We start from the raw sequence: 1153433 nt of genomic DNA on the forward strand, positions 1-1153433 counted from the left end.
CTTCTGTGAGTTTTGCAGTGCAGTTCTCTAGCAGAGAAATGAATACTGAAAGGCATCTACTGGGGTAGAGCGTGCATTAAAACGAAGGTATTAGTGAAAACAACATGCAAATGCATTATAAAGGGGGAAACTGCTGTGTGAACATGCGTACATAAGAGGAAATGCGAGGCACAAGTGGTGGCCAATGCAGGGCAAAGGAGGTGGTATAATGGACAGAGTGTCGTGAGAAATGTAGAATCATCGAGCTGATAATAATAATAATAATAAATTTTTATTTATATCCCGCCCTCCCCAGCTGAAGCCGGGCTCATGGCGGCTAACAACAATAAATAGGGACTCCTGAGACTCCAACCCCATGCAATGCAAAAATATGTGCATTAGGAAACATTCGCAGTAAATGTCCCCCTGCACTGCTGCCTTTGAGGGCTCCCCTTTGCAGACCAGCTAGCTCTGCCCAACACCTGAGAAGTGGCATCAAAGCCAGGCCTGCTTAGGCAACAGACACACCTGTGATCCCTCCCTGCGGGCATTTAGTCACTTAACCTCCTGGGCAGCTCAGATCATCCTGACACGCTGCAGTTCCTTAGTAGCTCAGCACCGTTCGATTCTCAAGTCAGGGGCTGCTGTAGCTAATTAACGCTCCGTGCGCATGAGTGCCCTGGTGTTATGTACTGAGTTGAATAGGATCCAAACTGTAGCAGTCTGATTGGTCCTAGAACAATAGGATCCAAAAGGCAGCAGTCTGATTGGTCCTAGAACAATAGGATTCAGAATGCAGCAGTCTGATTGGTCCTAGAACAATGCAGCAGTATGATTGGATGGCAGGAACCACCCAATCCTGCTCCAGATAGAAGTGAATCCACAACCTGATTGGCTTACAGTAGAATTCCAGAATTAGCCAATCATGTGCAGCCCATTGTGTAAATAATGTATATAAAGCAGATACTGTGAGGGGACATTTATTCATTCCTCCTCACCACTATGAGCTGAATAAAGAGCATGAAATCACTTTGCGACTCTGAGTATATTTCACTGGCGACGAAGGTGGGATCCCGCTGAGCTGACTGCCACACACAGCACCGCAGCACCGCCAACTGCCGCACCGCTGCCTCGCACCGTGTATCCAGGCTTCAGCTCCGGGGCACAAGGAACTCAGAATGGCAGCCAACAGCAGCTTCTCGCCATTCAACCCAGCATCTGGAGACTGGGAAGCGTACGCCTCCCGTTTCACCTTCCTCCTAGAAGCCAAAGGGGTCACCGACGAAGAAGACGCCAAGAAGAGGGCGATATTCTTCAGCGTCTGCGGAGAGGAGACGTTTGAAATCGCCCGGGCTCTCCTTGCGCCTGAAGACGTCGCTACTGTTCCATACAAAACAATAATGGAACAGCTGAAGGGGCACTTTTCGCCGCAGCCCTCAGTGGTGGCTCGTCGAAATGCCTTCTACGCAAAGCGGCAAGCCCCTGGGGAAACCATAACTGGGTTTGTGACCTCTCTCCGCCAAGCCGCCCGGTTCTGCAACTTCTCAGAGCTGGAGAACATGCTTCGTGACCGCCTCGTCGGTGGCCTGAAGGATGAGAAGCTGCAACGACGCCTCTACGCTAAGAAGGACCTAACGTTCCAGGTCGCTCTGGAGGAGGCCCTGGCAACAGAAGCTGCCGAGAGGTCGACCCAAGAGGCACGGCCGAGCCTGCCATCCCAACCGAGGGTCCACCATGAAGACCTCACCGACGACTCAGGATCCGACAGGGAGGAGGTGCACCGAGTACAGCAGCGCACTCAAGCAGCGCACAGACCACAGCTGCCTCGACGAGAAGGAGGGAACTGCACAAGCTGCGGGGAGAGTCACGAGAGGAGGACCTGCCGTTTCCGCAACGCAGAGTGCAGGCAGTGCAGAAAATCGGGACACATCGCCCGGGTGTGTCGGGCTCGGCCCACCCGACACCAGGCATCAGATGACCAATCCAAGAGCCCCAGGTCCCGGGGCCCAACGCACCAAGGCAACTCGACGGAGCTCACGGACTTCCAGGTATACCAGTTGCCCCACCCCAACGTAGAGAAAATTTATGTAGAGGTACAGATAGAGGGGGCCCCATGCCGCATGGAGCTTGACACGGGTTCAACTCTATCCATAATCTCGGCAAGGACCTTAAGGAAACTGTGTCCCACTGGGGGTCCCAAACTCAGGCCGGCCCCATTCACCCTCCGGGACTTCCAGAAACGTAAGGTCCCCACAATGGGGGTGGGGACCTTCAGGGTGCAATACCGAGGGCGGACGCGGCAACTGGACTTGCTTGTGGTCAAGGGCCCCTACATTAGCTTACTGGGATTGGCATGGTTTGGACCACTGGGGCTAGCTGTCACCGGGGTGAACCACACTAGCTTACAAGTGGACGTGGACGCCATATGCAAGGAATTTCCAGGGGTTTTCGATGGGAAATTGGGACAGTATACGGGCCCCCCCATTGCGCTACAGCTTGACCCCGCAGTACGACCGGTCAGGCTCAAGGCCCGCCGGGTCCCGTTCGCCTTGAAACCCCGTATAGACGAGGAATTGGACCGACTCGTAGAGCAAGGAGTGCTGGAGCCGGTGCCTAATGCTCCCTGGGAAACCCCAATCGTCACACCCGTCAAGCCTAATGGTTCGGTCCGCATCTGCGCAGACTACAAATGTACCATAAACAAGGCCCTCACGGCCCACGCATACCCAGTGCCAGTGGTCAGCCATGTCCTTGCCACCCTGGCTGGGTCGAAAATTTTTGGCAAGCTGGACTTGGCCCAAGCATATCAACAGCTGCCAGTAGATGAGGCCACAGCAGAGGCACAGACGATTGTGACGCACAGAGGAGCGTTCAGGGTAAAGCGGCTGCAATTCGGTGTCAGCGTGGCACCAGGCATATTCCAGAATATAATGGACTCTCTCCTTAAAGGGATTCCTGGCGTCACCCCCTTCTTCGATGATGTGTTGATTGCCGGCCCCACACCAGAGGAGTTTGAGGACCGCCTCCGCACCGTTCTGCACCGTTTCCAGACGGCGGGTCTCAAGGTGAAGCGGGAAAAATGTCTACTAGGAGTGCCTCAGGTGGACTTTCTGGGATTTATGGTGGACGCAGAAGGGGTCCACCCGACTGGGGACAAGGTACGGGCCATTTGTGATGCCCCAGCGCCCAAGAGCAAGACTGAACTTCAGGCCTTCTTGGGACTATTGAACTTTTACCATTCCTTCCTTCCCCACAAGGCGGCGGTAGCGGAGCCCCTACACAGACTCCTGGACAAGCGGGCCCCTTGGGTGTGGGGCCAGCGCCAGGAGGCCGCATTCCAGGCAGTCAAGGACTTGCTTGTCTCAAACTCGGTCTTGGCACACTTCGACGAGAGGCTGCCGGTGGTGCTAGCATGCGACGCCTCACCCTATGGCATTGGAGCTGTCCTGGGGCACCAACTCCCGGATGGAAGAGAGGTACCGGTGGCGTACTTTTCCCAGACACTCAACACAACCGAGCGGAACTACTCGCAAATCGACAAGGAGGGTCTGGCAATCGTAAAGGGAGTAAAAAAATTCCATGATTTCTTGTACGGGCGGCCCTTCACCGTGGTGACTGACCACAAGCCGTTGCTTGGCTTGTTTGCCCCCGAAAAGCAGACCCCCCAAGTGCTGTCTCCTCGCGTCCTCAGGTGGTCAATTTTCCTTGCCAGCTACCAGTATGCACTGATTCACCGACCTGGGAAGGCGATGGGCCATGCGGACGCCCTCAGCAGGCTACCACTACCGGAAACAGGCCCTGACCCAGCACCTGCACAAGAGGTTATGAGCCTGGAGCTGCTTCCCGACCGCCCCATTCAGGCACAAGAAGTTGCACACCATTCCAAGAAAGATAGGGTCATCTCCCGGGTCCTGGACTGGGTGTGGAGGGGATGGCCCAGCAGCAGCCCCGGGCCAGAATTCGCCGGCTACACAACCCGCAAACATGAACTGTCGGCCCACAAGGGGTGCCTGTTATGGGGAAGCAGAGTCGTTGTTCCCCAGCCCCTCTGCAAAAGGGTCCTCACAGCCCTACACGAGACACATCCAGGGGTAGTAAGAATGAAGGCCCTTGCCAGGAGTTATGTGTGGTGGCCGGGGATCGATGGAGAGATAGAGGCCTGGGTCAAACACTGCCAGGCCTGCCAAGAATCCCGCCCAGATCCCCCAAGGGCCCCAGTCCAGTCCTGGGAGTCCGCCCGAGCACCATGGTCACGCCTACATGTGGATTTCGCTGGCCCCTTTCAGGGGAAAACATTCTTCATAGTGGTGGACTCCTACACCAAATGGCTGGAAGTCGCACTGGTACCGTCCACTTCCACGTCCGCAGCCATCCGGGTACTACGCAGGCTGTTTGCAACCCACGGGCTCCCTGACACTCTCGTCTCAGACAACGGGACTGCATTTACGTCAGGAGAATTCCAAACCTTCACAGCGCAGAACGCCATCCGCCACATCCGTTCGGCGCCGTTCCACCCTGCCACCAATGGCCAAGCAGAACGCATGGTGCGGACCACCAAGGACACCCTTCGCCGCATGACGCAAGGGGACTGGGAGTACCGCCTTGCCACATTCCTTCTAGCACAGCACAGCACCCCCAGCTCAACGACTGGCCGGAGCCCCGCTGAACTACTAATGGGTCGGCGCCTTGCAATCAGATTGGACCGCCTTCACCCCGATAGAGCTCAGGATGAGGTAGTGGTGGGGGAAGGCAGGAACCCCCGGACCTTCGAGGCCCAGGACCCAGTGTACGCAAAGAATTTTGGGGCAGGCCCAGCATGGGTACCCGCCACAATCACCAGGGTCACTGGCCCCGTGTCGTACGAGGTGCTAACGGATGGGGGGCAATGCTGGCGCCGCCACTGCGACCAGATACGGCGACGATTCCCGGGAGAAAACCAGGAGGAGGACAGGTCAGAGGAGTCCCAAGGGAACAGCGGGGCAGTGAGGCCCATAGAGCAGGAGGGGCCAGCAGGAGAGGCAGAATCAGTAAATACAGAGAGGACCCGTGAGGCCGAAAGGACACCGGAACCAGAACCACGACTGAGCGAGCCGGTTGCACCAGACCAAACAGCCGCATCACAGCCAGCATCCTTGGAACACGAGCCAGAACCCGGAGCCCGGACCAGGGAACACCCCAGGCCACCACGCACACGTAGGCCGCCGGCATACCTTGAGGACTATGAATGCGACCTCCCGGGCAGGACTGGAACTTAGAGGGGAGGGGTGTTATGTACTGAGTTGAATAGGATCCAAACTGTAGCAGTCTGATTGGTCCTAGAACAATAGGATCCAAAAGGCAGCAGTCTGATTGGTCCTAGAACAATAGGATTCAGAATGCAGCAGTCTGATTGGTCCTAGAACAATGCAGCAGTATGATTGGATGGCAGGAACCACCCAATCCTGCTCCAGATAGAAGTGAATCCACAACCTGATTGGCTTACAGTAGAATTCCAGAATTAGCCAATCATGTGCAGCCCATTGTGTAAATAATGTATATAAAGCAGATACTGTGAGGGGACATTTATTCATTCCTCCTCACCACTATGAGCTGAATAAAGAGCATGAAATCACTTTGCGACTCTGAGTATATTTCACCTGGGTTATTTGGAGGGAGAGAAAATGGGATTCCCGGGGAAAAAACACTAGCAAGTTTATTATGGTCTGGGAGAGATGGAGCAGCTGCCAGGGCAAAGCAACCTTTAAATCAGAATCACAAGGACGCTGCTCTAGAAGGCTGCAGCGTGGGGGGGAGGCGATGCTGCATAATTCACGCATCCCAGTTCCTGAGGAAATCCTGCCATAGTTAAACATTTCGCACCTCCATTTATGAGACCCAATTGGCTGGTGGCAGATTCAGACGTGCAACAGTTAATTTAACTGAACAAAAGTCACGTGCGTCCTAATTGTAAACAAAGCTTCTAAGCGATTTACAAACGAACGCAAAACATACATTATCATTATCTGTTAAAGGTTAAAAACAAGTTTTTTTAAAAAAATTCAAAATACAATTACAATTAAGCTAAAATTACAAAACCAAACCCACAGCAGCTTTTGCGTGTCAGCGCAGGCTGTCTTGACTAAAGAATTCATTTTTTTTAATAGCAGAATTCGTCAAGGGTACCGTGAAGGTGGTTGCCTAATGTCAATAAGCAGGGAGTTACAGAGTTTAGATGCTGCCTATATAGTGACGCGGGTGGTGCTGTGGGTTAAACCACAGAGCCTAGGACTTGCCGATTGGAAGGTTGGCAGTTCGAATCCCTGCAACAGAGTGAGCTCCTGCCAACCTAGCAGTTCGAAAGCACAGAGTGCAAGTACGGTAGATAAATAGGTACCGCTCCAGTGGGAAGGTAAACAGCGTTTCTGTGCGCTGTTCTGGTTTGCCATAAGCGGCTTAGTCATGCTGGCCACATGACCCGGAAGCTGTCTGCAGACAAACGCCAGCTCCCTTGGCCAGTAAAGCGAGATGAGCGCCACAACCCCAGAGTCAGTCATGACTGGACCTAATGGTCAGGAGTCCCTTTACCTTTACCTTTATATAATGACAGCCATGGCCCCTCATAGCCAAGCTCTCTTCTAGAAATACAGAGCTTTCTAGGGATCCATTGCAATGATCAGTACATATCTCCCTGTGATGTGGGGACAACCAAGGGCAGCGGGGCCTCCTTGGATCCCCTTTTGGGCAGAGTGTCTTCTGGGCACATCACTGTGCCTTAGGGTGGGGACTGATGCCCCAAGGTCCCCATTTGTGCAAGTGGCCACCCGAGGATCCTGCTGCCCCTTATTTTAAGAGGAAGGCCCACTGAGGCTCAGGTTCGAGTTCTGGTGCGTCTTATCTGGAGCATGCCTCGATGCTTGCATCCTCCTTCCAAGAACGGCTCAGCGTTGCATTGTCGTCAGCGCACAGTGGAGGGAGAAGCCATCCAACCAGCCAAGCCTTGCCTAGAGGCAGAGTCTGTATACAAGGTTCAGTCCAGTCCTAAGGTCAGGAGTATCTCAGTTCACGTAGTCAGATGATCCGTGGGTCAAGAAAACTGAGGGTCCAAGGTCACAAGAAGCAGCAAGATCTGGCCAGGAATGACAAATGTTGTTTCCAGCAACTGACTGAATGTGGAAACCCTGCTTAAGAAAGCTGGAGCCAGCTGGTTCTCATCAGGAGCAAGAAGGCTGATCACACCTGGTGGAGTCACTTCGCATTCTGCTCCTTCAGGCTGCTGCACAGCAGGTAAAGTCAACTCCTGGCCCATGATACTCATGCCACCAGATGTGCCCCACAGACAGGGCCGGTGCCAGGACAGCCGCAGTGTATGCCAACTCCCCTCACCGCTGGTAGGTGCTAGGCCCAGCAGAGGACTCACTGCAACTCCTCAAAGCCCCTTCTTCTGCTCTCCTCCTCCTTGCTCTCCTTGGCTATTCCCCCATTGCCTTCTCATCATGCAAGGTGACAAAGCCACCTGCTCCACTACCCCCATGCATTCCGCCAGATCTGGAAAGCAAATGGATTGCAGGAAAAGCAAGTGGGAAACTCAGAGAGGGGGCCCAATGAGTGCACCTTGCCCAAGGTGACCTCCTTGCAGTTCCTGGAGATGACCCTGCCTGTACCTTCTCATCTGAACATCAGCTTGAGGTTGTCACTGTCTCCTAGCCTGGGATCCTAAGGGTGAAGAGGGAGCGTTTGGAGCTTTGTGCCCAGCCGGTGAGCATCAAGTCCTCTGACTTTGAAGATATGTGTTCCGGGGTGTCCCTCAGTGTATGCCAACTCCCTTCACCCCCGTAGGTGCTGGGCTAGCTATGAGGTCCTCCTCCAAGTTAGTCCCAGCTGATTCTGGTCCCTGGTGCTCTTGCTTGTGTTTCAAGACATGTCCACCTCCTGATACTCCTCCTCTGAGTTTCTTCTTTTTTTTCCTTCAATTTTTTTTATTCATTTTATAACACAAATAAAGAACACAAACAAAATAACAAACAATACAAACAAATTCTTGTCATATCCTTATTTTTCTAAACATTGTTAAGTAGGCTTCCCCAGGTCCCACCTATCTGATTTTCATTTTACTTCATCTTTAGCATATATCACAGTTTACATATATCACAGTTTCTAACCATCTTTTTTTTAATCACTCTTAAAACAACTTCACAATTTAACACTTTCAGATAATACTGTTTTAAAATATACTATCTTCTACTTCTAACCCTACAGCCTATATCCACGTCCAAAGCTATTCAAAGATTTAAATATTAACATATTTTTTTCAAATATTCCTTAAACATCTTCGAGTCTTCTTCCACCGTCTCTTCTCTCTGGTCTCGGAGTCTTCCAGTCAGTTCGGCAAGTTCCATATAGTCCATCATCTTCATCTGCCATTCTTCGATAGTTGGTAAATCTTGTTTCTTCCAATTCTTCACTAGCAATATTCTCACAGCTGTTGTGGCATACAGAAAAAAAGTAACATCCTTTTTGCGGATTTCACCCCCCACTATACCAAGTAAAAAGGCTTCTGTTTTTTTTTTTAATGTGTGTTTCAACACTTTTTTTCAATTCATTATAAATCCTTTCCCAGAAGTCTTTTACCTTGGGGCACGTCCAATCTTAAAGAAACTTTGTCAAAGAATGAGGTTCTAACAGCAAACATACTTCCTTGAAAGCAAAAATGGTTGCTGTTCTTAGCTTGGCTCTGGATTTCTAACCCAGAGCTGGTTTCCATAAGAATGGCAGCTTCTCATAAGAGGAGCGCCCCGACTGCATATTTCCTGCATCATCATTCTCCTCCCAAGCTCCTTATTGAAATTGTAATAGTGCAATTTCAAGGCTCCATATTTTAGCAGTAACATCTATTGCAGCTCCTCTCCGGAGACAGCTGCTGCTGCTGCTGCTGCTGCTGGAGTGATCTGGCCATGATTCATGAAACTCAGCTGTTCATATGTCAGGGAGAGACCTTGGCAGGCGACACTACACTATGACGCTCAAAAGGTCCGAGCCTTTTAAAACACACAAACACATTTTGGGTGCATTTAAACCTCTTGGGTAGCAGATGCACTTTGGGGCAGAAAAAGGCACGTCCTACAGGAGCTCAAGGTCCTTTGCAATCACCCGCTGCCTGCTTATGCAGAACTGATGGAAGCAATTTAAAGACTCGAGGAGACGCGGCGATTTGCAGTCTCTCTGCCTGGGAGATGGATGGCACATCCCTTCGAGATGATGGCAGAACTCTCCCTCTCTCTCCCTGCATAGCAACTGCTTGCCAGCCGTTCTGCTTCAGTCTCTTCCCAGGAAAGTGGGATACAATATATTGATCCCTCATCCTGCACATTCTTCCTAGCAAATGACAGATCCAGGAGGTCCCCTTAAAAACACCAGAGCCCTCTCTGATCCAGCTTGTTTTCTTTTCTTTCTTTTTGCAGAATCAGGTCCTGTTGAGGAAGCCTATTTAAAAACCACCTGCCATATTGTGAAATGCCTGGGCCAGAGAAGCAGAGAGCATCCCACATACGTAAGCCCGACATGTGGCTGTTTCAGGTGAAATCCAGGCAAGCTGACCATGTGTTGTGCTCCATGTTAGTTTCAGCCAGGGTGGATAGTGAGATGACGAGATACAGATTTTAGCAGAAGCCGAATTGTAGCGGAACGGAAACAATGCAGGTTACATTGAAACCACTGGTGTCATCCATCCCTAATCATAGACCTATGCGCAGTCATTTCTGACCTGTGGGACTTCTGGAAAACCACGTCTTTTCCTTGGGAAGGCAGGTGTGAGAACCTGGTGCGTGGTGGTTTCTTTTTTAAAATAAATAAATGTATTTGTATTTACTTAATCAAGATCATATGATTCAGTGGCATATGGAAATAAAGAAATAAAGGGGTGGGGAACAATGCATTTGAATTAAAATTAAGATTGCATGCAAACACATACAAATGGGGGTCATTTAATGCACAATCCCTGGAAATGAAAATATTTATTTATTTATTGGAAATAAAAATATTGGTGTTGGCAGGGGAAGGTGGTAATTGTTTTCTTTTAAAAGGTTTGTTTTATTTATAGATATCAGGATATTGTCCTCAAGGTCTTGTGATATTCTTACTGTAGCAATTTCTGATAGCCCACATTAAGGTGGGGGTGGGGGGCTGAGTCATCTTCCTGCCTGAGATGTAGAACAAGATGGTATCTCCTCAGCTTGCACACAGGAACTGACCAGATTAGCCATTGATTTTTATTATAAGAAAACAGCAGGCCCTGGAAGGGACACGGCACCCTCCTCACGACATCTTGCTGCCAGTCCCCAGCTTCTGCAGCCTGAAATGCCAACCTCGCTCTGCCTAACGGTAGAGCCGACCCTGTCCCAGGGGACTGTCACAAAGGCACCACACACAGTACTGCTACCCCCCCAAGAGGTGAATGAGATACTGTACGAGTGGAATGACCTGCAATTAGTGTGTGGGGTTTTTTTAAAGAACTAAACAAAAACTGTATTGTTAGGTCTGGCTGACCATTTAACTGCTAGTGACAACACTTATTAAACTGCACAGTATGGTCCACTGATGTCGCTGATGTCACAGTAATTGTTAGGAGACAGTTGGGGAAATCACATACTTTAAAAGTGACAGGCGTCCGATGGAGAACGTGGCCCTCACCCCTCCCCAACTAAGGGAAGGGACCTGATGCCAGTGGATGCATGAGAGGAAGAGTGTGAAGAATGAGTATTTTGCATTTAGACTACCGTGTACACTTCTGGTCACCTCACCTCAAAAAGGGTAATGTAGAGCTGGAAAAGCTTCCGAAAAGGGCAGATGACCAAGGGGCTTGAGAGACTCCCCATGAGGGAAGATTGTAGTATTTGGGACTCTTTAGTTTAGAGAAAAGGAGAGTAAGAGGTGACAGGAACATTGTTGTTGTTGTTTAAAAAAGCTATGTGGAGAAAGTGGATAGAGGAAATTTTTTCTCCTTCTGTCATAACATCAGAACTTGTGGGCACTAGGGCTGGGTGATATATCAATATATTGTCCCAAACTGTTTTGAAGTCCACATCGTGATATGGGTTTCATCGTTTTCGACCTAACAATGTATCGTAAATCATGATGTGTGTTAGGGCTGGGCAATATATCATCCAAAACCAGTTTCAAGTCCATATCATGATATTGGTTTCAGAATTTCTGACCTGGCAATATATCACAAATCATGATATATTGGGGAAAAATCACAATGTGGGAAAAACCGTGAAGCCAGCCAATGCCTCTACATAGTGCCATCCTTATTTCAGACGTTGTGATATATCAGTATATCGTGTTTAGCTGGTGATATATCACGAAGATATCGCCCAGCTCTACTGTTCGCCTCTACATAGTTCCATCCTTATTTCAGACATCATGATATATCAGTCTATTGTGATGCTTAGCTGGTGATCTATTACGATGTTGAAAGCCAGCTATCACCCAGCCCTAGTGGACACCCAATGACGGTGAATGTTGGGAGATAAAGGAAAGTACTTCTTCACACAGAACAGAGGTAAGGTATGGAAGAGCCAACTTGGATGGCTTTAAAAGAGAATCAGACAAATACATAGAGGAGAAGGCTACAAATAGAGACAGTAATGCTTCTGGAAAACACAGGAAGGGAAGAGGGCTCTTCTTGATATCTTCCCACAGACATCTTTGTGGCCGCAGTAAGGATGCTGGACCAGGTGGGCCATTAGTCTGATCCAGGAGGCTCTTTTTATATAGCTCCCCCTGCCCGGCAGCGTGGAGCAGACAGAAAAAGAAGTGGAGAGAAGGAGCTCTGGATTAGCTCACATGGAAGCCCCCCCTTTGGGTTATGGACCCCTCTGTCTGGAGAACTGATGTAGGGCATTTGATCCATTCCTTGATAATCTTGGCGTCTGACTCTATTTACGCTCTGCTTGCATAGCTGTACATCAAGCAAATATTGAAAATACACACAAGCTGCAATCTATGCACACTTTCCTGGGAGAGTAAGTCCCACTGAACAGAATAGGCCTTTTCTTTTGAGTAGACATGCATAGGATTGCACATAGACACTGCACACACATCATAATTCTGCAGCACTCTCTCGTCTTAAGGGAAACAAATCCTGGACAGGCTGCCCTTGGAACTTCTAAACCTTCTTGGGAAAGTGGAGAACAATGGAGCAGTGTTTTCTCCTGACTGGAGGCTGATGCAGGTATGAGATAAATTGTTCTTTCCTCTTGAAGGACGGGGGGCCAGCATCTGTAGGGTCTTTTTCTGGGGTGCATGGTTGTGCAAGGTAAAAACATCAAAAGGGGGAGCAGGCTAATTGGTCACACAGAAAAATGAGGGGGGAAATAGTACCTATACCAGTCCAGAGGGAAGGAATGAGTTTAGCCTACATTTTTTAAAATTCAAACTGGGAAAGAAATGAGCCACATTCCCACCATCCATTCAAAGTGCTGTGATGCCCATTTAAACAGAAATGACTTCCCTCCAAGAGTTATGGGAGCTGCAGTCCTTTAAGGGAGCTGTTAAGTTGTGGGTGAACATATCAGACGACACTGCGATTCTTCAAGCAGCTCTTGTTTATTCACAGGCCAGAACTGAACTGAACTGAAGGGTTCAGCCAGCCTGCTTATATAGAGCTCCACTAGAACACAACAGTAACCATTTTCTGTAACTATCCAATCACTGAACGTCGCTTTCAATCCCTTATTTGCATATGTGGACCTGAGTGAAAACTATCTACAGTATCCCCCTACTGGCCCAGGGTGAGAACTTCAGTACATAACAGGAGCTAAGAATTCTTAGGGGACCCTTGATTTCCTCACAGAGCTACAATTCCTAGAATGGTTTAACACAGCCCCTTTCCCCAGGAAACTCTGGGAATTATCTGTGATGGGAATATGGGTCTCAGCATCTTTAACAAACCTCAGCTCCCAGAATTTGTTGGGGGAAGCCGTGGCTGAGTTGCTCCCTGGAAGGGCCCTGTTGCTCCCACTATGGGCTTAATGGATGGGAATCACCACCACGAACATCTGCCCTATGACCAGCTTTCGTATCTGTAAATAAATGCACATATTGCAAAATGCTCCTGTGAACTCATTCCAAAGGAAGCCAACACAGGGTATACAGTGGAACCCTTGAAACCTCTCACCGCTTGGAAATTAGTACAGCCCGTGTGGGAAAATCTGCAGTGAACATTTGGCTAAGGCATTCAAAGAATATCTGTAGTTTTTTTCAGCATGAAAATTCAGAAAGGATAAATTCTGGCCTTTGTGCAGGTCATCAGCTACAAGCAGCTGACTTGAACAATGTTACTTTTCAGACCAAGGGAGCTTGCATTCCATTTTTACAAAACCTTTCTAATATTTCCAAATCCTCTTTCTCCAGAAAACTTGACTTGGACTGGACAGAGAGTGATGTTCTTTGCAAAGGAAAGCCTGGAGGCATGCATGCAATTTAGTGGTTGTCGCATTATTCACTAAAAAGGTGATTCACGCCCCCCCCCCAAAAAGTATGGGTTCCTACTTCTCTTTGCAGCCACAAGGAGAATGAATCAAGGCTTGTCTCCTGATAAAATAATTTGTGAAGTGCCATCCTAAAACAATTTCCTCACAATTGTAAAATCAGTGGTAATAAAGAGGTGCTTGTGTATATCCAGTGCCTTTTTTTCCTAAAAAAAAATGTTTAGGGGTACTCTCATTTTCCAACTCATATTGAAATACGGCCCCACAATGAGGCCAAACTTAGATTCACAAAATGTTTAGGGGTATGCGTACCCCACAGAAAAAGCAGTGTGTGTGTGTGTGTGTGTGTGAGAGAGAGAGAGAGAGAGAGAGAGAGAAATGCAACATCACCATCTTAAAAGAAGCATGCCTCTTAATGTGGCAGAAAAGGGGCACTGCTTTTTAAAAATAGCAGTTAAGCGCCATAGTTTTTTTAAAATATTTCTTGCATTTATTTCCTACCTTTTCTCCAGGTGGCCTACATGGTTCTCCCCCTCCTCACTTAATCCCCACAACAACCCTGTGAGGTAGGAAGAGTCGAGAGGCAGTGACTGGCCCAACGTCAGCCTGTGAGCTTCATGGCCGAGCTGGGATTATCCTCTTGGGTTCCTGGGATGGGTCACCAATAGACCTGAATGGAAACACTCACCCTTTTCTTTGCCACCTGTAGCTAGAGACAAACCTCTCTTGCCTAAATGCAAAACTCTCTGCATAGCGTTTTACATACAAAGCATTCAGACATAGCATTTTATGAATACTGAATTTATATCTTTAACATACTTAACCATAGCGTACCAGTAACCTGTCAGGCCAGCATTTCTTCCTGAATCTGGTGGCGATATTCTATCTTCACAGTCGGAGGCACTAATGCTTCTGAACACTAGTTTCTGGAAACCACAGGAGGAGGACAAGGCTCTTGTGCTCAGCTCCTGCTCGCTGGTTTCCCACAGGCATCTGGGTGGCCAACTGTTGAGAACAGGAAGATGGACTAGATGGGCCATCGGCCTGATCCTGCAGGCTCTGCTTATGTTATTACATCTTTAATGCGCCCAGTGAAAACATTCATGCTCTAGTCCTTTTAATTTGCATTCTAGATCTACTTAGTGCTGCAGATGTTTTTAAGCTTTTTCTAGTACACACACACACAGTGTGTGCACACACACATTATTTTAATCGTTAATGTGTAAAGTGCCCTGGCAAGTCACAACTTACGCAGTCCCAATTAAAGCCAAAAAAATCCCCCAAGCCTTTTTATTCTAGGGTAAACACAAGCATAGACCCAAATAATTATCCAATTAATTACATGCACTTAAAAGGCCACTGGACTGTACTCTTGGAACAGCAGAGACACACATCGAAGCATCCACACCGTGCCCTGCAACATTTTGCAGTGAAAACAGACACACACATGTAATGACTGTATTATCATGTCAAGAATCACCACCTGATTTCTTCCCCTCCTTATACATTCCTGGAAGCTCTATTTGCCCGCAGGACCCTGCATTAATCTTCCTTGCAATGGCCTCCCATGCCCTATAACCAGGCCTTGAGCTGATTAATGTTCTGCGGCCTTTTAAATGTGTTTGAAGAGAGTGGTTATTGGTTTGTTTTTGTTTCATGATGTATTTTGTGTTCTCATTTTGTATTTTACGTTGTGACTGCCTTGTGGTCTTCGGATGAAAGGCGGCACACAAATTCAGTAAATAAATACATAAATAATAAAAAATAATATTTCCAAAGCCAAGAAGGTACCTTTTATTTACACATGTACCGGGAAAGCCTAATTGCACATGATCTGTTATCGAAAACAGACCACGGCTGTTATGTACTGATGTTCTCACCCTGGGCCAGCAGGGGGATACTGTAGATAGTTCAGGTCCACATATGCAAATAAGGGATCGAAAGTGACGTTCAGTGATTGGATAGTTACAGAAAATGGTTACTGTTGCATTCTAGTGGAGCTCTATATAAGCAGGCTGGCTGAACCCTTCAGTTCAGTTCTGTTCTGGCCTGTGAATAAACAAGAGCTGTTTGAAGAATCGTTGTGTCGTCTGATATGTTCACCCACAACTTAACAACAGCGGCTGCAAGGCACAAAATGGCAGGCTGTGTACATCATGGCAGTGCTTTGGCATTCAGGCGCATACTTGGGCTTGGGGATTTAAATCTCAGAGAACCTGGGGAGGGAGCTGAACTCAAAATGAGGGAAAGCTCCACCTTGGCCCACGCCAACAAGGAAGGCACACTCAATGGCAAAGAATAGGGTCCAGTTAGGGAGAGCGGTTTCCCAGGGTTCAAGAACAAAAAGGAAAGGTGCTGTCTCTGGTAAATGGGCACATGGGCACATATGTACAAACACACTGATCACTGCATGGCAAGGGGTCATTTAGGCAGTTTTCAGGAACAGCCTGTACCATGATGTTGACAGATGTCCAGAGGTCCTACTTTGTTTGTTTGGTTATTCATTCATTCTTGCATTTATATCCAACAATTCCTCCAAGGAGGTCAACAGGCCATACATGATTCTCCCCTTCTCATTTAATTCCCACAACAGCCCTGTGAGATAGATTAGGCTGAGAGGCAGTGACTGGCCCAAGGTCACCCAGTGAGCTTCATGGCCTAGCAGGGATTCCAACCCTGGTCTCCTAGGGTCCTGGGATTCTGACACTAACCACTACGCCACACTGGTTCTTTAAAGAGGTGAGACCTCTAATTGCAGGACTATTGAACCCAAATCTGGTTTAAAGGTAAGAAACCCTAAGAAGGGAGAACTGCAAAGACTATGGTGTCGCTTGTCAACCATTAGCAAACCCTGGTTGTCTGAAAACTGAGCAGCAGGAGAATAAAAGACATCTGGCTGACCACAGTCTTTCTCACTAGGGTAAGATGGGTTGTGTTTCTGTTTAAATTGCAGTACCCACTTCTAAGTGTGCATCTGTACAAGAAATCAGCATATGCATACCCTCCAATATTTCTCCAATGAAAATAGGGATGTCCTAAGGAAAAGTGGGACATTCCAGGATCAAATCCAAAACCAGGATGGCTACTGTAAATCTGGAGCTGTTCCTGGAAAATAGGGACACTTGGAGGGTCTGCATATGTAAATTTTATGCAAATCTCTATTCCCTTTTGTCCTTTTTGTTGATGCCCCACTCCCCCACCCCACTGTCTACGTAGCCACCACTGGTAACCCACAGTGGAAAGAAAATCCAGCTTGCATGACAGAAGAATTCCTATGAGGTTCTTGCCAGGCATTATGCAGCTGAAACCTAAGCATATTTACACATAAGCGAGTCTGTTGTCTCTACAGCTACTGCTGGGTTCAATAGCATTTTCTGCCAAGTTAAGGGTGCCTAGGATTGCAGCCTCAAGAAAACCGTTCTCCTCAGTGTGATCTGCATATTCCTGTGGTTTGACGTGCCGTCGACTGAATTGCAGCTGTGACGTGGGCTCTGTGGCATTGCCAAGAACAATGTAAACATGCGTTTTTTCCTCCCCTCCTGGGCTGGGAGAGGGCTTTGATGTGCTTCCCCTTTGCCATAACACGAAAGCATTTAATAATTAAATGAGCCTACCACCCAGTCCGAAGTGCCAACATGTACACAGACAATGCCAACTGTGAACAACAGACCTCACCGGCAGCCTTCTGAGGATGCCCTCCGGGATCTCAGGTTACAGAATCCATTCAGCTCAGTCCATCAGGCTGTAAACATTGCTGCTAGAGTGTCTGATGCTTCACCATGACTGATTCCCTCTCCTAGCCAGTCTCTTTGATCACTGGTTTCTCTGGGTTGGTTTTGTGGAGTCTAGTGGCTCCAGATGGCTCAATTTTTCCAAGACAGCCCTTTTATTCTGAGTCCCGTCCTTGGGATATCGCTAGGGATGAGTAAATATGTCAGTTTCAGTTTCTCAGGAATCTCAGCATGTGGTCTCTCATCCAATTCGAAGCCATACCAGGCCTTAGCCTTGCAAATGTTTTAGAATCATAGAATCATAGAATCATAGAGTTGGAAGAGACCACAAGGGCCATCGAGTCCAACCCCCTGCCAAGCAGGAAACACCATCAGAGCACTCCTGACATATGGTTGTCAAGCCTCTGCTTAAAGACCTCCAAAGAAGGAGACTCCACCACACTCCTTGGCAGCAAATTCCACTGTCAAACAGCTCTTACTGTCAGGAAGTTCTTCCTAATGTTTAGGTGGAATCTTCTTTCTTGTAGTTTGGATCCATTGCTCCGTGTCCGCTTCTCTGGAATTTTAGCAATTTTATCGCTTCCGAAATGCACCCCATGCATCCACATTAAATGTGGTCAGTAGCTAAGAGCTGTCACATGTCACAAAGAAAACATGTTTCACTATCAGAGCTAGAAAAAAGTAGAGGCAATGTTATTTTTCATTTGATTATTATACCTCAAGTCCTACTGGTGCTGGTTGGATCTAGAAGGTTCTGACTTTATATATAAAATATTAAGGAAAGGGTGAGGATCCTGTTGCCTGTTGGATGTTGCCGGATTACAACTCCTGTAATGCTGTGATCTTGTTGCTCTTGTAACTTCTGTTGGGACTACAGCACCCATTACCCCTTGCAATTGGCCATGCTGACAGAGGCTGATGGGAAAGGGAGTCCAGCAACACCTGGAGGACCACAAGTCCCTCTTCCGAATTCTAGGGGCCCACAGTACCTCCGTGTCAAGACTGAGATGGGAGAAAGGATTATGCGAAGCAGAGATTTTTTTAATCCAAGTCAGCATCTGTTCTCGGTTTGATTTTATTTTTTAAAACATTTATCTTATTATTTATATGGGTTCTAGCCTACTAAATTCTACTCAGATTAAAGGTAAAGGTATCCCTGACTCTGGGGTTGCGCGCTCATCTCACTCTATAGGCTGAGGGAGCCGGCGTTTGTCCACAGACAGCTGCCAGGTCATGTGGACAGCATGACTAAGCCGCTTGTGGCGAACGCCCTTTACCTTCCCGCCAGAGCAGTACCTATTTATCTACTTGCACTTGACGTGCTTTTGAACTGCTAGGTGGGTAGGAGCTGGGACCGAACAACGGGAGCTCACCCTGTCGTGGGGATTCGAACCACCGACCTTCTGATCAGCAAGCCGTAGGCTCTGTGGTTTAGACCACAGCGCCACCTGTGTCCCTTACGCAGATTAGATATACAGAAATTGATAAATGTAAATTAGCCAGGTCCATTAAATTTAGTGTGTCTACTCTGAGTAGGAGTAGCATGGGCTACAACTAAGGTTTTTATGGAATGCTGGAATTGCTTCAAGATTTTTCATAGGAAGCAATTAATAAATGTAAATAATCGTAATAATTATATCTTTGCCCTTTAATTCCTGCAGCCTGTCTTCCTGGTGTTTGCAACTACAGACATCAGAGGGCAGAAACTGAGCTACTCTGTACTCTTGATTGGTGACTAAGGGGATCCCAAGGGATGTTCAGGTAATAGGGCTGGGAAGAATTAAGCATTCCTTGAGCAGAGCCGCTCCATCAAAGTCATGTCCTCTGGCCACTGTCTGCACATTTTGTCTTGTGCCATTTCCCAGATGGATGGAAAGTCAAGCCAGAGACACTCATTGCTGGAGGCAAGAGGAGGCTGGCAAGGAGGTGGGGTGGCGAGATGATATTTCAAGGTTTGCTTCTGCGTCCTCTTTGCTACAGACAGATCAAAAAAGAAGGGATGGGGAGACTATTTCATATCATTAATGGGCAAGTACCAACTTTTTGTGGATTAAAAAAAAAAAAACCTTCTAAGGGGAAGGCCAGCCTTGTTGATAATTCAGCTAACCACGAGCTTGCACTTAGAAATCAAACAAAACAACTCATCCTTCCTTCTCACCTTCTAGGAATATAGGAAGCTGCCTATATTGAGCTTGGGTCCTTCTGCATGCAAAGTACGGTAGATGATTTACTGCTGAGCTACAGCCCTTGCATTCTAGCTGTGGTCATCCACTGCAAAATGGCTTACCAAGCAGACTCCTTTGAATGGGTGCCCCCCCCCCCAATAAAGACAACGTTTATATTGCTCACCAATTGCATTTATATGCTACCTTTCTGCCAGTGGACTCGAGGCAGTTCAGAGTTCTTAAAATAAAACTCCTGCTTTGTTGAAATCCAGGACTGGAAATGAGGAAAGGAATAATTTTCCCTTTGAAGTGTGATGTTGTCATAGGATGTCCGGTGATTGACAGGTGGGCCATGCTCATTCTGAGCCCTGTAATTATTACCCAATTAGCTGCCTTGAATCATCTGGAGAAAATACTCAAGGAGGGCTTTATCTCATGTGTCCACAGGTGAAATTGCTTAGTTTGGCAAGCACACAAGGCAGGGCAGGGGCGCACAACTTGGATAAAATATTGTGGGGGGAGGGAGGTAAGCCCCGCCCAGCATAATCGATCCCAAGATGCGGCACACACAAACACCATTTGAATGGCGACGCCCATCAACTTTGGGCGGGCCGGCCTCCTTAAATATTTTATTGAGGGGAGAGGGCTGAAGGGACATTGGGCCCTATGACACAGGAACTTTCCAGTGGTGGCCCTGCAGTTGTGGAACTCTCTTCGTGTTAAGGGTCCCCCTGAGTTGGTGTTTTATTGCAGGTGTATTCTGTACCCTATCACTGGTGCAATAATAGCGCATTAGTGCTGGATTTATACATGACTGTCCACACATAATTAAACTTTATTAGCTGTTCTGCAATGCTTCCCCATTGGTACTGCATTAGTGCTCCTGGAAGGAGAACTCTTGTTCTAGAGTGCAACAAAAGTAGAACAATATAGAGAAGAAGAAGAAGAAGAAGAGGAGGAGGAGGAGGAGTTTGGATTTGATACCCCGCTTTATCACTACCCAAAGGAGTCTCAAAGTGGCTAACATTCTCCTTTCCCTTCCTCCCCCACAACAAACACTCTGTGAGGTGAGTGGGGCTGAGAGACTTCAGAGAAGTGTGACTAGCCCAAGGTCACCGAGCAGCTGCATGTGGAGGAGCGGGGAAGCGAACCTGGTTCCCCAGATTACGAGACTACCGCTCTTAACCACTACACCACACTGGCTCCCACTGGCCAGAACATTCATGGTACACGATGATTTAGGTAAGAATTTACTGGGCATGCTCTGATAAGAATGCAAGCAGTATGACTGCCCCAAAACATCTGCAGGTGCAAGCAGTACACAGGATGGTGTATAACTGCCCCAATACCATGAGCGCAGGCCATGAGGAATGCGTAATAAAAAGGACATGGGTGTTCAGAAACTGCTGGGAAGTGGTAGCTCCTTAAGCGAGTCAAATGGGGAACAGTCATGATCTAGGGAAGATAGATCAGGGTCAGAGGGAGACAGGATGTCTCTAAGAATGGGGTGAGCGGCTGGGACTGAGATATGAGGCAGCGATCCTAGTTTAGAAGGACCAAAAAGCAAGTGTGCAGTGAAGCCAGACAGGGGTCACAACCCAAGACTGGGAAAGGAATTTTTGCAGACAGTTTCCTTTGGCCTGTTTCCATTTGAGAAGTAGGCTTTTTTTAAAATAGTGCTTACATAAATAGATAAACAGATTGCTGTTTCTTTGTCATCCCTTGAGAATGAATATCTTCTCTAGAAGCTAGGACCCAGATATATATCCCCACCAGATGAATGTATGTGCTACCAGTTGCACGTCAAAAAAATATTTCCCTGACAGGTCTCAACTCTGGCTCATCTGACATCCACTGTTTCCCACTGCTTGTGATGGGTGAGTTTCGTTGGCGGCAGTAACGGATTCATTAACTTGATCTATGAGTCATTCCCTTCTACACTATGTTTTCCCTGCATGGAAGATGGCCATGCATTCTGAGTGACCTCTGGCTGGATCGATGGGTGGCCTTTTCGGAGCCTCTTGCAAAATGTTGCCACAGAAAGTCTGTTCTTGCATCACCATCCCCCAGGCTCTGCTTCAAAAGGAGGTTTGGGTGGCCAGGAATTACTTGCAAAGACTAGGATCTGTTAGTTGGATCATCAATGGATGGGGGGGACATGCTGTGGGTGGTTGAGAGTGTTGTTCAGAGCTGTTCCGCATGTTTCAGAGATGGGTGGACCAGGCACTTCAAAGCAAACCGAACATATGAAGCTGCCTTATCGTGGGTTGTATCCAATGTGATGCTAAGTTAATGTTACTTTGTGGTATACTTGTTGCACCGGTGGAAGGGGAAAGACGAGCGCATTCCTGAAGATTGGTGTGCAGCAGATTGCACAACAAGAATCAGCTGTTGCCCAACAAGAATCAGCTGTTGTTCCATAAACTTTAGTTAGCACAACCCTTGCATTAGATTCCTTTGTTGCGCAACCGTTCAGCTCTGCCAGAGTTTAAACAGAGAGCCTTGCTTGAGGCGCAATGAACTATACAACTAACCTATCTAGGGCAATATTGCCTGCACTTCTGAAGTTTGGCCATCCATATGTCAGGCGCCAACTCCCAGCAACCAGCATGGCCAATGGTCAGGGATGAGGGGCGGTGCCACCCATCAACATCTGAAAAAGTTTGCCAGTCTTGGTCCATGCCAACTGGTAGTGCCAGTGCTGGACTAAATGGCACCACAGGTAAGGAGCATCTTTGGTGCCTTTGTTCACCTGTTGGATACCTTTTTTTAACGACATCTGTAGCTCATTTTATGACTCAGATGCACGCCTTGCATGCAAAATTTGCCCCTGTCACATAAGATGATAAATGTGCACAAATGCTGTCTGATAAGAACCACTCAGTGTCACTCTCTCTCTCACACACACCATCTGTTGGTCACTGATGTCATGAATTTTCTTGTGAAAGCTATCTGTCTAAATACATAAATGCATAAATGCATATGCAGAGAAAGGTGGCCCCTGTTGCCAGCCTTACAATTGAAGCTGAACCTTTTGTACTGTTTTGTTTCAGCTGTTGAACGTGAATAGGCAAGTGGGACCTGCCACAAAAAGTTGAACTCTATTTTCACCTCCTAATAGATGCGTCGGCTTCCTGGAGACTCCATTCCATTCTTCTGTTTGAAAATCTCTCTCTCTCTCTCTCTCTCTCTCTCTCTCTCTCTCTCTCTCTCTCTTTCTCTCTCTCTCTCTATTTTACACGCACACACAAATGCACATACTTCAACTGTCCATGCCTTGTTAGCATGTTCAGACCTCTTTGGGCTGCTTATCTTTTTTGGATGGGGGATAAATTTAGGATGAGATTTTCAGGATTTGTCCCTTGTTCACGTGAATGGAAATTTGGATAGATGGGTCTGTGGAGCTGGCTGGAATCTCATCATCGTCTGCATTTCAACACATCTATCTCTCAGCCCTGTTGAGCAGTTTGGTGTCTTCTGATGCCACTGAGGATTCTGCCATCAATTCTGAATTTTGGTTCACTAGTTCTTAAGTGTGACTACTGCTCATCACTGCAGGTGAAGCTTCAAGGATTGAATGTAGTGTCAGGAACCTACAGATTCATGTGCAGGTGCCCCCATGTGATGAGACACTGAACTGCAGGTGACAACTCATCTTTATAATCAACATTATTATTATTAAAACTCTCTGGTTTGTTGGTTGGTTGGTTTTTACAAAAAATAAGTCAAAGCTACTTAACAACAGTAAATAAGTAATGTGGGGTGGCGGGTGGCACTGTGGGTTAAACCACAGAGCCTAGGGCTTGCCGATCAGAAGGTCGGCGGTTTGAATCCCCGCGACGGGGTGAGCTCCTGTTGCTCGGTCCCTGCTCCTGCCCACCTAGCAGTTTGAAAGCACGTCAAAGTGCAAGTAGATAAATAGGTACCGCTTCAACAGGAAGGTAAACAGCGTTTCCGTGTGCTGCTCTGATTCGGCAGAAGCAGCTTAGTCATGCTGGCCACATGACTCGGAAGCTGTACACCGGCTCCCTCGGCCAATAAAGCGAGTTGAGTGCCACAACCCCAGAGTCGTTCGCGACTGGACCTAATGGTCAGGGGACCCTTTACCTTTTTACTCTAGATATTGTGCATTACAGCTTCCATTAGTCTCGACCAGAATGGTTGATAGCCACAGATGATGGGAGTTGAAGTCTAAATATCTGGAGAGTAGCGCATTGGCCACACCTGCTGTCATTATTTAAAATATTTTTTCTGCTTTAGACATTACTGTGTTAGTTTGTATGCTGCCCTTCCTGTAAGTACCTCAGGGCAGTGTATCTTCACAACAACCCTGCGAGGTCAGTGGGTCAGGGGATAGAGGTTTGCCCAACTCCCGCCCCCAACCCCCCATGAGCCTAACTGCTGAGCAACGCTGAACAGTAATTTATCATAAAATGTTGTCTTTATATCTAATTAGGATGGGCCAAAGCTGCTGTTGTGAATGTTATAGAATTGACCAGATTCCAATTTATTGCTTCTTAAACACCCTGTTTCCTGCCTGCCTTCCCAACTCCATCTTGCTTGCAATAACAAGATTTTAAAAATCGTATTTACATGTGGGACAGGACCAAAAAGGCAGCATTGTAGAATTGCAAATGGAAGTGTTTCCTTAAAAAAATGGTGCTTGTGTGTGCCCAGATTTTTAAGTGAGCGTGGATGCTTTTTACACGTGCTAACAACATCGCTCCCGGCGTAAAAATTTCCCGACCCTTTCAAGGAAATTAGTTACATTAAATAGATGATGTCAAAGCCAGGTCTGCAGCCTTGTTTACAAAATGTACATGCATGGCTGATGATGCCCCGTGCCCCCCAGTTCCCCGGCATGGTTTTGTATTACCGTTTCCAAAGCCCTTCCAGCGACTAGAGTGCCTAATAACAAAACAGCGGTGGATATTTATTACGTTTCCAGGTTTCTCATTTTCTCCATTTCAAAACAAAACAAAACATAACGTCCTGGAGAGTCTGCATTGCAGCAAGATGGTGATTTGCTGCCTAGGAGACTGTCTTAAGGACTGGCAACCATTTATTTGCTGTGCCCTGCCGGCGACCTTGTGTCTTTATGGGCAACGCCTCTTTGTTAGACTCCCAGCGTCCTCGCCGCACGCGAATGAACTTGGATGGCTGTTTGCAGATTAACTCAGGATCAATAGTGGGGTCAAAGGGCGAGCAAGAATAAATAATCAATCTGGAGGGAATAAATTAAGGCCTTTCTCGGGTTATTCATGGACGGCCTTCATCTCTCCCAAGTACTCCTTAGGCCAATTAATCTCCTTCGTTTAATTTACGCCTCCCAGCATCTAATAGCAACGAAGGTCGTTTCTTTTGAACCAGCCTGAAAATCGCCAGCTTTTTGCTGCTACTCACAAGTCAGTGGGCAATTTGGTACAGCTGCTTACAGCTCCACTTCTCTAGGGACGAATAGGTATAATTCATCCTATCCTGTGCATGCAGAGATGTGTGAGCAGATGGTGACCTATAAAGCAAGGATAATGTGGGGTCCTACAGGTGGTGTTGGACTACAAATCCCATCATTCCTGATTGTCGCCCCTGCTGCCTCCAGCTTGTGGGAGCTGTAGTCCCAAACATCCCCTTCCATAAGGCATTCCGGAGCCCTTCCAGCCAACCTGCAGCCAGGCATACTACTACATCATCCGTTTATTTGTATGCCGCTCTTCCACAAAATTGTACCTGAAGTCAGTGGCGAAGCTGCATGCTCCTGCACCGGGGGGCGGAGAGCAGGTGGGGGCGTGGCTGGTGTGCATCCTGGGGGCATGGTGTGCCGTCCTGTGGGGCATGGCGTGTGTCCTGGGGGCATGGCATGTCACCCGCGGGGGCATGGCATGAGTCCCGGGGGCGTGGCGCACCACCCGCACCTCCTGCTCTAGAGGGTAGGACTCGAACCAATGGCTTCAAGTTACAAGAAAGGAGATTCCAACTAAACATACGGGGGGGGGGAGACTCTCTGACAGTAAGAGCTGTTCGGCTGTGGAACGGTCTCCCTCTGGAGGTGGTGGACTTTCCGAGAGCCAGTGTGGTGTAGTGGTTAAGAGTGGTAGTCTCGTAATCTGGTGAACTGGGTTCGCATCTCCACTCCTCCACATGCAGCTGCTGGGTGACCTTGGGCTAGTCATACTTCTCTGAAGTCTCTCAGCCTCACTCACCTCACAAAGTGTTTGTTGTGGGAGAGGAAGGGAAAGGAGAATGTTAGCCGCTTTGAGACTCCTTTGGGTAGTGATAAAGCGGGATATCAAATCCAAACTCCTCCTCCTCCTCCTCCTCCTCCTCCTCCTTCTTCTTCCTTGGAGGTTTTCAAGTAAAGGTTGGATGGCCATCTGTCATGGATGCTTTAGCTGAGATTCCTGCATTGCAGGGGGTTGGACTAGATGAACCTTGGGTCCCTTCCAGCTCTAAGATTCTATGATTTTTAAACTACTCTGGGAACTGTAGCTTTGGGAAGGGAATAGGAAACCTTCTAAAAACCCTCAGTAACCTTAACAAAACTACAAGTCCCAGAATTTTGCAGGGGAAGCAATGATGTTTAAAGTGGTATCATAGTGCCTTCATTGTGTGGTATGGGTGTGGTCTGAATGTACCTCACAGCTCCCCCCCCCATCATTGGCTGGAGTTACACCCCATTTCCCAGTAGGTAAGGCAACTGAAGGAAACAGCAGAGAGTGGGTTTGGCCCTACATGCCTAATTTTAGCTTGTTTAGCACTTGAGAGAGGATTAGCTAGGCTGTGGTTAGCTGAGCTTATTTTCCTCTGCATTACATGTGAATTGTTCATGCTTTTATAGCCTTTAAGGAAAATCTTAGAATGACTTGGGGGATGGCGGGTATTAAGCATCAAAGGGTAATCCAACCACATTTATAATTTCTCTGAACATCTCTGCAGAGGAATAAATATGATTTCTGGATACCTTATCATTTCTTCATAGGTAATTTGGCCGCACCAAATATAAAATAAAATAAAATATTAATTATCCACATTTTCTCTTCTTCTGCCACAGGGTTTAATGATATGCACTCTGTCGTAGATCTCTGCTTTGCCTATGAAATGCAATTACCGCTCCCTCCTGCTTTCAAAGTGAAGGCAGATGTTATATGAAAATTTACAGCTGCAATCAGCACTCGACAGGTTATGAACCTAAATCAAGGCAGCAGCAATAGTTGGGGGGGGGGGGCTCTGGATCCTGTATCTGGTGTCTGGGCTGGGCTATTGGTTGCAGTTTAGGAACCAGAAGCCCCAGTACAAGCCGGTGGCTAGGATAAAAGGACAAACAAGGAGGCAGAGTCAATTGCTGTCAGCTCCCCCTGAAGTCAGATTTCCCTTTTTTTGATGGAGGGGCCACCCTCAGAAGCATTTCTGTCTGATGAGCCTATGGGGTCAGCATCCCTCTGGCCTGATGGTGTGGCATTGCTGTCCCTGGACTCCATCTGCCTGTAGAGCATCCCCTGCTCAGTTCGAGTAGGAGATGACCGGAGCAGGTTGGGTGTCTTTTACTGAAGAATCACGTTCCAGTGCAGGTGGAGCTAAAAGCTAGGATGCTGCTGTCACTGTAGGGCTCAGACTTGGCTTGTTTGTGGCCGAAGCAACAGCAGAGGTCTCTGTGGCTGGAGTAATAGTGAGCCCAAACCAATGAACCACCAGGGATACAGCAACACAGCAGAGACCAAGAAGACCTTGTTGCTTAAGCAAGACTGGAGGGGGAAGCCCTCTTCTATTCATCCCTGTTTAGGAAGTTCTGGTGAGCAGAGTCATTTCAGGGCTGAAAGGTACTTCAATGAGCAGTACTTTGGGCTCAGACCCCCCCCAACACCTTTAGGACCACCTCCCCACATTTGAATTGACCTGGACTCTGTGATCATCATCTGAGGCTCTTCTCCATGAGTCCCCACCATGGGAGATCTAGAGGGTGGCAACATAAGAGTGGACCTTTTCTGTGGTAGCTTCCTGTTTGTGGGCTACTGGCCCCAGGGATGCCCTGCCTGACCCCCATATTACTTATCTTTAGGTGCTAGGCAAAAGCATTTCTTTTCTGCAAGACCTTTGTCTTCTCATTATCCTTGGCCTGCTTCAGTGGATGGGCTGTTTTAATCCTGCCTTTTAGTGTGTGTGTGTGTGTGTGTGTGTGTGTGTGCGTGCACACACACACACACATACACAAAATCTGTCTATCATCTGTCTATCTATATCTATCTATGTGCCTGCTTTAATATATGGATTACTTATTTACTGTTGTTACTGTTATATGCTGATATGCACACATATATATATATATATATATATATATATATATATATATATTACACGCCTCTGATCGGCAAGTCCTAGGCTCTGTTAACCCACAGCACCACCCGCGTGCCAATATCTAGAGGATTCTGTGTTAAAAGGGGTTCCTGTGAGGCCAACACATTTGTGACAGGGAGACTGCTTAATGTATCTCTGTATGATTGCTTGCTCTCTGTTCTCATCAACTTTGACTGTGTGGGGTTCGGTAGCATTTGCACATGCTCACATTAGGTTTGAGAGGATCAGTTGCTACAGGTACAAAACATAACTAGCTGTGCTTGGGAGCAGCACACCCACGATAAGAAACTCACAAAGAGACACATAAGGTGCACTCTTCTGCCATAAGTCAGTCTTCATTGTGCATAGCCAAGGGCCTTACAATATCTAAAATGTAGACATACCTACACGGTACACAAATTAAAAGAAAACTCAATATGGAAAATTACAGAACAATCACTAATAGCTATGTATTCTACCCTCCAAGGGCAACAAAACGTTGAATTAAGATTTAGAATGCATTGCAATTCTTAATATAACTAGAGCACAGCTTCTTAGCTGCCAGTGAAAATTTAGCTGCCAAATATGTAATGTGCAATGGTTTATCAGAAAGAAGTTCAATTAGCACTTCCTGAGGTGATTGGTCCACCTACAACTGAAGAGAACAGAGGGCAATGTTTTTCCACTGGGGTTCAAATGGGAAGAACAGCAAATAGTGCATAGTATCGCCAATCTGATTACAATCAAATATACAATTCCATTCTGAGACCGAGATTCCAAGATGTCTCCCATCTATATATGCTGAGAGCATGTTCTGGAACCTAAGTAATATAAAAGCCCTGTCTGAAAGTGATGGCGCTTTGAATGATTTGTCTTGATTTGGGGGTACCAGATGGAAAAGCAAGCAACAACTATTTCAAGGTCAAGTGATTCTCTGGCTGAGGTTCCTTTTAAACATGACAGCAGCTGCTGTTTTATGAGTTTATTTCCATGTTTGGCAGGAATGTCCAAGGACTCCTGCTCCCATCAGCACTAGCCAGCATGGCCAATGGACAAGAATGATGGGAGCTGTGGTCCATCATCACCAGAAAGGCAAGGGTCTCTAATCACTGCTTTAGTGGCTCATAATATGGATGGAGGCAACCGCGCGCATCTTTAACATCAAATCATCCCAACCCTGATCTGGCTGCCGTGTTTTCACATTGAGTGAGCCCCAATCTCCCCCAACAGTGAGAAGCTCCAGCACTTTCCCAGCATTTAGTTTCCTTGAAACGAAGGTCAGTTGAGACTGTGATATCTTTAGGACATGTTGTTTTACTAGCTGGGAGTGCCTGGTGGTTGCTGCTCGGGTATTTTGAGATGTTTAAATGGATAGTGCAATTTGTGAATTTGGACCTGCCATGCCAAAAATGGGAGGAGTTGCACACAAGTCACAATTTGGTCTGCCACCTTGATTCAAAATGGTGTCCGGCATCCAAACTTCAACAATCTTGGGAGCCTTTGTGCCAATTTTGGCAATGATATCTGCTTACCTGTAATTTCTATAAAGGTGGTCGAATTGGATTGGTGACCCCCATTCTCTCAAGATTTCTAAGTGCGATTTTTGAATGTATCTGGTCTACCTTTTGGCAGAGTCAAACAAATGATTAACAGAGATGGTTGCTAGATTTCTCCTTCTGGCTGTAGAAACACAAAAGGAAATCTCCCCCAATTAAACTCATCCCATCCAGTTGCTATTCTCATATACTACACTTTTTAATCTGGTTATATCATTTATTGGCTCACTCCTAGCTGCCATATTTTAAGGTATCGTGTTGGACGTCATATTTATACATGTTTTAGATACTCCTGCTATTTTATACCATTTATATGACAACCCACTTTAATGTATTTTTATGCTTTGATATTTTACTTGTACAGTTGTTGGTTTTAGTTTGTTTGGGTCTATAGTGGTATAATAAAGAATTTGTATCTTACTATATGGGCTATTGGTCTTCTACAACAGGGCTTTTCCTAGATTTTTATGGATTTATTTCCATCTTTTAGTTTGGAGTGTGTGTGTGGGGGGGGGGGGGTTTAAGGGAAAAAACCCTAAACATGGAGTTCATTAAATGCTTAATATGCATTCCACCCCCCCAAAAGCTAATGAAGTATCAGCTTAAGCGCACATTTTATGACCCACCAATAAACATGGGGCAACTGATTAGCCTCTGGCTCACTTGTCTGAAAGATAAATTGAACTACGATTGAAAGAAAGTTAATACAATTTAACTGCTAATATTGCAAATGTCACTTTAATTCAGTTACGGAGCAATTAGAGTGACCACTTCTGTTATGTACTGAGTTGAATAGGATCCAAACTGTAGCAGTCTGATTGGTCCTTGAACAATAGGATTCAGAATGCAGCAGTCTGATTGGTCCTAGAACAATGCAGCAGTATGATTGGTTGGCAGGAACCACCCAATCCTGCTCCAGATAGAAGTGAATCCACAACCTGATTGGCTTACAGTAGAATTCCAGAATTAGCCAATCATGTGCAGCCCATTGTGTAAATAATGTATATAAAGCAGATACTGTGAGGGGACATTATTCATTCCTCCTCACCACTATGAGCTGAATAAAGAGCATGAAATCACTTTGCGACTCTGAGTATATTTCACTGGCGACGAAGGTGGGATCCCGCTGAGCTGACTGCCACACACAGCACCGCAGCACCGCCAACTGCCGCACCGCTGCCTCGCACCGTGTATCCAGGCTTCAGCTCCGGGGCACAAGGAACTCAGAATGGCAGCCAACAGCAGCTTCTCGCCATTCAACCCAGCATCTGGAGACTGGGAAGCGTACGCCTCCCGTTTCACCTTCCTCCTAGAAGCCAAAGGGGTCACCGACGAAGAAGACGCCAAGAAGAGGGCGATATTCTTCAGCGTCTGCGGAGAGGAGACGTTTGAAATCGCCCGGGCTCTCCTTGCGCCTGAAGACGTCGCTACTGTTCCATACAAAACAATAATGGAACAGCTGAAGGGGCACTTTTCGCCGCAGCCCTCAGTGGTGGCTCGTCGAAATGCCTTCTACGCAAAGCGGCAAGCCCCTGGGGAAACCATAACTGGGTTTGTGACCTCTCTCCGCCAAGCCGCCCGGTTCTGCAACTTCTCAGAGCTGGAGAACATGCTTCGTGACCGCCTCGTCGGTGGCCTGAAGGATGAGAAGCTGCAACGGCGCCTCTACGCTAAGAAGGACCTAACGTTCCAGGTCGCTCTGGAGGAGGCCCTGGCAACAGAAGCTGCCGAGAGGTCGACCCAAGAGGCACGGCCGAGCCTGCCATCCCAACCGAGGGTCCACCATGAAGACCTCACCGACGACTCAGGATCCGACAGGGAGGAGGTGCACCGAGTACAGCAGCGCACTCAAGCAGCGCACAGACCACAGCTGCCTCGACGAGAAGGAGGGAACTGCGCAAGCTGCGGGGAGAGTCACGAGAGGAGGACCTGCCGTTTCCGCAACGCAGAGTGCAGGCAGTGCAGAAAATCGGGACACATCGCCCGGGTGTGTCGGGCTCGGCCCACCCGACACCAGGCATCAGATGACCAATCCAAGAGCCCCAGGTCCCGGGGCCCAACGCACCAAGGCAACTCGACGGAGCTCACGGACTTCCAGGTATACCAGTTGCCCCACCCCAACGTAGAGAAAATTTATGTAGAGGTACAGATAGAGGGGGCCCCATGCCGCATGGAGCTTGACACGGGTTCAACTCTATCCATAATCTCGGCAAGGACCTTAAGGAAACTGTGTCCCACTGGGGGTCCCAAACTCAGGCCGGCCCCATTCACCCTCCGGGACTTCCAGAAACGTAAGGTCCCCACAATGGGGGTGGGGACCTTCAGGGTGCAATACCGAGGGCGGACGCGGCAACTGGACTTGCTTGTGGTCAAGGGCCCCTACATTAGCTTACTGGGATTGGCATGGTTTGGACCACTGGGGCTAGCTGTCACCGGGGTGAACCACACTAGCTTACAAGTGGACGTGGACGCCATATGCAAGGAATTTCCAGGGGTTTTCGATGGGAAATTGGGACAGTATACGGGCCCCCCCATTGCGCTACAGCTTGACCCCGCAGTACGACCGGTCAGGCTCAAGGCCCGCCGGGTCCTGTTCGCCTTGAAACCCCGTATAGACGAGGAATTGGACCGACTCGTAGAGCAAGGAGTGCTGGAGCCGGTGCCTAATGCTCCCTGGGAAACCCCAATCGTCACACCCGTCAAGCCTAATGGTTCGGTCCGCATCTGCGCAGACTACAAATGTACCATAAACAAGGCCCTCACGGCCCACGCATACCCAGTGCCAGTGGTCAGCCATGTCCTTGCCACCCTGGCTGGGTCGAAAATTTTTGGCAAGCTGGACTTGGCCCAAGCATATCAACAGCTGCCAGTAGATGAGGCCACAGCAGAGGCACAGACGATTGTGACGCACAGAGGAGCGTTCAGGGTAAAGCGGCTGCAATTCGGTGTCAGCGTGGCACCAGGCATATTCCAGAATATAATGGACTCTCTCCTTAAAGGGATTCCTGGCGTCACCCCCTTCTTCGATGATGTGTTGATTGCCGGCCCCACACCAGAGGAGTTTGAGGACCGCCTCCGCACCGTTCTGCACCGTTTCCAGACGGCGGGTCTCAAGGTGAAGCGGGAAAAATGTCTACTAGGAGTGCCTCAGGTGGACTTTCTGGGATTTATGGTGGACGCAGAAGGGGTCCACCCGACTGGGGACAAGGTACGGGCCATTTGTGATGCCCCAGCGCCCAAGAGCAAGACTGAACTTCAGGCCTTCTTGGGACTATTGAACTTTTACCATTCCTTCCTTCCCCACAAGGCGGCGGTAGCGGAGCCCCTACACAGACTCCTGGACAAGCGGGCCCCTTGGGTGTGGGGCCAGCGCCAGGAGGCCGCATTCCAGGCAGTCAAGGACTTGCTTGTCTCAAACTCGGTCTTGGCACACTTCGACGAGAGGCTGCCGGTGGTGCTAGCATGCGACGCCTCACCCTATGGCATTGGAGCTGTCCTGGGGCACCAACTCCCGGATGGAAGAGAGGTACCGGTGGCGTACTTTTCCCAGACACTCAACACAACCGAGCGGAACTACTCGCAAATCGACAAGGAGGGTCTGGCAATCGTAAAGGGAGTAAAAAAATTCCATGATTTCTTGTACGGGCGGCCCTTCACCGTGGTGACTGACCACAAGCCGTTGCTTGGCTTGTTTGCCCCCGAAAAGCAGACCCCCCAAGTGCTGTCTCCTCGCGTCCTCAGGTGGTCAATTTTCCTTGCCAGCTACCAGTATGCACTGATTCACCGACCTGGGAAGGCGATGGGCCATGCGGACGCCCTCAGCAGGCTACCACTACCGGAAACAGGCCCTGACCCAGCACCTGCACAAGAGGTTATGAGCCTGGAGCTGCTTCCCGACCGCCCCATTCAGGCACAAGAAGTTGCACACCATTCCAAGAAAGATAGGGTCATCTCCCGGGTCCTGGACTGGGTGTGGAGGGGATGGCCCAGCAGCAGCCCCGGGCCAGAATTCGCCGGCTACACAACCCGCAAACATGAACTGTCGGCCCACAAGGGGTGCCTGTTATGGGGAAGCAGAGTCGTTGTTCCCCAGCCCCTCTGCAAAAGGGTCCTCACAGCCCTACACGAGACACATCCAGGGGTAGTAAGAATGAAGGCCCTTGCCAGGAGTTATGTGTGGTGGCCGGGGATCGATGGAGAGATAGAGGCCTGGGTCAAACACTGCCAGGCCTGCCAAGAATCCCGCCCAGATCCCCCAAGGGCCCCAGTCCAGTCCTGGGAGTCCGCCCGAGCACCATGGTCACGCCTGCATGTGGATTTCGCTGGCCCCTTTCAGGGGAAAACATTCTTCATAGTGGTGGACTCCTACACCAAATGGCTGGAAGTCGCACTGGTACCGTCCACTTCCACGTCCGCAGCCATCCGGGTACTACGCAGGCTGTTTGCAACCCACGGGCTCCCTGACACTCTCGTCTCAGACAACGGGACTGCATTTACGTCAGGAGAATTCCAAACCTTCACAGCGCAGAACGCCATCCGCCACATCCGTTCGGCGCCGTTCCACCCTGCCACCAATGGCCAAGCAGAACGCATGGTGCGGACCACCAAGGACACCCTTCGCCGCATGACGCAAGGGGACTGGGAGTACCGCCTTGCCACATTCCTTCTAGCACAGCACAGCACCCCCAGCTCAACGACTGGCCGGAGCCCCGCTGAACTACTAATGGGTCGGCGCCTTGCAATCAGATTGGACCGCCTTCACCCCGATAGAGCTCAGGATGAGGTAGTGGTGGGGGAAGGCAGGAACCCCCGGACCTTCGAGGCCCAGGACCCAGTGTACGCAAAGAATTTTGGGGCAGGCCCAGCATGGGTACCCGCCACAATCACCAGGGTCACTGGCCCCGTGTCGTACGAGGTGCTAACGGATGGGGGGCAATGCTGGCGCCGCCACTGCGACCAGATACGGCGACGATTCCCGGGAGAAAACCAGGAGGAGGACAGGTCAGAGGAGTCCCAAGGGAACAGCGGGGCAGTGAGGCCCATAGAGCAGGAGGGGCCAGCAGGAGAGGCAGAATCAGTAAATACAGAGAGGACCCGTGAGGCCGAAAGGACACCGGAACCAGAACCACGACTGAGCGAGCCGGTTGCACCAGACCAAACAGCCGCATCACAGCCAGCATCCTTGGAACACGAGCCAGAACCCGGAGCCCGGACCAGGGAACACCCCAGGCCACAACGCACACGTAGGCCGCCGGCATACCTTGAGGACTATGAATGCGACCTCCCGGGCAGGACTGGAACTTAGAGGGGAGGGGTGTTATGTACTGAGTTGAATAGGATCCAAACTGTAGCAGTCTGATTGGTCCTTGAACAATAGGATTCAGAATGCAGCAGTCTGATTGGTCCTAGAACAATGCAGCAGTATGATTGGTTGGCAGGAACCACCCAATCCTGCTCCAGATAGAAGTGAATCCACAACCTGATTGGCTTACAGTAGAATTCCAGAATTAGCCAATCATGTGCAGCCCATTGTGTAAATAATGTATATAAAGCAGATACTGTGAGGGGACATTATTCATTCCTCCTCACCACTATGAGCTGAATAAAGAGCATGAAATCACTTTGCGACTCTGAGTATATTTCAACTTCTGTGCCTGCATTCAAGAGTTATAGCAATTACAACCACGTGCAATTATCAGCCTCATTTAACCAAGATGCTTAAATCTAATTGATGCATGAAAGGGTTAAGACCATAGAGCAAGCTATCCTGCCAGGCATAGCTCACCTTGGAAGGCACTAAGTAATCAAACCATTGTTCCTCTTCAGTCTACCTGGTGAACTCAGCATGTGAAGAAGCTAAGCTGGTTGCTTCAGCTTAGCCGCATGGCTTTCACAAGCCATTCTTGAGTTCCTGTTGCAAGGCATTTAACGGATCCCTCTTCTGCCTTGAAGTTGGGCACTGTGACATTATTGAGCAACCCCACATTGTACCTTCCGCCTTCTCTAATGGAAAGCTTTAATGAGCAAACAGCCATAGATGGTGGCAGCAGTGGTGCAGTTAGATAAACTTAGATTGTAATGCATATTACTTCAGAGTATGGTAAACACGAACTCCTTCTTAGATGGATGAATAGGAAGCTATCCCTCACATTCTAGTCCAGTACATTTCGAAGGTATGAGACTTTTGAGAAATAATTCATCCCCAATATACTTTCAGGTTCTCCCCCACCCAAGACACAATGAAAACAGAGGGAAATGCTGATGAGCTGGGGATTTTCACCATGTGCTGAAGAGGCAAGCCATTTGCTGCTTTAAACTTTTCAGCAGCACACACAACTCCAAATTCATAGAAACCTACAGTTGTGGCATTATCAGCCCTCCCACCCTGTGCTCTTAAATTGCTATCAAACTGCAGCTGCTGAAGATAAACACAGAATAAAAAGTGGCGGCCTTTAAACCAGCACAGCAGTCCTAACAGGAGGTTTCAAAACATGTTCAACATGCCCCAAACTCTCTCTGATTGGAGCGTCCTGTGGATCTTTAACTCAAGCATTTGCTTTCTCAGTCTGCCTTTTAAAATAATCTGACATGAAGTGGGCTATTATTTTTGTTTTCTTGCTGGTGTCTCTGGCACCTTGAAGGTCTTTCCATCTACCAGATTTATTTTCCAAGAGCAGGAAGTTCTGACTAGGTTCAAGGGCTCCACCTCGTGGCCAGCCTGCATGATTAGAAGCTGTATGCTTTTTAGGGTCTTGGGTCTGCACCCACCATGTTAAAGCACTCCCCCCACAAAAAAAGAATCCTTGGAAGTGCAGTTTACCTCTCAAAGAACTACAATTCCCAGCATCCTTGGACAACAGTTCCCAGGATTATTGGGGGTGAGGAGAAGGTGCTTTATATGTATGGTGTGGGCACATCCTTTCTATTTTAGGAAAACCAGACCATAGGATGCAGAGCTGAACCTAAAATGGCCATTCTATGTGACAGCTCTCAAAAGTGAGGAGAAGGCAACTAGGTCAACTTCAGCAGTCTCACTGGGACAAGCCAAAAGTGGGCTATTCCCTTCTGGAATCGCTGTGGCTGTTCCATCTTGTAGGCATTTAAAAAGATATATATACTAAATTCATTTTACTCTTCTTTCCACTTTCTTCTCTTCCTTTGGCATCATGTTTGGGCAAGATTTCGTCTGTGTTATTTTTTGTTACCCTGCTTAGAACTTTAGACAGCTTGTGAACAATAAATTGTGATTGATTGTACCATCAGCTAGCAATAATATTCAGTGCTATTGCACAGTATTCTAGAGGAGAGCAGGGTGGAAATTCAATCTGCAAGTTGGGAATCTGGATGGGAACCAACCTAATTTGCACGTCCTGAAACCAAAACACAGCTTTCTTTTGGCATTCACTTTCCCGAATGTTCTGATGTAATTCTCCAGCCATATAATGTGTACAAGCATTAGTGAAAACAGCATACAAAAAAATCCTATAAGGGGAACTGACCCCACAAGATTGTGAGCATTAGGCATACAGAAATATGTTGTAAGAGAAACAGGCTCTAAAACGCGGACAAATTTTCATGAGGACTTTAAAGAAATCCATAAACTCATATAGAAATGTGGACAACTGGGCTAAAGACTGGAAAAATGAGAAACAGAAATTGACAGATTTATCCATCCCTATCTGTAAGCGGCAAAAAGGGTGTGTGTGTGTGTGTGTGTGTGCGCGTGTGTGTGTGTGTGTGTGCGTAGAGAGAGAGAATGAAAGCATGCGTTGTAATTCCCCAAAGGGATCCCATATAAGTTGAACCCACAATGAGCAAACGTCCAAAACTTTTAAGTGGTATCATTAATTACAAAACAGACAGTTTAAAAGAAAAGAAAGAAACAGTGAAAGCTTTAAAATGAACGTGACTGATGCTCTGACCTTTGGTTTTGGACACTCAGGGTCAAGCATGTGGCTCAGCTGGAACGATGGAGTCCATATGCATTTGGTGAACAGATGCCTTATGTTAACCACAGAAGTATATGGAAACACACTCATTTATACCCAGTTCCTTTTAAAATTCTTTATTATTTGCCACCAGGAAACATTAGTATGAGTGATCAACAAGCAGATTAACAACTCCATTTGACAGTCATTTGGAATCCACAGTCACTTTTTAATTATTATTTACAGACAAGAAAATACAAAGCCCTATTATCCCTGTTTGTTTTGTACCTCTTTAGACAGACAGAATGTCTGACTTAAGTAATGGTCATGCCAAGGCTGGGAGAGGGGGCAGAACCCTTTCTGTAAACATGGCACTTCAAACCAAAAGTGAGGAACCAATTTTTGGCCTGCAGTCACCCTTGCCTAACCCTCCAGCAGCTGCATTCCAGTGATGGGCACAGCTAAGACAAGAGCTTGCATGGCCATTAAAACACATACCAACAGGTAAGGTAGCTGTGCACATGCACCAGAGGTCCCTACAGCCACATAAAATATAAGCAAGATTTTCTCACTGCCTTCCTCTTGATCATTGTCCCGAACACTCCAGTCAGAACCAGCTGATTTCACTCTACTGCAACAGTTAACAACGATGGATCTTCAAATAATGTCAGATGGCTTCAGCAGCTCCTTCTTCAGTGACAGCTTTCAAGAACCCCTAGACTGAATCTCACACAGCCTATGTTAATTTGCATCTTCAGCTGAACAGATGCATATATGTATTTTAAGAGAAGGAAAAACACAAGGTGTTCAGATCCTTCAGTAGGATGGAATTATTCATGATTCTCTCAGCTTTCCACATTAAAAAACAACAACTCAGCTTTCTTCAGCTTCTCCCTGTTCCTACCCAAGCAAAGACATGGATGAAAGAGAACAAAGGAATTACTAGGGGATTTGTTTCATGAGTGCTGGGGGTTATGTGAAAGGACAGTGAGGCATTCACTATGAATATGCTTTGTTGCTTAATCAGTGGAAGTTCCTCTCCAACAGGACCCTGATGATTTCTGCCCACACAATGCCATGCACAAGAATGGGGGCTTTTAAAAAAATGCAAGCTGTATCCTTGCAAAATACAATTATCACCACATATACAGCATATTACTAAGTAGCACTAAGTTGCTCCCCAGCGTGAGGAGATGCGTGTCACACAAAGGAAAAAGGAGCAAGAATGGATGCAATTAACCTAATTATTGGAAGGGCTGCCCAATAAAGGACCCAAAGTCATTTACTACAGTCATCAATGAATCACCTCTATAATATGGCATGGTCTCACTTGGTGTGTGTGGGGGCACTTCCTGCCTTCCTTTATTCTGAAGGCCAGAAATTTTTGGTCTCAAATCTTCAGTGAATATTTTTTGCTTATTTACCCAGTTCAGGATACAAGGAAAATGGCACATACAAGCAAACTTACTTGTGACATATGCCTTATGTAGTTCTAGAAAGCTCACAACTTCCATTAATTTGTAGGTAATTTGTAAAGCTTCATAACTTTAATAGCAGTCATGCTTTTATCTCTTGAAAACCTTTTTTTTTTTAAAAAAAGAAAAAGACAGTTTCCACAGGCTGCTGCCTGGTTTAACCAGAAAACACAATCCTTCGTATGATATAATTATCAGACAGAGAACTCCTTTTTGCAATGTCTCTGAAATTCTATGCATTTGTCTATATCAAAGCAGTAAAGCATAGCACTGTTGAATGTTTTTGGCATTTAGACTTCAAAGTGACACATGCTGAGAGGAAAGAAAGTAACAGCAAATTGCAAAAAAGAAGAGCCAATGAGACAGCTTAGAAAATGTGCTGGGTTTAATCTACTAATAAGTTGACTAATGCAAGCACCACTAAAATAAACTTACTGGTGGACTGGACCCACTGATAAGGCTCAAAACGTAAGCCAACTCCACAACGGGATTCAGCTCTTAAAAAAACTTCCCAAGACGGCTTTCTTTCACTTGACCAAACCTCTGTCCCCTTCACTCTCATAGGGCCCCTCGAGAATTGCAAAGAGCACTCTACAGCCTTGAGAATCTGATCATTTTTGTCTTTAGCTAGCTAGATCGCATTGCTCTGCTTCTAATATACAATGCACTCTATGGAAAGGCAACGTTACCATATGCTTCACTGTGATTCCCTATAAGATAATCATCCAAAGGATTCCTGAAAGTATAACAAAGGCATTCTGAAAACATAGCAATAGTTCCCTTGCCTTATTTTCTGCATTTGCATTATGATGCTTTCAACAGAGGGACATTGAAATACCAAACAAGTATCTACTCCACAACAGAAGTCAGGCATCAACCTTGCGGTTCAATTAAGAAAAAAGGGCATTTAAACACATATTTTCTAAAAAGCTAGGGAGCATCTTTTGAAAACAACCTATAAAGCAATCTGGACAAGTGATGCTTCATGAAAAACCACCCGTATTATCTTCTCTGATAAACTGGGGCACTTGGAAAACAGAAAGTGACATGAATGTTGCATGTTTGATATTCATCCTGCAAGCCCATTTTCACGCTAGTAAATGCAGTCACAAAGGCAGCTATCTAGTTTGTCAACTCCACACACTGACTTCTAGCATCTTGCTGGAATTTTAACTGAACTGCAAACTATGGATTCAAGAGTGTTAAGGGTCGCACAAAGAAGCAAATGGCTTCTAAACTCATTCCAATGGCAACAGAGTTCATGTCAGATTTCGGCTCCTATGTATCGTGCAAGAAAAAGCAGTGTTCCCAAATTAACTTACCATTAGCATCATCAGCTACAGGCATTTTCTCCATTACTGTATACAACAAAGTTGTTGCTCTGCAACTCGCAACTTATGTATTTCTGCCTTACCAAGTGTAGTCTTCATTACAGAACAACTTAGTTCTCAATTATATAATTCCATCACCAAGATATCTGAGTGATGTCTACAGTGCCTGTCTCCCAGTAGTGTTACAGGAGAGGGAAGTTTATATAGTTATTTAAAAATAATGCATATAGGGCTTTCTGATCCTTGGAGAGGGAGGAGCCTATTTATTTTTAAAACTGCCTTCCTCTAGCACTCCCTCATCCCCACAGCCATTTTTAAAACTGCTCAATTTGCTTTCTTTCAGCTTTTTCAAATAATCATGGGGCCCTTTCCCTTCAAAAGAAGAAGGGTTTTTGTATGAGCCCCCAATTCTATCCCAGAGTGTAAAATACTGGCCATAGTTGTAATCAAAGTACAAATGGTGATCAGTGTGATGAGCGGCACCATTGATAATTTCCTTCAGTATGCCAGGAACATGATAGTCCCCGTCATGGATGGAGATTGTCCAGATATTGACGAAGACATAGAGGCCCAAATAGGTCATCTTGTGCAGGGGAAAAAGGAATGGGTAGATGTGATAAGGGACGCTTTGAAGGAAGCCATCCATGGGGTGAAAAGCATGGCTTGCAAATGGAGTTGGGATCTTCCACAGGTGATGGGGCTTGTGCAAACGCTGTGGAAGGAAAGAGAGGAATTAGAACCTTAGAATAGAAACAAGAAAGAGCCCAGAACACTTTCGCTTTAATACAGCAACAGAAAGTGTCACCTGTCGCAAGGAAAGAACATTCTGAGATGCCCAGACAGAGAGGTGGTGGATTATTTGTGTGTGTGGCTACGACAGGTATGTGAGAATCAAGCTAGGCTTTTATTTTATTGAAAAATAAGATGGCAAAGATCACAATTCTGCTACATGAACCCCTGGCCCGGCTACATTTAAAACCTAGTTCACAGTCTTTAAAAAGCAAAGTGTGGAGAGTTGATGGGTGGAAAGAGAGATACAGAAAAGGGAAATGTAACTGTCAAATTGGACCACACTTTCCATAAGGAAGAATTAACGCATCTAAGGCTTTTTAGTTTAGAAAAAAGAGCGACAACTACTATCAAGTTATCTGGTGAAAAGAGTGAAATCCATATATTACTGAGTGTCTGAAATACTTCCTTTTGTTGGGCTACATCAATTTCTTTCTCTGTGCTATTCATGATTTATACATCTGTACTATGTCTGTCCTTGCAGCCACTATGTTCTGTCCTATGTTTTGATTACACTTTTAAAAACTTTTCTTTTAAAGAAAACGTTCCATTCTCTCATCATTTTTGCCACCCTTTTGGATAACTTCTCCAGCTCTACTATACTCCAATGCCTTGAGATCTAGCACCACAATAACGGTACCCCCTTAGCAGTTGGAGAAAGGTAACTCCTTGGTTTTCTTTTCTTATTGCCATGCTGCACCAACCTCGGGGCCGTACCATCCTTTGCACTTGATCCTATCAACAGTGGGCTGCTGGTGCTAATCTTTTAGTTCTCTGGCTTTTCCTGCAAGTTAAGCAAGTAGCCTCTAGGGCCAGATGCATATTCATAAGTTTCCTACCTCAAAGTATACATTTATCACACAGCTTCACACACATCTGCCTTGAATCCTATTATTAGTGGTCTACAGTAAAGCAAGTTATGTAGACACTGAACCGAGAAATTAGACTCAAACAGCACAACTCAGAAAAGCTTAAGAAGCAGCGACATGCTACCTGGCTTACCCTACTGCTGCATATGACCACATAACTGATTTGCTGCAGAGGAAACAATGCTAGAGAAGAGCACAATGGATGCAAGTGTTTCCTATCTCCAAACTGGCTGATCCTTGTAGGAACTCTAGAAAAGCCTTCATGGATCAGACTGAGGTACATCTACTCTAGCATTCTATTTGCACCAGCAGCCAGTCAGAAGCAAGGCATGAAACTGAGGGTCCTTCCCTGCCTTTTGTCTCCAGCATCTGGTAATGAGGGATATACTGCCTTGATACATGGAGAGTCCCTTCACTCCACCCTCATCTGCACATGGAATGCATCCTCCAGATCGGGTGCACCGTTCTCTAAGCATGTCTTACTATTTAACACTTTGCCATACCTTATACAAAAGCTTATGATGGAGAAATCGATGAATCCAGTAGATACACATATCAGTAAAGAAGAGGAAAGAGAGCATGCTGAGGATAACACCAAACCAACCTAGAAAAAAAAGAAAGGCGTGAGTTTCTTTTTTAAACAGACATTTAAGAATGTTTAGAATATTTCTGGATTTGTACACTATTGGATTATGAAAACAAAAAGTAGTTTTTATGAAATCCATTTTGAAAGAAGTTTTCTTACTTGAGCCTTTGGCAACGCTGAATCTCAAGCAAACAGAGCTAATTAATACATTGGAAAGGATCTGAAGTCTAAAGAGATAAAACCTGAAGAGCAACTCCAGCCGGACAGTTTACCATGGCAAGGTGCTCAAATAAGTACAAAGGTGCTTTAGAAACAAATATTGACTAAGCCGAAGGCACTGCTTTAGATGTTGCTGACCTACAACAGGAGCTCAGAACGTTGCCACAGCAACTTCGGATGCTGATTGCTCTCTCCATGGCTAAAAGGCGAGCATAATAGATATTCTCAGACACACATAATACTTTGCCTCACTCACACATGGCTGGCTCATGACCAGCCCTGTCCTCTTGTTAAGGCTGTTGCTAAGGGCACTCTGGGAGCTTCTTTCTCCTTCACTTTCTCCAGATGAGAAGTGCCTGATACGGGATTTCACTGGAAGCCTCATTACTTTGTAAGCAACTTTTCTCCCTACAATTTGCGCGCTCTGTGTGTGTCTCTGCCTTTTATATGGGGGTGAGTAATATGTGGGCTGAAATGCTGTTGTAAAGCTGCAGTGGAAAAACTCCCCATCCCAAGGAGGTTGCTGAGTGATCTGCCCAGGTGCCCAGAAGATGTGCTGAGTCAGAGCTGAGAAACAAACCTGAGCAATACTTCCCTTGTGTGGAGTAAGCTTATTTTCTTCTGTTCCAGATTGGAGGACACAAACTAACTGATCCAATTTATAAGAAAGGAGATTCTGACTAAACATTAGGGTGGAGGGGATTCTGATAAGTGCTGTTTCACAGTGGAACAGACTCCCTCAGAAAAGACTCTCCATCCTTGGAGGTTTCTAAGCAGAGGTTGGATGCCCATCTGTCAGGGATGTTTCAGCTGTGATTCCTGCATTGTGGTGGGTGCGCTGGACTAGATGACCCTTCTGTCTCTACAAATCCCATGAGTTCCTCCACGATAATGGCCCTCATTATTCTCCATAAAGTAGGGTTAGGTGCATTTTCTTCCATGCATGTTTAAGTGTAAGGGAAGCCCACAAAAGCTGCACATCCTGGAAGAATTCTGTTGGGGAAGGAAGCAGTGGCAGCCCACCTCACAGCACTGGCTGGAGAAGATCTCCTAATAATTATACCCTTATTACCTGCATGGCAGGTGAGCAAGATTCAGCAGTGGCATAAATATCCCATGACAGACAATGGAGATAGTTGCCCATCTGGTGCTTCAAAGTAAATAGCAGGGTGTTTTTTGCTCTCTGCGCTGGTGGTCAGTGTGAAGGCAAGGCTGAAATGAGGGGTGTGCAGTATAGCCTGAGACTGAGGAGGGTGTGCAATTGAAAAGCTAGCTCAGGGACTGGATGGCCATCTCTCAGATATTCTTCAGCTGCAATTTCTGCGTTGCAGGGGTTGGACTAGATGGCCCTTGGGGATCCCTTCGAATTCTACATTCCTGTGATTCTACTGTCCTTGCCAGCATCTGTTCAAGTTGTGGAAGGAATTTGAAGGAGAGAAACAGCAGGTGGGGTTTTGCACTCTATCTTTTCCTGCTTTTGCACACTCAACCCCTTCCCTCCCCAAAACAAGGACAATGGGGAAATATCAGAGCTCAGTGGTAGCGCATGCAGAAGGCCCCAGCATCTCTAGGTAGTGCTGGGAGAGACACTTGCCTGAAACCCTGGAATGCTGCTGCCAGTCTGTGCACACAGTACTGCGCTAGATGGACTAATGATCTGATTCCCTTTGTTTCTAGTGCTTGGGCTTTAATATGCATGTTATATGTAGCAAGGTCCCATGAGAAGAAATAAATAAGAGGCCATCCTATGTACAACAAATGGTGGTTAGAAGAAATGAGAAATAAGTTACATAAAGTGGACTCTTGAGATAAGGAAAGGACAGAGACTTTGACCCAATAAAGAGGACATGCTAAGCAGTTTCCTTACCATAAGGAGAGTCTTCAATGTTATCATAGAGTTTGCTGTAGCCTCTGACTTCAGCAAAGAAGATGGCAACCGTGGGGATACTGATCCATGGCATTGATTTGAGGGTGTATTTGATTTCACGCTGCACTTGATTCTGAACACAGGAGAAGACACTTTGTATAAAATAATATCCTGCACATTTACAGCATTTTAGAAAGTTTAGCACAAATATTATCTCAGTAGTCCTTTTAAGGCAGAGACGTATTGTTATCTGCATACTGCAGGTGAGATGCTGAAGCAAAGAGAGGATTGTCTAATGTCACATGACAAAATGGCATTTGAAACTGAGATTTCCTAGCTTAGTTTTTGCCAGTACAGTACGCTGCTTTGAGAAGCATGCATGTTTTAAAAACGTAAGTATCTATTCTTCCGCAAAGCAGAAAGATAAACAGGTCATGTTTCTTTGTGAAAAACCTTGTTAAAAGGACTCATCTCAGACAGATGAGGTTTACTAGACCTGGTAAGGAAAGGCAAAACCTACTCCCAATCAGGTAACAATGCTTGTGGCCGAGCTAGCTGTGAGATTCCTAGGACGCCGCCCCTTACTGTTGCCTGCATTTTGCTTTAGAGCAGGCATAGGCAAACTCGGCCCTCCAGATGTTTTGGGACTACAATTCCCATCATCCCCGACCACTGGTCCTGTTAGATAGGGATGATGGGAGCTGTAGTCCCAAAACATGTGGAGGGCCGAGTTTGCCTATGCCTGCTTTAGATTTACTACCCTGGGGATCTATACTTATGGCAAAATAGCTGCGAGGCTCTGCTTGCTTCCTTTCCCCCACAAAACTACTTTAACCTCACCCAAAGAGCTTTCCTTTACTAGAAGAGCTAAATCCCAAAGTTCAAACCCCAGTATCTCTTAATTAAGGAGGATACCACATATCAAAGCCTGTGAAAGACACCTGCAAGAGATTTAGAGAGCTGCTGCCAGTCAGATAGAAACTTGTTAGGCTAGATCAGAGTTACATAATCCAGATGTTGCTGTACAACAATTCCAATTGCTGCTGGCCACTGGGAATGCTGACTGGATGTTGAAGTCTGACAACATCTGTGAAGCCCTAAATTAGGTACTAGATAATCTTACTTGGAAAGTGAGTACTTCATTTGTTCATACTCCAGTAATCCACATTAGTTTGCATAAGCACTAGAGTCACCACCGCAATCTTAAGCAAGCAGGTTCAGAAAGAATAGGTGGAAAAATCACCATTCTAGCTCTTTAAGCTCTGCGAATTAAAAAGGCTACCTCACTACATTCCAGAACCCAATGAACATTTGCACAAAATAGTTGGAGCGTAACAACCTTAAGCAGATTAGGCCTAGAAATGCTAAGAGAAGAAAATGCTTTCACTGAAATAGCAAATCACACTGAAAATACCCATAGTTTAAATCTAAACTGTTTGCATTTCAAAATATTAGTGTTACAAGGATGTTCCAAAATGACCATATTGGTTAAAACGTGACTGCATTTACTAGGGTGAAAACAAACAAACAGAAGCACCACACACAGCAGAGGTCTGTCTGCGTACAGAAATTCCAGAAAGGTACATACAAGACTCTCTGAAGTCTAGCCATAGACCACTGAAGAACTTAGAAAAGGGAAGAGCTGTGACACAGTGACTCACCTCCAAATACTGAGGATGTTTCTTTAGTGAGTGATCAAATATGAAGTAGTAGCTGAGACTGCCAATCAGCAAATAAAGGATAAGAGCACCCACATTTGTTATGACAATAAGGCTAATAAACTGTCGAAAAGGGTTATTTTCTGGCCATGCTGTTGGATAAACATAAGGCGTCAAAACGGAGTCATCTGCATATGCCAGGACAAGATCCATTGTTGTACCTGCATAAAATTGCCATGAATTAATGGAAGGGGATACATCAAACCACAGTGAAGATACAAAAACGGTAACCTCGACAGGTAGGCTTTTCTAAAAATAGGCTACAATGCTGCAAATAAAAAGCTTGTCTTCCTCAAAACACTGAGTTGACAAGGACCCTATGCAAATGAGTTCCCATATGTTTAGTGAACTAATAATATACAAATAATCTAACAGAATGCCAGTATGGCTAATGAGCAGAGTTAAGGAAGCAAAAAAGCTTTACTTGAAATGCATGTCTTATTTAAATAAAAATAATAAGGAACACATAATGTGGCAAAACAAGCATTAGTGAATGGGTAATACAAGTGGAAAATAATTTGAAGAGCTTATTGGTAAGACAAACTTTTACATAGTTTTTAGATACATCGGAAGCAGGAAACCACCCGGGGACATGGATAGAAGAGGCTAGAAAAGCTGTACTAATTCCTCATTTTGGCCTTCACTCTGGGAGGTATCCTACCAACTTTCAGCACTCTTAATAAACTATAGCTCCCATAATTATTCGGGGGGAAAAGACAGCTATGACTGTTTGAAGCAGGCTTCTTCAAACTCAGCCCTCCATGTTTTTGGCTTACAACTCCCATGATCCCTAGCTAGCAGGACCAGTGGTCAGGGATGATGGGAATTTTAGTCTCAAAACATCTGGAAGGCTGAATTTGAGGACGCCTGGGAAGTGACTTTATATTGTGATGCCCGTGTGGTGCAGTGGTTAGCGTCAGACTAGGATCTGAAATCACCCATGAGACATCTGAAGGCAGCCCTGTTTAGGGAAGTTTTTAATGACTGGTGTTTTAATGTATTTTTAATCTTTTATTGGAAGCCGTCCAGAGTGGCTGGGAAAACCCAGCCAGATGGGTGGGGTATGAATAAATAAATAAATTATTATTATTAGGAGGGACGTTGGGCCAGCCACACACTCTCAGCCTAACCTAACCCCACAGGGCTGTTGCGAGGAGAAAATGGGGGGAAACATACATGCTACCTTGAGTTTCTCGGAGAAAAAGGTGGGATATACATGCAATAAATAACTAAAGCATGTTTTAAATGTATGGCCTGAGTAAGAGGCAGCTTTGAGGACAAGCTACAGAACCTGCCAATTTGTTCCTGCTGTTTCAAAAAGAGCTCCTGCAATTAAAAAGCCACCATGACGCCCAAGCAGACTGAATTTTAAGCCCCGCAAGTAGCTGCATCCTACTTACCCAAAAGGGGCTTGCGCACAGGAGGAGGACCAGAAGGTGGACTAGTGGGGGGCTACACCCCGTTGCATTCCGGGAACCGCCCCCTCTCGCTTGCCCGCCCTTTGTCCTTCGAGCCGAGGGAGGCCCCTCGCCCTCCACAGGTGTTTCCTCTGCCTGATCCTGCGCCGCCTCCTTCCTCTTACTCCGCCAAAAGCGCCGCGCAGGTCGAAATCCAACGCTCTCGCGACGTGACGTGTGAGCAGGTAAGCGGTGGGCGTGGCCGCTCCGGATGGCGGCCCAACGGCTGAGGAGGGAAAGAGGGGGCGGGCAAAGAGAAGGAAGCGGTAGCCTGATAGGACGACAGCGCCCCTGGCCAGGAGTCGCGCGACGCTGGCCTGTTGTGTGACGACGCCCGCGCGTGGCTCAAGGTACGGCGTCGGATTGGACGGGTCTCCAGAGAGGGGCGGGGCAGTTGGAGGAAAGCAGGAGGCAGCGAGCGAATGAGCAGGGCGGGCGTCGAAAGGGGGCGGGGCTAGGCGTGTCGCGCGGTTTTGTTTTCCCGTTCCTGAGGTAAAAAAGTACCCTGTCAGAAGCTTCTCAAGGGGAGGATGGAGCTCTGAGGGGAAAGTTAGAATCATAGAATCATAGAGTTGGAAGAGACCACAAGGGCCATCGAGTCCAACCCCCTGCCAAGCAGGAAACACCATCAGAGCACTCCTGACATATGGTTGTCAAGCCTCTGCTTAAAGACCTCCAAAGAAGGAGACTCCACCACACTCCTTGGCAGCAAATTCCACTGTCGAACAGCTCTTACTGTCAGGAAGTTCTTCCTAATGTTTAGGTGGAATCTTCTTTCTTGTAGTTTGGATCCATTGCTCCGTGTCCGCTTCTCTGGAGCAGCAGAAAACAACCTTTCTCCCTCCTCTATGTGACATCCTTTTATATATTTGAACATGGCTATCATATCACCCCTTAACCTCCGCTTCTCCAGGCTAAACATGCCCAGCTCTCTTAGCCGTTCCTCATAAGGCATCGTTTCCAGGCCTTTGACCATTTTGGTTGCCCTCCTCTGGACACGTTCCAGTTTGTCAGTGTCCTTCTTGAACTGTGGTGCCCAGAACTGGACACAGTACTCCAGGTGAGGTCTGACCAGAGCAGAATACAGTGGCACTATTACTTCCCTTGATCTAGATGCTATACTCCTATTGATGCAGGCCAGAATTGCATTGGCTTTTTTAGCTGCTGCGTCACACTGTTGGCTCATGTCAAGTTTGTGGTCAACCAAGACTCCTAGATCCTTTTCACATGTACTGCTCTTAAGCCAGGTGTCCCCCATCTTGTATTTGTGCCTCTCATTTTTTTTGCCCAAGTGCAATACTTTACATTTCTCCTTGTTAAAATTCATCTTGTTTGTTTTGGCCCAGTTCTCTAATCTGTCAAGGTCGTTTTGAAGTGTGATCCTGTCCTCTGGGGTGTTAGCCACCCCTCCCAATTTGGTGTCATCTGCAAATTTGATCAGGATGCCCTTGAGTCCATCATCCAAGTCGTTGATAAAGATGTTGAATAAGACCGGGCCCAAGACAGAACCCTGGGGCACCCCACTAGTCACTCTTCTCCAGGATGAAGAGGAACCATTGATGAGCACCCTTTGGGTTCGGTCAGTCAGCCAGTTACAAATCCACTGAGTGGTAGCATAGTCAAGACCACATTTTACCAGCTTCCTTACAAGAATACCATGGGGCACCTTGTCAAATGCCTTGCTGAAATCATGGTAGGCTACATCCACTGCGTTCCCTTCATCTACCAGGCTTGTAATTCTGTCAAAAAACGAGATCAGGTTAGTCTGACATGACTTATTTTTCAGAAATCCATGCTGACTATTGGTGATCACAGCATTCCTTTCTAGGTGCTCACAGACTGTTTGCTTAATGATCTGCTCCAGAATCTTCCCTGGTATTGATGGCAGACTGACTGGGCGGTAATTATTTGGCTCCTCTCTAGTTGGCCTAGTTGTTTTTTTTACCTCAGGTGTGTCAGCCTCAGCAGCAGGTTGACGTGACCAGCATTCAGTAGTCAAGGGCGCGCATACCCACCCACCTATATTTATCTCACTTCATAAAAATTATTCACCACGTGATGGTTAAAAAACCCCTCAAAAGCGTTTTTGTTTTTTAAAAAAGCTAAAACTATATAATTATATAGTGGTCCTCAGCTGGTTGAGATCCACCTCTGACTGCCCACTTTCACATGTTCACTATAGATTTTATGATGGAATCGTTTGTTGTTTCAATCTTCATGGTCATATCAACCACAGGGCAAAAATTTATATAGAACCTATATACATATATAATGGGGACCCGGGTGGTGCTGGGGGTAAAAGCCTCAGCGCCTAGGACTTGCCGATCGAAAGGTAGGCGGTTCGAATCCCCGCGGCGGGGTGCGCTCCCGTCGCTCGCTTGGTGTTGGGAAAAAGCACCAAGGCAAAAGCCAGCTCCAGATGGCTTGAATGCAAAACAGGATGTTATGGTTTGCAGATGTACTGTTGGAGAAAAGGTGGAGCCTATTCTCTGTACTGAGCACCGGATGTTAGCTCAGTGTGTCATGTGACCTGTGCTGGAAGTACAGGGGAGGAGTGTGTGTCTCTTCTGATGGAGACTGAAGGGTGCAGTCACATTTCTATGTACTGTTGAGTGACAGGAATAAAACATGTAGAAAGGACTCCTGTCTGTCTCATTTCCCCTCCCTGGGGAGAATGCAGGGAGGGAGAGAAGCAGAGAGAAGCAGAGGGTGTGTTTTCCTCACATCTAATGAGGGAAATCGCCGGTTTATGACCTAGCCTGCCGGGAGAAGCAGCGGAGAGGTCATCCAGTATCTCGCTCAATTGCCTCGGGGGAGGCCAGGTACCTCTGCCTGTGAGCTTAAGATACTGACATATGGCAGCCTTCGGATGGTTGCGATTCATCGGACATCTGCATGAGAGGCTGGTGGATTGTCCTCCTCTGCTCCAAGGGAGAAGGCAAGCGTCTGAAAGAAGCCAGAGGCTCAACAGACAGCTGGTGGAAAGAAGAGGTGTTTTCCAGAGCAACAAAGTTCAAGGTATGCTGCATTTCGGGCTAAAAGTGTGAACGCAGTTCGATTAATTCACTGGTTCACGGAGCTGCGTTTTGGAAAAACAAAAGCTCCGGGAGGAAGAGGCCTGCAGCTTGAAGGCTGAAGCCTGCATTCCACAAATTCTTGTGGTTGAAACTGTCCCATTGAAATGCATTGTTGCTAGGTAACGGAAAGTTGGAAGGTTACTGGCAGACGGGCTGGAGTGTGAGCCTGGGAAAGCGAAACAAAACCAGAGAATGTTTTGGCTACAAGTTTACGTGCCCTTGGAAGGGACTTTCAATAGCAGCCTGAGTTTAGCTGCCAGGTGCAAAGAGCGTAAACAACTTGCAGTTTGCTGCGTGAGAAAGGAAAAAACAACTGTTGGATTTTACAGTTTGTTTGACAGTGAAAGCTGAAGAGGCTTGGCTTCAAGATGGATGCCAAGAAAGGAGCTTTGCCTTACCCACCTCCCTTAACCAATGACAATTATTCATCTTGGTCTGTAAAGATGAAGGCCCTGCTGCAGAATCAGAGGCTTTTTGATGTAATTGAAAACCCCATCCCTGCAGCACCAACCAGAGGTTGGGAGTCACAGAATGTAAGGGCCAGGACTGCTATAATTCTATGTGTCTCAGATGATCAGTTGGTGCATGTTCAGCATTTAGAAAATGCGAAAGAGGTTTGGGACACGCTGCGTACAACGCATCAGAGAGATGCTGGTTCTTCAGCGTTGCTGTATTTTGAGGAATTGACCAATCTGAGACTTGCGCCTGATGGAGATGTTCAAGCGCACCTGACAGAAATGAAGTTTCTGCGTCAACAGATGGTGGAACGCAATTTCCGTCTTCAGGAGGAAGTGTTTTGCTTCATGATGATAAACAGCCTTAACCGCACCTACAAGGTTGTTGCCAGTCAGCTTGGTTCCCTACCGGCCGCGCAGCTGACCGCGGAGAGAGTGTGTGCTGTGGTCCTGAATGAACACGACAGACTTGCTGCACTGGAAGTGAAAGACAGGGGGAGGGAAGAACAGAGTTCTAATTCCCCCACTGATGATGCTACTGGAGAGCATGGAGTAGCATTGAGTGCTGTCCGATGCTACAATTGTGGACAGACTGGGCATCTACAGCGAAACTGTAAGAAGCCGCGCCAGTCAAGAGGAGCAAAGAGCAGCTCTACGAAGCCTGAGGCGTCAGGCAAAAGCCGTTCCAAGTGCCAGGTGAAACCTGCAAAGGCTATGATGGCGAAAGGAACCACGCCAGATGTTGGGAACTCGTTCATAATTGACACGGGCACAACGGTTCATATGTGCCCGCACAGACAACTGTTTACGACGTTGAAGAAGCAAAGCTTCGCTGTGAAACAGGCCAACGGTCAAGAGTTGGAAGCAACCGGAATTGGGACTGTGTATCTTGAGAGTCTGAACTTGACTATAAGTGATGTTTACCTGGTTCCAGAACTGAGATTTAATCTGCTGAGCGTGTCGCAGATTGCAAAGAAAGGACTGAAACTGTCCTATGATGCTAAAAGCTGCAAGATCTACAAAGATGGAGAACTGTTTCTTACTGCCAAAGAGAAAGATGGACTGTATTTGTTGACTTTTGATCAAAGTGATTACATGAAATGTAATTCTTCTGATTCTAACGAAATCTCTCTTGCAGGTGTGACCAGTGTGAGCACCAGGAAGGTGACGAAGAAGGTCGACAGAGCATTTCAGCGGGTGTATGCTGATGTGATTGGTCCTCTAGAACCATCTAGAGGCAGTGCAAAATATTACCTTTTGTGTGTGGATTGTTTCACTAATTATTCTTGGGTTTATATGATGGAGAAACCGCATGAAACTTTAGAAAAGTTTCAGGAGTTTTGTGACAAGGTTAAAAATATGCATGATGCTAACATTGATTGTCTTTTCACAGATGACAAACAAGTTTTTCTGTTACAGAAGTTTCAGAAGTTCCTGGATGGGAAAGGGATAGACCACAAAGTGGGTGTTTCGACCGAAGCGTGGAACAGGGGGGTCTGTGTGAGGGTGAACAAAGAATTGCAAAAGGGGATGCATGCGCAATTGCTGAGTTCACATTTGCCACATGAATATTGGGCCGAATCGCTAGCGTCCTATCTTCATGTGTGGTTGAGAAAAGTCTCAACAGAGTTGGGATGTTCTCCTTTTGAGAAGCTGTTCAATAGAAAACCTTCTGTTGCCTACTTTAAGGTTTTCGGGTCTCATGTGAGAACAGAAGCTCCAGGTGGAGTAAAGAATGCCAGAGGCATTTTTGTGGGATATGAAAAGGGTCTCTACAGAGTAATTTTGTCTGAATCTGGTCAGGTGATTCTCACAAAGTTTCTAGAGAGTGCTCCAGAGCAAAAGCGGGTTGTAGAACACACATTTCCCACAGGAAACGATTCAGATGATGATGATGATTTTTCTGATGTCACAGATTACAGTGGTACTGATGATGATGACAGTGAGAGCTCAGAGAGTTCAGTTGTAACAGTCATTGAGAGGAAATCTCACACAATGGATAGACCTTCACAGGTGAAGGAAGAACCACTGATTGCTACTGGTTCTCAACAGAGTCCAAAGGTTGAACCAGTGAGCACAGAGGATCAGAACCTCATACGCAGGTCTGAGAGAGTTACAAAGGGTGTACCACCGAGGAGGTACTCAAAAGAGTTTGCTAACTTAGCTGTTGCATGTGTTGCTATTGTTAACAACTCAAAGCAGGTTAAAGCAGTGTCTAAGTCAGAGACAAAGACACAACAGAGAGTAGCTAGCCAAGGTAATGCAGAAGCACTCATTCCTTGGAAGCCAGACAACCAGAGAGGTACACTGGTGAAACCAGTGGTGGGGAGTTCCAAGGGTGGAACTGAAACAACAGGGGACTGTTATATGTATAACAACTGTTTGTTTTCTTCTCTGGATCATGTTTTGCCAATTGATGCTTTTGGGGGAGGATGTTGGGAAAAAGCACCAAGGCAAAAGCCAGCTCCAGATGGCTTGAATGCAAAACAGGATGTTATGGTTTGCAGATGTACTGTTGGAGAAAAGGTGGAGCCTATTCTCTGTACTGAGCACCGGATGTTAGCTCAGTGTGTCATGTGACCTGTGCTGGAAGTACAGGGGAGGAGTGTGTGTCTCTTCTGATGGAGACTGAAGGGTGCAGTCACATTTCTATGTACTGTTGAGTGACAGGAATAAAACATGTAGAAAGGACTCCTGTCTGTCTCATTTCCCCTCCCTGGGGAGAATGCAGGGAGGGAGAGAAGCAGAGAGAAGCAGAGGGTGTGTTTTCCTCACATCTAATGAGGGAAATCGCCGGTTTATGACCTAGCCTGCCGGGAGAAGCAGCGGAGAGGTCATCCAGTATCTCGCTCAATTGCCTCGGGGGAGGCCAGGTACCTCTGCCTGTGAGCTTAAGACGCCTGCCAACCTAGCAGTTCGAAAGCACCCCCGGGTGCAAGTAGATAAATAGGGACCGCTTACTAGCGGGAAGGTAAACAGCGTTCTGTGTGCTGCGCTGGCTCGCCAGATGCAGCTTGTCACACTGGCCACGTGACCCGGAAGTGTCTGCGGACAGCGCTGGCTCCCGGCCTCTAGAGTGAGATGAGCGCACAACCCTAGAGTCTGTCAAGACTGGCCCGTACGGGCAGGGGTACCTTTACCTTTACCTATATACATATATATATATATATATATATATATATATGTATTAAAATATACCAAAAGTAATAATAATAACAGTACTCAAAAATGTTAACATACAAATGGTTAAAGGAAACTAATATATTAAAATCATCCCATTAAATACTTGCAGTTCACCATATTTACCTCAATAAAATTTCTCAGCTTTTGGGCAGCTGCTGCAAATCTCGCAGCTGTCCCAAATTAAACAACAGATATGCGATGTTCGCTTGATCACCATCTGGTATTACGCTTAACAAATTCAGAATAAACTGTTTATAATGAAAAGAGCAGTAAAATAAGTAATGATAAAAGATCTGCTGCTTGAGCCACACATATGGTATAAGACTGGCGGTGTATGAGACTTCCGGTCAGCGCCATTAGCGAATGGAGGATTCCCTTCGGTCGGAGGGAATCGGCTCCGCGAAAATAGGGTCCTGAGCGCTACGGCGAAGCGGGGACCCCCAGAAATCGCAGGCGCTGAAGCCTGCGAATGTGGAGACTCGGCGGGCACCCTTCAGCGCCCCCCCAACTCGCGAGGAAGCCTTGTTTTTGAGGCTTCGTAGCGGAACGGGGGAGAGGCGCGGTGCTGTGAGTTGACTGCTGCTTTCGCGGAGCGAAGCTGTGTTGCCGTTGCTAGAGAGCGCTGATTTCTTCCTGGAACATTCGGACTAAAAGACCAACCGTGAGTAGGTGGAATTGGACTTAAAAGATTACGAATTGGACTAAATTTTTAAAGGGAAAAGACCTTCAATTGGAACAAAAATAAGGACTGAATTGGCTACCGCGGCGGGAGGTGAATACAGGAAGTCCGCTTCCCGTCTTGTAAATAGTGTAAAGCATAGAGACTTTGAGCTAAACGTTGGAAATTGACTTGAAAAGAGCTGTTTTCCGACCTGAGAACTCTTTGTGAATCTACCCTTCTGAAAATAGGAAAGGATGGGGTTTGTTTTTTCTGGACTGCGTAAAGTTGTTTAAAGAGCAATCTGCCTGTGAGACGTCTCAGCTGTCAAAAGCTGTCAAAGAGAACTGCCGACAGTAAGGTGGATATATTGTGGCCAGTTTCGCTGGAAAAATAATTGGAAGGCTACATTTTGGAACTGTTTCTTAGTCTTTGTCTACACTTTGTTTTTTCTTTCCTTTCTTGTTACTTCAAAAGGGAAAGTGACTGCTTTGGACTGTTGTAACAGTGTCCACCTAGGGGGACTTTCTGAAAGTGCAACAAGGGAATTTTCCACTGGTAAACAGGAACAGCATATCTGAGAACGGCCTTGACTTTCACATTGTTATGGCAGATGGCAGAGAGAAATTAGACCCGTCAGTTTTGAGATCTGGGAAACCTTGGGGGCATCGAAGGCAATCATCTGCTGGCTTGCCTACGACAGCAACACAAGCTAAGTCCAGTGGAATGGCAGAAGAAGTTCTAGCCAGTGCTCTGGCCAGGATTAATGAAACTTTACTACAACTTAGTACAAAGGTTGATGAGACGAATAAAAAGGTTGAAGAAACGAATAAGAAAGTTGACTTCCGGTCAGCACCAGCAGCAATGGCGGACCTCCTTTGATCTTTGGAGGGGGTAGCTCAGCGGGAGATCGGGTCCTGTGCGCTCCGGCGAAGCGGGGACCCTCAGAAATCGCAGGCGCGGATGCCTGCGAACGTGGAGGCTCGGCAGGCACCTTGGAGCGCCCCCCCCAACCCGAAAGGAAGCCTTTTTTGAGGCTTCGGAAGGGAGCGGGGGAGAAGCGCGGTGCTGCGAGCGGATCGCTGCTCTCACTGAGCGAAGCCGCGTTGCCGTTGCTGGAGAGCGCTGACTTATTCCTGGGACATTTGGACTTAAAAATTAACCGTGAGTAGAAGAATTGGATAAAAGAGCATTATTTGGATTAATCTGGACTATTTGTGAAAAGGCGGAAAAGTTTTAAGCTGTTTAAAAACGTCTGAATTGGCTACCGCGGTGGAAGCGTAAACAGGAAGTCCGCTTCACTGCACTGTATAAGGAATAAAGCAAAGAGCTTTGGAGCTAAACGTGGGAAAACTGAACTGAAATAAGTGTTTCTTTCTGACCTGAGAACTTTGGAGGGATCTACCCTTTGGAGAGTTAAGGGAAAGACTCTTGATTCTACCGGACTGTTTAAATTGAAGGATTAAATGAGTGATCTGTCAGTGGGACGTCTCAGCTGTCAAAGCTGTCAAAGCTGTTAAAGCTGTTTGCTGGCTGCAAAGGAGATACATTGTGGCCAACTTTATTGGGAAAAGATTGGAAAGGACTGGAAAGTTATATTGTGTCCTCTATTCTTGACTTTTTCTTACTTAGTATCTTTCCCCTGTTATTTCAAAAAGACAGTAACTTGCTAGGTGGTAATAGTGTCCATCTAGTGGGACTCTCTGCAATTGCAGGAAAGGAAAGGAATTTTCCACTTATAAACAGGAACATCAGACGTGGGAAAGGAATTTGACCTTCACTTTGTTATGGCTGATGGTCATAAGGACCAGTCAACTTTGAGATCAGGGAAACCTTGGACACATAGAAGGCAATCATCTGCTGGCTTGCCCGCATCGGCAATACAACCTAAGTCTGGTGGAATGTCTGAGGAATTTTTAGCCAGTGCTCTGACTAAGATTAATGAATCAATACAGCAGTTAAGTACAAAAGTGGGGGAGACGAATAGGAAGGTGGAAGAGACGAACCAGAAAGTGGATATTGCAAACAGGAAAATTGACTTAAACACAGAAACATTAGGCAATTTGGAGAAAAAAGTAAACAGCAATACGGAATCTATCCAGAAACTATTGCAAGACTCAAAGTCTATACAGGAAAAAACTGCTGCCGTAGAATTTAAATTGGGGCAATTGGAAACTGAAAAAGTACCAGACTTGCAGAAAGAGATTGCAGAACATAAGTTAAAGTTATCTATGATTGACCTGAAAGACAAACAAACGAATCTTAGAATCAGAGCTGTTCCTGAGTTGGAGAAAGGTACCTTGATAGACTTTTTGACACAAGAATTTTTGGACTTTTGGAAATCGGAATTGAAACAAGAGGATTTTAAGATTGTGAGGGCTTTTCGACTGGGGAAAGGAGGAAGAAAGATCAAAATAAGGGACTGTTTGATCACTCTCCGATCTAAAGAAGAAAGGGACAAAATTTTGGGCTTACATTATGAAAAACCTTTGACAATTATACAATCAAAAGTGGAAATTTTCAAAGATATACCAAAACATCTTCTTGATTTAAGAAAGGACTTTGGAGATTTGGTGGACTTGTTGAGAAAAAACAAAATCCTTTTTAGGTGGGAATTTCCCCAAGGTCTATCCTTTAGCTTCAAAGGAAGAAAGACCAAGATTAGATCAGTGGAGGAAAAGAACAAATTTCTGAGTGCATACGAAGAAGATCTACAGAAAGGATTGGGAAAAGACACTGCGATACCGGATAAGGGTCTGCAAAAAAAAGTGAAACCAACGCCACCGACAGATATAGACAATCTTTTAGGGGCTGTTGGAGGAGGAGAGTAACTACAAAATGACACTACAAATTTTAAGCTGGAATATTAATGGCCTAAATTCGTCAGCAAAAAGGGGGAGAGTATTTCATACATTGAAAAAAGAACATTTGGACTTGATTTGCCTACAAGAGACTCATGTGACAAGGCTACATCGGAAAATTTTGATAAATAAAAGATTGGGAGAGGAATTTATCTCATCGGACAATGTTAAAAAAAGAGGGGTAGTACTTTATGCGAAGGAAAGCCTGTCACCAAAATTTATATTTAAAGATGACCAAGGAAGATATATAGCAATTGAAATTCAATTCCAAGGACAGAAATTTTTGATAATAGGCGTTTACGCACCAAATGAGGGAAAATCAGAATTCTTCAAGAAACTGCATGAAACTCTCCTGGATTATTTGGATTACAACATTATTTTGATGGGAGATATGAATGGAGTAGTGTCTACAAATATGGATAAAGCCAAAAGACAAACAGTGACAAAAGATGGAAGACTGCCAAGGACATTTTTTGAAATGACTGACAATATGGATCTTGTGGATATTTGGCGAATAAAGAACCCCTTGGAAAGAGAAGGAACCTTCTTCTCTGAAGCAAATATGACATGGACAAGAATAGACCAAATCTGGACAACTAGAGGACTGGCTCCTAAAATTAAAAAAGCGGTGATCTGCCCGAAAATTTGCTCTGATCACAATCCAGTAAAGATTGAAATGATATCAACGCCAATTGGGACCTTTAGATGGAGGATGAATGACTCCTTATTTAGGAATGAGGAAATTATTAAAAAGGCTCAGAAGAATTTGAGAGACTATTTTGAAATAAATTTGAATACTACGACAGAAAAAAGAGTGATTTGGGATGCCAGCAAAGCGGTGATGAGAGGATTTTTGATACAACAAAATGCAATTAGGAAAAGATATCAAAATGAGAAGAGAGAAAAAATTTTGGAGAAAATTAAGGATGGAGAAAAAAGACTGAGAGCGAAACCGAACTCACAGGAGATTTTAAAAGAGATAAAGCTATACCAAGTACAATATATGAAATTGATGAACCAGGAGATAGAATGGAAGATCAAACAGATGAAACAAAAGACTTTCGAATCGGCAAATAAATGTGGGAAATTGTTGGCCTGGCAAATGAAAAAAAGACAAAAGCTGAATACGATTACGAACTTGGTTGTAGAAGGGAAGAATATACAGAATCCTGGAGAGATTCGGAAGTGCTTTCAGAATTATTTTAAACAGTTATATACGCAGGAGACTCAGAAAGAATTAGACATTGACCGATTTTTGGAAAATAATGGATTACAAAAAGTATCTCAAGATAGTAAATCAATATTAAACTCTACAATATCTGATCAAGAAGTGGAAGGAGCCATTCAGAATATGAAATTGGGCAAATCTCCAGGGCCGGATGGACTAACTGCAAAGTACTACAAAACTTTGAAAGAATGGTTACTGCAACCGTTGAAAGAACTTTGCAATGAAATACTACGGGGAGGAAAAGCACCCGAGTCGTGGAAAGAAGCATACATCACACTTATACCAAAAACCGAAGTGGAGAAGACACAGTTGAAGAACTACCGTCCCATATCCCTACTAAATGTGGATTACAAAATTTTTGCCGAAATTATGGCTAAAAGATTAAAAAATGTATTGGTAAAAGAGATTCATAAAGACCAGGCGGGCTTTCTCCCTGGGAGACATTTGTCAGACAATACTAGGAACATTATTAATATTTTGGAAAAATTGCAAGTTAATATCAATACTAAAGCTGTTTTAATATTTGTAGATGCAGAGAAAGCGTTTGACAACATCTCTTGGAGTTTTATGAAGAAAAACTTGCAGGGGATGGGGGTAGGCCAAAGTTTTGAAAATGGTATAAGTGCAATTTACTCGGAACAAAAAGCTAAGCTTATTGTGAACAATGTAGTTACAGAAGAATTTAAGATAGAGAAAGGAACAAGACAGGGTTGCCCAATCTCCCCATTGCTTTTTATATCGGTCCTGGAGGTCTTGCTCAATATGATCAGGAAAGACCAATTGGTTAAAGGTATACAAATCGGAGCTAAACAGTACAAATTGAAAGCTTTTGCCGATGACATAGTTTTGACATTACAGGACCAGAAGCTAGTACAAAAAGAGTGTTACAATTAATCCAAGAATTTGGTCAAGTAGCAGGTTTTAAATTAAACAAGATGAAAACTAAGGTATTAGAGAAAAATCTTACAGAGACAGAGAAGGAGAGGTTTCAGAAAGAGACAGGATTAACAATTGTTACTAAAGTGAAATATCTAGGGGTGAATATGACTGCCAAAAATGTGAATCTGTTTAAAGATAATTACGAAAAATGTTGGTCAGAGGTGAAGAAGGATTTAGAAATATGGTCAAAATTGAAGTTATCATTGTTGGGCCGAATTGCAGCGATAAAGATGAATGTATTGCCTAGAATGTTGTTTTTGTTTCAAACATTACAAATTGTGGATAAAATGGACTGTTTCAAGAGGTGGCAAAGAGATATTTCCAAATTTATCTGGCAGGGCAAAAAGCCTAGAATAAAATTTAAGATACTAACAGATGCGAAGGAAAGAGGGGGATTTGCCCTGCCAGATCTTAAACTATACTATGAATCAGCCGCTTTTTGTTGGCTGAAAGATTGGCTACTTCTTGAAAATGTGGACATTTTAGATCTAGAGGGTTTTGATAATGTGTTTGGGTGGCATGCATATTTATGGTATGACAAAGTCAAAGCGCACAAGGCCTTTAAGAATCATATTGTCAGGAAAGCATTATTCAGTGTCTGGGTGAGATATAAGGATTTGCTGGAAAGTAAAACACCAAGGTGGTTATCACCAATGGAGGCTAAGGCTCTGAAAAAAACAAATATGGAGACAAACTGGCCAAAATATTGTGAAATTTTAGAACAAGTTGGAGATAAATTAAAATTGCAGAGCTTTGACAAATTAAAAACTAAAGTCCGAGATTGGCTGCATTATTATCAAATAAGGGAGGTTTTTAATTTAGATAAAAAGATTGGCTTCCAGGAGGAAAAATCTAAACTGGAAACGGAATTGCTAGAACCTAAAACTAAAAATCTGTCAAGAATGTATAATCTGCTGTTGAAATGGAATACACAGGATGAAATGGTTAAATCCGCTATGATTAAATGGGCGCAAGATGTTGGGCATAATATCATGTTTGCTGACTGGGAATGGTTATGGACCACAGGTATAAAATTTACGGCTTGTAACGCCTTAAGAGAAAATATAATGAAAATGATTTACAGGTGGTACTTAACCCCAGTCAAGCTAGCAAAAATTTATCATCTGCCTGATAATAAATGTTGGAAATGTAAAGAAAATGAAGGTACTTTTTTTCACCTTTGGTGGACGTGCCCAAAGATCAAGGCCTTCTGGGAAATGATATATAATGAACTAAAAAAGGTATTGAAATATACTTTCTTGAAGAAACCAGAGGCCTTCCTCTTGGGCATGGTCGGCCAATTGGTGCGAAGGGAAGACAGGAATTTCTTTATGTATGCAACAGCAGCGGCAAGAATACTTATTGGGAAATACTGGAAGACACAAGAATTGCCTACCCGAGAAGAATGGCAGAGAAAAGTGATAGACTATATGGAACTGGCTGAGATGACCGGCAGAATTCGAGATCAGGAAGAAGGGTCGATGGAAGAAGATTGGAAAAAATGTAAAATATATCTTCAGAAATACTGTAATATAAAAGAATGTTAGAAAAGGTTGGAGAAGAATATTAGACCGTATTGGCAGACAGAGTATAATGGAATAAGTAAATATGAAGTGTAAAATAAAGATAGAGGAGAATTAAATACTTTCGAATGTTAAAATAAGTAAATGAAAAGAAGGTTAGAAGGATTTGCTGGAGATACGATTCAAATTGGAGTACAGAGCAGAGAGGTGAGAGGAAGTCATGGAAATAAGTAAATGGGAAAACGGTTCTAAAGGCTTAATTTGATTTTTTGTTACTTTTTTATTGTGATTTTTTGTTTTTTGTATTTCTCTTTGTATTGTTCGTTTTTTGTATAAGATGTATGTGATTTGTTTTTCTTTTTCTACTTTTTTCTTTTTCTGTAATTTTAAAATTGGAATAAATATTCTTAAAAAAAAAAAGAAACGAATAAGAAAGTTGATACTGCAAATAAAAAAATTGATTTAAATACAGAAACATTAGACAACTTGGGGGAAAAGGTAAACAGCAACACAGAATCCATTCAGAGACTATTGCAGGAGTCGAAGTCTACACAGGAAAAAACTGCTGTTGTGGAATTCAAAGTAGGGCAGCTGGAAACTGAGAAGGTACCTGGCCTACAGAAAGAGATTGCAGATCATAAGTTGACGCTGTCTATGATCGAACTCAGAGAGAAACAATCCAATCTAAGAATTAGAGCTGTTCCTGAGTTGGAGACGGGCACCTTGATAGATTTTCTGACACAAGAATTTGCGGAATTTTGGAAATCGGATTTGAAACAAGAAGATTTTAAGATTGTGAGGGCCTTCAGACTGGGAAAAGGAGGAAAAAAGATTAAAATAAGGGACTGTTTGATCACCCTCCGATCTAAAGAAGAGCGGGATAAAATTTTAGGTTTGCACTACGAGAAACCTTTGACAATTCTGCAATCAAAAGTGGAAATTTTTAAAGACATACCGAAACATCTTTTGGACTTAAGACAAGACTTTGGAGACTTGGTGGCCCTGTTGAGAAAAAGCAAGATCCTTTTCAGGTGGGAATTCCCTCAAGGCCTATCTTTTAGTTTCAAAGGAAGAAAGATAAAGATAAGATCAGTGGAGGAAAAAAATAAGTTCCTGAGCTCATACGAAGAAGATTTACAGAAAGGACTGGGAAAAGAGCCTGCCGTACCGGATGAGAGTCTACAAAAAAAAGTGAAACCAACGCCATCGACAGATATAGATAAACTTTTGGGGGCTGTTGGGGGAGAAGGAGAGTAAGCACAAAATGACACTGCAAGTATTAAGTTGGAACATTAATGGTTTGAACTCCCGGGAAAAAAGGGGGAGAGTATTTCATATATTAAAAAAAGAACATTTGGACTTGATTTGTTTACAAGAAACGCATGTGACAAGGCTACATCGGAAAATTTTGATTAATAAAAGATTAGGAGAAGAATTTATTTCATCAGACAATGTGAAAAAAAGAGGAGTAGTACTTTATGCAAAGGAAAGCCTGTCACCAAAATTTTTATTCAAAGATGACCAAGGAAGATATATTGCAATTGAAATTCAACTTCATGGCCAGAAGTTTTTGACATTAGGTATCTATGCGCCAAATGAGGGAAAATCAGAATTTTTCAAAAAATTGCATGAAATCCTATTGGACTATCTGGATTACAATATAATTTTGATGGGAGATATGAATGGAGTAGTGTCTACAAACATGGATAAAGCCCAAAAACAAACGGTGATGAAAGATGGCAGACTACCAAAGACATTCTTTGAAATGACTAACAATATGGATCTTGTTGATATTTGGAGAACAAAGAACCCCTTGGAAAGAGAAGGAACCTTCTTCTCTGAAGCAAAAATGACATGGACAAGAATAGACCAAATTTGGATAACTAGGGGACTGGCCCCGAAGATAAAAAAAGCGGTAATTTCTCCTAAAATTTGCTCTGATCACAACCCAGTAAAGATGGAAATGGCATTAACGCCAATTGGAGCTTTTAGATGGAGGATGAATGACTCCTTGCTTAGGAATGAGGAAATTATCAAAAAGGCCCAGAAAAACTTGAGAGACTATTTTGAGATAAATATGAACACTACGACCGAGAAAAGAGTGATTTGGGATGCAAGCAAAGCAGTGATGAGAGGGTTCTTGATACAACAAAATGCAATTAGGAAAAGAGTTCAAAATGAGAAGAGGGAAATTTTTTTGGAGAAAATAAAGGATGGAGAAAAGAGACTGAGGGCAAAATCGAACTCACAGGAGATTTTAAAAGAGATAAAGTTACTTCAAGTACAATATATGAAACTGACGAATCAGGAAATAGAATGGAAGATCAAACAGATGAGACAAAGGACATTTGAATCGGCGAATAAGTGTGGGAAATTATTGGCATGGCAAATGAAAAAAAGACAAAAGCTTAATACTATTACGAACTTGGTAGTAGAAGGAAAGAGTATACAGAACCCTGTGGATATTAGAAAGTGTTTTCAGAAGTACTTTAAACAGTTATACATGCAGGAGACTCAGAAAGAAATAGATATTGATCGGTTTTTGAGAACAAATGGATTACAAAAAATCTCTCAAGAGAGTAAATCGATGTTAAACTCTACAATATCTGATCAAGAGGTGGAAGGAGCCATTCAGGACATGAAATTGGGCAAATCTCCAGGGCCAGATGGTTTGACTGCAAAGTATTATAAATCTTTGAAAGAATGGTTAATGCAGCCTTTGAAAGAAGTTTGCAATGAAATATTAGGGGGGGAAAGGCACCCGAGTCGTGGAAAGAAGCTTATATTACACTTATACCGAAAACAGAAGCGGAAAAGACACAGCTTAAGAACTACCGTCCCATATCCCTACTTAATGTGGATTACAAAATTTTTGCAGAAATTACGGCTAAAAGATTAAAAAATGTATTGGTGAAAGAAATCCATAAGGACCAAGTGGGCTTTCTCCCGGGGAGGCATTTGTCAGATAATACGAGGAATATTATTAACATTTTAGAAAAACTACAAGTTAATATTAATACTAAAGCAGTTCTAATATTTGTGGATGCGGAGAAAGCCTTTGATAATATCTCTTGGAGTTTCATGAAGAAAAATTTACAGGGGATGGGGGTAGGCCAAAGTTTTGAAAACGGTATAGGTGCAATTTATTCGGAACAAAAAGCTAAGTTGATTGTAAATAATGTAGTTACAGAAGATTTTAAGATAGAGAAAGGAACAAGACAGGGTTGTCCAATCTCCCCACTGCTTTTTATATCGGTCCTGGAGGTCTTGCTTAACATGATCAGGAAAGACCAATTGGTTAAAGGTATACAACTCGGAGCTAAACAGTATAAATTAAAAGCTTTCGCTGATGATTTGGTTTTGACACTACAGGAGCCAGAATCCAGCACAAAAAGAGTATTGCAATTAATCCAAGAATTTGGTCAAGTAGCAGGTTTTAAACTGAATAAGATGAAAACTAAGGTGTTAGAGAAAAATCTTACAGAGAGTGAGAAAGAGAGGTTTCAGAAGGAGACAGGATTAACATTGGTTAAGAAAGTGAAATATCTAGGGGTTCACATGACTGCTAAAAATGTGAATTTATTCAAAGATAATTATGAAAAATGTTGGATAGAAGTAAAGAAGGATCTGGAAATATGGTCAAAATTGAAGTTATCATTGTTGGGCCGAATTGCTGCGATAAAGATGCATGTATTGCCTAGAATGTTGTTTTTGTTTCAAACATTGCAGATTTTGGATAAGATGGACTGTTTCAAGAAATGGCAGAGAGATATTTCGAGATTTGTCTGGCAGGGCAAGAAGCCAAGAATAAAATTTAAGATTTTAACTGATGCTAAAGAAAGAGGTGGATTTGCCCTGCCAGACCTTAAACTTTATTATGAATCAGCCGCATTTTGCTGGCTGAAAGATTGGCTGCTTCTTGAAAACACGGACACTTTGGATTTAGAAGGTTTTGATAATGTTTTTGGATGGCATGCATATTTATGGTATGACAAGGTTAAAGCACATAAGGCCTTTAAGAACCATATTGTCAGGAAAGCATTGTTTAATGTCTGGGTGAGATACAAGGATTTGTTGGAAAGTAAAACACCAAGGTGGTTGTCACCAATGGAGGCTAAGGCTCTGAAAAAACCCAATATGGAGACAAACTGGCCAAAATATTGTGAAATTCTAGAACAAGATGGAGATAAACTAAAGCTGCAGAGTTTTGACAAACTAAAAACTAAAGTTCGAGACTGGCTTCATTATTATCAAATAAGGGAGGCCTTTAATTTAGATAAAAAGATTGGTTTCCAGGAGGAAAAATCAAAATTAGAAACAGAATTGCTAGATCCTAAAACTAAGAATTTGTCAAGAATGTATAATTTGCTGTTGAAATGGAATACACAGGATGAAACGGTTAAATCTGTTATGATTAAATGGGCACAAGATTTTGGACATAACATTATGTTTGCTGACTGGGAACAGTTATGGACCACAGGTTTGAAATTTACGGCATGTAATGCCTTAAGAGAAAATATAATGAAAATGATTTATAGGTGGTACTTAACCCCAGTCAAGCTAGCAAAAATCTATCATTTGCCAGATAGTAAATGTTGGAAATGTAAAGAGACTGAGGGTACATTTTTTCACCTTTGGTGGACATGCCCAAGGATTAAGGCTTTCTGGGAAATGATTTATAATGAATTGAAAAAGGTATTTAAATATACCTTTCTGAAGAAACCAGAGGCCTTTCTTCTGGGCATGGTCGGCCAATTGGTGCGAAGGGAGGATAGAACTTTCTTTATGTATGCTACAGCAGCAGCAAGAATACTCATTGGGAAGTACTGGAAGACACAAGAATTGCCTACCCGAGAAGAATGGCAGATGAAAGTGATGGACTACATGGAACTGGCTGAGATGACCGGCAGAATTCGAGACCAGGGAGAAGGGTCGATGGAAGAAGATTGGAAAAAATTCAAAATATATCTTCAAAAATACTGCAATATAAAAGAATGTTAGAAAGAGGTTGGAAAAAGAATATTAGGTCGTTTTGGTAGATATGATATAATGGACTAAGCAAAAATGAGTTGTTGATTTTGATGAAATGGAGGAAGTTTAATTACATTATTTGAAATTTTAAAATACGTAAATGAAAATAAGGTTAGAAGGAATTGCTGGAAATACGATCTGAACTAGAATACAAAATTGGGAGGTGAGAGGAGGTCATGGAAATAAGTAAAGGGAAAAAGGTTAAGTAAAGGTTTAATCTGTTTTTGTTTTATTTTAACTTAATGTATTTTTATATCTTTTGTTAAGTCTTCTTTTTTATTCTATTTTATTGTTCTTTTTTATTTGTTTATTCTACGCTTTGTCACGGTCAAAGTTTTCCTTGTATTTTGTATGGTTTTTCTTTTTCTTTTTTGTAATTTTAAATTTGAAATAAATATCATTAAAAAAAAAAGACTGGCTGTGTATGTACTATGCATTTGTTTGTTTTTTTTTAAAGTTATTTTTTCACAAAGAAAAAAAGAGTTACAAATTTTTGCATAAAGCATAAGTTACTTTATCAACTGACTTCCCATCCTCCCCTTTCATGGTTTCTGTATTTACCCTCAAATGCTGTGTATTTTGCCTAAACTATTCAATACATTCACACTGTTGCTCATATTTCAAATGGGTGGGGTATGAATAAATATATTATTATTATTATTATTATTATTATTATTACTACTACTACTATTATTATTTCTGTGCAAGGGAGGAGGATGGGGGAGAAACCTAGAAGACCTCTTTGCCTCCAAAGCAACCCCATCAAGTCCAGGAATCAAGACTTCGATGATATGCATACCTATCTGGAAGTCAATCCTATCCTATTCTGAATAAAACCTTTTCAGGATTGCATTGCCTTGCAATCTTTCCTAACTATGGCCACATAGTTAGTTGTGGAAAATTGGCAAAAACAGCATTTTTTTTTCTTTTTCTGATTTCCGACTGCAGTATTCCAGATATGTCTGCAAAATCCCGGACGAATGGCAACCCTAACAAACAGATAAAATAAGAATGTGGCAAAGAAAGAAAGCTGCTGAAGAGTGAGCAGGCACATAGAAAAAGGAAGAGGTTGAAAGAAAGAAAAAAGCAACGGTGCTTCACTGGGGAATTTATAGCAACATTTTGCTCTGCTTATTCTCATTTATTTGTATGCATGAATGTAACAGGTATTGGGCCTCCTTGTGAAGAAAGTGATTCTGGTGCAATTCTCACAATTTGGCAAATTTGGACTAAAAAGCCAGTCTGTTGCAATATTTACACTAAATGAAACCTTTCTTATTAAGTATAAAAGGAAATGCTTTGTATTTATTCTACAAAAGTTCTGTTGTACTACACTTTTGAGGCACCAGAATAATTCTGCTGTATGTTACTTCCTTGTGCTAATGAGCCAAAGTGTGCCAAGCACAATGCCCCTTAAATGACATAAGGATAATTGCTGAGGCTGTTGACGCAGCAAAATGTTGCCCATCTGTTATTCCCCATGACATCTAAAGCAATATCACTAAATAGCACAAAAACAGAGTCCGTGCTCTGTTTAGATAAGAGGTTAGGTCTGAATTGTGCCAGGCAAGCCTGTGCATGTTGATTCAGAAGAAAGGTCCAGTGATTGCAATGGGGCTTACATCCAGGTAAAACTGCATAGATCTACAGCGATAATTGCCTTCTAGATTGTAGATAAGAAAATAATTAATTCATTCCCCAGTTAAGAAATCACTGTACTGCATGTGCTCCATGAATGCAAGGAGGCATACCCTGGAACAGTGACTCATGCAAACTCTCAGAGTTTGCCAGCTTCAGAGCTAGATTTTTTAATATTTCTTTTTGTAGAGACAGAACAGGTAATCTCTGAGGATGGGTATGTTGGGCTCTCAAGAACCTTTACTTACTTATTTCCTATAGGGTGGTTGCAATTCACTTGTGGCACACTAGTATGCCCGAGTGCATAACTTTGACTTACCTTATTCAGGAAATGTTTTGTACCCTCCGATGAAAATAGGGACGTCTCATTCCATAATGATAATTTTACTATTTATACCCCATATATCTTCCTGAGTTGCCCCAGTCACTCTGGGCAACTTCTAACATATATAAAAACATAATAAGACATTAAACATTTAAGAAAACACCTTCCCTATACAGGATTGCCTTCAGATGGCTCGGGGGTCAGATAACTCCATACCCTCCAACATTTATCCAATGAAAATAGGACATCCTAAGGAAAAGTGGGACATTCCGGGATCAAATCAGAAACCAGGACAGCTTCTCTAAATCAGGGATGTCAATGGAAAATAGAGGTGTTTGGAGGGTCTGATGTTTTAAGATCTGTATTAATGATACTGCCATTTCCCCAACCATACTGAAGCTGCAATCACATTTGCATTTGCAGTTGAATTCACTTCTAAGCAGACCTGCAAAGGATTGCATCATAAATGTTTACAGTTGTTAGATACTAGTCTGGCAGCTTGCTCAAAGACATACCCACCAAATGTGTCTAATTACAATTCCAGTTTAGTTTAGGTTCAGTGACACAAAACTAGGTAAATTTTAGTTAAGAGATGCCCTACAAGCAAGATATTCTAATGATTGTGTTTTGCATAACTGGTAAATTGACATCCAGTCTAGTCTGTAAGTTGCCTCTGTTTTATATAATTGTTGTTTTAAGGTAACCAGCTAGCAGGATCAACTAAATTTTGCAGCTTGTGACCCACAATTATGGATCCCCAATGAGTCACACCTGTCTTGGTTCCCAGAGCAAAAATGTGTGGTGCATGAATGGTTTCTTGAATTGCTCATGTTGACCCTTCCTCAGTTCATAATATGGATCCTGTTAAAAAATAATTGCTAGCCAGAGCTATAGGGGTAACAGTATATCTGAATATATGTAAACAACCCTCAAAATTGTTCCTTCTATTCCAGGGGTCTGCAACCTTTAAGACAAAAAGAGCCACTTTTTAAATTATTTGTTTGTTTGACCCCTCAGAATTACTCCTCCTCATAGAAATAAACATTAAATTAACAAGTTACCTGTGTGTGTGTGTGTTCTTCACTCCCCTTCAAAACAGTGACCAGCGTACATGCCCCCTTTCAATGCAGTGACCAGCGTACATGCCCCTTACAATGTAGAGGGCGGGCGGGTGGGAAGGTGACGTCGGGACGGTGCGTGACTAACGCACGCACCGCCCCCATGCAACGTCACAGCCAGTACAGCGCCTGCCACAGTGGGGAGTGTCAGGGCACACAATGCGCCTCCTCCCCTCGCTAGTATCCGCCCTGGAGCCGCGGCAAAGGTGTAAAAGAGCCACATGCGGTTCCGGAGCCGCGGGTTGCAGACCCCTGTTCTATTCACTTATTTGTTTATGAATGCATTTTTTAAAAACACTGGTGCATTATTACAGGGACAGGAAATGGCAAAGAGTAGCAGAGGAGTTGGGACTGCCCAGTAACATCAAAGCTAGGAATAGCTTCCATCCTGTGGCTGTAATTTGACAGTCTGACACAGATTTCTGAGGTGCTGAGCTGTAACTATTGCAAAACAGACAGCCTAGCAACACAGCTAAGTACAAACACCATTGCACATTTCACCCATACAAAAGAATACATAGAGAACTATGCTTCCTCCTTTCTCACTGTTCAGAGCTTAAATCAAGTTTTGCTCTCTGGATACTTTCTATGAACCCAGAACTCCAATTCCCTGTTTCTGGGGAGATGATGAGCTTGCTTTCAGATGTGCTTATCTGTTAATCCTCATGGAAATGCTCATGGAAGACTTCACAACTTTTCTCAAGGTATAGTGTTTTAAGACTGGTGCTTTAGTTTGCAATTGCAGTGCTTTTTTAAAAAAATTGATTACATATTTTCAAACCTGCATGTGAACTGCTCTGAAAGGAATTTGCCCTGAAAGGCATCCTAGAAATGCTGAAAATACACCAAAATGATAGCCAGCAGTCCACCTCTCTTAGTGTCTTCTCACTGTACCCTACCTAACACACACACCAAAAAGGTGATGCGCAGAATCCATTGGGGAGTTCTCCCAGAATACAGTTAGTTTTATTTATTTCTGTGGCACATTTGCAGGAAGCATTTGCAGTGGCTTGTGCCCATGATTTCTTTCCCCAGGAGACTGGAAAAGCGGTGGTGATTACAACTGGCTTTGAAGTACTTGTAAAATGGTTGATACAGGTTCATGAATGAGGATAGGTCTATAAAGATGATGACGATGATGATAATGATAATGATGATATTTTTGGCAATGGAAGGGTTAACCCACTGGCACCTGGGTGCATTCTGTATATCTGCCCGGAAGGATCCTTCATGGTAAGTTACCAGGGGCAGATTTAGGTTTGATGAGGCCCTAAACTACTGAAGGTAATGGGGCCCTTTACTGTGTATGTCTAGCTGTCCTTTGTCAACAAATCGTTGCTGTTTTTTGTGTTGAATATATACTATATGGTATATACTATATTTATGGACCTAATAGGTATCTAAAACCATTTGCACATAACAAAATATATATTTTATCAAAGTAATTGTTGAACTGAAATACAGTTAAGAAGAAGTATATTAATAGTGAAATACAATTAAGAAGTACGGTATATTAAGAGTGAAATAATTATTAAGTTCTAACTTAAAATGATTTTTTCCTTATAACAAACTTAATAGTGCTAATACTTTGGCATTTGACAATAACAAAAGTTCCTTTAGAAACACAATTTACAAAGACTCGTAATTTTTGGGTGGCCCCCGAGAGAGTGGGGCCCTAAGCTATAGCTTGTTTAGCTTATATGTAAATCTGGCACTGTAAGTGACCAATGTTCCTCTGTATCACATAGATTCAGAGACTTCGCCCTTTGAAATTCACTTACAGAAAACCTTCAAAAGGTGAACATGAAAAATCCAAGTAAGTAATAAAATACTTTCCCTTTGCATTGAAGGTTATTGAATTGCTTTTCCACAACAAATTCTGAATGCTTTTGCATGTTGAACGTTGCTTTGATATGATCAGACTAGGATTTTTATAAAATGACTTTTCCCCCATCTGAAAGGAATTGTTTTGCATAAATAATGTTCTGTAATGTTCTCAATGATGTTACATTCACAAACGGTGCAGTCCATGAGTGTAGCCAGGGGGGTGCAGGGGGGGCAACCGCCCCCCTAAATCAAGTAAATAAATAAAAATACTTAACTATCTGACCAATTGCATCAAGGATAGCTCGGTTCTCCCCCCCACCAAACAAAACTCCTACCCCCCCCAACATAAATCCAGGCTACGCCCATGGTGCAGTCCCTACACAGAAGTTAAGCCTCACTGAATTCAATGGGGCATACTCAGAGGCAAGCATTTACTATTGTATGACAGCCTAAGTGAGGCGGCTAAGTGAATAATTGTTGGTGGCAATAATGTGGGACAGCAAATAAGATATTAGCATGATAAATAAGAGAACAGAAAATAAAGGATGATTCCCCACCCAATAAAAACATAGGACTCACCTAATGAACCCTGGCAGCAGAAGCCCTGTGCAAGAGCTTCCACTTGTGCAATGGGACGTCCCTCCTCTTTTCTCCCCCACTGCCCCAAATTGGCTTGAGTGGGTGTGGGTGTGGAGAACGCCTAGAACAGCTTGCAGGGAAAATGGGGATCGTTCCATCTGGCAAGCTGATACGCTTGTGCAGACATAATGTTTGTAATAGCACTACACTGAATTCCACCCATAACCAGGAGGCTATAGATGGTATTCAACCAAGTTTTATTCAGACCAGATCCATTAAAATTAATAGGACTAATTTAGTCATGTTTATTAATTTCAGTGGGCCTGATGTGAGTAAAATGTAATCGAATGCCAACCTATGCACACTGGGGTATATACAACTATTCCAAGAATAAAAAAAAAACTTTTAATGTATCAATAAAAACCAAAGTATCTTGGAAAATAAGCAGTAACTGTCCAGATACTTTGTCATTCGTAAAGATTACAAATACAAAGCCTTGCACTTTTAACTGAAGCAGTTAATGAATGCTAATGTACAAGTATGGCTCAACTGCTGAATTATCCAATTAATTCTGAGATTATGGCTTTGCGTTTGTTAATAATGCTTGCTGACCAGGGCTGTGTTGATTATTTCATCTCGCCCATCAATTGTGCAAGAGCTTTGCACAGAGAGGCACAAACAGTTTATTATCTTTCACAGCTCTCTGGATCTAGGCCAGTCTTTTCCCAGGGTTCCCAGACAAGAGCCTCTGTCAGACATGGAGAACTTCACTCACTCGTTGTCATTAGACCCATTCTTGGCAAAAGCAGCAAGAGATACATCTACTGATGTGGTCAAAAGCGCTGTGAAGGACTTTGCCGATGACTACCTCAACAGGGCTGCTATTTTCAATAGTATGGATGAAATAGTGACTGAAGTGGCCCATGCAGCTTTGCCTGAACTAGTGAGTAATATACTGGCCACCTTTCTCCCACATCTCCTCCTTCCTGCCCCCTGTGCAAAAGGAAATAAATGCAGAATTTATCTGATGGTACTGTGTAATGTATATGCTCTTTTACTGCTGGCTTAGATCCAAGAGGCACAGCAAGAATTGGACCAAGAAGAACTGCTGGATGGGATCATCTTGTGTGTTGTTGAGGAGGAAGCCCATGCCTTAGTTCAGACTGTCCTTGATGAATATCATTCTGAAATGTTTAAACTGCAGAAGGAAGAGGTAAGCTTAGAACTTGTGCTCAAAGAATTTAAGAAGTACCTTGTCGGCTCAGAGCAAAGGTCTGTGTATTCCACCATTCTGTTTCTTACCTTTGGGAAGCCAGAAACAGGATATGAAGACAACTGATATCCTCCAGTTTGTCTCCAGCCGAAAGTTACACTTCATGGAAGATGGAGTGTCCATTTTGCTGCTATGTCATTTATTGATCTGCATTAATTTAGTCATAAGTGATTACAATTATATCATAATGGCCAAACTATCCTATCAGTTAAGCTAGCTGCGCTTAAGAGAAACCATGAAATAGACAACTGGAACTTTTTATATTTTTTGATGCTATTGAACTATTGGGGGGTCTGTATTCTAGATTATATTTTATATATTTGTATACCACTTAGTACTTAAGACAAGCTGTTTACAAAACAACAATATGTATATATATTTCAAACAGTGACTTTGAGAAGCTATGTTGCAATAGAAAACAGAACTACCACACTATGCAATTAAAATAATAATGCCTCAAAAGACAAAAACATAGTAGCTCCCAATATTGCCAGCCAGCACAGCTGTAACATGGGAGTTCAAAATATCTGGAGAGAAAATTTTTGAAAAATTGGAAGCTTTGGACAAGAAAGCAGATGAGCAAACAGCAAAGATTGACCAAAATACAGAATGCCTAAATAAATTAACTGGACAAGTGGCACAGAACACACAAGCAATTGGTCAGTTGACGGAGGCTACAGCAGAAAATCGGAAATTGGCTGAGGATACCAGACAAAAATTAGAAAATTTAGAACAAGAGGTAAGACCACTCACCAAACAAGTAGGGGAACATCAGATTTATCTCTCTATGATAGAACTGCGAAATCGTGAGAATAATTTGAGGATTAGGTCGCTACAAGAAGCAGAAGAAGGAAACCTAGCTGAGTTTTTAACCAAAGAATTTTCCAAGTTCTGGAATTTAGAGGAAAAGGATTTTAAAATTGTGTCAGCCTTCAGGCTTGGAAGATTTATAAAAAAGGAGAGGCCCAGAGACTGCCTGATAACATTGAGATCGAAGGAGGAAAGGGACAAGATTTTGGGCCTACACTACTGGACATTTTGGACAGAAGAATTGAAATTTACAAAGATATTCCTAGACAACTGTTGGACCTTAGAGCCGCCTATTCTGAACTTGCCAAATTATTAAGGAGCAACGCAATTGCTTTTAGGTGGGAATTTCCCCAAGGAATATCCTTTACCTTTAGAGGGAAAAAGGTCAAAATTAGAACATCGGAAGAGAGAGATAAATTTCTGTCTACATACGGAGAGGACCTTCAAAAAGGAATTGAACTACCTCCTGGGCCTGGGGTAACGCCAGTACCACCACCTGTGGAACCTGAAGATCCTGTGAACAAGATACCACCCCTTGAAAAATAACCAGATCAATTCAGGATGTCTCTGCAACTGCTGAGCTGGAATATAAATGGTTGTAACATTCCGGAAAAAAGGAAGAAAATATTTCATATATTAAAAAAAGAACAATTGGACATTATTTGCCTACAGGAAACACATGTGACAAGGCTCCACAGAAAAGTGTTAATAAATAAAAGATTGGGCCAGGAATTTATATCTTCGGACAAAGTGAAGAAGAGAGGTGTGGTGATATATGCGAAAGAGAGCCTGTCACCTAAATTCTTATTTAAAGATGAACATGGAAGAATTTTGGCAATTGAGATACAACACCAAGGAGAGAAACTGTTGATATTAGGAATCTATGCACCTAACGAAGGGAAATCGGAATTTTACAAGAAGCTGCATGAGACTATGCTGGACTATCTGGACTACAACAACATCATAATGATGGGAGATATGAATGGGGTCGTATCAACTAACATGGACAAGTCACAAAGCCAAAATGTTACAAAAGACGGCAGACTACCTAAAACTTTTTTTGAAATGACAGACAATATGGACTTGATTGACATCTGGAGGACAAAGAACCCACTAGGAAGAGAGGGAACATTCTTTTCTGAAGCCCAACTGACCTGGACAAGAATCGACCAAATATGGATATCTAGAGGCCTGGCACCTAAGGCCAGAAAAGTGGAAATCTGCCCAAAGACCTGTTCCGACCATAATGCAGTAAAGATGGATATGACACTACTACCAACCGGCTCTTTTAGATGGAAGATGAATGACAATTTGTTCAGAGATCAGGAAATTACCAAGAAGGCCCAAAAAGTTTTGAAGGACTATTTTGAGATAAATATGAATACTATGGTGGAAAAAAGAATCGTCTGGGACGCAAGTAAAGCTGTAATGAGGGGATTCTTGATACAGCAGAATGCCGTAAAGAAAAGGACACAAAATGAGAAAAAAGACAAGATCCTGGATAAAATAAAAGAATTAGAGAAGAAGTTAAGATTAAATCCAAAGTCACAGCCAACTCTGAGAGAAATTAAACTTTATCAAACACAATATTCTAAATTGATAAATCAGGAAATAGAATGGAAGGTCAAATTAATGAAACAAAAAACGTTCGAGTCGGCGAATAAATGTGGAAAACTGCTAGCTTGGCAGTTGAAGAGAAGACAAAGATTAAATACGGTTACAAGCTTAGAGATTGAAGGAAAAAGCATTCAGAATCCTGTGGACATTAGAAAGTGTTTCCAGAGATACTTCAAAAAACTATACACCCAAGGGCCGCAAGACGAGGCTGAGATTAAACAATTTTTGGCAAAAAATGGACTATCCAAATTGTCACAAGAAAATAGGACAATCCTGAATTCCAAAATAACACGACAAGAGATTGAACAAGCCATTCAGAACATGCAACTGGGCAAGTCCCCAGGGCCAGATGGGCTGACCTCCAAGTACTATAAGACATTAAAAGACTATGTGATACAACCTTTGATGGAGGTCAGCAATGAAATTTTGGAGGGGAAGAGGGCACCGGAGTCGTGGAAGGAAGCGTTTATCACATTAATACCAAAGACGGAAGCTGAAAAGACACAACTTAAGAACTATCGTCCCATCTCTCTTTTAAACGTGGATTACAAAATATTTGCAGACATTTTGGCAAGTAGACTTAAAAAAGTTTTAAATGAAGTAATCCATAAGGACCAGGCAGGCTTTCTCCCAGGTAGACATTTGTTTGCTAATACAAGGAACATTATTGACATTTTGGAACTTTTGCAAACAGATATAAATACAAAAGCAGTTTTAATTTTTATAGATGCGGAGAAGGCCTTTGACAACATCTCCTGGAAATTTATGATGGGAAACTTGAAAGAAATGGGAGTGGGACGGGGTTTTGAGAATGGGATTGAGGCTATATATTCAGAGCAGAAAGCTAAACTGATAGTTAACAATGTGGTTACAGAGGAATTTAAAATTGAAAAAGGAACACGACAAGGTTGCCCTATTTCCCCTTTGTTATTTATCTCGGTTCTGGAAGTGCTATTGAATATGATCAGAGGGGACCGGTTGGTGGAAGGAATCCAGGTCGGACAGAAACAATACAAATTAAAAGCTTTTGCAGATGACCTGGTTTTGACCTTGCAGGAGCCAGAGTCTAGTACGAAAAGAGTATTACAACTGATTAATGATTTTGGTCGGGTGGCTGGATTTAAATTGAATAAACAGAAAACTAAAGTTTTGGGGAAAAACTTAACAGACACAGAGTCAGAACGGTTTCAGAAAGAGACAGAACTTAATGTGGTTAAAAAAGTAAAATACCTAGGGGTAAACATAACATCAAAAAATCTAAGTCTATTTAAGGATAACTATGAAAAATGCTGGGCAGAAATTAAGAGAGACTTAGATAGTTGGTCAAAATTGAAACTTTCTTTGTTAGGCCGAATTGCTGCTATTAAGATGAATGTATTGCCAAAGATGTTGTTTTTGTTTCAAACACTTCAGGTTTTGGACAAGACGGAGTGCTTTCAGAAGTGGCAAAGAGATATTTCTAAGTTTGTCTGGCAGGGCAAAAAGCCCAGAATTAAGTTTAAGATATTAACCGACGCGAAAGAAAGAGGGGGCTTTGCCCTGCCAGATCTAAAGTTGTATTATGAGGCCGCAGCGTTCTGCTGTCTAAAAGATTGGCTACTTCTTGAAGACACTGACGTGTTGGATTTGGAAGGGTTTAACAATGCTTTTGGATGGCATGCATACTTATGGTATGACAAGGTTAAAGCAAATAAGGCCTTTAAGAACCATATTGTCAGAAAATCACTGTTTAATGTCTGGACAAAATATAAAGACTTGCTGGAAAATAAAACTCCAAGGTGGCTTTCACTTTTGGAAGCTAAGGCCCGAAAAAGACCCAATATGGAGGCCAAATGGCCTAAATATTGGGAAATATTAGAAAAAGATGGAGACAATTGGAAATTGCAGAGTTTGGAGAAAATGAAGGATAAAGTGCGAGACTGGTTACATTACGCTCAGATTAAAGAAGTTTTTAAAAATGACAAGAAACTAGGGTTCCAGGTGGAGAAATCGAAACTAGAAACAGAATTGTTAGAACCAAAGACTAAGGTACTTTCAAGGATGTATAACTTGCTGTTAAAATGGAATACACAAGATGAAATTGTCAAATCGGCTATGATAAGGTGGGCACAGGACATTGGGTATAATATTATGTTTGAGGACTGGGAAAGGTTGTGGAGTACTGGATTGAAATTTACTGCATGCAATGCTTTGAAAGAAAATGTAATGAAAATGATATATAGATGGTATATGACCCCAGTCAAACTTGCAAAAATTTACCACCTGTCTGATAATAAGTGTTGGAAATGTAAAGAGAGTGAAGGAACATTCTTCCACCTCTGGTGGACTTGCCCTAAAGTGAAGGCGTTCTGGGAAATGATTTATAATGAACTGAAAAAGGTATTTAAGTATACCTTTACTAAGAAACCAGAGGCCTTTCTTTTGGGTATTGTCGGCCAAGGGGTGGTAAAGAAGGATTGGACATTTTTTATGTATGCAACAACAGCAGCAAGGATACTTCTCGCAAAGTACTGGAAAACTCAAGATCTACCCACACTGGAAGAATGGCAGATGCAACTGATAGACTATATGGAACTAGCTGAGATGACTGGCAGAATTCGTGACCTGGGAGAAGAGAGGATGGAGGAGGATTGGAAGAAATTTAAGAACTATTTACAAAAATATTGCAACTTGAGTGAATGCTAAGCAGGATGCTAGATCATAAATAATTGAGCACCACTAACTTAGATGATTTAAGAAAATAAGTGAGATTGAGAAAATATAACTATTTTTGAGAACTAGAAGATTATGAAATATAGAAGGGATATAAGAATGCAAATAAGATAACAAATTGCTGGTTAAAAGTTATAACGATGAAAGTGGGAGCGGGAGATGTGAGGAAGTCCAAAAAAAAAAAAGTGAAACTATGTTAAGATATTTGTTATATTGTCTGTTACATTTATTCTTATTGTAAACTCCAATAAATATTATATTAACAAATATATGTATATATCTGGAGGGCACCAGCTTGGTGAAGGCTGCAGTATGGTATAGAGGTAAGACTAGGACCTATGAGGTCCAGGTTCAAATCCCTACTCAGCCATCTAAGTCACTTGGTAACCTCAAGCCAGTTACGATCTCTCAGTTTAACCAACATCACAGGAGCATTGTGAGAATAAAATGGGGATGAGGAAGAAATCCATTTACACAGCTTTAGGCACCCTGGAGGAAGGGTGAGATAATGTATCAGAAGGTAAAATAAAGTAAGTTGGGGGAGGGCAGAAGTTTGGGTCTCTGTGACAAAGCCCAGGATGCTCAGACTTGCCATTCAAAGAGGAAATTTAGCAAGTGACTCCTGGTGGTTTTCTGGATATGCACAGTCCCCTTCACCCGCCATTGAGCTTTTTCTCCTTCTACTGCCATTTTCAAATTTTATATTAATTGCCATTAATAAAATGAACTTCATTACTTCTAATCATCCCACAAGAGCAGCGAGGGTTGCACGCTCCCTCCACTTGATGCACTGAAATGAGTTTGCCTCTCTCACCACCACTCTTCACTGTCTGTTCAGTGCCATTTCTCTTTGAGATTCATCTCACTATTAAGGCACATCATTCAGTCTGGACTCTGTCCTTCACATTCTAATTACTTGGAGAAAGAAATAAAAAAGAAAGAAAAGATTGCTGTTATTGTCAGGCACAATGCAGAGACCTGTCTTCATTTATTTGCATATCAGGCAGGAGCACGTCAACCTCCCCTCTTCTGCCAAGGTAATCTCCACAAACAAGCATCTCTGCATGTACGTCAGCGAGGAGCTACACAAAATCACAATGCACTCTTCCTTATTAGAAACCAAATCCATTACAATGCATGCCAAGTTCCCTACAACACGACAGGGTGTAATCTATAAATCATATGCCACAAGTATTTATGCCGCCTGTCAGTTCTTATCCTTTAGTACCCAGGCAAAGCATTTTTCCTTTTACTGATTCTCAGCATCAAAGTGGCATTTTAAGACCTCTTTTGAAAAACGACAGCAACCACGAAGCATATCAAAACTCACCCTTTGGCCAGGCAGAGGTGTGAAGGTGAGGCTTATTTCATAGCCACCCTGCTTGAGATATGAACATGGCATCAGGAAAACTCTGATTTTGTACTGGAATACATAATTATTAACTAAGGGCTTATCCATACTTTCCAGGCACAGGCCACTGCTTTCCCCATGAAAACATGCTCTTTAAAGCTGAATTGGAGCTAACACCAATTTGGGTTTTCTACGGATTGCTGTTTGCCTTGATTGAGCTTTAAAGAGCGGGTTTTTGTGGGGACAACTCCAGAGCAAAAATAAAGGGCAATTGGACATGGAGCTATAAATCACGGACGGTAGTGGAGGAAAGAGTGGAGGAAAGGTAAGTGTGGATAAGCCTTATCTATAAAATATATATATAGTGTTTCCTAAAAGAAAATACTTCTTCATGAGCTGTTTAATGAATTTTCTACCACATAGCTTAGATTGGGGGTGGGGAACTCTCCAGATGTTGCTGGTTTCTAACTCCCAACATTCCCTACCAGCATGACTATTTTTGAGTGATTATGAGAATTCCAGTTCAACCAAATTTGGAAGGCCAGAGTTCCCCCACCCTTGGCTTAGGTGGTGTTCAAAAGGAGTTCAGGCTGGTTTTCTCAGTGTGGTGTAGTGGTTAAGAGCGGTAGTCTTGTAATCTGGGGAACCGGGTTCGCTTCTCCGCTCCTCCACATGCAGCTGCTGGGTGACCTTGGGCCAGTCACACTTCTTTGAAGTCTCTCAGCCCCACTCACCTCACAGAGTGTTTGTTGTGGGGGAGGAAGGGAAAGGAGAATGTTAGCCGCTTTGAGACTCCTTAAAGGGAGTGAAAGGTGGGATATCAAATCCAAACTCTTCTTCTTTGTCTTCTTCCAAGTGTCCTTACTAACTATCGCCGAGGGCTTGAATACTGATATGAAATCTAAAGACTTAGTGATCATATCGCCGATGGTTGTTCAGTTATCCACAATGCAAACAAGGAAAGCTTTCAAGGACTGTAGATTTATGCTACAAGAATGTCTAGTGTCTAGCCCTTGCTGAGAAAACACGTAACTTGAAAGCAATAAAAGGAAAACCAGACAAATCCAATGCAGTGTGGGGGCCATTTATTTCATCCACTAACAAAATTGAGCTTAAAAACAGACTTTCAAGGGCATCTGTGCAGGTCTGGAGGTCACGAGCAGGACAGACTGAATATACCTACTCTGGACACAAGATCTTCTTATGAACTGAATAATTTATAAGCAGCCCCCGAGACGTTGTGTTTTGTATATTTGGATTCTTTGTATGGATAGATGAGAATAGTTTTGTTATGTATTACCAGATATTAGCTTTTGGTGGTGGTCCTGTTATGTGATGTTATATCTGTTATTCAAATAGCCAAGAAAAAATATTGGAAGAAAAAAGAGTTAAGGTAAATTGATGAAATATAATAAGTCTTCCAATGAATATTAGTCATGATAGCTAGATGGACTAGCCATGTTCAGAAGTACTTGTTTGGGTGCAAATAACAGGGAAAAGTTGTTGCCCTCATACCTTACTTGGAGGTTTCCTAGAGGCATGTCGTTGGTCAGACTGGGAAACAAAGTGCTGGGTAAGAAAGGCTTTTGATCTGATCCAGGAGGACGGTACTTGTGTTATTACAAGTTAACAATTTAGTACAATTGACTTCACCTGAATATTTTGCTCTTTTGGAATATGTTAGGAAGGTTGTGGCAAAAATATAAGGGCAAGTAAAAGCAAGAAACACACAGCAGCAGTATAAACAGGTAGGAATAAAATAATTAGGAAGTAACTACTGAAGAAGGGGGTATCCTGACTCTTGAAATTTAACACAAGTTTTTTTGTTGACTTCTTAGACTGCAACAGAAATTGCTTGAGATACCTCAAACTTCTTCACAAAACCGGAAGGTCTAATAAAACTTGGTGGTTTTTTTTAAAGAAAAAAGAGAAATCACACTTTGTGACATTTTTTCAAGTTCAGTGCTGCTTGACACAATCCTGATTAAGGAAATCAGCAGTGCAGCCTCCAGAGACAATATTTCTCTGACCCTAAGGTCACCATACTTGAGGACAAAAAAGCTTTGGGGGATGGATAAAATATGAGGCTGTTGAATTAAAGCACATTAACAATTTGACCCTCCACTATATGATCTGCCATGGATCATTATCTCTTAAAATGTCAGAATATTTATACACTTTTAGATTGTCCATGAGAGGTAAGCCAAATCATTCCAAATCTGTCATGCACTTGCTCTCACTTGAAGAAATTGGTTGTAATGCAGCAAGTTAAGTATGTGTAACCAGCACAGTTAAATGCCATGTCACAGTTCAGTGTCTCATTAATACTAAAATACTTGTTATTCCCACTGATCTTGGTTGGATTTAGAGGCATCCAGTTTTTGCTGGATTGAACCTCTTATCTGAACTTTAGCTGGACACTGCTGCCACTTCCACAGGGGAATTGGTTTACCCCTTAAGCAGGCTGTGCTGCATGTAGAGTTTGGGAATATATGCTCTTTCATTAATTGTCAGGAAGCAGATGTATTTATTTATTAATAAGATTTCTTGCCCACATTTCACTATAAGGTCCCAGGGCAGATTACAACAATATCATATTCAAGTATAAAAAAGATAAAACTGTTGCAAGAATAAAAACAAATAAAAACATATTTCATTATTGCTCTTTTTAAAAAGAGGGGAAAAAAGCTTTTGAAAGCATTGAAACCAGGCTGGGTAGACTAAGCTTGCTTTGTTTGCACACCTATAAGGGCAGCCACTGGAACTCTCTCTCCTTGAGCACAATGAGAAACCTTACGAAGCAGCTGCTGAAGAATGTTTTCTTTTTCTTTTAGAAATGTAATGGGGGTGTCTGTTTCTGTCTCCTCCCCTCCCAGGTTGCTGTGTTTGCTGCTAAACAACTTATTGATATATTTCTTCTGGAGCGTGTGATAGGGAAGATGAGTTTGCAGGGCCCAAGGTTTTCTTGGAAGGAGCACTCAAGCGCGATTTTAGATAGTGAGTATTGAACGGCTGGGGAGGGGAATGCCTGTAACTTTGGGGAAAGCCATAATATCTTGGATTTATTTAACACTGGGGGATCTAAGAAGCCTTTTGCAAACACTAAAGGGCTGGCAGAGATGTGAGCTTTGATTACATTTCCAAGGAAGGTTACCGTGGCATGAACAATGCTTGTCGGGCTTAAATATGACAGATACTAGGCATACCTACACTGCAGATTTTAAGTACCCTTAATATTCAGATGGTCAGGTGCATCTGCCACCAAGTGCAGGAGTCAGCCTTTGAATGTTACAACAAATGAGTAGTAGCATGGCAAAAGTGGAATCCTGTAGGCAGCAGCTTCTGCATGCCACTCACTGGCCATGATCTGGGAGTCAGACAAAACTGAACAGTCAAATAGACCCTGCATGCTCAGACATTTTTCCTAGAACAAAATTCACATTTTTTGGGGGGGGGGGAGTATTTTTTTTTAATATCTAAAATATCTGCAATCTATTCAGTAAACAGCATTTTGGCAAGGCCAGTAAAAAATCTCAAAGAGGCTCTACACATTCATAAATTGTTGTAGCTCACTGGCAGCCAGTGCAATGCTTTCAGGTCCGGTGGTAACACATAGTCACATTTGGGCTGCTCCCCTTACCAACGAAGCAGTTGCATTCTGCATGAACTGCAGCCTCCGGACCATCTTCAAGGGCAGCCCTACATAGTGCATCACAGTAGACCAAACAGGAAGTCATCAGAGCATGGACAACTGGCAGGAACGGCTGTAGCTACCCATAGTGCTACACTCATACACAGTGCTATTTTTCTAAAGGAAGTGCTGGAACTCACCATGAACACCTCCTTGTCATCTTATAATGGCATTGGCGTCCACCCAAGAGGTGCCGGAACTGAGTTCTGGTGAGTTCTAGTTGAAAAAAAGCCCTGCCCATACGGCTGTAGTGTCCTACCAACATTTCTCTCTTTTTTTATAATATTTTTTATTAATTTTCCATCAAGAAAAAATGCATATCACACCACATTACAACTTTCACAGATTTTCTCTTTTTTTAGACTTCCTTCAGCCTCTCTGACAATCATCCGAATTTAACTTTTTTAATTACACATTTCCTAAATTTACTATTGCCTTTTAGCATACCCTTCCACATTTGTTTTTCTTTTTTACAATACTTCTCAAACTTTTACAGAGCTTCTTAGAATGCCACTAGCGTTATTCTCTCATCACTTATACATTCCAAATACTCAACAAACTTTCCCCAGTCCTCGATGAACTTTTGATCTCGTAGATATCTAATCTTCCCTGTCAGTTTATCAAGTTCTGCATAGTCCATGGACTATGGACTGATGGCCTACCAACATTTCTCAAGTGGGTATCAATTATCCCTAAAGAAAATCCTTGCACACCAGTTTTATGGGGATATAGCCACATTGCTAGGGGCAGGAAGGTTACAGTGCTATTTGGTGGGGGGAAAGCTAGATCAGGACCTGTTACAGCAGGGCAGGGGCTTGATTGGAATCCTGATTAGAATTGCCTTCCCCACAACTGTTTTTTGCATTGGGAGGAAAGTGCCCATTGGCACCATGAGAATTCCTCTCACATTGCAAAAACAGGCACTCAGGTGAGGAGGGATTCCAACTGGGAAGATGGCAAGGAGAAAGAGTTAAAGCTGTTTTTCCCCCCCATGCCAGAGTCCCAGCCTGGCTCCTCTCTGCCCCCTGCTATTTCAGGTTTGTTTGTTTTTAATCTATGGCCTTTTAAATTGTGTGTTACTAGTAACATTGTTACTGTGCTGTGTATTTGTGTGTTTTTCTATTGTAAACTGCCCTCTGATCCTCGGATGAAGAGCGGTATAGATATTTAATTAATAAATAATAATAAATATAAAAAAGAGAGAATTCCAAGCTCACCAGGGCAAACTGCATGACAAATGCCATGTCCAGTTTGGCCCTCGATCTTCCTTGCCTACCTTTTTCTTTCTAGATTTTATGTTCGATATTCTCCTTAAGCAGTTATTTAGCATTCAGCAGCAGCAGCGAGTTACCTCTGAAAACATCCCCCTGGGAGATTTCCATCTGAAAGCTTTTACCGAGGTGGTAAGTAGGCTCATATTTTAAAATGTTGATTGTTTTGGCTGCCTTTTATCTTTCCTGTACTGCAGTGTCCAGAGGAGCTTCACCCACCCTGCCTCCACCTCTACCAGAGCAGGCTCAGAGCTAATTAAGGGGAAAGGGTCGGATGTAACACACACACACACACACACACACAGAGAGAGAGAAAGAAAGAGAGAGGGAGAGAAAGAGAGAGGGAGGGAGGGAGAGAGAGATTAGTTGAGACCTACTTCATCATGGGCTGCTGGATTCCCCCTCCTTCGCTAATCATAGATTATTGCTCCTCCTAATATCTCTTTCCCTATTAAATATTCTGTTTAACCTTCACAGTGCTGAAGTTAAGTCAAATACTCCAGTGCATTAGTTGTTCTAAGTGCCTCAATGCAGCAATTGCCCTAAGTACATAGTGGTAGTGGGCTCCTTACACTCACAGAACAGCAGCTTTGCATTCACAGTATCTGAGGTGGAGCATAAATCGAGGTCTTTGCCTTCCACACACATAGGCTGGTACAGAATGCTACTGTATGTATCGTAAGTAAAACTATAATTAAAAAAGGCTTCCTCAAGGCAAGTGAGGAAATCCCATTTAAGTATGTGAAATTTACTTCCAATGAATATGTAGATCTTTCTCAATACTTCCTACCTGATCATTTTTAACTGGAGATGGAACAGGGCACCATATTATGAAAGATTACCAAAGTCTGCCCGTGCTGTGGGAAACTTGCACGCAAGATTTGAGAGCAACAGAACTCTCCCAACTTCTGTCCCCAGCAGCTGTTTTACAGAGACATACAGTACTGCCTTCAACAGTGGAGACAGATCATAGCCTTATCCTCCAAGAATTTGTCTAATCCTCTTTAAAAGCTATCCGAGTTGGTGGTCATCACTACAGCTTGTGGGAGCAAATTCCAGTTTAACTAGGCACGGTGTGAAGAAGTATTTTCTTTTGCCTGTCCTGAAATATCCTATCAGCCTTAGGGCGCTTAAGCTAAAATGGGCTCCCCCTCTGCACTGCAAACCTAATTCTTTGTGTCCAGTTGTCACTGAATGCATAGACAACTGTGTTCCTTCAGTTGTTCCAACAACCTTTTAAATATAATCTGTTCGCAACATGTTCTGACAGTCTGGTTGCAGATCGTAACAGTCTTGTAATGCAGAAATCTAGAACAACTGGGTTTAGCTTATTTTTACAGAATAGTTTTACAGAATAGATAGTTACAGAATAACTGTTATCAGATAGTTCCTAGGAGTTAGAGCACACATTTTCAGGCTTTCCACCCCTGAATTATTATTCTTTGTTTCCTTGCTGTATTAAACACAACTTCCATTATCCTCAGTAGATTCTTGCTTACCTTTAGTCACACATCAAACGTAGAGTTACCAGAAGGTGAATGGTGCAATTATTCTGGACCAAAGGCTGGTATATGATTTATTTATAAGCCTTATGAAAGTCGTAAAGTACCATTCTTGAGTCCTGAATAGCAAAATCCTATAGCCACAGGAAGCATGCCTGTCCTGATACGTCCTTGAATGACCTTTCAAATGCCCATTGCCTCTGGAGGCGCTTTGCCCTCCTAATTTGACGGAAGTGCTGTTTTTCAAGAATTCTTTGTTATTTACCTTTGTACATTCTGCAGATCAGATGGACTACTGACTCTTAAGGGTTGTATATCATTATTAGAGGGGAAAACATTGTGATGTTGAAATCATTGCAAACCAGAGATTTGTAAACCAAATTTTCCAGCAGATGGCAGCAGAGTAAGCAAGTTTTAAACTCTACTTTGTACTGCAAGGAGCCTTAAAAATAGATCTTAAAATGTGAAAGATTGGCAGGGCACATGGTTTGTGTTTCTTCAGGCTCTGGCACATTCTTTTGACTCTAATCTGATGGGATATTGCTTTGTCTCAAATTACTCATGTGGCTGCCACTTCTTTTATTATGAAAACAGCAATGTGGTTCACATCAAATCAGATCTCTCATTTCATATTATTATTTTTTTTAAAAAAAACAGAGCATGAAGCCTTTGTGCTGTAACCTGACTTGTGTAAAGGCCTCAATTTAAAGAAAGTGTTAAGCTTGTTTCTTTCCCTGGATCAGCTCCCGCCCTCACTTTTTCCTTTTCATCTAAATTTTGGGACGCCTCTCTTGTGTATTTCAGGCTTTAGATGTTATCTTGACAGAGCTGAATAAAGTGGTGGACGAGGACATGGAAGATCTGCTGGAATATGAAAAGAAAGCTCAGGTAGAAAGGAATCTGGGGCTGGGGGGTAGTTTTATTACAAGCATTTTGGGGGACAGACAACTATATCCATATTAATGCTCAATGCATAAACAACAGAATGTAAGCACTAGAATTCTCTTAAATCAGATCATAGGTCCATTGTGTCTAGCATCCATTTTCTTCAGTGGCCAGCCAGATTCTTCTGGGAAGAACATAAGCAGACCATGAGTGCAACAACTCTATTTTGCCATTTGCCCCCCACCCCTGGCAATTGCAGTTTTAAGGTAGAATGTCTCTGATCCTAAAGGTTCCATTTAGCTATCATGGTCAATACCCATTAACAGACTTATAAATACATTTGTCTAATCATTTGCTGTCCATCACTACATCTTGTGGCAGTAGCTGCAAATTCCATTAGTTATTTCCATTAGTAACTAGTTAATTTTGCATTATATGAAGGACTTTTCTTCATGTGGTATTTTGCAGATTTTGCATTTAATTAGTTACATGTATTTCCCCATCTCCCACAGAGGTATGTGATTCCATCTTAAGCCTCCTAAGCTCATGGCCATCACCACAAATTGTGGCAGGAAGCTTCATAAAATTAACTTATGTGTATAGAGACGGTCCAGCTCTTTGCTGTTCATATATGTGGGTGGAGTACAAGTGTCTGTCATAGACTTGGAGCTGTTTAATCCCCTTGACTGTAGATACCAACTGTTTCCAGAGTCTCATTTCAGGAGCTTATCATGCCAAAGAGTCCAGCCCCTGACATCTGATTGACTTGCGGCATTTGAGAGGTAGGACTACCCTTGATGAGGAAGCTTCACAGTGCACAGAGAGCCTTGATTGCCTGTGCAAGCCCCAGAATGTCACTCCCCACCATGGTATCTCAGTACCTGGGCTGCTTATTGGAAGCTGCCTGGATTATCTCAATATGATTGACTTAAGGACATTCAACTCTTATTTTCTAAGTGTGTGCTTACCATTGTTCCCTTGCATCCGGAAAGGGCAGAAGGCCAGACTCCTTATACCTGACCCATCTGCCAACTCAGGGGCTCCATACGGCCTGCCCAATCACAGCTGGGCAGTGTTAGAATCGTTATTCCTTTCTGTGCCTGAATAGTCCTTTGAGGCCTGAGCATAGGCTGCCTGAGGTGGCTTTCTGGGTTATCAATGCCTGCTAGCCATAATAGTTGTGTTCCACCTCCACTCTCAGAGGCAGTATGCCTCTGAACACCAGTTGGTGGGTATCACAGGTGGGTGGAATGCCATTGTACTCAGGTTGTGCTTGTGGACTTCCCAAAGGCATCCAGTTGGCTGTGAGAACAGGATGCTAGGTTAGATGGACCATTGGACTGATCCAAAAGGTCTCTACTCATGTTCTTACATCAGCTTTGGGCCATTCATTTTTTTAAAGCCCTGTACTAAGTATACCAAGTTTAATGCAGATGCCCTCTTCTGCAGATGACTGGAGGCATTTTGTTCTACTGCATCTAGTCCATTGCACCTATTAATACTAGGATTTGCACTATTAACAGAATATCTCTCCCTTAACAAGAATGATGTTCTGCTCTCATAGAGGAGCTTGCTACATAATTGACTGAGGTACATGCTTAACTCATTCTGTATGATATATTTCATTTAAAGGGTATTTAACAGAAACAGAAGAGAGGAAAAGAGCACCTGAATAATGTAAGGCTTTTGGATATGCTTATGTTTCATTTCAGAGTAATATATGTGAGTGTAACACTGTTTTACATTTATCTTGATTCCCCATGTGATGCAATAACAAACAGGAAATGAGCATATCTGAACACAAAGTTTTATTAAGAATAAACCATGTTTAAATTATTTGGCTGAATGTATAACAAAAAGGGACAGAGTTTGAATTGGGATGGGGTGGGGGAGGGAAGACACCCCAGCTGTCCAGAGCTCTTTTGTGAGCCATTTACTGAGTTCAGTGATAACATGTGAGCATAATTAAAGGGATAGGATCTCAGGCTGAAACACTAGAAGCTGTTATCAATCCTTGCCTCTTTAAAGGTCATGGCTTCTCCAGGAATCCTGGGAATTGCAGTTTGATGAGGTGTTGAGAATTCTCTCCAAGAGATCCTTACACACCTCACAAAAAATTTAACTCACAGGTTTCTGTTTTAAACCAATGTAAATTTGTTATGTCCACACAGTATCGAAACCTCTGATAAACTTGGTGGTAGGTTGCACCACAGACATTTCTCTTGATGGATTTGTTTCCATGGTAAAATGTTATACCTGAATGTTCTCCAGCATATCCATAGAACCCCCACATTCAAAACAAGGTTTCCAAAAGCAAGTTGCCTGCTGTCTCGTCTTAAAGCTATTTGAACAAATATATCAAGAGAAAGAAGAGTGGTCAGAACTCAAGAAAAGAAGAAATGCTTTTTCATATGACCAAAAGTTTGCTCATTTAAACTGGATGTGTGAGTGGCAACGATGGCAGCTGCAACAAAAACTGGGATGGCTTCCCACATGCCAACCACTCTATGGTGACATTTTCAGGGTACCTGTAGATTGCCCCCATCTATTGATTCTCTTAGCCCTGCTGTGTGAATGGAGAACTTCAATTGGATGTTCTATGAAGAAATTAACAATGGTTAATTTCTCTTGTGCATGCAAGACTCACAGCAACCACATAAAAAAGAAAATAAAAAACAAATGGCTAGAGCCTGAACTAAATGACAATGATGGAGGGCCTCCAAAATAGGAGCCTACAGGGAGCAATTCATAGATTTCAGGGCACCAATTCCATGACTACCTACAGCCCATTTTCCTTTTCTTCCAAGATCAAGTAGTGATCAAAGAGGCAAAATACTTTCCTCCAAAATTTAAACAGGAAGAGAGAGTGGGGATTGTCCTAAAAATGAAGACAAAGAGGGAGAAACACAGTTGACTATTTGCTACGCATCATGTTGGACACATCCCTGATGTTTAGAAGAGTGCAGTGCCCTGTTAAATTTTTCCAGCTTTCTTTAGGATTAAGACCATTAAAAGCAGGCCAACAACTCCAGTGCAGCAACGGACAAAGTGTTGTCGTAGATGGCGATGACTGTTGTCAGTGCAGGTTGCAGGTTTAGGGTTGCATGCGCGTATCCTACAGGGACTTAGAAGGGTTAAAGTAAATTACAGTACTTTAAGTAGAAGCTGAAGATTAATTATTATGTTGGAATCGGTTTACAGAGAATACACCATAACGATATCTGGGTAACAATGAGGGGAAGCAGCCTGGCTTGAGGTCCACTTGATGAGCTGGTTGCTATAGAGAGAAGAAGAAGAAGAGAGAGAACTCATGAGCCACATTTTAAAGAGGCAGAGCCTGCATTTCTTGTACTGGTTTTGATTTTCTTAGTAGCCCCGAGATACAGCTAGTGAGATCTCGACGGTACAGTAAATTATACTGTGGCTGCAAATATATAATAAATTAAATCAGTTAGATTAATTGATTTAAAATACTTTTAAACAAGGACCTCCCAATGAATCAGGGAACAATTTTAAGAGTTGGGGTTTTTTTAATGAGGGCTTATAAAAACTAGAGATAGCACAGCACCTTCAGAGGCATTCTCCCTGTCCTCTTACAGTGAGAGAACGCTTCTTCTACGATAATGCCTGCTACAATATACCAGGCTTATCTAAAAATCAAAGGAAGTGTGCTTCAGAAATACAGCTTTTCCCCATGTGCAGTTCGTTTGTTCAATCAATCAATCAATCAATCAATCAACTAAAACTCAACTAAGCTGGCCCGGACTGACTTTCCATACATATTCATATAGGAAGGAGTGACATGTGGTCCATAAAATATGTCACAAATTTTATGGGGAGGAGGGTAAGTAGGGAAGGTCAGTGGTCAGGAACAGAGCACATACTTTTCATGGAGAAGGTTCTCATTTTAACCACTGAGGAGCCCAGTGCTATTTTTCTAGAAAACAAGGTGCCGGAACACACCATGAATGCCTCCCTTGTTGTCTTAGAATGGCAATAGCACCCACCTGAGAGCTGCTGGAACTGAGTTCTGGTGAGCTCTGGCTGAAAAAAAGCCCTGGAGGAGCTACTGCTGAAGTAGACTGTACTGAATAGATGGACTAATGGTCTGTAGCATGAAGGCTGTTCATATGTTCATTTCTAAGTTACAACAGCCAGAATAGTAAAATATTTCAAAGGAAAGGGATGGCAGTTTTTGTAAGTGGGCAGTTTTTGGCATTAAAGGGAGGCCTTGCTTCCAAACCTTCCTAAGAGAATAACTTGTGGAATGCCTGGATACGTCACCTCGGCAGCTCTTGCCATCTTCCTGCAAGGTCCCTGTTACGCAGCTGCATAGAGGCCCATCCATCTGGCTTGTACATATCTGTTCACAGCCTCCATTGTCTTCACACCAGTCTAAACCTAAAACACAAGATGTAAAAAATGAAAGTGGAATATTTCCAATAAGGAGGAATGGTCTGGGTCACAGTGGCACTGTGAAGTTACCACTGCTTCATATTAAAACTGATTTTTACACAGTGATGCTGGTTTATGGCTAGTCAGGCTCTGAACCCTTCCACCTTCAATGCTCAAAACTTTTTCCTGCTACCTTGGGGACCAGAGAGATTATTAACAAAGGCAGAATTCTGTCTTTGCAACATGCTGAATCCCACCACTGTAGCCATGGAGTAAAGTAAACTCATCATCCTTCAGGAAATTGAAGAAATGCCAGACTTACGCTTCCTCCTGATTGGCCCCACAGAGATGATCTGCTCATTGAGCTCTTTGGTATAGTCATTGGCCCTCCTGGCGTTCTGAGGACAGTTCTGACCAAACAAGGAGAGAAGATTGCTGTAAGTGTGTGCACTCTAGAAATCCACCTAGAAATCGCCATGAAGACTTAGAGCAGGTGTGGCCCACCAGATGTTGTTGGGCTCCATGTCCATCATCCAGGGATGATGGTAGTCCAACAACATCTGGAGAGCACAGGTAATCTTCCTGGTGATTCCAGAGTTTAGGGGTGACTACTGAGATATCCGGGACGCGGATGGCGCTGTGAGTTAAACCACAGAGCCTAGGACTTGCCAATCAGAAGTTCAGCGGTTCGAATCCCCACAATGGGGTGAGCTCCCGTTGCTCGGTCCCTGCTCCTGCCAACCTAACAGTTCGAAAGCACGTCAAGTGCAAGTAGATAAATAGGTACCACTCTGGCAGGAAGGTAAACAGCGTTTCCGTGCACTGCTCTGGTTCGCCAGAAGCGGCTTAGTCATGCTGGCCACATGACTCAGAAGCTGTACGCAGGCTCCCTTGGCCAATAAAGCGAGATGAGCACCGCAACCCCAGAGTCGACCACGACTGGACCCAATGGTCAGGGGTCCCTTTACCTTTACCTTACTGGGATATCCATAATGCACCACCATCCCTCAAAATGCATGCATTTCCCCATCTACACAGATGCTATTGCTGTGGGTTTCCTGCATTAGTTGGGGGTTTGGACTAGATGACTTCTGAGGTCATTTCCAACTCCATGATTCTGTCACAGGGCACTTTGAGTAGAGTCTCTCCTGCAGACCATAATCACCGAGGTGAGCTTATATAAGATGGTCAATGACCCCTGTGTAGAGTCTAAGCTATGCAAATCTACCGGGCCAGGATATAACGCTCCATGCCACCTACTATTTTGCAAGAGTATCTTTCTGAGTCGCAAAGTGAAACGGCACAGTGGAGGTGAACCTCATCGTAATCACCGATGAACTTGAAGACAGTGACGTGAAAGCGGCAAGTCAGTGAAACTCCATTTTCTTCAATCCCAATTGTGTTGTCCTTTATATTCTGGCACCTACAACGCAAAAAAAAAGTCCCAGCTCTCAACACAGCTGTGAGGAATCTCTGGAATTTCCAAAACCGAGGAAGGAAAAAGGTTGTCACTTACCCTTCTTCAATGATGAAGTATCTGAGCTTGTCATTGCTGTCTCGGGAAGGTGTTGCATAACATTTATTCAGCATTAGGATGAGATGGGTGGAATCTGCCCCAAGGACGAAGACGCCAACATACAGCACGTCACGGGTGGTCAGCACCACTTCACCTTGCCGGTAGGGATGCTTGTAGGATGAGTTTTTGTACAGTGCCATCTTGGTTGTGAAACTGCCTTCTTGTGTAGGCACTGTCAGATTAATCACACTGAAAAGGAGAGTTATAAAACTTAACGAAGAGTGAATAAAGAAAATATCCTGGAGAAACCATGGAGCAAGTTTGCTGAGTCAGAGAAGCAAGTCTAAATCTGCCTCAGGTGCCTATTTATTTATTAATTATATTTTGCCCTTTCAAGTATATTATCAGGATGGATTACAATAAAATGCTAAAACACCATAAAGTGATGAATGCACTAAAATAAGCTGTAAACAGCAATTCAGCTACCTCATTCTTCAGACAAATAGCATGGATTATGACTCGCTGTTCTTTTTCCTAATTATTTTATGGTGTTTCTTATGCATACATGAGAACTTTCAAACATTAGGCATCAGAGGCCTCTACAGGAGGGACAATATCTTTTGCAGTCCCAGGTACAAACATATGAGGATCAAAGAGTGATCAGAGCAGTACTAAGTGGGCAGTTGGAGGGCTGGTTCACATCCTATGCTAGTGTAAGTTTTTGCAAACATAGGGGACACCCCATGGGTCTCCAGTCACAGAAACCACATAATGGGTGTATGCCTGGAGCTCATGAATTGGATAATTTTATTTATTTATTTATTTATTTATTTATTTATTTATATCCCGCCCATCTGGCTGAGTCTCCCCAGCCACTCTGGGCGGCTCCCAATCAAGTCTTAAAAACAATACAGCATTAAATATTAAAAACTTCCATAAACAGGGCTGCCTTCAGATGTCTTTTAAAAATAGGATAGCTGCTTATTTCCTTGACATCTGATGGGAGGGCGTTCCACAGGGCGGGCACCACTACTGAGAAGGCCCTCTGTCTGGTTCCCTGTAACCTCACTTCTCGCAAAGAGGGAACCGCCAGAAGGCCCTCGGCACTGGATCTCAGTGTCTGGGCTGAACGATGGGGATGGAGATGCTCTTTCAGGTATACAGGACCAAGGCCGCTTAGGACTTTAAAGGTCAGCAGCAACACTTTGAATTGTGCTCGGAAACGTACTGGGAGCCAATGCAGATTTCTCAGGACCGGTGTTATATGGTCCCGGCGGCCATTCCCAGTCACCAGCCTAGCTGCTGCATTCTGGATTAGTTGTAGTTTCCAGGTCACCTTCAAAGGTAGCTCCACGTGGAGCGCATTGCAGTAGTCCAAGCGGGAGATAACTAGAGCATGCACCACTCTGGCAAGACAGTCCACGGGCAGGTAGGGTCTCAGCCTGCGTACCAAATGGAGCTGGTAGACAACCGCCCCGGACACAGAATTAATCTGCACCTCCATGGACAGCTGTGAGTCCAAAATGACTCCAAGGCTGCGCACCTGGTCCTTCAGGGACACAGTTTCCCCATTCAGGACCAGATTGCGAACCACCTGAAAGAGTCTCCTGCTGCTGTTTTCTGCAGATGCAACAGAGGTGAAGACGGTCCTCTTTGCTGTCACCGTCGCCACTTGGTAGGCTCGACATTGAACTGTAGCCCGTGTCTGGTCTGATTCAGAATGAGTTTTCCACCACCAGCGCTCTAGCTGTCTCAACGATTGCATTTATGCCAATTTTCAGACAGTGCTCTCATGAACTCAGACACAGGAATGACATCAGCATTGAAAGAAAGAAAGAAAGAAAGAAAGAAAGAAAGAAAGAAAGGAAGGAAGGAAGAAAGGAAGGAAAGGAAGTCAAATCCAATATAACATGTGAATTGACTCCATATATTCCTGTGGGTGTCACCTCAGAGGATCCTGTACCCTTCCAAATAAAGTCAATGAGAGCAGGGCCTTTATCCTTTATCCCACCCAAATGACCTCTCCATGTGTACAAAGGAAGCAGGTGTTTCTATTACCTGAGCATTGGTCTCACAACGGAATCCAAAGAAATTTTGATGTCAAGCTCATAAGCACAGGAGAATTCAACATTGATAGTTCGGTCCCGAGTGATAATGTTTCCAGTGTTATTTGCACTTTCAATCCAGACTGTGTTTTTGTACATGATGTGGGTGCTGTTGGACTGCACAGAGGGGAAAAAATGTGGGGGTGGGGAGATACACGTAGAAGGATTAAAGGCCTCTCAAATGTGCAGATGCCCTCTCGACACTTGTATTGTTCTCTTTAACAGTATCCAAAGCCATAATCTGTGCTTTAGACTTAACAGCAGTATGTGTCTACTCAGTAGTAACTTGCATTGAGTTCAGTGGAACTTACACTAAACTGGGTGTATATAGAATTGCAGTCTAAATTTTCTTGCTTAAGTTGAGTGAAATGGAGGGAACCATCCAACAGAAGACTAACCCAAAAGAAGCTACCTTGAGTGAAGAATCTCTTTATGTGGTCTGTGGATAGTCTGAGAAGAATGGAAGTCTGGCAAGTTGAGGAATCAATTAAAAAGTAGATGATCACTTGACAAAACATTCTTGAATTTGTGGATAGCCCTAAATAAAATTTCAGGATTACTTATAATAAATTAAAATTATGATAAAAGTCTATTATATATCATAAGCTTCCTAAGGGCAGGACCTGCCTGTCATGGACTGGTTGGATACAGAGGAATAGTGGGAGGAACCAGTTGGGGAACCAACAAGGGAGGAAGGCTCAGAGCTCAGGGAATGCTGGTGGGACAATGATGATTGATGAGAGGGAGAGGAGAGGGAAGAGGAGATGTCGGAAGCTGAGGAAGTAACAGGACCAAGAAGCAGAGATGGGTCAGGCTGTTGAAGAGTCATGGGGGTCTCCCCCTCCTTCTCTTGGAGATTAGCTCCCCTACCTGCTTGCCTCCCAGAACCAGAAGATGCATTAAAAGGGCAGAGTATAGTTTGGCGACACACAAACACAGTCTCAGATTGCTTGGGAAACACCCTGGAGAGCAGGAGACTTAGGCAGCTGTGGGGGGGTAGGGACTTTCAGTCTCAACAACTGCTTCATGGGGGCAACACCTACTGGAGATGAGTTGCTGTGTTCATTAGGCCTGACACTCATGGGCAGATCATGGGTTTTGTTAATAAAGAGTTAACTCCAACTTGCACAGTGTGATATACTGCTGCTGGCTCTCCTGACATGGCTTAATTTTTTTGCTTATGAAACTCTGTAAAGTACCATATACACCAGTGGTGCTGTATGTATATAACATTCAGAATGCATTTAATGATGTTTTGATGGCAGGGATGCAAAACCTTTCACGGCAGGACTCTAGCGACACAAGCCCAGAACAGTCAATGAGCTGAAGAAGAGTGTCATGAGAATAGGAGCAAATCCAGAGTTCCTCAAACATTCTGACCTGCACTATGTTTCCACAGTTGCCCTTGGTGTTATTTATCTGAAAGGAGATGAAATCTTCTCCTTCAATGCCAGGACAGTGGCGGTCATTGATGCGCACCCCTTCTCTTTCAAAACCCAGCTGAAACAGCTTGCACTTTGAGATGGACACCTCCATCTGGGCAGCTTTGCAGGTCACCTCAGCATCCAGGATGTCTTGCGTGTCTGCAATGAAAAAGAAAAGGAGTGGGGAGCTGTGTGCAGATAAGGGCTAGGCAATTGGTAAATGGATTTCTATCACATTTACTAGTCAAAATACCATTTAAAGGCCACAACACGGTCGAAAATAGAAGTAAAGGACGTGAATATTAACAATTCATTTCAATCAAAGCCTTAGTCCTGATGGCCAGCTGATTTCCTCCCCTATTATTTATGCAAGACTGAGGAAGTCAGATTAACTGTAAGATTAATTCATTAAGATGGAAGCGCATGGTGCCTAGGAATGACTGTTTGCATATATTAATGGCTTATCTAGTGTAAAGCTAGTCTAATATTTATATGCAGGTGATAGGTGCAGTTGTACAAAACTGCAGTGTGGTGTCAGCAGTATGCAGATAACATCCAGCTCTATTTTAAGTTTTACATCAGCTTCTGGTTCAGCACTCAATCCTTAGAGAGTACAAGTTGGAAATAAATCTCAAGAAGATGGCGATTTTGATGGATTGCAAGCCAAATGTGAGAGGTCTAGGAGTCTGTCCTGTCCTGGGTAAATTACACCTACTTAGAAGGGTACTCCTTGACCTTGTTTTGCTTCTTGAGTTTCAGGTGACAAATAGATTTAACCCATTTTAATTGACTCGTAATCATTGTTTAATTGAATCTTAACCATTGTTAGCCATGTAGTCATGCCATACAATAATCTCTCGTGTTGATTACTACAAAAGCTGTTTTGTATATTCTTTTAAATTTGGAGATGGTATTTGATTTGTCACCAAGGAAGTTTTTTTTGCCCATTCATGTGTTCTTATGTGATCTCCCAAAATACACCTGGCATTCTACCAGGACCAGAAGTCTTAAGCCAGACTCTCTGATGGGGATGCAGAATAAATCCCCTTCCCTCCTCAATTCAGGTTTGATGGACAGTTCCAAGTGATATTTTCCAGGACTGGCGAGCTGAGGCTACAAGCAATTGACATTCACAGACAGCAAGGAAGATAGCTGTGCAAAATTGAATTTTAATGGTGTTAGGATTTTTTTAAATAAAAAAAACCCCTGTGTATTTGTATGGTAATCAGTTGAAGCCTCGGGACTCAGGGCAAGTGGAAAACAAGGCTGGATGAAGCAATGGAAAATTCTGCCACAGGAAACAATCCAGTGCTGAGACCCAAGGGAGAAAAATGAGATGAAATAAGGTGATGAAATAATGGGCCATTTTTATGTTCCCGTGGACTGACTCACCACTAAGGTAACTTGGCATTGCACAAACTACAATTGTTTGAACTAGAACAAAATGTATCTTAGCTGAAGAACAATTCAAAGTTTCTGAGACAATATGAAACTTCCACCCCGTCCTAAAAAATTCCATTCAAATCATTAATTTCTGTCATCTTAGTCCTATGATCGTTCTGTAACATCCTTGTATCTAAGAGCAGGGACAGTATTCCAGAAACAAAAATTTAGCGTCATCACACCTACAAAAGTGATGTCTGATACTTCCTAAACTAGGGGTGGAAAAGATGGAAGATATAAGGGAAAAAACCAAGATTCCTTAAGACTACACATACTTGATACTATTTGCGCGGAGAAAAACTCAAGGATGCATCCAATGTTCTCCATCCACTAGTGCAAGAGTTTAAAAGTTGAGCAACAAAGAAATCCAATGCAGCGCCTGCAATTGTGGAAGCTGCTTGTGAAACAGCCACCCCTTGTTGTCCAATAGCTGATTTTTGTGTGTAGACTCTGTTTCTTAACCATCTTTGGAAATGTACTTTGTTTTTCTTTGCGCAACAGTTTTCTGGCAGTGGAACAAATACACTGCTAGGTGACTTTAACTTAATGCTGCATTGCATACAACACTCAGTCAACATGAAAACCAGATCTACAACCTCAAGAAACCTTGAAATTACGAGCACCAAGACTGAGATCACAAGTTACTCGCTGGACGGTAGCAAACTTTCTTCTGAATTTGGGGTAGCCAATATGATGCCTACCGAATGCTAAGCTCTCTTCAGCCCAGCCACCATGGCTGATGGTGAGGGATGATGGGAGTTGTAAATCAACAACATCTAGAGAGGCGACCCACGTCCTAAACTAAGGGATGGTAGGGAGAGAGAAGGCTGGACTGTTCTTAAAGGGACAATGCACTGTTAATTCACTGTGCCTGAATCATATATGTGAAGGACACAGTGATACATGCAGAAGATCATGCCAGAGACTTAATGCTGGTTGTGACTGTCTAGTAAAGTTTTAATGCCCCAGAGTGGCTAGGGAAACCCAGCCAGATGGGCGGGGAATGAATGAATGAATGAATAAATAAATAATTGAAATTGATATTTCACATCATCTGGATAGTATCAATGATACAGGCACACTGCCTGCATAAGTGGGGAATCTATGAAAACACATGGAGTTGGGGGCTGCAGGTTTTAGGCAAGCCTACAGTAAGTAGAGAATGCTTGCTGTTTGGATCACCTATGAATGTATTTATGCGCTCTCTGTAAGAGGGATGTGTTAGAGATGCTTTCCCAGTCACCCCTTGGCAGCTTCAACACGGCCACTGGTAACTCACTGTTTCCATAGGGTGGTGGTTCTATGCAGCCACACAGCTCTCCTCCATTCTCCACTTCACAAGTTCTGTTGGGACAATCTGCCCCCACACAGGGATCTTCAACCACTCCTGCTAAAAAGGAAAAAGGAGGGGGAAACAAAGAAGGACAACCAATTTATTTTAAGACCAGTTGCATGAGCTGTTTATCACTTACACACAAAGTGCTAACACAAGAGAAGACCTTCCCCATAGCTAGGGAACCAGCATAAAGGTAAAGGTAAAGGGACGCCTGACTATTAGGTCCAGTCGTGACCGACTCTGGGGTTGTGGCGCTCATCTCACTTTATTGGCCGAGGGAGCCAGCGTACAGCTTCTGGGTCATGTGGCCAGCATGACTAAGCCGCTTCTGGCGAACCAGAGCAGCGCATGGAAGCGCCATTTACCTTCCCACCAGAGCGGTACCTATTTATCTACTTGCACTTTGACATGCTTTCGAACTGCTAGGTTGGCAGGAGCAGGGACCGAGCAACGGGAGCTCACCCCGTCACGGGGATTCGAACCACCAACCTTCTGATCGGCAAGTCCTAGGCTCTGTGGTTTAACCCACAGCGCCACCCGCGAGGGAACCAGCATACCTGGGCCTTTTTTCCTATGTTAACCAGCCTTTGTTGGGGAGATGTGAATTAATCTAAGGTGTAATCAATCATTTGTCATAATCAAGGGAATTATGTTAGGTCTTTATATTCCACTCCAAGTATTTGGCTACAATTCATATATTTCAGAGTCTAAGATCTAATGTGTTTGGGATTTTTTATTTTTTATTTTTTTACAATGCCTCTTGCTTCCCTGAAATAAAAAGTTAGCACCCAAGACTGTTACATGCTGAAAGTCTTGCCTCAATAGCCTTTTATTGTGCTCCCGATAAATCTGCAATAATGTAGCTGGTCAACAGCAGGATCTAACATGCCAAATGTGCCCTTGAACGGCTGTTTTATTGACTTAGGGAAACCCACTGTGACAAAGTTTGAGAATTTCTCAGTAGGAAGATGGAACTAATCCTAGCTCGCTTACAGCAATTTTCCTTCTCAATCCATTCTGTGCTGAGAATTCCAAAGGAGCGGCAGGCCTCCCCATAGGCTGCCAGAGAGCCACAGAGCTGGTACTTCTTCTGGTTGTAGCAGCCGTCAAGAAAGCAGGATTCATAGAAGGGCATTGGGTCCAGCAGCCCGTAACAAGGCTGAAAGAAGCCTTTCATGTCAGTAAGCTTGAGGCAGTAGCTGTCGCTCTGCAGGACCTGGATCTGCACGTTGTCGCAGGTGGCAGCGTACTGAGCATATTGAAGCTCATTGCAGCTGGAATCACAAAAAACCACAAAAGACTGCAGAATACTGAAGATGTGGAAAGGTGTACAAGAAGCATGGGGCAGAGCACAGTGGTGGAAGCTGTATCAGGAAACCATGTCTGTGTGCAGTGAGGCACTAGGGCTAGAGTATGGAACATATTTCTAGGCAGTAAGTAGTCTCCATGGCTGTCCATTGGCTTTTCTCAACAGGAGGGACTATAAAAAGCCTTCCTACGTGGGCTCAGTGGCGTAGCGTGGGGGGTGCCAGGGGGGCCGGCCGCACCGGCCGCAACATCTGGGGGGGCGCGCTCGCTGCCTCCGGAGTCGCCGAAGAGCCTCGGGCGCAGGCTGTAGCAGAGCCCCATGTCTCGTGGAACCGACGAGCTGTGCGCGCGCCCGGGCTGAAGGCGTCCGGCAGGCAGCGGCTCTCAGCCCCGCGCGTCAGGGCCGCGGAGGACGTGCCAGGCAGCCCCTCCTCACAGCCCCGCCTCCGCTGCTGCTGCTGCAGCTGCTGGGCCATGTTGCATTTTCCTCGCCTCTCTGCCCCCCTCCTCCGGGCAAGCGGCGTGGTTTGGGCGGCAGCGCCAGCAGCAACTCGACTCAGATCGGCAGGTTAGGGGTTGGGGGGGCGCAAATTACTTGCCTTGCCCCGGGTTAGGGGGTGCAAATTACTTGCCTTGCCCCGGGTGCTGACAACTCACGCTACGCCGCTGCGTGGGCTTGGACTTTGCTTGAGCAATAATAGTTTCTGCTGGCTGAGGCTTGTTCCCTGACTTGGCCACCTCACCTCTGACTCCTGGCATGATTCCTAGCTCCCACTTGCTTATGACCCAGCTCTGGCACATGAATGCGTGTTGCATGCAGAAGTTGCATTTCCTGGCCCCCGAAAGAACCAAAGCCCGCCCTGTCTTATCTTTCATTAAATAGACATTGTCCAGGCCTTTTAAGATTTTCACTGCAACCAGAAATATCTAAAAGTCTACTTGTTTTTATATAATATATAAAGAGACAAGTGCAAATTGGGATTCTGCAGTCTCCGAACTCTTGTCCCGGCTTTTGCAGCAGGCTCAGGAAATGAGAATTTATCCTTTCCTTCACCTAGAGCAAGAGTGGGGAACCTCAGGGCCCCAGGGGACTGAATGCAGCCCGCCAGGAATCTTTTATTGTAGTAGTGGTAGTAGTAATAGTAGTAGTAGTAGTAGTTATCCTGTCTTTTTCCCTGATAGGACTCAAGTCGGCTTACAAATAAAAACAAGAATCGCTAAAAACATAGAAAAAACTATCATTAAAAAACAATTAAACACTGATAGTATCTAAACTATATACATATCTAAAATCTGTTTAAAACACAGCAATAATTACAATAAGCACCAGCCCTTTAATTAAAAGCAGTCAATTCCCCCAAGCCTGTCAGAACAGTAATGTCTTTGCCTGCTGGCAGAAGGACAGCAAGGAGGGAGCCAGTCTAGCTTTTCTAGGGAGGGTGCTCCAAAATCTGGGAGCAGCTACTGAGAAGGCCCTCTCCTCCATCTCCACCAAGCACGCCCTTGAGGGTGGTGAGACCAAGAGAAGGGAATCCCCTGAAGATCTCAAAACCTGGGCAGGGTTGTATGAGGGAATACAGTCTTTCAGACCACTCAAACCTAAGCCATGTAGGGATTTATAGGTGATAACTAGCGCTTTGAGTTGTGACTGGAAACAGACCACTAGTAGCCTGTGCAGTTCCTCTAGCAAGGGAGTCTATGCTCCCTATAATCAGGTCCGGTCAACAATCTGGCTGCAGCTCTTTTGAGGCAGTTGTGGTTTTTGAGCACATAGTGTGTGTTACAGCAATCCAAATGGGATGTCACTAAGGCATGGGATGTAACCGTGCCACTGTGGCAAAATCAGACATCTCAAGGAATTGGTGCAGCTGGTGCACTAGCTTTCACTGTGCAAATGCACTCCTGGCCATTCATGTTCAGGGCTGAGTCCAGGACCATCCCTAAACTGCGAACCTGTTTCTTCAGGGGAAGTGTTACCCCGTCCAGCACAGGCTGAATCCCTATTCCTTGTTCTGCCTGCCGACTGACCAAAAGCACCTCTATCTTGCCTGGATTAAACTTCAATTTGTTCACCCTCATCCAGTCCTTTACTGATGACAGACGCTGGTTTAGAACCGAGACAGCTTCCTTGGCTCTAGGTGGAAAGGAGAAATAGAACTGAGGTGGAATCTACACACATAGAAAAAACGTTGTGAAAATGCTTTTAAAAAAAAGTTTTGGGGAAAAATACATTGACTTTGCCATAGCTCAGTGTCGCCACCTAGTGTCACATTTGTATATTGCACTTTACAACACACTTAAAACGTTTTACAGTATTTGTAGCTGTATAGCTGAGTCCTGAGTGTCATCAGCATTCTGGTGGCACCGAACCCCAACAACCTCTCTTATTGGTTTTTGTTAAATAGCATGGGGGACAGATCAGAACCCTGAGGGACCCAGCAGGCCAACAGGAGTCCCCCAGCACCACCTTCTGGGTTCACCTCTCTAGGAAGGAACAGAGCCACTGTAAAACAGTGCCTCTGAGTCCCATCCCATCTCTAAACCACACCTCTTCTCCTCAGGCCATGTCTTTCATTGGTGCTGCTTCACATCCTTCTCAATTGCTTTTGTCTTGCCCTGCCCTCAATTGCTTTTGCCTGGCTGGAATGTGCCGCCCTTTCCCCAGCCCTCCTGCATCACTCCACGTACCTCTTCTGCATGCCATTTGTCTTCCAACTCTGTGCCAGGAACACACTGCTCACCACCGGCTTCCCTCGCAAGGTGACATAATCATCTGTGCGATCCCCGTTGAAATTCCCGCAAAGGCCACATACTTTATTCTGCAGTCGCTCACTGATGGCGATTTTGATGACGTTGAAGCCATTGTAATGGATCTGGATATCTGGGCTGGTATCAATGACCAGGAAGCCCTCTATGCTGTAGATTTTGGTTGACAAACCAGTCACAAAGGGGACGTTCACCTGTGTCCCATTCACCTGATCAAGAAATCAAGCAATATTTCATGCTACATTGATGCATCTTTTTCTCTTTTCTGGCTAACTTATAAAAATGGACAAGATCATATGAAAAATTGTAAGACTCAGTTTTGAAAGGTTAAACTCCTATGTTCAAATTGTGTGTGAGAACTTGATGCCAGTCATCTTACACAATGAAGACATCAAATTAAGCTGATTGGTTTAGCTGAATTTGGGAATGAATAAATTTGAATTTCAGAATTCAGCGTTCCAAATTCCCAACCAGAAACTTTCACAAAAAAAGATTGGGACTTTTAGTTAGCAAGGAAAGCCAACTCTTCAGCTAGTGCTAGAGGGGCTTTCAATTTCAGAGGCTACAGGTTCAGGTCCTAGTTAACAGTCAAGACAAGCACCTAATATTAGCCTAAGTAGGTCATAACACCAGGATCAGATTTTCTGTACCTAAAGGGTGAGACCATGGACTTCAAGAAAGTGACAGATTGGAGGAAGGATTCAGACTTAGCTCAAACCATCCCACTTTCCCTGGAGCCTGTTATCATCACTCTAATATCCCAAACAATCCACTCCAGAAATTGCAGTTGAGCCTCCATCTTTGCAACACTGCCAGAGCCTACTGAATCAAGCACAGCCCCTTTAAATATAGGGTCTTTCATTAGTGAGGGTTAAGGTAGCCACCTGGAATGAACTGCAGCCTGTTTAGAACCTCGGTGAACTCCAGATTGCTACTGAAGCACCGTCTGATCCTTGCTGGTGTGTAACTTCTCTACGCATCCAGGAATCTACTTGGATGTGTCAAGAGCCCTGTTTGTACATGAACTCTTGACTGAACACCCCCTGGCCCCATGGGCTTGCTTACTACCTGGAATAGGATGCTGTGTATCATTACTGGAGTCTTGGGATTTAGACAGTTCCTAGGGGACCACCTATGGATTAAATTGCCCCTGATGGCTCTTGTTCTGCTTCCACTGTTAGGTGCAGAATGCTTCTGAATACCAGTTGCTAGAAACCACCAGAGGGGGAGAGCACTCTTGTGCTCAGGTCCAGCTTGTGGGCATCTAGTTGGCCACTATGAGAACAGGATGCTGGGTCTATGGACCACTGGTTTCATCCAGCAGGCTCTTACGATCTAGCATTCTAAATGAGTCAGTACTGTACCTTGACAGTATTACGATCGCTGATAAGAATCTGTTCTTCATTGATATAGAAGTAAACAGGTGAGATGACTGTGAGGTTTGGGGACGACCACTTATCAAAATTGATGATGAGCTGGAAGGAGACATCAGGGAGTTTCTGGCAGATTGTGGAGAGGACAAAGGCACAGTTGGCAGGGAAGTGGAGGAAGGCACCATCAAACGTGCGGAACACCCCTCCACCTGCCGCAATGCAGTAGGAACTCTTCTTGCTAAAGCAGCCACGAACTCCGTTCCGGAGGGCGCACTCCTCGTCCGACTTGCACTGCCGTGGGTCGCACTGGATGAGGTTGCGGCGGAAACAGCGGCAGCGGCGGGTGCAGTCGCTGCTCCAGAAGAGCTGCTTGGGCTGCAGGAAATGAGCAAGAAAGAGAAGGAAGCAATAACGTGAACAAAACATGAAACATGAAAAGCAATAACATGAAAACCCGCAGTGGATCCATCCAAAAAAGGTGTACATGTGGTCGCAATGAATGCACAAATCAAAAACAAGAATCCAAAGTACATGCACTTTTTTCAACACCTGAGGTTCTGGGTCCTGTTCTGTGCCTGCTGGCTAACAAGTGGGGTGGGTGGGTCTGAGGAGTGATACCATTTTGGTCATGTTACCAACCCTACAGAACACTGTACCCAGGAAAGCATGCTGGCTCCCATCATTTAAAGCACATTTCCACTCCCTCAGGGAGTTCTGGGGATTAGAGTTTGTTAAGGGTACTGGGAATTGTAGCTCTGTGGGGGGGCGGGATAAGCTACAGTTCCCAGGATTCTTTGAGGAAGAGAGTGCGCTTTAAATGAATAGTGTGTACACAGCCATTGTCTGTCAGCCTTCTAGATACGATCTGACTCTTCTGGGAGGCTTTTAGTGGTGGCTGACTGCCATTTCTGAATGTCCTTCTTGTTGCTGTTGATGAGATTGTGTCTTCATATTGATTTCATTTCTTTGCTTACTGCTTTGATGGGGTTATGCAGGTTTGCTTCAGTGCTTTATTGTTTGCTGTTGCGCCAATTTTGTTTAGTGTTGTGATGGTCCAGATTGTTTTAATTATACCCACATTGTTAGCTGCTTTGATTTCTTTTGAAGAGAAAGTGAGAGATACATTTAAAAAAGAATCAAATGAAATTGTTTTTTCCCACATTCGGACAATCGTGTGTATTAAGACCCCTACCACGTTTCAGCTGTTTGATGTGATATGCCTGCATTGAGAAAAAGAAATGATTCTCCCTGGTCAGAAAAGCAATGTGAGAAATGGATCCCATTCATACAGAGCAATGCTAGCTACAAAACAAGAATTATTTTTGTTGTTGTTACTACTGCTAGGTCCAGGGTACCTTAAGAACTCACAGAGCCCTATATCACAGCCCGAGCACTGAGGGAATCTGGAGAAGTGCTGTTGTCTGCTTCATTATAGAGGCCCAAGAAGAAGAGTTTGGATTTGATATCCCGCCTTTCACTCCCTTTAAGGGGTCTCAAAGCGGCTAACATTCTCCTTTCCCTTCCTCCCCCACAACAAACACTCTGTGAGGTGAGTGGGGCTGAGAGACTTCAAAGAAGTGTGACTGGCCCAAGGTCACCCAGCAGCTGCATGTGGAGGAGCAGGGAAGCAAACCCGGTTCCCCAGATTACGAGACTACTGCTCTTAACCACTACACCACACTGGCCTCCACTAGGAGCTGAGCATTTAGTGTTGCTATTTCCATCCTGCAAAACACTCTTCCAAATCTGTATTTGGCAGCCATCCTTACTATGGGCTTTCAAGAATCTCCTGAATACCTTTTTATGCCAGTACACTTGAGCGGTTGCCTAAAAATGTCCTTTAAGTAGCCACTCATTTGTATACTACCTTGGTGTTTTGGGAGAGGGCAATATATAAATACTTTTTAGAAACAAAGACCATCATCATCTCTTCAAGCAGATAGTGACCTGACCCTAAAACTTACTTTGGTTTGGTTTGGTTTCAAGACATTTGCAACAGAACAGGGCTCTGCAGACTCTTGTGCTGATTGACATAGAGTGTTCCTTACAACCAGGAGAGGGCAGTCATGTAGTACCTATTTAAACAGACACCCTGCATGTTGTCAACTGATCTGCGGGTGGCTGAAAACCCACTGGCAGGGACTTTAGGCATTTATCACACTGAAACCTGTGGATTTTGTTTGTGTGCTTCTCCCCAGAGTACATGCAGGCATCCCAAAGGGTCGTTTCTTGGAGAATGGCTGCCTACCTGTGATGTGATGCCTGTGTGTGCTCCTAAATAGGGCCAGAAAATCCTTAAAGTGTGCACTAGTAGGCTTGGCAAAGAGCAACAGTCGTACATAAAAAATAAAAACTTGGGACTTTCATTATATTAAGTGCACATCTGGATTCATCTGTCAGCCTCCTTCACAGATGCAGGTTCATCAGCTGGTGATCATAGCAGTGGGTGATGATTTGCATTTGTGACTTAGCCATTTTGGGTCAGCTGTCACTGACAGAACTTCCATATCACCTCACATCATCTCTAAAACATGGGTTATGCTCAGTTGTAACACAAAACTATGGTTTGGCCTTGCATGCATGAGCAGAGCCTCTTGCTTGTGCATTCCTGCTTCCTTCTCCATTGTTTGTCATTGTGTTTGAACACAGCAAACTATGGTTTATGCAAAGTACAGTTTGCCCTCAAACAAGGATCCCAATCAAGGAAATAAACAAGGTTTTGTATCCTGGTTTAAGGGCAGGCCATGGTTTGCTGAGAACCTAACAGTAAGTGAAGAAGTTCTGTCATGCAATGGAAGAAAAAAATGGCTGAACATGAGGCTCTGTTCGCACACACAATGCCAAACCATAGTATGGTGTTACATTTGAGTGAATCAAGAGTTGTAGGGTGGAAATAGTTCACATTCAGTTGAGAGCTATCAATGGCTGAATAATCAAGTGGCATACATACATGTGTGAGCCTGCCCTTAGCCTAACTCAATTTCTGAACTATTGTAACTGTGGGAAAAGGTCGCTGTTTATTCACCATTCATCCCGATTTGTATGTCCAAAGTTTGCAGGTAGGTTAAACAACACTGGTTATCTTCTGAGTTTTCATTCTGATTCATTTACAGGCAGGTTAGATGACATTGTATCAAAAATTGTTTATGCCCCACTTTCTAGTGCATTTTCTCGACACTTTCCTTATCGCATAAAGTCCAATTTTGGGAGGAAGCAGCCAGGTTTGCTGCACAAGAGAATCAGCTTTAGTTTGACAACTTGAATTTGCCAGTATGTGACTGAATCCCACCTGAAAATACAGTGGTACCTCGGGTTAAGTACTTAATTCATTCTGGAAGTCCGTTCTTAACCTGAAACTGTTCTTAACCTGAAGCACCACTTTAGCTAATGGGACCTCCTGCTGACGCCGGGCTGCCAGAGCACGATTTCTTTTCTCATCCTGAAGCAAAGTTCTTAACCTGAGGTACTATTTCTGGGTTAGTGGAGTCTGTAACCTGAAGTGTATGTAACCCGAGGTACCACTGTAGTGACAGTCTGGAATAAAAGCATTGACACTTGCCTTTCCACCCAATCAGCCTTTTTCTTAGGAACTGGGCATGGGTGATGGGGGAAGGAATAGTAGAATCATAGAGTTGGAAGGGACCATGAGGGTGCAAGGAATGTACCATTGAGTAGTGCCAGAAAAAAGCACTGCTTCCAACAGACAAGGGCAAATGAATGAAAGGAGACTCTAGGTCACTTCCCTAAAAGTCAGCCAAAGCACTGCAAGGTCAGCAAGCTTTCCAGTGCTGCTTGCCTTCCTCCCCTTCCTCCAGGTTTGTTTTTACACACAACCTGACTTGAGGGTTTAATTCTGGCCGCCCAAAAAGGGGTGTGAAAAATTGCAAACCAATACTACTCGCTGACACCTTTATCGCTCGTAAAAGCAAGGAAATTCAAAGTTACAGTTTCCACAGCAACCTCGCTTCTCTCCTCGTTCCAAACAGAGCTCAACAAATATCCTGTTGACCACCGATGTGTACTTTTGCAGAGGAGCACGCATTACATTCCACCCCTCTTGTTATTAGATTTATAGAATAATTGAGCGCATGAGCTTACTTCTCAGTTGATAAGGGGCTGTGGTAGCCCCGTTGTAAAAGAAAGTAACTGCTAGAAAGTGGAGAGGCAAAGCTGGCTACGTGAGACATTATTCGTGGCAGCCATCCTGCAGTCCGAACCGGCAATACAACAGACCTTGCGACAGGGTTGCAGTTATGACTTTGAAAGAAGAGGTAAAGGGTGCTTTTGAACATCAAAATAATCCCATAACAAATTATCTATACCCTTCAACATTTCACGGGAGACATGTAGGGTTGCTTGAGTAGTTCAGTTTCTAGGAATTTGGATACAAACTGATTGGATCTGCACCTTTTAGGTTGCATCCACATAGTGATTTATTCCATTCCCCCCAGAATTACCCTGCCTCTTAATTTTTGTATTATATATGGGCTTTCAAGTGACATAATAGTCACTTTTGGAAAACTGAAGGAACATAACATGTTTAGCACTCACTTCCATTTTATTTGATTCAGAAAAAAAGTCAATTTGCTGACCCTTTACACTGGAAAATCACAGGAGCAGAGTGAGGAAATCTGGGGTGATATACAGGCATACAGTTCTTCCTTCCTCTTTTCATGGGGGAGCAGAAGGCATGTGCAGAAAGGGTGGGGGAGTAGTGATGTTGATCAATGACAATCATTGTTTTGCTGCAGCTCGCCCACTGGTGTGAATGAAATTTAGCACAGCGTGCCAGTATATCGGTCAAAAAGTCACAGTTCCATAATGCAACAGGTACTGCAGTGGGAAAGGAACATTAAAAATGAGCTAGAAGTGCTAGCATTATAATCAGGAAAACTAAAATATTATTCCCCACATCTGAATGCATCCTCAGACTAATGTGTCTTGTAACTTGGAACCGAGATGATGGATTCAAGTTAGAAGAAATGAGATTCTGACAAAATATCTGCAAGAACCTTCTGGTGGTAAGAGCTGTTCGACAGCAGAGCAGACTCCTACAAGAGGTGCTGATCTCTCCTTCTTTGGAGGTTGTTGAGCAGAGGTTGGATGGCCATCAGTCACAGATGCTTCAGTTGACATTGCTGCATTGCAGGAGCTTAGACTAGAGATGACCCCCAGGGTCTCTTTAAAGGTAAAGGTAAAGGGACCCCTGACCATTAGGTCCAATTGTGACCGACTCTGGGGTTGCGGTGCTCATCTCGCTTTATTGGCCAAGGGGTCATGTGGCCAGCATGACTAAGCCACTTCTGGCGAACCAGAGCAGTGCACGGAAATGCCGTTTACCTTCCCGCTGGAGTGGTACCTATTTATCTACTTGCACTTTGACGTCCTTTTGAACTGCTAGGTTGGCAGGAGCAGGGACTGAACAACGGGAGCTCACCCCGTTCTCATCGGCAAGTCCTAGGCCCTGTGGTTTAACCCACAGCGCCACCCAGGTCCCTAGGGTCTCTTTACGGCTCTACAATTCTATGATTATATGATCTTTCAAGTTTTGTGGTTCTCCAGATTTTCAATTCTTCAAGGCAGGGCTTGAGTCCTCATGCAAACAACAACAACAACTATTTCCTATTTATACCCCAACCATCTGGCCGGGTCTCCCCAGCCACTCTGGGCGGCTTCCAACAGAATAGTAATATACAATAATCTATTAAACATTAAAAGCTTCCCTAAACAGGGCTGCCTTCAGTTGCCTTCTAAAAGTCTGGTAGTTGTTTTTCTCTTTGGCATCTGGTGGGAGGGCGTTCCACAGGGTGGGTGCCACTACCAAGAAGGCCCTCTCCCTGGTTTCCTGTAACTTGGCTTCTCACAGTGAGGGAACTGCCAGAAGGCCCTCGGCACTGGATCTCAGTGTCTGGGCAGAACGATGGGGGTGGAGACGCTCCATCATGTGCTCTTATCACACGACAGACTGCCAATGAACATACATTTCAAAGCATGTGCGCTAGATGCAAGAAGAACCTGCTTCTGACCCAGAGATGTAACTTGAGTTGGACGCTCAGCTCTGAAGACTAGCAACAACTCTAGCAACTCACACTGCCACAATCTTTACAAGGCATCAGCACACAGCAAAAATAGAGACAAACAGGGATAGTGATTTATCAGGACTAGTATTAAAAAACGAGGGCTGTCACAAGCTGGAACTATGGGCATCACTGAAATGCTACACATTTATTCATTATCCCCAAAACAAAACAAGAAGGCTCCATTCTGGTTTCTGATTGTGCTCCTGTCTCACCCATTTATTATTTCAGATCAGTGAATTCAAAGCCTAAAAATTTCTTTTCTCCTGAATTTATATCTTTCACTGATATAAACTAGGAGTAAATCCTTGGGATTCAGTAGTCACACTGGCATAAGCAACAAGGAAGGATCTCCCTCTCAGTTCATGCAAATGAGGTCATCAAATTAAAGTTTAATTTTGCCGTATTCCCCCACACCCCACCATGCAAAAGCAAGTCTGGAAGCTCAGCCTCATTACAGGGAATTTGTCATTCCATTGTGTGGATTAAACTGATTAATATTACATAACGCACAGAACTATGCCACTAAATGCACCACCGTTGTTCATTATTTCAGGATCACGCTGTAAGGTAATGGAGAAGGAGACCGAAAGCTGACAGCAATGCAAACTAGCATAGCAGAGAGAGAGAGAGAGAGAGATACGGCTGCCTGCAGCACCCGCAAATTATCTATGAGGAAATTTCACCCTTCTGAAGGAGCGCGAGCGAGTTCCCAAGGGCATTGTGTTTACATCCCCCAAAATCAAGCTATTAAGACAGAGACATTGTCAGACGCAACGACGGCAGATAGAGAGCATTCCATCTCCATCCTCTGGTTTCTTCTCATTTGGAAACCATTTACAATCCAATCCCACAGGCAGCTTAGGGTAGAAAAACACCATAATTTGCAGTATGCGATTTCAAATTCTACAGCTGGTTTTTATTTTTTTTATTTTTTTTGTCATTGTTGCTGCTGCTTGGAAGAATATAGATGAGGAGTACTCCTTGAAGAAACCCTCTTTTTTTATGCAACACTTATGACAGCATGGAAGCATCAGAGCCCTTGTTAAAACAGAGAGGTCCTCCCCCCCATTCCTCCTTAAAGCAACATGAACCATGAAAGCTGTGCTTCAGATTTGCTGGCACATGTTTTAAAAATGAATCTTGATGAATGCAAAGGAGCTTTTGAGCAGGATCTCGCTTCATTCTGATATCCCCTTTGGATATTTTAAGCCTGATCCTCATGGAAAATTCATCCAAGTCACAGAAAGAATATAATACATATATGCATTTTTAATTGTTTTTTAAAACAACAACCATGCAAGCAAACAATCATAATTTCAATTTAAAAGTAGTTTGAACTTCTAAGATGAGTTTTGCCTTAACAAGGGAGCTTATCTGAGTCCACCAAAACATAGACGATGCCAGGCAAGGTAAAAAGAAAGCGATAAACTTGCTCCCCATTCAGATAAGTAGTATCTCCACCACCACCACATTGGCAGATCCCTGGGGGTATTTGATAATCCTGACTCTGGGGTTATTTGAATGAAAGACACTTTGCAGGGTGCTTTTCTCCACCATCAGTCAATATTTTTCAAAAGAGCTGATCCCTATTGCTCACTTTCATCAGATACAGAACTAGGGTGGGGAATAGCACTCGTAAGCCCATCGAAATCAATACAACGTACTTCAAAGAAAATATTTGTAGGATAAGAAAGTTAATGTGAAACATGCCATTATTCCTAAATCTTAACCTGAGAACATAAAGAAGAGCTTGCTGGTTGAGTCCAATGGCCCATCTAGTTCAGCATGCTGTTCTCATAGGGGCCAACCAGATCTGCCTGTGGGAAACATGAAAGCAGGATTCGAACACAAAGCACCCTCATTTCCAGCAAGTGGTATTTAGAAACATTACTGCCTCCTACAAGGGGTGTCAACTTGAACAAAATATGGTGGGGAGCCCAAGTAAGTCCTGCCCTGCATAATCGATCACATGACACAGTGCACAGACACCATTTGAATGGCAATATCCATCAGTTTTGGGGGCCCCAGCCCCCTCAAATATTTTATTAGGGGGCGTAGACCCCTCAGTCTCTAGGAGTTGGCTCCTGTGCTTCCAACTGTGAAGGCAGATCATAGCCCACGTGGCTAGAAGCCTCCTTATATTCTTATGACTAAGAAGATGCTCACAAAACAATTGAGGAGCCCTGGGAGCCGCCATTTTGGAATTGGTGCCTTACCTCGTAATATTTGCCGTCGGAATAGCAGCCACAGTTGTGAGGTAGGATGCAGCTCTTGCCGTTGAGGACGTAGCCTGCATCACACTGGCATCCTTCGACACAATAATGGTTGCAGTCACTTTTCAGCCGGATGGCAGCGCAGCGGGGCTGGCATACACTCACACAACTCTCATAGTGGCTGTTGGGAGGGCAGCTGACCGCTGGGAAAAAAAGAGGAAAAGCTTCTTAACACAGCAACACACCCCTGCCGGATGGTCAAACTTCAATGTTCCCCTCTTGTCTTCGAGAGCGCATGCACACCAGAAGGCCCAGTATGACCAAGGGCCTGAGAAGAAGAAGACGAGTTTGGATTTGATATCCCGCTTTATCACTACCCTAAGGAGTCTCAAAGCGGCTAACATTCTCCTTTCCCTTCCTCCCCCACAACAAACACTCTGTGAGGTGAGTGGGGTTGAGAGACTTCAGAGAAGTGTGACTAGCCCAAGGTCACCCAGCAGCTGCATGGGGAGGAGCGGAGACACGAACCCGGTTCCCCAGATTACGAATCTACCGCTCTTAACCACTACACCACACTGGCTCTTTGTAATTCCCAGAGATGCATTGCCTCTATCCTTGAAACCAAGTGGGATAAGCAGCGGGCCCACCCCCCTTGCTCAGCACTGTTGCCCCCAACAAGGGACCTGAAATATGGGGGGAAATTGCCACCATCTTCCTCATGCTCCCTCTAAAATTCAGTGCTGCAGTTGCCACCAAGTAAAAGACTAAGCCAAAAGGAGTGCTTCATTTTCTCCCTCTCCAACTGATGAAGACAATACTTATTGAGAGACAGGAAAAGGGGAGGAGATCTACGTGGCACATTGGCACCGGACACTTTACGTTCAAATGACGAGAAAGAGACGCAAGCATAGCCTGATAATAGGCACAGATGAGTTGAGCAAAGGTTCTGCGGGGCCTAGAGATAAGCCATTATTATTATTATTATTAGGTGGACACCTGTGAGAACAGAGAGTTGGCCTGGGTAGGCTTTTTGTCTGACCTTCTGTACTGAGGAGATGCAGTCCTACCATGGAGCAGCCACCTAATACCTAAGTGAGAACTGTAATGAAGAAGGCTCTATTCTGAACACAAGAAAATCTGGAGATCTGAAGAGAGACAGTATATTATTAAGAGTTCTGAAACCAGCAGGGGCGAAGGAAAAGCACCCGGTGCGGGGTGTTGGGTGGGGCAAACTGCCCACAGGGGTGGGGCAAACCACCAGCAGCGCATACGCAGTGCTGCTACGTACAGTGCATGCATAGCACCACTACGTACGATGCATGCACAGTGGCGCCAATACCTCCGGCGCCGCTCGAGAGCCATACAGACAGCGGTGGGATCCTCTGTTCGCGGCTGCAGCGGTGGCAGGGGGATCCTCTGCTCATGGTGGTGGCAGGATCCTCCGCTCGTGGCTGCAGAGGCAGGAGCGCGGTACTCTGCTCGCGGCGGAGGGGTCCTCCGGATCCTCCACGCGCGGCTGTGGCAGTGCGATGACAGTGGCTCGTGTTGCCGCGCCTGGGGGCGGTGGGGCGAGCCCCCCACAGGGTGCTTTCTTGTCACCCCTCCAAGAGATGGTACCCGGGGCACACCGCCTCCCTGCCCCTTCCTCTGCCACTGGAAACCAGTACAACAGAGACACCAAGGCAAACACCTTTCTTCAGCTCCACTGACCAACACAGGAGTCAGCAAATGGCAGTCTTGAGGCCAGATCAAGTCCTTTGAGGGTGCCTTTTGCTTCCTCTGCTATTGTCAACCTGTCACAAAATGGTGGTTAACAGCAGGCCGTGGGGGGAGTAGGTTAGACACCTGGCTGTCCCCCCACTCCTGGTTGAAAAGCAAAACCAGTTCCTTATAGCCTCTGACCTAAGTGGGGCGGGGGTTTTTTTTGGTACTGCATCAAAACTTTGATCAGAAATGACAGGAGGATTAAACATGTGTGTGTGTGCACACCAGATTCAACCAAAGTTGGTCCATTAGAGTGCATGGCACACTACCCTACCAGCTTTAGTCTGCCCTCCACCAGCTCCGACCTGCCTGATTTCTTACTTATGTCCAGTTCAGGGGTTGACGCTGATGGGCAGCTGCCTCCTGCTTGGGAGTTGCTTCCACAGGAGGCATTGATGGCCACCAGCTTGGAAGAGGATTAGACTAATTCATAGAGGAGAAAGCGATACATGGCTACTAGCCATGATGGCTATGCTCTGCCTCCATATTCAGAGGCAGTAATGCTCATGAAATGAAATGAGTAACGATCTAGCCTTGGCGCTCTTCTTGAAGAACTCAGCAAGAAGAAGGATGGGGATGAAACTAGAATGAGTTGGTTGTGCCTGCCAGTGTCTCTGGCGCCACCTACTGTTGACCTCCCTGCTCTTCTAGAGCACCTTTCTGTGCCTCTGAAAAACAATTGTATCCACCCTATGGGAGTCTGAAAAGCCAAGCTACTGCAAACATTCAAAAGATGAAAGGGCAGAATGGAGAACATCCACAAGTCCTCTGCTTCTCCTCCTCTCCCCACCCAACAGCTGCATTCAGGTCCTTGAATTTCAGGAGCAGAGCTGATTTAGGCCATCAATTTGTGAATAGAAAATGATCCAAATTTAATTTTTAAATCTTATTAGTGATGAAAATGACTTTTCAATTGATTTGCCAAACGGTCTGCCTGCCGGAGGAGCTTTGCATCTTCATTTATGAGGAGTGTAATTGAACGGTACGTTGTAATCCTATTGACCACAGAGACAAGCCTCCTTAGAACAAATACGCACTCTTTCGCTTGCATGTATAAACTAATAACATTTGCATTTGACAAATGAAGAACAACTACTGCTGGGACTAGAGATTTAACCCATATCTTTCCAGAACGGGGTTTGGATGTGCAAGAAAAATACCTTGCTTATTTAACACTTCTTCCCATCTAACCAGGGTGGGGGTCCCTGACTGCCCTTCCACCTTGGTGAAGGCACAGGACACCTGGTGTAGGGGGTACCTTGGCAGCGGACAATCTGGTAGAATGCTGTAGCTGACTGTCCTTCCTTATGTAGGTTTGTATTCAGTGATGAGGTTGCAGTGGGTTTAAAATTCATTACTATTTCTGCAGTAGGGTCCCTGTCTCCAACGTCCTAGAGCAACACAGTCAACATGAAAGGAGAGCTTTTTAGCCAAGGGATGCTCCAAAGCAAAGCATTTAGGAACTCTGAAAACACAAGGTGCTTCAGTTTCAAGAGAAACTGCCCATGTGCGTGCACAGAAAATACGTCTGGCTGAAAGGCAACACAGAGATATCTGCATTGATCATTGCAATGCATCTCAAATGATTATTATGGTATAATCTTAGATGGTTGTGTAATCTTAGGAGGAGTGTGGCTGTGACTAAGGGACCCAGCACTTTTGAATTTGCTACTGCACTGCTGGTTGTAGCCAACTAAGTTCTACTGAGAGCAGACCCACCAAAATTAATGATCCTACGTTAGTCATGTCTAGTAACTTCAGTGGGCCTACTCTGTAGCACAACAGCTTGGAAACAAGCAGGAACCGTCCGGACAAGTTTAGCATTTCTCATTACAATTAGGCAGACTGTGCTTGGCTCAGTCTAGTAAGCCACATCTGTCTCCCTCTGTTCCAAGATCCCCCAGAAGCTTACCTTGGAACAGTGAACGGCAGAGGTGGTGGTTTTTGGTGCTCCCAGATCCCAGGGATATGTCTTTTCCTGTCAAGGACCACAAACAAGACCCAGCATCCCTGGCAGAGACAATGGCACTCTGCATGCAACTCACACTGGGAAGGCTGTCCCCCCCCCCCAGCTACAAGTAAAGTTTCTAGGCCTCGGAGCAAGGACCACAGTGATAGCAAGTGCTTTGTAAATGTTGGATTGGAATACTCACAAAGCCCCAGTTCTTTTTGGATGAGTCAAATGCATTTATTATTTAGACAGGGCTTCAAAAGCAAAGTGAGTGTATGAAGCTACACATCTGACCAGTGGCATAGCATGGGGGGCTAGGGAGGCCGTTGCCCCAGGTGCATTTTTTTGAGGGGGTGCAATCAGGAGTGACCCATTTCAGGTTGCAGGGCCAGATGCAAAACTGAATGGAGCAATTAACATGTTTTTGTTTTTTTTTACCTTTGTACAGCAGACCTGTTACTAAATACACCCCTCTCTATCCTCCAGTGAATATCCAATGAAGCACATGTTAGTATCATTTATTTTATTTGTTTGCTTGCTTTCCTTCTAATTTTATAACTTTCAGCATCATCACATTTTCATTATTATTTGTCGCTATTGTTTATTAAATTTATGTCCCACTCTTCCTCCCAAAATAGCCCAGGGGCAACAAACACACAAGTGGTGAAACATTTAAAAATAACTAAAAACAATTCTAATACAGGTGCAGACTGTATTATCAGAATTCAAGGACACACTGCAGCCAGGCAAAAATACTCAAGGTTCTGCAAAGCAGAAGCAGTAGGATACCTGGCTGGGGAGAGGCTGTGGCCTGGGAAGATCCCTCAGGGCCAGACAGAGGCTTGGAGGGCTGAACTTGGCTCCAAGGCCTGAGGTTTCCCATCCCTGTGCTAAAGACTGAAACTGGGACCTTTTGTATGCACAGCTTATGGGCTCTCCCCTGTTGGTGAGCTAATTTCTGGGGCAAATTTGTCCCACATGGCACTCCAGACAATACAAGGACAACAGCTTCAACTTTTACAGCAGCCAGATCAAGGGCAGGCTGCTAGGAGATGCCACAGCAGGTTTGCAGCAATGAATCCAAGGAATTGCCAAAGTCAAAGTGAGCTTTTGTGCTGAGTGCTTAAATATCTGTCAGATTTAGGGAGCAACCCATAATTCATCCTCTTGTGGCTGCGTTTCCTTTATGAAGCCGGTGACATGAGAGATAATCTTCCGTGACTCTGGTACACATCTCTTTCATGTTGAGGCATTTGTTGAGCTATTCTTTTCCGCTGTCTCCTCTTATCTGTGTCATTTTTATCCAATACTTTCCATTTTGTCATTAGGTGCCCTAATCGGAGTCTCTGCCTCTCTCTGGGAAACCTTGGCACAGAGAAGCTCTTTCTTTCTTTCTTTCTTTCTTTCTTTCTTTCTTTCTTTCTTTCTTTCTTTCTTTCTTTCTTTCCATTCCTAGCAATTCACTCACTGTCTCCTTCCTGCAAACCTCAGCATCATGAAACTGTTCTTCATCTTTGATACAAGCAGAGCTCCACTTCTGCGTACCTCAGAGGGTCTCGCAAAGATTAACAACAACAACAACAACAACAACAACAACAACAACATGCTCTCCATTTAAAGAGCATTCATTAAACGAGGCAAAGAATACTGAGAGGGAGGTCAGAGGCAGAGCTGAGGAGATTTCAGATGTCTCCCTGAGCAGTTAATAACACTGAATCTGCTGCTGCAGAGTGGACCACAAAGTGACCTGGAACTGGGCAGAAGGATGGTTGCTACAGGCCAGCCATACTGATGAACTGTGGAACAGTGCCAAGCAGCTGACTCTTCAGCACCTAGGGCAAAAGCCTCGTCAGCCAGCTTTGTGCATTTAAAATAAGAATCCATGCCAATGCTCAAAGCTCACAGCCCTTGTGAAATCTGAGGCCTGAGAGGTGTCATTAGGGATGAGGGGAGATATCTGATTCAGCTTGCATTTAAAGGCAGACCTGCCCAATTCAGCTTTTGCAGAGCGATACGCGAATCAAAACACAGTCATCCTTTGACATTTGCATTTATCCGAACCTTGCCATGCATGTCCCCAGCCTAGTAATATACACAAACATGCATCAGCTAGGAGGGTCAACTTAGTGAGGACAGAGGACAAAATTGTACGGCACAAGGGGGAACTGCTTTGTGAAAACCATGTGTATGTTAGGCCAAAATGCATAGGAAAATGTGCACTGAAATGCAGAAGAATTTCCAAAAATGGATGTAGAAATGTGGGGAACTGAATTTATGTTTTTATATGTGTTGGAAGCTGCCCAGAGTGGCTAGGGCAACCCAGCCAGATGGGTGGGGTATAAATAATAAAATGATTATAATTATTATTAAGATGGGAAATATGAGAAATAGCGAGAGCCCGAAATTGACAAATCCATCATTCCCCTTGCTTAAAGTGGGGACTCGACCCCTGTACAACACCAAGCTTCAGCCAGTGAGGAGGCGGGTGACAGAAAGAAGAAGAAGAAGAAGAAGAAGAAGAAGAAGAAGAAGAGGAGGAGTTTGGATTTGATATCCCGCTTTATCACTACCCGAAGGAGTCTCAAAGCGGCTAACAAGGTCACCCAGCAGCTACATGTGGAGGAGCGGGGAAGCGAACCCGGTTCCTCAGATTACGATACTACCGCTCTTAAGTACTACATCACACTGGCTCCCACTGGCCAGAACATTCATGGTACATGATGATTTAGGTAAGAATTTACTGGACATGCTCTGATAAGAATGCAAGCAGTATGACTGCCCCATAACATCTGCAGGTGCAAGCAGTACACAGGATGGTGTATAACTGCCCCAATACCATGAGCGCAGGCCATGAGGAATGCGTAATAAAAAGGACATGGGTGGGGGGAGACATAAGCCTCAGAAACTGCTGGTAAGTGGCAGCTCCTTAAGCGAGTCAAATGGGGAACAGTCATGATCTAGGGAAGATAGATAGAGACACGAACCCGGTTCACCAGATTACGAGTCTACCGCTCTTAACCACTACACCACACTGGCGTACAGATAGACTAGCCAGGAAGCTTCTTACCAACTATAACCTAGATTTTGCCCCCTATAAAAGCTTCCATGTCAAACTTTCTGACTTGCCTAGCCAACACGACTCTTCTCTGCTATTGTTCCCAATGACAAATCATTTCTCTTTCTGTTTTTACCTGGCCCACCCCTTCCTTTTAGCATGAAGTGAGGAACCTCTGCCCCTTCAGATGTTGCTGGACTACAACTCCCTTTGTTGCTGACCATTGGCCATGCAAGTTGGGACATCTCAAGGGCCATAGATTAGCAGGAGCTACGTCTAACAACACACAGCCAGCTATTTTTGAAGCTGTTAGAACAGGAAAGGAAATTAGACCTAAGTGTGGTGTTGAGACTCAAGATCTAGACACTTGCTTACTAAGAACCAGGCCTAGTCCTAGTCAGGTTGCTTTTAGACATAGTAACATAAGAAGCTGCCTTATATCACGTCAGACTGTTTCTCCCTACACTAGGGTGCTCTATTCTGATAGGCACTGGCTCTCCAGGACCTCAGACAGAGAATCATTCCCATCACCTGCTGACTTGGTCCTTTCAGCTGGAGCCAGTGTGGTTAGAGTGTCAGACTAGGACCTGGGAGACCAGGGTGCAAATTCCCAGCTAGCCATGAAGCTCAGTGAGTGACCTTGAGCCAGTCACTGCCTCTCAATCTAAAATATCCCACAGGGTTGTTGTGAGATTAATTGAGGAGGAGCAGAACCAGGTACAACACCTTGAGGTCCTTGGAGAGAAAGGTGGGGTGTGAATGCAAGAAACAGATAATAAACTGGGAGAAAAATGTGTGCTCTATCCCTGAGCTATGATAGCCTCCCCAAATTTACTTTAAGAAGAAAGTACCCCCTTAAAAACAACAACAACCCAGAAATATCCCTGTTAAACATCAGTGGAGCTACTGGAGATGGAACAAAAGGACAGTTTTCATGAACAACGACAGAGATTAAAACAAGCTCAGCTCACAGCACAAGGTGAAGTTTCTCCAGCCGGTGACAGCAATCCCCTGGGTCTGGCAGGTGCTGGCGTAGTTCTGCAGCCAGCTGCAAGCGGTTTGCACTGCGCCACCATCGATGCAGGTGTCAAACAGGCAGTTCTTGTAGAAGAAGGCGGGGTTGACTTTGCTGTGGCATCTGGAGAAGACGCCGCTCTTGCTGGGGATCAAGCTGCACAGCTGCTGGGGCTTCCAGAAGCCTTCCACCTTACGGCAGGCAGGGCACCTGTCACCACAGCCAACCTGGCAAAAGGGGTCCCTCTTGGCCCAACTGTGGCCAAACTCATTGATGCTAGAGACGGCAAAGCCACCGGACGTCTGGAGGTCATCGTCAGGGTTGCTGTTGTATCGCCCACAGAGGCCGTACGTGTTGTTCTGAAGGCTCCGTGGGACGGTGACGGAGAGGAACGTTTTCCAGTCATAGACGACCTTCAACCCAAAGTCGGTCTCCACGACAATGTGGAAACCAAAGGCAAAGATGTTCACTTTCCCTTGTCCAAGCTTCAAGGGTAGGTAAAGGCGCTCATTGTTGATCTGCAAAGAGATGCAGTGAAGTTAGCTGGAGACTAAGACAACTGGCGTCACACCATTCTCATTCTGCATTTGTAAGCAAATAACCATTTAGTGTGGCAGCACCCACACTTTGGAACTCCCTGCCTATAGACATGAGGCAAGCGCCTTCCTTTCCCTTCCCTTTTTGGCACCCACTAAAAACATTTTTGCTTAGGCTAGCCTCTCTAGATGCATAGAATGTTGACTTGTTTTAATCCAATGTTTAGCTTATCATTGATTTTAATCTCTTTTTTGAACATTCTAACTTGTTGTTTTTAAACTGTTTTCTTGTTTTTGTTTACTGGTAATTTTATTACCTAATACATTTTGTAAACCACTTTAAGATTTTACTACAGTCAAGTGGTATATAAATCTTGCAAAATAAGTAAATAACTAGCTTTGGGAGGTGGGTTTCAAAGAAAGATGGCCTGACGCAGAAAACCCGGTCTTCACTCAAGTTGTGGAAATTGTTGTGTAGCTTTGGGCCAGTCACTATTTCTCTGTCCAACTTGCTCACAGGGTTGTCATCAAGTTAAAACTCTGCTCTGAGCTCATTGGAAGAAAGAGAATAGAACACTAGAGCCATGAAAAATTGAGTGAAAAGGGGCACATCTATCTAGCAGTTGAGAAGCACCACACACTAGTTTATAACTGAAACACACAGGCCACAATACAGCTCAAAGTTGGGTTCACTGAAACCCATTGAAATCAAGGTGGAGTGTGCCTACAGGTTCATAATAAACCCTCCAGGTCATCTGACAAATGGGGCGATTATGGTGCACCAATATTTACAGTCTGCAACTGTAACAGTACATGTGCCAAATATTTGGTCTGAGTAACCTCCACCCACTTTTGACTCACAAAAACCCAACAGATCATGTGTTCATGTACAGATGAAGAGGGAGCTATGGGCAGCAGCCATCTCATGTGAGATGGTTCTGACCTCTTCTCAGCAAGAATCCACAAGGACTGGCAGTCGGGGTTTCAGGACCTTGGCTAGCTCCAGGTACACAACTTTCTCCAGTGAAAGTTGGGCCTTGATTGAGGCCTTATAAGAGCCTCCCTCTAGTTCACCCCTTCCAAAGCTTCACCCACCCTGCCTGAGGAGTGTGACCCCTTAAAGGGACAAGCCTTTGACCGGAGGGTGGGGGCTGCTTCTTCCTTCTGTGGCTTCTTGCCTAATCCACTCTCTCATCCTTTGGGCAGCCTTGGCTCCTTGGGGGAACCAGGCATAGGAGAAACTGTCTGGTAGTTACCAGTTTAGCTTTGCAGGTTTGTGGCCATCAGCCTCAGATTTGGTATCTGGAACCTGGTTGTGTTCCTAAGCCAGCAGAATAGCAGCTCCAGACTGGTTATCGTTGGGCTAAAACCTGGGACACCAAGGTTCAAATCTTCACTCGGCCCTAAAATTCTCTGGGTAACCTTGGGCCAGTCACTGCTCCTTAGCCTAGCCTACCTCACAGGATTGTTGTGGGGATTAAATGTGAAGGAAGCAAACCATGTACACCACATTGAGTTCCTTGGAGGAAAAGGTGGGATATAAATTCAACCAATCAATTAGCCTTATCTATCATCTGAGGCCAAGGCCATGATAGGGACTTGTCTCTATGGAGACATTGTAATGTCCCATTACTGAGCAGTGCCAGCCCTACTGGTAGGCAAGCTGAATCAGTCCGTCTTAGGTAGCAAATTCTGGATGCCGTTAGGGAGAAGAACGTTGCCAAATATTTATCTTACTGTTGTCTTTTTACCATCACGCAGAGCAACATTTATATTTCCTGCCTCAGGCATGAAACAACTGTTTCCAGCTGACTCTGTGATTGAGAGTCACTGAATAGCCAACTTCATCCTGACCACGATGCTAAAAGAGGTTGAATTCAGATTTTCATTTCAGTCCTTTGGGATTCCTGTTTAACACTTCTGTGGATTCTCTGCTATTTAAAAGAGAACAAGCCAACAACATTCTGCTCCCGGGAAGACTGAGCCCAGACATGTAAAAACAGTGACAGAAGAGTTTCATCCATGACAGTGTTTTCCTCCTTCAACTGTGCAAGAAAAAAATAATACATGAAGCTACCCTTGACAACCCAATATGCAAAGGAAACAATATTTAACAGTGCATTTAAGCCCTATTGGTTTCCACAACACTTAAACATATCTAGCTCCTTCTGGTTTGCAGTCACTGCAAAGTTATATCCTGGAAATAAAGGCTATCAATGACTACTAGGCATGATGACAAGGTTGTCTCGCCACTGTTGGAGGCAGTATGCCTCTGAATGCCAATTGATGGGATCAAGGGATAGATTTACTATGAAAATGACAAAATTTAAGCTTCAGGGACACTAATCCCAGAGGGGCTCCAGAAGTGACTTTAATCTGCATTGCTTAAAAAATTGGGTCTGGTAAACCCAGTTTCATCATTCTGTGATGCATCATGCATGTATATAACATTTCTCTAATTTTCATCCCCCAAACTATAAGGCATAGGAAATTTTGATTCACTTTATTTACTTTGACATGGGATATAATCCAGAATAACAATTTTAATCAAAATATGAGTTGTTCGTGTGTGTGTGTGTGTGTGCTGATTGTTGTGGAACAACCGCATTGAAGAAGATAGCAGTGGCTACCCAGACCTCGCTGCTGGTTATGAAGGGGCCCCCATAACAGCTCAAGCTTCAGGGTCCCATAAATGTAGGTTTGCTAGTGCTGGGATCAGACCAATGGCTCACCCAGTCCAGCATCCTGTTTGCACAGTGGCCAACCAGATGCCTGTGGAAAACCTGCAAGCAGGACCGAAGCACAAGAGCACCCTACCATATTGTGGTTTGAAGCAAGCATTACTGCTCCTCAGAGACAGGAGGACAGGAGTTGACAGTTATCTTTCAGGAGTTGCTAGGCCAGCCTTTCTCAACTTGTGGGTCCCCAGTTGTTGTTGAACTACAACTCCCATCACCCTTGGCTAGCAAGGCCAGAGCTCAGGGATGGTGGGAGTTGTAGTCCAACAACATCTGGGGACCCACAGGTTGAGAACCGCTGTGCTAGAGGATGCCAGTCTGTCAAAGGCAGTCCTGTCTTTTGCTCCTCAGAAAAATTAGCCATGAATTTACATCTCCATCCACCTATTCTCTTCCCACTCCCTTGCCCAACGTCCTCAACCCCTTGAAGCATTTGTCATCTCCCCATCGTAAATGGAGAGCTGCTTGGCTCTCAGGTACAATGTGACCCCAGTTCAATATCTAATGGAAGTGAAAACCCAAAGGTTTCACTGACAGTGGCTGAATTTGTATCAGTAGCAGTGAGAACAAGAGAAAAACTCGCCACCTAAAACTGGAAGGGCCCTCTTCAGGGGCCAACCTGAGATTGTTGTGGTTTCTATGTTCTACTTTTCCATCTGTTTTGTTCTGACATTTGTATGTATTGCATGCTTTCTCAATTCTGGTCGACAGACTGTAATAAATCGATTCAGTGTCGCTGTGTTAACTCACCAGCACGGTGTGCTTGTAAGCCCGGTGGATGATGATGTTGTAACTGAAGACCTCCACTTCCACCTGCTTCACCCACAAGGCCAGGGAAGGGTCCCGATCCTCATTCTTGGCAGTGACCGTAAACTCGGGGAAGGTTTCCAACCTCTCTGACCTCTGCCGGGAGATGGTGGTGCAGAGGACCAGGGGGCAGCTGCTCTGAAAATCGAAAGCAAACCCATCAAAGGTCAAGTAATGGCCGTAGCCGGAGACAATGCAGGAGGCGTCGGTGCGAGCCTGGCAGTAATAAAGGCCGCTCTCCTCCATGCAGTACTCATCCTCTTTGCAGGGAATGTTCTCGCAGTGCACGCTGTTGTCGGAGCCATTGCAGTAGCAGAAATACTGGCAGTCAATGTCCATCCAGAAGGACTGGTTGGTGGAGAGCTGGTGGCCTTCAAAGCTGCAGCCGCACTCAGTCCTGGGAATGCAGTGGGTGCCTCGGAGGGCAAAGCCATCATCACATTGACAGCCCTCCGTGCAGGTGTCCAGGCAGATGGGACCCATCCCTAGGCTTTCGCAGGACTCAGAACAGGTCATGCACTCCTCAAAGTGGCTGTTCTCCGGGCAGGTGAGAGCTGGAGCAAAACAAAAAAGGGGGGAAGCACAAGTTCAGCTGGCAGCCAGCCACTTTCTCTCGAAGTCCTGCCATGCTGTGCCTCAACATTTGACAGATAAACTTTATTTGTATTAGCCAACGGCCGTAGCAACATAAAACAAGCAATATATACAATTAAAAAACAACAACAATGGATAAAAAGGACCATCAAATGACCAAGACCATCGTTCAAATAGTGGCTCTTAATGTGAGGGTGATCTGGCTGCGACATCTGCCTCGACATTGTAGCATGGCTCAGGGTAGAAAAGCAATGAAAAACTCAGGAGATAGGAGTTAGTTCCGATCCTGAATTACCTTCCTGGCTTCCACACCTAAGGGCTTACCCACTCTTACCTTTTGCCCCTCTCTTTCAGTCACAGGTCCATGCTTAAAAGTTCCTTGTCTGAGCATTTCTGTTTTTGTCCCGGAGCTTTTCCTGTGAAAACCCACCACTCAGTGCACAATCGGAGCAAACATCAATTCAGGTTTGTTTGTTTGCTCCAATTGAACTTTAAAGAGCAGGTTTTTGCAAGGAAAGCTCTGGGGAAAAAATTAAATGAAGATAGATGTTCAGACACAGAGCCTGGAAAGAGCAGAAGAAAGGTAAGTTTGGATAAACCCTTAGTCTAGTCCAGGTCTAGACAGGACTGTGTGTTTTGCACCTATCTGCAATGAAATCCTGTACTGAGCATAGGTGTCAATGTCTTTAGAATCCCAAATTGCTGTTTAAATTGGGAGGAAAGCTACATTCTAGTCCTTACGCTTTTGAACAGAAGCCTGGAAATGCATGCAGGCAAGTTTAATTCCCGAAAAACATAAACAAAAAGTCAGCACAGGCTTAAAAATTCAACAAGCCGAGCACACTCCGGTCTGCCACTGTCAAAGATATCAGGGTGAGGTTTAAGACCATTCTGCTTCTCTGGGAGCTCATAATCACAGGCTCCAGACCAGAGCTATTCATCCCTCTCTCCTTTTTTGAGCAGAAGGATATGGGCTGTCAGGTCTAACTAATGCCAATCACTCTGGGCTCAGTCTTGCCAGCCCCTCCTCTATACAGTCCTAGTGATCACGGTTGATCAATTGTTTGCTAAAGTCCTTTGTAGTATAAATGCCCTGGATGTGTCATGTGCATTCCCATTTTCAAACTAAGCAAGAAAGGTGCATGCACAAACCTCTCTCCATGGCAATCTGGATGGCCATCTGTCAGGCGTTCTTTAGGTGTGATTCCTGCATTGTGGGGAGTCCCTTCCAACTCTACAATTCTATGGTTCCATGAACAGTTTCCCCCATGGCTGGGTGGGGTTGGGGGTTATAACCAGGATCATACAATGAAACTGATTCAGGACAGGCAAAAGGAAACGCTAGTTTAAAACAAGACATATTTAACCTTTGGAACTCACTGCCCCATGATGGGGTGGCCACCAGTTTAGAAGGCTTTAAAAGGGAGCTAGATTTCTCCTCCATTCATTTACCCATCAGTGGTTATTAGATTAAACAGGGACTGCCATGTTCAGAGCCAGTATACCTCTAAGAGGTCTGATTCTCTTCCCTTTATTTCTTCCTGCTTTGTGTGTGTCAGGAGGAAGGGTCCTTGATCCTCTGCACTAGATTGGTAGCTACGAATTGCTCTTGAACTTGATGCTGTAATGTTCAGCAATTGAGAAACACGAGGGAAGTTGGGATAGCCTAGGATGCTTTCAGCTAAATCCTCCGGAGGGAGTTTTATTAGGGAAGAGACAATGCAAAGCCTTGCAATATTACTGCATGGTTTTATTCTTATTCAAGCTGCTTTATTAGTTTCTTTGTCAATTATTGTCATTCAAATTGTCATTGTGTTGCCTTGCCTTGTTTAGTATCCTTTCAGCATTGTAGTACATTACACAGCCTTGGGCTAGATGGAGTTTCCTTCCTGTTTACCCTGTTATTTCTTCCTCTCTTTTTCCTGCATATCAATATTCTGTTAAATGCCCTCTCCCCTTCTGAGGTTTTCAGCAGCTGGTGTTCAGAAGCATTACTCCTTCTGACCGTGGAGGCAGAGCATGGTATCATGACTAGTAGTCATTGATAGCCTTCTCCTCCATGAAGTTGTCCAATCCCCTTTTAAAGTCATCCAAGTTCATGGTCATCACTGCCTCTTCTGCGAATGCGTTCCATAGTTTAACTATCAGGAACCTGTGGCCCTTCTTACTGGTTCAGCTTTATCCACTTGGGTGCTGAATATCAGCAGACCCACAAATGTTGGGAATGAACTACATCTGTTGCCTTTAAGCCCTGCTTTAGGGTTTCCTGGAGGCATCTGATTGGCCACCATGAGAAGGAGAGGGCTGGACTAGATGGAGACCTGGTCTGATCCAGGAGGACTCTTCTTATGTAGGTGATTTCTAGAGAGGAAACTAGGTTTCTGAAACCCCCTTTTACATACTATGATTAAAAGGGTCCTTAGTCCTGTCCATTCACTTCAGTGAGTCTACTCTGAGCAGGACTAGCATTGGTTAGAACTCTGTGCTTCAGTAAAGGGCCGCTCAGTGGCCTAGTTTTGTACAAAATGCTAACTGGTTTTTTGTTTAGCCAAAGTGTGGTCTGAGTGTCCAAACCCAGCTCTGGCAACAAACCATGATCCTGGCAACAAATCACAATGCAAAGCAGTTCCCGAACTGTGACTTCTTTTAACTCTGGTTTCAAGTTCATAAGATGATTTGTGGGCTGTTGTTGTTGTTTTTAAAAAAGCTTAGTTAAAACAAACCATAATTTAGCCTTATGTATGACTGCACCCTTAAAATATTCACAGACTTCCGAGTTTGTGTGAAAGCTCATCGCCTGCCAAATCTCAAATTCCACGTCCTTCCATTTGCATCAACTCGCCTAAGCCTTCTTGAGCTTCCGCAGTGTGAACTTCCTACATCTGCCTTTAGATTATGATAATAATACCACTGTCAGCAAGAATATTACCATAGCTAAACAACTCCCCCCCCCAACCGTCTCGCTCATTCAAATTAGCCTCTGTTGTTACAGCTTAAGTCGGGATCCCTACTGCAATTCAAGAACATGGCGCAATAAAACTCCTGATGTCTCCTAGAACGCATTCTATGAAAATTACTTAATTAAGAAAGTGCATCTAGAGGCAAAAAGCAACTGGAAAGAGAGAGAGAGAGAGAGAAAACACCCCAGGCTCAAAGGTAATGCTTTTGCAACACTGTTTTAATCTATATTTTACATAGATGAGTGAAATGCATTATGATGGGTGGGATTTGGGGGTGTATTTTGCAGGTATGTGTGTGACATACCTGAATCCTGTTATGGGTCCCAGGTTCTCATGTCTGGGAGGTGGAGAGGCAGCCTTCCTTGGGTGGGGTTGCACTCCCCTGAAAGGAGCAGGTTTGCACTGTGGGGCTGCTCCTGGATTCAACACTATGGCTGGAGGCTCAAGAGGCCTCAGTGGCTAGAAGGGCCTTTTTTAAAAAAAAAAAAAAAAAAAAAAGCTCCAGCTGGTTCTCCAGCTACGACCCATTTTTGTTAGAGATCGCTATACTCCACGCACTGGAACCTTCAAAGTTGGATTATTATGATGTGCTCTACGTGGAGCTATCCCTGAAGACGACTGGGGAATTTCAGTTATTTCAAAATGCAGCAGCCAGATTCCTGGCTGGGTTTCCACCTACATCTCATATAAACCCTATTTTAAAACTGGTTGTCAGTTCATTTCTGGGCCAATTCAAGGTACCCACATTTGTTGTTTAAAGTCCTAAATGACTCAGGCCCCAAATATCTGAAAAACCACCCTCCTTTTCTACAGACTCTCTTGGGTGCTGAAACTGGCAGAGGGAGCCTTCCTGGTTACTTTCAGAAGCTCAGGTGACTGTGGCCCAGGAGAGGGTCTTCTCTGTGGTGGCCCCTAAGCTGCAGAAATCTCTCCCCAGAAAGGTCTGCCTGGCACCTTCATTATACAGCTTCTGGAGAATGCTGCCCCTGGTTTTTGACACTTGAGGTGTATGATTTGAGGACCCGTCTTATTTTTTATTATTGTAAGTTGTTTTAAATTGTTTTTAATATTGTGCTTTAATGTTGCAACCTGCCCTGGGGGCCTTAGGGTGAAGGACGGGAAATAAATAAATACAATACAGTGGTACCTCGGGTTAAGAACTTAATTCGTTCTGGAGGTCCGTTCTTAACCTGAAACTGTTCTTAACCTGAGGTACCACTTTAGCTAATGGGGCCTCCCGCTGCTGCTGTGCTGCCGCTGCACGATTTCTGTTCTCATCCTGAAGCAAAGTTCTTAACCTGAGGTACTATTTCTGGGTTAGCAGAGTCTGTAACCTGAAGCGTCTGTAACCCCAGGTACCACTGTACAACACACTGAGCCTTTGCGGATAAAAGGTACACATTGAATGGCAGGACTCAAAGGACCGCATATAAGCCTTTGAGCACACAATGCAAGCTTCTTAGATCCCTATAATGATCTCTCTGGATCTTAACCTGTATAAAATAAATAATCCAGGAGGACTAGTAATTTACTTTTTAAAAAATGGAACCGAGGTTTTAAAGAACTTGTGGAGGTCTGCTCAAATGGCCACACCTTTGACAAAAAGACGCATGCACTGACTTACGGCAAAAGTCAAAACTTCTCCACGGACCGACGTCCACTTCTGCATTCTTGCAGGCGCTGGCATAACGGGCTACTGAGTCACAGAGCTCTGACTGGTTCCCCCCACTCTGGCACAGGCGGAAGAGGCAGGTCCGATAGTAAGCAGAGACATTCACCACTGAGTGGCACTCCAGGAAGGAGCTGTTGGTGGGATCGTTAATGATGCCACATTTTGATCGGCTCCGGTAGTCCTTCAGGAGCTCCGAATCGTTGTTGCAGGCCTTGAGAAGGTCGCCGCACTCCCCGTTGCAAATCTCATTGAAGGTTGTCCAGCTGTCCAGGAAAACCGCCAGGTTGTCCGTGCACTTCCTGTTAGGGAAGCAGAATTCATCGCTGCTGTTCCCGTTGAAAAAGCCACAGAGGCCCCCGGTGCAGTTGAAATAGATAGTTGAGAGGCGTATCTCCAGCATGCCAGAATCCAAGTACAGGATATGTATGAGTCCTTCGGACTCAACTACGGTCCCGTTTTTGCTGCGGTAGATTTCCAGTTGGCCGGAAGGATGGAAATACGGAAGCTCCATTTCATATCCATTCACCTGCAAAACGGGTGGGGTGGGGGAGAACAAATGAATGAATGAAGAGGAAAGTTGATGAGCAAGTGGTGCCTAGTGTCCATTGGGAATAGGAGGGTGAAAAGCAGGGAGGCCAACAGTAGGTGGCGCCAGAATTAAGGACAGGCTGAGCTAACAAAGCTTCATCCACATTTCCTCTTGTTCTTGGTATTTATTACCCCTGCTATGCAAAAATCTCCAAATGAATCCAAACCTCAATGTCTAAAATCCCTGGTAGAGGACAAGGATCCTGAGATCATGTTAAGGGTAGTCAAATTCTGTGCAATTGCCATAAAACTTAGGGAACAAGCTGTGCTATCATAATGATTAAGGTTTTAAATGATAATTTTAGGTTATATGTTAGTGACTAAGTTTTAATTTATATAAATTTTTAACTGTTGCTATATCTGTATTGTCCCTGTTATACCTAATTGCAAATTCAAATTTATCCCTATCGTGTTTTATGACTTCCTTGATATTGTATGTGGGCTGGAACTGGTCTGTGACCGAAATAATAAAATTCATTCATTCACTCTTATTCTTCTGCTTTCTTCTGGGGAAAACCACTCTTTAGCACCCATTTGGAGCAAACAGCAATTGGGTTTTCTGCTGTGGCTCCGTAGCAGAGCACCTCTTTGCATGCAGAGGAACCCGGGTTCAATCCCTGACATGTCCAGGTGGGACTGAGAGAGGACTCCTGTCTGAAACCCTGGAGAGCTGCTGCCAGTCAGAGTAAACGATACAGTGGTACCTCGGGTTAAGTACTTAATTCGTTCCGGAGGTCCGTACTTAACCTGAAACTGTTTTTAATCTGAAGCACCACTTTAGCTAATGGGGCCTCCCGCTGCTGCCGCGCCGCTGGAGCACGATTTCTGTTCTCAGCCTGAAGCAAAGTTCTTAACCTGAAGCACTATTTCTGGGTTAGCGGAGTCCGTAACCTGAAGCGTATGTAACCTGAAGCGTATGTAACCTGAGGTACCACTGTACTGCACTAGATGAACCAATGGTCTAACTCAGTGTAAGGTATTTTCTTGTGTCCCCATGTTCCATCAACATCCCTACTCCTGTATTTAAGCCTCTCGGCTTAATTGATTCCTGGCCTTTCCCTCCCTTTCTTCTCTTCAAAACTGTTGAAATGTGCATTGGAAAGTCCTTGGGCAAGGAAGAACAGGGCTGGCTGTGTCTGCCCAAGCTATTCTCTTCTTCTAAGGGGTTCTGGGGTTCAGCAGTAGGTTTGGGGGGGGGGGGGAAAAAGATCGTATAAATCTTTCGCCTTTTCAGCAGTAGGTTTGGGATGCGGGTAGCTCAATGACAATGCTAGCCAATTGACCACTGGCTTTGCTGAGTGGTAGACTACCTTTGAACATGGAGGTTTCTTATAGCCATCATGGCTAGTAGCTATATGGACTGTCCTTGAAATGGCCTAGTCCCAAAGATGTGGGATTGGTGCAGTAATACGGTGATCTGTAAGGACTCTTTGATGCAAAGACAGCACAAGGAGTTCTTCAAATGATCCGTCCAACTCTCTAATTCATGGGTAGGCAAACTAAGGCCCGGGGGCTGGATCCGACCCAATTGCCTTCTAAATCTGGCCCATGGACAGTCCGGGAATCAGTATGTTTTTACATGAGTAGAATGTGTGCTTTTATTTAAAATGCATATCTGGGTTATTTGTGGGGCATAGGAATTCATTCATTTCTTCTTCTTCAAAATAATAGTCCAGCCCCCCCATAAGGTCTGAGGGACAGTGGACCGGCCCTCTGCTGGAAAAGTGTGCTGACCCCTGCATCTAATTTTTGGGAAGTGATTTGCTCCTGTGGTTGTTACAGAGCAAACCATTCTAGGCACTTGCACCCCTGATATTTTAAAACAAACAAATCTGAGATGATCACAGAATGCAGGTCAGAGACGCTTGATCTGACAGAGGTGTGTGTGAGACACATTGATCTGCAGATGCAGACATCCAGTGTGTAAACATGCATTTGTTGGAATGAACAGGGGGTGGGGGTGGAATGAAGCAGGGATGGAGATGACTGCTAAGCGCGGGTTTGCAAAATCAGTTTTTACAGCAAAATGTCATCACAAAATGTCACCACCAGATTGACGAAAAGGTGAATTTGTTTTTATAATGTCTCTCCTCTGCTTCCTATCACACATTAGCAGTGCTCATACATGCAAGTAAATCGTGTGAGACAGGTTCGAAGGTGCTGTTTGTGCTGAAAACTGCTTTAAATAAATTGTCCAGCGCGAACGCTTGCTAAAGCACACATCCTTCCACCAGGTGGCAGTGTTGCCTATGCGCATGAGCCTAGGATGTGGCGAGGAGATTCCCAGTGTTCAACAGGGGGGCAGAGGCACTACTGCCTGGGACAGGTAAATCCATCTTGCTCCTATCTCAGCCCAGAAGGTCTGCCAGGTTTCTGCAGGGCTTTGGAAGCCTGCAAAACTTAGGGAGGGGGTTGAAAATAAGACTCATGATATCTCTATGGTGTGACCACAACTTGGGATATTGTATATACAGTTCTCATCAGCTCACCTTGAAAATGATATTGTAGAGCTAGAAAAAGTTTAGAAAAGAACGATCAAGGGGATACAGGAACTCCCCTAGGAGGAAAAGTTACTAGGCTTCAGGCTTATTAGTTTTGGGGGGAAAGGTCTGGGGCAGGGACATGATAGAGGTGAATAGGATTGTGTGGAGATATGTTTGGGTCTGTTTCTTAGGATACTAAAACCTGGGAACATCCAGTGATGTTGAGTGTTAGAAGACTCAGAACTTCTTCACACGGCACATAGTTAAACTATGAAATTTGATCGCACAGGAGGCAGTTATGCCTACAAACTTGGATGGCTCTAAAAGACAAATTCACTAAGGATAAGGCTACCCCTTCTCCTTCAGTTTCCAGTAACTGGTATTCAGAAGCGTTGTTGCTTCCAGCCATGGTGGCAGAGCGTAGCCATTGTGGCCAGTAGCCACTGACAGCCTTTATCCTTCATGAATTTGTCCAATAATCTTTCAAAGCCATTCAGGTTGGTGGCCGTCGCTGCTTCATGTGGAAGTGAAGCTTCATGTGGAAGTGAGTTCCATAGTTAGGGGGCTCCCCACTCTCTTCCTACAGTCCTGACTGAAGTTGCCTAAAAATTCATATTTTACATTTATGATTTGACATTCAAACATGAAATACAAAAAATAAATATTGAATTATCTGAATTCTCCGACCTCCCTCCTCCCCTCCGTGGAGTCCACCAACAACATTTTCTTCTCCATCTCATACCATTTTCTATTTATCTATATAACTCAAATTTTAACCATAGTCAAAGTTGCCTAAACTTTCTGCTATTTATATATTTTTAAAACTGCATGTAAATTTCGCTCATGTAGATAACACCATCTCTCTCTCCCTCCCTCCCTCTCTTTATATCTGTCTTTTTAAGAGACACACAATTATTTTAACTGTGAGCAGCACAGTGTCAAGCTGAGGTTGTTTGATCACTCATGTAAACTCATTTTGTGTCTTCCGTCATTAGTGTTAACACTGCCTGATAAAATGTGTATCTGGGGGAGAATGTCAGCGGCGGGTGTAGCTAATGAGACACTCTGCATTTCCTATCACAGATGATCCTCTGTCTTGGCAGGATTAAGAAAAGAACCAACTCTTGTTTTCACCAGGCAGCCAGGGCAGGGGGGCAGATGACACGTTCAGTATGAACACACTTGTTATTATTGCTAAGCATTGTTTTGCTGGCTTGGAAGACCTGCATTTTAACCACTGGCTCAGCATCTGAGTGGATATTAGCAAACAATCACATATTTGCAGTACACAATGAATGTTATATTCCGTTCCACCATAACTCTTTGCTCTGCTATGTCAGGCTGTGGATCTGTCCAGGCCAAGAGTGGGGAAACTTTTGGGCCCGATCCAGGCTTGATTATTGTAACTCACTCTACGTGGGGCTGCCCTTGAGACTGACCCAGAAACTCCAGCTGGTGCAGAGTGCTGCGGCGAGACTCCTTACGGGGTCCTCACCATGGGATCACATTCACCCGGTGCTATACCAGCTGCACTGGCTCCCGGTGGAGTACAGGGTCAGGTTTAAGGTGCTGGTTTTAACCTTTAAAGCCCTATACGGCCTAGGACCCTCGTACCTACGGGACCGCCTTTCCTGGTATGTCCCATGGAGGACCTTATGGTCTTCAAATAAAAACATCTTGGAGATCCTGGGCCACAGAGAGATTAGGCTGGCCTCAACCAGAGCCAGGGCTTTTTCGGCCATGGCCCCGATCTGGTGGAACGCTCTGTCACAAGAGACTAGGGCCCTGCGGGACTTGACATCTTTCCGCAGGGCCTGCAAGACAGAGCTGTTCCACCAGGCCTTTGGCCAGGGCACAGTCTGACCCCCTTCTTCAGTAATCCTCACAGAACTCTAGCCCAATGGTTGCCATTAATTTGATTCTGAATTGATTTTAGAATGCATTTCAATTAATTGACTGTGATTTTGTGTAAACTGTGCCACTTTTACTGTTGTTAGCCGCTCTGAGCCCCAGCTTTGGCTGGGGAGGGTGGGATATAAATAAAATTTTATTATTATTATTATTATTATATTATTATTATTATCAGGATCAGCCTTGTGGGCCACGTTTGACAAGTGGGCACAGCTGCCTACCTGTCAAAATCCATTGTGCTTACTCTGAGGCTTAAAAGTGAACCAGGAAGAGACCAGCAAAGTTTTTTTGCACATCTCCCCATGCTTCCCCTTTAAGTCTCCAAGATCAGAGACTTAAAGATGGGAGGCGGGGAAACCCCCAGACTGCATTTAGGGGGCACATAAGTGGAGGGCAGGGGGACTCAGAGTAGGACCCTGGGAGATCAGGGTTCAAATCCCCACTCAGCTCTGAAGTTCACTGGAAGGCCTTCCACCAAAAGAATTTACTGAGCATTGACACAAGCCAGTACCTTGATTTCAGAGTTGTCTACGCCTCCAATTTTGACTTCCTGGCTGGCAATATGGATGATCAGGCTCCGAAGCCAATCAGGGCTTGATTCTGGTTTCTTTTTGCTTATGTCCACTTCCAGGAAGCTGGGTCTGTCCGGGCAGGTTTTGACCAGCGTGTAGGAATTGTCTGGGGGGTAAGCGAACGTGACGCCATCAAAGGTGTGCAGCACCTGATCCTGGGAGACCAGACACAACGTCTCCCTCTTGGGATAGCAGCCCTGGTAGCCATTTTCCACGGCACAGACCTCTCCTTCTTGGCAGGAGGAGTTGAAGCAGGTGACCTCCCCTCCGTCCTCGCACCAACACTGCACCGTGCAGTCCACCGAGGCCCAGAACGACTCTCCGATGGCGTGGTACTGGCCGTCCACATCGCAGCCGCACTGGTGGATCGGGACGCACAGGTCTGTGCTGAGGACGTAGCCCTCGTTGCAGTCACAGCCCTCGGTGCAAGGGGAGGTGCAGGTCAAGGGGGCAGTGAGGTCCGAGCAGGTGGCCGGGCAGCTGCTGGTACACACAGAGTAGTGGCTGGACTCTGGACACTGCACAGCAGCAGCTGGAAGAAGCAGACAAGGGGCATTTATTGATTTAGCCAGTTCATTTATTTCATTCATAGTCCACCTTTTTCTCCAAGGAGCTCACAGGTGGCACACATGGTTCCTCTTCTTCCACACAACAATCCTGCAAGGTAGGTTGGGTTGAGAGTGAGTGACTGGCCTGGTGAGCTTCATGGCTGAGTGGGGATTGGAACCCTGGTTTCCCAGGCTGGAGCCCAACACTCTAACCACTACACCACACAGGCTGTCATTTAGCTTAAGAACATAACAAGAGCCCTGCTGGATCAGAGGCCAATGGTCCATCTAGTCCAGCAACCGGATGCCCATGCAAAGCCCACAAGCAGAACCTGAGCACAACACCACTGTCCCTACTTGTGAGTCCCAGTGACTGGCTTTCAGAGGCTCACTGCCTCTGACAATAGAGATGGAACATAACCTTTATGGCCGGTAGGCATTCCGAGTTTTATCCTCCATGATAGCTTCTGGGGTTGTGCTGTCTGGGACTGATGGGAACTGTGGTCCAAAACAGATGGTCTAATAATCCCTTACTTACGCAACCGATCATTGCATGCTGTTAGGAGTCTTGTTCTGCATTATGTCAAAATTGGGCCGACAGTGAGCCTTTGGAACTCCCTGCCACACAAGCACTCCTCTATTGCCTTTCTGGTGCCTGTTGAAGGAGTTCCCCTTTCAGCAAGCCTTCCAAGTGGAGAACTATATCCCCAGTTTGTACTTATATGGGATTTTGAAATGAATTGCTGCTGTTGTTTTGAACTGTGTTTACATATTTAATTGTGTTTTAATCAGTACTATTTTTCTAGGGGGGGAAAGGGTGCCAGAACACACCATGAACGCCTCCCTCGTTCTCTTAGAATGGCAAAAGCGTCTGGCTGAGAGGTGCCGGAAATGAATTTCAGTGAGCTCTGGCTGAAAAAAAGCCATGTGTTCTGTTTTTTGTTTTTAATGTGAAAGCTGTGTTATTCGTGCAGGGGGTTGGACTGGATGACCTTTGGAGTCCATTCCAACTCTCCAGTTCTATGGTTCTATGATTATACTGTGTGTATTGATTGTATTGTCAATCACTTTGGAATGGCTCATGGGAAGCGATTAATAAATGGCATTAATCATCACCATCATCATCACATCTGGAAGGCATCAGCTTTAATAAGGCTCTCTTAAGCTAGCAGACATAAGGGACGCGGGTGGCGCTGTGGGTTAAACCACAGAGCCTAGGACTTGCCAATCAGGAAGTTGGCAGTTCGAATCCCTGCGACGGGGTGAGCTCCCGTTGTTCGGTCCCAGCTCCTGCCAACCTAGCAGTTCGAAAGCACCTCAAAGTGCAAGTAGATAAATAGGGACCGCTCCGGCGGGAAGGTAAACGGCATTTCCATGCGCTGCTCTGGTTTACCAGAAGCGGCTTAGTCATGCTGGCCACATGACCCGGAAGCTGTACGCCGGCCAATAAAATGAGATGAGAGCCGCAACCCCAGTGTCGGTCATGACTGGACCTAATGGTCAGGGGTCCCTTTACCTTTACCTTTAAGCTAGCAGATGGTTATACCTGAGATACGTATCAGTGCTAGTCCAACTCAGAGAAGACCCTGCCTGAAACCCTGGAGAGCTGCTGCCAGTCAGTGCAGGCAATATTTAGCTAGATGCATCAATGGTCTGACTCAGTATAAGGCAGCTTCCTATGTTCACAGTTCCTTTTCTGAGTTGGGCAGGTGCAAATCAAGATGAAGTCGGCTGAATGATGCAGGTGACAAACGTGAGAGAGAGAGGGGGGGGGGGCAAGCCAGTACAGATGCCCCCAATTTATCCAAGCCCCAAATGTCAGCCGTAAATCCTGCCGTGTCTCTCACTCAAATTCAACGCGGGCACTTAAATTCCTTCCACCGACCCAGCATTGAATTCCACCCAGGGAGCAAAGAACAAGCTAGAGTGGTTTCGCTTCTGCTTGTCCTTTGCTCGCTGCTTCTTAGTTACTTCAAGTGTCCCTTTGTCTTTTCTTGGATTGTAAACAGGGAGAGGGCTGAATCAGCTTTCATGGCAACAAATGCTTACTTGAATCCCAGCCCCTCTTGGCTCTTCTCTTTCCCCCCAGTGCTCCCACCAACGTTTCTTGAAGGCTGCTGAAACCACAGCTCTTCTCAGAAAGGGAATCCAGCAAAAGTTAACCTTACATTCCTCGCCCTCAAGCCTGGGTATAAGCAACTGCTCTGAGGCACAGCCACTTGCTCTGTCCTCGCCTCTCCTTTTCCTGTGTACATGGTGAAGAGCCTTGTTGAGCAAAGGATTGTTATGATGTGTGCTGCTTGGAAGGGTGAATAATGAAGCAATATGGAAATGTCTTAAGTGAAGAAATCTAAATGTGCATCAAGGGCACTAGATCACTTCGGTGTTAACATGCATGCCGGAGAATGGTGGGAGACTCCGATTCTCTTGTCAGCCTGTCAGTTTTTCTCCAAAAACACAGCGATGCTGATTGGGGACAAAAAAGGGTAGAGTGAAATCTGTGGAACTCACTCCCACAGGAGGCAGTGATGGCCACGAGCTTTGTGGGCTTTACAAAAGGATTAGACAAATTCATGGAGGAGATGGCTAGCAATAGCTGTCTGCCTTCACTGTTGGAGGCTTTCTGCCTTTGAATTAACTTGGGGTCATAGATGGGCAAGGGATGCAGGTGGCGCTGTGGGTTAAACCACAGAGCCTAGGACTTGCCTATCAAAAGGTCGGCGGTTTGAATCCCCACGATGGAGTGAGCTCCCATTCCTCAGTCCCTGCTCCTGCCAACCTAGCAGTTCGAAAGCACCTCAAAGTGCAAGTAGATAAATAGGTACCACTCCGGCGGGAAGGTAAACGGCGTTTCCGTGCGCTGCTCTGGTTCGCCAGAAGTGGCTTAGTCATGCTGGCCACAGGACCTGGAAGCTGTACGCCGGCTCCCTCGGCCAATAAAGCGAGATGAGCACTGCAACCCCAGAGTCGGTCACGACTGGACCTAATGGTCAGGGGTCCCTTTACCTTTACCTTTACCATAGATGGGCAGAATGCTGTTTCACTCATGTCCCCCTTGCAGGATTCCCACAAGCATCTGGTCAGTCTAGGGTTTCCCAAACTTGGGTTTCCAGCTGTTTTTGGACTACAACTCTCATCATCCCTAGCTAGCAGGACCAGTGGTCAGGGATGATGGGAACTGTTGTCCAAAAACAGCTGGAGACCCAAGTTTGGGAAACCCTGGGTTGGTCACCTTGAGAACAAGAAGGTAGAATAAATGCACCATTGGCCTGATCTAGCTTGGATTGTCCAATGTTCTTATGTTGTTAAATGTGGGTTTGTACCCAATGCTACTCAGAGAAGACTCATCAAAGTTAATGGACATGACTAGCTTCGGTCCATTAATTTCAGTGGGTCTATAAGGGACGCGGGTGGCACTGTGGGTTAAACCACAGAGCCTAGGACTTGCCGATCAGAAGGTTGGCGGTTCGAATCCCTGTGCGTTCCTCGGTCCCTGCTCCTGCCAACCTAGCAGTTCAAAAGCACCTCAAAGTGCAAGTAGATAAATAGGTACCACTCCGGCAGGAAGGTAAACGGCGTTTCCGTGTGGTGCTCTGGTTTGCCAGAAGCGGCTTAGTCATGCTGGCCACATGACCCAGAAGCTGGACACCGGCTCCTTCGGCCAATAAAGCGAGATGAGCGCCACAACCCCAGAGTCGGCCACGACTGGACCTAATGGTCAGGGGTCCCTTTACCTTTACCTATGATGAGTAGGACTTAGTCAGAGACAATCCTTGTTTTGCACCAGTGGCCCTGCTTCTTCATCTTTTTACAAAAATAAATAAATCACAAATTGACGAGGAGATGTGGAGAACTGAACTGAAGATTGGGAAAACGAGGAACTGAGAGAAATGGAAATCAACAAATCTACCCATTCCTTGGGATGATGGGAGTTGTAGTCCAAGAACGGCCCCTATTCCCATCTTGTTTGCTCCTGGAAGTTTGCATCTTTCTGAAGCTCCATTGTACGCCCACTTACCGCATCCTGTCTGTGCTCTCCACTCTCCGATGGGGATGCCAAGGGCTTGGCAAACCAAGGCATAAGCCTGAATGGCTTGGCAGAGCCCTCCGGTGCCGTTATCTCGGATGCTACACAGGTCGTAAACACAGCTGTGGACAAAAGCTGTCGGGTCAACGATGGCGCCACATTCCCAGAGAGGACCTCCAGTTTTGTTGATAAAGCCACAGTGCTCGGGGCCAAAATAGAGGGACTCGGTCGCTGCATCGCAAAGGCTGCAGTTGTCTAAGCAGCCTGGGGAGCACTTCCATTCAGGGTGATAGACCCGCCAGCTTTCCCCCAGATCCAGCACCGACGTGGCCATTTTCCCATCCGAGCGCAGCACATCGTCCTCGGGGTTCTTGTTGTAGTTCCCGCAGAGACCACATGTGGCATTGATGTAGGAGCCTGGGACAGAAATAGCAGCATAATGGTCTCCATCGTAGGTCACTAAGAGGCCAAAGTCTGTTTCTACCGCTGTCGACAAACCACTCTGGTAGATTTTTATGGCCCCCAGTTCCAGGAAAACAGGTAGAGACATAACCAAGTCGTCTATCTGCAGGATGGGTACAAAATACAAAACATTGTTTCTTTTCTTTTATTAGAAATATATATAAATAGAGAGGAGGGGACATATGGAGAGGGAGCGGTGGGAAGAGGAGGGTCCAAAAAGTATTTATTTACTATTTTATAACAAACCTTCTGCTAACCTGACCATTATTATTTAATAATAATGGCTTGCATTCATTATTAAATGAATTAAGGAACCATCCCGCCAGCACAAAGATCTCTGCTTGTGCAACAGGGATTCCCCTCCCCCTCCCACTGCACCCACCCACCCCCTTCTCAGATCCACTCTGAAGAGTTGGGGGAACCCCAAATAGGTTTAGGGAGCACACAGTGGGGGGTGGGTAGCAAGAAAAATCCCATTGCACAAGGGGAAATCCTGCTACTCATGGGAAGCTCACATAGGGCTACATTTGATACAATCCAACATTATGAGTCACAAAGCCCCTCAAATTTATTAAGCACTGCCCAGAGATGCTATCCAGATGTGAGGGGGGGGGAATGCTACAATCTGGAATTCAATCAGAAAGTTCAGTTTTGGATCCCACTATCCTAAAAGCAGGAATGACCTTGGGGTGGTGAAGATGCTTTGTTCTCCAAACCATAACCTGGAGGTGTTCTGCTTCATAACTGAGTTGGTACCATCCAGCCAGAAAGACTGTAATGTGCAGCATATACGCTCAAGCATAGCAGTACATAGGAAGAGGTCCATTTACATCTTGTATATAAAAGGGGTGACATTGAAGTGTGAAGGAAGATGCAACAGTGTATTTTTGAATAACTTTAAAAACTTTGGGTGTGAAGTATACTGGGAGCTAGGAAAAAGGCTCCTTCAGCTTTATCTAGCCCAAAGGCCATCAGTTGACCACCCCTGTCTGAAAGGAGCGTTCAGACAGCAGCTACACACACTTCTCGAGATGAACTGAAAACCATGTGAAATGCTGTTTTAATGTCAGAATAAAAACCTAGAAAGGATAACCCCAGTATTAATGACAGAAGCCTGCAAGGAAAAGTGTTAAGTGGATTCTGAGCTAATATTTTATGTATTGTTAGCAAGTTTTGTTGCTTTACAAATGAAATATTTCTCCAGACAATCCTGTTATTATTTGAACACCCACCTCCCTCTCCAACTGGCTGTCTGACACTACTACAACCAGCACCACCAGCGTTCTTATTCCAGTGCCATTTTTCCTTCTCAAACTTCTTCCTGGTTAATTCCCAGCCAACAGAGGGTCAAATGTTGTGGTGTCGTGGCATTATGTAGCCAATCAGAGCTGGATACATGACAACTTCTCTGAGGCTGAGCAAAACAGCTCAGGAAGCACTATCCTAACTTTGCAGTCCCTGAAAAATTGCCAAAAGGGTGGTGGTTGATTTTTGCTGCCAAAAATGTTTGTGAAAATATCCAATTTTTTCAGTCTAGCTCTAGTTTTAAATGGGGTTGGAGGAGAAATTCAATACAGTTCTCTTTTGAAGATGAAGTGGCTTAATTTGCTCTTTCCGAAACAGAAACACAACCATCCTTTGAAATTTGGACATCTCCAAATTTTGCAAAACATTTCTTCAGCCAAGTAATATGCACACAATGCATATGACTGAGTAAAGTGTGCATAAAATAACACGTATTAGTGAGAATATCATGTAAAAATGCATTATATTAAGCTAAACTTTTCTGTGAACAGCCTTGAGACCTCTGGGTATAGGGCAGTATATAAATAATAATAATAATAATAATAATAATAATAAGAAGAAGAAGAAGAAGAAGAAGAAGAAGAAGAAGAAGAAGCAGCAGCAGCAGCAGCAGCAGCAGCTTTGCACTGTGTGTGTGCACTGGGAGAAATCCAGTCTAAAATGCTGATGAATTTTCGTGACTTAAAACAAATAAAGAAATCACAAAAAAAAGTGGAAATGTGGAGAGCTGATCTTTAAGACTGGAATAGTAAGAAATTGAGAGAAATCAAAATTGACGTATTCGCTGGTCCCTAATTTTAAATGAATCAAGGGCCCTTAATTGAATTTTCTCCCCATAATGAAAGAATTGACTCTCACCATAATTTTCCCAAAGCTGCCTTTGGGGATGATTATCTTGTGCGAATAAACCTCAACAGAGATGTCCTTTAGCCAGGAAACAGAAGAGCCACCTCGATTCTCATTCTTGGCTTCCACGCTAAAGAAAGGGAGGATGGATCCTGGCCAACACTGCCTGGCTAGGAGGTAGGAGCAAGAACCCTGGAAATGGAAGAGGAAGCCATCGAAAGTGTGGTAGTGAGGGTCCCCGAAGACCACACAAGTGCTACTTTCCACTGGCACACACTGGTAGAACTTATCCTTTGGCTCACAGAGTTCGTAGGGGCCGCAAGACACCTCCTGGCAAAATATCTCATTGTTGAAATCCAGGCAACGACATTTGATGGAGCAGTTTGCGCTTTCCCAGAATATCTCTCCTTGACGGAGAAACTGGCCTAAAAGAATAAGAACATGAACAAGAAAAAGAATCAGCCCATTTTATAGCAAAGATCTGGATGCAACAATGTTTTACTCCGAGTAAATCAATTTTAAACACACACACACTTCAAATGATAGCAATCCTGAATTGCAAAAGCTGCTTGAATTTAGTAGGTGTCACTTCTACGTTCATAGCATGAGAAGACGAAAACTCAACATGTTCAAATCGCAGTGCATTGACCACAATTAAGCTCCGACAAAGTCTTCTGGCACCAACAAATTACTACATCCGTGCAGCATGAATTACATCTCAAATATGCCACCGTTGCTGTAACTGAATTCTAGTAACAATTGGGTGAGTTATGTTTGCAACTCAAGGGGCATTAATTTGCAATTGCTTAGTTAGGCTCATTTTCCTCCAATATGAATTAGCAGTAATTAAACATCAAGCAGCATAATTTCGAAGCAACAATACTTCATGATAGACACGGCATTACAGAAAATAAACCGCTGTGCGTGTGTTTATCTATAATACAAAATTTTGAATTCTTTACATCAGGGGTGGGGGGTGTTTTTTCAGCCTGAGGGCCACATTTCCTTCCAGGCAAACCTCTGGGGGAGATATGCTAGTGGTGGGTGGAGCAACGAAGTTGAATTTTACCTTTGCACAGTAGGCCAGTTTCCACACATACCCACACACCTGTCTGTTTGCCATCCAAACAAGTAAGAAATATTATCAGAGTTCAAAGACACATTGCTGCCCTGGGTTCCTCTGGGAGGAAGGCTGGGATGTAAACCAAATGAAATGAAATCAAGTGAAATAAATAATTCTAGACAGGCCAAAGAGGAGGCACAACTGGTGAGGGGTGTGGTCTGGGGATTCTAGATTCTGCTGTCCGCAGGTTACTTGATTCGAGTTGGAAAACCATCTCTTTGATTAGGTTATCCAAGCCTTTTCCTCCTGGCACATGGCCCAGGTGAATGAAGAAGGGAGTGGCAATTGTAATTTTGGCAAAGGCCACCCCCCTGCTGAACGTCATTGGGCAGGCGTGGATACACTCTTTTCCCACACCTGTTTTCACATGGACACACTGTGGGGTAATGCAGAATCAATTTTCAGAATGAAACCAGCTTTTCAGGGGCAAAGAAATATGCAATAGTTCTAGGTTGTGTATGGTCTGTATTAGCTAAAACCAGTACAGTGGTATCTCGGGTTACATACTGTCAGAGCTGGCTCCAGGTCCCAGCTCACAGAGGACCAACGCTAGCCGGCAGTAATGTACAAAAGTCTTTATTGAAGTACAGTTTCCATTTTCAAGCCGCAGCGCCCCAGCTCTACGTCTAGGGGTTAGATCGGCGAAGCTCCATCTGAGTCTCCGCCCCCTGTACACCAGTTTAAGATTCTAGCCTTACTCCACCTCTTCCGTCTCTCCTTTCTCCTCTGGGTCCTGCTACCCCCCGGGGTCCCTTCCTTCCTGGATTCTTCTGACGCTGACGTTGACCCCCCTGACTCCTCCCCCTCTTTTCGGCGGGCTTTGGGACCTGGCTCCCTATCCGGGCTGCCAACTGCGCCGCCCTCCTGTACATTTGAACTTGGCGCGCGCGCCCAGCCTTCAACCTTCCTCTCGACCGTTTCCTCGCTCCCCGATGGAGGCGTGGCCAATCCTGACTCATGTCCTCCCACTGGCAGTGCGCCGCCTGATCCCGATGCCTGGGACTCCTCCCCCCTACTGCACTCTGGTGTGGACGCTGGTCCTGATTTCCAACTGCTGCTCTCTGAGTCCCCTCTGGCCCCTTCTTCCTGGGGTGTCCCCCTAGGCACCCCCCTTGCTCTGACCATGGGAGCCCCTTTCTGTGAATCTTCCGATTCGCTGGAAAGACTCAGAGACCTCGGACCGCTGTCATCGCTAACATTTCCTTCGGACTCCTCCCCCTCGCTCTCTATTTCCTCCCTTTCCTGTGCCTCTGCTCCTGAACCCCTGACATCCATCCCCCCCTCGAAGCCCCCCCTTCCCCCCTCCCCTCCTTCAGGTGTGGGTACTGGGTGCTCCGTCGTTGTGGGGGTGAGTGCCGGATACAGTTCGTCCCCCGTGGCGTGCATCCAGCCGGATAAGTCCGGCTCGTCCTCCGTGCTCTCGCCGACCTCAATTTCCTCTGCTTCCATCTCTTTGCCACCGTGCTCGAACCCAAGGTCCTCCCCCAACACGTCCATGTCCGTCTCTCCCCCGGTCTCCTCCGGGGACTTTGCCTGCCAAGGACCCCCCAGCCACTTCCTGCGCCACTGCTCCTCTGGTCGATCGTCCCACCAATAGGAACGGTCTGAGGCAGACCCCGAGGGTGATCCCTCCGGGGAACGTGTTTCTAGTGCCGGTTCCTCGGCCGAGGTGAACCCCTGGAATGTGCTGGCTGAAAATGTGGGTGTGAAAAGCCAGTCGTCGAAATACTCGGCTGGCATGGGCCTGTGTGGGAAAAGGGCATGAAACTCGTCCTTGAGAAGAGGTTCGTCCAAGGCATAGTCTGGCACCCAACTGTTGGCGCTGGCCTGGGTACCTTCTCTGGCGAGAAGATATTCTACTCCCTCTTCCCCCCATCTCGAGTCTAAAATCTCTGTGACCTCGTTGACGGGTTCCCGCCTTGGCGACCCCCCCCTTGTGGGCGTCTCCCTGAACGGGTCTGGTGCCGTGCCTGGCTCCTGAAATCTATGAGGTGCTTTGTAGGGCGTGAGCACTGATCTATGGAAAACTGGGTGCATTCTGGATCCCTCCGGCAGTGTCAACCGGAAGGCCACTGGATTGACCTGTGCCTCGACTTGGTAAGGTCCTAGCTGCTTATGCCCTAGCTTCTTCTTCGCTAACGATCTGGCCGGCACTGCCTGGGCTGCTAACCAAACCCAGTCTCCCACCTGTATGTCTTCCCCAACCCTTCTGTGCTTGTCAGCCTGCAGTTTGTATGCGTGCTTTGCTAGTTCTAACTGCCTCCGAAGCTGTTCGTGAACCTCCTGCAACTCTGATGCTAAGGCTTCCGCTGCCTGTGGCTCCCCCTCCCCCGCTCTCGCTAATCCCGGGAAGGTTCTGGGATGCCTCCCGTTGTTGGCGAAGAACGGTGTCACCCCCGTGGACACGTGCTTCGTGTTGTTGTAGGCGAACTCAGCGAGCGGCAGGTAGTCCACCCATGTTGCCGGCTGCTGATTTGCGTAGCATCGCAGGTACTGCTGCATGATGGCGTTGACTCGCTCCGCTTGTCCGTTCGTCTGCGGGTGTCTCGCCGACGCTAGGTTGATCTTGACGTTCAGGAAACCCATCAGCTTCTGCCAGAAGTTCGAGATGAACTGTCGCCCCCGGTCGGACAGGATAGACCGTGGCAGACCGTGAACCCTGAACACGTGGTCTATGAACAGTTTGGCGGTCTGTTCCGCCGTGGCCACCTTCGCGCACGGAATGAAGTGGGCCATTTTGGTGAACATGTCCACCACCACTAGCACTGCCGTCTTGCCCCTCGAGCTGGGTAGATCCGTGACAAAGTCCAGGGCCACCCTCTCCCACGGTTCGAGCGGTGTCTGCAGCGGTTCGAGCAGTCCCGCCGGCGGTTTGTGCACTGACTTGGCCCTTTGGCAGGTGTCGCACCTCGAGACGTAATCCGCGACTTCCCCCCGCATCTTGGGCCACCAAAAATCTCTGGCTACTAATTCTACCGTCTTCTCTTTGCCAAAGTGCCCGGCGGTGGGTGCGTCGTGCAACTGCTGCAGTACTTTCGCGTGGAGGTCGTCTCCCGGTACGTAGAGGGCCCCTCTGCGGATGAGCAATCCGTCGCGTATCTGGAACTCATCGTCCTCCGCCGTGCCCCTGTGCACCTCCTCCATCTTGGCTTGTGCGAAGGGGTCCTCCTGCAGTGCTCGACGTACAGCATCCAGGTCCACGGTTGCTGAAGCGCACGCCCACGCTTTCGGTGCGAAAATGTGCTTGGCCGCTGCTGGTGCCGCCTCCTCGAGGTATTGCGGCTTTCTGGACAGTGCATCCGCCATGATGTTGTTGTCGCCTGGGATGTACTCTATCCTGAAGTCGAAATCCGCAAAGAACTCCGCCCATCGTATGTGCCTCTGGTTCAGGAACCTTGCCGTGCGCCAGTACTCCAGGTTTTTATGGTCCGTGCGGACCTGCACTGTGTGTTTGGCTCCAATGAGGAAGTGCCGCCACGCCTTGAATGCTGCATGAATGGCCAGCAACTCCCTGTCCCAGATGGTGTAGTTCTGCTCTGACTTGCTGAGCTTCCTGGAGTAGAAGGCACACGGTCTCCAGTCCCCATGCGGGTCTTGCTGCAACAGTACTGCTCCCACGGCTCTGTCTGAGGCGTCCGTTTCAACCCTCATCGGTCTGCTGGGATTCACATGCAGTAGCTGCTCTTCGGACGAGAAGAGACGCTTGAGTTTCTGAAAGGACTGCTCCGCTTGCTCCGTCCAGATGAACTTCTTCTTCTTGGAGCTGAGCGTGTCGGTAATGGCCGCCGTCTGCATCGCGAACCCCTTGATGAACTTGCGGTAAAAGTTGGCGAAACCGACAAACCGCTGGACCTCCTTCCGATTGCGCGGGCTCTTCCAGTCCAACACTGAGCGAACCTTGGCGCTGTCCATGGCGAGCCCCTTGTCCGACAACTTGTAGCCCAGGAAATCTACCTCCTTCATGTCGAACTGGCACTTCTCCAGCTTGGCGTACAGCCTGTGCTCCTGCAGTCTCTGCAGAACTTCCTTGACGTCTCCCTCGTGGGTCTCCTCTGATTCTGAAAATATCAGGATGTCGTCCAGGAAGCAGACGCATTTCTTGTAGAGGAGACCCGCCAATACGTGATGCATGAAGGCTTGAAAACAGTGGGAGCCATTTTGTAATCCAAAGGGCATAACTCTGTATTCATAGGTGCCCAGGGGCGTGAACATGGCAGTCTTCCATTCGTCGCCCTCCCGTATGCGAATCAGGTTGTACGCCCCTCGCAGATCCAACTTTGTGAAAACGCGTCCTTTCCTCACCGTTGCGAGCAGGTCATCTATCTTGGGCATGGGAAAGGCTGTGGGCTTGGTTTTCGAGTTCAAAATTCTATAGTCCACCACAAGCCTTTTTTGGGGCGTGTCCTTCTTCTTCACAAAGAATACAGGACTGCCCCCCACTGCCTTCGACTCCTGGATGAAACCGCGCTTCAAGTTGAGGTCTATGAACTCCCTGAGTTCCTGCAGCTCGTCTTCAGACATGGAATACAGTTTCCCGGTTGGCAGCGTCGCCCCTGGCAGGAGGTCAATCTTGCAGTCATAGGACCTGTGGGGAGGCAGCTTGTCCGCTTCCTTCTCGCAGAAAACCTCCAAAAACGCTGCGTACTTGAGTGGCACTGCTTGCAGCGTGCCTAATTGTAGCTGCGGGTCATCCTCTTCCCCTTCCGGGCTAGGCAGAATGCAATGTTCCGCACAGTATGAGGAGCCGAAGGTCAGTTGTCGCTGGTACCATGCCAATGCTGGGCTGTGCCTGTGCAGCCAACTCATGCCTAATACTATAGGCGTGTCCGACAGTTGGGTGACATTGAAGCTGATGACTTCTCGGTGATTCCCAATTTGCATCACCATCGGAAGCGTTTGCTGCACCACCTGCCCCCCCAGCAATTCCCTGCCATCCACCGTGACAACCTTCAGAGGCAGCGTGGCTGGCAGGAGTGCTATGTTGTGCTCTTGAATGAAATCCAGTCCTATGAAGTCTGCGTTACTACCAGAGTCAATGGTAATCGGCACTTCCATAGTGAGTCCATTGGGTAGTTGGAGCGATGCTGTGAGCTGCACCACTGGTTTGGGCGGGAGGGGGTCTGTGGGCTGCAAAATCTCTGGGGACGGCTTCATTGACTTGTCTGGCTGGGCCCCAGTGCCTCTTCCTCCAACCAGACTCTGTCGTTTCCCTGCTGTGGTTCTCTCTGCTGAGTTGCGTCTGTTACTGTTGCTGAGGCTGCAGTGTGCTTGTGGAGCCTCTGGGGACACTCTTTCGCCATGTGCTGAGCACTGTCGCAGATGTAGCACTTCCTGTTCCCTCTAGGAGGCTTCGCTTTGACTGCTCCCGGTGTTAGGGCTCTGGTTGCTGACTGAGCCCTGGCGCCTCCAATCTCCATCGGTTCCTCTCCCCCTCCCTGCGGAGGTGTGGATTGCGCACGCGCTGCATCCTTGGGAAAGAGGGGAGGTGCTCTCACTGGCGTACGTCCCCAACGTCCTTCTTCTCTGTTCCATGGACGTTCTTCCAGACGCACCCCAATTTGCAGCGCCCGCTGGACAACCTCCTGAGTGCTCTTTGGTCTCTCCCCTCTTGCAATCTCATCTTTCACATTTGCATTCAAGCCTTCCCAAAAAAGGTCTCTGGCTGGGGCAGAATCCTTCTCCCATCCCAGCGCATGGACTAATGCAAAAAAGCGGGAATGGTACTGCCTTACACTGGCTCTGCCTTGTTTGAGCCCATGTATGTCTTTTCTGGCGATATCAATGTCTATATTTGATAAAAAACACGAATCCATCGCTTTAATGAATGCATCCGCATTTTGGAGCGCCGGATCCTTATCTCTCCACAGATTGCGCAGCCACGCTTTAGCTTCCCCATGCAAATGGGACAAGATAAACCCCACCTTCTCTTGCTCATCTCTAAAGTCTTTATCCAGCAGTTCCAGCGCAAACAGCACATCTGCTCGGAAGTTAGGGTACTACTGCAAATTCCCATCGAAATGAGATACCAGGCTGCATCCTCTTTTCCCCAGCCCAATCCCCTCTGATTTGGGTCTCGGTTGCCCCTGCTTAGCAAGCACTTCCAACCTGGCTTGGAGATCCCTGCAGGCGGCAGCCGCTTCCTCTTCCCTTTTCCTGGATGCGAGTACCTCCGCGTTGAGTTGTGTCACTGCATCTTGCAGGGCTGCTAGTTGCTGTTCTGTAGTCATCTTGCCTGACTTTTGTGAGCTCGCGAAGCACCAATCTTCTTTCCTCGCTGCGTCCACTCACGTTACGAGGTTTTTGGTGCAAAACTTTTGGAGAGATGGAGCTTACTGTCAGAGCTGGCTCCAGGTCCCAGCTCACAGAGGACCAACGCTAGCCGGCAGTAATGTACAAAAGTCTTTATTGAAGTACAGTTTCCATTTTCAAGCCGCAGCGCCCCAGCTCTACGTCTAGGGGTTAGATCGGCGAAGCTCCATCTGAGTCTCCGCCCCCTGTACACCAGTTTAAGATTCTAGCCTTACTCCACCTCTTCCGTCTCTCCTTTCTCCTCTGGGTCCTGCTACCCCCCGGGGTCCCTTCCTTCCTGGATTCTTCTGACGCTGACGTTGACCCCCCTGACTCCTCCCCCTCTTTTCGGCGGGCTTTGGGACCTGGCTCCCTATCCGGGCTGCCAACTGCGCCGCCCTCCTGTACATTTGAACTTGGCGCGCGCGCCCAGCCTTCAACCTTCCTCTCGACCGTTTCCTCGCTCCCCGATGGAGGCGTGGCCAATCCTGACTCATGTCCTCCCACTGGCAGTGCGCCGCCTGATCCCGATGCCTGGGACTCCTCCCCCCTACTGCACTCTGGTGTGGACGCTGGTCCTGATTTCCAACTGCTGCTCTCTGAGTCCCCTCTGGCCCCTTCTTCCTGGGGTGTCCCCCTAGGCACCCCCCTTGCTCTGACCATGGGAGCCCCTTTCTGTGAATCTTCCGATTCGCTGGAAAGACTCAGAGACCTCGGACCGCTGTCATCGCTAACATTTCCTTCGGACTCCTCCCCCTCGCTCTCTATTTCCTCCCTTTCCTGTGCCTCTGCTCCTGAACCCCTGACACATACGCTTCAGGTTACAGACTCCGCTAACCTAAAATAGCACCTCGGGTTAAGAACTTTGCTTCAGGATGAGAACAGAAATTGTGCTCCAGCGGTGCAGCAGCAGCAGGAGGCCCCATTAGCTAAAGTGGTGCTTCAGGTTAAGAACAGTTTCAGGTTAAGAACGGACCTCCGGAACGAATTAAGTACTTAACCTGAGGTACCACTGTACTCAGTCTCCATTAAGTCTAGAATAAAGTGTGTCTGCAGCTGAAGTTTCCTTGTCATTTCCACCATATTGAGCTTGGGTCATTGCCTGGGCACCATCCGGTCTCTGGTATATGGCTCACTAGCTTTGCTTTAGGTATCTCTGCCTATCAACCTGCCTGTTCCTCCTTTATCTCCCTCCATCCATGCTTCCATGCCTGCCAGTTTCCCCATCTGTTGGCTTGCCTTCATCCTCATCCCAACCCACTCCTGCCCCTGAGCTTTGGACAGGCTTCCCAGCTCAGCTTCTGGCTTGCAGTCGCCTCTGCCTCCAGGCTGACCCTCCTGTCTGTGGGTCAGCCCTGGGGCTCCCCGATCCAACATGGCCAGATGGACAGACGCATGCTCTCATCCCAGCAGTGTGCAGACAGGTGGCAGAGAAAGAATATTCTCAGACCTGTGGCAGAGAGAGGATATATGCTCTTTTAAATTCCTAAACCGCTAATGCTGTAATCTCCCTGCACTCAAGTCCCTGTGGGGTGGCAGAGAGAGTTTTGGTCCTGTTTATACTGATGCTCACACACACATTATGCAGGGAGGCCTGTTAACGCATCTGAGATCCATAATTCAGGAGCCGGGGAAATGTTTGATCAGCCATAGCATCTTTTCAAGGCGATGGCATTTCCAATGGAGTGTGCAGGAGGGGCTTGCTTGTTATCAGCTAGCATGTTGTGTTTGTAAAGATAAGGTTAATAGGATCCCTATCAGTGCTGGTATTTTAAAAATCTAGCACAAGAGAACCATAACTTAATAGAAAAGTAGTAATGAAGCGGTGGCGGCCTTGTAGTGTGGTTCTTGTTGTTTTGATTCATCTGTTAGTTGCAAATTACGTGAGCACAAGCTGCACATTTTCTGTTAGCTGCAAATTGTGAGAAAGCCTCAGTGTCTCAGGACATGCTGGGGCAGATAAAGAACGGATGGGGAACAGTGGCAATTGGTGTCCGTTGGGAGTGATAGGGTGCAAGGCCGGGAGACCACCTGTAGGTGGAGCCAGAGGAAAATATCAGGAAGAGCCAACTGATTCTAGTTTTGTCCCCATCCTCCTCCTCCTTCCTGCTAGGTTCTACAAGGGCAACACTGAGATTAAGGAGAAGGAAGATGACAGCCTGTGATTGTCCCAGGAGGGTGGGAGCTGGCTGAGACCAAGCAGAGGTTGCCCAAATTGACCAGCCTCCACTGATGAAGAAACTGTGACCCTTTCGTTTTTCTTAGGCAGCATGCCCAAAGGTCATGAGATGTTGGGGAGTGGTAGCCCAACAACATCTGTTGGGTGTAGTGAAGGGTTAACCTTCTGTGTCTCAAGGCTGAGAGGAGGCGCTTACAAGGGAAGTAAGCCAGGACGTGACGAAAGCAGCTTGGAATGCTGTGAGCTGAGTGAAAAGTGAAAGCAGTTTTGTTGCGCAGCTGCAAACAGAGGGAGAAGATGCAGCTTGATTCTGCTGGAAGTTCTTGATTGTAAATATGCTACTTTTGAGCAAATAAAGAGATATTAGGACAGAAGAAACGTGCGGGACCTTTTTTACTGCCCTTTCAACACGACCGCTGTGCAACTTTGCTATCTGCTAATTGCTTTACGACCTGCAGAGGCTCGCAGGGGGAAGCGTGCTGGACGCCGAACAATAAAGCAATAAATCTACCTAACAAAGGTTATGGGTCAACGTGAAGCGTGTGTGAAAGGGCTTTGAAGCTTTATTTGCTGATCGTCAGTTTGATCGACTGCCGAGACTTCAAAGGGCAGATCGGAGGAGGCTGACGGAGTGGGAGCTGAGAGCCACGACGTCCGGAGTGCCCAGTTTGGCTGCTGAGTGAGTACCTTTGGAAAAGCCAACAGAAGGGAGGCAATGGCTCAGCCCTGTGAATATGGCTTTGAGTTTAAACTGCCATGTCAGAAACTGACTAGCCAAAGTTGGTTGCAGTGGAGCTTTCAAGTAGAGCTTTTGCTAGTGGGGGAGCAGTTTTGGAACGTAATTCAGCCCCCACAGAATGCAGCTGGGAAAGCAGAGGCTAAGAGGGCTGCAGAGCAAAGTGAAGTTGAGAAGCGTGTGCTTGCTTTTTTGGCAGAAAGTGTGGATGCTCAACTGGTGTCAGTTGTGCTGGGTGCAAGAAAGCCAGAGGCCGCTTGGCTAGCACTTCGAGAAGCTTGTGGAGCTGGGGTGGGAAGCAAGGGCCGAGATGTGGCTGCATCCGAAAGGGAGAGGCAAGATGGCGCCGGCCACATTCTTGAGAGCTGATACACAGCTGGGAGAAGCTGTGAGCCCCACAGGGGGGCGAAGGGACTGTTGCTGGCAATGCTGCTGGTGCTTTTGCTGAGCCTGGGAGCTGTGCGGATGCTGCAACGTGTCTGTGTCAGGGGCCTGGAGAGAGGCCAAGTGTTGGGAGCCCTTTACCCATCAGAGGAGGTGCAGGAAAACGTCCTGGAGACCCCGTGAGCAGTGGGGGGGCAGTGAGCAGTGAAAGCTCAGAGACGCCTCTTTCTCCAAAAGCTGCCAAGAGTTGTTTACGTCGTGAGTCGGAGCCTGGGAAGCTGAAAAGAGCTAAAGGCTTCAAGGCTGGCCATCTGCAGCAAGTAGAGATAAGAGCTTCAGAGTTGTGTGGAACGCTGAGACAAGTCCAGTCTCCATGGCAACTGAGAGAGTTGCATCTACGGAAGCTGTGAAGGTCGTGGGCAAGTCTTCCTGCCGGGGGGAGTCTGTTGCCGTGACAACCAGAGAGGACATCTGCAGAAGCCCCAAGGAGGGGGGTAGTGAGGAGATTGTTGCCCTGGCGACCCAGGAATGTCAACAACAAGGTTTTCTCACTGTAATAATCGACAGTGGTGCCTCGAACTCATTGGTGCCATCTCCTGGTCTTTTGAGGAATTGCAGGACAGTTAAAACTGAGAAATTTGTGACGATTGCAGATGGAAGCAGAAAAAGACTAACAGAGACAGGCCTTTTCTTCTGTCCTTTTCTTAAGCATGAAGTCAAAGCTTATGCAGTGCCCGGTTTAACTAACTGTTTGTTAAGTGTGCATGATCTACTTATCGATGGTTTTCATATTTCTTTTGCAGGTGACAAATGTGAATTCTCCAAGGATGGGAAACACGTGTACACAGTGCAGTCTAAAGATAATTTGTTTGCTGTAAATGTGCCTTTTCCCACAGGAGAAGATGACACCGAAGATGCGAAGGGCCAATGTGTGAATGTAGCACCCCACCATGGTTGTTCACATATTTGGCACCGACGCTTCGCCCATTTGAATTGGAAATATCTCCAGAAAGCACCAGAGCTGACACAAGGGTGCAAATTTAATGTCTGTGACAAAGTTTTAGATTGCAATGCATGTAAATCGGCGAAAATTGTGACATGCTCATATCCAAAGTCAGAGAGGCAGACCACAAAATCCTTTGAATTAATTCATGCAGATTTGTGTGGACCCATGTCTGTTGAGTCACTGGGAGGTTCAAAGTATTCTCTGCTTTTGATTGATGATTTTTCGAGGTCTGCTTGGACCTTCTCTCTGAAAACGAAAGGGGAGGCGGCTAAAATGATCAGGGATTGGATCACCGTAGTTGAGGTAACCTTTTCCACCAAAGTTCATGGTTTTCAAAGTGACAGAGGTTCTGAATTCACTGGTTCTGCTTTACAGGATTTCTTTAGGGAGAAGGGGATTAGCCACAGACTGACCGCTCCTTACTCTCCGCAACAGAATGGGCTGGCAGAGAGAAAGAACAGGACGGTGCAGGAAGCTGTGTCTGCGATCCTGTGGGACGCAGGGCTATCCCAGAATTATTGGTCTGAAGCTTGGAGATTTGTGGTCCATACGCAGAATAGAGTGTACAACTCTAGTGTAGGAAACACACCGTATTTCTTACTGCATGGAAAGAAGCCTAAGGTACACTACCTTCATGTGTTTGGTTGTGAGGCTTGGGTGCTTATTCCAAAGGCTCTACGTAAGAAAGGTGAGCCAAGATCTAAAAGAATGATCTTTGTAGGGTATGAGCCTGGCTCAAAGGCCTGGCGGTTTGCGTACCCAAGTGGAGACCAGTCTAGGTTGGTTATCAGCAATAGCGCTAAGTTCTGTGAGCAAGCCGGTTGGAAGCGTCTGCACGCTAATCCAGACGTGATTCCACAGCAGTTCTATGACTCAGACGTTGAGGAGGAAGAGGAACTTGTTGCTGGGGACCACGGTCCAGAGCGACAGAGTCCAAGGCAGGAACAGCTCAGGATCACTCAGAGGGGGGAACCTAGAACACCTCCTCAGGCAAGTGTCAAGTTTGAGCCAAAGAGTGAGCCATCTTCACCTGCTGGACCAGCTGTAAGGCCCGAGAGGCGCAGCAGGTCAGAAGGGGAAGACACTGAAGTTGAGGATGATTTAGCTGGACCCAGTGAAGCAGCAGGGTCACCAGGATTCACACTGAGGAGATCAGCGAGGACAAGGAGGCCTCCTGATCGGTACGACGCTTCTAGCGTCTGGGTAGATTCTGCAAGATGTGAACCTGAATCCTTCGAGGATATTCAGAGTTTACCTGAGGAAGAAGCAGGCAAGTGGCACAGGGCAATGGACAAAGAGATGAAGTCCATGAAAGATCTAGGTGTGTTCTCACTCATAGAGTTGCCACCGGGCAAGCAGGCTGTGAGTTGCAGGTGGGTTTACCGCTTGAAACCCACTGACGCTGGAGAGCCGCAGTATAAAGCCAGGTTAGTTGCTCGAGGATTTACCCAGAGGAAGGGAATACATTTCACGGAGGTGTATTCGCCAACGTCACGAGTGGAGACTCTGAGAACGCTTTTAGCTTGTGCAGCACAGAGAGGCTGGAAAGTAAACCACTTTGATGTGGATGTTGCCTACCTTAACTCAGATCTCCAGGAGGAGCTGTACATGATTCCTCCTCCGGGGTTTGAGAACTTAAGGCAGGATGTTGTGTGGAGATTGCACAAATCCATCTATGGATTACGTCAATCTGCTAGAAACTGGAACATGTGCCTGAATGAAGCCTTAGAAGAGCTAGGTTTCAGGAGAAGTGTTGCTGATAGTTGCTTTTATTTGAGAGGATCAGGGGCAACACAAGAGTATTTGCAGATTTGGGTTGGTGACGTGCTATTTTTCTCAGAAACAGATAAACAGGCGGAGAAGTTTGCCAAAGAGCTAGGTAAACGGCTCAAGCTTAAACAGCTTGGTGCTGTCAAAACCTATCTAGGTGTCAATGTTGAGCGTGCACAGGATGTAAGTTTTATGCTCAGCCAGAGAGGTAAAATTGAGCAATTGCTTCAGAAAATGAGGATGAGTGATTGTGCAGGAGTGAGAAGTCCTATGAAGACTAATTTTGTGAAGGACAGCCAGCAAGTAGAACGCGCTGCGTTTGAGAATACTGAAGTGTTTCAGTCAGTCCTAGGGAGTTTGTTGTACTTGTCCCAGTGGAGCAGACCTGATATAGCGTTTGCTGTCAATCTGCTCAGCAGGGAAGCTTCAAACCCTAGTGTGCAAGCCTGGAATGGCATCAAGAGAGTTCTGAGGTATTTGCAAGAGACCAAAGACTTTTGTCTTAGGTTGCCAGGACAAGGAGAAGTCAAACTGACTTGCTTTGTGGACTCGGATTGGGCTAATCTTGAGGATCGCAAGTCTGTATCTGGCCTAGTGGTGAAGTTTGGGAACTCAGTAGTTGGATGGAGGTCCAAGAAGCAAAGTCTTACAGCGCTCTCATCCACTGAGGCTGAGTTTAGTGCTCTTTCAGAGGTGTGCAGAGAAGTAGAGTTCTATGCTTGCTTAGTGCAGAAACTCTGCGAAGTGGATTGTCTGCCGATACGTGTTTTCGAGGACAATCAACCATGCCTGCGTTTGGCAGAGTCAGGTCAGTTCAAGGCCAGAACTAAACACCTAGACATTCGCTTTCGGAATGTGTGCCAGAGTGTTCAGGAGGGATTAGTTGCACTGAAGTATTGTCCCTCTGCCAAGAACCTAGCTGATGGGTTCACGAAGCCACTCACCTTCCAAAGACATGGGGAGTTTTGCGAAGGTTTGGGTTTGGGACGACCAAGGGTCGATTCTCCCCTCAGGCGCGAGACAAGAGGGGGTGTTGGGTGTAGTGAAGGGTTAACCTTCTGTGTCTCGAGGCTAAGAGGAGGTGCTTACAAGGGAAGTAAGCCAGGACGTGACGAAAGCAGCTTGGAATGCTGTGAGCTGAGTGAAAAGTGAAAGCAGTTTTGTTGCGCAGCTGCAAACAGAGGGAGAAGATGCAGCTTGATTCTGCTGGAAGTTCTTGATTGTAAATATGCTACTTTTGAGCAAATAAAGAGATATTAGGACAGAAGAAACGTGTGGGACCTTTTTTTCTGCCCTTTCAACACGACCGCTGTGCAACTTTGCTATCTGCTAATTGCTTTACGACCTGCAGAGGCTCGCAGGGGGAAGCGTGCTGGACGCCGAACAATAAAGCAATAAATCTACCTAACAACATCTAGACAGCCGTGTGTGTGTGTGTGTGTTTTTAAAACAAATTTTATAGACTGCTTCAAAGCACAGAGTCAACCTACATGGTAAAAGCAAAATAAAACACAGAAACACAAGCTCATAAAGCCCACCCAATGAACTCTTAAACAATAAAACCATCCATAGAAACTAATATAAAAACTGGGGCTCTGTGGATGACTCTGTTGATGTTCGTGGCTCATCTGTGGCCTTCTGGCTGTTGTTAGACTGCAACTCCAGCCAGCTTGCCCAACGCTCAAGGATGCTCAGACAGTAGAACAAGAAATTCTTATTCTCAGGGTTGTTTGCAATATGTTGGGCCAAAAAATAGAATCATAGAGTTGGAAGAGACCACAAGGGCCATCGAGGGGTTGGACTAGATGACCCTTGTGGTCCCTTCCAACACTACAGTTCTATGATTCTATGACATGAGCCCAGCCATATCTGGAAGGCCACAGGATCTCCACTGCTGCTATAAATGGAAGTGCTGTGGGATTCATTGCTGCTTTCACTTCAACAGACTGACCTGGCTCGCGTTTCCCATTAATTGCTACTACCAGAGATAAGAAAGGAAGTGAGAGAACAATGCAACCTACTAGCATTAAATGAGATCAAATTTTTTAATGTAGGAGGCTCTTAGCGGTCTCCACTGCATTTGTCCTTTATTATCAGACAGGTTAAGATAATGACTGTAAGGTACTCTGCACTAATTAACATCAACATTACCAGCGAGAATGAACAAATATTAACAAATTATGACAATTCACTACCACGCTCTCATAGCTTATTGCTCCCCCCGCCATCCCCTCAAACTACAGTTCCTATAATTCCTTCAGGAGGGATGCAAGAAATTCCTCCAAGCAATTTCACAGAACTTTTCGGCTCCCCTTGTAATTCCGTGGGTGTTCTGCCTGAGTAGGAATTTACTTTAGGTTTCTCAGTTTAGGATGAAATGTGATGACAACCCCAGTTAGGTAAAGGTAAAGGGACCCCTGACCACTAGGTCCAGTCGTGACCGACTCTGGGGTTGCAGCACTCATCTTGCTTTACTGGCTGGGGGAGCCGGGGTACAGCTTCTGGGTCATGTGGCCAGCATGACTAAGCCGCTTCTGGCAAACTAGAGCAGCGCACGGAAATGCCGTTTACCTTCCTGCTGAAGCGGTACCTATTTATCTACTTGCACTTTGATGTGCTTTCGAACTGCTAGGTTGGCAGGAGCAGGGACCGAGCAACGGGAGCTCACCCTGTCACGGGGATTTGAGCCATCAACCTTCTGATCGGCAAGTCCTAGGCTCTGTGGTTTAACCCACAGCGCCACCCACGTCAACAACCCCAGTTCAACAGGCTTAAAAGCAGAGATATGCTTATAGCACAGATGTGGTCTGCTCTCTTACACCGTTGTTCATGCACAGGTGTCAAGGCAGGGGTCTCCCTCCCGCCCAGGACTAATCTTACCTTAGAGTTATCCAGGTGATCTTCGGGCAAACTGCTATTCTCTCAGGGTCCAGTCTGCAGTATGAAGACTATATTGGCCTACTTACATGGTTGTTGTAAGACAGCCTTCCTCAGCAAGGTGCTCTCCAGATGATTTGGACTACAGCTGCCATCAGCCCCAGCCAGCACAGCCAATAGTCAGGAAACATGGGAGTTGTAGTCTAAACCTTCTGAAGGGCACCAGATTTCGTGGGAGGATGTTGTAAGGTTTCTGGGACTGGAGCCATCACTTTCTGTTTTTGAGCACTAGGAAGAAACATTGATACTCAACAACTCCATTGGATCTTGAATTTCTCTTAGCAGGGTGAAGTGTCACTGGATCTATCTATCTATATCTATCTATTATCTATCTATCTATCTATCTATCTATCTATCTATCTATCTATCTATCATCTATCTATCATCTATCTATCTATCATCTATCTATCTATCATCTATCATCTATCTATCTATCATCTATCATCTATCATCTATCATCTATCATCTATCATCTATCATCTATCTATCTATCTATCATCTATCATCTATCTATCTACCTATCATCTATAGATTTGTGTATTTGGGGTTGTTTTACCCTAGGTTTTTAATGTGTTCTGTCCTTTTTTTGGTAAGTTGCTTTGATTTTCATTCTTTGACCAAAAAAGAAAGAATAACTAAATATAATAAACAAATATTTAATATGCATTATGAGTTTTGAACGCATATGTCAAACATTGCTGGGTTGCAGAGGCTGCCTGCCAGAGCAGGTATTCATTGCTGCAAAACACTGCCCAAATCACTGACGGTCAGTGTAGTCAACATTTTGCTGCCTGGATCAAAAGTTGGAAACAACATAAAGTGGGATTTTTTAAAAAAAATATTGCTTACCTCTAAAACTGCACCCGTTGGCTGGGTCAATTTCCCTCCCATCGATTCTGAACACCCAGCGGCCCGGCACATTGACATTGGTTGTGTCTTCTATGTTGGCTATATCTGGGGTTCTGGAACCAGGTATGCTGAAAAAGTTGGTGCTATTTCCACCGTTGAAGCCAGCCTACAATACATAGGGGAGAGGAATGAGTAAAAGGCCGCAGCCATGGTTGGCCCACCCATGAGGCAAGGTGAGGTGGTTGCCTCAGGCAGCAGATCCAGCCTATACTGCAGCTGCATTTTATGCTATTTTGTTCCTTTTAGATCACAGCTCATCCCTGTTTTCCAGGGTAACTAAGCGTTGCACATAAAACTCACCAGGGTTAATATCAGCAGCGTTACAACTATGTTTCCTGTGCCTGGCATTCTATTGTATGATGCAGTTATTAGTAATTTTACTGCTGTGGTTTTCTGGGGGTTTTGTACTTATTTTGGACATTTGCTCAAAGTTTCCTTCTGAATATTGGTCATTGGCCATCATCAAGAGATGGATGAACTGATTGATGGAACTCCCTGTTAGGATATAATTAATTCCTTTCCACCTTAAAAGGGACAGGCATGACTATTGTGTGTCACATGCCTGTTTACATTTCCAGCACAGTCTGCTGGGAACAGCTTTTGTGTTACTGCTGTTTTGCTGGAGACGAAGGGAAGCAGACATGTTTTCCTTTGTTCCTGAACTGTGCTGAATAAAATGCTGTACATTATGCTTACACATTTCTCTGTCCGCCTCTTCTTCTGCGAGAAGATTTACACACTCTGCTGACAGAGTGTGCATGGGTTTCTAAACGTATCTGAGGCTCGTGTCGCTGACCGATGCTGTTCCAAGGGAGACCGGTGATCGTGATCGTCCGGCTGCCGGCCGGTGGCTGGAGCCAGCTGGGGGCCTACCTGATGCCCCCATCTCCCCGGCAGTATCCCAACACTCCCATCAGTAGTGATGACGAGTCCTGATCCAAAACACCCAGAAAGCAATGCAGCGGGGAAGGCAGGTGCAACCTTTTGTGGAGCAGGGTACACTTTGTCAGCTGCGCGGTTATCTTCAGTTGGCAAGCATATGCATAAGCACGTGTGATACACACACACTTGGGGGAAATTGCAAAATGCAGTGGAAAATGGCGAGTGCAATAAAAGTAGAGTCTCTTGCAATTCAAGGAGAGCTTAAGTGGGGATATAAACACAGTGACTATTCATGAAAGCGGTGCCCCACGATATGCCTCTGATGAAGTGGGCTTCATCTTCAAGCGTCTACCACACAGCTTATGGTGGAACAAATTCGTTAATCTTTCAGTGCTACAAGACTACTGTTTTTGCTGCAACAATCCTCTGGAATAAGAACGTAAGACGAACCCACTGGATCAGGCCAGCAATGGCCCATCTAGTCCAGCATCCTGTTCTCACAGCAGCCAATCAGATGCCTGTGGGAAACTCTCGAGCAGGAACCAAACGCAGGAACCTCTCTTCTTCTGTGGCTTCCAACAACTGGTATTCAGAAGCATTTTTGTCTCTGTGCTGAAGCAAATACTGAACTTACAGGGAAAGGCCATAGCTCAATGGAGCAGCAGCTGTTTTTGTGCAGAAGGTCCTAGGTTCAATCTCCATCATCTGCAGGTAGGGCTGGGAATATCCCTTGCTTGAAACCCTGGAGAGCTGCTTCCAGCCAGCATGGACAATATTGACCTAAATGGACTATAGGTTTGGCTCGGTCTGTTTCTTTGAACCACACTCTGAACTGTGAGTAGTGATTCTGCCATTCTATTCCTATTGTGATTCCTATTGCTACTAGCCACAGGACCACCAGGTTTGATGAGCCATAGAGGAATGGACGGACAGATGGACAGACGGATGGATCCAGGTCTTTCTCTAGCTCCTTTACTTCTCCCCAACTCCAAACTGCCATATTTATCACTAAGATCTTTGCCTCAGGGCAAGGCACAGGCCCACTTTTCAAAATGGGCCCTGCCCATACTGGAGAGCCAGTATGGTGTAGTGGTTAAGAGCGGTAGACTCGTAATCTGGGGAACCGGGTTCGCGTCTCCGCTCCTCCACATGCAGCTGCTGGGTGACCTTGGGCCAGTCACACTTCTCTGAAGTCTCTCAGCCCCATTCACCTCACAGAGTGTTTGTTGTGGGGGAGGAAGGGAAAGGAGAATGTTAGCTGCTTTGAGACTCCTTCGGGTAGTGATAAAGCAGGATATCAAATCCAAATCCAAACTCTTCCTCAGGCTGAACATAGCCTCTGGGCCTTGAAGGGGAGGAGGAGAGGAACATGTCCCTTCTTCTCAACTCGGATGCTACAGGTGGAGAAATAGGCAACACAACCTTTCTCTGGAACTTGGGACCTTTTTTTGGGGGGGGGGGTGTTAGATACTATTCTCTACACCCACAGAGCTGCCTGCTTTTTCCTCATGGATGCCAGGCACCAAAATGGTTACTGGAGAAGACAGCCTATGGAGAGAAACTCAAGTTCTTACCTGAGCCATCACACCACCAAGGCCTGTCAGAGGGTCTCCTCCACTTGCAGTCCCTGTGGTCCAGTTGATTTCCTCATAGTTGAAGATGGCAAATGAGGATGTTCCATCTGAAACCAGGAGAGCCTGGAAGGTGTTCACCTGTTTGAAGCACAAATGCTTGTTTTAGACAGTGAGATAAATGTTTCCCTTTGGCCAAGCTTTTCCTTCGAGTTTGAATAATTTCTCCAAACAATTAAAATATATATATAAACAAATAAGTGCAACTTTTTAATTTATGAAATTAGGGCACAATATCTTAAGCACGCCAAATTTCAAGATTTTGTTTTCTAGTCGCTAAAAGCCCAACAGCACCTTTAGTTGGCTGAAAACATTTAGTACTGAAAACATTTAAATTGGGATATAATCTTGACATTTTGTAAGCAAGACAGAGCAGAGCAAAGAATTAGTCTGCTCCCCCCCAATGCACACACTGAATTTTCGTTCCGCTGTTGATTCAACCTCAACAGATGTTGCTCCCACAAAAATATCTTAATTTACCCGTTTTGTACTTTGTACATCCTATAGATGGCAGTGTTAGAATAAGCACTGAAAAACACGACTAAAACTTTGTTCTGGAACTTCTGGTATCAGCCTTCCCACCATCACATTTTTATCCATACAAGCTTTATCTTATTCGGTTACCTTCCCTATTCAGATAGTATAATAATGCAAACCTTGGCTTTTGTAGAACAGAAAACAGGATTTTGCACCAAAACCTAGGCAACAGAATATGTTGGCCATTGATTTGTTTGTTTATTTAAGTTTAGAAGACCTTCCTACTTGGGAGAGAAAAGAAAAGGACCTGGAAATTAATCTAATAGTGAATAGATTTCAAAGCCACAACCAGGAGAGGCTGGTCGGGTCTGAATGTGCCCATAATAATAATAATAATAATAATAATAATAATAATAGAATAGGACGTCCCTATTTTCATTGGAGGGTATGCAATTTAAGTCTGAGAAGTTTCAACAATTAAAACAAATGCTATATTAGATAGGCACAGTAATGCTTCAACTGCAATAAGCCCATTGATCGTCTATGTGGTTTGCCCCAGACACATGACTAGGCTGTCCATAATGTGTGAGTTAAAAGGTGGCGGCAGTAAGCATAGCTGTCTGGATCTCTCCCCCTGGGACTTGTCTCACTGGGATGCAGAGTGGTCAGGCTAACGAATCAATGCCTGTTAAAGCTGCTTTAAAGTCTCCTCATGCAATTGGAAGTTCAAAATACGAAATCACAGAATATTAAAATAGTCCAGCAGATGATACATCAAACGGCAGCCGCTCAGAGCCGCATGCTCAACCAGAGTTAAAATAGCTCTGCTTCGGAGAATTAAATGCATGAGATTCCAATCTACATCGGGTCGGGATACTGCCCAGTGCCTGGAAGAGGCCCAATTTCAAAGCAATTTTGGCAGTGTGTAACTTCTCCTTTTATGGCCCCTCCATGACGTGTGTTTTATAGAACCTCCTATTTCAACCACCATAAAAGTGGGCCCAGCGGACCAGCTCTCTCCTCCCTCCGGCCGGCATCCTTAATTCCCCTGACTTTAATGGAATGATTAAACCAAGAACCAATTTGGCCCAATAAATCTAAAACCCACAGTAGTGAAGCAAATGCTCCTCTTAACTTATAAAGCCATTTCCCTTGGCTTGTATTTTTGGGTGGAAAGGTGGAGAATGAGTTGGGTGTCTGGCTTTTACAGCCCATCAGTTGTTGTTGTTGATGATGATGATGTTTTTCAGCCCAATCAATACATACACTGATGTTTGTCCAACCACTTTCCAGTATGATAAGGTAAGCACTAAAAAAAAAAAAGACTTTTCCTTCCCCACCCCCTTTATTTGTCAAAAAAGAAAGAGACACCATCCTGCAATGTCCTTCAGAAGATGTGTTGGGACAAAGGTGAGATCTGGACCAGGGATGACATGTTTGCAGCTGACATCCTTAACTAGAGGTGTTCCCACTAAGCAAAGTCCCCCTCCACCAATTTCACAGTCACATTGACACTATACATTTAAAGCACATGGTGCTTCAAAGAATCCTTGGAACTATAGTCTACCTCTCGCAGAACTGCATTTCCCAGTGCCCTTAACCAACTACATTTGGTTTTTGGGATGGAAGGTGCTTTCAATGCATGGTGTAAGATGTGTTGACCAGCAGGGCTTATTCCCCAATAACTATGAATAATAATAATAATAATAATAATAATAATAATAATACCTTTATTGTCAATGTACAACCTGCATACAATGAAATTGCAGGCTTAGTTGCAATGAACTTCAACTGGATCATGTTCAGATCTCATTTATTGATATATCCCACCTTTTCCACTCAGCAGACCCACAACATTTCCTTCCGTTCCCCAGGCTGGAACACCACAGGGAAAACTCAGCTGCGCTCTGCTTCCAGTTTATCAGCTCCAGACCTTGTGCTTGGAGCTGTCAAGCGCTGCCAGGGCTCAAACTGGGAAGCTTTGCGTCTCTGTGCAGCTGGGGAGAGTCACTTAATATCAAGGGTACAACATCGTGCAGTGAGGTACCCTCAGATCCTGGGGCTGACTCCAGCCAGCCAACTGGACAATGAATCTTCCTCATTTTCAGCAGCCTGGGCTCCAGCTGGGAGGGGCCGTTTGGCTCTGCCAGGCAGTAGAACTAAAGGAAGAAACCAACCCAAGCCCCAGCACCACATCCAGGTCTAAACCACAGCTTGAGAAGAAGAAGAAGAAGAAGAAGAAGAAGAAGAAGAAGAGGAGGAGGAGGAGGAGGAGGAGGAGGAGGAGGAGTTTGGATTTGATATCCCGCTTTATCACTACCCAAAGGAGTCTCAAAGCTGCTAACATTCTCCTTTCCCTTCCTCCCCCACAACAAACACTCTGTGAGGTGAGTGGGGCTGAGAGACTTCAGAGAAGTGTGACTAGCCCAAGGTCACCCAGCAGCTGCATGTGGAGGAGCGGGGAATCAAACCTGGTTCACCAGATTACGAGTCTACCACTCTTAACCACTACACCACATTGGCTCTCATCAGCTCAGTGACTCTTGAGTCAGGGACTTCTGAACAGGGACCTCCAGTGTCTATACCCCAGGCCAGCATCTTCCCTGCCCAAGGAACCAATTTCCCCTGTGGCAGAGACCACATTGTCAACACAGGCAACAATTGTGGAGGGAACTGTCAGAAAGGAGGAGGAGGTGGAGTTCTGGGCTGCAAACCAATGCCCTGCCCCTTTTAAGATCTTCCACGTCTCAAAGAAAATGCAGAGCCTGGGAAGGATGATCTGGCCCCAGAAACATAACAGCCTTTAGCCCACTGTTGGACTTAGTTGGAATACTTTGCTTACTAAGGGATGCATCCAGCGTTTTCTGCGCGCCAGCACAAGGGCTCTTGCACATGAGTATTCATATCGAGCAACAGAAGAATCCAATGCAGCAGTTGCACGAGCGGAAACTCATTGTGCAACAGATTGTGAAGTCTATTGCAGAATAGAGTCACCAGAAACCTGCTTATGAGTTTTCTTTCAGAACACCATTATGCAAGGGTACAAACCAAAACCATTTGACTTGGGGGAAAGGTAATGTTGCTACAAATTCCATTGAAAGGGATGAATGTCACCCCCCACCCCCGCCTTAAGTGTCCACATTCTTTTATATTCTGTATGTAAATCTTCAGTGTCTTTTCCTCGCCGTTTTGTGTGAAGGATGGTGCCGTTCAAAACAAATTGCACTGCGCCGCAAATGCAATTCCCTCTCCCCAAAACAATCCATGCTTCCTCAACCTTGCTGCCTCCTCCAGACGTTTTGAATTGAGTGAGAATGAGATTGGTAAAGGTCGTTTCAGGAAAGGCAAAGAAGCACGAAGGAGCATGCCCTTTGGTTGAAGCTGATTTGAGTCTGTTGCTTCAGAGCACAGCCACAGTTTCCCAGTGGAGACAGCAGGGGAAACAAACAAAACAACAACATCTGTACCCCCTGGGAAACAAAACCATGGCCCTGCTTAGTGGGGGCATCTCATGATGCTTTATTTGGGTATCATGTAAGTTGATCAGGTTTGAAAAATGGCTGAAAGGTGTATTTGGTCAAACACCTGCCCAGAGCTCAATGGTAGAGGACATGCATTGAATGCAGAAGCTGAGGCTGCTGAAGAGACCAGAGACCATCTTGGCAGTGAGTCCTGGAAGACCTGCTCCCTGTCTTGCAGGCCTTTTCCCAACTGGCCTGGGAAGGGAGGGCCTGGACTGACTCCAGCTACAAAAGCTGAGGCCACAGAACAGACTCTCGGGCTGGCGTATTGTTTACAGGGGGCGTTGTTGGGGCAAGGCATTGTTGCTGTTAGCTTTTTATATCTTTATTTTAGAACTTGTGATTTCTATGGAAATAGTTCCTTTCAGTTGTGTATTTTGTTTTGTTTTGTTTATTGTTTATAATTACTTTATTATGTTGTAGTTACAGGCATCCTCCTACTTATGTGGGGTTTATGTTCTGGGCTCCGTGCACATAACTGAAATAGCGTAAAGGGGGGAGTACCTCATTTTAACAGGGCATGCAGGGAGGGAGGAGAGAGAGAGACTCACATGTGCCACCAGGGCCACCGCCTGATGGGCCTTCTCTCACTTGGGGCTGCTCCTCCAAGCCTTCTCTCCAATCCCTCGCATCACAACAAGTGAGTGACCAAGAGCAACTTCCGGGCAGCAGCCCCGAGCAAGGGAAGGCACAGCATTCCAATCAATTTATTTATTTTGCGGCGACCTGCATAAAAGCAATCACACACAAATAAAATGTGCATAACTGGGGGAATGCCTGTATGTGGTTTTTCCATGTTGTAAGCTGCCTTGAGCATGGTTTGAACTGTGGAAAGGCAGCATACAAATAACATTATGTATGTTTGATATGTATGTAGATGGTCCCAGGTTCAATCCCTCCTATATTTATTTATTTATTGACTATAGGCGGTTACAGAAGCATCAGACAGCACCTCATGCAAACTTGCTCTGGGTCTATTTTAGTATTCAGTTAATCACTAATATAGTATATAAATTACTGAGATCGTTAAGTAGAGTATTTTTTTTTTATTAGTGTGGAAAAATGTTTTGCCTCCCACCTTCATCGGCTGCTAAAACATTTTGCCACGTTGATAAAAAAGATGCTTTGCTAATCGCAGTAGCACACACACAATATTTGCATTATATTTGTGTTTTCCACACAACAACATATAATAAGTGGTTTATGAGATAAATGCATACACACACACACACACACACACACACACACAACTTAAAACCCACAGTAATGCAATCAAATGTGATGCGGCGTAAAAATCAGAGTCAAAATTACTATCGGGATCAAAGAGTGGAGAATAGAACATAAGAGCTAGAACAGATAGAAAAGGTCACAACAAGATTTGAAAGATGGGTGGGGGTTTGAAAGGTCTTTAAAGGTAAAGGTAAAGGTAAAGGAACCCCTGACCATTAGGTCCAGTTGTGGCCCATTCTGGGATTGCGGCGCTCATCTCGCTTTATTGGCTGAGGGAGCCGGCGTACAGCTTCCGGTTCATGTGGCCAGCATGACTAAGCCGCTTCTGGCGAACCAGAGCAGCACACAGAAACACCGTTTACCTTCCCACCGGAGCAGTACCTATTTATCTACTTGCACTTTGACGTGCTTTCGAACTGCTAGGTTGGCAGGAGCAGGGACCGAGCAACGGGAGCTCACCCCGTCGCAGGGATTCGAACCGCCGACCTTCTGATAGGCAAGTCCTAGGCTCTGTGGTTTAACTGACAGTGCCACCTTGAAAGGTCCTTACTGGCTTCCAAAAGGACATTAGAGGAAACAGCAGATCGTCCTCTGTGAGGAGGGCCTTCTGCAACTGGGGAACCTTCATCAAACAGAACACTCTGCACCAGCCACCCACAACTCCCCATCTAGTGATGGCACCTGTAGAAGGCTTTCTGACAAAGACCTCAAGGTCTTTGTAGGTACATGGGAGAAGAGGAAGAGTCCTTCAGATATTGTCCCAAGCCATGAAGGCCCTTAAAGGTCAACACCAGTCCTTTGAATTGGACTGCGAGCCAGTGAAGATGGCAAAGTACTGATGTGATATGTTTGCAACACAACATGTCCCAGTTAGGAATCTGACAGCCATATCCTTGACTGAATTTTCCAGGTTGTTTTCAAAGGTAGCCCCAGGTGCAACACAGTGTGATGATCTAAACAGGAGATCACCAGGGCACAGATCCTGGAGGCAAGATGGGATCCCAGCTGGTGTATTAGCCCAAGCTAGTAGAAGGCATCCCAAACTAGAGAGGCCACTTGTGTCTCTAATGACACAGAGGGATCACTAAGAATTCCAAACTAAGAACCTTTACAGTGAATGCAACCTTCTCCAGAACAGGTTGACACATCATTCACCTGGGCAGGTAAGCAGCCCACTCAAAGTAACTACCCTCTGTCTGGTGTGGATTGAGTTTCAAGTTATTGGCCCTCATCCAGCCCATTACCTTATCAAGGCACAAAAATGAACTAGATCAGGTATGGCTAATCTGTGCCCCTCCAAATAATGTTGGACTCCCATCATCCCCAGTCAGCATGACACTAGGCAAAGATGATGGGAGTTGAAGTCCAACATCATCAAGAGGGACATAGGTCAGCTGCCTCTGGGCTAGATAGGTTGATGGTCCAATACTGGTCCAAGATGGACTAATGATTCAGCAGACTGAAATGATATAATCATTCATATGATCTCTAAATGAGCGGCTATTATGCTGTTCATCATAAGATACAGTGGTACCTTGGGTTACAAACTTAATTCATTCCGGAAGTCCGTTCTTAACCCGAAGCGTTCTTAACCCGAGGCACGCATTCCCTACATAGGCCTCCATGGCCCCGGAAGAGGAATTGTGTTCGTATCCCAGGGCAAAGTTCGCAGCCTGGGATACCTACTTCTGGGTTTGTGGAGTTTGTAACCCAAAGCGTTTGTAACCTGAGGTACCACTGTACAACAAGGGCAGCAGAACAAGATTCCTTTCACTTGTGCTTTTTTTGTGATGGAACTCACTGTTACAGAGTGCATTCCCCCCATTTTTGTTGCCCATGGCAGCCATTTTGTGCTGGCACCCATGACACTTTTATCAAGGTTTGAGTACTGAGTCAAATCTCTCTCTCTCTCTCTCTCTCTCTCTCTCTCTCTCTCTCACACACACACACACACACACACACACACACACTGCCAATCGACTATGCCCTCTGCATCATTTGAATCTTTAAAATAGTCAAATACGAAAATAAATAAATACACCAACCAAAAGCAAACACAAAGCGGAAAGAAAATCAAATCAAATCCTAGTTATACTCAGAGTAGACCCATTGACATTAATAGACGTGACTAATTTACATTTATTAATGTCAGTGGGTCTACTCTGAGTTGAAGCCAAGTGGATACAACCCATAAACACACCACTCGATGATGCCACCTTTATTAGATATTCAACATCTGTAAGATGCGTGGGTAGTTCTGGTCTCTGCACTAGCGACTGGGGAACAGTGCCCCCTCCCCTGATAATATCAGCATTAGCTGCAATCAATGAATGAGCATTGCAGGCAACTGCGATCAATCCCCTCTTTGACTGGAGCTTGATTTTTGTTGTGATAATGTTGCAAATGGCTCTCTTTCATTTTCCCCCTTCTATGCTTTTAAGAACCCTGTTGGGATTTTTGTGCGGCGGTTAGATTCTTTTGGACACACAAGCAAGCAACCTTCATTTCTGAAATGGCCCTCCTTCCCCGCCTGCTCCGATTAACATCACAGAGGAGAAATTCCATCTGTGCTTACTTACATTTAAAAGCCATAAAGTTCTGGAAATCAGATCAGTCGCTTGGGCCAAAACTTTTTTTTTTTGATGGGGAGGGGGGCTATTTTCTTCTCCCAAAAGGTAGGCTTTAAGATGATGGATGGCAGCCAAAGATTAATTTATTGTGGCAGAGGGGACACTGAAGGTGGGCTACACACACACATGTATATCTATAGATATATACACCTTCATTTATATACTGTATCTGGAAGATCTCTCTTGGTTCCATTAAATATCCACTGGGGACTAGTTGGTGACTCGAGAGACTGGCTGGGCTTACCAGGTCAAACAGCATTTTCATTCAGGTACTGCCCCTGACAACAGCACCTACCCTTTTTCCCACCCTGGAGCCTACAATTTAGATGAAGTCTCTCTTCAATAGAGAGACCCACTATCAAGTTGTTAAAAGCAGGGACACACTAAGTGAAAATGCTAATGGGCTGGAAATGAGCAAAGTTGAGAAGCTGAGCTCCAGACTTCTGCAGTAACTTAAGCAGAGCATCTGGAAACTGGCTTGTGGAGAAGGAAAAGTACAGAATTAATAGCCTAAAGAACTCTAGAAACAGCAAGCAGACGTGGTAAACCCACGCCCCAACTTGGCGTCACTGAGCCTTGTCCAGTAACTAGTGGACACAACACTGTCCCGGGAAGAAATCAAGGGAAGATATCGACATTTCAAACACTCGGCAACCTTTCAAATTTGACTGCAAATGGAATTGCCACTGAATTCTGCTTACAGACATCTTTTTAAACCATGGATTTTAAGCACACACCATCAATGCATTTCAGATGTTCGGGATGCAAGGCAGATCCAAAATGGATCCACTTTGGACTTTGTAACACCTCCGGGGCCCAGCACATTGTCATGAGATTAATAGCCACATGCCAAGCACTGAAACAGAGGGGGGAGAAATAATGGTTCTGCAGATGTTGTTGGACCGATTCTCATTGTCCCAGATCACTGGCCATGTTGACGGGGGCTGATGTGAGTTGGAGTCCAACCATCTCTGGAGAACCACAGGTTCCCTGTCCTCTGGCCTAGAAGGGGCTTGCCTCTGCTGCAGAATTCTTGCCACAGACTGGGTGCTCTTGTAGCTTTACTATCAGCTTTGCATTCAATTACTGCTTTACAGTTTAGCACATGAAACCCATGTATGGTTCCATCACTTCCAATGCTCTCACATACAGGTTTTCTAAGCATACAGACATCGTGTGCAAGTCAAGAGAGGACAACGTGAATTCCTACCAGTGGTGTAGCGTGGGTTGCCAACGCCTGGGGCAGGACAAGTGTTGTGCCCCCCCCGGACTGGGCAGCTGGGGTAGGGGCACATGCCGGGGGGGCACAAACAGAGCCCACACAGAGGGTGAATGGAACCCACCTCCAGGAGGCTCATCGCCTGCTGCCTCCATCCACCTGCCTGCTAGACCAACCTGCTGGTCACTGCATCTCAGCTGCCAGGGCTCTGTGCCTGTCATGGAGGCACTTGATTGTGTCCTCTCAAATATGTGAGCCTGGGGTCACGGCCCCCTCTACATCCCCCACACGATTCCTACTGTACAATCATGCAACAAACTCCTGCTCCCCATAGGTAAGATCAGCAAACATAACCAGGTATGTGCAGATTTTGTACTTACTGCTATACAGAAGTGGCTTCCTTTTGGGAGTTTAGTGTTGGCTCCTACTCAAAACATGCACTTGGACAAAATAGTGGTAGGCATACAGAAGGTGCCAGGTTCAATCCCTGGCATCTCTGGGGAAGGGCTGGGATAGACTCCTGCCTGAAACCCTGGAGAAACCCTGCCAGTTAATGTAGACAGTACAGAGCGAGATGACTCAGCATGACACAGCATGAAGCAGCTCCCTAAGTTCCTCCGCTGTGAAATAATTCTAAACTTGGTTTTAGCACATCACATCCCGTCCATGTTCTACCCTTACCGGGGTTGTGCTGCTGCCTCCGTAGAAGGTGACCTCTTCCCAAGTTGCAACAAAAATGGACACAGCGTTGAACGATGGCAGGTTCTTGAAATACTTCCGGATATCTTTGGAGACCTTCTTGAGGAGATCAGGATCCGTGCTCTCCCGGTAATAGACTTCCCCTCGGATGCCGTTGTGGACGTCTGCCCAGAAAGGAGCGATAAAAGCCCGCCCGTCAGCCAGGGGGAAAGACTCTGGCGTGAACTGGCTGACCAGCACATTAAAGGAAACGACGCCATTGTTGTTGACCTGCAAGGGAAAGCGGAATGGCTTGATTTAAGCCAGTGGAAGGCTTGGCAGCGAGAGGCAGAAATGTCAGCTTAAAATTATGCTTGCGTAGGTTGAGCCGGTGGCAGAGGCTGGGCTATGCAATTATGGGTTGTAAATAGAGCTATATTTCTAGGCTCCTCTGTGGCCTTCATCTCACCCTGAGGCTGGGATAGAACTGAGGTTCAAAAACCCACAGAGAAATGAAACCCAGAGGTCACCCCACCCCCCTGGAAATTTCCATATTCTGCATTCTCATCATGACCACCTTTTCACAGAATACTCACCAAAGCAGACTGGTCTAAAGAGATTTGTGGGAATTGTCTTCTGTGGAAGTCGTATGCTTCCAATGTATGGTGCGTAGTCAGCCCTATCCTGCACATCCCCTGCTGTCTTCTGCTCCGTTAGATGCTTGTTTCCCATGGGGAAACAACCAGACCAGGGCCGTCTTAAGCATATGCAGCGCCAGGATGCAAAGATCCATCCGACTCCACCCCCCAGGTTGTCCAGAGTTATCAACCTTTTTTTAGGGGGGGACCCCAAAGTTTATGACTTTTGTTTAGGGCAGGTGCACACAGCAGAGCTGGCCTGGCCAGCTGCCTCAGCATCAACTGAGGCAGCGGCAACAGAGCAAGGCAAGGGCCGGGTGCCTGGGGTAGAATGTTGGCAAGCAGTGCCCAGCACAACAACAGTCAAGCCCAAGGTGGTGGCAGTGGTGGCTGAGTGAAGCTGGGCACCTTGTGTGAGCAGCGTGCTCTGGGCAGGCCTCTCAACGGCCCACCAATCCCAGGCGCGCAGGAGGGTGGAGTTGGCCGGCTGCCTCAGCGCCTCGCTCGCCCGTAGCAGAAAAGCTGTGGCGCTCTGATGGGCTCTACTCCGCTCGGCAGCAGCTGTCAGCTCTTCCCAATCCCCAGACTCCAAATCTCGGCCCTGGACTCTTGGCCTGGAGCCCCTGAGAGCCTGGCGCCTGGGTGCCCCACACCCCTAGCACCTATGGGTAAGATGGCCCTAAACCAGACATTTACCTCTGCCCACATCACTTTCTAAAGTGGTAACATCCATCAAGAGCTTCACCGCACAATTCTGCTTCACTGTTGGAGCCTCCTTGGGACTACACCACGTCTAACTACAGGTTGAGGATCTCTAGGAAACTAGAGAGATGGGGAGCCAGAAGGAACCAGAAGGTGGAAAAGGTCCTCTGTCTGATACCTCTGAGAGTTTCTTGCTGGTCAGAGTACAGAATCCTGGGTTGGATGGGCCAGTGGTCTGACTCAGCGTAAGACAGCTGAGGTCTCTTCCTGCACATTTTGCCCATGTATTTGCTCACCCCTTGATCCTGCACTAAAGAGGTAATGTTTTTTAGTCTTTTCAAGCACCACCATGAGAGATCAAGTCAGCCGAACAGCTCGTCTGCTAAACAAACAAGCAAAACAAATAAAGATGCAAAAAATAAAAAAAAATCCCTGAAGCTGGAACGAAATAAATAGTCTTCATTTTCCTGCAGTTGCTCCCTCCATACGCTTGTTGCGTGTCATGCAACAGGAATAATGTCCAACGTGTCAAGGCCCTCGCGTCTCTCTGGTGTTTAATCACCTGCAAAAGGCAATTTATTGCCTTTTATATCCCTGCCCCACGAACATTAGCCCATTAAATATACCTCTGACTTTCTTAATCATAAAACCTATCAGTTCATGAAATCTAAGAACTTGTCAGGAGGGATCCCATAAATCTTCCTCTGGCCTGAAATGCTGGAGGGAAGCTGTGTTTAAAATGCAGACGTTAATGGCGGGGAAAATGAATAATAGGGTCCGGCGGCTTCCGCAGCCCCAGCCCTGTACTTACAAAAATGGTTCGATATGGGACTCCGAAGAAGATGAATGGGAAGGACAGCTTGATCTCCGGGGAGCTGCCGTCATCCACTTTGGGCGTTTTGGTGTCGTTGGGCCAGAACGGATACAAAATTGCCATGGCCTGAGCTGTAATTGGGACATATGTTCTATTATTCAAATGCCAGCCCCACTGTGTTGCAGTCACCATTGGCACACAATCAGAACCATCTCATCTCCCTCGCCCTGAAAGCCCCTTTAATATTTAAAACAAACAAGCAAAATGAGTACCCATCCACTAAGATGCACCTACATCTGCGGTGAGTCATAGCTGGTAATTTAGAATGACACACAAATTCACTATACTCAGGCAAGATATAAGGACCAGCAAAAGTGAAACCTGTGGACCTTAGAGCAGACACATGCAAATTCAGACCCCCTCAAATGTCCCTATTTTCCAGGGAGAGTCCCGCATTTACAGAAGCCGTCCCGGTTTTTGATTTGGTCCCAGAATGTCCTTCTTTTCCATAGGACATCCCTATTTTCATCAGAGAAATGTTGGAGGGTATGGAGTTATGCGACCCCTGAGCCAAGGAGATAAGTAACTATACATCCTTTAGAAGACATCTGCAGGCAGCCCTGTATAGGGAAGTTTTTTAATGTTTAATGCTTTATTATGTTTTTATATATATTGGAAGCTGCCCAGAATGGCTGGGGCATTCCATTCAGATGGGCAGGGGTATAAATAATAAAAATGTTGTTATTTTCATCAGAGAAATGTTGGAGGGTATGAGATATGTCCTTAATGTCAGTCATGACAATTGATTTCAGTGGGTCTACTCTGAGTAGGCAGGACGAGATTGGATATAACCCCTAAAGTTTGTCTGAGCCGCCATGTTTAAAGTTATTTTTCACATTGATTTAAGCTGAGCTGAGTGCCAAACCTCCAGGTGCTCATACAGTGGTACCTCGGGTTAAGAACTTAATTCATTCTGGAGGTCCGTTCTTAACCTGAAACTGTTCTTAACCTGTGGTACCACTTTAGCTAATGGGGTCTCCCGCTGCCGTCGTGCGATATCTGTTCTCATCCTGAAGCAAAGTTCTTATCCCGAGGTACTATTTCTGGGTTAGAGGAGTCTGTAACCTGAAGCGTCTGTAACCTGAAGCATCTGTAACCCGAGGTACCACTATAAGGCCCAAGCCTGAACACGGATATAAGCTTGCAGATATTCCCAGAGAAACCACTGGCTAAAATGGCCTTACTGGCAAAGGCAAAATAGCAACAGGTCTATCCTGAAACATTCCCATGATGGGCAGAAACCCCTGCTCACACAACATCAACTGAATTGTATCTGTTTGGCTGAGGTTTCTTTCCCTGATGTTTTTACATGAGGGGATAATGCTGTCTCGGCTAGAAAAGAACTTTGCTGCCCTCGTTATAGTCAATGAACACTCAGCCGAGCCTCCAAAGGCAAAACAATTCACCCTCTGTTTAAGACTCTTTGCTGCAGTCCTATGTTAAGTTTCATATGGGCGCCTACCAGGGCCGCATGGAGACCTTTAGAGGCCCTAAGCACTGAGAAGGTGATGGATCCCCCAGGTGCAATTCAAAGTAAGAACAATAGTTAACCGTATAAAATAAAAAAATTAAAATAACAATGAAGCATAGATTAATTGCAGCACATGACAGGACCTGATGTCCTTGCGTTATTTCCATCTACGTTAGTAGGACGTCCCCCTAGTTTAAGTGGGGATAAGTAATTGAAAAGAGAATGGAAGACAGGGGGAAAGTGTGGAGTGTAAAAAAATCTAACGAAGTTCTGATATTCCCCATGATGACTGCTCAAGACCTTTCTTTTAAAAAAATAAAATAAATCACATTTTTTTAAATATAAAAAAATCTCATTTTGTGTGTGTGCACTCTTTCATTGAAGGTGCTTTAAGCATGTGCTTAAATGGAGATTAATGGAGATCTATCTGCAGAAAGTGAAGAACTGGCCAATGAAATATGAACTTTTTAAAAGGAGTGGAATGATTTTGGACAGTATCTGGTGTATAATATTTTTGTCATGCACCTGCTGGATTGTTCTGACCTACACAGGATGGAAGGAGTAAAAATGTTGTTGCTTTTTTATTATTGTTATTGGTGTTCTTGTTGGGAAACCCAGCCAGATGGGCAGGAAATAAATAAATAAATAGCCCAGAATGGCCCATTGAGTCATTCAGCACTGGCACCTTCCCACTGCGTCTTCCTGGATTTTGAGAAAAGGAGAGTCCCTTTGGCCGTCCTCCTGCTCTTTGGCCCTCTAGCTGCACTTGTCTCAACAATTCGATCAGAACACCTAAAGGCCAAAACTAGGGATGGAAGGATCTGCCTTCTATCTGCCTTCTTGGATTTCAGTTCACTCACTTTCTCATGTTTCCAGCCTTAAATTCAGTTCTCCACATTTTGCAGCTATTTACTGATTTTCTTTCTTTCTTTTTTTAAAATACCTCTTGAAAATTCATTGGTTTTAGTACAAATTATCCCTAATAATCACATTTTTATATGCACCTTTGACTTATTTTGCAAGCAATCTTCCCTGCCGTAACGCATTTCTGTATATTATTTTCACTAATGTTTACATTTTTATGCACGCTTCCCCCCAGTGTATGCATCTTTGTAAACATGGTTCAGTTGGAGAACTGCCTCACAAAATTCAGAGCAGTGCGAATGTCAAAGGTTTAGCTGTGTTTCGGTGGACATATTGCTTTGGAAAGTGCAGATTTGATGGGTTTGCGTGCTGAATCCAATCTCTCCACCATCCCTGGCCACAACCTCAGGGCCCTTCGCCCTTTTCTGAATCACATTACGCATTCCCACCTCTGCTTTCAGCCACGGCGAGGTCTTCACCTAATGGCATTTCTCCTAATTTGCTAAATGCCGTAATGGCAGGTAGAGTCACCAGGTCCTGACCCAGATTCAGGGTTTGGGCCTCTTTCTCCAGTTTCTGAAAGACTTGAGTTCTTTGCACACAACGAGGTGTGTACTAGGAATGCATGCATGTAGTGTGTGTGTGTGTGTGAGAGAGAGAGAGAGAGAGAGAGAGAGAGAGGAGGGGATCACCAGGACTGTATCTGGTGGCCCCATTCCTGCCACAGCACTGGTTGGTGACTAGGCCCGTGGCTTGAATCAAAAGGTGCCGCCCTGATAGAAAAGCATTTTCTGCCCACAGAAAAAGCTCTTTTGGATGCTGTGTGAGAAATTATGAATCCGAATCTTGCACAAGTTCTTGAGCAAGGCCCTTGTATTGCCATGTAGAGCGGAGCTGCAACAAATACTGCAGTGTGGTGTTTCTGTTCCAGCGTCCAGCTGGTCATTCCTTCTTCCAATACATTTCATCCTACACCCTCTCCTCATCTCCAACTCCCCATGTCCCTTCTCTTCACCAACAGATACTCCGTATTCTGTGGGCTCTGAGCATGCTGATTAGGGACCGGGCAGGCTGCCTACTTGGGTATTTTTCCAATAAGAAAACTACAGTGGTACCTCGGGTTACATATGCTTCAGGTTACATACGCTACAAGTTACAGACTCCACTAACCCAGAAATATTACCTCGGGTTAAGAACTTTGCTTCAGGATGAGAACAGAAATTGTGCTCCGGTGGCGCGACAGCAGTGGGAGGCCCCATTAGCTAAAGTGGTGCTTTAGGTTAAGAACAGTTTCAGGTTCAGAACGGACCTCCGGAACGAATTAAGTATGTAACCAGAGGTGCCACTGTATAGAGATAACCAGCCTTTGTTGAAGCCTTTAGCATGCATTGGGCTAGTGAATCTGGTTAGAGAATGGTCTTTAATTTTTGCACATTGAGAGATGCTTGTAGGTAAGAAAATAATAAAGTTGTTTATTGCAGGAAAGATGCTGAACTTGGACAGAAATGTTTCCAGTTCTAGTCCCACTAACTAGTCTAGAGAGGAACAAGGCAGCCATGCTTGCTCCCTTTGTTCTCAGAGGATAGTATGAAGATGACCTCTCATCTAGAGGTCTGAGAGAGAGAAGTGTGAGGAGAAGGAGGAGGAAGTTGTAAACAGGATGCAACCTGAGACGTATCAGGCCAAACAAGAAAGAGATAAGAGAAGTAAGCTGATAGGTTAAAGGTACAGGGATAGTCTGGGAATGTGGAAGGGTTTCGTGCTATCTGCCTTAACCCCATGTAAAGCCCTCTTCAGCAAGCTGAGTTGCACCCAAACTTCCAACAAAAGCCCTTCGGCTTGGCACCACGACAGGCATGAAGGATCTGTTTGTGAAAGAGGGCAACTGTCCTGGCTCTGGAGATCGGTTACAAGGACTTGAGATTGTTGAAATAAATAAATGGCCCAGCGCAGCAGGATGCAGGCTCCACCCTCTGCCGTGATGAGGGAAATCCCTGGTCTCCCTGGAGCTTCCCCTCACATTCTTCAGGCGAATACGGTCTCTCAATCCCATCAGCATCAGAGGCACAGCTGGTGATGACACAAGGGAGAGCCTTTTCTGCGGCTGCCCCCAGATTGTGGAATTCCCTCTCAAGAGAGGTTGGACAGGCTCCCTCCTCGTTGCCTTTCCTCTGGTAGGCTCAGACCTCCCTGTTCTGGCAGGCCAGACAATATTGACCACTGGGAGCTGGTATTTGGGGCAATCGGTATTTGAATTGCTGGTGCTAAAAGCGTTTTATTGTATTTTAACTACGGTCTTCGGCTACGCTTTTAAAATTACTTTGTGTTTTATCATGATGCTTTAAAATTTTTGTGAGTCGCCTTGAATCCCATCTTGGGAGAAAGGTGGGATATGCATGCATTAAATAAATAAGGCCCTTGCGGGAAATGTATTGTGAGTTTTTTTTCATATTCGTGTCCAGGCAAAGTGTGGATGAAGGAACTGTAAACTCCCATAGGGTAGTGCCTTGCTGAATTTCTAACAAATTGGAATTAAGGTGCTTGCATATGCTTAAAAAATAATTGATATGATCTACAGGAGAGAAAGAAGTGAAAGACTCTACAGGGCCTAGAAAAAACATCTTATTGTCAGCTCTAGCTTTGGCAAATTACCAGTGCGGTGTAAGGATTAGAATAGGGGGTGGGGGGACCTCAGACCCAGGGCCTGAATGCGGCCCTCCAGGTGTCTCTATCTGGCCCTGGGGAATCTCACCAAGAAATGGCCCTCGCCCACCCTGCTTCACTCCTTCCTTAGGTGTTTGAGACTGGCTGGAATGTGTCCTTGAACCCTCATCATGCCTACTGCTTCCTTGGGTGCTTGATAGAGTGAGGTTGTGCAGGGTATGTAGAAACTAACCTACCATGCAAATGCAAGAATTACATTTCTTCTCTTCCCACTTTGCTTCTGGGTGCACCCAGCATTAGCATGTGGCCCCCAGTGTGCAGAACCAAATGGTGAAAATGACCTGGAAGGCCTGTAAAGGTCAACTTGGTAGCCCACATTACCCGGGGACTATGCCATTCACTGCAATACAGTCATACCTCAGGTTGAATGTGCTTCAGGTTGAGCGCTTTCGGGTTGCGCTCCGCGGCAACCTGGAAGTAACGGAGCGCGTTACTTCCGGGTTTTGCTGCTTGTGCATGCACAGACGCTCAAAATAACGTCACGCGTGGAAGCAGCTAAACGCGGCACGCGCAAACACGCTGTCACGTCTTACGTTTTATTCAGGATGCGAGGTACCACTGTATGTTCATCCGCTTGCTTTGAGAGATGCTAATTGGCTGGCTTTGATGCTATCTGCTGACTTGGGATGCTTGGCTATTGGCCTTGAAAGGGGGGCTACCCATAAGGCTTGGATGCCTGCCACCTAGGCCTTCATTGGTCAGGTGGACTGATAGAAATTTCTGGCCAAACTGACATATGGTGTTTTCTGTATAAGCAACGCTTAACATGCTAGCCTCTCGTGGACAGTCATGACAAACGTTTGCTGTTTCAGGGGTTGCCCAGAGTCTGTAAAGGCAGGAAGGTCTCTGGCATTGCATTGTAAGTTTTCACTTTTCTACAATAAAGCACTAGAATTGACCTCTCTGGCATTTTTGACCCCTGCACCAAACCACTCGCACAACCTCACCTTTGGGCCTGTGGATGAGGGCACCCAGAAAGCTTTCCAGAATGGAATGTGGCTTCCTGGCTAAAAATGGTTCCCCATCCCTGGATTAGGGAGTGTTAGACCAGACCTGGGGATACCAGGGTTTGAACCCCCACTTAACCAGGAAGCTCACACAGGGTGCTATGAGGATAAACCAGGCATAGGCAAACTCGGCCCTCCAGATGTTTTGGGACTACAACTCCCATCATCCCTGACCACTGGTCCTGTTAGCTAGGGATGATGGGCGTTGTAGTCCCAAAACATCTGGCGGGTCAAGTTTGCCTATGCCTGGGATAGACTAAGAGGGAAGGACTGTTGGCAGTGTGATGCAACTCAGCCCACACTGAAGGGTGATGTGTCTGCACACAAAATAGCAGAGAGTCGGGGAGGGGACACACCTCCAGACTTCCTAGACTGGCCTTTAACCTTTGTTGCCCTTCCTTCAGGCTAGACCGATACTCTTATGGTTGCTGACCTCATTTCCTACTTTCCTCTTCTTCACTTCTCAACTTGCAAGGCGCCTTTTGTGTATTTATTGCTGAGATGCAAGAGCAGGCGCAACTCATGGCATTCTCTCATCTTAACTTTGTTAGAACTAGGATATTTCCCACCAAGCAGTTATTTCCTGCAATAAATGCAGCTTCCTTGCCTTCCTAAACCCAGAGTCTCAGTGAACTTATACCAAGGCTAAAGTGTGCTCCTGCAACAGTGATTTGGTTTTAAGTTCAATTTCTGCTGATGCATTTGAACTCCAAATGCCACCAAGAACCACATGTGATATGCTGAGCACCCTGGAGGAATCCCCACAAAAGCAATTAAATAAATTAATAATCAGCCCATCCTCTACTCTAATCGCCTTAATACCACCCCAAAGCTATTGTCTAACCTCAGCAGAGGTGCTCCTTAGCGGAAATTGCTTGCTCCTTCTATTTGCTCGCTGCCGCGCCACCCTAAGCTATCATGCACAGGAATGGGAGTGAGTGGGTGGGTGGAGAAATTAAATTGCATTTAAAGGTGAATCTACCCAATTCACACTTTCTGAAATTGCATGAACTTAAACACAGCCATCCTTTGAAAACTGCACTTCTCCAAATCTTGCAATGCATTTTCTGAAACCCAGTAATGTGTACCAAAATTTAAAAAGGAGAATAAGCATAGGGTAGGGTCCAGGGTGAACTGAAATGCACATATTCATGAAAGCAACATGGAAAAATGCATTATATCGGGGAACATTGCTTTGCAAAAATGTGTATATTAGGAGAAATTTGCACTAACATGCTGATGAATTTACACAAGGACTCTTTCCAGGGAAAGAAAAATCCACAAGCTAAGGTGGAAATGCAGAGAACCCAAGAAAAACCAAAACTGACATTTGCCCATTCAAAAACACTACCAATTTCTTGCACACAACGCAAAACACACATATCTTAATCATCTTTGCAAGTGACAGAGGGCTTGAAAGATATTGCTATGAGACATTCTCTGTCTCTGGAACTCTTCTAAAAAAAGAAAAAGAAAACTGTTCTAAATGCAAACATGTAAAGATAAGTTGCCATAAAACAGAGAGACTGGCAGGCAGCACAGCCAATCAGATAATCAACATGTTTTTGCATATGGCTACGGACGATGTTAATGTCTCTGGCAAGCATTCCTTTGCCAGAGAGATAGTGAGCGAGCAAAATCATTTCACAGCTGTTATGTAATAGCTGAACAATTACAGCTTGGGTCACAGCTGTGAAATGTAGGGGTTGTTGTTCTTTCCTTTTTCCAAGAGTGGAACTGAGCCCAACTTTTCCTTTTAACAGCTGCTTTAAGAATCAGAAATGAGCTGCATCTTTGCAGGTGCAGCCTCTTCAAACATCCCCAAAGGTTTACCTGGTCCCATTATGTGGAAAAGCGCTACAACCGTTTCCCTTTATTGGGAACAAGTTCTACAGGGTGGATCAAAGCAGGGAGCGATGTGCAGCTTTCCACCAGGATCCGAAAGTAGTCTGAATAATGGTTTCCGACATCAGTCCCTAAACACACTCACCTATCTAGGGGAAGGGACAGGCTATTTATTACAACACCATTTCCCTCCCATTTTGAAAAAAAACATGAATTAAAATAAATCCATACAGAAACAAGCAAACAATAATAACAATACAACCGCTAACCTAACAGAAGCTACACCTCATCAAACACAAAATCACCTCTGTGAATCTCAAAAAAACCTTCTGAAACAGAATTAGATTCACCCGAAGCCTAAAAACTAAACCAGAATGGGAGAGATGAGCCTTCTTGGGTAGGTAGGCCCATAAACCCGGTGCCACCACAAAGAAGACTCTGCCCCCACATCATCACTTCCCTGTTTCTCTAAGGGAATGGGAAAAGGGGAACATGGGGCAAGACTTCCTTAGATGACCTGCCTGTGCAATTAGTTGCGTACGGGAGGCGACAATGGGAGTGCTCAGGTAAGCTGACTGCTTAAGGTAGGCAATAACCGCCTCTCTCTGCTGGTACAGAAGCAAAAGCAGGTGTTACGTGGGTTCCTTCTTCCCCCACAAAATAGGGTGGGCCTTTTGCATCCACCGTGGCAGGGTGGCAGTTGCTTCCACATGGTGTGATTCCACACGGCTGTGGGACACAGGTGAGTTGCAGAATCACAGGCATTACTCACTTTCCCTTCCGGCTGGTGACAATCAGACTCACCCAAGTGACCCTGCTTATCTGGTACTTTAACTCACACCAGTTCTCCAGTGGGATGGGAAGCTGCCTCCCTGCTGCCGTGGACGTCTGTGGGGTGGGATGCTAAGGTCAGGGCACCAGTTCTGGCGTCCCAAGGATGCACTTTCTTGGAAATCAGTCCAGCTGCAGCCCACGAGATGTACTTACTCTGCTTTCAAAACTGAGAAGCCATTAGCTATACATGCCTGGTTCTTATGCAGCGTATCTTTGACGGGAGCGGGTTGCTAATTACCGGGGAAGTATCAGTATCCGGCCGCTGACGAGCCGAAATACTAACCTTGCTGTCGAATAATTATGAAGGCAAAAGCCACCCAGCTTCTAAAGAACGACGGGTAATTCATCCTAGAGGAAGAGGAAGGAGAAAAAGTGCAGCAAATCAGTCGCCCATCCAGAACCAGGTCCCATATGTAAATCCCACCGTAAAGCGTATGTCAAGATCGCCTCAGCATCGCTTGACGGGACCAGACGGCTTGAAATTTGGGAAACCAGTCACTCCATCCGTGCCCACAAACACAAAACCTCTTAATTAGGTCGCGGTTAACGACACCGCTCTTGTTTGAAAAGGGGAACAAAGGGTTTGTTTGGCTCATTTTGTCGGGGCAAACTCAAGGAACAATGCTGGAGGGGGCATGTTTGCTAGAAAGTGCTACCAGTGTCAGCTTTAATAGGTCTGAATATGAAAATAGCTCAGATAGGAAACACTCATTCCCCTAATAACCCCAAACGATTAATCAATGATCTCCATGCTACAAAGCTTTTGGCTGAACAGATTCTTATTGTATACCAAAACGAGAGCCAATTATCTACCGTGGAGTGCTCTCTTCACTGGAAGACTTTCAACGCTGCCTTAACTAATCCTTCCTTCTTCTTCTTCGTTCTTCTTCTTCCCTTTCTGTATCAGCTGGTGAGGCAAAGAACACTTCACATTTCTTGACTGGTAGGATGGGAGGACAAACATTGACACAGCTGCCCATCTTTTGCGTTAACACAGATATCAGTTTTGCAAAGGGTTTGGCGGGGGGTGGGGGGGCGTGTGCGGAGACGAGATAAAAACGAAGCTCCATAAATAATACAGAAATCCTACGTGGGTATTTTAATTCCTTTCGTGCCCTGAGGAATTTGTTATACATTATTAATCTGGTACAAAATCGCTCTCAATGTAAAGTGCTCAGAGTTTCATTACCTTTGCATTTTTATTAAATCAGGGCCAGATTTTTGCATTTCTGCCCGGGAATCTGTTGCAAAAGAGAGAAACATGGACTGCCACTCTGGACCTATTAAAGGCTCTTGTATTACGTAATTTGCAAGGCCCTTAATGACTTGGGTTCAAGGTACCTCAAGGATTGCTTGATCCCTCTTATCCCTGCCCGGTCACTGAGGTCTTCGGGGAAGTCACTGCTTTTTTCGAGGCAAAAAAGGTGCTGGACCGAATGTCCCTCAGAAGACCCACTGCAGAGCCCAAAGAGGATCTCTTTGGGCTGAGGGGTGGGGAGGGTCTTCTCATGAGCCAGAGGCTTGTTGAAGCTGCTCAGCTGAGGCAAGGTGGGGGTCCTCCTGTGCCTCAGCTGAGCAGCTTAACAAGCCCCCAACCCCCCTCTCCAGCTCATGTGAGCCAGAGCAATGTGGGGCTTGCTCACTGAGGAATGGGACATCCTCTACAGGCTCCTGAAAGGGTCTCTTCACAAGCTGGAGGTGCAGCAGAGCTTTGTTGAGGCTGGTCAGAGCTCTCCCCCCACTTCTGGGACCCAGCTGAGAGGTGCCGGAATGCTGTTCTGGCCCGTTCTGGCTGGAAAAAAAAAGCCCTGCTGCTAATGGTCCCCATGGCTCAGCTGCATGGCTTAGATCAGCGGTTCTCGGCCTGTGGGTCCCCAGATGTTGTTGGACTACAACTCCCATCATGCCTGAGCTCTGGCCTTGCTAGCTAGGGGTGATGGGAGTTGTAGTTCAACAACATCTGGGGACCCACAGGTTGAGAAAGGCTGGCTTAGATCCACCAGAAGCTGCGATGCATTCAGTAGTGTGGACCCAATTTTGTGGTACTACCATCCAGTTGAGGTCATTCAGGCCGAACTTCTGATGCTTAGTAAATACTTTTTTTTCTAGCAGGCATTTTAACAGAAGCCTGCTTTTACACTTTTAACTGATTATCGCCTTTTCTGTATTGTGTTTCTTGTACAGCACTTAAGAGACGATTGCCATTAAGCGGTATCTCAGTCATGTAGATAAATAATAATACAGAACTCACATGGCTGTCTTCAACAAAGTTCAACTCAGAGTAGAACCCACTGAAATGAATGAACCTGTTTACTGTGCCCATTAACTTCAGTGGGTCTACTCTGGGTAGGTCCATCACTGGAGACAACCCACAATGCCTCCTGCATTTAGTTCAATTGGGGGGGGGGGTAGCAGCCCCAGAACACCCACAGAGCTTACCCTCCTTTGAAGGGAGCTGTGTGGGGCTCTGAATATGGGGCAAAGCAGTGGCATAAAGGGGGTTTACAGATTATTATTATTATTATTATTATTATTAAAATCTACAATTGTGCCCAAGTCAGTCTGGAGAACTGAATGTCAGCACAAGTCGTACAAAGATCCCACGGATAAACTCAGCTGGTAGAGACTCTTAATCTTAGGGTCATGCCCACACTGTTCAAAAGATTCATGCATTGCAGAGAGCTGGACTAGATGACACTCATGTTCCCTTCCAACTTTATAATTCTTTGATTCTATGAACCCAGAATAGTTGCATACACACGTATATGCTAGGAGATGACAATGGGACTAGTATAGGATTCGATATTATCTTCAGAAACCTGAGCAAAAGCCGGCAAAATACACTAGCAACGACAGCTGCATATGCACATACCGGGTTGTAGCCAACTGAACCCATACTCAGAGTAGACTAGGGTTACCAGACGTCCCCGTTTCCTGGGGACAGTCCCTGGATTTACAAATCAGTTCCCTGACAAAATCCATCTATTTAGTAGGAAGTTGAAAAGTGTCCCCGGATTCACTGAAAAAAAATATGGTAACTCTTAGAGTAGACCCACTGAAATCAATGGACTTTCATTGGATCCACTCTGAGAATGGATTCAGTTGGATACAACCTGCCACCTCCAAGTTCTGCTGTAAATGAGCAGAACTTACTGCTAAAACAAGCATTGGGTCATGAGCCATTGAAAGCAATGGAGCAGGACTTCAATATGATGAATTTCAATCAGTTGATCTCACTGGGACTTTGCTACAAATAGCTTTCCCACCATTTCCCCAATCTATTATTATTATTTCTTAAATTTGTTTACCGCCCTATTCTCATAGGCCTCAGGGTGGTTCACAGCCTTGAGGGGGCAGGAAGAGGATGGGGTCCCATGCATCCATGGTTATCATAACTAACTTTTACTGGATTCAGATGTCGCCTTTCTTCTGCAGTGTAAAGCTTTCATTAATCAGAGTTGCTTAAATTCTTTAACTAAAGGCTTGTAAATGTACCTGTGTCTAACATTCTCTCTCTCTCTCTCTCTCTCTCTCTCTCTCTCTCTCTCTCACACACACACACACACGTACAGATTCATTTTCCTAAAACGTAGGAGTGACAGAGACATAATTATAAAATTGTACAATGTAAAAGAGAGATATATGTAATGACATACTAACATTCTATGTAAGTTTAATGTGTGCATGATAGGTATAGGATAAAGATATCAAGATGAAATTTCAGCATTTATCTATATATATAACCAGGAATTGACATTGATATAGCAAATGTGACATGTTCTATCAAATAAATCCAGAGTTCCTGGAATACTGAACATATTTCTGGATTGTTACAGGGGTAGAATTAATTTCAGCTCCTCAGACCTTTTGCTGGGCTCCTAAATGGCAGACAAAGAGAAGTTCAACTCTGCCTATTTTACAAGACATCACCGAAATGCTGTCATAAAAGCAAGCTTGCAAGGGACAGACTCAGAGGAAGTTAAGATTTTAAAAATAAAAAATATACATGGAAAAGAAATCACCAACCTGGTTTGTGGCGAAGAAAATTTAAATCTGAAATAGAAAACCAAAAACTTGGAAAAACCTGGGGGAAAGAAATTATGTCAAGGGCACATGCCCAAAGTCCTCTTTGCTAATTATGGTTGATGGCTGATGCCCCCAAAAGTCCTTTTAGTCTTTCTATTGAAAATCAACACAAAGCAGCTTTTCTCCCCCTTTACGGAGTAGTGACGAGTTCCAATTCAGGACAAAATCCACTTTCCCATTCTAATGGTTATTGACAAGTTGGCTAATCAAAAAACGCAGATCAAAAACGTGGGCCGTGTAAGTCAGGAGCAGCCTCTTGCTCTTGTTCTTTCTGAAAAGTTAAACCTTCCAGTAGATCCAGGAGGGAAATGTCAAAGCTACAAGGAACCAGGTATGTGGCTGTTTTGACCAGAATCACTTTTCACTTACAAGGGGGGATGAAAAAAAACTACAAAAGGGGGAGGAAAAAGGCACCCCTTCCTTCTTTGTGCTCCTAACGGAGGGTCTATATAGTATTACAAAATTAGCATTAAACAGCATAGGAATTAAGCGCGCACACACACACACACACACACACACACACACACACACGAAGTGAGGGCTATTGGCTTCCAAGTTAATTGTACTCTGGTTTATTTTACATTCAAACAGATGTCCAGAAACCAGTTGAGGTTTTCCAGTCTGCCAAATCCATGCCTCACCTTTCAGCCTGGCAAACCTGTTGCAAAAAGGCTAAGGGAGAGGGTGTTGTTTCAGGAAAGAACCTGGCTATAGAGTTGCCAATTTATAAGGGAACAAACCAGCACTGCCTGTTCTAGTAGCTTGTTCTGCCGCGTTTCGTGGCTTGGCGATTTAGCACAAGTGCTCAGTAATGTCTGCAGAGATTCAGTGGTTGTTAAGGGCAGAGTGACAATTGGTTGAGAAGCTGGTGACCTCTTATCTATCCATTTCCCCCCATCCAAGCACTTTGTCCATTGCAAGATGTGTTGGAAGCAGGGGTGCCAACTTGAATGAAATATATATATATATATTGGGGGGGAGTCCTAGGTAAGCCCCACCCTGCATAATTGGTTCTGCACCAATTATTCACCAACACCCCCCACCCCCCAACTGCAGTGCAGATTAAGCCAACTCCCTGGTCTAGTTAGTGGCACAAAGACATGTGAACTGAAACTAAGAGAATAGCATTTGGATGTCCAGTGTCCCAAGATAATCCACACTGGATCCCAAAGCAAAAATGGAGGCACGAATCTGTTCTGCGAGACACACCAACGGAGACACTGCAACACTGCCAATGTGTTTCAGTCCAAATTACATGTGCATTAATCCATCCTGTTCCCATTAGGACACTAGCTTTGGCATTTTTTATCAGTCAGAATATGTCTTAATTGGTAAAATGGTCACACCTGTCATTTCCGGTTATTTTGAAGAGTTGCCAAGTGATGATATAATGTAGTTTGGAAAGCACTGCTTGCAGAGAGACTGATGCAGAAGTTTCAGGTGGATGGAGGGCAAAAACATAGAGAATTTCATGGCAGACTGATGGCCATTTATTCAACATTAGAATGAAGACTCTGTAGGAGTACCTGTCCAAAATATACTGCTGTGCTCATTTCTTTCCTTAATACTGGTTTCAACAACCTTCAGACACTCTCCACTTCAGTGGTCAAAGGAACCTGACGGTTATCATTCTGACCTGACTTATGTTTGGAAACGCAGGATATTTGGTTCAATTCTATTCCATGTGCAATAATTTATAATAATGAAGGGATGCCATTGGGCACCAAGGAAGAAGGCATCATGTCTTCTCAGAATGTATTATAGAATTAGGTCTAGTTACTTGCCCTAGCGAGGTTGATAGTTTGAAGAGTCGTGTGAGGAAGGTGGAGTGATCAGTGTCAGCTAGGATTCAATCCCAGGCTGCCTTTCCCTTCTGCCTGAAGAAATTAAAGAGACCTGCCCCAACATTTTGCTTACTGAACAAAACCAATGCCATCTTTTCTACAAAGGACATGTGACGAAGTCTTCAGGCCATGAGTCTTCCATGAGACTTCTGGTAACTAAATCTTGGGTAGCCTAGCATGAGCTCTCTGAAGCTCAGGGGTTTCAAATCTTTACATTCCATTTGGACGTCATTGCCAATGCCTGGGTTACAGTTTTGTGGATTGGCACAGCTGCAACCACTGCGGCATTTTTCAAATGAGATGTACACTGGGCCATTGCAACTGGAGTGGTGCAGGTGGTCTTTGTTGCGATGGAAGGAACTGGATCTTCTGGAATCAAGAAGCTTGAAATAACTCGCTTTTCCGCGTGACCAAGGCACAAGATGTTGGTTGGATAAGTTATTTATTAGGTGCATTCAATATATCATAGCACTGCCAGCTCCATGGGTGGCTTTGCAGCATGACACTTTAGTGGTGGGGCACTCGTCCTTGCTGCTGTTACTCCTTGCCACCGTTGAATGCTCACATGCCTGAGAGGGATAGGCAACTGAGTGAATATATCGTGGCAACAGCTGCTCCTCACTGTTCCTGTTTAAGCCGCTTAATCCAAGCCAGAGAGAAAGAGCAGCCACAGCCGAAGTCTGGAAGCTCTTGCCATGCCAACCTCCAAAGGTGATCCTGCATACTGGAATAACTTCCATCCCAGGTGCTCCACTCTTGTTCAATCCCATCTCCTCCTGTATTTAAACTAGATGGCCAGAATTGCTACATCAGCTGTGTGATCCTGTACGTGTCTACTGAGTTCGATCGGACTTGGTCCCCAGTGAGTGGGCACAGGATTGCAACTCAAGGCTCTATGGCAAGTCTATATGGCAGCATTAGCAAGCAATGCCTGATTAAATTAGCACACAGTCTGATGCACCAGCAGATGCTTTAGCAACTTCTTGAAAAACCATTACAGTGGTGCCTCGCAAGACGAAATTAATCCGTTCCGCGAGTCTCTTCGTCTTGCATTTTTTTCGTCTTGCGAAGCACGACTATTAGCGGCTTAGCGGCTATTAACGGCTTAGCGGCTTAAAGAAAAAGGAAACAAACTCGGAAGAACTCGCAAGACATTTCGTCTTGCTAAGCAAGCCCATAGGGAAATTCGTCTTGCAGAACGACTCAAAAAACGGAAAACTCTTTCGTCTTGCGCGTTTTTCGTCTTGCGAGGCATTCGTCTTGCGAGGTACCACTGTACTAGTTTCAAAATGCTGTATGTTATATAATTGACCTGTTCCCCCCCCACACACCCCTAGCTATAGTTATAAATCTGATGTGGCTTCTGCTTTTTAGGGATATACATCATTTATACCCAGGGGGTCATGCGCAGCCTGCACACCAGTGGCACATGTGTTGTAGAGTTCAGCAATCTAAGAATGTCAGTGTTGAGAAGTTCTAAACCACCACGGTTGGGCATTTTGGAGCATGAAAATGGTAGGTGCTATCTAGGGAGATTTAGGAAAACCAAACTTCTTTTGAAATCAGCACTATATAGACAGTTATGTGCCTAAAGGTTAAATCAGCAAATATTTGCTTATGGGTCAACATTATATGAACTTTGTTACAAGTTCCTCCAACTTCCCTACTTCACTTTTTTGGCATTCTTGTCTCACTGAAGATGAAAAAGCCAGAGAAGATGCAACGTTTTCAGCAGTCTGGGCTTCTGTGCTCAGTTCACAACCTTTTAATTCTCTTATTTAACTTAAAAAAAAAAATTCTTAGCCCAACTCCTATCATGCGGACAAAAAAATAAATTCCATATATTTCCCCCCAATAAATAGTTTTAGACCAGCATTCCACAAGGGTGGGGTGGGGAATCCAACTTCTTTGCACAACTTAAGGATAGAAGAATTAAGATACAGGTTAGATAATTTGTATAATTTATTCTGAATGCTAAATTTGGGTCTAGCATGCACAGAAATTGGTTTCCTTCAAGTTCTGTAGACCAACAAGCCTCCTTAAGGCCATATTTCTAGAACCACATACAGATCACTTCTCATTTGCTATGGCTTGGTACCCAGAGACAACAGTTCCCCGAGTTCTGAAGCTAGTACATTCAAATCCCGCAAGTTCAGCACGAACCCGTTAAATGTTGTAGGTAATTTACACAATTCATTATTGATTTAAAAGAATTTTTAATACCTCTCATCAGCCCAAAAAAAAACCCCCAAAAAGAAAACGAAAAGCTCCCAGAGAGGATTTGAAATGTTAATATGAAGCAATGGTAGTGCGTTTTATCAAAGTTCTACCAAGAGCAAACCCACTAAAATTCATGGCTCAGTTTTATCCATTAACTTCAACAGGTTCACAGGGAGTAGGGATAATACTGGATACAACCCATTCTATGGGTTTACCCATTCTGGGCATGCCATTTAATGGCTGCCCAGTTATTTCATGGAAGTGCTACCTATGCTGAACTGGGAAATTTAATTCCAATTGTGAAGAGGAAGATTGGGAGTTGGAAACGATTTGAGATTGGGGGGGGGGGGAGACAATATATGAACAGCAAAAGCCTCCCCTCCTTCTGGTGACTTTTATAACACACACCCCGCCACCCCAGAAACTCCTCTTTAAGGCATGGAGCTTTCTGCAGGCGCCAAAGACTGATGAGAACTATAAGCTTCCTTCCTTAAGAAATGAAAGCTGCAATTCTTAGAGAGGGTGCAGGTGTCCATGCTGGAAACGATGTTCATGGTTCAGAATGTTTCCATCAAGCAAGCCATTCTTCCCGTTCATGCTATTTAGCTTATTGCACATATACATTTGCCTTCAGATGGTTGTTTGAAAACCACCTTGAGATGGCTGTTTAGAAAGGCAATTCATCAATAATATTTAACGATAGCCATTTTATGCAACAGTGCGCTCGCCTGTTTGTCGGGTGGGTACTATTGTATAAAGTGGCTGTCGCACATATATTCTTCAACTAAAACACCAAGATTGGCCTCCACTGAAGAATTTCACACAGAGACAACCCAACATAGCATCATCAGTACTGGTTGTAAACATTTTGTGCGGTTCCACAATCGAAGCATGGCAAGGATGTGCACAATTTCTCTCCTTTTTGGGTATGCATTTTTTAAAACACCACCACCACCAAAGTGCATGTTCGGGTCAGTGCTGTGTGCAGGATGTGGATAGCTGGAGAATGCTGTCGTGGGATTGGTGCCATTTGCAAACTATAATGGTCCACTGGCTTTATCATGTTAATCCTGCCAAAGAAATTACATCTGGGCAGGGTGTGTGTGTGTTTGAGAGAGCGAGGTATGGTTACATGAAGCTTACTCCCTTTTTCTACTCCTTCTCCCACCTTGCAACCATCTGGTTAAACAACAAAACTTTAAGATTACAGTGATACCTTGGTTCTCAAACACCTTGGTACTCAAACAACTTGGAACCCAAACACTGCAAGCCCAAAAGTGTTCCAGTTTGTGAACTTTTTCCGGAAGCCGAACGTACTCCGTTTTGAGTGTTATGCGGAGGTCTGTCTGTTTTTGCTATTTATTTTTCGTTTTTATTTTTGCGGCTCTTTTTGTTTTGTTTTTGTGACTGTGTGGAACCCAGTTCAGCTACTGATTGATTGAAGGTGTGACTGCAGTACATTGTTTACTGCTTTCATTTTATGGATCAATGGTCTCGGTTAGATAGTAAAATCCATGTTAAATTGCTGTTTTAGGGGTTGTTTTACAAAGTCTGGAACGGAGTAATCCATTTTGCATTACTTTCTATGGGAAAGCGTGTCTTGGTTTTGGAACGGACTACCGGAACGGATTAAGTTTGAGAACCAAGGTACCACTTTACTGCTTCTCCCAGTCTTGGCAGGTTTTTCCAGGACACCATGGGTTTTGCACAAGTGTCGAATGCCTTCAGAACATTACACGAGGTGCCAAGGTACCAAGGAATAAGAGTGGTAAAAAAAAAAAGTTTCTAGCTTTTCCAAATGGAAACGCACAGCTGGAATCTCAGAAGAGAGATGGCCAAGGCCAGTCTTGCTTCCCCTTCCTTCTCCCTCATGACTAGCAGAATAATGTAAACACATGCAAAACTTGCTTGATTTGCATAAATTATACAAGCTGCTAAATTCCATTCTCTCCCCCCCCCTTTAAATTATGTGCAGCGTTCACACAAGTTCGGGTATCTCTCTCACAGGCACACATAGACACGGTTGAGATGGCAGTCTCTTTTGATAACAGAAACACATACATGGTTCTTCAGTGAATCCCTTCATAAACTTTTAATATGTGGAATGTTTCCTTCTAAGACACAGACACCTGTGCAGTCGGATGTCCACCAGTTACAAATATTTCATTAAATTCCTGTTACTACTGTATAAATATTGGGCTTGGAGATGGGCAGGAGGAAGATGGGAAATACTTTTCTGCACATCCCAAATGGCCACTTCTTTACAGTCTAAAGTCTTTCAGCGGCCCAGATTACGGGGCTAACATACTTCATACAGTAGGTCCACAGATAAAATAATAATCTAATATTATTACACAACCTTATCTTTCCATAAAACTTTGCTTTATAATAAAATATCTTATTAACATTGCCATTTCCCGTTATGTGTAAATATACATACATAGATACATATACCCACACACACACATCATAAACAAAGCGTTGGTTTGGAGCTTTGCTACCCAAATGGACAGGAAAGAACCTCAGCTCTGTCTCAGCTTATAAAGCCCAGTGCCAGTTCATCAACACAATGTCCTGGAATGACTCCACATAATACATAGGTAATTATTTCTTACTGGAGTCAGTGAAATAAAAGAGAATGGACTACCACATTCCACATGCAAGCCTTGGTTTGCTCTATATTGCTCATCTTTATATGGTCATAGGAGAGGAGATTTGCATTTTAAAAAAATCCTGCCCTCTTTTCTACGCTTGGCGTTCAGGCAGGACTTTTACCATAAATATAAATAAAAATAAGATTACTGGGATTTTGTTTTGCACACCACAGGGGAAGAAAATGCACAAACTCTGGGATAGATGTACGTATATAAAAAAGAAGCCCTCCCACCAGAGGACAGAGGAATTATGGGAAAGAAACCTTGCATGAGAAGCTAAGGAAGGAAGGTCAAAAGTTTATGGGTAACAAGAGCTTAGCGACACTGCTGGGGGGGGCGGCGGCGGCGCTGGGAAGTCCACTTCCTCCCTCCCCTCCTTTAAATGTACATGTGTAAAACTGAGCGATTCTCCAGTTTTCAACTTGTCAAGCTGACAGATGAGCATGGAAGAGCACTGCGGAGGGAGAGAGCCCTGCCTGATTTACAAAGCAAGCATTCTTCCAAAAAAGAAAAGAAAAGAAAGATTCTTTTTTTCCTATAAGAATCATAAATATGATGTTGAGCTACATGAAAGTGGGGAGAAGACATCTCCAAGAACAGGGGGCGGCCTTTTACTCTTTATGACACGTTTCCTATACTCCTCAGTAAACGGTGCACCCGCCCCTTCTCACAAGATTTGGGGGTGGGGGTGGGGCTTCCTTCTACGGCATGTAAGAGGAGCTCACTTGTGGTGGCCCCGCAAAACTCACCACTCCAATACACCTTTCAAGTGGTAAAAGGCAAGTCTAGAAAACTGACTAATGCAGAGACAGGACCCCAGGGACCTCAGAGGACCTGTATGTCTGTTGCATCTCTGCATTGGCTTTAAAAAAGTGCTAATTTACGAGCAAACGCTGGGCGGGGAGGAAGGCCTGGCCTTTGGTTTCCACTGTGGTGTAGCAGCTTAGCATAGGACTTGGATTTGAGAGACTCAGGTTCAGATTGCCAGTTAGCTGTAAAACTCCTTGGGTGACTTTGAGAGAGCCATTTTCTCTCAGAGGGTTATTATAAAACAAAAAAAAATTATTTTTTTTGGGGGGGGGAGAAACATGTACCTCACCCACAGCTCCTTGGAAGAAGGGTATGATAGAAGAATGCTATATTTTTTAAAAATGCAAGGGTTTTAGGGTTCTTCAGCCACAGTGAGGATGGTGAGTCTGTCAAGAGCTGCCTGCAAGCTGAGAGAGGTATCTCATCAGCGCAGAGCAAGCCTTCACGAAATAGATCAAACATATGACCAGGCGACCAACATGAACTTGCCCAAGAGACAAAGAGGCTCCCATTTAAATGCCTGGCACTATCTGCACTGAGTCTGGCCCCTACGACACCCTTGAGTGTCAGCAAGCCAAAAAGGTTATGCAACTGATTGTGATTTTAGCAGAGTGCCCTGCAAGCTGCAGTGTGCGTGTGTGTGCGGGCACAAATGTCAACCCCTGTCAAAGTTTTGATCTCCTTCAGCGTAAGTGAAATCCAGAAGGGCACTGGATATCCAGTAGACCAAAGTCTAGTAAAACACTGCTTATAGAACATCCCCCTTCCAACCTAACCCTCCGGGAACAAAGAGACTGAGAGGCCACCCAGGGGAAGGGGCACCAATTCTGCCACTTGTAATTGGAACCCGGCTACTGAGCCACACAAAACCTTTTCAACACGTACCCTGTGTAAGGCCTGAAAGGCCGAGCTCCCCGACTTGAGTGACTGCAAGAACCCTCTTAAAGCTTTGAAGAAAGACTTTCATGCTAAGTTCACAGGAATACTGGAGCAGTTGGGGAGAAACCAAAGAAAAGCCGCACACACACGCTTGAAGTCAGTCACCTCCTCTTAACAATTCGCCGCCACCGCAATCTGCACTGGGTCGCAGCGCACCTCTCACGGATCTGGGCCTGCTGGAGAAGCTACCTGGTACGTATAGAAAACCAAACCTCAAACGACAAACCAAAACGAATCCCCCCACTTCCAGAAAGTCCTCAATTTGCGTACATGAGGTGGCCGTGAACCCCCTGGAGATGGGGGCGGGCTATTTGGCTTTGGAGTCCACATAGATTTTATCTCCATCCCGAATGCCGTAAGAGTGCAGAGCCCGCGAGTTGTACTTCATCTCCTCGGGGCCGAAAGGAGCTTCGTGGTCAAAGTAAGTGACATGCATGTTGCTGGTCGGGAGCTGGACCAACGCTTTCAATTGTTTCTTTAGTTCTGCTACCGTCTGGTCCAGGCGTATGGTCATTTCCTCCACCTGGTCTCTGAAGTGAACCTCGACTTTGGCGCTGCTCTGGGGCCGCAAGTCCACCACCGCCAGCTTTTCCAACTTACCGTATTTCGTCACTAGCTCATGATACCTGAGAGAGAAAGAGACGGGCATTACGACCGGTGCCGCAAATCCCCGCACTCGGTGCTCTTGGCTATGCAGTTGCCTTATTAAAATAATTCTAGCATCAAAGCCCTTCAAGGAGGATAGCTGCATAAAACACAAAACAGCAGCTTAAAATTAAAGCAAAAATCACTGGAACGACAGAGGAACTGATAAAACCAAGAGGAAGAGAAATCCCACTATAGCAGCTAAAACAGCTTCAAATAGCCTTGTGGGGAGAAGAAATGAAAAATTATTTGTTTGCCGCCAGAAGAGACCAACAGCAAAGAGGACCAAGAAACCCCTAGAAAGGACATTTCAGCACTCCAGAGCTCACTATGGGGGAAAGGTATTAGTCATTGTTCCTCAAATTGTGAGGGGGCCCTTAAACTTCTGAAGATGAACTTAAAGAACAAGAATGTTTGAGTGAGAGGAGATAATCCTTTAGGTACCCTGGATTTACAACATTTTGAATTTTTAAAAGGGTCCAGAATCTGGAACTGGACCCCCCTAACTATGCAGAAGTCAATGGACTTGTCACTTCTATGCTCTCAATTTTATGAATTTCCCTGCTACAACTTTTAGGAAGTGTTTCTTGGAATAATAATAATAATATTTATACCCTGCCCATCTGGCTGGCCTTTCCCAGACACTCTGGGTGGCTTACAGCATATATAAAATACGTAGTAAAACATTAAGCATTAAAAACTTCCTGATATCTTATTATGTGTCATTAAGTAAATTAACTGGAATTCTTGGGACTGACCCATGCAGTGAGAGATTTGTAAGATTCGGGGCAAGCCCAGAGTGGTGATTGTGCACAGCACTGCTGAAACTCGCTGTTTTCACTGTTCAGAGAGACTCTCTTATGGTAAGAAAGCTCAAAGCCCTGCTGGTTGCTGCTGATGGAACATTCTAACAGCAACAGGCACACAGAGCCTTGCGGCTCCTGAATTTCCACCTTAGCAGCGCTGCTAGTGACCGAGAGTTCTTTGCCATTCTAGTAGGCACACACATAACCTAAGTGAGGATGCAGCAGGGACAGAGCCTCGCCTCCTGCTCTCACGGGACATGCAGAGATCAGCCCTTCTCCTCCTAATTCTTTCAAAGTGAAAACGCTACATGGTTTAACGTTGCTTTAGCAGCTGTTAATATTACTTTCCCCTGCTTTGCACTCTGATCTAGGCAAATGCCCTGCATTTTATTCCGCCATCAAATATGCCATCAAGGTATCTGTGCCCCCCCCCCCAAAAAAAAAATCAGGAGTGAAGGGGAAAGGACGAGAGCTGTGTCTGCCTGGACAGCCATGAACCTGCTCAGCAAGTTTCGCCATCTTCCCAGAGATGCTCTTTTGTTCTGGGCTCCTGGGTAGAGAGAGAGAGAGAGAGATCAGTGTTTCCTCGCTTCTCCCCTCCCATCGCCCTCACTTCAGGTATCTCTCCGATTGGTAATGAGGAGGCAGAGTCTCTTCTGCCGGGGCTGGGAAAGTGGCAAAAAGTCAACCTGAAGCACAAGTAATTGAAATAACAAAGACAAAGAGCGGCTGAGAGGAGGTAACATTTCAGAGTCTCCAGACGATGCCGGGGACTGAAAGCTCCTTTTGTCTCCTGTCCGGCTCGGGGGCTTAAACGTGATCGCTGCTGTGTCACTGCTCCTGTCAAGAGGATGATGGAGCCTGGCAACGGAAGAGGGAGGCCCCCCGAGGGACTCATGTTAAATGTAGGAATGCTCTCTCAACAGCGAAGCCTCTGTCTGCCCGGAGGATGAGGTAACCGACGCAGTGCGCTATGATTTCCCCAGCATCTTGGATACAAATGGCCTTTATCAGGGCGGAAGGCTCCAGCAGAGGCAGCTGCGCCTGCTCTTGCAAATCGGCAGATAAGATCGGCCCGCATGGGAAACTATTACTTGGCAAAGATGGAGGAAGATATGCGTTTTCGGAAAAGGAGCCGTCGCCTAGGACCGTAGTGGGGAAAGTTAACGGGGAAGGAACTTCCCAGAGTGCTTTTCAACACTTCAACCTGCACCAAACACTTTGTAACGGCTTCCACGGCTTAACACAGCATGGGCCCCCCAAACTGCTTCTGTGGTTATAGTGGTAGCTCGGGTTAAGTACTCAATTCGTTCTGGAGGTCTGTTCTTAACCTGAAACTGTTCTTAACCTGAAGCACCATTTTAGCTAATGGGGCCTCCTGCTGCCGCCGCGCCGCTGGAGCACGATTTCTGTTCTCATCCTGAAGCAAAGTTCTTAACCCGAGGTACTATTTCTGGGTTAGCAGGGTCTGTAACCTGAAGCGTATGTAACCCAAGGTACCACTGTATATAGCAGGGTCTACTAGGGCAGAGGTACAAGTGACAGAGCAGTTCTGGACAAAAGCCTGCCTTATACGGAGCGCGGCGAAAGCGCACTTTTGAGAGTCCTTGGAAACAACATCTCAATCAGCAGAGATGCTGTTCCTGTTGTCCCCAGGTCCAAAAACCATATAGGAAAAAAACAAGCAGGCTAAGAAGAAAGCAAAATGAAGCGGAAGAATTGGAAACTTGGGGCTACAGAAGGATTTCCTTCAACTTGGCTTGAAACTACTGAGAGAGGTCATTTCTAAGGCCAGCCTGTATCCCAAAATGAGAAAGATGGCAATTTCCAGTACATTTTGCTTCCCGCATTTTCAGCTTGGCTCTCACATGCCTAGCATGTATGCTTTCATATGAACAGCACATCTGCATAGTGCTGGATCAGCATTTCCTACAAGTCATGGCCCTTAAAGAAAAAAAAGCATCCTCACACACAAGTTTCTAGCATCTTGTTTGCAACTAAAATTCTGAAAACAATGAAGTGTCTTTCATTTTCAAAATGAATAAAAAATGAATTAAAAAATCGAAGCAGCAAACCTACAAACATTTTAAATATTACCAAATGATATAATTAAAATAACTATTTAAAAGGGCCTGTTGAAAGGAGAGCAGTGATGGGGCATTTCAGCACCTCAGCGCTGAAACAGAAAACATTGTTACTATTACTATTTTATTTATTTATATCCTGCTTTCCTCCAGAACCAGGACTCAAGCTGGCTAACAAAAATTCAAACAGACATGGATAAAGCACGTAAGCTAAAAACATGTTAAAAACAATAAAAAACAAATTAAGCTATAATAAAATTAAAACAATGTTAAAAACAAATATATAACATCTAGCAAACAAATCTCATAAAAACAGCATGACACTATTACAAGCTCCTTTCTCTTGCAACCTCCAGCAGATGAGGGTAGGTAGGGAGACACAGAGCAGGGCCCCAGGAGTTCTCCAGGATCAAGTATAGTAAGCCTTCAGCTTATGTGTTTAACTTGTGTGCATTAAGTTGTGCATGCTTGGCAAAGTGAATGAATGAATGAATGAATGAAAGGGGGTGGGCATCCAGGAAAAATGACTTTAGCATCCCCACCCACCATTGAACCCAATGTGTATTGACTATACACGATTTTTGCTTTAGGGTCGATCCCTGAAGCATAGCCTCCATGTAAGTTGTGGGCTTATGTGGATTCATATCACAGGAGGCAATTCTTCAGAACACTGTTGCTGGCTCAGAAACCAGGTCATTTGGTGTCTGGAATAAAAAGTCAGTGCCCTGAATTGCTATTTGTTCTTCTGCACTATGGCTGCTATGCTTTACTCCTCAAGCATCAAAGTTCTTACAAATTCAATAATGTGACTAAAATGTGTGATTTTTATTTCACTATATGTATGTCACAAGCAGGACTCAACCAATGAATTAAATGTCGTTGTTTTGGGTGTGTAGGTGCAGAGGACTGACACTGCTCATGTAAAGGTCACAGCCCTGGAAGAACTGGAGGGCTAAAGAGATAGAGAGGCTTTTGTTTGTAATATGGGCTGGAGAGGGAGGCCCAGAATGAAATGGGGTGCAGGGTGGGGAAAACGTACACAACCACAGGTTGAACATCGATCATGGGCCAAAGGTCTAGGATGTGGAACCTGAACCCTTGCCACTGGGGAGACCACCCCAGCCATGCGCAGCCTTGTCCATGGATATCCCTGAAATGGCACACTAGCCCTGTGGAGCGGAAAAACAGCTTTCAATGGGCGCACAAGTCTTTTAGAGACCCCACACAGATGAGGGCATTCGGACAAAAGGGCCATTGAGCACAGAAGGATGGGAGGGGTTGCAGCATTTTTAAAAGGCTATGAACCAGGGAGCAGGTGGGCGGGGGGAGGATCAGAGCTCCCCTTGCTTCCTACGTGAAACCTCTTTGGAAAAGGCAGAAAACAGCTTTCTAGAACGGAAGCAAAAATCGACACACAAAATGACAACGATGCTAGAAAAGTGTTGAAAGAAATACTTCTTGACCATTTGTTGGGTGGGTGAGGGAGGACGAAACAAAAACCTCCTGGGGGGGGGATATAATTTGCTTTGTGGGGTGGTGGGGGAGGAGAATTTATCAAAATATTTCAGGGTGGAATTGCCACTTCTGAGTGGCCATTTCCTCCCTGCTATTCAACATTAAGAAAAGCCATGTGGGGTGATACCCATAGGTTCCCACAGGCCGCACTTCCTAGAATGCCTTGCAACATCACATCACTCCAAAGCATTCTGGGAAGTGGGGTTGGTGGGAAACGTCACAACGCTCCCTCCAGGTCTTCTTGTTTGCCCACACTTTCTGGAGAGATCCAGCAAGGTAAGAAGGAAACAACTCCTGGGATTTCAAAGGAATTCCTCCCCACACACATAAAGAAAGCAGGAGAAGAATGGGGCATACTTTTTGAGAAACGAGGGGAGAGGTGTTTCACCCCAACCTTAAATGGAACACCCCACAGAGGGTCAGATTTGAGCATTTCACAATAGCACGGCCCCCAATTCCACAGGAATGTACGACTGTTAATGCAGAAGTCAAGGAGAAAGGTTGCAATATATTTTGTACAGGCAGCGGCTGTTTTAGGGCTATCTGGTATGTGCATGACTGTGCATGCGCATGTTGCGCTGAACCTGAAAGTGACCTACAAATGTCACGAAAAGGGGAGGGATGGTGGGTTTGCAGGCTTTTAAAATGGTGTTTCAAATATACACGATTTCACTTGAACGTAACCCCCAAGTAAACAGAGAGCTGCCTGTATTGTTCTTCAAGCAAGTTATTCATAGGGGTCACACAGACAGACCCTACAGTCTTCCACTCAACAGGGCCTCAAAACATAGGAGGACATTTTGCCACAGAACCCTTTGCAAGTCAGAGCTCTCCCTCAGCCCTTTTCCTCCATCCCTTCTGGCCTGCGTTCCCACCCTCAACCCACTTCTATGGATCTCGAAAGACTTTCCCCTTCCCTTTTACAAGACAGACTGCTCCAGGAAGTGCTGCCCTGTGGACTGCTAGTTGCACACTGTGGCATTTAAAAAAAAAGTTTTTGAAGGATTCCTTTAGACAGGTTAGTACACTCTGGTGCCATTAGAGAAGTCTGCCACCAAGTTGTATCAGCCCCCATGCTGGAGTGGCCTCTCTGCAGCTGGGCCTCCTGCCTTCTCCTCTTAACCCCACACCTTTTTCCAGTGGTCAGGTCAGCCTGCACACCTGACTCTGCCCCAGAGAGAGAGAGAGAGAGAGAGAACAAGGAACCCTTTTCAAAACTGCTCTTGTGCTTGGGAATGCAAAGTGCCAACGAGTGGCCAGGCATTCCAGCTGATGGCTTGGAGCATGGCCAAGTTTTCACTCCTTTGTGAAGGAAGGATGAAAATGGCACACAGGCGATGCCATCTAAATACATTTGGTTTGGGCACATACGTCTCTGGAGCTCAAGGGCGCTTAAACACCAGATGGCAAGAGGATTAGCCACTGAGTGCTGGCACCGAACTGACGGACTGGAACCCATTCCCAGAGGATGCTGACTTCTCAGTAGGGGCTCAGCTTAGTGAGGTGGGAGTATCAATCACTTACACAGAACTAACAGACACATCCTGCCCACATAAAACTGTAAGGTGCCAGGGACACTGACAATATGGTATAAATGATAAACAGGTGAAAATATTCACACTTTGACCATACAATTTAACATTTGTCTAGCATTTTAGATTCAGCAATCCTAACAATACCCTTGAAAAGAAGGTCAGTATTATTATATCTACACTGATGACAGATAGGGAATCTAATGAGCATGTGGCAAAGGTGAGATCTCAGTTTACAGCTCATAGTTTCTAGGAACTATGGTACATACATGACTCAAGGACTTTAAACAAACTCATTTCCTATTCTAAAACTTCTGGGATCAGAAGTTCTCACCTGAAAGGGGCTTCCTCTTGTGGAAAGTCCATGTAGTAACGAATAAAAAACCTCTCAGAGTCCTCTCGCTCTCCTTCCAAAATGACACTCCCGTTCAGCTTATTGATAGACGGTAACCTGCCATGTTCAAAAGAGGTGGAAATGTTACCATCTCGAGAAGGGAAAAAAGAATACCCCCCAAATTTAACAGACAACAGCAAAATGATGAGAATTGCATTCCCATGGGATTTCCCCAGATAATTGAAAACATGAACTCTTAAAGGAAATGTGTTTTATTATGCAGGTGCCTTGGCGAAGAGAATTTAATCCGAAACCACATGTTAAAATTTGAACATAAATGCATATGTGACAGGATTTCAAAAGAGCTTTTTAAAAAAATAAATAAAAATAAATACTGGCACTCAAAGTATTGTAAGTTCCGCAAGGCGTTTGTTAAGTGTTGCCTCCCGACTGTGCAGAATTCAAACAGAAAGGCAGTCAACCCTCAGGTAAGGACAGGAAGGCAAGTTAGAGATGCAAATGTTTTGGTCACGTCTGATAGTGGTCTACTCCTAAGACTTCCACAAATGCAAAAAGGAAAGGTTTTTGTGGAAGAAATTTGTGGAAGAAAAAGAAATTTGTGGAAAAAAAATGTGGAAGAAAAAGACTTCCACAAATGCAAAAAGATGGGGAATTGCTGAATGTTAGTTTCTGTTTGAGATTTTGCATTTGGGGAAAGGGGGTTATTATTTTTTTTAATGTAACTTGTGTTTTTATATTGCGATTTTATGCTGTAACAGCCCTGAGACCTGTGGGTATGGGGAAGTATACAAATTTAATAAAGTATTATATTATTATTGTTGTTGTTGTTGTTGTTGTTGTTGTTGTTGTTTTATGATTAGATGAAATACTTAAATCGAAATAATTTTAAAAAAATTGTTTCCATAAGCTACTTCAATAGATAGAAAAGTGGGGCATTTGTCTTTTAAACATGTAAACAAAGCTATATAATTTTAAGTTCCAAGTGCAGAGTTTTAGCCATGAACATGTTTAGCCAAGATGACAGATTTTATGCAAAGAACACATACACTGAAGTTCGTTTCAGCAGCACCTAGCCTATGTTGCTAGCTTGTAGGAAATGTGGGATAATTCTTTCATCAGACTTATTCTCAATAATCCAAACATTCTTAAAAAGAGTACAGCTAGCCAAAAGAGTTCAGGAACCTGAATAAGGCTTATAGATCAACACTGTCCCCCAGAACTGAGGCTGAGTTCGGAACAGAGAACTGCATTTATGGGAAAAGACCTGCTGAGCGCTTGAAAATAATTAGCACTCAAGAAAGCTCCTTTTGACAAGTGAGAACACTATAAGGCATGTTGATGGATGGGGACTCCCCCTCAAAAGATTTTGATGAGTAAGGATTCCATTGCCCAATCCGCAACCAAGCCAGGACAACTTCCTTCCTCTGGTACTCAGCAATGCACTTAACCAAAACTGAGGTAACAGCTTCGACTCAGAAAGCTTACTGTTGGTCTGATTTCCCCATAGTTCCTTCAGTTCGGATGCAAGGATGGTATTTTGGCATGTTTGGAAGCAAGGTGGCAGCTCCTCGCAATATGTGGAATAATTTAACACCCACAAGAGAATATTATTTCCTGCTTCTATCTTCCCCCCAGGAGTAAAGAGTTCAGAGCTCATACGACTCAACAGTTGTCAACTCCACATACAGGCCGTTTCCCACAGCTACTCCCACACTCTACCTGCTCAAAAATCTGAGCCATTCATGCTTGCTTTATTCATTCATTAATTTTGTATCTGGCCCTTCCTCCCAATGGAGCCCAGGGAGGCATCAAAAGTTTTAAAGGCCACACTATTTTGGCTGCATTAACTCAGAGTCAACCAAGAACAACAACAAAAAACATCTGCAGACCTGGCTATTACCAGCTTCCTGCGCTCCTCATTGGTGTATGGCTGAAGGAGAGGAATGCCCAGTAACCTCACTTCTTCGAGCTTGGGAAAAGAATTGAGTTTATCGATGTCTCCCCAGCATTGCAGACCTGCTTTAAAGAAAGGGAGTGTTCAGGGAAGGAAGGCAAATCAAAGTAATTGGATGTTCTTGTGTCTGTGCATAAAATCGACTGGGGAAAACAAGGAGATGTTGACATTCCACCAGTACATGTGCAATCAGAATTATAAATTACTCTCAAGCCTAGTCTATGGAAGCAGTCAAATCAGGTAATACAATGGATTGGACCACTTCCATTTTTGGGTGGACGTGGCAGAACATTTTTTGAATGTTCACCCATGTAAACGTATCTCAGTCTGATGTGATGAAGACTGTTCTACCCTCTCAGGATTCTAGTATTTCATGACTGCCTCAGTTTGCCAAATGCATGGACCTAGCCTGTCACAGAGGCAAACCAAGGGCATGCTAGTGAATCAAGCAGAAAATCCCTTTGGTGTCCAACTCACCCTCTCATACACACACAAGCAGTAAAAATATAAGAAGAAGCTAAACTAGGTACAGGGAATCTTTTGCCTTCAGATGCTGCACAACTACAACTCCCAACATCCTTTGGCCAACGGCCATGCTTGCTGGGGCTGATGGGAATTGTGGTTCAGCAACATCTGGAGTGCCCCACTCCTGACCCATAGGGCTTGAGGAATGGGAAAAATGAATTTGAATTCTAATGAGATGTGCCATCCTCATTTTTCTAAAAAGCTTGTATCTCCCAATACCCTCTCCCATCGCTCCTTGTCCATGATCACAAAAAACCAATCAAGAGCCAGTCAACTAGGCTAATACATCAATGGTAAACAAGATAGTATTTCACAGTACAGTAACTTCATGCTTTAGGAAACTGCACGGGCAGATGCTGAAGAACACTGGTCCACTGAGAAATAAGTGATGAGGTGTATTTTAGGAGTCAGCAATAAAACCAAAATAAAATTTAAATGTGGGCACAGACCAATGCTTCCTTCCTTCTCATTACCATATTAACAAGATCATGTTGATAGAGGCAGCACATTCAATTGCAAGATTTGAAGTGTGTGTGGATGTTAGAAAGATTTATAGCAAGTCTTAAATCTGGATCCAGAAGGGCATGTTTCACTGGGGACCTCACCTGACTTGTGCAGACTGATGGATCGCAAGTGTGGAAACAGCCTTGCCAGAGAATCTTCTGAGTCTTCAATGGCTGTCAGGTAGTTATTGGCCAGAACCAGTGTGTCCAGTGATGGAAACATTATCCCCAACTTTCGGATTTCAGTCCAGTCTTTGAGATTATTGTCAGTTATGTGGAGCAGCTTGAGAGAGTGGCAGCAAACTGGAGAACAAGACACTGTTTTATAGTCGTTAAGGCACAGGAAGAGTTCCTCCAAGCTGCAAGAAGAAAAAATTAAATGTTATTATATGTCCAAAGCTTCTAGTGAAATAGAAATAAGTTATAAGTTGAAATATACATTTTTTAAAAAACCAGAAGCATTTTTACTTGGTATTATAGGTCAGGACATTAATAGGCAAGATGTTAAATTGTTTTTATATGCAACAACTACGGCAAGAGTATTGTTATCCCAGAAATGGAAACAAGAAGAAATTCTGACGAAAGAAGAATGGCAGACGAAATTAATGGACTATGCAGAATTGGACAAAATGACAGAAAGGATTCGAAACCTGCGGGACCAGAGATTTACAGAAGATTGGAAGAAGTATATGAATTATTTGAAGAGCAACTGTAATCAACAAATTATGTTAGTAGGACTACAAGAAGTTTTGTAAGGAGAAATATACGAAGTGTTACAAAGTAGAAAAAGATAGAGATATTGGTTATGAGTTTGAAATGTAATAGGGAAGATAAGAAATGCATACCGAGAGATTAGATTGGAGAATTTTCAGACAGGATTGATGGAAGTCAAAAATTTGAATAAGATGTAAAAGTATATTTAATTACTGTTGAAAATGATATGTTAAAAAAACTAATAAAATTATATATACACACACACACACACACACACATATATATATATATATATACACACACACACACACACACACACACACACCGGAGCACCACCATCTGCAAATCAAGATTGGGGGGCAGGGCTTTGCATCAGTGCACTTGGCAGTTCAGAGTTAGTGCGATATTGGAAATAACATTATCTTTATGTGGCACAAATCCTTTGAAATACAGCAGAATGAGGTTGTGGACTGTTCAGGTGACATAGCTGGAGCACTTCAGACTACAGGCGGAGCACAAGTACTTCTGAATGCTCACCACCACATAAAAATAAAATCCCTGAAAGCAGAAAGGTAGCACAGCAGAGAGAAAAGTTCTAGTCCAGCACTTTGCCTATGCCGAAGTGCTACTTGCAGGGAATTTGGTGCATTCATATACATAGACTCCTACCTGCACTTCAAAGTGGTTCAATCCACTCTACCACCTTATTACATGGCACTGTGTAGAACAGCCCTACGTAGGAAGCAGAGAAGAAGACTTTCTTCTATATTAGGAAGTCCTGGTTCAACTCTTCGCCTCTACATGAGCTTGCAAATTAACCACCTCTTTTGTCTAAGGTTAAAACAGCTCAGCATCCTGGTCTACCTTACAGAGTTACTGTAGGGATTAATGTAGCTAAAGCTCTCTGAACATTCTAAAATATGGTATACATGCAAACTATTTATCATAAATGCAACAGGCTGCTAACAATGACAAGCTTCAGAACAGCCACTCGCCCGACTGATAGCAACAGGTTGCAATCAATTCAAGCCGTCATGACTAACACAGCTACATGGGGGCAAGAGGACTAGTACAACATTTTGAGCTACTAGGTTAGTTATGTCCATTAACTTCAATGGGTCTACTCTAAGTAGGACTAGCAACCCTATAGCTGTTTTCCTAAATGAATTTCACAGCTGCAACAGGCTTTGAACTGGGGGCTTCTGATCCAATGCACAAACTTCTGTTACTTGCTGTTTGATACGCCAATCTGTCCGTAAAGGGCACCTGCCCTTGCTGCTCCAGGCTTACTCTGGCAATTCTTGCAGTATTGTATGGACCGTTTCCCAGGATGCTTTGCTGTTGTTGAGCACAAGTTTCCGAATGCCGGCAAAAGACCCAGCACACGTCCTCTCTAAGACCGACAGATTCAGAGGGTTGGAGCTCAGGTTCAGAAACTCCAGGTGGGGGACGTTTGACACAATTTTACTGACCTGAGCAGAGAAAGAAGAAGAAAAAAGGAGAAAGAAAAGCATATCAGGCAGTAATCAAATCTTAAATATTCTGTCCATGGGGGCTGGGATAACGACAGGTCAGGATGGGACCCAAACTCCCAGTACGGCTCACTGACTGAATGATACGAATTCTAACAGCATTCAAGATAGTTATCTGTAATTCATACCGCTGCTATTCGCAGATCTAGATTGATTGGCTAACTGCTTGTTCACCTCAATGCTTCATTTAATTACACTTTAAAAAAAAAAAAACTGTGATAAGGGGAAAAACCAGATCGCTGGCAGGCTTCATAAAATCTACTTGAATGGCAGCTAAAGGGGGAACAAAACGCCTCTCAAGAGCCAACATTGGTCAAAAGGGCTATTTTACCAAGGGTTATTAATTCTTTCTGCCATCTTGCATGCACTGAATTCCATTTCCAGGAAAGAACTTTTATTCCAGAGATTCTGAGTTTTCATTCTGCCCCACTCCACAAAGCAAATTCCTAGATCTCTTAGGGCTTCAGTTTGGAAAAAAATCAAGCAGTTCTGTGGTCAGAAGGCTGCAGCCTTCAGGGAACGGACCATCTCATATTGTCTCTGGCTTTGCATCCCTACCTTGAGTTGCTGCTACAAACTTCCTTACCTACTTCACTCTCTCTTGCAACCAAAATCAACCTCATTTAACAAAATAGGCTATAAAGAGATGTGGTACGAAACTGAACGAATTGTCATTAGTAGTACTGGCTCAAAGAATAGGAAACGAACCTCAAGTCTACAACCAGGCAAGTTTTCGTGGTAGGTGGGCCCTGATACGATAAAGCAATTGGGGCATCAATGACAGAGGCTATGTAGTCAGGATTGTTTTAGAACCAACAGAGAACCAGGGTGTTATTTCAAGTGGAATGTACCCACAGCTCAATGGCAAAGCAGCTGATCTGCACATGGAACAGTCATGGAATAACAAAGCTGTAGAGTGGGAAGGGACCCCAAGGGTCATCGAGTCCAACCCCCTGCAATGCAGAAAACTCAGTCCAAGATGCAATTGCTGGCATTGCTAGTTAGAAGACTTTTGGCTTGCCAGACTTGGAAATGTCCCTTGAAAGGCCCCTGCCAGTCCTAAGTTTCAGGCCCTGAAGGGCTGTGACCCCTAAGGTTTGCCAACATATAGCATGCATGGCAGCAAATGGCCCACCTCCTCACATATATACATTCCCCCAAATGACTTATGTGAGCACATGTACCACAGCCTCTGGTCTCCAGGATTAGAATATGCACACACTGTCTGGTGGATGTGAAAAGACAGTGGCAGTGAGCCACTTCCATCATGTCTGTCTTTGCCTTCCCACATCTCTTGTGTCGTCTGATCAGAGCTCTTGACGATCGTGCTCTGAACTGTGGGAGAGGGTACCTTGGTGTACGGCTTGTGGCTTCCCAGGGATACCTGGTTGACCACTGTAGGAAGTGATGTGGGATGCTGGGCTTGTACCAGGGCTGCTCTTACGTTCTTACAAGACAAGTAGAGTTTTCAGACCTGAGAAACTAAGGTTTGAACAAACCATAGTTTGCTTACAAACCAAGCCCCCACATCACAGTTTGATTGCTTTTTTGCATAAAGATGTAAGTTGTCAGGTCCAGACAAAATGGTAAACTGCACTTTGCCACCATCTCCTCTCTTGTGTCTGAGGGAAGGGGAAAGATGGAGCACATGAGCCCGGGATCTCAGGCCATTATGTGCTGATGTTTGAATGCAATCTTTGTTGCTTTCACTGCAACAAACTAACATGGCCATTCCGCTGGACCGTCATGACCACGAGACTGGCATACTATTGACTGCAGCACATTCAGAACTCCACGTAGGTCCAACTAGGCATGATTCAAATTTCTCAAGGGTTGGGGGTGGGGTAGGGAAAGACAGCGACAATTAAGGGCTTTCAGAAGGTTGGATAGGAGGGTGCAGCAATGTTAGCTTCCAACCCCTCTTGCCCACTGGTCCAAGTATACTGCTAATAAGGAATTAATGAAGTTGATTGACCTCTTTGAAACCATCTTTCCGTATGCTGGTAACAGCCAGGTATGTTTCACAAGCCAGATGGAACCCCAGAGAAATTGAACAGGGACCAAGTTAGAGGGCAACTATCTCCCATATAAGGAACGTGGGTGGTGCTGTGGGTTAAACCACAGAGCCTGGGGCTTGCTGATCAGAAGGTCGGTGGTTCGAATCCCCGTGACGGGGTGAGCTCCCGTTGCTCGGTCCCTGCTTCTGCCAAGCTAGCAGTTTGAAAGCATGTCAAAGTGCAAGTAGATAAATAGGTACCACTCCGGTGGGAAGGTAAACGGCATTTCCGTGCGCTGCTCTGGTTGGCCAGAAGGGGCTTAAGTCATGCTGGCCACATGACCCGGAAGGTGTATGCCGGCTCCCTCGGCCAATAAAGCGAGATGAGCGCCGCAACCCCAGAGTTGGCCACGACTGGACCTAATGGTCAGGGGTCCCTTTACTTTTTATCTCCCATATGGTAGGTGAAACTGTGGCAGCTTAGCAGGAGCCACACAGGGCAGTAGACTGGTGATGGGTGCCCTAAAGAGACTCATGAGCTGAGAGATGGAAGTTAGAGTAGGCCTTACTGATTCAGGAAGAGGAAGCTCATGCTCCAAGGAAGTTGGGAGATAGAATGGAAGGCGGGAGAAGTTCAAAAGCCTCCCAGATTAACAAGCTTTGGGTCCATCAGAATAAAGCTGAGCTGGCATTTCCAAATGTGAGTTGGAATCCACCTGGAGCAGCCAAATCTGCCTGCAGCAAAAGCAGCTGTCCGTGTAACTGTTCAAACAATCTCCTCTACCTCATGCCAGTCTTCTAGTTTATTGTCAGACAGATCCAGTTCGGACACATGAGCACAGAAGGCAGCGATCTCATTCTCATCCCCTGCACAGGTTATTCCACAGCTGTTCAACACCAGCACACTTGGGAGGTTGAGACGATCTGGAAAGGCAGGAATGACAGTGCATTAATTTGTGGGGTGGTCTCATTTCAGCAGATGAAAAGAATCGTCTGTACAACTGGGGGAAACTGAGTCAGATCACACAATAACTGGTGAAAAAAACTGCTCAATGAAGCAATGGGCAATGCATCACATTCATAAGCAATTTTGCCTCGTCAGGCTGGTTTATGTCAACTATATGTGATAATTCACTTGCTACAAAGATTCAGACCTTCAGGTGCTTTTCTTCCCTGCAGACATTTTATAGACAGCCATCGGTAAAAATAACACTGAGACTGTCCCAATGTCACTTAGTTCACTGGCCTTCAAAAAAAGATGACTGATGACCCAAAACTGGGTTCTGCTCAGAGCTAAGGCTGCTCATACTGATGGCACCATTTCTAAGTTCTGGAATGAGGAGGAGGAGAGAGAGAAGGGGGGAAAGACAGATGTAGCCAATAACTACAATTAAGAATTAACTGGGTTGCATATGTAGGTTAAGATTAACGGTGGTCACCAGACATGAAAAAGTTGAAGACCACTACTTTATTCAGAATGTCCCCATGTCAAGGACTGCAAAATCACATCTGGTTCAGCATCTGGAATTCCCAGTAAGGGTACACCAAAAATTCATCCTGATTGCCATTCATATGTGTATATGGGTCAGTTATTATTTTTTTTTATCAGGAGCTGCTTTCATGATACTTTATTGACATGCCATGAATTGCCTCAGCTCTCACTTGGTGGAAGGAAGATGTCTTACAATTAAAAAAACAAAACCCAAATCTGTGGTTGCTATCTAGGGCAGAGTGGACCCATTGAAACCAATGAGTTTTAGTCATGCCTGACTTCAGTCCCTTGAAGTGGAATGCTCTCCCCAGGGAAGTTCGCCTGGCACCTTCATTTATGCACCTTTAAGCGCCAGCAAAAACATTCCTTTTTAACCAGGCCTTTGGTTGATTTGATTGACATCCTATGCCCTTTTATAGTGTGTTGGGGGGGTCTTGTTGTTGTTTTTATTTTGATTATGTATTTTGTGGTTTTATATTCTGATTTCATTCTGTGAACCACCCTGAGACCTGTGGGTATAGGGCGGTACAGTGGTGCCTCGCAAGACGAAATTAATTCGTTCCGCGAGTTTTGTCGTCTTGCGATTTTTTTCGTCTTGCGAAGCACGGTGTCGGGAAAGTTTTGGAAAAGCTTCAAAAATCACCAAAGTCTTTAAAAACCTCAAAAAAGGCTACCAAACCGCGTTCTATGAGTTGCTCCTTGAAGTCGCAACTGTATTAACGGTGTTAAGAAAAAGGAAACAAACTTGCAAGACGTTTCCGTCTTGCGAAGCAGCTCAAAAAACAAAAAACCCTTTCGTCTAGCGAGTTTTTTGTCTTGTGAGGCATTCGTCTTGCGAGGTACCACTGTATATAAATAATAATAACAAAATAATTGATTTCAATAGTTCTCTGAGTAAGACTATGTTGGATGCCACTCTGTAAATAGGCATTTTTTTATGAGGCTTATTTGTTTGAATCGTCCAAATTTGTTCTCATGTGCTTTTCATTTTGCTGTTCTCCCGTTTTTAGGTTGTGTTTCTGTTTTAATGATATATTTTCCTGTTTTTCAGACTGTAACCACTTAACGATATTTTTGAAATACTAAGCAGTATATAAATGCTTTTAAATAAATAAATAAATTTTGATTTTGGTGCAAATCATGACATGTGTACTTCTGAAGACTGAGTATAATAGTCCCAAACCTGAGACAACCTGATCACATACCCCAGCTCAGGATCCAGCTTTTGCGACATGATGAATTCATCATGAGTCCAATACACGCAAAAATTGTATTATGCAACCAGGTGGCTATTTTGAACAGGATCCCAAACCCCATTTAAGATGTCAGAGACGGTGAATTATGACAACCACTGAAGAGGGGAAATCAGCAAGAACATTCAAAAAGACTGTTTGCTGAATACGCTCGATGGCAACATCAAAGATGGAATTATGTAGTAAGCTCTTACCTCCCTGTATGTTAAAGTGCTTCTATGTGAACAACAACATAATAGGTAAGAATGTGAACAGGGCAAGTGTAAGATCAACTGTGCATTTTGGGAGCTGTTGAGCAGAGGGCATTTTGAGGGCTGCACATCAAATAAGAGACAGGCAATCTGCTGCAACATATACAGTATTATTTCAGCATCTTAGAAGATGGAATAGGTTCATGGATAAGGTGACTTTTTTATCATTTCTAGGCCCACAAAAGAAGACTTTAGAGGACTAGCCTGGAAGTTTTTGTTAAGGTGACTCCATTGTGGTTCATTTTGAGTGACATATGGTGCATTCTGTCCTTGACTGACTCAACTTAATTCTGCTCTTTTCTGTCAAACTCAGTTACCATCATTTCCACCCAAATAATTTCCTCGTTCTTCTCCCTTTGGGGATGGTTGCGATACAAATCAACCTGACAGCACTTTAAAATTACGCTGCATGGTATGTTGTGTATGTGTGTGGTGGGGAGGGGAGGGGAGGGGAGGGGAGTTTGCATTATGGAAAGAAAACTAGATCTAATTTCAGCCACTCCCCCCATTCATATAATTGGAGGAAAGATTGAATAAGGAACCCCATCTCAAACAACTTTTCAACCATGTCCCTTGGACTGTCAGACAAGAGAAACACACTCCGACATAAGTCAAGATGCAGCCAGAAATTGTACCTTTCATAGGTGAGCCCTGAGGTGTAGCTGGGACATGAACGCCCATTCCAGGACCACGACGGTACGGGAAGTTTTCGGGGCTGTATTTCTCACAGAGAACTTGCATGAAACTTCTCCCACTGGGCAGATCCATGGTCCCTTCCTGAAACTCTAGAGTTTGGGGGTGGGAGACACACAAACAAAACCAAATTACACTTTGCAGCACGAATATCAGGATCCATTCTCCTACTTAAGCGAGACCAATTGGAAAAACACAAGCAAGCAGCCGTTCTGTCTGTTTGGGATTGGCTGTCAGGAATTCCCCCAGCTGCGTACTGTAAGAAATAAAGGAAATGTGAGATATAAATGACAAGCGGTCACAGGTGCACAAACACACGCGTGCTGGCAAGTGTCTCCCTCACCTCTGGGAAGTGCTTGGGAGGCGTTCCAAGCAGTTCAAGAATGCAGCAGACAGATACACTCAAGCCCCCTTCAAAGTTTGGAGCTGGCTGAGAGATGTCCTCTTAAGATTATGCTGTACTCCAGAGGTGTCCTGAAACTCTGTATGATGCTAGATATAAGACTCTGCTTGCTGCGGCACTGGAGGAAAGGAAGGATCCTGGCAACCACAGGTTCTGGCTAATCAAAGATCTGTTGGCCCCTGCCTGTGAGCCAAACAAACCCATTCAACAAAGGTTATCAACTGACTCACTGCTGTACGTTCCCATCAGCCTCGCTCAGGGATGAAACCTGGGAAGCTCCTTTTTACCTGGTTAGGTTACTTGCCCACCTAGGCAGAGAATGTTTACATAACGTGTTACCTGATCCTTTGAACAGGAGGTTCCCTTTGGGGTTGTGTGCATATTTTAAAATTATGAACCACAGTAGTCAAAAAGACACATAAATGAGAACACCTTAGGACTAACCAAGCAGAATACACTATAAGCCTATTTCAAGGGGTTACTTACCGGTCTCAGCATCAGCTCTCCCTAAATTAACAGATGTGAATCTCAGCAGATGGCATTCAGGAGAACCCACTCCATGTTTTCAGAGGAGAAACATCACATGTCCATGTATTTCACTGCAAAGGGGTTTTTTTGGGGAGGGGGTGAAAGGTGGATGAGAAAAGGAAGACTGTAAGCAACATTATTTGCTTTGAGAAAAAACCGAACAATTTGATTCTCTCTTCTAAAAGCACAAGGCTGTATCCAGTGTTCTCTGCCTGCCAGCACAAGGGCCCTTAAGCAAGAGGAATCCAATGCAAGAATTACAGATTGCACAACATTCCTCTGGCACAAAACCTTTCACCAATGATGACAAATATACTGCTAAGTGACTTTAAAATAGCACTGCATTGGATACAACCCATAATAGTAGCCTTTCTGGATCAAACTAAGGTTCATTTGATCTAGGTTTCTGTTTTCCAAAGAAGCCAGCCATACACTTCTTGGAAGCAGTGTTAGAACCTTAAGATATATAATCTAGGCCTGACAGATCAAAAATCATATTTTGCAATAGGACTTTTTGGTTCCTGAAATTCATTCTGATTGTGCAGATAGAATATAACAGGTAGAATTCTACAAGATGTGCTGTTAGTGTGTGTGAAAACAGTCAAGATCCAAGGATCCCCAGGAATGCGTCTCCAGAAGGTGGAGATGTCAGGAGCCATCCTGGTGCCCAGGCATCTTCACTTGGTTGCAAGTGGCCATAGTCAAGTGCAAAATACACCTGGTGAATTTTGAATGCTGCTTGGAAGAAGCAATGGGCACTAGCTTAAGTGAAATTCATGGAAGATAAGAGTGTCACCAGTATTGTGCTGCAGGGGCTATCAGCAAGAAAACAGCCTTCAAGCCATGCCTGTTGACTTCCTGGATGCATCTGGTTAGCCAACTTGGAAAACAGGATGCTGAACTACATGAGCTTTTGGCCTGACCCAGCAGGACTCTTAAGCAGAGAACACTACTATGCTATCACTGCCAAGTGTTGGTTTAGCCTGCTTTCCTATTAAAGGCCTCCTTTCCTTACCAATGATGTAGCCTTGGTAAGGATTCCTTGGTGCTTATATTTGATAGCCCCAAATTAGGAAGTTCTTCCAGCAGAATGGTGGATAGGTCATATCCCAATTGCATTTTTTCTGGTATAAAAAAATATTAGCAGCGGCCTACCACACACTATGGGACGTGGGTAGCGCTGTGGGTTAAACCACAGAGCCTAGGACTTGCCGATAAAAAGGTCGGCAGTTTGAATCCCCGCGACGGGGTGAGCTCCCGTTGCTCAGACCCAGCTCCTGCCAACCTAGCAGTTCGAAAGCATGTCAAAGCGCAAGTAGATAAATAGGTACTGCTTGCGCGGGAAGGTAAACGGCGTTTCCGTGCGCTGCTCTGGTTCGCCAGAAGCGGCTTAGTCATGCTGGCCACATGACCCGGAAGCTGTACGCCGGCTCCCTCGGTCAATAAAGCGAGATGAGCGCCGCAACCCCAGAGTCGGCCACAACTGGACCTAATGGTCCGGGGTCCCTTTACCTTTACCACACACTACAACATCAAACAAAATGTTCTTGAAACTCAAACGTTTCTCCTCTAATAAGCCAGTATTCTACATACGCACAGGAATTTACTGCAGCCTGTTTTAGTGAAAAGAGCACAGAAATAAAAATCAAGAAACTTTACGGAGGAATTATTAAAAGTGAAAGGGTTCTATAGGTCGAACACCAGCTGCCGCTTCTGAGATTTAGAAAGGTATATTGTACAAATCATCAGGCTTACTGGAGTAATTTTATCACAAAAACTAAAGTGACAATAAATCCATACATGGGAGCTGAGTAACCTTTTATCCGAGTGTACTTTCCCCCCTGAAAAGAAGCAAACTTAAAGCCACTTGCAATCTGAGAAGCAGAAATTATTAAAGAGGCAGGCCTCAGCTTTAAAGATGGAGAATGCAAATGAAAAAGTCAATCAGAAACAAATTATTTCTTCAGTTTTTCTGAAGGACACTATAACACTACTGAGGAGATTTTCATGGTATTAGAAACCCATGTTCCTCTTTCCCAAAAGTCAGGATTCAACTGAAAAAAATAAAATGTCCTCAGTCAGAAGCTCTAAACTACAAGAAAAAGACACGCCCTAAATGCTGAGCTATTACTCCCAATAAGTGGATTCTTTGGAAAATCTTCCATTATGACTTATCTATTACATACTACAAATATACCAAAAGGTTTATCATATTGCTAAAGTATATACCATGAGCAGAAGTACCTTATTGCATTATTTAGCTACAATACACCTTCCAAGGTATGTATGGTGTATTAGGGAAGGGGTCGTACATCTGGTTGGGGACACATTGTGCTTCTTCTGGGGCTGTTTATCCACTTTTGGTCCCCACCCTGCACTCAGCTCTCACCTGTGGCTTCTAGAAGCTGTCAGCATGTTTCAGCAGCCACACCCCGGGAAATGACTTTGACTGGCTGGCTAAACTAGGTGAGGGTAGCCAATGGGTTTCAAACCCTTGGTGAGTTAGGAACTTTCCCTGCATGCAAAGACAAGCTCTGGTGATTGAGCAGACAAGATCAATAATCTCTTGACCAACGATAAAAAAGGCAGTTTTTGCACATGCTGTGGAGGGAACAGGAGCAGATAGGGCTTATCAACCTTAGAAGGTAGACGGAAAACTCTGATCCTAAACCTCCATTGCTTTGCACGACATCTTCAGAAAAAAAAGGAGTAAACCCTACACAAATCCAGAGCAGAGTTCCTAAGCCAGTTGGATGGTGTGTTGTACGCCGCCTTCCGACAACTCCTGCAGCCAAGCTGGGGCCAAATGCATTGCTCTGCTTTCCTTGGAACTTTTTTGTGAAGCTTAGTAACTGAAATGGAGGATGGTATTGATTACTGAACAGAGGAAGCTGCTAGCTGTGCAAAAAAAGTTATTTTCAGTCTTGTACTTATGTTTCCTTTTCATCGGAAGTTTCCATACAACAAGTCAGTCATATGTTGGCATAGGCAATGCTGGGCTAGGTAGACATATGGTGCCATTCAACCGTCTTAGGGATTCCACTCTGGATTTGTGTAGGGTTTATACCTTAAGTCTTTTCATCTCCCAAATACGACCTGCAAGGCAGCAGAGGTTTAGGATCAGTCTTCCTTCTCCTACAGGGGCTACTTTCCCAGGTTGACGAACCCCATCCGCTCCTCACTTCCCTCTACAGCACATGCAGAAACTGCCTTCTTGATCAATGGACCCACTCTTGGTCTCATCCACTCAAACCGCTATGAAGGGGGAAGTCCCTAACTCACCAAGGGTTTGAGACCCATCGGCTAACCCTCCTCTGGTTTAGCCGGCCAGTGGAAGCAGTCCCTGGAGTGTGCTGACAGCTTCTAGGAGCCACAGGTGAGAGCTGAGTGCAGGGTAGGGACCAAAGGTAGACAAACTAACCCAGGAGGAGCACCATGTGTCCTCCACTGGTGGTACTGCCCCTACCCTAACACCCAGACACTAGGAAAAAGCAGTAAAGAGCCCGGGGTTAGAAACAGAATGCTTGACTAGGAAGGTGGACCGTCGACGGATGCAGCTGGGAAAACTTTTATGTTCCTTTTTCCTGAAGAGAAAGGTGCAGACTTCCTGATAGCACCTCTCATATTTGGAAGTAATGCGTTTTAAATTACTTTTTCAGTAAATTCCATTACAGCTGAAGCATACTCCTAAAAGCTGGATTGTAACTAAACATGCACCATTTGTTTGCTCTGTGATGGAATGGATAATGACAGCCATATAACTACTAGAAATGCAGAAACACATATTTAAATGATTAATACCTAAAGCACCACGGTCCTTCTAATTTGCTAGTTATGCACTAAGGTTTAAGAACAAATACTAAAAAACAAAACAAAAAACCAACTTCACTCCTAGAAGACCTTTTTTTAAAATCAGCCAAGGACATGCAATGTGTGTCCTTGAACGAGTCGCCATTTTTAAATCTAAAGTCTATGCTGTGCAAAGAGCAGGAATATCAGCCTGTAATCTGAAACGGCTTTTGTGAGTCAATAGATCAACAATAAGTAATCTCATAACCAGCCCTCTCCAAACCTCAAAATTGACAAAACTAATGAATAGCAGAGTGTTTTAGCCTTAAAAAACCCCTAACATAATCAAGCTATGCCAGTGCCAAAAGCGTCAAGTTTAAGTCTTCCCCCAAATAATCAGAGAATCAAAGAACTGTAGAATTGGAAGGGATCCTAAGGGATCTAGACCAACCCCTTGCCATGCAGGAGTCTCAACTAAAGCATCAATGACAGATGGCTATTCAACCTCTGCTTACCACAACTACCTATTGGGCACAATGGTGTGTGCAAATGGGAGAGAGGAATTGCCTTCTTTCTCAAAAGGCAAATGTGTTCTTTTTGGCTACACATATTGTAAAAAGAAAGTTGTGACCATCTCAAGCTAAACATCAGCAAGAACTTTCTGACAGTAAGAGCTGCTTGATAGTGAAACACACTACCTCGGGAGGTGCTGGACTCTCTGTCCTAGGAGGTTTTTAAGCAGTGGTTAGATGGCCATCTGTTATGCATGCTCTAGTTGAGATTCCTGTATTGCAAGGGTTTGGACCAGATGGCGCTCTGGGTCCCTTCCAACTCTACAATTCAAACAGAAGCAATTTTTGCCAGTGGAAGTTTGCCCCACCAGCCTCAGCACTGTGCCATCATCAGCTCACTCTGATCCACAGTGCTTTTTCTGTCACTGTGGTCCTCAGCTGCCCCGATGCTATAGCCTTACAACTTTTGCAAACCCACATCGCTTTCTTGTTGTTGTTCTACGGCAGAAGGTTTGTCCCTAAAGACATCTAGTCACCCTAGCCACCCAACCGTTCCTGCTCTTAAAATCCTAGGGGCGCTGCTGGATCCGGCCAAATGTCCGCCTAGTTCAATATCCTGTTTCTGAAATCAACCAGTCAGGTACCATCTTACTTAAATACTGTATGTTGTTCCAGCATCTTGTTCCAACCAGCCTGATCATTCCAGGAAGGCAGCACCGCCCCCCTCACGCTTCTCGTTTGACTACTACATCTAAGTACTTCAGAGGAAGATTACCTCTAACTATTTCAGGCAACACGCAACCCCTCCCCCCGCTGCTTGACAACAGTTGGCACGCCAAATGCCCCGGGGAAGGGGGGACTCCAAAGCAAGGGACAAAGGTGACCGGCCGGCCCCCCCCCCCAATGCTTAGAGGTAGACTGCCTCTGAACATGGAGGCTCCTCGCACCTCAGCAACCTCTTCCATTTAGGTTTTTAACCCCTGCCTCTCCGTGTCGGGCCTTCCTGCCTGCCCTGACGGGAAGTTGGTAGGGGTGTGGGTGACATTCTCCAATACCCCCCCTACCCCACTCCTGACTGACACCATTGCACCGTCCCCCCCTCCCCCTCTTCCTCACCGGGACCCCAACCGCTTTAGGCTACCCGTCCAGCCGCCTCGTCCTGTATTGACCCGGAAACAGCTTTGCTCAGGTTGGAAGAAGCAAAAAAAATAATAATCCAAACATCACGTGACTTCCCCAGCTTCGGGGGTGGGAAGAGAGCAGGTCACGTGAAGCGCCTCCACGGCGAGGCGGAAGAGGCGAGCGGTTACCATGGAGATGGGAGTGGAGGAGGAGGAGCCTCGGATCCGGCCTGCGGCTGCACGTTTCCCGGCAGGCATCGCGCGCGCAGAGCGGTGTTCTCGCGGCCGCGCAGGCGCGCGCCTCCTTTGCCCGCCCTGCTTCCCGCCTCTCAGTCCCGACCTTTAGCCGCCACCGTTGGCGCCGAGGGAGCGTCGTCGGGCGGCTACGTAGTCCGAGGACTCCTCTCCCCTGAGGCGGGGAGGCCGGCAGCGGCGGCGTGACGCTCCTCAGCCACATAATTAGGCATTGTGAGGCTGCTGCCTCAGCCTCAGGCGCGCTGCGGTCGGAGCCTCTCCCAGCTACGCACGCGCGCAGGTGTTACAAAGGAGCTGAGCCGTTGGAAGGATGTGGGCCAGTCGGGCCGCGTCCACACACTGCACCTAAATCACTTCAAGATGCCTCTGCTCTCTATAAGCCTGCCGCGCAGAGTAGAACCATAGCATTGTAGAGTTGGAAGGGGTCATCTAGCAGAACCCCCTTCCACGCATTGTTATAGGAGTTCCAATATATAAACTACGTATCTGAAATAGTACAGGAGAACAATCCTGAAACCATTTTGACTCTCCCAAATTGACCTCAAATGTCTGTCTGCAAGGAGGAAGGAAATAGGAAAGCCTCCCCATTATCTCTTTGCTCACAAATCCTGTCTTAAGGATGTGTCTGTGTATGAACAGGGTGAGCCTGTGACCTGGATCAGGAACAGTATTTACCATCACAAGAGAGTGGCCAGGATGCCCAGGTAAAAGCAATCAGTGGCCATTATTAGGTGTCCTGGCAGACAGGTTTTCTGCTGTAGACTGCCCCTTCAGTGATGTATGTATGATGTTTTGGGGGGTGGTCTTGAGCTACAGGGGAGGCAATTTTCAAATGTCTATATAAAGAGATTGCACACCATTGTTCTAGGTTCCTCTCCCTCCCTGAGTGGGGAACCCTGTTACAACAATTTAATAAAGATCATGCTTACTAGCTGCTTTGCTTCTTAATATTCTCTGGTTGGCCTCTGTTATTTTCTCCTACCGATAGAGAACCTACGTAAGGACTCTATGCGGGCTCTTGGATACCCCATAAGGGAAAAAAGGAGCAGTTTTTTCTTAACAACACCAGGAAACATTTTGTCCAACGTGGGACTCAAACCCCACATCCCTGGGATTAAGTCTCATGCTCTACCAACTGAGCTAGGCACAATAAAGTGCTGGGAACTTAAGGCCACGTCTGCACAATCCGTTTTACAGCACTTTAACTGCTCCAAAATGATTCTAAGAACGGTCGTTTGTTAATTCTGCTGGTTAGGAAGACCAGTTCACCTTACCTGTTAGCATCCCTCTGTCTTAGCAGACGATGGAAGAGGAGTTGCAGCTCCTGCTCGTGGCTGTAGAGACTGATGTGAGAGAGACACGTTGCAGTGGGGAAGATGAAAGCATCTGATTATACTTCTGCAGATGCACGTGGTGTTTCTTCTCTCTGTACTCCCAGCCGTCATTCCTCTGGTCACTGCTATGGATGCATGACCTGACTGGCTGTCTCCAGGCACTGCGGTCATCTGCAAGGGACTCCCAGAAGAAGGGTTGGTGTTGCCAAGTCTTCCATGTCGTGTTTTCAGACTTCGTAACACAGAGCTAGTCTCCCAACAAGGCCTGGTACCTGAAGCCAACTCCCCGTGGAGCATGTCCTTGGGGATCCTACCATCTTCTGTGGACATGACCAAGCCAACATAGGTGTTGCTGAGACAGGAGTGGGGGTTTGAGAGAGCTCATTTTTGTTTGAGACTGTCCGGCCCAAAATCTTCCTGACACAGTGTACATGGAAGGCGTTGAGACATTGCTCCTGCTGGTTGTAAGTTGCCCACGACTCACTTCATAAAGCAGCATGCTCAACATGCAAGCCTGCTAGACCTTCATCTTGGTATTGGATGCTAGCATCAAGTTCTCTCCCTTTTGGAGAGGCTGTTGTTTCTATTATTACTATTATTGCCATTGATTTATTAATTGCAAAACCAACATAAATATAAAATACTAAAATCATTCAAAGAAAAACTCCTTTATACACCTTTATTTGTAGTTACTTATTTTAGTGATGTATTCCTCCTCCTCCTGCCTCTCATCATAAATCATCATTCCAAGGCAGCTCACAACAACAGAACACGAACAGGAATAACAATACAGTCAAAACATCCTATACTCAAAAGTCCTATTGAGGACTGTGACCTAAAACGCTCTAGTCAGGATGTAACATATAAAAGCACCCCAATTATATATAAAAGGCCTTGTGATTGTGATTCATGTGTAGTCTTGAATAAACACCCAGTGATTATTCTTGCTGTGAGATCAAGATGATGATTTATTAGCTTTTAAAGCTGGGGTAGCTTTTAAACTGGTACACAATTATACGTCATATGTAATTAATGCATTGTTCAACTGCTTTACTAACAGAACATTCCAGAATACACATAATTTCCTCTCTCACTATGGGGCCCTGTCTGCAGAACACTCACCAGACACATTTGCCCTTGTGCCTATTTTATAATGCTGCCTTGTCTTCAGCCTAAGTTTCTCCTGATGTACAACTATTTTATCTAGTCCTGCTTACTGGAGGAAGAAGAGCTGCCGTGCCTCTCCTCATTCTTCTCCCAGCTAAACATAACATGATTCAGTCTTTCCTTGTAAGACTTGCTTTCCATATCCCTGACCAACTTTGTTGTACCCTCGACTGAATCTGTTCCAGTTTTTCTAATTCTTTTTTTCAAGTGTGGCAGTCAGAACTTGACATGGTTGGTTGTATCCAGTATTAGCCATGCTCAGAGTTAAAACTAACTGACTACAATCCCTAGATCCTTCTCACCTGTACTGCTGCCAAGCCAGGAATCATCCTAACTAAACCTGTGCATTTGATTTCCCCCCTCCCCTCCAGAATTTTGTGTTTGTCTCTGCTGACTTTCATTTTGTCCTCATCCATACTCACAGTTCTTTTGCTCCATGCTTTCTAAGCACAGTTCTGGGTTTCATACCCTCCAACGTTTCTCCGACGAAAATAGGGATGTCGTAAGGAAAAGCGTGCTCTGGTCCATGGGGTGCTCTGGTCCATGGGGTGCTCTGGTCCATGGGGTCACGAAGAATCAGACGCGACTAAACGACTAAACAACAACAACAAGGAAAAGTGGGGCATTCCTGGATCAAATCAGAAACCGGGACGGCTTCTGTAAATCTGGGACTGTCCTTGGAAAATAGGGACATTTTGAGGGTCTGGGGTTTTCCAGGTCTATGTCTGAATGTTCATTTTGTTGTTCCTGCATTTCCTCCAGGAAACCCCTCATTTTACTGCTGAATTGGAACCAGCAGTAATCTGCAAAAACCCGATTGCCATTTGCTCCAATTCAGTGGTAAAACACGGGTTTTCCTGGGGAAAGCGCTGGGCCAAAAAATAAATAAAACTGCTCACCCCTGGACAGTGCCTAGAAATGGGGAACAAAGAAATGTGGATGAGCCCTTTGTTTCACCCTAGTTTTCTATTCTCCCAGAGTCATTTTGAATTTTATTCCTGTCTTCTGAGGTATCAGATCTGCTTGCCAGTTTTATGGCATACACACATTTGAAAAGGATTCCCTCCCCAGTTCACCTGAGTCATTGATCTATGACAAGTCATTTCATGCTTCATATGTTAGGGGGTTTAGAGGAAGCTTCACAGGGTCAGTTGCCTGGCAGGCAGAAACTGCCCAATACTTCACATGTCTCCTGGTCTATATGTTTATGCACAGGTGTACAGACAGAGCAGAGGAACGTAAGCAGTGTTTAATCACAAGGCAGCATCAATCCCCCAACAGCAGCACACTCTGAAAGTTTGCCACAGCTGCTGCTTTCTAGCCCCAAACTAAATCGTTTCTTTTTCACTCACTGGCCATATTCAAAACTGCACCTTTCCCCTCCTCGTTTATCCAAACTGACTTTAAAGAATTTTTCCAAATGCATGACATTTGAAATTTTAATTTTAGGCAAAAGGCAGGTTTGTAGCCTGAGCCCAAGCATGCTTTCTCAGGAATGAGGTTCACTTTGTTCAGTCAGGCTTTCTCTTAAGTAAATATGAATAGGACTGCATTATTAGTGACCCACTTTTGCCCAGCCTGTGGTCTAAGATGGGCTCGTTGACATGATGAAAGAGTAGTTCTGTAACACGGTCTTGTGTTTTGGATGAAGCTAGGAAGATGCGCCTTTTAATGAGTCACTCCTACAATTCATAATTATTTTATGTGACAGCTTATAACTTGATTATTTGCCCACAAAATAAGATGATGACCCACTTCACACATAATGCTAAGCCAAACCATGTCTTAATGGGAACAAACCAACCTTGGGTTCCCAGAATGTAGATTGTAACTGCTGCCACCCCATTCCCAGTTCTGCTGTTGTCATGCTACCCAGGGCTAAGCCTTGGTTTGGCTTAGCATTATGAACAAATCAGTTCTCATGGTTTGTCATGGTCCAGGAAAACTATAAGTGATAACTAAGGTTTGTTCTTGGTTTATTATTTGTGCTTTGGGGCGACAAACACAGAGCAAGGGATCAGATGTAATACTAAGGCAAACAATGGCTTAGCCCTGGGTAGCATGGCAGCAGCAGGACCTGGGAAGGAGTGCAGTGGCCATGATCTTCATGCTGGGAACCCATTTGTTTGCCCATTCTTGATAAGCCATGCTTTGGCTTAGCGTTACACGTGAACCAAACCAATTTAGAAATGCTCCTGAAATGTAGTCATGATTGCCTTGAGTCCACAGCTGTTTCTGTTGAAATCTTTTCTTCTTTTTCCTCTGTGTCCTTCCAGGTTCCTTGTCTCTTTTTCTCCCATACCTGACCCACCCCTTGCATATAGATTGCTGTGGAATTTGCATGTTCCCTATGTGCAATTTATCCCTAGCAAATATGGCTTTAGAAAATCACAACACTCAATCTATGCTCTGTCTCAATCCCTTTCGCAGTTATTGTGATTCATAATCCGTGTAATTCTATGGCTTCAGGGCTGATAACAAATTCTAAATTCCCTATTCTCAAAAGCTCACATCTGAAATGTGAAATGAAAAAACAAGAAACATTTGAAATGCATCTCCCCCCCACCCCCGGGGACGATTCCTCAATTCTTTAAAGAAATCTGGATCTTTTCACAAATCTCTTTTTCAGTTAATTTAAACATTTTTGTCCAATTTCATGATTTAATCATGAAAGATAAAATTGGAGCTTCAATAAGCATCAAGAGAAGAACTCTTTCACTGTATCTGATGATTAAAAGGGAGTCAAAGGTGCAAAATTTCCCCATTAACCATAGTGCCCTGACACAGCAAACCTATTGAGTGTTTAGCATCCCAAGGGATGCTCCTGAGAGAATGGTAAAAAATCAGTGTGCAGCCAACATCAATCTACTGCCTTTTGAATCCATAGGGTAAGTCCAAAACTGTTTTTGTCCTTTCCCCATAGTCTTAAATACATTACTTGGAATCAAGCTCTCTTTATTTCAGAACAAACAAACAACTGAGCAAATATTCAAAATAATAAAGACACTTCAAAATTATGAGGTGTGAATAACACAAAACTGAATATTCCTTAGCGTTCTTGCAAAAACACCAGGTTCCTTAGAATACCTGACTGATTTGTTCAGGCTTAGGGTAAAGGCACAGAGACAGCAGGGGGAGCAGAATTTGGTGGCTGTGTACGCACAAACCTGTTTGTAGCACAAAAATGTAGCTTTTCTCAATCCAGAACCATTCATGCTTATCCTCAGCCTGCTGCTTTCAGTCTAGATTGATTCTATTGTAGATCCTGCCATCCACAAGGATGAGTGTGGTTACTGTACTTGCTACACATTTGAAACACCCCACCCCTTGAATTAGGTTTATTCACACTTTTTGCTGCCTGCACATGCCCCGGGTGAATGAACAAGGAAGTGGTATTGCAGTCTTGATATATGCCCACCCACAGCATCACTGGGCAGATGTGGGCACCCTGCCCTCCCCATTGCTGTGACTGTCTCCGTCTGTTTTCAAATGAACCCACTGTGAGTGGGGGTAACGCAGAATCAATGTGCACGGATCTTTTATTTTTGGAATGAAACTAGTTTGTGAAAAAGCTCTTTTCAGGGACATAAAATACGAAGTACGTCCTGAATGTTTGTGGACTAGGTGCTGTGGGGACGGGACGGACCAAGCTCTAAGCTTGCATTGAATGTAGAATATGTTGTGTGTAAGCAGCCTAAATTTGCCTCATGGGTTTCAGTTGTAGAAGTTTGAAGAGTGATGGATGGGCTTCTAATCTGTCACCATAGGTACCAACACTGCCCTTCCTCTGTAGAGACCTGCTCCCCAAATCCTTCTGTGCCTGAACGCAACAAAAACTAAACAAGCAGCCGAGGAAAGGGTTTGGTTCTCTACAACCTTTCCCCACAGCCTGATGTGTGAAAGGCAAGTTCACAAGAGCAGGGGGAAGTCTTGGCTTTTGAATTCTGATCCAAATGATGTGTGGGAGCAGAAAGTACCGAAGTGTGGTACTATAATTTGAGAACATACCATACCATGAGTAACTGACACAACGGTAGAGTGTAAATACTTTTACAGTGGTACCTCGGGTTACATACGCTTCAGGTTACAGACTCCACTAACCCAGAAATAGTGCTTCAGGTTAAGAACTTTGCTTCAGGATGAGAACAGAAATCGGGCTCCAGCGGCAGGAGGTCCCATTAGCTAAAGTGGTGCTTCACGTTAAGAACAGTTTCAGGTTAAGAACACACCTCCGTAATGAATTAAGTACTTAACCTGAGGTACCACTGTACCTATGTTTCTGGAAGCCACAAATATATGGTTGTGGTAGGGCACACAACCAGTATTACACTGATATTTTGCTGACTATTTTGCATCAATTTAAAATACTGTAGTTTGCATCACAGGAGCTTTACTGAACTGGGCAACCTATGTTGCCTTCCACAGCTGCTAAACAGAAATGGAATCAAGTTGAGGGCTGTGTGTTTATGTGTGTGCACTGCACATGTATATGTGTGTAATTATATACTTTAGTCCTGCAAATTAGAGCAATTCTGAGCATGCTCATAAATGCAGTGGAATCTAGAACAACAATAGAATTTGAACAGACAAATCAGCCATCTTAAAATTCACCTGGGGATCAGAGGGATCTTTCTCTCTGCATTCATTTGCATTCCCTTTTGGCCTTGAAATAAATTACATCCAACCTTGGCTTGCTCAGAGCTAAGCCTGAAGTGCTAAACTCATCAATGTTACCTTAGAGCACAGATAACTCTTGACAAGAAATGTACTCTTTCCCAAACAAAGCAAAATATAGTCTGAAGTACCCAATAAGATGTTAGTAAAATAAGGCCATATCCCTCCCTAGGTGCATTTTTTGTTTAAAAATATATATCTTATTTACATCAGCTAGGGATCTTGTCTACATTGATTTACTGCCATGTATTATGCATCTTTGCAGTTTGAATATTGGGTTGGATTTCTTTGTATAAAAATAGGGAATTAACTTCACTTCGGGGACTGGCAGCTATAGGAAAGATAAGCAGTTAGCAATAAACTTTGCACAATAAATTAAGCACAGCATAGTAATACTTAGAATTTGCATGGGGTTCTTTTGGGTGGGGGAGTATTTAAACTGTATCACGTTATGTCTTGAATCCTTACAACAACCCCCTTTAGGTAGACTGAGTATTTTCATATCCATACTGCAAAGGAGGGGATTTCTACAAGTGCAGCTTCGTCGTGCAATGGTGGGGAATCTGTGCCTGCAGAAATTCCCTCTCTAATTATGAAAGTTATAGGCGTCCTGCAGTCTTTTTCATCTGGCCACCTAGTCATAGCTGTCAACTTACAGATTTGAAAATAAGGGTACCACCAGCCTCGAAAATAAGGGATCAGCAGCCAAAATAAGGGATTTTCCAGGCGGACACAGGTATGTTCAACGTCTGAGCCCTTCCGAGCCAAAGGCAGAAAGCCCAGCCAGCAGCCAAACAAAGCCTCATCAATAAGGGACAGCAGCGGGACATGGCGCTGGGATAAGGGACTGTCCCGCCAAATAAGGGACACTTGACAGCTATGCACCTAGTGCCTTATATTGAACTAGGTTAATGGCCCATCTACCTCAGTATTGTTTACTTGGATTCCAGGACTCAGAGGTCTTTTCTAGCCCTACTACTTGCTATCCTTCACTAGGATAGTGCAGGCAGTGAAACTGGTCTCCGAGGAGTCGAAATAGTCGCTCAAGTCCTGCAATGGGCTCACATCCAGAAGAAAAATTGTGGCAGCTTAAAATGTGGTGTTGGCACCTAAAACTTGAAATATATGTTTTATCTCCAACAGAGCCTATGGCTCTGCTGACACTGAAAAGGCTTGACGGAGGCTTAAGAACTGCGTCTATATCTAGTTGGTGCTTTCAAATGACTATAATGGTTTGCCCCAGTGAGAACTACACTCCAGAGATACTTCATCCTGTTTCTATGTATAGCATAAATTAAAACCTGCAATTGAAGGCGGCGGCAAAAAACATGAACAGAGAATGAGAAGGAGGGGTAGATGTTGGCTTGAGCAGAGCAGAGGAGCATTCTGATTTATTACAGTGATTTATATCCTGCATTTCAGAGAGCCAATGTGGTGCCGTGTTAGATTAGGACCTGGGAAGTCAGGGTTCAATCCCCACTCAGCCATGATGCTTTAGCTGAGATTCCTGCATTGCAGGGGGTTGGACTAGATGGCCATTGGGTCCCTTCCAACTCTTAAGATTCTCTGTTTCGATGAAGCTCACTAGATGACCTTGGGCCAGTCACTGCCTCTCAGCCTAACCTACCTCACAGGATTGTTGTGGGGATTAATTGAGGAAGGGGAGAACCTTCTATGCTGCCTCGAGCTCCTTGGAGAAATAGACTGGATATAAGTGCAATAAAATAAACAAAATAAAATACAAATCCTTTCAAGGTAGTTTACACATAGCATTAAATTACATATATTTAAAAACACAGTAAGAAACATAATTGGGATCCTTCCCACGGGGTGGTTTGATGGTAGGTGACTCTGTGAAGTAAGGGGAGAATTCAGCTGGAGAGCAGGCCCTATACGGTGGTTCAGTGTGGTACAGAATGGATTGCCTGTGAAATCTGTTCCTCTCTAGGGATTTATCACTGCAGGTCACGTCTCGAAAGGAGTTACATTCTGTATATTCAATCACTGCGTCTCTCTATCCCATTCTAATTGATGGCCTTTTAGGTGCTCTGTAATTGGTTTGCATTTATGCACAGCGATCTGTTACTATAAAAACTCCACTCTACAAATGCTTCAGCTCGTCCTGTCTTGCAAAACATTTCTCTGTTAAGTTTTTGTAACGGATTTTGCATGAGGCCTTTTTGCCGCTGCCCCCTCCCCCCTTTATGCCGCTGTACATCTGCTTTTGGGGAGGGGGAGGGGGAGGGGGAAGCAACAGTTTTTTTCCTCCATGTTTGCCCTGTAATATGCATTCCTCACTGTTAACTTGCAAAGTGTTTTCCAATCAATCTGTCATCATAATAGCCTTTGTGAAGTCACTATTGTCATTTCAATAGGCTTACAACCCCATTTACTTAAAAATAAATCCTCTTTACAATTATGATCATATCTCTAGCACTCCAGCACTTGTTCAGAGAGGTAGGAAACCAGTCATAGTGATAGCAGCAAGTTCTTTATCATACTTACACTCCTCCTTTTCCTCCGCAGTTCCCCACTGGAGCACTAATCAAGTCCACACCAATTTGCTTCAACCATCACCTGACACTTCCTGCTGATCAGCATAAAGGAATGTGCAATACACTGATATAAAGACTACACTCTTTGGTGTTTCATTGAAGTAAGTATTGTTCATTTCTGCTTTACATTGTAATGCCAAACCATGGTGGTGTGTTACATGACTGACCAAAACCGTACATTACACTAAGCCAAACCGTAACTTAGAATGAATGTTGTCTCCAAAAGGAGATTTTGGGTGCTTTTATCTCTCTACAGATTAACCACAAGTTGTAAGCAAGGTTTGTTCTTGTATTATAGCTCATGGTTTGTCTGGAGAGACAAACCACAACTTTGGGTTCAGATAACATGATAAGCTAAACAATGGTTTAATGCACAGCAGCCAAAGGGCTAGAGGAGCTAAACAGCCACAATCTCCTCTCCAGGAGGACCTCGCGCTTACACATTTGTGCTAAACCATGGTTTGGCTTAGTGTTACAGGCAAACTGAATCAGGGACTCAGGCTCCTGTAGTCTCCACTCCTCCTCTTGTTATCTTTTGAGTTCTCTGCTTCATTAGTTACAACAAACATTACTTGGTTTGTGGCAGCAAATCATATTAGAGCTGAACCATTAGAGCTATTAGAGCTGAACCAGCAAACTATGGTTTGCACTTTCTCTCCATAGCAGGATTTCTAGCCAGTTTCAAACTGTGCTCTACAATTTTGATTTAGAAGGCAACTGCAGGTCCGTGCTTGGTTTATTGGATGTGGCAGCATACTAATGGTTTCATGCAATCCAGGAAGTTAGTAGGTTGCAGAAGTACCTTGCTGGGTCGGGTGGGGCTGTGACACTAGTTTCCAGGTAGATGAGTTGCTATTGCTTTCTGGGAGTGGGGAGGGGTGAAGCAGTGTGAAGTCAGCAGAGTTCAAATGCTCACAGAGTTGCTCTGCCTCACCCAGAGAGTCAATTCTGCTAAGCGGAGTACTTGAAGACAGGGATACATCTGTAGTGCTGGGACGGAGAACATCTGGACCTCAGATGTTGTCCAATTCCAAATCACATCAGTCCCAGTCAACCGTCAAGGATGATGGGAGTTGTTGTCCAAAAATCTCTGGAGATCCATAGGTTCCCCATCTCTGCTGTAGCCCCCAAATATGGTTTTGTATAACCTTCACCTAGTAATTTGCACATGACAGAGCCTAGGACTTGCCGATCAGGAGGTCGGCGGTTTGAATCCCCGTGACGGGGTGAGCTCCCGTTGCTTGGTCCCTGCTCCTGCCAACCTAGCAGTTCGAAAGCACGTCAAAGTGCAAGTAGATAAATAGGTACCGCTCCAGCAGGAAAGTAAACGGCGTTTCCGTGCGCTGCTCTGGTTCGCCAGAAATGGCTTTGTCATGCTGGCCACATGACCCGGAAGCTGTACGCCGGCTCCCTTGATCAATAAAGCGAGATGAGCGCCGCAACCCCAGACTGGACCTAATGGTCAGGGGTCCCTTTACCTTTTTACCCAGTAAGTTGGAGTAAGAAAGGATTTGAACATAGGAGAGTTAATTTCCTGTCTAGCTAATCACCTTGTTGTTAAGGTACTGCTGCAAATTCAATAATGTTTCTTTATGTTCTTTCCAAATTTTATCGTTCTGGGTTTAGAATCCAATCCTAATTATGTAGAATAAGATCTTTAACCGGCTCTTTATTCAGATCTATTCAGATAAATGAAATGCCTGTCAGTTCTATCAACAGAGAACCTGGCCTGTATTTGCTCTTGAGATCTTAGAAGTGAGTTGGTAGAAAAAGCAAATGAATGTACTGTCAAAAGGTAACCAAACAAGGTAGAGAAGAATGAAAAGAGCCTCTCTGTTCTTTCACTGTGTGAAAAAGGCCATTGTGCTGCTCTTTCTAAAACACCATCAAAGAAAGGGTTAAGTAGTCATTCTTACTAAATGTGCTGACCTAAATAGGAGGATCCGTCCCACCTCCCTTGTTATCATTGTGAGCTTTATCTCTTCACCAGACTTTGGAACTGCAAAATGATTCTGGGATGGTTAAACAGAACCAGAATTCTCAGTAATTGCATCTGTGGAGTTCTGAGACAGCCCGCGACCCTCAGCAATACATTAATGCATCTAGAAGTCAAGTCCCAGACCGGACCTTTAAGGAAAAATAATATCCCTTTAGAGCTGAGTGCAAATTAACTGGCCTGGAAATCAAAAACTCATAAAACATTCATTATAAAAAGGGTTTCCCCAGTATCTTAGTTATCATATGGGAGTCTCACCTAACCTGCATAAGAGCTAAACTTGGCAAACCCCCAGGATGAATATTCTAATAAGGAACACAGGAGAGACTTAAACAGAGAGGAATTTAAAATCCTCACTTTATGTGCCTCTTGGTAATGGACAGCAGGTGTGGTGAAACAATTAAAAGAGATAAAGCAATTATATTTGAATTGATCTAATCGTCTGCTCCCAGTGGGATCTGGAAGAGATCGCTTACTAGAATTACCACTTTTCATCAATAGGTAGACATTCTGGGAAAGTGCATTTCAAATGACAAAACCATGAACTTTATTTGCATGTGAGTGGGGTTGGTCAAAGCAAAGAGGCCATGGAAAGACTGCTTCCACTGAACTGAAAATCTGCCCCTGTGGATGGGAAAAGAGCAATGTGTGCCTTGTTATTGTGTGTTCACCTGAAGTAGTTTTAATCCATCCACTAATTTCTCAGAATCTGTGTGCGTTTTATTGCAAAACTCTGACCCCAAAGCACACAAAACAAAACACACACACACAAATTGAACTAAAAGTGTATAACAGAAAAGGAAACCTTACTGATTTGTAAGGAAAGAAGGAAAACCAGATCTGACTTTTAAATATTGTTTGAATCACCTTTGTACATATTCCTCCAATTCAGTATTTACTACTACAGGTGCTCCAATCTTGGTAGTTGATTGGAAATGTAAACTTCAATTTACACAATTCTTAGGCACATCACTGGCTGCTAGAATTCGATGCCTTTTCCCTGGCCCTTTCCCTGTGCCTTTAACAGCATTCTGACATGCAGAAAATCATCAAGTTAAGTTTTCTTGGCATGGAAATAAAGGGATGGGAAAAGTTTGACCTGATTATTGTGGGTGTGGGTGGGAGAGGGAAGGGAAGCTGCTGTTAAAGTGGAAAAAAATGGAAATATTACTGGCTGCTTATTGTCTGACCATGCTGACGTTATCCCATATTTCTGATTTGTTTATAATGGAATCAATTTTCTGAGTCCTCCACCAAGGGCATAAACAGCCCACATGGAAATGGAGTAGACATTCACATACCCATCAATTTCATCAATCAGTTGTTAGATTTAATAAGCACCATGCTCTCTCCAATTTTTAAATCAGTGAGAACATAAGAGGTGGTGGAACTCAACATGAATGTCTCTGTTGTTCTCTTATAATGGCAATGGTGCCCACCTGAGAGTGCTTGGACTGATTTTTGGCTAAAAAAAAAAAGCCCTGAACCTGCTGAATCAGACCAAAGGCCTATCCAGTCTAGCCCCCTGCTTCTCACAACCAGAGCCTTTGGAAGGCCATAGGCAGGACACATTGTTCCTCAGCAACTTGGGTTCAGAGGCATGGTTCTTCCGAACTTGGAGGCTCCATATAACAGTCATTACTAGCTCATGATAGCCTTATCCTGCCAAATGGTTATGTGAACTCTTCCGTGCCAGGCAGTAACAAACTTAAATTGCTGTCCAGAGAGTGGCACGGTCAGTGCCTGTACCCTCAGATCCACCAATACATCCTTTAACTATTTGGCAAGAGAATGGCAGGTGGCCAAGCATATTCTCAGGTTGAAGAATGTCCTACAGGATCAAAGGATGAAGAACCAAAGCAGTATAATTGCCACGGAAAGGAAGGTACAGGTGCTACAGCTAACAAGTGTTAATCCAGTTTTTAAATAAGCAAACTGGGAGTACAAAAATCAAAATCAATAATGCACTTCAAGTTGGCATGTGCCAACGTGGCCATGTACTTAGGCTTCCTCAATGTGTGATAGGGCTTTGGAGCGGCAAAAGAAATGGTGTGTCTTTCGTTGTCTGGCTTGTCTTTGTTCACCCCTGTGAAAGAAAGCTCAGATTCAATTATTCATGAGAACTCTATTTTTCCCTTTGGGTAATCTGTAAATAAATGTTAAAAGACCCATGCTCTTTTGATGAATATTCCCTGTTGCTTGTGCAAACGTGTCAGCCTTTAAATGAAACACAGCCATGCTCAGTAGAATTTCCCTTGTTGCTGTCACGAAGGTGGATGTGACAGCAGTTGGCATTCGTATGGCTGAGCAATGAGCAACGGTGGTGCTTCCCGAACATTTTAGGAGTGCAGTTAGTAGGACCAGAGTGTCCACCTGTCATTCAGCTCTGCCACATAACCCACACACCTCTGAGTTGTATTTGCATGGCCTGCCCCATCAAGGCTAAGGCGACTTGACTTATAAGGTTTCATCAACCATTTACAATCACTTAGATGTGGAGATGCCAGCAAGTGGGTTTAACATCAGGGGACTGGTGGACTCCATAGAGCAGGCATCCCCAAACTCGGCCCTCCAGATGTTTTGGGACTACAATTCCCATCATCCCTGACCACTGGTCCTGTTAGCTAGGGATGATGGAAGTTGTAGTCCCAAAACATCTGGAGGACTGAGTTTGGGGATGCCTGCTATAGAGGAAGCAGTTACTGGGAGCTGTTGCATTCATGCCCTTCTTCCATGGGGCATCTGATTGTCTAAAGCAGAAAGCAGGATGCTTAATTAGGTAGGCCTTTGGTTGCTCTTTTCTTCATCTTAAGAAGAAATTTTAGTTCAGCTTTATGCAGAAGGTTTTTTAAAAAAGTTCAGCTGGTAAGTCACCCTCACACGAAAAGGCTCTATCCATATTTGCACCAAGGATGTGCTGGTTATAACTATGGTTCTTAGTATGGTTCTATGATATCTTTCCTCAGCTAGGCATGTGGAGTTCCAGATTGAAATCTCCACTCAGCCATGAAGCTCACTGTGTGTGCTTGGACAAGCTGCTGTCTCTTCTTTTAGGCTGCTTGACTTCCCTCACAGGGTAGATGTGGGGATAGCCTAGAGGTGAAAGAAGCATGTTGTACACTGCCCTGAGTTTCTTGGGAGGAGAGGCATGAAATAAAAGTAATAACAGAATATCAGAACTGGGAAGGTAAAGTGCTTTCAGTTACTAAAGCGTAAGTAAAAATAAAAGTTCAGCACAGATCTCTCTTTCCCCCCCATTCTGAGTGTGATGCCAACTGCCTGGGGTTAGAAATGAGCTTTCTCTGTGAGTAGGATAATCATAAGTGTTTGTTTCCTTTCTCTCCCCAAAGGCTTCTCTCGGTGCCCACAGCACTCACTGCTGTCAGGGACTTTAAATTTTTATTGCCATATCAAGGATTAAAAACAGAAAGCTAAATTTCTCTGTGTTTCACACTTACAATGCCATCAGAGATTATTTCCTTCCTTTTCTTTTTGCTGTATTCAATATACCCCATTCACAGAGTTGATGGCTGTTATTACCTGTTAAAATAAATCCCAAACCAGTTAGAAGAACAACATTAATCCTTTCCTCTACCACTTCTAGAGTCCTTAACACAAGTATCTTCCCTGCCCGATTAGTGGCCACAATCCAATACAGAGTTAGGAACGCTTAAACCAACTGAAAGAACTTAAGAACACTTAGTGTTTTATTGTGGCCAATGACAATATAATACTAACTTAACCAATTGGCAAACTGCTCCAATGTGGATAGAAAGAATGGAATAAAGTGTATTAGCCATAGGCAACTACATATCCTTCCCCCTTATGAACTGGGACTCCAGCTACCTCTGAATATCAAAGGTATAGAGGGAAAAAATCCTATATTTATATAGAAGGACATATTTTATTTCAGTACATTCAAAAACAAACCGGGGGGGGAAAAAAACCAAGAACAGGTTATTTGACCTGTGTTCATTTGTCATCACTTTGTTTTAGTTCCTTGTATTTTTACAATCAGGAATTGCATAGAATTGTCAATCAGGAAATCGAACTCCTCCCACAGAAAACCTGCAACTGCTCAAAACCGTTGCTAAGGATTTCCTGGCTGTTGGTCCATTCTTCTCATAGGTCTTCAAAAGACGCCATGGACATTGCTGGTGTACCTTCACCCAGTGATATTTCATAGCAAAGAAACCCTCTTATAGAGAGAGGATGATGTCTAGGTCATAAGTGAGTCTATTGAACTTGGGGATGGTGATTTTTCGTCTTAAGAACCGAGCTGATCACGGGCACATGTAATAAATCGCGAGGACCTCTCTCTTAACACAGTGTTAAAAGTTGACTTTCAAAAGCTGACAACCTGGGATAGTTAAATTCTACCACCCCCTGCTGGGGGGAGAATACAGAATTCCACGTCCCCAACCTGCTCTCCTACTGGTTAGCTTTCTCAAAATGTGTACAAAGAAAGACCAATGTGAAGGTGGGGGCGAGTTGTTTAAGCAAGCAAGACAGACACAAGTACCCTGAAATTCTAGCTGTTATCAAGGCCTCCAAGTTCATTGTGTTAGTTGGTTTTTGGTATTTGTAACTCTTTGAATGGATGTTCCTTGTTGGTGGCTGCTCTTATATGGGACTTAACCTTTCCCCTCTTCCGCACCCTCACCTGACACTGGGAAAGCTGTGTGAGCTCAGTACCCGAACTCAGGAGTGCTGGATCCCTCTAGGTCCTGAAGTTCCAAGAATAAAATAAAGAAAATTATCCTCCCCACCACAAATTCCAAAAGAAAAGAACCGCCACCCCCCATAAAGAAGTCCTTGTGGCAATAATGTTTTTTCACCTGGTTTAGGATATTTGTGACTCTGGTTGCCACCAGCTCTGTGTGACTTGCTTTTTTCCCCCATACCCCATACCTCAAGTTTCTGAGGAGCAGGCTGTTGAGGAAGGGTCCTCTCAGCCTAGCTAGAGGGGCATTCTCTTAGCGTTTCAGAAAGTAGGTAGGTTAGATACTTTCTCATATAAGACAGGTAACAAAAGTTCCCATTGGGCTCAGCCCCCAGCCTAAAGCTTTGATTTGCTCTTGGCAAGCTGGGGTGCCTCTTTATTAATTTAAAAAGAGTTCAACACTGTGTACAAGTCTCATGTTCTGTAAAATGGAACATTTAGCTTCTTTTGCTGCCGCCGTCTCCCCACTGTTTTACTCAGGCTCACTGCTGTTTGTTGCTTTCTCCCACTCCAAGCTCTCGTCGCTTTGCACGGGGGAATCTGGCCCTGGCCGGACCCGAAGGCCTTGGAACCTCCGGCATTCTGGACACACCCGGATGTGTGTGCAACCCCGAGCGACCAGGACGGCTTCTTGTGCAAGTCTCTGTGCCAGCTGCTCGGGGTCGCCGCCACCACAGAGCTTTCCGTTGCTTAGCATGGTCGTGGTGCGGGCCCTCCGTTCTTCTTGTATAACAGGGCGAGTCCGTATGATCCCCCCTCGCCTCCGACGGGGGTGGAAACTGTCCTTGCAGAGAATGATGCTACGCAGCTCTGTCACCATTTCCTGGCAGACGGATACCTATCAGAGGCCCAAGAAAAAGAAGAGCAGTTTCAGAAAGATATTGTCCCAAGGTCACTGCCCCCTCTATCTTTCTGGTTTCCTGGGGGCTCTCTCAAATGCTCAGTAACCCTTTCTCAACAGCCTGCTTGTTTATTATGTCACTAGACAAATGTTTTTCTTTGTTTCCTGGGCAAAACTGCTGGTCCATCTTTGGATCCTAAGATCCTTGCGACCACATCAGAACTGGAGTTAAACCGCTCCACTTCCCAGTGGGGAGGAGTTGCGGTGGATCGCATGGCCACCCACTCCCCACTGGGGGCGGGGGACCTTGTCCCCTGTTGCCTGGGGGATCCCGGCCACGTCAGAGCCCGGCCAGCCAACCTGCTGGCCGGGGGGGGGGGGCATGGCCGTGGCCGTTTAAATGGAGGAGCGAGCCAGAGGACTTCCTCTTTGGCTCGCTTCCTCAATCTCCCACCCTCCCTCCCTATTTTGCAGGTTAGGCAATGGCCTTGCTATGGACTTTGGTTGGTCGCCTTGGTTGTCTGAGGGGCCTGGTAGGAATTTTTACACTTGGCAAATTGGCACTGGCCACTTGGTTTTCGCCTACCTCGTAGCAATCATCACAACTTTGTTAGGGTTGCAGTTAGGCATTGTTTGACCTTGTGTGGGGGAGGTGAGGTGTGGCCATCACCTGCCCCTCCATGCTTAAGGGTATTCCGTTAAAGGAACCCAGGGGTGTTGATCTAGTCTGAAGCCCAGCTGGGGGGCTAAGGCCTTGACACGACCCCGATGGGAACACCAGGGGGAGCTTGAGTTGGTTCGCATTGACAGGGCTCCCCCTACCGGTGGCTTACCCTTACTGGGACTTCCTGCACAATGGGCAGGAGTCAGATATAGTCAGGTCCAATCAATGCCTAAGCCAATACCGCCCACATTCTGTAATTTCAATAAAGTTGTGGCCAAAATTTGCCCAATAACATAAACCTAATATCTGTGTCCTTGTGTGAGTTATTTCCAATGAAGGGGTGGCTGCGCGGTCTCAACACGCAAATCATCCGCAGTTGAACATCCTTGTTTGGTTTAAGCCTCAATCGGTTTAGTTCTTACTGGGATGATGAATCTGTGTCTTCGCTGCACAACTTTACTCACAGAATGCTCTCCCATGCAAAAAAAGAATAGAAGTCTCTGCATGTAGAAAACTAGATGGAGACAAATTCAAGTCTAGCTTTTGTACTAGCTTTCTCTGTATGGTTTTTTTTTGTTTTGTTTTAAATGAAGGAACATTCAGTCAAGAGGTGCAGCCCAGATACAGGTTTACTCACATCAGTGAGATGTGAGGACTAGGTCTTGGTTTCTTCATGGGTTCTAGAATTGAAGGTCTTAAACATATCAGCACTTGCCCTGGAACCTTTTGCTGTTCTAAGCTCCCTCCCCTTCATTTAGTAATACATGAGTTTTATGTCTCGTTCACATATTTTCAGCTTAATTTTATTTATTTTCTGTGAGCAGATACCGTATTTTTCGCTCTATAAGATGCACCAGACCACAAGACGCACCTAGTTTTTGGAGGAGGAAAACAAGAAAAAAAATATTCTGAATCTCAGAAGCCAGAACAGCAAGAGGGATTGCTGCGCAGTGAAAGCAGCAATTCCTCTTGCTGTTCTGGCTTCTGGGATAGCTGCGCAGCCTGCATTCGCTCCGTAAGACGCACACACATTTCCCCTTACTTTTTAGGAGTGAGTCTTATAGAGCAAAAAATACAGTAACACACATAATGATGTCACATGAATCAAGGCATTTTCTACTATTCGAACCAAGTACAGTACACGTATATTCGAGATGACGTGAAAATGGAAGGACTTGCATGAACCAGGGGAAAATTACAAAGTAAAAATCCAAATTATTTTCCCGACTTCTACTAACAATAATAACCATATAATATGCCTGTGAAGATGGCGACAAGTAAGGCTGCTTGTCATCGAGTTCTGCAGTATGTTCTAGTTTCAAATTGTTTTTATCTGAATAGTTTTAAAGTCATTTGGCTCAGCAGTTATTGTTAATTGTTACATACAACCAAGGAGCTTATCTGTTTTACTTTTAGGTGGGCTTAAAAGCCATACATTTTAATTGGAGGGCAGGCACTGAGAGAGCAGCTGTTTTGGCTCAGTATTTTTAACTGATAAGAAATACTTAGAACAGGCATCCCCAACCTGCGGCCCTCCGGATGTTTTGGCCTACAACTCCCATGATCCCTAGCTAACAGGACCAGTGGTCAGGGATGATGGGAACTGTAGTCCAAAACATCTGGAGGGCTGAAGGTTGGGGATGCCTGACTTAGAAGATCATCTTGACTGAAGGATACACTGCAGTTTTAACAGTTTTATCATGGTTAATACACAAGCGCAGACCCACAGTGCTTCAGATAAAGCATCTAGAACTCCATTGCCAAACTTAGTCCAGAAATCTATGCTGGACTACTGTATCTCAGCAAGTGAGACAGAAGTCTCTGTGAAATAATTGTGCCAACATGTAATTAATATGTCTTACGTAGACAGCCCTGTCCTCTTCAGTATTTCTCAACCTTGGGTCCCCAGCTGTTTTCGGACTACAATTCCCATCATTCCTACCCACTGGTCTTGCTAGCTATGGATGATGGGAGTTGTAGTCCCAAAACAGCTGGAGGGACAAGTCTGGGGATGCCTGCCCTACACGCATTATTGTTTATCCTGCAGAATGGCAAAATGTCCAGGAAAACTATGTGATCTTCCCTTCAAGCACCTGTAGTCCAAAAACAGCTGGAGACCCAAAGTTGGGAAACACTTCAGGGGGCTGGAAATGCCTTCTCCCAAGTAAGAGCTTTTGCTACATATTCCTCTAATGAAATCTTAGCTAACTGGTCGATCGATCCAGACTTGCTAGGAGCTGATATATATGCTGTAAGGCAACCTCAGCTTCTTCCGTACAACAACATGTCAACTGCGTAATAACAGTCTTGGCATAATAGACTCGGCCATAACAGAGACTGAAACTCCCTCACTGTGGGAACTTTTACGCAACCAATGTCTTCTGTCTAAACAAACAGCAGAAGGAATCTTTAGTAGAATCAGTTCATTGGAAAAGAAAGTTCTGGGTTTGAATGCCAGAATGGGTACACTGGTTGGGTTAGTGGAGACAAGAATTCTGACAGTAGCCCTGCAAGATACCTACCAGCAAAGAAACTAAAATTAGAGATGGTTTGAAGGTACATCAAGACGGGGATAGGTCTGAGTTTGCTAAGTCCCTATCAGATTCAATAACAAAAAGGTTAAATGACATCTGTCAAGATTAGAACTTGAGCTCAGAAACCTGCTTTTACACTAATATGAATCCTCAAGAGATGGACTTGGGGGTTGTTTTCCATTCTTAACTTGACCCCTTCTGATCCAAGGCTACTGATGGTGGATGAGTATGCTGATAACCCACTTGCTACCTTCCAAGGGAATGATCTTGGGCTGTCACCGAATCTAATTTGTTTAAACCCCAATCTGGCATCTTTTGATGGTTCTGAAGACTTCAGGTCGGCACTCTGCATTTCCTGCTCCCCAGCAGAGAAGGGAGGAAAATGCAGTAAATCGTTCTACCCGGACACTGAGGTCCAGCGCCGAGGGCCTTCTGGTGGTTCCCTCACTGAGAGAAGCCAAGTTACAAGGAACCAGGCAGAGGGCCTTCTCGGTAGTGGCACCTGCCCTGTGGAACGCCTTCCCACCAGATGTCAAAGAGAACAACAACTACCATACTTTTAGAAGACATCTGAAGGCAGCCCTGTTTAGCAAAGCTTTTAATGTTTGATGCATTACTGTATTTTAATATTTTGTTGGATGCCGCCCAGAGTGGCTGGGGAAGCCCAGCTAGATGGGCGGGGTATAAATAAATTTATTATTATTATTTTAATAAAATACTGGGAAAGGTAGTGAATGAAAGTCCAAATTCCAATGATAATACTTCGAGAAAGAGTTCCTCAGATGTTCTACAGGTAATCATTCATAACTGGCCAGTGAAGAAATCCAGCGGTATAATGAGAACAATCTCAATTGCAAGCAGGAATTCAAGCAAAATGCACGTATTGGAAGAAATATGCCCAGGTTGGAGACCCAAGACTCCTACCCTGCTAGCAATCTATTTCCCGGAAATCAAAGGGATTATCCATCAACAAATGCTCAAGATAAGCCCAGGCCTAGGGGTAATTATAGAAAAAGAAATTATTATACCTTCAGCTCTCCTTTAAGATACCATAACTGACTAGAAAACATCCAGAAAGGTCTTAACATTCATTCCTGGAACCTGGCGGGTTGGGATAATAAAAAGGCGGATAAAGATTGAGCAGCGATATTCAAGAGAACGATATAGTAATCATCTGACAAGCTTGTGTCAACTTTTTATGAACAAATCTCCAAATCTTGTTGATGTCTTCCAGCAAATTGTCACAGAACTCAGGCCCTATTTGATAACTTCTACAATTACTAACTACACACATTCAACACGCCGTGGCTGGTTTGACAGTCAACACAAGGTGGCTAAGAAAGTTCTGGATAGGTAATTAGGGATTCACATGCCATGAGAGGAATCCATGGAAAATTTTATCTAACGTAGATTGGAATGCAAAAGTCTGCTCAAAAACAAAAAGGTGTATATATGAAAACCCAGTGGCAGGAATTGGGACTAGCAGTAATGGAACAGAGGGAAGATGATTTCTATGAACTAGTGGCCCGGGGTGTAAACAAAGTGATCATCATAGGAAGCCTCAATTCCTAACTCTGATTGGGTTAAATATTTCTCCAATACATTTGGCGGTTATTCTGGGGAATCACATGTAGCAGCAGTGTATGGATTTCTCAAACCTACCAAAGCATTGTAACGAGATAAAAGCCCTTATTTCCTACCTGAAATCAAATAAAGCTCAAGGAGAAGATACACTTTCATCCAAGCTCTGTAAGGAATATATAGAATGGTGGATGCTTATCCTGGCTGGCTTGTTTACCACAATAAAAAACAAATGCCCTCTGAATGAAAAAATGAGAATTGTTTCCCTGATTTAGAAGAATGGGGTTAGAAATGATCTACAAAACTATTGGCCAATTAGCTTGTTAGACATCTCCTCAAAGCTCTATGCGTGGGATCCTCTTCAAAAATTATCAGATTGGTTGCAAAATAACATTATTCATGAAGAACAAGCAGAATTCAGAGGACACAGTACCACTGATGCTTTACTCTGAACCATATTATAAGGAAATATACTAAGAATATTAAGAACAACCTTTATGCACCCTTATTGATTTTTCTGCTGCATTCGATTCTATTATTCGAAAAAGACTGGGAGAAATTTCAGATTGCCAACATCGACTGCAGACATCTGCTATTGATTCAAGAACTATGCAGCAATACAGAAATGAGGGTCATAGTAAGTTTAAATGGTGGTATGACTGATGATTTTTAAAAATCACGAGGAGTGAAGTAAGGTTGCATTCTGGCTCCCATACTTTTAAACCTTTATATTAATGAGTTGGTGCCATATTTAGCCAACGCATAGAATACTTGGTAGTACAGATAAAAATAAATCACTTCATACTTATTTAGCACCTTTGAAAATTGCATGCTGTTTTCTGCAAAGCTTATACAATAGTTAACATAATATCTCCTGGCTTTTCCCCAGCCAGCTTTTCCCCATCTCTCGTTTGAAAAGGGAGCTTTTCTGTTATCATAAGTGTTCATTCTTTGTCCACACAGTATATACTGGCACAGAAGCTCCCTTCCAAAATCCAGCAATATCAATTTTTGCTGCTGAAAGCAAAAAAAAAAAAAAAAAAAAAAAAAAAGCCAAAATGTTTTTATAACAAGTTGGTTTTTTATAATTCCCCAGTGAGCTGAACAACACCATGGGATTTTTACGGTACCTTATTGTTTAAGACATCCTCTGGCTCACCACCACAGAAAAGCCGTTATTTATCACATGTGCAATAGTGTGCCTCTGGCTTTAAACTCTTCCAAAGAAGCACTATAATGGTTTTTCCCCCCAAAAAGCTCATTTTAAGATGTATGAGATTCTACAAAATACTTTCTGTTCCCTTTGCACACTATAAATGTATCTTATCTTATTCTCTACAACACTTAGAACTTGTTTCTCTTTTATTGAGTGTCCAAAGTACCCCGTTCTCACCATCCTCTCATCAATGCAACAACTCTGGTAAAGAAATGAGTAGTTTTGTCCCCATATTGGAGATTGTTTCAGGAGAACTAGTGACTAGTTTAATTTGTAGAAATTTCCTTGAGAGCATTAGTTCATTTTCTCCAATCGTCCATTCATATACTGGTTGCTTGTATGCTAAAGGTAAAGGGACCCCTGAACATTAAGTCCAGTCATGGCCGACTCTGGGGTTCTGGCACTCATCTCGCTTTATTGGCCGAGGGAGCCGGCGTACAGCTTCCGGGTCATGTGGCCAGCATGACTAAGCAGCTTCTGGTGAACCAGAACAGCGCACGGAAACGCCGTTTACCATCCCACTGAAGCGGTACCTATTTATCTACTTGCACTCTGACGTGCTTTCGAACTGCTAGGTTGGCAGGAGCAGGGACCGAGCAACAGGAGCTCACCCCGTCGCGGGGATTCGAACCACTAACCTTCTGATCAGCAGGTCCTAGGCTCTGTGGTTTAACCCACAGCGCCACCCGCATCCCTGCTTGTATGCTACTAAGCCCAAATCAAGGAGTTAACGTTAATCTTCAAAACCCTAAATAACTTGGGACTGGAATACTTGAAAACAGTGCCTCTCCCTATATCACCCTACCTGGACCCTACCTAAAACCTTCAGGAAATACCTTTCTGGAGGGACCATCACTAGGTGTGGCACATTGTGCATTGGCTCGGGAAATGGCTTCTCTGTTGTGGCACTTGGGTTATGGAATCCCCTTTCCTCCATCCGGTGCTATTGCATATGGCTTTATATGGCATTATATGACTGAAGATAGACCACTTCACCCTGACTTATGGACTTATGGGGGTGGCTGATCTGTGAGCTAGCTGTAATTGAGGAATGCTCATCTATAGGTTTGGGGTTGGTTTTAATCTGGTTTTAATTTATTATACAGGAAATGACTGATTAATTCTGGAAGATGTGTGATCACGTGCATGGTGCTAAACCCAGCAGTGACTGAAAATGCCAGACAAAGGATGGAACGGGGGTGGAGCAGGGGTACATATAAGCTCTCCACTGACACATGTGGGGGCTGGGAATGGAACACCTACATAAAATGGTTGTTGACTATACCACTGTAGTCTTGTGGTATAGTGTTGACTATACCACACCATAGTGTTGACTATACACCAGTGTGGTGTAGTGGTTAAGAGCGGTAGTCTCGTAATCTGGTGAACCGGGTTCGCGTCTCCGCTCCTCCACATGCAGCTGCTGGGTGACCTTGGGCTAGTCACACTTCTCTGAAGTCTCTCAGCCCCACTCACCTCACAGAGTGTTTGTTGTGGGAGAGGAAGGGAAAGGAGAATGTTAGCTGCTTTGAGACTCCTTAAAGGGAGTGAAAGGCGGGATATCAAATCCAAACTACTACTACTACTACTACTACTACTACTACTCTTCTTCTTCTTCTTCTTCTTCTTCTTCTTCTTCTTCTTCTTCTTCTTCTTCTGTGTTTTCCATAGTTCTAATACATGGGTAGGCAAACTAAGGCCCGGGGGCCGGATCCGGCCCAATCACCTCCTAAATCTGGCCCGCGGACGGTCCAGGAATCAGCGTGTTTTTACATGAGTAGAATGTGTCCTTTTATTTAAAATGCATCTCTGGATTATTTGTGGGGGATAGGAATTTGTTCATTTTTTTCTCTCCAAAATATAGTCCGGCCGCCCACAAGGTCCGAGGGACAGTGGACCGGCCCCCTGCTGAAAAAGTTTGCTGACCCCTGTTCTAATATATACGCAGCTATGTTTGTAAACTATCCTGGAATCACATATGATAAAGGGGGGGGGGCTATAGTGAATTATAACAAAAAACAGCAACATCGCACTGTTACTTCCTTTCTAAATATATTGACTGACATTTGTTAGCACTATAGAGCTCAGTCAGATAATTTTAGGCAAACGTTTTGGTGCCAAGATGAGCTGCGTCCGTATTTCCTGGAAGCCCTCCCCCTCCCCCAAACCCCATCATTCCATGTTGGTTCACTACAATTTACAGCCCCAATTATCTACAGCTTCAACGTTTTGTGTTTGTTTGAAAAATAGCCCTTGTGATTAGTAACAATGACATCACCATACAACCAATCATATTTTGCTACGTGCTGATATAAGTATGGGCAGACAAAGCTGTTTTAGAGTAAGGGCATGACTTTTACAATAGACGTTACCCCTTGCTCTGAACTAGATTCATTTGCTTGTGTCATCAGCACGTAGCCAAGTATGACTGCCTGGGTGATAAACAAAATAAATGTATTTCAAACAAAAATCATTCCCAATCATACACCACCTCATTCCATTACACAAAATAATCATTAAAAGGGTCCATAAAAGATTTCAAAAAATGGCAGATACAGGCATTGGGTAGGGGAGAAAATTGTTTGTAAAACACACCCATTTTGGTTCTGCCCTAGTTAACAGGGAAATATCTAGAGCTAACTTGACTTGTCAGATATTCAAAGAAACATATTGTTACCAGTATGTGGTCTTAGAAAAAAGTTGTTGCCTGTTAGTATGCCACTAATGAGAATGTACACCTCAATATGTACCTAGGGATTTTAAATTTTTTTTTTTTTTAAGAAATGGATTTCTTTGGAGTCCAGTGCTATTCTTATTTGTGCCAAAATGTAACACAAAACATATGCACAGAACAATATGTACATTTCAGTCAGATCTGGTTTTATATTAAATGGACATGTAGTAAGTAACGTGAGAAGAAACATTAACATAATTCATCATAGTAAAATGAGAAAAAAGTCTCTTGGTGCTGACACAGAGAAGGCACTTAGTCATCTGAATTGGCAGTGTTTAAAAGCAATGTTAATTGTAATGGAATTCAGCTCCAAATTTATTGGAATGATTAATTCTCTATATATTCTGAGGCAATTATGATTCTTTTGAAAAGAGGGAGAAAGCAGAGCTGCATTCCTTCCTTGTTTTTGTTTAGTAGTTCTGTTGTACCCTTTGCTCCCGAGAATCATAAAATAGTAGGTTATAGCAATAGCTTCAAAAACATGAAAGAACAGCCAGCTTGCAGATGATACCACTTTAATTTAGAGTAGCTATATTTCATGAAAGCAAGACAGAACTGAAGGAATATCAACATATTTGAAGCAGCAAAGTTAAAGTCAGTAAATCAGAATCATTAGAGAGATATTTGATAAGTAACTTAAAATAATATGTCAAGTATTTATCATATAAATAGTTAGTTACTATATGCTAGGGATAAATATATCTTTTGATGGGACAAAAATATTTAGTTTAGTTTAGTTTCTACTGTTCCAATGCTCCCAAACCCGTGTGTGGGAAACTACAACTCACCACTCCCATGTACTAGGAAATTCATCATCACTTCTACAACTTGGCTTAAATTTAGTTCGATTAAGAACTAAATGGGCCATCATTGGACGATGAGCCACTGGTCTGATCCAGCAGGCTCGTCTTAGGTTCTTATGTTTGTAGCTTCCTATTCATTGGCAAAAGATTGGGAAATGTGAATACATCAAAATGAATGTGGAATGAGGAGATCAGCAAATAGGTAGCCATCTTGGTTTCTGGCAGTGGTATTCTATGAACTACTATTTTCAATTCTATTCTATCAACTATGAGGGCCATTTCATGATTTTCAGCACAAAAACTATATTCTCCTGCAGAGTGAAGCCACGCTTAATAATGGAGCTTAGCATATTGGACCGAGAAAGGGGGAGGGGAAGAGAATGGCGTATAAAATGACCTACACACAGATTACACGCCTGTTCCTACACGGAAGTGCTTTCCATATTCGAAATGTACCACAATGTCTACCATTCACATTGAAATACCCAAGCCATATTTCTTTATGCCCATATCCAGATAATTCACAGTCTTATTCCAAGCTCCACCAGTGCATTCTCAAAGGAGACATCGCTCACTGAAACAATCAGTCTTATTTAGGATTTTCCTTACATTTGAGAACCCGTCAGATTGTTCGCTTGGTACCCAACACTTGTGAATCACGCTTGATAAAACGTTAGAATGTACACCTGGCGAAGGCTTACCTCGGAGTGTTCAGAGTGTCGGAGGTTCCATAAGAACTCAAGCATTGCCATAAAAATCGCTACGATTAAACCACATATCAGAACCACAAAGATTCCACCTATATTCTCCATTCCTAGGCCTAAAAATCAAAACAAAGAAAAAAATAGGAAGAACAACAATATTAATATGCATGGATTTTTTTTCAGCTTGAAATCACAGGAACTCAGTTCTGGCACCTCTCAGGTGCCCGCCATGGCCATTCTAAGAGAACGAGGGAGGTGTTCATGGTGAATACTGGCATCTCTTTGTCTAGAAAAATAGCACTGTTAATATGTTAGGCAAACTTTTAAGGAACTATTTATTATTATTATTCATTGGGGTGAATGGGCTGATCTAGCCCTTGGCTGATTGGGAGCAGGCATCAAGCTCACTGCTCCAACAGAACCTTACTATTCTGGTTTTACTGTCCAAAAACAGTGACTCAGGTGTTGCCGGAGAGCAAGCATCTGTCTTGGCTCAAACCATTACCCTTTTTGTCTGAACGTGAGCTAGAAGAGACCTAGCTGCACAGGGCAAACTGAGCTGTAAGTGTTCTGATGAAGGCTCTCTCTATTGACAGGCTGATTTAGGGCAGTGCGAGTGGTGTGGTCCCACAGGGCGCACAACAGAGGGCACTTTCTCAAAGCCCGGTAAGTGCTTGCCTGGCTTTGGGAAGGAGGCGTGAAGGCTCTGACAGGGTCCTAGAGTCCTACTTCCTCCTAATCCAGAATGCGGCAGCTAGACTGGTGACTGGTGACTGGGGGCAGCCATTGAGACCACATAACACCGGTCTTGAAAGACCTACACTGGCTCCCAGTACGTTTCTGAGCAAAATTCAAAGTGTTGGTGTTGACCTTTAAAGCCCTAAACGGCCTCAGCCCAGTATACCTGAAGGAGCGTCTCCACCCCCATCGTTCTGCCCGGACGCTGAGGTCCAGTGCTGAGGACCTTCTGGCGGTTCCCTCATTGTGAGAAGCAAAGCTACAGGGAACCAGGCAAGAGGGCCTTCTCGGTAGTGGCGCCTGCCCTGTAGAACACCCTCCTATCAGATGTCAAAGAGATAAACAACTACCTGACATTTAGAAGACATCTGTTTTTAATGTGCAGAATTTTAATTTTAATTTAATTTTAATTTTTAAAGTTTTTAATGTGTGACATTTTAATGTATTTTTAATCTTTGTTGGAAGCCACCTAGAGTAGCTGAGGAAGCCCAGCCAGATGGGGTGGGTACAAATAAATTATTTATTATTATTATTATTATTATTATTATTATTATTACTATTATACTTCCTCCTCAAAGCTGGGCAAATGCTTACTGGCCTCTGGGAAGGAGGTAGGGGGGCTCTAGGACCCTGCCAGAGCCTCACACCTCCTTCTCAAATCCCGGCTGGGGGCTGCTGGGATGGCATCAGATGGCCTTGCACGGAGTGGCTTATTATCAAATTCCTCCCCTGCTATTGATGTGAACAAGGGAATAATCCTGCCCTCCATTCAGACATGCTTAGAGACACCTGTGCCAAGTGAGCATGGTAACACAGTGATGCCTTGGACCCAACCTGAAGCTTCAAAGATGTGAAACACACAGTTCGAATACAAGAACACCTTAGTTGTGAGTATCAAATGGTGCAGTAAGACTGGCGAAGAGTTGGAATGACTCCTGCACCTTCACTGTGATTTAATGGTTGTGGAAAGAGAATGTTAGTTATACTCCCTTGCATATAAAAGGTATATCCATCGCGCCCTTGTGCTAGCAGATGGGCGAGTTTGAATATTGTGCAGCCGAAGACTCCAATGCAACAACTGCACTAGTGGAAACTCATTGCAGAAGAGATTTAGTTATTTCTTACTTATTTCATGAAATGTTTACAAAAAACCCTCAAAGCATCTGTTGTGCAACAAAAGTTACCAGTAACCTGCTTATGCATTCTGCTGGCACAGAACATTTTGCCAGGGGGGCAAGTATACCACTAAATGACTTTAACTTAGTGCTAGATTGGAATCAACCAAGGTTTGCACAAAACTACTAAGCCAACACATGAAATCAGGAAATAGAAAGATAGCCATAGGGTGCTGGGGGCCCAGCTTCAGCAAGCTACAGTAGGATGAATTTCTCTTGTGATCCACCCTAAGATCTTTTGATGAAGGGCAGTATATAAATCTAATCTATAATAATAATAATAAAAATACTGATGGACAGGTGGTTAAAAGTAAGTGTTCCTTTAAATCATCTGACAAATAATTTTCCACTACAGGTATGCTTGAGTAGTTGATGGAATACAGAAAATATAAGCTATAAGAGCAGTCGGATAAATTGTTTTCTACATATACCTTGGCTGGGTCAAAGCATTAGACATTTAACAAAGAGAAGCATGTAAATCAAAGAATAGGAAGATGACAATGGAATTATAACATTTGGTAGAAGTAACATCAGAGCATAGCATGTATTTTGATCTGTGACTATAGTGTACAACTATGGTTATTTTTTAAAAGTAGGATAGAGAAGATCTAATTTGAGATTTCCACTTCGTTCTTAGCTGTAAATAATGATGGAGGAGTCCTTTCCTGGGCTGCTTTTATTTGAAACAAGAACACAGAACATTTGAAGGGAAATGAATGTAGAGGAAAAATCAACTTGACATGTGCTACAGATTGGATCCGAGACATGGCCCCCAAGTGATCAGGTTTCCTCTGTTTCTTTCTAGTGCTCTGCTGTCTATCTTTTATTGTTACCTTCAGCCTTCATGCAGCTCCTTCAAATGCCATCCTTCCCCATACCTGTTGTTCCTCAAGGGAGTGAAAAGAAGGAATTGGAGAGTTTTAAGGCCTACTGTTACTCATTGCAGTCCTATCAAATTCTACAGGGCCAACCCAATAGATACCATTCTAGGATCCATTTAAACTTTTGAAATTCTGATTTCCCTTTCCTGTCAATTCATAAGGAAGACAAGGCACCTGTCTCTCATCCTAATCAGCAGTTACAGATGGGTAGCCGTGTTGGTCTGCCATAGTCGAAATAAAAAAATTCCTTCCTGTAGCACCTTAAAGACCAACTAAGTTAGTTCTTGGTATAAGCTTTCGTGTGCATGCACACTTCTTCAGATACACTTCTTCAGATACACCCAGTGTATCTGAAGAAGTGTGCATGCACACGAAAGCTTATACCAAGACCTAATCAGCAGGTCATGGTCTGCTGGACTTAAGATAAAAAATGGTCATAGCTGAGCGTGTAAGTCTTGGTGAAGATCTAAGCAGGAATGGGGTTATCTGTTAAATTTTGGTATCACTTGGTTTCTCATTTCCCCCCTCTTAAGTTTACTTCTTCATTTTTCCGCATTAGTTTACAGATTATTATTTTTTAAAGAAGAGTCCTCATGAAAATTTAGTGCAAATTTCTCCTAAACTGCCCATTTTTATATGCAGTTCTGCCTAACTGGCACATTTTTGCAATAATGTATTTTGTATGTTATTTTCCCCAGGGCTTTTTTCTAGAAAAAGAGGTGCCGGAACTTGCTGAGCTTTTTCAGGGGGAGCACCCAGCTAAAGTTTTTAAGGGGGGAAACCCCACCAACATCACCGCCACACAGCAACGATCGCCATGCATATTAATAATCTGAAGAAGTCCATTGCAAAATTCAGAGACATATGAGTGACAAAGGATGGCTGTGATTCAGCACACACACTATTTCAGAAAGTGCAGATTAGGTAGGTTCCTCTTTAAATGTGAACAGAATCAAACGTCTCCCCAATCCCTGGATCTAAGCAACACCTCTCTCTCCACCGCTGCTGCTTGTTACTTGGGTCTCAGATGGACTTAACTGTTGATTGAATTGATGACCACGAACCATTTGTTGGCTTGTGCCAAGATTATTGTGTACAACTATTAATCACCTAGGACACTTGTAAAATCTTCCTCTCCCCTCTGGAACTGTAAAGCAAAGCATGAGAATCAATGATTTATTGACTTAATCTCCGCACAGCTTTTAGACATAAAGCCTCTCCACCACCCCTTATAAATCATTGACATGCTTTGTTTTATTTTTTAAAGTATAGGGTCATTCCTCTCCATTGTTCTCCACCATCCTTTCAGCAGCACCTCTGGGATGTTCCTGCCGCTCAGTAAATCACACCTGTGTAAGCAGATGTGTTTCCAATAGAGTGGTGTAAGAAAGTAAGAAGAGTGTTGTTGGACCAGACCAATCTAGCCCAACATTCTGTTCCAACAATGGCTGACCCACAAGCAGGGCATGAGCACAACAGAACTCTCATACATAAATACGCACACACATACAAGTTGGTAGAGCATGAGGCTCTTAATCTCAGGGTAGTGGGTTTGAGCCCCATGTCGGACAAAAGATTCCTACATTGCAGAGGGTTGAACTTGATAACTCTCACGATCCCTTCTAACTCTGTGATCCCAAGTGGTAAGAATTTTTGTCCCTGGAAACAAAAGACTTGACTTCCTGTTCCTCCCATTGTGTACTGTAACAACTGCAAGCATTCGGATTGTGCCAGAACCACTTTGATCCATGCCAAAGATCCATGATCTGCAGTACAATCACAGCTAGGCCTGTTCCTAGTCTCTCTTGTTTGCACTGCAATCAGCCCACCTACTGCTTTTTTTTTTTTCCTGGCTGGGATTTGTCAAAGCCCGCTTTCTTCCTCTGCACTCCTGACTGAGTGACAGGTCTCTCTATCCCCCTTTTCCGCTTCCCTCCATGTCAGCAGCAACCATTTCATAATTTATCAGTTTATTTTTGTCCCTTTGAAGCTCAGTTATATGTTTGAGATGTCAAGATAACACAATTAGTGTTCCATCTCCAGAAGTCTGACGCTGGCCAGTCAGGCTCTGGGAAGTGCTTCCATAATGCAATCCTGTCTCTGCAAAAATGGTTAGAACGGCTAGAAATGGTTTAGAGTGAGACATGAAAAGCAAAATCATGTCAGCGTTTCAATACGAAATAATATAGTCTAATACTTTGACAAAAGAATCAAGGAGATTCTTGTAGATCCCCCTCCCTACATCTTTAAAGATTTCAAACCTTTTCTGGGGGGAGCCGTGGGGGGGGGGAATTAGGGAGAAAATACAACCTATTTTAAAACTGTTTCTCAACCCCCCCCCCATTTTCTCACCTCTGTGTTCAAGATCAGATTGTTCAGGTCATATAGCTTTCAGATGTCTGCTTCTTTCCCTTGCCCTGCATGGATATGTACCCACAAGAAAATGATTTGGCAGATGATGGGCGTGTATTGTTGCCCTGATTGTGTTTCTCCGTCATGCTTGATTTTCCTGCTTTCCCTTTCCTCCCCAGTCTTGCAAGGGTCAAAAAGACCCTTCCTATAGCCAGGAAACCTTTTATTATCCAATGAAAAGAAAACCCGTTCTGCTTGCTGCTGAACAACAACAACAACTAGCAATTGCTTTGGGCCGGCAACAGCTCCCAGTTGGGCAACATTGGCCTAAAGTCATGTATTTTACGGTGATTTGCATAACATTTCCGGAAGGTCTTGCCCTTGAGCTCCAGAGTTTTATTATTACTCTGTCACTTGCCCTCCCACTTCTAACCATTTTTAGCTTTGGACCATTAGCCAACAACCTCTTCTGATGAAGTCCCATTGTTGTTTTTAAAGGACTCAGGATCTGGACAGCATCCCCAGAGTGATCTATTTTCTGATGCCGATGCAGTGGCCATTCATTAGAAACCCGTTTGCCCTCTGCTTGCTTCCAATATTTGTCATTTGGCTCTTTTCCGCTCTCTTTGCCCCGGGCAAAAATACACAGCGTGAGAGGCACAGCAGCAGCAGCCAGTGTTTTGGCTTTCTCCTCTCATTATTAAAGAAAGAGATCTCAAACCAGGAGGACTCTAAAATCCTTGAGCTGGAAAGGTGACACAGCCCTAGAGCCTGCAGTCGCTCTCATCGGTAATAACGACCCCATCCCTGTACATCTTCATTAAGGAACACAGACTGGAGGGAGGAAGAGAGACAGCTGTAAGTTTTACCTTTCGCTCGATGGTCCTCCTCTTTGGGGCACTGGCCTCCCGCCCACCACTTCCGTTTCAAGATTTCCAAGCGGTTGTTCTCCTGCAGCTGGAGAATGGCCAAGTCAAACTCATCGCGGAAAAGAGAACCTGCAAAGCCAAGAAGGCCCTTTTCAAAGGGGAGCAGATCACGTGTTTGTTTCTTTCAAGTTTCTTTTTAAAATGCATAATTTACTTGCAGAGTTGAAATTTGCAAGGCTATCCCTAAACTTTGCATTGCTTTCAGCCTTAAAAAAACACACCAAGCAAACACTTCAGAAAACCTGGACTGCGGAGAGCCAGTTGCAACTCCACTCGTAGCTTGCAACAGAAGATTGGGTAGCATTACGAAATACCCATATGGAAGCAGGTCCCAAACTCTGTGAATGCAATCTCTGAAAACATCATGAATTGAAGAGCAGTGCTCCTGCTCCTGTACGCTTCTGTCTCCTTGAGAATCCTACTTACGTTCGATGATGAAAACTATCAACCACTCATATTCTAGAGAGGGACGGGTATTTACTCATTACATACTGCTGTGTGCTTTGTGTTCCCATTCCCGCTTCCTCCTTAGGAAAGCAGGGAATAGGTAGACATGTACTGTTTTTCCGTAATAACCACAAGAAACATGATTTCTTATCTCTTAGAGGCCCAAAGAGAATTCTGCAGTGAGCAAGGACATCACGTCCCCCGACTTAGCACTGTGGATTACTGTATCCAATTCAATTGAAAACTCTCTTTAGGGCTGTTAATTCCCATGTAGGAGTGGGCTCCTGTACATTCACCAACTTGTCAAGGACTAACAACAGGATTTACTAGACATGATCGCAGCAAGACGTGTTTTCGGTTTGTTAAAATATAGGTTGCTGCTGAGCAAATATAAAAATGGGAAGATGGGGAGAGATGAAGGGAAATTTAGTGTGGGGAAGAGTGGGCCAAAGGGGGATCGCTGAACCGCACCTCAACTCAAGTTGTTTCCCCTCCCTCCGGCAACTCCTCCTAGCTGTTTCCCTCCTGGCCTAAGAAGGTGCCTTTTACCAAGTCAGACACATTGTTCCGTTTAGCTTGCTGTTTTCCACACTGACTGGAAGCAGCTTTCCAGAGCTTCAGAAAAGCCATTTCCGCCCTACAGAGGAGGTGGGGTTGCGGGCTTCACGGCCCCAGCCCCGTGCGATTGGGGGCATTCCCGGCCACGTCACACCCTGGCCAGCCAATCAGCTGGCTCTGGTGGCGTGGCCTGCCCTATTTAAGGCAGAACACGGCCGGGGATCTCCCTCTTTCCCCACCTGCCAGCTGTTCCTGCTTTTCCCACCCTCATGCCCTATAAGGTTTCTGTTCCTTGACCTTGCTATGGACCTTGGTTGGTCGCCGTTGAGGGGCCTGGTAGGAATTTTTCCACTTGGCAAATTGGCACCAGCAACTTAGTTTTCGTCTGTCTTGTAGCAAATCGGCCCAACTTTCTTGGTATTGGCGGTTAGGCATTGGTATTGTTCTGTAGATGGAAGAGGGGAGGAGCTCCATCACCGGCCCCGCATATTGAAGGGTAGTCCGATAAAGGATTCTGTGGGGCGTGGCCCTGTCTGAAGCCTATGGAGGTGAGGGCCTAAGGCACGCCCCCGAGTGGTGACCCCAGGGGAGTTCCTAGTTGATGTGCATCAGCATGACTCCCCCTACTGGTGGTTAACCCTTCCCGAACTTCAAGCGGACGGCTGAAGCCGGATATAGTCGGTTAGGACCAATGCCTAAGCCAATACCACTCATCACCTGTAACCAATAAAGTTGTGGCCTTAATTAGCCCATTAACCTTAATAATTGTGTCATGTGTCTTTATTTCCATTGGGGGGGGGGAATAATAATAATAATAATAATAATAATAATAATAATAATAATTTATAATTTATACCCCGCCCATCTGGCTGGGCTTCCCCAGCCACTCTGGGCAGCTTCGAAAAAAATATTAAAATACCGTAATACATCAAACATTAAAAGCTTCCCTAAACAGGGAACTCGCCACGCAATGGGTCATCTTCCCCATCCCTCGTGGGGCACGCTAGAAATTGAATCTGGGACCTTCAGCATGCAAAACTAGCGCCCTTCCCCAAGGAAGAAAGTCCCACATGGAGAAGAATGGCTGGAGGAAAGGGTTTCCTTTGGGGGGGGGGAGGAATCAGGTAAATGGGCCAGTATCCCTTCCTGCCCACTCCTTTCCCCCATGGAATTGCCCTCCTTTAACCCTCCTGCTTTATTTGTTCAGTGGCAATCCACATTCCAACACCTGGATTGTGCAGTTGTCATATCTAGTTAGGTGCTCAGCAGGCTCAGCTTCCTCCACCGCAGAGCTGTGACAGTGCTGAAGTTGTGCGATGCAGCTGTCAGAAAAAAGGATGCGTGTGCTCTTTCGGTGCCGCAGCAAGGTGAAGACAGATCTGCTAACTTCCTTCTTGACACAAAGCTCTTGAAGGAACAAGACTCCCTCCAGAGTAGGAAGTGGAACTTTGCTCATCTCATGGTGAAAGCATCTCGTCCATACCCATTCCAAAGCAGCCATAGTCACCTCTTGGGTTCATCCTCATGCTTTTATCACACAGAGCTTTTCAGTTTTCAATTGCAATTCTGACAAATCCCTTAAATGAGCCATATGTGGACACGGGTCACATCCACGCCATTCATTTACAGCACATCCCCACCCACCCTGCAAAGAATCCTGGGAATGGTAGTTTGTTAAGGGTGGTAGCTCTGCGAAGGGGCAAACTACAGTTCCCAGCATTCTTTGGGGTTTTTTTTGGGGGGGGTGGGTAGCAATGTGCTTTCAATGTATGTTGTGAATGTGCCCAATGGCAAGAGAACCTGCTAGTCTTCAGGTGTAGCAAACAATTGATTCAACCCCCACTTCTGTTACTACGCCCCTCCCAATTCCATTCAGTTTGTTTCTCTGCTAAATCAGATTGCTATCACCTCCATTACTGTCCACGGATCAGATAAAAAGAAATCCAGGATAAAACTGATCTACTCTGCAGCATGGGAAAATTCTGAATGGGATCAATTTCTGAATACCTAGGAGTGTCAGCTGATCTTCAGCATACCACACACACATGATGCGTAACAGAATACAGTTAGGGTAATTTAACACAGAAGGAGAGGTTAAGTTTAAGGTTCACCAAACTGTTGAATTAACTTTGCTTTGGGGACATGAGTCTTAATGTGCAACACTGGCAACCAGGGCTGGAAGAGGGATCTGCTTTAAAAAGATTTAAAGAGGAGATTTGGCAATTCTGCCCTGTTCAATATTTGCCTGCACTGAACTGCCTCTTGCATCAAACCTCTACTTATATTTAAGGGTTTTTTAAATAAAAAGCCTAACTATATGCAATATTTTTTGCCATATATATGGACATAATACCTATAAAAGAGCATATTTTATAAGTAGCAGTATATATCTATTTTATACAGTTATATGCATATTTTTAGGTGCCGGTTACTTTAGGAAACCTGGAGTATGTATTCACGTAATATGCATATTATGTCTTTAATAATACACATAATATATACAAGAATTAACCCACTATTTTAGCAGAACTGGTGGTGGTGGGGAATCCCACTCTCTGACTTCTCATAAAGATCAAAGTGTGAGGCAGGAATTAGAGACAGAAAAATCTAAAGATAAGCTTGACAAAGATTTTCAGACGATTCCATTTCTACTGGCAACCAATAGGATCCCTCCGGTGTGATATCTTTGTACTACTCTGTGCCGTTGCACAAGTTCCATACATTTCATTGAATATGAACTGGGAAATGTTTGGGTAGATTGTGACCCATTAAACTTAAATTGTTGAAGCTCAGTCAGAAAATTAGGAATGGGAAAAGAATCAAGAGCAGCTCTAGCTGTCTTTGAAGCTGTAGGTGGCCTTTGGATGTTGTATTTTTAACTTCTTTAAAGCATGAGTTCCCTCTTTTCATCCCTGCCCTTGCTGCTTGCTATTTTCAATCGTGTTTCTTACTAATCAACTTGGGAAAACATAGAACAGCTGCTTAAAAGATAACCAAGCAGGTAGCATTATGGAGAGCCCAAAAGGACCTAATGTATCATCTGCAGGTTCTCCAAATGACCTCTAGTGAAAATTTTCCTTCTCCCTCCAGCCTGAATCTAGTCTGAACAAAGTGTAAATAATGTAAGCAGAATCAATGGAATATTTCTAAACCTTTCATCTAGGTTGCCACCCAGATGAATGCATTGATCAGGCAATGGTCTATTTGAAGCCCAGTGACACACAGGAGGGCTGCAGAAATTATCTGGCTTCCTGTTCCGAAGCTCTTCCAGCCTATTCATGCCCTAATCCTCCACAGACAGCCCAAAATAGCTAGAATTTTGCTTCACTGCCTACCGACTGGCATGCCAATCCCGTAGCCCTTGGTGTCCAGAAGGCCCCCGACCTGCGTGAGGTTGCAATTGCGCTGGCGATAATACTCGTTCATGGTGGACTCCAGGAGGAAGGCATAGTTGGAGTTGAGCACGCGTGCGATCCCTTCCTCTGTGCTCTTGACAAAGACACTCGGCTGCTTGGAGTACATGTAATTCCACATCCGCTGGTATGTCTGGTACCGAGAATTCTGAAAAACAAACAAAGAGAAGCCACGATTCAATGGGAATCCTGCTCCGAGATCAACATATTGGCCTGCAATGTTCAGAATATCCCATTCATCAAAGGGGAAGGCGAGTTCCCTCTCCTAAAACTCACTCTCAGCTCCAGCTTGGCCTCAGTTATGTATTTCATGTACATATTCAAAGCAGTGATTGCAAACCAGAAGTCATTAAAACAAGCTAATTGAAAGAGCAACAACACTGCAATTACTGAGACTGATACTAAAAGGCAGCAACAGAACAATGAAGGCAAGGCTAGTTAAAATTCAAAAATAGAATAAAATAAGGAAAAAATATTGACAGCACACATAAAGGCAGGAAGAAATGAGGCCCCTCTGAATCTTCCTAGTGTAGGAATTCCACAGCTATGAAGCTACTACAAAAAAGGCCCTGCACCTGATATCCACCAAGCATAAGGCCAGTGCAGGTGAGCCTGAGGGCATGGCCTCTGCAGCTGACTAACGTCTCAGGCAGGTTCATATGGGTAAAGGTAGCAAGTTTTCATGTAACCTGGTTCCATATTAAAGGGTAAAGCGACCCCTGACCATTAGGTCCAGTCGTGACTGACTCTGGGGTTGCAGCGCTCATCTCGCTTTATTGGCCAAGGGAGCCGGCGTACAGCTTCCGGGTCATGTGGCCAGCATGACTAAGCTGCTTCTGGCAAACCAGAGCAGCGCACGGAAACGCTGTTTACCTTCCCGCCGGAGCGGTACCTATTTATTTACTTGCACTTTGACGTGCTTTCGAACTGCTAGGTTGGCAGGAGCAGGGACCGAGCAACAGGAGCTCACCGCGTCGCGGGGATTCGAACCGCCAACCTTCTGATCGGCAAGTCCTAGGCTCTGTGGTTTAACCCACAGCGCCACCCTCATCCTTGGTTCCATATTAGTTAGGGCCTTAATGGCCAATACAGGAACTGTAAAGTTTGGAAATCTAACCTAAATCTTGGAAATCTAACCTTTAAATATGACCATCAATCAGTTAGAACCTGGGCAGGAGGGCAAACAAACATTGCTCAGTTGGTTTCTCAAATGCAAGTGATCAAGCCTGAAGCCTACCTAGAGGCCATAACATCTGATCTGGAGGACCTATTAGTTAACTGCAGGTGTTTGGAGGCTGCTTAGAGTGGCTCATTAACAAGTGGAGAGCATTCTCCACATGGCTCAGAGCTAATTTGTGGCACTCGAAAAAGGTTTGGAGCCAAACGTCAGCGCCAGATTCCAATCCTGGTACAGATTGCTTCTCTGCAATATCTCAGCCATCGAGCATCTCAGAGAGAGTATCCAACATGGATACCATATCTTTATTAGGACCCAGTAGAATGTCATGAAATAATGAGAGTTCTTCTTAATGACATTTAGGGTGGTCCTAATTACGTTACTGTGACTTTTGGATATTTTTCTATCAGACCAACAAAACTTCTGTGAATGCTGTTGGTTTCCAACCTTTCTACCTGGTTATCAGTTTCTAAATAATGGAGAACTTGGGATTGAGACCACACTTGCAGTTTTGTCAAAACAACCCTTTCTGAACGCAAGTTGCAAACATTGTACGGCTTTGGTTCAGCTAAAAACAAAGTGAGAAAAGCTCTCTCTCCACTCTGGCACTTGGACGTTTGATAAACAATTCCTGCTCAGAACTGTGCGCCATGGAAGTTCTGCACAGGTATTAACTCATTCATGTCTACCTGCTTCTCCATCGGCAAGGCAGCCTCATCTTTGGAAGGTGGATCATAACATAGCTGAAAAGAGCTTTGAGCACTCCGTTGCCTTGAGCTTGTCCATGAGAAACCCAGCCTCAGAGGGATCCCCAGTCTCTGAGGGATTATCCATACTTCCTCTTGTCCCACTGCTTCCCCCCAGGGAAAACTGCTCTTTAGTGCCCAGTCAGAGCAAAAGACAAGTTGTGTTTTTCTTGGGATTGATGTTTGCTCCGATTTAGCACTTAAGAGTGGGTTTTCCCTGGAACAAACAGAAGTGCGGACGAGCCCTGAGTCTCTCTAACCAGCTTTTCCATCCCTTTCCACTCATTCTTACTGCATGGCTCTCTGTGGCTCCCGCTGGCTGTCTATACTCTAACACCGCTTTCTTTTTTAATAGCACTGCATATATGCACAGTGTGGTCTACTGTTTGGAATGTTGGATGAAGAATTGAAGGCCAAGGTTCAGATCCTTGCTCAGCTGTAGAGGTGACCGTGTGACGTCCATAGAGGAAGAACAATATAAACATGCCATAAATAATCCCCTTGCTAATGTTATTAAATCTGAGTTATTGGGGAGGATGATTGATATTCGTTCTTTAATATAACAGAACTTACTGACATTTCTATGGGCCCATTGGAAGGTCTTAGACTCACCTGGAAGAAGGACCTACAACTGAAAATAGATGATTGTAAGTGGAATGCAATATGGATGGGCACCCAATCCCTTTAAATCAGCCTCAGTTTATATAAGGAAATGTTCCATAAAAATTCTGCACATGGGGCACTGTACTCCTGTGCAGCTTTCTCATTTGACATCAAGCACCCTAAAGGGTTGTTGGTGTGGGTCAGGTAGCAGGGGGACATTTTTCCACTTATGGTGAGAAAGCTCTCTGGCATCCAAATTTGGGTCTGATAGTTTTGAAGAAATGTAAGAAATAAACAAATACTCCATTCAAGCCTTCCCATAAGTTGCTCTTTTGAACTTGTGGGATGATCAAACAGCAATTTTTCAGTCTAAGGAATTTCTTATATGGACGCTGGCTGCAGCGAAAACTTGCTTGGCTCAGAAATGGACGACGCTACAGGACTTAAACCTCTCCTTGTGGTATAAGAATATGTGGGCTCTTGCTACTGCAGAGAAAACAACTCACAAATGGTGTGTTTCTATGGGTAAGGAAGACCTGGAACATTTGTAGGGTTTTTTTGTGGGATTTAATTACATACATGTCAAATCCAGACATACAAAACTCTCTTCCTCCACCCAATCACAAAATCTGGCTTTCATGATGTGTTTTGCTGCTTTTATTTTTCTGCATCATTTGCTCTCTATTTAGTTGGGAAATGCAAACTCTTGACTGTTCCTTCATTTTGTAACTTTGATTATGTCTTTTTGTTTGTCTGTATTTCTATTTTACATTAATAATAAAACTACTATGCAATCCCCTGTAACTCTGCCTTCCCCTGGGAGGACTGTACTTAATGTTTTATTTTCTGAGTGCTTGAGTCAGCTTTTAGTAAGACAGCGCAGGGGTTATAAAGAGCACTGAAGGCTTGTTAAACTGAAGTACCTGTGCATGTGATGCAGATTAGGGTAACAGATTCTGTAGCAACAACTAGATGGGGATCTGCGGTACCATAGGCATTTAGCTCTGATGGATAAAAGGTTCATGCCTTCCTCACTATCAACACAGCAAAAGCTTACCTGGAAAAAAGTCATGCTGGAACCTCCGTGGATTGTGCCGTACTCTATTGCTGTCTGGTCTGCAAGATCGTCTACTGATTCTATGGGCACATCCATGCGCTGCACGGTGAGGAAGGCTGCCAGGTTGGCTGTGTAGGAAGAGATGATGATCAAAGTGAAGGCCCACCTGCAGGGACAAGAAAAAGGAGGCAAAAGACAAATGGACATCTCCATACTTTGTCTATATCTGAGAGCTACTCCCCCTTTCTCCTTAGGGGGAACCCCCCCCCCCGGGACTCAGCTACATTAGTCAAGAAACAGCATTTTGAATGCGTTATAAACATGCAACACCAGATGGTGCCAGAGAACAAAAAAAATCTAAGCAATTTTCCATAGTGTGTTTTTTCCCCTTTTGTTATAACGATTTAATTTCTGACTTATTTATAGCGTGTGTTTTTCCTGTGTGTAACTCCATCCCATAGCTGTCAACTTTCAGATTTGAAAATAAGGGATCAGCAGCCTTGAAAACAAGGGATCAGCAGCCTCACCTGTCCCGGGGGCAGTCTATGGGATATCTAACAATCCGGGATAGCAACGGGAAGCAGCGGGAAACGGTGCTGGAATAAGGGAATTTCCCGCAAAAAAGGGGAAGGTTGACAGCTATGCTCCATCCCTGGTTTTGAAAGATGCTGAACACTCACAGTTCTTGCAGAAGGCTTCTGTGGAAAGCTCTACTGTGCCACGCTCAAGTAAATCAAAAGAATGTTGGTTTGAAGGAGAAGAAGCCAGATTCTGCTCAGTTGTGGAATAATGAGAGGTGCACAGAACCTGGAATTGATGGAGGCCTCCAAGAGGAAGCAACAAAGTGTCTTGCAGCACCTTCAAGACTGACAACTATTTCACAATAAATTTTTCAGGGCTGGAGCCAACGCTTCACGAGCTCCACAAACTTTGGAGTAGAGTTTGAGGATGTACTGGGGGCTGCAGGGGAAAGGAGAGAAGGATGAAATTGCATTGCACAAGTGGAACTTGTTGTCTGGGTAGAAGGGCAGCGTTGGATGCAACCCTCAGTCTTTAAGGTCCCACAAGACTCTGCCATTTTTGCTGCAGGAGATTAATAGAAATCCTCTATAAATGGTTGCTTCCAAATTTTGTTCTTGGAGGAACCACTATATTCCCTCCTACCCATCTCTCTATCAGTTTTCTTTCTATGGGACAGATGATGTAACAACAAATCAAGGCGGGATTGGCCCTTTTGTGCTTATAATCAGGACTGCAAATATTCTGTCTCTAAAAACACAAATGTTACAATATGGAAATTCATATTCTGAAATCACAATCATGCAGAAAAAAGTTTATTTTTTATCTAAAAATTCTGCAGAATGAGCTTGCACAGGTGGAGCTGGTGGTTTTCCTCCCTATCTTGCTACCCCCATGTCCATGAAAACTGGATTTGGGGGGCAGAAGTGCATGGTTTGTGCTTGCACAGTTGGCTTTTGAGGACCAAACTATTTTCCCGTTTCCAATAATTATGTTTTGGTTTGTTTTTTAATCAAGGAGGCAGATCTTGAATGAAGGCATTTGTAAAATATGGAGACAATGTAGTTGAAAGGAATGGAACGGAGGATGAAAGTGCATGGAGGCAGAGGGTACTATGGTCAGCAGAGTCGAGAGATTGGGCATCCTAGCCAAAAAACCAAGCACTGTTGAGAACTGAAAATATCCATCTCTTTCTCAAAACAACACCCTTGTTTCTGAGTCATCAGGCCTAATGCATTTTCAAGATTCAGAGTGCAACCCAGACAACTAGATGGAAAAAACATGTTTCCTACTAGCGTAGTCAACTTCTGGATGGGTGTAATACACATAGTCTTATTTATAGTTTTGTAAATGTATGATGCTACTTGAAAGGCAAAAAGCTTGAAGGATTCTGGAAGAGGGATTGACTTATCCACAGGGAAACCTAAAATGCAAGACATGTCCAAATGTACCTGTCACACGAAGATATGGATTGGTTACTGTGAGAACAGGATACTGGGACGCATGGGCCCTTGGCTTGGCCCAACTGCGCTCATCTTATGTTCTTATTCAGAGTCCCATCAGTGCATCATGGCCTGTACATTACCCATCTTCTATTCTGCCACAGGTTACAAAAAGAGTTTGTGGGAAACCATCCAAGTTGGTGAAGCTACAGCAAACGATTACAGCGCAAAAGATTACCTCTGTGATTTCTTACCAGACTCCACTGACGCAGCGTGTGGACAGAGCCCGAGGAGCGATGGTTGATCCTTGCTGCATGAACCCACCGACAGGGAACCACAGGCTGTTGCCAAGAGAGTACTGATTAACGAGCAGGTTGCATCTCCCTTGGGAGCAGGGGTGGGGGCTGTACCACTCGTAGGGCGTCAATCTACGGCATCGAAACATAATACATCCAATTACACTGGAGTGCAAACACGGGGAAGGAAGCAATCATCAAAGGCCTAACTCTCCTGGAGGCAGGATTTCTCCGTTATTTTACTGGCAATTGGTACCAGGGGGGTCTTGCAATGCAAGGCAGCTGATGGGGCTTAAGTGCGCTTTATAAGATTACAATCAGCTTGAAACTAAGAAAGGGCACACAACAGACAGCTTATGCATTGCTTGTGCCTTCATCGTCGCTTCATTCACTTCCTCCAGGTTTTGTTGTTCCATGCTCAAAACGGGAATTTACCTACTCCTGATTCCAGGCCCGGTTCCAGGTTTTGGATGACTTTCAGATATGATGCTATCAGTGGGGTCCCTTCTCTGAACACACCCACATCATCTTTCTCACCAATGTTGCCAGTGCCCATTGGCTTTCATCTGTCTCCAGGCCAAAACCTCACCGCCTAACAGGAGTGGAGGATGTGCTGTGCAGATGTTACCATTTGCTAACTTAGAGAGGACAGGTGAACAGGCAGCAACAGCAAGGAGGAGCAGTAGGCTCCAGAGATTGGCAGAAGCACTGCTTCTGAGTCATGTGCTCAATGCTACGGGCCTCTGATGCCAGCCCTGCTCTCCCTAATTCAGTTCTTTGGGATTAGAAACTGCAACTGGGAGCATCTTCCCTGGACTGGCCTTGCCCACCCAAGCTGGCCACTGGATGCTCCTGGAAAGGGATCTCCTTTCTTAGCAGCAAGGCTTTCCTGGCTCTGGTGCATTCCTGTTTCCTTTGGCTTTGCCTTTTGGTCTGCTTTATTCTTGGCTCCAACTACTGACCTACTCCATCTTCTGAATCCTGCTTATTCCCACAGCTCTGATTCCCTCTCTCCTCTCTGAGCTTCTGGCTCAACCCAGCGCTGACAGCACCAGACATTAAATTTGGGGAAAGTCCCTTGAAACAGCACACATGTCAACACCTGCTACAATAAGTATCCATTTCAGTGTGTGTGTGTGTGTGTGTGTGTGTGTACAGGGTGGCACCCTGCTCACAAGCTGTTTCCCCAACCATGCACATTTTGTGTGTGTGTAAGGTCTGAGAAGACCTCTGCGCATACAATTGAAGGGGCAGAGGACCCTGCATGTTTGGTGATCTGAGAAAAGCAGGGCACGTGTAGGTCAGGTGTGTGACCATGCATGCATGTGGCAGAGTGAGGTGTGGGAAAATCTATTGATTTCAGTTTCTCTCAGTTTCTTTCCCCCGCCCCCAGTCCAGTTCTTCAGATTTCCACAACTTTTTGCAATCTCATGAAAATTCATCAGTATTTTAGTGTCAATTTTAGCAAAGCAATTTCACCTAACAAAATTCCTTTCTATGTCATTTTCACTCATGTATGCAATTTTATGCGCCCTTTGCCTCAGTTATTTCCCTTTTTTTAGCACGCACTGCTTGACTGGAGAACTGCATTGCAAAATTCAAAGAACTGCATTGCAAAAATTCAGAGGAGTGTGACTTCTGAAGGCCAGCTGACATAATGCCAGTGATCTGATTCATGCTCATGATAAGTGTTTCATAAGTCTATGTAAATATGTGTGGAGTCAAGCGGGGGTGGGGAGGGGGCTGGATGAGAAATAGGAGCGTGATATCTCTTGTGGGAGCTGTGCAAAGGGCTCAGTCTGGGGTGGTTTTTTTTAGTTACCTGGGTTAGAGAGGAAGGGGCACTTTTACTTAGCTTTTTAAAAGCAAAACTCCAGGCATCTGATTTTTTAAAAAAATGTTTTAATCCAATAGTTGCTTGCAGGGTATAGCAGCTGCAAGACAGAAATGCTCCTCCCCAGCAAACACTTGCAAGATCCCGTCACACTTGCAAAGGAATATGTGTTCATGGAGGCATCGCCTCCATTTGGGTGGATGTGGCAGGCTTTATAAAACAGTTTAGGCCAGCAACATTACAGTGGTGCCTCGGGTTACAGACACTTCAGGTTATAGACGCTTAGGTTAAAGACTCCGCTCACCCAGAAATAGTACCTCAGGTTAAGAACTTTGCTTCAGGATGAGAAAAGAAATTGCGCAGCGGCAGCGGGAGGCCCCATTAGCTAAAGTGGTACCTCAGATTAAGAACAGTTTCAGGTTAAGAACGGACCTCCGGAACGAATTAAGTTCTTAACCCGAGGTACCACTGTATTCTGTAATGTCCTTGCTGTTAATAGAAGCAGCTTCTCAAGAAGCAAGTGTCAAATTTGCGACTCTTAGGGTGTTTCAAGACTATCTTTGAGGGGGATTCAATCGTGTAACGGCAAATTCTGCTTGCACGCTTGAAGCTGACCTGGAGCTCTTGCACAACAAACCTGCTTCACTGCCCCCCCAAAAAAAGGTGTGAACTTTTTGGAAAGTGATGGGGAAATGCAATGCAAAGTATGGGATAACATACGTGTTGACACCCTGTAATCTAATCTCCCTGCAAACAGATTAGGATGCAAGCTGAGTAAGCCAGTTGTCTGGAAGCGCCCCTGGAGACTTGAGCTTGAAAATAGCTCCAGGACTGGCTAAGATTGTTTAAAAGCATGGGATTTTATGTGGCTTCTTCCCCCCTGCCTGCCCCTCTGCGACTCAAAGAAAATGGCTTTTTATTGCCAGAGGATATTTCATTTGGTGTTGAAAGAGAGGTCCTCTCTTTTATGTGTATGGAGAGAGAGAGAAAAACAACAACAACAGCCCATCACCCTGTTTGTGACAAACACACTGACCCAGGTGTCACAGCTTTCAGCTGGAAACACCTGATCCACCTGACATTAGCTGGGTGTTATCTGAAGCCCCTGTCTCCTCTCCAACACAAATCAGTACTGACACCTTTGGAAAAAGCATCAAGAGAAGCCATATCTCAGTGTAGACAGGGCCTGGCTGTGTTATCAAACAGTTTTAAACGCTGCACAATGCTGAAAACCATTACAAGCTCATGAATTCGACAAGTTCAGCTGCACCAAGGGACCCCCAAGGGACGGCACGCTTCCATTTTCATAACAGTATCGCAGCTTTTGTAGTGTTATTACGGCACCTGCAAACGGCGTTGGAATCTCTGGTGCCTGTTTCAGACACGGAAGGGATGCGGTTAGAATGTTTGAGAACTCCTGCTTACTAGATTAGAAAGAGCCACAACAAGGCTCAGGCAACAGAAAGCTTTATCATCTGCAGCAGATGATAATGGGAGTTGGGGGACAGGGAACGGTGGTCTTCCCCAGGCTGTGCGAATTCAACACCTTATCAGCATGACCAATGGGCAAGGATGGTGAGAGGTGCTGGGCAGCGGGTGTGTGTCTCTGAAACCCTTTTGGGGGTGCATCAACATCGAAAGAAAATGGCTGAAGGAATTTTTTGGTGCGAAGAGCCTTGAAGGAACTTGTAGCTGTGATCTGCAGATCAGAAGCTTTGGGTTTAATCCACTTAGCATCTTGGTATTAAACAAGTAAGTGTGTGTGTGTGTTTATTTAAATAAGTCCCACTGATTTCAAGTGTGGATGTTATTTCCAGAAGACTGAAATTCTGAGCACACTTATCAAGGAAGTAAGTCCCACTGAACTCATTTCAACTTCACTGCCAAGTAAACATGGATAGGATGAGGCTCTAAATATGCTTAGCATTGGTATGGTAATCCAGTTTAAATTCTAAAACAAGTGGATTCCCCCCTCCGCCACCAGCATTCAGTCTTAGTTAGTTTGAGGTTAAGGTTGTATTTGCTGTTTTCAGAAGTAAATCCAGAAATCAATATTTAAATGAACAGATGCTTCCTTAAATAGGCAATCATATGAATAGACCAAGAGCCTGGCTGGCTGGTTCAGGCAAAAAGAACCACCTAGTCCAGCATCTCATTCTCACAGTGGCCAACCAGAGGCTTTTGAGCACAACCACCCTCTTCCCACTTGTGATTCACAGCATTCTGCAAGCCTCGGATTATATTTACTCTGGTGCAGAGCACGTCCTATGCATATTTACTTGGGAGTGAGTCCCACTGAATCGAGTGAGATTTATGCAATCCCTAATTGATTGAGTTGCTCAGCTGGTTAGAGCGCGGAGCTGATAACGCCAAGGTCACAAGTTCATTCCCCGTATGGGACAGCTGCAAATCTCTGCACAGCAGTGGGTTGGACTAGAATGATCCTCAGGGTCATCTACAATTCTATGGTTCTGTGATTCTATGAAATGTTCTTAGTATAGTAGTTCAAATCCAATGGTCACCAATGGGTCTATTGCAGTGTGAACTGGTTGGCTATGAAGGCCTGATCCTGCGATGTGATACATATAGAGGGGTCTGACTCATCCTGCCCCTCTTGCAGCTGGGCGCCCCATTGTTTTAGCTGGTGAAATGCTCTTACGCTCCAGGACTGGGCTGTTAAAACCCCTCCACACTCAGTTAGTTATATTTACTGTATAGCTTTCAAATGATTTGCTGAAATTCATGTTTTGCATCTTTTTTTCCACATGTCCCACATGTGACCACCTCTCCCCCCCCGCCCCCCTCCAGGTAAACACAGAGGTTCTTAATCTTTGTTTTGTTGATTCAAGCACACTCTAGGTAAACAGAGCAATCAGGAGGGAGGCTTCTTTTGTTTGCACAGTATTATTTTTACAGCAGATGTGTAATTTATTTCACTGTGATGTTGCTGCAAACCAAAATGCAGTCCCCTGTTTCAAAAGGCACATTCTGAAATTTTGGAAATTCCATAAGTTTACTTACTCTACAACTCCTTCCTCTAAACCCACGCCCCAATAAATGTGTGTTCTCCCTTCCATTTCTGCCGGTTTTCACAGCGAGCACTTAAAACATCCAGTTTTAAAAAAACACCTGCCATGGATTTCATATCCAAACAGTGCAATGTGCTGTCTGTTTGCACTTCGTGGATGTTAATCTCTGAATTTCCCCTCTTGAGGTTTCAAGGCTCCTTCAGTATGGGCAGCACCAAGCAGCCCAAATGCAAACCAATCCTATGGATCTATCTTCCGCTGCTGCCTGTCCTATTGCTAGTTCTCCCAGTGTGTGCAATAAGGCACACACAGGACAATGCATTAGACCTGGAAAACATCCCCACTGTATATTTTGGTATTTCACCCACTGTAAGAGGGGTCCACTAGAATCCCTGTGGTCCACAGATGTCCTTTAATTTACAAAGCCAGAGTGTATATCCAGGGGCTCAACAGTTAAGGCGTAACCGTGCTACAGGTGGCGCTGTGGTTTAAATCACAGAGCCCAGGACTTGCCGATCAGAAGGTTGGTGGTTTGAATCCCCACAACGGGGTGAGCTCCCGTTGCTCGGTCCCTGCTCCTGCCAACCTAGCAGTTCGAAAGCACGTCAAAGTGCAAGTAGATAAATAGGTACCACTCTGGCGGGAAGGTATACGGAGTTTCCGTGTGCTGCTCTGGTTTGCCAGAAGTGGCTTAGTCATGCTGGCCACATGACCCAGAAGCTGTACACCGGCTCCCTCGGCCAATAAAGTGAGATGAGTGCCGCAACCCCAGAGTCGGTCATGACTGGACCTAATGGTCAGCGGTCCCTTTACCTTAAGAGGGTCCCACTAGAACCCCTGTGGTCCACAGATGTCCTTTAATTTACAAAGCAGGAGTGTATATCCAGGGACTCAACAGTTAAGGTGTAACTGTGCTGAGTATGTGTTTGTTTAATAAACATAAGAAGTGCCTTTGCTGGATTCAGATAAAGCCCACCTGGCTCAGCATTCTTTGCAAAAATCCAGGCAACCAGGTGATGCTGTATCATCCACCCCAAACCAGCCAGCGAGGCACCAAGTTGAATCACAGCCTCCACTGCTGACAACAGTGACTACCATAGCCCAGGGCAGGATGCTGACTGGCAAGGTGCTGAACCCCTCATTGGCTCTCTCCTCTCCCACCTGTATAATTTTATGAACTTGTGCAGTGCCCTAGCAGCCAATTTCTTTACTAACTACTGCAGAGTTGTCTCTCCCTCCAGCGATTGATAATCAATCGCACGTTACGAGTTCTCCATGCCATTCCCAGAAGCTGACAGTAGGTGGCACTGTGAGGACGGGGAAAAAAGGAGATATTAAGAAAAGTTAACAGTACCGGGCCACTAAGAAGAGGACGCAGCTCACGGCGAGGTAGGCGAGTAACATGAAGAGCCAGACACCGGGAGAAAATGGATCCAGGAAAGAGAAATAGCCAGGCTTGCGCCCCTAAGGTAGAGGAGAAAGAAGAAAAAGGTTAACAAAGAGGCATATTTCCAAACAAACTTCGGTTCTACAAAGTAACAGAGCAAATGCAGCATGGAGAAGACTTGCAAGTGGTGGTGGGGATAGAGATGGCAGCAGGCAGAGGACATTGTAGGGTCCTTGAAGAAGATGGGGGGGGGAGGGAAGCAGGGCAGCTGCAACTCCCTTGCTAACTGCCCCAAAGAAAGGTTTGGGGGCTTTTTCGTCTGCTGAGCAAGAGGTGACATCGTAGAGGTGTGTATGATTATGCATTGCACAGAGAAAGTGGACACAGATAAGATGCACACTAGAACTCGTGGGCATCCAATGAAGCTGCCTGTTGGAAGATTCAGGGCAGATGGGGAAAAAGTACAGTGGTACCTCGGGTTAGGGACGCAGGTGGCGCTGTGGGTTAAACCACAGAGCCTAGGACTTGCTGATCAGAAGGTCAGCGGTTCGAATCCCCGTGACAGGGTGAGCTCCCGTTGCTTGGTCCCAGCTCCTGCCAACCTAGCAGTTCGAAAGCACGTCAAAGTGCAAGTAGATAAATAGGTAGCGCTCCGGTGGGAAGGTAAATGGCGTTTCCGTGCGCTGCTCTGGTTCGCCAGAAGTGGCTTAGTCATGCTGGCCACATGACCCAGAAGCTGTACACCAGCTCCCTCAGCCAGTAAAGTGAGATGAGTGCCGCAACCCCAGAGTTGGCCACGACTGGACCTAATGGTCAGGGGTCCCTTTACCTTTTTACCTTGGGTTACAGACGCTTCAGGTTACAGACTCTGCTAACCCAGAAATATTACCTTGGGATAAGAACTTTGCTTCAGGATGAGAACAGAAATTGTGTGGCGGTGGTGCGGTGGCAGTGGGAGACCCCATTAGCTAAAGTGGTACCTCAGGTTAAGAACAGTTTCAGGTTAAGAACGGACCTCTGGAACGAATTAAGTTCTTAACCCAAGGCACCACTGTATTTCTTCATGCAATGCGTAGCTAAACTATGGAAGTCATTTCTGCTGGAGGCAGCGATGGCCACCAACTTAGGAGGCTTTAAAAGAGGATTGGACAAATTCATGGAGGAAAAGGCTATTGATGGCCACTAGCTCTGATGGCTATGCTCTGCTTCCACAGTTGGGGGCAGTGATCGTTCTGGATCACTTGCTGTAAAGCACAGGACGGGAGAGGACTCTTGTGCTCAAGTTTCTCATAGGCATCTAGCTGGCCACTGTAAGAACAGGATGTTGGATCATTGGCATGATCCTGTAGGCTCTTCTCACATCTCTTCCTCTCTCTCTTATACACGTTTCAGAGTAATCTTTATAATAAAGCTGTGGGGAAATCCAGGCTTCATCTGCTCCCTGTTTTGCATCCACTCGTGTGAACACAGTCCTCTCCTGTCTTCACTCACCCTCTTGGTTCTGCATCCTTCCCTATTTGCTTTTCTGCCTTCCTGGTATTCTTCTTTATTGAAGCTGAGCTTCAGATTCTGCTGGCAAACATAGCCAGTTCTTGAAAGAGCAGAGAAAGAGGAGGTTGCCAAGGACAAGGGCTTCCTAGCCTGGGCACCGGCTCCCTCTTCTGCAACCAATAAAACGGCCAGATGGAAGCAAGTGCCAGAGAGAGACAAGGTATAAAACCTGGCATCCCTACAGCTCCCAGAATCCCATTCTGCACCTATGCTGCTGTGATGCATAGAGGGAGAATGATGTTAGAATTCCTGCTCCATGCTTGCAGTCATGGGATTGTTGTCTATCACATGGCGGTATATGTTTTGACTCCACAGAGTGGGAAGTGACGGAAACAGGATGTTTGTGTTACTGTGTTCCGTGAAGTGGAATTATTGTCCTTTGTTTTTTCTCTTTGCTGTCTGGTGCTAGAGAGAGAGGGAGCCATGTTGCAGAGGCTCACAAACAGTCACACTGTTTGCTGCAAGCTCAACCATTTTGCATGAGCATCGTATTTGTACAGTGGAAATGCTGGGTCTGCAGACAGATGAATGACTCAGGGAGGCAATCCTTCTCTGTCTACGAGTGGAAGAAACCCGACTGTTTCAAGATGAAGGTGCTTGAAAGTTCAATGCAGGAGCAGTTGGTGTCTGTGCCATGTATTCCCCTGACCTGTGCTAGCTGGAAGGTGGCTTATGCCCCAAATCACAGAGAGCTAATGTCTCCACAGAGCATACCTCCTCTGCCGTGGCCCCAAAGAACTATGGATTTTACATCACCTTAGCCATGCAGATTAGTTGTTATGTCATTCATCGTCTCACAGTATAATGACATCAAGAAGCCTTGAAGCTGCCACTAAAGGTATAGAGCCAGTCTTTATTCCTATGACTAATTATTAGGTAAATAATTTGAATGTGCCCTGGGGAGGTCACGTTGGTGCTTCTCATTCAGTGACTTGACTTCATCCCCAGAGGCGCACTCCATCGTCTCTCAAGACAGACAGATGCCAACAAGTTTGAATGCTGCAAAGAGTCACTTTAGGACACAAATAAAGAACTCAGAGTGAGCCAAGAGTGTGTGGGGGGGGGGGGGGGAGAGAAACATTTTGACCAAGCATCATACACCCTCCCTTCCCCTGTCTCACAATCTTCTCATTGTCGGTGGACCTTTGAACAAACAAATTGCAAAGCAGCCATACCTATCCTGGAATGCCTGCTCCCAGGTCTTGACACTGAAAATCAATCTGAACAGCTTACATTCCGGGTTGTGACGACATGATCTGTGCAGGCATCACTTTGTATGTGAAGAAATGTATATAGGGGCAGAAAGACACCACCATTTGCAAAGGTGGAGAAGGGATGAAGGACGTTGCATTAATGGAACCAGGATGCCCTGCCTATGTAACAGCAGATTATTCTCACCCTTCTATTACTTGTACATCAAACAAATTCCCTTCAAACAAATTCCCTCCCTGTAAGACAGAGTTGTTCCGCCTGGCCTTTGGCTTGGAGCCAATTTGATTCCCTCTCTCTCTCTTTTTTTTCTTTTCCTTCTCCTCCTGCGATGAGGCTACATTTTAATATTTTAATTTCCATTATTTTAATGTTGTATTTTATTTTTGTTTTTAAGTTGTAATCATTCATCTTGTTTTTATTATTGGCTGGGGAGGGCGGGGTATAAATAAAAAAATATTATTATTATTATATAATATATACTATATATGTATATAACTGGGGAGGGGGAGAGATTTTATCTAGCGCACTCCTCTCCTTGCTGTTTCTCACAATAAACTGCTAAAAAGGAAGGAAGGAAGGAAGGAAGGAAGGAAGGAAGGAAGGAAGGCGTCTTTTGCATAGAAGCAACCCATCAGGGATGGGTGAATCTGTTCAGTTCCTCTGTTTCTCCTTTCCCCAGTCTCAAGTTCAGTTATCCCCATTTCTACATCAGTTTGTGATATAATGCATTTTCACTAATATATGCATTTTTAATGCCCATCTTACTGTATGCATCTCAGTACAAATTATTTGGCTGGAGTACTTCAGAGAAGTACAAATTTCAAAGGATGACTGTGTTTTGGTTTTTGGACTATTTTTTAAAGTGTGAATTAGGCAGTTTCACCTTTAAATGTGAATTTCTCTTCCCCTGCTCCCCATCCCTATGGTCCAGCAGCAGCAGTCTAAAACAGTACAGTCCATCCTTGCGATTTGGAACTCATTAGCAGCTCATTCCCAATTTTATCTATTACACCTGCAGTTCCCTGGGCTGCAGTGAGGAGTAAAAAAAGGTTTGCCGAACTGAAGAAAGTGTCCATATAAACATGAGCAAAGGCCTTGGAGAATACACCGTATGGAGGTGTGATGTAATGCGAAGCCTGAGGAGGCTTGCATTTTGCAATTCAGACCACAATGCTATCTTGCCTTCCATCGCCTCCCAGTTGACAATGCAGCTATATAGGCCAAGTGCCTCAGCCCAAAGTTCAGATGCAACCACTCAACTCCACAATATCCCATTAGCATGAATGAGAAGAGGAGGGAGGCATAGACTGGGTCGGATGCCCCATTAGAGTCCCTGTGTCAGGAATCCATATTTGATTAAATCACAACAAGTGCAATTGAGAAAAATGACAGGCCCATTTAAACTTGCCATATATAGTTACTTGCGAGAAAACAGATGTGTGTGGAATGGGGAACGGGTGAGGAGGCTGGGTTCCGGAGGGTGGCAGGAAAAGAAATGATGGGGAACAGAAAATAAACATGCCATTAGAGTTGGGGAGGGGGAATGGAGACAGGAAGACTGGGCAGGAAATTTATTTGTGGTTATTTGTTAGGAAATGTCTGATGGCAGCCGCAGATTAATGTGACGTTAGCTGCACTTTTCCTCGCTGAAATGCGAAGGGAAGAGGCAAGGAGGAGAGCAGATGGGTCTTTGGCTCTTCCCTCCTTGCGCTGTGCAAGCCAGATCTTTAAAGGACGACTGCTGTGATTAGTTATCATGCCTGCCATTGTTAAATAAATATTTATCGGTTTAATTAGCTAATTGCCACATTGCTCTTATGTGTTGTATTAATGCTAAGCTACAAGATTGTTCTCCAAAACCAGCAGAGGGATTGTGAGGTGGGGGAGCTGGATTTTTGCTGGGGGGGGGGTGCTGTTGAAGAAAAGAGAAAAGGGAAAGTATGCACAGTCCCCAAATTTATTTTCTATAGTGCCCCAGGAGGGATTGGATCACATAGCTCATGGCCCCTTTCAGTAAAGTGGTGGGAAACATTCAGGGTCGTCACCAATCAAATCGTACTCAGAGCAGACCCACCCAAATCAACAAACCTAAGAGAATTATCGTAACGATAATCTACACCATGCTTTATTATCTGCGCGGTGGGCTAGAACAATGAAAATACAATGGCATCACAGTTTTAAAAATTTGCAATCACAGATAAAGGTGGGTGCTAAAAATATACATCTCAAATCTTAAAAGCTAGGGTAAATAGGTGTGTCTTCAGCATTTGCGAGAAACCGTATACAGGGAACTCTCCATTTACGTGGGAAACTGCTTCAGTGAAATCGCATGTACTTGGAACACCACTGAAAAAGACTGCAAACACTCTCCCAACCACCTTGCTCAAACTCCAACTCTCCATATGCCTCAAAGGGGTAGTGCAAGGGCTCCTAGGACTATACTTGCAAAGGCTCAAGGGATTTCGCATGCTTTCAGGGCTGTTTTTGCCTCTTTCCGTACCACTTCCAGGTTTGCGGCAATGGTCGTGCCTGCCTTGAATGCAATTAAATAGGGAGTTGCCTGTATTGAAGGTGTCAGGCACAACTCTGTGAGAAGGGAGTTCCACAACTTAGGGGCTGCCACAGGTCCATCACTAGCCTGAGTCTCTGAGGGAAGGGCCTCCTCCGCTAATCTTAGCCCCCAAGATGGTCTGTAGGGAAGCTGGTGGCTTTTCATTAACATCAGTGGGTCTACTCTTGAGTAGAATTTAGCTGAAGACATCCCTCAGAAACACTTCCCAGTCATTTAAAATTTACAGATTGTTCTTTGTTGAAAGAAAATTATATGAAGATGATGTATAGATGGTATATGACACCAGTGCAGTTAGGTAAAATGTATAAAACCAGTTCAAATATGTGTTGGAAGTGTAAGGAAAAGGAGGGGACATTTTACCATATGTGGTGGGATTGTAATGAAATAAAAAAGTTTTGGGAAATGATATACAATGCACTGAGGAAAATGTTCCATCTAACATTTGTTAAGAAACCTGTTAGGGATTGTAGGAAAAGACCTGCCAAGGAAGTTGAAAAATATCTTCATGTATGCGACAACGGCAGCGAGAGTCTTAATAGCACAAGGATGTAAGAATGAGGAAACCCTGACTAAATAACTATGGCAAGAGAAACTGATGGACTATGCAGAACTGGCAAAATTGACACATAAACTACGGGACAAGGATAACTGATTTTAAAGATGAATGGGAACTTTTTACAAAGTATTTAAAGCTGCATCAAAGTGAACTGGACTCCTTAGCAGGCTTTGAATAAACACTCACAAACTTTTTATTGATAATAACCAGTCAGATAAATTAAGGATTTATACAATCTTGTAACATGCAGAGAATAGCATTTATAGAGAAACCAGTGATTGGAACTGAGGGAAGACGGGGGGGGGGGGGGAGGGGAGGGGGGTTGTTTTATGGGGGGAGGGGAAAATGGGGGGGGATTAAGGATATGTTTTAAGATAATATTTTTTTTTTAAATTCCTAATTAAAAATATTTAAAAAAGAAAAAAAAGAAACACTTCCCAGCACAAGGAAACCTCAAAGCACACAAGCTGTTTTTGGGTTTTGGTTTTTAAAAATCTCACACAGCCCGAAGGGTGCAAGGCATGTCTCTCTGTCTCATGATACAAACCCCCTCCTGGGAAGCAAGGAAAACGATACTTTTCTATGCTCTGTATTCCCCCAAAACGGCTAGCATTCTGAACAGAATGTTAGACTTGCCCTGGGGGAAGGACAAGGTTCAAATCCCTGATCAGCCGTAACACCCACTAGATGGCATCGGGCAACTCACCACCTCTCAGGGTTGTTGTGAATTTGGAACAACTTTCCTTTACTTGAGCTCTTTGGATGAAGTGTAAGATACGAATATGGTGAATCAGAAAGCGTGGGGGAAATGCTGGAACCATTCTGATGCGCTCACGCATTGATCCTTGATTCACCACGTAGCAGAGGCAACAGAATTCTAAGTGGGTTTTAATTACTTGTTTGTTCTTGGCAGTCAGAAGGACTCCACTGAGAAAGAGATGCGCAAGCTCTGTTTGTATTGGTGAGGACGGGTGCATCTTTACCAGCCGCAGATATTTCAAGGGCAGAAGCTGTGAATCTGCTATAATTGTTTTAGTGCTTTGTTTATGTTGTTGCTCAGCTGATGGGAAATCAAGTGTGTGTTCTTATTGCCCACGGAACATATGGAGAATGTATTGAAATACAGAGCAGGTATAAGCAAGTGTTGCGTTCAAAACTTTTTCAGTGCAAATATTCTGGACCAGTGGCTCTTGGGAAACACTAATGACTTCGAGTCAGTTTTTGTATAGGTGCAACTAGTACAGCACACAGTCCCTGTGGAGGCAGGGAAACAGAAAACAGCACTGGCTAAGGATAAGTTCTGAAAAGAAAGAAAAAGAGAGTGCAATTTTACTTCTGTGCACTGAAAAGAAAATGGAACGAGAACCCAGAAGGATGGAGAAGGATGCCTGCAAGCAGAAGCTCAAAGGATCTGAAGAAGCTGAAAAGGATCCTGGGCAGCAGGACCAAGGAAGCCATTTCCCCACAAGACAGCAAATAGCCTGGTGCTCTTACCCAGTGCAAAGCTTCAAATATCCACATGGATAAACTTGTTTAGTTAAGGGCCAAGCTATAGCATCAGCAGAAGCATGCAGTGTGTGATCTCCTGTTCTGCCCCATGCTGGAACCCTTCTCCCTGATAGGCTGGGGGTGTCTGGGGGTGTGCACACGCATGCACGCATGCACACACATATAGATCACATGAGCTCATGGATCATATCGCTCAGCTGCAACAGCCAAATCCTGCAGATCCATTGAACTATGGCAGGCATCCCCAAACTCAGCCCTCCAGATGTTTTGGGACTACAACTCCCATCATCCCTAGCTAACAGGGCCAGTGGTCAGGGATGATGGGAACTGTAGTCCCAAAACAGCTGGAGGGTCGAGTTTGGGGATGCCTGGTTTCCATCCTCGTAAGGTCGTACAACAGGTCCCAGATAATTATGTGAGCACATAAGAAAAGGACGCTGTGATTACAAAGATCCAGAATGGGTTTCTCTAAAACAAATCATGCCAGTCTAGTCTTTTTTTTCTTTTTTTTAAATGGAGTTACAAGCTTGGTTGATCAAGGGAATGCTGTGGATGTAATGTATCTTGATTTCAGTAAGGCTTTTGACAAATTCCCCCATGAAATTCTTGCAGAGAAGCTGGTAAAATGTGGGCTAGGTGATTTGTAGCTGGTTGACTGACTGAACTCAAAGTGTACTCGCCAATGGTACTTCATCATCCTGGAACAAAGTGACAAGTGGAGTTTGCAGGTTTCTGTCCTGCGTTGTCCAACACCTTTGTAAATAAACTTGGATGAAGAAATAGAGGTGGCGCGCTTCAAATTTGCAGGTGGCACCAAACTGGGAGGGGTAGCTAATACCTCAGAAGATAGAATCTGAATTCAGTACGTCATCAACAGATTGGAAATGGGGCCAAAACAAAGAAAATGAATTTCAATAAGGGCAAATGTAAGGGTCTGCACTTAGGCAGGAAGAACCAGCTGCACAAATATAAGATGGGAGACACCTGTCTTACCAGCAGCACATCTGAAAAGGATCTAGTGGTCTTAGTAGACCACAAGCTTAACATGAGTCCACAGTGTGATGCAGCAAAAAACCCCGAATCTATTCTAGGCTGCATCAACAGAAGTATAGTGTCACGATCAAGGGAAGTCATAGTCCCATTCTATTCTGCCTTGGTAAGCTCCCACCTAGAGTACTGTGCCTAGTTCTGGGCACCACAGTTTAAGAAGAATATTGACAAAACGGAACATGTGCAGAGGAGGGTGATCCTTTCATGGGGGGTGGGGATTGATGAAGCCCCTTCAGCCTCTACAATTCTATGAAGGTAAATGGTACCCATGGTTTGGTGCACAGATCTGCAGACACTTTCCTGTCGTTCACTTGCTCTCTGATGGTGGTATGTTATGGGATAGGGTCCCCCACCTTTTCCCGATGGGGACCATTTCCCATTAGTTGCTGCGCATCAGGAAGACAATGTTGTACGTGTAGTTTCTCCTGCCAAGGGGATGCCAGGAAGGAAGTGAGGCAAAGTAGTGCAGGAATAAGATATCCTGCCAAACCTGATGGCAATTGCTTGGAACTGATAGGCTTGTGAGTCGGTGTAAGGAGCAGGGTTGATTTTGACATCAGCAGAAACCTTGACAATAGGGGGTCCTCCCTAGACAGCAAGTCCCAGGAGACTCTGTTTTCATGAGCCTACAAGTCTCAGTCCAACCAGCAGGGTGGCATAACAGGAATAAACCAGAAAGAAACAAAAACTTTAAAAGACCAGCAGAGAACGAGAACCTGCCCTTAAGCACCTGCTTCTGCCTTTCCTTATCTGCCTTTTTTAGTTCAAAGTAATCTTGCTTTTTTTATTGATTTTCCCTTTCCTGAGCCAGGAAATTTCTGGCATCTTTTCTCACCTAGGTGCAGCTAGGGGCAAAGGTAGGATTAGTATCAAAACATTTTGTGTCTGACAAAGGATATTTTGTATGTCTGATATTGTGGAGGGATTTAGGGAAAGGGTTTGGGCGGCTGGCCAGACCAGGCAAAGGACAGCCCTCATCCACAGGGTGCAAAGGCTGCCAACTTATCTGTGGCCTCACTGCTACACGCTGGCTTCCCTCACCTCTCTCACTCACTTCCCGAACACACAGCATTCCTCACACTTCAGATCCTCAGCTGATGACTTCTGTCTCCTCTTCACTGCTGATGAATGTGAGGGTATGTATTACTCAACATACCCTCATGTATGTATTACTCAACTCAGGTTCTTCAGCTGGGGAGGGGTCTGCCATGCAGCTGCAGACCACATACACTCCTGGCTGTTGGTTTATTCATATATGATTTTTTGCTCCAATTTTCTAGGCAGATGATTATGATGAGGATTTTAAACACACGAGCCTGCTCACATTAAGGCCTCTAGGTGATTTACAATAAAATGTATTCACTGCTTAATTTTTGCTCCACCTTTCCAGGCAAACAATAATGATGATATAAAATATATGAATCTGTTCACACTAAGGCCTTCAGGCGCCTTGCGATAAAATGGATTAAAACCATCCAGTAGGGACAATATAAACCCTGCACTAAACATAACAAAAGCAAACATTTAGAAAACAAACTTAACAGTGAAATACCCTCCTCAAGCCTAACTGTAGTCTCCAGAAGACTTAACAATTATGACGTGAAAAGCACTGAGTCATACAGGATGTTGAAGTTGTTAAGAAGTCTGGGAGAAAAGGAAGGTGTTTGAAGATATGTCAATGTGGGTGCCAAGGTGACCCCTTAGGAGTGATGGCAGGCCTTGCAGCATTTTGGGGAAACCCAGCAGCTTGTAATATTCCTCCCACTGCTATCTGCTAGAACTACAGGCATGCAAGCTATCATCAGTGACAAAGGCTCTTGCAAAGTGCACAGGTGAGGAACCTGCAGTCCGCCAGATTTTGCTGGGTGTCATGGACTGGTTGGATGCAGAGGAAGAGGAATGGTGGGAGAAACCAGCTGGGGAACCACTCAGGGAAGAGGGCTCAGAGCCTGGGGATTGGTGATGGGATGACAATACATGGTTAGAGGGAGAAGAGGGAGAAGCCTGAGAGGAGGAGGTGTTGGAAGCTGAAGAGGTAACAGGGTTTAGTGAGCTGGGAGATTCTGTGGCAGAGTGAAGTCCAAAAACAGAAGCAGAGGAGGAGGGAGGCCAAGAGGCCAAGATGAGTCAGGTTGGTGAAGAATCCAGAGTGTCTCTCCCTCCTGCTCCCCTACCCCCTGGTCTCCCAGAACCAGAAGAGGCCTGAAAAGGGCAGAGGGGAGGTTGGCTTCATGCAGGCACTATCTCTGGTTGCTTGGGAAAATCCACAGAGATCTAAGGGTACTTAGATGGCAGCGGGAAGGTGGGCACTTGCAGTCTCGGCAACTGATCCATGGGGGCAAGACCTACCGGGGATAAGCTGTTGTGCTCATTAGGCCTGACACTCCACCAAGTCTTTGCAGATCGTGTTCTCACTAATAAAGAGAATTAACTTCAACTTAAATGGTGTAATTTACTGCTGGCTCTCTCCTGACCCTGGGCTACCACTCTTGTTATTCTTGACCAGTGGCCATGCTGGCTGGGGCTGATGGGATTTGGAGTCCAGCAACATTTGGAGGGCCACAGTTTCTCCATTTCTCGCCTAGTGTTGGACCCAAGGAGACCAAGGTCTTCACTTGGCTCATCAGCTGATGTTGGACTGGTCACTCCTTCTCAGCCTAACCTACCACAAAGGGCTGTTATGAAGATAAAGGAGGGGATTATTATGTAAGCTGTCCTGAGCTCCCTGGGGGATGTGCAGAATCAATATATAACAAAATAAACAATTGGTTAACATTCTATAAAAGCGATTGTTTCACAATTACAGCTATCTAATTTTTGTATTAGTACAAGTATCATATGATTCTATTGTTCACTGTTCTCAGAATGCTAACTTTGGGATTTCATCCTTACAAAAGTCCACAAAATTACTGGCCAGCACCTACAAAAGACAAGTGAGTTAGCCCTGCTGAACATTTTTCAGGCAAAAACTTAAACGTTCACTTTAAACCAATAATTGGATAGTTTCTGGTAGTGGCCAGGTTGTTGCCTGCCAGATTTTGGAAGGGATTGGGGGAGGCAACTCTGATGACATGGTACCAAAAGCTGTGGCAGATTCCTCTAAATGAAAAAATTGCAAATAAGCTAAAAATGGCAAGGGGGGGGGAAGTCACAGATATTTATGGCAGAATGTCAATGTTTAGTTATACATGTGGACAAGACAGACAACGGGTGACTTCCTATAGCATATAGAACATTTTGATTTCTGATACTGGGCTATTTTTATTCTATTGCATTGGATAAGATGGCTTGTCTCTGCTTTTTGATGTGTTGCATAACATGGTTATATTCTGTGCTTCACCATAGTTACTAAGTGGGGAGAGGTTTTTGTTGTATATTTTCTGTTGTTGCATATGTTTAACCTTAAGAAAAAAAGCAATAAAAATAAATTCATTAACAAATTGTTGATGCATTTAAAATACTGGACCATATTTGACAAAATTTGACGAGTGAGTTGACCAAATTTTGTCCTCCTGGTGAAATGTCCAACTCTAGCTGACTCTGCCATGTTTTGTTTTGAATTGAAATGACTAAATAGTGAAAAGTTTCCATAAGTCTTTGTTCCCTTCCTTAGCCAGAAAGTGTTTGCATGCAGGTATCTCTCACAGCAGAAACATTTCTAAGAGACGTCTCTTACCATATGAACTCGGTAAAGAATGCTAATCCCCAGAGTCATAAACGGCTTGGAGAAATCAATCACCTTCTCTCGTTCGGCTGTAATCGTCAGGCCAGCCACTGCCAAATCAGCTTTCTAAAAAGAAGAGAACATAGTGAAGATCAATATCTCTTCCCCAAGAGATATGAGGGCAGGAGGCAGCAAAGGAGTATGGAGTGACTGGTCTCCAAAAGACTTCTTATTCAGAGGTCAGACTTAGCAAGAGGCAAGAGGCCAATTCCAAATGCCATAGGTGTAGATAGCCTCACAACAACACTATGAGGTAGGTTCAACTGAGAAATAGTGACTCACTCCAGGTCACCCAAGAGTCCTGAGCTCTGAAGATGCAGACAATTGAGTCCTGAAGCCCTCCAGGAAGCAGACTCCAAAGATCTCAACAGAAGCTTCACTGGAGACTGAGAACTCTATCCCTGATTCCAAAGGAGATAGTTTAGCCCTTCATTGGACTCAGGAGACTCTTCCTTCAAACCATCAGCAACCACAGAGCAACCTCCTCCTCCAACCTTCCATGCCCAAGGGCTGCAAGAGGTATCCCAATTCTGGAACACTCACATGCTGTATAATAGAACGGGGCCCCTTTAACTTCCGGGGAGGCTTCCTCCAGAGAGATGGCTCTTGACACACACATCTCTCTGCAGAACTACGTAAATCGTAGCCAGCTCCACATGCACATGGGAGCAATGGCTCCCAGCTCCTCTGGCCTGGTTGACACATGTTGCAGAACGAGGTGGCCACGAGATGGAATAGCACTGAGATGGAATAATGGATGGCATCATTTCATGTGGGTAGGAGAAATCACAAATGTGTAATACTCTGTATTAAAAGGGGAGGAAAAACCTAATGCTCTCTGCAATCTGACAAATAGCTCAGGAAGGGCTGGGACCTTTCCTCCTGACGTGCTGGGTTGTTGTGGTTTGGGCTGGTATTTCGATACTGTCAGGAAGATTGGTACTAGGGTTGTGCACCCAGCCTGGACAAATCCCAGGTCCCATCTCCTTTCCCTCTCACCCTGCTTGCTGCCAACTGAATGCTTAATTAGGATTTTAAACATGTTGTGGGCAGGGGAAAGGGAGTGCAGGAGATGGTCCAGGCACGAGTCTCTACTATCACCATCTTTTCCCCCACCCTCCTCACTGCCACCCCATGTACTAATTAGGGCTCTCCAGGTCTGGCCCAAATTAGGGCCTGAACTGTGTCAGAGGTGCCTTGCACAGCCCTAATTAGTACATGGGAAAACAATAACAAGGCAACCCTACCTACAGTCTGAAGTGAGTCTCCATCATCTCAGGATTTTGCCAACTCATTTTGCTACATGTGAAGGCCAGATCTATGTGAGGGCTCATCCAGATTTCCTTTTGCTTTGCACTTTCCAGGCATAGGTCTGTGCTTTTCAGGTCTGTGTCCAAGTGGCTTGTTGTTGTTGTTCTACTGCTTTCCCTAGGAAAACCCATTGTTTACCACTGAATTGGTTTTCCCAGGAAAAGTGGCAGGACCAAAAAACACCACTCAGATACGGACTTGGAAAGCGTGGGTCTTTATCTGAAAGCGTGGTGCAGAAGAAAGTCTGGATGAACCCTGAGGGCTTATCCACACTTATATTTTGCCCTGCACTTTCTAGGCAGAGGCCCACACTTCACCAGTTTGTATCTATGTGCTTCCCCTGTCCCACCCTGCCATGACACTTTCCCCAAGGAAACATGATCTTTACCAATGCACCAGAGCAAACAACAATTTGGGTTTTCCACATATTGCTCAGACCTGTGCCTAGATATGCAGAGCAAAGGTAAGCATGAGTGAACCCAGAGTGTGCTACCTGGTTCTACAGGGAGCTCTCCATGGTCCTGAATCTCTGCTCCCCTAACTACCACTTTGCCAGACTCAGCCAGAATATCTCTAGAGGGCTCCAGCCTTTGTAGCTCTGTACTGCATTCTCCTTGCACTAATGAAGCCCGCGACACTGATTGACTGATGGAGCCGCTGTGGGCTGCTTATCCCCTGAGATTTGTTTCTGACAGTTCTCCCTCACATTTCTGTATAAGAATATAATCAAGGCAGTTGTAAAAATATAATCAAAGCTTGGGTGAAGAGTGGGATGACTCCTTTGCATTTGAAGGTCTATGATCCAACAAGAACCATGGGTTAGTTTTAGTTATCTTTCCCTCCCTGGACTTGACTATGGGTTGTGCAATGCCCTCTGCATCCCAGGATGGACGCTGTCCAATTACATTGCTGCCCAGGTATAGGAGGCAGGATGTAAAGAAACTACCTAATGCTGGACATGCAAATACTTTCCCTCAAGGAAACAGATGCCACATGTTTCCAGGACCCTTCAGGAAAGGGCTGTGACTCAGTGGTGGATCAGTGGTGGATTGATCCCAGGTTCAATCCCCAATGGCATCTCTGGGTAGGGCTGGGGGAACTTCCCGCTGCCTGAAACCCTGGAGAGTGAGATGCTGCCAGTCAGTGCAGGCAGTTCTGAGCTAGACAGACCAATGGTCTGAATTATTCATTTATTTATTGCATTTATTTGTATTCATCCTTCTTCTCCAAGGAGCTCAAGGTGGTGTACATGACTCCGCTCCTCCTCTTTTAATCTGCAAAACCACCTTGTGAGGTAGTTTAGGCTGGGAGACAGTGACTGGCCCAAGGTCATCCAGTGAGCTTCATGGCTGAGTAGGGGTTTGAACCCTGGTCTCCCAGGTCCTAGTCTGATACGCTAACCAATATACCACACTGGGTCCCAGTACATGGCAGCTTCCCATGTTCATAAACCATGACATACCATTGCTGGGGGCAGTGGTGGTTGGTGGTCATCAGAATTGGTATAGACACAAGGCAGGAAGACCAGCAATAGGGGGATCCAGAGTCAATGACAGGCAGACACAATTAAATCTATTTCTGTCTCCATCCTCCTCCTCACTCTTCTCCTCCTTCTACCCCTTGCTGAGTTCTAGGAGGGAAAACACTGAGAAAGCTGACAGGCAGGGCCAACACCCTGGACTGGATTTAAGTAGGGAGGGAGGGAGGCAGGGTGGGGCTGACTGAGGGCAGACAGAGGTTGGTAAGGCCATGCCCCATTCACCTTGTTGGGCCTGCCTCCACTGGCTGGAGGGTAATGCGATCATTTCCCATGGAGCAATACATATTTTTCAATGGGAAGTTGCTGCAGCTGCTGCCGCCACCATCACCTCCCTCAGCTAAAAAAGACCTTGCAGAAAATGAAGACGTGAGATGCATCTACCCTCAGCTCACCCACAAACGGAGGAGGAGATGTTGCACTCTTTGATGAAAAATAAGAGCTGTCAATGGTGCAATGCAAATTAATATTTTAAAAACTCTTTCCAATTTAATCATCATGTAACCGAGATAAGGATTTTAATTTTAAATATGATTTTTATTACTATCGCTTTCTTGTAATGGGTTGGAATTGCTTAAAAAAAAAGAGAAAGAATTAAAAATGGGGAGTACCACACTGCCTCCCTCACTTGTCAGTATTACTTGCAAGGTATGAGGCAGCTGTGCTGCTTCTGAAAATGGATTGCTGAATACACTAACTTGCACTTCATGCCCCTGGGCTTCATGGGCTCCTTGCTGTAGAGAGACTTGTGAGACATTAAATGGGGAATTTATCACCCAGGATTCATAACCCAAGTTGTAAACATGACATGACAGGTGTGTTGTATGTGCACCTCGCAGTGTTGTGTGCCTGATCCTTTCACTGCTGCCAGATATCTTTATCTATATATCTATGTATCTATGTATCTATGTATCTATATATATCTATATATCTATATCTTTATGCACTATCTATACACTGAGTCAATCTCCTTTCTGATCAGGGCCTGCAAAACCTTTCAAGCCATCACCCGCTTACAAAAGACGACTCTCTGTGAGACGGCTATAAAAAGCAGGTGAAGAGAAAACAAAAGTCTTGGCTTGTGCGAACATCTCCTTTATTGCCCTTCTAGGAGAATAACATAAAATAAAAACCAGATGAAAAAGAAGAAGCTGGCGGTACATGAGCATAGCACACGGGTCAAGACAGCAGCAATATTTCAGTCTGGTCATCCAAAGATGACATGAGCTATTTCTAAAGGTGCAGCTAAAGTGGGGCCAACTACAGAAGCCCTCCTTTACACACCCTGAGCTTTAAATCTGTAAATGGCTTGGGTCCTAGATACCTGGAGGCCTGGTCTCCTCCCCTAGGAGCCCATCTGTGCACTTTGGGCATCAGGAGAGGCCCTCATTGTGTTCCCATAGTTGCCTTGCATAGGGACATAAGAAGGGTCCATCTATTCCTGCATCCTGTCCTGGCAATCTGGCCAACCAGATCCCTGTGGGAAGAATGCAAGTGCAGGAGGTAACAGCAATCTCCCCAGTCTTTGGTGTGGTGGGTGGGCACATCAAGAAGGACCTTCTCATTGATGGTGCCAAGCTTGTGCAATTATTTTCCTTGCAGGATCCCGTTGCTCAACTACCACCACCTTTACCTGTCTTCAGCTGGAGCTCTCTCCCTCAACTGATCCCTAGTATTATAGTACAGTTTATTATTATTTTTTATAAGATATTTATTAAGGTTTTCAAGATATTACAAAAGAAAAAGAAAAAAGAAAAAGAAAAATACAAAATAAAAATAATTAAAAACAACACAATCTTTCCATTACTTATTTTTCATTAGCTTGTTTCCCGGACCTCCTCATGCCTCCCTTTTTTGTATTCCAGTTCAGTTTGTTGGTTCAGCAAATCCTTCCCCTCTTTGTTTATCCTAGTCTTTAATCTTAAAATATTGTAACATTAGATTTTTACCTATTAATAATCCATTTTTCATATTCCCTTATAGTATTTCGGCTAAAAACCACTTAATTTCTATCCAACATCATTCTAACATTCATTAATTTTACAATATTTCTGTAAGTAGTCTTTAAATTTCTTCCAATCTTCTTCCACCGACTCTTCTCCCTGGTCTCGGATTCTGCCAGTCATTTCCGCCAGTTCCATATAGTCAATCACCTTCATCTGCCATTCTTCCAGAGTGGGTAGATCTTGTGTCTTCCAATACTTTGCGATGAGTATTCTTGCTGCTGTTGTGGCATACATGAAAAAAGTTCTATCCTTCTTTGGCACCAATTGGCCGACTATGCCCAGGAGAAAGGCCTCTGGTTTCTTCAAGAAAGTATATTTAAATACTTTTTTCAATTCATTATAGATCATCTCCCAGAAAGCCTTAATCCTTGGGCACGTCCACCAAAGGTGAAAGAATGTACCTTCAGTTTCTTTACATTTCCAACATTTATTATCAGGCAAGTGATAGATTTTTGCAAGCTTGACTGGGGTCATGTACCACCTGTATACCATTTTCATAATATTCTCTCTTAAGGCATTACATGCCGTAAACTTCATACCTGTGGTCCATAACTGTTCCCAGTCAGCCATCATTATATTATGTCCAACGTCTTGTGTCCATTTAATCATAGCAGATTTCACCGTTTCCTCCTGAGTATTCCATTTCAACAGCAAGTTATACATCTTTGACAAAATCTTAGTTTTGGGTTCTAACAGTTCTGTTTCTAATTTTGATTTTTCCACCTGGAAGCCAATTTTCTTGTCTGAATTATATGCCTCCATTATCTGATAATAATGAAGCCAATCTTGCACTTTATTTTTTAGTTTCTCAAAACTCTGCAATTTCAGTCCATCTCCCTCTTGTTCCAAAATTTCCCAATATTTCGGCCATTTGGCCTCCATATTGAGTTTTTTCAGTGCTTTTGCTTCCATCGGTGACAGCCACCTTGGGGTTTTGTTTTCCAATAAATCCTTATATCTTATCCAGACATTAAACAATGCTTTCCTGACAATATGGTTTTTAAATGCTTTATGTGCTTTGACCTTATCATACCACAGATATGCATGCCATCCAAATACATTGTTAAAACCTTCTAAATCCAGAATGTCTGTGTTTTCAAGAAGCAGCCATTCTTTCAACCAGCAAAAAGCTGCTGATTCATAGTAAAGTTTAAAGTCTGGCAGGGCAAATCCACCTCTTTCCTTTGCATCTGTTAGTATTTTAAATTTTATTCTAGGCTTCTTGCCCTGCCAGACAAATCTAGAAATGTCTCTCTGCCACTTCTTGAAACAATCCATTTTGTCCACAATTTGCAATGTTTATTCCATATCTTTCTTCTCTTCTCGGTAAGCCAGACAGACATTTTGCAGAGAGACATTCTGCCTATAGTTGTTTCTGAACCACTACCATCATATATATATATATATATATATATATATATATATATATAGTCATGACCATCGTGTGTCCTTTAACACATGCCAATAATCAAATCTCCTGGGCCCCCTTGAAGATGTAGCTAGAGCTATAGAGTCCAGATTCTAGCCAATGCTCACCCTACACTGAGTTGACCCACTGAAATTAATGACTGTAACTTAGGTCCATTAGTTTCCACTGGTCTACTCTGGGTGAAACTGCCCCTTCTGCCAACCAGCTCCTAAACAGGGATCAAAAACTGGTGCAATGCCGTATCTTTGATTCTGCAATAACCAGTGGAAAACTGGAGAAATAGCACCCCCATGGAAGTCCCCCCTTCTCTGCCCCCCCCATTACAAAATCTTGGTTTCGCATTCAGTCTTATGTAGAACTCGGTGTATACTGAAGCAGATTATAATAATTCCAAAAGGCAGCCCTGCCTGTGGCGGCGCAGATTTTAAAAAAGCCCTATTATTTTTAAGCATCAGTTTTGACAACAAAGAAACAAGAACATCCACACACGGAGACCTCACACAAAGAAATAACAAGCACCCTTCCATCCTCCATCAAGACCCAGAGCACATAAGCCAAAGCGCCAGGTTTTATTTCTTCTGGTGAGCTATGATTGTTTGACGGGGTCAAAATGTCTGCATAAGTTTTACAATATGTGCAGCTCAGTAAAGTCCCGAAAAATGAGAGGATTTGCAGCATCTGGGCATCTGGCTCAGTGTTCCTTTTAGAAAGTGTGAAATTCATTAAGAAAGCAGCAGAGAGGTCGCATCCAGGACATAAAGGGAGAGAGGACAGTTTGCTCCAAATGGTGAAACTTGCTGTTAACAAAACAAAAGTCCTGTCATCAGTATCTTTTAAGTTCAGTGTGGGTGAGATTTCAAGCCCAAGAGAGCTCTGTTTGGTGGGATGCAGGAATGGAGCAGCAGGTTCTCCTCGATCAAAGGTGGGTGCCTTCTTCGGTTTCCTGGTAAGCTCATAGCAACCCTCACCTGTCTATTTATTGGATTTTGTGTGACAGATGGGGCAAAGGAATTCTTTTCAGCAAAACTCCGCACCCAGTGCTTTGATTTAACACCTCAGCCGTATCTGAAGAGCAGGATGTTGTCAAGTGCAGTCTGCACAGCATATTGGACTTTGCTATTGCATAAAGGTGTTGGAATGAATTAAAAGGCAAAAGGCCCTTGATAGTAACACAAAGCCTTTGAGCCAAAAGACAGCTAGTGTTGGTTTTGCAGGCATACCAGGAGCATCTAGGCAGGGGCGGAGGAAGGGGGGCTGCGGTGGGGGCAATCTGCCTCGGGTGTCACCACTGAGGGGGGTGACAAAATGCCGGGTGACACTCACCGCGCAGCCTGCAGTGCGCCCGAGCCACGCGTCTCTCCTGGGAGTGACGAGGTGGCTTGGACGCCCACAGGCTCCACGCTGCCCCAAACGGTCCACCCGCCTCCTCCTCCTCAGCTGTAGGGTGGCAGGGTGGGAGGAGGCAAGCAGACTCCTCGGAGGCCCCACGGTGTCTTGCCCCAGCTGGCCTCACCCCCACAGGTGGTAGGCTCATCCCAGGGCACAGGGCACGCCCCCCGCCCCAGGTGCCCGATCGGCTTGCTCCACCGCTGCATCTAGGAATCTACATTACTCATCACATATCCTGAGAAAAGGAAACTAAGGCTATGTTCACACCATCTATTTAAAGTAACACGATCCCACTTTAAATGGTCATGGCTTCCCCAAAGAATTCTGGGAACTGTGCTTTGTTAAGGGTGCTGAGAGTAGTTACCCAAGGTAAAGGTAAAGGGACCCCTGACCATTAGGTCCAGTCATGGCCGACTCTGGGGTTGCGGCACTCATCTCGCTTTACTGGCCAAGGGAGCCGGCGTACAGCTTCCGGGTCATGTGGCCAGCATGACTAAGCTGCTTCTGGCGAACCAGAGCAGCGCACGGAAACACTGTTTACCTTCCCGCCAGAGTGGTACCTATTTATCTACTTGCACTTTGACGTGCTTTCGAACTGCTAGGTTGGCAGGAGCAGGGACCGAGCAACAGGAGCTCACCCCATCAAGGGGATTCAAACCGCCAACCTTCTGATAGGCAAGTCCTAGGCTCTGTGGTTTAACCCACAGCACCACCCGCGTCCCTTCCAAGAGTCGTTAGGAGACCCCTATTCCTCCTCACAGAGCTACAATTCCCATTTAGCAATCTCTCTTCATGGGAAACTCTGGGAGTTGTAGCTCTGGGAAAGGAATGGGGGTCTCCTAACAGCTCTTAGCACCCTCAATAAACCACAGTTCCCAGGAATCTTGGGGGGGGGGAGCTGTGACTGTTTAAAATTGTATCATACTGATTTAAATGTATGGTGTGAATGTGGTGGCCCAAGTGTAAGGTGCCCGTGGGGGACTCAAACCAAAGCCCCTAGTAGGCAGGCACCATTGCCTAACTTCAGGCATCACTTGTGCTCTGCTTCTATTGCAAGGCTGGCAGACTGAGCTCTGGGCTTCAAGGGACCATCTAGGCTGGGAGGCCTGTTAGCTGGCACATCAAGTCAGAAGACCCTTGTGCATAAATTCCTGTTTGCCAGGAATCTGCAAAGCCCTGACCTCCGAGCTTAGTGTGAGCCTGGTGTGAGGTCTCAGCCTAATATGCTGCCTCCTTGCATTGGTTTCTGCTTTTGATCTTGATTCCAGCTTGGCATTTTCATTATATCTTTAGTTGTTTGGGAGATTATGCCCAGTTTTTTAACTGAAAAAAGGCATCTGGGGAAGGATGGTAGCTCAGCTGTAGAGCATCTGCTTTGCATGAAGCTAAATCGCAGGTTGAATCCTTGGCATCTCCAGGTAAGGCTGGGAAAGACCCCTTGCCTAAAACCCTGGAGAGCTGCTGCCAGCCAGTGTAGGCTCTACTGAGCTAGATGGACCAACAGTCTGACTCATTCTAAGACAGCTTCCTAGGTTCCTTGTGACGGCTTGTAATAACGCACACAGAGAAAGCCAAAATTTACATCAGCTATGACCACATGCCTTCCCTTTGAGTCACCCGTTTGCAGCTCTGGAATGTCACCTCTGCCTGTTCTGGACCCCCAACCCCACCCCCTTCCTCCAATAGGCAGCTGCCCTGGGCGCAATCCTTGCAGAGGTCTCCTGACACATCGACACAAAGCCTCGGTTATGCCTCCGCATCGTCAGCTCCGAAAGGTCACAAGGGAAGGTAGTTAGAGTTGAAATAGAATTTTTGTGCTTTCTGTGTCCCGACAGACGTGCAACTTCTTACGCGCATACTTCACTAGCTCTGTAATTTCTTGCTACACAAGCAAAGCGGGAGATTTCCATAGCATATTAGAGTAGCATCAGTATCTCTGGATGTTTCCCAGGCAGAAGATTGCTTAAATTTGAACAAAATGCTCCCTGCATCAGAGGGTCCCTTGACAGACTGCTGTTTGAAATTAAAAGGATGACCCGACTCGGCTGTCATTAAATGTTGATGCTGTCTCTGCATGCTCAGAAGATGCCGACGTTTCACAGGGCTGTTATTAACTGAGTTCCACGAACTTGGCAATTAAACACACTGGAAGTTTAAATGCGGGGATGGAATCCCTCCCAATGGATGATCCTGCTATGGTGGCTGATGGAGCTCATTCTGACCCTAATGGTGACGAATGGTGTTCCACTCTGCTTTACAGTGGCAGCTGGCAACTTGTTGAGAGGCGACCTGCTAAGCAAGACTCCAGCAACACTTAGCACTGTCCCAGGGCTGGTGTTTTGCTCCTGCCTCTCCAGCTGTTTAGGTATCTCCTGCCAAAGAAGGCAAAGAAAGCTAGCCTGAAACACCTGCTGGGGTGCGAAAGGTGATTTCACCTGGGTCTAGCACCAGTAACGATAAAGAGAGCTTGCTCTCTCGCACTTTCCTTCCAGAGACTTGGGCAGATTGTCTGTAATATGAGAGAGGAACCTGAGAATTACATTTTGCTAATCTATCTCTTAGAGACGATTGCTGTATGGTTCTGTAATTCGTGACCCGTATCTCAGAAACACAGTTTTAATTTTTCGCACATATCTTACACTCCAGGGAACCTGCATCTTCAAAATAGAAGTATGAACTTGATCCTTCGCTACAGGCAGATAAAAGAGAGGACTTTTTTGTCCTTTTTTTTTTTTTACAGACTGCATTATTCATTATGAAATTCATTGCCACAGGATGTGGTGATGGCTCCTAGCTTAGACATCTTTAAAGGAAGATTAGGAAAATTCATAGAGCATAGGTCAATCAATGGCTTTGAGCAATACGCAACCTCTATATTCTGAGGTTGAATACCTTGAAGACCAGATTAGTCCTGCATTCAAGGCCTACTTTGGGGCTTTCCCAGAGGTTGGCCACTGTGGGAAGCAGCCTACTGAACCAGCTGGAGCTTTGGCCTAATTCAGGAAAGCTCTTCTGATGCTCCTAGTCTTCCAAAAAGAGAGTAGGTTGTAATTCTTAATGCTTCACTTCCTCTTCAGAAACAAAACCCAGTAATTAAGAACTCCAAAATATAAGGAAAAACTTGGATGAGGGTTGTTGTTTTTAGGAGCAGCCTTAATTTAGAAGCCATGGTGAAAGCGTGGCAGAGTCAAAATGGATAACTTATTGTAGGTCTAGGCTTGGCCTGCCCATGAAATGGGGTGAAGCTGCCGCCTTGAGCAGTGGAACCCCAAGGTGGCACCACTGCAGGCACCTCACTCACTCTGCTGTTTCCACCACTGGTGGAGATATGGTTCTGGCATCAATGCCAATTTCCGGTAAGATCTCACCAAAGTCTTGTGAGATCTCACATTATCTCATTGGAAGCCAATAACCAGTGCTAATTCTGCTCCAGTGGCAGAGGCAGCATGGTGCAGGGCATGGTGGCTCTTCCTGCTTCAACTCAAGTAGTGAAACAGGATGCATTCCCCCTGTGTAGGACGCCTAGTCTCACTGTCATATGTATTCAGCAGGAATGGTGGGGAGGCTCATCTGCAGTGGAACCATTGGGAGGCCCAACTCTTTGACAAACAGGCGAGTAAATGTTGGAATCTACAACTGGTTCCAAAGAGGCGCACCACATTACAGCAGGCTGTAGATCAGTGGTAGAACACATGCTTTTGCATGCTGAAAGTCCCAGGATCAGTCCCTGGCATCTCTTAAGAACTCAAGAAGAGCCCCGTGGACCAGGACACTGGCCCATCTTGTCTAGCGTCCTGTTCTCACAGTGGTTAGGCACATGCCTTCAAGAAGCCCAAGAGCTGGGCCTGGAGGGTAACAGCATTTCCCCCACTTGTGATTCCCAGCAAGCAGCGAACACAGTCATCATGGCTGGGAAGTTTCCTGGGTTTGACCTGGTATAATTGCACCTTCCTGTGTCCAGCAAACTTAAGAAAATATTCCATAACTTCTTTAGTTCTCATGTTCACAGCCTGCGTCTTCAAGGCACAATTAACAAGAGAGGTGGAGGGCAAACCTGAGAAGATGCTCTGAAAATTTCAGGGTCAAGGCTCCAGAGGGTAATCATACTGCCTGCAGATAAAATACTACGGAAGTGTCAGCCCACACTTAAGAAATAACTTATGCAAATGCTTTCTCGCAGTCTCCCCTCTGGATTCCATTTTGGTTCAAAATATGCACACAGAACTGTAAAAACAGAAGCCACTTCATGGGTATCCTAGCTTGCTGAGTTCTGCAGAAAACATTGTAAGTAATTAAAGGCAGCTCTGTTGGAAAAAAAGCAACCCTTTTCGGGTTACCCTGGCAAAGTTTGTTAAACAAGATAAATTGATTATCCTGCTGATTCTCAAGGTCTTTGTTTAATAAACAGCATTTTTCCATAGTCCTTTGCACTTCGCTAGCCTAACAACTGTGTTGCTTTCTCAGCCAAATGCAACCCTTGTTTGCTGCATGCTATAAAGACCTAAACCCAAATCTACAACATAACCATTGATACTAGGTAGGCTCTGTGCTTAGAAGCAGCGACTGCATCTCCTTAACTCTCAGGTGAGCCTTAATTCTTGTCATTCTGGTCAAAGACATGTTGGGTCATGCTGGAACTTTCAATTTTGCTGAGGCATTGTTTTTCCACAATCAGCTAAAAATATATTTAAAAAGGTGTTTCCATAAAACACTTATTATCCAGCAATGCCCTTCACCATGACCAAGATCTTTCTATAATATCTACTAACAAGCTGCATTCCAAAAGGACCCCTGCAATGTTAATTAACGCCTTTCTCCTTTCCAGATTTGACCTATTTCATTGCTTTCTCTCTACAATTGCTAGGGATTTAATGATGAATTCCTCAATTGATCAACTTCTGCTCCTCCCAAAATGATGAGAGTTTTCTTTTCTTCTTCCTTTCATAATAAAATTGAAGACTAATCCGCTGTTTGTGCTCAACAGGAAGCAATAACATTGACAGAACCTGAAAACATGATTTTTTTTATTTATTTAAGGCACAGTAGCCCTTAAAAGCATCAATAATGCTTTGCTTATCCAACATTCTACACAGATTATTTATTATTAAAAATTGCTGAAAAATAACTCCAAAACAACAGCAGCAGCAACAACATGGGGATAATGCAGGATACACTGGAATGCAAAGTAATTGGAAACAATGTTGTTTTGAGGCTCCATTAAACGTGGCTAACAAAAAATGGCATTTCAAGAGAAACAGCTATTATGGATGAAACAAGTGACCAGTTGATTGGTCTCCATTCCTACTGAAGTTCAGTAACCTGCCAGACCAGCAAAGGTGAATTTCATAGCAGAACAACTCCAGACTTGAATTTCTATTGGAATAAAACTGCATAATAATCCAGCTCCAGTTTCAAAGCAAGCTGCAAGCAATACATCTTATTTTGGTTTTTGGTATTTTATATTATTATTCTATTTTTTTTTTAGTTGCTTTAGTCAGTAAAGGTTAATTCAAAGAGATTTTCAGAAGCAAACATTAAAAACAAGAGTATAAATCACCCAAAATGCTCACCGATAATATATATAAAAGAGCAGATCAAACTCAACCTTAACCCCACTGAAAGATAAGCAGAAAATTGAGGTCCAATGGCCTGGGTGGGGGGAAAATAGTTTTTTGTCTGGTATCTAAAAGAGATAGTGATGATGCCAGGCATGTCTCCCTGGGAAGTCACCCCTGAGAAGGCACACAGAGAAGGGTCTCAGATGAATGCAGGACTCAGGCTGATGAAATGCAATCCCTAAGGTATTGGGGTCCTGAGCCATGAAAGGCTTTTTGGGTAAAAACTCTCCATTTGAATTGGGCTCTAAAACTAATGGGTAGCTAGTGCAATTCTAGCCACATTTGGCATTGTATGTTCAGACCGTCTTGCCTGGCTACCAGTCTGGCTACTGTATTGTGCAGCAACTGCAATTTCCAAACTGTCATCAAAGTTGGCACCACGTGTAATGCATTACAGCAATCTAATATACAGAGGTTACCAAAGCACAGACAACAGAAGTCAGGCTATCCTTGTCCGGATTGCATTATAGATGCCTTTTACGCACATGATATTATAATTTCCCAAGAGGCCGGGCATCTGCAATGCAATGATTTATCTCATTTTATCATATTGTTGTGAGCCTAGCTGGCTTGATCGCTGCTGAATGAGTGGTCAGGACCCCGACAAAAGAACGCAAATGCCTGCAAATGACAGTGGCTTGTCCCCATGAATAGGCGTCTTTGCCTGAGGTGTTGGGGTCTGAGAGGATACTTGACAGATGCCTGTGAGGGAAACAGAAGGATAAAAGGAGACAGGAAGAGAAGCAGATCTAAAGAGCTGAGAGGAGCTCACTTGAGCTGGAATCTTCTTCATTGGCGATCACTCATAGCTGAGGAGGATTGTCTTCCATAAACACGGTGTCAGGGAACTGCCATCAGCTCAGAGGCGAGAGGTGGAAGGGCAGTTGTGTTACAGGGAGCCTCCGAAGATCTTGCGAAGTAGTTCTTCCTCTGGCGAGGAGGGATGCCACACCTCCACTGGGGAGGGGGTTCAAGGATCAAAAGATGCTAGGGAGAGCCCCAACACTGAGCCTGAGCAAAGCGGAGGAGAGGCGAGTCTCCCTTTGCCAGCGCCCGTTCTGCGCAGTAGTCTTCGGCGCAGAGAGGGGAGGAGAAAGTTGGGGGTCACACGGCTGTTATGCTGGGTAAGGTATAAGGACCGTCCACTCCCAGATTCTGCTAGCGACTGAGCAGACATGGACTTGCGACGCTCTGCACTGTAAATAGTTTGTACAGATAATAAAGCCTGGAAAAGACAGGTTGGCGTCTTGCCTGTTTGCTCCTAAGCAACCACATCAGCACCTCACGCACAGTTTTAACAATGAGTCCGTAAGTGACTGTGGAGGCCAATTCTGGATCCACATGTCCTTCCACAGTGGGGATATAGGTTTCCGGACGGGAGTTGATCATGGTGAGGGTTTGCCAAATGTGTGTTCCTCTTAGCATGTTTCTCCCTTGCGTCCTGAGTTCGAGTGTCTTCAAAGCCCATGACACCTTTGGCAAAGGCTGTTCTCTAATTGGAGTGCTCGCAGGCAAGTGTTTCCCAATTGTTGGTGTTTATACTACATATTTTTAAAAAATTGCCTTGAGACAGTCTTTAAACCTCTTTTGTTGACCACTAGCATTACACTTTCCATTTTTAAGTTTGGAATAGAGTAGTTGCTCTGGAAGACAATAATCAGGCATCCACACAACATGACCAGTCCAACAAAGTTGATGTTGAAGAATCATTGCTTCAACACTGGTGATCTTTGCTTCTTCCAGTACACTGGTATTAGTTCACCTGTCTCCCCAAGTGATGTGTAAAAATTTTCAGAGACACCGTTGATGGAATCTTTCAAGGAGTTGGAGATGGCGTTTATAAGTGGTCCATGTTTCACAAGCGTACAGTAAAGTTGGTAGTACAATAGCTTTGTAAACAAGCGTTTTGGTTTCCCTGCAAATGTCCTGGTCCTCAAACACTCTGCACTTCAATTGGGAGAAAGCTGCACCCACAGAGCTCAGTAGTGGTGGAAACATTATCTCCTCTTTCTGTCAGTACCACCCTGGAACTGGATGAAAACCAGGAGAAGAGGAGGGCCCTATTGCCAGACCTAATACCCATGGTCCAGCTCTCACCATAAAGACCATAAAGAAGGTTGATCGCCGAAGAATTGATGATTTTGAATTATGGTGCTGGAGGAGACTCTTGAGAGTCCCATGGACCACAAGAAGATCAAACCTATCCATTCTGAAGGAAATCAGCCCTAAGTGCTCACTGGAAGGGCAGATTCTGAAGCTGAGGCTCCAATACTTTGGCCACATCATGAGAAGAGAAGGCCCTGATGCTGGGAAAGTTTGAGGGCACTAGGAGAAGGGGACGATAGTGGACGAGATGGTTGGACAGTGTTCTCGAAGCTACGAACATGAGTTTGACCAAACTGCGGGAGGCAGTGGAAGACAGGAGTGCCTGGCATAATCTGGTCCATGGGGTCACGAAGAGTCGGACACGACAAAATGACTAAACAACAACAACAATACCCATGGGGATTAAGAGCAGTCAACAATCACCCTTGCCAGGAAGATACCTCTTTGAAGACACAGATTCAGTAGACCAATGCAACCTCATCAGACCTACACACCAGCCCTAGGGGAGCATCAATATGGCTCAGCTGCCATAGGGTACCAGGAGGAGATGTGGCCTGGTTGCCATGGTGATGAGGATACAACACTCCTCCCAGTGAAGACTGCCCACCATGTGAGGGACAGAGATGATGGAGCCAATATGAGGAAAGGTTACAGCATTTGGGTCTTTTCAGTTTAGAGGAAAGACAGGCAAGAGACAACATGATAGAAGGTGATAAAATGATGCAGGGGGTGGAGGAAGTGGCTAGAGAAATGTTTTCCTCTCTCTCTCATAACACTAGAACTTGGGGACAGCCAACGAAACCAAATTTTGTAAGATTCAGGATGGACTAAATGAACTACTTCTTAATACAGTACGTACTTAACTTGCCAGTACTATAAAACTTGCCAGCAGAGTGGGAAGAACTTTCCAATGGTAAGAGCTGTTTGATTTATGATTCTGTGGACAAATCTGTTGATTACAGTTTTCTTCAGTTTCCCCATTTTAAATTCAGTTCTCCGTGTTTCTGAAACAGTTTGTGATCCTTTTAAAAGTCCTTATGGAAACACACCAACCTTTTAGTGTACATTTCTTCTAATGTGCACATTTCTGTATGCAATTTTCCTTAATGCAATGCATTTTTTGCATGTTATTTTCACTCATAGGCACATTTTTGTATCCGCTATTTGGTCAGAGAACTGTCCTACAAGTTTTCACCAAATATTGGCTTCATTTCAGCTTGTTTGAAGGGGTGCAGATTAGGGAGGTTGACACTGAAATGTGAAAAGGAACCAAATTCCTTCTCCTGTCCCTGTGAAGAAGTTCCTTTCTGGTTATTCTGGGGTAGACTTTGACAGACACACCCTAGGGATCTGCTGAGGTCACAAGGTGCAGATCAGCTGATGACAAGGCTGCACAACATTCCATTTGCTATACTTTTATCAGCGGGGAGACTCCCCCTTGCAATTTTTCACAGAAGACATTTTTCCACTACAGACACAAATGACAGACCTTTTGAAATCAATATCATTTGCAAAAAGATGTCAATTTTGATGAAAAATGTTTATTATTTTCCAGCAAGGAATATTCCAAAAGGGACATTTTTGCTGCATACAGGGCTTTTTTTATTTTGTTTTATTTTTTTGGCTAACTGAAATGACATTTTAGGGCAAAAGGCCAATTATTTATAACTTCTGGGTTACTTAATTTGCAAGAGGTAATTTTTCTTTTTAAAAGTTACCTTGTTCCTCCAATTTATCTATGCTAAGCTCCAATAAACAGATCACTTTAGGTATTAAGCTCCTTGGCGTAGTGACATTATTATTATTATTATTATTATTATTATTATTATTATTATGTGAGGGCACTGTATAAAATAAGAACAATAATAAGAAAGAAGCAGTATTTTCTGTGAGTTGCATCCAGCTAGTTCTACTCCAAGTACATCCAGTGAAATTAATGGACCTAATTTAGTCATTCCCATTAACTTCAATGGGTCTACTCTGGGTAGAACGACCACTGGATACAACCCTGTGGAACTAAAGTGTTTCCCAGAGTGTTGGCCTTCCTATTATTGTTTCCTCGAATAGCTGATCCTCACTGGTCCTCTTCATCCCGCCAGTCCCTGGCAACTGGGTGACATGAGTCCAGTCACTCATTCCCTCTCTCACAGTGAGATTAAAGGAGGTACTACTGGTCCTGTTAGCTAGGGATCATGGGAGTTGGAGGCCAAAACATCTGGAGGGCTGCAGGTTGGGTATGCCTGGATTAAAGTGACACGCCCTCCATGCTTACTGCCCCCAGCTCCTTGGTTGAAGGGTGGGCAAGAATGCAACCATGATAAATCAACAACTGCACAGATCCATGCACATTTGGTTTCGATGGTGCCAGTTGCCGGCTGGGTGCAGGGAGGAGAAGCTGGATTCAGTTTCATACAGAAGCGCCGAGGGCCCTCTGGCGGTTCCCTCACTGTGAGAAGCCAAGTTACAGGGAACCAGGCAGAGGGCCTTTTTGGTAGTGGCACCCGCCCTCTGGAACGCCCTCCCACCAGATGTCAAAGAGAACAACAACTACCAGACTTTTAGAAGACATCTGAAGGCAGCCCTGTTTAGGGAAGCTTTTAATGTTTGATGGATTACTGTATTTTAATATTTTGTTGGAAGCCGCCCAGAGTGGCTGGGGAAACCCAGCCAGATGGGTAGGGTATAAATAATAAATTATTATCATCATCCTCATACTTCCAACAAGTGATCAGCATTCCTTGAGTTTGACAATGCCTACCGTCTCTTAGGCGATGCACACAGATTCAGTCCAATGAGAGCCAGGCTAAACTCTCTATCTCTATCTCAAAGGGACCAAAGTGCTGTTGCACTCAGGTCCTGCTTGTGGGTTTCCCACAGACATCTAGTTGACCACTGTGAGCACAGGATGCTGGACTAGATGGGCCATTGGCCTGATCCAGCAGGGCTTTTCTGATCAGTCCAAGAGGATTGGGAATACCCCACAGCCTGATCACAATGAAAGCTCAGTAGGTTAGAGCATGCTGCTGATAACACCAAGATTGCAGCTTCGAACCCTATATGGGGCAGCTGCATTGCAGGGGGTTGGCCTAGATGACCCTCAGGGTCCCTTCCAACTCTACAATTCTATGATTCTATGAAATCCCCCTCCTCCAAAAACTGCTATCCACTCCAGGAGACCTGTCAGGTACTGGATACAGTCCTGCTCTCCCCTCCACATTGCTCCATCACCAGCTTTACACACATATAGGAAAGGTCCAGCACATGGGGAATTCTGCATATGCCCTTTTCTTTATGAGGACAAGTGTTTCTAAGCTTCTTCTTCATTTCATTAGCTGTGATTCTTGTTTTTCTGAATGTCTTTTTAAAAAATGCGTTGACACCTATTTATTGATATCACTTATGGGGTAATTTAATTCCAGCTTATTTTTAGAATTTTAATTTGTCAATTTCACTTGTTTCCAAAAACCTGCTGCAACTAGCAGCCGCCGCTAGCTCTATTTTCTGCTCCCTATCAACCAACAGCCATCACCCTCATCCAGAATTGTCTTTGCAAATGCTTCAAGGCATGACACAGAGGTCACATTTTTTCCTCGGCATCTGAAATATTTGCTGTCCATCAAAGATTAGGGCTTACACTTATAACTGTGTTGCATTTTATTTTTAATCTTAATTTGTTAAAAACTTAATGCCGGAAACAGTAGCACAGCTCTAAACTGATTCTGGGCTGTGTGTCTCACAAACGTATTTTTCGAAAGCAAAACCACTATCCCTGCCAGTCTCAGACTTACAGTCAGGGGCTGCCTATGGAGGCTATTTGAAGATGGCAGTCCTTTTACTGCTGCTTCACATGCACGTCTAGCGAGGTAGGGGTGGGGAAAAGATTTGACTCAGTTTGCATTTAAATGCAAACCTACCTGATTCACACTTCCTGAAGCAATAGGAGAACTGAAACACAGCCATCCTTTGAAATCCACACTCCTCCGAATTTTGCAATGCAGTTCAGCAGCCAAGGTATGTGCATAAAAATTCATACGCTGAGGTGAAGTGTGCACATGAAAATACATATATTAGTGAAAATAACATGCTAAGCTGCATTACTGCAAGGGAAACTGATTCGCTAAAATGTGTACATTGGGCAAAATTGCATACGAACAAGTATATTAGGAGAAAATTGCGTTAGTACGCAGACGAACTTTTACAATGACTTCTTTAAAAATTGCAAACTGGTGTGGAAATGTGGAGGATTTAAGACTGGGAAAACGAGAAGCTGAAATGGCAGGTTCACCCATCCCTAGTTGTAGAAAGGACAAAGGAAAACCCTCGTGTTGGAGAGAGAGAAAACGGAGCCATCCAGAATGAAGTCAAAGCAGGTGAGATTTTTTTTTGCTCCCTCTCTCATAACATTAGAAACCCAATGGAGTTTATTGCCTTTATATCCCCCCTTCTTTCTCCACAGAGCTCAAGGTGGCGTACATGATTCTCCCCCTCATTTAATCCCTACAACAACCTTGTGAGGTAGCTTAGGCTGAGAGGTAGTGGGAAACAGGAGAGCTTCACTGTGGGAAACAGGACCCTGAACTACCTAGGCCTTTGGTTTGATCCTGCAGGGTGCTGATGTCCAAGGGGCAAGGAGTTTGTTGAGTTAGGAGCCAGGTATTAAAGCAGACATGGGAGCTGCTACAGCTACCACTAAGCATTGCTGCCAAAGGAAGCAGGAGTGCAGCAAAGTTGGCCTGATGAAACATTGGCATTGTCTGGGGTAGGTGGGTGGGAAGATGAGCTAAGGAAAACCTCTGCAGACCGCAATAAACACCCCAAGCAGAGACAGAGTTTGGAGGCGCTTAATGTTTAGCCCGGGGCACTGAAGTGCCTACAGCGATCCCAGATCCCTGCCCTCAACTGCTTAGTTTATAAAAATTCATATGGTTTCTATTTTCTGCTTGACGATGAATTTTAATCACATCAGGACTGCACAGGGGCACGCTGTGCCATACCCGGTTGATTATAATTAGACAAGTGAGCGAGACAGAGAACACATGTCTGGCTTACACAGAAACACACTTGTATCGCTGTCACCTTGTTCTTGTTCCCCACGCCCCACCCCTTTCCTTGGCTCCTCTGATGCCCCCCCCTTGTGCTTCGCCATTAACCTAAATGAGGATTTCTCTTTGCAGAGACCCTCCCGGAACGGCTTCCCCACCCTGCCAATCACAGCAGGGCCCTCTCCTCCAAAAGGACGCATCTCCAGTCTGGTGGCATTTGCCACAACAAGCAATAAATAACAACCAGGATGCGTCCAAGGGTTGTTTGTAGCAAAAGCAGCAGCTTGCGCTTCAGCTAATTAAGTGACATGGCACTTGACAAAGCTGGTTTCTCGGCCCAGCTCTCTCTCTTCCTCCAAGATGAGTAATGGGCAGCAGGTAAATTGTAGTCGCTTTTCTGAGTCTCCTCCAAAGTGTCCTCCTCCCAGCTCCTCTGGGGTGGGAATGGCCAGGGGGCCCAGCTGCTGACGTCTCCTCCTGAGATGACGTGCAAAAGAGACATCTCTGAGCACAGCTGGGAGCTCGCTGGCAAAGGGCGAAAATACAAATGTATCAGAATAAAAGGGTGCGCTGTCACACCGCCCTGGACATGCACTGGCTGGTGAGAGGATGCGTTTCACTTTTGGGGAAAAGACTGAGAGGAGGAGAGCGTAAGGTTAATGGAAATAAAAGTAAAAATGAGCAAGCCCCCATTAAACTGAAATGTGTTTTTCTCAGGTTAGCCTCGTCCTCCCTGAAAGCTGAAACCTACAGAGGATTAAGGTTTGGCTAGCCTTTCCTGAAAATATAAGCGGAGCTCTGCTGAATAGGTCCACTTAGGCCACATTTACGCGGTAAGTTGAAGCACTATGACACCATTTTAAAACGTCATGGATTCCCTCAAAGGATTCTGGGAGTTTTAGTTCCGTTTGGAGATCCCATACTCCCCTCCCAAAATTGCAGTTCTCAGGGTGGTTTAATAACCAAACCCTCTTCACAGAGAACTGTAGCATTGTGAGGGGAATATGGGTCTCCTAGCAACTCTCAGCACCCTTCACAAACGACAGATCCCAGAATTCTTTTTTGGGGGGGCATGACTGTTTAAGGGACGCGGGTGGCGCTGTGGGTTAAAGCACAGAGCCTAGGACTTGCCGTTCAGAAGATTAGCGGTTCGAATCCCCGCGACGGGGTGAGCTCCCGTTGCTCGGTCCCTGCTCCTGCCAACCTAGCAGTTTGAAAGCACATCAAAGTGCAAGTAGTTAAATAGGTACCGCTCTGGCGGGAAGGTAAATGGCGTTTCCGTGCACTGCTCTGGTTCGCCAGAAGCAGCTTAGTCATGCTGGCCACATGACCCGGAAGCTGTATGCTGGCTCCCTCAGCCAATAAAGCGAGATGAGCGCCACAACTCCAGAGTTGATCACAACTGGACCTAATGGTCAGGGGTCCCTTTACCTTTATGACTGTTTAAAGCTGCACCAGAGTGCTTTAAGTTATGCTTTGAATGTGGCCTAAGTCACCCGTTCTGACAAAGGTCAGCCAGGTCTCTCTGGGAACTGCACAAGCAGGCCATGAAAGTGATAGCCTCCCTGTCACTCCTGGACCCTGGGGTCTCACCCAATCCAAAGTGGATCTACTCTGGCCACAGTGTGATATCATGGTGTTTGCTGCAGCACCTTCTTACTTACCCCTTCCTCCATCATGCTACATATCAAGGCAAGATGGGGCAGAGGGAAGGACCATAGCAGAGTGGCTGAGTGTTGGTTTGTCTGCAGAAGGTCCCAGGTTCCACCCCTGACATCTCTGGGCACAGCCGGGGAAGGCTCCTCCCAAAAAAAACCCTGGTCAGCTGCTGCCAGTCAGGGTAGAAAATACTGCGCCAGATGGAGCAAGAATCTGGGCTCACGGTGAGGCAACTTCTGGTATTCCTAAGGTGCTCTGGTGAATGCAGAGATCAAAGCTGTGGACAATGCCATAGATACCAGAGGAAGCATCTTACACTGCTTTTCTGGAGCAGTGCTGGACAAGTGCTGGGCAATTCCACCCATCACTATCCTGTCTGCTCAAATGTGTGCTTGTTTGGCTTTGTGCAGATTTTAAATACTGCTACAAATGTTGACTTATGGTACAACTTAAGCCAAGGGGAAAGTGCAAGGAACTATGCCTGAAGTGACAAGAGATTAAGCTATATCCCCCAAATAAAACACCTGCAAATTTGATGTTGGCAGCTTGGAAGCATTTACACCTCTCTGGAATGTAGGATTTCCTCTGGGCAACCTTGTGTCTGAGCGGCACCTTGCCTTCATCCCAAGCTAATACTGGGACTCTTGGCTGCGGGGAACAATATTGAGCCTTGCCCTGCTTTGCACCTCGTCATCTCCCTTCTCAGGCTCCTCTGTGCAATTTTTCTAGCCTGGAGGTCCTCAGACTGTGGCCCACAAATGAGCTTGAGTCAGGTGGCCTGCAGCGTGTCTGTCGATTTGTGATTGAAGATGGGAGATGGCACATCCGTTGCCCTAGATACTCACATTGATTTTTAGTTACATCTTTTTTGCTGCAATTATTTTTATTGGCATTAATCTGAGGAATGTTCCCTCCTCCCAAAATGAGGGGAAAACTGAACCGACGTTTTCTAAGCAAGGATCTCTTTTGCCACAGAAGTTTCTTTTGCAGCCCAACCAGAACGAAAGAGAGGAATATTCCCTCCCCCCACTGGACTTTCAAGACTAGCTTAGTGTTCACCACTTGAAGTCTTTTATTCCATTCTAATTAGCAAGCCATATGATTCACTGCCTCTCTTTTTCATGTCCTTACCCTCATAAAAACCTTATGAAGTGTGTATGTAATTAACCCTGCACTGTGGCAGCCCCACATCAAATTGTTTTCGCCTCAATTTTGGTTCACTTGGAATTTCTCTTTCAGGGAAGAAGAAGAAAATAAGATCACAACATCCATATTTGGGGTTTCATCTCAATGTTGTGACAGTTCGCCAGAAACAGAATTGGATGAGCCAAGCATGAGTTGCTCAGCAGAAGGTTCCGTATCACATTCAGTCATTTATCATGTGGCCAAGCGTGAGTGGCGCCAGAGATGGGGGAGAAGTGCCCCCCCCAAACAATGAGCAACTTGCCCTCCTCCATTGCTGGACTCCTGTCTTTAGCATATACTGCCATTTTTCTTTCAGAGAGTTTAATATGTGGGACACAACTCCCCCAGCTAGAAATATACTTTGCCCCTTCTGTGAGTCCCCAAAGTTCCCCCCCCCCGATGTCACCAGAAACAAGCAGCAAAATGGTTCATCAGGACGTTCAGACTAGACCAGAGGAAGCTATTCTTCCTACAGCCCATAATTAATGTATGTATTTTGCTATGTTTTTCTGTGATCTGGTGATGGCTTAAATGGATATATATATAAAAGGGGTGTGAGAGACATTAGGAATGCAAATAATTCAGTGGTATATAAATGCCCTAAGTAAATGCATTCTTGGAGGATAATCATTGGCTATTAACCAGGATAAGTAAATGGAACTTCCTTATACAGAGTCAGTATACCTGTGAATATGAGATGCTGAGAGACAGGTAAGAAACCTGCTACCACCAGGTCTGCATGTGAGCTTTGAGAGGCTTCTGACTGGCTGCTTGGCTGACCTTTTAAATCCCCCCCCCCCCCCAAGAATAACAAAGTCAACAATTAAACTCAAGGTGGACCAACAAAGCCACAAGTGGAAGACTATACCCCACAAGTTGTAGGGGGGAATAAATCCCAAAACGTCCATATCAGAGATTTGAACCTAGGGATCCCCAAAACATGAAACCCTTGGGCATGACATTCTGGTTCCCAGGTGTGAGGTGTCTGAGGAATGTTCCTGACATATTCAGCATGGAGAGATACAGTTGTCTATATTTACAATGGATATGTTCCATCCATACAGCATTGGAGTCTAGCGCTGTTGCCTGAATGCCAGTCTTTCAGCCATGGCTATATGCCCCAGCCATCATGTCCAATTCTTAAGAGCAATGATAGTCCTCTGAATTGGGACATGAGTGCGTTTCATTGCCAGTTGAACAGTGTGTATGTAGTATAATGGAACCAAGATTGAGGACTGTTCCAGAGAGGGCCACATTTTTGAATTCAGAAACTTTGCAACAGAAAGAAACAATTACATAGCAATATACACTGCACTGAAATGAATCTACAATCCTACTTTGTAATGTTTTCTTTTTGTGGATAATTTCTTCCTCAGTCCTTTGACTGAACTATTTGCAGATCTTCTCTCTAATGCATGAATCTGAGAACTAAAGTCAAACAGGATTGCTTCTATTGTTTGACTTACTTTGAATCAGGCACTGGAATGTACAAGCTATTTTTCAGCATTTTGCAATTTCCATCCTAGCAGCAGTCAACAGGAGTCCAACAACATCCCCCTGATCTCCCCCTTCCCAAATATTTAACAGTGCCAGTGCCGGAAACAATGTCAGATCCAGCTTAGTAACCTTTTTTCCACTTACTGGAAAATTAACTCCCTGTATTTAAATATCTTGTCTCAGTGCCAACACAGATCAATGCTAATCACAGCCCCTCCAACACTGTTTGTTCCCCTGCAACTGTTAGAACCTCTGAGGTGTCATTTGGCCAGGGGTCAATGGTCAGGTGCCATTTAAGCACTAAATGGTCCCTTGATCATCTTTAGCAGTTCTTGTGTTCTTGCCCATTGAACACCAGATCCCCATAACTGACAAACACAAATCCAATTCTTGGAGTGATTTTGAGGATTGCAGGAACATATCCAAAACAATCACAATGGATCGTTTGACTTTTATCCACTCCTCATTTTTTTCAGCTCATGCTTCACCTTTTCACATGCCTTCTCCTGATCCTCACAATAACAAACAATGGCTAAATAATTTGTTTCCAGGAAAAGGCAAGGTGAAAGCACTTATCGCTACAAAAAATCCATGGCTACCACTTGTTCAGAGCATTGCCATTTCTTTCTTCCCCCCTTTTGTTTGAAGACATCACACTTTCCTTTATGACTGTTCCCTCTCGCTTCCTTGAAGAATAGCTGCAAACCTGTTTATCTATATAAAAATCTACACTGACAGCCCAAGGCATCAGCAAACACTCCAGCGTCGCTTGGCAGCAATAGAAAGCTGGCGGGCCAGCTGGTTTCTTTATAGCTTTTCATGAGAAAGGGCTTCTACTGGGTGAGGTTCCCTTTAAGATGTTACACCAACTCAGTACCATCAGAAGATAAAAAGAGCCTGGTTGGATCAGACCAAAAGTCTATCTCAGGAGCTGAGAATCTCAGGCCCAAGAGCTGAATGCGGCCCTCCAGGGCTCTCTTTTCTGGCCCCTGGAACACTCCCAGATTATGTCTCTAGCTCTACAGCATACCCTGAGTGTGTTTGCCTGGTTGGCATGCATTTTTGAACTTTGATCATGCCTCTTGCTTGTACGGACAGAGGATACAAAGGGTGGTGTGAGCATGTTACATCAATTGACTTAGACTTTCTGATGTTTAATAAAGAAAGGCAGGAGGCAGTACTAGAATAACAAGCACTTCTGTACATTAGGGAGAAACCAACTTGGTTTCGAATGCTTTTCAACCTACTGTTTCTTACTCAGCTTGGCTGGACCTATTTTGTTCAGAGACCTCACAGAATGTGTATAATTCATTTTGTTCAGCCAAGTATTGGCCTCTCACATCTAAGAGCTGGAGTGTGATGTACACATTAAGGCCACCTTCACACCATGTATATTTAAAGCACTCTGATATCATTTAACAGGAACAGCTTCCTCCCAGGAATTCTGAGAGTTGAAGTTTATGAAGGATGCCATTCTGAGATTCCCAGCAACTCGTATTCAGAAGCATGCTTCTGTCAATGGATATAGAGCATTGTCCTCCATGAATTGTCCTCCATGAATTTGTCCAATCCTCTTCTAAAGCTATCCAAGTTGGTGGCCATCACTGCCAGTTGAGTTACTCTCTCAGAACTGAAACAATGTCAGTAGCCTCATGTCATGTATTATGATAATTATTTTTGTTGTTATTATGATACACATCTGTCCTGGCTTCCTGTCAGGGAAAATGCCCAAAGCACCAAACAAAACAAAACAAAACAAAACAAAACAAAACAAAACAAAACAAAACAAAACACACCAATAAAACATATAAAGGATACTATAAAATTAGTAATAAACAGCAAGCATAAACGCAAGTACCCATTTTTATGTTGCAGATGGGAGATTTCACATCTGACTGATTTCCCACAAAAATATCTCAGTACACAAAGGTAACTAGAATGCCTGGCAAGAGAGGCTCATCTAGAGTCCTTGTTCCTGACACTTTTTGATCTGCAAGGAAGATTTCTTTTGGGGAAAAGCTTTCAACATGAACAATCTCTGCATTCGCAGCCCTGAAGGTCATCCCATGCAATTCTGCTACACATGCAAATAAGCTCTCATTCATTAGCGTTAACCAACTCACCCGAGCAATCAACTCCCCCACCATGCCAGTCCAGCTTCCATTAGCCTCGGGGACGCCGTACACTCCATCACCAACCAGCTGGATCTTGTAGTTGAAGTGCAGGATCGCAGCCAGTTCTGCCAGCATGTCCATGCAGAAGCCTTCGTATTGGTCGTTCCCTTCCAGCTCTTGGTGGTTTCCCTTGAGCATTAAGTAAGGGTTTTCCTGCATCGAAACTGGGCAGCTGTCATTCCCATCTTAGTCATGGAGTCGCAACAGCACTAGATTTAGCACAAATCGGAAAGCAGGGGCAGGTGATGCGATGGACTCCCCTGGGAATCACCAGGAAGGAAACAGTCTCTGGGAAAAGATTCTCCAGACTCTCTCCTCTTCCTTTCAAGCTCATCTGGGATGCAGCAATGGCAAACTAGATCTAAACTGGGAGATTCCGCACCCCCCTCCAGTCCCGCATGATTGGTGGACTGAAAACTATTTCATTCTGTTTAAGTGGCATCCATATCAGAAAATGGATTAGTAAGGGAAGCTTTGTCCCACTCCATCCACCAGCTGATTACCTTGGCAAGTATAGGGTGGAAGCCAGGTGTGGCCTGTGGGCTGCCAGTTCCCTGAGTACAGTCTACTGGGAAGACAGTAGCCTTCTTCAGCCAGGTGCCCTCCAGATGTTTTAGATGAGAACTCCCATTATCCCTGTCCATTGACCATCCTGGTTGGAACAGATGGGAGCTAGAGCCCAAAACATCTGGAGGGAATCAAGTTGGCATAGCCATCCCTTGAGTCTTTCAACTGGAAAATATTCAGTTAGAGCACAAAGTCTCTCTGAGTCTGGGGTTGAGAAGAATATGGACAAAATATAGACCACAGATGGAGACTTCAAGTATTCCAGGAGATGAAGAATAGCTTAAGAAAACCAGAAAGCATTTGGCCATGGTGGAAGATGAGCAATGCAAGGAGTTATGAAAATGAGCACCTACAAATATAAGCCTAGGTGACTCAAACTGTACCCATCTTAACCACCACAAGAAGTTTTACATAGACAGAAGAGGTGACCTACCCTCTCCATAGCCCAACTAGGTCTATAAGCAAACTGGCATGTGGAGAGAGGAATTTAAAATTGTGATGCATGCTCTCATTCTAACCCTCTCCCCAGCCACTTCTGAACTCATCAGATATAGTTTCCATGTGATGTGTACCAATGTGAGTTTAATTGAGATGTCATAAATGATTTCTGGTGCTGCAGTTGGTGGTTTGACCATCTGTTTCTTCAGGGACTCAGCGTGCGACTCTTTTCATGGAATGGATGGGCATGTGGAATGGAAGGTTTGTATCTGGAGGTTGCCCCTGAAATGCCAGAGCAGAAAAGGAGGTCACCAAGACCCTCCACGCTTACCAGGATGGTGGTGACAATGAGCGTGGTGTTGAAGAGGCTCTCTGACACATTGGAAGAGAAGATCTGGTTATCCATGGTAAGGCCTTTGGTAACATGCCAGTGACCGATCTGTAGGAAAGAACAGCAGAGTCATTGACATTGACAGTGGGAATTGCTGCCATGTGGCTGCACTGACTTACAACTGGGCCACACCAAAATCATGTCAGAGAGAGAAAAAGAAAGAGAAAGAGAAAGAGAAAGAGAGAGAGAAATGAAGTACCCTTTGGCTTTGGCAAACCCAATGAGGATCTGGGGAGGGGGTGAGCTAGTCTTGTCATGGGCCTGATTCCAAGGGGTCCACAGTAGGAGGAAGTGATGCTTAAAAACTCTTTATGAGCAGGATGCTGCATAGTGTCTGGGAGGCAGGCGACTTCAGGGCGAAAGTCCCCACAGACTAGAGGTTGACACTATTAGTTCCTCCATTGAGAGCCACTGTAGCAGATTATCTCAACATGAAAACAAATATATATTTATCCCCTCCACTGCTCTGTTTGGAGCAAAAGCACATTCTCTATGGTGCTCTTAGCCACTAATGACCCTGATCTCTCATCCTCTATTGTTGCTGCCTCAAGATTAATTAACCCTTTCCAAATGACACCGTTCAAGCTAATCAACCCAACTATCCAACAAGGATTATAATCTGCCCCATCTAAGCTTCCATGCTATTCTTATTAAAACTAATTTACACTCTCCAGCAGCAATAGAATGGGGCCATAAATCCTCCCTGACACACTGGAAGTCTAGCTCTCCCCTTTGTGCAGCAGAAATATCACAAGATCAAAGAGATATTTGGGGTCCTGAGCTCCCAGCTTTTCCAGTCTGGATGGGAGTCACTCACTTTCAAGATGGATTTTTCTCCTACTGTGAATACTGATCTTGTCTTCCCGCTGACCCAACTTTTTGGCAGGTCCCTAAGTAAGTACTATCGTCAATCCAGGTAAACTGCTGAAGGGCTGAATTTGCTAGAGCAAGGCAAAATGCAGCTCAGCTCTTCTGCAAGTTTTGGTTGGGAGGTATGATAACTTTATTAAATCTTTGCCCCTGTATATCTCATATCTAAGGTCTTCCAAGAAACTGGAGGCATGTGAAGTGGAGGTTAGAACTTCCATTGCCCACAGATCTTTTTTTTTACGCTTCTTGTGTCTTGGAAACTGACATCCAATTATCTTGATGCATCTATGCTTCTGACACAATACACACAGATACTGGTGAAATTAGTTGTTTATGTCCCGTCCATGTTTTAGTGGTGCTCAAAAATCCATGCCTTAATGCTCAGATGTTGGGTAAGTTTGGATTTTCCAAACCACTGCACAGGTTTTTTGTAAGAGTTGATGGAGAGGACTCTGGAACCTTATTCTACCACCCACCCAGAGAAATGCTGTTAGCACGTCATCTTACAAAGACTGCCAGTTGTGTGTGTGTGTGTGTGTGTGTGTGTGTGTAAGCTTGCTAAGGCCTCCAACCTCAAGACCTGAAGCGGCGTTTTATTTGTCCTTTGGCTACCAGCATCTGACAGTTCCCAAACCAGGTCAAAACAGAGACACCATTATTTTGGGGGGATATTATCATGTCCTCTTATTATCAGTATCTATGATGTGGGAAAAGCTGAGCCCTTGGCTCAGTTCCAGTGTCATCGCCTAAGAACCTAAGATCCTGCTGAATCAGGCCAATGGCCCATCTAGTCCAGTCACACAGTGGCCTACCAGATGTTGGTAGAACATGAGACTCTTAATATCAGGGTCATGGGTTTGACCCCCACATTGGCCAGAAGATTCCTACAGTGCAGGTGGTTGGTCTATGTCAGATGCGGATGGTGGTTGCTCGTGAGTAACCAACCAGGACTCTGACCTGTCTTTTACAGGTTTTATTTGGTGCAAACTACTTACAGTGCATAACCACAAAGTTAATCTCCTTCTTAGTCACTTGCAGAATCTGGGAGTGGCCCCTTCCGGCTTCTCCCCCAACACAAGAACTTCAGAACCCCAAGCCTCCACCTCCCCTCCTTGCGTTTCACCCCTCTGCGCAAGGTGGGCGACGGAAGTGGTGTGTGTGCCTCCTGGCCAGCCAGGCAAGGTGAGGCACTTGGGCTCTCAGCAGCATTTTCAAGCCCTCTCCTCACTTGGCTGGCCCCTTCCCTCTCTGCTCCACTGGAGGTGTGGCTTTCCCCACCACTGGACGAGGAGCTGCTCCTCAGAATCATCGGAGGCTCTCTGTATTCCCCTGCCTCCCTCCCCTGTTCCGATGGCAGTCCCCTGACAGTCCAGATGGCCTTTGTGGTTCCTTCCAGTTCTATGATTCTATGTCTGTAGGAAACCCTCAAGCAGGATTTGAGCACAAGAACACCCTCCCCTCCTGTGGTTTCCACTAACTGGCTTTTGGAAGGTTTACTGCCTCTGAGTGTAGAGGCAGAGGATAGCCATTATGGCTAGTAGCCATCCCTAGCCTTCTCCTCCATGAATTGGCCTCACTCTCTTTTAAAGCCACCCAAATTTGTGGCCACCCCTGCCTGCTGTGGGAGCAAGTTCCACAGTTTAACTCTATGCACCATGTGAAGAAGGACTTTCTTTTAACACTCTCTCCATGCAAGACATAATTTTATAAATGTCTATCATGTCACCCCGACTCGCTTTTTCTCTAAACTAAAAAGTCCCAAATACCGCAAGCTTTCTTCAGAGCAGAGCTGCTCCGTCCTCTTGATAACTTGTCGTTTAGCACTCCTTTGAAAGTATGCTAACTCATCAAAGCCTCATCACCCCCTTGTGGGATGGCGAGGGCTTGCATTCCCTGGCAGATGGAGAAAGGACTTGCCCCTGGGACGCAACCGTTGGAGCAATAAAAGAATAAACCGCAAGTGGTCCTGGAGTCTCTTCAAAACTAGAAACTTGTCCTGCACCAACTGAATACCGGCTTGGATTGGCTGGTGCAAATCTCCTGACACAAATGCTCTTTAGCTGCTTGAAATCCCACTTCAGTTTAATGCAATAATCACTTTAAGTGGAATTTAAACTGGTTTAAGTGAGCATGTAATAGAAGTGTGGTCTGATATAACTAGATTGGTATTGGCTACATGGGAGCAACATTTTCAGATAAAGTCTTAACACCCCCCCTTTTTAAAAAAAGAATAATAATAATACTTGCCTAGGTGTTTAATGAACAGACATGGTGAATGGCTGTAGGTCAGTGGTAGAACATCTACTTTGCATCTCCAGGTAGGGCTGGGAATTTTCCCTGCCTGAAACCCTGGTGAGCTGCTGCCAGACAGTGCTGCCAGTACTGAACTCGATGGACCAATGGTCTGAACTCAGTAGAAGGCAGTGCCCTGTGTTCCTATGTGAGTCTTTAGATGGCTTCTTGTTTTGGGCCTCAAGGGCTTCTTTCTCTGCTGTTTTATCCAGATGTTTTATTGACTGTTCTTTTTAAGCAATTCTTCTAATTGCTGTTATTAATGTGGTTCATTGCAAGACTTCTTGGGCATTTTTAAATATAATGAGGGGCTAATAATGACCAGCCTGGCCACCCAGGTAAGTGAGCATTTGCCCAGGGGGCATCCCAGCTCAGAGCCCATGCTCCTAACCACTATGCTCCACCAACTCTTCTCCTTGATAGTAATCGCCAACGCTCTCCATAGCACATCCTCCATTCCTCCCAGAGCAGCTATTTAGTATCAGATAAACTTTAATTCTGACAACTCTCTAGGTCGGTAATTTCTTCCTTCCCTGCTGGCATGCGGAAACTAATTGGCCACTGTCAGCGCTGCCTCTGATGCAGGAATGGATGTGACCCTTGCCTGTGTGATGGTGCCAAGGTACATCAATGTGTCAAGGTTATTCTGCCCCACACTGTGCTTACACAGACTTGGAGATGACTCTCTTGATGGCATGGTAATGGCACTAATTGGCTCCCACAGTCCTCTGTGCCTGAAGTGGGATACAACAGAGAACAAGAACACACCACATTGGCTCTCTCAGATGGTTGGGATATGGAGCTGGCTGCATATTACGGTCACTACATGAAAAGCTCTTTTCCGCCCCCTACTGAAAAGTTTGGGGCTGCTCCATCAATAGGTAGAGAGAGCTGCAGGGGATAAAAAGCTTACACGCTGTAAAAGAGGAGACACCGCTTGACGTTTCCGACTGTTTTCCAACAAATCTTTATCTCGCCTGGCTAATTTTCTCTATACCTAAGGAGATGTCAGGGAACTGCCATCAGTGCCAGAGGGAGAGAGCAAAATCCAGAGGGATTCCAGAGAGCGTCCTGGGATTGGGAGAGGCAGCCCATGTTCTGGGGAAGAGAATCAGCGAAGCACCAGTGGAAAAGGGGGGCAGATGGGGGAAGTGGCGAGGCGGTCCCATGACTCCTTGCCGGGGACCAGTGGGGAGAGTAGAGGTCCTCTGCTGCCTATGCCCTCCTTGTGCAGAAGGCTTTTGCGCAGAGAGAGTAGGAGGAGACTAGGCGTCAAAGAGCTTCTTTGCTGGAAGAAGTTTAAGAAACGCCCACTGACGGATTCTGCCAGCGATTGAGACAGCCACGGGTGAGTGGCTGTCCGGACAGAAAAGGTTCACTCAGGCAACCCAGCCAGGTGTTTGCACCGGCTTACACACGAGCAACCCCTAGAACCACTACAGGAGAGTTAGCTGTTAAAGGAGCAATGAGGCCTGACAGGTTTTAACAGTAATCAGACCGTGGACGACAAAGGTGTGTTGTTCAGCAGCAATTAACACAAAGAGACAAATGTAGGTTAAACCTGGCCACAATTTTGTTGGTTACAGCAGTTCAGAGTTTGGTGCTGCATAGGGCAAGGATCCTGCTCTAGGAAGCTCACTTGCTGGTTGGTATCTCTCCCAGCCTGGCTGCCGGGCAGTCTGGAGGGAGTTGCCAGGCAGTTAGAACCACCATGGCACAGGATTGTTCCTGTGGGTCCTGCCAGAGGCCTGGTTGTGTGGCAGCTGGCTCCCTTCTCTCAAGCTGGAGCTGAGGCCTTAGAACACAGCACTGGAGAAGGAGAGGGGATGTTAATAATTCCCCCCATGCAGTTGTAATTGCTCCCCCTCCCTTAAAGCTACTGCTTACTCCATAAAGCAAAATGAGTACCTGAATGTTTTGCCCTAAAGGGCAAATAGCAGTTTCACAGGATTTGCATCAGGAAAAGTGTGTGTTGTGCATGTAAGGGTTAAACCGTCCTTTCTCCATGTTACAGAGCTGGCTGGATTTGGACCTGACCTGTAGCTGCCACTAAACTTTTGCAAAGACAGCAGGAGATCCTATCACGGATTTCTAGCTGTCATCTCTATCTTGGCCCTGAGAAGACAGATAAGGAGGCAGGTTTTCAGCTACACCACAAGTCAATGGTGGTAGCTCCTTGCTGCCCTCTATGGGCAGTGAGGAGGTTCAGGCAGGGGAAAGACAGGATTTATGAGGCAAAATCCTGGCAATGTTCCCCATTGGGGTCTGGGGAGCTCACTGCATCCCGCTGTGCCATGGAAGCCCGTGTCTGCCAAATTGAAAGGCAGAGAACAGGATCCTGGACTAGATTGGTCTGATCCAGCAGAACTGTTATCTTCTTAGATGCTGACCTTAAGATTGCAATTCATTCATTTCATGAATTTGGAAAATGTGCACGTCTTTTCCATCAAATGTTCTCCTATGTTACTGATGTTGCTCAATAATTCTTAGAACCAAAAAAATCAGTGCAGTTTCGAAGTCAGGGGTTAAAATCCCTGAAGTTTTGACAGGTTCAGCCTGCCATCTTGATTCAAAATGGTGCCCCTTTATATCCAAACACAGATGAAAACATGCTCTTGGGAACCACAATGCCAAATTTGGTTACAATATCTTCAGAAGTGTCCAAATGCAGAGTGAGCACAACTTTCCAAAATACATACTAGATTATTATAGTAACAGAATGATGCAATCAATGCCTATCTAATAATGGTAGTTATTATGCACCCTCCACATTCAGAGGTGGTGTGTCACTGCATAGCAGCAGCTGGGGAGCCACAACAGAAGAGGGCTGTTGGCTTCATGCGCTGTTCATTGCCTTCCCTGTGGCATCTGGTTAGCCACCATGGGAAGCAAGATTAGGAACCAGATAGACTGTTGGTCTGACCCAGAAGGACTCTCATTGTGTTCTGAAAAGACATTCCAACAGCCCTTGTTCCTATGCCTGCTGGCAGGGCAAAATGCCCCTCCTCTCACTTCTGTAGTCTCAAGACAACTAGCATTTTGAGCAGAGTTTTTTTCAGGCAGGTAGCTGGGGAAGAAAGCACATAAGCCATCTACAGCCTTTGGTAAGTAGAGCCCTGTAAGGTTCTGATGACAGCTCTTTCCCCCCATCAAAGCTCCCAGCTGCCTCCCAGCACAGCCTTTCACACACCATCCTGACTGATGATTTGAAAGCAAGAAGGGCTCCATGCACCCGCTTCTCCCAGTGAGGGTTGATACCAAGGAGAGATGACATTCTGAGTCCTCCGTGCCCTCTAGACACCAAAGCACCATCCTCGATCTTCCGAGCCTGGAAGCAGCGCTGTGAACTGGCAGCCTTGAATATGCATGGATGGGGTGACTCAAAACAGGGCGGCTATTTTGCCTGAAATGAAGGTAAATTTGCTTTGTGCTCATGACACATTTATCATGATGGCTCCTTCTCCTTCCCCAAAGGGGAAAAAAGCAATTGTCATTCACTTCTGGATATCTTTGTCATTGCTAATGGGAGTGGGGGAAGAAAGAATATGTTTTAGCACAAGAGACAGCAAGGCAACCAGGCAAGTGCCTTATTGTCGGTCCAAAGAGAAGGGATTAGAGTCATGTGCAAAAACACTAATATTTATGTGGCTGCAGAAAGATGGCAGCAAGCCTCAATCCACCTACATATACATTTCCAGAACCAGGGTTCAACTTACAAACTTGGCCCTGTTCAATTCCCAGATGCACCTTTCTGCATACAGAGGGACTATCTCGTGTGGCTGGACAATTTACTCCTAAATATGCTCAACTAGTTTGGACTAAATAAAAATTGTGTTGGGACTTACTATGTTAATATATTAAATATTAAATCACTTAATGGTGTGGGCTCCTTTGGCCAATAGCACAGTGGAGGATGATGAAAAGCCTTAAGCACTGCTAATTTGCTTGCTGGCTGAAATCTGCATCAGCTTCAAGGTTCACTGAATTTTCTATCAAAGCTGATGAGCAGGAAACCCAGGCAACTTAGGAACAGCCAGAGAGATAACTCATTGGGGGCAGAACGGGGTCTGCCCACCTCTGGAGAAGGCAGAAGTGGTGTTTTGAACCACAGCAGCCAGCTAATTCGGCTCCTGGGAAGCAGACACCAGTTTCTCTTGTGGCAGGCTGGAATGGGTTTAGCCAAATAGTTCCTAATTACATCTACTTTAAAATAATAACAACATTGAAATTTCTCCCAGGGCTCACTCCAAAGGAGGAAAAGGAGGGATAATCAGCAGAGCTGTGGTCCATAAATTTAGATTGCTGTGAAGTTTTGACTCAAGGGCGGGGAAGAGAGGCTCTTTAACTCCTACAGAATTTACAGGTGCTTTTCTGCACAGTACTGAAGCATCGCCAACACAATTGAAGCCTCCATTGGACATAATTTTTATAGTGGGTTGTCACATCCTCCAGTTTGGCTTCAGCAAAACCCTTCAGCTCACTGTTCCTTACTTTTTAAAACACATTTTAAGTACTGTTTACATCTGAACTTGCTGGTTTGTATTATATGGCTTTTTGATATCCAGTGCCCCTTTAAAATGTGTTTGGGGGCATTATTGGGTTGTTTTTGTTTTTATTTTGATTATGTATTTTGTGTTTTTATATTGTGATTTTATATTGTGAACCGCCCTGAGACCTGTGGGTATAGGGTGGTATACAAATTTAACAATAAAATAAAATAAATAATAATTAACAGACTGCATGTTTCAATGCTAGTCTGTTTTGTGTGTGTTGTCTCCAAATACAGAAGAAATAGTAAGTTAATTAAAAGGGTAGGTTGGAGCCTTGTCCCTGATATGCAGGTTTTCATTGAGTAGGAGGTTCTTGGTTGAAAACCATTAAACCATTTGACACGCATACCCCCAGCAGATTTTTGGAGAGGTGTTCTGAACCAGATCATAGGGTGTTGGTTTGGACATGGTTCCAATTCTCTAGCTCTGCCACAGGTTCATTTGCTAGTCCATTATGTCTCCCTGAATTGTTTTAATCCTGCGGGAAAAAGGATGTTGGACTAAACTGGTGGTGTTGCCTGGTTGGCACTGATCCGTGACAAGGCCTTTTCAGTGGTGGCTCCCCAGCTGCAGAATGGCTGTCCCCATCATTATTAACTTTCCGGAGGAATTTTCAAACATCCCTGTTTACCCAGTGTTTGGTGGCTGAAGATCTGCGGATGGTAGTATATTTTAAATTGTAATTGCTTTTAGAATGTTTTCATCTGCAACTGCTTTGAGATGTTTTCAATTGTAAATTGTTTTTAGATTTTTTTTAATCTGTCCTGGAATGTTTTTGCTTTGCTTTTTGTTTTTAAATTTTATATCAGTTTGCTGCCCTAGGCTCCTGATAATCAACTGATAACTGATAATCAATCAGTTATTAATACTATTTATAGCTTTGTTCAGTGGGGCCCTTCCTGTGTCCTTAATGTGCGCTTAAAGCCAAACCCAACACATGACACAGCAGATGCACACAATTGGCTAGTCATGGCCTGGAGGGAGCGCACTATGTGCAGACTTGTCTGCAGCCACCCATATGTTTGTGCAAATAAGCAACTAGGTGTCATTTGCCAAATCCCTCCCAACCTAATAGCACATGCAGCAAAGCTGTCAAGAGACAGCTTCAAGCCTCCAGGCAGCAGCTTTCAGCACCATGGATAGCTCTCCCATCTACTCCACATTTAAGATTATATGCTGAGAATACCGCTGCCATGTATATTTGTTCACTTTATGTTCTGCTCCATAGTAATACAGTCTTAATAGTCATTTACAGATTTACAGACCTTCATGCTGTAGATGGGTTTTAAAGAAATGGTTATTAGTTGAAGTCTTTATCATTTCTTCCTTGGACCCATTTATTCTATGAAGGAATAAATGATAAAGACTCCAACTAATATTTGAAATTTGAAATTCTGAAATACTTTATTGTCACTTGTACAACTTGTATACAGTGAGATTACACAAGCACCCCCCACTCAGCTCTCTTAGTTTTAATTCCCCTAGTTTACTGACACCCACCCACCAAACCCGAAAGTCATTTGCCCTGTTGTTATCTTTTCATTCAACAGCCTAACAGCCCATGGATAGAAGCTGTTCTTTACCCTGTTGGTGCGACTAATCATGCTTCTATATCTTCTGCCTGAGGGCAGGAGATCAAGAAAGTGCCGACCAGGGTGTGAATCATCCCTGAGAATTTTCCTCACTCTCCTGAGGCAATGTTCTTCCGCTATTTCATCCAGCGGATTCACGGGACAGCCCATAATATCTTGTGCTATATTCACCACCCTCTGTAGGCACTTCCTATCAGATGATGTCAAACCAGCGTACCACACCGTGATGCAGTATGAAAAGACACTTTCTATTGTTGACCAGTAGAAGGAGATCATCAAATGTTGATTGACATCATTCTTTCACAATATTCTGAGGAGATGGAGTCTCTGTTGGGCTTTCTTAACCACCTGGGTTGTATTTATTTTCCAAGTAAGGTCTTCACTGAGATAAACTCCTAGGAATTTAAAGGAAGAGACCCTCTCTACACAGCCCTCCCTAATGTACAGCGGGGCTAGTTCTCCTCTCTTCCTCCGAAAGTCCAACACCATCTCCTTTGTTTTGCTGATATTAAGGTACAAGTTGTTCCCTAGGAACCATGTAGATAACCCTTTATTTAAAATCCATCTACAGCATGAAGGTCAGCAGGGAGCACAGCATGCACACCTTCTTGGGCAAGGAGGTCCACAATTGGAGTACCATCACCATGAAGGCTCTGTGTTTTTAGAGCCACCTGCCATGGTTCGGGGGTGTGGCATATGCAAAATAGATTCCCTTGGATGATCCTAACATGGCAGAAGGAGAATAAAGTAAGATGAAGGCACTGGGTTCGTGCTGTGTGACTTCTCCGTGTTATTTTAGAAGAACTCAGCCGCAAATGTTGTTCCCTGCCTCAGTACCTCCTTCCTTCTTGCCTCACTATTCTCGCTCCTCTATTATTTATCAGCTAACTGCATTATTTAACTCACAGTAACACATAACTGCATGGCAGAGAGCTCGTGTTTGCTCAGCACTTTGAATATGTAAAGCATTATAAGGTTGTTATTAATAATTTGATAGGCTCTAAAGGCATCCGGGCTACCATTTGAACAGAGAATGATAGGCTGCACTGAGATGCTGCCAAGGAAGGAAAGCCAAACAGATGGGAAGGCAGCCAACAGAAAGTGGCTGAAAGGCATTCTTATGAACCATGCTGCCCCCTTGTCGAAAACCTCCCTTTAGCATTGGTGTGGCTTGGCTACTAAAAAGGATGCTAGTTAATAGACTGTCAAGGCAAAAGGCAACTTTTTCCACTTGGAATGCCAACTCACAGCTACAGCAGGAGGAGGCTGTGAATCAGGTTTGTCCAAGATGGGCAGCAAGGAACTATGAAAACAACAGATTTTGACTCTTGAGTTGTCTAACAAAGTTGCAAAGAGATTTCTGAAAGAAAGCAATTTTAAGGCTTCAAGGAATTATAGAACTGTAGAATTGGAAGGGGTCATGAGGGTCATCTAGTCCAACCCCCTGTAATGCCGGAATCATAGCTAAAGAATCTCCAACATGTGGTCATCCAACCTCTGTTTGAAAAGTGAAGGAGACTCTACCACCTTCCAAGGTAGCCCTTTCCACTGTCAAACAGCTCTTAGCATCAGAAAGTTCTTCCTAATGATGTGATATGGAATGTTATCTGTTAACTCTGTTCTATCCTGTTCCTACCCTTCACTTAGGATTTGGGTTAGGTTTTCCAAAACCGACCGGTATGGTATAGAGGCGGTGCTGTGTTTGCAAGGCTCTCCTCATTCTGGGCCTTGCCCAGTGATTGACATTAGGAAGTTTCTGGCCTGTAGGTCCACAGGCCCTGTGTCAGGAGCTCATCCTACACTTGAGTAGGGCCCTGGCAGAGACACATGCCCGACTGGCATGTTCGCTCCCTTCTGGTCGCTCGTTCAGGAGCTTCATAAGCTTTCTTTAGCCCAAACATCACAGCGACCGATGCCAACAGACATCGGCACACTTAGGGATCCGCAGAGTCTGCGTAGTTTGCGTGACAGACCTCAGCAACTCAGCATTTTGGCTAATCTACTTTATTTACATATAAACACACACGGAGCACTGCAACATGGCTCCCTCTCTCTCTAGCATCAGACAGCAAAGAGAAAAAGAACAAAGGACAATAGTCCCACTTCACAGAACACAGTAACACAAACATCCTGTCTTCATCACTTCCCACTCTATGGAGTCAAAACATATACCGTCATGTGACAGACAACAATCCCATGACTGCAATCATGGAGCAGGAATTCTAACACCCTGGCCCTCACGTCATGCATGCCAAAAGAGCCTGCTTATCGAGATGGCAGTTCACAGCAGTTCTGAGAAAGGTCCTCTGTCCCTGTGGTCATGACCCGTGGATTATGCCACCCACTCTTTCCACACTGGAGCAGCCACCATGGCTTCTGGGTGGTATCTTCCTCCAGCCCAGATAAAGACCATGGGCTGTTGGTGCTCCTCTGCCTATAAGAGTTGTGCCCACCCTGGAATGGCCCCAGTACTTATTGCCCCCTGCCATGGCCTGTTTAAATCCCAGCTGACTGTCTTCTGCTTATTGCAACTTTATCATGCCTTGGCCCCACCACCTGCGGCTGCACTGCGCCTGGACCCGAGAACACAGAGGATCGTGAATACGTTGCAATTTATGGCAAGCTGACAGGTATGGAGATTTCTTAGAGAGGGAATCTTAAGCTGCACAATCCTAGGTTGGGGTGGGAGGGAGTAAAAAGAGTTTTCCCTAGAACAAGCCACTTTGCCTACATTCTGCTTAAAAGCTCACGGAAGCTGCCGACAACTTTGCGCAATGGAGCAAATTCTGTAATTCCCTCCCAAAAGCCACTCTCTGAAAAGCAGTGCTTGTTAAGCTGGAAGGATAAAGAGCTTCTTGAAGAAAAGGAAACAAAGATGGATCAGCACTGCAGGCAGTCATATGCTGCTAATTCCACACACACACACACACACACACACACACACACACACACAGCTTTACCACCACCGGGAGCCTTTCCTAGGCTATCAGGTTTTACTCCAAGCAAAAGACAAGAGACAGACAGGCAGACGAACTGAGAAAATCTTGCCTTTGCTTTCTGACTCTGAGTTTCCTAAAAATGGTCAAACTTAACCTCGCTGACGAAGGAGACGCCCCTGCTCTAGGAATGTTCCTATGTGCCCATCTGGACAGCACTGCTGTGCTCCTAAAGATTAAGCACTGGAACTGCTACAATTCCAAAAACTGCTCTGTGCTTTCAGAGGGGCAAAATCTATCACAGCTCTAAGATAGGATCTTGCTGAGGATTCATGTGATTTGATCTTTATAAAGTCTCGTCTCATGTTCAGATAAGCAGTAAAGTCTATTGTTCCTCTAGACAATATACGTCTGCATTCGCAGGGCTATTTCTATCATTTTCATGAAGTTCCCCTGTTAATTTCCACATTATATTTGAGATGGCACATGATGTTAAAGCCACTATAGTGGAATATAGCACGAGTTTAGTGCTCATCACACTGCTAATTGCAAACATGTTTTTGTTTTTTTCCTGGAAGCATATAACATGGAAATGAGCACTAAGCTTTCATTATATTCCACTACAATCCCAGAAGTTGCTTTTATGTCATGTGAAAGCTCAGATATAATGCAGAACTTAACAGCTAGGGAAACATCATGAAAGTGGAATAAACTGGCATATGAATGCAGTCATAGTGGCCAAGAATGTGTGCTGAGGAGTACATAATTCAAAAGTGATGAACTCATTCCATAGCCACTTTTAATAGTCTTTTTACTTTTTAATTTGGTTGTGCATATATCCACGTAGTCTCCACTCCCCACCAAGACACCCTTCCCCCCATGTTTTTTTTTTACCTCGCACAAAACCTAACTACTTCCACAAACATATCAAGTCCTTTGTTTATCTGTTTATTGCAAATGCATTTTACATTGCAATCCTAAACAAGTTATCTTGGAAATAAACCCCATTAGAATCAATGGGATTTGCTCCTGCATATATTAGTATAGGACTGTGGCCTTAATCTCCCAGTTTTCTCATTGTTCCAAATTGGTCCATAAGTTGCAGTGAAGTAATAATAAAAGGCAACATTGTAAAACAGCACAAACAACCCTATCAAGAGCAGTGGGGCAAATTATCATCTGCTCAGGTGCAAATAATTCTTGTTGGAGTAAGTGAGTCTTAAACAGCTCTGCAAAAAGCCAGGTGGATGGTTCCTGGGAGGATATTCCAAAACTGAATGATGCTACAGAAAAGGCCCTCATATCCCCTCCCATCCTTAGAAAACCCTGCCAGCAATGGGTTCACAACCACCTCTGTACATATTTAGCTTTCTTTAAGGGACAGGTGTGACTAACCTAAAACAAAAGAGCAGAGAATAATCCCATATTCATGGGCGTCATGACAGAAGCAACACCAGGACTTTGAAGGACAAACCAACTTGAACCAAAGTGCTAATTGGAGTAGACATTTCCTTACCTGTCTGAAGCCATTCCTGGTATACTGAAGGATCTTCAGGGCATAGTTTGATCGTTGACCTTTGCTGTTGAATTCTATGTGGCCGGTGAGACCTTCCAATTCTACCTGTCCAAGAGAGGGTGAGTTGCAGCGCCAAATATGGACAATTTCTTTTTATCCTGAAGCACACTGCTCTGGAACATCCACCCCCTCATTTAAAGCGAGAAGGAGAACGAATATGTCTCACCTAACATCTCAGAACTGCAGCCACTCATAAGGCAAGTTTGGGGCAGTTTGCCAGAATGCTCTCTCACATTCCTGCACAGGAAAAGCCATTGTGTCAGGGAGAAAGGCTGGGAGTTTTTGGTGAGGACAAGCATCTGATCCCAAGAGGTCTTTCACTCCATCTGAACTGCTAAATTCTCTTTTCTCACCACACCCTTCCTCCTGTGATTAGAGCTGGAAGTTGAGCTGCTGAAGGTGGGGAGCTTAATTGTGTCTCATTCCACCATGTTGCTTGGGATTTAGGGCAAAGAAACCCTTACCGTGCATTGTTAACACAAATACACAAAGTACTGTCATGTTAAGGGATGATAAACACAGCAAACCACATGCTGCTAATTGCTGCCTGTGCACTATGACACTGACAACAACCCTTTTCAGTTTTCCCACCTTGGAAAATTAGGTGGCATTTCTGCAGCTTCCACATTCAGGGCCGGTTTCCCCACAGTAGAATGCAAAACTCCAGGGTGGACTTGTGATGGCACAGGGCAAGTGACTTGTCTGTTATCACAGACGGGCCTTAGGTATGTAGACAGATGAAACCATTACTGCCAGTGTGGTGTAGTGGTTAGAGTGTAAGACTGGGACCCAGGAGACCAGGGTTCAAATCCCTACTCACCCATGAAGCTCACAGGGTGTGACCTTTGGCCAGTTACTGCCTCTCAGCCTAGCCTATCTCACAGGGTTGTTGTGGGGATTAAATGAGGAGGAGGAGGAGGAGGAGAACCATGGATGCCACCTTGAACTCTTTGGAGTAAAGGGTGGCATGAAAATGCAACAAACAAACAAATAATAAAATAAAATAAAACTCATCCAAGACCCAGAAAAGCTGGCACAGGACCTGCTTTCACCAACAGATATTGATTTAATAAAGGGTAATCATCATAGAATAAGGCCTATGTAACTGGTACTCTATCAAGCTGAACACATCCTGGCTTTCCTGCTCCCTTTGGGACTTCAGAAAGGAGCCTTTTAAGTGGTGGCTCCCTACCTGAGGAATGCTCTCCCCAGGAAGGCACACTTGGCACCATCATTGCTTATCTTTAGGCACCAGGATAAAACATTTATTTTCCTCCAGCTCTTTGTTTTTTAATCTATGGCCTCCCTCAGTGGGTGGGATGTTAGAGCAATTCAGGACAAAATATGTAGTTTGGGTATTGCTCTGGAAAGACTCGAAGTATTTGATGAAAGCTACGTACTCCAAACCTTCAAGCAGTGGCTTTATGAACACGAAAAACAGCGTTAGTCTCCTCACACTCTGAGACCCTGTTCTCCGGAGGCCCTAGTCATAACTACTTCAGACAGACGTTGTGCCATTTACCTAAAAGACCTACTACTTCCTTCCCAACAAACCTTTTATGCTCGCAAGACGAAATGCCTTCCCCATCAGCAGTGACCACAGGTAAAGGTATAGGTAAAGGTAAAGGGACCCCTGACCATTAGGTCCAGTCGTGACCGACTCTGGGGTTGCGGCGCTCATCTCACTTTATTGGCTGAGGGAGCCAGCGTACAGTTTCCGGGTCATGTGGCCAACATGACTAAGCTGCTTTTGGTGAACCAGAGCAGTGCACGGAAACGCCGTTTACCTTCCCGCCGGAGCGGTACCTATTCATCTACTTGCACTTTGAGGTGCTTTCAAACTGCTAGGTTAGCAGGAGCTGGGACCGAGCAATGGGAGCTCATGCCGTCACGGGGATTCGAACCACCGACCTTCTGATGGGCAAGTCCTAGGCTCTGTGGTTTAACCCACAGCGCTACCTGCGTCCCGTGACCACAGGTAGATACTCGCAAATTCCTTATCAAGCCTGCCTGTGTGCCTGCAATCAGGGAGTACCAGACTCACTGGACCATATTCTTTTGGACTGCCCTTTGCACAGCAGACTCTGCAAACAGATGCTGAGCAAAATGCCGGACTTGCGACCCATGGCTCCGAGAGAAAGCCAAATGAGGTTCCTCCTAGTGGACAGGGACAAGGACATTACTGCCTCAATGGCTTCCTTTTTAATCTCCATCCTGTCTGAAAGGGTTCTTAATGACTCATCCCTCTAGGGGAATAGACAGGGTGAAGCAGAACAACTGAGTGCCTTGTGACCCTCGACAGCCTCACTCCTGTCCCTTTTAAATCTATTTCACTGACTTGAAATGTCTTAACTTGAAATGACAATACAGGTATTTGTATTGTATTGTAACTCTACTTTCAAACATGTGAATAAGTTTCACATGTTTGGAAGTGAGAGCTGGACCATAAAGAAGGCTGATCGCCGAAGAATTGATGCTTTTGAATTATGGTGCTGGAGGAAACTCTTGAGAGTCCCATGGACCGCAAGAAGTTCAAACCTATCCATTCTTAAGGAAATCAGCCCTGAGTGCTCACTGGAAGGACAGATTGTGAAGCTGAGGCTCCAATACTTTGGCCACCTCAAGAGAAGAGAAGACTCCCTGGAAAAGACCCTGATGTTGGGAAAGATGGAGGGCACAAGGAGAAGGGGACGACAGAGGACGAGATGGTTGGACAGTGTTCTCGAAGCTACCAGCATGAGTTTGACCAAACTGTGGGAGGCAGTGGAAGACAGGAGTGCCTGGCGTGCTCTGGTCCATGGGGTCATGAAGAGTCGGACGCGACTAAACGACTAAACAACAACAACATTTCACTGACTTGAAATGTCTTAACTTGAAATGCCAATACAGGTATTTGTATTGTATTGTAACTCTGCTTTCAAACATGTGAATAAGTTTCAGAGCTTTCTGTTTTGTTTTATGCCGGTTTTCATGCATGTGTTATTTGTTGTACATTGCCTTGAGGTGCTTTTGTAGAAATACTTAACTTTTTTAAAAAGAAACCAAACCAACCCCAAACCAACAAATATTTTTAAATCAATATCCCCACCCCCACCACTGTCTTGCTCAGCATTAAACCTCCTGGCAACACTTCTGAAGGCAGCCCTGTTTAGGGAAGCTTTTAATGTTTGATGTATCATAGTATTTTAATATTCTTTTGGAAGCCGCCCAGAGTGGCTGGGGAAACCCAGCCAGATGGGCGGGGTATAAATAATATTATTATTATTATTATTATTATTATTATTATTATTATTATTATTATCTCTCCCTCTTCCATCCAAACCATTTATGTTCAATCCTTCCTCACCATTCTCAGATAGTTCATCAAGCTGGTGCCATGTTGCCAGATTTGGGCAGATCCGCAGGACAGGGGCTTGACGCCGATCTCCTGGCTCCGGTTCAGCTCCTGAACGGCGCTCACGACAGCATAGACGGCATCAAACAACAAGGCAGAAGACAGCTGAAGATACCGGGAAGAGAATTGAAATAGGCAAAGGAAGTGTAACCCAGGCCGGAAAATTGCAGAGTGCACAAGGCATCCCATTTATCATGTTCTTAATATATGTCCAGCTCAAATTACTTTATTATTATTTTTTAAATTAAAAACGCCCCTTATTCTAAAAAGCCAAGCAAAAAATAAATATATGGGATTCAAAATCTCATTACTAGCAAAATTGCCCTGGTCACCTAATGTAATGTGTTATTCATAAAATAGGGTGGAATAGAAAAATAACTAGATCTATCAACCAACCAAAGAGCATTTTAAACTGAGCCAACTGTCTGGGTTTTAGGAAATGTAAATTGATGCAGCAGCAGCACACAGGTGCCTTTTTTAACAATTCAGAAGGAGGGAAACAGGGGTGTATTTATTTGGCTATTTTTATTATTTTGCATTATTTATTCTGACTCTGCTACTTTTGGGGAAGGGCAGAGTGCTGAGGTGGGCATCAAATTCCTCCCTCTGGCAGCCATGAATCCTGTTTCTTTTCTTTTCTTTTCTTTTCTTTTCTTTTCTTTTCTTTTCTTTTCTTTTCTTTTCTTTTCAATTAAAAATAAAAAGCCAGAAGCAACAGCAAGAAAATCGACACCATTCCAACCCAATGAAGAAAAAAATGCAGATAATCTGACAGCTAGTTTCCTCTATAGACATACCTAAGTCATTTCTTTAGTGCATTTTATTTGTCTGCTTAGCCACATCAGAGATATCCTGAACTTTAACAAACCATTCGTATTTGCTGGGGCTTTTCTTCCCCCAGTATAGTCTTCATTATCCAAGGCCTCGGCCTCGGATTCCTTCCCTGAGTGACGTCCAGCAGGTGCCTTTAAGAAGCGGGGTCTTTTAAGTTGTGGAATGCCATGGGGAAAGCCACCTGGTTCAAACATTCCAAGTTCTCTAGGGGGATAGTGGGAGACCATTGTCATGGAATGAGTTGCAGTTTGATACCCATGCTGCTGCTGCATTGTTTTTAACTGGGTGATTCTTTATTCCTGCTGCCAAATGCCATTCCTTTGTTGCTGTTATTATCTGTAATTTGATTTTACTGTTCTAAATTGATTTTTCTCTTCCCCTCCAGGCTTTTTAAATTCCATGCCTTTAGTTCTTAGAACTATTTTGTCTTCCCTGTGCTGATTTTTTTAGTGCCGTTTACTGATTTGATACTGTCGAATGGGTTTATGCTGCTCTTTGTTAATTTTTGCACTGGCGTTGCTTTTATATATTTGATGGTTTTTTGTTTTTTGTTTAGTACTGCTGATGTATTTTAGTGATTTCAATCCATGAACTGCCCAGAGGACACAGATGATTGGGCAACATAAAAATGCTTAAATAAAACAAAATAGATCTGTTTTGTGAATGAATTTAGCTGTCATTTGAAAAAAAGAAAGAAAACAAGGTAGAACATTTATACAATAAACAATTTACAGTAATAACCGGAGGTTCATTGTCTGCAAGCAAAAGAAAGCAACAACTACATTTTAAGAGCCCCTTAAAAGCTTTCTTTCAAATAATTCAAATGTAAAATATTTGCATTGGATTTTAGTGCTACACGATCTATTGGGGGGGGGGGAGATGGCTGGTGGAAAAAATGATGGCTTTGCATGCAAAATGTCATAAATTCAATTCCTGACATCACCCTTGTCTGAAACCCTGAAGAGATGCTACCAGCCAGTGTAGACAGTACTTGATTAGATGAATAAATCGTCTGGCTCAGTACAAAGCTTTTTTCTGTGTCCCTATGAAGTATGTAACTTCTGGTCAATAATGCTGAACACAAGGATAACTATACTGCACATCATAAATAAATCTGTCCACTCGTTATGACATTTTCAAAGTCTAAAAATGTACTCAAGATCTTATTTAACCCCGTAGGGGGTAATGTTTTGCAAAGTACACTGATCTGCACTGAGTCACTCTTAAAGAGAAAATAGCCTAATTGACATATGAATCTCTGCCCAGATCTTGTCCCATGAGCCATTTCCCGAGTCTTGGAGAAACTTATAAGAATGCATCTTTATCTGTAAACCAGAGATTATATTATATAGTTGTGACAATTGCCCTTTTCTCTTTGGCTCTTTTTGTCAATAACTCTTCACACTATGTTGATTTCTCAGCCGACTTATCAAGTCTTAATTCAGAATACTGGACTTGAAATTCTTCAACCCAAGCAGGCATCAAGTGCGATGAATTAACATTCATCTCTTCGTGAGTAATATATCTGTTATGCACCACTAAATCCTTAAATCGCAAAACATTATGTAAGACTCCCAAGGGAAAGTCTCCTAAAACATCTTGTAAATTAAATTTAGAGTCTACAGAAATGCACCCAGGCTCAGTTTATTTCTGTACTTATCCCAGGATTTCAACAGTTACAGTGGTATTAACTTCTGCCCGTACAACCTTTAGCACTTATATTTAGCCATCTAAGATAAGGCCTTTCGAGGGATTGATAGGAATGCCTGTTCCAACTAGTGATGTGGCTGGGACTCATATTACCGGGCTTGGAAAATAACAGCTCTCTGGTGTGCGTAGTGCTCACCTCAAATGCAAAGTGAGGATGGTGACATCCAAAGTCTCCTCTGAGCCAGAGAAGAATTCCCTCATGGCTATGCTGTCCTCTTTGGGACACCCACTGATCCCCCAGCCTCCCACCACTTTACTTTCTAATTCAATGCTTTGGTGGTGGTGTAAAGGGTAGGAAATTGAGAGAAAGAGGCCTTCTCCCTGTACTGGGAGGTAACGTAAAGGTAAAGGACCCCTGGACAGTTAAGTCCAGTCAAAGGTGACTATGGAGTTGTGACGCTCATCTCGCTTTAAGGCTGAGGGAGCCGGCGTTTGTCCACACATAGCTTTCCGGGTCATGTGGCCAGCATGGCTAAACTGCTTCTGGAGCAACGGGACACCGTGATGGAAGCCATTTACCTTCCTGCCGCAACCATACCTATTTATCTACTTGCACTGGTGTGCTGGTCCAGGGGGGAGGTTACCGTGGGGCGAGGTCCAGGACCTGAGTTGAGGGTCGGCAGACAGTCCTCCACGGGCGAAGCGGGGTCCACAGCGAGGAGCTGGGCAAGGACAGGAACTCTGGGCGAACCGGACTGGGTGCTGGCCGAGACAGCTCTTCAACCTGGGACCGGGCTGACTGGCCTTTATCTTCTCTGAGGCCAGGGGCGGCCCCGGCCCCCAGGAGACCCGCCTCTCCTGGCCTTAAGGCGAACACTCCTCCTGGGAGAAACCAGTTCCCTCCGCCTCTCTGCCCTGAGCCTCTGCAGTTCAGGAGAGGCTGAAGGGTTACTGGACCCAGGGGGAGACTCACCTGTAGGCACTGAGTCCTCAACCACCTCCGGAGCCAGAGTGGATTCACCTGGTGCCTGCTCCTGAGGATCTGGCACAGGTGCAGGCGCTTCAGAATCAAGGCCCTGCCCCAGTTCAGCCGGCCCTGGAGGCGGGGACTCCTGTGCAGACTGGGATTCCTCCGGTTCAGCCTCTGAATCGGATTCCCAGGCCATCACAACTGGTGTGCTTTCAAACTGCTAGGTTAGCAGGAACTGAGACAGAGCAATGGGAGCTCACCCCGTCACGGGGATTCAAGAGGCTCAGTGGTTTAAACTACAGCGCCACCCACACTGTCCTACGTATCCTACTTACCCACTTTTCCTAGAGGATAAGTCTATAAATGGCTACTAGTCACAGTGGCTATGTTCTGCCTCGATGGTCGGAGGCAGTAATGCACTGCCTACTGGCTGTGGGAAACCACAGGAGAGGCAGAGTGGTCTTGTGCTCAGGTCCTGCTTGGAGCATCTGGGTGGACGCTATGAGAACAGGGTGCTGGAGTGGAAGGGACACCAGCCTGATCCAGGCTATGATGCTCTGCACTGGCATGAGGTTAGTTACAGCAGCCTCCTGCATAAATGTAGCCTTCCCAGGGGCTACTGACATTACAGATTCAGATTGCCCTTGAAATAAACCAAGTGATTGCCTATTGTTTGGGTTGTGATTAGCCAATAATCCTATGACCATTCCCCCCACAAGGATCTTATACTACAGATTGGGGCGTTTACCTCAGTGGCAGACCAGCTGCTTCTTTTGCATGCAGAAGATCCTATGTAGAACATCTCTGGCATCTCCAGGTAGGGCTGGGAAAGATCCTTGTTTGAAGCCCTGTAGATCGTCTGCTACCAGTCAGTGTAGACAATATGGAGCTAGATGGACAACTGTTGTATAAGGCAGTCTCCCTATAGTCAATGAACTTTTACCCAGAGTAGACCCACTGAAATCAATGACCATAAGTACCTTAGGCCCATTAATTTCCATGGGCCTACTCCAGGGGTTGGCAAGGTTTACGTCGCCTGGGCTGGTTCACTCCAGCGGAGAACCCTCTGTGGGCCGGATCGAGCACCCGTGATTTCCGGCATCTGTGTCTGCGCAGACACGATTTCTGGCGCCACGGAAGCGAGTCCCTGCACCACACCGGTTTAGCGTAGCGCACGGGGACTTGCTGAGTGGGCGGCTTGTGGGCTGGTTAAACGACACCCGTGGGCCGCTTATGGCGCATGGGCTTTAGCTTGCTGACCCCTGGCCTTCTCTGAGTAAAGGTTAGTTGACCAGAGCTCCTCTATTCCTAATCCCGGTCTCGCTAAACTCTCTAGGTCCCTTCCTGCATGCAGGACTTTCATATCTGACAATACTGCTTTGGCAAAGGAGTACCCAATCTGTGTTGACAGCCCAACTTAGACTCATTTGCTTCTAATCACTTCTATTTATTCCTCTAGACTCAGGTGGTACTTATTTTTTTCCCCCCAACCCCAATCCCATTGGTTTCGTTTCATTTTTCATCAAGTTATTAACTGGTCATTTTCTCTCTCCTCCTCACTGCTATGACTAAGATTTCACCTTTAATTATCATCACTTCCTGCATTTTCTCATTGTTGTTGGTTCATTATTATCAAAGCTCGGTTTCTCCTAACTAACCTCTCTCCTCAGAGTGTCTCTCCTCAATTACCATTGTGGGGGGTCGGTGAGGTGTCTTCACTTCAGAAATCCCTTGCGTCACCTCACCTTCTCTGGCATGTGAGCAAAATTATATCTGAGAATACCTACTGCTTTTGTCATTTCTCTCCTCTAGCTATTCTGCACAAACAACTCTGGATGTAATTAATTCCCAAAATGGACAGTGCCTTCCTTTGAGCTTCTGCAGGAGGCATGCACCTTCCAGATCCCTCCTGAAGCTCAATCTTTGCTATGGGGAAGACTTCTATTGCTTAAGGAATGTTCTTTGGTGTCTTCATATAAATAAGTACTACTATGGATAAGAAGAAATGTACTTTGCACATGCTTAGAGGCACTCTGCACTACAGGTTGCAGGAAGAGGGGAAATGCATAATGGGGAAACATATTCCAAGGCACAACACTAATTCAGGGTTGTAAATTATGGAGGGCAGGGCCTGCAGGAGCTCTCCCACCCAATCCCAGGAAAACTATCCCTTTCCTGCACTTTCAGGTTTCTTTTTTTTTTTTTAAAGCTTCTCTGCTTTCTACTTACAGAGCTACAGTGGTACCTCGGGTTACATACGCTTCAGGTTACATACGCTTCAGGTTACAGACTCGGCTAACCCAGAAATAGTGCTTCAGGTTAAGAACTTTGCTTCAGGATGAGAACAGAAATCGTGCTCTGGTGGCGCAGTGGCAGCGGGAGGCCCCATTAGCTAAAGTGGTGCTTCAGGTTAAGAACAGTTTCAGGTTAAGTACGGACCTCCGGAACAAATTAAATACTTAACCCGAGGTACCACTGTATAAGAAAAACTGTGAAGGCAATATTTTACTCGGCTACTTAGCAAGAAAAAACATGCCCCATCTTCCAGGATGTAGTGTCAATAAAGGAAGACACCTTCCAAGCCCTTGGCTCCTAATTTTTAAACATAAACACATGAAACCACCTATATTTAGGACTTTGCTATCTGATACTTTTTTATTATCTCCCCTCTACCCTTGTATCCCTAGTTTCTCCACTACCAAGATGTCTTGTTAATGGCCTGCACTAACGATGCTCCTTTCTCAAAAAGAGGCTCATAGGCCCATAAGAGATCAGCTTGAAGGTGGACACGATCTCCTCTTGCATCCCAACAGCTGAGTCTTTACACTAATGGGGAACCTTTAGCCCTCCAGAGGTTACTCTCATCTGTCCTAGCAAGCATGGCCAAAGGCCAAGGATGATGGGAGTTGTAGTGTAACAACATCTGGAGGGCCAAGGACTCACCACAACTGATTTATACTATTTTCTTTCTCCTAGAAATTAGTGCCAATTCCCCATGCCACTGATAATCTATCAGCACAAAAACTGGGGCATACCCTGGGTCCCTGGTTTGTCAACACCTTCCTATTCCACTTCTGTGATGTTCCCACCCCAAGGCTCGATTTCTGGAAGCTTTCGAAGCAACACTTGTTGTCAAACATTTTGTAAACTTTGCCTCAGGTGAGCTCCATTGCCATGCTCACAATTATGTCTTGAGGGGAAATGACATACATTTGCTGGTTTGCATGGCATGGTGGGAAGATTTGTGCTTTTGCAAAGTTTGGGGTTTTTCTGAAGGTCGCTAAGGGAAAGGGGTCTCAGAAAACACAAATGTTGTTAAGCCCTTGATCCTTGATCAATGGATGCACACCATTCTCTAGTTTTCTGTTCTCTTGATTTTGAGATTTTTCTGCAAACCCTCCTGGATTTTTAACCTCACGCGAGATCCTCAAGGTTTGGCGGAATAACAGCATTAATGTGAAAGAGTCCAAGATCTAGCTTGCCAGTAATAGGTCAAAAACATCCAATATATTTGGGTGTGCTTTCCATTTGTTACCTCCATGTCAGAAATTCAGCTTGTCATCTTTAATTGTCTTTGGTCCGTTTTTCATCTCCTTTTCCCTTCCTCTGCGCAGTTAACGATCTCTTATTAGCTACCACAAATGATGCTTGTAGATCTTAATGAAGCATATGACACTATTGATTGGGATATTCGACTTTGTAAGCCTACAAACATTTGCTTCAATTCCAGGAGTGGGTTTTTATGTTTGCCAATGTCTCTTTTTGTTTAATTTTATCAGACAGGATGATCAAGGACAGTTTTCTATGAAGCTGTATAATGGCTGTACACATGCAATCTGGAGAGGGTGGCGCTGAACATTTTTCAATGTGGCGGCATGCCACCGTCTATGGCAGGGTTGGGGAATATCAAGCCTGGAGGCCAAATGTGGCCCTCTGGGCATCTCTGCCTGGCCCTTAGGACTCTACCCAGCCCACACCCTTCACTGGTCCTGCTCTGCACCCTCCTAGAGTGATTTTCCCTGGCTAGAATATGATCATGAACTGTGGTAATGCCTCTAGTTTGCATGGATAGGGAGGGGGTGGGTCTGGTCACACCCACCACTGGTATCATGCTCCTGGAACATTGCCCATGAGAGGTTGCAGCACTTGGGCCAACAAATTCCACCCATTCCTGCTCAAACTAATTTCCAAATTTTGGGGGTTCTGCTAAGCAGAGGTGCTCTTTCAGATATCAGAAAGGGGAGAGAGGAACAAAAATATCATTGTTCACAGAAGAAAGTCTCAAGAAAATTGAAAGATCCACTCTTGGTGGTCCACTCATACATATTCATAGTGAATTCAATTCTCCAAGTGAGGAGATTTAACACAGCCCAAATGGAAATTTGGGGGGAAATCCAAGGTTTACAGGAGTGCAAAGAATGGTCAAAAACCCTAAAGAGAGGAGGGAAGGGAAAGCCCCAAATCACTCAATTTGGACTGAGCATGCTCAGGGTTGGATTGAGGGGCTGGGATAGAACCTGGGAACAGATGGAATGGGGCATCATGGGAAAGGGCATGGCTGGCTGACTAGAAGCATGAACACAATATTCCACACTGCACCAGTTTGTTTCAAGTAGAGATGTGGGAGAAAAGCGATATTGGTTCTGTTTTGAGGTTGCATTTGTATTTGCACTTGTCAAATCAACATGTGATCTGAAACACAGCTATCCTTCAAAAATTGCACTTCTGCAACGCTTGTGATGCAGTTTTCTCACCAAAACTGTGTGCGCTGAAATCCAAACATTTTGGGAAAGTGTGCATGCAAATGCTTAAGTTGGTGAAAATAATATGCAAAAATACATATTAGGAATATGTGCTTAAAAATCTACATATTACTCAAAACTGCACTAAAATGTGTGGGTGGGTATTGTATATTCACAAATGTGGAGAACTGAATTTAAGAATGGAAAAGTAAGAAACTGAGAGAAAATGGATGGATTTGTCCGTCCTTAGTTTCAAATCCCACTTCTTACGAAGATTTAATAGCAAAAATAGCAGTGCCTTTTAAGTGCATTTTTGACAGTCACTTTTAAATCAACTTTATTCCATTGGTATCATTTTTATTCTGCCCTTCCTCCAATAACTTTATGGGATTCTCACGCAAGGTTCCTCCTCTGCCCATTTGGGGCTTCTGAATTGCTGCCTCAGGGTTTATTCCCATTGCAAACATGGATTTGCTATTTTCTCTGCCACTTCTGTTTTATTGTTGTTTGATCAGAAAAGCGATGAGGGTTGAGGAGCTGAAGGACTGAGTGGTGTCTCCACTGCTAACTTGAAACACTGCTGCTGTGCGTTAGCTGGGGCAAAAGGTAGAGTCGGGGCAAGTGGTCTCTCTCCCTCTCTCTCTCTCTCTCTCTCTCTCTCTCTCTCTCTCTCTCTCCATTTTATTCCATTTCCAAGCTAATGTACATTAGGGAGCCAGGGACTGAGGCCCCTTGGGAGAGACAAAACTGCCCTAGCACCACCATCCCGCCTCACCCCACTTGTGAGAGCTAGTGTGGTGTAAGAGCGATAGACTCATAATCTGGTGAACCGGGTTCGCTTCTCCGCTCCTCCACATGCAGCTTCTGGGTGACCTTGGGCTAGTCACACTTCTCTGAAGTCTCTCACCCCCACTCACCTCACAGAGTGTTTGTTGTCGGGGAGGAAGGGAAAGGAGAATGTTAGCCGCTTTGAGACTCCTTCGGGTAGTGATAAAGCAGGATATCAAATCCAAACTCGTCTCTTCTTCTTCTTGTGGGCCTTTCCACTTTCATGCGGATCTGCACCACAGCACAGTCTCTGCTGTGGTGGAGTCCCTGCAAATGGTAGCCCACCTCTCTGTTGATGGAGAGGTGACTGCATGCCATCCAACCTTACTCTTAGCCCCTAGCCATCAATGAGTCGGTGGTGATCGTTGTGCTTCTATTTATCTTGCTGCTTTTCTGGAAAATATTGCTTTTGTTATTCCACTGCAGGTTACTGCAAGGTGCTCCATTATGAGATGACAGGGTATGAAATTTATTTTAATGAATAAACAAACGGATTATTGGTCTTGCATAAATTAAGGGATTCCTGTGAGCCTTAGAGGTTCTCGTTCCTCTTTCTTTCCCTCCTTTTTAATTAATTTTTTTTTAAAGAAATCTTATCCTTGGACTTGATCCCATGAACTCCTTCCCTGGACCATATTCTGCCTTAGACCTTATCCTGTCACAGCCTATTTCAGCACCCGCAATTCATGCTTCCCACTCACTCCCATCACCCATTCTACTGCCTTTCTTTGTGGCATGTTTCTCCCTGCCTTGATGCTGACCAAAAGTGGACCACTGGTTTCAGTTTCACCCAGTTTTTTGTTCTTCCAAGTTCAAATTCAGTTCTCCAGACTGTCATATAATATGCAATTATTATTTTTTAAAGTCCTCATGAAAACTCACCAGCATTTTAGTGCAATTTTCTTCCAATATACATGCTTAAATGCCCTTTTGCCTAATATGAATATTATTGCAAAGCAATTTCTCCTAATATAATGCATTTTTTCATGTTAATTCCACTCATATGCACATTTTTATGCACCCTACCCTAGTAAAGGTAAGGTAAAAGACCCCTGCACAGTTCAGTTGAATTCAACTATGGGCTGCAGCGCTCATCTCCACTTTCAGGTCAAGAGAGCTGGTGTTTGTCTGCAGACAGCTTTTCTGGGTCTTGTGGCCAGCATGACTAAACCGCTTCTGGTGCACAGAAGACCATGGTGAGTGCCAGAGAGCATGGAAACGTTGTTTACCTTCCTGCCACATCAGTACCTATTTACCTACTCGCGCTGGTGTGCTTTCAAACTGCTAGGTTGGCAGAAGCTGGGACTGAGCAACGCGAGCTCACCCCATTGTGCAGATTCAAACCACCGACCTTCCGATTGGCAAGCCCAAGAGGCTCAGTGGGTTAGACCACAGCGCCACCTGTGTCCCTCACCTGCCTTATTACATGCCTTTTGTACACATTGGGCTGGAGAACTGCACTGTAAAATTCAAGAAGTACGAATTCTAAAGGATGGTTGTATTTTGTTTCACATATTATTTCAAGAAGTGAGAGTCAGGCAGGTTAGTCTTTAAATGCAAATTAAATTGACGTTCTCCGCCTTCTCCACCATTTACTTTCTTCTCAATCTCAACATGAGGAACGCCCAACAACATCTTCTTGGTGAAGCCTGCCATCTGCAGAAGCCTCCCCAGTTCCTTTCTGGCTCATCGGTTCCCAGCTTGTTCCAACCCTCGCCTGAAAACCATATTTCCTAATTCCGTCTGGGTCTCTTAATTGCCAACTCTCTCTGCCACTATTTATCTGTAGTCTTATTTAATGCAATAAAGCAATTTGTGATTCTGTTCATATGGCAGATGCCGCAGACAATTAAGTAGTATTTCTCCATAAGAAGGCTATTGTGTGGCTCCTCAGGGCTTTCCTGCCACCCACTTGGTATGAAATACATTCCCCTCATCTCTTCCCACTCAAAACCTTAGATCAAATCTCCAACCCTTTAGAAAAACCTCATCTTTTTTTCTTTTTGACATTAATAGCCCTTTTGCAAACCTCCGCTCGTTTGCTTATTATCGTATATTGTATCATGGGTGGTGTGTTTTAATTTTTGTCCCTTGTCTGTTGTAAATAGTGCTAATGAATTATAGCAAAATGCAATCTGGGGATTGGGGCGGAGGTAGCTAGTCAGCGGCTTCCTCTTCATTTGTTCCAGGGCTTAGCCAAAATCATTAGATGAGACCAAGGAAGATCCTTCTGGAAACAGCATAAAAAGTAAAGAAACTGAATAGTGGGGAATATTTCTTCCTCCCCTCTAAGAGCATTGAGCTGCTTTACTCCTGCACACTGGTCACTCATTGACTATGGCAAAGAGTGTGGAACTGCATATACAAACAAGGCATGAGCTATCATGAGACTTCACAACAGTCAGAATTTCCATTTGACTTGAAAGCAGAGGCTTTTCAATAGTGATGGATTCAGCTGCCATTCCTAGACTAAAGGGAATGTCTGCCCTGTGTTAAATGTAAGCTTGTAAGCTTGTAGGGGCAGAGACCCATCCTCATTTAAAATGCCATGCACAAGAATGGGCTTACACATCTGAATTATTGAATTGGTGAAACAATCTAAAGCCCATTAATCACAATTTGCAAATCCCTACAATTAGCACTCTCAAACCATGGATGTGTTGTTTGAAACTTTAAGTAAAATTTCCATCAGAATAAAGCCCAAAGGTGAATGAGGCTGTTCTAACAAACTCTGTGAGCATAAATCCTGCATTTCCTAGGAAACCACACTTGGAGATCTCTCAAACGGAGGTGTATATATAGAGATAGATATAGAAACAACAACAACTATATCTTTGCCCCCAAATTTAACACAGTAAAAAGAAGTGCCACAATCCATTGGTACAATCAGGGTTTCTGTCAATGAAATAAACAGTTAATTACAAACATCTGCTTTAGCCTACATTCTAATTACCTAATCTAGCCATCTGCAATTTTAATGATTTCCCCTGATTTCCTTTCTTTGCAGTGTGATTAATTGGAAGTGGTTTTTTTTCTTTTTTTCAGCAAATACCTCCCTGCTCCTTTTGCAAACACGCTCCACTGTCTCCTAGCAAGAAAGCCTTGGGATTTCCGTGGCTTATGTGGAACCTCCTGGCAGGCCCAGCTGTCAGGGATTCGGCACTCAGAGCTTCCTGGGGAGGTTCAGCTCCCTTGAGGTTGATGGGTAAACATGTAAATCCCTAGGCAGTTGGGACCTTTCCTTGAATTGCGCTTTGCTAAAGTTTATTGACACCAAATGTCATAAGGAAAACAATGAACAATTCCCTGTGTGGATTTAAAAGTCCTTCCACCATGGATAATGAGTGGTTCCCACAAACCAAGACAAATGTTGCTTTTGCGTTGCTAGGAAAATACTGTTCCGGTGCATATGACACCCTGTGAATCAGCCACTTTATGTTGTGATGTCTCTGGATGACTGCAGCAACAGCTGTCTGAATGCTACCTACAGAAAACTCATGGAGGGCCCTTCTAGTCTCAGAGTTGCCTCCTGCTGTCTCACAAAATGTCAGGAACTGGGCAGAGGAAGAATGGTGAAGACCGTCTCCCCAGCCTGACCCTTCCAGAGAAGAGGAAGACAGTTCAGAATTACAACAGGGGTTTGAGGGAGGTCACAGCTTAGAGGCAGATGAGGGGAAAAGCTGGGAAATAATGGGAGAGGAGGAGGAGGATGAAGAGGAAGAACCAGTGAGGCATAGTGTCTTTAGAAAGCATTCCAGACACACATACCCTCTCCCAGAACCTGGAGAGCCTTGAAAGTAGGAGAGCAAAGAGCTCAAAGGCAAAGGGGACTTGTCAGCACCTGTAGGGCTGACACATGAGGAAGTGGGAGAGACGGAGGGGGTGGAGATTCACTCGGGACAACGCCATTATCCAAGAGGCTGGGTTCCAAAGTGTCTCTCTGTAATTACTGAATAAAAAGCCGATGGTAAGAAACATTCCTTGTCTTTGTGCTTTCCTGGGCAATTGGCCATGGGAGTTGCTTGAATCCGCCTGACACACCCATTTTCTGGTAGTGCCATGTCTGGCCTCATCTCACAGCAAGGAAGACTTAGTGCAGGGGTCAGCAAACGTTTTCAGCAGGGGGCCGGCCCACTGTCCCTCAGACCTTGTGGGGGGCTGGACTATATTTTGAAGGAAAAAAATGAACGAATTCCTATGCCCCACAAATAATCCAGAGATGCATTTTAAATAAAAGCACACATTCTACTCATGTAAAAACACACTGATTCCCGGACCGTCCATGGGCCGGATTTAGAAGGTGATTGGGCTGGATCCAGCCCCCAGGCTCTAGTTTGCCTACCCATGACTTAGTGACTCCTGCAACTTTTCTTCAATGCAACTCTTTCTGCTGTCAGAAGAGACCAGATACTGCTGGAGGCTGAGGATGCTAATAAGCAGTATTACTGAGAGTGCAGGCAGGGGGCTTTCTTCACATGCCTTAGCTATCGGTTCTGACAGCTGCTGCTACAGTCACCCAGGCTTCAGAACATGGGTTGACAGCTTCCCGGGCTGCTGTGCAAGAAGGACCACTGAGCAGCGGTGCAACGCTTCCTTTAGCAAAGAGAGGGAAAGAAGTGGGAGCAATTTACCGGAGAGAAGTGGCCACCACTCCATGCCATACAGAATATCTCTTCCCGAGAAATCTAAACTAGTTTGACCATCGTGGCTTCATCAGAGGATTGATTTGCAGGTGAACGAGATCTCCCAACAACACCAAAACAAGAGTTTCTTCAGGATAAATCAAAAGCTGGTTTCGACGTGTCACACCAGCCTTTCTCAGCTTCATGCCCTCCAGATGTTTTGGCCAATGGTCAGGGATAATAAATGGGGGCTGTAGCCCAGAAGATCTGGAGGGTGCCAGGTTGCAGAATCCTGTGTTACATTGGCCAAGGCCAGCAACGTGCAACAGGAGAGCGAGTACAAGACCATGGGAGATGGCATTTAATCCTTTTTTCCAACAGGTATTATTCTTCCCCTGCCCCAAGCTGTCCCCACCCACCACCCCGGGTTTCAGATGTGTATCTGAGGACACTTATGCATCTGGGGGAGAGAAGCAGCTGGGAGGCAATCTGGAGATGGGAACTAGCTTGTGGGGAAAGGTTTTTGTACCCCTTCCCCTCCCAACACTTCTTCACTGCGCTAAACGCCTCCTCAAAGCTACCTTGCTTCTAAAAATGGTGTTGGTACCCTGTAATGCACATGTTGCCATGCAACATGGGGTCTTGAGTCTCTTTTTCTCTACCAAATGGGAGAGAAGGATTGAGCATTATTTTCAAAGAGTTTCACGCAGGTGAATAATGCACAGTAGAATAAGAACTCAAAACAAAAGCAAAATATGAAAGCACCGTAAATGTGAGCCAAGGGAAAGGGAGAGGGGTGAATTCAGTTTTTATTTCTGCCCGCCATTAACATTTCCTGCTTTATTAGGAAGCATTATCCCTAATGCATCTTAGCTATCACCTGGGGCAGTTACAAATGGAGGGATCACGTCAGGTATAAAGTAAGACTGGGCAATGAATTAGCTGCAGCATCTCCCTGGGCTGGAGGAAGGGTGGACAGCGAGGGAGGCTGTGTGTGTGTGTGTGTGTGTGTGTGTGTGAGAGAGAGAGAGAGAGAGAGAGAGAGCATGCAAGCCTGTAAGCTCACAGCTGAATAAACAGCAGGTTCAAATATAAGCAAGCAGCAGTTTGTAGCAAGCTTCAGCATCTGCTAGATGTCAACCATCCCCGGTATTGTAGGGCAGAGGATGGGTGATGCAATCGAAACAGAGATCCTAGTTTGCTTCTTTAAGGTCACTTTGACCTTTTACATGAAGAAGGAAGATAGCTGCTACAAGACACCCAATGCTCTGTCTATTTGCATGTGAACATTTGCAGTTCTGCTGCATAGGAGGAAGGACCCTAGTAGTTTCTGTACCCTTTGTGAACATCTCCTAAAAGGAAGAGGATCATTTCTAGACAAATGATGCTGGATTAGATGGGCCACTAGCCTGATCCAGCAGGCTCTTACTGTGTTTGTGGCAATATTGGGAATGGTATTCTAGCAAACATTCTCTCTAGGGTGCATTGAAAGGTTTGAATGGATTTAAGGAGATCATACTCTGATTATAATTAATACCCATAGGCAGGGAGTTTGAGAGGAGGAGAATGCAACCTTAAATGGGGCACATATTCCTAGTTACAATGACTCATTTGTGAAGAAAATGAATTTTGCACATGCAGAGACATCTTGAGCTGGTTATCACATAGTAACATGTTGCTATAAATAGGGGATAACATGTAAACGGGTCTTTACTGAGAACAAGACAGGGTAAAGCAGGCATAGGCAAACTCGGCCCTCCAGATGTTTTGGGACCACAACTCCCATCATCCCTGACCACTGGTCCTGTTAGCTAGGGATGATGTTGTAGTCCCAAAACATCTGGAGGGCTGAGTTTGCCTATGCCTGGGGTAAAGGTTTGTTTAAATTTAGATGCCACCTTTCCATTCCTCAAAGCCCTTCCTGAGACTCATGTAAACAAAGCAAATGAGTTTTAAACGCCATAGCCCTGTTGGATCAGACCAAATGTCCATCTGGTCCCCCATCTTGTTTGCTAGAGTGGCTGATCTGATGTCCTCATGATGCCTACAACATAGCATGAAGGCATTGAGAAGCCATGAAAGAAGCAGGCAGGTAACACAAAAGAATTCTCCAAAGCTCTCCAGAACTGAGAACTCTTAATCACACCAATGGATTGCTATCACAGAAAAGACCTTGCTCCTCATAACCCTTCAACCTGTTTTGAGAATGCCATGGTCTTGTGATACCTTTTTTTATGTTCATCTAGTTTGTTGGAACGCGATCAACAAGGAGCAATGAGCGAGAGATACATAAGGTTCTAGACCCTCAACAAATCACCATTGTGGCCCCCTCTTCATGCTATCTTCATCTTCTCTCCCAACAAGCCCTAATTACACTGTGGGTTGAGGACCAATTGATGTAAATCTGTTTTACTTACTGCTGGCCCAGTAAAAGGAATGTGATCACAGTTTTCCAGCCATGACTGGTTGAGGCTCTCTGCAAACTCTTGGAAGAAAGCATGGGACTGGTTGAAAATGGAAAAGGCCATGATGTTCACTCGATCATCCAGATGGCTCTCTAGCCGCTGGAGCGAAAACTCCTAAAGGAAATCAAAGAACCAAAACAGAGAGAGAGAGCAGAATTAGGAAGTGTGAAAAGAGCAGTATGTTCTTCAGTAGTCCATAAGGGGAAGTGAAATGAGGGAATCTAAGGAACTGCAAAGGTTCCAAGGAGTTTGTGCCAAAATGTGACTTAATCAGTTTTAAAAAAAACATAGAATAATAGACTTGCAGAGTTGGAGGGGACAAGGGTCATCTTAGTCCAACCCCCTGTATTTGCAAGAATCCCTGACAGATATTCATCCAACCTCTGTTTAAAAATGCCCAGTGAAAGAGATTCCATCAGTCCACTCCATGGTTAAATAGCTCTTACAGTCAGAAAGTTCTTCCTAAGGTTTTGTCAAAATTTCTTTTCTTGCCATTTGGATCTGTTGGTTCGGGTGCTACCCTCTGGAGCAGCAGAAAAAATACTTGCTTCATGACAACCCTTCAGATATCTGAAGGTGACTATTATATCACATCTCAGTCTTCTCTTCTCCAGACTAAACATATCCAGCTCAATTAATTCGAGACTCTTTAGTGGTATGTTCTCCTGCCATCCCTTTCAGCAGCCCACTTGTGTGCTGGTCTGCCTGTGAAGCAGAGGGAGTCAAAAGTATGGGATTAAGGATTCTAGGCAGAGTGCAAAGGTTACGGCTGCCACTTTCAGTGGGTGTTCCCTGGGTAAAGTTATTGGCTCCCCCACTGCAGGCAAACTCAGGCCATGGCAGTGGCATTGTGGTGGTGACAGTGTGGACAAAACTCCAGCAGGGGTAGCAGAGGCACAACAGCAGGGGCAGGAGGCAGATCTGTCACTCGAGGCAAATTGCTTCATCTTGCCTCACTGATGGGAGGAAATGATGGGCATACATCTCTTATGTGGAAGAGAACTCCAAAACTGTACAGGAAAACTGGGAAGGTCCCTTCCCTTGAGCGCATTCAACATATACCGTCCAATATTTCTCTGATGCAAATAGGGATGTCCTATTCAATAATTAATAATTAATAATAATAATACCCTTCCATCTGACTAGGCTGCCTGAGCCAATTTGGGTGGCTTCCAACATATATACTGAAGTATACCTCAAGGAGAGTCTCCACCCCCATCGTTCTGCCTGGACACTGAGGTCCAGCACCGAGGGCCTTCTGGTGGTTCCCTCACTGTAGGAAGCAAAGTTACAGGGAACCAGGCAGAGGGCCTTCTCAGTAGTGGCACCCGCCCTGTGGAATGCCCTCCCATCACATGTCAAAGAAATAAACAACTTTCTGACATTTAGAAGACATCTGAAGGCAGCCCTGTTTAGGGAAGCTTTTAATGACTGATGTTTCAATGTATTTTTAATCTCCTGTTGGAAGCCACCCAGAGTGGCTGGGGAGACCCAGCCAGATGGGTGGGGTATAGGTAATAAATTATATTATTATTATTATTATTATTATTATTATTAATATTACTATTATATAAAAACATAATAAAACATTAATCATTAAAAAACTTCCCTATACAGGGCTGCCTTCAGATGTCTTCTAAAGGTTGTATAGTTACATATCTCATTGGCTTGGGGATTGCATAACTCCATACCCTCCAACATTTCTTCTGTGAAAATAGGGATGTCCTAAGGAAAAGCGGCGGGAAGGTAAATGGCATTCCGTGTGCTGCGCTGGCTTGCCAGATGCAGCTTGTCACGCTGGCCACGTGACTCAGAAGTGTCTGTGGACAGTGCTGGCTCCCGGCCTATAGAGTGAGATGAGCGCACAACCCTAGAGTCTGTCAAGACTGGCCCGTACAGGCAGGGGTACCTTTACCTTTAAGGAAAAGCGGGACATTCCAGGATCAAACCAGAAACTGGGACAGCTTCTGTAGATTCGGGACTGTCCCTGGAAAATAGGGCCTGTTATCTTGGGGAAGCCGGCCCCTGCTCCGCACAAGTGAGAAGGCATCAGGCCCTCCGTTTAGCTGAGCAATTGCAGCCATGAAGGAAATTTGTACCCTGAGTTCTGGATATGAATTTTGCCCACATAATCAGAAATACAATGCATTATTATAATAATCTTCACTCTCTCTCTCCCCCCCCCCCCCCCACTATTCCTGTAACCGTTTTAGCTGATTCCACAGATCTTTGTGGCCTCGGGAAAAGTAGAGAAAAGTCTGATTCCTCTGGTGCAGGAAGCTCCAGGGAGAACAAGATGAGACATGGGATTAAACCGTGTTTTGGACACAATCACATTATCATTAGGCGACACAAAAATTGCCTGTGCACTATTGATTCATTTGAATGATATTATCCTCCTGTCTCTGTGACAGGTTATCCATTTCCACGGAGTACATTGTCAACCTGTGAAACAAAGGGCAGATGGCTAATGAGAGTTGGAGCCAGAGGAGATTTTGTATGCAAAAGAGTGTGTGGCAACAGTTTTGCTGAAGGAGAAGGAGTCCAGACCAGCCCTTCCACAGCAGGGGTGGCAAACGACTGGCCTTAGGCCTCATCTGGCCTGCTGAATTTTCCTTAATGGCCCACCCATCTCCAGCACAGGCTTGCTTACATAAGTAATGAAATGGATGTAAAATGTGGAAAATTCCATCTCCCTGGTTCCTCAGAAATACAAAAAGTATTCAGAGCGCTGTCTCACTCTCCCCTCCTCCTGGCCTTGCTGCCTATCTGACTATTCTTCATATGCTCTCGATCTGTTGAAGGCCATAGGATCCTGGATCAGAGCTCTGGCTTTGGTAAATATGATTTTTTTTCCAAACTACTAGGTCACTTGGCTGAAAAAAGGTAGTTGGTGACATGAATTATGTATAAAAGCAACCACAACAAATGTTTGAATATATAAAGAAAAACCCTGTAAAGAAAATTTAAAGGAGAAAGAGTTAAGATCATCAGTATACAGTGGTACCTCGAGTTACATACGCTTCAGGTTACATATGCTTCAGGTTACAGACTCGGCTAACCCAGAAATAGTGCTTCAGGTTAAGAACTTTGCTTCAGGGTGAGAACAGAAATCGTGCTTTGGCGGCGCAGTGGCAGCGGGAGGCCCCATTAGCTAAAGTGGTGCTTCAGGTTAAGAACAGATTCAGGTTAAGAATGGACCTCCGGAACAAATTAAGTACTTCACCCAAGGTACCACTGTATATAGTTATGGAGCTGTCTTGAGCCTGTTATATTAATACTTACCATTTGCTTCTATTTTTAACGCTTTGTTTTTAATTTATATTTTCAAGAAAGCGTAATAAACAAACAACAATGTTACAATAGACACTGTTGATTTTAAAATGCAACCTTCAAAATATCCAGCTTTTCTGGAAAAATGGAGTTCAATTCAATATCAGGGATAACTCAAACCCTCAAACACTATCAAGCCTCAGGTGTCTATAACAGAAAGAAAATGCCATCCTTGCAATGCGGAGCCAGAAGGATGAATCTTAACTTTCCCAACCCAAGCTTCAAGCAAGCAGTAAGGATGCGCATTAAATAAAAACCACATTTTTTTTTTGTGTGTGTGTGTGTGTGTGTGTGTTTTGATATGGCAGTGGCTATTTCCAAAGTGCTAGCCTGGCATTATTAAATAATAGAACAGAACCGCGTTCCCTGGGAGACAGCATGCCGGCAATATTACAGGCCAAAAGTCTCTCTTCAGTGACTGCTGTTATCTGTGGGGTGCCTGACCTAACACACTCAAATTTTACAGCATCAGGAAAACGCCTCCGAGTGACCGGAACCTTTGACTCGTGGAGAGAGTCTTCCCTAATCAAGGCAGCGTGGAGCAACTTGGCAAGACGTGGCTTCAGCAGTTGTATTTGGAGTGCAGTGCCATCGCCCACAGCATGTTATGACTCAGCAATCGGCGAGAGATGTGTCTGACACTCTTTTAGCATATACAAGTGAAGATTTGCAGCTTATCGCTCAGAGCTAGGATGTGGAACATGTACAGCGGCGAAGGGCCTGTTCCTGAACCATGCTGAGTTTTCACTGGTTCCAGCCAGATGTGGTTCACATCCGGGAATTGACTGCAGGACCCTTGGAGGAAAAAAGCTAGGCAAGCGGAGGCTTATGCAGATTGCCATGTCCCAAACCATGAGCAAATGCTCTTTAGTGGAATTTACTTGTATTCTCTCCTGCCAACCTAGCAGTTCAAAAGCACGTCAAAGTGCAAGTAGATAAATAGGTACCGCTCCGGCGGGAAGGTAAACGGCATTTCCATGCACTGCTCTGGTTTGCCAGAAGAGACTTAGTCATGCTGGCCACGTGACCCGGAAGCTGTATGCCGGCTCCCTTGGCCAATAAAGCGAGATGAGCGCCGCAACCCCAGAGTCGGCCACGACTGGACCTAATGGTCAGGGGTCCCTTTACCTTTACCTGTATTCTCAAATTGGAGGTGGGTGGGTGGGCTTTCGTTAGCAATTGTCTTCTGAATGCCAGGAAAGGCCAACTTTCCTTTGTTAGCATATGTGCATTAGCAAGAAAGCCCCTTTTTCATTCCTATCAATTCCACTGGCAAAATGACCCACATCACCTCCTGGTTGCAAACGCTCTTCTCCTTTGTGAGATTCTTATCATGGTTTTAATAGACCAGATCACCTACAAAGCCAAGAGGCACTGAGAGCCTCTTTTTTTACTCATTTTGGTTTTTTGTGTGAGGTCAACTTCTTTCTCTCTCATCTTTACACACACCCACACACACACATTTTCTTCTATTAATTATTTCAACAGCCTTATTGGATTTCTAAATCTGCTGCTGATTAAGAACATTCCAACTGTTCTCCAAATGCAGCTGGTGCTAATACAGGAGAGTCTTATAATCTGATTTGGGGACTGATCAGGAATTGGAGAAAGAAGATGCAAACAGATGCTGCCTTACACCACCAAGTTAATCTAGTACTCCAAAAGTTTATTTTTTAAAGGAATTGATTCCCATTTATCCTTTTACAAAACAACAACAGTGGTACCTCAGGTTACAGATGCTTCAGGTTACAGGCTCCACTAACCCAGAAATAGTACCTCAGGTTAAGAACTTTGCTTCAGGATGAGAGCAGAAATCGCGCGGCGGCGGCGGGAGACCCCATTAGCTAAAGTGGTACCTCAGGTTAAGAGCAGTTTCAGGTTAAGAACGGACTTCCAGAACGAATTAAGTTCTTAACCCGAGGTACCACTGTAGTTCAGTTGCCATTCTCCCAATTTATTGCTTAGCCACAGTGATTAAACTACAGCAGTGCTTCCATATCTGCTAAATGAAGCTTTAGAACACTGCCTCCACAATTTGTTTTCTAACTCTTTCATAGATGTTCATTTGACTTACTTTTTTTAAAATGAAAGCTAAGAGTCCAGGCCTCTTGCTGAAGGAGGGAATGACTATGAAGATGAGCTATAAATTATTTGTAGTTCTACCCGCAAATGAACTTCACCTTCCATTCTCCTGGAAATTATGGCAACTACTTTCATTTAACTGAACTACAGTGGTACCTCGGGTTACATATGCTTCAGGTTACAGACTCCGCTAACCCAGAAATAGTGCTTCAGGTTAAGAACTTTGCTTCAGGATGAGAACAGAAATCGTTCTCCGGCGGCGCGGCAGCAACAGGAGGCCCCATTAGCTAAAGTGGTTCTTCAGGTTAAGAACAGTTTCAGGTTAAGTACAGACCTCTGGAACAAATTAAGTACTTAACCCGAGGTACCACTGTAGTTAATTCCAAGCATTGAGTTACTTTGCACTTATAAAGCATCATTTCTTCATCATCTGTTTCAGTATCTTAAAGGAAGAGAGAGTTGAGACATTGAACCCTCCTCTCAGAGGAAGGGTTCCCTACTTGCAGAGGAAGACATCCCATTGGGAGTTAAAAGCCTCTATCTGCAAATCCAGTGGCCTTCAGGGTCTGTAAATGTTAAGCTGCTAAGTCAATTTATCATTCTTAAGCTGCCTGGAAAACACTTTCATTTATTCACTAAACTGTACAAGATTACCCTAAGTGTTTTATGGTGTTAAAGAGAAAGAGTGTGTGTGGTATAGTCATAATATATTGACTGTGTCAATAATTGCATAATAAACCACATACAGAAATCAATTTCCCCTTCAAAAAGGATGTCATCTGGCCAATGGGTTACAGTTCAGTTTTGAGCTGCTGAAAGATTACTCACTCACAATTAGGTTTCATAAACAGAACAAGTATTTCAAATCCAGTTATTCTCATAACTTGGATAGCTGAGTTTTTGCCAGATGTCACCCCAAACCCCAAAGTTTCAGAAACTATAAGCTTCCAAATACAAATTTTTATTCCAAACTTATCCCAAGTCTGTAATCCTTGGAAAATCACTGTTATCCTCTCAATGCTGATCTTCTGAACTTAAAGGAATTATGGAAGAACTCTCCTAATTGATTAATAGATTTTAAGGTCACAAAGGATTACTCTAAACAAATATTGACAAACTCCAGCTCAACATGACCCACCTTAAATTTCACAGAATTCCCCCCCCCCCCCCAGCTTAAGAAGTATGTGGTTGATTTCAAGATAATTACACTCCCATTACAGCTCCAGATAAAGCCTATGACTTGGTTCACACAAGCAGGTATACTGCTCGATCTCACATCACTCAGTAGCCTAAGGCTAAACATGAGAACTTGCTCCATTGAAAAGCATCATGTTTGATTTCACTTTCAAGGATGAGGAAGATCTCTGTGTTGTGATTAATATGGGTGGCACATTCACACACAAAAGTCAACCCTTCATTACTCTAACCTTTTACATTCCTTACGAGACCATTTTCTGGCTTCCAAAGATACAAGTGACATTTTTCCTTCCCCCATGGAAATCCAAACATATTGAGCATCTTTGTCTATAGAGTCTAATACCATTAAGGTAAAGGGACCACTGACCATTAGGTCCAGTCGTGGCTGACTCTTGGGTTGCGGCGCTCATCTCGCTTTATTGGCCGAGAGAGCTGGCGTACAGCTTCCGGGTCATATGGCTAGAATGACTAAGCCGCTTCTGGCGAACCAGAGCAGCGCACGGAAACGCCGTTTACCTTCCCGCCGGAGTGGTACCTATTTATCTACTTGCACTTTGATGTGTTTTCGAACTGCTAGGTTGGCAGGAGCAGGGACCGAGCAACGGGAGCTCACCCTGTCACAGGGATTCGAACCACCGACCTTCTGATCGGCAAGTCCTAGGCTCTGTGGTTTAACCCACAGTGCCACCCGCGTCCCTTTCTAATACCATTACCTTCACACAATACCATCACCAGTTGATACCTGTGAAGTAGCTAAACAAATTGCCTGGCTCTGAGTATTACTCACACCCCTTAAAAACAAAGGCACATATTCCTTCCAAAAAGAAAAGAAAAATGTAATCGCTTATTTGCAACACTCCCTGAGACATATTTTGAAATGTCTAAGCCAAGTCTTGGAACAATTTTTTAAAAAGAGAGGAACAAACATCACAAAAATTCAAGGAGATAATGAACTACAATAGAATGTGTTCATTGCAAGCATCCAACATTTTTCTGTTCTCATGGTTTCAGACATCTCAAGGCTTGGTGGGGAAAAATAGATATTCATTTCCTTGAAACCCACAGCAGACTGCCTGTAATTCTCTATCTGCAAATTGTCTCCTTAGTATTATATTATTATCATTATAAATCAAGCAACAACGTTGTTACAATTTATTTTATTCTAATGGATTTCCAGTCAGGGTTTTTTCCCCCAGCTGAACAAATTGTTTTAATTAAAACTTTTAGTTAGATGTATTAACTAACAGCTATAGTGCATTGCCTGCTATTAATGCTTTAAGGCAACAGTGCTACATGCATTTCCTTGGGGAGAATGTCCCACAGAACTTAAGCTGTTGGAGAGACCATGGGTCAACGGCAGAGCACATGGTTTGCAAGAAGATGATCCTGGGTTCAATCCCCAGCATCTCCAGTTGGAAAGATGCAGTTGATGAGCAGAATTTTTCTGTGGCCACATTCCCACCATATGTTAAAAGTACTATGCTATCACTTTAAACCAGGCACAGGCAACCTTGGCCCTCCAGATGTTTTGGGACTACAATTCCCATCATCCCTGACCACTGGTCCTGCTAGCTAGGAATCATGGGAGTTGTAGTCCCAAAACATCTGGAGGGCCGAGGTTGCCTATGTCTGCTCTAAACACTCATGGCTTCTGCACAAATAATTCCTGGAGTTGTAGTCTGTTAAGGGTGCTGAGAACTGCTAGGAGACCCATATTCCCCTCATGGAGTTACATTCCCAGAATTTAACAATCGGTCCCTCATCCCTGGGAATCGTTGCTCCAGCCTCACTGCCTCCTGTGGGAGTGAGTTCCACAGTTTCACTCTGCACTGCATGGAGACATGTTTTATCTGTCTTGAATTTTCCAACATTCATCATCACTGGATATCCTGATATACAAGCTTGAAATAAATGGGTTTTTTTTAAAAAAAAAAACTACTGTTGCATTCCCAAGCCCCAAATTCAAGTGTAGCAACTTGAGACTAGCTGGTCACAGCACATTTAAATCCCAGGCTGTTAGAAAAGACCCTGACTCCTGAATCTCAGGGCCAAACATAGGAGATTTGGCAACCTTCCACTGTCCCCTTAAACACAACCACCTCCAGATTTCAAACATCTTGAAATCAGCCTTCCCTGATTTGGGACACTCCACTTGCTTCAGATTCCAACTCCATCAACCCCAACCAGCATGGCCAATTGTCAAGGATGATGGGAACTGTAGTCCAAAATTTCCAGAAGGCATCAGGCTGGGAAAGGTTGATCTAGTTCAAAGCCTGCTGCAGGCTGGTGTTAACAGCCCTGTTATAAAGTCTTGCTAATATACCAATTTAAGTTTTCAGTGCCCTTATGGAGGCAGAATCCTGCAGTCAAGTTCCAGCAGGCAATGCAACGAATATTGTGGTGGGACTCAGCCCTACAGTTGTGATCTGCAGTAAGCTTCAAGAACCTGGTCCAAAGACTATGAGAAAATAGACTGGGAGTTCAGGCTACAACACAGGGTTCGTTACTGAGGCACCTTCTAAGAGAAAAGATCTATAATTGAAAGGAATGGCTATCCAGAGTAACAGGCGGAAATATACTTAAAGGAAGCTGTCTGAAGATGGATAGATGATATGTATATTTAAAAGGGAGGATATTAAACTAATAAGAACTGGAGAAAGCAAATGACAGGTGACAAAGAGGTCTGGGAGGCTGAACCACCTGCATGGACAAGATAGTGAAGAGTAGAACTTTTGGAGAGCTAAGTCAGGCAAACTTGGCCCTCCAGATGTTTTGGGACTACACCTCCCACCACCCCTAGCTAACAGGACCAGTGGTCAGGGATGATGGGAATTGTAGACCCAAAACATCTGGAGGGCCAAGTTTGAGCCATGCCTGAGCTAAGTGAACATTGATGCTCATGACAGCCCAAGAAAACCCTATGCAGCTATGCTCATTTCTTCTCAAACCCTTTCCCTCTTAACCCCAACATTTGAGAAACTCACGAGAATTAGGTTGCTGGTGGAGAGAATGTGGCACAGCACATCATCGTCCTTACTGCAACGGTCTCAGGTTTATCTGTTCGCCCGCGAAGAAGGGAGAAAGCGGTTGGAGTTTATGCATCTCTCCAGGGTCAGTCACACTGTGATGCCACTTTAAAGAGCCACGGCTTCCTCCAAAGAATACCAAGATATGTAGTTTGTTAAGGATCAAGGAGGACCCTATTCTCCCCACAGAGCTACAATTTACAGAGTGGTTTAACAATTAATCCGTCTCCCCAGGGAACACTGATAACTGTAGCTCTGGGAAAGGAATAGGGGTCTCCTAACAACTCTCAGCGTCCTTAATAAACTACAGCTCCCAGAATTCTTTGTGGGAAATCCATGACTGTTTGAAGTGCAAATGCAGGGTGTGAGTGTGGCTTATGTCATTCCAACCATGGGCGTAGCCACAATTTTTGTTGGGGGGCAGGCCTTTTGTTAAGGGGGGCAGAACCTCAGTTTGTCATGTGTTTCTATTTATTTATTACTGAATGAGGGGAGGCAGCTGCCCCCCTCCTTGGTTACACCCATGTTTCCATCTCTGCTATGCTTGGGTCTCATGTGGACAATATTTCTCACTTGAACACCATACAACCAGGAAGGAGAAAAGAAGAAGGAATAAGAAGGAAGGGCTTTCTAGTTGCCAAGCAGTGCCAAGCAGCACTCAGCAGCATTTTCAGGTTATAAAGATGTCAACTGTGTTTTGCAGTTGCTGGGAAACTCCAAAGTGCCTCCTCCTACTCCCAAGAAGCACCAAGTACGTTGTTGGCTGCTGTTCCTCCCCCTCCCAAATCCTGGGGTGGGGGGTGGGGAGAGGAATAGCCATGAGAGAGAGACAGCGCTAAGCAGAGCTGAGCAACAGACAGAGAAATGGGGTTAGCAGATTCTCTTTTGCCTTGCATGAAATTGTGATCCTCCTACCCATCATTGCACATGGGGTGGAAGTGTGCTATCAGAGTTTCAGTAGTTTCTGAGTATGTGCAAACTGACTCCGCCCATCAGCGCTGCATTTCTGCAGATGGAGACTAGGCATGAAGATTGGCATTGCAGAGCAAAGATCACCACACAAAAATTAAAATCTTCCTATTCCAACAGGCCACTAGAGTGGTAGACCATATGAGAAAAATTAAAGTACAATATATATGACGTTGATAATTAAAAGGTAATGGTGACTGGTGAAGGCACAGGGTAGGGTGATGATGGAAAAATGTTTCCTTCCTCATCCTTAGCGGATGTTGCTGCCACCATACAGTAGGTTCTCCAGTTGCTCCTCTTTAAAGATCCCATGGCAGCCACAGGAGAAATAAACCCCCTTTCAGGAGGGCAGTACATTGAATGCAGGTGAAGTAAAATATTTTCCCCCCTTCTGAACATGGATTCTCCACAAGTGGGGCAGTTGGATGGCAGGGGTAGTTGATGAAGGTTGTGAGGTGTGTGGACAATGATTCAAATGTTGCCAAAGGCCACCAAAAAATGTCCCAGGGGCCACATGTAGTCCTTGGGCCATGTGTTGGACCACCCTGTAGAGTGAAGTGTCAGTTCTCCTGTTCCATAAGAAGAGATCTGCTGGATGAAGTCATCTAGTTCAGCATCCTGTCAAAGGTGGACCTTGGTAATATGTTGCCCATCAGCTCTCATTGCGCCTGCTTAAGCCAGGCTTTGGGAAGGGGGCACAAGACTCTGGCAGCCCTAGAACCTTCCCTTCTCCTTCCCAAAGCCCAGTAAGCACTAGCCCTGCTTTGGGAAGGAGGAAGGAGGACTCTAGGACCCTGTAAGAGCCCTCACGCCTCCTTCCTAAAGCTGAGCAAGTTTTTGCTGGACTTTAAGAAGGTGCCCTCCTTGGCAGCACACCCGGTGTGACCACACTGCTTGCACTGCCCAAAATCCTCCCCTGATACTGTTCTCACGCTGGCCAACCAGATGCCCATGGGAAACTTGCAAGTAGGACCCAAGCACAACACCACCATCCCCTCCTGCCTCTGACTGTGGGGACACAGCATAACCATCAAGCTAGCAGCCCTTGCAGGGCAAATCTGATTGTGTACCCTGCATCAGTGCGCCAATGGACTGCAAAGCCATCGCTCAGCTGTGTCCCAACACTCCGCCAAAGTTTCCTATCTGTTTTCACATGCTGTGTTTCTCTCTCTGCTGAACTGTCTAATTAGTAGGATTTAAAGCCAGGATGAGTCACTGATCTTGATGGAAGCCAGTCAGCCTCACATCTCTCCAGCCTGACATTCCCCAAATCCACACTGGTGCAGGGAAGAAAACTAATTTCCATCAAGTACATGGAGGAGAAGCGGTGGGAGGCAGGGAAGGGCTTGACAAGGAAAGTTGAGCTCTGACCCTTCATTTTAAATGCAGTTAGCTCACTTACCTCTCCAAAGAGCTGACCTTCAGAAAACTCCCCAGTGCAGGAGGGATTAACTTCGTGCCCTTTTTATGCCTGATGACTTTCTCTATTAGTTTCAGATCCTTGCTTTTAAGCATATATATTTAAAATATACACATGGTCTCACTTTCCAACAGTCATCCACACTATGACACATACACACACTTGATTTAGCTGCTCCTTTTGCTCGCAGTCCTATAATGCGAGCCATGCTGCTTTTTTATCACCCTTCCCACCCCCCATCAGGATGTGATTGCAAAAACTCAGAGGGTTCATTAGTGGCTTGATAATCCCTCTAGATTTATTAGTTTAAATGGCCCCTTTCCCATCTCGCTTCCTCATTTAAATATTACTAATTTCCTTAAATTTCTCTTCCATCTGCCTAGGTTTTTAGCCAGCTTCTCTTTCCTTCTTAATTAACTCTGTCAGACACTCCATCAGGGGTAGGGCGAAATTCCCCCCCCCCGCCAATAAATTAATCAATAAATGAGAGTAAATACCTCAGCAGTCTGCAGGTGGGGCTGTCTGGAACAACCCTCAAAAGGACACCAGAAATTTAATTAGGTTAGAAAGTTTTGTCCAACTAATCTGGGAGCAGACATCAGGAAGGGAGCTCTGCACCCATATGGTATTACCTTGCCTCATGCCAGGAACTCCTGTTGGCACTGTAGAAGCATCATGCACATGCCCTCTCCTGCAACAGAATTAGCTTGCTTTGAGCCACAAACAGCTGCTTGCTTTGCAGAAAGCACTGCACACATAACTACTCCTTGCACTACCAGAATTGGTTTGCCTCAAGCCAGGAATGACTGAATGATCCGTATAAGCATTGTGCATGCATATGATGTTTCTACTGCCCAGTGATTTGGAAGGACACATTGCCTAGCCAGCAAGAGCTTCCCCAGACCCAGTCTGCTACTAATCAGGTGCCTCTTCCTGAGCATAGCAATAAAGAATGAACTTAAAATGACAGAGTTTCTGAAACCTCCCCATTCAACCCCATACTTGTCTCTGCTAACGGTTTTTGTTATCAAGGGAAGCAGGATCTCAGATCCTTTGTATTTAGATACATGCCATGCAAGGAACATTTGGGGCAGAAGCGTGACATCAAAACTAGGACTTCACTGTTACCCAACCAGAAACCTAGTCTCACCTGGACACATTTATTGCCAGGAGAAACCAATGTCTATGAGAATTCATGGACGTGCAATGAAGCTGGAGGATGGAAAATTCAGGACAGATTAAAAAAAGAGGACTTTTTCATGCAGTGCAGAGTCGAACTAAGGAACTCGCTCCCACAGGAGACAGTGATGGTCACCAACTTTAAATGGCTTTAAAATAAAAGAGAACCAGACAAATTCACAGAGGAGAAGACTATCAATGGCTACCAGCCGTGATGGCTGTGCCCTACCTCCAGAGTTGGAGACAGCAATGCTTCTGAATGTGTGCTGGGCCCGGGGGTAACCCAAGTAACACGGTCCAGGTCCAGTCCCGAACCAAGGGTTCTGCAAGGAGTCAGTCCGACAGGGCCAAGGCAGGACATGAGGCAGCAAGGTCAGGCACAGGATCTCAGGCAGGTTCTGGCAAACAGTAATGTTGCTCCCACAACCTGGGGCGGGGTCCAACAGCCTTTTATCTCTGTCGGGGTAACGGCCGGTCCTGATCCCCTGGTGACTCACCTCCCTGTCTCGCCTGAAGGTGAGCACTCCTCCTGAGAGTACTCAGGTCTTTCTTTCTCTCAGACCTGAGTCTCTGCAGCTCGGGAGATGTTGGTGGGTTACTAGACCCAGAAGCCGCCTCAGCCTCTCCTGACCCAACCGGTAGCGGAGCAGCTGTAGGTGATTGCCCGGCTGAAGGCAACAAGATAATCCCTGCATCTGGAGCCAGGGCAGGCTCAGGCCCCTGACTGGTGTTTGTTGCAGGGGAACCTGTGCAGACTGGGGCTCTTCAGAATTAGGCCCCAGACTTGGTTCAGACGCCGCCTGAGGTAAAGGATCCGGTGCAGACTGAGACTCCTCTGGTTCAGAGTCTGAGCCCGAGTCCCAGGCCATCACAGAATGCTAGTTGCTGGAAACCACAGGAAGGGAGAGTGCTCTTGTCTCATGTCTTGTCTGAGGGTTTCCCACAGGCATGCTGGACTAGATGGCCCACAGGCCTGATCTAGCAGGCTGTTCTTGTGTATGTGTGCATTTAGCCCTGTTGGGATTTGGGAGAGTCAATAGGACCACTTTCCCCTAATCTGCAGCCTCAAGCATCTCACCAGAAGGCACCAGGGCACCAGATTATAGTGGTGCAGGTCTGAATCCAGCTGGTCTTCCCATGCCCAGGAATGCCTAGATGACAAATGTCCCATCTAACCAATGGCTTGGCTGAACCCAATCAAGTCTAGGAGACAGGAAGTGGTTCTGAAAAGCAAGGTATGAATGCAGAGAGATGGACTCTACTGGGGTGCCCTGGGACCTGAGAGAAGTGGAATCCTCTAAATTGTGAGTGGTTCTTAACCCACCCCTCCTCTCTCTTGTTGGCTTCCAGCATTCCTGCCCATCCCTCCCATTTCACTAAGTTTAGATCACTCTTCCTCACTGCTTTCTCCCATCTGCTTCTGCTGCTCTCCCACCCAAATACACAGCATGCTCACTACTCCTCTTGGCGCACACGCACAGCGACATAAATATTAACTGGAATTATAGAAACAGAGCACTCTCTGGGTTGGAAGGCCCCTCCAGTTAATCACCTCATCCATCCCCTTGCCTCCGAGTCAATGGAGATTTCATTATCCCTAAACCAGTCTTTGTAAAAAGGGTGTCTGATTTCATCTGTGTGATCTCAGGAAATAGCCCTTCTCCTCTGAAACCTTCTGCCCTCATCTTCTTGGTGAGCCTAGATGGGAAAGGGAAACATGCACAATGTTGACCCAGGGCTTTTTCTCTCTGCCTGCTGCTGCTTTAGGATCACCATTTCACATTTTAACACAGAGCTGCACTGGGAGGGGGAGGTTTTAGCTACTTGGCTCCCAGTTAAGTCTTGCAGAGTTGTCGGCTCGATTGTCTCACCTCCCAAAAGCTTGACTGAAAACAAAAATGCACCCAGAATTGTCTGTGGTTTCCACATTGGGAAGGAGACAGTGTGGCGTAGTGGTTAGGGACTAGGATCTGGGAGGCCAAGGTTCAAATCCCCACTCAGCCATGAAGCTGACTGGGTGACTTTGGGCCAGTCACTCACTCTCAGTCTGACCTACCTCACAGGGTTCCTGTGAGGATATTATGGGGAGGAGGAGGGGAACCAAGTTTGCCACCTTGGAGCTCCTTGGAGGAAAGATGGAATATGAATGAAATAAATGAAAATAAACAAAGTCCCTACAGGGACACACCCGATCCTCCTCTCTGATTTTAATACAACTGGTTGGTTCAACCCCGCACTGGTAAGCGCAGATGAAGTGCAAAGTTTCTCCAAACAGTCAAGGTGGTGGCTGCAATGGAGCCAATAGCTGGGGTGATGTGGGGCTGCAGTGGAGAATCCGCCCATATGCAGCTCTACCTCTCTTTTAAATCAGAACCAGTGAAGGCGGTGAAGGTCCTGTGTGAGTGCCTGGAGGCGGTTGGAGGATGGATGGCGGCAAACAGATTGAGGTTGAATCCTGACAAGACAGAAGTACTGTTTTTGGGGAGCAGGGGGCGGGCGGGTGTGGGGGACTCCCTGGTCCTGAATGGGGTAACTGTGCCTCTGAAGGACCAGGTGCGCAGCCTGGGAGTCATTTTGGACTCACACCTGTCCATGGAGGTGCAGGTTAATTCTGTGTCCAGGGCAGCTGTCTACCAGCTCCACCTGGTATTCAGGCTGAGACCCCACCTGCCTGCGGACTGTCTTGCCAGAGTGGTGCATGCTCTGGTTATCTCCCGCTTGGACTACTGCAATGTGCTGTACGCGGAGCTACCTTTGAAGGTGACCCGGAAACTGCAATTAATCCAGAATGCGGCAGCTAGACTGGTGACTGGGAGTGGCTGCCAGGACCACATAACACCGGTCCTGAGAGATCTGCATTAGCTCCCAGTACGTTTCCGAGCACAAGTGTTGGTGCTGACCTTTAAAGCCCTAAATGGCGTTGGTTCTGTATACTTGAAGGAGTGTCTCCACCCCCATCATTCAGCCTGGACACTGAGGTCCAGCGCCGAGGGCCTTCTGGCGGTTCCCTCATTGTGAGAAGTGAGATTACAGGGCCTTCTCGGTAGTGGCGCCCACCCTGTGGAATGCCCTCCCTTCAGATGTGAAGGAAATAAGCAGCTATCTTATCTTTAAAAGATATTTGAAGGCACCCCTGTTTAGGGAAGTTTTTAATATTTAATGCTGTATTTGTTTTTAATACTCGATTGGAAGCCGCCCAGAGTGGCTGGGGAAACTCAGCCAGATGGACGGGGTATAAATAATATTATTATTATTATTATTATTATTATTATTATTATTATTATTATGAAATGTCACATTGCAATAGGTGGAATGCAATCAGCTTATCTTTTTCTGGCTCACCCTACTTGCGTGACAAGGCCCCGGGCCCCGTAGTTCCCTTATATAATAAACACACATGGGCACGGATAATTAAGTCCAATAGGCTAAAATAAGCCACAACTTTATTGGTTACAGATGTTTGCGGTTTGGCTTAGGCATTGGGTGGAACCAGACTATATCCTGACTCCTGCCCATCTGCAGGGAGTTGCATTAAGGGTAAACCACCAGTGGGGGAGCCCTATGACATACGTCAAATCAAGACACACACACCCCGGGTCCCCAATGGGTCATGGCATGGCCCTAGCCCACACCCAGGCTTCGGACAGAATACCCTTATCGAGGAGGGGCGGGCAGAGGCAACAACCTGCCCTCCCATCACAAAGGCTTACCCAATGCCTAACCACCACTTGAGCCAAATGACTCACCATCAACACCCTCACACCTGCAACCAATCTCTAATGCCCTCCATGATGTCAACCAGCCGAAATGTCATTTCCCCAATTGGAAAGGTGAACGCCATCATTGCGAAGCAAGACCTCCTGGTCCAAAGTAATGGCGGGGTGCCGTATCATCCTACCAAATGAGCTCTCGCAGGTTGCAAGCAGGGATCTCACTACCTGGCTAGGAGTGGGGGAGGAATTTGATTCAATAGTTCACACTTCCCCATACAATAAAGCATGGTGATGTGTGGGAAGACCTGAATAAATTCACCACAAATGCCCTAATATTGCATCAATGACATTCACCCCCCCTCCCAAAAGCCCATCAGTCTGGGGGCCTCCTGAGTTATAGCCCTCCCCCACGTACATGGCTGGTCCCACACTTGATGGCAGGGACCCCACTCAGTGCAAGGCAACCCTCCATTTACTCAGGGGGAAAGACAAATTATCTGAGCCCACAGTTAACGAAAGCCACCCCTGATGGATAGGAGTGCTTGTTTTATGGCTTTGAAGTACGACAGATAAAACTGCCAAGGAAGGGTTTTTTAAAAAATCATTTATACGGCATAATAGAGCTATTGAGAAACGATCACGAGAAATCCACACAACGGCGTGCAAATGAGAAAGATTTGCCAATGGCAGGAGAAATCTCTCACACAAAAGTTAATTTCAAGAGGAGAAGAAATTTTATTCAGCCTCTTCCCAAGCCCATCCTTGAATTATAGCATTAGAAAGCTGATATCCATTTTAAAGAACGCCAGAAAGGAAACTGTAGCTACTTCTCCTCATTAACCACCGCCTCCCCTCACAAGATAGATCGGCCCCCTTCATCAGAAAAAAAAGAGCCCCCCAATTTCTAAGCACACTGAAGCTGTGCCAAAGGAAATTAAAGTTCAAAAAGCAATTTTTAATTGTTATGAGGGAAGGTTCGATGCTGAGGGCCGTATTTTCCGGTACGTTTGCAAGGACACCAGCTTAGGTCCTTTCATCATCACTTTGCAGTCATAGTCCTGGCATTAAAGTCCCAATATGGGCTGGATCCTGTCAATACTTCCTGATAAAGCTGATCTATACATGAACAGCTACACCCACTTTACAACAAACAGCTGCAAGGGCCTAACAAGAACAAAACAAACCACCCCACCTGCACACTAGAACCAGAAAACATGACAGGCTGTTAACAGTGTGGTGTAGTGGTTAGAGTGACACAACAGACTAGAGTATGGGAGACCAGGGTTCAAATACCCACTCAGCCACAATGCTCACTGGGTAACTTGGGCCAGTCACCGCCTCTCAGCCTGATGTATTTCACAGGGTTGTTGTGAGATATAAAGGAGGAGAGGGGAGAGCCATGTACATTACCTTGAGCTCCTTAGAGAAAAAGGAAGAATTTAAATAAATGGAATAAATAAATAAATTGAGAACACATTTACCATCAGTACATAGATCTTAAATGAAGCATTTAAGTTAATCATAGAATCATAGTATCATAGAATCATAGAGCTGGAAGAGACCACAAGGGGCATCGAGTCCAACCCCCTGCCAAGCAGGAAACACCATCAGAGCACTCCTGACATATGGTTGTCAAGCCTCTGCTTAAAGACCTCCAAAGAAGGAGACTCCACCACACTCCTTGGCAGCAAATTCCACTGTCAAACAGCTCTTACTGTCAGGAAGTTCTTCCTAATGTTTAGGTGGAATCTTCTTTCTTGTAGTTTGGATCCATTGCTCCGTGTCCGCTTCTCTGGAGCAGCAGAAAACAACCTTTCTCCCTCCTCTATGTGACATCCTTTTATATATTTGAACATGGCTATCATATCACCCCTTAACCTCCTCTTCTCCAGGCTAAACATGCCCAGCTCTCTTAGCCGTTCCTCATAAGGCATCGTTTCCAGGCCTTTGACCATTTTGGTTGCCCTCCTCTGGACACGTTCCAGTTTGTCAGTGTCCTTCTTGAACTGTGGTGCCCAGAACTGGACACATGTAAGACCCTAAAGAGGCATCTACACAAAATTGAGTCCTATATGTTCAAATGTAGTGAAATCCTCATATCAATGCAATAAATATAAGATTACAAATAATAATAATTGGTAGTGGCGCCCGCCCTGTGGAACGCCCTCCCAGCAGATGTCAAGGAAATAAACAACTATCTGACTTTTAGAAGACATCTGAAGGCAGCCCTGTTTAGGGAAGCTTTTAATATTTGATGAATTATTGTATTTTAATATTTTGCTGGAAGCCACCCAGAGTGGCTGGGGAAACCCAGCCAGATGGGCAGGATATAAATAATAAATTATTATTACTATTATTATTATTATTATTATTATTATTATTATTAATCCGTACCACCTCTTAAAAATAAACATGTCATGAATTGACCTGTTTGACTTTCCCAGTCGTCTTGGTTGCAATGTTAAACAATTGCTTGTCCGTTTTCCTACACCAGCCAGCCAGGTGTCCCTGGGAAACTCACAAGTAGGCCGTCCCTTTTGCTTATCCCCTGTATCTGGTATTGAAAGATATACTGTCTCTGAACATGGATGCTCCATTTAGCTGCCAAATTTATTAACCATCAGGAGACACCTTTCACAAATTTGCCTAAATCCTTTTTTGAAAAAAACTAAAAATGGCCTTGCAGAGTCTCCATAATGCAATGTAAACAAGCTGGAAAAGCGGGGACACGTGGGTTTCTTTGGCTTGGCAGAAAAGGCTTATGAAAAACTTGGATAAGTGCATTGCTTAGGAGATGTTGCTGTTCCTAGTCTACATATTTCACAACTTTTCAAGTCCTTTAATACTAATACTAATAAAATGCAAATACAGAGGAACCCTACATCTCCCCCAGATTTTTCTCTCCTCTTCCTCTCATTCATGGCATCTGCGGAAGCGCCAGACACACCGCAGCTTGAACAGGTCAGGTTTTGTCAATAAGACTCTTATGGCGGCGGGGGGGAGCGGGGGGGGGGGTGCAGAGCTGAAGAAATGTCTTACCAGATTAGTGAAGATATACGTGTAATAGGCTGACACCATTCCCAGTTCAGCTGCCTGCAAAGGAGAAGAGATGAGAGATTATGATAGCAGAAAGCAACCCGTTTTTTTGCTGCAGGGAGAGAGAATGTTTGCACATCATAGATGCATCCTGATCTGAAGCTTATGAACTCTATTTTGCAATGGGCATGTCCCTTAGTTCAGAGACACCCATGTACAGCTGCAATTGTCATCTGCTAGCTCCCATTTTCTTGCGGTCGACTCCATCCTATGTATGTTAACTCCTCAGTCACTCATTCGGTTGTTCAGTGAGATTTGCTCCTTTGGATGTGTGCCTAGGATCTTCGGAAGGTAGTTCAGTGGTACTGCTCATGCTTGGAATGTAGAAGATTTCAGATACAGCCCCCCAAGTTCTCCAAGGAAAAGGTAGCATTGTGAGTTGAGGACCCTCCACCCGCATAAGATTATAATAATACACACAGACACATTATTTTAGGTTAATGGGCAAAATTAGGCTACAACTTTTATTGGTTACAGCATGTGAGTAGCATTGGCTTAGGCATTGGATGAAACAGCAATACCAGACTCCACCCCGCGCAGCCGGGAGTCATATTAGGGTTAACAACCAATGGGAGGAGCTTGTTGATGCAAATACAACTGGAAGCTCCCCCATGACGTCACCGGGTGTCATGCCATGGCCTTAGCCACCAGCAGGGCATCGGACAGGATCCATGACTGCCGGATTCCTTTAACAGAATACCCAAAAGAGGAGGGGTAGATGATGGCGCATACCCAATCCTCCAACACAGCACACATATTCCAGTGCCTAACCGCCAATACCAGAAAGTTGTGACAAATTGCTACGAGGTAGGCGAAAAAACCAAGAGGCTGGTGCCAATTTGCCAAATGGATAAAAAAGTCCTACCAGGCCCCTTGGACAACCAAGGCAACCAACCGAAGTCCATAGCAAGGTCAATACGCAAAAAGAAGCTGACCTAAGAGGGCGGGAGATCTGAAGAAAGCAGGAACAGACTGGGAGCAGAGCGCTGCTGCGGCTGTTTAAACGCATTTAGCCCTGCCCACCAGCCGGCCCTATTGGTCAGCTGGGAGGCTTGGCCGCAGCAGCAGAAGCAATCAGGAGCAGGGAGCCGAATACGCCTCCCTGCCCCCGCGGGAGGCTGCTCCCGCTCATGACCCCTCCCTCTGGGAGGAGGAGAGGTCTTATAAGGTCCTTTGAAATTCTGCTTGGAATTTTGGGTAGCTGCAGCCAGCCAGGTGAGAAGGAGTTGGCTACTGGATAGGAGTAAGGACCAGGCAATCGACATTTGGAGGCGAGAGAGAAGCATGTCAATGCTGATTCAAGGTCCAGCCAATTAGGATTCTTCACTTTCAGCTTCTCCTGCAAATAGGAGGAGCACAGTTGCTCCTGTGCTTAATTGTGTTTTGAAGTATATGCATTTGTCCCCAAAGGGTGACTGCATGCATAATAAGCCCATCTCCTTATACTCCTTATTACAGGTGAATTTTTCAAAGCTGAGGCTCCAATACTTTGGCCACCTCACGAGAAGAGAAGACTCCCTGGAAAAGAGCCTGATGTTGGGAAAGATTGAGGTCACAAGGAGAAGGGGACGACAGAGGATGAGATGGTTGGATAGTGTTCTCGAAGCTACCAGCATGAGTTTGACTAAACTGCGAGAGGCAGTGGAAGACAGGAGTGCCTGGTGTGCTCTGGTCCATGGGGTCATGAAGAGTCGGACACGACTAAACGACTAAACAACAACAACAAGCAAGCAGGAGTATCCCTGATCTTGGTGGTGTGGGGCAGAGTGACGAGGTAGAAAAGGGCAACCAAAATGAGCAACTCTCTATGAGTAAAGGGTGCTGCCTATGGGACTTTTTAATTCTGAGAAAATGTGAGTAAGAGGTGACATGATAGAAGTGTTTAAAATTGTGCCTGGCATGCAGAGACTGGAGAGAGAACAGTTTTTCTTCCTCTCTCATAAGACTAGAACTCGTTTACATCCAGTGAGGCTGAATGCTGTAAGCAGTGCTTCCCCCCAAAAAAGAATGTTTAGGGGTACAGTGGTACCTCGGGTTACATACGCTTCAGGTTACACACGCTTCAGGTTACATACGCTTCAGGTTACAGACTCCGTTAACCCAGAAATAGTACCTTGGGTTAAGAACTTTGCTTCAGGATGAGAACAGAAATCGTGCTCCGGCGGCGCGGCAGCAGCAGGAGGCCCCCATTAGCTAAAGTGGTGCTTCAGGTTAAGAACAGTTTCAGGTTAAGAACAGACCTCTGGAACGAATTAAGTACTTAACCTGAGGTACCACTGTACTCTCATTTTGACTAAAAAAAATCACCATTTTATAGTTCAAATCAGGAAAAATAAATACAGTAAATGGTCAAAAGTACAAAGATTCACAAAAAGTTTAGGGGTATGCGTACCCCTGCGCACCCCTAGGGGGGAAAAGCACTGGCTCTAAGATTCAGGGCTGATACAAGAAAGTACGTCTTCATGCAGCACATAGTTAAAACTATGGAACTCTCTCCCACTAGATGCAGTGATGGCCACCAACTTGGATGCCTTTAAAAGAGGATGGGTTTAAAGCGGACCCCCTCTATCCATCCAGGCAAGATAGGGGCATTATCAGAATTCGAGGACATATTCCAGCCAGGCAAAAACACTCAAGGAGGGTGTGAAGCAGAGGGAGTGAGGGGTGTGGACTGGGGAGAATTCCAATGGCCAGATAGAAAGGCCCAGAGGGTCTGGGTTTCTCTGCTCCTGGACAAAATGAACCCACTTTGGTCTGATCTGAATCTTAGGCTTTTATTGGAAGCAGGAAGAAACAGAAAGCATGATTTGTTTGTGTTTCCTTCCCATTCCACCTCTTAGTAATATGCAAAGCTGCTGAAGTGAAATCGAAGCACAAATAAATTAGAGTTGCAACCCTGCCCAAATTGAGTGTATGTGTGGGGAGGGGGGAGGCACTGCTCATTCACATATGCAAATGCATTTAAGTGTAGAACATTTAAAATCGTTGCCTGGGGTAGTGGGAGAACTAAAAAAAGCCATCCAGGTGACAAACAGCTCAAGAGAGACACAGACGCTCCTCAATTACAATCAGTCATTTGCTTCAGAGCAGGTTTCAGTGGCATCTCAGTCTTTGTAGCTGGCAACCCTCCCATTATCCCTGAGGGAAGTGAGCGGCAGAAATATCTGAGGCTGGTATTTGAAAACTCCTATCCAGAAGTTCCAGAAGTCCCTCCTAGTTTTAAAGTCATTTGCCCCCTTTCATTTGGGGATGGGAGGGTTGAAGGAACCTTCCTTGTGAAAGAAATAATAACTGATCAAATGCTAAACTGTAAGAAAGAACATAAGAAGAGTCTGCTCAGTGCTGGATTTATGTATAGGCTAAGTAGGCTGAAGCCTAGGGCCTCTAAATCTAGGGGGCCTCACCAGCCCTCCCACTCCCCAGTGGGCAGTCTCTCCTCTCCCAAAATTGCAAACCCAAGACTTCATGCAAGGGCAGGTCAACTCAGGCCTGGCAACTATTATACTCAGGGCTAGCCAGTGGGGCCCAATTTGAAGCAGTGGGGCGCAACTTGAATGTTTTTTTGTAGGGCCCCAGTTCACAGCCAAAGTCTGCAAAATCTTATAGATATAAATAAAATCCATCTAAATTGCTCTGGTTCGGGGCCCCCCTTAGGAGTGGCCCGCGGAGCCCAATTTGGCCCAATTGTTCCAGTTGCATTAAGGTCAGCCCTGATGAGACTGTGCAGGGGTTGGACTTACAAGCCTGCACCTTCTAGGTCCCTGGTGTCACCATTCAGACTACAGACTCAAGGACTTGTTATGGAAATAAGGCGGGGCACTTATTGGAAATCAGTTTTGTCACCTCTTCCCCCCAAACCCCGAGACAATGAGCCCAGCCACCTTTTATTCACAGTCATATAAGCACTACACTACAGCATGGTCATAAACCTGTACGTTCAAAAGCTGAAATATACACCCAATATGTAGCAATGGAGATTTATGTTACTGCTTTATGAATGAACATTGTGTTTTATGAACGGACTCTGTATTTTGTGAATAGGGAGCTCTAGAATCTGACAGCTAACCAATTGGGTACTACCAAACAGCGACCCCCACTGCTGAAAGCAGGTAACAAGCAGGGAATGCTTCAGATCAGCCTTTGCACTGTTGACTGAACACCCCCTGCTGTGCAGATAATGGAGAAAGCTCATAAATCGTATCCCTTCTGGGATCCTGGCCAACTCTATTACTCTGGTGTAAACCCTGGTGCACCAGAAGCCCAGAAAAGCAGCAAATAAAACCCGCTCATACGTCAGCAACTGATAAGACTTGTCAACCAGTTCTTCCAAAGCCTTCCTAAATTATAAAGCTCCAAAATACAGGCCAAAAGAGAGCAGGTCTGGGAAGAGCGAGGCATACAATGGGCACCACCAGTGAAAAGGCCCTGCTCCGTGTAGCTCCTGCCCTGTCATTTGATAGGGTGCCCACTTGCCCTCCTTCTTGACATGGAATGCTCTCTATTGGAGTCTCCAGGTCCAGTACAAAGACCACAAGAAGGGAAAGCAGGGACCTTGAAGTTCCCAACAGCTGTTAATCAAGCAAGCAAGCAAGCACACAGGTCACATTTGTCACAGTCAGGATGCCTAAGTCCTGGCCAGGCCTGCACCCAATCTTGTTTTTGTACAATCTTGTTTGTCCTCAGTAACCAAAATTATATTATCAACATATACACAGCGGCAGAAGAAAGGGGTCGGAGGAGGCAGGTCGCCCTGGGTGCCACTGTGGGAGGGGTGACAAGATGGCCCCTGCCTCCCCCCAGCTGTAGAGCAGCCAAGGGCGCGTGCAGTCCGTATGGGCGCCACTCGCGTGCCACCTGTACAGGATACTGCTCGCACGGCAGCCTGTATGGTTGCCGTGCAAGCATATTACTTTTATTCCCAGGCCGTCAGCTTGGGAGTCAACCAGGAACTGCACAACACTAGAAGGATTAGCAAACACTAGGGATGCTTTAGCTATTTGTCTTCCATTTCTGAACCCAAAGAATCTGGTTGTGGTCCAGTAAGTACCTGCACCTAACACTAGGCTATTACAGGGAAGCTGCACACTTTCACTGGTGACTTGTAACACTGATTGATGACTAGCATGTGTAAATGGCCCTGTGCAGATATAACACCAAAGACAACACTCGCATTTCACATCACCTATCTTCCAAACACACTGTTTTCCTTGGATTTTCTGCAACTGATGAATGACTACATTGAGTTATTATGAGTCCTGTGTGGGAATGAACCATCCCCAGTCTATCAGGGCTTTCATATCACTCTTTGAAACTTCAAACATGATGTTCTTCAGTCAGACTGTCATACAGATAAAGAAACCTCTGCTTGATTAATGATACGTTAGTTGATTAATCAATCAATTAAAACTGCATAAATTTGCATTTGAATAAAAGTAATACTTGTAAAGAAAAAATAATTCTTGTTTTTAGACAACGCACACACAGTGCTTGATGAACCTCATCAATAGGGCCCAATGGTCTTCTGCCATGGGGTGGAGATCTGCTTCCTCAGTTTTATTGAGTCTATTGAAACTTGACTGAATTGTTTTAAAGCTGTCCTAATAGTTACATATTTTATTGCTCTGTTTCTTATTAATGACATTTTTATTATATTAGAATTTTATTGTATTAGAACATTTTATATAATGAATTTGCATATTTTCTCTCTCTCTCTCTCTCTCTCTCTCTCCAGCCATCTTGAACTTTTAGGAAAGGAACACAGCAAATGTTTAAATAAATACATGTAAAGACTGCAATCCTAAATATACTTGTCCATGATCCATTGAACACAGGAGGAGAAAACATGCACAGGATTCTCATGTAAATATTGTGCCTGCTTTAAAATGGTGTCTGGATGCAGTCCTTGGCTGAATGAGTTACAACTGACTCCTGAAAAGATGGAGATATTATGAATGGATTTTTTCCGAGGTCTGCAAACTGGGCTGTATATATATAAATGTACAGTGGTACCCATTCGACTTCTAAAACGTTCAAAAACCAAGGCATAGCTTCCGATTGGTGCAGGCGCCCCGGAAACAATAGCCAGCAACCACATCGGACGTTTGGCTACTGAAAAACATTAAAAAACTGGAACACTTACTTCCGGGTTTTCAGCGTTTGGGAGCTGATATGTTTGTCAACTAAGCCATTTGAGAACCAAGGTTCCACTGTATATGTATACGGGTTCTAGGTGGGGATGAAGGAGCAGGTGCATAGTCTTTTATTCACACAAGAACCCTCAGAGGTAGATTACAATGAGAGATAGCAACTGGTCCAACGGAACCTAATGAAATGTATGGCTGAGCAAGAGTTGAACCTAGATCTCCCAGGCCTGACATTCTCCCAAGCCTGACAGAGCTACCTTGAGTGGCAGAGAAAAAAACAAAAAAGTTCTTTCCTAGCATCTCGTTCTGCTCTTCTGCTCCAAACACTGCCTCCTCTCATATTCACTGTGCAAATCTGAACCTGCTTTTTAGCTAGGGGCAGGCAGGCACATTGGTTCTCTGTGCAACCAGCTTTGAAGTCAGAAGCTTTCCATTCCAAGGGCAGCTAATCAAAGAAAGCCGCAAATTATTTTTCCTGGCCTTCTTCACACAAACATACACATACTGGCAGGTGGGAAGCCAGGATGGGGCTGTCAGCAGAGAAGCAACCGTGCAACTCTGGACCATATGGGGGGAGGATGTGAACTGAGAGTCAGTGGCAGATTCATCGTTCAAGGTTGGTAGGGCTGGAAAGCAGAATTTAGTCAGAGCTCCGTAAATCAAAGATAGTATTTCAACTGTGCTAGCAAAGAAGCACGGGGAGGCGACCAGGTGGGAACACGTAATGACATCCTGTTGGGAATGGAGATGCATTGCCAACCGAGATAAAAGGCAGGCAGTTTGATTGGCAGAGCTCATTCTTCATGAAAATATGGGACAAGTTAGACTGATGGGAGAGAGAAGGGGGGAAATGGTGCAGTCCATGGCATGGAAATAAGAAAGCTATGCATGGCCCACTTCCAATATCTCTACACTTCCATTCAGGACCAGAACATCTGAATAGGAAGCATATACCGTATTTTTCGTTCTATTAGATGCACCTAGACGTACCTAGTTTTCAGGGGAGGAAAACAAGAAATAAGAAAACAATGCAAAGTATCCTGAGCTAAGAGGGAGAGCTCCTCCATATTCGCTCAGGAGGCTTTGCGGGGCTATCCCTGAAGCCAGGAGAGCAAGCGGGATCGGTGTGGGAAGCCCTCCTGGCTTCAGTGAAAGCAAGCCTACTGGCTTTCCCCCCAGCTCCCGCAAGAGCCGCATGCTCTTTAAAGGGAGTGCGGCTCTTGGGGGCTTTTTTGGGAGGTGGGGGAAGGGATAGAGCCACACGCTCTGTCCCTTCCCCCATCTCCCGCAAAAGCCAGGGATAGCAGGGCGAAGCCTTTGCAGGGGAGCGGGATGAAGGCTCCCCGCTGCCCTGCGGAGGCTGCGCGCTGCTAAACAAGAAGCCAGGCCAGCCAGTGGGATCCCTGCGATCCTGCTGGCTGTCTTGGCTTCTTGCTTGGCTGCGCGCAGCCTCCGCAGGGCAGCTGGGAGCCTTCACCCCCTGCCCGTGAGAGGCTGTGCGTGGCTAAGGCTCCCCCAAGAGCTGCGCTCCCTTTAAAGAGTGTGCGGAGTGTGTGCGCAGCTCTTTGGGGCTTTTCCCGAGGAGGGAGAAGGGCAGCCCTTCTCCCTCCTCGGGAAAAAGCCCCGAAGAGCCGCGTACACACTCCACACGACTCTTTAAAGGCAGCGCTGAGCAGAGCCTCCCACCTGCATTTGCTCCATACTTACTTTTTAGGAGGGGAAAAGTGCATCTTATAGAGCGAAAAATACAGTACATAAGAACAGAAGAAAAGCCTGCTGCATCAGGACAATAGCCCTTCTAGTCCAGCATCCTGTTTTCACAGTGGCCAACCAGATGCCTGCATGAAACCCCCAAGGAGGACTCAAGCACAAGAGCCCTCTCCCCTCCTGTGGTCTTCAGCAACTGGAATTCAGAAACATCACTGCCTCCGACCATGAAGGGACAGCCTAGCCATTGTGGCTACTAGCCATTGCTAGCCTTAGCCTCCATGAATTTGTCTAATTCTCTTTTAAAGCCATTCAAGTTGGTGGCAATCACGGCCTCCTGCAGGAGCAAGTTCCACAGACCCACTATGTGCTGTGTGCAGAAGTACTTTCTTTTATCTGTTCGTTGGACGCCCTTGAATTCTACTAATTTTCAGAGAGGGGGAAAAACTTTTCTCTATCCGCTTCCTCCAAGCCATGAATAATTTTATGAACTAAAAAGCCCCATGCATTGAAACCTTCCCTCAGAGGAGAGTTGCATAAAATATATACTTGAATTCCAACGTACGTAAGTCAGATACATGCAGTCAATTACCAGATTTCTTTAAAAGGAAATAGACCGTGTGGTTTTGATCGGCACACTTTGGACTGCACACACACGGGAATTATTTGGAAACGTCAACCCTGTGTGCAAATGCAGAGCCATTGGGTGTTACGGCAGGTGTACTGCACGGTCACTGAAGGGAAGTACAGTCTCACTTCCCACAATGCAATGTGCCAGACTGAGAGAGAAGCACCTTCCGATCTGGCCCAACATTTGTCAGGGAGAGGAAGTGTGCATGCTTTGGCTTCAGGAAGCCTCAGGTTCAATCCCTGATATCTCCAGTTAAAAGGGTGAAGAAGGAGGTGATGAGAGAAAGGCTTTGGCTTAAATAATAATAATAATAATAATAATAATAATAATAATTTATTATTTATACCCCGCCCATCTGGCTAGGTTTCCCCAGCCACTAAAATACAATAACCTATTAAACATTAAAAGCTTCCCTAAACAAGGCTGCCTTTAGATGTCTTCTAAAAGTTTGGTAGTTATTTTTCTCTTTGACATCTGGTGGGAGGGCATTCCACAGGCCGGGTGCCACTACCGAGAAGGCCCTCTGCCTGGTTCCCTGTAACTTGGCTTCTCACAAAGAGGGAACCACCAGAAGGCCCTCGGCGCTGGACCTCAGTGTCCGGGCAGAACGATGGAGGTGGAGACGCTCCTTCAGATATACTGGACCGAGGCCGTTTAGAGCTTTAAAGGTCAGCACCAACACTTTGAATTGTGCTCGGAAACGTACTGGGAGCCAGTGTAGGTCTTTCAAGGCTGGTGTTATATGGTCTCGGCGGTCGCTCCCAGTCATCAGTCTAGCTGCCGCATTCTGGATTAGTTGAGACCCTGGAGAGCTGCTGCCAGTCAGAGCAGGCACCACTGGGCAGGTGGGCAAACAGTCTGGCCTGATGGAAGGCAGAGCTTCCTACATTCCCAAAGCAATTCCCTCATCCCAGTCTCAATGCAGCAAAACAATGACGAGTGGAAGCAGGCAGGCAAAGACGCCTGACAGACACTGGAGAGGAGCCAAGCAGCTTCACCAGGAGACCCGTAGCTCAGGTTGAAAAGCAAGAAAACCTTCTGGGCTTCCTAGGCTTTACATAGGAGGAAGCATTCAGTTCCTCCTGGTTGCTTGAGTGTCTCTTTAGCAGGGCTTCCCAGAAGTATCTGCCCAGTGGTTTGAAGGGAGCCACAGTGGGTAAGCAGCTTGCTCAGTTTCCCATTGTGCCCAGTTTGAGATCTGGAGTGCCAGAGAGAGAACAGGCACATGTGCACGGTGCCACACATGCCCTGTGGCGTGTTTAAAAGTGCCCTCAGGGAAGCAAAATACCCCTGTCAAAAATAAGAGGTTGCTTATCTTCTGCTTTCAGGGTATGCCTACCACCACCAGCAGCAACCGAGTAAAACTTTTGCTACCATCTTCTTGCTTTTCTTTGCTACTGCTCTTGTCTGAAGGGAGAGGGGAGATTCGGGAGCATCCCTGGAGGAGGACCTTGGGCCCACCCAGTGCTGATTTGCAACAGCTGGCCTGATTCCAGACATTTGGGTGGGGAGGTTAAAAATGGAAAAATAGTTGTTTATTTGCTAATTGGTAGGCGGGCATATTTTTGTTTATTTGCCATTTGTTAATGAAATTTGTTATTACTTATATGGTGGGTGTGTAGCTTTTTGTTTCTTCATAAATGTAATGTTAGATGATATATTGACGTATTGTATGATCCTCCTTTTTCCCCTTTTCTTATGGTATTGTGTATGTGTGTGTAAGAATATATACATAGCTGTAAGTCATTTGAAGACCTTCAGGTGACAAGTGACTAATAAGTTAGTTAGTTAGCTAGTTAGTTAGTTAGTTAGTTAGTTAGTTAGTTAGATAGATAACACCCCATCTAGCAGGGTTCATCTGGAGCTCTGGTTAAGTGCTGTGCCGGCTCAGTCTAGCCAATGCTTGCTTTTCACTCTGCAAACCCTGGACCTCACAAGTAGCTGTTTTGGGATCATCACCATCTGTCTTTGCCAAGTTTGCCCTCCCTCTGCAAGTGCCGCAAAAATTCTGAGCTTGCTGAGTTGTACTTTTATGCAGAAGATGAAACACAACCCCATATCTCTATCTGTTTATGTTTCTCCTAAGCCATCTCCCTTAAGAATCTCCTGCTTAAGTGAACCACATTAAACTGTACTGAGGATGTAACAGGGTTTCTCCCCCCTTTTCTTATTTTTAAGAAAAGCAACCCTTTCAATCTTTGACATCTTTATGTCGGTCACGGCAGGAGAATACCCCAGAGAAAGGAGGAGGGGAGTCAAAAGAGCCTCTAGTTCTGTAGCTGTGCAACATTACTATGGCAACAGGCTGAAGGGGTAGCCCTTAATACAGAGCGAATTCATTCAAATCCTTTATTGACTCCGCAGAGAAAGAGGGAGGGAGAAAAGAGAAGCCACATCTTTGCTCTAATTTCCCACACAAAATGCAACAGGTTGAGGTTTTTAAGCAAAATACGAAAGGTCAAAACCAAAGGGTGTCCTTTGATTCTAATTCACACATGTACACACCAGCTACTTGGCTGATGAGCAATTAAAATAATGCAGTGGTGCACTGATGAGACCCATTAGCTTGCAGAAGATATCTCTGATCTCTCTCCGAGAACTGGGCAGACTCCGTTAGCAACTTATTTTTGACCTTTGTCTGCGGACAGAAGACAAGCTGATCTGTACCTGCAATGACTAATAATGGGGACAACTTTGCATGAACACAAAATCTGCCACTTTTGATCTGAAAGCCCAGGCAGGCAGCGGGGAGTTTCTAAATACAGATACATTCACCAAGCTGCACTCTTCATCTCTGCTCCCTATGGGGAAAACAACCATTAATCGACATCAGAGATGCAGTCACACAGGCATGCAGCTTTTCTGGGAGAACTTTTCCCTCAGCAATAAGGAATGATTGCTTATGTTTTTGTACAATTTCTGAGCAACAAGGGCTCCATGAACTGGAGGATAAGTGACAATTTCTTAACAATTAATGTGACAATGACTTAGTGCAGAGTGATTCCAGCAGCCTAGCCAGTTAACCGTGTGCAAAGCTATATTCAAGAGTCTTCACAAATCTTCTAGACCAGAGATGAGGAACCTGTGGCCCTCCAGTGACCACAATTGCTATTATCCCTCACTATTGACCATTGTGGCTATGGCAGTTTGGAGACAGGGTCCAAAACAGTAGGAGGACCACAGGTTTCCCCAACCCTACTCTAGTATGATCCAGTACTAGAAAATGCACAATGAAATTCACTACAAAATGGGAAGGAGAGAAACTTAAGGTTTGAAGAAAATGAGACCAGTAATGCATTCCAATAAAGTGAGACCAGTTATTTTCCAGCCGCATTGGCATTGTGCTTTCATTGCACTGAAATGAATGGAACGGAATAACCTAATGACAATGTACTTACAGTGGTCCCTCGGGTTACATACACTCCAGGTTACATACGCTTCAGGTTACAGACTCTGCTAACCCAGAAATATTACCTCGGGTTAAGAACTTTGCTTCAGGATGAGAACAGAAATCGTGCTCCGGCGGCGCAGCAGCAGCAGGAGGCCCCTTTAGCTAAAGTGGAGCTTCAGGTTAAGAACAGTTTCAGGTTAAGTACAGACCTCTGGAACGAATTAAGTACTTAACCTGAGGTACCACTGTATATAATTTGTATAAGTAATTACACGTTACGAAATCTTGCCATAGCGGACAATGAGACGAATAATGTAGTTTGGGGTAGAAGACAAAGTGCAGCAGAACAGAAACAGGGGCAATACAGGGCAGATCACAAAGCAATGACTTTTTGCACAGAAATTGGCACTGAGGCCTCAGTATAAATGACTTGGGCCTCAAATACCCAAAGGACCGCCTTCTTCCCTACAGATCCTCTTGGGTGCTAAGATCAATGGGGTGAGGGAGGCCTCTTGGTAGTGCCTCTGCCCTCAAACACTCAGGGTGGTGACAGTGGCAGACTGGGAGAGGGCCTTCTCTGTGGCAGCCCCTAAGTTGTGGAAATCCCTTCTGACACCTACATTACACAGTTTTCAGCAAATACTGAAGATGCACCTGTTCACCCTGGCTTTTGACACTTGAGATTTAGGATTTTAGGACCCACCTTATTTTTGTAATTTTAAGTTCTTCTAAACTGGGGTTTTTATAATATTGTGTTTTAAGATTGCTCACCTTTTACATTGGGTGGCATTGCAGGCTGGCATCTGGACCCCTGTAGTGACCCAGATCGGGGGTGAGGGATTGATACCTACTCCGTGCCAACCCCAGCCGCGTCCCCCCTGCCTGGCCAATCTATGGGCTTCCCTTTTTCGCTAGGAGCTTCCCTCTCTCGCCTCCACTTGGTTTTCACCTACCTTGTAGCAATCGTCACAACTTTGCAAGGTTAGGCATTGGGTAAGCCTTTGTATAAGGGAGGGGAGGTTGTAGCCTCTGCCTGCCCCTTCTTGATAAGGGTATCCTGTTAAAGGAATCCAAGGGTGTGGATTCTGTCTGAAGCCCGGGTGTGGGTTAGGGCCATGCCATGACCCTCAGGGTGCCCCTATTTGATGTAAGTCATAGGACTCCCCCTTCTTGTGGTTTACCCTTAGTTTGACTCCTTGCAGATGGCTGGGAGTCAAGATATAGCCCAGTTTCATCCAATGCCTAAGCCAAATCGCTCCCTTCTTTAACCAATAAAGTTGTGGTCTGTTTTAGCCCATAACCCTAAATACTCATGTCGGTGTGTTTATTAATCAATGGGGAACTGCAGGGCACGGGGCCTTGGCACACAATATTAATATTGTGTCTTAATAGTTGTAACCCACCCTGGGACTTTAAGGTGAAGGGCAGGGAATAAACTGTAATAATAAAGTAATAATAATAATGATATATACTCCTGGGCAGAGTGCTCCACTAGGTCCCAACCAACCACATATTATGAAGTTTCTGACTCAAGTCCCACTTTCCCTGGCAGTTCTTTCAAAATATCACGGGACTCTGTACACTGGCAAGTTCCACAGGGGAAAAAAGGCTCCCTCTCTTCCGCTCCGGGATACGTGAAATGAATACCACCACAAAGCAATCTCACGCTTTCCTAAACCATACGTCTGTGCTCACCAGCGTGTGTTGATGAGGCTGCAGATCCAAACTGTTGTTTATAAATTGTTAATATTGTTTCCCTTTCTAATGGACTGGCTGGGAGCTCAGCCAAAGATTTAAAGCCAAAGGCTTTCGCAGAGAGAAAGAAAAGAAAAAAATCTTGTGGAAAAGAGAGAAAATGATCAATTTTTAAAGAAAGCTGTTAAAACATGGGGAAAACAAAACAATATATATATATATATATTGGCCACAGGCTTAAAACAAAAAATCCCGTGCACTGTTTTATACAGACTGCTCTCGAACAACAGGTCCCAGAGACTGAAGTTCGGATGTGGATAGACATCCATGGAAATGTATGTGGGTGTCACAAGCACCATGTAATGTAGAAGTCCTCTAGTTGTTTTAGACTACAACTCCCATCAGCCCTCTCCCAGCACAACATCTGGAGGGCTTCATGTTGAGGGAGGCTGATAGAGTGACAGGCCTGTCCTCCATGTATTTGTCTAAACCTTTAAAAAAAAAAAAAAGATAATCAAAGCTGATAGACATCACCCCACCTCGCGGAAGTGATTTCTGTAATATAATTGCATGTTTTGTCAGCCCTGAACCTACTTGCCAGTCCGTTTCATTGAGTAAGCCTGGGATCAGCGTGTTTACCTGGTGCTCCCATCCCAACCTTGGCAAGCTCAGCTGATGAATAGTCGCCTGCCTCTTACCTTCTGAAGGATGATGTGGGACATGGAAGCATTGGCGTGTACAATGATGGTGGCCGTCTTGTCGTCCCTGATCTCCTTTAGCAACGGTGTGGGGTCCCGGCTGTCATCCAGCATCCGGATCGAGAGAGTTTCCTTAGAGATCAGGAACTGGCGGAGCAGCTTCTCCAGGTTTAGAAGGCCTGCAGGTGAGAGAAATGGAAAAGACCATTTTCTACTGGGCCAAGTTTAAGGTGTTACCAATAATACATAAAGCCCTTAACATCTCGGGACCAGTTTACCTGCGAAATCACCTTTCCCTATATGCACCCACTTGATAGCTTTGATTTATGGAACTGGCACTGCTCCAAGTGGCACGTAACACTCATTCTGCTGTTATAAGAAACTGATGTTTTTAGGGTGGCAACACCCAAACTTTGGAACTCCATGCCTATTGACATCAGCCTTGAACTTTCACTGCACTTTTTTTGGCGTCTGCTAAAAACATTTTTTGTTTTTAGACAAGCCTACCTAGACATGTAGAATGTTAAGCTGGTTTTTAGCAATGATCTTGATTATTTTTTGAATGCTTTAAATAGTTGTTCTTAACTGATAATTTTTCTGTTGCATTCTTTTTGTAAACTACTGGAAGGCTTTCTCTTTTTTATAATCAAATTGTATATACATTTAGTTACATGAATAAATAAAATGTTCTAATCCTCTCCTGCCACCTTTCCAACTTCTAAAACCCCCTCATTTCCCTGCAAATGCTGAAGCATCACTGCACAACTTCATCTGGGTTCATCATTGTCTCACTTACCATTCCTCCCCTGCCTGCAACCTTCCCATCTCTGAGACATCCTTCAATGTCTCAGATGTGCTTTGAAGGTGATCTGGAAACTACAACTAATCCAGAATGCAGCAGCTAGACTGGTGACCGGGAGCGGCCACCGAGACCACATAACACCGGTCTGGAAAGACATTGGCTCCCAGTACGTTTCTGAGCACAATTCAAAGTGTTGGTGCTGACCTTTAAAACCTTAAACGGCCTCAGTCCAGTATACCTGAAGAAGCGTCTCCACCCCCATTGGTCTGCCCGGACACTGAGGTCCAGCACCAAGGGCCTTCTGGCGGTTCCCTCACTGCGAGAAGTGAGATTACAGGGAACCAGGCAGAGGGCCTTCTCGGTAGTGGCACCCGCCCTGTGGAACGTCCTCCTACCAGATGTCAAAGAGAACAACTACCAGAGTTTTAGAAGACATCTGAAGGCAGCCCTGTTTAGGGAAGCTTTTAATGACTGATGTTTTAATGTATTTTTAATCTCCTGTTGGAAGCCGCCCAGAGCGGCTGGGGAAACCCAGCCAGATGCGCGGGGTATAAATATATTATTATTATTATTATTATTATTATTATTATTATTATTAGCGTTCCCAAATTGGCATTCTCCCTTTACTTTCCTTGTTGCTTGCTTCTGAGTACTTTATGAGTGTATATTGGGTTGTTTTTCAGGGGAAGTGCTGTGTCATGCCACTAGGTAGCCATTGTCCGGATAGCTCAGTTGGTTAGAACATGGTGCTGATAATGCCAAGGCTGCAAGTTCGATTCCCCGTGTGGGACAGCTGCCTATTCCTGCATTGCAGGGACTGGACTAGAGAAGGAGATTTCAGCAAATTTGGAAACCAACACTTTTCTTTGACTTTTCTGAAAGTTCTGTCAGCTTCTAGCATTTAGCAGCTAGGTTTTCTGTTCCAAAATTAATCCAGTTATGACAAATCATTTCATTTTTATAATGAATAGAGCATTTGACTGTTACAATGGTAGTCTGAGCCACCCACCTGAACTGTACTACCACTGCTCTGCCTGTGTAATTTAAAGTACCTTGCCTGACAGAAATATAGCATGTGTATGTGAGGGACTATTATCTACCTGTGTGAATTTGTGCAGTAAAATAAATACAATAAAACACACTGATTAAAGCAACATTTACGCCCCAAACACTCAAAATCCATGTAAAACTGTGTGTGCAGTCTTTTCGTCCATAACAATCAAAGACTGGCATCTATAATACTGTTCCCCTTGAATCGATTGCTTCTGAAAGCAATGTTTTTCGTTGATTAACTGCCTCACTTTTAAATGATTAAAGTAACAATTGCAATAACTTGCTGCAGGTGACATTTTGAGGATATTTAATGAAGATAATAGTTACTCTCAAATGAATAACCCAGACAAACGAGCTCATGTTTGGACAATCTTCTTGCTGAACCTCCTCCTTCTTCCACCTCCCTCCTACTGTGGTACTTTTCACCAGGCAGAACTGGAATTAAAATCAGATGGAACCTGATTAAGAAATCCAGAATTTTATTCAGTAATAAATGGATTCATGATTCATGCTGTTAATCAATAGATGTAAAGCTTTCAGCCATGAAATAATGTCCTGGAGCTTTGGGAAGGCCCTGCCTTCCCTCAGTTCCTCTGTAACAATAAAAATAACTGGCTCAATTTAATAAAATTTAAAGAGCACACCTGCATCAGCACAGCTGCATGCCTTCATCTGCCCAGCTGCAACAAAACATGTCTCCCCTGTATCGGTCTCTACAACCACAGCAGGTGCTGTAACTCCAACAGTTTGACTTCACCTCTTCCATTATATCCTATTCAGATGGATGGATGCCAACCTCAAAGAACTAAATAGGTAAGTTGGCATAAAAAGGTGTTCAAGGTGTTCTGAAACTTAGTCCTGAGGCTAAGCTCTGCTAGAAGGATGTTCCATAGCATGGGACCAGTGACACATTGCCCGACTTCTAGTTTGAAGCCAGTGGAGCTTCTGAAACATGGGGGACAACTAGTGCTCCTCTGGATGACTGTGGATGTTTACAAGTGATAATATTGATGGTCCAGGTCATCTCTCCATTCCAAGGAGCAGGGTCAGCCCACTCATGAGGCAAGGTGAAATGACCGCCTCAGGCGGCAGGATCCACAGGGGCAGCAGATTCCAATGCAGATCTCTATCCCCACCTGTTCCTGATGTAGATCTTCACTCACCCCTTCTTCCCTGGCAGGGAAGGAGGCACCATTTTGTGGTTCATCTCAGGTGCCAAAGTGTCTTGGCCAGAGCCTTGGCACGAACACCAGCTTATCTGTGCATTAAACCCCCAGAGACATCGGGGGGGGGGGATCTGTATACATAGGTCTCAAAGGGTATCAAACATGCATCCGTCACCTCTGCAGAAGTCCAAGAAAGCATGTGCCGTATTTTCCTGTGTATAACATGACCTCATGTATAAGACGGCCCCTATTTTTGGGAGCCCTCAACAGTTGTTAAGCTTCTTTTGTAAGTTCGCTGAGCTGTTGAGCAGCTTTTGAGAATCCCCCGCTCTGGCTGACAGAACTGGTGCCGTAATACACCGCATACTGGCACTCGCCAAATACCGTATTTTTTGCTCTATAAGACTCACTTTTCCCCTCCTTAAAAGTAAGGGGAAATGTGTGTGCGTCTTATGGAGCGAATGCAGGCTGCGCAGCTATCCCAGAAGCCAGAACAGCAAGAGGGATTGCTGCTTTCACTGCGCAGCAGTCCCTCTTGCTGTTCTGGCTTCTGAGATTCAGAATATTTTTTTTCTTGTTTTCCTCCTCCAAAAACTAGGTGCGTCTTGTGGTCTGGTGCGTCTTATAGAGCGAAAAATACGGTACTCTTCCTAAGCTGCGAAGAGCGGGTAAGCAGCCTCCTCTCCGACATTTCACTGCTACCTCCGCAGCACCTACTCTCGCTTACTTAGCATATTAACCTGTGTATACGACAACCCTCAATATATCAGAAAAAAAGGCCAGCATCCTGCTATCTCAGTGGCCACCCAGATGCCTGTGGGAAACCATCAAACAGGACCCAAGCTCAAGAGCTCTCTTCACTCCTGTCGCTTCCCACAACTGGTCTTCAGAAGCATTGCTGCCTCTGACCATGGAGGAAAAGCATAGCTACATTAATGTAAAGCGCTGGCTATAAAAAGCTTGAGGACTGGTAAAATTCGCGGTAAATCTATGCTTCTGTTGTAAACCACAGTGGTACCTCGGAAGTCGAATGGAATCCATTCCAGAAGTCTGTTCGACTTCCAAAATGTTAGGAAACCAAGGTGCAGCTTCTGATTGGCTGAAGGAAGCTCCTATCTTCCTAGCTAACATCATCATCCCTAGCTAATAGGACCAGTGGTCAGGGGTGATGGGAGCTGTAGTACCAGAACATCTGGAGGGCTGAGTTTACCTATGCCTGCATGAAAGCAATGAGGAAGCACTACCAGGCGGAAGGTTTTTCCTTCTTCCTTGGGCTACCTATTTGCCTATGCAAATCCCTTCACATTGCCTCTGCCCTCTTTTCTTCTTTTCACCCTTTACTGAGATAGGAATTCATTTGAAGATTAATCCTACAGCAATAGCGAAGGAGCAGAATTTCTTTTACTAAAGGTGGGATTTAGTACTATGCAGGAGGCCTCCTTGTCACTTAGGCATCACTTAAGCTGTCAAAACAGTGCTTATCCCTGTTTCACAATTGTGTAGGTTTAAAGCCACCCACGGCTCACATTTCTCCCCTCTGGCCTTTGCTGGGAAATGATGTTTATTTTAGGGAGGAATCATGCAACCAGTAATCTTTTGTGATTCCTTCCGCTAGAGACATTAAGTATTTGAAGCATTTTACTAACTTGAGCTAAGTGCACGTGTGTGCATACACACAAGCTCTAAATGACTCCTTTTTGCTCCTATTAAAAAAGCACCTCTTGATTTAAAAAAAAAAGAAAACATGACTTCCATTGTAAACATAATGAAATTTACATTCACAAGCAATTGAGGAGTCTTTCTTCTCCATTCTGAAAGGGAGGGAAGTTGATGTTAAAGCTCATTCCCTACCTTCTTTTGGCTATCTATCTATATATATAGAGAGAGAGAGAGAGAGAGAGAGAGAGAGAGTTTTCCAAGAGATGAGCTTGCTAGATCAATGTAAGCCTTTTTGCAAGTCAGCAGGTGAACAGCTCTTTTGCATTAGTGTGTTTAGATAGTAGTGATCTAAGCAGTAAGAAGGAGACCACACAAAACCTTGGATCCATATGTTTAACGATCAATTCTACATTTGAATTTCTGATTCTAGGGTCTTATTAGAATTCTTCCAACAGCCAATAAAAGCATGTTTCATTGAAAAACTTTGCTAAACCTGAACTGCTAGATAGCTCAACCATGGATCTCAGAGAATTCCAATGGAAAAGGAACTTGCTGGTGTTTGTCTATTCATCTCCTGCCCAGAATGGAAATCAATCCAGAAAATGGAATTGGTATTTGCTATTGTGTTCAGTCCACAAATAATGCATAATGGTTGTTGGCATCTGTCTGTCTCAGGAGACCATGGGGGAGTGTGCCTTTGCAGGTGAAGTCCAACCATTGCAGAATTACAGCGACATGATGACATCACAGATCCTTTATATACAAAACCAAGGACAGCTGCCTCAGCCACTTAGATTCAATGACTGTGTGGGCAAATGAGGCCAGCTTAACATTGCACTGTTATTTTATAGCCGCACTCAGATAGAGTAGGAATAAAATGTGTGTGTGTGTGTGTGTGTGTGTGTGTGTGTGTCTGTTTGTCTGTCTGTCTCTGTGTGTGCATGCAGGGGCACAACTAATCAAGAGAGGAGCAATGAAAGCTCAACATAAATTGCAGTTCCATTCAGCCATTGAATTAGGCAGGCAGTGTTTTCCAACCAGTCTCATAAATGCAGGGCTGTAAAATTAAGGAGCAGGATCTAATTTTATTGGAGGGGAATTGAAATTAGACATAAAACTGGAAAACACCAGAGGGAATCGCTGCCTCTTAGGAGGCGAGACCTCCCACCTGCCCCAATAAACATAAATCTTTGCCTCTTTCTCCATTTATTTTACTGTCTTGACCAGCAGAATATGGCCTGGCCTGGTAGCTGCTAATTGCTGTGGGACAGGGGCCAACTTCCAGGGATCTGCCAGCGGAAGGGTAAGGGGGCAAAGCCAAAGAATAGGGGCTGGAGGAAAGCATGCTCCAGGATCTGAAGCCTGGGAAGGATCAGGATACTTGCAAGGAGATCTAGAAGGGGAGGGGGCTGCACCAGGCAGCTGCCTTGTGGGAAATGAAGTGTTAAGCCCTGGATGACTGAAGCACATGCCATTCCTGCCCTTTCACTAAGGACTATTCAAACACCATGTGCCTCATCCCAAGTGCTTTTTATTTCATAACTAAGGTCCCTGGCGCCTAACTCACTGCATCACCAGAGCTGCCACTAGGCCAAGGGAGAGTGCTTGACCTGATGTCTCCTGTACTGTAGCTCCATCCAGGTGATGACCAAGAAAGGTACTGTGACTCATCAGCACAGCCAATCGAAGCTTCTTCTTCTTTGGTGATCACTTGTAGCCAAGAAATATTGTCTTCCATAAACACGGTTATAAAATTGAGTCCGTAAGTGGCTGTGGAGGCCAATTCTGGATCCACACGTCTTTCCACAGTGGGGACATAGTTTCCGGGTGGGAGTTGATCATGGTGAGGGTTTGCCACACGTGCCTTCCTCTTAGCATGTTTCTCTCTTTCGTCCTCAGTTTGAGCGTCTTCAGAACCCATGACACCTTTGGCAAAGGCTGTTCTCCAATTGGAGCGCTTGCAGGCCAGTGTTTCCCAGTTGTCAGTGTTCATACTACATTTTTAAAAAAGATTTGCCATGAGAGAGTCTTTGACCACCAGCATTTTGTTGACCACCAGCATTACACTTTCCATTTTTAAGTTCAGAGTAGAGTAGTTGCTTTGGAAGATGATAATCAAGCATCCATACAACATGACTAGTCCAAGCAGCAGAGGTGTGGTTGGTGATATATAACTATGACTCCAGGCTTTGTTCCTTAGTTTGAGCATCTCATACTTCTTGGAGAGCTGCTGAACAGATTCTCCTCTCCTCTTCCCTTCCCTTCCCTTCTCCCTCTCTCCTTCCTCATCTGCCTGCTCTGACCGCCAGCCTATCTTGGACCACATTCATCTGGCTCTGTCCCTTTGAATCCTTGCCTTTCTGCTGCAGGACCTGCCCACTTGCGCTTCCTTGCTTCCTTCTGATCACACGTGGGTGAAATAGCTAGAGCAGAGCTTTCCAAACGTTTCATGTTGGCGACAAATTTTTGAGACATGCATCATTTTGCGACATGGTGGGTTAAACTACAGAGCCTAGGGCTTGTCAGTCAGAAGGTTGCCAGTTTGAATCCCCACGACGGGGTGAGCTCCCGTTGCTCGGTCCCAGCTCCTGCCAACCTAGCAGTTCGAAAGCACCTCAAAGTGCAAGTAGATGAATAGGTACCGCTTCGGCGGGAAGGTAAACGGCGTTTCCATGCACTGCTCTGGTTTGCCAGAAGCAGCTTAGTCATGCTGGCCACATGACCCAGAAGCTGTACGCCGGCTCCCTCAGCCAATAAAGCGAGATGAGCCCTGCAACCCGAGTCGGTCACAACTGGACCTAATGGTCAGGGGTCCCCTTTACCCTTTAATTCAGTTTTACTAGCAAACTGGAGGTTAAACTAATCCACACCTCCTCTCCACCCAGCAATAATCCTGGGAACTGTAGTTTATCCCTCACAGGGCCCTTTAAAAACTACAGTTCCCAGGTTTATATTTTTCTTGGGGGAGAATTCTGCTTTCAATGTATGGTGTATGTGCAGCCTCATATTTTAAACCACAGCCAGCTGTGTCTTGCTGGGTGACCTTGGACAGTCACTATAGCTCAGTTGGTTATAGCGTGGTGCTGGTAACAGCAAGGTTGCAGGTTCGATCCCCGTATGGGACAGCTGCATATTCCTGCATTGCAGGAGCTTGGACTAGATGATCCTAATGGTTCCACCCAACTCTACAATTCTATGACTCTTCTACTTCAGCCCAACCTACCTCACAATGCTGTTGTGTGAATAAAATGGGGTGTGGGGGAAAAGCCATGTATACCGACTTAAAAGCTCCTAGGATGAAAGGTGAGTTACAAATACAAGAAAATGAAATGCAAGAAATAAGGACAGAGCATGCTTAGTTAGAGTGGTATCTAGTTCCTAAATCTCTTTATGTTGGGGTGCATTCAGAGAACCCCAGATTATTATTATTTATATGCCACCCTTCTGACTGGGTAAAACAGCAAACATTAAAAACTTCCCTATACAGGGCTGTCTTCAGATGTCTTCTAAAAGCCAGATAGTGGCCCCGATCTGGTGGAATGCTCTGTCACAAGATACTAGGGCCCTGCAGGACTTGACATCTTTCTGCAGGGCCTGCAAGACAGAGCTCTTCCACCAGGCCTTTGGCCAAGGCACAGTCTGACCCCCTTCTTCAGTAATCCTCACAGAACTCTAGCCCAATGGTTGCCATTAATTTGATTTTGAATTGATTTTATTTATTTATTTTTATTTTTATTTTGAATTGATTTTAGAATGCATTTCAATTAATTGATTTTATGTAAACTGTGTTACTTTTATTGTTGTTCTGAGCCCAGATTCGGCTGGGGAGGGAGGAATATAAATAAAAAATGTATTATTATTATTATTATTATTATTATTTCCTTGACATCTAATGGGAGGGTGTTCCACAGGGCGGGCGTGACTATGGAGAAGGCCCTCTTCCTGGTTCCCTGTAACCTCACTTCTCGCAATAAGAGAACTGCCAAATCATGCATGATTTTATAATATTATATTCTGGGCCCTCCTCTCCTAACTCCAGCTCCTTCACCCCAGACTACTGTCTTCTCTGACAGCTGTATCCTTCAGGGCTCCTAGTCTGTACAAGGAAAGAGAGGGGCCTGTTCCTATCCAAAGAGATTTCCTTCTGTTCCGCTAACACGAGGCTCTGAAGCACTTGTCGCCAACAGAAGGATGCTCTTTCAAGGGCCTGTTTTACAGGCTGAACATGAGCCGGGTCTTGTAGGAACCTCCCTGAAACTTTGAAGTACATAAACGAGGACCACCAAGGAAGGGAGAGGCAGAATCAGACGTGGGCTGCATTAGAGTCATTCCTCTGCTGCGAGCGGCAGTCTGTTTAGTTATCTGATGGGAAAGAAGGCCTCTTGGGCAAAGAACTGGGCTAGGTCACTGTCAGGTATACCCTCTGCTTCCACTCAAACCCCCAAATTACACACTCAGAAAAAGCTAAATTCTACAACCAGTATACATTATGCAGATTTTCTCATGGGGAAGTGTTATGTAGGGCACTCAAGCTCAGGCCCCAGCTGCTGGTAAATTTATTCATTCATCCCTCTGGTTTCTGAGATTTGAACAGATGCATGGCCCACTTGTTTGTAAGCCTACCTTCACAATCTATATGGGGCAGTGACTTGATGTTTTCTTAAAATGCAGATCAAAGCTGGGATGCTCAGGCAAAATTATCTGTGCTCCCACAACATAGAGGCAGACCTGGGCATAAGGCTTGGAGCAGGGGTCCTAACTTGAATATTGGTGGGGGCCAGGTAAGCCCCACCCTCACATAATCAATCACAAGATGTGGCACTTGAATGGCAATGCAAATTAAGTTTTTGGAGGGCAACCCCTTCAAATTTTTATTGGGGGCGGCTGAAGGCACATCGGCCCCTAGGAGTCGGCTCCCATGGCTCGGAGAATGTGCAGTGGTAACACTTTTGTCTATCCCATGAATCTACAATTGCACAGTGCTGACTTGGAAACCGGCACCCCGAGATTCTTGACTTTCTTTAACAAACCAAGTCATGTTCCTAGCCCATAGGGTTTCCAGAAATGTGCTGGGGGAAAAGCAGGCATCATCTGAATGTCTGAAGCTGCATTGTATTATATCAGACCATTCTCCCATGAAGACCATAGCTGTCAACTTTTCCCTTTTCTTGTGAGGAATCCTATTCAGAATAAGGGAATTTCCCTTTAAAAAAGGGAAACGTTGACAGCTATGATCAAGACCATCATGATCTGGCAGTAGCTCTCCTTAATCTCAGGAAGACTCTCGCACCCAGCCCTGCTGGAGATTGAATCTGGGCCTGTCTTGTGTGCACAGCATATTTTATGTTGTTGAGCATATATTCTGTCAATTGACTCCTGGGATTCTCATTGGTCTCCCGAGAGATCGTAAAGAAGTTTTAGGACTCTGCACTCCCCTGCACCACCATGGGAAAAAGCGAAGACTGGGAACTTTAAAGCAGGCTTTATATCCCCTAGGATCAGCGAGAAACCATTTTTAAACAGACGTGGGAAATCACAACTCATTTCTCCCTGTGAGGAGGGAAACAGTGGAGGCAACATCTGAGCTGGAGACCTGCTCTTGACCCTCCCCTGCCCCATCTCCTCCTGGAATCCCACAGAATCTCAGCCTTGAAGGATTGCCCTTGTTTCCCTGGCTTCAGAGCTAGCGCAACACAGCTTAATTTTGCCACTCTGCCATTAACCCACAAAACTCCCTCCTATTTTCCCCCCTTAAGGTTGACAAGCAGCCATAAATCATCAACTCCATGTTGCCCACATTAGAAAAGGGGGGGGGGGATGGAGTCCATCCCTGTCTCAACTGAGTTCTCATTGCATACAGAGGTGTCTTCATTCAGTGCTGAATTTCCACTCCTCCTTCAAAGAAAGAAAGATTTGAAAAGAAAAAAAGGAAGCTGAACTGCAGCTCTTTCTCCCTTGTGCCTTCGAAGATGGGGCATCCCCAAGGCTGCCCATGATCAAGGCTTGCAGGGCAACACCACAGTTTTATCTGTGAAGGGTCATTTCCCTCTTCCACACCACTGCACCCCAGTCAGCAACCGGTTCATCCAATCGACCTGATTAAAGCAATCGAACCTGACTCAATAGACGGCTGGGTGCCGTGCTATTGTAAAAGCGATTTGGTTCCTGAGCTTTTTTGATCCTGTTAAATGAAGGATCAAATTAACCAGGGACAGAACAGTGCCAGGCATTTGTGTACACCGCTTGCATTCTACACCCTTCCAGTGTGCAGCACCTGTGGGTTAGCACATAAGGGCATGTACGCAGAGAATAAATTTATACACACAGCGATCAACCTGCAGAGTGTGCATGAATACATTCCGCTTTCAATGCTGTCTGTGCATGCAAAAGTTTTGGGGCAATGGCACTACTTCATCTCCTCTCAGTGCATATCTTGTAGCTTCCTGCTGAAATCCTGTACTTTTTTTTTATACCACACACGTTCTGGTTTATTTTGTCGCACCGGAGCCCCTCCAGACAGCAATAGTGTGGTAGCATTGGGGAAGAATCCCAGAAGCAACCTAAGAAGAATAAATTTGCCAATAATGCAGTATTGTTGGGTCAAGAATATGGCCACATTCACACCATACATTTAAAGTTCTATAAGCAGACATGACTCCCCCCCCCCCCCAAGAAGTGGGAAGTGTCGTTTGTTAAGGCTGCTGAGAATTGTTAGGACACCCCTATTTCTCTCCCAGAGCTACAATTCCTAGAGCAGTTTAACAAGCAATCCCTCTATACAGGGAACTATGGGAATTGTAGCCCTGGGAGGAGTATGAGGGAGGCTGCTAACAACCTGTAGCCCCCTAAACAAACTACAGGTCCCATGATGATTTGGGAGAAGTCATGACTGTTTAAAGTGGTATCATAGGGCTTTAGATATAGTGTGTGAATTTGGCCATATTTTCAGAATGCACTCACAATAATACACTAGTCTAGAGGGGCCCTGAATGTATCAGGCAAACACATGGAGGAAGACATGCACGTACACTATTATTCATTTTCAGAAGGTTGCAGACATTGGGTGGTAAGTGGAAGGGAGCAGGCAAGTGAAGCTCTGTTGTTTCACATTTGTTATGGCATGAAGAGCCCTATATACTTTGCACAAGAGACAAAATGAAAGGCAACGAAATCTGAATTCTGCATCAAAATGTATGCGCTCTGAAATTACGAGAATCAATTCAGTGTAGGTTTGTTCACAATAAGAATTCCCTTGACTGCTAGCCAGCTTCCATGATATGTAACCAAACAAACCCCTGTGTTGCAAAGAGAACGTCAGCAATATCTAGGCAGTACGCAATAGACAATCTTTTATAGAATTCCTTCAAACCATAACAAGTACTATATGAAATCTTTAGTCTTAAAGTCTCTGAAAATCTTTAAATGAAGCGAGGTACCAGACTTTGCACAATGAAAGACAAGCTGTGAAGCTTTGTGTATTCTGCAAATATGATGTCCAACACTGAACCGTGATTCCGGATATTGACTACTGTTTCATAGAATTCTTCATCAGCGTGGTGGGAAGATATAGAATTGCTTCATAAACTGAAAATAAAATTTTTAGACGATGACCTGCATTTTCAGTTTATGAAGCAATTCTATATCTTCCCACCACGCTGATGAAGAATTCTATGAAACAGTAGTCAATATCCGAAATCACTGTTCAGTGTTGGACATCATATTTGCTGAATACACAAAGCTTCACAGCTTGTCTTTCATCATACAAAGTCTGGTACTTTGCTTCATTTAAAGATTTTCAGAGACTTTAAGAGGAAAGATTTTATTTAGCTTCCATGATAAGGCTTTGCTTCCCTTTTCTCCCACCACCTGCCCTTGCCACAAAGGTGTGTGCCAGCCCTATCTTTAGGTAGAGTGAAGCGGCTTCCTCAGGTCACTGATTCTGGGAGTTACAAAAGAGGAGCAAACAATTAGTTGTTTAATCAATTGTGTTTTTTGCTGCCAGGCATGGGATGAGGGGTTTGTGGGATTTTCTGTCTCCGGTCTCAACCATCACTGTCTTGACGATTTGTACAAATTGGAACGCCACAGGGTGGACACTTGGCTCTGTGAGCAGCCTTCCAAAGCAACTTACATTCAGCTTTGGCACAGATGAGGCAGGCAGTGGTGCAGTTAAAGAAATTCAGGATCCCAGCAACAGCCACGCTGATGTCAGTGTTGCTGGGATGGAGGTTCAAAGTCGTGAATCTCTGGAACTGGAGCTTGAGGAATTCTTCGGGGGCAACCTTGAAATGGGGAACCTGAAAGGAGGAGAGAAAGGAAAATGTATATATAAATCATCCAGGGAATACACACAATGGTGGAGGCTGGTGCATTAGGGTGAATGGGGCCTCATCCTGCCACCTCCCCAGCTGCCTTTTTCTTATACTTAACAGCTAGTCATAACATCATCAGAAGAGCCTGTTACATTGGACAAAAGCATCCACTGGATTTGCTTTTAAGATACAGAGGTGGTGACAGTGGTGATAAAATGTAGATAAACTGATCCTTTCTGAAAAACTCCCCTCCAAGTGGTGAATGCATTTTCCAAAAGGAAAATTAAATGGTAATAAAGTGCAAGATGCCCAAATAATAAGAACATAAAAGATGCTGCTGGATCTGGCCAATGGCTAGTAAACTATTCCCACAGTGGGCAGCCAAATGCCTGTGGGACATCCACAAACAGGACCCAAGAACACTCTCCCCTCCTGGGTTCAGAAGCACTACTGACCAGTAGCATAGCATGGTTTGCTGGCACCTGGGGTGGAGGGTGAACGGAGCCTGCCACACCAGCCCAGCCCTCGCCACTGAGGCTCGCAAAGTGACTTGGGGCTGGCAGAGTGGCATGAGAAGTGAGGGCATGACCAAAGAGCACATGGCTGTTGCATCCTCCTCATGCCACCCTGCCAGTCCTGCGCTGCTTCGCAATGCTGGAATCTGGTCTGCATGATTCTCCTGAAGAATCATTCAGATCAGATCCCAGACTTGCAAAGTGGCGCAGGACTGGCAGGGCGGCGTGAGCAGTATCCCCCCAAAAAGGCACCTTGGGCCATCACCCCAGCAGCTCGCCCCCCTCCCCACAATGCCGCCTGTTACTGCCTCTGAGCATGGAGGCAGTGTTGCCATCCTGGCTAGTAACCATTGATAGAATTCTCTTCCATGTATTTGTCCAATCTTCTTTTAAAGCAGTCTGAGCTGTTGGCCATCAGAGCAAGTGCCATAGTTTAACAATGCACTGTGTGCCCTCAATCTTCCAAGCTTTGCTGTATAACAGGCATAGGCAAACTCGGCCCTCCAGATGTTTTGGGACTACAACTCCCATCATCCCTAGCTAACAGGACCAGTGGTCAGAGATGATGGGGATTGTAGTCTCAAAACATCTGGAGGGCCGAGTTTGCCTATGGCTGCTATATAACCATGATTTGGCCACCCAGCTGGCTACCCAGTCCAGAGGGTGGCACTGTCTGTTAGGCTCCTCCTCCTTTTTCAAGTCCTGCTAATCTGTTCACTTGTTTATACGGATTTTTAAAATACTCCACAAACATTTTCCAATCCTTTTTATATTCTTGATCGTCTTGTTCTCTTATCTTACTAGTCAGACCTGCTAACTCCGCATATTACAACAACTTAAAGTGCCGTTCCTCTTTGGTCGGTACTACTTCTGTTTCCCATTTTTGTGCAAGAAGTCCAGAGAGAGAGAGAGAGAGAGAGAGAGAGACTTCTGTGGTTACTATTGCCAGAAGGAAAGCTTCTGGTTTCTTGGGAGATATTCTCTTAAGTTTGTTTTTTTGGGTTTTTTTTGGTTCATTATAGATCATTTCCCAGAATTTCTTAATTACTTTACACAACCACCACATGTGGTTGTCCTCCTCCTCCTTCGTCCAAGTGTTTCCCCTTGCAGAACTCTGCCAGGAGGAGGATGGGGACACAACTAGAATTCGCTGGCTCTGCCTGCCATTGTTTCTGACTCTGCCTACTGTTGCCCTCCTTGCCTTCCCAACAGCCCCCAGCCAAAACTGATTTAAATCACTTCACTTCCCCAGACATAAATTACATGAGTTTTTCTCAACTGCCCACCTTTAGATTAGAGGTTGACAAGGCATAATATGTTGGAGTGGTTGATCCAAAAATTGCAGGACTTCCTCATTGCAGGATTTTCTGTGATTGTTTGCAAAACTTTCAGAACTGCACCCCCATTATTAGTCTCTAAGAAGGATGAAAGGCAATGCAGCCAGTCATTTGAGTTTGCACTCCCGTTGCATTTGCAGAAACAAATCTGCTACCATGAGACTCGTTCTCCAGAGGGACCAGAGCCATGAGTCCTAATAATAGCTCATTTGCCATTAATAAATCAAAGGAGAGAAAGGGGAGTTTGGCAGCCTCCCAGGGAACCTCACTGACACCAGGCTCTGAGCAAGGGGAACTGAGTGGTTTCTTCAAAGCATTATTTCCTATACTCATCTTGGGGACCTGGTGTCAGGGGACCACCTCAGGTACGGAAGATCCAAGAGGATGATATGGTTCAGAGCGCTTGTGAGATGCAAGGGGAAAACAGAGAAATGTGCTTTTTTTTTTTTTTTTTTTTTTTTGCAAAGCAAATGATTTGGAAGAAGCATAAAACGAGGCAAAGGGAAACATCTGGTTATGCCACATTAGGGGAAATGTCAAGTCCTCTTTGCTTCCATTACCAGGGCTTCCGGAAGCTATTGCCCTGTGCCTGCAATCACACACCTCTTGGGGGAAGGCTGTTAACCAGCTGCGGTGGCTGTTTTATTGGAGGCATAAGCAGTTTGGTTGGTAATAGAAAAGTTAAAGAGCAATAAGCTGCTATCCGCCTCGATTTCACTCCACGGCCCTCAGCCCGGGGTTGATTAAGAGGGAGAAAGGCAGGCTGTGTGCCTCCAGGCAGCTTCTCTTAACTAAAGCAGACGGGGCGCCCACAGGATGAGGATGGGCTTGTTGATCATTCAGCGGTGCCAGATGGAATCCGAGCCTCGCAGCCAAACACCGTCAACTGGATGAAGGGATCGGTATGGAGGGAAAGACTCGGGATCAAACTCTTGGCTCAGCTGGGAACCTTGGATGACCTTGGGCTGTTCTTTCTACACATCTCTCTGCTTCAGCTTTGAACCTGTACAGCAGCTTTCCCTCTTCTGCTTTGTTGATATATTAGTGTAGCGCATTGCTTTACACTTGGGCCATGCGTTCAGTACTGTCTACACAGACTATCAGCAACTCTCCAGGGTTTCTGGCAGTACCCAGAAATGCCAAAGACTGAACCTGGAGTCATCTGCATGCAGAACAGATGCTCTGTGGCCGAGCTATAGCCCTTTCCCTATGGATACGGAACATTTATTAGGTGCCACTCTAGTTCCAGAAAAAAGTCTGCAAGGTGTGCAGTCCAGGATATGTGTGTGTTACACAGGCACAGAAAGGGAAAAGAAATTGTAAACAGTGAGGTCAACTGGTCATCAAATGTAAAATGTACAGTCTGCAAAAATTCTGCTGAAGCTTGGGTATAAAAAAACCAAGCAGAGTGGTCGTTCATAACAGCAGTTTTGGGTGAAATCCACAATCAATTGCTCTGCTATTTAATACATACTTGGATGGGAAAACCTTGTCGCTATTCAACCCAAATAGGTGCAACCCATCTTCTTGATAGGAAGTTTGTTTTTATATTTTTAAGTGGGATGAAGCCCTGCATCCCCTCTCTATGTGAAAATATGTCAATTTCTTGAGATTTCTTTTTCTTTTTCAGAATGCACAGCAGAAAAAATGCAGGGCAACAATGCTATTGGGTAGCAGTCAAACCAATAATTTTCAGCTGGGTGCCAGACAGGTTTCCTGCCTTCCCACCCCAACTCTCTTCCATTCCTGACTCCTTGAGGCCATTCTGTCTCCATCTCAGGTAGGGGCCTTTCCCAGCTTCAGCACATTGTGACACACTGTCTCCTGCCAGGCATCTCTGGGTCCTAGATCCTGAACCATTCTGCTCATTCTTCTTCGATGCATCCCTGCCCTCTGCCCTGCACTGGGAGAGATTTCTCTGGCACTAGAAGCAGGGATCTTTCCCTGTGAAATACTGCCCTCCACTCATGGAAGAAAGTCTCCAGTCATGCAACCTTGCAGCCGGCACAGGTCAGTAGGGCACCACCCCAGGGATGAATAATTTTGTGGGTCTGGAGTGTGTGGGATCAGCAGCACAGAAACACGGTGCCCAATCTCCCCAATCTGAGCTGCACCTGGATATACCCGCTTTAAAGGTAAAGGTAAAGGGACCCCTGACCATTAGATCCAGTCGTGGCCGACTCTGGGGTTGCGGCGCTCATCTCGCTGTATTGGCCGAGGGAGCTGGCGTACAGATTCCGGGTCATGTGGCCAGCATGACTAAGCCGCTTCTGGAGAACCAGAGCAGTGCATGTAAACGCCATTTACCTTCCTGCCGGAGTGGTACCTATTTATCTACTTGCACTTTGACATGCTTTCGAACTGCTAGGTTGGCAGGAGCTGGGACTGAGCAATGGGAGTTCACCCCATCGCGGGGATTCGAACCGCTGACCTTCTGATCGGCAAGTCCTAGACTCTGTGGTTTAACCCGCAGTGCCACCCGCGTCCCACATACCCGCTTTACTATGACAGAAATACTGTGGGCGTGTCCACACTTTTGCTTGACCCGCATTTTGATTGTATTGTGTATCAATTAATTCCCACGGGCGGGTCAAAGAGCTTTTATTGTTGGTCTGCAGTTGCGCCTTGCAATACTCCAATCTTACCCGCTGAATCGGATCTTACAAGATGTGCGGAAATTCCGAGGAGGGATTTTGCTTCAAGTCAGGGTGTAAGATCAGATTTTTGCAAGGCATGACTGCGGAAGAAGGAGAAAAGCTCTCGGGCCTGGGGGAATTAATCGGTACACAATACAATCAAAATATGTGGTGAGGGGAAAGTGTGGATGAGCCCTGAGAATGCTTGAAGAAATGAAAAATGGCTAAGATCAATGGACTGAGATGAAGTAAATGAGGATGAATATAAAGAGGAGTTCCTAATGGCAGCGCTTTGACACTGAAGAATGCTCTCAATCTGTACTGGGGCAAGCCAGCAAACACACAGTGTGCAACAGAAATAGATACAGGCAGAGAAAGAAGAGAGAAAGCAGTGGTGAGTGAGCAGCAGGGATGACCCTTTCTAGCATTTTGGCAACAACAGGTGGGAGGGCAGCCAAGTGACAATGGGGAGTGCAGGTTGTCTGGGCTGAACAGGCTGCCCACAGTGGCTTTCAGAGCAGCAGAATCATCACACAGGCCTTTGAATGAGAAGCATCTCCATAATTTATCTAATGTCACCTGCAGAGGATTATTTGGGTTATTCTGCTACATGGTACTGCAGAAGTTCTATGTGGAAAGGGGATGGCTTTGTTCTCAGCGAGCCTGATCAAGCTCTGTTGGCTTAAATAATATCTACAGTAATCTGGGATGCAGTTGAGGGGAGGGAAAAGTTGTCCCAAGCCGCCAGAAGCTCAGCATCCAGAGAAAGGGAAGTTGGAAGGGCATCATGACACTGCCACAATGTGTCATGTGTCTCCAGTGGCATAGCATGGGGGGCAAGGGGGGCATTGCCCCAGGACCGGAGCACAATCAGAGGGGGGGGCAAACCAGGTGCTCCCCACATTGCGCGTTGCCTGACTCCAGCAGTGAAGAGTACCCTTTGCACCCACCCCTGCCCAGTGTGTGAGTACCCACCCAGCAGTGTGGGCAGTGAGAGCTGGGCAAATGCGCTCCACCCTGCCTGCCGCCCCGGGTGTCAGCAAAACACGCTATGCCCCTGTGTGTCTCTGCTCAGAGTGCACCCACTACAGTTGCCAACAAGGGAGTGTTTCTTGCCCTTCTAAGCTTTCATTTCATGGTGTTTCCTCAAAGCAAACTATCCAGAGATGCATATAATTTAACAGGGATTATAAAGTGCCAGGTATGTAGCAGAGCATAATCGTAAGAAATACGCATATAATGTAACTGAGAAGGAATAAAGCACTACAGTTTTGAAGACTTCAGAGATGCTATCACAGATTTCAGCAAAGACACAAAGAAAATCATTAAATATTTAAACCTTAATGCATTTCTAATTTCAACAGCTTCATTTTTTTTTAAAAAAAACCCCACAACTCACTCAAATAAATTGCTGTGAAACCTTTCACATCAACCATTTAGGAAGCATTGAGGAGATTTGCCCCTCCATCCTATCAAAGTCTAGATGTTTTTTCAATTGGCTGTCTTGAGAGACATAGCAAATTGACGTAATCCCATGGTCTCAATGGAACTGAAAATCAGCTTCCTTTGCAATGGGTGCCAAATTCTTTTAAAGCTCCAAGCTACAGGCTGATCTCATAAGTTCTGACCTTCTGAAAGTCCCTTTATTGAACCAAAGATATGGCAGAGTCTGCAAATTAGCTGCTGTGCTGTTGGAAATGGATTAGGAAACATGGTTCTGGGCCATCAGACCATTGGAGCTCTTAGCCCAGAAGTGCCAACTCGGGCCAGGAAGTTTCTAGCTCTACTGCCTTAGACCCCTTTTTAACTGAAGGTGTCAGAGACTCAACCAGGAAAGTACACTCCCACTAACCAATGTTCCAGCTCAAAATTTGCTCTGTGGGATATGATTGGTGCAAAGTTTCAAGAACAGAGGACTAAATAACCTCCAAGTATGGTTGACATCTCTTCCCTTGTTTCTTTATAGGCCCATTATAATGACAGATATTTTTCTAGTCTCTAATAAGGGCATCAAAAGGTGATAGGTGCACCTGGGTAAGGATAACATGGAAAATAGGTAGAGGCATTGCCAGCCCACACATGAGGCAAGGTGAGGCGGCTGCCTCAGGTGGCAAGATCCATAGGGGCAGTAGATCCAAATGTATATATTTATCTCTGCCCCCCTTTTCCTGATGTAGATCTTTCTTCCCTGATGTGTGTGGGTGCCATTTTGTGGTTCACCTCAGGTGCCAACATGTCTTGGGCCGACCCTGGTGAAAGGAAACTGAGGATGTTTTTGAAAATAGACACTGAAGCAGATATGAATTTTAACAAAGTGACTTGAAAGAAAATACCCCCGTGAGCAGAGATGGGGAAGACTTCAAGCATGTTTTTTGGTCACCCTCATGAAGGTGTGATGCAAGGTTCGTGTTATCCCCTTCCCCCACCCCACTGCCCACCTATTCCTTTCCAAATACGGGCTCAAAATGTTGTTTTTAATCTATAAAGCCCTGAACAGTTTGGGTCCAGCTCACCCAAAGGATGACTTTTGTTCACATACCCCTGCCTGAGAATCAAGATCTTCCACAAGATACCCATCTTGCTGTCCTCTCAGGTATTTGTAGGGTTGCTAAACATGACAGGGTTGCTTCTGGAAGTCCCACCCGCAGAAAATTTGTATGGCTCCCTCGCTGCTTTTTTAGTTTTTTAAAAAACCAGGCTTTTGAGCTCTCCTAGGTATTTTGGATGCCATGCTGCTATCATTTTATATGGGCTCTTTTTAATTTCTTCAGTTCTGATCTTCTTAGGGATGAAGGGTGAGACAAAAATGATTTTGTTTAATTATTTGTATTTATGGCACTGTACATACCATCCATTTATAAAGGACATGGCTTCCCTCAAAGAATCCTGGGAACTGTAACTCTGTGGGGTTAAACTACATTCCCCAAGATTCTCTGGTGAGTATCATGTGCTTTAAATATATGGTCTGGGCACAACCACAATAAAGGACAATAACTTGCTTTTTAGAAGCACAGAAGCCGGAAAGTGAATTCTGTGGCCATGTTTTGTACTTTTTACATGCCTCTCTGGCATCTACACTGCCCTTGCTAGGCAGAACTGCATCCAATACACAAATTAAAAACTTTGGAGAAAGGCTGGGCGACAGAAAGATCTCACACCTCCTGACTCCTGCAACTCGAAGGCAGTGAATTACTGCAATTTATTTGCGAATGCCTCCTATTGACATGTTGACTTCCCATCACTCCCAAAGCCTTGTGGCAAGGGACACGTTTCAGAGTCCACTAAATGGCAGAGAGATGAGACTAGGAGTTAAGCGGGTGAATTATGAGAGCTCCGTTCTGTTCCCTGGGAATGGGGATTGGTCAGCACAGAGAGCGTGGGGCTTATCCAACATTAAATCAAGTGCACCGGTTGGAAACCTACCATGAGGATTTTGTATTAGATGTAAGACTCCAAAAAAAGAAAAAGAAAAAAAGAGGAATGGAGTACTGAGGATGGGAGGAAGGGGAGGTGTAGTCGCGTAAGCGCTAACATAATTGCCAGGAGATCAGACATGGATTTATTTCTGCCATGCACTGAAAACCAGCATCTGGGGACCAGCTTTTTGCAAACTTTTCCACCAGTGACAAAAATCCGCCTTCAAGGCCGTCTTTGGATGATCACATCAAAAAGGGGGGTGGATATGTGTTAATCTGCAAAGCCAGTTTGGAGTGAAGAATCAGAATAGGTCAATTCTGCCTGGTACTGTGCAAATTGTCTGGCAGTGGCTTTCCAAGTTCTCAGACAGAGAGGTCCCCCCTCCTTCCCTGGCTATCTGACCCTTCAGAGCAGCGTCCTTCTACCTTGAGTCCCCAGATGGCTTTGCCAAAAGTCAGGGATCTTAGAATTCGTAGCCTGACAGCACCTAGGGACCCAGGGTTAAAGAACGATGCTTGAGAGAGAGTGCTGTAGATTACTGTAGATAACAAATATTGATCTCGAGAACTCCTGCATGCGAAATAAGTGTGCTACCACTGAGCTGTGACCTGTCCCTTAATCTCCAGTTGCTTGGCTGCATGTAGGCATTGCAAGCCTCTGTCCATAAGCTGCAGTGCTGAGAGCAAGATTCACACCACTCACCTCTTTCTCTCCGCAGATATTGCTGATGATGGAGCTGGAAGCAGGACTTGAAGATGGTCCCAGAACACCAACCACCCCTTTTGGAAGGATCTGGCACACTGGGGAAAGTCAGCCAGAGAGAGAGAGAGAGAGAGAGAGAGAGAGAGAGAGAGAGAGAAGAAAGAGTTACTGGTAACCTCCAGTGAACAAAGCAGATCAGGCTGCAGGCCATTGGCCTGAGGACATCTAGTGAGATTCATGGCTGAATAGCAATCTGAACCTGGCTCTCCCTGTTCCAACATCACTATGCCACATGGATGCTTGTTTCGTTGAGCTATTATGAGCACATTCAGGAAAGGTGTTTCTCTACGAGGTAGCATTCGCAGATGCAAACGCCTTCCCCATCTGCAGCCCTGTGATAAGTGAAAAGAAAGATAAACTGTGATGGAAAGGACAATGTGAGCAGACTGTAGCAGAATGAGCATTCAGATGCACCTAACATACTTTTCAGCGGTGGCACCCCACTTGTGGAATGCTGTCCCTAATGAAGCTTACTTGGCACCCTTGTTACATATCTTTAGGCCTCAGGCAAAACCCCTCTTCTTTCATTAGGCCTTTGGCTTTTAGCTATTTATGACTTTTTTGCATCGATGGATGTTCTCTCTCTCTCTCTCTCTCTCTCTCTCTCTCTCTCTCTCTCTCACACACACACACATTGTCTGTTACACTTTCGTAATGCTGTTTTTAATGTATGTATTTGTTTTTTTTGCTTAAGATATGGTGAATCACAAATTTAGTGCTATTTCCCCCCTAACAGACACCTATCTATGTACAGTTTTGACCAATGCACACAATTTTACAAGCAATTTGCCCCAACAAATGCAGTTTTGTAAACACAGCTTGGTTGGGACACTCATTGCAAAATTCAGATAAGTGCCATTTTTGAAGGATAGCTGTGATTTGGTTCACATTTTGTTTTGGAAGGTGTGGATTTGATAGATCCAGCTTTTAAACAAAATTTCTCCTCCATCCCTAGTGGTCAACCTCTTTGCCTGCTGTAACAATTTAATTAAGTGAAACTACCGGGCATCGTAGTACTTCTCTACCGATTGCTCATAATTGTCCACATCTCTTCAAGAGGGAACAAAGCCAAATTGAAAACAAAAGTAATGAAGTCAGAATAGTTTATACAGGGACATGGCGGCCTCTGTGTTATTTCAAATCTTTCTGGAAAAAAAAGTTATTGCATTCTCAGCATACATTATTGAGAAATCCTTGAAGAAAAGACTACGGTTCTGCGTTGTCAAGAGACCTGGACATTATCATAATGGTTACTTTCAGCCTTTTTATTATATTTTAAAAACCATGAATGCATAATGTAGTGGCTTGAGGATGGTACAGAGAGCCAAGACTCCAGAGAGTTACTCTCAATTTTCCCTATTAAGATATCCGGCCTTCTCTGCCCTTTCTCATAATAGGGATGATGACATCTCTCTAACAGAAAAATCGTAGATGCTGCTGAGGTTTCAGACCAAATCCCTCCTTCGCAAGGACACAGCTCCTGAGAGTGTGAGGTGGTGACTTCTTGAGAAGTCACTCAAGAGCTCCCACATCCTTTCCCTTCTGATTCCTTTCTCTCTGTGTATTATATCTCTAGAACAAAGCTTTTCAAATGGTGACATGGAAAACCCTACAATTTCCAGCGTTTCTGCAGGTATCTTTGCACCCTCTGCAAAAATATTTTGACACAATGTCAGTGTTGTGTGCAGGCCATGTTTAAAGATGGCGCCCCTTGTTGACTGCTGCACTTCTAATTCAGGTGCCTCACAGGTATTTGTATCTTAACTAGGAATGTCAGTGGAGTTCTCCAAGCTTTAGATTCAATACAAACTCAAGGGCTTATAAAAACTTGTAGGAAGACATGAGCTTTGCAAGCCCCTTTAGGCTTTCTAGGCACAGGTCTGAGCGTCTGTCCCCCCCAGAAACCCCACTGTTCAATGCTAAACTGGAACAAATGGCAGTCGATGGAAATGCCAGTTACTTGTGTTTTTGAATGAAGGAATTAATATTATAATGTATTTCTGTTTTTAAACATGCTGTGACCTCTGTGGAACAAGTGACTAACAAGTCTAATAAATCATCATCACTCCCAAGATTCCTCCAACCAACCCAGCCCCCCAATCTCCCAACCTCTTTTCCAACACCGTACCCAACTTAAGTGGCAACACATCAAATGCAATATGAAAGGGGACAAGGGCAATATGACCTCTTGCCATTTCTGCTGCCCCATAAGGGCACACTATATGGAAATTTAAAAGTGGGACAGTTTTGGGGACTCTGGCCAGATGGTTTATGAACCTCAGACTGGTTTAAAAAATGTACCGAGCTATTTCTACGGTCAATCAGAAGTGAGTCAGCCCATCTCTAATATCACCCAGCCTGAGAATAGGACTCTATACAAAACTCTGGGTAGGGCTCTTAATTCAGGCTTGCAACAGGGACTTTTCATAGTCCAGTGGGAGAGGAGAGTATGCAGACTAGATTCTCCTTATGGGGGCTCTGTGCAGCAGGGATTACTGTGCCTGAATATAACACTGTTGAAACCGCATGTGTTTTGGTGATGCCATCTTTATTGATCAACGGTTAGGGTCTGTGTTTGTGCCTGTACATCTGTGATGGCACCAAAGGTGGCTGACTGCCAACCTCTGCGATCTGGAACAGAGGGTACTGCCTCATGCTGAATCAGACAATTGGCAGATGGTCTCCAGGGTTTCAGGCAGGGGGTCTCATTCCACTCCTACCTGAAGATGCCAGGGATTAATAGAACAATAGAACAATACCGCATCTCTTCCTCACTCTTTTTCTTTCTCCCTTCTCTTCCCCCAACCGTAAGATGTCCGTGACATTAATGTATCATACTGAACATTAACGAACTGTGAAAAAGACTCTATGAATCGAAAGTGGAGATGATATATGTACTTTCCCTTGTTTATTTTGTAACACAAGAAAAACTTCAATAGAAACTAACTTTTTTAAAAAAGATGCTGAGGATTGAAACTGGGACCTTCTGCATTCAAAACAAATGTTCTACCACTCAACTATGCCTTTTTGTCCACTTCTTATTATTCTGAAGAACACCAGTGAAGCGCTTGGTTCAGAGTCTACCTCACTATTATTGAAGAAATGTCAATTGCACTTGGTGTAGATCTATGATCCTGTGATTTCTGCCACCAGGAAACAGGAGAAGAGCACCTTGAATTTCTCTCTCCATGGGTCTAACCTGACATGCAGAACCTTATCTTAAACCCATTTACCTCCCTGGCATGTCTATTATGTCCCCTTCCAAACTTATTTGGAAATCTTCCACACTTGCCTTCTTTCTTCTTTACAAAGCAGCTGCCTGGCAATTGTCCCCTGCCTTAACTCACTCTTTATAGATAAGAATATAAGCACTTTGCAGGAAGTACCTTCTATTCAAGAAGCCTTCATTGGTCCCTCACAAAAGCTGAGGGCTTTCAATTATGCTTCAGAGTATCAAGCACTAAGAAGAAACCATCTTTGTGTGCATGTGAAGTATGTGTGTGTGAAGGAGTCAAAAGTCTTCAGTGGGTGGGGATGGTGTTGTGGGTTTGTTTGTTGGTTTTTGTCACACATGTAAAGAGGGAAAGTTAGCTGAAGGCTTTGTCACCCTTTGTCTCGCAGGTAGCTGAGGAGAAAAGGCCAGGAGAAGGGGCTAAGTTGTCATAACAACAGAGCTCGAACAACCTCCACAGGAAAAAGGAAAAAGAAAAGTGATGGGTGTGTGTGTGAGAGAGAACAGACTTAGCATTTCAAGGTGAAAACGTCCAGTGGAATTAGGAGCTGAAGTGAAGTGAAGATGGCAGTGGATTGGTCCATGTAGAACAGAAGTTGGGAACCTCTGGCTCACAGGCTAGACTGAGCCCACCAAACCTCTCCATTAGACCCATGAGACCATTTCCCCAAAAACATGGCCACCTGCCCAAGATTCGATATGACAGGATTTGTTGCCCATGCAGCTGACCCCTGCAGTAAGCTGGACTGAATTCTTGGTTTGGGTGCATAAGAGGCTTCCCTGTGGAAAACTCTCTCACACACCTGAATCCTTCAGAAAGCTGTATTGAACCAAGACACTATCTCCCCCACCCCCTCACATGACACAACTTTGACAGGTTGGAAGGACCACTCACCTGTCGTTAGAATGCCAGGGTACTAATTTCCCTCAGAGGCAGTGAGCAGCAAGTATGCCTCTGAAGTCGTGTTTTAAACCTCACTGGAGGTTCTTAAGCAAAGGTTGGATGGTCATTTGTCATGGATGCTTTAGTTGAGATTCCTGCATTGTAGGGGGTTGGACTTGATGACCCTTGGGATCCCTTTCAGCTCCACAATTCTATTATTTTATGGCCAGCCTCCTCATCCTCATAGTCCTCCCAGCCTTGCATGATTACAAAAGATGTCTCCTCAGATACAACCTTTTTGGTCACTTGTGATCTCCTCTTTGGGGGTGTTTACTGAACCTCTTTGATATTAATATTTAAGTAACTGCCTCCTTTTCTACAGACCCTACTGGGTGCCAAGATCAGCAGAAGGGGTGCTCTTGGTACTTCCTCCACCCTCAGAGGTTTCAGGTGGTGATGGCCCAGGAGAGGGCCTTCTCTGCAACAGCCCCTAAATCATGAAAGTTCCTCCCAACAGAGGTGTATCTGCCATCTTCACTATACAGCTTTCAGCGAATGCTGTAAAGGCACCGTCTCCTAAGAGATAGGTGTCTTCAGAGCCCACCCTATTCCTGCGAAGGTAGCCTGTTTTAACTGTTTTAAATTCTGAATTGTTGCAATTTACTCTGGGATGCGCTGCTGAAGGGCTGGCAATAAATTTGATGATGGTGATGATATGACAAAGAACAGGCTAAGGGTTCTGCGTGCCTGGGCACACTGCTCAATATCGATGGCTCACGAACCATGAAGCAGTTAACAATTCATTTCTCAAATCCCATCCTGCTAAGATCCGAATTCTCTAAAGCAGACAACCAGTGTTTCAAATTAAGCAAAGCAAAACAAAACACAGCTGTCACATGCAGTTAGAAGCTCGTTCAGCCTTCCGCTTGCTAAAGAGAACATTAAATGCCTGTCCATGCCAGTATTACAATATCCAGCTGAATTCCTAGATGGAATCAATAGCCCCAGAGAGATCAAACCTCAGAAAAGGATGCTGTAGAGTCAGAAAAGGTTCAGCAAAAGGCAACCCAAATGATCAAGGGGATGGAGTGGCTGCAGTCTGAGGACAGGTTTAGAGAAAAGGTGAGTAAGGAGTGACATGATAGAAATCTATACAATTATGCATGGCAGGGAGAAAGTGGATAGAGAAAAGGATGTTGTTTTTTCTCCTGGAAACTACAGGAAGGGAGAGTTGCTGTATGAAGCTGGATTCAGTTTCATACAGAAGCGCCAAGGGCCTTCTGGTGGTTCTCTCACTGCAAGAAGCCAAGTTACAGGGAACCAGGCAGAGGGCCTTCTCGGTAGTGGCACCCACCCTGTGGAACGCCCTCCCACCAGATGTCAACAACTACCAGACTTTTAGAAGACATCTGAAGGCAGCCCTGTTTAGGGAAGCTTTTAATGTTTGATGGATTACTGTATTTTAATATTTTGTTGGAAGCCACCCAGAGTGACAGGGGAATCCCAGACAGATGGGCGGGGTATAAATCATCATCATCATCATCATCATCATCATACTTCCAACAAGTGGTCAGCATTCATTGAGTTTGACAATGCCCACCGTCTCTTAGGCGATGCACACAGATTCAGTCCAATGAGAGCCAGGCTAAACTCTCTATCTCTATCTCAAAGGGGGGAGAGTGCTGTTGCACTCAGGTCCTGCTTGTGGGTTGACCACTGTGAGAACAGGATGCTGGACTAGATGGACCATTGGCTTGATCCAGCAGGCTCCTCTTATGCTCTTATCTTTTATGCTTGCAATGGAGTTCCAAGGTTTCTAGGATCTCTTTTACCATTGCAGCCCCTTGTCCCCCTGGAAAAGTTGACTCTGGTGCAGTGGGAGAGGATCAAAAGAGCAGATGAAAACAGAAATTCAGAGGTTTTCTGTGTGGTCCCAAAGACAGACATTCTGTGGCAAGGGAACAGAGTGAAAGCAGCTTAACTTTTTGGTACCCAGCTGGGTAGAATGATGCCTGCACACTTTATATCTGCACAAGAAAAAGTTAGAGATGTGATGCTGTGTTATCTTTTTTTTTTTTAAAAAAAAAGGATGGGGGTGGGGAGAAAGAAAGCTGAAAATTAAGAGGGAAGGTCTGGATAGGCATTGGGAAGAAATTTGATTTTACTCCTCCTTTACAGAGAAACCCATGCAATTCATACTTTCTGAAACAATCCATGAACCAAAACAGAACCCTCCTTTGAGAGCCTCACTTTGCCAATTTTGCAACACAGTTTTCCAGTAAAGTAATGTACTCAAATATAACATACACTAGGGTAAACAGTGCATAAAAATGCATTAATTAGTTAAAAATAGCATACAAAGATTCAATACATTGGGGGGAATTGCTTTGAAAAAAATGTGTATATTATGCAAAATTGCATGCAGAAATGTGCCTATTGGGAAATTGATGCTCCCATTCTTGCATGGGGGTGAATCTGCCACATTCCAACACCCCTGAAAAAAGACTCAGAATTGTGTCCTCTCCCCCCCCCCCAATGAGCTGGAATACGGTCAGGTGGACCAAGGGGCCAATCAAGACAGGAATGAAGCTAGACTTCATAAGCAGATTACTCCCCAAACTCATCACTCGTATCTTCAAAGTGACCTCTTAACCTGTTTTTGCTGTATGACCTTTATTAGTTGCTTGTTTGGGGGCTGAGTAGGAATGTTTGGGTGAGCTCCTGTTTGGCCTTGGGACTCTTCTTCTTTTGCCTAATCTGTACTGTTGGGAAGTGGAGTGGGTTTTGTTCTGGGTGGGAAAGGACAAGTTAAGAGCTGGTGGGATGAATACCTCAAGAGTTTTTGGGTACCAGGCACTCTTTGGTCAGGCTGCTTTGGCATCAAGGGTCTGTAGGGGTACCAGTTAAGGCATGATAGCCAAACTGGTGGGGCTACACTGCACTTGCCAGGTTCACATAACCAAGGTTTTTGTAGCAAGGAGGAAGAACTCCTTTCAACCCTTTGCTGTGGGGGCCACAGGTGAGGCATGTAAATATGCCCAGGAGTGGGAAGAGACCTTGCCTTAGGAAACCTCTCCGCCCACAGTAATCATGTTTAATTGGTTGTTTGAAGTTCCTCTAGATTTCTCTACCACAGATTGTGTTTCCCGGGCCTTCTTAATGGTTATTCTGGCAAATTCCCTAATGAATTTTCATGACGGCTTTAAAAAATAATTAAAAATCTCAAAATGATGTGGAAATGAACTTAAACCTGGAAAAACGAGAAACAGAGAGAAATGTAAATGGAATTGCCCATGACTAGGTGGGAGGTCTGCTCTGCTGCAGATCTGCCCCAATATACTTAAACACACTATTCTCCAAACAACTGCATTTTTACAGATAGCATACAGAGCCCAAAGGATGTGATGAGCTCCTCTAGCTGTATCTTTATGGTCCAGGAGGACTGAATATGTTGGTATGAGATTATTCCTGTGGAATTCTACCCCGTCCCCATTTCCCCTGTTTTTTAAACAGGTTTTGCAGTAAGATGAGGAGCCCCTCCTCATTCCGCACCATGCTCAATTAGAGATGACAGCTTCTCTTGCTGACTCATTTAATCTTCCCCTGCCCTCTGCTGCTCATCACACACAGACTAAATGCCTTTTGAGGCCAGTCCAGAGATCACAATTCATCACACCATGGTAACATCTTTGAGCAGAAACTTGTTCTAACCTCCCTTCCTGCTCTAATACGTCCCACTAAACCTAGACAGAAGACCAGCTTAAAGCCTCTGAAATATTGTCTTCCCTGTTTTAAATTAAAACCCCAAATCCTCCCATTCATTTGGCCGGGTGCAAAGCCTCCATGTAGGTCCTTATAATGAATGGAGAGAAATTTACAGAAGTGTCACAATGGAAAAGACTGCAGGAGACGGACTGGTGAAGGGGAGGGAAGCAGGAAGAGCTCCTTTCTAGACCTTCTGAGTAAGCCGGCTTACAATTACATAGGCCACATTGCCTTCTATAAAGAGATTTAGGAAGTCAAAGAAACAAGGAAGGCAGGTTTTACCTGTAATTGCAAAGAGTGCCCCTCTCAATAACCTTTTTCTTTTCATTTTTTCCACTGCTGGCTCATTCCAATACACAGTAATTTGCTGTGCTTTTTCTTACAAGAATCAGTCAACATTGTTGCCTTTTGTTTGGTACAGAGGCACCATGTCAAGCCACACTTGAACCCGATTAAGAAGTCACTGCATTTGTTCTGGTTTAGAAAGAGATTAAAACCCTGAAAAAACCCTCTTTAAATATAAAAATTATCTCCCCCCTCCCTCAAAACCAGCTTTTTGAGCAGGAAAATAAAAGATGGAGAACCAGTTCAGTATTGTATATTTATAGCCTAGTCAATTATAACTCAAAATTGGAAATTTGCAAGGTTCCAATCAGCTTTTAGATTTAATTGTGTGTTTTATATATATATATAACATTGGCCAATTAGCTGGTCAAATAATAATTCAGAATTGCAAGCAATAATTTATTAGAACTTTAATAAATGAAGAGAAAGATTTATTCCAATTACAAATTCTTCAGGAGTCTTCTAGAAGATTCCAAATTCCTGTCTCTTGGAGAAGCTTTATAGAGCAGTCATACCCTTTGACATTTCTCTGATGAAAATAGGGATCTTAATAATAATAATAATAATAATAATAATAATGTTCTTATTTATACCCCACCCATCTAACTGGGTTGCTCCAGCCACTCTGGGCAGCTTCCAACATACCTAAAAACATAAAAAATATAAAACATGAAAAAACTTCCCTATACAGGGCTGCCTTCTGATGTCTTCTAAAGGTTGCATGGTTACTTATCTCCTTGGCTTGGGGGTTACGTAACTCCATACCTTTCTAAGGAAAAGCGGGACTTTCTGTGATCAAATCAGAAACCAGGACAGCTTCTGGAAATCTGGGACTGTCCCTGGAAAATAGAGACACTTGGAGGGTCTGGAACAGTGTGCAAAACTATAGAAAGGTCTTTCTTTCTGCCCCCTCCCTCGCCTGGAGTCAATGGTAGTTCTGAGCAGCAGGGCAATTGTGACCTGTTTGTGTTGACTTCATGTTTCTTCCTCTTCCTGTTCAGAGATGTCTAAAGCTATGCAGCCTATTTAAAAGATGAGAAGTCACGCCATCTGGCTTAATTGGTGAAGGAGGGCAGAGTGTTGCAGACAAGGGTGCCTAGTCCTCCGTGAGCAGCGTGTGGGTACATCTGTGTCAATTGCAAGGCTAGAGCACAATGGGCCTTCCTTTTTACTACTGACATCAGGAGACACCATGATGCAACAGAAAAACGTCGCTTGATCTTTCTTGATATCAGAGAACAGCTGGAAATATCTGACCCTATTGTAGGGTTGGGAAAGTTTCAGTCAAGGGCAGCCCAAATGATCAAGGGGACGGAGTGACTTTCCTGTGAGGAAAGGTCACAGAATCTGCAACTTTTTAGTTTGGAGAAAAAGATGCAGCATCTTAGATGTGTATAAGAAACAATATGCACGGCATGGGGAGAGTAAAGAGAGAAAAGTTTTTCTGCGTCTCTCATAAGACCAGAACTCTTGGACTTTCAATGAAGCTGAATGTTGGGAGATTTGGGACTGATACAAGAATGTACTTTTTCATGCAGCGCATAGTTCAGCTGTTGTCATCGTCCATGGAGTTTTCTTGGCAGGGATACTGGAGAGGCTCGCCGGTTCCTCCTCCAGCTGGACCATAAAGAAGGCTGATCGCCGGAGAATTGATGCTTTTGAATTATGGCGCTGGAGGAGACTCTGGAGAGTCCCATGGACTGCAAGAAGATCAAACCTATCTATTCTTAAGGAAATCAGCCCTGAGTGCTCACTGGAAGGACAGATCGTGAAGCTGAGGCTCCAATACTTTGGCCACCTCATGAGAAGAGAAGACTCCCTGGAAAAGACCCTGATGTTGGGAAAGATGGAGGGCACAAGGAGAAGGGGATGACAGAGGATGAGATGGTTGGATAGTGTTCTCGAAGCTACCAGCATGAGTTTGACCAAACTGCGGGAGGCAGTGGAAGACAGAAGTGCCTGGCCTGCTCTGGTCCATGGGGTCACCAAGAGTCGGACACAACTAAATGACTAAACAACAACAACAACAACAACAAATAGTTCAGCTATGAAACTCTCTCCCCACTAGAGGCAGTAATGGCTACCAATCTGGATGGGCAAATTCATGTGGGAGAAGGCTATCATTGACTACTAGCCATGATGGTTATGTGCCGCCTCCATGGTCAGAGACAGTAATGCTCTTGAATGCAAGTTGCTGGAAACTGCAGGAAGGGAGTGTGCCCTGTGCCTAGGTAATGCTTGCCAGTTTCCTGACCATGGTGAGGACAAGTGGGCCATTGGCTTGATCCAGCAAATTCTTCTTACGCTGTTAAGCCCACAATCGAATAACAGGCAGTAAATCAAAACGGGCCAAACCCTATGCCAAAGGATAAATGGACATAAATCTGACATCAGGAATCACAGGACAGAGAAGCCAGTAGGAGAACACTTCAATCTCCCAGCACATTCAATACAGGATCTCAAAGCAGCTGTCTTATTACAAAAGAATTTCAGAAATAGACTTGAAAGAGAAGTTGCTGAATTACAAGTTATTACTAAACTGAAAACTATGGAGAGACCTGAGATATGGGATTCTTGTCTCATTATACATGCTAAAGCTGGTTTTGGTCATCTGCATACTATCCCTTGCTTTTTCCTGTAGGACTAATTGCAGTCGTCAACAGGCTTACCATACCCATTGAGTCAATCACCCATCTCCTACTACCCTTCTGAGGAAAACCTCCCCCTCCCACTATATATAAGGGTCTGGTGACTTCTGTTTCAGTGTATCTAAAGAAGTGTGCATGCACATGAAAGCTCATACCTAGAACAAACTTAGTCTCTAAGGTGCTACTGGACAATTTTTTTTTTTTTAATATTTATTAATACTGTAATAGTTAGCTGATCTGGAGCTCAACCCTCTACTTCAGCTTCTCATAGAACAGTTCAGAGGAGTTTGAGATATTATCATAATGGTGAGATAAATTTGCATAGTGGGGAAATCTGTGAGATGGAATGGGGCAAAGGAAGAGAGAGAGAGAGAGAGAGGATTTTACTGGTTAAGAACTACATCACAATCATTTTATTGTAGAGCAGATGATGTAATGTTTCTTTTCTTCCTTGTCCCCCCTCCCTTTCTTTTTCGCTGATGGATGCCTTTCTATATTCATGTATTATCTTTGAAGATTTAATAAAGGGGAAAAGAGGAGAGGAGGAAAGAAATGGAATAAGCAAAAAAGACAGGAAGAGATGGGGAAAAGGATGAATGTGTATCTCATAGGACCCTCTTTAAAATGCTAATAGTATAGAATACATAATATCATCATTCTAGATGCATGTAATTGTGGGGATATGAGATTTAGGCAGCTAACAGCGGTACTTAGGAGTAATTCAAAATGCCCGAAACCTGACAATGGTATTAAAGAGATGTTTGAAAGCCTCGCAGCCATAGGTTAAAGTATCTAAATGGCTTCTATTAATATTGTACGCCATAACAAGCAAATTGCACAGAGCCAAAGGTGAAAAGGCAGGCAAAACCTGAGCACTAGTAAATCCTTAAATTTATGGAGCCTATTTCTTAGATGACCTAAAAGCTGGAAGGGTGGGGGAGAGGCAAGCAGAGGGTGGTCTGGGAATCTTGCTTTTATCCAATTCCTCATCTTTTGAGTGCTCTTCCGCTTGGTGAGTGGAAATATTAACACTGCATCTCCAAAGTCTGGGATGTCACTAAAGGATGTCACTAAAGTACGAAAGGGGCTTTCAGGCATCAGGGACAGACAGGGCAGTCTACCGTAAAAAAAAAAGCTTCTGTTTCCAAACCACTGAATGCCAACTTTGCAGGACTTCTTGCCTGAAGTTCCACGCTCTGAATGTTAAGAACTGGTTGAAGTTTTGAATATGAGCTGATTTCAGCATGAGTTGATTCCAAAACGTTGAGGGGAATTTGGGTCCCGTAAACCATGGCCTTCCACACTCTCTGCAATGAACTCTGATGGCTCCCTCAATACGTTCTAGTATCCATGAGCTTAGACAGCTTTAAAAAGGAACCTCTGAAGATAGGGTTACTATTTATAGGGTGAGCTAAGAGACAGGTGGGGAACTTTTTGCAAATACCATTATCAGCTGCCCAATCATCCTCTTTGGGCATTTTTTGGGGGGTGGGGTGGGAAAGCTTGCAAAAAGGGAGTAAGTGAAAGTGTTTAGCTAATCATAATATGGGCAGGAAGCATTGCCCTCCCTTTCCATTTCCCTTGGCCTAATGATAATATATAATAATAATAATTTATTATTTATACCCCACCCATCTGGCTGGGTTTCCGCAGCCACTCTGAGCGGCTTCCAACAGAATATTAAAATACAATAACCTATTAAATGTTAAAAGCTGCCCTAAACAGGGCTGCCTTCAGATGTCTTCTAAAAGTCTGGTAGTTGTTTTTCTCTTTGACACCTGAAGGGAGGGCATTCCACAGGGTCAGCACCACTACTGAGAAGGCCCTCTGCCTGGTTCCCTGTAACTTAGCTTCTCACAGCAAGGGAACCGCCAGAAGGCCCTCGGCGCTGGACCTCAGTGTCTGGGTGGATTGATGGGGGTGGAGACGCTCTTTCAGGTATACTGGACCAAGGCCGTTTAGGGCTTTAAAGGTCAGCACAACACTTTGAATTGTGCTTGGAAACGTACTGACAATTCACTATGCATTCAGATACTGCTACCTATGTGGCACTGTAGCATCAACACAGTTAGGTGGTCCCTAACTGGCTGGGATCTCTTGGAGAAGGAGGAAGAAGGGCAGGAACTGGAGAGGGAAATGTCAAAGCAGCAGATAAGAGGGGATGCGACAGCTGTCAATAGCAGCGCAAAATATACTGCTTGAAGGGGGAGCAATTTGGTCTGCACAAAAGTTCCCCATGTGCCCTTCAAAAAAAGTTGGTGGGCAAACATTCAAAGCAGCAGTATTCACTTAATTGCCATAGCTAATAGCTCGTGCTAGAGCCCACTTCTGTGGATTTCTGTCCTCCTTGCTTTCTGGATTCACAGTAGGCAGTATTTTATATATATTTCACACCTGGCAAAGCTAAAAGCTAACTTTAAACAACAAGACGAAAGCTGAGATTCATGTGCTTTAAATGTGCTAAAATCAGAGAAATCCTGTAAATGTGATGAGTCTATGTGTGGGAATTCCAAGAAGAGAATCGCCAGGATTATAAAGCATGAGACCCAAGAGGTATTGCAAACATTCGCGCCTGTATAACGAGGCGCAAAGTGGTGTTTACAGCATGTTAATTGATAAATGCTAGCTAATGTATTTTAATACCCTAACCAATGTTCCTGCTCTGGAAGTGCCCCATGCAGCAAGCCAGGAGCATGATGAAAATTTTACGGTCTTTACTCACGTGTGCTTCATAAATTGAGAGAGGGGCTCAGCGTCAGGAGCACAGCCATCCTGCTAGGCCATTATCAAACCCCATTACATACTTTAGGTAATTATCACAGGCCAATGTCTTGAGGGCACTGTCACAGCTAAAGAGACATGCAGTGTTACTAATGTGAGTCCTGATCTTCTTGGAGCCTAGAATCAAGCACAACGCTTACTATTTGTGAGTAATCCCGTTGGTTCCAATTAGATTGCTTATGGCAATAAGGATGCAGAGGAACGTCTCTTTCTGAACGTAATGCATAGGAGGGACCATAAATCATAGAACTGTAGAGTTGGAAGGGACCCCAGGGGTCATCAAGTCCAACCCAAATGTCTCACGGGAAGAAGACAAGAAAAAAAACTGAGCCACATTCACACCACACATTCAAAGCACTGTGATACCACTCCAACAGTCATGGTTTTTATGTACTGAGTTGAATAGGATCCAAAATGCAGCAGTCTGATTGGTCCTAGAACAATAGGATTCCGAATACAGCAGTCTGATTGGTCCTAGAACAATAGGATTCAGAATGCAGCAGTCTGATTGGTCCACAGGAGCCACCAATCCAGCTCCAGGTGGAAGTGAATCCGTGACCTGATTGGCCTGCAGGAGAATCCTGGAATTAGCCAATCACGTGGGGCCCATTGTGTAAATAATGTATATAAAGCAGACATTCTGGGGGAATTCCATTCCTCCTCACCATTATGAGCTGAATAAAGAGCATGAAATCCACTCTCGACTCCAAGTATATTTCAGTTTCCCTGCAAAGTATTCCAGGAGCTGTAGTTTAAGGGGCTGAGAGTTGTTAGGAGTCTCCTCACAGAGCTACAATTCACAGAGTGCTTAGCAATCTCTCTGCACATGGAACTCTTTTTCCTAGTTCTTTATCCAAGCAGGAACTGAGAACAAGGGTGGTGTGGTGTTCAAATCTGCCATAAAGTTCACTGGATGACCCTGGACCAGTCAATACCTTTTAGTCTAACCTGCCTCACAGGGTTGTCATGAGAATAAATGGGAAAGGGGGGGCCATGAGTTTGCAACAGAAAACCACAGAAACAGCAGTAAGACATCTGCACAAAGGTAGGATCTCTAGTTCAGAAGCTGACACTTCCAGTTATTACTATTATTGTTATTACTTCTTAGAAATTGAGCACTGCTCACAAAACCCAGGTCCCAGAGACATACATACTGGTCTCGGCTGTTTCATATTCGCTGTCTCTCAGCAGCTCGAAAATGTCCACCTCCACTTTGGCTTTCCCTGCCCGCTCCGGAGCTCGATTTATCCGATTCTTGGCCAGGGTGATAGAGAGCCGTTCGCCTCTGCTGCACTCCATCGGGTCGTCCAAAATGGCGGCTGCAAAACAAACAAAGAAACAAACCCATAACAGATGGAAGGTGAGTGGGAAAGGGCATAAAAATGGAGGCTACATGCAAGTGGATCAGTAACCACACATTTCAAGATGGCAACATGAGAGGAGGGTTGTTGTTTTTCTTCTTCTTCTGTGGCCTGAATAAGAAGGCTGCTTTCAAGGCGGGTCCTATACAAATCCAATCTGTCCACTCAAATTGTTGCATTGCAGCAGACGAGAAATAAATGCTGCATTTTGCTTGCTTGTAGAAAGGTTTTTGTTTTTGTTTTGCTTTTTTAAAAAAACCAGAAAGCATTTAACATCAATCTCAATATTCAGCGATGTGCCAGGAAGAAGTCTGCAGTACTGTTTGTCAATTCTTGTTAATAAAATATGTTGCTCTTAACTATTCAATTTTAGCAAGTGAAGGGGGTCAAGAAGAGCCTTTTTGATTCATGAATTATTCTTTTTTGTGTGTGCCCTCAAACCCTCACTTCCTCTGGCACTGATAAAGACTAAGTTGCCCTATGGTGGAATGGAACAAGCAAAGGGGTCTGTAGCTACACCGTCTGAGGTTTCTGGGGGCACAACAGCTGAAAAGTGCCTAGGGAAAGGGGGGGTGAGGAAGAGGCAGGAAAGGAGGGGGCAGTAGCCTGAGAAGATAGCAAGGGGCTAGGAATGAAGCCTTGGACAAGAAGGCTCAGAGGAATGCGAGCAAACAAGAGACATGAAACATAGAATTGTAGATTTGCAAGGGACCCTGAGGATCATCCAATCCAAACCCCTACAATACAGGAATCACAGCTAAAGAACCCTTGATAGCCATCCAACCTCTCTTTAAAAACCTCCAAGGAAGGAGAGTCCACCACCTTCTGAGGCAGCCTGTTCCACTGTCAAACAACTCTTACTCTCAGAAAATTCTTCCTAATGTTTAGTTGGAATCACCTTTGTTGACAGGTCTTCAGATATGGATATCATATCACCTCTCAGTCTTCTCTTCTCCAGGCTAGCCATACTCAGCTCCCTCAACTGTTCCTTATAATCCTTGGTTTCCAGACCCTTGATCATCTTGGTTGCCCTCCTCTGAACACATTCCAGCTTGTCAACATCCTTCTTAAATTGTGCTGCCCCAAACCGGACACAGTACTTCTGATCAAGGCAGAACAGAGTGGCACTATTACTTCTCTTGATCTGGACACTATACTTCTGTTGAGGCATCCTAGAACAGCATTAACTGTTAACAGTTGACTCATGTTAAACTTGTGGCTTAAGAAGTGGAAGGAAGAATTATTTGGACAAGGGACTACAGTGGTACAGGAACACAGGAAACTGCCTTATTCTGAGTCACACCAATGGTTCCATCTAGCTTCAACTGGGAGTGGGACTCCAAGATTTCAGAGAGGAGAGATGGCAGGAGATGCTGGGACCTTCTGCATGAAAAGCAAGTGTTCTACCATAGGGCTACAACCCTTCCCCAAAGGTATGGAAGGATAAAGTTCACATCTTATAGGAAGCTGCCTGATACCAAGTAAGACCATCAGTTCATCTGAAGGAGCTTACAAGTGAGCCAGGTCAACCACAGGGCAGGTACGCACATGGGAGGCAGGGAATTAGCTTTTTATTAGCAGAAAATAACAACACAGCAGAGTCCTCTGGCTCCCCTTAATCCAGTTGAGACATTGCTGAAACTGACCAGAAGAAGAATCTTTATTTGCATCAGCCACTAGCCATAGCAATAAAATAAAATAAAATATACTGGAGATAGAGGTAAAAGCGTAACTATACAAAATACATTCTGGAGGTTTACATCAATAAATAATAAATCTTATTTTAATTGTCCCTGCTAAAAAAATTGCAGTTTTTGCTGTCACCTGATTATCTTGATCTGCTAAAAGAAAGGACACAGTAGCAGTGGTTGAGCGACCTGGTATGGATAGTAATAGAGGGGTAACAACCTCACCCCTCCAATCTTTATAAAGAGTGCAAGCTAGAAGCACATGAACCACTGACTCAATACAGCCATCTCCACATGGACATGACTGTTTTTCCAGCAGAATTTTTTGAAATTGACCCTCAAGTAGAGCTGAAGGCATGATATTCAATCTTGCGCAAGTGAAAGCGCGTCTGTATTTTGGAATTGTTAAATTTTGCAAAGTGGTTGCCAACGTATCAAAATAACTAGGTGGAAAATATTCATTCCATGTACAAAATTTCCTCATCATGGCCAAATTATTCTGTCTCTCAATATCATATAGGCACTGTCTAATTAAATTATTTGCTTTACTGAAGCCCAATGTTAATAACTGTTGTAGTGATGAACCAGAAAAGTAAAACTTTTGGTTGACAATTTTAGTCCAAGTGCTCTCATGGCAATCTTGCGATACTAAGGGTAGTAGACCGGTGGGGTTTAAATTTAGCCGAAGCCAATAATTAAATGTCCTACACCAAATCTGTAATTTAACAGAGGGGAGATTAGCCTCCAAGTGCAATGAAGCATTTGGAACACTGGATGGAACAGAAAAAAATTGCCTTAGGAACTTAAGATTGAACAGCTTCTGTAGTTCCAAGGTGAGCGCCTGTCCAAATCTGATCCCCATATAATAACTGTGCTAGGGGTTTAGCTTTACACACTTCAAGTGCTGAAGAGATATGACTGCCACCTTTCATATGGAAAAAGCGTGTCAGAATTTTGGCACTGTGAGATGCTTTTTCCTTTGCATATTTCTGATGTCTCCCCGTGACCCTGTTGACTGAAAAATAAGGCTGGGTTATTGAAAGACTTTAACTTGCTCAGTCAACTGATTATCCATATACCATCTATGGTCCCTATAGTTCCTTGAAAACACCATGACTTTAGTCTGAAACTGACCACTTGCCCCTCTTGTGTCTAACCCTCCAAAGGCTGCAAAGAGGGGTTGGGCTCCTCCTCTGAGCCTATCTGACCCACTGCTCAGCAGTGTGTAGGACTCTCCTTGATTCGGGTGTCAGAGGGGGACAAGAGCCACCAGGACTGGGGCTGTCCTGCTTCTGGGTAGCAAGGACAACCTCTGACTCCTCTCAGCCTGAATCTGCATTCACACTGTGACTCTCAGCCTCTAACCCTCTCCTGAAAGGCCCTCTTTCTCCTGAACAACCCCTTGATTGCTCAAACCCCTTGCTTCTAGCACCTCCCAGCTCATCCCTTCTGCAGACTGCTCTTCAGTGTCCCACCACCAGGATCCGGGATCTCAACACATTGTCTTCTGTGTCCTCCCTGGGGAGCTCTTGGGTGGGCAGCTTCCACCGTTCTTCCTCATCCAGCTGGTTCCTGACAGTCCATCTAGTTCAGTATCACCGGCACCGACTGGCAGAAGCTCTTGATGGCTTCAGAGAGGAATACACACACACAAAGCCCTACCTGGAGATACTAGGGATTGAACCTTGGGCTGTTTGCATGCAAAGCATGCGCTCTGTCACTGAGCTATGGTCCTTCCTCGTAAATTTGAAACCATCAGTTAGATACAGGAGGCTTTTCGCACCCAGCCAGCCACACAGAAACGCCTTTCCCTGTAGAGTGCAGCTTCTGAAGTCTGTGAACATCACAGCCATTACAGGAAAGGACAATCACCTGCATCTTGCTCACTCAGCAGGTGCCTTTGCTTTGGGCGCATCTGACTCTGTGAGGCAGAGCCTGCAAGAAGCTACCCCTTCCCAATTCATTCATTCATTCATTCATTCATCTCATAGACTTAGAAGTGTAGGGAAGAGGTGATGAACTCCTGTCCTAAGACATGTTCCAAAATGCTCCTTCCACCACTTAAAAAATCTTAGAGGATGAAGAATCATCTGAAAGGACTTAAGGCGCTTCTTCTTCTTCTTCTTCTTCTTCTTCTTCTTCTTCTTCTTCTTCTTCTTCTTCATCATCATTACTTATACCCTACCCATCTGGCCGGGCCTCCCCAGCCACTCTGGGCAGCTTCCAACAGCATATTAAAAACACAATAAAGCATCAAACATTAAAAACTTCCCTAAACTTCCCTAAACAGGGCTGCCTTCAGATGTATTCTAAAAGTCAGATACTTGTTTATTTCCTTGGCATCTGGTGGGAGGGCGTTTCACAGGGTGGGAGCCACTACCAAAAAGGCCCTCTGCCTGGTTCCCTGTAACCTCACTTCTCTCAGTGTGGAAACTGCCAGAAGGCCCTCAGAGCTGCACCTCAGTGTCTGGGTAGAACAATGTCATCCCAATATTAAGCCCACATCAGCATTATACTTTTAAAGCAGGATCATGCCATATTAGACAGGCATGGGTTTCCTCCAAAGTATCCTGGGAATTGTAGTTTGTTAAGGGTGCAGAGCATTGTTAGGAGACCCCCAGAGCTACAACTCCCAGATTTTGCTGGGATGCAGGATTGATTGGTAAACGACTCTGAGAATTGTAGCTCTGTGAGGTGGCAGAGGGATTCTCTAACAACGCTCAGCACCCTTAGCAAACGACGTTTCCTGGGATTTTTTGGGGGGAAACCTGCTTTAAATGTATAGTTGCAGATGGAGCCCAAGTGAAGGAGAAGGTCCCAGAGGTCTACCCTGGGAGAGCGTGGATAAATCAAGCAACCGGCATGCCTGTTTTTATACCAGACTGTAGAGTTTTTCAATGCAATGCAAAAATAACATCAGAATAGTTGTCATGAAGCTTCTACTAAGTGACTAAAAAAAAATAAAAATTGAATGGTTTGAACTTTTCTGCAGAAACGAACAACCAGAGGAACAGGGTTTTTTTTTTGTCCCTTACAGATTTTGACTGAAAGTATCCTTATAGAACAGAGCAGGAAAGTGGGCAGAGTTAAGTGGTTCATGTAGGTGGGTGGGCCCAGTGGTGGTGCTTTGAATTCTTTTATCATTTTTGCAGGAAAGCCTCCGCTGGTCCCTGGTTACAGCACCAACCTCTGCTTAATCGCTGTAGCTTAAAAGGTAAAAAAAACCCCACCCAACCCTAAAGTGCCAGGACTCCACATGAAGGAATAAACACAACAGTGAAAGAGGAGCTGGTGGTATAAAATAGCATCTTTTCCCTTGCAAGTACACACATATCTCCCATTAAATTTAACAGGATTGGCATGGACGAATTGAGAGACGGCGAGATAAATTAGACAGATAATGCACGCTCTGTTTCCTGAGCCACTATTCATGCACATCCATTCTCCGAAACCCGGCACCAACATCACAGAACGCTAGCTCCTGGGCCACCGGCGTGCTTGCAAAGCTTTTCAAGGCAGCACAAGAATGCACAGCTATCTACTAATGAGAAGAAGAAGAAAAACCTCAAACCCATTTTAATACATATGCACACAATTCCTGGGCATGCCATGTGATTTTTGAAAAATGCAGAGGAAATTTGCTGTCTCCGCCAGGACTTTTCAAGACTAAATTTCATGCTGCGTGACTTTGCAAAGTGCCCTGGGGAGGGGTTGTTTTGCAGAAGAGAAATTGGGGCGGGGCGGGCGGGGACAGTGCTTAACCCATTTGTTGTAGCCTCTCCCTCCCCAATGGTGTTTTTTAAGCCTGTGCCTGTGTGGGTTAAACTTGGCTCTTGTAACATTAAGGGGTGAATCAAAGGAGTACTGCACACTACCCAAATATTTCCCATTACGCTGTTCATTTCCCCTGGTTTTCGTCATTTGCATGTGTAATGTGTATCACCAAATCCTTGCTCCTCCAAGAATGGTTTTTGCCACCCTTTTGCTTCCCAAAGTAGTGTTTAGAGAGTTGTGCCTGATAACACTAATGGTGGTTAAAAGCAGCTGAGAAAAGGTGGAGGAGTCTCAGGAAAAGTTTGACCGGCGTTCCTTTTGTGGGTATTTTCTGCAACATGCCAATCATAGTACAGTGGGACCTCGGGTTAAGTATTTTATTCATTCTGGAGGTCTGTTCTTAACCTGAAGCACCACTTTAGCTAATGAGGCCTCCTGCTGCCGCTGCACCGCCAGAGCACGATTTCTGTTCTCATCCTGAAGCAAAGTTCTTAACCCGAGGTACTATTTCTGGGTTAGTGGAGTCTGTAACCTGAAGCGTATGTAACCTGAAGCGTATGTAACCCGAGGTACCACTGTAGTGGATTTATACTGGGTGCATCATTCTGTTTTATTAGTTGTTCTGCAATGCTTTCCTTGTGTTACCACATCTTTGCTGGTTGGAGGGGCAGCCTTGCACAATACTACAGCAAAAACAGGACATACATACACACCAGTGGAGTATTTGCGGTCTGAAAAGTTGCAGGATTTTAGCAAAAAATGATGGGACGTGCACCTATTTACCAAGGAAAACAATACAACTACCCCAGAACTTTGGCAGACACAGAAATGCCATCATGTATAAGCACCCTAATGATATTATGAGCACAAACGATCATGACTGCTCAATTAAAAGGATGTCTGGAGGCACCTGAAGTTTCTTAACTGTACTTTGGGAACCTGCAAAACTCCATTTGACCAGAGATGATATGCAGGAACACAGGAATCTGCCTTTTACTGAGTCAGACCATAGATCCATCTAGCTTAGTATTGTCTACACTGACTGGCAGCAGCACTCCAAGGTTTCAGGCAAGGAGCATCTCTCAGCCCTACCTGGAGATGCTGGGGATTGAATTTGGGTTCTTCTGCATGCAAGGCAGATATTCTGTCATTAAGCTATAGCCCTTCTATAAGAGAAGCAAAAAATGAGTGTGTATACCAGGCTTCCTCAACCTTGGCTCTCCAGATGTTTTGAGACTACAATTCCCATCATCCCTGGCCACTGGTCCTGCTAGCTAGGGATCATGGGAGTTGTAGGCCAAAAGCATCTGGAGGGCCGAGTTTGAGGAAGCCTGGTGTACACCATAGGCAGTCATAAAAAGGTAAAGGAAAAGAACCCTGACAGTTAAGTCCAGTCACGGACGACTCTGGGGTTGCGGCACTCATCTTGCTTTACTGGCCGAGGGAGCTGGCGTTTGTCCACAGACAGTTTTTTCCAGGTCATATGGCCAGCATGACTAAGCCGCTTCTGGTGAAACCAGAGCAGCGCACGGAAATGCCATTTACCTTCCCGCTGGAGCGGTACCTATTTATCTACTTGCACTTTTTGGCGTGCTTTCAAACTGCTAGATTGGCAGGAGCAGGGACTGAGCAACAGGAGCTCACCCCGTCACGGGGATTCGAACTGCTGACCTTCTGATCGGCAAGCCCTAGGCTCAGTGGTTTAGACCACAGCACCACCCACGTCATAGACTCTACCATAATTGGGTTGTATCCAATGCTAGCTCTACTCAGAGTTGACCCATTGGAGTTAATGAAAACAGTAAATGTTGGTTCTTTAATTTGAACAAGTCTATTCTGAGCAGGACCATAAAGAAGGCTGATCGCCGGAGAATTGATGCTTTTGAATTATGGTGCTGGAGGAGACTCTTGAGAGTCCCATGGACTGCAAGAAGATCAAACCTATCCATTCTGAAGGAAATCAGCCCTGAGTGCTCACTGGAAGGACAGATCGTGAAGCTGAGGCTCCAATACTTTGGCCACCTCATGAGAAGAGAAGACTCCCTGGAAAAGACCCTGATGTTGGGAAAGATTGAGGGCACAAGGAGAAGGGGACGACAGAGGACGAGATGGTTGGATAGTATCTTTGAAGCTACAAACATGAGTCTGACCAAACTGCGGGAGGCAGTGGAAGACAGAAGTGCCTGGCGTGCTCTGGTCCATGGGGTCACAAAGAGTCGGACACGACTAAACAACAACAACAATTCTGAGCAGAACCTAGCTGGATACAAACCACATGATAGCACAGGCTTTGGATGACAGAGGCATCTGGCTGAATTCTTGGCATCTCTATTAAAAGAATCTCAGGGTGGGGAAGCCCACTTTGCCAGAGAAGAGTCTGGAGATCCACTGTCTATGGTGTGGGCACCCCTGAGCCAGGGAGCCTTCTTCAGGATAAAGCAACTTTGTATGTTCATAAGGGCTGTCACAGCCATGTAGAAAAATGACCAGAGGGCTCTTGATTGGACTAGGGAAGGCAGCCTTTTTGGACAGCTTCTGAAAAGCTGCCATCTGCTTTGGACAGAGTGCCCAGAATCAAAGAGATCGATTGAAGAGGAGAGGCAGGGCGTGCTAAGGTTTCCAGTCAGTCCTCTCCGCCACCCCCCACCTTCTTAAGATCTCAAAAAATAATAATTTCTGGCCTCGTTACAATTAATGCCTGGAATGAAGGTTAAGAAAGAAGGCCCCTTAGCTATTAAATCAATTGCTGCATTAGGTTCTGGGCATGAAAAACATTTGTATTTCCACTGGCTAAAATAGAATAGGGGGAAAGGCTGTAGCTCAGCTGTAGAGCATCTGCTTTGCATGCAGAAGGTCCCAGGCAGGGCTGTCTTAAGCATATGCGGCGCTGGGGTGCAAAGATCCACCTGGCGCCCAGCCCAGCCTAGCCCAGGGCAACAAACCAGCCCGAGGCATCGGCGTCTGCAACTGGTGTACCTCATTCACAGTACTGAGGAAAAGAACCACCAGTAATGTTTCCCTGTTCACCTAAAAACAATGCTTATACAGTGGTACCTCTGGATGCGAAAGGGATCTGTTCCGGAGCCCTGTTCGCATCCTGAAGTGAATGCAACCCGCGTCTGCACGTCTGCATGTACGCAGGTCGCGATTCGTCGCTTCCACGCATGCACGTGACACCATTTTGAGCAGCTGTTCATGCGCGAGCGGTGAAACCCGGAAGTAACACGCTCCATTACTTCTGGGTCGCTGTGGAGCGCAACCCAAAAATGCTTAACCTAAAGCTACTTCAACCCGAGGTATGACTGTATGTCAAGAAGAATTATGGGATATCCTCACTCAGGAAGAGCTCTGCAGCCTCAGACTAAGAGCCCATCTAGTCAAGAAGAAGAAGAAGAAGAAGAGTTTGCATTTGATATCCCACTTTATCACTACCCGAAGGAATCTCAAAGTGGCTAACATTCTCCTTTCCCTTCCTCCCCCACAACAAACACTCTGTGAGGTGAGTGGGGCTGAGAGACTTCAAAGAAGTGTGACTAACCCAAGGTCACCCAGCAGCTGCATGTGGAGGAGCGGGGAAGCGAACCCAGTTCACCGGATTAGGAGTCTACCACTCTTAACCACTACACCACACTGGCTCTCTAGTCAAGAATTCAGTTCCTACAGTGACCATCCCAGATGTTTATGGGAAGCCCTTGCGCAGGACATGAGCACCATAGCCCTCTCTCTGTCATTCCCCAGTAAGTCATATTCTGGCTGCATACACACCAAACGTTTAAAACACTTCTGAAGCACCCGCCCACCCAAAAAGAATCCTGTTAACTGTAGTCTGTGCATCAGAGTGGCATTTTCAAGCATCCTTCAGTTCCCAGGATTCTTGTAGTGCGTGCACACTTGAAATGTGCCTTGAAGTATGGTGTGCACACAGTCTCAGAGTCATGCTGCCTCTGGCACTCATGGAATTGTGGAGTTGGAAGGGACCTCAAGAATCATCTAGTTCAATCCTCTGCAATGCAGGAATCTCAACTAAAGCATCCATGACAGATGGCCATCCAACCCCTGCTTAAAAACCTCCAAAGGACTTTTGTTTTCCTCGAATTCCTGGGCAGTGCCTGGCACTTCCCACTTGGAAATACTTAAATCTAGTTCTGCATCACACACCAGATACTCTAGGAAACTCACAACCAGCCACCCCAGCAACTGGCATTCAGATATATACTGCGTACAAACACAGAGGTTTCTAGGTAGCTGTTATAGCTAATAGCCACAACAGACCTTTCATGAATATGTCACACACATCCTGTTAACATCATCTAAGCCTGTAGCTATCATCACATCTTGTGGCAACAAATATCATAGTTTAACTATGTACCGCAGGGGCAGATATTGTGGTGCACCACATATTATGTTGTTGGAGTACAATTCCCATCACCTCCTACCAGCCCCCATATCCAATGGCTTGGGCTGGTGGGAGTTGTAGTTCAACAACATCTGGATTGTGCACTGTGAATAAATTTGTGCCTATGAATCTTCCACCAACGTGCTTCATTGGATGAGTAGTGTTACGGAAAATGCGCAATGACAAGTCCTCAGTTACGCACATTAATGACAATGGTTCTACTCTGAGTAAAACATAGCTGAATGCCTCCTGATATACTTTTTGAGTGAGCCAGCAGCATCCATTCAACAAGCAAGTCATAAACTGTGCAGTAATTTAGAGGAATCTGGTGACTATTATCAAACTTCTCTACTCAAAAGTACACAAAACGCTGGACGATAAAGTCAAACAAACAAAACCAATGATCCAAAACAAAAGGAAACATATCACAGCGGTGGCAGCAGCAGCAACAACAATGACTTAGTTTGACGACCCCAGGGAAAATTCTCTCTGTCAAACCAGCTGCTTTTAAATTAAGTGACGAAAAGATTGTTGTGGTGGTGGTTATTTACTATTTTGACACAGTGCCACCATCAATGCACATTATGCTTTACAAAGAGGACAGCCTAAACTTTGGCATGGGAAAGATAACAGTACAAATGGAAATGGAAACAGGAAGAACTCAGGAAGCCTATAAGTTAGTTTCAGTGGTGTGTGCTTATGGCTTGTTACTCTATGAAGTCTTGGCCAAACTGATGTCCTCCTCAGGATGTTGTGGGCTATAATATCCCACAGTTCCAGACATCTGGAGCACAGCAGGTTGGCAAAGGCTGCTGTGGCATATGAGGCCTACAGTAAGGGGGTCTGCCAAAGCCTTCATGGGATAATGTAATACAGGGTTTCCTGGGCAGGGGACTCCAGAGAGCTGGTGCAACTGACAAGACGTCCCTGCTCTGAGCCTCACCTTCGAAAAGAAGCATGCGAGAGATGCGGGCTCTTCAAGTGTCACAGGACCCAGGCCATTGTGAGGCAGTGGCTAGAGTGCTGGCCCTGGCTCTGGGAGACCAGGGTTCAAATCCCCACCCAGCCATGGAGCCCACTGGCTGTCACCTTGTGCCTGCCAGTCTCTCTCGGCAAGCCTATCTCACAAGGTTGCTGTGAGGATAAAAGGGGGGGAGTGCATATGCTACTTCGATCTCTTTGGAGAAAAGCTAGGATATAAATGTAATGAGATATATATATATATATATATATATATATATATATATATATATATGTGGTGCAATATATATATATAAATACCTTTAGGGATTTAGAGTGATGCATGGACCAACTCACAGATACTTCTGTATTAGATACATTATTCACTACTAAACACAATGATTACAGTGGTACCTTGGTTTACAAATGCCTCGGTACTCAAACAACTTGGAACCCAAACACTGCAAACACGGAAGTAAGTGTTCCGGTTTGTGAACTTTTTTCGGAAGCTGAACTTGCTCCATTTTGGGTGTTATGCTTCCGATTTGAGTGCCACGCTTCCGTTTTGAGTGTTACGCTGAGGTCTGTCTGTTTTTGCTATTTATTTTGCCTTTTTGTTTTTGCAGCTTTTTTGTTTTGTTTTTGTGACTGTGTGGAACCCAGTTCACTACTGATTGATTGATTGTGTGACTGCAGTACATTGTTTATTGCTTTCATTTTATGGATCAATGGTCTCGTTAGATAGTAAAATTCATGTTAAACTGCTGTTTTAGGGGTTGTTTTTAAAAGTCTGGAACGGATTAATCCATTTTGCATTACTTTCTATGGGAAAGTGCACCTTGGTTTTGGAACGTTTTGGTTTTGGAACGGACTTCCGGAACAGATTAAGTTTGAGAACCAAGATACCACTGTACTTCAGGTACCTCTGAATGCCAGTGGCTGGGAATCACAAGTGCTCAGGTCCTGACTTGTGAGTTTCCCGTGGGCACCTGATTGGCCACTGTGAAAACCAGAAGTGGAAACAGATGAGCCACTACTGGCCTGACCCAGCAGCCAGGCTCTTCTTTATGTTCTGACTATCTCAACTAGCAGACAGGACCACAGCAATGCAGAATTCCTTTGGAGAACCAGGCCAGGTAAATTCCAAAGCTCCCCAGCCTGCTTTGACTTTCTCTTTTAATGAGTGTTTAAATCTGACCAGAAGCAGCTAAGGAAGCATATGGAAGGGCTTCGCCATGCAGATGCCTTGGCAGGCGTCCTCCATCCTGGAGGCAATGCCGTCTTTTTTCCACTCTGTTTGCACACAAGTGCTATCATTAAGTGCAAAGCACGTGCGGTTAATCTTTGGCTCGTTATGAAATTGAGAAAAGGTTGAGCTTTCCTCTAAGGCCATGAATGTAGATCTCTGGATTTTAAGAAGTTAACAAGCATGGAGACTACATTTAATAAGAAAATGAAGGAAGGTGTGTGGGGCAGGGAGGAAGGCCAGGTAGAGTTGGAACCATTTTATGGATGCAAGTTCTGTACAGTTAACAGAAGCAGAAAGCAACCGACGAAGCTTCTCCAGGCATAGAGATAAAGCGGTGAGAAGAGGCTTGCCTGTTGCTGTTAAAGGCACAGAGTCTCTGTCTGTAAAACAATAAAGTCGGCAATGTTTATTGCCAGCACCAGGAATACAGTGGTACCTCGGGTTAAGAACTTAATTCGTTCTGGAGGTCCATTCTTAACCTGAAACTATTCTTAACCTGAAGTACCACTTTAGCTAATGGGGCCTCCCTCCGCCGCCATGCCGCCACCGCACGATTTCTGTTCTCATCCTGACGCAAAGTTCTTAACCCGAGGTACTATTTCTGGGTTATCGAAGTCTGTAACCTGAAGCGTCTGTAACCCGAGGTACCACTGTACCACATATTTTTTCCAGGCCTGTTCTCGTGACTTGAATTGCAGTCAAACACACTAAGTGACATTGCATTAGGGCCCCACAGGCATTATGGGATATTAAAATGGTTGCTGTGCCCATCCGTGTAATGGGACTAGATGGGCCATTGGCCTGATCCAGTAGGCTCTTCCTCTGTTTCTTTGCGACTTCTCAGCAGAGAAATTGTTATGAAGGCAAGGTCAGGTAAGCTGAAGGTAAAAGTTTGGAAACTTGGCAAGGCACTCCTGGTCCCACCTAGTAGATAGCAACCACATCTGCATAAAATAACTCCCTCATTACCTATTTTCTAATTATGCAGAAACCCAATTCCCTGAAGATTTATTTTGTAATTTTGTGCCATTAATATTTCTTTTACATATCCACAGGATTATTGTGAGGGTAGTTAGTTTTTACCAAATATTAATCCAGCCAGTGAATCAGAGTGGGTAATGAGATTGAACTGAGCTGTATTTATCATTATCACTGGCAGACTAAAAGGGTAATTTAATGTTTTAAAAGGTTGATTTTGAAAACTTTGCGTCTGGGGAATACTTTGCCAAAACTGGCATAATAACAGCATAATTAAGAAGCGAATAAAATCTTTATTTAAATTCACTTTCATCTATTCTTGTCAGTAAAGTATGGAGACATGCATTAAATAAGTCTTTAATCCTTCCAAATTTGCAGGAAAACCTTTGAACTGTGTTAGCCACAAAATGGCTCTGTGGGCTCGATTGTCCTATTTTCTTTAAATTCCTTAGTTTTCTTGGCTTCCCTGTGATGGGACGTGAGTGGGGGAAATGGTTCCTTTGATTTGAGTTCCTTGCAAGATACATAGGCACCCATGCAATGACAGCACTGTTACACTCTGCTGTTATGAGCCTGTGACACTGGTGTCAGGAGGCTGTGATGGGTGACTTCAAAAGAGAATTGAAAAATTCACGGAGGATAAGGCTCTAAGTGGCTGCTAGTCATGATGGCTATGCTTCTGAGGACCAGTTGCTAGAAACCACAGAAGACAGTGCGCTTAAACTTGGGTGCTGCTTTCATGTCTCCCACAGACATCAGACTGGCCACTGTGAGAACAGGATGCTGGATTAGATAGGCTGTTGGCCTGATCCAGCAGGCTCTTCTTGTCTTCTTATTCAGCACATGCTGAATGCTTTGGGAATCCTATTCAAAATTTGAAATCCGACTACCCCCTCCATTACTATCCTGCCTGCTCCCTAAAATCTGATGAGAAGGTCCCAACTGTGTCCCAACTGTGACTGAGACCAGATTGGTCAGGACACACAAGAAGGCCATTTCTGTGGCATGGGCCAGCCCTATTAGGGTTGCCATATTTCAAAAAGGAAAAAAATCCAGGACACCCCAAAAGATAATAATAATAATAATAATAATAATAATAATAATAATAATTTATTATTTGTACCCCGCCCATCTGGCTGGGTTTCCCCAGCCACTCTGGGCGGCTTCCATAGAAACAAAAAATACAGTAAAATATCACAGATTAAAAGCTTCCCTGAACAGGGCTGCCTTAAGATGTCTTCTAAATGTCAGGTAGTTATTTATCGCTTTGACATCTGATGGGAGGGCGTTCCACAGGGCGGGCGCCACTACCGAGAAGGCCCTCTGCCTGGTTCCCTGTAGCTTTGCTTCTCGCAATGAGGGAACCGCCAGAAGGCCCTCGGCGCTGGACCTCAGCGTCCGGGCAGAACGATGGGGGTGGAGACGCTCCTTCAGGTATACTGGGCCGAGGCCGTTTAGGGCTTTAAAGGTCAACACCAACACTTTGAATTGTGCTCGGAAACGTACTGGGAGCCAATGTAGGTCTTTCAGGACCGGTGTTATGTGGTCTCGGCGGCCGCCCCCAGTCACCAGTCTAGCTGCCGCATTCTGGATTAATTGTAGTTTCCAGGTCACCTTCAAAGGTAGCCCCACGTAGAGCGCATTGCAGTAGTCCAAGCGGGAGATAACTAGAGCATGCACCACTCTGGCGAGACAGTCCGTGGGCAGGTAGGGTCTCAGCCTGCGTACCAGGTGGAGTTGGTAGACAGCTGCCCTGGATACAGAATTGACCTGCGCCTCCATGGACAGCTGTGAGTCCAAAATGACTCCCAGGCTGCGCACCTGGTCCTTCAGGGGCACAGTTACCCTATTCAGGACCAGGGAGTCCTCCACACCAGCCCGCCCCCTGTCCCCCAAAAACAATACTTCTGTCTTGTCAGGATTCAACTTCAATCCATTAGCCGCCATCCATCCTCCAACCGCCTCCAGGCACTCACACAGGACCTTCACCGCCTTCACTGGTTCTGATTTGAAAGAGAGATGTTTAGCTTTTTTTAAGGAAGACTCCAAAAGTCGCTGAGTTTTGTTTTAGACAAACCCGAAAGTTGCTGAGCCAAAAAAGCGTGATTTTTCTATTGACTTCCTCTCAGTGTTGCCTTTGTAGAACTCAGAAGGAAGGAGTATGGGAACAAAATGATAATTAGTTGCCTCTGCCTATCATTGGCTGTGGTTGTGACACTCATTGGCTGCGGCTCCACCTACTGTTAGCCTCTTGCCTTACACCTCACCAGCCTCAGTGGAGACAAGACACCAATGGAACTGGGTGGTAGTGGTGCCATATTGTCTGTTGCCTCCGGCAGTAAACGTAGACGCATTAAAATTAAAAGGCATGGTTGTTGTTTTTTGTTTTTAAATAATTTTTATTAACTGGCCAATCAAATCAAATTAAATCACATCACATAAATTCCAAATTACAAAGCCGAATTTTAAATTTTGTTGTTGAGGGGACCCATATTTCAAGATCCGAAGGGGGATGGTTAATTTAGGTCTATTTGAATGGGTTCACTCTGGGCAGAAGATAGTTAGACACAACCCAATGTCTTGTTTAATTTGTTTTATAATTGATTATTATTGGTTCCTTTTTAAATGATGGAAGTTGTCCTGAGTGCTGTTTTTTATTGAATATATATATATATATATATATATATATATATATATATATATATATACTCTATTGCAGTGGAAGACAGGAGTGCCTGGCGTGCTCTGGTCCATGGGGTCATGAAGAGTCGGACACGACTAAACGACTAAACAACTATATATATATATATATATATATATATATATATATATATATATTCAATACAAAAGCATGGAAAGTCATCAAAGAGATGCATATACAATAGTGGTAAATACAATTCTACATATTAATATTAAACTAGCACATAAATTAGGAGAGCCATATTTCTTTTTAAAGTGCAAGTTTTGTGCCACTGTTCTTAAACCATGGAAGAGCTCAATATAATTTTCCTTATCCAGATAGCTAAATAAATAAAAATTTAAAATATCAAAGCCGATGGATACAATTTTAGCTGCAAAATGCAAGCTCAGAGTCCACATTATACCCATCACACAAAGCCCCCAGTACATCCATGATAATATTTCTGGATTTCCTTCATTCAGCAGGGAGTTGGACTTGATGGTCCACAAGACCCCTTCAACTTTATGATTCTAAGATTAAGGGCGACAGCCTCCAGAGAACAGCCTCTGCTTGCAAGTGATCCCTGACTGGCTCATCAACTTTGCACAACTTCTCACCATGTGACTTGTCTTCATCTCATTGAGAATTTCTATACTCTTCCCAAGGCTGTAGACAGTGCAAATATTAATGGGGCAAGTCATAAGGCAAGGTGTACCAGTTTGAAAAGAAAGGAGGCAACCTCCAGGTGCAATAGAGTATGTTGCCATTTCAAATACAAGCTTTCCTTTAGGGGCATTCTGAGTGTCTTGATACACAAGGTGGGAAGGAGGCCCAGGATTGTCTCAATTGGCATTGTGCTGGAGTGAAGTCAGGACCCTGGACAGAAACAAGTGTGCTGGATCAAAGAATTCAGCAGCAAGAGGTTCAGGATCACAAATACCAACCCTGCAGTCCAGAGCAGGATAGACAAGTTGTCTCACTGACAGGATGTTTCAACTACAAGACTTTTATATTTTGAGCTGGAGCTGAAGCTTCACTTTCTATAGGCTGCAACACACCAAAGCACCATTGTCCTTTGGTGCAACTCCTTCTAGGTTTTGCAGTGGAAAGCTCTGCAAAGCTCTCTTTATGGTCAGAGAAGTCCATTCCTCTGTGGCATAGTCAAAGGTACAATTTTTGCGCTCAGGGGGATCTGTAAAGGATCTGGTAATGATAGGTCCACTTGGGATGGGCCAGGAAGTGGGTTTGTGTCCTTCTCAGAGCTATCACTACTCAGGGACTCGGAGTCCAAAGACTCAGTTTGGGGGCATAACACTTAGGCACAGCCAACATCTCCAAACCTCCAGAAAACCCCACCCAGCAGTTTCATGTAGATGTTAAACAATGTGGGGGATAGGATCCAGCTCTGTGGAACCCCACATTGAAGGTTTCACGGGGCTGAAAAGCATTCCCCAAGCAACACCCTCTGGAAATGACCATCCTAACTGCCTGTGCCGTGTGCCCCTTACCCGGTCTGATCCTCCTATACCATACCTCCCCCTACCCAGAACCACTGTAATTGGGCCTCCCCCTGCTCTCCCTCACTCCTCTCCTCCCAGGCACATCCTACAAAATGCCCTTACAACTCAGTTAAAAACAGTTAAAACACTAAGAAAACAATTTAAAATGATATAAAAAAGCAATTTAAAAGAAGAAGCCCTCTCTGCTGAGCAGCAGTAGTCCTTTTAAAACCTGTCAGGCCCTGCCCTGGGCCAGGTGGAGAGAGGCAGGAGCAGGGCCCTCAGGCTCTCAGCAGGGTAATCATTCCCAGTGGAAGGTGTTGCATTTTCATTAAATCCCTTAAGAAATGAATGAACAAACAAACAAAAGCAGTTCTTGTCCTTTATAAAGACATAGGCATCAATGTCATGGTCATCTGTTTCATCTGGGGACATTAGAATCAACTAATCCATTTGCAACGGACTATCTGATATCTCCACTGCCTACTATCAAAGGCTACACTGACTTCAAAAGGCAAAATAAACAAATAAATAGAAATCAGAGGGCTTTTCTTCTTCTGAATACCAAACTTGTAACAATTTGGTGTGTGTGTTGGGGGGTAGTGTTGCTCTTTTGTATTTTTCTCGAAACTGCAGATAGACTTACTGAAACCAATTTGGAAAACTGTTCCTCATGGGCAAATGGGTGTGTGACAGGTTTATTTAATAGAAACCAAGTTTCCAAAACCATTTAGGAAATCCTACAGGTTTGACAACAGAAAACGAGACCTCTATATTCAATCTCTCAGACGTAATAAAATAGTCGTTTTTCTTATATTTATAACATGAACATGCTGGCAGCACCAATATGATTGCTAAGTTTGTATTGTACATCAATTCATAATTCATGTTCTAAGCACAGTCACACTTTAAGCAGTGAATGGCGATGACTGCATGGTCTCTGAACTGCCAAACTATCATTGGGTTTCTCTGACTTTGCTTAATATAAATGTTTAAACTGCTGTCTACGGATACCTCTTATATATCACTGGGATACATTATTCTGAAGGATAATTTTGGAAGGCTCCCCATTTCTCTCAAAGGCAACACTGAGACCAAGGAGAAGGAGGAGACTGACTACCAGTGTCACTCTCTTTGAGAGGTTGTAGACAGCAAAGTACCGTATTTTTCGTCCCATAGGACGCTCCGTCCCATAGGACGCACCTAGTTTTTTGGGGGGGAAACAAAGGAAAACATTTTTTCCTTTATTTTCCCCCTCAAACCAGGTCTGGGAAACCGAACCAGGTCGAGGAACAGTGGGATGGCGACGCTGCGCCTCCCTGCTGTCCCCCGAGCTTGTGGGGCTGGCCGATGTCTGCCCGGTGTGCGGCGCGCTCTGCTTCAGGGTGCCCCGCGCGCCGGGCGGCAGGCTGCTATCCGCAGCGTGGGGAGCCCTGCAGGGAACTCCTGCAGGGTTCCCCACACTGCGGATGTCTGCCCGGCGCAAGGGGCGCTCTGCTTCAGGGCGCTCTTTGCGCTGGGCGGCAGGCTGCTATCCGCAGCCTAGACAGCCCTGCGGGAACTCCCGCAGGGCTGCCTAGGCTGCGGATGTCTTCCTGAAGCCTGGAGAGCGAGAGGGGTCGGTGCGCACCTACCCCTCTCGCTCTCCAAGCTTCAGCGAAAGCCTGCATTCGCCCCATAGGACGCACCCAGATTTCCCCTTCATTTTTGGAGGGGAAAAAGTGCGTCCTATAGGGTGAAAAATACGGTAAGCAGTTGGGAGGGAGTGCAAACACAGCTTGGCTGGGCAGGGCCGCATTTGTCCTACATGATTGGCCTCAACTGGCTGATAGGGATGAACCATACCTAACCACAAACAGGGAGCTGACAGCATGGACGAGTTGAGCAACATGTTGCGTTCACAACTGATGGTTCCAGACAACTCAAGCAAGGGAAGGAATCAAAGACTAAGCTGATACAGCACTGGTATCAAATCTCTGCTCAGGAAAGCATCTCCTGGCCCCCATATATACATCTCCAAAATTCTTCTCCCTTCCCCATTATTCAGTGATGGCTACAATTTGAACATTCAGCCATGAGCCTGCTGGGCTTCTCTTACTACCTCAAGTTGAGCTGGCCAACTGAAATCTAATCAGAATATTTAACACATTTGGAGATAGATAGATCTAGATAGATAGATAGATAGATAGATAGATGCAATTTGTCTTTTCTTTGGTATTTCGGCTGGGTTAAAGATGTTTGCAAGGTTTGCGTCTTGTTGTTGGGTTTGTTTGTGTGTAAATTTCCCCTCTGCTGGAGACAGTCTCAACCCTTCAGGCTGTCAATTCAGTAAACTGTGAGGAATTTGCAAAGTCCCTCATTATGGGGCTGTCAAGTGGAGCTCCAGTGGAGAGGCAGGAGGGTTTCTGTTTCTGTTTCTGTGATGTACCCTGCTGCCAGTGGATTTAAAAATACCCACTATTACTCTAGAAAGGAAGGGGAGGAGGAAAGTTGCACTGAAGAGAGAGCGTGTGTGTGTGTGTGAGAGAGAGAGAGCGCGCACAGGATTACTTAAATTTTAACCTCTCTCCTGGACAGACAAAGGGGCTTGATAATGTTTAGCTGATCATGCCATTCTGACTCTTACTGCTTTTGGACAGGTCCTGAGAGCTGCATTTAAATTGACTCACTTCCCCTCCCCTTTTTAAGAAACAGAGCGAAAATGAATTCAGGTGAGGAGGAGGGGTGAGGGTAGGAAGAGGAAAGGCAAAATAGCCTGGAGCTCTGCAATTCCACTCCTTAATAATAGGGTCTATTTTTCCTTCTCTTAATCATTGTTTTGTGTGTATCAAGCATATTTTTTTTTAAAAAATATAATAATCAGCTTCTTCAAAATTGCCTCGGAGGGAAGACAATAAGGTATTGGCTCTATTTTAATGTCCAGGGACATTACTGAAGGATGCTGGGCTATAGAGGAGGTTTGTTAATACTCAGAATGTCATTTCCCTGCCAAAAGATTATCTCTCGGTCCAGGTAAAAATGGTCCTATTTGGTACACCCAAGGAAGTGTGTTGCCAGGTTACTGTCTGCTGCTCCCTCCTTTTGTGATCTCAGGTATAACGGCTCTCTCCTTGCAAGAACTACAGAAGTGCAGCTATCTTTCTCCCAGAAGCTCAAAACACCTGCCATAACCGTGTGACATTCATGGGCCACCAGATCTTGAAGGAGGGGGTGGTTTGATTTTGCACAATAAAAAAGGGTGAGTTTTTTTAGAGGCAGTCAAGAGGAGAGCAGGAGAGTAGGCTCAGTGAGTCATGCCTTGTCTGACTTGACTGAACAAACAAAGCAAGAGAGGGGAGGAAATAGGACCTTCATGTTGCAAAGAGAGGAAGACAGTCCGGCTGTCATTCCGAAGCTGGGTGTCTGGAGGATGTTGTCTCTTTTGCCTTTGCTTCACATGCACCAACTCCTCTTTCAGCTGAGTTCATCATTTGCCATCCGGACTACAAACCTTGTCACCAGATGGCAGTTAATGCCTTTGTAATGAAAACCGCTGGCTGGGCGGGTGGGTGGCGGCGGAGGCTGATGGGGAGACAGGCATAGCAGGGAGTGTGATCTCTTCAATCAAAAGTAAAGGCATAGCAGTAGCAGCAGCTAGAAGAGCTTCCAGCTTTTCACCTAGCAACAGCATCCAGAAAGATGCTGGAAAGGGACAAGAGCTGTCTGCATGCACATGCTGCCTTTGACTCCCCAAAGGTGTTAAAAACCACAGGGAAAGAAAAGCATCAGAGTGATCAAAGTGACAGTGAGGACTTTAGAAGAATGACAGTGAGGACTTTAGAAGAAGAGGCAAGCAGGGAACATCTTGACCGTTGATAATAATGCTACAGTGACCATAGCTCCAGGCTCAGAGATACAAGTCCAAGGGGCTCCTAACTGTTCTTTTCTGATTTCTTCCCTGAATTAGATTTCAACCTGAGTCAGAGAAGAATTCCCATCCCATCCCTTGCATTGCTCCTTCAAAAGCTCGCACCTGCGTTCTCTCCTAGCCCAGTTGTGGAAAGGATGTGGAAAGTGGTGGCAAGCCATGGCAAGTAACAGGAGGACAGGGAGGTAGGTCTCATCTCCTCACCTGCAAATAGCCTATGGGAAATGTAGTTTCGCCAAGGGTTACTTCAATGTCAGTAGAGGTAGTGGTTATGCATGGGGTGGAAGCAAGAAGGATTGGAGGCTCACAAGGATGGTGGAGGGGAGGGAGAGGGTTCCCGTTCATATTGTCCTAGAAATAAGCTGGGTCATTTCTCTATTATTTGGACTCAGGTTAAGCCTAAGGACATAAGAAGAGCCTGCTGGATCAGGCCCATTGACTATCTGGTCCAGTATCCTGTTCTCACAGTGGCCAACCAGATGGCTGTGGGAAAACAGCCCGCATGACCCAAGCACAAGAGATTAGTTCTGGGGAAAATCTGATCTGAGCAGGCAAAAGTCACCAATTGCTAATTGGCCCTGGCAGACCACTCATGAACTGTGGGAACCTGGTGGATTAAGAGTACAGTAAGCTGCCCTCCAAACTCCTCCTTTTGTCAGAGGGTCATGAGTGGCTCCTAATGCCTACACTCTAGCTACACCATTTAACACCCCATGTGTTGTTTTAGAAAACAACTGCTAGCATGACCTTTCCCTGTAATTGTTGTGCGTTCCCTGTAATTGTTATGCATTTGCTTGTTTTGCACAGAAATATAACTTCACTGGATTAGATGAAAACAAACCACCAGAAGCACAGCATTTCTTGTGGCTCTGTTCTGATTTCAACATGTGGTCAGATATTTACAAGAAATCAGTTGCAGTCAAAAGGGCCAGTTCAAATATGGCACATATGTAGCTCAATGACTTGCACTTGAATGTCTGAACTGACTCTCTTAAAGACGCCCTATGTTCTGAGATCATGTGAGGATGGAATGAGCAGGCTTGTTATAGCATTAGATATGCCTTTCACCTATTCACATTCATGCGTCATCCCTGGCTGTTGCAATAAACAGTTAATATACAACATGTCCATTCTGTAAATGACAGAAGTTCTATTCCAAAAATAGCACAAGACGACTGATATTAAAGTCACATTTTCCAGCTAGTGTCTTATCTTCAATGCTGATCAAAACATATCTAAACAAATAAAATATGTTAAAAAAGGGAAAAAAAGAAAAACCTAACCTGGAGCTTCCCACATGTCTTTTGTTTAGGCCTGCAAGCCCTGTGGCCCACTGAGCTGAAATGCAGGAGACCATCATTAGCCATGTGTGGTGCCCTATCAGGGTCTCAATAAATCACATTTGCTTGCTTGGGAGATCCAAAAGCAGGGTTTTGTAGGGTCTCTAGGACCTGCCATGCTCTGATTCATAGCTGGTAAGTTGCACATCGCTCAATGGAATCACAAACTGTGAAACTTCTTGTTTGATATGTGTCTAATTGGACTTAAGGTTCATGGTTTATTCTTTTCTTTGTAGTAGCAGCAGATCAGGGTGTTTAAACCCTCTCATTCCACCCTAGGCAAGCCTCCTCACAAACCCCCTGTTCCAACCATTGCTGAATCTGATTCTGGAAGTGAGTGAAAGGGGCAACAGAGAAGGACAGTGGGGCAGGACTGAGCTTCCGCTACCTACCCATTACTGGACCTTCTGCTCATTAAAGCCAAGGACTAGCTGCTTTCTGCCGAATGGTGACAGATCAGGGTTTCAATGCACATATATTCTGCTGTCAAATCTAACTTGGCCCCAAGAGAGAGAGAGAGAGAGAGAGAAAGCCTTCCAGGGCAAAGTCACTTGGCATGTGCATCAGATGAACAAGAGATTTAATTAAGCCCAGTAGAAATTTTTAGCACTGGGGGGGAAGGGGTGATAAGTAATAAAATGTACTTGGCCAACCAAAACCAGGAAGGAGGAAATGATATGTAGAAACACGAGGCACTGGGAATTTGGGTGAAAAGATACCTGTCAGGATTTATAGCGGCGATGATGGAGTGGAGAGATGCAAGGCGTTCTGGACTTTGGATTCTGAGATTTGATGGATAGTGAGTGGTGGCTGGGTTTTATGAAACTGTCACCAGTGAATAAAGCAAAAGAAGGAAAGAGGCCAGCATTAGCAGAGCACCCTGCACGCATGACACTTAGCAGCTCACTCTGTCTGGATGAGACACACTAAGCAAGGATGAAGAGGATGCCAAGGCCCTTGCAGGCAGGGGAGCTACAATGTTAGGGTTGGGGAGAAGAAGCCTTGCGATTTTTCAAAGCATTCCAATAGAGGACAGTGGAGATAAAGAGGTAGTTTTGAGACAGGGGCCAAAATCAAGGTCCTTTGAGGCCAAACTCTCCCATTCACCTGGGGTTCTGCAGTCCTGTTGACAAGGCAAGGCCTCCCTTCTCACCTTCAGGGTGTGACCAAGGCAGGTCGCCCAATGGCTATAGTTATACAGCTAAGTCAGTTCCTGCTCCATAGTCACCCCCTCTGCTGATTATAAGTTAAAGTCTAAGTAAAAGAGGCCCAGTTAAACCCCAGCTTATGTGTCTGCCTCTTTATTTGCCTATCAGGGCCCAAAACAAGTGCAGGTCCATCTGTGGAGCAAACATCAGGACTAAATCTTCACCAGCTAAAACTCTTCTGAGGTCTTAGTTGAGGGGTGGGCAGAAAGTACGGAGGCCAGAATTGTAGGAGAGACTATAAACAAGATTTTTTTTGCCGCACACACCTTTGATTTGCAAACAAACGCTTTCATTATTTTCACTTATCAGTTTTGAATTTACTACCTTCTATCACTGGGTGCCCTCTTTCTTCTCTGAGGTGAGCCAAATAAGTCTTCTCAGTGTACTTTTAATAATGTACTCTTTCTCTCATCCACCTTCCTTCCAAAAGTAAACAATCCCAGTCTTGCTTCTTGCGAAGGACTTCACCCCTATCGTAATCATTTAATTAAATCACATAATTGCACTCCTGCTTCTCTATATGCCCTTGAATTTCGCAGCATCATATGATCTGCATCTCTTGTTTCCTTCCTGAAACGGAGAACCTCATTGTACCAGCTCAATAACAGGCTTTTATTTTATTACGAAATGAGCTTGCTGCGATTTACTGGCAGATACAGCAATACCTCTGTGGTCCAGATTAAATGGCATGCTAGCTAAACTAAAGTGTAAGGCAGGGGTGGGGAACTTCTAGCCAATGGGTGAAACCTGGCCTGTCAAGCCTCTGCATTTGGCCTGCAAGGTCTTTGTCTTTAAACCATGCTCACCTGCATGATGTTAAGTGGGCACCAACGTGGCTATGAAAGAACAATCTGGAGCTTCAAGTGAGCTCCTGACTGTTCCTATGTTGGAGCAAGGTGCCCCCGCCTCTCATCCGCTGATGGTGGGATATGTGTTGCTCCAATAGCACCAAGCACTGAAACTGCTGCTAAAATGGAGAGGGGAAAGCTCCAATTTTGCAGTGGTTTACATGCAAACCGCTTAGTGACACTAGAGCAGCAAAGCCCCTTGCACTGTAATTCCCAAGCACCCAACAACCAGCTGGCTGCCAGGCACTTGAAAAGTGCTTCGGAAGAGACTTTGACAGATAGGCAGGAAAACCCAACTGTCCATCACTTGAAATAATGCTGTCAGGTGAATGACAGGTGGGTTGCCCTGCCCACCTGTCAAAGCTGGCCTACAAGGTGGGGCCAGGTAAGGATCTAGCCTGTGGGGCCAGAAATGTGCCCCCATTGCTGATAGAGAGTAAGATTCCTGTTGTAGCTTGAAGGACCTCCTCCTCCCATATGAACCTTGACCTAATTTTGTGATCTCTACTTCTGAGGGAGTTCTTGGGGGTCCTTTCCTTCTGCAAATTGATGGGTGATCGCAGGGGAGAGAGGAGCACAGCCTTTAGAACGGCCTCCCTTGAGAGATCTGTGAAGTGCATATATATCCTCATATTCTATCTCATTGCAAGAAGCTCATAGATTGCAATGTCTCATAGAATCATAGAGTTAGAAATGACCCTGAGGATCATTCTAGTCCAATGCTCTGCAGGGCAGGAATATTCAGCTGTCCCTTATGGGGACTGAACCTGCAACCTTGTTGTTGTCAGCACCATGCTCTAACCATCTCTCTCTCTCTCTCTCTCTCTCTCTCTCTCTCTCTCTCTCTCTCTCTCTCTCATTTCCTGCTTTTCTCCTCCACTAAGGAATTGCTTAAAGCAGCTTACAAATAAAAAGTGGTATCTGAAGAAGAGTGCATGCACACGAAAGCTCCTACCAATAACAAACTTAGTTGGTCTCTAAGGTGCTACTGGAAGGAATTTTTTTATTTTGTTTCGACTATGGCAGACCAACACGGCTACCTACTTGTAAATAAAAAGCAGACACCCATCTATCAGATTGCCAAGCTTACAACACTGGAAAACGCAGAGAGCTGCACCATCAATCAATACATTAAGCAGCAACAGAAGCTTGTTTAAAAAGTAAAACATTATTATCCTTCAGGCGCCAGGTTTGCATTACTATCCTTCCTGTGCCAGGTTAAGGCTTCTTCACTCACAGCGGCTTTTAGCAGAATTGTTTCTGCTTCGTTTCATGGATTTTATGGACTGCTGTTTTATTAATTCTGTCTCCTGCTTCTTGTTCATTTTATCGATCTTTGTGGCTTTATTGTTTTAATTTTTTTGTAAAAAAAAAATATTGTCACACCACTTTGGAGGTTTTGTATCAAGAAACAATCCATTCATTCTTAATAACATAAAGTCAATAATTAACCAGGAGTTTCCAGGCATGGAAATTATGGCTGTGAGGAAACTTGTTTTGTCCTGATATGTAGTAGATCCCAAGTCCAATCTTTGGTATCGCCACATAGGGTTCCAGTAGAAGGTTGTTGTTGTGTCCCAAGCATTATGGTGGTGGGGCACACTTTCTGGAAATTGCACCTGAAGGTGGAAAGTTAGTTCTTACTTCCCTCGACTCACTCATTGGGAAAATCACCCCACCACTCTCCATTAGGTCTGCGAGGAAAACAAATTTTCAAACCTAACTGCTGATAAGAGAGGAAGTGAGAGAGAGTTGTGTTTGCTGTGTGTGTGAATGCATGGGTGTGTGGATGTGGGGGGTGGAGGGTGTCCATGGAAAATGTGTCCCCAAAGGTTTGCAAGCCCTGGTATGTACAAAAGAGAACATATGAAGAGGTGCTGAAATGAAATTTAAAACTGCAAACATCAGGTTTGGCATCTTTACCAAGCCCTGCAGAAAGCACATATTCCTGATCTGGCCTACAGAGAAGTAGGAGCTGTTTCTGTGCCAATTCTACTGGTTTGAAGGATGCTAATGTCTTCGTCTGGCCTCACTGCAGCATCCGTACTGAATTGTACTGGTTGGTAGCCCCTGCTCAAGAGTTCGCCGCAGAGCATATGACGTGTGGAGTGAGGGGCAAAGCATTCAGAGCTGCCAGGTTGAGATTCCAAGGCTGCCAGCACATTGCTAATTGGTTAATTCCATTTATATGGAGCAAAATTTTGGGCACGTTTGCAGGGACTCAGTGGAAAGGGGAAAAAACAACAACAATGGAATCAGGCACATTTTGAACAAGCTTGTTTTCATCGGGCCAGATAACTTGTGAATATTCTCCCTTTACCGGAAGGATTAGAGCCGCATGCCTGATTTATTTGTTATGGGAGGCTTAGAGGACATACCAGCCAGGAAGCCAGACAAGGTTGCTGTCTTTCAGCAACAGAAAACTCCTGACTCCATCCAGGTTCAACTAAGTCCCGTGCCACCCTTTCTGGGATGTCAGTGGGTGCCAAGGACTGCATCCACATGAAAGTGGCAGGTAGATGGTGGAAGGGACCCTGGGAGGCAGGAAAGTGAAGATCTCCCGGGATGCAAGACTGGGAGAAGAAAGGGAAGCTCCCAGGTGAAAGCTGGGAAGGTCTGTCATTTTCTGTGGGTGGCCAGGATTAAGAGCTACACTTGAGAGAAGATTCTGTGTGAAGACTCTTTGTGCCTTTCTGTTTTTGTATTTTAGATACACTGCTGCTGATTTTCTCCCCATTCATTTGTATGCTATTACTGTTACAAGAATCTGTATTTTATTATGCAATTATTTTTAGACTTGTATGTATATAATTGTTTCAGTTTTTAGGATGCATATGTATTAGGTCATGCATTGACCTTTCGGTTGCATGTTAGAATCTGCCTAGTGGTCTTCTGACAACGGGAGGATATACATTTAGTAAATCAGCATCCTCTGATCTATAGCATGAGAATATCCAGACAGTGGTGGATGGAAATACCATATGTTAATTTTTCTATGCTCTCCTTCCCTTAGCTACCAAAAGTTTGGAATTTAAGTCTTACAATGTTTTTTGGAGGATGCATTTAGTGAGTCTTTGGAGGAAGAGAATTCCAGTGCTGATGCAAAATCAATGAGAATGTCACCTTCTGCATATACTTGCAATTCTGACTCAGTGAATTAATTTACAGGAGTGTCCCTGCTCAATCTTAATAACCATGGTTTAAAATGAAAGGTGTGTGTGTAGAACCACAGAGTTGAGATGGGATCCTTCTAGTAGGAAATCCAGAGCTACCACGCACCCCAACAGATGCCTATCCAACTTCTGGTTGAAGACTCCAGAAGAGCCTACTACTCTTCTAGCTCACATATAAATAGTACATTTGAAGCATGTGGCTTCTCCCAAAGCATCCTAGAAAGTCATTTGAGGGTGCTGGGAATTGTAGCTCTGTGAGGGGTACACCGCAGTTCCCAGAATTCTTTATGGGAAGCCATGCGCTTTAGAGGAGTTTTAAATGCGCAGTGTGGATGTGACCCTAGTCAGCTGATTCCACTGTCAAGTTGCTCTTCCCATCCAGTGGTTTCTCCTAAGGACCAACCAAAGGCTACTCTCCTGAAAATTAAGCATATAACTTAAGCATCTATTTCTGCCCTCAGGAACAAGAGTGAACAAGGGCTGTATCCAGCAACATCATACCATTAGCAGGATGTCCACCTGCACAATGGGATTTCTCTCCCTGTGCACCCCCCTCCAATCTATTATCAGGCTTTCCCCAACTTTTCAGGACAGATCTGGGCATAGCTGTCAACTTTTCCCTTTTCTTGCGAGCAATCCTATTTGGAATAAGGGAATTTCCCTCAAAAAAAGGGACAGCTATGGATCTGGGGGTCTTGGAGTGTGAGAAGAAGGCGAGGAAGTCCAAAGCAGATGACTTTGTTGGCTACACAACCCCAAGTTTTTGCCCTCTTATGTGTGACAGCCCCTTATATTTTGGAAGAACACTTCAGGGTCCTTTCAGGTATAATAGGCACAAGCCCTTTAGGGCTCCCACCTGTCCCCCTCCCCAGTATCATAGAGCTATGCTTCAAGTTGCTGCCATACAGTCTTTGATTTCTGCAGGAAACAAGAACAAGTGTGTCACATCGGCCCGCCTTGCTCTTTTAACAAACAAACTGAGGTACAAAGCAGAGAAGAACACAGCTAAAAAGCAAAAAAAAGAGGACACTTTTTTTCAAGCCCTGAACTGAAATCCTAGTGACACTGAGGATATTAGGAACAGCACAACTCAAAGCGTTAGCAAACAAGATGAAAGGGAAGCGGGGGACACATGATGCTAGAAATGGAACGATCCCAGAATTAAGTGCAGGCAAGCACAGAGCAGATAACAGCAATTGTAATGCAGAAGAGGGTGGCAGGATTAGATGGGAAGCCAACTCTCTCTCTCTGTTTCTCTCTCTGGGTTAGGTTTTTTTTAAAAAAACAGCACAGCAGCCCCTCCCCTGCAGTCCTACTTGTCTCATAAAGTGGAGGTTGAGTGGAGGTTCTTGTGAGTGAATTACATCCCACGGCATTTATTGTGATGCTTCTTAAAAGAGGATATTGAATTAGTTACATTAATCCATTGGGGAACTGGATCAGGTTTGCCGCGATAAGCTTAATTAAACAAGATCCACAAGGCTGTTCTTTGCGTTGTAAATAATCCCACGTTTACGTTGATTAGCAGAATAAAGTCATGGTTCAGATCATTAAATCCCTCCCCACCCCCGATAAGACTCCCACCTATCAGAGAGATGATCCCAAACGTTCAGCTGCCAAGGCTGATTAAAGCAGAAGGGCAAGAAGTGGAATGATGGTTTCAGGCATTGGGGGGGGGGGGGCGTGCTACTGGTGAAAGTTCTGCCGGTAGATAGAGAAGACCCCCCCCCCCAAAAAAAAATACTCAGGAACTCAGAGATGTCCAATGAATCTGAATGCTGGAAAATTCTGGATAAAAGAAAATACTTTTAATAATAATTGTAATAATTTTTATTTATACTCCGCCCTCCCCAGCCAAGGCCGGGCTCAGGGCGGCTAACAAGCAATAATAAAAACAAGTTGAATGAATACAACTTAAAAACAAGATTAAAATACAACAATTAAAATATTGAAACATTAAAATATTAAAATGCAGCCTCATCACAGGAGGAGAAAGGAAAAAGAGAAAAGAAAGGGGGGGGGAATCAAATTGGCTCCAAGCCAAAGGCCAGGTGGAACAACTCTGTCTTTTGAGGATCAGAGAATTGTAGAGTTGGAATGGATCCTCAGGTCCCTCTTTTCCAACCCCCAGCAATGCAGGAATCTCAGCTAAAGCATCCCCGACAGATGGCCACCCAACCTCTGCTTAAAAACCTCCAATTTTATGCAAATTTCGCCAGGGGCCCATACTGCCCCTACAGAGTACTGTGTGTTCTGTGGCCCGGATCGCTGTGAGATGTTTCGTCACGCTTGTCTTTCCACAAGCACGTTGGGAAGGGAAATGAAAGTCCCGCAGAAGATGGGAGTTGTGACTTTGGCAAGAAGAAGAAGAAGAAGAAAAAGGAACAGGCCTGCTGATGCCCCTGAAAGGCATCAACACAGTTTCTCATCATCAATTGCTCCTATGATGATTATCGGTTTCACTCTCTCTGCTCAGCCAAGCCTTTTGTGTTTCTTTAACACAATCAGATTAGAAAATGAATAATAAGGCGGGAGGGGGAGAGAAAAATGAATTATATTTACTGCCCGCCTGCTGTTTTCTCACCGCATTTGGTATCCTAGAAATTGCCCTTTAACTGGGTAATGATGATTGTGTGGGTCCAGCTATTACCTTGAAACCTCACATTTTGCGATACCCAGTGCTGCTCTCTGATATAAATAACACCTATTACTGCAAAGTGGCCCCCCTCCCATCTCCTGCTCTCTACTTCCAAAGTGCTCCTGCAGGAGAAGGCAACAAAAATAGGTGCCGTTAATATTACATTTAAGTCTTGTTGCTGTGTGCTCTAACTTCCACAATTAATCTTCTAACGTGTCTTTAAACATATGTCATTTATTCCGGGCTTCTTGGCTTTCAGCTCCTCTGTAACACTTTCCCTTCCACTCCTGCCTCCCCCCACCCCTCCTTCTCCCCAAGAATTTTGAATACCTGCATCAGTCCTGTGACAAATCAGTCAGGGTGTGGGGAGGAGGCAGCGAGTCAGAGACAGGATGATACTACCATTATTTCCCAAGCTGTTTACAAAGTATTTAAAAGAAAGAACGGGTGTGTATGGAGCCAAATGCTGGAAGATTCAGGAGAGATAAAAGAAAGCACATAAACTATGGAACTCACTCCTGCTGGAGACAGGAATAACCACCAACTTGGATGGGATGAAAAGAGGATTGGACAAATTCCCAGAGGAGAAGGCTATCGATAGCTATTAGCCATAGTGGATAGGCTCTGCATCTGTGGTCAGAAGCAGTAATGCTTTTGAATACCAGGTCGTGGAAGTCACAGAAGGGGACTTCCTCTCTGCTGGGAAGCGCTGAGCAAAGGCAAGTCCCCAGGCAACGCGCACAAGGCATGCAAGCTCCACCCCCCAGTCATTCTTAGACTCCTTACTGGGTGAGCAATGCAGCCAAGCAACACAGTTGGAGCCTCCTTCCTCCCTGGCCGGCAGGGAGGGAGGGAGGGAGGGAGAGGAGCTGCTTCCTTTGAAACCCTGGAAATTTAAGGGACATCATCAATAAGGGACACAGCACTGGGATAAGGGACTTTCCCGCCAAATGAGGGACAGTTGACAGCTATGCATCTGGCTGGCCATGGCGAGAACATGATGCTGAACTAGATGGGCCATTGATCCCGCAAGCTCATCTTATGAACTTCTGAGATTCAGGACTCTTGTGTTTTATTGCCATTTGTCTTGCATTTCATTTGCTTTTAACATTTCTGTCTTGGGGGGCAGTTTTATAGGAAAGAGCAGAGTTCACCTCCATTTTATCACCATTGCTGAATACTAGAAGGAAATGTGGTGGTGTCAGGGACCATGCGGAGGAGGGCTGCACTGAGGAAGAATGGTGGGAGCCACCCCTCCCCCTGATCCTGAATCTTCCCAGGAGGACAGTATAGATTTGGAACAGTGGCTTGCAGAGGGGCATAGTTCAGAAGGCAGAAGCTGGGAAATACTGGATGGGGAACAGCTAGGAGAAGAAACACTGGAAGATAGAGGGTTAACAGATTCACAGTCTTTGGACAGCATTACCCCCCCCCCCCCCGGGACGCGGGTGGCACTGTGGGTAAAACCTCAGCGCCTAGGACTTGCTGATCGCATGGTCGGCGGTTCGAATCCCCGCGGCAGGGTGAGCTCCCGTCGTTCGGTCCCAGCTCCTGCCCACCTAGCAGTTCGAAAGCACCCTAAGTGCAAGTTTACTTTACTTAATAGTTTACTTTATAGCGGGAAGGTAAACGGCGTTTCTGTGTGCTGCTCTGGTGCCGGTTCGCCAGAGCAGCTTCGTCACGCTGGCCACGTGACCCGGAAGTGTCTGCGGACAGCACTGGCTCCCGGCCTCTAGAGTGAGATGAGCGCACAACCCTAGAGTCTGTCAAGACTGGCCCGTACGGGCAGGGGTACCTTTACCTTTACCTTACCCCCCCCCCAAAGACACAGAGAGCTCAGAAAGTGTTAGAACAGAAAGTGCAGATGGTACAAACTCAGATTACAAAACGTAGGAGTGACATAGATTAATGGGGGGGGGTGAGCCTTAATTGGGAGCACCACCATTCTTGGGAGACGTGTTCTTTTTTCTCTCACTGTGATTATTAAAGACGTTTAATAATCCTTTCATTTGATCTTCATTTGAACAGGGAAGGAAGTTGATTCCCTAAAGCCTGACAGGTAGTCTGGTTCCTGTCAACCAGGTGGCGAAACAGGCCCACTCACAGACAAAGAGGGTACATCTGAGTATGCAGAGAACTCCCCAGTTATGCATGAAATGCTTGTTTGTAAATCTGGAACAAGAAGAGCCTCCCTAGCCCAAGAGTTTGACCGGAACTGAATATATATTTTTGCCTTGAAAGAACCATGTCAGTGGCAGCTGAAGCTCACTTTGGGGAGGATGAAATTTGTGGATGAAACTTGTGCTTGAACCCTTGAAGGGGAGGGGGGTTGGAAGTCAGGGCAAGAATTCGCAGACTGAAAATCTTCCCCCATTCTAGGATGCTAGAAGCTTCCAAGAGCTGTAATTTATTTGAAGCTAAATAATGGGATGGCAGATTTATTTGGATCAGGGAGAAAAAATACTGCTTGAGGATTTTTCACCTGGGAGAAATCCCCTCCGCATGTCACCCCCCCCATGAGAATAGCAGTAAATAAAAGGGTCTCTCTGGGCAGCCAATAGATGAATCATGTCCCTCCCAGTTCTACACTTTTCATGTCTGAATATTCCGTGTTCTAGCTATAGCAAGCTGGGTCACACAACAGAATTCAAATATTCCTGCTGCTTTAGAAGGTCTCTCACAGATTAAGAATAATTGTCCTAGTTCTAGTTTGCAAAAAGAGATAGAACATAGACAGGCTTTGTGTAAACAGTACATTCTAATATTCAAAGGGTTTCACCGTCATGCAGAGAGGACAAGGTAAGATCTGGGAGCAAACTATGCCTTCAATGAGAGCATTTCAGCCCCACGGGCATGTACAAATTAGTGTTTTGGGGGTGGAGGACTTGAAGTAGACCAGGACCAAAATGGCACACAAATCTGAATTCCTGAAATTTCATTTTTCACTCGGATTCTGAGTGATGCTCTTACAATGTGTGAGTATATATTTTAAATCAATAAAGTATTCACTTAAGCACAATACTTCCCATTTCCCTTTTCCTCCTACAAACCTCCAAATTCCCTGCAGTCACTCTTAGGCCTGTCCATCCGCATTGCCCCATTTGATGGTGCTGAGACTCAGATCCTGTTTTACTTAGAGGAGCAGTGTAAATAAGCCCTGGTCCAAGCAGAGTCAAGGGCTGCTATAGCAAGAGCAGCCAATAGGCCAATGACCCCATCTTACCCTGTGCCCATTCTGTAGGGGGACATAAAATCCTTGCCCTTTCCCACCACACTCTCTTCTTCTCTTAGGAGGAGACAAATGGGAAAGAAATAGAGATGCTTTGAATGTCTGAATATTCATGACTGTCCTATTCTGGAGTTGTAAGCCATGTATACAAAGATAGGAAAACCAGTGGAATCATGCAAGACACCATACCATTAACTCAGTTGTGCAGAGTGAGAAAGTATGGTTGACAGCCACAATTGGTTGACAGCCTTCAAACCACTATTCAGAACTATATACCATAACAAACTGAAAGGGGGTCTGAAAGGAAACAGTAGAAGTTCACGCTAGGCTGCAAAGCAACCATTTTGAAACCACAACCCCTATGAAAATGACACAGCCAGTTTTGCTGACAAGGGTTCCAAACAAGTATTTCAACAAGGTGAAACAAGAGAGCATATTCCTAGAGAGGAAGACTGAACCATTTGTACTCAGATGACTCAATCATTTCCTATATCTAGCATATTGTAGATTACAGATAGGCAGGTCTCTATGCTCCAAGTGCTGAGGGCTGGCCCAAACCCATGTGACATAGACCTCTCTAGGATGAAAGATTAATGGCTGACCTTCAAGAGCTGCTGATTGCTACGAAGTGTTTACAGAAGTGAAAAAAATAATAAAAAAACCATTGCCAAGTGACTATGGTTCCTGCAACATCTGTCACAAAACCTCAGGAAGCAACTAAACATTTTGTCTGTGTCTCTTCCAATCTTGACTTAACTGTGAGCTGACAGAAAGGCAGACCTTTCAGACAAAAAGCTGATCAGACAATAGCCCTTCAGCATTCACCTTGTTGACATCCTGGCACGCTATTGAGCATATTGGCTGAAAAGCCATCCTCAAAAACTCTAATTAATGGTTCTTTGGGGAATAGCCAATAATTACTAGGAAAACAATTAGTTACAAGAGGCCTGACATCGCTTTAATAAATCAAACAAATAAAGCAAGACTCTTCGTAGACAGATCACATCTGAGCAACCATTTCTGTCAAAGCAGAGACCTTAAGAAAAGAAAAGAAAACCTGAAGAAAATATTGAACTATTCATAGAAATGCCAAAACAATTATAATTCTAGATCAATTTGGTCCATTCAGATGAAGCTGACCTGTTTGACTGAAAACAGCCATGGCTGAAATATCTGGGGACATTTAGATATTTGAGGCTGTAATTAAAAGGAGAGGCGGCAACCATGCTCCATGTTTTTCACAACTGTTTGCAAATAATTGTGAGAAGTGCCAAATAGATAGAGTTGCCAGACCTCCAGGGCTCACCTGAAGTCTCCAGGTTTGCCTGACCCGCTCCAGGTAACAGGTTGGGGGCTTAAAATTCCAGGTGGGTGAATGTGATTTTATTTTTTAAATTAAGCAGAATATGTGCACAGCTTGCAAATTTCAGCTGGGCAGGAGCTGACTGCAAATAATTGGATAGACTCTCCTCTGCTCCTTCTGCCTCTCTCCCAATTCATCTCCATCTCCAGGGCTCAATGGAGAGAGGGAGCACATGGGAAGAATCATGGGGGTCACCCCAGGACATCACCAGGGGCTTCTCCTGTCTCAGGTTTGGGCCCGGAAATCTCTGGGTCGGGGATGCTCCTGGCTCCTGGCAACCCTACAGATTTCATACCCCCCAATGGATCCACTTCAGATCAACTGCTAAGTCATCTGTGGCTTGACCAAAATGGATCTGACCCATCCCTGATGCCTGCATGGCTGGAGGCAGAGGAATGTGTGCTATTGATAACATACACCAGAAAGGAAGAAGAATGTATAGAGTGAATAATTATTTTGCCTGGAGTTTAGAAAAGAAGCAGCAGAGAGCCAGTGCACGGCAGCTAACTAAATTAATGGAATGTCTGGAGCTGATTCATATGTGGATGAATATTCTTCAGTGATTTGCATCTGAATGTGTGAAATGCCAGCCCTGAAAAGCAATTGTGTTGGTGGAAATACAAAAACTCTCTCCAACACCCTTGCATGTCTTCACTTGAGGCTGCAGGAGCAAATTGGGAAACAAGTGTGTATGAGTGTTCCCTTGAATTTCCCGAGGATGGCCTCTTCTGGGTTCCAATTGTCCTTCCCCCATGCAGCACTTATAAAGTAGATGGTCTCGAGAAAGCTGGTGGCTCTTTGCCATCAGGTGTTATTAGATGGATGAATCGGTGATTTACAATCTTCTCCTTTTCTCCTGCTGCTTAGAGTGCTGAATCGATGGCAGCAAAGGCACTTTGGCAAGAAATCAGAACTACTTTGTTCCTCTCTCAGCTTCTGCTGAGCTCCCAACCTATGGATTCCAGATCCAGGAATATAATATTACACCCCCCTTTCTCATTCATTTTGCATCTGTTCATATATATATATATATATATATATATATATATATATATACCCCAAACCCTGCCAGTTCCATTATTTGGTCTTTGGAACATGTTTCTGCTAAGCTGTTCCACTTTATCAAAATCCAACCTGAGTTTGCAAAATGTTTGGCCATAAGCTTGTTGTCCCTGATTAAATATCTAATGAGGGAACAGAATCACTGAAATCAGTGTGCCAGGTGTCTGTGCCCAACAAATTGATAGTCAGATGAGTCTTGCTTGCTTTCCCAGTCATAGAGCTACCCGGACCCGGACCCTGTGCCTTCAAAGGCCACCCACCCTACAGTTTTAAAATGGTTTTACAATTATTCCCTTTCCCCAGCGAATCCTGGGACATCCTACCCTGTGATAATTCTCAGCTCCTGCACCAAACAGCCATTGACAGAATTAGTTTTGTGTGGGGGAGGATATCAAATTCAAACAATTATAAAACCAAAATAGGCTTGAATATATTGCATAGGGGGAGAGAATATTGCCAGGTACAATTTGTTCCATCGTGGTTGCATAAATGGCAGGAAAAGACACTGCTAGTTTTCTTTTCCCTCCTGTGCATCTCTGAAAGTCGTGCAGGTGTGGAGAACCTTGGGCCCTCCATTGGTTGCTGAACTACAACTCCCATCATTCTAGGTCACTGGCCATGCTTGCCAGGTCTGATGGAAATTGTAGTTCAGCAACAGCCAAAGATCCAAAGGCATCCCACTCCTGTATTAGTGTCTGGACCTTCCCATCTTACCTAGTTACAACCCACCCAGTTTCTCTTCTCTTCTTCAGCCAGCTAAGGTTTAATCAATATTACCAGAGACTGACTGATCGATTGATTCATTCATTCATTCATTCAGGGTTGTATTTCTAATTAAAAGCCTTCAGAGTGATTCACAACAAAAGCAACAATCAGTGTGGTTCTGCAGCATCCTCCCAAAAACCAATTCCCCATGGTCTGAGCCCATGCCACTTGATTAACATATGAAGTTCTGATGGGGAAAGTGCCTGGAATTTGTAATTATTTTCTACTCCAGCTGACCAATTTAACCAGCATGGGAAGGAACACGACTCCACATGATCACAGAAGCAGTCATCTTGAGATGTGATAGGTCCAGCAAAGGAACCCATAGAGGATGTTGCAAAAAAAATAAAATATGAACAACCCATGAAAAAAGTCATTGACAACCCCTTGGGAAAGACAAGATGAAATGATTTTCCCCTTCAAAAATTTTTGATCTTCAAATATACTCAAGCATTCAGCAAATGTTTGCTATCTGTTTTTAAAATCTGAAGATATTTGATTTCAGTATGTGACACATTAGGAAGCATTTCATAGCAGACATGCAGCAGCGTTACTTATTTGACACTACCTGGTGGTTTGCCATGAAATAGCATTTATTTGTTTTTAATAGGCTTCTTGTCATTGTGATATTGTAAATTGCTAAGAGAATCCACTGGGCCATTTGTTGGGATGTAAATCTATTAACCAAACAATCTGGTAATTGATATGCAATGGCATTTAGTAGTTGACAGAGTTCAGCAGTTCTTTTTAGCTTCCATAATTTGATGCCAGCCAAAACAAGGCAGAAATGCCAACAAAGCCTGAAGTATTTAAAATTTGAGATTAAAAAATAACAATTCCTAGTCAAAATGCAAATTCAAACATTGAGGTAGAAACTGAATGTTTGAAATTGGACTGGCAAAACTCTTAAGTTTTGGCAAATTTACAGTATTTGTTGCATCTGAAAAGAAAAAGAGAAATCGAGAACCTGATATTCTCATGTTGCCCTCTTCCTAATGCAGTGCTAGGCTCTGAACCAATCAAGCCACATTCTGTAGTTCACCTAACCTGGCACAGGCTGGAAAAGCTTTAAATCAATTAGTATGGCTATTAAGCGCTAACACTGTAAGGCACCCACAGAGTGGCTCATTTTCTAAATGGAAAATTGCTCAGAAGGTCCAGATGTCCAATGGCAAAACAGCCATTCCTGAACTGCCACTATCACTGCTCATCCTTTGGAGATGACCAATATTTATGGGCTTTAGACGGCAGCCAAGACCAACTGGGAAAGGCTGTTTTGCCTCCTGGAAAGGGAAGAAGTACACTTCTGCCATTCACACAATCCCTATTCAGGGGTTTGCTTGTTTTTAAACTGACTCTTCTTGGACTGCATGAAGGGAAAGCAATGGCCAGAATAAGGGTCCAGCCCAAGAACCACAGATCGCCTCTGGGGATATTCTTCAGGGGCAGAGCATGTGCTTTGCGTCATAAATGCTGAATCATTTGCATCTTCACATCAGTCCAGGAAAAGCCCCTCTATGGATTCCTGGAGAGCAACTGCCTACTGTGTGCAGACCTGGCTGTTTATCTTGTTTTTTATTTAACAAGATTTGTATATGGAAAAACTCTTTAAGCATTAATATAAAATATTAATAAGAAAATATCAATTAAAAACACACATAGTAAACATAGCAAAAGTATTGAAACGTAGATGAAATCAACAGTTTTTAAAACAAACATCCACTACATATTTCAGCAAGTTGTTTGTTCTCTGTGCATTTGGGTACCTATAATGGTATCATAACCAAATTTAGCATAGAGGTTCCCAAGATCAAAGAGCAGGTTTTCGCCCACGTTTGGATATAATCAGATGCCATTGTGAATCAAGATGGCAGACTGAGCCTCTCAAAACTGTGCTGATTTTAATCAAAATTTGCAAGATAGTTTTTGAGATCAAGGAGCAGGTTTTTAGCCCATGTTTGGATATGACTGGGCATCACTAATGGTGACCTGAACCTTTCAAAACTGTACTGATTTTAACCACTGATTTCAAAATTGAACTAGTGTTTTGTGTGTGTGTTTTGCTTCTCAGAATTCCTGAGCACTGCTGGATACAAGATTGCTAGTACATAACAACATTCCATGGCTGGGTAGGCTTGCCTAAAAACAAATTTTTTATAAGTCATTGAAAACAATGCAAGAAAAGTGGCAGCCTGAGATCAAAAGGCAAGGAGTTTCAGACGATAGGTGCTACTACACAAAAAGATCAATTTTTCATAAGATAGACCCATGGTTTCACTTGGTGGCCTACGAAAACAGGCAAGCACAGTTCTTTTGTAAACTTTGACAAGGCCTGAGGGTCCAAACTACATCCAGCAAACCTGTCTTTATCTGTATCTCTCTGCAAAGTTTACCCCAAAAGAGATGCCAACCAAAGGCTGCTGGTGCTGGCTGGCACAGATTGCAAGTGAATCTGGTGTTTTGGATGTGCAAGGCAAGCTCTGAGCAGGATTATAGCGCCATTCTTCCATCAAAGCCCAGTTGGCATATTACAGCCTTGCTTCAGTGGCTCTGATCAGGAAAAAGGCCTGTAAATCCTCAAGGTTTGCTCATCAGCACATATTGGAGCATTTCTCTGGAGTCAAAGTAAACTCCACAGCCTTATTCATTTCAATAATTCTTTGGTTTGGCCTGTAAGGAGAGGACTTATCACAGGCATGTTCAGATCTCCTGGGGTAGGGAGCAGGGAAATCAGATTTGTGTTCTGGAGATGCTGTTGCCCAACCTTTGATTTAAAAACTTGCTGGACTTGGAAGGCAAAACAAAGATGAGAACCCAGGGCAAGTTTGGTGGATTTTGGATAGGGCCTAGCAGAATGTCAAGCTTACTTACATATGCAGTCAAAGTGACATACCGTATTTTTTGCTCTATAAGACTCACTTTTCCCCTCAAAAAAAGTAAGGGGAAATGTGTGTGCGTCTTATGGCGAGAATGCAGGCTGCGCAGCTATCCCAGAAGCCAGACCAGCAAGAGGGATTGCTGCTTTCACTGTGCAGCGATCCCTCTTGCTGTTCTGGCTTCTGAGATTCAGAATATTTTTTTTCTTGTTTTCCTCTTCCAAAAACTAGGTGCGTCTTGTGCATCTTATAGAGCGAAAAATACGGTACATAAAACCCCATAGAAAATCATACAAATGCAAAATTCAAAAGGTGGCCTATAAATTATTTTATTCTGGGGGAAAATCATTGCATAAAAATAAACAAACCTAGCAACCCCAACCCCCTGTGCTTCAGCCATCACAAAAGGCTGGATGTCATTCTGCCCTGGACATCTCACAAGCTCACAAACGTGGAATCTGAAACGCCATCTTCCCAGTGGGTGCCAGCACTTCACTGATGCTCTGATAGATCTCTGCTCCTCCAGCAGTTTTCACGGAAATAGCTTGCTGCTGAGCAGGTGTAATGCTTGTAATTTTATTTCCTGCATGTATTTAATTACAGCCTTGAATATATATTGCTTATTTTAAAAAATGGTGACCTCTACGGTTCAGAATAGCGGCTAGGGCTCTGTCATGGGCACTGGAACGTATCAGTGTGATTTTTCTTTATTAAAAAGGCAGCCCTGCCAAGCAAAGGTGATACTCAACAGTATAAGGAAGTCGCTTTTGAATGTGTCTGTGGGGAGCACCGTTTTGCGGTTTCCTTTAGGTTCCATAAGGTCATGCCTGAAGCGGCATGATTTATAATCTTAGAAGAAAAAGGAAGTATTGCCTATTTTCAAGGTGAGTCATCTTCCCTGATTTCACCACCCTCATCTCATCTCAGTGCTACTAGCCACCCAAAGATTCCTTAGCAAAGGAATCAACATGGAAAGGTTGCCTCAAGGAAGGGCATCTGAGAACTTCTGCCATATGCCCAGATTCTTGGGCATTGTTGATTCCAAACACACAGACCCAAAATCAATGGCTCTGAACATTGTTACACTAGCAATCGACTAACTGAGGCTGCAACATGAATAACAGCCTTTTATTGCCTCATTTTTAAGAAAACAAAACAAAACAGAAAACAAATAGCATCTGTTCATCATTGTTGGCTTCAACGGTTGTGTCTAGACAGATACGTAAAATATAAAACATATCACATCAGGTTTCATTCAGAATTTCATAGCATGCTATTTCAAGGGCAGATAATACAATTTCAGCCTAGGGTTGGTTTGATAAATGAGCTTTCCAGGAATAAGGTCCACACAAGTTTCTCTTTTTCATTGATCTTCCAATGGAGCACTTTGTCCTAAACAAACCCCTCTTTCTGAGTTACTGTATCCATTTTACATATGAGGAGGGCAGAGGAACACACGCATGGATTCTACAGGACCAGTGATTCAGATCCCAGCCATTGTTATATCCATGCATTCCCAAGTTTATCATTCTGCAACAGTAAACCTTGGGAGAATCAGATTTTTGGAATGAAAGTCATATTACTTAGGGCCTGATCAGCAGGGTGACTTCATGCCTGCTTTCTGCAAAGGTCAACTGCACAATCAAATTCCCCACAGTGAACATATGACATCAGGTGTGGGGCAGATAAGCATGGTTTGGGCACAATTCTGTATTCAGGATCTGCCAGCTGAGGGGCCATAGGATTTGGCAGAAACCTTGGTATGCCAGAGGCTACTAGCCACAATGGCTATTTTCTGCCTCCACTGTGAGAGGCAGTAACATTTCTGAACACCCTTTGCTGGAAATCACAGGAGGGCTCTTGTGCTTGGGTCCTGCTTGGGCATTTCCCACAGGCATCTGGGCAGCCACTGTGAGAATGAGCACTCACACTTTACATTGTGGGTGCCCTTTGCACATGGTGCTACAGTTCCCAGGGAGCTTACTGGCAAACAGGGGCTGGCTTGCCTCTCTGTGTTAATTTTTGGAGGGTCACGCCCAGCCTCAGTAATCAAGTTTCTCACTGGGAAGTGGGGCCAGCCCCATTTGTAAATAGAGGGTGGAGCCAACCAAAGCCAGGCAGTCGGCTCTGGAGATTCACTCTCCCTAGCCTCCCTTTGTTTAATGTTTCTTGTTTGCGGGTTCACTTTTTCTTCCTGTTTATGATCCCTGGGGGCTGGAGCTGTCACCACCTGGTAACGCAACAGGATGCTAGACTAGAAGGGTTATTGGTCTGATCCAGCAGATACTCTGGCAGAACACCCCAGACATGCTGGCAAAGCTAGTTCATTGATGCAAAACTGCTGTCTAAAATGATGACTGGCTAAAGTGGGGCAGGATGTTGGCAACATAGAGGAAAGGAACATTTGTTTCATATCTTATATGTCTCAATTCCATGGTCATAGGACTGGTGTAAGACATTTCAATTTATTCTATTGGGAAGGCTAAATAAAACAAAAACACCTTCACTCTTGATCATCCTAAACTTAGGGCTGCAAAGTTTAATCAATTCATTTAAAAGACCCACTTTTAATTGGTAGACATGTACTAATTTATTCGGCAGTAGGTTTGGTTTCCAAAATGGTCAATTATGTTCAATGCAAATAGTTACAGAGTCCATGGTTGGAGAGCCCCATCTTAGCAGAGGCAAGAGGGAATATCTCCTCTAAGCTGGAAGCTGCTGTGACATGAAGATGCATTTAAAAAGAATTATTAAGAATGGGGGTGTTTTGTTTTTGCTTCAGAACTGCTCTTTTATTCATATACAGATTTAATCCACACAAAGTCCCACTCCAAACCTATATTTTGTAGCCCCCTTTGCCAATCCAGCAATTCTGCTTGCAAGAACTAAGAGATAATAGTATATGGCTGCCATCCCTACTGCAAACTCTGCTTCCTGGCTCCATTTGCTTCCGGACAGTTGTCGGCTGCTCCTCCATATGTTCGGCATTTCTGCAGATCGGTGGCAGTTTTTTGTTTGCACTGCCACCATTGGATGCCACCCGCCGGCCTCGCGGCTTGTATCATGGCCGTTGGATGCAGTCTCCCTATCTTGCTAAAACTCCCATTGACAACCTGCTCTTCTTTCCCCTGCTCCAGGCAGGGCATCATCAATCCAAATCCACTTGATCAAGTGCTGGGATGAGGAACGGCAAAATCCAAAGTGCTGCATGGAACATCTGCCTCCTGACACAAAGATAATAACCATCATGCTTCAAGGCCCATCCAGAACTTCATCCATAATGAGAATTTTGAGGAGGTGGGTAAGAGAGGGATACTTTCCTTCACTGCAGAGTGAAGGGGTGGCAAGTTGAGGAAAAAAAGCATTGAATCCAATGTAGCGTTAAGTGAAAATTGCTCAGTGGTAGTGCTGGTGAATTTTTTTGCACCTGCGAAACATTGTTCCACAACAGAATGCATAAGCAGGTTACTGGAACTTTTTTGCACAATCCGTTGCCCATTGACTGAGTTTCCACTAGTGCAACTGTTGCATTGAATGTCTCTGTTGCACAATATTAAAACTCACCTGTCCGTTGCACATTAGCCCTTGAGCTAGCAGCTGGAGAAAGTTGGCTACAACCCCAAGGTCACAAGTCCACCTATATTTCTCTTTCAAGCTCTCCTTTCCTTCTGTAGCTGTTCAATCAATAATCAGAGTACCTCCCCCATTATTGCTGCAAACTCCACCCACTTATGGTTCTGGCCCTACCTACTGCCAGCATGCAGCCATCAACAGACTACAGTGGATGCTTGGGTTGTGAACGTGATCCGTGCGGGATGCACATTCACAACCTGCAGCAGCACGTCTGCGTACGTGCGGGTTGCGGGTTGCTGTTTCTGTGCATGCGCAAAGCGTGATTTAGCATGCATGTGCATGCATGACCCCCCAAACCCAGAAGTAACCCAAAAAAATGCAACCTGAAGCGTCTGTAACCCGAGGTATGACTGTACCTTCAAATGAATGTGACCTTAGACAAAACAAAAGGATTACGTACTATCCCTACTATGGTGTGTGCATGGCACCATTTTGAATACAGAAGGGTAGACTCTTTTGTTAACTGATATCCATTGGCTATGACCCTTAGTATTTATATTGCACCATCAATGCAGACAACAATCCCTTGCCCCCCAGGAGCCTACAATAAGAAGTTGTCACCAGGATTCCAAGTTTCTGAAGACAGAGTGGATGTGACCTAACACAATGCTGGGTAGAAGACATCACACACACAAAAAACTACCCAGGATTTCTGCCATGCTTTGAAAGCATCTCTTGATTGGTCCATCTTTTCCAAACCCCATACCCCCATGACAGCTCCTGCAAGCCTTTCAGACACAGCTCCATGCTAGGTTATATAATTTACAATAAGCAAGACAAACAATAATGTACCATTTCACACTCCAGGCACAGCCACCGCTAATGAGCTCCTGTTTACAATGAAACAGGGACATTCTGACAATAATTTTTAATGGGTTGCTTTATTGTCTGATGGAGTCCTCCCATATGCTGACCCTTCAGAGGGTAAGTGCAGTGGGGGGGAGAAAGAAAGAAAGACAGACGGAGAGATGTAAAGGATAGTGCTGCTGGTGTAGCTCCCCCTCCTTCTCTCTTGAATGCTCCATCAGATATATAGATTATTCTCAACAAAACAAAACCTAAACCATTTGAGTGTTTCGTCTCCGCGATCTAATTTCTCTGCCAATTTGCTCAGCTTAAAAATTCTCACCCTGGGTTATTTCCTTTGCTTCTGCTCTCTACGCGAGTCCCATTTCCATAGTCCCTGGGGCAGCACCAATATAGATTACGTGCTACTTTTATTTAACCATTTTGCTTAGCTTTCCCCTTTTCTTGGCCAAAAAAGAGAGAGACAAATGTAAATAGTGAGAGAACCCGTTTCTAGAATAAGAATTAGCTATACTGAAGAGGGGTGAGAGCTGTTGAACAGCAAGGATTTTTAGAGTGAACCGTGTATTGTCTGAAGTTTGAGCAGACTAGTCTTTCCCTGGGGTATAATTTAAAGGTGTATTAAAAGGGCCCACTGGGTCAAGCCACCTAGACCCATCTAGACTAGCATCCTGTTTTCACAGTGGCCAACCAGATACTGCTAGGAAGTCCATAAACTGGATATGAGAACTACAGCCCTCTACCCACCTCCAGTTCCCAGAAAGTAGTATTCAGAAGCATGCTGCTCTCACATGGGAGTTGCTCCACCCCCCTGATGATTTTGCTTGCCCTTTTCTGAACCTTCTCCAGATCCACTGGACCAGAACTGAGGTGACCAGAACTGGACACAGTATTCCAAGCACAGTCGCACCATAGATTTATATAACAGCATTATGATATTGGAAGTTTTATTTTCAATGTCTTTCCTAACGATCTCTATCATTCATTTGCCCTTTCCATTATGACTCCTCCCTTCCCCCAAACTGCCTCATGCAGCCACTGTGGTACAGTGGTACCTCTGGTTGTGAATGGGATCCATTCCGGATCGCAACATGAAAAGAGCGCAACCCGCAGCGGTGCTTCTGTGCATGTGCGGGTTGCAATTAACCACTTCTGCGCATGCACGTGACGTCATATTGCGTGTCTGCACATGAGTGAGTGGCGAAACCCAGAAGTAACCCTTTCCGGTATTTCCAGGTTGCCATGGGACGTAACCTGAAAGAACGTAACATGAAGCGGACGTAACACGAGGTATGACTGTATCTGGATTTGCCCTTTTTCCTCTTCCTTCTTCATTCATTTCCCCTTTTGTGTCACTTCCATTAGACTGTAAACCATAACTCTGAATCACCTTGAGCATGTCGACAGAAAAGACCATCTAAATGAGCAAACAGACTGATCACATAAAAACGGTTGCCCCATCATGGAACTATTTAACGCAGTCCTGTGTTCTATGAACACTTGCCATTAATGAAGGCAGAGCAAAACAGAACCTGCCTTTGGTATCTTATACAGCAGCCTAAAAACAAAAACCACCACAAACCCATAAATTAACAATAGGCTAAAACTTTGCCGTAGGTTGAGTTTTATCCAAAGAATTAAAGCAAAGTCAGAGTTATCAAAGTCATGAACAAAATGAAGTTTGCTAACATTCTTAAAGAGCAGAGATCCCAGTCGTGCAAATTTGCAAAGGTGACTTAGTTTTCCCCCAACAGATCTATCAGCCTTGTAAATTTTCTGACTTCAGTTGCTAGAGCAAATGAAGCAATATATCATGCCGACTGCTATAGCGAGCAACCAAGAATACCTATATCTCATGGGAAGGAAGGAAAAAGTTATGAATGGCAAACTCTGATCACCTCTGCTGGCACCATAGGTGACAGAAAATGGGTCAGCTTGTCCTAGCCAAGTTCTAATTCTATCATTCTGCCTCATAACCCTCAAATCTCTCACTATAATTTCATATTTCTCCTGCAACTCTTTCAGCTGCTTCCCTAAACTGTCATTGTCATAAATCCTACTAAGGGAGGGGGACATAAAAAGTTGGCAACGTCTTTGTAAAAAAAATAATAAAAATGAATAAATGATAACCTTAGGAAATAACAAGATCCCCTCCCCTGACATTGGGATAAACCTAGATGTGGGTGAGCATCCTAGCAAATGAGGCAATGCCCTAGAGAGTCCTAAAGGAAATGGTAGAAAGAGTTCTAGAAGATCAATAGGGTGTCCTAGAGTGGCACTTTGATGTCAGACAAATGATGCCATGAGGGATGAGTTGCACTGCTGCTCCAGTAATTAGCACTTTATGCCACTGTTACTCTAGAAAAGGTTTCTATAGGTGGATGACACAAGGTGGTCCCTTTTTAGCTGCAACAGACCCAGTGGTCACTAGAGTTGGGCAACCAACCACTCTTGAAGGGCAACCAATTAACTGGAAACTCCAGAGGTGGCTTGTCCATACTATGTTCTAGAGTGGTTTGGATGACGTGCAACAGAGGCCAGAAGCAACAAGAGGATTCCTAGAGAGACCTCTATTTCCCCTTAAGCATGGCCATCAAAGTGATCTGACTTCCTATGGGGCCATGGATTAAAATAGGGATGTGGAACCCGTGACCCACCAGATCTCATTGGACTTGTACAGTCTCATCAGTCTCAGACACCAGTATGACCAATGGTCAGACTCAGTGATGATGGGAGCTGAGTAAACCGACAGCTGGAAGACCACAGGTTCTCCCCATTGCTGGATTAAGAAGACAGCCATGGGATGAAGAGTGCAAGAAACCCTGATGAGTAGACTAAAACACAACATCTCACCCAAGGATGTCTTCTATCCCATTTTGGTAAGAGCCTATCAAATTTCAGATGTAAAATGCCTGGCAGTCAGGAATCAGGTTCCAGTTAGGAAGAAACATACAAATCTGCTTTATATTGAGTCAATTAAATGCTCACAACATTCAGTTTGAATAATATACTCACAACGTTCGGGCCCAGTTAAGAATCTTGCAGCCATATTCTGTACCAACAGAAGTCTCAAAAGGAGCCTCCTGAAATTGGATGTTACCAAGGCATAGCTCACTGAAGGAGGGTAAACCCTGTCCAGGCGTACCAGCCTCAGCTAGGAGAAAGAACTTGGAGCCAGAGAAGCAATTTGTGCCTCTAATATCTCTCTCTCTCTCTCTCTCTCTCTCTCTCTCTCTCACACACACACACACACACACACACACCCCACATGTCAATGAACATACCGCTCACCCCGCCCATAAACTATGGATGTGCAGAGCAGCTCCCTGTGATAAGGCTGAACACCACTTGCCTGGGCAGGCAAACCCCTCACTAGCAGTAGTTGTCTCTTGCCTAGAATGAACCTCAGCTTACTGGGTAAGGATTAGAGTCACATACTACCACAGTGTACTTATTTACTATAATTTATTATCCCACTTTTCCCTCCAGTTAGGTCAAGGTGGCACACATGGTTCTCCCCATCATTTAATCTCCACAACAACCTTGTGAGGTAGTTTGGGCTGAGAGGTGGTGGCTAGCCCAAAGTCACACCCGGTGAGCTTCCTGGCAGAGTGGGGATTTGAACCCTGGTCTCTCAGATCCTAGTCCAACACTCTAACCACTATACCGTACAAGGAACATGCAGGACATACAAGCAGGGCTGAAACAGACCGTTGGGATGGTATGGCCTTCACTGGTTGGGTCCAAGCCCCTTCCAAACTCCAGGAAACATTTCCCTCACACTGAGTGCAATGGAAATCTTCTAATTAATTTGTTGTTGTTACTGTTATTTTATTTATTACATTTATTGGATGCTTTTTCTTGCTGCAGGCATCTCAAAGCAGCTTTACAAAAACAAAGCACAAACATCACCACAAACAAAAAACCTCATCCATTCCATTAAAAGCAAATGGGGGGAGGCATTAAAAACATCTCTAACAAATGGCAGAGGTGCTGCTTAATTTGAATTAATCACACTCCAGAGCTCAGAAGTCCCCAAATGCTTATAACATCATTGGCTCAAATTTATAACTGTAACTTTATATTAAAGTATGTCTCCCCTCTTTGCCCACACACTGCTGCTTTAATCTAAGTTTAGTTTAACTTCCGTTGTACATATGAGGGAATTTCAGTGTTTGTTTAAGTAGTATTTCCCCCTCTATTATTACATTAAGTGGCTCGGCACTTCTTGCCGGAGAAAATTTTATTAAGAAGGGAATTTTAAAAGCCCTGCTGGTCAGCCTTGGTTTGCAGAACAATTGTCATTTGTAGGCTCGTTCCCAAGACCAGATGTTGGATTCCCCCCCCCCAACAAAACCACACTGCCCTATAATTATTGTGTTTTCATATTTCCTCTCTATTGCTGGGCAGCTGCTCTGCTTTGCTCTATTGAATTTGGAGTTTTTCTGAGTAACCCAGAATGACGTCAGCATGCCTCTTAACCAAGTTTTCTCCTGTAGATAATGGATCATTGTCCCTTCCTTTGACCTCTTCCGTCAGTGTCCACTCCAGAGCGAATAGAAGATGCTGCACATATTGCCTTTATCTCAAGGTATAGACATTCCAGCTTGAATGTACAAGCAGACTGAAGCTGAAGCTGAAACCCACTACCAGTATCCCAGGTAGGATGGAGGAGAGACTCTGAGCTTGTTCTCTACTGCATGAGAAGTCATCAGAATAACCTGGAGAACCATCTGGACCAGGATAATGCTTGCTGTCATGGTCAACCAAGATTCTTCCAAGAGTTCAAAAGAAGCCCTTAAAGGCTTTCTCATGTTGCTAGCACCCAGTGTCTTATATTCAGCACACGTAGTTCCACATATTGAAATGAAGGCTTGGGCAGACCTAACAAAGATTTTCAGAAGATTTGGGAGCAAGATACAGGCCACCAGCCCCTACTCCAGATTTCATTTCCTCTGTGGTGTGAAATGGCCTGGGCAGGGTTGGAGTTGGGGTGGGAATCTCTGTTTGTAGACTGGCACATTGACTGTCTTAAGAGCTATGGTGGAAGTGAACACAAACAAGCAGGGAGATTTTAAAAAACAAACAGCCAGAACAGCCCCCACCCCCATACAAAGAAACAAGGAGAAGGTTAGGCAGTTTGACGTTCTCAACACATTTCAATCATATATATTTTAAAAAACCAACAAGCGGAAATGCTTCATATGATTTACTCCTTAATGAAAACGTCTCAAAAAAGCTACGTGTTGCAGCTGCCTTAAGAAGATTATGGTTACCCAGAGCAAGTGTGATGTGGTAGTAGTTAAAGTGTCAGACTAGGACCTGGGAGACCCAGATTTCCAAGCCCTACTCAGTCATGAAGCTCACCAGATAACCTTGGGCCAGTCACTGCCTCTCAGCTTAACCTACCTCACGGAGGCATTCAGGATAAAAAGGCAACCATGTACTCTAACTTCAGCTCCATGGAGAAAAGGGGAGATATAATTGTCACAACTAAACAATGGGGGGGGGGGGGATGGAGGAAAAAGCTATCAATGGCTGACAGCCATGATGGCTATGCTCTGCATCCATGGCTGGAGGCAGTAATGTGAGGGGGAGTGCTGGGTCCAGCTTGGGGTTTTTCCACAGGCATCTGGGTGGTCACTGTGAGAACAGAATGCTGGACTAGGTGGGCCATTGGCTTAATCCAGACCCTCCAAGTGTCCCTATTTTCCTGGGACAGTCCCAGATTTACAGGAGCCTTCCTGGTTTCTGATTGGATCTCAGAATGTCCTGCTTTTCCTTAGGTAAAGGTAAAGGGACCCCTGACCATTAGGTCCAGTTGTGACCAACTCTGGGGTTGCGCGCTCATCTCGCTCTATAGGCCGAGGGAGCCGGCGTTTGTCCGCAGACAGCTTCCGGGTCATGTGGCCAGCATGACTAAGCCACTTCTGGCGAACCAGAGCAGCACATGGAAACGCCGTTTACCTTCTCGCTGGAGCGGTCCTTATTTATCTACTTGCACTTTGATGTGCTTTTGAACTGCTAGGTTGGCAGGAGCTGGGACCGAGCAACGGGAGCTCACCCCGTCATGGGGATTCGAACCACTGACCTTCTGATTGGCAAATCCTAGGCTCTGTGGTTTAACCCACAGCGCCACACGCGTCCTTAGGATGTTCCTATTTTCATCGGAGAACTGTTGGAAGGTATGGAGTTATGCAACCCCCCGAGCCAAGGAGATAAGATACAACTTTTAGAAGACATCTGAAGGCAGCCCTGTCTAGGGAAGTTTTTTTATGTTTAATGTTTTATTATTATTATTATATATGTTGGTAGAAGCCCAGAGTGGTTGGGGCAACCCAGTCAGATGGGCAGGGAATAAATAATAGCATTATTATTATTATTATTATTAGTAGTAGTAGTAGTAGTAGACACCCCTATATTCAACAGAGAAATGTTGGAGAATATGGGCTCTTACTATGTTCTTAAACAAACTGCAGCTTACTTGTCACAAAGGACAGTCATTAAAGGGTCAGAAAAGAGGATTAAAATATACTTGAAGCATATTAGGAATTTACCAATCCTCACAGCTGTTTGGCTGAGTTTCTTTGTCTCTACACAGAATGCCCAGTCACTACATCTCAGGTGTATTTACCTCACATGTGATGAACCATGTATCTCACTTGGACATAAGGCAGGGTATAAATGTATTGAGTTTCAGCTTCCCTGAGAATTTCCAGTTTGGTCATCTTAGCAAAACATGGCCCCAAACAATTTCTCTGCTGTGAGGGGCAGGTGGAAGAACACTTCTCCCTTGGGCTGGGATATCGTCTAGTTGTCAGCTTGCCGCAGACACATCATGCGCCACCCCAAACAATCACACACACACACTGTGGCTCATAGCTCCGTAAGCAATTTATCCATTGCCACCTAATCTACTGAGGCTTGTACAGATTTGGTCAAGATCAAAGCGCAAAGTTGTCTGCTTAGATTTCGTAGGGATGGCTCCTGTCTGCTGCAAAGCAGAGCAGGCAGCCAGGCTGAGTGTTAAGCGCCTGAGCAAGTCATGTATATCCAGGAATGCAAGGCAAGAAGAATACTCCAGCCACCGATGTCAGCCGCGGGGGAAATCCAGCCTGAGAGAGACAGTGTGTGCACACACCTGCCATTGCGATCTGGGTTGAGTTTCATTTCAGAACTTCAGTGCAGCAACAGATTATATATATTCTTTTTTTTATTGCAGGAACAAGTCAGACGGCTATGGGTAGTTTCCTTACCAGAGGCAAAGGAAATCAGTGAGTTAACCACCATTCCTGCCTCTGACCCAGCTTAATGCAGCAGTTCAAGTTTCCCAGTGTTAACACCAGAGTACCCCCAGAATGAATGTTTCACCTCTCCCTCTCTCTCTTGTTTATCTGCGTCTCTGTTGCAGCTATGAATATTTGATGCTTGAGGAGTCAAGGTTGCCTCTCTGATATGGAGGGGCTTGCTGCTGTATTTATCAGGGCATTGGCATCCCTCACACTCAGCTTATGGCTCCAGGGGCCCCAGATTTAGCCTTTGTGGTGTAGCGGTTAAGAGCTGTAGATTCGTAATCTGGGGAACTGGGTTCGCGTCTCCGCTCCTCCACATGCAGCTGCTGGGTGACCTTGGGCCAGTCACGCTTCTCTGAAGTCTCTCAGCCCCACTCACCTCACAGAGTGTTTGTTGTGGGGGAGGAAGGGAAAGGAGAATGTTAGCCGTTTCAAGACTCCTTAGGGTAGTGATAAAGCGGGATATCAAATCCAAACTCTTCTTCTTCTTCTTCTTTGTAATCTGCCAAAGGCTGAGATCTCCTCACTAAGAAATGCTGGTCTTCCCCAAAGGATCAAGAGAGTGGCCACCAAAAGTGCTGAGGCGGCTGCTTTTCCCGCCATAATAGTTTGTGGCCTGCTTTGTATGTGTGGAGATCTAACGAAGCTGAACTTTGGAAGAGTCAAGGTGGATCAAACAAAGGACTTCTTCACACAGTGCATTGTTAAACTATGGAACTTGCTCCCACAAGAGGCTGGAATGGCTGCCAATTTGGATGGCCTAGACAAATCCATGGGTGATAAAGCTATCAATGGCTACTAGTCACGATGGCTCTGCTCTGCCCCCATTGTCAGAGCCAGTAATGCTTCTGAAAGCCAGTTGCTGGAAACCACAGGAGGGGAGAGTGTTCTTGCACTTGGGTCCTGCTTGCCGGCTTTGTATAGGGGCATCTGGTAGGCCGCTGTGAGGATACTGGACTAGATGGGCCATTGGCCTGATCCAGCAGGCTGTTCTTCTGCTCTTATATTATTATTCCAACAGTTGCAATCCACAAGACGAGAAAGGCCACTGTGGTGTGATGAAAGCTTCTACAGTGGTACCTCGGGTTACAGATGCTTCAGGTTACAGACTCCCCTAACCCAGAAATAGTACCTCGGATTAAGAACTTTGCTTCAGGATGAGAACAGAAATCGTGGTCCGGCGGCGCAGCTAAAGTGGTGCTTCAGGTTAAGAACAGTTTCAGGTTAAGAATGGACCTCCGGAACGAATTAAGTTCTTACCCCGAGGTACCACTGTACAGACCCATGGCAAGTCAACATGAAACCCATGTGGTATGGTGGTTGTCAGTGTAGGCCCAAGGAGGCCTGGGTTCAAATCTCCACTCAGTCATGATGAAGCTCACTGGGTTACCTTGGGCTGGTTTCTGCCTCTCAGACTAACTTATCTCACAGGATTGTTGTGGCAACAAAAGGGGAGGAGTGAGAACCATGCATGTTCCTGAGCTCAAAGAAGAACAAGGTAGCAATGTAGTTAATAAAGACACACATGAACTATCCAGCCTCTATACTTTTAGGTATTTATGTTGATTGTGAATTGGGCATGGATTGCCTTCTACTGTAGCCCTTAAAGCAGGCATGGCCAAACTTGGCCCTCCAGCTGTTTTGGGACTACAATTCCCATCATCCCTGACCACTGGTCCTGTTAGCTGGGGATGATGGGAGTTGTAGTCCCAAAACAACTGGAGGGCCAAGTTTGGCCCTGCCTGCCTTAAAGCTATGTGCATATGCAATCACCCCATAGGAAAAACCAAGCAGTGTCTTTATGTCATGAGTATGGGGAAAGTGAAGAATGAGGTACATGCTACAGAATTCAGGTTCTTGAGAATTTCAGCCTTCATTTTTTAGGAAAGTGAATTCCCAGGCCTCAGGATTATGAACATAAGCTTGAAAGTATATGGGGATGTGAGATGATAATGTGGAGTTGCTTAATAATATTTCTTGCGGTCAACAGCAGTTTCTATGTCTTGCCTTGCTCATTGCCCCTACCCCAGGAGAATAAATTATGCAAAATATCAAAAGTTGAATAAATTATGCAAATGTGGCATCTTTATGCAAACCTCCCAGGGAAGCTCACCTGAACTCTGAAGTTACCTTTTCTATCATTTCCTCCAAAAAACAACTCCTTATATCAACCACTTCCTATCAAAATGCATACCATACCTGCTGAAGCACTCGATCTAATGTGTTCCTCATCGGTTCTGTCCTGCTCCTGAAGAGTCAGTCATGTTTAACATAGCAGACGTATGATACCTTTTCTAGGCTAGGGAAGTAGGAAACTTTGGAAGGAACACAGAAGCCCATACTTTAAAAGCTAAACAGCTTATATTTCCATGTGTTACTTTGCTGCATGTATTGTGGTTTTAAATTTCTGCTGGGGTTCTCTCACCAAATAGTACTTGTTCCAAACTTGGATCTTGGCAACCAGGACTTCTCTTTTTATATCTGCCCCCCCCCCCAAGCATCATAAAGCAACCAACTCTTCTTACCACAAATTTATTTGCTTACTTGCTTGCGGCAATTATATATATATATATATATTTATATAATATTTATTGAAATTTCAGAAAAAAGAATTACACAAAAGCAAGAAGTAAAAATACAAGAAAAGTACAAAATACAAAATACAAAACACAGAATAAAAGAATAAAAGACACTTAAAAAGAAAAAAAGGAAAATAGATCAATCTTTCCATAACTTAGATTCATATCCTTGTTTCCCTGACCTCCTCATACCTCCCTTTTTTGTATTCCAGTTCAGTTAGTTAAGTCAGCAATTTCTTTCCCTCTTTGTTTTCTCATAATCCTTTAACTTAATATACTATAACTTTAAATTTTCATCTGTTATCAATCCTTTTTTACATACACCTTTACGGCATTACTGCTTAAACCACCTAGCTTCATTCCAACATCATTCTAACATTCATTAATTTTGCAATATTTCTGTAAATAGTCTTTAAATTTCTTCCAATCTTCTTCCACCGACTCTTCTCCCTGGTCTCGGATTCTGCCAGTCATTTCCGCCAATTCCATGTAGTCCAAGCTTGCGGCAATTATATCCCACCTTTTCCTCCAAGGAGATCAAAATGGCTTACATGGTTCCCCCACTCCTCATTTAAGCCCCACAACAACCCCATAAGGTAAGTTGGGCTAAGAGGCAGTGGTTGGCCCAAGGACACGCCATAAGCTTCATGGCTGAGTGGGGATTTGAACCCTAGTCTCCCAGGTCCTCGTTTGACACTCTAACCACAACACTACACTGGCTTTCTGAAATTTAACCAGTTCTGGCTATCTGCATCCTTCCATGCTTGTGCATTCCAGCTGTGTCCCTTCTGGATTAATTTAAGGTTATTCATGCAGGATAAGGCTAGTAAGGGACGCGGGTGGCTCTGTGAGCCTAGGACTTGCCGATCAGAAGGTCGGTGGTTTGAATCCCCACGATGGGGTGAGCTCCTGTTGCTCAGTCCCTGCTCCTGCCAACCTAGCAGTTCGAAAGTATGTCAAAGTATAGCACATGTCCCAGTACAAAAATGGGAAGGATGGGATATGGGATGGCTCACCAATTGGTTACCTAATGTTGTGGGACTCAAAGGGATACTATTGTTTTGCTTGTTTTTCTTGACGGTAGTAGTAATGGTTTTGTGTATGGTGCCATGTATCATTTCATGTTTTAGAAGTACAATTAGCAAGATGATTTCAAATGAAACTTTACCTCATATCATGGCCCTATACAGAGCTTTACCTCAGGAATATGATGAAGGTCAAGCTATCAAGGACACTTGGGATGAAGGTCCTTGAGCTTGAAAGGGGGGGAATGAGGCATCAGATCAAGGCCTGGATTTTAAAATGAGCTTAAAAATATATATATTTGTAAATGTTCGTATCTCTCATGCCAGGCATAAAGCAGCTGGCTGGGTGCTTTGGCAGATGTTTATCTTCCTAAACAGGGCCCCTTTGATCTATAAGCAGTGCCTCAGGGTTGTAAAAGGAAATTACAGGCTGGGAGCAAAAGGTCACACTGACCATACAAATTACAGAATACAATCAAGCTGCAAAAAAACACTAATTAAGAGTTGGTAAATAGTGAAATTTATTGTTTAACAGATAATATACCATGTACCTCCCATTAGACTTGAGCCACATCTTCCTAAGGTTAAAGGGCAACAGCAGATGGCTTGAAAGGGGGTGTAGATCTAAGGGGTTGCTTCTGGGCACTGTTTTTATTAAGTTCTTTTTTTACTTTGAAAAGACCTTTCCTTCTAAAAATCTATCTATGTTATGTATGAAATATATTGGCTTAAATGTAATTATGCAAAGGATTTAGAAAGTAAGAAATGTTAGATTCTTATGTTAGATTCTTATTTCATTGATGGTGTGTGAGAAGGTGAACCCAAGATCTCTGTTTAAGATAAATTAGCCATCTGTTTTGGAGTGAATAGGGCAATAGGGCAATAGGGCAATAGGGCAAAGATGATCTGGTAATTAAGGTGCCTGGTCGAGGCAAATGTAAGATATATGGCTACTTGTCTGCCTTTTATGGATAGAAGGAAATATAGCTCTTTGTCTCCCATAAAAGGTAATAGGAAATGGGTGTATCTTTTATGATTGGTTCTAGCAAACAGCCAATAGGAATTTCAACCAGGCTGATTGGACAGAGGCAGCCAAAGGAAGAGCAAGGGGGCTGGGCTGAGGGAATATAAGTGCTGGCCATCAGGGCTGGAGTGGGCAGAGCTTTGGTATCTATATACCACTGTGTCTCTCATTTATTTGTCTGACAAATAAATTATTATTTTAATTTCTCTATTGCTGTGTTGAATATTTCATTCCAGCTAAGCGTTAACCACAAGCAGGGTGCTACAAAAGTGCAAGTAGATAAATAGGTACCGCTCCAGCAGGAAGGTAAACGGTGTTTCCGTGCGCTGCTCTGGTTCATCAGAAGCAGCTTAGTCATGCTGGCCACATGACCCGGAAGCTGTATGCCGGCTCCCTTGGCCAGTAAAGCAAGATGAGTGCCGCAACCCCAGAGTCAACCACGACTGGAACTAAAGGTCAGGGGTTCCTTTACCTTTACCTAAGGCTAGCAATGGCTATTAGCCATGATGCTCTTCCTCTGTGGTTTGAGGGAGTGAGGCTGCTGAATACCAGCTGCTGGAAATTGAAAGAGGGGAGAGTGCTCTTGTGCTCAGGTGCTACTTCCCACAGACACCTGGTTGGACACTGTGACAGCAGGATGCTTGACTAGGTGAGTCATTGGCCCAAACCAGCAGTGCCCTTCTTATGCTCTTATTTCCTGGTCAGATGGCACTGAGCACCTCATTCCTCAGCGTGCTCTATCACCCGTGGTGATCAATCTCTGTTGTGCTCCAGCCTCTTTTGAAGGATTAATAGTGTGGAACTGAACTACACATGGCTACCTGCTGGATACAAGGTTCATCTGATGGGTTGTGTGCCTGGGGCTTACGTGTGCTAACAAATGAATTGATTCCACCACCACCCCTTTGAAGTGACTCACTTTAAAGAACCAAGTCTTGGTTTATAGTGAGGTCAGACTCCATGCCGGCTCTCTTCTATTCTTCTGCAGTGAGATAATTAAGAGCTTGAGTCGAATGGCTTGAGGCTGAGGTTGTCAAATTATATCACTGTGAGCTTCCCTAATTCAAGGGCTAAAACAAGAACAGCAACAAAAACCCAACTCAGCTATTCACATTTCACCAAACACACTCTGATCCAGCAACAAAAGGTTAACTTTTAAATGGTTAACTGGAAAGAAAAGAAATGATAAAAGAAGGCACAGAAAAGACCCAGAGAACATGGAACATTGTTCTCTTGGGTCTAAAGCAACCATTAAGGAACATCAGAGGAAGCAGATAGACACGCAGGCAACATTAAGGCCACACCCACTCCCTAAATTCAAACCACTATGATAGCATTTTAAACAGTCATGGCTTGCCCCAAAGAATTCTGGGAGCTGTAGTTTGTTAAGGGTGCTGAGAGTTTTGAAGAAGCCTCTATTCCCCTCACAGAGCTACAATCCACAAGTTGAATAATGGCTGGTCAAAACTTTAGAAACAGAAGAAATTGACCAACTACCATACTGTATATTGTTTGAGGGAGAAATTGACTTATTCAAATTGTAAATAATAGACTATTGTTAGTTAATTAATGGAACAAATATTGTAACTTCATTGTGTTGAACTGGATGTTTTGCTTTTTGTTTTAGAAATCTTATGTAGTTCAGTTTTAACCACTGTTGGGAAATTGAGGTTCAATATTTCCCCAATATGACCACCAAACAACGAACACAATAATTCAGGAAAAGACCACATTATTTGTCCTGCTCGATTTTGATCCTCAACTAGGTTCAGTATTTAAATTCCTTCTACTGCATTCAAATCCATGATAATGGCTCTATTTCAACTGAGGTTATTATAGCCTTTGTCTTGCCATTTCCATTCTAGGTGGTAGAGTATTCGTTACTAATTCTAGATTGTCTACCCTCAGCCAGTCCCTTAAACAGAACACACACAAATTCCTATGATCAATTGCACTGGTTGAGACTACTCCTTTAACTTAATGAATGTTAGAATGATGTCGGAATGAAGTTAAGTGGTTTTAGCAGCAATGTTACAAAGGAGTATGTAAAAATGGATTGTTAACAGGTGAGAATCTAAAGTTATAATATATTAAGATAAAGGATTAAGATAAAAGCAAAGAGGGAAAGGATTTGCTGAATTAACTAACTGAACCGGAATACAAAAAAGGGAGGTGTGAGGAGGTCAGGGAAACAAGTAAATGAAAGACAAGACATGGAAAGATTGATTTGTTTTTAATTGTTTTTATTTTTCTGTATTTTGTATTTTCTCTTTTCTTTTTTTCTTTTTCTTATTTTTGTAACCTTTTCTGAAACTTTAATAAATATCATTTTAAAAAAAAGAGACTACTCCTTTAACACATACATACCTTACACAATGTCTCAGTATTAACTGACAGGGCTGGCCCAGCTCTTCATGGATGGAGCAGGGGTTGTCATAATGGACATTCTATCTAGTCCACTGCACAACTGGTGGACCACACCACAGTCTTAGAGGGAAGAACCCAAAGATCGTTGTGGGTTGTGACATCTTTTGGGCTTGTGCTCTATAGCTTAACACAGGAGTGGGCAAGAGCTATACCACAGTTCACTATGGGGGCACCATTAGCCATTTTACAGGGCACCACCAACTACCTAGAGGTTGTTAGCGTTAAGTATAATGGTTTAATTCACACAGAATTGAAAAATGTATATGTGATAACGAAGATTTAAATCGGGAAATGGCTAAATGTACATTGCTAACACTGGGGCTTTTCCAACAAGAGTTTTCTAAAGGACTCTGAGTTCTTGCTGAGTTAATGATCAACTAACTGGTTGTTGTTTTCTGGTAGCTAACATGTGAGGGTTGTAACCTGGGATCATGTGAGATTTATTTGGTTGCAATCACCTTTTTGATAAGAGTTGCCTTTGAGTTGTCTTTCCTCCCAAAACTCAGTGGAGTGAAGATGCAAACTGAGTTGCCTCTCTGAACACCAAGGGGAGAACAATGCATGTAAATGGCTCTCCTGAAGGAAGAGCAAACAGCCTGGAGGCTGGAAAGCAGGAGAGAGCGAGAGAGAGAGAGAGAGAGAGGGAGAGAGAGAGAGAGAGAGAGAGAGAGAGAGAGAGAGAGATCTTTGATTATAGGTTTGTTTGGATTACCGTATTTTTCTGTGTATAAGACTAGGTTCCCCCCCCCCAAAAAAAATAATGTCCAAAATTGGGGGGCGTCTTATACACAGATCTCCCCCCATTTTCTTAAATCGAAGTCCCCAAAATAGTCTTATGCGTGGGAGCGTCTTATAGACGGAAAAATATGGTATTTCATATTTTGTAAGATGCTGAACCTGTGCTGGGCAGCACAAAACATTGTATGGATATTTTTGATGTTTTAATTCTGTTTTAAAGAAGTTCTGCCAGTAAAGTTTAAATAATTTTTTCCTGGGCAATGTTTCATTTCCAAAGGAGTCAGTTCTTATGCTTCCAGTTGCTTCAAACTGTGCAATATGTAATAACTGCAACCGTTAGGATTCTTGCAAGGAATGAAAGGTGATCTGGATTTTAGTCTGACCCAGCTAGCAAAAGCACTCCTTATGTCCTTAAGCAGGAGTAATAGGATCAGTGAGCACACCTTAATTAAGAGAACCTGAACCTGCACTCTTGCTTTGTATGGTTGACACGCATATTCGTTTCTTAAAAAATAAACTATACAAGACTGAAATCAGCTCACCCCCTGCTTAGCACATATGTTCAGTAGACTGCAAGATGGTTGCATCCTTGCCATTTGTCTCAATCAAGTTTTCATAACCAAAAGTCTAGTCTCTGCAGACTTGACATATAGGGAAGTTCGGCCTTCATGTGTTCCAGAATGAATCTGCACCATGGTATTAGCAGTTCACAGCTGCAACCAATTCTATTCAGGAGGTCTACAAATATGCCCATGTACTATGGGTTTTACAAGTCTAATGCTGGGATCCAGGTGGCAAAAGGGGGTTCTCATTTTCCCCAACTTTAGGCTGTGGGATTTGATTGCAAGAGAATTCCCCCCGTTCAAACTGCTAGCTTGCAGCAAACATCAACCAAATGCAATTAACCTTTGGAAGATCTCATTGCTTTCAGCAACTGCAAATGGATTCTGTCCTCCAGAACCTTTCAAAGATTTCCCCAGAGGAGACAGTGGGTATCTTGCAGGGGAAGACAGAGCTGGCCCCACTCCAAGCACCACCAATTTAGAAATAAGGAAAAGACAAGCTGCAAGAGGCAATTTATTTGCTGCCCAGGTGAAAGCCTCCATCAGACCTGTTTGAAGATTTGAGGTCATTTTCCTTAGATGATCTCTGAACGAGAGGATAGGTCACCTCACCAGGGTCTGCATTGGCAGCGTTTGTACACAAATTAGCAGAAATTCTGCAGGAATTGAATTAAACCCTTTCCTCCCCTGCTATGGTCCTGAAGAGAATCATCCCTCAGAAATCACCCCTCAGAAATTTCTTATTTGCACTGGGAGAAAACCTCCCTTTGCCAGTGGAGTTTTCTTCCCAATGCAAATTGCATCTCAGGTGGAGGGATTTTCCTTGGGACTACTGTACAGCATGTTAACCTGGTTACTGAATCCTGCCCTTTGCGGGGGCCAGCCTTGTTTACTTGTCATGTATGTTCACAACCCAGACAATGCATGCTGCCCTGGCAATTCAAGGCAGGTATGATGCCAAGTGCACAATGATGAGCCTAATGCAACTGCCAGAAGGTTGGAGTGATTGTTGCAGTTATGGCATTGAACGCTCTGCACTCTGAGCCTCGCTCACTGTTGCTCAAGCCATCAGTTGGTGCATTGATTCAATCTGTCAGGTCAACCAGCAGCGGTTCCCGGTAGACTGAAAACATAAACTTACTTGTCTTTTTTTTTTCTGTCCCAGAGTACTGTCACAACCTACCTCTAAGCACTGTTTCTATATGCCCATAAAGTTCTTTTAAAAAAAAGTTAAGAAATGTGAGTGCTCCCATTTGCACACACACAAAAATTTCTACACTTTTTCCTTTCTCATGTGAAGTACATACCCAAACCTGTAGAGGTGGACCAGAGGTAATATTTCATTAGCATTTGGTGGAGTATAGGCTAGAGATAAGTGAGCTCCTGCCTGCATCTTGCTGGATCATCACAGAAATGAGCTGAGCATTTATTCACCCAGTGAGGAAACACCTTGTTTGTTGTTGTACTAATCCACATTTTTCCTGATGGGAAGAGCAGTCCCCAAGAAAATCTGAATTAACCCTGGGACTAAAATGACCCCTGTGGGAATTGACATTTGCCTCCTACCTGCCTGTGGTTTTCAGGGGATTTTTTTTTTTAAAAAAAAGCTATTAAAAACAACACTCAAACAACGCAGGGACATTTTCTCCTGTGCTTTCTTAGAGATATGCCTTGAAGAGCTGGCCACATTTACAGCATACATTGAAAGTACTATGACATCACTTTAAATGGTCACAGCTTCCCACCAAATTTTTTTGAGAGCTATAGTTTCTCGATGATGGTGGGAGTCCTTAGGATGCCACCTCCTATTCACGTCACAGAGCTACAATTCCAGTGTTCCCTTTGAAAAGGGATTGATTGCTAAACTGCTCTGGGATTGCAGCTCTGGGAGGGGCTAGGAGCCTCTGATTCTGGACTACTTCACCAGCGACTCTCCTACCTCACTAAGCTCCATTATCTTCAGCGTCTTACACTTCCTCTTCCCAGTCTACTCCCTCTTCTCCTTCTGACCACTCACCGTTGTCTCACCACCATTCCCCAGGTTCTGAGCCTTTTTCCCTTGCTGGTTCCCCAACTGGCTCCTCCCACATTCCTTTGTGTCCAACCAGTCCATGACAGGTGCAGGGTGTCCTGTGTTGTTTCCACCAATAAAGGTAAAAGGTAAAGGGACCCCTGACCATTAGGTCCAGTCACGGCTGGCTCTGGGGTTGCGGTACTCATCTCGTTTTATTGGACAAGGGAGCTGGCGTACAGCTTCCAGGTCATGTGGCCAGCATGTCTAAGCCGCTTCTGGCGAACCAGAGCAGCACACGGAAATGCCGTTTACCTTCCCGCCAGAGCGGTACCTATTTATCTACTTGCACTTTGACATGCTTTTGAACTGCTAGGTTGGCAGGAGCAGGGACCGAGTGGTTATTACTCATCTTACTTGCAAGGTTAGGGTATGCAGGTGGCGCTGTGGTCTAATCCACTGATCCTCTTGGGCTTGCCAATTAGAAGGTTGGTGGTTCAAATCCCCATGACGGGGTGAGCTCCCTGTTGCTCTGTCCCAGCTCCTGCCAACTGAGTAGTTCGAAAGGATACCAGTGCAAGTAGATAAATAGGTACCGCTGTGGCGGGAAGGTAAACAGCGTTTCCATGCTCTCTGGCTTCCATCATGGTGTTCCGTTGTGCCAAAAGTGGTTTAGTCATGCTGGCCACATGACCCGGAAACCTGCCTGTGGACAAACGCCGGCTCCCTCAGCCTGAAAACGAGATGAGTGCAGCACCCCATAGTCACCTTTGACTGGACTTAACCGTCCAGGGGTCCTTTACCTTTACCTTTTTTTACCTTACTTGCAAGGTTAATGAGAGGTCCACTGGCTCGTAGGGGCAGCTCAGTGGCAGAGCTTATGCTTTGCATGCAGAAGGTCCAATGTTCACTCCCAGGTGGCAGGAGATAGAAAAGACCCTCTGCCTGGGACCCCAGAAAGAGCAATGATCAGTCAGAGTGTAAACACAACTGGGCTAGATGGACCAATGGTGCCCAGGTTACAAATTATGAAAGGAAATATGAAAATTCATAATTCTAAAAGCTATTCATCATTCATGTTAAAGTTACAGATCTATCAAGGCTTGCCAACACATGTTAAGTCACTCTTAGACTCCGAGATCATCAAGGCAAGAAAATGTCAGTCTGAATTGCCCCTGAGGGCTCATTCATGCCAGCTTCTTAGAACTGGGGTGGGGAGCACAGATTATATATAAATATAAATTTATTTTACAGAGCAATCTCTTCCTGGGCACTTTCTTATCTAAAGATGACTGTATTTCCTCGCAACAGTTTCAAATTTGCTATCTGTCTATTTCACCTCCTCTAGAAGGGGAGATTAATGGGAAGCAAGTGACACCTCAGCTACAGATTAACCATGCCAATTTGGCCAGGCGAGGACAGCTGCATGAAGCTTAAATATATTTAAACACCTTAAAAGAACCGTTTTAATACCTATAGGAAAAAGAAAACACCCAGGTGAAAGATATTACCGGAAGCATGACAAGTTATTAAGTAGAGAGAGGGAGATCCAAAGTGGGGGGGGGGGGAAACACTCCTCGGTTTATTCCCTTCTCTCTGCACCGTGAAGGATGAGAGGATAAGTGCTGCCAAGAAGGTGTTTATTTTATTACATTACTGTATTAGCCAGCTCTTCCTATAGAAGGCTCAAAGCAGCTTAGATGAGGCTTCGTGGCTGCCTGGCTGCCTTCCATATAGGTAGCAACCAGGCTGATTACTTTTAGCAGTGGGTTGGTTTTACTTACTTTTCTTATTTATAAAAAATACTTATATACTGCTGTTGCATAAGAAACATCAAAGTAGTTTACAGAAGATATACAAATGTACAAGCGCACACACTTCTTAAAACTACGCAAAAATTAAAATCACAAATCACCAGCTAACTATTGCAGAAATTGACCTTCTCAATTGTCTGAATAGGTCTGGTGGCATAAAATGTTCTAAAAGTTTAAAAAGATACCACCTTAGTCTCGGCTGGGAAAGCATTCCACAAGACTTGGCTAGTGACACTGATGGTTTGGTTTCATATTTTTTTAAAAAAACATATATTTTTTTACAATTCAAAAAGTACATAATGACACGTGCACTAAACATGGTGAGACGTAAATAAAAGAGAGAGAAAGAAGAAGGGAAACAGGTTTGGTTTCACGTCGGAACACCTTGGGTATGCAAGCTTGACAAGTGCACTGTAGACCTGTGGGCTTTGCATTCACTCCAGTGTGCATGGCAAATCTAAACAGCACCCCCTTCCCCAAATGACCACAGACAAAGCAGCATCAGATGGCAAAAGTGTCCTTAACCCAGTACTGCCATATTTGATTTTCCCACAACTCTGAACTTGCCATTCCTGTCCAGACTGACAGCCAATTAAACCAACCAAAGCTATGCTACTCCAAACACATCAGTATGAAATAGGCTCCCTGCCCCAAATTCCCCCAAACAGGTGACTAGCAAAGCCCATACTACATAGAGAGGGACGGAGGGCACTGCAAGAAGCAGACTAAGCTGTCTGGGGAGGAGCAAGCTTATATAGCTTGCTGACCTCCCTCTGATTGGTTCCAAGAAGGAGCACATGGCCAGACCAACTCCTCCCAGGCAGAACAAGCCACCTGCATCTTCTTCGGAGGGAAGTTGGGGTGTGGCAAATTTGCCTCCCCCACTGACAGGTGGGAGCAGCAATCTCCATGATAGCCGACTGACCCAAGATAGCCCTCCTCTGACAATGCAGTCCTGAGGTCATGGGAACATATCTTTGAACCCAGCAAATCCAAAGGCCCTGAGACCACTTTCTTAGCTTGTTAAGTTATATTGTTTTCCCATCACTGGCACGCATCACCATTAAATCCCCTCACATCGAGGTTATTTCCCTCAATTCATACATATTTTATGTTTTAATCATATTTAGTATTGCTTTCTCCGGTTCCACTGAAAGCCTCAAATGCAGCTACAACCAAAGATGGTGACAAAACAGAAGAGACCCAAGCTACATCTAAATGGCATCGTCTCCAGCATGTCAGTCCAGGACAAAGTCTGGGCAGAAGTGGCTTCCAGAGAACAGGTGTTAATGGTGGATGTTCTCTTTGGCACTGAAAGGCTGCCCTCTTTGAGCAGGTTATCTAGCCCCATGATCTCTGTGAGGAAGACAGGAAGGTGTAAAGAGGAGATGGGACAATGCTGGGAGTTTTTCTTTAAGCTCTGGAGCCTCAATAGTGGCTCGGGGAAGGAAGTATTCTCTCCTAAAACCCTGGTGCAATTACTTGGTTCTTGCTTTCTGGTTTTTTCTGTGACAATGAGGAATGTTCTATCAGTTCCCTGACCAGCCAATTACTGTTTAATCAGTAGTGTCCCCAAGTGGCAGAATGACATGCAGTAAGGTGGATCTGCAAAAGACAAATCACTTCCCTTTAATGCTATAAGAAATGTGCTCCCCCTCTGTCTAGAGTCTGGGGAGACTCTATCTTCTGGCTTGCAACTGCACATGCCAGTTGCCAGTGTTAATAAGAATTTGCCATCCAGTTAGGCTGCTGGACAAGGTTCACACATAGCACTAGGCCATGATTTTATAAACCATACTTTAATAAACCATGGTTTAGCATTATGTGCAAACCTGCCCACCTTATGAATTGAATAGGTGGGGAGAGGGGGACCTCTGTTAAGGTTGTGCTTTCCATCCACAGTTTTCCTGAGCAACTGTATTAATAGTAATTCTTCAAAAAATCTGCTGATTCAAAAAGGTGGGACTTTTTGATCAGTTAAAACTTTCCTAAATTGATTAACTCACAAAATGCTGCAGCCATAGCAATTATTCGTTCACACATGCCAGGCTTCAGCAGATGTTACTTTCAAGGAGGGATGGACACATGCGCTTAATTGGCCCATGCTGTTTGGACAAGATGCCACCAATGCGCCCATTCTTACAGTGAAATAAAGCAGTAAACCTATTAAAGTCTTAATTATAATCCAAAAATGTATGCAGTTTTTGAAAAGAGTGAGAGAGAGAGAGCCCCAACAGGTAAGGCAAATTGGATCTCGGAATCTGCTGTGTTGGGATTTTCTCTGCCACAGAGCAGACTTAGAATGGGATGGCTCAGACCCAATTCTATTATTAATTACAGTGTTAATAATTCAGAAGCACTTGGCCTGGATAGACATAGCAGTTTGTGTGGTCCAGAGAGAGAAAGAGAGAAACAAAGGGGTTGCATCCAGACAACCCCTCAGTGCATTCCCCCCGCCATCATTAGGGTTTCATCGTTGACTGTCCCTATATTAATCTTTGTACACTTGCCATGTGAATAAGGGCTCCTGCTACCTGCATTTGGGAGCTTTTAAATAAAAACATCTCTTCCTAAATTATTTTTTGAATGTGCAACATTTTACCCATACTTCCACATAGGAGACTGGAGAAGTTGTCTGATTCCAAGTCACAAGGTTGGCCCATGTACCTTAGAATTGTCCGCATGATGGACAGCAGGTCTCTAAGGTCACGGGGGGGGGGGGAGGATGTTACCTAGCCTTACCCGGAGATGATAGCAATTGCACATGGGAACTTCTGCCTGCATTGTTCGTGTTCTGCTACTGAGCTACAGCTCCTGCCTGAAAATACGCAAATATATTGGAGAAAGGGGGGAGGCATCTTGAAATGGGAACATGAAGAAGGTAGGGGCTGAGATTTGGAACAAGATGGGCATGCAGTAGAAATAAGAATGTAGCAAATGCAGGGGATAGTGGTGAACGGATTGTGTGCTGAATCGAAGTATTTCCATTTGGGGTGTGTGAAAATGCCCCCCTCCAAAGATTGGATTAATTGGGTGGTTGGGCGGCTCTAAGGGTTTTTAGATGGGCTCGGCTTTCCTTTGAAGATAAGGTAGCCAAATGCTAAATACTAATTTAGGTTGCCAAGGGTTTTTATTTCTTTTTATGGGGAGGGGGTGGTTTCCTTGTAATTTGAGACACAACGCCCTATGGAAACAACATAGAATCATAGAATCATAGAATCATAGAGTTGGAAGAGACCACAAGGGCCATCGAGTCCAACCCCCTGCCAAACAGGAAACACCATCAGAGCACTCCTGACATATGGTTGTCAAGCCTCTGCTTAAAGACCTCCAAAGAAGGAGACTCCACCACACTCCTTGGCAGCAAATTCCACTGTCGAACAGCTCTTACTGTCAGGAAGTTCTTCCTAATGTTTAGGTGGAATCTTCTTTCTTGTAGTTTGGATCCATTGCTCCGTGTCCGCTTCTCTGGAGCAGCAGAAAACAACCTTTCTCCCTCCTCTATGTGACATCCTTTTATATATTTGAACATGGCTATCATATCACCCCTTAACCTCCTCTTCTCCAGGCTAAACATGCCCAGCTCTCTTAGCCGTTCCTCATAAGGCATCGTTTCCAGGCCTTTGACCATTTTGGTTGCCCTCCTCTGGACACGTTCCAGTTTGTCAATGTCCTTCTTGAACTGTGGTGCCCAGAACTGGACACAGTACTCCAGGTGAGGTCTGACCAGAGCAGAATACAGTGGCACTATTACTTCCCTTGATCTAGATGTTATACTCCTATTGATGCAGCCCAGAATTGCATTGGCTTTTTTAGCTGCCGCGTCACATTGTTGGCTCATGTCAAGTTTGTGGTCAACCAAGACTCCTAGATCCTTTTCACATGTACTGCTCTCAAGCCAGGTGTCCCCCATCTTGTATTTGTGCCTCTCATTTTTTTTGCCCAAGTGCAATACTTTACATTTCTCCCTGTTAAAATTCATCTTGTTTGTTTTGGCCCAGTTCTCTAATCTGTCAAGGTCGTTTTGAAGTGTGATCCTGTCCTCTGGGGTGTTAGCCACCCCTCCCAATTTGGTGTCATCTGCAAATTTGATCAGGATGCCCTTGAGTCCATCATCCAAGTCGTTGATAAAGATGTTGAATAAGACCGGGCCCAAGACAGAACCCTGGGGCACCCCACTAGTCACTCTTCTCCAGGATGAAGAGGAACCATTGATGAGCACCCTTTGGGTTCGGTCAGTCAGCCAGTTACAAATCCACTGAGTGGTAGCATAGTCAAGACCACATTTTACCAGCTTCTTTACAAGAATATCATGAGGCACCTTGTCAAATGCCTTGCTGAAATCAAGGTAGGCTACATCCACTACGTTCCCTTCATCTACCAGGCTTGTAATTCTGTCAAAAAACGAGATCAGGTTAGTCTGACATGACTTATTTTTCAGAAATCCATGCTGACTATTGGTGATCACAGTATTCCTTTCTAGGTGCTCACAGACTGTTTGCTTAATGATCTGCTCCCGAATCTTCCCTGGTATTGATGTCAGGCTGACTGGGCGGTAATTATTTGGGTCCTCTCTTTTCCCCTTTTTGAAAATAGGGACAACATTTGCCCTCCTCCAGTCTGCCGGGACTTCGCCTGTTCTCCAGGAATTCTCAAAGATGACTGCCAGTGGTTCTGAGATCACATCTGCCAGTTCTTTTAATACTCTTGGATGCAGTTCATCTGGCCCTGGAGTAGCATCCATGATGTAGCATCATTTCTATTGGCATGGAGAAGAGGAGGTTAAGGGGTGATATGATAGCCATGTTCAAATATATAAAAGGATGTCACATAGAGGAGGGAGAAAGGTTGTTTTCTGCTGCTCCAGAGAAGCGGACACGGAGCAATGGATCCAAACTACAAGAAAGAAGATTCCACCTAAACATAAGGAAGAACTTCCTGACAGTAAGAGCTGTTCGACAGTGGAATTTGCTGCCAAGGAGTGTGGTGGAGTCTCCTTCTTTGGAGGTCTTTAAGCAGAGGCTTGACAACCATATGTCAGGAGTGCTCTGATGGTTTTTCCTGCTTGGCAGGGGGTTGGACTCGATGGCCCTTGTGGTCTCTTCCAGCTCTATGATTCTATGACCTCACTTCTGCTGAGCTGCTTGAGAGAAAAGTGGGATAGAAATTAAAGGTTGCATCCAGCTATGTTCTATTCAGTGTAGACCCCCTGGAATGAATGCGCCTATGGTAACCATGTTGATTAATTTCAAAGTGTCTGCTCAATCAATGGGTGCAAAGCCAAATGAATGCATAAAGGTGACTTGTGGGAAATGTGGCTCTCATTCTTGTCCTGTAATTGGCTCAGAAAGGGGTGGTGACCTGGGCTGGTAGAATGGCCAGTGGGCACCCTCACTGTACCACATGACTTAAAAAGACCATGCATTTTGTGCATCAGTCCCTTAATTCCAAGCCAATGCATTTAGGGCTGGAGGGAGAGGCTCTGAAAAGGCCCAGCTGTTGGGAAATTGAATTATGGGTTGCCGGGTGGACTTGAATGCAAAAGACAGTACACAGAGGTGGCAGGAACCTTGCAGCCCTCTGGGAGAGATTATTATTTTTTCTCCAGAAGTCAATGTCACTGAGCAAACACACATTCAAGCCCCTCCAATCCGGGGCTTTGTTTGAGTTTTGTTTGCATGGTGCCTGGCAGAGAGAGATTAAGAAATTAGCTTTCTTTGCAGCATTAAACACTCCTCTCTTTGATAAGGTAAAAGACACCAGCACAAACAATGGAGAAACAACAAAAAACGTTCCCTCCTCTCCCCCGCTTGCTCAGGCTCTAAACAAGCCAAAGATAGAATAGCAGCTTTTCATATCCCCCATACACCTGGGACATCCACAGTTTACCTTCTTGGATGCTTGAAAGCCCTGGTCCACAGCGAGCGATGCCAGGCAGTCATTCTGAATGCCAGGCCGGAGTGTCAAGCAACAATCCCTTCCTCCCCTTAAAAAAAAAAAAAAGTCTTGTTGCCATAGCTGCTGCTTGCACTGAGACACCCTCTTACCTCTGAGTTGGCAAGTATGGAAGGCAAGCTGTCCACCCCATCCATGAGACCAGATGGGGCATAAGGACCATTACTAAGCTGGCCTCTCCTTTAGAGTCTGCTGTGCACACCTGCAGCCCCCCAGGTAGTCTTCAGAACAAGAACTTCACAAAAGCAGCTTTGCTATTTATTCAGGACCATTGCTAAAATTAAAGTCAGCTTGCACATATGGAGTGGGGGTAAAGTATTTATTGCACTGTTAGGACTATTTCTCTGTTGTTGTTGTTGTTGCTTTTATATATACACAAACATGCACAGACAATTTATGTTGCAAAGTAAGCCTACCGTTACCCAGGGCTAAACAATTTAGAATATAAGAGCAGCCCTGGTGGATCAGAAAATAGACCTGTTCTGCTGCCCACAGTGGCTCTGGAAGGGGCACAAGGGGCCATTGAAATCAATAGTCCTCCCCAATCACATCCCAGCAACTGGTAATCAGAGATATACTTCCTCTGAATGTGACTGCTGCATGTTGCCAGCATGGCTAATAGCCATTGGAAGACTTGTCCTCTAGGAATATGTCCAATTGCTTTTCAAACTGAGCTAAGCCAGTGGCCATCATCACATTTTGTAGGGAAACTGGAAGTCTAGGAATTCTATCTGGTTCCAGAAGCTTCCCAGCTGTCCATAAAATTTAAGCTCTAATCCTTACCCTCCTCTCATTAGCACTCCTCTGCTATTCTCACCAGCACAAATGAAGGCTGAAAAGGGTGAAGAGCATCAGAGGTGACCTACCAAAATAACATGAACCAAAGCCATTGGTCTCTTGTCCCATGGAGTTTGATGATCAATGCTGACAGCAAGTGATGGAGTTAATCCAAAGGTTGCACATAAAAAGTAGGCTTTGATCTGGGGGAGCTGGGATGCAAATGGCACCAGAAGGGTATCCTGGAAGAAACTTCAGGGAGGAAGGGACATAGTTTAGTGGTAGCACATCAGCCTTGCATGCAGAAGGTCCCAGGTTCAATCCCTGGGAAGGACTCCTGCCTGAACCCCTGGAGCACTGCTGCCGGTTAGCATAGACAACACCAAGCTAGAGGACCAATGGCCTGAGTCAATATAAGGCAGTTTCCTATGTTCCTCTGGGTGTGTGAGAGGATGGCAATATTTTATAGTGATTTGAAGAAGGACATGGAGCCCACCCTTCTCTTGGAAATCAACCAAAGAAGTAACTGTACTAATATTAGAAATTCATTAGCTTTTTCCAGTTTTACCACTTAGATTTTGAATCTAAAATTCAAATCTGCATTCTGAACACAACATTTTAAACTCAAAGTCCAAGTTCATTAAAAAAAATAAAAATCTGGCATTTCTCGACTACTTTGGCAGGCATGGAACGTGAAATCTCACAAGCAGTCAACACTAAATGCCATTAATGTATCATCTGTCTAATTCTGGCAAATGACAAATGCTGAAACCAAACACTGAAAAGCTGAATACCAAGTATTGACATTGGACATCATCAGAAGATGTCAAGTGCAGATACCAAATGTACGGTAAACATATGAGCAGCCAGCTAATATGTGGAGAATATTCAGCATCAGCATCTGCTGAGGACAATTCTGGGAAGCAAATTCTAACTTTCTGGGCATCCTCCTGCAATCGGAGAGAAGAGGATGTAGCTCAGTGGTTGAGCACATGCTTTGCATGAAAAAGTACCCAATTCAATCCTTGGTATCTCTAAGTCCTGCCTTTGCTTGCAACCCTGGAGAATTGTTGCAAGTCAGAATAGACCACAGGTTGCCAGTATGGCGCCTGCAGGTGCCAGTGAGCCTGCCAGTACTTTCTATGGCACTCATGAAAAGTCTCCGTAAATATCCCCCCCTCCCCAAACCCACAATACACTCAGGACTGTTTGCTGTTCCAGTTCTTGTTTGAACTGAGTCAGCCTCACCACACTGAAAATATTATGCCATGTTGCCAGGTTCCCCTCACAAAACACAACAATAGCAACTCTTACTTGAAAGTAAGGCAGAGATCTTTCTTCAGGCTAACAGTGGTGCAGGCTCAACAGCAAGCATAGGGCCAGAAGTCAAGATTCCAAGGTCCATGAGCAAGGGAAGAAATGCATAACCAAACAGAAGCCAAGAAGACGTTCCAATAGTTGACACCATCCCTCCTGCCAAGCTTTTAAAAACAAGATGCTGTGAGCTCACAAATGCGACTTTCCCCCCTATGATTCTGCCATGCACATGCATGTGCACTCCTTCTGGGTGAATGTGTCTGAGCCCACCTCCAAAGGTGCTGCCTGGAACTTAGGGACTTTGTGTCCTGCCCCACTGCCTCCACCTCCTCTGCTGGTGCCTTCTGTTCAACTCCATATTGATGCTCAGAGTCCTTCCTCTCACTTGATTAAGCTCTGCACTCTGCCAGAGTGGTGGTGGCAAGAGCCGACAGATCTGCTTCTCCTTTTCTGGCATCTAGAGTCACAAAGGGAGAAGCTTCCTCCTCCATCTCCGAGTGCCCACCTTCTCATCTGCTTCTCCTTCATCCTACTTCTCCTCTCCCCTTCTGTCTGGGGCTGCCACACCATGCCACATCCCATGTGGGGCCCATGACACACATGCCCTAGCAGCAGCTATTTTGTGTTATGCCACAGTCCCTCATGGCAGTGATTTTACATTGTGCTCCACACCCCCATCGTGTGACCAGAGCCAATGACGCTTTGTCAAAATTCCAGGTGTGCCCAATGGCCCCCAAAGACTGGCAACCACTAAGGTAGATAATACTAGTCTAGGTAAATGAAAGGTCTGACTATGTCAGCTTCTTGTGTTAAACTTCAGCAAACTTCCAGTTCCTGCTCTGCAATCTACAGCCCCAAATAGGTACGATAAGTTGATCCCACCCACACTGTCCTTTAACTCTTCACCTCAACGTACCAATGCATCCTGTGCCAACTCACAACCTTTTCATTGTGGCTCAGTACAATTCACCAGTGGCCTTGCTCAATTTGATCGGCCTGTGCCTATGATTGCCTAGGTTATTAATCTAGTCTGCATCCGGCAACAGGAACAAAAAAGAAAGAAAGAAATGTACCAGCAACTGCTTAGCTGGCTGTTCGCCCGAAATGCTCTACGGGCCCTCTCCGCTCCTTTCAACACCGACGCATGAAAACCCTCATGCACACCTCGCTGCACAGAGAGATGGTGTCAGACGACCTGCTCTTGAGGTTAATTGGCCCTCAGCATCTCCAGAGCCACTTTCTTCCTTTAATAGCCAATTTGATCTTGTTAGCTGCATTGTCATTTGCATCCAAAGTCCCAGCAGCAAACTTAAAAGGGGGAATGAATACAGAAAGAGGTCGGTGAAAGCTCCAGCTATGAGCACCTGCTGTTGTTCTTGACAGAGCACTTTTCTCCTCAACAATGGTGAGGCAAGACCAAGACCATACCCCAATGCAGATTAATGGCCAGTTCTTCTTCCTAGGGAACTCTGGGAATGGTAGCTCTGAGAGGGGAACAGGGGACTCCTAATAACTTTCAATACTCTACCAAACTACACTTCCAGGATTCTTTGGGGAAATATGAGAGTTTTAGAATACCCCTATTCCCCACCCAGAACTACAATTCTCAGAGTTCCCTAGGAAGAGGGATTGATCGTTAAACCACTCTAGGGATATTAGCTCAGCAGGGGGAATAGAACTCTGGGCACCCTTAACAAAATTCCATTCTGAGTGCTTCCTAATGCACACTTTCTATGCACATAGAATTCTAGGCCCCATCTGCACCACACATATAACACACTATTATGCCACTTAAACAGCTATGGGTTCCCTCAAAGAATTATGGGAGCTGCAGTTTGGTAAGGGTGCTGAAAGTTGTTAGGAGACCCCTATCCCCCCCCCCCAGTGCTGAAATTCCCAAAGTGGTTTAACAGTCAATCCCTTCTCCCATGGACCTCAGGAAATAGGAGGCCTGTCAAGGAAATAGGGGTCCCCTAACAACTTGAAACACCCTTATCAAGCTACAGTTCCTGGGATTCTTTGGGGGAAGCCATGACTGTGTGTAATGTGCCAGTTCTGTGTAGTGCTGAGGAGGCCTGAGACTATCACTGTGAGCAACCAAAGACGATGGAGAGTGAGAACGAAGTAAGCATATAAACAAATGGATTTTCTAATTAAGTACTGAAGCAGTGACTGGAAAGGGATGATGGATTTAGGCAGTGTCAAAAAATATTTGCAAAAGGGAGGAGGGGCAACCCTGCAACCTGCAACCCTGGAGTCTCCATTTTCATGCTACAGCCTTATGGGCTGTTTGAACAAATTTGCTAACAAACCCAACCAACATCCTTGTTAGCCTTTCCCTGCCTTGTGTTGTCTCCTCCTGGCATGTCTATGGCTGGAGCTTAGGGCATGCTCTCTTGACCTGCAGAAAGGGGATGATGCATGAATCTCTGTCACAAGTGACCTCCGATCTGAGAAGCTGCCATGTTTGGCCTTGCTGTTGAAGCCTTCCTAATGAGAGTGCAGAGTGGATGTCCTGCCCTGGGGAGAGCCAAGTGAAAGTCCCACTTTCAAAGAAGCATGATGCTGTAAAGAAAATTTTCACCTCCCAGGAACTGCTGTATGCAGAAAACCAACCAACCAACCAACGAACAAAAAGCTAGGCAGAGATTCACAGGGAGAGAAAGAAACTAGAATCAAGAAAATGGCAACTGTATTCGTTACTCAGAGCAGGAACACCAAAGTAGGCCACACCATGACAGGGGATGTGGGGGATCACCTGGGGATGCAGACAGATAGTGTGAAGGGCTTTCGGAATGTGGAAGGGAAAGAAGGAGAATCGGAACCAGCCTGTTGAGTCCTGGTGCTTAAAAAAAGGAAACCAGATGTCTGATAGCACTCTAAAGATGCTTTGCCAGCTTCTAGTTTTTCTGCGGTTACTAAATTAATTTCCCCATTTTGGGAAAACACAGGTGGAAAAGAACCACACTAAGGGCTCTGATACCATGGCCACATTCACACTCTACATTTAAAGCTCTGTGATACCGCTTCAAACAGTGATGGCTTCACCCAAAGAATCCTGGGAGCTGTGGTTTGTTAAGGATGCTGAAAGCTGTTAGGAGACCCCTAATTCCCCACCTCAGAGCTACAGTTCTCAAAGTGGTTTAACAATCAATCCATCTTCATAGAGAAAGAGGGCAAGTCAAGTCAAGTTACTTGTAAATTTCTGCATATTACAAAATTCATATTTTCTTGTTGGAGAATTTGGGCTTGTTTGGTACAGATATTTTGTTTTGTTTTGTTTTAGAGGGGGTCTATTTACTGCAATAGGCATCCTGGCCTATTGCTTATAAGAGTAAAAAAACCAACAACAACAGCCAGCCTCTATTCGTGACAGCTCTTGGTGTGGGAAATTGAGCAACAAAGCGTACTTCTTTTAGCTGAGATTCACATGGGGCACCAGAGGCAAAACCCTGAAGCCATCATCCCTTTAAGATCACAAAAGGCTGCCTTTCCCATGATGCACTCAGGACGCCACTTTGAACAACACTTTTCTTGACAGGAATGCAGAGTTCCAGCTCAAATGCTGCCCAGCAAGCTGGAGTTTTCACCTTCTCCAGCAGATCCTTCAGAAGCTGAGACATCCTTTGCAGGTTCCTCTGACCTATCTTGACCTCTGGTGGCATTTGAAATCCACCAGTATCACAGTGCAAGGGAGGTTGCTTAAGGCAAAACTATGTCCGTGCCTCCAGAATAGGAGGATGTTGGTTTTACAAGCAGCCCTTACTTTATATAACCATGGCAAATGTTTGGGACCAAGCAAATATTTCATCAGTGACAGAATGCAGGGAATCTTAGTTTGCTAATCATTGAGGAGTGTTTATTATGGGGGCAAACATTTCTGAAGGGGCAGTTTGTGAAGCACTCTGCTCACTCCCATATTTCTTTAAGGACATTGAATACAGAGGTATGCTGATGGGTGAGATCCACGGGAGGGCAGTAAAAATGATGGAACGAATTAGATTATGCGATTTATCGGCAGAATTTAAGGGATGTGATGCATAGAGCTTGGGGGGCAGTAAACAAAAGCGTAGAGGTAAACGATCACCCTCTGTAGGACAAGCAGGAGAGGAATGTCCCCATAAAAGAGGCAAGAGAATTATTTAAAGTGGTTAAGGGTGGTATTAAGACGAGAAATGAACTGAATCTTCGGGAAATGGGTTACCAGGTGAAGTTGGATGTTAGGGGAGCAAAGCGGGACTTTGCCAGAGCATCCTCATTAGCGAGGGAGCTCTTCTGTCTCTAAAAAAGAAAGGGGGAAACATTTGAATTTGAGTGGGAGAAGAGTTAGCTGGGCAGAGTTCTGAAATTCAAAGGGAAAGGGTTAACGGGGCTTGTTGGTATGCCAACAAAAGAAGAAAGTCTCTCCCATCTCCTAAGGAAAAGAACAGAGCCGATTTCATAGGAGCAAGTCTTCGGCTAATGCTACTTCTCCTTCGCTTAGGCTGCTTCAGCCTTTCACGGCCAGCTTTTTTGATTGGCGTGTCTGGAGAAAGCCGCAGGTGCTCGCAAACAGATGAGAAACAGGGGTGGAAAACGATGAGGGGGCCAGGAAAGTGATCATTTATTAAGGCAGTGAATGGGGTAGCTTAGAGTTCAAACTCCTGTTCAGAGGAAGAGGGCAAAAGACAGGCAAAATGAGCTCCATCTATGCGTGCTTGTTCTCCAAACTCCACAAGCATTAATGCACGCGGAGCTCCTGAGCCTTGGGGGCCAAGGATGTGGCAACTACCCTGAGCTGATATGGTAGAAAATACAGTGTTTCTTTTCTTTTCTTTTTAATCCTGTGTGCTATGTACCATTCTATGCATTAAAACCAAGGCTATGTGAATTCCCATGAACCCCTTTAACATTTTTTCTTTGGGGTGTGTGTGTGTGGGGAGTGAGATTCTGGACATAACAACTGGGGAGGCTTGAAGACTTTGCAAGGCAGGTATCTCTCCCCCCCCCATAGCCCCCAAGTCCCTGGTGGGAACCTGGTTCCTGGCTCACTGGGAGGAACTTTGCAGCCTGGTGTGGCTGGCTGCAGGTGGGAAGTGGCCAGCTTCTATTTTCTTCAATGCAGTGGTGAGTGCTTCATGAGCTTTTTGTCTATACTGGGTAGGATAGGGTGGCAGGGACTGGGAGCATGGAGCCAATCCGCATCATTGCAGAGCTCCTAGGGGTGGGGCTCCAGAGGCAGACCAGAGTGAAGACTTCCCAAGTCCAGTCCATCCCTGGCGCATACACTGGCTGTCAAATGACAGCTCAGCAACCAGCAGGTGGGCTGCCTGATCACATGCATCCATGCCCCATGCCTATGCCAAACCTGTTTGCACTGTAACGGATAAAGCTGTGGCCTGATTTAAACCAACTCCAGCTTGTGTCTGTCATTACTTCCACACGTCCCCCCCACCCCGCTGGCTCCACTGTACCTGGGTCCACAACTCTGCCTTGTAATGGACACGGCGGGTGTGGTTTGCAACAACTATGGCAGGGAAATCATGACAAAGAGAGAGATACATGGAGATCTTGGCTCACTAGCTCTGCTCCTTGTCGCCATACACTCAGCGCACAAAGTTCCTCGTCAGAGTCGAGGCGTGCAATTCTTGACTGACATCTCTAGGTCCCACTTAGAAGCTGATGGATTGTTTTCCACTGTCGTGCCTGACTCCATACTGGGCTGTCTCTTCGGCAGCACAATTTGTTTGCCGGAGATCAGAATGCAGCAGTTCACTCCCCTCAGGGATTAATGCTCTGACAAAATCATTAGAAACCTGATGGAGTATTGGAGACTTCTTGCATCTGATGCATTCCTTAGCTTAATGAATGCCTACCTTCCAGGCAGACTTTCACACCTCAGTCTGGTTTCTGAAGTCCCTCCTGACTGTCCATGCACAGATATATTACCTGTGGGATACCCTCACAGAACACACACTTTCTATCCTGAGGTTCAAAAATAAAAGTTATTTCCCTTGTCGTTCATGCAACATAGCATTTTTCCACTTCCTGTGCTCAGGGATCCCTTACACCAGGGCAACATTTGTGTCCCGCAGAAGTTGTTGGGGAAAGTTATGAACTCAGTTCAACCTGCGCTTTGGTTGGGTTGGCATCTGTCTCGGGAGACAATGGAAGAGTGTGCCTTCAAGGGTGAAGTTACTGCGTCTGCTGTGGCTGTAGAGACCAATATGGGAGAGACATGTTTTGTTGCAGCTGGGGCAGATGGTTGTGCTGATATGGATGTACCATGGCATTTCTTCTTTCTGCACTCTGCCCAGCAGCCATTCCCCCTCTGGCCACTGGTGTGGCTAAATGACCTGACTGATTGTCTCCAGGCACTGTGGTCAGATGACCACACAGTGGGATTGATGTTGCTAGCCTTCATGTTATGTCTGCAGACATCTTTTAATTCAGAGATGGTATCCCTATGGACCTGGTGCCTGAAGCTCAGCTCCTTATAGAGCATGTCCTAGGGATCCTTCTATCTTCCATTCTATGGACATGACCAAACCAGCATAGACGTCACTGAGAAAGGAAAACGAACCTGCTGAGAATGTCAGGTTGGGAGAGCAGATTCCTGCATTGCAGGTGATTGGACTAGATGACCCTCTTGGTCCATTCCAACTCTACAATTTTATGATTCTATGTGATGTCCAAAATCTTCCTGATGCAGTACATGTGGAAGATGTTGAGGTGTCGCTCCTGGCAGTTGTAACTTTGCCCACATCTCACTACCATAAAACAACATACTCAACATGCAAGTCTGGTGGACCTTCATCTTGGTATTGGTCATCAGGATCACATTCTCCCATACCCTTTTGGAGAGGCGAGCCACTGTCATAGCTGCCTTGCTAATATGCTTGCCCATGAAGAGGTTGCTGGTTACCAGTGCTGATGCATAGAGTGCTGAACACCTGAACACAGAACTCTAAACACATCCAGCACTCACACACACACACACACACACACACACCAACCTGCAGCTGCATGTTGTTTGGGGGAGACTGGCCGTCAAATAGACCGGGTATCTTTTCAGGGGAAGTCATCCATCTCTATTGATCTTCCAAGCTTCCAAGGACCTCCAGGCTTACCCAGTGGAGCTTGTGCATTAGATGTAGTTCTTTTAAAACAATCAGGTACCTGTATACCACCCTTCATACGGTCTTTTCATATGGCAGTAATACTTTGGCATACCAGTTGCTAGAAACCACAGGAGAGGAGAGCGCTCTTGCACTCAGGTTCTGCTTGTGGGATTCCCAGAAGAGGCATCTGGTTGACCAGAACAAGATGGGCTACTGGCCTGATCCTGCAGGCTCTTCTTATATATACCACGTCTCATACAATTTCCTGACTTGAACCTCCAGTTCTGATTGTTGTTCTAACTGTCCTGCTGTTTTAATGGGCGTGTTTAATTTGCATTTTAATTATGGATGCTCTAATGTTTGTGATGAATTGGTTTTTTCACCATTTACCATTGCAATTACGGGTAGCTATAGTTTTTTTTTATAACTGGCTTGATACTTGTTATCTTGAAGCTGGCTTTTATTTGTTTGTAAGCCACCTTGGTATTTCTCCTCAGAATGAAAGGCAGTTCATTCTTTCTTTTAACAACAACAACAGTCATAATCATATTCGTAATATACCTCTGGGCAGTTTGCAAGAAGAAATTACACTAAAGTACAACTGCGTAACAAGGACACGATGTAAAATGCACAGTTACAACAAAACACGCTTTCCAGATTCACAACTTTCAAAACCAATTGAGGCAGCAGATTGGAAGACTCAGTTACAACATTTAATACATACCTCCCTATTCTTTCATATCCAAGGAATTAATTTCATCTAAAATGCCTGGAGAATAAAACCAGCGAGTGCCAAACATTCCAACAGCAACATAGGCACTAGACAAACTTCCCTGTGGAGCAAATTCTGTTACTGGGGTTCCACTGGTACAAAAGCCTGGTAGAAGGGTTTTTTTTAGCTTTCCCTCTTGGTGTGCTTTTATACATATGTAGATATTTTCTTCCCCAGTGCCTGACAGAGACAAGTTATCCTTTCCGAAAAGCAACTTCACTGCCAAGCGATATTATCACCACGAAGGAAATCGCTCTTAATTTTTATAAATTATCTCATCAGCTGCAGCTAATTAGCAGCTGCCAAATGATGGGAAATCATTCAGTTTCCCCCGGTGGGTGGCACGTTGGCTCAGAGCTACGTTATATTCCCACCCAGCTTCCTGAGGTCAAGGATATGGCTGCAGGAACCTAAGGTGGGGTAATGTAGCTGCTGACTCTGCTGAATTTTCCAGTTAAGGGTGTGTGTGTGTGCGTGTGTCTAATTCAAACCAGAGAGCCACACAAATATCTATGATGCTGAGGCTAATGTACGGGAAAGTATAAAGAGGTTCCAGCATGAGTCCCACTTAAAAAGCATCTGAGCAAAAGCAAAGACTCTCAACCTCCTTGGGAAGAAAACCTAAATGGCTCTGGAGATCACCAGGTTATTTTTGTATAGGCTGTACTCAGAAATAGTTTTTCCCCCCTGAGCATACACTCATTTAACCCCCAACCCTACTTCCCAATGAATGCACACCTCGCAACAAACTTGTGCAGTTTTCATGACAGACTAGCATAACAATTGTGCATGCTGATCAGATCAGGGTCCATCAAGTTCAGCATTGATCATCCAGATGTTCCTCAAAAACTCATGAGTGAAGCAAGGAGAGCTAGACAACCCCTAATGTTTGTCCCTGGTATCTAGTAACAAGAAGCATTCTCTTTCTGAAGAGGGAAGATGCATTTAGCTGTCATACTTAATAGCTGTTGACAGACCTCTCTTGTCTCTGAATATGTCAGATCCTGTATATAAAAACCCCATCTAAAGCCAACGGTTCCCACATTCCCCTCACCCACAGGACCACTTGAAAATTCCTAAGGGTCTTGGTGGAGCACTTAATTGATTTTTCTGCCTCTTGTAGCAACTGTAATGTGCTGTGTTATATGCAGCATGATTTTTAATTGTATTCGTGTTGCTTCTTTTATTTCTTCGATATTGTATTCTATTGCATTACAATTCCAATTCCGTAGAATCCCAAATTGCAATACAATAAAATACAAAAGAAGAAATAAAAGAAGCAATGAAAATACAACTTAAAGTCAATGTGACAATTTCATGCAATGGGTGTGCCATTTACCATCTTCAACTACAACCCCCCCCCCCCGACATGTCACAGACCTCCTGAATAAAGCTTGCAGACCACAGCTTGGGAACCACCAATCTAAGCCAAAGGAACCATCACCAATTCTTGTGACCTGTTAGCATGCATTTAAAGAAGCAAAACTTTCTTTTGGTCTCGAACCTGTTGCCAGTCAGTTCTGTGAAAGGAGTTCTAGTATCATCAGATTACAGATTGATAGATGGATGGATGGATGGATGGATGGATGGATGGATGGATAGACAGATAATCTCTCAACACCAGTCTTTATTTTATAAATCTCTTATTATAATCTATTCCTTTCTGGATGATCAACACAGATGAAACGGATTACAATCCCATGCATAGGGTGGCCATTGAAAACACACATCTCATGTGTCAAAGACCAGGGTAAATACATGCATCTTCAGCATTCACCAAAAGCTGTATAGGGAAGAAGCCAGACATATCCTTGTCACAGGGAATGCCTTCTCCCAGGCCATCACCACCTCAAACTTCTGAGGGCAGTGGATTTAACACCCAGGAGGGTCGGTAGGGAAGGAGGCAGCTGCTCAGGTATTGGGGGCTCAAGTCAAAGAATCAAAGAGCTATAGAGTTGGAAGGGACCCTGAGGATCATCTAGTCCAAGCCCCTGCAATGCAGGAATACGCAGCTGTCCCATATGGGGATTGAACTTGCAACCTTGGCATTATCAGTGCCACGCTCTAACCAACGGAGCTATCCAGGCTGAAGACTTTAAACACCAAAGCAAGCACCCTGAATTGAACCGACAGCCATTGCAGCTCCAAACAAAAACATCTTGGAGGTCCCGGGCCACAGGGAGGTTAGGCTGGCCTCAACCAGAGCCAGGGCTTTTTCGGCTGTGGCCCCAATCTGGTGGAACGCTCTGTCACAAGAGACTAGGGCCCTGCAGGACTTGATATCTTTCCACAGGGTCTGCAAGACAGAGCTGTTCCACCAGGCCTTTGGCCAGGGCACAGTCTGACCCCCTCCTTTGGCAATCCTCATAGAACTCTAGCCCAAATGGTTGCTATTAATTTGATTCTGAATTGATTTTAGAATGAATTGATTTTAGAATGTATTAATTTGATTCTAAATTGATTTTAGAATGAATTGATTTTAGAATGTATTTCAATTAATTGATTGTGATTTTATGTGAACTGTGTTACTTTTACTGTTGTTAGCCACTCTGAGCCTGGCTTCGGCTGGGGAGGACGGGATATAAATAAATATTATTATTATTATTATTATTATTATTATTATTATTATTGGAGAGGGCTTATATGCATTCTAAAGGCAATCCCAGCCAGTAATTATTTCCCCTACCAAATGGATTCTCTCACGTCTCATTTTCAACCAACTCCCCTTATATTGGTTTAAGGTATAAAAGTCTAACTTATACTTAATTAGACCATTGGTCCACTTAAGTCCAGTAGTGCCTGTGTCAGCTAGCATGGTCTTTCCAAGGTCTTGGGCAAAGGTCCTTCCCATCTCAGCAACCCGAATATCCTTTGGCAAGAGAGGTCAAAACTTATGAGCTATGGCTTGCCAGTGTGACAGATGTCAAGTCCTCCCTTCACCTGACCTTTAGACCATCTTACATCAATTTCTTCGTCTTCTGGAATGAGCAGACACAATGCAGATTAAGGACCCAGTGCCCCATCACCATTACTCTGAATGGATATACCTTATCTGAAAACTTCATTAAAATCCATTCTAATCAGAAGGTCGCCGTTCCTCTTGCTCGTTCCACCCTCCTTCCATCACCCTCCCTCTTTCCGGCTCTCCTCTCTCAATCTGTTCCTGGGTAGAAGAGTCTATAAAAATCAAATGAGCAAGCAGGCCAACAGCTAAATGACACTTAATCAGAAGAGAATGTATGCCCCCAGTGGGAAGTAAACAGCTATTAGGCTGTGGTGGTTGGGGGGGTGGAGAGGGGAGGGAGAGAAAAAGTTCACAGGGAGTGGGGAGAATCAGAAGCTGAAAATGGATGGCTAAATAAATTGATTGTCCCTTCGAGCCAAGCACATCTGCTCAGGTGCCACTTCCCTTGAGTTGCGAGCAAAACATTTATTTGTCACGAAGTGCTGCTGGCACCTGACAGGAAAAAGTGGAGGTATCGGTGGTAGATGTATATAAATTTTGAGTGGGGGGGGGATGACGACTCTGTGGAGCAGTGAAAGGGTTTCAGCTCTGAGCTATATTGCTGCCCCTACTTCTTTGTGCTGTGCCCTCTCGGAGGGAAAAGCAAAAGGTGAGTTTGGCCTTTCCACATGTAACAAAATCCAATCTGAAATGTCTGACCTTTAAAAGGCTTGGTTTTTACAGGCTCCGCACAATTACACAAGGCGCAGAAGGGGTCTCCGTCACCATACGCTCGCGTCAGAGTGATATGGGATATGAGAGCCCTGAGACTGTAGAGACAGGATGCATTGGAGCCAGCATGCTCAGTGAACAACCAGGAAGAGCAATTCCTATAGTCCTGTGCAGCCAGGCATGCTGAGTGCCCCCCTCCCTGTCAGACCATGCCTGCCGGGACACTGGTGTCCCTTTAAGGATTGCTAGAGTGCTTTTCCGGAAGGTGCTCTGGTGATCGTGGTGGGCAAAAATTGCCCTCTGTGCCTCCCGCCCACAATTGGAGCACTGGCACTCACCTGGCACGGCAGGGGATAGCAGCCCCCTCAATATTGTGTGGTTCAGCCCTCTGCTTCGAAATATGGAGGGGGCTGAAGCACCTTCTGCCCCCTATAGCCAGCACCCCTGTGTGCAGCTAAGCAGGTGCGAATCTTGTTGCCTGGATGAAAGGCAGCACAAACTGCTTGGAGCTCTCTAAAGGAAGTGAAGGGTATCATTTCGCTACAACTATCATAATCATTTCCCCTACGTGGACATGAACTGCTGCAGGCACCCATGATATGTGTGTGTGAAAGAGAGTACTCACAAGCTTGCAGTCCGTTGCTGCTTCCCTGTGTATACAGTGGTGCCCCGCAAGACGAACGCCTCACAAGACGAAAAACTCGCAAGACGAAAGGTTTTTTCGTTTTCGAGTTGCTTCGCAAGACGAATGTCCCTATGGGCTTGCTTCGCAAGACGAAAACGTCTTGCAAGTTTGTTTCCTTTTTCGTAAAACCGTTAAAACCCAGGGTGCATTGCTGGAAGAGGTGCAGTTGCGACTTGACCTCGAGGAGCAACACATTGCACGCGGTGTGGTGGCCTTTCTGAGCTTTTTAAAGAGTTTGCTGGATTTTTGAAGCTTTTCCAAAACTTCTTCTGCAGCTGTTTGGTAAGTTAAACTTTTAAAACTTTTTTGGGGTTTTTTGGATTTTGGGTTGGGGTGTTTAGAATTCAAGGACTTGGTGTTGGGGAGAGGTTTGCAAGAATCTGGGAGCTTGTGTGGTTTTTTTCTGCATTTTTATGATTTTCTGTGACCATTGGGCCATGTTTATTTTTTTTAAAAAAAAATCTGGCTTTGAATTTTTGAATTTCTGTGTGCTGGGTGGATGGGGGAACAGCTGGGGAGGGGTTTGCAAGAATCTGGGAGCTTGTGTGGTTTTTTTTTGAATTTTTATGATTTTTTGTGACCATTGGGCCATGTTGTTTTTTTTTGAAAAAAAATTCTGGGTTTTAAATTTCTGTGTGCTGGGTGGATGGGGGAACAGCTGGGGAGGTGTTTGCAGGAATCTGGGAGCTTGTGTGGTTTTTTTTTGAATTTTTATGATTTTTTGTGACCATTGGGCCATGTTGTTGTTTTTTGAAAAAAATTTCTGGGTTTTAAATTTCTGTGTGCTGGGTGGATGGGGGAACAGCTGGGGAGGTGTTTGCAAGAATCTGGGAGCTTGTGTGGTTTTTTTTTGAATTTTTATGATTTTTTGTGACCATTGGGCCATGTTGTTTTTTTTTGAAAAAAATTTCTGGGTTTTGAATTTCTGTGTGCTGGGTGGCTGGGGGAACAGTTGAGGAGGGGTTTGCAGGAATCTGGGAGCTTGTGTGCTTTTTTTTGAATTTTTATGGTTTTCTGTAACCATTGGGCCATGTTGTTTTTTTTGGAAAATTTTCTGGGTTTTGAATTTCTGTGTGCTGGGTGGCTGGGGGAACAGTTGAGGAGGGGTTTGCAGGAATCTGGGAGCTTGTGTGCTTTTTTTTGAATTTTTATGGTTTTCTGTAACCATTGGGCCATGTTGTTTTTTTTGAAAAATTTTCTGGGTTTTGAATTTCTGTGTGCTGGGTGGCTGGGGGAACAGTTGAGGAGGGGTTTGCAACAGTTGGGGAGGGGTTTGCAACAGTTGGGGAGGGGTTTGCAACAGTTGGGGAGGGGTTTGCAACAGTTGGGGAGGGGCTGGGGGAACAGTTGAGGTTTTTGAAGACTTTGGTGATTTTTAAAGCTTTCCCAAAACTTCTTTTGCAGCCATTTGAGGATTTTGAAGACTTTGGTGATTTGCAGCCATTTCGTAAGTTAAACTTTTAAAACTTTTTTTGGGGGGTTTTGGATTTTGGGTTGGGTGTTTGGAATTCAAGGACTTGGTTGTGGGTTTGAATTGCTGATATTTTTTTTTCTTTTTCTGAGTTTACAAAGGTAACAGCTGTGCTGCCATGGGACCCAAGAAGGCTGCTGCTGCGGAGGCCGGCGAGAGGAAGAAGGAGAAGGTGACGCTGGAGATGAAGAAGGAGATCATCCGGAAGCACGACGGTGGAATGCGTGTGACGGACCTCGCCAGGGAGTACGGCAGGAACCCATCGACCATCGGGACCATCCTGAAGATGAGGGAGAAGATCCTTGCGACTGATGCAGCCAAGGGAGTCACCAGGATCGTGAAGAACCGCCCAGCTGTTCTGGAGGAGGTCGAGAAGTTGCTCCTCATCTGGATAGAAGAGAAGCAGCGTGCAGGGGACACAGTGACTGAGGCCGTGATTTGTGAGAAGGCCAAGGCCTTGCACGCAGACCTCATCCGGGAACAGCCAGGAACCTCGGCCGAGCCAGAAGTCTTCAAGGCAAGCAGAGGCTGGTTTGACCGGTTCAAGGCAAGATCCGGAATCCACAGCGTGGTCAGGCATGGAGAGGCTGCCAGTTCTGATGTTCCTGCGGCTGAAGACTTTGCCTTGGAGTTCCTGGAGGTTGTGAAGACGGAGGGCTACGTTCCACAGCAGGTCTTCAACTGCGACGAGACCGGGCTGTTTTGGAAGAGGATGCCCAAAAGGACTTTCATCACTCAGGAGGAGGCCAAGTTGCCTGGCCACAAGCCCACGAAGGACCGTCTGACCCTGCTCTTCTGTGCCAACGCAAGCGGCGACCTGAAGATCAAGCCCCTGCTGGTGTACCACTCGGAGAACCCACGGGCCTTCAAGAAACACAAGGTCGACAAGGAGCGGCTGAGTGTCATGTGGCGATCCAACAGCAAGGCTTGGGTCACACGTGTGCTGTTTGTGGACTGGGTCAATCTTGCCTTTGGCCCTGCTGTCAAACAGTACCTGCTGGACAACGACCTGCCGCTGAAGGCTTTGCTTCTGATGGACAATGCTCCTGCTCATCCTAAAGGCCTTGAGGTGGACTTGTTGGAGGAGTTCAGCTTCATCAACATCATGTTCCTGCCGCCTAACACCACGCCACTGCTCCAGCCGATGGATCAGCAGGTCATCGCCAATTTCAAGAAACTCTACACCAAGGAGCTTTTCAGGCGATGCTTCGAGGTGACTGATTGCACCACCATCACCCTGCGGGAATTCTGGAAGGACCACTTCGACATCGTCACCTGCTTGAAGATGATCACCACGGCCTGGAAGGGGATCAGCCAGAGGAATTTGAATTGCGCTTGGCGCAGCCTGTGGCCGGACTGTGTGGCACCAAGTGACTCTGATGCACCAGAGTCGACAGTGGTGCAGGACATTGTTGCCTTGGGGAGGACCATGGGCCTGGAGGTCACAGAGGAGGACGTCTGCGAGCTGGTGGAGGAGCACGACCACGAGCTGACCACCCAGGAGCTGGTTGAACTGCAGTCAGAGGTTGTGCAGGAGCAGGCCTCGCTGGAAGAGGAGGAAGCAACTGAGGAACGGCTGTCCTCCAAAGAACTGAGGGACATTTGCCAGAAGTGGAATGAGGTGCAGGCTTTTGCAGAGCGGCACCACCCTGACAAGCACGTGGCACATGACCAAGCGAACATTTTTGATACGACGGTCATGTCGCCTCTCAGGGAGCTGCTGAAAAGGCGGATGAAGCAGCAGACCATGGACAGGTTCCTCAGCAAGAAGCAAAGAGTGGAAGAGGAACCTTCTTCGAGTGGTCCCCCAGAGTCTTCGAAAATGTAATGTACCCTTTTTTGATTTTTAAATGTTTTTCCTGTCATGTTTAGAAACTTAATTTATTGTTCCTTCAATTTTTGATATGCTCTTTAAAGTATGTGTGACTTTAAAGAGCAGTTAATAAACTCTTGTTGTACCAAATTTGGCTTTGATTGGACTTTTTTTGACCATAGGAACGCATTAATTGAATTTCAATGCATTCCTATGGGAAACCGTGCTTCGCAAGACGAAAAATTCGCTAGATGAAAAAACTCGCGGAACGAATTAATTTCGTCTTGCGAGGCACCACTGTACCTGCTATTTACACACCAGGTATAAGATCCACGGGGACGCAGGTGGCGCTGTAGGTTAAACCACAGAGCCTAGGACTTGCCGATCAGAAGGTCGGTGGTTCGAATCCCCTCGACGGGGTGAGCTCCCATTGCTCGGTCCCAGCTCCTGCCAACCTAGCAGTTCGAAAGCACTTCAAAGTGCAAGTAGATAAATAGGTACCGCTCCGGTGGGAAGGTAAACGGCATTTCTGTGCACTGCTCTGGTTCACCAGAAGGGGCTTAGTCATGCTGGCCACATGACCTGGAAGCTGTATGCCGGCTCCCTCGGCCAATAAAGCAAGATGAGTGCCGCAACCCCAGAGTCGGTCACGACTGGACCTAATGGTCAGGGGTCCCTTTACCTTTACCTATAAGATCCATATGTTCCAATCTATACACAGGCTGCAGGTTCATGCTAATATGTAAATACTTTGTCTTAGGAAGGGGATTTGGAATTCCCCCCACCCCCATTTTTTGAAAAATTATGCCCATTTTCAATAGACAAATGAATGAATTTTTATTTGCATCAGCCATTGGCCCTAGCAATAAAGCAACAGTACAATATACAAAGAATAGAAATAAAAAGTCAATTATATAAAATACATTTTAGGGTTTTGAATCAATAGTCAAGCAGTAGATATTATTCCGATTGCCCCAGCTAAGAACCTTGCAACCTTTGCTGTCACCTGCTCATAATAGACGAAACCCAGATATATCCGGGATATTCAACACTACCTAAGTTTCGAATTCTAATTCAGCATGCATCTTTGTTAGTATCAACCATGGTTAGCACCAGTGAAAATACAAGGAAAAGACATGAGGTGTTACTGGTGGCCATAAATGTCAAAAGGCTTTCAAAGAAGATTAGACAAAATTCATGGAGGAGAAGGCTGTCAGTGGCTAATAGCTGTGATGGCTATGCTCTGCCTCCATGGCTGGAGGCAATATGCTTCTGAATACCAGTTTGTTGGAAACCACAGAAAGGGAGACTGCTCTTGTTCTCAGGTCCTGCTTGTGGGTTTCCCACAGGCAACTGGTAGGTGGCTGCGAGAGCAGGATGTTGGATTAGATAGAATCATAGAATTGCAGAGTTAGAAGGGACCCTGAGGATCATCCAATCCAACTTCCTGCATATGCAGCTGTCCTAGACGGGGATCGAACCTGCAACCTTGGTGTTACCAGCACCAGACTCTAACCAACTGAGCTATGCAGCTGATGGGCCGTTGGACAGATCCAGCAGGCTCTTCTTATGTTCCTGATACAGGCCAACAACTCTACAGACTACAAAGGAGGGAAAGGCAATGTGAGTGGCCAAGGCATCACTGCTTGTCCCGCTGAGCAAATGAGAGGCGATATATTTATAATTTAATAACGGCTGTATTTACAAAAGAGCTGGTAATGACTCCATCCATTCTGTCAGTTCTATGCACTTGGTCGGCCAGCATAGATCTAAGTAGCTTTATTCTCCTGCCTTCAGTTTTTATTGCCCTTTGTAAAGCAAATCACGGTGGCTAAGGAACAAACGTGCCTGCAATATATCTTTGTTCTCACTTTGACTACAGACTCAATATTACTTGACAATGGGGTGAAGAGGAGGTGACTCGTCACAAACCACTCTATAAATATCCCAAATATCAGGAGTGTACTGGTGTCTTTGCAAATGGTTCCAAGGGTTATTTGGACCCACTGGAGTGCATCCGATCTCTAGCAGACGCTGAGAGCATCGCCCATTTGCTTGCTGCTGAAATCAGAGGAGGAAATAACTGGAAGTATGGGTCTGCCTGAGTTTGCTTTGCACCGACTGCCCTTTTGCTCAATGAATCTAAAATGTAGTCTCTCGTTTTGTCTGTGATTTGAACATCTTGGCCAAAAAACTAGGCAGTTTTAGGAAGGGAGATGCACCAATTTATACAGTTCAGCTTAGGCAGAACTAGGGAAATACAAAGGACTTTTCATATTTCTTCCACCACAGCCTCCCCTTAATTCCCTTCAGCAATGGCTTTGTTTAAAACAACGAAGGAGAAAGTATGAGATCAGGGGTAATTATCAGAAGCAAAAAGGGCCCCAATGATCAGAGACCTGTTTTGGATAAATGGATTATCTGCATAGTAAACAGCCATCATTTGGGGTGACTGGAACACCCCAAGTGTTTCTTGTATTTTTAACAGGAAAGATGTTACACCCACCATACCTTAGGATTCAACACCTAGAAGAGCGACAGTGTGGTTAGTTGTTAGGGTGTGCAACTAGGCACTGATAAAGCCAGGATGAAAGCTATAGAAGTTTATAGGCTGAACTTGGACCTGTCACTTTCTTTCAGCTTATGGGAGAGGGGGAGTAAGAAGACGACCAAATACACCACCCTAACTTAATTGGAGGAAGGATGGAATACATAAATCAAATAAATAACTAAACCAAGGGTGCGGGTGCTATGGCTCTCCAGATGTTGCTGGACTACAACTCCCATCAGACCCAGTCAACAGGGCTAACCATCAGGGATGATGGGAGTGTAGTCCAGCAACAGCTGAAAGGCCACATGTTCCCCATCCCTGATACATAAACCATGTTGGATGAGCTCAGAATCACCACCCAGATTCAACAATGGTTAATTCATATATGGTCAGGGATGATTCCAGAAGGAGAAGGAGGAAGGAAGGGGAGAGTTACAGGACACTTGGGCCAGGGGGGTATGAACAGTCGTGTTGCTAGTTCTGTTGGGATCAGGGGAAACACAGAACTGCCCTGAGTGACACAGGCAGGCAATTTGCATATGTTCAGATGGAAGATATGCAAAGCCATGAACCTCTGCAAGCATTTGCTAAGCACACTTGCAAAGTCTTAGCTGCTTTTGGGGTGAGTGGAGAGATGCCCAATAGAATCCTAGTTGCAAAGACTGGATTTTTTCTCTCTTGCTAATAACACCAGCTTGCTTTTGGGAGGGGGGAACACAGGGGCAGAGGAAGGGAGTGCAGTGGGGGTGGGCCGCCCTAGGTGTCACCACTAAGGGGGGGGTAACAAAAAGCTGGGCAGCACTCACCGTGGGGCTTGCAGTGTGCTTGAGCCATGCAACTCTCCTGGGAGTGATGCGGTGGCTTGGGCGCCTGCAGGCTCCGCGCTGCCCCAAATGGTCTGCCCACTGCCTCCCCCCCAGCTGTAGGGTGGCGGAGTGGGAGGAGGCAGGCAGACTCCTCAGAGGCCCCACAGACCATCCTGTCCTGGCTCGCCTGGCGGCTGGCCCTGTCTCTGGGTGCAGGGCACGTGTGCCACCCCAGGTGCCCAATCGGCTTGCTTCACACTGGGGAGAGAATCTTGTTTTTGAGTTGTTTTTGTGTAGATTCTGCAAGCCATTGTTGGTTCTGGGAAGACGTCCTACGAGAAACCTCTTGCTCACCAATGCATCAAGCAAAAATGGGTTGTAGAATTCCACTGCCTGTCGCTTTCAATTCACCACAGTGTGGGCTGCATCTGTTTAGCTAACCACAAATGACGGACTGCCAGGTGCCGTAATAGAAAGAAATGCTATAAAGTTGTTCCACACCTGGATTGCCTGTTACGTCTGGATTCAGCAAAGCATAGACAAGAATGTTAGGCGTTCCTGGCACTGTAATAAATTTCTACATTACTTACTACAGACTAACCCAAGCACGGGAAAGTAATTCAGCAACTTCAATGGCTCAGCGCTCAAAAATTCCCCAGGAGAAAGAGTTGGGCTTGGTATGCCAGCCAGAAGCAACTGAAATTCACAGAAGAAAGATTAGACTGGGGACACAGAAGGTGAGAGAAGGGTGAAGGGTGCCAAATGTCAAGAGCTGCTGGGAGGGCTGTGGAAGAAATTGGATTCAGTTTGCATTCAAAAGCAAACCTACCTAAGCCACAGCTTCCAAAACAATACGCAAACCAAAACACAGCCCTTCTTCAAAATTCTCCAAATTTGCAATGCCAAGTAATGTGAAGGAAAATGCACAGACTAGGGTAAAGCGTATCACACAAAAATCCATATATTAGTGAAAATATCATACAGTGGTACCTCTGGTTAAGTACTTAATTCATTCTGGAGGTCTGTTCTTAACCTGAAGCACTACTTTAGCTAATGGGGTCTCCTGCTGCCGCCGCGCCACTGGAGCATGATTTCCGTTCTCATCCTGAAGCAAAGTTCTTAACCTGAAGCACTATTTCTGGGTTAGCGGAGTCTGTAACCTGAAGCATATGTAACCTGAAGTGTGTGTAATCCGAGGTACCACTGTACATGCATTGTATGAGGGAAAATGCTTGTTAGGCAAAATTGAATATAGGGCACACTGGGAATTGTTGCTCCGTATAGGGAATCCTAACAGCTCTCAGTGCACTCTTAACAGTCTACAGTTCGTAGGATGCTTTGGGAGAAACCATGACTGTTTAAAGTGCTATGATGCTGCTTTGAATGCACAGTGCAGATGGGCCAGAGCTATGGTGCCAATGATTAAATGCTCTCATGGCAAAATTACATTGTTTTAAGACAAACAAACAGCAGTGCGTCTGCAGAGAACCTGCTCTATCCTGACATAAAGAAACCTAGATTTCTGAGCATAATTTAACCAAAGGGAAATCAATGAAATGCTGGAATCACAAACTATCGCAGAGCAGAAATGTTCCATTTGGCCCATGCATGGTAATTAGTCAGCTGAAAGTTCTTTCATCAGAAGTGAGCCCTGGAAATTGCACTTGTATTATGTTCTGACATAATTTTCTCCCTTTTATTATCAACAATAAAATGTTGATGACCAAGAAAAGAAAAGGGAATTAGGAATTAAAGACCGGGAGATTTCTTGGGTTATCATTTTTGGTTTCTTATTAGGCAGGTTGACAAGACTTCCATATAATGAGCTCGTAATGTAAATTTTACCTACACATATTACTTGTTTTTCATTGTGAGGCAAGCACCCCCACTCTGATTCTTTTACTCTATTTTGTGATTAATAATGAAGCATTTTTTCAACTTGAGGCCCCCTTTTTGCACCTGCATGGTTCACATTTATCAGGTGAGGATGGTGATTAAATTTTATTAGGTGAGGCTGCTGAATAAGACTTTCTTTTTAGATTTTTTCCACCTGTCTCATTTTCTGTTGCTTTTAACATGTGTGTTATTTATTTATTGCTGTAAGTTGGCTTTGAATTACTTTTGTAAAGAAAACAACTAAATAATAATAATAATAATAATAATAATAATAATAATAATAATTCCTAGCTACTAGAATAATCCTGAAGAGCTGGTAACCTTCACAGAAGTTGGCATGAGTTGAAATCCAGGGTTATACCAGATAAAACCACGCTGGTCTTCCTTCCCTAAGCCACCAACTTAGTCCTGTTTCAATCTCTGCAGCAATCACAATTGCACAGCATCACACCTAGACACAAAAGACAAGATGCACATGCAGGGTAGGAAGACAAGACCACACCATCATCTTTCATTGCCTCTTTTGGGGGAGAGAAGGGGTGGGGGGAAAGACAGCAGTGACAGGCTGCAGATGGTGGTTCACATAAACAAATTTGCAAGGAGATCACAGAGGTGGGGAAAAGCAAGGCGATCCTGTGGCTGCAAAATTAAGTTTCTCCCAGGTAGCTCCCATCCAGACTTGATGCCAGAAGAAGCTTGCCAAGAAGCAGTAACATCTGCAGCCCACAGCATCCCCTGCCTCGGCAGGTAGCTTGCTGGTGATTATAAATCACTCTAAGCAGCAGGAACAGGAGAAACCAGTTTGCAGAGAGATCAGTCACTTCGTTGTGTGCGGAAAGAACACAGGATCTAGCCCTAGAAAGGGTTATGTGGGCGGTTGGAAGGGAGCAGCAAAAATAAAATGTGTTGCATTAATGGAAAACAAATATCATTATAATAGCTTCTTGGCAGCGGATGGGTTGTTTACAAGAGGGTCTATTTTCGCATGTGAAACAGAAACATTTCTACATTTCTCGATATGTTTTATTTCCAATTTGTGGAACAGATCACGCCAATCCATCAAGTAGAACACCTCATAAAACACAACTAAATATCTCAAACTAGATTTAAAACACAATGAAGCATAACACAAGAATCAACCTCACACAATTGGTCCATCAAGACAGAGACTGCATAAACTAGCTAGCAATGTACCACCCATGCATTCAAACAGAAGACATACCCAGCCCCGCTAGGATCCCAGAAACTGAGCCTTGATACCCTTGCATGCAGAACCTGTGCTTGCTCTATGACTGAGCTATGGGCTAGGGGTGAGAGAGAAATACGATCCAGTTTGCATTTCAAGGCAAACTTACCTAAATTCACATTTATGCAAACTGCAAGGAGGGAAATACTTCAAAATTCGCACTTCTCCGAATTTTGCAATGCAGTTCTCCAGCCAAGTTAAAAAGCAGCAGCAAACACTGTAGTAAAGTGTGCATAAAAATGCACACATTGTTGAAAAATAAGGTTTACAAATTCATTACATTAAGAGAAATTGCTTATGGGAATATTTATCAAAAATTCACAGTGAGACGCTGGTGAATTTTCACAAGGACTTTTAAAACAAAACAAAACAAAACTGTAAATACAAAGAACTGAACTTCATGTTGGAAAAACTGAAAAAATAAATAAATTGACAGATCTGTCCATTCTTACCTACAGCTCTTCCCAAAAGTCAAGCATCGGAAGCTACCTTATTAAAGTCAGGCCCTTGGTTCATCTAGCTCAGTGTCCTTCACATTAATTTGCAGTGGCTCACCAGAGCTTCAAAGAAGAGCTTTTCCCAGCCCTGTCTTGAGATTCCAAGGACTGAACCTCGGCCCCTCTGCACACAGAGCAGGTGCTCTACCATTCTTCCCCAGTAACTTTCTGTACAGAGGAAAAAATCACCATCATCTGTGGGTGCCAGGTTCATTGCATTTTCAAATACATGTTTTGTGATTGCTGGTTTATATAAGATGTTCTCTGAAGATCAGAAGGATCACATAGGAATTTCTGAAAGAATCAACGAATTTAAGTGAGAAGTGACAATTGATGAGCAATCAAATAAAATAAGAACAGGCTCTTCTCCAGTTTGTCAATGCTTTCTTTTTTTCCAAGTAACAACCACCAAATGTCACTGGGGTGCTAATGAATAAAGGCTGTGGACCATTCCCTGATGTTCACCCCAAACAACTCCTGAACAGACTCCTGAACATGGAAGCTCCATTTAACAGCGCCAGAGCTTTCATCTAACAACTACAGCTAAATCTGTTCTCTATTCATTTGCAAAATTCATTTCAAAAGCTATGTATTTCAGTTAGTGGCTATCAGCACATCTTATGGAATATGTCAGGAGTATGAGACTGTAAGTTTAGACACATGGTAACTTTAGATGAGGGATGCGGGTGGTGCTGTGGGTTAAACCACAGAGCCTAGGACTTGCCGATCAGAAGGTCGGTAGTTCGAATCCCCGCGATGGGGTGAGCTCCCGTTGCTCGGTCCCAGTTCCTGCCAACCTAGCAGTTCAAAAGCATGTCAAAGTACAAGTAGATAAATAGGTATCCCTCCGGCGGGAAGGTAAACGGCATTTCCGTGCACTGCTCTGGTGCGCCGGAAGCGGCTTAGTCATGCTGGCCACATGACCTGGAAGCTGTACACCGGCTCCCTTGGCCAATAAAGCGAGATGAGCGCCGCAACCCCAGAGTTGGTCACGACTGGACCTAATGGTCAGGGGTCCCTTTACCTTAACTTTAGATGGACAGCCAGAATCTAAACAAACAAAGGTAAGATGAGCCTGCTGGATCAAGCCAATGGCCCACCTGGTTCAGCATCCTCTTTTAGTGGCCAACTAGGTGCCCTTAGGTAGCTGAGGAGCAGGACCTGAGAAAAATGGCACTCTTCCCATCTGCAATTCCCAGCAACTGGTATTGAGAGAAGCACACTGCCTCTGACAGTGGAGATAGAACGTAGCCATAGCAGCCATGAATAGCCTTGACCACCATGATTTTGCCTAATCCTCTTTTAAAGACATCAAAGATGGCGGCCAGTACTGCTTCCTGTGGGAGTGAGTGAACCTCTTACTAACACTTGCGCCAAGGAGCTCTTCACACATATTTTTAAGTACGCACCTAACAATACACTTGTGAAAGCAACAACATGAGTCATATAGGCACCAAGTGATGTGGGTTTTCTGGAATAGTTTTGCTGGACTACAATAGTTTCATGGAGACTTGATATACCATGGTTATTACCTTCTGTTTAGTAAAAACAACCTTGAGAAATATGCCATGTTAAGTTTGCATATTGGGTAAAAAAATCAGCATTCCACGACCCAAAGTAATTGAATTGAAACATTTCATTAGGGGGAGGGTGGAAATCAATGAAGTGTACTTGGTGCGGTTTAAATATTGCATTCAAACAAATTCAAAGCTTTGCTTGGAAATTATTTTTATTGGAACAAATATTTTCAGATATGACAGCTCAATAGCATATACTTCCCATACATTACTTAAGAATTTAAGGGAGTAAAATGAAGTCACTGAAAACTACTAACATATTAATCTTTTTAAACACATGCCTGAAGAGCTGTTTGCATAAGAAATAGCCACCTGAAAAAAAAGTTATTTGCAACTTTGATTTTAGTTCTGGCTAGCATTGTATTGATTTCAGTTCACCTATTTGACTTTTATCACATTCATTTGTTACCAATGAATCTTATGAAACAAATGTGTTTGTAAAAGAGGAAACCTTTCTACGAAGGTAAACCTCAGTAGGAAAAACTCCCTCCCACGTCACTGTATTCATAAGCACACCAGTCAGGAAACTGAGTTCAGCTGAAGTTCTTTGTTCAGTTCATGTGTTGTGGGAAACCTGAATTCGCCTTTGTGTGGTGTGTGAATGGCTAACACAATCTTGCTGAAGCCATTAGTTGTTGGACTCCAACTTCTACCATCTCTTACCATGGACTATGCTGGCTGTGGCTGATGGGAGTTGGAGTCTAACAAGATCTGGAGGACCATGGGTTCTCTGCCACTGCATTGATATCAAGTCATATGACTTGCCTTAAAGGACAAAAAAGAGGAAGAGCTCAGGAGGGCAAAATCTGCTGTAGATGAACATCAAATGCACCAGCATGTAATTAAGGACTGGCCCAAAGATGCTTCATGATACATCCCAAACATGATACTTCATGATACATCCCAAACATGATACTTCATGATACATCCCAAACACTCAACCTTAGCCAAGTACAGAAATAAATATTTGGGAAGTACTGGAGAGGGTCATAGATCAGTGATAGTTGACCCTCCAAGTGTCCCTATTTACCAAGGACAGTCCCAGATTTGCAGAAGCTGTCTTGGTTTCTGATTTGATCCCAGAATGCCCCGCTTTTCCTTAGGACATCCCTATTTTCATCAAAGAAATGTTGGAGGGTATGTGATAGAGCATCTGCTTTGCATGCAAAAGGTCCCAGATTCAATCCCTGGCAAAAAAAAATTGGGGGGGGGGCTTGGGAGAGATACCTGCCTGAAATCCCAGAGAGCTGCTGTGGACAATGCTGAGCTATGTGGACCAAGGACCCAACTCAGTTTAAGGCAGCTTTCTCCTTCACCACTTACTGCAACTGTCTGAATTCCACAGATGGCAAGAACAGAGTCTGAGAATGCCAACTTGGTTTCAGCCAGACCCCATGCTCACTAAAGTGGCAGGCAATAAGCGAGGAGACCGCTAAATCAATTTGATAAAGCATTGCTCATTACACATTCTCTTTGCAGGATCCACTTCCGCACTCCATGCAATGTCAGCTGGTTTTAAATTTCTTCAGCATTGCATAATTCCACCTGGTGTGACTAAGCTACCAGAAAAGTAATTGGCTTTTTATTGTCTGTCGGTCTGGTTTTTGTGCCAAATATAGAGACATATATATATACACACACAGACAATCAGAAGGGCTGGTATTTGCCTGCAGGTTCAAAAAGATCGGGTGCTTGTGTCTTGGAGTCCCTTGGCTAGAAAATGGACAGCCCATGTGCCAAGACTGAGAGAGTGGCATAAGAGCTGCACTTTTAATCCCATAGAACTGAAAAGCTCAGGGCCAAGAGCTGTACCCGGTTTTGCTGGGTCTTTGGGTAACAGAGAATCTTCAGCCCCTTAGGAAACCTGGCACCAGTACCCAGTATACTTGGGCAAATGCTGGGGACCCGACAGGACCCATCACCCTGGCCACAGGCTGCTGTGGCCACCACTGCTCCCAAGTCAGGCTGGATGGCAAACAGCACAACTCTTGCTGCAAACTCCAAAGAAAAAAATGTATATATCGGGAATAGGTTTCACTAGTAGAGCATCTGCTTTTATTACGAAGGTCCCAGGTACAATTGCTGACATCTCCAGGTAGGGATGGATAGATGCCAGCCTGAAACCTTGGAAAGCTGCTGCCAGCCAGTGCAGGCAATTGAGTTGAATGGGCCAATCAGAGGCAAAGGGGCCATGATGCAGTGGTAGGGCATCTGCTTTGCAGAAAGAAAGTCCCAGGTTCAATTCCTGGCATCTCCAGCTAGGGCTGGGAAAGATTTCTTGGCTGAAACCCTGGAGAGAAGCTGCCAGTCAGTGCAGACAGTACTGAACTGGATGGACCAATGATCTGAATCAATATGAGACAGCTTATTATGCACTTAAAATCCAAGAGCTGCGCCAGATATTCTCCGTATTGATTTTTAGGTAGAAACCAGTGAGTTCAGTGTTGTAGATTATTACCTCTCCACCCACCCCACATAACCCCACTTGTGTGAACTGTGTCAGTAAATAGAGTCAACCCAGTTTAATGTCTCTGGTTTCACTGGCTGCTGTTTTGCCACCATTTCCCCACACTGGCTTCTGTGTCTTGTCAAACTAGCCCCACGGACAATCCCGTCCAATCAGAGATGATGCCTTGAATGGGAAGACCTCAGAATGCTATGTAACCAATCAGATTTGGCCGTGGTAGGACATCACTGAGGACCAGTGAGAGCAATGTTAAGTCAACAAGCAACTATTTTCTCCCCCAAGTTGTGCTGGGGAGGAAAAATAACCAGTAATAATAAAAATGATAAGTAGTCCTTTTTTTGGCATTGCTGAATATGTTCAAAAAAAATGGTGTACCATTTCAGCTCAGCTCTACTGCAGGCAGCCTGGGATTTATGATATCCGAATTGTCCTTGTCTCTATGGCACTCAACAGACCCAGCCTGGCCTTGCTGATTCCTCCCCAGCATGAGAGAGTTTCAGCTTGTTGTCAACATTCTTGTTTTCCAGCTGTTCTTGTTTCCTTGATGCAGGATTTACATTTTCCCTGGCACAGAACAGTTGTTTTTCTTCATTGCGGAGTACGCACATCCCAAAAGGCAAGCTTTTACAAAGAGAACGGGTCCCAGTTCTGTCACTTAACATGGCACGTTCGAGGCGTTCCATCCGAATCCCCAGAGAAGGGACTCACCCTGTGCTCTGAACCCAAATAATCCCTTCAAAATTATGTTTTAAATAGGCAAGTTCAGCTAACTACACACACCTGCCTAGGGCTCAGTGAGCAGGCGTCAGGTCAGCAGGAAGTGAATAACCTGACACAAGGCTCCATACAACTGTCAAAACAAGGGTCCAGTTGAGCTTCACCGCTGGGCAAATGAGCTCCATGCTTCAAGGGTCTGCAGTTGCTGGTCCTACCATTGGATGGAGCAAGGGAGCAACCTCAGGTGGCAGATTTGAAGTAACAGGGGCATATCTTTCTTGCCTGTTCAGGCCACAGGAATCCCAGGCTAATGGATGACTTCCCCAGCTTGAGTTGCCTGCAGTTCTCTTCTCTGATCAGAACCTGGCATGGGGAGCAGGGAAATGGAGCCTGATCCACAGGGCTAAGAGGGTTTTTTTTTTTTGCTTGACAGCAGGGCTGGTGTGCAGGCATGATATGAGTGAAGGATGCTACCAGAAAAGTGCAATTATAAACTATAGGCAGCCCCAAGGCACTGGTAGCTAATCTACATGATTCCCTTTTAATCGGTTTCATCCTCCAATAAGAATGCACTGCAGCCTTCCAGAAAATAGCTCAGGCACAAATGGGGAAAGCTGATGAAAATCGACGATTTAAATCAGGGCTCTCTCGCTGGCTGATTGGAAATCATGATTTAAATGGCTGGTTTAAATCACCTTGATTTAAATCCAATCCATCTTGCCTTCTGTACTGTGAAATAGCACATGACTCGTGTATGTGTGTGATGTCTCTTTTAAAGGGCTTCCTTCAATGCAGCTGTTGCAACTGAAAGCCCTGCCGATCTGGTTTGCGGACTGACCAGGAGATGTGGGATACAGCCTTGCCTCCCCTTCTGCCTTTCAGAGGACTTTCCACAGCACAGAGACGAACAGGAGCACCTGATCACGTCTCCACACCCCGGTCCTCTTCAGAGCACAGCGCAGGGACTGGGTGAAAAACAAGTATCAAAAAGGAAGCTGTAGAGTTGGAAAAGGTTTGGGGAAAGGCAAACAAAATGATCAAGAAGGCGGAGCGATTTGCCTAGAAGGAAAGGCTCAGTGTTTGGGATTCTTTAGCTTAGAGAAAAGGTAAGTAAGAGGCAACATGTAATTTCTTTTATATATAAAATGATGCATAGCATGGAGAAAGTGAATAGAGAAAAGTTTTTCTCCCCCTCTGACAATAGTAGAACTTATGGATATCCAATGAAGTTGAATGTAGAAAGATCCAGGCAGGTAAACGAAAGTACCTTCTTCACACAGCAATATAAAAAAACAGAATAAAAAGTTTATTATTTATGTTGGAATGTGTGCGGCACTGGTGCTGGCTCGCCAGTTGCAGCTTCGTCACGCTGGCCACGTGACCCGGAAGTGTCTTCGGACGGCGCCGGCTTCCGGCCTCTTGAGCGAGATGAGCACGCAACCCTAGAGTCGGTCACGACTGGCCCGCACGGGCAGGGGTACCTTTACCTTTATGCCCATAGTGGCTGGTGCAACCCCTTTTTGGGGGTTCTTCCTGCATGCTTTCTCCAGAGTGACCCTAGGAACCGATCCTAACTCGCCTTCTCTCGCTCTGATCAGCTTCAAACAGCACAAAGGGTGAGAAGTCTTCTTCTCGGTGACTAGGATGGCCCATGTAGGACCAGTCTGGATAGTTGGCCTTGGTGAAGATTTGACATTTTCTCCCCCAAAACAGTTTTGATCAGGGCTTCCACTGAAATGAGGCTGCATTTTAAGTTGTATTTTAATCCTGTTTTAAGTTGTATTTTAATCAACTGTTTTTATACCTGATGTTAGCCGCCCTGAGCCCAGTCTTGGGCGGGGTATAAATAAATAATAATTATTATTATTAAAAAGCTCCCCTTTCATGCTGACTGGGCAGCTCTAGGCAGTGGCAGAGGAAGCCTCTCCGGCACCCAGGGCGGGGCGCTGAGGGGTGGGGCAAACCGCCTGTCAGTGCATGTGCAGCACCCATACGGACTGTGCATGCATGGTGCCTGTATAGACTGCACATGCACAGGCCCTGTATGGACAGGGCTCGAGCAGCAGCCTGTACAGACGACGCGCGCCAGCCCATATGGACGACGCGCTTGCACCCTCAGACACTCTACAGCTGGGGGGAGAGGCAGCGGGCCATCTTGTCATCCCCCCCCCAGGGTGGCACCCATGGCAGAGCACCCCCCCACCCCCTTCGTACGCCCCTGGCTCTAGGATGCTAGAGACAGGGACCTCGCTGCAGAAATAGTAATAGGCCTTCGAAACACACACCCCAACCAAAAACCACTGCACAACTGTGCATCACCTAAAGTCTTTGGAAGAAGTACCACCTGGGAGCCCTACATCTGCTCAACATGTGTGAGTGGCGAGAGCTTGGACAATCCTGGTTTCCTTCAAAGATGACTGTCTGCAGATTCAAAACGGACGTATCTGCATTTTGCATCATCTGCCTGGCTAACAGCTCAGTAACACAGAACATGTTTATATTATTTTGAAAGCACCGCAATGCATGTCCTGTCTTTCATAGAAACATTAGCCAAAGGGAGGTGGTGTCGAATCCTGCCCTGGGGACCTTTCCCTTGATTTACGTATTCATTTAAAAATATTCCTGCACTGCCCCTCTAAAACTCAATGTAGCTTTTAGCAAATCTGAGAAATAAATACAGCAATAAAACAAAAGTAATCATTAATTAGTAAAGGGTCAACAGCTGCAGCCGCACAAGGCCACAAGGCCCACTCAGCAACCCTAGTATTATTTAAAACGTGCATTAAGTACAGGTCAACCTGGTTAAAATTATATTTTAATGCAAATCAGTGGGAGAGGGATGAATATGAACAAATTAGTTGTGCTTATTGGGGCTTCCTTTCAGTGAGCCGCAAGCGCTAAAGGTTCCCTGTTTTTCACACTATAAACAGGAGAGGGTGGAAGTGACTATGAACAGGCCAGACTCTTTAAATACCTCATCAGTAAGGACCATGATGGGCACTTGTTTTTCCTACATCTCAGCTGCCCACCAGATCTGAATTTTGTACATTTTAGAGGGTGGAGTAAAAATGTGACCATGAAGAAGAAGAAGAAGAAGAGTTTGGATTTGATATCCCGCTTTATCACTACCCGAAGGAGTCTCAAAGCGGCTAACATTCTCCTTTCCCTTCCTCCCCCACAACAAACACTCTATGAGGTGAGTGGGGCTGAGAGACTTCAAAGAAGTGTGACTAGCCCAAGGTCACCCAGCAGCTGCATGTGGAGGAGCGGAGACGCGAACCCGGTTCCCCAGATTACGAGTCTACTGCTCTTAACCACTACACCATACTGGCTCTGACACTGACCAATGGGAGCAGGCATCTCCCCCCTCCCTGGGAAGAATGACCTTGGCAATTTATTAATGTTATTGTTTCTTTATTACATGACACCTTCATCTGCCCCAGCTGCAACAAAACTTGTCTCTCCCACATTGGTCTCTACAGTCACTGCAGGAGCTGCAACCATCAAGCAGCTTGGCCTCACTCCCAAAAGTGAACTCCTCCATTGTCTCCCAAAATAGACGGATGCCAACCAACATTTATATACCACCTTTTCCTCCAAGGAGCTCAAGTAGGTGCACACATGATAACGAGAAGCTTAGAGACAAAAGCTGAAGGTTCCCTTCCTCTCTGCTGTGGTGGAGGAAAAGGACTTGGCCTTCTGGAATTGCATATCAATTTTGTATGGTTGCAGAAGGGTGGAATCAAAGTCTACTTCATCCCTTATTCAACTATTGTTTTCTTCTCTTTTGTTAGTAAGAACGTGAAAATGTAACTAATGATTTCCCCACAAAATAGGCATTTGGCTGTGTTTGGGCTCATGTAGGCATGTGACATTGACCAGAGCCATGTTTGTTTGGACAAAAATGGCTACAATACATAACTGGGTGACGGGGGGTTCATAGGCTTGAAAGCTAAACAAGGGACTAGATCAGGAGCCACCATGAGCATTAATCATATCATGTCTATATCAGCATTAATCATGTGATAACCATGTGATAACCCTGTAATTTTGACATGCGAAAGCTTCTGAGCTTCCCATTGGGGCATCTGGTAAAAAGGTAAAGGGACCCCTGACCATTAGGTCCAGTCGTGGATGACTCTGGGGTTATGGCACTCATCTTGCTTTATTGGCCGAGGGAGCCGGCGTACAGCTTCTGGGTCACGTGGCCAGCATGACTAAGCCACTTCTGGCGAACCAGAACAGCACATGGAAATGTCATTTACCTTCCCGCCAGAGCGGTACCTATTTATCTACTTGCACTTTGACGTGCTTTCGAACTGCTAGATTGGCAGGAGCAGGGACCGAGCAATGGGAGCTCACCCCGTCGCAGGGATTTGAACTGCCAACCTTCTGATCAGCAAGCCCTAGGCTCTGTGGTTTAGACCACAGTGCCACCTGCGTCCCTTGGGGCATCTGGTAAGCCATTGCAAACAGAAGTCTGGACTCGATGGGCCTATGTTGTGATCGAGTACTGCTTTTCTTATATTCTTGTGAAATTTAATCTGTTTATTTTGTGAATGTCAGGTGTGCTTTTTCAGTGTGCCACCTCTCCACATGCCTTGGAAGCTGGGACTGGAATTATGGGTTACGGGAAAAAATATCTATGCAAATCAACAATTTCCATATATTCTGACTGCAGGGCTTGAGTTTTCAGCTGCAGTTACCAGTGTGCTTCAGAATTGATTATAGTTACAAAGACGACAGCCTGGGGAGCCTGAGCTTTGACATTTGGCATAATCAGACATCCACCAGGGCTCATCTTGTGGTGGGAGCATTGCCTACCTGTTGACTACAGCTCTGTGCACTTCCATTTTATTTAGCTCCATATGTTATGCCGAGATGTGCAGAAGACTACCCAACCACTCAGTCATTAGAACCATTCTTAGGACATCTCCACCCATTAATATTCCCCTTCCTTGGATAGAGTCCTACCTCTCTTGGGATTGGCCAATGCTTAGCTCAGGGGCAGGCCCAACTCCAGTTCCATTAGCTTACCCACCCATAGTTAACTATCTGGTTGCCCGCCAACCACCAGTGGGGCATTGAGCAAAACCTTATACTTATATTTGCTGGATCCGCGATCTTAATTATGTCAGCCTCTTTCTCACACACGTACTGTGCACATTCAGGGATGAGGGGCCAGACCTTTACTCAGCCGCATCACTAGGCCTCCTCTTTTAATTCATTTAGAGTTTGTACCTTCATCTTTTCTATTTTCTTTTTTGGGGCCTAACCTTCAGGTTGCTTTTTAATCAGGCTTACAATTGGTATACGGTGTAATTTAAATGTTAAGATTAAGTGATTAATCATAAAGCTATCCTTGCATGGGAAACCAGGACACATAGGAAAGATGGGCCATGGATTTAATCTTCTCGTGATATCTGGAGAGAAATAACTGTTTGTGTTAGTGATGCTCCTGCTAAAAAGGACTCAATGCAACAGTCACAATTCGAGAAAGCAGCCTCCAGTGTTTAGTCCTCCTGGAACTACTTTCCAGTGCAAGGGCACATCTGTCATCTCTCTCTCTCTCTCTCTCTCTCTCTCTCTCTCTGTATCTATCTATCTTTAAGCATGTGCAGAGTGCAAATAAGAACCTCAGTGCTCTAAGACCAATGCAAATTCATTGTGCTTTGATGCCAAACACAGCTGCACTGATCAACCCAAGAGGGTCCTCTTACAGGGCTGGATATTGGACAGTGCTGAAGAGCACCATTTAAGAATCTGCAGATGTACATGGCCCAAGAGTCACACCTCAACATCATCTGTGTAGTACTTCAAGGAGTCCTGACATAGGTGCCAGGGCCCTGGGTGCCTGAGCATCCACAAAACCCCCCTTGAAGGGGCTGGGCACCAACAAATTTTGGTGACAGGGGCATGCCCGCTGCATGGCACCCTCGGCCCTGGGCCCCCACAGTCGCAGGGCCAAGCTGGCACTCCTGGATCCTGATGTGTCATTTTTGGATTGCCCACTGCTCCTTCATAGCTCCTTCATAGCTCCTTCTGAAATATCTCACAATCAAGGGATTGCTTGGGTTGCTTGCACAGTTGGGCCACCCCTGTTTGTGAACTAAGTATGTATGTTTGTCCTTCGGGTCTTACTCTGGGCACCTCGTTCATCATAAAATCATAGAAATTTCTAGCCTTGCTACAGTAGGAAGGCTGTAAAGTCTAGAGGCTTGAGAAACAAAGAAGCAAGCAAACAACCTCAGTTTAACATGCCTGAAAATGTTGCAAGATTCAAGGAATCATCTTGCAGTTTTAAAGGACAGCTGTATCAGAATGCCCCCATTGAAACTGATCCAGATCCATCCTGTCCCAGAACTTTCAGTCAGGTTATAAGTAACAAGCTATTCCCTATTGTTAGGTCCCATCCATAGGTGAGGTCAGAAAGGGGGGGGGGGGATAAGAAACAGGGTCTTTCTGTGGTGGCACCATGACACTGAAACACTTTCCTGCTAGAGATTTGCAGGCTCCTTTTCAACCTTTTAATGGATGAGAAAGAGCTTTTTTAAACAAGAAGAAGAAGAAGAAGAAGAAGAAGAAGAAGAAGAAGAAGAAGAAGAAGAAGAAGAAGAATTTGTAATCAATGACCTGATGTTTTAGGATGTTTCTGAAGGATATTTTAGTACGGCTGCCTTTCAATGTTTTAATTATTGTAGTATTATTGATATGTCTTTTTTTTTTTTTAAGTTATATTAAGGCATTTGGGGCTGTATCCAACATTCCTTGTTCACTAGTGCAAGGGTTCTGGCACTAGCAGATGGATGAGTTTTCATCTTGTGCAACAGAGGAATCTAATGCAACAGCAGCAACTCATTTTGCAACAGATGCCTCAATCTCTTGTGCAGCGCATTTACGAGCAACCTGTTTGTGCATTTTCTTGTGCAACAACAGGCTACTGGAATAAAACATGTCACTGTTTTTGAGCAAATGAAAGACAACTCTACAGTCCACGAAGAGCACGACTCACTTCCCTCAGCCCCTGCTGTGTGGCCCCCAGACTCATGCCAGCACCTGCCATTCTACCAGAGATACAACTCTGATTTTTCCTAGATTTCAACTTTTTAATACTTTAATACCATGCCATATGCTGCTGTTCAATTTGGCCAGTGAGGAAAGACTCATCCACCACCACCAAGGGCCTGATTTCCATAAATTATGCTGATCGTGTGCAAATGAATTATGCGAATTAATCCTGCCCCTCTGACTCCCAAAGTATGCTGGCCTTGGAGAGGCAGGAGAACCTCCTCGCTGTAGCATTATGGGATAGCTAGTAATTGGTCTATGCACTTGCAAAAACACATTCAGACCATTTCCTGCTGCTGATGCTACACTGCCCGGGAAGAGGCAGACTCTTTCCTCCAGGAATGCTTGCAGCAGATTAAGCCTCAAGTTTATTAAATAAAGCAGTGCTCTAACAAGGGTAATCCACAGATAATTTCACTCATTTAAACCCTATTTCATCTTCACCAAGTAGACTTTCTTTCCATTTAACTGTCTTAATTCTTTTAGCACTTTCTGCTTCCCAAATTGGCTTCGATAGAGGAATTGACATTCAGCCATCATTTCCAGATAAAGTTTCATTTAGCCTTTTGAAACACCCACAGATTCAGGAAGGGGGGGGGAGCACACTCAGAATTCATTAGCAGTGTCCTTGGGATCCCTGCAGCCACAAACTCATTGTCAGTCCCTCTGGCTGGAGTGAGGCTGAGCAACAACTGGCCCACAGGTAGCCTAAATTCACCCTCAAGCAGATCTTGCATGTAGAGACCAACACAAATCCCAATAGGAAATTCTACAACCCTCCTGCTCGAAGCTGGCAGTTGAATGACATCCTGACATCACAGCAGAGGCAACAGATTACTAGATTTCTGGGGGGTATGACACAGATTTCCTCTGCAAATTACAGAGCTAGTGCACCTTAGGGATGGGGTTACGATTCAGAGCAGAGATGATCGGGGATGCTCCAATGTGCAAATATTACAGAGATCCAAATTTTAGGCAGGCATTTGCTCCTATCCTTCTGCTGAGCACTTCAATGGGATGGGATGGGTTGCAATTAGCTGCATCTAGGTGAGAACAAACCAAAAGGGCAACAAGGTGGGATGAGCTGGGGAGTTGCTTTGGCAAGTGAGCTGGAAGCTGGGAGGGAGATGCTGCAAGAACTGGAGGGCAGAGACATAGCATGAGTTGGAACTGCAGAGTTGAAAGGATCCAAAAGTCCATCTGCTTCAACCCCTGGTAATGCAGGAACAACAGCTGAAGTATCCCTGAAATGTCTTGCTCTGTTCTGGATGCAAAGCTGTGACTAATGGAGATACAAGAACTTTTGGGGTGTCCATGCTGTGAGCCCCTCCATCCTATGCTCAGGTTGCATAGATGTGTAAATAAAACCATCTATCCTAAATACTTTGGCCACCTCATTAGAAGAGAAGACTCCCTGTAAAAGACCCTGATGCTGGGAAAGATTGAGGGCACAAGGAGATGGGGACGACAGAGGACGAGATGGTTGGACAGTGTTGTCGAAGCTACCAGCATGAGTTTGACCAAATTGCGGGAGGCAGTGGAAGGCAGGAGTGCCTGGCGTGCTCTGCTCCATGGGGTCACGAAGAGTCGGACACGACTAAACGACTAAACAACAACAACATCCTAAATACACCTCATTCTCTGCTGACCTTCCTTTCAAGAAAACCAAGCCCCAGGCTAGTGGCAAACTTCAACCAAAATTCTGCCAGCCCAACATCCCAGCCCTGGAGCCTCTCATCACTTGGAGATGGGGGGCAGGGATGGGACATGACCCAGTATGTTTCTGGACCTTTGGGCAAGGGCAGTAAAGCAGCCTCTATAATCTAGGTGAGCCCACATTTGCCTTGCTCAAAGCTGGCTGTGAGCAGGTCTGGTCTTACATCAGTTCTGCTCAGGAGCATTTGAACAAGAGCGCTCAGACTTGCAAATGTTCCTCCTCTCAAATGCACGTGACACATTTAACCCAAATTCAATTTTGGGATGGTAGTGGTGTCTGTACATTCTTGATGAACACACATATGTAGCCAGGAGGATATTCATGGTTTTCTGTTTTTAGGAGAATTAGCTTATGGATTTATTATTTCACTCCCCAATGAAGCAGCAGCTCTAACTGGAAACGACAAAAGAAGCAGCAAAGAAAAATGAATGATCTGACATATTTCAAGGTAGGGTCTGCATGGAGTGCCAGCAACTTCCCCCAGCAAGGGAAAACATCTGCCAGAGGGGAAAGTCAATTAAAAGAGTGTCTTATAATGTAAAGAAAGTGCTTGGCCAAATAGTTCTTAGGCACTGCTGGCAGCACTGCCTAAAGCTTCAACGCTGCTGCAAAACTCTCTTTGCCCCAACACATTAGTTGCCTCTGCATTATTTAAAGAGACTGTTGGCTGGGAAGCATCAGCGAATCCTTTGGGAGAGGAGATGCGACATGAAAATAAAAAGCTGACTTCCCCGTTCTCCTCTTGCCATTGGATTTGGTGGAGGGAACTGGCTGTAGGGTTATACATCGAAATAAATCATTTCAGCATGAGGAGTGCTTTGGGGATTGGGAAAAGTCCCAAGAGGACTTTGTGGTCACGTAGAACTGGCTAAGCGAACATCAGAGCTGCACTGGATGAGAGCCAAGGCGCATTGGGTCTAGTATCATGTTCCTGATAGTGGGCAACCAGGTGTCTACAGGAAGGCCACAAGCAGGGCATGGAAACCACAACTTCACTGCTTGTCCCCAAAATCTGATAACTGGGGATATACTGCAGCTGGTTATGGCGCTGCTATTTCTCCCCCAGGCAAGTTCATCTGTTTATGCTCATTAACTTGATCTGCAGTTGCTTTCGGCAGTTCTCACAGCAAACGATCACTGATCAACAAATGGGTCTAACTATTTTTAAAGAGTCCCAGCTGGAATTTAGAACAATAGAATTTGAGAACTGGAAGGTGCCTTTGAGGACATGTAGACCAACCCCTGGCTCAACTACAGCATCCTTGACCATCCGTATACCGCCATTCTGTCCCACCGTCATGTTTTCCCCAACATGAGTGTTGAAGGACATATACTGACGGAGACCATGGGTTAATCTAGCACAGCACTGTCTACACTGACTGGTAGTGGCTCTCCAAGGTTTCAGGAGGGAAGTCTTTCCCAGTCCTACCTTGAGATGCCATTGGGTATTAAATCTGGGGCCTTCTGCATGCAGAGAAGGTCCTCTATAGCTGTGATGCAACTTTCCCTCAAAATTATCTCATTGATGGAACAGGAAATGTTCTGTACCAGTACAGAGTAGCTTCACGGTCCTGCTAAAGCAGCTTTTTCAGAACAGTTCCTGCTGCAAATCCCTCTGCCAGTCCACCTTATCTTCCAACCTGTCTAGGAGGTGTCACGGCACTGAGTTTCTGCAGGAGGTGACGCCGCCGTCCATTTGTGGGTGGCTGCACTCCGCTTCCATTGCAGCAGGCAATTTCTTAAACCTCCACAAAAGACAGGATTATCCCTATCACCGCCTGCATGATTACAATAGTTATTAACCGTTGTAAAAATTATCCCAACACCTTTTAGAAAATCCGGTTTCATCAGCTGAATCAATGACCTTTCGGGGCAGCAAATCTCACAGCGTGACAATAGCAAGAGACAGTGTCGCTGTAATGAAAGCCAAACACAGAGGCAAAAGGCTTAATGGAGAAATCTGCCTTTCTGAAGGCCCATAGTCAACAGTCAATTGGCACAGCAGCTCTGTGCTGACAGAACTTTGCGTTAATTCAGACAGTCATCCAGTTAAAAAGTTGATCAAATTAGTTTTAAATCAATCCATCACTTACACTGGCATATTAATACATTGAAGAAAGGAACGTGCTTGCAGCTCTCTCATTGCATAAAGATTAGGAAGGGTTTGGATTGTGAAAGGTGAATCAATGGGGAGGTGATGCCTCTGAGGATCCTGGTGGCTTGCTCTTTGAAAAGAGCAGGTACTTAGCTTGGGGGACCTCTGTTTCCATCACTGTCACTTGAGGCTCAGGTGGCCTCTGTGGCAAGAAGTACTTTCTATCAGCTTTGGCTGGTGGCCCAGCTATGCTCCCTATCTGGACAGGGACTGCCTAACACCTGCTATCTATGCTTTGGCAACCTCTAGTTTAGCTCATACATGGGGCTGCCTTTGAAGGTGATTGAGAAACTGCAGTTGGTGCAGCATTCAGCAGCTAGGTGGCTCACCCCAGCAATACGGTCTGAGCACATAACACCAATTCTGACCCAACTACACTGACTACCAATTAGTTTCTGGGCCCAATTCAAAGGGCTAGTTTTGATCTAGAAAGCCTTATGCAGCTCAGGACCCCTGTGTCAGGAGCTCATCCTACTCTCGAGTAGGACCCTCACAGAGACACATGCCTGACTGGCATGTTCCCTCCCTTCTGGTCGATCGTTTGGGAGCTTCAAAAGCTTTCTTCTGCCCGAACATCACAGCGACCGATGCCAACAGACACCAACACACTTAGGGATCCACAGAGTCTTTGCAGCTTTGCGTAACAGACCTCAGCAACTCAGCATTTTGTCTACTCTACTTTATTTACATATAAACACACACGGAGCACTGCAACAAGGCTCCCTCTCTCTCTAGCATCAGACAGCAAAGAGAAAGAACAAAGGACAATAGTCCCACTTCATGGAACACAGTAACACAAACATCCTGTCTCCGTCACTTCCCACTCTGTGAAGTCAAAACATATACTGTCATGTGATAGACAACAATCCCATGACTGCAATCATGGAGCAGGAATTCTAACACCCAGGACCTCAAGGACCACCTCTTCCCATATGAACTGACCTAGACCTTGCGACCATCTTCTGTGGCCTTTGCATGCCCCCTCCTTGGGAGGTCCAGAGGGTGCCAACATGAGAACGGGCCTTTTCAGTGGTGTCTCCCCACTTGTGGAACGCTCTCCCTAGGGAGGCTCACCGGGCACCATTATTACATGGCATTGGGCACCCGGCAAGGAACCTTTCATTTTGTTCAGGCTCTTGATTATCTGTGGCCTCCTTGCGTGGGCGGGATTTTTTAATCCTGCCTTTTAAAAATAGGGTTGTCTTTTAGGTTGTTCTTTGTTTTTCTGAAATGCTGGTTTCAGAGTATGTGTTTGCTTGCTTATATATTGCAAATCATTTTAAGTTACTTTGGTAAAAAGGCAACCAATAAATTTAAGAAATAATTATGGTTATGAGGCAGAGGGCGGGACACAGAACAAAGCAAATGCACTGCACTGGGTCAGACACTCTGCCCACCTAGACCAACAATGTCTACTCTGACTGGCAGCAGCTCTCCAGGGTCTCAGGCAGAGAGAAAGCCCATCAATTACTACTTAAATCTTTTCAATGTATAATTGGCTAAAAGAAGCTGGGTTGAACCTGGGACCTTTGGATTGCAAAGCCAGTGCCTCATCACTGAGCTACAGTCCCACTCCCTCCTTTAACCATCGCATAATTCCACAAATGAATGATATATTTGGATGCTCTTTGAACAGGACTAAAATCAGCACCTCTGCTCCATCATTTGCCGTTCTCTTCTCAGATAGTTGCTCCCTGGCATACAGAGCAACCTTGAGGATTGATCTGGTATACAGATCAAGATGAGGAAAAGTAGCAAGAGGGCATTTCGGGATGATGGGAAGCTTGAAGAAGGGCTGACATATATTTGTGGGTGCTGTTGCCGAGTTTATTCATGTGTCACATGGAACATAAAATAAAAGATAACTCCCTTGGCATTGCCTCAAAAGAAAATTAAGAGGGGCAAAGAGCTTACAAATGAATGTCACGTTTGTGCCTCACACCTTTCTTTCACACTCTGGTAACATAAATAAAAACAATGAATTTATTCCAGCATGATGGGTTTGACTTGGGTTTGTACGGGGGGAAATGGAAACATTTATAATGTCACAACCGGGCAAATTTGCCAAGACATGCATCAGCAAGGATTTTTATTTACATGAGGAAATGCCTCCCCTCAGCTGTCTCTTCTCATCAATTTGCTCCTTTCAGAATTCAAGCTGACTGCAGTAATATACTGAGGCTGGAGGAGAGCAGTAGCACAAGTGAAGGCTGATGTTGCGCAGGGATGGGAGCTGAGAGCTCAGTTCAGGTGTTTAGGGATGCTAGAGAGCAGAGAGAGGAACCAGATGCTGTCAGACTCCAACTCCCATCAGCCCCTGCCAGCACGGACAATGGTAGTCAATGATGGGAACTGAAGTCCAGCATCTGGACAGTAGCAGCCAGCCATCTTCTCAATGGTGTGCATTATTCCTGGTCATTAGGTGGGGAAGAGACTAGTTTAGTGGCAAATTCAGCCACAGGAGATTTCCTGTTGCACTCAGGAACCTGCTTGCGGGTTTTCCACAGTCATCTGCTTGGCCACTGTGAGAACAGGGGGCTGGACTAGGCAGGGCAGGGCTACTGGTTTGATCCAGTAGGTTTTTCTTATGTTCTTATAGTGTGATATGAACAGCCCCTTAAAACCACAACTCTGTCCTTGTGTATCCTTTTCTTCCTCAGCATGTTGCCTGCGGGGAGGCGGGTAAGCCAGGGATGGGTGCTCACAGTTGTAAATAGCGAGAGTTTTGCAGACTTCTTTTTCCCTTTGTCAACACCCCCCACAACTTCCGCTCATTATATGCTAGGCTCCCTGAGAAAGAGACTGCCCTTTGCAAAGCATGTGTGGGTGAGTTCTCCAAAGCAATTAAGCAATTTATGAACACAAAATCCCACAGAGTTTCAAGGGGACGCTGCGTCGCATAAGTGATTGCTGAAGAATAGTTTACGTGCTGGCAAGAATTAAGCCTGTCTCCGTAGTTTTGCTAACTGACAGGCAGAGCAGGCGCTAGGCCGGGTGGGTGGGTGGATGGAGGGAGGGAGACACAGGCCACATTCATACCATACATTTAGAGCACTATGGTACCACTTTAAACAGGCATGGCTTCCCCCAAAGAATGATGTGAGCTGCAGTTTGTTAAGGCTGCTGGCAGTTATTAGGTAAAGGGACCCCTGACCATCATGTCCAGTTGTGGCCGACTCTGGGGTTGTGGCGCTCATCTCATTTTACTGGCCGAGGGAGCCGGCGTACAGCTTCTGGGTCATGTGGCCAGCATGACTATGCCACTCCTGGCGAACCAGAGCAGCGCACGGAAACACCGTTTACCTTCCCGCCAGAGCAGTACCTATTTATCTACTTGCACTTTGATGTGCTTTCGAACTGCTAGGTTGGCAGGAGCAGGGACCAAGCAACAGGAGCTCACCCCGTTGCGGGGATTTGAACCGCCGACCTTCTGATCGGCAAGTCCTAGGCTCTGTGGTTTAACCCACAGCGCCACCCGCGTCCCGGAAGTTATTAGGACACCCCTATTTTCCTCCCAGAGCTACAGTCCTCAGAGATCTCTACAGAGGAAGGTAATTTTTAAACCACACTCTGCCCTTCCCCCAGCTGGGACCCTCCCCAAAGTCAGAGCCCTCCTGAGGGCCTTCATCATGACCTCGCAGTCCAATGGCTCCTTCCCCAGATTCAAAGTCCTCCATCTTCCTGAGCTCCCACACTCCTCCTCCTCCTCCCCATTCGACCAGTCCTGCCACAACATCTCCACGGGGCTCAAGACACCAGGGTTTCAGGCAGAGTTAGGTCTTTCCCATCACCTGCAACTTGAGATGTCAGTGAGTGTTTGATGCTGGGACCTTCTCTACACAAGGCATTCACTCAGAAGCAGTCAGAGGCAGCAATGCTTCTGAATACCAATTGTTGTAAAACAGAGTGGAAGAGAATGCTCTTCTGCTCAGGTTCTGTTTGCAGGCTCCCACGGGCATCTGGTTGGCCGCTGTGAGAACAGGATGCTGGACTAGATGGCCTCATCCAGCAGGCTCTCCTTATTTGCTCTATCATATTCCTCAGGGCTGTAAGCCAACTAAGTTCTAAGTTCTAGAGTAGACCCAGTGAAATTAATGAACCTAAGGGAGTCATGCACATTAACTTCAGTGGGGCTACTCTGAGTAGGACTAGTATTCTCTGCAAAGCATGTTCTTCTGCAGATCCACACCTCTCAGGACTGTATGGTACATCCTAGCATTTTCAAACTCAGACATAGGAATGCTACAAAGGGCAGCAGCTTTCTGCTCCCAAAGTAGACAACTGTGATAAGAATGTTCCCACGAGATTAGCATGGCAAAAGCAGCAACCTATCTATACAGGGCAGCTGCTGAATACTTCTGCATGGGGGACATGTGCTACTTAGCCAACTTGCCCATGTAACAATAACTATTCAGTAATTCACAGAATCATAGAGTGGTAGAGTTGGAAGGGATCCCAGGGGTCATCTAGTCCAACCCCCTGCAATGCAGGAATCTTTTCCCCAGCATGAGGCTTAAACCCATGACCCTGAGATCTCCTGTTCTACCGACCAAGCCATCCCTGCTTGCTTGTTCTATTCTAGACAGGGAATCCAATTGCAAAGGGGACAATGCTTAATTGAGCCTATTCCACCTCCGATTTGTAACGCTGATCCAGAAATGGCAAAAAGAAGTTGGTGACACTGGGGGGGGGGGGACACACCACACACACACTTTTCCTTTTTGTATGTGAGGTGGAAGTATCCTGCATATGAGGCGTAAATATTCAGTATGGCGGAAATATCCACAGAGATAAACAAAACCGTGTTGCACATCATTAAAGCAGATGGCTTGCTCACTTGCCATAAATTCCACAAGAACATTTATCCACAGGTGGTGGCTGGATCTGGTAGAGAAAGGAGGACATGGGACATGGGAGAGGTCTTGAGGTGGACCAACAAGGAGAGCAATAGCTGGCCTTGCTGTCTGAGTAGCATTTCTAAGACAAAGAGGTAGTTCCCAGAGGGGTGTTCCATTTTGACGCACAAATATCCACAAAGGCATGAAATTGGGCCACAGCAGGGGCTCGCAGCCTCAAAAGCCTCGGCCCACCTTTATATCATCTACAGGGACCATTTTTGAGCCTTTAACTGTTCCTAGAGAGCTCTGCAGCCTTCTCTGTACAGTCAGCTAATCACACCCTAATGTGTCTTATTGACCTACTTCTCCCTCAGTTCGTCTGTTCGCCACTCTTCTCCATTTCCCCCTCCGGCAAGCAGTAATTAGCTCTCCTCCCTCTGGAGCAAGCAGACCCTTGATCCTGCCATGCCCAAAATAGGTGTGATCAGTAGCCAAGAGGTGCTCTAATTACTGCTAGCCAGAGGAGGAGAGCTTGTTTGCATGGCCTCCAGGGAAGGCTGTTTTCCTAAATGGTAGTCATGTTTCTAAATGGAAAGGTTTTCAGGGAAAGGGAGAGGGAGAGAGACAGTCTCATTTTTGTGCCAGAGACACCCCCTCCCCCCAAAAAAACCACCATGGCCTCAGCATTCTCTAAGGACAAAATAGGTTTTAGTATTAAAACAGCCAAAAGTTCAACAAATCAAGTCTATCTCTAAGCATAAGAAAAAGGCTGCTGTGTAAAGACATGGGAAATGAACTAGCAAACACAAGGTGTGGCTTTAAATTAAAGTAATGTTATTAAACACAACTTGCAAACATGTGGTCTGCATAGGAGAAAGTCTACACTACAAACCTAGGTAAAGGTAAAGGGACCCCTGACCATTAGGTCCAGTCGCGGACGACTCTGGGGTTGTGTGCTCATCTCGCTCTATAGGCCAAGGGAGCCGGCGTACAGCTTCTGGGTCATGTGGCCAGCATGACTAAGCCGCTTCTGGCGAACCAGAGCAGTGCATGGAAACACCGTTTATCTTCCCGCCAGAGTGGTACCTATTTATCTACTTGCACTTTGATGTGCTTTTGAACTGCTAGGTGGACAGGAGCAGGGACTGAGCAACGGGAGCTCACCCTATCACGGGGATTCGAACCGCCGACCTTCTGATCGGCAAGCCCTAGGCTCAGTGGTTTAGACCACAGTCGTTTTATTTGTCTTTTTAAATAATATTTATTAGTTTTCCATTTCAACACAAAAACAGCAACGTATTCTTAAAAAGGTAAAGGTACCCCTGCCCGTACGGGCCAGTCGTGTCCGACTCTAGGGTTGTGTGCCCATCTTACTTAAGAGGCCGGGGGCCAGCGCTGTCCGGAGACACTTCCAGGTCATGTGGCCAGCGTGACGAAGCTGCTCTGGCGAGCCAGCACCAGCGCAGCACACGGAAACGCCGTTTACCTTCCCGCTATAAAGCGGTACCTATTTATCTACTTGCACTTAAGGGTGCTTTCGAACTGCTAGGTGGGCAGGAGCTGGGACCGAGCAATGGGAGCTCACCCCATCACGGGGATTCGAACTGCCAACCTTCTGATCGGCAAGTCCTAGGCTCTGTGGTTTAACCCACAGTGCAACCTGCGAGTCGACTACTTCCCCCCTTCCCCCTAGTTAGCTTTCAAGTTTCCTTACCTATCTTAGCATTTCCCCTTCCTCTTATTTACCTTATTTTAATTAATTCAAAATACTATTTAATAATAAACAAGTAACTATATCTATTTGCAAAGAACTTTAAGTCAGTCCTGTTAGCATTGTCAATATTTACAATGTTCTTTCAAATATGATATAAATTTACTCCAGTCTCTTTCGAACAGTTGGTCTTGCTGGTTTTGGATCTTCCCGGACAGTCTTGCCAGTTCTGCATATTCCATCATCTTGGTCTGCCATTCTCCTAGTGTTGGTATTTCTTCTTGTTTCCATTTCCACCACAAAAGTGGTTTATTTGTCAATACATTTTGTGAGAATGTTAAGAATCCCTTTATACATACCCAGCTGTTTCACAGCTACAGTTCTCAGGTTTTATCTTAGTTTTTTCCCCTGGGAAACATGGTAATTACACTGGTTTGAAACTGAAATAAAAAAATTCCTTCCTGTAGCACCTTAAAGACCAACTAAGTTAGTTCTTGGTATAAGCTTTCGTGTGCATGCACACTTCTTCAGATACATCTGTAACTGGTTTGAAACTGGTTTATAGTAGTGCATTTTCACATGAAACACGTTTCATTTCCCAAAAAAGATGGACTCTGACTGACTACAGTAATGCAAATGATTCCACTTTTGAAACAGCGCACAAGGACTACAGGTGTGAAAGCTCAGAGGGGTGGCAGAAAGAGGCAAGCCTCAAAGTGCTACTGGGAAATACTGGAATTTTAATAAAATAGTAAACTACTCAAAACATTCCAGCAGAAGCCTAGGAACCTTCCTTAGGCTAATTCAGCAAATACAATTCTTATGTCCCTGAAGAAATTCTCCAGCAAAATTGTCAAGACTATTTATTAAAATTCTCTACATTTTCCAGTTCTATTTTGTGGCTTGCCTCTTCCTCCTTTTGTATTGGTGTTGCCTTTTCTTCTTCTTCCATGAAAACGTAAGACAGGAAACATCTAAAATTCCTATCTCATTGGATTTGATCTTGCAGTGGGTTCAGAATTCTGCTGGTCCTTATTAACAGGTACTATAAAAAATAGTTGTTGTCTGCCTACATCAGGAGAGGGAAGATTAGCTTCTTATCAGCTGCAAAGAGTTAATATAACAACTTGTAGCATCCAGGGACAGTTGATGGGGAGGTTGTTTCTTTTCCTGCCCATGAAGTGATGTGCCAACACAACGAAAGAGAGCTGCTGTCCTTCTTTTCTAATCCACCCAAGCAGTGAACAAATGTCATAAAAGTGGACAATCTCCTTCCCCTGACCTCTCTGAATAAAAAGCACAAGTCTGCATCCCCTCCTACACAAAGTACCAAGACATCATTAGCAGTTTGGTGGCACCACCAACCAGCATCAAAGGCAATTTTAAAGAACAGAGAAGAAATATACATACATTTTTACCTGCAACATTAAGAATGAAGCACGCCACCTCAAAGTCACCAGAATTAACTGTGCCTTTCCTCAGCGCTGAACCCAAATGACCTCGACTGCAAATTTAGATACAAAAGACTCCCCATAAGATGGTATCATCTTGAGGGGAACCAAGTCGTGATGCCCTCTTGCTTTTGATTTATGCTTTGGAGACAAGAAGTTCGTGGAGCAAGCAAGGGAACCTTACAGCTTCTCTACATAGGAAGTCAAGAGCGCATTTCACTAGAAACTTACATCGGATGCAAACTGGCATAGCTTGCACATAAAGAATCCTCAAAACGGCAATTTGTTGAGGCCACTGAAAATTCTGCTAAGAGATCCTTAGAACCTTGCAGAACAAAAAAGCCAGTCCAATGCACTTCAATGCTACAGAGACCTGATAAAGGGTTCTCTGGTGAGAAGGGGTGGGATCAGTCCAAGCCATTCATGGTCAGATAGGAAGAATATATCAGTATTGGGTCTGCAGGGGAAGCCAAGGGCAGAGCAGTGGTAGAGAGGCAGAAAGAAGGAAGGCATCATCTTTAAGTGTCCCCTGAGCCTCATTTCCCTGATGCCTCTGCTTGAATCTCAACTTCCTTTATCCCATCCTTAGTGCTTATTATACAATCAAACGTCTATGGGAAAGTGCTCGTAATGGCATATATACATGCCATTTCCCCATTCATTTTCATTGTAACATATTGCATTCACTTAATTTAAATATTATTGGCATTGCATTAACTCATTAGTTCATTCATCATCCCACTGAATTCAATAGAAGGCCCAACTAGTCTTCCACTGCCTGTAACGTCTTTGTTTTTTATCCAAGTGGCAAGAAATTTGTAGACATTCTACACCCTTCCCCTGGGAAATGATCTGCCACAGGTATGACAAAGGGTCCGTATCTATACGTAACTGAAAAGGGCGTTCAGCCACCCTCTGTCATCTAAAGTAAACACAGCTTTCCGCTCTTATCAATTTCACTGCTCTATTTCCCTGCTCTGTTTCTCTTCCTCTCTCTTTCCACATATCTTGTAAACCGTAATGTACACCATGTCCTAGCTTGTTTCTGCAGTGCAAAACAATTCCTCCAATGCAAAACAGTTAAAAACAAATGAACATAGGAGCAAATAAATGCATCTTCATTCTTTCCCTGACATTCATTCACATTCACATTTGCTGATTCCGCCAGCAAAGAAGAAATGAATGGGCTCATTCATTCATTTTCTAGATTAATTTCTAAAATAAGTGCGCACTAAGTCAAACTGATTTCTCCTTACACCAGACTTATGCCTCATTTATTTCATCTAGATTATATAAGCCTTCCAGAGGAGGTTGTGCATCCTTTGGGGGCCTTCGATTACTGATGCAGTGGTCCAGGGAGGGGGGAAAAACATGTTTCATCCTCCTAAACCAAAACCCTCTCTTATAATAAAGTTGGCAGTCCAGGATCTGCGCTGATGAAGGACTCTGCCATAGCTGGGACCTTGCATATGAATCCCCAATGACCATGATAACACTGCAGTGTGGATTCTTTCAAATTTAGAGGGGTATCCAGGGGAGAGATAATACTGGGGTTGGACCTAGTTTTGCAGGTCACCCATTGGCCTTTCCTGTTATTGTGAACTGGGTCCTTGGTTTCTCCAGGGAATGGAGTGCCCTAGCCAGGGGCTGTAGTTAAATCCATGGTAGCTGCTTAATTTTCTTTACTCACCAATCCTCAGAGAGTGGGGACTGGCAGCAATCTCCATTAGCCACACCAAAAGGAGCACCAGAGGCGCCAAGATCCCGGGCATCTTCTATAAATCCTCATGGAGCCCTGCGGTGGTCTGGGCATGACATAACTCTGCAAAAGAGAGAGAAAGAGAAAAAGGTTGCTATGAAAACTCCTCCTGTCAATCACAAGAATGCCCTCTATGCTGCAGTTCTACGCTAAGGTTGCCATACGTCTGGAATTTCCTGGACATAGTCTGTACTCAGCCCTCGCAAACCTCTGGCTGAAAATCAAATGGCAGCCCATGTTGGTGGTGTAGATTTTGGCTGGAAAACTCCCCGAGAAGCTTGACAACTTTTGTGTCCCGGTTTTCACTTTTTGAAATATGACAACCCTATTCTACCCTGAATGCTGCTGATCCCACAGGCCAATAGGGACACGTGAAGCCTTATAAAACCCTCAAATCCAAGGCAATACCTCAGTCTGAGCAACTTATATCTCACTGAGAAGCCAAGCTGTCTGCCTTGTCTCCAATGGAAATGGATCACCAGTATGCCTTTGAAGATGTCAACCACCTATGGACCTGTGGATTGTTCCTTTTCTGTCACAATCCCCCCTCAAACAAATATATACACAAAAACAAACTGCTGCACCTAGCCATAAAGTGTATCTGAAGCCTGACACAAATTTAGAAATGAGGCATACTCTCATGATTTGCTAAAACGAATTTTTTTCACCCAAATATTTTCAGAGTAGTGATGTTCTGGCAAGCGCAAAGTATGGGATTCTGTTTTGTGCCATTTTTACATTGTTTTATTATGTACTGCATGCTTTTTGTTCTCTTGTACAGCGCTCTGCAATTTTTATATATCCTAGACATATTAACAGACTCTTGAGAGTCCCATGGACTGCAAGAAGATCAAACCTATCCATTCTTAAAGAAATCTGCCCTGAGTGCTCACTGGAAGGACAGATCCTGAAGCTTAGGCTCCAATACTTTGGCCACCTCATGAGAATAGAAGACTCCCTGGAAAAGACCCTGATGTTGGGAAAGATGGAGGGCACAAGGAGAAGGGGACGACAGAGGACGAGATGGTTGGACAGTGTTCTCGAAGCTACCAGCATGAGTTTGACCAAACTGCATGAGGCAGTGGAAGACAGGAGTGCCTGGCGTGTTCTGGTCCAGGGGGTCACGAAGAGCCAGACACGACTAAACAACTAAACAACAACAACAACAAAGAGTGACCTGGATGGAGGGATGGAGATCCTCATGGACATCCAGATGTTGTTGGACTCCAACTCCCAACATCTGTGAGGACCACAGGCTTTCCAACCTCTGCTTTAAACCTTCCTACCTCTCCACTCACCCCCTTGGCACCCTTGAATTCAAGTCATTGTTCAAGCTAGCAGAATTTGCAAGGGATTGTAAACTGTGATCTTCGGATGAAGTGTGGCATAAAAATTTAATAAATAATATTCATCAGATATCAATCCAGCACCAGAGGAGACAGCTTTTGACCAAAGCATAGGCCACACCAGTCCAAGATTGATGGGCAGGTGGAAAGAGGTGCTAATTATATCTCACATTGTGCTGGCAATTGTTGGGTTGGGCTGGAGCACAGGGTGGCACTTATGTAATTATTAAGAGCTATTTTCTTCCATTTCAGAGATGCAGCTGCAAAACTGAATAAAAGATCACAGAAAGAACTGTGGGAGGGAGAATTTGAAGAAGGGTGGTTCAGAGGAAGAGCCATGAAAAATAAAACTTGTCATATCCAGCAAATGGCAGCACAGTAAGGATGAATTATTTTCCCCATATTGGCCCTCTGGGGCATCGTATAGAATTTATCGGTCCTTCTCCACTCTTTTAAGTCATATAAACAAATTAAGAGTAACTCACATGTTCTGCATATGCAAGAGTGTGGCAAAACAAAATAGACATCAAGCTCATGTTATTTTATTCGCATTTCTATCGCCTGGGTTTCTTTTTTAGAAAAAAATGGGGGGAGTGGAGATAGCTGTATATTTTGAGTTTTTAAAAGCTCTAAGTTACTAAGGTTGTACAAACCTCCCCGAGTGTATTTTTAAAGGGTTTTATTCTTGCAAAATTTACTGGCTTCTTTTGAGATCCTGCTGATGTTTTGACTGAATGACACATCTACAAATTCATCACAAAATGCAATGAAGGCTAGGGGGTATCCAACCACCCCTCAACCCAAGATCTTTTAAAGTTGCAGTGCTTAAATTGTTGTCCAAAACACAACTACGCCTCCAAATTCACTCTTCTCTGAATTTTGCAATGTAGTTCTCCAACTGAAAAATACATACCAAAAAAAAAAGCACATATTGGGGGTGAACGTGCACAGAAATGCTTATATGCATGAAAATAATGTACAACATGCATTCAGTTGTGGGAGAACGCTTGCAAAAATGTGTATACGAGGCAAAACCGCTTACAGACCTGTGTATATTAGATGTAGGAATGGGGAGAACTGAACTGAATGTTGGAAAAATGAGAAATGGAAAGAAACCAGAATAGACAGATCTGTTCTTTAGTGTGATGCTGAACTGGCAAACACTTAGAAATATGGGAGTGGGAAGGAGCATAGTAGTCTGAGTTCAGAGGGAAAGGAAATGCAAAGGGAACAGACAGTGGCAATTACCTGAAAAAAACCGTTATAGTGGCCAATTTACAAGGCAGCATTAGTGCGGCCATGTTGCTGTAGTAATATAACCAAGCAGAAAAATCAGAACCTTGCTGAGAATTTAGCTTTAATAAGGTAAGTATGGAGACATGCTGCAAGTTCTGCCAGAAGACATGATAGGCAGGTTCTGTTCTATCATTAGTTGGTAGAAGATGGGATCTTTGACAATGTCAACTCTTCTCACCCTTCCTGTGGAAAAGGAGGATTCCAAATGCAGCAAATTAGGGTGCCGATTGCCACACATTCTGACTGCTCAGGGTGGAAGTGTCAGCAATAGGATGCTGACACACAGAACAACTTCTGTGAGTGAAGAGAAAGGTCCACGCAGCTGGGGTAAACATCACAGGAATGCAAGGAAGAAAAGTGGTTGTGGGCTGGTAGTAGTCTGAAGAAGTAAAGAAACAGGGGGAAAGAGCCCAGGAGTGAACTGTGAGGTGGGTAGTACAGGGCTGTATAGCTTCAGGGAAGGGAATAAAGGAGAAGTAAGAATTGAGCCCTGAAATCAGCCCTGAGTGCTCACTGGAAGGACAGATCCTGAATCTGAGGCTCCAATACTTCGGCCATCTCATGAGAGGAGAAGACTCCCTGGAAAAGACCCTGATGTTGGGAAAGATGGAGGGCACAAGGAGAAGGGGACAACAGAGGACGAGATGGTTGGACAGTGTTCTCGAAGCTACCAGCATGAATTTGACCAAATTGTGGGAGGCAGTGGAAGACAGGAGTGCCTGGCGTGCTCTGGTCCATGGGGTCACGAAGAGTCAGACACGACTAAACGACTAAACAACAACAAAAGAATCGAGGGGAAAGTATAAGTGGAGATGTTGGGATAGCTCTCAGAGAAGGCCTAAGGTAGGATGTACTGTGTGCCTTTAGCCATGAGGCTAAAGAGGCTGTCATGCTGGAGTTGGAGCTTGGATTTCATATAATGATTTGCACTAACCAAACGACTGTTTGATCGCAGGCCTCCAGCGACAAAGAGATCCCGTAAATAAATACACCCTTTGGGCACGTTTCACAATGAGCTTGATAAATGGGAGAAGTGCATGCTGGTCAGAAAATCATGAGCAGGAGACTGAATTAAGGATGTAAAGGTACAAAATGGATGGTTTGAAAGAGGCGGACAGAAGAGAGTCTGTGCGAACAGCCACCAGAAGTTGCCTGACAGCCAGAAAATCCCCTCAGATGCCGACTTTAGCTGCGAGAGCCCAAGAACAGCTGTGCTGTCCTGGGGCAGCAGTGATGATAAATGAGGCAGAAGGAGGAGAGAGAAATCCAAGAGGACCCTGGAAAGTGTCGGTAATTGCAGCTGAGCAGCCAGTCAGTGTACAGCCGAGGAAATGCAGAAGAAGGAAAGATTTCCATTTGAGCAGTTGATTAGTGTCTTATCTACTCAGGGCTGAACCTGTACCTGCCAAATCACCTTTGGCTTAATGGCAGTCATTTAGCTCCACCAGCCAAAATAGAAAAATATGCAAAGGCTTAATTTTTTAAGTGTGTGCACCTTACACATGCATGGAAGTTGTGTTCTCAGAACAGGAAGTCATTTTCTCAGACCCAGGAAGTCTGACTTATCATTATCATTGCCCAATCTTCTCTCTCTCTCACACACACAGTCTCTCACACTCACAACATCAAACACTACTGAAGCCCACCACCAGAGACTTAAAAGCTAAGAGGGTGTTTGTTGTTTGCCTAAGAACACAAATGAAAAATGTCATAGCCCTACAATAAGCCCAATGGTTCAAAACATACCAGAGTATCTGCAGACTGAGAAATATCAGGGTGTGCACTGCAGGAGGCCTTAGTGTTTATGCACAACCTTGTGAAGTAGGTTAGTCGCAGAAAGAATGACTTGTTTGGGATATCTAGAGGAATAAGATGGGATTAGACACTCTAACCACTACCGCCCAGGTTGAAATAGAGATTTGGAAGAAACATTTATGCCTCTTAGCTGCCCAGTTAGTGAAAGTAATTCTTTGATGGTCACTCAACAATTCAATTATCCTTCCCACTCTTTCAAGGCAAGATATGCACTGCCTTTCAGTACACAAGCGACTGTACAGCTGCATTGTGCTCCAGCAGCAACTAAGTCCATATACGAACCATTGTAACAATGCATCTGATTCCCTAGATGAGAATCATGCAGACACATCTACCCCAAGAGATTCATGAAATACTCTCTCTTACCGGAGTTGTGAGCTGTTCTGAAGCTCTGCATTTTTTTATTTTACCAAATCTTGTGAGATTTCTTTGGCAGACATGAAATCATAGCATAAGAATTTATTCTCACTTTCCTGCTCTAAACATCCAGGCCTGAGGATTTATTGCAAAGTTGTAAAGCTCCTTACAGGAGTTGGTTCAATAAAAGAGACACAATTTCATCTGTTCGATGCGGCCAATCCCCAATGTTAGCTGAATTTCCTCTCCCACCCCCATGCCCCAGCATTACAGTATAATTAAGGGGTGGGTAAACTGTTAAGCACAGAGAGTGAAATGTGTGTTGGGAGGGGCTACTCTGCTAATTTGCATGTTTTAATTACATGTAATTAACTTAATATGCATATAATTTTCAGGACTGTGGTGGGTGCCAAGCCACAGCTGGTTATCGCTTTATGCTTACTCTTAAACTGTGAAACCCAGTGATAAAAAAAACCCCTTTTTATTCTTTGTAGCGGAAAGCAAGGCTTTCAAAAATAATGAGCCTTCAAAAATGTAATCGTGTGGATTTTGACTTATCTACTTATCTCTACCAAACTGTTGCTTCATCATCTAAGTTGGATGGTGCCTGGGAAAAGGGCTTTCTTGGTTGAGGGTGATACGTACTTGTGGAATTCACTCTCTAGGGAGGCTTTCTAAATTGTTGTGTTTTGTTCCAGGCAAAAACCTTTTTCTTTATTACTCTGTCAGGTTTTTAAAGATTAAAACTGTTTTAACTCCTCATAACTACGGGGACAGACTGTGCCTGTTTGGAAGCCCAAAACCTTTCACCCCAAGCATACAGCAACACAAGGAAGCTTCTGAACCGGGTATTCCATTTGCATTTTGGCAGGTGGAAGATTCTGGGATCTGTGAGGAGAAACCCAAAGTTCAGCCTGAAATACCATTTGGACAATACAGTGGTACCTCTGGTTGTGAACGGGATCCATTCCGGAGGCCCATTCACAACATGAAAAGCCCACAACCTGAAGTGCTGTATCTGTGCATGTGTGAAGCATGATTTAGTGCTTCTGCGCATGCACGAGTGGCGAAACCCAGAAGTAACCCTTTCCAGTACTTCCGGGGCGCCGCGGGACGCAACCTGAAAAAACGTATCATGAAGCAAACGTAACTGTAGTCTTTTACTGGTCTGTTACACAGCTGCTGAAAAAAGTTCTTGGTGAGGAATGGGAAGATGAGGCTTAATCTATCGCAGGCCCTGCTGACACTCACTCTAGGGTAGGTTTTCAACCTTTTTGAGTCCACAGCTCCATTAACCAACTACATTCTTTCTGTGGGGCTCAGGAGCCCAGTTTTGTCACCCCTGCCTGCAGAGCTGGCAGTCTCTCACCCTTTTTCAAACACCCTCCCTTGTGGAGGCCTCCTCTCCTCCCCCCTCTCCTTGGGAGTCCCTGGTCTCCGAGCAGCCCCCCCCCCACCCCAAAGAGAGGTGTCTCCCAGAGGCAGCATTCACCTGTAGAGCTTATAGCCAGGGCTGCTGCAATAAACAGCTGCACAAGCCTTTGGGAGACAGAGACACAAGACAGCATCAGAGGAGGGAGGGAGAGAAAGAGGGCCAGTGGCCAATGTGGCCTGTGACAACCCTGACCATCATTCAAGGCACCCCAGGCTGCCACAGCACACTGGTTGAAAACCACTGCTCTAGGGAGATGGTGGAGCAGCAGGGGCTGTAACAAAGTGGCTCAGTTGGGCCTTCCAATTTCTTGTGCAACATCTCATCCTGCCCTGTTCTCAGCAGATTCTTAGCTGGACAGCTCCTCTGTTGCTTCAACCACCTTAGTCTCTGACCTACTGAGCAGCTCCTTGGCCTTGCTGGTAAAACGAGCAACTGAACCACTTGGCAAAAGTGATAGAAACAGAACACTTGTCTTAACGTTGTGCATGCGCTATACCTTTAAAGGACATATGAAGCACTGTTAAGTTGTGGGTGAACATACCAGACGACACAGCGATTCTTCAAACAGCTCTTGTTTATTCACAGGCCAGGACAGAACTGAACTGAAGGGCTCAGTCAGCCTGCTTATATAGAGCTCCAGTACCACATTACTGTAACAACTTTCTAAAACTATCCAATCACTGAACGTCACTTTCGATCCTTCATTTGCATAACTATCTACAGTATCCCCCTGCTGGCCCAGGGTGAGAACTTCAGTACATAACAAGCACATTTGTTCCCTCAAATCATTCTGGGCACTGTAGTTGGTTACTGGTTGCTGGGAATTTTGAGGGCTTGGAAAGAATGCAATTCAAATGTTCTTTAAAGGTGCAGCGCATACACAGCCTTAGATTCTCTCATATGGCCTCTATATCCTCATCTTCCACTTCTGTGCATCTTCTGCCGTGATGCCTCTTCCCTATGCTTAAAAAAATAAATAAAACCTCTGAAATTCTCCAGTGAGTTTTGTTTTTTGAAAGGAACACAGACAAGAAAACTACCACTTTTTGATCAACCTGGCATAGTTTTATGACATAAGCAACATTAACAGAACATGGTTATAGGCCTCCGAGGATGCATGACAACTTGTGGAGAGGTACCTTTGTTTAAAGCTGAAATGATTTAAAAGTTAAATGTAATTAAATAGACATTTTGTGCTGCTGCTGCTGGGTGTGGGTGGGATTTCTGAATGTTGATTGTTGCTCCTTGTATAAATAAGTGAAAGCAATGAAATATTTGGGGTGGGGGAGTACTGATGAAGCCACAAAAATGGAAGTGGGGTTGAGAATTACTTAGTTAATTGCATTCATATCCTGCATTTTCTCCAGGGAGGTAAAGGTGGTATGTGAGGTTCTCCCCCCTCCTCATTTAATTGAATAATTAGCTGGTTCTAATTGCAAAACATTGGGTTCTTAGGTCACTGGATCTAGATTACAGGAGTGTGAACACACAGACTCCTATGACAGGGCACAGTGGGCTCAGAAACTTTAAGTTCACAGAAAGTTGGTTACTGCCAAGTGCTTGCAAAGCTGAATCAAGTTATGGAACAACATATCATTTGACGGCTTTGAGCAGTTATTTCAGAACTTTCCGCGTTATTGACAAAACAGCAGGATCGAGTCGGAATTTACTGGCACTGGCATGATGGCAAGAGACACACAGAGCTAGCTATTACAGTGCATGCACACACATACACACAAAATCGATTTCTAACACCCTCTCAGGAGAGCAATTTTACAAACCCTGATACCCACTGACAGCCATGCATTAACTCTCTCTAATGTCCTTAGGGGCCTCTGTGCACCTTCTCAGAGACATCCAGTCGCTGAGTTGTATCCAATGCTCATCCTCCTCGGAGCAGACCTATTGACATTAATAGACAGGGCTAACTTAGCTCTATTAATTTCAATAGGGACCACTCTAAGTTATTTGGAGATAATCCACTGAAAACAGAGGCAAAGCTCCGCTATTCATGGATTTGCTGGTTGCATGAAATACCGGGGGGGGGGGGGGAGTAAAGGAGGCCTGATCCCCTTTGCCTTTTCATGTGGTTCCTTTAGCTACTATTTAAAAATCAGGCTACGGGGAGGATCACAATTTAGCTAAAATGAGATTAAGTCACCAATCAGGGTGTGTGCATTTAATTACACATTAAATGGATGTTGCATCCTGCCTTTCCTTAAAAAAAATAAAAAATCAAAGACAATGAAATTCCGTTTAACACTGAGTGGAAGCTGAGACAAAACCCCATTCAAATAAAAGCTTTTTCCACAAAACAGTAGAAGGAAAAGCACTTTAGCCAATTGAAAATCAGGTGGGAGAATAGGGGCTCCCCTACCTCTTTCCCCCATAACTCAGAAATTGATCTGCTGTTCTGTGGTTTCCACTGTTGCACATTTTAAGTGGGCAAGCTGCTCTCCTGTCCTTATTTATCCTACATCTCTATGACGGACAAGCAGAATATAAAATCAATTTTTATCTGCATGTAAAAATCTCTTCCATACTTCACTTTGAATATTATTGTCATTATTAATCACATGTATTGCAGCTTTAAGGCACTATTTATTTATATATAAAGCTTCTTCTTAACTTCTGTGTACAATATCCAAAGTGGCGTACCATAAAACCAAGAATTAAAATGACTTAGGGCAGCATTCAGCAGCAGCAGCAGTAAAACTCCCATTTAAAATCTTGCATGACTCACTCATGAAGATGTACTATCTTAAAAGCCTGCTTCAGCTAGTTCAGTGTTGTCTACAGTGACTGACAGTGGCTCTCCATGGTTTCCAATTGGTGAGGAGGTGTCTCTCCTTGCCCTACCAGGATATGCCCAGGAATTGAATCTGGGACCTTCTGCTTGTAAGACAGATGCTCTACCACTGAGCAAACGGCCCTTTCTCCTTGGAGCAGTGGGCGTTTTTTAATTGCCTGGATTCCAACTCCACCCAGTCCTCCTAAAATCCTTTCTTCACCCCCCGTCTGATTCACGTCACCAGTCTGTGACACCTTTTAAGTAATGCCAGCAGCTCCTTGTAGCAGGACCAAGTCCCCCAGAAAAGATGTCATGATTGCCACCATGTGCCAAATGTTTTTTGGGGGTGGGGTGGAATCAGAAGAGTTGATTGTCAGAAGAACAGTCCTGCCAAAGGAAGATAATGAATGCAGAGAGACAAGTGCCTCTGTCCCCAGCATGCCCAATAGAAGGAACTGGGAAAGAGGAATCCAATCCCATTGCATTGTCTGGACTCACCAGTGTCCACCTCTTTAACATCTTCCTTTGCTAATGTCCCAGCCAGCCTTAATGGCATAACCTACATTTCCATAATGACTTACAGACCCCTACGCAGGAGGATATGAAGACAGCTTCTTCCAAGAAAATTGGTGCATGTGTCTTTTACCAGTTTAAGAAAAGCCTGAGTGGATGCAGTGGGAGAGCCTAGTTATTGGAGAGCTGGTTCCTCCCTTGAGAATGACAGCATTACCCCTTCTTCCTGCTCATCAGTCCAGAGCAGCATGGCCAGGGGATCCTGCATATACCCCTCCATGTTGGGACATAAAAAATAATAATCCCAAATGACTTTGGGGTCATCTATTCTGTATTTATTGAATTTATTAAATTTCTATTCTGCCCGTGATCCAAATACATCAAAGAGGGAATGGTGCTATAACAGAGCAGGGGTAGCTACCATAGTGGCCACAACACGTTGTGGAATGATGTGAATACTGTGCACGAGGATGCCTCTATCTTTACCATCCTAAAGCATACAAATACTCCTGCCTTTTAATTCTAAATCAGTCAAATTCACAAGGGACATGCCTATTAGACTCAACAGCTATTAGAAACAATAAATTGCATCCAATGTCATACTAAGTAGCTGCCCCATCAATGCAAGGATTTAGGCTTATGCAAGAAGATTCCTCCTACCCTCTCCTTCTCATGTCCATGCCCTGCAGCCTCCCCAACCCCAAAGCAAAATTGGGGGAATGGGGGCGGGGCGGAGAGTGCCATTGCACAAGCATAAATCCTTGCAGTAACAGGATGGCTATTTAGAGCTACACTGAATATAGGCCAGTAGGAACAGGAAGAAGCTGCCTTGGACTGAGTCAGACCCATTGGTCCATCTAGTTCTGTATTGTCTGACTGGCAGTGATTGTCTGGGGTTTAATGCAATAGACATTCCCAGTCCTACCTGGAGAAGCTGGGGACTGAACCTGGAACCTTTTGCATGCAAAGCAGGTGCTCTACCACTGAGCTATGGCCCTTCCCCAATGGAGTACCTAGATGGAACCGCCATGTTCTAGCAGTATAACACTGAATGCCAGAAGTTGGCTACAGTTACAGAGGAGGTTCTCACCTTCATGCCCAGGGGGCATCTGGCTGACCACTGTTGGAGAACAAATGCAGTAATAGACGGACCTTTGGATTGATCCAGCAAGTCAGAACTTAACATTTCATAGAAAGGATTTCCAGCTCAGAGCATATGATTGCTATGCAGTCTTAACCCCCTAATGCCAAGAAACTAGCAACTGCTTTACTTGGCTCAATCACAAAGAAGTGCAACATGGGCAGAAGAAACTTTCCATTAGCAGATTCCACCTGACATCTTTAAAACAATTTTTTTAATAAGGAACTAATCCCACTCTGGGCAGGATTGTCATTCTACCCGCTGTGCCAGCTGGGGGGGAAAAAGCAATTGAGATATATGGGCAAAACCAGAGGCATTGACCCCAGAGAGAGAAGCCTCAATGCCTTCCAGTTAAGATACCATTCCAGTGGTAAAAAAATGCTGGGAAATTTAGAAGGGGGGCGGGCAAGGAAGGAGATGATGCTTAAGTGCTGGCAGGCCAAAGTAACACAGAAATGATCAGCCTCCTGGAGGGGAACAGCAGGTTTATGATTAACCAGAACATGGAGCACAGGAGGAAAGCTACATTCACCTAACATAGCTTCCTCCTCCATGACAAGAAAACAGCCCCCTGACACTTTGCCTTATGTATGAACCAAAAGGCGAAAAGAAAGAAAGAAATCCTGAAACATCAGAGAGAGAATGCATTCCACTTAAAGCACTGGCCTTCAGCTGGAGAATGCTCTCCTGTTTTATTTGATTATGATTATTAGAAGCAAGTCAGGGAAATACAAACAAAAGAATACAATTCTAAAGCATCCTCCAATGGCTTTATTCATGTTCTGTTTCATAATCACCGCCGTCCCATGCATTAACATATTTTAAGTAGGTCATTATATCTGCCAGCCAGCTTTTACTGGCATATCTGACATTTTAAAAATATAGTTTATGCTGGTGTTTTTGTTTAGGTTGCTTACTGCTTTGCGATGTTTTGCATGAAAGTGTGACTTATAAATGTTTAAATAAATATTGTTCCCATTTTGCAGGGCAGAGAAGGTGAGGCTGAGAACAGGAGTGGCTTGCTGAAAAGTGAAATCATGGTAGAAGGAAATTTGAAGCGACTTCCTGATTTGTAGATGATTTTTTTCAGCCCACCAGGCTGTACACATCAGCTGTCATTTTAGATCTGGTGCAGATACCCACCTCACGCTTCCGCAGCTGAGGCCCAGATTAAGATAGGCCCTATCACTGGGCAGAGCGAAGCAGCCACCTCAGGCACCTAACATCTGCTGTCATGAAAGGTCAGAAAATGGTTAATTATTTTATGTATTACTATTCTGCTTTTACTTTCAGTGTGTGGGGGGGGGGGTGAGAAATAGCTGAGGGATTTTCAGACTCTGCTGCCAAAATAACATGATTGGCCTTAGGCACTACACACCTTGGCTTGTGGGGAGTGGGGAGGTGGGGCTTAATTTGCCGCTCTGCCTCGGGCAGGAAAAGAAACCCTCACAAGCCAGCTTTGCTCTGCATACTTTGAAGATCCTAGCACAAGAACACCAGTTTTGCCTAAATGAAAAAAGTTATTAATTCCTCTAGAACTTTTGTTTGATTGAAGCTGTCTCCTCAGTCTACTACCCCACCCTACCTAGAAGGAACTCCAAGTAATAGACACACATGCACATACATTATTTATTTATTTATTTATTTATTTATTTATTTATTTATTTTTAAAAGACATCTGAAGGCAGCCCTGTTCAGGGAAGTTTTTAATATTTAACGCTGTATTGTTTTTAATACTTGATTGGGAGCCGCCCAGAGTGGCTGGGGAAACTCAGCCAGATGGGCGGGGTATAAATAATAAATTATTATTATTATTATTATTATTATTATTATTATTATTATACATGATAGGCACTCAGTGCTAACAATTGCCAGAAGGCTTAGGATGCTGGTCAGTGATCCAGTTTTGCTGGAGGAAGCCCTTGAGAAGGAAACATGCAAGTCCTCATTCCCTCAGTACTTTTATTTTGGTTCAGGGTTGGCAATTTGGTGGTCAGGTATCCTGTCTCTAGAGCCTAGACTGGCTCTAGCTGCTCATCCATAACTGAGAGTCCATGTTACAGGTAGGTAGCCGTGTTGATCTGTTGTAGTCTTCAGATACACCCTTGCTTTTTCCTGTAAGACCAATTGCAGTCATTAACAGTCGTCAACAGTCCATGGTCTTCTCGGCTGCAATGATGTCATGCTACTCCTTTGACCTGCATCCCAATTAAGACAAAGATGGAGAAGAAGGTGCTTTCCCAGCCATCACCCATAACTTCTTAAGACAGCTTTGAGAACTACCACGTGGCTGCATGATCTGGCAGAGGCTTCTCTCATCATGGCAGCGTTAGCCGTTAAAAGGCTTTATTCATGTGCTTAGCTATGGAAAATACAAAGGAATGGGAGAAGATATAAAATGAGGAGGCAACAGACTCTCCCTCACTTTGCACCATGAAATAATTTTGACGGCATGTTTAGACATTTTTAAAGTGAGATTTGCTTCCTCAGGGGGGAGAGGCTGCTTTGAGGAAGAAGAAGGAAAATACTGCTGCATATTTAACGTGATCCGCTTTGTTGTGCTACAGAACATTCTTCCCAATTTATGCTGTAGCTACTTTGTGAGATCTTGAGATATTTGTGGCGTAGTTGTTATTCATTTCGGCAGAAGCTAACGGCGGAAGATGCTGTTAAGGTGGGGAAACGGGGCATGCGCTAATGCTGATGCTTCAGTCTATGTTCCTGAAAGCATCCCTGAACACCAGATACATCGTCTTATGCCTTGCTGGCTGCTCTTTGCAACAATAATATTCCTAGAAAAAAGGCCTCCCGCTCTCTCTTGCAGAATTATTTGGACTGTGCGACTATGCAAGCACTTTCCAATAGTCTTATTGCGGGGCGGGGCAGGGTCAAATCAAAACATTCCCTTCATTCTATAAAGCCCTTAATCGTCTGGGACCTGCTAGGAATATAAGAAAATGGCCATATATAGCAGGGACAGAGCACTGGCCCAACCAGCTCAGTATCACCTACAACGACTGGTAGTAGAGTTTCATACAGGGGTCCTTCTCAACCTGCTCAGATATACCAGAAATTGAATGTGGGGGTTCTGCATGCAGAACACGTGCTCTACCTCTTCTTCTGACTCATTTTCTTAACAGGAACTCACAAGGGAAAGGAGGTGGGATAGCACCATGGACAGCACCCTTGAGCCGAAGTAAACTCATAAGTTTCTTCCTGTGGTCCACTTTGCCAAAGCTCCACACACACACCCTTGACCTAAAGACTGTGGCCCTGGCCTGCAGACAAGGTCTTCTTTGTCTTCTTGTGTCCTCCTGCCTGGCATGCTCCCTGTCTCATTGGAGAGGTGTGATGGCACAAGAAGCACTTGATTCCTCTCATGAGGCAGGCTCAAGTGATGGAATCCAGTGGAGTCCTGACTCAGGCCATTGGCCTCAGGTTCCATGAGCTTTGGGCTCTGTTGGGACTGAAAGCAGCAGCAGGAATGCAGTCTGGTTCCCCAGTCAGTGATACAGCTGATTGCGCCTCTTCTGAGTTTGAGGCCAGGATGCTACTGAGCTACATAGCAGGACATTTCACGAATGTCCACATTGATCTGCCTCAGAATCTCACTGTGATGGGACATCTGTTGTGCCTCTCCCTTCCGCTCTGACATTACAAATTTTGGCCTCCAAAGCCACAAATTTACCACCTGCCACAATGTTGCTCTTTGGTGTGTTTGGATTTTTAGTGATGTTTTCATTACTGATGTTTTCAATGCTTTTATAGCTTCGTCTGCTGCTCTGTTTGATTATTGTGGTTTAAAATTTTAATGTATTTTATACTTTTTTATTGTGAATTGCCTTGAACTTTTATAAAGAAAGGTGTAGCAGATATATTTTTAGCCTTCTGAGGCTTTCAACTGTGCCTGCTGCACTGTTGGGACATTCAGCAGATAAGTATGAGAGGGAATATTGCAGTACTCAGATTGCGGAATGGCATTCTGAAGGGGGAACATTTTGCCTTCCATGGTCCTATCAGAGAAGAGCACAGAAAATAATGTTGTTTCAGCTGCCATTCTTAAGCAAAGGTCTCTGAATATGACTTATGCTATGCTTTTACTGCAGCTTCCTTTTTTGTTGCTTTGGTCACTGAGTACATGTTAATGTAGAAAAATGGAGCATATAAAATCATATAAATAAATGCATAAATATCCATCCTCCAGCATTTAGTCTAAAAGTTCCCCCTGAGAACTTTTCTGCAATAGCATTTGTATACCAAGTTTTGGAGAAAAGGAGCAAATCTAGAAGCATTCTAAAATTCCATTTGAACATTCATTTTTTGAGATAGATTTCCAACCCAGAGATTAGAATGAATCCCCGAGATAATGCATTCCAAGCACTCTGAACATTTGAAGTGTGCTATATAAAACTTAATTGTTGTTATTAAAAAATATATAGCATGCTCAGTCGTGCATATCTTCAATCTTTATTTTTTTCCAACTTCTTCTTGTTGCAATCTATTCCCCACTCCACATCATTTTCCATGTTGTAGACCAGGACCTGGAAACTTTTGCATTAGAATAAAAACATACTGTGGTAGGACTCCTTGCCGTGGACTCCTGGCAAGGACAGGGGAGACCTTTGACCATCTCAGCAACTGAGGCAACCCTTCCATCTGGCTTCTTCAGAGGGATAGGAGAGTCAAATAACTCCTTCCATCAGCTTGGCAGGGACCAGCTGCCACTCTGCTCCTCCCTTCCTAGCCTCATGTAGAGAGGCCAAGTTACCCAAATTTATTTTCCCATGCCCAGCCTGACACTTTTCAGTTGTGTCTACTAATTTGTAAAGCTATCATTTTAAACAGTGAACCATCTTGAGCACTTTGGCAGAAAGTCAGCATGCAAATGCAGCAAATGAGCACCCCAAGGGACAAAGAATGTTCCATTTATCAACATCTTCAAATATTGACGATTCCTCCCTGGAAACTCCCTTCACTCCTCTGGCATACAGCCTTGGCCATCACACCAGTCCCAGAGGCAGCAGGAGACATTCCAGCCTCACTGAGAAAATGCCTCTGAAGCAAAACACTGGCCCTTTATTAGATGACCGCCCGCCCCCATTTTTTGTTGAACATTAAGCTATTTTTCTTATTCTTGATGAAGAAGAGAAGAAGAGTTTGGATTTGATATCCCGCTTTATCACTACCCGAAGGGGGAGGAAGGGAAAGGAGCTAACATTCTCCTTTCCCTTCCTCCCCCACAACAAACACTCTGTGAGGTGAGTGGGGCTGAGAGACTTCAGAGAAGTGTGACTAGCCCAAGGTCACCCAGCAGCTACATGTGGAGGAGCGGAGACGTGAACCCGGTTCACCAAATTACGAGTCTATCGCTCTTAACCACTACACCACACTGGCTCTCCAGTGGACTATGCTATATAACAACACTGAACTTTTCTTTTTGGAATTATCTGCTCTTTGGCCTATGCCCTGCTGGGTAGTGCTAGCCTTGCTTTCAGTTCCCACAGTGAGCTGTCCCTGGGACTGATTCTGGAAAAATACCCAAGGCCTGCTTGTTAGGCCTACTGTTGCTTTGGCTTCCAACAGTGAGCTGTCCCTGGTGCTGAAGCTGAGCTAATGCTACATTTTCTTCTCTGCACCTTTGCCTACCTAGTTCTTGTACATATGAACCCTTGCCCCCTTGCTTCCTCCCAGCTTCTGATTTTGAGTGGCAGGCTGCTCCTGAACATGGATGTTTCAAACTTCCCACAATTCATTTATTTAAACTATTTACCATCTGGCCTTTCTGGACTATGGTGGCAAACAAGGAAACCACCATAAAACCACAACACAATTGTTGATGCTGCTGCTTTTCCCATGTATGCATGGAAGACCTCTAAGTTTTGTATGACTGAAGTAAGTTAAGAGGCACATTGGCTGCCTCACCTACCACTACCACACAGCACCCAGAAGACTATCCATGAGTGAATGTGGCTCTTGGGCTGATAACATTTCCACCTCCCAGTTCTTGTCTCTGCCAGATGCATGGCTAGCAGCCAATGATGGAAGCATCTTCCATGAGTTTGTGGACTACCTCCACTGTCAGAGGCAGTAATACTTCTGAACACCAGTTTGCTAGAAACCACAGGAGGGGAGAGCACTCTTGTACTTGGGCACTGCTTGTGGGCTTCCCATTGGCATCTGGTTGGCCACAGTGAGGGACGTGAGTGGCGCAATGGGTTAAACCACAGAGACTAGGACTTGCCAATCAGAAGGTCGGCGGTTCGAATCCCCATGACGGGGTGAGCTCCCATTGCTCGGTCCCTGCTCCTGCCAACCTAGCAGTTCAAAAGCACGTCAAAGTGCAAGTAGATAAATAGGTACCGATCCGGTGGGAAGGTAAACGGCGTTTCCGTGTTCTGCTCTGGTTTGCCAGAAGCAGCTTAGTCGTACTGGCCACATGACTCAGAAGCTGTATGCCGGCTCCCTCGGCCAATAAAGCGAGATGAGCGCCGCAACCCCAGAGTCGGTCACGATAGGACCTAATGGTCAGGGGTCCCTTTACCTTTACCTGGCCACAGTGAAAATAAGATCCTGGGCTAGAAGGGCCACTGACCTGATTCAGCTTGGCTCTTCTTATGTTCTCATTTAAAACCATCTAGACTAATGGCCACCCCCACATTTCATGGCATCAAAGTTCCATGTTGATTGTGATTGTATGAAGAGTACTGCAAAATGCCTACACCCCACCCCTACAGGCTTTTCACTGGGTGCTTTGATGAGGCCTCAGACATCCTATTGAGATTCAGGAGGGAAAATACCAGACACAGGCACTTGATTTTGATGGATTGCAAGAGGAAGTGTAAGCAAGAAAATGCAGTTCGAGCAAAGATGGTAACTCTCTCACCGCTGAAACAACAAATTTAACAACTGCAGTGTGGAAAGGATTCCAGCTAAACTGTCAGGAAAAATCAGTAAATACCTTTTAAAGAGCTTCTCCCCCTCCTCCCCCTCAGCCTCCAGGTGGATGTAATGAATGATTTCTCATTGCAAAATCTTGTCTGGAGATAAGGTTGGATTTAAGTAAGACTGGGAAGAAGGGAAAGGAAACGAATGAACAAAAAACAAATACCGGATGGGTTGTTTCCAAACTATTTCTGGAGATGGGTAGCAACATTAGACAGGCAGAGTTAAAGAACATAACAACAGCCTGCTGATTCAGGCCTTCCCACCTTACATTATTTTCTTGCAGTGGCCAACCAGATGCCTCCCCAAAAAAAGAGCAGAAAGCAGGACCTGGATGCAACAGTAATCTCCCCTTCTGTGGTATCCAGAAGCATTACTGCCTCCGACTGTGGAGGCAGAGAAAAGCCATTGTGTCTAGTAGACATTGATGGCTTTCTCCTCGATACTTAGCTTTGAGAGGATACGGAAGATGCTAAAGTTGGCCTTCAGGAACTAATGGTGGGCATAACATGGCTTGAAACTCCTCTCTACCTTCTTGTGCTCTAACATGACCAAGTCACAGAACCTAGAGTTGGATGGATGGTGTTATGCAGATAGGAGAAGGCATGGGTCTCAACGGCTCACACAAAACTGTGTGGCATGCAATGAATGGGTTGCAAAGTGGCAAGAATATTGGTGGCACAAAATCTATTTCACCCACCCACCCGCCCAATAAATTCTGCCCCTTCTAGAAATTGTTTTGCTAAAAACCAAAATGCATGTAGGGGTCACTCTCTCTCTCTTTCTCTCTCTCTCTCTCTCTCTCTCTCTCTCTCTCTCTCTCACACACACACACACACACACAACATCTGGCTCCCACTGTTCCACAGGAAGACAGTCCAATCTGCACCTGGGTAGATTCATGGACAAATGCATGGAGGATAAGGCTACAAACAGCTAATAACCAAGATGGCTATGTTCTACCTCTGTTGCCAAAGGTAGCATGCCTCTAAATGCTGGTTGCTGGGAATCACACCTGTGGAGACTGCTGTGGCAATCAGGTCCTGGTGTCAGGCTTCTTTTCCACAGGAACCTGATTGGCTGCTGTGAGAACAGGATGCTGGACCAAATGGGCCACTGGCCTGACCCAACAGATTCTTTTTATGTTCATTCTGTACAATATGCAGATCCTCTCACCATCCCTCTTATTCAAGGGAAATGTATTTTAGTATCCAAAAAAAGTCTGCCTAGGAAGCTGGCACATGGGTCTACTGAGCACCTATGACCAAGAAAGAACTTTTGAGAATAACACATCGAGGAAGAATCACACCTTCTCTTATAGCCACCTCTGGCGTGGACCAAAGCAACACACACTCCTAAAACAACACCAAAAGCTCTTGACTAGGAAGCTCGAGGTGTAGGAGAATGTTCCATAACAAATTAGGATTGGTTTTAATCCATTCCAGGAATGGGTTTAAAAATTAGGCTGTGGAACTCACTGCCACAAAAGTGCAGAACGGAACACTGGCCTCCACTGGAATTAGGTGATGGCAGGATGTGTGCATCTCCAAGCTAATAGATGGCATCTATATTGGATTTGAATTGATTTTGTGTTGTTGGTGTTTCATTTATTTTTAAATGGTTCTCATATTATGTAATTGTTTAAACTAGTTTTTAAATACATGCAGTCATTCTCTCTCTCTCTCTCTCTCTCTCTCTCTCTCTCTCTCTGTGTGTGTGTGTGTGTGTGTATACATACATATATCCTATATATGTTTATATAGAATATTGTAAATTGCTTTGGGATATGTAAACGAATCCCCATTTCTTTGGTTCATTTCAATGACCTTTTTTTTACTTAGGATGCTGAGTGAAATCTTCCTCAGGCAAAAAGTTCCAGTTAATTAGTCCCACTTACCACCTGCATGGAGAGTCTGCTGCAAGATTGCTCAAGGTCACAGTGACTGTGCAGAAATCCAATCATTAGCGGCATGGTCTCCCAGTGTACACACCCTCTAGTGCTAGGGAAAATAAGCCTCATGCCTTTATTAGCTAAAGGGGTGGGGGAAATCTACCCTCCTGTACCCAGGCTTTTCTGAATAAAAACTGGCCTTTGGCCTGTGTCTAAGGGTTCCCATTTGGATGAAAGACTGTGTTGCAGCAACCATGTATGCCTGGACACAGCTGGCTGATGGGTCTGGGATTCTAATGGTATGAGGCAATCTAGCTTTTTAAAAAAATTCTGGTCTGTGCCTGAATTCCCAAAGGTGTGTTTCTTTTGTTTCCAAACTGCAATTTTTAAGGCAAAAGGGTTCTGTTTGGCTTTGTGATCGCTTACTAAAATATTTGAATTTATTTATTTGCAGGTGTGGTTTCTTAACAGTAAGCTTTTGGCTCCTAGTATCCAGTGCCTGGCCGCTGGCAGGGGTGAGATAAATATAAGGGAAATCTCATCCGCACATTCCATTTCAATATATACAGGGTGCAACATGGGAAGTGATTTATAAATGAAAATCATTGTTATTGTCCTTATTGTCTACTAGTATTATTTCATGAAATAAACAGGGGTTCCCAGCCCAAAGTGAAACTTCATATTCACCAGAGACTGGAGAGAAAGAGAGAGAAATAAATAGATGCTTATATGCACGCAAACACACACTATAGATACATTACTCATCCCTGGTACTATTTGTCACTTCCTCCTCCCCATTTGCCTTTTGGGGGTGCTGTGTAAAAAAATAATAAAATGCTAATCTGAATTTCTAGAACGGTCATTCTTCAGGGTTTAGTGCCCCCCCTAGGATCTCTCAAAGTCACACCTCTAAGTAAATATATCTTACTTTATTTATTTAATTTTGCAAGACTGATTGCAATAAAACCTCACAGCCGTTTACTAAAAAGAATGAAACAATAAAATCATCATAAAAAGTTAAAAACTGCTATTTATAACATTTTGAAAAATCCAAATCAACAGTAAGCTTTAAAAAAAATCAGATTAAAGCACATGTCGGCATTCTGCATGTCTGGATAAGGTTCTCTAAGCAAAAAAAAATGTTTTTTCAGCAGATGCCAAAAACAGTACAACGAAAGTGGCTGCCTGATGTCAATAAGCAGGCAGTTTGAAAGCATGGGTGCTGCCACACTAGAAGATCGATTTCTTACAAAAGCTGAATGGATATTATAAGGCACCTGAAACAGTACTGGTTCCATAGATCAAAGGGGTTGAGTGGGCATATATATGGGGTCGGGTGATCTCGCAAGTAAGCATCTAATGAATGCGCATGAACTCTAAAGCATCAGGCAATGCTCAACCTACCATTTCACAAACTCCTGTTACTCAGAGTTTGTCAGGCATATTGCCAGACAATATGTTTTTCTATATATTGCCCTCATATCATCAGACAATAATACACACAAACACACTGTATATATACCGTATTTTTCCATGTATAAGACTAGGTTTTTTTACCAAAAAGATTAGGTTTAAAATTGGGGCTCATCTTATACACAGGTAGTGCTGAGGAGTGTTTTCTTAATTAGGAGTCCCAAAAAAATAGGGGGCGCCTTATACATGGGGGCATCTTATACACGGAAGAATACAGTAAATTTTATATCCTCATGGCTTTGATTTAGCAGAGGAAATGAATGCCACATACTTCATGCTGGTGGCCAGTGTGTGTACATTTGATGAGTGTGTACATCTGACTCTGAAAGGCTGGTATCACAGAATAAAGTGCACCATGTTTGTTGAATTAGACTAAATTGGGTTTTGAATAAATGTGCAATTAGTTGTTGCTATTTTGAATTTGATTTGTGATAGCTTCCTTAGTGGGCCATGCGATGTCTGTTCTGAACAATGCTTTTTATAGGGTAGTGTGGAAGGCACTGGAGATGAATTTATGGAACTAAGGGGGTGGCCCCCCAAAATTTGTGGTCCCCAAACTTTGGGGGGCCACCCCCTTAGTTCCATAATTTCCTTCTCCAGTGCCTTCCACTCTTCCCTAAAAACCATGCATGTTTGTTTTCAAAGACTGACTCATTGTGTAGTTCTCTTAAACTTGGGGGTGGGGGTTGGGGAGAGAAAAGCAGCCTTTCCCACATTGCCACATCAGCCTTGTTGTTAAATGTCCTGGTAATGTCCTTTGCCTGGAGTGAACTCATCCGAGGTGAGATACAAGCCGGCAATATCTCACTTCCCTAGGTGTCCCCGAGAATGAAAAGACTCTTTGTTTCCGCGTGGGGTGGCAAAGGCGCAGCTGTAGGAAGGAGTCATTCAGTTAGCACCGCTCAGCGCCAGAGCAACAGGAGGCGATAATAGAGATAAAGCCTGTTGGCATGAAACAGATTACTTCTTCCTACCCTCTGTGTTATTTTGACTGTCCCCACCACCACATGTATGCACACACATACACACACACACGTCCTTGGAATCTTCGAGAAAAACACAATTCCAGGGGAAGACAGTAGTAGAATGGAGCAAGGTTGAAGACACCAAGGACAGCTCCAATGTTGAGACTTTTAGAAGGGCTTTTGCCAGCGGATGACCATTTGCAGCACAACCTCCATCCCCACCGAAAGGGAAGATTAGAAGTGCATTCAGTTATGCAAGGCATGGGGAAAGTAGACAGAGAACAGTTTTTCTCCTTCTCTGACAACACTAGAACCTGTGGGAACCCAATGAAGTGGAATGATGGAAGATTCAGGATAGATCAAATAAGGTTCTTCTTCATGCAGTGTGTAGTTGAACTATGGAACTCTCTCCTCTAAAGAGGCGTGGACAAATTCCTGGAGGAGAAAGCCATTGAGGGCTACCAGCCTCCATGATCAGAGGCAGTAATGCTTCTGAATACCAGTTGCTGGAAACCACAGAAGGGGTGAGTGCCCTTGTGTACTCTTGGGTACTGCTTGAGGTTTTCCCTATAGGCATCTGGGTGGCCACTGTGAGAACAGGATGCTGGACTAGTTGGACCACTGACCTGATCCAGCAGGGCCCTTCTTAAGTTCTTAAATGAGTAATGCAATCATTTGTCTTCATACAATACATAATTTAGGAATGGAATCCAGAACCATGTGATGCTCTGATAACCCAAAACATGGAGGATGGAGGATAAGTCTAGCTTGGTTAGTGGCTATGATAGCTAAGTGGACTTTCCATGTTCAGGAAACAAAGAATATACCCCAGGAAACAAAGAAAACCACCCTAAACTGGGTCAAATGCTTGATCTGTCTAGTTCAGTACTGTCTACACTGACTGTCAGCAGCTCTCCAGAGACACACAAGGGAAAGGGGACAGGGAGGGAAGAGAAAAATAAAGACTCCAATGCAGTCACCAATTCTGAAACAGTTATTCTTATAACAGCTGGCACAAGGGATCGAAATTAGCAGGGTGCCCAGGCCCAGACAGAGGGGAGGCCAAATGGGCCACTTGACCCGGGCCTCTGATTCCAAAGGGGGCCTTGGTCAGCATTATTTATAGACTTACTTATTTATAAGACTTCAGTTATCCCCAGGGTAAAAAAGGAGGGCACATTATCTATCTGGCCTGGGCCTCTGCCTGGCTCTGCAAGGGCCTGAGGGTGCCAGGTGCTTTTTATGGCTAAAGACGACCCATTTGCAGGCACCTCAAAAAGTCTGGGTACAATTTTTTGCACCTGACTGACACTCAGGGATTACTGAAATGTTTGTGCTTTGAAACCTCAAAGTACATGTTAAGGATAGACAGTATGTTAAGGTGTTTAACAATAAAGAGCAGAGTGTTTTGAAAACTGAAATACGGTACCAATTTTTCTTTATTGTTAACACCAAATTACGGTAAACGTGTACAGTGGTACCTCGGGTTACAGACGCTTTCAGGTTACATATGCTTCAGGTTACAGACTCCGCTAACCCAGAAATAGTACCTTGGGTTAAGAACTTTGCTTCAGGATGAGAACAGAAATCGTGCTCCAGCGGTGCAGCGGCAGCAGGAGGCCCCATTAGCTAAAGTGGTGCTTCAGGTTAAGAACAGTTTCAGGTTAAGAACGGACCTCCAGAATGAATTAAGTACTTAGCCCGAAGTACCACTGTATTAACAATTTCTGCTAAAAATGTGATATTAACAATGTGTCACTGATGTGAATTGTGTATTGGTTCATGCTTATCAAAATAATAAATAAAAAGTGTTGCCGACCCACCCACCCCCCTCCACACATGGAGACTAGACATTCTGTTTTGGTGCCCAAAACCCAGGTGCCAGAAGCCATTTGGCTCCTAGCTTTTCTATCCCAGTTTCTAACACTGGTTGGCACAATCCAAGGGCAGGAGGTGCCTGGTGAAGCTAGGCTTTCAGCAGAGCTGATGAAGTGAACCTCCTGCTTCCTATGTCTCCCACTGAGGCAGTCTGATGGGATGGCTGCCCCCAGGTGACAGCTGAGGGGAGACAAGGCCTGGTGGTGCTGGCCCGTCACACATATGCCTCAGAAGCAGCACACCTGGAGAGCTGCGAAGAAGGAGGCTGGGAAGGATGCTGACAACATGTCCAGAGGCAGGATGGTAAGGAGAAGCGGAATGCCAAAAGAGGCCACTTCTCTTAAGTGTGAAGGGCAACGATCTGCTACAGAGCAGGAGGCATTGGTATCCGCTTCCTAAATGCTCCTCTTATTTAGAGAGCTATAAAAACTCAACACCGCTTTGAATATTTAACTGCTATAAATATGCCGGTAATGATAATTACCAGGCTGATGGTTGCACCACAGATAAATCCTGCCTGGTTCTATAAGAAATTTCCCCGAGTCATACACACATGCCCTCTCTGTTAGTCCCTTAATCTTGTCTTTTGTTGCTGCCCATCCATTTAAAGCCCCCTCCCCTCCGCCCAGCACAAGCTTTCGCCATCAGTCATTCTCCCAGCACAACAAGGCTCCTGCTGTCATTTTAATAAGACCTTTGGCATCCTCTGTTTAAAAAGAGCCCCACGATCCTTCACAGGTCACCACTTCAAGGTAACCACCTGTGGAGGGGAGGCGAGAAAACCGTCCTGAGCCAGTGAGACCCCTCAAAAATCTGGCATGCAATCAGAGAGGAGGTGATGACGACAAAGTCAATTCCTGTTTGAAGGTATGGGGGCGGTCTGAGGGATGTGGAATGCAATTATGAGAAAATGTTCGCTCGTATTAAAGCAAGGCACAGGTGCTAGATTCTCTGCTCTTCTGCAGTAACTCACTGTGGGATAGTTCACCCACACAGAATGAAAGCCCCCCAGAATGTACCAAAAAGATTCCATCCCAAATATCTCAGAGACCACCTGCTCCCTGACAAACCCACCCAGGTGTTCAGGTCAGCAGAGGGCACCCTCTTGGTAGTTCCACCTCTCTCCAAAATTCATGGTGGTGGTGCCCTGGGAGAGGTGATTTTCTGTGGAAGCCCCTAAATTGTGGAAATCTCTCCCCACAAAAGTGTGTGAATGCTGGAGATTCTATAATTGTAGAGTTGGAAGGGATGATGGGAGTCATTTAGTCCAATCCCCTGTGATGCAGGAATTATTTTGCCCAACATGGGATCAGACCCTGAGATGAATAGTCTCATTGTCTACTGACTGAGAAATGCACTTCTTCTTCTCGGCCTTTGACGCGATGCCTTATTCATGTGACGGTAATGTGTTGTAACTGTTTTTAATTTGGAATGGCTGTAACCCACCCTGGGACCTACTGATGTGGGCTAGGTAATAAATCATTGTCACCACCACCACCATCATCTAGAACACCAAAGCATTGATCAGCACCATTCTTGGACAATGAACAACAGAGGGCATCGCTCTTACAACCCAAACCTATAGCATAGGTCAGTTCCAATAATTAACCTACCAAACACCCCTTTCCCATGGTGTAGGGGGTTGGCATATGCATCTATTCCCTAGGAAAGGTAGACTGTCTGCAGACGTTGAGATTCCACACAGCCCTCATGGATAATATTCATTGATAAACCTCACCTTCTCCATAAATTTCTCAATTGCCATTTTAAAGCCATCTAAAGCCAGTGGTCACCGTATCCCATGGCAATAAATACCATAGATTGTGTCAAGAATCTCTCTCTGCCTGTTCTTAATCTAGTGTCCAATTTCTCTGCACACTAGTCATAATTTTTCCAGGAGGTTTGTGTGGCAGTCCCTCCATGCATATCCAGCTTTTCTCTGTCGGAGCAGCACTCAAATTGACTTACAACCGCTAAACCAAATAAAACAATAAATGGCAATATTGAAACCCTCTTTATGATCCACTACTGCTACTTTAAAGAAAAACCCTGGAAAAAATACAAAATGCACAATATAATGTTTTTAAAAACACAGAAGCAGCAGATGAATGGTAATGGCGACACAGTCTAAGAACAGTCTAACAACAGCAGCGGCAGTTGGCAGCAAGAGCCACCAAAATATAATGTCAAACATAATCCTTACTCACCTCCAAAAGTCATGGATAATTAAGACCTTTTAGCTGAACTTCTAAAAACCCAAAGGGGGGGTTCAGCTTGGCAAGTCTGCTGTGGGGGGGGGGGGAGTTTTGAAGAATGGGGGCAGTAGCAGGAAATATATTGCTGCTCTTAACTGCAAAATCCAGCTCCAAAATCAACATGATAAAGAAAAGTGCTACTAGTCATAATTTTATTTATTTATCTTTGAAAAGGCACACCCTCCTTTTCTTATGCATTAGTTAACCAACAAAATTATTAAAACAAATACAAATTAAAACAATGCAGTAAGAATCTAAAAACAAAAACAAAAGAACACATGACGGCAGCAGGGCAGACAGAATCGTTTCGGGAAGGCAAAAGCCAGTACAGTCATACCTTGGTTATTGAACGGAATTCGTTCTGGAAGTCCGTTCGACTTCTGAAAATGTTCAAAAACCAAGGTGCAGCTTCGGATTAGCTGCAGGAGCTTCCTGCACTCCATCAGAAGCAATGGGAGCTATAGAAGTCACGTCGGATATTCGACTTCCCAAAAAAGTCCGCAAACTGGAACACTCACTTCTTGGTTTGCGGCGTTCAGGAGCCAAAACAGACGAGTACCAAGGTGTTTGGGATCCAAGGCACAACTGTAATAATTAGGCAAATAATCCATAGCAAAACAAAGAAGCAAACAGCAGGATCAGTGGGCCTTGAAGGCCTTCTGATAGATCCAGGGTTTTGCCTGTTGTCAGACGGAACTGCTGAGACCAGGAAGAAGAAGAAGAGGAGGAGTTTGGATTTGATATCCCACTTTATCACTACCCGAAGGAGTCTCAAAGCAGCTAACATTCTCCTTTCCCTTCCTCCCCCACAACAAACACCCTGGTGAGTGAGGCTGAGAGACTCCAGAGAAGTGTGACTAGCCCAAGGTCACCCAGCAGCTGCATATGGAGGAGCAGAGACACGAACCCAGTTCACCAGATTATGAGTCTACCACTCTTAACCACTACACCACACTGGCTCTCAAGACCTCCTTAGGAAGAACATCCTGCAGAGTGGGTACCAATGCTGTAAAGACCCTGCTTCTGGGAGCCCCTTGCCAAACTTCAGTTGACAGGAGGACATGGAGCAGAACCTCAGATTTTGAACAGAGGATATGAGGAGATTCATATGAGAGCAGCAGGTCCTGGAGGTATCTGGGGGTCCCAAGTTGTTTGGGGCTTTAGAAGGGAAGAACTAGTCACTGGAATGGTATGTGTTCCCACGAGACATGTTTCAAAACTGATTAAAAATCAAATAGCATTCAAGAAAGACGGGACAAAATATGACATTATGCAAACTGAGCTCCACAACACCTTCAGTCACAAGAAAGGGAGATCTGGATCTTTCCGGTGGGTTTGCACAAGCATTTTCCATCAGAGCAATAGGCATTAGCAAAGTTTTCTGGGCAGAATGCAAGGCACCTACCTGAGTAGGTAAACATTACATTTGGGGAGCGATAATTCAAAAAACCAAACCAAAACCCTTTCTGCCATGTCTATCTCCTTAGGCTTCACACATCACAAAGTAGTTTCAAAACTTTCTCTTTTAATAAAAGACATAGAGATCCTCTTACTTTGGGGCTCACTTTGTGCAAAGCGATTTCTACCGGGGAGTGTGAACACACACAATTGCATTTGAAATGCATGACAATGTTCTCTGGGCAAAAGAAGGTGAACGGTGGGGGTGGGGGGAGAGATTAATCTATTTATTTCACTTACATCTCTGGCAGAGCTGAAGAAGAAGAAGAAGAAAGGCACGCAGTCCCTTCTGAGGCAGACCAGAAAGGCCATTTATGGCCAAAAGGCTGCTTTTGCTACTATTTCTTCGTCTTCTCTTTCTGCCCCAGCATGGCAAAGAGATGTAAGTGAAATAAATAGATTAATCTTCCACTTCTCATCCCGAGAGCATTTAGACTGATTCAAGAGCAGCTTTTTTGTTTGAGTTTCTCAAATCCTTTGGAATCCACTGAGAGTAGTTAGGTCCCCCTTGGCTTAGCTGATTTGAATGTTGTATTTGAGCAGAAACAAATGTGTTGGAGGTGGTGTTCGCAATGAACGCAGGCGAAAAGTATGTGAGATTTCTTGAGAGGTTCCTATGCAATTACTTCCTTCCATGCTATTCAAACATTCTGTGGTTCTCCCTGCCATGCCTCCTACTCCCGATTTTCTCTTGAGCCAATTCTTCTCTAACACAACTCCTCCTGCCCTCAACAACACCACCTTGTGAAGCCAAGGATGGGGAATCTCAGGCACAGCAATGAACTCAAGTCTCTAGACTCCCAAGGAAATGTCTATTCAACTGGATCCTTAGTTTTACCTGTCTATGAATCGCATTTGAGTTCATTCTAGCAAGAGTCACTAGTAAGTATCCCACAGATACTACTAACACATAGGTCATATCTACTAGAGTTTTACACTTTTTTTAAGAGTGAAAGAAGATCAAATGTTGGGTGGGCACCCAGGCAAACCCATGTAAAAAGGTAAAGGGAACCCTGACCATTAGGTCCAGTCGTGACCGACTCTGGGGCTGCGGCGCTCATCTTGCTTTATTGGCCGAGGGAGCCAACGTACAGTTTCTGGGTCATGTGGCCAGCATGATGAAGCCACTTCTGGTGAACCAGAGCAGCACACGGAAATGCTGTTTACCTTCCCACCGGAGCAGTACCTATTTATCTACTTGCACTTTGACGTGCTTTCGAACTGCTAGGTGGACAGGAGCAGGGACCGAGCAATGGGAGCTCACCCCGTCGTGGGGATTCGAACCGCCAACCTTCTGATCAGCAAGTCCTAGGCTCTGTGGTTTAACCCACAGCGCCACCCGTGTCCGAAATCCAGGTAGTACGCACATAATAAACAGGGCCACATGTGAACTTTTATGAGAACAGACATGAACACACTAGTAGTGGCCTAAGACAAAACACAACAGAATTTGCCTTGGTGAGTGAGGTCAGACAATCTTCTTAAACATGAGTTTCCCAGATGCTTCATTTGTGAGAGATTTATTTGCGTTGGAGGGGCTTTTAATGTGAGCTACAGCAGATTTTTGGGCACTCACATATACACAGATTTCAAAGCCAGAACCCTGCGTTTGATTAACAGTTTAACACCAGGCGTCATCCAATTAGCAGGACTGGAGTGCAGCTAAGTTGCTAAGATGAAATGCCAAAATCTTAAGGGGGGAGGGGAGGGAGACAATGGACAGCAGTAACACACGTCCCCCTCTTGCTTACTGTAAAAGACTAGCTCCCAAGAGTCTCAAGCAGCAGCGGTGTGGGAGGGAGCGCAGAGGCTGCCTGAGGCCAACAACAAATAGCAGCAAGACAAATTGCAAAATGTAACTTTTCAGGAGGAGGGGGTGGCGAAAACACGGACATCCCTCTAGCTGCAAAATCTTAAGAAACACATATTGTTTCTTCAAAACAGGGCGTGACAAGTCAGGCCACTACCAGAAACAGAATTCTTATCTACGTGTACCCCATTCCTTCTATGCTCCTTTGGCATAAGCTTCCTGATTGGATTGCTACAATGCACTCTACAGTGGTACCTCGGGTTACAAACACTTCGGGTTACGGGCGCCGCTAACCCAGAAGTAGTACCTTGGGTTAAGAACTTTACCTCAGGATGAGAACAGAAATCGCATGCTGGCAGTGCGGCGGCAGCAGGAGGCCCCATTTAGCTAAAGTGGTACCTCAGGTTAAGAACAGTTTCAGGTTAAGAACGGACCTCCAGAATGAATTAAGTTCGTAACCAGAGGTACCACTGTATACGGGGCTGCCCTTGAAGACGACACAGAAACTTCAGCTGCTTCAAAGTGCAGAGGCCAGATATTATTCTGGCTGGGATTGCCTTCATATCTCATATAGTCAATGTTGCAAAACAGTCACACTGGCTGCCAGTTAGTTCCTGGCATAATTCAAGGAGCTCCTTGGAGTAACTACCATATCAGAAGCCTGTGATGCAGTAACTCAGAGCAGGGCTTTCAATGTAGCTCCCCCAATTTTGGCAAACAGCATCCCTGTTGAGTGAGCGGCACCCACAATCGCTACTTTCCGGTAACAATTGAGAAACATTTTTCTTTTGACAAGCATTTCCAGCTGGATGGAAAGGTCTCTTCCTTTCATTTTGTATTGTTTTTAAACCTACCTTCAGTTGGCGTTTTTGCACTGTTTTAAAAGTTGTTCTTAGTTGCTTTTATTGTATGCTTGTATGTTGCCTTGAGACTCATGTGAAAGGTGAACCATTATATATATATATATCCTGCTTCTCTTGGTATTTTCTGCATCTCTTCCCAGTCCTTAGCTGTAAGACTGAGTTAATCCTAAGAAAAGGAGCTGCAAATGCCAAGACATCCAGAGGGGGTGGCTTGTGCCCATTGGGACTGGCAGAGCAGAAAGCAGAGAGGCCAAAAGTAGGGGGAGCCAGACCCAAAAACAGCCAGAGTCCATTCATTCTAGTTTCGTCCCCATGCTGCACCCTGCTGAGTACTTCAAGGGGAGCACCAAGTATAAGGAGGAGGTTGTTGATAGGCAGTACAACCCCTGGACTGGATGTAAGTAGGAAGACAGGCAGGTGGGGCCAAACTGATGCCAGAGTAACATTGGCTGGGGGGGGGCAGTGCCTCATTTGCCCTAATGCACCAGCCTCCACTGAGAACATTGCAGGTGAAGACAGAAAGCAGTCAGGCCAGAGCATTGCCTAGCCGGCAATGGCTCAGGCAAGACGTTTTTTGCACCACTTGCTACCTGGTTGTTGTTATAACAGGAGATGCTGGGGACTGCAAAAACAAGTTGCTGTGTGTTTTCCATCATTGCACCATGGCTCCTCCCCAAATGTAAGGATCAGGAGAGAACAGGAACCATGTGAAATTATCTGGTGGGCCAGATGCAAATCGCAGCCTGCTTGTTTGCCATCACTGCAATATATAATCAAGATTTTCAAAGAAAAAATCACAAAAGAAGCACCCAAACAACAAGCATTTGGTTTGTCAGCAGAGGTGTCTGTGTGTGTGTGTGTGTGTGTGTGTGTGTGTGTGTGTGTGTTTTACAATAAGCTCTTAAATAATACACTGTTTTGTTTGTTTTCAAAGCAGGTTAAGGTGATTTTGTTTTGTGATGAGGCAATTTGGAATGTTCAGAGTTCTAAACTCATACATTTATCACTGCAGTGAATGATTCTTTCGAAATTTATTTTTGCTTAACTTGTTTGGGGGGAGGGAAATGGGAGGAGGGGAATCCCTGTTATATTTCCCAAAGACTGGTCTTTCAACACCAGTCTGCTCCTTGAAGAAGCTCATGCATTGACTGCTCAGCTGTTTCCGCTTATCTTCCATTATTTCACTAAGAACTGCCTCAGGCTGAAAAGGCCCCTGTCTGAGGGAGCCTGTTTCACAGTGCACCTGGATCTCATATGAGTACCTAAGATTCTCTAAGGTGTTCAAAAGCAGATTATTAATTTGTGAAGTGGTGTGTACATACTGAGCAAGCATATCCCAGGAATGTGAGGGCTGCTCACTCACTGGAACGGGATACTTTAACCTTCTTCCTTCTGCATGTCATTTGTGGGAACGTTAGCTGTGCAAAGCCCTTCATGCACAATAAATTTCCGTCTACATGACAGACCAAACTTTTGCAGCTTTCACTGTCATCAGTGCAGCTCTGAGCCTAGAGAGGTGGCAGGGATACAGATCTTTGCTAACAAATTAATGCAGTGGCAGGCTGCTATTAACAATAGATGTGAGCAGTGCTTTTCTTCTAGAAAAAAAAAGGTGTCAGTACTCACCATGAAGTTGTGACAGTAAGTGCCATACTTTTAACCAGTGCTTTTCTTCTAGGGGGGGGGGAGGTGCTGGTACTACAGACCCTTGAGTACCCCCAGAAGAAAAAGCACTGGATTTTCTTTCCCCCAACCATCTCCACATGGAGAGCCGATTGCTTGAAAAGTGCTATGATTTTATACCACTTGGATCAATTGGTTTGTCTCCTGCACCAGTTGGATTGTCTCTACCTGTTGGCCTTAGGCCTGCCTTCCAAAGCATTTGGTCATATGGTCCGTATAGTTAAAGCTATGGTTTTCCCAGTAGTGATGTATGGAAGTGAGAGCTGGACCATAAATAAGGTTGATCGCCGAAGAATTGATGCTTTTGAATTATGGTGCTGGAGGAGACTCTTGAGAGTCCCATGGACTGCAAGAAGATCAAACCTATCCATTCTTAAGGAAATCAGCCCTGAGTGCTCACTGGAAGGACAAATCCTGAAGCTGAGGCTCTAATACTTTGGCCACCTCATGAGAAGAGACGAGTCCCTGGAAAAGACCCTGATGCTGGGAAAGATTGAGGGCACAAGGAGAAGGGAACGACAAAGGACAAGATGGCTGGATAGTGTTCTTGAAGCTACCAGCATGAGTTTGACTAAACTGTGGGAGGCAGTGGAAGACAGGAGTGCCTGACATGCTCTGGTCCATGGGGTCACAAAGAGTGATGTCTCTGCTTTTTAAGATACTGTCTAGGTTTGCCATCACTTTTCTCCCAAGAAGCAGGTGTCTTTTAATTTCATGACTGCTGTCACCATCTGCAGTGATCATGGAGCCCAAGAAAGTAAAATCTCTCACCGCCTCCATTTCTTCCCCTTCTATTTGCCAGGAGGTGATGGGACCAGTGGCCATGGTCTTAGTAGGGGGTGAAAATTGTGGTGGTCCAAATTTATTCCTAGTTTTGGGGTAGAAGTGAAAGGAGGAAGGGCTGTAGCACAGTGGCAGAGTTTCTGAGGGTCACGGGTTCAGTTGCCAGCATCTCTAGGAATGCCATGCCTGAAAACTCAGTATAGCTGATGCTAAACTAGATGCACCAATAGCCTGACTCAGTATAAAGCATCTTCCTATACTCCAAGTTTTGTGTCGATTTCCTAGGGACTCAGAGGCAGGAGCTAGTTGTTGGATTGAATGTTATTTGCATTGTTCCTACAGGACGGATATAATGCAACATATTGCTGAAGTTGGTGGGTTTGTAATTACTACTGCATTTGCAATCTGCTGATGAGATGTTGCAGAGTTCGGAATTCTAGCAGGGGGGTGGGGTGTCAAATTACAGCTCTCCAGCACAATATTTTAGAAAAATATAGCTTGCAAGGATCATCCTTTGGGTGAAGTTATGTTAAGCGGATGGAAATTAAGAGTGTTTCAGGAAGAAAGAGAGGGAAGAAACTTCAGTATAATTTGATGGAATACTTTAATTAATTCAAAGTGCCCAAGAAAAAGGAGCAGTTAGGAGGATTTCATTTTGAGGGGAATCTCATCAAAGTGAAATTCTGTTTGCGTGAGCCTTTGGAGCTGTAATATACTCAGTACGTCAGTTCAGAAGCAAAAGTGAATGCATAAATTATTGCCCCCCAGACTCCCAAGAAGTCAAGTTCTGATTGAGTTCCTCCCTCCCCCAAGGCCACAACTATTAAAAAAGCAGGGCAGGGGGGGAAAGAGAGATTTCAGCTTTAAAACCATTTATGCTGTCAACAAGCTTAAAGGAGATGGGTAAGAGATGGGTTGCCTCCTTAGCAGGTTAGGAACAGTTGTAGGGTGCAGCAACCTGACTTTGAAAAGATCCTCTTAGGGATGATTCATGTTTGCTTTTACTGTTCGGTGACTCACAATCTGGGCCTTAGGCTGCTGCATGAACCTGCTTAAGAATTAGGATCTAGACCCAAAGTCAGAGAAGATGGGAGTGAGGCAACATGACAGTCTGGGGTGATTGAACCTTGATCACTCCCTGTCACCATCAACTGAGAATTCAGGTATTCTCTATATGAGGTAGTGCATAAAACAAATCTTTCAGCAACAACTCTTGATACTGAGTATTCCTGCGTCGATTTAGGCACTAGGTACCTAAAGCTGAAGCATGATGGAAACGAAAACTTTTTTGTTATTAACCAACACTCAGTGAGGGATAAACCTTTGCTGTTTCACTAGTCAAGGCACAGGACTTCTTTTCTGCCACAAACCTCAGGTTTAAACAATAACTATGTTTAGAATTCTCCACAACAGAACTGTTTCATATAAAACGATTTCTTCCTCAACCGGCTGTCTGTTTTTACTCTGCCTGTAAAACACCTCTAGCCCCCTTCTAGGTCCTTTTCCTTCCCATAAAGAAATTGAACAGGTTTATCCTTCCTGACAAACCCCTGACCACTCCTAAATACTTCTCTAGCCAAGCCATACCAATCAGTTAAACTGTTATATCTACATTTACCATCTTTACTCTCTCCTGATTGGCTGTTTCTTCTCCCTGCCATGATTGGCCAAGGGTCCCCAGGCCAGGATGATATCCCAACATTGTCCATCACAGTCTCCATCTTTGGAGGAACAGCAAGTGACTGTCAGGGAGGCTTTTCAATGGCAGTGCCTTGTTTATAGTATGTCCTCTCCGGGGAGACTAATATGGTACTCTTATTGGTAAGCTTTAGGCACCAAGCCATGGGTATAACCATAATTTATGTTAGGGGGCAGGATTTCTGTTGGGGGGGGCAGAACCGAGCTATCTGTGATGCAATTGGCCAGTTAGTTAAGTATTCTTATTTATTTACTTGATTTAAGGGGGTAGCTGACCCCCTGCCCCCTTGGATATGCCCATGTGCCAGGTCAATAAATTTGTTTGCCCATACATTTTAGTAACTGGCTTCCATTGCACAGAAAGTGACCAGTTGACTTTTATACTGAATATTTATGATCTTCTCTTTAAACTCAAATATTGGCTTTATGCTGCCTGAGTCTTTTGTTTACTGCTCTTTTCCTGCTGTTTCTGTGCTCTTGTTATCCTCCCCCCCCCCCCCGCTCTTCTTATTTAAAATGCTGCTTTGTTACATACTTCGGGAATTTATACAAACTGAGTCGCAGGCAATAAACACTCTCAATAAATTGTATAGGCAAGTGTTGCGTACAAAGTTCTATCTGGGGTGTGCTTGATCTGCACTGGTCAGTTCCCACATGCAGGAAATCACTTGATACTGCAGCCTCCAAGCAGCAAAACCGTGTGAGAGAAGAACCAGCTGTAATAGTGAAAAGCCTACATAAACCAATTTACAAAGCTGAACCCACGTATGGGATTTCTCCCTAGGTGGCAGGATGCTTGCGAAGGATGATTGCCTGCCTCTTTGGGTAACATGATGAAGGACACTGATGGAGCCTCCTGTGAACTTAATGGAAAGGCGATGGTTCAGACTCCCAAGGGTACATAATTGTAGAAAACTAGACAAAGTCCTTCTCTTGTTGTTCACCACAAGTTCATCTTTGTTGATGGGAACCTGGCAACTTGAAAGCGTTTGGACGAATCGTTTGGAGGCACAAGAGACACAAGAGGCACAAGGATAAATGTCCACTTTGCTACCCAGTAAAATTTTAACTCTCTTTACAGAAGGCTAAAGCAATTGCGGCATATTGCTGTCTACTTGAGCAAAGATCAGAACTCACAGATTCAGCAGGGAGATGGATCTTGAATGTTAGGTGGATGTGACAACCTCATTTTTCCAGAATTTCAGAAACACAGGAAGCTGCTGTATACCAGGGTCAGACTATGGTCCACTGAGCCTCATGTTATCTAATCTGCCTGAGGCTCTCCAGGGTCTCAGGGGGAGAAAGGTCTTTCCTCTAACATGCTACTTGTACCTTAAGAGCATAAAAAGGGCTTGCTAGTCCTGTTTCCACAGTGGCTACCCAGATCTCTTGTGGGAAACCAGCAAGCAGGACCCAAGCACAAGATCCCTCTCCCGTCCTGTTGTTCCTAACAGGTGGTATTCAGAAGCATGACTGCCTCTGGTCATGGAAGCAGAGCAAAGCCATCATGGCTGTCTTGAATCTTCCAACATTCAGATTCATTAGACGTCTACAAGTCCTAGCGTGATGAGAGCAAGAGAAAAACCTTTCTTCATCCGCTTTTTCCAGGTCATGTATAATTTTATAAACTTCTATCATGTCGCCTCTTACTTGCCTTTTCTCTAAAATGTCCCAAAGGCTGCAACCTTTTCCACCACCCCCTTAATCATTTGGTGTATGGTGTAGTGGTTAAGAGCAGTAGACTCGTAACCTGGTGAACTGGGTTCGATTCCCCGCTCCTCCACATGCAGCTGCTGGGTGACCTTGGGCTAGTCACACTTCTCTGAAGTCTCTCAGCCTCACTCACCGCACAGAGTGTTTGTTGTGGGGGAGGAAGGGAAAGGAGATTGTTAGCTGCTTTGAGACTCCTTAGGGTAGTGATAAAGCGGGATATCAAATCCAAACAACTCCTCCTCCTCTTCTTCTTCTTCTTACCGTCATGGCTGGGGGATGGGAGGGCGCTACCAACTTGAAATCAGTCATGGCTATTGCACAGCCCATGTCTATACAAACACATTCTTCACAGGGAGAAATATCTAGGAAGTTTGAAGATTCTCTATACCCTTTCCTTGTTCACCTTAGCAAGGTCAATGACAGCATCGGCTGGTACGCCTTTCTAGATTACAGGATTTGTTTGTTTGTTTGTTTGTTTGTTTCTTTTATATACAGGGTCCAAAATGGTCAGAGTCTTCTGCAGCAACCTTATCGACAAATTCATCCTTTCTCTGCACCCAGTGCAACCTTTGCCACAAGAGAAACAATCCAATCTGGCAGCAGTTGTTTTTTATTTTCGTTTAAGATATCTGTTGCCCACTCCCAGGGGCAGATTACATTAACATCATATACATAATACATAAAAAAAAAAAAGCACAAGCAGAAGGAGGAAAAAAACTTCGATCAAATCCAAATTCTTCTTCTTCTTCTTCTTCTTCTTCTTCTTCTTCTTCTTCTTCTTCTTCTTCTTTTCTGAAACTTTTCCAACCCTACAATATCCTTTCCAATGTGAAGCAACCAGAACTATACACAATATTCTGGATGAAGCTGCACCACAGCTTTGTATAACAGCATGATGATATTGACAGTTTATGATACTGGCATTTCAGGGGACTGAAGCTACAACCTTCTGCATGCCAAGCACTGTTCATCCCCAATATCCCACCTCTCCTACCACTCCTAGAAGTGGCAAGCTTCTGAGGACGTCAGCTGGCCAACATTTAACAACGTAAAGAGATTAGCAAATGTCTTTTTATGTGTTGTGAAACTTCTAAACACATTTTGCTGAAGATGGGGCCCCTTTGAGAGCTCCTTGTATTTTTTAAAAAAGCTGGATTCAAATGTAGAAGTAAATAAAGGCAGAATACCACGAGGAAATCTCTTTAGTAAAAAGCCTGGAAACTGTATGGAAATACTGTTCCCTAGGAGAGGATTTCTCCACACTTCTAGGGACAACAGAGATTGTCTGTTGGGGGGCAGTTTCAGCTGGGGGGGGCAGTTTCAGCATGAAACAGAAAGGCCTGTGTGAGAAGCATTAACAGCAGTTCCCCAACACACACAAACACACAAGCAATGATACAAAGCTTTTGTTCGTATCCTTTAGGGTCTAAGGAATCTCCCCCGCCGCTGCCACCCGCTCTTTGCTAAGGCATCTGGAATTCTTTGTCATTATTGCAATTGCACTTTAGTCACTTAAAAGACAATTTCGCATCACACAAATGAAGAGGAAGTGTGCTCACCAGCCTGCTCGGGCCATCTGTGCCTGGCTGTGTACATTACCAAACTTCCAAAGGGCAAATTTAACGATGCCAAAGGCAAAGGGAAGTGGATCTTAAAGAGAAGCAACCCAGTGATTGCTCTATCCTGTGCATTAAGAGACTGCGAACTTCAACCCAAGCAAGACAATAGGGATTGTGTCACAGACAAAAGGCTGTTTTTAAAAATCAGAAAGGCTTGAACTACAGGGAGGGTCTATAACTCAAGAGCACAGACTTTGGACAGAGAACTCTTGAATAGCTCAGTTGGTTAGAGCATGGTGCCAATGTACACCAAGGTTGCAGGTTCAATCCCCATACGGGATAGCTGCATATTCCTGCATTGCGGGGGGTTGGACTAGAGGATCATCAGGGTCCTTTGCAACTCTGTAGTTCTATGATTCTACAAAGAGGCCAGGTTAAGCCCCTACCACCACCATTTAAAGAAGTAGCGAGTAAAAATCCGCCTCATTCTGTTGGCTCCGTTCGTATGCTGTGAAAATAATAGAATAATTGCAGTCAGCTGGATGTTAGGATATAGTTCCATTCCACCTTTAGAACAGATGTGTGGATTGTTGTATGTCACATGTCTGTTTACTTCCAGCACAGTCTGCTGGGAACTTCCATTGTATATAGCTTTTGCTATGCTGCTGTTTGCTTGGACACGAAGGGAAGCAGACATATTTTTTCCTTTGTTCCTGATGCTGAATAAACGCCTGTAAATATGCTTACACATGTCTCTGTCCGCCACTTCCGTTGTGAAAAGTTATTCACTCTGCTGATAAGAGCATGCTCAGCTTCTGAAGGCTTCTGAGGTTCGAGTTGCTGATTGATGCTGTTCTGAGAACCGGAGTTCACCCGGCTGCCAAATGCCCCTGTCTCCCCGGACTCATCCCAACAACAGGGTTATGGGCCCAGATCCACAGCACTTACAGGAGAGTAAGGCTGCTGATGGCTGCTACGAGACCCGGCAGAGACAGAGGTACAGTGGTACCTCGGGTTAAGTACTTAATTCGTTCCGGAGATCCGTTCTTAACCTGAAACTGTACTTAACCTGAAGCACCACTTTAGCTAATGGGGCCTCCTGCTGCTGCTGCTGCTGCTGCTGCGCCGCTGGAGCCCAATTTCTGTTCTCATCCTGAAGCAAAGTTCTTAACCCGAGGTACTATTTCTGGGTTAGCGGAGTCTGTAACCTGAAGCGTATGTAACCTGAAGCGTATGTAACCCGAGGTATCACTGTATGTGAAGCCGATCATCCCGGCTGAGGCTAGAGGGCTTTTGAAGTCTGTGCCAAGAAGCAATTAGGCCGAAGAGAAGCAGGGGCTAAAACCACAGGATGGGGTGCAGCACTCGCACCACCGGTTGGCAATTATCTTCCTCATAGTCACTATGACACTCTGGCTTTGTACACATTAGTGGCTTGAAACATAGTGAGGCCATTTCCACACACACACACCCCACTGCATTTCAAGTCTCATTCTGACGATGCTGTACAGACCAGAAATGTGACAAGGATGTCTTTACCTGATTTGTTTCCCTGCACCGAACTCCAATTTACCGAATTGCCATCTGCACGTGTGCAATGGCTGCTTGAAATGTACACACATTTCAGCCTAACTGGAGCTTTCAGTTTCAAAACTCTAACTATTATACCACCCTGTAGTCTAAGACATGCCAATTTCCAGAGGAGACTTAAAGGAGGCCATCTTAACAACTAAACCAGGCTTCCTCAACCTCGGCCCTCCAGATGTTTTGAGACTACAGTTCCCATCATCCCTGACACTGGTCCTGCTAGCTAAGGATCATGAGAGTTGTAGGCCAAAAACATCTGGAGGGCCGAGGTTGAGGAAGCCTGAACCAAACATATGAGACCAACACTCCAGGACAATACAAGCAAAGCCACACAAGGAGTAGTTCAGTTGCCCTCAGATGTGGCTGATGCCACTTGGGACTGTTTGGGCAAAAGGCAGGGAGCCAAACAGTAGGTGGAGCTAGAGAGCCAATTAATGCTAGTTTGGTCCCCATCCTTCTCCCACTGAGTTTGACAAGGGCAACACGGAAACCAAGAAGGAGGGGGAAGTTGACAGGCAGTGCTACCTCCTTCCCTGGTAGGAAGGGGGTGGGCAGGAAGATAGGAGTTGGCTGAGGGCAGACTGGAGTTGGTTTGTATAGGGGTCCAATTATCCTAGTGGTACCAGTCTGCCCTGGTTTCCCTTTCATACATTTGAACAGGACTTAGGGATTTCTAGCGGCAGACAGAAGCATGCATCTCTGCTTTCAGAAGGCGTCCTGAAATTGCTGTTCTCTTTTCTGTCTCCTCCTCCACTCCTTATGCAATTTCCAATAGGTTTCAAAACTCCAAGTCACTTTAAAGTTTCCCACGTTCCTGCCCCAGCTGTCGCATTGGGAGATTGGATGGCAGCCCCTCCTCAGTGTCAATCACACAGGTAATTCATCTCAAATGTAAACTTAATGGATTATCTAGGACCATTTCTGCTTGAACGCTTGTCTCTTGCACACACACCAAAACAAGAGCGCAATAACCGATGATCAGCAGCATAAAATGATTCCAATATTTCTTCCCCTGACAGCTCCGGGATGAGGATCTTGGCACTCTCATCAGAAGAACAATACCCTATTTTGAAGCATCAGCTAGAAGAGAGGTTAGGAAGAATGTAATTAACTGGCCAATAACCAACCCACTTGACCATCTATTGCAACTCCTGTCCCATTGTTTTTCCAAGGGTAAAATAAGGTTTGGAACAGGTCAGCAATGAAGAAGAGCACTATCACAAACACAAATCCAGGGAGCTTTAACCATGAAAGTACCGAAAAAGTACTTGGCATAAAACAAAGCCAGTAGCATATGGTAGGTCTGTGCAATAAATCGCTATTGAATACCGGTATTGAAAAGACTTTGTGATAAGTGTTTCAACAAGGCAATATACCATTGAACAAAAGGTGGACACTTAACAGCTTCCCAGGGGATAGCTCAGTTGAACCCATACTTTACAGATAATTTGCAGGCACAGTGCTTTGTTTGCTCTCTTCCTCCTCCCTCCTAACTGAGAAGAAATGATGAGAAGCCCTCACACAAACCAGCAAACCATTTCAGCTTCACCAGTATCTTTCCACTTAGAGCTCAGCTAATTATGCAGAAGCTACTAACAATCCAGGAGGAACCCCCCCCCCCCCAGCTAGACATTCAAAAATCCAGTGGCAATGTAAACAAAGAACTGGAAAGCTCTTTTTTCTTTCCTCACACTGACCCCCACTGGTGAAAAAAAAGAGGGGGAAGGGTTTTTATTTTTGTTTTCTAGTGGTGTTTATGTTGTTGTTTGTTGTTGTTGTTTAGTCGTTTAGTCGTGTCTGACTCTTCGTGACCCCATGGACCAGAGCATGCCAGGCACTTCTGTCTTCCACTGCCTCCCACAGTTTGGTCAGACTCATGTTTGTAGCTTCAACAACACTGTCCAACCATCTCGTCCTCTGTCATCCCCTTCTACTTGTGCCCTCAATCTTTCCCAACATCAGGGTCTTTTCCAGGGAGTCTTCTCTTCTCATGAGGTGGCCAAAGTATTGGAGCCTCAGCTTCACGATCTGTCCTTCCAGTGAGCGCTCAGGGCTGATTTCCTTAAGAATGGATACGTTTGATCTTCTTGATCTTCTTGTAGTCCATGGGACTCTCAAGAGTCTCCTCCAGCACCATAATTCAAAAGCATCAATTCTGTTGTTGGTTCCCCCTAAATAGCTTCATATCAAAAAGGAAGGCTTTTTATTATTTAAAGGAGACTATCTTCTTGCTTACTTGCCCACCCTCCCTCCCTCTGATAAAAAGGGAGAGATTCTTGGGATGAGGGCTGGAGAGGGGGCTTCTGGCAGGGGTGGGTGGGGTGGAGGTGTGAAGATTTAGCTGGCTGCCTTATGCTGAAAAGGGAGGTTGGGTACTATATGAGAATGATGGGGAGGGTGTTTTTCGGTAAGCAGTGCAAGCAAATGCATGTCTACTCACAAGCAAGCCCTACTGAATTCAATGAGGCTTATTCCCAGGAAAGTAGAAGTAAGTTTAGTTGAACTCAGTGGGGCTTATGCATGCATAGATTCCACTTAGACCTCTGAGTGGGGAAGGAGGTCTTGACTAGTTAATCACTTAAACTACTCTTAAATTAGTTGAAAATATATTAAATATATTATATGGAAGTTATATATATATATATTTGTATATATATATATATATAATCTACTGCTACCTTACATTTTAAGGCCCTCCACCATTGTACGGAGCCTCATGAAGACCCTTATAGATATATGTTGTGATCCATCGAGATATCGTGATATTTAGCTGGTGACATATCGTGATGTTGAAAATCAGATATCGCCCAGCCCTAGTATACAGAAGACATGCAGTGAACACAGAAAGTTCCAGATTCAATCATCAACATTGCAAAGTAGGGCTGGAAAAGACCCCTGTCCCATTACAGAGCTAGACAGATCAGCGACATGATAGAAGCCTATAAGGTCTATTCCTGTGTTCAAACGAAGGGTGCTTATAGATAGAGACCTTATATTGCAAACAGGACATTCAGATCCAATTTTTCTCTCTGTGTGTTTGGCAAGTTCCTTGCATACATTTGCATTTCCCCTGCCCCCCCCCCACCATGGATCTTCATTGCTATTCTGCCATTTCCCATCCATGCCAATAGGCAGAGCTTGACAGAATGTATCTGGGCTGAGTTTTAATCTGTTCTTTTCCTCAATCATTCATCCACCACCGTTTTCCACTCTCGGTATGCACACAGGTATTTCTGTACTTGTGCAAGCACCTTTCTTAAAAGAAAGAAAGAAAGAAAGAAAGAAAGAAAGAAAGAAAGAAAGAAAGAAAAGAAATCCAGGATGTGCTAAATGCTGGTTGGGGGTGGTACAGTTTATATAGTAAACGGACCCCTGACCATTACATCCAGTCATGGCCAACTCTGGGGTTGCGGCGCTCATCTCGCTTTATTGGCCAAGGGAGCTGGTGTACAGCTTCTGAGTCATGTGGCTAGCATGACTAAGCCGCTTCTGGCGAACCAGAGCAACGTACAGAAATGTCGTTTACCTTCCTGCCAGAGCGGTACCTATTTATCTACTTGCACTTTGATGTGCTTTTGAACTGCTAGGTTGGCAGGAGCAGGGACCGAGCAACAGGAGCTCACCCCATTGCGGGGATTCAAACCGCCGACCTTCTGATTGGCAAGTCCTAGGCTTTGTGGCTTAACCCACAGTGCCACCCGCGTCCCTGACAGTTAATATGGTCCAGTGTTAAAACTGAAATAGAAAAGAGGGCATGGGGTGGTTTTGTTTCAGATTAGGCCAGACTCAATTATAATCACCAAAAAGAAGCAGGGTGGTTTTAACCAGTGTGGTGTCATGGTTAGAGTGTTGGACTAGGACCAGCAAGACCACGGTTCAAATCTCTGCTCTGCCATGAAACTCAGTAAGTGACCTTGGTCCAGTTGCCGTCTCTCAGCCTAAGCTACCTTACAGGGTTGTGGTGAGGATAAAATGAGGAGGAAGAGAACCATAAAGGCCACCTTGAGCTCCTTGGATCATATAAATATGATAGACAGATTGATAGATCCACCCCAATTTGAGCACTGGTGTGACACAGAATCATAGAATTGTAGAGCTGAATAAAAGCAATTTTAAACACTCTTAAGGTATTCAAAAGTTGGATAAAGCGAGGAGTCACCATAGGTACTCCTTGGCTATGGCACCGTTTGGTCTACGGTCATGGCCCTATGCAATCATCTGTAAGTTCAGGATTTGACTTTTGAAGGAGCAGAAAATATGGGGCTTCCAGGTTCATGCTGTAGAACTGAGAACATGGCATTAAATCAGGGGTAGGCAACCTAAGGCCCGGGGGCCGGATGCAGCCCAATTGCCTTCTCAATCCGGCCCGTGGACAGTCCGGGAATCAGCGTGTTTTTACATGAGTAGAATGTGTCCTTTTATTTAAAATGCATCTCTGGGTTATTTGTGGGGCATAGGAATTCGTTCATTCCCCCCCCCCCAAAAAAAAAAAATTAGACTGGCCCATAGCTGAAAAAGTTTACTGCACTAAATGATTGGTGAATAAGGGTTGAGACAAAGCCACCATAACTCTGGGTAGCTCTGTCAATAAACCTACAAATGACTCACTACCTTGCCTCCCCCCATGACACTGTTAGAGGTATTTTGGTCCCAGGCTGCTTACACTACAAATTTTAAAATGGGCATACCAGATTAGCAAGGTGTCATCTTTGTTTTGGACAGCCCTCTGTGCTGCAGAGGGACAGCATAATGAAGATAAAATGCGGACTGGGAATTTACTAGTCTGTGCGAATCACATCCAGTCTCCCTCTGTCATCATTTTATGATGAGTATTTGTGGTTTAATTTCCTTTCCTTTACACTGCTAATAAAAAAAGGAAGGTTTCAATAACAGTTCTATGAAAATGTTTGGGTGCGGAAGAAGGGTGAGGCTGGAAAAGCCACAGTAAAGGCTCACTCACTTGGTGAGTACGAGGCAGGGCAAAAGATAGGGCACTGGAGGACAGAGGATAAATATCTACAACATAGGTCAAGACCACAATGATAAAGCAGTTGTCGAAAAACAAAAACAAAAAAAGCCTCACTCCCAACCTCAAAAGCACAGAGCCCAATTATAAAACATTTAGCAATGAAGGAACATACATGCATTTTCCTTAACAGGTACAGATAATATCAACCATCTCTAATACAGATGAACTCAAGGCTGATTCTCACACAGGTAGTTAACTAGCTAGTCACCTTCACACATGTATCATCATTTCTCTGGGGTGGGTGCAGACTTTGGGCTTGTGGGATGTACTTATTTCCCTGTCCCCCGAAACTCCAGGTCCATCATCCAGAGCCAGATGCAAAACTGGATCACTTAGAGCCAGTTATCATCTATTGCAGGCATCCCCAAATTTGGCCCTCCAGATGTTTTGGGACTACAACTCCCATCATCCATAGCTAACAGGACCAGTGGTCAAGGATGATGGGAATTGTAGTTCCAAAACATCTGGAGAGCTGAGTTTGGGGTGCCTGATCTATTGCATCATAAGATGAGGTAGCCTGCATGTACGAAATCTACCTCTGAGTGAGTACAGATCAAGGATTCAAACAGAAATTTAAAACTGGCTGGCAGAGTTCCACAAAGACTTCGGAGAAGGCAACCAATTATTTTTTGTATTTTGCAGGTGAGGTATACTGAGGCCAAGAGATAAGCAATTAGCACCAGAGCTGCTCATCTGCCAATACCGATCTACTCACTGAGAAACCCTGGGCCACGCTGAACGCAGCTTAGAAGCTAATACTGCAATGCTTCCATCAAACACGGATGCTTAGAATTGAGAGATTAAAGCCAAAAGGGACCATCAAGATCATGAAATGGATCACCGTCGACACTTTATATGCACATTAAAAAGCAGGATGTGAGATGGAAAATATGGGGCACAGGCAAGATGCAGGAACGCGTTTCTCCAAATGAGTCCCCTGGATTCACTGTTAGCCCATTACTAAGTGAGCCTGAATGACACCTTTGTTATAGGGCTATTAATCCCAGGGAACAAAAAAAGGAAGTTAAATGACAGCTTTGTAAGGGGCTCTGCTCAAAGAGTCAACACCAGGGGGACTGCGGTGCTTTGGTCTATCACATCAGAAGGGTAATGAAGAAGCATCCGCTCTCATAACGATAGAGAATTATGTCTCCTTCTTGGTCTCCATAAGCACCTTTGGGTTGCTAAGGTGTTCTACATATTTCTTTGCCTGATAGCATCACAAAAAAGCGTCACACCATGCAATCCTACACTACAAAGTTATAAGGGAGGGAAAGGTTTCAACCTTTGCATTTCCACACTATGCCAACTTCGTGGATCAGCTACAGAAGAGTTCCAATTTCCCTGCTCTTGGTTTTGCCTGACCACACCTTAGCAATGGGGGAGAAATCTCTTTCTGTTGTCATTTAAAGGCGAACCTACTGGATTCACACTTCCTCAAACAACAGCAAACCGAAGCACAGCAGACTATCTGGGCAGGAGAACCAATGACTGGTGGAGAGAAGAGCTCTATGAGACATGTCTACAGTGTCCAACAGCTGCCTAGCATCCTCCAAACCAGCATCCAGGACATTTTTTCTGAACATCGATACAACATCAGAGAAACCAAGTACCTTGTTTTTCCATGTATAAGAGTAGGTTTTTCCCCCCCTTAAAATATTGTGCAAAAAACTTGGGGTCGTCTTATACATGGATAGTGGAGAGGTAAGACGGGTGATTGGTGGCTGCTGCAAGCAGGATATTGTCTGTGGTGTTTTTGCGGATGATTGGTGGGTGCTGCAAGGTCCGCTGGCTATTGGCAACCCCCCCCCCCAAAAAAAGCTCAACAAGTCTGGGCAATCTCCCCCACAAAAAGCTCTATTTGGAGACCCAAAAAAGAGGGGTTGTCTTATACATGGGGGCATCTTATACACGGAAAAGTACGGTATTATGTCTGCATAAATGTCAGAGCAGATTTGGGTGGGTCCGCCACTCCCAGTAATTGAATCCTGAATGCTGTGGGATTTCTAGAGGTGACTGACTCCTAGCACTTAGGAAATGCAGGTTGTACCAAGCTGGGAATCTTCAAGTAGTAGCTCTAGCAATAAAAGCTCCGGTTTCTAATCCAGTGCTAATCCTACTCAGAGTAGACCCATTGATGTCAATAGGCATGAATAACTTAGGGCTCATCCACCCTTCTGCTTGTCCCATGCTTCCTAAGCATAAGTCCTAGCAGTTTTGCTTCCCCCCAGGCAAACCCTGCTCTTTAGCACTTAATAGGAACAAATGGCAATCCACGAAAAACCCAATTGTCATTTGTTCCGATTCAATGCTAAATCTCTGGTTTTCCCAGGGAGAAAATGGCAGGGCAAACAGAGATGAGTGGATAAGTCCTCAGGTTCATTAATTTTAATGGACCTACTTCGAACAGAATTTAGTTGGATGGAACCCCCACTGCCTTTTTTTTAAAAAAAGAAACAAAAACAAAACACCCTGCTAACTAACAGTAAATATCTGGAAAGTTAATTTAAACCACCCTTATGTTTAACAACTCGCCACAGGTTAGCAGGAACCCTATGTAAACAAGCACAAGAAATTCCACACCAGTGACTGACTGCATTGATGAAGCCAGGATGATTTCTGTGCTGGATGCAGAAGAAGGAAGGGCTCTTTCTCTACGACTAGCACAAAAACACAGGATGGAGAACAGGGCTAGCTGCTTGCACTTCTTTGCTAACCACAAAAGAGGAGCTTTCTCTCCTCTCTAGCCAACATGGAAATAAAACCAGTACCAACAACAACAACAACAACAAATCTGGCTAGTAATTTTGTGGGGTTATTTATTTATTTATTTATTTATTCATAGTAAATACACACTCAATTTTTATTTTATTTTTTGCTGTGTTTCTGACCTGGTTCTACAAAGGCCTCTGGGGTGCTTTATTAACCATGCAATCCTATACACATCTACTCAGAAGTAAGCTCCACTGACTTTAGGGTGGCCAGTTGTGAATTGCCAAAAAGAAGACAAAAGAAGACGCAGGTGCCAATTTGTATGTCTAGATGCAAATTTAGAAATAATTACTATAATTAAAACAGAAACACAATACATCTCTCTATCATGGGCAAGACTGTGGCCCAGTGACCTGTATGCCTGTCTGGTCTGTCTGCTGCCCAGGTGCTAACTGGTGATGGGCAGATTCAAGGCCCTCCTGTTCTCCCTTCTTAGGTTTCTTTATTTCTAAAACCAGACTTGGATTAGGCTGCCCTTCAGATGTGTGGCTCCTACAAATAGAGGGCTTCCCCCTGGGAAGTCTTCTTACATTCCTACAGATGACTCTCACAGTGACCAGTCTGAGATACCTGTGGAAAACCCACAGGAAGGACCCAACCACAAGTGCCCTCTCCCTTCCTGTGGTTTCCAGCAAATGATATTCGGAAGCATTTTTTCCTCCAACCATGGAGGCAGAGCATAGCCAGCAATAGCCTTCCTCGTGAATTTGTCTAATCATCTATTAAAGCCATCCAAGTTGGTGGCCATCACTGCCTCCCGTGGGAACAAATCCCATAGTTTAACAATGCGCTGCATGAAGAAATACTTTCCTTTCTCTGTTCTGAATCTCCCAACATTCAGCTACATTGGATATCCCCAAGTTTTAGTGTTGTAAGCAAGGGAGAAAAACCTTTCCCTATCCACATCCATCATGCCACACATAATCCCATACTCCTCTACAGAGGTGCCAGAGGATTTTGGGGAATGGCAATGTGACTTCACACAATGTCCTGATGTTGTGTGAGTGATGTCGCAAGGAGCCGGGGGAAAGAGCCAAATGCCCTCTGAAAATTGAGGGGGCCTGTCCCCCTCAAAAAAATACATTCAGGGGCCCGAAACTGCCTCGGCCCTCCCAGGGTCAGTACCTATGCTCCTCTATCATGTCACCACTTAGCACACCTTTTCTTTAACCTAAACTACAGTGTCAGTCAGCATCTTAAAAAGCAGAGACATCACCTTGCCAACAAAGGTCTGTATAATTAAAGCTATGGTTTTCCCAGTATTGATGTTTGGAAGTGAGAACTGGACCATAAAGAAGGCTGATCGCCAAAGAATTGATGCTTTTGAATTATGGTGCTAGAGCAGACTCTTGAGAGTCCCATGGACTGCAAGAAGATCTAACCGATCCATTCTGAAGGAAATCAGCCCTGAGTTCTCACTGGAAGGACAGATCGTGAAGCTGAGGCTCCAGTAGTTTGGCCACCTCATGAGAAGAGAAGACTCCCTGGAAAAGACCCTGATGTTGGGAAAGATTGAGGGCACAAGGAGAAGGGGATGACAGAGGACGAGATGGTTGGACACTGTTCTCGAAGCTACAAACATGAGTCTGACGAAACTGTGGGAAGCAGTGGAAGACAGGAGTGCCTGGCGTGCTCTGGTCCATGGGGTCACGAAGAGTCAGACACAACTAAACAACTAAACAACAACAACAGTTTCAGTAAAAGGGACACGGAACTATCCTAAGCTGAGTTCAATGGCTCTTACTTCCAGATGAGAAACTATAGAGGAAAAGAATCCTGGAGGTAAACAGTCAAAGAAGGTGCAATTGTCTCAGTTACACACACTTAAGGCTTCCTTGCAGGCTGAGCTGCAGCAAGCATTACAGAAATGTATAACCCCTTTGCCCCCACATCGTTTCCAAAAGAAAGCTGGCACTGAGAGAGCCAACTGCACCAGCGGTTCCTCGGCAGCTGAATCACTCCAGGCCGAGCCAGCTTGAGCAGCCACAGGGTCTGCGAGCAACAATAAAATAAAATAACCAAGCACAGGCTCCAAGCACAAATCAGGTAGGGCATGCCGGATTCCAGAAGCCACTCTAGGGGCTTCATTTGAGGCTATTATCACCGCAGACAAAAGGGGAATAGAAAGACTTTGGCAGGCCTGCGCTGCATGCAAAACCAGGGCCAAAGGGGAGGCGAAGGAGTGAGCTGCCAAAGTGGGATAAATCCGTCACAGTTTTCTAACTGGGAGAGATGATGCAGGTATTTTATTAATAAAGAGCGCTGCTGTTCATCAACATGCAGACAGTCAATAAATGCTAAAATCATCGACTGGCGGTCATTAGCTATCTGATGTTTCTCCTGCCCACCCACCTGTAGGTTTTTTTATTTGGTGTTTGATGAAAAACAGGCTACTTATACCAGCACGAGGTGTGTGGTCATATCAGTACCAGGTGGAATTTGTTAATGTGAGGTTGGTTGCAAACTGGATAATCAAATTTTTTTTTCTGAGAGTGTTAGACACTGTTCTGTTGTTGTTTACTCAAGGGCATACAATACCTAAAAATGGTGGCATGTTTAGGAGGACCATCAGTTACAGAGATATATCCTGGGAAAGGTTGGTTCTTGGCTTTTTTTCTGCCCCTCCCCCTTTCCTCAGAAGGGATATGCTAAGGATAATGAAATATACTCAGAGTCGCAAAGTGATTTCATGCTCTTTATTCAGCTCATGGTGGTGACGAGGAAAGTATCTGCTTTATATACATTATTTACACAATGGGCTGCACATGATTGGCTAATTCTGGAATTCTACTGTAAGCCAATCAGGTTGTGGATTCACTTATATCTGGAGCATGATTGGGTGGTTCCTGCCAACCAATCATACTGCTGCATTGTTCTAGGACCAATCAGACTGCTGCATTCTGAATCCTATTGTTCTAGGACCAATCAGACTGCTGCAATTTGGATCCTATTGTTCTAGGACCAATCAGACTGCTGCAGTTTGGATCCTATTCAACTCAGTACATAACAGATAATTTTTTCACCTATTGCAGAGTGTCGCCAATATTCAGGTGGGTCTTTTGAGGCCATGCATGACAGATGAGTTTTAAAGTTACGCCCAGCCAGAGACTCTTCCGACTCCTCTAGCAAATGCCATAATCATGTGTTGTATCTTTGAGAGAGCTGATTTGTAATAGCTGATTCACACTTGACTTTTTCAGCCCTGGTACAAAAAGTTCCCAAGCAATATCAATTGGGGACAGCACACACACACATACGCTGCAAAGCGGCCAGGTTTTCCCATAATAAAAAAGTACCAGGGTCCCAAATTTCAATGTTTATTGCAGCAAAATCTGGCACACTTTGATGGGTTATTGAAATGACATGAAGGCCCTGCCAACCACACCATTAGTGTCAATATCAAGACGTAACTTGCAAGTGCATTTAACATTTATAGTGTTTGAGTTCCACTGTGAGTAATGTTTAGAATTCCGTTTTAAAAAGTGTAAAAAATCTGGTTCCTCTGCTTTTAGCACCAATGGCAGATAGCAACGCTTGCTTTCAGTGCATCAGTGTAATGAATGTATTACATCTTCCTCCAAGGAGACCATGATGTTGTACAATCCCCCGTCCCACACTTTCTCCTTCACAACTTCCCTCTAAGGAGGTCAGACTGAGAGACAGGGGCAAGCACAGTGTCAACTTCATAGCAGAGTAATGATCTGAACCCTGGTTCAGCTAGCTTAGGTAGTGGTGAGGGAGAACTGCACCTGTTGAATTTACGCCTGCCTTTCAGAAGTTAAAGGCACACAGCCTTTGTGGGAAAAATCCTAATTCTGACATATGGAGATACAGAGGCCTCCTCACCTCAGTCAGCACTCTGCTTAGTAACAAAAGCAAAATGGCAGCTACCCACACCTGGGCATCTGCTTACAAAAAGAAAATTATACCTCACAAGTGGAAGAATAATAAGAAGAAGAGTTTGGATTTGATATCCCGCTTTATCACTATCCTAAGAAGTCTCAAAGCAGCTAACAATCTCCTTTCCCTTCCTCCCCTACAACAAACACTCTGTGAGGTGAGTGAGGCTGAGAGCCTTCAGAGAAGTGTGACTGGCCCAAGGTCACCCAGCAGCTGCATGTGGAGGAGCGGGGAAGCAAACCCGGTTCACCAGATTACGAGTCCATTGCTCCTAACCACTATACCACACTGGTGAGTAGCAAATTAATCAAGTGGCCAGTAGCAAATTAATATCAGAAGGGGACTCTTTATAGCATTTTTGCTTGGCTGGGGGAGTTTCTTTTCTTTCCTCCCTGCTCACACAGTTAAACGCATTTGCCAAAAGGGCCTCCTCGGAACGTAATTTTCGTCATGGAACAAAATGGTTGCCACCTACACCTTGGTCCAAGCCCCTGCTGGGCTGCAAGTACAGAACATGCCACCAAGTCTGTGGGGGGGGAACTATGAGGGGTTTCTTGATTCATAAGAGTTTTCTCTGTTGTCTCATCTGTGAGGTGGATACAGAACAGGGTGTGCTTCTTTCTTTCCACCTAGTTTTTTGTGTGAGTTTTACCTCATAAAAGCCACATGGACATCTCTCGCTTTGAAAGGAGACTGGCTCATCTTTCCAGGAGCATTGGTAATTATTTTATTTTTAATTTTGAAGTGGTGGGGGGAACATAATGTCCGCTTGGCAACTTCAGCGATCAAGGCAGAACTTAAGTGGAATCAAGTGGAACAAAGCTCTACATAATGAATCACATTAGCAAAACTAGGAAGACTACAATGAGAATCTCACTGACATACACACACTTCTTTATTTTTCTCTCTCCAGCTGGAAACTCGAATGCATTTTTTCTTTTTCCTCCCTCTAGCGGCTGGAACATACAACAGGTTCATTTATGCTAACTTCAATTTCATCTCATTTCCGTGATTCACAAACCGAACTTGCTGTTTGAGGGCTTGTGGATTGAGGCTAAACATTGCAGATGGGTCATTCAGATACTATGGAGACTCCTTTTGCAGCCCTGTCTCCCATGGATCTTCTCCTGAGCCACAGCCCTTCCCCAATACAACCCCTCAAGGTGACTTAAAAATAATAGATAAAAGCAAAAACACAGTTCTCTGTAAGAACAGAGCAGTATAACAGAAGAAGAAATACAACAGTCGATAAAATAGCATACTCTCGCAGAAGTAACCCTTGCAAAATCTGACATTTATTGGTTTTTCAGATCATAGTGCTGGTTACTTGGCAGAACATGATTTTATGAGTGAAAATCCTGGCTGGTTAAAATCGCTGCTGAAACTCTCTGGGGTCTGTCTGTCTGCCAACCAGGACCCGGGGTGGGGCAGGGAGGCATACAGAACACAAGGGCCCCGGATTATAGACTGGAAGAATAGCTGATAGCTAGCCAGCTGCCTCAAGAGCTAGGAGCAAAGACAGACCAAAGGAGAAGTGAAATTTTGCACAGATTTCCAAACTCAAATTTAACAATGTGAATTTCAAACTTTTCCAAATTCAGCTGTACAGAATATTTCCAATTACAGGCATCTTTTTAAAAGGTAAAAATGTAAAGGACCCCTGGATGGTTAAGTCCAGTCAAAGGGGACTATGGAGTGCGGTGCTCATTTTGCTTTCAAGCCAAGGGAGCCGGCGTTTGTCCACAGACAACTTTCTGGGTCATGTGGCCAGAATGACTAAGCTGCTACTGGGGCAACGCAACACCGTGACGGAAACCAGAGCACATGGAAACATTATTTACCTTCCCGTCACAGCAGTACTTATTTATCTATTTGCACTGGTGTGCTTTCGAACTGCTAGGTTGGCAGAAGCTGGGACAGAGAAATGGGAGCTCACTCTGTTGTGGGGATTCGAATCGCTGACTTTCCAATCGGCAAGCCCAAGAGGCTCAGTGGTTTAGACTACAGTGCCACCTGCTCCTCGCATCTTTTTATACACTATGAATGACAAGAGATATGGCTAGGAACCCTACTTCATAGGATTGTTGTGAGAATAAAATGGGAAGACCCATGTTTGCTACCTTGAACTCCTTGCATGAAAGACAGGATATAAATGTAAAAAGAAGGAGGGAGGGGGGAGCTTCCCATCTTCATTTATATTAGTGATGAATATTAAGGCAACAATATGAGTCATAGGAAGCGCCCTTAAGCTGAGTTAGACCCTTGAGTTCATCTAGCTACGTACTGTTCACACTGATTGTAACCAAAGCAGCCAACTGCAGGGGGCTGTGGGTGCTTGGGCACCCACAATAATATAATTGTGGGGGCCGGGCATCCACAAAGTCAATGTCACAGGCTGCCCAAATAGCCTTCCCGACTGGGCTGTAAATCAGAAACAGGCACGCGACTTGAATGCAAAGAACTTTATTGCTTCACAATCAGAGATACCCAACACCGAAGTTCTTAAGGTATGAAAGTTGCAGAAGCTGGAAACCCCTCCTTCCCTTTCTCTCTATACATTCTTCCAGGATGATTCTGCTTTTCTTATCTGCTCTTTTCCGTTTTTCAGCTTTCTTTTCTTGCATTGAGAAAGGGGGGGGAGGGGAGTGTCCTGCATCATGGAAGGTGTAGCCTCTGCCCTCTCCTCTCTTCCATCAGGGTCTGTGCTCACGCTGTGCCTCTGTCTTTCACCCCCACTCTCTGGCTCCAATACTTCCCCGATGGCTCCCTCTGTGGATTGCTTCCACCAGTCTGAGTCAGGGTCAACATCTCGCTCCTCAGTGTCACCCTCTGGTGCTTCCTGGGCAACTGATATCTACCACTCCTCCTTGTCTAGCCAGTCCATGACCGTCAATGAGCAAAGCCAGAGAGAGGCAGCCAGCCTTTGCGGTGCTGCCTCCAAGAGAGAAGCAGTTCAGCGCTACTCTCTGCAGCCAGCCAGTGAGTCACCCTTTTCCTGGGCAGGGGGCAGACATGGGGGCAGAGTCTCTCTGCCTCTGAATCCAAGCCCTTCCACACAGAAAAGGGTGCCCAGCTGGTTGTGGAGAGGAGGAGGAGGAGGTGCTGCCAGCACCTGCAACGCAGACGTGCGATCTCACATGCACATGTGTGCACAGAGCACCCCCCCAAAAAAAAAAACGTGATGTGATGTTGCATGTGTGTGACATCTGAAATAAAAAATTTAAGGTGTTATATATAAATGTTCATAACTGCATATAAAAACCACATGTCTGAAACCCCACAGGAAATGTCCTGAAAACATTTTGTCCCTCCCAAATTGACCTCAAACATTTCTCTGCAAGGTCAAAGGAAAGTGGAAAAGCCTTCCCCTTTGTCTTTTCATTCACAAATCCTGTCATGTCTGTGTATGAATAGGGTGAGTCTGTGACCTGGCTCATTACAAAAGACTGACCAGGCTCCCCAGGGTATCCAATCAAGTGACCATTAACAGGTCTGCCAGACAGGAGATAAACAACGCACTCAGATTTCTGTTGTAGACCGCCCTTTCTGTGATGTAGGTATGATGTTTCTGGGGGTGGTCTTGGACTCCAGGACAGGCAATTTAAAATGTCTATTTAAGGGTGGGCACACCTTTGTTCGGGGTCCTCCTCCTTTCCTGTGTGTGAAGGGAGCACCCTGTTGCAACAGTTTCAATAAAGATCAGGCTTACGAGCTACTTTGTTTCTCAATATTCTCTGGTGGGCCTCTGTTATTTTCTCCGACTGATGGAGAACCTACAAAGGACTCTATAAGAGTTCTTGTGTCCCCCATAAGGGAATAAGGGCAGATTTTTGCTTATTACACATCACATACACTACTTGCAGGCACGTGTGTGTGGCGTCGCGCACCCATGTTACGGTGATAATAATAATAATAATAATAAATTTTATTTATATCCCGCCCTCCCCAGCCGAAGCCGGGCTCAGGGCGGCTAACAACACTAAAATAGTGCAACATTATAAAAACATCAAAGATGTTTTTGATGTGGGTGGCACCCACATTCCTGAGGGCAAGATGGTGCCCCTGCTTGTAACAGCTCTCCAGAATTTCAGAAAGGGGCATCTCCTAGGCCAGCAAAGAGTTGCTGGAGCTTGACCCTACTGCATACAGAACCTGTTTTCAACCTGTTGGATCAGATCAATGGCCCATCTGTTTACACAGTGGCCCACCAGATGCCTTGTGGGAAACCAGCGAGCAGGATCTGAGAACACTCCACACCTGCTCTTTCCAGCAACTGGTATTCAGAAGCATACAGCCTCTGCCCACGGAGGCAACGCATAGTCATTATGACTAGTAGCCATTGAAAGCCATCTCCTTCTCTGTTAATTTGTCTAATCCATTTTCAAAGGCATCCATGTTGGTGGTGGTGAAGAAGAAATCTCTTCCCTTTTTACAACAGCATTTTTGCTTGGGAGAACTTGCTTAATATCCCCACCATGCACACGCCTTTCTCAAAACGAATTCCAGGGCTAAGCAGACTGGGAGGCTGATTTTGGGCCATTTGGCAGTGGACGGGGAAAGGGGTCTGCACCATGAGGCTAGCACCCACCATCATTTCCCAGCCATTCCTTCTAGACTTGCAAATGAACAGACTTTCCCCTGTATTAGAAGACTCCATTGCTTGCTTGCTTCCTTGCTTCTCTCCCTCCCTACTCGCTCGTCAAGGAAGATGATTGCAAAAAGGCTGCCTGAACTCTGTGGGAGGAGTAAGATGGGATGAGAAAACAGTACAACAAGAGCAGCGTGGGAGAATCTTTGAACCAACCTATGGTACTGTTAAAAAAAAATTGAGGAAAAGGTTCTGTGTTTCAGACTTAAAAGGTTAGGGCCCCAAGGCAAAAGCAAGCCACATCCTCAAAGCCTTTCAATCCATCAGGGAGCACTTGGAGGGTTAGATTGTCAGCCTCCCTCTCCCCTCGATGGATTTTTCTCCCACAGGCATTAAACGGTAGTTTCAAAGACACAAGTAGGCACTGGGCAATTAAATTAAATGATATTTTATTGGCTAGCTGGACAAGCGAAGCCAGAAAATTTGTGAAGAGGGTAGATCCCAGAGCGCATGGCAAATTCGTAATTTCAGAAGTCAAATCTACATCAAACATGTGCACACATGAGAGTGAGGGGGGAACACAGAGGCTGGGCTCTTCCTTGTCACATAGACACAATATTTCTGACCACCTTAACGATTAATCAAAGCCTTCATTCCATAGTCATGCCAGAGACAGTGTAGCTGTGATTTATCACCGTTGGAAAAAGTACGACTACAAGGGATATTGGATGCAGTTACTGGTTAGTGAGTGGAGAGGAGGAAGAGGAGGAGGGGAAAAGCTCTCCCTAAAGGCTCTCTTGAATAAGCAGGAAAGAGAAGAAGGGTTTTGGCTCTGTGACAAAGACATGTTGTACATGAAGGTCCCATGCTCAGTTCTTGGCGTCACCAGGTAGGACTCGGAAAGGCTTTCTGAAACTATGGTGAGTACTGAACAAGATGGGTCAGTGGTCTGACTCTGAATCAGGTAACTTCCTACGTTCTAATTTTGGGAAGGGCAAAAGCTCAGTGATAGAGTACATTTTGCATGCAGACATTCCCAGGTGCAAATCCCTGGCATCTCAAGTTGGGGTGGAAAAGATGATCCCTTGAAACTCTGGTTCTCACTGTGAAAACTCACTAGATTACTTTGAGCAAATCACTATTTTCTCCATCTCTAAACTCAACCTTACCTTACAGAGCTGGTGTGAGGATCAAAATGTGAAACCCATACACTGGAAATATCTTTTCATTTGTTGCCTCTCAACTCTCAATTCATGCAAAACATTTTTTTTTTTTAAGCCTGAGAAATAATCTTTTATTGATTGACTTAAAAGTATACTTTAAATCAAAGCCTTGTGAGTCAGAAGCCTTGCAGTTTCAAGGTATAAGGGGGGCAAGGGAAGCAGAGAAGGGGGGGGGGGAATAAACAACCTGATCACAGCACAGCATATATTTTGTCTCCATTATGCCACTAAGAAGGTGTTAATATACAATGTACAATGTATTAATCACCTCTCTAACTTCTAAACACGGAATGCATCATTAACATTAATGTTATTTTCAATTAGCTTGCTGCATTGCAAGGAGGAGAGGGAGGCTAAATTTCTCGTTACTTTACACACACACACACACACACACACACACACACACTTATTTAAAAAGCAGAAAGAAAGAAAGAAAGAAAGAAAGAAAGAAAGAAAGAAAGAAAGAAAGAATACATGAGGCTATTGGAATGAGTTTCCTCCACCCTTCAATCACGTACAGGAACCTTCTGTTGCCATAACACAGGATGATGTTCAATCAGCCTGGGCAATAAGAAACACAGTCCTCAGAGCAAGGCCATAAAAGTGACAGGAGTTACGGACTGCACTGTTAACTCCCATGTCTAGTTCACCTACCAAGCCATGCGGCAATCTGCAAGGAAAGACAAGCGCCTCACTTCCTCCTGGCCCCTTAAACCCAACCAAATCACTCCCTCTAATATCAAGTTCAGGTGCTGCATGTCAATGTCTAAGCAAGCAGAACAGGGCCACAGAGAAACAAAACCGGGGGAATCAGCATGGTCAGATTTGAGAAAGTACATTATTTTTTTAAAAGTTGCCCCCCCCCCCAAAAAAAACCCAATTAAGAATGATCATGCTCCATAGCCGCAGGAAACTGAATGTTAATTGGAAAAGAAAAATGGAGAATTGGACTGCCTTGGTTGGAAAGAGTGACTGGCTTGAGGCACTTCTGTTCAGAGGGAGGATGTGCTTCAATATTCTGATGCGCTCCCAACTGGCTGGAGGGCCGGCTGGCCTTGAACCGGCCATTCGGCTTCTGGGCCTATGTTGGCTGGCTGGCTGTAGCAACAGATGGCTGAAGTCACTGGCACCAGGTTCAGATTCCTCTATTTGTATCCAGCCACCAAACCGTCGCAAAACCAAAGTTTAACAGGGCGACAGTGACGTAAGGTGACAGCAACAGAAGTTAGTTCAGACCTAAAGTATCACAGAATCATCAAGTTGGAAGGGACCCTGAGAATCCTCTGGCAATGTAGCTGTCCCGTACGGGAATCGAACCTGCAGCCTTGTCATTATCAGCACCATGCTATGACAGGAACAGACTCATAATGCCAAATTCCCCTGTCAGGTGACAACATGCCCCTTTAAAAGAATATATTAATATGAAATAAAAATAATTCACGCAAGTCTGAATAAAATCAAGGAAAACCTGACGGAAGAAAGCATAAAACAAACTTAAAATTCTGAAGCTCCTGACAAGGCATTGCATTCTCTCTTGAAGGATATTCTCCTTTCATCAGTAACTGCAGACAGAAAATATGCTATTCATAGCTATATATTCTCATTCATATATATATATTCCTAGCTATGAAAGGTAAAAAAGGTAAAGGACCCCTGGACAGTTAAGTCCAGTCGAAGGTGACTATGTGGTTGTGATGCTCATCTCACTTTTCAGGCCAAGGGAGCCGGCGTTTACCCACAGACAGCTTTCTGGGTCACGTGGCCAGCATAACTAAACCGCTTCTGGCACAACAGTGATGAAAACTAGAGCGCACGGAAATGCCATGTACTTTTCCACCACAGCAGTACCTATTTATCTACTTGCACTGGCCTGCTTTCAAACTGCTAGATTGGCAAGAGCTGGGACAGAGCAACGAGAGCTCACCCCATCATGGGGATTCAAACCGCTGACCTTCCAAACAGCAAGTCCAAGAGGCCCAGTGGTTTAGACCACAGCGCCACCTGCTCCCCATATATATCCCTAGCTATATATGCTAGAGGTTGTGCCCCTGCTCACTAACCCACCTGTGCAACCCAGCCCAGCCCATACCCTCTTTCCAATCCCTCTTTACTTCTTGACCAACCCTCCTCTCATTTCCTCACAATTGCAGTAGTGGCTTGTGAGCCACTGGGTGTGAGGTTAGCTTGTTCTCCAGGCTTCTTGGATCACTGCTGCTTACCAAGAGAGGGAACTCACAGAACACAGTCTGTGGCAGCCAAGTCCATTTGATGCCCCTGCGGAGCCACACATCTCCAGCATCCCTGAACTTCTCTTGTCCCCCTCTCAGTAAGTGGCGGAAACACTGGCCTGCGAGCGCTCCAGTTGGAGAACAGCCTTTGCCAAAGGTGTCATGGGCTTTGAAGACACTCAAACTCAGGACGCAAGGGAGAAACGTGCTAGGAGGAAGGAATGCTTGGCAAATCCACACCGTGATCAGCCCCTGCCCAGAAACCAATGCCCCCACTGTGGAAGGATGTGTGGATCCAGAATTGGCCTCCACAGTTACTTATGGACTCATTGTTAAAACCGTGTTTATGGAAGACAATCTTACTCGGCTACGAGTGATCGCAGGAGAAGAAGAAGATGATGAAGATGAAGGTGAAGAAGAAGAAGAAGAAGAAGAAGAAGAAGAAGAAGAAGAAGAAGAGGTGGTGTCAACCTTCAGCAATGGAACATGTCTTTTCCCCTTCACCACCAACACAACTTCCTTGCTCCTCTTGCAGGCTTCTTCTCTCATTGGTTTTCTTTCTGCCCTTCCCTCCTTGCTGCCGCCTCGGAAGAGGCCCACAGTTCTAAAATGTAAGCTGCCTTCTCTTAGTGGCAGGGTGGTGGACATATCCTTCATCCCCCTTGCCTTCACTCAAAGGGACTGCAAAAGCCTGCTTGCTCAGAACTTCTTAGGTTTCCTTCACCATTTTAACTCAGCTGTGCATGCATGCATACATGGTCCCCAGTGTGATGATGGGCAAGTGAAAAAATAGTACAGTGGTACCTCTGGTTAAGAACTTAATTCGTTCCAGAGGTCTGTTCTTAACCTGAAACTGTTCTTAACCTGAAGCACCACTTTAGCTAATGGGGCCTCCCACTGCTGCTGCCACGCCACACAATTTCTATTCTCATCCTGAAGCGAAGTTCTTAACCCAAGGTACTATTTCTAGGTTAGCGGAGTCTGTAACCTGAGGTACCACTGTATAGAGAGATATAGCTATTTTATCCACTATATAAATTGCAGGCTCATGGTCAGGCCTCACTCTCCATATTTCCTTAAAAAAATCCTCTCAATCTTCTTTTGCGAAGGGCACAATACAATAATTTGTACAAGGTCTTCAACTCAGTTTAAGTCACGAGGACAGGCAGGCACAGAATATGGTATATTTCTGAATTTTCTTTCTAAAACAGCTGAAAGCATCAGATTTAGCCGGGCTTTTGCAAAGGCTGTCTTATCTCTCAGTTTCTGCAAATCTATAAAAATGCCAAGGTAGTATGAGAGGAATGTATACGGTGGTGCTGTTTTTTAAAAAAATGGATAGGGCTGCTGTGTCCATCTGAAGGGATACATCAGTGAGTTTCTAATTTAAGAGTTTTTTTGTGCCAAACTCTTTACACACAGTTCAGAAAAGCCTAATTTCACGACCAGGGATGAAACAAAGGCTACCTGAAGCAGATAGCAAGGCTCATATTTCTTAGCCAAAAGTTTAATATAATTTCACATGCCACTGTTTGTATTGTTGTTACTGCCAGTTCTGCTCTGCATAAATTAGGAGGGAACTGATGGGAAGAGCACCAACAACAATCATATGTATTTGTTTTGGGTTCTCTTCAAGGGACTTGTATTCCCCGAGACCCACACCTAGGCTATGTAGTGAAGTTGTGGAACGTGCTTCCTATTGTTGCACGCCACCAAGGTCTCCATGTGATGTTTGATTCTGGGGTTTCGAGGATCTTAACCAGGGTTCAGTTTCTTCAGAATGAGGGACAGGGAAGACTGTGGTGCCTTTATGACATATGCTTTATTTACACATGTATACAACCTGAACCTATGATCATAGCAGGCAACTCCTAGGGGCTGAGGGGTCTTTGGGCCCCCCACTAAAATATTTGAGCCCCCCCCATCCAAGTTGATGGGCATTGCCATTCAAACGCTGTGTGTGCACCGTGTCTTGTGATCGATTATGTGGGGCAGGGGTTACCTGCCCCCTTCAAATATTATTCAAGTTAGCACTCCTGCCCATGATGGGGGGCTCACAGCTTCTCCCATATCTGCAGCCTTGGATCCCAGCAGAAATCAGGCATGGCTCTATCTCTCAGCTGCACAGCCTGCAGTCTACTTCTAGTCTCTAGTTCCTACAACTCAACTCTGAGTTGTCTTTCTAACAGACATTTCAGAGAGCATTTTCTTTCTGGCACAGAACCACTTCCTTTATTTACGTTAATGACCCATACTTAGGCCATTACCAAGAAACTTGCCTGCCTATTCCAGCAGTTGAATTAGAAGGGACTCATACAGCCTACCCCAATCTAAACTTACAATACTATTCTACAGCTTCTGTGCTGCTGCTACCAGATTTCCACCCCCTAAGTCGACAGAAACTTAAAACACCCAATGGTTTTGACACTTCCTCTGTTGAAAACTCTACATAGTGCATCCAGCTTCTCATCTGAGAAAAAAAGTACCCCTAAATATCTTGGGGGGGGGAGAGAATGTGCACACCCAATTTCTACTACATCTAACATTCAGAGATGTTTGCAATGTCTTTTCTGGGAAAAATACCACTTTGGGAAGGATTTTATACTTAGGCTGCAAGCCTTCATTTTTATACTAAACTACTGAAGAAGGCATTGTAACTCAATCTGAGTTAAAGATGTCAAGACTGTGTCATCTGTATGTATAAGAGTTGAAATGTTTTTAACTGGAGGAGGGAATATTGAGAGGAAGGCAACTGTATAACCACATCATTTATATGCAAATTGAAAATGAGAGGTGCCAGGATAAATCCTTAGCAGAGGCCCTTTGAGACTTCAGATGGCAGCATAGAGAGCCTGCACCCCAGGGTGGGGAATCGGTAGTCTTCCTGGTGTTGCTGAACTACAATTCCCATCAGCCCCAGCCAGCTGAGAGTTGTAGTCCACAGTATCTGGAGGGCATCCGGTTGGCAAACACTGTCTTAAGTCTCTGCATTGCAGTGTCAGGGAGGGGGTGCAAACTCCCAGTCTGGTGGCCTCTGAGTGAAGGTCAGAAAGGAAGAAGAAGAAGAAGAGTAGTTTGGATTTGATACCCCACTTTATCACTACCCGAAGGAGTCTCAAAGCGGCTAACATTCTCCTTTCCCTTCCTCCCCCACAGCAAACACTCTGTGAGGTGAGTGGGGCTGAGAGACTTCAAAGAAGTGTGACTAGCCCAAGGTCACCCAGCAGCTGCATGTGGAGGAGCGGAGACGCGAACCCGGTTCCCCAGATTACGAGTCTATCGTTCTTAACCACTACACCACACTGGCTCTCTACGCTTTTCTTTTTTTGCAATGAGAAAATAACCTGTCCCCACTTCAAAGCTGCCACACAGTTTGCAGCAGAGAGAAAAACACGCAGAGAGCCTTTCTACCAACTAACAGGAAGTGCATGAATCTGCCCTTAAACTCTGAATGAAAATCCCAGCCTAATCCTCTCATTAGACGATGTGAGCTGTTTGACAGAACAGCCATTTGGAGAAAAGGCAAGGATGTTGGGAGCATTGCAGGGCGGTCTATCTCCTGTTCGGCGCCAGGCAACATGTGTGCCACTCTGCTAAGAGAGGAAGGCAGACAAGTCCACACCTCTCGCTTTCTCTGCCTATACGTAGTCACTTTCTTGACAGTGATGGAGAGGGAGGGAGGCATGCCGTCCAAACTCAAGAATGTAAACCACATTTGTCTAAGTAGGTTGCCATAGTGACAAAGACTCGGATGTAAACAGAATCACAAGTAAAATGAAGACAGCGACATAAAACAATAGAGTTTTCTTTATATATATAAAAAATTGCTCACATCTTCATACCGTGTCAAGAGAAAATGTGCTGCTGTCCTTGACTCCGGTGCCCAATGAGGTGTGAAATTTATCAAAATGTGAGGGTCAATGTATGGATGCTTTTAATATTTTATGATATCGGAGACTGGTTACACACAAAAAAAAGGTCTGGGCAATAAATCAAACTGCAAAAAGCTTGCTTTGAGGGGCGGGAGGTGGAGAGTGATGTCTGAGCCACAGGTGGTTCACAGCAAGGGGTAGCTGGCTGAGGAAGCCCCTTCCTCTCGTAAAGAAACCCAGAGGAGGGCATTTTGGAAAGCAAACACAATTTTTCCGCCACAATAGTTCTGGAGAAATGTTGCTTTTCAGAACCGGCTCTTGTAAATTCCACCTCTGAGAATCCGGCACCATCCCCGTTTCATTTCCACCAGCTGTGCTGATCCTGATGCTCCATCTATGCGGATTAGCATCAACTGGGGGGGGGGGAGCCCAGAAGATGGGAAAGTGATTGTGAATGGAATTTCTCATTAAGAGGATTATGGGTAAAAGAGATTAGCTTTGTCTTGGCAATCTATAAATATTGTGCATGTTTTTGCATTCTTCGAAGAAATGTTAATCTGTTTGGTTCCTTTGAAAAGCTATAATTGCCTCTTGTGTCTTTCTTACCGAACTGTAATGCTGATTAGTCTCTAATGTTATTTTGTTATTGATTAATAAACCAAACTAAGCCTGCCTGTCTGAGGTTGTTCTCGTCATTAATACCTTTAAAGGAAAACAAGCACACCAACACTCTCAGTTCCCAGAGTTCAAAACTGATGAGTCAATTCTTTCCGCCTTAATCGCGTATTTTTGGCTGAAAAGGATACTGTTTTGTTTTGCTCTGTTTCTGATCTTTGGGTAGAGGTAAGGGGTATTCTGTTATGCCTCCACATTCAGGAACATGCCCAAAGGTAGGAAGTAAATGGACCCAACCTTGTTGCTTTTCTGGGTGGAAGACAAAAGATGCAATGCCCATTCAGTCCAGGAATTGGGATGGTTTTTAGCCAACTATGGTCTACTGAAATGAATGAACCTAATTTAGTCATTTTCATTCACTTCAAAGGCTCTACTCTGAATAGAACGAGCATTGCACACAACCCCGTAATTATAGTTTTCCTGCCTTTGGGATTATTATACCTTGTCACTTTGTTGCATTAGTTTTGTTTTGTTTCAACAATTTATATGCCACTTGACAAGGGTCTCCAAGCAGTTTACAAAGATGCAACAGGAAAAACAAATAAACATCAGTTAAAAGTCGAAAATCAAGCATTGATTAAAATGCCAATGATAACAACAACCTCTTTAGTGGGGGGGGGGGGGCTGCCTGACCTCAGCTGGAAGGGAGTTACACAAAATTAGGCCAGCAATACTAAACACACAGCTTCTGGTGCATACCGTGCAATGGAGGAACCCCTAACAGTGACTCCGCCCAGAATCTCACTGACCAAACAAGGATATAAGGGCTTAGACAGAACTTGAGGTATCCACATTGTTAAGGGCCTTGTAACTGAATACAAGAACACTGAACCCAGCCTGGTACCATATGGGCAGCTAGTGCTAAGTCACAGTGACAGTTCAACCCCATGAACAGTACAGTGGTACCTCGGGTTAAGTACTTAATTCGTTCCGGAGGTCTGTTCTTAACCTGAAACTGTTCTTAACCTGAAGCACCACTTTAGTTCTTAACCAGAGGGACTATTTCTGAGTTAGTGGAGTCTGTAACCTGAAGTTTATGTAACCTGAAACGTATGTAACCTGAGGTACCACTGTATAAGTGCTGAGCCTAAAAGCCTTCAGAAGCTTCAAAGTTGGAAGACTATTTTGGCAAGGTGGGACCACAAATGGGGTTGATGTGTTTGCCCCCACTTCCTGCTAGTGGCATCTTTCTTCCTGTTGCTGTCTGGCACCAGGTCCTCAATGCATAAGCCCATCATTTTGATCCAAAATGGCATCCAATTGTATCCAAAACCTAGATTAAAACCTGGTCCTGTATCCCAGGAACCGTCATGCAAAATTTGGCTACGATGCCTTAAGAGGTGTCCAAATGCATAGTAAAAAAAACGCTTTCCAAAATATATAGTAATTTGCTGTCTGTAGCCACGATCTCTGTTTCTGTCATCTTCTTGCTGCTACACTGAAGGATTTTTGTAACCACCAGACACAAAGAGAACATGAGATTGTCCAGCTGAAACTACAACCTCAACCAAATCAGTTCAACATTAATATCTGATCTAAAACACAACATAAAATTAATTTCTCTTCTGGAAAAGAGCGGGGAAGAGATTGAAATTGACTCATCAGATTGCATCCTGCCTCTGCATCTAATCCACAAATGAAAGGTGCTTGGTTCTTTCAGATTCAAAGGAGTCAAGATGATGAGAAGGCAATCTCCTGGCAAGATAGATGTCAAATCCAGCCCGAGGACTCCAATCACAACTATTGATCTCTCTAAACCTTCCTTCAAAAGACTTAAAAAACGGCCCATCTCCATTTCCCAGATGATGAAAGCAAATTAAGTCTAAGTAAGCAGGGCAAGAAAACACAGACACCATCAACTTTTGGAGGGGTCATTTGGAGAAGAATTGCAGAATAGCTGTCTATGCAATTGCAGGAAATGCATCCTCCTTCTCCCCCAAAGCAGAGCAAGAAAGCAAATACATATATTCTAATTGCTTTTGGTGGTGTTCCAGCCTATTATAGGGACTTAGTTAAAGCATGCTAACTAGATTGCTGGCAATAGGAAGCTCTCTCTTAATATGCATCAGGACTCTCTCTGCTGTCAGAAAAATCAGCTAGAAGCAGCAGCATATTGGTGCAGAAGATGGGGTCCAGTTTCATGGTGCCCACGGGACTGCTTCTGTGACCTTAGGCAAATCAGTCTTTTTGTCATCTAATATTGATGTGATACGGAGTGAGCTAGAGTCAACAAATCAAAATAACCAGCCACAGCCTTTGACATTCCTGCCCGCTCACCTCTCTGTCTACCTTTGAGGCCACAGCTCAGTGGCAGAGCACATGAGCTCACGTAGCTTAGTGGTAGAGCATTCGCCTCGCATGCAGAAGGTCCCAGGTTCAAGCCCCAACACCTCCAGGTGTGGCTGGGAGAGACTCCCTGCCTTAAATCCTGGAGAGTCATTGCCAGTCAGGGTAGACAATAGTGAGCAAGGCTGAGTGAAGATCTGGCTCAATATAAGGCAGCTTTCTCCGTCCTTCCTAAGATAAGGTCACCAGACGTCCCCGTTTCCCGGGGACAGTCCTTGGATTTACAAATCAGTCCCCGATAAAATCCTATCATTCCTACTGAAGTTGAAAAGTGTCCCTGGATTCATTGAAAAAAAGCTGGTAACCTTATCCTAAGAATGAGGATAAAGGAATCACTGTTTCTGCCTGTCTCATTGTCCCAGATCTGTAACAAGTAACAGGTGCCAAGTCTAGGTCAGGGTCTGACATCTGTAGCTAAATCTGTTTCAGGGCCTCTCCGGACATCCTTTGTGCTGTATTATGCATTCAGGATTATTTGTGCTTGTGGTGGTACCATCAGGGCAGTGGTATGTGATTCCACTTTCAATACTGTTTTGAGGTGGAAGAGGCTGCTTCATTTCCAATCAGTATACATGTCCTATACTCCTGAAGTCCTGTAACTTTCTATATCACAAATGTTCCAGTTTATTTTTACTGCCCTGCTTTAGTTTGAAGTGTAGCACCTCCAGACACCAATAATGCATCACAGAACAACGAATATGGTAAATTGGAATGATGCATGGACAGTGCAAAAGAAATACACCACTACCCCACACTGGTATTGCATCAGTGTCATGTTGCAGAACATGCCTGCGAAAACTCACACTCCCCAAAACCCAGACTCAGGAAGCAAGAACAAGCCCTTCTCCCAACCCACCCCTCTCTAAACCTCTTCATAAAGAGGGTGACAGTGGGGCTGCAGAGGGTCAGAAAGAATGCATCTCATCCAACATTCACTGCTTCAGCAACTTTGCAAATATAGATAGATAGATTACACACAAATGTCTTAATTCATTTCATCAAGAAGCAATTAGGTGTGTGAACGGGAAATCTGAGAGTGCAGACATTACCCTTCCTTAAAGGAAGTCAGATTTTTCTAATTATGTGAGGGAGCAGTTTCAGCGAGGTTCTCTCTTTGGAGGCAGCTGCTGTAGCAGGAGCTCCAGTTTATGTAATTTCTCCTTTCACCCCTATCTCAATAAATGTGCATTAGAAAAGAGTGGGGAAGAAAGCAAAATAGAGGTTATATACCAAATTAAGGAGGAGGCAGCAAAGGAAGAAAAAGATGTGGGTGAGAGAGGGAAAATACCTTTGAGCATTCTGCAAAGTAGGTGTGTGCGAGAGAAAGGGAGGGGAATCAGTCTTTTAATCTACAAAGGCAGCCAAGTAAAACCGAGGGGCCATTTTATTTTATTTTACTTTCTTCTCTCTTTCTCTCTTTGTTGCTGATGAAAGAAATGCCAGAGAAATTGACTTTTGTTCCCTAGGTTCAGTTTCACCCCGCTACCTGCAATATGATCACCTAGTAGGTTTTCAGACAGAGAACCATAACATATTTCAGCATACAGAGGGGGACTGGTGATAAGGAAAATTCTGGGTTGAGAGACTACTCAACAGCCCAGTTCGTCAGGGTACAAGTCCCCCACGGGTCCATGCAGTCAGTAAAAGAAGGAAATTCCACCCAAGTAATTTGGAGCAAAACAGCAGTCAGTAGACTTAGATCCTTTATTGTTGCGTAACAGGTTCAAACAGCAGCGAGTGAACCCGAGCATGGGGCGACATTGACTTTTAAAACTTTCCCACCATATACAGTTCATACAGTTCATACAGCATCATTGATACATCATTACCACATCACTAAAATGTCAGAAAGGGGAGGGTTATACAATATTAGCATAAGCAGAGGCAAACACCTCTTAAGTACCTACGATCCAAAGTGCAATAGAACTTCCTTTGCGTGTCTGGACCCCTAGGTAAGTCTGGTGATGGGATTTGGCTTCCCTTGGCCAACAATCAGCTCAGCAATTGTCACCTCTAGGCACTTCCCTGGGTAGGGGGGGTGTACATGTCGTGGCGGGAGGTGGCAGGGAAGAGAGTCCTTTTTCCAAGGGCAAAATGGTGTTGGAATGGAGGAAATTGGCAAAGGGGTTGATTTTATATGGTTTATAAAGCTAGGTATCTTTCCTGAGCTGTCAAGTCGAAAGGATGCATTCAGGCATAATATTTGTAACATTTAACAACTTTAAAGATGTGCCCCCACCCCTGTAATTTCCATAACACTGGTGTCCCTTGGGACTGGGAGGTTGGAAGGCAGGGAGCCCACCCTGACACGAGAAGCCAATTCTGTATTTGCTGCAGTCATCCTGTCTGCTGGGTTCTACAAGGGCCACACTGAGATGAAGGAAGAGGAAGCCAATAGGCAATGCAACCCTCAAGTTTGGGGGGGGGGGGGAGCAGGCACCTAGCAGGCTAAGGTTGGCAGGGCAGTGCTTCATTTGCCCTAACAAATTGCCCTAACAAATTTGCTCAGTAATTATTATTTTTTAAAGCCATTTTCCTATCCCCAAAGTGGGAAATAATTCTTGCTATTTTTTAAACTTCTCTAAATTTGTACCAAAGGCGGCAGCCACACCTTCATAATGACCCTCTATTAAAATGTGACCCAGAGAAGACTTTGAAGATTGTAATGCTGCTTCACATTTTGAGGCAAGCATTATGGGTCCCTAAGGCTCTTTATTTCCAAGCTCAGAAATATCTCGGGGACATTTCTTTTCCTAACCAGAGTCACTCCAGTGTAACATCCCTGTTGGTGGATTGGGTCCCATGAATGAAAAAGGGGGCTCTGTGATTAAGATAATGCTGATGATGATCACCGATTTATTAATCACCTTCTAAACAACAGTCTCAAGTCAACTAATGCTAACTATAGTTAAAAATAGTTAAAAAATACAAATACAACAAATACATTTAAAGCAAGCGCAAAACTGTAGACACTTGTGGTAAAGAGTTATTTATTCCCTTGGGGAAGCCAGTTGGAACAAAAATATCTTCCAATTGTTTCTGGAAAGTGCAGATAGAGGATGCCTGTCCTGTCTCAAAGTGATGTGATCAGAAAACACACATTCTACCTCCGTGGATGAACACACAGAGTATCAAGTTTCAATGTGTACCCTTGTAATATATCCAGGGCTTCTAATTTCAGAGAACCCTTTTCCATAATGACTTGTCTAGCAAGGTACCCCTGGAGGAAAGTTTCCTGGACTCAGTTCCATGCAGGCTTTTGTTGCGCCTGCACCAACTGTCTCTAATTATCAAGAAGAGCCCAACAACATCCATGGTTTTTTATTTTCACCTTAGAGTTGCAGAAGTAGTAATTCTCCAGGGGTTAGCATCAAACCAATGATGGGGTTTTTTTTAGAAGGATTTATCATTGACCCTGCCAATGCTTCCCCCATCAGGACCACACTGCAGCTTTGGGCTGCCACCACAGGTCACTCATTTTTCACCTTCTCTTCTCCTCGTCTTGGGGGAATTTAAGGAAAGTAGTGGTCTCCTGCCACGGGATGGATCTCAGCACCAGCTCTTCTTCCATAATAAGTCTGCCAGTGGGGGGGGGGGAAGGTCTGAGGAAAGCAGGGTGAGGTGACCAACTTGTAGCAGCAGCAAGTAGCTTCTCCCCAGACCACATGGGGGAGAGGGTTCTGTTGGTAGCACAGATATTAGCAAGTTGGGTTTCGGGCTTGCATCTGGGAACAATGTGTGTGAGAGAGAGGGGGAGGAGGGAGGGAGGGGAGAGAGAGAGAGCGAGAGCGAGAGAGAGAGAGAGAGAGCACATGACCGCACATGTAAACACCTGTACACGAGTACTAAATCACAATGCAGTACACAGTCTCCCATTTCAAATATTGCAGCTGCCATGGACCACTTTGAGAACACATTATCAGACAATTACATTTTTCAAATGTGTATGTATTGTAATCCAAAGGACATGAATCCCTCTTGGCTTTCACATCAGCTATCGCAAGGAAATTAATGCCACACACAGAAAGCAGAGTAGGGCTTTTAGCAAATGCGCGAAGGGTGCATTTGCATGCAATGATCTCTGGTATGAGTATCTTACAAATACATCTGTTTTTAATTTGTGAAGGATATGCCACTTCTTGCTTCCACTGTTGCCTCCTCCTGGATTCTGAGAATGCAGCCCAGGCCTCATCCAGCACTACAGAAAGCAGTAAGTTGGTAGTGCATGGGAAAGCTGGACTTCAGGACAAGTTCTAAGAAATGGGGTTAATTTATCAGAACACCATTTGAAAATTGATCACCTGATGTGTGGGAAGAATGGCCAGCTTTGAAAAAGCAAGTTTTGAGTCCAAGTGAAATTCAGGACCTTCTGCTTTCAAGCAGGTAGTTGTTTTCCCTGTTTAGCATCTCTCACTGGGTGGCATTAGGAAAGCCATTTTTTCAACAGTGGAACAGACTCTCTCAGGAGGTTGTGGACTCTCCTTCATGGGAGATTTTAAAGCAGAGGTTGGATGGCCACCTGTCATGGATGCTTTAGCTGAGATTCCTGCATTGCAGGGGGTTGGACTAGATGACCCTTTGGGTCACTTCCAAGTCTATGATTCTTCTCTCAATCTTCCCTGCAATTGGGAATAAACCTACTCTATACAGTGGTACCTCTGGATGCGAACGGGATCCATTCTGGAGGCCCGTTCGCAACCTGAAAAGAAAGCAACCTGCGTCTGTGCGTGCACGGGTTGTGATTCACCGCTTCTGTGCATGTGCATGATGTCATTATGTGCGTCTGCGCATGTGCGAGCAGCGAAACCTGGAAGTAACCCTTTCCGGTACTTCCGGGTCGCCACGGGACACAACCTGAAGCAAACGTAACATGAGGTATGACTGTATGCCCATTCTAAAGCTTACAAAAATCGTAAACTTGAAGTGCTAATTAATATTAATAAATATAGTGATTGACACCCGTATAGCAGGTTGTGAAGTTTATATGAATCCCATGGCATAACCATATGAGACATCACTGGCACTTTTTAATGCTCATATTCTAAGTCCCCCAACTCCTGCCTCTCTCTCAGCAGTTGGATCAAATCAATATGAAAGTATTGCCTTCCACTCAAAAAGTTTAAAAAAATTCATGCAGATTGCTTGACAAGGATGTTTTTGAGGAGGGAAGAGGTTCTGACACAGCTAGCCATCAACAATTTATTTCCCTCACTGGTTTGGAAAGAAGCGTGCAAAGTCAGAAGGCTCTCTATCCCAACGCAGACAAGAAGATTGCGACTATTTAAAAATAACCAAAACGGAGAGAGGGAAAGTCTCTATCCACCTGCCAGATCAAAAGGCACAGAGTCCCAGAGACTTCAGCTCCAGGCTGAGCCATCAGACTAGCAAGACAGGTAGCCACTCTTCATCTTGCCTGAAGTATTTGACCGCTTTGTTGTTTGCAAAAGATGCTGCGGGGGTCATTTTAAAACATTCAGATGAAAAAAGGCTTTCCAAATCCAAAACACAGGGTGGTACCTTTCCTAGCTGACTTCAAAAGACCTCCATCATAAAAAAGAGAGAGAGGGAAGCAGGCGCTAGTGTGGAGGAGGCCCAGATGCCTCTCCTGTTCCTGCCCTTTTATTCTCGGTTTCTTACATGAATGCCAATTGTTAGAGAAGGAGAGGGGAACTCACTAAAGAGGTTATTCACAAGTCTTTCCCAGCAAGGAGGAGTTCTAAACTTGGAGGAGAGGCAGGGAGTGGGGAGAGTAGCAAGACAGAATAATAATTATCGTTTTTTAAAAAGAAGATCATAAAGGTCTCTCTGGACATGACAAAGCAAGGCCTCTGCTTTTAAATATTCCCCTGAATGAGCAAGGCAAAGCAAAAAAAAACCCTGGAAAATTCCCAGAGTATACTATTGACGTCTTAGTGCTTTCATGCTGCCTCCCAGTCTTCTAAAATACATCCCCTCTGAAGGCTGAGCCTGATCCAAAAAGGGCCGGACCTTGCCAGAATCCGATTTTGAGAGGAAGCCCAGGGAACATCACGACAGCTTTTCTAATGCGTGTCAGCCACCTTTGGAAATTGCTTCCTTGTTTAACCAGCACAGCCCTTGGCATCTGATGGAGGCATCGGCAGTGGCTCATTCCTAACCTTGATATCAAGTTTCTCATTGCCCGGGTAAAGGTTTGGAGGAGAGTTGTCTGAATGGGCCGCGTTTGGTTCCATTAAAAGAAATGGTGTTGGAATGAACAACAAGTGGAAGAAATGGGTAATAATGGAGTTTCATTCGGTCAGTGTGTTTTTTTCTGGGGGGGGGATGCTGGTAAAGGTAAAGGGACCCCTGACCATTAGGTCCAGTCATGACCGACTCTGGGGTTGCGGCGCTCATCTCGCTTTACTGGCCGAGGGAGCCAGCGTACAGCTTCCGGGTCATGTGGCCAGCATGACTAAGCCGCTTCTGATGAACCAGAGCAGCGCAAAGAAATGCCGTTTACCTTCCCGCTGCAGCGGTACCTATTTATCTACTTGCACTTTGACGTGCTTTCGAACTGCTAGGTTGGCAGGATCTGGGACCGAGCAATGGGAGCTCACCCCATCGCGGGGATTCGAACCGCCAACCTTCTGATTGGCAAGTCCTAGGCTCTGTGGTTTAAACACAGCGCCACCCGCTAGTACTCACCAGCAAATTGGGGAGACAGGGGGGAAGCCTTACACCAAGACTGGGTGGTGAGGGCGGGTTAGCTGCTTGATGCTCCCTTCCCCCCCACCGACTGGGGTGCTACCGCCCAGGTAAGGAGGCCTTCCTCACCCAGCATAGGAAAGGAGGCAGCACGACTCCAGGATCCTGTCAGAGCATTGCGCCTCCTTCCCAATGCTGGGCCAATGCTTCCTGGGCTTGGGGAAGGAGGTGCAATGCTCTGACAGGATCCTGGAGTCCTGCTGCCTCCTTTCCCTCAAAAAGATGGCGGTACAGTACTGCATACCACTGCGTACCGCCAGAAAATAAGCACTGCTTTGGGTTAAGCCATTCACTCTAATTCAGGGAGACAGAGGCTTTTCTTCTCCAGCAGCCATTGTAGGTCCTTGTGACAGCCACTTGGCATACATTTTAATTTCCTGGACATAGTTACAGCGGTACCTCGGGTTGCATATGCTTCAGGTTATGTACACTTCAGGTTACAGACTCCGTTAACCCAGAAATAGTACCTCGGGTTAAGAACTTTGCTTCAGGATGAGAACAGAAATCCTGTTGGTGGCGGCAGCAGCAGGAGGCCCCATTAGCTAAAGTGGTGCTTCAGGTTAAGGACAGTTTCAGGTTAAGAACAGACCTCTGGAATGAATTAAGTACCTAACCAGAGGTACCACTGTACTATTAAGTGGGAGTGAATTTGCCTCAAGGGAGCTTGCCCAGGCTGACATATTTTTGTGGTTTGTGAGTGCAGTGGAAATAACTCCGGTGGGGCACAAGTGTTGGGTGAAATCAACAACTTTGGTGATTTATTAGCAGCTCCACCCACCGCTGGCATGTGGCCCTCAGAAGGTTGGCCAGAGTGGAATGTAGGCCCCAGGCAGAAATAAGTTCCATACCTCTGCAGTAAAAAATGAGTCACTCACCTACCCTGATACAGCAGATGTAGATATGCACAGGTGTGTGCTGCCTGGGTCTGCAACTGCACATGCTTGCATTCTTCTCTTTTTCCCCTTGCCTTGCCATTCCATCACTTCCTCTATTGAAATTGGGACTGTAAGCTCCCTGGAGCTTAATTCTGGCTCATTTTTCTAAGCAAACTAAGTGAATGGCAAGTGGTAACAATTGCCACCCTTGCTTAGGGGCTGAAGACAGACTAGGGATGCATCGTGTGTAGGAAAAATAAAGAATAGGGATGTGTGGTGTAGTGGTTAGAGCATGGGTAGGCAAACTAAGGCCCAGGGGCCAGATCCGGCCCAATCGCCTTCTAAAACCGGCCCGCGGATGGTCCAGGAATCAGTGTGTTTTTACATAAGTAGAATGTGTGTTTTTCTTTAAACTGCAACTCTGGGTTACTTGTGGGGCATAGGAATTCAGTCATTTCCCCCCAAAAAATATAGCCTGCCCCCCCACAAGGCCTGAGGGACAGTGGACTCCTGGGTTAGAGTGTTGGGAATCCAGGGCTTCAAATCCTCACTCAGCCACAAAACTCACTGGGTTACCTTGGGCCAACCACTCACTCTCAGCCTGGCTTACCTCACAGGGTTGTTGTGAGAATAAAATGTGGTGGGGGGAGAACTACATATGCCACATTGAGCTCCTGGGAGGAAAGGTGGGGTGTAAATACAAAAAAGGAAGTGAAATCTTAAAAACTTTGAAATGGTACCTGAAAGGCAGGTCCTAAAATCTGCTCAGAGAGTTTGCTAGGGGGCCATGATCCAGACAGCGACGGTAGTTTCCGCCCACTGTCTAATGCCGGCACCCAGCTGCCAATCTATTTCCACTCACTCCAGCACTCTGTTATTTTGTATATTTACATGTCATCAAAATCCGATGTGATAAATCAGGCCATCATAAACACCGTTTTGATTATAAGGGCTGTTGCTTCTAATGAATGAAAAGCTGGAACGCAAACGTAGGAAGCGAAGAGACACCTCTATGTTTTGGGGTTTCAGGAAGACAAATGGCCTCAATTGTTTAATCAATATAAATGCCTCTCCAACTCCTCCTGTTATTACGAAGCCATTTCAGACAGAGTGAAAAAGAGAACCACCTTTGTATCTTTATCCCCATCAAGTGAGACACCGTCTGATATTAACAATGAATGACTGACCTGGTCAGGTCACCCATTCCTGGCCTTGCATAACTTGCCAGTTTTAGCAGGAGCGGCGGGTATAGGGGGCAGAGGAGGGCTTCAGCTCCCCTAGTATTTGGGGGCACCTCTGGCCCTCCAGGTGTTGTTGGGGAAGTGGATAGAGGGGGGGAAAGTCCCCCTTTCTCACAATTCTAGTGGACTTCCAAAGAAGCTGCATGTTGGAAGATTCAGATCAGCAAAAGAAAGTACTTGTTCACACAGTGCATGCTTGAACTATGGAACTCACTGCCACTAGAGGCCATGATGGCCACTAACTCGGATGGCTTTTGGACAAAGTAATGGAGGAGAAGGCAATCAATGGCTGCAAGCCAAGATGCCAACCCTCTATCTCCACAGTCACAAACAGGAGTGCTTCTGAATGCTAGCTGCTGAAAAGCAGACATGCCATCTTGCCCCTGTGATTGAGGGAGCTGGCGCCGCACAACATGCTTGTGTCACTTACGCATGCCATGCAACATACTCATGTCATGCAGGAATGCGGCGTGATGTGCTGCACATGTGCTGCATGGAATGCACAAGTGATACAAGCACATCACGTGGCATGCGTGCAGGGCATGGACACGGTCACCTTAGATACTGAGGGAGCCCAGTCTCTGCAGATGTGCTAAATGCTGGACTAGGTGGACTAGACTCATCTTATGTACTTCTGCTAATAACATGCACAGATGGTCTCAGGTTCAGTCCCTAACATCTCCAGTTTTAAAAGAGGATTGGGCAGCAGGTGATTGAGGAGGAGCCTTCTTTTTTATTATTATTAAAGATTTTCTTGATTTACAAAAGTGTTTGCAATGTCTCTCTCGTACTTTCCCCCCCATGTAACATTTTTACAAATCAGTTTCATTTGTTGAGACATTAGGAAGAAAAGGGGGGAAGAGGTGGAGGGGGGGGGAGAGATTCAGCAGCCAGAAGCATCATAGCCAGACACTGGAGAGACCTGTCAGGAGTAAGCATGGACCAATGGTACCAAATAGTATGGGAAACAGCCCTACTAGAAAAATTAACAAATAGACTGAAACTGACACGGGGACAAATAGAAGAAGACACCTTTACCCCTTTATCACATACACAGCCCAACAAGACAATGACAAAAATCCACCAACAGCATACAAATCAGTATGGCTAACCTGATCCAAAACACACACACACCCCACTCACACACGAAAACAAAGACCACCACAGCCAACCACAAATGAACAACCACACCCCAGGCCAACCCCAACCTCTCTCACCACCAAAGGAACACAAGCGAACAACAAAGGAGGAGCCTTCTGAGACAGCCTGGGTTGCTGCTGGAGGTCAGAGCAAACAAGACAGGGCTCAATGAAAACATAGGGAAATAAATATGTAAAAGCACAAAAGGCAAGGGGGAAGGGAGAGGGCATCCAGATGCTCAGATGTACAGTAAGTTTATTGAGCCCAGCACATTTTCAGCTGCAAGTCCTTCTTCAGAGGCACTCTTCAGTGCAACTAAATGGAGACTTTTGTCTCCACTGCAAAAAAGAAGAAGATGATTCTGAAAGATATATTGCCAGTGTGATGCAGGCTAGATGGACCTGGTGTAAGGCAGTTTCCTATGCTGATGTGTGCTTTGGAGCATTGAAGGAGCTGCATCCAGCAGAGGGAGGGATGCTCAGATGCATCACTGATGCTGACGCTGTGACTGAGCAGCAACACGGAAGGAGGTGACACTCGAACAAACATTGCCAAAACAGATGTGCAAACAGCAGGCTGCCTGGGCGTCAAAGCAGTTAAGAAGCCCTGATGCCAAAAAGAATGCTAGCAACAGGAGGCAATGAATCTTTCATCTATTAATGGGATTCTCAAACCTCGTCATGAGCCTTGCAAAGTGAATAGGGATGAGCTCCCCCAAATTCAGAGGACATGCCCCAAGGACAAGCTGCATGAGGACTAGGAAGTTGCAGTAGGTTTGAAAAAAACTGGCCATTATCAGGCTTAGCTTCCCCTGCAAAAAAATCCCAAAACAATCCAGTATTTCAAAATGGCACTGTAGACTTGCATACAGCCCAGGATGCAAGTTATTGCACTGTTTGCGAGAGACAGAGTGCAGAGCAACACAATCCCTTGGACAGCAGAAAGGGTTTGTCTATCCTGCTGTTGTTGCATATTCCTGACGTGAAGTTGAAGAAGCAGAGGACCCATTTAAATGACTAATTTATTGGAAGTAACCTTCTTTTGAAATGACAGTTTAAAAAGTCACATTTTATTTCCTCCTGCAAACCATAAATTGACTGTCCGCTTCCTGCTCTTTCTCTCTGTTGTATTCTTGCTGGCATCAGGCCAAATCACTCGGGTGGTCATTGCTTTTGCACTTTCTGCTCCTCTTTCTTTCCTTCCCTTGTCTTCCTCTACACCAGAATATATTTCCTCTCTATGTTTCCTGGTTAAGGACCTGTCTCCAACTGCACCTCCCACAACGCAGACCAAACACCATCGGTTAATCCATCCAGGGCTGCACACTTACTCATCCATGCCTCCCCAAGTTCAATTGGATAACTGATTCCCCCCCCCCCCACACACACACACCAGTAATCATTTTCAACCAGATTTCTTCAATCTTCCCGGTAGGAAGCAGTAAAAAGCCACAGGACTGGGCTTGGGTGCAGGAGAAAGTCAAGCTGACGGCCCCTGGCTTTGCCATGAATCTCTCCTTGGGCTTCTTTGCTACCTTGGAGGGTTGCTATCAGCCTAAAAAATGCTACATGGGTCTTTGCATGAAAGATGAGATTACAACAACAACAACAAAATACTATTTAAGAGATGGACATCTTACGTTTCCATTTATTTATTTTTAAATCTGCAAGGCAGCTTATGATACAGATTGAAAGCAATTTAATAAAATGGACTGACCCCCAGCCAGAGTGGCAGATAATAGATGTTGATGGGGAAAAGGCAGATCATTAGCAGTTGACTCTACATGGATATTGGGCATTCTGCCTGTTCCAGCACTACATTATGGGATAAATCACCCTCATATAACCAACATGCTAAACTCTAATTAAAGCATGCAGGGGTTAAGACCATATAGAGTAAGCTGTCCTACAGGCTTAGCTAGGTCACTTGCCCTCTCCTTGGGAGGAAGAACTGTGAAACTCTTTGTTCTCCCATCTTCCACCATGTGAACCCTACCAGTGAGGAGATCTAAGCTAGATGCTCCAAGCTTAGACCTCATGACTTAAGCAAGCCAGCTTATTTCTATACAATTACCATTTTGGAACCTAAGCTATACACCCTGTCTTTTCTTTCTGCTGTATGGAAAATCACATGAACCTGACCTTTGAAGAGTTGTAAGTAAACCATTTCTAACTTATCCAACATGTGGTCTCTTTCTATGCTCATGGAAGTGGGGAACTTTGGAAGCAACTTGGAAAGGGGATTTTTAAAGGTCTAACAGCCTGTATTTCCACACTTTACTTGGCTGCATGTTTTGTGATTTTAAATCTCTGCTGGGGCTCTCTCACCCAAGAGTACTTGCCCAAACCTGGACCTAGGCATCTGGAGAATTCTCCTTTTATTTTGCCGTATCTAGTATTTGTTTTTCAAACCAAATCAACGTATATGCGTGACTCACCCTCTAGCAAAGTCCAACTTTTACAAAGTATAGGAAGCTGCCTTGTACTAAGCCAGACCATTGGTCCAAATATCTCAGTATTGTTTTCATTGACTGGCAGTGGATCTTTACAGTTTCAAACAGGGGAACAACCCCAGCCCTACCTGGAGATGGCAGGGATTGAACCAGGGACCATCTGTATGCAGAGTAGATTCTCTATCACTGGGCTACAACCCATCCTGAAATAAATGCTTTAATTGCGACTTTAATCATTTGCTGTTTTGTTTCACTTCTATTGTCCCTTGAAATTTCGAGCCACTTTGAGTACAGTTTCTAGAGAAAGGTGGGACATAATTTATTGTCGCAGATTGCCCTTTCCTTCCTCCCCTGCCAGCTCCTGGAAGTCTTCCCCCTCCCCTCCTCCATTTCCCTTTCTTCAGATTGGGGAAGGGATTAATCTTTCCCTCCTCCCTGCCTTGTTTACGACACAGAGCCTGTCCATAGCTAACACTCTGACAGTGATAATTGCTAGCAAGAAGAGCCAGCGGCGGGCAGATGCAAAATGTTACACCAGAACTGGTTCCAAACCTATTCTCTTTGCAGTAAATCATGTCAGGGGGAGAGAAAGGGAAGGGCAGCTCTGGTCCAGAGTTGAAGAGTAATAAATAAAAGGCTAGAAAGTCCCATCTCTGTTCCATCAATTCTCCCCTTCCTACTCATCAGTCTGCAGTTTAAATCCAATTTCGGTCAGGGAGAATTTGCATCTTATCAATCTGCCAAGTGAGTGACAGGCAGGGCATAAAGGTGGGGGAGACTCATTTCAAGTCTGCCTAGCAACTGATCCGTTTGTGTGCCACAGACTCTAAAGCACACAGGCTCCATCTACATCTAATAAAGCAGTTTCCTAGTGCTTCTTTGCGCCTCTCATTTCCCCCTCATCTGCCGCAGCTCAGTGCCTCCATTTTTCAGCAGTCTTCACCTTCAACAGACTCACCTTCCTTCTATTCCGCTGCCTGTCATCCCTTCTTCACTTCCACATGCCAGTAGGACTGGCAGCCTCTCTTACTCCCATGCTGAAGTCTCCAAAGGATGACTCAGCTATCCTATGCCTCAGTTCTAAGGACAAGGATCAAACTTTGCTTAACAGCTTAAATCTAAAGTCCTACCCATTTTATATTCCGGCAAGCAAAGATGCCTAGAATCAAATTTACAAAGTAAACCAATCTAAAGATCAACCCGAATGCAAATATATGGGACAATGATTCCAAAGGCAAATATTGGAATGTGTAACCTAATATTCTTGTCTTAACTTAAACCATGGGTGAGGAAAAGAGGTGGAGGAATCAAGGTAAGTTGGGTGGAAGCCTAAACTAGACTATGAGCAAGCATTAAAAAAAAAAACACAGAGAGAGACACATATAGTTTAGCATTCTGTTTCTAGACAGCCAGAACTTATGACATCAACAACCACCTTCAAACTGATGAATTGGTTTCCAATTCATGAAAGCTTAAGATGCCACAAGACCTTGAAGCATAATGCCAAGCTAAACCATTGCTTTGTGCAAATTCAAGAGCACAAGGGCTCTCAGAGATGAGATCCCTAGTCACTTTGCTCCTCAGCCTGTGCTAAGTGAAACCATGGTTTGCCTTGGTGTGTCATCTAAAGCCAGATTCATGGATTGCCTTGCTTCAGACAAATGAGCTGTAACAGATGCTTGTTCTATGGCTTCTGCTCATGGTTTCCCTGGAGGAGACAAACCATGAGTCAGAGGACACACTAAGCCAAACCATGATTTAGCCTGCAACAGTGCAGCAGCAGAACTGCAGGAGGAGCAAATGAGATGTGATCTCCTCTCTGGAGGATCTCTGTGCATTTGTGTTAAACCATGGTTTGAGATAGCGTTACACACAAACTAGCCCACAGCGTGGTTTTTGCTGCAGGAGACTATAAATTGGCCACCTCTCTGGGAATTATCAGTCAGGCTGCAGCTCTAGGGATTAAAATAGAAAAAGCCATCAGGATGGATTGGAGAAAATGATACAACAGAATAACTTTTAGCATACCAGTTCCAGGCTGTGGAACCTTTTCAGCAGAGACTGAGCTGGCATTCTCACTTTTGAATTTCAGGGGTCTCTTAGAAGACTTTTTCTATGACAGCAGACCTCTATATTTGTTTAAAAGTTTTCTGAGTCATTAGTCATTTGAATGATTGTACACCACTGGGATATATTTATATAAATACTTCCAGGAATAAATAAAAATGATATGTATTCCATAAAGCTATGTAAAAACAGCTATAAATCATAACAATTGACTTAATATGAGCAGCTAAAAATCACACAGCAGGCTACCACAGTTAATCCTATCTCAAACCCCTGGAAACATCTGATTTCAGTCTTTATTTGGTTGCCAGTGTGACAAAACTGTTGGCACCAAGTGTGCTTCTAAGGGAATAGCTTTTTTCAAACAGAGCACCGCTACTGAAAAGACCCTTTTGTGTGTCACCACATCAATACACATCCAACTGTGGTACACAGAGTAATGTCTCCTCCCAAGATCTTAGGAAAGGCTTCCTCAAACTCGGCTCTCCAGACGTTTTGAGACTACAATTCCTATCATCCCTGACCACTGGTCCTGCTAGCTACGGATAATGGGAGTTGTAGGCCCAAAACATCTGGAGGGCCGAGTTTGAGGAAGCCTGTCTTGGGAGATAGGCAGTATGATATAGGGACAGGTATTTATCTCCCAAACCATTTATGGCTTTGAAGGTCAACACCAGCACCTTGAATCTGGCCTGGAAGTGGATAGGCAACCAATGGTACTCCTTTAGAATCAGCATCAAGTGATTCCATCGGGATGTACCACTTGACATTCAGACAGTAGTGTTTAGTCAGAAGCTTCCAGATTATCTTCAAGGACAGCCTCCCGTCCAGTAATCCAAATGGGAGGTTACCAGTGCATGAGACACCTTTCTTTTAAAAGGAAATACTGCTGTTATTTCTTAGCTTTTAGTGTTCGTATTTTTTTCAGCTGCAAATTTTGTACTTTTCTCCTGCTTTTATGGAAAACGTTGTGAAGTGTCCTGGAATTTTTAACAAGGGGTGGAATATAAATGTTCTAAATACCAACGGGTCAGAACCCCCAGGAGGCTCAAAGGCCATCCCAGGAGGGTCACGATAAAGCTAAGGCTGACCAAACCAAAAGAGCACTACAGAAGAGTCTCTGTTCTGATAAAACTCGTTTTATCAATCTCCATGAGTGTTGCTAAGCGGCAAGAGAAAAGCAAGAGCCTTTTTCAATAAGAAAGGGATTTCTGGCCAACTGCATGCCCTACCTTCCTACAGAGATGACTTGTAATGAGTGAGCTCTCTATGGAGCATGGACACTCTGTGCACTTCCTAGTCTGTTTCTATGGCTTTCTAGACTTCTCCCACAATGGATGTGTTCTGGAGACTAGGATGCAGAAGGGTTCACTGCAGTGAGCAACTTGGTTGCCCAATGGTTGCCACAGGAAGTGATGGCAGAAGTTTGGCAGGAGTTAGAAGCAGCTGGGTTGCCACATCCTCCTCACTCCACTCCCTGCATCCTGAAATAGGATTGGGTCAGAGGGTAAGTTCCTCGCTTGTTTTCATTTAGTAGCAATGCTGAGGCACCACTATTCCATTGCTTTGTGAACTGTCATTTTAAGATTAATAATTTGCCTTATTAATAGTGCTATTAAGTATAAATCAAAAGTGAATTATGACACAGAGGGTCCCACATTGCAGGTTGGGAGTCAGAGGTTGGCCTCTGGTCTGGACCAGCTGAAGATGGCTGTTCTAATAGATAAACAACAGGCAGCTGCATTTTAATTGCAGTCCAAGCACTTTGCAACGTCTGCCATGGAATCCTGATTTGGAAAGAAGACGAAAACAGAACCAGAAAACCTGAAGGAAGTTCAATTTGTGCAGAATCACCATTTTAGGAGGGGAGGGAGAAGAATTTGTTGGGAAAGATTAGCACATTACGCTTTGATATCCCTCTAATGACTACTGAGCAGATCTGTTTTGCGTTCCTTGTGCTGAGCTGCATTATCCTGGCAAATTCACAGTCAGCTCCTATAAAAGCCACATCACAATAAACCACCCCCAAAGGCTGTTAAAATGGGATGCATTTTCAGTGGAGGGGGGCGGGGACCAGAAAAGAATAAAAGACTTTTTTTTCCTCCTTCAAGAACTCCTAGTCACCCTACCTTGCATTTTGCTGCCACTACTTCGCCTCTGACATGAAGGATATTCATTTACGCAAGATCAATAGACTTTTGAGGAAGTTACCATGCTATTATGTTGTATCCAAACATCAGGTTATTGATCCTCAATAGTAGCTCTGTAGCATCAGCACCAGCCTGATCTCAGAATTCCAGGACAAATCATGTGATTGCTCTCCCAAAAGGCTGGAATGAAGTGACAATGCCATTTTAGGTTTCCGATTTATTTCTAAGTTAAAATAGATATTTGAAACAGAATCTTAAATCACTCCTCTTCCAGGACCCAGGGACTTCTGAAGTGTGAAGCAGTATGAAAGACAGTGAGAGCTGGGCAGGCCAATCCTTCAAGGAGGATTTTTTAAGGATAGAGCTAGACAACGGTATCAAGTGCCAGAAGCAGGATGCATGTTAATTTATGGAACTCTCTGCCACAAGATGCACTCAGGGATACTAGCAGAGATATTTTTAAAAAGGGATTAGACAAATTCAAAGAGACTGGAGGCCTCTTTGGGGCTGGCAGGTGAGGAGAACACACTGGCCTCTCCTACCCCACCCCCAACGAACACATGTTGTTTGGGAAGATCTGAAATAGGAACCCTCCTCTGTGTTATTTATAGCTCTGATCAGCAGCCTACACACATAAGGCGGCTACATGCATAGCACAGGATTCCACTTCAGACCTTCCCCACAATGTGCAGAAGGTGGCAGTGTGGGAAAATGGGATCATGGCAGTGATCACAGTTCCATGTCCTACCTTTCTAAGTGAGCTGGAAAATCTAGATAGTATTTAGGTCTATTAGCATTATTGGTTGTCATAACTATATGGAGTCTCCAGGTTTAGACATGTCATCAAGACCTGGTGGGACTTGAACTGGTAGACTCTGCATCTCTGTCTGGGGTCACCCATGCAGTGAGCCACTGAACAGTTGAGTCAGTTTGGTATCCTCTGGCCTTAGACTGCTCCCACCCACACAGGCATGCCATTGAATCCTCACTGACAGAAAACAGTGCAAGTGGACTTCCTTTTCCAGGTAAGTCTTGCTCAAGTAACAAGGTCTTCCTGAGCACTGTTATGCTCTTGTACCTTTGGATGGGACTGCCTCTCCTCAAAGTAGTTCCACTGACATTAATGAACCTAAGGCAGCCCTGTATAGGGAAGTTTTTAATGTATGAGGTTTTATTATGTTTTTATATCTGCTGGAAGCCACCCAGAGTGGCTGGGGCAATCCAGTCACGTGGGTTCAGTACAAAGAAGAAGAAAAAGAAGAAGTTATCCATGTCTATTAATTTCAATGGGTCTACTTCAAGTGTGACTAACACTGGATGCAACCCATTGCCTTTTGGCATTGACTTCTGTTTTGCTCTTCTGCTTCCAATTCTCTCTTGCTCTTTGGTCTTGGCTTCTGTCTTGTTTCTTGATTCTACCTCCGAGTTTGTGATGGCCACCAACTTGGATGGCTTTAAAAGGCAAATTCATGGAGGAGGATCAGTGACTCCTATCCATGATGACTAAGTTCTGCTTCCACAGTTGAATGCAAGAATGCTTCTGAATATCACTGCTTGAAACCACGAGAGAGGGGAGAATGCTCTTGTGCTTGAGTCCTGCTTGCTGGCTTCCCACAGACATCTGGTTGGGCCCTGTCAGAACAGGATGCTGGACTAATGGGCCACTGACTTGATCCAATAGGCTCTTCTTAAGTTCTTATGTCCTTTAGCCCTGACTATTGGCTTCATCATCAACATCATCATCATCATCATCACCTTCACAATAATAACTTTTTATTTATACCCCGCCCTCCCTGGCCATAGCCAGGTTCAGGGCAGCTAACATCAGTAATATTACAATAAAAACATAATGGGGAGAAACCAATTTAAAATACAGGTTAAAATACAGTTTAAAATGCAGCCTCATTTTAATAATAGCCCATAGATCAAAACCATAAGGGGAGGGAAACATAAGGGTCAGACTGAGTCCAAATCAAAGGCCTGGCTGAACAGCTCTGTCTTGCAGGCCCTGCGGGAAAATGTCAAGTCCCGCAGGGCCCTAGTCTCTTGTGACAGAGTGCTCCACCAAGTCAGGGCCAGTACAGAAAAGGCCCTGGCCCTAGTTGAGACCAATCTAACCACGTTGTGACTTGGGACCTCCAAAGTGTTGTCATCTGTGGGCCTAAGGCTCCCAGCTCACCACAGACTTCTTCCCAAGATCCAGTCATGACAGCCACTCAATGCCAGTTACTGGTAAGCAACAAGAGGAGACAGCTATTGACTTTTGAGTTTCCTTGAGTCACCCAGTTGGCTACTGTACTGAGCAGACCTGAACCTTGGAGTAGATAGACCTTTAATTTGATCCGGCAAGAATTTCTTCTTATGTTCAACACCTTCAGGACTGTGGACAGCTCCTTGAGAGTTCACTTGTTACTCCAACCATCAAAACCCAACCCTTTCTACTCAAAACTACATCCTGCTTAACACAGCGAGGCTTACTCCCAGGTAAGTAGACCACAATTGGGCCAAATCCACTCTCCTCAACTGTGGTGTAACCTTGTGCTCTAAGTGTGTTTCACGACACCCTGGCAGGGGCTCAGCGTGCCTGGGAGTGCTGCTGGGAAATATATTTAAAACTCTTTGTCTAAGTGGCTTGAGCTATTAATTTCAGTGCAGTGCAAAGAATGAAGTCCTCTTCCTCAGAGAGTCTGGGGGAGGATTCCCCTCCTTACCTTGAGGGAAATGGAAGTTATGAAGCAAGTCCCAATTCCCCAAGGTTGCTATTGGAGGTCTCCAAGGTCATGACAAGAGTAGAATTCTCCCCACAAAATTTCTTTCTCCATTACTTTTAGGTGCTGCCAAAGCTTCCTGTAGATGTTATTGGGGTGGGATATTGTGTGTATGTACTTTGTATGAAAAATCTTTCTCTTTGACATGAATTTTCTCCTTTTTTAATGGCATGATGTATTAGGCTTATGTTATGTTAAGCTAAATAAATAAAGCCTAGGCCCTGCCTGGTCATCAACCTTGCAGTTTGAGATCCAGTGTGGTATAGTGGTTAGAGCATTAGATTAGGCTCTGGAAGACCAGGGTTCAAATCCCAACTTGGCCATGAAAGCTCACTGGGTGACCTTGGACAGTCAACTGCCTCTCAGACTAACCTACTTCACAGGGTTGTTGTAGGGGTTAAATGAGGAGGTGGAGAACCACACACGCCACTTTGAGCTTCCTGGAGAACGGGGTGGAGTATAAATGAAATGAAATGAAATGATATGATATGATGATATGATATGATATGATATGATATGATATGATATGATATGATGATATGATGATATGATGATATGATACGATACAATACAATACAATACAATATAATGTGGTTTTGGGGTTTGGGGGGTTTTGTTTGTTTTTTTAAAAAAATGTAAGTCACTTGGAAACCTTTTAGGTAACAAGCAGCTAGTAAGATAGCTAAATAATAAATAAATAAATAAATAAATAAATGTATTGTTATAGCTGCCTTTTCCATTCTAAGGAAATGTAGCCATAAACGTGCAAGACGACAGCACGATTCTCCTACCACCCACTGCGTTCCTCTAATGCTCTATCTAATAAGGCCAGGAACTTCAATCACAAATCCTACTGCTTTCCACAGAGATGGCTAAACCAGGAAGCACAATGCTTGGAGGTGGAAGGAAGGAAGGGGGGAGGATGAAAAGAAATCCATCGTGACTGCCTCATATTCCTCCTTTAATTTCGAAGTTATTGTTGCGGGCTCTTAAGACGTCAACAATGAGGAATCCTATTGTCCTCCTAATTAATTCTGCAATCTCCCTGAAATAATAGGCACTGTGATTGCCATTCTGAACTCGCCCCTCGACCACTGGAATCAACTAATTAAATAACAATCAGCAACTGCCGTCCGCATTTACAAGATGGATGATTCCTTAAAAAAAAAAAAAAATATTGCCACAATTAAGGCGCGCACTCAACAATCAGGCTGAAATACACATTTCCCCCATGAGCCCAGTAAATTATTGCCATTCATACACTTTATTTTCCTCACAATCCAGCTATGTTCGTGGGGGGGGGGGGTTGGAGAGGCAGAGAAAGCACAAGGCAGAAAATGAAGAGAATGGCCATTTTGCTTCTCTGAGATCATGCAGATGGAAATACATTCCGAAGAAGGACTTGCTCCAGCCTTAGGGCTCGCTGTGAAGGGACAGCGTCTGTTTCCATCTGGGTGCAGATAACCTTTATGCTTTTGATCAAGGTCTCCTGCAACATCTGCAGGCCTAATGCCTTAGTGGAGAAAACCGCATGAGCTGAGAAAACGCATCTAAACCAGAATTCCCACCGATACACAAAGCTGTGTGGTAAAAATGGGGGCTATGCTGAATTAGGAGGAGGAAGTGGACTTTTCTCCTGCTTGGTTCCTCTAGCACTCAAGAAGGGATCTGACCCCCCTCGTCCTCCCTGTTTTGGAAGGTCATGGGATGTCTGAGTTAAGAACATAAGAAGTTCCTGCTGGATAATGCCAGTGGCCCATCTAGTCCAGCATCGTCATAGTGGTCGACCAGATGCCTGTGGCAAACCAGCAAGCAGGATTTGAGACCAAGAGCAATCTCCCCTCCTGTGGTTTCCAGTGGTTTCAGAAGCATTGCTGCCTCCAGCAGTAGTGGCAGAGCATAGCAGCCTTTGATAGATAGCCTTACCCTTCATTAATTTGCGTGATCCTCTTTTAAAGCCATCCAAGCTGGTGGCCATCACTGCCTCCTGTGGGAGTGAGCTCCGCGGAGTATCTATTTGCTGTGCACCTTCTTTTATCTGTCTTCCATCTCCCCAACATTCAGCTTCATTGGATGTTCACAAGTTCTGGTGATCACGTCATGAGCCTGAGCAGTGGGACAGTTGCCCCAAGCTAGTCTTCGACTGGCAAGCTGAGTTATGTGAGGGGAGGAGCCAGAATCTGAATCTCCATCTAGCTCAGAGGTTCTCAACCCATGGGTCCCCAGATGTTGTTGGACTACAACTCCCATCACCCCTAGCTAGCAAGGCCAGAGCTCAGGGATGATGAGAGTTGTAGTCAGACAACATCTGGGGACCCACAGGTTGAGAACTGCTGATCTAGCTGAAGCCAAAAAGGGAGGAGCTACACCAACCAACCTTGCTCATGGCCGTGACCTGAAAGCTGGAAGGGGCCAGAACACAGCAGCCTGCAGTGGCTTCCCTGGACCCAAAGGGGTATTCTATGCATCATAAAATGTGCATTTTTTAACACAGCTTAAGCAACTACAATATCATATACAGTCATACCTCGGGTTGAATGTGCTTCGAGATGAGCACGTTCGGGTTGCGCTCCGCAGCAACCCGGAAGTAACGGAGCACGTTACTTTCGGGCTTCGCCGCTTGCGCATGCGCAGACGCTCAAAATGACGTCACGCGCATGCGCAGAAGTGCCGAAACATGACCCGCGCACACGCAGACGCATAGACACGGGTTACATTTGCTTCTAGATGCGAACGGGGCTCCGGAACAGATCCCGTTCGCATCTAGAGGTACCACTGTACCATTCATATTACTGTATTTTATATATTTAAAATATGGTTGCCCTGCCTTTCCGGTGCATATTCATTTCCCAAGGAAGCTTACCATGGTTAAAATCATATTAGACAGTGATAACAAGCAACACACAATGAAGACAGGCATAGAAGATAAAATGCATTCTGCAAATAAAATATTGTCTACTTGGCAGGCTAGACATCCTGCTGGAATCAATAAAAAGCACACTCACGAACTAGCAAGGGGACAACCAAAGAGGAAGCCTCATGCGCTTCATGGTGCAAGGTGATCCAAGTTTCCACCCTAGGTAGAACACAGAGAAGGACCTCTCTACTTAGGAACATAGGAAGCCGCCTTATACTAAGTCAAACCATTTGTCCACCTATTATCTACACTGAATGGCAGAGGTTCTTCAGTTTTCGAGGCAGGGACTCTCTCCCAGCTCTACCTGGAGATGCTGGAGATTTAACTGAAGGTCTTCTACATGCGAAGAAGATGCTCTATCAGTGAGCTACAGCCCTTCCCCACTTGATCTTAAGGAGCAACCAAGATCCAAGCCATTTGCTTATTTATTGTGGTTGTTCTTTCAGTACCCCTGAGGAAACTCTTCCCTGAACTACAGTGGGCAGTTTATTTAATTCTTTTTCAGCAGAATTTGTTTATGTTCTCTTGTGTTTAATGCTGCCCCCCCCACTCTCTCTCCTTGCCTTGGAACCAGTGCCCAGCTGGAGCCAGCACATCTGCCTCGGTGCTGCCACTGAGCATCCCATGGATCCCTTTAGTGAAGACCCCAGATGCAGTTACGTTGCTGAAGCTAAGCAGCTCTTGGCATGGTCTGTCCTTGGATAGGTGACCCCATGGGAGCCACATGCTCACTGCCTTGGGGTTTGTGATAGAAGAAAGATGGGATAAAAAGGCAGAGGAAGTGGTTAAAACCCAGCTACCTCCCACCTCTCTCTTAACCCTGGGAGGTAACTCTACAGGAACATAAGAAGTTCTCTTCTACTAGGTCAAGCTATTTGCATATGTAACTTAGTATTGTCTTCCCTGATTGGCAGCAGCTCTCCAGGGTCTCAAAGAGAAGTCCTTCATATCATTTCCTCCTTGATCTTTTTAACCAGAGAAACTAGGGATTGAACTCGGTACTTTCTACAGCAGCGGTTCTCAACCTGTGGGTCCCCAGATGTTGTTGGACTACAACTCCCATCATTCCTAGCTAGCAAGGCCAGAGCTCAGGGATGATGGGAGTTGTAGTCCAACAACATCTGGGGACCCACAGGTTGAGAACCGCTGTTCTACATGAATGTGCTCCACTGCTAAGCTCATGTGTCTCTCACAAACACTGCTACTCTAGGGCTGCATACACCATACATTTAAAGCAAGGATCCTGGAGAACTGTATTTTATTGAGGGTTCTGGGAACTGTAATTCTGTGAGGGATAGATACAGTTCCCAGGATTACTGGGGAGGAGGGTTTGTGCTTTAAATGTTCTTTAAATGCATGGTGTCTACAAAGCCTTGAATCCTCACTGAGCTTTGGGGTTGAACCCAGATTTCCCCTTTGATCACAAGATCCTTCTTCCTTTCAGAGAGGGCATCGCCATCTCCTGTTTATGGGTTCTGGAAGCCCCTTTCATTCTAGGTTTTAAAAGGTGGGGAGGATATCACAAGCTGAGCATCGGTCAGGCGTAAAAGCTCAGGCATCTACTGAAAGGTTTGAAGAGGGGGAAATTTTTCAGACAAGGCGCTGCCAGAAACAGCAGGACAAGGTGTGAAATTAAATCAGGTAAAAAGGCAGCTTTGTAGAAAGCTGGGAGGGAGGGAGAGAATGGAGCGAAAGGTAAAGCAAGCAGCTAAACGGGAAGGCAAAGGCATTTTGCTGCTGTCACCGATGCTTCCTGACATTTGTAAACCGCTCATGTCTCCTTCAACTAGAGGGAGGCGAGAGGAGCTTTAAGCTGCATAATCAAATCACCACCCACTGGTCTGAAGGAAAGCCGGCTGCTCCAGCAAAGGTACTGAGGCCCACTCTATTTTGCTGGCTGAATAATGAGAAACCCCTGCCCTGGGAGGCTGAAGGTTAGACAAGCAGGACGATAACCAGGCCAGATTCTGCATTCATTATGTTGGCTGCAGAACCAAGGTCAGACCTTCACAGTGTCACAGCAAATCTTACAACTCTGCTTAAGGATCTCATGACGGTGGCTGGTTTGGAAGCGACAGCGAGCCATGAGCCTATACTTCAAGAAGCTTCCTAGGCGGCAAAAATGGTGCATTTACTAAAAGAGCTATTTAAGAAAGCACCTCCAGGGGGGCTCCTTTCCAACTTCCAAACCATGTAGGAAGCCCACAAGAGACCACAGTAGAAAGCAACCTAGAGATTCATGCAAGGGCAGGACACATCTCAGAAGAGCCTTTAGGCTACGATTTGGCCAAGAATTAGTCTTGCTATAGTACTTGCTATAGTAAAGATAAAGGGACCCCTGACTGTTAGGTCCAGTCGCGGATGACTCTGGGGTTGTGGCGCGCATTTCGCTTTATTGGCTGAGGGAGCCGGCATTTGTCCGCAGACAGCTTCCAGGTCATGTGGCCAGCATGGCTTCTGGGGAACCGAAGCAGTGCACAGAAATGCTGTTTACCTTCCCGCCGGAGCTGTACCTATTAATCTACTTGCAATTTGACATGCTTTCGAACTGCTAGGTTGGCAGGAGCTGGGACCAAGCAACAGGAGCTCACCCCATCACGGGGATTCAAACCGCCGACCTTCCGATCGGCAAGCCCTAGGCTCTGTGGTATAGACCACAGCGCCACCTGTGTCCCATGTCTTTGCATTACACTATATTTACCGTATTTTTCGCTCTATAACACGCACTCGACCATAACACGCACGTAGTTTTTAGAGGAGGAAAATCCGTAGGCATGCCACCCGTAGGCATTCCCTCCATAACACGCACAGACATTTCCCCTTACTTTTTAGGAGGAAAAAAGTGAGTGTTATGGTGCAAAAAAAACGGTATTTGCTCTGCAATACCATGTCCTGCCCTGGCTTCTGAGGCAGTGAGTGCTGGTAAGCTGGCAGTAACAGTTTTCTTTACTTTCTTTCTTTCTTTTTAACAGTGTTTAATCCCATGGTGGATCTGATTGCACACATTACAAGCTATAGTACCTACAGGCAATGTCTATGTTCCTTGGGAGCTCTCCAGAGTACTGAGGACAACGTACCCATCTACATTCTGTACTACAGCAGGCAGCCCATTACCTGGGTCTTAGCCAGCACCCTGAGGCAATTTCTTTTTGAAAATAATAATAATAATAATAATAATAATAATAATAATAATAAATAATATTTTTCATTGATTTTCATTTTCACATCCCACGTAAAACAACATAACTCACAACACACCAGCCATGTTGCTTACAAATATCAAATCACATTCTTACAGTTCACTCCAAAAAAAATCTTTCCACATATTACCATGATATCTTGGGGGTTATAAACACAATCTCTTTGATGCATATAATCCAAAAACGGTTGCCACACATTATAGGAAAGAGTGGATTTAGAATTCCCTTTGGTTGCATGAAACTAGCGTGTCAGCTTTTCAGCCATACCATGCAATGGCACATTGCCTTGTTCTTGAACATGGAAGCATGTTTCCCAGGGAATTTTTGTGGTCATAGGATGGCCAAATTCTATCTCAATTAATGTTTGGAAACAATTGATACTACCCTTCCCCTTTGATGTAGCAGGAACATTGACCACAAGATGTTCTAAAGCAGTCAACTCTTGTTCTGCTTGATGGTTTTAACAGAAAGAAAAACAATTGAAGCTAAGTGCTTTATTTAAGATGCCTGAAAACACACATTGGTTCCAATAAAAAAAATTTTATCCAGGAGATGGCTTGGGGAGTGGTCCCACCATCCCACACTTAGCAGAGCAGCAGAAATGGCATTGGGATGCAGCTTCCTTTGACCATGAACTGTCATATCAACATGGCTGATTTTGCTCAGTCTGTAGCCACCCATAAATGTGGTTGGTATCCTAGCTTCCATCAACATGGTTGATATTCTGGTCTTCGAACATAATCTTGTACTCTGCCCGATTACACTATTTATATATTACAGATATAAATTTTTACTGCTTTGCAGTGCACTTAACAGCACGAAGGATCTTCTTTTAATGCTACATCCCCAGCCTTCTTGTTCCTGACTAGCATACAGATAACAGAGTGCTTATACTTAAAACTCAGATTCCTATGCTTCTAACTATGGAAAATTCCCCCCCCCAAAAAAAAATTGGGTAGTGTCAAGTTGGAGAGGTACTCATTGGTGCTACCCACAAAAAAATACATCAAAGCCAGGAATGGGAGCCCATGGTGCTCCAGATATTTGGGCTCAAACTCCCATCAGTGCCAACCAACATGGTCCATTGTTGGGGGGATGGGAACCAGAGCCCCTGGTGTAAAACCTTGCATCTTTGAACATTTATCCTGGGCCTTTTTCACACACTTTTTGTTTTCTTCCCACAAGCAATCACAATCCCTCCTACTAAAGGGACTGTCCATGGAGTTTTCTTGGCAGGGATACTGGAGTGGCTTGCCGGTTCCTGCTCCAGGTGGATCTCGTTTGGTCAAAACTCTCCACTATGACCTGTCCATCTTGGGTAGCCCTGCATGACATAGCTCATAGCTTCTTTGAGTTATTCAAGCCCCTTCGCCACGGCAAGGCAGTGATCCATGACACAACCTTGATGGCAGAAAGTGAGGAGGAATTAAAGAACCTTTTAATGAGGGTGAAAGAGGAGAGGCAAAATATGGTCTGAAGCTCAACATCAAAAAAACAAAGATCATGGCCACTGGGCCCATCTCCTCCTGGCAAATAGAAGGGAAGAAATGGAGGCAGTGAGAGATTTTACTTTCTTGGGCTCCATGATCACTGCAGATGGTGACAGCAGTCACGAAATTAAAAGACGCCTGCTTCTTGGGAGGAAAGCAGTTATAAACCTAGACAGCATCTTAAAAAACAGAGACATCACCTTGCCAACAAAGGTCCGTATAGTTAAAGCTATGGTTTTCCCAGTAGTGATGTATGGAAGTGAGAGCTGGACCATAAAGAAGGCTGATCACCGAAGAATTGATGCTTTTGAATTATGGTGTTTGAGAAGACTCTTAATAGTCCCTTGGACTGCAAGAAGATCAAACCTCTCCATTCTTAAGGAAATCAGCCCTGAGTGCTCACTGGAAGGACAGATCTTGAAGCTGAGGCTCCAATACTTTGGCCACCTCGTGAGAAGAGAAGACTTCCTGGAAAAGACCCTGATGTTGGGAAAGATTGAGGGCACAAGGAGAAGGGGACGACAGAGGACGAGATGGTTGGACAGTGTTCTCGAAGCTACCAGCATGAGTTTGACCAAACTGCGGGAGGCAGTGGAAGACAGGAGTGCCTGGCGTGCTCTGGTCCATGGGGGTCACAAAGAGTCAGACACGACTAAACAACTAAACAACAACAACAAAGGGACTGTGATCATGCAGACCTTGTAGGTCCATATCAGAACTTCTCTAGTTCCCAGAAAGCTCATTCTCCAGCCTGGAGATGACCCCCTCCCAACTCCTTCAGATAGAACTGGTGCTAGGGACCATAGGGGGTGCTATGTCAAATGGCATATGAACATGTGTCTGTCTTATATATATAGATCTAGCTCAGACGGCTACATCAGATGGCTGATCAGTGTGACTCAGAATGGTCTACACACTGACTGGCAGCTGCTCTCCAGGGTTCCAGACTCGATGTTTTGCAAGCCCTGCCTGGAGATATTGAAGGTGGGAATGTTTTGCATATGAAACATGCATTCCGCCACTTCCCCAAAAGGCTCATACTGGGTGAACGGCTGCGCTTTTGAAATGACTAGGAACCTTTCTTCCCACCAAAGGACCGGGTTGGCTTCTGTCTCTCTCTATTACAAACTCAATCCCTCTGCACACTTCTTCCTAATAGGCAGAACTCCCACTGAATTCAGCTGAAGATTAACAAGTTAGAGCTGCAATTATGCCCTTTGAATATATTAGCCATCCTTTTATACACTCTTCCTCTTCAACCCAACTGCCGCTTCCTGCGCTGCATCCACCTTGCAAGGCAGATATACTCAGTAGCAAATGCCTTTACAGATAGGAGCGGGCTTCAGCTGCAGTCCCTGGCTAATCCCCAGTTAAAAGGATCTCTGGGAACTGGGAAGGGATTTTGTATGATCTGAAGAATCTAATTGCTGAATCAGACCAAGTTCCATCTAGCACTACGTTGCCACATTGGGCAAAGCAATCCCTTGTTTGACAACAACCATGTTACTGCTATTATTATTTCTAGCATCAACATTTTTATTGCCTGATAGAATGCTGGATTGGATCCTGGCACTAAATTGCCACATTGTAGGGGCAGTGTAATCTGTTGTTTGCTGGGAGCCAAGTATTTCTGCTATTTTTTTTGCTTGAAAGAATACTTTCTCCAGTGCCCTACCTGTCTAATAAGATCTGCTGGGGTTGTTCTGCTTGTTATTTCAACTTTAACTTCTGCTGGGAGCAGAGCAAAGAGAAGTCAAGACATCTTTTGTGTCCCCCTCCTTGATTATGGAACTCCTTTCCAAATAGCATCCACCTGTCTGCCCTCCCCCCCAAAGAATTTGGGTGCAAGGTGAAAACCTTTTCATTCACCCAACCCTTTGGAATATAATCAACCTTCTTGCTAACACTCCTACTTTGACCATGTTGTTGCGGTGGTGTTAATGTTAGCTTCCACCATCGTACCATATTTTCAGCTGCTCTGGAATTGGGAGTGGGGAGGCTATAAGGAACAAATAAATAAAGGAATGCATTTATTTCTCATTGTTCCCCCAAGTAGCTCAGGGTGGTACACAGTGGATCCTCTCTGTTTCACCTTCACAAGGGATAGTGTGAGAAACCGTAGGTTGGGCTGAGTGTGTGTGTGACTGGCCCCTGATCAGCCATAACAGAGTTGGGAGCTGAACCTGGACCTTCCTGGGCCTAGTTCAACACACTAAACACTAGACCTCATTGGCTCACAAGGTGCATCCTAGTGCTCTTTATATGGTCTTCATGTCTCTAAATACCAGCTGCTGGGAATCACAGGTGGGCAGAATGCTGTTGTGCAACTTGCACTCATGTTCTGCTTGCCGTCTTCCCACCGGCATCTGGTCAGCCCCTGTGAGAACAGGATGCTTGACTAGGTGGGCCATTGATTTTCTCTGGGGACCTCTATCCCCAAGGTTCTTGGGGAACCTTCAGCTCCTCTCTGCCCTACGGATCACACTGGCCATACAAACACCTTTAAGTGTGCCTGCTGTTTATCCAGCCACATCTCAGCTGCTATATGAAGTGCTTCAGTTTATTATGCTAAGGCTTGGCACTTTATTTTTTCTTCTTCTTCCTTCGTTATGGATCATTGACCTTATTGACTGAAACATCTTGGTCTAAGCCATTATAATCCAGCAGGCTCACCATTGGGCCCCATTCAGGCAGAGTAAGTGAACCTGCCTACCTATTTAAGTGCTTTCAGAAAATTGCAAGAGTACCAATTTGTCCTCTCCTTCCCACGTCAAATGAAACCACTCTGAGATGGGTGGAGGATTTGTCTTCATCAACAGGAGGAGATAATAGCTAAGTGCCACAGGAGTAAACTTCTCAAAAAGTTTTATTTTTTGTAACTCCACAAGACAAGGAGCTGTTCAGATGCACCCTTTCTTTCCTCCATGTGGTTCTGCAAAAAAATAAAAAAATAAATCTCCCTGGTTCCTCCCTACCCTTACTCTGAAAGTCAAAACACATTCACTCTGCCTTCAGGACAGGGAGAAATTGCACATCAGACCAGGAGGCTGGATTGGACAATCCAAACTTCCTGTCTAAAAGGCAATGCTTACCCCCCCCCCCATTACCCCCGCTCTGATCAATGGAAAGGCCACAGTAAGAATAGCTGCCTTGCATGCAGGAAGCCCTGAGTTCAATTCCTGACATCCCCAGGTAGGGCTGTGATAGATTCCAAATGAATCCCTTGAGAGCCACTACCTGTCAGTGTAGAAAATTCTAAGCTAAAAGGACCAATGGACAAAGAAGGACATAGCAACAAGGAAAGAAGGAAGCAGTTGGTTAGGTGCTCTGTGCTGGAATGTGCCTCTAGTGACAAATCCAATCACATAAAAGCTCTGTCCATTAATTAGAATGGTGACATCCAGGACTGACCCAAGGAGTTCCGTGGAACGGGCATTTCCCTGGGGGGTCAAACTAGAAGAGATGCCGTTCCTACTATTAGCCATTTTTGGAATGGCTTTTGCAGCAAGGGTGGAGATGATTTTCAGCCCAAAGGATGCATTCCCTTCTGGACAGTGTTTTGGGGGGCCACCTCCCAATGCTGGGCAGGGCTGCCGCAGGCAAATGTGGGTGGAGCAATGAATGCAAATTTCAACTTCGTACAGTAGGCTAGTGTCTACACACCCCTCTCTATCCTTCATCCAGGGAAGGAAGCAGCATTATGTGAAGTCAAGGACACACCCCAGCCAAGCAAACACACTCAAGGAGATTAGGAATAATTACCAGTCGTGGCTGTAGACTAGGAAAAGTCCCAAGGACCAGACAGGGTGGTTGGAGGAGTGGGCAAATTTGGCCCCTGGTGCCTGAGATTCCCCATCCCTGTTTTAAAACCCTAGATTGCCAACAGGGGAATCTTGACAGGGATTCTGGTGGGTGGTTTTTTTTTTAACCCTTTGCTCCCAACTATGGCCCTGATAGAGGTTTTGGACCATTTGGATGGGAAGAAAAGCTCATCTTTGCTTACTGAGTCATTGTGTTACACATAAAGTCAGCTGTAGTCTGCTGTTGGCCTGTTTTGAGTTGGGCAATGCTTCCCTCCCCATGCCCACCCCCAAGTCTGACATTCCTTGCTGCTCCTCTTACAATATTTGATCTGTTAAGGTGCCTCACATTCAGTTTACCAATGAGGTGATAGTGATTCAGGTGGATACAATCCTTATTCTGCATTCAGAAGGCACAGCGCGCCAGCTGGCCGTCATCTTCCATCCAACTCAGTTTCTTTTTAATAATAATTTATTTCGTTTGTTTGTTTAAATGCCACACCGATACAAAGTGGCAGCTGGGTGGGTCCTCTCCTTATCTGCCCCTCCTGACTGATCCCCACCTGCTAACTAAAAGCATGAGGAATATATTGTCTCTTAACGAGGATGATATTTTCCTTGGGTGAAATCATTAATATTGTTGCAGCTGCTTCACACCTTTTATGAAATGATCTTGCCCTAATTAGGACACTCCAAAATTGCGCTCCACACAGGTGGACATCTGCTGAAATCAAAACAAAAAAAAGCAACAACCCTCAGCTACCCTGCATTTTTTAAATAAAAAAGCAGGTTTCTAGATCTTATGGATCCACAGAAAAACAAAGATGCGCCTAATGCAGGGTGTGTGTAGAAATCAGAAGCCAAGTCTAGTCCACTTTTCTGTTCTCTGCAGAAAAAGAGTACTCCGCATAATTCATTGCCTCTCTCATGGTAATGCAGATGACAGCATGAAAAACAACCCAATGTATTAATATTTATTTAATGAGTATCATTTAGTCAGGACAAAAGACTCTGGAGTGTCTTGACATGGAACTGTGAGTTCCTTCGACACAGAGCTAGGATAAAGTGTGCACTGCTGGTGCTATCATTTAGATTCCTTCAACTCCAGTAAATTCAAGAAATTACCTAGTGCTCACATCAAGATCTCTCTGCCAAAGATGCTCCATGATCTCTGGTGTCAGCAGCATCCATAAGTGGTCTTTGCATTTGGATTGCCCAAATTTTGTACACCAGCCTGCTCATCCCATTTATGGAAATGGGATTACGCAATCAAGAGACATCAGGATTTTATAACAGCAGCACTTGCACTTCTCCAGGTGCACACATCACTGCTCAGAAATGGGCTCTGCCCAGGATCAGCCTATAAGAACCTAAGAAGGCCCCTGGTGGATCAGGCCCATCCAGTCCAGCATCCTGTTCTCACAGTAGCTGATCTAGCTCAGCTTTCTTTTTTCTGACAGTGGTCAGCTAGAAGCCTCTGGGGAGCCCACAAGCAAGGAATGGAAGCACTGGCTTCCCCAATGTTTGTCTCTGCCACATGATACTCAGAGATAAACTGCCTCTGAACACAGAGGTTCCATTTAATTATCATGGACAAGAACAGTTTATTTTATTTTGATTGCATGTCAGTGCTAAATGGTGGGCAGCAGTCTGAGGTGACCCAGAAATTAAGCCAAAAGCCAGAACCAAAGGACAAGCCAGGAGGCAGGACAGAAGAACAAATCAGTGCTCAGGACCAAATAAAGGATACAGGAAAATCCCAGGGCATGGGAAGACTGTGTAGTTCAAGTGATGCTCAGATGGCACAGGAAGTCTTATTATACTCCTTCCTGCCTAGAAGGAGCCAACAGTCAGTCTGGGTGGGTGGAGTCAGTTCACCCAGGTCCCCTCCTGCAATTTGGTGGTTATACCACAACAAGCATTCACAAACAAATCCATCCACCTAGATTTATATGCCACTTTTCAGCTTTAAAAGTTTCCAAAGCAAATTAAAACCATGACCAACAATTAAAGCCTCTTAGCTGGCAGACCTATCCCCATTTATCCAGTTACAGATAGGTAGCCGTGTTGGTCTGCCATAGTCAAAATAAAAAAATCCTTCCAGTAGCACCTTTAAGACCAACTAAGTTAGTTCTTGGTATGAGCTTTCGTGTGCAAGCACACTTCTTCAGATACACTGAAACAGAAGTTGCCAGATCCTTCTATATAGTGAGAAGGTGGGGAGGGGTATTACTCAGAAGGCTGCTGAATTGCAACTCATTACCAAACTTAAAACCATGGAGAGACCTGGTTTGAACAAAGACATTGGATTCTTATCCCATTATACATGACTAAGCCATTTCTCACCTTCTCACCCCTTGCCTTTTCCTGTAAGACCTATTACAGTCGTTAAGAGTCGTCAGCAGGCTCATCTCAGCTATCTGCCAATCTCCCATTCCCACCACCCTTCTGAGTAATACCCCTCCCCACCTTCTCACTATATAGAAGGATCTGGCAACTTCTGTTTCAGTGTATCTGAAGAAGTGTGCTTGCACACGAAAGCTCATACCAAGAACTAACTTAGTTGGTCTTAAAGGTGCTACTGGAAGGATTTTTTTATTTTGACTATCCCCATTTATTCACTGTTGACTGTTTAAAGAACTGTTAACTGATTAATCCCCAGCCTTTTAGATTTTAATCCATTTCCATTTTACCCACACCTCAAGATAGTTATCTTACTCTTTAAAAAGTCATCTAACCATTTGAAGAACAAAAAACTAGTCATTATTATAAGAAGGAAAGGCCACGTTTAATTGGCTCCCCCGCCCACCACAATTCCATGGACCGCTAGAATCAAAATCAATGCGAAGGACAAAAAGAAATTCAAAACAAGCCTATCTTCAACTCTCAGTCCCGATATTGAAAGTTTACTCTCTTCCACTACAATTAATCTATGAAGCCAAGCCAAGCCAGACAGTATGGAGAGATGTCCATTTGTGGTTTTAAATTGGCAGAAAGAAGGGCCAAGACTGGATTTTGATTATCCAGGGGTGGGATTTGGTGAGTTTTGACTATACCTGGAAGATCAATGGTTGGAGTGGGGGGAAGGAATAAACTCCATGCCCACCACAAAATTATTGAACAAAATACCCCCAACCGAACCAAGGCAAATGTGTGAAAGCACAAGTCAATGAACTGATGGATAGCAACCTTACTACAGATCTAAAATAAGTATTGGGTAGTTTTTAATTGGTAAGGACATGAGAAGAGCTTGCTCAGTCCGGCCAATGGTCCATGCAGTCCAGCATTCTGCTCTCACAGTGGCCAACAGTATGGTTATTATTACACCATCCCAATATTTTATGATATGGCAGTATAGAAATAAATGAATAAAGATGAATGCATCCCCATGGAGACCTTTTTCTGGCCACTCTGAAAAGCAAATGACATATAAGTCACATCAGTTATTGCATCTATCCACATAAGCCACAATTATTTTAAAGATGACTCTTAATGGAGAAAGCAAAATGGCTCTTAGCTGGGGCAACCACACACAAACAGAGAGAGTTTTTACATTGTCATCAACATTTACAGATTCTGCTGCCTCCATCTGTCCAGTTAATTACTTTGTGCAATAGCCTGTTGGCTTCGTTTTTTTTAAAAGAACAAACTGAGGAGAGAGAGAGAGAGAAAGAGAGACCCAATTATCATTCTGGACAGTTCCCCACAATCCCATAGCTGCTGCAGCACATCCCAAGTGCCACAAAGACCTTTGTTGCCAATTTCAGCTGACAAAACAAAGAGACAGGGAAGAGGTGCTTTGCAAGACTTATTTTATTTTTAATCCCACCAGGGCGAGGGGAGGCAGCATTGCATCTTCTGCAGACATCCGAGGGCTCGGGTTTTTTTGTGCCACTTGTGCTGCGATGAGACCCTTTCCCCAAGCTGCCTTTACATTTTGTGTTTCATGGTTTTGCATTTCATTCATCTGCTTTCACTACCAGGGTTTCTTGAGGATGCTCAGAGAGGCTTACACAAGCAGCTTCCATCCAGGTTGCCACCTGCATTGACTGCAAGGATGTAGCTGCACCACACACCCTTAGGCTTACAGTGTTTCCTGAAGCTCTAATCTGAATGCCAAAATGCAACCTGCATTGGCCAGATTGGATAGGCCATTGGATATAAGCTGCCTTTCACCTGAAGGATTGCATCTGTGAGCAATGCTTCCTTAGAAACATAGGAAGCTGCCTTCAACGGAGTCTACAATATTGCTCCATGTAGCTCAGTATTGTCTGCACCAATTGGCAGCAGCTTTCCAAGGATCTTTTTCCACTTGAACCTTGGACTTTCTGCATGCAAAGCAGACACCCTACCACTGAGCTATGGCCCTCTCCCTTAGCTTTGCTTGGGAAAACAAATAACCCCAGCCAATACTTCAGCTCACCTCCTTCAGCTTTCATCCCACTTTGACTTCTGCTCCCCATTGCTCAATTTTCAGGAGATCTCCAGCATTTAAACTGGATGCATTAATTTATTAAACACACAACACACACAAACAAGGGGAACACTTCTGCTATGATGATGCCTTCTACCTTGTACATGTGCTCCACCTTGGAGGGGGGGAGAAGACATGCCTCTGCCATACACAGCTCCAGCTCCTCAGAGAAAAACCTATGAGGGTTCCAAATCCAGCTTGGGTGGGTGGGGCCAGTTCAGAGCCTGGGGATACATTTCTGCCCCTGGGAGTTGCTTCAAACCACAATCCGCTGTACACAGAGTTGATCTCATAAGCCCTTCCTCCTCCTGAGAGCCTCTAGAACATTATTTTCCAATGAGGTGCACTCCAGATGTTGTTGGGCTACAGTGCCCATCATCTTTGACCATTGACCATGATGGTTGGGGGTGATGGGAGGTGGAGTTCACCAATACCTGGAGAGCTAGAAGTTCCCCAGTCCTGCTCTAGAGAAATCCAATAAGCATTCCAGAGGGAGAGCCTTCCCTTCAGCTTCCACCTAGGCTAGTGTTTCCAAAGTTGGGACTCCAGCTGTTTTTGGACTACAACTCCCATCATCCCTAGCTAGCAGAACCAGTGGTCAGGGATGGTGGGAACTGTAGTCCAAAAACAGCTGGGTTTGGGAAACACTGATCTAGACCAACATGTCCCGGGGACACCAAAATGCCAAGAGGAAGAGTGCCACCATTTCATTTCAAAATCATTGTCTATCTTGGGAAGGATGGAGGAGAGGGAGAGAGCAGAGCCAGGATAAACAGGGTGAGTTACGGTAAGTGTCTGAGCCAAGGGAGCATCCTGGGGGATGGGGCTTGAGCAGAATGTGGTAGATCTTGGCAAAGTCTAAGGTTTTTGGGGCTTTTCAGCTTCCAGAACTGCTTGCCTGACGTTACAGCATTGTACTGGTCAGCTACTTGCAGGTCAGCATGGCTACCTTAAGCTGGAGGAGGAGAAGCCTCAGTAGCTATGCTAGCCCACTTGATTAGCATGCGCCAAGGCGTGTCACTGCCTTTCATCTGAAGCTCGACTTCCCCCCCCCCCACTCCTTTCCTGCGCTCCCCGCTAATAAATGTACAAATGGATGTTGGTGTCATTCAGCAGAATAAAGGCAGGAGGCTTCACTCAGTCTCTGCTTCAATGAGAGCATTTTCCTGGAAACAAGGAGCTGAATTCAGTGGCTTGGTGCTGTCTGATCACAGGCTGTTGCTAGAGTTACAAGGCTAACCAGTGCTTCCGGGGTCACCCTTGGGTGTTGGGGGGAGGGGGCTGGACGGCTATGGAAGGGTCATCTGCTTCCAGGGAACTGTTTCAAGGGGGGAAGGGGGTAGCCACACTCTGCATGGAGATAAACAAAGTGAAACACACCTGCAGCACTTTTTGCAACAAGGAAGACTTATTCCTTGAAACATTCTGTTGGAATTTGGAGACAGAGCTCGATTCAAATTAAAGCAGGGGTACAAAGCAACCCTTCCCGTGCCATAATGGGAAACAGGAACAGAGCAAAAGCTGACCCAAGAATGCACACTGTATGCCATGGGTAGGCAAACTAAGGCCCGGAGGCCAGATCCGGCCCAATCGCCTTCTAAATCTGGCCCGCAGATGGTCCAGAAATCAGCGTGTTTTTACATGAGTAGAATGTGTCTTTTTATTTAAAATGCATCTCTGGGTTATTTGTGGGGCATAGGAATTTGTTCATTATTTTTTTCCAAAATATAGTCCACCCCCCCAAGGTCTGAAGGACAGTGGATCGGCCCCCTGCTGAAAAAGTTTGCTGACCCCTGCTGTATGCTCTTAGAAATTCATCAGTGAAAGGCCACATGGGATTAGGAGGTAAAGTTTCCAGGAGGTTCAACGCCCACACCCTTCTCTTTGAAATGTGCAGCCAGGTTTGCTGCATATTCCATAGGTTTGTGGAAGCGCACTGCACACAGGGATCAAGTGTGGAATTCAGCTCCCCCCTGAGAGCAGCAACTTTTTAAAGGCAGGCTTGTGGTGGAAATGCACAGAAAAGTTTGAAAATGCACAGAAAAGTTGGAACAGAGGATAGGTGAGTAGAGAGATCAAAGCGACAGAGATGGTTTAGGAATCCAGAAATCTCCCACTGGATCTGTTTTAACTCCTTCTAAGCAAGCTGAGCTACACCTGAGCTTGCAGCATAGACCATGCCTGCAGAAGCTTAGAGGTTTCCCAGCCAACAGCTATATATGCATTCTGCTCATGCACAGAATAAGCATTCCTCTCTGGTTAGACGTCCAAAGGAAGGCACCTTATGTCAGTGGGAGGACATCTGTTTTGCACACGGAAGGCTGCCAGGTTCAGTTCCCAGTACCTCCATTAAAAGTATGGAGAAAGATCCTGCTCCTCTTGAGATCTTGGAGCAGGTACAGTCAGCAATGTGCCCTTCAAATGCTTTGGTAATACAACTCCCATCAATCATGGCCATTGGCCATGAAGGGCATGGGGCTGATGGAGTCCAACAACATCATTGGAGGACATCATGGTGGCTGCCCTTGCTGTACAGAAGTCTTTCTCTTTTTTTCTTTTTTTTAAAGATATTTATTAAGATTTTCAAAATGTTACAAAACAAAAACAAAAAAAGAAAAAAGTACAAAAATAAAAATGGCTAAAAACAACTCAATCTTTCCATTACTTATTTTTCATTAGCTTATTTCCCGGACCTCCTCACGCCTCCCTTTTTTGTATTCCAGTTCAGATGGTTGGTTCAGCAAATCCTTACCCTCTTTGTTTATCCTAATCTTTAATCTTAAAATATTGTAACGTTAAATTTTTACCTATTAATAATCCATTTTTCATATTCCCTTATAGTATTACAGCTGAAAACCACTTAATTTCTATCCAACATCATTCTAACATTCATTAATTTTACAATATTTCTGTAGATAGTCCTTAAATTTCTTCCAATATTCTTCCACCGACTCTTCTCCCTGGTCTCGGATTCTGCCAGTCATTTCCGCCAGTTCCATATAGTCCATCACCTTCATCTGCCATTCTTCCAGAGTGGGTAGATCTTGTGTCTTCCAATACTTTGCAATGAGTATTCTTGCTGCTGTTGTGGCATACATAAAAAAAGTTCTGTCCTTCTTTGGCACCAATTGACCGACTATGCCCAAGAGAAAGGCCTCTGGTTTCTTCAAGAAGGTATATTTAAATACCTTTTTCAATTCATTATATATCATCTCCCAGAAAGCCTTAATCCTTGGGCACGTCCACCAAAGGTGAAAGAATGTACCTTCAGTTTCTTTACATTTCCAACATTTATTATCGGGCAAATGATAATTTTTTGCAAGCTTGACTGGGGTCATGTACCACCTGTATATCATTTTCATAATATTCTCTCTTAAGGCATTACATGCCGTAAACTTCATACCTGTGGTCCATAACTGTTCCCAGTCAGCCATCATTATGTTATGTCCAACATCTTGTGCCCATTTGATCATAGCAGATTTCACCGTTTCATCCTGAGTATTCCATTTCAACAGCAAGTTATACATCTTTGACAAAATCTTGGTTTTGGGTTCTAACAGTTCTGTTTCTAATTTTGCTTTTTCCACCTGGAAACCAATTTTCTTGTCCAAATTATATGCCTCCATTATCTGATAATAACGAAGCCAGTCTCGCACTTTGTTTTTTAACTTCTCAAAACTCTGCAATTTCAGTCTATCTCCATCTTGTTTCAAAATTTCCCAATATTTTGGCCATTTGGCCTCCATATTGAGCTTTTTCAGAGCTTTCGCTTCCATCGGTGATAGCCACCTTGGGGTTTTATTTTCCAATAAGTCCTTATGTCTTATCCAAACATTAAACAATGCTTTCCTGACAATATGGTTTTTAAATGCTTTATGTGCTTTGACCTTATCATACCACAGATATGCATGCCATCCAAATACATTATTAAAACCTTCTAGGTCCAAAATGTCAGTGTTTTCAAGAAGCAGCCATTCTTTCAACCAGCAAAAAGCTGCTGATTCATAGTAAAGTTTAAAGTCTGGCAGGGCAAATCCACCCCTTTCCTTTGCATCAGTTAATATCTTAAATTTTATTCTGGGCTTCTTGCCCTGCCAGACAAATCTAGAGATGTCTCTCTGCCACTTCTTGAAGCAATCCATTTTGTCCACAATTTGCAATGTTTGAAACAAAAACAACATTCTAGGCAATACATTCATTTTTATCGCAGCAATACGACCCAGCAGTGAAAGCTTTAAATTTGACCAAATTTCTAAATCTTTTTTCACTTCGGCCCAGCATTTTTCATAGTTGTCTTTAAATAGGTTCCCATTTTTTGCTGTCATATTAATCCCCAGGTATTTCACTTTCTTAACCACTGTTAAACCTGTTTCATTCTGAAACCTCTCTTTCTCAATCAGTGTTAAGTTTTTCTCTAAAACCTTGGTTTTTAACTTATTCAGTTTAAATCCAGCAACCTGACCAAATTCTTGAATCAGTTCTAAAACCCTTTTAGTACTAGATTCTGGCTCCTGTAACGTCAGTACTAAGTCATCTGCAAATGCTCTCAATTTGTACTGTTTAGCTCCGACTTGTATACCTTTAACCAACTGGTCCCTTCTAATCATATTCAGCAAAACCTCCAGGACCGATATAAACAGCAGTGGGGAAATTGGGCAGCCTTGTCGTGTCCCTTTTTCTATCTTAAATTCTTCCATCACCACATTATTTACAATTAGTTTAGCCTTTTGTTCTGAATAAATTGCACTTATAGCGTTTTCAAAGCCTTGGCCTACCCCCATCCCCTGTAGGTTCTTCTTCATAAAACTCCAAGAGATATTGTCAAAAGCTTTCTCCGTGTCCACAAATATCAAAACTGCTTTAGTATTTATGTTCACTTCTAGTTTTTCCAAAATATCAATTATATTCCTCAAATTGTCAGACAAGTGTCTTCGCGGGAGAAAGCCCGCTTGGTCTGTACAGAAGTCTTTCTCAGCTCTCTGAAGATGCCAGGGATTCTGCCAGGGATCTTCTGCATGAAAACTGTGCGCTCCACCAGAGCTTTGTGGAGAGGCCACTTGACATCTTGCATTGCTTAATGCTGACTGGTTTATCAAGTCTGAACATCAGTCAGCATTATACCTCATCCCGCAGTTCTTGTCATCACGTAAGGAACTGCTCCAGAATGCAGTTTCCTCTCCTAACTCCCATCTGCTCCTTTTTGAACAATGAATTGGGGAGGGCGGGAGTTTTTGCTTCATCTTCCGTTCATTTGTTAATGAGCCTGCAATGTGCCTTCCACCTCAGTCCACATCCTTGCTTCATTGGGGTTTAGCAGATTATGCACAGGCGCTCAGATGAGGGCAGGGGAGCCAATATCATAAGCACTCCAACACATCATGGAAATAACACTATAAATAGAAAAGAGCTGGCTTGAACTTCCACAAAGAGGGTCCTCTGGCATCCCCTTGATGCCTTAAACACACACACACACCCCTTTACCCACAGCATTTGAGCATTCTTCCCCTTTCCTGTCTATGGGAATACTGCATCCAATTCCCTCTCTGAGCATTGCCCTGAAAGCTTAGAGAGACTCAGCCAACCCGGCTGCACACATTGGCTGCCTCCCTCGCTGACTGTTTTGCAATTTTAATTTCGCACCTTCCTAAACAGCAAAGATTTATCGTGCACTCGACAGAAATATTTAATTTTCCAAATGTCTCTTATTCATAGACTGTAGGGAGAAAGGCGGGGGGTGGAATTGAGAGCTCCTACATCTTTGCATGAATAACCTTCTGAATACAGCCGTCATCCCCCTTCTGGAAAAGAACCACCTTGGTATAAGCTTGCAGCCAGTGTTATCATAACCACCACTTCATGTCTTCCAGAGCTGGGCCCTTGTGTTGGAAGAGGGGCTGGGACAGTGCCCTGCAAAGCCCTGGTTCAGATTAAGAGGAGCTGTTTTATCTAGCTGCATCAGAAGTGTGCCAGCAAGGCCCCCTTCTATTGGCCTGACTGGAAGCAATTGCCCATTGTCTCCTTCCCTCCATAAGCAGCCATTCCACCAGGACACAGCAGGGGAAATTGGTAAGATAGTAAGTCCACCTTCCATCAGTCTGGCTGGGGCCAAGCACTGGTTCACAATTGGCCCTCTGCTCCTAGCTCTGCCTGTTGGTAGATATTCTATCTATCACTGTCATAACCCATTGACTTGGATGCTGACTTAAAGAGAGGACCAATGAAGCCAAGGAGAACGGGCTGTATAAACCATCAATGAGTCAGAGGATTAACTTATAAGTTACGTTGGTCAGATGTTTAAATGAGCATGCTTAACCTAGCCTTCCAAACTGAGGCCTCATGGCTGCTTTTTCTCCAAATGACCGGTTTAGCGCACTTGTTTAAACACTTGACTAAAGTCGCATACATTTTGGCCCTCATACAGCCATCATCAGAGCAAGTAGTCTTTACTTTCTAGGTGCTGTCCAAGGTGCTAAAGATTATGTCTTTGACCACTAGGAACATAGGATGCTGCCTTCTACCAAGTCTGTCAGACTACTGGTCCATCTAGCTCAGAACTGCCTACACTTGGTGGAAGTGTCTCTCCAGTGTTTCAAACAGGAGTCTTTCCCAGCCCTACCTGGAGGTGCTGGAGATTGAACCTGGGAAACTCTGCTCTACCACTGAGCTGTGGCTCTTCCCCAGTCTGACTCCAGTTCCAGATTCTGATCTAAGTGACTACTACATAGTCTCTGCCCATCGATCTAGATCTCACCATGAGCTGGCTCACCCTGCTTGCCACGAGGGTGCAAATTGAAGAAAAACAAACAACCCCACACCTGTTGAAGCAGAAAAAGCTTAAGGTAAGTGACTACTACATAGTGACTACTACATAGTCTCTGCCCATCAATCTAGATCTCACCATGGGTTGGCTCACCCTCCTTGCCAGGACAGGCCATGGTCATTGCAACAAGCATGCAATATCATGCAAGAATCGCTACCTAAATTTGCTCATCCTCCTTTTCACCACCCATCCCTGTTTCTTACTTTTTACACCATGCCTTCTGGATTGTAAGCCATCTGTTTTACATTGCAAACACTTTTGAGTGCATTGGCAGAAAGGTGGCCTATTAATGTAGTCAGTCAGTCAGAAAAGAGAGCAAGAAGATGAGGCATTCGGGTCTTTGAGAAAAAATAAAAAGCAGGAAAGATGAAGAGAACAGGAAGCTTCCCTTCCCAGCAGCCTGGAAACTGGGTGCCAGGCAGCGGTGTATTGACAGATTCTAGGGTGCAGGAGTTTATCATTGCAGCCCCCACAGCCACGTCTCGAAGGAAAATCTGTAGCCTTGCCTCCAAAGGGAATAAAAAAATGCAAACAGCTGTGTTAACCAAGTATCATTTAAACTGCTAGCATGATGCAGGAACCTAAACAAAACAAAAGAAAAGAAGTACCTAGCCCCTTATTTATTATTCCCCTCATTCTTGGACCACCCCATACTACAGCCAGAAACAGTAAAATGTGTAAGTCTCAGTATCACCTCATTCACTCGCTTCAGCAAGGAAGATCCCACAGTTACCCTGGTGCTCCTAAATATCTTATCATTCCTGCACTGGTTGGGGGGAGGGGGAATCCTAGTTCTGCAATACTCATTATCCACCCTCCACTACACCACTGTTAATTCACCAATGGCAACTGGGTCATTGCACCCCAACTTGTGCAAGGTGGGCCTATCAACAGCCACTGCAGCTAAACAGAACCCAAGTCATTCTTCTAAGAACACAATGTAATTTTGACAGCACTGCCCTGGTTAGCAGAGGTACGGAGTGCCCTTAGCTCCGATTACACCAAGGACTTTGAGTTTTCTATGCCTCCAACAGCCAAATCACATTGGCAGGTGCCTTGTGCTTTAGGAAGCAGAATTTAAATAACAATAATATAAAAAAAACATTGGCACCTGGCCTAAAAGAATGATCCAGAGAGAGGAGGAGAAGATTGTGCTGCCAGATATCTGGGACTTAGCAACAGCCAATCCATCCCTCCGGCAATATGAGCTCTGCTGGGGAGGGGGAAAAATGAGAAGAGATAATATATGGAAAAACTGAGACATGCCAGGGAGAAAAAGAAAAAGATCATTACCATAAAAAGTTCCCCAAAAGTACAACTCTCAGAATAAAAGCCATGCAAATTGAAGAGAAACAAACAATCCCACACCTGTTGAAGCAGAAAAAGCTTAAGGTACAATCGGGACTGCTTTCCATGCATGCTTATTACAGCCCCAACAGCTAAATGGAACTTGCATATACAGGCAGGGGTGGAGGAAGGGGGTGGGGTGGCCCCAGGTGTCACCACTGAGGGGGGTGACAAAATGCTGGGCAGCACTCACTGTGGGACCTGCAGTGCACCCGAGCCACACATCTCTCCTGGGTGGCTTGGGCACCCACTGGCTCTGCGCTGCCCCAAACGATCCACCCACCACCTCCCTCTCAGCTGTAGGGCAGCTGAGTGGGAGGAGGCAGGCAGACTCCTCTGAGGCCCTCCGGAGCATCCTGCCCCAGCTCGCCCCACCCCGCAGGCAGATGGCCCCACCCCTGGGTGCAGGACACACACGCTGCCCCAAGTGCCTTATTGGCTTGCTCCGCTGCTGTATACAGGTGCATTATACTTGGAGCCACCATAAGCTGAGGACAAAAAAACAGGAGAAAGGCCACCAACTTTGTGACCTACTTGTGAATGGTCCAAGGTGCCAGGCTGGTGGGAACATAAGGCAAACCCTGCTGGATCAGGCCAGCAGCCCAGCAAGCAGGACCTGATAACTCTCCCCTCCTGTGGTTTCCAGCAACTGGGTATTCAGAAGCATTACTGCCTCTGACTATGGAGCATAACCATCGTAGCTAGCAGCCATTGATCACTTTCTCCTCCATGAATTTGTCCAGTCCTCTTTTAAAGGCATCCAAGTTGGTAGCTGCCAATGTTTTCACTACCCCTGATTCTGTGCTTTCCAAAGTAGCTTGATCTGCAGGGGATGCTGCTCATCTCCCAAAGCTGATGTCTGAAACACAAGCTGCTAAGGAACGTGGAGCAGCAGAGCAGTTGGCAACCATACCGGAGCCCTATTCTAGATTAACTGAGCCAGAAAGACAATTCTTAGGGCTTCTATGGCACATTCTTGAGATGGGAGAAAGAGGAAGTAGGATCTCATAGAGTCCTCCCACCACCAAGCACTCAAGTCTGCTTCTATCAGTAGAACTTCCTCTACCCTAGGGGATCTTCACCTAAACTTTGCAACTTAGCAGAAAATGTCCTTTGGCAAAGGCCACATTTCCATGTTGTTAATCCATCACATTGGATTTTGAGGTATTCCACCTCTGCTAAGATTTGTAACCTGCGGTACAGAGGGCGGAGCCTGAAGATGAAGGACAGCACCAGGTGAGATGGGATGCAGTGAAGTTGAATGGTGCCTGGTAAGGGAGAGATGGTACCTGACTAGTCAAGGGAAGAGCCCAGTTGTGTCACATGGTACACAGTTAAACTATGGAACTCACTCCCACAGGAAGCAGTAAAGATAGCCAGCTTGGATGTTTTTAAAAGAGGATTGGACAAATCCACAGAGAATAAGGCAACTAACCACAATGACAATGCTCTGTTTCCACAGATGGAGAATACTTCTGAATACCAGTTGTTGGAAGAAGATTGTGCTCAGGTTCTGCTTGCTAGTTTCCCACAGATATCTGGTTGGCCACTGTGAGAGAAGGATGCTGGACTAGATGGGCCTTTGGCCTGATCCAGCAGGGATTCCTTTTGTATACTTTGACTGGATTTACAACTCCATGGTCCAGAGACAGGACTCCTTGTTATGCTTGATACTATTTTTCTCTCCATCACCACTCCTCTGGAAGGGCAAAAGAATGGGGAACCATGGGGAAATCTAGGGCTTCCAAATGTCTCCCTCCCTCCCTCTCAAAAAAGTAAAAACCAACTGTAAGTGGGGGGGGGGGGAGAGAGAGAATCTCAGTTTGCAAGGCAATTGTGTATTCAGAACTCATAAAGTGAAACCTCCACGTAAAACCAACCAGTCAGGTCCTGCAAATAACTGCAGTCTAATGTATGGTTGCATATGGTGCTTCAGGGTAAAGTCTGATGGACAGGGCAGGTTGCTGGGAGAGGAGGGGAAACTTCTCCAGAGCCTGATGACTCACCCTTCCTCTGAACACCCTAAGAAGGAACGTAAAACCCGAGGACCTGGCAGTCCTATCTTTTCAGCAAAGCACAAGATTACCAATGCACAATCTGCAGTGATTTCCACCCCCCACAAGCCTGTGGCAAATCGGGGGAAATGCAGGATTGGCACAGCTGGCACAACTGACAAAGAGGAAAGACGTCTACAAACCATCTGGATTCAATTTTTGTTTTGTTTTTAACATTATAGACCAACTCTCTCTCTTTCTGAAGTCAGGCAAAATACGCAAATGATATTGCCTGGATCGGGAGGGAGGGAGGGAGGATCAGTTAGTACATCTGGGTGACTGTACCCATTACATTCCTGTTTGAATGCTATTTATTTTCATCTTATCCTTACCATTTTGGGATCCTTCTCTATGGCTAAGGAAAGATCAAGTTCTCAGCCCCGATGCTTCGTGTCAAAGTTGGGAAGTGGAAAATTCAGAAAGAGCGCTCTACTGGATCAGACCAAAGGCCTATTTTGTCCATCATCCTGTTCTCACCCCACATTAACTTTGCTGCCAATCCTCTATACTTCTTTCAAGAGCCTCCTTCCTCCATCGCTTCCAGTCCATCCAGCTCACCTTCTGGTCAGACTGCCAAGTTCTAAGAATTATGGAATAGCTGCTGTATCTGGGAATCATTCTGCTTCCATCATTCTTTCCAGACATGCCACAGACCACTTGAATGAAGCTTGTCTGGGAGCTATTGAAATATGAGATGTTAAATATTTGAAGTCCATTCCCCTTCCCAAATACCCTCGAGTGTTAAGGCTGTGGTAGCCTAGGAAAAAGCACTCTCTGTGGCAGCCCCTAAGCTGTGGAATTCCCTCCTCACAGAGGGGCATCTGTTAGCTTTGTCATGTCAATTTCATTGTATCATCATCATTTTTTATTTGTATGCCACCTTTCCACAGTTAAAAAACAATGCTCAAGGCGGCTTTCAGCATAACAAGATTTACATAATTACAAAAGTCATAAACAATAAATAAACCACATCAAAAAAATAGACAAACAAATGGGAAACAATTTTCACATGAATCAAAATCTGAAACGAAGAATACAGCATTAATATCACAGTTTAAAATGACATAGGTAAAAAATAACAGCAATTCAAACAAAAAACAAAACAAAACGGATCCCTCTCTGCCTGGCAGCAGTCCTTTATAGAGCCCATCAGGCCCCGCCCTGGGCCAGGTGTTGAGCGGCAGGACTGGGGCCCTCAGGTGTTGAGCAGGGGAGTCCTCCTGGGTGGTAGCCACAGCAGCAGTTCTTATAGGCCTGTCAGGCCCCGCCCTGGGCCAGGTACTGAGTAGCAGGACTGGGGCATGATAATAATTATTATTATCATGTGTATGGGATGTTGGGGAGGGGTGGTACGTCTGGTGGGAGATGCATTGAACTCCTTCTGGATCCCCACCCTGCACTCAGCTCTCACCTGCGGCTTCTAGAAGCTGTCAGCATACAACATTGGCCACACCCTGGGAAACAGCTTCAAATAGCCAGCTAAACCAGGTGAGGGTAGCCAGTGGGTCTCAGAACCTCAGTGAGTAAGGGATTTCCCTGGCATGGGAAGACAGGCTCCGGTGGATTAAGCAGCTGAGACCAAAAGTGGATCCCACAGTCAAGAAGGTGGCTTCTGCAGATGCTGTAGAGGGAAGTGAGGGGCAGATGGGGCACGTCCACCTGGAAAGGTAGCCCATCTAGGAGGAGGAAAATTCTGATCCTTAACCTTCCCTGCCTTGTGCAATATCTTCAGGAGAAGGAAAGGCTAAAGAGTCAACCCTACACAAATCTGCAGTGGAGTCCCTTGTATGTCTTGTATGTATGCCTTGTATGTCTCCTTCTGGCAACTTTTGCAGCCAAGCTGGTGCCAGATGTGTTGCTCTGCTTTCATTTGGACCACATCAGTGAGGCCGAGAGAGGGGTCTTGTCATCTGGGCAGCCCAGGATGACAAGCTTAGACCTATGTCCTAGTTTAGGCTTGTGTCCCAAGGAGGTCACTATCTGTCCACTTGGTTTCTTATGTGGAATGGGGAACACAGGATGCCATTTTTTCCTTCAGCAAAATGTCTTGGCCAGACAACTCTGGGGAAGGGCCATAGCTCAGTGGAAGAGCATCTGCCTTGCATGCTGAGAGTCCCAAGTTCACTCCCCAGCATCTCCAGGTAGGGCTGGGAGAGATCCCCTGCCTGAAGCCCTGGAGAGCAGCTGCCAGTCATTGTGGACAATGAATTTGTGGTCTGATTCAGTATGTATATTCCTATGCCCCTTCGTATGTTCCTCTTTGGTGGGATACGGTTATGCATGTTTCTCAGGTGTTGACTTGATTGTGTGAATGGACCATCAGAGACATTACATCACCCATATGAATGAATGAACTTTATTACGGTCACAGACCAGGATAAAAAAAAACAACAACATATAAATAAAATAGCAGTTAGGATTTTTTTTAACTGATAAATGTTGGAGCAAATAAGGACAAAGAAACAAGCATAGGATAAAACATCTGAATAAAATACAAGATTAAACACGGATAATGGATGGATAAAAACTGATAATTAAAAGAGATAAGAACTAAAAACAAATAAAAACATGCAGTTAAAACAACTATAAGAGGCTGCAGAGTAGAAGCCTCTGAAATAGATGACACTCACAGCATTAGAAACTGATGTGCAAATATCGTTAAAACAAACAATTAAAACAATGTACAACAATAAATTTAGAAACAATGTGCAACAATAAACCATCACCCATATAATTTCTGTATCAAAACCAGGGATAGAAGAAAGCATTGTTTTCCATTCTGTCCTGTAGTCATTGCATGCAGCATGTTTGCATTCTGCTGCTGTTCATCTTCTGCCAAAAAAATTGCATTCATCATCTTGCTGTCTGCTGTGCCAAAATTATACAGCTTACATAAATAATTACATAAATGACGTTCCCATTACATTATTCCACTCCATTTTAATGCAAAGAAAACACAGTGCTAATGGGGGAAACATAATTAATTATCATTTGAGGACTGAAAGCAACAAATACTGACTGCATTTGCTAGATTAATTTCTGTTCCAGGCGGGGGACACATACGCAAACATTGGAGATTTCCACTCCCATATCCATTGGAGTTTTCTCACATCCCTAATTGAAACACACAAAACTTTCTCAAAAGGAAATAGTTCACACATTCATCTGCCGCTCCCCAAGTGATAAAGGGATGTACATGCATGTGTGAATCAGACTTTCTGCCCGGGAAAAATGCCTAGGCACTCAGCATACTGTTCTTCAAACTCACAATTCAGTGCCTCCCCACTTCCAGGCATGCACTTTTAGCAGAGACCACTTTTCATCTTCCCACTCTTCTTCCCCATTCTCCAAGCCCAGCCACAACTAAACATTGTGTGTCCCGGCTGATCTGTGATAAGAATTGCACATATATTTTAACCACCCGTCACATCTCGCTTGCCAAAGCTCATCCAACAAAGAGGAAGGGGACATGAGCCCCTGAATAGTACCTGGCAACAACAAGCCACCCATAAAATAGATTCGCTCCCCTAACCCCTGCTAGATTGCATTTTGTTATCTGACTGCACCCTCGCGCCACCGCGCCAAATCTATTTGCAGCTTTCCCCTTTGCTCACAGTTCTCATAAAGAACTTCCTTCTGTCACCATTAAAGCCTTTTGTCCTTTCATATTCATTGACTAACTACTCCCCACGGTTCCATGTTCTTTCATTCCTTTCAATATGTTCCTTGTTAGCTCACATCCAAAATAAAAACAGCAGTATCCCAAACAGTGCATCCGTTTCTCTTAGTGCATTTTATAAACCCAATTTATACTTGCGGGGGGAGAGAGCCCTTTGCAAAAAGCACATGTCACTCCCTCTCTCTTAACACTTGATCTGGTTCCCCAAAGCCTGCTTAAGTAGGCATTTGCAGTTTATACCAGTGCTTTAATTTGGGATTGGGGGTGGTTTTAATTTATTTATCACAAAGCATACAAGTGAAAAGTAACCACTTTCCGAAACATTACTGCAGCTTGTGGAGTTGAAATAGACTTGTAGAACAAAACTGTTCAATGTAAGTACATCGTAAACACATTGGGGGGGTGAACATATTTCCTTTATACTTTTAATCTGTATCAAAATAGCCTCTCCACACTATGTGGCTGGAGGGGGCGCACTTCCTTTGTTTTCTCTCTCTAAGGGATGAGTTGATGCCACACCCAATTAAAATGGTCTTTTTTAGTGGATCCCAATGCACCCTAAAATGGAGCATGATAAACTTTGAAAGTGCCATATCCCACACCACTTATTTTTTTCCATCAAATTTGTGCACTTCTTGATTGGGGGGGTGGGGCTTTTAAAAGGCTTGAAAAAAGAATAAAACAATAAAATATTGGTAAAAACAGGTTAAAGCATCTATTTAAAGCATTTGGAAAAAAATAACACCTGCAATCAACTAAAAACAAATGAAAACACACATCAGCAATCTATATAGCTGGGCAGGCTTTCTAAAGAAAAAAGTTTTAGCAGGTGCCGAAAAAGAGTACACTGAAGGCACCTGCATGGTGTCAATAGGCAGGGAGTCCCAAAGTGTAGGTGCTGCCACACAAAAAGATTGTTTCCTTGCAAATGCAGAACAGGTATTTTGTGACACCGGTAACAGTGGCAGTTCCACAGATGAAAGCAGTCAAGTGGGCATATATGGGGCAAGGAGATCTCACAGGTAAACTGCTCCCAAGTTGTTCAAACCCAATAATAAGGACTTGAAACGAGACTACCTGAGAAGAGGGAACGGAAGATTTGAAATGCTGAGCCACTATCGTTCTGGCAGCCACCAAGCGTGAAGAGATACTAATGTTTTTTGTTTGCCATTGGGACTTAAGGAGCTTTCCAGAGGCAACAGAGCAAAGGAGGGGTCTAAGACTGTGACATCAGATGATCTATCAAAGATCCAGGACCAGAAATCCCAAATCTCCCCACATTCCCACCACATATGAAGGGAAGTTCCTCTATGGCCACAACTCCACCATTGACATGAACTGGCAGGACTACAGGGAGGAGGAGGAGGATGTAGCCAGGACTGGGACACACCAGAGCAAGCTGGGGACGGGGAAGGAGAGGTTGGGGAAGGAAGTACTCACAGGGTCATGGAGGATGACAAAGGGATGGGGCCAGTGCGCAGGAACCAGAGCAGCAGGACCCATTGCCAGAGCCAGAGCAGCCCCTGTCCCCACGAACATAGTCTAAGGCATAGGGAGCAGCTGCAGGGACACTCCAGGAGGCTGAGGCAAGCAAGGGCTCACAGCCCAGCTCACTAGCTGACCAGGTGGGACTCGCTAGCTGTGGGGTGAGGTTTGTGCTTCCTCAGCTGGAGTAGACTTGGAGCAGGTGAGGGTCACATGCCTCATCAAGCCCAGATGGTACAATCAGCATGCAGAGTATAAAAGGGCAGCAGAATTGGGTCTGCTTCACTGCCCATGTTGATGGACTTCAGCTTAGATGCTCCAGAATCTCTGTGGGACTTTGGGTGCATGGATTGACCCTGGACTGGAGAGGTGACATATTAACGGAAGGTTACCAGATTTTTTTCAATGAATCCGGGGACACTGTTCAACTTCAATGGATTTTGTATGGGGACTGATTTGTAAATCCAGGGACTGTCCCCGGGAAACAGGGACATCTGGTAACCTTACGTGCTGCCAGGTTCAGAACAGTCAGCAAAGCTTGTCAGTTAAATTTTAACAGAATTTACACACACATCCTTTTTATCCAATTCATTCCCACCATAGCCTTTGAAAATAGCATTTGCAGGGTACATCTCAGAAGGGAAGGGAGCTGGGTCTCCAACGCATCTTCCCCAATTAGAGCACTGTTTGCTGAAAGTTCCTTGCTATCACTCCCATTTCCAATAATCATTCAAGAAGAAGGCTTAGGGGAAAGATGTGGCCCTCTCGATATTTGCTGAACTATCACTCCCACCATCCCTGATGGTTGGCCATGCTGGCTGGTGCTGATGGGAATTGGAGTCCACTAACATCACATTGACTACCCCCAACCCTGGCTGCAGGTAATACATTGACCAATTGTCTGATGCTGTACTGGGCAGACTCCTGTGTTCCTTATGACTCGTTTGAATGCTAAAAACTAATGACTGAAGTGAATAGAGCTTCCAGAGACATTCCCCAAACCATGGCCTATCTGTCAGAGAAAAGAATGCAGCGCATTGTTAAACTGTGGAACTCGCTCCCACAGGAGGCAGTGATGCCTACCAACTTGGATAGCTTTCAAAGAGGATCAGAGAAATGAACAGGGGAACACCATTGCTAGAGGCATCATGCCTCTGAATACCAGTTTCTGGGAATCACGGGGAGGGGGTGCTGCTGCACTCATGTCCGGCTTGAAGGCTTCCCACAGGCATCTGATGGACCACTGTGATAACATGGGGTATTATGGGGTATCTCAGTGTTTAGGGGCTAAACAGGCTGGGATAGCAGGCTTGTTGGTTTTGAATGTCTGATGTAGATTTTTTCAATTTCGTTGTTCTGTATGGGACAATGACAATAAAGATTATCATATCATATCGAGAGCCAGTGTGGCATAGTAGTTACAGTGCTAGAACTAGGACCTATGAGACCAAGATTCAAATCCCCACTTAGTCATGAAGCCCATATTGGTTGACCTTGGGCCAGCCACTCCCTTTCAGCCTAACCTACCTCACAGGAACGATGTGTAGAGAAAAAGGAGAGGGAGAGAAGAGTGCATGTTACATTGAATTCCTTGGAGAGGGGGGATCTGAATGGATGGATGGATGGATGGATGGATGGATAGACACAGAGCTGCAGATGTTGCAGCTCAGGTTCCAGTTGCATTCTGTGAGTATTGAACAGTGTTAGTTTGTTTTATAACTATCCCAGGGGAGGGGGGAATATAATGTAACAGCATAGAGCTACACACACACACCCCAACCTGTCTTCACCTTTCCCCACCAGTTGTCTTCCATACACATGCTCACAGTCAGGAAAGAAAACACACACCCATAAGAGACGGCTTGATTATTTTCTTCCACTTGAGTGAATTTCCCCAACTAATGAGAGGCTTCTGGCTGCTCTAACAAGACTAGCTCTGGTTCCACCCACTGAGCTAAGAGTGGTAAAGGAATTTATTTTTCTTAAACCATTTCAGCATGTTAAATCGTGATCCAGCTGACTTGCTGGGGACACCTGAATTTCCACGCGTTCTTCCAGCTATGGGAATATCTGCTAAAAAATAACAACAACTACTATTTGTAAATACCGGTACTTGACGGTTTGGTTTCAGCTTCAAAAAGAGGAAAAGATTTCCTTCCTTGAGGTGGGGCCTCAAACTCATGACCAGAGATTAAGAGCCTCTTGCTCTACCAAATGAGCTGTCCCAGAGTGCTAGATCCAGACATAACCCCGGGGACAAAGTCAGGCAGCAGCCCAAGTTCAGCATCACAAGGAGTTCAGGCAAGGTACAGCACAGCGAAGCAGGGGAACTAGAAGCCTGTGCTGCTTCCACCAACTGGAAGGCTTCAGAAGGAGGCCTTATATCCTCTGGCCTCCTAAACCACACCCTCACCATGGATGCTGGCAGTGAAGGAATACAGCATGGGTAGGCAAACTAAGGCCCAGGGGCCGGATCCAGCCCAATCGCCTTCTCAATCCGGTCCGCGGACAGTCCGGGAATCAGTGTGTTTTTACATGAGTAGAATGTGTCCTTTTATTTAAAATGCATCTCTGGGTTATTTGTGGGGCCTGCCTGGTGTTTTTACATGAGCAGAATGTGTGCTTTTATTTTAAATGCATCTCTGGGTTATTTGTGGGGCATAGGCATTCATTCATTCCCCCCCCAAAGTAGTCCTGCCCCCCCACAAGGTCTAAGGGACAGTGGACTGGCCCCCTGCTGAAAAGGTTTGCTGACCCCTGGAATACAGTATCAGGGGTTCCTAGAATTGTAAAGTTGGAAGGGACCCTGAGGCGCATCTAGTCTGACTCACTGCAATTTATGAGGAGACTGGTGACTTTGGGTCCATACTCCTGAGCTTTGACCCAAAGATTCTGGCACCAAAGCTTTGGGCACTAACAAAATCTCAAGGCCTGGGGGGGTGGGCAGCTCCTTAGAGAGCCTCTACACATCTGGGATTGGATGAGGTGTGAAGTGCCAGTGTGATGTAGTGGTTAAGAGCAGTAGTCTCGTAATCTGAGGAACCTAGTTTGTATCTCCGCTCCTCCACATGCAGCCGCTGGGTGACCTTGGGCCAGTCACACTTCTTTTTTTCTTTTCTCTTTTTTCTTTTTTTTAAAAAATATTTTATTAAGGATTTTCTTGTTTTACAGAAGTGTAGTGCCTCGTATTTTTTTTTTGTCATGTAACATTTTTACAAATCCGTTTCATTTGTTGAGGCATTAGGGGGAGAAGAAAAAAAAAAGAAAAAAGAAAGGGGGGTGGAGAGAGGGAAGATGGATGGGGTCGGGGTCGGGTGGCGGTGTTTCTATTATGTTTAATGTATGTAGAGTTTGGTGTCAGCGTTGCTTGTGTTGTTCACTTGTGTTCCTTTGGTGGTGAGAGAGGTTGGGGTTGGCCTAGGGTGTGATTGTTTGCTTGTGATTGGCTGTGGTGATCTTTGTTTTCGTGCGTGAGTGAGGTGGGTGGGTGTTTTGGATCAGGTTAGCCATATTGATTTGTATGCTGTTGGTGGATTATTGTCATTGTCCTGTTGGGCTGTGTATGTGATAAAGGGGAGCCATACTGGGGTGAAGGCGTCTTCTTCTGTTTGTCCCCGTGTCAGTTTCAGTTTATTAGTTAATTTTTCTAGTAGGGCTGTTTCCCATACTATTTGGTACCATTGGTCCATGCTTACTCCTGACAGGTCTCTCCAGTGTCTGGTTATGGTGTTTCTGGCTGCTGAGAGCAGGTGGGTTATGAGTTCTTTGTGGTGTAAATGGGCATTGTTGTCTTGGAAGATATTTAGTAGGGCCAATTCTGGGGTGATGTCTATTACTTGCTTAGTTATTTTACATATTTCTTGTATGGCTGTTGCCCAGAATAGTTGGATTTTGGGACACTCCCACCACATGTGGAGGTATGTGCCAGTGGAGGTGCACCCTCTCCAGCATTTTGGTGAGGTTCCTGGGTGTATTAGCGCTAGTTTCCTTGGTGTTAGGTACCACCTGTAGGTGAGTTTCAGTGTGAGTTCTTTTCTTTTCGTTGATATGGATTTAAAGGGGGGTTTAGACCACATTCTGGTCCATTGAGTGGGGTTAATCTCATAGCCTATGTCATTCTCCCATTGTTTTTTTATTGCGTCTAGGGGATTTGCGGGATTTTGGAGTAATATTTTGTATATTGCGGATACCGTCCCTTTTGAAGTCTCTCAGCCCCACTCACCTCACAGAGTGTTTGTTGTGGGGAAGGAAGGGAAAGGAGAATGTTAGCCGCTTTGACCCCTTAAAGGGAGTGAAAGGCGGGATATCAAATCCAAACTCTTCTTCTTTTTCAGTGCAGAGGTGAGACAGGGATACAGAGGAAGAACTTTCTGTGCAGAAACACATTCCATCACCGCCTCCCTTTTCAGTTCTTAGAAACAGCCTTGTATCAAGGCCGGCTTCTTTCATCCAGAGGTGAAGCACCATTTAAGAAAAACGCTTCTTAACCTAACATCCCCATTAAGTCAACGGGCGCTTTGCCACCGTCTCCAGGAAATGCAACAATGAGGTGCTTCTCTTTCTCTTAAGTGCTGCAATTAGACCTGGATGCAGCTGCTTTGATACCTATAAAGTCATTAGTGAAATAAGCACAGAGAGGAGGGGGAGGGGGGAAGCAGGGAATAAAATGTATCCAAGAAATGAAAGCACCTCGGGCTCTTTTCCTTGAGGGAAGTTTCCGAGGGTGGGGGGGGGTGTCACTTCTCTAAGCAGAATCCGAAGACTCAACATGACACTTGGCACCCTGTTTCGGGGGGGGGGGTTATCCAAAAGAAGAAGCAGCCACTTCATCCTGTTACACCCAGGCAGGATTTTGCACAAATGCCAGAAGACGCCCAACTGTTAACCCCTGAACCCTGTCTTCATTTTGGCCCCCACTTGCCTGCAAATGCTTAGCGAACCATCATTCGGTTGGAGGAGCTTAGCTTGACAGAGCCCTTTAATTAAACAAAAGTTTGAGCGAAGGAGAAGGCGGGGGGCAAAACCAACACAAATAAGGCAAAAACGGGAACAGCTGTGCCAAGGGCCGCCTGGGGCGAGCCGGTTACGGATACTGAGCGACAATCAGAACCCTCCCAGGCGAAGTTTATCGGCTGCTCTCATGGGGTGCCAAAGCACTTGTGTCCTGTTGACAGAGCACTCAAATGAAACTTGGATAAAGATCACAAATTAAGACCGACCTGGAGCCTCTATCCTCACCCTCCCATCCCAGCCTTGTGCAAGGTTTTTCCCCTGGTGCTTTCTGCAAGCTCTTAAAACTTGCATCATTAGCGGTTTATTATTGCAGACTATTTTGCTGCTGGGGTTAGACAGGGCAAGTATAAAAACCAAGACACAAAAGAGATGTGTTGGAGACTTGCAACAGAAGGCTGGAAAATAAGCAGGTGGATGAAGATGTAGCCTTTTTGGCTTGGTTTTTATCTGTTGGGGGTGTGTGTGTTTTTTTTCGGGGGGTGAATTTAATTTGACCTTATACCTTTAATTTTAAGAGCTGAACAGCAGGCCCAATTAGTTGGGCATAGAATCTTGCTTTCTTCTTATTCAAAGGATGCCCAGATAACATGTTTTGTACCATACTTGTTGTATACATGTCCAAGAAGGATGCCAGCATGGCTAATGAGCAATGTCAACTGAGTAAAAAGACAGTGGATGTCAAGAAGGGCTCCTTTAAAAAGGTTGGAAATGGAACCAAATAAAGTGAAATGGTTTTTGATGGGTTTTTGATAGTTCTGAATGTTTTGAGTATTATTATTTTTTATTAAATTGCATTGTTTGAAAATTTTGATGTTTGCCACCCTGAGTTCCTTTGGAAGGAAGGGCAGGATAAGAAGTGTGATTAAGAAATAAAAACGATCACAACTTCAGCAAAGCAAACATGAGTTGGTGTTATGGCAAGGGAACAGGAAAAGAGTTGAAGAGCATGTTGCTGAATTTAAAGGACAAAATAATTTAAAAAAAATATTTGAATGCACCTCTAACTGGAAACCAACCAGGGAGGAGAGTAGACTGTTAGGTAAGAAAGGATCTCTGAAGGAGAGAGAAGCTGGATGGAAGGAGGAGGGGCATATAAAGATGTAAATCAAACTGAAATGACAACAGCTGAACCTGTCTCAGAGCTAATCGACAATTTAAAAATTAATAAGTCACCCGAGAGTCTTTAAGGAACTCAAATGTGAAATAGCTGCATGTCTAACCAAGGCATGAAATTTGCCCCACGAGATAGTCTCCATGCCACAGGACTTCAAGATAAGATGACATTACCACCACCTAGTCAAAAAAATATTATTAAAGGGATCCAGGATATTAAAACCTCATGGCCATAACTTCTGCCCTGGGAAAATTGGTGGGAAGCATCCTTAAAGCTAGCTAGAGAAGAACAAGCCTTGCCAAAACAGCATCAGCATGGACTCTGCAAACAGAAGCCCTACCTCACTAACCTTTAAGAATTCTTCAAGAGAGCCAAACAGAATAAATAGATAAGGGAATTCTTGGATCCTAGTCGGACTTCCAAAAAGCTTTTAACAGAGTTGTTCCAAAGAGCTCCTGAGTAAATTTAGCATAGTGGTATCAGAAGCATCAACACCAGTTGACCAGCACAGATGACTGCTTTGAACAGACATTGCTGGAGTAGTGTAAGAAGCTTGGTGTGGGTTCCCATGCCACACAGCTGAAACCTGAATCAGCCTATGGTTGTTGTTGTTTGTGGTGAGGGAAAGGCACTTTGCACATGCTCGTGTGTGCTCTGTTCTTCATATTCCGAAGTTTTGCTCTAGCAGCATGGGGCCTGGTTACGAGAACAGACGGCATGGTATTGGTGGGCTTGAGCTGCATCACCTTTCCATTTGAAAAAAATAGTATGGCACCCTAATAGAAGCGGAGAAGGGAGAAAACAATAGCTTCCTTAAGCTTAAGCCATTTCTCTTCTTCCCCTCTACCAATATAAACCAGTTGGAAACCAGCTTAAATGACTGTGGCTTAATGATGAATGTGCGATAAACAGATTTTCTGATCCAGGATGTGACCACACTTCAACACACCTTCCCTCCTTCCTCTTCGCAATGCATAGTACCGCATAGAGTCAGTGTGCTGAGTTCAGGTACAGCCACAAAAACAGCTGTGAGCTCTGGGCCAGCCGACCCATGAGGCAAAGTGAGGCAACCACCTCAGGCGGCAGAATCCACAGGGGCAGCAGATCCCAACATAGACATTTATTCCCCGCTTGTTCCTGATGTAGGTCTTCACTCCCCGCTTCTTCTCTGGTGGGGAGGGAGGCACCAGGTGCCAAAATGTATTGGGCTGGGGAGGAAGTTGTTTAAAAGCACCAGAAGGGGGGGGGATAGGGGGGAAAGCCCTCCAAACATTTTGAGAACTTTCTGTCTCCCAAGTTCTATTCAAGGTTGGCTGGAGCGAGATGACACCCAGCAGAAAATGTTCTTTCAGCTGGTAAAAGCAGAGGGGGAGATGAGCACTTCGACCGAGAACACCAGCAGCAGATGGCCTTAAAACAGGAAGCTGTTCATTCTGTTTGGGCAACAAAGCATAGACAACAAAACTCTGTGGGAGAGAAAGGCAGAAAAATATAGGAGAGGAGGAGGCAGATGGGGAACAAGGAGAAGAGGCGAAATGACAACTATCTTCAAATAATTGAAGGGATGCCAAGTAGATGGCAGAGAGATTTCTTTTCTGCTGCTCTGTCGTCCTCTTCTCCTTGTGCCCTCAATCTTTCCCAGCATCAGGGTCTTTTCCAGGGACTCTTCCCTTCTCATGAGGCGGCCAAAGTATTGGAGCCTCAGCTTCAGGATCTGTCCTTCCAGTGAGCACTCAGGGCTGATTTCCTTCAGAATGTATAGGTTTGATCTTCTTGCAGTCCATGGGACTCTCAAGAGTCTCCTCCAGCACCATAATTCAAAAGCATCAACTCTTCAGCGATCAGCCTTCTTTATGGTCCAGCTCTCAATTCCATACATCACTACTGGGAAAACCAGCAGAAGAGCTAGGGGTGAACCAATGGAGGAAAAAACTGAACAATATTATAATTTTAGAATACCTAACTGTGAAGATACATAGAATGAAAGGGCTTAAGGTCAGTGAGAAAGAGGAGGATTGGTTTGAGAAGATATTGAATTATTTGGGTAGGTTTGAACAATTTGGGGCAATTAAAATGTTAAAAGTTAAATAAACCTTGTGGAGGGAGGAGTGTTAAGGTATATAGAAGTGTACATACGGTTGATTTGAATATGTATATTATTGAATATGTATATTATTGAATATGTATACCCAACGTATCAGCCGCCTAGGGGGTTTCACTATTTGTGTTCTGGTGGCTGGTAAAAAATAAAATAATAATAAAAAAAACTTTACAAACCTCATTGAGATTCTTGCTAATAGTAAGCGGTCTAGAATTATTATTAAATAAATCAATGACAATAAACACCAAGCCAAACCACTGGTCCAACTAGTTCAGTATTGTCTGCACTGAATGGCAGCGGCTCTCCAGGATTTCAGATGGGGGTCCCTCCCAGCCTTACCTGGAGATTCTGGGGATTGAAACTGGGACTTCTGGCATGCAGTGGAAACTGTTGCAGTTAGATTGCCTATCTGTGGTTAGGAATGGAATGGAAATCGGTCAAGCAAATACTGTACAGAGTCATTCAATTGCAGGGGTGTTAAGTATGCAAATGATATGCAATTAATGGTTTTGTTGAACATGGTTTTGATGTTTGCTTTACATGGAAGTGAATGCAAGTTACATATCTTACATACCTATTTGCATAACTTACATAACCTACCGTATTTTTCGCTCTATAAGACACACTTTCCCCCTCCTAAAAAGTAAGGGGAAATGTGTGTGCGTCTTATGGAGCAAATGCAGGCGGGAGGCTATGCTCAGCACTCCCTTTAAAGAACTGCGTGGAGCATGTGTGTGGTTCTTGGGGGCTTTTCCCCGAGGAGGGAGAAGGGCAGCCCTTCTCCCAAGAGCCACACACACACCCCACATGCTCTTTAAAGGGAGCACGGCTCTTGGGGGAGCCTTCCTCCCACTGCCCGGGAGAGGCTGTGTGCACCTATCCCATAAGCCAGGACAGCAAGCGGGATCACTGCGCTGCCATCCCGCTTGCTGTCCTGGCTTCTGGCTTAGCCATGTGCAGCCACTTCTGGGCAGAGGAAGCCTTCATCCCGCTGCCTGGGAGAGGCCGTGCATGGGTATCCCATAAGCCAGAACACCAAGAGGTTATCCCAGAAGCCAGATCCCTCTTGCTGTTCTGGCTTCTGGGATTCAGAATATTTTTTTTTCTTGTTTTCCTCTTCCAAAAACTAGGTGCGTCTTATGGAGCAAAAAATACAGTATGTTAAATAGAGGGCAGGAAGGTAAGCATTTGGCAGAAAGTGGACTGCAGCAGCACAGAAACAACCCTGGTTGTGATGGAAGTTGGTACCTTTTTACATCCCTGAGCCCTAAACACTGAGAGCAAGCTATGGTGGTCAAGTTCCAGCTCTGACTGAAGTCCCAATTGCAAGTTAGACATCACACAGTATCCGGCTTTTTATAATATATAAAGCCAAGTCAAGCTACAGCCTCACATTGCAAGAACATCCAGCAGACTAGAAGAACAATAGACTCTGTTGGAAAATTCAGATCCTTTTAAAGGTGGCCCATTTATTCTGGGTACCAAGACAGAATAATTTAAGTGCCAGGCTCCAGGCACATCAGTTTGAAAAGAAATATCATTCCCGGTCTCCATGATACTAATGAAATCGGATCGTTATCCATTTAGATTCATAGCCTGTTTTGTCTCAAGGCCCAGGGTGGGTGAATTGTTTCTTTATCAGGTTCATCAGCGCAACAATGCTGGGATGCAAAGTGGTGTGTTTTCACAAGAGCGGTCCTCAGATTACTGACATTGGGGTGGGCCAAAAGCAGTTTTGGGTGCTCTGATTGGTCCCTGGGGGACTTGCAGTAGATCAGTTGGCCCTGTCACATTATTAAACTGATGCTGAAGTTGCAAGCTTGATTGGGGTTGGGAGAAAATTAAATGCCACAGCTGGCCTGTTATCATTTATCATCCTCGCTATAGCCCACCTGTAAAATGGGCATATTTATTTACTGCTATTGACTATGTCTTTCTGGAGCTCTGTTGGCCAGGTTTTGAGGTTTTCTGATCTGCCATTAACTCAGTGGTGGAATCATAGAATTGTAGAGTTGGAAGGGACCATGAGGGCCATCAAGTCCAACCACCTGCAATCCAGGAATCTTTTGCCCCACTCAAACCCGCAACCTTGAGATTAAGAGTCTCATGCTCTACCAACTAAGCTATGGAGGCCAGTTTTTGGTGGTTTGTGTTTACAATACTTGTCATTAACTCAGAGGTAGTTTTGTATGAAGGAGGAAGCGACTGTCACCAACTAGGATGGCTTTAAAAGCGGATAGCACAAATTCATGTAGGAGGAGGCTATATTAGCGCCTAGCCATGGTGACTAAGCTCTGCTTCCACAGCTGGAGGCAGTAACGTTTCTGAATACCACATCCTGGAAGCTGCAGGAGGGGATCATTGAAGCCTGCTTATGGGTTTCCCACACACTCCTGGGTAGCCACTGTGAAAACGGGGTGCTGGAATAGATGGACCATTGGCTTGATCCAATGGTCTTCTTGTTTCAGTGCATGATTCAGTGTCTCAGTGCATGATTCAAGGGATGATTCAGGAAACTGGCTCTGCACCCCACCCCTATTTTACAACTGGGTTTGATGGGTAGAACCCAGACTCCTAATTAAAAGAGAGCAAAAGTACAACAGACCCTCCAAACCTGAAATGGTGGGCTAGCCCATGCTTCCCCATCCTCATGCCCTTCATCCCAGATAGTTGGCCATGCTCCCTGGGGCTGATGGAAACTGTATTTTAAAATATCAGGGTGGGTGAGTAGAATCAGGTTGGACAGCTTATGCCAGCAGTTCTCAACCTGTGGGTCCCCAGATGTTGTTGGACTACAACTCCCATCATTCCTAGCTAGCAAGGCCAGAGCTCAGGGATGATGGGAGTTGTAGTCCAACAACATCTGGGGACCCACAGGTTGAGAAAGACTGTGCTAGACTATCAGAAGCAGAGTGCTACCAACTAAGAACATGAGAGTTTGCTGGATCAGGCCAATAGCTCACCTAGTCTAGCATCTGTTCTCACGGTAGCCAAGCAACTGCAATGTAAGTTAACATAAGCACATTTATCACCCCGGAATTGCAAGGGACCCATTTCAAGGCGTCCTCAGTGGAGAAACATCTCCTTAATTCCCTTCCTTCCATGAGCTCTCAGGACGGTTTATATCAAACCTCAACAAATGGTGCATGGCAGATCATTTTTAGGCTGCCTTGTAAGCACTTCTCCAGTTTTAAACATTTTTGCAGTTTTAATCTGAATCGTTCGTTCTTCTATTTCCTCTCTCTCTCTCTCTCTCCCCCACCCTCCCCCCACCCCTAATTACGATGTGTTTCATTACACAGCTGTGCGAAGAGGCCTCCAGGCATTGGGTGCATTTCTAAAATCAAAAATAAAATAAAAATAAAGAAAGGGAGCCTGCTAGCAGAAATCTTTCTATTCGTTATTCCTGGCAGCACTGAAAGGTGTAGCAAAACTAATGACTAACGCACTGTTAGATTTTTATAATGGAACAAATAATGGGGAAATAAAAAGTGAGTACGGATGAAAGCAGAGGCCTAACAGATGATATGAGAGAGAGAGAGAGAGAGAGAGAGAGAGAGAGAGAGAGTATAAGACGGAGAATGAATACTAAAAACACCTATATAAAGAAATGGTTAGGAGCAGGAGGAGAGTAGCCGCATATAGAATGGTGTACAAACAAGGAAAGTTTCTATACAAAATCTCAGGGCATCTCTACATCAGAAGGTTAAGCTGATTTAATAATCATACCTCACCCCCAGAAAGCCTGCTGGGTAGGGAGACACATGTCTCTAACATTACTTAACACCCTCACCAAGCTACTATTCCCCTAGAGTGAGACATGGCACTATATCAGTGCAAATTGGTAGTGTATGTATGTCTGACAAACCCGTAGATGATGATGTAATCCAACAGCACCCCCTAGAGTGTCTGAGATTTGGCACTCCCTGCAATGAACCCTGGACAGGCAGATACCTTGGGTTTTATTTCCAAGTCTGGCCCTTTCACAGTAGTCAAGTAGCCCAAACTGGTTAGTTATTTTGTAATGCAAATCGGGGCCGTAAATCCAAAATTCCTTATTTTGGTAATATTTGCTAAACAAGAGTGCAGTCCAGCAGCATCTGGAAGACAAAAGGATTCCCTACACCTGCTCTGAGTGGACATCTAACAAGATAATCCACAACACACACTCAACGGGTTGGGGGTTAGGGATGGAGGGTAACTTCCAAAGACCCAGCACAGGGAGCTGAAAGCTGAGTAATTCAAGCAACGCTAGCGTAAGGTTACCAGATTTTTTAAAAAAAGAATCCAGGGAAACTTTTTTTTTAAAAAGAGAGAAAAAAAGTTATTTTAAAAAGTTATTTTTAAAAAAATAAAGAAGAAGTAATATCTTCTCTTCTGTAGTCTCCTCTGTTGTGCGGCCTTCCTCTCTTGGAGTGCTCGCTGCCATGGAGTAGGCTCGGGTCAGACCTGGGCTCGGCCACGTGTCCTTGCCCACACGGTGCTCTCCTACCTCTCCTCCTCAGCAGCAGTGACAGCAGCGGCACGGCAAGGTCAGGGCCCCCCTCATTTTTCTCCTTCCTCTTTCTCTCTCTTCCTTCTCCTTCTCCCTGCATCGGCTCCAGGGTTTTCCTGGCCCCAGAGCGCTGCTGGGCAGTCAGTTGGGTGGCCAGGCACTCTCGCTACCAACTCGATTTGGGTCGCGGGGGTCAGTGGTTTCCCTCGGCAGTGGTGGCAGAGGTGGCAGTCTCAGCAGCCCAGAGTCAGCCTGGCAGCCTGGCTCTGGCTGGCTTCAGTAGCTGCTTCTCTGCCATGGCGCCCGCCATTTTGCCTCTCCAGAATTCCCCATATGATGCGTCTTGTGCCGTTGAACCAATCACACAACATTCATTCCCTACTAATAAATCTACAACACTTAAAATATAAATCCGGGGACATTAAATGAAATCCGGGGACATTCCGGGGATGGATTTGTCCGGGGACATATTTGTAAATCTGGGGACTGTCCCCAGGAAACGGGGACGTCTGGTAACCATACACTAACAAGATTTTAAGCAAGCCTTCCCCAAAGCCAAAACAAAAGGCCACAATTTATTAGTAGTAGTGGATTAATTTACTACTATTCCTATCTCAATATGTTCTCAATGACCAGCAAATAAGGTGGCCCCTGATATATGAAGGCAGTTTGTTGACTTGCCTCAAAAAACATATTTTGCTGAGTTGGAAAAGGTTCAGAAAAGGACAAGCAAAATGGTCAAGCGGCTGAAGCAATCTCGCCTATGAGCAAAAGCGGCAGCATATGGATTTCTTTACTTTTGAGAAAAGGCAAGTGAGACACGATATAACTTTATACAATTAGGCATTGGAGAGAGCCGATAGAGAAAAGCTGTTCTCTATCTATCTGTCATGGACATCTAATGAAGCTGAATGTTAGAAGGTCCAGGACAGATAAAAAGAAAGTCACTTCTTCACGCAGTGCATAACTAAAGTATGGAACTCTCTCCCACAGGGGGCAGCAATGGCCACCAACCTGGGTAGTTTTCAAAGAGGATTGGACCAATTTCCAGAGGATAAGGCTATCAATGACTACTAGCCATGGCAGCTATGCTCTGCCTCCACAGCTGGAGACAGTGATACTTCTGAATACCAGTTTCTGGAAACCGCAGGAGAGGAGAGTTGCTCTTGTGCTCAGGTCCTGTTTGCAGGCTTCCCACAAGCACCTGGTTGCCCACTGTGAGGACAGGATGCCGGACTAAAAGGGCCACTGGCCTGATCCATGTGGGGATGATTAGGGAGGCAGGAGAGGATACATTATTTAATGAGATCCTTCCTAACTTGCGCTAGCAAGTTCCATATTCTAGCAGAGTTCCAAACATCCCCCTTTTTAAATTACGCAGCGATCAGCTTGTTGCTGACTCATCTGTCTTACTATGAAAGATTCCTTCCTGGTAAAATCCCTTCTAATCCCTCTTAAAAAGAATAAACACAAGAATCTGATTGACGCTAATATAAAAGTAGTTTACTCACAGATTCATTCAGGTTCACAGACATATCCCTGAAGGCAGGCTTAGGTTACATAACAACTACAGTCATATCTCGAGTTGCGTCCGCTTCATGTTGCATCTTTTTGCATTATGTCCCACGGCAACCTGGAAGTACCAGAATGGGTTACTTCCAGGTTTCGCCGCTTGCGCCTGCGCAGAAGCACCAAATCACGCTGCCTGCCTGTGCAGACGCAGCACTTTGAGTTACGGGCATTTCACGTTACGGGCAGGCCTCCGGAACGGATCCCGTCTATAACACGAGGTACCACTGTAGAACTATTCCATAAAGAAGTTCGTCCCAAGTGACTGCGACTAAGCACACAGCAACATACAAAATGGAGAACACACACTGATCAGAACATGGAGGCCGTGTGCTCCTCCATCGAAGTACAACAGACCACACCTTCTTCAAGTCACATGTAGTGGAAGTCTGTCCCAGCTCAGCAGGAAACAGGAAGTCTTCTCCTGAGTGGTACAAAACATCCCCTAACATGTCCACTGTAGGAATGATGTACTTGACTGCTGTTTTACATCCCGCAATCCAGAAGGTTCTTCTTACGTTCTTAACGCCCACTAACAAGATTTTAAGCAGACATTCCCCAAAGGCAGAAACAGAGGCTGTGATTTATTAGTGGTATTGGGAGTAGTAAATTAATTTATAAATCACCTTTAACATATAGCTCAAGGTTTTTCCTCAAGGACAACGGCCAGACAATAGGGCTGTCCCCAGAGAATAAAGGCAGTGTATAAATATAGCCAGGGGACAGAAAGTTTTTGTCCTGCTACCACCCCCTTTATGGCATTTGCAAGCATCAGTCAAAGAGGGTGTTCTCCTCCCCCACCCCAAAATACGCCATGACAGACTCCCGCAAGTCTCCAAGCTACGAAGTGATTCTTTATACAGTAAGATAATTGTCTCAGCCTCCTAAGGATAAATATGTCAAGATAGGAAAACCATTTCTTTTTTCCCCCCTTCCCAGCAAGGCAAGGATGTGATTGAAAATGTCATGCTCCGGGCGTATGAGCAATATTCTCGTAAGTCGTCGTCCCAAATAAATTGTTCCATCATTTGTACTATTTAGAAGCCATCCCCCAAAATCAGACAAGCTGGGGAGGGGGGGAGAAGCAAAGCGAGTTTAAACACACCAAATGTTTGGTTGTTATCATGGACCTGATTTGAGCATACAAACGCGTCTGTCGACCGATTTCTCTGCTCTCCGGCAGCAGCTGAATGTTGGGCTGGCCCCAGATATTTTGCTGCCTCAACACTGCACTGCCTTTCCCTTCTCCAATCAATGCGAAGGTCCATATGCTGCCCCGGGGCTTTTTGGAGAGGAAGGAAGGGCTACTGTTATGTACTGAGTTGAATAGGATCCAAAATGCAGCAGTCTGATTGGTCCTAGAACAATAGGATCCAAAATGCAGCAGTCTGATTGGTCCTAGAACAATAGGATCCAAAATGCAGCAGTCTGGTTGGTCCTAGAACAATAGGATCCAAAACGCAGCAGTCTGATTGGTCCTAGAACAATAGGATTCAGAATACAGCAGTCTGATATACGATATATGATATATACGATATACAATATATACAATATATACAATATATACAATATACGATATCTTTATTGTCATTGTCCCATGCAGAACAATGAAATTGAAAAACTACATAAAACAACTACAAAACTACATAAAACATTCAAAAACCCCTAAAAACTCTGAAACCCCATTTTAAAATACACTATACTATAGAGATTGACTATAAATAATTCGTCCTAACAAACCCTGACTCCCCTCCAGGGAGCTCTCAGCCGCAGCATCTGCACGCGCCGCCATCTTGGACTTCACGGCAGTAATGATTGGTCCTAGAACAATGCAGCAGTATGATTGGTCCGCAGGAGCCACCCAATCCAGCTCCAGGTGGAAGTGAATCCACAACCTTATTGGCCTACAGGAGAATCCCGGAATTAGCCAATCATGTGGGGCCCATTGTGTAAATAACATATATAAAGCAGATATTGTGGGAGAACTTCCATTCCTCCTCACCACTATGAGCTGAATAAAGAGCATGAAATCCACTCTCAACTCCAAGTATATTTCAGCTACAAATTCAATAAAGAAATAATACAACTTGGTAGCTTCATGTGTGAACTCAAACCACTGGCCCAGTCCTCAAACCCTGTCTGCCCAACCCACCCCCAACCAAAGTTTTAGAATGAAAGGAATTATACTCTTAATTATACCTTTACAAACGCACTCAGGGATCAAGGAACCACGGCAGGGGACAGAGGAGGGGAACAGGCCTGAGCAAGACATTTTGTTTTCTCACAATTGCTGTAAAAAAATTAAAATCCTTGGAATCTAAGATCAGAGAGAAATAATCAGATGGCCTAAGCATTTTGCATCTGTCACTGCTGTTCCCCAAAACATGTTCATAAAATCACCCAACTCATTGCCAAGAAACTTCAAAGTCAAATCACAGAGAGCACACATGAGATGATGGCAATTCACTTTTCTTTAAATAAAAACACCCCGAAATTGGTGTTCTAACAAAAAAAAAAACCACAAAAAACAGCTTGGAGCCAGAAACAATATTCAGAAAAAAAACCAATTTAGATGATGATGGTGATACTAATAAAAATAATGTGTGTAAACATGCATTCTATTTGGGTCAAATCTTTAGCTGTGTTATGGCTCCTGTTGGTGGGAATGGCTGAGAGTGAGGTTTGTATGTGGAATAGTCGTAAGAGTTGGTCTGGGAGACACCACTGCTGCGAACGGAGAATGTGGGTGAAACTTCTCTCTCAGTTATTTTGTCCAGTTGCTAATGAAGCTTTATATGAAGATTTATTTGTATTTTGGGTATCGTTGTATTTGATTTTCGCTTGCAATGTGCTTTTTTATGTTTAAGAGAATGTTTTGCTTTCCTGTTATTATCCTGCTTTTTAAATGCAGGTCTTTTATTGCGCTCTGTGCTCGATTTTCATTTGTAATGTTTCGTTGTGATATATTGTAATTTCTATTTGATATTTTGTTAAGACAGGTTGCAAACTGTTGAGGAGAGACCGAGAGAGATAGAGAGAGATGAGAGCAGGGAAACAATTTAATTAAATAAGTGAGAGTGTGTGTTTAAGGCAGGTGGCAAGCCATTTAGAGGCTTTTGAGGGAACAGAAATGATTTAATGAATAAACTGGTGTGTGTGTGTTTGTGTGTGTGTGTATGTGTATGTGTATGTGTGTGTGTAAGAGAGAGAGAGAGAGAGAGAGAGAGAGAGCATGTGTCTATGAGCGCACGCACACACACATACACAATCTATAATTAAATTATATCCTATATTTCCTCCCAGGAGCTCAAGGTGGTAGACATGGCTCTCCCCCTCTCCATATTCTCCTCAAAAAATGCTGAGAGGCACCAACTATCTCAAGGTCACCCAGTGACCTTCATGGATGAGTGGGAAATCAAACCCCAGTCTCCCAAGAACTAGTCTAGTACTCTAAGCATTCCAACACACTGTATATAGCACAATCACAAAGAAAATTAGTCTCTAGGAAAAAAATATCCCTCTTTCTCCTTGGCTTCCTCCCCCCAACCCCCCAATGAAAAGGTGCAGCTCAGATGCATCGCCTTATGCCCAAGGTTGGACAGCCTTGGAAGGTAGCGGTGGTGTATTCACCTTCATCTGAGCTTCTTCGGCAGAAGTTAGATGGCCCTCTGCCATGGATTCTTTAGCTGACATTCCTGCATTGCAGGGAGTTGGACTAAATGACCTTTGGGGATCTCTTTCAACTCTACAGTTCTATAAGTCTATAATATCCCTCTCCTTTGTGAATCCTCTTAGAAGGCTTTGGAAGCCTGTGGCCACAGCCACGTCCTGCAGCGGTGCAAGTAGGCATTCCACCATCCCCTTTCAATCGACTGTCGTGAATCTCCTTTCAATCATGATCAATGTGTTCCAGTATTACAAAGCGGGAGGGAGGGAGAGAGAGAAATGTCACTATCCACCATCAGGCATAATTTTAGAAACATATTCAAGATGAGAGTGACATTGGGAGAGGTGCAATCATGCCGCCTCATCCACATCCACACAAAACGTGAGAAGTCATATAAAAGGTACTATCAAAATGACCGTGTGCGATTGTGTTGTTTTGAATCCGTAAAAGCCTCTTTGCCAGATCCACTAACAAACCTGCAGCAAAGAGAGAGAAGGGGGGGGGCGAGGGGAGGTGGAAGAGAACTCCTAACAAACAGGGCCATTTCCCTGTAAAGCAAGCCCCCTAAATCCACAAAGACAAAAGGCACTGGATCAAGTTCAAACATCCCCCCTGGTGAAATCCTTGTCTCCATCTACTTAAAACCTCTGAAGCATTAGCCATTTGAAAATGGTAGTCAAGAGAAAGCAAAAAGGACATAGGAAGGAGTGGTTTCAATGGGGGAAGGGGGCTGTCTGTATGCATAAGGAAATGAATTCTTCAATTTATACAAACACCCTGGGAGAAAAATATTTCCTCCCCACCACCACCAAAGAAAAAAGAAAAAATATTACAGCTTTTTAGAACGGCGCACTTGCCATAACACTACTTAAGAAGTGATATAAACATCCAGGCATGCAAGTGTGCAAGCTTGAATTAACGATGCGCCTTCTATGGAAGCACACAAGGCGTGTAGCACACAGGCAGGGCACGTACCCACAGATTGAAAGCTTCGAGCCAGAGCCACCCCAGTGAAAAAGAAGGGAATGTAGGGGGCAGCGGAAACTCAGGGACCCTGAGCTGATTGAACTCCCTACAGGGAAAGAACAAATCCCCTTTCCGCCACCCCTGCAAACCTTTAAGATAAGACCCCCCCACACACACATATCTCAGGTCCTCTTATCTCACTGAGTTTCCCTCAATTACACTACAGTGGTACCTCTGGTTGCGAACAGGATCCGTTCCGGAGCAACCTGAATGAAACGCAACCTGCATCTGCGCACCCGCGGGTCGTGATTCGCCGCTTCTGCGCATGCACATGACGTCATTTTGCGCGCCTGTGCATGTGCGAGTGGTGAAACCTGGAAGTAACCCTTTCTGGTACTTCCAGGTCACCGTGGGACGCAACCTGAAAAGACGTAACCCGCAGTGTTCGCAACATGAGGTATGGCTGTACAAACAAGTTTTAGGAGCAAGGAAAGTGTTCAATGTTGGGAGACTCCAAATGGATCAAGGAAAGTACTTCTTCAAGCAGTGCATATCTGAACCGTGGAACTCTCTCCCACAGCAGGCAGTGGTGGCCATCAACTCGGAGGGCTTTCAAAGACGATTGGGCAAATCTTTGGAAGAGAGGCCTATCAAAGGCTACTAGCCACGATGCCAGTGCTCTGCCTCCACAGCTGGAGATGCATCTGGAAACCACAGAAGAGGAGAGTGTACCTGTCCTCAGGTCATGCTGGTGGGTTTCCCACAGGCATCTGGTTGGCCACTGTGAGAACAGGATGCTGGGAGTTAGATGGGCTACTGGCCTGATCCAGCAGGCCCTTCTTATGTACTTACGAAAAGGGGCTGCTATTTTAATTTGGAGGAAGGAAGAACAGAATTCCTCTTCCACCCCAGACCTTTGTCCCCGCTGTAGCTCAGTGGTAGAGCACCTGCTCTGCATGCAGAATGCCCCACGTTCAATCCCAGGGGTCTGGAACATTCAATCCCTGAGGGGGCTGGAAGAGACCCCCTGCCTGAAGAGCTGCTGCCCGTCCGTGAAGACAGTACTGAGCTAGATGGACCAATGGTCTGACCCAATAAAGGGCAACTTTCTGTGTTTCTTTGTTGCTGCCTTGCAGAGAAAATGAGTGACACTTCCTCCAAATCAGGAGGATGCTGTGAGAGATTCTTGAGCTAGGCTTGCTTCTAGCCTGTGTGGGTTTTTTTCTTCTTCTTCTCCTAGACAAGTTGGCTTTGCACAGAGAATGAGATTTTGGCAACAGTGGTGAACACCTGGTGTGTAGGAGACGGCAGCACAAGTGGCACCCAAACTCTCGGATCGGGTCACCAGGGACAGCAAATCCACTCCCGAGTTTGAGGCAAGAAATCAAAAAGGCACAGTGGTCAATCAATAAAGGGCCTAATTAACAGTTATAATATTATTAACTCGAGCAAAATGCTCCCCCCACCTCTTCGGCAAATGGTAATCTTGTCCTCTTTCATTAGTTGACAAAACACAAGTCAAGTTATCGACCCAGGAAATGAGAAACACAGAGAGGAAGGTGGAGGAGGACAGGGGAGACCGGCAATTACTGAGCCATCAATGTCATTATAGGGTGAGAGGTCGCAGAGCCTAATGGAGAGACGATGCTGCGGAATAGTTCTACCTGCATAGAGTCACAGAACTGTAGTACTGGAAGGCACCCCCAGGGTCATCTAGTCCAACCCCCTACAATGCAGGAATCTCTACTAAAGCATTCATGGCATCCAACCTCTGCTTAAAAACCTCTGACGAAGGAGAACCCACCACCTCTTGTGGGAGTCTGCTCCAATGCTGAACAGCTCTCGCTGCCAGAAAGCTCTTCCTGATGCTTAGTCAGAATCTCCTTTCTTGTAATCCACTGGATCACGTCCTACCCTCCAGGGCAGGAGAAAACAAGCTTGCTCCATCTTCCACGTGACAGCCCTTCAGATATCTGAAGGTGCCTATCAAATCTCGTCTTCTGCAGACTAAACATACTCAACTCCCTCGACCCTCCCTCTTCTCCAGCTCTTGATCCTCTTCTGCACGGACAAAATGATCTGTTGGAACATAAGAAGAGCCTGCTGGATCAGGCCAATGGCCTATCCCATCCAGCATCCTGGTCCAACAGTGGCCAACCAGTTGCCCAGCATGGGAAATCCACAAGCAGGACTTGGAGCACAAGAGCAGCACTCTCCCCTCCTGCAGTTTCCAGCAACTGGGATTCAAAAGCATCGCTGCCTCCAACTGTGGGGGGCAAAGCACAGCCATCAGGGCTAGTAGCCATCAACAGACAAATTCATGGAGGAAAGGGTTAAGCCTCTTTTAAAGCCATCCAAGTTGGCAGCCATCCCTGCCTCCTGTGGGAGTGAGATCCAGCCTAGATAGGGAGGAGGCAGCAGACTGTCAGAAGGCAAGAGACTGTCAGACATGGAAAAGGCACCCAAAAGAGTACTGTAGCAGAATAGGATGCCAGGGAGGAGGTGCCAAGCTTTGGGAAGGATATTTAAGGCTCTGGTCGGTTCCTAGAGCCCTCTCATCTCCTTCCCAAAGCTGTGAAAGTTCTAACTTTGGGGGGAAAGGTAAAAAGGTAAAGGACCCCTGGACGGTTAAGTCCACTCAAAGGTGACTATGGGGTTGCGCTGCTCATCTGTCTTTCAGGCCAAGGGAGCCGCCGTTTGTCCACAGATAGCTTTCCGGGTCATGTGGCCATCGTGACTAAACTGCTTCTGGCACAACAGGACACTGACGGAAGCCAGAGCACATGGAAACGCTGTTTACTTTCCTGCCACAGCGGTACCTATTTATCTACTTGCACTGGCGTGCTTTCAAACTGCTAGGTTGGCAGGAGCTGGGGCAGAGCAATGGGAGCTCACTCTGTCGTGGGGACTCGAACCAGCGACCTTCTGATTTGCAAGCCCAAGAGGCTCAGTAGTTTAGACCACAGCGCCACCCACATCCCTAACTTTGGGAAGGAGGAAGGAGGATTCTAGGACCCTCTCAGAGCCCTCAAGCCTCCTTCCCAAATCCCAGCACTTCTCTGGCTTTGGGCAGACAGCACAAAGACTTGAGTGTGGATGTTGCTGAGGGCTGCCAAAAGGCCTCAGTGCTGCATGCGCCGCCACCTCTGGCCACACATTGGACCACCCTTTCCTTGAGGATTTTCCACAGGCATCTGGTTGGCCACTATGAGAACAGGAAGCTGGACTAGGTGGGCCACTGACTGGCTCTTAAGTTCTCAGAACTTTATTCTCATTTTTTATGGGAGCATACGGAGTGTAGCGATTCACCCACACAGCTCTCTCTATACTGCCTTTTCATCTCTTTCTACTCCCCGCTCCCCCTGCAGAGTTCAGGCCACCTTTCTACATCCTTCAGAACTCTGCAAAGAGAGAGCAAACGATGGAGTCGTACGATTATCGGAGGAAAATCTGCTCCTTTGCAAATCCAGGAGGAATGGCTTGGAAGTGACAGACAGTGCTAGCTTCACATGAATGCAGCTCCCTTTCCCACCCAAATGGCTAAGAACCACATACCCACCTCCCAGCCTGATTTGTTGATCATTTATTTATTTATTGTTTAGAGCATTTGGTGCCCCACTCTTCAGCCAAAAAGATGCACAGAACGTCTTATAATCCATTAAAGCAAAACAGCTCCTGTCCACAGGCTTACAATCTAAAACAAAAACCACGACACACAAGGAAAAGGGGACAGGAAAGGGAAGAGGAAAAGATTTTGAGAGGAAGTAACATGCCTAGTTAAGTTCAACTGACCCTGAATTTACTAGAAGAATTTATTTTCTCCCAGTTCACTTATACAGTGGTACCTCTGGATGTGAACGGGATCCGTTCCGGAGCCCTGTTCACATCCAGAAGCGAACGCAAACCACATCTGCGCATGCGCAGGTCGCGATTCGCTGCTTCCGCCCATGTGTGTGACATCATTTTGAGGGTCTGCGCTTGTGCGAGCAGTGAAACCCAGAAGTAACGCATTCCGTTACTTCCGGGTCGCGGTGGAGCGTAACCTGAAAATGCTCAACCTGAAGCATATTCAACCCATGGTATGACTGTATATCGTGTTTTGAGCTTTTGGGGAGGGATTAGGCTGAATGCCTGGGCCCCCCTCTAATTCCTGGAACATCCAAGCTAACCATTAAGGGGAACAAAGGAAGTGGCTCTGTGCGAAACAGCAAATGGGTGCGGCAGGACAAATGAGTTGGGAAATCAAAGCCAGAGGTGAGGAAAGCAGAGAGTTTGGAGTGATTTGAGCTAGAAGCAGTGCCTTTTTTCTAGAAAAACAAATCTATTAAACTGTCTATGGCCTTTTAAACTGCAGGGTGTGTGTGTGTGTGGATATTGTTTTTGTTTGTTCTTGTGATCTTTGGATGAAAGGCAATATAGAAATAAAATAAATAAATAAAATATTACTTTTTGGAACATAACTTTCTCTTATCTTGATTATTTCTCAAGTTGCAAATGTAGTTCTGTCAAGGAGCTTCTCCATGTGACCAGATGAGCACTTGCTCTGATGAGCTTACACAGAGTTCAGATTATGTCTGGTCATTATACCAAGCATTTGTTCAGATTTGTTTGTGGGGAGGTTATAAAACAAGGAGCCTTCATCCAGATTTGCTTGCACGTTGGGGATATATACAGTGCTTTTGCTCTTAAAAAATGTTTAGGGGTACTCTCATTTTCCTACTCATACTGAAATACCGCCCCTCAGTGAGGCCAAACTTAGATTCACAAAATGTTTGGGGTATGTGTACCCCAGCATCGCCCCAGAAAAAAGCACTGGAGATGATAGATTAGATAGATAGACAGATAGATAGATTTGTTGTGCCAAGAGACTTACATCCACTTTAATTGCACAAACCTAAATTTACAGCATGCATTTCAATCCTTCCCATAAAATACTGACAGTCTGGAGGCAAGCGAGGATTTAACTGCAACAATATCTCTGGAGTTTGAAAACACTGGGATCCATATCTTTACTCCCTTTGGATCATCCGCCCATTTCCAACCTTATCATTATTAGTTGAAAGCAAACGCCTCTGAATTTTTCACCCATTGTTGGGAATAATCCATCATAGAAAATGTGTGAGCTGTGACATGTTAAAAACAGAAGATATGCAGATTTGGGGACGATGTGCCATACACATTATGAAAATACATTCTCAAGGACAATTAAATACAGGGATTATTGACTGGTTAAGCACCAGCTCAATGGGTTTGCTGCAAGTGTGTCTTCAGGAAATTCTCAAAAATGTGGATTAATTATCTAACACACTAGAACAACTTCCCACCCACCCACCCCCAATAGGTTTTTGTGCTGGTTTGTTGCATAAAAGAAATAGCCTGGAGAATTTAGGGTGAGTTTCAATTGCTGCGTTTCTCTGGTTGACTAGACTGATAGAGAAAGAAATGTATAATCAAATTAAATAAAAACAAAAATGGGTTTGTGGCACCTGGAAGACTAATAACTCTATTATGTCTATTACCATCCTCCTATTTACAAGCCAAAAGAGCATACAAACAGACTTTAAAGCTGGCCAAACGTGAGTGGTATCTAAAGCGTTGGCGAGCCTTGATTGCGGCCTCTAGATCCCGCAGACCACAGGAATTTTGGGCTTTGATAAACAAAAGAGGAAGGAAGTACCCACTGACGATTATCCCTGCGCCCACATGGGAACAATTCTTGAGTAAATATTTCTCCTTGGCAGAGGAATCCAACTCATCTACTGAATTCTGAGCCGACCATCTACCTTTGTGGCCCTCTACCGACCCAGACCTGATAATGGACTTGATATTAGATCTGAAAACGGGCAAAGCCCCCGGGCCGGATTTAGTCCCTGCTGAGGCTATTGTTGCGCAACCGAGGTGGTGGGCTGAAATCCTGGCCAAAGTCTTTGATGCAATTAATTCTACGGGGCTTATCCCTAGGTCATGGAAGGAGGCCGTGATCGTGCCAGTCCATAAAAAGGGTCCCCCTGCTGACCCGGAGAACTATCGGAACATCAGCCTTTTGTCTATCATCGGGAAAATCTATGCAAAATTTTTGCTGTCTAAGCTGTCCCATTGGGCAAACGACTCAAATTTGATTGGCCACGAGCAAGCGGGCTTTAGGAACAATTATTCGACCACTGACCATATGGTAATCATGTATCATCTTGCCAGAAAATATTCTGCCCCGAGTCGGGGGCGCCTATGTGTCGCTTTCATAGACCTAAAGGCCACCTTCGACAGTATCCCAAGAAACTGTCTATGGAAGAAATTAGAGAGATGGGGCATAGATAGAAGGCTGTTATGGCTTATAACCCAATTACACCATGGGTCGTCGGCTAGAGTGAGACTCACACCGGCGGGAAACCTATCCAACGAGGTCCCAATAAATAGAGGTGTGCGCCAAGGCTGCATTTTGGCCCCACTCCTCTTCAACTTGTTTATTAGCGATATGAAGCTCTTTCTGAATGAGTCTCAAGCCAACATTCATGCCCCCCGCCTAGCTGATTTTCGCTGCCCTCTGCTCCTATATGCCGACGATGCAGCGATCCTTTCCTACTCTAGAGTCGGTTTATGCAGAGCTCTAAAGATTTTTGCGGCTTATTGCAAACTCAACCATCTGACAATTAATTATGGGAAATCTAAAGTCCTGGTCTTTACCAGGTCTCGGAAAACTTACAGCTGGAAGTTAGATGGAGTCCAATTAGAACAGGTTTTCAAATTTAAATACCTGGGAGTCTTTTTTCACTACAACCTAAGCTGGAAGCCACAGATACAGTATCTACTAAACAAAGGGAAAACAATACTTTATACTCTACTCCAATTTTTTGCGGCCGACGGAGCCTCCCACATCCCTTCTGCATTGAAGGTGTACCATGCAAAAGTGGTTTCCACCCTCTGTTATGCTGCCCCGCTCTGGGCCCCAGGGTCCAATTTAACATCGTTGGGGACATTGCAGAATCAGTTTCTCCGTCGCCTCCTGAAACTCCCCATGTGTGTGAGCAACGCAGCCATACGTCTGGAGTTAAGGATTGCATCATTGGAGACTGTCATCTGGAAGCGAGTCTTTGGTTATTGGCTGTCCAGCTGGCATAGGCTTCCCGACCATTACCTTTTTCAGTGCCTCTGGCGGGACGACTTTGTCAATCCGTGGGTAGGAAAAATCCATGCCAAACTTCTGAGCATCGGAATTTCCCCAGCGGACTCCTTAAAGATGAACTTACGCTCAGCCAAAAGACTTATTGAGCAAAGATTAGCAGACATTGAAAATCAACACAACCTCGCCGGGGGTGGGGGTGTCTGCTCCCCCAGGTATCACGGAATAACCCCACCACTTGGCCTTCCATCATACATGTCATCTCTTTCATCTGTACCACACCGACTTGCATTTATTCGTGCAAGGTTCAATGTCCTTCCATCGAACCTGCTGAGCCACAGATTTTCCAAGGGTTTGGTGTCTCCGCTATGCGTGTGTGACGGGAAAACTGTTGATTCTCTCCCACATATAATGTTCAACTGTCCCCTACATAGCATAGCCAGGACTAAATTCCTGGGTCCTGCTTTACTGCGCTTGGTTGGCAGGCCTGCTGAGTCACATGCCGCACTACTTTTGCAGGATACAGATCCTTCTGTAACTCTGCAGGTGGCGAGATTCCTGAATGCGGTTATCTCACACACAAAAACCACCAAAAAGAACAACATCAAAAACTAATCGGACAGTTTTGAAGAGAGTGCATGTCGGATCTCGTCTTCAGTTTTCCTTTTTCTGGGATCCGTCCCTTGGAGCTCTCCGGGCCCCAAGCTGTTATCTGGCTCTGCTCAATGACCCACCCCTGTATCATGGTGTTCACCTTCTGGTGCCGAATATATCGGTCTTTATGCCTCTGTGCTTTTATGTTTGTACATACTTTATGGGCTAATAGCCGTAAATAAATAAATAAATAAATAAATAAATAAATAAATAAATACTCTATTATGTCATAATAATTTCATCAGATGCATGTACTGCTATCTCAAGATACGCACACAGAAAGAGAGAGCTTTTGTGGGGATTGCAGACAGTGAAGTCAGAGGGAAATGAAAATGTAGAAAACGACACACAGTACGTAATCAAGTCATCAACACTGGGGAGTACCAAACAAACAAACCAAAAAGTTGTTGGCAAAACATAAAAGTTGGCATTGGTAGCCAATTAACACTTATAATTTTGCTCAAATTCCTTTGTTCAGTTCAAATGAGATAGCTTTGAACCTCTTGATATGTTGCAATTCAGCAATTTTAAGTTGTAGTTTCCTTTTGAAGCTTATATTCTCTGGGATGGCCACAGGATGTCCTGAGAGGTTGTTCTATATTACTATTATTATTAGTCCAAAATGTACATAACTATATCTGTATGTGCACCAAACATGGTGAGACGCAAACAAGAAAGAGAAAAAGAGAAACAAAACCCGTGTAGAAGGGAAAACAAAGGGGGGAGGGGGAAAACCCAAAACTGTATATTTTCCAAGGTTGTTATTGCACCTCACCAAATCTTAACCTATTACAGTATTTGTAAGAATGGATTCCAAATATCATTGAATTTGTCCATGGCAAGTCTCGGTTTATAAGCAAGTTGTTCATATGTTGCAAGTTTGTATAAGTCTTCAATCCAATCATAGAAAGGAGCCACATTTTTATTTTTCCAATTCATCAGTATCAGTCTTTTTTGCTGTGGTAAAGGCATGGAGAGTCCACTCGTATTGTCCTTTTGTAAGGTTCCATGTGCTGAGTATATAATTCAAGAGGATATTTTGCTCTGTAAATGTAAGGTTGTTCCGTACAGTTCTGTTGATGGTTTCAGTTACCTTCTGCCAAAAATCTTTTGATACAGGACAACAAAACAAAACATATGTTGTACAGAAGTTTTATCTCTATTGTATCTGCAACAGTTAGATACCTTAGATAGCCCTTTTTTAAACAAACCTAATGGGGGTCCGAGAGGGACATGGGTGGCGCTGTGGGTTAAACCACAGAGCCTAGGACTTGCAGATCAGAAGGCCGGCGGTTCGAATCCCCGCAACAGGGTGAGCTCCCGTTGCTCGGTCCCTGTTCCTGCCAACCTAGCAGTTCGAAAGCATGTCAAAGTGCAAGTAGATAAATAGGTACCGCTCCAGCGGGAAGGTAAACGGCGTTTCCGTGTGCTGCTCTGGTTCATGCTGGCCACATGACCCGGAAGCTGTACGCCAGCTCCCTCGGCCAATAAAGCGAGATGAGCACCGCAACCCCGGAGTCAGTCACAACTGGACCTAATGGTCAGGGGTCCCTTTACCTTTTAATGGGGGTCCAGTATATTCTAAGTATTTTTTATTTTTATTTTTTTGGTTGTATGAGCCTCAATTTAAGATCCAGAGACACCCTTGTTCTGTACTCCGACGCATGGCATCTCAGACACTGTTTAATAGACCACCACCAAACTATTTGCATAGATATACAGTACTTCTAACACAGGATAACACACTTGGTGCATCTGAAGATGTGGTCATCCGTGAAGACATGAGTCATAATACGTTTGTCAGCCTTCAAGGGGCCACAAAACTCCTTGTTCTTTTCTGCTGCCAAATACCAGCAATGCAATCCTCTCTATGTCTACTCAGAAGTAAGTCCTGCTGAATTCAGTGGGGTTTACAGTGGTACCTCTGGTTACGAACTTAATTCGTTCCGGAGGTCCATTCTTAACCTGAAACTGTTCTTAACCTGAAGCACCACTTTAGCTAATGGGGCCTCCCGCTGCTGCTGCCGCCGCCGCCGCATGATTTCTGTTCTCATCCTGAGGTAAAGTTCTTAACCTGAGGTACTACTTCCGGGTTAGCGGAGTCTGTAACCCGAAGTGTTTGTAACCCGAGGTACCACTGTACTCCCAAATAAGCAGGGTTAGGATTGAAGCTTATCTGTGCTACCACTCTGGATGATTCTGCAAGAATTCAAGACACTACATTTCAGTCCAGTTCTTAAGCACCGGTTTTCTATCTCCAACTCTCCTCTGAACTTATTGAGACTCAAGGGATTATCATAATAAAGAAACATACTTTTAGCGAGCTGGGAAATGTCACCCTGTGGACACCCGGCATTAAAGGCCCAGCTGTGAATTCTAATGCCATGAAATTGGAAAGTCCAGCGTGTTAATTAAACACTCTTTCAAAATAATAGGGAGGAAATACTTACGGACTAGGAACCACATTTTTTGGCAAATAACGGTTACACACTTCGTTTAGTTTGTTGAAAAGCCTTTTACACACACACACACCCCAGAGCAGAAAGATTTATTTAACTGCAGCATAGCAAGCATGAAAACCCCACATGTATTTCATAAACAGCTGAGTGTTCAAAGCAATAAAGGCAATAAGTTTCTAAGCCGTCTCCAGGTCACCTGTTTGGATCTACTCTTGTTGCAGCAAGGGCTGTGAGAGCCAGAAATATGAAAGACCAGAGAGCTGCACCCAAAAACCTGGCTGGGGATTTTGAGTTCATGTGTGAACAGACCACCTCCATCAGACTTTCTCTCCCTTGACTGCAACTTGGTGGTAGCAATTACATCACCGGCAAAAATGGGAAAGACCAGCTCCATCAGGTATCTCCCACCCCTGTACTGTGCCAGCTTGTCATAAGAGCAACTGTTTAAGAATTGGTGTCTGAGCTGCATTCTTTTCCTCTTCCCTCCCTGTCCCCTTTTCCTTGTATGCCGTGGGGGGTTTTTTCCTGTTCTCTTTTAAAGAAGATTGTAAACCCACAGGCAGGGGCTGTCTTTTTTTGCTTGACTGTATATAAGACACTGTGTGCTTTTTTGGCTGTAGAGTGAGGTACAAATGCTCCAAAACACAAGTAAATGTGTGAAATTCAGCTCCCTAGATAGCTTCACACTCCAACCCTCTTCACCATAGTCCTTTCCTGGCATTAAGATGTATGTGAAGTTCTTTGCTTCCTTCCTGCAAAGTTTCAGGCTGATTGCCTCTTAATGGTATCAATCAGCCTTCCCCAATCTGGTGCCCTCTGTATGCTTTGGACTACAGTTCTCATCAGCCCAGCCAGCCCAGCTGATGGGAACTGTAGTCAGAAACATCTGGAGGAGACTAGGTTGCAGAAGGCTGACCACTTCAGGTACAAAGGAGCTGGACTGTCAAAGCTGAGCAACGAAGACATGGCGGTAAGAAAAACAAAGCAAAACATGGATGGCTCCTCACTGCAAAATGGGTGGTGAATGCCACATGCAGGACAGAAACACATAGCTGGGAGGAGGTTATCCCGTCAATCTGCCATCCCTGCGCATCTCCAATGCCTGGCCTTGCTTGCCTGTGGTGTGCAATCTACATTTTCAGCATCTCCAAGTCTGTGAATCCACAGCACTCTTCCCATGTCCCTAAAGTGAAACTGATATTTGACTGTTCAGCAGCCTTCATTTGCAGCCCTCCCTTCTCAGCAATGAATATGTTTGTGAACGTTCTGTGCCCTCTGTACGCCAGTGTGGTGTAGTGGTTAAGAGCAGTGGACTCGTAATCTGGTGAACCGGGTTTGCTTCCCCGCTCCTCCACATGCAGCTGCTGGGTGACCTTGGGCTAGTCACTTCTCTGAAGTCTCTCAGCCCCACTCACCTCACAGAGTGTTTGTTGTGGAGAAGGAAGGGAAAGGAGAATGTTAGCCACTTTGAGACTCCTTAGGGTAGTGATAAAGCGGGATATCAAATCCAAACTCTTCTTCTTCTTACCTTCATGGCTGGGGGATGGGAGGGCGCTACCAACTTGAAAGCAGGCAATGGCTATTGCACAGCCCATGTCTATACAAACACATTCTTCACAGGGAGAAATATCTAGGAAGTTTGAAGATTCTCTATACCCTTTCCTTGTTCACCCTAGCAAGGTCAATGACAGCATTGGCTGGTATGCCTTTCTAGATTACAGGGTTTGTTTGTTTGTTTGTTTGTTTTTTATACAGGGTCCAAAATGGTCAGAGTTTTCTGTAGCAACCTTAGCGACAAATTTGCCCTTTCTCTGCACCCAGTGCAACCTTTGCCACAAGAGAAACAATCTAATCTGGCAGCAGTTGTTTTTTTAATTTTCGTTTAAGATATCTGTTGCCCACTCCCAGGGGCAGATTACATTAACATCATATACATAATACATTAAAAAACAAAAACAAGCAGAAGCAGAAGGAGAAGGAGAAGGAGAAAAAAAACCTTCACAACTAACAAAAAATAGAACAGCAATGCAGCAATTGCATTAAAAAAAAACCCTGGGAAAATATATTTTAATATCTGACAGCACAGCTTAATACCCAATATTTGTGATGTTAGTGGTTTTTAACCTCAAGCAGACGTTAAAAGTATCACAGTTAATGTTCGGTAAAAACAAGCACAGGGGTAAAGCAGCAAATCCTATTAATCAAAAGCTTGGGAGAAAAAGATTGGCTTTAACTAGTGCCTAAAAGATGAATGGATAGCTGCCATCTGAGTGTTGGACAACCAGGGCACCACTGTCTAGGAGGTCTCATCTGTGATCACCACCACCTTAGCTTGGATGATAGCTTATATATCCAGACTCCTGATCAAAACCATCTTAGAAGGAGCCCAGTTTGTTCCCTGACTCCACAGCTTACTTTCCTCACTGCCCGGCTCTTCACTTTGTGGGATTTACTTTCATTATTTTCACCCCCAAATCAGCCTTTGCTCCAAAGTGGATTACAAAATGCAGGGCACTAACCATAGTACAGGACCAGTTTTCAGGTATGGGGTGCTTTATATCTCAAGAGGTTCTAGCTGACTTGCCTCTTGCCACTTACTAACCTGACCCTCCCATGTCCTCACAATTTGATTCCCTAGATCTAACCACGTGTTGTCCCACAGATACCATTTTCACCATCTCTCTTTGTGCGTGTGGTTGTCTAGTTGGGACAGATCTCCATCCCATGCCAAACAAGCCCACCTGCTTGGCTCAAGTGCAAGCTTCTGGGATTTTGCTCGATTTCCTGCCACTGTGACCACATGCGCAGGTCCAGAGTCCACAAGTACTTTACCCAGATCCTGCAAAGCTCTACTCCCTGAGTTATACAACAGACCCATCGTGGAAGCCTGGCATGTTTCATGATTGTTCGCCCAACCCATAGGCTGATGTCTTGTAGCTTTCCCATCCAATGTCTGCCAAAACAACAACAACCCACCCACTCAACATTGAAGGAAATCTCTGGTGCAGATTCAGAGTTCTTTGTTAGTTCTCACTCTGCCAGTTCTTTCCCCTACCACCCCCCCATACCAAAGCTGTAATGACATTTCAGCTAACGGGGGGGGGGGGAGTAAGCCCTGCCCCACATAATTGATCACAAGATGCAGCACGCACACACACACACCATTTGAATGGCAATGCCCATCAACAGGGGGCGGCAGCCCCCTCAAATATTTTATTGGGGGAGCTGAAGAGACCTTGGAGTTAGCTCCTATTTCAGCTAAAATGTCTGTAAATTTCAACATTTAAATCCAGAAAATTGGAAAGGCTGCTTTTAAATTTTAGTTTTTAGAAAGAAAACCTGTTTGTTTGTTTGTTTGTTTGTTTGCTTGCTTGCTTGCTTGATCGGTGCTTTCAGGTGTGGGCCTTCCTATCACAAACTGGCTGTTCAGATCTGACTTGTCCACAATAAACTCCCATCTAGAAGTATCCTTAAACACATTTAGCAATGTTAAACATTATTTTGCTAAGTTCAAAACATGACCCTGGTGTGCATTCCACGCACACCTATAAATAAAAAAGCATATATAACTGGGTTATCTTTTTTTCTCTAAATCCCCCAAATATTTTGCAAGCAAAAATTCGACTCCCTTCCCTCCTTATGCACACACCACGCACGTTTGTCTCCGTCCTAGCCTTTGCCAGTATGCTAAATATTCCTTGTGTGTTCAGAGGCATAAATATGAAACGAAAACCTAGACAACGCAGCCATTCACTTTATTTCCCCGCAGCCGTGTTTGATGCTGAGCTAACCAAATGCACAATGGGGTGGAGGGAAAGGAAAATATGTATCTGGCTGATCGCCCGCCTGCCCCCCTCCCCGCACCTCCTGAAAGATGTAAAAGAGACTTTGAAGAAGTGAGATACAGGTTGAATTGCAGATCGCCCTCTCAAACCTGCCCCCCCAAACACCCGTCCCACTCTGCCTGCAGCATTGGCTGGCTCTTGCTTGAGACACAAGCCAGGAATTACATTATGCAGTCCCCTGCTTGCAAGAGGATGGTCAGAATAAATATTATAACTCTCTCACATCACCTGCCTGGGATCAGATAGGAGGATTTTTCAATCAGGCAGAAAAACAGACTCTGTTTCATCCCTCTGATCTCCCATTCATAGGAACACAGGGAGCTGCCTTACGGTGAGTTAAACCCACGGGCCCATTGAGCTCAGTATTATCAGCACTGGCTGGGATCAGCAATCCAGAATTTCAAGCCAGAGTTGTATCTGGAGATACTGCGGATTGAACCTGGGGCATTCTGCTTGAAAAGCATATGTTCCACCACTGAAGTGCAACCTTTCTCCAATACAGTGTTGTTGTTGTTATTGTTGTTGGCAACAACAATTTAAAATACAGCATGACAACAAATTGCAAAGCTGAGTTGTGGTCTGGGTCATCTGGGGGGCACCAGGTTGGCAAAGCATGGTATAGAGGGGAGGGACTTCTTCGCGGTGGTGCCTGCCTTATGGAATCTCCTCTCCTCCTGGAAAGAAGGCAGGCATCAACTCCAAGGAGTTCCCAGCACCTGCTCAAGGGCTGGTCTGTTCACCCAAGGTGTTTGCCAGCTCCGTTTGCAGGCTGCATTATAGCGGCCACAAAAATTTAGAGTGGTTTTAATATTCTCTGCATGTGAATTTTCAATTGTACTGAGTTGCATGCCATGAACCGCTCTGCTATCAATAGCCAGAGTCGTGTGCGAAAGCCGAGCTGGGAAAAGGCTGGAAGCTGGAGACACAGAGACATGCTTAATCTGTGCTGGAACCAAAGCTGTGACTAATGGAGAAGCAAGAACAGTTGGGGTGCTAATGCTGTGAGCCCCTCTATCTTTTGTTCAGATTGTATATGTGTGCAAATAAAACCATATATTCTTAACACACGGCAGTATCCGCTGACCTTCATCCCAAGGAAACAAAACCTGGATAAGCACCTGGTACCCCTGGATTCTCTCACCACTCAGAGATCGGGGTGTAAGAACACGGGTGTGGCGATCACACGGGGTCCCTGGATGTTTCACCGTCTATTGATCCCTGTGCCACCTGTTTATTTCTGGCTGCCACCACCCAGGCCCTACCTGGGACAATACTGAGTCCAGTCAGGGTTAAATTGGAACATAAACTTCTGTTTATTTATTGCAGTTTAACAAGTGTGTGGTTTCATAAAAGGTATCAGTCAATTACAATCATGGGCTGCCTGACCTATAACTTCTGCTACCTGCTCTCACTCACTAAACCACCTCTCAGATATTTACTTGTCTTCCTAGCTCCTAACTGTTCCTGACTCAGCTTATTTCGCTACACTAACTCAACCTACCCAAAGACTCTATCCCAATTCACTCCCACTCCAACCAACCACCCAACTCCCAACGAACTCCTCCCTTCGCCTCTCCCAGAGCTGGTTTTATAGTCCCACTGACTCCACCCCCCCCCCCCGGGTTCTGACTGGGTAAACTGTTTAACTATTTCACCTCCAGCACTCTCATATGTTAACGTCACAATGGGTTTTTGCCCCGGGATCATTTTCGGGCTCGCTATGATCCACCCATCCTTAGACCCAATTTAAAGGTAAAGGTAAAGGGACCGCTGACCATTAGGTCCAGTTGTGACCGACTCTGGGGTTGCGGCGCTCATCTCACTTTATTGGATGAGGGAGCCGGCTTACAGCTTCCGGGTCATGTGGCCAACATGACTAAGCCGCTTCTGGCAAACCAGAGCAGCACACGGAAACGCCGTTTACCTTCCCTCCAGAGCGGTACCTATTTATCTACTTGCACTTTGACGTGCTTTCGAACTGCTAGGTGGGCAGGAGCAGAGACCGAGCAACGGGAGCTCACCCCATCACGGGGATTCAAACCGCTGACCTTCTGATCGGCAAGTCCTAGGCTCTGTGGTTTAACCCACAGCGCCACCCGCGTCCCTAGACACAACGTACTTTTCAGCAAACACCGCTCATGTCTCCAGCTAGCCCTTCTATTGCCAAGTCAGAGCAGAGGCAGGCTTCCTTGTATTGTTTTAGGCATCTTTCCCCACTTGCCTTGCACTTTTCAAACAGAAGCCACGCACAGCCAGGCTTTCTCCCGATGACAGCGCTCAAAAGTCTCTCCCAAGGGCCTCGCAGTCTGCCCTCAGTCACTTGAGGAAATTCACAACTAAATTTGCCAGTGTGCATTACTTTGCACATTTATAACACTTAAAGCTCCGTGCGCCTGGTTGCCACAAAATCTCCCAGTATGCTTAAATCCATCTGGTACATTGCATCTCTTTCTCTCTTTGCTACAGCGCTTAAAGGAACAAAGGAAGAATGCATTTTTTATTAGGGAATTTGGACTGAGCCAACAAGCTTCAGTCTCCGGGCAAGATAGTTTCTCCTCATTCCAAAAACACACACACATCCATGTTATGTACCAAACACATTATTAAAAAAATAATTACCCATCATCTACATTTTTTCCAGTGGAACAGAAGGGTCTCTGTGGTATTACAATCAATCACAGTGTTTCTTCATTGCCAGGTGCCGGTGGAGAGTGCATTACAACACAGAGGTATAACTCACAACAAATCGGAGAATTGTAGGGTTGGATAGGACCCAGGGGGGCAGCGAGACCAACCCCTGCAATGCAGGAACTGCAGCTAAAGAATTCCTGACAGATGGCTATCCAACCTCTGTTTAAAGACCTCCTCCGTCTTCTGAGGTTGTCCAAACCCACCAAATTCACACTTTCCCAAACCAGCTCAGTTGGTTAGAGCGTGGTGTTGATAACACCAAGGTTGCAGCTGCATTGCAGAGGGTTGGACTAGATGATGCTCAGGGTCCCTTCCAATTCTATGATTCTATGACTCTAATATGTGAAGTTCTCGCTTCTCTGAATTTTGCAATGCAGTTCTCCAGCTAAGTACAGTGGTACCTCTAGTTATGAACTTAATTCATTCCGGAAGTCTGTTCTTAACCTGAAGTACCACTTTAGCTAATGGGGCCTCCCACTGCTGCTGCGCTGCCACCACGTGATTTCTGTTCTCATCCTGGGGCAAAGTTTTTAACCCGATCAGAAGGTCGGCGGTTCAAATCCCCGCGATGGGGTGAGCTCCTGTTGCCTGGTCCCTGCTCCTGCCAACCTAGCAGTTCAAAAGCAGGTCAAAATGCAAGTAGATAACTAGGTACCACTCCGGCAGGAAGGTCAACGGCGATTCCGTGCACTGCTCTGGTTTGCCAGAAGCGGCTTAGTCATGCTGGCCACATGACCCAGAAGCTGTACGCTGGCTCCTTCGGCCAATAAAGCGAGATGAGCGCCGCAACCCCAGAGTCGGCCACAACTGGACCTAATGGTCAGGGCCCTTTACCTTTACTACTTTCGGGTAAGCGGAGTCTGTAACCTGAAGTGTTTGTAACCCGAGGTGTTTGTAGCCTGAGGTACCACTGTAACATGTACATATATGAGGGTAAAATGTCAATAAAATGCATAAATTTATTAAAATAGCTTGCAAAATGCATATTAGGGGAAATGGCTTTGCAACCCCCCCCCCAAAAAAAACCCCAATGTGTATATTGGGGAAATTCCACCCTAAAATGCTGATAATTTTTCATTACTTAAAAAAAAAATGACACACATTCACTTGCGGACATATAGAGAACAAAAAATGAGAAACTGTTTAAATAATTTTTATTAACAGGCCAATCAAATCAACTCAAATCAAATCACATAAATTCCGAATTACAAAGCCGAATTTTAAATTTTGTTGAGGGGACCCATATTTCAAGATCCGAAGGGGGATTCTGATCATCTTCTTGCTACTGCGTTAATGTCCAAATCAGTCCAAACAAAGTTCATAATTCTATCTTGCTGTTTCCACATCATATCTTGTTCATATATTTTCTCTTTTTTCTTTATGATCTCTTCTGATAGTCTCCTTAAGCTGATAAACACCATTAATAATCCTGTGTGAATTTTTCCGTTCTTCCAATCCTTAAATCGAGATGGTTGCCATATATCATCGCCTTCATAGATAACATCGCTCTTTCCATCTTTAATTACAGAACTGTCGTTCTTAAGTCCCTCTGAGGAGTTTCACCCACAATATAAAAACAGCTCTATTTCTCTATTTCTCCTCCCAGACTTAAGTCCTCCAACAGAACTTCCCAATATGGCGACGGCATTTTTAACTGCGTCATTCCAAAGCCCTTATACATTCCACGCTCTTCTCAAAACATGCTTTAGTTCGAAAGTTTATCTCCACACAGCCTTAAATCCACAGCTTAAGTCCTTAAAACGACATTTCTGACTTGTGAGGGGGGGGGGGGATTCTTGTTTAATCACATAAAGGAAAGAAAGGAAAGTTTTTTTTCCCCTCCCCCATCAGTCCCTTTGCCATACCGAGTTTTGGCGTATCTTCTCATGATTTATACTTGTTCCTCTGACTCGTCTTGTTTTATCAGAGATCTCTTCTGTTAGCAGTCTTTACTCCCCCTCCTTCCTTGAAATATGTGCATTCGCTTCATCCAAATTGTTTCTTTTGAAGTTCTTGCAGCTAGTGGCGCGGATCAGAGACGGCATCCAGGAGCGCCAAAATCCCACAGGAGGGCATTGTGCCTAGTGCCCCCATCCCCACAAATTTGGGGGTGGTATAGGGCACAGCAGGCAAGGGCAGTCCCCCCCCCCACAATCCTGGGGGGGTAGGGAGGCTATTTACTCCCATCACAGCCTCCAAATTACCTCGTGTGGGTCGGAGAGATGTTATTGTCAGCCATCTTCTGATGCGCCCCTAGTGGCCCCTCCCAAAAAATGAGAAACTGATTACCCATTACCATCTAAAGGGAGAGGACCCCGTAAGACCAGAGTCTGAAATTACCTAATTGTACTACAGGATCTAAGCCAGCAATAATACACCGGACTGTTCCAACATTTCACAGCTGAGAACAGGGACATGCTTGAAACACCCCAATTTTCATACCACGGATCATTGCCCAGCACACACCCCATTACACATTGCTGAAGAGTCTTCTCCACCTCCAGTAAGCTGCATCCATTTACTCTCGCAATTGCCTGTCTTCCGCTGATTTAGAAGCTAGGATAGTGTTTGCTCGTCAGGGTAAAGATATAAGAGGAAAACAGACTTGTCCTACAATCTGTTATCAACTGATCAAAATATACCCTGGCAGGCTACAGTTTGTGAAACAGCAAGCTGCGCACTGTTTGAATTTTGGTGTCTGTGCGCGCACACGCTTACACGCACATGCGCCAGAATATATGGCATCCACAAAAGGCAACATTAAGGACAATTCCAACTATGAAAATAACCTCTTCCCTTATAAAACAGGAAGCTCACATCATGGCAAAGAGCTGTCTCTGCAGAATCACTGAATCAGAAGGGATCTTGGAGGTCATCCAATCCACCTCTTTGCTCGGTGCACAATCTGCAGTGGAGGATGCAGCCACACAGCATCCCTGACAGACAGCCATCCAGTGTTGTTTACTGCCTGCCAAGCAGAGCCCACCACTTCCCAAGGCAGTCTGTTCCCCTGTCAAACAGCTCTTACTCTCAGAATTTAATAATTTAATTGGCGTATTTAATTTTTAATTTTTTTTTTTTAAAAAATCACATTTATTGTGTGTTTTTATTTGTATGTGTTTTAATTTATACTCTGAGCTGCCTTGGGCCCTGCACTAGGAGAAATTTGGGGTATACATATACATTAAACAAATAAGTATTAGAGTCCTACACAAAGTCACTCGCAGATCACCAGGAACCCCTCTTTCGGCACCTAATTAAAATTAACCTTTCCATTTGAGGCAACATGACTAATAAAGCTGCGAGCATTAACCATCTCCCTGGCACCATTGATCCACTGACGCATTAATCAGACTTCCAAAATGCAGATTTTTAATCAAACTTTAATTGGAGCCATCTCCTACCAAAGAGTGTTCAGCACCAGCCCGATGGTCATAAACCATCCACATAAGTCTCTCGATTTGGGTAATGCATTTTACAGAGACATTCCAGATAATACATGATTCATGCTGGTTGTTGAGGTGAGGGAAAGGGGTGGGGAGCCCAGAGTCCTCCTCATTAAATGCCTTCAGCATAGCACCCTAGACTGAAATGGTGCATCAGTTAATCAATTGCTTATAAACAAGATCGTACATTGACTTTACTGCCTCGCCATGTGCATCGGATCTCTCAAGATGCTTTTTTCGCAAATGGGTAGCGGCAGGCACGCGCTGCTCTAACCACGGCTGCAATGCCACTAATGGGTCACCGTGGCTTTAGGAGCGTGTTTTCTGCACAGACTGGCTTGCCTGTGTCAACTCCAGAAGCTCTCATGCAGCTACAAGCCCAGCCAACCAAATGCAGGATCCAGATCATGCTGCAATTCACCCAGCATTTGAGGCTCACTGTCAAAATGAAGAAGGTGTTTAGCACTGATGTGAGGTCTAAAGTTGGCATGGAGTCTGCCCACCCCATCCCATCCAGTGACACTCCAGCTGTTTTAGGACTACAATTCCCATCATTCCTGACCATTGGTCCTGTTAGCTTGGGTTGATGGGAGCTGTAGTCCCAAATCAGCTGGAGGGCCAAGTTTGGCCATCACTGAGCTACGTCATGAGTGATGTTCATGGGATACTCACAGGATGCTCATACAAGCCTCCTTGGAGCTGTTAGGCAACTTAGGTTGACACAAATCGAGTCCATGGGGAAAACATCCTGATGATGCTTTCCTGAACTGGGGGGGGGGGGGGAGTGTCTAATTTGAGGAGAAAGGAACAGAGAGGTTTTTGTCTCTCTTAGTCCAAGCCTTGTATGCAGCAGGGAGACATTCAACCTAGCACACAGAAGAAAACTCCCTCCAGACTACACAACCAATCAGAGCACATTGTGATGGCCTGGGAGTCTGATTCAGAGGCTGAACCAGAGGAATCCCAGCCTGCACAGGAGTCTCCGCCTCCAGGGCCGGCTGAGCCGGGGCAGGGCCTTGAATCTGAAGCGCCTGCACCTGTGCCGGATCCTCAGGAGCAGGCACCAGGTGAATCCACTCTGGCTCCGGAGGTGATTGAGGACCCATTGCCTACAGGTGCGCCTCTGCCAGCCCTGTCAGGGGAAGGTGAGCCTCCCCCTGGGTCCAGTAACCCTCCAGCCTCTCCTGAGCTGCAGAGGCTCAGGGCAGAGAGGTGGAGGGAACTGGATTCTCTCAGGAGGAGTGCTTGCCTTAAGGCCAGGAGAGGTGGGTCACCTGTGGGCCGGGACCGCCCCTGGCCTAAGAGAAGATAAAGGCCAGACAGCCCGGTCCCAGGTTGCGGGAGCAACGTCGTTGGAAACCTGTTTCTGCCAGCACCCAGACCTGTTCTTCTGGAGTTCCTGACCACGCCCAGCTTCCTGCTTTGGACCCCGCTTCGCCCTTGGTGGACAGTCTCCAGGCCCTCGACCCAGGACCGGACTCTGACAACGCCTCTCAGTAACCCCCCCCCCCCCGGGTCCAGCACACACATGTTGCCTCAGTTAAGATCATTCCACTCTGCCAGGTTGCTAAGCAACATCTCCACCCACTCACCCTCTTGCCTAGTTAACTTTAACCCTTCCAGAATTAACCCTTGTGTTACATTCCGAATGACCCCAGCTGCTGCACATCCAACAGGAGCATCATAAAAGCTCGTAGTCCCTATACTCTGCAACCGCCATGAGTTGCTTTGGGCTGACAGACTTAGCTGGCCTGTCCCCCAGCAGTTCTTGCAACTGTTTTAGCCCAGCATTTCTGCTCTGCATGCAGCCTATCTCACTTTTTTCCAGACCACTAAATCTAGAGCTACCAACTGCTCAGTAGGCACCAAAGAAAAGCCCTCCTAAAAAAAAGAGAAGCTCTTATTAATGCCATAAATTGCTCCTTCAATCCATGCCCAGCGTACCATAGAGCAAGTTAATATCAGGGCAGTTAAAAGAGGGTCATTATAAGCAAGCAGATTTTGCAACTCCTCTAATAATCTCGTAAGGCGCCAGCTTCCTTAGGCATGGTCCAGAGCCCCTTGCTGAACTCCCACAATTAGGATAATATTTTCATTAGGCAGGATTTATAACCAAATAAATTGGACTCCATGGTCTCGTCTGCCGCACGGGAACACCCTTGCAAGAGAACCTGTAAGTCTTCCTTTTGCATTAAGAATCCGCTTTGGTGAACTGGAAATCACAGTATGAACAGTCCAGAGAACCAAACCGCAAGAAATGGCTTAACTGGGTCAAACAAAGCTGCAAGTGCAAGGCCAGGATCTAGCCCATAGCGACTCAGCCAGTTTCAGCATCTCGTTCAATAGCCACCCATATTATTTAAACTCTATTATTAACTGCTAGCCTGGTGGCGCTTTCCCCTAAATTTTAAACCGTCCGTCCTCCCTTATTGATTTCCACTCCCATTAAATTATCCTCTTTGCTTAAGCCTTTAGCACTAATTCCAAACATGTATTTACTCCTTTCCAGGACTTGGGCGCCTCCATCACTTTGCACTGACTCTGCTTCCATGCTTTCAAGCCCTTCCTTCATCCCTTACGTTTCATCAACATGAGGAAACACCCTTCCAGGTCACTTACGTCACGATAGACAATAAGCTGTCTGTTCTCCCCTTCCTCCAGTGGTCTCACCAGTCCAAAACTCAAAGAACAGATAAGCTCTTTGTTTCAGAACAGGAGTGAGGAATCTGTGGTCCTCCAAATGTCGCAGTACTCCAACTCCCATCAGCCCCAGCAAGCAGAGCTAAGAGTCATGGATGATGGGAATTGTAGCCCAAAACATCCGGCACATCCCTCAACTGTCCCAGGAAAACTGGGACATCCCATTTTCTTGCGCAACAGCATGGTGGCTATTTGGGACATTGCAATCTCACCCCCCAAAAAAAACACTTTTGGGGGGACCATGATCTCATGCAGGTCAGATGACTTGCCTGGGAGTGCAATCTGCAACTTAAGTGGAACGCAAACTGGAACATGTGCAGAGGAGGGTGACCAAGATGATCAAGGGTCTGGAAACCAAGCCTGATGAGGAACGGTTGAAGGAGCTAGGTATGTTTAGCTTGGAAAAGAGGAGACTGAAAGGAGATATAATAGCCATCTTTAAATATTACAAGGGCTGTCACATGGAAGGTGGAGCAGGAGCAAGCTTGTTTTCTCCTGCTCTGGAGGGTAGGACCTGAACCAATGGCTTCAAGATACAAGAAAGGAGATTCTGACTGAACATCAGGAAGAACTTTCTGACAGTAAGAACAGTTCAGTAGTGGACCGGTCTCCCTCTGGAGGTGGTGGACTCTTCATCCTTGGAGGTTTTTAAGCAGCTGTTGGATGGTCATCTGTCAGGGGTACTTTAGCTGAGATTCCTGCATTGGACTAGATGATCCTTGGAAACTTTTCCAACTCTACAATTATATGATTCTATGACAACGCCTATTGGGTTTTGGCTTGGGCATGCTGGAGATTCTTATCTAGAGGGCCACAGTTTTGCCACCTCTGTTTCGGAGCCTACCCCCGGGGACAGGGAACTATTCTGCCCATGCCCCCATCACAGACCAACTTGGACAGGTGGTGGGTGAGGGGAAAAGGGGACACAGCACTATGAAGAGGCTTTCCCATCTTCCCTGGAAAGCACCAGGCTGGCTCACAGAGCCCACCTAAAAGTCTTGCCACTTCACAAGCCAGCAGACCAACACTTTCTACCATGGCCTTCACACCATGCCTGCAAGCTGGGGCAATAGAATTTCCTCCCAGCCACAAATACTGTTTATGGGTGATACAGAAGAGGGAGAACTTGAGGCATAAATCCCATTTGCTCATCCAGCAGCATCTCTCTCTTGTTCCTCCCTCCGCACAAGAAGCCCGTGAATCACGTCAATCAGATTCCAGCCTGCGGCTTGTTATTTTAGGAGGGGCTTTCAATCTTCTTTAAAACTTGCCTCTGATCTCTCCAAACAGGGAGTGAAGGACTGGGAAGAGAGTTGTGGACCAAGGGTCAACATGGCATTTCAGAGGCAGGTTGGAGGGAAGAAAGAAACAGGATTTTATTAATGACGTATGGAGTTGTTGAGATCTAATTTGTAGGGAAGGGCTGCAGTTCAATGGTAGAGTATCTGCCTTGCATGCAGAAGGCCCCCGGCTTAAGCAAATGTGCTGGAACTCAGCACCTCCAGTTCGGACTGGGAGAGACCCCTGTCTGAAAACTTGAAGAGAGTGCTGCCAATCAGTGTAGACAATACTGCACTACATGGACCATTGTCCTGGTTCTGTATAAGACAGCTTCCTATGTGGGCCACGTTTTATTGCGGCAAGGCTTATCTGTGCCAGTTAGCAGCTGCATGAGAGAGGCACAAGTCCAACAGGTGATGCTTTGCTTTTCCAGCCAAAAAAGTCTGCACCAGTTGAATTGCCACTAGTGACATGGTTGCCGAAGGCCCAGTTTGGTGAGTTTTCTCCAGGTTTCTTTAAGAACAGACCAAACTTTGGTCTGCTGGATCAGACCAAGAAAGGCCATCTTTTCTGCAAACTGCCCTGAGATTTTTCAATAGCCACTGACAGGCCAAGAAAAAGCAAGAGACCTCCTTTCTTTTATCCTTCAAGAGTTCAAGGAACTTATAGCAAGTGAACATGAACAGAAACCTTGGGAATTCCTCTTGGCAGCTGCGAGTTTGGGGCTGGGGGGTGAAGAGATGGGTTGGAAACAGAGCCGTAGCTAGGTGATCTTGCGCCCCTGGCAGAACCATCCAGATTGCGCCCCCTAGTCATGGGTAAATTAGTTCTTCTTTCTGCCTCTCCTCCAACCCCCACCCCCACCCATTCAATTCACCCTCTATTTAAAACCATTTTTTATGAGGCAATAATACTTGGCCCAGTATACCTGAAGGAGTGTCTCCACCCCCCATCATTCTGTCTGGACACTGAGATCCAGCGCTGAGGGCCTTCTGGCGGTTCCCTCACTGCGAGAAGCCAAGTTACAGGGAACCAGGCAGAGGGCCTTCTTGGTAGTGGCGCCCACCCTGTGGAACACCCTCCCATCAGATGCCAAAGAGATAAACAACTACCTGATGTTTAGAAGACATCTGAAGGCAGCCCTGTTTAGGGAAGTTTTTAATGGCTGATGTTTTAATGTATTTTTTAATCTTTGTTGGAAGCCTCCCAGAGTGGCTGGGGAAACCCAGCCAGATGGGCAGGATATAAATAAATTATTATTATCATTATTGTTATTATTAGACATTTTAAAGCTGATTTTGCAGGGGGGGGCATCACCTGCGCCCCTGGTGGGGGCCCACCTCACCACCCCTAGCTATGGCCCTGATTGGAAATCCAAATTTAGCAGGATAAAATCGCTTCAACCAAAGAGATTGAATTGGGAGGTGGGCAAATTGTGGTCCCACATATGTCCTTGAACAGCAGCTCCCATCATCCCTGAGTCAGACTATCCATTGCTCTGTTAACAGCAGAGGTAGCGCCAACAACTATATTTCACCTTTGTAAAGTTACAGCCCTCTACCTTGCCTCCCCACCCCCAGCCTAAATAATTTCTATTAATTTTAACTGGTCTACTCTTGCGTATGGCAAGCACTGGATGCAACCCAGGTGACCCAGGGAGGGAAGTGACAAGGTTCCGTTTTGTTTTTAAACACAGGTTTTAAAAATGCTCCAAGTTTATTCACTCAGAAGAGGAACTTGCGGACACCTCCCTGCCCTTTTCTGTCATTCCGTTCCCTTGCCAAAAAATATTTTATCAGTTGCACAAGAGCCATAAAATCATGGAAGCAGAAGGAAAGAGCTAATTAAATATATGCAAATATGCTTAATTCATTTCATTTTTTTTAAAAAAAGCAAAACTATCCACTTTTAGCCAAGTTTCTTACATTGCAAGAAATTGTGGGAGTCTTGTCTCCCGAGTACTTTCCTGGCCAACTGAAAGCCCTTACTTTTCCACCAAGACACGGTGCTTTTCAGATGCTGTTGGGCTCCAACTCCCATCAGCCCCAGCCAGCAGGGCCAATGCTGAGGGATGAAGGGAGCTGTGGTCCAACAGCATATAACGGGGGGCCCCATATTGTCTACCCTGCCATCCTGGACAGGTTTGCCAAGGATCTATTTGGGTCCAAAGGCTGTGCCCGCCCAGTGGAATGCTCTCCCATCAGATGTCAATGACATAAACAACTGACTTTTAGAAGACATCTGAAGGCAGCCCTGTACTGGAAATATTTTAATGTTTGACATCTTAAAGGTAAAGGTAAAGGGACCCCTGACCATTAGGTCCAGTTGTGACTGACTCTGGGGTTGCGGTGCTCATCTCGCTTTATTGGTCAAGGCAGCCGGCGTACAACTTCCGGGTCATGTGGCCAGCATGACTAAGCCGCTTCTGGCAAACCAGAGCAGCGCACGGAAACGCCGTTTACCTTCCCGCCAGAGTGGTACCTATTTATCTATTTGCACTTTGACGTGCTTTCAAACTGCTAGGTTGGCAGGAGCAGGGACCAAGCAACGGGCTCTCACCCCGTCGCGGGGATTCAAACCGCCAACCTTCTGATCAGCAAGTCCTAGACTCTGTGGTTTAACCCACAGCGCCACCTGCATCCCTGTTTGACATCTTACTGTGTTTTAATTTGTTGGAAGCTGCCTAGAGTGGCTGGTGTAACCCAGTCATATGGGTGACATTATTATTATTATTATTAATCCAGCTAGGGTCCGGGTGACATTGGGATTCTTCTCAGCCTTCAAGATGGCACAATTGTTAACATTCAATCTAAATTCATTTGTTTTGAGAGCAAGGCTGAAATGCAAAGGGATGAGTAATAGGGAAAACAGGACCAGAACAGACATATTTATTCTAGATTATGTCATCTGGGGCGGACTGGAATTTTGATCTGGACGGGGGAAACTTTGGTGCCATTATACTCATATCACTAAGCAAATATAGACCTTTTCCAAGGATGAGTCATCCCCAAAAGGCTAATGCATTACTAGGCAGCATCAACAGAACTATAGAGGCCAGAACTTAGAATTTTTGAATTACAGAATTATAGACTTGGAAGGGACCCTGAGGGACGATGAGAACACGAGGAGCAAGGGTACCAGTTTATTCTGCTTTAGTCAGTCCTCACCTGGAGTTCTGTGGAGGGGCCGTACCTCAAGATACCTGCTTTGTATGCAGAAAACCCCTGGTTCAATCCCCGGCATCTCCAGGTAGGGCTAGGGCAGACCCTGCCTAAAACCCTGAAGAGCTGCTGCCAGGCAGAGCAGGAAATATTGAGCTGGATGGATCAACAGTTTGAGTCAGTATAAGCTAGTTCTGCATTCTGTCCTGGGTAAAGAAGTAAAGAGACCCCTGACCATTAGGTCCAGTCGCGGACGACTCTGGGGTTGCAGCGCTCATCTCACTTTATTGGCCGAGGGAGCTGGCGTACAGCTTCTGGGACATGTGGCCAGCATGACTAAGCCGCTTCTGGTGAACCAGAGCAGCGCACGGAAACGCCCTTTACCTTCCTGCCGGAGCGGTACCTATTTATCTACTTGCACTTTGACGTGCTTTCGAACTGCTAGGTTGGCAGGAGCAGGGACCGAGCAACGGGAGCTCACCCCGTCACAGGGATTCGAACCGCCGACCTTCTGATCGGCAAGTCCTAGGCTCTGTGCTTTAACCCACAGCGCCACCTGTGTCCCTGTTCTGGGTACTTGGGGACAAATTAGAATATATTCAGAGAAGAGCAACAAAGAAGAGTTTGGAGAAGAGTTCGGATTTGGCATCCCGCTTTATCACTGCCCTAAGGAGTCTCAAGGCAGCTAACAATCTCCTTTCCCTTCCTCCCCCACAACAAACGCTCTGTGAGGTGAGTGGGGCTGAGAGACTTCAGAGAAGTGTGACTAGGACACCCAGTAGCTGCATGTGGAGGAGCGGAGAAGTGAACCCGGTTCACCAGATTACGAGTCTACCGCTCTTAACCACTACACCACACTGGCTCTCAAAGGTTGTGAGATGCCTAGAGATCTATAACGAAAGGCTGAAAGAGCTGAGTATGTTTAGTCTGGACACTAGATGGTTAAGAGGCAATATGAGAGCCATCTTCACCTTTCTGATGGACTGTCACGCAGATGATGGAGCAAAAGTCTCCTCTGTTGCACCAGACCTGAACTGACAAGTTCAAATTACAGGAAAGGAGATTCTGACTGAGGGTCAGGAAGCCAGTGTGGTGTAGTGGTTAGAGTGTCTGACCAAGACACTCTAACAGGGACTGCCCGTTCTGCCCAGACACTGAGATCCAGCCCCAAGGGCCTTCTGGCTGTTCCCTCACTGCGAGAAGCCAAGTTACAGGGAACCAGGCAGAGGGCCTTTTCGGTAGTGGCGCCTGCACTGTGAAACCCCCTCCCATCAGATGTCAAGCAACCATCCTACTTTTAAAAGACATCTGAAGGCAGCCCTGTTTAGGGAAGTTTTTCATATTTAATGCTGTATTGTTTTAAATATTTGATTAGGAGCCTCCCAGAGTGGCTGAGGAAACTCAGCCAGATGGATGGGGTATTATTATTATTATTATTATTAAGACCTGGGAGACCAGGGTTCAAATCCCACCTCAGCCATGAAATGCACTGGGTGACCTTGGGCCAGTCACTGCCTGTCACAGCTGAACCTACCTCCCAGAGTTGTTGTGGGGGTTAAATGGGGAAGGGTAAGCCTTTGACGTCACCTTGAGCTGAAGGAAAAGGTGGGATATCTAAGTGGTGAATAAACAAAGAAGAAATGGAAGAGATTCCTAATGGCGCAAGTGGAGCAGATGCCACACCAGACTCCCTAACAAGTTACCTATCGGGGATGGCAAAGGGTTGGACCAGATGACCTTTGGTGTGCCCTTTCACCTCTGTGATCCCACGATAGCTATCTATTTACCACAACCCTCCGAGGCTGGCCAGTGCACTGCTGTTACTAGCAGTGTGAAAAGTGGGTGGCAAGAGCAAGAGATTTTGGCACACAATTGGTCCTCCTAGTGGTACAGCAATAAAACAGGATAGCACATTTGCAGTGTCTCGTATGGTTTCAAAATGGATGGGGACCCGTGTGTTGACATTCCTGCATTGGAGGGGGTTGGTCTAGATGACCCTCAGGGTCCCTTCCAACTCTACAATTCAGTAAGTCTATGAATTAGGTCTGAACAGAGGGCACCCAGCTCAGCTACCTGAAACCCTGGAGAGCTGCTGCCAGTCAGTGTAGACAATACTGAGTTAGATGGGAGAATGGCCTGCCTCAGTATAAAGCAGTTTTCCATATCTTCTCCTTCTTTTGGCTTTTATGTTAATCATATGATCAATGCATACTGTGTTGCAGTCAAACACAAGGTAATAATAATAATAATAATAATACTTAAATACAACACATAATGTATATGAGTAATATTTGTAACATAATTTGTTCCTCTACTCTTAAATACCTTGACTTTAACTCCCCTTCCACTCTTTCCCTGGTTTCCCATCTGATTTCTTTTCAAACTGTGTTTTCTTACTCGACTAAATTGTTTTCATTACCATACCTTATCCCACTTTGTCACTCTACTGCTGAGCATTTTTTCAGTCTATTACACTTATTTTCTTGTTGGAATATTTTTTCCATATATGTAATCTATGCATAATGTCCAGCCTTCTTTTAAATTTTTATTATCTTTATTTCTTAATCTATTTGTCATGCTGTCAAGTTCTATATATTCTAATATTTTAAAGTGTCGTTCTTCTCTTGATGGTACTCCATCTGTTCTCTTTTGGGCTAGTAGAGTTGGGGCTGCTGCAGTCACATACATCCATAATGTAGTGTGAATATGGGGGATTTCTGTTGTTATTATTCCCAGAAGGAAAGCTTCTGGGTTTTTAGGAAACGTCCTTTTAAACATTTTCTAAAGTCCATTATAAACCATCTCCCAGAATGCTTTTATTATTCTGCAAGGCCACCATGAATCTGCCAATTGCTTCTTTATATTACCAACAAAGGGCACTTTTAGATCTAAACATTTTAGCTGGTTTATTTGGAGTCAAGTGGTAAACGCCGTTTCCGTGCGCTGCTCTGGTTCGCCAGAAGCAGCTTAGTCATGCTGGCCACATGACCCGGAAGCTGTACGCCGGCTCCCTCGGCCAATAAAGCGAGATGAGCGCCGCAACCCCAGAGTCGGTCATGACTGGACCTAATGGTCAGGGGTCCCTTTAACTTTACCGCCTGTGGAACATTTTTTAAAAAGTTCTCTTTTAACGTGTAACTAGCAGTGAATTTTAAATTTGTTTTACACAAATGCTCCCACCGGTTTAAATCAATATTATGACCCACATCTTGTGCCCATTTGATCATAGATGATTTTACAAATTCTTTTTTCATTTCCTAATCCTATACATTTTAGATAAAATTTTAGCTCTGGATCATAGTATTTCTTTTTCAAATTGTGATGGTTTTTCTGCAAATCCCAATTTCTTATCTAGCTTCAATTTTGAATTGATTTGATGATATTTTAACCAATCTGATACATATTCTTTAATCTCTTCAATTTTTCTGATTTTTGGCTCTCCTTCTGAAAAGTCTAACAATTCATTATAGGTACCCCCAGTTATCACTCATATTATTATTTTTTCCTTGCTTCAATTTCTATTGGGGATAACCACCTGGGTGTTTTGTTTTCTAATAAATGTTTGTATTTTTTCCATATCTTAATTAAGTTTTTTCTAATGACATGGTTGGCGAAGCTTTTACATATTCCTGCTTTGCCATACCAAATACAGGTGTTCCAGGCATGTTTGACATCATGACCCTGCAAATCTAGCAACTGTGTATTTTCTAGCAATATCCAGTCTTTTATCCAACACAGGCACGCAGCTTCAAAATACAATTCCAAATCTGGGAGTGCAAAACATCCTCTGTCTTTCGTATCAATGAGAACCTTCTGTTTTATCCTAGATTTCTTCCCTCTCCAGATAACTTAGATAGATCTTTTCACCAGTCTTTTAGACATCATGTGTCATTAAGTATTAGGATTGTTTAGGCAGTTTCCCATAGCTTAAGGGAAGGGTTGTAGTTTATAGGAAGAACATCAGCTTTGCATGCAGAAGGTCTCCATTCAATCCCCAGCATCTTGAGAGAGCTGAGAGAGACTGCTGCCAGACAGTGTTAACCCTACAGAGTTAGATGGACCAACGGTCTGCCTTTGTCTTAGACAGCCTCCTGTGGTTCTCCACCCCACCCATTTCTCTTCTACACAATCTATTTTTACTACCATGCACATGGCAACACAGAACACCTCTTCTGAGCATCTTTTGATCCCAGGTGCCACTCGCCAGGGCTTCACCCCGGAAAGTTGCATTCAGATGCCGGTCTCAGACCATCATTTCGCAGCTGAGAGAGGCAGCGGGCAAACGCCTGCCATCTCCTGCCAACAGCTGGGAGGCAGCTCCAGGTTTCCGGCTGGCAACTGAACTACCTTCTCCGCAGGAACTGAAGAAAAGAGTGGGAATCAAACAAAGGCTCAGCTGTGTAACGTGTGCATAGGAGATTAACTTTCCCAAGGGTTGCAACCTTGAAGGACAAATCCTGCTGCCCAGTTTGAGAAAACAATAAAGCCGATGGATGAGGAGGAAGTACAAAGTATTTGCAGCAAAGAATCAACTGGGGAACAGGTTTCTGTTTGCACAGAGGCTCTCAATTCAAATCTCAGCTCTCTACTTGGCCTTAGGGACGCCTCCCAGGACCGTTGTGGCGATTTATTTATAGGTGCGTGAAAGCACTTTGAACACCTGAAACTCTCTATACAAATTGTTCATGGGGGACTAGACCTTTACTGTTCACAATGGCTAATGGAGCCTCTGCATTCAGGAGCTGTCTACCTGTGAGCTAGTTCCAGATGTTGTGCATACAAAGCAGAGGATGGAATGGTCCTCCCCTTCCTGGCCTGAATGTGGAGTTCTTCCCAGGGGCATGTGATTGGCCATGGGCAGGGACAGGTTGATGGGCAAGGCATACCGGAGGTGGGTCGTCGATCCGGGCAGAGGACCAGCCTGTTGTCCCCTCCTTGTCACTCAGGCAAAGATTGACCATGCAGTGCCCAGTCAATGTGGTAAGGGATGCTCAAAAATTCCAGGTAGGAGACTGAAGCCCCTGAGCAAAGAAACTAGTGCTGAAATCAAACAGGGGGAGATTTAGGGGAAAAGGACCAATTCAGCTGCACTGGGTGTGGAGTCTCAGGGGCGCTGCCTGGGGTGGCACAACTATGATTTAGAATGGAACATGAGAGGTGGATTGGGGCCAGAGAAATGTGAGAACCCTAAGATCCAGCGCTGGTTCAACCCCCAAAGAGGGATAGAAGTCTTCTCAGAACCCACTGGGCACTTCAAGCCCCTTCTGAAACAAAAACAATTAAAAGGTCTTTTCTCTCTCTTGCATCCCGCCCCTCCAGGTGATCCTCACTAGGCAACTGGGCCAGTTACTCTTCCCCAGCCTAGCCTACCTCACAGGGTTGTTGTGAGGCTAAAATGGGAAGGGAGTAGAGAACCATACCTTGAGCTTTTTGGAGAAAAAACAATATATAGATAAAGGTAAAGGGACCCTTGACCATTAGGTCCAGTTGTGACCGACTCTGGGGTTGTGGCGCTCATCTCGCTTTATTGGCCGAGGGAGCCGGTGTACTGCTTCTGGGTCATGTGGCCAGCATGACTAAGCCGCTTCTGGCGAACCAGAGCAGCGCACGGAAACCTTCATTTACCTTCCCGCCAGAGTGGTACCTATTTATCTACTTGCACTTTGAGGTGCTTTCGAACTGCTAGGTTGGCAGGAGCAGGGACCAAGCAATGGGAGCTCACCCCATTGTGGGGATTCGAACCGCCGACCTTCTGATCAGCAAGCCCTAGGCTCTGTGGTTTAACCCACAGAGCCACCTGCATCCCTGATATATAGATAGATAGGTAACATTATTTGGGATTATCCCAGTGAAACTGGACCCCAGTTTTGGGCATTAGTTCTACCATCATCAGCTCAGCCCTGGAAAGCCACCAGGGATGTTTCTGTTCTGATTGTACCAACAGGCTCTGATAACATATCACATATACACAGAACAGGGCATTCATTGATTAAAAAAAACACAACTATTTACACCCAGTTGATTCCCAGCTTAATTCTGTTTCCTAGTCTATGCAAAATCATGTTCCCAGGTGATTTGCAAGTGTCTAGCATCACTAGTCATTTCTATACACAAGTCAGGCAGGACTTCGGGGTGAGGGGGAGACATGCTCCAAAATTACTAGTTTGGGAAGCACTTACTCCTTTGAGCAGCAGCTAGTAACAAAAGGAGAGAGTTGTGATTCAGATTTTGTGCTCCTTCCTCCCCAACAATGTTCGGCATCTGATGTGCTTGACTGTGTTAGGCTGCAAGCCAATAAGAAGCTGTGTAACTCATCCATCTAGGCTGCTGCCCTTACTAAGCCTCCCAGCAATGCAATAACTTGGGTTTCATACTCATGCCTAATTCTTTCTGAATGAAAAGGACACATTGGACCATCTGAGAGTACTAAAACAACTGCCCATGCACTCTTCTGAGTTTTGATTGCACCTTGCCACCACAACTGTCCCATCCAGACTGAATGTTGCCTTTCTGCCCATCCTAGTTACATATTGCAAGACAACTTTGTGAAAAGAAATGCATACTTTGAAGCAATAACCTCACTATTTGAGCTACCCAGGGAGCCACTATTCTCTTTGACCCTGGCAAACAAGGCCCCGGTTTCTTTCCAGTCAAGACAGAAGACCCAAGCTTAGCATCTTGAGGAACTAACAGATGCAGTGACAACGGCGGCATTTGCAAACGGTAAACAGAAAAATGCAACATGATTCAAATGATGAATGGGCTACGCATCTGCGCAGACAACACTATGGTTCAGTGAGAAAAAATGCCCCCGTCTCCCATTCAGCCAGCCTCTCCTCCGAAGCCTGAATGAGGACAAGGTGACATTTCTCCCCCCCCCCCCCAATAGAAGGCCTGCTCTTGAAAGCATCTTTGCAGGAGCAGGAAATGGCTCCCAGGGATCTGGGAGATCTCATCAACTCCCCCACCTCCGCCCCCAAGAACAAAATGCTTAGAAGTCATTTAAGGCATGTTTTGAGAAATTGAACATAACTTATCTAAGCAATCCATCCATCCCTCCTCCCTTAAGCTGCCCATCCATCTTCCAGGCTGACATCTCCTTCTCCACCCACCTGCCACCACTGTGCTCCATCCTGTTCCTTCAAGGTATCCATCACTCGTTCCCCCCAAAAAAACACCTCCCCACTGCCCCCCTTCCACCCTCTTGCACCAGCCATCGCTCCCAAACACCTACCCCTCCCAAGCATTGATACCCACTGCATCGTCTCAACACCCCCTTCCCTTCCTTCCTTCCTTCCTTCCTTCCTTCTTCTCTCCCTCCCCACATTTTACTTTCCACGCCAGGCAACTACTTTCCCCTTTCAGCACTTTCTCCCCCTCTAGGAAGTAACAACAATCCACGGTGCCTATTCCATTTCCCCTTACAAACAGGTGTATTATCTCACTTTCTCTCTCACGCACACAAAGAACGATCTTAGTCATTTTATACACTCCAGAGACCCACCCTTGGCGTTCCTCAGCTGCCTCTTCGCCTCCCCAGCCTTTCAAAACAGAGGATCACAGCAACCTCCACGCATACGGTCTCTGGAGTTCTCTCCCCCCCCCCCCGCCGCCGCCTCCGCCAGCCACCACGCTACACAACCATTTTGTGGATACACACACAAGTGTGATGTTGAGTTCCTCGCTCCCTGCCGATGAGGAGATTTAATCACCAGCAGCACGGAAGCTCTTCTGGGGACCTGAGCCCCCAGAAGCATGGAGGCAGAGTTTGATGGGAATCAGAAAAGGGGTGTCACAATGCGGGGGGAGAGAGAGGAATGGGGGGAAATCATCTTCGCTCCCCAAAAAGGAGACTGGGACCCAATATAGCCAAGTGGGCATTCTGGCCAAGGAGGAAGGGCAAGGACCAATGAAAAGGGGGAGAGGGAAGGAATTGGAGTCGCCCACTGAAACCGACCAGAGGCATAGAAGGAGAGCACGGCCCCTTATTCCTGGGGGGCACGGGAGCCCAAGACGGTGAAGGGCACCCCGAGATGGGTCGGGAGGAACTAAGTTTAGGAAACTGAGGACCAACTGCCATCCTTATCTGGGCGCATGGGGCGGGGAGGAGAGGAGCGGCGGTAGAGTCCTGGATTGCAGAGGGCGCCCCGGAAAAGATGGGGCTACCCCCCCCAAGCCCGGGTCCCTAGGAGTCCTGGAAGATGAGAGCTCGTCGGCGCCTTCCAGGCTTCCCCTAAGAAAGGACGGCACGGTTTAGACCTCTCAGAGGGAAAAGGGGTCCTGTGGCATCCTTCCTTAAGGGGGAGGGGGGAAGCATCCCGGATTGGGGAGAGGGAGTCTCTCTCTTGAATAGATAGGACCCAGGAGTCCGAGGATAAGAGGGCTCGGGGAGCGAAAGGAGCCAAGCCACCCCCCACCCCAACCCAACCACCCTCTTGTTACCCCTGGAGGTGCTAGATGGAAGCGCAGCAGGCTCTGCCCGGTTGGCTCCGCTTGCGGCGGGTCCAGAGAGAAGCGATTGCCGCGGCTCTCTCTCTGGCCAGGGGGGAAGCCGAGCTCGGCGGGCGCCGGGCTGCAGCTGAACCGGAGGCGGGGCGCTTCTAGCAGCAGCAGTGCAGGCTTCTCCTACCTGAGTGGCTCTCCCGGGCTGGGATCTGCAGGCTGGCCGGCTCAGGTTTTGCTTCCCCCGACACACGCACTCGCTGCAGCCGGGGAGATGAGGCGGCTTGTTGCAGCTGCTGGGGCTCGCAGAAGCGACGCGCTGCGATCCGGCGGCGGCGGCGAAACCGCGTCCAAGGAGCACCGGGAGAGAACGCGCCTAAGGGCGCCCCCGGGTGGCGAGCGGAGGAAGCGCAAGGTGCCAGAAAAATCCCGGGTGCGGGGTGTTCGAACGTGGCGGGGAGAGAGAGAGCGGTTAGGGTGCAAGTGTTTATGTGTATGGTTAGAAATATGGTGCCAGATTTCTAAAATAAAATTAGGCACCCAAAGCAAAACAGCACGTTCGAATTATGACATCGTGTGTTCGGTTGCCAGACGAAATGCGTAATGATGTCAAACTGAGATCAGTAAAAGGGGGGCGAATAATAACAGGATGGAAGCAGGGCAAACCAGTGGAAGCTTGCATGGTGGGGCATATGGGGCACCGCCCCACCCCACCCCAGTCTGCTGTTAGCCGACTCCCACCTGCCAGCCTTTTCACTTCCAGCCAGTCCTGGGGGTGGCCCGGGTTGCCAGTTCCTCCTCCTCCTAACTCCCTGGTTGTGTGCATGTCACCGGCTTAAAACTCAGCGAGGTTGTGTGTTTTTCTCAACTTGGATGGAGGGTGGCATAGGCAGGGGAAATGCCCATCGAAATGCAGTAGTTTATCTTTTTAAAAACCGCTAGGACAGAGACAGGATACATACGGATTGTGGCACACACCGGATCCCAAACCAGCGGTGGGAGCGCACTGGGCGCAGAGGAAAGCAGAGTTTACACACAGCTGCGGTCTTGCGCCTTGTAGAGCTCAGCAAGGAGGCGAGTGGCTGCAAAGCAAGAACTAGTTGCCTCTGCCTGCCATTGGCTCTGTCTCTTGCCTGTCACTAGATCTGGTTCCACCTACTGTTGGGCGCTCTGCCTTCCGCCCCAGAGGCCTCAGTGGACACCAGCCACCGCTGCTGCAAACATCTTTAGAAAGATCAGCACAACCTTAATCACAATAACTTCTGGAGCACAGGGCCCAGTAATATTATTGGGGTGTAATGCAGAGAGATAAGAGGATCTTTCTGCAGAGAGATACCAATTGGGGGGAGATATATGGGGAACAAGAGGGTGTTCGCAGTGAGAGATAGGGGGCAAACCCTTAATATTGGGGGCGATGGGCTGGGGTGGATAAAGAGATTTGCGGAATCGAAATAATGTGTGTGTGTTTTATTAGACATGTCATGGGACTATTACTGGGGTGAAACAAGTCAGCTGCCAATAAGGTTGCTAGCAGAAGATGGGAAATATTTTTTGGGGAGGCGTAGGCACCCAATGCAGGATGAAGCCCACACCTTTGTTGAGTGTCCCTGGCTTCTGGGATTTGTCTTGCAGCCTCACACAGAACGAGGGAGATAAAAGGAGAGAGGAGCATCCTTCTAAGCTTCTGGCTGTTGTGATAAGCAGAGGAGCCGGAGCGGCGAGGAAATGTGGCAACCGTGATGGGAGGAAAGGGGGCAGAGTGGAAGCAGTAATGGACAGAAGAGGAGCAAAGCGGAGGCGTTGAGATTCGAGAGTGTTGGTGTCTTTGCCTTAAAACGCTACACGGTAAAAGAGAGGGATTAATCCCAAGGCCTCTTCCCAGAAATGTTATGGGGATGCAGCAGAGGGAGGGACGTGGGAAACGATATAGTAAGAGGTGCCTGCGTTCCTATAGGGCTGCCACGCTTTTTAAAGGATTTCTGTGTCTTTACGGGGGAACATGACATGCGGAGCAAAAATGCAGCCAGTGTAGCTTTCATACAGCATGATGGAGTGGTGGAGAAAATGTCCTGCCGAATTTCTGCCTCTTGTGCGGCACTTAAAAGTGCTATGGTTGGGGGTGGGAAGTAAGGCCCTGCCAAGGAAAGCGACAGGGAGAGGGAAGGAATTGAAATTTGAAGAGGTCAGTTGTGAAACGGGGGAAACGAGCTATTTCTTCTGTTATTCATTGTGAAGGAGAGGAGATTCCACCTCGTGACACCCCCCCACCCCACCCCCATTGTGGACATAGCAGCACCTTGGGAGGGAAACCAGTAAGAGAGGCATCCGAACCCCCAGCTGCATCCAGCGTTCGGTCACCCCTCCAGGAAATATGGGGAAGATGAGCAGCCTGCGGGTGCCCCCTGCTGGTCAGAAGGAAAGTTCTTCTAAGGATGCTGAAGGATGGAATGGGATGCAGGCAGGGCCAGCCCAAGACAATTTGGTACCCAAGGTGAATCGCAAAAGAGCACCTCTCCTCACCAGCAGGGAAGAATGGATGAAGATATACAAGGATGGAAAAAAAGATCTACATGGGGATCTGTGGCTCCTGCCTCCTGAGGTGGTCACCTCATGAGTAGGCCGGCCCTGGATGAAGATGGGGAAACACCTTGAGGGGGGGGACATGTGGCCCCACAGATGTTGCTGGACTCCAACTTTCATCTGCTACATCCAGCATTGCCAAAAGGTCAGGGGTGATGGGAGTTGTTGTGCAGCAATATCTGGAGGGCCACAGGTTGCTTAGCCCTGGCTTAGAAAGACCAGGTATTCTTTTATTCATTTATAAAATTTATATGTGACTTGATTGTAAAAAACAACAACAAAGCAAAACCTCAAAGCCATGTACAGAAAGACTAAAACAACAACACTGTTAATAAAAGCAGCTAAAAACTATTTTAAATGTTCAAAAAAAATAATGAAAATCAACAATGAGCTAAAAGCAGATCAAAATACAGCTCAGCATTCTATATATCTGGGTAGGCTTGAACAAACAAAAACCATTCTTGGCAGGGGTACAGTGGTACCTCTGGTTATGTACTTAATTCGTTCCGGAGGTCCGTTCTTAACCTGAAACTGTTCTTAACCTGAAGCACCACTTTAGCTAATGGAGCCTCCTGCTGCTGCTGTGTGTGATTTCTGTTCTCATCCTGAAGCAAAGTTCTTAACCCGAGGTACTATTTCTGGGTTAGTGGAGTCTGTAACCTGAAGCGTATGTAACCTGAAGCGTACGTAACCCGAGGTACCACTGTACAGTGAAGATGGGTACTAGGCAAAGAGTTCTAAAGTGTTGCACACTAAAAGACTGATTTCTTAGAGATGCAAAATAGGTATTGTGTGGCACCTGCACAGTGCCCATTCTGCAGACCAAAGTGGTTGAATGGTACTAGGGTTTTGCACATTGATTTCCACTCTTTACATAGTCTCACAGGAGGACATTGTTCCTGCTGATCCCTAGTTGTCTAGGAGAGGGAATTTCTCTGTCACCCTAATGACATACGAACATTACTCCATCTACCCAATTAGGAAATGTGTGCACATAGGCCATTACGTCTACTGCAAATCTGTACACTTTCTAGCTGTTGATGTACAGCAGTTAGTGATGTCAGGCTCAGAGAGCCAGTGTGGTGTAGTGGTTAAGAGCGGTAGATTCGTAATCTGGGGAACTGGATTCATGTCACCGCTCCACCACATGCAGCTGCTGGGTGACCTTGGGCTAGTCACGCTTCTCTGAAGTCTCTCAGCCCCACTCACCTCACAGAGTGTTTGTTGTGGGGGAGGAAGGGAAAGGAGAATGTTAGCCACTTTGAGACTCCTTCGGGTAGTGATAAAGTGGGATATCAAATCCAAACTCTCCTTCTTCTTCTCCTCCTCCTCCTCCTCCTCCTCCTCCTCCTCCTTTGAGACTCCTTCGGGTAGTGATAAAGCAGGATATCAAATCCAAACTCTTCTCTTCTTCTGTATAAAGCCAATTAAAGACTGTACCGTATTTTTCGCTCTATAACACGCACCTGACCATAACACGCACGTAGTTTTTAGAGGAGGAAAACAAGAAAAAAAATATTCTAAACGAAACAGTGGATGTATGATTTTTGTGGTTCATGCTGTGGCCACAGACATGTGATCTGGCGGTGAGTTTGGGGTAGCCCAATGCAAAAATCCTGAGGATCCATGTGGATCCATGCTTTGTAACCACGTTTTTGCGCCATTGCGGCCCCATGAAACAGTGGGTGCGTGTGTGTTTTTTGGTGCATGCTGTAGCCATGGACATGCTATGTGATCTGATGGTGAATTTGGGGTGACCCAGTGCAAAATTCCTGAGGATCCATGTGGATCCGTGCTTTGTAACCACGTTTTAAGTGGGGAGGGAAGGAAAAGCACTCAAGGGACAAGGAGCACACGTGGGGTGTGTGGAGAGGGATGCTGCTAATAATGCAGAAGAGGGGTATAAGGGAAGAAGGCTCCTCTCCTCTCCCGCTTTGCTCCTTTAAAACAAGCAGGCTCTGCTTCTCTCCCTCCTCCCCGGCTCGGCTCACTGAAAAGCTTTGTTGCTATTTAGCGAGCTGAGTGGGGAGGAGAGAGGGACAGAGAGCATGGTTGATTTAAAGCAGCCAACCAGACAGGAGCCGCTTACACCTGTGTAAGCGGCTCCTCTCCCGCTTTGCTGTTTCAAAGCGAGCCACGGAAGAGAGAAGGAAGGGGAACCGTGGATCCTCTGCTCACGACTGCAGCAGATCGCCCCGCCATCCGTAGGCATTCGCTCCATAACACGCACAGACATTTCCCCTTACTTTCTAGGAGAAAAAAAGTGAGTGTTATGGAGAGAAAAATACGGTAATTCTGGCCAGTTTGTGTGCCATGGATATCTCTGCATCTAAACACCCAAAGAGTATAATTTAGCATGCTTACCGCCCCCGTCCCCCTGTGACCTGCTAAAGCCTTGGAGACCTATATTCATTTAGAAAACGACTTCTATAAAAAAAGAGCAGATGGTTAAGATGGCACAACTTGTTTTAAGCTCATTGGAAATTCAGGTGTTGTGCATGCAAAATCTATGTGCAAATGTAAAGAGATCACCTGTGTGCATGCATTAAGAAAAGGTGTTTAATGGAACAGGATTTTGTTTAGAGGCAATATATGTGGAGTCATGTAAAGGGTTAAATGTGTAATACTAATATCCTCTAATGGTGGGGAACTGGGTTCTTTTAGATAATGAGAGGGGATTGTAAAATTACACTTCTGATTGGCTGACTAGGTAGAAATTCTTGGTCATACATTGAGTGGGGAAAGTGGTCTGCAGAGGGGAGACTCCTATTCCACTCAAATCTGATTGGCTGAAGGGTAGTCTGCCTGAAACATGAATAGGCCTATTCTACAATTTGGAGGGGAAGACAAGGACGAAGAAGACGAAGACAGAGGCTGGCAGAAGATGAGGAAGAGGCTATTTGAGGCTAGGGGAAACCTGGTTGTGTAGCTTGCTCCAAAACACCCAAACCACAGGCTTAAGCCAAGGATTAGCAGTGAGGCCAGATAAAGGTATTGAGCAGCGAGGAGAATTCAGCAAGCAGCTTACGGAGCTAACCAGAGCGAAAACCGTCTGTAACCCTGGCTGAAAGGAAACCAATTGAAAACTGCAGTACCTGGTGGTAAAATTTGTCTGGGGAAGAGGGACTAAAGGCAAACCTAAGTAAGACTTTAGTCAGCGAGTCAGGGTTTTTTTTACCTTTCTTATATTTATAATACTGAAAGAATATCTTGCTGCTTTAATGGGGAAAGTGTGTCTATCTGGCTTTGTGCCACGTCTAAAATACCACAGCTGCTGGGTTGTAGTTAAAGATGTTGGTGAGCAACTACAGTACACACATTTTGTGCCAGCAGCCGGAAAGGGCATCAGCTGTGGCAAATCAAAGTCGGTTCTCCACATATAAGATGACTGTGAACTTGCCACAGCATGCCAGATATCCACAGAGGGATGTGAGACACCCAGGAGCAGGCATAGGCAAACTCGGCCCTCCAGATGTTTTGGGACTACAACTGCCATCATCCCTAGCTAACAGGACCAGTGGTCAAGGATGATGGGAGTTGTAGTCCCAAAACATCTGGAGGTCCAAGTTTGCCTATGCCTGCCCTAGAGAGTGTTGCTCAGCTTTCCCCAAGTTGGTGCCCAACTCTGCTGTTTTGGACTACAACTCCCATCACATCTGGTCATTAGCTGTACTGGCCTGAGCTGTTAGGAGTCCAGCATTCTGACAACAGCTGGAGGGTCACAGGTTAGGCACCTGTGTACTATAGCCAGGGAGCTTTTCCTGCCCCAAATACATGGCAGTGCACCTTAAAGGGGAACTAAAAGTGATGCTTGTGGAATTCATGATGGGCCCCCTTCCTCTTGCCACTTTCTGTACCAGCCATTCTCAGTACTCTGACCCCAAGAAATTTAGCTTCCAGGAAGATGCGTCTCCTGACATGGATGTAAGTGGCACGAAAGGCTTCGTGTGACCATAGATCTTGCTGCTATTAAGAGCACAGGTTTTAGTCACCAGGAAATGAGACACCCACTCCCAATGCTGCCATCAATTTTATACCATGGCAGGAAAATCCAATGTATGAAGGGCAGTATCAAAAACATCCGCAGTCTTAAAAGGACCGGCAGGTCACAATAATGCAGCCTTCACCAGCTTGGTTCACTCCAGATGTGGCAGGGCTCCCATCAGCTCTAGCTGGCTTGGCCAGTGGTCAGGGATGTTGGGAGCTGTGGCTCAGCAACATCTGGAGGACAGCAGATTGGAAAAGGCTGCAAGAATGTGGTGGCTTTTTCAGAAGACATTTGGTACATTTATTATTTTGGAGCAGTAAGTGCCAGGGTGGGGTGAGATGAAATATAAAACGTTTGTCAATGTTATAAGCGCAGTATTTTAACACAGTTCAAAAGCGGTTCCTTGAGAGTTTTCAATCATAAATGTTTATTCTTTCTTTCTAAATCTCTCTCGGTTTTGAATATTTGTGTTTTTTCCCATTCATAAAAACAAAGCAGCAAAACACAGAAGGTCCAGATCTGGATAGATAGATGATAGAGATAGATAGATAGATAGATAGATAGATAGATAGATAGATAGATGATAGATAGATAGATAGATAGATATAGATGATAGATTGATCTGAGAAGGAGAATATATTCACCAACTTGGAGGCAGGGGCGGGGGGGAACAGTGTGTGCTCACGCAAGTGTGGTCTACAAAATTCAACATGACATAGTAATAACACATTCCAGCTCAGTCAATAAAAGTGCAGCAGTTAAAGCAGGCCAAAATAATAGAAAATCAAAGGAAGAAGACAATAAAAACTTATATTTTTAATTGTACTCATATACACGGATTGCAGCCTCAGTTTGATGCCCACCTACCTGGGAGTAAGCTTCACTGAATATATAGAATTATGCTGTTATTCATTAAAATAATAATAGGTTACATTACGTGCGTAAAACCAATTTATGGAATCAGCAAGCCCTGTCTTTCGATTAAAGCTTCATATACAAATCTGCAAGCTGCCCAGCTGTACCCAGCACATTTTGAAAACAGCCATTTGTAATCGAATAAAGAACCTCAATATTTCAAATCAGCATATGTTTGGTTATCAAATAGTCCATGGAATAATTGCTGGTATGTATATTGCATTCTTGCTCCTCACATTGTAACCCCTTCCTCTTTGCTCACAAACCTGAAATAAACAAACAAGCAAAAAAGGGGGCCACTGATCCGAATTTTGTTCCAGGGACTTCTTCCATGTTTCTTGAAGCCACTGCTGGGGGATGTTCTATGGGGCCCCTGCTCTAGATCTCCAAAATGCAGCTGTCTCATACAGGGATTGAACCTGCAACCTTGGCAATATCACCACTGTGCTTTAACCAACTGAGCTATCCAGGTTGAGCTTGCTCACAATGATTTACAATTAGGTGGGCGGGTTCTAGTGCATCCTTCCCCTGACCTGAAGATGCAGAGATAGGCAGAGCTTCATCTGTTGAATTGATGCTAGCCAGGTTGTTGCTATTAAAGGCAATGGAGATTTACAAAAAAAGGGGCAACTCATTAGAAGTGACTAGCTAATTCATTGACTGTAGCTATTACTTGCCAGATCCCAGCAACCCGTGATTTACTTGTCAGAAGATGTGGCGATGATGTGGGCCTTTCCAACGGAGGCTTTCCCCTCCCTTTGGTTAAGTCCAGCTTTCTGTATGCCTCTGAAAGATATAGTGCTTTGGAGCACTGCCACAGGCTATTGTAGTCTCTCTCAATTTTAACAGCGAGAAAAGTAAAGCTTTTAAACCTTCAATTAACCGGACTCCTGCATTAACAGAAATGAGCTGTGTTACTACGTGAGCTCCCTCCTGCCAGGAAGACGTGGCAGCAGCCTCCAGAGACACAAGAGAAAAAAGGGAGGTGCGAGAAGGACTCTTGCTTCTGCTGCAGAAACACAAATGTTTCTCAGAAGATCCACGGGAAACAGGGATAGGAGCAGCTTCAGAGCATCTGTCCTTGCCCCAGTTCTGTCCTTGTAGCAACAGCTCCAGTGAATGGCTTCTTTCAAAACACACTTCCCATATTTGCACCCAACAATGTATTGGTATGCAGCTATTAGCTTCCAGGCACACTAATCATCTCCTTACAGTTAAGGTGTTTTAGTCTGTATCTATAGATATGTGGAATTATCATCCTGCACCCAGGCAATTTGGATGTGCTGTGATCCTCAGATGAAGGGCAATAAAATAAATTCTGCATTTCTTCAATACTGGTGGTGGTGGTGATGATGATGATGATTTATTTATACCCTGCCCATCTGGCTGGATTTCCCCAACCACTCTGGGCGGCTTCCAACTGAATATTAGAAATAATACAGCATCAGACATTAAAAACTTCCCTAAACAGGGCCGCCTTCAGTTGTCTTTTAAAAGTAAAATAATTGTTTATTGCCTTGACATCTGCTGGGAGGGCATTCCACAGGGCAGGCGCCACTACCGAGAAGGCCCTCTGCCTGGTTCCCTGTAACCTCACTTCTCGCAGCGAGGGAACCGCCAGAAGGCCCTCAATGCTGGACCTCAGTGTCCTGGCTGGATGATGGGGGTGGCGATGGGACAGTATCCTCCACGGTACCCTCAGGCAGCAGGCAAGCAAGGAGATGAGGGTCCTAGGAAGGTGTCTCATCATGTTAAGTCAGACCACTGCTCCATTAAGCTTGGTACTGTCTCCACTGGCTGGCAGCAGCTCTCCAGGATTTTGAACCAGGTACGAACCTAGCTCTGCTTGGAAATACCGGGGCTTGCATGTGGAACCTTAAGCATGCAACACAGGTGGTCTAGCAACATGCTATGGTCCTTCCCCTGCAAGCCACCTTAGCATCTGCCATCCAAGGTGGCTGCCTAACTATGGCTAATGGCAGGGCTGGCTCTGCTTCCCTGGCTTGGAGTAAGTCCCTCTTGGAATTGCTATGAACAGCGGGGTACAAATCTTTTAAATTATTTTATTTTAATTTGGAAAACAAACAAATGCACTGTAGAACTTGCAGCATGCTACTGAGATGAAAAAAGGGGTAGAAATGTTTTAAATTATTATTATTATTTTTTATTTCGAAAACAAATGCACTGTAGAACTCACAGCATGCTACTGAGATGAAAAAAAAGGAGAAAACATTCAAATGGCCTCTCCTTTCCATCTATGTATATTGGGCTACTCCCCCTGCCTCACATTTGATATATCTCATGAGACCAATAGAGGCCTGAATTTCTGGAATAAAGCCTTTGGGAATAATCAAGGTGGGAATCTAAGTACTGTGTCTGAGAGTGGGAACCCAGATAGCATGCAAGTTTTCCCACTCCCTCCCATGTCTCAAAAGGAAATGGAAAGGCACCTATTTTGGTAATCTGCACACCTATTTAAAAACACAGTGCCGGCAAATTGCCCTCTCTTACTTCAGTGAGGCTTCGGTAGAGAAGGCAAATGGAGAAACATGGGCCAGGATAATGCATCCGTGTGAATTGATACCTAACTGTATACAAGCTGCAGCAATGGCCTTTTGGAATCTTTCTTCCCTGCCTGCCCACCAATGTTCATGGCGATTTCTTGCTAGCATATCCAAATGGCATGCTTTTATAGGCAGGAACAGATTTGAGGGAACAATTGTGGTGCAGTGAAGTACATAATAGGCATTGTAAACCATTCTCTCTCATTCCCCCGCCCACCTCCTACTGCCTAATTATGAGTATTTCTTGGAGTGGCGCTAGCAAGCTTGGATGAATTAGAAGGACCAAACACACACACCTTTTTAGGGAAATGCCTTCGTGGTTTCCACTGCAGGGCAGGGAGCAAAAAGGAAAGATCATTCAGGTTTTGCGGCAAGAAAAGCCAATGTGGTGGACTCCAGATTTTGTTAGACCAAGACTCTCTGTCCATGGAGATTTTTAAGCAGAGGTTGGATGGCCATCTGTCATGGATGCTTTAGCTGAGATTCTTGCATTGCAGGGGGTTTGGACTAGATGTCCCTTGGGGTCCCTTCCAACTCTAAGATTCTATGATTCTGTGACTCCTATCAGCTTTGCTTACCCTAGCCAATGTCAGGGATGATGGAAATTGTAGCTCTGTGGGTTAAACCACAGAGCCTAGGACTTGCCGATCAGAAGGTTGGCGGTTCGAATCCCCACAACGGTGTGAGCTCCCGTTGCTTGGTCCCTGCTCCTGCCAACCTAGCAGTTCGAAAGCACGTCAAAGTGCAAGTCCGGCGGGAAGGTAAACGGCATTTCCGTGCGCTGCTCTGGTTTGCCAGAAGTGGCTTAGTCATGCTGGCCACATGACCCAGAAGCTGCACGCCGGCTCCCTCAGCCAATAAAGCAAGATGAGCACCGCAACCCCAGAGTCATCCATGACTGGACCTAATGGCCCTTTATCTCTACCTTAATGCCTGATGAGCACCGTGTTGACTGTCCCTCTTTTACAGAAGACAGAGTCGTAAACCATGGCAAAAATAGGCAAGTCTGGGATGGTACAAAGCACTGTGAGCTTGTACACTTTTCTTTTTCATGGTTATCAAAGGAGAGGTGTTTGGGGGGGGGGGCTTTTAATCTCCCAAACCAGCACTAGAACTCAGCTCTGTTTGGGGCCCTTGCTAGCTAATCTGGATGTTAACATAACTCATTATTTCTAGTGTTGTGATATTTAACAGATTAATCAATTGGACTTTTTTTTAAAGTTACTTTTAAAAGTACACCTAAAGAAATCAGACAGATTTTTATTTAAAAAATTGTTCCCTCTATTTCTAAAGTTCAGAGTTGAGTGTCATTGCATATTTAGCCATGGTATCAGCATGCTCTGAAAAACCCTGAGGGTTGCAGAAATATAGCCAATCAAATAAAATAACAAGAAAACAAATCCGAAAGGGTGTTGGGAAGTTGAGGGGCAACTCAGCTTGCTTGGAAGGGTCTGTGTTTGGGTTAAGACAGATAAAGTGGGACACCTCCAGCTTTCTGAACAGCCTCTTTCCCCTACTCTAACGTTGCTCCCTATTTCGTTATACAAAGATATTAAAAGCTCATTTCACAATGAAAACAGCAGAATACAGTGTCCCATCCTTACATGCTAGCTTTCTGCCTGCAGGGCTATCGCGGAGAAGAGAGCAAAGAGTTGTTGTTTGCTACTCCAGAAAGCAAGACTAGGTCTAACAGTCTTAAGTTATAGAAGGGTAAATTTCAGAAACGTAGCAATATAAAAAATTGGGACAATGAAATTAACTAAGTAGAGGGATGTCAGATTCTCCCTTGCTGGAGGCCTCCTCCCTCCTCATCCTCTTTCCTCAAGTCTCTTCCAGCACCAGCATGGGCAAGAGCATGGGTAGGCAAACCAAGGCCCGGGGGCCGGATCCGGCCCATCGCCTTCTCATTCTGGCCCTCTGGGTTATTTGTGGAGCCTGCCTGGTGTTTTTACATAAGTAGAATGTGTGCTTTTATTTAAAATGCATCTCTGGGTTATTTATGGGGCATAGGAATTTGTTCATCCCCCCCCCCAAAAAAAAATAGTCTGGCCCCACACAAGGTCTGAGGGATAGTGGACCGGCCCCCTGCTGAAAAAGTTTGCTGACCCCTGGGCAAGAGCCTGGCGTTGTGGCTCAAGCTGCCCATGAGGACTGACCATCTATCCCTGGCCCCTCTTCCGTTAACTTGAGTTGAGGGGAAGAGTGGGACCAGGGTGGTGAGGGAGGCGGGAAGCCAAATGCAAGGAAACCCCCCCCCCCACAAAGTGGGAGAGGATTTGGTGTCATGAGAGTGTGTGTGCCCAATCCCCACCCACCCCGACCTGTCCCGTATTTTGCCCAACCAAAGGTGACAACCCTATTTTCCTATCAGTGCAAGAGGCTCCTTTCCTATGTATGGGGAGTGCTTTTAGATTTGTGTGACTGTGGGACTCTCATGCCTACAACCTGAAGTTGTACAGTCTAGGAACAATTTACCACCTCTGCACAGGGGGGTGGGGAGGGAGAGAACAAGGTGATTAAACTTTAACATCTCCCACCTACAGCCAAGAAATTGATACGGAGCTATTAAGGGACTACCTAAAATCACAGAGGAAATCAGCAGTCTAGGCTCCAGGCTTTTAACACAGTTTGAAGATCCATAAGAGTCCAGGCAAAGTTTCTCTCTCTCTCTCTCTCTCTCTCTCTCTCTCTCTCACACACACACTCACACACACACACACACACACACACACACACTTACTTTGTTCAGATGGCTGGCTGCAATGTATCTCCCCCCCCCTCCAGCTGACATCTGTACAAATCTTTCTGATTTTGGTGCTGGAGGCCTTGTAATTACTCTCATCAAAAGATGTTTACTTCTGTCTGCCTCGTTTATGTAATGAGAAGAAATAAAAACTGTCATTTTTAAAAGCCTCTTTGAAATGCACACAAGAAATTGGAAGTGCGTGTGTGTGCGAACAAATGTACAGAGAAACAAAGCAAAAACAGTTTACAAAAAGGCATTTTACAGCTCTGTGGAAGCACAAAATTTGGGTGGGATGCAGAGTTCGGCATCAGCTTTCAATGTATTAAGTGCGAAAAAGGGGTTTGAAGGGGGGTGAAACCTGAAGTAACATATCAGAAGCTGGAGAATTTAACAGGCACAAAGAAAAACTTGCACATTTTTGGGGGGGGCGGGTATTGTACTTCCCTAAACCAAAATCTGATTTAAAGTGAAACCTCCCCAAACAAATCCATGCATGTGATGTCTTTTAAGTCTGCTTTCTCGTATCAGGTGTTTTTTTTTTGAAGGGGGGGAGAGAATGTGAGACCCCCCCTTCTAAAAACATTTTCATTTGACTGGAACAAAAAAAATCACCCCAAAATGGCAAAAATCAAGAGATTTCTCTTCTGATATTTTAAGTCCAGAGCTCTTATTCATTTTTAGAAAGAAAACTCTATTCAGGTCCTTCCATCTGCTTCCCTAGACAAGCTTCAGTTGGGATTTGTTTGTTTGTTTGTTTGTTTACCTTAAGATGCTACCTTAGTTGGGACAAAAAAGCAGCCTAAAATGGCAGAACCAATAAATTTATTGGGATAGTGGATGTCCTGGGTGCTTTTTGTTTGTAGAAAGAAAGTTGTAAACAGTAGCTGGCTGAAACTGGGGTACATTGTGCAGTTGATGATGCTCTAGAATAGATGGACTACGCCAGGGGTCAGCAACCTAATGCCCATGGACCACAAGTGGCCCCCGGGGCCATTTGACTGGCCCACAAGCCGCCCCCGAACCAAGCCGCACGCTCGGTGAGTCCCCAAGCACTGCACTAAACCAGTGCAGCACCGGGACTCGCTTCCGTGGCACAGGAAATCGAGTCTGCACATGTGCAGATGCCGGAATATGCACCTGCACAGATGCAGACACCAGAAATCATGCACGTGCAATCCGGCCCACAGAGGGATCTCTGCTGGAGTGAACCAGCCCAGACAAGGTAAACCTTGCCGACCCCTAGACAATGCTATCAGTTTAAAAGGTAAAGGTAAAGGGACCCCTGACCATTAGGTCCAGTCGTGACCGACTCTGGGGTTGCGGTGCTCATCTCGCTTTATTGGCCAAGGGAGCCGGCGTACAGCTTCCGGGTCATGTGGCCAGCATGACTAAGCCGCTTCTGGCGAACCAGAGCAGTGCACGGAAACGCCATTTACTTTCCCACCGGAGTAGTACCTATTTATCTACTTGCACTTTGACGTGCTTTCAAACTGCTAGGTTGGCAGGAGCAAGGACTGAGCAACGGGAGCTCACCCCGTCGCGGGGATCTGAACCACCGACCTTCTGATCAGCAAGTCCTAGGCTCTGTGGTTTAACCCAAAGCGCCACCCGCGTCTACGTCTGTGTAAATTGTGCCATGAAAAGTTCACTTGCAATAGGATTTTGTCCAAGATGGTTTATGAATATTTCCATTGTGCTGGAGACAAGCATTATTTGGTGCCTATAACTCTATGTCCATTCCTCATGTTCAGCAGGAGCTAAATTATGCAGTAGGCAAGAATTAGTATAATTTATACTGCTTGCAGCCTTGAGTTAGTTAGCCTGATACAGTTTTCACACACAACCCAATTTGTTGAAATGCAGAGGAGGACCTTAACCTTTCCATAGAATTGTAGAGTTGGAAGGGACCCTAAGGATCATCTAGTCCAACCCCCTGCAATGCAGGAATTTTTCACCCAACCTGGGGCTCAAACCCACAATCCTGAGATTATGAGTCTCATGCTCAACCAGCTGAGCTATTCAGCTGTTCTTGAAAACTGGAGCATTTTCATGTGCAGCATACAATTTAGGATTACTGCAATTTTATTTAGATAGTGGCATCAGTGTGCTTAGCACTTTTCAAAGTACAAGAGCACAGGTCCCTGCCCAGAGGAGCCTCCAATCTAAAATTTGGCACAGGGGGAACAAGAGATGAAGGGGCAAACAGGGAAAGAATGTGCAGCTGTTTGGGCTGCATGTGCTTCATTTGAGTTATAGGCAGGGATGAATGAATCTGACACTTCTGGTTCTCCCAGTTTCTCATTTTTCCAAACTTAAATTAAGTTGTTCACATTTCTGAAGCACTGTGCAATTAATAATAATAATAAATCCTCATGAAAATTCATCAACTTTTTAGTGCTAATTATTCATAATGTAAAGACATTTTTGTATGCATGTAGTTTTGACAAATAGACAACGCTTTTGGCAAGCAAAAGATATGTTAGTGAAAGGAAAGATACTGCCCATCTTTCTTAGCACTGACCCGAAAAACACACTCAGATATGAATTATCTGATAGCCATCCCAGCAGCTGACAGAAATGTAGATTTGCACCCTGCTCCAGGGAGACCTGTTTAACTTCCTTGTTGATATTTGCTTAAAACATTGATGAGGATGTGGAGAGGAGAAATACTTTATACTGAATAAACTGCAGGCATCTGGAAACAAACAAACTAGCAAAAAAAGAGAAGCCATTGGAGAGGTTTTAGGAGTGTTTTATATATCCGAAAGCATGGCTGATGATTTGCAGCTGTAAAAATCCCAGCTGCTTGGGGCTGGAGGGGAGGAGAGCTAAACAGAAGCTTTTGGGCTGGAAGAGAGGGAGACAGACTGTTTATTGCTTCGTTTTAATGATGCAGTACAAGAGGCCAACGACAAAGCCCGGCTCCATTAGGTACAGGTCAGGAGTAGGACCAGGCATGGTATTTCACAGGTCTCCAAAAAGGGACTCTCTGGGCATTTCAAGATCATTTGGAAATGGAAGAGGTAAGAACTTCAAAACTGGCCTTGTGCCCATTTGCTGGCTTATTTTAACACTTGATTTCTCCATGGCTCAGAAATGCTACAATGGTAATTGTGTAGTGGTTCAGGTGTGGGGGCAGTGGGTGTAGGGATGTGTATAGATGCTAGGAGAGGATATATTAGATATTACCCTTCCTTCCCCACGTTTGTGAGTTCAGCAGAGTGCAGCTTAAAAGGCAAGCTAGTTTTAGCCTTTTAGGGTAAGTAATCCAAAGCATTAAGGCAGAGTGGCTTCTCCTGGCATTTCCCCCCCTTCCTCCACGCAATTCTTAAAAGGTAAAAAATAGCATTTACTCACTCAGAATACTTGTTGAAAAGTAACAGATGCAGCAACTTTGTTCAGGCAGGCTTAAAACGGCAATCCAGTTACAAAGGCATACTCTAGCTTAAAATGTAGCCTGGGTTTGGAGCTCAGACATGCAGGTGTTCTCACATTGCTGGAATGAGGTCAAATGTCAGAGGAAGGGCTCAGCCAGGTGATGCGATTATATGTATGGATACAGGACACAGTGGGAATGGCTCTCAAGAGTTCTCTCTAGCAAATTTAACAAGAAAACTCTTTTGAGCTTCAGCTCCTATCACAGGGGTCAGCAACCATTTTCAGCCGTGGGCCAGTCCAAGGTCCCTCAGACCATGTGGGGGCCGGACTATATTTTGAAAAAAAATATATGAACGAATTCCTATGCCCCACAAATAACCCAGAGATGCATTTTAGATAAAAGGACACATTCTACTCATGTAAAAACACGCTGATTCCTGGACCGTCCGCGGGCTGTATTGAGAAGGCGATTGGGCCACATCAGGCCCCCGGGTCTTAGGTTGCCTACCCCTGTCATATCATGTGCCTATCTATCAAACATGCATTGTTGGTTTGATTGCATTGCAAATATCTCACAGTGAGTGGGTGGGTCAAAGGCCCATTACTCTTTCTGCGACAGGGTCCTTGTCTCCAGTATCTTAAGAGCTGCCCAGTCAGCACAAAAGAGAAGCTTTTGAGCCACTGGGAAGTCTTCTCACCTTTTGTGCGGATTGGAGCCAGTCAGAGTGAAAGGAGGTTAGTCAGCCACTGAAGATTGGCACTTAGGATCACTCTGCAGAAAGTGTGCGAGAAGAACACTGAGATGGAGTTGTTCTGTGTGCTCCAAAACCAAGCATTTAAGAACAATGAAAACACAAAGTCCTCCAGTTTCAAGAGAATGGTGTGCAAGTTTTGTTACGTACAATGGAACTTCATGCGACAGCGCAACTGTGCTGCTGGAGGTTGCCGGTTCCAGAGCAAAAATGGGTCTGGACCAGTGAGTCTGAAGGACCTGAGAAGCTTGCCAACACGAAAACTCTTGGTAGGTCCACCACCCTCAGGAGTTTGGGGCGGTGGTGATCCAGGAGACCACATTCCCTGTGGCAGTTCCTACAATGTGGAATTCCCTTTTCACAGAGGTGTGCATGGCACCTTGATTCTATAGGATCGTCTCCTAGTTCTACTCAGAATAGGCCCACTGAAATCATTAGGCACGCCTAACCTAGGTCCACCAGTTTCAATGGCTCAACTCTGAGGAGACATTAGATACAACCCATACTTTTCATTGTATTCTGAAAACACACCTCTGTACCCTGGCCATCTGTAGTGGAAACACATGTTTTCAAGATCTACCGTATCTCTGAAAAGGCAATTTATTTCACAATGCTTCTAATATTGAATTTTAAGTCTCTGTAAATCACCCTGGGACCTTACGGTGAAGGGCAGGGTAAGAAACCAAATAAATTAAAAAATTAAAATAACTGAGTAACTCAGTAAGTATTTACCAGTCTCCTCTGTTTTCTATTCACTGCTGAAGCCACAAGTCTGCCAACATAAAAATGAAGAGTTGTGGATGCCTCCCCTCCCTCTGTTCTTTATTCATTTGGACAGTTTGTATAACTATTTATTAGCATTTTAAAAATTTAGGACACTCAAAGCTGGATCTGTTTCTTCAATGAGGCATCCACTTACCTAAACAAATAAACAAATAACTGAAAAAATGAAAACGTAATAAAAAGAGAAAAGAAAAATCAACTCAGAGCAGCCTGCTCTATCCCCTATCAAGCACCAGCCTGCATTTACTGCTGAGTAACTATCATTAATATTTAAGGAAAGTCATTTGTCATTCTGGGAAACTGCAGACAGGCCCTCAACATTTTAAAAAATGCTGTCAATTTCTTTATAAAGTTGGAAGCATATGGTTTCACTGGCAGCAAGACTGGCCCAGAAAACTCACTAGTCCATAGCTGTCAACTTACAGATTTGAAAATAAGGGACCAGCAGCCAAAATAAGGGACCTGCAGCCTCACCTGTTCCAGGCACTCAAGTCTTCCTGTCCTCCTGCAGTCTGGTCAAACTCATGCTGGTAGCTTCAAGAACACTGTCCAACCAACTTTGTAACCAGAGGTTCAACTGAAGAGAATCTGAATCACATGCACCACAAGGCCTATGCAGCCTCAACTTAAGATGGCTCCCCAGCCTAGCTTTGCACTGCAAAGTTTGCAGCAGCACGTGCAACAAAATGGCATCCAGCATTCAAAAACCTCCTCAGCTTGCATTAACTAGCCACACACAAGGCATGCAAGCTCCACCCCCCAGTCGTTCTTAGACTTCTTATTGGGTGAGCAACACAGCCAAGCAACACAGTTGGAGCCTCCCTGGCAGGCAGGGAGGGAGGGAGAGGAGCTGCTTCCTTTGAAATTTAAGGAACATCATTTAAGGGACATTTAAGGGACATCCATCAATAAGGGAAAGCAGCGGGACATGGCGCTGGAATAAGGGACTGTCCCTTCAAATAAGGGACACTTGACAGCTATGCACTAGCCGCCATGAATGACAGCTATCTTGAAATTATCTGCTTCTAAGGCAATGTAACAAGTTATTGGACCTTCCCAGTGTGCCCTTATACTAAGGACAAAATCCAATAAAGCAATTTATTTTTCAGCATCTCAAGCATGAGAAGATAGAGATATCTGTACTCTGCATAACACGAAATAATGCTGGGAATATGGGAAAACAGAGAAATATAGCTCCTCACCTGTGCTCTTTTAACTGCATTACAAATTACCAGTTTTGAAACTGATATAGCTGGGTCGGAGAATGTTACAAAGAATGGCTTTTGCAAAGCTTTGAGAATACAAGTTGCCCTTTAAAAGGTACTGAGCATAAACTGTTTAGAATCCCAAGTATTATTCCAGCCGTCCAAATGCAATTTTCCCCTGCGGGTCTCGCTTCTCAGTTCACTGCTTTTTGAGAAGTCATCTTTCACTTCTTCTATCTCCCAGCTTTCCTGCCCATCCAGCTTCCTAACACGTGCATGATTTTCAGAACCAAGCTATCTTCCCCATTCCCTCCTACCCCTCTGCTCTTTAGTCCTTGTCCAAACTTCTCAAGTGTTTGCTTTTTCTTATGGAAGCTGCACCACCAAAAGTGTATCTGCAGTGCACACTCTTCACTAGCCAATGCCCCACTGTCTGAGCACTAGCCAAGCTGAGTCTTAATAGAGAAAAAATACAAATCCATTTGAAGTATTCGATACAATCCATGGACTCCCCACCACCATATTTCCTCTTTCCTGAGCATCCAGGGAGGGGCCCTGAATAGGAAGCAAGGTCACCCTGTGCCATAGGAAGCAAGGTCACCCTGTGACAAGATAACCTCCAAATTAACGAGTTAAGCTTATCTTCAAAGCAATCCTGTCTTAGTTTAGGAAGCCCGGCTTCAGGAAAACCCAGATGGCAGCACCTGCATCAGTTTATCTTAAGTAAAATGTCGTTACAACTGTGTAGTCAGGAGAAAAATGCAGTGCACAATCTCCCAAGACAACAGAATCCAGAAAAACGCATCGCTAGAAAAGCATAACTGAGCTCCAATTAGCAATTACAATGCAAGTAAATAGCAGAGTTTTGTATGGATGTTGTGTGGCGGCTGGGAAAAGCAGGAAGGTTTCAATTCCTTCAACAGTCCCAGAGATTTGGGTGTAGAGGCAAGCAATCCACAAAACAGAAATATATAAATCCATAGTTGGAGGGAAGAGGATAAACTAGGCACAAGAACTTTAAACTACCGTTTGTCGGGGGGACAGGCACAATGCATGGCACAGATGCTGGCCATGAAACATGTGGCACTTTATTCAGTCAGATTTGAACTCAAGTCATGGAAGGGGAAGATGGGGGGGGGGGGGGGACAATTAAATATGCAACAATAGCCAGAAGTGAAAAATTCAGAGCCAATAAAGACCCTATCCAGCTTTCTCCTCTGACATTTCAACTAGGGTTTTCATGCTCCCTTCTCAAAGCAAGAGATAATTGTGATTATTTTTCTGTGAATGTTTATTATTATTATGATTACTATTATTATTACTCTTAGGAGTAGCAATAGTAAACTATGTTTTTAATGTTGTACACTGCCCCGGGATCTTTAGAAAAAGGATCACTTATACAGTTCAGCATGAACAGTTTTGTGCTGAAACTCTCCTAGTTTGAAGGATTACACTGAATCTCATGGAACTGGCAGAAGAGTCCTCTGTTTGCTGGGGCGGAGTGTTCTGTGCCTGAGAAGCAAAAGACAAGTCAGAAATGTTGCATTCTTTTGTGACTGTTGCGTGCTCTCTATAAGCTGAGAATAGATCTGATAGCCTCAGATGTCAGAAAGGGAGGTTCTTTATCATGGAATTGCCAAATCAGTGCAGACAGACAGGATCACTGGTCCACCAGGCTATTAGTCTACTCCAGGAATGTGAACTTGAATCTGCTGGATTCAACAAAATACCATAGTCAAATGTTTGGGTTCCTTTAAGCTTATTTACTGGCATTTGAATGCTTTAATTTTCTATTTCCCAGATTCCAAAAAAACAAACAAACCCAACAAAACCTCTTTTTTAAAATGAGCAATATTTTGTTCCAGAAACATACCACCTTATCAGCTAATTAATAAGAGCTATTTTACAAACATACAATACATCTGGATAATTAGAACAATAAATTCTTTTTTTCTTAAACATTCAAACATGATCAGTTAAAAATACAAGGTATTAAGAGGATTTCTTTTTTTCTTTTTTTTGCATTTTGCTTTTCAAATTCCAGATTGTTCCTGTGTTCCTTAAAAGTAAAACCGGTTAAAAGGAGTACATGATTGTATAGTGAACAAATAAAATACATTTTTAGTAGGAAGGAAGTTTCGAAACAACTCTTTTTTTGTTTTGTTTTTTAATTCTTAAAGAGCAGTGTAGTGTTCTGGCTGCAGTATGCCTTTTGGAGACCATTGGCTTATCAGCTGGCATCTGGGGACGGAGGGAGGAGGAGGACTGAAGGATCTCTTTGAAATGGGGACAGCAGGGGGTCAAATCCATCCATCAGATGCAAGATGCACCAATATTCCAGATGAGAACAACACAAAGAGCAAACACCAACAACTTCCTCTACCTCAAAAAGAGCTTTCTATCAAGTTGGAACATTTATGCTTAGACAACCATGGAAGAGTCCAAGAAGCCAGGGCCACAGCTGTTCTCAAGCTTTGGTTGTCAAGAATCAAGGGTCCCTATTGCCCAGGAATTACCTCTGCCCACCCCCACTCCAGGAATTGGTCACACAAGTACTGTATGCCCGATGTCCGCAAGTGCCACCTAGCAACCCCATTCCTTGCATGTTTAAATGGTAGGTTAACAGCAGGTGGCAGCGTCAAACCAGGCGACTGGGCCCAGGACCGCCGTGCTAAAAACTCTGCACAGAAGACTCAGTACTGTTTCCTCCTCCCTTACTACAGGCATTTACACAGTGATGTTTGATCTACACACCAAGCAGAATGAGGGGAGGATGAAGAAGCAGAGCCCTGGGATGTGAGTAGCCCTCCTGCTCCTTCCCAGGGACCAAAGGATTATTTATCTATCCCACTGCTCACAAATCATTCTCAACTCTGTCAGAAAGTGTTTTAAAAAATGAATATGTGAATGTATCTTCTTGCTGAAGTCCAAGGCAAGAATACCATCTTGCTTGTCACAATGAGCGAAAAGACACAGTTTCAGTTTATATCTTTACAAGTTATTAACTGCAAATTATTAAAAGCCAAATTATTAACTGCACTGTAATCAGAGTGATTGCTTCCCAACTAAGAGAGCCAGTGTGGTGTAGTGGTTAAGAGCGGTAGACTCGTAATCTGGTGAACCAGGTTTGCGTCTCCGCTCCTCCACATGCCGCTGCTGGGTGACCTTGGGCTAGTCACACTTCTCTGAAGTCTCTCAGCCCCACTCACCTCACAGAGTGTTTGTTGAGGGGGAGGAAGGGAAAGGAGAATGTTGGCCGCTTTGAGACTCCTTAAAGGGAGTGAAAGGCGGGATATCAAATCCAAACTCTTCATCATCATCATCATCATCATCATCATCTATATTGCTGCAGGCAAAGTGCCAAATTGGACCGGGGACCATATTTTACAATATTCCACCCACCTACAGTGCAAAGAAAGAATGGTCTGCAAGTTTTAAAAAATAAACTCAACAAGGTACAGGCATAGATAGTGCCTTGGAGAAAACATTAAAAATATCAACACACGGTGGGGAGGGGGAGAGAAACTGTCTACCAGGCCCTCAGATGTGGCAGTTAAGAGTTGATTTATCACAAGAATTGGAGTTAATGTTACTAAAAGCAGATAAAAGCAAAAGCACTGCAAACAGAGACGACTGCTTTGGCCCTTCTGTTTTTACTGGAAAATTTGAGTGCTATATAAAGAAATCCCAACTTTCATCTAAGGCTTTCCACTGCTTGTGCTCTCAGACAGCCCAGAAGGAAAAAAATAAACCCAAAGAAATGAACAAACAGTCCAGTCTACCACTCTTGGAATTGTACCCACTCATTCTGCTTCATGTGTAGACCAGGTCCAAATGATGCAAAAGCAGGCTGTGCAGGAAGTTGACATCAGGATCAAGGCCTTTGCCTTTTGAATCCCCCACCCCCTGCAATAATCTTGTTCTATAAATCCAGGTTAAACACAAAAAAGTACAGTGGAGCCAACATAATGTTATCTTATCCATGAAATATTCCATTACTTCTTTTTTCAGCCTGTGGTTTTGTTTTGTTTTTCATTTTGCAAGGGAGGAGGAAAGGAGAGAGAAAAGGCTGTGCCATACTACTGTCCAGTCTAAAGAAAGGAATGTTCACAGCCAGACATGAAGGACAGGAAAGGATTCTTTGGTTGGAATTTTTCATGGCTATTCTAGTACATTTAAAAAAGGGGGGGGGGACCACACACACCCAAAACCAATGGGAATCCCCGCAAAGTGCATTTTAGTGTTGACCCTCTTCACAAAAATGGATCTGTGCCTGGGGTCTGTTGTACAGTAGACATGCTAGGGAGTTAAGACATCCCCAGTGATTTTAGGATACTGTGTTGGGAGCAATGGACAATCCCCATTTCTCACCACCTTCTCTTTCTTATAAGCTGAATAATGCCCTTAACAGGAGATTGCATAATATGGCATAAGAACAAGCCTGGGAAACACACAAAACCAAACACCTCCAAAAGGACAGGAGCACAGTACTGTTTCACTTCCCAGGGTGGGGGGAAAGAGATGGTCACATCCTCTAAGGATGGCTAAGAACTCTTCAGGCTTTGCCACAAAGCCTGCATTTGCCTTGCATGCCCTCCTTTCTCAGGTTGATCCTCAGGAGATTTTGGCAACCTGACCCAGAGGCATATTGTAAATATGCTGAAGCAATATATTGCCAGACACCTCTGCAGGTCAAATCTATAGTAGAAGTGCTACAGCAGACAATAATCTTGGGACTCCTGCCACAGAATGCAGCGAAGAGACCGGCAACAACAATCTGCAGTGGAAATCTGAACTCTCCACTGCTCAAAAGCTACTCATGCTAGGGAGAAGTCCATGTTGTGAGTGTGATTTCTTGATCGTCCTAGACATGGGCTGTGGAAAGGGAATGTAAAAGTGTTGCTAGCATGATGTTACATAGCTAAGAGGTAAAAAAGAGGGGCTATTTAAAATCTGAAAAGGTCCATGTTTATCTTCCATACTCAGGCACACCTAGTTTTCCTAATGCCAAGAGGTGGCAAAATAGAAGTTTTACATGGAAAACAATGTGAAATTATAGAATCAAGCAGTTATGAAATGGGAACAAGCAGATCCACGAGGCACTCAGAACGGCACTGATAAAAGGAAGATCGTGCAGATATGGAAGGAGACCCTTTGGTTTTGGGGTACTTTCTGCCACTGAAGAGGGATGGCAATCCGTACAGCTTGCTTCTGGAAAATCTTATCTCCCCTCTTGACAGACATCAGTTCATGGTTTCAAAATGTTGGCGGTTGGAGGGAAGGGGAGGTTTTTAAAATTTGTCCTTGCACAGCCTGCCCATTTTTAGTACTACTATTCCGCCTGCTAAGGGAAGAAGAGGTTTGTGTTTCGCATGACTGGGAAATAACAAGCGTTTTGATTCTCTGCCATTATAGCTACAGGGAAAATGTGTCTCTGTGTTAATGGAGCAGGCAGTATGACCTTCACGCTGGAAGGAGGGGGAGAAAACAAAAGAAAAAGAAAAATTCTCCACACTTCGCAGCACATTCAACATGAGGAACACAAGTTACGGGGATTTCTAGAGTTCGGCACATTTAGATCTGAGTTGCCCCCCCCCCCCCAAAAAGGCCAGGATTTGGGAACCTGGGGGGGGGGGGGAGACCAGCCACTTGCAATGAAAGGAAGAAGCTGCATCCTGAACAGTCTGTCTCATGGAGGTAGCACCCAGCCTTGTACCACTTCCGGTAACCAGTCTGGAATGTCCAGTGTTTTTACGTATGTGCTGTGAGCCTTCAATTTCCATTTTTAGACAGGGTTCAGTTTCAAAACACAAGGATGTCAGAATTCCTATTAGGAAAAATACTGCAGAGCTGCTCCCATGGAGGCTTCTGAGCTAACCAGTGTGATTTCAGAGCACTTTGGCACAAACAGTGCAAAAAACAAAACAAAACCCCACCACCCCAAACCAATCCCATTCTCCCTCCACATGCAATGGCCAACAAAGCACACCTCTGGGTGTCGAACATACCTGGGATTTTACTCAGAAGTACCTGTGGCTAACTCCAGTGGTAGAAGATGCTCAAACCAGGAGTGACTTAGCAGGCACATTCTTTGCCCCACCTCACTGCTTTCAGAGGGAATTCAAAGCCAAGGTAAAAATCCCAAGCCTTTCATCTCCTTGTCAAAGCACTACATGCCATTGCAAGGATAGCCCAAAGGCTGCCAACCTTTCCAAGTGCCTGGTTGTGTACAGCATGGCATACCGTCACTGCACAGGGGGCGGGGGACCATTGCAGGCGAAGCTCTTTTGAGCAGTGGACTGGTTGCTGGCAGAATCCAATCCAGTGAAAAGTCAAGACACGCTCTCACACACAAGCAGCCCTGAATGTGGGTCCAGGAGCATAGGGATGTTGGGGCCTAATAAAATACAAATTAAAGTGTGCTTTCAGTACATGGAATGAAGTCAAATAAATACATTGATTTTTTTTTTTGTATATGTCTAAATACATTTTTATATATCCTACACCCAAAGCTTTATACATTTGGTTTCTTCTTTTTGTTCCTCTCTTTCCTCTTGTTTGGAATCAAAAAGAATTACTGGTAGCAAAGGAGGAGAAAAAAAATCACCACCTCTCCCTGACAAGCTAGTGCAGAGGCCTAAAAGGAAACCATCCTCCACCCCAACCCCCCCAGTTCCCACTCTGCTGCACATAGATGGTCCACGGAAAGAGCCCTCATGCTGCAAGAGTCCAGGCAGAAGCCGACAGGTGCCAATGCGAGGCTGATGCTTCCATCCAACCTCCGAGAAGCTTGACTAACTTTTATCTAAAAAGAAAGAAAGAAAGAAGTAGAACACAGTATTATAAAGTAGCAGCCGAGAACTATGATCTTATGCACAGGTGTTTCTATCGCAGGTGCACAATCCCTGCTCTGGTGCTTTACGGAGATGCATCTCTGCACTAAACAGTTATATGTGAGCCAAAGACAAAACACAAACAATTATTTCCATTTGTCTGCTCCCTGAGGCTGCAAAAAGAACATGAGGTGTTGAGATGGAAGATACATCCACTGTATTAACTAACGCTAATAGAGGAGAGGGGTAAAAGTGCCTATAGAATTGTACGCTTCTTAAGAGATCTCCTATCTACAAATAGGAGGCTACAAAAATGTCATAAGAATGAACATATTACACTGGGTGGGGCAGGTCAGCTTGTAAATTATGACCATTGGAACATGGAAAAATAACTCTGAAATAAGCTATCAGCAGATCTTCTGTTGGGCCCTTAGAACTATCACATTATTAGTGGACTGAGTGCTGAGCAGCAAGGAAGGGAGCACCTCCTATACCAAACAATCCACTAAGAGAAAGGTGCACAATGTCAGCAAACCCAGGTATTGAATTAGAATGTTTTATAGCCAGCAACTTTTCCTGAAAATTCATGAGCTGCAGTGAAAGCTCTAAAAACTTTTGCAAGAAAGATTAACAACTGTTTCCCCTTGTGTTTCTGTTTAGAAGGTGCCCAGGGAATGGGGAAGGCATACCTGAGTGCTCATCTGTGGGGGCTGTTCCAGCCAGCCTTTGTTGAAGAAGAGTAGCATAGTTCTCCTCCACTTCCTGGAAGATACAACCCAACACACATTTGATCTGTGGCTCACTTGCAGACAGGCAATCAGATCAGACTCACTGAAACTGTGTCCATGCCAAGTTCTGGAACAGATTCAGTCCTCTATCACTGAGAACTCCAGTGATGAGAGAACCTCTCCTATTCTTTCAAGCTATTACTTGTTTTCTCTCCAGATATGGAAAAGGTCTTGCAGGTTTGGCAGCAGCTGAAAACAGCAGCCCATCAAGGACAGAAGGGCAATGCCTCAGAAGAGAGAAATGCCATTTTTACACCATAGGAACACCACTCATCCCAATTTAGCAGCTCTTTGGCACTGGCCTGTTTGCCTTCTGTATATCTTCCTGAAGCAACTCTCACACAATCATTACTGTGCTAGCAAAACTCTGCACTTTCTAGCATCTTGAAGGTGAAAAGTCACTGAGCACATTTCCCAGATGGAGAAGAGACACAGGAAGACTCTCAAGTCAAATCCCATGTTGCATTTTCACATGTCCACCTCACGCTCCATGAAAGTTCCTGTCTTATTCAGAAGGACCACATTCCTAGTAATCTGTGAGCAGAGTATCTTTGAGCCACAGTGCAAAGCTGACAAGGAAGGAAGTCTGACTTATAAATACAGATGTACATCCTAAGCCCATGGCATCACTCACAGGAGCAATCATGTGTCTGGAAAAATGAAACATATTAATTGCTCCACCTTATCCATCTGTGGTGCAGCAGGAAGCCAAGCCTAAGTCTGATGAAGCAAAGGCTGAATTCTCTCATCACTGGACTCTATCTTGCAATGTTTTGTCTTTATTCAGGTTGGTGCCAGGATAAAAAAACAGATTGTAGAGAATAAGCCCTTAAACCCTTATTTTATTTATTTCATAATATGTGTACACCGCTTGATTATTTAAAAAAATCAATGCGATTTACAAAGAAAGATTTACATGATGCACAATACTCTTTGGTTTCTTAGGACTGTTAAAAAGTTGCAAGAGCCGGATAATTATGAAAAATGCTGGGTAGAAATTAAGAGAGACTTAGATAGTTGGTCAAAATTGAAACTTTCTTTGTTAGGCCGAATTGCTGCTATCAAGATGAATGTATTGCCAAGGATGTTGTTTTTATTTCAAACACTTCAGGTTTTGGACAAAACGGAGTGCTTTCAGAAGTGGCAGAGAGACATTTCTAAGTTTGTCTGGCAGGGCAAAAAGCCCAGAATTAAGTTTAAGATATTAACCGATGCAAAACAAAGAGGGGGCTTTGCCCTGCCAGACTTAAAGTTGTACTATGAAGCCGCAGCGTTCTGCTGGCTAAAAGACTGGCTACTTCTTGAAGACACTGATGTGTTAGATTTGGAAGGGTTTAACAATGCCTTTGGATGGCATGCATATTTATGGTATGACAAGGTTAAAGCAAATAAGGCCTTTAAGAACCATATTGTCAGAAAATCATTGTTTAATGTCTGGACAAAATATAAAGACTTGCTGGAAAATAAAACACCAAGGTGGCTTTCACCTTTGGAAGCCAAGGCCCGAAAAAGACCCAATATGGAGGCTAAATGGCCAAAATATTGGGAAATACTAGAAAAGGATGGAGACAATTGGAAATTGCAGAGTTTGGAGAAAATGAAAGACAAAGTGCGAGATTGGTTACATTACGCTCAGATTAAAGAAGTTTTTAAAAATGATAAGAAACTAGGGTTCCAGGTGGAGAAATCGAAATTAGAAACAGAATTGCTAGAACCAAAGATTAAGGTACTTTCAAGGATGTATAACTTGCTGTTGAAATGGAATACACAAGACGAAACGGTTAAATCGGCTATGATAAGGTGGGCACAGGACATTGGGCATAATATCATGTTTGAGGACTGGGAGAGGTTGTGGAGTAATGGATTGAAATTTACTGCATGTAACGCTCTGAAAGAAAATGTAATGAAAATGATTTATAGATGGTATATGACCCCAGTCAAACTTGCCAAAATTTACCACCTGTCTGATAATAAGTGTTGGAAATGCAAAGAGTGTGAGGGAACGTTCTTCCACCTCTGGTGGACTTGCCCTAAAGTGAAGGCGTTCTGGGAAATGATTTATAATGAACTGAAAAAGGTATTTAAATATACCTTCACTAAGAAACCAGAGGCTTTCCTTTTGGGTATTGTCGGCCAAGGGGTGGCAAAGAAGGACCAGACATTTTTTATGTATGCAACAACAGCAGCAAGGATACTTCTCGCAAAACATTGGAAAACTCAAGATCTACCCACACTGGAAGAATGGCAGATACAACTGATAGACTACATGGAACTGGCTGAAATGACCGGCAGAATCCGTGACCTGGGAGAAGAGAGGATTGAGGAGGACTGGAAGAAATTTAAGAACTATTTACAAAAGTATTGTAATTTGAGTGAATGCTAAATAAGATGCTAGATCAAAATAACTGAGCACCACTAAATTTAGAAGTTTTTAAGAAAATAAGTAAGACTGTGAAATTTAGCTCCTTCTGAGAATTATAAGATTATGAAATATAGAAGGGATATAAGAATTTAAATAAGATGATAAATTGCTGACAAAATGTTATAACGATGAAAGTGGGAGCGGGAGATGTGAGGAAGTCCAAAGAAAATGTGAAAATATGTTAAGATCAATGTTATATTGTTTATTATGTTTATTTTTATTGTAAAACCTAATAAATTGCTTTAAAAAAAAAAATAAAAAGTTGCAAGAGCCATCCAGTTGGTTGTAAGGAACTGGCCTGCCTCTGACAGCACTGCCCTAGTCCTGGTTCCGTCATGTAACAACCAGCCCTTCTTCCCAAGGTGCTGCATTGTCTTCACATCTTTTCCCCTACTTTGATTCCTGTACTTTCATTTCACTGTGGCCAAATCCCTAGCTTGTTAACTTTAGATCTAAAGTGTCCCTGTCTCTCTTTGAGCCTCTAAGATACAGAGAAGTTCTCACCTGAAACTGTGGCTTTTGACACACTCGTTTCAGTAAATGGAAACTGATCTTAGCCTCTAGATTTTCTGCTCCAACCCCCGCCTCCTTGCTGCCTGAGATTTTGAATGATACCTCACAATACTGGATCCTAAAATCACTCTTTCCCTTCATTCACAGTCCCCACATGAAGCCTTCTCTTTCTCCAGGATTACCTTAAGGTTTTCATTTCTTTCCCTTTGAAAAATTCAACTGAACTGAACTCTCCTGGTCATGGAACAAAATTCACCACCAATCTCAATTTGAAAAGCTACAGTGAAAATCAGTGAAGAAAATAAAACAAATACAAATCCTCAGCATGCCTTGTTCCCCAGGAAGCCTTTTTGTTCCCAATTCCCCACTTTCTACATGTTTTTTAGAAAAAAGAAATGCAGCCAAATTTACACAAGAACACACTGTACCTTTAAGTGTTCAAGGTTGGCTTCTATCTTCTGGATGTAATGCATTATCAGGGCACAAGACTCCACAGAGAAGGGAGGCCTTAGTACACCTGAGCAGGATTCCTTAGCAGCTTCCCAGTGGGAGGCCATTAATTCCTCTGCAAATGCCAAACTTCCTCCGTCTGTCCGGGTGTCTTGCAGAGATGGTGGTGGTTGGTGGGCAGAGTCCATTGTGCTGTTGCCTGCAGTGCACTGTAGAACCAGCGAAGTTACCTCCTCATCTGTGGAGCTCTCCTGTACTGTGCCATATCCGTCAAGGATCAAATAATTTCCTGTGAAGACAACATCTTAACACTAATGCTTCCAGATAAGAGCAGCTCATCTAAGATGGCAGCAACAATACTGTATGTGCCTGCCCCTAACACCTGTGCATGCCATGCAAGTAAGAAATTGGTGTAACCTTAGCAAAAAATGTCAAGATGCATTCAGTACGTGACTGGACTCAAACCTCTCTGGAGGTTCTTCTCCCTAATCTCAGGTGCTTTGGGTTAAACTGTGGTGAAACAGGAATTCATAGTAAGAAAGTTACCCCATCTCTCCTGTGGCTCCTGACACGAACCTGGATTTGTGAATATGAACCCTCTGCAGAATTCTTCTGCCAAAGTCAGTATTTGCAGCCAAGAACACATCATTTTAAGTTTTGTGAAGGTAGGTAGAGGTGCTCACACACTTGCCACCTTACAAATTTCTTCCAGTCCTTGAATGGTTGATGATGTGGGCCCCCTGCCACCCCCCCAAAAAAGAATTGATGTACTGGGAGGTATCTTCCCACAGGGTTTTTAGGTTAAGGTTATATGCATTCTCACAACCAGTGAGATACAGTGGATGCACACATCTTCCTTCACAATGATATGTGCCATCAGAACTGACGTCTTAAGAGCTCTGCCCAAATTATAGCAATATTTCATTTCAGCCTTACATATCTGCGGGATTTATTCACCTGAGATCCGCAACTGCACCTCTTCTTCCTCCTTCCTTTCCGCCACTTCACCCTCTGATTGGTTCTCATCGCTGTGGGCTTCACGAGCATCAAAAAAGTGCTCTCCACCATCCTCAGAACCTATCACTTCAGGCTCGGTGGTTGGGGTATCTGGGTTTGTGCTCAAAGGGTCCATTAACTGACTGCTGTTTGACACAGTGTCCCCTGGTTGCATGAATTCACTTGAAGTCCGATGACTGCAACAAGGTCCAAAATTATTTGTTCCCATGCCAGAGGGTGTCCTACTGGCCCCAGAAAGGGATGTCTTGTCATTGTCCGAGTACTGTAGTCCTCTCTGGACACAACTCTCCACTTGGGTCCTCTGACAAACTGTCCTATGCCTGGCAAAACGCTGCCAGCCTTCGGGAGACTCCTTTTCAGACATGCCCAGCTGCTCCATTAGCAATTTCTTCAATAAGCCCACTGAAAAGGAACATAAAATCATCACAGATCTTGCAGGTCATCTCCTGCGACTGAAATTAACCTTTGCACATAAATGATACGTTAAAGACGGGTGCTCCTGAGAAGGCACGAACTCAGCAGCCAGCTCCTTTTCTCTTTTTAGAGAAGGTGAAAGATATAAGACATGTCAGGAGACAATAATCTAAAGACTGGCATGTTATCTGAATGCAGCCATGTGCATCTCTATGTCAAGGCAACAGCTGCCAGCTCCTCCACAAATCTCATCCCATTTCCCAGCCTAGGTAGAGTGGTACTTTTCTGAGACACCTGGAGCACAGCAGCCATATCCCTTGCCTTTCATTTGTTCTCATGCTCTAGGCCTGGTTTTATCAGAAAGCACATTTTGGTGGTTGAGCCTCACCTTCCTGACACCTCTCAAAGACATAAGGCATGGTTGAGTAGGCAAAATATTTTATCAACCCATCATTTATCCCTGTGTGTGTATATCTTGACCAACTGGCAATCTAGGAAGTGGAGAAAATTACCTGGTGCTTTTAAAACATACAAAGTTTTTTTAACAGGGAGCACGCTCCCTGTGGAATGCCCTCCCTTCAGATGTCAAGGAGATAAAGAATTACACAACTTTTAGAAGAGATCTGAAGGCAGCCCAGTATCAGGTTTTTAACGCTTGATGTTTTCATTATGTTTTTAGACATGCTGTAAGACAAACTGTAATAATAATATAATATAATATAATATAATATAATATAATATAATATAATATAATAATATAATATAATATTTGTTTATATTATATTATATTATATTATATTATATTATATTATATTATACCACCAATTCACCAACCTAATGATGGTACCAAAGAGCCATTTCATTTTAAAAGGTATTTTACCAAAACACATAATCAGCCAGCACCTAGCTCTTTTCTGTCATATTTGGCTCTCTCTCTCCTAAAAAGGGTAGATGATGCTCATTTAGCTCAAGAGGCAATGGACAGCAGTTGAGTACCATCAAATCCACCATTCACTTACTCTTGGGCCCCACACATCCTCAGCTACTTACAATTTCTTAGTGCATCCAATGCCCATCGCTCTTCTGAACTTTGGAACAAGTGCTCTGGACTTGTGTGACTGTAGTGCTCAGAGGCCTCTTTGATCAGCAACTCTGCTGCTGGTTTTTCTCCAAACTGCCTGTCTGCCTCCAGGAGCTCCTCCTCTTCCAGCTTCTCAGACATTGCTGCTGAAGGAGACTGAACCTTCGTCATCAGAGGAGACTCCAGTCCCATATCTTTATCTAACAAACAAACCACCAAAATCAATGCAAACTCAAAACTGCTTAAAATACTTTATTTAAATTTCTATCTCTCTTAGCCTATAGCTTTAGGAAGGCTATAACAAAATACAAACATTGCTATTAAACATGCTAAATGCATGCATGCTTCTAGTCCTGGAGATGGGGACAAAAGACAGTAAAGTATAAATAGATACAGTACATTGGGCTATTAAGAGACACAAACCTGGAAGGAATAAATGGACCATGGCTCAAAAGTGACTTTTGTGCCATGTGCACATCTAACACTTGAAACACAATTCACAATAAAGAAAACCTTGGATTTGCCATAAACCATTAACGGTATAAAGGTAACGCACGCCACAGTGGTGGGACCCAGTACCAAGCATGTAACTTTTACCTGGACTCTGCATGCTGCTATCAGGAGTAGCTTGTTCTTCCTTTAATTTCTGCTGGTCTTCCTCCTCATGATCTTCCCTGCAAACCAAAGAGAGAAAACAAATCAACCACATAAAAAGTGGTATCACCATCCACAACTTCTTTCTTTCTTTCTTTCTTTTTCTTTCTTTCTTTCTTTCTTTCTTTCTTTCTTTCTTTCTTTCTTTCTTTCTTTCTTTCTTTCTTCTAGAGCCTACCCAGTTATAATGTATGGAGTTTGAAAAGCAATACTAAAACCAGAGTGTGTGTGCCTGTGTGTATGTACACAAGCAAACACACAACTTACTCGCATGGCCCAGACGGCGGAAATGGAATTACGCTTCTACCTCGTCCAACTTTCACTGTTCCTGCCATCCGTGCTATGAGGTCCTGCCACCTGTAGATAAGTAAAAAAAGAACTAGTGTAAAACATGATGCCCAAGAAAAAGAAGTGTGCCGAGTTTTAGCAAAACTGCTAACTGATTCTTCCTGCAGCTCTTCCTCACATCTTTCTAATACACAGGGAAAAGAGGTTTCAGTGCTGCTCACAACTCTTTTAACCTATCATTTCAGTTTGCCCCCGTCGGCTTAAATTTACCTTTGCCAGTTCCTTGCATACATTTATTTCCTTCTCTTAGGGTCGCTGTGTGAGCAGAAGCAATAAATGACTGTTCAGTATGGAGAGAGGGAAAAACAGCTTAAAAACAAGAAGCCTTGTCTCTGCAATGGCCAGGTAGCTAAGATTGCACAAGGTCTCCATCACAATCACACAAACCCACGAAAGGAAATTCTTTATTGCTGAAGCACATGGTGCTTTGCTGTACATGTACTCAGTCATCAAAAAGAAAAAAGTGGCTACTGGATGAGGGCTGAAGGGACCCAGAGCAGGGAGGGAAGCTGATGTGAGAAATCCCAGCAGCAAAGCACTGAAAAGGGGGAAATTGGTGACAAAGCACAGCATGTAGCTATTCTGGTTTCCCTAAATGTTTAAGGTATGTGCAATGACAAAAAATGCATAAAAACTAACTGATCCTGCCACATCTATCAGTGGATACCCAGAAACCAAACACCAAAGCCCTAAGAAATGTACAAATGCAGCAATGGGAGAAAGAAAAAGAAAGAAAGAAAGAAAGAAAGAAAGAGGTTAAGAGAAGTCAGGAAAGGCAACCCCTGGCAAAGGAGAAATAAGTTGTTCTGTCCCACCTTCAGCATCCCATTTACATTTTTTTAAAAAAATAATCTGCTAAGAAACTAACAACCACTGCTTCCACGCTAGCTAAAGAAAAGCTCCATAATGTGCAGTCTGCTTGGAAAATGCAAACTACTTCCAGCAATGTAACATTTTACTAAGAAAAACTAGTCAGATTATTTGGCAACTGATGAATAAAGCGTTTATGCTGAACACCAGAAAACATTGCAACCTATTAAATATGCAGAGAATCACTGCAGAAACTATCCCCAAACATACACCTCTAACTCCTGCACTTAGAACTTAATAGCCCATTTGAGATTCCAAGTAGGTGAACAAAAACACACAGACAAAACGTGTCAGGCTGCTGAGATCTTTAGGTACACAGAAGAAGTCATTTTAATTGCACATTGCCTGTAGGAAAGACAGACTTGCAGATTTCTCTTTCTGCAGAAAACTTTTCAAATTTATAATTAATGCTCCTCATGCCTTTTCAAAACATTTGCAGTGTGCACAGGAAGATGCTGCAGAAGATGCCATTTAAACTCTAAATCCTCTGTTACAGTCACCAAATATGTCTAGTGTGCAAGAGCAACCGCTAAATATGCCATTCAGGATTAACTATTGAGTGGGAAGAAACATTATCAATTAGGGAAAGAAATTCAAGGCACATCCCAAGACATGCAACACAAAAGGCCCATTTGGGCCACTTGCATGAATAATTTTAATCTCTGGCATAACCTGTATGACCTCTATCAGGAGAGATGGGGGAGTGCAACCCTGCTGGTCTCCTTGGCAGCTCGACAGTTTTTGATGCTGCTGCTCGTTGTATTCGTCTGGAATGACTCAGGGAGGCAGGAGTTGGAGGTACTTCATTATAGTGGTTCTACCACTCCTTTATGCAGGGTCACTACAAGAAAGTGGTACTAGGAGATTGTTGCTTGGCTTCATGGCTTTTGGGCTGTGGGAATCCACATGGTTCCATTCTGTGTTCTATGCTATTTAGCATCTATATGAAACCACTGAAAGTTGTCATCTGGGGATTTGAAGCACAATGCGATTGGTATGCTGATGACACACAGCTCTATCTCTTCCATCCCATCTGAATCAGGAGAGGCTGTGCAGGTGTTGGACCAGGGTCTGAAGGTAGTGAATGGCTGGGTGGAGGCTTATAAACTGAGGCTGAATTCTGGTAAGATGGATGTGATGTAGGTGGGTGGTTCCTGTGTCTGGGAATTAGGTGTACAACCTGTCCTGAGAGAAGATGCACTTCCCCTGAAGGAAGAGCTTCATAGCCTGGCAGTAGCCCTGGATTCCAACTTTTCATTTGTCACTCAAGTGCATTCTGTGGCTAGGAAAGCTTAGACATATTTGCCAGCTGCAGCTTTCCCTAGATCTGGATAACTTGCCCTCCGTTGTCCATTCTCTGGTGCCTTCCCACTTGGACTACAGTAAACAGCTATGTGTGGTGCTGCCCTTGAAGACAATCCAATGGGAGCAGCAAGTTTAGAATGCAGCTACTAGGCTGGTAAGTGGGTAGCCTGATGGATGAATTCTGCACTGGCTGCAAGTGAGCTACTGGGCCAAATTCAATATGTTATTCCTAGCATATAAATCCCTAAATGGCTGGGGACCAAAGTACCAATGTTAGAAACTGAGATATGAAAGCTAGGAGCTAAATGGCACCTTAAACTTAGATTATGGCCACTGCAACAGAGTGTCTAGGCACACTTTTTTATAACAAGAATACAAAGCTGAAAATGAATGAGCTGCAGCTAAAATCTTATGTTCATTTTTCACATGGTCTAGTCCTCATCTGAAGACTGCAAAAAAAATAAATTAAAAAAGCCATACTTCTCCTGCCCGCCCCCTTAATATTCTTGTGATGGTCCCTTCTCCAGTCTTCAGAGAGTGGCTGGAAGTCAGGAGACTGAAAAAGGTCCTCCTTTTCTTCCAGCAGTGGCAGTTTTAATCTGAAATCTTAGGTGCAGTACTGCACCCAGAGCACAGAAACTACTCACATTAATGAAATTCCCTGTTGCAAAACGTGCCTAGAACAATGGGAGTTTTGAACACTGCAAAATACCTAAAATATTGGGGAAAGTACTAACCATCATTTTGGACCAAATGATCAGCATGCGAGGCTTTGTTGGTGGGTTACTCAGTTGGCAGTGACCCCTGAGAGGAACTTATTAGCAGCAGTTCCCCACTTGTAGAATGCCCTCCCTAGTGAGATGTGTCTGTTTCCTTCATTACTGACTTTCAGGAGAAAATTTAAAATATTCCTCTTTGCCCAAACATTTGGCAGCTGAAACACACTGTTCTTGGCACCCATGAGATCACTGGTTAAGAATGTTTTTACAAATGTTTTTAAATTGTGTTTAGTAGTAGGGTTTTGTTTTTTGTAATGTTTTGCCATTGCTGCTTCTGCTGCCCTGGGCTTGCCCGGGAGGAAGGGCAAGATAAAAATCAAAGAAATAATAATAAAACAAGTAACATGGGAAAGAAAATTCTGAAAGCAAAGCTGTGGCCTGTTGACATAACTGTTCTGCAATGTTAGTTCCCCCTCCACCTTTGGGATATGCTTCAAAGGTGTTAATTAGTGGCTGAAAGAGCAGTCCTCTGTGAAAACAGGATTTGAGTCAGGAGAAAGGAGCCTTGTAAATAACAGCCGAGCTATCATCTCTCATGCTACATAGAGGTGAGTTCAGAAACAGAAAGTATGAGAAAGTATTCAATTAGAGAAACTGGCAGCAACCTCCCACTCACCCACCCCAACCACATTATAGGCTGCATTGTATGGTACTGTTAGGCGGATGGAACATAATTGACATAGCATTCAACACATGGTGGTGATTTCAGCTACTTAAATTTGCTTCAGGAAATATATTTGATAATAACAGAGTTAGGCTTTTTAAATGCATATAAATATGATCTTGTAAAATTGTACTGTAATATAATGGATTCTTCTGAGAAGATTACAGTAAAATAAGCAGACAGTATATAATTCACTGAAACAATGAAACAACAACAAAGCAAACAACGACCAGGGAATTACCAAAGACGAGGAGCAAAATTTATGAGATGCCCTCAATTTCCCCCTGTCTTAAGATAGTATGCATGTATGTATGTATTTAAATCAGTATGGCATAGTCACTTCTGGAATCCCTGAACTTCTAAACAAACTCTTAATTAAAACACCATGCAGAAAGAGGAAATGACAATTTTCTGCTATACAAGACTTGAGGACTATTAAAACAAACAGCAAGAGGTTTGGATCACTGCCAACTCCCTGAAACTGACAAATTTTCTAAGAGTCTCCCTTCTCTCTCTTAGCTGTAGCAGTTTTAAAGAAAAGGTGGGGACATGCCAAGACTTCAAAATTTCTATAAGCAGCCTAGACCACTTTTGCCCAGAAAAAAGCTGTTCCTTTTAACCTTGCATAATTTACTGCAGGGCACAAAATGCAGCAGAAACAGCAAATTGGGCAGTTTCATCAAGACTTCTAGCTTGAAGATTGTACCCTGCACCCTGCTTTTGAGTCAATTGAGACAGAAGTCCTAGAAGACCACAAAGCAAGAAGATGGCATTTATACTAGCTCATTTATTTTAGGAAAAAAGAAACAGGTTGTCCAACATTATATCTCACTGAAAGCAAGCATCATATCTCTCTATTTGAATCATTACTAAATGTAACCAGATACAAGGTATTCAACCATCTAGGTTTGGAGGTGTTGCTGACTTAAGCTTACAACCAAGGCCAGCTCTACAGATGGTTAAGCTATGTAGGCTCCAAAGCTGTAGACCAGTTGAATCCCTCTAAGTATATGCCCCATTCTTCCTAGCTGGAGAGGAGTTTAGAGCATTAACCCAGAGGCTGTAAAGAGGGGGAAATCAGGAATTCTAAAAACAACTATACTACTTTGAGTGGGAAGCTGCTTCATAGATCTGGAACACAAGATTTATCTCCCTCCTTAGAAAATGATAAGCACACTGCATTGGCGATGACTGCCAAGCTCACTTACACAGTCTTTTCAGAAACCGTCTGTGCCACCAATTCATATATCTGGGCTCCATTCTCTGACATGGAGATGACAAAGAAGGCTTTGTTATCTGGGGGGAAATACAGAACAAGTTAAATCTGATGGCATCTTGTCTTGTTTTGTTTTACATAGAAATCAGGAGGCATGTACTGTAGCTAGGGCTGGGGAGGAGAACTCACACAAAGAACTGCATGAATACAGGATGGGATTTCATTTCTAGTGCTCAAAAATTGATGGCAAAGCAATGTTACTGCTCCCTATATTGACTTCTTGAATTCCCAAGAAGAAATATTACTGGAGTGTCTGCTCTGTTCAAATCTGCAGGGTGGTTATACACTGAGTGCACACTGGTGTTTAATCCAGTTATGTTATTTCCAACAAAAACAATAACACCATAGTATTGTCTGGCCATACTGTCTGAAACAATACATTTGAACAGAGACTGTTCCTCCCGGTATGAACAAAGCAGACACACTCTAAACCAACTGATGAACAACAATAAGCACATATAAGTTGCAGTCATGCATCGTAAATTAATGCAATTAACAAACAAATCTAGGACCCAGGGGTGTCAAGTTTCTAGAAAGTATGGTAAACTGGACAGAAAGTTGGGCTTGCACCTGGAAGAATGAGCTTCAAGTCTGATATTTACCATGGATTCATTATGTGGCCTTGGAAAATAATAAACAGGGAATACCAGTGACCTACTCACATCATTACTGTGAGGACAGAAAACTAAAGGAGTGCTTTGGGAAGTAAATGTCGGAGCTACCTAAATGATACAACACAGTAGATGTAGCTAACAGCAAAGTTGTTCCAAGCTTAGGCAGGCATACTTTGGCAAAGTTTCAAAAGCAGAATGAGATAACATTAGGCTCATCCCAACAGACACAACCTTGCTTCAAGGCACTGATTGTGGGGAACACGGAGAGGGGGGAAACGTTCTCATACAATTTCCCTGTGCCGTTCAGGCTTGATCCAGTTACAAGGATGCATAAGCAGACTGTAATCAGATCTGCAGCTCTAGTTCAGTGTAGACTCATTTTTTCCACCTGAGCAATGGCTATCTTCCTGAAACCATCTTTCTTCTGCCACCATCTGGCCCTCGGAGCTGCACTAACCTGTGGCCACCTGGCGAACCAGCACCGTATTCAGTTTGATGACAGGGCTGAATATATGCTTGCACTCTGCAGCAGAAGCCAGGATCTTGCTGTGACATCTCAGCACCAGTCTATCATCTTGCTTCTGTAAAAGCACCAGAATATCCTCCAACAGCAGCGTGTAGAGATCTGCAGTGGGTTATAAGGGCAGTCAGGAATGGGTTACTGATCACTCTCTGTGGCACATAGACGGCAAACCCACGCAGAGACAATAATCAGCAGTGTGCTCTCTCAGCAAGGCATGCAAATAATTCACCTTGGAATTACAAAGGGGATTGAATCATCTTGCATATCACTGCTGTGTCCTTGCATAATCTTAATGATCCTCCAACCCATTCCAAAATGCCCAGAAATAGCTTAATCAGCTTCAAAGAACCCTACATACATTATTGTTAGTAGCTAACTTGTGCAGGTGCACCTCCTAATTTTCCCCTTCTACTTAAAAATCTCACAAAAAGCCTGTCAACATGATATACAGGATTACCAATTGTCTTGTCCCGATTCACCTTCCACGTCAGAGGCCCTTCATGGATCATCTTCTTCTTGGTTAAATCCAAATTCTGTCAACATAATACAGAGCAAAAAAGCACCATTCACAGGAGGTTCACCAATACTGACTGGAGGACTCCATAGTGGAAATCTTTCTATGACAGTTGAACATTAATAGCGTGAAAATGAAAGGCAGTACCCAATTAAAAGGCTGGAGGGGCCAATTTCACCTTAAGTATAGCCCCAAGCAACTCAAAACCCTGGGGCACCTCAAAGACTATTCAGATAAATTGTAACAAGAGCCTTCATGAGCTAGAGTTCACTTTGCCAGATGCAGGACTTCTTGAATATTTTGATATCAGATAGTTAACGTTTAGAATTCCTATGCCTACCTATCAAATTCTAGTGTAACGACTGGAGTGGAAAGGTTTCCTTAGTCTGTACAAAGGCTCCATTCACCAAAAATGACAAACCATGACTTTCAGTTACAGAAGCAGTTGTAACCACTGGGCTTCCACATTTCCTCCTTCCACTACATTACAAGAAGGGAGCTTTTGCTTCTAGCTTATGGAAAACCATAATTTGTTCTTCTGGCCACATGCAGCAAACTATGGTTTGTCATAAACTAGCAGTATATGCAGCAAACTATGGTTTGCCATAAACTAGAAGTATAAGTTTCTAATCTTCTCCCTTTATGCCCAAACAGGGGAGGGAAGGACAATGAACCCAAGGCTCTGCTCTAGTCATTTTCATAACAAACAAAGGACAGTCAGTAGAACCATCTATTTGGGGGCCCTATCATCTTTCCTCATATCACAAATCTGCAAATTAAACTGCTGATTCACCAAACTTCCATAGCCCACCCTTGGTCCTATGAATATGACAGACTATAAATCAAAAGCACGAAAATGAACCAACAGGGGTTACAAATATATAGGTACTTGCAAGGTCATGTAAGTTCTCAATGCCTGTAACGCACCTGAAAGTTTCCAATACTGAGACGTTATGCATGTAAAATAGAATTTTTATGAGCCCTTCCTTTCTGACCTTTCAAGCACTGCCATCACAAACCTAACATTTCATGATCACCTTGAATTTTTTATATCAGTTTACAGTTTGTAGTACTTTTCTGGTAGAATTTTAAACTTCATGGTATTACAAGCTACTGAATGATAGACTCTGAATTTCATGACATGCATGAACCTAAGTAATTCCGAGATTCTTAGAAATGCACAATTAAAGAAACATATTCCTGGAGAATACTTATAGGAATTTTTATAACGGCAGGCTTGGTGCATGTGCATGCCTGCACATGTATATCCCACAGTGCAAGTCAGCTGACTGGCTTAAAAGTTACTTAATTCATTAAAGTGCTGCTGGTCTTTTATGGGTTAGAAAAAGGCACTTGATCAGATGAAACTTCATGCCTTCATTTTTGTCAATACAATGCATAGCAAACAGATCTCTGTGTTTTAACTTGCAAACTACTGGTGGGCCTTGTAGCATTGACTGATATTAAATCATCCCCTTCCCTACTCTTCACTAAGAGATTCCATATTGGGCAGGTAATAAATGTCAAAAACCAATTATTGTCAGCTAACACAAAAACTCTATGCTCCTTTGGAAAGAAAGGTGGGTTAGAAATTTAATAATAAATAAATAAATAAAATAAAATAAAATATAGAAGTCTAATAGAGCTTACAAAATGAGGAGCAGCAAGAAGCTGAAAGTCTAAAGACTTTACAGGAGAAAAACAATAGTAAGTAATAACTCCAGGGAATATGCAGCTTCATGCAAGATGCAAGCACCACCACCAGTACATTCCATAGGCTACAAATATTGTATGTGGTGACATTGGAGGTGGAGCTGGTGGCAAAAGGATCTAAGAATATATTAAAAGCTGATGAAATTGACAGGGCTCGTCTCACAATGTTTCCACTCACTCTGAATTCATCCAGCATAGGGCCCTCCAACTGCTTCAAGTAGGACAAATCAAGACGGCGCTGGTAGTCTTCCAAATGCTATACATGAAAGAGAAAATTAAGCCAATTACATTGGCGTGACTTAATGGCTGCATCCAGGCAACAGCACTTGATATCAAATTGGGATCCCTTTAGGAGGACAGTTGCACATATGTTGTCTCCATCCTCTTGCTATGGATATTACACACCACGGCAGCACCCCTCCGTCTTATCTTCTCCAGACCCAGACCCATGGACCTCCCCCTTCATCTCACCTGCTTATTTTCTGCTTCTTTGACAGCTTGGTTCACATAATTGAGGATCTGCCGACAGTGATCTGCTGCTTTCTTCACTTTCTCTTTCTCCCCAGGTTGTTCTAGAAATGAAACAGGGATCAAGACAGTTGTCTCCAGAGAATAGCACACAAACGTATATGTAGAAGCTGTCACATTCTACTTGACTCAATTAGCAATACAAAAAAGAGAGCATTATGCTGAGTGTGTATATAATATTCTCTGATTACTATGCCTCCTTCTCATGTTACAACTTAAAAGATCTAGAAGTGTGACAAAAAGTCACTGCTGTATTTCCTAACATATCATTAGCACACATCATGTACATTGTTGGCGTCAAGTGAGAGCTGTATACTGTATAGCTCACTCTCAAGAATCTCAACTCTGCTATTAGGACAAGCTGTGAACAACACACATCATCTGTTATTGACATGAGAAAAGGAGTGCGTCTCTGGGGGTGAAGTCAAATGTTAAGTTCTGAAGCCTCTCTCATGAATAAGTATAGCTGCAATGTAGCAGAGGTTTAGGATCAGTTTTCCTTTTCCTAAGATGGGCTACCTTTACAGATTGATGAGCCCCCATAAAAGTATTACATAGTATTACACAGATGCACTTTTAACCAAAATTTAGCAAGGTTCTGTTGCATGCATGCTACAGCAATTAAGAATATAGAAAGGCAGCAACAGCAATGACAAAACAAAGCACTCATAGTTGTTCCATCCCGAGTAAACTCACAGGGATGCTTTACAATTATTTCAGCAGAATTTAATAATTTTTGCATTACATTTTTATTGACCAAGGGAAAGTAGTTTACCTCCCCAATTCAGAGAAAGACATTTGACACTTGAAAGAGGAAACGTGGCAATACGTTAGGGGCAGGGACTGACGGTACTGAATAGAGTGAGTCATGGTTGTCAGGTTCCTTTTGAAACCCAAATTGTTCTTTTGCAACTGCTGAAGTCCCAACCACTCACTAATTGAAAGAGCTATATGGTACCTGTGTACTTTGCAATGTTATCCAGCAGAAGGGGATATTTGGTCAGCCTCTGCATCTCAGTGGGAATTATATCTTTCAGCTGCAGTCGGCGACAGAGTGGATTGCTCTCAGCATCCTAAATTTAAACAGCATAATAACAGCATTTGTCATTTTTATTAAGGCCATAATTACCTGAATGTGTACTGTCTATTCATCATATAAATGTCTTGCTGGCTCACATTTTTGGCAATTAAATACAAGTCAAGGAACGCTAAGATTTATCAGACAGACAACACAGCCCTGTTGTACTGGGCAATTATATAGAGGAAAGGCTCATCACAAAAACTGGTGGTGGCTTCCTTCCCTCATTACTTCATATGGACCTGATATCATCGGCAATCAATCTCAGTCACCGACTTAAAGAGGAGCCATCTTAAGTCTTTAGTGCCATGGAGAAAATGCACAACACGTTTTTCAGAACTCCCACTGCTTCCAAATTGCCAGACATTCCAACCAATGTGAAAAGGCTTTTCCTCAGTAATGGATGGCATAAACCCCACCACATCTCCCCTCATTGCTCAACAAGGAGTGCTGCGCTTACTCTAGTTTAAGATAACTAACATTTCACACTTCTAAGAGCTTCTTGTGAAGTCCTACTTTGGGAACTGAGAACTTAACTGCCTGCAGACTAGATGTGTGGACAGTCTTCAAGTCCATCTAAAGGGGTCATGCCATCTCATGCACTTGACGTGGAGCAGTGCAAGCTGGGTAATAATAATAATAGTAATTTATTATTTATACCCCGCCGATCTGGCTGGGTCACCCCAGCCACTCTGGGTGGCTTCCAACAAAACACTAAAATACAATAACCTATTAAACATTAAAAGCTTCCCTAAACACAGCCTCTGACTTGCTGAGCTCACCAAAGGAATGTCTTGGATATCTTCTAGTTCACTGTACTATATAGACCAACTCCCATTTGGTCTGAAATGGGAGATTGGTGTATTCCACGCAGCATTTAGGATTAAGATTCTTCTACCAAAGATGGTAGTAAAAAAAAAAAAAATTTAAAAATCCACATTGGTTTTTCCTAATCTACAACGTGTACCGGTCCTCTAGCAGGTATAAGCTAGATTTATACCAAACAAAATTACCTGGACAAAAGTCTGGAAGCGAGAGTCCTTTTTCTGCCGTGACTTGATCACCTCCAGAGCAAAGGGCTGGTTGCTACAGAAAGTGCCAGTGGCTTGTTTCATTTTCTCCTCCCCTGCTCCACTGAACTGAGACAAGAAACCAAGGGAACCAAATGTAGCAAAGCACAAAGCAAGAAAGGTCATATAATAACATAAAGACTAGCATGCCCTGTTATTCTGTTAACAAAGGAGATGTTGTCAAAAATGTATCCAAAATAGGGCTGAGTAGTACCTCAGAAGAACAGCCTCCTATGGCCCCTATTCCCAGTTCTCACCATTGGCCCGTCTTTTCAAATAAAAAATTGGAAGAAGGAATTCATGTTATGGTTTAAGTTTTGGATTCCTGTGAAGACTGGCCCATGTAAAACTCAATAAATAGTGATATAGAAAGTAAATTAATGCCAAGTAGATATGGGTGCCACTTATTTTTGGGTGGTTATCATGGTGGGGTTAGGGTAACTATAGCTTGCTGAATGCCATTACTAGTACATGTCTACCTAGGATTTCTATGATAAAAGTCTTGTCTCAGGAATGTAGCCTGACAATAGTTTTAATAAGCCATATAAGTGCTTGATTCTTCTTGGAATAAAAGGGGGGTTAATCCACAAAACTGATGAAGTAATTTATAACTTGAACATTTCTACAGTGGTTCATTTCCAGTATCACATCCAAGTTTTATGCTATCTGAACTTCACAGACAACTTTTAGAGAGATAAACAAGTCCTCCCCCGTTTTGTAGGTCACCTTTAAGCTAAATGACTCATTCATTTATTGTTAATTGAATAAAAGAAGTGCTCAGATAGATGGATACACTGTAAGAGAAATGAAACATGTACACCATACTGAACTCCCTTCATCTTGCACAACTTGACTCCCCCAGATCAATGCTATTCTTTTAGAAATGAAGAATTCCTGATAATGGGTTCTCAGACTAGACAAATTGCCAATGTTGACCTGTGGCTCTATTTGCTACTTCAATCTTTGGTTTCTCAAAACATTTCAGTTTTCAGAAGGAAAGGGGGGGGGGGGGGACAAACAGAATTCAGTTTACCCAAGTTAACAAGTCCTCTCCAATTTGATCAATAACTGACGTTTCATTCCTTTTCCTCACTGCTTTCATCTGCTCATTCAATCCAGCTAAATAACCAAGAAAAAGAAGAAAGAGGAAATTACCAACCAATTTCAAACTATTCATGCAATTGCTACAATCCAATGATGCCTGATGTGCTTGAGAGCAATAAAGATCTTCCATGTTTAGGCAAACATTGGCCAATCAGTTCAGAGTTAACCCTCACTGTGCTGCCCCTTCCATGTGAGGTGAGTCAAAAGTCCTTGCTTGTGTGAGAAAGCCAAATGCACACCAGAAACTTATGGAGCTTCGTATCAAGAAAGAAAGGATTCAGATATTATAGATCATTGGAAACCCAAGAACAGTATTTTGTAAATATTGCATATCCAATTACTGTTCTGTAAGGTCTCCCTGTTGGGTAAGTTGCACACAGTCGTCTGTTACCTCAGGGTTGCTCTTACTTCAACACAACCACATTAGGAGCCTGTGCATATTGCCACTACTGTTTTAAAGCAGGGTTGAAAGCAGTTAGATGCCCTCACTCACCATGGAGCTGGAGGATATCTTCCACATTTGAAAATATTTTCCGCAAGTCAGAGTGAGGCAAGATCCCTTCACGGGACACACGCTGATAGAAGACCTGATCAAGAACCTTCAGTGTTCGGACATGAGCACGCTCAGTGTAAAATAACTCTAGAAATAAAGAGACAAGAGAGGTGAAATGGTTGCATGGAAAAACCGAAAAGGATGGGAAGAAATTAAACAGTTTAAAATCTGGAGCTGGAGAATCAGATTTAGGCAATTTCAGAGAACAGATCATCTTGCATAGTCAGCAGCTTAAATCTATGGGGAAACTCTGCTTGTTTTTGAGGGCTCCCAAGAGGTAAAACTGAATATGCAAAAAAGATGTGTTAATGATTGCATTTGGTCCCAAGTAGTGTATTAGCTCCTTCTGGATAAAAAGTCTATAGATTTGCATGCACTGAGATTAAGAAATATTCCAGAAAGCTCTGGATTTATGTTCAGATCATGCCTTTCAAAAATATTAGACTGCCTTTTGTAGAAGTCTGAAAAGCCTTCAGGCTGCCCTTTGAGCTGTTCCACCACCTTTCAATCTATCTCGGCTAGATCCTGACCTTAGAAGCTGAACCAGGATAGCCTCCATCCGTCCTTCAACATCTGTGTACCTGGATTTCTAAAGCTGAAGTTTGTGAAAAAGATCAATTCCTACTCAGAGCAATCTGATGAAGACAGAGGTGGTACTGGCATGTGGAGGGTTGGACAATCTAAAGTAAATCTGATCAATGCAAAATAAAAAATTACCATTAATCACTTCCTGCCGTTTAATCTCAGAGGGTTTCAGGCCAAGCAGCACCTCACGGCTCACAAGCTGCTGCCAGTTGGGTGGGTCTGTCTCCATGTCAAAATCAAAGAGCTCATCTTCACTCTGATTATCCACAGCACCCACACTGTCCATCCTGTGAGAAGAGAAGTTCCAGTGAAATATTTTAATTTTAGGAACGGACTTTGTGGGATGGGAAGAATAAGAAATGTAAGCTAATAATAAAACACCCCAGAGACTTGATCAAAAAGCCTGTCTTGTGGTTAGAGAAATGGAATGTGTAGATGCCCTCTGCAGATAAAAGCTGTAGCCAGAAACTAAGTGTTTTAACTAAAGTAACATTGTAGATCAATGCAAAGGGGTGGAAATGTCTTTCCTGAAAACATTCCGGTATTAAAATCTGCAAGTTTTCAAGCAGCATTTTTTTATTGACACTTTATCCTTATATCAAGCAGTCCTGCATTGTGCCTAGGTATCCAAACAGAACTTTATATTAATGTATTTGAATCTGAATAATAATAATAATAATAATAATAATAATAATAATAATAATAAATATATATATATATATAAAATAAAATAAAATTATACCCCACCCATCTGGCTGGGTTTCCCCAGCCACTCTGGGCAGCTCCCAACAGAATATTAAAAACACCTCTAAACACCTGAAGCCCTCCCTAACCTGAAGGCAGCACAAGCAGATATTTATTCTAGTGAACTCTGCCTAATTTAGGTGTCACTGACAAAATCTGCTTTCACATTTGTACTCACTTGCGGAAAGATTTTGGTGTTCCTGATTCTGCTAACCTAGAAGGGAAATAATTATTTATCAAACATTGATTGATGGAGCAAGGCAGTCAGTCACAAATCTTATAGCATGGTCTAAAACAAAAGTTCTAGGTTGCGCATAAAGGTTCCATACCATCTAGGAGTGTGTTATGCTACATGTAGAGTGAGAGAACAGGTTAGAAATTTAGAACACCATTGCCTTTCTAGATTTCTACGTAGATTGGTGCCCCATTTTCCTCTCACCCACACCCAGAACAAAGGCTGGGCAATGATGACTTATCCTCAAAGCTAAGACTTGCCTGTCAAACTCTCCTTCCTCTTCCTGCAAATGGTCAAGTGGTGGAGATGGGAAATCAAAGACGGTATTAGGTGTACGAGGCGTACCATCCAGAGAGTCACTAGACGATGGAGTTTCTCCAACTTGCTTCGACCCTAAAAAAATAAAATAAGGGTTTTCTCTCTCATACTTTGATCAATCACATCCATTTCAAGAATTACTTTGTGTCTCCACCTCATTTCTCTGCACCGCCATCACCAAGCAAGAAGTAACTGAGTCTTCAGCAGTTAGGGACCTACAGCAACCCCAAAAGGACTGCAGCCTACATGTTGGTGAAATTCTGGTGGCAGTTTAACATTCGTTTTCTTGAATCTGGGAGGAGAGCATAAAGCACATAGTTTTTAATCTTATTTTCTTTTCACCTGTTTCACTGTCCTTGCTCCCTTCCTGGGAAAGAAAAGTTCCAGCAGCTTGTGGAGACATGAGGTTAGCAGGTGGGTAGGCTGCATCTGTGCCATCGCTGGACCCACTCTGGCGCATCTTGACTGAATCTTGTGGCTCTGGACTGACGGAGGAAGGTGTGGATAAGTGCTTCGGATGGCGCTGCTTTTGCATTTCCATGGCTCTGCCTACTGGATAGACAAGAGGTAATCAGCTGCAGAGAGATTGTGTTTTCACTCAAATAATCCACCCCACACTAGCAATGCTCAGCTTTGGGACAATTCAGTCAGGATGCTAGAAAAATAATATATTTCTTCATCTTACATACTTGCATAGCTGTCATGGCGGCTTGGCCTCCTTGGGGGTCCCAGAATATTGGGGAAGACTCTCCTCTTCTTTTCATCTCCTTCCTTCTCTTTCTTTATACTCTGCTGTTGTTGAAAGGAAGTCAAAGAGAGCATTCATTGAGGCAGCCTTCCCACATGAACCCAGTTAAAAAGAAATTTTCATTAGATGTTCGGAACCATGGACACAGGTGAATTGTCTTGCAACATCCTTGTTAGTTCAGAATTATTTTCCACTGTGCAACTGATTTCCAGTGAGGCAAAATGCCTTTGCAGGCTAAAGAGGATTTCTGTGTTCTCAATTAGATCCTATATTGCCAATCAAGAAGCGCAAGTAGCTTCTAATGAAGTATGCTCTAGGAGATAGCGGAAGTATTTAGTAACAGTTAAGACCAAGGTGCTATTTAGGTCAACTACTGTTTTTCATTAGTCTGTCTGCCCGCCAAACTTAGTTGGATAGAAATTCTAACCAAAGATGTGCCACTATTACCTTTATTTTTGGGAGGAACCCAATCCGTCGCTTCTGATCTAGCCCCCGGGGCTCTTTGACTCTCACACCAAGATGTTTCATGTAGGTGAGAACCACATATTGTATGCTTGAACTGTAGGTAAGGTCAAACAGAAATATAAAATATATTTAAGCCACATAAAAAGTAGTATCAGGTTGCTAGAATTAAGCAATGGGGAAATGAGAAAGTAGCAAATTGTTTTCTCTTTACTTAATGACTTGCCTGGCATTGGAGAATCAGTTTGTACTGCTTCTGCACAACACACTGATACCCTTATTAATGGCCAGCATATCTATTCTGCTTGTAAAGAAATAACAAGCCTGATGACTACTACCGTATTGCCCCAAATATAAGCCACACTTTTTTTTCCAATTTAAGGCCCTGAAAAGTTAAGGTGTGGCTTATATTCGTGACTTTTTACCATATGCTGCTGAAAGCTGCTTGGCGGTGGGGGTGGGGGGAGCAGCACGCCTGCCTCCCAGCAAGTTGGTGGCGAGTGCTCCCTAACTACTTGGCGGAAGAAGAAGAAGAAGAAGAAGAAGAAGAAGAAGAAGAAGAAGAAGAAGAAAAAGAAGAAGAAGAAGAAGAAGAGTTTGGATTTGATATCCCGCCTTTCACTCCCTTTAAGGAGTCTCAAAACGGCTAACACTCTCCTTTCCCTTCCTCCCCCACAACAAACACTCTGTGAGGTGAGTGGGGCTGAGAGACTTCAAAGAAGTGTGACTAGCCCAAGGTCACCCAGCAGCTGCATGTGGAGGAGCGGAGACGCGAACCCGGTTCCCCAGATTACGAGACTACCGCTCTTAACCACTACACCACACTGGTTGAGGGGAGTGTCGTGCCCACCTCCCAGCTGGTTGGCGGTGGGGGGGGGGAAGCATGCACAGGCCAACCAGCTAGGCAGCGTGCACACCACCAAATAGCTGGGAGACGGGCACACCGCTCTCCCCCATCGCCAAGCACCATGAGAGTGTGCGCACTGCCAACCAGCTAGGAGGCAGGCACACCGTTCCACACACTGCCAAGCAGCTAGGGAGTGCATGCAGCCTCCCAGTTGGTTGGCGGTGTGCACGCTCCAGAAAGTAAAAAGAAACAAAGTGGTGGGGAGCTTTTCACGCTACAGAAAGATAGGAGTCATAGCACTTACAGTACTGAGTTTACTGTGTACTGCTTAGAACTTAGAAGTTAAATATGCCCACACAGCCAGCAGAGGGCTCTCTCCACCTGGTCACGACACAGACAACACTGAGCAGGACTGGGACAAAGGCACTACTAAAAACAACAGCTACGAAACTATTTGCTTACCTCTTCTCTTCTTCAATGGGTTGAGACGTCATCCTGCAAAGGAAAGTGGCAGAAGAAGCCAATTAGCAGTCGCATCATCAGCCTGTTCTCTCTAATTCTGCCTGACAAATTCTGAATTACCTATCAGACCAAACTTTTACAGAATGGAATTCTTTTTGAGGTTCTGTAGGTCCTTTGAAAAACTGAGTCCTGGTTAGGACTAGAGATGAGCCTTATTACAACGAAATGCAGCTGTGACAGACATCGTCATCAAATTCCCTTCTCTGCTTATGGGAGCCAGAGATACCACATCCAACACACGCACACTTACAGCACTTCTTCAATTTTGGTAATGATCTGCTCTGCACATGCTCTCTCCTTCTCTAGTGTGCTCCGGTCACGAAAACGTTCTGCATCCAGCTTGGCTAGCTCTCCTTCTGCCATGGTCAGCCCCATGCTGCGTTTCTGTCTGAATACAAAGGGGAACAGCAGCCTGAATGAAATTACTGGGAAGCAGAACTGAAGAAATGTACACCCATCACTCAGGGCAGCTAACATGTGCCCTCGGGGCATCGTAGCCAGTCATGCCACTATCAAGCTTGTACCCTTGAGCAATCTGCTTCCAACAGACTGTACTTCACACTGCAGAAGGTGAAGCTAACAAGTACTTCAAAGTTGTAAGCTTGCAGTGCAGCAACCTTAACATGAAGCACTGATTTTTACACACAGTGACCAGCAAGTACTGGTTTAAACAATCTATGCTGAGCACAGGAACTGCTGGGTCACTGTGAAGTCAGTTGCTATGCCTGTGCCAGCCAGTTGGTTTCCCTATCAGGCATGCACAGAATATTAATACCAGGCTAGAAGACCTGCTCATGAAACAGCAACAATAACTGCCTATCTTTCTTTAATGTCACAGAAATGAGTTTCTTGGACTCTGGAAGTTTCCCACACAGAGAATTTATCTCGGCAAAAAGAAGTTCTGAATTTTGAAGAGGACTATTTTTAAAATAATAATAATAATTTTACAGTGGTCCATTTCACTGAAAAGCAGAGATTTTCTCTTCCCAGGAAGGACTGACTCTATGGAGGTCAGCTGCTTGGCAGGGCAGCTGAGAAGAGAGCTAAACAGGAAAGGCTGAGGCCGCAACCCTTCCTACTGCTACTTCTGCTGCTGTAAAAGGGCAGAAGCCAAACCCTCTCCAAAAGGCTTCAATGCTTTGGCCTATGCTCTAGTCATCCCATACTGGGACCATGCCAGAAGGTCAGAAAGAAGATGCAAAATTACTCTTTGAAGCCAGCAGAAAGCCACACAGAATCAATATATACCTAAAATCTTCAAGGTGCCTCTGGACTTCAGGAAAAACTTTATCTTGCATAGTTTGAATATAGTGGCGGTGCAATTCTTCAGGAATCAAGTCTAGCCTTCTCTTTTCTGCAGGTAAAAGGAAGAAATGTCAATCTGTTTCACTCAGAATGAAAGACTTCTCTGTGATATTTTTTTTTCTTAGGTCCTGCAGCATGGATTATCTTCCTGCCCAGTTACCAAAGGATTTAGCAGCCCACAGCAGGTCTGCATTACATAAACACCAATGCAATTTCTTTCTGTCTCCTAAATTCAGCTCTGTGATATCACAGGGAGTCTTGTGAGGACACAAAACCCCTTCAGTATAGGTGCTTATCAGAAAGCATTCTCAATGCAAGATTTAAAATAATCTTACCTAGATCTGCAGAAATTTCTTCTGGGACTGGGACTTTCAAATTCTGCAACAATAAAAAGGTACAAGTAAAATCAATCAATCAGTCTAGGCACCTTCACATCCTCAGAGATGTCCTCCGACTGCACATCATCTCAGGGTGTGTACATGCATGCATGCACGCGCGCGCACACACACACACACACACACACACACAAAGCATGAGGCATACAACCTTTTACTGTGTTGGGTCCCTTGATCAAGACTGTTATGAACTGGTTCACGTGTCACATTAGTTTTAAATTCACCTTAAACTATGGTTTAATGTGAATAAGCTGTTATTGTGATGGAATAAGCTGTTATTGTGATGTGCCTTCCCTTCTACTGCTGCTGGGCTGCAGACCAAACAAACCAAGGTCTGCATTTTCCAAATAAACAACAAGCCAGATTCCGACACATTTCATCTGTGGCATGGCAGCTGCAGGAGAAGAGGGGGAGCACCGTGGAAACTTGTTTACAGTAAACCATAGTGTGTTTTAAACTTTGGTTTAATGTGAAATGTAAGCTGAGCAAAGATCCACATCTAAAAATTAATTAGTTGGTCTAAGAACTACATCTAAAAATTAATCTGCCTTGGAAATGTAAGGGACTCTGCCTATTCTGCCTCAATGTGAACATTTGGTTACAGAGCAATTATGATGATTTAAAGTTAAAACTTGCTCCCTGAGACCATCAAATCAAAGATCAGTAAAGCAAAATTAGTTGCAATTAGTAATACATATAGGAAGAATGGTATGCGTGCTTTGGAACTTACTGCAGCTCGATCCAAGAAGAACTGGTTAAACTCACTAAAGACACGCCGAGTCTCTTTGGAGTTTGTTTGTTTGTACAGGTCCGCAAAAAGATAGCAAAGCTATGAGGAAAGAAAAGGATTTTTTAAAAGGACAGTCTAAAGGAGTTACAATTTCCTTCGAGAAACACAAGACCAACACCAGGAGCCGAGTTGCTTTGAGCATTAACTTCATTTCTGAACTAAATTTAAAATCTGGAAATAAATAAGGGTTTTTCTTCCTGAACCCAAAAGGCTATGACTGCATGGAAATAGGTTAAATAGAAATTCAAAATCCATTAGATTCACAACATGAAACAACATCTAGAATGGCATCTTACCAATGAAGCAGGGTCAAACTGGGACACGACATGATGCAGGAAGACAGACAGGTGAGCAGGGCGAGATTTCAACAGCTCTATATTCTGGAAACAGCTGCACTGCCCATTGATCTGTACATACAGATGAGACAATATCAGAACCAACATCTCCAAGATATCTGCCTCCTCCCTCCCTCATTTTGTTGATTCAGAAAAACTTGGCATAAGCTTGCTTCCTTTTCCTTCCACACCACCCTGCATTTTAACACAGTTTCTAAACACACACATTTAATCTCCTTATAAATCTCCAGTCAGTCAAAATACTTTCGAAGAGATGGGCTTATTTATTTATTTTAATGTAAATGCTAATTTTCATTCATATGATTACAAATATTAATGTGGTTCACATTATACATAAAACAGTTGAAATCAATAAATATCAACAGTGGAAACATCCAAATATATAATTTCAGGAACTAAAGCAGCCAGGACAAAAAAAAAAGGGGGGGGGGAATATCCTCCTCCGTCTAAGGCACTCTCCAACAGGGCAAAGGATTATTTTGCTTTACTGCCAGTTTCATTCTAAAGGTGTAGACCATTATAACTGGTAGGTTCTGCAAAGCAATTATTACATTTTTATTATTATTATTATCAAGGTCCTGATGACCGGGAAAATCAAAAGCCACTATCCTACAGAAGGGAAGCAGGGTTAGAAATGACGACCCCAAGTCCCACCCCTCTTCTGTACCAGGACTAGAAAATTCAGTAAAGCCACTAAATTAAGCATATTTACAAATTAGGATAGAAAAAATGGCTCCCACCCTATATCTTTTAAAACAAAAAAATCCCAATCGATTACTGCTGGCTGAGGTCAGCCTTTCAATGAATCCTCTAACAAGTTTAATAGAATTTTCCCAAGAGGGGCTCCTACCACCACCAAAACAAAATCCTGCATGAACAAACCTGTCACTTAGCCATAGGGAAGCAATCACACCACAACCAGTCTTTTACAATAACAAGAGAACAGTTAAAAATTCACCTGTTCCTGTTCACCATCAAAGTCGTCATCTTCTGCTCCTATGATTGGAGGTGCAATACGACTGGAGGGACTTCCAATACTGGATTGAGAGTCCTAGCATTGACAAAGGAAGAAACAAATAATAATCCAAGGAACTGCTTTTTTGACGAATGTGGATAAAACAAGGGCGTTCTGTTTAGTATTTTTATTCAGCTGATTAGTTTAGGATAAAAACAAGAACCGGTGATGTTTGTTTGTTATAATAACACTACTTAATTTATCCACATCATGTATGCTGCAAGGGTCTTTCTAAAATTACACCGCACTGAAATTCAGCAGTCAGAATTATGTAGCACAGTTATGGAAAATGACGTTCTGTATAATTTATCCTCAAAAAAAGGTATTTGAGCCATTACCCATATTTATACGTGTAGCAAGCACTGTATATGTGGTACATGGAGAATTATAGACCATTGTAAAGAACTACAGTGGAATATACGGGAAATATATGTGAGAGATCAAGACATCATCAGGATCCTGCTTCTGTTCCACCTGGACTGACTCCTCTCAAACTAATAGGGTATCTTACATCAACTGCCCAACAGATCAGAACAGAACATGCTAATTCTTGCTTCAGCAGAGCTGGTTGTTTGCAGGATTTGTTTTCATTTTAAGTGAGCTGTTCTTGATGCAATGATATGCCTTACATCCTTGCCCAATCACAAAAGTCTTTGGAGATGTCACTGTTAGTGGCCTATGACTTCAATGTGCTACCAGCCAACATCTATCTACCAGCTCAGTAACTCCATCCTGGCTCAGATCAGACCCCCTCACTGCTGAACTTCTGGTGTTTGATGAAGAACTTTTGTTATTGTTTATTTTTATTTCAGTGAGTATTTCAAGTAATCCAAGTTTGTCTAATTTTAACTGGTTTCAGCTATATAGTATCTCTTTTGTAGCCTTATACCATTGCTTAGATACTATGTTGTTAAGCACTATATAAATGGTTGCGATATAAATGAATGAGTAGTATGTTTATAAAATGTTGTCAACCACTCTGCGGATTGCAGTAAAAAAAGTGGGGTATAAACATAGAGGGAAAACACAAATTATCTTCCTTAATGGCAAGGCAGAACTAACCCAAGCACTGCTAGAGTTTGCCCCTCAAGTTCAAGGGCACTCAAAGAAAAGGACAAAACACTTCAAACCCACATGCTGCAATCCTTGCTCATTAAATTACACTGGTCAACAACAAATTTGTTGTCTGCGTTTTTTCAGCTGATTTAGGACAAATCTGATGCGCTGAATCCAAAAATCACATTGGTTTTGCTCAATCAGGTCAAGTTTTTGAGCTATGGCCACATGTCATTTTTTTACGTTTTTGTTCACATGTACGCTTGTGTGGAGCATTTTAGAAGAAGTTGGTGGGGGTAAAATGCCATGTCGAATAATTGTTTTGATTGGAAATGATTATTTTAATGACAAGAAGTATTCAGGTCCGATAGTTCTGGGTGTTTATGTCGAAAAGGGATCAGTTTGAAGTCATAAAACCTCGAAATCTTCCATAAATTGGTGCGGCAAAGCATAAAGTTGGGGGATCAAAACCCCTGGCTCACTCGAGTACACTGAAGAAGAACTATGAAGGGGTGAAGTATGTGCTGGAGAAAATTGGTTATGATCAGCATAAGTGGTTTATTTGTGTTGACCTGAAGATGGTGAACTTTTTGTTGGGACAACAGTCTGGCTTCACCAAGTACCCATGTTTTCTGTGCATGTGGGATAGTAGGGACCGTGCTCAGCATTACACGAAGAAGGACTGGCCTGTGCGGGAGGAATTGGTGCCTTGCAGAAAAAGGAACGTCATCAACAACCCTCTGGTGGACAGAGACAGAATACTCTTCCCACCGCTGCACATCAAGCTCGGCTTAATCAAGCAGTTCACCAAGGCTCTGGACAAGGATGGTGACTGCTTCACTTATTTGTGCCAGGCTTTTCCAGGACTGACCATGGAGAAGTTGAAAGCTGGCATCTTTGACGGACCTCAGATCCGTCAGCTCATCAGAGATCCAGAGTTCAGAAACTCAATGAACGAAGTGGAACTGGAAGCGTGGAAGGCATTTGTTCTGGTAGTGAAGAACTTTCTTGGCAACAATAAGGCCAGAAACTACGCAGAACTTGTCAACAACATGCTGACTGCTTTCAGAAACCCGGGCTGCAACATGAGCGTCAAGATGCACTACCTATTTTCACATATGGACCGGTTTCCTGAGAACCTGGGTTCAATGAGTGACAAGCAGGGGGAGAGATTCCATCAGGACATGAAAGAGATGGAGACCAGGTATTAGGGTCGCTGGGACGCAGTCATGATGGCTGACTACTGTTGGACTCTGAAGAGAGACCTCCCTGCCACTGAGCATTCCAGGAGTTCCAAGAAACGGAAGTTCAAGCCCTGAAGTTTGAAAAATGGCGAAGCAACATGCAATTTACGTGTACTTACCTTTATCAATGTCCACCATTCAGTTTACAGTAATCGATGTTTCTATCAGGTAATCAATATATATTGTTGGAAAAACATTTTTTTCTCTTAAAAACATATTTAGGATGATATGTGTTGTCAAAAATCAGCTGATAATGCCACAAAAATGTAATCGATTTTGTCACAAGATCTGATTTTTTTCAAATCAACATAGCACAAAAACCTGACCTGATGGAGAGAAACGGATGCCATTTCCTGATTCAGCAGTGCAAAAATACCCTAAATCAGTTGTAGAAATCAAGACAACATTCAAAAAGTAAAAAATTGTTGCCCAGTGTTATGTAATCCTTCTAACTAAGTACACAGAAGACATCCACATGGGCCCATAGCTGCTGTTCAATGCACAAACCAATAGCTGAGTCCGACCATTAATCTATCTAACCCAGCACTATCAATGAACTGGCAGCTGCTCTCATGAGGAAGCCCCGCTTTCTCATATCCTTTTAACTGAAAATGCTGAGGACTGAACCTAGGAATGTCTGCCTGTGCTCTGGCACAGACCTATTAGCCCCTCCCTTCAGCCTTGCGTTGAGTGGCAATTCTCAATTGATTACAACAAGAGAGTTGCTCTGATAAATACAAAATCCTGGCTGGCACATTAGGAAGCATTCAATAAAAGACAATAAAATAAATGAATGAAATCTCTTGTTTCTTAACACAAATTTCTCAACAGCCTTGATTTCTATAAAGATGAATTTCTACAAAAAATGAATTCAAGATTAAAGTGTCATCTGAAAAGACTGGAACCAATTCACATCTAAAGAGTAAGGAAAATATAAGAATAACAGGGACTCTTGACAGTAAGGCTATACCAAAAGTTGCTATCTAAATCTTCATGGTTGCTGTGGTTGTTGTTGCCATTCCTCTGTCTTGAGAGGCAATGCAGTGCACCTCCAGGGGTGAAGTCAAACCACTGCATTAGCAACACCAAAGGGATCTCCTTGGGGTCAAGCTTCGGTAGTGTGTATGGAGGTCCTGGGCTGCCCAGATGACAAGACCTCTCTCCTGTCATCACTAATATGGTCCAAAGGAAAGCAGAGCAATACATCTGGCACCAGTCCTGTTGCAGGAGCTGCCAGAAGGAGGCAACCAAGGTGCCATCCAACCGGCTTAGGGACTCTGCTCCGGATTTGCGTAGGGTTTACTCCTCAGCCTTTTCTTCTCTTGAATATATCCCACAAGGCAGCAGAGGTTTAGGATAAGACTTTTCCTTCTCCTAGAAAGGCTACTTTCCCAAGTTGATGAGCCCCACCTGCCCCTCACTTCCTTCTACAGCACATGCAAAAACCTTCTTGACTGTTGGACCCACTATTGGTCTCATCCACTCAATCCACCATTGCCTGTCTTTGCATGTAACAGAAGTTCCTAACTCACTGAGGGTTTGAGACCCATCAGCTACCCTCACCTGATTTAGCTGGCCAGTCATAGCAGTTTCCCAGGGTGTGGCCACTGTCAGATACTGACAGTTTCTAGGAGCCACTGGTGAGAGCTGAGTACAGGGTGGGAACCAAAGGTGGACAAACAACCCCAGAAGGAGCCATACATATCCCACACTAGAGATACTACCCCTCCCCTAACACCTCATACACCCAAAATCTTTATCATACACTCACAGTATCTTGTGTCTCACTCTTCTCTGGGCTCTCATCCAGATAGATTCGTTCCTTCAGGCCACCCCGGGGACTCTAGGAAGAACAAAGAGAGAAAGTTTTCTTTGCAGCGCTTGCAGTATCAAAAAATGAGAACAAACAAGAAAGGACAATCCCATGACTCCTGCAATCATACACTTGTAAAGTATACATTAGAGCTAAAACAACATTAATGGGCACCACCATCATCATATAGTGTATATGAGTAACCAAGTTCTATATTCTTCTGCAATAAAGCAGAACTTGTTAACGCAGAATACTGAGGATGTTAAAGAATGGTATAGTATCCTCCCCGAGATACTGTTATCTCAAAATCATTTGGCCTTAAAATCTCATTGGGACATGAAAGAGAAACAAACTTAATTTTAGACATTTCTGGCTTGCTCCTCTTTTTAAAAACTGTTTTCAAAAAAACCCAGCTGGCAACACAATCTTGCACAAGTCTACCAAGATGTAAGATCCACCTAGTTTTGCTGGACTTATTCCCAGCAAGTATAGGATTGTGGCAGAAAATGCACCTCAGTATTAAAAAGATAATCAAAGTGGCCAAATGATCCACTATTTAACTGTAATTGTTTATACAATGCTAATACTTCATCTTAACCATGAGAAGCCTACAAGAAATTTTATGCAAATCTCTCTAAGAATTTTGCCTCCTTTGGAGGAAAGATATGCTGTGGTTTTGGGTTTTTTATGCCTAGGATCCCCATCCTACTTTTTATTAAATCCTCATTTTTCTCTCAAAATTATATTTACTAAAATGGTGTGCATGCACATGCACACACACTTACTTGAAAGTTTAGGTAAATAACTGTTCAACTACTTTCTTAGAGTAAAGAGAAGAGCCTCCATTTCTGATAAATTCCAAATTGCAGTCATTTTTAAAACTGGATTATGGGCCTAAATTGGGTCTTCATTCATTCAACCTGAAAATGCCCAGTGATACCAAAGGCTACCAAAACGTCACTTAATAGCAATCAACAGAATTATAAGCTTTAGACTCCCCCCCCCCCCACCAATTACTTCCTGCTTATGAACTTTGTAGAAGTCATATAAATAGCATTTCCTATTTGTAACATATACACTTTCTTTTAATAAAGAAAATCATGGCAGAATAATGTACGTATAGCCTAACATGAAAAGTGTATTTGTGTGTATATCAAGTATTGTCCTATTTGTATGCATGTATAATAATTCATTTACAAAAATAATGTAAAAACCTCTGCATTTGTTAAAGTCTGGTGTATGTACTTTGATTGCTGCCTCAGAGACAATCCTGTACATTTACAGCATGGAGATCTTGAGGGAATAGCTCATTCAAAATGGGTTGCTGTGCGCCTTCACAGCATGCAGCAATCAATCGTAATAAGTGTATTTTGCTTGGCAGTGGGGTGTCAGGAAAAAAATCACTCTGTTCTGCTCAGGTGAGGAAAAAAATGAAAGAGAGGTGTGGTGGTAAGAGACCACCCACTGAAATTCCACAAACGTGGCAAGCAATCCACTGCCCCCGCAATGCACTAATGAACTTCCACAGCAGCAATGACTGCGGATGATTAGGGCTATTTTTGCTTATCAGATTCTCTGCAGAAAAGGGAAATCTGGAATGAAGCTTAAAGGGGGTTGTACTGTGATGGTGGCATTGTAAGAATGCTGGGGGTGGGACTGGGTGTACAAACAGCAGCAATTTAGCAGCAACTCCACAAAAAACTCCTGTCTGAAAGCATTCCAAGTATACAGCTTCAAAGTACTTGCTTCTGCCAGGTTAGGAATCTAGTGTTCACATCTGTGCGGCACCATTCATAAACATATGCCAGTAATTAAAACTATCAAGTTTACAATGGTGTCACAGATTTTTAAAAGTCACTATTTAAAAAATTAGGTGATGGAGGGGAGGGGAGTGAGGTGACGTAAGACAGCCACTACCCAAAAGAGAAAATATCAGTTAGTTCTCTTGCTTTAAACCTGGAGATATATTAACCTAGGCTAGTATGCAATGGTTTAGGTTGCCCTGAGCCCTACCCAAATATTTCAATTCACACACAAAAAACAGTTGGAAAGGGACTGAGATGTCTGTGGTAGGAATCAAGCTCCTGCCCCTTCCCTTTAATGGCAAATTGCCCCTAAAAGTTTGAGTCATTCTAACCACAAAATGGCTTCTAACATGTTCTGAAAGGTACTGTTATTCCCCTTGGTTCTCTAAGAGAGGCCAGCATTGCTGTTCTCTGCACAGCAACTGGGTGTGTGCCAGGAAACCCCGGGCTTGAAAAATATGGCACTCCTTCTCCAGGCTGCCAATGAAGACTCACACGGCAGGCTTCCACACAACATTGGATTCTGTCCTCACACCTTTCTTTCTAAGTATGCAGACTAACAGCTTAAGCATCTGAAAGGTAGGAGAGGCAACAGGAAGAATACAGAAGCAGGAATTATTTGTGAGATCAAAACTGGGCTTGAAAAGGTGGGTTCAAATTCCTGCTAGGCCAGGAGGCTCACAGGGTCATCTTGGTCAAGTCACTAAGTCAGTCAAACCCACCTCAGAAGATTTTTTTTGCACATAAAGCCACCTGGTACTCTTTGAAGGAAGGCAGGAGAAACAGGATAGAAACAGCAATTTTTAAGGGAGATGTCAAGTGACATGCACACTAAAACTACCATAACTCTTTCAAACTGGGTTTCACTTGCTTCTATCAGAAGAGGATTGGTTGCCTTCCAAATACAAGATACTGGCTGAGACAAACCTCACTAATCAAGTCACATGTTGCTTCAAGCAAAGTGCTCACCTCAGCTGTGTCACTATTTAACTGGGAGCCATCACCAAAACTGCAGTCTCCTTTGTTCAGCCCATCCCCGCTCTCAGTCTCTACCTCGCTGATCTGCAATGACTCTGCCACAGACTTGGAAGATAAAACTCCATCCTGTAAATAGACAGACAGGGGTAAGAAACACCAAGCACCCCACATAGTGATGCTTTAACAAAAATTTTAAAAGAGTGAGCTATATCAGAAGAGGGACATGTAAAATTTTGCAGGTCCCTGATGAGAACTATGTAAAACACATCTTGGCCTCTAATTTAAGGGCTCCCCAAAACATTAAAAAAGGGCCAGGCATCTGCATACAGCTATATTTAACCCTACTAAACCATTTGAACAAGGTATGCATGTAATTACTCATAAAAAGGCTTTAAATCCTCTGCATAATGATCTCCTCATCAATCATCAGTTTCTATGAGCTCAATCAGAAATGAGACCAAGCTTTAACTTGTGTGTACTTTAATTTACTGCACTCAGAGAACACTGCAAGCTTGTGCAAACCGGCACAGACAGAGCTGGGAACAGTTTCCTCCTCCCACACAACATTCCCTTCTAGGATAGTCTGATCAAGACTGCAAGCATTCCCATTACCTGAATGGAGCCTGTTGCCTTGGACAACTGTTCCTGCAGCTGAGGGATGTGCTTCTTGGCTTCCTGGATCTCCTTGAGCAGTTTTGGAGTGGGAGTGCGGCTGTAATCTTCTTGCAAGAACTAAAACAATTTAAAGATTTGGAGAATCATTCCATCATTATTCCCTGGTTTTATTTACAGGCCAAGTTTCAAATACTATTTAAGGCACGTTTTCAGCACCCACCTTATTCTTGTGACTGTAATTTGTTTTACACTGCGTTTTAATATTGAATGTTAAATTGTAAGAAATAAAAATAAATAAATACTATTCCTACTAATGCAATCAGTTCAGTGAGAGAATGTCGGAGACAAAAAGGGCTGAAGGTCACTGGGAGGCCACAGACAAGGACTCCTCAGCCTTGTAAAGATAAATTAGTTTGAATTGGTGAAGTGCTCTGTAGTATACAAGAATGTGCCAGATATAAAATTACTAAAAACTGGATTTATACACACATAGTTCTGCAATTACACTGAAGACTAAAAACAACTCTATACAGGTTTCTATAGCCATTTGTCCCATTTCCCTCCATATTAGCAACCAATGATTCAAGTTAATGCAATGGCTGGGATCAGGAGGCAATGTGCCTCCCAAATCTAAAAATAAATTAACTCGAAACATTGCCTAAGAATAGTAAACTGCACTAATATTCACTTCCAGAGGTTCTGTGACTTTTTGTTTCTCTAAGGAAGGAGTCAGCAAGGTTTACCTTGCCTGGAGCAGTTCACTCAAGTGGAGATCCCCCTGTGGACCGGATCGTGTGTGCGCATGCCCCCGCAATTTCCGGCGTCTGTGTCGATGTGATTTTCAGCACCGCAGAAGCGAGTCCCCAAGCCGTGCTGTTCCAGTTTAGCACAGCGTGCAGGGACTCACCAAGCAGGCAGCTCGGTTCGGGGGCGGCTCATGGGCCCATTAAACGACCCTGTGGGCTGCTTTTGGCCCATGGGCCTTAGGTTGCTGACCCCTGCTCTAAGGTAACATGAAGATGCCTGCCTGAGAAACATTCAATGCAGACTTAATCTTAGAGCTTTCAAATGTACAATCATTCATGCATTGTGCTTGGGATTTAGATGTTAAACCAGGTTAAATGGCCAATTTAGGAAGCTGCATTCTTTTTTCTCTCCAAAAGATTCCTCTTTGGTACCTGTAGCCTCTCCTGCTCCTTCTGAAGCATCTTCCTCAAAATCTCCACCTTTTGGCTATGAACAATATTATTTTCCTCCTGATAAGAAGAGAAGGCAAAACATAATTACAAGGCAAGTTCAACTGTTCTCAAATAGATCTTCTACAAAGTATTCTAAATTGCTCACAGTATGTTAGTATGTTAAAACACATTATAAGTTATCCATACTTATTTTTGTATTTAAGACAACACAATCACTGGGCTAATTTTATTTCTTAGCAGGGACATGTTTGTTGCATTTTCATTATCATGTGATCCTCTCTCCTTGCCTTCAGCAGAGAATCAAATTTATGGATGACAGATGGGCTGGATAAAATACTATTTCAAGCAGCAGCATAACAGATCAACAGCAGTGCCACCCACTGCTATCCCAATTCTGCCTCTTTCTCATGCCTCCATATAAATACAACTATTTGAGTTCTGTGGCAATATGGCTAGGCAGAGAAATATATATTGTAGCAGACTAATCAGATGCATCTCAGGACTTAAGACTTTATTACCATTAGAGTGGTTGGGGCAGGACAAAGGACATTTTCATACCACATAGTCTAACCCACTTCTCCCCAAACCTGCTAGATCTTACCCCCATCAACACTGGGCTGGTAATTCTCTCTGTGTTTCCAGATGTTCCAGGCGAGTGTGGAGATGTCATGATGGGAGACATATGTCCAAATGCTACTGGATCCATCTCAGAATCAGCCAGTGGAATCTGGGGCGACCCAGGTGGGCGCCCTTGCACAGTGAGTGCTACATAGGAGCCCGCTGCAGAGAAAGGACAAAATGCCATTTATTTTTGGTCTTGTGACCATCTTGTATCCATCCAGAAAACAAACTTCTCACGCTAAGATATCTGCCAAGACTACCAACTGAGAGAACACATGCAAGCAAGCAAAACCCACTTTAGCCATTAAGTATCGACCTAAAGTGTGATGCTTGTCAGGGTATTGTGTACATTAGAAAAGGTGCAACAAGAGGAAGCAGATTCCTTCTGTTTTCTCAAGCACCCACCACATGTATACTTATGGCACTGGAGCACCAAACAATGTGTGCAGTACCACAGGAGCCGAGGAAGCACAGAGTTGTCCTGGGCCACATAATCCCTGTTTAAAGAAGTTGGTCATATGATCATTCCACCTGCTTCAGCTATAGTGCAGAGAATCAAGACAACTAAGCATGACAAGCACAGGTTTAATATCAACTGAATAATGTTGACAAGATGAAGAATTAAATGTGAAGGACTGTCAGATAAGCAACTTTTTCCCTAGCTTTTAACAAAACAAGCAGCGGAAGTCACCAGCTAGTCAAATAGCCTTAACTGTCTCATAGACTGTGAGAGTTTTAAAAAATTATTTATTATTATATATTAACATTTTTATACCGCCCTATACCCGCAGGTCTCAAGCTACATACCCACAGGTTCATAGTTTTCCAAATTATGCCAGATTCCATTTAATACTATGATCCTGAAATGCACCCCAATGCCTTCAGACAGTAATAGAGCAGTATCATGGCTAGAATCCCATTACAAACTGTCCCCTGGCTCAACTCAGACAGTTCAACCTCCATGATTCAGCCCAGGGAGAACAATAGCAGTTTGTCCTTAATTTACTCACACTTTATCAGCTTCACCACCTCCAAATGGTTTGAGTGAGTTACCAGAGTCCCATTCACCTAGGAAGAGGTAATAGCTGTGTTAATTTGCGTTTTCAATTGTACATGACATGGGTCTTCCATGCTACAAAGCTAAACTGATTTCACTTCCTTCATGCCTTTTAACAAGAACTATGCTCCAACAGCATGATAGACAAGAATGCCCTGAAATATCGAACTAAAACAGTAGAAGATTTTCATCACAGGCATCAGACATACAATTTAACAACAGATAAAACCTTTGGAGTCATACTCTTAGATTGTTTTAGAGCCAAATATTCACTTAGCCAGTGTGGTGTAGTGGTTATGAGCGGTAGACTCATAATCTGGGGAACCGGGTTCGCGTCTCCGCTCCTCCACATGCAGCTGCTGGGTGACCCTGGGCTAGTCACACTTCTTTGAAGTCTCTCAGCCCCACTCACCTCAAAGAGTGTTTGTTGTGGGGGAGGAAGGGAAAGGAGATTGTTGGCCGCTTTGAGACTCCTTTGGGTAGTGATAAAGTGGGATATCAAATCCAAATCCAAACTTGCTTGTGATTTTGATGGACTGTATGAGAAACTGAAGTGAATTCTGGCTCTGCCCTCCTCTACACACACATACAAACACCAACTCTATGCTTAAAGACCTTTTTGTAGACATGAAATTGAAGCCTTGTGCAATGTACATCAGCTTATAAAGCAAGGTTATAAAACTAGAGTGCTGTGCAAAAAAAAAAGCATCTGGCAAAAAAATACCTCTTGCTCATTGCCAATTCTAAATATAGAAAAACACACAGTGTCTCAAATGTTCCTGGGAGGTAGATTTTGGCAAAACACTGTGATGATGACCACGGAAGCATTCTTGTCACTCTCCAGCAGCAATTTACTCTTCTAATGACACTAAATGTTCTCACCTTAATAATTCGGTCACCAGTTTGAACCCCAGCCCGCATGGCTGCTCCATCTAAAGGGAAAAATCAGCCATTTAGAACTCAACACATTTTTGTTCCCAGTGTTCTTCTACTTTAGTGTCCAAGCCAAACACACCTTTCCTTTCTGTAAAGACTATGTATGCCAGTGGTGTCGAAACTTCTTTCAAAGAGGGCCAGATTTGATGACGTGAAGCGCCATGAGGGCCAACCAATGGGCCAACCAAAGTTGTTGAGCTTTTTAAAGGGTTGGAGTTTATGACTGGAGTTGTTGAGGTTTTTTTAGGATTTTACCCCAGGAAATAAACTGCCACAGGGGCTGGATTTAAACAACTGGAGGGATGGATTAGGCCCCCAAAGTAGACTTTGGACATGCCTGATGTATGCTATTCCAATGGCACATGTTGTCCCCTACCGCAGACCATGCCAGACCATCACCAGCATGAGCCACAAAACCTGCTTTGCTGGATTTCATAAGGAAGAAAAGGACAGTCCACTTGTCTACCTACCTCCCTACCTGCTTCTGTTTTGGGCCAAAATATACAATGTGGGAGGTTACCATGCAGCTGCATCCAAGTCTTTATTCTGCCTTACAGAAGGAAGACCTTTGCAACCTACCATTCCAAGAGCCTATATATTCTAGGAAACTGATGTGATTGGTTGCAAGTAGAGCCATAACTAATTAGTTTCCTTCATAGCAAAGACAATAAAGCACTTCTTTCAATTCAGTCTCTAGAGTTGCACTAGTCTCCCAATATGCAATAAAGCAAGGCTTTATCCTCATGTAGGCCTCTATCGACTACAGACTAACTACTGGACTGTATTTTTGTCTCTAGCATACTTATGATCACTTCATAGGAGATTTATATACTTGGCAGAATACCCAAATACAAATTCTATGTACTGAATGTCAAATGTGGAACATCCTCTTTTTCTATGCTTGTCCTTTTAAAATATATATATATATACAAGATTCACAATCGAAATACACAGAATGCTATTTTCTACATGGGTATTGTTCCTCAAACACAAAAATTCATATGAAAACTTAGTGCCCTTTTGCATGTTAGAATTTTAGTGGATACACATTACAATATTTGACCTATTTGCACACCTGTAATGTGAAACAAAACAATCATGTTCATTTTACCTGTATGCTACAAAACTAAACTACTAATAACAAGGGTCAATGGAAGCTTGCATATACATGTTTCACAGTACAAGGTAAAAGCCAGGCATAGGCAAACTCTGGCCCTCCAGATGTTTGAGACTACAATTCCCATCATCCCTAGCTAACAGGACCAGTGGTCAGGGATGGTGGGAATTGTAGTCCCAAACATCTGGAAGGCCAGAGTTTGCCTATGCCTGGTACAAGCAGACACACATGTATTCACTACAACTGTAATACATGGAATTGCCCTGAACAAGCATCGTCACCTTCTTTGACGGACTGCACAAAGACAGGATTGTCTCCACTGACGGTCAGCCCAAATCCATTTTCATCCCGCTGGATAATAACACAACGTTGGACAAGACCTGCATAGGGGAAAAATGAAAGAGACACAATATAGGCATCAAGCCAGAACCTCATTTTGGTAAGCGATAATTGCAACCTACAGAATGTGTGCAAAAGGGAAGCTGCAGGGTGGACATGGAAGGAGGAAAGAACCAACAATGGGAGAGCAGGTCATAAGCAAGGTAATTACTACAGCAGGTTGGCCATGCTTACAACATTGATCGCATGACACAGAGGTATAGTAAAGAAAGGTAAAATACACTGGCACATCAGCCACATTGTCAGCTAACAACAAGCTTTAGAGAACAGGGCTACTTAATGATTCTTTTTATGAAAATAAATAAATTATACTTTTCATTTTACAACAAACACAAAACATAAATTTGAATTATTCCACATCATATTTTGACTCCCTTCCCCTGTTTCTGCGGTTTCTTACATTTATGCTGTTTTTTCCTGCATTTCCAAGTTAACGGGCTACTTAATGATTCTGCACACTTGTTCTCTTTCCAATGTTTTCTAAAACTGCATCCCTTGCTAAAGCTGTGCACAGGCTCACCATCCTCAGGTTTGTACATTTCCAGGAGAGCATCCCAATATCAGGGAAATGGCCACCAAAAAGCTACCAAATTTGATACGCAGTGGGAATGGTAGTCCAAAACATATGGAGGGGACGACTCTCAACAACCTTGACTGTTGGCCATGCTGGTTTAGGCTGATGGGATCTGCAATTCACAACATCTGGAGAAAAGCAGAATGGATATACTCCAGATATTCAGATGGGCTGAACAGACTACACACTAAAAGCGTACCTTTTTTAAACACAAATAGCCAGGTAAAGTATTAAAAGCTGTAATGTAAAATTAACCTTTTAAACAAAGCCACAGAACTCATTGACTTGCCTATCTGTAATTAGTCTCCATTTCTAGGCTGATTGCAGAGGGTGGGAAGAGGTTCCCCTCTTCTCTAGCCAATAGGAAACACAGGCTACTGGCCTCATAGCAAACCAGTTTTAAAAACCGCCTTCTGCCAAACAGTTTGACAAATGAAGGCCAGAATGAATGTCTGTCAAGTGGTGGCACTGAATATAGTATTGTATTTCACGATTCACCTGATCTCCATAGGTGATTAGGAATTCCATGGAAGTAAATGAATGGGCTAGCAACACATTCTCTAGGCACACAGATTTTTATCTTTCTGGTTATACATCTGAAGTTCAGTATAAAACTTTAATCATACTGGATGCAATCCAGATTTATCAGAATCAGCTGAGAGTTTGCCATTGCTTTCCAATCAAAAGTAGATTGCACAAGCAAGTAGCAAGCAACATTAAAGCTTTGCCTTGTAGAAAATCCTTTATTCATCTTCCCAACTTCTCTTAAATATTGTTTTTACAACCTGCAGTTTCAAAAATGTATATGAGATATTTATGAGGACAGATGAATAAAAGAGTAAGTTAAGATATGCAGGAAATGATGAAAATAAATGCAAAGAACCACAAAAAGAGGGGGAAGGGAGTCAAAGTTTGAAATGTTAGAATGTTTGTTGAATAATTGTAATGTATATAAATGAAAATTATAAATTTTTTTTAAGTACTGTTTTTACAGATTGCTTTTTCCTTGGATATTTGTTGCTTGTCTTTTAAATGCTGCAGTACATGTAGGCCTATAACCTACATGTACATGCAGTACATGCAGCCCTATAACCAAGTCAGGCCATTAGTCCAGCTTTTTCCTTGCAGCGGGGGTTGGGGGAATAAAAATCCTGAGGTAAAATTCTGTTTCAGGTAATTGGCCAACTGGCTTGACATAAGAATCATGTAACAATAAATCAAAATTCAAGCGTTCAGTAAATGAATACCAGCATTTCTATCAGTACAACGGGCTATCTGTATGACACATGGGATAGGTGAGAAGAAGCAAAACCAAAAGCATAGCCCTGTACAGAAGCAACAACTCAACAGTATTACAGCATTCTGAACTAATTATTTCAGTAGAAATATGTCAAGCATTCTGAGCTTATTATTACAGTAGCAATAGCTCACACACTACTTGTAGAACTCAATCAATTCCATTTTTCCAGTGCTCAACTTTATTTATTTATTTATTCATACATACATACATACATACATACAATAGTTATAGGACTTGCTTCAAACATCTATTAAGCTATTGTCATTACTCTAGGAAGCAAACAGTATAGGGACCTCACCATACAGGTGAGCGAAGTGGCATCCATGAGGTTTGGTCCGATTCTGATAATGCAAAAAAAGCCTCCCACAAAAATTCTGAGGATTATAAAAAAAAGCTTCAAACTTATGCATTGTTTTACCTAAGAGGCAATTGCCTTGAGGCATGCTGATGTGGTTTGAGTTATTGGTCCAACCACACCGCCAAGGTAATATGTGAAGTTTCCCAGGACACAACTGGAAGAGAGATGGTATCCTGCATTTATGGCACAAGACACCACTTTCTTCTCCTCATCTCCAATTCTTTAATATGATTAAGTATCTCTAAGTCTCATTTCAAAATACAATGCCAAAGGGAAGGAAAGTGCAGGATTTACAGGACATGCCACTTCATTCAAAAATTGCATGAAAGATTTTTGGTTTTTACTTTCCTAGTAAAACTCTTCCCAATTACAAGTCTTAACATTCCATTGCAGAGGTCAGACAGATCCATACCCTGTGCGCATTTGCTTAAACTTCTCTTCCAATGATGACACAGTAATTTTTTTAAAAAAAACAACAACATAGTGCTCCTTTACATATGGTATCTGGTACAAAATTCACCTATTCTGCCACTCCATTCCCCACTTTAGCCACAGCTATCATCAGTTCATGGGCATTGAGCAGTCAGCCCTGCTGTTAGTATGCTCGAGTTATTGTTATGGATGTAGCACAGCTGGCAGTATCCATGATCATTTTTGCTCCTTGTTCTTGCTACAACTGCAAGGTCGTAGAAGGCATAAAATGAGGGAAAGGGGCAATACTATATATATATATATATATATATATATATATATAGACTCCTTTAGCATCCATTTAGGCCACAGAAAAAATGGCATTATAAAATATAGACATGTAAGCTCCCTATCCCCCCCCCCAAAAAAAATAGAAAAAGATTTTAGGACTAAGAATCTCAGATTTAGTTTTATATAATACAAATGTTTTGCAAAAATTCATAAAGCTGAATAAAGAAAATTGTTGAGGGGAGGGTCAACAAAGTCTAACTGAGTCATCCTCAACCCCCAAATTATCTGCCATGAACATGAGGCGGCTAAGCTTTCCTGGAACAAAAACTACAATTTATGCAAAGAACCTGATTTCAATACTCATTCCTTGAACCTCTTAAATGTCTGAAATTACAGGTATTGAGAAACAGACCACAGCAATAGTCACCACAACACAGAGATTCAATGTGAAGGTACCAAACTCTGCTATGGAGCTATTTCTCCAAAACAGAAAAAAAAAAAATGTTTAGTTTTTATCAGCGGAATATATGAGAAACTTACGATATTTAAAAAGTAGAATGCAAAACACATCTTGTATTATCCAGAAGTTTAAAAACACAGTCCCTGTTTATGTTTTATGTTATATCTCATTTCACAAGCAATCAAGGATTGTGAACTTATCTCTCATTCAAAACAGGCATCTCAACAGCTCTCACCTTAAAAGGGTAACTGCAACACCTCTAATCAATTTTACCTGTTCAAGGCATTTCCTCAGTAATATCCAAAGGCAAGCAAAAGAGGCTGCAGTCGTATAAAGCATAGCATTCTCCACTTGCAGGCTCTTAAATAGCTTAACCCCATCCAAAACAAATATTGCAAACTTTTCCACACAAATTACACCACCAGTAGGAAGATGGGGGAGGGGAGGAAGAGAGCCAGCACAGCGAAATAAAGGAAAGGAATGGGAACCACACAGATAAATCCTAACCAAAGACAAAGTTTCTGAAGGAAGTATGAGAGGAAGCAGAAAGGCTTGGGTTAGGAAACCATGTTTCACTATACATTCATGAAAAGCCAAGGCACACAGTAAAGGCAGGGGAAACAAAATTTAAGATGGATCCCAAAAGGCACACAACACATTTCCTGTAATCAAGACAGATTAATTGGTTACTTCACAGAAAAACTAATGGCAGTGGAAAGTTTCCACTACTGAAGTTTTGAATGATACTTAGACCAGTATTCAATACAACTAGCACTGGGATTTCTTCTGACCTCTAAGGTAGCAATATTGTTATTCCTACTTTTTGTACATAGCAGAAGGATATGCAAATAGCTGCAGGGGAGGGGGAACCCCTCTCCCAAAGGGGATTACATCAATATAGTCAGCTCTTCTACAGTATTTCAAAGAGAAGTACAAGCTATTTGTTAGTGCCATGTTGGATAAGGCCAACGCAAATTGCAGTCCAAAACTCTGGAGGGCACCAGGTTGGCCAAGGTTGCTTTAGAGCAGTAGTTTCCAAATGGGGGTCTGTGAACCCAGGGGGTCTGCACAATCTACCCAAGGGGTCTGTGGTGTCATTCACATAACAAAAACTACCATAGAGACATCAGAATTTTCAAAAGTATGGGGTCCTTGGCTTGGATTTTGAAAAAATGTCCACAGTACATAGCAAACTGGGAACCACTGCTTTAGAGGGTTCAGCAGCTACCACTATGGCTGCTACTTAAATTCCTTTTTAAGGAACCACACAAGAATGAATTAGCTGTGGAGAGTTTGCATATGCATAGTTTGGAAAAAGATAGCAAAAACCATGCCTCACTGTCCATTCCATCCTACAGAGCAGTTCAGCATAGCAAAACTGATGAGGACGATTCTGCAGCAGGGAACAATTAGTTCAGCAAACCAGTACATAAATCATAACAAGATTGGACCCTTTAATTTGTTGTTTTTCTAGAGAAAGCATGAGATTTCTTCCAAAGTACATTAAAGCTTGAAACTGAAACAACTTATCTAGAAAGAAATGGTTTTGAAAAGAACTCAAGTGCTAAAAAAACAACAGTGACACAGGGTAACAAGTGATTATACTGAGTTCAAGTTGAGATCATTATCAGAAGGTTTTGTGCCAACATACATATAAGGAGGTGGTGGAATCTAGGCAAGGAAAGCGGTAGGAACCCTGATATTAAAGAATCTTAACAGTTTTGGATTTACCCATTTCTAAAAGGTCTGATCATTCACAAGACAAGTAGCAGAACAGAAATTAAGGGGTAGAAATTATACCTGATGTGGAGCATGCCTATTATAAGGTTAACTGAAGTTTTAATATTTTCAGTTACAAAACTACCCATGCTGTTCTAATGGTTCTATGCAATTAGCTGTCAATCTTAGGTATGGTAAGGATATCCATTTCTCTAAGGAAAATTCAGCAAGAGATGCCCAAACAGTTGAAAAGTGAAATGACTGTAATTTCCTTCAAACAAAATGCAAATACATCCATATCAGTACCATAGCCTGTATGGTCTGTAACTCAACCTATTCACAAACCTTTAAGCTGCTATTAGGTAAAGGTAAAGGGACCCCTGACAGTTAAGTCCAGTCACGAATGACTTTGGGGTTGCAGTGCTCATCTCGCTTTACAGGCCGAGGGAGCCAGTGCTTTTCCGCTCCGCAGACAGTTTATCCGGGTCATGTGGCCAGCATGACTAAGCCGCTTCTGGCGCAACGGAACACCAACACCAGAGCAGCGCACAGAGATGCAGTTTACCTTCCCGCTGGAGCAGTACCTATTAATCTACTTGCACTTTTTGGGGTGCTTTCGAACTGCTAGGTTGGCAGGAGCTGGGACCGAACAACAGGAGCTCACCCCGTTGCAGTGATTCAAACCATCGACCTTTTGATCGGCAAGCCCAAGACTCAGTGGTTTAGACCACAGCACCACCCGCATCCCTAAGCTGCTATTAGCTGACACTGATTCCTAAATATTCCAACCCCTAAAAAGGATTCCTATTAGGAAATGGATGACAAAATAAAAGACATCTGGCTTTTACTACGCGAGTTAGTGTCCATCTGCCAAAAGCTTGCACACAGCAGCCACATTAAAAAGCTCAGTCCTTTTCCCTGCTGCAGAATAAGCCATGCATGGCAGGTAAAGGGCAGAGGCCTTGGGCACACAGAACAACAGCACAGAGCACACTGAACAAAGGCACAAGGCTGCAGTGGCTGCTTCAGCTTACCATACGTCTCGGATCTACTCTCCTCCGAGCTACACTTTGTCTTCCTGGAGGAGCTATCTGCACGAAAGCAGGAGAAAAAGATATAGGAAATATGGAGACCAACATGAAAAAAAATTCATAAGTCAGAATGATTTGTATAATTGGGTTAATGCATGCAAAACACAAACAAGGTATGAGCAACACAGAGGTGATAACATTTTGAAATCAGAATGTGAATACCAGAGGTTTGAACAATACAGGTAACATCACACTGTAAGGTTCTTGTAAGGAGGAAAATGTTAACACAATCCAGCTCTCTCTTTTCTATATCAACTACTGAATTGTATTTAATATGATCAACATCCAGGCCCTACTCTATAAAAACACCATATAATAAATGGGCTGCTCCCACCACTCTGGGGAATGGCATCAAGTTTTGAATCTAACTGTCTGTGAAATATTTTTGTTCCAGCCCTGCTACCCAAGTTCCCTATTTAAGTTAGAATCACATAATGTTTCATGGCAGTCGGAACAGATCATCACTACAACTTAGGATACAAAGGTGAAAGAATCCTGAACACCTACGATCAGAATGTTGTGGATGAAAATTTACACTTTCATAAAAAAGAACTGGTACCAGCCCTCACTCTTAGAAATGGGATGAACTTGTAACATAAAAATGGGCAGTACGTCCTTCCTGTGACAAATAAGTAGTTTTAAGCAGGGCAAATGAAGTAATGGATAGATATTTCTATTTCCACTCACCCTCGTAAACAGTGAAATAGGTTACAACTGTTTCAGTTTTACAAAAGGGGAAATAAGTTATTATATAAATAGATAATGATTATATTTACAATTATAGCAACCCAGCATAGACCACAGCTTAACTAGACAATGAATCCTGCTCTCCAAAATTCAAGCCCAACATGCTTGAACCCAGCCAGCATGAAGATGTAGTATAAATACCTGATTGACCTATCTTTGCATATCACATTCTGCAACCTTCAGAGTCACCTCTTACCTGCTGCATGATTTGAGGAAATAACAGGCTAAACAGTATGGTGCACAGACAAGAAGCAACACAACACATGGGGCCAAGAGGCTCACCCGCAAGCCAGTCATACAGTTAGGAGCACACAGCAGTCACTGGGTTAGTAGGTTGGGGTGGGTGGAACCTCCACATGCAGACTAATTTCCAAGACAGCAATAGACTCTGAATGCAACATAGATGGTCTACAAGTATAGGGAAAAAGAAAGAAAGTGAATAGCCATGTCCAGTTAAAAGTTTATAAAAATACAAAATGAGAAAGTACAACTTCACTCAGGAGACTGAAAGGAAGTTCTTCAGGTCACAAAGCCATGTGATGTTTAAAATTCGCTCCACAGACAAAGAATAGCCTTAAGTGTAACCAATAATTTATCTAGACCAGTAATGTGCTACAGTCAGCTTTAGATTATTAAAAAATAGCTATAAAACCTACCAAAGGGAGGTCCCCCAATAGTGGTGGTTTAATAATGTTGTCCTAAAAATAGGTGAAGTGGGAAAAGAGATGCAAAGTTGTGCAGGATTTTGTACAACAAAACCCTCAGTAATACCCATTTTGGCGATGACTGCTAGTCATATGGTCTGCTCCTTTGCATTGCAGAAATATGCACGCAGATCAGCATAATCCCCATGCAGCTTGCAGTTGTGCCAAATCAGCAAGACTGGCACCTGCATAGTTACGGGCTGCAGCTGCTTTAAATAATTGTTTCCTAAACCCTTAGGGATAAATGACACAGGATGTGCAACTGGATCTTCTAGTGTTTCCAAAACGCAACCACAATTTTGAGTATAGAAGGAGTGCTGGAGGAGACCACTGGTCCAATTAAAAAAATGCAGCCACAGAAGACTTATTCAAAAACAGAAATGTTTGGAGATCCAACACATAGTTCAAATAGCTTGGTTCCAAGGTTTCAAAACACCTCTTCCACCAGAATATGTGTGCTCCACCAATAGCCCTTTCTCTCCAAATAGGCTTAAAATAAAAGAAATCAAATCAAACAGAACAGGTAACAACAGAAGTCCATCATATTTGCTTTGGCCAAAGATTCCGCCACCACCACTCACCCCAGCTATCACTACTGGAGTCATTATCTACATAACTGAAGAACACAACAGTTAATAACATTGGGGAATTCAACTTGTGAAAAGGGGATATCTAAAATTATGCAATCACTGTGAAAAAGAAAGGCAGCAATAGCTTCTTAATGTTACACCAGGAAAAAAGTTAGGTCACTTTTTCACTCTAAAAGCTCTTTGTTGTGAAGCAATGAGTTGTGTGGGAGGCTATGAGGAATCTACCTGTAGGGTCGAAGTCCTGGGCACTGACGCAGCGTTCAACCTTCTGCTTCTTGTCTGCTGGAGACTCTCTGCTCAGAATGCTGCCATGTCTGAAGCAAAACAAAAAGAAGCAAAGATGGAGGATCAACCAAGACAACAGATACTATAAAATCATAAACACCAAATGACCCTGCAGAATTTAAGAAATCTGTACATCTCCTCACATGTATCTAGTAAAGGAGTAAAATTTTGCTGCTACTTCTATTCTGCTGCCTAAATCTGCAGAGAATATCATTTTAAAAAATTAAAGGTTTTATATAAAGCTGAGCTGAAGCTATCCTAACTTTGCAGGCTGTGAAGTTGCAATACCCAACTGAGGGTATGAAGTTGACCATACGCTATTTACCTTCAAGTTTGTCTTCTGTAAATGGTCACAGCTATGGTAATCTCAGCCATTTTGTTCTACAGCACCTGAAGAGACAGGGAAGACGTGCCTAATTCCTGCCTTCCAGTGCAAGAAGTTACAGGAGACACAAACCTGAAGATAAACTGGGGCGGGGTGGTGGAGGGTGTCAATTTTGTGCCGAAGTTTTCTGCATGGAAAAACTCTGATTCCTAGCCCTACACTAACAAGTGCTGGACTTTCCACATTATTTTTACAACCAACTCTCCATTTATGCTGGGGGTACGTTCCGTGCTTCCACACAGATCGGTGAAATGTGCATAAAATGGGGAACACCCTGGAGAATCCTAGTAGCTTGTGAGGAGACCCTTCCCCCCCCCCCCCCGAGCCCAAAGAGGATGTCCTTTTTGGGCTCCAGGGAAGGTCTCCTGGCAAGCTGGAGGGGCAGTGGGGATCTGTTGAGGCTATTCAACATTTCCACCTAACAGCTCAACAAAGCGCTGCTGCCCCTCCAGCTCATGCAGAGACACACACCCCTGCACAAACCAGAGGGGCAGCGGGGCTTCCTCAGCTAATGTGCAGGGAAACAGTAGCGGCCACTGTGCTACCCCACATATCAGCTGTTAGGTGGGAAGGCTTAGCAACCTCAATAAATCCCTGCTGTGCTTCCAGCTCACAAGGAGACCAAATAGAACATCCTCTTCAGGTTCTGGTGAGGGTCTTCTTGCAAGTCACTAGGACTCTCTAGGATGCTCCCCATTTCCAGGTCCCCAACATCATGTGTGTGCACGGTCACGTGCAAGTAGATTGCACAAAAATGGGGAGTTGCCTGTATGTAGGGAGGCAATGTGTGCCTAAGAAAAGCCAACTTCATGCAGTTGCAGATCCATCTCTGATACGTAAATAACCCTTGGAACTCTTAGGCACACACAAGCACCAAGCTGGATCCAAGAGCTCACTTGTCTGCGCAAGTATGGTAGTCTGCCAATATTATCTTGATTATGAAGAGAATATTGCAGGTAGTATGTAGGTAGTCAAATTCTCAAACACTCACCTTGTAGGTTTTTTGAGGGGAAACCTGAAATATAAAAATAAAAATAAAAATTAGTTTAGAATAGTTAAGACATTTAAGAATCACACGAATAAGAATTCTAGCATAGCTCTATCATTCCTTTGTTGCTTCTCTCCACACACAAACCTCAAAGTAACCTCACAGAGTTTGGCCTAATTACTTTTAGCAACTACATATTTTGACTGCTACTATTAAAAACACCAGTTAGAAAGGTGTGTAAGTACTTGTTGCACACCAAGTAAATCTGTAGGGCAACTCACTTCATTCTATATACATCTACCTTCATAAAGGTGGCTCAAGCTATACAACATTACTGCACAGCGAAGCAGCTGTTTTAAACCGTTGACATTTCTCTATAATATCCCCACCCCCATGTTGCAGCAAAGCATCTGCCGTTAACCAGGGCAGATTTGTTCAGAAGCCTGAGGGCGTAAACACTCCAAAATGCAGTTCTGGGAGAATAAACTCCAAGCTTATCTCCCATAGCCTCAGTCTTTCTTACATGAGAATGCCAGTCACCAAACAATGTTGCATATGTCAAGGGGAGAACTGTTCCAAAGGGATTCTGTGATAGATTCCCGGAAGCTCCTGGGCTGCAGGCCAGCTTTCCCAGTCTCTCGTTCTACACACACACACACACACACACACAGAGAGAGAGAGAGAGAGAGAGAGAGAGAGAGAGAGAGACAGAAGGGATATGGAGGCAGGGCAGCCAGCAAGTCATGATCACAGGGTAACCTCACACAATCCTTCACATATCCGGCTCATTCACTGAAAAGTAGAATCTAATAACGTCTCATGTATTCCTTCCAGTATAAAATTCATTTATTTAGTGCTCACTTAATGAAAATAGTCAAGCTAGACTCTGACCACCTTCCTTAAAAAGGATAATTCAGTAATCTCTGAGATATTCCACAAAGCATAGAACAACGCATATTAAATCAAATATGATTTTAATATGTCCGTTAAACAAAATAGAAAGATTTAGTTATGCAAAGAGTTTCTTCTTCTCAGTCCACTTATATAACATTCACAGCACATGCAAGTCTGCTGAAGACAATCATTTTTACTAATATATCAACCCCATATGGATGATTCAGGCAGAACTGTGTATAGTACTGGTGCAAACTACAGCGATGAGATTCAATTTAGGTTTGAGGTTTTTTAGATTTACATTCACATCCAGTGATTACACCTCTGCTATTTCTCCAGATACTACATATAAAGCAGCTAGTCCGTTTCATACTTCTTGCTCTCACTAAAGCATTGCTTTGGTTTTAGGTGAGAGAAACACAGTTCTTAAAGAAACCGCTATACTACAGTTCCAATGATGATAACAGGATTTATATGACACAGACTGGAGAAAACCTGTCAGCGTAGGACAGAGCTTTCCAAATTATGTCGCGACACATTAGTGTGTCGGCTGCAGTGTGTAGGTGTGTCAAGTGAACGCTCCCTGCTCTCCTCCCAGGGCTGGAAATGGGTTAGTTCAACCTCTGGTTTGCTAGTAAAACTGATTTAATGTGTCACAAAATGATGCATGTTAAAAAATTGTGTCACCAACATGACAAGTTTGAAAAGCTCTGGCCTAGGAGAATGACCAGCTGATATACACTGCCAGAGTTGCTCCCAAATTTCATGTACATAAACCAACAAAAACATTTTTAGTAGAAGAATAGGACAGCAGACACAGCCAAAAAGTGACTCATGAGAAAATGATGCACGGTATTATTTGCTTTAGATTTCTGGCTGTTCTACAAACACTTCTAGTCTCCACCTTCAATGCAATAACATTAAAGCTTCATGATTTAAGGAACTCAGAACTTGAGGCAAGTTATAACATCCAATTTCACATTTCACAGTGTTATCAAATTCAGTGGTAGGCATGTCTAAATATAAATACAGTAAATGTGTTAAGAATTTTTTTGTATGTACTATTCATTTTTAATTTGAATACCAAGAGACATGTGGCCAATGTGACTTAGTTTTTAAAATAAACAACTAGATACTATGGCAACAGGCAGACAACCAACCAGTTCATAATATTTTTTCCAACTCTATGCTACAGTGAAAATTTCTGCACAGAACAGCCTGGCTAGTCACCATGCTCTGGTAAACTCCAGGTTGAACTGCTGTAATATGCAGTACAGTGGTACCTCGGGTTACATACGCTTCAGGTTACAGACTCTGCTAACCCAGAAATAGTACCTCGGGTTAAGAAGTTTGCCTCAGGATGAGAACAGAAATCATGCTCCGGCGGCGGCAGCAGGAGGCCCCATTACCTAAAGTGGTGCTTCAGGTTAAGAACAGTTTCAGGTTAAGAACAGACCTCCAGAACGAATTAACTACTTAACCCAAGGTACCACTGTACATGGGGTTGCCCATGGAAACAATCCAGAAAATGCAAGGATGCCAATATGCGGCAGCTAGGATCATGATGGTGACAGCAGGTCAAACACACATAAACCACATTTTACAGCAGCTCTGTTGGTTGCCAATTGTGTTCTGGGTCCAATTCAAGGTGCTTACACTTGCATAAATCCCTTAAAAGCCTGGGCCCAAATATCTAAGAGAATACCTGTTTCCATATAACCTGCCTGTGCCTTTGGATCTGCAGAAGAGACTGACCTAGTGGTCCCTGCACAGTACAAAGTACATAGTACAGGCCCCTAGAAAAAGACATTTTTTGTGGTGGTTCCACATCTGTGCAACTTCCTCCCCACTTAGATGTACCCAGCCTCTTCATTATATATATTTTTCAGAAAACAGGTTAATAAACATTGCTTTTTGCAGGCTTTCAGAGGAGGGGTGGGGTAAAGATTTAATAGCTGATCTCACACAGTTGGGATTCATACGGAAGTGAAAAATAATTTAATGAAATTGTTTTCATTGTATTTTAATTTGTTGATGCAACTGCCCTGTGGCAGTTAAGAGTAGCCAATTGTTTTAAGAGATTGCTGTGCCCACTAAATCTAAGTATGGGCTTTAAGCTCGATTGGGAAATCAATGCATCAGGCTACTGTTTCTGCCCTACATGTGCATCCCATGATGAGACTGTGCCACTTCAGGAAAAACTAAAAGCCAGAGCCACCATGGTGCAACCCTGGATGCTGTGTTCAAAGTCTGCTTCTCACATTCCCACCCAATTCCTCTGCAACCCACTCAAACACTTAAGAGATTCCAAAGCTTCTCATCAGCCTCAAACAGCAAGGTGCATTTTTATTTTACATATATTGCCAGCAACAAAGTACAGTGCTGCTCTTGTTCCAAGCCAGGCTTCAAGCATATAGATTAATATCTGTCTCAGCAAGAGGGTTAGAGAAAGGCTGAAGATAGAGGGGGTGGAAGTGTAAAAGTCTTGCTACTTAAGTTTCAGCCACAGTCCAGCCATTCAGACCCTGCTCAAGCAAGTTCCTCAGCACTGTTCCATGACACAAGTCCTCTGATTTTTTCCAATAGCTGATGTCAGGGCTTTTCACAGAGAAAGAGCTGCATTTACAGAGCCAGCAAGGAAGGAGGGCTTCCCCAGCTACTCTCAATGTGGTCATTGTGCTGCTCTGTAGCTGCAGCCAGAGCAGAGCCTTGCAGATTGGTTTTAGCTGCTGCAGAAATTATGCCTGTTTAGAAAGAAGGGTGTTTTACAATCAAACATTTCCAGCCCTGAATACTGTACTTCCCATGGGGCAGTTCATTCTACATCTAAGACACTATAAGTGTTTTAGGCCCACTGAACCTGTGGAACAAAACTAGTTTACATTTGGCAAGGTACTCACAAGACAGTATTGTTAAGTGCCGTGACACCAAATTTTCCCATTTCAAAGGTTTCTAAAGACCATATTTTCACTGCACAGAAATACAGCCGTCGTCTGACACTACCAATGGGAATTAAAATGAATGAAGTCATCCCTTAATTTAAGCATACTGGGAGAAGTTTGGAATCAGGATACTCCAAACCTGGTATAAATTCCACCCTACACAACTCATCATGCATATTCCACAAAGCATTCGGTTTTGAGGAAGATTTTTTTATAGAGAATAGATGAGGCACACCTGTTTCAAAAATAAAAGCAGAACGATACTGCAAGATATTTAATAGAAGTACAGTATGAACAGGAACACTATTCTACATTTGCATATTATCTAGGAACATGCAAAACATTAAATCAAAGTGTTGTCTACACTAAGTGGCAATGGCTATTCAGATTTTCTGTCAAGAGTCGCACCCACTCCTACCTCAAGATGCCAAGGACTGAACTGCATGGAAAACATGTGCCCTACCACTAAGCTTCAACCCTTCTCCATCTGTCCTGGATCACCTTCACAAAACTTGCCCATTTAAAGAAGAGACTGAGACTGAGAGACAGAGAGATCACTAGGGTTAGACGAAAGACATGCAAATACTGTAATCCAAAGCCTTCCCTTCCATATATTTCTGCTGAACCGTTGCTGACAAAACCAGCTCTGAAAACTAAAATGTCCAATTCTATTCAGCACAAAGAGTTGTCAATTCTCACTAAGTTCAGAGAAAGGTGAAAGCTCACAATGCCTTGTCTAGTCAAGCACATCCCTTTTTACACAGCTGTGCCCTAGAACAGGAGTAACTGGAACACTGCCTCCTATGAAAAAATACTGCTTCCTTTGAAGCAGTTTCCCCTCAAGGAAATGGTTTCACAACATCCTCCGCCCATCACATCTAATCTAACATCCATGCATTAATAGGCATGATGGATACCATAACACTCTCCGTGCTGTCAGAAACCCACACAGCCGCTTCACCACACATGGTGTATTGCTGATAATACAACCGAATCTTCAGAATGCTTTCTGTTTGTTATTCAGCAATGTTCTGCAGAAAACAAACTACCAATTTAACTCCCTCATCCTATTTTTTAAAAAAGCAATAGTAATTCAGCACAGAGATCCTGTCAGCAGTTGTGCTTTTGAGTGTCTTATGACAAAAATCTATTGGTCTGCTTTGGAAGCATATGTCAAATTTATTAAATGAACCATAGAACGTAAAAATTGAGGGAAAATAAATACAGCTCCTTAGCATTTACTCCTATCAATTTACATCCCTTGGTTAAAAAGCAGTCTTTTTGCTTTTTTCTGGTAAGAATAAGAATGAGATATGCTATATTCAGGACTACTACAGAGATAAGAGATGATCTAGCATACAGCTAACAGTAACTACTAAATGAATATGAAACAGATTAACCTACAGGTAAATCACAAAAGCAGGTTGAGAGGTTCCAGCAAAGTAGCATAAGGATTCAGCTGAGGATTCTGCATAGCGGAGACAGTGTTGCTGTCTGCCTCTTCTGTGAGAGACATTTTTCCTGGCTGTCAAACCTTTGTTCTCAAACCGAGGCTGAGCTCAGATTTTTTGAAATATGCTTTTTTAAAAGTAGGAGCTAGACCACAAAACACAACACAGTTGTGTACAATATTCTCTTCTCTGTTAAAACATTGTTTTCCATAAAGAAGAATGTTTCACCTTTTATTATTCTGCACCAAGAAAAGCTGTTTTCTATCCCTCTTCCCACATCACACATCAGAACAAGGAAACAAAGACTTACAGAGATTACCTGGATTGAAAGGGACCAGAGAAATTAGCCAGCAATACTATTTCTGATGAAGGTCAAATTGCTTAAGAAACCCAGCCAGCCCATCTGATTTTGGTGGCTCCTTAAAAATGCTCATCTGATACTCTTGAAAATGCATTTGGTCAGTCCACTTGGGATAGGCAAAAAGAGGTGGAGTTTCTTCATACCTCCCTCCTAGCTATTATCTCAGTGAAGACTGCTAATGGAGAGGAAGAAAACAGCATCTACGTACATCTTCGGGAAAGGACTTCAGCCAGTAGGAGGAAGGACAGCTTAGGTCTGAGTGTTTAGCTATCTTAGAGACCAAAAAAATATATATTTAAAAATATAATTACAATAGCAGTGTGAGGGGAGTAAAAAAAATCACTGATACTACAGCCACAAATTGTGTCATAGTTCTTTTTTGTGGTGTTCACATCTCACTATATAGGTTTATTCTAATCTCTTCATAGAATAAATTGTATCTATATATTACAATTTAATATCTAACTGCCATCATTTCTTTAGGTCTGCCAGCAAATTACTTTGCTTCCCAATGTAAACATAGGAACACACAGGCTGTCCTGTGCAAAGTCAGATCACTGGTTCATCTAGCTCAGGGATAGTCAACCTTTTTATACCTACCGCCCACTAATGAATGTTTCTTGATGGTAAAATTTCCTTACTGCCCACCAGTGCTTGATGTAAAGAGGATTCAGCTTGTGCCATAGAACCCCCTACCGCCCACCTAGAATCCTGAAAAGCCCACTAGTGGGCGGTAGCAAGCAGGTTGACAACCCCTGAGCTAGCTCATACTTCCTACCTACACTAACTGGCAGTGGCTCTCCACATTTACAGACACAGCATTTTCATCTGTAGCTGGATATGCTGGGGATTGAATTTGAGATCTTATGTATACAGCAGCTGCTGTGCTACTGAGCTATGCCCTTGCTCAAAAAAGGGTGCATGTAGTTAAAAATGATGCCTGGTGAGCTTGTAACTGTGTAGGAGTAAGAACGGCAACTAGAAGACAAAGCCAAGTACTAGAGATCCCCCACCCAAGGCAATCTTGACTCTCACTGCTTTAAGCAGAGAAGTGCACCTTGGAGGAATGAGGGGCAAGGGAGAAAAAATGCCTTGAATCCACACCCTCGGTACCAAGAAGTTGCACCTTCCCCAAAAAACCCTAAATGTGCAGATTTTCCACCAATCAAGGGGTTTATTCTGTTTGCAAGACCACCTTTGGTCCACTCTTTTTAGGACTCCCCTACGTAACTATACCAATAAATCTCCTAGCTTGCCTACCAGTCCAGCTCACTGTCCAATCCCTGCCCTTTACTGCCTGGTCAATTTTGGCCACACTTCCAATTCTACTTTTTGTTCAACTAGATGGTTTTACTGGTTCTAAATCCTGTCTTTCTTTGGCACTTCTCTCTCATATAGACATGTTGGCAACTTTTATGTGGTGCGCCAGTCCAGAACACTTCTGTATGTAGAATTCATTTGCTCATTAGAGTTCTAATCCTGCAAGGACTTCCAGAAGTTTACACCTGGCAACTATAAAAATAGCACCAACATTCAGGAATCCTATCCCTTCCTCCCACAAGGGAGAATGGAGGTCAGCAGGTCAGTGCAGAGAGCAGTCAGCTCACTGCTCTTCCGGAGACATAACCAATTCAGCCCAGGGGAAGGAGGGCAAGGATGGAAGGGCTGTTTTCTTTTTCTGCCCCAATAAACATAATTAGGATTGTGAGCAGTGCTGGCGGGAGAGAAATTTCTTCACGCTACACTGTCTGTTTGTGTTTGATTAATGTAAATCTTCCCAAGGCACTAACCATGCCTCAGGCAACATGATGGCTGAAGCTCTGTTAACAAGCATCCATGCAGCTAAATACAACAGATAGAAAACACAAAGGTGGTAGTAGTAGGGGGGAATCCTCAAGAATTTCCCCTAAAATAATCTACTGTCTGTGATATCACTTCATTCTCACATTACCAGGGTTGGAAACCAGAGAACTGCGTGGAATAACAAGTCTGAAAAGGAAGCTGTAGCGTTTCTTTACATTTTTCCTGTAGCTTACAAGACAGGCATCACATCATCTGCAGTCTGGATCAATATAAGATTTAAAAAAACAAAACAACTGTTGCGATGAAATACAGCAAAGTCATTGATTTCCACATTACAGACAACGTACGAGTCTCAACCAAGATAAAAGACTGAAGAGTTTAGCAAAAATTCCTCAAAAAAAAAAAAAACCCCTCACATGCAAAATTAGAAACATTTACTATGCTACATAGGAGTTTGATGCAGACTCCTAGGATTTGGTCAAAAAAGTAGGTGTTAAGCCAAAGAGTCCAAATTTTGTCCAGTTACCATGGTGCCAAGACCTGACACTGCCCAGACCCCGAGGAAATTTTTTTTCTGAGATTGTCTTGAGACCTCATAGAGAACCACAGTGCAACTGAGAACCCAGAGGAACCTGAAGTCAGAAGACAGCCTGAAGCTCCCCCACTTCATTGGTGGCCCTACTGCCCCCACTACACCAATGGCAACATCGCAAGCCCTGCCTTGATCCCTGATTCTCCCCTTTTGCCCGAGTGGACCTCGTGGGCTGTCCAGAGTCACCATACAAGTGACCATTTGGCTGCTCAAACGCTCTGTCACCAGGGCCGCCTCAGGAAAAACAGTTTACTTCAGGAAAAACAGTTTTCCTCAGGAAAAACAGTTTACTTCAGAGGGGAGAGAAGAACCAGCCTCAAACACCAAGCAGATGACCAGGAAGAGGAGAGACTAACAGTCTTAATATGTATCTGTCTCCTCTGGACCCTTACTGGATTAAAAGCTCTATACCGGGCTGCTTAAATGTCCAGCTCACTTGCTCAGCTACTGCTCCAACACTGCCCTGGATACACTGAAAATGCAGACATCTCTCTGTATAACCAACATGACTTTTTTATATAGTGCTGGAAATCTGATCTAGGAAACTTGGGTTTAAATGACAGTTCAGTTGTAAGCCAGATGCCCTGGGCCACAGCCTCTCTCACTAAGCCTCTATCAGGCTGCCTTTGAGGACTTCATTAAGTGGTATCCTCAGCACAAGGCTGACAGGAGGTTAAAACTTCCTCATTCCTAGAACTTTCAACTGTCCATACTTCATGCATATTCCCATATATGACACAGATACTGTGATGAGGAACAAAAAATTAAACCAATTCTGTTCCTCATTCTTTTAACTCTCATGTACTGAGTAACTAGATCGCTCCAGTTCCCTTAGCTGTAAACAGGTATAATGTTACTTACTTTTGTTCAATCTGAGGATTAAATGGAACTCTTGCCAGTATTAGTGTGTCAAGATTTTTGGTGATGTAAAAAAATCCATATTTATTATGTATTAAGATAAATGATATCTTGCCTTAATAATGTCCAAGGTAGCTAACATCCTCAAAAATGCACCACCAAACAACTAAAACAATTTAAAGCCAGAGAAAGAGGCAATATGGCAAGTAATTAAAACATCAAAGTCAGCATTAAAGGACAAATCAAATAAAAAGCCCACCTAGACACTCATTCATCATCAAGCTCTCTGTTAAACCATTGGTATTAACTGATTTGTTGTTGTTGGGTTTTTTACGATTATTGTTATTTTAGGTTAATGTTCCAATTGTCATGATTTGTGCAAGGTTATAATGCAGAAAGGTGTAAAGGAAGCAGTGCTTTTAAAAATATCCTTCAGCAAAGTGAAAAGCTCTCAAAACACCACTCCCATTTACTAACTGAACCATCAAATCATCATTAGCTGGGAATAAACAATCCCAGTGACAAGTTATTTTAAAAGATTTTACAGATTCATTACTGCAGTTTCAGATCCTATGAAATGCTGACCCTACTATACCTGCTATCAACATATATCAGAAGAGCTGTGATTCAGTGGTACAGCACATGCGTTGCATTCACAGGGCCCCATGCTCAATCCCTGGCACCTCCATACATTTTGAATAATAAATACTTATGAGCATGCATAATAGCCGCAGTGACTAAAAACCGAACAAACAGAAAAAACTGCATGAATGAATACAGCCATTTCACCGGGGGTGGGGGGTGGGGTACATGAAGGTTGCAACAGCTCTGTAAGGCATTGTGAGAATGTGATTTTCAGCACAAGTAAAAGAACAAAGACATTTACCACACTGTAAGGAGAAACATTGCAGATATATGATCATTAAAAAAAAAAATTGTTCACAGAGCTAAGAAAGAGGAAAGGTAGGCCTATTAAGAGGAAAATACTGACAGGGAAAACATACATGACAAAGATAGCATTGTTTTGTGTTTTATGATACTTTCCTCAGAGGGAAAAGGCTGTATTTTATTTGGTATACATTTGCAATTTAGCAAGTTAAAAATAGATTACATATGGATTGTCAGATCAAAAGAAGTGTGTAAGTGGCTTAAATTCTTTAAATGCCTCTTCTTTCATGCAGCATAAGTTGCCTTAAAATAAGACTGCTTTCCTGGAATATTTATTCAGCAAATATTTATATACCACCAACATTAAAAAATGATTATCATGGCAAACAGGATAAAATAAACAATAAAATTACATTTACAAAATACATAGCTAATCAGTAAAGGTAAAGGTAAAGGGACCCCTGACCATTTGGTCCAGCCACAGATGACTCTGGGGTTGCGGCGCTCATCTCACTTTATTGGCCAAGGGAGCCAGCATGACTAAGCAGCTTCTGGCGAACCAGAGCAGCGCACAGAAATGCCATTTACCTTTCCGCCGGAGCAGTACCTATTTCTCTACTTGCACTTTTATGTGCTTTCAAACTGCTAGATTGGCAGGAGCGGGGACCAAGGAACGGGAGCTCACTTCGTCGCAAGGATTCAAACCGCCGACCTTCTGATTGGCAAGCCCTAGGCTCTGTGGTTTAACCTACAGTGCCACCCGTGTCCCTGATCAGTAGATCAGGTTAAAACATAACTGAATCATGCCCTCAGGGAAAGTAAGGGTGAAAAGATTAGTTCTACACAGGTATTTAAGTGCTATACTGTAGGTGTCTGTCTGACAAACACTGAATTGGGAATGCATTCCAAAGAAAAGGTTCCACTATACTAAAAGCACTGGTCTTAGGGGACATAAGTTAAATCAACTTCTCATCTTGGGAAATATCATTAAAAATCAGACTTATACCTTGCTTATCTTTCTGCTATTTCTGTTATAAGGTCTTTTCATTTTCAATTTGGCCTTTGCTTTTCTTCACACACTGTTTGCTAATAAAGGAACTCCTTCCTGTTTTAGATTACTAGAGGCATGATCCCATGCAAGAACAAACCAAGCAAATTGGAGCTTCTTGAAAAAACAACACAAGAAGCTCTCCTGCTGCTCAGAACAAGATATGGTAAATATTTACGCAGAATTCACAGACCTTTACCCCAAATAAGGAGCCAGGCATGGGAAATGAGCAGCTTCCCAGAGCTCTACACAGCGGATATGGAGGAGTCCCCGAGGAACGGAAGCTTTATCACCAATGGAAGATGAAGTGCAGTGACTACAATCCTGGGTCACACTAAAAAGTCTCTGGTTTCCCTTCTGCAAAGATTTGTATCAGTTCAACAGTATGCACAGCCACAGATTGTCAAGCAGTCTTGGATAAGTTCAGCATCTCAACACATCAGACCAAGACAAGGTGTCAGCAGTAACACTTGAATAAAAGTTTAAGAATAAGAGTCTAAACATCAGCAATCAGTCCAACAGACTGAGGTGGAAAGGGCTAGCAAGAAGAGAAAATATATAGATGTTCATATCAGCCACTTCCTGCATCTTAAGAGTAAAGGCAAGAAGGCTGTGTGTGTGTGTGTGTGTGTGTGTGTGTGTGTGTGTGTTTGGGGGGGGGGTTAGGGGAGTTTCTCTGCCTCTCAATTTTCTCCAGTTTTTTAAAATAAAATTGGAGGAGGGGAGAGAATCTGCAAAACTCACGAGAGAACTGCTACTACATCAGTCTAGATTACTAAACTAGAAACTCTCACATTTCATTTGAGAAGAGTAATTTCAAATGTTGTAGAATGCAGAGCATCTTAAGATATATTTTGGCCAAGCTAGGTGTCTACCAAGCAATGGCAAGGTATTTTATACAACACAGCCTCCAACTTCTCTTGCTTCTCACTAGCCTCAGATTCCTCCATCTTCTGCATTAAAAAAAAGAAACATCTTTCACAGAATAAATGAACACGTGAAAAAGTTGAACAGTTTCTTTTAATTCATGCAAGCTTTCAAAACCCATAATGCTCAATGTAAAAAAAGTTCAGAATTTGAATCTATGGGTCTTTTGACATTGATGGGAGCAATAAACATGAATCACCTTAGTATTCATGTTTGGAGCGGATTATTTAGAACTGGGGTAGCCAACTGGATGGCTACCAAATATTTTGGACTATAATTTCCATCAACCCAAGCCAGTAGAGTTGTAGTCCAAAAAATCTGGAAGGTACAACGTAAGCTACCCCTAAGTTAGAACAATTCCAAACTTCCTTTTGGTTGTGTCTGGTAATGAAATGAATGTGACCCTGCTGAACACCATCAAGAGATGCTTGGGAAATCAATACCACTGACCATAGTATCTTCCTGAATAAGCAGGTTAGAACGAGGCTGGGAAGCATGGTGTTACAGTGCTTTCAGTCCTTCATGTCAAGTTGTTTCCATACAATGTCACAAGGCCAAATTATCAAACAGGCTGCTAAGGCCCTGGCTTAGAGCCTTTGATTTTCATATTAAAATCTACTAATTTTACAATTAAAACACCAGTTGTGCTGCAAGAAGCCAGAGTTGAAGTTTTTTTCTATTATTATATACACAATGTATATGCTTCGATTAGTAAAAGTGAGGAAAAGTTTATTAAGCGGCCCACTTAGACTCTCAGCAATTTTCAAGTTTGAATATTGAACTAAATGATGTTAATCCAGTCTAGACTGCAGCACATTATAAAACCATGCTGTGCTTGCTACTTGAAGCATTCTGACATTCACTTCAAATTATCATACAGTGCTATGGTTTTCTTTTTCATTTATTAAACCACCTGAGAATGTACACATCATATGTTGTTCATGATCTCTGTATAGTATTAATAGAGAGAAACTTCAGATATAAGAAAGAAAGAAAAAAGGCAGCAGCTCGAATAACATGATGAATCTTAGAGGCAATTCCAGTACAGGCTTTTTGTGAGTACCACTTAAAAACTACAAAAAAAGAGCTAACTATTAAGGCAACAACAGTGTATATAAAAAATAACAAGTTGCAAGATGATTATAATGGCAGGAATTAAATCATCTATTGCACCTACCTAGATCAAGGTACTTGTATTTATTCATTCAGTACTTACCAATAATTCTGGAACAATTGGCAGGGGATATCTGCACTGGCAAAAAACATTTTAGAAGTCCCACAGGCAATCCCATGCTATCTTCAGCACCAGCCCAGAACACTGCAGGTCACTACTATATGGACTTACATGCCTAAATCTATTTGAAATCTATACATCTGGGTACTTACAAGTCTAGAACTGCACACACCCAATATCAGAAAGCAATAGGATGGATACAGAATAAAAAACAACGGTACCTATTTTCATTCTCCCAGCCTCTGAAAACACAGAGATCCATTGCCTAAAACAACTTCAGATGCTCAAATCTCAATGCTGGAGACCAATGAGCAAATTTAAGCCCAGAAAGTGTATGAGGCTCACAACAGACCTTCTGATTCCCACTCGTCACACATTAATCTTTTTTTTTTCTTTGTCACTGATAAAGCTATTGACTTTTTTCCACACTGATAATTTCACTCCCTTCCCCTCCAAGCCAATAAATGATCAATAGTCTTTTTTTCCAGGCCTTCTGGTGTCACCTCCCAAATTTATGTTTAACAGTAACATGCACTGCTACTCAAAACAATGCTTTGCAAATGGGGGGGGGGGGAGTTTGAACAATCATAGTGGTTAACTTTTTGTCATTACTCCATTTTTTCTTTTAAATACATTTTCACAGAGACTCTTGAATTTAGTCTGATTGCTTACCTAATAATGGAACCAAGAACCTGCATAGTCCAGAGGATAAACAATGAAAATTCAGCTATTCTCTGCCACTGAACTCTGATCGGCTAGTTATAATTTAAAAATTAATTCTTGGAATTCTTTTGATGTGAAGAGCTGAAAAGTGTTAACTACACACCGTAGATCACCATGTGAACATTCACCTTACTAAATGAGGCCATGTGTAGAAAAATTGTGAAACTTTTTTTTAAGCCACCATGTTGATCTTCAAATCAGCAACCAGTTTATGAATCTGTGAATGTTTCCCCTCTCCTGGAGATTTCTAAAACAGATTATACTGTTGCAGTCAAAGATGGGCTGTGCATCTGCACTACCCTACTTAACAAAACGTGCATAACACTTACTCAATTAAAACAACCTCTAAGCAGTTTACAGAAAGGAAAATTGAAAATATTCTTTAAAATTCTATCTATGGACTACAGTGGTACCTCGGGTTAAGTACTTAATTTGTTCCGGAGGTCCATACTTAACCTGCAACTGTTCTTAACCTGAAGCACCACTTTAGCTAATGGGGCCTCCTGCTGCCACCACGCCGCCGGAGCCCAATTTCTGTTCTTATCCTGAAGCAAAGTTCTTAACCTGAAGCACTATTTCTAGGTTAGCGGAGTATGTAACCTGAAGCGTATGTAACCCGAGGTACCACTGTATTCTAGTCCTTCTCTAGTCCAGACTAGAGCCCCTCCCAACCCTTTAAAAAAAAGGCATCTGGCAACAGTAGCAAGGACAAAAAGCTGTGAAAATAGGGAGAATCAATCCCTGTGCCCTTGTACCCTTTCTAGTGCAGCTGGAACACAACAGGAAGACAGGTCCTGGCACCCACCGCCAGGCACGGACACTGGTAATATGGTGTCCTGTGCGAGGCCAACATTTGCTCCCCACCCCCAGCCAACACACCCCCTTCCCAAAGCTGGCTAAGCAAGGCACCAGGCTTTGGGAAGGAGGCATGAGGCTCTGACAGGGTCCTAGAGCCCTCCCATCTCCTTCCAAAAGCTGGGCAAGCGCTAACTATGCTTTCTTCGTAAGAAAGAGTAAGGAAGATTCTAGGACCTTGCAGAGTCCTCACATCTCCTTCCCAAAGCCCAGCACTTACTAGGCTTTGGGAAGGAGGCAGGAAGGTACTCTCTCAGCTCGGCACCCTGTGCAGGGGAACCAGTCACACTGCCCTAAATCCACCTCTGCAATAGGTTTTGCAAGGTCCACCAGGGTCTGCCTTCCTCCACTTACTGGAAAGGAAGAAAGAAAGAAAGAAAAGGGAGGAAGAGAAAAAGAACACATCTCCCTCTTCTTATTTTTCCCATAGCTGAAGCTCTCCTCCACAGGGTAACTCTTCCATAAAGAAAACGGAGTGAAGCTCGCTTGGCTTAGTTTCCAAGTCACTCTCATGTGAGCCTGGGGAGAAAAGTCATGCATTTCTACCAATAACCGAATCAGCCTGACATACTGCTGATTTAGACCAAACAATACCTGAATAAATAGTCATTTACACAGTCGTCTCCTCAATATCCCCAATGCCTGCAGTGTTCTCATCTTGAACATATACTGATCAATTATAAATTTCCACTTTCCTATAACGTACTTGTATGTATGTTATAAATATATGACTATACTGATCTACAGGAGGTGAGAGCTGGACCATAAAGAAGGCTGATCGCTGAAGAATTGATGCTTTTGAATTATGGTGCTGGAGGAGACTCTTGAGAGTCCCATGGACTGCAAGAAGATCAAACGTATCCATTCTTAAGGAAATCAGCCCTGAGTGCTCACTGGAAGGACAGATCGTGAAGCTGAGGCTCCAATACTTTGGCCACCTCATGAGAAGAGAAGACTCCCTGGAAAAGATCCTGATGTTGGGAAAGATTGAGGGCACAAGGAGAAGGGCACGACAGAGGACAAGATGGTTGGACACTGTTCTCAAAGCTACAAACATGAGTCTGACCAAACTGCAGGAGGCAGTGGAAGACAGGAGTGCCTGGCGTGCTCTGGTCCATGGGGTCACGAAGAGTCGGACACGACAAAACGACTAAACAACAACAACACAGGAGAAGGAGGACAAGACCACCTAAGAATCTGCTCTAGCAGGACTATCTCTCTGGGCCTTCCAACCACCACCTGTCCTGTGTGAAGGATTCTCATTACTTTATACCGTACTGTTAATACTGTTTATTGTGTTTTCTAAAAGTGTTATTTAAGGTTACCATTTCAGCCACCTTGGAAGGATTTGCATCTTGAAAAACAGGAGACATATATACCCATATATAGATAGAATTGTTTTTTAAAAAAACACCCAGTACTAATGGGGAAAATCCAAAGCATTTTTTAATTGTGAGTGCAATCCACACTGTTAATCTTAAATGAACTGTCATCAAAATCCACAACAGTAAGTATTCAGAACCAGTTAATTCAGATCTGGAGAAATATTTTGTAGGTAAGATCTGTTCAGCACAGATTTGAATTTTTAAATAATTTTAATCAAAATACCAAACATTAAATTATTTCAAAAGGAGAGAAGAATGATTATTACCGACATGTCAATTTAGTTCAACATAAATAATTGTTCACATACTGATGAAACCTTTTCTTCACCCATGAGATGGTAACCAAAGGGTCTTTTGGTCTATTATGCATTTTGCACATGATCAATGTTTGGCAAAGAAAAAAATGTAAGGAAACTACTAATGCAACACAATTCTCTTCAAAAGACCAAGTCAGTGCAGCGTCCCTGAGAGAGCTCAACAAGACAAAGAAACTGTACATTACCATTATCTCCAGCTTCCCCTACCAATCTGCTTAACAGTTACAACAATACCACCACCATCCCAATGTGCACTCAGGCACACACAATCCAGTATATGGATTGATACAGACATACAACCAACTCTGGGAAATTCCAGCTGCCAATGGTATTACTATACACAGATTCTGTCACTATGCATCTCCCAGCAAAATGAAAATGACTAACTATTGGTCCCATTAGTGGCCTTTACAACAAATAGGGAGCAGACTTCTACCTAGGAAAATCCCTGAAAAGAACAGTCCTGCTTTGACGACAAACACCAGAAGCCCAGTCGTCTCTCTGGTCATTTTACCTCACTAACAGCTAGCTTTGCTGTTTTTCTTGCTTGCTTATTTCTGATTAATTTGATCCAAGTGGTGATTTAAATAAGAAATCTACCTCGTTCAGTAATGGAATTCAGAATAAATCCTCAATACTAAGATGAAGCAAGAAGGGTTTCTACAAAAGCTGCCTACTCTACACTGCCAGGACAGGCAGGCAAAAGGCATGTTTTTACATTGATGTAAGCTTCTACGAACTTCCAGTACAATTCAATCAGCAGCTGGCCTGGAGACTAAGCACCGTTTCAGTATCTCAGGAAACACAGTGCAGATCAGAAGGAACCATTTCCCTGCAATGCAAACAAATGATAGGGAGAGGGAAGATTTTAGAAGTATGTCTCAGTCATCCTGATGTTCTTGTCAAAGGAGTAAATAAACAAAGAACTTCCAGCAGCTATGGAACAATTGATGTAAAAAATGGGATTCTTGTCAACTGGCTGCATTCCAGAATACAGCAGAGAACATCAAACTGCTTGTGACTCACAGCAACTTGTTGCAAGGTTAGTTTTCATCCTCAAAGCTTAATTATCTACTATTTTATTAGTGAATAAGGAACACTTCTAGAAGGGACATTTTCACATCATATCTATTTCTGCACCTTTGCTCAACACCTACCCACTAAGCAAAACTGCTAAAGGATGTCAGCCTGCAGAAAGGCCAAACAGCTTGAAAAAGCTTTCCACACTCAATGGGAGAGCTGAGTCACCACAGCTGGAAGCTCCTCTATATTTTGCCAGCTTCCTATCCCCAAAAGTTGAGATATTATTTTCTGATTTTCCCAAAGAGCACATAGAATTTCAGGGAATGTGAAACACCATATAGGAAAATCATCAAGTAGGTATGTTTCCTTATTAACTGATAACCCTCAAGTATGAGAGAATGTTGAAGAGCGGTGGACTTGTAATCTGGGGAACCGGGTTCATGTCTCGGCTCCTCCACATGCAGCTGCTGGGTGACCTTGGGCCAGTTCTCTGAAGTCTCTCAGCCCCACTCACCTCACAAAGTGTTTGTTGTGGGGGAGGAAGGGAAAAGAGAATGTTAGCCGCTTTGAGACTCCTTCAGGTAGTGATAAAGCGGGATATCAAATCCAAACTCTTCTTAGAACTTATTATCTATAGCTAAAACTTGGGAGATATTTTTCTTGATGTTTTCAGAAGGCTACTCAGTGTCACAAAGAGTATGGGCCACCTAATAAAAACAAATTTAAAATGGGCTAATAACTTTTGTGAACTTGTTTTCAAAGCCAGGCAAAAACTGTTATTACTCCTCTACTGCACAAGATTTTCTGAGAGTTCCATGGAAATAAGATCTTGCTACAAGTACAGTAGTACCTCAGGTTATATATGCTTCAGGTTACATACGCTTCAGGTTACAGACTCCGATAACCCAGAAATAGTACCACTTAAATACTTCTTAACCTGAAGACCACTTTAGAACAGAAATTGCGCAGCAGCGGTGCGGCGGCAGCTGGAGGCCCCATAAGCTAAAGTGGTGCTTCAGGTTAAGAACAGTTTCATGTTAAGAATGGACCTCCAGAACGAATTAAGTTCTTAATCCGAGGTACCACTATAAAATGCTTGTTATCCCCAACAATAAAAGCAGGGAATGGAGTGCAGGAGAGTAACTTGCAAGGGATATGGTAGCCCCTGAAACAGGTAAACCAAGACAAAATTTTCTTATGGCAAATAAGGCTTACACCACATAGGGGTGAGGGAGGGGACAGCTCTTATAATATGTTCCTAAAAATCAGTGTTCACACCAGAGCATTGGCTTCCACACTAAAGTAATTTTATGTGTATACAGAGGCATTTATACCTCCATGTTATATTGTAAAGATGTAAAGGTTGCAATCTCAATATTTTGTTAACTTACCGTATTTTTCTCTCTATAACACGCAGATTTTTTCTCCTAAAAAGGAAGGGGAAATGTCTGTGCGTGTTATTGAGCAAATGTGTGGTCCCTGGAGCCGACTGGTGCGAGGCAAAAATCAAATCGCGCGTCTCGGAGAAGGGAAACCTGAAAAGAGGAAGCGGCTGCTTTCCTGCATTCTGCCTCAGGGTCTTACTGCCCACCCCCTCTGTTTCGTTGCTGTGTTTGCTCAAATGGAACAAAGAGCAGGGAAAGCCCCTCCCCTCCAGGCAAGAAGAGGGGAAAGCAGAGCGTCCTTCCTTCTAATTCCTCTCCGTGCTCCAGCCGGAAAACATGCAGGTGGGAGAGAGAGAGAGAGAGCGAGCGCTGGCTGGCTTGGGTGGGGGGGTGGGGAGAAACTTTTGCCTTCCTTTCCTCCCTCCCGTTATACCCCTCACCTGCATTCTTAGCCAGCTGCTTCTCTGCACACCCCTCTCGTGCTCCTTGTCCCTTCTGTGTTTTTCCTTCCCTCCCCACTTAAAATGTGGTTACAAAGCATGGATCCACATGGATCCTCAAGATCTTTGCATTGGGTCAGCCCAAATTCACCATCAGATCACATAGCATGTCCATAGCTACAGCCTGCCCCCCAAAAATCACGCACCCACTGTTGCCTGGGGCTGCAATGGTGCAAAAATGTGGTTAAAAACATGGATCCACATGGATCCTCAGGATCTTTGCATTGGGTCAGCCCAAATTCACCATCAGATCACATAGCATGTCCATAGTTACAGCCTGCCCCCCCAAAATCACGCACCCACTGTTGCCTGGGGCTGCAATGGTGCAAAAATGTGGTTTAAAAGCATGGATCCACATGGATCCTCAGGATCTTTGCATTGGGTCAGCCCAAATTCACCATCAGATCACATAGCATGTCCATAGCTACAGCCTGCCCCCCAAAAATCACGCACACACTGTTGCCTGGGGCTGCAATGGTGCAAAAATGTGGTTACAAAGCATGGATCCACATGGATCCTCAGGATCTTTGCATTGGGTCACCCCAAATTCACCATCAGATCACATAGCATGTCCATGGCTACAGCCTGCACCCCCAAAATCACACACCCACTGTTGCCTGGGGCTGCAATGGTGCAAAAATGTGGTTACAAAGCATGGATCCACATGGATTCTCAGGATCTTTGCATTGGGTCACCCCAAATTCACCATCAGATCACATAGCATGTCCATAGCTACAGCCTGCACCAAAAAAATCACGCACCCACTGTTGCCTGGGGCTGCAATGGTGCAAAAACGTGGTTACAAAGCATGGATCCACATGGATCCTCAGGATCTTTGCATTGGGTCACCCCAAATTCACCATCAGATCACATGTCTGTGGCCACAGCATGAAGCACAAAAATGATACATCCACTGTTTCATTCAGAATGTTTTTTCCCTTGTTTTCCTCCTCTAAAAATGATGTGCGTGTTATGGTCAGGTGCGTGTTATAGAGCGAAAAATACGGTACCCTTTGCTGCTGTTACAACAAGGCAACAATAAAACATTTTCCTTTTATGCCAGAACCCTACACGACTTTCTATATCTCATCCAAGCACTCTCATGTCTACTGTGACATTTAATTGTAGCGTATATGACTTCAGCAACAAATTCAGCTTCACTGACAAAACTCTGGATACTTTAATGCATCAATTCTACATGGGCTGAAAAACATCTCAAGTCTATAAAAGCCACCCTGGGGTAATGGTTTCTCAACCAGCCAATAGAAACAGAAATAACACATGTGGTACAAAATGTGATCAGATCATTACCCACAAGAGCCACTTCCGCTTTTGAAACCACAAAAAACCACAGCAGAAGGCAAACCACAGCTTTTTTCCCCCAGAAGCTTACAGTGGGTCCCCAGTTTGAAATGTGCAGCTATCAGTGATAAGATCCAAGGAGATTCCTTTGTCCTCTATCCCAGAATTCATGCTTACTTCCAGGAAGTAGGCAGATCAATTCCCTTTAACACTTCATTTTATGGATCTATTATTGTTCATTTTATGTGACAAATCAAATTGACTCAAAATGTTATATAGCACTTTCCAATATGAAGATAGCTCCATCTCTCTTCCACCCACTGTCCTGTAATACAAACTTGAGGTTTACTATTCTGTTCCTATTCAGCTGTACTATAGTGATCAATGACATCACCCAGACAGAAAAGCCATAAAAATTCTGCAGCTGAAGCCATTCTGCAGGTAAAGGAAAGTATACAAATTTAATCAATAATAATAATAATCCTTATTTCTGACTATTTACAAGTTCTGTAGCCTTCTGTATCTTATTCATCACTTCTTGTATGCAGTTGGATTGTTAATGGCTAATATCACCCTTTCCAAGTTTCTGGTAGCATCAGTATCCTACCTTGCAAAAACAGAGCGTAAATGAGTGGGTAAATATCTAAACAGCAGCAAATAAATACTTTGAATAAGCTTATGATACCCATCCTCAGTCTTCCTCTCCCTCTCATATACAAAGAATCTTGAATAGGATAAAATGTGCATAATAGCTATAATAAATGGAGTGGCAATTTATAGAATCAGTAGCATCAAGTGGTAAAGTACCACTTCAGTTGCAGTGGGAGCGCTTGTATATTGTATACTCATGTACAGAAAATGAATATGCACCAGTGAAAAAGATATGCCAAATCCTTCTCTCTGGCGTTATTTTTCTACATGCAGGGAGCATAAATTGGTCCCTAGCACCACAACCAGAGTATAAAGAAATCTGTATGCTCCCAAGACCTACTGCTTGTTTTAATTTTGACAGCCAAACATGAATGAATTTGCAATCCTGCAATTTCTTTCCATTTTTATATATAGTCTCTCCAAACTTGTATCCCCCCTCCTTTGCCTGCATCTGGTGCCAAAAATCAAATGACCCTTCTTCATGCCTCCAGATTCCAATAACACTTCCTCCAGGCACCTTCGAATACTGGCTCATTCGAAATTCCACAAAAAACATGCCTAAACTGCTCAAAGATTACCATCAGCTTTAATTTTTCAACATTGGAAGCTATCCAAACACTATGCCATGTGACATGATAAACCAAGACTATGAATAGAGAGGGTCTGAGATCAGTTTCCTACACAAACAGGAACTATTTGGCCAGACCAGGACACATTGCTACAATAAAAACTGCTTGAATAAGTCAAATTTATTTGCATCACACATTTAGTTCAGGAGTGCAACAAACTGTTCCAAGTGCGCTGCCCTTGTAAAGCCACACCTCATTCATGTGAGTACAGGCAGAAAGATAGGCAGTTCTCCCTTTGGCAGTTTATACATGCCATTTCTTTATCCACACCGAGAGGCCCTTCTGGTTAATTCACACCTTGCACTTCATGCTACATCCCCCAATGAGATCATTAACAGAGAAGCCATAATTTCACTGAGCTGTTTAAACAAGTTTAGAAGCTTAAAGTGCATCTCCCGAGTCAGTAAGTATATCCTGTTGCAATCCTAAAGAGGACAATGTGTTTCTAACAGAGACAGCAATACTTTGGCCATCAGTAGCTGAAGGGCACCTGACAAACATGATGATGATGTTTCCTGCTTGGCAGGGGGTTGGACTCGATGGCCCTTGTGGTCTCTTCCAACTCTATGATTCTATGATTTACGCAAATTAAATACACAGAAACAAGGTATGAACTTGAATGAACTGCACAGATTGGGAATTTGAAATGTTTACACAACTATTCCATCCATTGGGAAGCATTTCTATGCTTATTTACTGCTTTGAGTTAATTGTAGAAGTTCTTGTTGCTCTACAGAACACAAAGCTACAGATTGGGGGAGTGGAAAGTCCAATCAAGCATTGGGATAGGAAATATGCAAGTGTTTGCCAAGAAATGGTAGCTGCTTACCTTTCTAATTTCTAAACATATGCAATACATGTTTCTGCTGGCCAGAAATCAGGATTGTAAAGTGGCCCATCTTTTTCTCCAGAACCTCTGAGATCAGGTAGGCTACAAATTAATTAAAACACACACACATCTCTAGAACTGAGTTCACTAACAATATATAAATGAAGTGTCTCTGAAAATGGCACCAAGTAAAGGGTAGATGCATGTGGCTCAAGAGTTAAAATGTTTTGGAACAAATTTCATTTATTTACATAGTGCCAGAAACTTACTAGATGTTCCCTAAGGAAGCAAAATAAAATAAGCATGTCTTAAGATCAGAGAGACTTCCATTTCCCATCTTCATTTGCTGTATCTTTGGATTCATAACATACACTAAGGAAATGTTGAATTCTAAAAAGGGTGCCGTCATATAAATTTCATTTCTTCTTTTATAACATTAAGCAATATATTAAAGATTTTGTTGTGGGGCTTTGTTTTTAACTTTGCATCTTCACCTTCCTTAACCAGAGCTCATTATTCCAAAACAAGTGACAAATGCGTAATTGCTTGTCTGTTTACACACACACAATTCCTCACAAAGCAAGAGGGAATGCTTCCTTTGTGTGGTGCCCTGCAGATGCTGTAGATTCCAACTTCCATCAGTCTTAGTCTATGGCTATGCAGTTAATGGCCAAGAATAATGGAAGCTGGAGTCCACAATACTGTATCTGGAAGACACCAACTGGCTGCCCCACTGCACTGCTTTAAAGGTTAAAACCAGCACCTTGGTTGCATTAGAAAATGGTATCCCATTGAGTTCTTCTAGTACAGTGGTACCTCGGGTTACATACGCTTCAGGTTGTTAAAATATGGCGCATATAAAGCATCAATACTTTTTAGTGCAGCATTCACATATATATATACCCATGCAGTACCAGCTATAGGTTTGATTATACAAAAAGTGTGTCTCACAGTTTAAACAAAGGAATCACCACTGCCCATCTAGTTGGTTTTAACATCAGATCCACAGCAAATTTTGATGATCAAAATATAGAAAGGAATTGAAGTTTGACTAAGTTTGACTGTCTATGCAAGGTTGTTAGTTGGTGTATAAATCAATATGAATCAATAGTCACACTTAAGAGAATCCTGCATGCAACACCACAGGCTTTCACTGAATTCTGATGAAATGAAACAGCTCTAACGTACAAGAAATGGTAGAAATATTTGTCCCTCCAGTGTATTGGCCGTCATTGTGAAGTTCTCATTTATCCCCATTCTGACTATTATCCAATTTGAAATATAAGGTACTCCTAATTGGCTTCTTTCAGACTTTGGCAGGATTTAAATATGATGTACTGGATGGAATGAAAATAACTTGGTATCCATTACCGCCTTGAACCTTTTAGCATTACTAATTTATGTCATAGTAAGTTCAGTGCAACCAAAGGATTACATGCATTTGGCCAGCAGTATCCCGCCTCCACCCAAGCAATTACCTTGGCACCCACAGCTTTCTTCAAAACCAGAAAAGCAAGCTCCAATTTTGGCTAGAGATAGAATAAAAGCCTGAAGAAACTGTCTAGTTCTAACCAACAATAATGATCAAAATTTCCAACTTGAAGGGGGAAAATAATAACTAAAGGAAAGCTCAGACTAAGTATATGGTCATACCAGCTAGTGCAGTTTGTATCATTTGTATCATTTCATGGGTGGAACAACTGGTTGCTTCACTTCCAGCTTCCGCTGAGGGAAAGGGAGTATCTCATTAATGAAATACTCACATTCTGTACTGTTTGACACAAATGTTGGAACAGAACTGGCCAGACCCTCTGTCTGGGAAGCGCGAGAGGTTGCCTCTTGAAATGTCAGTATTTAGACCCCTTTCTGACAATGGATCAAAAACCCAGCTTGCCGTTTGACACAGTGGGCTGTGGTGCTTAAAAAAGCAGCATAAGAATGTTCTAGGTGGGAGGACAAAAAGGCATAGCTTGTCTCTTCTCAGAGAAAATCAGTGCCACTAACAGTCTGAATTATCACTGCACACTGAAACAGAATATCTTTCTTTATATTCTGATGTATATACCATCATTTAATGTGTTTCCAGATAACCTGGGAATAGGTACTTTACAGTGATAAGCAACACAAGTTAAAAAAAAAGAAAGATAACCTGATGACTGGAAATGTTTGGCTAAAAGACTGCTACAAATATAGTTTAAATGTCTGAGCACTACAAATTAGCAAAATGAGAAGTATGCACAACTTTTATATACCTACAACTTTTCAGTTAAGCAACTGCAACAAAGGATAAGAATTTCACAGAAAATGGTTGTGCTTAGCAGAACAATTCTTATTTTCCACCCATTTAGATGTCACTATTATTATGCAGGCATACGCTGAAATACGAGGCAAATTAGAAAGAGTCAATTTTAGCATCTAGTGGTGAAGGAAAACAACAATTAAGAAATCTTGTTTAAGTAATTGTGTAAATTCTCCACAAACACTTATTTCACTCATGGTAGCAGGGATTTTAGATGCTATTATAAGAATTCACTTTAACAAAAACATGCTGGAAGAAAAGATATCGATTGCTAAACATAGGACACACTACCTTCTAAGGACACACAAAAAATGCACACAATGTGTGAGACAATGACTGGCAATGCTATATGAAAATTGTTGTTGTTTAGTCATTTAGTCGTGTCCGACTCTTTGTGACCCCATGGACCAGAGCACGCCAGGCACTCCTGTCTTCCACTGCCTCCTGCAGCTTGGTCAAACTCATGTTCGTAGCTTCAAACATTATTTATGAAAATAAATGCAGTTAATTAGATTGACAAAAAAGGGAAGCAGGCACATCCAGACGTTTCTATGTTGTTGCAACACAATGCATTCGAGTCATCATGATCATCTTAAACGTTTTCAAATTGCTCAGCAATGAAGAAAAAACACACTTTATCCCACTCAGCCATGTATCGCCTGCCACAAATGGCAAAACATAGGATGTTCAAAGCCAACGCTTGCCTGCTTTCAGACAGCAGAGACCAAAAATATTGTTTTCTATCTTTGTTATGTAACTGCAAAGACAATGGCCATGAAAATCTGTATGTTGAGTGTTAACTCAGTGGAAACCAAGAATGGCGCCAGAAGTCATTAAGACTTCACATTTATTTGGTATGACTTTTTAAAAAAGGTGAAAAAATTAAAAAGGAGCAAGTTTTGTGCATGAGTAAGAAAAGATTACAGTGATATTCACTGAGGGTAATAGGTGTGCTGATTCCACACTCTTGAGGGACAGGATAAACAAAATTTGTTAAATATAACTCATGATACAGTAAGATTAAATTTCAATGAAAGATTTAAACTACAGAATAGTCTTCTGTAACATTTAAAGAGATAAGGAGAGATGTTAAGCTCCCTTTAAAGAAACATACTACAAAGATGAACAAAACAGAGGAATAAAATAGTTCAGTATATGGACGGAAGATGAACAAAACAGAGGAATAATATAGTTCAGTATATGGACGGAAGATACATTGTGATAAAAAATAATTACTAAGCTCTAAGCAGATACAGTATTTGAAAACTGAAAATGTGAAGCAGTCAGTTCCAAAACACATTCTAAACAGTTCAACCCCTACCCCCAAGTTTCTTTACTATATATAAAATAAAAGGGCAAAGAGAACAGATTTGCCATGAGTCTCCCTACTGTTAGGTGGAGATAGATATATATATAGATATAGATACACACACACACATGTTTTTCAAACCCTGCCATATACTGCAGTTTTAAGAAGGCCCTTGAGGCAGCTAAATTATATAAATATTAACACAAAGATTTAACAACAATATTTCAGTTAATCAAAACAAAACATTTTTTAAAAAGAGCCATAAAGCTATATATTAAAAAAACAACCTGTGGGTAGTTTAATTTCCAACTTGACTAAATTGCATTGGTTTCACCTTCCAATATATTGCTGAAATAAAAATGTCTTACTCTTAACTACTTTCCAGAAGATAATGACAAAACTAGTCCTAGAGCCAGAATTCTGAAAAAAGTGTTACTTCAATGAAAGTCCTGATTACCCGGCTTCACATATATACACACACAAAAAAAACTGACCTAAGCAAAGTCTCTTTGGATGATCTTAGCATATAGGAAGCATGATCATTATAAGGCAAAAATCACCATCATAAATGAGATTAACTAGAAAAGCTGCAAGTAGAAGAATGGGCAGGTTCAGTTCTGCTCACAAGAGCATCAACACTGGTAATCAGATCTGAAGCCAATAGGAAATAAAAGTTACTGTTGACATACAGATCTAGACCTTGATCTGCAACCTGTCCTGCAAGCATAACCTCTTTTTTTAAAAAAAGCAGAGAGAAAAACTATATCCTGCTTAATCCAACACAGACTGAAGAAATTAGCACTATGTAAGAAATAAATTTCAAAGAGAATGAGTCCTCCTAGTTCAGGCCAAAAGTCCATCTATTCCAGGATCCTTTTTCCACAGTGGCCAACCAGGTTCTTATAGGAGGTCCATAAGCAAGACATGGGGGAATTAGCCCTTTCTCACCAGTTCATCTCTAGAACTTCAAGAGTAATTGGTAAAAAATCAGCTTATGAGTGAAGACTGATGTCCATGACAAACCAAGGCCAGGTTGGATACATTGCAAGTAAACAACATTGCGAAGCACTATGCTTGAAGCTGACTTTAAGGAATAACAGAACTGTTCATTTCTTTTTCTTAAATAATAACAAAAAAGCTGGGGGGAGAGAATCATTTATCTGTCTCCTACCAAAATAAAGCATAGGACAGTCCCCAAGTCATTATTTATCTGGTGTTTTCTGAGCAGAGGAAACTACTGAGCAGACATATATTCATGCAGCATCATGTTCAGAGTCAAAGCTTAGGAAAGTGAATGTCGGAATGTGAAAACAATTACCTTATCACCATTAGAAAAGAAGTTGCTCAAGAACAGAGGTCAAGCAGGGTGGCATAAAAAGTCTAAGATTCCTGTCATACAGCACACCTAGGCTGAAGACAGAAAGCTAGCTTTCACCACCATTAGCAAGTAGTTGCTAATACTGTAAGTTGAATGTGTACATTAAAAAGACAAGGAATATAAAAAGACAACATGTCAATTTTTATAAAAAGAATACCAACCATCTCCACTATAACTGCTCACCTGCAGCCTATTTTTCTGCTATTCAGATCTGTTACTAGCTGACTAAAACCTGTTTGATAACATGAAATAAATGAATGGCCTAATAGAACTTCCAGTAAGCTACCGAAACAAAACACTTACACTCTTATTTTTTAAGCTCGAAAAAGATTTGTAGGAAGATAATTAGAGCTTGGAGAACATGCTCTGTACAAGAAAATCCAAAGCATTCTTCCCATTTTTCTGGAAGAATGATTCAAACAAGAAAATGCATTCAAAATCCAATTATGCATTTAAACTGAGTCTGCTGCTGCTTTTAAAGAAAAGGTTCAACATTTTAGAAGCATAAATAAGCAGCATGTTTAGCAGTTCTGTAGCCAGCTCTGGAACCCAGAAAATTGTCTGAGATAATCAACAGAGCTGGATTATGTGCCTGTTGACTCCATGACTCATCTACAAAATAAACTCTTCAGGACTGCTGCAGCAGTCACAAGGCCAAACATTTGGACCAAACTTCACTTCTTGTAATGCCTATGTTATTGGGTGATGAAGTACAAACTAACACTATTCCTATCCAGAAGAGTAACAGATACTTGCCAAAGAAAAAGCAGCTGTCAAGTTCATTCCCCGCATCCTTTTCTTTATGATTATGCATCCAAACTCCAAAATACGAAGTGATGGCTGCTTCCAATGTTTTGTTTTTTAATTTAGTACTTAATGAGGAGGAAGCAGACTTTAATAATAAAAACACAAGATGAAACCTCTTATCTAAACTCAACATACTGCATGTCCCAGATAACCAGGACTTCCCTGCAGATGAAGAGGGCATATCCTAGGTTCTAGAACTGTCAGTATCATTAAGTACCAAATGCTGGGAGGAAATGGGGTGGGGTTGCAGTTTAATAGGATGCAAAGAGAAGCGAGGGAAAGCAACATGAGTCAGAGGGGAAGGAGGAGAGGAAGAGGGGAAAGCACAGGCTTCCATGTGCCAACTACAGCAGATCTACTGTAAAGGCAGACACTTCAGCATCCCATTTTGAAGAACAAAATATAAGTCCAAACTCAATACAATGCTCCAAATAAATACAGTGGGTGCCAGGAACTATGAGACTGAAGAATGCCACCGTGCCAACTGGGAAATAGGTTAGGTTATTACGTAGTGTGTTCCAGCTCCACTCAAAATGACCTGCCCACTAAACATCTGCACCCCCAAGATGGAGCAATCGTCTATACAGCCCCTTCACTGAAGTTAGGAAATACCGTACTTTCAAGAAGTAACCCTATTACGACAGTATACCAGAACGCACATCTGGACCAAGTGACTAGCAGCCTTGAAAACCCTATTATCTGAATCCATTTAGAACCTAACCCAGATGGTTTGATCATCATCAGATCAAAGCTGGGCTTGCCAACTCAAAAAGTAAATTCCAACCTCATTTACTCAAGGCTGTCAACCTTTGCACCTTTCCCACTGTTGCAATATTAAAACTTAAAATGCGACCAAACTCCAAGCTGCCAATGTAGAAGGTGCACAGAAACACTATTCATACTGACCTGTCCGTGATTGCAGACTGTGTGCCACTCATTGGAGCCCTTGGCAAGGAGACGACTTTTTAGCCAATCTGCATTGTACTAGTTATAATTTAAGTACATTACTGTCAATTTCCCATACAGTACACACACCAGCTTTGCTCCAGAGAAGTACTAGTGAAGTCAGTTAAAAACAACAGCAATGCAGTTCTTCACGATTGCCCAAAAGATCCATATCAGAGTACGCTCAGGAAAAGCCACAAAGCACCTTTTCTGCCCCAAATCCTCCAAGTAGTATGGGAGAAGGCCTTCAAAGTCATGATTCAATCCTCTGAAAATCCTGCCGTTGCCTCAAGATGGTAACTGTCAGACACAGACACATCTGCTTCAAGTTATTCCCAAGCCTCGTGTCCAGGCATCACAGTTCCAGAACTCTTCTCAAGTCATTAGGCCACAGCAAACCAACAAGAAGTCAAATAGCGTAGCAATCCCTGTCCAAAGAAAGGGGTGAGGGAACCTTGTGGGGGAGCAACTAGCCTCCTCCCACCCTTACTACCCCATGGGAGGGCAGGAACGCTTCATCTAATACTCTTTGGGGTCAATTCCCCACTGCTGAAAGTTATTTCTCTGGGCTTCACCACTTTCTAAACTGAAGAACCCTTTGATGACCTTCTATGGGACTGTGTGGGGTGGCACTTCTCTCCTGCATTTGATTTTATTTTCCTTTCTGAGGGGGGCGGGGAAACCCCTTTTGCAGCACTAGCCCTTATGGCCCTGCTGACCTTTCTCTATAGGATTGTCAAGAAAAGCTGGTAGGGGTGTCCCACTTTTGAGCTGTTTCCACCAAGGGGGGGTGGGGGATGTTAGGAAGACAGGAAACCCCCTTAGCCCTTCTATGAAGAACTGGGCAGAACCTCCTCTTTCTCCCTTGGGTAAAGAGAAACTCTGCCTTTTAGGAGGGCAAAAAAACAGCAGAGTAAACCAGCCCCCCTCCTCTAAGAAGGGGTGGGGAAATGAGATCTACACGCACCCCAGCCCCAAATTAGGCTCTGGGGCTGATTAAAGGGAGAGAGAAAATTAGTCTTGCATGAACTGAGGTCGCCCCTCGGAGCCTCCCCTCAGGGAAGGGTGCATAATATTCCCTACTTTGGTGGGGGTTGGGAGTATGAAAACACACACGAGCCAGGCCGGGGGTGGGGGGTCCTCTCTCGACGCGCCCCCCGCCCTTTCCCTCTATCTCCGCCTCTCTCTCTCTTCTTCTAGGCCCCGAAGAGCATCATCTTCTTCCTGACAGGACTAAGTTCGTCGATGGGTCCGGGGTGGGGGTGGGGAGCTCGGACGCGACGCCCCGAAGTCGTCGTAGCAGCAGTTGCGGCGGCCGCGGGGTGGGGGGTGTGAGGAGAGATGAGACGACTTCTTTTCGCCCCTCCGCGTCGAACCGGCTTGACTCCGGTTCGAGTCCTGTTTGGGGGCCCGCTTCGCCACCGAAGCTTCGCCGGTGGAGGCAACCCACCCGAGCCTCTCCCGTCGACGGCTGGGACGAGGAGTAGAAGAACAAGAAGATTAAAACAACAGCCGTTCCCGGAGAGCCTCCTTCCCGCCGCCAAGTCCGGAATGTGAGGGGGAGAAAGCGGAGCGGGAGGGGAAGAAATGTGGGCTCCTTTCCACAGGCCGCGTCTCCTCCTCCTCTCGCCGCCGTCTGAGGGCCCGACTCGGCTTCGCCGCTCCCGCCGGCGCTCGCTCGCTCGGGCTAGATTCTCCTCAGGCCGACGTTCCCCGCCGGCTTCGCTGGGGCAGGCCCAGGTTCGACTCCACTCGGCTCCGTTCGGCCTCTTCCGGCGGTTCCGGGACTATTTTGTTCCCCCTCCTCCTCTTCCCCCCTCCCCTCGCCACTTCTTTAATGCATTCTTCCCCCCACCAACACACACACAGCGATTCACTTCAGGGAGCCGCCTCGCTCTTCGTCTCCTCCTCCTCCTCCTTCTCCCGGCGCTCCATTCCTCGAATCCTTCCGCCGGGACGCGTCACACGTCGTTTTGGAATCTCCGTCGTCGCGGCTCTTCGACCCAACACAGCGCGCCGCCTCCGCAGTGGGTGAGGGAGGAGTGAGAGAGAAGGAAAGGAGTCCGTTCGAGGCCACACCTAGCAGATCTTCCTTTGGCCCTCCTGCCGTTGCCGTCGCTCACGTCCCTCATGTCACGAGAAGGTGACTTATTCGGGCAGAGCACCAGCAATAGGTATCCATTTGAAGCACATGACTTTTCCACCAAGTAATCCCGAGAACCATGGTTTCCCTTCTCAGAGCTATCGTTGCCAGCGCCCTAACAAAACTGCAATTCCAAGCATTCTTAGGGAGAAGCCATGTGCTTTAAATGTGCACTTGAAGATGCTTGAAATGGGTGGTGTGAACTTTTCAAAACGCAGTCTCGCATCCCAGGATTAAACAGCAGCCGACTTATTCCTCTTTTTTTGTGACCCACCTGCACTCCCAAGTTCTTTTGTTTTGCCTGATGCTAAGTTTGGAAGTTTGGGTGCTGTTCTGTCACTCGTTGGCATCCAATGAAGCTGCATATTGGAAGATTGAGGGCAGATAAAGTACAGTGGTACCTCTGGTTAAGAACTTAATTCGTTCTGGAGGTCCATTCTTAACCTGAAACTGTTCTTAAGCTGAAGCACCACTGTAGCTAATGGGGCCTGCCGCTGCGCCGCCACCACACAATTTCTGTTCTCATCCTGAAGCAAAGTTCTTAACCCGAGGTACTATTTCTGGGTTAGCGGAGTCTGTAACCTGAAGCATCTGTAACCCAAGGTACCACTGTACTTCTTCACACAATGCATGGTTAAACTATGGAACTCACTCCCACAGGAGACATTGATGGTCGCCAGCTTGGATGGCTTTCAGACAGGACTTATTCTCCAGGCATTTGCCTTTCAGTGGCTACTATCTGCCATGACTGGAGGCCGTAATACTTCTGAATACCAGTTGCTGAAAACCACAGGAGGGGAGAGGGCTCTTGCACTCCAGCCCTGCTTGCAAGCTTGCCACTGGGAGAACAGGATGCTGAATTAGGTGAGCTTTGGGGCGGCTTTGAAGCACATCTGAAGGACATTATTTCCTTCAAAGAATTCTGAGCACTGTAGTCTGCTTCTGGCAGAGTTAGAATTCCCAGCAACTCTTAGCAAACTACAGTGCCCAGAATTCTTTGAGCAGGGTGGGAAATAATGTCTTTCAGATGTGCTTCAAGGGTATGGTGTGTACACAGCCTTATTACAGTTTTCCTTACCATAATTTTAAAGGTATAGTGTGCACACAGCCTTATTATGGCTTTTATTACCATAACTTTAATGGTTATAGTGTGTACACAGCCTTATGGGTTTGCTTACCATAACTTGCTTAGGAGTAAACCCCACTGAACTCTAAAGTAGCACTGTGCTGTTACGTGCATTAAAATGTTGTTGCATGCATGCCAACCTCCAAGTCGTAGGGGACCCTATGGGCTGCAGTGCTTATGCAGGGTTCATTTCCCTTGGAATGAAGACCAGTGGAGACTGTGATGTCTTTAAGAGATTTGGTTTTATTACACATGTATACACCTTGACAGTGTTAGAAACTGATATAGAAAAGCTATTTGTCATATGGCCTCTTCATCCTAGGTCACAGGTGCACTAACAGAATGTTTAGGCACCTTTTCCCCGCCTTTTACAAGGTTACAAAGCTGAAGATGAATTGTGTATATTGTCAGCTCCAGTTAAAATCTGACTCGTGCCATAGCATGGCAGCAAAAATTATGATGATGATGCTGTGCGCTTGCTAGCCAGATGGTGGAGATGTCAGGCGCCATCCTGGTGCCCGGGCATCTTCACTTGGTTGCACGTGGCCAATAAAAGGTAAAGGGACCCCTGACCATTAGGTCCAGTCGTGGCCGACTCTGGGGTTGCGGCCCTCATCTTGCTTTACTGGCCGAGGGAGCCGGCGTACAGCTTCCGGGTCATGTGGCCAGCATGACTAAGCTGCTTCTGGCGAACCAGAGCAGCGCACGGAAACGCTGTTTACCTTCCTGCTGGAGCGGTACCTATTTATCTACTTGCACTTTTAAGTGCTTTCAAACTGCTAGGTTGGCAGGTGCAGGGACCGAGCAATGGGAGCTCACCCCGTCGCAGGGATTCGAACCGCCGACCTTCTGATCGGCAAGTCCTAGGCTCCACCCACGTCACGTGGCCAATAGCCAGGTGCAAAAAGTGCCTGGCACCTGGCTAATTTCGAACAGATAGAGGGGTTCGCAACACTAACACCCCAACAGATATTTCTTCCCCATTAGGTTTCCAGAGAAGCTCCAAGCTCATAGCCTTGGATCCAGGACAAAGCAAGGCAAGCTTCTGTGTCTCCAGCTTCCAGCACCAGCCCAAACTTAGTAACTGAAAACTAACTCTCCTGGCCTATTGTAGTCCCATTTTTGTGCGGAACAACTGTGAGCTCAGTTTGCTACCGCAGACCCTCCAAGTGTCCCTATTTTCCAGGGACCACCCCAAATTTATAGAAGTCGTCCCAGTTTCTGATTTGATCCTAGAATGTCCCGCTTTTCCTTAGGATGTCCCTATTTTCATAAGAGAATTGTAGGAGGGTATGGAGTTATCCAACCCCTGAGCCATCTGAAGGCAGCCCTGTATAGAGAAGTTTTTAAAATGTTTTATTATGTTTTTATATATGTTGGAAACCACCCAGAGTGATTGGAACAACCCAGTCAGATGGACAGGGTATAAATAGTAAAATTGTTAATTATTATTATTATTATGGAATTGGACGTCCCTGTTTTCATCAGAGAAATGTTGGAGGGTATGCTACCAATAAAAAAAAATGTTCCTGGACTAAGCACATTGCTCAGGGTTATCCCATCCATGGACTAAAGCCAGTTCATAGAATCAGCTATACAGCTGCAAATAAAATTTTTAAGTGTGTTGTAAAGTACATGATACAAATGTGACACTAGATGGCGATGGTGAGCTATGGCAAATCCAATGTATTTTTCAAAACATATTTTTCACAATTTTTTTATATGTCTCTAGATTTTGCCATGGAGTCATGGAACTGTAGAGTTGGAAAGGACTGTGGGGATCATCTAGTCCAACTCCCTGCAGTGCAGGAATCTTTCACCCACGACTCTGAGATTAAGAGCCTCATACTCTACCAACTCAACTAGCCCCATTAATATTAAGTGCATGTTGTCCCTTTCCCACCCTGCTAAGCCGCTTGTGGCACCCTTGATTCCAGCAGGTAGCCATTTTTGCCATTCAGGTCACAGTCACACCATTGCACTATGGTTTGCAAAGCACCACGACACCATTTTCAACAGTCCTGGCTTCCTCCAAAGAATTCTGGGAGCTGTAGTTTGTTAAGAGTGCTGAGAGTAGTTAGGAGATCCTTATTCCCCTTACAGAACTATAATTCCCAGAGTTCCCTGGGAAGAGAGATTGATTGTTAAACCACTCTGGGAGGGCAACAGGGGGTCTCTTAGCAACTCTCAGCACCCTTAACAAACGGCAGTTCCCAGAATCCTTTGAGGGAAGCCATAACTATTGAAAGCAGTAGGATACTGCTTTGAATGTATGGTGTGAATGTGGCCTCAATCTTGTAGAAACCTGCCTGCTACCTGTGCAGGAGTGGGCAGTCTTCAGGTTTGTGGGATCTATACTAGTTATTTTGCATTTATCATTGGTATCATAGTATACAAGTGTCCCTATTTTCTGGTACCCAGCTTTGTTCAATCTCTGTCCCCATGTTGTCCCAGTTTTTGCTGTATTAAAATGCTGTTAAGGTAAGTTGCTCAAGTTTTCCTTCACCAGGGTTCAGCCCTGTGTACCGTTTCATTTCCCTCACAGTTAATTCTCTGAGTTGGGTGCAGATTCAGTGGCAGATTAACACACAAACGAAGTAGGCTACAGCTTAGGGCCTCTGATTATGAAGTGCTTCTAAATACTAAACAAAAAAACAAAAAACCACTTAATTTTGTGTTTTACATAATAAAGGAAACAGGGAAAACAGGCTCTAAAACAGACCTTATTGTTTGATGTGATAAAAAGATACTAAATGTCTGGGCAATTATTTGTCATATTGTCAGTGCCGGATTTACGTATAAACTAAACAAGCTATAGCTTAGGGCCCCACTCTCTTGGGGGCCCCCATTTTTTTTAAAAAAACAAAACTGGATGTACATTTCCAAAATATAAGATAAAAAACAAATAAAATTAAAAATACATACAGCAACAGTGGCAAATGGGTTTAGATACCTATTAGGTCCATAAATAACCATATAGCATATATTCAACACACAAAAAACAGTAACAATTTGTTGTTGACAAAGGACAGCTGGACATAAAGGGCCCCACTACCTTCAGTAGCTTAGGGCCTCATCACACCTAAATCCGGCCCTGCATACTGTGTTTATAGACTTTCCCCTTCCCTTAATGCTGTGGAGCTTCTTAAAGCTGACAGGCTATGTACACACTATACCTGAAAAGCACATTCCAAGCCCATTCTTTCCCCCAAAGAATTCAAACAGTGATAGTTCCCAACTACCTTTAACCAACGACAGTGCCCAGAGTTCTTTGAGAAAAAGATTGTGTCTTGAATGTGCTCTAAAGGTATAGTGTGAACGCTGTCATGGTTTAGGGCCTCAGCATGTCTTAATCCAACACTGTGCAGATATTCCAGTGCACTTGATGTATTCCTTGGAGGTTGGGTCTGCTGCCCCTGCAGATCCTGCCACCTGAGGCAGTCGCCTCACCTTGCCTCATGAGTGTGCCAGCCCTGAAGTACAGTCCTCCAGCTTACCCAACAGAGGAAATGTTAATGATTCAAGTAGAAAATCTTGATAGGCAGAGAGTTCTGGAAGTCACCCTTTTAAAAAATCAATGATGCTTCTATGCCTGGGCTAGTGTACCAGATGGTAGCCCAGGTGAACGATCTGGGCAAGTGGCCATCATTGAGCATTGTTTTGGCTCATCTACCTCTGTTCCCTTGGAGTTAAACGGTGGAAACCATAACTGCAAAGCTTAAGGTAAAATTAGAAAGAAAGAAATCCTGTTTAATAGTGCACACAGCAAGCAGTTTTGCATACTGAACCGCCAGGAAGCATAAAAATAGAGTTGTGCAGAACGGTTGGGTGCAATTTGCCCACCTCCGAAGAGAGCCAGAAGTGACTGGGCACATTCTACAACATGTTGCCATCTACTGGAAGATCTTAGTACTGCATAGCAGATGAAAAACAGAGGCCAGTCCCTGTTTGCCTCTACTTTGAATAGCACAGAGTAGACTGTAGAGCAAGAGTGAGAAGCTTCAGGCCCAGGGGCAAATGCTGCACTTGGGGCCTCGGTATCTGGCCCTCAGAACTCTTCCCAACCCCCTTCCTAGGCCTTCCCAGCTTTCCCCAGGGAGGTTCGTCAGGTGCCTTCATTATACACTATGGGTAGGCAAACTAAGGCCCAGGGGCCAGATCCAACCCAATTGCCTTCTAAATCCAGCCCGTGGATGGTCTAGGAATCAGTGTATTTTTACATGAGTAGAATGTGTCATTTTATTTAAAATGCATCTCTGGGTTATTTGTGGGGCATAGGAATTCGTTCATTCCCCCCCCCCCCCGAAAAAAAATATAGTCTGGCCCCCCCACAAGGTCTGAGGGACAGTGGACTGGCCCCCTGCTGAAAAAGTTTGCTGACCCCCTGTTATACACGTTTAGGTGCCAGGCAAAAACATTCCTCTTTAAGCAGGCCTTTGGTTGATTTGATTGACATCCTATGCCCTTTTAAAATGTGTTGGTGTGGGGAAGTCTTCAAAGTGGGTAGAACTGAACTTACACAACAACTTCACAAGCTCATTGAAAATCTCGGAGAGAGAGGAGATCCCAGCAGAATTAAGGGATGCCAAAATTATCAACCTTTTTTTTTTTTTTTTTTAAAAAAAAGGTGATAGAATGGACTGCGGAAAATACTAGGCATCTCTTTATTTGCTGCAGCCTGCAAAATTCTTGCAAGGATCTTAGCAAACCATCTCCTAACTATATCTGAGGCTACCTTTCCTGAATCCCAAAATGGTTTTTGACCATCTAGGGGGACAGTGGACATGCTTTTACGGCTCAACAGCTTCAAGAAAAATGTAGAGAGCAAAACCAATCTCTGTATAAAGCGTTTATCGACCTGACTAAGGCCTTCAACACTGTAAATCATAATGCTCTGTGGACTGTCCTTCTGAAAATCAGCTGCCTAGATAAATTTGTGAACATCCTTCGGCTCCTCCATGATAATATGACAGCAACAACCACAGATAACAATGGCTCTCAAAGTGAACCAATCACAGTGTGAATAGGCGTTAAACAAGGTTGTGTTATTGCCCCAACTCTATTTATTATTTTCTTTGCCATGATCCTACATATTGTCGAAGGGAAACTCCCCACTAGGGTAGAAATCATATACTGAACAGATGGAAAGCTCTTTAACTTGAGTAGGCTGAAAGCAAAGAATAAGGTTACCATAACTTCCATCATAGAGCTTCAGTATGCTGATGACAATGTAGTATGTGCACACTCAGAGGATGACCTCCAAACCATCCTAAATATCTTCACAGAAGCCTACAGAAAGCTTGGCCTATCGCTCAGCATCCAAAAAACAAAGTGCTGCACCAACAAGCACAAAACAACCCCTCTGCAGTGCCACAAATCCAACTCAATGATGTAGTGTTGGAAAGTGTCAATCACTTCTCCTACCTGGGCAGTTACCTTTCCACAAGGGCCAACACTGATGCCGAAATCTAGCATTGCTTGAGCTTAGTGAGTGCAGCTTTCTCCTGATTGAAGTGCAGAGTGTTTGAGGACTGGGACATTTGCAGGAAAACCAACATGCTTGTTTACAAAGCTATTGCACTACCAACCTTACTGTGAAACATGGACCACTTATAAACATCATCTCCAACTGCTCTAAAGATTCCAACAATGGTTTCTCTGGAAAAAAATTTACATATCACTTGGGAAGACTGGAGAACTAATGCCAGTGTACTGGAAGAAGCAAAGATCATGAGTGTTGAAGTAATGATTCTTCAACATCAGCATTGTTGGACCGGTCATATTGTTTGGATGCCTGATTATCGCCTTCCAAAGCAACTACTCTAGTACAAACTTTAAAATGGAAAGCATAATGCTGGTGGTCAACAAAAGAAGTTTAAAGACTCTTGCAAGGCAATTTTTTTAAAAAATGTAGTATAAACACTAACAATTGGGAAACACTGGCCTGCGAGCGCTCCAATTGGAAAACAGCCTTTACCAAAGGTGTTGTGGACTTTGAAGACACTCAAACTCAGGATGAAAGGGAGAAACAAGCTAAGAGGAAGGCACATTTGGCAAACCCTCACCATGATCAACTCCCGCCTGGAAACCTATGTCCCCACTGCGGAAGGACGTGTGGATCTAGAATTGGCCTCCACAGTCACTGTTAAGACCGTGTTCATGGAAGACAATCCTCCTTAGCTACAAGTGATCACCAAAAAATAAGAAGAATTGGGTTGTTGTTTTGATTTTGATTATGTACTTTGTGCTCTTATTTTCTGATTTTATCCTGTGAACTGCCCTGAGACTTGCAGGTAGAGGGCGGTGTATAAATTCAATAAATAAAATAAAATTAAAATAAAATAGATAAATCCTTGTGCCCCTCAAAAACCTCTGCACAGCAGCACACTATAGCCTAAGTGCTCTGCAAAGATAAGGATCACAAGCATTGCTCTACACAATGTTAGGAGTGCCATACATCCAGATTTTCCCAGACATGTCCTAGAATCGGGCAGCATAATGACGTCTGGGTGGATTTTCGCAAAATCAGCAAAATGTCCGAGAAAAACCAGGCGTATGGCAAGGGAGGTATTTAAAAATAAATGAAAAATCCAAAAAAAGTCCCATAACTTTTTTGGGGGGGGGGGGGGGAAATATGGCAACACTTTTTTATCTGGTTCCATCCACCACTGACATGTGCTCCCCCAAAAGTTTCCCACCGCAGCGACTGGGTCACAAGGGTGATTATTACCAAGATCACAGCAGGTGTGGAGTGGAAAATCAACCCTCAATTTCGTGCCCTGCTGTGGTTGGAGGAAAATCTCTCCTCTAGGTGTGCTGTTTGCATTGGGAGGAAATCCCTCATTGCTGCCTTGTAAAGACAGATAGATAGATGAGCAAACGAATAAATTATATTATTATGGTTATCTGGATTGTTATGTACTGAGTTGAATAGGATCCAGAACGCAGCAGTCTGATTGGTCCTAGAACAATAGGATTCAGAATGCAGCAGTCTGATTGGTCCTAGAGCAATAGGATCCAGAATGCAGCAGTCTGATTGGTCCACAGGAGCCACCCAATCCAGCTCCAGGTGGAAGTGAATCCGCAACCTGATTGGCCTACAGGAGAATCCCAGAATTAGCCAATCATGTGGGGCCCATTGTGTAAATAATGTATATAAAGCAGACATTCTGGGGGAACTTCCATTCCTCCTCACCACTATGAGCTGAATAAAGAGCATGAAATCCACTCTCGACTCCAAGTATATTTCATGGATAGAGGGCAGTGAATCAACGGGAGATGCATTTTAAAATGAAAGAGTGTGCCAAAACAACCAACTCTTGGAAACAGTTTGGGCTTTAGTAGTTTTAGACACAAAGGGAGTGCATGATTGGGGGTGGGGTGGGGTGGTGGAACTAATCCTTGTATGCTTAACAAAATGTATGGGGGGGGGGAGACTCAATTTATTGACAAGGGAGAGAAGAATAGCAGAACTACAATGCAGTATTCAACACACACAGCCTGATAAATGGATTGGAACCGACTTAGGATAAAAGGAATTCAAAAGTTCTTTTTATTGAGTTTTTCAGCATCTCTCTGAATCTAGCACCTCCAGGGAAAAGCATCTTGATAGGCTGAAGCAGGAACTGTTTGGGAAGGGAGGTTTGTCCATTTATTTCAGCTTGCCAGAAAATCCATTGGCAGCCTCCCTTTTTTCATTCTGTAATGCAGGAAATCTATCATGGTTAAGCAATGGCTGCCAAAAATGGAGTTCTCCTTAATTCACAGCACTAGGCTGAGCTGGCAACCTACATATAGTGGTACCTCAGGTTACATATGCTTCAGGTTACATACACTTCAGGTTACAGACTCAGCTAACCCAGAAATAGTGCTTCAGGTTAAGAACTTTGCTTCAGGATGAGAACAGAAATCGTGCTCCGGCGGCGCGGCAGCAGCAGGAGGCCCCATTAGCTAAAGTGGTGCTTCAGGTTAAGAACAGTTTCAGGTTAAGAACGGACCTCCGGAACGAATTAAGTACTTAACCCGAGGTACCACTGTAATATATAAACACACAGAGGCTCTCCTAGCCTTCCACCCAAATTTTCTACATTGCTGTGATACCATGGAATATTCACAAATATTCCAAATGCTGAGGAAAGTAGACCTTGAAGTCACCCACTGGGCTGTAGATTCTGGACAGACAAAAGAGGTACTTCTTCTTGTTTCACATAATTAACCTGTGGAACTCTATTATTATTAATAGATCCGTAGATCTCAAAGCAGTTCACAACATTGCAATATCTGGTAATGGCATCAAGCTTAAGAGTGCAAAATTTTGCCAGTTCCTCACCAACTCCCAAAATAGGGGAAGACCCACAAGCCAAATTATTCCTGTACCCATCAGTTTTTAGACTCTGGGATTAATGGTGCGTCGGGCTGCCTCCTCCTTTAGATAGTAATGTGCACAACTTTTCTTTAAAATGTGGCAAGCAATCCTTAATGCGTTTGGGATCCACCCTGCTAATTCTGCTGAGTGGGTCCCTGGACATTTGCCCCAAAGTCCTACCCAGATGTCACCATGGATCCCCACAAATGATCATTATCCAGCAGATTAATTCCAATGAGCAGTCTCTCCCAATCTCTTACACACACACAGATACACACACAGAGAGAGACAAAACATCTGTTTCAGTCTGGGCGGAAAAGATCAAAGTGGCACGGTTTAAAGAAATGAAAAACGTCTGCTGAAAAATGTTTAGGCGTTTGAAGGAGGAGTTCTTTGGAAATGAAAGCTTTCTTCAGCCTTTCACCCCAACTCCAAACCAAGCAATTCAGAAGCTAGGAGCTGCCTAAGCATGTTTGGAGCTTTCATGAGACTTTTAAACGTTCTCCTCTCATCTCTGGATCCAAGGAACAGATTTGCTTACGGTGCTGGCTTTCCATGAGATGGCCCAGACCTGAAGCTCTGTTTCTTAACCGCTCAGAAAAAAGCTCTGAACTTTACAGCCTGGAAGTATATAAACAAGATAAAGCTATGCAAAGGACCCTGTCAAAAGGGGAGAGGGGCAAAAAGGAAGATTGGTGGAAGTTAATTTATGGCGGAATGTGAGTTTTTAAAAGTACGTATAACCACCTACTGCATCCTACCAATTATACAGCTGAGGCTCCAATACTTTGGCCACCTTATGAAAAGAGAAGACTCCCTGGAAAAGACCCTGATGTTGGGAAAGATTGAGGGCACAAGGAGAAGGGGACGACAGAGGTTGGATAGTGTTCTCAAAGCTACCAACATGAGTTTGACCAAACTGTGGGAGACAGTGGAAGACAGGAGTGCCTGGCGTTTTCTGGTCCATGGGGTCACGAAGAGTAGGACACGACTAAGCAACTAAACAATAACAACACCAATTCTACAACACAGGGTGCTGGTTATGGGAGCAAGACTGGGTGATCTGTGTGTGTTCAGTCATCAACACCCAGTTTGCACATGGGGAGTCTGATCCAGAGGAAGTCCCACCCTACCTCCTATTCCTCTTGCCAAACTGGGACCAGTACCCCACTGGGCACCATGTTTCCTGAAGGAATGCTCCCTCCTGCATATGCTTAACTGACCCTTAAGGTCCTCCAGCCACCCATGCTAAGTGAAATTAGATAGGTGTCTTCTAAGGACAGAGCCTTTTTGGTAGTAGCACCTCATCTACGGAACAGCCTCCCCAGGAAGTTTGAACAGAGTAACTTGACTGAGTTTCCATTTCATCTGTGTCCCTGAGGAAAAAGGAGAGGAATGCACATTTTATGGCAAGCCTTTTATACATAAAATCTCTTTTATTTTTATAAAATATAATACAAAGTTGCTACACCCATCACTGGTGGAACATTAAATTATTACACAGTAATCCAGTTCTGGGCACCACAGTTTAAGAAGGACACTGACAAACTGGAACGTGTCCAGAGGCAGACAACCAAAATGGTCAAAGGCCTGGAAACGATGCCTTATGAGGAACGGCTAAGGGAGCTGGGCATGTTTAGCCTGGAGAAGAGGAGGTTAAGGGGTGATATGATAGCCATGTTCAAATATATAAAAGGATGTCACATAGAGGAGGGAGAAAGGTTGTTTTCTGCTGCTCCAGAGAAGCGGACACGGAGCAATGGATCCAAACTACAAGAAAGAAGATTCCACCTAAACATTAGGAAGAACTTCCTGACAGTAAGAGCTGTTCGACAGTGGAATTTGCTGCCAAGGAGTGTGGTGGAGTCTCCTTCTTTGGAGGTCTTTAAGCAGAGGCTTGACAACCATATGTCAGGAGTGCTCTGATGGTGTTTCCTGCTTGGCAGGGGTTTGGACTCGATGGCCCTTGTGGTCTCTTCCAACTCTATGATTCTATGAAAACATGCTGCTTTTATGCTAGTATTTTTATGCTGTCCTTTGTACGCACTTGGAGTCAGGACATCTTGAATAGTGAAATCACAAATTATTTTAAGCATTGCACATCCCTTTAAAAGGAGACCCATCCTTAATTCTAGAGCCTTTCATGAGTCAGTAGGAGCCGAGATACAATATCAAGGCATGACACACAAGGCATGCAGGTGCTGGAAGCAGTGGGAGATCAAATATTTGAACACTCTTCCATATCAAAGAAACGTCTTTGCCTGTGGAAATCTAGCATGTCAAGGTAGTGTTTGAATCCAGCCTTCTCTCTGAAATGCTAGTCACAGACAGGTGAACCCAGTCACCTGCACTTACCTTGCAAAAATATTTAAAAAGCAGAACAAGCGATAAGACCTATTTGTTAAATAGAATGTCACCCGCATGTCTAACAATGTAATCTACGTTACTTAATGCAAGCACAAGAACAGACTTTCACAAATGGGTTTTGGAGGAATCACACATCAGCAATCTTGGCAAAGAAGCTCAATCAACCTCCTTTGAAACATTTTAATTCTGATGGTCACTCTGACTTGGAAATGTTACTTACAGAGAAGGAATGGGGAACCTGTGCCCCCCCCATGCTGTTGGAGTGCATCAGCCCCAGCCACCATGACCAATGGTCAGGGATGATGGGAGCTGTGGCCCCCAAAACAGAGCAATAATCAAATCCAGAAACATTAAAGGGGAACTGCTGTATCTAACACCTGATCAACTCTTATCTGGGTGATCCTATATTCTTCTTATATAGTAATGGAAAACTCATTTTTCTGAGTGTAGGTCCCTATGTAGCCAAAACAGCACCATCCACAGACAAGTTAGAGATATCTGAAGACATGGGAGAAGTACAAAAAGTGCTTAGAGGGGAAACAAGAACAGCCCAATGAAGACGGAGAATGTTTAATACCCACAGAATGCTGGTTACCTATTGTGATGGGGAGGGACAGAAAACTGCAAGGGCAGGTATGGAATGGAATATAATGAAAAAGGGCATGGCTGGCAACCTGAACAGGAACATTCTGCACTGTAACATTTTGTTGCTGATCCCACTTGCAACTCTTCATTTCTATGTGGGGCTTAAGTTTACTTTAGAAACAAAACAAAACTATCTTTCATACACCAAACTCCTTCCACCTTGATTGCTCTTAAAACTGTTGCCTTGGTTTGGTTCCCAGCATTCATTTGAAGCCTCAAGAATTGCTATCGAGGAAGGAAGAAACAGGAATGTTTAATTAAACAGTGCTAAGCCTGTATCTGGCTGATCATTTATTTGCATATATAATCATTTAGTGTTTGATCATATTCTTCTAGGGTCCAGAGCCCTGGTTATTGGTGGAATTGCTAAGCCCCTTTTTATGATATGAGCCTGTTGATCGCATACGTTTCAGCTCCCATTAATCCTAGATTTGGTTATTGTGACACGTGGCTACACCCCTGTGTTGTATTTGGAGCCTGCCTGCCCTTCAGAGAACAATGGCAGCGAATGCAGCTTCCCTGATTTTTGCAAGATTGGTTTCTTGCACCTGCCCATACTTGGACTACCTTATCAAGGAAGCGGTTGCTCCTGTACATCACAGATGCCGCTCCAAAGCATCAGGGTGGCTTGAGTGACCTTCCTTATCCAGTGGATAAGGCGATTATGCCAAGTTAAGCACTCAGCTCAGCTTTCTTTCTTGCACAAGTCGGTCTCCATCCTGCACGCCTCTAATGCACAGAGATCCCACTGACCACGCAAAAGAGGAAGAGTCTCGTGTACATATATAAAATTAGGCCCAGCAGCATCAGTGCCATTATAGAGATCCCTGCAGGGACATTATTAATCGGTAGTCCAGGGCTCCCAAACCTAGGAACAAAGGAAACTTCCTTGGTCCACCCAGGTCATTATTGACTCTCCCGGTCCTATCTAGAGGTGCCAAGGATTGAAGCTGAGATGCTAAGTAGCCCCTGTTCCCCAGCTTTCCGCCACAATGATAAACTAGTGAATGGACAAGTCCACAACAACCCAGACTAAGGAACTTGCTTCTTTAAAAAAAAAAAATTTAGGAAGCAGAAGCTACCAGATTTATCCTCAGAGGATATATATTATGTGCTCTATTATATTATCAAAGCCATATAGATTCCAAAATCCAGCGAAGAATGGCAGGCATGCTGCCCAAGCACAACATCAAGGCTGGATTACTGCAATGTGCTTTTGGTGGGGCTGCCCTTGGCTCAGAAGCTGCAGCTGGTGCAGAATAGGGCAGCCAGACTGCTGATGGAGGCAGCATTGTTAAAACACCTGCACTGGCTGTCCATCTAGTACCAAGCCAGGTTTAAGGCCCTTTTATTAATTTACAAGGCCTTGAACAACTTAGGTCCGAGGGACCTTAGGGACACCCTGAATCCTTATACCCCAGATTGATCACAGGGGTTATCTGCAAGAGCATCACCAGTTGTTCCTCTAGTTGGTGAGGATCCTTTGAGAGCAACAAGGAACCTAGCTTTTAGTGCCGTCGGTTCAGTCTTGTGGAATACAGTGGTACCTCGGGTTAACTACTTAATTCGTTCCGGAGGTCCGTTCTTAACCTGAAACTGTTCTTAACCTGAAGCACCACTTTAGCTAATGAGGCTTCCTGCTGCTGCCGCACCGCTGCTGCGCGATTTCTGTTCTCATCCTGAAGCAAAGTTCTTAACCTGAAGCACTATTTCTGGGTTAGAGGAGTCTGTAACCTGAAGCATATGTAACCTGAAGTGTATGTAACCCGAGGTATCACTGTACTCTGTCAATGGAGATTCAGCAATCACCTACTGTCATCTGTCATCTTCTAAACACCTGCTGAAAACTACTCTGCAAGGCTTATGAAGGAAATTAAGAATCCACCTTTCCATAACAGAGAGCTGATTTCTGAGTTCAAAATTTTCTATATGGTTTTTATTGTATGGATTCATGTATTGAGTGTTGTACAGGCAGCAATCATTTTAGGCGTGTCTAATTGATGTGCGATTGTCGACACACAGGTCCTTTTGGACCCGGAAGAGGACAGAACAGGGGTGGGGCATACTTATGCACACTCAGCCAATGGACACGGAGGCTGGGAACGGAAACGCCCCCATGCAAAATGGCCGCCTGTAAACTACTCTGATTTTATGAACAGTGGTATGTATTTTTTATAAAACACACACACAATGGAGAGGACCATTGCTCAGTAGTACATCAGCCTTGCATGCAGAAGGTTCCAGGTTCAATCTCTGGCTTCTGCGGGTCTGCGAGTGACCCGTGCCTGAACACTGGAGAGCCACTGCCAATCAGTGTAGACAGTATTGAGTTACAGGAACCCAAGTTCTGACCCATTACAAGGCAGTTTCCTATGTTCCTGAGGCATAAGAGCAAGAGACAACATCTTCTTCCTCCACAACCCCAAGGGGTAGGGAGGGAATCAGTTTGTTCAAACTCCTAGGGCCAGCTTAACCAGTATCCCAGGTACGTATAAAAATAAATCCCAGCCACATTGTAGCTCATATTATGAAAGCTGTCAGGTTCTTCTATACTTCAACCCTGGCATATAATGCCTACCTGGGACTTTTGACTCACTATACCAACATCCAGACCACACAGCCCAGCAGGAAACAGCTAGAAACTATACATACAAACTTTCAGTCCAGCCCCGCGAGCATGAGACTGTTCAGATGGTCCCAAATATACCAATAGGACTTTTGTTGCAGCTCTGGCTGAACAAGAGAACCTCAGCACTGACTGTGGGGGAGCCAAACCCAAACATCTCTCACCCCAACAGTGCCATAACACTGATTTTAGTTCTTCCGCTTACTAGCACTCAAAATACAGAAGAGTGTGCCTAAGAGAAAATAGCAAGCTATCAGAAAACAAGAACTACTTTAAGGATTAGCTCCCTCTCCCCCCTGAATTCTAAAATGTGCTTTCAGGCATTATCTTCAAACCAACAATAATCAATGGTTTCATTAACACTGGGCAACGTAACATCGATTTACTGTTCAGGGAAGTCCCAGGTGTACTGGAGCAACGATTCCTGAAAGACAAGTTTGTGTGTGGTTTAAGAAGATGGGTGGATGGTTGGCATCCATCTGTCTCGGGAGACAATGGAGGGGTGCGCCTTTAAGAGTGAAGTCAAACCACTGGAGAGGTACAGCACCTGCTGTGGCTGTAGAGAATGATACTGGAGAGACAGGATTTGTTGCAGCTGGGGCAGAATGTGGTAGATGATTTTGTCTACCTGGTTTCTACCACAAGATGGGTTGATATATCCCAACCTTCCATTTTCAAGCCTGGTCTTCAGAGAAAGTGGAAACATCCCTTTAAGTATGATTGCTAAGTGAAACTGCCATGTTCAGAGGCGGAATACCCCCGAATATTGGCTCATAGTGGTGGCAGAATGGAAGGGCTGCTGCCACCTTCATGCTTGACATCTGGCTTTCCTGTCAGAAACAAATACTGGCTGGGTGAATCTTTGTTCCGATTCAGCATCATATCACACATTCAAAAAGTGGCAGCAATGGGAATCTTTCTCTTCCTGTGCCACTTCTCTGAGTCTTTGGATGAAGAAGAAGAAGAAGAGTTTGGATTTGATATCCCGCCTTTCACTCCCCTTCAGGAGTCTCAAAGCGGCTAACATTCTCCTTTCCCTTCCTCCCCCACAACAAACACTCTGTGAGGTGAGTGGGGCTGAGAGACTTCAAAGAAGTGTGACTGGCCCAAGGTCACCCAGCAGCTGCATGTGGAGGAGCGGAGACGCGAACCCGGTTCCCCAGATTACGAGACTACCGCTCTTAACCACTACACCACACTGGCTCTCTACCTGGAGTCTTTGGATGCTATGAACGACAAGCTATCCTGATCCCTGAATGGTATGTTGGGGAAATGAGTCATAAAAATGAACTGGTGCTGCTTAGCAAGTCCCCTGGCATCTCTAGATAGGGTTGGGACTGGAACATTGCTTGCCTGAAAAAACTAGGGATCAGCTGCCAGTTAGTGTACAGTCTAGACATGGGCCAATGATCCCACTCAAGATAAAAAGAGCATTCTTTGCTCTCATGTACAGTAGTGATGTTGCTGGAGGAGGTTGTGGTTATTGCATTCCAAGCGCTCACAGCCTTGGGAGTGCAAACAGGTTTTGTGTTGTACACAAGTGTTTTCGTCTCATTGAATGCACCTCATCTGCAGCACAATATGCCAGTGTTTCCATAGTGCGAATTTCCCTGGAGTTGACACCTATTCCAGCCTACTCCAGCATGACATGGGTCTATCAACTGATCATGATTGTATCCCGCCCTTCCTCCAAAACACCGAGGGCAGGAGTTATCCTATTTTCCTCATAAAATCCCTGTGAGGTATGTTGGGCTTAGAGGAAAGTGGCTGGCGAAGGTCACCCAGTGAGCTTCGTGGCTAAGGAGGTCTTGGAACTGGGGTCTCCCCAGTCTTAATCCAGCACTCTACATATCTACTAGGCAGCCCGGGGTATTCATTTCCAATGTGACCTGTCTTGAACACATGGCCTTGTGAACCAGACCTTTGGAAACTTCCCCCTGCCCCATGCTAACCAGATCATGAAACACGGACCCAGATTGGGTGTCAATGGTCCTTCAGGTGCCCGTTGGTGTTCAAGTTCATCTCTTTGCTCCACCGGCTCCTCCAGGCATGGTACTTCTTCATGCTCTTCCTCCGGGCGAACCGGCAGATGCTGATCATGAAGACCCAAGACACGGTGTACATGATCACCCCGCCGACCTTGATGAACCACTTGGGCTTGGGCGACATCAACACGCAGTACATCAGCCACGCCCCGACCCCGATCCTCACTCCTGTGAAGAGCACCACAAAGAAGAAGTCCACCACGTCCCCCGTAAGAGTGTGGTAGAGCCCCTTCTCCCGGAGGAACCAACGGGCCTGCAGCAGCGGGTTGGTGATCTCGCTGCCAAAGATGACCCCGTTGACCTCCGCGGCCGACTCGCCCAGGGCGAGGGAGACGGTGATGCCCAGGATGCTGACGGTGTGATGGGCCAGCATCAGAGCCCCTTCTGCCTGGAAGTAGACACACCAACCAAGGTCGAAGAGGAAATAACCCAAGCTCATGCAGAGCGCATGGACCTGCAGGGTGGTGTTAGGTGACCCTGAAAGGAAAGTCAAAAAGAAGGTCAGACTAAGGCTGGGCGATCAATATATCATCCAAAACCGGTTTGAAGTCCACATCCTTATATCAGTTTCATAATTTTTGACCTGGCAATGTATTGTGAAACATGGTGTATGTGTGTATGTGTGCTACGCAAAAATCACAATGTGGGGAAAACCATGAAGCCAGCCAATGCTTCTACATAAAAAGGTAAAGGGACCCCTGACCATTAGGTCCAGTCGTGACCGACTCTGGGGTTGCGGTGCTCATCTAGCTTTATTGGCCGAGGGAGCCGGCGTACAGCTTCCGGGTCATGTGGACAGCATGACTAAGCCGCTTCTGGCGAACCAGAGCAGTGCACGGAAACGCCATTTACCTTCCCGCTGGAGCGGTACCTATTTATCTACTTGCACTTTGACATGCTTTCGAACTGCTAGGTTGGCAGGAGCTGGGACTGAGCAACAGGAGCTCACCCAGTCACGGGGATTTGAACTGCCGACCTTCTGATTGGCAAGTCCTAGGCTCTGTGGTTTAACCCACAGCGCAACCCGCGTCCCCTGTGCCTCTACATAGGGCCATCCTTATTTCAGATGCTGTGATATACAGTGGCACCTTGGTTCCCGAATGGCTTAGTTGACAAACAAATCGGTTCCCAAATGCCGCAAACCCAGAAGTGTTCCAGTTTGCAAACGTTTTTTGGAAGCCGAATGTCAGCATTGTTTCTGGGGCCAAGCAGCCAATCAGAAGTTATGCCTTGCTTTGCAAACGTTTTAAAGTTGAACAGACTTCCAGAACGGATTGAGTTCGAGAACCAAGGTAGTTCTGTATTGGTATATCACGATGCTGAAAACCAGATATCACCCACCCCTAGGTCAGACTGCATCCAGCTTGTAAGAAGCTGTTTTATATTAAGCCGGGCTATTGGTTCATCTAGCCAGTAGTGTAGTGGCAAATTCAGAAGTCTTCATGATACTCACAGCCTTCTAAGATTATACAGCTTTCTAAGTTTATACAACACAGGCGTCCCACCCACCCCCACTTATACTGGGGTTATGTTCCGGCCCGCCATGCACGTAAATGAAATCGCATAATGTGGGGAGCACCCTTTAAACACCATCTCTGCCACTTGCAAAAAAAAATTTAAAATGCTGTATCCAAAAATACCCACAACTAGAACTGAAGCTCTGGGGCTGGCAGCAGACTGGAGGATGTGCGGGAAACAGGCCACTGCTGTGCTACCCTGCACATCAGCTGTTAGGCAGGGAGGCTGAGCAGCCTAAACAAAGACTTGCTACATCTCCAGTCTCTGCAGGGCTTCCTCCACCCTCAGTGATATCCTCTTTGGGCTCCAGGGGGGGGTCTCCGCATGAGCCATAAGGACTCTCCAACTCCTGCCATTTCTGAGTAGGAATTTATTTATTTATTTATTTATTTATTTATTTATTTCCCTGTGCTGCATGTGTACATAGTTGCACACAAGTCGAGTGGGGAGAATACCTGCTCAGGCAGTGACCGTTTTAGGCACGTGCTACATGTGCGCGACTGCACACGTGCACATCGCGCTGAACCCTGAACCACCTGAGCTATTTTCAATTCCATTTCCAATAGTCCCTTATGTCTACTTTGCTGTCGCTGTCCCCCCATTGTTTTTCAGCCTGTGTGGAGCCAACTTCCGATCTAAGGTGAGGCGGTTGCAGCGTACCTGGGTAAGACATAGGCCACGGGCCATCGATGAAGCTGATGTAGCCGGAGAGGCAAGTGGCAAGGACCCCGTGAGTCAGAGTGACCAGCCTGCAGCTCCACTCGTAGGTGCGGCCTTTGAACCAATGGCAAGACCATGTGTAGAGGGAGAACCAGCCAATCAGGCTGAAGGCCACCCGGAGGACCATGGTAGCCACCATCCTGTGTTGGGATAGAGGGGAGAAAGAAGAGGATGAAGTTAAATCCCTCAGTTCTTGCAACTAACCAGAAACACCCCCCAGCCCCTCACAAGATGCGGGATCACTTGCAACCAATCGCTCCTGCTAGTTAGAAATTAGCCAGGTGCCAGGAGCATTTTGCTACTGGTTTGGATCCAGCTGTGATTTCTGGGTGCCAGGTTGACAACCACTGTTCAAAAACCTCTGCCTTAGTCCATGGTTAGTTCCATTTCCACTGTGTGTTTTTTTCCTTCTTGCATACTGGGGCAAGTGAATTGTAAGAGCAAGCTACAGTCAAGCAATGTAGTTAAAATCACAGAATCATAAAGCTGTAGCATTGGAAGAGACCCCAGTGCTCATCTAGTCCAGCCACCTGGTGAATAGACATTCCATTGTGGTGACCATAACCCAGGTTCATTTGAACCTAGGTTCGAGGGGGCCATATCTTAGTTTCTATAACACTGCTTCTAATAGCAATCTTGGGTGATGGGTGTTGTCAAAAAGAGGCAAGGGAAGCTTTTGAGAAATGGGGGTGCCAGCATTCTCTGGGAAAACCCCAAGGTTAGCAAAGCACAAAGAGCCTGAAATGCTGGTCAAGTTATTTCCAATTATTTATTTCCACAAATTATTTATTTCCAATAACTTTTCACTAAGTGTTAAGCAGTACTCTGTATCCTTTGTTGTTGTTTTTTAATCCTCTGCTAGTTAGAAATTAGCCCAGCGGCGGCAGAAAGGCAGGCAGGCTTGTGTAAGGCAAGGTGTCGTCTATTCTGATCGCACACTGTGCAGCTTCTGTGAGGACGGGAAACTTACTAGGTTTTTAAAAGGAGGGTTAACCAGTTGTATCTGTTTCCACTAGCAGTGTTTCTTAGATAGTGGACTGAGACCTACCAGTGAGCTTGGGGGGGGGGCACTTTCACATGCCACAGCTTGCCCAGTGCCTCCTCACTTGCCTGCCCCAACCCCTAGCCTCACCATAGCCTCTTGCAATGGACTAAGTTGTTGAATGGGAGACAGAGAAATTCAGAAGGGAGAAAAGAATAAAGCTCTCTCTCCTCTGCAGGGCCAGCAGAAGTGTAGAAGGAAATTACAAATTGAAATCAAAGGTTAGTATTGTTAAATATACATACAGTGGCACCTCGGTTTATGAACTTAATCCGTTCTGGAAGTCCATTCTTAAACCAAAGCTGTTCTTAAACTGAGGCACGCTTTCCCTAATGAGGCTTCCCGCCACCCTTCCACCTTTTGACTTCCATTCATGTTGTTGTTTAGTCGTGTCTGACTCTTCGTGACCCCATGGACCAGAACACGCCAGTCTTCCACACTTCCATTCATAGACCAAGGTAAAGTTTGCTAACCGGAACACTACTTCTGGTTTTGTGGAATTCTTATACCAAATAGCTCATAAACAGGGCTGTTCTTAAACAGAAGTACCACTGTATATTATTAGTATTTTTATTATTGGAATGACAACAGATAAATTCGAAATAGAAAGGAGGAGGGGAAGAAGGGAAAACTGTTATGGGAGGAAGAATAAAATGTAAAAGGAGGGGTGAAAGTAACTGGCAGTTTGGGGAGCGCAGTTAAAGTACAAGTTAAGCGTGAAATGAAAATGGGAGAAGAAATTACAGGTGATGGGTAAAAATACTTGGAGAGGTAAGCGAGGTTGGGAAGGGAAAACTAAAAGAAAAAGCCTTTCTTCCCCACTTACAGCCTTTGGATCAGCAAATGCTGCCTAAAATCGGGAAGGTGAGATTTCTCGCCACACCACCTCCTACCTGAGCCATTTCAGTGGAGGTGCAACAGGTTCGGGGGGGGGGGGGGCTTTTCATTTCAGCAATTTCTTAAAGGGAAACCGAGCTCCTCGCAGCTGAGCTCTTAAGTCCCTTCCTTTCCCCCTTTCCTCCAGATCCGTGGGGAGGAGGCGCGAGACCCTTTGCACGTGCTTCGAGCTTCTCTTATTGGATGCCTCGTCCGTCTTCAGGGCCGAGGCATCCCTGGCGTTGCAAAGAAGATCCGGGGTTAAAACCCCGTTGGGAATCCCGTCTTAATGTCTGGGAAGCGCCGCGCGCGCTCTCCGCGCCCTCCCTTAAAGAGGCTTCCGCCGCCTCGATGGAGCGCAACAGGAGGTCCCCAGCCTGGGAATCTGGCCCCGTCTCTCCCCTCCGGCCCCAAAGACCTTCTCCCGCCCTGCAGAGCCCAGCAGGCTCGTGCGCCCGCTTTGGGGAGCCCCCGCGCGCTCCTTGGAGAGGTTACCTGGCCCGGAGCGCCGTCGGGGCTACCGCGCCGCTCCCCCTCCCGCGGCTCCTCCGCCCCCCGGGCAGGCGAGGCGTCTCCGCGTTACGATGATTGCCGAGCCGGAGGCGGCAACGACGGCGGCGGCAGAAAGGCAGGCAGGGAGGGAGGCGGAGAGGAGCCGGCTTAGGGTCACCTGCTGGTGGGGAGGAGAGATCGCAGCGCCGAGGACAGGGTGGGGACAAGGGGCCGGCCCGGGAAGGAGGGGAGAGCCTGAAGCAGCCCACCCCCTCGGCGTATTCGGGGGAAGGAGGAGAGAGAAGGGGAAGAAAAAGGATGGAAGGTGGCGAGCGGCAAACTCTCGCCGAAGGTCGCTTCCAAACGAACTGAGCGTCAACCCCACAAGAGCGCCCAACCCTGGTTGTCAGGGTTGTCAGATGTCAGTCAACCAATGTCAGTCCTGCTCAGAGTAGGCCCTTGAAGTCAATGGACATGAGCCACTTAGATTCATTCATTTCAAGCGGTTTACTCTTAGCAGATCTTAACTGGGAACACACCCACCCCACCCGTTTCCTGGCGTGATCGGAATTGGTCGGTGCGCATGTGTTAAGAAAGAAAATGAGCGGGTGTCTGATTATCAATAATTCAGTAGGCGGGAGGTGTAGAGAGACGCTTCCGTGCCTCTTGCCAGGTCTTCCAGGAACAGAGAGCCCCGGCGAGGAACAAGTAAAATCTGTAGTGCAGGTGATCACTCAGGTGAGCAGGACGTGACCCCTTCGAAAGACTTACCCAATCCTCCCTAAGCAAGGAGGGACTTTGCACATACGTTAAGGAAGGTTTCCAGCAGGTGGGGTGGGATAGGGGGCGGAAGCGCCGTCCAGGCTGCGCCTTCGTCTTGTGCTGAAAACGTCATTTTGACAGCGGGTTGTTTCAGGCTCACTGAGAAATTCATGGAGGAGAAGGAGATCAATGACTACGGCTAGGTACAGACTACAAGTACCACACCTTTAAAGCACATTCTTCCCCTCAAAGAATTCTGAGCACTGTGCTTTACCGCTTACACGCAGCCTTTCTCAACCTGTGGGTCCCCAGATGTTGCTGAACTACAACTCCTATCACCTCTAGCTAGCAAGGCCAGAGCTCAGGGATGATGGGAGTTGTAGTCCAACAACTTCTGAGGACCCACAGGTTGAGAACCACTACTTGCATACTACAGTGCCCCGAATCCTTTGAGCGAAAGTGTGTTGAAGGTGCTTAAGTGGTTTCATGGTTGGAGTATTGGTTTAGATCAGTCATAGGCAAACTCCGGCCCTCCAGATGTTTGGGACTACAATTCCCATCATCCCTGACTGCTGGTCCTGTTAGCTAGGAATGATGGGAATTGTAGTCCAAAACATCTGGAGGACCAGAGTTTGCCTATGCTTGGCTTAGATAGAACCTGGGAACAGGAGTGGGGAATCTGTGGACTTTCTGATGTTGCTGGACTGCAGCTCCCATCATCCCTGACAATTTGCCTTTTTGGCTGAGGCTGATGGGAATTGGAGTCCAAAACATCAGGAGGGTCACAAGTTCCCAAGTTTTGACCTCAGGCATCCTTCCCCAATCTGGTGTCACCCAGAACTCTCGGACTACAACTCCCATCAGCACCAGCCACCAGGGGTGGACCAACAGATACGTCAGTGTGGCGTAGTGGTTAGAGTGCCAGACTAGGATCTGGGAGACCAGGGTTCAAATCCCCAGTCAGCTGTGAAGCTCACTAGGTGACCTTGGGCCTGTCACTGTCTCTTCACCTAACCTACCTCACAGGGTTGTTGTGATGATAAAGTGGGGAGACAGGAAAAGCCATGTATGCTTTCTGGGGGAAAGGTGGGATATAAATTAAATAAATAAGTAAATAAATTTAAAGTTATAGTTATAGTGTGTATGCAGCCTACAAGTGTTTCTCTCCCACACTGCCATGCCACATTTTCCACCTACAGAGTAGAAAATACTGGTAGAAAAGCGGATAGGTAGGTAGAAAAATCTTCTGACGCTGTATGAAGCAGCTTTTTCCCATCCAGCCAGCCCACAGCAAGTCATTTAGGAACAAAGGTACAGGGTAATTGAGGTGGGGAGGACCTTTCTGGGCTGATGGCCCCAGAAGGCTCTTCGATCAAACACAACATTTTGGTTCCATGGACCTCTGAATTCTATGCTTTCATTAAAAGGCGAGTGTTGATTATATGTTTGTGTTATGGCTCTGCCTAGTCTAGTAATTATCACACCGTGAGTCAGGTCGGATGATGATCTCTCCAGTCCTGACGGCCCAGTCATGCATAACTTTGACATGACCAGTTGCCCTTCTGAACACAAATAAAGCAAGCCATTTTGTGCATGATTGTTTTGTACATCCAACAAAGCAAACAAGCATCGCTTTCTTCCACTTGAGCCTTTCCTGACAGTGTTGGTTGATTGGGGGGAAAGCGGGATGTGTGTGTGTGTGTGTGTGTGTGTGTGTGTGGCTGAAATCCTGAATAGCAGCACTCCTCTTCCTGTTGTTGTTTAGTCGTTTAGTCGTGTCCGCCTCTTCGTGACCCCATGGACCAGAGCACGCCAGGCACTCCTCTTAGGAGATACATATTATATCCTACAACAAAAGTGAAGTCCCCTCATGTAGCTTAACTAGCGATAAACACTGTGTTTACTCACAGCCTTTGCAACAGTGGTAACCTTGGATTGTCGTTGCTGTTGCTAGTTTTGCCATTCCAGTTTTGTGAACCCCTAATTGCCTTCGATTTTAAGAGTACCTCTATTGGTCCCTTACTTTTCCTGCCCCGACCTGGCCACAGTGATCCATGCGACGGTCATCTCCAGGCTTGACTACTGTAATTCGCTCTATGCGGGGCTGCCCTTGAAGCTGACCCAGAAACTCCAGCGGGTACAGAATGCTGCAGCGAGGCTCCTCACGGGGTCTCTGCCATGGGAGCATATTCACCCAGTGCTTTTCAAACTGCACTGGCACCCTGTAGAGTACAGGGTCAGATTTAAGGTGCTGCTTTTGACCTTTAAAGCCCTTCGCGGCCTAGGACCCTCGTACCTACGGGACCGCCTCTCCCAGTATGCCCCACGGAGAGCCTCAAGGTCCATAAATAGCAACACCCTAGTGGTCCCGGGCCCTAAGGAAGTTAGATTAGCTTCAACCAGAGCCAGGGCCTTTTCAACTCTGGCTCCGGCCTGGTGGAACGCTCTGCCTCATGAGACCAGGGCCCTGCAGGATCTGATTTCTTTCCGCAGGGCCTGTAAGACAGAGTTGTTCTGCCTGGCATTTGGCTTGGAGCCAATTTGATTCCCTCCCGCTCTTTCTTTTTTCCTTTCCTTCTCCTCCTGCGATGAGGCTACATTTTAATATTTTAATGTTTCAATATTTGAATGTTGTATTTTAATTTTGTTTTTAAGTTGTAATCATTCAACTTGTTTTTATTATTGCTTGTAAGCAGCTCTGAGCTGGGGAGGGCGGGGTATAAATAAAAATTATTATTATTATTATTGTTGTTGTTGTTTTTGTTTACTTTGCTGTCAATTAATGCCCTTAAGACATATCATCAAGGACTTCCTGTTGTTTAAGCCACCCATGAATCATGACAAATCACTAAAATTTGACCTGCCTCTGTATTTGCAGATTTACATACTTAAAGGTAAAGGTAAAGGGACCCCTGACCATTAGGTTCAGTCGTGACCGACTCTGGGATCGCAGCGCTCATCTTGCTTTATTGGCCGAGGGAGCCGGTGTACAGCTTCTGGGTCATGTGGCCAGCATGACTAAGCCGCTTCTGGCGAACCAGAGCAGCGCATGGAAACGCCGTTTACCTTCCCGCCAGAGCGGTACCTATTTATCTACTTGCACTTTGACGTGCTTTCGAACTGCTAGGTTGGCAGGAGCAGGGACCTACTTAGTGGATGGCTAATTGCTTGCTGCAAGAAATATCACTCTTTGCCGTTTGGAGCAGGGGAGTGATTTGGGCCTTTCTCCCTCTTCCTCACTAATTTCCAGATATGGCATTTCCCCACAAAATATTTATCTCCTCCCACACCCCGCACGCCAACTTTGACCCTAGGTTATGGGCGCAATAACAGACTGTCTAGGCGCTCTTTTTTATAACAAAAATACAAAGCTGAAAATGAATGAACTGCAGCTAAAACATTATGTTCGTTTTTCACATGGTCTTGTCCTTCCCCTGCCCACCCCCTAATACTCTTAAGAGGGCCTCTTTTCCAGTCTTCAGAGAGTAGCTGGAAGTGAGGAGGCAGAAAAAAGTCCTCCTTTCCTTCCACTCAGTAGTTTTAATCGAAAATCATAGGTGCAGTACTGCGCCCAGAGCTTGGAAACTGCTCACACTAATGAAATTCCCTGTCTCAAAATGCATCTAGAACAATGGGAGTTTCGAACACTGCCGCCTGCATGCCAATCATATGACACAATAATAAAGTCAGGTGATTGACAGCTGGGCAGCCCATCCACCTGTCAAAGCCAACCCATGGGGGCGAGAGACAGTGAGCAATTCACACTGAGCTTCCCATGCATCAGCAAGGAGTTCAGTCCTGTTTTCTGTCGGGTTCTGGTGGGCAACAGAGCTCCATGTGGAACTCAGCGCGAGGAAAGTAAGCTGAGCAGAAGCAGCAAGGAACATTCTTTTAAAAAGTGTGAAGCACCTCTCGAGGCTGCACATCTAAGCACATTCACTGCCCGTCAGTACAGACATGAAGGGTCAGCTGTATTCTGCTCACGACCCCACACACTGTCAAATCTAATAGCTGTGTGATCTCAAAATGTGCATGTACCTACGGGACCGCCTCTCCTGGTATGCCCCGCGGAGGACCTTAAGGTCCACAAATGGCAACACCTTGGATGTCCCAAGTCGCAAGGTGGTTAGGTTGGTCTCAACTAGGGCCAGGGCCTTTTCAGTACTGGCCCCAACTTGGTGGAACGCTCTGTCACAAGAGACTAGGGCCCTGGGGGACTTGACATCTTTCCGCAGGTCCTGCAAGACAGAGCTGTTCCGCCTGGCCTTTGGTTTGGACTCAGTCTGACCCTTATGTTTCCGTCCCCTTATGGTTTTGATCTATGGGCTACTATTAAAATGAAGCTGCATTTTAAATTGTATTTTAACCTGTATTTTAAATTGGTTTTGTTGTTGTTGTTGTTGTTGTTGTTGTTGTTGTTGTTGTTGTTGTAATTTTACTGGTGTTAGCCACCCTAAGCCCAGCTCTGGCTGGGGAGGGCAAGATATAAATAAATTATTATTATGATTATTATGATTCTTATTATGATTATTATTATTATTCACTTGCCCCTGCACTGTGAGGCTGTACAGGTGAGGCTGCAACCATCAGTGGTTTCAGATGTCTTAAGAAGAGCCCTGCTGTACCTAGTTCACCTAGTCTGGCATCGTGTTCTCACAGTGGCCAACCAGATACCTATAGGATACCTATAGGATTCGAACACAAGAGCACTCTTCCCTCCTGCGGTCTCCAGCAACTGGTCTTGTAAAGACTTCTCTTTTCACCTAGGCTTTCCTTGACCTGTAAGATCAAGGACCCTGTATGAGAGGCTGGGAAGAGAAGATCTCCCAGGGTGGGAGGTTGGGAGAAGGAAGGGAAGCTTCCAGGTGAGACAAGGATTAAGATATACCTTTGAGAGAGGGCTTTGCATTTACTTCACTCTTTTTTGTTTTTATATAGATTAGTTTGTGTTTTATTGTATTGTATGATGGAAAAGTTTCAGTAAAGAATTATTGGGGGTGGGGAGATCAAGGACCCCGTTTTATGTCTTAGAAATCCTATTTTACTTGTTTCCCTCTGCTTTTATACTACAGTTTTGCTGGTGTTTTAATGATACTGTTTTGGTTTTCACATTGTGCAATGCTTATTAAATGCTCCCAAATGAAACAGATAAATAAAATGTTAACTGGGAGCAACTCCCACGGAATTCTGCGTGACTAACATACACCTGAGTAGCCATGTATAGGAGGAGACTGCTTCAAGTGAGCAGCCATCATTTGTAAAATGGCTTTAAGCAGAAAAAGATCAATAAATGCATTTTTTAGCATTATTAAAGGCATTTGGCGGACTGGTGTCCCCCGAAGTACCCAAAACAATTCAAGGGACCATAGATATCTCACCCCAGTTGTTTTCACTGTCCCTCTTCAAAGGCCTAAATGCTGATATGAGGACTAAGGGTTGTGGGTTCGAGTCCTGCATTGGGCAAAAGATCCCTGCATTGCAGGGGGTTGGACTAGATGACTCTCGTGGTCCCTTCCAACTCTACAATTCTATGAAGCACCTTTCATGGGCTATTGCTGAGAAATAACTGATTACTCAAAAGGGATTGATTCATTGATTGGAGGTCGTTACATACTGCTTAATTGCTGACGTCTCTATCAGCGGAGTACACAAAAATGACGAAAAGCATACGAAGGTTAAAATCAGTTAGACTTAATCATAAAAATGAGGGAAACAAATCCTTAAAATGTCTACTGAAAAGGCAAGATCTGAAGCTCGAGAGAGAGAAGGCGTCTCTGATTTCAGCTAGGAGGGAGTTCTATCGCCATGCTCCCGGTAATAAATACCGGACAAATTTTATGCAGTAGCGTGGCCATTTATTCAATACACAGATGAAACTAAGTCTTAAAGATGCACTCTCCAAAGCAGTATTTTTCCTGGGGAACAACTGCCTGTAACAGATAAAACAATGTTTGTCCTGTCCCTGAGACATAACGATACCGGGCATTTGAATAACTGACATGAATCGATAAGAATTGCTCATGTCAATGTACAACTTGATCTCTGTATTAGGCTTGGGGGGTGGAGGCATTGCACTGCTCATTTATTATTGCATGTAAAAATCCAATAAATTTTATTTTCCCCCGAAAATAAATAAATAAATACAAAAAAAAGAACATTGATTTGTACATTGCGCGAGAGACACTGCTCTCAATGAAGAAGGTCACATTTCGGTCAGCTCCTTAGCTTGTTTTATCCCATGGAAGTGTGCTCAGAATCACAGCTCAAGAGCGATGAACTAGGAAAGCCCCACCCCCCATGGACATTTTTGGGTCTCTCTCAGTCTCCACATTGCCCTCTCAGTCTCCACCTGCAATTTGGGAATTATAATACTGGCTTTACAGGATTGTCCAAGACAAAGTGTTCTGATTCCCCGCCCCCCAAATAATTTTCTATTGTCGGCAAGTACTACTGCTATCCACATGGTGAAACTGAGCTGAAGACTCATTCGCTTGAATGGGATATTTGGGACAAGATGAAAAATTTGGTTGTTGGATAAAAATGGAGATACTGTATCAGCCTTCTCCAACTTGGTGCTGTCCAGATTTCAAGACGGCAATTCCTATCAGCCAACATGGCTGTATGATGATCCTGTGGCTGATGGGAATTGTAGTCCAGAACATCTAGAGGCCAACCCTCCCCGGCTGGGGAACGTTTTCTTATATAGTTGCTTGTAACTAACACACCAGCCAGGAATCAGATCCAGCTCTGCTGGAGCTAAGAGGTGGAAGACAGGACTCAAGAAAGCTGAGATTGTCCTCTGTTCTCATGACTGGGAGTTGTCGCATTCTATATAAGCTGCCATTTATTTTTTAGGTTAGCTACGAGGCAGCCAAGCAGCTTTCAGCATTACACCTAAGTATATTTCCTTTGGGATGATTTGGTGGTGGTATATGTGTTTGTTGGGTTTGACTAGTGGTATAGTTTCTCTTGATTTTATTTTTTTTGAAGAATTCAAGTGTTGATTCAACCTTATGGCCTGTCTGAATCAACAATTTGAAGACTTTTCAGTATATGAGATCTCATCACTGTACCCAAATGGTTTATTGATGGTGGTGTCAAATGGGGGGGGGGGGGTAGGAGGTAATCAAATAAGCACATAAATATGATGATTAATGCAGTTTATGGCTGCGATCCTGTTCCTGCTCACTTAGGAGTAAGTCCCATTAAACTAGGTGGTGTTTACTTTGTGTAGACGTGCATATCCTTGTGCTGTAAATCTCCTGTAGGGCAAGGTAGATATTTCCTTACGACACAATTCTATAATGTCTATGCAGAAGGAAGTCCCATATTCAGTTCAGTAGAGCTTACTCATTAGTAGGGATGGGCAAATATGTCAGTTGCAGATTCTCATTTTTCCATTCCTAAGTTCAGTCCTCTACATTTCCATATCAGCTTACATTAAAAAAAAGTAATCACGAAAATTCGGCAGCATTTTTAGTGCAGAGTTCTTCGAATATTCAAACTTTTGCATGCAATTTTGCCTAATTGACACATTTTTGCAATACCACTTCCCCTGACATAGTTCAATGCTGTATGCTATTTTCACCAGTAGATGCGTTTTGATGCACGCTTTATCCCAGTATATTCATTTTTTGGGGGGTGGTATAGTTTACATAGCTAGGCTACATTGCAAAATTCAGACAAGTCCAAATTTCGAAGGATGGCTGTGATTTGGCTGACATATTGTTGCAATCAGAATTGGATTTATCCCTCATCTCCACTTACAGCTAAGTTGTTATAAGACTGCAACTTTTTGCCTTCTCTCTATACACACATGAATGCGTATGTGTGCATACACACACTTAGACTGCCGGAGTCAAGGGGAAATGCCAGCAGCTTTTCAAGTGTGTGTGTGTCCCCATTTCATAAACCCAAAGCAGGCATTCGGCAACTTCTTGAGAAGTGAGTAGGCTTCACAGCCGCACCGAAGTCTGAGCTGCAGGCAAGTCTCCTGTGTAGCCAGAGAGACGCCGCCGCCCCTGGGAGATCAAGGGCAGTTTTCTGGAGCACAGGAAGATTAGCACAAATTATCCCCCTGAGCACCGGAGAGAGTTCTGGATGGCAGATTCAGGACACGGCACAGTATAAAAACCCTTCCTGTGAAAAGCACCATGTGGAAACCGACAGGGCAACCTGTAACCTCTTTATCTGTTCTTTCTGAAAATCATTGCTTGGAGATTCCCGAGCGACTTCCGTGATGAGAAGCACCAGCGTTTGCCTTGACATTGCAGGGAGGGAGCAGCAGCAGCTTTTAACTGCAGTGCAAAAAATAACACTTGTGACAGCTGGAGCAGTCTTCCGACCCCATGCTGATGCCTGTTTAGGAACGGGAGCAAGGAGTCTGTACAATTGCCACAGCTCTTAGGTTTGTATTGCCAAGAGAAAACATCTGCCATGGCCACTTTGAATGCACTACAATAAGGGAATATCTGCTTCAAGGGGAAGGGAAGGGCTGCTTCTGGGTTTGGAAATAAGTTCAGCTGCAAATGGGCATTTTTTCAGATGCAGGCAAATTTCAAATTATTCCTGCTTCAATGCTGGCCTCGTCCATTCTAGCATAGATCACAGCTAAAGATTCCTGGTAAATCTCTGGTAATCAAGCTGGCAGGCTTTAAAAAACCCAGTCTGATTGCCAAGAGCAAGCACAATAGCAGTGGCATAGCATGGGAGGACCACGGGGCTGTTGCCTCGGGTGCAAAATTGTTAGGAGCGCAAAATTTTAACACCCAGTGCTGCCTCAGTACAGCTGCATACTTCCTTCGTTGGGCTCTGTTGAACCAGGAAGTGACCTCTCCAGACAATGGAACAACTCTTCTTTTCTTAAGTCTGTAGCTGCAATCTCTTAGGTGACGTGGACACTGTTATGTAGTTGAATGAACATATGTATTCCATCCGTTTCCCTCCCTCCCACCCTTCCACATGCCCCCTGGTGCTGGCAACCCATGTTAAACCACTGCAAGGTAGTCCAAGATTTGATGCCTGCCATTTCCTCTTGAGATAGCCTAGGCCGCCGAGTCAAGAGACTGTCAGAGGCTTGCATGGCAGTCAGGATCCATAGCCTTGGAGCATGTATGGAGATCTTGTTGGTGGAGCCAGGGAGAACCCTCCAGTATCTCAATCTAAAGGAAGTTGTAGACTGTGAAATCCAGCTGGATGGGCTTTGGCAGTGTGGAGCAGCTAGAAGAAGCCAGATCCTTGCTTCAGAGAGTCTGCAACCATCCTTGGCGTGGAGGTCAATGACAGGCAGAGTTGAAGCCAGTAAGAGGCAGAGGTAATTCAGGTTTTGTCTCCATCTTCTTCTTTGATAAGTTCTGCAAAGGCACCAGTGAGACTATGGAGGAAGAACCCACAGCCAGTGCCAGCTCCTGCACTGGTTGCAAGAAAAAAGGCAGGACATGTGGGGGCTGGCTGAGGTCAGATTGAGGAATGCCCTGTTTCCCCTACAGGCCAGCCTCCACTTGCCTGCAGGCTTTGTGGTTTAGTCCTTCCTCCAGCACTGGCATTTTCTGCCCGGTTTCCTTCGAGGTGAATATCCAGCCATCTTTCCAACCATGATTCATGTCTGGCCCCAAAGATCCCTCATCTTTGGAACGAGCTCTGGAGGTCAGCAGTTCCTTGGTTCCTCCCAATCCAGTTTTTCTTATGTGAAGCACCTTGACAGTTTCCTGTCCATCAAAGATGCTTCCTACTTCATAAGAGCATAGAATTGTAGAGTTGGGTGGGCCCCCAAGCGTCATTTAGTCCAATCCCCTGCAATGCAGCTGTCCCATACGGGGATCGAACCTGCAACCTTGGCGTTATGGGCACCACGCTCTAACCAACTGAGCTATCCAGGTTCCGTTTGCTTATTGCTCGATTATTGCACAACAGCCCACTGGGAAGTCAAAGTCAGCATTTCGGCAGATGTCCGTTTTCCTTGGGAAACTTTCCTTTCATTTTTTCATTCTTCCAAGCAAAATATTTCTTCGTTGTTTTCCTCCTGGCAAAACTGAGGATATCCAGCATAAATGCCCAGGACACCACATACATGGCCAGGACGCCACCCCTCAGCATCCAGATGGTGTTGGGCGAAGTCATCACCGACTGTACAATCCATGCTCCGCCGGCGATGCGCAGCCCCAGGAAGAGAAATACGAAAAGGTAATCCACCACATCCCCGAGGAGGTTGTGATAGCTCCCCATCTCCCGTAGGAACCAGCGTAGCTGCAGCAGAGGGTTGGTGATCTCGCTCACAAAGACGACGGCATTGATCTCAGTGGCAGACTTGCCAATCATCAGCACGAAAGCCAGGCCGCTGACACTGAGCATGTGGTGGGAGAGCATCAGGTTGCCCTCGCTCTGGAAATAAATGCACCAGCTCAAGTCGAAGAGGAAGTATCCCAGCGACAAGCACATCAGGCAGACCTGGAGAGCCGTGTTGGGGTAGCCTGGAAAGATGAGGAGAAAAGGGTTGACTGAGTTTGCCATCCTAGAATCTCAGAATTGCAGAGTTGGAAGGGACCATAGGGTGCAAATCTAATGTTGCTTGAAATGATGACCCTTGCACCTTATAGGTTTCAAAACTGCTCTTTAAAATACAGTTGTACCTTGGTACTCAGACATTTTGCCTCCCAAACGCTGCAAACCCAGAAGTAAGTGTTCCGGTTTGCGAACGTTCTTTGGAAGCCAAACGGCCGACAGGCTTCCGTGGCTTCTGATTGGCTGCAGGAGCTTCCTACAGCCAATCAGAAGCCGAGCTTTGGTTTCTGGACATTTTGGAAGTTGAACAGATTTCTGGAACAAATTCTGTTCAACTTCTGAGGTACGACTGTAACAAAAAACACATTTTACACACTGAAAATCCAATGCTTTTGCCATTTGATGTCCCAGACCTATTCCCCTGCTTTTTTGAACTCAGTCCTCTCCATCACCAAAATTTGAGCAAGTTCTCAAAAGAGAAACTTTCCCTGAAAAGAGTATTTGGGAATGATATCAAATAGCATGTTTATGCATCCAAAGGTCAGATTCTAAAACAGGAAATCTGGTTTTGAAGTGTGTGTGTGTGTGTGTGTGTGTGTGTGTGTGTTGCATGCATGCAAAACTCAAGCCTTGGTTCTGTGAGATGCTCCATAACTATTCCCAGAACAACTTCCCAGTTTTTAATAGCTTCTCTCCCACATGCTCTGGGGGGAAAGTCATAATTCAGTGGCATCTCCAGGTCAGGCTGAGAGAGACCCCTGAGTCTGAATTCTTGGAGAGCTGCTGCCAATCAGAATAGACAATACAGGATGGACCAAAAGATATGTGGGAGGCAGTTTCCTAAGTTCCTGTGAAGTGGCATTGGGGCAAATAAAAAATGGCTGTGGGTTTTCAAGGCCACTGAAACTGAGAATTCTCATTACTCAGATAGACTGCTCCTGCCTGGAAGCTCTTCTGCAGGAAGTCTGCTGGTGCTCCTGATGCTGCACGCCCTTCATTTAATTCTCCACTACAGCCTTGGCAGCTTTCAGCATTGCACCGTAGGCAGAAACTAATAAGAACCTGCATCATTGCCCTTCTGGCTTGGCCTGCTGCTCATACTAAGCCTTGGAATAAGCTGATGTCTGGTTTTTCATCAGCTACAAAAGCATGCCTGGTTATGCTACACTCAAAAATCAACACAGTTAACATTATTATACAATACAGTCGTACCGTGGATCCCAAATGCCTTGCGAGTCAAACGTTTTGGCTCCCGAACGCGGCAACCCTGGAAGTGAGTGTTCTGGTTTGTGAACGTTCTTTGGAACTCGAACGTCCGACGGGGCTTCCACGGCTTCTGATTGGCTGCAGGAACTTCCTGCAGCCAATCAGAAGCCGCACCTTGGTTTCCAAATGTCTTGGAAGCTGAATGGACTTCCAGAACAGATTCTGTTCGACTTCTGAGGTACCACTGTAGTATATTTGATGCCCATTTTGTGCCTTTGCCCAGATGGTGCCCTGGGCCCCCTGATCACCCCAGCAGTAATTACACAAGTGGAGAAAAAGGGATTTGCAGCTGGTGTCAGTAGCTCAGATGTCATTCGGCCAAATGGCTTAGAGTAAGAGCCTGCTCTGAGGAATTTTTAGATACTCCCACAAGGACGACAGGTGCCTTGTGAAACAGTTATAAAGACCTAATCCTGGCGATCAGGAGCTGAACTAAATGCAAGCAAGGGCTTGCGAGGACACAGCAAGGGGAGATGACATTCAGAGTGGCAGGCGTGAATTTGTTCCAAGGGAAACAGAGGAGCGAAAGGCAAGGGCAAAGAAGGAAAGTGGCAAAAGATGGTGGGTCATTTGACAGCAGGGTACCGGAAGCACCACCATTTGGGGGGTCACTGTTAAAGTTCTAGTCCTCATTGTTATGGGTGAAAGCTTGAAATCATGTTGGCAGTGTGCACTAACATGCTCAGGACTAATAAGTAATTGCAACCACCACCAAGGATATTATATCTATATACTACTACTACTACTACTACTACTACTAATAATAATAATTTGTTATTTATATCCTGCCCATCTGGCTGGGTTTCTCCAGCCACTCTGGGTGGCTCCCAACAGAATAATAATAATAATAATAATAATAATAATAATAATAAATCAAACTTTTAAAACTTCCCTAAACAGGGCTGCCTTCAGATGTCTTCTAAAAGTCAGATAGTTGTTTATTTCCTTGACATCTGATGGGAGGGTGTTCCACAGGACGGGTGCCACTACCCAGAAGGCCCTCTGCCTGGTTTCTTGTAGTTTCACTTCTCGCAGTGAGGGAACTGCCAGAAGGCCCTCGGAGCTGGACCTCAGTGTCTTGGCTGAACAATGGGGGTATAATACTGCATAAGGTTCTTGGGCACTGTTGTACTTGCTTATTATCTACCTATCAGTCTTTCTGTCTGTCTGTCGGTCTTAATAATAATAATAATTTCTGAGGCTAGCAATTCACCCTTTTTTTGGCCACTGAACCTCCAGCAAAAATAAACTGGAGGTCTCAGATAACAGCTGACCTTTCCTGAGGCATCTTAGGAACTGCCATCAGGACCCACGCTTCGGAAATTGCAGAGATTGTGACGTCATTACAGAGCAAGTCTGATTTGTTCCCAGACAATGCAGGCATTATGGTAATCAATCTGCATAACCAGTGGCCTTGCAGGGTAGCAAGCAGTTTGCTGGATTTCGGCAGAGACCCACATTCAGATCCCTGCTTAGCTCAATCTTGGGTCAGTCATTATCACTCAGTCTGACCTACCTCATAGGATTATTGTGAGCGAAAAACAGAGAGATTGGGAATGACATGCAATTAATGTATAAAGTGCAATGAATGACTGAAAAAGTAAAAGCAGGGGCATAATAATGTTTTGTTTTTAAAGGAAGATGTTAGAAGGTTACAGTTTACCTGTATATCAAGGTTTCCAACCTAGAAACTCTGACCCCCTTTTCCCAGATATTCAGAGAAGTGGAGGGGCTCAGTGCTAAGATGGGACCCTCTGCACATGGCCAGAGGTACTTTCCTTTTCATTTGCTCCCATATTCTAGCACTTGTGACAAGTTCTGAAGATGAGCGCTAGCAAGTCATAGTTCAAAATAAATCCAGTGTACATTTTTAGCTGTGTAAGGGAGTGTAGAGAATCACTGTGGGCACAGAGGATGAAATAATGGACCCTATCCAGCAACATGGACTCTCTGCTTGAAACAAATAAGGGGAAAACATCTGCACTGATCAAACCCACATTCTATGGAGACGTTATTTATATAATTTCAAACATCATTTCAAAAGGACTAGAATCTTGCTGTTAAAAAGAAGAAGAGGTAGATAAAAACTCAGCAACAAGAGCTGAGAGTTGTAGGAAGTTGTAGAAATTCTTCAGGGGGTGGGTGGGTGGGAATGCCTCAATCTGCAACTATAAATGGGGTAATGCATTTGTTCATTTTGCAGAATTTACAGGCCAGTCTTTGGCACTTCTACTCAGAAGTAAGGCCCAGCAAGTTCAATGAAGTTTCCTCCCAGGCCATCAGCTCTCCACGACCAGGGGCCTTCCAGATGTTTTGGACTACAACTCTCACCAGTCCAAGTTGGCACAGTCACGCTGGCTGGTGCTGATGGGAGTTATAGCCCAAATGAGCTGGAGGAGGCTACCAGGTTGCAGAAAGCTGTTGTCTAGGAATGTGGTCTCCTGTTCTCCTTCAATCGGCTGATCCGGGACAGAAGGGCAAAACTGGGAAGTTTATGTCTACCAGAGGAAAGAACAATTATGGCAGGGTAGAGGAGCGAGGCAAGAAGACTCAAGTGAGCTGGATGGAAGGCGAGGCTGGAATGGAAGCGGCGAAGTGGATGGAGCCGGGAGTAGACGATAAAGTGCAGGAATAAGACATCAGGTGGAGATCAGAATGGTGGGAACCTGGGTTAGGGGAAGCAAGGACAAATGGGAGTCAAGGGTCTGAGCTACAAAACAGGAAGATGCTAGTTGGAATGTCTTAGCCAAGCCACTGCTCTCAATGCAGAGAATGACTTATTCCGAGTCAGACTGTTCATCCATGTGGCTCAGTATTGTCTCCAGGGTCCTGGGCAGGGGCACATTCCCAGCCCTACCCAGTGATGCCACTGGGGATTAAATCTGGGGCCATTTCTGTGCATAGCAGATGCTCCAGCACTGAACTGCAGCTCAGCTTCTCCTGGATATAAAATGAGGATGATGATACAGACCTACCTTTCGGGGTCACTGTACAAGTTACAAGTGAAGCTCTTTGAACACCCCAAAGCGCTTTATATAAGTGCTACATGGCATTATTTGTACTCAGTGAACAATAGAGATGTGAATGTCTGGAATCCGCCTCCTACCCCCCCCCGCAGAAAAACCAAATTAAAAAAATGCCCCATACCCCAATTTTCTCTAAGTTCATAATAAAAGAAGTTGGGGGAGAAACTGGAAAAATGGCAGGGAAATGGAATTCTCCACCCTATTTTTCCTGGGATGTTTTTTTTCTAGGCATTCAGATCTCTAGGAGCAATCAGGGCTGCAAATCATACTCTCAGCCAATGGTGTAGTGGTTAGAGGGTTGGACTAGGACCCAGGAGATCATTTATTCAATCATTCATTCCTTCATTCCTTCATTCCTGCTCATCCATGAAGCTCACAGGCCGTTCTTGGGCCAGTCACAGTCTCTCAGCCTAACATACCACTCAAAGGGTTGTTGTGAGGATAAAATGCAGAGGTGGAGAACTGTGTATGCCACTTTGAGCTCCTTGGAGGAAAGATGAGCTGTAAATGAAATGAATGGGTGGGTGGGTGGATGAATAATGTCACAGCGGAGCTGTGCTTTGGGGATGGGGATGGCACAGCAGGCAGAGATTTAGCCATGGTGGGTGAGCAGAGCAACTTCACCCACATTTGACCCCATTACCTCTGCCAACCCCCTTGAGGATGAATCATCTCTGCGTACCTGCATGAGTCAAAGGCCAGGGTCCGTCAATCAAAGCGATGTAGCCGGAGAAGAAGGTGACAATTAGCCCATGCAAAAGGGTGACCAGCCGGCAGCTCCATTCGGGGCTGCGATGCTTGTTCCGGTACAAGAAGCCGCCATAGAGCGACAGCCAGACCACAAGGCTGCAGATCACTTGCAGAATGATGACGATCATAATCTTGTAGCCAAAAAAGAGTGGGGAGAGAAAGGTATGGATTAAGTCAGTTACAACTGGGGACTTAAGGAGCTGATGACTTCTGTCCCGTTGCGGTTTCATTGCAATCAGCGCTGTTTCCACTCTGCTACAGTTCGGCTTCTGCTAGAATCAACATTACGTATCTCACTATCTGCCATTGTTGAAACTTATGTACAGTGGTACCTTGGGTTAAGTACTTAATTCATTCCGGAGGTCCGTACTTAACCTGAAACTGTTCTTAACCTGAAGTACCACTTTAGTTAATGGGGCCTCCTGCTGCTGCCGTGCCGCTGGAGCACGATTTCTGTTCTCATCCTGAAGCAAAGTTCTTAACCCGAGGTACTATTTCTGAGTTAGCAGAGTCTGTAACCTGAAGCGTATGTAACCCGAGGTACCACTGTAATTAATTTCAAGATTAATTTCAATTGATGGGGGAAATGTCAGAAGCAGTGCAGAAAATAATTATTTGTGTAAAGTTCAGAGACCAAGAACAATGACAGTGAATACCAAGCATATTGGCTTGCATGATTTCCGATTGTGACCTCGGACGAACTTGCAAATTTTGGGATTGACCAATAGCTTGACTCAGTATATAAGGCAGCTTCCTATGTTCTTATGTCTTTAGGGAAGGGCTGTAGCTCAGTGGTAGGGCATCTGCTTTGCCTGCAGAAGGTCTCAGATTCAATCCCTGGCATCTCCAGGGAGGGCTGGGAGAGACCCCTGCCTGGGGGGAAACCCTGGGAAGCTACTGCCTGTCGATGCAGATAATATTGAGCTAGATGGATTGATTTGGTACACAGTAGTTTCAGACATTCCTATGATTGCAACAATAATATTCTGAATGCTGAAACCTGCCATTGCCTGTTCAGGACACTGTATTTGCAATAGCAAATAAGCAGCTATGATGGTGGGCGTGGAAAATCACAGATATTTGTGGCATCCCTAGCTGCAGGCTTTGGCATGGTTAAACTTTATTCTGCCTTTATTTTATTTTTAAAGCCTAGCTTTAAAATCTGGAAAGTCACTGGCCCTGTGAAACAAACCCTGGTCATTTGTGCAAGCAAAAGAATGTAGAGCTCAGGCAGGAAAAACACAGAGTTCATCCCAGTCATATCAGCGCCTTGTGTGAGCAGATGGCCCACATTGCCCAAAAATTCCACACCAAATAACCTGAATTCTGAGAGCTGTGTGAATTATGCAAATTAACAGAAGCTATGTAAATACGCTTCCATTCATCTTATCATGTGATTCATATTATTTTGCACAATTCTGATTTTGTTAGGGGATAGTAGTTCCTCAGGACACTGATCTCTGTCCCCTGATTGCTGGAAATGTTGAGTCAACCTTGCCACGTCCAGATTTCAGCCCAAGTTGACCATGCACTTTGACGCATTCTGACTCAGCCGTAAGGGCTAGAAACTTGCCCTGAGTTTTTAAAGCAGAGATTCTCAAGATGTTGATTACTGCCTCCAGGACCAAATGTTGCCTTTTTCTGGAGACACACAAACAGGGGCAGCCTGTCCTGCTTCGCTGCCTGAGGCAAAATGAGAAGGCGCTGCCCCTTCTCAGTGGAAGCTCGGCTTACCAGAGTTGTGCAGCGGCAGTGGATTTCCGTAAGATCTCCAGTGGCAGGTGAGGTGGGGTTTCCATGGGGGCACTGCCTCGTGGGATTCTGCCGCTTGAGGCAGCTGCTTCAGACTGTCTCTTGGGCTGGCTGACCCTGTTTCTACATAGCCCTGCCTGGTGCATTATTTGTTTCAAAAATGCAGTGGAAATCTTAAAGGTGGACTTCTTCCCTTTAAGTAGGGTATGGGGCAGGGGGCACCTGCTGTGCTTTAAGAAATCCCAACTGCTCTCTTGCTTAAGGGAAACTTGCTATACAGGTTCCACAAAACAATGGCCTGTTTCAATATGTAAAGGGACGGCCATGCAAGTGGTTACTTAATTAGGTCAACCACTTAAAAACATCCCTTCATGATTTTTGGTCAGCTGAAGAAAGACAAGAGGATGGACTCCTTGCATATTTCCCCAGGACTTGACTTCCTGTGCACAATCACTATTAGAATATGAGTAAAAGTTCCCTGGAGTTGTTTGGAGAAAGAGGGAGAAACTGGGCAAATGAAATCCAGCTTCTGCTTCCCCTCCCCAACAGCTGCTTGGTGTCATCATTCATCACCTTTAACCAGGGTTACACAAACGCAAACTCAGAGCCTATACTGCGAACATTATCAAGGCGATCAGCCCTATCCATTACTCTTTTAATGGGTACGTGGGTGGCACCATGGTGTAAACCACTGAGTTTCTTGGGCTTGCCAGTTGTAAAGTTATCAGTTCGAATCCGCTATCCACTCGGCGGAGTGAGCTCCCCGTCCCAGCTCTTGCCAACCTAGTAGTCAAAAGCATACCAGTGCAAGTAGATAAACAGGTACTGCTGTGGTGGGAAGGTAAACGTCGTTTCCATGCACTCTGGCACTCATAATGGAGTCCTGTGAGCTGGAAGTGATTTAGTCATGCTAGCCACATGACCTGGAAAAGCTGTCTGTGGACAAATGCTGGCTCCCTTGACATCTGAAAGCAGAGAGGAGTGCCACACCCCATAGTCTAATTTGACTGGAATTAACCATCCAGGGGTTATTTACTTTTCTTTTTCTTTTTACTCTTTTACAGAAAGGCATTTTCCTTTATCTGAGTTTTCTACAGCAGTTGACAAAGCTGTGGGTGGAGCATGGGGAGGACTGCAACCCTGGCGCAAAACTGAATAAGCAAAGGAAACAAGACCCCAACCGGGGAATCAAGTGAGCCTTCTGCTCATTGACAATTTCAAAATGGATGGAGTTGCAAGAAACACCATCTAGTGGCTCACCCTCGTAATCACAGTTGTCAAATTTGGGCTGGGAAAGGGGTTTGGGTGCTGGTTTGGGATGCAGTGTAAACACGACGTTAGGCACAATCCACATCTACCCTGTTTTAATGTTGTATTTTAATTTTGTTTTTAAGTTGTATTCATTCAATTTGTTTTTATTATTGCTTGTTAGCCGCCCTGAGCCCAGCCTTGGCTGGGGAGGGTGGGGTATAAATAAAAATTGTTATTATTATTGTTGTTGTTAGTTTTCTAGAGAAAGAGGTGCCAGAGCTCACCATGAACTTCTCTCTCGTTCTCTTAGAATGGCAATGGCGCCCACCTAAGTGGTGCCAGAACTGAGCTCCGGTGAGCTCCGACTGAAAAAAAGCCCTTCCTCTATGTATCCTTTCATTTCTTAGGAAATGCTGCATTTTGATGTGTTTCCCCCTCAAATCAGCTTTATTCCAAATAGAGAAAAAGAATGACCCAGCTGCGTTTTAGGCCAGTAATGTGTACACAACCTTAATGGTTCTGGTCCCCTAAGTTTCTAGCAGCAGAGATATGACAGGCACCCTCACTTTTGACTTCCAGGTCTCTGTTGAAGACTGTTTAATGCCAACAGGCCTACACACTTGTTTAAAATGATCTTGAGTAGACAGTCAGCTTAAAAGCTTATCACCATCATCACCATCATCATAATCCTCACTAAAATTTGTATACCGGCCTATACCCATAGGTATCAGGGCAGTTCACAAGATAAAAACACATGATAAAACACAAAATACAAAACAAAAACAAGAAAAACCCAGTAATTTTGCTGTGTGGTGCCCTGATGCCTTGTGAGAAGGTGGAATATAAAAACGTTTACACATAAGTAAGACCAATCTCTGGTAGGACATGAAGATCAAAGAGCTAGCAGACAGCTCCATATAGTCCGTGTGTTTTCCAGGTATTTTTTCCCCTACTCTTTTCCTCACCTCCTTCTGCTACTTAGCCCCTGGTGAGTTCACCACCCCTACAAGCAAAACGAAAGTTACAGGGGCACGATTCCCACCAGGTACTCACAAACAAGTTCCTTGAAACAGGAATGGCTGTGACTCCACCAGCAGTCCAGCAAACAGCCAGTGGCCTCCTCTGTAACTTCTTGCTGAATGAAGGACTGTATTTGTCTCAAAGGGCTCGCAGAGAAACTCAGGAAGCAGTTTTAACTTCCTGGTCCCAGTAGCATGGAGGCCAATTCCCCCATGTGCATTATGAGTCACTGGACTCCCAAGTCTCTTATAACCTTCCAGTTGAGGGCAGGTTGGCTTATGATGACTGCTGGTCCTTCACATTTCCTTTTTATGACAGGTTTACTACGTCTGTTGTTGGGCAAGTAAAACCAGATTCTTTTGTGATTATACTTCAGACGGACCTGAGTGAAAAAGTGCTGGCTGGTGAGAACAATTGACTGTTAGGAAGAGAAGAGTCCTCCTTCTCCTCCTCCTCCTCCTCTCTGGGCTCTCTGGAATGAGATTAGGGTCATTACACTTACCAAATTGTTTTGCTTATGCTTTGCAGGTGTGGCCCCAGATCAGATGGTGTCCCAATGGGAAGGTGGCTGTCAGTGGCTACTAGTCACAATGGCTACATATCCAGTGCCAGAATGGGGCCACATAAGAACAGGAGATGAGCCTTCTGCATCAGCCAGTGGCCCATCTAGCCCAGCATCCTGTTCTCAGAAGGAACGGCATGCCATGTGGTCTAAACCACTGAGCCCTTTGTGCTTGCTGATCGGAAGGTCAGCGGTTCAAATCCCTGCGACGGATTGAGCTCCTGTTGCTCTGTCCTGCGCATGCCAACCCAGCAGTTCGAAAGTACACCAGTATAAGTAGATAAATAGGTATCACTGTGGTGGGAAGGTAAACAGCGTTTCTGTGCTCTCTGGCTTCTGTCACGGTGTTCCGTTGCACCAGAAGTGGTTTAGTCCTGCTGGCCACATGACCAAGAAAGCTGTCTGTGGACAAATGCCAGCTCCCTCAGCCTGAAAGTGAAATGAGCACCGCAACCCCATAGTTGCCTTTGACTGGACTTAACCACCCAGGGGTTCTTTACCTTTACCTTTTTTACCTGTTCTCACAGTGAGTGCCCAGATGCTTGGGGAAAACCCCTTAGGACATGAGCAGTGGTGAACCTAAATTTTTAGGGCCCCAAAGCTTGAACAGTTATGGGAACCCCTTAACAATTGTTAAGGAGCTTCCTGCAGCCAATCCAAAACCATGGAAGCACTGCCGGATGTTTGGCTTCCAAAAGAATGTTCACAAACCGGAACACTCATTTCCAGGTTTGCGGTGTTTGGGAGCCAAAACATTCGACTGCTAAGGCACGACTGTATAGGGAAGTTTTTAATGTTTGATGATTTACTGTGTTTGATATTTTAATTTGTTTGAAGCTGCCCAGAGTGGCTGGGGCAACCCAGTCAGATGGGTGGCATATTATTATTATTATTATTATTATTATTATTATTATTATTATTAACCAGCAATGAGATCTGGGTAACCACTGTTATCTTCTTCAAGGGGGTTGTTTACGTTATAACATTTGTACTGCTGAGTTTTTGACAAAAAGTTAATCGATTTGAGCTGTGTGACTCAGATTGCTTCTACAGTACTAGACCCATTTTTTTAAAATAAGCAATGTGGATTAAAGTCACTTCTGGGGCCACTCTGGGATTAGGGTCCCTGAATCTTAAGCTTCATTAGTTTCATATAAGGTCTGCCCCTGGACCTGAACACCAGAACACTCTCCCCTCTTGTGGTTTTGAACAAGTGGTTTTCAGAACAGTCTCTGAAGGCGGAAGCAGAGCATAGCCATCATAGCTAGTAACCATTGACAGCCTCCATGAATGTGTCTAATCCTCTTTTAAAACCAGCCACTTTGGTGACTAATAGTGCCTCCTGTGGGAGTGAGTTCCATAGGTTAACTCTGTGCTGCGTGGAGAAGTACTTTCTTTCTTTTGTTGTTGTTTAGTCGTTTAGTCGTGTCCGACTCTTTGTGACCCCATGGACCAGAGCATGCCAGGCACTCCTGTCTTCCACTGCCTCCCGCAGTTTGGTCAAACTCATGCTGGTAGCTTCAATACTTTGGCCACCTCATGAGAAGAGAAGACTCACTGGAAAAGACCCTGTTGTTGGGAAGATTGAGGGCACAAGGAGAAAGGGATGACACAGGACGAGATGGTTGGACAGTGTTCTCAAAGCTACCAGCATGAGTACTTTCTTTTACCTATCCCAAATCTGCCAACATTTAGCTTCGTTGGATGCGAATACATTCTAGTGTTATGAGAGAGGGGAGCATTTTTTTGGGGGGGGGGAGCTCTTGCTGCCCCTCAGAGCTACCCCCTGCTCTGAACTCTTCCCCCCACAAAAAAGGAAGAATCACAAGCCACACCACCTGCCTCTAGAGTTGTCAGGAGTCCTACATAAGAAGAGCCTAGTTGCTGCAACAGACCAAAGTCCAGTATCTTGTTCTCACAGGGGTTGACCAGGTTCCCAAGTAGGAAGCCCACAAGCGAGACCTGAGTGCAACAGCACATTTCTGATTTCTAGTCCAAACTTGCCTTTATGGAGGGAAGGACAAGCTTCCTCCATCCATCTGTGCTGAGTTGTCATTGTTCTTAAAATTTCTATAGCCCTCCATGGATACACACAACATAGCAACAAACAAAAACACTGGGAAAAGAGGAATGCTTTTGCCCAAACCATCCTGAAAGATCTACATTGGCTCCCAGTACATTTCCTAGCACAATTCAAAGTGTTGGTGCTGACCTTTAAAACCCTAAACAGCCTCGGCCCAGTATACCTGAAGGAGCATCTCCACCCCCATTGTTCAGCCCGGACACTGAAATTCAGCTGAAATCCTTTCTGGTGGTTCCCTCCCTGCGAGAAGTGAGGTTGCAGGGAACCAGGCAGAGAGCCTTCTCGGTAGTGGCGCCTGCCCTCTGGAATACCCTTCCTTCAGATGTCAAGGAAATAAACAACTATCTGACTTTTAGAAGACATCTGCAGGCAGCCCTGTTTAGGGAAGTTTTTAAAGTTTGATATATTATTTATGATGATGATGATGATGATGATGATGTTGGGAGCCACCCAGAGTGGCTGGAGAAACCCAGCCAGATAGGCGGGGTAGAAATAATAAATTATTATTATTATTATTGTTATTATTATTATTATTATTATTATTATTATTATTACTATTATTAAAATATAATATCCTTGGTGGTGGTTGCAATTGCTTACTAGTCCTGAGCATGTTAGCACACACTGCCAACATGATTTCAAGATTTCACCCATAACAATGAGGACTAGAACTTTAACAGTGACCCTCAAACGGCTGCTGAATTCTGCACCAGCTGAAGTTTCCAAACCTTCTTCGGTGGCCACCCCTGAACAGAGACAACAGAAGTTAGGTCATCCCGTCTTGGGTGATGAAATACAAACTAACTTTATTCCTATCCAGAAAAGTAACTGTCAAGCTCACCCCCCCCCATCTTCTCTTTATGATTATGCATTTAACCTCCTAAATATGGAGTGACAGCTGCTTCAGAGGTTTCGTTTTGTTTAATTTACTAGTGGATGGGGAGAAAGCAGGACAGATTGTGAAGCTGAGGCTCCAATACTTTGGCCACCTCATGAGAAGAGAAGACTCCCTGGAAAAGACCCTGATCCTGGGAAAGATGGAGGGCACAAGGAGAAAGGGACGACAGAGGACAAGATGGTTGGACAGTGTTTTCGAAGCTACCAGCATGAGTTTGACCAAACTGCGGGGGGCAGTGGAAGACAGGAGTGCCTGGCGTGCTCTGGTCCATGGGGTCACGAAGAGTCGGACACAACTAAAAGACTAAACAACAACAATGACTGTATAGCATCCCATGAAACCTGTTGCCTAAACCCAACATGCTACGTGCCCCAAATAACTAGCTGTAGAGGTCATTGCCCACGTTCTGGCACTGTCTGTATCATTAAGCACCAACTGCTGGGTGGAGTTGCCATTAGGGTGGAGTTGCCGTGTAACAGGATCCAAGATATGGGAGGAGAACAACAACAACCGAGTGCCATCTCCCTTGTAAGATGAGCAGAAGATGAGCAAACCACATAGAAGGGATGCCTATCATAGTGACTTGATAGGCTGACAGCATCTCAAGCCATTATTTACGGTGCTGATGGCTATGGAAAACATCCTGTGCCACCTTCTTGAACCTGTTGCCCTCCAGATGTTTTAGACTAGAACTCCCTTCACCTGGCTGCCATCCTGGTGCTGCAGTCCTTTGCTGGAATAAGAAGAGCCTCTGCCCTGATATTGTCGCTGTCACCAAATAAATGTAAGACCATACCAAAGGCCCATCTAGCCAAGCGTTCGGCTCAGAAGCAGCCAGCTAGATGATACTCCTGAGAGGCTCACAGAAGTTTGGGGGTGAAGATAATATCCACCCTGTGCCGTTAGTTCCCCTGTAGCTGGTATCCCAAGGTAGATTGCCTTTGGACATGGAGGTTTCGCTGAGCTAACATCACTAACAGTGATTGACAGACCACAAATTAACCTAACCAAAGCCATATAAGACAGTGGTGACTTTCATCTTTTGAGCCTAGTCTCCACATCTTATAGGGCGTCCTTTGCTTAAGAAACTCCTGCCAACCTAGCAGTTTGAAAGCACATCAAAGTGCAAGTAGATAAATAGGTACCGCTCCGGTGGGAAGGTAAACGGCGTTTCCGTGCGCTGCTCTGGTTCGCCAGAAGCTTCTTAGTCATGCTGGCCACATGACCCGGAAGCTGTACGCCGGCTCCCTCGGCCAATAAAGCGAGATGAGCGCTGCAACCCCAGAGTTGGCCATGACTGGACCTAATGGTCAGGGGTCCCTTTACCTATACCTTTTGCTTAAGAAAAGACTTTGCCTCCTAGAGCAGAGGTGCACAGGAGTTCCTATAGAGAAGCTACTCCTGCCCTGCTTTTTGCCCGATAGCTCACCAGGCATTGGACATATGCTCACTCCCCCCCCCCCATAGCCTTAAGGACGAGACACTTTTAAAAACATCAATTGAAAACTGAGTTTCTTGAGATGCTGAATGTTGCACTCGATATTCTTGTGGGGGGTCCAGTATTGACACACTTCTCAGGTTATTCACATTTGACACATTTAGGCGCCCGCAAATCCCAATGGAAATCAACATGGGTTTAATTGTTCATGTATGTCCCATAATTATGGATTGACGAGGGATTAATTATCCCTGGATGGCACAGAGCCAGATGCAATCACCTGAGGAGCGATCACTTTTCGCCTCCATGACACCTACATATGAGAATGACAGCACTGGAAAACCATTCGGCTTATGTCGAGGAAAGCAGCAGGTTGCCTGACGATCAACAGTCAGGACACTCTTTGTCACAAGATTGGTGGTTACGTTGCATGTCATCACCCAATTCTGGGTAGTGGAGTTTAAAGTACTGGTTGCCTTCCAGAGCAGGGATGGGGAGACTTTCTCAGCCTATGGGAAGCATTTCCTTCAGAGTAATCTTTTGGGAGCCACATTCTAGTGGTGGGTGGGGCCACAGGCAAAAGTGGGTGGAGCAACGACTGCACATTTTACATTAATCACATTATCATATGCATCATCCATGAGATCTGGGGGGAAATGATTTGCAGGTGTGCAGGCATGCCACATAAGAAGATCCAGCATCCTGTTCTCACAGATGCCTGTGGGAAACCTAGAAGCAGGATTCGGATACAAGAGCACTCTCACCCTCTTTGGCCTCCGGCAACTGGCATTCAGAAGCGTCCCTGCCTCTGCTCGCCAAATGCCAGATCCAGGAACTGTGCTGGAATTCCAGACAGTTGCAGAATCCTGATCTGCAACAGCTAGTCCTCTAAGAAGAGCGAGAGAGTCTGGGAAAGTTATGCCAACACGTGTTCTCTGATTGCTCGACGTATGGGTTGGAGGGAGGAATGGTCAGCCTGTAGTAAGACCACTGATTTATTCAGTCTTGCCCACCCACCCACCGAAGACCAGTTTGGAAGCCACCTTCCTCCCTAAATAAAAGTCATTGAGGTGACATTGAAACAAGGTTGCCTGTAAAGCCTACAGTGGTACCTCGGGTTAAGTACTTAATTCTTTCCGGAGGTCCGTACTTAACCTGAAACTGTTCTTAACCTGAAGCACCACTTTAGCTAATGGGGCCTCCTGCTGCTGCCGCGCCGCCGGAGCACGATTTCTGTTCTCATCCTGAAGCAAAGTTCTTAACCTTAAGCACTATTTCTGGGTTAGCAGAGTCTGTAACCTGAAGCATATGTAACCTGAAGAGTATGTAACCTGAGGTACCACTGTATTTATATCACTTTAGTAATCATGGCTTATCGCAAAGGATCTTGGGAACTGAAGTTTATTCCTCACAGGGCTACCATTCTGAGCACTACAGCTCCCAGGATTCTTTGGGGGGGGGGAAGTCATGGGCTTTAACTAGATAACAGATAAACAGCCTCGTTCTGTAAAGAAATGCAACTTTCTGCATTGATCTGATAAGGAGGTTCCCAGCATTTAAAAGGAATTTTAATGAAATCAAAACAATGCACAAACACACACACACACACACACATAAAAAGAGACACAAAATCTTCAAAAATCACACCTGAGTTATACAAACTGTTCTCCCAAAGAGAGAAAAGTGGAAGACACAGAAGATGTAGGGTGGCGGAAGAGAAACTATTTACAATACAGAAAATACCTCCCCCCCCCTTAAACAAACATCACAATTGCAATCACGGTGTTAGACAAAGTTTCTTTTGCCTGGAAGCTAATATAAAAACCCAATGGACAGACTGTTAATAACAATAATTAAAAAACAAACAAAACCCAAAACATAAAAGAACAGAGGAGTACAGTTCTAACGGGCTTGGAGCCATCAAAGTGGTAATAGTTTTATATTCATTCCTTGCCATCAATGTGATGGCAAAAAAAGATCTACAGTGCAAGAGGGGCAATTGTCTAAGGCAGGAGTTGGGCAGCTTATTCAGCCTGAGGGCCACATTTCCCGCTGGGTGGGGGCCACTTGCCAGAAGTGGGCGGGGCAGGAGACAAAAGTGGGTTGGAGAAACGAATGCAATTTTTACCTTTGTACAAGCAGGCTAGTTTCTGCACACGATCACACATTCCCCTGCCTCTCCAGGAAAGCAAAAAGGCATTGGGAGACTCCAAGGACACATTCCGGTCAGGTGAAAACATCTAAGGAGTGTGCAAAGCAGGCTTGGCGAGGGGTGGGAAGGCACGTGACCTGGGGGGTGGGGTGGGGAGAGAATCCTGATAGGCCTGGTTAACCCCCCCTCCAGATCCGAGGTTCCCGGTCGCTGGTCTAAGCAGCAAATATGTTGTGAATAAACAGAACTTGCTCTAGAAGAGGAATCTTCCAGATCAGCTAGTTTCAGAGGCTTTTTCCAAGCTACTCATTACATAGCAGATGTGCATCACCGTCTCTGTGTGCACATTTAATGGAAAGTAGCTGGGGGAGGTGGTGAGTGTGACTGAAGGGGGAAAGGCTGCTTCATCCTTTCCCCTCCAAACTTTTTCCAACCCAAAGGCTGCCTCCACCCAGTTGCTTTTCCAGTTGCTCTGAATATGGGACCCTAGGCAGCCTCTTTTCCCAGGAATAGACTTTTGCTGACCTCCTCCCTCCCATATGCCACACAATTATTTAGTATCGGGGGTAAAAGAAATGACTCATCCTTTTTATTGCTACCACCAGCACCTCTGGCCCGGTCCTGGTAGCTTGGGAATTGTACAAACTGAGCGAAACAGGGGAAACGAAGATTCGATTTGCATGGCTAGTGAGGAACGAGCAGGTCTGTCAGTTTCACTTTCTGTCACTTTCTTGTTTTTCCAACCCAAAGGTTAAGGTCTCCCTATGTTGACATTGGTTTGTGATTTTCTTTTTCTTTTTTAAAAAGTCATTGTGAAAATTCACCACTTTTTTAGTGCAAAATTCTCCTAACCGGCACATTTTGGCAAAGCAATCTCTCCTAATAAAATGCATTTTTGTAGGTTGTAGGTCATGCATTTTTATGCATGCTTTGCCCTAATCTCTACACATTGCTTGGCTGGAGAACTCCCCTGCAAAATTTGGAAACTGAGAATTTTGAAGGATGGCTGTTCTTTAGTTTGTGCATCATTTTGGAACATTTAGGTAGGTAGGTTTGCCTCTGGATGCAAACTGAATAAAATTTCTTCCCCACCCCAGCAACTTAGCATGTAAGTGTGTGGAGCCAAACTCCAGGGGTTAGAGGCTATTCAACCTATTTCCGTGTTTTCTATTTACTGTTGCCCCTCCTAGTCACATTCAGATCAAGGGAGTGGTAGAATTGACTTAGACCGGCTCACAAGCAGTTTTGTCCAGTCAATCTTCCCCACCAAAATGTTTCACTTGAATGAAAAAAAGGGAGGTGTCTACATGACTAGATATGTGTGCTTATTTTATTTTTAAAAAGAACTTGTAAAATGGTTTCAAAAATGCTTGAGATTTTTAAGTTTGCGAAGATGAAATGTATTAACTCATCAGGCATTTGTCCAGTAGACACCTGGGCAAATCTGGACTTTTCAAGGTACAGCTTGAACTACCATGTGTGGGGAAAAATGCCTGACTTGTTTAATCAGAGATCCTCGTGATAGACCTTTTAATTTTTTATTTTTTTTAAATTAACACACCTATCACAGGCATTGGCAATTCTAAAGCACAACCTCCCAAATATTGGAGGAGCAAGTGTCTATAGATAGGCAAGTTGGGTGAAAAAGTGCCCATTTGGTGAATATACCATCCAAGGCTGGCCTAAGATATTTTGCTACCTGTGATGCAGGCCCCCATGTCATTCACTGAAGCCAACCAGATCGGTAGCTGTGTTTTGCTTCAATGTCAGCAAAGGAGCAATCACCCTCCATTGCAGCTGAGGGCAGCTGGTTAGCTTAGGGGGTACAATGGAGACTAACTACATGTGTACAACCTCACTCTGCCCAACGATAGGGTCGGCCCTCACTCTTGAACAATTAGATGCATGTCAATTCCATGTCTATCTTGCTCCCCAGAAGCTATGGGGTCCCCAGGTCCCCAGCACAAAGAGTCTGGGGATCAAAACCTGCATGCATCCAGATCACCTAAACGTTCCCACAATTTTGAGCGAATGCATCACTCACAGGCAATCCAAGCACAGCTACCTTGCTCCAGAGCACCACCTGCAGGACACTGAAAGTGCCAACCCAGATTGAAACCTTCAGGAAATCTAATTTGGCAGCCTTGGCTTTGCTTAGGGGGCAGGGATCTCCGCGGATGCATCTTTCGGTTTAGATGGAGAATGGATGCGTCTTCACAGTTGCCTCCCAACAAAAAGCATTTACAAACTAGAGAGAGAAGACAGAACCGCTTCCCCGCCGAAGATCGCCAGGCATCAGTTACAGAGCAAAAGGCTTAGGCAACCGGATGCAGAAGCGCCTGAGGACGACATGATGCGCAGGGCTTATGCCATGCGCACGCACCGTTGCCACGTGTCACCGTTTTAGTCTCTTTGACAGTTCTGCTTGCAGAGTTGCTGCCATCAAGTGAGGTTGAAGGGAGACCGGTTGTGGCATGTGGGCCGTGCATTTGACTGAGCCACTGTTCCCTAAGAAGCGGGTCCATAGCGCAAAAGTTCAGGCTCCTTTTCTTTTTCTGCAGAGAAGAAGAAGGTGGAGTTGGCTGCTCTTTGGGGAATGGGGCTTCAGTGGAGGTAGGTGGGCTGGTTCCATCGGTACCAGGATCTGCTCAAAAGGATAAACAGAACAAAAAAGACACAAAGGCAAGGCTTTAGAAACTGTTTTCTCTGCAGAGAGAGAGAGAGATAGAGTGCATGTCTATAAAAACTAGATGTGTGTTATGTTGGAGGGGATGCCAGGAAACAGGGAATTATGTTCACACGTGTTGGGGGTGTAAATATGTACAATTTTTTTTTTTTTGGCAAAGGGTGTTTAAGGAGATAACAGAAATCACGGGGTTAAAGCTGACCAAAAGTCCATAGGTAGCATTATTATCAGTTTATGATGGGGTGGAAGGTTCACAGGCTATTTGTTGACAGCTGCGTGAATTATTATAGCTAGGAGTGGAAGGGGCAAACAGAATATAAAACGGAAGAATGGTATGAAGAGTTTTGGGATATAGCTATCAATGATAAATTAACATGTGCCTTGAAGGTAAGATGGGGAATATGTAGGAGAAATGATTTTGAAGGGATATGGAGGGTATTCATAGAATTTGTATTGTTAAAACAGAAAGGGGTCAAACCATCGCAAGAGGTGTCAAAATTCTGGGAGGCTGGAGAGTTATAATGGAATGGTCTTGGTGGTGAGGTGCACATTTTTATGCTTATTTATGTATGATTGATTGTTAATTTAATGAGAAAGAGCAAAAAAAAAAAAAAAGACTATAAAAACCTAAATGTATTACAAAGGGCCAAACTTTCAGGGCATGCACGATCAGATCTCTTGTCTGTTCCTATGGTGAGAATTCAGACAGGGGCGAGCGATGGTGTTGGCAAGGAAATAAGACAGAGCTTTCCAGACTTTTCATGTTGGTGACACACTTTTTACAAATGTATCATTTTGCGACACATTCATTCATTTTTACTAGCAAGCCAGAGGTTAAACGAACCCCTTTACAGCCCTAGGAGGAGCGTAGGGAGCGTTCGCAAGACACATGTAGCTGACACACTAACGTGTCGCGACACACAGTTTGGAAAGCTCTGAACTAAGCTAACAACCACACCATTCTTATAAAGAACATTTTAAAACACACCCTCCCCCAGAGAAACCTGAGAAAACTATTGCTTAACTGCTCACAGAGCTACAAGTCCAAGTTCCCATGATTCTTTGGAGGGGTGGTTATGTATTACATATTTTGCCATGTCTTGAAGAGCAAAAAAGAGGACACATTTGTGCCGACTTCTACTTTTAAACTATGGATCGCTGTGACAACTCTGCCCATGAAAAAGAGGACGTGTCCTGGAAAAAGAGGCCATATGTCAACCCTAAATATAAAGATATGACAGAAAAGGAAAGGGGAGGGGGAGGGAAAAGGGAGAAGAAAAGGCAAACTCAAGCACTAATTCCCAGGATTCTTAGGGTAGCCATTTGCTTTAAATGTGGATTATATGTGCTTTAAACATATGGTGTGGATCTGTACCAACTGTTTCACCATGTGCCATTTTTCCAATTCTAAATTTGCCCTCAAGGCAAGACATTATGAAATTTTTTCGTACGGATTTTTTTTTTGTGTGTATGTATAATTCTTAAAGGCTGCAAAAGAGTCTTTTATTTCACTATAAAAGGAAGCATCAGCATCAGCAAGGGAATGATTATTTAACCCCCTTCCACCAGGGACCAGCAACTGACTACCTAATAAGAAATTAAGGGGTAATTAATTACTACCCACCCAAAGCAATAAAACAGGCTGAACTAGCACACAGGAAGTTTTCAATTAAGGGCACAGTGCCCCCCCCCAAAGTCTGCACTTATCAGGTTTTTGCTGTTTTAGTATTTTTTAAATCGCTAATCACGTCTGAAAAGTTACAGGAGGTGAACACAGAAAACAACGGACTGCAGCGAGCTGACAAGGACACTTTCCAAATTCTCTGTAAAAAGTGGTTACTCAAAGCATAGCAATTCCAGAGCACGGGGGCTAGTATGAAAGCAACCTATTACATCTCCAGTGGGCATCCTTGTCTGACTTCAGGTGCAGTTCTGCAACTGTGAACTTTTCCAAGAGCAGCTGCTCATTTTCCTGCAAGCCTTAAAGCAACAGTTTCCCAGGAGTGGAAATTCAGCACCTGGGGAAAACTCACAGTCACACCTGGCCAGATTGGGATTTTCAGTATGCTCAGGTGACTCTGCATCATATCCTGCTCTCTCCTGCCTCCTGGCTTTCTTCACCATCCTTTTATTCTCATGATCCCAGGGGAAACTCTGAGATTCCTGCATTGCAGGGGCCTGGACTAGATGACCCTGCTGGTCCCTTCCAACTCTACAATTCAATTATTCTTTTAACTGCAGCCTGCTCCCCCCGTCATAGCCTTACCCAGAAGAGTTGAAGCTGGAGGAGTTGATGGCTGCTTTGGAGTTGCTCTGGGACATGCCGGGGCTGCTGGCATGGAGTCCTGTGCCAGGAGACGAGGGCCGGCTGGAGTTCCCCGGAGAGCATGATGATGTCACTGTGCGAGAGAGAAAATTATTCTTAAAGAAAAACCCTTCAGTTGTTCCGGTGCATGCAAATAGTTGTGATTTCTTTAGCAGCTTAACAGTGCATTTGTTCCTGGTTCCTCTCCCCATTTCACTTATTCACTGTTCTGACCCTTCTTTCCTAGGCCCTCCATTCAGTGGTGGTTGATGTCCATCGGGACTAATAATAATAATAATAATAATAATAATAATAAAAAATTAATTCTTGGTAGTGGCACCCGCCCTGTGGAATGCCCACCCATCAGATGTCAAGGAAATAAACAACTATCTGATTTTTAGAAGACATCTGAAGGCAGCCTTGTTTAGGGAAGTTTTTAATGTCTGGTGTTTTATTGCTTTTTTAGTATTATCATTATTAATTCTGTTGGGAGTCACCCAGAGTGGCTGGGGAAACCCAGCCAAATGGGCAGGACCCCAGGGTGGCATATAGCTAAAAAACTAAAAACAACAACAAACGTATAAAACAGATTAAAGCATTGCCTGGGTAAACAGGAATGTTTTCTAATTCCTCCAAGAAATGAATGATTTGGGACATGGTTGGTGGGAGCAGAGCCAAGGACAGGCAGATTCAACTAATTCTAACTTCATTCCCCCACCCTCCTGCTCCCATCTTCCTCTCAGCCGAGTTCCACTGTGGCAACACAGAGATTACGGCGGTGGAAGCTGAGAGCTAGTGTCCCCTTGCCCCCCACCCTGGTTTGGATGTAAGCAAGAAGTCAAACAGGTATGGTGCTGGTGGTTGGTGGCTGCGTTGAAACAGGGACTTGGACATCTTACTCTTTGTGCCACCGGGCAAAGGAAGGAATTCTCAGACCTGCCTCTGCTGTGCTGCGGCGCCACCTCTACAATGGCCAGAGATGGTACTGCAGTTTTTCGGACCAGCCAGATCAGCTGACCTGTAGATCCAACAGGGGCCTGGCCGGCTCTATATAACAGTTGCTCTAAGCCATGCCATAGGAACGTAGGAAGCTTGCTTTGGCCAAGCCAGACCATTGGTCCCTGAAGTTCAGTGCTGTCTGCACCAGCATGATGAATTTTTGGCTTGCCAGATGTTGTGGAACTGCAACTCCCATCGCCATTGGCAGTGCTTGCTGGGGCTGATGGGGATTGTAGTTCAGCAACATTGGATCTAACAGATTGAGGTTAAATCCTGACAAGACAGAAGTGCTGTTTTGGGGGGACAGGAGGCGGGCGGGTGTGGAGGACTCCGTGGCCGGCGAGACCATATAACATCAGTCTTGAAAGACCTACACTGGCTCCCAGTATGTTTCCGAGCACAATTCAAAGTGTTGGTGCTGACCTTTAAAGCCCCAAACGGCCTTGGTCCAGTATACCTGAAGGAGCGTCTCCACCTCCATCGTTCTGCCTGGACACTGAGGTCCAGCGCTGAGGGCCTTCTGGCGGTTCCCTCACTGTGAGAAGCCAAGTTACAGGGAACCAGGCAGAGGGCCTTCTCGGTAGTGACACCCGCCCTGTGGAACACTCCCATCAGATGTCAAAAAGAAAAATAACTACCAAACTTTTAGAAGACATCTGAAGGCAGCCCTGTTTAGGGAAGCTTTAATGTTTAATAGGTTATTGTATTTTAGTGTTTTTTTGGAAGCCGCCCAGAGTGGCTGGAGAAACCCAGCCAGTTGGGCGGGGTATAAATAAATTATTATTATTATTATTATTATTATTAGGAGTCTACACTGACTGGCAGCCTCTCTCCAGGGTTTCAGACAAAGGGTCTTTCCCCTTTCCAACCTGGAGATGATAAGGATGGAACCTGGGACCTTCTGCATGCAAAGCAGTTGCTTTGGCACTGAGTTACGGTCCTCTCCTTGACAGTAAGAGTTGTTTGACAGTGGAACAGACTCCCTCTGCAGGTTGTCAGTTCTCCTTCACTGGAGGTTTTTTAAGCAGAGGTTGAATGGCCACCTGCCATGGATGCTTTAGTTGAGATTCCTGCATTGCAGGGAGCTGGAGTAGATAACTCTATGATTCTATGATTCCCAGCTCCTCAGTCTGAGCAGCTTGTCCAGTGGAGTAATGATGCAGATTTCCTCATCTCACCTCCCTACCTCCTTGTCTGTCTGCTCCAGAACCTGCCCTCTGGCCTGTCTGTCATCACACCCTTCCATTTTACCCTGTTGGGCTTTCACAGCCCAACTGCCCATTACAGTATCAATGGAAAGCCTGCGGCCAAAGATTTGGCAGGGTTGCTTCAAGCCGATATATATGCGTTCCTCGTCCTGTGCCCCTAGGCAAGGTCTGAGCTGTGCAGAGGACCTGAGGCGCCAAAGGCCTGAGGCAAAAGACAGGCTGGTTCCATGTTCCCTCCCCAACCCCATCCCACCTAGAGAAGCAGATCAGAGGGGCTGAATCATGGAAGGAAAAAACAGAAACAGAGAAACATTCTCCTGGGGGGGGGAAACCCCCACATACCTGCCCCATGCATGGTGCTGTGAACAGGAGTGACAGAGAGGGGACCCAAGGATCCTGAGGTAGAGACCTGGAAGAGAAAAGCAAGCAAAAGAGGATCATTTGGGGTGACGGGTTAAAAGATTGGCCTTGGTTGGTTTGTCCACTGCAAGTCGTATGGCTGGTGCTTAGAAAAACATACACAAATAAGCAGTCACCTAGATGCTGTGCTATAGGAGCCTCAAATCGTTCAATGAGAAGCTCATTTTTGGCATCATTTACACTGTACATTTAAACAGGGTTGGAAATCTGGACTCAAAATCTAAAATAAATAAATTTTGAGCTGTTTTAAAGGAAATACGTCAAAATATAGACTGTGGCTCCCCCCACCAAAGAATCCTTGGAAATGTCGTTTCTTAAGGGTAAGAGTCATTGGGAGACCCCTGCTCTCCTCAAAGAGCTGCAATTACCAGAGTGGTTTAACAAGCAATCCCTCTTCACAGGGAACTCTGGGAGATGTAAGTCTGTGATAGAAATGTGATGCTGCTTTATTTAATTTATTTTTTTAATAACTTTTTTTATTCAAAATTAAAACAAAACATATTATCCAGAAACATATCATCCTTATCCCATTTTTCCTCCCCCTCCCTCCCCCCACAGAATTTACCCACCCCCACCACCCAACTTCCCTCAGTTCCAGTCTTTGATTTCTCTAAAAATGCTGTTTTCTGCATGTTACACAGTTGTATAGATTCTCAAACAAATGTGATGCTGCTTTAAATGTATAATGCAGGTGGTACTTAGCCGTGCCTCCTTTTTATTTAGCAGGAAGAAACTCCAATGAAAATCCTCGTTATTACATATTTTACATGGCTGTTTATTTGTACATGTTTTTAAATTTTATATATGGAAGTTTTATCATGGCCGATACTTGTAATGCCTAATAAAAGTTTGGCAAAGGTCCTTTCCAACTCTACATTTGCTGCTGGACTTGGATGACAATTTGCTCAAATGGTTCAGCAGCTGGAGATGATAGGTGCTTCCAGATGACCTTTTTAATTAATTTATTTTTTTTAATAAAAAAAAGCATTAATTGTGATTGGTTTACAGGGAGATGAGATGACACTGCCTATTTCAGGAGCCTTCTGATTTGTTGTAGGGGAGATTAGAGGATGTTGTGTCCAGGCAAGCGTTCTGTCCCACACTGTCTAGTGAATTTCCCCATCCCTTTCCTCAAAGCAAAAAGATTCAGGTAGGGAACCGTGTTGGTCTGATGAAGTATATCTGAAGAAGTGTGCATGCACACGAAAGCTTATAACAAGAACAAACTTATTTGGTCTCTAGGTGCTACTGGACATTATTTATTTAATTTTTTATATATCTCAAAGCAAAAAGTCTATGTTGAGGGGGGTCGGGGCAGGGAGAGGTGTATTTGTTGCGCAAGAGCTCCCCGTTGACAACGATTGCACAACGTGGATTTGCTGACACAGGAGAGGATCCCACCCGAAAACGTAGACAGCCTGAGAGCACTCTGTGCTGTGGTAGAAGCAGCTGCCTTGCAGGAAGCTGTGTGAATGAGTCATCTTCAGAGGGTGCTCTCCTCTCTGAGTCAGTCCTGGTGAATCAGGGAAAAGGTGCTCTCTCCATTTGCTGGGGGCCTTGTTAATTTGGAGCGATAGCATCTCAGGAAGCTGGCTGACATTTCGGCGACTGAGACTCTCCGTCACAGTTTCAGTTGGATCCCAGCCTTTTTCCACGCAGCATTTCTAACAGAGCTTTTAAGCTTTTTACCTGTACCCCATCTCAGTAACACTTACAACAATCTTGCAAGGTAGGCCATGCCTGTTATTCCCATACTGCCTCTGTGTGGGGAGATGGCAGTTTACTGAGGGCTGCCAAGAAACTTGAAGCAAGGCCCTTGTGGCTGACAACTCATCATGAGCCATTATATTGTCCTGGCTCTCCTGCGTCGATCCCCTACGGCAAGCCATTCCTTTAGAAGGAGCTGGCATGCTCTACCCAAGCAACAGCTGCATTCCACTTCAAAGTGTGTTTATACACTAACGCTTCGCCCAGTGTAAGGTGAGGACCACACAGAATCCAGCTCCTGCCAACAGCAACAACTCTCTGGCCATTCACACAACCCACTTCCACTCATTCCTTCATGTAGGTGCATGTGCAATTCAAATTGCTTTCGAAGAAAGAACGAGAGGCAGGTAGCAGCTGCGTGGAGCTACGCACCAGGCACCTGCAAAGCAGTTTGCAAAAGGGAGAGGTGCTCTGTTGGCTCTGATACACCAGGACCACACTGTTGGCGACATGGAACATGATGTTCAAAGCACAGTCTTTGTGTGATACTCCTGACTATTATGTATAAACAAGTGGCTTTTCACCATTCAGACATCAAATCTATCCAGCTTAGCACTGCCTGTTCTTGCAGGCTCTCCAAGCTGACATTTGCTGCCTGAGGTCTTTGTAACAGGACATGCCAGGGACAATGGGATGCGGATAGTCCAGCTTCTGTGAGAGAAAGGACAGGTCAGCTTGGTTTATAACAGCTTTCCTCAATCCAGGTGTTTTGGAACACAGCTCCAAATAAGAAACAGCAAACTTTGAGTTGGAGACAACTATGTTCCCCTCAGACTGGACCCAAGTTAGTTAATGACATACCCCCCAACTGTCCCGCTTTAACTGGGACATCCCAGAAGCTGAGATTTGGATGCTGGAATGACGGGCAACAGAGCACCTTCTGAGATCGCTTTGACATTGCCAGGGACGCACCCCTCTGGGAAGCTGTGCTGGCTGTCTCAAAGGGATGCACCAAAGTGCCTTGGTGGGGGAGAGGGCAGCCTTGGCCTTGCAGTGGCAGCAGCAGTGAGCTGGCAAAGGTAAGGTGGTGGGTGGCTGAGTCAGCCTGGGCATGCTTGTGGGTGGTGCTGGTGTGTCAAGGCAGCCTAGGTGGGTGAGGGGTGGAGGCAGGGGCAGCATGATGGGTGTGTGTTTCCTGGATTTGGGACAGAAAATGTTGGAGTATATGTAATGAATCTAAGTTAGTCATGTTCATTAACTTCAGTGGGCCACTGCCAGTAGGACTAGCACTGGGTACAACAACAATTCCTGGGCACAAAGTGAGAGCTCCACCACCTAAATTTGCCCAGGGGTATCTGTGTATAAGCGAGACATGGGTGGTGCTGTGGTCTAAACCACTGAGCCTCTTGGGCTTGCCTATCAGAAGGTCGGCGGTTCAAATCCCCACAGCGAGGTGAGGTCCTGCTGCTCGGTCCCAGCTCCTGCCAAACTAGCAGTTCGAAAGCGTGCCAAAAGTGCAAGTAGATAAATAGGTACCGCTCCGGCAGGAAGGTAAACAGTGTTTCCATGCGCTGCTCTGGTTTCGGTGTTCCGTTGAGCCAGAAGCTGTTTAGTCATGCTGGCCACATGACCCGGAAAAACTGTCTGTGGACAAATGCCGGCTCCCTTGGCCTCTAAAGTGAGATGCACACTGTAACCCCAGAGTCGTCTGCGACTAGACTTAACTGTCAGGGGTCCTTTACCTTTTAAAACTGTGTATAAATTAGCACAAGCCAGTTTGCAAGAAATGTGCATTATGGGCTTCTGCCTCAAGTTCTTTAACTATCTAGCAATGCCCACTGGTGGCCAGTCCCCTTTGGCGAAGGAGCTCTTACCAGTCTGGAGTTGTAGAGGGGTGATTTGATAGGGGAGGGCATCGGGCAGCTGATGCGCTTCTCTTTCTGGCGCCGGTTGCAGAACCAAACCCGAACCACTTCCTTCTCCATGGACAACTGTTCTGCAATCATGGAGATCTCCTCTGAGCTGGGCTTGGGGTTCTGAAGAGAAAAAGGCTGAGATAAGCAACACCATCCACAGCGGTAAGGGACACTTTATTTCTTCCTATATACATAGCAAGGTAAGACTGTCATCATGCTACAGCTCACAGATCACTGGATGGCTCAACCTGCAGTGATCTGGGGACGTCTGAATCCTCCACTCCCCCAAATCAGCTCAATTTAGTTCAGGACTTGGACCAGTCGAATCCTGCACACAGCCCTAGATCATGTAGTGTTGCAAGCACCTCATCTCTGTGCGCTGAGAGACTCCAGGGGCTCCTACACTTTCCCAGGGTTCAGTTTCCTGGGAGTGAAGGTCTATGGAGACTGTGGTATCTTTAGGAAATATGGATTTATTTACACATGTAGACGACCTGAACATAGGATGAAGGGCCTCACAGCATTTACATCAGAACTTGTGTTCCTTTTAGGATTCTAGGGAAGCCGAATGCCACATCTTTGGGTCCAGCCTCTGGGTCTCCAGCTTCCAGCATCAGCAAAAAAACCTGTCTCTCACACAGCACCCCTTTTCCCTTTGTTCTCTCTCCTAGGCTGACATGGCATCCAGCAAGGTGAGGTGGGAAAATGCCCACCCATTTGTCTCTATGGCAACAGAGCAACCTCTTTGGACATGCAAATGGAAGTACTTAAGTGGCTAGCCTTAACAATTACCTTGACAAAAAGGAACTGGTTTGGTTTGTTCAGCAGTCTCCCCTATTAGATTCTTAACCTCACTGTGTACAGGATCACAGGCCTGGAAGGAATCCATGGATGTCATCTAGACTGACCCTCCAATCTTATAACACTATTTTAGGATGGAGGAAAACCTAGAAGGACTAGTGAGGTGAAGTGATGGAAGACATCCCTTCTTGCTTCTCATCACTTGCCCTGTCAAACCTCCAGCCTTATATACCTCCCCATATTATGCTCGACGGCTAAAAGTGGATTGTTTCTCTTACGTCTTGGAACCGTTTCTCCAGAGTGGAGCGAATGTTGGTCTCGATGCTGGTGCGTTTCTTTCTCTTGCGACCAAACATCTCGCTCACAGATGGGTAGGAACTGGGTGTGCTCACGGAAGAGTCCAAAGGGGAAGCTTCTATGGAGCAAGGAGATAGGCAAACTATTTAATTCAAAGCCGATATATTGATGTGTGCAAGGATTATGGCAGAAAACTGACAATTTGCTTTACTGGCTGATGCTGCTAGGAACTGGAGTCCAAAGCATCTAGTCACAGGTTCCCAAGCTCTGATCTCAGGTCTCCTCCCCCAATCTGGTGGCCTCCAGATATCTTGGACTGCAACTCCCATAAGCACCAGCCACAAGACAGTTACCAAAGGTTGGGCTGAGGTTCCCACCATGCCCCACAGAGACATGAGTGTGGTGTAGTGGTTAGAGTGTCGGACTAGGACCCAGGAAACCTGGGTTCAAATCTCCACTCAGCCAGGAAGCTTAGTGGGTGATCTTGGGCCAGTCACTGCCTCTCAGCCTAGCCTACCTCACAGGGCTGTTGTGAGGATAAAATAAAGAGGGGGGAGAAGTATATACACCACCTTGCACTCTTTGGAGAAAAGGTGGGCTATATAAAAAAAATTCAGACACCCCTCTTTCTGTTTTTGTTCTGCTTCACATCCAAACTGAAGCAGAGTTCTGTTGAACTTGTAAGCTGGTGTCTTACTTTGCAATTTTCTGGTTGGATCCTACTTTATTCTCTCTTCGTCTTGGGAGACTATCACACCCTCTATTGCCCCCTAGTGGGACAATGCTGTATGATCCATGAGGGATCCTGTTTCCTTCAGAAAAACAAGCACAGCATCAATTTGTACCCTACAATTCTGCCAGAAATTGAAAATCTGAGAGGGGAGGAGAAACAGCTCTCCACCCCTCAACCCATGCTGAAACAGTAAAGCTATCAAGACCAGGAAAGATCTTTTTCTTCTTTTTTTCTTTAAGCGAACCTGCGAGAAATGGGAGCTCATCCAAATGCCGGCTTGCGGAAGATGAACTGAAACACCGGCCTACCTGCATCGCTCAGCCACTTCTCCAGCAGTGGTTTCAGCTTGCACATATTCTTGAAGCTCAGATTGAGGGCCTCAAAGCGGGAAATGGTGGTTTGGCTGAAGTCATTCCCATAGAGCTTCCCCATGGCCAGCCCCACATCGCCCTGCAGGAGGCAGAAGAGGTCAGGAAAGGGAAAAGGCACCAGAGAGCAATCATAGACTTGTACAGCTGCAAGGGACCCAAAGCACCATCTAGTCCAACCCTGGGGCAGTTCCGCAGTTGGGGAGCTCTCTCCTCACAGAAGCGGGTCTGGCATCTTTGCTAAGTAGCTTTCCGCAAATGCTGAAGATGTCCTTCTTTGACACCTGAGATGTGTGTTTTCAGCCTGCCCTATTCCTGCAATTGCAAACTGTTTTTAATTCTGAATTTTAAGTTGTTGTAAATTGCCCTGGGACCCGCTGGTGAAGGGCAGGTTAATACATTTAACAAAATGACAACAACCATCTAATCCAGGGATCAGCAGGGCCGGTCCACTGTCCCTCAGACTATATTTGGGGGGGGGGGGATGAATGAATTCCTATGCCCCACAAATAACTCAGAGATGCATTTTAAATAAAAGGGCACATTCTACTCGTGTAAAAACACGCTGATTCCCAGACCATCCGAGGGCTGGATTTAGAAGGCGATTGGGCTGGATCTGGCCCCCGGGCCTTAGTTTTCCTACCCATGATCTAATCATACCCAACTTATGAATACTACTACTGATAGCACAATGATAAGAAAAAGACCAGGATCTTCTTATTGAAACACCTTCCCCCAACATTGAACAGGTTTTGGAGGAGTGGTAGAGAACCAGAAGTTTCTGGATTCCAGCTCCCTTTAGCCCCAGCCAGCATGCCCAATGGCTAGAGATGATAGAAGTTGCAGCCTCAAAACACTTGGAGGGCCACAAGTTCTGAGTTAAAACAAGGAGGCATAACCACCGTTCAAAAAGCCTTGGCAAAGGATTTAACCAGACAGTCAGGATTAAAGTATCAGCACTCGTTGTTCTTCTATGGCAGGGATGGGTGTTGTTGGACTCTAACTTCCATCAGATCTGGCCAGTGGTCAGGGATGATCGGAGCTCTGGTCCAACCATACCAAGAGGGCATTCCACAGTGGGGCACTACCACAGAGGAGGCCCTGCCCCTCTCTGCTGCATGAAATACCTTCCCCGGTGAAGGTTCTCAAAGAAGAACATCAGCTGAAGGTCTGAAGGCACAGGCAAGGAGACAAGCCTTTACAGTTTGAAGGAGACAGTCCTCACCTGAGTGAACCCAAGTTTGATTCTCCTCTGTTTGAAAGTTTTGGCAAATTTTTCCAGCTCCTCTAGATCATTGGCTTCGTCCGTTGCCACTGAGGATGGCAAGTGTTTGCTCACTTGTAAGTGCTGAGGGACTTCCAGGTGGGGCTCCAATGACGATCCGGGGTGCCCAGGACGTCCCACCGCCTGTTAAAACAGACACATTGTGCCATCATTACTGGGGGGGGGGGAACACCCTACAAAAGCACTCCCCAGGAAAGATGTTTAAAAGGGTCTAAGCTACAGGTCAGATGACATGTTCACAAAACATCAAAAACGTCATGGGATGTGCTGCCGGTTTGACTGCACAACCCTGGTAATTCACCGGCCAGAGATAGTGGCCAGAAGGAGCGTTGGATAGTAGGGGGCTACCATTTTGATTCCCTGCATTGTCCCATAGCGCTGCTACACCAGGGGTATTGTGGGAAATTAAAATGGCTGCTCTCCCCAGAGCACTGGGCCAGAAAAAATGAAAACAACGGGGGCTTAGGGCAGATAGTAGTAGCGGTGGTGTCATTTGTCTGCTGATGTTGGGGGCAAATGCTGACCCTGAGATTCTTACATTACAAGGGGTTGGACTACATGACTCTCGGGGTCCCTTCCAACTCTACAATTCTATGACTCCACTTCCACCCTCACCAAATTGTGTTTTTTTTGTGTGGGCTATAGACATTTGCATCCAGCCTCTCAGTTAAAGTGTCCAAAGTGGCTGGTGCAATATAAATTATTTGCCAAAATAACCCCATAGAAAACCATCAATATGAACAACACATTGGTCAACACAATAAAATACCCATTGGAAACTAAGGCCTCACTATAAATTTAAAGTAGAATCCTACCACTTTAAACAGCCATGGCTTTCCCCAAAGAATTCTGGGAAATGTAGTTTCTTAAAGATGCTAGGAATTGTGGCTCTGTAAACTCCAGTTCCCAGGATTCTTTGAGGGAGTCCATGTGCTTTAAATGTGTGTCAAATGTGCTTTAAATGTATAGTATGGGTGTGCCCTGAGAGCCAATCAAGACACATCCAGAATAATCGTAGGGTATTACCCTTCCTGTTGGGACTATACCAGTTCAGATTGCTGGTTAGGTGGTGGTGGGGGAATCCTACAAATGTGGGGAAAACATTTCTCGTAGTTAGAAATCTAGCATGCAAGGATGATAAATGCCCTTGCCCTGATGTGCTAGTTTCCTCCACGAAGGAAGACTTATACAAGGGGGAAGACTCAAATATATGATCCTCCAACCGGCTGTAAGCAGGGATTTTCTTATCCTACATTCATTGCAACAATGACTAATCAAATTTAGTTGTTTTTATTCCTAATTACACTCTGTGTGGCCTAGAGGGCTGACTGGGCTGATCCAGCAAGATTGTTCATATAATTTAGGATGAGCAGAAACCCACACATCTGAAGATGACATAAGAGGCCTGGGTGTTATGGAGACAGTTTCCTCTCATCCATCATTGTAGGTGTCTCCTGGTGGTAGAGGGAGTATCCCAGGATCAGACACTATGGGACTGGATGCTTTCTGTTGGCGGCGGCAGTGGTGGTTGATAGGCCTTTCCAAATCCTGCTTCCTCTTCAGTTTTCAGGTACTTTGCTTGTGATTCTGCCTCCCTCTTTTCATTAGAAGTTTTAAAGCATAAGAACATAAGAAGAGTCTGTTGGATGAGGCCAGTGGCATCTAGTCTAGCATTCCTGTTCTCAGAGGGGCCAACCAGATGCCTGTGGGAAAACCGTAACCTGTCCTCATAGGCAGAGGCTGGTTGGCTACCTATCAGGGATCCTATCATAGTGGCTTTCCTACTTTGATCAGGAGGTTGGATGAGATGACTTCAGAGGCCTCTTCCGGCTCTAGGATTCTATGCGTGCTGCCTTTAGGCTGAGTAGCCCAGGGGTGACCAAACTATGTTCCACAGCCCTAAGCTTTGTGGAACATTTCAGTAAACAGCCACAGGGAGCTCTCATCATCCCAAGGAATAGCGGAAAAGAGAACTTGCTCAGATTAAACCAAATTTGACTGTGGGTAGGAAAGAGTCCTTTCCACCCTCCTCCCTTCCTTTGTGTTGGACTTGGCTCAATGTGAGCACAACTGTGGAGTCAAATTCCCACGGTCCTTCCCAATGGAATATTTCCATCTGGTTCCAAATTCAGTTCTCCAGGAAATTTAGTGTTAAGATTGTGGCCAAGGGGGACTTCATATACTGTATATATAGTACTGAAAATTCAGCCATTTATTTGAGCACTTTGGGATTGTCCAGAGATAATTCTGCACCAGATTTCAAGGAGTGCTCCTACTGACCTTTGGGGTTCCTAGCTAGACACTGAATTAGAGCTGAAATTAATTTGTTTGCAAAACAGCACATCAGTTTCTCTTTAGGCACTGAAAGTTCTTCAAACATTCCCCAAATGCTCAAATATTTGCTGAATGCTTGAAATCTGCTATTCAGTCAATCAATATAAGTTTATTGTTCTAGCCAAAGGTCATTACAAACCCCACAGCAACAGTACCAATAGAACAATACAGATCATACAAATCTGTTATTTGATATCATATGTTTGATTTTCAATTCTTGACATTTGATTTGTCAGGATCTGAGAGTTGACATACAATAGGATATAGTATTTCACCATATCTTACAGTAGGCAGTGGAATTTAAAAGCTGACATGCACTGGGATCTAGTATGTGACAATATGTGTAGCTGTCATGCAACAGTTTTCATATTTGGCAATGTGGCTAATGATGTTGACAGCCAGCAGCTGATGTACATCTGATGTCTGGCAAAGTGACCCCCAAAGCAGCTGAATTTTAAGATCAGATGGCACATTCAAAATTTCAGTTTCTATGTTGGATGTTTTGAATATCTGAGAATACTGGCTTCGGCTCAATAGTGAATTTAATTCAGCTGAGTTAACTGAACCAAATTAATCCAATCAAAAGATATTCCTGCATTGCAGGGGGTTGGACTAGATGATCCTCATGGTCCCTTCCAACTCTACAACTCTATGATTTCCATGAGCTAAACACCCTGCCAAGTGGCCATTACCTGAGACGTCAAGCTGTGCCCATGTTGGGGAAGGAGGATCCCACTCTGCTGCTGAGGAAAGGAGAGGAGATTTGGTTGCAGAGCTGGAAGAGAAAGGGGGGGGGAGTGTGAGAAACTTTGTCTCTGCCTAATGATTTTCAGGATGGAAGGAAGAAGAAGGCCCGGTCCACTGAGGAAGAAGGGTGAGGAGCAGGGCTGGATTTAGGTTTGATGAGGCCCTAAGCTACTGAAGGTAATGGGGCCCTTTATATGTCCAGCTGTCCTTTGTCAACAACAAATTGTCACTGTTTTTTTGTGTTGAATATATGCTATATGGTAATTCATAATAGGTATCTAAAGCCATTTGCACATAACAGATAGGAGCCTACACTACACAAAACACTGTTGCTGTATGTAGGTTTTTTTAATTTTTTTTTAATCTTATATTTTGGAAATGTACATCCAGGTTGTTTTTTTCTTTATTTTTTTGGGGGGCCCCCAAGAGAGTGGGGCCCTAAGCTATAGCTTGTTTAGCTTATACGTAAGTCTGGCACTGGTGAGGAGTCTGCCTTAAGCAACAGAAGCCCTAGAAGAGGTGCCTGCCTCACCTCTACTGTTTGCCAGTGGCCTCTGCTGCTGGCCCTGTTGCACGAGATCTCACAAGACTTCGGTGAGATCTTGCAAAATCTCACTGGAAGTTGGCCGCGGCTGCTGGCGCTTTGTGGGCACCAGTGGGCAAGACAGGTAAGGGTGGTGCGGTGCCAGTGGCGAGTGAAATGGGGAGTGCCACCCCTGAGAATAAGGATGGGGAAGAGCTTTGGCTCACTGCTAAAGCATCTGCTTTGCACGCAGGTTCAATCCCTGCCATCTCCAGGTTGGACTGGGAATCTTGGAAACCTGGGGAGAAATATGGATTTGAGTGTGGATCTTTCTTAAATATACCCACTTTGGTATGCAGTTTTCCCCAATACAAGGCATTTTCGAAGGCTATTGTTACCAATATACTGTATTTTTCGCTCTATAAGACGCACCAGACCACAAGACGCACCTAGTTTTTGGAGGAGGAAAACAAGAAAAAAAATATTCTGAGTCTCAGAAGCCAGAACAGCAAGAGGGATCGCTGCGCAGCGAAAGCAGCCATTCCTCTTGCTGTTCTGGCTTCTGGGATAGCTGCGCAGCCTGCATTCGCTCCATAAGACGCACACACATTTCCCCTTACTTTTTAGGAGGGAAAAAGTGAGTCTTATAGAGCAAAAAATACGGTACATTTCGATGAACACAGTACCCCAGTATATGCGTTTTTGTTCATATTATGCAGCTGGAGAAGTGCACTGCAAAGTCCGGAGGACAGCAAACTTTGAAGGATGCTTGTGTTTCCATTTGTGTATTGCTTCAGAAAGTGCACTTTAGCGCAGTTTGCTTATAAAGGCAAAGAGAATCAAACTTCTCCTCCATACATACCTTCAGATGATGCTGAACTATAACTCCCACTAGCCCTGACCATTGGGCCTTGCTGGCTCAGGCTGATGGGAGCTGTAGTCTAGCAACACTTAGGAGGGCTCCACTTTGTCTATCCTTGCCTTTGAGTGCTCAGAGCACCTTGCAGACATCCTGTTGTAATCCTTACAACAACACAGGAGGGCAAGCCAGCTCAGCAGTATAATTCCCATTTTGCAGACGCGTGGCTGAGGCTGTGAAATAGGAGCTTGCCTAAGGCCACCTAGGGATAATATAACCTTTCCAAAATGAGAGCGTCTTCCACAATATGGTGCAATGTCACCAGAAATGAGATGCGCATGAGATTAATGACGTGCCCTCAAACAGACAAATTGGCAGCTGCCCTTCTTTCCTAGCATGGATTTCCAAACTGGGCCTTAACGCCACTAGACAGGATGACATCTTAGCACCAGGGTGAAGACAGGCTGTGGGTGTTGGGGGGGGGGGGAAGGAAGACTGTTGTGGCAGATTTTCAACTGCGGCGTGAGCCTGGTTTCTCCCCACTCTGCAATTTGCATGACAGACATACACACCAAGAAATGAAATCTTGCTTTCGGTAGTGGCTGGGCCCCATTGGAGCTGGTAGGGTGGAAGGCAGGGAGGCAACCAGTAGGTGGCGCCAGAGCCAGTGACTAATTCCAGTATCCTCCCTGCAGAGTTGTACATGGGCAACACGGAGACTAAGGAAGAGGGGGAGAAAGCTGGCAGGCAGAGCAAATGGTGGCTGGTTGGAGATGGGCTGAGGTTAGTGGGGCACTGCCCCATTCCCCCTAAAGAAGCAGCCTCCGCTACTTCAACCATCACTTGTCCTTCCCCTTCCTCCAATATTTCAGCCCGGCTGTTGCCCTTTGAACAACAGGTGTAGTCAATATTTTTGCGTCCAAGGGTAGCTGCTGCATGCAGGCACATGCATCAGAACATAAGAAGAGCCAGTGGCCCCCTGGGAGCAGTATCCTGTTCTTGCAGTGGCCAGCCAGATGCTTGTGCGAAACCCGCAAGCGAGATTCGAGCACAAGAGCCCTCTCCCCTCCCCCTGTGGTTTCCGGCAACTAGTATTTTGGAAGAATTGCTGCCTCAATATGTGGAGGTATTTCATAGCCGTCATGACTGGTAGCCATTGATAACCCTCTCCTCTGTGAATTGGTCAAATCCTCATCGAAAACCATCCAGTTGGTGACCATCACTGCCTATGGTGGGGGAAATGTCCTCAAGCTGACTCTGTTAGGTGGAACTATCTGCATTCACAGGACTCCCACCTGAATAGCTGAAGGGGGTTATTGGCTCCCCTTCCACCCAAATATTCAATCTGATGACCAGTGAGGCATTCTCTTTGCCTCCTCAGAAGATTGTCTTTTTGTCACTGCTTGGTATGTTCTTGTGAGGCCAGCTCCAGATCTGTGGGTTAGCCGGCAGCATTGTAAAAGGTACAATAGGTTTCTTTTTTACCCATCATAGTGGATGCAATTCTTTTGGTTCCCCTGTGCATATGGAAAGGCAGATGAAAGAAAGCTCGTCTCTACTAGCTGCACAATATTTGGTGCGGACATAGGCTGGTGGCAGCCTTTAGCAAAAGCTGAGGAACGAGCTCCTGTCAGAGAGGAAGATGGTGGACTCTCCTTCATTGGAGGTTTCTCAACAGAGGTTGGGTGGTCATCTGACAATATTTTTTTAGCAGCAAGTCCTACATTGCAATTGCAAAGTGTTGGTGCTAACCTTTAAAGCGCTAAACGGTCTCAGCCCTGTATATCTGAAGAAGTGGCTTCACCCCCATCATCCAGCTCAGACACTGAGGTCCAGCTCTGAGGGCCTTCTGGTGGTTCCCTCACTGAGGGACATGAAATTACAAGGAACTAGGCAGAGGGCCTTTTCGATAGTGGCGCCCGCCCTGTGGAACAACCTCCCTTCAGATGTCAAACAGTTAAACAACTATTTGAAGGCTCCCCTGGTCAGGGAAGTTTTTAATGGTTGATGTTTTATTGTGTTTTTAATATTTTGTTGGGAGCTGCCCAGAGTGGCTGGGGCAGCCCAGTCAGATGGGCAGCATATAAATAAAATAGAAATAATAATAATACAGTGGTACCTCGGGTTACATATGCTCCAGATTACAGACTCTGCTAACCCAGAAATAGTACCTCGGGTTAAGAACTTTGCTTCAGGATGAGAACAGAAATCGTGCTCCAGTGGTGCAGCGGCAGCAGGAGGCCCCATTAGCTAAAGTGGTGCTTCAGGTTAAGAACAGTTTCAGGTTAAGAGCAGACCTCCAGAACGAATTAAGTACGTAACCAGAGGTACCACAGTAGTAGTAGTAGTAGTAATAATAATAATAATAATAATAATAATAATAATAATAGTTGCAGTGGCTTGGGCTAGATGACCTTTGGTGTTCCATTCAACTCTACATTTCTGTGATTTTAGGAAGAAGTGCAACTGTGAGGAGAGCAGAGAAACTAAATCAGAGGTGTGTGAGATAGTCATGTCTTAAGGGGTGTGAGGAAATGGAGCCAGGTTGGTTTTCGGTGCAGGTTGCTGAGTTCACCCATTGCTGAAAGTAGCCACTGAGGCGAGGGAGTGCTCCACTTACGGTATGTTACTGAGAACTGAGTCACCGCAGGAGTTCATCACTGTAACCCTCCTAATTTCCTGCTCCCAGTCACTGGCTGCGTAATCCCAGCTCTTTGCAGCTGTTTCACTACTTCAGCGGAATCATTGCTTCACCCTTTTACTCCCGTGTGTCTCCGGAGTAGCAGAAAGGAAAACAAAGACCTGTCAGATCCCACAGGGTAGGGGTTGGTCATTGTTTCATCTGCGACTAGGCACCTTGCAAATTAGAGACACGCATGCAAATGTAATTAAAAGACGCACGCCACTGCAAGTGGGTCTTGCAGAACCCTACCAGACGGCGCTGGCGGAGACGTTTTAATGCCTTTGCAACATCCAGGGAGATAGGATCTAAATGAGGCAGACAAAAATTAGCCAAATGGCTTTGCCTGCTAGCTGCGGGATGGCAGGTCATAGGCCTAAGGATGGGGAGCACCTCAGTTCATTCAACAGCAGTGGCGGCGGGGAGAGCTTGCGTACAAATAAAGATCTATCTGTTACTTACTTTCATTTACTTATTTCATACAATTTATGTGCCGCTCGATTGTAAAAAACAAAACAGAAACAAAAATTCAGTTTACAAAAAACACTAAAACCATAAAACCAAGACAAAAATTAAACAAGGGTCTCTGTCTGCATGTGTTGGTTGTGAGGCAGGACAGATTCATGCAGAATGGTGCACACATAGTGGCTGAAATTTGTACATCCTCCGTCCATTTTGCCCAATCCCCATCAGACTTTGGGGAATGTACATATCGTGACTGCATTTTGGACATTCTCTGGACAGTATGCACATTTTCCGGTCAGCATCCATAGTCTCCTAGAAACATGAGCCCTTTCCCCCCCTATTTCTTGTTCAGAAGTGTGTAGTTTTCACTTCTTGAGATGCTTCTGGCTCCCTCCCTCCTCTTGCATGGCTCACAACATGCCTCCACTGATCAGCCAAGAAGCAAATAATATTTATCTATCGATCTCTTCATCAAATTTATACCCCACTATTCCTCTTTTCTCTGCAGGCCAGCTCTGTTTAAACCCATGTTCAGGTGTTACCCAGTTAGCTGAGCAGCACAAGAGGGAATGCAGGGACAGGGACATTCTACACCAGGCACCCCGAAACTCGGTCCTCCAGATGTTTTGGGACTACAATTCCCATCATCCCTGAACACCGGTCCTGTTAGCTAGGGATGATGGGAGTTGTAGTCCCAAAACATGTGGAGGGCCGAGTTTGGGGATGCTTGTTTTTGTTTTAAAGAAGGTTAAAATCTATGGGGGGGGGGAAAGGGGGAAATTTATGTATTAAAAAATAGATGGAGATGAAAATAGTAATATAAAAATATTATTATTTTTTTCAAAAAAAGAAAGGAAATTCTTTTTAAAAAACAATTAAAAATTAAAATTAAGAAAAAATGTTTTCCCTTCTTCCTTCCCTTTAAAAAAAAAAATCCCTTAAAAATACAAAAAAGTGCCTTTTTCTTTTCTTTTCCCTCAAAAATTGAAAATAGAAGGAAGCAAGGTCTTTTCCAGTGGGCTTACCTTTGGGCTCTGGCTTGCTTTTAGTGTGCTAGCTGTCGGGGAGGTGGGCTCGGCCTGGGCTTGGGTTAAACTGCGTGTTTACCTCTCCTCCTTTCCCTTGGTGGAGGCAGCGCAATGGGGGGGATGCTTGTTTTACACCTTCCCTCCCCCAATTCTGACTGAATTGCCTCCCCTGCCTCCATGGGGCCAATCACCAAGGGGATCAGAAGGGATAGGAGGTTTAACCAGCTGAGGAAGAGTTACTCAGCAGGAGAAAGAGGGTAGGGAGAGAAGGAGTTTGTCTAGTAAATCTGTGGACCTCACTCCGACAGGAGGCAGGGATGACCACCAACTTGGGCGACTTTAAAAGGAGATAGAGCAAATTCCTAGAGGAGAGGGCTTTTGGTGGCTACCAGTCATGATGGCTATGCTCTGCCTATGCAGTTGGAGGCAATGATGATTCTGAATACCAGCTGATGGAAACTGCAGGAGAGGAAAGGAAACCTGATTGCGGGTTTCCCATTGGGGCTTCTGGTTGGCCACTGTGAGAACAGGATGCTGGACAAGATGGGCCATTGGCCTGATCCAGCAGGCTCTGCTTATGCTGTTATATAAATTTAGGGTGAAAAGCCTCCAAAACTATTCTGTCTTTCAAAAATTGAAAATCCAGACACATGGGTTGCCATACATCCAGATTTTTCTGGACATTTTTGCCAGTTTCCTCCTTGACACTGCTTCTGACTGCAGTATTCTGAGGAAAGTTCCAGGAAATTCTGGGTGTATGGCAACCCTGCCCCAAATATATCAATATGCTTGAAACATCTGCACGGCATTCCTTTTGACACCTGCTAATGACTTTGTTAGGGATGCGGGTGGCGCTGTGGGTTAAACCACAGAGCCTAGGACTTGCCGATCAGAAGGTCAGTGGTTTGAATCCCCGCGATGGGGTGAGCTCCTGTTGCTCACTCCCTGCTCCTGCCAACCTAGCGGTTCGAAAGCACGTCAAAGTGCAAGTAGATAAATAGATAAATGCCTTCCTCTGGCGGGAAGGTAAACAGCGATTCTGTGCGCTGCTCTGGTTCACCAGAAGCGGCTTAGTCATGCTGGCCACATGACCCGGAAGCTGTACGCTGGCTCCCTTGGCCAATAAAGTGAGATGAGTGCCGCAACCTCAGAGTTGGCCACGACTGGACCTAATGGTCAGGGGTCCCTTTAACTTTACATAATGACTTTGTTTGTTTGTTTAGAGAATCCTACCCAGGCTTGCAATTTTAACGTGTAATGATAACATGAGCTTCTATTAATTTTGTCAATTTCTAATGAGTGCTGATTTTACATGTATTTTGATTCGTCTTAGGTTAACTTGCTTTTAACATTTGCTTGTTATCAGCATTTCTTAATGACTATGATTAATGAGTAGTGAATCCTTAATGAATTTTCTAGTCCGAGTAAACTGCTTAGAGGTTACAGATGATAAAGCAGTTTATAAATCCTGTTAAACCGTTCATATAAGGAAAGGAGTCGGCGTGATCAGTGGCTAGGGAATGCTGACTGATTATTGAAAGGGGGATGAAAGGGGGAACAGGGGGGAGGCGGGAGAGAATGGAGAATAAAATGGAGTATCCAGAACAAAAGCACTTCATGCTGCAACATTTTGTTGCAGCTTCCACATATATACTTAGATGAATGTCCTCCTTACCTTGTTGTCCTGCTGGGCCCTGAGAAAGGAGGAAAAGGGGGACGGATTGCATGTGGCCTGGAACCTGCACGAGCTGTTGTAACGTGTGAAGAGAACTCATATCCTGGAGGAAAGTAAGAGCCAAAGTCGCAGTCAGTGGGACCTTTTCACCCAGTTCTGCATATGCTCCATTGCCCACCCCTCTCCATGTGCATCACTACCATGGTTGCTCTCCCCTCCTTGCTTTCCCCCAAAATATACGACTGTCCAAGCATGCACAAATATGTCATCCGGTTTCTCATTGGTTGATGACTCGGCACTTGAGGGCCAAAGCCCACAATCTGTGGCTAGACCGAGACCAAAGACTTCAGGTGTTTTGAATGCTTCCCCCTCTCACAAATGTAGAACAACCTCTTGGATATTTAAAATGAGCAGGAGAAGGTAGACTCATCAGAATGTTAAAAGACCCTCTCACAGGGTCCAGACAGGAGCTCTGCCTCTGGGAAGTTCACAAACAGGGCTTGGAAGCAATAGCTCTCTTCTTCCTCTGCTGTCTCCAGCAACTGCTATTAGAGATACCTTGCCCCTGAACATGGAGGTTCCACCGTGATAACAGCTGTTGACAGACCTCCCCTCCTCTATGACTTTGCTTAATTCCCTTTTGAATCCATCTGAGCTGGTGGCCACCACCGCATCTTGTGGCACTGAGTTCCTCAGATTAATTACACACACGGAGAAGAAGCACTTCCCTTTGTCTGTCCTGAATCTCCAGCCATTCAGTTTTATTGGATAACCTTGGGTTCAGGAGTCAGAGAACCTTCTCTGCATCCACTTTCTCTACACCACGCCTCTACCATGACCCCCTCACTCCGATTATCTTTCCTAACCCTAAACTAAAAGCCATAAATGTTGTAGCCTTTCTTCTTAATAGGATCATGTGGCCAGTACTGTTTATAGTTGATTTATTCAAAACCTGCAGCTCCACAAAGTCACAGATGGTCACCCATCCAAGCACTGACCAGACCTCAACCTGCTTAGCTTCAGCATTTGGTGGTGCATCAAGTGCCTTAAGGCCACACCCCATATGGGAATTCTTCGCTTGGTCTACAACTGCTTTTGATCAACACTTGTCCGTATGAATCACTGAAAGTCTCTTACCCCAGCAATTTGCCCTCCAGGCATCATCGAGGGCCCTTGTACCAGGTGGCTTGATCTGGAGGGAATGGCGGTTTGCAAAGAGTCACCGAGGTCCTCCGTCTTAATCTGCGTAAAAGGGTAAAAGATAGCATTGTTGCAAAACCCTTGCCAAGATCACGAAGCTGGCAGGAGGAGAGGGAAGGCTGGGGGAGGCAGGTTTGGGTGCAGAATTCAGGGAGTCTGTACCCCTCGTGGCTTCAGTTGGCTTGCTGTAGAATTTATTTATTTATTAGTTATAAAAAATATTTACATACCATTATCTTTTTTTTTTTTTTTAAGAAATTGGGATGGGTCACCACTAAGGATTATGGAAAAGTGCATGCCTGCGCAAGACTACTGAAATAGAAAAGTTTTCAGCAGATGTTTAAGACTTGGCACAGAAGCCACCTGCCGAATTTCTAGTGGCAGAGCATTCCACAGGTTTGGGCTGATGACACAAAAGGCTCAGTTTCTTATAGTCAAAGGAGCCTCCCCAACACATAACCCTGTTTGAGGTCCCCGGAATGTCAAACACCAACTTCTGTACACAAAGAATGGAAACATTTCTGGGAGACCAATGAAGGAATTTGTCTGCTCCAACAACCACATTGACATTGAGATAATGTTTTGAAGATTATCTAAATTTGTGTACTGCCCTGTACCCATAGATCTTAGGGCCGAATGCCTGGTTAAACAGAAACATTTTCACCTGGTGCCTGAAGATATGTACTTCAAGTGTCAGGTAAGCCCCGCTGGGGAGAGCATTCCACAAACGGGGAGCCACCACAGAAAAGGCCTGTTTTCTTTTTGCTACCCTGTTGACCTCTGGTGGAGGAGGCACATGAAGAAGTGCCTCCGATGATGATTGCAGGGTCTAGGTCAGTTCATATAGGAGGTCCTGAGTCATTTAAAGCTGTATAGGTCAAAATCAGCACTTTGAATTGGGCCTGTAAACTCATTAGCAGCCCGTGCAGTAGAGACAGGAATGGTGTACTATGCCCTGGTGAGCAACCTGGTTGCTGAATTCTGCACCTGTTGAAGTTTCTGAACTGTCTTCAGAGGCAGCCCTATGTATAGCATGTTGCAGCAATCTAACCTAAAGGCTGCCAGAGCATGTTGTTGTTGTTGTTGTTTGGTTGTTTAGTCGTGTCCGACTCTTCATGACCCCATGGACCAGAGCACGCCAGGCACTCCTGTCTTCCACTGCCTCCCGCAGTTTGGTCAAACTCATGTTCGTAGCTTTGAGAACACCGTCCAACCATCTTGTCCTCTGTTGTTCCCCTCTCCTTGTGCCCTCCATCTTTCCCAACATCAGGGTCTTTTCTAGGAAGTCTTTTCTTCTCATGAGGTGGCCAAAGTATTGGAGCCTCAGCTTCAGGATCTGTCCTTCCAGTGAGCACTCAGGGCTGATTTCCTTAAGAATGGATAGGTTTGATCTTCTTGCAGTCCATGGGACTCTCAAGAGTCTCCTCCAGCACCATAATTTGAAAACATCAATTCTTCGGCGATCAGCCTTCTTTATGGTCCAGCTCTCACTTCCATACATCACTACTGGGAAAACCATAGCTTTAACTATACGGACCTTTGTTGGCAAGGTGATGTCTCTGCTTTTAAAGATGCTGTCTAGGTTTGTCACCGCTTTTCTCCCAAGAAGCAGCCGTCTTTTAATTTAAATGACAGAAATTAGGCTATCCCTGTCCAGATAGGGGGCAGCTGGGCCACCAGCCGAAGCTGATGGAAGACACTCCATACCACCAAAGCCACCTAAGTCTCAAGCAACAGCAAAGGGTCCAGAAGTACTCCAAAGCTATGTACCCGCTTCTTCAGACATATTCTAACCCCATCAAGAACAGGCAACCTCTCATCCATCCAGTCTAGGGAACCACCCACTAGCAGTGCCTCAGCCTTATTTGGATTGAGCCTCCATTTGTTGACTCTTACCCAGTCCATTACTAAGACAAGACCATGGACCAGCACATCCACCCCCACATTTGTAAAGGAGAAGTTGAGCGGTGTGTCATCAGCATATTGCTGGCAACGTACCCCAAAACTCCAGATAACCACACTCAATGGTTTCATGAGATGTTAAATGGCACAGAGGTTAAAGCTGAACTCTGAGAAACCCCATGTTGAAGGCTCCACAGGGCCAAAGAGCATTCCCCAAGCGGAAGAACAGTTTGAGGACCCTGTGTGAGAGGCAGGTAAGGGGAGATCTCAGTGGGTGAGAAGAGAAGGGTGAGCCCAGGTGAGAGCTGGGAGGGCACACCTTCCTCTGTAGGGGATGAAAGATAAGAAATAGTGGAGAGAGAGGATTTTGTAGTTTCTTCTTCTGTCTCTTCTTTCTTTAGTTTCTTTCTTTTCTTTATCTCTTGTGGAAGAGTTTGTTGTTTTTCTTGTATTGTGACTACAGTGGTACCTTGAGTTAAGAACTTAATTCGTTCTGGAGGTCTGTTCTTAACCTGAAACTGTTCTTAACCTGAGGTACCACTTTAGCTAATGGGGCCTCCCGCTGCCGCCGTGCGATTTCTGTTCTCATCCTGAAGCAAAGTTCTTAACCTGAGGTACTATTTCTGGGTTAGCAGAGTCTGTAACCTGAAGCATCTGTAACCTGAGGCATCTGTAACCTGCGGTACCACTGTGTGTGTGTGTGTGTGTGTGTGTGTGTGTGTATCTATATCTATATATATATATGGAAAAAGAGGAGCACTCCCCAGGCATCACCCTCTGGAAATGACCATCGAAGTATGACCAGAAACATTGCAAAGACATGCCACCCACCCCTAACTCAGACAGCCACTCCAGAAGGATACCATGGTCAAGGGAATCAAAAGACACTGAGAAAGTAGATAGTGAAAGAAAAAAAGCAAGTTATGGAAAGGAAAACTGACACCATAATAAGAACACAAGGACCTAAGAGGAGTCTTCTGGATCAGGCCAATGGCCCATCTAGTCCAGCATCCTTTTCTCACAGCGGCCACCTTTTCCTTTTGCAGGAAACCCAAAAGTAGCACTTGTGCACAAGAACCCTCTCCCCTTCTGTGGCTTCCAGCAACTGGTATTGAGAAGCATTTCCCCCTCCGAATGTGGAGGAAGAGCACAGCCACCCTGACTAGCAGCCATAGATAGACCTTTCCTCCGTGATTTTGTCCAGTCTACTATTAAAATCAGCCAAGGTGGTGGTCATATGAGCTGTGTGAAGAATTACCGTATTTTTCTGTGTATAACACCCCCCCCCATGTATAAGATGCTCCCTATATTTGGGGACTCTAAATTAAGAAAATGGGGTGGGGGGAGATTGCCAGGAGTTAAGCTTTTTGGGGGGAGGATTGCGTAGACAAACGCAGACAATATCACGCGTTGCTGATGACAATCTCCTGCTTGCGGCAGCAACCAATCGCCCATCCCCACACTGCATTATCCATATATAAGACAACCCCCGATTTTAAACATAATTTTAAAATAAAAAATCCTCATCTTATACACTGGAAAATAAGGTACTTTCTTTTAGTTGGATGGCCATCTGTCATGGATGCTTCAGTTGAGATTCTTGCATTGCAGGGGGTTGGACCAGGTGAACATTGGGGTCCCTTCCAACTCTAAGATTCTATCATTTTATCTGTCTTGAATTTCCCAACATTCAGCTTCATTGGATGTAAGCAAATTCAAGTGTTATGAGGCAATATGGGTCAACTCAAAATTAAAAAATTGGAAATCAAGTAATAATTTGGCAAAATTGCATAAAAAAGGTATTTTTACATTGAATCAATTAATTGATGAAAATTACAAATTTGTGGAATATAAGACTTTGCAAGTAAAGTATGGATTAACCAGTGAAACACAATGGCAACACATCCAATTGAAACATATGTTGGAAAGGCAGTTTGGCCCTGACGCTATAGCAGCATCGGAAACACCCATGCTGCTACAAGATTTAATCTCTGCAACAAAAACAAAAAACTCTGCACTTGCACTATATAAAACCCTATTCAATAGGAAGAAATATGATTTAGAATATGATAGACAAAAATGGAATGAAGAGTTAGGGGTACAGAAAACAAATGATATATGGGAGTCAAGTAGAAAATCAACAGAAATAGCTTCTATGGATCTAAGACTACGACTTATTCAACAGAAAATAATATTCAATCCACTGGACTCCAGAAAAACAATAACAGAAGAAAATAACAAGTGCAGACAACTGCTGGAGATGTGGGAGTAAAAATGCGAACTTAGTACATATGATGATTAACTGCCCAATGATAAGATCATTTTGGTGCGAGGTGAGGATATTTATAGCAAGAGTAATCAAAATAAATTGTTATTTAGGGGAATTGAATTTAATTCTAAATTATATTCCGGAAACGTGGGAGATTACAAGGGGTAAAAGAAAATGGATGTTCCGTGCTATCTTAGAAGCAAAAAACCCTGTTTTGATGAATTGGAAGAGCCACAAAAAGATTCCATTGAGCACATGGATTGATAATATGGACAGATTAGATCCATACAAACGAATTGCATGTCGACGCAAATTAAGACTGGGTAAATATGAAGAAATCTGGAAGGAATATTTAAGTGATAAGGCAGATAGTGGTGGGAAGTAGCGGGAGGAGAGAGAGGTGGGAAAATATTGTTTAAAAGGTGTTGTCATAGGTATATCAGTGTATTCAAATCTGAATTGTCAAATTGTGTTATTAGTGTTACTATGGTTTTTGTTGTATGTGTCTTTTGCGGTTGTTGTTTGTATTGAAAAAATGATTACAATTTTTTTTTTTAAAAAAAAGGGTTATGAGACAGGGGATTCCCCCCTCTCTACCTACTTTCTCAATGCCATGGATAATTTTACAAACTTCTATCATGTCACATGTTAGTTGCCTTTTCTCTAATTTTTAAAGCCTCATATGCTGATACTTTTCCTCATGGGGGAATTGTTCCACCTGCTTGATGATTTCATTTACTCCTTTCTGACACTTTCCCAACTCGGCAATATCCTTCTTTTTTTTTAGAAGAGGAGGCAACCAGATCTGTGCACGGTATTCCTAATGCCGTGAGAAATCTTTTAGTATTTCAGGTGCTGTGCAAGACTCTTCGTCGCTCCCAAGTCAGATGGCATGGAATTGCAGACTTAATATTTGCAAGCCTGCAACCAGTCTATGGCAGTGATTTCCATAGTTAGTTCCGTGTCGATTCCCCCCACCCGCAACCTGCTCTTGCCTTAGGGCCCCCTTACCAGAAACGGCCTGGCAAGGGCACAAGGCTGACCTGCTGTGCCAACTGGCAGAGGGACCCTGCACGTGAATGGGCTGGCACACACCATGACGAGCTTTTCAATCAATGTAGCTGACACAGAGAGAGCTCTGCTCCCAGAAGTGCATTTTGGGTGAGGAAGGATCTGTAACTTAGTTGGCCCTTTTGATAATGTGCCAGGAAACACCCAAGTGTTTGACTGCCAAAGCTAAGGCAAACTGAACTTGGTTGGCAGTGCTGGGCATAAAACAACAGTTACTATAAGCTACTTGAACGTGGGGGGCGGGGGGGCCATGATTGGCAGAAAGGAAGCCTAATCATCCCTCACTGATTCTTTCCCTTTGTTGGTAAAACGTTTCACCACCTCTCAGGCTTTATTTTCTTCCTGCCTCTTCTCTGGTTTAGTTAGTTCAAGTCAGTGACAGCTGGAAGCTAGCATATACTCAGTCCCTCCAAATGCACTCATTTTCCAGGTTTACAGAAACTGTCCTGGTTTCTGATTTAATCCTGGAATGTCCCGCTTTCCCTTAAAGGTAAAGGGACCCCTGAACATTAGGTCCAATCGTGACCAACTCTGGGGTTGCGGTGCTCATCTCGCTTTATTTGCCGAGGGAGCCGGCATACAGCTTCCAGGTCATGTGGCCAGCATGACTAAGCCGCTTCTGGCGAACCAGAGCAGTGCACGGAAACACCGTTTACCTTCCTGCCGAAGCGGTACCTATTTATCTACTTGCACTTTGACGTGCTTTCGAACTGCTAGGTTGGCAGGAGCAGGGACTGAGCAACGGGAGCTCACCCCGTCGTGGGGATTCGAACCGCCGACCTTCTGATCAGCAAGCCCTAGCTCTGTGGTTTAACCCACAGTGCCACCCGCATCCCCCCGCTTTCCCTTAGGAAGTCCCTATTTACACTGGAGAAATTATGGAGGGTATCGAGTTATGCAACCCTCAAGCCAAGGACATAGGCAACTATACAACCTTTAGAAGGCATCTGCAGGCAGCCTTGTATAGGGAAGTTTTTAAATATTTAATGTTTTATTATGTTTTTCTATATGTTTCAAGTCGCCCAGAGTGGCTGGGGCAACCCAGTTAGATGGGTGAGGTATAATTTGTTTTTTAAAATTATTATTATTATTATTATTATTATTATTATTATTATTATTATTATTTTATTTTTATTATGGAATAGGACGTCCCTATTTTCATCAGAGAAATGTTGGAGGGAATGTGTACCAGTGCCACACAAATGACACTGGAAGGGCCAAAAGCATCTGCTTTACATGCAGAAGTTCCTGACTTTGATACCCAGCGTCTCCAGGCAGGTCTGGAAAGGTCTCCTGCCTAAAACCCTGGAGAACTGCTGCCTGCCGGTGTGGACAACACTGAACGAGGCAAACTGGTATCAAGGCAGTATCAAGGTGATGAAGAAAAGGGAAAAGGCCAAAACATAAACAGGAGAGTTCCCAGTAGATTTTGAGCAGTAACTGGCAGTTGTCAGGCTTTGGATGGAGGATTAGAGCAGGAAAGGAAAGAAACACCCCAAAAGGTATTTCTCAGAGGATTTGCACAACGAACATCAGAGCCCAGGCATCCTACCAGGTTGCCCTCAGTCTTTGATGATTATAGTGACTAATCATCGTTTACTCACCTGGCAAGAGAACAGAGTGAAACTGGAACCGCAAAAGGTTTGCCCAAAGCAAAAAATTAAAAACTAAAACACACACACACACACACACACACACAACAGTACAGTTTCACAAGCCGCAGATCAGCACCCCAACCCCCCTGTTTGCTTTTGTCCACTTGTGATTGCTACAATTTTTTTGGGGGAATTTTAAAAATGTGCCCTGAGCCCATCATTCGTTCCCACATTCGCCACCTTTGTTTTTCAAAAAGCTTGGATTCCCCCCCCCCCCATAGAACAGTTAAGGCAAGAATAGCATATTTTGAGTGAACTGAACAAAGGGAAGGCAACAAGAAGAATGAATGGATCAACTTGTCAAACATTTGCTGTCTTACTATTTCTTGAATTTTCACAGTCTCATGCAAGTCATGTTGTTAGTATCTTGGACTTTTTATAGAAGGGAAACTTAAAGCGTCCAAGAAATTAGCAAAGTGGTGGTTTTAGAAAATAGAACGAAGAAAAGGAAACGGTGGGTTTTACCAAAGGTCCATCATTTAATCCATCATATATATTTTTACAGCCACCAGTGGAAAATGCATGCTTATTATCTCTTATTGCCCCCAGCAGCTGGTCTACAGAGGTAGATTTCATATGAACATGGAGGTTCCATTTAGCTGTCAGCTATTAATAAAATTATGTTCTTGAAAGTTGTCTAACACCCTTTTAAAAAGCCACCCAGATTGTAAAAGGATTTTATTTTAGTTTGCATACACTCCTGACAAATCTGAATGAAATAAATCATGAAGGGTTTGGATTGCTTGGTGAGTTAATATATTTACATTAGGCACACTGCAAACACCGTTGGCTACAATCGGATTAAAACGAGATGCGTTCAATCTCTTGAGAATATTTTGGGCTCCTTTAATGCATGATTTCTCCAGGTAAACTGTTCCGATCTAGAGCCAAATTTGAAAGCAGTTTAGTTTTCATCTGAAAAGGCAGCTTATAGTTTGTAGAAACTTTCCCTGTGGTGTCAGGCAATATATTCAATTTAAGCTCTTGTCAAGTTATAAACTTTTGGCCAAAATGAATAGAAGGGAAAGAATGAAAGAGGCAGAAAATAAGTAAGTAGGGGGAAATTTTGGAGCAAGAAGGAGATAAATTGAGATTGCAGAGTTTTGAAAAATTAAAAAATAAAGTGAGAGATTGGCTCCACTACTATCAGATAATGGAGGCATATAATTTGGATAAGAAAATAGGCTTCCAAGTGGAAAAGTCAAAATTAGAAACAGAATTGTTAGAACCCAAAACTAAAAATTTGTCAAGAATGTATAACTTGCTGTTGAAATGGAATACTCAGGATGAAACGGTGAAATCTGCTATGATTAAATGGGCACAAGATGTTGGACATAATATTATGTTCGCTGACTGGGAACAGTTATGGACCACAGGTATGAAATTTACGGCATGTAATGCCTTAAGAGAGAATATTATGAAAATGATATACAGGTGGTACATGACCCCAGTCAAGCTTGCAAAAATTTATCATTTGCCCGATAATAAATGTTGGAAATGTAAAGAAACTGAAGGTACATTCTTTCACCTTTGGTGGACGTGCCCAAAGATTAAGGCTTTCTGGGAAATGATATATAATGAACTGAAAAAGGTATTTAAATATACCTTTCTGAAGAAACCAGAGGCCTTTCTCTTGGGCATTGTCGGCCAACTGGTGCCAAAGAAGGACAGAACCTTTTTCATGTATGCTACAACAGCAGCAAGAATACTTATCGCAAAGTATTGGAAGACACAAGATCTACCCACTTTGGAAGAATGGCAGATGAAGGTGATTGACTACATGGAATTGGCGGAAATGACTGGCAGAATCCGAGACCAGGGAGAAGAGTCGGTGAAAGAAGACTGGAAGAAATTTAAGGACTATTTACAGAAATATTGCAAAATTAAGGAACTTTAGAAGGATGTTGGATAGAAACTAAGAGGTTTTTAGCTGTAATGCTTTAAGAGACATGGAAAAAAAAGGTTAACAATTGGGTAAAAGATTAATGGTAAGGATTTGCTGAACCAACAAATTGAATTAGAATACAAAGAAGGGAGGTATGAGGAGGTCCGAGAATATTTTGGGCTCCTTTAATGCATGATTTCTCCAGGTAAACTGTTCCGATCTAGAGCCAAATTTGAAAGTAGTTTAGTTTTCATCTGAAAAGGCAGCTTATAGTTTGTAGAAACTTTCCCTGTGGTGTCAGGCAATATATTCAATTTAAGCTCTTGTCAAGTTATAAACTTTTGGCCAAAATGAATAGAAGGGAAAGAATGAAAGAGGCAGAAAATAAGTAAGTAGGAATTAACAAATTGGATGAGTGTAAGAGAGAGCAGATAATGATTGCCATTAAAACACAACTAAAATGATCCCTCTGGTTACGTGAACAAAATATTTGGCTAGGAAATAAATTAACATTTTCCTACTGGTTGTCCTATTTCCTTTTACTTCTCTGTTTCTGTTTTATCAACACTTTCTTTCCATGCTGTCATTAATCAAGGACAATCTACCACCATCCTGCAGCCTGTGCATCTGTCTTACTAAGCAAGGAGCTGATTTGTCCAAGGTCATAGTAACTGTAAAACCAGAAACATCAAATGCATCTACAATTCTGTCCTTGAAACATTTGACGGGCTTCAGTTAATTGAAACATAAAGAAAAGAAGCAACTTTGCCCTGTCCTCTGTAAAGTTAGTTCAGAGCCACAAAGGAACCTTGAGGATGAAAACCCTTGAAGGTGCCTCTAAATATCACCTTTTACCTGAAAAACAATACATATGTAACTTTCCCATCTTGTATTGTTTTAAATCTTTGATAGCCACCTTGGAACAGGTGGAAATGTTTGGCTTCGTAGAAGCAGAAGAGACTTTTGCTTGTACAAGACAGGCATCTAGTTTTTGCTGATTCCCACCTAGGCATGAAAGGCTCTGTCAATTTTGCTACTCTCACCTTCTCATTTTCAATTTAGTTCTCTGCATATTGCAGAAATTTGTGATTCTTTTTTTAAAGGGAGAAATTCACCAGCTTTTTAATGCAATTTCCTCCCCATTAACACATTTTTTATTCGCAAAAGAAGATACATACATTTATAAAAAAGCATCTTAATGCCCAAGGGTAAAAGATTATAAAAGGGGAAAGTGCACCAAGTCACCTCTCCTTTTTACAGTGGATGTGAGAGTCTTCAGAGAGAACTACACCACCAACCCACAAGACTGAGAATATTTCCCCCTTATTCTGCAGTCAAAGCAAGGGTGCTATTGCAACCCCTTCTGCCCAGTGCTCTGTTGTTGTGCATTTCAAAGGATAAGTCATGATCCTTTGTCTGCCACCCTCTTTCCCTAGTCACCAACAATCTGGACCATGTTTCAAATGACAATTAGGATCCCCCAGCAGTCTAAGGAAAAGCAAAAAGGTTATACCTTTCACCCCTTTGTCCCTTCTGAGCTCGAAACCAAACTCAGAAAAGCATGTCAGGCCCTCCTTTGTAGCCACCGCTCCTGAAGATCCAAAAGAACACCCAAGGCTTCATGTGTTCTTGTCTAAAGCCAACTCTCCAGGGCAAATCCAAACCAGTCACCAGGTTTAGGGAGAAGTATGTCAGCTACTGGAATGATACCCTCGGTTGCCCATGAACAGGACGGTCCCAGTCGGCACCGGGTGCAGAAGAAACGCAAGTTATTTCCAAACTGAGATCAATTTTTTAGCGGCTGCCAAAACAGAAGTGTTTGGAAGCGGTCCAAGCCAAAAGGGGTGTGTCCCTTGCAACCTAGCTACGAACATCATGAGAACATGAGGTAGGGTTGGTATTGCAAGCTGGTTGCCAGTTTGGGCTGTTTCATTTCTTTTCAGCTTAGCATCGCCCTCCCTTGTTCTCAGAATTTTCGTGATAAACTGGCAGGCTTAAAATAGCAAAACAGAACCCGCCAACCTGAGAAACAGATCCTGTCAGTTTCAGCTTCTCATTTCCCCAACAACTGATTTCAGATCTCTGCATTCCTGCAGCATTCCGAAGTTTTTTATTTTATCGCCATGAAAAGTTCTCTGAATTTTAGTGCTAAAAACACCTTTTGACATGCAGTTTTGTAGTACAGTGGTACCTCGGGTTAAGTACTTAATTCGTTCCGGAGGTCCGTACTTAACCTGAAACTGTTCTTAACCCGAAGCACCACTTTAGCTAATAGGGCCTCCCGCTGCCGGTGGGCTACCGGAGCACGATTTCTGTTCTCATCCTGAAGCAAAGTTCTTAACCCAAGGTACTATTTCTGGGTTAGCGGAGTCTGTAACCTGAAGTGTATGTAAGCTGAAGCGTATGTAACCCGAGGTACCACTGTAATGTCATCATTTCTCCTACTAGAATGAATTTTCCATACGCGATTTCCACTAACATATGCAACACTTTTTATGCATCCTTTCCCCTAATGTACATTTTTTCTGTACACATTGGTTGGAGAAATGCATTGCAAAATTTGGAAACGTGTGCATTTTGGAGGATAGCTGTGTTTCAGTTTGCATGCACATTCGAGAATTAGGTAATTTCTTTTTAAAATGCAAACATGATTGAAAACACCACCACCCGTTCCTAGTTGCTGCTGGTTTCTAGAGGTTTTCTCCTGCCTTCCTTCCAAGTCTTGCTGATCGCTGCCAGTTATTATCAATGAGAAATGCAACCAAACCACAAAAGGCTGGATCCAGAGCTGATCTTCCCACTACTTCTTAATATTCAAGTTGCCTATGCAGATCTAGAAGAAAATTCATATGCAGATTACTGAGACAAAGCTCCAGATCTTGTTAAGCTTCCCAGGGCTTTGTCTGACTTAACACCAAAGTCAAATAAACCAAGGTGAACAGGAACAGGAGAAGGTTCTTTTTCCTACAGTGCCAATCTCACGCGCCAGTATTTTCTGCAAGAGGATAAGTCTGTTGCTAACAGGGGCACTGCTTCCTGCCCTGGAAAAGGCTCTTTTGCCTTTAACATCTGAATGTATTCAATGCAGTGCTAAGTGTAAGAATTTACACCCCCCATCACCTCTTCCTGCTCTGCACCCCCAACACTTATGGGGATATTTGGGAAGGGGCAGTGAGGTGCATATACGGAGGAAAGATCCATTGTGCAAGTTACAGAGTTGTGGTTTTAAGAATATCTGCTTGGCGTGTAGCAAAACTTTGGCTCATGTTTTTAAACTGACCCATCTCAGAGGGGTTGGTTTTAGGTGAACTAAGCCAGAATCATTTACAGGAGCTTGTTACCCGCATTGGAAAGCAAAATTTGCACTTTGCAAGCTCATTGCTCAAGTTGTGCTTATTAACCACAGAAAATATTATGAAAATTTGGGTTGCTATTAAGCTAATTGCCTCTCTTTTCATTTCCCTTTCCATAAAAAAACCTTTACAGTTGCTTGATGTCGGCTAATCTGTTTGGGAATCTTTGACTCGGGTGTTAATTGTTGTTAATTTTCTCCCATTTTTGTTTCATTGCACTGGATAACCCCTCATCTTAGATTCTGTAAACCGATAGGATGTCTTCTTGCCGGTTACCTTGGGCTAAGTTGTTTCTTAAAAAGAAGCTCTCAGAAATGAGAAAGGATGAAGCGTCAGATATTTTCAAATTTCAGAATCCACCCACCCACTTACAATCTTGCCAGAGGCTGGGATTACTATATCATGAAGTACATTCAAGATTACCTCTGTTCATCTGCTAAGATGCCTCCTGCCTATATATTCTGGTAGGCCATAGGTTATCAACCTTTTTGAGTCCCTGGCTCCTTAACCAACTGCATTCTTTCTGTGGCACCCCTGTGTGGCTCAGGAGCCCAGTGATTTCACCCCTTGCCTGCAGAGCTGGCAGCCTCTCACCCTTTTTTGAACACCCTCCCTTGTGGAGTGTTCCCTCAGCCTCCTCTCCTTGGGAGTCCTCCAGGCAGCCACCGCTGCTACCCCAGTCTCTGAGCTGCGTGCCCCCTGCCCCAGAGAGAGGTGCCTCCTCACACTGCCCCACAAGGTCCTGGGAAGAGGATGCCCCCAGCCTTAGTGGCCCAGTGGAGACTGGCCAAAGGTGAACGTGAGGCCAGACCTTACCTTGGGAAGCAGCAGTCGCAGCAGTCGCAGAGCTGCCAGGCCTGCATGGCGGAAAGACTCCCCTTCAGCTCTGGGCACTCTGCGCCCAGACAAGCTTTGCACACCACAAGCACAAAAAAAGCTAGTGCAGCGCCTGCCTGCCTGCCTGCCTGCCTGGCCTCCTACTTGCCTGTCCATTCCCAACAGCAAGGGTTGGTAGACAGAGGCCAGTGTTGCCCACAGCACCCCTCACCACCATTCAAGGCACCCCAGGGTGTCATGGCACGCTGGTTGAAAACCCCTGTGGGTTTACTTTACTGTGGTTCCTTTTTCTGTCATTTTCGCTTTTTAACTAGACACCTCTATTCAGTCTGGAGAACATTGTCAGGACTGGAGTCCTCAGTGCTGATGGATGGTTGCAAATCAATATGCAAAGCAACTTTAAAATGATAACTTAGTAAAAAAGAATATTCCCAGCCTTTGTAGTCAATAGATTCACCCCCACTGACAAACTGGAGATCTATAAATCATTTAAAAGGAAGTAATATGTGCAGGTGCAGGAAGCAAACTTTTTCCAAAGCCAGATGGGTTTTAACAAGTTGGTCTTACTGAGTGGCAGATCAGAAACACAGAGTACAGCTCTGTGAGGGATTCCAGGGGTTACAGGATTCGTGTTTTCCTTTGGAAATAAAGCAAAGCAGAGACTGTGGTGTCTTTATGATATATGGTTTATTTACACAGAAATGCAACCTTAACTCTGGAGGAGTTCCAAGCATTTTACTGAAAGTGGGTTCTGTCTCTCTCATAGCTGCAATGTTGGATGCAACACTGCCAGCCCCCATGGTGCTCTGGCCCTCCTTTTTCCATCCTGTAAACAATTTGCCAGATGCAACCAACTCTCCTTCAACTTGCAACACCACCCACCCCAGTTCTGCCCCTCCCTCCTGCAATTCTATCTTTTATCTCCTGCCAGCTATCTCTCAGCTCAGGACAGGGCTCTGCATTCTTTGCCTTATTGGTGGCTTCCGTCCTGTCTTTGTTTGCTTAAAGGACTCGGACATTCAGGCTGGCTTGGACATGGGAAGACCAGTACCATAGTGTCTGGCATCCAGAAATTAGAAGGGGGGAGTCCAGACACCCCACAAATTCATAACAATATTGTCTGAGATGTGCATTGTTTTGTTTTTACTTGGAGGAAGATTTTTATAAAAAGGAGCATCCAAAAATGTGCTCCTCCTTTCTAGCCCCCTCATCCTGTTTCTAAGTACAGAGCTAGTGTGGTACAGCAGTTAGACCAGTACTTGGAAGAACCAGGTTCAAATTCACTCCCCACAGCTGCAAAGCTAACTGGGTGAATCACTGTCTCTCAGCCTAACCTACCTCACCAGGGTTGTTACAAAGGAAAAAAAAATTGAGGAGAGAGAAGAGCTAGTTAGTTGCAGTCCTTTGAGGAATGGAGGAACACAAACCTAAGAAACAAATGCAGCAAATTGGCAGAATGGGCTTCAGAGTGCATGTTTTTGGATGCCCAAAACTCATTGCCTGTAGAAAATCAGCACAATGAGTATGCTGCTCGGATAAAACCTAGAATCACAGAAGCATAGAACTGTACAGTTGAAAGGGACCCAAAGGCTAATCTCGTCCGACCCCCTGCAATGCAGGGATCACAGCTAATCACAACCTTTCTTTTTGTTATGCTGGATTTCTGCTTGCAGGGAGCTCTTTTTTGTGTGGATTCAAATCTGGAATCCATCATCTGCATCTGAAAGAAGCGCTGCCTGTTTGTCAGTTTCATCCCCAATATTATTCTCCTGCATGTATGCAGACCCAAAAGCACCTGTTAAAAGATCTGACTTTGGGATCTATAACCCAACAGGTGACCTGGCCTTTGTGGGAAATGAACGGGCAACAGCAGATCACATGTTTGGTTGCCCTGCAGAAGCCTAATCCAGTTTCCGGGGTCACCTTGGCACATGATCGATGGGTATCTCGTTTCAAGGCTGATGAGAGAAAAAAACCCAACTAAACAAAAACAAAACAAAACTTGAACAACAAATGGTGGGTGATGGAAAATGATCAAAGCTCACTTGCATAACCCGTTTGGAGGTGTTTCATAAACATTTCACAAGACAGGAGAGTGAGGAAGAAGGAACATCTCCCAACCTGCCTGTAATTACTCGCTCCAGCTTTTCCCTTACCTATAAGGGCAAAGGAAAGGATAGGAGGATGATTACGTCTAATAATGATCACGAGAAGAAGAAAAAAAAACAACCCTCTGTTTTGTAACTGATCTATAAACTTTTGGCACAAAGCTGCTTCATGAAGACATCCTGCAGACACAGCAGTGCTGAGGCTGAGCCCCACAGGAACGAGATGAATGAATAACAGCACATCAGCAGGGCTCCGGTGGGAGGGACAGAGATGCGGGAGGAGATAGTCAGGTGCCTCTGGCCCTGTCAAACCAACTCGAATGTCTCACTTACAAGTCTTTCTCATAAACAGGAGGCCAGCTCCTCTTGCTTAATGTCTTAAGGACTGACGAAATTCTCCCCAAAAGTTCTTGGAGATGGCAACGGCTATTTTGCGGCCTCCCTCCACCCCACAGCCTTAGGCTGTTTGCTGGAGAGCTCCCACACTCCATTTGTGGGATCTGGGCCACATGGCACACTCAGCAACCCCTCCTTGCTACTTCAGAGGCTGCATGCCTCTGAATGTTGGTTGCTGGGCATCACAAGTGGGGAGAGGGCTGTTGGGTTCACCTCTTGCTTGTGGGCTTCCCAGGAGAGGTCTTTTGTTAGCCACTTTGAGAGCAGGATGCTGGGTTAGATTTCCCCTAATATACACATTTTTGGTCAGGTAAAGGTAAAGGGACCCCTGATCCTTAGGGCCAGTCGTGACCGACTCTGGGGTTGCGACGCTCATCTCGCTTTATTGGCTGAGGGAGCCGGCGTACAGCTTCCGGGTCATGTGGTCAGCATGACTAAGCCGCTTCTGGTGAACCAGAGTAGTGCACGGAAACGCTGTTTACCTTCCCACTGGAGCACTACCTATTTATCTACTTTCACTTTGACGTGCTTTCAAACTGCTAAGTCGGCAGGAGCAGGGATGGAGCAACGGGAGCTCACCCCGTCACAGGGATTCGAACCGCCGACCTTCTGATCAGCAAGTCCTAGGCTCTGTGGTTTAACCCACAGCGCCACCTGCGTCCCTTTTGGTCAGGTATTTCCCCTTAATAGAATTTGTTTTACATGTTCTTTTCATGATTTACAGTGGTACCTCTGGATACTAACAGGATCCGTTCTGGAGCCCCATTTGCATCCAGAAGCAAACGCAACCTGCATCTGTGCCTGCACGTGGCGATTCGCTGCTTCCGTGCATGCGTGTGATGTCATTTTGACCGTCTGTGCATGCGTGAGCGACGAAAGCCAGAAGTAACACATTCCGTTACTTCCCAGTCGCCGTGAAGTGCAAACCAAAAGCACTCAACCTGAAGCAACTTCAAGCCAATGTATGACTGTATATGCAATTTTGTGCACATTTTACCCTAGTATATGCATTTTGGTACACATTACTAGGGCTGTTCCAGCAGCCAGGTGCTTCATATTCCAATTCTCATTCAAAATGCCAAGATAAACCAGAGAAGAAGATGAGCTTCTGATCAGCTTGCACATTCCAGAAATTCATGCACCACAAGCAGAAAGCAAACACTCTTAGGGAAAGGGGTTTGTTGACAAGGGGAAAAAATATATCTTGAGATGACTCATGCTAGCCAGCCTAATCACATGCCATTAAAAAACTCCCACTTCTGGTTCAATGGGATATTCAGTCTTACGCCCACATATGGGAACTGACCAGGCAGAGCAAGTGAGCAATAATATTAGCATCCAGCAAATATCTGATATGCTTGTTCAGCTGCAGATTAATAACAAAGAACTAGATAAAGTTGATTTGGCAACTGGTAGGCCCTCAAACTATCCTTTCCCAGGGCTAAGGATGTGTGACTCAGTAAATTTTGGTTTCTCTGAATTTTTCACTGTCATACGGTACACCTGTAGCAGCAAAACCAAGATGACGTCATCTGTCCCACCAGAAATATAGAACATGTACTTCCTGTATCAGTCTCTATAGCCATAGCAGGTGCTGTAACTCTCCAACAGTTTGACTTTATCCCTGAAGACGCACTCTTCCATTGTCTCCCAAGACAGACGAATGCCAACAACAGTCTAAAGTTCAGCTCTCCAAATTTCTACATCAGTTTTCTTTTTTAAAAACACACACAGCTGCAACCGTTTGTCTTGAAAACCCACCAGTGTTTTAGTGCAAATTGCTCCAAATATACATATGCTTTTATGCAATTTTCCCTAATAAACACTTTTTTTGAGGGGTAAGGCATTTCCCCCTAATATAATTTCGATGACTTATATGGATTTTTTCTGCACACTTTACCTTACTATATGCATTTTTGTACATATCGCTAGGCTGGAGAACAGCATTGCAAAACTCAGAGAAGTATAAGTTTTGAAGGATGGCTGTGTTTCGTTTTGCATACTGCTTTTGCAAAGTGTGAATGAGGGAAGTTCCCCTTTAAATTTGAATCAAACCTCTCCTGATTTTCCCCCACTTCATTTATTTCTTACTATTTCTGTTAGTTTCATCTTTATAAGTTATATGAAGAAGGTAGGTTCCCCAAATTATGATTGGCTTAGTCCAGGTTAAAAACTCCACAGGTAAACAAATTGTCTCTCCACAAAGTTTAAAATGGTGACAGACAACCAAAGATATGAGATTATAGGAATTGTATAGCAGTTGAAGGAAGTCAATCTTTTTTCTTCTCTCTCGATATTTTTATTTTCTCTCTCTCCCCCCTTTTATTTTTTGCGTTTTTCTTTTTATTATTCATTTTTTGGTACATGTTTGTTAAGGTAATTTGTATTATTTGTATAACCGTATTCCTTTTTGTATGTATGTAATATCAATATTGCAAATAAAATTTCAAAATACAAAAAAACAAATTTGAATCAAATCATCTCTTCTGTCCCTAGCCTGCACTCTGTGCAACAGCCTAAATAAATCTAGATCCTTCATGTTCACAGCATGGATTGGAATCTACAACACAATTCAACCATGCACACAACATTGCCTCTTTGGGATAAAATTTATCCTGCTTTTCTGGGGGGTGGGAAGAAACATGGAACCCAACCTGCTCCCATCAGTTATTCATGGGTTTCTGCAAACATCATTTCTATCTTGCCATGATGTCTACATTCTACCTCCACTGTCATGCCTCCTGCATCGTGCCCCTGAATGGCAGTCACCGGGAATGGCAGGTGAGCAGAGTGATGTTGGGCTCATGTCCAACTTGCAGGTTCCCCTAGGCATCTATCTGGTCAGCCACTGTGAGAATGGAATACAGTGGTACCTTGGGTTACAGACGCTTCAGGTTACAGACTCCGCTAACCCAGAAATAGTACCTCAGGTTTGCTTCAGGATGAGAACAGAAATCGCTCGGCAGCAGCTGGAGGCCCCATTAGCTAAAGTGGTGCTTCAGGTTAAGAACAGTTTCAGGTTAAGAACGGACCTCCAGAATGAATTCAGTTCTTAACCCGAGGTACCACTGTACTGGGCCACTGTCCTGATCTAGGAGGCTCATCTTATGCAGCTGCTCAGAGAACGGAAGGGCAATTTGGCACGACTTAAGAGATGCAATGTCCAAGCCACTTGATCAAAGTCACGCTGGGGAACTCTGGCAAGGTGGGGATTGCAGATTCTTATGTGGACACATAACCTTCCCACCTTTTGTGCCCCCCGAACCCCAGAAAAGCCATCCTATGTAGAGATGTAATATAATGACCATTGCTCGCCAATAATAATAGCTTTTCAAGTACCATCCCTGCATGTATTGACATGCACAACCGACCAGATGGTAAAACAAAAACATAAACAAAAACAAAAAGATCAGGAGTAAGAAAGGCCAGCAGCGTAGCCACCCATGGGGGTGGGAGCAAGTCGCCCAAGGGGGCAGGGGTGAGCCACCCCCCATGCTGCTTTTTCTGGCAATGCTGGGCCCACTTAAGGGTGGCCCACTGATGATGGCACCCTGCAAGCCATACACCAACCTGTGGTTGGACAGCCCTCTGGAAGCTGCCGTCCAGTGCAGACCGCCCCCCCCTAACTACGTTACTGAGAAAGGCAACTTGTTTCTCCCGTAGCCCAACAACCGTTAAAAACTGAGGCTAAGGTGAAATGACCCAGTTCGCCTCACCCAGTTTTGGTGATAATTCAGAGGACCTGCAGAGCAGTCTGAAAATGATGTTCTACTCAGAATAAGCCCATGAAATGCTGCCCTCACTCTGAGTTGGCTTTGTGATGTTGTCACACAGCCAATATGAACTGGCTATGTAGTACAGTGACACCATCAAACTGGATTTAGATTAGTTAGATAATGTAGCCAGCAGGACTTTGTGGCCCTTTTCTTTTTTAGCTGACACCTGCCAAGAAAGCATAGTCATCACGGCTAGTGATGAATCTGCAGGTGGGCAAGAGCATCTACCATACCCAGCTTCCCTAAGCAGGTAAGAAGTTATGGTCCCCTCACTTCCCCTGGACCTGGGAACATCCCCTTTAGGTAAGGTTTCTAACTTAATTTGCAACCAATTATGCATTTGCTCATTTTTTAGACATTGAGGTGTGTTTTTTTAATTTGAATAAACTGGGCACCACAGTTTAAGAAGGATATTGACAAGCTAGAATGTGCGCAGAAGAGGGGCAACCAAGATTATTGAGGGTCTAGAAACCAAGCCTTATGAGGAATGGTTGGGGGAGTTGGGTCTGTTTCCCCTGGAGAAGAGAAGACTGAGAGGTGATACGATGGCCATCTTCAAATATCTCAAGGGTTGTCACATGGAAGGTGGAGCAAGTTTGTTTTCTATTGCTCGAGAGGATAGAACCTGAACCAAGGGATTCAAATGGCAAGAAAGGAGATTCTGACTAAACACCTGGAAGAACTTTCTGACAGTAAGAGCTGCCAGACAGTGGAATGGACTACCCTGGAAGGTGGTGGAGTCTCCTTCATTGGAGGTTTTCAAGCAGAGTTTGGATGGCGACCTGTCAGGGGTTCCTTAGCTGTGATTCCTGCATTGCATGAGCCTTGGGGTACCTTCCAGCTCTATGATTCTTTGACATACTGGATGTGTCATGTTTAAGGACACCACTGGGGCCTGCCCCTTGTGCCATCACCAGGGCCAACACTAGGTCTCAGATGTGGGCTCTGAAATGTCAGGGTCTTGGATGTTCTTGAGCTGGCAACCCTATGGGTGGGATGAATGTCCTTTCCAAGGGCTTCCCATTGGAGCTTCCAGTTGGCAGAACAGGACACTGGGGCAGATGAGCTTCTGGCCTGCTGCAGCTGTGCTCTTATGAGCAAACAGTAAGGGAAGTCTGTTGCCTTCCTACCCTTTCTCTGAGCTCCTGGAAGCGATCAGATTGGCTACTGTGGGAAAGAAGATTCTGGAATAGGTAGGCCATTGGCCTGATGGATCAGGGCTCATCTGATGTTCATATGAGATGAGGCCCTGGAAGGGCAGAGTGAAACTGGGACCAGGCAGAAAGAAACAAGAGGGAGATCTGATGCAGCAGCCAACGGAACACAACAGAAGATGACAAAAAGCAAACAAGCCTCAAAAAAACCCTTGAGGGCAACAAGCCCAGAGCTCACCAAATTAAAAATCGGTTGGCTCACAGCTGGCTCGTATTGGAGAAGATTAATTAAATGCACACAAGCTTAGTACTTAGCACCTTCAAAGGGGTTCAAAGGAGTGAGAACGGCCTTGCGGTGGAGGCTGGGAAATGCATGTCAGGAGACAGGAATGGTATCAGCTCTGCCTTACAAAGCCTGTTTTTTGGAAGGCCTTCACTTTTGGCTCAGCCAGAGAAAGAAGTCAGGGCACCCTGATCACCTAACCTGCTGTCTATTCAAATTCTGCGCCAAGGGATTGCGACAGGACAGGAGGAGAGGATTCTGCAACCGGTGTAACTAATGGAACTGTAACCGATTTGCATCGTTTGAGAATGCAACTTTATAAAAGCCCTGCTGGATCTAAAGGAGAGTCAGTCCAGTCCAGCTTCCTGCTTTCCATGGTGACCCATCAGATGCCTTTGGAAGCACAGAAGAAGCTGTTGGGTTTTTTGTTTTGTTTTTTCCTTCCCCCCTTTTTTTCTCTTTTCTTTTTCTTTTCTTTTTCTTTTCTTTTTTATTCCCAAGTACACTATCTCTGAGCATGTCAGCTCCATCCAGACCTCATCATGACTAACAGCTGCTGAAAGATGTCCACGATATGCCTAATCTCCTTTAAAGGACACAAATTTGCATGCATTTGTTCTGCATTTTTATCTATTTTGCATAACATATGCTGGTTTTGCTGGCCTTGGGGAAGAGCTAGGAGCTACTGGGGCACTGAAGCTTCCAGCCACTTATAATCTTATCCAGCCATCTCTCTGTTTTCCCTAGCTTTCGGCAGGCATTCTTTGCTCTTGCCCTTTCACTCATACATTTTCTGTCCTGAGGGCTAGAAACCTGGTCTTAAAAAAGAGAGAGAAAGAAGCAGAGATTTCCAGGAAATGTAACTCAGTGCCAATGACCAGACTGTGGACATTTTCTCTTGCAGAACTGCAGCAAGCACATCATCTTGCTCAAAGGAGGCATTGCGCTGTAATTTTTTCTGTTCAACATTGTGCGGTTCCAGTGTTGACAGCGCAAGCTCTGCCAACCTTGCAGACATCACTGTTCTCACAGTGGCCAATGAGATGCCTTAGGAAACCTGCAAGGAGGACCCAAATGCAGAAGCACTCTCCCCTTCTGAAGTTATTCAGAAGCATTTGTTGTTGTTTAGTTGTGACCCCATGGACCAGAGCACGCCAGGCACTCCTGTCTTCCACTGCCTCCCGCAGTTTGGTCAAACTCATGTTCGTAGCTTCGAGAACACAGTCCAACCATCTCGTTCTCTGTCATCCCCTTCTCCTTGTGCCCTCAATCTTTCCCAACATCAGGGTCTTTTCCAGGGAGTCTTCTCTTCTCATGAGGTGGCCAAAGTATTGGAGCCTCAGCTTCACGATCTGTCCTTCCAGTGAGCACTCAGGGCTGATTTCCTTAAGAATGGATAGGTTTGATCTTCCTGCAGTCCATGGGACTCTCAAGAGTCTCCTCCAGCACCATAATTCAAAAGCATCAATTCTTCAGTGACCAGCCTTCTTTATGGTCCAGCTCTCACTTCCATACATCACTTCTGGGAAAACCATGGCTTTAACTATATGGACCTTTGTTGGCAAGGTGATGTCTCTGCTTTTTAAGATGCTGTCTAGAGCAGAGCCATCTTGTTTAGTTTCTCCTCCACAAAACTCTACTCTCCCTCTCAAACTGCACTGTGCCAGCAACTGACTACAGGGGGGAACTCTGGCTGGGGAGCAAAGTTTGGACCAAAACACTTTGGTTCTCTGTGTAACTGTTTTATGTGTGATGAGCCACCAAACTGAAGGTTACAGCACCTGCCTACACAGTGTAGTACCCTCAGGGCTTGGAATAACCTGACTGACAACTGGATTCTAACAGACAGTAAAGACTGTAAGAAGGTTTCCTGAGCTCTGGGATGCTTTTGTATCCCTCGGTCCTGATTTCTGGCTTGCTGCTCAGTCCTGCCTTTTGTTTCAGCTCTGACACACACTTCTGCCCTGACTGCTAGCTCTTGGTTCACCTCAAACCCACAGTCCAGCCCAGATGCCTGGAGATGTCCTGCTCTCAATTTGGTCCCAGCTGAGGCCACCCATGGCCCCAGCCAAACCCTGGAATTGCAGGGAAGCAGCTGGCAAGCAGCATCAGAGAACGTATTTGGCACAACGCAGGATGACTCTCTGGCATAAGCGGCCTGGTTCTTAGCCCCAGCTCCACAAAATGAAAACAGCCTAAGGCAAATGGAGCAAACCCCCAGGGAGTTTCAGACTATATTAAAATAATAAAAATAAAAATAAAGCATTCACACAGCGAGACCTGTTTGCTGAGCACCTGGTTCCCTGCCCTGATGGGCTGCTCCCACACTCAGAAAACTCATCTCCCCATTTACATCTATACCACCTTCATCTGGAGAGAATGCACTGCTACTTGTTTACATCTGTTGCAGCAGATACCTGCAGTGGCCTGCCCCCCCTCTCCTCCCATGGCCACACCTTTATTTTGGTTCTACAGCATGCAAATTCTTCACCATCTTCTTAGGACTGCTGGGAAGAACCTCCCAGAAAATTGGTGCTTCCTTTCAACCTTTGTGACAAATGACAGATCTGCCTCTCTTTCTATCTGCAAATCAGTCCCAGGACTGACAATGCGGAAGAGCGAGGTGTCAGGCAACCGCTTGCTAGATTTCCTCCTCTCTGCTTGCAGAACGAGGGTGATCTCAGCCCTTCCGCCACCCTTTACACTTCCTTCCCAGAACATGCCATGATGGAAAACAGGCTCACAAACGACATTGCAACACCTCTCAGCCTAACCTACCTTACAGGGTTGTTGTAGGGATTAAACCAGGAAGAGGAGAACCATATATGCCACCATGAGCTCCTCAGAGGAAAAGGTGGGGTGGAAATGGAATGAATAAATGAATGAATGAATGAATGAATGAATGAATGAATGAATAAATAAATAAATAAATAAAAAGGCTCATCAAATACAGCATCCTTTTCTCACAGTAGCCAGTCAAAGACCTCCAGGAAACCAGACACAAAGGCAGGGCCATCCTCTGTTGTTTCCCCGAAACAAGAGGTATTCATGGGTACGCTGCGTCTCAGCACAAGGACTCCATATAGCCATCACTGCCAATGGTAGCCATTGGCAGGCCAAACCTTTTGTGTGCGTGCTAATTTCTCTAATCTGCTTCAAAGGTTCTCTAAGGCCATGGCAATAGCCACAGTTTCTGCAAATAAATAATACATCTTGGATGAACTAGTGTGGTTTTTTCAGTGTGTCCTGAATCCACTGACAATCTGCTTCATTGGATAATCCCTGGTTATGGCATTGTGGGGGGAGAGCAAGAACAAAAAAAGATCTTTCACTTTCTCCCCCAATGACTCTCCTGGATCAGGCATCTCAGTGCCCCCACCCCACCCCGCAGGATACCCCCTGCCAGATTTGAGGGGGCTGCCAGCAGCAGCAGTAAGTACGGTAGTTATGAGCTGCCATTTAAAATTTCTAACAACGCTAGAATTTCTAAAATTTCTAACAATGCCATATTTCAAAAAGTTTTGTCCAAAGCTGTTGAGCTTTTTTGGCAAAATCGCAAAAAAAAAAGCAGAGAAGACTTTTTGAGCTAGTTTTAAAGAAAATCAGCAGCAACCTCATAGGTTGCCGTACAGATGGATTTTCCTGGATATTTTGCTGATTTACTCCTGGACACTGATTCCCACAGCAGTATTCCAGGTATGTCCAGGAAATTCTGAACGTATGGCAACCCTAAACAATGTCCCTGATGTAGAATCACTCAGGTAAGGAAGGACTGAACTAAATGACCCTTGTGGTCCTTTTCAACGTTACAATTCTGTGATTCTATGAAATCTGTCCATTTCAGTTCCACATTATCCCCAGTCTTTGTTTTTCCAATTTCTACATTGCGGTTGGCATCTGTCTGTCTCAGCAAACAATGGAAGAGTGTGCCTTCAGGGGTAAAGTCAAACTATTGGAGAATTACAGTGCCTACTGTGGCTGTACAGACCAACACAGGAGAGACATATTTGGTTGCAGCTGGGGCAGATGAAAGCGGCCAGTTGTGCTGATTCAGATGCACCATGGTGTTTCATCTCTCTGCACTCCTCCCAGTGATCATTCCTCCTTTAGTCACTGCTGTGGATGTACGACCTGACTGCCTGTCTCCAGGCAGCACAGTCATCTGAAAGGGATTCCCATATTGAGGTTAATGCTGTCAGACATCGTAATGTAGAGTTGGTCTGCCAATGGGCCTGGTGCCCGAAGCCAGCTCCCTGCAGAGCATGTCCTTGGGGATCCTGCCATCTTGGACATGTGTGCCATGTGGACATGACCAAGCCAGCATAGAAGTTGCTGAGACAGAAGTATGAACATGCTGGGAATGTCAGCTTGGGAGAGCTTATCTTTGTTTGAGAGTCTGTCCTGCCATGTGATGCCTCAAATCTTCCTGCACATATGGAAGGCATTGAGGCATTGTTTCTGGCAGGTATAAGTTGCTCCCCTCTCAATACGCAAGCCTGGTAGACCTTCATATTGGTCTTTACCACTGGGCGGCAGAGATGGAGGGAGCTGCGGCCCAGCAGGAACATGAGCTTTTGGATTTGACAAATGAACTTGGAAAAAGCCAGATTTAGAAAGATAAAGTTTGGTCTAGTTTGGAAATGGGGGCTTGGATAGACCCCCCTATGCAGGGATGTTTGGACTTTTCAAGTCTGGCAATGGGCCGTGAGATGTTTGGGGTTGTGGGGGCTCCTAATTTTGGAAGGATTTTGAAACATGTTCTTAAATACCACATGGAGTTTAGTGTGGACTATGGAAAAGGGGCTGATCTGTTGAGAAGGGTCAAAAACATTGTTAAGCTGGAGTTCCCACGAGTGAAAGGAGCAGGAGACAAAGGAAAATACAGCTATAAATATGAAGAAGAGCCACGGAAGGGACATGGAAGGGACTTAAGGGCCTCGGATACAAGGTTGCCAGGTTAATGCGCTAGGTCGATGGGATAAAAAGGACTGACAAAACCCGGGACCAGGAGGAAGGGACGCTGGATGAAGATTGGATTGTTTTTATTTCTTTTTTTTACTACTAGGATTGTTTTATAAAATTGATGAATGTTAGAAAAATGTTGGAACGAAATTATTTGGCTTTAGCAAAAATGTTTAAAGAATTATGTAAGAATATTATGGTTATGAGAAGTTGGTAAAAATAAGATTTAAGTTTTAAGCTTTAAGGTTCTTTATAGTAAGATAAGATTAAAATAGATTAAGGTAATGAAATGACAGAATATTATGAAATATGGAAAGGATTTGCTGCGACAATTAATAATTAGGATACAAAAAAAGGGAGGAGGAGGAGGTCAAAGAAAGAAGGTAATGACAGTTGAGGATTTGAGAATGATGGATTTGTTTTTGAGTGTTTGTGGTGTATTTTTGTTTTTTGAATTTGTATTGTTTGATGTGGTTTGTTTTTTCTTTGTTTCTTCTTTCTCTTTTTCTGCTTTGTTCTCTTTTGTAATTCTAAAAATTTTTCAATAAATATCATTTAAAAACAAACAAACATATTGGTCTTTACCAAGTGCCTAGGAGTTGCTGGTGTTCTCATCAAGGGAAGGAGGGACATCCAGCTTTCCCAGACATGCAGAGTCTGGACGCTGCTAGCTGCTGTGTCAGTGACCACGTTTTCCCACTAGTACAGTTCTTGATAGTCCTTTGTTCATTGCTTCAACTGCTTGCTGTTGTCTGTGTTGATCTCTCCAGACAAGGTTTCTAGCAGTGCAGTTTTCCTGACTGTTCATCCAAAGGCTTTCCTCATGCCTTCATACATTTCGAAGGTCTTGCCAGTACCAGCAGCGAGTTGAATATTCTGGGATAGCTTTAGCAGGTAGTGACTTAAGTTATGTTTTCTGTGAAGTATACGTAACAGAACTTGCACACCATTCTCTTGAAACTGATGTCTATTTAGTGTTCTTAAATACTTTGCTTTGGAGCATACAGAACAACTCCTCCCCAGTGTTTCTCCCACGTACCTTCTCCAGAGTGACCCTAGGAGTCGATCCTCAGTGGCTGACTCATCTCCTTTCACCTTGATTGGCTCCAATCAGTACAAAGAGTGAAAAGTGGCCCCAAAGCTCCCCCTTCATGCTGATTGGACAGCTCTAAGGTGCTAGAAAGAGGACCCTGCTGCAGAAATAATAACTGGGCTTTGACTTAACCCTTGACACTGGAGCACTCTCCTAGAAAGACCTCACTGGCATACTGGTTTTGTATCTATAAGGAAAATTGGGAGGGACTACTGAAACATCCAACCCCCACCTGCAGTCTGAAATGGCACATCCCATCAACAGATAAATCATATGGGTCTTCTGCTGGTTTACTTTAGCCCTGGGCTTTATCAAGAGTATCTCTGCAGATGCTTTCCTGTTAACAACATCTGTCAAACGCGTCATGGCCATTTGCAGGTGTGTTTCCTAATAAACAGCCGCTTATCTCCGAGTTGTGCATGAGTCAACGCATTGATACATGCCGAGATGGCAACCCGAAGGAAAGTTAACAAAAGCTTCATTGATGATGAATCCCAGCCAGACTCCTGTCTGATGAACTTGCTCACGTCTTGAAAGATGCTCAGGTGGAAAAAATCTGAGATTGGGATCAATTTAGTTTACCCTCCAGACATGGCGAAGCGAAGCTTGGCCGGCATTCACTCTCTGTGGGTGGAAAGCTTGGAATCGTGGGATTGAAGAGCTGGAAGGGTCTTTGGATGCCATCAAGCCTAAGGCCACATTCACACTATACCTTGATCCATTTAATAGAATAACAGAATAACAGAGTTGCAAGTGATCCCCCAACGGCCATTGAGTCCAACACCTGCAATGCATTTTAAGCCTGTATTGTGAACATAGACAACAGGTACTAATTCAGATGTAAAGCACACAATTAACATCTCGCCTCTCTTCCATGCTCCTTTGAGATTTGGGTCACATGAAAAAACAAAATATCAACAAAGCCTATGTGGCACTATGCATCTGCACAAAGGGCATTTACCTGTCTGCTGAAATCCAGTCCATTTCGTTCATTTCCTGTAAATGAAATGAAAAGGGAGGGAGGGAGAAATTGAGAGAGAGTGTAAGATTAGTCAAGACTGTTACTTTAACAAAAGAACAAGTGTGCAGGTTCTCAGCTAAAGGCTGCATTTATCTACTAAAACCTGCCACAGCTCAGGACTTGGGTATCTAAAGCACCTCATTTATTTATCTATTTGCTTGTTTGTTTGATTGCTATTATTATTATTATTATTATTATTATTATTATTATTATTATTAAAAACCCACCTCCAGAAAAAAGCTTTTAGGGCTGTGCAGGGCTGCCTGCCCCCCCTCTCATGAGGCAGGGTGAAGCAGCCACTTTGGGCAGCACAAGCCCCCAAGCTGACAACCATATGGGTGCTCTGCCCATCCTGTCACCTCCACTGAAGAAGCAGTAGCACTGACATGGGTGTCCATTTCCAGTGAGATGTCAGAGATATTTCTGGTGAGAGCTTGGTGGATCCAACGTGGCTGGTGGCATAGCCGTGGCAGGGTGACCCATCTCATTTTTCCTCCTGCCATTGAGGTGCAGTGGTGTCTGGTGCCCATCAGAACTGGTAGGGTGGAAGGCAGGGAGGCCAACAGATGGTGGCACCAGAGCTAACAACAGACAGAGCCAACTCTAATTCTCATTTCAGCCTTATCTTCCTCCCTGCTGAGCTGTAAAAGGGCAACAGTGAGATCGAGGAAGAGGAAGCTGACAGGCAGGGCCTCCCCTTGGACTCGTTGCAAGTAAGAAGGCAGGCAGGTGGTGGTGGGTTTTATTAGGTAGTTGAGGGATTATATTAACTATATTTTATCCCTCTACAGGCCCCCATGTGTGGGTTAACATACAAAAAGGATCAACTTAACACTTGCACTTGCACAAGGCTGAGCAGAGCTTAAGTCCCATTTTAGGCAATTTAAATGAAAGCACAAGACTTTGTCATTGGGCTGATCTCCCCCTTTTGAATACTGAATACTGAAAAGTAAGTTTAAAACATATACTTTGCTCACAGTCAAGCATTCATCTTAGCAGCAGCAGCATTAAGAGTAAATACAGGTCAAATACTTGTGTTTACAGCAAAAACAGCTTCAGGCATGTGCCTGATGCTGGAGTAAGAAGAGGCCTGGTTGGCTGAAGAGAGAGGAGGAAAAGGAAATATTTATTTGCTTCTTCCTCCCAGTAGAGGAGGGGAAATGACATCACACAGAGCCTTCTCTACCAATCACATTTATATGGTCTGAGTCTGTCTGTCAGCAATACGACTCTATGGTTTTAACCCTTTCACATGCTAACTAGCAAGAATATGCCTTGTTACAGTTTTCTGTACATCTCCCACAAAAGGGGTGCTGAGGTTGGTGGGAACAGTACCCCATTGCTCCAATGCACCAGCCTCCAGCTCAAGATCTTCAGAGGCCCGTTACAAGGGTTGACCTTGTTAATATGCCACCCTGTGTGAGGCACCAGGCTTTGGGAATGAGCCATAAGGCTCTGGCAGAGTCCTGGAGCCCTCCCTTCTCCTTCCCAAAACCTGGTATGCACTTGCCCAGCTTTGAGAAGGAGGCATGAGTCCCCATGCCCTCTTCTGGAAACTGGGCAAGCACTTATCGGGCTTTGAGAAGGTGCCCACCTTGACTGCATGTCCAGTGCCCCTGTAGAGCTTGCACTGCCCTAAATCCGCCTCTGCCTTTTATCATCTTTGAAGAAATCTCATTCTCACACATGAAATGGGTCATCCTAACCGGGAGATGCCAAACTAATTACTATTTATCCCTTTGGCAGAACACTCTGGGGAACAAAATGCTCCATGACTCTTATCTCAAGGACTGATGCAACAAACCTGCTATGTAAGTTCCACTGAGGTGATAGCGGCTGTCGAAGGACTTGCCCAAATGGGTTTTAAGGAGAAGGAGGGGTGTGAATCTGGCTTGCCAAAGGACAGAACCCAACACCCTACTCACTGCTCCAGCCTCAGTGAGAAAACATGATCTAATTTATTGATATTCATAGTATGGTTTTGCATCCCAGAAATGGCACTCAGTGACACTTATGGCAATTAACCATTCAATGCACTCAAATGACATTAAAATTAAGAAATGGCTAAAAATCTGAATAGCGCACTGAGAGAAGTATAAGCAAACCTCCCCCACATCATCAGAGCAGTATAAAATGTTAGTCCACATCATTCTTGCAGGCCAGTCCTGTCCAGTTGTTGTTGGGCTCTACTTCCCAACAGCCTTAGACAACATGAGCAATGCTTTGAAAACCCCAGAATAAAAATAATAATAATAACATGACAGAGGGAAGGAGATTAGGTGAAAATCTGGGCTGCACCTGCCTCACACAGAACAAAGTTTCAAGTCTCGTGTGTACTAGACCATGTTTTCATTAATGTATTTTCATTTATTCATATCCTGGTTTTCAGCCAAGTTTGGCTTCCAATATATGATCAATACGATCTGAAGAGAAACCAGTCTCCTGGAGATGCCATTGGTTATGAAACTACGTCACCAGAGGTCCTAAGAGCCATTTAATACATCACGATGTCCGGACAGTTTTATCCTAAAGTACCTGCTACTATGGGACACAGGTGGCGCTGTGGGTTAAACCACAGAGCCTAGGACTTGCCAATCAGAAGGCTGGTGGTTTGAATCCCCACGACGGGGTGAGCTCCTGTTGCTCGGTCCCTGCTCCTGCCAACCTAGCAGTTCAAAAACACATCAAAGTGCAAGTAGATAAATAGGTACTGCTCCGGTGGGAAGGTAAACGGCGTTTCCGTGTGCTGCTCTGGTTCACCAGAAGTGGCTTAGTCATGCTGGCCACATGACCCGGAAGCTGTACGCCGGATCCCTCGGCCAATAAAGCAAAATGAGCGCCGCAACCCCAGAGTCGGCCAAGACTGGACCTAATGGTCAGGGGTCCCTTTACCTTTACCTTTTACCTGCTACTATGTTTCATTAACTGTGTTGTGTTCTGATCCATATATACGATGCACTTTTTCTATGCCAATAAAGGAGATTGATTAACTTAACTTGATCAATTCAAATCCACAAAAAGGTACACAGTATTAAATAGGTGGGATGGTCTTTGTGGCAGTTTGCTCTGGTGCCTTGCTGTTGGTGACCCAACTCAAACTCCAGGCTCTAACCTTCAGAGCAGTCTTCTGCAAAATGTTGCCCTCTGGATGTTTTGGACTACATCTCCCATAAGACAGAGCTGATGCAAAATAGAGTTCCAAACATCTGGAGGGCACTGTTTTGGAAAAGGCTGCTTCAGTGGAAAGGAGCAGAAGCACCTGTCGATGGACTCAGGAGCTGATGGTGGCAAAGGTCTGAACCAAGTTGTCCCTTTGTTGGTCTGCAGAATATTCTAGTCCCTGGGTGACTCAACAGCCCTTCCCCAATACCTGCATACCAAAACTCTCTGCCACTGCCCCCATCAGATCGATCCAGGACAAGACTCAACAAGCAAAACCCAACAAGCAGGGCAAGGTAGTGGAGACAAGGTGAGGAGGGTGAAAAAAAGGTGGGAGGCTGCAAGATTACGATCAGGGTGCTTTTACAGCTGCCTTTTGCACAACTCACTGAATCCGGCAGATAGCATTTTGAAAACAACTGTGTAAACAAAACTTTGCATTGACAAACAACATCAATGGGAAGCTGCCATAGACCTCTTCAGACTACTTATGGCTCTAGTGCAGTATTGTCTGCTGTGACTAGTAACCTTTCCTGTCTCCTGGATGTGCCATTGGTAGAACCTGAGACCTTCCTGCATGCAGAAATGTGCATTCTCCTACTATGGTAGAAACATACCGCAGATTGCAAAAAGCATTGGTGCAATTGACTGGGAATGTGCTTCTGGGTAAGTAGTGTATTGAGATGAATGGGATCCGACTAGGGTGCACTCCCATTAACATCTTGCTGGATTATCAGGGCACGAGCCCTTGCAGAAAACAATGGGTAGAAAACCAGGTGAACAAGCTGTTAAAGAAACATGCCATTGACTACAGGAGCAATAGACCTATGAATATGCTGCATATATGCTGCATATGCATGGAAGTACACAAATGTCTCCAGGGAGGATCACTGATCCCAAACAAACAGCGGCCAGTGCTGCACACGCAGAGCTGCGCCCAGAGGCCCAGCATGCCCCAAGAGGCATGGCACACCTGCTAGCGTTTTGAAATGCCAAGGAAAACTGGTACCGTGCCTGAAGCTGCCTCAGCAGGATCTTAACTGATAAGGCAGAGTACGAATATAGGGAACAAATGCATGCACATGTACATACCATGAACTCTATCATGGACCATGATGGAAGCGAAGGGAGCAGACATATAGTTATGCACTCAGAAGAACTTTGCTTAACCCTACGTGGGTGATGTGTCCCGTCCTGCACTGGTAATGCAGGGGCAAAACATTGCACGGTGCTCCCTTTATGTCCCTGTGGTTTCCCCCCAGATGTGTTGCTGGAAATGAGTGTGTATCACTCCTGCTGCTGTTTGAATAGTGGTGGTGACGGGGAGCAGCACCCAGACAGAAACGAGAAAGCTTTGGAAGGGGGCAGACATCTCAAAGAAGCAGATGAGATCCTGCCGTAATTCAGATCGCAAACCCAAAAGGCACATTTGAGGGCAAAGGACACAAAGCTCAGCGTTCATTGAAATGGGCGGGCGGGGGTGGGGGGAGCTGCAGTTGTGGTTGTTGCTCTGTTTTATTTATTGCGTAGATCAAATTTTCATTGTGATGTATGATTCTTTTTTGCTCGCGTATTTCTGTTTGGTTACAACCTGCATTTGGTTGTCTTATTAATTTAATAAAGAATTTGTTTCTGTGTGGGTTTGTTGTTTTCATTTGCTACTACATTCTTTGTTTTTTGCATTTTTATTTTGTAGACTGCCCTGCGATCCTTGGATGAAGGGTGCTATTGAAATTAAATTTAAAAATTGTTGTTATTGATAACCTTATTTCTGTAATTTTGGAGTTGCTTCTCAATATTATGTTGTAATGTTATAATCTGCTCCGGAACCATAAGGTGAAGGGTAGCTTAATAAACAACAACAACAACAATCACTATGACTACTACTGTTACTGTTACTTATTGTGCCTTTTCTCCCAAAGGAGCCCAGGGCAACAAACACACAAATGTTGAAACAACCGAAACATCCAAAAGCAACCCCACCACTTCTATTCTTTCCAGCTGAGTTTGTGTGGGAGAACTTAAGAATGCAAGAAGACTGATTAGACTAAAGGTCCATTTAGCTCAGCATCCTGCTTCTTCCAGTGACCAAATGGATGCGTGTGAGGAGCCCAGAAGCAGCAACCAAAGACAATAGCCCTCTGAACTTGGGTGATGCCATCATGACTAGTAGCCATTGAATGATCCATTTCCCATGAATTTTTGGTCTGACCCCCTTTCGAAAAGTCTTCTAAATTAGTGGCCATTGCCAGATCTTATGACAGGTGCCAGAAACGGCTTGACCACACCTGCCCACTCCAGAAGAATGTTGCCTGGCCCCCGAATTGTCAGCCCAGGGTGCATCCAGGTGACCTGTTTACTGAGCATGCACCTTGATTTGTTTTCAGGGAGATTAGATGATGGGTCTTGTTTCAATTAGCATTCCTTCCGATTTGTTTGTCGAGAGGTTAGATGACGTTGCATCAAACGTTGTCTATACTTCCCAGGGCATTTCCCCATCCCTTTCCTTATCACAAACTGTCCAACCTGGCGTGCTTCTTGCTCAAGACCTCCCAAACAACTAAAACTGTGCAACCTGAATTTGCAGGTGTGATTAAATCCCAGCTGAAAACAGAGTAGGGGAGTGGGAAACACAATCTGAAGCAACAGAACTTTATGGGAAGCTACTCTAAGTTGTAGGGCCTGAGATGCTGTCCCCCATCATCCCTCAAGAAAACTGATTTGATCACTTGTCATTTGTCAACAACAATGACAAAATGGAAAGACATAGCTTGCAGAAGGGAAAGAGGTGAAACTAACTAATTCTAGTCTATATTTCCATCCTTTTTTCTCCATGTGTTGAGGTATCTGGGCTCTTGGAATTGACTGGCCCCTGCAGAAAGTTATTTTTGGACCACCACAGAGTTTATTTGGGGTCTTGGGCAGAACACCGCTTTCCTTTTAAGCTAAAACAAAGATTTCCCAAGGGAAACATGTGTACCTAGAATGCTTCTAAGCACTGCGTTCATTTTTGAACCAGCACCTACAGCTGAGGCAATCTCCCACCTCTGTTGTGAGATGCGAAAAGCAAGAAGCTTCATGAAATGTCCAGTCTTGCCTGACTCCAGGCTACCAGATGGGTATAAACGCCAGGATAATATTTGCATTCGGTGAGAATCTCTCGTCATTTCTAGCTCAGCTCAATGCCCCCCGGGGTTCCGAGAAAGCCAGGCCAAATCTGGACCAAAATGCCAGATGCAGAAATGATTAATCCTCTTAAACAGCTGCATGATGTGTGTTTGTATGAGAGAGACCTAATTTGGCAGTTAATTAAAAAAAATCTGCTAAATTAATTGTACCAGCATGACAGCAGGGAAAGTAGTGCCAACACTCAAGTCTAAATTTGCAGAGAATTAAAGACATAAATAAATCTGTGTATTGGTCATTTGAGTGCTAATGTGCATTGAGTTCCTAAGGAGCTAAATGGATCTTCTGTGTTAGGAGGCATTATGCCTTTGAATACCAGGAGGGATCAATATACAGTGGAAGGCTGTTCCCTCCATGCCTGGAATATAAGTTTCAGTCTCAAATAACCTGCCTAAAAGCTATTTTTTGGAAACTGAATACTGAGTCAAACAAACAGAGCAGTTAGAAAAACATGAAGCTTCCTTATTCCAGAGTCAGGCCAATGGCCTATCTAGTTCAGTACTGTCTGCACTGACTGGTAGCAGCTCTTCAGAGTCCTGCTCAACCCTACTTGGAGAAGCCAGGGATCGAACCCAAGACCTTCTGCATGCAAAGCATGTGATCTATCACTGAGCCATGATCCTACCATGGCCAGTTCTTAATTTCTCCTTTGCACCTTGGCTCAAGACAATTTTTTCTGCCGTCCTAAGCATGTTGCCTCATAACCAAGTCCCACAGACCTCAGTGGGATTTACTTAAAAGTAAGCTCACTTGAGCTGGACCATAAAGAAGGCTGATCGCCAAAGAATGGATGCTTTTGAATTTTGGTGCTGGAGGAGACTCTTGAGAGTCCCATGGACTGCAAGAAGATCAAATCTCTCCATTCTTAAGGAAATCAGCCCTGAGTGCTCACTGGAAGGACAGATCCTGAAGCTGAGGCTCCAATACTTTGGCCACCTCATGAGAAGAGAAGACTCCCTGGTAAAGACCCTGATGTTGGGAAAGATGAAGGGCACAAGGAGAAGGGGACAGAGGATGAGATGGTTGGACAGTGTTCTCGAAGCTACCAGCATGAGTTTGACCAAACTGCGGGAGGCAGTGGAAGACAGGAGTGCCTGGCGTGCTCTGGTCCATGGGGTCACAAAGAGTTGGACACGACTAAACAACTAAACAACAATAAGCATTTTGAGAAGTCCATGGGGACAATCCTTCTTCTGTACACTTCCTGAATGCAAGTCCCATCTAAACAGAACCATTTCGACAGAGTTTGTGCAAGAGACGTTCCTACTGGATTATGCCCAGGGAAGAGGGGTCAGCTAAGGATTTTTGGAGAGAGCGCTCCCAGTTTTCCTACCTAACTGGATCCACCCCACTCCCCAGCTTGGTGTGCACATGCCAAGGGTGGTGTGTGCAATGAGCAGGGCTGGATCCCAGCAATAGATGCTGGGAGAGGAGCTTGCTTCCCTCCCTTGCTGGCCTGGCACCAGCCAGGCATGAGTCTGCTTTGCATAGCCTTGGCACCAGCTCTGCGACTTTGCCTGGGGAGGTTTCCCTGGAGAGGAGGAAGGAGAGAGAGAGAGTGGAGCAGCTCAACAGTTCCCGATGGAACTTCAGACTTTTTATTTTTATTAAAACGGTGAGATTTTGTGCGTGTGTGTTTATCACTCAATATCACTAGCAAATCAGACGATAAATCAATCAACTCTCTTTCAAACAGACAACATACACGCCACCTCCTACTTATGTCGCAATCCCAACTCTGGGATATTGATGAGCCTTGCAAGATGGTGAGGGCGGCTACTTTCGATCAGCCTTCCCTCAACCTGATACCCTCTGGGTGTTTCACAATACGGCTCTCATCAGCCCCAGGCAGCATGGCCAGTGGCCTGGGATTGTGGGCCAGCAACAACTGAAGGGTCACAGGTCCCCCCCCCATAACCCTTATTGAGTGTGATCTCTGTTTTCTTCCCTGTCTAGTGAATAAAATGAACCGACTGCAAGTGCTGGAAAGTGTTGATTCATAGCACAATCCTAACCATGCCTACTATCTTTTAAGTGCCTGATTGGTATAGAATGGGCTTCCTCTAAGATGGGTGGTGATTCATGGAAGTGAGCATATAAAGCATCATCAAACTGGCCAATTCTAGCATTTAAGTGGTCTGCCACTATCACTGAGGCTACAGGGAACTGATTTAAGGGTAGCCAAATTCTGTGTGTTTGCCATAAAACTTAGGGAACAAGCTGTGCTATCATAATACCAGGGAAAAAACAATGCTATCCAGGGTTGTAAAGACTGCAGAGAGAATAATTGGGTGCACTCTTCCCACCTTAGATCAAATCTATGCTGCCAGGTGCCATAAGAAAGCAGCAGAGATAGCGCAGGATAGTACGCACCCCGGAAATGATCGCTTTCAGCTTCTGCCTTCTGGAAGAAGGTATAGGGTTATAAAGGCCAGGACTAGCCGCCTGAGAAACAGTTTCTACGCAAATGCAATTCTGGTTCTAAACGCAGCATAAGGGGTCTCTATAGTATAGTGTATTTTAAAATGGGGTTTCAGAGTTTTTAGGGTTTTTTGAATGTTTTATGTAGTTTTATGTAGTTTTTCAATTTCATTGTTCTGCATGGGACAATGACAATAAAGATATCGTATATCGTATATCGTATATCGTATATCGTATATCATATATCGTATATCGTATATCGTATATCTAATGATTAAGGCCCTAAATGATAATTTCAGGTTATATGTTAGTGACTAAGTTTTAATTTACATATATTTTTAACTGTAGTGTCCCTGTTATACCTAATTGCAAATTCAAATGTACCCCTACCGTGTTTTATGACTTCCTTGATATTGTATGTGGGCTGGAACTGGTCTGTGACTGAAATAATAGATTCAAATTCAAACCATGTCTACTATCATGGACTGGTTGGATGCAGAGGAATGGTGGGAGGAACCTAGCTGGGGAACCCCCAAGGAAATAGGGCTCAGAGCTCAGAGGGGATTGGTGGTGGGACAACGGTGAGGGAGAAGAGGGACCAGACTGGGAAGAGGAGGTGTCGGAAGCTGAAATGGTAACAGGGCTTAGTGAGCTGGGAAGGTCAGTGGCAGAGAGAAGACCAGAATCAGTGGCAGAAGCTGAAGGAGGGAGAGGAGGGAGATAAAAAAAGCAGGAAAGGCAAGCTGAACCGGTCAGCAGAGCTTATCTGCACAGAGGAAAGTCAAGGGCCATCACAGTGAAAAAGGAAAGTTGTGATGTTGGAGATCTGTGATCCTGTCTCCTAAGTTCTTGCATTTTGTTTTTGCTTACTCCAACCTAGAAGATGGGGAAACTTTGTCACTGGATGCCCATCAGCCCCAGTCAGCATGGCCAATGGAAGGATTGGGTGAATCTGTCCATTTCAGTGTTTCATTTTTCCAGTTACTATCATTTCCACATTTAGTTAGTTAGTTATAAGAAGTCTTCATGAAAATTCAAGGGCATTTTGGTGCAAATTTCTCCTAGTATACACATTTTCGTATGCATTTTTGGCTAACATACACATTTCATTTGTAAAGCAATTTCCAGCAAAACATATTGCATTTTTGTATGTTCACTAATGCATGCATCCATATGCACATTTCACTGCATTTCTGTACAAGTTACTTGGCTGGAGAATGGCAATGCAAAATTCAGAAATGTGAATTTCAAAGCCTGGCTGCATTTTGGTCTGTGGGTTGTTTCAGAAAGTGCACACACACACACACAACTTTATATTCTGTGTTCAATGCACACTGAGATCTTGCTCTTTCTACTGAGCCCACACACAATTTGGACTGTCCCCGCTTTATATCCCTGATAAAGTGCATTTTCGCAAACTAGTTTCATTTTGAAAATAAAAGCTCATTGCTGATTGATTCTACTTTACAGTGTGTTGCCTTTGAAGGCAGTGCCCACTCACCTGGGGAATGGGGAGAGGGCAGCATTTATGGCACAGCACAGCTGCAGCTGGTTCCTGGCGGGGAACCATCCTCCACGTGGCCAGGGGATGGAATTGCCACTTGGCACCACCCTCCTTCAGCCATGCTGGGCACACATCTGGGGCCGACCTTGCCTGCAAGGCCAATCAGGGCAGGGGGCAGGGGGGCAGGGCCCTGCTGCCCCTTCCATATTTAAGAGGGTGACCATGTGCAATCTGCCTTCTTTGCTGACTGTCAAGAGATTTTTTATCCACCCACCCAGTCTGCTAGGGGCCCTCTCAACGGGAGAACAGGCAAGTTGGCATAAGGATCTTGCTAGGGTTTACTTGGCTGTCATATTCAGGACCAGAGGGGAATTTTCTCCTGTAAGCAAATTGGCTGGCTTGCAGGTTTTCACCTACTTCATAGCAACTATCACAATTTTGGAAGATAAGGCATTGGGCTGGATCTTTAGTCCCTATGGGCTAATGGCTTCCAGGAGGACCAATAGGTCAAAACACCTCTCCCAATGGCAGCTTGTGCCAGGTTGTGGCACTCAAATCCATGTCGGGGGCGAGTCTGCAGCACAGAGTTGACCCCACAGAGTTCCTATCAGGCATCACGCAGGCTGCTTGGTGCTGGATACATGCCCAATGCCTTAGCCAAGCCTACTTGCATCTGTAACAATAAAACTGTGACCTAATTCAACCCAATACCAATCTCCTGTGTTCATTTCCTTGGTTTCTCCCCACACTGGCCACGAACATCTTGCACCTGTGGTGGCAAATGGAGGCAGTCCTAACCGGTGTGTGTGTGTGTGTGTGTGTGTGTGTGTGTGTTGTATCCATACCAGCCCAACAGCATATGCTGTGGGTGGGTGCACAATCACCAGTTCCTTTTTCCTTGATCTGGGGCAGGTGTGGTAAGAGATAGGTGCAATAACCTAACCAAGGGGAGGGGTTTCACCCACCCACCCACCCACCCTTCTGGACAGTAGGATCTAAAATAAGGTTACCAGATTTTTATCAATGAATCCGGGAACACTTTTCAACTTCAATGGATTTTGTCAGGGGACTGATTTGTAAATCCAGGGACTGTCCCTGGGAAACGGGGACATCTGGCAACCTTAATCTAGGATCAATCTAGATTGAAAGTAGCATGTTGAGACTGCTGAGGGGCTGGATGAGCCATTTTGGAGCTTCACCAAATAGAGACATGTGTATAGTGTTCAGGTTGCCTGGCAAGTACTTTAAAAATAGCAGCAACAAGTCCTTCACCTCGGTGTTTCTTTAAGGGTTATTATTATTACTACAATTAATTTATTTAGCACCTTCCAAACCACTGCCATAAGGCAATTTTACACATAAGGTAATTGCAAACAATTAAAACAATGATGATGGCAAGTGCCTTTAAAGCAAGACCAAAACCCTAACCAGGGGACACTCATGGGAGAGACCCACTTATCCAGGTGGGAAGGCCTGTGGGAATAAAAATGTCTTCAACCGTTTCCATAAAGTGTCAGCAGAGATCTTGTTGCACAGAACAGGGGCAGCCCCACTAAGCACTGAAAGGACTTCTGCAGAGAGGACTTCTGCAATCTTTGGCACTTGTAGAAGAGACTCTCCTATAGATCACTGCAATCTACAAGGTGTTATAATATGGTGGGCTCTCAAGCAACCTGGCCCTGAACCATCTGATATGTTGGTACCAACACCTAGAACTTGCCGTGGTAGCAAATTAGCAGCTAGTGCAAATCCCACAAGCAACAGCTTGCCCCCACCAGCCTCCAGGCTTACCCCAAGGGTAGCCCCACAAACAGAACATTGCAGTATTCCAATTATTCCTTTAAAATCTGCACTGAAACAGGAGAGGAAGGACTTGTTTCTTTTCCCATGAAAAGATGGTGTGGATCGGACTTTCATGGGTCCATCCACCCCAGTCCCAGTCAGCATGGCCAATAGTCAGGAATGATGGGAGTCCAACAGGGCTAAAGGTTCCCCATCCTTTGGTACAGCCATGGTGCTGGGGAAAAAGGTATTTATATTGCTCAATCCTTCCCCACCTGACCTAAGTGAAATCCCCTTCTCTAAGTCATTTGCAGAACCAGGGTTAGTGGAACACAGCTACCTCTTATAACATAAGAAGAGTCAACCACATGCCTCCCATAGCTGTCAACGTTTTCCTTTTTTTAAAGGGAAATTCCCTTATTCCGAATAGGATTCCTTGCAAGAAAAGGGAAAAGTTGACAGCTATGGGCCTGTAGGAAAGTCACACGCAGGGCCCAAGCACAAGAGCCCTCTCCCTTCTTGTGGTTTCAAGCAACAGGTTTCCAGAAAGCACTGCTACCTCCATTGTGAATTCAGAGCCTAGCCATCACGACTAGTAGCTGTTGCTAGCCTTCTCCATCAATTTGCCCAATCTTCTTTTAAAACCATCCAGGTTGCTGGCCATCGTTGCCTCCTGTGGAAGTGAGTTCCACAGTTTAACTATTAACTGCATGAAGATGTCCTTTCTTTCCTCTGTCCTGAATTCTCCTATATGCAGCTACGTTGGATGCCCACAAATTCAAGAGTTAATGAGGGAGAAACCTTTTTCTCTATCCACTTTCACCATGTTGTGTGCAATTTTACAAACTTCTAGTTCAGTTGGTTGAAGCGTGGTGTTGGTTATGCCAAGGCTGCAGGTTTGATCCTCGTATGGGAAAGCTGAATATTCCTGCATTCCTGTACCTTAAGTTGCCTTCCAACTCTACAATTCTATGATTCTATGACCACGGACTCACCTTTTCTCTAAACTGAAAGAGTCGCCATTCCAACAACCTTCCCTCCATCTGCTATATCATTCTGGACGTCCTTTTCTGCACCTTTTCCAACTCTGCAATATAATTCCCAAGAGTATCTCACAATGCAACAGCTTGGATTAAAGCATTTCCCAAGTGGAGATAATTGTACATGTGTAGCACAAAGTAGCCAGGAAAAGCAGTTTGCAAGACTGAGAGGTACTGAATAATGGCAAGAATATGGCATTGGGGAGCTGTTCTGCAGAACTGTAGGGACCTTGAGGAGGAGAAGACCAGGGTGGAGCGAGATCTCTAGCGTGAAGCTGAGTGAATGAACTGATTTATTATGGTCACAGACCAAAAATACAGACATATACAGTGGTACCTCAGGTTACATACACTTCAGGTTACATACGCTTCAGGTTACAGACTCCGCTAACCCAGAAATAGTGCTTCAGGTTAAGAACTTTGCTTCAGGATGAGAACAGAAATCGTGCTCTGGCGGCGCGGTGGCAGCAGGAGGCCCCATTAGCTAAAGTGGTGCTTCAGGTTAAGAACAGTTTCAGGTTAAGTACGGACCTCCAGAATGAATAAAGTACTTAACCTGAGGTACCACTGTACAGAAACAGAGACCATGCAAATATAAATAGATTAAAATTAAACTCTATTAACTAAAGAATAAATAGTACAGGTGTAAAACAGTTGAAATATATAGGCTAAAACCTTAACTGCTAATTTAAAATATGTGTGAATAGTGTGAAGCTAAATCTTTGTGAATGGGTAGCCAGAAATGGTCCCGGGAAATTCATTCTGACGTATGGAGCATTTAACAATTATATCCCATGCAGCTGAAGAAGTAATGAGGAATAATGTTGATGGGGGGACTTTTTTAAAGGCACCAATGATCTTGGAGTCAAAATATGGCACCATTGTGCCAGTAGAAGTGCCATAAAGAAGAGGAAATCCATAGCAGGGGGCCCATCTCACATATGGATGGGAGAAGCGAAGCTCAGAAAATTGGTTCTGCACACATTATGATTATTGGAATGAATATGGATGGCACTGCTGGAGGTTGAGGACTAGGAGTGGTGTTCCATGGAATTCCTTGAGCGATGGGCCCCCAGGCCCCAGCAAAATGCCACACACGCTCTCCGATAGCTGGGAAGCCACACCTGCCTGCCTGCTGCTGCAGGGCTGGGTTGGACAACCGATGATGGGGAAAATACATTAAAAAGCAGCTGGTTAAAAGGAAAGCAGCAAAAACTGAAGCCCTCTCAGTAGCAGAACTAGATAACTGGTGTGCTTGTTAACCAAACGTCCATCTAGTAAAACATTTGTAGCCGCCTGAAGAAAATATCTGAAGGGCAGGCTAAAAATGCATCCATAAATAACAGTATAGCCCCACATGCTACATATGACAGTGAGCAGTTTAATGCTGTGGAGGAGGGTGGCAGCTCAGTGAAGGGGGTTCCCAGGTTTGATCCTCAATGGCATCTCCAGGTACCCCTGGGAGAGACCTCTGCCTGAAATCCTAAAGAGCTGCTGCCAGTCCGTGTAGGCAATACTGAGGTAGATGGAGCAATAGTGCGACTTGCTCTAAGGCAGCTTCCTATGTTGCTCTCTTTTTTCTATGGGAAGCCTATAGACAGGGCATGGAAGCAAAGGAAATGCATAGGAACACAGAAAGCCATATTGTATTGTCCCCACTAATTGTAATAATGTAATTGCCTTTGCAGCTTTACGGGCTGAGAAGCGCACTTAACCCGCTGTAGCGGCCGTTGAGGACTAGCAGAATCACGGTCGAAAACAGCGTTTGCGGGTTACATTCCAGCAAGGCGCAGGGCAAATTAGCCCTGCAGCTGCACACCTGTTCTCACTTGCTTTGCCCCACAAGAACAAAGAGCGCTTATTGCATGTCACCTGATGCTCGGCGCTCGCACAAGCACCCTAAACAGCTGTAAAAGTCCACCAGAGTCAAAGCCACAACAAATGAGTAGTGCCTCTTAATTGCATCGGGAGGGAAGGCAGAGCAGAAGATAAAAGTGATTTAATGTTCTTTTCCTCGCTATAAAAGCACCGATCAAAATATGTTTTGGGGAGGACACCGGTTCTGCAATATTTCGGCTGGCAGTGCCCAGCTTGGTGAGGAGTGCATGTGGCCGCGCTCTCAGGACCTGAGCTACCACTGTATTTGGTGCCAATAAAGATTTCTCTTCCAGGCTCAAAGGAAGCCTCACCACTGGCCTTACCCTGTGGCATGAGGCTTGGCTCATTGTTAAAGGCACCCGGATCAGTGTGCTGCAGGTATCTTTGGCATGCTGCATGCCTTTGCTTCAGCTTTCTGCTTCTGCCACAGAGTTGCCTAAATAACAAGGGTTAGCGGGCAAAGGTGAATGTGTCCCCATTGGGCAGTTTGACACACGCTAAAGCTCTCACACAATCGTTTACCTGCGCGCACAGCTTCCAGCTTAACTGGGGTTGTCAGGTTGCAAACTGAGAGATTCTACCTGTGAACATGTAAATCTGCTGTTAAATCAGGAGAATAATCTACAGCTCCTTCCAAGTCCCCCCTCTGTCTTACACACACACACACACACACACACACACACACACACACACTAGGGATGGGAGAGGAACCCGTTTCAAAGGAATTCATACATGGAATTTGTTGGTTGTGATGTAATCAAAGTTTGCTCCCGTCTGAGTCACTTGCTGCTTTTATCTTTAATTAAAAAAAAATATCAAATGATTATATGCAAAATTTACATATGTGCAATACATTTAAAAGAGTCAAGCCCCATATGCCTGCAGCTTAAGCTTATATTAATATCTACATTTTTATACAGTTATATGCATTGTTGTATATATCTGTTTATGCGCTGGTTGCTTCCAGAAACTTGGAGCGTATATGCATATGGCAGGCATATAATATTACATGTATAATAATGCAAACAACATCAGAGAATTGTTCATATTTTTAGTGGAACTTGGGGTAAAAAACCTCACTTCTCATCAAGACTGAGATATGAATTAGGAAAAAAAAATAATCTATATAGATAAGCTCGATGTGAAAATTGTCACATACCCTCCAAGCGTCCCTATTTTAACGGGACATTCCCAGAATTACAGAAGCTTCTGAATTGATCCCAGAATGTCACACACACCATTTGAATGGCAATGTCCATCAACCTGGGGGGGGGGGGCAGCCCCTTCACATATTTTAGTTGCCTCCTATGTTCCAAGGCCTAACGTACCATATGATTTCTGACTATATATTCTGGGCATTCTGTGTAGGGTTTTTTTGGTGGTTTTTTTTGAAGCGTTTGTTACCTTAGCTTTCCACTCTTGTTCCCTCCACCCCGCCCCACCTTTGTCCTTTTTCCATCCCAGGATGTAGTCGTGTAATCACCCTCATTTGAAATTCAAATATTCCTTCTCTTCAATCCTGCATCCCAACTGCCTTCAAGGGGCACTGGGCATATGGAAATTTCCACCCCTGCTTTACCCAGAGCTCCATTATGGAAATCAACAACCTTATGCAAATTTCTGCTGGCCCCACATCTCCATAGCAACCGACTGCTCCAAAACTTGTTCACTGGAAGCCTTCTCTCCCCGCTTTTCTCCCCCCAAGCTTTGCTTGTTTGTTTTTAATGCAGAAGTTTGGAACCCACCCAGAAAGTTTTCTTGAAATAGTTTGTGTGGAGTGGGGGTGTTCTGGTGGTTCCTTATTGCTCAAAGCCTAAGGCTATGTGTGTTTGGTGGTGGGGAGGCTTGTGTGAGCAAAAGCTAACATTCCCCATCATTTTGTGTGGGTAAGGGGGGAGAGAAAGAGAGAGATATTAAACAGAAATCGATAAAACTTTACTGGATAAAAAAGGGTAGAACTCAAGAAGAAATAAAATGAAGGGGTTTGTATTTCTTGTATTTCTTGTGCAGCGGAAAAACATCATCCAGAACAATTCCCCCCCCCCCTGACTCCTCCAAACGTCAGATCCCAACTACCTTCCTCATGGCAGCTAAGTCCCAACTGACCAAAACTTCCACACCAACCCGAGTCGGCCATCAGCTAGACCAGTAACAAAATGGACGCCTTAAGTTACGGACTGTGGACTTGTCCACACTTCCACTTTTGCCATGCCTAGAAAGCACAGGTCTGACATACCCTCCAACATTTATCTGATGAAAATAAAAATGTCCCCGCCAACATTTCTCTGATGAAAATAAGGACGCCCCTCCCCTTGCCCTGGGAAAACCTGCTCTTTAATGATAGCTCAGAATAAATGGTATTCCGGGGGAAACCCAAATTGCCGTTTTCTCTGATTGAGCACTAAAGAACTGTTTTCCCTGGGGAAAAGCAGCAGGACAAGAGGAACTTAGGTTAAGCCCTGTGTGTTCCCTGTTGTTGCATTTCCTCCAGCCTGGTGTGTTGTTGCTGGCATATTCTGCTCTTTACACGATAACCATGCATTTGTGGTGGATTCCTTCTGCTTTAGTTTGTTCCACGGTGCTTCCCCAATGCTCCCACATTATTGCTGTCCAGAGGGGCTGCAGCACAGCAAACACAGGATAAAAAGCAACCAAACCACAACATTTGTGGTATTAAAAAGGGGCACTAGGCATATATCAATATATTTTTTCAATTGTGTTTTAGAATCATCGAACATCATCACATAAAAAAGAAAATTCCGTACTCCCCTGCAACACTGAAGAAGGCAGTTACAAGCCAATGCCTGCTGGAGTCTGACTCGGGAGAGTGTGGCAGGGGTCTGTGGGGCCCTGTGGCAGCCAGGAGGCAAGAATGAGAGGAAGGGGAAGGTTTAGAGTTGGAGGGTGGGATACAAGATGGGTCAGAAGAAGAGGGGGAAGAGGCAGGTCAGGCAAGTGAAGGGCCAGGTGTTTCCCTATCTTCTTCTGCACTACTGTCTCCCCAAACTTGGAGGGAATTGAAAAGGGATGAGCAGAGAAAGTTTCCATGCAGGCACAGTCTCCAGTTTTGTGTGCCCAGCCTGTCGAGGGGGGGGGAGGGGGAGGTATAATAATAATAATAATAATAATAATAATAATAATAATAATAATAATATATATTATTAATACCCCACCCATCTGGCTGGGCTTCCCCAGCCACTCTGGGCAGCTTCCAACAAAATATTAAAATACAGTAATGCATCAAACATCAAAAGCTTCCCTAAACAGGGCTGCCTTCAGATGTCTTCTAAAAGTCTGGTAGTTGTTGTTCTCTTTGACATCTGGTGGGAGGGCGTTCCACAGGGTGGGTGCCACTACCGAGAAGGCCCTCTGCCTGGTTCCCTGTAACTTGGCTTCTTGCAGTGGGGGAACCGCCAGAAGGCCCTCGGCGCTGGACCTCAATGTCCGGGCAGAATGATGGGGGTGGAGATGCTCCTTCAGATATACTGGACTGAGGCTGTTTAGGGCTTTAAATGTCAGCACCAACACTTTGAATTGTGCTCGGAAACATACTGGGAGCCAATATAGGTGTTTATGTACCACTAGGTACCACTAGGTACATAAACTGGTGGAGGGGGAGTGGTCCCCTGTTGCTGCAACTGCTTCATGGAGTGTTATCTTTGACAACAAACCCTATCTGCTGTGTGCATTCCTTTGGCTGCAAAGCACCCTTGATGTGATTGTGGATGCCAGAAAGAACTTATGTAGTGATCCTTGGGATGAGATGTTACAAGTGCATCTCCTCGGTGTTGTCTGTGAAATGCTAGAATCAACACATGCATTGCTGAAGGCTGTGCTTTTTGCTTTCCAGATGCTGTATTCAGCGATGCTGAAAAATGCCTGCATCCCACCAGTTGTAAAACCAGGAGGACATCTGTTCTTTTTTCATCTTAGGTATACAACAAAACAAGCAAAAATGCTGTTCCTATGGTGGCTTGTCAAACTGTCCAAATGAGACCCCAGCAGCTACAGGGTTTGAAAGGGCAATGAAAGATAGACAAGTTTTTGGCAGGCTGAGATTTGTTTGTTGATTTCATAAATAGCTGGGAATCTAGTTTATATGTCCCAACTATATATATAATGGTTTGGTCTTTGTAAAGGGAAGACCGGATTAACTGAAGAAGGGATAGGTGAATTAAGAATCGTGTGAATGTGGATCTAATTAATGGAGTCATTTGCTTTGGTCATAGAAAACAATGAGCAATGCAAATAAAAAAAAATTATTATGCATTGTAGCAGAGTGAATATTATGCTAAACATTTTTAATGCTACTTGATACATTGTGATTTACAGAAATGTAATTTGAAACACTGTTCATGGGGGGAGGCGGGTAATCTATGTTTATATTTACTTTTGTAATACTGTTTGGTAAGGAATATATATATATATATGATCTCTATAAAAAAGTCCACTATACACTGACTTAGGGTTAATGTTCACAAATGTACATGCACTTTTACAAAAGGCAACACAAGACACAACATCTATAGGACGTGATGGCAATCAGCTTGGATGCCTTTAAAAGAAGACCCAACAAAATCATGGAGGATATGCCTATCCATGGCTAAAAGCCATGACACCTACATTCCGTCTCCATGGTGAGGGCCAATCAGTACTGACCTTTCATTTGCACTTTCTAAGCATAGTCCACAATTTAAAACTTTGTGTCTGAGCATCCTTTTTTTTTTTTTTGCTCTGGAGCTTTCCCTGTGAAAACCCGCTCTTTAAAGTTCAATCGGAGCAAATGTCAATCTGCGGAAAATCCGAATTGTCGTTTGCTCCAATTCATCTTTAAAGAAAGGGTTTTTGTGGGGAAAGTTTGGGGCAGACCCCCACCCCCACACTCAGATAAAGGTAAAGGTAAAGGGACCCCTGACCATTAGGTCCAGTCGTGACCGACTCTGGGGTTACGGCGCTCATCTCGCTTTACTGGCCGAGGGAGCTGGCGTTTGTCTGCAGACAGCTTCCGGGTCATGTGGCCAGCATGACTAAGCTGCTTCTGGCGAACCAGCGCATGGAAATGCTGTTTACCTTCCCACCAGAGCAGTACCTATTTATCTATATGCACTTTGACGTGCTTTCAAACTGCTAGGTTGGCAGGAGCTGGGACCGGGTAACGGGAGCTCACCCCTTCATGGGGATTCGAACCACTGACCTTCTGATTGGCAAGTCCTAGGCTCTGTGGTTTAACCCACAGCACCACCCACATCCCACACTCAGATACGGAGCATTAAATCATGGACCACTGTCTGGAAAGAGCAGGAATAAGCCCTGACCAGAGGCTGTAATACTTCTGAATATCACTGGCTGGAAACCACAGTGGAGGAGAATGTTCTGTTTGTAGGTTTCCCATTGGGGCATCTGGTTGGCCACTGTGAGAATAGGTTGCTGGACTAGATGGGCTATTGGCCTGATTTAGCTGGACTCTTGCTTTTCCTGACACCACTATTCCCCATTTATCTTCCAGAGAAACTGAGGAGGGAGCTGAGCCCTGAGTAATGACAATGGTAGCAATTGGCCTTAAAATACTATCAAGACTCCTCCGACAAAGAGGAATAAATAAGGACAGTGATTTTCCAGGATCATAAACGGGGTTTGTCCCTGGTAATAAATAACATACATTCCCACAAACCCTGCTTGGTTGGAACAATATTATATCTGAACATTGCTAGCAAACACCCACACATAGGTGCCCAGAGAGGGACAAAGGAGGCATGAATTTGGCATACAGTGTGACCTGTGTTGAGTCCTGAGGGCCTGGCAGAAAGAATCAGAGGGCCACAAGATGTCCCTGACATCCTCAGAGCTAAAATAATCATTACGTTTTTAAAAAATTGGAGTCCATTCACCCCGGTGTAAAATGACCAACCTGCACTACTTGACATTAGTGAGAACTAGGCTTCTGTTTCCAGGCAAAATATTCTACGGACCACAGCCTGTCAAGAGCTGGGCAGTACCAGTCAGTTTCACTACCATCAGCTGCAGCACAAACACAAGTTCACTTTCCCCAAAATGCCCAGCAGCTGAAATTTGCCCAAATCTGCTCTATGGCATATTGCAACAGCTCCCCACCTGCCCAGTGGTGGAGAGGGAAAAAGCTCCCAATGCCCTGCAGTCATTTCGTTATTGTGGCAGGTGTGTTTGAAATGCTCCCTCCTTGCCTGGTTTATGGTTTAAACTAAAATAAGAGAGGACTTTCTCTCCCCCTCCCCACATCACGTCCCATATCAAAGAGAAGTCACTCCTCTTGGCAAGGAACTGTGTTGTTGCAATTGATCAGAGGCAGATAGTGCCAAAGGTTGCCACAGAGACAGAATCCTCAGCCTACTAGCTTTTGGCATGTCAGATAGGGAGGGGCTTGACGATCAGGGTCTCCTCAAAAGGGATGAAGCAGGATCTCCTGAATGGACACCCCCCAAAATGTGAGTTTTGGGGTGCCATATGAGATTGTTGACCTGAAAAACAGTTTAGGGGGGCACCGCGCCAAAAAAAGGTGTGTTTTGGGGCTCTATGTGAGATTGCAGATCTGGAAAAAACATTTTTTTTCAGGGTGAGATTGTGGCCTGAAATTGCACGAGAGCAAGGTGCCCAAAATTGTTGCCGTGCCCGTGTGGGAAAAACAGGATGTCCTGGCTTTTCTGGGGCAGTCGATGGGAGAGAGAGAGATGGGAGGGGGAGAGAAGAGGTTTTCAGGATACAGGGTAGCCCTTCTCAGCAGAAAGGGAATAAAATGCATAGCAATCCCCCATCTTCCTTTCCAGTATCAATAAAAAACAATTGGTGAAATAGCTGAGAGCTAATTCCTGCTTTCCCAGGCCTGTTGAAACCAGGTTTTGGGTTGTACAAGGTTCACAGGGAAACAGGGCACAGCTGAAGACAAGCAACAACCTCAGGAGCTCCACTCCCTGATGTTGCCTTCCAGAGAAGGGTGGGAGTGGGGGGAGAAACAGCACAATATGCCCTATCCCACCACAGAGATCCACGCAGTAGAGGCTTTGGATGCAAGCTTCAAGGGACCTGCTCATTTCCCAACTTTCTCTCATTATCTAAGGCAGTCTTCACCAACCTGCTGCCTTCCCATGGGAGCTGTAGTCCAAAGGACTCAGAGCTAGCCAGGTGGTAAAGGGGGAGGGGTCTTATGGGGCTGGAAATAGCAGAATTTCAGTTACATACAGGAAGTGTCCCTCCAGATAAAAGTCGTGACCGACTCTGGGGTTGCAGCGCTCATCTCACTTTATTGGCCAAGGGAGCCGGCATACAGCTTCTGGGTCATGTGGCCAGCATGACTAAGCTGCTTCTGGTGAACCAGAGCAGCGCACGGAAACACCGTTTACCTTCCTGCCGGAGGGGTACCTATTTATCTACTTGTACTTCATGCTTTCAAACTGCTAGGTTGGCAGGAGCAGGGACCGAGCAACGGGAGCTCATCCCGTCGTGGGGATTCGAACTGCCAACCTTCTGATCGGCAAGTCCTAGGCTCTGTGGTTTAACCCACAGCGCCACCCGCGTCCCTCCAGATAGCCGGGGGTTTATTGTGGGTGTATTCTGCAGCATGCCTTGAATGCAGCCTTAGTACATTAGGGGCAGATTTATGCAAGAAGAGTCACACATCATTCTGTTTTATTAGATGCTCTGCAGTGCTTCCTGCATTATTGCCATTTTGAGTGGGGGGTGGTATTCTTGCACTATAGCGCAACAAAAGCTGCAATACTGCTGCCGACACCACTACTCAGAACATTTGTGGTATGAATGTGGATAGTGGTTTCTCCCTCTCTCCCTCTTTCACAACACTAAAACTCATGAACATGCAACCAGGCCGCTTGTGGGTTATTAGATTTATTAGATTTATATATTTCCGTTCATCAAAAGATCTCAAGGTGGGCCAGAAGATAAGAGCACAAGATAAAAACCACAAATAAGTAGCGAAAACAAAAACAACAAAACAATAGCACCCCCAAACACATTTGAAAGGCTGTAGAATATTAATCAGCCAAAGGCCTGGTGAAAGATGAATGTGTTTTTTTGCCTGGCACCTAAAGATGTATAATGAAGGTGCCAGACAAACTTCCCTGGGGAGAGCAAGCCACAAACGGAGAGCCACTGCAGAAAAGAAAGTAATTCTTCACATTCGTAGTTAAATCATAGAATTCGCTTCTACAGGAGACAGTGATGGCCATAAACTTGGATGGCTTTAAAAGAGGACCTGCCAAATTCAAGGAGGAGAAAGCCATCAAGAGATACTAGCTATGATGACCATGATCCACCTCTGAATAACAGTTGTTGGGAATCACAGGTGGGCAGAGTGCTGTTGCGTTCAATTCTTGAGTGCAGGCTTCCCATAGGCATCTACTTGGCCACTTTGATGCTGGACCTGATCCACCACTGGCCTGATCCAGCAGGCTCTTCTTATGTTTCCAGGAAAATTACAAAACTTCAACTGGAAGTTGTGAGACATGCACTGGTTGGAAATGGAGGATGCCTGCCCTGAAATGCTTGCAGCTGTAAACAGTTTTGAAAGCAAGATCATGTAGAACCATGCATACCAGTGTTGATGAAGTCACAATAAAAATGATGTCTGGTCCTCAACTTAGCCCTTTGATCCTCTGGATAAGTTAATTTTGTTGAAAGAGAAACAGAGTAAGCTTCTTGGGAATGCTAAGCTTCAAACGTGAAGTTTAGCTCCATGAGTGGAGCCAGCAGGTGTGGTTATTTCACAAGGGAACTGCACTCTTCACATGCCCTGCAGAGCACAGTCCATCTTCACACCCCAGACCCTACACCCAGCTTGGTCGTTTAGTATGGGGATTCATGGAAGCTGCCTCTGAGTCTGTTTCAAAGGACTAAAACCAGGAATGTGTGGCATGTTCCCCTACCCAATAAATTGGCCCGTTTTTATCTTTCTGCTTTTTTTCAGAATTCATCTGATCTTTCCATTAAGTGGAACTTTTGTAAAACACCTCTAGTGAAGAAAAGGAAAAGGTATCGCTAAAAAGAGGAGGGAAAGGGGCACAAATTTGCACAGACTAATTTATAGGCATAGGTGCAAATTTAGGAATGATTACACTGGGCAACAATTTTTTACTTTTTGAATGTTGTCTAGATTTCTACAACTGATTTAGGGTATTTTTGCACTGCTGAATCAGGAAATGGCATCCGTTTCTCTCCATCAGGTCAGGTTTTCTGTAAACTGAATGGTGGGCATTGATAAAGGTAAGTACACGTAAATTGCATGTTGCTTCACCATTTTTCAAACTTCAGGGCTTGAACTTCTGTTTCTTGGAACTCCTGGAATGCTCAGCAGCATGGAGGTCTCTCTTCAGAGTCCAACAGTAGTCAGCCATCATGACTGCATCCCAGTGACCCTGATACCTGGTCTCCATCTCTTTCATGTCCTGATGGAATCTCTCCCCCTGCTCGTCACTCATTGAACCCAGGTTCTCAGGAAACCGGTCCATATGTGAAAATAGGTAGTGCATCTTGACGCTCATGTTGCAGCCCGGGTTTCTGAAAGCAGTCAGCATGTTGTTGACAAGTTCTGCGTAGTTTCTGGCCTTATTGTTGCCAAGAAAGTTCTTCACTACCAGAACAAATGCCTTCCATGCTTCCAGTTCCACTTCGTTCACTGAGTTTCCGAACTCTGGATCTCTGATGAGCTGACGGATCTGAGGACCGTCAAAGATGCCAGCTTTCAACTTCTCCATGGTCAATCCTGGAAAAGCCTGGCACAAATAAATGAAGCAGTCACCATCCTTGTCCAGAGCCTTGGTGAACTGCTTGATTAAGCCAAGCTTGATGTGCAGCGGTGGGAAGAGTATTCTGTCTCTGTCCACCAGAGGGTCATTGATGACGTTCCTTTCTTTGCAAGGCACCAATTCCTCCCACACAGGCCAGTCCTTCTTTGTGTAATGCTGAGCACGGTCCCTACTATCCCACATGCACAGAAAACATGGGTACTTGGTGAAGCCAGACTGTTGTCCCAACAAAAAGTTCACCAGGTCAACACAAATAAACCACTTATGCTGATCATAACCAATTTTCTCCAGCACATACTTCACCGCTTCATAGTTCTCCTTCAGTGTACTCGAGTGAGCCAGGGGTATAGAGGCAAACTGGTTGCTGTTGTGTAGCAGAACACATTTCAGTGATCGCTTGCTGCTGTCAATGAACAGCCTCCAATCTTTGGGTTCGTAGTGTGGCACTCCAAGCTTGAGCAGAAGCTGCGCAATATCTGCACAATACACCAAGTCCTTCTCTTCCGAGAAAAAACGGAGGTACTATTGATGCCTGTTGCGCAAGAAGCTGATGTGAGCACTGTCAGAGAGGAGGTTTTTTTCCTTCAAGCTGGATGCCAACAGTTCGGCAGAGTCCTTTGACAAGCTGAGGTCGCGAACTAGATCATTCAACTCCTTTTGGGAAAATGGATGTGGAGCATCATCTTCAAGAACCACTTCTTCTTCTTCATGTCCTTCAACACTGGAGGCATCTTCGTCACTAATGTCAGGAAGTTCTCCGAAGATAGGCACTGGAATTTCATCACAATGAGCTACAGGACGACGTGCTGATTGAAGATCAGGATACTTCATGGGGCGGCTGCCCCATTAACTTAGTTTTGATTCCCCAACTTTATGCTTTGCTGGACCAATTTATGGAAGATTTCAAGGTTTTATGACTTCAAACTGATCCCTTTTCGACATAATCACCCAGAACTATCGAACCTGAATACTTCTTGTCATTGAAATAATCATTTCCAATCAAAACAATTATTTGACAAGGCATTTTACCCCCACCAACTTCTTCTAAAATGCTCCACACAAGCGTACATGTGAACAAAAACGTAAAAAAAGACATGTGGCCATAGCTCAAAAACTTGACCTGATTGAGGAAAACCAATGTGATTTTTGGATTCAGCGCATCAGATTCATCCTAAATCAGCTGAAAAAACGCAGACAACAAATTTGTTGTTGACCAGTGTTATTATATTGAATTCACAGCTCCCCCCCCCCAGTGGCTCTTTACACATAGTCCAAGCCCAGAAAATGAATCACCACAAAAAGAGGGGGCAGGGGGAAAAGACACCAAGTTGCATAAATTTTGTACGGATGCAAATTTAGAAAGAACTACTATAATCTTCTCATCCCTCCCTTCCTACAAACACATACACACCACCAAAAATTACAAAAAGTATCACAAAACGGAAGAGAAGAGAGACCTGGATGAAAAGGTCTCTGCCTTGGGCACTCATTTTGCATTGCTTTTAAAGCTATCCCCAAGTTGTTTTTGTACTGTTTCAAAAACCATTTTGAGCTGTTTTTAATGGGACGCCTGCAGATAGCCTTGAGGCATATGGAAAAGGTGATCCGTACATCAAAAAATAATAACAATGAAGATTTGCAAAAATATTTGCATGTGTTGATTTAGATATATAGATGCCAATTTAGAAAGATGACTCTCATTTCAATCGAAATACAATACATCTCTCCCCCCGCATTGCCTCCCCCTTGAAGACAGAATTCCTCCTGTATTGGCCCTTCAAACAGAAGATGTTAAAGTAGATCAGGGCTGCATGGCTTATACTGCTTAACAGCTACAGAAGAACCAGTTTTTTTACCTTAGTGGAAGACACTTAATTTAACCCCTTTTCATATTTGCAATCTCCCTCCTCCGTTCTTCCTATTTTAAAAATAAAGTGTGATGGAGCAGTTTACTCCTAATTGAAGCTAACTCCAAAAAGCAAGTCCCTGCGTGACTCCAAAAAGCAAATCCGCGACTCTAAAAAGCAAAGTGACTTTGGCTATGTACCAGCAAACTACAAGCTAAGGCTAATCTAAGCTGGGATTTTTTTTTTTTTTTTTTACCAATTTAACAGCCAATTAGGTTGGTGCAACACCTCCACCACCTCCCAGACCCTGGAGCGCAAAGTCTGTCAAATTGGCATTTTGCAAACCTTGTTGGCTCTATTTCCTCTCGCTGAAATATCTCTGGAAGTGGCTAGCTCAAAGACACGCTTGGCAGCGACTCAAGAAGTGTGTCCAGGGGCATGAGATTTAATTAAATTGGGGCTTTCAACCCATTTGATGTTGTGTGCATAAACAGGGCGCTTGGAGTAACATCTGCCGCACCATTGGCCGACCTGCAGTGCCTTGAGTAGATTCGCGGCACACAGTTCAGGCCAGGACGCAACCTTGACTGCAGTGTATTGTCAGGCTTCAGCTCTAGCCTGCCTTTCCTGCACAGCCCTGCTATTCCCTGCTACTCATCTCGGCCAGTTAAAACCTCAGGTCTGCTTCAGGTAAGAACATCAGTAGTGCCTGCTGCATTACCATCTCAGCCAGCACCCTGTTCTTGCAGCGGCCAACCGGATGCCTGTGGGAAACCCACAAGCAGGACCTGAGCCCAAGAGCCCTCTCCCCTCCTGTGGCTTCCAGCAAATAGCATTCAGAAGCATTACTGTGTCCAACCATGAAGGCAGAGTTGAGCCATTAAGGTTAGTAGCAACCGATTGCCCCAGTGGCAGACCCTGGTGTCTCAAATTTCAGTAATGCCAAAATCCAGTGCCCCCACCTCTCGCCTTCCATTCTGAAACATTGCTGCGCTGCCCCCTGTGGCACCCCTGAAGCTCTGCACCCAGCAGTGGCATAGCAGGGTTTGCTGGTGCTTGGGGCACATGCACCAGGAGGAGTGGGACACAGAGGGTGAACAGAGCCTGCTGTGCCACCCCAGCCCTCACCATGGATGTTGCCAGAGAATCCCAGGGGTGGAATGAGGAGGACACTACAGCCATGCAGGTGGAAATTGTTCATATGTGCAAACCAAAACTGGTGTTTTTTTAAACACACACACACACACACACATTGTGTAACCCTTGAAACCCTCCCTTGTATCACCTTCTTTACTGCCACACAGCACATTCTTTGCAGTCCTAAATAGCCATGAAAATCTCACTGAGGGCCAACAGCGCCAATTTGGAGTGAGGGGGAAAATGTCTGAATGCCCTCACTTTGTGCCAGTTAGAGATCATGCACTGAATATGATGATGTGACCATGAAGTCTTGCCAATTCTGATGCAGGATAATGTGACTGATAGCAAAAATAAAAATAAAAATCTGTTCCCTGCCCTTCCTATCCACACAGAGCCCTCAAGGCAGATAGTAATATTCATTCACGAACACCTGGACAACAATGGCAACTGTGTACACACTTAACCTGGGAGTAAGGACTTGCTGACGAGTAGACATCATCATGTGAAACAGAGACCTCCATTCCCTTCACAGAGCTATTTCTCGAAGTGGACTAGCAATCAATCCCTTTTCCTAGGGAGCTCTGGGAATTGTAGTACTGTGAGGTGAATAGGAGACTCCTAACAACTCTCAAAAACACCCTTAACAAACTGCACCCCCCAGAATTCTTTGGGGAAGCTATGACTGTTTAAAGTGGTATGATACTTTCTTAAAGGTATAATGCAAGTAGGACCTAAATCTAAGAAAGAAAAACAGAGAGAGGTGGGATGGGAAGTGCCAATTCAGGTAAGGCACAGGTGACATAGAAAAGTCCGGTGGGCCAATATACTAGCCCAGGAGTAGATGATTTCCCACCCTGTGCTAAGATTTAGACCTGGCAGAAACTTAGTATGCGATACAAACACACCTTTTGTGTTTTGCTCCGACGGAAAAAAAAGCACAAAATTTGATGTGACATTTTCAGTGTGAGCTTAAGTGTTCTAGAGTTCATCTCTGGACAAAGAGCAAGCAAATGTTTCGCTAGTTTGAAAGATTTTCCGTTTGACTGGTGTGATACTTAGAGGTATAAACAGTCTCCAAATCTAGATCCCCAAGAAACTGAACGACAACAGAAGCAGAATACTTCCTTGGAGATGAGGGACAAAATCATGGCTGGTAGGCTGTTTTGCCAAACACTCTGTGTGAGTCAGCTGTGGGCCTGACACCACTTGTGGGTTTTCAGTGTTAAAAGACAGAGGCCCCCTAAGCCTTTTGAAAATAGCACTTATTCATCCGGAAGGAAACAGCCCTGCATTACGAAAACTGCTTTGACCTTAATAACCCACAAAGGGGTTTCCTTGTTCTTGTTTGGGCTTTATTAACACACTTTTAGCATGACAGGATGACCTCACCTTGCCTGGGTTTCTGATGGTTAAGATGGTGATATTGCAACCAGCCAAATCATCTGGATGGGTTGCTTTTGAGCTGGGCCAGCATGGAGACTTTGGCCCAAGCGGGAAGGTTTAGCGGGAAACGGGAGAGGTTTGTCTGGTTCATCTGTTTGGTTGGGGCCGTATATCACTGAAATATCCAACGGGAATCTTTAAACTGGCATTACAGGGATCAAAACCACCTCTAATGAACTGAGAAACATGTGCCCTGCTCTCCTTTTGAACTCCACCTGCCAATGCCCTGAGCTGGAACTAAAGCCCAGGGGACTGGCAAAAGAGAAACTGTCTTACCAGGTTCTATGTGACTGCCTTCATGCTGCGAATCTGTGGAATCTGCCACATCGCCACTCATCTTGATATCTAAAAATGTGAAGCAAGCTGGTTTTAATAGCAGAGCATGACCCACCCCCCACACCTGTGCCTCTTCAGTGAGTGTGTCATTATAATAATATACCACCAAGCTTTTGAATTCCCAATTCCTACACATCCAGCCTCAGGAATATTCATAAGCTTGGGCAATGCTGTGCCTTCCTCCCTTCTGTGTCTCTCCCCTCTCCATTCATCTTCTGTGCCTTCATTCATCTTTTGAGACTTCTCCTTCATTCATTTTCCTGATCATAGCGTCAGGCAAGATGGATGGCAAAGGCTGGAGAACAGGAACAGGCCTTTCCAGATGGGCTTTCCATCTTGAGACTGGGGAACCCCAGGAGGAAAAAAACTGCTCCATGATGGCACCTTGAGCATAAGAGCCAGGAAGCATGATTCTCCCTAATGTAGGCATTCGGCTGATATCTAAGGTACTGCAAATCGTTCAGCGGACCAAACCTTAGTGATTAGAGCATCTGCTTTGAATGCAGAAGGCCTCAGGTTCAATCACTGGCATCTCCAGGACAGGCTGGAGGAGACACTTGACTGAAACTCTGGAGAGCTGCTACCAGTCAGTGTAGACAATACTGAGATGGACCAATAGAGGGACCATTTTGCCCCCACTCGATCTGACATTGGTCTTTCCTTCATGACTATGATTTTAAGCAATTTACCCTTGAAATTACTGTCCCTGCTGCCAGAGACCTGGATTCCAGATCTTCATTTACCAGAGTTCACCATGTATGAATTTGGAGGCTTGCGACCCATCACAGAATATGGGCGGATTCAGATGCGGGGAATGTGGCATTTGTTTTCCTGATTATAATGCTGGCACTTCTATCCTATTTCCTAACATTCCTTTCACTCTGCAGTACCTGTTGCATTGTGGAACGGTGGCTTTTTGACTGATAAACTGGCACACTGTACTAAATTTCATTCACACTGGTGGTGCAGCACAGTAACAGAAGTCACTCAACAACATCACTACTCCTCTGTCTTTTCTGCACATGCCTGCTTCTGCTTCCCCATGAAAACACCAATGCACTTCAAGACCCTGCATATCACCCCAGATTTTGTCACTTTACTCCCTCAATTTTCCTGGTTAAGGGGGCTGCAAATGGAATTAAAAAACACAGGAATGAGTACTGAACATTCACTATATTCCATTACTTTGCTGCAAGTGGCTTTTACATGACGTGAAAGTTCAACTATAACACGAAAATTAATGGTTAGGGAAACTTCGGGGACAGGGAATGAACTGCTGTGTGAATGCAGCATATGTCCCACATATTGGGAGCGGGTGGCGCTGTGGTCTAAACCACTGAGCCTCTTGGGCTTGCTGATTAGAAGGTCAGGAGTGCCAATCCCCGTGACGGAGTGAACTCCCATGGCTCTGTCCCAGCTCCTGCCAACCTAGCAGTTCGAAAACACACCAGTGCAAGTAGATAAATAGGTACTGGTGTGACAGGAAGGTAAACAGCATTTCTGTACACTCCAGTTTCCATCATGGTGTTCTGTTGTGCTAGAAGCAGTTTAGTCATGCTGGCCACATGACCCGGAAAGCTGTCTGTGGACAAACGGCGGCTCCCTTGGCCTGAAAGTGAGATGAACGCTGCAACCCCATAGTTGCCTTTGACTGGACTTAACCATCCAGGAGTCCTTTACATTTACCTACAGGTATGTCCCACATTTTCTTCTCAATGGGTATAGAACCAGGTGCAGAAAAGAAGAAGCCCACATTTAAATAAACCTGGATAGCTTTGGAAGGGCACTTTTAACTCTTTGCATCCTAACTGGAAGAGTACTGGGTTTTTGTTGAGTTTTTTTTTTTGTAAGAAACAATTTGCATAAGCTTCCACTAGCCAATTCCCTGGAGGGTTTTTTGTGTGTTTTTTTGAGAACAGGAGACTGATTTGCATCAGTTAATAACACTATTTATAACACTCGCTCGCCCTGTGCCTGTTCTCTGCGGTTTTGCCAGGTGAGCTCTCCATTAAAGAGACATCACTCGGAATCAGGCAAAACTCCATGATATGTAATTGTTCTCGTCAAACATACCAAGAAGGAGATAATTGACATAGCGTTTTTTCATATCCCCCGCATGTTACAAGACCGCAGAGAACCAATCCAAGGATAACAAAAGATAATCTGAAGGTTTAGGAAATGAGAAGGGTTGACAAAGGAGCTTGAAAGAAGTATCAAAGCTCCATCCCGGAGGAGTATGACTTGTGGCAGCTTCAAATCTTGCTAAAAATGATGAACACAGGAAGCTGCCATTTACTGAGCTGGACCATTGGTCCATCTAGCCCAGTATTATCTACAGTGACTGACAGCAGCTCTCCAAAGTTTCAGGCAGGACCATTTTTCTCAACCCTAACTAGAGATGCTGGGGATTGAACCGAGTCCTTCTGCATGCAAAGCAGATGCTCTATCCCTAAGCTACAGTTCCTCCCTTTTAAAAATCGGTACTTGTGGGATGGGCGAGACAATGCTTTTTTCATGCCTTCTCACATGGAACAGTTTGGCAGGCCAAGAGGACTTCAAGGGCAGCCTTCCAAGCATCCCTATTTTCCAGTTTCCGATTTGATCCTGGAATGTCCCGCTTTTCTGTAGGACATCCCTATTTTCATTGGAGAAATGTTGGAGGGTATGTATCAGATCCAGGCCTGGAGCTATCCAGACCAGATTCCCTAGTCAAGGGTCTTGAAATGCATAGGTAGAAGGTCTTGCACTGTGGACAAACAATGGTCATGATGCCAGGCTCTGAGGAGGTATTTATCCCAGTTCTGGCCAGTCCAAAGGCTTCATATTGCCTGCCAATCACAGGGGCTGATGTCATACACAGAGATACAACTATTCCCGTTCTAAGGCTTAGGGGCCTCACCATACACACTCACTCCTAGGTAGCTCACTGCATGGAGTTCCTGTGCCAATTCATGGATTCCTGGGGCAAGTTCTCAACAGCATGAATATCATTGAATAAACCCTGAATTTGGTATCTGGCTTATTAGCGCTCTGGGTAAGTAAAGGTAAAGGGACCCCTGACCATTAGGTCCAGTCGTGACCGACTCTGGGGTTGCAGCGCTCATCTCGCTTTATTGGCTGAGGGAGCCAGCGTACAGCTTCTGGGTCATGTGGCCAGCATGACTAAGTCACTTCTGGTGAACCAGAGCAGCACACGGAAACGCCGTTTGCCTTCCCGCCAGAGCGGTACCTATTTATCTACTTGCACTTTGATGTGCTTTCGAATTGCTAGGTTGGCAGGAGCAGGGGCCAAGCAACAGGACCTCACTCCGTAGCGGGGATTCGAACCACCGACCTTCTGATCGGCAAGTCCTAGGGTCTGTGGTTTAACCCACAGCGCCACCCATGTCCCTTGCGCTCTGGGTACTTGTACACAAAGCATTCACCAATATGGTGGCAGTCAGATCCAGATCCAGAGAACACTCATATACACTTGAAATCTCCTGCTGAGGCAGGGGATGATTTAATCGAGGACATAAGAACACAAAAAGAGCCTGAAACACTGGAGAAGGCAATAGCTCAGGGGGTAGCATATCTGCCTTGTATCCAGAAAGTGCCAGGTTCAATCCCCCTATTGCCAGATACAGCTGGGAGAGACTCCTGCCTGAAACACTGGAGAGCTTCTGCCAGTCAATGTAGTCATTATTGAGCTAGATGGACCAACATTTCAACTCAGTACAAGGGAGCTTTCTATTTTCCTATACTGTACTTCCTCTGGAGATGAAGGTTTCATTTATCCATTAATGGTGGTTGGCAGACCGAACCTTTGCCATGAAGCTGCCTCATCTAGTTGTAATGTAACCTCAAGACTGGACTACTTCAATGCACTCTGTGTGGGGCTGCCCTTGGGTCTGGCCTGGAAGTTTTAGCTGGTACCGAATGCTGCAGCTAGACTGGTGATAGGAACTGTCTACCACCAGAACATGACACCGGGGTTGAAAGCACTGGTTTTCCATCAGGTACTGGGTCTGGTTCAAGACTCTTATACTGGTGTACAAAGCTGTAGATAACTTAGGCGTAGTAGGTCCCAAGTCAATCACTGAAACAAGAAGTTGTGCCTTCAGTTGTGGGTCCACCTCTGTGGAACTCCCTCCCACTAGAAGTCAGGCAGCCACTGGCACTGCTGAGTTTCAGGCACCTGTTAAATCCAGCTTATTTCAGGAGGCCTTTCCATCACAAGAGTTCCTCTGATGTTTTAATTTATTTTTCTCAAGTTCTTTGTTTCAGCCACAAAGCTTACTGCACGATCCTAGGCCATTCACCGCCTCTCAGCCTAAGCCTACCTCACAGGGTTGTTGTGGTGATAAAATGGAGAAGGGGAGAATCATGTAGGCTACCTCTTGCTCCTAGACCAACCCCCTGCAATGCAGAAATATGCAGCTGTCCCATGTGGGGATCGAACTTGCGACCTTGGCGTTATCAGCACCATGCTCTAACCAACTGAGCTACAGAGACTTGTGCTAAACACACCAGAGCTATTGCCAACTTCAGGAACCCCAGTTGGAGAACATTCAGCCCAGGAACACCTGCTCTCAGTCCTGGCCTGGCCCTGGTACAGAGAACAGATCTCTGATCGGGATATGCCTGGAGCTCTTGCCAACCTGCCCGATGTAATTAAATTGGATCTAACATCAAACAGCCTCGTTACGGTAACTGGAGGATGGTGTCACGTGTAGCAAGACTAGCCAACCGCCCTGGAATTCCGACTGTGCAAACACCTTCAGACCTGAAGCTATAAGCCAACTGAACTGCTGGAAATGTAGGTTAGGAAGTGGGTCTGGCCCAAGAGGGGTTTGCTGGCTTGACACACCAGAGCCAGTTTGCCAGAGGTGGGAAGGGGGACCTTTTCTTCTCCTGCCCATTCCTCCTGGCACCGTCATTGCATGAGAAATCCCAAGTGGAAAGTGAGATGCAAGTTCTTCCTAAGGCAACTTCAGTGCCTTTGAAAGGGAAGAGCTGGCCCTCAATGTCTTGCACAACCAAGCCAGACTAGTCAGTTTCATTACCACACAGAGCAAGTTTCGCCCATCAGCATTCCCACACAGCAACCTTGCTTCAGTTGGACTGCAAGACAAAGTGATTCTGCAAAGCTAAAGAGGAGCAGCGAGTAGGCTTTTTTAATAATAATAAAAAAAAAGCCTGCCACTACCTGCACTGCAGAAGAGGCAAGCAACCTTTCAGTTTGACATAAAAAAACTCGAAAGTGAGTGGCCCCTTCAAGCCAGAGGATTTGCTACAAGCCAAAGAGCAGAAGGTGGGGAAGGGGGCTGGTTTTGACATTTTTGCTGTTGCCTTCTGTCCTACCAAAGAGGACCAAAGCAGGATTTCACTTTGAATTTTATAGAAAAATCTCTCAAAAGTGACTTGCCTCTTCAGCAAATGGAAATACTTCTGGCTGTTCAACACTCCCTCACCCCCTGCAACGCTTTCCATCACAGTCTCTTGGGGCCCACCTGAAAGTGTACCAAAACTACTGACGATCCCCAGAACACATTAAATGCCCAACCAACTTTGTCAAATCTGGCTCAGCTGGAATTGACCCCACACATGTCTACTCACTCCCATTAAGTTCAATGGGATTTATTCACAGGTAAATGAGTAGAGAGTTGAAGGAATAAAGTTCTGTAAGGTGAGATATTCATGTTACCAATTAGCAGGTGGCTTTCTTCTGTCATTTCTGTGCACTGTCGATGGTTTCTCTGGCTACCTACTGCATTGTTAGTCATTAGCCCAAAAGCATGGTGAAAGAACACTTTAACATGAGTTCCTTGTTTCTTGCCAAGGCAGAGCAAAATGGTGGTTTGCCTCACACTATTCACATAGGAAAAGTCCTCAATCTCCAATTCCAGTTAATCTTCCTACAATTGTTTTAAATTATCCATAAGGCATGTTTCAGAATATAAGGAAAGCTCATATATCTGAGAGGTCAAACCCTTTGTATGGTTTCCACTGGAAATCTCCTCAAAAACCTCAAAATCGAATAATTTTCTGCTAACAATCTCTTTTACTTTGTTTAAAAACATTCCAATGTAGCTTTTCAGGCAACAACAAAAAGCCCATCATTCCCTTTATTTCCGATGTTCAGGTGTGAGTGCCGATTCTAATATAGCTGAAATAGAAACATCCACATAGAACTGGGTTGAAGTAGTACAAAAATATTTGGGGATGGGAATCTTCAGTGTGATGAGAAGGGCCCCTCCCAAAAAAACAACATCCCAAGCATGCACATTGGCCACAGAATGCTGGCTAAATGTTGAGTGGGAGAGAAAATGGAATGGAATGACCTGGAGGAGGGCAGGGCTAGCTGGCTGGCTGGCAGGCATACTAAACACTAGCACTCTGCACTGCAAAATTTTGTTGCAGGTCCCACTCATTCACCACTCTGTGCCTTTGTGTCTTTCCACCATGGGAGACAGTGGCTTGACAAACAGCCCCAAAGATAAGTGGATTTCTTTGGGATTTGCCTCTGTCTGTACTCTGCTTCTCCATAATCTAAGAGAATTTCTAAAATCAAATGCTGGATTTGAACAGGCACACTTTAGCATCTTGAATGAAGAACACCAGAACCACATAGCTGTTGACCCCTGCCAATGACCCATCCATTCCGCAACCTCTGTTTCCCACAGAAGCCAAACAGATGGTTCCAGAAAACTCACACGCAGGGCATTAAGGCAGCAGCCCTCTCCCACTCATATTTGTAAGAACCCTGCAGGATCAGACCAAAGTCCCATCTAGTCCAGCATCCTATTCACACAGCCCAAATGCAGAACCTGAGCACAACAGCACGTAGAACATAGCCTTATCCCCCATAAATGTGCCTAATCCTCTTAAAAAGTTATTTCCAGGTTCCCATCTCCCTCTGTATTGATCTAACACTGCATGGGGGGAGACTGCTATCTTGATGCGATTGTGGTTGCACCTTTTCGTATGACATTCCACTGACTGTCATATGAGTTCCTGCACATTAGGGGACACCTGACAAAAATGAATCTTTATGCAATTATGTGTACAAATTACATTAAAGCCAGCTTTCTTGCAGTGTTTTTTCAAAGCACGCTGCAAGAGCACTGAAAGAATTAAGTAAAGGAATCGACCAATTAGTGTGGCAGCAATCAATTCCCTGGAACTCCTTGCCTATTGATATTAGGCAAGTGCCTTTGTTTTGCTTCCTAAAATCCTTTTTCTTTAGGAAAGCCTAACCAGGCATACCATTTTTATTACGTGTGCTTGTTACTTAAATAGTTGAGTTTAATCAACAATTTCATAGAATCATAGAATTGCAGAGTTGAAAGACACCCAAAGTGTGGCCTAGTCCAACCCCCTGAAATGCTAAAGAGCTCCTGATAAATAGCCACTCAAGCTCTGTTTAAAAACTTTCAGTGAGTGAGGGAGAGGCCATCACCTTCCCAGGTAGTCCATTCCACTATTTAGCAGCTCTTACCACCAGAAAGTTTCCCCTGATGTTTAAATGGAATCTTCTTTCTTGTAATTTGAACCCATTAGTTTGGGTCCTCTCCTCCGGAGCACCAGAAAACAAGCTTGCAGCATCCTCCATGTGACAACCCTTCAGATATTTGAAGATGGCTATCATATCAGCACTCAGTCTTCTCCAAGCCAAACATACCCAACTCCCTCAACCCTTCCTCATAATTTGATGTATATAATCATGCCTGATAGTTTTCAGTTTTGAATTTTATGAGCATTTTTCTTTTCCGTACATGCAGGCTCCCCCCCCCACTAATTGGTATATAAATCTCATGGGATAGATAAAATAACTAAATAAGGGGAATGGAAGCTGTAGCAAACTAAACCGGCACACAGAATTCAGTACCTAATTGGGATTCATTTACTTTTTAAAGAAATCCCCAGATGAATTGGAGGTTTCCTAAGGCACTGGCTCCAGTTGAGAAACAGGACCAAGTTAACAGAGAACAGCAAAAACCTTGGTGAAATTTCAGAGGCCTCCCTCAAGAGCACATGGCGATGCTTGTGGCAGGAATAAACTTGGGACTTCGCAGCTTATCGATACCAAACCACTTAATCACCAAATGATACTAGTTGTCTAAGGATTCTTCTATGGATATGTCTAAGCTATAAAACTAAAGCACCCTCCTTTTCAGGGATACTCTTGTGTGGTCAATGGGCTCGCTGCTATCTTGAAAATTACGTTGCTTGGCTAAATAAACAAGTGCCGAATATTCAAGTTTCTGCTTCCCCACCATTTAATAATTTCACGACAAACGTACGGAAGACAAAAGCCACTGGAAGCATTTCACAGTGCCGTGGGAAGCTTAGTTGTGCAGGATTTTCACAAACACAACACTGCAATGTTTGCCAGCACGTAGGATTCTGATGTTCACATATCCAAGATCACATCTCCTTCTTCTCCACCTCCACCACGAGGGCCAGCTGCCGTGTTTGTGATAAGGCTTAGAAGATTCATGAAAGAGATAGCAGTTCATCATACGGAACATGGTTAAAATAGGGCATTCACTCCCCCAGGAAGTAGTGATGGCCCCCAACTTGCATGGCTTTCAAAGAGGATGAGACAAATTCATGGAGGACAAAGCTATCAAGGGCTACTAACCCTGGGGACTATGTTCTACCTCCACTGTCAGAGTTCTGGATTCTGGTTGCTGGGAACTGCCGGAGGGGAGAGTGCTGTTGTGCTCAGGTCTGCTTGAGGGTTCCCCACAGGCATCTGGTTGGCCACTGTGAGAACAGGATGCTATACTAGGTGGGCCATTGGCCTGATCCAGCAGGCTCTTCTTCTGCTCTTATAGCTAATATCTTTCCTGCCAAACTCTATGGATGCTAGTCAGCTGGCACGCTCCCAGTTTCATGCCATACCCTTGAGCTCATGTTTCTAAATTAGTTGCCCTTCCTTCCTTTGAACATGGCAAGGCAAAACTCAGAGTGCTGCCCATGGCCAAGTGAAATCTCCACCGAGAGAAAGTTACCTGTGAGCGCAGGAAAATAGGTTGTACTTCCTGAGTTACACAAACACACACATATATTCATGAACCGTTAATGTGTTGACAGCTCAGCTGATTCGGAGATAGTCCTAGAATTCCTTCTTTTCTAACCAACTCGTTGCTATGGGTTCGTCTTAAAGAAAGCCTAAACAAACTTTAGCAAAGGCTATTCAGTATTATTTTTATTATTGCAAACCAGCGGCTCCGTAGGCATATAAGTATGCAATAAAAACCACAGCCAAACATGAAACATTTCAATGGTGACCTTAAGTCAGGAATGGGGAACCTGTGACCTTCTTGATGTTCTTTGGACACTCAAATGCGGAACATAGGAAGCTACATTATAGCAAGTCAGTACTGCACTGACTGTCAACGGCTCTCCAAGATTTCAGGCATGGATGTTCCCAGCACTGCCTGGAGATGCTGGGGATTGAACCTGGAACCTTCTGCAGGCAAAGCAGATGCTCAACCCCTGAGCTACAGTCTTTCCCAGTCACCATGACCAATGGTCAGGGAAGACATGAACCTCTAGAGGGCCGCAATTCCCCCTCCCCTGCTTTAAAACAAAACAGCTTTAGCAGGCAGACACGGGGAAGGAGCTCTAGAGATGTGACGCCACCACAAATAAGACCCAGTCAATGGTGGCTGTCCCACATCTCTTGGGAAGGTGGGGGAATCAGAAGATGAACTATAACAAAATCCTCGCCTAATGGGCAGGTTCATGCAGTCCTTCCCATGATGTGTTAAGAGGAGGAGTGGACAACCTCTGCCCCTCCAAATCCCATCAGCCACCATAACTAAAGGTCAGGGATGATGGGAACTGGAGTCAATCTAAAGGACTAGAAGTTGCCCAGCTGCAGGCCTTCCAAGTGTCCCTATTTTCCAGGGACAGTCCCAAATATACAGAAGGAGTTCCGGTTTCTGATTTGATTCCAGAATATCCCGCTTTTCCTTAGGATGTCCTTATTTTCATTGGAGAAATGTCGGAGGGTATGCAGCTGCAGTTCAGGGCTTCTAGGCCCAAACCAGCCCTTTAAAACTGGGAATGGGAATAAACAGAAAGCCTGGAAGCAGGGCTGAAATGTGTTCCTAACAGCCTCGCAGCTGTGTTCTGAACTGGTTGCAGTGCCTGGGAAGACCTGTGTGAAGCACATTGAGAAATCTGGTGCGGGTGTTATTGTGGCCAACTCGCATGTTGCATCATGCTCAGCCTTTCGCTCAAATATTTTGCTCAGGATGCTGCTGCTCAGGTCTGTGACCTTGTGCTGCCAGCGAGAAAGCAGCCTGCGGCAGGTCAGTGTCCTGAATGGACAAACAAGGTTGAGAATGTCCATTTTGGATTCAGTGTAAAAGAGAAACCACTGGCTGCCCACAAGCAGCTGTGCTATGAAGCCAACTGCAGATGCCTGATATCTCTTAAGCGACATGCGCACCAGACGTTTAAAGCACATGATGTTCCCACCCCGCAAAGAATCCTCTGTGAGAGGGAAACCACAGTTTCCAGGATCCTCTGGGGAGAAAGCCATGTACTTCAAATGCACATTAAATGTATGGCATGCCTGCAACCGTATGGAGATGCCCGGATCTTTGAACAATGTGCAGTCAAGAGGATTTGGCATCACACAGCACTGAAGCTCTGAAATGAGATAGCTGATTACTGTGCCACATGTGCAGGGCTAAAGTGTGAGATTGGTAGGAATACCCCCTGAGCTGGGAATCCAGGAATCAGCTTGTCCCACATCTAAATTGTGTCACCTTTTATTATGCACCGTGACACCCCTCTCCTCTATTATCCAGAGTGGTCTGAAACATCTGGGAGCAGAAGGTCAGCAAAGGTTGGTTCCCCATCCTTCAATTCAAAAGTGCGAAAGACAACATCTCCACCCCCTGACTCCAGTTGTGTGGGATTTCCCTCTGTGAGGCTGGGAAGCTGGTATGGATTGCTTTGTCACAAGGGGGAAAGCACTCAGCACAGGCTCAGGAGCTCTGTTGATGCTTTGCATTCTCTCAGTTGTCAACCACAGGCTTCAAAGCATAGCTTGGGTTAGACTGGGGGGGGGGGGAATTGCCTAGTCCTCAACTAGGTCTTCCTCCAGCTTTTAATTTATCTAGGTACACAGGGAAGCTACATAACACATGCCAGACCATTGGCCCATCTAGATCAGTGCTGTCTGCACTGAATGGCAGCTGCTCTCCTGGATTTGAGATGAAGTGTTTCCCAGGAGGCCAGGGAGGTTGGGATCAGCTTTAAAAAAAACTGTATCTTAAAAAAGATCAGCTCAAAAGAAAAGAAAAGGAAAGAAAAGAAGAAAAGATGAGTCTTCCTTTCCTTATCTATAGCCACACACAGCAAGAAGCTGCCAAAGACAACAACCCGGCTGGGTGTGTGGACACAAGGAAATCTGCCTCTGCCTCTGTTTAAATCTACAAGTTTCTCTGTCTGCCTTCCTAGCCATCATCACACTGCATGCTGCTGCCTCTGAGCCAAGGTTTTGCTCCGGAACTACGGTATTTTTTTAATCTGTGCCAGTTGAGGACAGTCTTGGAAGGAGAGAGTATTCCCGGGCATGTGCAGACATCAACTTGCAGAGTCTACCGCCCGCAGCGGCCCCTGCATTCCTTAGAGCAGAAAGGATGGGGAGAGAGCCTTCGGGTCAAAGGGCACGATGGCCACACTCAGCTCCAGGGCCTGTCAGATTTTGATGCTTCTGGGTCTCCCTGGCTTAGGCTAAGGTAGCATTCTAAGTCTGATCTTTCTCTCCTCCCTGTTCCACCGGAGCTGATTCCTAACAGCACAACCCACCAGCCTCACCTGATCCAGTTGCTGTTCTCATTCCCCCACCCCACACACAAACAGGCATGTGCAGATCAAAACAGTGAGAGATCAGAGCAAACAGGAGCCTGTTTGGGGTGGAACTGACGGATCCAGGTGCCCCGAGGGGCTTTCTCAAGGGTAAAGCTTGGAAGCCAGCCTCCTTCCCCAGCCATTCCAAGAGAACAAGTTGAGCCATCCTGCTCCCTCTCCGCCTCGCCTCCGGAGGGCCCTTACCTGCGTGCCCCGGGTCCAGATTCACCATCCTGCCGGCTGAGAAGTACCTGCCGCAACCTGGCCAGCCCCCGCCCAAAGTGGTGGCCCGTGGGGTTGCCAGCTTCCCTCTGCCCCCTCCTCCAAGATTCCCCCCTTGCTGCTGCTGCTTCCTCCTCTCTTGCCAGCTGCTGCTGCTGCTGCTGCTGCTCCTAGCACCTCTGGCTCAGCAATGCTTCTTGCCACACTGAGGCAGGTGAGCACATTGCCCTGCTGCGACCGCACCCCCTTCACACTACTCATCTTGGGCAACAGGGATGATGGTTTTTTTATATATATTATTATTAAAAAACAACACACACACATCCTAGGAACCTGGCAGGGGGCCCATGCAAAGCAGGCAATTTGCATATTAGTAACCTCACTTGGGCAGAGTCCCTGCAGCACTGGCAGAAGGGAGGTGTGGCAGGAGAGAGCATGGAGGTGTGTGTGTGTTTATGTGCGGGTTGGAAAAGCAGGCAACTCCCCCCCTTCCGACCACACACACACACACACACACCCTCAAACTCTGTTTGGGATACGCTGCAAAGAAGGATCTCTCCTTGCAAGATCTGGGGAGGGGGAAGAAGTGTGCTGGAGCTCACCCATCTGATTTTTGGAAACAGGGGTGGCCTCTTTCCCTCTTGGAAAAGGGAGCCTTGGCTCATGTCTGGACACGTTGGAAAGCAGGGAAAAGAAGGCTTCTCCTGACTGACTGCTCAGCCCCCCAAAGCAGGCTTTTGATCTTCTTCAAAGACCCAAAAGTGAACCAGGATGATACTCCCAACTTCAGTCCTGGGAGAGCAGGCGGATGTTAGTCTGAGTAGGCACGGGAGAAAGAAGAGGGGGGTATGAATAAGCACTTGTGATACCTGCATGAACACAGAGAAACTCAGGCCCAGAGGGGTGGGGCAGGCTGGGAGGTAGCATGACTTGCCCAAGGAGCCGGAGAGGGAGACTCAGTGGCAGAAGAAGGATCTGGGATTATTCGAGACTCTTTGCGCTCTCCAGCACATGTGCCCATCCAACCAGGTCACATCCACACAGCACTTCAGTTTCCCAGGCTCTCTTTACAAAATGCAGTCATATCTAGTAGGTCTGCCGACACAGCTGTGCAATGGACTTCCCTACTAGGTGTTGGGCAAACCATTTGGGGCTTTCCTTATTCTGGAGAAGCATGTAATTAATACAAAGGGGATGCTGGTGCCACACCCAAGATTGGAACTTCAGGCCTGGAGCTGGATGGCTTTGGAAGCTACGAAATAAGAAATTATGTTCCTGGGGTTCAGAGGTGTTCTTCCTCTGTATATGCAGGTTCCATTTAGTTGTTGTGGCTATTTGTTGCTGTTGGGAACACAGGGAAATGCCTTCTACCGAGTCAAACAATTAGTCCATCTAGCTCAGTATTATCTACACTGGTTGTGGGTGGCGCTCTGATCTAAACCACTGAGCTTCTTGGGCTTGCGGATCGGAAGGTGGGTGGTTCGAATCCCCGCGATGGGGTGAGCTCCCGTTGCTCTCTCTCAGCTCCTGCCAACCTAGCAGTTTGAAAGCATGCCATTGCAAGTGCTCTGATGGTGTTTCCTGCTTGGCAGGGGGTTGGACTCGATGGCCCTTGTGGTCTCTTCCAACTCTATGATTCTATGATTCTATGAAGTAGATAAATAGGTACCGCTGCGGCGGGAAGGTAAACAGTGTTTCCATGAGCTCTGGCACTCATCACAGTCCTCCGTGCACCAGTAGCGGTTTAGTCATGCTGGCCATATGACCTGGAAAACTGTCTGTGGACAAACGCTCGCTCCCTTGGTCTACAAGTGAGATGAGCGCTGCTACCCCATAGTCGCCTTTGACTGGACTTAACTGTCCAGGGGTCCTTTACCTTTACCTTTTACATTGATGGGCAATGTCTCTCCAAGATTTCAGAAGGTGTCCTCTTCCAGACCTACCTGAAGATGTCTTCAGGTAGGACCTTCTGCATGCAGATCAGATGCTCTCCCACTGAGCTATGCCCACCTTAAGCCCTTTAAACCCTTTGGTGTGAAGAGTACCGGTAAATGCTTGAAAGGAAGAGGAGGAGAAGCTTTGGGGTTGCCAATCCATGGTTAGAACCAGACTGAATGTGTCCACAGGTCTCTTGGCCACAGACTTCCCAACAATGGCAAGACAGATTATATTTCTATTGAAATTATAGTAATGATGTCTAAGTATGCAACTCTATGTACACATTAGCACATGCTAATTTTATGCAGCTCTGTCCCTTCTTTTGCCCTTTTTATCGGTGATGGATTTCCTTTTCCAGCAATGCATATTGCAACCATCTGGATGGTCTAGTGAGATCCTTGGATTGGCTCCGCTGACCCAGCACAACACCAAAAAGGCAGTTAAACTTAACTATCTGGACAAGGAGTACATTACCTGTGGCTAGGAATGAACATTTCCACATCATTTTGCTTCTTTAAAAGGGTCATTGAAAATATTCAGCAGCATTTAGCTATTTGTCTCTCCTAATACTGTACTCAAATTTCTGCATGCAATTTTTCCTGATATGCACATTCTTGCAAGTAATAATAATAATAATTTATTATGTGTACCCCACCCATATGACTGGGTTGCCCCAGCCTTTCATTTTTTATGTTATTTTCACTAATAAATGCATATTTATGCTTGCTTTCCCCTAGCACATATTTGCTGAAGAACACTCCAAAGTTCAAAGCAGTGCGATTTTGGAATGAGAACTGTGCTTTGGTCCTCCTATTGTTTTGGGAAAGTGAAAAGTAGGAAATTTTCACAGTAAAACTGAACTGAATTTCTCCACCTGCATCCCACCTCAGATATTCAACTCCCATTAGCAGCCGGGAGGATTAAGAGAGACAGGTGAGCCTGGCAGGGTGGGGAAACTGGCCAGCCTGATTACGAAAGAGTAAGGCAAGCTTTATGCAAATTATGCAAAGCTGTCAATCTGCATAAACTTTATGCAAATCAACAGTGAACCTTCCTTTCTGAAATCTGAGCTGCAACAACTCCCCCCATCCCTGTTCTAGAGTTTAGGTAAGGGAGAAGAACTCTCAGCCTGGCATCTACAATGCTGCCCCCCCCAAAAAAAGAAATCTGCAGAGAAGAAGTGGGAAAGAAAACAAAATGCTGCTCTGCTCACATATGATGACATGCCTTCCAAAAGTCCATTATAAGAGTGTGGAAAATTCAGGAGAGAGAGATAGAGACAGAGAGAGAGATCAACACCCCCCCCCCGCTTTTTGCAAAAGAACAAAGCAAGCAACACAAGAGCTCAGACTTCTCACCCTTCCTTCCCCCATTTTCTGCCCTAATCTGCAAAGCTGAAATCTAGTGGGTAATATCACACATCATACACAGGGTTGCACCTGGTTCCCAGAGGTGCATCGCCACTGGTTTCTTGATATCTCTGTACACGAGGTTCACACATGCACTGTTCACATGTTCATCTAGTGTCCAGAGCTACGTTGCAGCTGGCTCCTTCATTTCTCTCTACAGGAGCAAAACAAGAGTGAGCCGCTTTTAAAAGCCTACAATGCCATTTTGGAAGGTGAGAAGATGACAACACTCCCCTACAATTTTGAGATAGATCAAATAGGCAATGGGATTCTGAAAGTCTTTGCCACCCTCCTTAAACTCTGAAGAGGAGTCAACCAAAACTCTCTTTTTTTTTTTTAAATCATATTTATTAAAGTTTCCAAAAATATAGAAATACAAAGAAAAAAGAAAAAGAAAAAAAGATATTTAAAAACCTTACTTTCATTGCCTACTTTCTGGGACTCCCCCCCTCCCCCCCCGACTGTATTCCCCTTTCCTTAATTTGGTTCTACAAGCTCTCACTCCCAATTTGAAGCTTAATTTGTTTAACCCACTATCCAAATTGAATTGTACAAATCTTACCACCGTCCCACATCATTAACAAGAAAAGAAAAAAGATTTTCCCCAAGATCCACCCCAGTTCCTTCCACGAATTCCCTTTTTTTAAACACGTCCAATCAAAATAAAATGACATGCGTAAGTTATGTAAAGAAATAGAAAATAAGAGATATAGAAAAATTCAAAAGATGGTTACACAGCCTTTGGATTCCAAATCTCCCCCCCTCCTTCCCCGGTTTGAATTCCCCATGTCCATCAGTCTATACATTATCAGCTTGGAAGTCTCAATTCATAACCAGATTTCTCCCCGATTCCATCTTGCCGGTTTTCTTTTAATTTATTAATTTTAATAATATTTAACTTCAAGTGTCCAATCTAACAAAGGCCTTTAATTTCCTTGATCTTTACCACTCCTCCCGTTGTTCTTTCCGTGTCGTAATCAGTCCTTTGTTCTTCTTATTCCTCACTTTCTCAGGTTTCTTGTCCTGTTCAGCTGCTAAAACTTTCTAATTCAGAAATCTGGTATCTCTACAGAGGTTTGTTATTCAGGAACAAAAACTTACGTCCAGTCCCTTCCTTTCTTCAATAGAAAATTCTATTGTCTCCTTTAATGTAAATACCTCTGTAGACAAAATACTATTTCAGTTTTGCAGCTTTCCCAGAAGATAACAAGTCCTGTGCGAATCCCAGAGTATTTTTCCACTTACGACCGTTCTTGTAATGTCCCGAAACCCCTCTAGGGGGATTGTAATAACTTTGTATCCTCTAATCCAAAAGTCAAATTGTTGCTTATTTTCCAACAGTTTATATCCATATTATAGCAAATTGTAACAAAATTAACCAGCAAAGTCCTCATAACAAAGTCCTCTTTATATTCTCCAGCTTTGACAGCTACTTTGACAGCTGTCAAAGTCTCCGTCTCTCTTCACCAGGCTCCGCGAATCGCTCCGGTTCCCAGGGGGGGGGGGTTGCATTTTTCTTCTCACCCTCCACTCTTCTCCTCCAGCACAGTTCTTATAATTTCCCATCGTGAAATTAATGATTTTTATCAGGAGTATACTTCCCTTTGGACCTTGGTTACCCAGTCCTTGTTTTGGAATGCTTACAGTGGGGGGGGGGGGATTGACTTCCTTTTTAAATCGCCCCCGCTCGTGCCAAATCCGAAATTTTGAACCCGGTTTCCCAATTACTCACGGGTTGTTGTTAATAGTCCAAATTTTCAATGGAAGAAGTCAGCGCTCTCCGTCGAATGGCATGCGGCTGCGCTCGGCAGGGAAAGCAGAAGACTCAAAGCACCACGCCGCTCCCCGGCACCCGATCCGAAGCCTTTAAAAAGGCTCCTTCACGAGTCGGGAGGGCGCTAATGGTGCAAGCCGAGTCACCCATGTCCACGGACTCCATGCCCGTGGTTTTTAAGGGTCCCCGCGTCGCCGGCGCGGTAGGACCCAGCCCCTGCCGAGCAGACTCCCTCCGGAGCTCGGAGGGAGTCCGCCATTCGGCGATGGCGCCAACCCGGAAGTCTTCTTCGGAGTCAACCAAAACTCTCTAGGGAGGGTTTAATAATTGGGGTGCCACAACCAAAAAAGTCCCTGCTCCAGATCCCAACCAAACACGCCCCAATGGTGCGGAGACAGATGGAGCAATGTCTCAGAAGAGGAGGGCAGGATGCTAGCAGCATTCATATGGAGGGAAGCAGGTCATTTTTGCATTTTGAATTGGACCTGGAAATGAATCATAAGCTGGTAAAGGTGGTGGGAAGAGAGAGAGGACAGGCATAATACCAGAGACCACTCTGACTGTTCAATCTGCAAGGGAGAACAAGGCGTCCCACTGAGCTGCTGTGGTCCCCAAGTGCACAACTCTGGAATGGTTTTCTGCATGGAGACACTGACAGCTTGAAGCTGAAAGGAGGAAGGGAGTCCCCCACTGAGAAGCCTTGGTCCTGATCCAGGGGAAATTAGAGCTGCCTCATCGATGGAAAGTCCTGGCATATGATTTCTTTTCCCTTGATTCCGATACATGATAAGCCCTCTTTAGAAATTACGCCCACGAGTTCAATCAGCAAGAGATCAGGGAGCGGCGTCTGGCACCAGCACCTTCTGTGCAAACATCTGCAACCATGGAAGCTTTCTTATGCAGAGCCTTACATGCAAAGGCTCCACGCTTCTGCTGTTCCCAGTCGCATGGAAGATTTCGCATGTACAAGACCGCTTGTGAATGCTTCCCTGTTGCAGATCTCCACTCTTCATGCGTGTGAAGCAGGGGGCAGGATCGTCAGCAGGTGTGGGGGAATTCAGGGCCGAGGGCCAGATATTGGCCCTCAAGACTCTCCCCAAGCCACACCTCCTCTCTCCTGGCCAGAGAGAGCTGGTTGTGTGTGTGTAGCAACCAGCCTACCGATCTAAGTTAAAATGTATTATCTGCTGCTTTGGCCACTTTTGACTCATGTGCTGCCTATCACTCTCATGTTGCGAAGAAGAAGAAGAAGAAGAAGAAGAAGAAGAAGAAGAAGAAGAAGAAGAAGAAGAGTTTGGATTTGCTATCCCGCTTTATCACTACCCTAAGGAGTCTCAAAGCGGCTAACATTCTCTTTTCCCTTCCTTCCCCACAACAAACACTCTGTGAGGTGAGTGAGGCTGAGAGACTTCAGAGAAGTGTGACTAGCCCAAGGTCGCCCAGCAGCTGCATGTGGAGGAGCGGGGAAGCGAACCTGGTTCACCAGATTACGAGTCTACCACTCTTAACCACTACACCACACTGGCCCTCAGACTGGAAAACCACTCCACACCCGATTGAGCATAATTTCTGGAGAAGGCTGTAGTCAGCAGTTTTAGTAGGAGATCCCTACTAAACGTTAGGAATAATTTTCTGCTGGTAAGAGCTGTTCGGCGGTGGAATGGACCACCTCAGAAGGTGGTGGACTCTCTTTCACTGGAGGTTTCTGAACAGAGGTTGGACAGTCTGCTGTCAGGGATGCTTTAGCTGTGCTTCCTCCATTGCAGGGGATTAGACTAGGTGAGCCTTGGGGTCACCTACTCTTCAATTGGCATAATTGTATGTGAACCCTTTAGAAAAGTGCCATGTTCAAAATGATAGCAGACACAGAATATTTTGGCTGGGCCATTGGCCTGTTCCCCCATGCAGCACATCACTGGATGTTGCAGTGATGTTCAGTCAGTGAACATGTCAGTGCAATTATCATGTGAACCATCTCTACCAGCTAAAGATTGTGGCACCCATGTCTTTTAAAAACTCCTATTATCCTCTAGTCTGTACCTCCAGCCCCCAAGGAGATAAGTGCTTTAAATCTGCCCAATTTCTACTGCCCAGCTCTCCAGGGCAGTACCAGTTCCTAACACCCAAAGGGAGAGGGTGTGAACAGTCTTAGGTTGTGCATCTATTCCCATTTACTCTGCATCCAGTATGCTCCACCTACTGGTTTGGGGAGCTGTGCACGCATGACATTAGCCACAATCCACACCTATCCTGTAGTTTCTTGCAAAAAACTGTGCTTGGGTGCTTTTCTCCCCCAAACCGGATTCAATCTGAATTGAGAAGTGCTTGAATGAAGACATCCGAACTCTGCCCACTGGTGTGGATGTACAGCAGGCATCTTAGACACTCATCAAACCCTGCCGTGTACAACAATGTGCAAACACGGTTTGAAACTCAGTGAAAGAACTGTGCAATGTCCGCAGTCTAATGAAGGCTTATTATCTGCTTTCTCCTAATGCTGAAGCTGTCTAGTACCCTTTCCCTTTCGCTGCTTGCTGGAATGAGAAAAGACAGGGACACAGCGCTCCCTTGTGGACCACTTTGGAACAATGCATGGCATTTACTGCTTTTCTCCAGTGTTGTTTTCTCCCAACGTCTCCAGACACAGGAGCCAGCATCTAACATGGTATCTGCTTTTTTCCTTTTCTTTTTAAAATCATTTTAGCAATTTACTCTCTTTCGCTCTAGAGCAGGACTACAACGCCCATCGCCCTTTAACCATTAGCCTTGCAGGTTGGAGCTGATGGGAGTTGGAGTCCCACCATATCCCAGGATTTGGGATAGCTCAGTTGGTACAGCATGAGACCCTTAATCTCAAGGTTGTGCAGTGCCCCTTAGTGGAGTTACTGAATATGTCACCCCAGAAGGCAACCAGCAGTGCTGAATCCATTAGCAAAACTCTAAATAGGGGCAATAATATAGCACATTTATTAGGGGCAACTAAAAATCACACAAAGCAGTGGAGCTAGCTTTTGAATTAGCCACAAAGTGTGGGGATGGGCGGTGGGGAGGGGGGAGAAACAGACAAAAAATGTTTTTGCTGGCAAAAAAATATGGCGGAATCACATCTGAAATATGGTACAGACATACATGTAAAATCATGGCATTCTTTGCAGACTAATCAAGTTGTTCCCATGCAAAAATAAAATAATAAAATAAAATAAAATAAAAGATGCACCAGTTAGATTTGTCTCTAGCACAAATTGTTACTGTATGTGAGTGGCACATAGAGAGAGCGAGACTCCTTGGAGAAAGTGCATTAAACAAACAAAAGAAATCAGTTTATTCACCTTACATATGATAAATACTTTGCTTTAAAATACTTTCCATTCAAGTTTTACATTTGTTTCACTTCATGTGGCTTTTTTTTTTAAAGCAACTCTGACCCCCCCTTCCCCATCACCCCCCCTTCTCCTCGGGAGAGATGCATACAAAAATAATTCTGTGAGAAAGGCTCAAGAACACACAGAACAATGACTTTGAAATGAAACACTGAAGGTTTGAACTTCTGTGGACTGAAATGTCCAGAGTTGAGAAGAGAAAAAGGCACATTGCGGTGGAAGGAGGCATGGAGGAGGCGATGGCAACGAAAAAGAGGGGAGGGAGGGTTGCAGAATGTGGTTGACCTCCCTTCCTCTCCCCCCCTGCCTGGGTAAGACCCCTGTGCCTTTAAGCAGCTGCATGGCAGGCAGAAGTCAAGCCGGTAAAGCTGCCCTTCACTGCATCTCTGCGGTGGGGGGAAAAGAGGGTCTCTTGAATTCAGCATGTGAGCCCTGCCATAAAGAAAACAGGGCAGTACATTGCAGATCAAATTATGGGGTCCTCACCAATGGTTAAGTGGGGTTTCTCCTCCATTGCTCGCACAACAGAACACAAACTTGTGGAATTCCCTGCCACAAGGTGCCAGCGGTGGCTTTAAAGGGGAAGAAGGCAAAGTAATGGAGGATGGGGCTATTAATGGGATGAAGGATGCTGGTGTGATGGGCCTCTGGCTTGAGCAAACAGGTCTCCTCTTTACATCCTGCCATGGTTGGTTAGTACACCAATAGCCATTTTACTGCAAATCTCAATGGAATGTGCACAATTTTTCCTCAACTGATTGATAGGCTGGTTCACCAAGGGGCTACCCAGACCTCATAAGCCAAGTTGTACCAAGGTGGTCCCTCCACCGATGCTGTTGGACTCCAGCTCCCATCAACCCCAACTGCATGACCTTAATGAAGAGCATTTTGTCCATAGGACTATAGGGTCAGAAGGGACGCAGGGGGCATATAATCCACATACCCCCAATGCAGGGACACTGGTGGGCACCCCCTGCCCTGCGCAGTAAGGTTCCAGTTGGTAAGCTGCTCTTCTGTTACCCATCTCCTGGGGAAAGGGGATGTAAAAATCCTAGGCAACAAATCTGCTAAACTTTGTACATTGCTCCATGATTGCCACCACTCCCCCTTTCTCCACTACATTTTACACATAAGGGAAACTGAGGCGCAGTCACAGGGTACAGTTTCCCTGGAAGTGATGGGGATGGAACTTGCACCCATCACCACCAGCCTTTTTGTCAAGCTCACTGCAAGTCTAATGTCTACATTCAAGTGCATTTCCTAGTACCACCTCTATCACGTAACCAGCACTTTAAGGCTTGGATTGCTCTGCCACTGAGATAGGAGCTGGAGAGACAGGCATTAGCATAGAGGGATGGTTTCTATGCCTTAATCATAGAGTTGGAAGGGATGCCAAGGGTCATCTGGCAGTCCAAACCCCCTACAATGCAGGAATCACAGCTAAATCAGACTCTCTCCTTCATGCCTGGGCATGCCCACATACTCCTGTAGCTTGGGCCACTTCTGACACCAGTGTTGCACAGTGGTCACCCCATATTACTTTGTTCCCCTTGGCTTGATCAGCAGAGTCTCTTTCAAAATTGGGGATTGTCATCAATTCATCCTATCACATTTTGGGGATATTGCATCATGTAGAAATGCACAGGCACGTTGCTTTCTGTTAACAAGAAAGGAAGGAACAGGGGCTTTGGATCTCAAAACAGAACCATAGTGCTTAAGCCTGTGAAATGCTCATTGGCATCTGTTAGCTCAGGATGTGGGGGGACGACACCTAAGGTAGTCCAGCTGCTGCTGCACTACAGCACCTATGATCCCTGACCTTTGGTGATGCTGGCAGGAGCTGATGGGAGTTAAGAGTCCAAACCATGCTGGCTACCCTGGAGTTGCAGGCATCTGGGACATCTTCAGGGTTACTTTCCTATACTGCAAGGATGGGGAGCCTATTGTCCTGCAGATTTTGTTAGCCATTGCTGACTATTGCCCCTGCTAGACGACCATAGGTTTCTCATTCCTGCTTCGGTTCCTAGCTGCCCACTGATCCTCAGCCACTGGGAGACAGATGATAGCAAGGTTGGAGTGTAAGTACGTCTAACTGGAACCTGGTTGGTGTTTCCTCCTCCTTGGGGGGAACAATCGGGAACAAGAGACAGGTCTCTTCAGTGAACCAGCCAACCGGGGTCAAGAGGCAGGTCTCAGTTATGCTCTTCCACCTCAGCCAGTCAGCTGATCAAGGGGCATCTGCTGGGTATAGCCTGGTACAGCCATACTGCTGAAACCAATAACAAGCACTGGTTGCTGCAGGGGTCTGCTGTTTAGGGGATGTGATGCATTGTTTCTGAGGTTGGTGTCAATCCTGCTATTCTGCGATCTTCCTGCCATCACTATGCAAAAGGAGCAGGGGGCAGGAACACCACACCTAGACACCAGTTCTGATGTCTCGTCACATGAGCATTGCGTGTTCAAGGTAGAACAGCCATCTTGTTGTGGCTGCTTGTTTCCTTCTGCTGGTTGACCCAGGTAGCAAGTTTCAGGGCGCTCTTCAAGTTCAAGAGCTTCGATATGGAGGCCACAGGTTCAAGCTCCACATGACCACCACTGGGCAGATTAAACACCCATAAAAGTGTGGTGCTTGGAGGAGCCTCCTTACTCGTCTGTTCTCATATTCCTTCCGGAAGATTGTCAAGAAAGAGCCTCTGTCCTTTCCCCTCAATTGTCCTGACGATACAGAAAGAGTGTAGTGGGTCACATTTCAGTCTGGGTTGTCAAGGACCTTAAGAATTCAAGAGGGCCAATGGTCAAACGGTGCATGATGGGCCTGGTCCCGAGGCTTCAACAACCCCAGCTCTATCCTAGAGCACGTCCTTGTGCCAACAGCTCAGCATCTTCTTAGGCAAGGTCATAGTCAAATGTGGCCTATATCCCCAAGTCTGAGGGATTTCACAGATGGGTAGAAAAGGAGTTTGACAGACCCACACGAAGGCTTCATAAAATGGAGTCCTGACAGGTGCCCCACCTCCCCTCTAGGCCCCACACCTTCCTCCTTTCCTAGGCAGCCATCTTGGCAGAGCGACCCAGAACCACATGAAGGGAGGTGGAAGGGAAGCACCGATGGGACAAAATGGCTGCCTGGGCGCCCTGCTAGGTCTCCTCGTCCCAAAGGCACAGCTGCTTCTGCGGCACGTAGTAGTCAAAGCTGTAGCCCTTCTGGCAGCTGCGGATGCCACACTTGTAGGAGGAGACCTTCCCAGCAGCGTCGCGGCTCTTGCAGTACTTGAGCATGCAGGGGTACCACTCGATGCTCAGCGCATAGCTGCAGATGCAGGGCCTCCAGCGATCTGCACACAGGCGGCACCGCTGCAAGTTGGGAAGGTCAGCCGACTGGGGCAGGACCTCGAACATGGAGCCGTCCACGCCTGCAAGAGAGCCACAAAGACAGAAAGTCACTTCCCGTGCCAAGGCCGCATCCAAGCACTGCGATAGCTCTTTGAACAATCACGGCTTCCCCCAAAGAATCCCGGGAACCACCGTTTGTTAAGGGTGCTGAGAGTTATTAAGAGACCTCAGCCATTGCTGGGCCTCCACCGAGGACCTAAGCACTCAGGTGGGTTCATAAGGGAGGAGGTGGTTCTCAAGGTACCTGGGTCTCCACTCCTTTAGGGCTTTAACCAGAATGGTTGTGCTGGATTTGGAAATGATCTGGCATGGGGACCTAGGAAGCTGCCTTATGCTGTTTACAGCACTGCAATGCCCCTGGCTCAGTCATAGGTAAAGGTAAAGGGACCCCTGACCATTAGGTCCAGTCGTGACCGACTCTGGGGTTGCAGCGCTCATCTCGCTTTATTGGCTGAGGGAGCCGGTCATGTGGCCAGCATGACTAAGCTACTTCTGGCGAACCAGAGCAGCGCACGGAAACACTGTTTACCTTCCCGCCGGAGCAGTACCTATTTATCTACTTGCACTTTTATTTGCCTTCGAACTGCTAGGTTGGCAGGAGCAGGGACCGAGCAACGGGAGCTCACCCCGTCGCGGGGATTCGAACCGCCGACCTTCTGATCAGCAAGTCTTAGGCTCTGTGGTTTAACCCACAGTGCCACCCGCATCCCTCTGGCTCAGTCATGGCTCCCCCCAAATAATTATAGGAGCTGTAGTTTGTTAAGGGGGCTGAGAATTGTTAGGAGGCCCCAGGTGTCAAAAATGGCTATTTATGTATGCTACTAATGCGGCCCATGTTTTGTTAGCCCTAAACTGGAAAACGAGTGAGGTCCCAACTAAAGAAGAATGGCAACTTAAGTTGTCAGAATATGCACAACTTGCAGACTTAACATATAGAATACAACATGGGTAGGCAAACTAAGGCCCGGGGGGCAGACTTGGCTCAAACGCCTTCTAAATCCGGCCCATGGACAGCCTGGGAATCAGAGTGTTTTTACATGAATAGAATGTGTGCTTTTATTTAAAATGCATCTCTGGGTTATTTGTGGGGCATAGGAATTCATTCATTTCCCCACCCTCCAAAAATTTTGTCTGGCCCCCACAAGTTCTAAGGGACAGTGACTGGCCCCCTGCTGAAAAAGTTTGCTGACCCCTGGAATAAGAGAAGAAGAACATATATTTAAAGAAGACTGGCAAATGTTTATTGAATATATGGGAAATAATTGCATGCAGCTGAAAATGCTGGCAGCATCAAGATAAATTCTACAGTGTAAACAAGTTTTGAGGGACCCAATAATGGAATACTGAATAGTACAGTTTTTGTAAAATATGCAGGGATTTATGATATGTAAAATGAACCATGGAAAGAGAAAAAGGGAAGTCACTGATATCTTAAGGACGTAAAAGGAGTAGTTTAAATTATAAAACAGAAAATTTAATAAAAATTATATAAATAAAAACAGAGAATTGTTGAGGCCCCCTGTCCACCTCACAGAACTACCATTCCCACAGTTCCCTAGGAAGAGGGATTGATTGTTCAACCACTCTGGGAAGTGTGGCTCTCTGAGTGGAATAAGGAGCCTCCTAACAACTTTTAGCGCTCTTAACAAACTACAGCTCCCAGAATCCTTTGGGGGAAGCCACAAATGTTTCAGGTGGTATCATAGCACTTTAAATGTATGGTGTGAATGCGGACCAAAGCTCCTCTAGTTTTTACCAGCCTCCAACATCGAAAGGTGTCCAATGCCCTAAACCAGGCATGGCCAAACTTGGCCCTCCAGCTGTTTTGGGACTACAACTCCCATCATCCCTAGCTAACAGGACCAGTGGTCAGAGATGATGGGAATTGTAGTCCCCAAACAGCTGGAAGGCCAAGTTTGGCCATGCCTGCCCTAAACCCACCCATTCTCCCCAGGTGCCTTTCTTGCTTGCTACCTTCTGCATCAGACTTCTCAAACCAGGTTCCCCATGCTTCTTCCATGATCAGTGGGCCACACTGGCTGGGGCTCATGGGAGGTGGAGTCCAGAAACATCTGGAGAGGGCCACCCGTTAGCTATTCTTGCCATTCTCCACTGTCACTGCTGCAGAAGGAAGATGTCAAATGGGAACGGCGCCACCTACCTTTCTCCAGCCAGAACTTCACATCCTCTTCCCGGGTGTAGATGGCCTCTTTGGCCTCGGCACAGACGTTGTGGATGTGGGAGCTGAGCTGAGCCCCTTTGCTGAAGTTGACAGCTACATCCATGCTGAGATGCTCAAGGGCACGCACCTCTTCGGCTTGCCGCACAGTCCGTGGATTTTTCTGGCCAGGGAGAAAGCAGTGGAAAAGTCTCATCAGCTTTGCTATCACCAATGTCATTTTAAAACCCAACAGCTGTTTTTCGCTGGGGGTTGGTCTGCGTATTTAACTACCATAAATGAATAGAAGCACGCAGGCATAAATAGTTCATTGTCTGCTCCCCTAAAACTCACAGCAGTTTACCATTTTAAAAAGCAGCACTGAAATATGAGGCAACCACGCCTCATCAATTGGGATGGGGGGGGGTGGGAAAGAGACATATTATTAAATAAAAATCTAACTGCCTCTTCATTAACACAAATATACTAAATTGACCAAAATAGTAAGTGCTAAAATTAAGGAAATTACTCAAAAGCTTTCCTGTTTGCTAGAAACACTTGCAATGTTAATTCAAATTCAGTTAAGATATAGCTGAATTAGTGGAAGGATGTAATCTTGCCTTGGTTCACACCACACAATATAATATTGGGAAATGTGAGACAAGGATAAAAAATAAACGGGAAATTATCAGACAAGCTGAGGGAAGTTCTGGAAAAAAGGGTTTAAGTTAAAAATGGATGTATAATTTTGTAAAAATGTTTTTTTTTTAATGGAAAATCTAATAAAAAATATTTATTAAAAAAAAAAAGAATTAGTGGAAGGATGTAATCTTGCCTTGGTTCACACCACACAACAAGCCAAACTTATTGTTTACTGGGACCACACAACAGGGGACAGGGTGTGGGGAAGACAACTTTGCAAAGGTGGCGGGAGGGAAAGGATAAAACCCCCTTTTTCTGCCTGCAATTTCTTTGCTCCAAATCCCCCCCCCCCAGCTGGTTTTCCCTCCGTGGGTCTCCAAGCAGGTGTTCAAGAGGGGCAACTGCGTGTTTGGATGTTGTAAAGAGAAAAAATTGCTTGGGGAGATAAAGCTGGAGTGGAGACATGTAGGGGAAAGGGTTAGGCATTACCCTGCTTCTGCTTCTCCACTCCTAATCCCATTCCTTGCAAAGTTGCCTTCACTTGACAAAAGCAGCTGGTTGGGTTTCTATTGCATGCAACTTGTTTGTTAGGCTCTGAAGTGCGATTAATGGGGAGCCACAGCAGAGCCTTTTGTGACGTTAACATATATGAGAGAGTGCTGGAGGGGAAATAGTTAAATAGGTTGCACAGACAGGACCCGGGGGGTGGAGTCAGTGGGTCTATAAAACTAGTTCTGGGAGGAGTTCCTTGGGAGTTGTTGGTGGGCAGTTGGTTGGAGTTCGTGGGTTGGCTGGTTGGGAAAGGCAGTTGGTAATAGAGAGACAGTTAGGGCAGTGGGTTCTTGAGTGTGGGGAGGTAAAAGAGATAGAGAGAGGAAAATAAGACTAAGAAAGTAAAGAGCAACAACATTTGGAATGCTGTAAAAGTTTTGTTTGTGTCTGAAATAAAATACACTCTTCTTTATTAATTGAAAAGCTGACTGAGACTGAAGTGATTTTACCAGGGAGGACCTGGCTGGTGGCAGGGGATTAGTGGTGTAGGGGTCAATAGTCCGTGAGACGACCGGGGCCTCCGTACGAATGCCACACCCTTTTCTATAGAAACAGCAGCTTTGTGGCCTAGAAATCCACCAAGAAAATCCTCTCTCTTCCCCCTTTTGCAAGCAGGTGAATGCCTGCTGCGATGAACCATGAACTCCTGTGTTCAGGTTCCATCGAGGTGCTGACTTAAGTGGCTTATTTAACAGGGCTATACACAGTGCCCAGGTAGGGCTCCTAATACTGGCCTGCAGCAGAATTTGTTCTAATCCAATGGGGAGGGGGTGAATCTGAGGATGGGTTGTGCATAGTTAATTCACTGGACATGGTAAATACTTGCACCTTTTATGCAAACATTTGAAAATCTCGGTTAGTTGTCACAATTATTTTCTGAAAGTCACCTAGGACATTGATCCCTGCTCCACTGAAAAGGGGACCAGTAAATTTAAAGAACAAAAAGACGAATCATGTGCCTTAGGGTCACTTTACCCTAAATGCAAGAACCAATGACCATCCCTCCATCTTCTCACCTGTCTTAGCTTGGCCATGGACTCACTGGGAATGATCTCATTGCGGTGGAGCCTTGTGACAAAGCAAAGTGCCTGGAATTGACTCTGGCCCCTCTCCAGTTCTCCAAGGATTAGGGCTCGGAAAATCTTCACCTCCTAAAGAGAAAAGGGGGAAGAGTTAAAATACATTCCTGGTTTCAGTTTGACATGGTTGTGTAAACCATCTGTCTAAGCTTCCATTCACTGAGGGTGCAGATACCTTATTGCTGCTGGACACAGAGCCCAGGGTGTTGTCTGTTGAACTCTGCCTGCAGAATTCAGACTCCACACAGGCATTGCTTAAGGTAACAGGGGCATTAACTGGGTCTATACAGTTCACTGGGAGGGCTCCAAATACAGGCCTGCAGGAGGGTTTCTCCTAGGACATCAGCCAAGAGAAGACAAGGGGGAGGGAATATGGGTTGTCATCATGGGAATTTACTGTGTCTGAGCTGCAACAAATCTGCAAACAGAAAGAGGAGAACGCAGGAAGCAGACTTACAACAAGCCAGATCATTGGTTCATCTAGCTCAATATTGTCTACACAGACTAGTAGCAGCTCTCCATGATTTCAGACAGGATTCTCTCCTAGCCCTAACTAGGGATGCTGGGAATGTTGGTCTCTCCTGTGCCAGTTTCCATCCCGGGACTTTCCCCAGGTCCAAGATAGGAAACACTATTGAATTTCTACCTGACACTCAGCTGTTGAACCACAAAACTGGAAACACACCACAGGAAGATGATAGGGGGAGCAGGGAGAGAAGAGATAGACGGGGAAATTTCCAGGTGATTGAAATTACATTGATGCCATCCCCAATAAATCGCAGAACAAATCCTTCCACCTGGGGCTGCAATTCTGATCAAATGTGTGGTACTGAGGTGACACACATAATCAAACCTGCAGTAAAGAGGAACTTCACATGACTGTTTATTCCATTTCCACAACTGTCCCCTAACAGCTAAGTCCCACACTGAGATTTCACATGAAGTGTAGGCCGCTTCTGAAAATATGGTGGAATATAGTGCAAGTTTAGTGCTTATATCCATGCTACTTGCTTCCAATAAAATAAAATCTGTTTGTAGCTTTGAGTGTTTTCACCTGGCTCCACTGTGTGTGTGTGTGTGTGTGTGTGTAGAAACCAGCCTGCTGTAGGAAGGTCAACTTTACATCTGCTGTTCCGCCCACTTCTGCCTCTGGCCCTGCCCACCACTGAATGTGGCCCTTGGAAGGCTGCCCAGAAGGGAATGTGGCTCTCGGGATGAAAAAGTCCCTTATCTACAAGAAGACTCATCCTGGAAGACTAAATTAGCACAGTGAGGCCTCCTGTCCTAGCTCCTCTCCCCCCTGGATCTGTGTGGCATTCCAGGCACCTGCCTTTTTAAGACCCAGAGCTCAGGAACTGAGCTCCACTCTGGCTAAGCCTCTCTCCCTGGGATGACCTCTGGGTCTGCCTGCATACATTCCAAGGCTGATTCACCGTCTTCCCCTCCCAAGAGTACCACAGGCCGGCCAGACAATGCAGGAAACGACCAGACAGCTGACAGCACAGCTGCATGCTGGACCCAGGATTGAGTTGGGTGTTGGCTGGATGCATTTAAAACACAGAAGAAGATGAATGGGGAAGAGGAGATGATCCCAAGCACACACACACAGAGCTTCTCTTGCAAGCTTGTACTTCTCTTTGGGCTCCTTCCCTGCTCTCTTGGGGGAAGGATGCAGCTAGCCCATTCCATGTTTCTAGTTGTCATGCATTCTAGGGCGAAGCCTAGAAAAGTGTGGGCAGTGTGTGCTGCAGAGAAAGGCCACAGCCCAGTAGCAAAGGATGGGATTTGCATGCAGAAAGTCACAGGTTCAATCCTAGTAGGGGCGGGAGAGGCTCCTGCTTAAAACACTAGAGAGCTGCTGCCAGTCAGTGTAGGCAATGTTGAGCTACAGGTAAGGTAGCTCCCTATGTTCAGTGTTTAGGGGGGCCCTTCCTTTCTGGGAGGGTGCAATGTCCAAGCTGGGTGGGCTGGAGCAGTCCAAATAATATTAAACTGCCCAGAAAGCTGCTCCAAACTGCAGCTCTGCTGGCTTGATAGATGTGGCAATCCTACATGCAAGGTTGCCAATTCTACTCCCAGGGGCTCCTCCCTACACCCGCCTTTTGAGAGAGCTTTTCAGACAACAACAGACACCCACTCATTCCCTTTATTTCCAATGTCCAAGCATGAGCGCCATTCCTAGTGCAGCAGAGATAGGACCATTCACCTGAAAAGCTCACGGTTTTGCAGAAGTACAAATATCAGAGGGGGGTGGGCAGAAATGGGAGTAGTCAGCCCAGTGAGGACTCAGCATGCTCAGTGGCCCCAGAATCCTGGCTGAATATTTGGAGTGGGGGGAGGAGGAGGAATGAAATGGAGTAACCTGGAGGGGGTCAGGGCTGACTGTCCACAAGCCTTTCCCTGGTGGAGAGGGTGACCTCTGAAACTCCCTAATGTGAAACCCCCCTTGCGACAGAAAGAGAGGAGTCACTCAGACAACATTCCGGCTCTTTGGCTCCCAAACCTATTTGCTTTCAGCTGTGGTTCTCCCTCCGGGCCCCACGTCGGCCAGCTACTTCACTCTCTCGCAAGTCCCAATCATTCTCCAGCCCTTGCGAACTCTCGTTCCCGTCACGCCAGCAAGCGGGTGACCCAGCAGCGCCGCTGAGCCAGTCTAAATATTTATCTACTCTCTCTGTGTGCCAGGTGATTTATAGGCTGTGAGCGCTCTCTCTCCCCTGTGCCTGGTGTGGAAAGGAAGGGCAGTCGGGAGGCCTCTCAGAGAGGGTCGCAGACGGCATCTTCACTAAACTGGAGAGGAAGGCTTGGAGAAAGGATACGGCTAACAAGGGTTAAAAGGGGAGAACCAGGGGAAAGATACCCGCAAAGGGAAAGAGGAGAAACTAAACCCCTCTCTACCACATCGGTCAGCATGTTGATGCATTCCCCATAACACATTAATGAATCCTATTCCAGAAGGGGGATTTGCCTAGCCACTGTTAGAGTGGGATGCTGGATTAGATGGGTTTATGGCCCTATGGCTACAGGGAACCAGGCAGAGGGTCTTCTCAGTAGTGACGCCCGCCCTGTGGAATGCCCTCCCATCAGATGTCAAAGCGATAAACAACTACCTGACATTCAGAAGGCATCTTAAGGCAGCCCTGTTCAGGGAAGTTTTTAATGTGTGATATTTTAGTGTATTTTTGGTTTCTATGGAAGCCGCCCAGAGTGGCTGGGGAAACCCAGCCAGATGGGCGGGGTACAAATAATAAATTATTATTATTATAATAATAATCCAGAAGCCAGTCTCGCCAAGGTTGCAGGTTCGATCCTCGTATGGAGCAGTTGCATATTCCTGCATTGCAGGGGGTTGGACGAGATGATCGTCAGGGTCCCTTCCAACTCTATGGTGCTATGATTCTTCCTGAGTCCCTGGAATCTCCAGGTGGGGCTGCAAAGCCAGTGTGGTATAGTGGTTAGAGTGACGGGACTAGGATCTGCGAGGTTCAAATCCCCATTCAGCCATGAAGCTGACTGGGTGACCTTTGTCCAAGCGCTGCCTGACATACCTCACAGCGTTGTTGTGAGGATTAAACAAGGAGTGGGAGAACCATGTTCTCCACCATGAGCTGCTTGGAGGGAAAAAAGGGGAATATAAACGCAAATGCAAAAGACCTTTCTTTGCCTGAAATGCTGGAGAGCCTCTGACAGCCTCTGTGGGCTAGTGATGGCAAACCTGTGGCCCTCCTGACATCATTGGACCCCATCACCCCGATGACTGGCTTTGCTGGCTGGGACTCATGAGTTGTGAGCCCAGCAGCCTCTGAAGGGCTGCAGGTTCCCTGTCTTCTGGTTGGAGAGCTGGGCTTGCATTCAAATCCCTGATCAATTACAGGCGAGGCTGAAAGAGAGCAAATGGTCCACCTCACAGGGCTGTTGTGCGGATAAAGGTGAACATGCAGACTGCCACCAGCTCTTTGGTGGAAGGGCTAGGCAGGAAAGCCAAAAACAAACAAACTGGCCCTGTGTCAGATTTGTCACCGCGTCTGATCTGTGGAAAGCTTTTTCCACCCCACCCCCCAGTGTCATTCAACTCTTCCATGGAAGAAGCGATTGCATGGCAAACAGGAAGAGATGGGGTTTCAGGTGCACAGAAGCACTTGGGCACACAAACCCTGCTCCCAGATGAGCTGATTTCAGGGTGTCAGTTGCAGGAAAAAAAGCACTGGCACTCTCTGCCCTTCCTGCTTTCACCCAGCGCCCCCATCTCCTGCATGCTCTTCCCCGTGACTCCCTGTGACTCCTCACTTCTGCTAGGAGGCCTCTGTGCAACTCAGGCACCCCTATTCTCGCCTCCCTCTCAAAACGCCCCATCAGCTAAATCAGAACAGCTTCCTTTTTATTATTCTAAGCTGGCGTGTTAAACCCCAAAGCCAGATCTTTATCTAAACAAACCATGCTCTGATGGCTCACTTGGCCCAGACTCAGGGAGGACAGGGCTGGTGTTGCTCTTTACGCCCAAACATTCCCATACTAGTACAGTGGTACCTCGGTTTAAGTACTTAATTCGTTCCGGAGGTCCGTTCTTAACCTGAAACTGTTCTTAACCTGAAGCACCACTTTAGATAATGGGGCCTCTTGCTGCAGCCACGCTGCCGGAGCACAATTTCTGTTCTCATCCTGAAGCAAAGTTCTTAACCTGAAGCACTATTTCTGGGTTAGCGGAGTCTGTAACCTGAAGTGTATGTAACCTGAAGCGTAAGTAACCCGAGGTACCACTGTATGAGGCTTCCTTTCTCCTTGCAGCTCTGGGCTCCAGCCACAGACTTCGCTTCTGGCTACTTCTTCCCCCAACTTCTGCTGCAGCCAATTAGATTTTGATTGCATTTAAACGGGAGATTGTGCAAATCGACTCCTGCCTACAAGTCCACGATAACACCGCCCCCCCCCCCCAGTTCCCAGAATTCTTTTTTCTTTTCTTTTTTTAGAGGGGAGGATGCTTTAAATATATGATGTGTTGACATCCCCAGACAAATTACAAAGCTGCAATCCTAACCCCACTTTCCTGGGAGTAAGCCCCACTGAATACCACCCGACTTACTTCCGAGTAGACAGACAACAGCAAAGGTTGCTAGGTTTATCAAGGGTGCAATGAGATTAAGGGCCACTATCTGAACGGTAATCTTGGTCATTTGATCGCCCTTTTTACCCATTGCTGCCCTTTTATTTGTATATATTGCTTGTTTTATGTTGCCATGGTTGTTGGCTAATGCGAATAGTCTATCTATCTATCTATCTATCTATCTATCTATCTATCTATCATCTATCATCTTCCGAGTAGACTTAGTTAAGATTGCACTGCAAACTGCCGATTTGGGATGAAAGTTATGCAGCTAATGAAATGGACTCCAGTCCACAAAAGATTTGCTAAGGTGCCAGAAGACTCCTTTTTTTTTTTTAAAAAAAAAAAAAGGTTTCTCCTCAAAATGAGGGAGGTCCCTTTCCCGACTCCCTTCCTGCAGAAAAAACACACACCAGGTGATTCAGCGCTGAGTCAGTTCTTGGCCAAGCAAAAGGAGGACAGGGTTCGCGGCCAAGGATTTCCGTGAAGCTTTCCCAGCAAAGACAACAAGTTCCAGCGTGACATCAGCACCCCCACATATGTTCCGGACTCAAGGACTCCTCGCGCAGTATGACTCCCGAAGGGAGAATGTTGGGAAATCCTTCTTTGGAAAGCGATTCAGGGGCACTAGTGATAAAAGCAGCGCGGAGTGGGTTGGAGAAGCTAACCATCTAATGTTTCCGGATTTAGTGGCGAATTACGTTACACCGAAAGCAAAGGCAGGTCCATAGTTCTATCCGAAAGGAGCACCATTTTCACATTTGTAGTTCCAGTAGTTAATTAAAACGAACACTTTAAAAAAGCCCTCGCAGTTCAACAGCCTAGTACTCCACTTTCTGCTATCCAGAACTGTGTGTGCAAATTAGGAATGTATGCTAATCAGGGCGGCATGCAGTTTAGGATGCGCCTGCTTCTTTTTCGGGCTGTAAAACTTAGCAGAAAGGTTGGAGGGGCTAGAGAGGCTTTGGAGTGTAGAAGTCAGGCTTGGGGTGTGTGTGTGTGTGTGTTTTGGGGGGGAGAATCGAGGTGAAAAGAGCAAGATATGAAATGGAGGAGAGCAGCCAGAACGCAGGAAGGTGTGTTATACCGAGGCAGATCGTTGATTCACCTGGCTCAATGCTGTCAACACTGTCTGGCAGCAGCTCTCCAGGGTTTCAGGCAGGGATCTCTTCCAACTCCACCTGGGATTGAACCTGGAGACTTCTGCACGAAAAGCAGAGGCTCTGCCTATAATTTACAGGTTCTGTGAACGCAGGCTAATGGTTTAGCTCTCCCAGGCAAGCCACGAAATGTAGCCATAGCCAAACCTACTAAATGAGTGCCTAAAACATTGGAACTCCCTGCCTATTGAGCTCCAGCAGCAACTTCACTGAACTCTTTTCTGCACCTGCTAAAAACATTCCTGTTTAGACAAGCCTACTCAGATGCTTAGAAAGTGGAGGTGATTTTAATCTGTTTTAGTATTTTAACTTTTGTATGTTTTAAAGTATGGTTGTGAATTTTTCTTGATTTTAATGTTTTATCTTTTGGAAAACGCTTTGCGGGTTTGTTTGTTTGTTTGTTTTTAACAACCAAGCAGTGTATAAATTTTATGAAACAACAAATAAAAATTAATACATTTGTTGCCGTTAGACGGATTTGTGACTGTTAGGGTTGCCATATTTTGAAGAGCAGAAAAGAAGACACATTTTCCGACTTCTGCTTTTAACTGTGGATCGTTATGACAACCCATGAAAAAGAGGACATGTCCTGGAAAAAGAGGGCATATGGCAACCCTAACTGTCCTAACCCAATAAAACTTCACCCTGGGGAAAAAGTGACAAGTGGAATGCTGCAGGGTTCTGGCCTAGGCCTAGTGTTGTTCAATGTCTTTATAAATGACTTGGATGAAAGACTAGAAACGATGCTCAACAAATTTGCGGATGATACCAAACTTGGAGGAGTAGCTAATACCTCAGAAGCTAGAATCAGGATTCAAAAGGAATTTAACAGATGGGAGAACTGGGCCAAAACTAACAAAAAGAATTTCAATAAGGACAAATGTAAGATTCTAAACATAGGCAGGAAGAACCAGATGCACAGATATAGGATGGGGGATCACCTGGCTTGACAACAGTTCACTAAAAGGGATCTAGAGGGTCTTAGTAGATCACAAACTTAACACGAGTCAACAGTGTGTTGAAGGTACATTTTTTCACCTTTGGTGGACGTGCCCAAAGATTAAGGCTTTTTGGGAGATGATATATAATGAACTAAAAAAGGTATTTAAATATACCTTCTTGAAGAAACCAGAGGCCTTTCTCCTGGGCATAGTCGGCCAATCGGTGTTAAAAAAGGATAGAACTTTCTTTATGTATGCTACAACAGCAGCAAGAATACTTATCACAAAGTATTGGAAGACACAAGAGTTACCCACACTGGAGGAATGGCAGATGAAAATGATGGACTACATGGAATTGGTGGAAATGACTGGCAGAATCCGTGACCAGGGAGAAGAGTCGGTGGAAGAAGATTGGCAGAAATTCAAAAATTATTTACAGAAACATTGCAAAATTAATGAATGTTAGAATGATGTTGGATTGAAGTTAAATGGCTTCTAGCGGTATAGGTTTTAAAGCTATAAATATATTAAGATTAAGGATTAGGATTAAAAAAGTTAAAAGAATGGAAAAATTGGTTTCAAATAGGTAAAAATCTAATGTCATAATATATTAAGATTAAGGATTGGGATTAAAAAGGAGGGAAAGAAATTGCTGGATTAACAACCGGAATTGGAATACAAAAGAGGGAGGTATGAGGAAGTCCGGGAAACAAGTAAATGTAAAAGAAGTTATGAAAAGACGGAATTGTTTTTAACTGTTTTTTTTCTTTTTTTATCTTTTTGTATTTTGTATTTTGTATTTTCTATTGTGTATTTTTCTTTTTTCTTTTCAAATTTCTCTTGTTTATTAATGTGATTTTATTTTTTCTGAAACTTTAATAAATATTAATTAAAACAAAAACAAAAACGAGTCAACAGTGTGATACAGCAGGGAGGGGGGAAGGCTAAGGCTATTCTAGGCTCCATCAAAAGAAGCATAGTGTCCAATCAAGGGAAGTAATAGTCCCACTTTATTCTGCCTTGGTCAGACCACACCTTGAGTACTGTGTATAGTTCCGGGCACCACAGTTTAAGAAGGATATTGACAAGCTGGAATGTGTGCAGAGGTGGGTGACCAGATAATCAACTGTCTGGAAACCAAGCCTTATGAGGAACAGTTGAGGGAGTTGGGTATGCCTAGCCTGTTCCTTGAAATATTTGAAAGCCTGTCACATGGAAGACAGAGCAAGTTTGTTTTCTCCTGCTCCAGAGGGTAGGACCAAAATCAACAGATTCAAATTGTGAGAGAGCAGATTCTGACTAAATATTAGGAGGAACTTCCTGATGTCAAGAGCTGTTCAACAGTGGTTGAAGATTACCTCAGAAGGCAGTGGGCTCTTCTTCACTGGAAGTTTTAAACAGATGTTGGATGGCCATCTATCAGGGATTTTTTTAGCTGTGATTCCTGAATTGCAGAGGTTGAACTAAATGATCTTTGGAGGCCCTTTGAACACTATGATTCTGTGATCTGGGAGTGCTAAACCATGGAACAGGTTTTGGACAATACACAACAAAGCCACACCATGGCTTAGCACAGCATAAAAATGACCCAGGAGGGAAAAAATGGCTTGAGATCCTATCTCCAAAGTCTTGCATGCTTGTTCATTCATGGTCTGGGCTTAACATTAGATGTAAACAAGGTCCTATCTGATATAATTTTTCTCTCACACACGCCCAAACTGGAGATAACAGGCTTCAGACACAAGGACACCAAGAAATTCACAGCCATTGGAGGATCAGGATATGACCCCTGCCTTAGGGGACCACTTCTTGAAGCAACAACACCATTTTCAGGTTTCAAGTTTATTTGAACTCAAAATGTTCCATACGGAAAGCTCCCCCCCCCCCACTTTAAAAGATGTGCTTAACCCTGTGTCGATTGCACGGCTGCTCCACAGGATAACAAAAGCAATATTCTGCCAAACTCTGCCCCTGCCTGCCCTCAAACACAGCCTGCAGGAAATATATACTTTAATAACCTGTGATAAATTTGCTAATGTTTAACGTCGCCGGGTTTATTCCTGCTGAGAACCTGCCTTGAAACTTCCGGACCGCCTCGCTGTGCATCCCAAATTGCCTCTTTTCCCTCTCAGAGAGCAATGGTGCAAAGAGGACCTCAGCAAATGAACAGGTTCACACAGAAGCAGGCAAGCTTTAAGGCAGAGATGGGGAACCTGGGTCCAAGATGTTGTTGGGTTCCCATCTGCCCCATTCACATAACGCCCATTCCACAGTTGTTAGAAACTTTGGAACTCCCTGCCTATTGACATCACACAGGAATCTTCACTGTACACTTTACGGCACATGCTAAAAACATTTTTTTTAGGCAAGCCTACAAAGATACAAGGAATACGGGTGGCGCTGTGGCTTAAACCACAGAGCCTAGGACTTGCTGATCAGAAGGTCAGTGGTTCGAATCCCCGCGACGGGGTGAGCTCCCATTGCTCGGTCCCTGCTCCTGCCAACCTAGCAGTTTGAAAGCACATCAAGCGCAAGTAGATAAATAGGTACCGCTCTGGTGGGAAGGTAAACGGCATTTCCATGTGCTGCTCTGGTTCGCCAGAAGCGGCTTAGTCATGCTGGCCACACCACCTGGAAGCTGTACGCCGGCTCCCTCAGCCAGTAAAGCGAGATGAGCACTGCAACCCCAGAGTCAGCCACGACTGGACCTAATGGTCAGGTATCCCTTTACCTTTACCTTACAAAGATACATAGAATGTTGATGTATGTTTTAATCGGTGGTTTGTTTGTTTTTTACTTTAATGCCAATTTTTAATTTTTTTTTTTTAATGCTTTAAAATGGTTGGGTTTTGGTTTGTTTGGTTTTTTTAGTGTTTTTACCAATAATTTAATTGGCGTGCTTTTCATGATAAACCTCTAGGAGAGTTTTGTTTTTTTTTAACCACCAAGGAGAGTGCATACATTTAATGGAATAAAAATAATAAATACATAACCTTCCAGAGATTATGAGTGTTAGTTATAGTCCATCAACATCTAGAGGGCCACAGGATTTCCATCGCTACCTTAAAGTACCATGCAGGCTTTATGATGATTATTATTATGATTCATAACCCACCCTTCTTAAGTAGCCCGGTGTGTCATCAGCAAGCAACAAAATAATAAAATACCTTTAAAACAATCCCCATGCAGATGCAGACTGGGAAAGATCTCTACTTAAAAGGCTTTTTGGAAGAGGATGATCTCCAGTAGGCACCAGAAAAGGAGGGGAGAGACAGTGGCTGCCAGTGACAGGCCCTCCAAGTGCCTCTATTTTCCAGGTACAGTCCTGGATTTACAGAAGCCGTCCCAGTTTCTGATTCAATCTCGGAATGTCCCGCTTTTCCTTAGCATGTCCCTATTTTCATCAGAGAAATGTTGGTGTTATGCGACCCCCGAGTCAAGACGACAAGGAACTATACAACTTTTAGAAGACATCTGAAGGCAGCCCTGTATAGGGAAGGTTTCTTATAAAAAATGTTTAATGTTTAATTTTGTGTTTATATATGTTGGAAGTCACCCAGAGTGGCTGGGGCAACCCAGTCAGTTGGGCAGGGTAGAAATAATAGAATATTAATATTATTATTATTATTATTATTATTATGAAATAGGATGTCCCTATTCTCATTGGAGAAATGTTGGTGGGTATAACGGGAGGGAATTCAGTTCCTAAATTACCAATATGCAGAATGGGACCTCCTGATAAGATGCCCTCTGCTGGAGGCCCTTACTTGCAACATACAGAGACTGTCCCTAGATCGTGGCCCCTCCTAGGCTATACCCTCTCTCTCCTAAGGCCACACAACCTCACCAGCCCTGCTTCACATTCTCCTTGAGTGGTTCTGTCTGCCTGGAATGTGCACTGGAACTCCAATAACGCCTCTTTTTTTGCCTGGATAGAGATTCGAGAGGAGTGTGTGTGTGTGTGAGAGAGAGAGTGAGTAGGGGCATGTGCACATTTGGAAGGTCACCCAGAAGGTTATGTGGCCCTCAAGCCGAAAAGGATTCAGTTCACCTGTACTTTATAGGACTGTTGCAAGGATTACCAGTATGTGCAGCCTCCACACACCTGGTGAAGACCCTGAACTGCTATACAAATGGCAAGAATTGATCTCAGGCCAGGGCACAGCAATTTTACACCACAAAGGTTCCTTGGAATCTAACCCAGCACCTAGGAATTTTAAACACTGCTTGAGCTGCAGACCCTCCCCCACTTCCCAGCACTTAGATGGCATCTCGTTCCTTCCTTTGGGATGAATGAAGAGTTTCAAGCCAAGATAACGCAAGCTGAGGTCAAGAGTAGCGGGAAGCCACAAAGATTGCAGAAATTCTTTCACTTTCAATTCCTCAAATAGTATGCAGCCAGACTGAAGTGCTTCTCTCTGCTGCTATAAAAGGGGCAAAGTACAGTTTTGAAATCGGCATGAGCTTTACACTGACTGGGCTAGGCTGCTACGCAAAGCTGGAAAAAGCAGAGATACCACCTTTAGAATACAGAGGAAGCTTTATCCAGGCTGCACCCCAAGAAAAAAACAGCAGGCAACAACTCCAAAGCCAACTGGAAACCTGCCATGGGCCAGATTCAGCTCAAGGGATTCCAGTGGCCAACCAGTAGAACTTTAGAAGAATGAGCAGCTCAACCATTAAGGTGGCATATACCAGGAAGTGGGGGATCTCTGGCCCCTGAGGCTGCTCCATCTGGCCCTCAGAACTTTCCCTTTCCCTAGGTCACAGCCCGTTGCTGGTACTGCTTTGCTCCCCAAGTATTTCTGCCTAGCTGGCATATGTCCTTGAACTCCAATCACATCTTCTGCCTGCCTGGATGGATGGAGGACATGCAGCCCTCAAACTGTTGCCCAGAAGAGAATGAAGGCCTCAGGAAGATAAAGGGGTTCTCCACCTGGGTCAGAATGAGTATTCCCCGAATCTAGAACTTCTTCCTGCAGATGCCCACCCTCAGGTACCCTTGCAGAAAACCTCTCCAAGAACGTGAGAAGAACCTGATGGATTAGAACAATGGCCCATCTAGTCCAGCATCCTATTCCCAATGAGATGCACCAATGGGAATTCTGCAAGCAGGACCCAAGCGCAAGAGACCTCTCCCCTCCTGTGGTTTCCAGGAACTGGCATTCAGAAGCATCACTAACTTCCAACCGGGCAGGCAGAGCATAACTGGTAGAGAGATAGCCTTCTCCTCCATGAATTTGTCTAATCCTAACCTAGGTTGGTGGGAACTTGTGGGAGCTACATCCTACATCCTTCAGCAGCTTCCTCCACCCATTTCCAGCATCTGTCAGTGGCACTCATGTTCAGCTAACCAGTGATGGCCAAACTTGGCCCCCCAGCTGTTTTGGGACTACAACTCCCATCATCCCTAGCTAACAGGACCAGTGGTCAGGGATGATGGGAATTGTAGTCCCAAAACAGCTGGGGGGCCAAGTTTGGCCATCACTGAGCTAAGCAAATCCAGAGAGGATTCTGGAGCAACCACACCAGTGCTGTGGAATTCAATAGCATTTCTTTGTGTATGGAAGGGCGGGTAATGGAAAGAACAAACATCTGGGAATGCTAGAACTCACATGGTTTTCTTCCAGAAGGACCCTCCCTTTCCTTGTCTCTGCCTAAGAACAGATCTTTGTGCAAGGTTGACACAAAGGCAAGGGCTGGATCTAATATAGGAGAATCCCTGAGAGAGTCAAAGCTAAAAGGCGAATAAGTGGTGACATGATCAAAGTCCCCCCCTCCCATGCATGGCATGGAGGAAGTGGATAGAGGAAAGTTTTTCTATGTATGCTACTACTGCGGCCTATGTTTTGTTAGTCCCAGAAATGGAAAACAAGCGAGGTCCCAACTAAAGAAGAATGGCAACTTGAGTTGACAGAATATGCACAACTCGCAAACATAACATACAGAACAAGAGAACAAGAAGAATATACGTTTAAAGAAGATTGGAAAATGTTTATTGAATATATGGGAAATAATTGTGTACAGCTGAAAACGCTGGCAGCATTAATATAAGTTCAACAGTGTAAACACGTTTTGATGGATGCAGTAATGGAATACTGAATGGTATAGTTTCTGTAAAATATGCAGGGATTTATGATATGTAAAATGAACCATGGAAAGAAAAGAAGGGAAGTCATTAAGGATGTAAAAGGAGTATTTTAAATTGCAAAACATAAAAATTAATAAAAGAGAGAGTGTGAGAGAGAAGTTTTTCTTTGTCTCTTGTAAGACTAGAAGTCATGGACGTGCAATAAAGCTGAATGTTGGAAAATTCAGGGCAGATAAAAGAAAGAACTTATTCAAGCAACACATAGTTAAACTAGGGCATTGGTCCCACAGGAAGCAGTGATAGCCCCCAACCTGGGCTGGACAGATTCATGGAGGAGAAAAAGTCTACTAGCCATAATGACTTTGCTCTGTCTCCTTGGTTGGACGCAGTAATTCTTCTGAATATCAGTTGCTAAAAGCCACAGGAGGAGAGAGTGCTCTTGTCCTCTGGTCTTCCTTGAGGGTTTCCTACAACCCTCTGGTTGGCTGCTGTGAGAATAGGATGCTGGACTTGACAGGCCATTGGTCTGATTCAGTAGGGCTGCTCTTAAATTCAGCGTCTAAAAGAAGGGGTTCATCGACAGGGTGGAGACCTAGATCCTGTCCTCCCTACAGGCCACTCAGTATACAAAGCAGCAACAGTGCTCTGGAGGATGTAAAGTCCTTTGCCACTGCATAGCCTCCAACAATTCTCTGATGAAAATAGGGACATCCTAAGGAAAATTGGGACGCAGGTGGTGGGTGGTGGGTGGAACTGTGGGTTAAAACACAGAGCCTAAGACTTGCCAATCAGAAGGTTGGCTGTTCGAATCCCCGCGATGGGGTGAGCTCCCGTTGCTCGGTCCCTGCTCCTGCCAACCTAGCAGTTTGAAAGCACGTCAAAGTGCAAGTAGATAATAGGTACCGCTCCGGCGGGAAGCTAAACGGTGTTTCTGTGCATTGCTCTGGTTTGCCAGAAGCAGCTTAGTCATGCTGGTCACATGTCCCAGAAGCTGTACGCTGGCTCCCTCGGCCAATAAAGCGAGATGAGCGCCGCAACCCCAGAGTCGGCCATGACTGGACCTAATGGTCAGGGGTCCCTTTACCTTTAAGGAAAAGTGGGACATTCCAGGATCAAATAAAAAACCATGTTAGCTTCTGTAAATCTGGGACAGTCCCTGGAAAATAGGGACACTTGGGGGGGGGGGTGTCTGCCCAGCCTGAGAGCCAAATGAGATGTGGTGCAAGAGATTTGCAATAAGAATCTCTGCTCACATAAAAAAAGAGAAAAGAATAGAAGTCACTGGAAGGAAGAACGAACTAGGTCAAACTGATGTGAAAGCCATTTAACGCTTTCCCCATGCAATTTGTTTTCCTCATTAAACTCACCCCACTCCAAAAATATTTTTTTTTGTCGTTTCCCCACAGAAGTATGTTTAGCGGTATCTTAGTATTGTCAAACACATATATATTTTGATCTTAAATACAAGGGCCGCAGCTCAGCGGTTAGAGCACCTGCTTTGCATGCAGAAGGTCCAGGTTCAATACCCAGCAGCTCCAAGCAGGGCTGGGAGAGAACCCTGCTCTGAAACCCTGCAGTGCTGCTGCCAGTCAGTGTAGACTGTACTGGGCTGAATGGACCATGAGTCTTTCTCAGTATAAGGCAGCATCCTATGTTTCTACTGTATGCATAGGTGCCAGCTCTCTGGGGCCCTGCATGCCTGAGTACCCACAAAATTCCCTGTGAAGGAGCCAGGCACCCACAGCCTCGGGCACCCACGGACTCAGGGCCAAGCTGGCACTCCTGATTGTACGTGACCTGTAGGTTGTCTCCCCATCAGGCACAAAGCAGCTTAGAATGGGAGAAGATAAAGTATAACACCTTCCTCCTTCTGTGCCATAGTCCCAGTCCCTATGATTTCTATTAATTTTCAAAAATGGCCCCTGTGGAACAACATCGTCATGGGTTTCCTGCATTACATCTATTTTGGCCGGAGCATTGGGATCTCATTCACATCTGGGAATGCAGGGAGATAAAGGAATAAAGGTCAGAGGTCCATGGCCCGCAGATTGTAACCCTTGATAAATGTGGGGGCCCAGAGAACCATATAATGAGCTCCATATGCGCAGTGAGGCTGGAGGTGTAAACAGCAAGATGCCAAGGTTTTCTAGCAAATCGCTCGTGAAACCAGAGGAAGCTTCAAAAGGCAGATTCCAATACAGTGCAAGGAAAGGATCTGCTTTCCCAAGATAAAAGACAAGAGTCTTTTTGGATGCATTGCCAGGGCTTACAAGAACAACTAAATTATCTCTGTGAAGTCCCCATTGCGTATATTCCAATAGTGACCCCATTCTCCAAATGCTGAGCCTTAGATAGCCAAGAAACTGGAATCCCAAGGAACCGGAATCCCAAAGTTTGCAAAACTAGAAGCGAAATCTTAAAAGGAGGAGCTGCCCAATGAGGGCTGAGCATGCTCATTGGCCACCGATGGCTAGCTGACTGCTGAAAAGTGGTGCTGCTAGGGAGAGAAATGAGAACAGGATGGGGGAAAGCAGCACTCGACGCTGCAACATTTTGTGGTAGGCCTCATTTGTAACCACCACCACCAATAACAGTGTACTATTCATGTGCACGGTGCTTTAGAAAGAATAAATGGCCAGGTCTAAGACCCAAGGGCTTTACAATTTCCATATATATCTCCACCACCACCAAGGGGCTTGCATCTACAATACACACAATGAGTTGCAATGAAGCAGAGGAGCCATGTCTCTCACTCATTTACAGTGGTACCTCGGGTTAAGTACTTAATTCGTTCCGGAGGTCCGTTCTTAGCCTGAAACTGTTCTTAACCTGAAGCACCACTTTAGCTAATGGGGCCTCCAGCTGCCGCTGCACTGCCGGAGCATGATTTCTGTTCTCATCCTGAAGCAAAGTTCTTAACCTGAGGTAATATTTCTGGGTTAGCGGAGTCTGTAACCTGAAGCCTATGTAACCTGAAGCGTATGTAACCCGAGGTACTACTGTACTTGTTTTTAATAAGATCTGCATGGTCCACCCATGTATGCAAAGTTATAGAGCAAGGCAGCATGTTAAAGATCTTCTAATGGTCGAGGCATAATTGACCTGTGCTAATTAATTCTCAGCACACCCCTTTGCTTAAGGGCAGCTGAAGGGCCTTGCTGGTTAACAGCCATTTCTACTTGGTGCTGCATTCTTTGAAAGAATCCAAACAAAGAATGGGGGTGGGTGGGGGAGGAGGTCCCACCAGAAGTTGGCCAGAACACCCTGGCCATATCAGAGATGGGAAAGAATTATGGCAGGAACACAGCAGGTAACCCTCTCTGTGTGAGGGTGCTTTGGGGCTTTCCATTATTACTTATCTTGCAGCAGACAATTTGAGGGACTTGCAGACAAGCTATAAGGGACCACAGTTTACTCAAAGATCTTTCATCATGACATAGGTACACTGCACATTGGTAATCTGAACTTTGTGACATCAAAAGCTAAATTCCCCAGCCTGTCTCATTCTATGCAAATTAAAGATATGTGCCCGATTGCTCTACTTTTCCATAAATAGACTTTTCTTTATTACCCCATTGTGTAATTCTTCTTTTGCTAGTCATAGGGAAGAGCAAAACCAGACCCAGGATAGCCAGTGTACTGCAGTAACAGTGTCAGACGAGGCTGCCCAGTGAGACCCAGGTTCAAATCTCACTCAATCATTAAGCTGGCCAAGAAACCTTTGGTGAATCTTAACTTAAACAATCTGCAGGGTTCTTGTGATGACAGAACAAGGAAAAAAACATGTGCATTATTCTAGGCTATTTTTGACAGTGCTAAAGGTTATTAATAAATCCCCAGGGGTGAATTAACCAACAGTGCTTGGTGAATTCTGGCTTCTGAATTCACCAAGCACTGCCAGCCTATTTTCTAGCATATTCACAGTCATAAGGGCTAGGAACATCCTTTTTTTGAAAACAAAATGAAAACTGAGATTTGGGAGAAGTTAAATTCAGCATCCAGTACCACTTCAGCTGACATCCTGCAACCAGTAAGGCAGGACCTACTGAACCTCAACAGGGAAGGACAAGAAAGTAGCAGAACACGATAATCAGGCACATTCTTCCATTCTTTCCAACTACCACCCCTGTGTTTATCAGACCTTCCTCTTGCTGAGAAGGGCTTTATTTTTGCGGCAGAGCACATGGTTTGCGCAGAGGTCACAGGTCCACTTCCCAGCATCTTCAGACTGAAAACCCTGAAGATCCACTTTCAGTCAGTTTAGACAGTACTAAGCTCAATGGACCAATGGCACCTAAAGAGGCTAATTTTGTGAAGGACCATGTCTTGGCGAGAGCTACAGCAGGAGATTCAGGGTGTTGAAAAGACATTGCTTTCACACAATGCACTGTTAACCAGTGGAACCCACAGCCCCAGGATGCTTTTAAAAGGAGGTTAAACACAATTAGAGAAGGGCACAGCTCAGCAGTAGAGCATGTGTGTTGCATGGGAAAGGTCACAGGTTCAGTCCTCAACAATTCTAGCTAGAAAAGCTGTAGAAAAGCTGAATGTGGTATGGGAGAGGAACAGAGATATGTTAGAACCTAAAACACCCCATTGGCTATCGCCACTAGAAGTCATGAGCGTTAAAAAGATTAACATGAGGGACAATTGGGCTACCTATGAACAACTGTTAATGAAAGAAGAAGGAAAGTGGAAAATGAAGCCGTACGAACAGGTCAAAGAGAAAGTCTATGATTGGCTGCACTATTTCCAGATAAACGGAATGTTCAGGAAAGATATTAAAGACAAAGGATATGCTGATAAAGATTCTAGATTCCAGATTGAGATATTGAATAACAACTATAAAATTTTGTCTAAAATGTATAATCAGTTATTGGAATGGAATTTAATAGACGAGGAAGTAAAGTCGGTAATGATATATTGGGCTAGAGATATCGGTCATAATATATATTTTGAAGAATGGGAGAAACTTTGGAAAAAACATCTCAAGTTTACAGCTTGCGTGACACTAAAGGAGAATTTAATGAAAATGTTTTACCGATGGTATATGACTCCTGCAAAATTAGCCAAAATGTATGGAACTTGTAATAAATGCTGGAAGTGCAAGGAAAGGGAGGGGACCTTCTACCATATGTGGTGGGAATGCCAAAAGGTTAAAGGGTTCTGGGAGAGTGTATATAACGAAATGAAGAAAATTCTAAGATATACTTTTGTTAAAAAACCCGAGGCTTTTCTGTTGGGATTGGTAGGAAGGGAGATAAAAAAGAAAGATCATAAGCTGTTCCAGTATGCAACAACGGCAGCAAGAGTCTTATTAGCTCAAAATTGGAAATCAGAGGGCCTACCGACAATTGAGGAATGGAGAGCAAAACTATTAGATTATGCGGAAATGGATAAGATGACAGGGAAAATTAGATATTCAAAAGACCAGAGGTTCATTAAGGATTGGGAAAGTTTTACGAAATATCTGGAAAATTTAAGTGATGGACAGATAACACTAGTGGGCTTTAAAGGAGCTCTGTAAAAAGAAAAGAGTATTGTCTAAAGAGAAATGGAAGAACTAGAATGATTAATGGCATTACAAATTAAGAAATGCGAACTTTTATAAAAGATTATTACGGATGATTTGTGGAAAGGTTGAAGGAAGTCATACTTAAAAACCTGTGAAAATGAGAATCGAACTTTTATATTTTGTTTTTGTATTTTGCATTATGCAAATTAATAAAAATTATGCATGAAAAAAAAAAAAGAAAAGCTGAATGTGAGAGATAGAAACTTAGAAGGCTGCAACAACAACAACAACAACAGAGTCAGAGCTGGTCTGCCTTGCTCTTAGAGCAGGACTGTCTAAAACAGTCTTTGCCACCCAGTTACCCTCCATATTTTGAACTATAATTCCCACCAGCCTCTGTCTGCATGACCCATGGGCAGGAATCATAGAATTGTAAGGGACCATGAGGATCATCTAGTCCAAGCCTTCAATGCAGGAATATGCAGCTGTCCCATTCGGGGATCAAACTTGCAACCTTGGCTTTATCAGCACCATGCTCTAACCAACTGAGCTATTCAGGCTGATGATGATGGGGTCTGAAGTCCAAAAGGCACCTGGATGGGGATGCCCATTTTACAACATGGGGCAAGGTCCTTGAATGCATATTCCATCCAGGCAGAGACTCATTCCCTCACTGCACCTTCCCAGCTACCTCTCCAATTCCAGATTCCATATCTGGTTCCTAACTTGTTTTGTTTAAGGCAGGGATGGGGGACTCTGTGACTCTCTGGATCTCCAGCTGCCATCTGCCCCAGCCAGCACAGCTATGGGTCAGGGATGATGTGAGTTGGAGTCGAACAACAGCCTGTGAATTCCTCATCCCTTGTGTTAAGCTGACACAGATCTAGTTAGGACCCGGACCTGGGATTACAGTGTGGTGGTGGAGGAGAGGGGAGCCCCCCACAGCTTGCTTTGGTTTACTCGCTGGTCCTAATTTGGGTTCCCCCCAACTCTCCCCTGCCACGAAAACTTGGAGGCTGTTCTCTAGAGCCTACTGGACTTTGTAGGCAATAGAGTCGGCCTGCTCCAAAGCACAGAACCATCATAACAACAACAAACAACAACGTTTATTTCTTGTACCCTACCCATCTGAGATTTCTCCCTCCACAAACAAGGCAAAAAAGAGGCTTTTGCATGGTGCATCAGTTTGTGGAGGCCTGCATGGGATCACTCCCCTCTCTTTCTGAAAACCTAATGCCAGAAATCACAGTTAAAGATCCTCTATAAACACTCCCACCCTCCCACTCATCCTGCAAGCTTCTCCCTCCATGAGAAGATATCAGTGACCAGAGTTCCCAGGCTGGAGTCTCTTTGATCTGCTCCATTCCACTGCGTAATGTAGGCCACTGCAAAATACACCAGAGACCATATTCCAGACAGTGGACCGTTCAGGGCTGGGGTGGGGGGAGGCAGGGATCTACAGACGCCTCTGCTTAATAAGGAAAGGACAATGGCTGGGGCACAGAGAGATGCTCCTCGCCTCCCACACCCAGAGCACAAGCAAGCCAGTTGTTTGGGGCTGTGTCACTGACCGCACAGCGATTACTCCATTGCGGGAGCCTTTCAATCAGGACTGATCTTCATTTTCAAGCAGCTGCTGTGGGTTGGAAAGCTCCCGTTGCACATGGAAGCCATAAGATGCAGTCTCTGTTCAAACATGTGCATGCTATCTCTTGATTCCTTACCACTGCAGTTCAGTGAGCATAAGGAGAACTTTGCTGGGTCAGACCAAGGGTCTTTCCAGTCTGAAGTTCTGTTTCTAACAGCCAACCAACTGCCTCGAGGAAATCTGCAATAAAGGCTTGCACCATTTGGGACTTGTTAGTTTAGAGAAACATCTAGTAAGGGTGACAGCGTGCAAGTGTATACAGTTATGCATGAGATGGAGAATGGAGAAAGAGAAAAGTTTTTCTGTCTTTCTCCTAACACTATTACTATTATTATTTTATTTGTACTCCACCCATCTGACTGGGTTGCCCCAGCCACTCTGGGTGGCTTCCAACAAATTGTAAAAACCCAGTAAGACATCAAACTTCTCTGTACAGGGCTGCCCTCAGATGTCTTCTAAAAGTCATATAGCTGTTAATTTCTGTCTCATTGAAATTCAATGAAGCTGAATGTTGGAAGATTCACGACGGGGGGGGGGGGAGGACCTTGCCATACATAGTTAAACTATGGAACTCACTTCTGCAGTGGGCAGTGATAGCCACCAACTTAGATGGCTTTAAAAGAGGATTGGACAGATTCATAGAAGATAAGGCTTTCAGTGGTTACTAGCTGTGATGGCTCTGCTCTACCTTCACAGTCAGAGGCAGTAACGCTTCTGAATACCAGTTGCTGGAAACCACAGGAGGGGAGAATTCTCTTGTGTTTGGGTCCTGCATGATGCATCTGATTGGTCACTGTGGGAACCAGATGTTGGACTAGGTGGGCCACTGCCCTGATCCAGCTAGGCACTTATGTTTAATATTAGATATATCCTCAAGCTAGTCAGGCCAATTCCTACAATCCTGGTCCCCACCCTCTTTATGCAGGGAGAGTGAGCTAAATCACGGGGGGTGGGGGGCGTGTGGGTGATGCGTGTGGCTTTTGCGTGCAGGTGCAATGAATGAACTAGCCTTTGATGCCTGGGAGCCAACTCCATAAAAAAAACCCAGAACACTGTAAGGATGTGAGCAGATGTGATCGTTGCATCTCAGGCATTGGTTGGGAAATCAAAGATGCAGATGCTGTCTTTGAAGCAATCTCCAAGCTGAAACCCTATACACTGTTTCTCAGAAATAAGACATAAGGTAAGAAGAGTCCTCCTGGATGAGGCCAAAGGCCCCTCTAGACACGTATAAAGTCAATCCCACTACCTTCCGACCAAATGGATTGGCTCCTTTCCCTTGTCTTGCACTTTACCCTGGAGGTTACAACCTCCCACTCACCTCTGAAAGCTCTCAGTCCAACTCAGCCTAGTGGGTAGAAACTCAGGCTTAGAGTTCACTGAGCCACCACTTCAAATCCTTGCAGAGCTTATGAATCTCCCACAGTCACTATAGGCAAGAAGACACTCAGAGATGTGAAGGCCACCAGGATAAAATCGGGAGGACTAGAATTAGTTCCGCCCCCCTCAGGCCTTCAGATATCTAGCACTCTTTCAGTCTGACCTACCTCCAAGGGCTGCTGTGAAGATAAAATAGAGGGAGGGGCACACACCATAGATGCTCCCCTCAGCTCATTGGAGGAAGGGGGAGATTAAAAGTTTAACCAATGAGCCAGGGAAGTTTTTAATGTGTGACCTTTTAATGTATTTTTAATCTTTGTTGGAAGCGCCCAGAGTGGCTGGGGAAGCCCAGCCAGATGGGCGGGGTACAAATAATAAATTATTATTATTAGAATATTGGGTGTGTGGGTGTGTATCTATTAACCCCATCCTTTCCAGTTGGTTCTCCCGTTCATCCTCTTACCTTAGAGGAAAGACCATCACATTTTCCTGGCGGGAAAGCCCCCCCCCCCAGCCACAATTCCTGTGCCCCTGTCGACCCCCGCGTGCGCCCCCGCACCTGTTTGAAGTCGGCCGTGAGGGTGATGAGGGTGCCGTCGCCCTTGCGGAGCTCCAGGGTGACGCAGTCCGCCCCGCTGTCCGCCTGTAGGCTCTCCTCCGTCACTTGCCCATCGGGGAGCCGGACGCGGACTCGCAGCTCCGACGGGGCCCCCGACGCAGCGGCCATCCAGGGCAGAGGCTGGGGCCAGAGCAGCGCCGTCAAGAAGAAACGGAGCCAGCCTCCTCCTCCTCCTCCCTGGCAAAGCATCTCCAGCAGAAAGTGGGGGGTACTGAGGGCGAGGGAAGAGAGACTGATCCAAACACCCTGTAAGAAGGACCCCCCTCCCGGCCGGAGTCCCGATCACGCTCTCCGCAGCTCCACCGCCCCGTCCGGGAAGAAGGAGAGAAACTTTCCCAAAGTTTGCAACTTTCCTTCTGGAGTTGGCGGAGGCTCCTGGCTTGACTGCCTGCCGTCTCCTTATCCCCTCGCCGGGGAAAAAAACACCCCTGCACTGGCGCCCCCTCGAGCCCCTGGATGTCCCTCCGCCGGACACCGCATGGGCTGCTGGCGAGGGAGGTCTACTCCTGGGAAAGTCCTCTTGCGGCTGCGCTCCGCCCCGCCCGGCTGCCAGGGGTGCTCGGATGCTGACTGCTGCTGCCCTCGCCTCGGCTCCCGTTGTTCCTGCTGCCGGCCCTCGCCTCTCCTTCCTCTGTCTCCCCTTTCAAGCTCCCCCTTACTTCTCTCTCTTTCTCTCTCTCTCCTCCTTTTTTTTTTTTTTTTTTTTTTTTTTGCTCCTTTTCATTCAATCGCCCCGTCACTTCCTTCACTCTCCAGCATAACAACCCGTCGTGGGACCTGCCTTAAAGAGACATGCGCCCCCTGCCTGCCTCCCCCGCCTTGGAAAGGGCAGGAGCGCCTGTGCAGCTCCCCACCCCAGCAGGAGAGCGAATGCGAAAGCAATAAAACTGGAGTGGAAAGAAAGAAAAAGTTGAACGAACTTTAGCACTTGCACGCACATGCCGCCACCGTGGGTTTCAGGCTTCCTGTGATCATCTTGATTTATAGGGAGCGGGGGCTTTTTCCCTTAATCAAGACCATCCCTGCAAAACTTCAGCCAAAAGTCCGCCTCCCTTTCATCCCCCCCTTTTTTGAAAAAAGATACGGTGGGATTTCCCCGCTACAAAACAAAACTATAATGTTAAGTTTACAGCATCATTCATAAGGTGAGTAGCAGGTGATAGGATAGGAGTCTATAAAACTACACATGGCTTGGAGAAAATGGATGGAGAATAGTAAGAGCTTGTGGGCTTTCGATGAGGCTGAATGTTGGAAGATGTGGGACAGAGAAAAAATGTCTCTTTCATGCAATGCATAAACTGGGGAACTTACCCCCACAAGCGGCAGTGACTGCCACAAACTTGGATGGCCACTGAGCCAGTGTGGTGTAGTGGTTAAGAGTGGTAGAGTTGTAATCTGGTGAACTGGGTTCGCTTCCCCGCTCCTCCACATGCAGCTGCTGGGTGACCTTGGGTGGTGGAATTGCAAGGGGTGGTACTCCATCTACCTCACTGTTTCCCCTCCTGAGTTCAGTGAGAACCAGGGCATTCCTGTGCACCACGTTGCCACTCAGCTTCCCACCTAGAGTCCAATACTACACAGGAGGTTGTCTCATGTTAAACCAAACTATTGGTCCATCTACCTTAGTACCGCCTCCTGACTGGCAGCATTTTTCCAGGGTTTCAGGCAAGGGACAGCTCACACCTGACTAGGGAGTACTGGGTTCAGAACTTTTCTAGTCCTGGGGGTTGTCCAAACTGAGCCTTTTGCATTGGGCTTCCAGATCTACTGTCTCATTTCCATTCTCTTTAAAAACACACAGGGCAGTTTTCTCTCTGCAAACGGGCATATATTTGCATCTTTGCACATGAATTGGCATATACAAATTTGTGCAACCGCCCCTATGATTTGAGTCTTTTAAGAATCTTGCAATGTTCTGATTTTAGCTCACAGAATACTTTCATTCAAATGACTGTTTCTTAAAAAACTTTGGCTGACCCAAAACACCCATTGCAAATTCCTTTGCTCCTGTCTTGCAAAGGCCAAAGTATACTTTTGGGAAAGGGCTGTAGCAACAGCTGAAAGCACGTGCTCTTCATGAAGGAGGTTCCAGATTCATTTCCTGGCATCTCCAGGTAGGGCTGGGAAAAAATTGTCTGTAAAACCCTGGAAAGCTGCTTCCAGTCAGGGTTGATAATACAGAGTTAGGTGGACTGATGCCCTTGTCCAATTTATGGCAGCTTCCTGTGTTCCTGTGAAGCCACGTTGATCACTAACTGGGCGTGGAACAATCTCATTCCTCTTGGCGACTTTTCCCACACAAAGTCAATGCAGGAACGACATACAGTCTCCAGTTGTTGTTTTTTTCTGCTTGGGGATGTTCCATGGAAGCGTTTTAAGAGATAGGAACATACAGTTAAAGCAGCGGGAAGCAATCAGAGCTGCAAGAACCCTTTGTTACAAATTTATTTTTCATTAAAGGAAGGAAGTTGCATCTGGAAAATGGCAGGGGCCCACAGCTCAGTGACGGCAGACCAGATGCTTAGTACACAGCACATTTGAGATTCAGCTGAGGTGAAGGCAAGGCGGGGAACCTCCGGACTAGGAGCCAAATCTGGACCTCTGGACCTTTCTATGTGGCCCTTGGGACTCTACTCAGGCTATACCCTCTCCTCAACCATGCAGTCTCTATTGTCTAAATTGGCATCTATTGCTCCACCCACTTTTGTTTCTGGCCCTGCCCATCCCTGGCATTTGACCACCAGAGAGATAAGTGGGATCTTGTTCTGAGTAGATACTGAGGGACCAGTCTGCATGAGACCCTTGACACACAGGGATGTTTCAGACATGCGTAAGAAGCAAGCGCACCAGAGAGATTGCTTTCAGCTCTTTTTGGAACTCATGTATGGCCACAAATGATGCAGCAAAAGCAAGGAAGCAGAACGTAAATCAAGCCAAGCATTCCTATTTCCAGGCTTTGCCAACCTTCTGCCCTCCAGATGTTATGGGCTACAACCCCCATCAGCCCTAGACACCCAGCTGATCCTATATATATAATGAGACACTGTGAACAGAGATTAGGAATATCAGGCATCCCCAGGTAAGGCCTAGAAGCCCCTGAGAGGTCCTGCCAGTTGTGCAGACAATACTGAGCTAGATGTACCAATCACTCAACAGATTCCCATATCCCAATAAATGAATACTGGGGTGGGAACTTTTGCAGGGCCCCATAAGTTTGCCCACTCTAATCCTTCTAGGGGCCGAGTCATCTGCATATATCACAAATCAGCCTGCAGGAATCTGAACGGCCATAGCTCAGTGTTTTGTATGAAGGAGGCTCCTAGTTCAATCCCCAGCATCTCCAGGTACAGCTTGGAAAGAGTCCTGCCTTTGAAACCCTGGAGAGACACTCCCAGTGTGGGCAATACTGAGCCTCAGCCCAGTATACCTGAAGGAACATCTCCACCCCCATCGTTCAGCCCGGACACTGAGGTCCAGCTCTGAGGGCCTGCTGGCGGTTTCCTCACTGCGAGAAGTGAAGCTACAGGGAACCAGGCAGAGGGCCTTCTTGGTAGTGATGCCCGCCCTGTGGAACGCCCTCCCATCAGATGTCAAGGAAATAAACGACTATTTGACTTTTAGGAGACACCTGAAGGCAGCCCTGTTTAGGGAAGTTTTTAATGTTTGATGTTTTATCGTGTTTTTAGTATTCTGTTGGGAGCTGCCCAGAGTGGCTGGGGAAACCCAGCCAGGTGGGTGGAGTATAAGTATATTACTACTACTACATGGACCAATGGTCCAACTTACTATAAGGCAGTTTCCTGTGTTCCTACTTTCCTAAACCTAAGGGTTGTTGCAGCAGAGAATGTGTTTCATGTCCCTCCCTTGCTCCTCCCGAGTCTGTATTGTATTTGGGAACACTCTCCACATCTGGATCTAACTACCAAACAACAGGCTTTCTGTTGCATTGCAACAGATTCTCTCTTCCCTCCTCTGCCGCCGCCTCCTGTACTGTGTGGGTCAAAGAAATGGTATAAAGTTAAGGTAAAAGTCTCTTTCTTGTTCCCCTCCCCATAACCAAAGCCAGTGCCCGCTTATTTGATGGCACATACTACCCGCATTCCCCAAAAGCATGCAGTTAACCCTCAAGGAAAAAAGAAAATTGAGAGTCCAAAGTCCTTTGAAGCTACAGATTGTGTACGTTATATAAATAGCTCGTTTTTAAAAAATCTTGTTTGTGATGTGGCCGAATTCCAAACACTGTCCTGAGATCCTGGGAAGGCAAAGCTTTGCACATTTATAACACATCTGTAGGTAGCAGTGGTGGACCCCCCCCCCCACTTCCAATCTTCCTGAACAGGATCCAGAAGCAAAGAGTTCTACCCCAGGACTGTCATTTTTTAGAATCAGCCTGGATCCTGTGCTTTAAACTGCAGTTTGGCAAACACATACCAGGAAAGCTAGTCACTCCAGATCGGGATAGATGAATCGGCCCATTTCAGTTTCTCTAATTTTCCCAGTTATCAGTTCTTCACATTTCCACATCAATTAACAACAACAACAACAACAACAACAACAAAGGTTCTCAAGAAAACCCCTCCTTATTTTAGTGCAAATGTCCTCTGATATATAAACGGGACCCCTGACCATAAGGTCCAGTTGTGACTGACTCTGGGGTTGCGGCGCTCATCTCACTTGATTGGCTGAGGGAGCCGGCGTACAGCTTCCGGGTCATGTGGCCAGCATGACTAAGCCGCTTCTGGCGAACCAGAGCAGCACACGGAAATGCTGTTTACCTTCCCGCTAGAGCGGTACCTATTTATCTACTTGCACTTTGTGCTTTTGTACTGCTAGGTTGGCAGGATATATACATGCGTGTAAATGCAATTTAACTAATATGCAGATTTTGCAAGGCAATTTCCTCCAGTATTATGATGTTTTGTATGTTATTTTCATGAACACATGCGTTTTTATGCTTACTTCACCCCAAGTATATGCATTTTTGTACACCCCACTTGGCCTGCAAACTGCATTGCAAAATTCAAAGAAGTGTGAGTTTTGAGGACTCTCCGTATTGTTTTAGAAAGCACCAATTCAGGTAGGCTCACCTTTAAATGCAGTCTGAACTGGATTTCTCCACTGTCCCTTAGCTCCATGCCAAAGTAAGCTTTGTCTGTTGAAATCTTGTGTGCTGGAGACACAGGAGCCGTGAAAGAAGAAGTAAGTTGGCAACTATATCACTTACATTTTTGGAAATGACTGCCTTCAGTTTATTTCATTTTTTAAAAACTTCACTGTGGTCCTTTTGAATGCATCTGGGATAAATAGAAACTTTTAAACAGATTTCCTGTTTTATAATTTAATGAGTGCATTGAAACAGTGATGCATCCCTCCTTTTTCAATTCAAATTGAAGTGCCTATGACAATAGACACTAGAAATTAGAAGTAATCACATTTATTACTACTACTACCCTTTATTCGCATAAGTTTAAAAAGCAAAATCATAAAATCATACAAAGTCATCCAAATACAGCATTATAGTCAACTAAGTTCAACTCAAAGTAGATCCACTGAAACAAATGATTATCTAAGTTAGTCATTCCCATTAACTTCAATGGGTCAACTCTGAGTAGGGGTAGGATGGGCAACAACCCACAGGCTGTGTTCACACCATGATTTATTCTGTTTCCCCAATGCTTCAGCAACTGTTAACTTCCATATTATAATTGAACTTTCACATGACGCAAAAGTCACTCCTGGAAATCTAGCAGAATCAGTTCTCATTATTATTACAGTGCATTGTGACTACGATTATTACAGTTTACACTGTGAATAACCACTCCTCAGGAGCAAACTTTTGCGAATCATTCTAGACCCACTCATAAACCTCAGTAGAATAATAGAAGGGATCTGGTGGGTCATCTAGTCCAACCCCCTGCATTGCAGAAAGACAGTTCAGATGTTGTCACAAACGGCTGGTCTCTTGTTTGCAAAACCTAGATTCCAGAAAAAGTATCAGTCACAGTGCTGCATCCAATGTGAGATTTCCAAAGCAATTTCTCAGTATGGACTCACAGAGCCAAGTGATTCAGTTTCCCCTCTCTGATTTTTGTCTTTGCTTTTGCAGAGACTGAATCCATACACAGAGCCCATACCTGTCGAGCACGCGCTGAAATAACATAAACAATGAAATATCCTTTCAAAGCTTGACAGAAACTCTCTCTCTGTGTGCGCACACACACACACACGCACACACTTTCTGAAGCTGTGGTGCAAGATTATATCTAGATGAAAAAGGAAATGCTACGAGATTACTCCATGATACAACATTTCCCGTTCAGAACTGCATCTTGAAGTTTCAAATGTTGCAATTACATGAACAGAGGCCAAGAACATTTGACACTTCACTCAGTTGGAGTAAAAATAAGCTGTGACTGTACTGGAGGTGATATCTTCTGATGAACTGAAGTATGTGTGTCTCACCTTTTCTCTCTCACAGAAAGGTTCCAATTTAGTGACGGTTTAGCAATGGCAAAGGATTAAGCATTTCTCCTTGACTGCTTTCCCATAATTCTTAGCAAGGCCAGAGCGATTACAGTCAGTGCAGCAGAGGGAACTGCCGCAGAGAATTGCTTCCTAGTGAGGAAGTGGTTATTCCATTTAAGGTGGGCAGGAAGCATCTTGGGAAGGAACAAAGAAGGCTTTAGAAATATATCTGTTTAATAGGCTGATATACGTAGACTTCTAGGCAGCACATGAATGGTGCCTTAGAATGCTCACAGGCATTCAAACTGATCCAGAATAAATGATGAGTAAGAGAACATTGAGGTCCCGGGGAAGCAAATACTGTAAGGAGAGATTAATTTATCTGTTAAAATGAAGATGATTTATCAAATTAAAAAATCTTGTTTGTTCCGTACAGTAAGTAACCATTGCAAGTCATTAGCTCTTTTCATATAAGGCTGCAATCCAAAGCACACTTATAATTGTGAGAAAGTCCCACTGAGTTTAGGAAAAATTATTTCTGAGCATAGGAGTGTGCATGTCAAAGTTACAGTGCCCCCTTTTTAAAAAATCTGACTTATTGGACCTGTGTTGTACATTGCTGAAGTTATAACAAGGCATAGATAACCACACAATATGGTCTTAACTCAAACTACTCTTAAAAGGAATTCAAACCCAAATTTATATTGTATTCCCATTCCTCTATTGTGTGGACAGGAGGAGTCCCCCCAACCCAAGGCGACCCCAGGGTGGAAGAATGACTCAAGACAATTTGTTATGAGATTAAAATTGGTCACAACTTTATTAAAACTTCAGACGTAGGGAGACCTTGGCTTAGGCATTGGGCATTTATCTTTCCCAGTCCCCGGCCGGGGAGCTGGGGAACATCACGGTTATCCAGAATGAGTGGGGATTGGGCTGGCTCTGAAAGCAGAGAGCCCACCCCGCATTTTGCCGCCGTCACAGGGGAGAGCAATGACAACCTCTTGGTATATGGCCAATGCCTCCTCTCAAACAACCCCTTTAATGGGAAACCCTAGGATCACCATCATGGGGGGGAATGGGTCACCGCTTCACGCCCCCCCCCCATTAGAGAAGATAGACTAAAGGATTCTGCCCAAGACCTGAAACCGCCAAAGTTGTGACATTTTGCTACGGGGAAGGTGAAACCTGCCAATGCAGGAAAATTCCTTTCCGGCCCTTCAACAGCGACCGTGATGTAGCAGTACCCGCATACCTGCAAAAGAAAGCTTAACTGAGGGAGGGCAGGGTGGGAGAAGCTCTGGAGCTGACTGAGGATTCCCAGGTAATTTCCACCCTCTATTATGTGGGCAGGGCGGTCCCTCCCCTTCCTGGCCAAGTCTCCTGGCAACGCCTCCCCAGCTGGGATAGGATAACTGACAGAGGTAGGTGGAGACCTCCAGGTGCCTGGCTGGGGGGGGGGGCAAAGCCAAGCTGTAATGCCGGGTGCCGCATAGGTCCAGGGGGGCTGCACGCGATCACGCAAAAGGTGCCCCCCATTTGATGTGGGGAGCGGTCATTCTCTACTCACAGATATCAGTTTGGAATAATGCTGAAATCAACATGCTTACTTAATGCACATTAAACATCAAATGATGGAAAACCAGAACCCAAGCTTTTCGTAATAGCTGGGTGGAAAGGTAAGATTTAGAGTTGCCAAGTGCTACCTATATTGGAATAACTGGTATATTAGGCAACACACCTTTAGCAAAAATGGGTAGGTACAAATGTCTTCAATGCAAGACGAGTCTTGCAAAAATGGTCCTATTAATCCTAGCAAAGTCCTCGTTGTCTATAGGAATACGAATCTAATTAAAGAGATATGAATCTAAGGAAAGTAATATGCTGTGCGTCCAGCCAAAATGGCTATCTAAAGAACTTTTAACTGAGTTAAGATTAAAAAAGGATGTGTACAAAAAATGGAAAAGGGGGGAAACCACCAAAGAGGAATTCAAACAAATAGCCAGCACGTGTAGACACAAAGTCAGAAAAGCTAAAGCACAGAATGAACTCAGGCTTGCTAGAGAGGTTAAAAGCAACAAAAAAGGCTTTTATGGGTATGTTCGTAGCAAAAGGAAGAACAAAGAAACAGTGGGGTCACTCAGAGGAGAAGATGGTGAAATGCAAACAGGGGACACAGAAAGGGCTGAACTCCTCAATGCCTTCTTTGCCTCAGTCTTCTCCAATAAAGAAAACAATGCCCGACCTGAAGAATTTGGAGAAAATGATTCAGCAGAGGAAACACAGCCCAGAATAACTAAGGAGATAGTACAAGAATACTTGGCTAGTTTAGATGCATTCAAGTCTCCAGGGCCAGATGAACTGCATCCAAGAGTATTAAAAGAACTGGCAGATGTGATCTCAGAACCACTGGCAGTCATCTTTGAGAATTCCTGGAGAACAGGCGAAGTCCCGGCAGACTGGAGGAGGGCAAATGTTGTCCCTATTTTCAAAAAGGGGAAAAGAGAGGACCCAAATAATTACCGCCCAGTCAGCCTGACATCAATACCAGGGAAGATTCTGGAGCAGATCATTAAGCAAACAGTCTGTGAGCACCTAGAAAGGAATGCTGTGATCACCAATAGTCAGCATGGATTTCTGAAAAATAAGTCATGTCAGACTAACCTGATCTCGTTTTTTGACAGAATTACAAGTCTGGTAGATGAAGGGAACACAGTGGATGTAGCCTACCTTGATTTCAGCAAGGCATTTGACAAGGTGCCCCATGATATTCTTGTAAAGAAGCTGGTAAAATGCGGTCTTGACTATGCTACCACTCAGTGGATTTGTAACTGGCTGACTGACCGAACCCAAAGGGTGCTCATCAATGGTTCCTCTTCATCCTGGAGAAGAGTGACTAGTGGGGTGCCACAGGGTTCTGTCTTGGGTTCTGTCAACATCTTTATCAACGACTTGGGTGATGGACTCAAGGGCATCCTGATCAAATTTGCAGATGACACCAAACTGGGAGGGGTGGCTAAAACCCCAGAGGACAGGATCACACTTCAAAACGACCTTGACAGATTAGAGAACTGGGCCAAAACAAACAAGATGAATTTTAACAGGGAGAAATGTAAAGTATTGCACTTGGGCAAAAAAAATGAGAGGCACAAATACAAGATGGGTGACACCTGGCTTGAGAGCAGTACATGTGAAAAGGATCTAGGAGTCTTGGTTGACCACAAACTTGACATGAGCCAACAGTGTGACGCGGCAGCTAAAAAAGCCAATGCAATTCTGGGCCTCATCAATAGGAGTATAGCATCTAGATCAAGGGAAGTAATAGTGCCACTGTATTCTGCTCTGGTCAGACCTCACCTGGAGTACTGTGTCCAGTTCTGGGCACCACAGTTCAAGAAGGACACTGACAAACTGGAACGTGTCCAGAGGAGGGCAACCAAAATGGTCAAAGGCCTGGAAACGATGCCTTATGAGGAACGGCTAAGGGAGCTGGGCATGTTTAGCCTGGAGAAGAGGAGGTTAAGGGGTGATATGATAGCCATGTTCAAATATATAAAAGGATGTCACATAGAGGAGGGAGAAAGGTTGTTTTCTGCTGCTCCAGAGAAGCGGACACGGAGCAATGGATCCAAACTACAAGAAAGAAGATTCCACCTAAACATTAGGAAGAACTTCCTGACAGTAAGAGCTGTTCGGCAGTGGAATTTGTTGCCAAGGAGTGTGGTGGAGTCTCCTTCTTTGGAGGTCTTTAAGCAGAGGCTTGACAACCATATGTCAGGAGTGCTCTGATGGTGTTTCCTGCTTGGCAGGGGGTTGGACTCGATGGCCCTTGTGGTCTCTTCCAACTCTATGATTCTATGATTCTATGAAAATGATATCCAGGCTAAGGGGGAAGCAATGGAAATAGAAAACAGACCCCCATCGTTGTAATCTAAGGAATGGAGAGGCAAAATGGAAGCAGTCATGAACCATGTAAATAGAAAAATAAGGTGATTTATAAAATGGGACATTTTGAAAAGGAAGCAGCATGGGGAAGGATACCAAGGAGGAGAATGCAAAGGCACAATGGATTTATAGGCCATAAATCATCTCCAGCTCTAAAGGGTGGAAGGCATACAGATGATGTGGCTCACCCCCAATTTGGGCTGGGGGCCTGATTTGGGATCCAAGCCAACATTTCTGCCTCCACCCCTAAGCCATAAATGTTGGCAGCTGTTGCAAAAGGTGGGAGGATTGAAGTATACACAGCTGTGGAATGGGTGGAGCTGAGCACCCAGATAAGGATACACAGCCTTGGTCATCAGATTGATCCTATCTCCTCCTATCACATCCCTTATTTTGCAAGCTATTTCTGCTTTGGGCCTGCCTCTTTGTACACAGGCTCTTTAATTGGTTGCAACAGATATACACCATATATTTCAACCAGAGGGGTGAAATCTAATTATAAATGATTCTGAAAGGTGGTCACACGATAAGGGTTTGTGGGATGACTTGCCCCTTCTTGACACTGACAATAGTACTCCTGCTTTTATTTTGTTTTGAACAATCAGCTAGGCTGCAAATAAATGTGGTCATACCCTTTTCAGTTCAGTTCAGGAGAGTGGGTCTGGTTTCCTGCTGAGGGCAGCACCGATTTACGAGTGAGCCGTTTGTTCTTCTAAAATAAAATGTGGTGTGGATTATTAGGCACCACGGCCAAAACAGCCATCAGGATATAATCAGCAAGCCGAAGTTTGGCAGCCAAGACTAGCACACACTGTGTAACTCCAAGAAAATCTTTTCAGCTGGCTAAAGGGGGATTGCAGCTTCTTAATGATGGTGAGCGATGGGATCTGCTTGCAGTTCTTGGTATCTGCTCAAGCTCCTTGCTGGTTACGGATGCTCTTTGGTTGTTATTCCTGGTGGCGGTGACACTCTTGGGGCTATTCAGCTAGTTCACAGATGCCCATTTATTAAGCCTGCGTGTAGCAACTGAAATATTTCTAAATAGTTTCCTTTTGGAAAATTTCTGGGTGGTCTTTTGACCATTCAGGAGCCTGAAGAGAGCTCGTTTGTCTCTTCCAGGGAGGAGAAAAAGGGAATCATGGAGCAGGACCACTCATAGGAACATAAGACACTGGCTTATGCTAAATCAGACCTGTTAAGTTGTGGGTGAACATATCAGACGACACAGCGATTCTTCAAACAGCTCTTGTTTATTCACAGGCCAGAACAGAACTGAACTGAAGGGTTCAGCCAGCCTGATTATATAGAGCTCCACTAGAACGCAACAGTAACCATTTTCTGTAACTATCCAATCACTGAACGTCACTTTCGATCCCTTATTTGCCTATGTGGACCTGAACTATCTACAGTATCCCCCTGCAGGCCCAGGGTGAGAACTTCAGTACATAACAAGACCTTTGCTCTGTTTGGCTCAGTATTGCTGACACCGACAGGCAGAGGCACTGCAGGGTTTCAGATTGGAGATGTTTCCACTCCTATCTGGAGATGCTGGGAACCAAACCTGGGGCCTTCTGCATGCAAAATGGATACTCTGCCATGGAATCACTGGGTCCCAGAGTTGATAAAGGCTGCTTATAATCTCCTTGGAGTTGGGGACAGAGGAATATGATCTACCACTGAAAGCAACTTCCAAATGTTTATAGATGGGGAGGAAGTTGGCTTTTGTGTGATCTTCATTATAATAGTGAACACACATGTCTGGCCCTCCTAGGAGGAACTATTGTCAGAATGCTGTCAGTGGCTCCCAGTTGGTTGCCCAGAAAAGTATAAAGACAAGTTTCTTACAGTCCTTTTTTATTTCAATCTTTATAGAACACAGCCTCTTGGATCATGGTGTTGTCCCAAATAAATCTCCACCTCCCGTCTCTCCCACTTCCTCATTCGTCACTTCTACCGGTGCTGCTACGTGCCCTCTGTCTTTGAGCTCTTTGCACTCCTACTTTTAAGGCTCGCCGGGTTCTGGGAGACGGAGGGTCTGGAATGCTTTCTAATGATAACGTGTCAGCCAGGTGTTGTTCTGGCTCTCCCATGGTTTCCCAACTTTCCCTCTCATCTGACCCTGAGCTGCAACCTCCCTCAAACCCCTGTTGTAAATCTATACTGTCTTCCTCTTCCTCCTCCCTGGAAGGGTCAGGATGGGAAGGCGGTCTCCACCATTCCTCCTCTGCTCAGTCGCTGACAACTATTAAGAGTGGCTCACCTTAGGCAGTAGAAATCTCTCTCTCTGTGTAGGACCATTGGCTACTGGCCATGATGGCTATGTTCTACTTCCATGGTTAGAGGCAGTAATGCTTCTGAATTCTGGTTGCTGGAAACGGCAGGAGGGGAGAGCGCTGTTGCACTTAGGTTCCCCTTGAGGATTTCCTGCAGGTATCTGGCTGGCTGGCTGGCTGTAAAGAACAGGGGAACAGGGTGTGGGACTAGATGGGGCATTGGCCTGATTCAGCAAGTTCTTCTTACGTTAATGTTCTGTAGCAGTGCCAACCAGAGTTCAGTTTAAGGTTCTGCCACCAGATCACCATTCTTCAAGGGATAAACCTGGGAGCTCAGAGTGGGAGAGGGAATTGTCCTCAGTGCTCAGGGCCAGTCCTCAGACATACTGATAGAAACAAAAAGTACTTCTGCAAGAGGAGCCCGTTGTGACAAAACGTCTCCAGCCATAGGAGATCACACAGCCCTCCTCTGACGCCATGTACAGCTCAGAAGACCTAGTGCAACCATCGTCTCCTTTGTGCCATTGGGATCAATGCCTGCTGAAGAAGATGGAGCCCCTTTCAATGAAGATGCTTCTGAAGGGAGGGTTTCGGAAGGCAGGGCTAGTAACAGAGAGAGCTGCTGCTTCCATTTCTGCCTCTGTCTGAGGCTGACTGCTGCTCAAACAATACCTGTGCTCTCTTCATATCGGATCTCCAGGCAGAGCCCTCTACAGAGCTGTCCAAGGTGCTGTGCCTAATAATAATAATAATAATAATAATAATAATAACAATTTATTATTTAAACCCTGCCCATCTGGCTGGGTTTCCCCAGGCCACTCTGGGGGGTTTCCAACAAAATATTAAAATACAATTCCTCAAATATTAAAAACTTCCCTAAACTGGGCTGCCTTCAGATGTCTTCTAAAAGTCAGATACCGTATTTTTCGCCCTATAGGACGCACTTTTTCCCCTCCAAAAATGAAGGGGAAATGTGTGTGCGTCCTATGGGGCGAATACAGGCTTTCCCCGCACCAGCTCAGGCTTCCCCCGCACCAGCCCCGTGCCTGGCGGGGGGAAAAATAATTTTTTCCCCTTTATTCCCCCCCCCAAAAAACTAGGTGCGTCCTATGGGGCGAAAAATACGGTAGTTGCTTATTTCTTTGACATTTGATGGGAGGGCATTCCACAGGGTGGGCGCCACTACCGAGAAGGTCCTCTGCCTGGTTCCCTGTAACTTTGCTTCACGCAACGAGGGAACCACCAGAAGGCTCTCGGCGCTGGACCTCAGTGTCCGGGCAGAACGATGGGGGTGGAGATGCTCCTTTAGGTATACTGGGCCGAGGCTGTTTAGGGCTTTAAAGGTCAGCACCAACACTTTGAATTGTGCTTAGAATATAGTGCTTGGACATTTATTTGAAACAGAACAGGTCAGCCACCAGCAGGGATGTGCTGTTGGCAACCAACCTAGGAATCAGCCTGTAGTTTGTGTGGCATCAGCCAAATTGGAACCATTGAAGAAGACCTGGCCACTGGTGGATGCATGTCTGGCTCTTTTGTGAACCAAGGGGAAAGAACCACTCACCCATTAGTCTCCTAGGCAGCAGTCCACGTTTCTGCCTATGCTGAGTCAACATTCCTGGAGTTTTCCTATCAAGTGGGCAGGTCCAAGCAGAGGCTTCATTAAAGCAGGCTTCTAAGTTCCAAAGGAACAGGGATCACCATCAGCACAAGAACATTTGAAGGTGTTCATATATAGATCTCTATGTCTCAGAGGCCTTGGCTGAACCTCTTGCATTTGGAGACTGCCACGATGAAGGCAGCCCAGATCTGGAATCCAGAAATATTGAGCAGAATTGAGCAAAGGGCTGTCCATGGCTGACACAAGAAAGGCAATTCCCAAAATGCACTTGCCTTACCTGCATCTTTTGACCTCACCTGCTCTACCAGTTGCCACTTCCCTCTTCCCTTCAAGACTGTAAGCCCTCTAAAGTCTAGTGAGAACTGGTATCACCATCTTCATTGTATTATCAACCCAAGGACATAGGAGAAACTTTGGTAGATCACATCAATGGTCTTTCTAGTCAAGGGATGGGAAACCTCAGGCCCAGGGGCCTAATGTGCCCAGGCCTCACTATCTGGCCCTCAGAACGCGCCCCAGGCCACAAGCCTCACCAGCCCTCTGTCATATCCTCGAGTGTTTTTGCCATTTCATGATGCTCTTCTCAGGCCAAGTAACGTGTACAAAAATGCATCTACTGGACTGGGGTGAAGTGTGCATTAACAGCCTACAGTTCACAGGATTTTTTCTGGGTTGTGGGTGCTTTAATGTTTTAAATATATGCTGTGTACTCAGCCAGAGTCCCCAGCCGAAAGTCCCTTAGTCTAGTTGTTGCATTCCTAACTCACTGCAAGGAGGTGGGACCCATCTAAGTCAGGTCCGGGCCTGAGTGTTTGCTTTACTGACTGAGCACAGATCTAAGTTCCCATATTCCACTACCCCCCTCCCCACATCCCTGTTATAAGTTGTGTTGAGGGTTGCCAAGAATCCAGCAGGCCAGCGATTATATAAAAAAAGCAACCCTCTGCAGGCAAGTTTCTGTGCAATCGTTCATCCTCGCTGGCTTCTTCTGATATATTCCACTGCTCCTGCCCCCTCCCAACCCCAATTCTGCCTGAGGCCCAGTCTAACTTGATATCTGACTCTTCTCCCCCTCCCCAACTCATCCCCTAAATAACACCCAGTCCCCGCACCCCTCCATCTCTATCACAATCCCAAGGACTTTGCTTCACTGTGCCTGCGAGGGCTCTGGAATCCAGCCAGGAGACAATCTGTTCTTCATTACATTCACCACGCGGCTTGGAGGCTCGTGGCCCCCTTGCTCCTCCTGCTCCTGCTGATGTGGCGTTTTGGACCCGGAGGAGCGCAAAAGCTCTTCATCACTGTTCCGCCGGCCTTGGTGCCAACGCTCCTGTTGAGGGATTGATAAAACACAAGGCCGGGGCAGGAAAGCAGCTTCTGCCAGGTTAACCTCCTCCGCTCCCCATCCTCCCCTCGGCCAACAGCCAGGAATAGCAGCAAGATTTGCAATAATAATATTTTCCTCTTTCAGTCATTTCCCCCCTCCAAAGTCCTTTATGAAACAGAAAACTGTATTCAACCCTCTCCGTGCATTGTCAGTTCTCTGCCTCAGTTTCCCAAGAGAGGGCTACCTCTGTTCTTCCTTCCTTCCACCTGGCCCATCCAGAGTCTTCTCATCTTCATCCTAGACTCAGAACATAAGGAGAGCCTGCTGGATCAGGCCAATGGCCCATCCAGTCCAGCATCCTTACAGTGGCCAACCAGTTGCCTGTGGGAAACTCACAAGCACTCTCTCCCACTGTGGTTTCTGGGAACTGGTATTCATCAGCATTACTGCCTCTGACAGTGGAGGCAGAACCGAGCCATCTTAGCTAGCAGCAGTTGATAGCCTTCTCCTCCATGAATTTGTCCAATCCTCTTTTAAAGCTATCCAAGTTGGTGGCCCCCATTGCCTCATGTGGGAGAGAGTTCCATAGTTTAACTATGTGTTGCATGAAGAAGCACTTTCTTTCATCTGCCCTGAAACTTCCAGTATTCGGCTTCATGGGATGTCCACAAGCTTCTGGTGTTATGAGAGAGGTAGAAAAACTTTTCCCTGTCAAGGAAAACCCTAAACTATTATATCAGTCGGCTGTCAACCGAAACCCTAAACCATACAACTTTTTCTGATGGGTTGAGCCCCAGACGGGTCCTTGCAAGACAAGCTGGCCTTTTAACAGCCTCCTTTATGGGATGCAGCTGTGCATTTTAGGGTCGGTTTCACAAGTTCCCACAAAGGTTTTACAATGAGCTCTGGTGCCTCTTGCTTCATCTCTTCCCCACTCCCCACATCTTGCCTGGATGGGGGAGATGGGGGGCCTGCAAAGGGAAGGTCAGGAGGCGTTCTTCAAATGGCTGAATGAATTCTGCTCCTGGGTTTTAACCAATGAGCCGATTGCATTTAGATAACTGTACTCATGGAACAGCTCATAATGGCGTTGCTTGAATGTCTGTGCCTAAAGTGGGCTGGGATGTTCTCCTGCTGCTTTTCAATATGACTTCTTTTCAGACAGATGTAACTGACGGTGGATCTACACACAGGGGAAAAAACCACTATGAATAAGCCAGAAATTAAATCGTTATAACAACAACAAAAATCTCACTATGGAAAATTGCAAATAATTTTTTATTTTATTTTTGCTCTCCAGCACCATCTGATGTTGCATGTTTATAACACATTCAAAACACTGTTTTTTGACTAATGTAGCTGAGTCCTGAGTCTGCTCTAATCATCTCTTTGCATCCAGTTTTGAAATAATCTCAAGTTTCTTCCAACCATCTCACTTCCTTGGTATTTCCCCATTTTGGCTTTGCTTTACGAGCACCCAAAATTAGTAGCAGCAGAATCTGCAGATGAGCTGGCTGGGAAAGCTTGGCTGCAGCAGTTCATGCATTGGTTATTTCAAAACTGGATCACTGCAAGGCGCTTCCATGGAAGCTGCAGTTACTGCAGAATGATGGGAGCGAGGCCTTGTCAGCATACAACACCTGCGCTCAGAGATCTGCACTGGTTGCCCTTTTGCAGGTGGGCCAAGTTCAATGGGCTGCTATTAGTGCACAAAGCCCTTGACAACTTGGGACCACTTTACCTGTCGGATTGCCTTACTTTCTCCACATATGACCTCTCAACCACCTCAACTGGCAAAACTGGCAGCATTACAGGTGCTGGGAAAAGTCAGGACAGAAGGAAAGGTCATAGCTCAGTGGCAGAACACCTGCTTTGCCTGCAGAAGGTTCCAGGTTCAATCCCCGGCATCTGCAGGTGGGGCTGGGAATCCTCCCTGTCTGAAAGCCCAGAGAGCCACTCCCAGTCAGTGAAGACAACACTGGGCTAGAAGGACCAATGGTCTGACTCAGAGTAAGGCAGTTTCATAACTGGGTGGCGTATATAGTACAGTGATACCTCGGGTTAAGTACGTAATTCATTGCGGAGGTCCGTTCTTAACCTGAAACTGTTCTTAACCTGAAGCACCACTTTAGCTATTGGGGCCTCCCACCACCACTGCACGATTTCTGTTCTCATCCTGAAGCAAAGTTCTTAACCTGAGGTACTATTTCTGGGTTAGCGGAGTCTGTAACCTGAAGCATATGTAACCTGAAGCGTATGTAACCCAAGGTACCACTGTAATACTTTGAGGCCAAACCTCAGCAGAGAAAGCAGGTTTTCAGATCAACCTCTGGGATCGAGCCCCTTGTGGATTCAGGCTTGCTTCACCCTCCCTCCTCCGTCTCTCCCTTTCGAAAGCTCCCAGCCCTGCCACACAGTCACATGCATGCTGGCTGGCGCTCCAGCTCATGGGACAAAGTACAGGAGTTTCTCATTAACCAGGAATGAGAAGGCTGTCTTAATCCAGCTGCAGAGGCTGGGGGGGGGGGGGAGAGAGAGAGAGAGAACAGGAAGGGGGTTTGGAGCAAAGAGGCTGATTCGGTATGAAGCAGCTGTTTGGGGAGGCACCTCAGAGGTAAAGCCTGGCTCATTTCTGAGTTTGGAGGCTTTGCTAAGAGAAGCTATTGGCCTTGATTGTATTCCCAGAGCTGGGGGTGAGTGGGCGGGGTTTGCAGAGTTTGCATCAATCTATGTGCTTTATCTAGGGATGGGCGCCTCCAACAATGTCCTCTCTCTCTTTCTTTTCCAATTGTAAGTTCAGTTTTCCACATCTCCACATCAGTCGGCGCTTTTTAAAAAAAGGCCTTCTGAGTGCTTTAGTGTGAATTTCTCCCAATACCCACACTTTTGTACACAATTGGGCCTAATCTAACCATCTTTGCAGAGCAAATTTTCCCCAATATAATACAATGTTACATTGTGGTGCACATTATTCTCACTAATGAATGTGATTTTATACACACTCTAGTATTTTTGGACGTGCAATGCAAACTTGAGAGAAGGGCAGATTTTGAAGGATAACGGCCCTTTCCTTCTCAATATGGTTTCAGAAAGTGGAATTATGTAAATTCGCCTTTAAATTGGAACTGAAATACAATTACTGTACCAGAGTGGCATAACGGTAAATCTCTTCTCCTATAGAATGCTGGAAATTGTGAAGGGGTCTCCTTATAACTCTCATTACACATCTTTAGGCACCAGGCAAAAACATTCCTTTTTAACCAGGCCTTTGGTTGATCCGATTGACATCCTATGCCCTTTTAAAATGTGGCTCTTTTTTGGGGGGTGTGTGTGTTTGTTATTGGGTTGTTGTTTTTATTTTGATTATATATATTGTGTTTTTTATGTTGATCTTTTCTGTGAACCACCCTGAGACCTCTGGGTGTATGAATTCAAATAATAATAATAATAATAATAATAATAATAATAATAATAGGATTTCCACGAAATCTAATGCTATGAGGGAAAAATATTTTGTTGGCAAGAACAATTTGACAATGAAACCCACTATTTATAGGAACGATGGGCTCTTTTTCCTCAATGGGGGCATTAGGCAAAGGCTACAGATGTTCCTGCATTGGATTTCCCACACCTGTGGCCTCAGAAGCCCTCTCCTCTAGCTTGTGATCCAGCAGTCAGGTGCCAAGTCTCCATTTCTCCCTCCTCAAGCCAGTGGCAATTGTGCACCTAGCCCTTTCCTTACAAGCAATGGATGCCCTGAATAACCAAGGTGGAATCTACACACATATTAAAAAAAAAAAGTTCTGAAACTGTTTTTAAAAACACATTGAATTTTCCATAAGGCTCACCATCACCACCTAGTGTCATATTGTATATTGCACTTGAAACACACTTAAAACGTTTTCGTTGCAGCTGTATAGCTGAGTCTCAAGTGAGGCCAGCTTTTTGATCCAAAGAGAAATATGTCTTAGAAGGGGGAGGGGGAAGTCTGCCAGAACTGGAGGCTCATAATCTCTCCCAAGGAGATAACAAGGGGAGCTGAGTGTGCCAAGAAATTTCCCAGCATGCAAAGCCGCAGGGCCTCCTCCCCACCCACCTTCAGGTCTGGCTACAAAGAGGTTCCTCTGCCATGGAAATAAATGAGTATTGTGGCTGACCATCAAGTCACGCAAGCCTGGGATGGGAGTGGGAGCAATGGATGGGTTGGGATGAAGTAGCCCTTTATCTGAAGATTGCTTCCTCCGGAGGCGAGGGCAGGGCTGGCATTTTTGGAAAGGCTGCAGCAATCACAAATGCATGGGAGGCACTGACTCTGGTTGGAGGGAGCTTTGTAAACTCCTTGTGAATGTTTTGCAGCCTGCTCTGAGGTACAAAAGAGGGGAAATGAGATTTAAGTCACGGAAGTACATGTGCTGGGTGTTGAATTTTGCTGTGGAGTAATTTTGGTGCAAATCCGATAGGCGTTAAGGAGAATGAAGTCTTGATGCTGCACTATAGACAAGATTAAGTACATGTGAGTAAACTAAGGCTCCATTCACACCATACATCTAAAGCACCATGAGGACACTTTAAACAGTCATGACTTCCCCTAAAGGATTCTGGGAACTGTAGTTTGTTAAAGGTGATAGGAGTTGTTGGGAGAGAATTCCTAGAGTTCCCTGTGAATACAGATTGATTGTTAAACTGCTCTGGGAATTGCAGCTTTGTCAAGGGAAGCCTGATGCAGAGGGTTGCAGGCGTGATTGGAGTCAGAGGAGAATTGGGGGGGGGGGGGGCTGTTCAAGCGCACAGGACACTTTCAGATGTTGGGGGCTGGAAAAACGAGAGGCTCTTTGGATCACATTCACACCAAACAGTTAAAATGCCCTGATACCACTTTAAACTTTTGGTTTCCCCCAAAAAAGAATTCAGGGAGCTGTAGTCTATTAGGTAAATAGGTAAATGACCTCTGCACTGTTAAGTCCAGTCAAAGGCAAATATGGGGTTGGGCACTCATCTCGCTTTCAGGCTGAGGGAGCTGGTGCTTGTCCACAGACAGCTTTCTGGGTCATGTGGCCAGCAGGACTAAATTACTTCTGATGCAACGCAACACTGTGACGGAAACCAGAGTACATGGAAATGCCATTTATCTTCCTGCTGCAGCGGTACCTATTTAACTACTCACACTGGCATGCTTTCGATCTGCTAGGTTGGCAGGAGCTGGGACAGAGCAATGGAAGCTCATTATCGTTGCACGGATTTGAACTGTCAACCTTCTGGTCAGCAAGCCCAAGAGGCTCAGGGGTTTAGACCACAGCACCACCCGCATCCCTTGTAGCCTATGGAGGGTACTGAGAGTTGGTAAAGGTAAAGGTAAAGGGACCCCTGACCATCAGGTCCAGTCATGGCTGACTCTGGGGTTGTGGCGCTCATCTCGCTTTATTGGCCGAGGGAGCTGGTCATGTGGCCAGCATGGCTAAGCTGCTTCTGGCAAACCAGAGCAGCGCACAGAAACACCGTTTACCTTCCCACCGGAGCGGTACCTATTTATCTACTTGCACTGTGAAGTGCTTTCGAACTGCTAGGTTGGCAGGAGCAGGGACCGAGCAATGGGAGCTCACCCCATTGTGGGGATTCGAACTGGCGACCTTCTGATCAGCAAGTCCTAGGCTCTGTGGTTTAACCCACAGCGCCACCCTCTATTCTTCTCCCAAAGCTGCAGTTCCAAAATTCCCCTTTGAAGAGGGATGGTCCTAACATTAAGCCACTGTACTTGCGACATGGCAGCTTAAAGCATCCTGAGTGCAAGGAAAGCCAAGTATTCAGCAGACCCAAGGAAGAGCTATCTTCCATTGCAGGTTGGACTTTGGGCAAACATCCGAAGCAGGGGAAACTTTCCTTTGCTGGGTGGTGAGCTTGGACAAAGTGTTGCCCTATCCTCCTCCCTCCCATTTCTTTTCCTTTCCTCCCCCCCACCCCAAATGTCTTGCTGAGGGGTGAAGGGCAGGTCAGGACAGACAAAGCCCCTGCCCCCATTGCCATGGTGACATTAATTCAAGCCGGGTTCAAAGGAAATTGTTCCAGTTAAAGCTAACAAGCCAGAGTTGGAGCCTGGCCTAGCAGGGGGAAAAAAGCTCTGTTTTGAGAAAAAATGGGACCAGCATTTTGTGCACGGAGGCGGAGAAGGGAAGAAAGGGAAGCACTTGTGTTTTTTGGGTGGTGGGAGCCTACATTCTTGCTCAAGATGTTCAAAACAACCTGACCTCCCCAGTTCTCCAGCATTTTGGGACGGGGAGCCCCCTTTTGATAGGAAAAGCAAATAACTCCAGCCGATTGGCACCTCCAGTTTCTGTTTACCGTTGAGCAGATTCTAACAGGCCACTGTTACATTCAAAGCTCAGGTGCAAGAAGAAAATGGAGATGTACAGGGGTGGCGGCGGCTAGGAATGAGTAAACCTGTCAACTTTGGTTTGTCTCAGCTTCTCACTTTTTCAGTCTACTGCTTTCCACATTTCCACATCAGTTTGATGATTATTATTGCTATTATTATTTTGCAATGTCTTCAGGAAAATCCATCTGGATTTTTGTGCAGTTTTCTCCTAATGTACACAATTTTTGTATGCAATTTTGGCTCACATAAACATTTTCCCCCCAAAGCAATTCCCCCTAGTTTAATGCATTTAGTATGTTTTCGCTAATGTATCTGCACATCTATGCGTTTTTGTACACATTGTTTGGTTGGAGAATCACACTGCAAAATTTAGAGAACCACAATTTTCAAAGGATGGTTACATTTTTTGATTCACACATTTTTTGGGAAGGTGGGATTTAGCACAGTTTGCCTTTCCCCCACTCCTAATGATGACTGGCTGGAGCAGGGCAGTAGGATGAGCGCAGGAGAAGTTCCCAGGTTCAAACACCAGTAGCATCTCCAGGCAGGGCTAGGAGAAACCCCAGTCTGAAACCCCAGAGAGCCATTGCCAGTCATTGTAGACAATTCAGAGCCAGATGGGACATTGGTCTAACGCAAGGAAAGGCACCTTGCCGCTTTTCTGTCTTCCATGCTAACCCTCTGCTAGACTGGGCCTGCAGGGACAGAAAAGAGGCTTTCAGAACTGACGCCCACCAAGGGAAGCAACATCTCCTTTTTGATGGCAGTTGCAGAGAAGTGAGACCATCCCAATAGGCACAGAACGCCTGCTGAATTTTGGTGAAGCTTATCATGCTGGACTCTTTGAGAAGCAATAGGCCGCACGCCAGCAGGTGGCGCTCAAGAATACAAAGTGTGCTTGCTTCCTCTCTGTCGCAACTCTTTCTACTGCCTTCTCCGGATTATAAGTGTCCCAAAGCTCTGCTCTGTGTTATCCTAGTAATCCTTACAAGAGCCCTGAAAAGTATTGTTATCCCTACACGACTGGGGGCTCAAGCTGGGTGAAGCAAGATCTGGGAACTAGACATGTCCTTTCCTTGGGCTGGGGAAAGATTGGGCAATGCAAACTGAATCTGCTTTTCCTTATCTAGTGTTAATGTAGCAATTGAGCTCTTAAGCAGCTTGCTCTAGCAGGTGAGCCCTTGCAAAACTCATCTTAATTTCCGGTTGCTTAAGAAAGATTTGTGGAGAAATACTTTGCAGGGCTGTCTTTTCCCGGGGGTGCAAGGGGTGCGGGGCACCCGGGCACTGAATTTTGGGGCACGCCAGGTGCCCACCGCTGAAGCCGCCTAAGTTCTTATGAAATAATATATTATGTTATGAAATAATAAATATTTTTGATCAAGCTAGGAAAACAAAATACATATACAGTGGTACCTTGGGTTACATGCGCTTCAGGTTACATACGCTGTAACTCATAGCTGTCAACGTTCAGATTTGAAAATAAGGGATCAGCAGCCTCGAAAATAAGGGATCAGCAGCCTCGAAAATAAGGGATCAGCAGCCTCACCTGTCCTGGGGACAGTCTACAGGATATCTAACAATCCAGGATAGCAGCAGGAAGCAGCGGGAAACGGCACTGGAATAAGGGAATTTCCCACAAAAAAAGGGAAGGTTGACAGCTATGTTCAGGTTACAGACTCCGCTAACCCAGAAATAGTAACTCGGGTTAAGAACTTTGCTTCAGGATGAGAACAGAAATCGTGCTCCGACAGCACGGTGGCAGCAGGAAGCCCCATTAGCTAAAGTGGTGCTTCAGGTTAAGAACAGTTTCAGGTTAAGAACGGACCTCTGGAACAAATTAAGTACGTAATCAGAGGTACCACTGTATACCTAGGTATTACTGAAATGTATACCTACTGTCTCACTAAAGGACTTTTGACTTTGTGCACTCATTTACTAAAGATGTGCCGCACCAGCGGTCGCACTTGTCATTCACAACGGCGGCGCTTGTCAGACTCAACGACAATGCTTGTCATTCACAACGGCGCCATGCACACGAAATTTCAGGGCGCTGGGCGGATCTTTGCACCCCGGTGGTGCATATGCTAAAGACAGCGCTGATACTTTGCGATATTTTTAGTAGACTTTACAGGAAGCACAAGGTAGCATTAGAGTGGAGTGGGGAAAATATAGGTGGGTCTTTGGCCATCTTTCCTTTGGTTGCAGCTAGAACGGTATTCTGCTGAGCCACTCTGCTCCTCTGCTCCAGCCAGAATGCTTCAGGTGGAATGCTGCTCTAGCCAAGCTTGGAAAGATCTTCTCCCATATAAGGAATCAAAGGGAATCTCAAAAGTGCTTCAAAGCCTAGAGGCTAATGAAGAACTCCTGGGAAAAGAGCTGGCAACAGTTTCTGTAGCTCTCCGCAAGCACGCTTACCTCCCCACACTTATTTCGCAGCATTTTAGACACCATGTTTGTTTAATCCCTGCAGGACTGTCATCCATTTGATGAGTGCTGTTCGCTGTCTCTGCTCTCTGATGTGAACATCTGAAGAGATGGATTCTTCAACAGTTTTTAAACCACTCCGCTCCTGTTTCCAGACTTGTTCCCAAGGCACAAGAGCATGTATAGAGAGCAAGGAGCTGCAGGGAGGCATGTCACCACCCAACCTGTTCCTTCAAAATCTTCCATGGCCTCCCCACCCCACTCAACCAGGTGCCCTGTCAAAATAGTGGTACATGTCATAGGAGCCATTTTTGGGGGCTGAGGTCCCTTGGCCCCCCCAATAAAATATTTGAGGGGGCTGCCTCCCAAGTTGATGGGCATGTGTCACATCTTGTGCAGGGTGGGATTTACCTTTACCTCCCTCAGGGTTGGCAGCCCTGATACATGTGCAATTTCAGTTTTATGTAGTTGAAGACCAGCCAGCTGAAATCACATGAATTAAAGGTGGAGAGCTTAAAAACTCTTTTTGTGCAGGATTTTCCTGGTGCAGAAAGAACTTTTAAGTTCTCCATCTTGCTTATTGGGCTCTGGAATGCTTTTTCATGGGCTCTGGATGCTCTTGCGAGATCGCAGATGGCCCCGCAAGACCTTGCAAGAGCATCACAGAGCTTGGTAAAAGCTCTTTGCCTTGCTTGGGTGGAGGTAAAGCCCACTGAGTGCATGGCTCCAGAAAGGTCATGCGGGGGAGTTCCAAGGAAGTGGTTCAGGTATGCATTTTTTTGCGGATATGCACCAACCTCAGGCTATAACCCCTGCACGAGATGTGATTGTACCGCACATAAATGCAATGCAGTGAGCGCAATCAGTACACCATCCCTCTGCTCTAACATTCCAATGTATCCCTGGCCATGACCTTCACTCCTCCCAGCCTTACATGGGGATGCTGCTGGACTGAACCAAGGACCTTCTGCACACAAAGCAAAGGCTCAACTGCTGAGCTAAATCCCTTCCCTTAAGACACAGAACCACAGGAAGCTGCCTTATGCTGAGCCAGAAGAACATTGGCCCATCTACCTTACTTTTGCCTACACTGACAGGCAGAGACTGTCCCGGGTTTCAAGCAGGGGTCTCTACCAGCCCTAACCTGGAGATGCCAGGGCTTGAACATGGGGCCTTCTGCATACAACAACAACAACAACAACAACAACAATTTATTATTTGTACCCTGCCCATCTGGCTGGGTTTCCCCAGCCACTCTGGGCGGCTTCCACAAACACCAAAAATACACTAAGATGTCACACATTAAAAACTTCCCTGAACAGGGCCGCCTTAAGATGTCTTCTGAATGTCAGATAGTTGTTTATCTCTTTGACATCTGGTGGGAGGGTGTTCCACTGGGCGGGCGCCACTACCGAGAAGGCCCTCTGCCTGGTTCCCTGTAGCTTTGCTTCTTGCAATGAGGGAGCCACCAGAAGGCCCTCAGCGCTGGACCTCAGCGTCCGGGCAGAACGATGGGGTTGGAGACGCTTCTTCAGGTATACTGGACCATTCAGGCATACAAAGCAAATGCTTTGCTACTGAGCTTTTGCCCTACGGTGTTTTGAGTAGCTGCTCAATGAATGAATCGATTTATTTCGGTCACTGACCAGAGTGCAAGCATATACAACAACAGAGAGCAGACAGATATAAATAGATCAAAAATCATGCCCTATGAACTGATACACGATAAATAATTCAGATATAAAACAGCTAAAATATATAAGTTAAAATCTTAACCACTAATTTAAAACATATTAAGACATTGGCTGTTAGATTCATTCAAAGCCTGTCTCCTTAATTTTATGGCAGCCACTTTTAAGGTAATCTCTGGTTCCCTTTCGTCTATTAAGTATTTTAAGTAGATAGCTGCTCAGCAAACTAGTAAAGGTGTGTTGTTGTGAAAGGAAACAGGAAGCTCTGCCTGGTGCAAAAGTCTCACATGGCTCCAGAGCTCTAGGATTCCACCTTCAGTGCCCTCAATCTTCTGGCAACATCAGTCAAGACAATCCACTTTGCATGCCCGCCCCCCTTTCCCACTTCGTCCCACCCATGTTTTGGTGTTCATGCAGAAAACCCAGCAACCTTGCATGCCGTACCAAGACTTCATTCCCCACATGGGTGTGTGCCAAGATAAGGGAGGGTGTGCTCACAAAAGCACAGTAAGTAGCAGAAGTCAGGTGCGAGAGAGTTAGGTTCCCATGGGATGCAAGGATTAAGGGACTTGGTCAAGGACATTGGAGTGTGCAATAAAGGATTAAGGTCAAAAGACATCTCTCTTTCATCTCATCTTGGTCACGTTGTTCCAGCAAGCCTGAGGATAGATCTAATCATTTTTCATATAGGGATTCCAGGAAGCAAATGTTACCTGCAATGTAACCACGGCTAAACGTCTGTGTCAGAGGGAAATATCTACCTACCCTACCTACCCTTTATAATGCACCCCCAAACAAATCATCCACCAACAAGCCCCTTTGTTCTGCAGACCAAACAACATCACATCCACCTGATCCTGAGAACTCACCCAACTATGATGATCTGAGATTTCTGATCTGAAACAGTGAGATCTCAGGATTTGCACCATTCTGCAGAGTTCCAAGGTGGTGGGTGGTGATCCTGAACCCCCAAACAGAGCTTTGGAAGGTCGTTCAGTCACACTGTCACCTAGCCCTCGCAAGGGGGAACTACACATTACCTTGGGAAAGCATAGGTTGGGAGCTTGCCTTTGCTGTGGCAAAGCAAGTGTGGGGCAAAGAGAAAGTCCAACACCTTCCAAGGGCATCTGCTCCACTGTTGAATAGCTCTTATCTTCAGGAGGTTCTTCCTGATGGAATCTCCTTTCTTGTAACTTGAAGCCATTGGGTTGGGTCCTACCCTCCGGAGCAGGAGAAAACAAGCTTGCTCCATCTTCCATGTGACAACCCTTCAGATATTTGAAGATAGCTATCATACCTCCTCTCAGTCTTCTCTTATCCTAGGCAAACATACTCAACTCCCTCAACCGTTCCTCATACGGCTTGGTTTCCAGACCCTTGATCATCTTGGTCACTTTCCTCTGCACACCTTCCAGCTTGTCACTATCCTTGTTAAACGGTGGTGTCCAGTACTGGACACAGTATTCCAGGTGTGCTCTGACCAAGGCAGAATAGAGTGGTTCTATTACTTCTCCTGATCTGGACACTATACTTCTGTTGATGCAGCCTAGAATAGCATTAGATGATGATGATGATGATGATGATGATGATGATTGCTACTGCATCACACTGTGGACTCAGCCTTGGCCATAAGGGCTCCTGTGTAGATAGGAAACACATCTGAGAAAGCCATTGAGAATGGTCTGCAGAATCCATCATATCGCTAGATGTGTGGTGATTTTGAGCTTTGCCTGGGACAGGCCTCAGTGGGTGTAAATGAAAGATCAAAAGCTGGGGCAGATTTCTAGAATTACCGACTGACTGGTAGGGGGAAAAAAACAGCTGAGGAGTTGTTATTAATTCAGTGCCTTTTCTGCGTATAAGAAGAGCAGACCAGCCAAGTTCCATAGAACATTCATACCATCAAGTGGGTTCCCAGCAGCAGTCTATTTATTTACTTCCTAGGTCACAAAGGGACTCTTGTGTAGGCTTACAAGTAATGCACAATAAAGATTTTCAATGCACAGAACAAACCAGATTATGAGGGGGGGGAAGCTAGCAGAACCCAAATACAGATTTGGGACAATATAAACATAACACCAGAAGCCCTCGGTCAGTTAAAAATGTTTTTGTAAAACAGGAAAGTTTGCCCCCCTCTGCCTTCTCCGAGGTAGGTGCTTCAGATCTGATCTGCACAGATCTTGCCACTTTCCCCCTCACAACATGGTGGCTGGCTCTGAGCTTGGTGGCGCAGCCTGATGATGTCATTCACCAGTTCACTACTGGGAGAGAAAGAGAGAGAGACACAGAGAGAAATGGGCTTGCATACACTCCAACATTTCTCTGATGAAAATAGGGACGTCCTATTCCACAATAAAATTATTGTTAGTAACAATAATTATATCCCACCCACTCTGGGTGGCTTCTGACACATATAAAAACATATTAAAACATTAATCATTTAAAATCTGCCCTAGACAGGGTACCTTCAGATGTCTTCTGAATGTTGTATGGTTACTTATCTCCTTGGCTTTCAAGTTGCATAACTCCATACCCTCTGACGTTTCTCCGATGAAAATAGGGACATCCCAAGGGAAAGCGGGACATTCTGGTATCAAATCAGAAACCAGGATGGCTTCTGTAAATCCGGACTGTCCCTGGAAAATAGGGATACTTGGAGGGTCTGGGTTTAAAAGGGCCACAGTGCAGATTGGAGCCAGCAACAGCACTGGGTGAGTCTTGAGTGACTGGCAGGATGAGGGAGAGGGTAGGAGGACTGGTGTCCAGCACTGGGGTCCTGCCCCATGATGTGCGAAGTAATGAAGAGGTGGCAGTAGTGCCTCTGAGCATGTATAGAGTGTGTGCATGTATTTCCACACCCCCACTTTCCCCCCAACCAAAAACAATGTGCATATCCTCCAACATTCCTCAGATGCAAATGTCCCTATTTTCATTTGAGGAATGTTGGAGGGTATGGAAGCATTATTCAATGGCATGTTTCAACAAGGCAAAGACAGTCAAGGAGGATTGCAGAGCAGCACTCTTGAGGGGTGTGGCCTGAGAAGAGGCCTGTGGGTCAAACTGAGGGGCCTGGAGGGCCAGATTTGGCCTACAGGCCAGAGGTTCCTGACCGCTGCTGTAAATCCAGGGGTGGCTATTCTGGTTGAGCAAATGAGCTGATGTTTTCTTGAGCTGTTCTCTCTCTGCATTCCTAATTTCCTTATAGAGGCATGGAGACTAATGCGGTCATGTAACAGAAGAGACTCAGGGATGTTTCCCTTTCCCCGGCCTTTGTTCATGGTATTTACATATTTGCAAATTTCTAAGAAAATATTTGCATATTTCAGGCCCCATCATAAAAAGATAAAACATTACCCTGGTGACATATGGCAAACTGAACAAGAAGGAGGGACCCTTTGTGCTGCATGCTTTGCAACATCTGGCAAACAGATGCTGGCAAACATGTCATTCTCCACCCTGAAGGTTGGAGCGGGACACACACTCCCTTCCATATGAGAGGAGCAGAAGCATTAAAAAGTTCCTCTTGATTCCCTCCCACCCCACCCCATGCTTAAACATATAGATGTCTCATTTATAAAGTGGACAGGGTGTGGGGGACAGATCCCCGTGGTTTGCACCACTGGGTGAAATTAAACTTGCACAGATTCCACTGGATATCTGAGCAGGCTCCGAAAAAAGCAAACAAAGACAGTTTTATGGGATGTTCTGGTACAGTGATCTTCACCTGGTCCAGGCACAAGACCCACCTCTGCCTCCCAAGCTGCACTTTTGATTTATAGTTCATAGTGCACACTATTAATCCTAAAAGGGCAATTAGCAGAGGGATCTGCACAGTGTTGCCATAGCATCACTAGTATGAAATGAAAAGCCATCCTGCAATGTGGCAGAAGACACGAGTATGTAATTGGCCAGAGACATGTATATTATTTTTTTAAAAGGGCTTTTGCCTTCCCCCTGCCACATTGGAGCAGTGGCGTAGCGTGGGGGGTGCAGGGGGGCCCGGCCGCACCGGGCGCAACATCTGAGGGGCGCACGCTCGCACTCGCAGCTCTCTGTCCCTACCTGGCTCACTCACTCTCTCTCACTGCAGTGCTGGCTGTGCGAATCCGATCCGAGCCGCTGGGTCGCCACCCACTGTGGAGGGGGTGGGTGCCAGGCGAGCGGTACGGAGAGAGAGCGAGGGACTATCTGGGGGAGGGACAGTGCAGCGGCCGCCCAGCGCAGCGCTGAGCGCGGGAGAGAACCACACCAGACCAGCCCAGGCAGCAGCAAGAAGAAGCTGGCAGCGGCGGCAGGTTAGGGGTTAGGGGGCGCAAATTACTTGCCTTGCCCCGGGTTAGGGGGTGCAAATTACTTGCCTTGCCCCGGGTTAGGGGGCGCAAATTACTTGCCTTGCCCCGGGTGCTGACAACCCACGCTACGCCGCTGCATTGGAGCACTTGTGGAAACAGATAAAATGAGCATCTCATCGGAAGAACACGTCCCAGTGCAGACACACATGTAGTGCTCCTTTGGCCTTGCCAGCCTGAGCTAAAATGCAACATGGTGGCAACAGCTGTGCTGCGACCCACCTGTGAGTCCCAACCCACTGGTTGAAGACCTATGCGCCAATGCTTTGGAAACAACAGCAAGTACCAACAGTAGAAGAATGGCGACAGAAGGTAATGGAATATGCAGAAATAGTTAGATTAATGGGGAAAATTCGACAACAGGGCGATGAAACATTTCAAAAAGAATGGGAAAATTTTGTCATATATAGGAAGGATAAGACGAAATCGTGAAACCAGTAGAACTGAAATAAACCTCATACTGTGAAATACAAAGAAAATTTCTGGATAAAGAAAATGACAAAAAGTAAAATGTACAATGTGATCAATGTAACCAATGGTAGTTGTAAACAAATATAGACAGACAATAAGAATTGTATATACAGGAGGATTTATTTGACTGTAGACACTGTATGGACAAATACGAAAGAAGAACAATAATACAGAAAACGGATGAAGACAATGCGAAAAAGTTAGATGTGATATAAAAGGCCAGAAGAGGGAAGTCGGCTCTGGGGAGCAGTTGTAAATGTGAAATGTAATACAATATGTGTATGTGGAGTGTGCAAATAAAGAATATTATGAAAGAAGAAGAAGAAGACCTATGCACCAATGCACTCATGCCCTGTTTGCGGGCTTTCAGTAGGCATGTGTTCATCCACTGCGAGAACAAAATGCTGGACAAGATCCAGCAGTGCTCTTCTTATGCGAATGAGCATCCATACTGGGCCAAGCGCACACTCAAGATTTGCCATCTTTTCTTTTCGCAGTGGTGGCTGGTGCCCCTTGAGGCTGGTAGGGTGGAAGGGAGGGAGACCAGCAGCAAGTGGCACCAGAGCCAATGACAGGCACATTCAACTAAGGGCACATTCACATCCTTCATTTAAAGCACCATAACACCACTTTAAGCAGCCATGCCTCTCCCACAGAATTCTGGGAGCTGTAGCATGTGAAGGATGCGGAGAGTTTTTAGGAGACCTCCCCCCCCCCCCATTCCAGAGCTATACAGTGGTACCTCTGGTTAAGAACTTCATTCGTTCTGGAGTTCTGTTCTTAACCTGAAACTGTTCTTAACATGAGGTACCACTTTAATTAATGGGTCCTCCTGCTGCTGCCGTGCTGCAGCCACACAATTTCTGTTCTCATCCTGAAGCAAAGCTCTTAACCCGAGGTACTATTTCTGGGTTAGCGGAGTCTGTAACCTGAAGCGTCTGTAACCTGAAGTGTCTGTAACCCGAAGTACCACTGTAATTCCCAGAGTTTCCTGGGAAAATGACATGATTGTGATACAGCTCTGGGAGCTGTAGCTCTGAGAGGGGAATAGGGACCTTCTAGCAACACCCAGCACTCTTAACAAACTACAGCCCACATGATTCTTTGGAGGAAGCTTTGACTATGGCTGTTGACCATGGTAGTAAAGGTAAAGGGACCCCTGACCGTTAGGTCCAGTTGCGGACGACTCTGGGGTTGCGGCGCTCATCTCGCTTTATTGGCCGAGGGAGCCGGCGTACAGCTTCCAGGTCATGTGGCCAGCATGACTAAGCCGCTTCTGGCGAACCAGAGCAGTGCACGGAAACGCCGTTTTTCTTCTCGCCGGAGCGGTACCTATTTATCTACTTGCACTTTGATGTGCTTTTGAATTGCTAGGTTGGCAGGAGCAGGGACCGAGCAATGGGAGCTCACCCCGTTGCGGGGATTCGAACTGGCAACCTTCTGATCGGCAAGCCCTAGGCTCTGTGGTTTAACCCACAGTGCCACCCGCGTCCCTTTGACAGTGGTAGGAGACTGTTTTAAATGTATGGTGTGAATGTGGCCTAATTCTAGTGTTGCCGCCTTCCTCCTCCCTGCTGAGTTTTGCAAAGGCAACAGTGCAACGGAGGAAGAGGAGGCAGCTAGCCAATTGCATATCTTGGACTGCTTGTAAGTCAGAAGACAGGCAGGTGCGGGCTGGCTGAAGGCAGAGTGGTGGGGCAGTGCCTCATTTGCCTTCCTCCGTTGTAACTTCCTTACTCTCTCTTTTTGCTCCTGCAAGCTCCTTGAAGCCTGCAGAAAACTCAATGTCTGCATGTCAAGCTACTACTAAACGCACAGGAGCGGAGGAGCAGGGGGGAAAAGGTGGATTTCCAACCCAGGGTGCCTTAACCCCTGCCGTTTGTCACAGCCCTTCAGATTTTGCTGACTGAAACCAATCCAGTTGCAAATGCTTTCAAAAGGGTGTCCACTCTTGGTGGGTCCCTCTTGGTGAAGGCCCCTACTTTTCAACCCCAGTGACCTCATCCTATGTACCTCTAGGTACTTTGCAGGCAGAACATCCCAGGTTTAACCCCCGACATCTCCAGGTAGGGCTGAGAGAGAATCTTGCCTAAAATCCTGAAGAGCCACTGCTAGTCAGGTGTAGCCTGTACCGAGCTAGGTAGACCAATTGTCTGTTTCACCAATGCTTCTTTGCCTCTGAGGATGTCTGGATGTCTGTGCATTGCTTAAGCTGTCTTCTTCTTCTTCTTCTTCTTCTTCTTCTTCTTCTTCTTCTTCTTCTTCTTCTGTTTGCTGATGGACCTAAAGGACCCTTTCCCCATGCTCTGAGCCCAAGAGGTACCAGGACTTTTACATCCTTCAGTAAGGAGTCAAATTGCTACTGCTATGGGATTCCTAGCTCAGAGGTTATCCCCTCTTCTGGTGTTTATATGTGTACCTATGAGGACACCTAGTGGCTGATGTGGGAAAACTCAGCACATGCCCTGGCTCCTGTTGCAGCAATGTTGAGTGGTAATTGTAATTATGTCTGGCTAAATTATGACACAAGACTGTGTTTCAGTTGATTTCAGCAAGATTCAGGACATCCCCCTAAGCTTCTACTAATTGAGGGTGTGGGTATCTTATTTTTTTTTGCCCCTGGATGCAGGGCCCAGGGTGTGTTGCCTGTTGAACTCTGATTGCAGAGTTCAGACTCCACACAGGTGCTCTTAGGGCAACTGGGTGATTAACTGGGTCTATACAATTCGCTGGCGGGGTCCTAAATACAAGCCTGCAGCAGGGTTTCTCCCAGAACCTAGGCCAAGTGAAGACAAGGAAGAGGGAGTCTCGCTTGTCATTAAGGGAATTTACTGGGTCTGACTTGAAACACATCCCTAAATAGAAAGGGAGAAAGCTGCCTTATACTCAGCAGATCCACCTGCCCAGCTACCTCAGTATTGTCTACATTGACTGACAGCAGCTTCTCCAGCACTGCCTGCAGGATTCTCTCTCAGCCCTACCTGGAGATGACGGGGATTGAACCTGTGACCTTCTGCATGTGAGGCAGATGCTCTGCCATTGAACTACAGCCCTTCCAATAGCTGGTGATGCTGCTCATTTCTTCTTCAGGATGTATCATAGGCCTTCCATTCTTTGAACCACAAAGACTTCACGTATCTAGAAAAGCTTAGATCATCTTCTGTCTGCAGCTGTGCTGCCTAATGGACGAAGTGGGAGTAACTATTGTAATCTTGCAGGGGGTCTTCAGGGGTTGTTCATTCCTGTCCCAAGGAGTTAAATCACATATTGTGGATTATTTACTTAGTTATTCAGGAGTCACATTTTCAAATACAGTCGTACCTTGGAAATCGGACAACTTAGTTCCTGAAAGTTTTGGCTCCCGGACATCGCAAACCCGGAAGTGACTGTTCCGGTTTGCAAACTATTTTTGGAAGCCAAATGTCTGACAGGGCTTCCGGGGTTTCTGATTGGCTGCAGGAGCTTCCTGTAGCCAATCAGAAGCCACACTTTGGTTTGTGAAGGTTTTGGAACAGATTGTGTCCAACTTCCAAGGTACGACTGTAATAGACTAGCTGCCCCCCGCTCATCAAGGCTAGCAACCTGCTGGTGATATGAGATTCTCTGTCACATCACGTTCCCACAGATGTCGATGTGGGACAGAAGCAGTCTTGAGGATGTCATTCCCAGCCAAGAGGGAGAAAGAGGTCTGGGGAAGAAGGTATAAAGTCCCCAAAGTTGGAGACAAGAAAGAGTGACCAGAGGGAATGGGAGCACATCTTGATCAATGACAAACATGTACCCAAAGCCCACAACAACATTTTTTTCCTATTCATTTACTATTTTTCCTTGACAGTGAGAGAGTTGGGGGGGCATGGTTGGTTGTCTTTATTTGACTGCTGTGAGAGTTGTTGGGGGGCGGGAGAGAGATTGTCCCCAAGATCATTTTTAAGGCAACCATGACAACCTAAGAGTGGGCTAGTTACTGTATTTTTCGCTCTATAAGACGCACCAGACCACAAGAAGCACCTAGTTTTTGGAGGAGGAATACAAGGAAAAAAATATTCTGAATCTCAGAAGCCAGGACAGTAAGAGGGATCGCTGCGCAGTGAAAGCAGCAATCCCTCTTGCTGTTCTGGCGTCTGGGATAGCTGTGCAGCCTGCATTCGCTCCATAAGATGCACACACATTTCCCCTTACCTTTTAGGAGGGGAAAAGTGAGTCTTATAGAGCAAAAAATACGGTAAGAAGTAGTGCTCTGCCTCTGTGCGAAATTTCTCAGTCAAAACTTCATCCTGGCCATTAACTGTGGGTCAAGATAGATTAATGCGTCAATGTGGAATTCTCTCCATTCATTTATTTATTGCATTTTTTATCCCACCTTTTCCTTTACGGGGCTCTCTCTTTCCATGGTGGCACACATGGTTCTCCCCCTCCTCACTGAATCAGTCACAACACCCCTGTGAGGTAGTTTAGGCTGAGAGGCAGTGACTGGCCCAAAGTCGCACCCATAAACTTCATGGCTGAGTGGGACCTTGTTCTCTCAGGTCCTAGTCTCACACTAACCATTACGCATTTCTGCATCTGTTCATTATTTTTTTTTAAAGTGATGTAAACTTCCCAGCAATTTAGTGCGCCTTTCTCCTAATAGACATTTTTTGTAAGCCGTTCCCCCTGCGTTGCTCTGTTTCAGAAGCACATTTAGGCTAACATTTAAAATTTAATTGGAATTTTATCCAGAGGGTTTGCTGCTGCGCTCTTCTTAACGCAGCTTATCTATGTCTGTAAAATATTTTTGTCGAATTTCTGTAAGCTGCTCAGGCTAATTTGCCCGAGGTGTGAACATACACATCTATTCAATAAATGAATACAAAGCAAATGTTGCTCTTTCTGTCCTTTGATTTTAAATGGTTTGGGAAATGTTGAGGAAAAAGCTTCAATAATTATTATGATTTTTATCATTGATTGATTGATTGATTACCCTCCCTTCACCCCAAGGTCACAGAACAGGTTACAACAATTAAAACCAAATATTAAAAAACAATTTAAAGCAACTTGCAGTCACAGAAATAAGGTGGGCTCCCAATCTGTTTTCTCCCCCCCCCCCCCGTGGCAAGGGGATGTGACTTCTGCTTTGGTATAACTTTATTTGCTTACCCTAATTTATTTATTTATTTTTTTAAAAAAATCCCAGCTCTTTACCTGAAAACAATTCCAGTGCAAGTTACACTGTATTGCTTCTTCTGGTCCCTTGGGTTTTCTGGATGACAGGGCCATTGCACAAGCCAGCCATCACCAGCTGAGGCACACACGGGTGCTGGCATTGGTGTTGATTCCAGGTGAGATATCACATGATTTCGGTGAGATCTTGCTGGAAATCACCCATAATTGGCACTGGTGCTGGTGCTGTTTCTCCACCAGTGATGGAGGTAGCAGGGCAGGCATTGCATCCATGGGGATGCTGTCTTGGGAGCTTCTGCCGCCTGAAGCGGAAGTCTCACCCCCACCTAATGGCTGCACCGGCCTTGGACAGTAGTGGCAGCAGCATTCACACCTTGGCATCATTTGGGCAGAGCTTGACACTTCCAGGGAGGAACGATTGCCAGTGCCTTGCAGGAAGGTGGAGCAGGAGGAACGGCTGAATTAGGCACCAACACCCAAGTCTCATTAAAATTCTCACCTGCGCGACCTGGATCTCCTATGCGTTCCACCCACCTCCTTTCAAAAGCTGCATCTTCATAATTGCTACGGCTACTATTATTATAATTGTCACTTACTTAATTTATAGACCACTTATATTTCCTCTCCTGCAAAGAAAGGTTGAGGGACGCGGGTGGCGCTGTGGGTAAAACCTCAGTGCCTAGGACTTGCCGATCGTATGGTCGGCGGTTCAAATCCCCGCGGCGGGGTGAGCTCCCGTCTTTCGGTACCAGCTCCTGCCCACCTAGCAGTTTGAAAGCACCCCTAAGTGCAAATAGATAAATAGGTACCACTTTATAGCGGGAAGGTAAACGGCGTTTCCGTGTGCTGCGCTGGTGCTGGCTCACCAGAGCAGCTTCGTCACGCTGGCCATGTGACCCGGAAGTGTCTTCGGACAGCGCTGGCTCCCGGCCTCTTAAGTGAGATGAGCGCACAACCCTAGAGTCGGACACGACTGGCCCATATGGGCAGGGGTACCTTTACCTTTACCTTTAAAGAAAGGTTGCCACATCTAGGGCTTTTTTTGCTTGCGAGAAAGTGGATAGAGAAAAGTTTTCTTCCCTCTCTCATAAGGCTAGAAGTGGGGGACGTCCGATAAAGTTGGAGGTTGGAAGATTTCGGACAAGTGCATTAAAGGACTTATTCAAGCAGCACACAGTCATGCCATGGAACGAACCCTTGCAGAAGGCAGTGATAGTTCCCAGCTTGGATGGCTATGCCTGGTGAAAGGCAAGAAATGTTTCTGAGTACCAGTTACAGTCATACCTTGGTTCTGGAACGCCTTGTGACTTGAACGTTTTGGCTCCCGAATGCCACAAACCTGGAATAGAGAGCCAGTGTGGGTAGTGGCTAAGAGCAGTGGACTCGTAATCTGGTGAACTGGGTTCGCTTCCCTGCTCCTCCACATGCAGCTGCTGGGTGACCTTGGGCTAGTCACACTTCTCTGAAGTCTTTCAGCCTCACACACCTCACAGAGTGTTTGTTGTGGGGGAGGAAGGAAAAGTAGATTGTTAGCCTCCTTGAGACTCCTTCGGGTAGTGATAAAGCAGGATATCAAATCCAAACTCCTCCTCCTCCTCCTCCTCCTCCTCCTCCTCTTCTTCTTCTTCTTCTGGTTTGCAAACGTTTTTTGGAAGCCGAATGGCTGACACAGCTTCTGCAGCTTCTGCAGCTTCCGACTGAGTGCAGGAAGCTCCGGCAGCTAATCGGAAGCCATGCCTTGGTTTTTGAATAGACTTCCAGAACGGATTCGAGAACCAAGGTGCCAGTGTACTGGAAACCACAGGGAGCGGGCTCTTGTGCTCAGGTCTTGCTTGTGGGTTTCCCACATGCAACTGGTTGGCTGCTGTGAGAACAGGATGATGGACTAGATGGGCCATTGGCCTGATCCAGCAGGCTCTTCTTATATTCTTATGTAAAATGGCTTCTGTTTTGTTTAATGAAGATATTCCTGTTCAAACCAGGAACAATGGAGAAGTTTGGAACTTTCACCACTATTGGTTATGACAAATTTTATTTTTAGTCTGTGCATGTTTGTTTGAGGGCAAAAATATTAACCGCCTTGAAAACATTCTCCACATGTTAAACCACAGAGCCTAGGACTTGCTGATCAGAAGGTTGGCGGTTCGAATCCCCGCAACGGGGTGAGCTCCCGTTGCTCGGTCCTTGCTCCTGCCAACCTAGCAGTTCGAAAATGCAAGTAGATAAATAGGTACCGCTCCGGCGGGAAGGTAAACGGCGTTTCCGTGCACTGCTCTGGTTCGCCAGAAGCGGCGTAGTCATGCTGGCCACATGACCCGGAAGCTGTACGCCGGCTCCCTCGGCCAATAAAGCGAGATGAGCGCCGCAACCCCAGAGTCGGTCACGACTGGACCTAATGGTCAGGGGTCCCTTTACCTTTACCTTTTAAGCTAGTTGGAAAAATAAAGTAGTGTAACGGGAACGGCTGGAAGTCAAGTCACTTGGTGGGTGTCTGTGTGGGGTAGGTGTGTAGGTATGTTGATATGTATAGTATAGGTAGGTAATGTAGGTATGTTTTATGTTATGAAAATAAGGTAATGTGCTGTGTACGTGTATTGTGTAAATGTATATGTATGTGTTTTATATGTAAAAAGAAAAAGAAAACATTTTCCTTCTTCAATGCTTTATCAGCCTTCCATGGGAAATGTTGATGGATAAGTTTCCATTGTCCTCACTTGCTCTCACCCTTAATCGACTTCATACGGCCTTTATTGACATCATCACCATGTAACCGCTGAGTCCTGTTGGGCCAGATTTGAAACAGAGTCCTGTTTAGCCCAGCATCCTGTTCCCCTCAACACAATGCCTACAGGGAGGCTACAAGCAAGGTTTGGAGGCAACTTGTCTCTCTCACTGATCACTGTCCCCCCCATATCAGTTTTCAGTGAGTGACCTGCTGCTTCTGAAAGCGGTTCCATCATGACAAATAGCCATGGATAGATGATGAGTTTGTCTAACCCCTCCAGCCATCTAAGCCAGTGGCCATGGCAGCTTGTGGTAATGAGTTCCACATATTAATTATGTGTTATATGGTGCGTCCTCTGTTCTGGATGTACTACTAAGCATCTACTCTATTCCCAACTTAAGAATGGAAAGTGAAAGCGGTGGACAACAAAAGAGGTTTAAAGATGCTTTTAAGGCAAATCTTTTTAAAAATGCAGTATAAGCACAGATAACTGGGAAACACTGGCCTGCGAGTGCTCCAATTGGAGAATAGTTTCTACCAAAGGCATGGACTTTGAAGAAGCATGAACTCAGGACAAAAGGGAGAAACGAACTAAAAGAAAGGCACGTGTTCATGGAAGACAATCTTTCTTGGCTACGAGTGATCACCAAATAAAAAGACTACTAGATCAGACAGGTAGCCAATGGTAGTTCTACTCAGAGTAGACCTACTGAATTTAATGTACACAACTAACTTAGGCTTGTTGAGTTCAGTGTGCAACTTAGATGGAGACAACCCTCGTTTTCAATTGCACAGCATTGGGGGGGGGGGGGAGTATCCTGCACCAAACAGAGAATAGAATAGATAGCAGAGACTTCTTGAGATGCTATCCCTCCTTGATCTGAGCAGTGGTACTGAGAACACATTGTGGACCCTAGCCCTGCCACCGCTACAGACCTTGATAGAATCTCCAAACTTGGACTTCCCCACTCCCTTCCTTCCCAATCCCTACCCGCAACCCTAGGGAGGAGGTAGGGGGTCTGGGTGGAGCTGCGAGTGCAGGATCACATGCCCCACCTTGCCTTCATGTAGGCCATCCACGCGCCTGGGGCTAGCCCAGTATGTGCTCTCTGGGCGTCAGCCAGTCCCATGACGCTTCGTCGGGTTGAGTCTGGACTTGACGGAGCTTTTAAGTTAATTGCAATTAACTGAATAAACTGCATCAGCTAACGTTCACACAGCAAGCCAGTGGACAGGGGCCAAGGCAATCGAGCAACTGGGTGGCAGAGGCAAAGAAAACACACCGCATGAAGCAGAACTGGAGGAAGCTTCAAAGGAACCTTTTCCAAACCTTTCTTGCCAACAAAAACCCATCCATCCAAGGGTGCTCCCTTGCAGATCTGCTTCTTTGCTCCTGGAACTTCAACAGGTGCAAAAATAAATGTTGGGCTTTAAGGGTCATGAAACAGGTGTGTTTTACAGCTGCAGCTCCAGGGTGTATCCTCCTGGCCAGTGTGGGAACTCATATGAAGACATTATTCTGCCATATACTGAGTCAGATCATTAGCCCATCCAGCCTAGAATTGTTTGGTTTGATTGACAGCAGCTCTCTAATGTCAGGAAGCTTTCCTTATTTCCTTTCCCTCTACTTTCTCACTGTCCTGTTCCTTCTCCTTTCTGGGTGCATTACAGAGTCACGGAGACAATGCCTCTGCCCCAAGGAGCTTACAATCCAGATGTCAGCAGATGAGAGGGAGGGTGACAGAGGCAAGAGGTGAATTGTCAATGTCGGTTTTTCTCCATTTCTCATTTTCCCACTCTTTAGTTCAGTCCTCCACATTCACACCTGAGTCCTCACAAAAACTCATCAGTATTTTAGTGTGAATATCTCCTCGTATATGCATGTTTGCGTGTAATTTTAGCTAATATACGCATTTTGGCAAAGCCATTTCCTCTTAAAATACAGTATTGTAATTTTTTGGGCTATGTTATCTTCACTAGTACATGGAGTTTAATAGACAGTTTATCCCGGTATGTTCGGTTTTTGGCTAGAGAACAATATTTGGCTAGAGAACTTGATTGCAAAATCCAGTGAATTGCAAAGTTTGAAAGATGGCTGTGTTTTAGATCCTAGATTGTTTCAGAAAACGTGAATTAGGTAGATTATGAACTGGCCCAAATTTCACTTTCACCTCTTGCAAAGGGAGAAGGGAAGGTTGCGTTCAAATGTTTGAGGAGAGTTTGGAAGGGAACTGTGAGCATAAGGAGCATCAAGTCATTTATGAGGTCAGGAGATTGGAGAATGGGATAGTTGAAAGAGGCACCATGGACACCCAAACCTTGGGTCCCCAACAGTTGTTGGACAACAACTCCCATCTTCCTTGGCCATTGGCCATGCTGACTGCAGGAGATGATAAGTTTGGCACGAAGGTGAGCCTTATTTGAGATATGCCAAGATCATACACTGAACAGTTCCCTGTCCCTTCACAGATAGGAAACCTCTGTCTTTCCAGATGCTCTTGGACTTGAACGCCCATCAGTCCCAGGGCTCAAGGATGATGGGAACTGTAGTCCAGCAACAATTAGCTGTCCCTGTTCTGCTTCTTGCCAATCCTAAAGCCAGTCATCTCTGTGTTGGAGATCACAAACCACAATGAATCATCCTCCTTCATCCATAATCAACAGCTAACTAATCTGTTGCAGTCACTTCTGGGGAAGATCTTCCCACAGTCCGCTATGTGCTTCTGGAATGAGCTGGTGCAAGTGGCCTGTTTGCTAAGAGCAGGTTGTACCAGAAGATTTGGTTTTCCTAGGCTGGGACAGATTAAAGGGGAGTTTTTAATCACTTCGGTTCTTTAGTATCTAGTTGAATTTTGTGCCACAAGGCCTCTAGTCCTATCGGACTCTCGATTTTGGTTCGGTGGGGAGACCCATAGCTCACTGGTAGGGTCTATGCCCAGTGTAAAATAGGTCTCTGGTTCAGTTCTTGAAACATCTGTTCATTAGGGCTGTGTACTGGTTTCAGCTGCAGCCTGAGTCCCGTACCAAATTAAGCTGATTCAGTGGGATCTGGGTGTCACCTGAGTCAGGCTGGTGCAGCCCTGACTTGCTGCAGGTTGGGTCAGGTGGCCCCAAGCTATCCAGGGCTGTCATGCGTTAGGACATCAGGCAAGAAGTAGAGGCAGCAAAGCAGGAAGAAGTATAATAGAATCATAGAATTGTAGAATTGGAAGGGCCCCTTAGGGTCATCCAGTCCATCCCCTGCAAAGCAAGAATCTCAGCTAGAGCATCCATGACAGGTGACCATCCAACCTCTGCTTAAAAACCTCCACTAGCTCCCAAGGGAATCCATTCCACTGCCAAACAGCTCTTACTGGCCGATAGTTCTTCCTGATGTTTAGATGGAATTCCCTTTCTTGTATCTTGAATCCATTGGTTCGGGTCATTGCTTCTAGAGCAGGAGAAAACAAGCATGTTCCATCTTCCATGTGACAGCCATGTGAAGATGGCTATCATGTCTCCTCTTTTCCAGGCTAAACATACCCAACTCCCTCAACCATTCTTCATAAGGAGTCAGAGGACTGACTAGGAAAAGAAAGAGGTGGTTGTGTGTGGATGCCTTTGGATATGATTTGCAGGGTGCTGTATGTCAAGTGACTTTTTGCCCAGTGTCGTCTCCTTCCCACCAGATACCTTGCTCCCTGAAACAGGACGTAGCAGGATCAAATCTTCTGTGACAACAGGATGCTGGACTGGTTGGGCCCTTTGCCTGATCAGACAGGCTCTTTTTAGGTTCTTATGCCCCTGACTGTTGGTCATAGTTGACTGGGGCTGATGGCAGCTGGAGTCCACATACAACTGGAGGATACCAGATTGGCAACTCCTTGTGTTGGCAGTACATGATTGGATGCACCAAAGATCTGACACAGGTTCAAATAAATGTGTGTGTTTGTGTACGTGTGTGTGTGTTGTGGGTCAGGAAGCTTGTCTTCCTTCGCAGTCTCAAGATGCCAACAACTTTCAAAGAGAAGGAAGAAAGAAACACTGAAACAGGGATCTTATGGTATTCCTGTCTGCAATTTTCTTGGATTGTTTGATATCTGAGCTCGGTTGGAAGCAATTTTCTACAGAGCCATAATTTCTGGAGAGTGATTCGTTAGAAAGCAGGTCTAATTAATTCCAAGGGCCCTGTCCATTTGAATCACGAAGATGTTGGATTAATAACCCTGTTCAGAACAAAGTGCGAATTATTAGCATGGCTGATGTGTTCACACTGACCGTTTATAACACACACACAAGCAGCCATTGTTGACTTGACGAATAAAGGCTAATGCAACATTACAAGGAGCTCTGGGCTCCCATTAAAATTGACACCATTGCTCTGGAATCTGTAGCACACTTGGGGAACCCAGCAGGGTTGGTCTTGAACCAGGGCTCTCAGCAGTCAGGCTGTGACACATTCCCTCTGATGGGTCACCAGAGCCACATTTCTCTCACACAACAAGCCTTGCGGACTGAATTGTTTTTCTCAAGGATGCCATTTAGGCTGCAGTACTTGAGTCACCACCTGACTGAACACTTAGTCACCTGAAGCCAAGGACCAATCCAATGCCACCAGGCCTTAAAGAGCCCCAGTCTCAGAGCTCTATCATCCATTATTCTGAGTGGGCTTTGATGTTGACATCCCGTCTGAACTGGGCTCAATTTGTGCATTTAAAGCAGTATCATGCCACTTAAAAAAACAAACAAACATGGCTTCCCCCAAAGAATCCTGGGAATTGTAGTTAGAGGTAGTGAGTGTAGTTACAAGGCCTCTATTCTCTCCACAGAGTTACAACTGTTGAGTGGTTTAATAAGCAGTCCCTCTTCCTGGGGAATTTAGCATGCAGGAGGTTCCATGTTGAACCCCTGATACATCCAGGTAGGACTAGGAGATGCCCCTGTCTGAAACTCCAGAGAACTGCCACCCCAGTCACTGTGGACAATATTGAGCTACAAACAATGGTTTGTGTGCCTTGCCTGCAAAGCAAGCAAGAAAAAGTAGCTGAATCTTAACCTCTGGTTCAGAAAGAAACACGAGGTTTAGAAAGAGCTGCTCTTGCTTCACATTTTCTGCTTACTCAGGGATTTCACAGAGGCAAACTGTGTCCATAAAAACCTGCAGAGAAGCCATCTTACAGAGGAAAGCAGCGATAATCAAAGGGAAACCATGCAGCAAGCTGAGGCAAGTTTCACCTGCCAAAAAAAAAAAAAAAAAAAAAAAAGAGGAGCCACAAAAACTGTAGCACACCCTTCTGTGTTTCTTGCTAGCAAGGCAGGTGTCTCTGGGATGCTAAGCCGGTATCTCACCTAACTGATAGGGTTGCCACCATCTGTTTTCCAGCAGGCTCCTGTGCCTTTCACAGCTGCACGGCAAGCAGAAATTTGGGTAGTGGAGCTTTCTTGTCAGAGGCAGGAAGCTCTTAAAGGCAGTTAAAAATGTTATTAATAATATTATTCATAATGATGATTATTACTATCCACCCTTCAACGTAAGGTCCCAGCATGGGTTACAACATTGAAACACTGTTTTAAACAACTGACAATCACAAAAGCAAGGTGGGTTCTAAAAATATACACCCAAGGGTCAAATGGCAGAGTAAAGAGGTGCTGATAATGCAAACTCCTGATATCACTCTGTGGTGCGCTAAGCTTACTTCTGGATTGTGATGGGGTATCTTAGACCTGTAGTGCATGCTTGAACCCATACACTGGCCAACCTGATGCTCTCCAGATCAGCCCCGGGCACCAGGTTGGGGAAGACTGCTATACCCATTTCCTCAGAAAAATCTCCAATGTGACCTGTACCCAAGAAGGTGAATACAGTGGTACCTGTACGTACGCTTCAGGTTACAGACTCCACTAACCCAGAAATAGTACCTTTGCTTCAGGATGAGAACAGAAATCGTGCTCCGGTGGCACGGCGGCAGCAGGAGGGCCCATTAGCTAAAGTGGTGCATCAGGTTAAGAACAGTTTCAGGTTAAGAACGGACCTCCTGAACAAATTAAGTACTTAACCCGAGGTACCACTGTATAGAATTATGGCCCTGCCCATTCTGCAACTCATTGGTTGAACCTGAAACCTTGGCATCATCTGCACCACGCTCTAGCCAACTGAGCTATCCAGGCTGCACAGTGGGGTGCTCTACTTTTCATTTTATTCAGAATTAGTTTGAAATTACTCCCTCCCAGCTCAAACCAGCTACGTTGCTACAAAACCCTCTAGTTGCTTCTGGACTCCGATAAGCATCAAACCTGATGATTGGCCATACTGGCTGGGGCTGATGGAGTCAGACGACACCTGCAGGGCAACACCTGGTGCTCCACCCCGGTCATAGAATCGTAGAGTTAGAAGGGACCATGTGGGTCATCTAGTCCAACCCTCTGCAATGAAGGAATGTTTTGCCCTTGGTGGGACTCGAATCCATGACCTTGAGATTAAGAGCCTTATATTATATTATAATTTTAGAATACCTAACTGTGAAGATACATAGAATGAAAGGGTTTAAGGTCAGTGAGAAAGAGGAGGATTGGTTTGAGAAAATATTGAATTATTTGTGTAGGTTTGAACAATTTGGGGCAATTAAAATGTTAAAAGTTAAATAAACCTTGTGGAAGGAGGAGTGTTAAGGTATAGAGAAGTGTACATATGGTTAATTTGAATATGTATATTATTGAATACGTATATTATTGAATATTGTATACCCAATGTATCAACTGCCTGGGAGGATTCACTGTTTGTGTTTTGGTGGTTGGTAAAAAAACAAAACAAAAGAGCCTTATGCTCTACAAACTGAGCTATACAAAGGTCATTGTTATATCAAGATTACACTAGGATTAGTCTGGTGTTTTTTTCCCCAGTTGACCCCAGTCTGAGGTCTCCACCTAACCTTATCTTCCATTGTTTCATGCCTCTTATCTCTTGCTGTTTACCATCTTACACTTCCAGTTTCAGTTACTACTTTCTCCTAGTTTTCACCCTGCTCCCTCCCTTTGTGCCCCTGTCTCCTTGGTGTTTGCTCTTCCCCTTCCCGTCTAACATTTCCCTTCCACCCCATCAAACTTCTCCTTCACTTCATTAAAAAAAAGAAAAGAAATGGAGAGAAAGCAAGAGGGGGAAAACATGAAATGGCGGCGTGACTCAGTTGCAGAGTGAATAAGCATTCACTTGTCTCGACATGTTTTCCCCAATAGCCTCCCAGGAGTTTCTCACAGCGAAAACACCTCCCAAACGATGGGCTCACAGCCTCTTGCTGCACATTGGGGCTGCATTTTCCCAGTGCTAAAGCATTTCCTTTGAAGGCTGCTGCTGCACATGACCTCATGTCAGAAGAAAGGGCTCAAAGCAGGGTGGGATTGGCTTTGCGTGTGATATTAGGGGGCAGCAAATCCGTTTCAGTTTCTCCTTTATTTCCTATCTTACCTGCAGTTCTTCACACACTTTTGCAAAACAATTCCCCCTGCTAACATGCATTTCTGCATGTTGGTTTCACAAAAAGATGCATTTTAAGGCACATTTTACTTTGATATATACATTTTTATACAGATTACTTGACTGGAGGACTGTACTGCAAAATTCAGAGAAGTGTGGATTTCAAAGCTGTGTTTCGGTTTGTGCATTGGTTTGAGAAATACAAATTAGGCACTTCCTCATTACAGTGCAAGGAAAACCTAATTCTTCCCTATCTGTAGCTACATGCCACATGGTAATTTTGTGTCCATTTACATGCATTTTTATATGGGTAAATTTTGTGTTCGTTAACATGCATTTTTATGCAGGTAAAGCAGAAACAAGGTGCATCTGCATCCAATTCAGCAATACAACTTCAAGAGACCCCCAAAGTGGGTGGGGGGATGGGAATTGTTGATGTCTACAAAATGACAACTTCTGCAATCCATTCTAATGGCACTTTAACAAGACAAATATAAACCAGGGGCAATTGACAGTGTGTGATTGACCAGAGACATGTACCAGGAGATGTGGAATGTGGCTCTAAACAGGGATAGCTGGATCATATGGAGTTTATGAGTCCCATAAATGAAGGGGAGAAGATGCAGAAATAAAGATGCAGAAATATGCTCACTCTGCATCAAAGGAGGGAAGTGGCACATGGAGAATCCTTCAAACACATATCTCAGCAGGTTTTGCTCCCTGTTTCTTGGCCGTGTCCCTCCCTTGTTTGTTTACACAGGTCTAGTAACCTGCGCAATTGACCTATTTCACAGCTCTGTTGTGAAGCTTGCTTTATTGGGTTTTGCAAAGGACTCTGGATTCCACAATGACACTTAAAGATGCTTTATAGGGTTTCCCTCGCTCTGTGACTCAGATTTCCAGTCTGGGTGGCTCATATGAGAAAATTGGTCACCCCCTGCTCCAAATCTCCTGCATGATCTCTGTAGATGGAAATAAACAGGGCATGGGTAGGAAATGCATGACTGGATCTCTTGACATCTTTTTCAGAGCGGCCACAGGGAAGTGGTGCTGAGAAGGTGGAAATTAACCTTCCCCCCTGCGACTTTTCCCTGATCCAAATAGGTTCCATGCAGGAAGTTGCTGTTAGACACATAAAGAATGGGGCAAAGACAGGTGTCCACATTTCCCCCCTTCCCCCCTACCACTGAAGCTGTTAACACCTTCAGATTGGAAGTGAAGGGCAATTTTGATCAGTTAATGTCGGGTAGATATTTTCAGGGAAGAGCTGTAGCTCAATTGTAGAGCACAAGTGTTACATACATACAGTCCTAGGTTCAATCCCTGGCAATCCCAAAGGATCATGTAGCACAGGTGTGGGAACTTTGGCCCTCCAGACTTCACTGAACTACAACTCCCATCAGCCTCAGCAAGCATGGACAATGGCAAGGGATGATGGGAGTTGTGGTTCAGCAACATCTGGAGGGCCAAAGCCTCCCCATACCTGACAAAGCAGGTAATGGGAAAGATCTCAGCATGTGACCCTGGGGTGTTCCTGCCAGTCACAGTAGATAATCCTGGGTTATGTTCTCTGTGCATGGATGGTCAGAAACCAGCCTGATGACAGTGCCAATGATCACCCAGTGTAGGGTTTCAATGGATCTCTTCCACCCTCTGTCCCAGTAAGAAAAAAAATAAAATTGTTCATTTGCAAACTCTGTGGATCTGCTAATCCTGTGCCAAGGAGGATTAAATTGGTTGCTGCAAGCGGCGTCAAGACTTGCTGCAGTCCAGAAAAATCCTGTGTGAAGCTCCAGTTACAGTCAGCTGTGAACAAGACTAATTTGCAGCCAGGGCCAAAGATAACACAAATTGAAAGTGGAACTGGCAGAACGTGTCTGTGGGGAGCTATCTGGCAAAGCCTGTAGCCCTGGTAGGTCAGAGAAGGAATTTCAGACTGTAATATTCCAAGCGCCTTCTTTCTTCCAAGAGGGGGTAGAGGAGCCACCATGCTTGACTCGATGGGTTTTTCCTTCGTACTCCTATTCATGCAAAAACATTTGGAGCAACGCGCAAAGTGGAAACAATATCAAGCAACAACACTAAGGGCAAAACAATAAACAAGCAATAAAAACGGCAAGAGTTGTATTTGTTTCTTTGGAATATTCATGAATCACCTATAAATGTCAGCATCGCCCTAGAGCCAGTGCACCAACTGGACTCTTGCACCTCAACCCCGACTGGGCTAGGCGAGCTGGGTAGCACCGCCAGAGACCTCCTTTCTCACAGGAAACGGTCACAGTGCTGTGGACTCACAGCTCAGAGCTGAGAGCACCGGATTCACTGTCTCAATAATACAGTCGTTGCGCAGCAGAGTTTTGCAGAGTCTTGCAGAGTATAAACCACTCGGAGAGCAGCTCTGTAGAATATCTTCCTTTTATTCTATAACTACAACTATGGTACAAAACTATATACAGAGCTAAATATTCTAAGCATAAATCAATGCTCTCTGGAGAGTCAGCAGAGACCATCAGGAGATCATCAGGAGATTCTTGGGTATGGGAGGGGTGAAATCTCCTCATCAATCATAGCTCCTTAAGTGATTTCCAAGAAAATAAAATGTATGCAGAATACATAAATGGCGAGAGGCACGGTCAGAGTTCAAGGACATATTCCAGCTGGGCAAGAACACTCAGGGAGAGGGCAAGGCAGAGCCTGTGAGACAGAGTCCTGAAGGCTAGACAGAGAGGTGTGGAGACCCATGTTTGGCTCCTGACCCTGAGGTTCACCGCCTCTGCAGTAGAATATTGAATTGACCAGATAAGATTCTGGAAATGCTTGCTGAAATAAAAATGTTTTCATGGCGTGCCAAAACCCAGACTGCATTGGTATAGAACTAGTAGATAGCAGATAGCAACAAGTTATTAAAAGCCTTCTGGGATAGGAAGTTTTTTTACAAGGGATCTGTGAGGCTATTTAGCTTTGCAAATTTTGACACCAACATACATGAGCCACACATTTGAGACTAACGTACAAGTTAGATCACAGCTGTCCATTGGATGGTGGGCTTCCCTGAATGTTGCAGAGAGAGACTTCAAATGTATTTTGCCATAAAATGCTCACTTTTGACCACTGAGGAGGCCCTGTTCCCTGTGGAGCCTGTTGTATCCTCCCACTATGGTGGAATAAGGAGCAGAAGCTCCTCAGAAAATCTTAAGTGGTGGTGAACTCATCTGGGAAGCAAAGATTCATAAGAAAATCAAGGAATACAAGGCGCTTCCTACTTGACACTGAAAGCTACTGCATAGGTAAGAGGACTAGGTTAACAAAAAACAAACAAACCATTATTTGTTAATGCACTAGGCTGTTTTTACTAGAATGAGCTGTGCAACACAATCTGTGTGGGGCCGTCCTTGGGCCTGGTCCAGAAACTGCAGCTGGTGCAGAATCCAGAGGCTAGAGTACTGGTGGCAGCTGCCAGCATGTGCCGCCTCTGCTAAAAACATATGCCTTGGCTGCTGCCTGTATTAATATACAAACCTGAAGAACCTGGGCCCCGAATACTTAAGGACCACCTTATTTCCCAAACCCTATTACCGAGAAACCCCAGAGGACCCCTGCTAGTTGTCCCCCATGTTACAGAGGCCCAACTAGCCTCAGCTAGAACCCAGGCATTTATTTTTATTCTTTTAATTTTATTTTTGCAATTTCTATTTTACATAAGCAAGCGAATTAAAAACGCAAACATGTAATTCCCCTTTGCCCCCCCCCATTGTGGATCTTAATATATAGTGGTACCTCGGGTTAAGTACTTAATTCGTTCCGGAGGTCCATTCTTAACCTGAAACTGTTCTTAACCTGAAGCACCACTTTAGCTAATGGGGCCTCCAGCTGCCGCCGCGCCGCCGGGGCACGATTTCTGTTCTCATCCTGAAGCAAAGTTCTTAACTCGAGGTACTATTTCTGGGTTAGTGGAGTCTGTAACCTGAAGTGTATGTAACCTGAAGCATATGTAACCCGAGGTATCACTGTAATGATTTCCCCCTCTGCATCTCTTTCGTAACTCTATTCTTATAAATCCTTTATCATTCCATTCAAATTTTTGCTACAAGTTTTCTGTCAATCCTACCACTGTGTGTAATTGTTTGCAATAGTTTTTTTCTCTCAAATAAATTATAAATTTCCCCCATTGTTTATTATCCTGGTTCGTCTTCTAATTCTTCCTGTAAGATTTGCCATCTTGGCATAGTTCATCAATTTCATCTGCACTCTTCTTTGGTCGGAGTTGTACCATCTTTCCATTTCTGGGCTAAGAAAGTCCATGCAGCCGTGGTCATGTACATAAATAGTTTCATCTAGTCCTTCGGGATCTTTAGTCCTGTAATACCTAAAAGGAAAGCTTCTGGTTTCTTAGGAAAAGTTATTTTCAACATTTTTTTTCTCAATTCATTATATATCATTTCCCTGAAGTCTCTGATTTCTCTAGAAATCAGGCATTTAGTATCTCTGGTTGCATGTCGTAGATCCCTCTTCCAGCAGATATTTGGCAGGCAGCCTTGCTATCGACTTCCTCAAAGACCCTTTTTTTATGTTGACAAGTCTATGCGGCCATTTAAACCTCCTTGATTTACCAGTCATGTACATTATTATCTTGCATTGTTTTCATGGTGTTCTGTGTTTATTGAACTTATATGTATATTGTTGTACACTGCTTCAATATTCTGCATGAGTTGGCAGCTTGCAAATATTTCATATATATACATTAACATGAAATAGTATTCAAAAAGGCATTCAGATGTGACATACTGCAGTCGCCACACTGTGATATGAATTTGGCTTATTCCCAAAAGAGCTTGTCTCGGTGTTTTCCTGTATATGTAGATTGGTCTCTAGACATAACGTTTGATGGGCAGGAAAGGAATGGCCAATAGGGCAGAAAATACAAATCTCAGAGGAAGAGTAGGAACAGGTAGCATGGGAAGTGAAGTTTGGATGATGATGGAAGGAGTCGCCTTTGGAACCTAAGATGGCAAGACTGGTTCCATGGTTTGCTTCCAGCAGTGATAGCTATCCAGCAAAGACATGACTTGAATGATACCCACCCAACTTCAGATTTCCATCACCTAATTGAAAACTGACATTTGCAGAGCAGGAACACAATATAGACAGGGCAAAATAGAAGGAAACTACTTTGCTCTATAGTTTCATAGTGCTCTGTCCTCGTCACTTGCATTTGTTATCCTGTAAAGGTTCATTAAATTATGTTGTTGTTTAGTCATTTAGTCGTGTCCGACTCTTCCTGACCCCATGGAACAGAGCACGCCAGGCACTCCTGTCTTCCACAAGTGGTTCATTAAATTACCATCCTAGAATTCTGAAAGGACACCGAGCCTCATTAACAAGAAACTTCCTGTGGTGTAGGATTTAGAGCTGCCCTTGCTATTTTGCTTGAGGGCAGTGTCCTTTTCATCCAGTCTATCTGAAACCAGCAAGGATGGGTTCAAGAATAACCTTCTTTCACTTCCATATAGTGGGTAGATGGTGCTCCACTGCAGGGAGAACATAGGTTATTCTATAGGATCGCCTATAGAATGCAACATAGGAGAGCTCCCACAGTATTGTAGAGACAATTGCATGTAGTTCACCAAGCAGATTGCCACTGTCTTCTGATAGGTTGGATTAAAAGATGGTTGAACAAAACCCTCCTAATAAATTTGACTAGTCTTACTGAAACCTTTTTGACTTCCCTTGGCTTTCCTCAGATAATCTGCCCAAGCAGGCTTCTACACAAAATTCACTTGGGAGTTTTGCTTTAAGGAAAAATCTGGCTGGGACAGAATAGGGAGCAGTTCAGGGCCCTGCACTCTCATGCAGCCTGAAAGAGATTGACTCAGGTTACATCTACTAGAATGAAGGCGCTGATATGTTGGGTGACCTTCATAGACCAAATTTCCTGCTGCTTCCGGTAGAGATGAGGGATAAATTCATTTCAGTTGGTATTTAAAGCTGAGCCTACCTTACCTGCATTTTCCAAAGCAGCACACAGACAAAAACACAGCCATCCATTGAAATTCATACTTTCCTGAATTTTCCAGTGCAGTTCATCATCCAAGCAATGTTTACAAAACTGCATATACTTTTTATTTTATTTATTTCATAAAATGTATACACTGCTTGATTATGAAAAGAAACAACCTCACAGCAGTTTACAAAGAGAACAAAACAATAAAATTATCAGTAAAAACAGTTAAAAGCAACTATTTAAAATACTCAAAAACGTTTAAACCAGCAAAAACCTAAAAACAAATTAAAGCGCACATCAACATTTTACATACCGTATTTTTCGCTCTATAAGACGCACCAGACCACAAGACGCACCTAGTTTTTGGAGGAGGAAAACAAGAAAAAAAATATTCTGAATCTCAGAAGCCAGAACAGCAAGAGGGATCGCTGTGCAGTGAAAGCAGCAATCTGCCTTGCTGTTCTGGCTTCTGGATAGCTGCACAGCCTGCATTCGCGCCATAAGACGCACACACATTTCCCCTTACTTTTTAGGAGGGAAAAAGTGAGTCTTATAGAGCAAAAAATACAGTATTTGGATAGGCTTGTCTAAACAAAAATATTTTTAACAGGTACTGAAATGAGTACACTGAAAGCACCAATGTGATACCATTATATGGGGGGGAGGTTAAAGTGTGAATAAAAATGGAAATATTAATGAAAATAACACAGAGAAATGCATTATATGAGGGGAAATCAAGTGGCCAAAAATGCATCTTTTTGACAAAATTGCATACAGACCTGCACATATTAGGAAAAATTTTCACTGAAACGCACTGAGTTTTCATGAGAATTTGAAAAAAGAAGAAGCTACAGACTGAATTGGAAATGTGGAGAATTGAACTTAACCATTGGGAAAACGAGACACTGAAGGAAGTAGAAATGGACACCCATAGCATCAGGTAACTTTCATTTGGGTTAATAGCCATGGCCAATGGAACATCTGTGGAAGTGCTTGTTGGGGGAAAGGAAGAGGATGCAATTGCTTCCACAGCCTAAGATGCGCTGATTCCAGCACTCCGTCACCACCACTCACTTTCCCCCACTCCACCCTACACTGTCTAGACACGCCTTGAGTAGAATGAGATGACAGAAGGATTATAATGACAGTGGCTGGCTGACTCATGAGTCATGGGCCACTATTGACAAACTTTGGCTCTCTGCACGCATGTGCAAACAACTAAAAATTAAATAAATGCAAGAAACGGGCCTGAGCAATTGTAGAAGGACACAGAAATTCCTTCGTGTCCCTACCCCTCACACTGACCTAGATAGTTTGCATATCTTGATTGTGCTAGAGAAGGAAGAAGAAGACATGCATAGGATTCTAACCCTGACCCAGTATGCTCATGATAATTGCAGAAGATAAAACCAGACAGATCAATGGGTGATATGTTGAATTTTTGTGAGGTTCAATGTGGAAAGTAATATTTCAGGTGGTCTGAGAAGTCCCTACAGTGACCACCCCCCAATTACTGGTCTCTCTCATTCACATTCCTCCCCCATCCTTAATGTGCTGCTATTATAGAGCTTCTTCATGGTGTTATTCTAGCCAACCAGGGATCACGTTGTGAACATGATGATGTCAGGTGCCATGCAGCCAATCAGCTAGCCATTCTGATGTGGCTTTGTGATCTGGGCCAGTGTATCCCTCCATCTGCCTTGCTCTCAGGCAACATTCTTAATCTTTTCCATTGGCTAGCAAAACGAAGCCTTCAAGAGCTGGAGATTCTGCAAGATGTTTGCTTTGGAGGGACCAACTTCATATCAAAGTCTAGCACCATCTGGCCAGCTGCCAGCTTTCCTAACTCAAAAGGAACAAAAGAGGACAACCAAAATGATTGAGGGGTTACTTCGACAAAATACATTTCTTTTATTTAAAAAATGCCTAAGGAGAAATAGAACTGAGTTTTACATTATAATGCATGGTGTGGAAGAAAGTGGAATAAGTGACATTTTTCTCATAATCCTTAACGCTGGGGATCATCCAATAAAATTATTTGGCTTCAGAGTCAGGGTGGGTGAAAGAAAGACCTTTCTCACACCACGTATCCTTATTTATGGAATATGCTGCCTCCAAGTGTGGTGGTGGATGATTGCTGGCTTAGATGGTAAAAAAGGGAATAAGACAAAAGCATGTGACTATCTATAGTAATTGAGGTCATGGAAGCTATATAGAATGTCCAGATTCCAAGGCAATATGCCTCTAAATACCCATTACTGGGGAGCAACAATTCGTGACAATGCTCCATTACAGCAGATGGGGCTCTGCCCCACCAATCTCAGTCTGCCTTCAGACAGACCACCACATGCCTGCCTTCTTTCTTACAGCCAGTCCAGGAGGTGGCATTGCCTGCCAGCTTCTTCCTTCTTATTCTCAGTGTTGCCCTGTAGATTTCTGCAAAGGGATTGATGGGGAACAGAACTAAAATGAGTTGGCTCTGCCTGTCATTTGTTCTGGCGCCACCTACTGTTGGGCTCCCTGCCTTCTGCCCTACCAGTGCCTATGGACACCAGTCACTGCTAGATATTGCCATCAAGTTTGAGATCTTTTCAGAGACATCTGATTGGCTAGTTTTGGAAGAGGATGCTGCCCTTGCTGGACCATAGGTATGATCCTGCAGACCTTGTCTCAATGTTCTTTAAGCTGCATATTTTTGTATTAATGCCAACAATGCCTGGATAGTTCAGTTGGTTAGAGCCTGGTGCTGATAACACCAAGGTTGCAGGTTCGATCCCCGTGTGGGACAGCTGCATATTCCTGCATTGCAGGGGGTTGGACTTGATGATCCTCAGGATCCCTTCCAACTCTACAATTCTATGATTCTGATTATAAACAAAACACTAGTGTCAAAAGCTCCCCCGTGAGGGAACCAGTCTTGCAGTAGGCTGCTCACCAGAAACTGTTATCTGGGGAGGTTTGGACAACGAAAATGGCATAACATTTTCCAGTCTGAGCACCAGGATTACCATTTCTTCACACACTTCTCCACACAGTGCACAGTTCATCTATGGAACTCACTCCCACAGGAGGCAGTAATAGCCAACAACTTGGAGGGCTTTGAAATAGGATTGGACAAATTCATGGAGGAGAAGACTATCAGTTGCTACTACCCATGATGCCTGTGCTCTGCCTCTGTGATCAAAGGCAGTAATGCTTCTGAATACCAGTTGCTGGAAATCATCAGAGGAGAAAGTGTTGAGTCTTGCTTGTGAGTTTCCTGCAGGTATCTGGGTGGCCACTGTGAGAACAGAATTCTAGACCAGATGGGCTCCATTTGGCTTGACCCAGGAGGAGCTTTTTATGTTCTTACATCCTTACCAGACATGTTGAATGGAACATTTGTAGAAGTACTTCCTTTATTATTTTGCAGAGTTCAGTGGCTGGCTACCTGAAGTTCATTCTCTCCTACTTGAAGTGTTAAATCCAGAACAAAAGCAGGCAAGCAAGCAAGCAAGCCTTGCATACTTGCCTCAGTACATCTGAGAACACAGATCTCCACCCTAGAACATTCCTTAATCGACTCAAGTTCCCCAAAGGCTATTGTCTTAAGAGATCACCTCAACCCAAGAAGCAGAGAGTGAAGGAAGGCGGCAGCAGCAGGGGAAGGAGGGATTAAGCCCAGTATATATAGTCATAAACAGCCCGTGTAATTTGTTTTGTTTTGTTTAATGACCTGCGTTTTTAAACAATTAAAGCACATGTCCTGTGCTTCTGTAAAGGAGCAGGCAAGGCCTATTATGAACCACTAATGAAATCCTAATGCGGAAAATTATAAACACAGACGCGTACAATGCCCACATTTATTGAAATGCTCTGGTAGCTATTAAAAGCTTTGAACTAACTGGGTGCGCAGATAATTGGAGGGCCATCGAGAGAGGAAAAGACCTGATGTGTGTTGGGGTGTGTGTGTGTCCGCGGAGAATCAGAATAAATAACCAGGATGGCAGGAATATAGGAAACTGCCTTATAGGGAGTCTGACCATTGGTCTATCTAGCTTAGTATTGTGCACACTGACAGGTAGCAGCTCTCCAGAGTTTCCGGCAGGGGTCTCTCCCAGTCCTACTGGGACATGCCTGGGACCCCCTGCATGCAAAGCAGATGCTATAGTACTGAGCTATGGGCCTTCCCCATATGAATACTCATAGGTGAATGAAGACATTTCTGCCAATTCTCTCACCATTTGTAAAGAGAGTAAGTGTGCAGAATGTTGTACTTTCAGCCTCCTTTAGATAAACCAGTAAAGTGCTGCGGTGCAGGCATTCAAACAACAACGTCAGAAGCTGAGATTCTCAGCTTCAGACATTTTCTGCTTCTAGTTCTCATGGAAACTCTAATATCCTTAGTTCATTATCTGATTATGACTCTTTGCATCAATTCCAATGGCAAGCCTAGTTGCATGTACACACAAGCAGTCCACTTACCCCCCCCCCTTTCTTGTACCTTACCCTCGACGTATAATCCTGCTCATGCAGCAGAGAAGGTCACTCCACTCCTGCTGTCAACAGAAGCAACTATTTTCAAAGTAGGTAGCAGAACTGGTTGCTGCCTCTTAATGAAAATTATTTTTGAAAGAAAAAAGTGACACATAAACAACCCTTCATTCCCAAACCTGGTTAGACAAGAATCTTCTTGGGTGTGGGCTGGCTTGTATAATTAACTATGCAGCTGGCTCTCTTGATGCCTTTTGTAACATCTCTCTCTCTCTCTCTCTCTCTCTCTCTCTCTCTCTCTCTGGCTCTGCCCAGTGTAATTCAGGTATCTCACTTCTCCTCCCCATCTTTCAGGTGTGGCATTTAGGTAAAGCTTTTGACGTATTGTTCTTTCATTCCTTGCCGGGACAGCAGCCAGTGAGGTTGCCGGCTTTTGTGTAAGGGTAAGGTAGTCCAAGACTTCTGCCGTTTTCTGACAGTTGCAGGAAAGAGAGAAAAGAAATTGTTGAGGCCAGGAGAAAAAGCTACGGGATGGAGGCAGCAAGAGCAAATGGGACCACAAGTAAGTCAGAAGATGTGAAGACCCCAGCCTCTCCACCAAAAGAGGCAGAAGAAGGGAAGAAACCAACTAGCCCAAGCAAAGGGGAGAAAGATGCCAACAAGAATAACACCAGCCCTGCGCTGGAGATAGAACAGCTCAAAAAATCGATATATTCTGGGGGTGACTGGAAGAGGCCAATCATCCAGTTTGTTGAATCCGATGAGAAGAGGTCAACCTATTTCAACATGGAGTCTGGGGAGGGCAAGAAGCCAGCGTTCCCCTCCATGCCTCTAGGGGAGCCTCGGAGGTCCCAGATGTCCTTCCCAGAAAGAGGGGACCTGAGGAAGTCTATATACAACATGGAAACAAAGAAAACCTTCACCAGCGAAGGGGATGTGAAGAAGCCACTGTATTCTAGTGGGCAGATTGCAGATCTGAGGAAACCTACTGTCTCCCTTGGGGAATCAGGGGACACCAAGAGATCCAACTTCAACCGGGTGAGCAGAGGGTCCACTTCAAGGCCCCGGGTCCTCGAAGAGGTCCTCTGCGACTCCTGCATTGACAACAAGCAGAAGGCTGTGAAGTCCTGCCTTGTGTGCCAAGCCAGCTTTTGTGAGCTCCATCTGAAGCCTCACTTTGAAGGGGCTGCCTTCCGGGATCACCAGCTCCTTGACCCCATCAAGGACTTTGAAGCCAGGAAATGCCCTGTGCATGGCAAGACGATGGAGCTTTTCTGCCAGACGGACCAGGTCTGCATCTGTTACCTCTGCATGTTCCAGGAGCACAAGAACCACACCACGGTGACGGTAGAGATTGAGAAATCCGGCAAAGAGGTATTGTTCCTTTCCTACATATTATACTGGACCTTTACTCTTTCCATTTCAGGAAGTGAGACATCTTGATTCAGTCTCAAGTACCCCATTTCCAACCCAGCAAACCTTCTTATGTCTAATGGAATAAATGTGATACAGTGGGCCTGTGCAGCTGGTTCATGTCCATGCATGCCCATCACTTGATATCCCAACATGTGATGATTTGCACCCTGATATGTGTGCACTGATATAGGATATAGGAAGAGCTGCCTGACACTGGGTCAGATCATTTGGTCCATCTGGCTCAGTATTGTCTGCATTGATTGACAGAAGCTCTTTCAGCCAGGGGTTTTATCCAGACCTACTTGCAGATGCTAGGGATTGAACCTGGAACCTTCTGCATGCAAAGCAGATGCTCAAATACTGAGCTAAAACCTTTTGCCTTAGAAGTATTTTGAGGCAAAATGTTATGAAACTCTCTGGTGTTGGCAGATTCACGTATTCCAGTTGCTGCTTGATGCTGGAGTTTGCAAAAAAGGAGTATGCATGTGCAGACTAATTATTGATTGTCAAGATGAAGGACAGCCTGGGTCCTCATACCTTTAAGGGGAGGCCCCAAGTGCCATCCTCAAAGAAATTAGGCTATATAAAAAGTTAGGCTCTGGGGACCTTTGTGACACTTGGAAGTCAGAAGCTGGGTTGTTGGTATAATCTGGATGTGTGCTCATGGCAGCTGTCGGGACATATGTCTGTGGGACCTGGGGTGTGTGTCAGGCATGGACGGTAGAGAGAGAGAGAATGGAAGACAGGATATATTGTGCTCGTGAACTGAAGTGAGGGTCATTGTTGTAAGGGTGTTTCTGGCGCTGTAAAGTAGCTGAGTGACAATTACAATGAACAGTTTACAAGGAATGGGTGATTGATGGGTTAAAGCTTGATGGGTTTTGTGCCATAGAGAGAGAGAGAGAGAGTGCCGGAAACTTCTATGGCCTAGCCCTCATATTTCTGGAAAGAATAGTTTTAGCAGGTACAACTTGTCATGACAGAGCGCTGCAGGGTGAATAAGGATGTACTCACCTGAGGGGGACTTACGCCACATAGGAGGATTTTAACACCTTTCCGTTTCTGTAGAAGGGGGATTTTTACCTCAGAAAACACCTGGAAGGAAGGGGGTAATATAGATAAACCCAAATATTTTTGGACTTTTTATTCCCTGAATGTTATAAGAGGATGAAGACCCTGGCTAGATGTTTCCAGTGTCCACCCCTCAAGATTCTGCCCCCAAAATACTTAACATCACTCTGTCTTCTCTTTTTCTCTGTCTCCCTCCTTTTCTTTGAGAGGTGTTTATTTTCTCAAAGGATTTTCTTTCCCTTTTCTTTCTGTTTTGGGTACAGCACCTTGGACCCTGAAGGTGCCCAGTGGCTTAAAAAAGTAGAGTCATGTTTTATACAGGGAGCCTCACAAAATAGTTTTAAAGACATATGAATAATCATCACGAAAAATTCCTCACAGAAAGAGCTGAGAAGACTTTTTTTTAATGAAAGGGTTTTCAATATTTTTTTTACCTAAGAAGAGGTGGAGAATTAGGGGAAGCTAATGGCTGCCTGGTGTGCTCTGGTCCATGGGGTCACAAAGAGTCGTATACGACTAAATGACTATACAACAACAATGGCTGCGGCACCCATTGAAAACTCTATCTGATGTGTTTTCTCAACTAAGCGACAGTTCATGAGGTAATAATTTCCTACATGTAACGGCTAAAGAATAGGCCATTGAAAATAAATAGATGGCATTATAAAAACAGCCAGGCCAGTCAAAATATTGGTCAGAGGCACCCTCAACAGGAAGTGTATAATTTTAGGAATCGCAGCAGCAACAAAAATCAATGTATTCTCACCTCTAAATCCTCTCCAGCATTTCAGCCAGCAATGCACTCCTCTAGGCTTCTCCAGTCTGTCCACACCGCTGTATCTTCCATTTTTCCTTTTCCTACTGACACCCAACATTTCACGGCTAGTGAGTGTTGCTGAATTATCCCTGGGGTTTCTCCCAGAAGCAGGCTGGGACACCTCCATCTTGTTTCCCTATGACCCCATTTTGAATACAATCCAGTTGCTGATGATGATTCAATTTAAATCTTGCGCATCCTCCCAAAGGAGCCCACTGGCTCCCAGATTGGCACTCATTCCCTGAGTTTGTTATTAGAGGGAATGATAATCTTAATGGAGGTCAAGCACGTAGTTTATAAAGTTCAGTATTGTCAACCCTAATAGGTAATGGAAGGATACCTGGGAGCCCAGAGATTAGACACAGCAAAACAGATATGCACATAGGGATGGACTAATCTGTCAATATCACTTTCTCTTGGTTCCTCATTTATTTTCCACTTTTAAGTTCACATTTCTGTGATTTTTTTTTTATGCCATCATGAAAATTCATCAGCATTTTAAGTGCTCACGTCTCTTAACACTCACTTTTGTATGCAATTTCCCTCAACATAATGCATTTGTCACTAATGCATGCATTTTGATGCATGCTTCCCCCTGATGTATGCATTTTTGTGCACATTATTAGAATGATGCACCACAAAATTTGGCAAGTGAGAATTTCGATGGATGGCTGTGTTTCAGTTCTCGTTTTGTTTTGAAAAGGGAGGATTTGATAGATTCAGCCTTCAAGGTGAACTGAACCAAATTTCTCCCCATCCCCAAGAGCAGAGCATCACGTCTCGTGGGACAAACTACTGAGAGGGTTAAAGAGATGACAAGCATGTGGGACTAACTAGGGATCTGGATCACCCTTAAACATGTGCTGATGTATCAAGGAAGGCACATAGCTCACTGCTTTGGACGCAGAAGCTCCTGGGTTCAATCCTGTCCATCGACAAAGGATCAGGTGGCAAGTGATGTGGAAAACCTCTGCACAAGACCCTGGAGAGCTGCTGCCAGTCAGAGTTATGCCCTGGGCCTGTTGTTGTTCAACGTCTATTAAAATGGCTTGGATGAAGGAGTTGAGGGACTGCTCATCAAATTTGCAGATAACACCAAACTGGGAGAGATAGCTAATGCTGCAGAAGACAGAATAGGATTCAAGATGAACTGAACAGATTGACAAAGCAAACAAAATGAATTTCAACTGGGATAAATGTCAGGTTCCACACTTAGGCAGGAATAACCAGCTGCACAAATATAATATGGTAGACACCTAGCTTACCAGTATTATATGGGAAAAGGATCTAGAGGTCTTAGTAGGCCACAAGCTTAACATGAGCCAACAGTATGATGCAGCAGCAAAAAAGCTAATGCTACTCTACACCGCGTAAACAGAAATATAGTGTCCCAATCAAGGGAAGTAATAGTACCACACTATTCTGCCTTTTTCAGATCATACCTGGAGTGATCTGGAAGGTGTGCAGAGGAGGGTAACAAAGAGGATAAAGGGTCTGGAAACCAAGCTATATGAGGAACAGTTGAGGGAATTTGGTATGCTTAGCCTAGAAAAGAGACTGAGAGAAGATATGATAGCCATCTTCAAATATCTGAAGGGCTGTCACATAGAGGGTGGAGTAAGCTTGTTTTCCCCTGCTCTGGAGTGTAGGACCCAACTCCATGGCTTCAAGTTACAAGAAAGGAGAGTCCAAGTTTCAAGAAAGGAGATTCCATCAAGAAGAACTTTCTGACAATAAGAGCTGCTTTGCAGTGGGACAGACTCCCTTGGAAGGTGGTGGATTCTCTTTCATGGGAGGTTTTTAGGCAGAGGCTGGATGGTCATCTGTCATGGATGCTTTAGCTGAGATTCCTGCATAGCAGAGGGGTTGGACTAGATGACCCTCAGGACCCCTTCCAATTCGACAATTATATGAGTGTCGATAAGACTGGGCTAAGTGGACAAATAATTTGACCTGGTATAAGACAGCTTCCTATGTCCTTAGCTACAATTTTGTTTGCCTGTACACTGGGAAAAGTAACAAACCCTTTTTTTATTATACCCCTGGGATAGCAACTTTCAAAAATAAAATAAAATGGAGGTCATCAGCAAGAATTTCAGAAGATGACATTTCAATGAGTGTGCGTCATTTTGTAAGGGATTAGAAACTTGTTGTTTCTTTTCCCCATCTGCTGGCCTCCCTAGCTTCATTCCAAAGCCTTGCCTGTAGGCTGTGATTCACAAGGCATGCCAGGACTTGAGGGGAGCTGAAATTAACTGGAAATCTCCTGACCTGATTCTTGCTGCTCATGTAGATAAAAACTGGAACTTGGTTTTGAGCATTGCTTGCTCTGGTCTGAATATGAGGCTGGGATGAGGGAGGCTTGGTATGAAAACCTTTGGAAATGGGGACTCTGTCACCCTGCCAATGTGAAGGGAGTGTTAATGTCTTTTCGAGTCAAAGCCAAGAGCCCAAACACAGAAAAAATGGTTGACCCAATTTAAACCCAGCCAGGTGTAATGCTCTGAGAGTTACAAACTGGCTTTTTAAAAATAAAATAAAAAGAAGAGTTTGGATTTGATATCCCGCTTTATCACTACCCGAAGGAGTCTCAAAGCGGCTAACAATCTCCTTTCCCCTCCTCTCCCACAACAAACACTCTGTGAGGTGAGTGAGGCTGAGAGACTTCAGAGAAGTGTGACTCGCCCAAGGTCACCCAGCAGCTGCATGTGGAGGAGCAGGGAAGCGAACCTCGTTCACCAGATTACGAGTCCACTGCTCTTAACCACAACACCACATTGAGGGCAGCCTCTTTTTTACTGCTTTTTTAATTCCACCCCCCCCCCTTTAGCAGCTCAGGATGGTGTGTATGCCTCTCCCTCCAATTTATACTCACAACAACCCTGTGAGGTAGAACGGGCTGAGAGAGAGTGACCGTCCCAAGATTGTTCCGTTAGTATCATGTGTGAGTGGGGATTTAACTTGGTTCACAGTGGTTCTAAGTGAGGGGTGGCTAACCTTGCACTATCCAGATGTGACTGGATTACAACTTTTATCATCCCCGTCCATTGGTCAGGGTCACTGGGGCTGATGGGAACTGGAGTCCAACAACACCTGAAGGACCACAGGTTAGCCACACCTGCTGGCTTATATGGGATATATGCAAAGCTGAAGAGCCGTTTATGAGTCTCGCTTGCTTGCTAATCGCTATGCATTTATGCAGATTGCAAGTGCTGATGATGTAAAATCCAAAGGATACCTGGGTATTTTTTTAAAATTGCAACTTCTGCCCACCCGTCGTACCTCCATTTGAGGAAACTGTGTGGAAATGGTAGCCTCCCCTCCATCATGGAACTTGAAAAAGCAAAACAGCAAATGTCTCCTTGATGACTTGTCTTTATATCTAAGATCTGCGATAAGCCCGCGAGAGTCAGAAATGTGGCAACACCCCTTACTTTCTCTATTTTCAGCAGAGCATGCTCTAGCCTTTAGCAGTCAGAGGCAAAAGCCTCTCAGAATTTACTGCTTTCCAAAGTTAAGCCCAATATGTGAGATTCCAGCAGGATTATATGATTTTTTCCAGCTCTGTCTTTCTATTTGAATGTCAGAGCAGATGCTAAGACTGTGTGAGGTGTCATGTTACCAACTGTATTATCCTTAAAGCTCCTTGGATTCTGTTCTTTTTTCTTTCTCTTTCTTTCATTTTCTTGCGGAGGTTTTTCTTCTTCTTCTTCTTTTTTTTACAAAAACTTTCTGTCAAAGCTGCCAAGCCTTCAGGCTCACAGAGTTGAAGAAAGAGTGAGGGAAAAGTTTACAAAAATACCCTAAGTACAAAACAGGGTGGGGGAAAAAAGATTACTGAATAAAATTCTCTTTCACACAAACAAAGCATTGGACCAAACACTCTCTGTTAGCAAAAGAGAGTTTTACAAACAGAATCTGGAAGTGCTTCCAGGGAGCTAGATACATTTTTTATATTTATAAATATTTTTATTTCCAGTACTCTTTTTCTGAAGGTTATTTTTCTTCCTCCACCCACAAAAACCTGATAAAGCATGAGAAATATCTGACAACCACAGGTCTGGAAATAACAAAGAACTGTGGGCCCAGCCCTCATCTTGTGTCAAATCTCATCTGAGTGAGAAGGCTTTGATTTTTCCCCCTGCCTTTTAAAATTTATTTTCTTCCTCCTTGTTTCCTTTTGTGGGTTTAATGAAGCTTTTTAGAAGCACTGTCAGTGACTGGAACTGGGTGTTTCTAATTTAAACAAAGTGGTGTGCAGATGAAAACCTGTTCAAAGTACTTAGCCAGCCTTTGATACCTCCGTGCTCACTGGAGAAGGGGGCTTGGAGACTTCCCGTAGCTTTGAGAGAGGTTTGTGTTTTGTAACAAGTTTCCTCTCAGAGAACAAACAAGCCTTCCAAAGTATATGCATTGAATCCAGTTCTTTGTTATCCCTTATTGATGAAAGGACTGTTGCTATTAGGAGAGGTGCAAAAACACGACACGCAAATCTGGCTTCTCATAGGAAGATAAGAAGCTGCCAGTAGGGACCAGTGTAAAGAGAGACAGCCACCCTTCTGACACCCTGAATTTCTGCTGCTTACCTGAGCTGGGGCAAGGAAGGGAGGTGGCGAGTTCAGGACTGGTGCTTCTGCAGGACAGTACAGTGGTACCTCGGTACAGTGGTACAGAGTTGTTCCACCAGGCCTTTGGTCAGGGCCCAGCCTGACTCCCTCCTCTGGCAACCTGCACAGAATTTTGCTTAACGGTTGCCATTAATTTGATTTTAATTAATTTTTATAATGAAATGTTTTTAGAATGTTTGATTATTTGATTGTTTGATTATTTGATTGTTGTTAGCCGCCCTGAGCCTGGCTTCGGCTGGGGAGGGCGGGATATAAATAAAATTTATTATTATTATTATTATTATTATTATTATTATTATTATTATTACATACGCTTCAGGTTACATACGCTTCAGGTTACAGACTCTGCTAACCCAGAAATAGTACCTCGGGTTAAGAACTTTGCTTCAGGATGAGAACAGAAATTGTGCTCCGGCAGTGGCAGCAGGCAGCGCAGCGGCAGCGGCAGCAGGAGGCCCCATTAGCTAAAGTGGTGCTTCAGGTTAAGAACAGTTTCAGGTTAAGAACGGACCTCCAGAACTAATTAAATACTTAACCCGAGGTACCACTGTACTCAGAATGGTTTTGCTGGTGCCTCCATACAGCCCTAGAGCCCCACCCTGCCCAACCACCATCCAGGTAAGTTGTAGTGATGCTGGTGTCAGGAGAGTGGCTCCGTGGCTCTACCACACCACACATTGGCCCATCTGGCTCAGTACTGTCTACACTGACAGGCAGAAGCTCTCCAGGGGTTCGGGTAGGGTTATCTCCCAGCCCTACCTGGAGATGCCAGGGATTGAACTTGGGACCTTTTGCATGCAGAGCTCTGCCACTGAGCTATAGGCCTTCTGTCTATGTCCCTGAGTTGGCTCCCAATGCAGAAACTGTGATTTATGGATGGGGCTGAGTCCTGGCAGTTCTGAATTAGGCTGAATTAGAGGTGGGGTTTGTAAGACCAGATAACAGTGGAAAGAGAAGAATCTCTCTCACACACTGCAGTGGTGGTGTACCTGCCCCTCTTTTCTCCCAAGCTGACTGCTAGAAAATCTGGCTGGCTTCTTAGTTTTGCAAAATGTCTGCCACTGCTCTTGTTACCACAACCATAGAAAGCAGGACCCAGTGGCCTGGGTTCACAGATAAGGCTGAAGCATGGTTTGTTTAGTCACAGTGTGGCTTGTTTGAACACCAGAACTCAGGCCACCAGACAAACCATGGTCTGATTTCTGGAAAAGCAGAAAAAAACATGGTTTGTTGACTTACACTTGAAATGACAACATTCTCAAAATAAGTATAAAATCAGTAGTTTTAAAAGCATGACTGGTTTGTGAACATTCCTGTGGCACCTGGTTGTCCAGATGGAATGCTGAGTTGGAAAGACCCATTGCTCAGATTTGCATGGAGGTAAAGGGACTCTCTGTGTACTTGGCAAATTTCATCTACTGTTACAAGTGAGCTGGTGTGAAAGTCTAATGCTTGTGTCTGTCATAAATGGGACTTCTGCACTTGTGATAGGAGAGGTCTCTTGATCTTGGGCTTTAGCTTTTATTCCGCTGCAAAATGTTAAACACATAACTTATTCATTTGCCATAAAAGAAGCCAAGAACTTGACTTATTCTGAGTTTTAAACTTGTGATTTTCAAGATTTATTTTTTTTGGGGGGGGGGAGGGAATAAAAAATGTTGTTTTAGTCCACCCCAATGACCTAGTATTGTAAGTCTTTATTGGCACGTTGATCTTATCAGTGTTGTAACATTACGTGAGATCATTGTTGGAGAGCAAGATTGAAAGTTAAGAAAATTAAGAAATCAGAAACTAAAGAGTCAACCACTGGAGTTAATCAGACAGACTTAATCAGTAGGTTACTGGACATAGCTAGGTGTTGGGGAGTCTGTGATACAATAAAATAAGTGACTTTCAGAATGACTGTGATGGGGTCAGCTGCATGGATCCCAAACAAAAGTCAAGGGCCATTTGGGAATTGACACTTCAAAACTGTTATCAGGAGAGCAGCCTCACCTTGGGGGTGCAGGACACACAAAGCTTTGTTCCCTAACAGCTCACTGTCAATCCACAGGATCTGGTGCCTGAGGCAGTTGCCTCCCTTTGCCTAATGGTAGGGCCACCCCCCCTGGGGTTGACTTGCCACATTGCACAATAGAAGCACATCATAATTCATTATACAAGAGTCACATTCAGCCATAACTTTGACACTCATTCTCACCACTGTGGTTGGGTTTGGGCAGGGCTCTTGCAAATGAGTTGTGGGAGAAGATTTGGGTGAACACCCAGAACTTTCACTGAGGAATGACAAGAGGTTGCTTGAGTTTCCTCTTTCATCACCATATTGATTTGAGATCATCATTGCTTCATGGTGCACACAGATCAGATATATGTGTTTGGCATACTCAAACTCTGGCTTACTTTTCACCTTCCCATGCATGTCACATCCCAACTCACATGCGAGTGGCTAGCTTTATTCTTATTCTGTTATCCTACTAATGTCTACAGCCAGTTCCTGAGGGTGGGGAGGTTGACCATTTGCTGAAGTCTCAAGACTGAGAAAGAACCCATTGCCTGAATAGCACTTCCGTTCGCATTTTGCATTTCAGAGGGAAGTCACATACAGCTGTCAGGTAGGAGCCAGGAGGGCAAGGTAGGAATCAGAGCCAGGAATTTAGAACCAGAGAACAAGCCAAGAGCCAGGGAGGGCAATCATTGACTAAGCAATGGTCTGAATAGGAAGCCCTTTATACCTCTTTCTGTTGAAGAGAGTCAATGATCAAAGTCCAGATGAGCAGAGACCATTCAGGACTCGGGAACCTTTTTCTGCTTAAGCCAGACTTCCCCAATGTGCTGTCCTTCATATATTGTTGAACTATAACTCCAATCAACTCTGGCGTTTGGCCATACTGGCTGGGGCTAATGGCAGCTGTAGCTCAAAACATCTAGTGAACATCAGATTGGGAAAGGCTGGCTTAAACAGTTACAGCAGCCTGCAGCTCAGGTGGTTTCTTGGAAGAGTCAGCCAGGCCAGGATGAGAGCCAGATTTCCTTAGGACTTTGATGGATCCATGCAAACATGGCCCCCTGCACTGTACTGCTGCCCTATCAGTCTCCCCTCCAATGTTATTGCTGTTGTGCCAGGAGATGCCACTACCAATCCCTCATCTTCTCCTTCTGGACCTGGATTTGTCTCGCAGGCAGGCAGGCAGGCAGGCAGGCAGATAAGCTGCAGTGGTGCTTTATAAAGCAAGCCAGGCTCCAATGCACAACTGCTGCCCATCACCTTACTTTGCAATGCATGACATCAAAGTTGAAAACCCTGAATTTTGGGTAATCTAAGGTGATGGCTGTCTACCATGCATTGAAGCCAAATGCTGGATTAGCTCCCATTCCTGAATGCTGTAGCCCAGGCATAGGCAAACTCTGGCCCTCCAGATGTTTGGGACTACAATTCCCATCATCATAGACCACTGGTCCTATTAGCTAGGGATGATGGGAATTGTAGTCCCAAACATCTGGAGGGCCGGAGTTTGCCTACGCCTGCTGTAGCCAATTAGCAGTGCATCTGAATGAGGGGAGTGTTTTGTTCGGGCAGCAGTAGTGTGCAGTAGTACCAACTGAGGTCTTTTAATCCAAGGGCAGGGACAGCAGCAATGCTGAATAGGAGTCCTGGTAGGTGGGTGTCAGGGGTGGATATGGACCCTTCCGAGTTCCAGATCCACCACCAACCATTACAAGTCCTGAACCATGCCTAGAGCCATGGGGTTCCTGGTTCTAACCTGGCAGCTTCTGATATTGCACTCATGAAGCTCACAGCCAACACAGGAGATGCTTCTGCTTACATGCCTTGCATCTTCCAGGTTAAGAAAACCAATTGAAGGTGCCTTACCCAGGGTATTCCATCCCACCCTCGTCTTCTAAGAGCCAGCAGGGGAAGTGTCTATGCAAAAGTTACAAAAAGGTGGAATGCACTCATTGAATGGTAATGGGATCATTGAAGCACATGTGCTGGTGATGTGGTTGGCACTCACATTCCCAAGGTTTCTGCCTGACACACGCCTTTTGCACATGGAATTTGCCCCCCTCCCAACTGAAGTGGTACGTTCCCAAGAGCCACCTCATTTGCATGCTACCGTAGGTTTTGCATAAATGTCAAATAATGTAAACACGATAAAGAGTAACCTACACTCACTGGTCAGGATTGCCTCTTCTGGCTCAAACGGGCCGGACAAACGCTTTTCAAATGCTGCTTTTGCTCAGCCCAAGAACATGTTCAGCACAGAAACAAACACTAGGAGATTCTGAAGAGGGTGATCTTCAAAAGGGATCGCATTGTGCTCCGTGTATTGCATGTGAAGTGTGGATTGCCAAGAGCTGACCTGAAGGGGGCTCTAACATCCTCAAGAGCTGCACTACCGAGAGAAGTTCTGAAAGCACAGCATCTTCCATTGTGTGGCATTCTGACAAAAGGAAGCACACCTGTCTGTCTGCATTGCTCCCACTCTCGCTGCCATGCATCTGTTCAGAGCATAGTCTTCTTTGGTTCAGGAGATGGAAATTGATTCCCAATGCCACAGATTTTAGGTGGGGTGGGACAAAGCAGTGGTTGCGTGTTTGTGTGCAATGGTCACCAAATGAACCATCCTGACTATCTCATGCCTCAGCTGGGGCATCTATCTGATCAAGATGGATTGGTTTTGATCATCTAAATTAATTCAGCAGGATTTTTTAAATTTTTTTTGGGGGGGTGCAGCTCAAAAGTTGTCCTGTCTCCCTCCATTTTCTGAAGAGAGGGAGGAGGCAGTGATGGCCACTCGCTGAAATGCCTTTAAAAGGATTAGACAAATTCATAGAGGAGAAGGCTTTCATTGACTACTAGCCATGATCTCTAAGCTCTATCTCCATGTTCAGATGCAGTCATGCTTCTGAATGCCAGTTTCTGGAAACCTCAGAAAGGGAGAGTGGGTTCTTGTGCTCAGATCCTGCCTGCAGTTTTCCCACAGGCATCTGGTTGGTCACTGTGGGAACAGGGTGCTGGCCTTGATGGGCCACTGGCCTGATCCAGCAGGCTCTTCCCATGTTCTTAACAGCAATATCCTACACGGGGACATGTGGGATTCGGGTTACCTGGAGGGACCCCAAATTGAGGTGTGTGGGGTTTTTTTTTTTTAAAAAGTACTCCCCCTACTTTAAGTGGGTCTGACTGGATGTACTACCTGTGCTCCTAAGTTGCGGAAATATAATAGGAAGAGAGGAAGCAAGTCAGAGGATTGTTTCATCTAGTTCAGTATTGTCTCCACACTGACTGGAAGCTGCTTTCCCAGGTTTTCGATAGAAGACATTCTGAGCTCTACCTGGAGATTCCAGGGATTGAACCTGGGACCTTCTGTGTGTCCATAAATGCTCTGCTGCTGAGCTGCCGCCTGTCCCCTCTGCCACTGAGCATGATGGGATGGTGATGCCTCTCAACTGCCCATCCATCATTTCATCAGCTCCCTTTGGCCTGATAATTTTTCTAGTCAAAACTGGCAAATTCATGCCTCTCTCTAATGATAAAAAGTTTAGTAAATAATGATGGATGTGGACTCTACTCCATCTCCCTTGTTTGCTTCGGTTTAATTCCTCAACTTCTTTCTAGCCATATCAGCTTTCAACATATAATGGGCATATACTAGTTTAACTGCTTTGCCCCCCCCCCCAAGAATCCTGGGAAATGTAGTTTGGTGATGGAACCAGGAATTAGTCCAAGAAGCTTAACCTCCTCCAAAGTTCTTTAGGAAAAAGGAATGACTGGTTAAAAAGTTGAAGCCTCTGTGGGCACACACTCTCCTTCTCCCTATTTGTCCCTTAGTTTTTCTGCCTTGCTACCTAGCTGTGGTGTCCCACTGATCAGGGCTGGTTTAAACCATTCATGCCATTCCAGTACGAAGGAAGGCTCCAGGTGCAAAATTGTTAGGGGAGCAAAATTTCAACACCGGTGCTGCCTCAGTACAGCTACGTGCTTCCGTCACTGGGCTTTGTTGAAAGTGGCTTCTTCATGCGAACCAGGAAGTGACCTCTCCAGACAATGGAACAACTCTTCTTTTCTTGTCTCTGTGGCTGTGATCTCCTGGGTGATGGGGACACTGTTAGGCTGTTGAATGTGCATGCGTACTCTGTCTGTTTCCCTGCCTCCCCACCCCTCCATGCAGCCCTGGGCACTGGCAACCCACGCTATGCCATTGGTGGGGAAACCTTAGCCCAGGGGCTGAAAGTGCCCCCCAAGTCCATTTATTTGGCCTTTGAGACTCTTCCATCTCTCACCAACCTTGTCCTGCACCCTCCCCAAGTGATTTTGCTCATCTGGATGTGTCCATGGACTATGACGATGTCTCTTGTTGGATGGAATGAGAGGAGCTGAGTTCCTGTGGAGAAACCCCTGAGTTTTATTTGCCTGGAACATAGTGCCCTCTACAAAGCTAAGTCACACCCACTTCCTCTGCCCATCTGGTCCTGCCCACCATGGATGTGCGACCCATGGATGCTTGCTTAGGAGTGAATGCGGCTTTCGGGTTCCCCATCCTGGTCTAGCCCAGTATTGTCTAATCTGGCTAGCAGCTGCTCTCCAGAGTCTCAAGCTACGCTTCCCCCACCACTTACTCCAGGGGTCAACAACCTAAGGCCCATGGGCCGGAAGAAGCCCACGGAGGTTGGTTGACCGGCCCATGAGCCACCCCAGAAACCAAATTGCCCGCTCGCATGCTGCACTAAACTGGCGCGGCGCGGCACGGGGACTCGCTTCCATGGCACTGGAAATCGTGTCTGTGCAGATGCAGTCACCTGAAAATTGCAACTGCGCATGCACAGATGCCGGAAATTGCATCTACACACGTGCAGACGCAGAAAATTGCAGGCGGGCGCGCTCGCACACATGCATGATCCAGCCCACAGAGGGATCTCCCCGGGACCGATCCAGCCCAGGCAAGATAAACCTTGCTGACCCCTGACTTACTCTATGCTCCTTTTTAGCAGGTCAGATCACTGGTCCATCTAGCACAGTCCTGTCTACACACTGACCGGCAGTAGTTTTCCAGGGTTTCAAACAGGGAGTTTCCCCAGCCCTGCTAACCTCTGACCTATCCATCATCTCTAGGACAGGAGTGAGAGGCCCGCTCTGAACACTTCAGCCTTTGTGGAGACATCAAAACATGTCCTTTGAGTCTAAGCCTCTTCTTGATTTACTCCTTTCTTCTCAATTTTTGTATTATGAAAAAATTGCTTCCTCCGGCCCTTTCATGAGCCCCTTTAATATATGAGAAAGCACACGTCTCCCACCCCTTTAATAAATCAGACTCTCTTTGGTGTACTCCATTACCTGCCTGGCTGCTCACATTTCTTCCTCCGCCCGCCCCCTTGCCATTATGGCTGTTTGGAATGCGTCAGGCGAGAGCATCCTCACGATCTCTCCCATAAATCTTTGGGGCAAAAGCGCAATCTTTGTGGATGGCAGTGGTTCCAAGGTCTGGGCTACCCTAAATTACCGGTGAAATTTTAATTTGCCATCACTCCAGCTGTGCCTCATTGTGCCGCAGAGATTGATGTTGACACAGCTCCCATCTCCCAGATCAGGAACGCGAGCAGATCAAAGGGATTATGGCTGATACAATGAGTTAGTAACTAAAGGTTTTTTTTTTAAAAAAAAACCTCTGGAATCCATCTTGACGACAAGCACCATAAAAGGTCAATTATCCATTCCCTTTCTCTCTCTTTGCCACTTTGAAATTGTCTTTCAAGCTCTGCCTAGCCCATACATCGACAGGGCTGCCAATCACTCAGTATTATACCGCTCAATTAAAACTCTGAACAGGTAACCAGCCAGGGAACTCCAATAAAGCCGGCCCTACCATTAGGCAGCATGAGATGGCTGCCTCAGGTGGCAGAAAATGGGAGGATGGAATGGGGTTGGTGAGTTATTGGAGGGGAGAGTATTGTGTGTGCCACATAGTCTGCCCAGAGGTCATATCCATGTTATATTTATAGCACATGGCTCAGGAAGTTAGTTTCTTAAGAGTGTTGGGAATTATAACTCTGGTTGGGGGGATAAACTACAGCTCCCAGGATTCTTTAGGAGAGATGTCTGGTCCTCTTTGATAGCCAGCAGCATTAGTCTTCTTTATCCAGCTCTCACTTTGCCTCAACCCTGGTGCAGACTGGATTAGCGGAGGGGTGAGAGCTCTGAGTACAGATGGTCATAAGTGCTTAAATTCATAGAATCAGAGCTGGAAGGGACCCTCAGGATCATCTAGTCCAACCCCAGCAATGCAGAACTATGCAGTTGTCCCATAAGGGGATCAAACCTACAGCCTTGGCATTATCAGGCACCAGCTTTGATCATGCTTGCTTGAGCCTCAGACTTCCACCAGATGCTACCTTGTCCCTCTCTTTCATGGACTCACCTTTGGGTCCACAACAGAGTAGCAGGTGATGTAGGGCTTCCTTGAAGATTCTCTGTGGTGTAATGGGTCAGTGTGTCTGGCTGTTAATCAGAAGGTTGGTGGTTTGAGCCCACCCTGGGATAGCTGTGGGTTGGACTACATGACCCTTGGGGTCCCTTCCAATTCTACAATTCTATAATTCTAGAAAGACTCCAGTGAACTTCATTCCAAGGAAACAAAACTGCGGGAAAGCATCCATCCCTGGAGTCTCTGACTGCTTGGAGGTTGGGGTGGCATGCAACAATACATGCATATTAAAATGAAATAACACTCAAAAAGGAATATTTTGCTGACTGCATAATTCACTTAAAACAAAAAGCCCCAGAAACTGTAAAAACATGAAGCGACAGGGATAGCAGAAACAGGCACGTAGCTTATCCTTCACAGAATGAGCTTCACTCTCCTTTTCCTGGGATGTTAGCTAGGATTTACCCCACTAATTTTTCTTTTTTAAAAAAGATATACCATCATATTTAGAATAATTGAAGTTGTCTTTTTTCTAAGTAACATGCAGGAGCATGTTACTTAGGAGTATTACTTAACATCCTAAAATACCCAACTTCAAAGCTTTATTAAGTTAGCTTCACATGTCTCCACCTTTTAGGAGATTGCACTATGTTCTGCCGCGGGCAACTTCCTAAAGTCCTATGACATTCTGTTCACTTTGGAGCACAGGTGGTACATACTCCCAAACGCCTGAAAGATCTGTTCCTTCCCTACAGACTCTCTTGGGTGTACCATCAGTCTCAGAAACATGGGGTGGCCAGGAGAGGGCCTTCTCTGTGGCAGCCCCCATGCTGTGGAACTCCCTCCCCTGGCACTTTCAGTATACAGCTTCTGGAAAATACTGAAGACCCACCTCTTTACCCTTTACAGAAGACCCTTTACAGAGGTGTATTTTTTTTAGGACCGACCTTATTTCTGTGATTGTCAGTTGTTTTAAACTGTTTCTAATACTGTGTTTTAATTGTTGTAATCTACCTTAGGACCTTAGGATGAAGAGTGGGTAAATGATGCTGATGCTGATGCTGCTGCTGCTGATGATGATTCCATCCATCAGACACTATATTGCTGCCCCAGGCAAAATATAGGAAGGTCCCCACCACAATTCTATGTGCAAATGTTAACTGGACAGGTAGCTAAACTGTATTCCACTTTGCTTGCCTCCACTGGACATGAGAGCATCAAAGGAGTGCAGGGCAGACTGGGCGGCATTCTAGCTTTTCCTGCCACAATTTCTACCCATCTGCAGCATTCTGCCTAATGGTAGGGCCGGCCCTATTCACTGCATTATACTCCATCTACCTGCGCCCAAGTTCTTTCACTACCTCCTTGGGGACAGAGTAACAGGTGGAGTAAGAAACCGGGTCCCTCTGGGCATTCTTTTGAAAGCCTGAAACTCTCCTAGATGGAGTTTTAAGCATTTGAGTGCAGTACTTCAAGGCTTGAAGGGACTCAGTTCTTTTTCAGAAAGAAAAGAACCTCATGTTTGCTCATTCCTAGATGGGGCATGAAAGATGTTTATGGCACATCCCAGAGCTGGCCCACCCTTGACGCAGGCTGAGGTAGCTTACTTCAGGTGGCGGAAGCCTACAAGGTGGCAGAGAAGCAGTGCCGGCGGCAGCACTGGTTTGCCTTGAGATCTTATGAGATCTCACCAAAATCTCATGCACTTCGTGAGATCTAGCTGGAACCCACTGGAACCTGCCACCATTCAGCCCAGGTGAAGGAGACCACTGCGGTAGCTGAGCAGCACTTTCCTGTTTTGCCTCAGGCGGCAAAATTGGATGTGCCATTCCATTACATATAATCACGTGTACTGGTTTCCAAACAAAATGGCTTGACCATCATGGTTTTCCACCCAAAGGCATAATGGGCATTGGTTTTCTCAAGCTGCAGAAAGTGCTTTGTTAAGAGATCACTGGCATAGTTCATTGGGTTTGATGGAGGGTGGCTGAGCTGGCTGTTAAACCAGTTCAGGTAGGCAATTGAGGCCTGCCCTTAGTGGAACAGTTCCTGGTTACTATGTACTTGCAAAGTCCAACAGCAGTATGAGACCACACATGATTTAAGGGTATGTTCTCAGACCCACGCTATCCCAATCTCATGACACAGCTAGTGTGGGATAATGGAGGGAGTGTAGGACTTCGTCCTGCTTTCAAATTTCTTTTATTTCCTGCTTCTCATGGGCTGACCTTGGGCAAGTGATTGCCTCTCAGCCTAACTTACTTCTCAGGATTGCACCATAAGGCAAAACTGAGATGGAAGATTTTCTTGCCTTATACCCTTAGGGCCTGGGTGTGAAACAAATTACAATATTTATCTTTTTTTAAAAAAGGGTCCACCCAAGAGATCTGATAAATTTGGCTGAGTTCTTCCCTTTCCATTAGATATTCAGCATGTGAAATGGTGTTATTTATCTGCATTGTAGATTTATTGCAGAGTGCACCAGGTTTTATTAATGAAAGCCGTGTGTTGACATAGGATTGTAAGAGTTTTTTCCCTCGATTTACTTTCTCAGTTTGGCAGAGAGAAAATAATTCGCCTTTTGTCACCTATCTGTTTTCTGGTTCATCTGAAAAACACAATGTTTGAATGATGTCCAGGTTAACTAAGCTGCATTAGTTGGATTGTGCAAATATGTCCAAAGCCCCTGTGGGAATTTCCAAAGACTGCTAAGCAGTAAGATGAAGAGAAGAGCATGCATGTTTTGGATTAATTGATTTGGAAATTAAAGGTTGTTCAATTCCAGCAACACCCATAACTAGAGGTGTGTGTGTATGAAATCTGGAGAATTAGATGAATATAATAATGAATAAAGATGTGTCTAACACTTTCAGATATGTTTAGAGGTAGTGCTCCTTTTCCAGTACCTTGTCAATTTAACCCTTCCCTTCCCAACTGTGGCCTCCTCCCCAAAAGGTGCCTTGTACTGCAATTAGGTTTGGACAAAAGGTTTTCTTTTGGGGTCAATGGGAGATTGCTATGTTTGTTTTGGGTCGGTGGGGTGAGAGGGGGATCGGGGCAAGGAAGGGATACCCCTGGCCATATTGGGAAGCCCCAATGACTGGCTTGTGGGTCACTTGTTCCCTACCTGCTATCCAGGAAAGAAAGGAATTCTTAGGGGAGTTTTTAATGTTTGATGTTTTATTGTGTTTTTAATATTTTGTTGGGAGCCACCCAGAGTGGCTGGGGAAACCCAGTCAGATGGGTGGGGTATAAATAAATCATCATCATCATCGTCACAGTATTCCCATCTCATTGATGTAAAATTGGGACCAACATAACAGTCACTTAGGTGCCTTGTAGTGTTCCTTTCTAGCGGTGCTGTGTTAGCACACACAGGATAAATAAAGGAAGGCTAGAAAAATTGGTTCATCTCTCAGGACCAAGTTATCTTTCTCTGGGTGGCTAAATTTCATAATGTGGAGACATGAATTAGCATGATAGTAATTTGATTTGTCATGATGACTAAATGGAGCCTCCACATTCAAGTGCAGTGTATCTCTGGATATAGTAGATGTCAGGGACAAATGTGCCTTACCTGCTTGTGATCTTGTGGCTAGTCACTGTTGGAAACTGGAGACTGGGCTAGGAGGACCTTTACTCCACAAAGCAGTTCTTAGTTTCTTACAAAGAGCAGCTATGTGAGCGCAGGGCTCTAGGTGTGTTGTGGGATGAACTACTGATGTGAAACTGACCCCGTGCCTGGTGCACACCACACAGAAAGACTGGATGCCGAGTGCACAGCAACTCCAAGATTTGCACTAGGGCAAACATGCCTATTTGTGGGTCTCATGCATTGAAATCCAGGTGTCCGTCATAGAATTGTAGAGTTGGATCCCAAGGATCATGTAGTATAGCTTCCTGCAATGCAGGAATCACAGCTGAATCGCCGGGCCACACATTATGATGGAGAAATAGGGGAAGGCGCAGAGAACCATCTTCCTTCCAGATTCCCTCTGTCACATTTTCATCTACCTGGACAAACCTGATCTTTGGACAGGCAAATTGTTCCTAGAATCATGCACCAGTCAAGGGACAGCCAGCCATGCAAACACATCTTTGCACAACTCTTAACCCTTTCTGCCTCTGCTCTCAAGGCTTGGAAGGGACAAAGTGGGCTGTGATTCAACAGTGCCTGAGCGAGCTGGTGGATTTCCGTCCTCCTTTCTGCTCTCACTGTCTTCCTCACCCTGCCTTGATCATGGCATCGTCAAAGGGCTAGACGCAGAGCGAATGAATCTGTGGTCATGTCTAAACAAAATTTCTGCCGAGGGCGTCCTCCTCTCTGTTGCAACATGGGCCACGTCATCCTGTAATTACATGGAAAACTGTTATTGTTGCAGTGACACACCCTGGGCTGGGCCCTGGGCTTCAAACACATCTGGATTTTGAAATCTGGCTCCTTGACACCCTCCACCCCCCACAGCAATCCACATTAATGTGATGGGGGGGAAGCATAATCCTAACCCCCTAAAAAAACCCAATTCATGAGGGTAGATAGGAATCTGCCCAAAGCTTTAAATCTAGATTTGTGTGTGTGTGTTCGTCTTGGGGATTGGGATTGCCTGACCCAACTAGTGAGATTATCTAGATGAGCTTGATTATCTGTGATAGCTACTCCTAATTGCCAGGAACCTGTAACTCATGGGAGTTGCAGTCCAGGGGCCAAGGGCAAAAGTGAGCATCATCTGTTGGCTTTGAAGCTGCTGCCTAGCAGAGTATGATTTCATTGGTGGCTTTCTTTCCTCTCCACAGACTGAGCTCTCTCTGCAGAAAGAGCAGCTGCAGCTGAAGATCATTGAGCTGGAAGATGAAGTGGACAAGTGGCAGAAAGAGAGGGACCGTATCAAGGTGAGAGCCACACAAAATCCTCCCGCATCCCTCTTCTTCCCAAAACTACTCCTCCCCTCATTGCTCTGCTCATTTCCTTCCTCCTGCTTTTTGCACTCTAACAGAGGCCATGTCCACACCATGCATTTAAAGCACTTTGATGCCGCTTTAAACAGTCATGGCTTCTCTCAAAGAATTCTGGGAGCTGTAGTTTTGTTAAGGTGTGCTGAGAGTTGCTAGGAGACTCCCTCAGAAAACTCCAATTCCCAAAGTTCCCTGTGAAGAGGGAACTAAGTGTCATTGGCCCGATCTTGTGGGATGCTCTCCAAATAGAGATTGAGCAGCGAGGTTCTGCTTCAGCTTTCAAATGCTTGCTAAAAACATTTCAAGTCCACCAGGCTTATGCAGGTGATGAAAACAGATGCTTTCCACAATAGCGAGATGATTTCTGATATTATTATTATTATTATTATTATTATTATTATTATTATTATTAAAAATAGACCATTGTAAACTATTCTCACACATTTTTATGAATGGTGGCATATCAATATTTTATAGCTAACTAAATAAAATCAGTGAGTCTACTCTGATTAGGACCAGCATTAGATACAGCTGGAGGCTTCCACCTTCTTCTGCCTTGCTCTTTTTTTCCTCCTCACTTCCATTTCCTCCACATATGGTTCTCCTAAGATGTCATTTTGCTTCCTCCGCTCATGTTCTCACCTCTTGCTCACTTTTCTTTTCGAGTATCTCTTCAGGGCCAGACCAACCGCATGGGCTAGAAGTGTGTGTGGGGGGGGAGAGAATAGGCCCATACATCTAACTTGGCAGAAGGCCTGGAACACACAAGCTCGTCTCACACTCCGGGGACTACCCAGCGCATTTATATTCTGTGCCTTGACTCCGCCAAAGTTGTCTGCTTATCTCGACTGCCAGAGCTCATCCCTGAATATCCGAGGGTGTTGCAAAAATAAAAAATCATGTCAAGCAATATATGCAAAGCCGGCTTTTTCTCTTTCCAAATCGCAGGAGAACGCCTGAGCATGGGAACTTCCATTATATGGATTCACTGTGCCCCATGTTAATGTAATCTTCATTCTTTTACTACTTATTACATTTTTAAAAAAATAAATAAATCCCTGACCCACCGCAAAGGAGCTCAGGGTGGCATGCCTGTTTATTTGTTGTGTATCCTCTACCCATTTTATCCTTTCAACAACCTTACGAGGCAGGACAGGCAGGGAAAGTTTGTCTGGACACTCAGTGAGCTTCATTGCTGAGTGGAGCGCTGAACCTAGTTCTGCATCAGTTCTAAGCCAGTCTTCCCCAACTTGGAACTTCAAGATGTTGCTACACCCACTAGTGCCCTAAATGATCTGAAGAGTACCAGGTTGGCAAAAGTCTGGCTTAAAAGTCTCCCCAGGGTTTCACAGGACTCCTGATTCACAGGGAAATGACCAGAATGTTTTGAGTGCAGGATTTAGCTGAGAATCTCTGTGTGGGTGGCAACGTTCTCAGCAGAAACCGCTAACATGGTTAGATCAGAGGAAACCTGGGAAGCTATCAATTGATGATGATGTCATCTTGAAGTGCTTTGTTATACCTCTACCCTGCAGGTTGTACTGTGCACAAAAGCACCCTTTCAGACTTCTCCTTGTTCAGCTACTCTTAACAATCTAGACCAGGGTGGGGAAGCTTTTCCAGTCTAAGGGCCACATTTCCTTCTGAGTAGGCTTCTGAGGGCCACGTGCCAATGGTGGGTGGAGCCAGAGGGAAAGTGGATGAAGCAATAAACATAAATTTGACTTTTTGTCAAGTTTCTAATCATACTCACATACCCCTCTCTGTCCTCCATCTGGACAAGCAACAGATATCATCAGAGGTGAAGGATGCATCCCGGACAGGGAAAAAACACTCAGGGTATGAAACAAAGCCAAAGAGGGCCAGTTGGAGAGACCTTGAGGGCCACATTTGCTCCTGCCCTGGCTTGAGGTTCCCCACCCCTGATTGGATGGTTTCTATATTGGATTCTGTACACAATATAAGTCACACCTGCAAGGATATACTTTGCATGAAGGTGTCTAGAAATGTCAGTGACATAACACTGAAATGACCAGCCTCCACCCTCCCATACGTTTCTAAAACATGCACTCAGGAAATTGAACTGGTGCAGCTTTTGCTGGGCATCCCACATCACACTCCCGGTGTGGGTCTGCAATGTTCAGAGCATCCTTGCACACAGAAAACTAGGGCATCAGGGAGAAGGGGTTTGGTTTTGCTCTCTACCGGTGATGGGCATTTCATTTTGTGACAAATGTCAGCTCCAGCCATGCAGAGAAAAAGCTTTGTGGTAGATGAGTCAGCGCATTTCTCTCCCCCTGTCTCTTCGTCTAGAACTTCACCACCAATGAGAAAGCCACGGTGGATCAGCATTTCAAAGAGCTGATCCGTGACCTGGAGAAGCAGCGGGATGAAGTGAAGGCCGGTTTGGATCACAGGGAGAAGGTTGCCGTGGAGAACATCAAGGAGATTGTGGAGGAGCTGGAAGAAAGGGCCAAACTCTTGCAAGAAGACAAGGAGACCAGGGAGCAGATAGGCCAGATCAGTGACTCAGTGCTCTTCCTGCAGGTATGCAAGGCTGTTTTCCCCCCCTTGCTGACTGTGGTGGCTGGTGCCTATTGGGGCTGGTAGGGCAGAAGGCAGGGAGGCCAACACTAGGTGGAGCTAGAGCCAATGAGCTAATTTTGTCTCCATCCTCCCTGCAGAGTTCCACAAGGGCAGCACTGAAACTAAGGAGGAGGAAACTGCCATAGACAGTGCCACCCTAGATTTATTGTTAGAAGCTGGGCTGGTGAGAGGGAGGGCAGACTGAGGTTGGTGGGGCAATACCCCATTTGCCCTCATGGGCCAGTCGCCGCTCCAATAAAGAGGTCAGATGGCAAAATACCCGCATGCTTTTAAGACTTCACTATATAGCACCTTTACACTATTGTCTGATTTGTCTATAGTGAGGTGGACAGCCTGTGGCCCTCTAGTTATTATTGGATTCTATCTCCTATCAGCCCAAGCCAGCATGGCCAATGATTGAAGATGATGGGAGTTGTAGTCAAGTAGCACCTGGGTGGATGAAGTTTTTCCACCTTGGCCTATAATTTATGCAAATATGTATACATCTCCAGACTCAGCACCTCCGCCCCCGCCCCAAAGTTAAATCATACACAAAGCAAACTAAACAGCTGTTCATAGATGTCAATTCGTCATTTATTCTGTCAGCACTGGTAAAAGGGAAGGAGAGTACTGAAATCCCAGTTCTCAGCAAAACACTGGGAATCCTCTTTGAACTGTAAGGAGTTCACCGGAGGCTGACCACATCCTTTCAAACGTTTCATCTTCATCCACTATCCTGAGCATCAGGGCTATTCACTTGCTGTGTCCTTCAGATGGGGCAACACAGTTTGATGGGTGGAGTATTATTATTATTATTCCTTCAACTCCCATCAGCCCCAGCTAGCATGGCAAACGAAGATCTAACTTGCAATCCAGTGACATTTGGAATGCATCTTACTGGCTACCTTTGATATGTTCACTGTCTTTTTATTTCTAATAGAGTTATGTTCAGTAGTGTAGTGGCAAATTCAGAAATGCAGGGTCTGCTCCTGCTGATCACAGCCATACGCCCTCAGAGGCACATGCCTTCCATAATGATTCAATAAGCTTATGATTATACAATTAGGGATGCATTGCCATAATCAATGCAGGTCTCCATGAGTTGCCATTCAGCTAGATCTACTGTTTTCTGTACATGTACATGGGCAAATGTTTAGGAGCACTCTGGTATCTTATTCGGCAGAGACTTAAGTTGCACTTTCCATGAAGTTCCATTGTACATAACAGACCCTTTGCATCGTTTTCTTGAAATGGATTCACCTTGTATTTTCAGTGTTCCTAAATCCCTAGTTTTGGAGTAGACAGTGGCTAGAAAGCTCCTCTTTCATGGAGATTGAGTAGCTCTAGGACGCTGGAGACAGGGACCCTGCTGCAGAAATAGTAATCAGTCTTTGACCCCCCTGCAACCCTGGTTATATTCTGTCTTTCTTCTATTGAACTCAAGGTGGCATATCTAGGATTTCTGAGTGGTCCATCAATATTTAGACCAATGACCAGACCTAGGCCTGCTTAGCTTCAGCTCAGCGGCTTTGTCCAGACCAAACCCTGATCCTCCTCTGTACGCCACTTCTGTTTATCGCTATTATTCCTGGCAGGAATTTGGAGCAATGATGAGGAGCTACACCATTCCACCATCCCTGCCAACATACAGCATCCTGCTGGAGGGAGAGAACATGAGCCCGTCTATGGGGATACTGAGAGATGACCTCCTGAACGTGTGCATGAGACATGTTGAGAAGATCTGCAAGGCAGACCTCAGCAGGAACTTCATTGAGAGGAACCACATGGAGAACGGTAAGGGGAACTTATTCCACTTGGCCTTTTAATTCAGTTTAGAAGCGGTTCAAGGTGCTGCCTCCCCTTGAGGAAGGCCCCTATCCTGTCTGTTTCTGAGATTACAGTGCCATCTCCTATACGCACCTTTATTGAGAACATTTCTTTGTATTCATTGGGCTTACTTCTGAGTAGACATGCACAAGATTGCACTGAGAAGTTATTCACTGTCTTTGGTCTTTTATCATTTGAAGTTAACTTGGAGCTCAAACTTGCAAAAACAATTGTAGAACTTTTCCTCTTTATTTGCCCAGAGCAAAGGCATCCTTCCTGTACACTTTTTTATTTTTCAAAAAGTCTTTATTATTTCACCCTTCAATACAAAGATTCCTCAACCAGCTCAAAATACAATATTTTTTAAAAACCACCAATAATATTATCCAAACCAAAACTAATGATAAAAGTTCTGCAGATGAAATGTAGGTGAGGCTGCATAAAAGCAGAGCTTAAACCACAGTTCTAAGAGGCCTGGGATTTTATTTTATTTTTTAAGTTATCTCACCTAGTGACAAATGGAATTTATTTATTTATCTATCTATCCAGTCATTCTTTCATTCTTATATCTCACCCTTCCTCCAATCTGGAGCTCAGGGTGGCAAACAACCAATAGAGAAGCAATTATGCAAAATAAGACATCATGTAAACCACAAAGTTGCAGCAGCAGCAATTCAACAGCAAATAACATCAGTAAAAGCTTCACCAGAAAATAGTTTGCCTCATTATACAAATGCCTGGCCGGTGTAAAAATATTTACAGCCTCCCTGTAAAAACAGCATTGCTTACCTTTACCCCTCCATCTTAAGACACAGGATGCCTTAAGTGAACAGCTGAGACTTTAAAGTGCAATACTTAATAAATCATGCATCAATTTAGCTAATCAGTAACGGTGGAGCAATAAAAATGCAACAAATACAGCAGAATAATCACATCCAATAAATGGAATGTAGTGATTTCACTTGGCTATTATGGCTAATAGCCACCAATAAATTTCACCTTCATGAGTTTGTCTAAGCCAAGAGTGGGGTACCTGGGGCCTTCCAGGTGTTGATGGACCCCAACTCCCATCAGCCCCAGTCAGCACGGCCAATAATCAGGGATGATGGGAATTGAAGTCCAAAAACATCTGGTTGGCCGCATGTAGGAATGAAAGAATCTACCAATTTCAGTTTCTCTCGTTTTCTTGTTTTCACCTGTCTTATGTTCGATTTGCCCCACTTCTACATCAGTTTGCATTTTTTTAAAAAAATCTACATGAACATTTTTTATATATTTTGTGCACACACATCCCAACACACACAGTCCTGCACATTCCTTTTGCCTAGTGTATACATTTCTGCAAGTTATCCCTCTAACATAACACATTTCGGTGCATTACTTCCATTAATATATATATTGTTGTGCACACTTTCCACTAACACATGCAGCTCTGGGTTGACGAAGTATATCTCATAATTCAGAGAAGTGCAATTTTGAAGGACAGCTGTGCTTAGGTTTTCGTGTTGGTTCAGGATCATGCGGATCAGCATTAAAGTGTAAACTGATACAAATCTTTTTCCCAACCCAACACTCAGTTTCCCTGGCACACCCCCCCCCCCAACACTACACCCCTGAGTGGTTAGAGTGTTGGACTAAAACCTGGGACAGCTGAGTTCAAATCCCCACTCAACCATGAAGCTTACTGTGTGACCTTGGACCAGTCACTGCTTCTGAGCTTGACCTACCTCACATGGCTATGTAGGACATGTTGAATTTTTCAACTTTCAAATTCCAAAAATGAGGTGTGCTAAAAAGTTGTGACATGACTTGGGAATTTGGAATATATTTTGCTTAAATTAATATTATTTAATTTTGCTTGCTAAGTAAAAAGTGTGGAGAATTGCATAGAAATCATTAAAAATGATTGCCAAGTACTTGTAGTTTTATTAATTATTTTTATTTAGCATTACCTGACAAAAATTTTAAAAAGGTAAAATTAAAATTATTTGGTTTTCAAAAACTAATTTATGTGCTTCTTCATCAAAGGTAGACTTGCCAAGCTAAATGTTGTCCAGTCACAAAAACAATAGATTTGAATTCCTCAAAACATTGCCCCAAAACATATTGTTAAGACCCCTCAATGATTCCACCCCCCCCCCAAAAAAAATCAGTTTCACCTACTAAAATGGCACTTCTCACATGTGGCAGAAATTAAGCAAGAAGTGGGAGAACAGTGTACACCCCCTTGAGGTTCTTAGAGCAGAAGGTGGGATATAAATTAATTAAATAAATAAATGGACGATGCGGTGACCATCAGTACATAGATCTTCAATTAAACATATAAATTAATATAAGCACCCAAGATTTCCAAATAGGTAACCACATGAAATTGACACCTGTATGAAATATGTTTGCAAGTAGCCAGGTCTGTGAGATCCTCAGACCATAGAGGGTGGGGATATATCCTCAAAGTATAATTCTCCTATCCAACACAAGGGCTGATAAGGGGCTCATGAAGCACAAAGTTGTTTTGCTCTGTAAATGACTTGCTTCCCTTTCAAAACCGAACTGACTGCCAATTCATTTCATCCAAAATTATCCTTTACAGCACAAAAGGGAAACCGTCCATTCAGATGTCAGTGTTAAAACATCCATGGCATTTTGTTTTGGCTGCAGTTACATTCTTTCCCTGCTGATGCTGTGAAACTGTGCTGTGCAACACAGTAGTTCTTAATCATTGCTTATAATTCATGTAATTTCTGGCCCCATGAAAACTGCTGACAGTTGCGAGATGTATTACCCACTTTTAAAAAAAAAACCCAACCCAATAATGTAGGGAATATAAGGCCTTAATCTGTTTCATGTCTCAGATACATATCTGTAAAATGGAGAGAATATTTCTCCACATCACGAGGAGTTGAGAAACCAAAAATATGAATTAACTCTTGGCAGCTCCCAGTCCTGAGAACCAGATAGATGCCTAGATAGATCATCACTGGGCCTCCAGACACAATCTACTTTGCCCAGGGCAGAGGGGCTGGCATTTATGTGAGAGTAATGACTCTCACCACCTTTCCGTTTGCGTTGGGAAGATGAGGAGTCAGAGAAAGGCTTCTATCGCAGGGAAAGGTCTTTGATGTGGCTCTTGATGAAGGTTGCTATGGAAACCCCAGATCTTTATCATTTCATTAAGATCTGTATCAAACATGCCTCTGTTTGTTCCTTGGCAAAGGGTCTTACAAATCTCTCTAGGCTTCAAACACATCTAACGTGCCAGAGACATGCTGAAACACTCTGGTGCAATAATAAGATACAAGGAAGCAGATCAAACATAGAACTGGGCTGAGTGCAGTCATGGGTACAATCTAATCTAGCTTCCTGAGCCAGCATTTTAAAATACCCCCAATTTAAAACTGAAGATCAAGAAGGGTGCTAGAAAGGGAAGGAGGCATATTTGGGCAGCATGTGTATCAGGAACAACAAACCTGTGGCTTTCTGGATACTGAGGGTCTCCAGCTTCCATCAAGGTCAATGAGCAGACTTGGGAGCTGTAGTCCAACAAGCAACTGCTGCATGGCCATGCATTAGTTTTCAGGACAGATCCCACACAAATCAGCAAAAGGCCAAAGGGGATCTTGAACCGTAAGGAAGTATTAAGCCTCTGGAATCAGTAGCAGAATAAAGGCCTGCACTGAAGGGACCTTTTGTAGTTGTGTAGGAAGGGAATTTCATAACTGTGGGGCCACCACTGACAAGGTCCTGTGCTTGTGAACTTAGTAGACTGTACTTGTGGGCCTCTGCAGCTGATTTTAAAATATGGGGTGCAGCTCATCTGAGTGAAGGTGGTCCTTGAGTTAAGCCAGCCCCCAAATGTTTAGGACTTTTAAGTAGGAACTAGGAACCTGTGGCCCTACAGATGTTGTGGAACTACAACTCCATGATCCCTGACAAGGGCTGAAGTCCAACAGCATCTGTAGGGCCACAGGTTCAACACCCCGGTGGACAACCCTAATGGGTTTATTTTATGCTCTGTCAAGAGGAAAGAGCAGCCTATGACCCCAGGGAGCTTGTTGTACCACCCACAATAACTTCATCCCAAATCCACAGGAGCCTCACCTTTCCTGTCTGTAAAATGGTGACAAGATTACTGGCCTGCCTTATAAGGCTGCTGCAGCCGTTGATGAGATAATGTGGTCAAAGCACTGGAATTTTTTTTTAACCCACCCCATAATTATATTATTAGTACCAGGGACAAACTAATATATGAGACATAAGTTCCATTTATGAATTTTCCATTGCCACTGTGGATAAGTATATCTATAGTGCTATTCATGTGCATGGATCTTTGCAACACATAGTAGTTGCACTTTTAGTTGACCCATTGAAATGGATGTACTTATGCTAATCATGTATTTTATTCTGTGAACCACCCTGAGATATTATGATGAATGGCAATATATAAATCTAATAAAGAAATAAATAAAATAAATCATTTCTATTAACTTCAGTGGGTCTACTCTGAGTAGGCCTAGGACTGTGTATAACCCTATGGTTTGTTTTTGGTTGTTGTTGTTTTACTCAAAGCAGTATTGAGGTGCCCCAGTGTGTTTCCCCATCACAAACCATTTCCATTTCCATTGACTGTAGAAGAGGAAAGCATACTGATGATTCCCCCTCTGCAATTAATAGTAGCTTTGGAAAGTGAGAAATTTATGTCAGGAAAATGAACCCAGTTTGGATCAAGGCATGATGAGTGGCTTTTATAAAAAAGGAAAAGAATTTGGAAGCTGTATTCAGGGATCTCCCACATCACATTAAGCTTAGACTTTATTAGACCAAACATATCTCCTGATGTTGCTTCTTAGTGAAGGTTATGGAAATTGCCGTTCTTTTTGGATGGATGTAGAGCCTTCTGCATCAAGAGAATTTATACTTTCCAAATAAATTACCAGGATTATTTTTTCTTTCCCTGATGGCAAAGTATTCAGAGACTTGGGCCACATCCCTAAAACCACCACCACAACAAAAATAATCCCCTTTTAACTGTGCCTCAGGATGAGGGAGAAAAGGGATTCAGTTTGCATTTAAAGGTGAACACACTTTCTGAAGCAATGCATGAACCAAAACACACCCATCCTTTGAAATTCACACTTCTCTGAATTTTGCAACGTAATTCTCCACTCAAGTAATATGTACAAAAATACATACAGTGGTACCTCTGGTTACAGATTTAATTTGTTTCGGGGTGCCTGTAGCTAGAGGCGCCACTTCTGCACACATGTGCAGTGCGACAGAGCACTTCTATGCATGCGCACATCATGCAGAGCACTTCTGCGCATGTGTGAGTGGCAAAACCCAGAAGTATACACTTCCAGGTTTGCCATGGCCATAACCCGAAGATTCTGTAACCTGGAGGTTATGCAACACGAGGTACCACTGTATACTGGAGTAAAATGTGCATAGGAATGCATATATTTGTGGAAATGTCATCCAACGCTCCCACCATCATATTAAGGAAAATTGCTTTGCAAAATTGCCTATATTAAAGGGGAAAGGCATACAAAAATATGTATATTGAGATAAATTTACACTAAAATGCTGGTGAATGTTCACGAGGGCCTTTTTTTCCTAATGGCAAACTCTGGAGAATTTAACTTAGGGTTGGAAAAGAGAATTCAAAATGGACAGAATCACTCATCCCTAATTGACCCTTCACATAATAAAACCAAATCTGAAAGGTACTAAAGTAGAAGGGTTTCTTTTTAAGAAGTCATGTGTCCAGTTTAGGAGAGAAGGGTTGCATCATCCACTGCCATCCACCTACACACACCCAAGACAAAACTCTGTTTGCTCCACCTACTTCTGTTCTACAAAAGAAAGGGGAACTTTAGCACCTGGTTCTGTAAGTGGTGTCTCATTCAGAGATGCTACAATGCAATTTTCACAGCTGGCCAAGTCTCTGGGGAGTTGCAAAGAGTGCAGATAAGTGGATGCCTCCTCCAGCAAGGGTTGGAATAGCAGAGAGAAGGCAGAAAGAAGGGAACTCTGCTGGGATTGATAATAGATGTTAGTAGGTGGTTGTAAAGTACAGGTTAGGTCACAAAATGCCAGCTTCTGTGAAATACGGTTTCCTCCTGATCAGTGGGATTTCTGCATGGGGACACTCATTAGATCACACAGGGCACAATCAGATGCACTTCTGAGTTTGAACCATTGATGCTTCCCAGTGACAGATGCCTCAATGCAGCCTAGAAGAAAGACCTGAGTTTCCCTTCAGACTCAGCTTTGCATATCCTCTTTAGCCATTTCTGCATAGTTTTGGCTAAGCCAAGAGAATGGCTTTTCTTTTTTGAGTCTGAATGCCACATTCCTTGGTGGGCAACCTTCTCAAGGACTGCAGACCCTTACCCTTGTATGACAGGTGATATTTGAGTTTGTTGGTGTTTAAACCTGAGCCTGCCTAATTTTCAGTTTCTAAATCAACCTGTTTGTCAAAATGAAGCTTTGAAATGTGGGGATTTTGCAGTTCAGTTCTCCAACTTCACAATGCACTAGATTAAGCAGCTGCATCAAAACAAACTTATTAGTGAAAATAACCAACAAAGATGCTTTTGAGTAGGGGAAAATGCTTGGGGAAAATGGGCACATGAGTCAGATTGGCATATATAAATGCACTTTTTATAAAGTCATACTAAGAGGCTGGTGAATTTTCACGAGGATTTTGCTGCAGAATAACCACAAATTTCTGCAGGAATGTGGAGGAATGGATTTAAGGCTGAAAAAATAAGAAAGTGAAAGAACCAAAACTGACATATCCTTCTACCCTGACACACACAAACTTACACTCCGTCCAGGCAAGCAAGAGGAATTATGACAATTCAAAGGCACATTTTAGCCAGGCAAAATAACTCAAGGAGGTTGAGGGTCCTGGCTCCTGACTTAAGGATCCCCAGCTCTCTCAAGAGCCAATAACCAACCACAACCTTTGCTCCATGTGCCGGGTACATGCAACTCAGCCCTTGATCCTGCTGTCATCAAGTAGCAAACATCTAAATGTGTATCACAATCGCAAAAAGAACTTTGTGTACCTGATAAGTCTTCTGGGGTTCAGCTTCTCAGTCTAGACCCAGGGAGCTACTCCTTGTTTCTTTGCTTTTCCTTCTTGTCTTATGGTTTTTATCCCCCCCCCCCCCATTTCTGCTATGAACTTTCAGGCGATCACCGTTTCATGATGAACAACTACTCTGACTGGAACCAGCCAGACAGCATGAAGAGGTTCTCCATGTTCCTGAATCCAAAAGGTATGAAGCAGAGGGTAGCCAAAACTACCTGCCTGGTTACCAGTTTTGTTGGTGTGAGTGTTGTGAACTGATACAGCTTTATATATCAACCGTCCCAAATCTCCAGATCTTGATGGACCACAACCCTCATCAGCCCCAACCAGCATAGTCAATGGTCAGGGGAATGATGGAAGTTGGAGTCCTCCAACACCTAGGAAACACAAGCTTAGAGAAGGCTGTTTTATACTCATGGAAGGATCTGTGTTGTTTCAACGTTCAGCACCCTTCCCCCCCTTGCCACGTACTTTTTCTCAAGGCCATTTTCTTTCCTCTCCGGCGCCCCCCTGGCTTCATTTGCCCTTAGTGCCATTTCATCTGATTTGTTGACTGGCAACTAATGATTTTTCATGGAATGCTAGAGTTTTTGGAGTCCTTTGGAGGCCATCTAGTCTAATTTCACTGTGCGGTGCAGGAAATCCAGAGATCAGGACTATCCTCAGCAACAGGTAGCTGACCACCCTCCGCTCAAAAAACCTCCAGTGAGGGAGAGCCAGGTCATTGCCTCTATTGTTAAATTGCTCTTAACAGCAGGAGGGTTCTAGTATTGTTCAACCAAAACCTACCCTCCTGTAACTTAATCCCATTACATTCAATCCTGCTCTATGTAACAGTGGAGAACAAGCCACTGGAATTAGTGAATAATTCTCAGCAGATAGTATAAATGCATTCTTTTGATTTACCCCTGTGTATTTTACTTTGAACATTTCACAGTAGTAGAGAACCAAGCAAGACTTAAATGTCCTCTTCCTAACCCGTTTGGAGGCCTAGATGGCATATAGAGATGATAAATAAAGAAAACCATTTCTTTTGAGGCTATTTCGAACTTCTGATGGCTCTCGAGCAAAGAGCAGCTTAACCTGCTCCACATCTCTCTTCCAAAGCCAGAGTCCCGACATCCCCAAGACAATCAGTCTGAGAGATGGAGCATGAGTGAGTAAATGAATGTAACTAATGGCTACTCAGGGAGAGCTTTGGGTCATTTGGCTCAAAAGCTCCTTTGGTGCACTAAGGAGAAGGATGGACAGTTTCATTCACAGGCTGAACTCTTTCCCCTGCTAAGACTGGGTACATTATTTCTGATTCTAAATCTGCTGATTGGATTGTTTTTAAGATGGCAACACTGGACAGATCCTACTGGTGGGGGGGGGGAATGTTGTGAACCTGCTGCATTCCCTCTTCTCCAACCAATAACCAAACCAATAAGCAAAAGTTTGAAAATGTTAGAGGGGGGTTTGCATAAAGCGCCTATATTAGTGAAAATAGCATACAAAAAAATGTAGGTGCACATTAGGGGAGATTGTGTGTGAACTAAAATGATGGTGAAAATTGAGGACTCCCCCCCAAAAAAAGAAATAAGTGCAGTGATGCAGAGATTGTGCCAAACTGAACTGAAGACTGAAACTGAAATAGACAGATAAGTCCACCCTAGCAAATCCTCAGTCACCTAATTTGTTTTCACACCAACTAATTCCTTAACTGAATTCTCTCATCTAGGAGGAAACTACAACACCAGAGCCTGGGAATTTTCTGCCTTGCAGACTGCAGAGGAGTCCATTACAGCAGGGAACTCTGCTTACTCCCTGAAAGGTACTATTCTTCACACCTTCAATGCTGCCGCTGGTGGTGCACCACTCCACCTTACCCTGTCAATTCCCTTTTACAGAGTTGCTATCTTTTCATTCACCTCTGGGGCCATAGCAGCTTAGCAGGAGAGCATCTGCTTTGCAAGCTGATGGTCCTGGGTCCAACCCCTCAGTGCTTTCATTTAAAAAGAAAAAGCATGAGCTAGCAGGACCTCCCAAAAACCACTGCTGCCCAATGCTGGTGATTTAGAGCCCCTGAGAGGGCTGAGAAGGTCTGGCAGGCAGTGTGGAGTAGAAAGTCAGAATGGGTTCTTTAGTTAGAATCCTGAAAATTAGGACAGTCAGGGGTAGTAGACCTTTGAGGACCTCAGGCAGAACCCAACGAGCAGAGGAGTTGTTCCAACAAGAGCACTGACTCAACTGAGCCCTTTGATGCTCCCTAGGCATGACAGCTCATCTCAGGCTCCACCCTCCTGCTGAAGAATGCAAATCCTTAAAGGGCCTGGAGCACAGCACACCCTCACCTGCCCATGACCTTGAGCTAGACACTCTGCATGTGTTAGCAAGCAGACCCATCGGAATGCAAGGACTTTAGGGATGAAAATGCACATCCCCAGAATGAATCAGGCTTGGGGCTGATATTCTCTACAGGTCTAGATTTAGAGGTCTTGGGTCCAGGAGTCTTGGGCTTGTGGGAAGGATCTCTGGTTGCTCAGCTAAGGCTCAATGTCTCCATGGTCAGTGCCATTAGGTTTTCACCATTTGTACCTGTGTCTAGGTCAGAGCTGGACTTTGGATCATTAGAGTAGACCGGCCTTCCCCAGCCTAGTGACCCAAAGCTGTTTTAGACTCCAACTCCCATCAGCTGCAGGCAGCATTTCCAGTGGTCAGGTATGATGGGAGTTGTAGTTCAGTTATCTGAAGGTCCCATAGTCGGGGGAGGCTGGAGAAAATAGTCTTGGTCATGCTCTTTCTCCAGCTATCCACTGGAAAAGAATGGATACATTCTCTTATAATACCAGAACTTGGGATCATAGAATTGTAGAGTTGGAAGGGACCATGAGTGTCATCTAGTCCAACCCCCTGTAATGCAGGAATCCTCTGCCCAACGTTGGGCTCAAACCGTGACCCTGAGGTTAAGAATCTCATGCTCTACTGACTGTGCTATCTCCATCATCCTACAAAGATGTCTATTGGAAGATTCATGACAAAAAAAGAAGAAGGAAGTACTAAGTATTTCTTCACACAGCACATAGTTAAACTATGAGGTTCACTCCCACATGGTGTAGTAATGGTGGCTATAATGGCAGTTTAGACAAATTCATGGAAGAGTAGGCTATCAATGGCTACTAGCTACACCAACTATGTTCTACATCCGCTATCAGATGCAATAGGCCTCTGAATACCAGTTCCTGATACTCACAAGTGGGGAGAGTGCTGCTGTACTAAGGTCTTTCTTGAAGGCTTCTCATGGGCATCAGGTTGGGCACTGTGATAAGGAGATGCTGGACTAGTTGGGCCTTTTGGACTGATCCAGCAAGATTCTACTTATGTTCTAAGATGAAACAATGATTTGACACAGTATAAAGCTGCATCATTAACCCTCAGAATATGAGCTATGGAAAAGTTTCTTGCACAGATGTAAGATGAAAGGATCCATTCACTTCTCTGTGTTGGTCTCCCATTGGTGCCCCCTACTTCTCCTCCCATCCCAAAGTTGCGACTTAATTTGGGGACCAACTCTTATTTTTTTTACACAATCACTCTCTGTCCGTTACGTGTTCTGGTATATACCGGTATTCATTATTTATTGGGAACAAGGCAGTTTATGAAGACAACATGCCTCCTCTCTCCTCATTTCTCTTGTTTCCCCATGTCAGTGTAGCATGGTTCAGAAATTGAACATGCATGGAGAAGGGAGCAGAATTCTGCTCATTTACTCCATACACACCTCCAGGGCCATATTTAAGTGCATATAAGCTGTACACACATAGGTTCTGTCTGCACTTCTGGGGATCTACTCAAAGGTCCCACAGTCTTGTAGATGGAGCCTGCCCATGTACAGTTTGTACAGATATTGACTCTCTCAGTTATCAGAGAGCCTTCTCGGTAGTGGCCCCCTCCCTGTGGAACACCCTCCCATCAGATGTCAAGGAGACAAAGAGCTACAGAACTTTTAGAAGACATCTGAAGGCAGCCCTGTATCAGGAAGCTTTTAATGTTTGACATTTAATTATGTTTTTATATGTGCTGGAAGCCACCCAGAGTTGCGGGGCAACGCAGCCAGATGAACAGGGTTTAAATAATAAAATCATTGTTATTTATCATGTCAGTTATATGTTGGAGTCAGTGAGTGGCCCCCAGTGGGAAGCAGCTGACCTGACCTCCCTGCAGTGGAGTTGCTGCTGCATACCGGGATGGAAATAGGGAGGGACAAGGTGGCAGTGAGGTTGGCAGGCTGGAAACAAGCCAGTCGAGCCAATCTGGTGCTCTTGCTGGAGAATTTGTACCATGCCGACCCCTTCCTTACCTCCCTCCCAGTATGCAGCAGTGACTCAGTGGGAGGAAGGTCAAGCAAGCAATGCAATGCCCTGTGCCATTCACTACAGCAATTGTTCACAAACTCACTCCCTGCTTCAGGCCCATTCAGATGAACCTGTAAATACTGGTGGGAGCATCTCTTGGTGAGTGCACACTGCAGTTTGTTACGGCTCTGTGCAAGCAGCTACACCGAATCCCTGCATCACCATTTAGCAAACATTACATGAAACAACACCGGGAGGTGGCAAAGACAAATTACCACAAAGGATCCTTCCAGGGCATTGTAAACCAGACCTTATTGTGTGAACGCATCCATTAATACAAGTCAGTGAGTCCCAGAGCAGGATACGCAGGGAGTGCAAGATGGAGAGGCCCTGTTCCAGCAAAGCCTTATGCACAGCTCTGCACAGGGTAAAAATTCAAATTGAGAAGGATTTTTTACAGGAATGTGCAAGCTAATTATGGTAATGCCAGAAATTAAAGCTAACACTCAATTAAAGAAATCTTAGCCAAGTACACACGTTTTACTCAATTAATTGATAAATAATTGACAACAAGTGGATATATTTGCATATGGATAAAAAGAATAGTTCTGAGGAAGAAGCATCCATACCCACTTTTTAAATGAATCACGGATATGTCGGTATGTCAGTACAGGGATCATCTCTGAAGTTTTCTTTCCTTTGAAAGAGAGAAGATGGGAGGTGCTTCTTTTAAAACAGTGCTTGTCTTCAGTTTTTAAAACAACTATTATCACCACCATCATCTGCTGGACAATTTATCAGAGACACCTCTTTAGTTGTTAAAACGGTTTTTGAAAAGCAATTAACCTAACTGATTAATCAATTAAATATTGCACTTCTAGTGGCAGAAATCTTTGCAGGATGAGGTCCAGGACCCATGTATTCTGCATCACTGGAAAATTTGAGGAGAACTTGGCATCAAGGTTCATGCCAGTGAACGCCACAGAAATTTGTTTCTTATCCATTGTTTCTTGATTCCAGTGGAGTTCTTCTTGCTCTCAATCCTGCTTTTATTGAAGAAGCGACACCCAAATTGTGGGCTATATGCTCCCCCACCACTTCTTAACTCAAAGAAGTGTGTGCCTCCTACTTAGTTACTCCTGCATTGGAGCAGATTCATCCTGTCTTTGTGCCTATGGTAGGGACTATTGCTGATTCCGCGATCTGCAGTCCTGGCGCAGAGGCTCACAGGATCTGGCCAAAATGTGCAGAGATTTGTGGAGAGAAGCATTTTCTACTCCACCTCAATGTAATGTTGCTTCTTCTATTTTCCAGTGGGCAATGGGACCAAGATGCCTTATCAGTTCCCCCCAATTGGCCAGAGTTCACCGGGAGATTTCAGCAAGCAGTCCGACGGGAGCCTCTATACCAAGAATGGTACTTTCAGGGCTTCTATGAGTTCTTCCCCCTCTACTTTCATCCTCTCTTTCTGTCTTTTCTCTGGGGAGATATTCATTCCAAATGCCCCAGTCTGACCTGGCTGCATTGGAATTGCTGTGCTTTTCAGTCTTATGTTTAAACAAGGTGTCCCTCTAACTCTGGAATGCACCCAGCGGCATGCAAGGGAGGTTCTTCCGGGAATAATAACCACAGATGCCTTGTGTCTCCTCCAGCTTACCCTTCCATTGTGAGGCACCAAGCCACTAAGGTGCAACCTCAGACATGGAAGTCCTCCAAGCAGAGCATGCTGGTAAGTCATTAGAACTGAGCTTTTCACACCTTCCACCCAAAAGGCCTTCTGGGCTGCAACCCTAACCCTACTTACCTGAAAGTAAGCTCTGTTTAACTGAGTGGGATTAAGAGCATAAGAACATCTGTTAGGGAGTCTTTAATCATAATTCCTGAATTGCAGCGGGTTGGACTACATGACCTCTGCAGTCCCTTCCAACTCTACAATGCTATGTTTCCATAAGAAGAGTCCTGCTGGATGAAGCCAAAGGCTTATCTGCAGTTGGGCATCCTGTTCATACAGTGGCCAACCAAATGCTCTAATGGGAAGCCCACGAGCACAACCACACTCTTCTCACTTGTGATTCCCACCAACTGGTATTCAAAGTCATACTGCCTTCAACAATGGAGACAAAATACATGCATAGGTTGCACTGTAAATCGAGGACAGGGGTAGAAGAACTCCCCCTGTCCATTTACTATTATTTACAGAATTTCCATGTCACCTTTTCCCAACATGAAATCTCCTAAGAAACTCACAGTATGACAACCACCTTCATCAACCATCAGAAAGTGTTGTTGTTGTTGTTGTTATAGCTCTAAAAAATGCAACTGTTCCCAAAACAATACACAGATAAATGGTCAAGAACAGAGACAAATGTGCTAGTTGTCCTAGCTTTTGAAAGGAGTAAGCAATTATTCACCTACATCTGAGAGGATGACAGGGATGGAGCCATGAAGGTCTCTGGTGGGAGGGCATCCCAAAATTCTGGAGCTAACTGCAGCCTTACATTGGCTGACCAGGCATGAAATATGGGACTCTCCACCTCTCTGGAGGAGCTAGCTGGCTGGTTAAATGGCCCTCATTCTATTTTGTAGATGTTGGCTTCTGCAAGGGAGTGACAGGTCTGTGTCCTCTGGTCAGGAGGGTTCTGAATAAGCTACTGGTGCTTACCCACCAAGAAGGTATCCTGAACTTCATCTGAGTCCTCAGCTGTGCACTGCAAAGCCCTCAAGTCATGGATTTCCCAAAGCGGTTCCACAAGAATACTAGTTATCAAATAGGGCTATAAAGTGATAAAACACCAGCTCTGGTACAATATCCTACCTCCCCCTCTGCTCTTCCTCACGTGCTTCACATCTACAGAGGAGAAAACAGCAGCACGATTCCATAGACAACTCAGGATTTAGAGAAAGTGATTAAAGAGGATCAAAGAAAGAGATAGTGGCTAAGCTCTGTTGATGAAGAGAATCTTGATTGTCGGCTGTTGTTTTTAATAAAAATAATTAGCTGCATGGCATTCAGAGAGAAGGCAGGAGGCTTGCAAATTTCACCATTCTTGGAACATGACAGTTTGGCCTAAGCCTTTCAAAATTATGAAGAAGAAAAAATATCCTGAAGCTACTTGAGAACACTGATATCTGCAGCCTGTATGAGGTGGAAACTTTGGCCCTCTTGCCTGCCTAATTGTTCATATGGATAGGAGGGATGGAACGGACATTGCTCAGTGGTGGAGCATCTCGTCTGCATGCAGAAAGTCCCAGGTTCAGCCCCTGGCATCTCCAAACAGGGCCAGACAAGACCTTGCCTGAAGCCATGGAGAGCCACTGCTAGCTACTGAAGACAGTATTGAGCTATCTTGCTGTTTCCCAAACTTGGGTATCCAGCTGTTTTCAAACTACAGTTCCCATCATCCCTGACCACTGGTCTTGCCAGCTCGGGATGATGGGGGTTGTAGTCCAAAAACGGCTGGAGACCCAAGTTTGGGAAACACTGAGCTAGATGGATCATTGATCTTACTCAGTATAAGGCAGCTTCTTGTGATGGCTCCCAGGGGATGGAGGTGTTACCCCTGGTTCTGATGCCTGATCCAATCACCCAAGTAACTTTTTCTGACCCACCACAAGACCCCACTGATTTTTGGTGGAGTGTGTTGGGGAATAAATTAGACACAGAACTGTGTAGTGGAGCCGAGCACCCTGTTGGGGATGGCAACCAGCCCATCCTTGCTTAGCAGAGCAATCATTTTATGACTGGAGTGGGCATTAATCTCCTCCTCCACAAATCTGCATGGGTATGTCCTGTGTGTGTGCAAGAGAGTATGTGAAAAAAGAATGTGGAGTAATCACATATACTTTGGGCAATGCCTGCCACTGGCTTCCTGGGGATTGGCCAAGGTTGAATGCAGTCCTTAGTCCCTTGCTAGATTATCTGGGCCATTTTCATCTCAGTTGGCCACCCAAACTGGGAATATGCTCTAGAGTCTCCTGCACCTCCAGAGGGAACTACAGCTTGTTCTCAATTGGGCCTGGAGTCCAGGAAGGACCGCGGCTCAATGGCAGAAATTCTGCCTAGTATGCAGAAGGTTGTGGACTCAATTCCCAGTGGCTGAAAGTTGAAAGGCCCTGGAAGTGTGTTATACTGAAACAGACCTTTGGTTCCTCTAGCTCACTCTTTTCTGACTGAAAGTGGCTCTCCTGGGCTTCAGATGGGGAGCACTTTCAGCTCTGCCTGGTGATGTTGGGAATCATATCAGCTTGCAAAGGATGTGTTTCTCACCTGAGATGGATCTTACTTGGATCTTGGAGCTACCCCTGTTGCTAGAGTAGCTGGCCTCTTTAACTGACGGGCCTCCAAGTTCTAGGGATATACAAAGCTGTTTTATGCTGAATCAGGACCTTTGTACAGCTAGCACAGTCTTGCCTACGCTGAATGGCAGAAGCTCACCTGGGGATGTTCCCAGTCCTATCTGGAGATGCTGAAACAGGTTACAGCCCTAGCAACTGCCCAGCTCCACCATCTTCCTGCACTAACGATGCTAAGTTGGCCTTCTATGTATATTCAGCAGCTAGAGCCATTTGGTCCTTGAATTGCAGTTATACCCAAAAGCAAACAATCAGGCTGATAAATAAAGAGCATTAAATGTCCCAGAATAGATGTACTTCCACTGGACTGCCGAGACTCGGCAGGAGCTTTTATGGTCTACTGGGCCAATAATCCTGCTTTTAAAGCTGCTTTAAATATGTATTTGAGTAATCCAGTCCTTAGAAAAAGGCCTATAAACATGAGTCCTAGCAGCCAGTGGCACGGCTTGAGGAGGCCTGTCCCACCAGCCCATTGAGGGTTATTTAAAGGGTAGCTGATTCCCCTCTTTAATTAGGTACAAAATTGGCACCATAAAGCAAATGGCTTTAATACTCCAGGCAGTGCTGAACAGCAGGAACTTGGAGGGAGAGTGATGCCGAGTGAAAGGGCAGGTGGTTCCTGTCCACCACCCATTGCAAACACTTCACAATCAGCATAAATATTTTTTTAACCAGCTGGGTTATTAGGAATGCTGCTAATACAGTGGGGTTCGCATCTAACCACCTCTCTTTAAGATAGGAAATTCACTGGATCAAAAAATTCCAAAAATGAAAGACTGCTGTTACGAGCAGGAATGGGTTTATCCGTCATTTTCAGTTTCTCTTGATTTCTCATTCTTCCAGTTCTAAGTTTAGTTCTCCACATTGCCACAACAGTTTGCGAATATGTATATCTTTATTCGCAAAAAAAAATTCTCATGACTAATACACATAATCTCCCAATAGACACACATTTGTATGCAATGTTTCTTAATCTATGCACTTTTGCAAAGGATTTTCTCCCCATATACTGCATTTTCCCATGTCATTTTCAAGAAATGTGCATTTATATGCATTTTTGTACACATCACTTGGCCGGAGAACTGCATTGCAATATTTAGAGAAACACAGTGTTCAAAGGATGTATGTGTTTCACTTCACATATTGTTTTGGAAAGTATTCACTTTTAAACCTGGACTCAATCAAATTTCACGAGCCGTTCCTCGTTACCATTTTGATCCAGTTATTTCACATTACGCAATCTGGCTCAAGACTGACTGTGACAGATCTTTGTCAACAACTGTCACAGTTACAACAATGCATCTCGGAACCAAACCTTGTGAGGAATGGTTGAAGGAGCTGGGTCTGTTTAGCTTGGAGAAGAGAAGATTGAGAGGTGCTCTGATAGTCTTCCTCAAATATCTGAAGGGACAGATGGACAATGGAGCAAGCTTGTTTTCTGCTGCTCCAGAGGGTAGAACCTGAACCATTGGATTCAAATGACAAGGAAAGAGATCCTGACTGAATGTTATAAAAGTTTCTGCTTTGACCATGAAATGGACTCCTTCAGAAGGTGGTGGACTCTCCTTCACTGGAGGGTTTTAAAGAAAGGTTGGGTGGCCCTCAGTCAGGGAAGCTTTAACTGTGATTTCTGCACTGGAGGGGTTGAACTAGATGACTCTTGGGGTACCTTTCAACTCTACAAATCTATGAGTCTATGATAATAATTTGCATACACAGGACCTTATAGAGTTTGATGAGCTGTCTCTCCTTGCAGTTCCATTTGGCAAGGAGGAGGGCAATGGGTATCAGATATGCAGAAGGCAACAAGTCTATCCATCTGCTTCTTAATCTAAAATCACCCTGTTTTCTTCTTCTTCTCCATTTGCAGTCCCACTACCGCCCCTTCTATGTCAACAAGGGCAATGGAGTCACTTCTAATGAAGCACCTTGATCCTAGACGATTACAAGAGGAGTCTGTTGTGCTAGGAGAGGAAGAACATATGAAAATTTTCATGGATGTCTCTACTGCTGCTGCTGTATTAACCATGCTGTTTTAATCTTTTTTCTTTCTTATTTTTTTGTAATTGATGGGAGGTGGAGAATGGTGCTCTAGGAAGAAGATGCAGTAGTGCATGCCCCATTCTAGGAGGGAATGAAGACCGTCTCCCTAGCTGTATTAGGGCACCGTCATGTTATTCTTGGTAACAGCTTTTCAGCCCCTGAGAAAATAACCCCAAATGCAAACCTAGTTCTATAATGCATCCCTTTCCCCCTACCTATCTGCTTAGCTCATGCTAGGTGTCTAGTAGGGAAGATGAAATCTGAGCTGGGCATCACTTTTCTTCCCACCAGAAGGTCTGTGCCACGCCGCTGGAATTCTCAACATAACCACTATTGCATTCATCCAGCTTTCTGTTTGTTATAACTGCACCCACTCCCATCGGATACGCCCTGTTGACTTTTAATGGAGGCTCTTGCTGTGTAGACGCAACCCCAAAACCTGTTTGCTAATAACAACAGCAATAAAAGAAAAAACCCACAAACTTCTAACAATTCCTTGTTGCTACTTAACAGGGCATGGGCTGTGAATTGATAGGCAAAAGGATGCGTGGTGGCCCATTGATACATACTCCCTCCCTCCAGCCATCCAGCTTCTCAAATTATAGAAGAAAGTGGGCAAAATCTATCCTGCTAATGGAAGATTGATTAGATGTCTCAGCTATTCACTTCCCCTCAACCCTCTGATGATATTGGCTGATATGCTCTGGTTCACTTGTTTTGTTTTATTATCTAGAAGAAGAGTTATTACTGGAAGTTCTGAGATTTATTCTTACAATGCTACAACGGGACACTCTCTCTCTCTCTCTCTCTCTCTCTCTCTCTCTCTCTCTGTGTGTGTGTGTGTGTGTGTGCATGTGCACCTACTGTTGCAAACTGAATCAGTGTGAGGTGACAACCAGGGCAAGGGTGTTGCTGTGGCTTGTACTGTCCTAACCAAAGAGCTACAGTCATCATGGGAACCATTTCACCCGGTCCCTAGAATTGGTACCCAAGCTTGAAGGTCACTGGCCATCTCCTACGAAGTCCTAAGAGCCTCAATCTTCAGTGGAAACTGGACACATTTTAAAGCACTTGGGCTCTTCCTTTATGGGTTCAAATAGGCCACAACTTTATTGGTTACAGATGTGAGCAGTTTGGCTTAGGCATTGGGTGAAGCCAGGCTATATCTTGACTCTCACCTGTCTGCAGGAAGTCCATCTAAGGGTAAACGACCAATAAGGGGAGCCCTATGACTTACATCAAGTAGGGACACCCTGAAAGGTCCCCATTGGGGTCATGGCATGGCCCTAGCCCGTGTCCAGGCATTGGACAGGATCCACACCCCCGAATCCCTTTAACAGGATACCCTTATCGAGGAGGGGCAGGTGGAGGCTACAACCTCCCCTCCATCCAAACAAAGGCTTACTCAATGCCTAATCTCACAAAGTTGTGACAATTGCTACAAGGCAGGCAAAAACCCAATGGCTGGTGCCAGTTTGCCGAGTGGAAAAAATTCCTACCCGGCCCCAACAATATGGCGGTTGACATTTGTCCATAGCAAGGTCATGTCAGAGCAAAGCATGAAAAGAGGGTGTGTGGCTTGGGAGATCCGGCAAAAGGTCAAGAGAGGCGAGGTCCCCAACCACTCCGTGGTTAAATTTCCTGTGGCCATGCCCCCACTGGTGCTGATTGGCCAGCTGGGCCACACTGGGCATGACCCTACCCAGTGCCAGTGACAGCACCAGGGCGGCATCAACTGCCCGTCCCCACACTGGATCACTGCAGGGGCCTGGATGGCTGGACACAACACCGCCCACCAAAAAAGGTGAGTGGACTTATTGTTCACACCTGTTCTTTATACCAGCTTGCTTTCCCCCCACCTGATACCTGGAAATATACACGCTCATTCACACAAACAAACAAACAAACAAACAAACAAACAAACAAACAAACACACAGAGCATCTGACTAACAGAGGTCACACCTTTTGCATGCTGGAAATTACCTTGTAGCTAAGCCCTCTGCAGAAAGAAGCAAGAACCTCCCCACTTAAACTACACTCTGCTCTTAAACCAGTGCTTTAGACTTTTTAAAGTTTATGGTGTAAAAGATCTTGACACTAGGACCCCTTATATTCTGGGGAGTTCTTATTTTTTGAAGAAGAAATTTTCCAAAATGCAGAAAATGAGGCAGGTTTTAAGAAGTCTGAGAAATGTGGGGGAATGTATAGATAGAGATGTATTTCACTGAAAGGGAATTTAAAGTATATAGTTCAACAAAGCCCCTAAGGACCATATTGTCTCACTTCTAAACAGTTCCTTAGAGGGGGAAGCACCTCTCATCCAAGGTCCTATTGATACCATCTGTAGAAAAAGATTTCGTAACCTGCTGAAGCAATTTTCTCTGTAGCCCAACCTGTTCTTCCCTGACAACCACCCTGAATTTTGTTTGTCACTGTTTTGGACTGTTCTTGCTTTGTTGTTGCTTTCATTTCAGGGTGAAAGTTCTTTAAGGTAATAAAAATTATGCAGTAGTGTTTTAAAAAAATAAACAAACAAGGCAGAGAAAGAGAGAGCTCAGAGCAGGTTGCTAGATCTCATGATGGTGACTGATTTGTCTTGTTCTATTAGTGCACTATGAAGCCTCCCCACCCCACTCAATTTAACATAATCATTTTTTATGTTGGAAAGAAGTTATCCATGAAGACAGCTGGAGAGAGGCCAGTTGAGAACAGGCTGATGAGAGCATCACGTCCAGGTTTCCAGTGAGCAAGAGGGACATGCCTTATATCTCCCCTCCCATTCCATAGAGACAATGCAGAATTTTATCATTTGCATTCCTATCCACATTTCCGTGTCCCAAAGAAGTCAATTGAGGCTGCCCCTCCTTAGCTATCGCCACTGAAATAAAGCCACGTAATTGGGGATATGGATCTATTGCTAACCTGCGGGATGAGGCATAATGCAAGCAAAATGCATTTGCATCAGCACAGTTTAAGATGGCAAAATAGACTACCTGAAGTCTTGTTCCCCTTGTAATTGCTGCCTGAAAGTCCTCATGCATTTGCAATTTGTTCCTCATGGTGTTGATGATCTCGATTAAGCATGGTGGATTAGCTTGCAGGAAAGAGGGAGCTTTTGCAAGACCAGTGTTGCTTCAGCTGGCAAAGCTTATTTTGCTTATTGCCAAATGCCTTTTTTTAAAAAGGTGTCACTGAGGGGAAAAAAATGCAACACTCCAGGTGAAGCTAGAGCAAATAAGCAAAGCATAAGTGGCAGACATGACCTGAATGGATAGCTTAATTGGTTAGAGTATGGTGCTGATAATGGCAAGGTTGCAGGTTTGATTCCCATAAGGGACAGCTGCATATTCCTGCATTGCAAGGGGTTGACGTTCCCCAGGATCCCTTACAATTATTTGATTCTATGAATGTGGTGTGAAAGGAAATCAAAACCAGTGGATCACCAAAAGAGAGTGTGCTTTGCAGATCCTCCTTTTAAACTCCCTCTTAGTCATCTGCGTATTGGAAGAATCCAAAGCAACAACTAACCCAACAACCCACTGCTGCCAAAATGGTCCTCTTCCATAAAGAGCTCTTAATTTGTGCTTGTTCCCCTCCAGAAAATGATTCTGGGGCTGAACCTCAGACTGGACGTAGTAGTGATGAAGTCAACAATGCCTTGTATGAAGTATGTCTTGCTAACCAGACAGGCAACTCCACACATCCAGGGCCCCCCAAAAGGGTACATAAATGACTTAAGGAATTCATAACAATAAAATTAACAAATTATGAATTAGTAATAATAAAGTCCTGGCTGAAGAGGGCTGGCTGTAAGGCAGGCCTGATCCACAACAAGCAGGACCTCTTTAGGGATCCATCCCTGGTTGCAAAATGAGATGCAAATTATCAGAGGGAGGTGAGAGTCTCAAGGGAGCTAGCTTGGAAGGGCTTGTAATTTTTTATTTTTTTATTTTTACAGATTTCTGTCCTTTGAATTTGAGGTGTGTGTGTGTGTGTGTGTGTGTGTGTGTGTGTGTGTGTTGTCACACTGTTTTGCCTTTTGTTTTACAACATTCCCTGTTCTGGATGATATGGCAATTTAGAGGCTTTTTGAGGCGGAGGTGCTGGTTTAAAACACTAATAGTGACAAGTTAATGTTAATTGACTTCAAAAAGGAGGTTTATGTAGACGACTTTGCTTTGTAAATGTCCCTGAAAATGGAACAGTAGAACTTAAAAAAAAAAAAAATTAAATATTGTTTTTCTCCATTTGGAATGATTTATTTTCCTTTGCCAGATGTTTCATTTGTACAAAAATTCACTTTTGCTTCCACATAAACCTGTGCTTGGATGTTGCACATGGCATCCCATGTGCATACAATTTAGTTTTCCTTCGTATGCAGTGAGGACTTGGCAGGAATTCTCTTACAGGTGACGTTGTGTTATAATGTTTTAATATATCTTTTTTTCTTTCTTGGCCAAAGTGGCAGAGGTGCTTTCTTTGTGGGGAGGGGGCAGTGAGGCCGTACCCTGTTGGTGAACAAAGGGGGAGAGCAGAAGTGTGGCGATCACACAGGGTCCCCGGACGTTTCACCGTCTATTGATCCCTGTGCCACCATTTTATTTCTCGCTGCCACCACCTAGGCCCTACCTGGTACAATACTGAGTCCAGTCAGGGTTAAATTGGAACATAAACTTCTGTTTATTTATTGCAGTTTAACAAGCGTGTGGTTTCATAAATGGTATCGGTCAATTACAATCATGGGTTGCCTATCCAGTCCTATAACTTCCACTAGCTGCTCTCACTCACTAAACCACCTCTCAGATATTTACTTATCTTCCTAGCCCCTAACTGTTCCTGACTCAGCTTATTTCGCTACACTAACTCAACCTACCCACAACTCTATCCCAATTCACTCCCACTCCAACCAACCACCCAACTCCTAACAAACTCCTCTCCCAGAGCTGGTTTTATAGTCCCACTGACTCCACCCCCCGGGTCCTAATTGGGTAACCTGTTTAACTATTTCTCCTCCAACACTCTCATATGTTAACATCACAAGAAGTAAAAGCAGAAAATCCATGGGCTGTAGAGTCCCATTCTGTAGCTTCCCTCTCCAGTGCAATCTTGTTGCTAATCTTCTCTGCATCTAAATGTTAGACCCAGTCAAGAAAATAATAATGGGTATAATTTGACACTAGGCCTACTCAGATTAGAACAACTGAAATGAATGAGCATGAGAAGTTAGAATAGCTCAGTTGGTTAGAGCGTGGTGCTGAGAACACCAAGGTCGCAGGTTTGATCCCTGTATGGGACAGCTGCATTGCAGGGGTTTGAACTAGATGATCCTCAGGATTACTTCCAACTCTATAAATGCACCCACCCACACCCCTGTTGATTTCAATCCATCTACTCTGAGTTCATGCTAGTTGCATGCCACCAATTGTCATTATTTTGGAACAAAAGTTGCCAACTTCCACCAGTTCCTGGAGTTGACCCTTTTGACAGCATTTTCATCTGCAGGTGCATTACACACAGGAACACGGGAAGCTGTCATAGTGAGTCAGACCAGTACTCTATCTGGCTCAATGTTCCTGCCACTGACTGCCAGCAGCTCTGAAGGGTTTCAGACTGCAGTCTCTTCTCCTAGCCCTGCATGGAGATGCCAGCAATTGGCCCTGGAACCTTTTGCAGGCAAAGCAGCTGGTCTACCACCAAACTCTTCCCTAAATATAATATAATATTACATTACGAGCAGGAGGCCACATCTATTCCCATGCTATGTAGAAAGTGGTGTTTTGCTTTGTTGATTTCTTCAGATCAAGCTGCCTGAAGGACACAGGAGCAGATAGATAATTTAACAAATTCTTGGAAGATATATAACTGTAAATGGCGACTGGTCACAATGGCTGCATCACCTCCAGGATCAGTTCTGGTTACTAGTCACTGGATCATGAGCAGGAGAGGGCTATTGTGCTCATTTCCTGCTTATGGGCATCCCAGAAAAAGCATATGCTTAATCACTATGAGAACTGAATGCTGGGCTTCATAGATGTTTGCCCTGATCTCCTTATGTACTTAATGGCGCCAAACATTAAAAATAAGAACCACCTGTAGCCCTTGGAAATGATTTGCTTGTTTTGTAAAGTTCAGGGCTCATCCTAAAAATAAAAGGTTTCAAATATTGTATTTTATTGTGGTTCGAGGATCCGATCCCCACTTTGTGGAATAAAGACACACAGACACAGTGTATAAGGTTAATGGGCAAGAAAAGGCCACAACTTTATTGATTACAGCAAGTGAGAAGGTATTGGCTTAGGCATTGGACCACGACAGATTGACTCCACCCACTCGGAGAGGGATGAGCCTAAAGGGGGTTTATTCACCAGTAGGTGGAGCCTGTTGATGCTAATACAACTATAAGCTCTCCCCTGATGTCACCGAGGGTCGTGCCATGGCCCCCCGCCACACAGGCATCGGACAGGAAGGTGAAAAGTGAGGCAGAATGGCTGGCGCAGCGGTATCTTAAACCGCAAACCACGCCCCCTACAAGCCGCCCGGTTGGGAGCTTACCTGTGGGTGTGGTGCGCCAGCCAGGTGAGTGGGGCAGGGGGCATAACGCCCCCTGCATGATGCAGAAATTGCGTCCCGCCCACAAAACCTCCCCTCCGTGAGGAGGAGAGGCTTTATCAAAGGCAAGGAAACACTAGAAGGGGGGGGGGAGAGTTTGTGAAGTGAATGACCAATATTACAACCTCCTTGAATATCATCTCATAAGAGGAAGATAGGGGTTGATTCCTGTCTGCTTCTTTATGTGTTCCTTGTTGTTGTTTTTAAAAAATATATTGTTTTGAAACTTTGCCTATAATGAACTGACGGGTCAGAGCTGTTTCACGGAGAGGGGCTTGAGAGAAGATGGCTATAAATTCTCCTCATTTATCCTACACATGTCAGCTTATTGGCTCTTCCCCATCCATTCCGCTTGCTGCATCCATTACCGTTATTACTGTGATTAAAAGGCAATCAAAGGAAATCTTCTCCTATTCCTAAAATGGCTGCCAATGCTTTCCTTCCAGCTCTCAGGGATGCAAGCAAAGGGTGTTTCAGGCAGCAGCAGCTGACGTGTTTCAGTTTCCAGGGAGGAAGTAACAAAGGAAATGCAGAGTTTCGCCTGGTCTGGCACACAAGCCCTACTCCTGAGGAGAAGGCTGTCAATGGCTGCTGGCCATGATGGATATAGCCTGCTTGCACAGTCAGAGGCAGTTATGCTTCTGAATGCCAGTTGCTGGAAGCCACAAGAGGCAAAGGTGCTCTTGTGCTCAGGTTCCGCTTGCTGGTTTTCCACAGGCATCTGGCTGGCCACTGTGAGAACAGGATGCTGGACTCGATGGGCCATTGGCCTGATCCAGCAGCCAGGTTCTTCTTATGTTCAGGGCACCACTGAAATTTGAAAGCCCAAAGTCTGCCACTGGCCATAGCTCTTCCCTTGTGATGGCTGCCTTAGAACAATCTTGTCCCTATTGGGCTCTTAGCTCACTTCAGCTCCTGGCAAGACAGTTGTGTGTGTCTGTTGCCATGTTCAGAATTCAGCATTCTGAGCCTGGAGGGGTGGGGTGAACTGGGAAACGTATTTCCTTCAAAAGGGTTTGCTTTTTTAAAAAATTGTCCCGTGAGACTTCTAATGCCAGATAACCCCAAGATATTCTCTGAAGGCTCAAAAGATTGCTGAACATATATTTGTAACAGTTTTGCCAAAGTTTGGATTGATTGGGGTTGGAACGGGGATGTTTCTGCCTGGAAATTCTCAGCTGCATGAAAAACCAAGCACCATTACTCTGGAAATCGTTTCTGAAACTCAGAATATGAAATTAAACACACGAGTGCATGCAGGTCAGGAAGAGGCCCTGGGAATCAACATTTTCTAGGTCACCAGAGAGTTCTGTAGGGATAACAGCCACCCTGGGAATTGCGTATCTCAATGCCTCGTAACCTGGGACGCCATCAGCAAGTTCAGCACAGGCACAAGGAGCCCTGGGACATTTATTTCCCAGGGTAAGTGACATCCCTGCTGAGTACTTGGTTGTCCTGGAAAACTATTCTCAGGTCTCCAGTCCCTGGCACCCTGTCATTTCAGTATTACATATACCTGGGAGGACTGGGCGTCTTGTAGAGATGTCTCCTGATCACTCTAGCTGTTGCCCCAGCACTACCAAGTAAATTTTGGGTCAAGAGAAGAGGGCAAGGCTCAAGGGTTTATGAATGGGAGGATGGGGGTGGGGACGTAATTGGGTCATTGAGAATAAGACAACAGTTCCTAATTCCAAAATTCCATTGAACTTGGTTGAGAAAGGAAAGTATTTTCCAAAGGAGGGAATGGAAGGAGGAAGGAACTCACATTATCCAAGCTCAGTTCCTAACTGTGTTGAGTCAGTCACTGAATACAGTCGTACCTTGGTTCCCAAATGCCGCAAACCTAGAAGTGAGTGTTCCAGTTTGAGAATGTTCTTTGGAACCCGAAAATCCGACAGGGCTTCTGATTGTACTTGACATCCCATGGTAGTCAGTTCGTGCAACCATTGCTGGTGTCAGGTTTCAGTGGGTCTTGGGTGTGGTGCCCTGAGGGCCCCCTCAATGAAGTCCCCACTTACCCCTTCCCTCCGTCCAAGTGAGCAGAGGACGCATGCGAAGGATGCTGCCACCTCTCCTCATAACTTGTTATTGCTTGAGAGCTCAGGGAGGGCAGGCGAATAGGCAGTGGCAGCACAGCAAGGTGCAGCAGCAGCAGCAGAGCCCTGAAGAAATGTGGGTCTTGGCAGGTGCCCAGCAATGCCAACCTCCAACACCGGCCTTCATGAGTTACCCAGCCTAATCCATAAAAGCAGCAGGAACTAGGTTGCACACACAGATGTGCCCAGCAGGGGTCATTGTTCCACTGCAATTCATCTGTGCCATTCGGTCTGTGCTGCTGTTCGTCTGTCTTTGCTATGGCGGGGGGGGGGGTGTTCAGCAGCCCCACCTGCCAACACATCTGCTTGGATAGTCAAGGAAGTGTGGTGAGAATTTAGTTGCCCTGGCTTATGGGAAGCTGGACGTGGAAGAGGATACACTGATTCAGAATCAGGTCTTTGCTTATGGCAAGGTGGAAGTCAGGTTTCGGGAGTATAGGAATTCGATGCATTACAACTCCAGGCATTTACCTCTGGCTCACGGGATGGATTGGATTGATTGATTATATTTCCCTTCTGCTTTTCATTCAAATGGATCCCAAAGTGGCTGACAAACAATAAAGAACAATAACACAATAGAAAGTAATAGAACATCACAAATGCAGCATAAATCATATAGAATGATTAACAAATCATCTTGGAAACAATCTATAAAACTCTGTTAAAAAAGCAACAACTAAAAAAATAAGCTAAACACCCTTTGGAAATACAGTGGTACCTCGGGTTACAGGCACTTCAGGTTACAGACACTTCAGGTTACAGACGCTTCAGGTTACAGACTCCGCTAACCCAGAAATAATACCTCAGGTTTAGAACTTTGCTTCAGGATGAGAACAGAAATTGTGTGGCGGCAGAGGAGGCCCCATTAGCTAAAGTGGTACCTCAGGTTAAGAACAGTTTCAGGTTAAGAACGGACCTCCAGAACGAATTAAGTTCTTAACCCGAGGTACCACTGTAGCTCCCTTATGAAGGCTCCTAGAGCTGGGGGGTGGAACAAGGCAGCTGGGAAAAACTATTACCTGCTGGCCATCACAGACTGTCTCCCCCCTCACCTTTGCTACTCTTCTGTCACATAATTTTTTGAGGAGAAGCCACGACTGTTTAACGCGCTATCATAGCACTTTAAATGTATGGTTCGAATGTGGCCCAAGTATTTTATTCCGGCTCCCCGTTATGAATTTTCCTAGCATCCTGAAAATAAAACCAAACACGTTCCATTGAACTTAGAGTTCTTAATTGGCGAGGGATTCAACATTCAGCTCAAACGTAAGATCCATCCCCAAAATTTCAGGCATCGCCACCACTGAATGCAAAAGATTGAGAAATATGAAGCATTTCTGAGAACAAACTCATTTACGTTCCATCTCCATCTGCTAGCAGGATTCATTCTAAAGAGCTCTCCATTAACCTTAATATCTATAAACAGAAGGAACAGTTCTAGCACAGGGTGCAGGAGGTTAATATTTATTCTAACCTTTCAGAAAAGAGGTTGAAAAATATAATACATGCCCAGATACTGGCGGTAATTAATTTATATGGGATTCCCCCCCCCCACTTATAAATTAAACCTAGTAATCTTGCAGCTCCTCATCCGTCATCTGTGCGGCCCCCCAGATGGTCCTTAGGCATAGACAAACAGGCCAGCCCATTATTCAACATACGTTTTTGGACAATAATTGATATTCTTCTGCCCCTCGCCAAACAGATGCTAGCAGAGTGTCTCAAAATGATTCGCAAATATTAATTTGCAAGCGCTGACACCCCAGGGAGGCAAGCAAGCATCGTTTCTGCTGGAGAGAGGGGGAGATGGCTGTCTTTCCCCATTAATTCCAAAAAAACAGACTGAGAGATATCAGAAACATTCTTGTTTGGAGGGGGAGGGGAATGGACCGGGTGTCTATGAAAGGGTTGAAGCACTAGCAAACAGAAAACTGATACAGCAAGCATTTCTCCCCCGCTTTTTAAAAAAATGGCTTGTGGTTCAGGAATGTTTGCTGTATCTTAATTTGGTGTAGCATCAGATTCGCATTAAAGTAGATGTGCCTCTCCCTGTTTATCTGTTTGTTTTGTAAAACAAAAACTTGCATAGAATAGAATAGAATGGAATAGACTTCCGGGGTGGCGCCATCGATAATGGCGGACTCCCTCTGATCTGGAGGGACCAGCTCCACGGAAAACGGGTCCTTCCCGCTACGGCGAAGCGGGGACCCTTTCAAAAATCACAGGCGGATGAAGCCTGTGACCATGGGACTCGGCGGGCACCTTTAGCGCCCCCCCAACCCATAAAGGAACCCATTCATGGGCTCTGGAGCGAAGAGGGGGAAGTGGCGCGGTGCTGAGAGTCAACTGCTTCTTCCGTGGAGCAAAGCCGCACAGCCGTTGCCGGAGAGCGCTGCCTTTTTCCTGGGACAATTTGGCTTTCAAAACAATTACCCGTGAGTACTTTAATTTCGGACAATTGGACTTTGAATAATGACCTGCGAGTAGAAAGGAAAATTGGACTAAGAAATTCATCTCAATTGGGCACTGAAACGGGAAGGTCTAAACAGGAAGTCAGCCTTCCGTTTCTTGTAGATAGATTAAAGCAAAGACATGGCAAACTAGAGTTCAGAAAATCGCTTGTAAAGGATTAACTTGCATCATTTAAAATTGTTGAACCCCCTTCGGAAGCAGGAGAAGAGGGGGGATTTTTTTTTGGACTGTTTAAACCTGCAGAAAGAGTGTAAAGCAAAGTAATTTTCCACCGTCTTGATCCTGGGAGCGGGTGTCAGGACTGACGTTCTTTGGGAAGCTCATTGACCAGAGACAAACGTTTTTGACAGATAGTTAAAAGAAGAGAAACATAGTGATTCCATTGTTCTCCTTCACATTTTAAAAGAACAAATATTGACAAAATATCTGAAAAAGGAAACTTTGTTGTTAGATCTGCTTATAAAAGAAAAGAACAAATAGAAGTTTTTCCCCTAGAGGGAGCCTGTGAAACTGTTACTAAATCTGAATCGGGGAGCCCTGCAGCTGCAGCAGATTACAATCGTGCGAATAGACTTCTGACCTTGTAGAACAATGTATTCAGAAGCTCTGATGTGTGCTTTCTGCAAAACAAGTGCCCTACTGGAACAGCTACATGAGAAGACGGACTTGATGACTGCAGCGATTGGAAATTTCGGACAGGTAGTGGGTAACTATATAGAGCCCACCCAGGAATTAAATCAGGAGTGTGCTCTGACAGATCAGATGAGGGAAGAGGATGTTGTTGAACCTCGGGCGCCAGAGATGGAGGGAGCTGTGGCCCAGCAGGAACATGAGTTGTTGGATTTGACAAACGAACTTGGAAAAAGCCAGGCTTGGAGAGATAGAGTTTTGTTTGGTTTGGAAATGGGGGGTTGGATAGACCCCCCCCCCATGCAGGGATGTTTTGACTCTCCAAGTCTGGCAATGGGCCGTGAGATGTTTGGGGTTGTGGGGGCTCTTAATTCTGGAGGGATCTTGAAACATGTTTTTAAATACCACATGGAGTCTAGTGTGGACTATGGAAAAGGGGCTGATTTGTCGAGAAGGGTCAAAAACACTGTCAAGTTGGAGTTTCCACGAGTGAAAGGAGCAGGAGATAAAGTAAAGTAGAGGTATAAATATGAAGAAGAGCTGCGGAAGGGACATGGAAGAGATTTAAGGGCCTCGGACATAAGATTACCAGGTTAATGAACTAGATTGATGGGATAGAAAGGACTGACAAAACCCGGGACCAGGAGGAAGAGACGCTGGATGAAGATTGGAAGATTTTTTATATATTTTTTTTTTATTAGGATTGTTTTATAAAATTGATGAATGTTAGAAAAATGTTGGAACGAAATTATTTGGCTTTAGCAAAAAGGTTAAAAGAATTATGTAAGAATATGTTATGGTTATGAGAAATTGGTATAAATAAAATCTAAGTTTTAAGTCCTAAGGTTTTTTATAGTAAGATAAGGTTAAAATAGATTAAGGTAATGTAATGACAGAATATTATGAAAAATGGAAAGGATTTGCTGTGACTATTAATAACTAGGATACAAAAAAAGGGAGGAGTGAGGAGGTCAAAGAAAGAAGGTAATGACAGTCAAGGATATGAGAATATTGGATTTGTTTTTAAATTTTTGTGGCTTATTTTTGTTTTTTGATTGTGTTCTGTTACGTGCTTTGTTCTTATTTTTTGATTTTGATTTTTATCAATTTGTACTGCTGGATTGTGGTTTGTTTGTTTGTTTGTTTTGTTTTTTCTCTTTCTTTTTCTTCTCTGTTTTTTCTGTAACTTTAAAATTCTTAATAAATATCATTAAAAAAAATAGAATAGAATAGAATAGAATAGAATAGAATAGAATAGAATAGAATGACTTGTTGAACTCTCCTTATTCGAAAAGAACCCCTATTTTAGTTTTGTATCCTTTTAAAAAAACAAAAACCCATTTTTTTCATTGCCAGTAAGAGGGGTAAGAGAAATTCAGTTGATTTCAGATGTTGGTGTGAATCCACTGAATTCTCCCTTTCCAAATCAATAAGTGACCCAAAGCAAGGCTATGCTTCAAAATTCACACTTATCTGAATTTTGTTTCCCAACAAATAATGTCTGCAAATAGGTGATTAGGGGAGGTGTGTAGAAAAATGTATATAATGGTGGGAAAATGGCATATAAAAATGCATTAGATCTGGCAAAACTAGCTTACAAAACTGTGTTTATGGTGAGAAATTCGCATGAAATCATTGATGAATTTTCAAGGGTGTTTGTGTGGTTTTTTTAAAAAAACAAACCACAAACTGAGAAATGTGGAGAACTGAAGACTGGAAAAATAAGAAACTGAGCCAACTGAGAATGGAGAGATTTGCTCATCCCTACTTGCTAAGCACCCAGGATACCCCTCCCCCCAATGGGGTCCTACTAGGAAGCAAAATTCAAAGCTGCTATTCCCCTCCCCACCCCAGAGCAAGCACGCACCCTACACAATCCCTCCTCATTTACTAGCAGGGGTTTCCCTTCTTTTCTAGGTTGGTGCAGCTGCCCTCAGTGTCCTCCTGCCTCCTAGCATCATAGGCTTAATGATGTTCAGAGAGCAAATCAGTCCCTGGGGAAATACACCTCTCCCACCACACCAGTAATTTCAGCTGTGTGGGTTTTGCCTCTAGTTACTTAGTAATGTGGTGGGGAAACCACACACAGATTCCAGCCAACATGTTATAGATAAAAATAGGGACATTGCTGTACAATAGCCGGTCCATTGCATTGGCTTCTGAAGCATAATATATTAGCAAATCTGCCATAACGTAAGACTCACAAGAGTCCCCTGGCTTTGCTCTAGTGCAGCTCTCCCAGGCCACATTGCATGGATGTGTGAGATGAAGAAGCCTATCATGTATACTTTATATAGTGGGCATTCCTGGATCCAGGAACCCTGAATGATCAGTTCGAGGGTAGACAAATGCCCATGTCACTCACATGTCTCCCCATCATGCAGATCATGTGCAAAGGAGTCTCCTCTTTCATTAAGAAAAAGAAAAGAAAACAACACCTTCAGCATGTTCTGCAGAACATTTTATCTGTTCAAAGGAGCTGTTTGTGCATATTTATTGATTTATTAAAAAAAATATTTACATACCACAATGTCATAAAAATGTATCAAATCAGTTTACAGCAATAAAGCATATAAGTGTACAACAAAGACCGTATAAAAAATTAAAAAGTTAAAAACAGACATCAATTGACCATTGTATTCTTAATGGCCTGCATAGGCCTGGCAGAATAGAAAGTTTGTCAGCAGGCATTTAAAAGTTGGCACAGAAAGTGTCTGCTGAATCTCTAGTGGCAGGGTGTTCCACAGGGCTGGGTTGATGACACTAAGGTCTTGGATTCTTGTTGTTGTCAAAGAACCAGCAATGATTCTCATTGATCTCAATAATTCAGCTAGGATATAAGGATTCTGATGGTACCTGAAGTTCCTTTGGTCCAAGTTGTTCAGGGCACTGCAAATCAATACAAGGAGCTTAAACCTGGTTTGGGAGTAGATGGGCAGCCACTGCACCTGCTTTAACAATGGTGTCACCTGTTGTTGGCCAGATGCCCCCATCAACAGTCAGCCCCACACATCCTGCACCAGCTGGATTTCTATACCAAATTAAAGGACAGCCCCCCATAGAGCCTTATTTGGCTAAATGAAGATCTTGGAAAAGGCTTTGCTATTAATATGTAGGAGGAAGTGAACAGTGAAACATTTTCCTCCTTTTCTCATAAAATTATTATTATTTTTTATTATTTATTCAACTTATGGGACACGGGTTAAACCACAGAGCCTAGGACTTGCCAATCAGAAGGTCGGCAGTTCAAATCCCCGCGATGGGATGAGCTCCCATTGCTCAGTCCCTGCTCCTGCTAACCTAGCAGTTCGAAAGCACGTCAAAGCAGTGGAAGACAGAAGTGCCTGGCGTGCTCTGGTCCATGGGGTCACAAAGAGTCAGACACGACTAAATCACTAAACAACAATACCCAAAGGTCTCAGGGCAGTTCACAACAAGACCACAACATATAAAATCAAACCAAAAACAGTAACCCAATACCCCCCCCCAAAAGCCACATTCTAAAAGGGTATTGGATGTCTGTAAGATCAACCAAAGGCCTAAAGGTGTATAATGAAGGTGCCAGGTGAACTTTCCTAGAGAGAGCATTCCATAGATGGGGATCCACTGCAGAGAAGGCCCGTTCTCGTGTTCCCACCCTCTGGACATCTTGAGGAGAAGGCACATGAAGGAGGGCCTCAGAAGTTGATCTCAGGGTCTGGGTAGGTTCATATGGGAAGAGGAGGTCCTTGAGGTATTGCGGTCCTGAAGCTGTCTTGGAAAATTCAGGACAGATTACAAAATAGTACTTCTTCATGGAGCACAAAATTAAACTATAGACTAGATGGGCCATTGATTTGTTCCTGCAGACTCTTCTTATGTTCCTATCTTCTTAATCTTGTAGCAGGATGGACAAGTGGTACTTGAAGAAAGACAAAGTGTTGATTAGGATTTCCTGTTAGTTAAATGCTATTTCCTCCCCACCCCACATTTTTGCAAGAATCAGAAAGTATCTCAAGGTGAACAGATTAACACCTCTGATACAGAGTCACCTCTGAAGCAATGATGTATGGGCATCATCCGTTCTTTCTCTCCGTCTCAACTGTAAAACACAAATACCAGGGGATGTTTAGCTCCTTAGCCTGCCTTTGGCGTCTCCAGACTGCTTACGGATTCTGCCTGCCATCTCCTCTTGCAAATCCTGTAGGATTTAATATCCACTCTGTAATCTATTGGCACCAATAGGCATTATCTAACTAAACCTTAAATTGAAAATGCGAGTCTCTCCATTTTCCCAGGCTGTCGAGAAAGAAGTCGGGGGCTCTTGGAGCCCAGTGTAATTTACTCTCCTGCTAATTAAACTATGTCCATCAGCTGCCCCTGCTGAAGCACTTGGTCGGCTGATATTACGGGGGCTTGAAGGCATCGCTGTGCATGAGTGGAACTGGCTGTCAGCCTGACCATGGCAAACTGTGACAATAGACTTAGTTGTGTGGGGTGCATACGTGTGTTGGAAGATGGACATAAGAAAGTGGGTCATAAGAACTTCAGAAGATCCATGTGGATCAGACCAAAGGCCCATCTAGTTGAGCATCATATTCTCACAGTGTCTAACCAGATGCAATAACACTCTCTCCAATATGATGATGATGATGAATAATTATTATTATGCCGCCCTATACCCGGAGGTCTCAGGGTACACAGAATAAAATCAAAACAGAAAATCACAAAAGACATTTTAAAAAACCAATACCCCCTCCAAAAAACTTCCACATTTTAAAAGGGCATAGGATGTCCATCAAATCAACTAAAGGTCTGGTTAAAGAGGAACATTTTGCCTGGCGCCTAAAGGTCTATAACCAACAGAGGCAGAACATAGTAGTCATGTCTAGTAGCCTTAATCTCCATGAATTTGTCTACTCCTTTTTTAAAGCCACCCAAGCTAATGGCCATTACTATGTCTTGTGGGAGCAAATTCCGTCATTTAACAATGCCCTGTGTTAGGAAGCACTTAAAAACTTCTGGAATTGAGTATTCTCTATTATATATACAATTACAGGCCAACTCCATTCTCCAAATCCTGCCTTTAACCTGCAATCTTTGGACATGGACTTAGGCTCCACCCTGCACCACAGTGAACTAGTAGGCTTGTTACGGACCTCCACTTGATTAGCGATAGCTCAGCAATCGAAGAACCAGACTGAAACACCCTTGAATATATAGGAGAATAATATCTGGCATACAGCAATGCCTGAGCATCTCACCAGACACAGGAGGGCAATTAAAGGCATAATGAATAGAAACACCTTCCAAAGCACATGGACCTCTTTCTTTAACTATGTTAATGACCAAAATCAACACCTTCCTATAGCGACCACTCAGAATTCTCAGGGGTGGGATTACAATAAGTAATATGTTTGAAGGTTGAATGTGTGTGTGTCCAGAGACAATGGATAAAACAGACAGCATTAGATGTTGTTGTTGTTTAGTTATGTCCGACTCTTCGTCACCCCATGGACCAGAGCACGCCAGGCACTCCTGTCTTCCCCTGCCTCCCGTAGTTTGGTCAAACTCATGCTGGTAGCTTCGAGAACACTGTCCAACCATCTCTTCCTCTGTTATCCCCTTCTCCTTATGCCCTCAAGCTTTCCTAACATCAGGATCTTTCCCAGGGAGTCTTCTCTTTTCGTGAGGTGGCCAAAGTATTGGAGCCTCAGCTTCACGATCTGTCCTTCCAGTAAGCACTCAGGGCTGATTTCCTTCAGAATAGAGAGGTTTGATCTTCTTGCAGTCCATGGGACTCTCAAGAGTCTCCTTCAGCACCATAATTCAAAAGCATCAATTCTTCGGCGAAGAAAAGCATCAATTCTTCAGCTCTCACTTCCATACATCACTACATACTGATGGGAAAGTGTTTAATGGTTATTGTATTTGTTTAAAAACCAATAAAATTGCTTTAAAAAAAAGGAAGCTCCTTTGTTTTTCTGTCATCTGTCCTAAATCATCCAACATTCAGCTTCATTGTTCTAGTACAGTGGTGCCCCGCAAGACGAACGCCTCGCAAGACGGAAAACCCGCTAGACGAAAGGGTTTTCCGTTTTGGAGGCGCTTCGCAAAACGAATTTCCCTATGGGCTTGCTTCGCAAGACGAAAGCCCATAGGGAAATCTCCGGGACAGCGGGGAAGCGCAGCGCGTCTTCCCCACTGTCCTCGGACCTCCTCCCCCCGCCCGGCATCGGAACGAAGCTCCGATGCCGGGGGGGACGCTTCCTCCCCCCCCGCCCGGCATCGGAACGAAGCTCCGATGCCGGGCGGGGGGGGGGAATGCCTCCTCCCGCCGCCCAGCATCGGAACGAAGCTCCGATGCTGGGCGGGGGGGGGGAAACGCCTCCCCCCCGGCATCGGAACAAAGCTCCGATGCCGGGCGGGGGGGGAACGCCTCCTCCCCCCCGCCCGGCATCGGAACGAAGCTCCGATGCCGGGCGGGGGGGGGGGAAACGCCTCCCCCCCCCGCCCGGCATCGGAACGAAGCTCCGATGCCGGGCGGGGGGGGGAAACGCCTCCTCCCCCCCGCCCGGCATCGGAACGAAGCTCCGATGCCGGGCGGGGAGGGAAATGCCTCCTCCCGCCGCCCGGCATTGGAACGAAGCTCCGATGCCGGGCGGGGGGGGGAGAACGCCTCCTCCCCCCCCGCCCGGCATCGGAACAAAGCTCCGATGCCGAGGGGGGGGGACACCTTCTCCCGCCGCCCGGCATCAGATGGCTTTCCTGAAGACTTGGGGTGGGAGGAGGGTTTTCCTTCCCACCGCCAACATTCAGAATGCTGTTCTGAATGTTGGCGGTGGGGAGGAAAAACCCTCCTCCCATGCAAGCCCCGGGAACAGAGGGAAAGCGCTGCGCGCCTTCCCCTCTGTTCCCGTACCTGTCCTGAAGGCTTGCGGTGGGGAGAAAAGCCCTTCTCCGCACCGCCAGCCTGGCAAGCGGTTTCCCTAGGAACGCATTAATTGATTTTCAATGCATTCCTATGGGAAACTGTGCATCGCAAGACGAAAAACTCGCAAGAAGAAAAAACTTGCGGAACGAATTAATTTCGTCTTGCGAGGCACCACTGTACTTTACAATCTCTATTTTGGGGTGAAACGACCAGAACTGCACACAATATTTCAAATGCAATCACACCATAGATTTGTATAATGACATTATGTTATCAGCAGTTTCATTTTCAATTCCTTTCCAAATGATCCCTAGCATGGAATTTGGCCTTTTTCACAGCTGGTGCATGCTGGGTTGACATCTGGACGGAGCTATCCACCATGACCCTAAGGTCTTGTGCAATGGGCCAGTGCAGCTGATCCTCCAGCTCTATAGATTATTTCTTCAATATGTTGCTTTCCTGTGAAAAACACACAAAGCAGTTTCCAGTTAATTGATTCCCGATTGGGAATCAATTGAATTTCTAGAAATCAAACAATATTGTGAATTCTAAATGGAAGGTGTACATTGTGAGTTTGGACCCTTCACTCCCGAAATTGGTTGGAGTCATGGCAAAGTCACAATTTAGTCTGCCACCTTGATTCAAAATGGTTCCTGGCATCCTAGATGACCCATGGGTCCCTTCCAGCTCTATGATTCTATGACCTCCATCTTCTCCTTGGAAATCCTCATGCTGAGTTTTGGGGAGATATCTCAAGAGGCAGCCAAACCTCTGACAAAAAAAAAGAGAGAGTCAAAGACATGCTAAAGTCATGCCTGGTATCGAAATATTGATGAAGACTGCCACCCTCACCTCTGGAACCCTCATGCCAAATATGGCAACAATATCTCCACAGATGGTCGAACCTATGCGAAAAAATGAATGCAGTCACATCCAAGTCATGTTTTGGTCCACCATCTTGCTTCAAAATGGCACCCAAACACCAACATAGGCCCTCACCTCAGGAACTCTTGTTCAGAGTTTGGTGACAATATCTTGAGAGCTGGCTGAATCTATAGAAAATGAATGGACAAATGGACAAACCACTTTTCAAAATATGCAACTGATCACATTTCTATCCCACCTTTCCTCCAAGGAGCTCAAGGATAAGGTAGATGTTACTCCCTCTCCCCATTTAAGCCTATGAAGTGGGTTAAGCAGAGAGACAGTGGCAGACCCAAGGTCACCCAGTGAGCTTCAGGGCTGAGTAGAGTTTTGAACTCTGGACTCCCAGGTCCTAGTCAGACACTCTATCACCATACCACTACTGGTTCTTAGCAAAGGAATGAAACATTTTGTTTGATGAAATATGAAAAATTTAAATTTAAAATATATGTACAATAAGACTACAGTCCTATACTCCAGAGGTAGCCTTCTAGATGTTGTGGACTATGAGTCTCACCACCCCTGACTGTTGGCCATGCTTGCTTGGGCTGATGGAAATTGTAATCCAAACTATCTGGAGGGCACTATGTTGACTACGCATGCTCCAAAGCAAGAGTGGGGAACCTTTGCCCGCCCCCAAAAGTGTTGCTGAGCTACACCTGCCATCAGCCCCAGCAAGCATGCCCAATGGCTGGGGATGATGAGAGTTGAAGCTAGGCAACATCTGGAGGACCAAAGTTTTTCGACGCCTTCTCTAAAAAATCTGCCTCAGCACAATGTCCAGTACAGGCCCAGTCCATAAGGACATGAGACGAGTCTGGTGGACCAGACCAAATGCCCATCTAGTCCAACATCCTGTTCTCACAGTGGTTGACCAGAAGCTTGTGGGAAGCCTGCAAGGTGGAAATGAGCACAACAGTGGCTTGCCCACCTGCAATGGCCAACAACTGGAACACAGCAGCGACAATCTCATGTGCTCTGCAGATGCAGTCTCAGAACCAGATAGAGGCCATCCCATTCCGCCAACCCCTATGGCCAATACTCTGTTCATAACATCTGTTGGCCCACCAGCAGGCTCAGTAAACAGGCTTAACTGGAACGAGAGGAAGTGAGGGAGAATCCCAGACACCAATGTTCTTTCATTTAGTCCACCCATATATGAATGATCAAGCTGATGATTAACCTTCCTCAGTGCTGTGCTTCCAAGAGAAGGAAGCAAATCTCCTGAAACTCTTCCTGCGCTTGCCCTTTGGACGTCATCGCAGGCAAACCGTTGAGCCCTGAATATCACTGAGCAATGTTCATTTTCTTTGATGATTTCCCATTTTTATTAGGAAAAGGGGGGGGGGGAGAATCCCACACAAATCAGTAAGCAAAGAAAGAAAAAATCTAGACAATCCTTTTCAGCATCACTTGACTAGATTTGGTTTCATAATAATCATCCAAAAATATGAACAGTTGTTCCGATGAATGGATAGTGCAAAATTCAAGCAAGGCTTTGTTTAATAATCATCGGGTTTGGTGGCTGGGCAATTCACAGGACCGGTGCTGTTACTCTGACTCTTGTTGTAAAAAAAAAAAGAAAGCATTAGAAAAAGGTTAACTGCTTGCCTAGGAGGTTTCTGGTCCTTAAAGCTGCCTGCATTAGAGTAGTTACCACAGGCAAACCTTTGACTTGACCACTTTTGTTAAGGGTGCTGAGAATTGTTAGGAGACACCTGTTCCCCTTCAAGAGTGACAATTCCAATAGTGACCTGAGAAAAGGGATTGATTATTAAATCACTCTGGGAATTGTAGGTCTGGAAGGGGAATAACAACTTAACAACTTTCAGCATCCTTAACAAACTAAACTTCCCAGGATGTGTGTGTGTGTGTGTGTGTGTGTGTGTGTGCGCGTGTGTGTGTAAAGGCTGTTTAAAGTGGTATTATACTGCTCTAAATTTCCAGTACAGATGGGGCCTAGCTAACTCTAGGAAGCTCGCAAGCATGACATAAAAGAAATTGCTATTGCTTTCAAGCAACTGGTAGCAAGTGGAGGGCTGTCTCTGAACATGGAAGGTCCATACATCATAACTAGTAGGAATTTGGAAACTCTTTATTTCCTAGGCCAGGAATGGGGAACCCATGAACCTCTAGTCGAAATAAAAAAATTCCTTCCTGTAGCACCTTAAAGACCAACTAAGTTAGTTCTTGGTATAAGCTTTCGTGTGCATGCACACTTCTTCAGATACACTGAAACAGAAGTTACCAGATCCTTCTATATATTGAGAAGGTGGGGAGGGGTATTACTTAGAAGGGTAATACCCCTCCCCACCTTCTCAATATATAGAAGGATCTGGTAACTTCTGTTTCAGTGTATCTGAAGAAGTGTGCATGCACACGAAAGCTTATACCAAGAACTAACTTAGTTGGTCTTTAAGGTGCTACAGGAAGGAATTTTTTTATTTCGACTATGGCAGACCAACACGGCTACCCATCTGTAACTGGAACCATGAACCTCTAGATGTTGATAGTCTATATCATCCCTGACCATTGGTGATGCTGATTGGAGTTGAGGGGAGTTGGAGTCCAAAAACATCTGGAGGGTCACAGAGTCCACTCCAATGACCTAGGTGGTGCTTCAAAGCAGAGGTAGTTGGCATAGAATCCCTCATATCAGTCCCAGTCAGCATGATGAATGGCCAGGGATGATGGGAATTGTATTCCAGCCACGTTAGGAGGGAATGACAATTGCTATCCCTTCTCCAAAGGGTCCTTCTGGTGACTTGCCATGTAGATTAGCCTCATGCAGGGCTATGGGATCCCAGTTCTGGCCCCAGGTGGCTCTTGCCTATGGCTGTGATAGTCTGATTCCAAGTTAAAACACCATTTCTGAGGTTGGTCATACTAGTGGTGGACAGAATGGCCAGATTTCACTGTATAGAGACAAGGAGCTGTTGAGTTCTCTGTTGTAGCTACATCTCAAGTAAAAATTTCTCTCTCTCTCTCTCACACACACACACTCACACACAAACACGCACACACGATAAGCACCATTCATTCCACCCCCTCATTCCATCCCACCAGCCACTCCACCATTCATGCAAGCTAATGGGATTAACCTAAATGCACACAGACGCTACTGGAAGGGGGGGGGGGACATGAATCAAAACATCCCGCTTAAATTACACCAAATTGTGCCCTTGTGCCTTTTCATAACTCTGTGTTCATCCCTGTCTGTTGCACAGCTGTGGTAAACATCTCAGCAGGTGTGTTTGGAGGGGGTCAAATGTGGGGCTGGAGGAGATCTCAGTACTTGGTGCTGACTGGAGAATGTTGAGATTGGTGGGGATGGAAGGCAAGGAGCCCAACAGTAGGTGGCAACACAACTCATGACAGGCTGAGTCAAGTAATTCTAGTTTTGTCCCTCTCCTCCTCCTTGCTGAATTCCGCAAAGTGAATTGAGGAGGAAGCAGCTGGTGGTCAGTGCCACCCCTGAGCTGGTTATTAGGGAAGAAGGCAGGCAGGTGGAGGGAGGTGGCTGAGGACAGCCTGACCTTGCTGGGGCAGAACCCCATTTGTCCTGATGGTCCAACCTACACTGCCTGGCAGAGGGTGGGGAACTGATCTCAGCCCTTTCTCTCATTGATAGGAAAGGGTTCAACCCTTTACCCTCCTCCCTCCCTGATTTGGGTCCCATGCTGGATTGGGGAACCATAACTGCTATTTTTACTATTTTTTAAAAAAATCACACATTTGCTCATTGTGCACGTGAGGCCACACTTCAACTCCTATCCCAAGGTTTCTAAAACTTGGGACTCGAGCTGTTTTTGGACTACAACTCCCATCATCCCTGAACACTGGTCCTGCTAGCTCAGGATGATGGGAGTTGTAGTCCAAAAACAGCTGGACACTCAAGTTTATTCAAGGAGCAAGATAGAAGCTGAGGCAGCTGGCAGGGCTCATGCATCAGCCCACATGTGTTTTCTGTAGACCAGGGATGGGGAACCTGTGGCCCGAGAGATGCTGCTGGACTACAACTCCCATCATCTTTGGCCATTGGCCACCCTAGCTGGGGCTGTTGGGTCCAGCAGCATCTGGAGAACCAGAGGCTCCCACTCCCTGCGGTCGACAGAGAAAGGTGCTGATAAACAGCATCATGTTCCCTCTTTCATGTTCCTTCCGCATGAATAAAATCTGAGCTAATCTCAGAAATGATTTTGAAGTGCTTATGATGACACTAATGCCACCTAAGTGCTTAAAGACAGCACTTGGTGTGTGTTTTAATGTGTTGGGGAAAAGATTAGCTAACTGCAGTCATCTCAGATTTGATGGCTTGGTTCAAAACCTTTTAAAGTCAATCAGGAAACACAGGAACATCCTCTGGCTGGGGGAGAGGGGGTCAGAGCAGGGAAGTGGGGCTTGGTTTAGACAATGACGGGACTCATCATATCACTCAAACTAGGGGACATCCAATGAAGCTGAACACTGGAAGATTCAAAAGAGACAAAAGAAAGTTTTTTCTCTGCTCACACACAGCACATTGTTAAACTATGGAACTCACTCTTATAGGAGGCAGTGATGGCCAACAGCTAGAATGGCTTTAAAAGAGGATTCAGCATATTCATGGAAGAGAAGGTTCTCAATGGCTACTAGCCCTGATGATTATGCTCTACCTGCACTGTCAAAGGCAGGGTACTCTCTGAACATCAGCTGCTAGGGAGAAAAGGAGGGGAGACTTCTTTTGCACCGCAGTCCTGCTTATAGGGTTCCCACAGGCATCTGGGTGGCCACTGTGGGAAGAGGATGCTGGACAAGTTGGGCTCTGGACCAGATTCAGCAGGCTCTTTTTACATTCTTAGGACACCACGTTTTAGGGACACATAAAGCTGCCTTATTATAAGGATGGATACTTTGTCCATTCAGCCAAGTATAGTCTATTCTGGCTGGGAGTTCCTCTCTAGGCCAGTGGTAGGGCATCTGTGGCCCTCTAGATGCTGCTGAACTGCAATTCCCATCATTCTTGATGATGCTGGCCATGCTGGAAGGGGACTGATAGGAGCTGGAGTCCACCATGGTTGGATGATCACTGGCTCTTCAACCCAGCCATGGGCCACTTTGCTGCTACAGATGGATGCTGTGGATATTGGTTGCTTTTACGAAAGAGCAAATCAGCCGCTTTCCGGACTGTGTCCCTTTCATGCGACTTCATCCAGTTTACTTTGAAGACAACCCTACCTAACTTGCACTTTTCAAAACAACACGAGAACCGAACCACACATAGTCATCAAAATTCACACTTCTCTGAATTTTGTAGTTCAGTTTTCCGGCCAGGTAATATGGATGTGCATGGGTAAAGGAACATTTTGTGTGTGAAAATAACACAAAATTCATTATATAAGCAAAATTGCATAATCTTCTGGAATTCCTCCCACTTCCCATTGCATCTTATTAATTACAGCTTTAGCAAGATGCATGGAAATAAACCAGCATGAAAGAAGCATGCCAGGGCAAAATCTAAGATAGAATGTTGATCAGCACAATAAAAAACTGTGATTTAAAGAGTGGGGAGGATGCAGGAAACCAGCAATTAACTCCCAGATCATTGTTTGCCAAATAGATTAAGACAATGCCATATACAGACAGAAAGAGAGGCATGGAAAAAGCTGTAATTAGGCCAATAACAATAAAAACTACGATAAAATTGCCAGTGATCAATAAGCACAACAAGAAATGATATTCAGGTGGCTTTGCAGCTCCATGGCCTTTTTACAGTCTGGAATAGCTGATTATATGTTGTGCAGTTCTGCAGAAGTGTAAGAGCTGTAAACTGTAGAAGTGCAAATTGGGGATGGGCAGAATGTAGATCTTGGTCTATTGGTAGATGTCTGAATGATCAGCAATAGATTGTCAAATATTTTTGACTCTCAATTATTTAACAATAGTGTGTGGGGGATGACTCCCACCCTCAATTATACTACTGAAATGAAGGAAGTGTTGGGTAAGCAGGAAAGGATTTCTATGTAGAAAGACAGTGAGATCTATTCAGTTCTGTTTTTCCAATTCCCGGAATCCTTTAATTATAAATGTCGTTTAGTGATGAAGGAAAAAAATTGATTCAGTATGTATGTATCTAAAGCCAAATTTATCAAATTTGCACTTTCCAAAACAATATGCAAACTGAAGCACAGCTACTCTTCAAATTTGCACATTCAGGCTGGCCCAAGACATTTTGGCACCCAAGGCGGACCCCAAAATGGTGCCCCCTCCCCACCAGGGAAGAAGGGCTCAAGGAAGATCTGCATCAGGAAAAAAACAGGGGAAGAAAGATTGACATTGGGATCTGCTACCCTGGTGAACCCTGAGGCGGTTGCTTCACTTTGCCTCATGGGTGGGCCGGCCCTGGCACTTATCCACATTTTGCTCTGCAGGTCACCAGCCAGTGTTTTAAAAAAGGCTTATATTAGGGGGAAGTGTGATTACAGATGGACACACTAGTGAAAGTACCATGACATGTGTTCCCTTAGGGGGAATTGCTTGCAAAAATGTGTAAATTAGTCAAAACTGCACCCAAATGTGTTTATTAGGAGAAATTCACACTAAAATGCTGGTGGATTTTCATGAGGATTTTTTTTTTTTTAAATCATGAACTATAGCAAAATGGGGAGAACGGAATTAAAAACTGCAAAAATTAGAAATGAAATTGGCAGATCCTTCCATCCTTATTGTAGTCTTATGTGCCATGTTCCAGTTGGTGGACCTCAGAATTCTGGTTAAAAATATAGTAAATATTGCAAGTGGACACCTAACCCATGGTCTTTCACTCCAATCTTTGCTCCTACTATTACCCCATCATTGACCAACCTACTTATTCCAGACCCACAGCTTGCAACAAACTAAGGCCACTATGATTTCAATTCAGATCCTTCTCCCTCCACACCTTGAATTTGCATCAGGAAAGGTCCATAGCTCAATGGTAGAGCATCTGAGATGCATGGAGAAGGTTGCAGGTTCAATCTTCAGAATCTCCATGTAAATCCAGGAGCTACCTCTGTCTGAAACCCTGGAGTCAGTGTAGACAATACTGAGTTACATGGGTCAATGGTCTGACTGAGAATAAAGTAGTTGGCTGTGTTCCTAAAACAAACTTCCGGATGGATTGTGGGAGTTATTTTCCCCCACTGCATATTGCAAGGGCATAAGTTGGGTGTGGGTCTGTATCAGGAACCTGGGGAGGGCGATATTTCAGGGTCACAGCATGGGGATGACCGGGGGGTTGTAGCCCCGGTCACATGATTTTGAGAGGAGGTGAGCCAGGCACCTCCATGCCCCTGCCTGACTGCCTCCAGTTGGTCTCTGGGGCATGGAACCCTGGCCCCCTCACTGAATGATTGCCCAGCTAGTGTTGGTGGGATGTACCCACCAAGGGCTGCATTGGCTAGTCAGGCTCCCCCCTGCATGGGCAGGTGGGCAGGCGGGCAGACTGTACAACATGGCCCCATGAACCCTCCATGCCCCATGCCTGTCCAGCAGCAGTGCTGGCCAGAGTTGGTCTGGCCCCGCCTGTTTTGTTCATCTTCCATGCCCAGCTCCTGGTCCCATGTGATGTGTGTGTGTGCCTGCGCTCCAGGTGCCAATAAAGGATTCAGTGCCACTGTGAGATTTAAAGCCCTCCTACAGAGTACCAATCCAGATCAAACCCACAAGGTGCTGACAACTTCTGTAAAAAAACAATAACCCCAAAACCCTATACTTAAGGTCACAGGTGCATAACTGATGTATTTTGTTGTTTGACCCTTCCCCTCTTCATCAAATGAGAGCCTCATTCGCTGTAGATTTATTCCACAAACATTGTTTTGCTGGAGGGCTTTTTAGCCACGCCAAGGCCATCACTCTCAAAACCATAAACAAACTTGATTCAGTTATTTATTCACACTCCCTGCCCCCCCCCCAAGCAGCCATGCCTTCTTCCTAGGAAAAAAAATATATTCATGTTGAATATATGGGATGGAGTGTGGGCATAAGCTATAATTTTCCATAATTGCTTCCGAACAGCAGAAAACCCTATTATATTTTCATTCGGCGCAGGGATATGCATGGTCTCCTAGGGTACTTCTCAGTTTTTCTCTCTCTTCCAAATTACACAATGGCTGTTGTAATAGCATCCTTCCTCCCAGCAGAGATGCTTTTCAAAGGGAGTATTTGACCTTTGGCGAAAAGGGCCTTGGAAGTTTTAAATGCAGCTACTTCCACCGCAAAGTGGGATGGGCTCCTTTCAGCTTTTCTGCACCCCCTGGTGTGACACCCACCCGGGCCACATTCTGCATGTTTCGGTTGACATTTTCAGAATTGTGGAAGTGGCACCTCCACCTTTTTAGTCATGGGAGAGAAACTAGACCCACCAGGAGGGACCGTGATGCACTTTGCATGCATAATTCCCCCCGCCCCATGCAGGTTACATTTCTATGTAAAAAAGCAGATGTTGTGTGATGGGAAAGACCCTCTCTCTGCTTGAGAAAGCCAATGCCAGTTGGCACACGTAATTCTGCGCAAGGCAGACAATAGTCAAATTTGGTAATGTTGCTTTCTATGCTTGAAGCTGGGAAGAGGAAACTCAGCCACCCTCCCAACCTCGCCCATTAACAGCTACTGACTTTTTATATCATCTACAAAAGTTCCACTTTATTTAGCAAGCTTGGCTTTTGGACCTGGATGGGTTTTCTGCAGAACCTGAGCTGCTGGATCTAAGAAGTTCTCTTTGTAACATCTCAGCTAGTTTTCTGAATGCTTTCCTCATTTCAGTCCCACATTCGTTCAGATGGGCTCAGATCTTAGCATGCAATTGCCTCTTTTTCTGCTTCCTGATTTACCTGTGGCTCCTTCCTAGGTGTTCCACTGTTTCTCAAAGTGTGGGCCAGGGTGCCCAGTTGGCCTCAGACCTTTTCCAAGTGAGCCTTAATACCACAGCTTGCCCAGTGCCTCCTCACTTGCCTGCATTACTCTGTCCCTCAGCTGTGCCATAGCCTTTGGGCTAGACCAATGCTAGCACCGCAACTGTCTGCAAGTTGACTCAAGACTGCTGGGAAACAGAGAAGCTCACCAAGAGAGGGGAGGGAAGTCTCTTCTGAGGGAGAAGGGCCTGAAAGAAATGCGGAAGAGAGCTAAAGAGGTGAAGAGTTTAAGGGATTGGAGAAGGAAGCTGTAAAGGAAGGAAGAAATGAATGTAAAAGGAGAAGTTAGGAGGGACAAAAGCAACTGGAGGTTGGGGGGAATAAGGTGAATGTTGAGTTTAAAAGGAAAATAGTAGAAGAAATAACAGGAGATTGAAAGGCATGTTGGGACAGGAAAGCAAACATAGTAAATCAAAAATCTCTCTCCATTTAGAGATTGGAACTAGCAGATTATGTCTAAAAAGGGGGGGGGGGGAGGCCGAGTCTCAACACTTCCAGAAGCCAATGTTTGCACTTGAGGAAAGCTGAGCTATGGAATCTCTAAAGGTAAAGGGACCCCTGACCATTAGGTCCAGTCGTGACCGACTCTGGGGTTGTGGCACTCATCTCGCTTTATTGGCCGAGGGAGCCAGCGTACAGCTTCCAGGTCATGTGGCCAGCATGACTAAGCTGCTTCTGGCAAACCAGAGCAGCGCACGGAAATGCCGTTTACCTTCCTGCCGAAGCGGTACCTATTTATCTACTTGCATTTTGACGTGCTTTCGAACTGCTAGGTTGGCAGGAGCAGGGACCAAGCAACGGGAGCTCACCCTGTCGCGGGGATTCAAACCGCCCACCTTCTGATTGGCAAGTCCTAGGCTCTGTGGTTTAACCCACAGTGCCACCCGCGTCCCATGGAATCCCTAGCTACAAGAAAAAAACACATTGTGGCAAAGAGAGGTTCCATTTCAATAGGAGATTATCAGTAACTGCTAGCTGATTAGGCCAAATTCCAGCTCCACTGGCTGCCATTTTGTGAAGAGTTCTGCCCCAGCACCTCAATATTTTTCAGCCCTCTCCAGACAGCCCTGAGGGTACAAAGTTTGAGAACCCCATCCCTATTTAGCCCCACTCCTTCTGGGACATGGAGTTAAGCTGCCTAGATGCTCAGATGTGACCCCAGCCCCCACACTATCCTATTTTCAAACATATTCCCTTTTCTTCTCTTCCTACATGGCAACCTTTGTCCTAAGCTTTCAAAGCCTTCATAAAAATGAATAAGAGAAACTTCATAAATAAAGAATATGGTCTTTAGGTCAAGGATGTATCACAAAAATAATTGCCTAGTGAGGGGAATATTCTTTAAAATATTTCACATTGCTGTATTTTTCTTTTATCCCAGCATCTATATCTAATCAAGGAGTTGATTTCTCTCAATGCTCCCTTCAATTTAGCTTCCTTTTGATTGCTATGGTATCCAGTGACTTCCCGGGAAAAGAAATTGTACCGTGTAGGTAGAGAATAGGATATATACATCTATACACACGTGCACTCCAGGTGTAAAAATCTCAAGTCGTTAGACGGCAAATAGAAAACCCATTGAATTCCTTTTATTGATTTTAATTGGCTCTTGGATCCAGGCCGAGCTGGAGAGTGAAGGGTGATTAAATCCATAAATAGGACAGCCTAATAGATCAATTAGGCTAATGCAGTTATTGCTTCTATAAATACAGAAGAAAGTAAGACAATTTCTTAGCTAGGCAGAGAAAAAGGAAACGCTATTTTAACAGAGTGGGGGAAATCTGCATGAAGTGTGGAGAATGGAGGACATTTGACCACACAATGAAAAGTACCAACTAATAGAGGCTTCTAGTCCAATAAGCAAAGGATTGGGGAGGGGGTCCTTTTGGCTGGAAAATGGAGTCAAGACAGGGGTGGGTCAACATCAGACCTGCTACCTTTCCTCTGCATTTGGGTGGCTGCAAATTTCCAAAGAGAGGTAGGAGAAAGCTAGTCATAGCTCTCCCCTCTTGGTTTCCCCAGGTTTATATTCATACATTCACAACCCATCTCCCCCATGGCCCCTGATTCCAGCTCTGCTCCAGGAAGAAAAGCGAGGTAGAGTGTGGGGAAGTGAAGGTGGGAGGCAAGGTGAAGATGGCCTCTTATGTATTTCTCTGAAAGAGGAAATGTGCCACCCAAGAAGAAGACAGCATGTATCTGCACATGATGTGATTGCCCTAATTTATATGTGGAGAAGCACGTTTAGAAACCATTGCTGTAACTTGACTAGAAAGACAATACATCTCAGGGCAGGTGGAAAGACTATGAGCAGAGTGCCCTCTTGGCCTGCTGTGGATGTTGATGGGCACCTTCCAGGTGCCTGAAGGTCTTCTTTCCTAAACATAGGGCTCCTTCAAACTCCACCAATAGCAGGGTGCCATTCAGAATATGCAACTAGGTAAATCTCCAGGCCCAGATGGACTTACCTCCAAGTACTATAAGACATTAAAAGACTACTTGATACAACCACTAATGGAGGTTTGTAACCAGATTATGGAGGGGAGGAGGGCACCGGAAACGTGGAAAGAAGCTTTCATCACACTGATACCTAAACTGGAATCTGAAAAGACTCAGCTTAAGAACTACCGTCCCATCTCACTCCTAAATGTGGATTACAAAATTTTTGCTGATATTTTGGCAAGTAGACTTAAAAAAATACTTAATGAAGTAATTCATAAGGACCAGGCGGGCTTTCTCCCAGGGAGACATCTGTTTGATAATACCAGGAACATTATTGATATTTTGGAACTTTTACAAACTAATATCAATACGAAAGCTGTGTTAATTTTTATTGACGCGGAGAAGGCCTTTGATAACATTTCTTGGATGTTTATGAAGAGAAACTTGGAAGGGATGGGAGTGGGACGGGGGTTTGAAAATGGAATAGAAGCAATTTATTCTGAGCAAAAAGCTAAACTGATAGTGAACAATGTGGTGACAGATGAGTTCAAAATTCAAAAAGGGACACGACAAGGGTGCCCCCTATCCCCTCTTTTATTTATTTCAGTCCTGGAGGTGCTATTGAACATGATTAGGGAGGACCGGTCGATACAAGGAATACAGGTCGGAGTGAAACAATATAAACTGAAAGCTTTTGCAGATGATTTGGTTTTAACATTACAGGAGCCAGAATCTAGTACAAAAAGAGTATTAGAACTGATTCATGAGTTTGGTCGGGTGGCGGGATTTAAGTTGAATAAGCAAAAAACCAAGGTTTTGGGGAAAAACTTGACATCTTCAGAAACAGATGGGTTTCAGAAGGAGACAGAACTAAGTGTGGTAAAAAAAGTGAAATACCTAGGGGTTCACTTGTCTGCTAAAAATTTGAATTTATTTAAAGACAATTATGAAAAATGTTGGTCGGAAATCAAAAAAGATTTGGAAATTTGGTCAAGATTGAAACTTTCCTTGTTGGGTCGAATTGCAGCTATAAAGATGAATGTATTGCCGAAAATGTTATTTCTGTTTCAAACCCTACAGATTGTGGACAGAGTGGAATGTTTTGGAAAGTGGCAGAAGGATATATCTAAGTTTGTTTGGCAGGGCAAAAAGCCCCGGATAAAGTTTAAAATACTAACTGATTCGAAAGAAAGAGGGGGGTTTGCCCTGCCGGACCTGAGATTATATTATGAAGCTGCGGCCTTCTGCTGGATGAAGGATTGGTTACTTCTTGAGAACACTGATGTCCTAGATCTGGAAGGGTTTGACAATGCTTTTGGTTGGCATGCATATTTGTGGTACGACAAGGCAAAGGTTCATAAAATGTTCAAAAATCATATTGTCAGAAAATCAATATTTATGGTCTGGACAAAATACAAGGACTTATTAGAAGGGAAGACTCCGAGGTGGCTATCACCAGCAGAGGCCAAGGCCTGGAAAAAGCCCAATATGGAGGTTGGTTGGCCGAAATATGGGGAAATTATAGAAAAAGTAGGAGAAACTTGGAGGCTGCAGAGTTATGAAAAATTAAAGAATAAGGTGCAAAATTGGTTTCACTATGCTCAAATTCAAGAGGTTTTTAAGTTGGACAAAAAAATAGGTTTCCAGGTGGAAAAATCGAAACTAGAGACAGAATTGTTAGAACCAAAGACCAAGGTACTTTCGAGAATGTATAACTTGCTGCTTAAATGGAACACTCAGGATGAGACAGTCAAATCAGCCATGATAAAATGGGCTCAGGACATTGGGTACAACATTATGTTTGAAGACTGGGAAAGGTTATGGACCACTGGTATGAAATTCACGGCATGTAATGCCTTGAAAGAGAATATTATGAAAATGATATACAGGTGGTACATGACCCCAGTCAAGCTTGCTAAGATATATCATTTGTCTGATAATAAATGTTGGAAATGTAAGGAGGCTGAAGGGACATTCTTTCACCTCTGGTGGACTTGTCCAAAAGTGAAGGCCTTCTGGGAAATGATCTATAATGAGTTAAAGAAGGTGTTTAAGTACACCTTTCCCAAGAAACCAGAGGCCTTCCTCCTGGGCATTGTCGGCCAGAAGGTGTTAAAGAAGGACAGAACTTTTTTTATGTACGCAACGACAGCAGCAAGAATACTTATTGCAAAACACTGGAAGACACAAGATTTACCCACACTGGAAGAGTGGCAGACGCAATTGATGGACTACATGGAACTGGCCGAAATGACTGCCAGGATCCGAGATCTGGGAGAAGAAGCAATGGAGGAGGATTGGAAAAAATTTAAAGATTATTTACAAAAATTTTATAAGTTATATGAATGTTAAGAATACGCATGATTAGGGAAATTCAGCTCCAGCAATAAGATTAAGGGATGGAAAATTAAGTTATATTAATGAAAGGACTAATGTTTAAAAGAATATTATATATGTTATTAGTGTAAATTGACAATAAGTATTTTAAACGTAAATTACAAGTATTTGAAAGAACAAAAGAATGCACGAAATAAGGTTATAATTTGCTGAAAAATTTTATTGTAAAGAACGCACGGTGAGGGAGACGTGGGGAAGTCCGGTTGGTTATGGAAAAATGCTTTGAAAAGATGATTTTCTATTTCTTTCTTTTTTCTCTTCTGTTATTTCTTTGTATATCTGATCTTGTATTTCTATTTGGAAAAAATGTAATAAAAAATATTTAAAAAAAAACACAACAAACTCCACCAATAGCTGCTGGGAATACCAGCTTCTGGAAATCACAAGCTGGGATAGTGCTGCTTGTGAGCTTCCCATAAACATGTCATTGGCCACTATGAGGAAAGTTTCTAGACAAGATGAACCACTGGCTTGATCCAGCAGCCAGGCTTTCCCCATGTTCTTAATAATTCTGGGCAGGCCTTCACAGTTTAAATGGTCAGAGACCTTTGCAGCAGCACACAAAACAGCTTATGGTTCTGATGTATTTTGCAATGGGCGTGGGATGCAGGGAAGGAATGCAAGCTCTCCACCCCACACTCATCTGTGTATGGGCCAGGGATGGAAGGATCCATTGGTTTCAATTATCTCAGTCCCTCCTAATTCCAATCTTAAATTCCATTCTTCCCATGTCTGCAGCAATCTGTGATTTGGGGAGAGCTGTGACTCAAAGTTTCACATTTCCCTCACTCCCCTATGAAAATTCATCAGCATTTTAGTTTGAATTTCTCGCATAAAGCATTTTTGTACCAAGTTTTGACTAATGTACACTTTTCTCGTAAGTAATCTGTTCCAATAAACTGAATTTCTGCACGTTATTTTCACTACTATATTCCTTTTAATGCGAATCTTCCCTAATATTTGCATTTTTGTAAATGTTATTTGGCTGGCGAATATACATTGCAAAGTTCAGATACGTGCAAATTTCAGAGGATGGCTGTGTTTGGGTTTTCATATTGTTTTGAAAAGTGCAAATTTGATAGATTCAGCTTCATGCGAGAACTGGATGGAATTTCTTCCCATCCATATGGGCAGTGGCTATGCACAGGCTCCTGCCACATTTGGTGGGTGCTAGGATGGTATCTAGAGGGACGCAGGTGGCGCTGTGGGTTAAACCACAGAGCCTAGGGCTTGCCAATCAGAAGGTCGGCGGTTTGAATCCCCGCGACGGGGTGAGCTCCCGTTGCTCGGTCCCTGCTCCTGCCAACCTAGCAGTTCGAAGCACCTCAAAGTGCAAGTAGATAAATAGGTACCGCTCCAGTGGGAAGGTAAAGGGCGTTTCCGTGTGCTGCTCTGGTTCTCCAGAAGCAGCATAGTCATGCTGGCCACATGCCTGGCAGCTCCCTCGGCCTATAGAGTGAGATGAGCGCACAACCCCAGAGTCGGTCACGACTGGACCTAATGGTCAGGGGTACCTTTAACTTTACCTTTACTAGGATGGTGTCTTGCACCCTGTCTGCCATGCATATAAGGTGCTTCCCTGTATCTCCCTACCAGTCACGAGACAAAAGGCCCTTGTGCAAAACCCACTTCTCCTTCTCCTCTTTATTGTTCTCCATTCCTTCACATCCCTCCTGCTGGTGCCCTGGCTCAAATTAACCCCCGAGGAGTGACTGATGAGATGACAACGTTAAGCGCTATCTGAAAACAAGGGGCTCGCATTTTCCTTGCCTGCATTTATGCTGCCATGAAGAAGGCGACGTTCTTCTGCCAGGAAATCTGTACATTTGGATTTACACGCTGCGCTTTGGCCACTGGGGCAGCATCCGTCATGCTAATAGACAGGCGCAGCCAACAAGCAGCACTCGGTGAGTGAGGACGAGATCTGCAGCCTTCATGCTTGGCAGAACCTGCCCCTTTCCCAAGGGGGGGCTCTTAGGATTTGCTTGCATGGCCCAACAAAGGAGGGGGGAAGGAGGCATCCCAGAATCCTCTGCTGCCCCTTCCAAGTCCTCCTCTCCCTGTTGTACCTCATACCTGGTGCTCCTAAGAGGGGCAGATTCCCACCGTCCAACAAAACCAGCTCTGCCTGGATAGGAATGGGCAACCTGTCAGTTTTGGTTTCTCCTCATTCCGCCCCCCCCCCATCTTAAATTCAGCTCTCTGTAGTTCCACATCAGTTTGTGAATGTGTTTTTTTTTCAGGTCCTCAGAAAAACTCATCACAACTTTATGATAGGGTGGTTCCCCCCCCCCCAATTTTAACACCTATTTGTGTGTTATTTTCACTGATCACTGCATTTACATGCACAATTGACCTTTATATATATTGTTTTAATTTTTTAAATTTTGTAACCCACTTTGGGACTTTAGAATGAAGGGTTCAATAATTAAATCATCATAATAATCAATGCATTTGTGTACACTTGGCTGGAGAACTGCATTGCAGAATTGGGAGAATTTTGAGTGTGGATTTTGAAGGAAGGCTCTCTTTTGGTTCATGTATTCATTTGAGAAGTGCAGATCAGATAAGTCTGCCTTTCAATGCAAATGGAATCGTTTTCCTCCCCGCACTCCCTAGAAATGGAACAAGTGTCTTAGGGGGCACAGCCCTTCCCTAACCAACAGTTTTATCCTCACAACAACAACCCTTTGTGGTGGGTAGGGTGGTAGGGTTAGGTTGAGAGATAGTGGCTGGCCTGAGGCCGCTAAGCCAGCTTCTTGGCTGAGTGGGGATTTGAGCTCTGGTCTCCCAGGTCCTGGTCCGATGCTGTAACCATGACACCCCAGCAGCTCTCAGCAGATGCCTTGGGATGCTGCCTGCTGAAACCAGGCCTGTCCCAGGCAGCCTCCTATCTAGAATTGGGCTCAGACTTGCTTAGCTTCTTTGGCACAGTTGCTGCGTTGCACTTTTAGGCCATGCCCAGAGATGTCCTGCATGTTTGCTAATCCACGCAGGGTTAAAAATGGACTGAGCTGGGAGTCCTCTCAGCTACTGCAAAACTCCTCTTGGGCAAGCCAGCTATGAAATATTACTTTGTTGTCTTCATGCTTTCTTCCTTGCTAGATAGAGGGAGGGAGGGAAAGCTGTAAAAAGATGCAGCTGCATAAATTATTGATCCCGGGCAGAATTAAAATTAATATAGAATGAATATTTACTGCGGCAGATCAAGCACTCGGCTACAGAACTTTGCTGAGAGATCAGCAATATAATACGGGATGTGGAAGACAAGCCGTTTTGTCTTCGGAAAAGTGCTGCATGTAATCCTCTGCCCCTTAAAAAAAAAAAATAAAAATCAATCCGTATTTAGCACCTGTGGAGTCCAGGTTTTCAAACGAAGGGGAGCGGACTTGTATAACCAATGCAAACGGTGAAAATTAAGGAAATTAGCATGCATTGCTTTGATTGGCATTACCCATGCATCCACACACCCATTAGCAGACATGCACACAAATGGCTTCATTACACTGAACTTGTGTACAAGTGTTTGTGTGAACAGGTGTGCACTTCTTGCTTTGCACAGCTTGAGTGGACACAGAGAGTATGCTCACTGTACATTATGTGTGAATACTATATAAGCATAGACCCAACTATTTGTGTTCGCAGGCACACAAAAGTTGTACATTGCTTGGATATAACGTGTGAACACCCTGTAAATGCACATACTGTACATACGCTGATTCAGAAACACCTAACAATTGTCCGTGAGAAAGACTTGTAAGTCTGCCTTGCTACAAGTCAGCTTTCTGAGCTTTCTGCACATGTCCAAAAAATGCTGTGTGGCATAGGGTCCCCTGCTATTTCTCAAATGGTAACTCTTTCTGTCTATGGAATCCATAGCATGTGACATGATTTCAGACTTCAGAATTCTCAGCCATGGCTTTTGATATCAAAGACTGGCAGTATTGTTTGGCATGAGCAGGCATCTGCCAGAGCTCCACATCTTAGCAAGTGGCCCACTGGCCAGAACAGGGGCCCCAATGCTTTGAAAAGGTAGACTCACTGAGGGAGGGGCCCATAGTATCTTGCCTCCAAATCTGGAGCCAGCACTGTTACTACCAATAATATCATCAGAAGAGGAACTATCTCCCTTTGGAGATACTGCATGTACCTACAGCATTTGTGTTTCACTGCATCTGCTTGACCAGGCATATTCTGACTGCCAAGTTTTAGGACTCAGCTATACAGCTGCAAATAAAACATTTTAAATATGTTTTAATGTGCAATATGCAAATGTGACACTAGATGGTGACAGTGAGCTATGCCAAATTAAATGTATTTTTCAAAACTTTTTTTAAAAAAGCATTTTCACAGCTGTTTTTAATATGTGTGTAGATTCCACCTTAGTATTAACTTCTAATGCACCTTTGTATATCATTTTGCTTATTTTGGTTTATTGTACATGTGTGATTTTTCAAAGTAAGTTGCCTTGACAGCATCTTAAAAAGCAGAGACATCACCTTGCCGACAAAGGTCTGTATAATTAAAGCTATGGTTTTCCCAGTAGTGATGTATGGAAGTGAGAGCTGGACCATAAAGAAGGCTGATCGCTGAAGAATTGATGCTTTTAAATTATGGTGCTGGAGGAGACTCTTGAGAGTCCCATGGACTGCAAGAAGATCAAACCTCTCCATTCTTAAGGAAATCAGCCCTGAGTGCTCACTGGAAGGACAGATCCTGAAGCTGAGGCTCCAATACTTTGGCCACCTCATGAGAAGAGAAGACTCCCTGGAAAAGCCCCTGATGTTGGGAAAGATGAAGGGCACAAGGAGAAGGGGACGACAGAGGACGAGATGGTTGGATAGTGTTCTCGAAGCTACCAGCATGAGTTTGCCCAAACTGCGGGAGGAAGTGGAAGACAGGAGTGCATGGCATGCTCTGGTCCATGGGGTCACAAAGAGTCAGACACAACTAAATGACTAAAAAACAACAAAAGTTGCTTTGTATGGAATCTTTGGTACTTCTAGCTCTGTACTGCCTGTACTGACTGGCAGCAACTCACCAGGGTCAGGCAAGAGCTTTTTTCAGCCCTACCTGGAGATGCTAAGGATTGAATGTGTGAGAGGTATCTGCTCCACCTCTGAGCTATGGCCATTCCCCATTGCATTGCTCCTTTGTAAACCAGATTGGAAATATTAAGGTGAAAGAGATGACATATAAGCAATTTTCAATAACAACAAACATAACATGTTCACATGGCCTGATCTATCAGGAACATTGGGCATCAACTTTCCTGGCAAAGGGCTTGGCTAGATGAGCATCATGGACCTCATAGACTCCCCCTCCTCTGATTCTTTTGAATGTCTGCATTCAAGCCGGTCTAGCCCAGTTTTGGCAGAAAACACTCGTCGGAGTCTGTGATCAATCCTGTAGCTAACTGAGCTAACTTAACTCCTTCCTTCCTTTGGCATGTTGTGCCACCTGGGGAAGAAAGGAAGCAGCATCTGTTCTCTCAGCAAGAAGCAGAAGATGATCCTTGGAGGCTGGTTACTAAACAGCAGAGGGAGGATTTGAAGATGTAGAACACGGCCAAGCATAAAGAGCCTATCAGCCCACTGGGCACCCGCTGGGGGAGAAGGAATTGCAGACAGCTCCCATGCTGAGTAAGTGCCCGGCTTAACAGATACACATAGCACAGATGGGGAAGAGCAGGCCTCGTGCACAGTGGAGCAAATCCACCAGCATTTGGCACCAGGAAAAAATAAATTAGGAGCAGGAGTTACAGCGAGAGAGCAAGTGGATTATTGCTGAGAAAGGAGTGAAATTTTCTAAGGCTGCCACTGCTGTGGAGAGCTGAAATGTTCACTTCCATGTGGGTCACTTGTTGTAATTAGCATAAGACATGGTTTCTTCTTCTTGTTTTCATTAAAAAAGTAAAATCACAGATCATTTTTATTTGTTTACAAGAATACAACACAATTCTGCTGCATCAGGCCAAAAGGCCCTCCTGGTCTAGCATCCTGTCCTCTCAGTGGTCAGCAAGACCCAAGTGCATTCTCCTGCAGTTTCCAGCAACAGAATATATGTTGAACAGACATAGTCTGAACAGTCATATGCACACCTTTCCCACCAAGAAAAGAGGTCTCCATTTCTGCCAGGTGGATCCTTGGGTCTGATCCAGGAGCCATGGCTCTTGGGATGCTCTTAAAGCAGTGTTTCCTAAGCCATTACAGGGCACCTGAGGACCATATAGCCCTGATGGGAGGGGAGAAAGAAAAGAGAGAAAAGAAGAGAAAGGAGAAGGTGCCTAGAGAAGTGTATCCAGTGAAGTTTAGAATCCAGCAGAATAACTTTTGTGGGCTGGATGAAGATGTGGAAAACAGTGGGAGTAGCATGCGACAGAAAGGATACTGGCAGCTGCATGCGTATGCCTCAAATACTCCTCTGGCCTTCTTTGCCATTTGAGAAGATTTTGTCCTACAAATCCTCACAAAGGACTACTTGCCCATTGTACAACTGGGACATTTGTCCCAGGTTAATAATCATGGATGAGTCCCTGAGAAGTTTGTAAAAGAGTGCTCCTCACCCCTCTGTGGTTCCTCCTCCAACCTCTGCTGAAAGGCAACTGTGAGGCTTCGCTGTTTCACAGGGTCCAGGAAGGATGCTAAAGATGCAGTGGTTGCTAGACAACAACAAAAAGTGCTCCCTTAATCAGCTGTGAGGTGGCAGCTGCGGAAAATAGGAGGTAGTAAAATGGAGAGGGAAGAAAATCAGGAATGGAAGAGGGCAAGGGAGGGCATCTAGCCTGGCACCATTTATTGTGGGAATTAGCACTTGCTGTTAGAGCTTATGCCAGCAGCTTTCCTAATGATGCGAGTTATTCAGACTGGAGAAGATTTCATAATGTTAGGGGAAAGCTGCTTGTCTCCTTCCCAATACAAAACTGGCAGAGCACAATTAAATCTTATATTGAGGATGCCTAAAGGTCAGGGATGGGGAACCTGTGGTGCACCAGCTGCTGTTGGACTCCAACTCCAGTCAGCCCCAGCCAGCACAGCCAATGCTCAGGCATGATGGGACTTGTAGTGCAGAAACACCTGCAGGGACACAAGCTCCCTAGACCTCATATAGGTGCCCAGAAGAATTACAGGCAGCCAGGGAAAACTATGTAGGATTCAGGGGTGTGAATCAAGAGTCAGTTCAGTGCTCATTTCCATATAATTTGCAAACAGATCCCCCCCCCCCCCCCGGAAGCCAAGAACATGGATGTGAGCACTAAATCTGTGCTATATTCCTTAATATTTCTGGAAGTGGCTTTTGCATCATGTGAAAGCTCAAATATAATGCGGGTACGGAAATGTTAGAGAAATGGAACAAAATGCCATGAGAAAGCAACTTGAGACTAAGGAGGAGTGCCACCCCCTGGACTGGTTGCATGCAAGAAGGCAGGCAAGTGGGGCCAAGTGGAGGGCAGACTGAGGTTGGTGAGGCCATGCCCCATTTCCCCTAATAGACCAGTCTTCGCTGCACATGACATTGAGACCTGTCACATACAGCATCTATCCCTTGCAATTCCAGATTATATTAGGTCACTCTAGATAATGCCTGAAACTTAAAGCTGCATCTCTGATATTCAGAGTTCTTGTGATTGTATTTGTCTCACTTAACCTGGCTCGAGAAGATCTCCTCACTGGGGCAAAATCCCCTGGAGATTGAAACATCTGTTTATTCTTGGACACTCCCGAAAACAGGTAATTTTTCTTCCACCATCCTCTCTTTGTACGCAGCACCCACATAAATATTGGCATGGTGCATGCATCTCCATAAATTAAAGAAACTCACCCCGTCGGTTTAGCATTCAACAGCAGACAGAGCAAGCAGGGAAGACAAGAACGATGCAGATTCTCATTAGCAGGCGTAAATTAGCATAGCTTGCTTGGCTGAAAAGGAGGTGGAACATTGTTGATTTCACCAATGGAGAAATTGGACCCAGTATATTTTTCTTACCCCCTTTCATGTTTTATGATCTAGTCTAATTTCTTTCCTGTTTTTTTATACCCTCCCCACTTCTGCATTATAAATTATGGCAGGGATAGGGAAAAAAGGTCCTGTGTTTCCGTTGTTGTGGAGAAAGCCTTTCATTAATCAAAGTTAATTGTAATCAGCTGTTGGGCCCTATAAATAATCAACTGTGTCATGGAGATACGGAACGAATCCACCCAAATTATGCTAATGAAGATGATTAGGCTTTATAAAATTTCAGTACAGCAAAGCAATCAAGCAGGAAAATTTCCATTTCTGTATGTCTCTTGTGCGTAGGTGTCCAGGGGGCAGGAGGTGCACCTATTAAATGGACGTGGGGGGGGGGGTTCAAAGGAAAAATGAAAAGGAGCCCAATCTTCTGCCTGGGAGACTCCAACTGATGTTGTAGCCAATGTGCTTTAGAGACTGCAAAAACGGTTAGTGACAAGCATGTCCTGTGATAGGATGTAAAGAAACACCGAACATGTGGGTAAACGCATGTACATTCCTTGATTATTGTAGGTGCAGGTGTCCACACATTTCAAAGTGCCAAGGTGCATTTGTTTGAACTGCAGCAGCCAGGCTTAAGCACCCTGACATCCTGTTCTTTCAGGTTTTTGGTTTCACAGCAATCGTGACAGGCTTAGCTCTGTGTGCAAGAATGCCACCTCGGCTGCAGGATCACCCTGCTTGAGTATGTATTGGTTTAAAGTACTGTTTCTATCATCCTCCTCTGTCAAAGAAAAGAAAAGAAAGGCTTTTGGAGGTGTTGAGGGTCCCATGCATCAAGGAGCTATGTGCGAATGGGCCGTCACACATCTAGCATCACCAATAGACCTTTCATTATTTCCATGCCTCAAAACACAAAGCTTTTCAATGTTGTCAGATTCAGATTTGTGCATTTGTAGCTAGTCATTTGACCATCACAAAACCAGAGTTTTAAGAAACGGAAGGACGTATCCATATGAAAGTTTTCATATGGGATCTTAGGGCGACGGGCAGGCAATTAACCACAACACAAAGTCAACATCAATAAGAATAAAACTTTATACAACCCATAAAATCCTTAAAATTCTGAATTTTCCCTGAGTCCACAGCCTTCCCCTCCTTTTAAAGGTAAAGGGATCCCTGACCATTAGGTCCAGTTGTGGCTGACTCTGGGGTTGCGGCGCTCATCTCGCTTTATTGACTGAGGGAGCCAGCGTACAGCTTCCTGGTCATGTGACCAGCACGACTAAGCCGCTTCTGGCAAACCAGAGCAGTGCATGGAAACACCGTTTACCTTCCCACCGGAGCGGTACCTATTTATCTACTTGCACTTTGACGTGCTTTCAAACTGCTAGGTTGGCAGGAGCTGGGACCGAGCAACGGGAGCTCACCCCATCGCGGGGATTTGAACCGCCGACCTTCTGATCGGCAAGTCCTAGGCTCTGTGGTTTAACCCACATCGTTACCTGCGTCCCTGTATCCCCCCCTTTTAACAGATATTAAAAAGACAAACCTGAATAAAACCATATAAAACCTGAATGAATAAAAGGAATAAGCTTCTGAATCTTCCTCACAAGATACAGACCCTTCTGCCAATATCCACTAATACAGAGTAGGGATGCTGGATAATTCTGCTGGAAAGAGAAACAGGAGTGGAAATTGTCACAATTCACATGTCTGACTGACGTCAGGAATGGAAATCACAGAAGCGAATATAAACAGTATTGGCTATAGTTTTTTTTACTCCACAAATATTGCATGAATACCTTAATTTCTGCATTGTTTGATGCTTTAAATTTCCCTTCCATTGAAATTAAGCATGTGATCAATCATATATTTAATTGGTATGTTTATTTGGGTCATAGTGGACAGCTTGACAAATAACATATGCTTTTAGCAGAAGTGAACTGCATCAGAACGGAAGTAGCACTGATTGGGATGAACTGACGACTGGGTAGAGATAATTGTCTCTTTCAACTGCTACTGCAGAGTGAAAATATGCAGTCATTACAGTTATATATTTATTTATCTTGTCACCTCAAAATTACAGCCTTGTGCAAGGTCCTCTCCTTATCTCTTCCTAAAATTGTTCCCTCAGCAGCCCCACCAGCCCCACACATTTGAATTGGTCTTACATCACTTGAAACCATCATGGTTTCTCTCCAAAGAATCCTTTGATCTGTAGCTTGTTAAGGGTGCTGAGAGTTTCCAGCAGACCCCTTTCCCCCTCATAGAGCTACAATTTCCAGAGAGGTTTAACAATCAATCCCTCTTCCCAGGGAACTCCAGATAGGGACCTTGTTTAATACACCCTGTTTAAAGCACCCTCCATATGGGTAGAAGGAAAATCTCTGCCGCCACCACCATTAGTGGTCATTTTTGTACTTATCCTTTAAGTAAGGTGGGTAGAATATATTTCTTGGTATATATTTTCTGAAGCGTATTTTAATTTATTGCTGTTGCATGCCATTGCTATTTTTATTCTTCTTGTTTAAGTCGCTTTGAAACACCTTAGTTCAAAAAAGCAGCAATTAATTATAATTAATAGTCATGATGACAACAAAAAAGCATGAGTTACCAGTTCTCTTGTTGCAAAAAAACTGATCGGGTAAAGCTGGAACCTCCTTGCTTTCAGGAATGAGGGAGCATGGAAAGCTCTGATTGACATGAGTCTCTACAGAAACACCCCAGAGTTGCTATGATCTTGGCTACAGAGTGAAAAAATTATAATTTTTTAAAGCTTTGCATTGCCAGATAAGTTGTTCTTCTTTCCTCTTTCCACAGCCTATCAACCACCACTGCATAAAACTAATTTAAAATAAAAATCTGGGGAGTGCTGTGCATGTGTGTGTGTGTGTGTGTGAGTGAGAGAGAGAGAGAGAGAGAGAGAGAGAAATACCTCCATCATTTCCAAGAGAAAGACAGAAAACAAAACAAAAAACCCAGCCCTGTGATTGAAATAAACCCGCATATGAGGAAAAGAAGAAGAAAGCAATCTGATTTTTTTAAAAAATGTACCGATTAGAATGTGTGTGCACTGTATATATATGTGAAATGCAACAGAGGAGGAGGGCAGGGGGGCAAGAAAAAATTGAGCCAACCCCAGACTCAGAGAAACCAACCCTTTAAGCTCAGAGCCAGCTTGAGTTCCAGTTCTGATTGAATAGACTTGTTAATAAAACTACATTTGGGTGGTGGTGGTGGGGGTTGGAGGGAGAAATGAAAGAGAAAGCAAATCCTTTCAAATAAGATTTGAGTCCTGCTTTAAATCCACGGCTTTATTTATGAGTTTCTGTGGCCTGAAAAGAGATAGAACGAAATAATCTTGGTGATTCAACATAACTGCAGGGGGCTGGAAGGAGGTGGTATAGGCCTAGCAGATTGCTTGCTGTACAGGTAGGATGCATCACTCCATGAGGAGATCCACAGTGTGCAAGGGTCTCCTTCTCTGTGTGGGTGAAACCCTCCCCATAGGCCCACAGCTGCCTATGTTGGGGAAATGCATACTGTTTGCTACTCAGTAAACTGTGATGGTGTGGGGACCCAGTTTGCAATGGTGATGTGATGAGACCATCCTTTGCATGCAGATGGCCCCAGGTTCAATCTATGGGTGTCTCCAGTAGGGCAGGGAAAGACTCGCTGCTTAAGCCTGGAGAACCAGTGCCAGGCGGTGTAGGCCAGGGCTTCTCAGAACGTGGTCACAGGTGGTGGTAGTGGCCAAAGAAAAGTGTGTGTGTGTGTGAGAGAGAGAGAGAGAGAGAGAGAGAGAGAGAGAGAGAGAGAAACCTTTACTCTCCCACTGGAAAATTCAGGGAGACTTTCCATTCAACTCTGTTAAATGAGGATGGGCATATGTTCTCCTTTACAGAGAACAGTCCTCTATTTGAAGGGAAGTCCAGTTCTAGTCCAATTTAAAGATAAAGAATGGAAGGAAAGGAGACCTAAAGGAGCCTTGAAGCTGTCCATCAGCAGCTAAATAGCACCTGGGCAGCAGCAGCAGTCTTCTTCACTTTGGTGAGGTATATTCTATTTCTACTTAAATGATAGTAATTATGTCTAAATTTACATCTATGCATGTAAATTAACATATGCATATCTTTTCTAAATCTGGGTCCTTTTTTCCTTTTGCATCAGCTCTCACCCGCCTAGTGATTCCCAGCGTCTGGCAACAGGGGAGGTAGAACCCATCTGTCATGGCAAGGGCTATGTAATAATAATAATAATAATTTATTATTTATAACCCGCCCATCTGGCTGGGCTTCCCCAGCCACTATGGGCGGCTTCCAAAAAATATATATATTAAAATACTGTAATACATCAAACATTAAAAGCTTCCCTAAACAGGGCTGCCTTCAGATGTCTTCTAAAAGTCTGGTAATTGTTCTCTTTGACATCTGGTGGGAGGGCGTTCCACAGGGAGGGCACCACTACCACTATGTGGTTTTCTTCCTCCTCCACTGTTGGAAGCAGAATGCCTCTGCATGAAAGTTGTTGGGAATCATAAGTGGGGAAAGCACTGTGGCAATTGCAGTCTGCTTTGGGACTTCCTATAGGCATCAAGTTAGCCATTGTTGAGAACAGGATGATAGATAAGATGGACCTTTGGCCTTGGCCAGCAGCCAGGCTCTTCTTATATTAGGAAGGTGCCTTATCCTGAACCAGGCTATTGGGTCCCTCTAGCTGAGATCCAGTGTAGTGGTTAGAGCAGAGCTTTCCAAACTTTTCATGCTAGTGACACACTTTTTAGACATGCATCCTTTTGTGACACAGTAATTCAGTTTTACTAGAAAACTGGAGGTTAGACTAACCCCTTATCAGCCCTCGGAGGAGTGAGAGGAGCATTCGCACGAGACAGCTACACACTGCAGCCAATACACTAATGTGTTGCGACACACAGTTTGGAAAGATCTGGGTTAGAGTATTGGACCTGGGAGATGAGGGTTCAAATCCCCACTCAACCATGCAGCTCACTGGGCAAAGGAGCCAGCTCCTAGGAGCCAAGGTCCCGTCAGCCCCCCAATAAAATATTTGAGGGGTTCTGTCCCCCAAGTTGATGGGCATTGACATTAAAATGGTGTGTGTGTGTGCCACATCTTTGTGATTGATTATAGTGGGTGGGGCTTACCTGGACTAGTTTATTTAAGTTGTCACCACGCCACTGGGTGACCTTGGGCAGGCGACTGTCTGCCTGTCAGCCTTACTTCACAGGGTTGTTCTGCAGATTAAATGAGGAGGGGGAGAACCATGCACGGCACTTTGAGCTCCTTGGAGGAAAAAGAAAGGTAGGATATAAATCCACTAAACAAATAAAATTGCTTACACAGACTGGCAGCATTCACCAGGTTGGGGAATGATGAACTAGATACTCTACTGACCCCACTATTCTACCTCTCTGACATGCCACGACCCCTTTCTACGACCCCTTCTAAATCAGTTCCCCACAGCTACAAGGACTGCTAACCATGAGCCCTATCTTTCCTCCTCCACGCCCTTCCGAGCTGAAGCTGTGGATGGTAGCGGTGGGGGAGAGAAAAGCTTTGCTTTTTTGCAGAGTGACAGACTCCTACTCTTTGGCATCAGCTTGTCATCTGCAGGCCCACTTCTGCATTATTTGCAGAAGGAGGTTAATGGAGTTGGAGACTGTATCTCTGGGAGCAAGCAAAAAAAAAACACAACCAAAAAATGCCTGAGGGGACTTCAGCATTTGGAGGAAAACACTCCCTTTTGGGCTGACAGGTGACACACACACACACACAATGATTACTCCAGAGTGCTAGGTACCTGTATGGAGCTAGGCATCACACACCCCCACACACGTCAGAGGTGGGAGGACATCCATGAAAATTCTGCAGCAAGATCTAATCCATTGCATACAATTTTGCTTCACAGTGCCCGGCAGAATCGTGAAACTTCATACTTCCCAGGCTTTGCTAGCATACACCAAGCATTCTCAGGAACCTCTAAATCATGGATAGGAAAGCTGCAGCCTTGCAGACAGGTCAGGGGTTCTTGTTGGTGGAGTCAAACACCCATTTACTATTCTTGCAGCAAAGTCCTGGCAGGGTCCCCGCCTACAGTGTCCTAGTAAAAGGTAAATTTGACCAGGAGTTTACAGTGGTACCTCGGGTTAAGTACTTAATTCGTTCCAGAGGTCCATTCTTAACCTGAAACTGTTCTTAACAGTTTCTTAACTTAAAGCACCACTTTAGCTAATGGGGCCTCCTGCTGCCACCGCACCACCAGAGCATGATTTCTGTTCTCATCCTGAAGCAAAGTTCTTAACCCGAGGTACTATTTCTGGGTTAGTGGAGTCTGTAAACTGAAGTGTATATAACCTGAAGCGTATGTAACCTGAGGTACCACTGTAGTTTGAAAAACACAGGGAGGGGGAGGAATATTGCAGAAGAAACTGCCAAGCTGCGAGGGTAGATTTCCCAGCTTTTGGATTCTAGAAAAGTGGCCTAGCCTGACTTCTTGTTAATGAAGTGTTTTACAGTGGTGATGAGAAACTGTCCCGGTGGAACAGGAGCACTGGGCTGGGGATGTCGGGACACACCTGAGCAGAGATGAAGCAAGATGGAATGGAAATGGGGAGATGGAGGCTGCGGTATGGAGAGAAATAAAAAGCTCCATTTTGCACAACCTTGAGGTTTTGTGTTGCTCTTAAATAAAAAAATGTTTTGAAAAACTCTCGCTGCAGATGGAGCTGATTCTCCATTCTTTTGGGTTCTTTGCTCAGCTGCTTGTGTTTTAGGACTGAGATGAAACTGCTTGCATTTGGGGAGAACACTATATATACACAAATAATAATGCTTATATATCACAATTGCCTTAAAAAAAAAAGTGGCATAGAGCAAACATATATGCAATAAAAGCCAAAATCACAGACAACCAGTAAAAACAACAACATTAAAACATATTGGTTTTCATAAGCACAGAAAAGTTTTCAGCAAACATTTTAAAATTCCTGCCAAGGTTTCAGCACTACTTACAAAATTGTTCATCCAATCATTTTCATTGCACCCTGTTTAGGAGCCAGAAAGGGAGGTAGCAATGATTACCAGAGCCTCTTCCATTCTAAAGCATAGAGGCTAAGGCAAATCAGGACCCTGGTTAGCTCCCAATGGGCCCTGTTGACTGAGTAAAGAAAGGTAACTTGAAAAGGGCCAGAGTCATCTCATGGCTTAAGAGGCTGGCAGAACCTTCTCTTCCAGTGGCTCCACCCTCTTGGGAGAGCTGCAAACAGTCTTTAAAAGGGCCTGTAGACCACTCTGTTAAGAGTAGTGGGCCTGCCCTCAGAACTTATGGAAAGTGATGTGTTCCTGAATGCTTTGGCAGATTTTCTAGCAGAGAAGGCTGAGGATCCTGTTGAAGCTATGGAATGACACAAGGGGGATTGGTGTCAAACAGCATTTAGAGGATAGCAGCAAGAAATCCATCTTCTTTGCCTTGTGTTCCTGATTGGCTAAGATCACCCACGAGACTAATCCAGCAAGAGCTCCCCTGAATGGACTGCATTTTAATTCATTAATCTAACCACGCAGGGAAATCCATTTTGCTATTCTGCGTTGCATTATTTTCAATAATCTCTGGTATGTTGGCATTGTAGTAACTGGGGTGAGGGGTAGGGGTGGAGAGAGGCTCCAAAGGACAAGCTCAATGACACCAAGCAAGATTTTAAAAAATGAATATTCTCATGAAGTGTTGTCTTGGAAAGTTTTCTCTCCCCTTCAAAACATCATTTTTGGCATCAAGAGTAAAGTTGGAGAGTATTTGGGTGAAGTCACAATGCTCATGCCCTTCACACATCTTCTGGGGCATCCAAATTCCCCCCTAATGCCTGCCCTGAATCATAGCCAACTCTGTGGATCATCTGCCTTTCTGAAATCCCCACCACTTTAAGAGGCAGGAAGTCATAGTCTTGAGAAAGGCTTCTTTTGGTGCACAACAGCTTTCTCTCCAATAAAAGCTTTGCGATGCTCCCTGGGGACTCTACAAGAAACCAAAAAGTGAACGAAGGTTAAAATGCTGATCTTGAGTTGCTAATATCCCTCAGGAGCTTTGCAAAACATCCTCTTGGAATGAATCCCATCCGGATAACAAGGAGAAATGCTTGAGGCGCAGGGAATCGAGAATAAAACCTTGAAAGGTTAGTTAATGTTATTTCTTTTCCTCAGACCAAGAAGGTTCTACTCTATATTTTTTCTCCCAGACATCACAGAAAGATCTAGAACCTCCTGTCTTCAGGGAACACTTTTCATATGGGTTAGGTGGCTGAGGAACCCCTGTGGGTCTGCCCAGGACAGTTTGCTGTCTGATGCAGAGCAGCAAACAGCACCCTCAACCTCTGCCAGCATCAAGGTGCATAATCCCAGGGGCAGGCAAAGTTAGACTGGCCAGTAACATGAAGCAAAAACGAAATGGCTCCAATTCTCTGTAGTAAAAAAATGCAAAGCACTAAATTAGCAAATGAATTTGCTGCCCTTTCATGACACCTGAACGCATTCTACCTAATGGTAGGGCTGGCCCCATCCATGCAGTTAACATGGGGCACTATCCAAGCTTGTTGGTACCCCCTTGCATGAGCTGACAGCATATGATACATCACATCCAACTTTCCTTTGAAGTTGTAAATTGAGAGATCTCATTTGCAATGAGCATGCTCTGTTTCTGGGAAGTTTGCTCGCTAGTATTTTGCGATCCTTCTTGTTAAAGAACTCTTGATTAGGGAGCTGCCTTGTACTGTGTCACACCTGGTCCATCTAGTTCTGTGTTGTCTACACTGACTGTCAGCAGCTATCCAGGGTTTCAGATAGGAATACTCCCAGCCCTATCTGGAGATTCTGAAGAATGAAACTGGGACCTTCTGCATTCAGAGCACATGCTGTACTACAGAGCTATAAACACAATGGCTGTAGAATAGCATGTGGTGTGTGTGTGATCTGGAGATCTTCAGATGTTGTTGGACTACAACATTCTCCATCCCTAACCATTGAACTTGCTCTCTGGGTCTTGTGGGTGTTGGAGTCTGGAGGGACACAGCTTCCTCATATAGAAACAGTGCCGGATTTACATATAAGCTAAACAAGCTATAGCTTAGGGCCTCACTCTCTTGGGGGGACCCCAAAAAATTTAAACAAAAAAACCCTGGATGTACATTTCCAAAATATAAGATAAAAACAAATAAAATAAAACCTACATACAGCAACAGTGCTTTGTGTTGTGTAGGCTCCTATTTGTTATGTGCAAATGGCTTTAGATACCTATGAGGTCCATGAATTACCATATAGCATATATTCAACACAAAAAACAGTAACAAATTGTTGTTGACAAAGGACAGCTGGACATCTAAAGGGCCCCATTACCTTCAGTAGCTTAGGGCCTCATGTTTTATTGTGCTTTACTGAGATGTTTTAAGCAGTTTTATATATATATAATTGCTACATCATCATATAGCGGGGTCCTTTCCAACTCTATAATTCTGTGATTATATGTTTGAAAGGGAGAGGTGGACTTCAGCTGAATCTCCACCTCTCTCCCAAATCATTCACAGATTTTCGAAGTCAAAGGAGGAGCAAAAAGGATCACGCAGCAGCCCCAAATTAATTCCCTTCCCCTCGTTTTTTTATCTGGGTCGAACCAGCTAGCAATGTATTCTTTAGGAGAGAATCTCGTCTTCGTTTGGGAGCTGCAAATGTCAGAGAAGCCGTCACCTCCTCGATTCGCCTGTTCCAGTAATGAATTACCCTCACCGCGAACAATTAAATGCCTTATCTCTAATTTGAGTTTGTTCAGGCATTAATTTCTTTTTATGCCTTCACCTGTAAGATTAAAGAGTGTTCTCTGTAATATCCGCTACATGCCGTCACTCACCAGACGTGTTTGTCGTCACCTGGGAAGACATCGGTTGGCTTCAGAGAAGCGGGAGACCAGCAATGGCTGATGCTCAACGGGACTGGTAGGGCAGAAGGAAAGGAGCCCAGCAGCAGGTGGCGCCAAAGCCAATGGCAGACAGAGCCAATTCATTCTAGCTGTGCCCCCAGGCTCCTCCTCCCTGAATTCTCCAAAGGCAGCACTGAGACTAAGGAGGAGGAATCTGACAGGCAGTGTCACCCCCTGGCCTGGTTGCAAGTAAGAAGACAGGCAGGTGGGGGCCGGCTGAGGTTGGTGGGGGCAGTCATCCATTTGCCCTAATGGACCAGCATCCTCTGCCTGGTGAGACCCATCAATGCATTTTCCTTCCAAGCTCCATAGTCCCCCAAAGGAGGTGTGAACAGTGGACAACCAGATGCCTATGGGAAGCCCACAAGCAGGACCTGAATGCAACAGTAGCACTCTCCCCAATTGACCCACACTGATCTTCGGTCCTCCTAATTCAGACTGGACTGATGGTTGAAACTTACATCCATGCTGGCCACGAGATGGCATCCTCGATGGTCAGAAGCAGTATGCCTTGGAAGTCACAAATAGGGAGAGTGCTACTGCACTCAGAAGATGCTTGTGGGCTTCTCATAGACATGTGGATGGCCACTGTGAGAATGGGATGCTCAACTAGGAGGATCTTTGGCCAAATCCAGCAACTAGGCTCTTCTGGATGAGAATCCAGTTAGGAGCAGAGGTGGCCCAGCCATTAGGGGAGCAGGAGCCCCATAGGGGGCACTCCTGCTGGTGCCCCGCCGGCCCTGCTGCCTCCACCACCACCACCAGCAGCAGCACCCCATCATTAGTGCTGATTTCTGGCAAGGCCATATCCATTTTGGGTGAGATCTTGCCCCAAATTAGTGTAATCTTGTCTGAAATTGGCACCACTCCCCTGCTATTGGCGAATACAGCAGGGCGAAAGGCGGCGGCAGGAGCAGGTAAGTGGTGGCAGGAATGGCGGCAGTGACTGGGCAGGGCAGTATTTCCTGAAGTGGCGAAATAGGATGTGCCTCCTCTGGTTAGGAGAGTGTAGCTTTGGGCTATTTTATCTCCAGAGTGCACTGCCAGAGTTACCCCATACCTGAGAGATGGATCGGTTCTCCTCTAGTGCTGATCAGCATTCTCTACCAGCTCTGATTTGATACTATCTGTAGGCCATTAGTTGCTTATTTCATCCAATTCATTATATTCTCTTTGAACTTCCTCTGTTTCCTGACTGGAATTTGTTTGAATGTTTAGCTAGGAACAGAACAAAAAAAGGGGGGGGGGAGAGAGAAGTAAAATAAGAAGGGAGATCCATTTATTTATTCTGTGTTGGGACTCATACTTTGCCCTGCAGCTGACATTATATTAATTGTTTCTGTTTCATTTGTGTTACTTATGAGGGAGGCAGTGTGGGAGGAGAGGAGACGGATGGGGGAAGGCAGGGAGCAGGGTGGAATCATTGGCAAATACAGCTTTCAGCATTGCAAATATGTTTGTGGATCTTGACTTCATTTCCTCAGCCTTTGCCTTTTGCATGTTAAAACAGCACCTTAGTTCCTCACCTGGGCCCTTGCATTTGCCATCCCCAGACCTTGCCCGGGCAAAGGAGGAAATTTGGCAATTTGTGGAAGGGCTGCAGCTCTATGGTAGAGTATCTGCCTTACATGCAGAAGGTCCCAGGTTCAATCCCTCGAATGTCCAGCAGTCTGAAACCCTGAAGAAGCTGCTGCCAGTCAGTGTAGACTATGGCTTTTATTATTATTTATTATTTACTAAATTTGTGTACCACCCTATACCTGCAGGTCTCAGGGCAGTTAGCCAATGGTCTGACTGAGTATGTCAGTTTCTATGTTCCTAACCCCTTTACCATCTGTCTGTCTGTCTTCTGCCTATCTGATTATCTGTCTGCCTATCTTTCTGTCTATATCTATCTATCTATCATCTATCTATCTATCATCTATCTATCTATCTATCTATCTCTCTATCTATCTATCTATCATCTATCTATCTACCTATCATCTATCTATCTATCATCTATCATCTATCATCACCTATATCTATCTATCTATCTATCTATCTATCTATCTATCTATCTATCATCTATCATCTATCATCTATCATCTATCATCTATCATCTATCTATCATCTATCATCTATCTATCATCTATCTAGCTATCTATCTATCATCTATCATCTATCTATCAATCTATCATCTGTCTATCAATCTATCATCTGTCTATTATCTATCTATCTATCTATCATCTATCTATCTATCTATCTATCTATCTATCTATCTATCTATCATCTATCTATCTATCATCTATCTATCTATCTATCTATCTATCTATCTATCTATCTATCATCTATCATCTATCTATCATCTATCTATCTATCTATCTATCTATCTATCTATCTATCTATCATCTATCCTTTCTTTTCTAATGTCATTTACTACCATCCAGGCTGGTATCACATCAAGACTCACTTGGCCTTCAGGCAACTGCATGGGGATTAATGACAGGACAACAAAAATGGATTTTGCAACCCTTTATGGTTGCTAAGAGACTTCTACTTTGAGCCTGGAAGGATAAATGCCCACCATCTATTACACAATGGTCTGAAGACCTTAACACCCTTGTTAAATTTGAAGGTGCCTTTTTAAATAAATGCCAACTTCACTTGGATACCTATTCGGGCATTTGGATGGCATTTAGCTTGCTACATGCATAAACTAAGATGGCTATATTGATGGGTGTTACATTGTTAATGTGAGCTGATGGAGCTCCTGCTTGCTTTGGTTTCCTGTAGGTGGGTTGTTTCCTTTCTGATTTCCCCCTTCGTTTCTCCTTCCCTTTTCTCCCTAGCTTATTTATTTATTTATTTGCAATAAAAAAAACAACAATTAAAAGAAAGGCTTGCTCAGCTTCCAAAAGTTACAGTGTCATCTTCCCTTTTCAGACCGGCCCTCCCACAACCTTGTTCCCTTCAGACACGTTGGACTCCAACTTCCATCAACCCCAGGCAGGTGGTAGGGGCTGATGGGAGTTGGAGTCCAAAACAACTGCTTGTGGAAGCTTGCTTCTGCCAAATCAGTGTTTCCCAAACTTGGGACTCCAGCTGTTTTTGGACTACAATTCACATCATCCCTGACCACTGGTCATGCTAGCTAGGGATGATGGGAGTTGTAGTCCAAAAACAGCTGGAGACCAAAGTTTGGGAAACAATGGGTCGTATGGATGGGAGTTATGCAAGGGGTTCATATTTCAGTGGAGCTTCAGAACTACTCTGAGGGGTGTCTTTGCTTCCCTCACCTCCATTCCTCACACTCTATCCATAAAATTTAGCCTTCAATTTGCTTGCAGACATCTAATGTTTCCTGCATTAATATTTCATTGATGATCATAGAATCATAGAGTTGGAAGAGACCACAAGGGCCATCGAGTCCA

The 1153433-nt window shown here is 44.8% G+C and overlaps 12 protein-coding genes and 4 long non-coding RNA genes across 39 annotated transcripts; 7 read left to right on the forward strand and 9 right to left on the reverse strand.

The window, feature by feature from the left end:
• Window positions 1-24974: 24974 nt before the first annotated feature.
• On the forward strand, window positions 24975-35886 carry LOC308464661. Of its 2 annotated transcripts, none has more exons than XR_013980121.1 (3): window positions 24975-25119; window positions 28671-28946; window positions 35443-35886. It is a non-coding gene; the product is annotated as an uncharacterized lncRNA (long non-coding RNA). The 2 variants fall into 2 exon arrangements; XR_013980122.1 differs by lacking the exon at window positions 24975-25119 and adding an exon at window positions 26002-26026.
• Window positions 35887-37274: 1388 nt separating this feature from the next.
• On the reverse strand, window positions 37275-47636 carry SC5D (sterol-C5-desaturase). Its single transcript, XM_080983681.1, has 5 exons — window positions 47408-47636; window positions 45951-46168; window positions 44290-44422; window positions 42121-42221; window positions 37275-40671 (listed from the first exon to the last, which is right to left on the reverse strand). Exons 2-5 carry the CDS (start codon window positions 46158-46160, stop codon window positions 40219-40221), a joined length of 897 nt encoding a protein of 298 aa, XP_080839807.1. The 5' UTR covers window positions 46161-46168; window positions 47408-47636; the 3' UTR covers window positions 37275-40218.
• A 251-nt stretch (window positions 47637-47887) lies between these two features.
• LOC308464336 (uncharacterized protein) lies at window positions 47888-111754 on the forward strand. Of its 8 annotated transcripts, XR_013979957.1 has the most exons (10): window positions 70049-70204; window positions 71249-71316; window positions 72606-72849; window positions 72976-73119; window positions 82546-82666; window positions 84651-84763; window positions 86938-87021; window positions 88651-88695; window positions 91711-91850; window positions 111318-111754. XR_013979957.1 is itself a non-coding variant. In XM_080983686.1 (9 exons), the coding sequence occupies exons 1-8, from the start codon at window positions 70166-70168 to the stop codon at window positions 88657-88659; spliced, it is 822 nt and encodes a 273-aa protein (XP_080839812.1). In that variant the 5' UTR covers window positions 70049-70165; the 3' UTR covers window positions 88660-88695; window positions 111318-111754. The 8 variants fall into 8 exon arrangements, 5 of the variants coding, with proteins under 5 accessions (XP_080839808.1, XP_080839809.1, XP_080839812.1 ...); XR_013979955.1 differs by having other exon boundaries at window positions 86938-88695; XM_080983686.1 differs by lacking the exon at window positions 91711-91850.
• TECTA (tectorin alpha) lies at window positions 87058-183758 on the reverse strand. The gene is made up of 23 exons (XM_080983355.1): window positions 183654-183758; window positions 174563-174696; window positions 172415-172702; window positions 162600-162737; window positions 160084-160249; window positions 142824-143236; window positions 140190-140763; window positions 135563-136155; window positions 130022-130595; window positions 124787-125397; window positions 120719-121280; window positions 112981-113180; window positions 104676-105059; window positions 103234-103520; window positions 100231-100511; window positions 99181-99291; window positions 96415-96617; window positions 94988-95151; window positions 92930-93178; window positions 92674-92836; window positions 91736-91823; window positions 91303-91419; window positions 87058-90295 (listed from the first exon to the last, which is right to left on the reverse strand). Exons 1-23 carry the CDS (start codon window positions 183715-183717, stop codon window positions 90198-90200), a joined length of 6462 nt encoding a protein of 2153 aa, XP_080839481.1. The 5' UTR covers window positions 183718-183758; the 3' UTR covers window positions 87058-90197.
• A 9827-nt stretch (window positions 183759-193585) lies between these two features.
• Window positions 193586-220460, reverse strand: TBCEL (tubulin folding cofactor E like). 3 transcript variants are annotated; one of them, XM_080983623.1, is made up of 9 exons: window positions 220316-220460; window positions 214663-214775; window positions 213716-213865; window positions 210869-211008; window positions 207847-208028; window positions 205945-206201; window positions 204750-204876; window positions 202840-202956; window positions 193586-196549 (listed from the first exon to the last, which is right to left on the reverse strand). In XM_080983623.1, the coding sequence occupies exons 3-9, from the start codon at window positions 213846-213848 to the stop codon at window positions 196231-196233; spliced, it is 1275 nt and encodes a 424-aa protein (XP_080839749.1). In that variant the 5' UTR covers window positions 213849-213865; window positions 214663-214775; window positions 220316-220460; the 3' UTR covers window positions 193586-196230. The 3 variants fall into 3 exon arrangements, with proteins under 3 accessions (XP_080839749.1, XP_080839750.1, XP_080839748.1); XM_080983624.1 differs by lacking the exon at window positions 220316-220460 and adding an exon at window positions 220147-220292; XM_080983622.1 differs by lacking the exon at window positions 220316-220460 and adding an exon at window positions 220122-220281.
• A 9-nt stretch (window positions 220461-220469) lies between these two features.
• On the forward strand, window positions 220470-250882 carry LOC308464410. Its single transcript, XR_013980024.1, has 3 exons — window positions 220470-221085; window positions 230083-230212; window positions 250458-250882. It is a non-coding gene; the product is annotated as an uncharacterized lncRNA (long non-coding RNA).
• On the reverse strand, window positions 237143-706489 carry GRIK4 (glutamate ionotropic receptor kainate type subunit 4). 4 transcript variants are annotated; one of them, XM_080983422.1, is made up of 20 exons: window positions 706335-706489; window positions 534788-534919; window positions 415082-415246; window positions 400214-400311; window positions 391426-391591; window positions 378615-378793; window positions 364293-364346; window positions 344287-344448; window positions 328176-328328; window positions 324770-324874; window positions 310954-311061; window positions 309567-309770; window positions 282617-282730; window positions 270458-270567; window positions 264199-264372; window positions 261984-262149; window positions 258323-258548; window positions 253923-254051; window positions 247905-248023; window positions 237143-237668 (listed from the first exon to the last, which is right to left on the reverse strand). In XM_080983422.1, exons 2-20 carry the CDS (start codon window positions 534867-534869, stop codon window positions 237303-237305), a joined length of 2880 nt encoding a protein of 959 aa, XP_080839548.1. In that variant the 5' UTR covers window positions 534870-534919; window positions 706335-706489; the 3' UTR covers window positions 237143-237302. The 4 variants fall into 4 exon arrangements, with proteins under 4 accessions (XP_080839548.1, XP_080839549.1, XP_080839550.1 ...); XM_080983423.1 differs by lacking the exon at window positions 706335-706489 and adding an exon at window positions 705210-705291; XM_080983424.1 differs by lacking the exon at window positions 309567-309770.
• Window positions 298507-306507, forward strand: LOC308464409. Its single transcript, XR_013980023.1, has 3 exons — window positions 298507-298769; window positions 303820-303935; window positions 306001-306507. It is a non-coding gene; the product is annotated as an uncharacterized lncRNA (long non-coding RNA).
• Window positions 500559-502415, forward strand: LOC308464434 (tigger transposable element-derived protein 1-like; the record flags this gene model as incomplete). The annotated part of the gene is made up of 2 exons (XM_080983769.1): window positions 500559-500563; window positions 500689-502415. The coding sequence occupies exon 2, from the start codon at window positions 500706-500708 to the stop codon at window positions 502413-502415; it is 1710 nt and encodes a 569-aa protein (XP_080839895.1). The 5' UTR covers window positions 500559-500563; window positions 500689-500705.
• Window positions 706490-726800: 20311 nt separating the features above from the next.
• Window positions 726801-814551, reverse strand: ARHGEF12 (Rho guanine nucleotide exchange factor 12). 4 transcript variants are annotated; one of them, XM_080983376.1, is made up of 42 exons: window positions 788841-788857; window positions 783238-783261; window positions 781802-781890; window positions 780565-780690; window positions 779479-779535; window positions 773214-773312; window positions 771762-771811; window positions 770833-770890; window positions 769803-769981; window positions 769181-769258; window positions 768000-768119; window positions 767379-767513; window positions 764563-764634; window positions 760435-760527; window positions 759417-759527; window positions 759061-759159; window positions 758271-758313; window positions 757879-757984; window positions 756881-757018; window positions 756571-756603; window positions 755247-755358; window positions 754741-754843; window positions 754394-754603; window positions 753994-754126; window positions 753677-753712; window positions 752887-753041; window positions 752110-752256; window positions 751546-751631; window positions 750456-750581; window positions 749323-749437; window positions 748308-748408; window positions 748015-748092; window positions 746067-746142; window positions 745544-745711; window positions 744405-744492; window positions 739498-739587; window positions 739174-739250; window positions 738546-738776; window positions 737022-737483; window positions 736043-736353; window positions 732581-732653; window positions 726801-731863 (listed from the first exon to the last, which is right to left on the reverse strand). In XM_080983376.1, the coding sequence occupies exons 7-42, from the start codon at window positions 771798-771800 to the stop codon at window positions 731853-731855; spliced, it is 4293 nt and encodes a 1430-aa protein (XP_080839502.1). In that variant the 5' UTR covers window positions 771801-771811; window positions 773214-773312; window positions 779479-779535; window positions 780565-780690; window positions 781802-781890; window positions 783238-783261; window positions 788841-788857; the 3' UTR covers window positions 726801-731852. The 4 variants fall into 4 exon arrangements, with proteins under 4 accessions (XP_080839502.1, XP_080839500.1, XP_080839499.1 ...); XM_080983374.1 differs by lacking the exons at window positions 780565-780690; window positions 788841-788857 and adding an exon at window positions 812531-814551 and having other exon boundaries at window positions 754394-754600; XM_080983373.1 differs by lacking the exons at window positions 780565-780690; window positions 788841-788857 and adding an exon at window positions 812531-814549.
• A 16509-nt stretch (window positions 814552-831060) lies between these two features.
• Window positions 831061-837315, reverse strand: TLCD5 (TLC domain containing 5). Of its 4 annotated transcripts, none has more exons than XM_080983702.1 (3): window positions 836876-837315; window positions 834065-834264; window positions 831061-832363 (listed from the first exon to the last, which is right to left on the reverse strand). In XM_080983702.1, the coding sequence occupies exons 2-3, from the start codon at window positions 834261-834263 to the stop codon at window positions 831825-831827; spliced, it is 738 nt and encodes a 245-aa protein (XP_080839828.1). In that variant the 5' UTR covers window position 834264; window positions 836876-837315; the 3' UTR covers window positions 831061-831824. The 4 variants fall into 4 exon arrangements, with proteins under 4 accessions (XP_080839828.1, XP_080839829.1, XP_080839830.1 ...); XM_080983703.1 differs by lacking the exon at window positions 836876-837315 and adding an exon at window positions 836538-836623; XM_080983704.1 differs by lacking the exon at window positions 836876-837315 and adding an exon at window positions 836060-836443.
• Window positions 837316-843391: 6076 nt separating this feature from the next.
• LOC308464349 (TLC domain-containing protein 5-like) lies at window positions 843392-857918 on the reverse strand. Its single transcript, XM_080983707.1, has 3 exons — window positions 856895-857918; window positions 852771-852969; window positions 843392-847765 (listed from the first exon to the last, which is right to left on the reverse strand). The coding sequence occupies exons 2-3, from the start codon at window positions 852964-852966 to the stop codon at window positions 847227-847229; spliced, it is 735 nt and encodes a 244-aa protein (XP_080839833.1). The 5' UTR covers window positions 852967-852969; window positions 856895-857918; the 3' UTR covers window positions 843392-847226.
• A 5459-nt stretch (window positions 857919-863377) lies between these two features.
• Window positions 863378-959781, reverse strand: POU2F3 (POU class 2 homeobox 3). Of its 3 annotated transcripts, XM_080983631.1 has the most exons (13): window positions 959586-959781; window positions 947463-947531; window positions 917936-917970; window positions 890168-890272; window positions 889031-889133; window positions 881746-881828; window positions 878660-878842; window positions 877375-877516; window positions 876315-876451; window positions 875194-875355; window positions 871535-871601; window positions 868947-869079; window positions 863378-866638 (listed from the first exon to the last, which is right to left on the reverse strand). In XM_080983631.1, exons 1-13 carry the CDS (start codon window positions 959611-959613, stop codon window positions 866599-866601), a joined length of 1287 nt encoding a protein of 428 aa, XP_080839757.1. In that variant the 5' UTR covers window positions 959614-959781; the 3' UTR covers window positions 863378-866598. The 3 variants fall into 3 exon arrangements, with proteins under 3 accessions (XP_080839757.1, XP_080839755.1, XP_080839756.1); XM_080983629.1 differs by lacking the exon at window positions 947463-947531 and having other exon boundaries at window positions 959586-959752; XM_080983630.1 differs by lacking the exons at window positions 917936-917970; window positions 947463-947531; window positions 959586-959781 and adding an exon at window positions 900526-900791.
• An 8241-nt stretch (window positions 959782-968022) lies between these two features.
• OAF (out at first homolog) lies at window positions 968023-999214 on the reverse strand. Its single transcript, XM_080983695.1, has 4 exons — window positions 998324-999214; window positions 975866-976000; window positions 973659-973839; window positions 968023-971517 (listed from the first exon to the last, which is right to left on the reverse strand). Exons 1-4 carry the CDS (start codon window positions 998570-998572, stop codon window positions 971243-971245), a joined length of 840 nt encoding a protein of 279 aa, XP_080839821.1. The 5' UTR covers window positions 998573-999214; the 3' UTR covers window positions 968023-971242.
• Window positions 999215-1011567: 12353 nt separating this feature from the next.
• Window positions 1011568-1023185, forward strand: LOC308464394. The gene is made up of 2 exons (XR_013980002.1): window positions 1011568-1011793; window positions 1022858-1023185. It is a non-coding gene; the product is annotated as an uncharacterized lncRNA (long non-coding RNA).
• Window positions 1023186-1055435: 32250 nt separating this feature from the next.
• On the forward strand, window positions 1055436-1102922 carry TRIM29 (tripartite motif containing 29). Of its 3 annotated transcripts, XM_080983540.1 has the most exons (9): window positions 1055436-1056505; window positions 1076281-1076376; window positions 1078753-1078986; window positions 1080621-1080819; window positions 1088049-1088135; window positions 1089669-1089761; window positions 1093597-1093698; window positions 1093935-1094011; window positions 1098506-1102922. In XM_080983540.1, exons 1-9 carry the CDS (start codon window positions 1055663-1055665, stop codon window positions 1098566-1098568), a joined length of 1794 nt encoding a protein of 597 aa, XP_080839666.1. In that variant the 5' UTR covers window positions 1055436-1055662; the 3' UTR covers window positions 1098569-1102922. The 3 variants fall into 3 exon arrangements, with proteins under 3 accessions (XP_080839666.1, XP_080839667.1, XP_080839668.1); XM_080983541.1 differs by lacking the exon at window positions 1093597-1093698; XM_080983542.1 differs by lacking the exons at window positions 1093597-1093698; window positions 1093935-1094011.
• The last annotated feature ends 50511 nt before the right edge of the window (window positions 1102923-1153433 follow it).

Source organism: Podarcis pityusensis (assembly GCF_964106645.2).
Source record: "Podarcis pityusensis genome assembly, chromosome: 15".
Classification (NCBI taxonomy): Eukaryota; Metazoa; Chordata; class Lepidosauria; order Squamata; family Lacertidae; genus Podarcis; species Podarcis pityusensis.

Coding starts and splice junctions, on each gene's coding strand:
- TRIM29 (XM_080983540.1), top strand. CDS start 1,055,663: ATGGAGGCAGCAAGAGCAAATGGGACCACAAGTAAGTCAGAAGATGTG. Junction 1,078,987..1,080,620: donor ACTCAGTGCTCTTCCTGCAG/GTATGCAAGGCT, acceptor TATTCCTGGCAG/GAATTTGGAGCAATGATGAG. Junction 1,088,136..1,089,668: donor CATGTTCCTGAATCCAAAAG/GTATGAAGCAGA, acceptor TCTCTCATCTAG/GAGGAAACTACAACACCAGA.
- LOC308464336 (XM_080983682.1), top strand. CDS start 70,166: ATGGAAATGCTCATGGAAGACTTCACAACTTTTCTCAAG. Junction 72,850..72,975: donor ATGCAGCTTTGCCTGAACTA/GTGAGTAATATA, acceptor CTGCTGGCTTAG/ATCCAAGAGGCACAGCAAGA. Junction 73,120..82,545: donor TTAAACTGCAGAAGGAAGAG/GTAAGCTTAGAA, acceptor CTCCCCTCCCAG/GTTGCTGTGTTTGCTGCTAA.
- GRIK4 (XM_080983422.1), bottom strand. CDS start 534,869: ATGCCCGGGATCTTGGCGCCTCTGGTGCTCCTTTTGGTGTGGCTAATG. Junction 391,592..400,213: donor ATATCTGCGGAGAGAAAGAG/GTGAGTGGTGTG, acceptor TCCTCCTTTCAG/GTTCCCCATTTCAAGGTTGC. Junction 264,373..270,457: donor GTCCTCTTCTTAGTGGCCCG/GTACTGTTAACT, acceptor TCGATGCCGTAG/ATTGACGCCCTACGAGTGGT.
- TECTA (XM_080983355.1), bottom strand. CDS start 183,717: ATGAATTACCCGTCGTTCTTTAGAAGCTGGGTGGCTTTTGCCTTCATA. Junction 162,738..172,414: donor GAGGCAGCAGCACAACCCCG/GTAAGGGTAGAA, acceptor TGCTTCAAACAG/GTGAACACCTTCCAGGCTCT. Junction 121,281..124,786: donor CTTACAAGCACACCGTGCTG/GTGAGTTAACAC, acceptor ATCTCTTTGCAG/ATCAACAATGAGCGCCTTTA.
- TBCEL (XM_080983623.1), bottom strand. CDS start 213,848: ATGGATCTGCCCAGTGGGAGAAGTTTCATGCAAGTTCTCTGTGAGAAA. Junction 204,877..205,944: donor CATCAGTCTGCACAAGTCAG/GTGAGGTCCCCA, acceptor TCTTTAAAGCAG/GTCTGCAATGCTGGGGAGAC. Junction 196,550..202,839: donor CAAGAGGAAGCCCCTTTCAG/GTGAGAACTTCT, acceptor TTTCTCTCTCAG/GTATCATGAGCTAGTGACGA.
- ARHGEF12 (XM_080983373.1), bottom strand. CDS start 812,562: ATGAGTGGCACACAGTCTGCAATCACGGACAG. Junction 779,536..781,801: donor CCAGGACTTCGACCCTACAG/GTAGATTCCTCA, acceptor GCTTTCGTGCAG/ATAGCTCCTCCAGGAAGACA. Junction 753,042..753,676: donor ACACCAAAATCTTTCCGCAA/GTGAGTACAAAT, acceptor CTCTTCTCACAG/GATGGACAGTGTGGGTGCTG.
- OAF (XM_080983695.1), bottom strand. CDS start 998,572: ATGCTTTGCCAGGGAGGAGGAGGAGGAGGCTGGCTCCGTTTCTTCTTG. Junction 976,001..998,323: donor TCACGGCCGACTTCAAACAG/GTGCGGGGGCGC, acceptor TTTTCTCTTTAG/GAGGTGAAGATTTTCCGAGC. Junction 973,840..975,865: donor CCATGGCCAAGCTAAGACAG/GTGAGAAGATGG, acceptor CTCCCTGGCCAG/AAAAATCCACGGACTGTGCG.
- TLCD5 (XM_080983702.1), bottom strand. CDS start 834,263: ATGGTGGCTACCATGGTCCTCCGGGTGGCCTTCAGCCTGATTGGCTGG. Junction 832,364..834,064: donor GTGGCCTATGTCTTACCCAG/GTACGCTGCAAC, acceptor CTTTCCTTTCAG/GGTCACCTAACACCACCCTG.
- LOC308464349 (XM_080983707.1), bottom strand. CDS start 852,966: ATGATCGTCATCATTCTGCAAGTGATCTGCAGCCTTGTGGTCTGGCTG. Junction 847,766..852,770: donor CTGGCCTTTGACTCATGCAG/GTACGCAGAGAT, acceptor TCATCTTTCCAG/GCTACCCCAACACGGCTCTC.
- POU2F3 (XM_080983631.1), bottom strand. CDS start 959,613: ATGGTGAATCTGGACCCGGGGCACGCAG. Junction 889,134..890,167: donor CTGGAGGGCAAATTGCTGGG/GTAAGAGACTTT, acceptor ACTTTCCTCCAG/GATATGAGTTCTCTTCACAC. Junction 869,080..871,534: donor CAGCACCATGCATGGGGCAG/GTATGTGGGGGT, acceptor TCTCTCGCACAG/TGACATCATCATGCTCTCCG.
- SC5D (XM_080983681.1), bottom strand. CDS start 46,160: ATGGATCTTGTCCTGGCATATGCAGATGACTCCGTTTTGACGCCTTAT. Junction 44,423..45,950: donor AACATCCTCAGTATTTGGAG/GTGAGTCACTGT, acceptor TCCTGTGTTCAG/AATCAAGTGCAGCGTGAAAT. Junction 42,222..44,289: donor CATTGAAGACTCTCCTTATG/GTAAGGAAACTG, acceptor TTTTTTTTCTAG/GTTGGTTTGGTGTTATCCTC.